This window comes from Pleurodeles waltl, chromosome 8 (genome assembly GCF_031143425.1).
Source record: "Pleurodeles waltl isolate 20211129_DDA chromosome 8, aPleWal1.hap1.20221129, whole genome shotgun sequence".
Lineage (NCBI taxonomy): Eukaryota > Metazoa > Chordata > Amphibia > Caudata > Salamandridae > Pleurodeles > Pleurodeles waltl.
This window is the reverse complement of record NC_090447.1, coordinates 1,305,588,034-1,306,741,466: the sequence shown is the minus strand read 5'-3', so window position 1 is coordinate 1,306,741,466 and position 1,153,433 is coordinate 1,305,588,034. Positions and strand designations below refer to the sequence as shown.

Sequence of the window (1,153,433 nt, the reverse complement as noted above, 5' to 3'; positions counted from 1 at the left end):
ACATCACTGGTTATCTGGTGCTGGATGGTATTGTTTGGGAAATGGTTCCTTAATGGGTCTTACAGAAATGATTCACATCCACTGTGTTTTAAAACTCTCCCTAGATGGCATTATAATTCCTGTCCCTTTTGCAAATTCATGGAACATAAACGTTGTTAAACATTTAATAAATGCTTTGAGTTCACAGTCCTCATTGGACATGAGAATCTCCATTTAAATGCAGAAAATCATTAGGATCTGTTTTGTTTTTTCATAATTATAGACATCATTGCATTCATTGATCAAACAACCCTAGAAAATACATAATTAAGGACAGTGGGAGCATTGTTGGACCCCATCCATAAATAGTTCTAAAAACTTCTGGAGGTTTCCCCACTTTAATGGTGAAAATAGGTCTGATTCATCCGCTTTTTATTACTCCCAAGAACCGGAACAATTGGAAAAAACCTGAGCACAAATCACAGTTTAATTTATTTTGCACACTTAATGTGTTCATTTGCAGAACAATATTGGAAAAAAACATATCAATGAAAAATGTGTATGGAGGAATAAGTTTTGACAAGTTAAGGGCACTGATACCATCTTTAGTACATGTATGATTCCCAAAGAAGTGATATTTCTAAACAAGACAGTGCAGCAGATAGCATGAATAAGTTTTGCGTCTTTTAGATATCTAAAGACACTATCAATTGCAAAAACTAATTTGGCACATTTTGTAGGCTGGAAATGGAAATAAACCATTACTGATTTGACTTAAAATTGGTGCAAATCGAACATTTAATTTAACAATGTTTAGTTCAGATGCAATAGTCTTATGGTCTCAAGCTGCTGCTCCATCAGCAAACAGACCAGACCCTAATATGACATATATTACCCTATGCCTGTGATAGCAACTTATGTCAAAAGTGGTTGCCTCATTGCAGTTTAAATGCTGTGTAAGAGCACCTGTTAAAGCTTTGAAAAACGGATTTAAGTGATTTTCTCCTGGTGGCACATCCTGTAAAAAAACAAAAGGTTTGCATACAACCTGATATATGCTGCTATAAATGAAGAGCAAGCTTACTCTGAAAAAGAAGCTACAGAAACAATTGGAGATTCTGACAAAGAAATAATACAAAACAAATTTACAATTATTGACAATGGTTTTCCAACATTCTCAAAATGCATAAACACAATGGCAACAATTATTTCACAATCCTGCATTCATTAGCACACCTACATGAAATAACTCCCTCGGACATCCAATCATCTATGAGTTCTATAACTCTGTGATATGCTTGAACCTCTTTGAATTCTGGCTTTTCCCCTAAATGACTTGAACCTGTTTCATGTATTTCTTCTTATTATATGTTCCTAGAAAATGGTTTGTATTTAATTAAAACAAATTCAACTTTTGGGAAGTTGACCCAGAGTCTTGTTTATGTATTAACCGTTAAAAAACTGTGGAATGTTGTGGTATTACTTTCTGTCCTCCTCCCAAAGAATATTTCAAAGTGTTCCTTCACCAAACGTAGATATGCTAATTGTGTGCTTTGATAAACTAAATAAGCTTGTTGTGAGCCTAACACAGAGTGAGCTGTCTTTATCCTTTGCAGCAGAAACATTTGTCCTGCAAACATATTTTGCATCTGAAAATCAAGAGCTTCTGCAGATTCAGTTCCTAATGCATTTTGCCAATTTATTGTACACCAATAACCTATACTTCAAACGTTACAGCCATTATCCATGCTTTTAAAACTATTGGATCTGGTAGAATGACTGGCTTTAAGCCTATTTTTGGATTTATATCTTCTTACTTCACTTTGTTGTTTTTGAATCTGTTTGGTGGACTCTCAAGTGCGCTTTTGATGGTTGGTTGTGCAATTCTCATTTTTTTCCTAGTAAGAAATAACACCAGCATCAGTGCCTCTGTGGATAAAAGTGAATTCTAGCTGACTGAACAGGAATGCTGAGGAGCAATGGCATTCTATGTTGAAGTAGACTGTCAAACAGGAAAAGTTAGAGCTGAACTTTATCATTTTGCAAGTTTCAAGCTCCTCAAGTGAGAACTGCTTTCTGGTGGATGATCTGTTTTCAAACAGTTTATAAGGCAATCAGTTAGAACAACCACAAATAATATTCCTGAACTTTCTAGAAATAATTTTACAAATGAGGGTACATCAAGTCTGTTAGATTGTAATACAATTGCCTATCTTTAGAGAAGCTATTTATGACAATGCCGTCACCAAGGTCATTGCCACGCATACCGCCCAAGGTAAGCATCAGGCCACCAAGAGTATCTACATTCTTTGATTCAATTAGTGTTGTCATGCAAAATGCATCAACTTCCTCTTCAATATCAACAGTGTCTGTATTTCAGGAATCAATTGGAAATGTCCTGCAAAATGCTTCAGCATTGTCTTTACCATTGCCAATGACACAATGTTCACCTCATTCTCGGTTTTTGAGAGACCAATGGCAGCTTCACCATCATCAATTCCAAGGGAAAATTCACACATTTGCATCAAAATTTGAAAAGATTTGGTCTAGTCCATTTTATTACAGAGAAATCATTGTTCTTATAAGGAAATACAACAATCAAAAGCTGCTATATTTGAGTTCATATAAAACATTTTAATCAGTTTTCTAAATTGCTTGTCAATTCAATGTTTGGATTCTTTGTACCCAGCCACAATATAAAAAAATAATAGCATAGTTATTTTTATTTATCATTGTGCATACATACATAAATATACATTCATAGCATACATTTCATTATCATTCAGGGGATGTTATTTCCTCTTCTAGGCATCCCCATTTTGAATTACATATGTTAATTTACTCAAGTGCATGTGTTACTTATTTATGCACATTTATTAATTGCTACATGATAATTCATGATTCTTCAATATATATTCATATTTTTTCTTCACAGGTTTGACTTGCCTTTCTTTTTAAATAATGACGAAAGTTTTGTAGAAACTGATATCTCAACTTCCACTTATTGCTTTTAAACAGAAAGCAAAGTTTCACAGAAATAAAGGTTAGAAGGGCTTTATTACTATTTGTTTATTTTGATTACTCAGCAATCTTCAGACACAATATATATGCTTGAACAGAGCATTATGAGATAGAGAGGAACTTCGTACCAGGAATCTGAGAGTGAGGGTCATACAGTCCCTCAATCACATTTCCTTGCTGTGGGGAAGGCACATCCAGCCTTCACTCGGCTTATCTGATGATATGCAGACATAAACAGGACAGCATCTGCTATTTCTATTGTAAACATTGATTCTGTTGTTCAGAAAAGTTATGCAGAAGTGAACCATCTATAAAACTCAAAGTGGGGGGCATGGCTTGGGGTGTCAAGATGGCGGCCGCACTCTAGGATTGCTCCAGACCCCTAAGTCACCCGCCGCCATCTGCTGCCCATCATGACACTTTCTGGCTCCTCCAACCAAGGGTGAAGTGCCCTCGATCCTTTTGTGCACATCTGCGCCTTAGGGGATCGCTCAAGACCCATGGCAGGATGGTGACTGCAGGGAGCCCTCGGCTCTTCTTTAGATGGCCGCCCTGGCGCATGCGGAGCATCACTGCACAAATCAGAGGCCTATGTGACCTGCTGCAGGGGCGACTGAGCCGAGCACTGCCTGTTGCTTGTTGTGCCTGGAACTCCGAACTCCGCGGGAGAGTGAGACAGCTTGCTGGCGAACTGTAAGTGCACCCGGGGTGAGTGTTGTGTCTGCGTGTCTACCTGAGGAATACCGGGAGCAGACCAGCCATCCCTGAGCTGAGGCAGACCACTCGCGTGTTGTCCCATGGTGAAGACACCTTGCTGCTCCTATTGCCTGGCTGTGACCTCCCTTGAGCCCACTGGGCCGGCCCTGTGGCTGTCACCACCTCTGGGACCTTAATGGTGTTGGGGAGGCCACTGTTGAAGTGAAACTTGGTGCCCGCCACATGACCAAACCAGAGAGGCTCCCTTGAAGTTGTCTCAAACCTGTCTTTCATCCAGCTAGCTGTGACTGGTGTAAGACAATGTGGGCACCTGGTGGTGGAGGGGCAGATCACCGGGGCTACACAGCATAAGAAGGGGCCCCATGGACAACCAATGTAAAAGCATTTCTGTGGCCCCCGGGGTGAGAAGGGACCCTCTTGCCCCCCGGGGAGGGATTGATTACCCTGCGGGCTGTACCAGCATTACCCTGCTCTCCTCCGCCCCAATAGATGGCCGAAGATTATGGAACAACTGCAACTAAAGTTTTCACCTCTGGTTACCAATGCACTTGTGACATTAACGATTCCTAGCTGTTTACCTGTCTCTGGAGGGTCTTTTCCCCGCCTTGAGGCTGTCCAGCACCACCCACGAGAGGGCGAGTCAGGAGAGCTGACCTTGCCTGCTCTGGTGCTCCTGACTCCCACCTACTATGACCTGGATTTCAGCTGTGATGAGACACTTCCCTTAAGAGCCTGGCTGCTCGTGCCATTGCGCCTGTAGCGACAAGTGGGTTGGGCCCTACTCTGTGTGCACGCTCCGTCCTCCAACGTCACTATCGAGAAAGATAAAACTACTTACCAGACCTCATCCCAAGCCTGCATTGATCAATACACCACAGGTTCTGGGCCACAGTGGACAAAACGAGACTCAGGGAGGCTGACTTAGCTACAATCCTGCCGGCCAGAGATGCATTCCAGGCTACTGTTGAAACTAAAATTGGTGTTATCTGGCCCTCCTGCGTCAAGATCTGTGCAATGCCACAGGAAGGATTACAGAGGCCGAGGGCAGACTCCCCACTGTGAGGGACGAGCTATCTGGTTTGAAAACAGAGGTCTCTCGCCTCCTTTCACACATAGCGGAGGTTCATTGTCATGCAGAATACGCTGAAACCAATCACAATCACAGATTTATGGGGTTTCCGGAGAGCGTAGAGCCAACGCGAGTGGCCAAATCCTCAGAACATTGGATAAAATCCTGGATGCAGTCAGGGTAGCTGTCCCCTTGGTTGGTTATCAAAAGCTCACACAGGTCCCTGACACCGAAACTGCTTCCCAGAGTGCACCACAGGCCCATGATTGCATGAATCCTTAACTTTAAAGACAGGGATACCATGCTGAGAGAAGCCCAATCCCTCCTGGACTTACAGCATCAAGAAACAAAGGGCCAGATGTATGAAGAAACCACTTTGCGAATGTCTAATAGAGATTTTTAAGAAATGGCTATTTCTGATTCGCAAAATGGTATGTATCATATTTGCGATTCGGTAATAGCGATTTCTTAAAAATTGCAAATGCTATTACCGAATCGCAAATAGCGATTCTGAGCCCATTCGCACCCATAACTGCGAAATGTTTGCATTTCCCAAATTGCGAATTCCTAACTGGAATTTGCAATTTAGGAAATGCAAAACCCCAGGGTTCTGGGGGCCTAAGGCCCCCTCTACTGCACCCCAAAAAATATTTGAGGACATGTAAGGCTCACACATGCCAAAGGGGCATGTGTGTGTTACATGTCAATTTTAAAAATGCATTTCTAATGCATTTTAAAAATTTGCACATGGTTACCACCAAGTTTTACTTGGTGGTAATTGCGATTCCTTAAAGCCCAATTCGCATTAAGGAAAAGCTTGATACATGTGCTTAAGAAAATGCAAATAAGGATTCCTTATTTGCGATTTCTTATTTAGAGAATCGCAATTTGCGATTCTCTAAATGGCCTCGCAATTTTAAGAAATCGCTATTTTAGCGATTCCTTAAAATTTCATAGCAAATGCCTTTCATACATAATGAAAGGCATTTTTGCATTCGCAATCGGCCGTTCGCACCGTTTGCGAATGCAAATTCGCTTGATATATCTGGCCCAAAGATACTTATTTTTCCAGATTACACTAAGGAGGTGCAACCGCAGCGATGCTCTTATGCTGCAGTAAAGCAGAAGCTTAAAGCATTCAATCTCTTTTATATGCGTTTCCAGCCTCTCCCAAAGTCATCCACGCCAACCGGACATATTTCTTAGACACCCCAGAGAATGCCTGGGACTGGCTTACTGAAAAGAAACAGCTCTGCCAACAGGGTCAGTATCCCCCCCTGCGGTGGAGGTTTCTACAGCTGCAAACACTAGTGCTGCCCGAAGCAGAAAATAGTTTGGGCCCACTTCTGCGGAGGCCTTGGAACCATGACGGCGAACTCACCCTCCCTGAGTCCTGTTGCACCGGCGCCACCAATACACAACCTGGGTCTGTATCCTCCCACAGAGGGAACTGACAACTTACCAAACTTACCAAACAAGATTGGGGAACACCATGAGTGTCTCCTTCTCTGCCCTTGCCAGTGGCGGAATCTGGCTTATCATTGAGCCCCCTCTTGTGAACCGCTGTTGAATCCGCAGTCCCAGTACCAGTTGGTCATCCTAGATCCTGACTAAAGGAGGGGGTCTACTACTCCATACCTGTTTGCAAGTTGGTTTCTGCTTTAGTTGAACGTACGTTTGGGGGTGACAGATGCTTCTGGGATTGAAGTAGGGGGTAGGGTGATTGTTGGGAGAATAGGTTGTGATGGGTTGTTTCACTGTAATGTTTCTGGATTTTTGTTTTGTTTACTGTTCATCATCATGGTCGGACACTTGGATGTGTCACAGAGCTCCAACTGCAACATTAGGCACACCAACACAGGGGTTCCACCTTTCTATTGTTCCCGGCGACCCTTGCTGATCCGCTCCCATGCAACTCCCTCATACAAGCACAAGGGCCTTTCATGTTATGTCCTGGACTGCTAGACCACGTAAATCCACATGAAGCCCTTTGCAGTCCTGCATTATGCCCATTGGTTCCTTCCCTGTGTCCTGATGCTGCAGGAGACACACCTAATGGGTAGCTACTGTCCATTCCTGCTGTGCCAATGCTATGTAAGTTTTCTATTCTGGTTATGCTAGTGGAGCCCGTGGAGTGTCGATGTTACTGCGTCACTCATTCCCTATGGCCGTCGCTCACACAATGTGGGACCCTCAGGGCCGCTACCTTGCCCTGACCGGGAGTCTTGAGGGGATAACTGTAAACTTTGTGTGTGACTGCCCCCCATTCAACCCTAGACACCTCTTTAACTGAGTTATCAGGGGTGTTACTAGCGCTCCCTAATGGTAGGAGGTGACTGCAGTGCAGTCCCTGTCCCGGAACTGGAATCTACCAGCCCTCCCTCTGCACAGTGTTGTTCAGGTGCTTGGCATCTGCTCTGGGTCTCTGTGACACCTGGAGATTATGGAACCCTAGGCAGCAACAATATACCCACACCTCAGCGGCACACCACACTAATTTGTGCATTGACCTTATTTTTATGCCAGCTACTGATTGTCTCACGATATCCCAGGTACAAGTCCTACTGTGTGGGATCTCTAACCACGTCCCAGTTCTCCTCCATTTTGAGACGATCAGTGGTGCTCCACGTCCCATGTGGAGGCTTAACGCCTGGTACCTTCAAGACAAAACATACACAGGCACTGGAAGATGAATTGAAAGCTTATTTTCAAACTAGTGACGCACCGTACGCTCTGCCGGAACCCTATGTGCAACCAGCAAAGCCACCATCAGAGGTCTTGCTAGAGGCAAGATCAGGAAGAAAGAGTAGATCCAAAATCAGCACTTGTCCCAATCAGAGGCTTGTGCCCTTTACTTGAAGGGGCACCTCCCCAATGATCCCCCAGACACTCTCTGGCAGCTCGAGTTGACCAGTGTGGAGATTTGTCTTCTGTTACTAGAGGGGGTGAAGCAAATTTGATGAACCTTGACCACCAGGGTCTATGGCTGGGAGGACAAAAATGGCAAATTATTGTACTGGCTCGTCACCCGACCCCATGCGAGCTGAGTGATACCTGAAATAGCTGGTGATGACAGCTGTCTCCAATGTACTATTCATGGCATAGCTCAAACGTTCACCGCGTATTATAGCCGCCACTATGTAGTGGTCCGCAACCGACAAATGATGCTGATCCTCACTTCTTGGAGGAAGGGCCCTTTCTTCGTTTTCTTGACCTGCGATTAAGATGCTTGACTAATCCCTGACAGCAGAGGAAGTGGGTGCAGCTATTTCAGTCATGGCATCTGGGAAGACTCCCAGAGTTTTACTCCGCATTTAGAGAGAGCCTTACCCCTCAACTGCTCGCTCTCAACAAATAGGCTTCTGAGACTGGTTTCTTCCCACCTGCAATTGACACAGCAACTATTATTGTCACAAGACACAGCCACTGTCTACTCCCTGTGTGGACTATCGCCCAATCTCTCTAAACAATGGGGAGATTAAGATTTTAACAGCGATCTTGGTCACACACCTCAAATGAGTCCTTCACACACTTAGCCATCCAGACCAATGTGGCTTTATGCCCAAAAGAAGTACGAGACACTGCCTCCAGTGTCTCCATGTCATCCTCCCCCACCGTCTCTTACTTATACCTCAACGGGCTCTGCTTATCATAGATTTTGAGAAGGCTTTCAACACAGTGGATTAAGGATATCTTTATCGTGTCCTGCAGAGAGCTGGAACTGGGGCCTGAATCCTTTCCTTCATCCAAACGCTTTACTACAACCAAAAGGCACGTGTACAGATCAATGGTGTGATCTCTGATGTTTTCCCCATATGACATGGGACCCGACAATGCTGCCTATGTCCCCCCTCCTTTTTGGGCTCACAATTGAACCCGTAGCGCAGCTCCTCTGTTGTGACACACAGGTACAGAGATGGATATGGGGCACAGGACATGAAGACCAAAGGCATTATATGCAGATGATGTCCTTCTGTTCCTTGCAGCTCCTCAAACGATCAACCCCGCTATCTCCAAATCCTCCAGATTTTTAGAGAGGCATCTGGCTTGCAACTTAACCCGGCCAAATCATTATTAGTGCCTCTCTTACAAACACATAACTGTGTGGACTGGCAGACAGAAATAACCATATGACAGTTGAGCTTGCTCTACCTTGGTATACAAGTAGCATTTCACCCGAGCTCACCTGGCCCTTGAATATCACTCTACTGACCCGCAGAATCAAAAAGGACCTCAAGAAATGACAATCATTGCCACTGAACGTGATGGGCAGGATTGCCCTGTACAAAATGATAGTGCTGCAGAGATTCTTATACATCTTTTAAAATTTTCCACAAAATACTGCTACACCGCTTGGTTCTGAGAGATGGATTCAATGGTGGCTTCACTTCTTTGCCACAACTCCAAGCCATAACTGATGCTTACTCACTGCCAATGGGCACCATACAATGGTGGCCTTGGCATGGCCAACCTCTGTCTCTATTGACTCGCTTCTCAACTTCTTCGTAATCAATGACTGTTTCAATGTGGGTTGGTCGGACCCCACCTAAATGGCCTACTTGGGGTTCCCTAGAATTATGGCCATGTTATATGGCGCTACCGTTCTTACTGCTATCCCAGGGGTCTTCCTCAGCTGAAGGGCGGTGGTCCGCCACACTAAGTGAGATTCCAAGCTCACCCTGCAGACTCCACTGAGGCAGGGTACATGGCTGAGGGAGGGATTTGTGAGATACACACATGTGCTTGTTTTGGGAGCTCCAAGAGACATATGCAGTTTCCTCCTTCCAATTCTATAAATACCTGCAATTGAGGCACACACTACATACTCACTGTGGGAAGCTGCCTCTCTATATAGTGCACTAAAATGAAGTACACTGTTCAGAGAGTCCAGTGGATCCCCAATTTGTACTGCAGATGCAAAAGTAGATAGGACAAAATCTCTAGTCGTGGTGGTATGGGCGAGCAGTTAGGCTAATCAAAGTGTAGTACTAAGCATTTTTTGTACTCACAGATACAATAAATGAGACACAACCTCAAAGAATAAATCTGAGACCAATTTAGAAAAATAATTATTTGGTTTGGGAGCTAGACCTTTCTCTGTTGATTTTTCTTCTGGGGTCTTTGAGGGTGCAAGGGAATCTAGACTGGAATGGGAGTTTCCTTGGACGGCTAGCATGGTGGCCCAATGTGACATTGCAGCCTGTTGGAAGAACCCCGTGCCCCCACGCTGTCACAATAGCGATGCAGAGTAGACTTGTGTGCGCAACAGAAGAGGCCAGTGTTTGAAGCCAGAGACTGCAATTCGAAGCATGAACAGATTTGTCATAAATGATGGGCACACTATGTTCTGGATCAACCGTTGTAATGCTACCTGTAAGTTGCCATGTTGATACTGCTGCCTTTTCTACTATGCTATGTGGTCCCCAGTCTGTCTCACTTACTGCCTGTACTTATCTCCAGCCAGGCGGTCGTCTTCGCCCTGGCGGGCGGAACGTGGAAGCTGCAGATGAACATGGCGGTAACCGCCATGGTCATAATACTAAAAAAAAGACCGCCAGCCTGTTGGCGGTCTTACCGCCGCTTTAACACCGTCCGCCAGGGTTGTAATGACCCCCTAAGTCCACTCCTGACAGGCAAGAACCTGAAATATGCTCTTGTCTGCTTTGAGCGGACAATCATCTGTTTCTCTGCTTGCCCTGAAGTGAGCAGAGAAACAGATGAAGAGATTGCTCCCGGCTGCAGAGAGCAGCATTTTTAGCTACTCCTTTTGGGCGGGAACAATGCCGGCTCCCGCTAGAAGCAGTAAGCCAGCTGGGAACGTGGGGCCTTGGGTCTCTCTCCATTGCCCCCAACCATCGTGTGGTGGGTGCCCAGGGTGGGCACCCAGTTACCCACCCTTTGTTGGCTGGGCCCGAGGTAATGGGGTCCCCAGGGACATATTGGCCTGGGAAGGGGGTCTACATACACTCTGCACCATAAATATAATGGTGGTCCCTAGAGACTGGATCCCCGGAGCAAAGACAGCTTGGGAGGGAGGCCACGTACAAACCTCACCTAAAATATTGTGTTGGGTCCTGGAGGATGGGGTCCCTGGCGCCAAAATCAGCCCAGATAGGGGGTCACTTGCCCCCTCCCCCATAAAATGTGCTGGACCCCAGGGGATTGGGTCCCTGTGGCTGAAATCAGCCTGGGGAGGGGAGCTGTGTGCTCCTTCCCCATTAAATATGGTGGCAAGCCCTGGAGGTTGGGCTGCCCGGGGTTGAAATGAGCTTGGGTAAGGGAGCCGTGTGACTCCCTCACCGTGACATATGTTGTTGTATGGTCCTAGTGAATGGGGCCCCTGGAACCAAAAGCAGCACAGGGAGGGGGACCCTCTGCCCCCTCTCCCTAAACAATGCAGATTTGAAGTGAGTCACACTCCGAGAGAGCTCCTGGGGACTGCCTCTACCCATTGCCATCCTGTACAATACAAGGAACCAAGGGGGTTACAGAAGATACACCTAAGCCCCGAGACACCGCCCGTGAGACCCGCTGCCCTGGAAAGGACCGGGAAGCTACTGTAGCAGGATCAGGACCGAGCTGCACTGATCTGATGCAGCATCCTGCACATGGCAGCCGGGGGCGAGCAGCGGCATTGTATCGATGTGCAGCCCTTCGCGGCATAATACAAGCTGGGGCTCACCAATTATGAATCCACTGCTGCTGCCCCCGCCAGAGGTGCCACGTTCATCGACCACCAGTGGCATCAGGCACAGATCGCTGGCTGCCGGCACAGCCGCATGAGGCCTCCATAAGTAAAACTGAAAGCGCAGCTGGGCTAAGGAGAACATTTTGGCCCCATTATTGTAACTGGCTGTGGCTTGCGGACATCGTGCACCCTTGGGGATCGCAGTGGATGATGAAACCCCCTCTGATGTTCTGACGATGGAGCTCCTCCCTTGGTAGAGGCACTTACAGGGACAGGAGGCTGGAGATGACGGAGACCACTGTGCAGATGTCAGTGAAGAGGGCTCTTCTTAGAAGACCGGGGGCGAATGCGAGCAGGCTGCGTGGGACAGAGCAAACTAGCAAGGAGGCACTGACATGGATCTGAGAAGGCAACTACTGCAGAGGTGGCATTGCTCCCCTACCCACCCTGAATGCTGCTGGTGCTACATCTATATCCTTGCAGGGCATGCAGTTACATAAGAACTTAGAGACACTGCACCTGTGTGCCTCGGCTGCACCTAAACAAGACTTCTCTGCTCCGGGATCCCCAGATTGCTACAGGGCCATTTTCACTGATCACTGCGTGCCCCGAAGAGTGTTCAAGTGCAGAGCCAATACTGAGCTTTATAATTAAGCATTAGATGGAGGAACGCCACAATACCCGGGAAAACACTCAACTTGGAGGTTCAACATGGAAAAGAGCACTGGAGGTGACCGCAATCCTCCCACATTCCACAGGAACCAGCATCAATGATTCCCACTCCACTATGAGCAGCAGCACAAGAGGAGTAACCCTAGATGAGAGATATAGGGGCTCAGGGCAAGGGTGGCAATGTGGTGAAAGTGTGGGATCTTATGGGCTAGATCCCACCTAAAGCATGCCTTGCCAGGACTGGAAACCTCAGATGCTGAGAACATGGAAATGGTGCTCGGAGCCTCCACATTATGCTCATATCAAGACTACTTCCCTGAAAACCCCAGGGGTTACCCTTTGGCCTTGGGCATCTGCCCTGGATTGGGAACTGATGTGTGTGGCAGATATTAGTGCCCATTGTATAACGCTACTAAGACTAGGCCTGCAATACTGCCTTCCCGACTGCCGACCACAGTGGGTACAGTCGGCAATGATGGCGTGCACTGTGGACCACCCTAAGCATAGACTGGGACACCTAATCCCTGAGGAGATTCGATCTTGGAGGGCGAGACAACCCTGGAGCTTCTACACTGAAGGTTGCACCACTGTTGCCCAGGTACAGTCGTATCTGCACCCTTAGATTTCTCTAGACTGTGCCATCTTTAGACTGCCACAGCTCCACCGAACTTACACAACAGGTTGGTGGCACTTTCTTTTTCCCAGGTAACTGCCACCATGGGCAAAGCAGCTAGAAAGAAAGAGCTAGGTGCATGAGGAGCAAGAGTGTACAGCCTAATTGCCCATATGCAGGACGATGACCTTGCTCCCGCACTGGAGAGACCAGCCGCAAGTTCCACACTGCAAAATATCTTACAAGCCATCACTGCTTCCATAGCAGCTCTTGAGATAAAAATATACATATTGGGAGCAGACCTGTGCATTCTCAAAGATGACCACCATCGGCTAATGTAGAGGGTCAACACAACAGAAAGTACGCTAGCGGATATTCCCCCGGATTTGCTGGCACTCTGTGAATAACTTACACTTATGGAAGGAAGAGTTCACACACTGAAGCAATGGGCGGAGGATGCAGAAAATCAATCAATGTGAAACAATATCTGAGTAATAGGTATTCCAGAGAAATCAAAGTGAAACAACATGCTGGAATACCTGGAGAGGTGGCTGCGAGAAGAAATAGCCCCTGAAGGACTGTTGTCCTTCTATGGACTGAAAAGAGCACATAGAATGCCAATGCAGCCTCCACTGTCAGGTGCAACCCGAGACAGATAGTGGCCTGACTCCTCTACTACAGGGACAGGGACTATATACTGAAACCAGTCAGAACAAAGGCCAACATCAAGGTGGGCAATAGTAAAGCCATGATTTTTCCTGACTTCACGAAGGAGGTACAGAAACCTTGCCTGACATTCCTTGAAACAAAACTGCAACCACATCAGATGAACATTGCATATACACCTGATGGAATATAATTCTTCTGCTCCCCACAAAAAGTATGGGAATAGATTGATAACCACCAGAGAGCATGATCCAGCCAGGGCTCTCCAGAGCATTTACACAGGAAGCAGAGAATGAGATGCAAAGAAAAGGGCACCCAGAGACTGGCTCTGTTAGGGGAAGAGATCCAGCGAGAACAGCAGCGGGTGGTGGAGGTGGCAGTGGTGCTGAGGGGGAACAAGACCTGCTGTGTTGATGGACAGTGAAGAGATCTGTGATTCCGAGCTGAAACAGGACTCCAGGTCCTCTGTGATTCAGATATGGAGATACCAGTGGTGATGCCGAGCTTTGCAGATGAACTAATCTGAATCAGATACCACAATGTCAGACTGGAGCTTTTTATTTGGTGGGCAGACCAGATGTAACTGAAGAGAGTAATATGTGAACTGTGGACACACTGCACTGCCCCCATTGGCACAGCCTCTAACACAATTTATTGATTACCTGATGGGTGGGAGGACATCTGTGACTGGGGCTCTATGATGTTTCACCACGCCTTCTCTTGTTGTGAGTGTTTTCATGGGTGCACCCACAAGTTTTGACAGACTAATTGCGAGTTTAGATGGGAGGAGTTTACCTGCTTGTCCTGGGCAATGGAAGTTGGGTTGTGTGTTGTTCGAATATTACTGGGAATAGTACAAGCTGAGCCCCTGAAACAAGTCAACGGTCGCCTCCGAGCTTGACAGACACCCATGGGGGTGTCAGAGACAGCGAGTGGAATCACTCATTTAGCTTTCACTGCACCGGATGGAGACTCAACCATGACCCACAGGGTTTTAAAGGGGGTGCACACCATGACCAAAAGGTACAAAATATTCTACCTTAGTGGGTAGGGGGTCTTGATAGCCCTCCTCCATGAAACTCATCTGAAAGCCAAGGAAGGGGTAGCACAACAGCATAGATGGAGGGGACAGGCATACTATACAACCTATTTGGCATACTCTACAAGAACATTAGGGTGGATTGCCCCAGGGGTTGCCTTCTAATGCACAGGAACACTTACTGATCCCTTAGGCAGATTTGTAGTGGTGACTGGCCAACTGGAGGGAAGGGACATAACACTAGTTAACGTATATGCACCAAACACAGACCAATGGCTATTTTTCTCAGCCATTCAACAATACTTTGAAGAAAATACTGGCACAGCTTTGTCCCCACAGGTGAAGTGGCATGCCTTTAAGGTAGTGATTTAAGGGAAGGGCATTGCAGCATCAATGGGGGTACGCTGTACATTGTTAGCAGAAGAAATGTCAGCAAAGGCTGCGCACAAAGAAGCTGAACAGCACAAACTGGGCCACCCTGAGGTCCAACTGAAACTTCCAGAGGCCAAGGAAGCAGTCGTTGTGCAGGTAGAAAACTTTTTAAGCTACGATTATAATGCCTACATGACTAGGGCGCATTCAGAGTAAGACCGTATGGGATCAAGGTTGGCTTGGCTTGTGAACCCCACTAAGCGGGGCTCACTGGTGGTGGAGATTGAAACTGACCGAGGTCCTAGGTTTTATCGACAAGCAGATATTAACTGTGAGTTCTGTGCCTACTGTTCCGGACTCTTTAAGCACTACACACAGGCCCACCGATGGATCAGATGCTTTTGTGGCACCGCTAATGTCACGGTTCCGGGGGGGAGGGTTCCGTCAGGACTCTGGGCAGAGCACCCTTTGAGGTCACAGAATATCTCCATATGGAGGTAGTGTACTGAAGCAGAAGAGCAGCCAAAGGCATACACTGGGAAGGGACAGCTATGGTAAGGCACAGAAACAGGATAGTGAAGACAGAGCAACCTTAGTGTAAAGAAACAGGGAACAAATCAGTAATGGACAACCACACTGGAGTTACCACAAAGGTTGTAACCAGGTAAGAATCAGAACTTCCCACAGCAACAGGGAATATCAATGCCTCTGTGCAGATTACTCTTACAGGTAGTCACCCCGCAAGCCCCATAGAAAGAAGGCAGCAGAAGTGATTCTGTCTCTGGACCCTTAGAGCACAAACAAGGATTGTACTTACATACACGAGACAAGCCCTTGTGAGTCCAGCTGGAAACAGAGTGGAAGTTCTTGGAAAACAGCAATAGCACACTGTCACTGTTAGGCACTTAAGACTACATACAACACTAGACAAATGGTGGGGTAATATTGCCTCCTGGAAACCAGGAGCCAACCCCAGTACAAAGGAAAACACTTATACACAGGTGAAGACTGATAGTACACTTACCAGACACAATAACCCAAAAGGAAACAGAAACAGAAGGAACAAACTAGGAGGCAAAACAGAAACAGGGAACAGGCTCAGGCTGAAGCAAAGCAGGAGCAAGGCTGAGAAACCAGGAGCGGGCTCTAGCTGAAGCAAGCAGGAACAGGGCTAGGAAACAGAGAGCAGGCTGACTGAAGCAAGCAAGAACAGGACTGGAACACAGGGAGCTGTAACAAGCAGTAACAGATCTGGGAAACAGAGAGCAGGTTAAGGCTGAAGCAAAGCAGGAACAGGACTGGAACTCAGGGGCCTGGAACAAGCAGGAACAGGACTGGGAAACAGAGAGCAGGTTTAGGCTGAAACAAAGCAGGAACAGGACTGGAACACAAGCCAACAAGAGGTCTGGTACACAAAAGAAATGAACTCAAATGCACGATGAGGAACTTACGGAAATGGCAGCTTATAAGCAGTTCCAGGCAGAAGCAGGCCAAGGGCGGAGTGACATGGATGTTGCAGTCTTTCACAAGTCCTGGAGGAGAGAATCAGGTCAAAGGAACAGCAGGACTATTCTCATAGGAAACAATGGACAGCAGATTACAGGTTTTATGGACTACCAGGCAGTGCATTATGGGAACTAAAGTCCATGTAAGTAAATGTGGGTTTTCAATACCATACCATATCGAAAAGGGAAGCAAATAGGAGTTAGAAAGGGACTCTGGGTGAATGTTAATGGTGATTCCCAGGCTACAGATAGCCCGTTTACAGCGCCCCCTAGAGATGGGATGACAGGGTCGTAACAGCTAACTCTCTCCTCCTTATCCCTGAGGTGGCAGGAGAGCTCAGGAGAGAGATCACACTACAAGAGGTTAGGGTGGCCATAAAGGGTATGGCTCGGGGCAAAACACGGGGAACCGTCAGCTTCCCAGTGGAGTTTTATGCCACATTCGGCGACAAACTAGCCCGTAAATTAGTCAACCTGTACAACGCAGCTAGGGGTACAGGACTGTTACCATCATCCATCCGCAAAGCCCTGATAGAGCCACTGTTCAAACCTGGTAAACCTGTCCATTATAAAAAGAAACATTTCAATGTTTGTTGATGTTAAATATAGATGATAAAATCTTTAGTCATTTTCTGCCCACTTGGCTAATCCCACACATGCCCCTACTCATACACTCATACCAAGCGGGATTCATACGCGGTCGTAACAGCAATTAATATAAGGAGGCTCCTCACAGTCCTAGAGGTGGACACTTATGACCTAGAAGAGGCAGCAGTTTTTGCGGTAGAAATAGTAAAGGCATTTGAGTTCCTGTAAGCGGTTCTGAACCACTTCGGATTGGGACAGGGATTTATGAAGTGGAATAAACTATTATATACATACCCAACAGCCAGAGTCCAGACTGGGGCCACTATATCAGACAGCTCTCAGGTGGGCCAGGGAACTCGACAAGGGTGCCCTTTGTCACACCCTGCTGTTCACTCTAGCAATGGAGCAACTGGTGTGCCACACAAGAACTGGGAATATTTACGAGGGACTAGAGAATGTAGGCCACATCCATTATATGATGCTATAAGCAGATGATCTCTTGATCTTTGAGGAACACGTCTGTAGTGCTTGAGAGGACTTGTAGATTGTTGGAGAATTTTGCATGGTATTAGGGTTGCAAGTAAACTGGCAGAAGTCTTGTTTAGTCCCCACACTGGCACACCGTGACCCTCCCCGGGACTTGCCTCTATTACAGTGGGAGCCCCGTTGCTTACAGCACCGAAGGGTGGAGGTATTTAGTGACCCGCTTGATCTACTTGAGGGTAATGTGGTGAAGGCAATCCATTCTCTCAAGACAACTATGGAATTCAGGTCCACACTCCCCTTTTGGTGGCAGGCTGGGTGGCATTGTTGCAAATGGTTGCACGCCCCTCACTTTTATATTTCTTCACCGTATTGCCAATCTGGATTCTTTGAGTGCTCTTTGCAGAGTTTGATTCCCTTCTTATCGCATTTATTTGAGGAGCAGGTCGTAGATTAGCCCTGACCACACTGCAGCAACCGGTAGAAGATGGAGACCTTGCAGACACTGGCTTCGAAGCATATCAGCTATCGGCACAGCTTCAGTGGCTGACCCAGTGGGTGGCAGGAAGGCTAACACCAGGAAAAGTGATAAGCCCCTTTGTACCCAAACTTGAGCCGTTACAGCTGAGATGCCCCAATGAGGATGACACTATGGAATTTAGAGTATTGCTCCACTGCATGAACAGTTGCTTTTGAAAATGCATGTGAAGGTGCCATACTCATCTGATTTCCCTATAACATCACTGGAGGCCCTACCTCATGGAGGGAATTGGTGAGGATTAGGAGAGTGGAAAGATGCAGAACCTCCTAAATTAGGTGACCTGTTTAAGACTGAAGCACTCCTCCCGTTTGAGGAATTTCAGTCAAGCTATGACTTGCACCAAGGCCAATTTCTGCTACATGGTGCTGTTACAGCGGCAGTGTGCAAACATTGGAGGGCAAGTGTAGGAAAGCACCCTTTTTGGCATGGTTAGCCCCCACCTTTTGCCTCGTATCTGATGTAATTGTAACTGAAAGTGCACTGGGTTCCTGCTAACCAGATTCCCAGTGCCAGATCAGTTCCACTGAAACTGCACTGTGTATCCCCAAATAGCAAAATCTATAGCACCCTCTTTAAATCCCTAGTAAATGGTATCCCCGTACCTAGAGCCTAGGGTACTAAAGAGGCTCCCTAAGGGCTGCAGCATGAATTGTGTTACCCTAACACATCACAGGCTGACATTGCAGGCTGTGTTATTTTTGGTACAGAGAAAAGACAAAACACGGCATGGTATACAGCCTGTGTGCCATGTCCCCTAATACTGCATATAATATATGTAACTCAACCCTCTAGCATTATATTACATGTGAGGGAATATCTGCACACGCAGGTTTCAGAGACCAAAGCCTGCACTGTGTAGGGGTGTTGACACCTCTGGGCGGGAAGCTTTAGAGGCCTAGCCACTTTTGTAATACAACCCAGGTCTCTCCAAATGGCAGAGATGACCAGCCCCCCTGCCCTGACCCCACTTTTGGTGGCAAGACAGGCAGGACAACCAAGGCAGATTGGGAGGTGTCCCCACTTCATGGCAGTTCCACCCCTAAGATAGATGAGCTGAAGTGGACACCACTTTGTAAATGCCTCCATCTTGGTTTGGAAGGAATTAGACCGCTAGGGTCAGGGTTATGCCCACTTCCCAACGAAAGTGGTCATAGAAAGGGTGTAGTCACCCTAAAGCTAGACAACCCATTTGCTGCCACCTGGCACTCCCTGTAATGCTCCTAAATTGAGTATTTAGGTGGCACCCTGAACCTCAGAACTCATATACTGATGACTTAAGAAGAAAAGGACAAAGAAAAGACACACCCACAGAAGAGGAATAGAAGAAGCAGATGACCTGGTACCAATCCCGCTGGCCAGTCTGCATTCTTCAATGGACTCTTCACCAGAAGACACATCGACCTGCACCTCAAACTCCAGAAACCTGGGAGGACTGCCTGTGTTAAAAAAATACTCAAGTATTCCATGAGCAGCAGACTTGCTCCCCAACCAACTCTACAGAAAGGACTCTGCAGCATCTGGAACCACAAAGACCTGCCACCTTAAGACACCATTGACCACCGTCACTGACCAGAGCGGGAGCGGACCTCCAGTGCCATCAAAGTCCCACAGCTGTCCAGAGTTTGAGTCCATTGTGTTTTCACCCCTACTGGACTGCATACAGGCCTCCTCTCCGGCAGCCTCTGTGGTGAGAGAAACCTGACACATAAAGTAACCACTGCTCTCATCACCAAGTTGAAGTGGATCCTTGGTGTCAACGACGTCCCCCAGTTCTCCTGAGCGCAAGTCCACTGTGGTTTCACCCCTCCTGGACTCCACAATGATGCCTGCAGCCTCAGATAGTAAGAACCTCCAACCGCAAGTGGTCCTTGACAAATAAACCTGACACCAAAGGACACCATTTCATCCGTTACCCCTAGGCCCTGGTGAAGAGGACCAAAGGTGCACCTACGTTCTTGAGCACCCCACATTTGAAACTTACCTGATGGTTGTCCCCAACTGGTCCACCAGCCAGAGCCTGCAGCCTAAATCGACAGGGAGCAATCCCCATTGAAATACATTGGGCATCCGGCGCTGTACTGCACCTCTGCACCCAGCTGCCCCGGTGCTGCCTGGAGTGATCTGTTGGGGTGGTCCTGACCCTTGCCTAGTACTCACCTTAAGTCTACAAGATTGAACCTGTGAGTCGTCGTAAAGTGCTTATTTGCTGAATGTGTTTTCCTTCCATAGGTTAACATTGAAGAACTCTGAAACTGTACCGTCAATTTTTGCAAGTGAAAAGAATTTATGCTTAAACACATACTTACCCTATAATGAAGTTCTTGGGTTTAAAGTATATATAAAAAGAAGTGTTATTTTTCTAAATTGGTTTCAGATTTATTATTTGAGTGTGTGTCTCATTTATTGCCTCTGTGAGAGCAACAAATGCTAGCACTACTCTCTGATAAGCCTAACTGCTCACCCACACTACCACAGAATAGAGCATTAGTCCTATGTACGTTTGCCACTGCAAAGCAATTGGGAACCCACTGGACTCTCTGCATGGTGTACTTCTTTTTAATGCACCATATAGAGGGTCAGTTTTGTATAGCAGGCCTATCGGAGCCTCCCATACATAAATGCTGTAACTATATCCTAACATCACCAGGTACTTTGAATGCAGTTACTTGTCTATATCTGGCGATCAGAGAGGGAACAATATGCCCACTCACCACCCTCCGAACTCGCTCAGAGGAAGATCTTGGGAATCCGATTCCAGAGAAAGAATGGGAGACTATATTGGAGTCAATCCCTAAAATATTGAGAAATGCCCACTTTAAACTGATACACTTTTATGTAATGCATAGGGCATATCTCTCCCAAGGACATCTGAAGCAATATTTTTGCACAGCCACTGCGAAATGCCCAAGATGTGGAGAGGAGGAGGTTGAATTCATACACATGTTTTGGTCTTGCCTGACACTCGCCGGGAAGTGGGAGGAGATCACTAGCGTACTCTATGAGATGGTGGAAAGGAAGCTCCCCTGCAATCTGGGATATAGTTTATTACCTTGGTTCCTTCTCACTGCCAAAACTAAAGCCACAAGCACTTTCAGGACCTAGCCTTCATATTAGCAAAGCAGGAAAACACACAAAACTGGAAGACACAGTGAAGCCCCAAGGTGACAGTCTGGCACATAGATTTGGAATGATGGGTGGGACATGAGGGTTCAGTGCTGCGCCGGGAAGCACAGCAAGGTTGAGGGTTGCTTGACTTGTCAGAGCTTGGGAGTTGCTGACAGATAGTAAGAACATACACATAAAAAGGGCAACCCAGTGTACCCTTGTGCGCTTGGGTAATACAATATGAACAGGTATGAATGCCAACAAGGGAAATATTTCTAAGGATGTTCAATGAATTGAAGTTATTTAAAGATGCAAACTACTAGCATCTGAATTCAATTCAAAGTCCTAATTTATTTATCAGAAAGAACCAATTACAACTGCAGGATATATCTATTAAAACATCTATATTTAGAACAAAATTCAAATGTCCACAATGAGTATAAGAAATACTAAACAATAAACAGACGCATAAAAGGTGGGGATTATCTAGCAGAAATGTTTCAAGTATATTAACACGTTCATATAGTTTTAATCCATTTGCTTTGATATATGCCAACATAATAAGTACCCACTTTGTGATGTATTACATGTTGTATGTTAATAGCACATTATAGAACAAACATAGATATTCCAAGATGCCCTACAGAAAGTTGAGTGACACGTCGATGTTTCGGTCTCCAAGCGTTTCCACCCACAAGACCATCCTCAGGACAAAGATGTTTGAAACTAAAACAAAACAGCCCTTCATAAGCCTTAAAATGCAACATAAGATTTGAATCAACATTAGTTAAACCTGCAGTCACTGATAAAAACATGAGGGGCCCAGAGAGTGGGCTAGTTTGGACAGAGGTCATACACTGCTTATGGCCTCATATAATACATCACTCATGATATGGTCAGCCCCAGGGAGGTGGCGGTCCCTGGGGCTGTGGGGGGGCAGAGCACCCCCGCATTACATTTAATTTGAGCTCTGGGGAGGTGGCGGTCCCCGGGGCTGCGTGGGGGCTATGTAGCCCCCCAACACAAATCTTTACTCTGGAGAGGTGGCGGTCCCCGGGACTGCAGAGGAGCACACCCTCCGCATATCACTTTACATTAGCCTCAGGGAGGTGGCCGTCTGTTGGGATGCATGGGGGCCGCATGGCCCCCCGCATATTACTGAAAGTTGGCCCCGGATAGGTGGTGGTCCCCGAGTCCCCAGGACCCCCGCTTACATTAACTAAAGCATTTTGCCCCAGGGAGGTTGTGGTCCCCCACATGCAATCTAATAATCATCTCAGGGAGGTGGCGGTCCCTGGGGCTTCAGCAAGCAGAGGAGAGGGGCCCCATGTGCACCCCTCTCTATTTATGGCATGACCCTGGGGCCTGGCCCACCTGAGAGCTTCAGTAAAAGAAAAGGGCAGGAAACTGCCCTCTTTTTTAAATGTCAGAAAAATCTGCAGATGCAGATCTGCACATTTTCCACGGTTTAAAAAAAAATGCTTTTTACCCCTGGCCGGGTCCCTCTGGAACCCGAGCACCAGAGTGTAGTGTGGTTAGTTTTACGTATCCTTTGCGCATTAGCTTCAGGCTTTAGGCCTTTGTGCACTTTGCCCTGGATGTATTTTTATTCATTTGCGTGCAGCTTAGAGCCTCTGTGCACTTTGCTCTACATGCTTTTTATTAGGCTTCGTACTGTTATTTTTCAAATAGCCAGTTCTACGGTCTTGTTTTATATTCATATCACACTGTTTAGCCTACTTCAGCACTGGAGTTCTCCATAACACATTCTTGTTCACTCTGTGCTTCAGTCAAGGATACAGTCTGGTACATTGCCGATAGACGTGGTAGGAGTTTAGTCTTTGGCATTCCTGCGTAGGGACATTTTGTGGTCACGCTGACATGTTAGTTATAAAAACACTTCCTTGTCCCAATACACGGAAGAGGGAGATTCTGACCAGGGAACCACAACTAGATGCTGACTGCCTCGTTGCAGATGCTGAACCAAGATCACAGGCCTTTGCTCAGGTATGAGGGCTGATGTCTCCCCAGGGATTCAGAAAGGCAAGTTAGAAGCTTAACATGCTGTGCTCGAAATAGACCAAGCAGAGGGAGAGTAGAAACTATTAGACACCATGATAGCTTTGTTCTTATGTTTTACTCTCCTGGTGACTATTTCAATCCTACTGTGTTGTATGGTTCTGGTTATTGCGGCTCACGCCTTATTATCTAAAATGCAGTTGTTTTATTAAAACATTATATAAAACTTATACTGCCTTTGTCATTTGTATATGAGATCATACTGTAAATGAGAGAGTTGGTTTGGATCTGAGTGACCACGACTTCCCTGAGAAGTTCCAAAGATGTCATGCGCTCGGCTGCCCAATCATCTCTTCCCCTTGGGAGAAATGAGGTACTGCTAGTTAGCCAGAGCAAAAAACGGATTTAGGGTGACAGAGTTCCTTACATGTGAGTCCGACTCAGTCCCCCACACCGTGATCGATCCTGCTGCCTAGAAATCCAGTAGTCTCATTTAGGATAATGAGAGCCCACGCAACATGGCGCCGCCAACGATTGGTCTGGCTCTAATTTTTAGGTCCGGCTGACTCTCTCGGTCTCATATATATATTGACTCCTCGGTTCCGTAAGCGGAGACGTCCGTGGGGCTGAGGATTTCCGCCACCACGGGATAGGTACATCCTATTACTTAGTGGTTGGTTGTTCAAGCTTGAACTTTGAAAGGAAAACCCGATATTGGTGTGCCTTCTCTGACCTAGTGCTGTTTTTTACAAATGGCGAATCCTAATGTGGTGAATATAGCAATCAATATGCGACAACCGCTCACAGGACATCTGGTGGCACATGGCCTGACAGTCCAGGGGGGTCCGGTCACTTTTGTGGTGGACGCCCATGCAGCCTATAGAACAGAACTTTTTTATTCTTGGGTCGTATTTCCAGCAGTTGATGGGGGTACAAACACTTTTCACAAATACACTGTTGCGAATGTCCCTGGACAGTACAGGGCATATGCATACTTAGAGATACCTTTATCTTATCAAGAACACCATAATTGGCTTGATGGCGCCCTCCCACACACAGTAGCACAGGTAAGGTTAGGTCCACTGAGTAATGATGGTCCGACCTGGCCTTAATTGGCTACTTACACGCCATATCCTGCGGTTGCTAACTTGGCAGTGGCTGACGTTCGTCGTTTATACTGTATATAGACTTGGCAACCTCATACAGAAGACTGGTTCAGTTTGCAATGCAGGCATTAAATACTAATGCAGCGCGTGCTGCTCCGGCGCACCCACAGGCGGTGGTTCCGGGTATCAATCCGGCCACTGTACACTCAGTTAAGGGTAAGGTACCGGCTAAACGTGAGGAAACTCCATTTTGGCTGGCGCAAAAAATTAATACGCTGGAAGCAGTATTTCCCCATACGGGACCTCAGGATAAACATAGAATATTGACGATGTGTTTGCCGTATGGGATGGTTCCTCCAGTGGACCTTTGTAATACCTGGGGCACGGTGATTGCCGTGCTCTACACTACGGCACACGGTACACCGACGTTAGCTAATTTACCGGAAGTGCTTAAACAAATTCAAGATGAATATGGGGCTGCCCCTGCCTTAGATTTGGGCATGCAGTTGATGGGCAATTTTGCTGCAGTTTCTTCTATTATTTTGAGTAATCTCAAGGGAGAGGCAGTAGCGCTTGCAGTGCGAATGCGTCTTCGGGACGTTCCGCAGATTAATCAAGAGCGGGAACTCCCGAGAATAATTGCAGAAACATATTCTAGTATTGGTTGTGATAGCCTAGGGGCTAGACCACAAAAACCCCAATTACAGGGTAAAAATATTAAAGACAATGCTAAACAACAGCAACCTGAGGGTACTAAAAAACGCTGGGATAAAAAACAACAGCAAACACCTAAGAAAGATGGGGGACAGTCTCCGCAACCGGAGACCCCGCAGAATAGGTATAATCTCAGGAATAGGGATAATTTGAAGACGCCTGATAGATATCAATATACTGATACACACGCCAATCTCGTTCCTTTCAGGACTCCTCGGACAAGAGAAGTGAGAGAGGTGGGCGGTCAGAGCGGAGATCTGAGTACGTGAAACCGAGACAGGATTCACAACGCTCAACAGAGGTTTCTATTAAACAGGAAGAGAAACCGCTGCAACAAAAACAGCAATTTAAAAAGAAGAAAGTGGCAGCAGTCTCAGTTAGACATGCCGCTCAAGAAGAGAGTTCTCTTGACGAACAAGACATGGGCGTTGGCACTGTTAGACAGCGCGGCAGAGGTCACAATAGTTTGCAGGAGTCTTCTAGAGCATCTGGGGGTGAAAGCAACTGATGACTTCATACAAGTCGAAACGGCGGATATGCGAGTCTCTGATCCTGATAGAGTATATAAGGTGACTCTGCAATTAGAAGGAGACATTGACCGCATTGTACACGCCATCTTTTGGGACCATGTGGTAAAATCATATGATATTCTGCTGGCCGAACAAGATTGGCCGCCTGACTTTGTTCGCGACTGTCCAGTGGGGGAAGAGGTTATTACACCTTCCTTCTCACCACTTGTTCCGAGAGAACTAGCGGAGTCCTATAGTAAATTATGGGCTCTTGCACAGGCCCCCGCTCTATATAGAAATAATGTGGGGTGGGATAAACAATCACCTTATCATGTAATTCCAATAAAGGGGGAACCTCAGCCGCAGCCGCAGTATCCTATCAAATTTGAAGCAAGGGCATCGGTTAGGAATATTCTTACACAATTGGAGTACCAGGGTGTAATTGAGCCCTGTGTCTCGCCGATGAATAATCCCTTATTTCCGGTTGCTAAACCGGACCATTCATATAGGATAGTGGTGGATTACAGACATTTAAATGGACATACACGCACATATGCAATACAGAATTCACATGGCGCAGAGCTTATGAATAATATAGTGCGTAAAAAATACAAAACGACGTTGGATATCTCGAATGGATTTTTCTGCCAAAATATAGCACCCGAAAGGCGGAACTATACCAGTTTCAGTGCGTTTGGCTCTCAAAAAAAGTTTTGTAGTTTGCCTCAGGGGTATAAGAATAGCCCAGGACTATTTTCGGCTCGTGTAACTGAAATTCTGCATGAGTTGGACCCTGAGGCGTTATCATATGTTGATGACATATATTTGACAGACGATGAGATTCTGCAACATCTAAGGCGTGTAGCACGCATTGTTGTGGGGTTTGCTGAAATTGGCTATAAGTTTAATTTTAAGAAATCGAAGATTGCCTTCCTCATCGTCATTTTCCTGGGATATGAGTTGTCAAGTGAGGGCAAGAGCTTAGCGCCACATTTTTTTGAGGAATGTGCTTTATTGCAGCCTCCTAGTACGGTTCGGAAGCTCCAGTCATTGTTGGGGTTTCTGAATTTTGGCAGAACTTACATTCCTGATTATGCTACACGTATAAAACCCTTATACGAGTTGATTTGCCCAAATTTTTCGAGTAGATTTTGGACGATTGAGCATACACATATACTACGAGATTTGCAAACTGATCTCTTAGCAGTTAAACATTTACACACACGGGACAATAAAACGCATTTAGTCATCAGGGTGATACCTGGGGCTGTTGGGTTTACATATGTCACCTTTAATGAGGGTGAGACAGTCCCGATTGCATACAAGTCCCACTTGTATTCTGCTGCAGAACAACGATTTGCGCAAACTGAGAAAATACTCACTGCCGTACAGATGGCTGTGATTAAAGAAAGACCTCTTGCCCAGGGCCAACGCATTATTGTGGTTTCCCCGATTCCGGCCTTAGAGGCTGTTACAAAAGCGAGTGTCCCTAATTCGAAAGCTTTACACCTGCGATGGATACAATGGGCTACGTCTTTGACAGCCACTGATGTAGATTACATATTTGACCCTAAACTGCAGACTCAAGAATTCCTTCAATATGAAATGGAGTATCCAGCTCCCGCTGGCACATTGCCTATTGACCAATATCAAGTGGTCATGTATACCGATGGCTCTGCGCAACCAACGGTTGGGACTAAACAGCAGTATTCTGCTGCATGTGCGGTGGTGCGCAGCACTATGGAGGGGGAAGTGTTCTGCCCCCGACATACTTATACACAGACCTTGGGAGATTGTACGGCACAGCTGGCTGAGCTCAAAGGTCTATTGTTAGCATTGGAACACGCGGATCCGGTGACTCTATCCTTGCTGGTCTGTGACTCCTACTACTGTGTTCAGTCTTTCAATGAATATTTACACTACTGGAGGTTGAATGGGTTCAGAGATTCTAAAGGCAACACCATTAAACACAAATTGCTGTGGGGTAAGGTTGCGGGTGTGAAAGAAACGCTTCCTAAAGTCCATGTTGTACATACACTTGGACACCAGCGCGTTGGTATACATGTTGCTGGGAACACTTTGGCTGATGAAGCCGCAAAGTCGGCAGTGGCTGTCGCCACTGTGGCCACAGTGACTCGTTCGAGTTCCAAACCAGACACAGAGATTTCGGCTGCCATAAAGGCTATGGCTGATGGCACGTCCTTTCCTAAAGGATTCCCTTCTAAATATAGTTACTGCTTGGGTGGTGCGCTAAATGCTGTTGTTAACATTCCAGGCATTGGTGTACGTGATATGCCCAATAAAATTGAGAGACCTCGATTAATTTCTGCAGCACATGAGGGGGCGGCATCTGCACATGCTGGTGTGGCTGCCATGATTTCACTTTTACAGGCTCGTTACTGGTGGCCTGGTCTCTATAAAGAGACAAAGCAGTATGTCCTTTGTTGTGACGTCTGTCAACAAATTAAAGCTTCGACAGCTAGACGCCCGCAGCAGACGCCCCTTCTGATTTCAAATAAACCTTTACAGTGTGTGTACTTGGATCATTGTGGTCCGCTGACACCAGATAGTGCATACAAATATATTTTGGTTGCTGTAGATTCGTGCTCCAGATTTGTGTGGGTCTGGCCACAACGCTCAGCTGACGCTCAGACTGTTATTAAAGATTTGCGCATCTTTGTCGATACATTTGCAGTTGCGGCTTTTCATTCGGACCAGGGCCCTGCTTTTGCCTCTAAGGCATTCAGGGACACCATGGCTTCGTTGGGGGTCCAACTCCAATTCTCGTCTCCATTTCATCCCGAGGGAAATTCTGTCGTGGAACGTTTAAATCGTGATTTAAAGCAATCCTTAACGGCCAGAGTTATAGGTACAGGTTGTAGTTGGCTAGCCCACCTGTATGGAGTAGAGAGAGCACTTAATAACTTGCCTAGAATGTCACTGGGGGGTCGTACTTCATATGAGTGCCTGTTTGGAACACGAATGTATGTTCCTGATCTAGATGGTCCTGGTGTGGAGGCGGCAGATACGCCCTTTGACATAAATGATCGTGTCACTGTTTTGCAGGATTTACAACAATTCCGTGAAGATCACTCTTCTGCAAGTTCTGCCTCCTCAGGAATTAAGGATGAGCCAGTAACTCCTACTGCTTGGATACCCAGGATTGGGGATCTAGTGCGTGAAAAGGTTGCAGTAAAGAAAGAATTTGGTCCTTCTTATCGAGCACCTGTCCCGGTGTTAGGGGTTAGCGGCACGAGAACTGTGATTTTACCGCCGCTGCAAGGGGCCAAAGGAAATCGCTTAGTTTCCATTGATAATGTCAAGTTACAACATGTGGCCGATTCTGCACAGCAGACCAAGAGGGACACCCAGTAGTTCCGGAATCCCTCTCACTACTGGGGAAGAAGTCCCGCTGCAGGTGATTTGCACCGATGCTGTTTCCTCTCCGAGCTTGGGGAGGGTGGAAGCTGATCTTGCGATTGTTCCACAGTCGACGATTAATTTGGGATCTTTTGATCAAGTCGCTGTATGTTCTACTGATGCTTCTGAACATGTGGTTTACAGTGTGCCAAGGCGAGAGCCTCCATCTGCTTCTTTGTTCACAGTTACACCTTTTGCAAGAACTGCCTCTGGCTGCTTCAACAACACTGATGATGCTGTGTCAAACTCCTCGTCCTCACTATCTTCAATCCGAGGTCCACGTAAGCTGCTGTGTTGGCTTAAACGCACATATTTTGTTTTTCCTTGGAACTATTTGTGGCTTTTTATGGCTGTAATGACTCTTTTTTTGTGGTTGGGTTTTGTGGTTATACATGGTCATTTTCTTCCTGAACGATCTGACATTGAGCACGTGGAGACAGTGTTAAAACCACATTTTTCGACTCATATGGTTCGAAGAGACTTGTCCAATGTAAACGTTTCTGCGATACCGATTCCGGATGGGATTGTGTGGGATAAAGTAATGTTTGATATATATGGTCCCACTGAATTGATTCAAATAGCGTATGTTCTCAAGTTATCAATGAATGATATTGTTATACCAGGCATTGTTTCTGATGATTGGGATGTGAAGACAGTAGATTCTATGCTGACAGAATTGCAATATTATACTGTCTATGACGATGAAGATGCTTACCTATTTAGAGATAATCATGGTGACATGTTTTGCTACAACTATTATGGACACCACTTTATTCATAAAGCAAGTAGACCTAAGTCCATATTTGATTATGTGCAATGGGAACATTGCCCAACTCCTCCACAAGGGAGTTCAAAAACGTATTATGAGAAATGTGCATACTTTTCTGGGCATAATCAACAAAATGCTAAGTCTTACTATTTTAAAGTTACTCCATAGGCTAATAAGCAAATGTTATTGACCGATACTAAATTACTATATTCAAATTTGTTTGAGTCTAAACTTTCGGTTGAGGGGTATGAATATTGGTTTACGACTGTTGATTTGAAAAGTGTCTGGGGAACGAAACATTGGCAAATGCAGGGCAGGGACACATTATTTAGAGCATGTCTTATCCCTGTGCAGATGATTTTCCTCAATGACACGGTACAACAGCCTAGCTGTTTGGGCTTGGCAACGATTAGAGAGTTAAATTTGCCTAGTATACCTGTCCCTTCCAAATTGAACAATTGGCAGAGATATGTTAATGCTACGTTTAGTGAGTTTACACACTGGGTCCAGAATGGTACGCTTAACACTTCATTGGTACATCCGGGCGGGTGGTTATTCTGGCCTGTAGACACTAATAAGTGTCATCAACGTTTTGTCACCTCTTCAGGGGGGTTCAGGACTAGTAGGGCAGACCCGCGTTACATTTCACCAGTACATGCTGATATCATAACTACATACAGCGTGAGAAAGCTTTGTCAGCAATGGTTGAAGTCGTCCATGCTGGATGCAGTTAAATCACATCTCACGTTACTGTCTAATGATACTGACTTACAAGATTTTTTGTCAGGACCTAAGGTACCACGGAAGAAATGGTTTTTATACGAAGTATATAATGAGATTTGGAAGCTTTCACAGCAGGAGGCAGCGGCCCGGTTGAGGCAAATTGATCAGGAAAACCTGATGCAGGCTTTGTCTGTTGTAGATAATGGCATGCATACCCTTTCTGACCGTGTTTACACAATTGACAGCATCGTTTCCTCTGCTATAGACATTATTAAATCAGACATGTCTTCTTTACATCATGGGCAGAGTCAGACGCGGTCCATCATGCAGCTGGGTTGGACTCTTCAGACCTTGAAGGCAGGTTGCGTTCCGTGGCAGCACATTCGTGCCAGAGAGATCTTTGTCTCCTTTAATTTAACTCGTCAACAACAGCTGATGGCTAAAAAGGTAGCGACGTATGTCATGTTGAATATTGAAAAATTAGAAAAACTGCCTTTCACGGTTGCTGAGATTCCGTCAGCTGAGTGGTTGATTCATGGGGTAATTAATCTGCCTATCTCCACTCTGCAATTTACTTCTTGTTTGAAGCACATTCCGGTGGGTAGATATGAACGTTTGGGAGACAGTTACATACACAAGGTGTGGGAGCTTCCCTTTCTATACAGATGTATTAATGGTTTGAGGGAGGTTTTTCTTAGCGGTAGTGAATGCGAAACTTCTGTCAGCCATTCCATGGTTTGTAAACAGCTGTCCTTGCACGGGGCGTGTAACGCTTCGATTGCTAACTTAGCTTGTTCTCTGAAGGGAGTTCCAGTCCCGGTTATTAAAAACACTTTCCAGGTGCTTTCTAACGGCAGTTACATTGTTCTTAACAGCGAACGCTGCTGTGGCATGCGTGCCGGAATAGTTTACGTGGTCGTTGTCACCAAGGCCGTTACGTGCTGCGGGAATGTGTTGTTTCCCCCCACTCAAATTAGGGAGGTAGCAGACATCTGGCCTCATATTGCTACTTCCAAGGTGAATTTCGACAAGTTGAGTCGACTAAAGGCTCTATTGTTTCAAAAGCATGTAGCCCTTACATCTGCTAGTGAGACCTACGCACTTCAGGTGGCAAGGTCGTCGGCGGAAATACAGTCCCTTTTAAATACGAATTTTCAGAGTCACTTTGGTGAACTTGTGGGACGTATATTTAATGCATCCAGCAATGCTGGAATTGCACATTTTTTCAAAGCCGTTGGTGTTGGTTTTGCTCACACCTTCTCTTCCATATTCGGTTTAATACCTTCGGCTATACACTCTATTTTCGGAAGCATTTTTTTGGGTTTCCCGATTACTTTGGCTTTATTGGCTGGAGTCTTGCTATTGCTGCTGTTCTTCCGCAATGGCTGTCCTGCCACGACGAGATCCTATATTGCTGCTCCCGTCAGCGCAGCTGTGTCGTGAACGCATGATGCAGTATTTTGGAGCAACACTCCTGGGACATTTGGAGTGTGACTGGTCACTGTCATTCCGACCAGTTTTGGATTGTGTGCAACCCGTGTTTCGGTGCCTTTGGTGCTCGGTTGAACATGCACTGGCTCTCTGTCTCTCACTGCAGCGCCCTCCAGTGGTCGATACTGATCTGTTGATGTTCCCGATTGGGCTCATTCCCAGACTTGTGCACTACGGTTGCGTTTGCTTCGTGAGGCAGTTTATGAGATTCCCTTCCTGGAGGAAGATGGTATTGTCTCATTCATAGGCCCTGCACGGCGTGCTGCCCTGAATGGTTTTGGGGCTTTGGAACACACCTGCTCCATGGTACTTTTTGGCGTGGATCTTCCGATATTGACATATATCGAAGTGGAGGAGCTCCTGCTTTCTATTGCTTCTGTCTGACAATTGGATTTTTTTTTCCCCTTGAAAATTGACATTATATTGTATTTGGCTTTATCGTCACATGCTTCCCAAATTTATGACTTTGTTGTCCTCTGACCTTGTCGAAATATATATATATATTTAGGTATTTTTTATATCTGGGGCATACTTTTATATTATTGGAACCACTTGCTACCGACAAGGAGAGGGTGTAGTGTGGTTAGTTTTACGTATCCTTTGCGCATTAGCTTCAGGCTTTAGGCCTTTGTGCACTTTGCCCTGGATGTATTTTTATTCATTTGCTTGCAGCTTAGAGCCTCTGTGCACTTTGCTCTACATGCTTTTTATTAGGCTTCGTACTGTTATTTTTCAAATAGCCAGTTCTACGGTCTTGTTTTATATTCATATCACACTGTTTAGCCTACTTCAGCACTGGAGTTCTCCATAACACATTCTTGTTCACTCTGTGCTTCAGTCAAGGATACAGTCTGGTACATTGCCGATAGACGTGGTAGGAGTTTAATCTTTGGCATTCCTGCGTAGGGACATTTTGTGGTCACGCTGACATGTTAGTTATAAAAACACTTCCTTGCCCCAATACACGGAAGAGGGAGATTCTGACCAGGGAACCACAACTAGACGCTGACTGCCTCGTTGCAGATGCTGAACCAAGATCACAGGCCTTTGCTCAGGTATGAGGGCTGATGTCTCCCCAGGGATTCAGAAAGGCAAGTTAGAAGTTTAACATGCTGTGCTCGAAATAGACCAAGCAGAGGGAGAGTAGAAACTATTAGACACCATGATAGCTTTGTTCTTATGTTTTACTCTCCTGGTGACTATTTGAATCCTACTGTGTTGTATGGTTCTGGTTATTGCGGCTCACGCCTTATTATCTAAAATGCAGTTGTTTTATTAAAACATTATATAAAACTTATACTGCCTTTATCATTTGTATATGAGATCATACTGTAAATGAGAGAGTTGGTTTGGATCTGAGTGACCACGACTTCCCTGAGAAGTTCCAAAGATGTCATGCGCTCGGCTGCCCAATCATCTCTTCCCCTTGGGAGAAATGAGGCACTGCTAGTTAGCCGGAGCAAAAACCGGATTTAGGGTGACAGAGTTCCTTACACGTGGGTCTGACTCAGTCCCCCACACCGTGATCGATCCTGCTGCCTAGAAATCCAGTAGTCTCATTTAAGATAATGAGAGCCCACGCAACAAGAGCTAAAAGGTGAGGGTGTCCGTACCCTGACCCCTTTTTCTTTTTTTAAACTATTTTTTCTGGGTCCCAAGATGCCTGCCAACACGTTCTGCTTGAAGTGTTGCCAGCCAATCAGGTATTAGCACGGGGACAGTTGGGTCCACTGAGGATCCATGTCTCTACATATCTATATTTTTAAAACTCAAATTTCTCCAAAACTACTGAATGGATTCACATCAAATCACAAAGATCTGGACCAAGATCTAACTTTCTGCCAAATTTGGTGTAATTCTGTTCAGCGGTTCGTGCTGTAGTTATGTTCAAAATTGGGAGCGGTCCCACTGACTTAAAATAGGGGGAAAAGTGTTTTTGACCCCCCCCCCCTTTTCCAAACCCAGCTTGAAGGATCACCGCAAAACTTTCAACACAGCAACTGCACCGACCAAAGTATACATTTGAAAATTTTATGAAGATTTGTCAAGCGGTGCCAAAGTTATTGACAAAACAGAAAATACTCAGTTTATGAAAAAAATTGTCTTATCTATAACTACTTAGTGGCGACTGCCAATTACCCCTTTTTTACAGTTACTGATGAGTGTATGAATTTTTCTTTTCATTAATGCATAATTGTTTATTGGTTGATTATGATGCATGTAGACGATCTACGTCCTGGATCTGCCAAGGACATTTGCATATACACATTCACAAAGGCATGCACAAGGGCATTGTTTACCAGGGTCCCTGTCTACTTGGGCTTTGAAACACTAATAATACTTTGATTATATTATGGCAAAGAATTTCCAAAGCCAAAATGCAAAAATTCGTTGTTCCTAGCACTGCAGTACACTGGGTGTTAAACCACATTGAAGTGCCATCTGAATTCCTTTTTAAGACACACACACATATTATTAATTAATTATTTGTTTGTGTGTATATATATATATATATATATATATATATATATATATATATATATATATCTATATATATAGATATATATACTTATACTTTTAAAAAAACAAACACGGAACACTCCTGGGATGGCATTCATATTCTCCTTTTATTTCCAGTAAACAGGTTTCAGCTTTCGCCTCCATCAGTACTGGCCAGGCAACTTAATCTCGCTTATATGTACTTAAATTCCATAGATGGCTATAATGATCTTTGATTGGTAATCCCACTCAAAAGACTACTGCTGCAGTACTTTCTGATGTCCAAAGTCCATGGCAGCCATTACCGTAGTTGTTTATCACTGTAATATCTAATGATTGCATTCGCGCTATGCCTTTCATTTCCAATACCAGTCAGAATTGACACAATAGCCCATCCTACCTTGTATAAATATACATCTCCGCAAATGCTTTATTGATGAAAATCATTCTTTTTAAAGTTCACGTAGTCCTCTTACCATCATCAAAATTATGTCGCCAAACACCTTCCATAAAAATGAATGCTGTACTGTTATTTGCATCCCTCACCTCAGCCATAATATTCACTTTTCAGGTGCTGCACACATGGAGTCGGACCAATGGCCATTCACAGTGTAGTGCAGGCCAGTTACTGGTGAAATATGTAAAAGTATACATATATATATATATATATATATATATATATATATATATATATATATATATACGTGTATATATATATATATATGCACTGTAAAAAAAACAAAGGTTACAGGGACGCATTAAGGTAACTATAACTTGCGCCCCTTGCGATGCACAGTTTTTTAAATCAATAATGTTATTGCAAACATTGCACTAATATCAAAGACGCCATACAAGATCTCATCAATTACATAATATGTAGAGTAATTAGCTGTGCATGGCGAAGAAGCAAGTTATAGTTACCTTAGGGCTCAATTTAAAGTTACTTGAAAGAACTCTAACTATAACTGCAGAATTTCTATGGTTTTGTATGAGTAAATTCAGATTTTGATGTAAAGTCATTTTAAATACTACACGTTATTCCAACTCCTGCCGCACGTGGCCGGGTTGGTTCCAAGTCCTGGCCTTGCAGCTAAGCTCTCGTAACCACCCAATCCCACACCACACATGGCCTTTGGCCATGCGCAGCGCAGGTTGGCCACAGGGACTGTCTGAGTAACTGCACGAGTGTCTGAGATGAGTGTCTGTATCGGTGTGTGAGTGGCTGTATTGATGTGTGGCTGGGTGTATTAATAGCTGCACCGGTGTGTGAGTGATTATGCCAGTGGCTGTATCTGTGTGCAAGTGGGTGTGCCAGTGGTTGTCATGGTGTGTGGCTGGGTGTCAAAGTAGCTGTGTTGGTGTGTGCCTGGGTGTGTGATTGGCTGTATTGGTGTGTGGATGTGTGTGTGAGTGGCTGTATTGCTTTGAGACTGGGTGTGTGAGTTGCTGTATAAGTGCGTGAGTAGATCTGTGAGTGTGTTTATCAGTGTGTGATTGGGTGTGTGACTATCTGTATCAGTGCCTGAGTGGGTGTGTGAGTGGCTGAATAAGAGTGTAAGTTGGCATCTGATCTTGTAAGGGGGTGTCTCTGTTTTTTTTTATTGTAGTCTGAAACACTCTGACAATATAATGTTATGGAACAACACTGAAAATAACTAATTGGTAAACTGCATTACTCCAATATATGGTGCCATTGATCTGACTAAAAAGAAACCCCCCTGGGATTGTAAGTCAAGTACTTACCTGTTAACTGTGCTAATACTTTTCCTTCTCTAGGACTGCATTGGTCCCTACGAACAAAGTGTCAGCTTTTGAAATTGAAAATTGTTACTTACTTGTAAACTGTTTTATCTGCAAAATCTAAACAAAGTACATTTGATACATATTCTTGATACCTACTTGCAACTGTACTTACCTGCAACAAAGACCTTTTGGCTCTAGTAATAAAGTAACAAAATATATTTTTGCTATATTAAATAATTGATCTGGAGTTAGTCATTGAGTGTGTGCCTCATTTCTTGACTGTGTGTACAACAAATGCTTTGCACTACCCTCCGATAAGCCTAACTGCTCAACCACAATACCACAAAAGAAAGCAGTAGTATTATCTACCATAGCCTCTATTAAGCCTCCGGGAATCCACTGGACTATGTGCACACTATACCTCATTTTGGAATAGCATATACAGAGCAAACTTTCTAAATTGGTGGATGAGCGGTGGGGGTCTACCACTTTGCATTTGCTGGACTACTCAGCCAACATCTGATCGCACAACTAAATTCCAAAATTGCCTTTAGATGCAATTTATTTTTGAATTGACATTTTTTCTAAATTTTTAAAAGTCTTGGTAGGGCATTGGTTAAGTCTCATTCAGCATTTCTTTTTAAGTTTTAAACGTTATTATAGCTAGGGGTAAGTAGCAAGAAGTAGTTTTAGTTCCTTAAGAAGTCCCCAACCTTAGTAAAATAATGAGCTTACCTCCATCTCAAGATGAGAGAGTTAAGGTCTCTCTGTGCTCTCAAAGAGATTAAAAGTAGTCCCAACCCTACCAAGATTCAGCTCCAGGAGCTCTTGGCAGAGTATGCAAAGGAACACCCTACTGAGGAGGATGATACCTTCTCAGATGGGGAAGACGTTAGGGATCAGGAGACTGACCTCTGTAGGACTTGTATGTAAATGCAGGGGTAGGGTTTCCTCTCATGAACTGGGGAGGAAGGTAGACCATTGGGTCAAAACAGGGTGACCAAGACTACCACTGGTGGGAGAGACCAAAAGAAAGAGGCCATAAAGCACCCCCCCAAGGGAAAGATGGGAGCCAAAACAAAAGTAATAAAGAGTCTTCTCAAAGCCCCCAAAAACCTACACAGAAGGGTGGGCCCAGAGACTCCTTACAGTCTAGGGGTGGGTACAAAGGGAGACACTTTGACCCTAGCAAGGCTTGGTGGCATGACTTCAAAACAAAAGGGTACCAAACTGGAGACTCTGGGTGTAAGAACAAAAGGAATGCCTATAGTCAAACTGCAGTAAATGCAGTTGTCAATCTCCAGATGGGTCAGAGGTGTGGCTTGGCCATGTCAGTGATCCTGCAAAGGCAACATTAGTCACTGAGGGTGGGATAGAATTATCCTATGCTGCCTGGCCAAGAAATATACACAAATACAGGGGGCACCCTTTGATTAATGGTGAGAAAGTAGAAGCATTTAGGGACATAGGAGCTAGTGTTACCATTGTAATTTAGCACTTGGTCCACTCAAATCAGTTCTTCGTAGGGACGTCTTATTCTGTCACCAATGCTGACAATGAGACACAGTTCCATCCCATGGCTATGGTAACCTTTGACTGGGGGGGAGTAGTAGGGCAAAAAGAAGCAGTTGAGACCTCATTCATCCCTGTAGATTGCCTGCTTGGCAATGACCTGGACCATTCCCTTAGGCTGAAGTAGTACTGAAGACCCATTCAGCAACGCTAGGGATCTCTGAGTGGGCATGTGTCAAGACAAGGACACAAACCAAACTTCAGAAAGAAAATGGAGAGCTGGATGCTGAAATAGTGGACCAGCCTCCCAAGAGAAAAGCCAAGAAGACTGGGGGAACAGCTTCAAAACAGATCCCAAATCAGGACCCCTCTTCTCAGGAAGAGGAGTCACCCACCTTGGAGGGAACTGAGCCTGAGGAGCTTGGGCGTTACCACCCAGAGCTCTTGCGCTCATGGGGATCCTCCGGGGAAGATCAGTGCCAGGGGCAGAGGACCTGCCCCACTCTTGAGGGCCTGAGGCAGCAAGCTGCACAGGAAGAGTTAGAGAATGCCTGTGGTACCCACAGGGTTAATTGAGAGGAGGGGCTCCTGTATACTGAGGCCGGAGAGCTAAAGCCTGGTGAAACCAGGAGAGTGGTAGTGCTGCAGAAGTTCAGAGAATACCGCCTTACTTTAGCCCATGATATCACCCTAGCAGGGCATCTGGGCCAAAACAAGACTTGGAGTAGATTAGTTAACCCCTTTAATTGGCCAGGAATGTCCCAAAAAGTGAGGTACTTTTTTCAGTCCTGCCCCACCTGCCAGGCCAGTGGCAAAGCAGGTGGGCACTAACAGGCCTGCTTAAAGCTACTTCCAGTGGTTAGGATACCATTTGGCTCCCTTGACCATCAAACAGCATCAGGACACAGATATATACTCGTGATAGTGGATCATGCCACTAGGTATCCTGAGGCTATACCCCAAAGTACCATTACTGCCCCTGCAGTTGCCATAGCCCTCCTGTGTACCTTCACCAGGGTAGGGTTCCCTAAGGAGTTAGTATCAGACAGAGGTTCAAGCTTCATGTCTGCATACTTGAAACACATGTGGGTGGAATGTGGGGTGACCTATAAGTTTACCACCCCCGTCCACAAACCAGTGGGCTGATTGAAAGATTTAACCAGAACCTAAAAGGCATGATTGGAGGACTCCCTGAAAAACTCAGAAGGAGTTGGGATGTCCTGCTTCCCTGCCTGCTATTTGCCTACAGGAAAGTGCCACAAAACGGAGTAGGTTTTTCTCCAGTCGAACTTTTGTTTGAGCACCCTGTTAGGGAACCACTAAGTCTTGTTAGGGAAGGCTGGGAGAAAATTCTCAAATAGCCTAAGCAAGATATTGTGGACAATATGCTTGGCCTACGTCCAAGAACGGCAGAGTACATGGAGAAAGCCAGAAAAAATCTTCAGGCCACCCAGGACCTTCAAAAACTCTGGCATGGCCAGAAAGCTGCTATGGTGGAGTTACACCCAGGGCAGAAAGTTTGGGTTTTGGAGCCTATTGCTCCAAGAGCCCTCCAGGACAAATGGTCTGAGCCCTATTCCATACTTGAGAAAAAAGGGGAGGTCACTTATTTAGTTAACCTGGGCAGTTGGAAGAATCCAAAAAGAATGATCCATGTCAACCGCATAAAACCCTTCTATGAAAGAGCTGATGTGACAATGCTTATGGTTACAGATGAGGGACAGGAAGATAAGAGTGAACCTCTCCTGGATCTCTCCAGCAACCCACAAGATGGTTCTGTGGATGAAGTGGTCGTATCAGACAACCTCACAGAACAACAGCAAGTTGAAACAACTGGTGTACCCATGATGTGGACACTGGTGACGTCAAGAACACGATTTGTAGACAGTCACACCATGTCAGAGAGAGTATACAGGCAGAAGCTAAAAAGATGCTGGATTTGGGTGTCATTGAACCCGCCGAGTGTCCCTGTGCTAGCCCAGTAGTTGTAGTCCCCAAACCTCACTCCAAAGGAGAGAAAAAGGAAATGAGGTTCTGTGTGGACTATAGGGCATCGACTTTGTGACAAAAATTGATGCACTCCCAATTCCAAGAGCTGATGAGCTCAGACATAGATTAGGGGCACACAAATATCTGAGTAATTTTGATTTAGCATCAGGGTACTGGCAGATTGGCCTGACCCCAGAAGCAAAAGAGAGGTCAGCATTTTCTACTCCTAGTGGGCATTATCAGTTCACTGATATGCACTTTGGATTAAAGAATGCACCTGTCACCTTCCAGAGATTGGTGAAACAAGTCCTTGCTGGACTGGAAACTTTCAGTGCAGCTTATCTGGATGACATAGCTGTCTATAGTTCCACCTGGCACGATCAACTGATCCACCTAGGAAAGGTCCTTGAGGCTCTATACAAGGCAGGCCTCACTGTCAAGGCCAGTAAGTGCCAGATAGGGAGGGTAAACGTCGTTTACTTGGGTCACCCAGTTGGTGGAGGCTAAGTACAATCCCTCAAACCCAAGATTCAGACTATTCTGGCTTTGGAAGCTCCCACAACCCAGACACAAGTCAGGGTATTCCTTGGCTTGACTGGGTACTATAGGAGATTTGTGAAGGATTATGGCACTATAAGTGTCCCCCTCAGAGAACTCACCTCCACGAAAAGGTCTGAAAAGGAAAACTGGGCACTGAGCTGTCAAAAGGCCTTTGACACTCTGAAGGAAGCTATGTGCTCTGCTCCAGTCCTACAGGCACCATATTACTCCAGACAATCCATAGTCCAAACAGATGCTTTTGAAATGGGGATAGGTGTTGTCCTTTCCCAGAAAAATGATGATGGACATGACCAGCCAGTTGCTTTTATAAGCAAGAAACTACTCCTTAGGGAACAAAACTGGAGTGCCATAGAGAGGGATGCCTTTGCTGTGGTTTGGGCCCTGAAGAAGCTGAGGTCATACCTGTTTGACTCTCACTTCATATTTCAGACTGACCACAGGCCTCTCCGATGGCTACAACAGATGAAGGGTGAAAACCCCAAACTGTTTAAGTGGTCTATTTCCCTACAGGGAATGGACATGGGGAAGTGGACTTTCAAGTGGAACACAGATCTGGGAATGCCCATGCCAATGCAGATGGCCTTTCCAGGTTCTTCCACTTAGATGATGAAGACTTACAAGGGAAAGGGTAGTCTAATCCTCTTTCGTTGGGGAAAGGGGGGAAGTGTGAGAATAGGCCTCTTTTTGACATGGTTAGCCCCCACTTTTTCCCTGGTGTTTGATATACCCTAGAAGTTGTAGTGCCCAGGTCCCCTACTAGCCAGGTTCCCTGGGCCAAAGCTCTTTCCCTAAAATTGTTGTGATGCATTGGCACAATTGGATACACCATTAGCCACCACTATAAGTCCCTAGTAAAAGGGTATCTAGGTACCCAGGGCATGGGGTACTATGGGTAAGCCCCTTGAGGGCAGCAGCACTGATTGTGCCACCCTCTAGGGCCAGGTCCCTGAGGACAGCAGCACTGATTGTGCCACCCTCTAGGGCCAGGTCCCTCAGGCCAGCAGCACTGATTGTGCCACCCTTTAGGGCCAGGCATCCAGATGCACCAAGCACTACCAATGCAGTCTGTGTCCAGGTGCAAACCTAAACATGGTACACTGCCTGTGTGCCCTGTCCACCATTAAATGCATTTACAATGGGTAAGACATCCCTCTGGCAGGCCTTTCAGCCGTAAGGCAGGGTGCACCATATTTCATGTGAGGGAATAGCTGCATGAGCAATGTCCCCCCACTGTGTCCTTGCCAAACCTGGGACATAGTGAGTGAACAGAGCAGCCATTTTAATACACATACTGGACACTGGTCAGCACGAGTTTCCCAGCTACATGAGGACCACTCTGAACCCTAGGTTGTTTGGTATTAAACAACTCAGAATGTTAAATCCAAACTGGCACCAGTATTGGATTTATCCCTAAATGTACCCAGGGGTCACATTAAAGGTGCTCCCTGCTAAAGCTAACTACCCTAGCATGGTGGCTGATTGGTTCTATACAGTCTGCCACATCTAGACACCCAATATACACCTTGAGGGTGAGCCCTGTCTCTCTGGTTTGTAAAACAATGCCCTTCCTGGGAGGAGGAGCTAACACCCACTTCTTCGGGAATGTGCACTGCCCTGGCGGTGAGCTTCAAAGGGGTTACCACCTTTGAAACTTGACCCCCAGGCCTGCTGCTAGCAGCAGATGGTCAAGCCCTTTGCAAATCAGCACTTTTGGTGGGAGCAAAGGTGGGAAACCACACAAAGGATAGGAGGGGTGGCCCCGCCTGGCAAGCACCACCCCTAAGGTGATGCCTGCAAGGTGGACCCTCCATTTCATCTTCCTCCATCTTGAATAGAAGGAAAATAGCCAATCCAGTTTAGCCAAATGACCCTTACCACAGAAAGAGGTCACTATATTGGGTGTAGCAATCCAAAGATAAGTGTCCAGGTGGACATTACCATGTACCCCCTAAAACGCCCACTAAATTCAGTATTAAGCGGGCATCCCTAGACCAAGAAATCAGATTTAAAGGGCAAAAGAAGAGCAGCACAAAGAAGTTCCAAGGCATGAGCACTGTAGACCTGCTGCACAAAAAAAAGGTGCCAAATCCTGCCTGATGCACCCAGGACCCAACTCTCGCCACTGAGCAGCTGCTGGACAACTGGACTGACCTCAAGAAACCCAGAGGACCTCCAGGCTTCACCAAGTACCCAAGAACTCCCTTCACAGTGGAGGTGCCACTGTGCAGCAACCCATTGAGGGTCACTTCACTGACCAGCCACTAACTCCCGAACTGGAAGTCGCAGCCAGACCCTGGTCAGCTGACGACGGACACCAGGAAAACCAGCCCACCCAGGGCTGAAAAATGACCAGGAGGAAGCCCCATTTGAGGGACTTCAGGAACACTCAGACCTCCTGCCAGAGTGGCCCCGTTGTCCTGCAAGCAACCCTAAGAGAGACGTTCCTCCAGAAGCAAAGGGCATCATTGCGCACAGCTCCTGGATCACAGATTCACTCTGCACCCAGCTGCCCTGTGCCCTGCACCGAAGAGCCTGCTCTAACGGTAACCCCCGTGCAACCTCGACACTCAAAGGGGACCCCCAAGATTCAACTTTAAAGTTACCTGTGCAGTGCTTTTCCAATGGTCCCCTGCAGTGGCCCTCCGCCAAGCTGCAGAGACATTTTCCCACTGCTCGCGGTGGAACCGGGAGCCGCCCAAACTTATCCAGCTGGGACGGTGTGCCCACCGAATACCTCGACCAACCTGCAGAAGAACTTGGTAAACCCACTGTGTGATTTTATATGCATTTTTAATTGTTACCCTCCATTGATTCCTGTTGTGCATAATTACGCACAAAAAGACTATTTTTATTAAAATTCAAAAATCCATATCTTGAAAAGTCCTTAACCAATTCTGATGATCTTGGTCTTAAAATGTATACACAAATCTGAAGTATTTTTATGAATTGGTCTTGAAATATTCCGTTGAGTGTGTGAGTTGCAAGATTGATGCTGTCAGTACAACAAATGTCTTGCAATTCTCCTAGCTAACAGCCTAACTGCTCGACCAAGGTACTATAAGAAGTAGAGCATTACGTGGCCTAGTTTTTACCTGTGTAAACCACTGTGTGGTTGTCTGGACTCCCTGCACAGTGTGCCTAGCTTTGTACACTACAAAGAGAGCCAGCCTCCTACATTTGGTGTGTCAGTGGTGGGATAAAGACTTTGCATTTGCTGGTACCACTTTGTCAGTTTTGTGAACACACGGCTAACTCTCCAAATTGCCCTTATCTTAATTGTTTTCGTTTTTCAATTGGCTAAACATTTTTTGCAAATTTTTTAAATAATTGTTAGGGCCCTGGTGAGTTCCCTACAACTTTAACAAAAAGTTTTAAAAAGTCCTAACTGTAGATGGCAATCCAAAAAAGGGGATTGCAAATTCTTAAAAAGGTCCCAACTTTAGTAAAGTAAACATGTCAGATACAGAGACACGAAACTAGGAGCTCTACCTCGAACCTTACGAGGCATACAGCTATGACCAATTAAGGAGACTCTGCATACTGTATCAAATTAGTACTGGGAAAAGCCCCACTGCAGAGAAACGTAGTTTTCTAGTGGCCCAGCACAAAAGAGATAATCCCCCACATGAAGTAGCTGATGATGATGCATCTGTGGTGGATGAAGAAGCTGTGGACAATGGAAGTGAAGGTAGCCCCTCTCACTCCAGCACTAGTGCACCCACTGAAACAGACCTGGACATTGCCAGGCTGATCAAGAGACTGGCCTCAGAGAACCAACTTTTGGAAATAGAGAAAAGAGTCGGCTTAGGACCCATCTCTGGTGGCAGCATACAAGTCCTTCTACATCAAACTCCCAAAAGGAGTTATCCCTCCTTTCACTGAAGGGGATGATATATGCAAATGGTTTATTGCCTTTGAAAGAGCCTGTATTGGGAGGAACATTGAGAAAAGGCATTGGGGCACACTGTTGTGGGAGTTATTCTCAGGAAAGCGCAGGGATATGCTCCTGACACTGAATGAGGCAGATTCTAAATCCCCATGACCTCATGAAAGGTACCCTGATTGGGGGCTTTGGATATACAACTGAAGAGTACCCAAAAAAGTTCGGGGAGGCTTGACACACCTAGAGACAAACTTGGGTAGGCTTTGTGGACTATTCAGTAAAAATGCTGGGTGGTTGGTTAGCTGAGAACAAGGTCCAAGATTATGATGGGTTGTTCAACCTATTCATGAAGAGCATCTGCTAAGTAATTGTTTCAGTGATAGGCTACATCAACACCTGGTAGACCTTGGTCCGCATTCCCCTCAAGAACTGAGGAGAAAGGCAGACCACTGGGTCTAAACGAGGGTTACCAAAACTAACTGGTCGGTGAGACCAAAAGAAAGAGCCCAAAAGGCCCCCCCAGGGAATGATGGGAGCCAAAACAAAAATAACAAAGTCATCTCAAGGACACCACGAATCTGCACAGGAGGGTGGGCCTAGAGACTCCTCACATTCTAGGAGTGGGTACAAAGGTAAGACCTTTGATTCCAACAAGGCTTGGCGACATGACTGCAAAACGAAAGGGCACCAAACTGGAGACTCTAGCTGTAAAAACAAAAAGAGTGCCTCTAGTCAACCTGCAGTGAATGCAGTTGCTCCAGTTGTGATGAGAGGTGTGGCCTGCCCATGTCAGTGATCCCACAGAGACAACATTAGTCACTGAGGGTGGGGTAGAATTATCCTGTACTGACTGCCCAAGTAATATGCAAAAATACAGGCAGCACCCTTTGATTAATGCGGAGAAAGTGGAAGCACTAAGGGGCCTGGGCTAGTGTTACCATGGAAACTCGGCACTCAAATCAGTACTTGGTAGAGAAGTCTTATCCTGTCACCAAAGCTGACAATGAGACAATGTTCCATCCCATGGCTATGGTAACCTTTAACTGAGGGTAGTAGTAGGGCAAACATAAGTGTTTGTGTCCTCATCCATCCCAGTAGATTGCCTGCTTGGAAATGACCTGGAGCACTCCCCCTGGGCTGAAGTAGAGCTGAGGACCAGTGCAGCAATGCTTGGGATCCCAGAATGGGCATGTGTCAGGACTAGGGCACAGAGCAAACTTCAGAAGGAAAAAGGAGAGCTGGATTGTGAAATAGTGGACTCCTCTTCTCAGAGAGAGGATTCACCCTTCTTTGAGGGCACTGAGCCTACAGAGCTTTGGCCTTACCACACAGAGCTCTTGGATCCAGAGGTACACTCCAGGGAAGATCTGTGTCAGTGGCAGAGGACCTGTCCCACTCTTGAAGGTCTGAGGCAGCATGGTGCATAGGAAGAGCTAGGAAATGTCAGTGGTACCCACAGGCTTTATTGGGAAGGGGGGCTCCTGTACAATGAGGCCAGAGACCTCAAGCCTGGTGCAACCAGGAGGGTGGTAGTGCTCCAGCAGTTCAGAGAATGTCTCCTCACTCTAGCCCATAACATTCACCTAGCTGGGTATCTGGGCCAAAATAAAACTTGGAGTAGGTTAGTTAACCACTTGTATTGGCCAGGAATGTCACAAAAAGTAAAGGACTTTTGGCAGTCCTTCACTACCTGCCAAGCCAGTGGCAATGCAGGTGGACACTTAAAGGCTCCTTTAATGCCACTACTTGTGGCTGGGGTACCCTTTGAAAGGGAAGGGGTCGACATTGTTGGCCCCGTTGACCCTCAAACAGCTTCAGGACACAGATACATACTAGTGGTAGTGGATCATGCCACTAGCTATCATGAGGTTAACCCCTTTAGAACCATTACTGCTCCTGCAGTTGCAAAAGCCCTCCTGGATATTTTCACCAGGGTAGGGTTTCCTAAGGAGGTAGTATCAGACAGGGGTTAAAACTATCTGCATACTTAAAACACATGGTAAAGGAATGTGGGGTGACCTATAAGTTCACCACCCCATACCATCCTCAAAAAAATGTGCTAGTTGAAAAATGTAACCAGACCCCAAACAGCAAGATTGAAGGACTCCCTCAAAAGCTCAGAAGGAGATGGGATGTCCTCCTTCCTTGCCTGCTGTTTGCCTCTAGGGAAGTTCCACAAAAGGGAGTAGGTGTCTCTCCATTTTAACTCTTTTTTTGCACCCCGTTAGGGGACCACTAAGTCCTGTTAGGGAAGCTGGGAGAAGCCTCTCAAAGAGTCCGAGCAAGGTATTGAGGACTGGAAGGAGAAGGATCTCTCACACCAAGGTTGTAGATTGGTGTCTGGCAGTGGCAGGCTAGATAGAACCAGTCAGCAACCATGCCAAGGTAGTTAGCTTTTGCAGGAGGCACCTCTAAGGTGGCCTCTGGGTACATTTGGTAATAAATCCAATACTGGTACCAGTTAGGATTTATCATCCTGAGTTGTTTGATACCAAACAACCCAGGGTTCAAAGGGGCCATTATGTAGCTAGGAAACACGTATTGACCAGTGTCTAGTACATGTATTAAAATAGTGTCTCTTTTCACTCAGTATGTCCCAGGTTTGGCAAGGACACAGTAGGGGCATATTGCTCATGTAGCTATGCCCTCATGTACAGTATGGTGCACCCTGCCTTAAGGCTGGAAGGCCTGCCAGAGGTGTGTTTTACCCATAGTGTATGAAGTGTATGTTGGAAAGGCACACAGGCAGTGTGCCATGTCGAGACTGTATTTTGGGTTTGCATCAGGGCACTCTGCCTGCAATGGCACTGCTGGTTGAAACTGAATGCAGGGCCCTATCGGGTGACACAATCAGTGCTGCTGCCCTAAGGGTCCTACCCTTAGTACCTCCTGTCCTGGGTACCTAAGTACCATTTACTGGGGACTTATGGGGGCAGCTAAAGGTGTCTCCAATTGTGCCAATGCACCACAACAGTTTTAGGAAAGAACTCTGGCCCAGGGAACCTGGTTAGCAGGGGCCCTAGGCACTAACAATTTTTAGGCTACATCATATAGCAGGCAAAACGTGGGGGCTAACCATGTCAAAAAGAGGCCTTTCCTAACAACCTCGCCCCTCTTAACCCAGCTAGGGAGGACAGGAACTCCGTGTCCCTGACTCCAAGGATAGTACTCACAGGATCTCAGTCTCCCACAGGTGAGTCTGGTTCCTGTGGGAACACTGAGGGCAGACTCGGTGAAGAGATGGCCAAGATATAAGCTTTGGAAAGACAGCTCCTGGCTCTGGAAAGGGAGCGATCCGAAATGTGCCTATCACCCATTAACAGTGGCAGCAACTTTATATATAGGTACGGAGAGCTCTCTGATACCCCTAAAATCCCCCAGAGGATTATCCCCAAGTACGAGGATGATAATGACATCTCCAAGTGGTTCACAGCCTTTGAGAGGGCCCGTGGAACCAGAAGAATGAAAAAGTCTCACTGGGGTTCTCCTTTGGGAACTGTTCACTGGTAGGTGTAAGGACAGCTCCTAACACTCAGTGGTGCAGATGCTGAATCTTATAATAGTATGAAGGTTACCCTGATTGAGGGCTTTGGATTCACCCACCAATGAGGAGTATAGAATTAGGTTCAGAGAGGGTAACAAAACCTCGAGCCAGTCCTGGGTAGATTTTGTAGACTATTCAGTGAAATCACTAGATGGTTAATTAACTGGAAGTGTAGTGCATGCTATGACTTGTTTATGAAGGAACACATTTTAAGTAACTGCTTCAATGAAAAGTTGTATCAATATCAGGTAGACCTAGGTTCCAATTTTTCCCCAAGAATCGGGAAAGAAGCCAGAACATAGGTTCAAGACTAAGGTGACCAAGACTTCCACAGGGGGTGACAAAAAGAAAGGAGTTACCAAGCCTCCCCAAGGGAAGGGTGGTGAGAGACCTAAGGATAAATGTAAAAAGTCTTCTAACGCCCCCAAAAACCTGAGCAGGAGGGTGGATCCCGAACCTCTTCACAATCTTCCCATGGGCACAAAGGTAAAAACTGTAGGCAGAGTGGACACAAAAGTGGAGGCTTGGCCTGTCCCTTATAGAATGTTCCTAATAATGCACCAGCTAGCTCTGGAATAGCCAGTTTCCAGCTGGGATCAACAGTGTGTGCCAATGACCCAACCACCAAGGCAGGACGCAACAATCTGAGATGTATCCTCCTCAACACCCGCTCCATCCACAAGCACGCAGTAGAGCTATGGAATCTAATCGACTCAGCCTCCCCAGACGTCATTTTCCTGACCAAGATCTGGATGAACCCCTCCTCAGCGCCTGACATTGATTTAGCCATCCCGGACAGCTACAAGATCACCCGCAGGGACTGCTCTAACAAACCAGGAGGAGGCATTGCCATGATCCACAAGAACACCCTCAGGATCACGACCAGCATTGAAGACACCCTCAGCACCGCCAAACTCCTGCACTTACAGATCCACACTGACCCTAAAACCACCCTCCGAGGGACCCTCATCTACAGGCCCCACGGGGGCCCACGACAGCAGCTCAGCAACTCCATCACCAACGTCATCAGCACGCACGCTCTGGCATCCACTGATTACATACTCTTCGGGGACTTGAATTTCCACCTCGAGAACAACAACGACAACAACACCGCCACCCTGCTCAACAACCCCTCCAACCCCAGCCTCAAACAGCTCGTCACGACTCCGACCCACTCCGCAGGACACACACTCAACCCTATTTTCGCCGCCAGCAATCACGTCTCCTTCAGCCTCACCACCAAACTCCAATGGACAGATCAACGCTGCATCCACTTCTCCTTCAAGAAACCCACAACACACCACCACCCACAACGGATCCCCACCATAGTTGGAACAATGTCACCGAAGACCAACTTATCGCGACCCTCTCCCGGAACCCACCCATCGACACCACCGACACTGACGCAGCTGCCCGCAACCTCAGGCAATGGATCGACACCTGTGCCAATATGCTCGCCCCGATCACGAATCCCTCCAGCAGACGCACCAACAGAAGTGCCTTCTGGTTTACCGCCGACCTCCACGAATCTAAGCAAACCTGCTGTAGACTTCGAAAGAAAGTGGCGCCAAGATCAGACTCCGGACAACCACTCAGCCTTCAAAAACGCCATCCGCAGACACCACCAACTCATCCGAACTGCCAAGAGAACCACCTTCAAAGACCGAATAAACAACAACGCACACAGCCACAAGGAGGTCTTCAACATCATGAAGGAACTCTCCAACCCCAGTTCCAAAGCCAACGACATCCTGCTATCCCAAGACTTCCGCGACTCCCTAGCCTCCTACTTCCACCGCAAGATTGCAGACATCCATGACAGCTTCAGCACCCTGACCCCACCGGGAACCATCAACACCACAGATTCACCTCCAACCAACCTCCTGCTCTCCTGGACCCCCATCAATGACAACAACACCATCGAAATCATGAACACCATCCACTCTGGCTCTCCATCTGACCCCTGCCCTCACCACAGCCTCAACAAAGCAAGCTCCGTCATCGCACCCCAAATACGGAAGATCATCAACAGCTCCTTTGAGTCTGCCACCTTCCCGGAGAGCTGGAAACACGATGAAATCAATGCCGTCCTAAAAAAAAACAAGGCCGACCCAAAGGACCTCAAGAACTTCCGGCCTATCTCCCTGCTCCCCTTCCAGGCAAAAGTCATTGAGAAGGCTGTCAACAGACAACTAACCCGCTTCCTCGAGGAGAACTGCACCCTGGACCCTTCCCAATCCGGATTCCGCAGGAACCACAGTACCGAAACTGCCCTCATCGCCACCACCACCGACATCAGAACAATACTGGACATCGGCGAAACCGCAGCCCTCATCCTCCTGGACCTCTCAGCCGCATTCTACACCGTCTGCCACCACACCAACGCACGCGCATCAGCAATGCAGGAATCCGCTACAGAGCCCTGGACTGGGTCACCTCTTTTCTCACCAGCAGAACTTAGAGAGTCCGCTTCCCCCCATTCTGCCCCAAAGCCACCAAAATCATCTGCAGCGTACCCCAGGGTTCGTCCCTCAGCCTGACCCTCTTTAATGTCTACATGGCCCCGCTCGCTAACATCGCCCGATCTTACAACCTCAACATCATCTCATATGCGAAGACACTCTACTGATCCTCTCCATCACCAAAGACTCTGCCAAGACCATCCTCCACAAAGGAATGAAGGCCATCGCCGAATGGATGAAGAAGAGCTGCCTCAAACTGAATTCCGCGAAGACGGAAGTCCTCATCTTTGGCTCCACCCCCTCCGTATGGGATGACTTCTGGTGGCCTGCCACTCTCTGAGCCGCTCTGACTCCCACCGACCACGCACGCAACCTAGGATTCATCTTGGATTCCTCATTATCCATGACGCAGCAAGTCAACGCCATCTTCTCCTCCTGCTTCAACACCCTCTGCATACTCTGAAATATCTACAAATGGATCCCCACCAAAACAGTCACTCAAGCCCCCATAAGCAGCAAACTGGACTACGGCAATGCTCTCTACACAGGAACCACGGCCAAACTCCAGAAGAGACTGCAACGCATCCAGAACACCTCTGCATGCCTCATCCTGGACATCCCCCGCCACTGCCACATTACAGGCCATCTGAGAGACCTGCACTGGCTCACAGTCAACAAGAGAATCACCTTCAAGCTCCTCACCCACGGTCACAAAGCACTGCACAACACCGGACCAGAATACTTCAACAGACGGCTCTCCTTCTAGACCCCGACCCGGCATCTCCGCTCCACCGATCTTGCCCTCGCAACCGTCCCACCTGCCCACAGAACCACAACTGGCGGCAGATCATTCTCGCACCTCGCCGCCAAGACGTGGAACACTCTTCCTACCCATCTGCAGCAGACCAAAAACCTCACACCTTACAGTAGCAGCACCTCTGCCTCCCACCTCCTCCCGCCCCCACCTCAGCACCTTAAGACCCTCATGGGTGAGTAGTGCACTTTACAAATTCCTGATTGTGAGCCCATAGCAAACCAGGGTTCGAACAGAAGCTGCTTTAGTTTCTGAGGGTGGGGTAGCTGTTGCCACTCTTGCTGTCTGGCCCTCTAATATGAACACATACAAACAGCATCCCTTGATTAATGAGACTAAGGTAGAAGCCTTGAGGGCTACAGGTGCCAGTATCACTATGATGACAGAAAATAGGATTCCCCAGGACAGTATCTCGCTGGACAGACTTATACAGTCACCAATGCTGACAATGTAGCTAAGGTCCATCCCATGGCTATGGCGACCTTAGAATGGGTAGAACTGCTATCCCAGTGGAATGTCTGCTAGGGAATGACCTGGAGTCCTCAGCTTGGGCTGAGGTGGAACTAAAAACCCATGCAGCCATGCTGGGAATCCCTGAGATGGTATGTGTGAAGACAAGAGCACAAAGACGAGCACAGGGAGAAAAAGTGTTGGAGCCTGGAATGATTGCCCAACCTTCCAAGAAAAAGGGCAAGAAGACTGGGGATCCAGCTTCTGTATAGCAAAAAGCGCAAGACTCCTCTTCTCAGGAAGAAGTCTTAACATCCTCGGCGGGAACTGAACCCATGGAATTTGATCTTTACCAGGTAGACCTCTTGGGCCAGGGGAACCCTCTAGGGACCAGCTGTGCCAGGGACAGAGAGCCTGTCCTACTCTTGAAGTCCTGAGGCAGCAAGCTGCTGCACAGGAAAAGGGAGATGTCAGTGACTCCTACAGGGTCTATTGGAAGGGGGGACTCTTGTACACTGTGGCCAGAGACCCTACTTCTGGTGCCAACAGGAGAGTGGTAGTGCCTCAGCAGTTCAGAGAATTCATCCTCACTCTAGCACATGACATCCCCCTAGCTGGGCACCTGAGCCAAACTAAAGCATAGAATAGGGTAGTCAGCCATTTCTATTGGCCGAACATGTCACAAAAGATGAAGGACTTTTGCAGCTCCTGTGTCACCTGCCAAACCAGTGGTAAGGCATGTGGCCACCCAAAGCCCTCCCTAATTCCTCAAAAGTAGTTGGGGTTCCCTTTGAAAAGGTTGATGTGACATAGTGGGTCCACTTGAACCACCCACAGCCTCAGGAAACCAATATATACTGGTAGTAGTGGATCATGCTACCACTGTACTACAGCTGCTGCAATAGCCAAAGCCCTCATTGGTATCTTTACCAGAGTAGTCTTTCCTAAGGAAGTGGTTTTTGAGAGAGGTGCCAACTTCATGCCAGCTTACCTAAGACACATGTGGAATGAGTGTGGAGTGACTTACAAGTTCACCACACCATACCATCCACAAATCAATGGACTTGTTGAAACAAGACATTGAAGGGCATGATCATGGGACTCCTTGAAAAACTCAAATGGAGATAGGATGTCCTTTTGCCATGCTTGCTTTTCGCCTACAGACAAGTGTATCAGAAGGGAGTAGGGTTTGAACTTCTGTTTGACCACCGTGTTAGGGGACCACTTCTACTTGTGACGGAGGGTTTAGAGAGACCTTTCCACGAGCCTAAGCAAGATGTGGTGAACTATGTACTGGGCCTCCGCTCTAGGATGGTAGTGTACATGGAAAAAGCATCCAAAACCTTGAGGCCAGACAACAGTTCCAGAAGCAGTGGTATGATCAAAAGGCTGCACTGGTAGAGTTTAAACCAGGGCGGAAGGTGTGGGTTTTGGAGCCTGTGGCTCCCAGGGCACTTCAGGACAAGTGGAGTGGCCCTTACCCCATCCTGGAAAAGAAAGGTGAGGTCACCTACTTGATAGACCTAGGCACTAGCAGGAAGGTTGATCCATGTGAACCCCCTCAAGCTTTTCTGTGACAGGGCTGATATTACCATGCTGATGGTTACTGATGAAGTTCAGGAAGTAGAGAGTGAACCTCTACCTGACCTGCTCTCTCACAACCCTAAAAATGGGTCAGTTGATTGAGTTATGTTCTCAGACACTCTTGCTGCCCAACAGCAGGCTGACTGTAGGCAAATCCTATAGCAGTATCCAGAAGTCTTCTCCTTAAACCCTGGACAGACACACTGGTGTACCCATGATGTGGTCACTGGAGACAGCTTGCCTGTCAAATGCATGCTCTATCAGCAGTCTGATCAGGTTAAGGAGAGCACCAAAGTTGAAGTCAACAAGATGCTGGATTTAGGTGTTATTGAACCCTCTGACAACACCTGGGCAAGTCCAGTGGTCTTAGCCCCCAAGCCTCATCCCCAGGGTGGGAAGAAAGAAATAAGGTTCTATGTGGACTACAGAGGTCTCAACTCTGTCACCAAGACAGATGCTCACCCTATTCCAAGGGCTGATGAGCTGATAGACAAATTAGGTGCAGCAAAGTTTCTCAGTAGCTTTGACTTGACTGCAGGGTACTTGCAAATTCGCAAGACACAAGGAGCAGGTGAAAAGACTGCATTTTCTACACCTGATGGACATTATCAGTTCACTGTTATGCCCTTTGGTTTGAAGAATGCCCTCTAAAGGTTGGTGAATCAAGTCCTTGCTTGCTTGGAGTCCTTCAGTGCAGTATATCTAGATGATATTGCCATCTTTAGCTCCTCCTGGCAGGATCACCTGATCCACCTGGGGAAGGTTTTGCAGGCTTTGTGTGGGAAGCTGGCACTGGGTTGCAGTACCCCCCTCCCACACACACTCGTTGCATGGCTTCTGGATGCAACTTGGACTGGAGTGCACTGAGATCCTGCTGACCAGATTCCCAGTGCCAGTGTTCTTTCACTAAAAATTTCAAAGGCAATTGGAGAAACCTTTAGCTACCACTATAGGTCGCAAGTAAAAGGTACTTAGGGTCCGAGGGCATGGGGTACTAAGGGTAGGCCCCTGAGGGCAGTAGCACTGATAGTGCCACCCTCTAAGGCCATGCATTCAGATGCACCCAGCACAGCCATTGCAGGCTGGGTGTCCTGGTGCAAACCTAAAACATAAATTCGACATGGCACGCTGCCTGTGAGCCCTGTCCACCATACACTGCATATACTATGGATAAGACACCCCTCTGGCAGGCCTTCCAGCCCTAAGGTAGGGTGCACCCAATTATATGTGAGGGCATAGCTGCATGAGCAATATGCCCCCACTGTGTCCTTGCAAAACCTAGGACATAGTGAGTGAATAAAGCAGTCATTTTAATACATGTGCTGAACACTGGTCAACACCAGTTTCCCAGAGGCACAGACTGGAGAAGAGTGCTGTAGAGCGGAGTTGCATAGAGTGGTCATACAGCGGCATAGAGTGTAGAAGAATGGTGTGGTGTAGCATGGAGTGGAGTAGAGTGTCATAATGAAGAGGTGGTAGAGTGTGGTAGAGTGGAGTAGAGTGTCATACAGTGAAGTACAGAGGGATGACATACAGTGTTGTTGTGTAGAGTGGAGTGTCATGGCATAGAGAGTCATGGAGTAGAGCACAGTAGCATAGAGTGGAGTGGCATAGAGTGGAGTGGTGTAGAGTGGAGTGTTGTGTAGTAGACTGAGAGGCATAGAGTGGAATGGGCTGTCATTGAGTAGAGCGGCATTTAATAGAGTGTAGTGGAGTAGAATGTCATAGAGGGCAGTGGAGTGCTGTAGAGTGGAGTGGCATGTTGTAGAGTGACGTGGCATGTCATAGAGTGGAGTGGTGTGTTGTACAGTGGAGTAGAGTGGCATTCCATAGAGTGGTGTAGAATGGAGGGGCACACAGGGAGTAGAGTGAAGTGGCATAGAGTTGAGTGGCACGTCTTAGAGGGGAGTGGAGTGTTGTAGAGTGGAGTGTCATACATGGAGTATCATTGAGTGGAGTGTCGTCAAGTGGAGTGTCGTCAAGTAGAGGGGCATAGAGTTGAGTAGAGTGTTTTAGAGTGGAGTGCCATTGAGTGGAGCAGGGTGTCACAGAATATAGTGTCATTGAGTAGAATGTCATAGAGTCATTTTCTAGAGGGCAGGGTCATAGACTGGAGTGTCATAGAGTGGAGTAGTGTGCCTTAGAGTGGAGTAGCCTGGAGTGAAGTACAGTGTTGTAGAGTGGAGTGGCACAGACTGTCATAGAGTGCCGTAGAATGGAGTAGAGTACAGTACTGTGTCATAGAGTACAGTGCAGTACAGTGGCGTGGAGAGGCAAAGAGTGAGTTGCCTAAAGTGTCGTAGACTGGAGTACAGTGTTGTTGAGTGGCATAGAGTGAAGCAAAGTGTTGTACAATGGCACAGAGTGGAGTAGAGGGTTGCAGAGTGTTGGGGTATAGAGTGGTGTGGAGTAGAGTGATGTGTCAGAGTGTCAAGAACCCTCAAATGTGCAATGATTTGACTCCTGTGAAGAAGGGGAGAAGAGCAAAATATTTGTAATTCAGAAGATATCCACAATGGCATAGACAGCGTCCTTATTGGAGAATATTGCGTCGAGTGATATCACAAGTATTGCATCAAGAGAGGAATCCAAGATGGCCGTCAGGTTGTGCCGGCATAGGTTACTGTTCTAGTGTTGCTTTGCCACAATCAAGTTGTGAATAGGCGCGCACTGCTTGAGCGCCACGCACTTCAACTGAGCTCTGACTGAAGTCCGGAGGCAAAATATCGGAGCGCATATCTTGAGGTAAAAGTTCAGCAAAGGAGCTAAAGTACTTCAGAATGCTGAGGTGAACATCACTGATGAGGGCACCCGAGTTCACAGGAATCCAGAGGTAAAAGGTATTGACGAAGACATCATCGTTTATAGAATAAACAAACAATTCAAGTGAGTCTCAGACAAATTTGACAACGTAAAGTCAGCGACGGGTTTTAAGGCGACTTGCAACATTCTAAAAGTTTTGTTTGGAATTTATGTAACTACTTGATGTGAGCAATTCTAAAGATACGATAGAGAGCCAATGCAAAATAGTATTTGACGTTCCAGACCGCAAAGTAGTTGGCAGGATTTTAGTGAGAGAGTTATTGGCTAGATTCACGGAGTAACAGTATAAAAAATACATTGAAGACAAGGTAGAAGATGTTGTCAACTGTTTAATGTCAAAATGGTCCAGAGACATTCATTGGTTCTGGTGATAACGTAGTGAAAGAGAAATCTCAAACAAAAGCATTGTACCTGCAAGGAATGTAAAAAGACAGTCAATAAGAATTCCACTTTCACAAGTTATATGACAACATTAATTATATATATATATATATATATATATATATATATATATATATATATATATATATATATATATATATATATAAATATATCTTTAGCAACACAATTTACAAAAGGAAATAAGGAAATAACGAACTATAAATCTATGAATATTTGCCTACAGAGACATTGATATTCAATAAGGAAACATCAAATTGACTATATCGCAAAAGAATATCAGATAGTTCTTCATGTAATCTATTTATTATAAATACTAATATATATATATATATATATATATATATATATATATATATATATATGTACAAATTGAGAGAAAGAGAGAGGCAAATTCCTCAGAAAGTGCAGGCAAAGAGTGTGAATATTTATAGAAGAAAAAAGTTTCATTAATTGTTGGAATGTTTACAGGTGTTAAAGAAAAAAACAATGTGTCCCTAGTAATTGTAATTTTTCAGGTGTCGCTTCAAGATAAATATAGAAGAGTCTAGCAGACTGACAAAAGAAGAAGCTGACCTCTGAGGCAGTCTCTCTTATCCCATTCCCCTTTCCCCTTCCAGGGTGCTCAAAATGATAAATCAATTTGTTGCGAGTAGCTTGGGTTGGAAATTGAGGATTAGTCTTCTGCTTCTGAGGAAATCGAATCAAGATAATCTGGCATGTAGAGTATTGTAAAAGGTACAAGTGATGGACAGAATGCTGAACAATGTCAAACATTCACCCCTAGTACAGAGATCGGGCCTAAATTCATAGTTTTTTTGCCACCTATACCTTTCCAGTTTGGACCCAGCCATATGCAAATCAGTCTTGACCCTGTTCCCCGTGGGAACAGTCCAGCCTGAACTGCTAAGCCAGGTCCTCCCTGGACTGGAAACAAGCATCCTAGGACCTGTTTTAGGGTATCACCCTTCATCAGCCAGGCTAGCTTGACTCCACGTCTGGGCATACCCTTCCCACTTGGGGCAGCAAATGCAAAAAGAACAAGTGATGGACGGAATACTGAACAATGTCAAACATTCACCCCAGTACAGAGATCTGGACCTAAATCCATCGTTTTTTTGTCACCCATGCCTTTCCAGTTTGGACCCAGCCATATGCAAATCAGCCTTGACCCTGTTCCCCATGGGAACAGTCCAGCCCGAACTACCCAGCCAGGTCCTCCCTGGACTGGAAACAAGCATCCTAGGACCGGTTTCAGGGTATCACCCTTCATCAGCCAGGCTAGCTTGACTCCAGTGGTATGGGGAGCAAGGGACCCACGTCTGGGCATACCCTTCCCACTTGGGGCAGCAAATGCAAAAAGAACAAGTGATGGATGGAATGCTGAACAATGTCAAACATTCACCACCCTTTCAGAGATCTGGGCCTAAATCCATCGTTTTTTTGCCACCCATGCCTTTCCAGTTTGACCCCAGCCATATGCAAATCATTCTTGACCCTGTTCACCATGGGAACAGTCCAGCCCGAACTGCCAAGCCAGTGACTCCATGGACTGGAAAAAAGCATCCTAGTTTCAGGGTATCACCCTTCATCAGCCAGGCTAACGTGACTCCAGTGGCATGGGGAGCAAGGGACCCACGTCTGGGCATACCTTTCCCACTTGGGGCAGCAAATGCAAAAAGAACAAGTGATGGACGGAATGCTGAACAATGTCAAACATTCAAAACAATGCAAAATTATTACTAATAAAAAATCTGGGGCATTCCTATCTCTCGGAGTCCTCACTATAACTACATAGTGGCTACTGCTGGGTTAGTTTACAAACTGCCTTAAGCTGGGGGGTTTTCTGAACTCTAAGTATAGCTTTTAACTTATCTGTCCTTCCATTGGTTATTAATGGCTGAAGCACTCAGGCTCTAATTACGAGGCTGGCGCTCATGAGACTGCCAGCCTCGTCGTGGCAGTCTTACCACCACGGACCCCGCGGTAAGGACCGCTACACCACGAGTTGTGGGGCTTGGCAGACGCCAAGCCTCCACAACCCCACCTGGCCCTTCAGTGCAATCACACTATCGCGGCCAGCAGTGTGCACCTCGAACCCAGCGGCAGGCCTGAGCCTGCTGGCCGGGTTACAAGGCTGCAGACCCCCAGGCTTTCCGTGGCGGTCACCCTGCCACAAAAACCCTGGCGGTCATGCACCCATCGACAGGAATCCCCAATCCTGTCGCTGGCACACACATGCACACTTCTCCACACATGCCCCCCCCACCCGTCCACACACTCACAAACACACCCCAACCCCTTCATGCATGCATGCATTCACATTCACACGCATAAACACATGCATTCACCCCTCCCCTCCCCCTCTGCATACATGCACTCACACTAAATCCCCCCACACCCGTCTGCATACACGCACACATGCACCCACACACACAGACACCCTCCACCCCCACTTTTCGGACACCCACTTACCTTCTTTGTTGACCAGGTCGTCCAGGAGAGGATGGGTCCTGGCGGTCTTGCACCGCCAGCCCCACCATGCCAGCAGGACTCCACCAAGCTGTATTACTTCTTGTAATACGGCGGGACAAGTCTTGCAGCTCTGGCGGTGCTGACGATGCAACCACCTCTTCGGAGTCAGACTTCCACCCAGAAATGGGTGGAAGTCCTGCAAAGACTCCTAATATGGTGGGCAACAGACTGCCAGCACTGGCTGTCTGTTGCCTGCAGCGGCTTCAGCGGTCTTCCAAAAAGACCGCCAAAGTCGTAATGTGGCCCTTAGTGCTGTCCTATGACACTAAGGGGGTCATTACAACATTGGCGGTAAAAGGCGCTTACCGCCGAGCAGAAGACCGCCAACACCCCGCCGCGGCCGCGGGAGCCCGCCACAGCTATTATGACACACATCACGGAATCCGCCGAAATTCAGACACCCACACAACACCGCCACACCAAAGGTCAGCGATAAACATGCGGAAACAAATCCTCCACCTCCACGCCAACAGAAACACGCCCATGCCATTACGACCCACGAATCCACGTGGCGGTCTTTCAACTGCGGTATTCCATTGGCGCTCAAAATACACACACAGCTCCAAAACACCGCCACATTGGACAATTCAAAATACACACACCTGATACACATACAAACAACACCCCCACACATCCAACACAATATAAAACACACACCCACATCACCCACAAACCCCTACGACCCAAAATTAGAGAGAACGCCATAGAGAGACAGCACAGAATAGAGAACCCCATCACACAGAGGCACACTACACCATCACCCACACAACATCTGTAGGAGGCTGGACTGGCTTGTAGTGAGTTCCAAGGGGTACTTGCACCTTGCACCAGGCCCAGTTATCCCTTATTAGTGTATAGGGTGTCTAGCAGCTTAGGCTGATAGATAATGGTAGCTTAGCAGAGCAGCTTAGGCTGAACTAGGAGACGTGTGAAGCTACTACAGTACCACTTAGTGTCATATGCACAATATCACAAGAAAACAGAATACACAGTTATACTAAAAATAAAGGTACTTTATTTTTATGACAATATGCCAAAGTATCTTAGAGTGTACCCTCAGTGAGAGGATAGGAAATATACACAAGATATATATACACAATAACAAAAATATGCAGTATAGCCTTAGAAAACAGTGCAAACAATGTATAGTTACAATAGGATGCAATGGGGAAACATAGGGATAGGGGCAACACAAACCATATACTCCAAAAGTGGAATGCGAACCATGAATGGACCCCAAACCTATGTGACCTTGTAGAGGGTCGCTGGGACTATTAGAAAATAGTGAGAGTTAGAAAAATAACCCTCCCCAAGACCCTGAAAAGTGAGTGCAAAGTGCACTAAAGTTCCCCTAAGGACAAAGAAGTCGTGTTAGAGGAATAATGCAGGAAAGACACAAACCAACAATGCAACAACTGTGGATTTCCAATCTAGGGTACCTGTGGAACAAGGGGACCAAGTCCAAAAGTCACAAGCAAGTCGGAGATGGGCAGATGCCCAGGAAATGCCAGCTGCGGGTGCAAAGAAGCTTCTACTGGACAGAAGAAGCTGAGGTTTCTGCAGGAACGAAAAGGGCTAGAGACTTCCCCTTTGGTGGACGGATCCCTCTCGCCGTGGAGAGTTGTGCAGAAGTGTTTTCCCGCCGAAAGAATGCCAACAAGCCTTGCTAGCTGCAAATCGTGCGGTTACCGTTTTTGGACGCTGCTGTGGCCCTGGAGGGACCAGGAGGTCGCAAATTGGACCAGGAGAGAGAGGGGACGTCAAGGAAGACAAGGAGTCCTCTCAGCAGCAGGTAGCACCCGGAGAAGTGCCAGAAACAGGCACTAGGAGGATGCGTGAAACGGTGCTCACCCGAAGTCGCACAAAGGAGTCCCACGTCGCCGGAGACCAACTTAGAATGTCGTGCAATGCAGGTTAGAGTGCCGTGGACCCAGGCTTGGCTGTGCACAAAGGATTTCCACCGGAAGTGCACAGGGGCCGGAGTAGCTGCAAAAGTCGCGGTTCCCAGCAATGCAGCCCAGCGAGGTGAGGCAAGGACTTACCTCCACCAAACTTGGACTGAAGAGTCACTGGACTGTGGGGGTCACTTGGACAGAGTCGCTGGATTCGAGGGACCTCGTTCATCGTGCTGAGAGGAGACCCAAGGGACCGGTAGTGCAGCTTTTTGGTGCCTGCGGTTGCAGGGGGAAGATTCCGTCGACCCACGGGAGATTTCTTCGGAGCTTCTGGTGCAGAGAGGAGGCAGACTACCCCCACAGCATGCACAAGCAGGAAAACAGTCGAGAAGGCGGCAGGATCAGCGTTACAGAGTTGCAGTAGTCGTCTTTGCTACTATGTTGCAGTTTTGCAGGCTTCCAGCGCGGTCAGCAGTCGATTCCTTGGCAGAAGGTGAAGAGAGAGATGCAGAGGAACTCGGCTGAGCTCTTGCATTCGTTATCTAAGGAATCCCAAGAGACAGAGACCCTAAATAGCCAGAAAAGAGGGTTTGGCTACCTAGGAGAGAGGATAGGCTAGCAACACCTGACGGAGCCTATCACAAGGAGTCTCTGACGTCACCTGGTGGCACTGGCCACTCAGAGCAGTCCAGTGTGCCAGCAGCACCTCTGTTTCCAAGATGGCAGAGGTCTGGAGCACACTGGAGGAGCTCTGGGCACCTCCCAGGGGAGGTACAGGTCAGGGGAGTGGTCACTCCCCTTTCCTTTGTCCAGTTTCGCGCCAGAGCAGGGCTAAGGGGTCCCTGAACCGGTGTAGACTGGCTTATGCAGAATTGGGCACATCTGTGCCCAAGAAAGCATTTCCAGAGGCTGGGGGAGGCTACTCCCCCCCTGCCTTCACACCATTTTCCAAAGGGAGAGGGTGTCACACCCTCTCTCAGAGGAAGTCCTTTGTTCTGCCATCCTGGGCCAGGCCTGGCTGGACCCCAGGAGGGCAGCTGCCTGTCTGAGGGGCTGGCAGCAGCAGCAGCTGCAGTGAAACCCCAGGAAGGGCAGTTTGGCAGTACCAGGGTCTGTGCTACAGACCACTGGGATCATGGGATTGTGCCAACTATGCCAGGATGGTATAGAGGGGGCAATTCCATGATCATAGACATGTTACATGGCCATATTCGGAGTTACCATTGTGAAGCTACATATAGGTAGTGACCTATATGTAGTGCACACGTGTAATGGTGTCCCCGCACTCACAAAGTTCAGGGAATTGGCTCTGAACAATGTGGGGGCACCTTGGCTAGTGCCAGGGTGCCCTCACACTAAGTAACTTTGCACCTAACCTTTACCAGGTAAAGGTTAGACATATAGGTGACTTATAAGTTACTTAAGTGCAGTGTAAAATGGCTGTGAAATAACGTGTACGTTATTTCACTCAGGCTGCAGTGGCAGGCCTGTGTAAGAATTGTCAGAGCTCCCTATGGGTGGCAAAAGAAATGCTGCAGCCCATAGGGATCTCCTGGAACCCCAATACCCTGGGTACCTCAGTACCATATACTAGGGAATTATAAGGGTGTTCCAGTAAGCCAATGTAAATTGGTAAAATTGGTCACTAGCCTGTTAGTGACAATTTGGAAAGAAATGAGAGAGCATAACCACTGAGGTTCTGATTAGCAGAGCCTCAGTGAGACAGTTAGGCACTACACAGGGAACACACACATATAGGCCACAAACTTATGAGCACTGGGGTCCTGACTAGCAGGGTCCCAGTGACACATAACAAACATACTGAAAACATAGGGTTTTCACTATGAGCACTGGGCCCTGGCTAGCAGTATCCCAGTGAGACAGTGAAAACACCCTGGCATACACTCACAAACAGGCCAAAAGTGGGGGTAACAAGGCTAGAAAGAGGCTACTTTCTCACAACATCCACGCACAAAACACCACATACCACTACACTCACCACACTCATCAACACATACACCACCCCACACCTCACCCACACCACCCCATGTCACGCCAAAGACACCCCCGCTTCTCTGAGGAGGAGCTCAGGGTCATGGTGGAGGAAATTATCCGGGTAGAGCCACAGCTATTTGGCTCACAGGTACAGCACACATCCATAGCCAGGAAGATGGAGCTATAGCAAAGAATAGTGGACAGGGTCAACGCAGTGGGACAGCACCCAAGAAATAGGGAGGACATCAGGAAGAGGTGGAATGACCTACGGGGGAAGGTGCGTTCCACGGTATCCAGGCACTACATCGCAGTACAGCGGACTGGCGGCGGACCCCCACCTCCTCCTCCACAACTAACAACATGGGAGGAGCAAGTCTTGACCATCTTGCATCCTGAGGGCCTCGCAGGAGTCGTTGGAGGAATGGACACTGGTAAGTCAAATCTTAACTTTCATATCCCCCACCTTACCTGCATGCAATCACACACCCCCACCCTCACACCCTCCCCTATCACCCTAACTCCTCACTAATGTACCCATAACACCAACCACCCATCCCAACCCCAAGACCTGCATGACACAACTAAGCATGGATACCCATCACTAAAGCATGCCCACTGCACATACCCAGAACACCCCCCAACCATCAGCACACAAGCCCCCACACAGGAATGTCTGCACTGGGGTACACGCACACCCAACCATTGCACACCATGAAACACACACATGCAATAATCATGTACTTATACCCCCGCAGGAACCGAAGGAACATCACCACACCAGAGGGTCCAGACAACACCACTCCACCCCCAGAAGAGGCCCACAGTGACGACAGCAGCTCTGCCCTACTGGATCTTGATGACCAGCCCGGACCATCGTGGGCCTCAGGACAGTCGGTTCCCCTTGCCCAGCCACAGCCCAACACCGAACTACCACCCTCTGGTAACACCAGCACAGCACCCACCCAGCGGGCCCATACCTCCCTACCCAGGACAGGTCAATCAGCGGTGTGTCCACCACTACAGGGCACCCAGGCTAACCCACCACCCCAACAACAACAGGGACCTGGGGGCAGTGGTAGTGGGCACAAGTTTCAAGGGACGGAGGCACTGGAACACAGGGGAACTGGGAGGGCTGCTATGCGACAGAGGGAGGACAGGCCAAGGGAACCTACTCTCAACGAGGCCCTCTCCTCCATCATGGGAGCATACCACCACTCCCAGGAGACGATGACTACGGTCCTGGACAAGTTGCAGGAGACCCTGCGTCTGCAGGAGGAGCAGTATTTGGGGTTCAGGGAGGAGCTCAGGACCATCGCCTCTGCCCTGGGCACCATTGTAGGGGTGCTGACGGACATTCAAAAGACGTTGAGGGACACCGTGGCACTCCAAGGGGCCCCTGACACTAGCCACGATGATGAAATGCCCACCACCACCGCCGGCGCTAGTGGACAGGACGCCCAGCCACAGGACCACCACACCAGCACCCCACCCCCTGCAGACGGACAACCACCACGAAAGCGGTCCCTGAGATCCAGGAACAGGACAGAGCAAGATGGCAAGACCCCCGCCAGGAAATAAGACTACCCTGATTGTCCCCCCCACTGTCCCACTTTGTCATCCTGTCCAGATTGGAACTGCCCCAGCTCCACTTCCAATGGCCAGATGGGCAATGTACCTGTGAGACTAATAGGCTGGACTCTGCCATGGAAATTCTTCCACCATAACCCATCCCGATTTCACAACCCCCCTTCATTTTTATGCACTTAAATAAACACCCTTGAAACACTAATAAAAGTGGAGTCAGTCTATGATTTTGAACTTTGTATTGTCAATTACAGTGTCAAAAAGGGTTACCCATTGGAAGGCCAACATACCAATGTCACACATCACAAGCCTTTCAAGGGTGCAAGCTGTTGAGACGTAGGTTACCACATTTGTGAAACTGAAATGGAAGGGGACAACTCAATTAACAAATAGTGAGTGAAATGTAGGTACAGGATAGAGGTAGACGTGTGAAAGTTAATGTAATGTTAAACCTGAAAATGTACTCACCTGTGTCTCACTGGAAATATTGCTGTATGACTGACTCCCTGTTGTCGTTTTTGTCTTCCTCAGCTTCTTCCTCATCACTGTCCACAGGCTCCACAGGCTCCACAGCTGCTACAACACCGTCATCTGGATCATCCTCCTGCAGAAAAGGCACCTGGCGTCGCAATGCCAAATTATGGAGCATGGAGCAGGCGATGATGATGTCACACACCTTCTTCGGTGAGTAGAATAGGGACCCACCTGTCATATGGAGGCACCTGAACCTGGCCTTCAGGAGGCCGAAGGTGCGTTCGATCACCCTCCTAGTCCGCCCATGGGCCTCATTGTACCGTTCCTCTGCCCTGGTCCTGGGATTCCTCACTGGGGTCAATAGCCACGAAAGGTTGGGGTAACCAGAGTCCCCAATAGCCATACACGGTGCCTCTGGAGTTGACCCATCATATCAGGGATGCTGCTATTCCGCAGGATGTAGGCGTCATGCACAGAGCCAGGGAACATAGCATTTACCTGCGAGATGTACTGGTCTGCCAAACAGACCATCTGGACATTCATCGAATGATAACTCTTCCTGTTCCTGTACACCTGTTCACTCCTCTGGGGGGGGACCAGAGCTACATGGGTCCCATCAATAGCACCTATGACGTTGGGGATATGTCCAAGGGCATAGAAGTCACCTTTCACTGTAGGCAAATCCTCCACCTCAGGGAAAATGATGTATCTCCTTACGTGTTTCAGCAGGGCAGACAACACTCTGGACAAAACATTGGAAAACATAGGCTAGGACATCCCTGATGCCATGGCCACAGTAGTCTGAAATGACCCACTTGCAAGGAAATGGAGCACTGACAGCACCTGCACGTCAGGGGGGATTCCAGTCGGATGGCGGATTGGTGACATCAGGTCTGGCTCCAACTGGGTACATAGTTCCTGGATTGTGGCACGGTCAAACCGGTAGGTCATGATCAAATGTCGTTCTTCCATTGTCAACAGGTCCACCAGCGGTCGGTACACCGGAGGATTCCGCCATCTTCTCATATGTCCCAGCTGACGGTGCCTAAGAAGGACAACAGCGAAGAACCAGTCACTATTCCTCCAGGTATGTACCCACAGTTACACACAAGACTACACCACTCACAAAACCCCTTCCTGTATGTGTGTTGATTATAGGCCTAGCTATGTGTGACGCAGTAGTAAATGAAGCCATGTGGGCCCCTGAAATGGCAGCTGCCTGACCTCTAAAATGGGACAATGGAATTGTGGTGTAACTGCGCTGGCGTTGGACACTGTCGCGGTAGGCGGTCGTAGAGCGCGGCGCAATGCTGCATTGGTTAACATTGGACCCTATAGGTCCCAGGAGCCAATGAACAGGTGCGCCGGCGGGGATCATGCGCCCCGCTGCGGATGTCACTGCCATTTTCTATCTCTTCAATCACTAGATACCTGACCTTCGACAGGAGAGGACCTACACTGCTAGTGCTGCTGTGACCTCGGTCTGGAAGCGACAATGGCTTCTGCGTCTGGGGAAAGGGCCCCTGCCTTCACTGCACAGGAGTTGGAGAAACTTGTGGATGGGGTCCTCCCCCAGTACATGCTACTCTACGGTCCTCCAGACCAACAGGTCAGTACACAGGGAGCACGTTGGATGGGCTATGCCTGGGTGGAGAGGGCTGGTTGGGTGCAGAGTTCATAGAACATAAATGCATGGGAATGAATGGGCCACATAGCCAGAGTAGGGAGGGGGCCACTCACATTGACGGTGCAGTAGGTAATGACTGTTCCTCTTTCCTTGTGCATGTCATGTAGGTCAGCGCCCACCAGAAGAGGGACATTTGGCTTGCCATCGCCAAGGAAGTCCGGACCCTGGGGGCCCACCAGAGACGGGGCACCCACTGCCGTAAGAGATGGGAGGACATTCGCCGCTGCAGCAAGAAGACGGCAGAGGCTCAGCTGGGGATGGCCTTCCAACGTGGGAGGGGTGCCCGTCGCACCATGACCCCCCTGATGTTCCAGATCCTGGCGGTGGCCTACCCGGAGTTGGATGGGCGCTTAAGGACACCACAGCAGACACAAGGGGGTGAGTACAACCTCATTCTGTGGATTTTGCGTGCAGTGGAGGTGTCTGGGTGGGGGAGGTGGGCAGTGGGTGTCCCTAGGCCAGGGCGAGTTAGGTAGGCAAGGCCCCTCCGTAATGTAGGCCATGTGGCACTCTACCCCAGCTCAGAACAGTGGCAAGTTGATGTATAGTTGCCCCTTTGCCATCCATGTGTGCAGATTTCTACCATTGCCATGTAGGCCATATCCCAGAAATTGCATGTGCAGAGGGCAGGAGCACGGCGTAATGCATGGGGCTGCTGCGTCTGTCTTGTCCGCCAACGGTAGCGGTATGCCATGCACTAAAACTCTCTTTCTTCTGTCTCCCCCCCTTTTCCTGCTCTCCCTGTCCTTTTGTACATCAGCATCATCAGGCGGAGGTACAGTGGCACCGGAGCACGAGGGAGCTGCATCCCACATGGCCATGGAGGGCCACACCACAGACTCTGAATGCACCAGTGGGACGGAGGGCGAGGGGAGCTTCACGTCGGCCACAGGATCACCAACCAGCGACACTGACTCGTCTGCCGATGTGAGCTCCCCTGTGGTGGCGGCACCATCTGTGCGCCACACTTCTACAGGTACAGCCGCCACCTCCCCTACCAGCACCGCCCTCCCAGCAGCCCCTCAGCATTCGCCCCGTGCCCGCTCACCCAGGAGGGTGGGCATCACCTTTGCCCCAGGCACCTCAGGCCCTGCCCCTGTCACCCCCGCTGCCCTCAGTGAGGAGGCCATTGACTTCCTCAGGTCACTCACTGTTGGGCAGTCTACCATTGTGAATGCCATCCAGGGTGTAGAACGAGAGTTGCAACACGGTAATGCATTCCTGGAGGGCATTCATTCTGGTCAGGCTGTCCTTCAGCGAACCCTGCAATCTCTGGCCTCAGCACTTATGGCAGCCATTGTCCCTGTGTCCAGCCTCCCCCCTCCACCTTCCTCCACCCAGACCCAATCCCCTGTACCCCAGCCCATCCCAAGCACACCTACAGACCAGCATGCACACAAGTCAACACCCAAAAGTAGCTCAAGCAATCATAGGCACCACACACACCACAAGCACTCACACAAGCATCACACCCATACAGACACAGCAACATCCACTCTCTCCACTGTGTCCTCCTCCTCCTCTTCTCCCTCCTCCCTCCCAGTCTCGTCTACACACACACCTGCATGCACCACATCTACAGGCACTAGTACTCGCACCAGGACACCCAGCACCACAAGCCGCTCACCTGCACTCACCACCCCCACTGCCATTTACACGTCCCCTGTGTCCTCTCCCAGTGTGTCTGTGACGCCCCCTCCCAAACTACACAAACACCGGCAATCACTCACCCAACATCCATCCACCTCACGACAGCCTCCAGTACCTGCACCCAAAACACCTAAAGTGTCACCTCCTACAACCACCTCCTCTTCCTCCACTCCCAGACCCCCTCCAACTACCCATCCCAGTGTCCGTCAGATACTGTTCCTATGTCAAATTGAAATTTTTGCCCCCACCCCCCCTCCAATTCATCAGTCCCATCGTAGCGCCTCAGCCATAAAGCCTCCAGTACCAGTGGTGCGTGTTCCAGGTTTTTGGAGTGCACCGTCCACCAGGGCAGGCAGTAGGACCCGGAGCCAAGGCACTGGCAGCCCACCCCCTGTAAAGGCTCTGAAATTGGAGAGTGGACGACGGGACTGTGTCAAGACTCCTGGTGGGACTACACCTGAAATGGGATCGAAGGCGATTGGTGAGCCAGCTGTAACTCCAAAAAAGGTGGGGAAGGTCCCGAGGAAGTCTCCCCAGCCTGTTGTGAGTGTCACGGCAGAGAAGTGCGCCATCATTTCCGGCGGTCCAGACACAACCACCAGCACCGTCGTTACTGGTCAGGAGACCACCGCCAGAGTCACAGCCCTGGAGGGCCCAAGTATCGTTACTGGTCAGGAGACCACCGCCAGAGTCACAGCCCAGGAGGGCCCAAGTATCGTTACTGGTCAGGAGACCACCGCCAGAGTCACAGCCCAGGAGGGCCCAAGTATCGTTACTGGTCAGGAGACCACCGCCAGAGTCACAGCCCAGGAGGGCCCAAGTATTGTTACTGGTCCAGAGACCACTGCCGGAGTCACAGTCCAGGAGGGGCCAGGATGCCACAGCCCCGCTGGGCAATGATGGAACGTCATGCCACACACCAATGTCCAGTGTGGAGATCATCATGCCACACACCAATGTCCAGTGTGGAGATCGTTATGCCACACACCAATGTCCAGTGTGGAGATCGTCATGCCACACACCAATGTCAGTATCAGAACCGCCATGTCAAAGCACTGATGAACAGTCCTGAACCGCCATGGCAAAGCACCGCTGAACAGGGCACAGACCGCCATGTCAAAGCACCGCTGAACAGGGCACAGACCGCCATGTCAAAGCACCGCTGAGCAGGGCACAGACCGCCATGTCAAAGCACCGCTGCACAGGGCACAGACCGCCATGTCAAAGCACCGCTGAGCAGGGCACAGACCGCCATGTCAAAGCACTGCTGAACCGGGCACAGACTGCCATGTCAAAGCACAGCTGAACAGGGCACAGACCACCATGTCAAAGCACCGCTGAACAGGGCACAGACCGCCATGTCAAAGCACCGCTGAACAGGGCACAGACCGCCATGTCAAAGCACCGCTGAACATAGCAAAGACCGTGTAGGTATGAATAGGCCGCCACATCAGGCATCCTTATCCCATGTGCAGCTGAGACAGTGACAGGACAGGAACTTTCATGGGGAGACTCATCCAGTCTGGGCACCAGTCCCACCCAGTACCAGTAGAGAACTGCATCTACTTGAGAGACTGTGGCTTTGCACTCCCCAGGATGGCACAGTGGGCAAGCCACCCACTGTAGAGACTTGAGAGACTGTGGCTTTGCACTCCCCAGGATGGCACAGTGGGCAACCCACCCACTGTAGAGACTTGAGAGACTGTGGCTTTGCACTCCCCAGGATTGGACAGTGGGCAACCCACCCACTGTAGAGACTTGAGAGACTGTGGCTTTGCACTCCCCAGGATGGCACAGTGGGCAACCCACCCACTGTAGAGACTTGAGAGACTGTGGCTTTGCACTCCCCAGGATACATCAATGGGCATGGAGCCCCGTCGTGGATCTGCGTTCGCATTCATGTGGCTGAGGTGCCCCCCCTTCCCTTCCCCCTGAGGTGCCTGTAGTGTTTCTATCTGATGCCCCGGCAGTGTTCTCTCGGATTTTGGTCAGGTATCTATTGTGGGCCTCGCCCATGCATTTTTGGACTGTTGGTGCACGGACATTGTTGTGTACATATCTGCACTACTTCTTGTATTGTATATATAATTATGACAGATTTCGAGATATATGTCAGTATATTTTTGTATGACATGTGTATTGGCACATTACAATGTTTGACCGCAATTCGCTTTGTCTTTGCATTCTTCCGGGGGGATTGTGGGTTGTTCATGTGATATTTTTGACTGCATTGGTGTGTATGTTGTGATATGCGAGGGTGGGGGTGTTTGGTGGGTGTCCCCATAACTTTTGCCTCCCCCCGTGTCGTAGGTGCAGTACTCACTGGTATCTTCGGCGCCTACGTCGCTGTTGGTCGTAGAGGAGCAGAAAGACATGGGCAGGTAGTATATGGAGTTCCGGCTCCATGGAGTCGTCGTTCCTCGTGGAGTGTGTTCAGGTGAGCATTTTCCCATAGCAAAAGCTGTTTCCGACGTGTTTTTATCTGCGGTGAATCCGCCCCGGAAAAGGTGGCGGATTGGTGTGTTCTGATACTATGGGCGGTACATTGTCTCCCGCCTGTCTGTTGGCGGTGACCGCCGCGCTGCTTGTCTGTACCGCCGTGGCGGACGGTGTGTTAAAGTGGCTGTCTTTGTTGGTGGTTTCCGCCAGTGTCATAATTCCCTTTTTTTGTCCGCCGGCCTGTTTGCGGTCTTACCGCCGCTTTAACACCGTCCGCCAGGGTTGTAATGACCTCCTAAATGTAACAGTTCTAATTTAGCTCAAGTAGCAAGGTATCCCATTTAATTTCAACAACAAAAATGTTATAAACCTACTCTCAGCCCATTACCCTGAATGACAGCAGCCTTAATTTATTAAGCACGGCAGAAAAAGAAGACCCGGTACCAAGGTGAAACATTCTATCAGCATTTTTCTTTTTTTATTAAAAAACAGTCCATTCTTTTGTCTGCCCGCCCCCCTAACTCCCAACGCTTTGTCTGCTTTCAAGATACTTTCCTCCATAAAAAAACAGCCAGACAGCTTCAGGCCCCAGGATAGAAAAATATTTTTTTGTGAGCCTTAAATAGATGGTAACCCCTGGAGCAATTAGGGGGAAAGTATCCAAGTGGTCATATGTTCTATGTTCAATTGTCCACTTAAAATCAGATTTGACCAATGAAAATTAGGTGATCTTCATTTTCCAATGTTTAGGGAATGTTATTTTTTAAGCACTTGCATAAAACCTCTGTTTGACTCTAAAGCCCATTATGCGTTTTCTCTAGGAGTAGGACATTGTCACCATGCTGCAACATAGAAATGCATTCTCCAAATTTAGAAGGGAGCCTGCCATTTATTGTTAAATGTATCAGGTATTTCTGACACAAAAAAGAGAAAAAGGACTAATCTCTTAAGCATCCCTGCTTTAAGGCACTTAAAACCTTGGTAAGTAATCTGAGCATGTTACCTTTGCTCTTTATACATAGATCCCACAATCATTAATCATATCGTCCTGTGACTCCCCTTTTTAGGTTCCACCTACCTGACCATCCAAGTTGTCGGGTTGCAAAAGACCTATTGTGAATTTACAGTGGGCTTGCATCCTCCACACTGCTTGCTGTTGGTTGGCTTTACTGTCACTCTCATTTGCTCACTTCTCATCCGATGGCTTGACTTACCCTTCTTGTGTTTGCATCTCGAATGGAGCATAGCCTCCTTATTATCCATCCACTGCTCACATTTAGTTAACTATTTTTTTCATTTTCATTCAACATTCCATGACAGGTAAAGTGTTTCTTATTTCTCCCCCTCCAAAGGTGCTTCCCTGCCTCATATGACCCCAGTGCACTCCCAATCACTGCAACAGGGATATTTTTGTTAGGGTATGGCTGAACGGCATTATGACGGGCTGGATCCTGATCTCCCGCACATGGCCCTGTCTTGTGCTGACTCTGCCTCTGGCGCCCTCGACCTGGCAAGCCTCCCGTCCCGTGATTGGTGGGACGGTCGAAGGTGGCGGGCCGCCGGGAGGTCAAAACTGCCACTGGCAGAACATGCAGTGTTCGGAGGTTCGGAAGAGGAAGACGAACGACCACAGGAGGAGGAAGATGAACGACCACAGGAGGAGGAAGACAAATGACCACAGGAGGAGGGAGACGGTGAAAACCAGACAGGACGAGGGAGAAGGAGAGCGGTGTCAGCCCAGGAAAAGGGGACAGCAAATCCAGTTTTCCACTCGAGAAGACATCCGGAGGTGCCTGACGAGAACAGCGGAGACAGGCAACCGGGAGGACGGAACGTTCCAGCCCGCCACGCTTCTGAAGAAGCATGGCAGTTCCAGGTGCGTGGGACCACGTCCCTGTGAGGAACGAATGAGAGAGTGAGAGAGAACTGGAAGACAGAAAGGTGGAGGGGGTTGAAAAGAAAGGCACGGGCACTGAGGGGGGAAGGGAAAGAAAACACCATCAATCACAATAAAGCACAGTATTTAGCGTACTTCACACCAAAGGCACCGCGCACAAGATCGATACAGGCACAAAATAAAGAAAAGAGGCACGAAGCAATAGAACAAGGCAAAACGGAATAAAAGAGGACAGCGCCTGGAAAAAAATAAAAACTGAGAAGGGACAGATAACGAAACTCTGAGAGAGAAAAGGAGAAAGACAGGAAGAGAGTCAAAATAAGACTAAAACAAAGGAGACTCTGACCACTTACCGTATTTATTCTGTTCTCTCCACATGTGCTTCCTGGGGAAACCTGTGAGACAAGGAGACAGAGGGAGAGAAGAGTGAAGAACGAACCACGAGAGAGACAGCCATCCCGCCCACCACACACGAAGAAAAGCTTACAAACATACCTGCACTTTAACTCACCAATTGCCAAATTGAAACAATAAAACTCTTGTACATAGGACAAGTGAGTTCTGAGTGATCCCTCTGTGCAAACCCGGTTACAGGCATACTTTAAGGGTGTTTTATCACCTGCAGTTCACATAGTGCATGAAAGAACAAGGTTTGGCACACAATGAAGTGGGAAATGGACATATGTTTCACTCATTCAGTTAGTCTCTGAGGAGGAAGGTGTACTTAGCATGACAATTCTCCTGGAGGCCCCTAAATCTGCTCCCTGTACTACTACAGAGACCAAATGACTGTATCCTGTGAAAAAAAAGTGTAGGTTTTGCCAAGAATTTCCCTTTGCGTTCTGACAGTTCCTTATTCTTTTTAAATACTTACTGTTCACGGTTTTTGTGGTGAAATGTATTCGAAAAAAAAGTCATGCCATTTATAAAGATTGAAAACATTGAATTCAAAGTACAGATTAGAGATACCATAAAATATGTGTTTGCTTTCCCTCCAGTATTTTGAAATGTTTTTGTTTTACATCTTTTTAAATAATACTTTGCAGACTTAGGTAAGCATGGCCAACATTCGCATAATAAAGGTGAGACCTATTGGCTTTTCTAATTGTTTTTCTTTGCAATTGGATCTAATTAGAGATCAGTCTGGCTGAGGGTGAAGCTATACTTATTGAAATTTTATTGTGGGCTAGTCTATATACTAAACTTACTGACTGTGGTTTTTTGAGAGTTACAAAGTTGTGTATATGAGTGAGGCCGGTTTCCTTATTTATTAATTATTTTTTTTAAATAAAGATATTTAACAATAACATCCACAGAAACATATCGCTGTTTTGTAGCGTGACACATGTTATTAGCCAACCAATTAGGACTCCATAATCTACAGTTGACTTTTTTGACAAAATCCTATCAGAATCGCAGAATGACCTTAGTTGGTGTTTAACCCTTTGTATTAAAGTCCCCAAACAGTTTCTAGCAGAGACATGAATCAGGATCAGATGCAGACAATTCTCCCCACAGGTTTAAATGTCCAACCAGACACTTTGATCTTACCACTGTTGGGATTACGGCAAAATCAGCTAGCAATTGCAGTTATCTGTCCCGAATGTCGGCTCCTACTAGGAAGACTCGTTCATTGTCTCATTTGAAGTGAGAGAGGTGGAGCGCAGCCAATCTGGAGGAACACGTGAATGCAGCTTGGCAGGCTGTGGCATAGTGATTCTAGTGCCTTTGGCAATGCAGCCCTTGTCCAGGTTGATACAGGCAGATTCTACGCCAGGGCAATTGCAGCAGTCTTCTGGGCCAGTGGTCAGGTAGTTCCTCTGGGTTGATGCACCCACAGGCATGTTCCTCTGGCAGCTGCCACCTTCTTGGTTCCACTGGCTCTCCCTCAGCAGAACTGCAGTGACCCATGCTAGCAGTGTCAGTGACAGCTCGAAATCACAGGGCTGTTGGGGACACACAGAGTTTTTTTTTAAATATTGTTATTGATTGTTTTCACCTGTGCATGTGACATATAGCAAAAAGCCAACATCACAGTGTTCACTCACGTAGTTGTCCAATGTTGTGTGGCAGATGTGGGTTTTCTCCCCCAGTTCAGAGTCTTACATATAACTCAGCCATTTCCATTGCCCATGGACTTACCAAGAACCTCCCGGTCGCTCATCAATCTCTTTCTCTCAGTTATCCTTCTAGATTCGTGGACCTACAGTAGTTGCTCTGCCTTTTCCCATCCAAGTGTCAGTGTTTTGTGTACTATTGTGAGTATTCGGTGCCTGGACACTTAGGTATTGAGTGCATTCATGCTGCAACCTGGAATGCACCAAACATTTTAGCCCAGGTGTTTAGATCGTCTAGTACCCTTTCGTCCCTTCTAGTCAGTCGGATGTGTATCTCTTCTACTAACACCCACTCAACTGTGTCCCTGCACCATTGGGTTATCGAGAGGCATCAGTCCCCTAGCCTCCTGTTGGGTTCTTAGGTCGAGTCCTCCGTGCGAGTCTTCCATGCGTTCTGGAATTCCTGCACGAGACTCGACATAAGAAAACGGGAGGAGAAGCGGTTGGGACGGTGTCGGTGGTGGTCGTTCCTGTAAGCTGTCCTGCAAATTATTGGAATAAACTTACTTTGTACACACAGACACTTCACCTCCCCATGGCTATGCATCTTTTAGTGGTGACCAATGCAAGTTGTAGAAACTTTCACTGCATTTACTTCTCCCAGGGTATCATGGTTACACCCAGGAGGCGTTGTCGCAGGGCATCCTCGAGCACTTTTCCAGTCAACATCCCCAATCTCGTCACTACCGTCATCTAAAAAGAGGCACATTGATAGTAGATTTTTGGTAGTCCTTTGTGTGCATTTCTCGATATGAACTGTGGTGGTAGTCCCAGGGACCCACAAGCAGCATGGGTCGATCTTGTGGTACTTTATCAGAAAGCTCACATTTTCGGGGTGTTTCCTACACTAGAGACATGCTGGGCTTCTCCTCCAGGGTGTTCTCTACTCCTGCAGGGCCAGGCAGACAGATCAGATCTCGGTTGATCCCCCCTCACCTCTGAAGGACTGTCTGGCAGACAAACTCGAGCCTGGGTTGCACAGCAATCCTTCAAATACTTTGTGCGGCTCTCCTTTTCTTGGTCATGAAATGGGGCGATTCGGATCTCACTTTTATACCCATTTTCTAGACAGGGAATCTGGATCCATTGTCTAAAACTCCAGAACTGGTTTGGGATATTTCTTTTTCATGTGTCTATTTCAGGTTTCTCTGCAGACAATGCCCGTGTGTAAAGTGATGCTTCTCACAGCAGGTAGCAATGGGGATGCATTCAAGCTAGACCACCCACAACACGAACACAATGAAGTGTGTGAGGTTTCTGCACCTATAGTTTTCAGCCTTCCTGAAGTTGTAATCGGGAGCATACGAAAGAGGACCTTGTATTCAATAAAAGCACTCTTTCTTCACAAGTTGATTTAAGTTCTCTTTATATAGCAGCTATTGTCTCTGGTAAGGATGCTATGGGGTTGACTAGAGAATTCTCCTTATGTAATGCCCATGGCAAACAGGCACAGCCAAGTTAAGGAACAGACTCACACAGCCACTTAATAGACATCTACCCAGTTTGTTATTTATTCAGACAAAAACATTGGGATTACCGACCTTGTGGAAACAAGAGTTGGGTATAGAAGAGACATCCAGCCAGTACTAGTAAACAGCTAGAAGGCTTTTGCTAGAAAGGAGCAATGAAAATGTGTGAAATGAGCAAATAAGAAAGCTGTATCAGTAGTCTAAACATTATACTGCAACACTCATCAGCCTTCAGGCTCAGGGCCTCTGACCTAAGGATATCTTGCTAAGGTACAGGAAGCTGAGTGCTTGAAAAGTCAAATGGAACAGAAAAGGTAAATATAACAATAACACAACAACAAGGAAGCAATTCTGTCTCAAGAACAAATGGTGTAAACACCTGCAGAGAGATGCTAAGAAATCAAAAAAGGTAGGGGAGTCAAATGTAACCACAGTGAGAAGTGAGAAAAACCCATGCATAGTTGACTGGGCTGGACGCAGTACTTAGTAATTGCTTAAGTACTACATCTTCCTGGTGTAACAAGGAAGTAGAAGAACCAAGATGCATTCTAATGGTTGCCTTCTTGGTAATGGACACAAAGGACTATGGTTTCCATCGTGTATTGGGCTCAACGTGAGAACCACCCCAATGTATGGTAAGCGTCTTGATCCCTACTCTCCATGGTTGTATTGGCTACAAGAGTTTTCACTTTCCCAAAGCCTGTTGGCAGAGGTGTTCTGAACATCTAGAATGCTGATCGACAGTACTGCCTTGGTCCAATCTGAGACCCCTATATGAGCTCAGAAAGACTTGGTTAGACCTCTTTTCCCCAGGCTGAATTAATTTTCTTTTAAATCATTTTCTCCCTCAGAGCCTGTTAAAAATACTTATATCATATAAGAAAGCAAGAGTAAACACAGTGGATAAACCGATAAGCCAATAGGCACAGGCCAATGTTCAAAGAAAGCAGGAAAAAAACACAAAACAGCTAAACCATGTTTGTCTAAGCCTAAGGTGATGTAATTCCAGTCATGCTGCTCCTTTTTTAGGTCAAGCGCACCAGCGCTCTCACGTGTTGTAATCTATCTCTGGGCTTTTAACAACGCCCACCGCACCCCCTTCCCTGTCACTTGTTCATGGGCTTGCCTTTCGAAAATACTTTGTTATCATCAGTGAATGCTTTACATTTGTCCATCCTTGGAGCAGTTTTGTTACCGCCTTGACCATCGACCCTGTTACATGGATAATTGCACGTTTGCTGATACGTTTGACTGCGAGTGAACTTCTTTTTCTTTCTGTGTATCTCCGCACTCATGCTGCTTTGAATTGGCTCGCCTATGTCAACTGTTTTACTTTTAATTTTCAATTTATGTGTTCGGAAAATTCCAGTTAGGAATTTACAACGCTAATTGTTCTAACTCGAGCAAATGTGAGACCCATTGCATTGCAAATGCTTGTGTTATTTCTTTGGTGCTCCCATTTCCAAGTGGGTGTTTTAGGCTTGTAGCTGCCTGCGTTTTATTGCAGCATTCTGTTCCTCCCATCTCCTCCTACGTTGCTGCCATTTGTTTTCACTGTCCTCGTTTATCTCTGGCTCCTAAAAAAAGCTTGTTTTATAAAAGAAACACCCAGTCATTTAACTCACTGTTTCCGAAAGCCACAATATGCCCTTTCTGGTGGAACGTAGCTAAACCTAGAAGCAATGATGTGAAAATTGCTTAGCCTCACATCGCATCTCAAGTCTCTCTCTCCAGGGCCCCTCCCTGCCAGCATTTACAACATCGCACACAGGGCATTGCTTATTTCCTTTATTGGGGCCATAAATCTTCTCAGGCTGCTCTGCTTGTTGAAATGCAGTGCTTAATTTGTGCTTGTTTTTTCCAGTGCTGAGCACCGGCACTTATTTGTGAGGGCCGGGGCTTACTCTTCTGCCTCAAACATTTGCTGCGAGCAAAAGACACATATGAAAAAGACAGAAGAAGGAAAAATTTCAAAGCGGCATGAAGGGAGAAAGTAGACAGTTGCAGGATGAGCTGAAGGGGCAGGGGGTAACCTTAAATGGATTGAAGTGGCCCGAGGTGGCTTCAGGTTTACGCTGCCTCAGTATTCAGTGCTGGCAGATTTAGTTACAGCAGCCTCGTGTTTAAGAGAAGGGCTTTGAGCACCGGCACCTCTTTATTTACAAATTAAGCACTGTTGAAATGTGAGGCAAGAATGCTTGCAAGACTTTAAATTCTGTTAAAATAAAGAGAAAATACTTTCCCCCCGTTATTTTCCAATTTCTGTTCAGACGTTTACACAACACGAGGCAGTGCAGTAATCTCGTCTCTACTCGAGAGAGGTCTAGTGATTTCTGATTCTCTATCGGCCTTTTACAGCACTGTTTGTTGCAAATTTTGCAAAACACTACATACATTTAATATGGTTGATTCTGCATCAGTATGTTCCAAATTATATTTATGATGCCTTTTCGCTAGCTGGCACTCTGTGCATATGTCGTTCTCTATTTTTTATTCCTAAACCCAGATTGATTTTAGTATTAAGTACACACTTGCACCTATGGCATTGTTCTTACATGGGCTTTATATGATTAATGTGCTACAACACTTATGTGCCTTACTGACCATTCATTAATAGCAGATTCTTATATATAACTGGCAGAAGTACTATCCCCGCTTACATTTCACTCATTTTGACTTGCTTTACTGGCCCTTGTCAAACGAAACACCACACAATTCAATGCCACACAATTCCACAACACTCAACATAATTCCAGTCCACACAATTCCACTCCACACCAAACCACATAATTCCACTACACAATACACACTTCCACTATGTACCACATACAGCCAATACACACCACAAAATTCCACATCATGCTATATAATTCAATGCCACGCCACATAAATCCCCTTCACGCCACTCCACAATAAATAACACTCCACATATTTACACTCCATGACACACAATCCCACTCAACATAATTCCACTAGACACAATACCACATCATTCTTATGCACATAATTCCAATACACATATCTCCACTCAAAGCCACACTATTGAAGCACACACAATTCAAAGGCAAATAATTCCACGCCACACAATTCCACTCAAACCCACATATTTACACACCACATAATTGCAATCCACACAATATAATTCAACATCATTACACATAGTTCCAATCCAAATCACTCCACATAAATCCATACCATACAACATAATTACACTCCGGCGCAATTAAATGTCAACGTTACGAATAGCAAGGTTGCATACTCTTGAATCCACCATGGTCCCTTTAATCCACTGCCACACACTCTGTGCCCCTTTAGCTCTCTTTTGTGGGTTCCTGCTTTCTTCCTTTGTGAGTTTTCCATCTTTCACGTCCTTTGTCTTTCCCCTTTGTGTGTTTTTCCCTCTCTTGCTTGCAGAAAATGTCCAGTGGATCAAATTAAACACTGGGTGCTGCCCCTCATTCACCTGGTCTGTGCATCTCCAGTGTCTTAAGGTCTCACTCTGATGAGTTATTTAGTGTGTGTGTTTGTGAGTGTGTGTAAATATATATATATATATATATATATATATATATATATATATATATATTGTTTCTGGTTATTCATATCCCACCATTCCATGTCTTTTTAAGCTCTCTCATGGCTGGAACTTTTATTGTAATATTATTCTAGTAGGCCTGCTAGGCCTGAAAATGTGTAATGCACTACACCCTCTGGGGGATAAATATATGGTTACACTGCATTACATTCTGCCATTCTGTTTTCGTGTGGTTATGCCCATTAGGAGCTGACTATGCAGTTACATGACCATGTTTCTTACACAAGTTAATTTAAAGTGGTGCCCTCTATTGGCTGTTCTGAGCCAATACACTACAATATTCGCTGCACTTGGAAACTCGCGCCATACTGCTTTGTGGGTCATTCCTTTTACAAAACATTTTTGCCCATAACTCACCACACGATGTGCTCTTTCTGCCTAGGTCATCTCTTAGTTTCGCACTATATTGGGGGGACCCCAAAATAATACTATAGAGAATATAATAAATAATGGCAATATTTTAATTCTTTGCTGAAAATAGAGGAAGAAGGTAAATAGAAGTGCTTTAGTTCTATACAGGGTCAATGGTATTACGTAGTAGAGAGGACCAAATTATGCGTCAGCAGCTGCAAACATTTTACCCAAAAACGATAATAAACTAGGTTTATTATCGTTTTTTCGTAAAAGGGTTGGGCCACAGGCTGTGACATGCACTGAGTGAGAGTGCACAGGCCGGCCAAACATACATGCGCAGTAGGGTCTTTCCAGCCCAGCAACTGAGAGAGCCTGCACAAGCTCCCAGTCTGCCTCGGCAATTGGCCACAGGGTAGGCTGGGAGCCTGTGCCTGCAAGCTGTCAGAAGTGAAGAGGAGAGGAGCAGCGCAGTTGTGAAAGCGGTGGCACAGATACATTTTTTTTTTTAATTAATCACCCCCCCACCCGCGCACCTCCCCGCCCCTTTTCAGTACTGTGAGCCGCTCCTGTAGTTGTTGTGTATTAAAGCCTGTGCAGCACTTTATCTCCATGAGTATTTATCCAAATAACTTTTTTACATGCAGGCTCCAGTGCTATGATTGTGTGATGTATATTAAATATGGGGCCATGTTTGCCAGACAGTTGCACAGCCAATGTGTCAGTCGAGAGAGAAGCGAGCTGTGGAGCAGGAGCAAAGAAGACAGCAGGTAGTTGTATTAAATCCCACTTTGCAGGCGCAGGTTCAGCCTTTCTTCGCTTGCAGTGTAAAAGATTGGTGGCAACAAGCAATCTCTTTTTATATTTTTTTCATATGTTAAATTTCTGTGTTTGGATTACAACCTTCTTAACACCTTGTTTTAGGTGCTGTCTGTCTCCAACTGTACTTGTACAGGAAATGTTTTTTCTGGAGCAGTGAAAGCATGAGGAAAAATCCTATCAATGAAAGAATGCCTTTAACATAAGTAGACCCTGCAGGTATAAACCCCCTCCTTTGGGACAATTGTGCTAGCATGTGCCATCTCACAACTTTGAAACATCATCAACTGACACTTCTTGCTTGCATCCTCCATTTTTCCACTTTTTATTTTCCTCATACTAAATTTAATTTTGTACATCTTTTAGCACTTCTAAGTCACATAAGTAAAAACATGTTCAACTTTGTTGTCTGATTGTTCACCTATTTCTATGGACATTGTGGTGTAAGTTATTGCATAATACTTTGCAGCTTTGTTAGCAAAATTATTGCCCAAAGTTACCATGTCACCACCATGCTAATGTGCCACAAATAAAAAAAAAGTCGAGTTTTATTCCAAATTGGTGTCCCAGCCCAGGTCACAAACTCACGCTGTCACCACAATTATCCGAAGTCGTGAACCACATCAAAACAATACTGACAGTCAGTGTAGCTTGTAACTCAATTCACTGGCTATGCAGCAAGCTCTTTCAATAGCAATCTAGTCTGTCACATCTACACAATCATGTTAATCTACATCTTGTACATCATCCTCATTTTTTAAATAACTTGGAAGTGATAAATAAGTTCAGGATTCAATATGTTAGATCTTTATTGACACATTCACACCTGCCAGTATCACCAAGTCATATTTAATCAATCTTGAATTGGTCATATTTTGAGATTTTGTGTGGGTTAAAAGTGTCTCTACTGAGTGAGGCACTAACATGTTTAAAGTGTGACCCCTGACTATTGAATTGCTCTGGGTAATGGCAGTTGAAGTGGCAGCAACTGGATCATACACACAGAACAGAGTTGCAGAAAACATTTGTAGTAGGTCTTTTATTTATACCATGCTGTTGCCAAAACTGAAATTTAGCAACCTTTTTTTTCATCACAAAATAAATAAAATCCATTTTTGTACTCAGACAATCCTAAGGCAGGTGCTGAACACAAAGGGGGTCATTCTGACCCCGGCGGTCTCTGACCGCCGACAGACCGGCGGTGCCCCGCAGGGCATTCTGACCGCGGCGGTTCGGCCGCGGTCAGATGCGGGAAACCGGCGGTCTCCCGCCGGTTTCCCGCTGCCCTGCAGAATCCTCCATGGCAGCGGAGCGCGCTCCGCCGCCATGGGGATTCTGACACCCCCTACCGCCATCCTGTTCCTGGCAGAAAGATACCAATTCTGGAGAACTACAGTTACAGGTAAGTAACTAATTTTAAGAAAAAACACAGAGGCTCACCTTATCCAAAAAGATGACGTAGCACTGCCTGCCCCACTGCTGCATCCGTTTGATGAGCCTCGTCTAGGCAATAATGTTTTGTGAACGTATGCCTGTTAGACCATGTTGCTGCCCTGCAGATATGGTGAATTGGTACACCTGTAAACAGAGCTGCCGATGTGGCTAGAGCTCTAGTAGAAAGTGCTTTCACTCCACTCTGCAGGGGTTTTCCAGCTTGTGTGTGGCAGATCCTCATAGTAGCAACCATCCATCTGGCAATGGTTTGTTTGGTAACTGCGAATCCTTTCCTAAAGCCTCCATATGAGAGAAATAATTGATCTGATTTCCTTATGTGATGCGTTCTTTGTAGGTAGAATTTTAAACATCGTTTAACATCTGAGGAGTGTGAAGACCTTTCCGCTGGCGTCTGAGGATTTGGTAAAAGGGTTTTTAAAACCACAGGCTAATTTAAGTGAAAATCCAACTGAACTTTTGGAATACATTTTGGGTTTGTTCTCAAACTTACGCCGTCTGTAGTGAATTGTAGAAACGGCTTCTTAATGGTAAAAGCTTGTATGTCGCTTACTCTCTTCACAGTTGTGAGAGCTAGTAGTATAGCAGTTTTCCATATGAGATACTTGGTCTAAGTCCTGTGAATTGGTTAAAATGGCGGCTTCATTAGCTGGGCCAGGATGATGTTTATGTACAACAGAGGTGGAGGTTCCCTGACTGGTGGGAAGGTTCTTAAGAGGCCTTTGAGGAATTGTTTAATTATACGAGGGAACCATAAGGATGGCTCATAACTGGTTAGGCGAAATCTAGAAATCGCCGCTAGGTGCACTCTAATTGAGGAATGAGATAAATCTGAATTTGCAAGATGTAGCAAGTAAGGGAGAATTTGATGTGGCTGAGCTGTGAGCGGGTGTGGGAAATGTCCTCTACGCCGACTCTTTAATCACGAAGTCCTGGTTAACGAAAGCGGAACAACGCTTTCTTTAACCACAACTTCGTTATTTTGTGCCTTAACCACGCATGTCCTGAAAAACGAACATGCGTGGTTAAGGCACAAACAAGGGGGTCGGCTGAGGAAGACGACACGGATGACGAGGCGACGACTCAGGTAAGTGGAGGGTTTTAGGTTTTGAGGTGGGTGGGGGGTTTTAGGGCAGGGGTGGGGGGGTTTTAGGTTTTGGGGCGGGGGTGGAGGGTTGGGGGGTTTTAGGTTTTGGGGTGGGGGTGGGGGGGTGGGGCGTTTTAGGTTTTGGGGCGGGGTGGAGGGTCGGGGTTTTAGGTTTTGGGGCAGGGTTGGGGGCGGGGCGTTTTAGGTTTTGGGGCGAGGGTGGGGGGTTGGAGGGTTTTAGGATTTGGGGTGGGGTTGGGGGGTGGGGCGTTTTAGGTTTTGGGGCAGGGGTGGGGGTCGGGGGGTTTTAGGTTTTGGGGCGGGGTTGGGGGCAAGGGTTTTAGGTTTTGGGGCAGGGTGGAGGGTCGGGGGTTTTAGGTTTTGGGGTGGGGTTGGGTGGGCGGGGCGTTTTAGGTTTTGGGGCGGGGGTGGGGGGTCGGGGTATTTTAGGTTTTGGGGCGGGGTTGGGAGGTGGGGGTTTTAGGTTTTGGGGCGGGTTGGGGGGCGGGGTGTTTGGGTTTTGGGGCGGGGTGGCGGGTCGGGGGTTTTTAGGTTTTGGGGTGGGGTTGGGGGGGTGGGGCGTTTTAGGTTTTGAAGTGGGGTGGAGGGTCGGGGGTTTTAGGTTTTGGGTGGGTTTGGGGTTGGGGGGCGGGGCGTTTTAGGTTTTGGGGCGGAGTGGCGGGTGTTTTTTTTTTAGGTTTTTGGGGTGGGGTGGGGTTGGGGGGGTGAGGCGTTTTAGGTTTTAGGGCAGGGGTGGGGGGTCGGGTTTTATGCAGGATCAATGGGTGCTTATTACTAATGCCTTTACCAGGAATGCCTTTACAACGAAATATCGTTGTTAAGGCATTCCTGGTAAAGGCATTAGTGGTAACAACAAGGTCAGTGTTCCGACCACGTTGTTCAGGCACTCGTTGTTTCGGCAGGCGGCGTTCCGACATACAACCAGTGGGTGTATGTTAGATGACACACACCAAAGACAGACCGTCTCCATTTGAAATTGTAAGTTCTGTTTGTTGAGTCTGCTCCCACCCTCAATAGAATGCTTCTACATTCAGTTGTGATATTTACTGAGGAGAACTCATTGTATTCAGGATCCATGCTGACAAGTGTAGTAATCTCGGGTCTGGATGTTGTATTTGGCCCTGGCTCATTGTCAATAAATTTGGTGTTACCTTGAGTTGGAGATGAGGTTGCTCTGACAGGAGTAGTAGTTTGGTGAACCGGAACTGTCTAGGCCATCTTGGGGCTATCAGGATATTCTGCAAGGTTCCTCCCTCATTTTTCTGATTACCTTTGGGATCAATGGGATTGGTGGAAAAGCATAGGCATATATCCCTGACCAGAGTATCGAAAATGCATTCCCCCACGATCCTTTCTGGGGAAGCCAGCTTGTGAAGAACCGGCATTTCTTGTTCTCCTTTGTCGCAAACAGATCCAAGTGAGGTTTGCCCCAGCAACAAAATAGAAAGTTCAGGATCTGTTGGTCTATTTCCCACTCGTGATAACGAATGATGGCCCTGATTAAGGAGTCTGCCAGGATATTGGACCTTCCTGGTAAATGTTCCGCCATGATGGTTATGTGATGCTGAAGTGCCCAGTTCCATATGTCTTGAGCTTGAGCGGACAGTGCCCGGGAACAGGCTCCTCCCTGCTTGTTCAAGTAGAACATACTGGTGGTGTTGTCTGTTCTTATAAGGACTGTAGAGCTGGATTTTTAGTTGTCTGTCTTTGGAAGGATAGGCCTTGTTCTTTAGAGTGTCTAGGATTGCTTCCAAGAACCTTATCTTTGTATATAGGGTTAGTTGGGATTTTTGGTAGATTGTTGTGAGCCCTAATGTTTTGAATAGTGAAAGGCAGGTGTTCGTGGCCACTGCTTTCTGCTGCGATGTAGGAGCTTTTATGAGCCAATCGTCTAAGTATAGGAACACCTGGATTTCCTGCTGTCTGAGATGTGCTGCTACCGGAGCAAACATTTTTGAAAAGATTCTGGGAGCCGATTTGTGGCCAAACGGCAGCACCTTGAATTGAAAATGGATCCCAGCTACCTGGAACCGTAGGAATTTGCGATGATTTGGACATATTGGGATATGAAAATATGCGTCCTGTGAATTGATGGATGTCATGTGGTCCCCCTGCTCAGGAGCTGCAGTATCTCTTGAAGAGTTACCATTCAAAAGGTCTGCTTTTTTAGGAATTTGTTGAGCTTTCGCAAATCGAGTATCGGACGCCAATCTCCTGAGGGTTTTTTGATGAGAAAAAACCGAGAGTAGAAACCCATTTTCTTTTGAGTCTTTGGAATGATCTCTATTGCTCCTTTTCTTAATATCTTGGAAATTTCCGTCATTAGTTGCCTTAGTCGAGGTTGAGGTGGGCCTGATGGTGGAGTGTAAGGAGGTTTTTGGAGAAATGATAAAGAATGCCCTTTTGAAATGATATCTAGGACCCACTTGTCCAAGGTTTTTGTGGACCATTGTTGAAAATGATGTGATATTCTGCCTCCAACTCACGATGTTTGTGAGGCTGATGGCGCTGTTCTGTTGTCATTGTTTTCTAGAATCTCTGCCTCTTGCTGGCAACTTGCCTCTGGAGCCCTGTCTATATGCAGCTGCCAGAGGTAGCCTGTATTGTGGTTGTTGTGGATAGTGAGGCCTGTACTGTGCTTGTCCCAGTTGATATTGTCTATACAGCTGGTAGCCTGCACAAAAGGAATAATTTCCTCTTCCCCTAGCACCTCGAAAAGGTTGTTTCCGGTACTGGAGTGTTCCCAGGGATCTTGCTGTTTCTGTGTCAGTTTTTATGGTTTGTAATGCATCCTCTACATGCTTGCCAAACAAATTTTCACCATCAAACGGCATGTCTAGAATTTTTGATTTTATTTCTAGGTGGAAGGAAGTGGATTTTAGCCATCCCTGTCTGCGAAGCACTGCTGCCCCCGCTAGCTGTCTGAATCCGGTGGTAAGAACATCAAGTGCACCATTGATCATTTCTGCCAAAATGCGTTCTCATTCCTGTAAAATCTTGCGCGCCTCTAATGTCTCATTCTCTGGAAAAAGCTCTATGTATGGAGCTATGTCGGACCACATTTGACGATCATAATGAGCTAATATAGCCATTGAATTTGCCACTCTTACAGTAGTGGCTGCCATTGTTGAAAATCTTTTTCCTATGCTGTCCAACTTGTGACCTTCTTTATCAGAGGGAGATGAGATTGATTCAGAAGGGTTATTTGAGCGCCTTTGCGCTGCCTGCGGTACCACTGAATCGGGTTTTGTTTGTCCGATCAGACGCACTGGAGAAGTGTCTGGAGCTTTATACTTTTTTCAAGGCGTGGGATCACTGGCGATACAGTAGCCGGATTTTTCATGGCTTTCAGACTTTCTTGCCATATAAAGTCTATTATTGGAATAGCTCTTTGTGACAGGTAAGTAATAAGTCAGGATACTAGTTAAGGGTCTTTGGTATTTGTCTTTATTTCTTTCTCTATATTGTTTATCGTTCTTTCCTTATACCCATAGGTCAGAACATTCTCCAGTCTTTATATATGTCCTTAGGGTATTCCTTTTTCTCCTAGTACGTCCCTCACGTATCTTCCTTTGGTTCTTCTTCCCGGTAATGTTGTTCCAAGGCTCCGGAACGTCATCCAGACCAAGAGAGGGAGAGAGGAAAGAAAATATGAGGCCTTTAGTAAGTAAGTAGAGGGGGCTATTTGCTACTATCTTTATACTTGTCCTTTCCCCAAAGGATTTCTTTTATCCTTTTTGTGCCTTTGGGTGAGTTGTGCGCTGGTTAATTCCTGTATTTTCTTGTTATTTTCTATGTTAGTAATATATGGTGAATTGTTTATTATTCTTTATTTTCTTTGTTTTCTTTTCACAAATGTGTATCACCTTTCTTCCGTCACCCTGTGCCTCTGTGCCCTTATTATTTTCTTTCATTTTTTTTCTTTAGTGCGTTAGTGCCCAGTGCGTCCCCCACCCCCTCCCAGGTCTCCTTCTTCCTCCTCTCTGATAATTACACCTTCTTCCCCTGCCGTCCTCATACCTGGATAAGCCACGCTCCTCCAGGAACATGGCTGGCTTCCTCATCCGTAACTCTCTCTCTTGACGAACGCTCTTTGATCTGTGCGGCGTCGCTTCCTCCTTCTGCTCGTCTTCCTTCCTCTCCGGCCTGACTGTACCACGCTGTGTCTTGTCTCGTTCCTCCAGGATGCACGTCTTTCTCCTCGCTTCCCCTTCGCCGGCTTTGCTCCTTCCGGGTCTGGACGTGGCTCCTCCCAGCACATCGCTCCCGTACGGCCATGCTGGATGTAAACAAGCTCCGGTGTTAAGCGGAGTGCCCCAGGGGTACTTTACGTCCGCCCCCTTTACCTGTGCCCTGTCACATTCACTCTCCCTTGCGAGTGGCTTTTGGAGCCACGAATCGGTAGGGTATCGGGATAAGAAATCCGTGTTGGAAAGTAAGGATCCAGGAGAATGCTTCACCTGAAACATAAAAGGTTGCAACGATAGGAACCACCGTAGCATCCGGGCGTTGGTGTCCGTATGTCTTGATAACCAGGTCAGCGGGGAGCGATCGGTGATGAGCGTAAAGGCTCTCCTTCAGAGGTAATATTGAAGGGATTTGACTGTCCACTTTATAGCTAGACATTCCTTCTCCACCGTAGGATAGTGTCTCGCTCTGGGTAGTAGTTTCCTACTGATGTGTAAAATCGGAATGAACTGTGCATCTTCCCCTCCCTGGGATAGCACAGCCCCCAGTGCCTGATCTGAAGCATCTGTCTGCAGCTGAAAGGGCTTCTAAAAGTCCGGACAGTGCAAGATCGGTTCTGTGGTAAGTAAAGATTTAAGAGACATAAGGTGTTGATATTCCAGCTCCGAAAGTTTGGCTATGTGGTTCGGCTGTCCTTTTTCTAGTAAAGACGTGAGAGGAGGGGCTATGGCAGAAAAATGGGGGAATAAACCGTCTATAGTAATCAGCCATTCCTATGAAGGCTCTTACTTCTTTCTTATTCTTTGGGGTGGGAATCTGTTTGATGGCCTCCACTTTCTCTATTTGTGGTTTGATTATTCCTTTCTCTATCACATAAACAAGGTAATTAATTGAGGTCTTCGCTATATTTAATTTTTCTGGGTTAGCGGTTAGTCCGGCTTTTTGGAAGGCCCGAAGGACTTCTGAAAAGTGTTCTAGATGTTTCTCCCAGGTGGGACTGTATATCACAATATTATATCACAATATTATCCAGGTATGCCGCTGTATATTCCTGATGAGGGCGTAACACGATATCTGTTAACCTCTGAAAGGTAGCAGGGGCCCCATGTAACCCGAAGGGTAAGACCGTGAATTGATATAGCCCTGAGGGGGTTGAAAATGCAGTTTTTCCCTGTCTAAGTCCCGTGGCGGAATCTGCCAATATCCCTTTGTCAAATCCAACGTGGTGAGGTATCGGGCTTGCCCTAGTCGTTCAATTAGGTCATCAATGCGAGGCATAGGATAGGTGTCAAAATGTGATAAGGAATTGAGTTGTCGAAAGTCTATAAAAAAATAATAGATCCATTGGGTTTGGGAACCACCATTACCAGAGCACACCAGGGACTGGAAGACGGTTCAATAATGCCTGCTTTTATCATTTCTGTGACTTCTTTCTCTACTAGTTGTTTTCTAGCTTCAGGAATATGGTATGGTCGTTGTCGGGCTATCTTTCCATCTATGGTACGTATGTGGTGTGTTATGAGGTGTGTTCTACCAGGATGTCTAGAAAGTACTTCCTGATGAGTCTGTACTACCCCTTCTATTTGATTTCATTGGGATGTTGTTAGTTCACTGCCATAATGAGGTTCCACAACTTGGTCTGGTTTGATACGAGTAGGGAATACCAGAATATCTATGTTTTGGGGTGTAGTAATACATAGATTCAAGCCATTGTCCCTATTAATGTCATCATTTTCACGCCATGTTTTCAACAAATTAATATGGTAAATCTGACTCTTATTGGATCCTGTGGGAATTTCGATCCGGTATGTCACTGGGGTCACCTTCTCTATGACTGTATAGGGTCCCTGCCATCTGGCTAGTAATTTGTTCTTGGTCGTGGGTAGTAGTATTAATACCTTTTTATCTATGGGTAGTTCACATATCTTGGTTCCCACGTCATAATGGGCCTTCTGTCTCTTTTGGTTCTCTTCCAGTTGAGAGTGTACGTCCTCCCACACTGAACGTAATGTCTCTTTCAATTCTCTAGTATAGGTAAGAATGTCTTTTGTCTCTTCCTCCATTTCTTCCCACTGCTCGGCCGTCTGTCTAAAATGGTTCTAGGTTGTCTTCCAAACAGTAGCTCAAAAAAGGACAGGGTCCTGTTTTCGTGTAGCATACAACACCAAGGGCAACTTTTTATACCAGTCCCTCCCGGTGTCATTTATGGCTTTCCGTAATGAGTTCTTAATCGTTTTGTTGTAGCGTTCTACGAGCCCATCTGTTTGTGGATGATAAACTGACGTCCGAATTTGCTGGACGCCCAAGCTCTGACATATTTCAGTCATTAAACATGACATAAAAGGAGTTCCCTGATCTGTCAGGATTTCTTTCGGAAATCCGACACAGGAGAAAAATCCTATCATCGCTTGAGCCACACTTTTAGTTGTCATGCTAGACAGAGGTATAGCTTCAGGATATCGGGTAGCGTAATCAACCAGGACTAAGATATATTTGTGACCTTTAGAGGATGCTATTAGAGGGCCCACCAAATCCATTCCTACTCGCAAGAACGGTGTCTCTATAATGGGTAAAGGGAGAAGAAGAACCTTGGGTTCTGTTGAAGAGTTTAAAAATTGCCATTTGGCACATTGTTGGCAATTTCTTCGAATGTCCCCATATATCCCTGGCCAATAAAACCGTCTCAATATGTATTCTTCAGTCTTTTCCCTTCCTAGGTGCCCTTCCCCGGTCTCCCCATGTGCTAAGTGTAAAACCTGGGCTCAAAAGACCTTGGGGACTAACAACTGTGTTTTCTCACTTCACTGTTGGGTGATAACTCGGTATAACAAATTGTTTTTGATCAGGAAATACGGACCTACTGTATGACTGGTATCCATGAGGGCAGTATGCTATGCATGTTTAATGGTGGGGTCATCCCGCTGGCACTGTCTGAATTCTCCTGCAACGGATAATACTTTCTTCATTAGGTTAGTGAGCCTTCCCTCTTTATCACTATGCTCCATTCGATGTTTTCTTCTGTGCTCACTTCTGGGCCTTGGCCAATCGTTTCCTAGATGTATTCCGTTCTATTTCTTCTTTAGAGAAGGGAGCTTCAGCCCACCAGGATTCTACATTGTTATTAAGTGTTAGACTGTCTAGAAGATCCTGAAATGCCACATACTCAGTCCCTATGATGAGCTCCTCTACTAGATTTGGTAATACCCCCACAACAACTTGCTCTTCTTTTCCCCTCCACCTCACCCGTATGACAGCCACTGGATAGGTTTTGCTATCACTGTGTACACACATGATGACTATATACTCTCCCTTCAACCACTGCTCTGGGTGTACGTATTTTTGGTTTATTACACTTTGACTACAGCCTGAGTCTAACAAGGTCCGCCTTACTTGTTGGTTTACAAGTAGGTAAGTGGTATACCGTGTAATGGTATTACCCAACCACAAAACCCTTCCTTTGGCAATCCCTATTTCCATTGGTTCTACCTGGTTCCATTTCTGTGGGCAATACCGTGCAATATGTCCCCACTCTGCGCAGAGATAACGTTAGGGTGTGGTCATGTGCTCCGTCAGTGGCGGTCGGAAAAGAGAGCTTTTTTCCGTGTTTGGTCCTGTCATGTGTTTTGTAGCGGATGGTTGAGGAGGTGGTTTAGGGATTACTGGGACTGTTCTTGTCATAGTAGCCCTAAATTCTGGAGCCCTGTGATATGCACAGGCTAATTCAATAACCGATGTGTTGTCCAAGCCAGGGTGTTGTCTAATCCAATTACGAGTAGCTGTTGGTAGGACTTCTAAATACTGTTCAAGCACTATGGCTTGGAACATCTCATCTTTGGTGGTTTCTGTAGGAGTCAGCCATTTACATGCTTCATGTTGAACCCGATAATAGAGTCTGGGGGTTCTCAGTGCTTATCCACTTAGTGTGTCAAAACGTACCCTATCTCTTACCCGATCTAGTCCTACCCATTGTAAGATAGCCTTTTTGATGTCATTATATGGGGTTATCCCACCCGGGTTTACCTCTTGATAGGCTGTCTGTAAGGGACCAGTAAGTCGAGGGGCAACATACTGGCCCCAACGCTCCTGTGGTCAGTTAGCCGAACTCGCTACCCTCTCAAAATTTGTGAAAAATGCACCTGGGTCCTCTCCCTCCTGATACTTTTGTAATACAGTGCTAGGGACAGTAGGGTGGATTCTAGTGGTAGTGATTTCTCCATGAGTTTTCCTAGTGCAGTTTTGTGTACAAGCTGATTGCTATATTCGTAGCCTGCCTTTTTAATGCTGTCTGTAGAGCAACATGATTTTCTCTTGCCTCTTTTATCTGTTCTTCCCATACTAGTTGAAGGTGCCTCTGGCCCTCCGCCAATTGAGCTATCATGTCCGCTAAACTTGGTTTGTCCTCCATATTACTTTCCTGCCTTAGATGATTATTTTATCCCACTTCTGACACGACTGTGACAGGTAAGTAATAAGTCAGGATGCTACTTAAGGGACTTTGGTATTCGTCTTTATTTCTTTCTCTAAGTCGTTTATCATTCTTTCCTTATCTCTATAGGTCAGAACATTCTTGAGTCTTTATATATGTCCTTAGGGTATTCCTTTTTCTCCTAGTAAGTCCCTCATGTATCTTCCTTTGGTTCTTCTTCCTGGTAATGTTGTTCCAAGGCTCCGCAACATCACCCAGACCAAGAGAGGAAGAGAGGAAAGAAAATAGGAGGCCTTTAGTAGGTAAGTACAGGGGGCTATTTGCTACTTTCTTCTGCCTCCTCCCCGGATTACACTTCGTGTTCTTCCATCGGTTGTGATCCATTCTGTGTAGGGATAATTGGTGTTGTAAGTGTTTGAACGGGCTGTGGTTACAGCGTTGGTGTTTGAACTAGACCTTCCAACTGCGCTCTCTGACTTACGGGTGTGGCAGGTGTTGACAGTGGGAATCTACGGTAATAGTCCTGTAACATGTATTGTAGATTTGAAACCAGGGAAGCAGGCATTGGAATTGACTGTTCTTGACTTTCTTCTTGGACTGGTTCAGCGCCCATATTACCGTATTGATATTCTTTATAAGCATCATCATCATAATCCTGACATTTTACCTGGAATTGGGATGGGCTACTAGCCACACCAAAAGGGCCTTCATCGTCTGATTCTTCGTCCTCATCTAAGAGGTGTACATGTGGGTAAGGCAGTATCTTACTTGGAGAAGTATGCTCAGGTAACATTTTCGACTTTAAGGGTATTGAAGATATCGGAGGAAATGTTTTTTCAGGCAATCGTTTTGTCATCGACGATACCTTTTTTCTCCACGTCAGTGGTGTCTCTGTTGATGGTGTCTCCGTCGCCTTTACCCTCGTCGACGGTGTGCTCGTCGACGGTATGCTCGTCGAGGGTGTGCTCGGCAACAGTGTGTTCGCTGACAGTGCCCTTGCAGATGGTGCCTTTGCTTACGGTGCCTTTGTCGATGGTGCCTTCGCCGACAGTGCCTTCGACGATGGTGCCTTAGTCGACAGCTTTTCTGTTGATGACCTTGCAGTCTCTAATAAGGGGAAATTTAAGAAAGCTGTCATCAATGGACTCTCCGTCGATGAACCCTTTAGAAGTTTTGTAGTCACCCTCATGATTGATGAAAGCAGTGACCATGTGACAATTAACGGAGACCTGGCTGTAGTGAATGTCGCCGTTACCGTCGTTGATGTAGCCGTCGGCAGTGTCATTGTCGACAGTTTTGTCGTTGACATCCTCGTTGACGGTATTTTTTCTGCGGCCATTTTTGTCGTCAATGGTACAAGATGTTTCTGGGAAGGAGTCGGAGGCTCCGACTTTGTATTGGAAATAGGCCTTTTAAGTTTAGAGGTGGAAGGATGAGCCTTATGACCAGTTTCACAGTCAGCATCAGTATTTCTTGATTTTTTTTCTGACTTTTGATGGTGGCTCTGAGGAACGCTTTGTTTCCTTTCTTTTGCTTTTACTAAAAGTTGAAGTGTAGGAAGAGCTCTCACTGTCATTATCTGACACTGTATATTCTTTAGATTTCAACTTCTGGAGCCACAACAAGAGCCTACTTTCCCTATCCTTCAAAGTTTTCTGAGAAAAAGTATGACAAATTTTACAATCCTTTACCTTGTGGTCTGGATAAAGGCAGTAAATGTACTTCTTGTGAGGATCTTCTGAGTGGAACCTTTTCTTCCCACATTTTTCACAATCTCTAAAAAGTCCTTTTTTAGATGTGTGAGACATCTTCACCAATCTGGAGTAAGCAGAAAATGAAATAATAATACCTTCTGTGAAGGACATTCTTCTGAGTTAACTCTGAGGAAAAGAGGGTTGAGCAGAGCTCAAGGAGACTCCTTCCACACACCAGGCAGTAATAAATCTGAGGGCTTCAACCTCTGTGGGGAAGCTTCTAGAGGGTGCTCTCATCTGATTGGTTAAAGTGAACTTTGGTCCTTTTAAAAAAAAGGAAAGCATATGGATAGGCTATTAAGATTACAGATTGTTCCCATTGTAACCTACATTGCTAATATATAGCATATATAGTATATATATATATATATATATATATATATATATATATATATATATATATATATATATATATATATATATATATATATAATTTTGTATATGTTTATAAATATACAGATATAGAAGGGTAAATGAACTGCTTCATTAATGTACCGTGAGACTCCTACTTCGACGACGGGGAATATTTAAGCATGTCAATCTATGAAAGATCCAATACGGGAGAATGTCTATCTATACGGTTTTGCAGAGCCAGGAGCCAGCTGACCTGGCTGTTTATTGCTACAGCTTCACCTCAGTGCCGGCCTTTCCCCTACCACCTTGCTGCCTGCAATCCCAATTGCCCAATGACTGCAGACTGCTCTATCCGTTGGGACATGTTGGGCTCGCCAGCTGTCCTCTCTGACCTGTCCTCAGCATGATTGCGGCCACGGCCTGGTGTGTCGGCCAACTGTGGCCATCTGCAATCCATGAGGGTGGCAGTGACTGCAGCAAGCCGACAAGACTTGAGGGGCCAAAAAGGACATGCTGACCTGATTAGGTGCTTCATTGGGCAACAGTGGAGTAGTGACCCCATTCACCCATTTTGGTGTCTGAGTTGTTACAGAGGTAGACTGCCTGGGTGAGGCCTGAGAGAGCTGGCACCATTCACTGCTGCACATGAGGGCCCCTGGGTGCCACCATGTTTCCAGATTTGAGTGCTCCCTGAAGGGACCCGGACTAAGGTGCCTCCCCTACTCAGCCCTAACCCAGTGAAGGGTGACTGCTTGGTTGAAGGGTGGGGTTGGAAGCTCTTCCGACTGGCAGAGAGAACAATATGATGCACTGAGATGCACTAGGGGCCCTGGACGCCATCATGCTCTCAGGGGGGGTCCCTATTCAGTGACTCACACTGACATCTCACTCTCCCTTGGACCAGAATTTTCATTGTCAGTTTAACTTTGCTGCTTAAGATAAGGGTGGATGCCCTCTGCCTGGCAAAATAACTGGAGGCTGCCCTCACACCCAAGAGCCTCTTTCGACCAAACGTACGTTGCCCCACCTGTTCCTGTGCACTTGGGGCTGAAAGTTGCTCTGGGCAAAACATCAGGGACATAAGCTGTTGTGGCCCTTGAGCCTAACTTGCAGAGACGGGGTTTACGGAGTTTCCAGGAATTGCCCAGACAAACCAATGGTCATGGCTTGTTTTATGAGTAGATGAATTTGACGGTGAAGTGAAAAGATGAGAGACGTTGGACCCAATTCTCCCTGTGTGCAGTGCTTTGATTTGCCACTGGTTCTTCAAAGCACCAGAGGGTCGATCTCCCCATAACATCCTGTTGACCTGGCATCCTCTGTATGCATTATGCATCTATATCAAACCCCTAAACATTCAGTGCCTCCTTCTTTGTATGGCTGGGGCACATCTGCATTGGGTGGCACACCTTGTCAAATCAATCACATCCTGAACAGTCATCTGAGGGAGCCTTCCTGACAGGCAGCGAATGCGCTGCCACCTAAGGGTCGTATGTCACACTGAAAACCTACGACTCACCAGCTATTGTTCTCAGAGGCAGTCAGTTCCATGGCCACTCCTGAAGAACACAGTGCAGCAGCCGGGCTACATCATGGATATGTTACTGGAAAAATGATTGTGCATTGGAGCCATGCTTGCCAATTTGGACACCAAAATAACTGACCTCATGTCTGAGGTCAAATCAATGTGGCAGGAAGTAACCAGCATTTACAAATGCCCAGATAAGATAGACCAACCATTGGGTGCTGTGGAAACCTAATATGATTGTCTCCTGGATTCGGGTAGGGACATTGAGGATGTTTGTCATGATGTGACTGATTTGGAGGCCAGGACTCGAAAAGATCATTTCATAATTTACAGGGCCCCAGAAGGGGCAAAAAAGGACAGCATGCTTGGATACCTGGCATCAATGCACCAGAAAATCCTTAACATATACCTGATGCAACCCTTAGAATTCCAAAGGACCCATAAGGTTCGGTATTTCCGAGCCTCCCAGTCAAATACACCCAGCCCAATCATAGTATGTGAACTGCGCCATCAACACAATCAAACTATACTGCTTGTAGCATGGCAAGCGACATTGACATTACTCCTCAAACGGCATCATATATCTTTCTCAGCAGACTATACCACAGCCACCAACACAAAATGGAGAAGATTCCCTGACCCTTCACTTCCTGAAACAAAAATACCTCAAGCATGGTTTCCTGGCCCCCACCTTCTAGGCACTGACCACAGATGGTAGGACAAAGGAGTGTTTCAGTCCTGGAGACTTAGAACAATTTATTGATGCTTTTGATAATTCGATCATGAACACTACATACCCTAGTGCAGTGGCCCTCACTCCAATGACTGACTCTCTCCCACAAGAGAAATCACCTGGATATCAGCCCAGGCACCAAATACTTGAGGTTACTACCAGACAAGAGTCTGATAGGATGGGCCTCCACCAGGGTGTGAAAGCCTTAGACAAGGAGCGGGACAGGAATAAGTCAAAGTCTCTATTAAAGAGGGGGACAGAGGGTAGAGGGAATGGGCCAACACCAAATTAGCCTTGTACTTTGTTTATTCTTCATCCTTTGACCTGGACTCCTATGCCTGTCCCCCTACTCAGCTTCACAATAAGGTTGCTTCCCGTCTAGATCCTACTGGCACATGCATCTCCCCAGATTCATCATGTCTCATAGTCTATTCTTCCAAACCTGCACATAACTCTGAAACTCCCTAACTGGAATTACTGGCCGTTGCTTCTCTATCACGGCTACTCCTGTTTGCTGGAAAGTCAGCTTGTAAACATATACACAGCCCATGGGATTCAGGGCCTGCATTTTTCAGTAGAAGGAGGAATCTCTATGATAACTGATTCTTTTGTTTGTTTGTTTGCATGATTTACCCGTTGCCCTGCTCTAACTGTCACGTGGATGTCTTCTACAAGCCCTGTCCCTCAGGATTGCTTCCATTTTCTTACGATAATGGCATTACTCCTAGTCCTACTCCCTCGCCTTCCTTTTAACCAATGAGGCCTCCCGCCTCCCCTCTAGACCCTCCCTTCCCCTTTCAAAACCCCCCCCCACCCTTATCCCCTCCTGTATAAAAACCAAGCCCAAGCTGCAACTCGGACAGTCCGTACCGGGAGGGTGGGAGGGAACGGAAAAGGAAGGCGAGGGAGTAGGACTAGGAGTAATGCCATTATCGTAAGAAAATGGAAGCATTACCTCCCGTCCCTCCCTCGCCTTCCTTTTAACCAATGAGACATAGCAAGAAAACACACAGGAGACGGACATCGAGTTGCAAGACCTTTATTTAATATCCTGCACCAAGAACATCCCAAACATTATCTCATAGAGGATAAGACCCGGTGACCTAACACCGACTCCAAACTACCCAAGTCCGACAGCCTATAATGACGCACAAACGTCGAAGAAGAAGCCCAAGTGGCGGCCCTGCAAATTTCCACCACGGAAGTCCCCTGAAGCTCCGCCACCGTAGCCGCCATGCCTCTGGTAGATCTCCCCTGAATCCCTTGAGGAGGAACCACCTCTTTCAAGGAATAGGCCAACAGAATTAAAGATCGAACCCACCGACTCAAGGAAGCCGTGGAAGGTTTCTCACCTTTGCGAGCCGGACCAAAATTAACAAACAGTGAATCCCCTTTACGAAAAGGAGCCACCACCCGCAGATACTCCAACAAAACCCTGCGCACATCCAACGAATGCAAACGGACCTCCTCCCTTGAGGAGGGATTCGGACAAAATGAAGGAAGGATGACCTCCTGCCGGGAATGGAACGAAGAATTGACTTTAGGAATAAAGGAAGGTACCGGAACCAGAACCACCCGATCGTGAAAAATCTTACAAAAAGGAAAGGAACAAGCCAATGCCCCCAATTCCCCCAACCGACGAGCCGAAGTAATGGCTACCAAAAAGAATGTCTTCAAAGATAGATGGCGCAAATCACAGTCCCCCAAAGGTTCAAAAGGGGGCTCCGTCAACACATCCAAAACCAAGGACAGATCCCATGAAGGAAAAGAACGTACCGGGCGAGGAAATAAATTAACAAGCCCTTGAAAAAATCTCGGCATCAAGCGCCCTTCATCCTGAAGATTACGCCATGGTCCTCTGAATGCCTGAATAGCCGCCCACTGCACCCGAAGAGATGCCACTGACAACCCTAAATGAGCACCGTCCTACAGGAACTGCATCACCTCAAAGATAGAAGCGCAGGTAGGATCTAACTCACGACTTAAGCACCATGACGAAAACACCTTCCACTGTCTACCATAAGAAAGCAAAGTGGAACGTCTCCTCGAAGCCAGCAATGTAGAACTCAAAGCTACCGGCACCCCCAGACCTGTCAATCCCCGTCGTTCAACTTCCAGGCCGTCAAGTGTAACCTTCTCAATGACCCCAATGGGAGGCAGGGAAACTCCATGGGAGACGGACAAAGAGGCAGAGGCCACATCCTCCCGTCCGCCATCAGCCTCAACAAGGGGAACCAATTCGCCCTCGGCCAAAGTGTCGCAATTAGGACAACCCTGGACCCCAGATCCCTCACACGTAACAGAAACGCCCTGAGTAGTTGAAAAGGAGGGAACGCATACAAAAGGCCCTGCGGCCAAGGACATGACATCCCGTCCACCTCCCATGCTTGGGGACATCGAAACCGGGAGCAGAAGCGATCCACTTTCGCATTCCCTACTGACGCAAACACATCCAGTACTGGAAGACCCCAAAGCCGAACCAGATGCTGAAACAGAGACTTCCGGAGAGAGAAAAGTTGAGAGGAAGGAATCACTCTGCTCAGCCGATCCGCCCGAACATTCACCACCCCCCGAATGTACGTAGCCCTGAGAGAAGGAACCCACTCCTGAGCCCACACAAAAATCTCCCTGACTAGATTGAACAGAGCCCTTGACCTGGTCCCTCCTTGCCGATTGACATAAGCCTTGGCCACTAAGTTGTCTGTGCGAACCAGAACCGCCGAACCCCTCAGGGAATCCTGAAAATGGACCAGAGCCAGCAATACTGCCTGCAATTCGCGCCAATTCGACGACCGACTCGCCTCCCGAGGGGACCAAAACCCCTGAATCTGAGCCGACCCCATCCATGCCCCCCAACCGGAGAGGCTGGCATCCGTCGTCACCACCACGGGTCTCAGAGGCGATAAAGAAACCCCTATCCTCAGGTGGTCTGCATCCAACCACCATTGCAACTCTCTGTGAATCAATCCGGACCCTGGAACCCTGTCCTTCAGAGAACCGGACCCTGGTGTCCACCTTCTCAAGAACCATGTCATCAAGCACAGGAGATGGAAACGTGCCCAAGGAACCAGAAATATCACCGACGCCAAATGACCCTGCAGACGCAACCATAGAAGAGCTCGGGGAGCAGACCGCAACAATACCTTCTTTACCAAAGCCTGTAGGACACCCAACCGTTTTTCTGACACAGTCACCAACCCAAGAAGAGTCTGAAACCGAGCTCCCAGAAAAACCAGATCCTGGGACGGCACTAAGTCTGACTTCTCCCAATTGATTAAAAACCCGTGGTTTTGCAGGACCCCCAGAACATGGACCACCTGCTTCTGCAAAAGGTCTCGTGATTGGGCATGAATCAAAATGTCGTCTAGATAAGGATGCAGAAATACCCCTTCTGAATGAAGCAAAGCCACTAGAGGAGCCAGCACCTTTGTGAAAATTCGAGGAGAAGATTTTAGACCGAAAGGCAGAACGCAAAACTGATAATGGTCCTGACCCACAGCAAACCTCAGGAACTTTTGAGAGGATCTTGCCACCGGTACGTGTAGGTAAGCATCCTGCAGATCCAGTGACACCAGAAAGTCCCCGTGTCTGACCAATGGAAAAATAGTCTGAATGGACAGCATGCGGAAATGCACTGTCCTGATCCAGGTATTCACCTCCTTTAGATTGAGCACCGGCCGAAATCCCCCTGAAACTTTCTGCACAAGAAACAAGACCGAATAAGTGCCCTGACCCCGCTCGTCTAGCGGAACGTGGGAAATGGCCCCCTTGACCAGTAAGTCCCGCACTCTGTCCAATAATGCTCTTCTCCGTGACCCCTCTGAAGGCAGAGGTGTGGGACGTACCCCTGAATCTGGAGGAACCACCACAAAATCTATGACATAACCATTGGCCACAATGTCTAGTACCCAATGATCGTTTACACTGTCCTTCCAAGCCGAAAGAAAGTGACTCAGTCTTCCCCCAACCGGCCCTCTGCCAGGCCCACAGTGATTGTCAGGACCCCTTCTTGAAACCACCCCGGGTCGCAGGAGCAGACTTCTTAGGTGAAAAACGTGGCTGAAAACGCCGTTTCCTAAATTAAACGGATTTAACATCCCTAGTAGGAGAAGATCTGGAATGTTTCTTCCACCCTTTACTCGAAGAAGAACCCCCTTTATAAGGTAAGGCATGCTTCCGTTCCTTAAAAGCCTTGGAAAGCATGGATGGCAATTGTTCTCCAAACAAGGTACGACCTTCAAACGGCAGTCTCAACAAGGCCGCCTTTTCCCCCGGATCAGCCTTCCAGGAACGCAACCAGAGGGACCTACGAGCCCCAATCAAAGACCCAGATGCCAGAGCCGAAGTACGGACCACATCCGAAGACACATCAGCCAACAATCTGGCCTGCTGCTCCATACCAGCCAGGAGCTCCGAACATTCCGCCCCTTCCTGTACAGCCACCGCCAGTTTATCAAAGTCCTGAACCAATGACTGTGACGCATAAGCAGAATAAATCCCTGCCCTCAGCGCCAGATTTTCCGCAGCAAAAGCCCTCTTAAGACCCGAATCCACTTTACGGTCAGTGGCATCCGTAGGCACACAATCCTCCGGATTGACTGCCGTTTTGCCAATCAGAGTAGCCAAAATAGAGTCCAGGCGTACTGAAGGAGGCAAAACCTCCTCACCCTCAAGTAAGTAAAGTTTCTGAAGGAATCGTGGAACCTGAGCCTTATCCACATCCTTCCACTCACGAAACACCATATCCCTCACCGGTCCCTGAAAAGGCATGGCAAACTTTGAAGGTGTCTTATATTGAGGAAATAAATGAGAATCCGAGTCTGCAGGTTGAAACACTGGGAAACCCAAATTGTCCCGAACATGTGCCATCACTTCCCACATATCTTCTCTGGAAACATATTTCCCCCCAGATGACGTCGATGGGGCCTCATCCTCACTCTCCGATGAGGATTTCCTAGTTGCTACCGATGAATGCTCACATTTAGACTGACCAGTCCTGGCCACGCCTGCTTGTAGTGCCCTGGTCACCGCCACCTCAATCATATCCTGAACCTCCTCTCTGGACATGAGGGGAGTACCCCTGCCAGGTACCTGTGAGTTCTCCGGAGTAGTAATGCTAGCCTCACCCCCCTCCTCCTCCGAGGAAGAAGAGACAATCCTACGTCTCTTTGCTGGAACTTTAGGCATGGTAAACAAATAATCACTGACTTGAACCCCAAAAAACTACCCTCTATATAGGCACCTGGTCCTCCCCCCAATCAGGGCTCCACCAATCCCTAAAGAGGTCACCTATTTCATCAAAATACATAAAAACCACGGGCCGAACGCCCGTCCTACCTGAGAGCATCTCAGAGTTGAAGTCCCTCGGTTCCCCGCGGCTCCGCGGCGCTGAAACCCGGAAATCAACGTCCCAGCCACAGAGGGCCGGCTGACCCCGTCAGCCGGCCTCCAGGACACGCCTCTCGAGCAACCATGCTGCTCGTTCAAGACGCGACCCAGCCGTAGCACTCCTCGCGGAGCTCCGCGTCCCGAGGAGTGCCTCCATCGACGACCTCCAGGCCCCGCCGTGCAGGTAAAAAAGGGAAAGAAAACCGTCTAGCGTGGGCTAGACAAAAGAACAGCAGGAGGGGATAAGGGTGGGGGGGGTTTTTGAAAGGGGAAGGGAGGGTCTAGAGGGGAGGCGGGAGGCCTCATTGGTTAAAAGGAAGGCGAGGGAGGGACGGGAGGTAATGCCCTATTCTTCCCCTCTTCTATGCACTTCTCACTCCACTTCTCTATATGCCCTGTAGGATCGTGCAGGAACTAGCTTTAGTTCCAAAGTTTAGAGTTTTTCCTCTCTTAAATTCACATTAATTTGATCATTAACAATAATTCTGAATCGCTGAAAACCAGGTGATAGAAAACACAACACTCTTTGCAAGAGTCCATAACATTTACTGCTTTGTATTAAGGTGCTTGGTGCTCTTAGGTGCTCACACAGTGATACACAAAACAAACAGATGTAGTGTGTTTAACAGCAACAGAACAAAAGAGCAGCAACTCTTTGTCGTAAGTGATGCCGACAATGCTGTGCTCAAAATGTCACTAGGTAATTAAATCCAAGGTTAGCTCCATCTGTAATGTAATTTGACAATGTTTTCATCACGGGCAATTACTGGGTCATCATCAGGACTGCAGGAGTTTCACTGAAGCAAGGTGCCATGTATGATGCCAACTAGTCAGTATGGAAAGGAATGTAAGAGCACAAGATTAATCAGGTTTCGTAGGTGGGGTGGTAATGAGTGCATGATAAGTGACAACACACTCAATGGTGACTTATGGACCTTTGCACATCGATGTAAAGACCGGTATTGAAAAAGAACCTTGTGTTATATGCATATCAAATCCCAATCAGGCCTTCATGTCCATTGTGGTCTGGAAAATCAATTAATCGGAAACCCGAGACGGGTACAATCCTGTCATGGGAAGCAGCACAAAAGCACCAGGGAGCAACGACGCAACAAGCACATACCCACAAGTTCCACTCGGGTCAGCATCCCAAGATGGAGTAGATAAAATGAGATATTTAATAGCATCTGGGGAACTTTGTATCACCTGACACTCAATCTGCTTGATTCACCCTTCCCCTGCCACAGCATACCGTCTGATTCACTCAGTGGAACATTCTTACACCTAGAATGCCTGGACCTGGCTACCCTTTTTTATGTAAGCCCAGATGGATCCAGTAGATCACCAATTGGCTTGTACCTCGCACACAATTTATTCCTTCCCACTACATATCCACACCCCAATACCACTCTCTTTTTCCACTCCACCCCCAACCCTGCTCCCACCCTCCAACTTCCCTCTTCCTCTTCCCCTGACCCTTGCTTAAAGGATATTGTTAAGCGATACTGATTAACTTGCTTTGATTGATATACTACTTGTTGTGCATATCTGAGGTTGCTGTCCCCTTTTCTCTTTTGTACCCTTCTTACAATTGAGAAATCTTATTAAAACAGATTACAGAAATAATACATCACTCTATATGACACCTTTGCCTGCAAGGTTTTTCTCCAACACAAATTTGACTTGAGTGCTAAACGTACTGATTCTTTAACTACTCTGTTATACTGTTGCACCAAATCTACTGCTTCAGAATCATACAAGGTAGCCTTGTAATGCTGAATTCCACTTTAGTGTAATTGTCTGAAATAAATTGTCTGCCATTATCCAAGAGTAGCTCCTTCTTATAACTAAACCACTGACATGGGAGCGGGTAATGCCCAAGCAGACTTATACTACAGCCACATACTTTACCCTCCCTTACCCACTTTTCAATTTTAGCATCCTTCCCAGGCCATCCAAAGTATTCTTTCAGTTTCTTTTTAGTGCCAGACACACAGCAAAGTCCTTCAAGCACTAAAGCCATAATCTTCTCCTGCAAGCTATAAGGTAGCACAAATTTGTCAGCCCTAGTTAAAATATTATCCTTCAGTACCAATCACTCCTTTACTTTACTACATGCTAGACATTTTCCTTGAAGTTATTCCTCCAATAGCCATTCTGCCATTACAAATTACCTTACTATGGATATGTCGTTATCCTCCTTCATAGCTTCTTCCCACTCCTGTTCACGTATCACCACACTCTGTGCATTCAAACTGTCCTCAACATTCTAGAAATGTATAGCCACTTCACAGTCCTCAACATCTATGCACAATTCCTCACCACACAACTGTATCAGTAACATGGACAACAAATCTGCTGAACCATGTGATTTTCCCAGTACCTACTGTACCTCACAGTGATAAACTTTCAACTTATATGGTAATCTGCCCAAACTATAGGGTCAATGTTTTACCACCACCACCAGGTGCCAACAGATTTACTAATGGTTTATGTTCAGTTCTTAACAAAACGTATGCTTTCTATATATAAATAGGAAAATATTTCTCCCTGTAGGAGGCTGGCCTGGTTTGTAGTGGGTACCAAGGGGTACTTACACCTTGCACCAGGTCCAGGTATCCCTTATTAGTGTAGAGGGGTGTCTAGCAGCTTAGGCTGATAGAAAAGGTAGCTTAGCAGAGCAGCTTAGGCTGAACTAGGAGGCGTGTAAAGCTCCTACTATACCACTGGTGTCATATGCACAATATCATAAGAAAACACAATACACAGATATACTAAAAATAAAGGTAATTTATTTTTATGACAATATGCCAAAAGTATCTAAGTGAGTACCCTCAGTATGAGAATAGCAAATATACACAAGATATATGTAGACAATACCAAAAATATGTAGTAATAGCAATAGAAAGCAATGCAAGCAATGTACAGTCACAATAGATTGCAATGAGGGCACATAGGGATAGGGGCAACACAAACCATATACTCTAGAAGTGGAATGTGAACCACAAATGGACCCCAAACCTATGTGACCTTGTAGAGGGTCGCTGGGACTGTAAGAAAACAGTGAGGGTTAGAAAAATAGCCCACCCCAAGACCAAGTGGGTGCAAAGTGCACCTAAGTTCCCCAAAGAGCACAGAAGTCGTGTTAGGGGAATTCTGCAAGGAAGACCAACACCAGCAATGCAACAACGGTGGATTTCCTGACAAGAGTACCTGTGGAACAAGGGGACCAAGTCCAAAAGTCACGATCAAGTCGGGAGTGGGCAGATGCCCAGGAAATGCCAGCTGTGGGTGTAAAGAAGCTGCCACCGGATGGTAGAAGCTGTGGATTCTGCAAGAACAAAGAGGACTAGGAACTTCCCCTTTGGAGGATGGATGTCCCACGTCATGAAGAAGCTTGCAGAGGTGTTTCCGTGCAGAAAGACCGCAAACAAGCCTTGCTAGCTGCAATGGTTGCAGTTAGGGTTTTTGGATGCTGCTGTGGCCCAGGAGGGACCAAGATGTCGCCAATTGCGCGAGGAGACAGAGGGGGCGTCCAGCAAGACAAAGAGCCCACTCAGAAGCAAGCAGCACCCGCAGAAGTGCCGGAACAGGCACTACGAAGAAGAGTGAACCAGAGCTCACCCGAAGTCACAAAAGAAGGTCCCACGATGCCGGAGGACAACTCAGGAGGTCGTGCACTGCAGATTAGAGTGTCGGGGATGCAGGCTTGGCTGTGCACAAAGGAAATCCTGGAAGAGTGCACAGGAGCCGGAGCAGATGCAAATCACGCGGTACCCAGCAATGCAGTCTAGCGTGGGGAGGCAAGGGCTTACCTCCACCAAACCTGGACTGAAGAGTCACTGGACTCTGGGAGTCACTTGGACAGAGTTGCTGAGTTCAAGGGACCTCGCTCGTCGTGCTGAGAGGAGACCCAGAGGACCGGTGATGCAGTCTTTTGGTGCCTGCGGTTGCAGGGTGAAGATTCTGTCGACCCACAGGAGATTTCTTCGGAGCTTCTAGTGCAGAGAGGAGGCAGACTACCCCCACAGCATGCACCACCAGGAAAACAGTCGAGAAGGCGGCCGGATCAGCGTTACAAGGTCGCAGTAGTCGTCTTTGCTACTTTGTTGCAGTTTTGCAGGCTTCCAGAGCAGTCAGCGGTCGATTACTTGGCAGAAGTTGAAGAGAGAGATGCAGAGGAACTCTGATGAGCTCTTGCATTCGTTATCTAAAGAATTCCCCAAAGTAGAGACCCTAAATAGCCAGAAAAGGAGGTTTGGCTACCTAGGAAGGAGGATAGGCTAGCAACACAGGTAAGAGCCTATCAGAAGGAGTCTCTGACGTCACCTGCTGACCCTGGCCACTCAGAGCAGTCCAGTGTGCCAGCAGCACCTCTGTTTCCAAGATGGCAGAGGTCTGGAGCACACTGGAGGAGCTCTGGGCACCTCCCAGGGAAGGTGCAGGTCAGGGGAGTAGTCACTCCCCTTTCCTTTGTCCAGTTTCACGCCAGAGCAGGGCTGGGGGATCCCTGAACTGGTGTAGACTGGCTTATGCAGAGATGGGCACCATCTGTGCCCATCAAAGCATTTCCAGAGGCTGGGGGAGGCTACTCCTCCCCAGCCCTGACAACTTTTTCCAAAGGGAGAGGGTGTAACACCCTCTCTCTGAGGAAGTCCTTTGTTCTGCCTTCCTGGGCCAAGCCTGGCTGGACCCCAGGAGGGCAGAAACCTGTCTGAGGGGTTGGCAGCAGCAGCAGCTGCAGTGAAACCCCGGGAAAGGTAGTTTGGCAGTACCCGGGTCTGTGCTAGAGACTCGGGGGATCATGGAATTGTCTCCCCAATGCCATTCTGGCATTGGGGTGACAATTCCATGATCTTAGACATGTTACATGGCCATGTTCGGAGTTACCATTGTGACGCTATACATCTGTAGTGACATATGTATAGTGCACGCGTGTAATGGTGTCCCCGCACTCACAAAGTCCGGGGAATTTGCCCTGAACAATGTGGGTGCACCTTGGCTAGTGCCAGGGTGCCCACACACTAAGTAACTTAGCACCCAACCTTTACCAGGTAAAGGTTTAGACATATAGGTGACTTATAAGTTACTTAAGTGCAGTGGTAAATGGCTGTGAAATAACGTGGACGTTATTTCACTCAGGCTGCAATGGCAGGCCTGTGTAAGAATTGTCAGAGCTCCCTATGGGTGGCAAAAGAAATGCTGCAGCCCATAGGGATCTCCTGGAACCCCAATACCCTGGGTACCTCAGTACCATATACTAGGGAATTATAAGGGTGTTCCAGTATGCCAATGTAAATTGGTGAAATTGGTCACTAGCCTGTTAGTGACAATTTGTAAAGAGAGAGCATAACCACTGAGGTTCTGGTTAGCAGAGCCTCAGTGAGACAGTTAGGCATCACACAGGGAACACATACATATAGGTCACAAACTTATGAGCACTGGGGTCCTGACTAGCAGGGTCCTAGTGACACATAACAAACATACCGAAAACATAGGGTTTTCACTATGAGCACTGGGCCCTGGCTAGCAGGATCCCAGTGAGACAGTGAAAACACCTGACATAAACTCACAAACAGGCGAAAAGTGGGGGTAACAAGGCTAGAAAGAGGCTACTTTCTCACACAACCCCTCCCCCCCCCAAACGAAGGACAATAAGGCTAACCTTGGCCAGTTGAGACTTTATTGTCTAAGTGGTGATAAGTAGAGAGTAGCTCTGCAATAGACTGGTTACTCCCTTCATCATCCACTATATGGTTACTTCCCTGTGGGGATGTAAACCACCCTGTTTGAAGTTTTTTAGCTAAGCAACAATGTGAAGATATATTTTCAGAGTTTCTATCAGTAAATTTTAGTTTAGAGCAGTGGGAATTGTCCACTGAACCTATTTCTAGTGATGAGAATGCCAGACAGGGATGCTGTCTCAGTAAAGCCATTGCTGGGCAAAATCTTTGTCCATATGTCTGGAAGAGAGAACAGGGATGCTGTTTCTCTTTAGTTGGAGCAGGGCAGGGATGCTGTCCTATTAGCTCCACACTAGGGCAGGGATGCTGTCCTAAGTGTTGTGAGGCAGTGCAGGGTTTCTGCACTAAAGTTTCTCTGGGAGGGTTGGAGGGATGCTCCATGTTAACTAAAATGGTGCTCTTTTTCTCACCAATGTTAGTTATCCCACAGAGAGGTATTTCCACCTCAGGGAGTACAGCTATGCCAGCTGATGATTCCCTTGGAACAGGTGCCACCCCAGGAGAGGTTTCTCCCACCACAGGAATGGTATCCTGAATGGTAGGGGGGTTAGGGGATACTGTGATACCCTTTTTACCTGTTGTTGGAGAGGGATCCTGAGTTTTCAGGCCTTCTCTCCTTTGCTTTTTCATTTCAGTAGAAATGAGAGGGAACAATTCCTCAGGGATACCCAGCATGGCTGCATGGGTATAAAACTCGACATCAGCCCAATCTGAGGCCTTCAGGTCATTACCTAAGAGACAATCTACAGGTAAGCTAGGTGATACTACCACCTGCTTAGGGCCAGTAACTCCACCCCAACTAAGCTGAACTATAGCTAAGGGAAGAAACTTAGTGGAGTTATGGACATCAATAATCTTATACTGTTGTCCAATGATGTGTTGTTCAAGAGCCACTAGGTTTTCAGTCACCAAAGTGATACTGGCACCTGTGTCCCTGTAGGCCTGAGCCATAACACCATTTATTAAAACTGTCTGCCTGTACTTATCCATTGTAAGGGGACAAGCAGCTAGTGTGGCAAGGCCAATGCCACTAGATGTGACAGAAACTGTCTTGGGACTGACTACCCCAGTTTCTATGATGGACCCATAAGTGAACCCAACTACACCCTTTGCTTGACTGTTGCCAGCAGTCCCACCACTAGTACCACTACTGCTAGGGGCACTAGAGCTTGATGTATTAGTGGTGGTAGGCTCAGGGGGTTTACCTGGACAGGACTTATCCCCTGGCCTATGGCTTTGTTTTTACACACAAAGCACCAAGGCTTTTTAATGTGTGTGGGTTGAGAAGAAGAGGAAGAATTTGTTTTATCCCCACCCCCTGAAGAGTGTTTAGGATTTGAAGAAGGATCTTTGGTTTTACCCTTGTCCCCATGCTTATCCTGAGATTTCTCACCATCTTTCTTCTTGCCATCCTTATCACCACCTGTATGAACTTTTCTGTTCACTCTTGTTCTGACCCATTTGTCTGCCTTCTTTCCCAATTCTTGGGGAGAGGTCAGATCTGAGTCACTAGATATTGGTGCAACAAATCAGACACACAGTTATTAAGAATATGCTCTCTCAGGATTAAGTTATACAGGCTTTCATAGTCAGAAACTTTACTGCCATGTAACCACCCCTCCAAGGCCTTCACTGAATGGTCAACAAGGTCTACCCAGTCTTGTGAGGACTCCTTTTTGGTTTCTCTGAACTTGATCCTGTACTGTTCAGTGGTTAAGCCATAACCATCTAGGAGTCCATTCTTAAGAACTGTAAAATTATTGGCATCACTTTCCTTAACAGTAAGGAGCCTATCCCTACCCTTTCTACTGAAAGATAGCCATAGGATAGCAGCCCACTGCCTTTGAGAGACCCCCTGTACATTACAGGCCCTCTCAAGTGCAGCAAACCACTTGTTAATGTCATCCCCCTCCTTGTAAGGGGGAACTATCTTATGCAGATTCCTAGAATCATGCTCTTTTACAGGATTACTATCTGTAATACTGCTGCTGCCACCATGGGGTCCAAACCCCAACCTCTGTCTTTCTTTTTCTAAGTCAAATGCTTGCCTATCTAAATCCAGCTGTTGCTTCTTGAGCTTCAGCCTGGATTCTTCGACTCTCAATCTATTGAGTTCCCTTTCTAACACTCTGTCTTCAGGGTGGGTGGGTTGGGCATGCCTTGACACAGAAGAATGGTGAGAATGAACAGAGGGAGACCTGTCCCTAACAGATGGTACTCTAACAACCTGGCCTAAAGGAGCAACCTCTATACTATGATGAGAACTCACATCAGTACCAGCCCTGCTAGGTGGCCTGCTAAGGGGCAGGTTGGGAAGGTCCCCTTCTAACCCTTTTACTGGGGGTGCCCCAGAGTCAGAGTGCGAACCATCAGCCAATCTCTCACCAGAGGTGCCAACTAAGGTCTTATCCTGTTCAATGAGCATATTAACTAACAGTTCTCTTGAGGGATTCTTCCCTACCCCTAAACCTCTTTCAATGCAGAGACTCCGTGCTCCCTTCCAGCTAAGGTGGACATAAGCAACTTTGGTCAGATCAACAGTTTGACCTGTAGCAGACATGATAGAAAAGGTTTCAAGGAACAGAAAAAGAAAAAAAAAAGTTTTTAGAACTTTTTAAGGAACAGAAAAAAAAACTTTTTTAACTTTTTAAGAACTTTTTGAAAGTTTTAGAGGTATTTTTCAGCACTTAGCAAAAGAGTAAGAGAAAAAAAGCAAAACTTTTTGGTTAGGTGTACATACACTGAACTTGTTTTGTATATTTTTCTCTCATGAAAAGTACAAAATGACAAAGTGTTAAGTAGTTGCAAGTACTTATCCCACCGCTGCACAACCAATGTAGGAGGATGGCCTGGTGTGTAGTGGGTACCAAGGGGTACTTACACCTTGCACCAGGTCCAGGTATCCCTTATTAGTGTAGAGGGGTGTCTAGCAGCTTAGGCTGATAGAAAAGGTAGCTTAGCAGAGCAGCTTAGGCTGAACTAGGAAGCGTGTAAAGCTCCTACTATACCACTGGTGTCAAATGCACAATATCATAAGAAAACACAATACACAGATATACTAAAAATAAAGGGACTTTATTTTTATGACAATATGCCAAAAGTATCTCAGTGAGTACCCTCAGTATGAGGATAGCAAATATACACAAGATATATGTTCACAATACCAAAAATATGCAGTAATAGCAATAGAAAGCAATGCAAGCAATATACAGTCACAATAGATTGCAATGAGGGCACATAGGGAGGGGGCAACACAAACCATATACTCTAGAAGTGGAATGCGAACCACGAATGGACCCCAAACCTATGTGAGCTTGTAGAGGGTTGCTGGGACTGTAAGAAAACAGTGAGGGTTAGAAAAATAGCCCACCCCAAGACCCTGAAAAGTGGGTGCAAAGTGCACCTAAGTTACCCAAAGAGCACAGAAGTCGTGATAGGGGAATTCTGCAAGGAAGGCCAACACCAGCAATGCAACAACCCTGGATTTCCTGACGAGAGTACCTGTGGAACAAGGGGACCAAGTCCAAAAGTCACGATCAAGTCGGGAGTGGGCAGATGCCCAGGAAATGCCAGCTGTGGGTGCAAAGAAGCTGCCACTGGATGGTAGAAGCTGTGGATTCTGAAAGAACGAAGAGGACTAGGAACTTCCCCTTTGAAGGATGGATGTCCCACGTCGTGAAGAAGCTTGCAGAGGTGTTTCCGTGTAGAAACAAGCCTTGCTAGAGGCAAGGGTAACGGTCAGGGTTTTTGGATGCTGCTGTGGCCCAGGAGGGACCAGGATGTCGCCAATTGCGTGAGGAGACAGAGGGGGTGTCCAGCAAGACAAAGAGCCCACTCAGAAGCAAGCAGCACCCGCAGAAGTGCCGGAACAGGCACTACAAAGAAGAGTGAACCGGAGCTCACCCAAAGTCACAAAAGAAGTTCCCACGACGCCGGAGGACAACTCAGGAGGTCGTGCACTGCAGGTTAGAGTATCGGGGACCCAGGCTTGGCTGTGCACAAAGGAAATCCTGGAAGAGTGCACAGGAGCCGGAGCAGCTGCAAATGATGCGGTACCCAGCAATGCAGTCTAGCGTGGGGAGGCAAGGACTTACCTCCACCAAACTTGGACTGAAGAGTCACTAGACTGTGGGAGTCACTTGGACAGAGTTGCTGAGTTCAAGGGACCTCGCTCGTCGTGCTGAGAGGAGACCCAGAGGACCGGTGATGCAGTCTTTTGGTGCCTGCGGTTGCAAGGGGAAGATTTTGTCGACCCACAGGAGATTTCTTCGGAGCTTCTAGTGCAGAGAGGAGGCAGACTACCCCCACAGCATACACCACCAGGAAAACAGTCGAGAAGGCGGCCGGATCAGCGTTACAAGGTCGCAGTAGTCGTCTTTGCTACTTTGTTGCAGTTTTGCAGGCTTCCAGAGCAGTCAGCGGTCGATTCCTTGGCAGAAGGTGAAGAGAGAGATGCTCAGGAACTCTTGCATTCGTTATCTAAAGAATTCCCCAAAGCAGAGACCCTAAATAGCCAGAAGAGGAGGTTTGGCTACCTAGGAAGGAGGATAGGCTAGCAACACAGGTAAGAGCCTATCAGAAGGAGTCTCTGACATCACCTGCTGACACTGGCCACTCAGAGCAGTCCAGTGTGCCAGTAGCACCTCTGTTTCCAAGATGGCAGAGGTCTGGAGCACACTGGAGGAGCTCTGGGCACCTCCCAGGGGAGGTGCAGGTCAGGGGAGTGGTCACTCCCCTTTCCTTTGTCCAGTTTCGCGCCAGAGCAGGGCTGGGGGATCCCTGAACCGGTGTAGACTGGCTTATGCAGAGATGGGCACCATCTGTGCCCATCAAAGCATTTCCAGAGGCTGGGGGAGGCTACTCCTTCCCAGCCCTGACACCTTTTTCCAAAGGGAGAGGGTGTAACACCCTCTCTCTGAGGAAGTCCTTTGTTCTGCCTTCCTGGGCCAAGCCTGGCTGGACCCCAGGAGGGCAGAAACCTGTCTGAGGGGTTGGCAGCAGCAGCAGCTGCAGTGAAACCCCGGGAAAGGTAGTTTGGCAGTACCCGGGTCTGTGCTAGAGACTCGGGGGATCATGGAATTGTCTCCCCAATGCCAGAATGGCATTGGGGTGACAATTCCATGATCTTAGACATGTTACATGGCCATGTTCGGAGTTACCATTGTGACGTTATACATATGTAGTGACATATGTATAGTGCACGCGTGTAATGGTGTCCCCGCACTCACAAAGTCCGGGGAATTCGCCCTGAACAATGTGGGGGCACCTTGGCTAGTGCCAGGGTGCCCACTCACTAAGTAACTTAGCACCCAACCTTTACCAGGTAAAGGTTTAGACATATAGGTGACTTATAAGTTACTTAAGTGCAGTGGTAAATGGCTGTGAAATAACGTGGACGTTATTTCACTCAGGCTGCAATGGCAGGCCTGTGTAAGAATTGTCAGAGCTCCCTATGGGTGGCAAAAGAAATGCTGCAGCCCATAGGGATCTCCTGGAACCCCAATACCCTGGGTACCTCAGTACCATATACTAGGGAATTATAAGGGTGTTCCAGTATGCCAATGTAAATTGGTGAAATTGGTCACAAGCCTGTTAGTGACTATTTGTAAAGAGAGAGCATAACCACTGAGGTTCTGGTTAGCAGAGCCTCAGTGAGACAGTTAGGCATCACACAGGGAACACAGACATATAGGTCACAAACTTATGAGCACTGGGGTCCTGACTAGCAGGGTCCCAGTGACACATAACAAACATACTGAAAACATAGGGTTTTCACTATGAGCACTGGGCCCTGGCTAGCAGGATCCCAGTGAGACAGTGGAAACACCTGACACATACTCACAAACAGGCCAAAAGTGGGGGTAACAAGGCTAGAAAGAGGCTACTTTCTCACACTACCTTTTATTGGTTAGAACTGATTCTTGTAAGGTACTTAAAACCTCCCTTAAATTGTCATCATGTCCCATGATATCCTTGCCAAAAAGGCAGCCTGAAATACCCTTGCTCCATCGACGTTCTTTAATAATTAGTTCATCACCCTCTGGAAAACTGCTGATGTACTTCCCAACTCAAACTTCCCAACTCAAATAGCATCTGCTCATACTGATATGCACAATGAAAACAGTATAGTGCTTTGAGTCTTCTTCCAATTAAATTTGGTATTATGCACTTGTCACATCAGTTTTAAAAAATACTGATGCCCCTATAACTGAAGAAAATAATTAATGGAGATTTGGCAAATGGAAACTGTGAAACTATATGGTCTCATTAAGGCAACACAAGTCCACACACAACCTTAATTCCCTCACACTCCTCAGTGAAACTACTAATGGCTAAATCCAAACAGTTGATTCAATGGGTTTAATTATATCCTTTGAGCAACTGTCATGCAACATCTCACAAACTTTACTCCTGTGTGACAATGTCTCTAACCTTCATTTGTCTCACAACTCTTACATTCGCATGTCACATTATCCTGTGTTTGTACTCTTTCGATTTCCTAAGTTCCCCCTTGAAAATATAAGAAAATTATTTCTCAGTTTTATCAACATTGCCCCAGACTGCACTCGCACATGACAACAACATACACTAGGAGATCTGTTACAGGATCTAAATTAATTCCCAGTTCTTCCTGATGTGGCTAATGTTGCGCCTGCCACAATCTATATACTGGATGTGGCAGGGATGGGATGAGACAAGGATAAAGCCGCTCTCACCCAGCAGGAAACTGCTTTGCATTCCAGTGCTCGTGCCTGCAGTTCCCTGCCGTCGGGTCACGTCCTTTCCGCTTCCTGGTTACTCAAGCTCCATTCTTTGTTTTCATCAGTCCCTCGTCTGCCTCCTCCCTGCTTCATGGATTCCTTGAAGTTCTATGTGGCCGCTCCTGCGTAAATCCCAAATTTAGACCAGCAAAGACAAAAGAAAGGACAAACCAACACTTTTAAAGAATTTAAACCTACAAGCAAGTTGGCGGTAACGCGTGCTGTGCTTCTGACCTTGTTTATTGTTATACTAATCTGATATCAGTACCTTGCCTTGGGTGTCCACTATTTTTAATAAAAGGGGAGATAATTCTATTAAAAAAAGGAAAGACAGAAGTACTTGTTCTGGAACTTTTAAGAAATAAGTACTAAGGACTCGCATTCAAGACTATGGCCCTCATTACGACCCTGGCGGTCGGTGATAAAGTGGCGGTAAAACCACCAACAGGCTGGCAGTAACTACTGCCAAATTATGACCATGGCAGTGATATCTCCGAAAGACAGCCAATGTACCACACCGACCGCCAGGGCCGAAACAACAGTCACCACGACGGTAGCCGCCTACAGCCAGACGGAAGACAAACTTAAGCCCACCATATTATGACATGCCAAACCACCACCTTTTCCGGGGTGGTACCAATGCCATCAAAAGCCTGGCGGAAACAGAGCTCAGAAGAGAAAGGACTCACCATTGGAGACACAGGGAAGAACCACGCCGCCATGGAACCAGAACTGCAAGTCTTTCCGATGATCTTCTACGTTATGCTCCACCACGAACACCAACGTCGGCGAAGACGGCGACGGTGAGAACAGCCGCCTAGCACACGGGGGGAACAAGAGTGATAGACACACGCACAACACAAACCCCATACACATGCACCATACACACATCCAGCTGCACAAGAAAACAATTTAGCCCTACAATTCGTCTGAATAATGCAAGGACAACAGGAATTGACTAAAGTGATTGTAATAAGATCAACATTAAAAATAATAAGTCGATGTGGCAATGCAACAGATATATACAAACGTACAAAAAAGGGACACTGCCCAGTCCACAGTTCACATGGGCCACATGGCCACAGGGCCACGTCCAAGACCCCACTCGATCCCTGCACCAATACGGAGATAACACTGCAGGGGCATCAGTTGGCAAATAGGCAGGCACCTCAGGGGGAGGGAGGGGCACTTCAGCCGGATGCGGAACAAGACCACTGGTTCTGGAGGGGGCAACATGCTCTGTGCTTTGTCCTGGATAGTGCAAGGCCACAGGCTCTCAAGTGGGTCTCTTCCCCACTGGTTCTGGAGGGGGCAACATGCCCTGTCCTTGGTCCTGGGGAGTGCAAGGCCACATTCTCTCAAGTGGGTGTCTTCTCCACTGGTTCTGGAGGGGGCAACATGCCCTGTGTTCTGTTCTGGGGAGTGATGGGCCACAGTTTCTGGAGTGGGTGACTTGCCCACTGCTTCTGGAGGGGGCAACATGCCCTGTGCTTGGTCCTGGGGAGTGCAAGGGCACAGTCTCTCAGGTGGGTGAATACCCCACTGGTTCTGGTGGGGCAGGCTGCACAGCAGCCCGTGGAGGCTGGTGACTGCTGCACTGTGGTTGTGGTAGTGGGAGGCTCCTGCTCAGCCCCTGCATCCTCCGATAACTCAGCCCCTGCACTCACTGATGGCTGCACAACCACGGCTGGCGGCGCGGCCTCTGTGACACCTGCTGATGCAGGCTCCTTCCCCTTCTTACTGGCTGGTGCAGGCTCCTTCCCTTTCTTGCTGGCTGGTGCAGGATCCTTCCCCTTTTTGCTGGCTGGTGCAGGCTCCTTCCCCCTTTTGCTGGCTGTTGCAGGCTCCTTCCCCTTCAGTAATTGTGGCCTGGAATCCTGGAGTCTAGAACCATATCCCTAACCTCCCAATTCTGCCATAAATTTTGTTATCTTTCAGAAGATTACTGCACTACTAAAGATGTGGCTCAGACAACACCCGTAGGCTCAGGAAACATCAAACTCCTTCCAATGGTACCAGTTGAATATCAATCCGTCTCTGATGTTTATGAAAAACCTACTGAATTATCCTTGCCTCCCCCAAAGGAAGTTCGATTGCGCAATTCCCATTGAGACCAGAGCTATTTTTCCCTTCTGTGGAATTTATTTCCTTTCAGACACTGAGAAAGAAACCCTGAAACAATACCAGGAAGAGAACTTCCAGAACAGATTGGTTACCCACTCTTTATCTCCGGCAGGTGCATCTATGTTTTTTGTTCCAAAGAAGTCAAACAATTTGAGATCCTGCATAGATTTCAGAGGCCTAAACAAAATCACCATCAAGGGTAGATATCCATTGCCCTTGATCAAGGATGTTTTAGCGTTGGTCACGTGTGCTGAAATCTTTACTAAGCTAGACCTCCGTGGGGCTTGTCAACTCTAACAGATCAAGGATGGAGATGAGTGGAAGATAGCCTTTAGAACCCTTCCCCCAGGGAATTATGAGTATTGGGTTATGCCATTTAGGTTATGCAATGCCCCAGCAATTTTCCAATGTTTTATGAATCTTGTATTTTGTGACATGCTTAACCAATTTGTTGTGGTTTACGACATGGGCATGTTTCTCAAATTTTAACTAGACTGAGACTAAATCAATTGTTCTGTAAACTGGAGAAATGCAAATTTGAATGCTCTGAAGTGGAATATTTAGGCTTTCACTTAAGCATGACAGGAATATCAATGGATCAAAATTAAATCTCGACAATCTTGACTTAGCCATCTACAGTGAACGTCAAGGAAAACCAATGTTTTTTTAGGTTTTTCCAATTTCTAATTTCTAAACACAATTCACTGAAGATTTGGCCCACTTGTCTTGTGACATATCTTGGGTCTTAAAAAAGTACCAATGCCAGACCAGCTTCAGTTGGGGTGAACAAACCAAAGAGGCCTTTGTCAAACTCAAACAACCCTTCACTCAAGCTCCCATTCTTTGCCATCCAGATCCAAAAAAGAAATGAATCGTAGAGACAGATGCATCTGACCACGCCATTGGAGCTGCACTCTTACAGCTACAGGAAGATGATGGAGTTGAACATCTGATTTTTTTATTTATCCTATGTACTATTTGATTCTGAATTAAATTACTCAGTCTTGGAGAGAGAACTATTGCCCATGAAGAAGGCCTGTTCAGGACAGAGATAGTTTCTGATAGGAGCTTGTGAACCTTTTGAAATTCTAACAGATCATCAAAATCTCCAATGTCTTCAAAGCTTACATTATCAAGGATGTTGGGCCTACATTTTCAATTAATACGTTTTTTACATCACTCATATTCCAGGCACAAAGAATAGACCTGCAGATGCACTGTCTCAAAGGTATCGACAGTCTCCCACTACATTAGGTCAGAATTGTTTTGCTCCACAATGAATAATTGTAACTACCCAGTCTTTTCTTCAGAAAGTAGAAGTGGCCTACTCCACACTTGAAAAGCAAGACTGGAATGCACTTCAAGGTCTAGTCCATAAAATTGTTCCCTAAACAAGGGAAAGTCATTGTAACAACCAAAACCTTGAGAGTTGAGATGTTTAAAATGTGTCATGATTCACCAGTCACAGGACACAGGAGTGTTAAAGTTACTTTAGAACTAATACAATGCTCCTTTTGGTGGCCTTCAGTTCGGAAAGACACTGAACTTTACCTTACCTCTTGTCCCACTTGTGCTCAACACAAAGCATCTCATACTCACCCTGCTGGGCTCCTTCATCCATTACCTATTTCACCTGGGCCTTGGCATACCATCTTAACTGACTTTATTTTAGTTCTACCCCATCTGGCAGAAATCACGTCATTATGGTGACTGTGATTCCTACTCCAAAATGACACATATTACTGCCTTAAAGAAGTTGCCTGGTGCTAGGGACAAGGAACACTTATTCTTGCAGGAAATTGTTTGGTTGGATAGGCTTCCCCAGGTTATTATTTCCGATTGAGGTCCACAATTAATTTCCCATTTCTGGAAGTTGTTGTACAAATCCCTCCAAATTATCCTCTGGCTGAATTCTCATATAACAACCTAGTCCATAGTGAGACTGAGACTTCCCCATTTGTATGTATGCATTTGTAGATCTACATGGATAGCATCCTAGGGTTTTTCCATCTACCTCGAAGGACCCAGTCCTGGTCCCTGCTGCTAGCAGCTTTCTTAGGTGGTTACAGACTATCAGCTGTCAGATTTCCCTCAATCTTCATAGCACTAAATCTAAGATGAAGGCCTTTTCCAGCGCACACCGCACTCCTGCACCTGATTATCAGGTGGTGAATAAAGTTTGTCTTTCTTCTAAATTCTTGCCTGCCCATCTTTCTCACAATAAATCAAACCTCTATTCTATGTCTCCTTGAAGATTCTTAAAGTCTTTAATCCAGTGATTTTTAAGATCAAACTGTTGCAGCATTGGAAGGCCCGTCTTATGTTCCATTCTTCCCAACTTAAATGATTTAAGGTAGATTCCTTCCACTGAGTCTTTTCTAGGTCTCTTCCAGTTCTGTAAATGATGTTCCTGAGTTCGAGGTCCAAGAGATCTGTGACTTTAGGTTCTTTAGATATAAACTTCAATTCCTGATTCATTGGAAAGGCTTTTTTCCAAGCGAAAGATCACAGGAAGATGCTTCCTCAGTTTATGCCCCACTGCTAGTTTAGTGCTTTTCTCTCCTTTCTAGATAAGCCGAAGTGAAGGAGTTGGGAGTTCAGACAGGCCTCTGCTCTCATCCAGCCTGCTTAACTCACGAGCAGCTGGCCCGACAGTGTTGTCCTTGTTACTTCCATACTGATTCTGTGGGGCTTGCTTCAAGGAGGTTTTTTGCGTACCAACATGTTCCTGGTGTTTTTTTCTCCCAGAATTCCTTGACAAGGAAGTTTACTCACCCAATCCAATATGGCAGCCATCCTTAGTTCCCCTACGGTCTTTTTCCAATCAATCATGGTTTCATTTTTCTCCTGATGTAATTTCCTGGGTATTGTGCATAAAAGGAGATCAGAACTTTCTTGCCCTTCTTTTGAGGATTTTTTTGTTTTCTGCTGTTTTCCTGGGTACTGATTCCTGTCATGCTATTCCGCTACTTCCATTCTATTCCTTTTTCTGCATTTAGCTGTATTCCAGCTGTTTTCATCTGCAGTACCAGCCTGTGGAAGTTTTTTGCCAAGTTATTTTTTTCCTCCAAACAGAGGCTTTTTCTGGAAGGCACTATCTGCTAAGGCACTTGCTAGCGTTGGCAGCGTTAGGGCTACCAGAAGGGGTTGCCCATACTTCTGGTAGACCTAAACCATGAAATCCTTGACAGTCTGTTCTCTTCAAACTCAAGGGTTTATAACCAGACATGGTTCTGCTGAGCCTGACACCAGGGGCACTTAGGGCCTGTAGTTTAGAGTGTTCACCAGGGACTGCAGCACTTGTTGTGTCACCCACCACAGCAGATTAGAAGGGAAGTTTTAAACTGCTAACTCAACTTTGCCATTTAAGATAATGGCAAAACCTAAACCTCCTTTTCGCATGTATGTAAGTCTCCCCTATGGCAGGGCTATTGAGCCCTAAGGCAGGGTGCTGTAGGTTAAAAAGTGGAACCTGTAATTTTACATGTTCCAGCAGTAAAAAAACCCTATGCTGCCATTTTCTTTGTGGAAAGGCTAGTAGCCCCATTGGCAAGTATAGAATTACAGGCTGGCACCCCACCCTGTTAACGTCTGAATAGGACTACTAAGGTTGGTACTGTTTGGTATCAAAAGAATCAGTACATTGAATCCAGTTTAATGGTTAAGTCGAATTTAGTGTCACTGGTAGGCAAAGTGAAACTTTAGAAGTTGCCTTTTTAGTTGTCCAAAGTTTCCAGTGCCCATTTACTTACCTACATGGGGCTTGCCCTGCTGACAGTTTTCTTCCCTTCTGAGGAGATGTGGCTAAAGACTCCCGGGAATGAACACAATAGAGGCCTGCATGGGAGTAAGTTGTTACCTCCCTCCTGCAGGAAGGCACTCGGTTATAGCCCAAAAGGTGAGCTTCAAAGGAAAAGCCGCCTCTGAAGGGCAAATGGGTTACACTTAGGATTGAGTAACTCTATTGTTTAGGCAGACAAGCTGGCACTGGGTACAGGAGAGGAGAAGCCAATTGGCAAAACATTTTTTCTAGGGCGCATGTATCCCCTTGGTAGCCACACCTATAAAGGTGGGCTGGGGGGCTCTGAGTGTCGAGAGATGGGTCTTGCAATGTTGGGAATGGGCAGGATGGAGCATCCTGGGATAGCCAGATGCCACACTTCCCAGGAAGTGGTCATCAGGAGGGAGGGAACCTGGGCTACCAACTGCATCCTAACCTAAGGGCATTTTCTGAAGATAGATAGGGCACCTAGAACTCAGATCTCGATCGGCTTGGAAGTAGGAGTGAAGAAGGACTGCCCTGCTGCACCGAGGGACCAGCAAAGAGAGTCCACATTGTCAAAGACCGCACCGTCGAAGACTGCACCTGCTGTACTTGGTGGCTAGCAAAGACTCGGACTGTGCCTTTTAAGAAGAAGTTGTCTCCAGAGTCCAGTTCAGTCAAGCCAAGAGAACTCCAAGGGCAGCTAACTGTTCTCCTGTTCTCAACAAAGGGACACAACAGCTGAAGAAGCCTGCTGGGGCAAGCTGATAGCCCAAAGCCTTCACTACACTATCAATGCAGCTGTGTAGCACAGAGGACCAAGCATTGAAGCACAGAGTTGCACCGGAGTTTGCTGAGTCTGGGAGAGGTGTCAGAGAGTTCCTGTGACCCTTAGAAGGGAAGTTATCGACCAAGTATGGATTGGCCTATGACCATGACAATGGGCGACTGGTAGTCAACTGGTGACCAGACTTCAGCTAGACTGTAGAGGACTTCATGGGATGTTGACCCTGCAACCAGGACCCCTTCATCATCTCTGTGGACGAAAGAATCCCTGTGGGAAGACCCCTGTTGACTGAGTCACATACACAGTATTCTTAGGACATCTTCAGCATCCTTCATCCCTTGCATCAGGACCACTCCACAGGAATCCATTGCAAAGCAGATAAAGTGCCTGGAATTGCTGAAGGACTGCTTCTTCTAGAAGGTAACTGTTCTTGAGGACATTGCTGGTCCCTCTGGCATATCCCAGCTGGAGTTGGTTGCATCAAGTACTTCTGACTGCATTTACACCATAGTTTTCTTTAAAAACCTTTCTAAGTGTCCATTTTGTTTACTTTGCCAAGTCTTGTTCGCGGTTGAGTGAAATTGCATTGATTTATTATTGTTAGTAAAATCTATATCTCCATAATCTTCTGGTGGAATTTTTTCATTTTAGTGTCTAAATTCTTATGAAAATACAATATATTTTTATAAATTGGTGTTGGCTTTCTTGAGTGTAGTGTTGATTTATTCTTAAGTCTTTTTGGTGCTGTTTAAATGCTTAACACTTATCCTCTGTGTAAGCCTTGGTGCTCAGTGCCATAGCTACACAGGATTGAGCTGAGTGTTTTACACATGAAACGTACTGTACCTAAAGGCGTTGGTAAATGTATTACACGGTGAGGTTGTACAACCACACCATATAATACTCCCCATTTCCTCACAGATCTCCATAGTAGAATCCTTTCAGTTTGATGACAGCACTGTGAGCAAACACGCAGCCATCTGGTTGGCCTTTAGGGCCTTCATTAGGGGAAAAATCATCACAAAAAATCCTGGGGTCCTTAAAGATACCCAACGGCAGTTGGCACGCCTTGAGTCCGACCTTGCCATTTTGGAGCATGAAATCGCCGGCCAGCCCTTTCGTGCTTGTTTACACAGGCAGAACCACCTCCTACGAAAATACTTGGACTTGGCAGACAGAGAGATAGCACACTTTGGGAAATACACGCTGTAACCTGGCAGACGAGGATCTCCTGCACAGGCTATGGGCCTACCCGTCTTTGCACTAGTAGGCGCACGTAGTTGCCACACATCTGTCCACTTGCTTAGGGTGCCTACTGCCACAAACATTGGAGGCATGCCTTTTGGGCTTACAGAATAGGGACAAATACAAAGGGCTACCTCCAGCTTCAAAGACCTGGGCTGTTACTGGTTAAACGCCTCATCACTAAGAAATGGAAATCACCAATGCCCCTGATGCTCACTGCCTGGGTACAATCCACTTCTGTATGGGCACAAGCAGAAAGTGTAGCACTACACAAAGAAGACACCAAGAGCCTACGCAAATTTCCCATTGACACTCCAGATTACTCACCGAGTCCACCACGCTAGGGACAGATACACAGGAGATACTGTCCACCTCTGCACACCTATGCAGTGCGAGACCTGCATTAACTGACCCGCCGAACGTATCACTGACCCTCCTTACTTAACTGGTTGTCATACAACACCACATATTCCTGGGTGAGGGGTAAACGAGTAAGATGTAACAATCACGCGAAGCAGGAAGATTTGAGGATGTTTATTCAAGACTTCTCACAACGAATCTGACCAACGAAGCATTGACAACATTCTATGGCAAGCTCCCGGCTGGTCCAATGACCAACATTCTAAGGTAAGTAGGAGTGTACCATAGTATATATAGTTACATTAAATGAGTACTACTGTAAATTTAACATATATCACAATATACATAAATACATATATATAATACATTATTTACAAAAACAGTAGAAGTTAGTATGTTCCTATATTGCTGAATCAATTGTTCTTGTGGTATTTTTCTTCCGATACTCATATGCTTATAACATAAGGGCCTTACGAGTTAAAGTTAACACTGTTAAAGGCTTTACCATTTCTTTTTGTATTTGAATACTGTTGACTCCTCCTCTCACCATGTACACTGACCTCTGATCTCTGTACTACTGCTTTGTTTAAGACATAAAACGCAGCCACGGATGTAAATCCTGTATTGTGCCATATATGTTGCTTTGTACTGATTGTTTGATATTAATGTACGCATTATGAGGTTAATCCTGTCAGAATCAGCAGTCGGCATATGTCATGAGCAATGATATCCTTTATACGTTGCACTAAACTGCAAAAGTTGATTCTGTAACAAACCAAAAATGCATACTCAATTGAGAATAGACAGGTTCAAACCAAAAAATAGAAGATAATGGAAAATACTGCACAGACAGCACAACTGTTGTTAGTAAAACAATCATTTGGATTAGAGGACTATCTTGATAGTATTCAACATGAGGCATGTTGCACTTTGTATCTTAAATTTAGATTAGGTACGCTTCCAATGCAGTCTATTTGTCAAAGTTTAATAGAGGCCCCTCAGTCAGTGAGTTTTTCAATTGTGCATGGGAAGCTGGGGGTGACACGATAATGGGCTTTATACTTTGTTGCTCAAAGACTTAATGTATGCGCTGTAATTGGCTAGTTCCCTTATTTAAGCCTTTTTCACAACAACCTATATTAATGCTCTGCCATTTTGTTACAGAACGGATAATTCCTTAATATTAAAGGCTGTAGCAAGGTATATGTAGGCAATATGACTGCTTTTCAGAAAGTAGTATGAGTCTAACGTTTGGTAGTTAATGTGTACTGATTACCGATGATAATGGAAGAGTAAAGCTGTTTTAAAGTTTAAAGTATTTTTGGTGTAGTATTTTTAAAAGTGCTACTAAGGAATGTACTTTAGAAAGTATGTGTTCTTCGATTTTCGTATTGTTATTTTGTTATGGCTTATACTGCTGAAAACAATAGAGATTTATACATGCATAGAGATCTAAGAATACATTCAACAAATGTACAAAATATTAAATATTTTACTTTCTTCACACAAAAAAATAAGTTTATTATTTTAATGGGAAGGGTGGAGCTTTTGAAAATGGAGACCCTGATTTAAATTTTATATTAAAATGCACTTATAATAAGGAGGACAGTGTTGCAAACACACGTCACAGAGTACACATTCCGCTAACTGCAAATCAGGCCCTTCATTTTATTTCTGAAAGACAAAGCAATGTGTTATATTACAGTTTATCATTTCCACTTTTTGTTTCTAAAGATCCTGTCTTTTTTGCTATGCACAACAGTGCTTCAAATGAGGACACAAGTCATCTATATTAGATTTAACTTACAGAATTTGCTCTACTTTCATGAATAAAAATAAGGACAATGTGGGAAATCCACCTTTTCTGCGTAGTTACCCTGGATTTTTCTCCTCTTGTTGGACCCTATATTTTGCTGCCTTTAAACCTCTGTGCCCTTTACCCCTGCTAACCAGTAGTTAAGTGCCTGTGCTCACCCCTTAAAACTGGTCGAATTGGCATATACCTAATTGGTATATTTAACTTACATATAAGACTAGTATATGGCACAAAATGTATCCAGGGCCTGTACTTTACATGTCACTCACGGACTGCAGCATCTATTGTGCCATCCACAGTTATAGTGTAAAACATAGCTACATTCCCATTGTAGCCCAACTCTGGCATTTTAAACAATACAATTTGATGTGTTGAAATAAACCTTTTTGATGGGTCCAAACCTTCTTTTTAAATATCAACAAGTCATCCCTATGTGGACCTTATTGTCCACAAGGCAGGGTGCATGGTATTTCAGAGCAGGACATATGTAATGTTAACTTGTCATTACAGTAACAAGTACTCAAAAGCTATTTTTCACTGTTGCGGGCCTAACTGCCCTTTGTAGAAAAATAGAGTACAGATTAAAAATCCTAAAAGTGTATCTTGGGAATAGGAGTAGCTAGGAAAATAATTAAACAAAAATAGCTATTAAAAATCCAATTCAATGGTGAACTCAATTTTTTTATAAATATTAAGGCAATTGCCCAGAAAGTTAATGTTATCATCAATTTACAATCAACTACCTTCATCAGAGCCGTTATGTCTGGGCAGGTCAGATTCTATGGCAGGACCGGAGGCAATGATTAAGCTGTCTCTCTTCACTTTATTTTTAAACCTGCAGCCTTAATAAACATGGAAAAAGATCAACATTATGAGAAAAGCACAAGTCTCATGAATCTTTGGGCAGGAGGCCCTCCAATCCACAAACGCCATCTCCTTCAAGAGCCTCTCCTGACGTTCCTTCCTCCTCTTTCTTCGCTGCTCCAGCAGCCGTGAAGATAAGTACCTTGCCTATCAGGTTTTGTTTGTATGCCTGTACGCGTTAGGAGGAATACCTAAATATGAATGCTCTGTGCTTGTACTAATGTTTCACGGTGTTAAATCAATTTTCTTTTCACAGTGCTCCTGCGTGGATGCATCATCTATATTCAGTGAGGGCTCTGGGGCACGACGTGGTCATCCGCAGGCTAGAGGGGCGCGCACCAATTTGACTCACGTTCCGCATGCTCTACCCCTGTGCAGCCAGCATCAGTTTCACTTGTCAGTTTCAGAGTAAAATGCGCCAGCCACTCTCTGCATAACGTCGGAGGCTGTATTATTTAAACTCCTTCATACGAGCCCCACCTGGCCTCTGAACACCCATTTAGCAATGGGTAGGGATTGCCACTGAGTGTTTTTTTCTGGGACACAACCCAGGCGCCCATATTAACCACTCCATTACACAGGGCGCAAGTGTGTCCTGGAGCCAACAGGCCTACTAACTCCTCCATTACACGGGGTACACATGTGTCCAGGGCCTACAGGCCTATCGCATATCTATCATATTACTGGTATCTAGTCACAGACCAACCTATATTGCCCTCTATTGCTGGCTGGCTGCTATATGTCAGAATTCAACATGCAGGATCCTGCTGATTTCTGGGTGAGGACTCCAATAAGTACTTGGAGGAGGAAGAAATTAACCTACCTCCCCACTGACAGTGAGTTCTGTCATATTATGGATATAACCATCTTTAAAGGTTCTGACACCCTTGGAGAAAAAAATAGTCCACCTACAACCCAGTGCCTGCAGCCCCTCTCTGGGAGCGAAGATCCATCTAGGCCCTCGACCCCCTCACCTCAAGGGCAGCCCCAGGCAACTTCAGAAACTGTGCACAAACGTGCACGTGAACCAGGGGTGGCCCTGGATGCCTTTGCAAGGCTAAAGAAAGCTTTCATGGAGTACTACCCTTCTCCCAGGTTCCACCCCCCACCCATTTCCAGTACCTCAAAAGCTTTCTTACCAACGGGGGACAGCTCAAACTTAACTTCAGCCACCGATGGGGAGGGTGGTGGGGAGAACTTGATCAGTGTAGGGAAAGGTGCGGAAGACATTGTGACGCGAAGGGTTAATTAGCTTGAGCAGTGTAGAGGAGTGTAATGCCTGTTGAAACCCCCTCCCAAACATCGTGGAAAAGTTCATGATATTATTTTCAAGCTTGTTTGTGTAGAAGACTCCATCTTAACCTTGAGATCGAGAGTACAGGGAGAAGATGGAATGAAAACAAAGGCTGGAGAAGGGCAGAGCAGCCAAGTACTGATAACATAGCTAGAAAATGGCAGAATGAGATAGAATCCAAGCTTCGAGTTATTTAAGCACTGAAGTGTGGGTGAGGGATTTGGAAGCTCGCAGATGGAATTGTGGAAGCTGCCATGGCCCAGCGCTGCCTCCCTGTTTGCTGACCGTGGTGCTTGAGGGGGAGAGAGGTCCAAGCAGGTGGTAGAGGGCTTCCCAGCATGTCGTGGACTAAGTTAAGTTTCCACACAGGGATGAAAGGCCTTTGTTTCTCTGCGCTATTATTATGACTGATTATTTCTGCTTGCACTGTGTTTATAACCTGAAGTATTCAGCTCGTTTATATTTTGCTTTCTAAACCTCATAGTATGAACCTGTTACAGTAACTGAAACATGCATTTTGGTGTGCAGTAAATCAAAGCTTATCTGAAGTATTCAGTTTGTTTATGTTTTGCCTCCTGAACATCGTAGTGAGAGCCTGCTGCAGTAATTGAAACATGCATTTTGGTGTGCAGTAAATAAAAGCTTATCTGAAGTATTCAACTCATTTATATTCTGCTTCCTGAACATCGTAGGGTGATGCATTTTACGTAGTGTGATGCATTTTAGTATACAGTTAATCAAAACCTATATCTGTCAATGAACTCTTTGCTTATATATATATATATATATAAATAGATGCTCCTTGTAGTGTACTTATATATATAAATAAATAGATGCTTTTCATTGCTATTCTTATTCTACTATTGTTAATGTGCTGAATGCCTACATTTTACCAGCAATTCTAGTAAATCTAAATTGTATTTATAATTGGTGTGTCGTCCTTCATTGAGCGTCCTTATTGACTTATACCGAACAGGTGTCAACCAGTCACCTGGATAAGACAGAACTCTAGGCCTTGGTGGTCATCAGCTGCTTCTTCCTCCCTTTGTTAGGACCGTAAGTCAGATCAAGACCAACTTCTCTCACACTCTATGTTAGATCCCAATGAGCTATTACGTTATTATATCCAATACCTATACTAGTATAGGACGGGATAGTTTGGGAGCCAAGCCAAAAAAGCCTGAAATTCAGAGTACCACCTCTAAGCAAGGTACCAAACAAGTACAGGAGGGTTTTAAAAAGAGCTGGGATAAACAAAAACAAAATATAGGCAGGCAAAGTCAGAGAGCAGACTCTCCACACTCCGAGAACTCCAAAAGGAGATATAATCTCAGAAATAGTGAAAATATAAAAGTTCCTGACAGATATACTGAATCACATCCCTCTCGTTCCTTTCAGGATGCACCGGATAGAAGTAGGGAGAGTGTGGGCCAGTCAGATCAACGTACTGACTACATGAAACAGAAGAAAGACTTACCACAGTCTTCAGACAAGAAAGAAGACAAGTCCCCACAACAAAAGCCACAATTCAAAATGAAAAAGGTGGCAGCACTTTCAATTAAAAATGCCAGCAAACTTGAGACCATTGCTGAAGAACAAGACATGGGACGTGACACTGCTGGACAGTGCGGCAGAAGTCACTATATGTCACCAGAGTCTGAAAGATCATCTTGATGCGACAGCAACTAGCAACTTTATTGCAGTTGAGATGACATTCTCCCACCCGACAGGTTTATGATTTAAATATCCAAATTGACAGAGACACAGAGTGCAACATTAGTATAATATTCTGGGATGAACTTAGTTACGATATCCTATTGGCCGAAAGAGACTGGCCTCCTGAACACGTCCGTAAGCTCCTGTTTTGCTTTCACTAATGACCGAGCTGACAAAAATCTCTGGAATGCACTTAGTTTAAAGAAGACAGTTATTATTACTTCACCACGAGGTTCCTGAGAGAGGAGATTAGTAGGTTGGAGGCACACGTTTAAAAATAGTCACAGCAATGAAAGTAAAATATATCAAAGTGATTCTCAACTGCAATGTACACAGCAAATATATGTGATTATATTATAGCATAACTGCAAAGCAAAGAATAAAGTCAAAATTCATCACCGTAGGGTCCATCACTGCTCCTCATCTTTCTCATGCCAGCAAGTTGATGACCCCTGTTCAACTGCGAGAAAGAGTTTTTCCACCCTCACGGGAGGTCAGGCAGTTGACGTCCACTCCTGACTGAAGTCTCAGAAAATTCCCCTCGCTGCTGCCCAGGGACACCGTTTATAGATTAAATAATCATGGGAAAAAGCCTTCTGAAAGGCCCTTCCCTCTCAGATGTGAATATTCAAAACATGCTGGCTACTGTAGGTCAGAGTTGGAAGAAACAAAGTCAAAATTTGGCCAATTTTCAAGGCTCTCACTCCCAAGGCCGAGTTCTTCCCTGCACTAAAGAAAAACACAAAATATGCGCTTCCTTATCATGCTATCGTGTTTGGTAAGAGAAAATACGAAAAACACAAGCTTAGTTTACCATGTGGAAAAACACAGCTCATCTACGATGTCTCAACTGCGATGTCTAATGCCACGATAAAGCCAATAGGCAGCTACACTGAATACAAAATGTAATGTCTAACGCCACGATAAAGCCAATAGGCAGCTAAATTGAATACAGAATGTAATGTGCTACTGGTGAACATTGAACAACTAATATGCACAGTGGTGAAACACAAAGTCAGTGGTCAAACATACTTATTTTCCCTACATCTCCACCCTCTGACCAATGACTTTTGTTTACTTTACTCTTATTTCAAAGAAAAAACTAAAATATTATAAGCAAATCAGGTTTGCATTGTATACAGCAACATAATGTAATGATAAAAGCAATCACTGTAAAGCAATGGAAGTGGATTAACATATTGATCTCATAACCTTTCAAATCAGATACACCTACAATGAAAAGACTAAAGCTTATATATTCTAATGGGGATAATAACTGATTGAATAGTGTCTCTAATATAGCAAGCTGATGTAGAATTAGATGGAAACATCATGAGTTCTACTCATGTAAAGGTACACGGTCCACCTGAAAGGTTTGCTGGAATCTAAGTGAAAGTCAGGTTTCTACATGAAAAACAGACAGCTAACTGGCAATTTTGCTTAATGAGAATGGCAGCAGTCATCAGATGCTAATAAACCATGAATTAGTTCCAGTGGAAGAATATAATCAAACAAGTTGACAGAACATCCATGGTACTCCATATTGATCCTATGTAGAACATGAACCGGAGGCGGAAGTTGTGCAAAACGGATCCATAGGTTTTGTATTTTAAAAGCAGTAAGAGCGTTGCACAAAGGTTATCAATCAGGTTCCAGTTGGGAATGCAGTCTCTCCCCCGACCCCACATGCAAACGCCCGAAGGGAGGCCACACAGCACACTCATGGTCAGTGGCAAGTCGTAGTAGGATCTGCAAAAGAAACAAATATGACTTTTTTTGCAAATAACATTTGTCATCTGAAATATGCTCTACTTTTTCCTTTCCTTGATTTATAATCAGCAGGATGTTATTGGTGCCCTTTGCTATAATTTCTGCACGTTCTGGAGGGACATTTGGGGGTTCAACCCACAACTTAGCACTGAGGTTTTTATCTGCTGCACCATAGCTTCCCTTTACTTGCACTGTCAGAAGGGCTGGGGCAGACGCCCTCCTTACCAAACCTCCATTCATTGCACTTATGACAAGTTTGGCAATGCTGTCTCCAATCTGTATGAATAAATCAGATTCTCCAATATTTATCAGAATACCTTTGATTTCTCCTTGGTAATCTGCATCAATCACACCCCTTAAAACCTGAATACCTTTAAGGGCCAACACAGATCTGGAAGCAATCAATCCAAAATGCTCTGGGGGAATCTGTAATCCAACACTTGTTTCACACAGCGCTATGTCTAGGGGTTTCAGTCTGTACCCTTGTAAAGCATGTAAGTCAAGACCTGCAGATTCAGGTTTTATTTCCCAGTATGTGATGATATTGGTGGCCACATGTGTAGGAAAGTACCATGTTACCCCATTTTTTACTTGTGTGTCAGTTTGTTTTTGCCTGTCTCACTGGGACCCTGCTAGCCAGGACCCCAGTGCTCATAGTTGTGGCCTGAATGTGTTCCCTGTGTGGTGCCTAACTGTGTCACTGAGGCGCTGCTAACCAGCCAAGGTGCCCCCACATAGTTCAGGGCAATTTCCCCGGACTTTGTGAGTGCAGAGACACCATTACAAGCGTGCACTACATATAAGCCAATACCTACATATAGCTTCACAATGGTAACTCCGAATATGGCCATGTAACATGTCTAAGATCATGGAATTGTCCCCCCATGACAAATCTGGTATTGGGGTGCCAATTCCATGCATCCCCGGGGCTCCAGCATGGACCCCAGATACTGCCAAACCAGCTCTCTGGGGTTTTCACTGCAGCTACAGCTGCTGCCAACCCACAGATAGGCTTCTGCCCTCCTGGGGTCTGGGCAGCCCAGTCCCAGGAAGGCAGAACAAAGGATTTCCTCTGAGAGAGGGTGTTACACCCTCTCCCTTTGGAAATAGGTGTTAAGGTCTGGGGAGGAGTAGCCTCCCCCAGCCTCTGGAAATGCTTTGAAGGGCACAGATGGTGCCCTCCTTGCATAAGCCAGTCTACACTGGTGCAGGAATCCCCCAGCCCCTGCTCTGGCGCAAAACTGGACAAAGGAAAGGAGAGTGACCACTCCCCTGTCCATCACCACCCCAGGGGTGGTGCCCAGAGCTCCTCCAGTGTGTCCCAGACCTCTGCCATCTTGAATGCAGAGGTGTGAGGGTACAATAGAGGCCTCTGAGTGGCCTGTGCCAGCAGGTGACGGCAGAGACCCCTCCTGATAGGTGCTTACCTGACTAGGTGGCCAATCCTCCTCTGAGGGCTATTTAGGGTCTCTCCTGTGGGCTTCTCTTCAGACAACGAATGCAAGAGCTCACCAGAGTTCCCCTGCATCTCCCTCTTCGACTTCTGCCAAGGATCGACCGCTGACTGCTCCAGGATGCCTGCAAAACTGCAACAAAGTAGCAAGAAGACTACCAGCAACATTGTAGCGCCTAATCCTGCCAGCTTTCTCGACTGTTTCCTGGTGGTGCATGCTCTGGGGGCTGTCTGCCTTCACCTGCATTGGAAGCCAAGAAGAAATCTCCTGTGGGTCAACGGAATCTTCCCCCTGCTAACGCAGGCACCAAACTTCTGCTTCACTGGTCCTCTGGGTCCCCTCTCATCGTGACGAACGTGGTCCCTGGAACACAGGAGCTGGATCCAAGTGACCCCGACAGTCCAGTGGTCCATCTGTCCAAATTTGGTGGAGGTAAGTCCTTGCCTCTCCACATCAAACAGTAATCGTGTGTACTGTGTGAACTGCAGCTGCTAGGGCTTCTGTGCACTTTTGCAAGAATTCCTTCGTGCACAGCACAGCCCAGGTCCCAGGCACTCCATCCTGCATTGCTCAACTCGCTGAGTTGACCACCGGTTTCGTGGGACACTCCTTTGTAGTGTTGAGACGATCACCATGCTCAGTTTTCTTGAACCCATGTTCAAGTACTTCTGCAGGTGCTGCCTGCTTCTGCATGGGCTCTCTGTGTTGCTGAGCGCCCCCTCTGTCTCCTCTCCAAGTGGCGACATCCTTGTCCTTCCTGGTCCCAGGCAGCACCGATTTTCTTTACCCGTGATGTTTGCAGCTAGCAAGGCTTGTTTGCACTCTGTCTGCATGGAAAGAACTCTGCATCCTCAAGCACACCGTGGGACATCTTCTGTGCAAAGGAGAAGTTCCTGGTATCTTTCGTTGTTGCAGAATCTTCAGCTTCTTTCACCCGGAGGCAGCCATTTTGCACCTTCATCCGGGGTTTAGTGGGCTCCTGCCCACCCCCTGGACACTTTTGTGACTCTTGGACTTGGTCCTCTTCCTTTGCAGGTCCTCAGGTCCAGGAATCCGTCTTCAGTGCTTTGCAGTCAGTTGTGGTCTTTGCAGAATCTCCTATCACGACTTTAGTGTGTTTCTGGGGAAGTAGGGTAACTTTACTCCTACTTTTCAGGGTCTTGGGTTGGGGTATCTTGGACACCCTTAGTGTTTTTTTACACTCCCAGCGACCCTCTACACACTACACTAGGCCAGGAGCCCCTAAGTGGTTTGCATTCCACTTTCTTAGTATATGGTTTGTGTTGCCCCTAGGTCTATTGTATTCTACAGTGTTTGCACTACTTTTCTAACTGTTTACTTACCTGATTTTGGTTTGTGTGTATATTTTGTGTCTTTTACTTACCTCCTAATGGAGTATATCCTCTGAGATATTTCTAATACATTGTCACTAAAATAAAGTACCTTTATTTTTAGTAACTCTGAGTATTGTGATTCTTATGATATAGTGCTATATGATATAAGTGGTATAGTAGGAGCTTTGCATGTCTTCTAGTTCAGCCTATGCTGCTCTGCTATAGCTACCTCTATCAGCCTAAGCTGCTAGAACACTACTAATCTACAAATAAGGGATAACTGGACCTGGCACAGGGTATAAGTACCACCAGGCACCCACTATAAGCCAGGCCATCCTCCTACGTTGGTGGTGCAGCAATGGGATAAGTGCTTGTAACTGCTTTACCACTTTGTCATTGGTGCTTTTCATAAGAAAAACAAATCCCAAATACTTAAAAATATACACAGTTAACCTAAACAGTTTAACTTTCTTTCTACAAACGTTCTAAAACGTTTCTGAAAAGTTTTCAAAAGTTTTGAAAAGTTTAAGAAGTTTTTCCCTTTTCTCCAAAAGTTTCAAAAACATTTTTTTCTCTCTGTCCTAAACCCTTTCTAGCAACCATGTCTGCAGTAGAACTTACTTCCACAGTTGTCTAGGCAACCTATGGTAGTCTAAACTTTAAAGGTTTGAGGGGTCTCTGCATAGAAAGAAGTTTAAGCATTGGTAAAAACCCTACCAAAGATCTTCTCCTTAGCCTTCTCCTAGAAAGTGACCAGAACCAGTCTGGCCCATCCCAGGATCAGGAGGTAGAGGAGGGGGTACCCAGCAAGAATCATGGGGGGGTCTTGAGGACTCTGGGGAGCGTTCATCCAAAGACCTGCCAGCTAACAGGCCACCTAGTGACACTGGTAGTAGGAGGGGGTTACACACTAGTAGGGCACCTTTCACTCCAAAAGACCAGGTAACTAGAGTCCAGCCAGTTAGAGACAGGTCCACTTCTGCCAATTCCCACATTTCCACTGTGTCTCAGAATTCCCAAGCCTCCCACCCTGAGGATAACACCCTAGAGAGGAAACTCAGAAAGCTGAGGTTGGAAGAGGCCAGACTGAAGCTAAGACAGCAGCAGTTGGCCTTAGACAGGGAATCTCTAGATGTAGAGAAGGACATGCAGAGGTTGGGGTTAGTTCCCCATGTTGGCAGCAGCAGTGTCCTTGATAGTAATCCTGTAAGAGAACAAGATTCTAGGAACCTGCATAAGATAGTCCCCCCTTACAAGAAGGGGGATGACATTAATAAGTGGGTTGCTGCACTTGAGAGGGCCTGTATGGAACAGTTGATCCCTCAAAGGCAGTGGACTGCTATCTTGTGGCTATCTTTCACTGGTAAGGGTAGGAATAGGCTCCTTACTGTCAGAGAAAGTGATGCTAATAATTACAAAGTTTTGAAGGATGCACTCTTAGATGCATTTGGCTGAACCACTGAACAATACAGGATAAAGTGCAGAGATACCAGAAAAGAGTCCTCTCAAGACTGGACGGACTTTGTAGACTGTTCAGTGAAGGCCTTGGAGGGATGGTTTCATGGCAGTAAGGTGACTGACAATAAAAGCCTATATAATCTAATCCTGAGAGAGGATATTTTGAATAATTGTGTGTCTGACTTGTTGCATCAGTACTTGGTAGACTCAGATCTGACCTCTCCCCAAGAATTGGGAAAGAAGGCGGACAAATAGGTCAGAACAAGAGTGAACAGAAAAGTTCATACAGGTGGTGACAAGGATGGAAAGAAGAAGAATGGTAAGTCTTCTAAAAAAGGTGGGGACAAAGATAAAAAAACATTCTGAGTCTTCATCAGGCCCACAAAAAACCTCTGGGGGTGGTGGGTCCGAATCCTCTTTCAACAATCAAAAGAAGCCATGGTGTTATTTATGTAAAAGTAAAGGCCATTGGGCAAGTGATTCCACCTGCCCAAAGACAAACACCAAGGCTCCCATTACCACAACCCCAACTGCGTCCTCTAGTGCCTCTAGGAAGAGCAGTGGTGGTGGGAAGTCTACTACAAATAGCCAATCAAAGGGTGTAGCTGGGCTCACCATTGGTAGTGTAGTTGGAGTTGGTCTTGTTAGGGAGCCCACAGAGTCTGTTTTAGTCTCTGATGGTGGTATTGACTTTACCACCTTGGTTACTTGTCCCCTTAATATGGGTAAGTACAAGCAACTTCCCCTAATCAATGGTGTTGAGGTTGAGGCCTACAGGGATGCAGGAGCCAGTGTCACAATGGTGACTGAGAAACTGGTTCACCTTGATCAACACCTACTTGGTCAGCAGTACCAAGTGACTGATGCTCATAACAACACTCTTAGCCACCCCATGGCTGTTATGAATCTCAACTGGGGGGGAGTGGGTGGGAGGGGGGGAAGGTTACAGGTCCAAAGAAAGTTGCGGTAGCCACTGATTTATCTGTAGACTGCTTACTATGCAATGATTTGGAGACATCTTCTTGCGCTGAAGTGGAGTTGGAGGCTCATGCAGCAATGCTGGGCATTCCTGGGCATATCTTTGCTTTGACAAGGGCTCAGGCCAAGAAGCAAAGAGGACAGGGAAGCTTGGATCCTGGAACAATGGACCAAGTGCTCCCAAAAGCTAGGGGTAGAAAGGGTAAATCCTTGCCCACTATCCCTCCCTCTCCAGAGGATTCCCCTTTTGAGGAAGAGGAATCCTCTCCCTGTGCAGAACCTACACCAGAGGAGCTGGCGGCAGACACTGCTGAGCCTTTAGGTGCAGGGGACCTGCTAGAGAAGAGCTGAGTGTGGCACAGCAGACCTGTCCCACACTAGAGCGTTTAAGACAGCAAGCTGTCAAACAGCAGAATGACGGTGTTACTGATAGCCATAAGGTCTATTGGGAAGACAACCTCCTTTATACTGAGTCAAGGGACCCTAAACCTGGAGCTGCCAGGAGATTGGTTATCTCTTTGAAGTATCAGGAGTTTCTTCTGACCTTGGCACGTTACATTCCTTTGGCAGGGCATTTGGGCCACAGTAAAACTTGGGACAGACTTGTTCCATTGTTTCACTGGCCTCACATGTCAGAGGACACTAAAGGGTTTTGTCGCTCTTGTGTGACCTGCTAGGCCAGTGGCAAGACTGGTGGAACACCTAAGGCCCCCTTAATTCCACTTCTTGTGGTTGGGGTGCCCTTTGAAAGGGTATGGGTTGACAGAATTTGCCCCCTTGACCCTCCAACAGCTTCAGGCAATAGGTTTATCCTTGTGGTAGTGGACCATGCCACTAGGTATCCTGAAGCAATTCCCGTAAGGACCACTATAGCTCCTGCAGCGGCAAAGGCCCTCCTGGGAATCTTTTCCAGAGTGGGTTTACCTAAGGAAGTGGTGTTAGTCAGAGGTAGTAACTTCATGTCTGCATACCTCAAAGCTATGTGGAAGGAGTGTGGTGTAACTTATAAGTTCACTACTCCTTATCATTCACAGAAAATTGGCCTGGTTGAGAGGTTTAATAAAACCCTCAAAGGTATGATTATGGGACTCCCTGAAAAACTCAGAAGGAGATGTGATGTCCTGTTGCCATGCCTCCTTTTTGCTTACAGGGAGGTACCCCAAAAAGGAGTGGGCGTTAGCCCCTTTGAACTCCTCTTTGGGCACCCTGTAAGAGGTCCCCTTGCACTTGTGAAAGATGTTTGGGAACAACCTTTAAAAGCTCCACAGCAAGACATTGTGGACTATGTACTTGGCCTAGGATCCAGAATGGATGAGCACATGAAAAAGGCCAGTAAAAATCTTCAGGCCAGCCAAGAGCTCCAAAAGCAATGGCATGTCGAGAAGGCTATCCTGACCCAGTACCACCCAGGACAGAAGGTGTGAGTATTGGAGCCTGTGGTTCCAAGAGCACTCCAGGACAAATGGAGTGGACCCCATCTGATTGTTGAAAAAAAGGGTGATGTTACCTATTTGGTATACCTGGGCACTGCCAGGAGTCCCCTTAGGGTGCTCCATGTCAATTGCCTAAAACCCTACTATGACAGGGCTGACTTAACCCTGCTCATGGCAACTGATGAGGGGCAGGAAGAAGAGATTGACCCTCTTCCTGATCTCTTCTCCACCACTGAATCTGATGGCTTAGTGGAGGGAGTGGTGCTTGCAGATTGCCTTACTGCTGAGCAGAAGGACAACTGTATACATCTCCTAGGCCAATTCTATGACCTCTTCTCACTGATACCAGGTACCACTACCTGGTGTAAGCACACAGTCAATACTGGAGACAGTTTACCTGTCAAAAGTAAGATGTATAGGCAGCCTGACCATGTCAGAGATTGCATAAAACAAAAGGTACAGAAAATGCTGGACTTAGGAGTGATTGAGCCTTCAGAAAGCCCATGGGCTAGCCCAGTGGTGCTTGTCCCAAAACCTCATAGTAAAGATGGTAAAAGAGAAATGAGGTTTTGTGTTGACTACAGAGGTCTCAATCAAGTAACCAAAACTGATGCTCACCCTATACCCAGGGCAGATGAGCTAATAGATACTCTGGCTTCTGCCAAGTATCTAAGCACTTTTGATTTAACTGTAGGGTATTGCCAGATTAAATTATCAGAAGAAGCTAAAACTAAAACTGCATTTTCCACCATTAGAGGTCGCTACCAGTTCACTGTTATGCCCTTTTGTTTGAAGAATGCACCTGCCACTTTTCAGAGGTTGGTGAACACAGTCCTGCAAGGTTTGGAAGCTTTTAGTGCAGTATATCTAGATGACATAGCTGTCTTTAGCGCCACCTGGGATGAGCACCTGGTCCACCTATGGAATGTTTTGGAGGCACTGCAAAAGGCAGGCCTCACTATCAAGGCTTCAAAGTGCCAGATAGGGCAGGGGAAAGTGGTTTATCTGGTCCACCTGGTAGGTGGGGAACAGATTGCACCACTGCAGGGGAAGATGCAGACCATTATGGAATGGGCTCCCCCTACAACTCAAACCCAGGTGAGAGCCTTCTTAGGCCTCACAGGGTACTATAGGAGGTTCATTAAGAACTATGGCTCCATTGCAGCTCCTCTTAATGACCTCACTAGTAAGAAGATGCCTAAAAAGGTATTGTGGACAGCTAGCTGTCAAAAGGCTTTTGATGAGCTCAAACAGGTCCTAAAAAGCCCTTGTTACGCCAATAAGTTCATAGTCCAGACTGATGCTTCTGAATTAGGGGTGGGGGCAGTGCTATCACAGCTTAACGCTGAGGGCCAGGATCAGCCTGTTGCTTTTATCAGCAGAGGGTTGACCCCTAGAGAAAAGCATTGGTCTGCCATAGAGAGGGAGGCCTTTGCTGTGGTCTGGGCACTGAAAAAGTTGAGGCCATGCCTGTTTGGTACTCACTTTATTGTTCAGACAGACCACAAACCTCTGTAATGGCTTAAACAAATGAAAGGTGAAAACCCTAAATTGTTGAGGTGGTCCATCTCCCTACAGGGAATGGACTATACAGTGGAACAGAGACCTGGGAGTACCCACTCCAATGCAGACGGACTCTCCAGATATTTCCACTTAGACAATGAAGACTCATCTGGGCAAGGTTAGCCTTATTGTCCCTCGTTTTGGGGGGGAGGGGTTGTGTAGGAAAGTACCATCTTGCCTGGCAAGTTACCCCCATTTTTTACTTGTGTGTCAGTTTGTTTTTGCCTGTCTCACTGGGATCCTGCTAGCCAGAACTCCAGTGCTCATAATTGTGGCCTGAATGCGTTCCCTGTGTGGTGCCTAACTGTCACTGAGGCTCTGCTAACCAGAAATACAGTGCTTATGCTCTCTCTGCTTTTAAAATTGTCATTGCAGGCTAGTGACCATTTTTACCAATTCTAATTGGCACACTGGAACACCCTTATAATTCCCTAGTATATGGTACCTAGGTACCCCGGGTATTGGAGTTCCAGGAGATCTTATGGGCTGCAGCATTTCTTTTGCCACCCATAGGGAGCTCAGACAAATCTTATACAGAACTGCCACTGCAGCCTGAGTTATTTCACAGCCATTTTACACTGCACTTAAGTAACTTATAAGTCAGCTATATGTCTAACCCTCACTTAGTGAAGGTTAGGTGCAAAGTTACTAAGTGTGAGGGCACCCTGGCACTAGCCAAGGTCCCCCCACATAGTTCAGGGCAATTTCCCCAGACTTTGTGAGTGTGGGGACTCCATTACACGTGTGCACTACATATAGGTCAATACCTATATGTAGCTTCACAATGGTAACTCCGAATATGGCTATGTAACATGTCTAAGATCATGGAATTGTCCCCCCATACCCAATCTGGTATTGGTGTGCCAATCCCATTCATCCCCGGGGCTCCAGCATGGACCCGGGTACTGCCAAACCAGCTCTCTGGGGTTTTCACTGCAGCTACTGCTGCTGCCAACCCACAGATAGGCTCCTGCCCTCCTGGGGTCTGGGCAGCCCAGTCCCAGGAAGGCAGAACAAAGGATTTCCTCTGGGAGAGGGTGCTACACCCTCTCCCTTTGGAAATAGGTAATAAGGGCTGGGGAGGAGTAGCCTCCCCAATCCTCTGGAAATGCTTTGAAGGGCACAGATGGTACCCTCCTTGCATAAGCCAGTTGTAGGAAAGTCCTCCTTTTTGCCCTGGTCACCCCCAAACCTTTTGGACAGGTACTGGTGGTTACTGACTCTTGGCTGTGCACTGGGTACTGCTTACCAGTCCCAGGGCCAGTGCTTTGTGTATAGTGGATACACAAATTAGGCTAATTATAATTGGCAACATTAACCTACCTATAAGTCCCTAGTATATGGTAGGGCATGGAGGTTTAGGGACCCAAGCCTAGGTAGTGCCCCCGTAGGTGCACTGCTGAGTTGCCCAGTGTCATTTTAAAGGCAGGCCTGCCTTGCTGGCTGCTTTTAAATTAAAGTTACATGAAAATTCGACTTTGGAATTAAAAGTAGTTCCAAAGTCTTAAACTACCTTATGTTTACATATAAGTCACGCCTAAGGTGTGCCCTATGTGCCCCTAGGGCTGGGTGCCATGTAACTATAAGCAGGGACCTTATAGAAAATAGTTTTATAAGCCCTGGTGAGATAAAACAGGCAAATTTGTTTTTCTCTCATTGTAGTGAATGGCCTCCATAGTCTAGAATGGGAAGACTTTATTTTAATTTTAAAAGTCCCCTTAAGTAACAGATACCAGAAGTTTGGTATCAACTTGCCAGCGGCGGCCAGCCGCTGGCAGCCTGGCCAGGCTGACTTGATGAGGTGTGAAGTGTCTTGGCTCCACACAAAGAGATGTGCCTGGTGGAGGAGATCTTCCCTCAGCAGATGGTGAAGCAGGAAGGGGGAGGGCTGCCAAACTGGTCTTCAAAGGTGTAATAGGACATTTGGAGGAACCCAGCAACACCCTCACATCCTGCAAACCCAGACAATTAGGTGCCCCCTTGATTAGATTAGGAGAGGGCAGGAGAGGGGTGTGTTTAGGATTTTTAGCCACACCAATGGGTGGGCTCAGCCAGGTGTAACCTCCAAAAATCACTTTCAGCCATGATGGATTTTGGAGGAATGTTGCTCCCTGGGATTGATTTTTGCCACACTTCCCCAGAAGTGGTCATCACAGGGGGAAGGACCCTGCACCTGATTGGGGAACCAGGACCCCCCTGTTTTTCACACAGGAGCAGGGATAAAACTGGCAGACCTGCACCCACACCTCAGATCCCCATCAGATTCCAACAAGGAAGAACTACAGGAAAGAAGGACTGCCCTGCTGGACCCCTGGCCTGCACCTGGACCCTGCACCCTGAAGGACTGCACCAGCTGCACACTTGGGCTTCACCACAAGAAGGACTTTGCCTGGCTTCAACTGGTTCAAGGAGGGACTCCCTGTTTGCTAGAGGTGAAAATTGTTAACCAGAGTCCCCTGCACCAACTTCTGAAGAAACCAACCAGCTGACCACTGTCCAGTGGCCAAAAAGGAGTTTGTGCCAGGTGCATTCTGGGAATTATAGTTCACACCCCCAGGGTGCATCTCAGAGCTTCTGGAACCTTGGGGTGAGCTGTGGAACCCAAAAGAACATTAAAAGAACACCTGGAAGAAGATCCAGAAGTTTGGAGAACTTTTGGAAAAAAGCTCCATAGAGGGACGACCTGCTGCAGCAACTCTAGCCGGCTTGCCTCAACCGCGACCCGGCCTGACTTGCAGGTTCGTTCCGGTGAAGAAAACCTCCAAAAAAGAGACTAAGTCCGAATGTAGGAAGTTGACCAGGACCTCCCAGCCAGTGTATCTGAGGAGGGCTCCAAGGGCGTTGGATCAAGATCCAGGTTTTCCCCGGTCAAAGGATTTTCACCTTGTAAAAACAACTAAATCCGTAGGTAAAAATCTCCACCGAGTGCTCCTGCAACGCGTATCCGAGGAAGAGTTCCAGGAGGTCAGATTGGACTGGCATGTTCATTCCACTGAAGAAAATCTTCAGAAAAACGACTAAGTCCTAAGGTAAACGTTTGACCGAGGCCTCCTGCGGGCTGTAGCCGAGCCGGGTTCCATCGCGGTCGGCCTTAAACTTTGACTTTGCCCCGGTCGAGGTGCGACCAGATGACCAGATTGGCGCTTTTTGTTTCTATGTGCTAGAAAGCAATAATTCTTTAAAAATTCATATCTCCGGTTCCCCTTATCCGATTGTATTAGTTTTTCTGTCATTTTAAAGCTAAAAATATTTTGGATTTTTAAACTGTTTCCTGTGTTTTATTTGATTACTGTTTTGTGATGTTTTAATGCTTTACACTCTGTCTCCTCAGTTAAGCCTTGTCGCTCGTTGCCAAGCTACCAAGTGTTGAGCTGGGTTTAATTTACTAAGACCTAACTGGACCTAAGTGGAGGTTAGTGGCCTATTACTAAGTGTAGGTACTTACCAATAACCCATTTTGCAACACCAGTCTACTCCGGTTCAGGGATCCCCCAGCCCCTGCTCTGGCACGAAACTGGACAAAGGAAAGGAGAGTGACCACTCCCCTGTCCATCACCACCCCAGGGGTGGTGCCCAGAGCTCATCCAGTGTGTCCCAGATCTCTGCCACCTTGAATGCAGAGGTGTGAGGGCACAATGGAGGCCTCTGAGTGGCCAGTGCCAGCAGGTGACGTCAGAGACCCCTCCTAATAGGTGCTTACCTGACTAGGTGGCCAATCCTCCTCTGAAGGCTATTTAGGGTCTCTCCTGTGAGCTTATCTTCAGATAACGAATGCAAGAGCTCACAAGAGCTCCTCTGCATCTCCCTCTTTGACTTCTGCCAAGGATCGACCGCTGACTGATCCAGGACGCCTGCAAAACTGTAACAAAGTAGCAAGAAGACAACCAGCGACATTGTAGCTCCTAATCCTGCCAACTTTCTCAACTGTTTCCTGGTGGAGCATGCTCTGGGAGCCAAGACGAAATCTCCAGTGAGTTGATGGAATCTTCCCCCTGCTAACGCAGGCACCAAACTTCTGCTTCACCGGTCCTCTGGGTCCCCTCTCATCGTGACAAGCGTGGTCCCTGGAACACAGGAGATGGATCCAAGTGACCCCGACAGTCCAGTGGTCCATCTGTCCAAATTTGGTGGAGGTAAGTCCTTGCCTCCCCACGCCAGACAGTAATTCTGTGTACTGCGTGAACTGCGGCTGCTAGGGCTTCTGTGCACTTTTGCAAGGAATCCTTTGTGCACAGCACAGCCCAAGTCCCCAGCACTCTGTCTTGCATTGCTCAACTCGCTGAGTTGACCACCGGCTTCATGGGACCCTCCTTTGTAGTGTTGAGAAGACGGCTGTGCTCAGTTTTCTTGAACCTGTGTTCAAGTACTTTGTGGGCGCTGCCTGCTTCTGCGTGGTCTCTCTGTGTTGCTGAGCACCCCTTCTGTCTCCTCTTCTAAGTGGTGACCTTCTGGTCCTTTTCTGGGCCCGGGCAGCACCCATTTTTTTTTACCCGTGACCTTTGTAGCTAGCAAGGCTTATTTGCAGTCTTTCTGCGTGGAAATAACTCTGCATCCTCAAGCACACCATGGGGCATCTTCTGTGCAAAGGAGAAGTTCCTGGCATCTTCCGTTGTTGCAGAATCTTCAGCTTCTTCCACCCGGAGGCAGCCATTTTGCACCTTCATCTGGGGTTTAGTGGGCTCCTGCCCCCCCGGACACTTTTGTGACTCTTGGACTTGGTTCTCTTCCTTTACAGGTCCTCAGGTCCAGGAATCCGTCTTCAGTGCTTTGCAGTCAGTTGTGGTCTTTGCAAAATCACCTATCACGACTTTAGTGTATTTCTGGGGAAGTATGATAACTTTACTCCTACTTTTCAGGGTCTTGGGGTGGGGTATCTTGGACACCCTTAGTGTTTTCTTACACTCCCAGTGACCGTCTACACACTACACTAGGCCAGGTGCCCCTAGGTGGTTCACATTCTACTTTCTTAATATATGGTTTGTATTGCTCCTAGGCCTATTGCATCCTATTGTATTCTACAGTGTTTGCACTACTTTTCTAACTGTTTACTTACCTGATTTTGGTTTGTGCGTATATTTTGTGTATTTTACTCACCTCCTAAGGGAGTATACCCTCTGAGAATTTTCTGACACATTGTCACTAAAATAAAGTATCTTTATTTTTAGTAACTCTGAGTATTGTGATTCTTATGATATAGTGCTATATGATATAAGTGGTATAGTAGGAGCTTTGCATGTCAACATAGCATAGCTACCTCTATCAGACTACTAATCTACTAATAAGGGATAACTGGACCTGACACAGGGTGTAAGTACCATCAGGTACCCACTATAAGCCAGGCCAGCCTCTTACAACATGTGGTTGTATTTGCAAAGCTGGGGTTAACATTTGCATCAAAAGTGTTTCAGAATTTGTTACTGGTCTATTGTTCAGAATCTGGAGGGCTTCATTCAAATGCTCTCTCCAGTTTTTCAAAGTTTCATCAGATATGTTTTGCAATTGAGCTTTCAGTAAACCATTCATTCTGCCAATCAGTCATGATAACTTTCCTCTCCCCAATTGACCTTTGACTGTTTGTGAGACAGGTCTCTGTTGTGTGTGACTTTGCAAAATCATAGTTTTTATCAAATCTAGGGGAATGTACATTCCTCTAACCTCTGCCCACCTGTAAGTGGCTTTATCTCCCAGGTGTCCACATTTCTGGTGTGCCCACTTAGCCATCCCCACCAAGTCAGAATTCTGGGTTGACACCTCTGCACTTTTGTCTTTAACATCTGCAAGGGAATTGAACCAGCATTCTAATGAGTCAATGGGACAATGAGCATCTATGACTTTACTCTGTTCTAATATTTCCCAAATTTCCTGCCACAACTCTTTGCTCCTCACCTCCTTTGAATAAATGAACCAGTTATGTGCAAGCCATTTGGAAAGCCAAATGGCTAATCCATTTGCAGTGTACCAAGAATCAGTGTGAAAATCACACGTCTCAAGCAGCTCTTGCTTTAAAGTCTGACACACATTGTACAACTCTGCATATTGGCTACTTTTTCAGTAACTGGATTGTATAACACTGCTTTCCAATGTCTTTTAGTCCCCAAGTATTTCAATGAATCATTAGTAAAACAAACACGCTTTTTATCCTCAGGAGACAAGAATTTAAATGGTGCACTCAATTTCACTGGTGACTCTTATACCTGTGGTACTCCTTGCACCCTTTCCTCATCCTGTACAGGGGCTTGTGACACCTGTTCATGTAGGGCTGCAGTGCCTGTCGGACCTAATAGAGCCCTGTCTTGTATGTACCAGATCCAAAGTATGATACTAGTCTCTTGTGCATGTCCTATACGGTGAGATTTAGGTGAACTCATCACCCACTGCATGATTGGTAGTTCAGGTTTCAGGATTACATTATAATTTAGGATGATTTGCTCAGCATTCACTAGAGCCCAATAAGAAGTCAAAAGCTGTTTTTCAAAAGGAGTACAGCGCTCCACAAAGTCAGATAGTTTTCTAATCAAAAGCCCCAGGGGCGCCCTTGTCCTCCCCTGTTTCTGCCACATACTCAAGTTTGCAAATTGTCCCTGAACATTTACATGTAACTCAGTGTTTCCCTCTTGCACTGCGCACAAATCTGAAGTCTGTCGAATTATTTCATTTGCCAAATCAAAAGCACACAGCTGCTCTTCCCTCCATTCAAACTCATGTTTTTTCACAGTTACTTTGTACCAAAGCGTTAAGATTTTACTCAGATGAGGGCTATATTGTTTCCAAAAATCAAACAATTTCATGAAACTCTGTTTCTCTTGCTTAGAGCCAATAGTAGCAAACTCCAAGATCTTTTGTTTTACCTGTAACAACATCTCTCTATGTTCTGGACTCCACTGAATTCCCAGAAACTGCACATTTTGCGACAGTACCTCTGTCTTGTCTGAATTAATTATACACATCGTACTCTGCAAAAGTGGTCTGAATATACCGGTAACATCGTCAACTTCTTGCTCAGTGTAATGTTTAAAGAATACACTTCAACTCCTTCCAAAAACTGTGGGCTGTTCTGTGCACAGAGAACTATGCTCTGCTCATGAGGCTCACACTGGCCCCCACCTTTTTTTAACCTCCTCATTACTGGAATGTGAAAAGTCAGATTCTCCTGTAACAGCTTTATAGATTTCAGCTTTATCTTGCAATAATATGTTCTGGCTAATTTGCTCACATAAATTCTTATTTTCATGTTCTGTTTACATCTCTCATGTATTTTTCTGTAAGCAGACAAAAGTATTCAAACCCTTCTGTCAAGAACAAAAGGGACATCATTCCTTTCAAAAAGCACCTTTTCTAAACATGAAAACACGTTAGTTTTATCCAAGCACTCATCCCAAAACTTAGAAAGTCCTGATAAACAAGAAAACATGTTTGTCACAGCACCAAAAGGCAGGTCAACTTCACATGAATTTTCAAACATGGTGTGCGGTGCTTCCTTTAATTCTCTAAACAACAAAGAAATTACACCTTTAAATCGTGCACTTCCAATCTCCAATTCCACTCTCCGACTGACGACTCTACGCCAAAATGTTTTGCATCACACTTCAGAACTATGCACTTCAGGATAGTTTAGGGCACAACATGAAACAATCATTCTAGAATAATCAAGTTTATTCCTTTAACTTGTTAAACATTTTTTCCCCTTCGAATCTTGCTGACTACGCCAAAATGTTTTGCTTTCACTAATGACCGAGCTGACAAAAATCTCTGGAATGCGCTTCTTAGTTTAAAGAAGACATTTATTATTACTTCACCACGAGGTTCCTGAGAGAGGGGATTAGTAGGTTGGAGGCACACGTTTAAAAATAGTCACAGCAATGAAAGTAAAATATATCAAAGTGATTCTCAACTGCAATGTACATGTGATTATATAATAGCATAACTGCAAAGCAAAGAATAAAGTCAAAATTCATCACCGTAGGGCCTATCACTGCTCTTCATCTTTCTCATGTCAGCAAGTTGATGACCCCTGTTCAACTGCGAGAAAGAGTTTTTCCACCCTCACGGGAGGTCAGGCAGTTGACGTCCACTCCTGACTGAAGTCTCCGAAGTTTCCCCTCGCTGCTGCCCAGGGACACCGATTATAGATTGAATAATCATGGGAAAAAGCCTTCTGAAAGGCCCTTCAGATGTGAATATTCAAAACATGATGGCTACTGTAGGCCAGAGTTGGAAGAAACAACATCGAAAGTTGCCCAAGTTTTCAAGGCTCTCTCTCCCAAGGCCGAGTCCTTCTCTGTACTAAAAAAACCCACAAAATATGCGCTTCCTTACCATGCTATCGTGTTCGGTAAGAGAAAATATGAAAAACAAAAGCTTAGTTAACTATGTGAAAAAACACAGCTCATCTGCAATGTCTCAAATGCAATGGCTAAGGCCACGTTAAAGCCAATAGGTACTTAAACTGAATACAAAATGTAATGTCTAATGCCACGCTAAAGCCAACAGGCAGCTAAACTGAATACAAAATGTAATGTGCTACTTATGAACATTGAACAATCAATATGCACAGTGGTGAAACACAAAGTCAGTGGTCAAACATACTTATTTTCACTACAGCTCCCCCATCGGGAAGATGTAATTTTACCTTCTTTGTCAGATCTTGTTCTGGAAACTGTAAAAGAATCCTATGCTGTCGACTGGGATTTGGCGCAAACACCTGTGCTATACCGCAACCATGCAGGGTGGGATTGTGATTCCCTCTACCATGTAATACCTATTAGGTCTACACCTCAGTTTCAATATCCTGTTAAACACAAGGCCAAAGCTCCAGAGAGGGAGATCCTCACTCAGCTCGAGTACCAGGGAGTAATAGAGCCCTGTGTCTCACTGATGCGTTCTTCCCTGCTGTAAAACCAGACCATTCACGTAGAATAGTCAGATTACAGACACTTTAACAGTCCCACACACACACACATATGCAATTAAAAACTCACACAGCACTGCGCAAATTAACAAAAGAGTGCAGAAAAAATACAAAACAACCTTAGATATTTCCAACGGTTTTCTCTGCCAGAACTTAGCACATGAATGCATTCTCATTCTGCTCACAAAAATGCTTCTGTCGCTTGCCCCAAGACTATAAGAGCAGCCCACGGCTGTTCTCAGCCTGTGTAAAATCAATATTGCATGATATTGATCCCGAGGCGTTGTCCTATGTGGATGATATATATCTCACAGATGACGACCTCAATATTCATCTTGCCAGGGTCGATCGGATCGTTCTAGGATTCGCAGCCCTTGGCTAACAAATCAATTTTAGGAAAACTAAAATAGCCATTCTCAGTGTATTGTTCCTGGGATATTGTGAGAAAGTAGCCTCTTTCTAGCATGGTTGCCCCCACTTTTGGCCTGTTTGTGAGTGTGTTTTTACTGTGTCACTGGGATCCTGCTAGCCAGGACCCCAGTGCTCATAGTGAAAACCCTATATGTCAATGTGTTTTGCCTGTCTCACTGAGATCCTACTAGCCAGGACCCCAGTGCTCATAGTTTGTAGCCTAATGTGTGTGTTGTCAGTAGTGCTTAACTGTGCCACTGAGGCTCTACTAAACAGAACCTCAGTGCTTATGCTCTCTCTGCTTCTAATTTTGTCTCTATAGGCTAGTGATTTCATTTACCAAATCCAATTGGCACAGTGGACCCCCCCTTATAGGTCCCAAGTATATTGTACCTAGGTACCCAGGGCATTGGGGTTCCAGGAGATCCTTCTGGGCTGCAGCATTTATTTTGCCACTCATAAGGAGCTCAGACAACCCCTTTAACAGGACTGCCACTACAGCCTGCATGAAATAGTGCGCACATTATTTCACAGTCATTTCCGCTGCACTTAAGTAACTTATAAGTCACCTATATGTCTAACTGTCATTTACTGAAGACTAGGTACAAAGTTACTAAGTGTGAGGGCACCCTTGCACTAGCAAAGCTGCCTCCACGCAGTCGAGGGCCAATTCCCTGGACTTTGTGAGTGTGGGGACTCCATTACATGCATGCACTACATATAGGTCAATACCTATATGTAGCTTCACAATGGTACCTCCGAATATGGCCATGTAAGGTGTCTAAGATCATGGGATTGTCCCCCCATTCCAAATCTAGTATCGGGGAGCTAACTCCAGGCATCCTGGGGTCTCCACCATGGACCCTCAGTACTGCCAAACCAGCTCTCTGAGGCTTGCACTGCAGCTACAACTGCTGCCTCCTCACAGACGGAGTTCTGCCCTCCTGTGGTCTGAGCAGCTCAGTCCCAGGAAGGCAGAACAAAGCATTTCCTTTGGGAGGAGGGTGTTGCACCCTCTCCTTTTGGAGATAGGTGTCACAGGCTTGGGAGGAGTAGCCTCCAAGAGCCTCTGGAAATGCTTTGAAGGGCACAGACGGTGCCCTCCTTGCATAAGCCAGTCTACACCAGTTCAGGGACCCCCAGTCCCTGCTCTGGCATGAAACGTGACAAAGGAAAGGGGAGTGACCACTCCCCTGTCCATCACTACCCCAGGGGTGGTGCCCAGAGCTCCTCCAGTGGGCCCCAGAATTCAGCCATCTTGTTTTCCAAGGTGTGGGGACACTCTGGAGGCCTCTGAGTAGCCAGTGCCAGCAGGTGACATCAGAGACCCCTCCTGATAGGTCCATAACTGGTTAGGTAGCCAATCCCCCTCTTAGAGCTATTTAGGGTCTCTCCTGTGGGGTTCTCTTCAGATTCTGCTTGCAAGTTTCCATCAGGCATCCTCTGCAACTACTACTTCATCCTCTGACCTCGGATCAACCGCAGACTGCTCCAGGAACCACTGTAATGGCAACAAAGTATCCAGAAGGGCTACTTCAACTCTGCAACTTCAGCTCCAGCCAGCAACTGCAAGTTTCCATGGTGTGCACGCTCTGGGGACTCCCTGTCTTCACCCTGCACCAAAAGGAGCGAAGAACTCTCCCATGGAGTGACGGAGTCACTTCCCTGCTCCAGCACGCACTTTCTAAGACGATGAACGGTTCTCTTGGACTCCTCTCTTGGTGACGAGCGTGCTCCTTGGAACACAGGTGGTAGAACCCTTCGTCACAGACTGTCATAAGGTCTGGTTGTACAAATTTGGAGGAGGTAAGAGCTTGCCTTCCCTGTTTGCGACAGTACCCCTGTGCACCACATCATCTTCACCTCCTGAGGCCTCTCTGCACTATTTGCAAGAATCCTTCATGCACCGCCTGGCCCAGGTCCCCAGCACTCTATCCTGCAATGCTCAACTCACTGAATTGTTCTCCAGCGGCGTGGGACCTTCTTTTGTAGTGCTGTAACAACCGCAACTTGCACCTTCTTTGTCCCGATGCCCTGGGACCTCCGTGGCTGCTGCCTGGTCATCTGTAGGTTCCCTCCAGTGTTGGGAGTCCCTTCTGCCTCCTCAGTCCGAGTTGAGGCCCCCAGGTCCCTACAGGGTCCAGACAGTGCCATTTTGATGCAATCCGCGACATTGCTTGAACGAAGGCTTGTTGGTCGATTCCAGCACTGCAACTCACCTGCATCCAACATCTCCAAGTGGGACATCCTTTCCATCACTCAGGAACCCGCAACCATCTTCTTTGGTGCTCTTCTGAAGACTTCTTCCAACCGGAGAATCCTCTTTTGCACCATCTTCTAGGTTGGCAGGGGCTCCTGTCCTTCCTGGAATCTTCTGCAACTTCTGGACGTGGTCCCCTCTCTTTACAGGTCTTCAGGTCCAGGAATCCATCATTTGTTGCTTGCAGTCTTGCTTGGTTCTTGCAATAACTCATATCATGACTTGTAGTGTGTCCTAAGAACACTTGCAGTACTTTGCTCCTGCTTTCCTGAGCTCTGGGGTGGGGTATTTTACTCACCTTTGTAGTTTTCTTACTCTCCCAGCAATTCTCTACACACTACAGTTGTCTAGGGGGGAATTCGTGATTCGCATTCCACTTTCTTAGTATATGGTTTGTGTTGCCCCTAGACCTATTTTCTCCTCTTGCATTCTATAGTATTTCCTATTGGTTGCAGTATCCTATGACTACTTACCTTATTTTGGTGTCTAGTGTATATATTGTGTATAATACTTACCTCCAGAAGGAGTATTGCTTCTAAGATATTTTTGGCCTTGTGTCACTAAAATAAACTACCTTTATTTTTGGTAACACTGAGTATTGTCTTTTATTGTGTATAAGTACTGTGTAACTGTAATGGCATTGCAGGAGCTTTGCATGTCTTCTAGTTCAGCCTAAGCTGCTCTGCTACAGCTACCTCTATCAGCCTAAGCTGCTAGAACACTACTACATTTCACTAATAAGGGATAACTGGACCTGGTATAGGGTGTAAGTACCCAAGGCACCCACTACAAACCAGGCCAGCCTCCTACAGATATGAGCTGTCAAACGAGGGCAAGCGCATTATACCGCACTTTTTAGAAAACTTTTCTCAACTCAAACCACCAACACTATCAAGAAAATGCAGTCCTTACTTGGTTTCTCTAACTTTGGCAGAACTTACATTCCTGACTATGCACAATGCATCAAGCCACTCTATGATTTAATTTGCCCAGATTTCTCAAGCAGACACTGGACAATTGAACACACACACATCCTTAGAGGATTGTAGAAAGACATCCTAGAAGCAAAGCACTTACACATTTGTGATAACAAAACAAATTTGGTCATCAGAATAATCTCTGGTGCCATTGGGTTTACTTATGTCACCTTTAACGAAGGCAAAACGGGTGCCCATATCATATAAATCACACTTATACTCTAATGCAGAAGAACGCTCTGCACCCACAGAAAGAATTCTGACTGCTGTATAGATGGGTGTCATCAAGGAGAGGCCATTTACCCAAGGGAAATGCATTATGGTTGTTACCCCGGTGCCAGCCTTAGAGGCTGTCACCAAAGCTAGTATTCCTAACATTAAAGTATTACATCCAGGCTGGATTCAATGGGCAACCCCCCTGACTGCCACTGATGTTGATTACATCTTTGACCCAAAACTTCAAACACAAGCATTTCTCCAATACGAACAGGGGTACCACGCACCTCTTAGCATCTTGCCACTAGATAGATACAACACTGTCATTTACACTGATGGTTCAGCACAACCAGCTGTAGGTACAAAACATCAATACTTAGCCGCTTGCACAGCCATGAACGGAGTGATGAAGGATGGTGTCTTCTACCCTCACAATACCTACACGCAGACCCTAGGGGACTGCACATCGCAATTCGCTGAACTCAAAGTCCTCATCCTGATATTGGAATATACAGATCCAAGACATCTTACATTGACAGTGTGTGATTTGTACTACTGTACTGTTCAGTTTGCAATGATTATCTCAATCATTGGCAGTTGAACAGGTTCGGAAACTCAAAGGGCAACACCCTAAAAAAGAGAACTCTGTGGGGGAGGATGACTGATCTTAAGGATAAGCAACCTGATGCTCATGTAGTTCATACATTGGGTCACCAATGTGCAGGAGTACACGGTATTGGAAACACTTTGGCTGATGAAGCGGCCAAATCCACAATAGATACGGCTTCTATTGCTGCAGTGACTCGTTCTCAGACGAGATTGGATAATGAAATTCTGGCTGCCATGAAAGCCTCAGCTAAAGACAAGTCTCTCTGAAAATCATACCCTACTAAATTTTCTTACCACATAAGTGCACAGAATGTTGCTTTCGCAGCAATTCCTCGGGTTGGAGACCGAGTGATCCCCAACCAAGACCAGAGATTAGATCTAATCAAAACAGCATATGAGGGTGTCACCTCTGCATATGCTGGGGTTGCAGCCACAATATCACTCTTACAGAAACCCTTCTGGTGGCCAAGTCTATACAAACAGACCAAGCAATATGTCCTTTGCTGTGAAATTTGCCAGCAGTTAAAGGGCTCAAACATCAAACAACATCCACACACATCCCTCTTAGGGCCTCATTATGACCCTGGCGGCCGGCAGGACACCAGCGGTAACACCGCCAACAGGCTGGTGGTGTACCGCCAGTGGATTATGACCGTGGCGCAATAGCCACGGCCATACCGCCGCCCCCTCCAACATACCACTAGGCTTCTGTCTGTCAGTCATAATCCCCAACCGCCAGCCTGTCCATGGCGGTAAACACCGCCATGGAAAGGCTGGCGGTAAGAGGGACTCGGGGTGCCCCTGGGGGCCCCTGCACTGCCCATGCTCTTGGCATGGGCAGTGCAGGGGCCCCCAGGCACAGCCCCATCGCACATTTCACTGCCCGAATTTCAGGCAGTGAAATGCGTGACGGGTGCTGCTGCACCCGCTGCACATCAACATTGCCGCTGGCTCTATTATGAGCCGGCTGCAATGTTGAGGTGACTTTTCCGCTGGGCCAGCGGACGGAAACACTGTTTCCATCCGCTGGCCCAGCGGAAAAGTCATAATAGGGAGCCACATATACCGCCAGCACTGGCGGTATAGTGGCACCCGCGGGTTCGGCGGTCTTCTAGTAAGACTGCCGAAGTCGTAATGAGGGCCTTAGTGTCCAACAGGTGACTACAATGTGTGTACCTGGACAATTGTGGTCCCTTTTCAACTTGACGGTGCATACAAATACATCTTATTCACTGTAGATTCTTGTTCTAGATTATTGTGGGTATGGCCACAGCGGTTGGCTGACGCTAAATCTGTGATAAAAGACTTGCTGATCTTCATCTGTACATATGCGGTTACAGCATTCCATTCAGATCAGGGCCCTGCTTTTGCCTCTAAGGCATTCAGAGGGACCATGAGGATGATGGGTGTTGAACTTCATTACTCCTCACCCTACCATCCAGAGGGTAATGCGGATCTAAAGGACGCCTATCTCACGATTCCCATTTTTCCTCCCCACAGGCGTTTCAGTATAAATGGAAGGGCCAGACTTTCAAATTCACTTCTTTCCCTTTTGGTCTATCCTCCACTCTGTGGTGCTTCACCAAGGTTTTGAAACCGGTGGTGGAACACCTCCGGGCTCAAAGGATCAGGATGCTCGTTTTTCTGGACAACATCCAAATACTGGATCAATGCCCAAAAAGACTATTGGCATATCTCCAACAGACCATTTCCCTTTGATTTTTGGTGACAGACACAAAGGCCCTCATTACAACCCTGGCTGTCGGTGTTAAAGCAGCGGTAATACCGCCAACAGGCTGGCAGAAAAAAAATGGAATCACGACCATGGCGGAAACCGCCAACAAACACAGCCACTTTAACACACTGACCGCCACGGCGGTAAAAACAAACACTGCAGCGGTAACCACAGACAGACAGACGGAAGACAATGTACCGCCCACTGTATTACTAGGCACCAATTTGCCAGCTTTTCCGGGGCGGTACCAACGCCAACAAAAGGACGGCGGAAACAGTACTTGGAACGGAAACCACTCACCTCTCAACTCCCAACGAGGAACCAGGACGCCATGGAGCCCGAACTACAGGTGTTACCAATGTTGGTTTACCTCCTCTTCTACCAGGAACATCAAAGACGGCGGCGACGACCACGGTGAGTACTGCACCTAGCACACAGGGGATGGGGGAGGAAAAAGAGAGTGACATAAACATGCAACACGCAACACCCCCACCCCCACCCTCACCCCCAACACCATACATACAAATACATGCATCAACACTACATATGTTATGTTATGTTATTCTTATTTGTACCACGCACAGCTGCCCCAGCAAAGGGGCGTCACGGCGCTTTGAGAAGGTAAACACAACACAGCACTAAAAGCGGGCAAAAGAAGACAAAACACAACAGATAAGCTTAAACAAATAAAAAGGTCTTAATAGCCCGCCTAAACTGAAGGAGCTCATCAATGGCCCGGATTTGTGGAGGAAGAGAATTCCACCAACTCGCTGCCAGGACTCGAAAGGAGCGGCCCCCAATTCTGCTCAGCTTAAAGCGCGGAACCACTGCTAAGTTCTGGCCTAACGATCTAAGAGTGCGAGAGGGAACATAAGGAATCAGCAATTTCTCCATGATTTGCGGGGAAGTACCCTTTAAGATTTTAAATGCAAAACAGAGAACCTTAAATCTAATCCTCTGCTGCACAGGGAGCCAGTGGAGAGAGCGCAGAGTATTGGACACCGAACATCGCCTGGGGAGACCAGTCACCAGTCGGGCCGCAGCGTTTTGAACCCGCTGGAGCCGCCGAAATTCTGACTGGTTTATCCCCGCCAGTAGGGAGTTGGCATAGTCCAACCTAGACAGCACTGATGCTTGAACCACCAGCTGTCTTGTAGGTGCATCAAAGAATTTGAGGATAGGTCGAAGTCCTCTGATGATGCCATAGCAAGAAGCCGCCACCTTCTTGGTATGACAGATGAAACTCAGAGAAGAATCAAACCATACCCCCAAGTTTTTTATCTCTGCCGCTGGGAGGGGAGTCACACCCAACTCCGAAGGCCACCATTTATCATCCCACAAAACCACCTGTTTACCAACCACCATAATCTCCGTCTTTTTGGTGTTTAACTGGAGACAGTTGGATTTCATCCACTTAGCCACTTCCCGCAGACCATCACAAAACCTGGGAGCCTCCAGGTCTGAGTCCCCACTCAGTGTGACCGCCAGCTGCGTATCATCTGCGTAGGATACCATGGTTAGGCCCCACCGCTTGACGACCGCAGCCAACGGTCTCACATACAGATTGAAAAGGGTGGGACTCAGTGAAGACCCCTGTGGGACTCCCTGGTCTAACGGGTAGAGTGACGACTTACCGGGCGGGATCGCCACCTGGAATGACCTATCCATAAGGAAGGAACGAAACCAGTGCAAGGCGGAGCCAGAAACGCCCACCTCCTCAAGACGCCGAATCAGAATTCCGTGCGAGACCGTGTCGAAGGCGGCACTAAGATCTAATAACAACAGTGCCGCCGTCCGACCGGAATCCATCACGGAGCGCAGATGCTCGACCATCGAGAGGAGGACCGTCTCCGTACTATGACCCGCGCGGAACCCGTTCTGGGTAGGATCAAGAATGTTAAACCTACCAAGGTGGTCTGTAAGAGTGGCATTCACATGGGCCTCTGCTATTTTCGTGGCCCAAGGAAGAAGGGAGATAGGGCGGTAGCTTTCAGGTTTAAGGGGGTCAAGGGTCGCCTTCTTCAGAATTGGCGTAACTACTGCCTGCTTCCATCTAACGGGAACCACTCCAGAAGAAAGAGACAGGTTGATCAAGGACAGTACCGGGGAGCGGCAAACCGGTGCCAGAGTCTTAAGTTGGGCCGGTTTCAACGGGTCAGCCGGAGAGCCAGACTTAATTTTGGCGCTGAGATAGTCAAACATCTCCAGAGATAAGGGGGGTAAGATGGAAAGACATTCCCCCTCACCTAAGGTGCGACCAACCTGCTCTAGCATCAGGGAACCCGTTGGGAAAGTGCGATAGATGGCTTGCACTTTTTCATGAAAGAAAGAGGCCAAACCCTCACAATGTGAATCCGAGCATATTTCCCCTGCAATTACTCTCTTCGCCATCAGGTCCTTTAATACTTTAAAAATAAGTTTCGATGGATTGGTAGAATTCTGAAACTGTTGAGCATAAAAGGAGGCACGAGTTTGACACACTGCCCTGTGATAAATCTTGATTTTAGCAAGATAACATATTTTCAGATCAGAGTCATATGACTTCCTCCATAATCTTTCGGCCTGTCTACAGACCCTCTTAAGAGATGCCAAGGAAGTGTCATACCAAGGGCTCGGCTCCTTCCGGTGACACTTAGACCAACACATAGGAATCAGAGAATCAAGGGCACCAGAAATCCACTCACAGAAGGAGTCGTATCCACAATCGACCTCGGTGAGCGGACCTAAAGGAGCCTTCTCGAGCTGATGATAAAAATCCTCCAGACTTAATTTGTTCCAGTGTCGTTTAAGAACAAATCTATCCTGAGATACAAAAGGAGAGTCAGACAGAGAGCATGCCATTTTCACCAGCATGTGGTCTGTCCAGACCAACTGAGAGGAACCAAGAACTCTGAGACCTTCTAAATTTGTGAAGAACGGGTCAAGAATATGACCACCTTTATGTGTGGGGAAGGTAATCATCTGCGAGAGCTGTAAAGCCTCAAGATCCGCCAAAAAACTCCTAATAGTAGGTAAGGAAGGACAGTCCAAATGGAGATTAAGATCTCCCACAACATTAAAATTTGCGCATCCTAGTGCCTCTATGCTAATATACTCAGGAAGAGTAGCCCTAAAAACAGAATCACAGCCCGGAGGCCGGTAAATTAATAACCCAGAGAAGGTAAACTGATGACTAAACGCTATTTTAAATAGGGCACCCTCACACCCCAAAAGTTCAGCGGCTTTCCACTGACAGGGATAACACCGTTTGGTGACCATCGCAATACCTCCACCTCTAGTCGTACGATTTAAAGTAAAAATAGCATATTCTGGGGGAAAAGCTAAGTTAGTTATCGAGGAGTCAGAGTCCTGGAGCCACGTTTCCGTCAGAAAAAGCACATCCGGCGAACCATCAGCAAGAAGGTCGTAAATCTCCTGATAGTGCTTTACCACAGATCTGACGTTTAAGCTCCAGATACTCAAGTCCCGTTGTCCTATCCTCTTTACAGCAGGCCCTAAGGAGCGTATAAGGGAGGGGGGTTCCAATGACCATACACCGCACCTACAGTGATATGGGCCACACAACGGGCCTACAGGCGAACACTCGCAACGTGTACATTGACCCCGAAGGGCCAGTAAATCGGACCTACTATAGGTTCTCAAACGAACAGTCATGATTACCAGGTCCAGAGTTCTGCCACGAGCCGCGCTTCCTTAGCGCAGACGGGCGCAGACGGGCAGGACTCTGGCACGACTCCGGCACAGCGAAGGCACGCCCGCTGCGCGTATCCGCTGCGCGTTGGGGGGAGCTTTAAATAGGCGTCCCTCCACTCAGCCGGAGCGCTAGACCGCTCGTCAGCAACCCCACCCAGAGTGATCACCACTCCAAGATGGCGCCCAAAGTGACCACCACTCCAAGATGGCGCCCAAAGTGACCACCACTCCAAGATGGCACCCAAAATCAATACCCCAGAGACCGGACCCGCCAAACAGCGGTGGGAGAACCGATTAGAGTGCAGGTAAGGGGGTTACAATAAGTCCTATAAAATCAGGGCAATAAACAACTAAAAAAGAACACAAATAGTTATAAAGGTAGCTTTTAAAATAATATCGCAGTATAAAGGCGCATAACGCGATGCAAAGCGCGAGTACCTTCTCAGGGCAGCCCCCAGGGCAGGTCGCCTTAAATAGGCGTCCCTCCACTCAGCCGGAGCGCTAGACCGCTCGTCAGCAACCCCACCCAGAGTGATCACCACTCCAAAATGGCGCCCAAAGTGACCACCACTCCAAGATGGCGCCCAAAGTGACCACCACTCCAAGATGGCGCCCAAAGTGACCACCACTCCAAGATGGCACCCAAAATCAATACACCAGAGACCGGACCCGCCAAACAGCGGTGGGAGAACCGATTAGAGTGCAGGTAAGGGGGTTACAATAAATCCTATACACCCCGTAACCCTCTGGAAGAAAGCAAGGACCAAATGAAATGATTGTAACAAGTGTGATCATCGAAATCCAGGTAGGGCAACAGGTCTGTAAAAGATCAATATATGCAAATATGTACAGCAACTTCACAAGTCTGGATAGTTTCCATTCATTGTCTGTGGACCAGTGGTCCCAAAATGCATGAGCGAAGCCCACACATGATACCTGCCTCAAAACGGAGAGAACACTGCTGGGGCATCAGGTTGAAAAAAAACTAGCACCTCAGGGGGAAGGGGAGGGGGGCACCTCAGCCGTATGATGGGCGAAGCCACTGCTCCACGAGGGGGCTCCATGCCCACTGCTTGCTCCTGGGGAGTGCAAAGCCACAGTTTCACAAGTCTCTCATGTGGGTGGTTTGCCCACTGATTGGTCCTGGGGAGTGCAATGCCACAGTCTCTCAAGTCTCTCAAGTGGGTGGTTTGCCCACTGATTGCTTCTGGGGAGTGCAATGCCACAGTCTCTCAAGTCTCTCAAGTGGGTGGTTTGCCCACTGCTTGGTCCTGGGGAGTGCAAGGCCACAGTCTCTCTAGTGGATGCATTTCTCCACTGGTTCTGGAGGGGGCTTTGTGCCTAGAGTGCTTCATCCTGCCAAGGACTGGGGTAGTGGATGCTCTTCTCCATTGGTTCTGGAGGGGGCTTGGGGCCCAGAGTGCTTCATCCTGCCAAGGACTGGGGTAGTGGATGCTCTTCTCCACTGGTTCTGGAGGGGGCTTGGTCCCCGGGGTGCTTCATCCTGCCAAGGACTGGGGTAGTGGATGCTTTTCTCCACTGGTTTTGGAGGGGGCTTGGTGCCCAGAGTGCTTCATTCTGCCAAGGACTGGGGTAGTGGATGCTTTTCTCCACTGGTTCTGGAGGGGGCTTGGTGCCCAGAGTGCTTCATCCTGCCAAGGACTGGGGTAATGGATGCTCTTCTCCAATGGTTCTGGAGGGCGCTTAGAGCCCAGAGTGCTTCATCCTGCCAAGCGCTGGGGTAGTGGATGCTTTTCTCCACTGGTTCTGGAGGGAGCTTTGTGCCCAGAGTGTTTGATCCTGCCAAGGAGTGGGGTAGTGGATGCTCTTCTCCACTGGTTCTGGAGGGGGCTTGGTGCGCAGAGTGCTGCACATGGTGTGTGGCAGTTCCCATTCCTTCACCTCGGTGTCAGAGCCACGAGATTTTCTGGGAACAGGTAGCATGATACTCCATGGAGGAAGAGACACACGCCACCCTGCGGCGACTTTGCCTGCCAACTGCTGGTACTGTCAGTGCTGGTTGTGGTGCCTCATGTAGTGTGTGCAGGGTCCAGGACGTCTCCTGCAGCCTCGGATGACCGCCCACTGGGGATGATGTTCATGTCGGCTGTGGTGGCACTGTCTGAGCACGTCACGGGGCAGGTGGCAGTGGTTGCGGCAGTGTCTGCGGCAGGGATGCTGCTGGTGATGCATGTGTCAGCACCTGTGGAGGGAGACAGCAGGACGTCTCCTGCAAAGTCAGACGGCTGCCCATTGGGGATGATCCTGGGGACTGCAGCAGAGGCAGCAGACGTGCAGGTGGTGATGCAGGTGGCGGTGGTTGCGGCGGTAGCCACCACCGTACAGGTTGCTGTTCTGTTTTGAAGAAGGGGTGACACCAGTCCCTCGCCCGGAGGTTCCGTGCCCTGAGCTGACTTCCCTTTAGCCTTTGGGTCCCTTCCCCACCTTGGAAGTCGCTGCTGGGACCTTGGCACTGTCCTCTTTTGTCTTGGAGGAGGCCTTGCTGGGTGGTTGGTACGATTTTTCCCTACAGCATGTGGGCCCCTTCGTCACCTTGGTAGGTGGCGGAATGGGGTGATGCTTGGCCTCACTAGGTGGCACACTGGCAGCCCTGATGGGTGCCGCCTGCGGTGTTACTGGACTTGCAGGGACCACAGTGCTCGAGGATTTCGTGGCTGAGGTGCTGGGCTGGGATCTGGACATCCTGGCCCTAAGGGAAGGATGGGGGGGTGTAGGGAAGAGGTCAATGTTAGCAAGGAAACGTTTTTTAGACACACTGGGACGGGAAGATGGAGGGGGTTTGGGAGTGAATGAAGAGGTAGTGGTTGTAGGAGGTGTACGTCAGCTGAGTTTGGGTGAGGGTGCATGGGCTGGAGGCTGTTGTGAGATGGATGGCTGTTGAGTGAGTGTGTGTCTGCGTTTGTGTAGTTTGGGAGGAAGGCTCACAGACACACTGGGAGAGGACACAGGGGACGTGTGAATGGTAGTGGGGGTGGAGATTGCACGTGAGCGGTGTGTAGTGATGGGCGTGCTGGTGATGGAGGTAGTGGCTGAGGATGTAATGCATGCAGGTGTGAGTGGAGATGAGACTGGGAGGGAGGAGGAGGACGTGAAGGAAGGGGACACAGTGGAGGCAGTGGATGTTGGTGTGTCTGCATGGGGATGGTGCTTGTGTGAGTGCCTATGGGATGTGTGGTGCTTATGTTTGCCATGTCCACTCTTGTGTGTTGATGAGTGTGCATGCTGGACGGATGGTGTGCTTGGGATAGGCTGAGGCAGAGGGGATTGGGTCTGGGTAGTGGAAGTTGGAGGGGGGGGCTGGACACAGGGACAATGGCTGCCATCAGTGCTGAGGCCAGAGCCTGAAATGTCCTCTGTTGGGCTGCCACGCCAGAATGAATGCCCTCCAGGCAGTGCTTAATTTGTGCTTGTTGTTTCCGGTGCTGAGCACCAGCACTTATTTTTGAGGGCCAGGGCTTATTCTTCTGTCTCAAGCATTTGCTGTGAGCAAAAGACACATATGGGAAAGACGGAGGAAGGGAAAAATGAAAAAGCGTTGCAAAAGAGAAAGTAGAAAGCTGCCAGAGTGAGCTGAAGAGGCGGGGAGTGGCTTTATATGGATTGAAGAGGCCCGAGGTGGCTTCAGGATTACGCCGCCTCAGTATTCCATGTTCGCATATTTAAATACAGCAGCCGCGTGTTTAAGAGAACTGTGAGCACCGGCTCCTTGTTATTTACAAATTAAGTACTGCCTCCAGGTGTGCAAATGCCTCTCGACATGCTGGATGGCATTCAGAATGGTTGATTGCCCAACAGTGAGGGATCTCAGGAGGTCAATAGCCTCCTCATTGAGGGCAGCAGGGCTGACTGGGGCAGGGCCTGAGGTGCCTGGGACGAAGGAGATGCCCACCCTCCTGGGTGAGCAGGCACGGGAAACACGCTGAGGGGCTGCTGGGAGGGTGGTGCTGGTAGGGGGGGTGGCGGCTGTATCTGTTGATGCGGTGGGCACAGAGGTGCCCGCCACTGCAAGGGAGCTCCCATCAGAGGAGGAGTCGCTGTCAATGGTGCCTCCTCCTGTCCCCGTCGTGGAGCTCCCCTCCCCCTCCGTACCACTAGTGCCTTCTGACTCCGTACATTCACCCTCCTGGGCCATGTGGGTTGCAGCTCCCTCCTGCTCCGGTGCCAATGCTCTTCCGCCAGATGATGCTAATGCACACAAGGACAGGGTGACAAAACAAAAAGGGGAGGGAAGACAGAAGAGACACATGGTCAATGCCTGCAACAACACCACCATTGGCTGACGCAACACACAGGGAGCAGCCCTATGCACTAGGCCATGCACTAACAGTTGAGGGGAAAATCACATGCCCATGGGGGACTGTGCCTAGACCCATTTGATGCACACCTGGAACCCACAGGAGCCTGACTAGGTGTAGATGGCCACTACCACTTTTGGGGTTGGAGTGCCACTGAGCCTGCCTAACAATGGATCTACCCTGGCACGTTTGCCCTGGCCTGGGGGAACCCAATCAATCAATCAATCAGTCCATTTATAGAGCGCGCTACTCACCCGTGAGGGTCTCAAGGCGCTGGAGAGGGGGGGTGTTACTGCTGCTCGAAGAGCCATGTCTTGAGGTGTTTCCTGAACACCTGACGGGTGGGTGTGTAGAACGAGAGGCGGCTGTTGAGGTATTCGGGGCCCATGTCGTGGAGTGCTTTGTGTGTGTGGGTGAGGAGCCTGAAGGTGATCCTCTTGTCGATGGGGAGTCAGTGCAGGTGTTTCAGGTGGGCGGATATGTGGCTGTGGCAAGGAATGTCGAGGATGAGGCGTGCGGAGGCGTTCTGTATGCGTTGTGGTCGTTTCTGAAGCTTGGCGGTGGTTCCTGCATATAGGGTGTTTCCGTAGTCCAGTCGGCTTGTGACGAGGGCATGTGTAACCGTCTTTCTGGTTTCGGCAGGGATCCATCGGAAGATCTTCCGGAGCATGCGTAGGGTGTTGAAGCATGATGACGAGAGGGCATTGACTTGCTTGGTCATCATGAGGAGGGAGTACAAATCAAATCAAATCATTAACATTTATAAAGCGCGCTACTCACCCGTGCGGATCTCAAGGCGCTAGGGGAAAAAGGGGGGGTTATCGCTGCTCGAACAGCCAGGTCTTTAGGAGTCTCCGGAAAGCGGAGTGGTCCTGGGTGGTCCTGAGGCTGGTGGGGAGGGAGTTCCAGGTCTTGGCCGCCAGGAAGGAGAAAGATCTCCCACCCGCCGTGGAGCGGCGGATGCGAGGGACAGCAGCGAGTGCGAGACCAGAGGAGCGGAGGAGGCGGGTGGGGACGTAGAAGCTGAGGCGTCTGTTGAGGTATTCCGGTCCCTTGTCGTGGAGGGCTTTGTGTGCGTGGGTGAGAAGTCGGAAGGTGATCCTTTTGCTGACAGGGAGCCAATGCAGGTGTCTCAGGTGTGCGGAGATGTGGCTGCTGCGGGGTATGTCGAGGATGAGGCGGGCCGAGGCGTTTTGAATGCGTTGCAGGCGATTTTGGAGCTTGGCTGTGGTCCCGGCGTAGAGGGTGTTGCCGTAGTCCACGTGACGAGGGCGTGGGTCACGTTTTTTCTGGTGTCGGCGGGGATCCAGCGGAAGATCTTGCGGAGCATGCGGAGGGTGAGGAAGCAGGCGGAGGACACAACGTTGACTTGCTTGGTCATGGTGAGAAGAGGGTCCAAGATGAAGCCGAGGTTGCGGGCGTGGTCTGTGGGGGTCGGTGCGGTGCAGAGGGCCGTGGGCCACCAGGAGTCGTCCCAGGCTGACGGGGTGTTGCCGAGGATGAGGACTTCCGTTTTTTCAGAGTTCAGCTTTAGGCGGCTGAGCCTCATCCAATCTGCGACGTCCTTCATACCCTCTTGTAGGTTGGTCTTGGCGCTGGCGGGGTCCTTGGTGAGGGAGAGTATAAGTTGGGTGTCGTCAGCATAGGAGGTGATGATGATGTCGTGCTTGCGTACGATGTTGGCGAGGGGGCTCATGTAGACATTGAAGAGTGTCCGGCTGAGTGATGAGCCTTGGGGTACGCCGCAGATGATCTCGGTGGGTTCTGAGCGAAACGGAGGGAGGTAAACTCTTTGGGAACGGTTTGAGAGGAAGGAGGCGATCCAGTCCAGGGCCTGGCCTTGGATTCCGGTGGAGCGGAGGCGGGTGATTAGGGTGCGGTGACAGACGGTGTCAAAGGCAGCCGAGAGGTCGAGCAGAATGAGGGCGACTGTTTCACCGTTGTCCGTCAGTGACTGAGATGAGGGCGGTTTCAGTGCTGTGGTTGGTTCGGAATCCGGTTTGTGAGGGGTCGAGCAGGTTGTTGTCTTCCAGGAAGGTGGTCAGCTGTTTGTTGACGGTCTTCTCTATTACTTTGGCTGGGAAAGGCAGAAGAGAGATGGGGCGGAAGTTTTTTAGGTCGCTCGGGTCAGCCGTAGGTTTCTTTAGTAGGGCGTTGACTTCGGCGTGTTTCCAGCATTCGGGGAAGGTAGCAGAAGAAAAAGAAGAGTTGATGACGGTCTGGAGGTTCGGGGCGATGATGTCGTCGGCTTTGTTAAAGATGAAGTGCGGGCAGGGGTCCGAAGGGGCGCCGGAGTGGATAGAGTTCATGATGGATTTGGTTTCTTCCGTGTTGATGTGGGACCAGTTGTTGAGGGTGATGGCCGTGGATGCCGGTTCGGTGGTGTATGGTTGGGTCTGGTGTCCGAAGCTGTCGTGGAGGTCGCTAATCTTGCGATGGAAGAAAGTGGCGAGGGATTCGCACAGATCCTGTGAGGGCGTGACGGCGTTGGCGTTGGCGCTGGGGTTGGAGAACTCCTTGACGATGCTGAAGAGTTCTCTGCTGTTGTGTCTGTTTTTGTCCAGTCTGTCGGTGAAAAAGTTCCTTTTGGCAGCGCGGATCAGGTGGTGGTGTTCGCGGGTAGTGTTCTTGAGGGCGGTCATGTTGTCAGCGGTGCGGTCCTTACGCCAGGCTTTCTCAAGGGCGTGACAAGTTTTCTTTGATTCTTTGAGGGTGTCAGAGAACCAGAGAGGTTTTTTGGTGTTGGTCTGTCGATGCGTGCGTTTGAGGGGAGCAAGGATGTCTGCGCAGTTGGAGATCCAGTTTGTGAGGTTGAGGGCTGCGTTGTTGGGGTCGGTGGTGAGGGTGGGTTGGTTGGCGGCGAGTGCGGAGAAGAGTTGCTCTTCGGGGATCTTGTTCCACTGTCGACGAGGGATGGGTTGGGTGCGGAGGTGGCGGGTCTCGCGTCGGAATGTGAAGTGGACGCAGCTGTGGTCGGTCCAGTGTAGGGCGGAGGCGTGGCTGAAGAAGACGTGTTTGCTGGCGGAGAAGATGGGGTGGCGGTGTTCACCAGTTGTTTGAGGCCGAGCAGGGTGGTGGTGTTGGGGTCGATGTTTTGTTCCAGATGGAAGTTGAGGTCACCTAGTAGGATGTAGTCCGGCGAGACGAGGGCGTGCGGGGAGATGAAGTCGGCGATGGCATCGCTGAAAGGGGCGCGTGGCCCGGGAGGACGGTAAACGAGGGATCCTCTGAGGGTGGTCCTCGGATCGGTGCGAATCTGAAAATGCAGGTGTTCAGCGGCGAGAGGGGTGTCTTCGGTGGAGGTGGTGACGCTGATGGAGTCTTTGAAGACGATGGCGATACCTCCTCCTACCTGGTTGGTGCGGTCTTTTCTGGAGATCTTGTAGCCTTCAGGGATGGCAGTGGCGATGTCAGGGGCCGAGGAGGCGTTCATCCAGGTCTCCGTGATGAAGGCGACGTCCGGTGCTATGGAGTCCAGGAGGTCCCAGAGTTCAATGGCGTGTTTGTGGACGGAGCGAGCGTTGACTAGGATGCACTTGAGGTGGTTGATGGCGCGTGGGCTTGTGGTCGTGGTTGTTGCGGGGTGGAAGGTGCGTTTGCAGGAGTTGCAGGCGAAGGGTCTATGGGTGTGTTTGGGGTGAGCTTGGAAGCAAGTGTTGGAGCGTCCTGGGTTGAGGGCGTGGAGGGTGGTGGGGTCGTAGCGGGTCAGCGGGGCTTGGGAGAGCTGGGGACCAGGGGTCGTGGCGCTGGGCGCGGGCCAGGCACGGACGGGCGCAGACGGGCTTGCCTCTGGCGCGCCCGCTGCGCAGTCGCGCAGCGGGCGCCATATGAGGTAGGAGGGGGGGAGGGGTCAGGTGGGGGCGAATGGGAGCTGGGGGGCGTGCAGAAGGTCGCGGCGGGAAAGCGCGAGGGAGGGGGGGACAGGTAGAGTGAGAAGAGCTGGGGGAGGGGGTAGAGTGAGAAGAGCTGGGGGAGGGGGTTTAAGAGTGGAGGGGGGTGAGTGTTAGGAGGTTTAGGAGATAAGGGAGAAAGATAGGAGTAGGGTTGAGAAGATAGGGGAGGGGGGGTTGTAGAGGTGGGTGAGGGTGAGAGGTAGAGTGAGAGGATAGGAAGATAGGTAATAGAGGGGGTGAGGGGGGGAGAGATAGAGAAATAGATAGAGAAAATAGATGGGGAAATCGATAGATAGGGAAATAGATAGAGAGATAGGAAGATAGGAGGAGGTGGAGAGTGAGGGAGTTAGATAGTGGGATAGAGAGATAGAGAGATAGGTAGATAGGAGGAGTGAGGGAGGTAGATAGTGAACGGGTTAGATAGGGGAGATAGAGAGGGGGATGCGAGTGGGGGAGGGGGATGAGGCAGGAGGGCAGGCGCGGGGAGAAGAGGACGGAGGAGGCAGAAGAGCCGAAGGCAGAAGACAAGAAGAACAGAAGACAAGAAGAACAGAAGAACAGAAGACCGGAAGGAGAGAAGAAAGGAAGATCAGAAGACCGGAAGGAGAGAAGAAAGGAAGACCGGAAGAACACAGAAGAACACAGAAGAACACAGAAGAAGATACAGAAAACGAAGAACAGAGGGCAGAAGACCACAGAAGAAGATGAGGAAGAAGAGAAGAAGAGTGAAGACGGGGGAAAGAAGAGTACAGAAGAAGATTACAGACGAGGAGCGAGGAGGAAGAACAGAAGAACAGAGAAGAAGAAAAGAAGAAAAGAAGCAGGAGCAGGAGAGAGGGTGAGTAGCGCGGGGCAGAGCGAGGGGCTGGGAGGGGGGGTACTTACTGTGAGGTGGGTCTCAGGAACTCAGGAACCTGGAGGAGCTGCAGCGGCAGGGGGAGCGACCTACCCTTGGGAGTACAGGATGAACCTGAGGTTGCGTGCGTGATCCGAGGGGGTTGGTGCGGTGCCCAGCGCATGGGCCACCAGGAGTCGTCCTAGGCGGATGGGGATTGTCCGAGGATGAGGACCTCCGTCTTGTCTGAGTTCAGTTTTAGGCGGCTGAGCTTCATCCATTCCGCGACGTCTTTCATTCCTTCCTGTAGGTTGGTTTTGGCGGTGGCTGGGTCTTTGGTGAGGGAGAGTATCAGCTGGGTGTCGTCGGCATAGGAGATGATGTTGATGTTGTGTTTGCGTGCAATGGCAGCGAGGGGGCTCATGTAGATATTGAAGAGGGTTGGGCTGAGCGAGGCTCCTTGGGGTACGCCGCAGATGATCTCGTGGGTTCTGAGCGGAGGGGACTCCCACTTCCCCCACCCAGAAACCCCATAAAGCATGCAGAGTCGCCTGAATGAGACTGTACTCACCCCCTTGTGGCTGCTGTGATGCCCTCAAGCACCCATCCAACTCCGGATATGCCACTGTCAGGATCCGGTACATCGGGGGGTCATGGTGCGGAGGGCACCTCTTCCACGTTGGGAGGCCATCCCCAGCTGGGCCTCCACCAACTTCTTGCTCCAGCGGCGCAGGTCCTCCCATCTCTTGCGGCAGTGGGTGGTCCGTCTATGATATACCCCCAAAGTCTACACTTCCTTGGTGGTGGCAAGCCAAATACCCTTCTTCTGGTGGGCACTGACCTAGAGGAAAAGTGAAGTAAGAATGGATTTTACTCCCCCGTCCAATTCTTCTTACTCATTGGCCACAACTTCCCACCCTGGCCCAGAAACACATACACTCACCATCCTCACATGCTGGCCTCTGCCCACCCCCCCTGTATCTTCCATCCACGCCACTCTCTACATTCATGTCCCATCCATCATGCTCACATTATACTCACCTGTTTGTCTGAAGGACCGTAGAGTAGCGCGTACTGGGGGAGGACCCCAGCCACCAGGTTGTCTAACTCCTCCACGGTGAAGGCAGGGGCCCTTTCCCCAGATACTATAGCCATTGTCGCTTCCAGACTCAGGTCACAGCAGCACTTGCAGTGTAGGTCCTCTCCTGTTGAAAGTCAGGTATCAAGTGAGTGAACAGATATAAAAATGGAGGTCACGTCTGCGGCGGTGCATACAATCACCTCGGGCGTACATCGTCATTGGCTCCTGGAACCCATAGGGGCCAATGATAACCAATGCTGAATTGCACCGCGGTCTTCGTCCTCCTACCGCGACGCTGCACAACGCCAGCGCAGTTACCTCACTTCCCCTGGTCCCTCCTTACAGGTCAGGAAGCCGCCATTTCAGGGGGCCACATGGCAGAGCAATTAACTGCGTCACATCACTTTTGTGCAGGAATACGGACAGACAGCGCAACACACCGATTACATCACAATTGTTCAAAATACCCTTGTGAAACCCATGTGGTGTATGACCCTCTGCTCACCCTTCTCCTCCATAGGGCACGTCCGCTGGGGCAGATGATGAGATGGCGTCATGCTCCAGTATACAGACCCCTGGTGGTCCTGTCGACAATGGAATATAGATACATCATTATCACCTACAGACTTGATCGTGCTACAATCCATGAACTGTGTGCTCAGTTGGAGCCAGACCTGATATCAGCCATCCCACAGGAATCCCCCCTCTAGTGCAGGTCCTGTCAGTACTTCATTTCCTGGCCAGTGGGTCCTTTTAAACAACAGTGGCCTTGGCATCAGGGATGTCACAGCCAATGTTCTCCAACGTGTTGTCCAGAGTGTGGTCTACCCTGCTGAAGCACATGCGCAGCTACATCGTTTTCCCTCAGGTGGAGGATTTGCCCACAGTGAAAGATGACTTCTATGCCCTGGGACATGTCCCCAACACCATTGGTGCAACTGATGGTACACATGTGGAATTTGTCCCCCCACGCAGGAATGAACAGGTGTACAGAAACCGCAAACTACCATTCCATGAATGTGCAGATGGTGCGTTTAGCCGACCAGTACATCTCCCATGTGAATGGCAATATCCTGGCTCTGTGCATGACGCTTACATTTTGAGGAATAGCAACATCCCTTATGTGATGGGGCAACTCCAGAGGCACCGTGTGTGGCTAATAGGAGAGCCCAAGTTCTCCACACAGTTTAAATAGGGGTCTGGGTATGGGAGAGTCCCTAAGGGTCAGTGTGTGTCTAACAGTTGTCCCTCGATATTTGCAGGTGACTCTGGTTACCCCAACCTGTCATGGCTACTGACCCCGGTGAGGAATCCCAGGACAAGGGCAGAGGAACACTACAATGAGGCACATGGGCGAACTAGGAGGATAATAGAGCGGTCTTTCGGCCTCCTGAAGGCCAGGTTCTGGTGCCTCCATCTGACAGGTGGCTCCCTATACAACTCACCGAAGAAGTTGTGCCAGATCATCGTGCTATGCTGTATGTTGCACAACCTGGCTTTGCGACACCAGGTACCTTTTCTGCAGGAGGATGGGCCTGATGTTGGTATAGTGGCAGCTGTGGAGCCTCTGGACAGTAAAGAAGAGGAGGTAGAAGAAGAAGATATAGACAACCGAAACAACATCATCATGCAATACTTCCAGTGAGACACAGGCAAGAGACTGGCACTGCTCCTCTCACATCAGACTACAGTAGGACATTGCATGATTCTGCCTTTTTACCTCTGTGTATGGACCCTGACAGTTCACTTTGGCTTTCCATTTCACAGATCTGGGTCCCACTTTCTGCCTTCTGCTATGTTTACTGCTGCCCAACAACTGTCGAACATTGGTATGTGAAAATGAACATTGGCATTGCTATTTTTCTGAGAGGTTGCAATAACACATTTGTGAAAGTACAGACTGACTCCAGAATGATTTGTGATTCAAGGGTGTTTATTTCTGTGCTAATATGTGTAGGGGGCTGTGCAATGGGCTGGGGTGATGGTGGAGGAATGTCCATGGTGGAGTCCAGTCTATTGGTATCACAGGTGCATTGTCCAAAGGGGCATAGGAAGTGGAGTTATGGCAGTTCAAGGTTGTCAGGGTGACATAATGGGGCAGAAGGGTGACAATCAGGAGAGTCTTATTTCCTGGCTGTGGTCTTGGCAATGTTCTCGGTCTTGTTGGGGTGCTGGTGGCCTGTTGGTCCCTGTCCACTAGCGCCGGTGGAGGTGGAGGGCTGTACATCGTTCAGGCTAGTGCCATGGGCCTGTTGGTGTGCCACTGTGTCCCTCATGGTGTTGGCCATGTCTGCCAGCACCCCTGCAATGGTGACCAGGGTGGTGTTATTGGACTTCAAGTCCTCCCTGATCCCCAGGTACTGTTCCTCCTACAGCCGCTGGGTCTCCTGAAACTTGGCCAGTACCGTGCCCATGGTCTCCTGGGAATGGTGGTATGCTCCCATGATGTTGGAGAGTGCCTCGTGGAGAGTGGGTTCCCTGGGCCTGTCCTCCCCCTGTCACACAGCAGTCCTCCCAGCATCCCTGTTATCCTGTGCCTCTGTCCCCTGAACCGTGTGCCCACTGCCACTGACCCCAGTCCCTGACTGTCTTGGGTTAATGGGTTTGCCTGGGGTCCCTGTAGTGGTGGACACGCTGCTGATTGACATGTCCTGGGGACAGAGGGATGGGCCCGCTGGGTGGGTTCTGTAGTGGTGTTTCCTGAGGGGGGAGGTTCAGTGGTGGTTTGTGACAGTGGCAGGGGAACAGACTGTCCAGAGGTCCCTGATGGGCCGGGCTTGTCATCTTGATCCAGGCGTGCAGAGCTGCTATCGTCACTGTGGGCCTTTTCTGTGGGGGTACTGAATATGTCTGGCACCTCCTGTCTGGTGACGTTGGATAGGGGTCCTGTTGGGGTGTAAATGCATAGTTATTGTATCTGTGTGTGCCATCTTGTGAAATGTGTGAGTTACCCTCTACTCCTGTGCTTGGCTTATTGTCTTTTCCCTTGTGTGATTGATGATTTTGGGGCCTGGGTGAGTATTTGTACTGGACATGCTTTGGTGATGGGTGCCCATGCATTGGTGTAACATGCATTGGGATGTGTGGATTGTGATAGTGGGGTATTTGTGGGGTATTGGGGTGATGGGTGTGAGGGTTGGGCTAGGAGTTTGTGATAGCATGCAGGTAGGGTGGGGGGGATATAGTAGTAAAGATATTACTTACCAGAGTCCAGTCCTCCTGCTACTCCTGCGAGGCCCTCAGGATGCATGATCACCAAGACTTGCTCCTCCCATGTTGCTAGTTTTGGGGGAGGAGGTGGGGGTCCACAGCCAGTCCTCTGTACTGCTACGTGGTGTCTGGATACCATGGAATGCACCTTCCCCCATAGGTCATTCCACTTCTTCCTGATGTCATCCCGTGTTTTTGGATGTTGTCCCACTGCGTTGACCCTGACGACAATTCTTCGCCATAGCTCCATCTTCCTTGCGATGGGTGTCTGCTGCACCTGTGATCCAAATAGCTGTGGCTCTACCTGGATGATTTCCTCCACCATGACCCTGAGCTCCTCCTCAGAAAACCTGGGGTGTCTTTGAGGTGCCATAATGTGGTGTGGGTGATGTGTGAGGTGATGTTTGTTGTACTGTGTGATGTGTTGTCTTGGTGTGTGTTCTTTGAGGTGCATGGATGTAGTATAAGTGATGGTGTTTTGTGCCTCTGGATGCTGGTGTTGTGTTTGCTATTCTCTCTCTCTCTGCTTCTTCCAAAACATTTGTTGTAAGGGGTTGTGGGTAATGTGGGTGTGTGTTTTATAGTGGTGTGAGTGTGTGGGTGTGGTGTGTGTATGTGTATCAGGTGCGTGTATTTTGAATTGTCCAATGTGGTTGTGTTTTGTAAATGTGTGTGTATTTTGAGTGCAGCAGTGTGTATCGCCAATGGATTACTGTGGTTGAATGACCGCTGCGTTGATTCGTGGGTCGTGATAGTGTGGGTGTATTCCTGTTGGCGTGATGGTGTAGGTTTTGCTATTGCCAGTTTATCATTGACCTTTGGTGTGGCGGACTTGTGTGGGTGTCTGTATTGTGGCGGATTACAAGATGTGGGTCGTAATACCTGTAGCGGATTTCTGCCACGGCCATGGTATCTTGACGGCCGTCAGCGCGGCGGTAAGTGGGGTTTACCACCAAGGTTGTAATGAGAGCCAAAATCTTTCCTCCTTCCATCCCAGTCAATCCACTTCCCTGGCTTTGTGGTGGACTCGGTCAAAGCCACGCTGATTCTTTCTTCTCCGAAAGTAGCAAAAATCAAGAACAAATTGAGAAGAAACTTGGCCAAACCCAGCACATCTCTGCAACGAACTGCAGGTCTCCCATCCTCCTCCATACTGGCCCGGGCCCACTGCATTATCGAGCCCTCCAAAGACTAAAGATCTCCCATCTGCAAAAGGGTCTCATATACTCTCAATCGGTTCCCCTTTGGGAGGAGGCCAAGTAGAAGCTGAGATGGTAGATTTCACATTTGGAGGCCTGGAACGGCCGGGCCATTTTCGGCTCCCAGCCAGATCTGATCATCAAGTCAGATGGCAGCGGCTCAGGTTGGGTAACCCGTTGCATTGACTTGACCACAGGAAGAAACTGATTGTCCACTGAAAAATCCTTCCACATCAATTGCCTGGAAATCATAGCGGGGTCCTTTGCAGTGAAATGCTGGACTGATCAGTATAGGGAAAGGTGCGGAAGACATTGTGACGCGAAGGGTTAATTAGTTTGAACAGTGTAGATGAGCGTGATGCCTGCTGAAACCTGAAACGACGTGGAAAAGTCCACGATGTCATTTTCAAATTTGTTTTCCAACATTCCATAGATAAAATTATCCACAGATGCATGTGTAAGAAGCAGGATGTGTAGGAGAGAGACACGAAGGTCGTTCTAACCCTGAGAAAGGGAGTACAGGAAAAGGACTGAAAAAACAATGGCTAAGGAATGGCAGAGCAGCCAAGGGATATAGCTAGAAGATTCGAGAAAGGGATAGAATCCAAGCTTCAGGTTATTTAAGCACTGAAGCGCAGGTGAAGGAATTGAAGCTCAGAGATGGGGTTGTGTAAGCTTCCTTCGCCAAGCCCACAGCGCTGCCTCCCTGGTTTTGCTGTTCAAAGACCGTGACGCTCGAGGAGGAGAGGGGTCCAAGCAGGCGGTAGAGGGCTTCCCAGCATTTGTGGATAAAGTTAAGTTCTACCCAGGGATGAAAGGCCTTTGTTTGCTCTATTATGATTGATTATTATGCTTGATTATTATGCTTGCACTATGTTTATAATCTGAAGTATTCTGCTCATTTATATTTTGTTTCCTGAACGTCTTAATGTGAGCATGCTGCAGTAATTGAGATATGCATTTCGTATACAGTTAACCAAAGCTTATATCTGGCAATTAACTCTTTGCTCATATATAAATAGATGCTCTTTATTGCTGGTTTTCATTCTACTTCATTGATGTGCCAAATGAATACATTTTCCTGAAATTCTAGTAAAGCTAAATTGTGTTCATAATTGGCGTGCGGTCTTTCATTGAGCGTCCTTATTGACTTATATCGAACAGATCAGGTGTCAATCAGTCACCTGGATAAGACATGGACCAAAGACAAGGCCCAATGTTGCATCCTCCTGAAGATGGACAATGTAGCAGTAGTCTGCTACATAAACCACTGAGGGGGAATAAAATCAGAAAACCCTATCGGATCTGGCGCGTGACTTCTGGACGTATTGCCTGGACAACCAGATTTCAGTGATGGTGGAGCACCTCCCAGGACAGTCGGATCAAGTGGGGGATTGGAATTCCTGCCACTGGAGGGATGTCAGCCTATAACAGTTACATCTGCAGGTGTTTCAGGGGATACAAACCCGCTGGGGCCCTTTCACAATGGATCTGCTCGCCTCGTGTCTTGACCATCAGCTGAACCGCTACTGCAGCTTGAAACCGGATCTCTTGGTGACGGATACATTCCTAAAAGATTGGAGCTGGAAGAAAGGGTATGACTTTCTCCCGTTCACCATGATCATGAGACTGTCCACTGAAACTCGAAGGCTGATGGCGGACTTGGTGGTAGTAACCCCTATTTGGAGACCTCAAGTTTGGTTTCCAGTTCTGATTAAACTTTCTTGGGATTTTCCAATCCGTCTTCCCCTTTTTCTGGATTTCCTCCGTGATCCATAGGAGAATCGCTACCACCTGGTGGCAGAAGGTTCTCTCCTTGCCATGGCCTGGGGGATTATAGGGAATGCTGGAAAGTCCCACCCATTTTGCGGGACGCTGCAGCCCTACTTGCAAAATCATGGGCAGACAGCACCAATAAGATGTGGAGATTGGCCTGAGCTAGATGACTGGGTTGGTGTCGTCTTTGGCATCTCAATCCCGTGGGGACACAGATTGCCCATGTCATTACTTTCTTGACATCCTTGGGATCCGACGATCTAGCCGCTAGGTCCATTAACACTTTTCATTCAGCTATCCCGGCAGGCCACGTTCCTATGGACGGGCGTGCTGTTGGAGAGCATCCCCTCGTTTGCAAACTACTCAGGGGTAGTAGGTTGTCCCTTCCTCCAGACCTTAGATATTCTACCCTTTGGGATGTCAGCAAAGTCCTTCGGTTATTCAAATCATGGCCAGCCAATAAATATTTGTCAAGAAAACAGATGTCAGCAAAGCTGGCTATTTTGTTGTGCCTAGTGTCTTGCCACTGGGTCTCCGATGTACGGGCACTGGATATTACCAGCATGGTTTTTACCCCTGACGATGTGACATTTCATATATCCAGGCAGACGAAATGTAACTCCAGACTTGTTTCTTACCCTAGCTTACGGACGAACCTGAAATTGTGTGCTGTTCGGGCTCTGAAGGTTCATGAATTCATGACGGAGGAGATCTACCCTCTGGGAGAGTGACAGTTATTGACTGCTCTCACCACACCACACAAAGCAGTATCCTCCCCCACAATCACTCGATGGATTAGGTGGGTATTGCAGCAGGCCGGGATTGATACCATGATTTATGGAGCCCATTCCGTGAGGGGAGGTTTGGCCTCAAAAGCTTTCTCCTTAGGGGCCCGTCTGGAAGATATTCTCAACACAGCGGATTGGTCATCCAAGTCTACCTTTAAAACATTCTAAAGTAAGCCAGTGCAAAATCTGGCAATGTTGGTAATAGATAAGCTTTAAACCAACCTACTCCTCACCTCCAGTCCTCCCGTAGATTGAAAAATGTCCTGGCTGTCGTAACGGAAAGTGTCAATTCTATTAAGGACATGAAGGCGAGGATTAGTCCCACTTCGAATTTGATTACAACCCACTCAAGTGAGGATTTGAATTCTCATTCCTTTATGGATTTGAGTTATGTGTAAGTACTTTATTCTGGGAATATATATTTCTCATGTACCTCAGTGTAAAAAATAAATGTCAAACTGCATTAGGATACAGGTTTTATTATTACGGTAATACAAAACATACGACCTTGTGTAACTTTGATGAAGATTAGGGTGAGCTGGTTCTTTCGGACTGCATTCAGCAAACATGATTGATCTAATGGTCTTCGGCTGAGGTTGCAAGAAGAAAGAAGAGGAAGGAAAGTCAGGATTGGCTCTTGAAGGGGATGGTGTCTGTGCACTGGAGGACCAAGGATTCATGGGACTTGTGGTTTTCTCATAATGTTGATCTTTTTTCCATGTTTATTAAATGCTGCTGGTTTAAAAATAAAGTAAACAGAGACTAATCCTCGCTTTCGTGTCCTTAATAGAATTTAAACTTTCCATTACGATAGCTAGGAATTTTTTCATTTTTTAATAATCTTTGAAAAACAAAATTCAGAATTTGGGCTGAGCTCCTTTTGGCTTTCACATGTGCTGGAGATCGAACTCTTTCATCCACCCAGACCCCCAAGATATTTGCAGGATCTGGATTATTGTCAGGGAGACCAGATCCTCGGGTCTGCGCACGTTTCCAACATGTCCACCACTAGACAGCTCCAAAACTCTGATAGAAAAAATCACAGAGCCTGAGAGAGTCCAAGCAGGGGAAAAGGAGATTAGGATGGGAACAGCTGGGAAGGAGACCTGTAGGAAGCAAAAGGCTAAATCACACAATATCAAGATTATGGCCCTCATTACAACATTGGCGGTAAATCCCACTTACCGCCGTGCTGAATACCGCCAACACACCGCTGCAGCGGCGGAATTCCGATACAGCTATTACGACCCACAGCCCGGAATACGCCAAAATCCAGACATCCACACAAGTCCGCCACACCAAAGGTCAGTGATAAACTGGTGATAACAAAACCAACACCGTCAGTCCAACAGGAATACGCCCAGACAAACACTACCCACGAATCCACGTGGCGGTCTTTCAACTGCGGTATTCCATTGGCGGTACACACCGCCGCGCTCAAAATACACACACATTTACAAAACACAACCACATTGGACAAATCGAAATACACACACCTGATACACATACACACACCACTCCCACACACTCTATACAATATAAAACACACACCCACATCACCCACAAACCCCTACAACAAAAATTGAGAAAGAAGCCAAGAGAGAGACACCACCATCAACAACACTAGCATTCACAGACACACAACACCATCACTCACACAACATCCACACACCTCAGACAACACACACAAACACATCCCCTCACACATCACAACCGACACCACCTCACACAGCACCCACACCACACCATGGCACCGCAAAGACACCCCAGGTTCTCTGAGGAGGAGCTCAGGGTCATGGTGGAGGAAATCGTCCGGTTAGAGCCACAGCTATTCGGATCACAGGTGCAGCACACCTCCATTGCTAGGAAGATGGAGCTATAGCACAGAATCATAGACAGGGTCAACGCAGTGGGACAGCATCCAAGAACACGGGATGACATCAGGAAGAGGTGGAACGACTTACAGGGGAAGGTGCGTTCCGTGGTCTCAAGACATCGGATTGCAGTTCAGACGACTGGCGGCGGACCCCTACCTCCTCCCCCACAACTAACAACATGGGAGGAGCAGGTCTTGGCCTATACTACATCCTGAGGGCCTAGCAGGAGTAGCAGGAGGAATGGACTCTTGTAAGTCAAATATTAACTATTACATCCCCCACCCTACCTGCATGCTATCACATACCCCACCCTCACCCTCACCCCATCACTCCAACACCTCACAAATGTCCCACTATCACAACCCACACATCCCAACACCAAGCCCTGCATGCAACACCAAAGCATGGACACCCATCACCAAAGCATGTCCACTACAGATACCCACGTAGATCCCCAAACCAATTATCACACAAGGTCCTACACAAGAATGCAAGCACTGGAGTACAGGGTCACCCACCCATTGCACACAATGGCACACATGGATGCAATAATCATGCCTTTGCACCCTTGCAGGACCTCTACCCAAGGTCACCGGACAGGAGGTTCTAGACATGTCCACTCCCCCACAGAAGAGGCCCACAGTGATGACAGAAGCTCTGTCCAACTGGATCAAGATGACCAGCCCGGTCCATCTGGGACCTCGGGACAGTCAGTTCCCCTGACACTGGCACAAGCCACCACAGAGCCTCCCCCTCAGGAAACACCAGCACCGCACCCACCCAGCGGGCCCATCCCTCTGTCCCCAGGACACATCAAGCAGCAGTGTGTCCACCACTACAGGGAACCCGGGCAAACCCAACACCCCAAGAAAATCAGGGACCCGGGGGCAGTGGCAGTGGACACACGGTTCAGGGGACAGAGGCACAGGATAACAGGGGAACTGGGAGGACTGCTGTGCGACAGGGGGGAGGACAGGCCCAGGGAACCCACTCTCCACAAGGCCCTCTCCAACATCATGGGAGCGTACCATCATTCCCAGGAGACGATAGCAACGGTACTGGCCAAGTTTCAGGAGACCCAGCGGCTGCAGGAGGAACAGTATCTGGGGATCACAGAGGAACTTAAGTCCAACAGCACCACCCTGGTCACCATTGTAGGCGTGCTGAAGGACCTTGTGAACACCAGGAGGGACACTGTGGAACACCAAGGGGCCCCTGACACTAGCCTGGATGATGAACAGCCCACCACCTCCGCCAGCGCTAGTGGACAGGAGGCACCCCCACAGGACCACGACACCAGCACCCCACCCCCTGCAGATGGAGAACCACCCCGCAAACGGTCCCTGAGATCCAGGACAAAGACAGAGAACAATGCCAAGACCCCCGCCAGGAAATAAGACCCCCCAAAATGTAATCCTTCTGTCCCACTTCGTCACCCTGTCCATCCATCAACTGCCCTAGCTCCACTTCCTATGCCCCTTTGGACAATGCACCTGTGAAACAAATAGACTGGATTCTGCCATGGACAATCCTCCACCATCACCCCTGCCCATTTTACAACCCCTCCACTATTTTGCACTGAAATAAACACCCTTGAATCACAAAACAAGCTGGAGTCAGTCTGTGCTTTCACAAATGTGTATTTGCAATAACTTTGGAATATAGCAATGTTGATTGTATTGTCAACATACCAATGTAAACAGCTCTAGTCCATGAGGTAATATAGCAGAGGTCACACAGTGGGACCCACATCTGGGAAATGGAAAGGCAACGTGACCAGTCAAGGTCCATACTCTGGGTGAAAGTGACAGACATATGATGGGTCTAACAATTGTGTGAGAGGTGTGAGGCAGTGACATCTTCTTACCTGTGTCTCACTGGAAATATTGCTGGATAACGTTGTTTCTGTTGTCGATATCCTCTTCTTCTGCCTCTTCTTCTTCACTGTCCACAGGCTCCACAGCTGCCACAGGACCCCCATCTGGACCATCCTCCTGCAGAAAAGGCACCTGTCGTCGCAAAGCCAGGTTGTGCAGCATACAGCAGGCCACGATGATCTGGCACACCTTCTTTGGTGAGTAGTAGAGAGAACCACCTGTCATATGGAGGCATAGGAACCTGGCCTTCAGGAGGCCGAAGGTCCTTTTGATCACTCTCCTGGTTCGCCCATGTGCCTCATTGTAGCGTTCCTCTACCCGTGTCCTGGGATTTCTCACTGGGGTCAGTAGCCATGACAGGTTGGGGTACCCAGAGTCACCTGCAAATGTCGAGGGACAACTGTTAGACACACACTAACCCTTGGGGACAACCCCAGACCAAGACAACTATTCACAGGGTATAGGGTCCTTGTCCTCACCTATTAGCCAAACACGGTGCCTCTGGAGTTGCCCCATCACATACGGGATGCTGCTATTCCTCAGAATGTAAGTGTCATGCACTGATCCATGAAACTTGGCATTCACATGGGAGATGTACTGGTCGGCCAAACGCACCATCTGCACATTCATTGAATGGTAGGTCTTCTGGTATCTGTACACCTGTTCACTCCTGCGGGGGGGGTACCGAGGCCACATGTGTCCCATCAATGGCACCTATGATGTTGGGGACATGTCCCATGGCATAGAAGTCACCTTTCACTGTAGGCAAATCCTCCACCTGAGGGAAAACGCTGTAGCTGCGCATGTGTTTTAGTAGGGCAGACAACACTCTGGACAACATGTTTGAGAACATAGGCTGGGACATTCCTGATGCAATGGCGACTGTTGTTTGAAAAGACCCACTTGCCAGGAAATGGAGTACTGACAGGACCTGCACTAGAGGGGGGATTCCTGTGGGATGGCGGATTGCTGACATCAGGTCTGGCTCCAACTGGGCACACAGTTCATGGATTGTTGCACGATGAAGTCTGTAGGTGACTATTACGTGTCTCTCTTCCATTGTCGACAGGTCCACCAGCAGTCTGTACACCGGAGGATGCTGCTATCTCACCACCTGCCCCAGCAGACTTGCCCTATGGAGGAAAACACCGAACAGAGAGTCAGCCAACACTGAGGTATTACTACATGTCATTAGTAAACATTTGTAAATCCGCAATGTGTCTGTTACTGTGTGTATGCAAGGCCTAGATAGGTGTGACGGAGTTAATATTAATGCCATGTGGCCCCCTGAATTGGCGGCTGCCTGACCTGTAAGGTGGGACAAGGGGATATGAGGTAACTGCGCTGGCATTCTACACCGTCGCGGTCGAAGACCGCACCGCAATCCTGCATTGGTTAACATTGGACCCTATGGGTCCCAGGAGTCAATGACGATGTACGCCGGCGGTGACGGTACACACCGCACGGATGTGACCGCCATTTTCTGTCTGTTCACTCACTTGATACCTGTACTTCGACAGGAGAGGACCTACACTGCAAGTGCTGCTGTGACCTCAGTCTGGAAGCGACAATGGCTCATGTGTCTGGGGAAAGGCCCACTGCCTTCACTTCGGAGGAGTTGGAGAAGTTAGTGGATGGGGTCCTCCCCCAGTACACGCTACTCTACGGTCTTCCAGACAAACAGGTGAGTACACTGTGAGCATGCTGCATGGGCAATGCCTGTTTGGAGTGGTGTGGATGGAAGATACATGGGGGGACGGAGACCTGCATGTGTGGACGGTGAGTGTATGTGCGTCGGGGCAAGGGTGGGAACGTGGGCCAGTGACTGTGACGGTCCGGACGGTTGAAATTTTTCCTTTTCCCCTGTACTATTCCTCTAGGTCAGTGCCCACCAGAAGAAGGATATTTGGCGTGCCATCGCCAAGGACGTCCGGACCCTGGGGGTCCACCATAGACGGAGCACCCACTGCTGTAAAAGATGGGAGGACATTCGCCGCTGGACCAAGAAGACGGCGGAGGCCCAGCTGGGGATGGCCTCCCAATGTGGGAGGGGTGCCTGTCGCACCATGACCCCCCTGATGTTCCGGATCCTGACAGTGGCGTATCTGAAGTTAGATGTGCGCTTGAGGGCATCACAGCAGCCACAAGGGGGTGAGTACCATCACATCCATCTAACTCTGCGCCCATTACAAGGTGTCTGGGTGGGGGAGGTGGGCAGTGGGTTACCCTAGGCCAGGGCGAGCTTTGTAGGCAAGGACCCTTTGTGAGGCAGGCTATGTGGCACCCCAACCCCACCAGTGGTAAGAACCATCTACACCTAGTCAGGCTCCTGTGACTTCGACGTGTGCAGCAATCGGGCATAGGCCTTGTACCCCATGGGCATGTGATTAATCTAGGAACTCTAAGTGCATGACGTAATGCAGAGGGCTGCTGTGTCTGTAGTGTCCGCCAACGGTAGTGGTATTGCATGCACTGAACATGTCTTTCTTCTGTCTTTCCCCCACCCTTTTTGTGGTCTCCCTGTTCTTGTGTGCAATAGCATCATCAGGCAGAGGAGCAGTGGCACCGGAGCAGGAGAGAGCTGCATCCCACTTGGCCCAGGGCGGGTGAGACAACAGAGTCTGAAGCCACCAGCAGGACTGAGGGCGAGGGGAGCTCCACGGCGGGGACAGGAGGTGACATCAGCAACAGCAACTCCTCCTCTGATGGGAGCTCCTTTGCGGTGGCGGGCCCCTCTGTGCCCCCCGCATCAACAGGTACAGCCGCCACCCCACCTACCAGCATCGCCCTCCCAGCAGCCCCTCAGCGTGTGTCCCGTGGCCGTTCACCCAGCAGGGTGGGCATCTCCTTCTCCCCAGGCACCTCAGGCCCTGCCCCAGTCAGCCCTGCTGCCCTCAGTGAGGAGGCTATTGACCTCCTGAGATCCCTCACTGTTGGGCAATCTACCACTGTGAATGCCATCCAGGGTTTCAAGAGGCATTTGCAACAAACAAATGCATACCTGGAGGGCATTCATTCTGGCCAGGCAGCCCAACAGAGAGCATTTCAGGCTCTGGCCTCAGCACTGATGGCAGCCATTGTCCCTGTGTTCGGCCTCCCCCCTCCAACTTCCTCCACCCAGACCCAATCCCCTGTACCTCAGCCTATCCCAAGCACACCATCAGACCAGCATGCACACACCTCATCACACAACGGTGGCTCTGGCAAACATAAGCACCGCACATCACACAGCATCATTCCCATGCAGACATACCAACATCCACTGCCTCCACTGTGTCCCCCTCCTCCACGTCGTCCTCCTCCCTCCTTGTCTCGTCTCCACTCACACCTGCATGCACAACATCTTCAGCCACTACCTCCATCACCAGCACGCCCATCACCACACACCGCTCACGTGCAATCACCACCCCCACTACCATTCACACATCCCCTGTGTCCTCTACCAGTGTGTCTGTGAGCACTCCTCCCAAAGTATACAAACGCAGGCCCACACCCACCCAACAGACATCCACCTCACAACAGCCTCCAGCCCATGCACCTTCACCCAAATTCAGCAATCGTACACCTCCTACAACCACTACCTCTTCCTCCGTTCCCGAACCCACTCCATCTACCCATCCCAGTGTGTGTAAAAAATAATTTCCTGGCTAACATTGACCTCTTCCCTACACCTCACCATCACCGGGCACAGTGGACCCAGCAACAGCGGGCTTTTGTAGTGCGCCAAGCATCAGGGCAGCCAATGTGCCACGAAGCGAGGGCAAGGACATTCCCCCACCTGCGAAAGTAAAAAAGTTGCCCACATCCCGGAGGGAGAAGGCGAAAACACCTGCCACCAAGGGCTCAGGAAAAACAAAAGGGGATAGTGGTAAGACAGCTGCGCCACCATCCAAGGTGGGGAAGGGCCAAAAAATCAAAGGCAGGTCAGGAGAGGGCATGGTGGCACCGACTATGGGACCAGTGTCACGCCCTCTGTCCACATCGACGCGAACCTGTACGGCGGAGAAAACCGCCACCTGCACCGCCACCTGCACCACCACACCACCACCAGCACCGCAGTCCCTGAGCCTGCCACCAGCACCGCAGTCACTGAGCCCGCCACCAGCATCGCCACCAATGAGCCTGCCACCAGCACCGCCTCCACAGAGCCCGCCACCAGCACCGCCGCCACAGAGTCCGCCACCAGCACCGCCACCACAGAACCCGCCGCCAGCACCGATGCCACAGTGGCTGCCGCAAGCACCGCTGCCACAGAGTCCGCCACCAGCACCGATGCCACAAAGGCCGCCGCAAGCACCGCTGCCACAGAGTATGCCGCCAGCACCGATGCCACCGAGGCCGCCGCAAGCACCGCCGCTACTGACACTGTCGCAAGCACCGCGAGCGGCCCCGCGACGTCCTGAGCCAGACATGGCTGCCATCCCCAGTGGTCAGTCAACCAAGCCTGGTGGTCAGTTCCAGGAGCCTGGGCAACTTCCATGATGCAACACCTTCAGTGGAGAAAGGCATCCACTACCTCTGTCCTTGGCAGAATGAAGCACTCTGGGCACAAAGCCCCCTCCAGAACCAGTGGAGTATCACATCCACTACCTCTGTCCTTGGCAGGATGAAGCACTCTGGGAACAAAGTCCCCTCCAGAACCAGTGTAGGATGAAGCACTCTGGGCACAAAGCCCCCTCCAGAACCAGTGGAGTATCACATCCACTACCTCTGTCCTTGGCAGGATGAAGCACTCTGGGCACAAAGCCCCCTCCAGAACCAGTGGAGACTGTTATCCACTTGAGAGACTGTGGCTTTGCACTCCCCAGGATAATGCAGTGGGCAACCCACCCACTGGAGAGACTTGAGAGACTGTGGCTTTGCACTCCCCAGGATAAACCAGTAGGCAAACCACCCACTGGAGAGACTTGAGAGACTGTGGCTTTGCACTCCCCAGGATAATGCAGTGGGCAACCCACCCACTGGAGAGGCTTGAGAGACTGTGGCTTTGCACTCCCCAGGATAAAGCAGTGGGCAAACCACCCACTGGAAAGACTTGAGAGACTGTGGCTTTGCACTCCCCAGGATACAGCAGTGGGCATGGAGCCCCCTCGTGGAGCAGTGGCGTCGTGTACTCATCCGGCTGAGGTGCCCCCCTTCCCTTCCCCCTGAGGTGCCTGTTTCATTTTGATCTGATGCCCCTGCGGTGTTCTCTCCATTTGATGTCTGGTATCGAGTGTGGGCCTCGCCCATGCATTTTGGGCCCAATGGTCCACAGACAATTATTGGTGCACTATCCGGACTTGTGTAGTTGGTGTACATAATTGTATATACTGTATTTCGAGTTCTGGCTACTGTTTTTTTCATGATTACAATCGTTCAACTCATTTCCTTTTGTCCTTGCGTTCTTGAAAGGGGGGCAGGGGGTGTAAATGTAATGTTGCAGCATGTATTTGTGTGTATGGTGTTGTGGGTGAGGGTGGGGGTGGGGGTGTTGCATGTTGCATGTGTGTGTGTCACTCTCTTTTCCCTCCCCCATCCCCTGTGTTGTAGGTGCAGTACTCACCGTGGTCGTCACCGCTGTCTTTGTTGCTCCTGATAGATGAGCAGGAATACCATCGCAGGGAGTATTTGGAGTTCTGGCTCCATGGCGTCTTGGATCCTCGTGGGGTGTGGAGAGGTGAGTGTTTTGCCTTCCAAGTCCTGTTTCCGCTGTATTTTTCTTCGCTTTTGTTCCGCCCCGGAAAAGGTGGCGGATTGGCCTCTCATAATAGTGTGGGTGGCACATTGTCTTCCGCCTGTCTGTTGGTGGTGACCGCCACGCTGTTTGTTTGTACTGCTGTGGCGGTCAGAGTATTAAAGTGGCTGTCTATGTTGGCAGTTTCCGCCACGGTCGTGATTCAATTTTTTTTTCCGCCGGCCTGTTGGCCGTATTACAGCCACTTTAACACTGACTGCCAGGGTTGTAATGAAGGCCTATATCACATTGATTTTCACTAGACTATGATTCTAGGCATTGTCATACTGTAACCATGGATAACTTAAAAAAGGACTATAATTAGGCCTTAAGACGTCTGGGTACCTGGGAAGGAATCAAGAATGATTAATGCAACTTTTCATATGAAACTTTTCATGAAATGTCACATATTGTCGAGGAATATAAGAACCTTCTAGAATTATGTTTTCAGAACAAACATTGTCTTTTTACATGAGGACAAAAAGTTATTTGAACATTCCCTGGAAAACAATAGGAATTGTACTAAGGACTTAATATGCACATTTAATGTAACATCTTGAATTTCAACACCTTTGTAGAAAATTCAAAAGCCCTGGATAGTTGTGTGCACTTCAGGAAACACTACACATCAAAAGTTTTTAATTGCCATGAAATGATCACGCACACTGTAAGCGATCTGAACACCTAGGTTTAAATGCGGGAAATGAATCGCGCACACTGCCGATTCCAACAAGTATATGCAAATGCCATGAAATGATTGCGCACTCTGTAAGCAGTCTGAACGTCAAGATTTAAATGCGCGAATGAATCGCACGTATTGCTGATTCCAATAAGAATATGCAAATGCCATGAAATGATCGCGCACTCCATAAGCGATCTGAACAACAAGGTTTAAATACGGGAATGAATCGCGCACACTGCCGATTCCAACAGGTATATATTCAAATACCATGAAATGTTTGCGCACTCTGCAAACGATCTGAAATATCAGATTTAAATGTGGGAATGAATCTCGCATCTTGCCGATTATAATACCACCATGCAAATGCCAAGAAATGGTCGCGCACAATGATTATCAAGGTTTAAATGCAATAAATGAATTGCGCGTCTTGCCGATTTGAATGCCACCATGCAAATGCCAAGAATGGTCACGCACAATGAGTATCAAGAGTTAAATGCAAGGAATGAATTGCACGTCTTGCCAATTCGAATATCAACATGTAAATGCCAGAAACCACGAGCACATTCACACGCACAAGGAAAAATCTTTCAACATGAAAACTAGGCCCAAAAACTCGAATGCCTTCGATAACGGGATTGGGGACAGCCCGACCTCTGTCTTACCGCCCTGATCAAGGATCACCAATACAATGAAGGGCAAAGGCCTGGAAGGTCAAGGTAGGCCTCCGGAACAGGAGCTCAGGAAGTTGCTGCTGCTCTGCACCGGGACCTCTGAATAGTGAGCACGTGGAGCTGGGCTGGCTCACTTATATAGAGTCTGGCCCAGCCCACAAACCACACCCAGTCATGCTGCAGAGAAAGCTTCTAGAAGGCCCTGGAAAGGGACCACACCCTGACACGCTTTGAAAGCATGCAGCAATACATTGCAAATGAACAGGATTTACAAGCACCTTGAATATAAGTCTTCAGGATTAAACTCTGCAATGCAAAATGTTAAACAACAGCATATCAACATAATGCATGAATTACGTTTTATCATAAGAGCTGGGTTTTTGCATTCCAGTCGCCCGTAGAGCGTGCACTGCCCTGATGTTGACAATTATCTTCAAAGAAGACTTGCTTGTCACAGGCAAATGTTAGCAGGACCCTTCCTTTGTCCCACCAAACTTCTGTCTGTACATTTTTACATAATACACCGAGGGAGTATTTGAAAGGAAAGAAAATAGGATGACAAAACAATTCTTGCATATGCACTGTCTGGCTGCTGGAAATCCCTGTTTTTCCTACCAGACTCTGGGTTTATTGGGGGCAAAGTGACTGCTCCAAAGTGGATTTTAGAGTTAAAGGTGGGAAGACAACGATTACCTTAGTACACTCCCACACTTACTCATAGACCTCAGGTTTAGCATGGCTGTAGACTTTGGCTATCTTGGAAATGCCAAAATGGTTACAGTTGGCCCTGGGAACATTTACCCCATTAGTTAGGGAATGCCCACAAGTCATTCTTGTTGCAGGGTAACTTAAAAGATTAAAAGAAAGACAAACTCCTCTTGGCAATGTAAAAACAGCTCTTTACTGGCGCTATGGGGAAAGTGGCAAGTCAACACCAGTAAAGACAGGTCTTAATTTGCTGAATCACAGGCAGTTTCTTTTATACAGTCAGACAATACTTCATTACAAAATATCAAACAGTGAATCACTACATAGTTATACATTATTTGTGGAAAAACATCATGGCACTTGTGACCCTAAACTTTAGCCTAAATTACTGCACATCCTTTATTGCAGGTCTAACAATGCTTAACAAACTAAGCATTCTCTAGTCCTGAATATATGTGTAGTTGTATATGCGCGTTATCATGCTGCTCCCAAATCCCTTTATCAGATGTTGTGTACCCTTTAGCTGATTCAAACTCCTGCTCCTTTTCTTCATTCACCTTCAATCGTATTCTTGTTTCACTAGGATAACAGAAGACATGCCTGTGTGCTAGGACCATAAATTCCTTCAAGCTTTCTAAACACGAGTTGGCCTTTACCTGCGACCCTTTCAAGTTATTTATTCTTTTATGTCCTCAAGTTAACTCTCCACTTTACTCTCTTTAACGTGAGTTTATGGCCTACACTGTTCTTACACCACGTATAGCTGTGTGACACACTCTACTGTTGTCTACTGTTGCGCCATATTTCTTTTAGTTTACATTTTCCTTAATATTCTCACTCACTAGCTCGAGCCAGGCATAACTGTGGCATCTCCAGGCACACACTTCAAAACACTCTTGGACATGAGGAGGATCAGAAGAGGACTGAAACTTTCTGTCTGCAACCTGAGAATAGCCCAGGACCGCTCTTTTTTGTACCCAGGACAAAGAAGTGGACTCCTAGGTTTATAAGGCTGACATCCTGTTAAAGCTACAGGGACACAACAAGCTACAGGAGCTACTACAGGGACACAACAAGCTACAGGAGCTATTTTCCTGCAACAGTCCAGGTGTCCAGTGGCAACTGGACCTGGGTTGGCTCCTGCTGTTTGACCTGTGCCTGACACCCTACTTAAGGTACTAAAGTCAGAAGGTAAAATCTTTGACCAGGCCAACCCTGGTTAGTGTATCTGAGGTGCACTCCATCTCGGTCAGTGTCATATTGCACACAGGTCCTGGTCTACTGTAACCAATGACTGTCATTGGCACTTTATGCTTCCAGGTTGTTGGAAACAGGGTCCCTAGCTGGCAGAGGTTTGCACTCTGTTAACGTAGGGACCATAATCCTAGCCAAGGCAAGTAAAATACACACTAAAGGTTTACCTGTGCTCCCCCTCTGGTAGTTTGGCACAGAGCAGCCAGGCTAAACTGAACAGGCAATGTATAAAGTATATGTACAATCACACAGTGACACAATGAAAACACCACAAAAGGACTACACACCAGTTTAGAACAATAGCCAATATTTATCGAACAAGAGCAAAACGACAAAAACCCAACATAAACAAGGCAAGTTATGAATTTTAAAGATTAAATAAAAATGCAGTGCTTAGAAGACAATAGCTCCAACCAGAGCTATCCAGTCACGCTGGACCGAGGCACATCATTAAAGTTCAGCCCGACGGCGATGGAGCGTGGACCGGCTACAGGAGTCATGCAGGCCCGCTGACAGTACCTTGTTTGTGTCGAAGCACGGCGACAATGCATTGATTCAAGGAGGAGACTCGTCATGCCTGCAGGCAATGCTTCATTTCCTTATTGGGCAACGTCCACGATGGGTCGATGTCCAGAAGCAATGAGTACTGGTTCTGATGTGTCGGTGCTGCGTTAGTCAAGCTGGGGATGCGTTGTAAGTCAGGGTCTCTGCGCCATGCACCCAGTGAGCAGTGTCCGCAGCTTCGGTGCAAGCAGGGGCAGAAGTGGCATTTCTGCAGCGGGGTGCATCCGGTCCAAATAACGTGTCTGTGTTGTTGCTTCCGTTCTTGATTTGGCACCTCTTGGCAGAGGCGGACTCACGGCAGAAGACCAGGTGCTGGTAGCAAGATGCAGGTGAAGTCGTTGATATCCCTGAGACTTCAGAAACAGGAGGCCAGCTCAGTCAGGCCCTTGGAGAAACTTTGGATTACAGGATGTAGAGAGTTAGATCCAGTTCCCTCATTCCCAGGCAAGAAGTATCAGGCAGCAGGCCCACAGCAAACAGCAAAGTGGCAGGCCCTCCTGACAGCCCTGCTATCCTTCTTCCTGGTAGAATGTCCTCAGTTTAGAAATGTCACAAGTACATGGTGTCAGAGGCCCCAGTACCTATACCCAAATGTGCCTTAGAAATGGGGATGCTTCAAAGTGTGGTTTTGAGGTGCCCCAGTTCCCTTTCAGCCCAGTCCTGTCTGCTGGGACGTCTGTGGGGGTTATCAGTCCTTTGTGTGGGGTCACGCGACTAACCTTGGAAGTGTGAGAACCCCTCCACCCTTTCTGCCCAGGAAGACCCATCAATATGCAGCTGTAATGCAGGGGCAGTTGAGTGTCCTGTATTTATGGCGACTGTCTAGATGGAATGCACAAATTTATCTGTCACCTAGCGTTACACAGACCAGACGTGGGTTGGAGGCAGGCTAAGGCACAGGATGGTTAAAGTAAGAAAATGCCAACTTTATAAAAGTAGCATTTTTAGACCTGCAATTTTAAAAAATCCTTTACAAAAAGACGTGTTTTTAAATTGGGAGTCCAGAGATACCAACCTCAATTTTTCTATATTTTCCCAACGGGAAATTACATTGAAAATATGTTTTACGGCAATCCCCATACTAGCCTATGGGAGAGATAATCCATGCAATAGTGAAAAACAAATTTAAGAGTTTTTCACTACCTGGACATGTTACACTTAAAAGTACATGTCCAACTTTTTAAATACTCTTCACCCTCCCATTGGGGCTAACCAGGGCCTAGCTCAAGGTATCGTACATGTAACAAAAAGGAAGGTTTGGGCCTGGCAAGTATACCCACTTGCCAGGTCGAAATGGCAGTTTAAATGGCGCACACTGGCTCTGCAATGGGAGGCCAGAAGCATGTATGAAAGGCTACCGTAGTGGGTGGCACAACCAATGCTACAGGCTCACTTGTAGCATTTGACTTACAGGCCCTAAGCACACATACTGCATTTTACTAAGGGCTTACTAGTAAATCAAATATCCCAATCATGGAGAAGCTATTTTAGACACAGAGCACATGCACTTTAGCACTGGTTAGCAGTGGGTAGCAGTGGTAAACTGTAACAGGTCCCATAAAACCAGCAAAAACAAAGCTCAGCACACAGTCAAAACAGGAGGTAAGAAAGCCAAACGTCAGGGGAAACCATGTCAAAAGATGCCAGATCTAAATTGTGTCCCCCCAGCCTCCCGAAAGTGGGGAGAGGTACCCAACCCCTTGGAAGTTCTCTTCACTAAGGGAGAAAAACCTGGAAAGACCATTAGCGTTGGCGTGTTCTGTTCCAGGATGGTGCTCCATCATAATGTCCTTTCCCTATAGGGAGATGGACCACCTTAACAGTTTAGGATTCTCACAACTCATCTGCAGCAGCCATCTGAGCAGCCTGTGGTCTGTCTGAACCCAGAAGTGAGTCCCAAACAAGTAGGGTCTTAGCTTCTTCAGCACCCAGACCACAGCAAACGCCTCACTTTCTATTGCTCTCCACCTCTGTTCCCGGAGAGGTAACCTCCTACTAATGAAGGCTACAGGCTGATCTAGGCCCCCTTCATTAAACAAAAGCACTGCCCTCACATTGATTCGGGGGTGATAAGGTGTGGAGAACTTGTAAGTTACCCCACAGGCCTCCATGTACAAGGACATGAAGGTGGTGCTGCGGTCGGAAACCACCTCCTTGGGGAAATCCACTTGGGTAAAGATCCCTTTCAGGGCCCTGGCCATGGATGGGTGCAGTCACTGTTCTGAGAAGAATAGCATCCAGGTATGAGGTGGCGTGGTCCACCAAGACCAGGACGAACCTGTTGCCCATGGCAGTCTTCAGATCCAGAGGCCCCACAATGTCAATGCCCACCCGCTCAAAATAGGTGCTTATGACAGGAAAGAGTTGTAGGGGGCTTCACATTTTTCCCCTGTCTTGCCACTCACCTGACAGGTGATACAAGACCTGGATAATGCATCTGAGGTCTTCCTTATTTGAGGCCAATATGAGTGAGTGACAAGCCTTGTTCTGCCTCAAATGACCTGCCAGGGGCACATCATGAACCAGATCCAGAAGGAAGGCTATGAAGCCCTGGAGTACCACCAGCTCACAGGCTGCCCCAGGTTCAAGAGCCTTAGGCTCACTGTACGGGAGACCATTCCCTCAATATAGCAGGTGCCTGCCAGAGGCGTCACCAGCTGTCTGGGCCTTGGCCTGCCAAGAAGGCCCACAAGAACAGTGTACTCCTTCTGCGCTGTGCAGAGCTGTTCCCTGGAGGGACCTCCTTCCTGCTGCCAATTGGTCAGCTCAGGCAGGGTCCCGAGTTCGGCCACATCTTCCCCTGTAGGTGTCTTCTGTGTTGATCATTTGCCTTTGCAGGGACCAATGCTTGTTTATAGAGATGAATGCTTGTTTGTAGAGACCAGTGCTTGTTGGAACTAATGCTTGTTAGAGACCAATGCTTGTTTGGGAACACATGCTGCACAAGCCTCCAGCATCTCTATGACTCAGACTGGGTGTGGCTCCCTATGACTCAGACTGGGTGTGGCTAGATGCAACAGGTATTTAAACCACACCCAGCCTGAGGGAATTGCTTGCTGTAAAGGTCATTGGCTACAGGGAAGGAACATCTGCTCCTCCGCTTTTGATCTTCACATTCTGTTCTGTCCAGCATCTTGGAGGCCGCTTCAGGAAAAAAGAAGAGACTGCAGGAATTAACCTTTAAAAAGGGGGTAATGTGCTGCGCGCAATTTAAGAACATTCATTGCTAAAACTTGATACATGGTGACTTGAAACTTGATAAGCGAATGTTCCAGAATGTGGTACCCCTAAAAAGGCACATCCTTGGGTTTTAAGGCCATTTGGATGTTCGCCGCTTCTCATGCTACAACGCTTATTGTACTTGCTTGCATTACACCACAGAAGGAGTTTTTATTGAACAATTATTATGAAAATAATATGCTATGAATATGTTTATTGTCATTGAGTTTAATGTGGCATTACAATATACTGTGAATACGGTTATCGCTGAGTTCAAAGTGGCATTTGCATTATTTCAAATTGTTGCTGCTAATGCGGAACTTTCTGTGTTTGGTTCTTAAACGAAGTTGAAGCTTATCTTTTCATTGTTCAAAATTATGCTGTGATGTAACAGTGATAAGGCGGTTGTTCATGAAGTTAAACGCTACTGATTAACCCTATGTTTTCATAGTAATACAACGTGAACCGTAATCCTTGATATTAACTCTATGTTTCAGTGTGATTTAAACACTAAGGGGGTCATTCTGACCCTGGCGGTCGGTGATAAAGCGGCGGCCAACCCGCCAACAGACCGGCGGTCAAAAAAATGCAATTCTGACCCTGGCGGGAACCGCCAACACAGCCCGCCGCATTAACACTCCGACCGCCACGGCGGAACAAACAAACAGCGCGGCGGTCACCGCCAACAGCCAGTCGGCAGACAATGTACCGCCCACCCTATCACGACCCACCAATCCGCCACCTTTTCCGGGGCGGGAGCCCCGCCGATAAAAACACGGCAGAAACAGACATTTTCATTGGAAAACGTTCACCTCGACACACTCCACGCGGAATCCGGACAGCATGGAACCCGAACTGAACATCATACCTGCTCTCGTCTACCTGCTCATCTACCACGAGTACGAACTCCGGCGCAGACGTCAACGGTGAGTACTGCACCTACGACACACGGGAGGGGGGAGGAAGAAAGGTTATGGGCATACACATATGCGACCCCCCCACCACCCCAATATGTACACACCAATGCAGAGCAGGAAGTCACAGTGACACCACACAAAGACCCTTTAAAAATACAATGACACAACCAAATTTGGAATAAATTTTCATGTACAAAAAAAGCACCTGGAAATAATTGAGCAACCGTGAAAAATATTTACAAAAACCAAAAAGATATACACATCAGTGTATCACTGAAGTAACAAGTCCTGCACATCCTACGAATCTAACATGTCCGTGGGCCAAGGTTCTGCGAAACAAGGGCAAAGCCCACACACGAGACCTGAGTCCTTTGGAGAGAACACTGCAGGGGCATCCGATGTCAAAACTACAGGCACCTCAGGGGGAAGGGAAGGGGGGGCCACCACAGCCACATGAGTCCACGACGCCAGATCCACGAGGAGCCACCATGCCCACTGTACCATCCTGGGGAGTGCAAAGCCACAGTCTCTCAAGTCTCTGCAGTGGGTGGGTTGCCCACTGTGCCATCCTGGGGAGTGCAAAGCCACAGTCTCTCAAGTCTCTGCAGTGGGTGGGTTGCCCACTGGACCATCCTGGGGAGTGCAAAGCCACAGTCTCTCAAGTCTCTACAGTGGGTGGATTGCCCACTGGACCATCCTGGGGAGTGCAAAGCCACAGTCTCTCAGGTGGATTACAGAGTCCACTGGTCAAGGAGGAGGCATGGTGGGCACAGTGAACCATAAACAGTGCCTGAGACGGCGGGACCCAGCGCAGCAGTGCATGACATGGCGATGTCCAGCGGAGCGGTGCTTGAGACGGCGGGGCCCAGCGGAGCGGTGCTTGAGACGGCGGGGCCCAGCGGAGCGGTGCTTGAGACGGCGGGGCCCAGCGGAGCGGTGCTTGACAGGAAGGGCCCAGCGGAGCGGTGCTTGACAGGAAGGGCCCAGCGGAGCGGTGCTTGAGACGGCGGGGCCCAGCGGAGTGGTGCTTGAGACAGCGGGGCCCAGCGGAGCGGTGCTTGACAGGAAGGGCCCAGCGGAGCGGTGCTTGACAGGAAGGGCCCAGCGGAGCGGTGCTTGACAGGAAGGGCCCAGCGGAGCGGTGCTTGACAGGAAGGGCCCAGCGGAGCGGTGCTTGAGACGGCGGGGCCCTGTTCAGCGGTACCTGTCTTCACGGCGGGGCCCTGTTCAGCGGTACCAGTCTTCACGGCGGGGCCCTGTTCAGCGGTGCTCTTCTGCACGGCGGGGCCCTGTTCAGCGGTACCTGTCTTCACGGCGGGGCCCTGTTCAGCGGTACCTGTCTTCACGGCGGGGCCCTGTTCAGCGGTACCTGTCTTCACGGCGGGGCCCTGTTCAGCGGTGCTCCTCTGCACGGCGGGGCCCTGTTCAGTGGTGCTCCTCTGCACGGCGGGGCCCTGTTCAGCGGTGCTCTTCTGCACGGCGGGGCCCTGTTCAGCGGTACCTGTCTTCACGGCGGGGCCCTGTTCAGCGGGACCTGTCTTCACGGCGGGGCCCTGTTCAGCGGTGCTCCTCTGCACGGCGGGGCCCTGTTCAGCGGTGCTCTTCTGCACGGCGGGGCCCTGTTCAGCGGTACCTGTCTTCACGGCGGGGCCCTGTTCAGCGGTGCTCCTCTGTACGGCGGGGCCCTGTTCAGCGGTGCTCTTCTGCACGGCGGGGCCCTGTTCAGCGGTACCTGTCTTCACGGCGGGGCCCTGTTCAGCGGTACCTGTCTTCATGGCGGGGCCCTGTTCAGCGGTGCTCTTGCAGTATGTCAAGGGAGTCATACCTGGCCTGGACACCCTGCTCAGTCGCCCTCCGACCGTGCTGTGTCAGGCCCCTTCGGGGAGTGAGTCCTGGGCCCTTTGGTGTCGTCCCTTGCAGCCGGGATGGGGCTTGTGGGGCCCTCCTGCTCCGCGCTCCTGGTGGTTGTCCTCTCCGCCCTGCTGTCCTTCCGCTCCTTAGATGGGGCTCTCGGGCCCTTGCCTCCCCTGGCTGCTGTGGCCGGTGAAGTGGCCGGAGTCACCTCCTTGGGGGCAGCCGTCTCTGTCCGCTCACGGCGGCCCTTCAATTTCCGGGTCCTCTTGCCTGGGGGGGGGCTGGCTGTCCCCTTGCTGCTCACCGAAGTGTTACTGCCGCCAAAGGGTGGACTCCACATGCCATGCACCACTTGCACTGTAGTAGTTTGGCTGGTGGTGGCTGAGGTGCCCTTGGGACTTTTCCCAGTTGGAGGGGGTGGGTCGGGGGAGGGAAAGAGGTCAAAACTGGAGAGGTAATTTTTCTTGGGACCAAGGTAAGGGGTAGGAGTAGTGGTGAGAGAAGTGGAGGAAGAGGATGTGGTTGTATGAGAGCCAGGTGTGCTGTCCTTGGGTGCAGGTGACTGGGACGTAGGCTGTGGTGAGGTGGTTGGCTGTTGTTTGGGTGTCTGCCTGCGTTTATGTGTCTTGGAAGAGGGGGTGACAGACACAGTGGGAGAGGACACAGGGGACGTGTAAATGCCAGTGGGGGTGGTGACTGCAGGTGTGCGGACTGTAGTGGAGGGTTTGCTGGTGGTGGAAGAACTAGCTGATGTTGGGGTGCATGCAGGTGTGAGTGTAGACGTCACAGGGAGGGAGGAGGGAGACGAGGAGGACGGGGACACAGAGGTGGTAGTGACTGTTGATATGTCTGCATCTGTGTGTTGCTTGGGTGAATGCTTGTGTTTTCTGTGGTGCTTATGTTTGGATGAGCTGGCCTTGGGTGTTGAGGTGTGTGCAGGCTGGTCTGATGGTGTGGATGGGATAGGTTGAGGAACAGGAGACAGAGAAAGGGTGGAGGCAGATAGAAGAGGGAGACTGGAGACAGGGACAATGGCTGCCGTCAGTGCTGAGGCCAGAGCAGTGAACGCTCGTTGATGGGCAGCCTGACCCGAATGAATGCCCTCCAGGTAGGCATTGCTCCGATGCACCTCCCTTTCCACCCCCTGGATGGCATTCAGAAGGGTAGTCTGCCCAACAATGAGCGTCCTCACCAGGTCAATGAGCTCCGCACTGAGGGCAGCAGGGGTAACAGAGGCAGGGGCTGAGGTGCCTGGGGCGAAGGAGACGCGCGCCTTCCTGGCCGAGCGGCCACGGAGCGAAGTCTGAGGGGCTGCTGGGAGGGCGGTGCTGGTGCGCTGGGTGGCGGCTGTACCTGTTGTTGCGGGGGGCACAGATGGTGCCGCCCCCACTAGGGAGCTCCCAAACGAGGACGTGTCCGTGTCGCTGGTGTCTCCACCGGCCCCCGTTGTGGTGCTCCCCTCGCCCTCCGGATCACTGGTGCCCTCGGTGTCTGTGTCAGTGCCCACCGGGGCCTGGTGACCTGCAGCTCCCTCCTGCTCCGACGCCAAATCTCCTCCGCCTGATGATGCTAAAACACAAGAAGACAAAGATTTAGGGTGGGGGGAGAAATTCAACAAAGTTGAGTGCATGCCTTAGCAATACCCTTTGCGGAGAGGACAGACACAGGTGCCCCGTGCACTAAGTCGCGAACTTGGGGTACACTACTCAGTACTTCTGACTAGGCAAACAGGTCTAGGGACAACACACGCGCACATGTGTGATGCTGGAGCATGGGTAGCTGCACTTGGCACCCTACAGAGGTGGGGGGCGGGGGCACAGGGCCATGCCTAAGGGAGCGGACTACACTACAGAGAGCGCCCGGGCCTAATGTCACCCACAGCCCTCCTCCCCCACCCAGACGCCTCCAATGCGCATACAGATAGGAGAATGTGCGGATACTCACCCCCTTGTGTCTGCTGTGCTGTCCTCAAGCGCCCATCCAAATTAGGGTAGGCCACCGCCAGGATCCGGGACATCAGGGGGGTCATGGTGCGACTGGCACCCCTCCTAGGTCGGGAGGCCATCCCCAGCAGTGTTTCTGCGGTCTTCCTCGTTCCGCGGCAGATGTCCTCCCACCTCTTGCGGCAGTGGGTGCCCCGTCTGTTGTGGACCCCCAAGTTCCGGACTTCCTCGGCGATGGCACGCCAAATATCGATTTTCTGGTTGGCGCTCACCTGTTTGACATGTACAGGGTGGGAAAGAGAAACCGTCACATATCTGCATGTTTGGAGTACATCTCCCCCCCTCCCCAACCTTGTCATGGTTCCCATTCTCTCATCTGTCGTGCGTTGCACTCCCCATTCCCTCCACACCCCACCAACTTACATCCCCCCCCCTCCACACAGGCATAACCCATTCAATGTGCACTGAGTGTACTCACCTGTTGGTCTGGAGGACCGTAGAGTTGCGCATACTGGGGGAGGACCCCGTCCATGAGCTTCTCCAACTCTTCTGAACTGAAGGCGGGGGCCCTTTCACCAGTAGCAGCAGCCATTGTCACTTCCAGACCGGGTTCACAGCAGCACTTGCAGTATAGGTCCTCTCCTGTGGATGATCAGGTCTCGAATGATTAAGCAGATAGAAAATGGCGTTCACGCCCGCGGCGGTGCGTACCGCTGCGGTGCGTCCCGCGACCGCCGGCGCACATCGTCATTGGCTCCTGAAACCCATAGGCTTCAATGTTAACCAATGCGTCTTCGCACAGCGGTCTTCGACCGCCTACCGCCACGGTGCGCCCCGCCAGCGCAGTGACCTCACATCCCATTGTCCCACTTCACAGGTCAGGCATCGGCCATTTCAAGGGCCCACATGGCTTAATTTCTAATGCGTCACACAGGCCTAGGCCTTGCAATGGCACACATACAAACATATCAAACCATACATTTACCTGTACTGTGCAAGCTGTGTTGTACGTACCTGTGAGTGGATTGACTCTGTACTCCATATTCTCCTTCCTAGGCACCGTCCGCTGGGACTAGCGATGAGAAGGAGGAATCCTCGCGTGTACCGGCCGCTGGTGGACCTGTCCACAATGGAAGAACGCAACATAATACTACGATACCGACTTGACCGAGCCTCCATCCATGAACTGTGTGCCCAGCTGGAGCCAGCCCTGATGTCCCCCATCCGCCAACCCACAGGAATTCCCCCTCTAGTGCAGGTTCTGTCTGTCCTCCATTTCTTTGCAACTGGCTCATTCCAGACAACAGTGGCCATGTCATCTGGGATGTCTCAGCCTATGTTTTCCAAGATCTTATCCAGAGTGTTGTCTGCCCTGATGAAACTCATGCGGAGCTACATCATTTTCCCAGAGGAGGGTGATTTGCCTACAGTGAAAGCTGATTTCTATGCCCTTGGACACATCCCCAACATCATTGGTGCAATTGATGGGACCCATGTGGCTTTAGTCCCCCCAAATGACGATGAACAGGTGTACAGGAACAGGAAGAATTACCATTCAATGAATATCCAGGTGGTCTGTTTGGCTGACCAGTACATCTCCCATGTAAATGCCAAGTTCCCAGGGTCAGTGCATGACGCGTATGTTATGCGAAATAGCAGCATTCCCTATGTGATGGACCAGCTACAGAGACAGCGTGTGTGGCTAATAGGTGACTCTGGTTACCCCAACCTGTCGTGGCTATTGACCCCAGTGAGGAATCCCAGGACCAGGGCAGAGGAACGGTACAATGAGGCCCATGGGCGTACTAGGAGGGTGATTGAGCGAACCTTTGGGCTCCTGAAGGCCAGGTTCAGGTGCCTGCATATGACAGGTGGATCCCTAATGTACTCACCAAAGAAGGTGTGCCATATCATCGTGGCGTGCTGTATGCTCCACAACCTGGCTTTGCGACGCCAGGTGCCTTTCCTGCAGGAGGATGGTCCAGATGGTGGTGTTGTGGAAGCCGTGGAGCCTGTGGAGAGTGAAGAGGAGGAAGACTCTGAGGACGACACAGACAATAGGGACAGAGTGATACAACAGTATTTCCAGTAACACACAGGTAAGAATCACCCACGCCATTTCACAATTGCTTATAGCCTCCTGCATCTGTACTTTCTGTAGTTCCCCACAGATGTTTTTCATTAATTTTTGCCTTTCCCTTCCCTTCTCAGTGCTGTCTGACTCAGTACCTGACTTCTGCTTGGTTCGCCCATGAAATACAGCGTATTGACATTGGTATGTTGTCATGACTAATTGACAGAACAGAAATCGAACAGTAATATGTAATACATTTGTCAATAATACAGCATGTCCACTAGCGCCGGCGGAGGTGGTAGGCTGTTCCTGGTCCGGGCTAGTGACAGGGGCCCTGTGTGGTGCACCATGGTCCCGCAACGCGTCCTCTATCCTGTGGAGGGCCAGGACGATGGTCCCCATTGCGGTCCCGATGATTCTCAGCTCCTCCCTGAACCCCATGTAGTGTTCCTCCTGCTGTGCCTGGATCTCAGTGAACCTGGCCAGTACCGTCGCCATCGTTTCTTGGGAGTGGTGGTATGCCCCCATGATGGTGGTGAGGGCCTCTTGGAGAGTGGGTTCCCTGGGCCTCTCCTCCCCCCCCTGTCGCACAGCAGCCCTCCGAGCTGCCCGGTTTCCCCCGGCCTCTGTCCCCTGGACGGTGTGCCCGCTACCACTGCCCCCAGGTCCCTGTTGTTGTTGGGGTGTTGGGTTAGCCTGGGTGCCCTGTAGTGGCAGACACACCGCTGATTGAGCTGTCCTAGAGACAGAGGCATGGGCCCGCTGGGTGGGAGCTGTGCTGGTGTTGGCAGAGGGGGTCGGGTCTGGTGTGGCCTGTGGCTGCCTGAGGGGAACCGACTGCCCAGAGGTCCCCGATGGTCCGGGCTGGTCATCAGGTTCACTGTCGACAGAGCTGCTATCCTCAGTGTGGGCCTGTTCCGGTGGTGGGATGGACACTTCTGGACCCTCCTGGCTGGTGTGTTGTCGTTCGGGTCCTGCATGGGGTAAGAGAGTTTGGTTATTGTTTCTGTGTGTACAATAGCGTGCGTGTTATGGGTGCCCTTGTCCCCCAGTGCAGGCATTCCCTTGAGGGAGGTGTTGTGAGGGTAGTTAGTGGGGGGGGGGGGTTAGTGCAGTGGTCATGCTTAGGTGATGGGTGCCCATGATTTGTGTTGGCATGCAGGAGTTGGTGTTGGGATGGGTGGGTTGTGCTGGTGAGACATTGTCAGGGAGGATGTGTGCTGGGGGGTTGGGGGTGAGGGTGGGGGTGTGGGTTGGCATGCTGGTGGGGTGGGGGGGATATAGTAGTTGAGATTGGACTTACCAGAGTCCATTCCTCCGGCTACTCCTGCGAGGCCCTGAGGATGCAGGATGTTCAAGACGTCTTGCTCCCACGATGTGAATTCGGGAGGGGTGGGTGGGGGTCCGCCGCCAGTCTTCTGGACCGCGATGTTGTGCCTGGAGACCATCGATCGGACCTTCCCCAGTAGGTCGTTCCATCTTTTGCGTATGTCCTCCCTATTCCTGGGATGCTGTCCCACCGCGTTGACCCTGTCCACGATCCGCTGCCATAGCTCCGCCTTCCTAGCTATACTGGTGTGCTGCACCTGCGAGCCGAAGAGCTGGGGTTCAACTCTTAGGATTTCCTCCACCATGACCCGGAGTTCTTGGTCCGAAAAGCGTGGGTGCCTTTGGGGTGCCATGGGTTGGTGTGGGTGAGGTGTGGGGTGGTGTATGTGATGATGAGTATGTTGGTGAGTGGTGCTTTGTGCTACTATGTGGTGTGTGTGATGGTGTAGTGTGCCTCAGTGTGTCTTGCTTTGGATTGTCTGCTGTGTCTCTCTCTCCTTCTCTCAGTAATTATGGTCGCAGGGGTTTGTGGGTGATGTGGGTGTGTGTTTTATAGTTGGTTGATTGTGTGGGAGTGGTGTGTGTATGTGTATCAGGTGTGTGTATTTCAAATTGTCCAATGTGGCTGTGTTTTGGTGATGTGTGTGTATTCTGACCGCCGCGGTGTGTACCGCCAATGGAATACCGCGTTTGAATGACCGCCGTGTGGATTCGTGGGTCGTAATGGCATGGGCGTATTTCTGTTGGCGTGACGGTGGAGGTTTGGTCATCTCCAGTTTATCGCTGCCCGCTGATGTGGCGGGCTGCAGTGGAGGACGGAATTTTGGAGGTTTGGCCGTTGTGGGTCAGAATGACCGTGGCGGTTAACCGCGGCCGCGGCGGTGTTATGGCGGTCTTCTGACCGGCGGTAAGGGCCTTTTACCGCCGAGGTCAGAATGACCCCCTAAATCACGTTCCTCGCAATACTAGCACAGTACAATGATTAACCCATGAATATCTGGAGAATGTAATTCCCTGAGAGATTGTTCTTATTATTGTTGCTTATGTAAATGTCAATGAGTTGAGTGAGTCAGCATCTTGGGAAATCCCATCAAGGTGGAACATGGAGGATATCCACCGAACGTCAAGGAACATCTAGGTAGGCTCAATTGAGGTGTTGAGGGACTAATCTGGGATCACAGTGGGAGTAGTTATAGACAGTATATGAAGTTCAAGGCTCTTGTTTAATTACAGCTAATCCACATCATTTCCGAAAATTCCTAGAGAGAGGAAGAGCCATCAAAAGCAGGAAAGGGGACCCCAAGAGGTACATCTAGCTTGCACATCACAGTTTAATAGTAGAATATACATGAGTTAAGAGATATGGGGCCAGATGTATCAAGATTTTGCTTTGCGAGTCTCAAATAGCGAATTTTAAGAAATCGCTATTTCCGGCAAGCAAAATGTGATGTAACAAAATTGCGAGTCGGAAATAGCGATTTCTTAAAATTCGCTAATGCAATTTGCAAGGGCCAAATACCGAATCGCAAACAAAATAGCGATTCGGTATTTGAAAATCACAAATTGTGAAAACGGTTACCTGGCACAGCCTGATGACATCACAAGCAGGAAGTGAGTCAGCCCATGCTGTTTCCAGGTACCACACCCACAGGAGCAGTCAGAGAGTCACAGACCGGCACCAGGGAGCAAGTGTGGGAGCAAGCCCTAACACCAACATGGCCAATGTTGGCAATGGGAAGGAGAAGGGAGAGTGGAAGAGGAAGCTGAAATTCAGTGAGCAAGAATTGAAGGTGCTCACTGCGGAGGTGGTCAGGAGCCATGACCCACTCTTTAGGAAGAGCTCACTCCAGGTACCAGAGAGTGAGAAGCGGAAACTTTGGGCTGACATCCAGAGCAAAATCTGTGCAGTGGGGGTTGCGCAGCGCTCGGTGGAAGAGATACGCAAGAGGTGGTACGACCTGTGTTCCCGTGTCAAGGAGAGGGTGGCCAGCAGGCTAAAGGAGGCAAGGAGCACTGGAGGTGGACCATCCACCCAGACATCCTCCGCCCCCATGGAAGACCTGGTGGAGTCCACACTGCTTCTAGAAGCTGTCAGTGGGGTCACTGACATTGACATTTCTGGCACACCCAGCACCATCAAAGGTAAGTCCAATAATGATGTGTATCTCCATATGTGCAAGTACAAATGCCCCTTAGGAAATAGCAATTAGTGCAAAGCATTGTGATAAGTAGTCCATTCCACATCTTACATGCGGCACAACAATGCGTTATGGGAGTGGTAGTCCACAAGCCTGAGCTGAAAAATAGCACATAGATAGCAATTAAGTATACAGACACACAGAAGAACAACACACACATTTCACGGTGATACGATGTAAGTGTACATTTATTACCATTGTGCAACATTTGGTGATACATTAATAAATGACATGCTGCACATTGTCGTTGAAGATGGCTCAGGCCCAGCAGCAGCAGAATGTGCCAATGTGGGGGATGCAGAAACGCAGCCACTGTCTGACTCAAACACCAGTGAGTCATTGTGTATAGCACCAATCAGACGCAGGGCAAGGTGTTACCTCTCCACGAGTTGAATCTGGACTCCGATGAAATGTTGGATGAAGGGCATACACCACCCCCAGAAGCTAGATCCACAGGAAGGCAGCAGTCCCTGCTCCAGCGTCACTCAACTCCCCGCAGGAGGCCTCACGATGCAGGCACACAGCACACAGATCAAGGCGAGGGCCCATCAATCTTTGGTGGCCTTGAAGAGTCCATGCTCAAAGTGCAGCGCCTGCAATGCAAACACATGAGGGCAATACACAGGCAGTTGCAGTCACACAATGCCAATAAGGGAGGACTGCACAAGCAGTTGGAGTCTCTGAATGCAAACATCTGCAAGCTGCATGAGGGACAGCAAACAGCTGCAGATAACACCAAGGAACTGACAAATGTCATTAAGGAACTCTGCACTGAGATCAGGCATGAGCGTGTGAGCCACCGCAGGCGTGAACGGCAATTCATGGGAATGTTCAATGGCTTTTGCAGATCCGTTAATCGTCTTGCTACATCAACTGCCCTGATATCACGGTGTGCTGTGGCCGCACAGGTGGAGGCAGCACATACCAGTAGGGACAATGCACAGGGATTGGTGCAAATAACCAACGTTCTGTATGCTGACAGCACGCAGTGCTACACCCAGCGAACTGGATGTTGGGGATACTGAGGAGTCCTCTAGCCTCAGCAGTCTTGCAGTCCCCGTGATGGATCCTAGGCGTGGCAGTGCCAGGCACAGTACTGCCTGTGAGCCTGATACAAGAGGTGCTGGCGAGGCCACTGCACACTCAAGTGGAATGCGTGGTTGTAAGAAGTGACATGGAGGGCTGCAGGGGACTACCTTCACATGTAGCAATATAGTAAAACTATGATGATAATAGTGTGACACTGTTAATGGCTCATGTCTGCCTATTGTGCATTGCTTTGTCCTAGTGGCACATATGTTACCTGAAGTCAAGGTAATAAAGGTGCTAACTATCGGAATACATGTCAGAGAGATGGTGTTGTCATTACTTACATCTGAAATGGTTGTGCGTGATATCAGCACGCCTTTGCCTGCCCTCTGCTGCACTGGTCCTGTCTGCTAGCTGTAGGGGTGGTATGGGATCATCATCCTCATCTGAGTCTGGTTCTGATATTTCCACAGGTCTACCCCTGGTGGTAGCTATATTGTGCAAGATCGCACATGTGGCCACTATTCTGCAGGTCGTGTCCGGGCTGTGCTATAGTGCCCCTCCACTTTTGTGGATGCACCCGAAGCGACTCTTCAGCAGGCCAAAGGTGCACTTCACCACATTGCGGGTTGCCCTGTGTGCTGAATTGTATCTCCGCTCTGCTGGTGTTGCAGGATTTAGGTAGGCCGTCATCATGTAGGTGCGCACTGCGTAGGCAGTGTCTCCTGGAAGGAACAGAGGGTATAATGAGTAGCTGTTCCATCTGACATCACACTGCCATCAATGCAACATTGTAAAATTGCAAATTACATAGTAGATATTCTTCACCAAATTCCCCAGCTAGCAGTCTTGTGTGAATCCCGCTGTGGCGAAAGATGTACGAATCATGTGTGCTCCCTGGGTACCTGTCCACAAGATCAGTTATGATGTAGGAGGCATTGCATATCACCTGTATGTTCATTGAATGTTGGTTTTTACGGTTGCGGTACACATACTCTGTGGTCGATGGTGGACAGATTGCAACATGTGTCCCATCTATGGCACCTAGGACATGGGGGAACTGTGCTATCTGGTAGAAATCAATTTTTGTCTGCTGGATTTCCTGTGGGGTGTGGGGGAATCTGATGTACTGGTGTATCCTGCTCAGTATGGCATTTAGAAATGCATTGAAAAATCTAGAGAGGGCACTCTGTGATACCCCTCCAGCTGCTGCTATGATCTCTTGATAGCTCCCTGAGGCAAGTAGGTGCAGGGAGCACAATAACTGCACATAGGTTGGTAGGCTATTGGTCCTGTGTGTTGTGCGCTGCAGTATGGGTTGTAGCTCAGCTATCAGGTCAAGTATCATGGCTGAGATCAACCTGTACTTATCAAATATTTCCTCCTCAGTCTGGTCAAAAAGGGTAATGCGCACTCTGAAAATGCGCTCCTGTCTCCTCCTCCCTCTCCTCAAACCTGCCAAGATCCTCTTTCTCCTCGCCATGACGTAGAGTGCAGCCATTGTGGAAAGGAGGCTGAGGCATTCTGGGTCTCTTTATATAGGTTGCACCTAGTTTCAATCCGTGGTAAATTGCATGGGCAAAAGGCCATTCTGCGAATATTCGCAATTTGCGATTTTTTGATGCATTGCATAGTGACATGGTTTTGCGTGTCGCAATCTGCGTATCGCAATTTGCGACAAGAAATACCGAATCTGTATTTGCGAGTTGCTATTCGAGCTCGCAATTTGCGATATGCAAATAGCGATTCAGTTTTTCATGTCGCAAATTGCGATACGCAGATTGCGACACGCAAAACCATGTCGCTTCGCTAAAAATCGCACTTTTTGCGATTACTTGTTTTTGGTATGCAAATGCCTTTCATACACCGCAAAAAACGTTTTTGCATTCGCAAATGGCCGATTTCTGCGATTCGCACCGTTTGGGAATGCAAAAACATTTGATACATCTGGCCCATGGTTACTTGATTGCTGTGTAATTTATCATAGGAAAAATTGGCTCTTTGTCAGGATTTACAGGCGGCGTGGTCCCTTACAGGCCCTCCACGACGACGTTCCTGCTGTTGTGCGTGCCTGCTACCTCCTTTCATGCAGCAGGTCGTGCCCTCCACGCCACCCCTGTGGCAAATCCCATCTGCCTGGGGGTGTGCTAAATGGTGGCTACAATGTCCCCATTCCCAGTATGGGCCTACACTTTCAAATGGAACTTCAATTCCCAGCAGCCTTCGCTGGCGGCCATGTTGGGGTGTGGCTGATCTATAAATACGAGCCACACCCAGGTTCCAGCGCTTACTGTTCTGGAACCTCCCTGTGGGTAAGATCTTTCTTGTTTCCTTCTTCTGTTCTTGGGATCTGGGCAAGAGATTCCCTTTGAGAGTGTGGACGGACTCGTGTTCGGTGAGTTGGTTCCTCCTTATGGTACTTAGTGGCATGGAAGGGGTATGGAGCCGAGGATAACTCTTGGGAACCCGCATCACACATTCACGCTCCCCGCTTGGTGAGGCGTTTCCACCTCCTTCACCCAACTAAGCCCGGTCCGCGACTGCGCTCGGGAAGGGGGTGTACTGTCAGGATTTACAGACAGCGCGGTCCCTTACAGGCCCTCCACGACGACCTTCCTGCTGTTGTGAGTGCCTGCTACATTCTTTCATGCAGCAGGCCGCGCCCTCCACGCCACCCCTGTGGCAAATCCCATATGCCTGGGGGGAGTGCTAAATGGTGGCTACAATGTCCCCATTCCCAGTATGGGCCTACACTTTCAAATAGAACTTCAATTCCCAGCAGCCTTTGCTGGCGGCCATGTTAAGGTGTGGCTGATCTATAAATACCAGCCACTCCCAGGTTCCAGCGCTTACTATTCTGGAACCTCCCCGTGGGTAAGACCTTTCTTGTTTCCTTCTGCTGTTCCTGGGATCTGGGCAAGAGATTCCCTTTGAGCGAGTGGACGAACTCGCGCTCGGTGTGTTCGTTCCGACGGGGCCTCCCCCGCCGGCCTTTGATATTCATTCTGAAAATCAATACATTGTTCCCGCTCCTCCCTTGATTCTCGGAGGCTGAGCGGCTTTGGCTGTTGCTACAGTTACTGGAGTTGTTTGGATTTCTCCAGCGTACATCCTTTTCTAAAACTTGACACAGTATTGAGATTTATGATTTATGATGCTAGGAGAAATGAACTCATGCATTGTTGAAATGTTATTCATGTGTTACTAGGGAATATGATACCATTATTATTTCCGAGTGAAACTTTTTATTTTACGCGTGTTGTGTAGATCGTGAATTGTTCTAAGTCAGAACGTTGTTTGATGAAGGCTTTTGGTTTCTTTATGCTCCGCAAAGGATTGTACTGTTCCTTCTTGAGCCCCTGGCACACGCTCACATGAAGGTTTTCAATGGCGGTAAATCACAGCGGTTGTTTGTCCTGGAGTTCTATAAGCTGAGGTTAAGCTGCTTTGAGAGACTTTTGTTTCTACTGCCAGTTCATTAATCACACATTGCGAGCAAGAGTTTTTTCATTGCATGACGTGTTTGACATGTGATTATTTATTGCTGCTGTTTCTTATAACTAACATTTTCCTTTCCAGATCTCCCTCCTGGCTGTTCCTTTCCTGCTTTCCCTTCCCCTTACCTGGCCTCTCCAATCTTCAGCGCCATAAAGGCATCTGAGTTGGCGCTGATTAGCTTGATTAGCGACGCGCAGGTCCAGAGGAATTGGGTCCTGACAGAATAGTAAGCCCACGATTGTTTACATTCCTCTTGGTCTGCGCCGGAGCTGGTCAAAATAGCCACCTTGGATACTGTCATGCAAGTTCTTACACAACTACAAAAAGAGTTACAGGAATCCAAAAACGCTACGGCGGCTTTAGTCATGAAGGTGACGCAACTACAAGCTAAAGTGGATGGCACAGAAGCCACACCCCAAGGAGTCACACCCCAACCACGTCTACTGTCTCTTCCCAACAACATTTCCGTGAATGTCCCTACGCAAATTCCCCTTGCAGCTCCAGAGAGGTTTTCAGGAGACCCCACTAAGGTACAGATTTTCCTTACTCAGGTGGAGTTGCACTTCACATGCCGTCCAGACGCTTTTCCAGATCCACAATCCAGGATCGCCTTTCTTATCTCGTATCTGACTGGCAATGCTGCTACTTGGGCAGTCCCTTTAGTACGTCAGGACAGCTGGTTGCTGTACAATTGGCGCCTGTTTGTAGAAGAGTTCGAAAAGGTCTTTGATCGACATGCAGTCCCCATGTCAGCTGATAAAGAACTTTTAGAGTTACGACAAGGCAACAAAGACCTCATCTTTTATTTGTCTCACTTTAATCGATTAGTGGTAGAAACATCCTGGCCCGAGGAGAAAAGATCTGCACTCTTCTATCAGGAGCTCAAAGAAGAATTGATGGACATTCTGGCACAAATTGATCCCCAACCCAAAACCTGTACAGACTTAATAAATTTAACATTGCGACTGGATCACAGACTTACTAAAAGAAAAGGAGATAAAAAATTCCCTGAGCGGTGAAAATGGCGCCCAGATAGATATCGGATCCCCTTACCTTCTGCTCCCTCAGAAACCGCTGGTGAACCCATGGAGATAGGAACCCTTCGACAACCTCTAACCAAAGAAGAAAAGGATCTGCGACATCATAAGGGTCAATGCTTATACTGCGGAAAAAAGGGACATTTTGTGAGGGACTGTCTAGTAAAGCCTAAAAACAAAATGGACTGTACTACCACTCCAAAGAAACAAATAGCCATGCTTGAGAACCCTGAGGAAAACTAGAAAGCCGAAGAAACGAGTAAGGGGACCTCTTGGATAAACTAATAATACCTTCACTACATTCTAGCACAGTTCAACACTTTAGACACCTTTGAATTTCCATGCGACTTATGATCTTAGGGAAATGGCAAACTGTCCAAGCGTTAATAGATTCAGGTGCAACTGGGAACTTTGTAGACTCACAAACTGTCAGAAAACTACAGCTCACGTGTGTCAAAATAAAGTTACCAGACATTGTGCAAGCAGTGGATGGTAGTGAGTTATCCGGAGGTCCAGTCACCATGCGCACCTCACAAACTCACATGACATGTCAGGATGTCGACGGTCATGAACATCAAGAGAGACCCCTCTTTGATATCATCCAGGCACCCCAATACGGCTTTATATTGGGCATGTCTTGGTTGATGTTGCATAACCCACACATAGACTGGCAAAAACAAACCTTGAAATTTTCCTCACCATATTGTGAAAAGAACTGTTTACACTCTGAAAAGGAGACGCCCCGACAACATGTAGCTACTGCAGCAGAAAAAGCAACCACTTTGCCCGAGATATATGCTGAATATACCGACTTCTTCAGTGAACAAGCAGCAAGTACTTTGCCCCCTCATAGACCATACGACTGTCAAATAGATCTCCTACCTAGTGCTAATATACCTAACTGCAGAATGTATGCCCTATCTGAAAAAGAGAACTTGTATCTGCGTGAGTACCTTGATCAATGTTTGACAAACGACTTAATTCGTCCATCAAGCTCCCCAGCTGCTTCTCCGTTGTTCTTTGTACCTAAGGCGAACAGTGAGTTAAGACCTTGTATAGACTACAGAGCAATGAATAAAATCACTGTCAAAAACAAATACCCATTACCATTAATCCCAGTCCTGCTAGACCAAGTCAAAAACGCAGTTATAAACACCAACTTGACCTTCGCGGAGCCTATCACTTAGTCCGCATATGTGAAGGAGACGAATGGAAAACAGCATTTAAAACCCCTTATGGGTTATTTGAGTACCAGGTAATGCCCTTCAGACTGTGCAACGCCCCGCTGCCTTTCAGTACTTTCTTAATGACGTGCTAAGGGAATATCTCGATATCTTCGTGATTGTCTACTTTGATGACATCCTGATTAATTCCAATTCGGAAGAGCTCCACAGAGAACATATAAAAAGAGTTTTACACACCTTGCAAACTCATCGTTAATACTGCAAACTAAGCAAATGCGAGTTCCACATTAGAACAGTGGAATTCCTAGGAGTTACTCTAACCCCCAATGGAATGCAGATGACCGAACAAAAGATCCAAGCAGTGATCGACTGGCCCACACTTAAGTCGGTCTGAGATGTCCAATGCTTCCTGGGCTTCGCAAATTTTTATCAGCGTTTTATTGATCACTTCTCTCAAAAGGTAGCACCAATCACTAGGTTATTGTGTAAAAACACTCCCTTCTGCTGGTCTACGGAAACTGAGGAAGCATTTATCACGCTAAAAAAGGCCTTCACTACCGCACCTATTTTGGCTCACCCAAGAGTCACAGAACCTTTCATAGTGGAAACAGATGCTTCGGATGTGGCAAAAGGAGCAATACTGTCTCAACGTCACCCTCGCACCGGACAACTATATCCAGTCGCCTATATGTCAAAACAATTAAACACTGCTGAGCAAAATTACACCATCGCTGAGAAAGAATTATTAGCAATTCGAGATGCCTTTAAGGAGTGGAGACACTACCTATCAGGAACAACACACACAATCACAGTGTACTCCAATCACCGAAACTTACAATTCATGAGTTCAGCTAGACTGTTAACCCCCAAACAACTATGGTGGATGTTGTTCTTCGCCGAATTTGATTTCGTAGTAACTTTCAGGCCTGGGATAGAGAATAGGAAAGCGGATGCTTTAACAAGGCAGGACTCTTCCCTATCACATGAAGAAGCAAAACCGCTGTCGATCATAGAACCTTCGAAGGTGTTATGTCTCATAACTCCTGACAAATTTCTTGATCTTATTCGCTCTGCCTTTCACATCACCGAGTGGCAGAATTGGTTACAACAAAGTACCAAACATTCTCTCCAGCAGGGTCTACCCTTATACAATTCCCGAGTCTTCTTACCAACCACCGACTTAAGACTAACAGCTTTTCATTGGCTACACATTCACCCTGTGGCAGGACATCCAGGCCCCCAAAAAAACATAGAACTCATCAAGAGATGTTTCTGGTGGCCCACCTTCTCCAAGGATATTAATCAACTGCTTCGGTCGTGCGAAACATGTGCTCGGTGTAAAAGCTCACATAGCAAGCCAAAGGGTTTATTAATTCCTCTACCAGCCCCAAGTCACCCATGGGAACACATCTCTATGGACTTAATTTCTGGACTCCCTGAGATATGTCATTGGAACACAATTCAGGTGGTCGTAGATAGCCTCACAAATTATGCACACTTTATTGCTTGTAAAGGACTCCCAACAGCTAGTGCTTTAGCCAATATTATTCTTCAAAACATTGTCCGCCTTCATGGACTCCCAACAACCATCCTTTCCGACAGAGGGACACAATTCTCTGCCCGTTTTTGGCAAAGGTGGTGCCGGGCCTTGCATATTGACTCCACACTATCCACCAGTTACCATCCGCAAACAGACAGTCAAACCGAGAGGTTAAACGAAACATTAAAACAGTATCTACGGTGTTATGCCTCTGACACTCCTACAACATGGACCGATCTTCTCTGGCTCGCTGAACTGGCATACAATAATTCTTGCCACTCATCAACAAAAAGTACTCCTTTTTACGGTTTGTGTGGTCGACACCCACACATTCTACCCTTCAAATTACCAGTCGCAACACAAACAATGCCTGCAGTCCAAGACATATTGTCCCATATGCAGAAAATACATTCACGGTTGCAACGGAATTTACAACAGGCTAAAACACAGTACAAAATACAATATGATAAAAGACATCAAACCGGCCCTATATACAAAGAAAAGGATATGGTTTGGCTCTCTACAAAACATTTCACATTCAAAGACAAGAACCTGTTTCACCCTAGGTTTGTAGGGCTGTACGAAGTCCTCCGCCAAATCAATCCAGTAACCTATAAATTGAAGTTGCCCTCCTCATTGCGGATACACCCAATTTTTCACACGTCTTTACTTAAACCTGCTGCCTCCTCCAGTGTACCTCGGCCAGTTCCGCTTTTGGTACAAGGACAATGGGAATATGAGGTACGAGCCATCTTGGACTCCCGTCTCCATGGTTCCTCCTTATGGTACTTAGTGGCATGGAAGGGGTATGGAGCCGAGGATAACTTTTGGGAACCGGCATCACACATTCACGCTCCCCGCTTGGTGAGGCGTTTCCACCTCCTTCATCCGACTAAGCCCGGTCCTCGACCGCGCTCGGGAAGGGGGTGTACTGTCAGGATTTACAGACAGCGCGGTCCCTTACAGGCCCTCCACGATGACCTTCCTGCTGTTGTGCGTGCCTGCTACCTTCTTTCATGCAGCAGGCTGCGCCCTCCACGCCACCCCTGTGGCAAATCCCATCTGCCTGGGGGGAGTGCTAAATGGTGGCTACAATGTCCCCATTCCCCGTATGGGCCTACACTTTCAAATAGAACTTCAATTCCCAGCAGCCTTTGCTGGCGGCCATGTTGGGTGTGGCTGATCTATAAATACCAGCCACTCCCAGGTTCCAGTGCTTACTATTCTGGAACCTCCCCGTGGGTAAGACCTGTCTTGTTTCCTTCTGCTGTTCATGGGATCTGGGCAATAGATTCCCTTTGAGCGAGTGGACGAACTTGCGCTCGGTGTGTTCGTTCCGACGGGGCCTCCCCTGCCGGCCTTTGCTATTCATTCTGAAAATCAATACATTGTTTCCGCTCCTCCCTTGATTCTCGGAGGGTGAGCGGCTTTGGCTGTTGCTACAGTTACTGGAGTTGTTTGGATTTATGCAGCGTACATCCTTTTCTGAAACTTTACACAGTATTGAGATTTATGATGCTAGGAGAAACGAACTCATGCATTGTTGAAATGTTATTCATGTGTTACTAGGGAATATGATACCGTTATTATTTCCGAGTGAAACCTTTTTATTTCACGCATGTTGTGTGAATCGTGAATTGTTCTAAGTCAGAACGTTGTTTGATGAAGGCTTTTGGTTTCTTTATGCTCCGCAAAGGATTGTACTGTTCCTTCTTGAGCCCCTGGCATACGCTCACGTGAAGGTTTTTAATGGTGGTAAATCACAGCAGTTGTTTGGCCAGGAGTTCTATAAGCTGAGGTTAAGCTGCTTTGTGAGTCTTTTGTTTCTATTGCCAGTTCATGAATCACATATTACGAGCAAGAGTTTTTTCATTGCATGACATGTTTGACATGTGAATATTTCTTGCTGCTCTTTCTTATAACTAACATTTTCCTTTCCAGATCTCCCTCCTGGCTGTTCCTTTCCTGCTTTCCCTTCCTCCCGCCTGGCCGCTCCAATCTTCAGCACCATAAAGGCATCTGAGTTGGTGCTGCCTGGAGGTGGGCCTCTTGATTAGCGACGAGCAGATCCCGAGGAATTGGGCCTGGACAGATTAAGAACCATCACTAGACTTCCGCATCTAGCCCTGCGACTCCAGTGTCTCTCTCCTTCTCTCATCCATTCCCCTTCCTCTGGGATGTTGTGGTGCTGAACATGTGTACTTAAGTGGGAGGCATGCAACGTTTAGGTGGAATTGGGAATAAGCAGCTTGGCCAACCCTGTGTTTCCGTGGGACGAACAGGTTAGTGCTTGTCAGTACAGCAAGCCCACGTTTAAATTCCCACCCAGACAGAATGGAGGTGCAAGTGGTTTTCCTAGCTGTTTGGCACACATGCTAGTTTGCAACACAAAACCTAGCTATTGTCATGGCGGTTAGATGCTCTTCAGTCCACACTTGCAGCCGAACCACCTCCTTTAAGTAAACCGACGTTCTTTGGAACAAGGCCTCAACCATTTCAAATGGGGGCTGCTTGAGTACAATCACCCAACAATGCCTCAGTAATTCAGGTCACTACACCATTTCCGGTGTCATTAGCTCCCAGAGCGCTACACAGGGTATCCTGTTAAGTTCACTCTATTTCTAAATGAATGTCACCTTCATTTTCTATGTCGATCAACCACTTTTCCCGACGAGCAGTCTAAGGTGGCATTTGTTCTCTCCTAGTTGACCGGCACTATTGGTCTATTCCGTTAGTGGAAAGGGATGATCCGTTATTGTATGACTATTAGGCCTCCAAAACATAAATGAAAAAATTGTTCGATAAGAATACATTTATCCAAGCAGTAGACTCGGAACTAATCAATCTAAAGCAAGGTAATAGGGATTTGCTGACATACATAACTGCCTTTATTAGACTGGTGGCTGAGGCTGATTGGCAGACAGAGAAGTGGGGTACTTGTTTGATAGAGGGTTAAAAGATGAACTCAAGGATCTTTTAACTCAAGTAGTTAATCCACCTGACTGTGGCGAAGAGCTAACTGATTTAGTGGTCAAATTGGATCACCAGTTGTAGGAGAGATGGTGTCACGATTCACCCTGGGCTTACCGTCGAGGTTGGAGAGAGGTGGTGAGCGGCCCCGGTTCCTGCAGGTCCTGCTTTGGCCGAGGTAGGGGCAACCCCTTCCGGTAGCCACAGTGCTGTTTGACAATAGTAAGCCACTACAGTCCGTGCCCTCCAGAAAGAGTCCCAGAGGAAAATCCCCACAAGGGTAAAAACCTCCAACAGGAACTCCCTGAAACAGAAGGAGGACACAAGGACGTTAGGACTGAAGATTCTGGAATTCAGGAATTCTGGAGACGGAAGACAGATCAAGAACAACTGGCTCCAAAAGAGGAAACCAGCCGGAGCGTGACTACCACCACAGGAGTGTTGCAACGCAATGAGAAAGAAGCTAGATTCCCCTTATATACCCCTAGACAAGAAGTGGAAAACAGGAAGTAGTAATACCACCATCTTGGATTGGGGAAGAGGTCATAACTTAAGAATAGAGAACATGCGCCTGAAAAAGAGAAACAATGCATGCAGGGAAGAGAGGAAATGAACAGCATGCTGGGAAGGGGAAAAGCATGCATAAAAGATAATCATGTGCAGGCTTCCAGCTTTTGCTTGTGTGACCGGTAAGTGGTGTAAAGGAGGGGGGTACCGGGAATCCCAATGTGCTATTTATATACTTAACGCGCCAAGCGCGGCAAGGACCGTGACCCGATTCGGGTTCTCCGGTCCTGTCGCGCCTGCCCAGGAATCCGCAGCCGGAGAAAAGGGCCGCGGCGACTGCTGCGACCCTTGAATCGAGCCGCGGCTTCCCCCGCGGCCCGCCTGTGGGCCGCCACGGTCTCAGAGTGTTGCGCCGCCGCGGCCCGTGCCTGCGCCTGCGGTGCGACAGTAGGTTCCCCCTCCCGAGGCCCCAGGTTTGTGAGGGAAAAGCCGGAAAAAGTGACGGACCAAAAGAGGGGCATGAACTAAATGGGCATCTTCCCAGGAACACTCACTCATATGGTAGCCTTTCCAATGAATAAGATATTGGAGGCGTCCATGGAAAAACTGAGAGTCACAGATTTCCTGGACCTCGTATTCGGGCACATTATCAATCAACAGAGGGGAAGGACAGGAGAATTGTCTGTGAAAAGGATCAGGAAGGTAAGGTTTGAGTTGAGAGACATGGAACACAGGATGTATCTTCCAAGTCTGGGGCAGACGAAGACGCACAGACACTGGATTAATCTTCTGGAGAATCAGGAATGGACCATAATAACGAGGTTTACATTTTTTCTGGGTAAGTCGGAGAGGTAAAAATCTAGAGGAAAGCCAAACCTTATCGTGGACCTGATACTGTGGAGCCTCACAACGTCTTTTATCAGCCATCCTTTTCATGCGTGACTTAGTGGCCACAAGGTTAGAATGGATAACACGTTGGACACCCTGTAGTTGCCGAACATAGGAGGAGATGGCAGGAAGATTGGAAGTATCTTTCAGGGGAGTTGGGAAGGCCTTAGGATGGAAACCATAAGATCCATAGAAAGGGGAGACTTTCGAGGCACTGTGCATTGAGTTGTTGTAGGAGAATTCTGCAAGTGGTAAATAGGTAGACCAATTACTCTGCGTAGCATTGCAGAAGCTGCGTAAATATTGTTTGAGGCCTTGATTTAGTTGTTCCGTCTGTCCATTAGTTTGAGGATGGAACCCTGATGATAAGGCCACTTCTATTCCCAGGGTCTTACAGAATTGTTTCCAGAATCGGGAGATATATTGGGGACCCCGATCCGAGATAATGACCTGAGGTAATCCATGAAGCCGAAAGATCTCTTGCGTAAAGATTTGGCTTAATTCCTTTGCGATTGGTAGTTTTCTTAACGCCGTGAAATGAGCCATCTTAGTGAAGGAGTCAACGGTCACCATAATTACTTGATTTCCCACTGAAGAGGGTAAAGAGCACATAAAATCAGTGGAGATAGTGTGCCATGGACCTGGGGGAACAGGTAATGGGCGAAATAATCCTACTGGTTTAGTACGGGGTGTCTTGGCTTGTGCACATATGGAACAGGATGACACATAGGCCCTCATTCTGACCTTGGCGGGCGGCGGAGGCCGACCGCCAAAGTCCCGCCGTCAGGTTACCGTTCCGCGGTCGAAAGACCGCGGCGGTAATTCTGACTTTCCCGCTGGGCTGGCGGGCGGTCGCCTTCAGACCGCCAGCCAGCCCAGCGGGAAAGAGGCTTCCACGATGAAGCCGGCTCGGAATCGAGCCGGCGGAGTGGAAGCTGTGCGACGGGTGCAGTTGCACCCGTCGCGTATTTCACTGTCTGCCCAGGGGCCCCGCGACACCCCCTACCGCCATCCGGATCTCGGCGGTCCGACCGCCGGGATCTGGATGGCGATAGGGGGGGTCGGAATCCCCGCGGCGGTGCAGCAAGCTGCGCCGCCGCGGAGGATTCAATGGGGCCGCGGTACACTGGCGGGACCCCGCCAGTGGTGCCGGTCCGACCGCGGCTTTACCGCCGCGGTCGGAATCCCCATTGGAGCACCGCCGGCCTGTCGGCGGTGCTCCCGCGGTCCTCCGCCCTGGCGGTCAAAGACCGCCAGGGTCAGAATGACCCCCATAGTCTTCAGTATCTGCCTTGAGAGTGGGCCACCAGAAGGAGCGAAGCAGAAGCTCTTGGGTAGCTTTCATTCCGCGATGACCTGCGATGGGGGAATCGTGGCACATACGTAAGGCTTCTGTCTGGACTAACTTAGTGGGTAAGAACAGGGCTTTGTTATGGTAATAGTATCCTTGATCTATATGAAGTTGTGGGCACAACTTGTTCATCTCTGTAGTTTCCAGACGGGAATATTCGGACTTGACCTGGTCTAGAAATGTCTGTACTAAACCAATGATCTTGTTACTTTCAAATAGGTTCTGTACAGGAGAATCGCTACACTCAGGGTAACGCCGAGACAAAGCATCGGCCAGGATATTCTGAGAACCAGGGATGTATGTGATGTAAAAATCATATGGACTAAAAAAAAAAGCCCATTGAGCCTGCCGGCTATTCTGACACTGAAAGTTTCTCAAGCATTGTAATTTTCGGTGATCTGTCCGGGCTTCAAAGGGTTCTTTCGAGCCCATCAGGAAGTGTCTCCATTCCGTGCACACGGTCTTCAAGGCGAGTAACTCTCGTTCTAGCACTGAATAGTTCTGCTCTGAATCGGATAAGATGTGTGAAAAGTAGGATACAGGGTGCTCTAACTCATCATCGTCTTGTTTCTGTAGTAAGGCAGCCCCTATGGCTCTTTTGGAGGCATCTGCGACAACGATGAACTGTTTGTTGGTGTCTGGGTGCCGTAAAATGGGAGCTTGAATGAAGGCTTTCTTTAATTCTTGAAAAGCTAACTCTGCATCTTGTGTCCAACAAAAACCCTTCCTTAGATTGTCTTTTTTAAGGGTTTGAGTAATGTAACTGGTTCTCTGGGCAAAGTCCGCTATAAATTGTCAATAGAAATTGGCCAATCCCAAAAAACACTGAGTTTCTTTGATGGAAGAGGGGGACGGCCAATCTAGTATAGCTTGAACTTTATCTGAATCCATGGCAACCCCAGTTTGGTTAATGCAATATCCCAAGTAGTTTACCTCTGTTCGATCAAACTCGCATTTTTCTGGTTAACAGAATAAATGGTGTTGTCTGAGTCTCTCTAGGACTTGGAGAACATGTTTAGTGTGTTGTTCTGGGTGAACAGAGAATATTAAAATGTCATCTAGATAAACAACCACTGTTTGCTGTAGAAGATCGTAAAAAATAGAGTCCATGAATCTTTGAAAAATGGAGGGGGCATTTGTGAGCCCAAATGGCATTACTCGGTATTCATAGTGACCGAAAGGTGTTCTGAAGGCGGTCTTCCACTCGTCCCCTTCCTTTATCCTTAAAAGATGGTATGCTCCTCTAAGATCCAACTTGGTGCATCTCTTTGCCCCTCTGATAGCTTCTAAGATGTCCTTAATAAGAGGTAGCGGATACCGATCCTTCGTAGTGATTTTGTTTAATCCTCTAAAATCAATACAGAGACGCAAGTCTTTCGTCTTCTTAGGCACAAAGAAGAGAGGGGCCCCTGCAGGTGAAGAGGAGGGAGCAATCAATCTACTCTGTATGTTCTCCTCTAGGTATTCCTTAAGGATCTGCTTCTCAGGTTCTGTTAGAGAGTACATTCGCCCAAAAGGAACCACAGCATCTGGCTCCAAAGGAATGGCGCAATCGTATTCTCTATGGGGTGGCAGTTCAGGTATTTCTGGTTTCTGGAATACATTGGCATATTCTTGATAATGTCTGGGTACTCACTGTAGGACGTTAATAGAACATCCCATCTTAGGGGGTGCTGTTAAGAGACTCTTTGGGGACCAACAGTCTCCTGCTAAGTAGCAGTGGTGTTGGCAGAAGTGAGAGGATAAAGAAATGGTTCTTGTTTCCCAGTTAATGTAAGGGTTATGCCGAGTGAGCCATGGAATTCCCAGGATCATAACGTGATGTGGTGAAGAAATTAAATCAAAAGAAAGGTTTTCTTGATGTTTCCCGAATTGGAGACATAAGGTAGGGGTGGTATACTGTACTGGTCCTGAGGCCAAGAGTGATCCATCGACCGTGTGGACCTGTTCTGGTATTTCCTTAGGTATTTGCAAAATCTGCCTTTCCCTGGCCCATGCTTCATCTAGGTAGATACCACTGGCTCCACAGTCCAACAAAGCCAGAGCTCTTTCTTCCCGGCCATCAATTAAGTGGAGGATAACGGGTAAAAGGAAAAGAGCAGTTCCTTCCTCCCTTGAGGAGCAAATGGAAGGTATTTCGCAATATCCCGTCCTCACCCTTCTCACTGAGGACAGGAATTGGCGTTTCCCAAAGGCTTGGCTGGACGGACAGGACATGCGCGAATTAGATGACCAGCCGCACCACAATACAGACAAAGTCCCTTCCTTCGTCTGTTTTCTCGTTCACTAGATGATAATGGCCCTCGAGTCGTATCGATTTGCATAGGCTCTTCATCAGTAGCACCCTTAGTTTCAAGACGAACCTCTTCGGCACGATGAGGAAGGGTGCGGGACGTCACCGAATGTGATGGTAAGCGATTCTTCCTTCTCTCCATTCTTCGCTCATTTAACCGATATTCTATCGTCAAGGTCTGATCCATTAACCCCTTAAGATTCTCTATTCTGGCAGAGTGCACTAGTTCGTCCTTAATGTCCTCTCTGAGACCCCTGCGAAACAGGGTCACCAAGGTACGTTCCACCCAGGAAGTCTCTGCTGCCAATTGTCTGAAACGAGTGATGTATTGTAATACGTCCTGATTTCCTTGTTGAATATCGCAGAGAGCTTCTTCTGCTGAAGACTCAAGTCCAGGGCGCTCAAACATCTGCTTAAAGGTAGTGACCAAGCTGGAATAATTAGACAAGCTAGGGTCGTTGCTTGTCACTAAAGGAGTTGCCCATGCTAAGGCTGGGCCATATAGGGCGCTAATCAAATACCCCACCTTGGTCTTGTCTTGCATAAACTGTGAGGGGCGGAATGCGAAATAGACCGTCAAGGCATCCAGGAATTCTCTTAATTTGTTAGGATCCCCGGAGAAACGAGGTGTAGTGGCGGAGACCGTAGGAACATCAGTGGTTCTAGAGGCGAAGGCTTGTCGGTAGACAGTGTTTTCGGTACATAGCTGTTGGAGTTCTTGAGCCTGTTGTTGTATAGTCAGGAGCAGGGTTTGGCTTGTTGGTTCTGTACTCATCCCTGGATTCTCCATGGTTCCGGACTGCAACTGGAGTTTTGGGTGTTGCAATCTGTCACGTTTCACCCTGGGCTTACCGTCGAGGTTGGAGAGAGGTGGTGAGCAGCCCCGGTTCCTGCAAGTCCTGCTTTGGCCGAGGTAGGGGCGACCCCTTCCGGTAGCCACGGTGCTGTTTGACAATAGTAAGCCACTACAGTCCGTGCCCTCCAGAAGGAGTCCCAGAGGAAAAACCCCAAAAGGGTAAAAACCTCCAACAGGAACTCCCTGAAACAGAAGGAGGACACAAGGACATTAGGACTGAAGATTCTGGAATTCAGGAATTCTGGAGACGGAAGACAGATCAAGAACAACTGGCTCCACAAGAGGAAACCAGCCAGAGCGTGACTTCCACCAGAGGAGTGTTGCAACGCAATGAGAAAGAAGCTAGATTCCCCTTATATACCCCTAGACAAGAAGTGGAAAACAGGAAGTAGTAATACCACCATCTTGGATTGGGGAAGAGATCATAACTTAAGAATAGAGAACATGCACCTGAAAAAGAGAAACAATGCATGCAGGGAAGAGAGGAAATGAACAGCATGCCGGGAGGGGGAAAAGCATGCATAAAAGATAATCATGTGCAGGCATCCGGCTTTTGCTTGTGTGACCGGTAAGTGGTGTAAAGGAGGGGTGTACCGGGAATCCCAATGCGCTATTTATATACTTAACGCGCCTAGCGTGGCAAGGACTGTGACCCGATTCGGGTTCTCTGGTCCTGCCGCGCCTGCCCAGGAATCCGTGGCCGGAGAAAAGGGCCGCTGCGAGTGCCGCAACCCTTGAATCGAGCCGCGGCTTCCCCCGCGGCCCGCCCGCGGGCCGCCGCGGTCTCAGAGTGTTGCGCCGCGGCGGCCCGTGCTTGCGGCCGCGACGCGACAGATGGAGTGACAAGGGTCGCACGACCACAGGTTGTTGGGGATTGGAGATAAGAAACAAGACACCAACAAAGGCGCTAATGAAGGTGAACCAATGCAAATCAATACCGTTAGGGGCCCACTTACTAAAGAAGAATGACAGTGAAGACGCGACCAAAAGTTGTGTCTGTATGGCGGAAAAAAGGGTCACTTTTTGAAGGATTGTATTGTTAAGCCTAAGAAACAGTCCCCTGGGGCCAAAAGCTCTGAAAGTGAAAAGTTTGAGGGAAACTAGAACACCAGACTAGTGTGGAGACTAGTTGTTTGGGCGTGAAAAGACCAGAAGACTCCAATTTGTTGGCTCAAATTAGCTCTCAGTAAGAATTCTATCGATTATATATATCTGCACAGATTGAATGGCTATCTTCAGACCGCCCAGTTCCACTCAGCCTCCTGGTGGATTCAGGGGCCACTGGGAATTTCATGTATATTGCCTTTGCAAAACAACTTGGGATGCCCCTTCTGCTTAAAACCAGTCCTGAGGTAGTTAAAGCTATTGATGATAGCCCTTTGCTCTCAAGCCCCGTTACCAAAACTACTTGTGAGTTAACAGTGTGCTTATACTCCAATCATCGGGAAATCATACAATTCGATTTGATGTGTGCCCTTCAATTCAAAGTAATATTAGGAATTCCATGGCTACAAAAACATAATCCCACCATAAACTGGGTTACATAAAGTGTTACCTTACAGTCTCAGTTCTGTAAGGACCATTGTTGGGCGTAGGCCCGACCAGATAAAGGTACAGCTTTAAGCGTCGGAAATTTTGAAAAAGGAGAACATGAGTTACCTATGGTATACCAAGATATTGCAGATGCTTTTGATAACGGGAAGGCCACTAAAGTGCCACCGCCTTGTCCCTTTGACTGTTGGATAGATTTACAGCCAGGTTCACAACTTCCTTGTAGTACAATTTACGCTCTAACAGAAAAGGCAAATTTGCATTTGTGCCAATACTTAGATGATATACTGCCCATAGGATTTATAAGACCCTCTAGGTCCCCAGCTTCATCGCCACTACTTTTTGTTCTTAGGAAGGGAGGAGAACTTAGAGCTTGTATTGATTATAGAGCCCTAAAGGAGATTATGATCAAATCTGTTACCTTTGACTTCAACCCTTTTATATCAGGTCAAAAATGCACGCATATACACAAAACTGGATTTGCGAGCGGCATACCATCTTGTGAGAGTGTGGGAGGGTGACAAGTGGAAAACAGCTTTCTGGACCAAATTTGGTTTATATAAATACCTTGTCAAACCTTTCGGACTCTGCAATGTCCCTGCTGCCTTCCAATAGTTCATCAAAGAGGCTCTATCTGATTTTATTGATCAGTGTGCTGCTGTCTATATTGACAACATTTTTATCGATTCCAACTGCTATGAAGAACATGTGGCTCATGTCAAGGCCATTTTACAAGTCTTGCGACAAAATCATCTCTTCACAAAACTAGAAAAGTGTAGTTTTCATGTTCAAGAAGTAGAATTCCTCAGGTATATCTTAATTACAACGAGGTACAAATGGACCCTAGTAAGGCTGAAGCCATCACTCAGTGGAAGGCTCCACAAAGTGTCAAAGAAGTACAAAGCTTCCTAGGGTTTGCCAACTTCTATAGATATTTTATTAATCACTTTTCCACCTGTAATCAAGTCATGATCCACAATCAGATGGACAAACCGAAAGGGTTAACCAGTGTATGGAACACTAATTATGTTGTTATCTCCTAAGCTCAGAAGTGGATTGGGCTGAGTGCTTGTGGGCAGCCGAATTTGCCTATAACAATGTAATCCATGTATCCACTGAATAGTCACCTTTTTACTGCACTTGTGGATCTCACCCTCGAATGTTGGAATTCAGCACAGTACCTCAGTTAACCACTCCCGCTGTACAAGACTTTTCACAACAATTGAGCAATGTTCAAAAAAATGTGCAAGACAATCTAAAATTAGCAAAGCAAACATACAAAATATATGCAGCCCAAAAAAATACGCCAGGGACCAAAGTATGAAGAAGGACAAAAGGTTTGGTTATCAACTAAATACTTAAATTTGAATGGTGCACAAAAGTTTGATCCAAGGTTTGTGGGTCCTTTTGCAATCATCAAAAGGATTAGCGAGGTGGCATTGAAACTAGAACTTCCTACTTCTCTACCAATTCATCCAGTGTTACATGCCTCCATTTTAAAACCAGTAGCAGATTCTATGCATTGCCCATAAAGACCTCTTCCACTCCTAGTGGATACTCAACCAGAGTATGAGGTCATGGCATTACTAGACTCTAAACACATACGTAACAAACTTTATTATTTATTGGACTGGAAAGGTTATGGGCCGGAAAATCGTTCATGGGAACCGCAGGACACATACATGCTCCCTGATTGGTTTGTCAGTTTCACCATCGATACCCCGAAAAATCGAAACCAATTGGGAGAGCTTTGGAAGGGGTGTACTTTCAGGCCTGCAAACCCAGATATGCCCCAGTAACAAATGTCTGAGTTGAACATTTGCCTTTGCAGGGACCAATGGTTGTTTAAAGAGACCAATGCTTGTTTGCAGAGGCCAATGCTTGTTGGAACTAATGCTTGTTAGAGACCATTGCTTGTTTGGGAACACATGTTGCACAAGCCTCCTGCATCCCTATGACTAAGACTGGGTGTGGCTCCCCAGGTCTCAGACTGGGTATGGCTAGATGCAGCAGGTTTTAAACCACACCCAGGCTGAGGGAATTGCTTGCTGTAAAGGTCGCCGGCTGCAGAGAAGGAATCTCTGCTCCTCTGCTTTTGGCTTTCACGTTCTGTTCTGTCCCCCATCTTGGAGGGCGCTTCTGGAAGAAGAAGAGACCGAGGGAATTAACCCTTAAAAAAGGCGGCAGCGTGCAGCGCGATATTTAAGAACATTTATTGCTAAAACTTGATACTTGTTGACTTGAAACTTAATAAGCGACTGTTCCAGGATGCGATGTGGATAAAAGGGCACATCTTTGGGTTTTACGGTCATTGGGAAGTTTGCTGCTTGTCATGCTACAACGCTTATACCACATTAATATATATATATGTATATATATATATATATATTATTATGTATACATATTATTATATATATATTATATTGTGTATGTATACACATTATGGGGGTTATTCTGCGTCTGGCGGGCGGCGGAGGCCGCCCGCCAGACTTCCCCCCTCCAAAATACCGCTCCGCTGTCGAAAGACCGCTGAGGGTATTTTGGCTTTTGCACTGGGCTGGCGGGCGACCGCCAAAAGGCCGCCCGCCAGCCCAGTGCAAAAGACCCTTCCCACGAGGACGCCGGCTCAGAATTGAGCCGGCGGAGTGGGAAGGTGCGACGGGTGCAGTGGCACCCGTCGCGTATTTCAGTGTCTGCAATGCAGACATTGAAATACAAAGTGGGGCCCTCTTACGGGGGCCCCTGCAGTGCCCATGCCTTTGGCATGGGCACTGCAGGGGCCCCACGACAACCCATACCGCCATCCTGTTCCTGGCGGGAGAACCGCCAGGAACAGGATGGCGGTATGGGCTGTCAGAATCCCCATGGCGGCGCAGCGAGCTGCGCCGCCATGGAGGATTCTTAAGGGCAGCGGAAAACCGGCGGGAGACCGCCGGTTTTCCGCATCTGACCGCGGCCAAACCGCTGCGGTCAAAATGCCCTGCGGGGCACCGCCAGCCTGTTGGCGGTGCTCCCGCCGACCCTGGCCCCGGCGGTCCGTGACCGCCGGGGTCGGAATCACCCCCTATATAATTTCTATATATAATAATAAATCTACATACATATAAATACACATATATAATGCATTATACCAGAAAGGAGTTTTTATTGAACAATTATTATGAAAACGATATACTGTCAATACGTTTATTGTCGGTGAGTTTAATTTGCTATTACTATTATTGTTAGCAGTACGATGTACTGTGAATACGGTTATTATTGCTGATTTCAAAGTGGCATTTGCATTATTTCAAATTGTTGTTGGTTATGCAGAACATTCTGTATTTGGCGCTTAAACGAAGTTGAAGCTTATCATCACCATGCTGAAAATTATGCTGTGATGTAACAGTGATAAGGCGGTTGTTTATGAAGTTGAACGCTACTGATTAACCCTATGTTTTCATAGTAATACAGTGTGAACTACAATCCTTGAAATTAACCCTATGTTTTCAGTGTGATTTAAACACTGAATTGCGTTCCTCGCAATACTAGCACAGTACAATGATTTACCCATGAATATCTGGAGAAGATAATTGCCTGAGAGTGTGTTCTTATTATTGTTGCCAATGTAAATGTCCATGAGTCGAGTGAGTCAGCATCTTGGGAAATCTCATCAAAGTGAAAAACGCAAGATATCCACTAAACGTCAAGGAACATCTAGGTAGGCTTAACTGAGGTGAAAAAGGAATAATCTGGGATCACAGTGGAAGTAATTGTAGACTGTATAGGAGGTTCAAGGCTCTTATTTGTAGGAAAGTACCATCTTGCCTGGCAGGTTACCCCCATTTTTCACTGTATATATGTTGTTTTAGTTGTATGTGTCACTGGGACCCTGCCAGCCAGGGCCCCAGTGCTCATAAGTGTGCCTGAATGTGTTACCTGTGTTATGACTAACTGTCTCACTGAGGCTCTGCTATCCAGAACCTCAGTGGTTATGCTCTCTCATTTCTTTCCAAATTGTCACTAACAGGCTAGTGACCAATTTCACCAATTCACATTGGCATACTGGAACACCCTTATAATTCCCTAGTATATGGTACTGAGGTACCCAGGGTATTGGGGTTCCAGGAGATCCCTATGGGCTGCAGCATTTCTTTTGCCACCCATAGGGAGCTCTGACACATCCTAAACAGGCCTGCCACTGCAGCCTGAGTGAAATAATGCACACATTATTTCACAGCCATTTTCACTGCACTTAAGTAACTTATAAGTCACCTATATGTCTAACCTTTACCTGGTAAAGGTTAGGTGCAAAGTTACTTAGTGTGTGGGCACCCTGGCACTAGCCGAGGTGCTCCCACATAGTTCAGGGCAAATTCCCCGGACTTTGTGAGTGCGGGGACACCATTACACGCGTGCACTACACATAGGTCAATACCTATGTGTAGCTTCACAATGGTAACTCCGAATATGGCCATGTAACATGTCTAAGATCATGGAATTGCCCCCTCTATGCCATCCTAGCATTGTTGGCACAATCCCATGATCCCACGGGTCTGTAGCACAGACCCGGGTACAGCCAAACTGCCTTTTCAGGGGTTTCACTGCAGCTGCTGCCAACCCCTCAGACAGGTTTCTGCCCTCCTGGGGTCCAGCCAGGCTTGTCCCAGGATGGCAGAACAAAGGACTTCCTCAGAGAGAGAGTGTTACACCCTCTCCCTTTGGAAAAAGGTGTTAAGGCAGGGGAGGAGTTGCCTCCCCCAGCCTCTGGAAATGCTTTCATGGGCACAGATGGTGTCCATTTCTGCATAAGCCAGTCTACACCGGTTCAGGGACCCCTCAGCCCTGCTCTGGCGTGAAACTGGACAAAGGAAAGGGGAGTGACCACTCCCCTGACCTGCACCTCCCCTGGAAGGTGCCCAGAGCTCCTCCAGTGTGCTCCAGACCTCTGCCATCTTGGAAACAGAGGTGCTGCTGGCACACTGGACTGCTCTGAGTGGCCAGGGCCAGCAGGTGACGTCAGAGACTCCTTCTGATAGGCTTCTTCAGGTGTTGCTAGCCTATCCTCTCTCCTAAGTAGCCAAACCCTCTTTTCTGGCTATTTAGGGTCTCTGCTTTGGGGAATTCCTTAGATAACGAATGCAAGAGCTCATCAGAGTTCCTCTCCATCTCTCTCTTCACCTTCTGCCAAGGAATCGACTGCTGACCGCGCTGGAAGCCTGCAAAACTGCAACAAAGTAGCAAAGACGACTACTGCAACTCTGTAACGCTGATCCTGCCGCCTTCTCGACTGTTTTCCTGGTGGTGCATGCTGTAGGGGTAGTCTGCCTCCTCTCTGCACTAGAAGCTCCGAAGAAATCTCCCGTGGGTCGACGGAATCTTCCCCCTGCAACCGCAGGCACCAAAGAACTGCATCACCGGTCCCCTGGGTCTCCTCTCAGCACTACGAGCGAGGTCCCTTGAATCCAGCAACTGTGTCCAAGTGACTCCCACAGTCCAGTGAGTCTTCAGTCCAAGTTTGGTGGAGGTAAGTCCTTGCCTCCCCACGCCAGACTGCATTGCTGGGAACCGCGTCTTTTGCAGCTACTCTGGCCTCTGTGCACTTCTGGCGGAAATCCTTTGTGCACAGCCAAGCCTGGGTCCACGGCACTCTAACCTGCATTGCACGACTTTCTAAGTTGTCCTCCGGCGGCGTGGGACTCCTTTGTGCAACTTCGGGTGAGCACCATTTCACTCTTCTTTGTAGTGCCTATTCCGGCACTTCTGCGGGTGCTGCCTGCTTCTGAGAGGGATCCTTGTCTTGCTCGATGCCCCCTCTGTCCTCAGACGCAATTGGCGACATCCTGGTCCCTCCTGGGCCACAGCAGCATCCAAAAACCCTAACCGCACGATTCGCAGCTAGCAAGGCTTGTTGGTGGTCTTTTGGTGGGAAAACACTTCTGCACGACTCTACACGGCGTGGGGGATCCATCCTCCAAAGGGGAAGTCTCTAGCCCCTGTCGTTCCTGCAGAATCCTCAGCTTCTACTGTCCAGTAGCAGCTTCTTTGCACCCACAGCTGGCATTTCGTGGGCATCTGCCCATCTCCGACTTGATTGTGAATTTTGGACTTGGTCCCCTTGTTCCACAGGTACCCTCGACTGGAAATCCATTGTTGTTGCATTGTTGGTTTGTGTCTTTCCTGCAGAATTCCCCTATCACGACTTCTATGTCCTTTGGGGAAATTTAGTGCACTTTGCACTCACTTTTCAGGGTCTTGGGGTGGGCTATTTTTCTAACCCTCACTGTTTTCTTACAGTCCCAGCGACCCTCTACAAGGTCACATAGGTTTGGGGTCCATTCGTGGTTCGCATTCCACTTTTGGAGTATATGGTTTGTGTTGCCCCTATCCCTATGTGTCCCCATTGCATCCTATTGTAACTGTACATTGTTTGCACTGTTTTCTAAGACTATACTGCATATTTTTGGTATTGTGTACATATATCTTGTGTATATTTGCTATCCTCATACTGAGGGTACACTCTGAGATACTTTGGCATATTGTCATAAAAATAAAGTACCTTTATTTTTAGTATATCTGTGTATTGTGTTTTCTTATGATATTGTGCAAGTGACACTAGTGGTACTGTAGGATCTTCACTCGTCTCCTAGTTCAGCCTAAGCTGCTCTGCTAAGCTACCATTATCTATCAGCCTAAGCTGCTAGACACCCTATACACTAATAAGGCATACCTGGGCCTGGTGCAAGGTGTAAGTACCCCTTGGTACTCACTACAAGCCAGTCCAGCCTCCTACATTGGTTGTGCAGCGGTGGGATAAGTACTTTGCAACTACTTACCACTTTTGTCACTGTACTTTTCATAAGAGAAAAATATACAAAACAAGTTCAGTGTATGTACACCTAACCAAAAGGTTTTGCATTTCCTCTTTTCACTCTTTTTCTAAGTACTGAAAAGTTCTTTAAAAGTTTTTAAAGTTTTTTTCTGTCTTTCCAAAAGTTCTGAAAAACTTTTTCTTCACTTTTTCTATCACTTAAACTCTTTCTAAAATGTCTGCAACAGGCCAAACTGTTGATCTGTCCAAACTTGCTTATGATCACCTTAGCTGGAAAGGAGCAAGGAGTCTCTGCATAGAAAGAGGTTTGAGTGTAGGGAAGAATCCCTGTAGAGAACTGTTGGTAAACATGCTTATAGAACAAGATAAGGCCAGAGGTGCCCCATCTGTTGAAAAAGTAGCTAATGGTTCCCAATCTGATCCAGGGACACCCCTAGAAAAAGAGTCAGGAAAGAAACTTCCTAGCCTGCCCATTACTAGACAGCCTAGCATAGTTGGTACTGATGTAGAGTCACACCATACTGATAGTGTTGTCTCACATCATAGCAAGAGTATTCCTTCTCACCATAGTAGAAGTTATGTTTCTGTTAACCAAGCTGTTAGGATGCCTTCTGTAAGGGATGGGTCTCCTTCTGTTCATTCTCACCATACCTCTGTTTTAAGGCATGTCCCTCGCACCCACCCTGATGACAGATTGTTAGAAAGGGAGCTCAATAGATTGAGAGTGGAACAAACCAGACTGAAGCTCGAGAAGCAACAGCTGGATTTGGATAGACAGTGCTTAGAAGTGGAGAGAGAAAGACAGAAATTGGGTTTAGAAACCCATGGTGGCAGCAGCAGTATTCCCCATAGTCATCCTGCAAAAGAGCATGATTCCAGGAATCTGCACAAGATAGTTCCCCCTTATAAGGAGGGGGATGACATTAACAAGTGGTTTGCTGCACTTGAGAGGGCCTGTGTTGTACAGGATGTCCCTCAAAGGCAGTGGGCTGCTATCCTATGGCTATCATTTAGTGGAAAGGGTAGGGATAGGCTCCTTACTGTGAAAGAAAGTGATGCCAATAATTTCACTATTCTTAAGAATGCACTCCTGGATGGTTATGGCTTAACCACTGAACAGTACAGGATGAAGTTCAGAGAGACCAAAAAGGAGTCTTCACAAGACTGGGTAGACTTTGTTGACCATTCAGTGAAGGCCTTGGAGCGGTGGTTACATGGTAACGTTACTGATTATGAAAGCCTGTATAACTTGATCCTGAGAGAGCATATTCTTAATAATTGTGTGTCTGATTTGTTGCACCAGTACTTGGTGGATTCTGATCTGACCTCTCCCCAAGAATTTGGAAAGAAGGCAGACAAATTTGTCAGAACAAGAGTGAATAGAAAAGTTCATACAGGGGGTGACAAAGATGGCAATAAGAAGAAGGATGGTAAGTCTTCTGACAAGGGTGGGGACAAATCTAAAAATGAGTCTTCATCAGGCCCACAAAAACACTCTGGTGGGGGTGGTGGGCCCAAATCCTCTTCTAATCAAAACAAAGAAAAGAAACCATGGTGCTATTTATGTAAAATAAAAGGCCATTGGACAACAGATCCCAGTTGTCCAAAGAAAAGCACCAAGCCTCCTACCACTACAACCCCTACTGCTACACCTAGTGTCCCTACTAATAGCAGTGGTGGTGGGAGCAAACCTAATAGCCAATCCAAGGGAGTAGCTGGGCTCACTATTGGTAACTTAGTTGGGGTTGGTCTGATTAGGGAGACCACAGAGGCTGTGTTAGTCTCTGAGGGGGCTATTGATTTAGCCACCTTGGTTGCTTGTCCCCTTAACATGGATAAGTACAAGCAACTACCCCTAATAAATGGTGTTGAGGTTTAGGCCTACAGGGACACAGGTGCCAGTGTCACAATGGTGATAGAGAAACTGGTCCACCCTGAACAACACCTACTTGGTCACCAGTACCAAGTAACCGATGCTCACAACAACACACTTAGCCACCCCATGGCTGTTGTAAATCTCAACTGGGGGGGGTTACTGGTCCAAAGAAAGTTGTGGTAGCCTCAGATTTACCTGTAGACTGTCTACTAGGAAATGATTTGGAGACATCAGCTTGGTCAGATGTGGAGTTGTAGGCCCATGCAGCAATGCTGGGCATTCCAGGGCATATTTTTGCTTTAACCAGGGCTCAGGCCAAAAAGCAAAAAGGACAGGGTGACATGGATCCTGGGACAATGGACCAAGTGCTCCCTAAAGCTAGGGCTAGTAGAAGTAAAGCACTACCTACTACCCCTCCCTCTACAGTGGATTCTACTTCTGAGGAAGAAGAATTTCCACCCTGTGCAGAACCTACACCAGAGGAGCTGGAAGCAGACACTGCTGAGCTTTTGGGTGAAGGTGGGCCTGCCAGGGAGGAGCTGAGTGTGGCACAGCAGACTTGTCCCACACTAGAGGGTCTAAGACAGAAAGCTGTCAAACAAGCAAATGGGGATGTCAGTGACTCTCACAGAGTTTACTGGGAGGACAACCTCTTGTACACTGAAGCAAGGGATCCAAAACCTGGAGCTGCCAGGAGATTGGTGATTCCTCAGGAGTACAGAAAGTTCCTCCTAACTCTTGCTCACGACATTCCCTTAGCTGGAAATTTGGGGCAAATGAAAACTTGGGACAGGCTTGTTCCATTGTTTCATTGGCCTAGAATGTCTGAGGACACAAAAGATTTTTGTAAGTCCTGTGAAACCTGTCAAGCCAGTGGCAAGACAGGTGGCACTCCAAAGGCACCCCTTATTCCACTGCCTGTGGTTGGGGTTACCTTTGAAAGGGTAGGGGTTGACATAGTTGGCCCCCTTGACCCTCCTACTGCTTCAGGCAATAGGTTTATCTTTGTGGTAGTGGACCATGCCACAAGATATCCTGAAGCAATTCCTCTAAGGACCACTACAGCTCCTGCAGTGGCAAAGGCCCTCCTGGGAATCTTTTCCAGAGTGGGCTTCCCAAAAGAGGTGGTATCAGACAGGGGAAGCAATTTCATGTCTGCTTACTTAAAGGCCATGTGGAAGGAGTGTGGTGTTCCATACAAGTTCACCACACCCTATCATCCACAAACAAATGGACTGGTGGAGAGATTTAACAAAACTCTCAAAGGCATGATTATGGGACTCCCAGAAAAACTCCGCAGGAGATGGGATATCCTTTTACCATGCCTCCTTTTTGCTTACAGGGAGGTACCCCAAAAAGGATTGGGCTTCAGCCCCTTTGAACTTCTTTTTGGACACCCTGTGAGAGGTCCCCTAACACTTGTTAAGGAGGGTTGGGAACAACCTTTAAAAGCTCCAAAGCAAGACATACTGGACTATGTACTTGGCCTCAGATCAAGGATGGCTGAGTACATGAAAAAGGCCAGTAAAAACCTTCAGGCCAGCCAAGAGCTCCAAAAGCAATGGCATGACCAGAAGGCTGTTTTGGTTCAGTACCAACCAGGGCAGAAAGTGTGGGTCTTGGAGCCTGTGGCCCCAAGAGCACTCCAAGATAAATGGAGTGGACCCCACACAATTGTTGAAAAGAAGGGTGAAGACACCTATTTAATTGACTTAGGCACTGCCAGGAGTCCCCTTAGGGTGCTCCATGTCAATCGCCTGAAACCCTACTATGACAGGGCTGATCTCACCCTGCTCATGGCAACTGATGAGGGACAGGAAGAAGACAGTGATCCTCTCCCTGATCTCTTCTCTTCCACAGAACAAGATGCTCTAGTAGAAGGTGTTGTACTGGCAGATTGTCTTACTGCTGAGCAGAAAGACCACTGCATAAATCTCCTGGGTCAGTTTTCTGAACTCTTCTCTACTGTGCCAGGTACCACTTCTTGGTGTGAGCACACTATAGATACTGGAGACAGCTTGCCTGTCAAAAGTAAGATCTATAGGCAGCCTGACCATGTCAGAGACTGCATAAAGCAAGAGGTGCAGAAAATGTTAGAACTGGGAGTGGTTGAGCACTCTAAAAGTCCATGGGCCTCTCCTGTGGTACTTGTACCAAAACCTCATTCCAAGGATGGAAAGAAGAAAATGCGGTTTTGTGTAGACTACAGAGGTCTCAACCAGGTAACCAAAACTGACGCTCACCCTATACCCAGGGCAGATGAGCTCATAGATACACTGGCATCTGCCAAGTATCTAAGCACTTTTGATTTGACTGCAGGGTATTGGCAGATCAAATTATCAGAAGATGCTAAAGCTAAAACTGCATTTTCAACCATTGGAGGACATTACCATTTCACAGTAATGCCTTTTGGATTGAAACATGCACCTGCCACTTTTCAGAGGTTGGTGAACACAGTCCTGCAAGGGCTGGAAGCTTTTAGTGCAGCATATTTGGACGATATAGCTGTCTTTAGCTCCAGCTGGGATGATCACCTGGTCCACCTATGGAAAGTTTTGGAGGCCCTGCAAAAGGCAGGCCTCACTATCAAGGCTTCAAAGTGCCAGATAGGGCAGGGGAAGGTGGTTTATCTGGGACACCTGGTTGGTGGAGAACAGATTGCACCACTTCAGGGGAAAATCCAAACAATTATAGATTGGGTTCCCCCTACTACTCAGACTCAGGTGAGAGCCTTTCTAGGCCTCACTGGGTACTATAGGAGGTTCATAAAGAACTATGGCTCCATTGCAGCCCCTCTTAATGACCTCACTTCTAAGAAAATGCCTAAAAAGGTATTATGGACAGCAAACTGTCAGAAAGCTTTTGAGGAGCTGAAGCAGGCCATGTGCTCTGCACCTGTCCTGAAAAGCCCTTGTTACTCTAAAAAATTCTATGTCCAGACTGATGCATCTGAATTAGGAGTAGGGGCAGTCCTATCACAACTTAATTCTGAGGGCCAGGATCAACCTGTTGCTTTTATTAGTAGGAGGTTGACCCCTAGAGAAAAGTGTTGGTCTGCCATTGAGAGGGAGGCCTTTGCTGTGGTCTGGGCACTGAAGAAGTTGAGGCCATACCTGTTTGGCACTCACCTCATTGTTCAGACAGACCACAAACCTCTACTTTGGCTAAAACAAATGAAAGGTGAAAATCCTAAATTGTTGAGGTGGTCCATATCCCTACAGGGAATGGACTATACAGTGGAAAATAGACCTGGGAGTACCCACTACAATGCAGATGGACTCTCCAGATATTTCCACTTAGACAATGAAGACCCATCAGGTAATGACTAGTCTTATTGTCCTTCGTTTGGTGGGGGGGGGTTGTGTAGGAAAGTACCATCTTGCCTGGCATGTTACCACCATTTTTCACTGTATATATGTTGTTTTAGTTGTATGTGTCACTGGGACCCTGCCAGCCAGGGCCCCAGTGCTCATAAGTGTGCCTGAATGTGTTACCTGTGTTATGACTAACTGTCTCACTGAGGCTCTGCTATCCAGAACCTCAGTGGTTATGATCTCTCATTTCTTTCCAAATTGTCACTAACATGCTAGTGACCAATTTCACCAATTCACATTGGCATAATGGAACACCCTTATAATTCCCTAGTATATGGTACTGAGGTACCCAGGGTATTGGTATTCCAGGAGATCCCTATGGGCTGCAGCATTTCTTTTGCCACCCATAGGGAGCTCTGACAAATCCTACACAGGCTTGCCACTGCAGCCTGAGTGAAATAATGCACACATTATTTCACAGCCATTTTCACTGCACTTAAGTAACTTATAAGTCACCTATATGTCTAACCTTTACCTGGTAAAGGTTAGGTGCAAAGTTACTTAGTGTGTGGGCACCCTGGCACTAGCCAAGGTGCTCCCACATAGTTCAGGGCAAATTCCCCGGACTTTGTGAGTGCGGGGACACCATTACACGTGTGCACTACACATAGGTCAATAACTATGTGTAGCTTCACAATGGTAACTCCGAATATGGCCATGTAACATGTCTAAGATCATGGAATTGCCCCCTCTATGCCATCCTAGCATTGTTGGCACAATCCCATGATCCCACGGGTCTGTAGCTCAGACCCGGGTACTGCCAAACTGCCTTTTCAGGGGTTTCACTGCAGCTGCTGCTGCTGCCAACCCCTCAGACAGGTTTCTGCCCTCCTGGGGTCCAGCCAGGCTTGTCCCAGGATGGCAGAACAAAGGACTTCCTCAGAGAGAGGGTGTTACACCCTCTCCCTTTGGAAAAAGGTGTTAAGGCAGGGGAGGAGTAGCCTCCCCCAGCCTCTGGAAATGCTTTCATGGGCACAGATGGTGCCCATTTCTGCATAAGCCAGTCTACACCGGTTCAGGGACCCCTCAGCCCTGCTCTGGCACGAAACTGGACAAAGGAAAGGGGAGTGACCACTCCCCTGACCTGCACCTCCCCTGGGAGGTGCCCAGAGCTCCTCCAGTGTGCTCCAGACCTCTGCCATCTTGGAAACAGAGGTGCTGCTGGCACACTGGACTGCTCTGAGAGGCCAGGGCCAGCAGGTGACGTCAGAGACTCCTTCTGATAGGCTTCTTCAGGTGTTGCTAGCCTATCCTCTCTCCTAAGTAGCCAAACCCTCTTTTCTGGCTATTTAGGGTCTCTGCTTTGGGGAATTCCTTAGATAACGAATGCAAGAGCTCATCAGAGTTCCTCTGCATCTCTCTCTTCACCTTCTGCCAAGGAATCGACTGCTGACCGCGCTGGAAGCCTGCAAAACTGCAACAAAGTAGCAAAGACGACTACTGCAACTCTGTAACGCTGATCCTGCCGCCTTCTCGACTGTTTTCCTGGTGGTGCATGCTGTGGGGGTAGTCTGCCTCCTCTCTGCACTAGAAGCTCCGAAGAAATCTCCCGTGGGTCGACGGAATCTTCCCCTTGCTACCGCAGGCACCAAAAAACTGCATCACCGGTCCCCTGGGTCTCCTCTCAGCACGACGAGCGAGGTCCCTTGAATCCAGCAACTGTGTCCAAGTGACTCCCACAGTCCAGTGACTCTTCAGTCCAAGTTTGGTGGAGGTAAGTCCTTGCCTCCCCACGCCAGACTGCATTGCTGGGAACCGCGTCTTTTGCAGGTACTCTGACCTCTGTGCACTTCCGGCGGAAATCCTTTGTGCACAGCCAAGCCTGGGTCCACGGCACTCTAACCTGCATTGCACGACTTTCTAAGTTGTCCTCCGGCGGCGTGGGACTCCTTTGTGCAACTTCGATGAGCACCGTTTCACTCTTCTTCGTAGTGCCTGTTCCGGCACTTCTGCGGGTGCTGCCTGCTTCTGAGAGGGCTCCTTGTCTTGCTCGACACCCCCTCTGTCCCCAGACGCAATTGGCGACATCCTGGTCCCTCCTGGGCCACAGCAGCATCCAAAAACCCTAACCGCACAATTTGCAGCTAGCAAGGCTTGTTGGTGGTCTTTCGGCGGGAAAATACTTCTGCACGACTCTCCACAGCGTGGGGGATCCATCCTCCAAAGGGGAAGTCTCTAACCCCTGTCGTTCCTGCAGAATCCTCAGCTTCTACTGTCCAGTAGCAGCTTCTTTGCACCCACAGCTGGCATTTCCTGGGCATCTGCCCATCTCTGACTTGCTTGTGACTTTTGGACTTGGTCCCCTTGTTCCACAGGTACCCTCAACTTCTAATCCATTGTTGTTGCATTGCTGGTTTGTGTTTTTCCTGCAGAATTCCCCTATCACAACTTCTATGTCCTTTGGGGAACTTTAGTGCACTTTGCACTCACTTTTCAGGGTCTTGGGGTGGGCTATTTTTCTAACCCTCACTGTTTTCTTATAGTCCCAGCGACCCTCTACAAGGTCACATAGGTTTGGGGTCCATTTGTGGTTCGCATTCCACTTTTGGAGTATATGGTTTGTGTTGCCCCTATCCCTATGTGTCCCCATTGCATCCTATTGTAACTGTACATTGTTTGCACTGTTTTCTAAGACTATACTGCATATTTTTGGTATTGTGTACATATATCTTGTGTATATTTGCTATCCTCATACTGAGGGTACACTCTGAGATACTTTGGCATATTGTCATAAAAATAAAGTACCTTTATTTTTAGTATATCTGTGTATTGTGTTTTCTTATGATATTGTGCAAGTGACACTAGTACTGTAGGAGCTTCACTCGTCTCCTAGTTCAGCCTAAGCTGCTCTGCTAAGCTACCATTATCTATCAGCCTAAGCTGCTAGACACCCTATACACTAATAAGGGATACCTGGGCCTGGTGCAAGGTGTAAGTACCCCTTGGTACTCACTACAAGCCAGTCCAGCCTCCTACATTATTTAATTACAGGTAATCCACACTGTTTCCCGAAAATTCCTAGAGAGAGGGAGAGCAAACAAAAGCGAGAAAGTGGACCCCAACAGGTACATCTAGCGTGCACATCATAGTTTAACAGTAGAGTATACATGGGGTATGAGATATTAGTTATTTGACTGATGTGTAATTTATCATAGGAAAGACCGGCTCTTCAAGAACCATCACTAGGCGTCTGGAACCAGCCCTGTGACTCCAGTGCTTCTCTCCTTCTGTCATCCATCCCCCTTCCCCAGGACATTTCGGTGCTGATCACGTGTATTTAAGTTTAGGTGGATTTGGGAACAAGCAGCTTGGTCAACATAGTGTCTCTGTGGGATGAACAGGTTAGTGATTGTCAGTAGGTTGAGGGGCATTCCCCTCAAAGTCAGCCTCCTCCCAGACCGTGAGAATTTTAGGAGAGGGATTCCTGCACCCTTGCCCTTCCTCTTCCTGGCTGACACCTGGGCCACTCTCTCAGACTCCAGGTCCGTCTGACTACCCTTGCATGCTGCCATAGTTCGTGTAGTTAGGCATACCCATTCAGGCAACCCCAAAATCTCTAAGTGTGACTTGAGCTCCACCTCCTTCCAGGCGGTATGCTCAAAGGCATTGCCAAACAGACAATCCACAGGTATGGACAGACTCACAGCTGCCCTCAAGGAACCTGAGACCACCCCGCTATTCAAACGGAACCTAAGCTACCTTACCTTACCTCTTGCAGTTGTCTACAGCAACAACTTGGTGGACCACATTAGGGACTATCTGCTTTGAAGGCATCAGCTCACACCGGACCTTCGTCATGCTGACTCCTGTGTCTCTCAGAGCCACCACCCTATGTCCATTAATGGTAAACCACTGCCTATACTTAGTATTGTCAGGCATGAGAGTTCTCTGTACTATCTGACTGTCACAAATGGACACTAGGGTAATCTCACCTGTCTCCCCACTACTAGTCAGAGACATCTATTCCCCAAGGACTACACTCACCATCTCCAGTGACCGCTCACCGATGGGGGGCTGTGTCCACTTGGAACATGCTGGAGCCCTTCTGAAGTGCCCTTTCTGCCCACAGTCAAAGCACCTCCACGGTCCCTTCCCTGCAGTTTTACCTGATAGGAACCACTTCTTCTTAGTGGGGTGTTGGTAATCCTGATCCTGGGAACTAGTTTGGGGCCTTTTTGAGAACTCCTTACTCTTGTTTTTGTCCACCCCTCTTTCTTTTGCTGGGAATCCTGCCCACCCTTTGCTGGATCTCCCCTAGAATCTTTCTTGTGGACCCTGGTACTGACCCAGTGGTCTGGCTCCTTAGCAAGCTCCCTCGGATCAGAGAGCTTACTATCAATCAAGTGCTGGTGCAGTTCCGTAAAACAAAGACTAAACATGTGCAATCAAATTGTACAGCTGTCACACTACTGCCCTTCACCCAACTATCCAGTGCCTTGCAGAAATAGTCTACACAATCTACCCAAGTTTGAGGACGAAGCTACACACTCTTCCTAAACTTCTGACTATACATCTCCGGGATCAACCCATATTTTCTGATAAGGACATCCTTTAGGGCGGAATACTTCATCTTATTCCCCCCATAGGGTTAATAAGGTGTCCCTCTGCTCTGTTGCAAACTGCTTACATAAACTGCCCCCCCAATCCTCCTGAGGGATCCTTTGGATTTGTAAAGCAATATTGTAGGACTCAAACCAGCGATTCATGTCCTCCCTCACCTTGTAGTCAGCTATCAGACTCTTTGGTATATTAACACTTCTGTCAGAGGACACTGAAGATATGCTGTCACCATCTGCACTGGACTCAGCCGTCTGGGCTTTCATCTCCAGCTCCTTCATGCTCAGCTCATGAGCCAAAAGAATCTTCCTTTCATCAATGGCCAATCTCTTTTCCTCCATAGTGTTCCCCTGATTGTTCTCCATTTTGAGCTTTGCCAGCCTCAACTTGAGCCTCCTGGTTTCCCGTTGGTGTTGCAGCTCCCTGGGGATAGACCCCTGGAGGAAAAGCTACTGTCTGCTTTGAAGGGGATCCTCTCTCCATTTACACTGGCCCCTCACCCCACAGGCAGTTCTGGGCTGTCCAACAGCTTCAGATACAAATCCTCCTTGCCATCTACAACACTGCCCTCCTCTGATCGCATAGCTGCTTCCCTGGCTGCCAGCAAGGCCCTCAGCAGCTTTTGTAGCTCCTCCTTTTCAGTAAGGCCTTTAAATGAGCACATGAAATCTTTGCAGAAACCCTTGAGCTGGGATACCGTGTAGGTTTCCAATGTCTCCTGCTCAAACTCACTTCTGCAGTTGCAGCTATTGGCTCTCCAGATTAAGAAATGGTTGTTGCAAAAACTTTAAAAAGTTGCCAAAGAAAAATATGACATATATTACGACGTAATGGTCTGCGATATGTAAGTAGTGTGCACCAATCACTGTATGAAATCACAAACACAAGTCCTATCCTCACAGCTGATCACCAATGTTGGAAATTGGGTCTCTAGTTGGCAGAGGTTTGCACTCTGTCCAAAGAGGGATCACAATCCTAGTCAGGGCAAGTAAGATACACACTAAAGGTTTACCTGTGCTCACCCGCTGTTAGCTTGGCATAGAACAGTCAGGCTAAACTAAAGAGGCAATGTGTGAAATGAAAACACAGTGAAAACACCATAAAAGAGCTTCACCAGTTTAGAAAATTTGAGTCAAACAAGACCAAAATGGCAAACATCCAACATATACAAGCCAAGTTATGAATTTTGAAAGATTAAATCAAAATGCAGTGCTTAGAAGACAATAGCTCCAACCAAAGCTATCTGGCTGCGCTGGACTGGGGCAAATCCAAAAGTTCAGTCTGACCGCGATGGAGCGCAGACTGGGTACAGGAGTCATGCACACCCGCTGACAGTACCTTGGTTGTGTCAAGGCTTGGTGACGATGCATTGATCCAAGGAAGAGATGCATTGCGCTTGCAGGCAATCCTTTGTTCCCTGTTCGGGCAACCTCTGTGATGTGTCGCTGTCCAGAAGCAATCATTACTGGTTCTGATGTGTCGGTGCTGTGTCGGCCAAGCCAGGGCAGCGCTGTAAATTGGAGTCGTTGTGTTGTGCAGTTGGCAAGCAGTGTACACGACGTTGGTGCAGGCAGCAGCGAAAGTGGTGTCTCTGCAGCGGGATGCATCGGTTCCAAGTGATGCAACGGTGTCCCTGCATCAGGAGCAGCACATTCACCTGCCAAAGCACAGGACTGGAATTGGCACCCCTTGACAGAGCAGGACTCACAGCAGGAACCCAGGGGCTGCTAGCAAGATGCAGGTGACGTCTTTGGTATCCCTGAGGCTTCAGAAACAGGAAGCAAGCTCAGTCAGGCCCATGGAGAAACTATAGATTGCAGGATGTAGAGAGTTAGATCCTGTTGTCTCACTCCCAGGAAAGAAGTAGCAGGCAGCAGGCCAAGACAGCAGAGGAAATAGCAAAGTGGCAGGCCCTCCTGACAGCTGTGCGGTCCTTCTTCCTGGTAGAACATCCTCAGCCCAGATGTGTTCCAAGTATGTGGTGTCAGAGGTTCGGTACTTATACCCAAATGTGCCTTTGAAGTGGGGAAGACTTCAAAGGGTGGTTTTGAAGTGCCCCAGTTCCCTTTCAGCCCAGTCCTCTCCATCAGCAGGTCTGTGGGTGATTGTCAGTCTTTTGTGTGGGGTCAGGCTACCACCCTTTGAAGTGCGAGAGCCCCTCCACCCTTCCTGTCCAGGAAGACCCATTGGTGAGCAGCTGGAATGCAGGGGAAGTTCAGTGTCCTGCATTTATGGCTGTCTGGGTGGAATGCAGAAAGGTAGTTGTTACCTAACCTTACACAGACCAGAGGTGGATTGGAGGATGGCTAAGGCACAGGATGGTTAAAGTAAGAAAATGCCAACTCTATAAAAGTGGCATTTTCAGTCCTGCAACTTAAAAACCAGCTTTACCAAAATGTGTGTTTTTTTCATTGTGAGTCCAGACACCAAATGGCATTTTCTATCTTTTCCCAATGGGAAATTACATTAAAAAGATGTTTTAAGACAATCTCTATGGGACAAATAGTCCTTGCAATAATGAAAAACATATTTAAGAGTTTTTCACTACCTGGACATGTTAAACTTAAAAGTACATCTCCAATTTTTTTAAAGCACTGCACTCTGCCGTTGTGGCTTACCAGGGCCTACATTAAGGGCATTTTACATGTAAAAAAAAGAAAGGCTTAGGCCTGTCAAGTAGGTACACTTGCCAGGTCGAAATGGTAGTTTAAACTGCGCACACAGGCTCGGCACCGGAAGGCCTGAGGCATGTTTGAGAGGCTACCGTAGTCGGTGGCACAACCTGTGCTGCAGGCCCACTAGTAGCATTCGACTTACAAGCCCTGGGCACACATAGTGCGTTTTACTAGGACTTTAGCACTGGATAGCAGTGGTAAAGTGTGCAGAGTCATAAAGCCAGCAAAAAAACAAGTTTAGCACACAGCCAAAACAGGAGGTGAGAAAGCAAAAAGTCAGAGGAAACCACGCCAAAAGGTGCCAGGTCTAATACTGTCGCTATTCCTACTCAACACTAGAAAAATTCATATTTCCGACTCTCTTTATTGGGTTTTTGTTGTTTGGTTTATTAAATTATACTCTTTTTTTATAATCTGATTTAGGGATTTTTATTATTTTGCATTTCAAATTCATTACTGTTTTGGTAGTAAATAAATACTTTACACATTGCCCTAAGTTAAGCCTGTATGCTCCGTGCCATAGCTAACACGGGGTTGACCTGAGGTTAATTTAGTGGCTTTGAGGGTTAACCATGACATGGGTCATGATTATTTCTTTTGGTGGTTCACTCACTCCAAATAATAATCCAGTTTCTTAGAGGTACCAACTTAACATTTATGTTGGGACTACATGGACTCTGACCACGAGCGTATGGCCCCTTTGAATGGTGGAGCACGCAGCCTTTAAGACTGCCCCTGCACTACAGGAAGCTGCTTGTCGTTAGGAATTACTATTTGAATGTTTACCTGATTACTCATCACAAAGGACCAAGAACTCCTGTGGACAGCGGCCCTGTGCAAGAAGAAACTCCATCCAAAGACTCCAGAACCGCCCGAATATGCGAATCCTGCCCACTCTGCACTAGACGCCCGTGACTAGATGACCCAATCGACTAGAGCTGGTCCCCAGGCGATTCTGAGCAAGTACCCACCCTGGGTTGACTCCTCCTGTCCAACATGACAACGCCTGCAGCCTGAATCCGGAGGACCCTCCCTGACCGTGACAAAACCAGAAGATTATTTCTGGCGCGAAAGGGTACCCCTGCAGCCCCCTGGACTTGGGGAATTCGACCTCCAGTGCAGAGATGTCCAGCAGGTGGCCCTCCTCCTTGTCCAGCCTTTGGTTTCCCAGAACTGACCCTCTGGACTTCACCTGCAGCATTTTTGTGACCCCTGGGCTCCCCCTATAGGAAAGCATTGGGAGCCCGACGCTGTGTTTGCACCCTACACCACTGAGGGTGTGTTTTTGATGCTGACCTGTGGCCCCCCTCAGTGCTCCTCTAAACCCCTGGGTCTGCTCTCTGAAGACGCGGGTACTTAACTGCATGCAGGCCTGATTCCTAGTGTCCCCAGTCTCCATAGGAGCCAATGTTAAATCAACTGCAACTTTGACCTCATCACTGCTGGGTGTTTAGGGTTAACATGAACCCCCAATCTGTGGACATCTTTACACCCAGAGACTGGAACTGTAAGTCTTGTACTTAGCTTGAAACTGTACTAACTTTTCCTGAAAATTGCAGTCTCAACTTTTAAAACAGATGCATGCTGTTTTGTTGAAAGCTATTTAAATTGCCTAATTGAAACAAAGTGGTATTGATACTTGGATACTTACTTGCAAATGTACTTACCTGTAACTTGAATCTTGTGGTTCTAGAAATATAGTAACAAAATATATGTTTTGCATATAAAGACCACTTGCCTGAAGTTAGTGATTGAGTGTGTGCTTCACTTTATTGCCTGTGTGTGTACAACAAATTCTTTGCACTACCCTCTGATAAGCCTAACTAATCTATCACAGTACCACAAAAGATAGCATTAGTATTATCTACTTTAGCCTCTGCTATGCCTCTGGGGAACCCCTGGACTCTGTGCATACTATATCTCATTTTGATATAGTATATACAGTCAAATTCCTGCGGTGGGATCTACGACTTTGCATGTGTTGAAGTACTCAGCCAATACCTGGTCACATGACTAAATTCCAAAATTGCCTGATTTTTTTATTTGGTCATTTTTTCTAAATTTTTAAAAGACCTGCTAGGGTCTTGGTTAAGTCTCCTTTAACATTTTTTTTTAGATTTAAAAGTTATTTTAAGTTAGGGGTATGTAACTAGAAGTAGTTTTTAGTTCCCAAGAATAATCCCCAACTTTAGTAACATAATGAGCATCTCAGAGGAAATGGCTGTGGAGCTCAACCTCACCCCCTTACCTCCATCTAGGGATTGGAGAGTTGAGATCCCTCTCCAGACTGAAAAAGATTAAAACAGGTTCAAGCTCCAGGAGCTCTTGGCAGAGTCCCTGCTGAGGAGGAAGACCTTCCCTCAGATAGGGAAAATGTTAGGGATGAGGAGGATGAACTCCCCCCTCCTCACCTAACTAGGGCGGTCAGGGCCCCAAGGCTCCTGGTCCTGTAGTGTTTAGCTTTAAAAAGGAGGATTCTAGCAGAGCTGACTTGTCTGTAGAACAAATGCTCTCTGGGACATGCAGCCTGTGTAAACTGGGTTTACACTCCCATATGAGGACTGCTTGACTACACAAACAGAGGTATGGGGGTTCTCGGCTCCCAGAGATCACAAATACAGGGAGTGCAGAATTATTAGGCAAGTTGTATTTTTGAGGATTAATTTTATTATTGAACAACAACCATGTTCTCAATGAACCCAAAAAGCTCATTAATATCAAAGCTGAATATTTTTGGAAGTAGTTTTTAGTTTGTTTTTAGTTTTAGCTATGTTAGGGGGATTTCTGTGTGTGCAGGTGACTATTACTGTGCATAATTATTAGGCAACTTAACAAAAAAAAATATATACCCATTTCAATTATTTATTATTACCAGTGAAACCAATATAACATCTCAACATTCACAAATATACATTTCTGACATTCAAAAACAAAACAAAAACAAAAACAAATCAGTTACCAATATAGCCACCTTTCTTTGCAAGGACACTCAAAAGCCTGCCATCCATGGATTCTGTCAGTGTTTTGATCTGTTCACCATCAACATTGCGTACAGCAGCAACCACAGCCTCCCAGACACTGTTCAGAGAGGTGTACTGTTTTCCCTCCTTGTAAATCTCACATTTGATGATGGACCACAGGTTCTCAATGGGGTTCAGATCAGGTGAACAAGGAGGCCATGTCATTAGATTTCCTTCTTTTATACCCTTTCTTGCCAGCCACGCTGTGGAGTACTTGGACGCGTGTGATGGAGCATTGTCCTGCATGAAAATCATGTTTTTCTTGAAGGATGCAGACTTCTTCCTGTACCGCTGCTTGAAGAAGGTGTCTTCCAGGAACTAGCAGTAGGACTGGGAGTTGAGCTTGACTCCATCCTCAACCCGAAAAGGCCCCACAAGCTCATCTTTGATGATACCAGCCCAAACCAGTACTCCACCTCCACCTTGCTGGCGTCTGAGTCGGACTGGAGCTCTCTGCCCTTTACCAATCCAGCCACGGGCCCATCCATCTGGCCCATCAAGACTCACTCTCATTTCATCAGCCCATAAAACCTTAGAAAAATCAGTCTTGAGATATTTCTTGGCCCAGTCTTGACGTTTCAGCTTGTGTGTCTTGTTCAGTGGTGGTCGTCTTTCAGCCTTTCTTACCTTGGCCATGTCTCTGAGTATTGCACACCTTGTGCTTTTGGGCACTCCAGTGATGTTGCAGCTCTGAAATATGGCCAAACTGGTGGCAAGTGGCATCGTGGCAGCTGCACGCTTGACTTTTCTCAGTTCATGGGCAGTTATTTTGCGCCTTGGTTTTTCCACACGCTTCTTGCGACCCTGTTGACTATTTTGAATGAAACGCTTGATTGTTCGATGATCACGCTTCAGAAGCTTTGCAATTTTAAGAGTGCTGCATCCCTCTGCAAGATATCTCACTATTTTTGACTTTTCTGAGCCTGTCAAGTCCTTCTTTTGACCCATTTTGCCAAAGGAAAGGAAGTTGCCTAATAATTATGCACACCTGATATAGGGTGTTGATGTCATTAGACCACACCCCTTCTCATTACAGAGATGCACATCACCTAATATGCTTAATTGGTAGTAGGCTTTCGAGTCTATACAGCTTGGAGTAAGACAACATGCATAAAGAGGATGATGTGGTCAAAATACTCATTTGCCTAATAATTCTGCACTCCCTGTAATAACAATAGTCTTCCTGCGCATACACTTACAGGGTAGGCTAAGGCCACTAGATTTGCATTATGGTGGCACTATTTGTGTTATACAGTTTTCTAATTGCTATTATGATTTTTATAATCATTGCCAGTATTGTAATCACATCTAATTTGATTTGCAGGAGACTATGTCAGGTGCAATAAATATATTGTGTACTTTAATTGTGTCTTTTTTACTGTTGCTATGGATATGTATGACTGAGCTAATGTGCTGAAGAGACTGACCTGTTTTTCCACTGTTCCCTGAGAAGGGGGCTAGAGTGTCATGCTTGTTGGGTTGCCACACTTGCTTGCCACTCTATGAGGTTAGGAGTGCAAGTAAGGCACTGTGAGTTACCTCGGTATTTGGTACGACAGTACTGATTTGGCAGAAGTGGCGTAACTTGGATGTTGCTGAACTTCAACAGTTATATACTATCCTAATTTGACTATCTTGATGCGTAGCTCAGTTTGTTACATGCACTTTGATGGCTGCTCCTGCGCAAATGACAGTGGTGGGTGTATCACAGTTGATTATCAATGCAAATATCGTTAAAGTACCCATGGTTCGTGAGGAAATTCCCTTTTGGATTTCCAAAAAAATAGACCAAATTGAAGCTGTGTTTTCCCTCATGGGACCACAGGACAAGCATAGAATATTAGCTATGTGCATCACATGATACCCTTAAGGTCCAGCCCGCAAGTGCAACCACAATATCCTATTAAACGGGATGCGAAAGCACCTGTTAGGGATGTCCTATCTTATGGTACCAGGGAGTGACTGAACCCTGTATCTCCCAAATTAACAATGCCCTTTTTCCTGTTCTGAAACCAGATCATTCCTATAGAATAGTCTTAGACTATAGATATTTAAATAGTTATACATGCACTTTTGCAATACAAAACACACACAATTTGGAACTTATTAATAATATTGTCTGTAAAGAATGCAAAACAACTTAGGATATTTCCAACATTTTTTTCAGTCAAAATATAGCACCTGAAAGTAGGGACTTAACTGCCTTCTCCATGTTGGCTTCCTGAGTCACTTTGCACGAGTGGCCATGGGGTACAATAACAGTTCAGGTCAGTTTGCTGCCCGTATAGTGTAAATTCTTCGTGATATTGACCCAGATCTTGTGTAGATGATATCTACCTAACAGACTATGGGGGTGATTCTAACCCTGGCGGTCGGTGTTAAAGCGGCGGCCAACCCGCCAACAGGCTGGCGGTAAAAAATATGGGATTCTGACCCTGGCGGGAACCGCCAACTAAGACAGCCACCTTAACACTCCGACCGCCACGGCGGTACAAACAAACAGCGCGGCGGTCACCGCCAACAGACAGGCGGCAGACAATGTACCGCCCACACTATTCCAACTCACCAATCCGCCACCTTTTCCGGGGCGGGAGCACCGCCGATAAAAACACGGCGGAAACAGACTACGGATGGGAAAACACTCACCACTACGCACTCCAGGAGGAAGGAGGACAGCATGGAACCCGAATTAAACATCCTACCTGCTCTCGTCTACCTTCTCATCTACCACGAGTACGAAGTCCGGCGCAGACGACAACGGTGAGTACTGCACCTACGACACACGGGAGGGGGAGGACGAAAGGTTACGGGCACACACATATGCGACCCCCCCCCCCCAACTATGTACTCACCAATGCAGCGCACCAAGTCACAGTGACACCACCCAAACACCCCTGAAAAATGCTAGGACATAATCATATTTTGAATAAATATTTATGTACCAAAAAGCTCCAGAAAATTAGCGTACAACCATGAAAGATATCCACAACAAAACTAATGACACACACATCAGTGTATAACTGAAGTACCAAGTCCTGCACAACCTACGATTTCAGCATGTCCGTGGGCCAAAGTCTTGAGAAACAAGGGCAAAGCCCACACAGGAGACCTGAGTCCTTTGGAGAGAACACTGCAGGGGCATCAGATGTAAAAACTACAGGCACCTCAGGGGGAAGGGAAGGGGGGGGCACCACAGCCACATGAGTCCACGACGCCAGATCCACGAGGAGCCACCATGCCCACTGGACCATCCTGGGGAGTGCAAAGCCACAGTCTCTCAAGTCTCTGCAGTGGGTGGATTGCCCACTGGACCATCCTGGGGAGTGCAAAGCCACAGTCTCTCAATGTCTCTACAGTGGGTGGGCTGCCCACTGGGCCATCCTGGGGAGTGCAAAGCCACAGTCTCTCAATGTCTCTACAGTGGGTGGGCTGCCCACTGGGCCATCCTGGGGAGTGCAAAGCCACAGTCTCTCAATGTCTCTACAGTGGGTGGGCTGCCCACTGGGCCATCCTGGGGAGTGCAAAGCCACAGTCTCTCAATGTCTCTACAGTGGGTGGGCTGCCCACTGGGCCATCCTGGGGAGTGCAAAGCCACAGTCTCTCAATGTCTCTACAGTGGGTGGGCTGCCCACTGGGCCATCCTGGGGAGTGCAAAGCCACAGTCTCTCAATGTCTCTACAGTGGGTGGGCTGCCCACTGGGCCATCCTGGGGAGTGCAAAGCCACAGTCTCTCAATGTCTCTACAGTGGGTGGGCTGCCCACTGGACCATCCTGGGGAGTGCAAAGCCACAGTCCATCAGGTGGATGACAGTCTCCACTGGTCAAGGAGGAGGCATGGTGGGCACAGTGAACCATAAACGGTGCTTGCGACGGCGGTGCCCAGCGGAGCGGTGCTTGAGAGGAAGGGCCCAGCGGAGCGGTGCTTGAGAAGAAGGGCCCAGCGGAGCGGTGCTTGAGAAGAAGGGCCCAGCGGAGCGGTGCTTGAGAAGAAGGGCCCAGCGGAGCGGTGCTTGAGAAGAAGGGCCCAGCGGAGCGGTGCTTGAGAAGAAGGGCCCAGCGGAGCGGTGCTTGAGAAGAAGGGCCCAGCGGAGCGGTGCTTGAGACGGCGGGGCCCAGCGGAGCGGTGCTTGAGACGGCGGTGCCCAGCGGAGCGGTGCTTGAGAGGAAGGGCCCAGCGGTGCTTGAGAAGAAGGGCCCAGCGGAGCGGTGCTTGAGAAGAAGGGCCCAGCGGAGCGGTGCTTGAGAAGAAGGGCCCAGCGGAGCGGTGCTTGAGACGGCGGGGCCCAGCGGAGCGGTGCTTGAGACGGCGGTGCCCAGCGGAGCGGTGCTTGAGAAGAAGGGCCCAGCGGAGCGGTGCTTGAGAAGAAGGGCACAGCGGAGAGGGTGCTTGAGACGGCGGGGCCCAGCGGAGCGGTGCTTGAGACGGCGGTGCCCAGCGGAGCGGTGCTTGAGAAGAAGGGCCCAGCGGAGCGGTGCTTGAGAAGAAGGGCCCAGCGGAGCGGTGCTTGAGAAGAAGGGCCCAGCGGAGCGGTGCTTGAATCGGCGGGGCCCAGCGGAGCGGTGCTTGAGACGGCGGTGCCCAGCGGAGCGGTGCTTGAGAGGAAGGGCCCAGCGGAGCAGTGCTTGAGAAGAAGGGCCCAGCGGAGCGGTGCTTGAGAAGAAGGGCCCAGCGGAGCGGTGCTTGAGAAGAAGGGCCCAGCGGAGCGGTGCTTGAGAAGAAGGGCCCAGCGGAGCGTTGCTTGAGAAGAAGGGCCCAGCGGAGCGGTGCTTGAGACGGCGGGGCCCAGCGGAGCGGTGCTTGAGACGGCGGTGCCCAGCGGAGCGGTGCTTGAGACGGCGGTGCCCAGCGGAGCGGTGCTTGAGAGGAAGGGCCCAGCGGAGCGGTGCTTGAGAAGAAGGGCCCAGCGGAGCGGTGCTTGAGAAGAAGGGCCCAGCGGAGCGGTGCTTGAGAAGAAGGGCCCAGCGGAGCGGTGCTTGAGACGGCGGGGCCCAGCGGAGCGGTGCTTGAGACGGCGGTGCCCAGCGGAGCGGTGCTTGAGAGGAAGGGCCCAGCGGAGCGGTGCTTGAGAAGAAGGGCCCAGCAGAGCGGTGCTTGAGAAGAAGGGCCCAGCGGAGCGGTGCTTGAGAAGAAGGGCCCAGCGGAGCGGTGCTTGAGAAGAAGGGCCCAGCGGAGCGGTGCTTGAGAAGAAGGGCCCAGCGGAGCGGTGCTTGAGAAGAAGGGCCCAGCGGAGCGGTGCTTGAGACGGCGGTGCCCAGCGGAGCGGTGCTTGAGACGGCGGTGCCCAGCGGAGCGGTGCTTGAGAGGAAGGGCCCAGCGGAGCGGTGCTTGAGAAGAAGGGCCCAGCGGAGCGGTGCTTGAGAAGAAGGGCCCAGCGGAGCGGTGCTTGAGAAGAAGGGCCCAGCGGAGCGGTGCTTGAGACGGCGGTGCCCAGCGGAGCGGTGCTTGAGAGGAAGGGCCCAGCGGAGCGGTGCTTGAGAAGAAGGGCCCAGCGGAGCGGTGCTTGAGAAGAAGGGCCCAGCGGAGCGGTGCTTGAGAAGAAGGGCCCAGCGGAGCGGTGCTTGAGACGGCGGGCCCAGCGGAGCGGTGCTTGAGACGGCGGGGCCCAGCGGAGCGGTGCTTGAGACGGCGGGGCCCTGTTCAGCGGTGCTCTTCTGCACCGCGGGCCCTGTTCAGCGGTGCTCTTCTGCACCGCGGGCCCTGTTCAGCGGTGCTCTTCTCCACGGCGGGGCCCTGTTCAGCGGTGCTCTTCTGCACCGCGGGCCCTGTTCAGCGGTGCTCTTCTCCACCGCGGGCCCTGTTCAGCGGTGCCTATCTCCACGGCGGGGCCCTGTTCAGCGGTGCTCTTCTGCACCGCGGGCCCTGTTCAGCGGTGCTCTTCTCCACCGCGGGCCCTGTTCAGCAGTGCCTATCTCCACGGCGGGGCCCTGTTCAGCGGTGCTCTTCTGCACCGCGGGCCCTGTTCAGCGGTGCTCTTCTCCACCGCGGGCCCTGTTCAGCGGTGCCTATCTCCACGGCGGGGCCCTGTTCAGCGGTGCTCTTCTGCACCGCGGGCCCTGTTCAGCGGTGCTCTTCTCCACCGCGGGCCCTGTTCAGCGGTGCCTATCTCCACGGCGGGGCCCTGTTCAGCGGTGCTCTTCTGCACCGCGGGCCCTGTTCAGCGGTGCTCTTCTCCACGGCGGGGCCCTGTTCAGCGGTGCTCTTCTGCACCGCGGGCCCTGTTCAGCGGTGCTCATCCAGCAGGTCAAGGGAGCCAGACCTGGCCTCGACTCCCTGCTCAGTCGCCCTCGGACCGTGACGTTTCTGGACCCTTCGGGGACGGACTCCTGGCCTCCTTAGTGTCCTCCTTCCCAGCTGGGATGTGGCATGTGGGGTCCACCTTCTCCGCGCTCCTGCTGCCCTTCCGCTCCTTTGATGGGGCTCTCGGGCCCTTGCCTCCCCCAGATGGTGTGGGTGGTGAAGTGGCCGCACATTGCTCCTTGGGGGCAGCCCTGTCGGTCCTCGCACGGCGGTCCTTGGTTTTGCGGGTCCTCTTGCCGGGGGGGGGCTGGACGTGTCCTTGCTGCAGCTCGATGTGTCACTGCTGGCAAAGGGTGGGCTCCAGAACCCAGGCACAACAGTGACACCCGAAGCTGGGCTGGTGGTGGCTGCGGTGCTCTTGGGACTCTTTGAAGATGGATGGGGGAGGTCATCGGGGGGAAAGAGGTTAAGGTTAGCCAGGAAAAGTTTTTTAGGGCCAAGGTAAAGGGTAGGAGAAGTGGAGATGGAAGTGGAGGTAGAGGAGGTGGTTGTAGGAGAGTCAGGTGTGCTGTCATTGGGTGAAGGTGCTGGTGCTGTAGGCTGTCGTGAGGTGGATGGCTGTTGGGTGGGTGGCTGCCTGCGTTTGTGTGTCTTGGAAGAGGGGGTGACAGACACAGTGGGAGAGGACACAGGGGACGTGTACATGGCAGTGGGGGTGGTGACTGCACGAGTGTGGACTGTACTGGAGGGTGAGGTGGTGATGGAAGCACTGGCTGATGTTGGGGTGCATGCAGGTGTGAGTGTAGACGTCACAGGGAGGGAGGAGGGAGACGAGGAGGAGGGGGACACAGGGGTGGCAGTGGCTGTTGGCATGTCTGCATCTGGGTGTTGCTCGGGTGAGTGTTTGCGGGATCTGTGGTGCTTGTGTTTGGATGAGCTGCTCTTGGGTGTTGAGGTGTGTGCAGGCTGGTCTGATGGTGTGGATGGGATAGGCTGAGGAACAGGAGACAGAGACAGGCTGGAGGCAGTCAGAAGAGGGAGGCTGGAAACAGGGACAATGGCTGCCGTCAGTGCTGAGGCCAGAGCAGTGAACGCTCGTTGATGGGCAGCCTGACCCGAATGAATGCCCTCCAGGTACGCATTGCTCTGTTGCACCTCCCTTTGCACACCCTGGATGGCATTCAAAAGGGTCGTCTGCCCAACAATGAGTGTCCTTACCAGGTCAATGAGCTCCGCACTGAGGGCAGCAGGGGCAACAGGGGCAGGGGCTGAGGTGCCTGGGGCGAAGGAGACGCGCGCCTTCCTGGGCGAACCGGCACAGAGCGAAGACTGAGGGGCTGCTGGGAGGGCGGGGCTGGTGCGCTGGGTGGCGGCTGTACCTGTAGAGGCGGGGGGCACGGATGTTGCCGCCACCCCTAGGGAGCTCCCATCCGAGGACGTGTCGCTTTCGCTGCTCTCACCAGCGGTCCCCGTCGTGGTGCTCCCCTCGCCCTCCGGATCACTGGTGCCCTCGGTGTCTGTTCCTGGGCCCACCGGGGCCTTGTGTCCTGCAGCTCCCTCGTGCTCCGATGCCATATCTCCTCCGCCTGATGATGCTAATGCACACATGCACAAGAAGATGAAGAGAAAGGGTGGGGGGAGAAAAAAGAAGACCAGGTTGAGTGCATGCAATGTCAACACCGTTGGCGGAGAGGACAGACACAGGTGCCTAATGCACTAAGCCGCGCATTCGTGGTACACTACTCAGTACTACTGACTAAGACAACAGGCCAAGAGACGTCAAACGCGCACATGGGAGATGCTGGACCTTCAATGGCTGTACTTGTCACCCTACCGAGGTGGGGGCCGGGGGCACAGGGCCATGCCTAAGGGAGAGGACTACACTACAGAAAGCGCCCTGGCCTAATGTCACCCACAGCCCTCCTCCCCCACCCAGACGCCTCCACTGCGCAGAAAGATAGGAGAATGTGCTGATACTCACCCCCTTGTGTCTGCTGTGATGTCTTAAAGCGCCCATCCAATTCAGGGTAGGCCACCGCCAGGATCCGGGACATCAGGGGGGTCATGGTGCGACTGGCACCCCTCCTAGGTTGGGAGGCCATCCCCAGCAGTGTTTCTGCGGTCTTCCTTGTTCCGCGGCGGATGTCCTCCCACCTCTTGCGGCAGTGGGTGCCCCGTCTGTTGTGGACCCCCAAGGTCCGGACTTCCTTGGCGATGGCACGCCAAATGTCGATCTTCTGATGGGCGCTGACCTATTAGACATGTACAGGGTGGAAAGGAGGAACTCATCAATGACCTGCATGTTAGATGTAATTGGCCCCCCCCCACCCACTTTGCCATATGGCACATGCTCTCATCTGTCGGGCGTTGCACTCCTCATTCGCCCCCCACCCCACCAACTTACATCCACCCCAATCCACACAGGCATAGCCCATTCCATTAGCACCCGGTGTACTCACTTGTTGGTCAGGAGGACCGTAGAGTAGCGCATACTGGGGGAGGACCCCATCCACGAGCTTGTCCAACTCTTCAGACGTGAAGGCAGGGGCCCTTTCCCCAGTCGCAGCAGCCATTGTATCTTCCAGACCGAGGTCACAGCAGCACTTGCAGTATAGGTCCTCTCCTGTGGATGATCAGGTCTCGAGTGATTAAGCAGATAGAAAATGGCGGTCACGTCCGCGGCGGTGCGTACCGCGACCGCCGGCGCACTTCGTTATTGGCTCCTGAAACCCATAGGCTTCAATGTTAACCAATGCGGCTTTGCGCCGCGGTCTGCGACCGCCTACCGCCACGGTGTGCCCCACCAGCGCATTGACCTCACATCCCATTGTCCCACTTCACAGGTCAGGCAGCCGCCATTTCAAGGGCCCACATGGCTTAATTTTGACTGCGACACACAGGCCTAGGCCTTGCATTGCCACACATACACGCCTTTCAACCCATTGCCATTCTTTAACTGTGCAGGCTGTCTGTACGTACCTGTGTTTTGGCTGACTCTGTGCTCCATGTTGTCCTTCCTAGGCACCGTCCGCTGGGACTTGCGATGAGAAGGAGGAATCCTCGCGTGTACCGACCACTGGTGGACCTGTCGACAATGGAAGAACGCCATATAATACTTCGATACAGACTTGACCGTGCCACTATCCATGAACTGTGTGCCCAGCTGGAGCCAGCCCTGATGTCCCCCATCCGCCAACCCACAGGGATTCCCCCTCTGGTGCAGGTTTTGTCAGTCCTCCATTTTTTGGCCAGTGGGTCATTCCAGACCACAGTGGCCATGTCATCTGGAGTGTCTCAGCCTATGTTTTCTAAGATTTTGAGCAGAGTGTTGTCTGCCCTGATGAAACTCATGCGGAGCTACATCATTTTCCCCGAGGAGGGTGACTTGCCTACAGTGAAGGGTGATTTCTATGCCCTTGGACATATCCCCAACATCATTGGTGCCATTGATGGGACCCATGTGGCTTTGGTACCCCCAAAAGACGATGAGCAGGTGTACCGAAACAGAAAAAATTATCATTCGATGAATGTCCAGGTGGTCTGTTTGGCTGACCAGTACATCTCCCATGTAAATGCCAAGTTCCCATGGTCAGTGCATGACGCGTATGTGATGCGAAATAGCAGCATCCCCTATGTGATGGAGCAGCTACAGAGACAACGTGTGTGGCTAATAGGTGACTCTGGTTACCCCAACCTGCCGTGGCTACTGACCCCAGTAAGGAATCCCCGGACAAGGGCAGAGGAACGCTACAATGAGGCCCATGGGCGTACTAGGAGGGTGATTGAGCGAACCTTTGGACTCCTGAAGGCCAGGTTTAGGTGCCTGCATATGACTGGTGGATCCCTAATGTACTCACCAAAGAAGGTGTGCCATATCATCGTGGCCTGCTGTATGCTTCACAACCTGGCTTTGCGACGCCAGGTGCCTTTCCTGCAGGAGGATGGTCCAGATGGTGGTGTTGTAGAAGCCGTGGAGCCTGTGGAGAGTGAAGAGGAGGAAGACTCAGAGGACGACACAGACAATAGGGATAGAGTGATACAACAGTATTTCCAGTGACACCCAGGTAAGAATCACCCACGCCATTTCCCAATTGCTTCTAGCCCCCTGCATCTGTACTTTCTGTAGTTCCCCACAGATGTTTTTCAGTAATTTTTGCCTTTCCCTTCCCTTCTCAGTGCTGTCTGACTCAGTACCTGACTTCTGCTTGGTTCGCCCATGAAATACAGCGTATTGACATTGGTATGTTGTCATGACTAATTGACAGAACAGAAATTGAACAGTAATATGTAATACATTTGTTAATAAGACAGCATGACTCAAAACAGATTTGTGTGCAAAATGTGATTTATTTACAGTGCTAGATATCGGTACATGTGATTCTAAGGGTGATGGGTGGGGGTGGAGGAATATCCATGGCAGAGTCCAGTTCTCAGTCTCACAGGTGCATTGTTCTTTTGCCTGGGGAAGGATGGAGCATAGGCAGTTCATGGTTGGACAGGGTAGCAATGTGGGACAGTGGGAAGAGTTCAGGGGGTATGTCCTGCTGGCGGGGGTCTTGACATCCTACTCTGTCTTTTTCTTTGGTCTCAGGCTCCTCTTACGGGGTGGTTGTTCTTCAGCAGGAGGTGGGGTTCTGGGGGGCTGTCGAGGTGTTGGGACCTCCTGTCCACTAGCGCCGGCGGAGGTGGTAGGCTGTTCCTGGTCCGGCCTAGTGACAGGGGCCCTGTGTGGTGCACCATGGTCCCGCAACGCGTCCTCTATCCTGTGGAGGGCCAGGACGATGGTCCCCATTGCGGTCCCGATGATTCTCAGCTCCTCCCTGAACCCCATGTAGCGTTCTTCCTGCTGTGCCTGGATCTCAGTGAACCTGGCCAGTACCGTCGCCATCGTTTCTTGGGAGTGGTGGTAGGCTGCCATGATGGTGGTGAGGGCCTCTTGGATAGTGGGTTCCCTGGGCCTCTCCTCCCCCCCCTGTCGCACAGCAGCCCTCCGAGCTGCCCGGTTTCCCCCGGCCTCTGTCCCCTGGCCGGTGTGCCCGCTCCCACTGCCCCCAGGTCCCTGTTGTTGTTGGGGTGTTGGGTTAGCCTGGGTGCCCTGTAGTGGCGGACACACCGCTGATTGAGCTGTCCTAGAGACAGAGGCATGGGCCCGCTGGGTGGGAGCTGTGCTGGTGTCGGCAGAGGGGGTCGGGTCTGGTGTGGCCTGTAGCTGCCTGAGGGGAACCGACTGCCCAGAGGTCCCCGATGGTCCGGGCTGGTCATCAGGTTCACTGTCGACAGAGCTGCTATCCTCAGTGTGGGCCTGTTCCGGTGGTGGGATGGACACTTCTGGACCCTCCTGGCTGGTGTGTTGTCGTTCGGGTCCTGCATGGGGTAAGAGAGTTTGGTTATTGTTTCTGTGTGTTCAATAGCGTGCGTGTTATGGGTGCCCTTGTTCCCCAGTGCAGGCATTCCCTTGAGGGAGGTGTTGTGAGGGTATTTAGTGGGGGGGAGGGGTTAGTGCAGTGGTCATGCATAGGTGATGGGTGCCCATGATTTGTGTTGGCATGCAGGAGTTGGTGTTGGGATGGGTGGGTTGTGCTGGTGAGACATTGTCAGGGAGGATATGTGCTGGGGGGTTGGGGGTGAGGGTGGGGGTGTGGGTTGGCATGCTGGTGGGGTGGGGGGGATATAGTAGTTGAGATGGGACTTACCAGAGTCCATTCCTCCGGCTACTCCTGCGAGGCCCTGAGGATGCAGGATGGTCAAGACCTCTTGCTCCCACGATGTAAATTCGGGAGGGGTGGGTGGGGGTCCGCCGCCAGTCTTCTGGACCGCGATGTTGTGCCTGGAGACCATCGATCGGACCTTCCCCCGTAGGTCGTTCCATCTTTTGCGGATGTCCTCCCTATTCCTGGGATGCTGTCCCACCGCGTTGACCCTGTCCACGATCCGCTGCCATAGCTCCGCCTTCCTGGCTATACTGGTGTGCTGCACCTGCGAGCCGAAGAGCTGGGGTTCCACTCTTAGGATTTCCTCCACCATGACCCGGAGTTCTTGGTCCGAAAAGCGTGGGTGCCTTTGGGGTGCCATGGGGTGGTGTGGGTGAGGTGTGGGGTGGTGTATGTGATGATGAGTATGTTGGTGTGAGGTCCTTTGTGCTACTATGTGGTGTGTGTGATGGTGTAGTGTGCCTCAGTGTGTCTTGCTATGGATTGTCTGCTGTGTCTCTCTCTCCTTCTCTCAGTAATTATGGTCGCAGGGGTTTGTGGGTGATGTGGGTGTGTGTTTTATAGTTGGTTGATTGTGTGGGAGTGGTGTGTGTATGTGTATCAGGTATGTGTATTTCAAATTGTCCAATGTGGCTGTGTTTTGGTGATGTGTGTGTATTCTGACCGCGGCGGTGTGTACCGCCAATGGAATACCGCGTTTGAATGACCGCCGTGTGGATTCGTGGGTCGTAATGGCATGGGCGTATTTCTGTTGGCGTGACGGTGGAGGTTTGGTCATCTCCAGTTTATCGCTGCCCGCCGATGTGGCGGGCTGCAGTGGAGGACGGATTTTTGGAGGTTTGGCCGTTGTGGGTCAGAATGACCGTGGCGGTTGACCGCGGCCGCGGCGGTGTTATGGCGGTCTTATGACCGGCGGTAAGGGCATTTTACCGCCGAGGTCAGAATCACCCCCTATGTGGTAAACGCACGCTTAGCCAGAGTAGATCACATAAGTGTGGGGTTTGCTGCCACTGGCTACAAATTTTATTTTAAGAAATCTCACATCGCATTCCATGACAGATATTCCTGACTATGCTCAACATATAAAACCATTGTATAAATTAATACATCCTGATTTTTCCAGTTCACTTTGGACATCTGACCACACTGACATACTCAAATCACTACAATCTGACTTACTTGCTATACAACGTTTACATACATGTGTAAATACCACAAACCTTGTCATTCATATAATTGTGAGTGCCATTGGGTTTACTTACATTTCCTTCAATGAGAGTGAAACAGTGCTGATTACATATAAATCGCATTTCTATTCCAATGTGGAAATGCGTTTTGATTCCACTGAGAAAGTTATGACTGCTGTGCAGATGGCCATCCTAAAGGAACGGCCTCTTCCACAGGGAAAATGCATAATTGCTGCTACACCAATTCCAGCCTTAGAGGCTGTCACAAAAGCAAGCATCCCACATGCTAAAGCCCTGCATTATAGATGGATTCAGTGGGCAACATCCTTAACAGCCACGGATGTAGACTTTGTCTTTGACCCATCTTTTCAGACACAAGAATTAATGTAATATGAGCATGTTTAGCCCTGGTCCACTGATAGTTTGCCTCTTGAACAGTATAATTTACTTTGATGGTTCAGCTCAACCTGGTATAGGGATTAAGCACCACTATTTGGCAGCGTGCGCCTCCATTCATGGTGTTAGGCTGGACGGTAAATTCCAACCTCAGAAAATGTACACACATTTCCTAGGGGACTGTACTACGCAGTTAGCAGAACTGAAAGCTCTGATTCTGGCACTAGAAAGTAAGGATCCTGAATTCCCCACACTCATAATGTGTGATTAGTTTTATTGTGTTCAGTCCTTAAATTACAATTTACATTATTGGTGGCAAAATGGTTTCAAAGACTCTAAAGGTAACACTATCAAGCACAGGAAGCTTTAGGTGAAGGTGGTGGAACTCAAAGACAGGTTGCCACAGACTCATGTTGTACATACATTGGGTCATCAACGTGTGGAAACACGCTGTCGGGAATTCCTTGGCAGATGAAGCCACCAAATCTGCTACTTAAGCTGCGATTACACGGTCACAAACATGCAGTGACATAGATATACTGGCAGCCGTAAATACTACAAGGGACAGCACTCCCTTAACTGAGGGATTTTCAGCTTAATATACATACCATTTAAGTGAATATAGTATACCCTATGTTACACTCCGTGGAGTTGGCTGATTCCCAACTTAGAACGCAGGCTAGCTTTAGTAAACCTGCGCATGAGGGTGTTGCTTCTGCTCATGCTGGTGTGGCGGCTACAATTTTACTGCTACACCAGTGTTATTGGTGGCCTTGTTACGTACTGCACTGGACTTCTCACCTCTGGATACCGGGTTGTCGAATACACCAAGTCTTCTACAGGTTCTGGATACCCCCAGATAAGGGCGACCCCTTCTAGTAGCCACGGTGCCGCTTGACAGGCTACGCCAAAGCAGACCGTACCCTCCAGAAGGAGTCCCAGAGGGAAAAAAAACTCAAACAGGAACTCCTGAAGGAAAACAAGAAAAAACAGGACTAAACAACAGGAAACAAAAATAGGCAAAAATCTCCCAAGGCAAAAAGCAGGAACAAAGAACAGGCAAAAATCTCCCAAGGCAAAAAGCAGGAACAAAGAACAGGAGCGAACAGCACAACCAGAAGGAAGTGTTTGCAACGCAAGGTGGAACAAGACTGACTGACTTATATACTGAGAAAAGGGAAGTGACATCACAGGAAAAGGAAAGAACACCATCTTGAATTGGGAAGAGCCCATAGACCAGTATAGGAAAAAGAAAGTAGTATAAAAGAAAAACAGAGCATGCTGGGACAAAAACACGGAGAACACAAGATGGACACAACATGGACAGAGACAGGTAAAAAGACCAGACAAACCCACCAACGACAAAAAGAAGAAAAAAAAAAAGGCTACAGGTAAGTGTAGTGCGACCGGGAGCAAAATATATGCTTCCCAGAATGTGTAGTCAAAAAACGCGGAGAAACGGTGCTCCGAGTATCGGTAGCGCGTTCCATCTGCGAGGACAGAAAGAGACGCCGCGTCTGAGCGCGGCGTTACAGTAGGTCCCCTCCCCAAGGCACCAGGTTTGTCAGGATGACTGTCAAAAAACAGGCGGACCAAACAGGGAGCATGGACGGAGGAAGCATCCTCCCAAGAACAGTCACTGAGAGGGTATCCTTTCCAATGGACCAAAAACTGTAGTTTGCGTCAAAAAATTCTGGAGTCACAGATTTCCTGGACTTCATACTCAGGCTGTCCGTTAATAGAAAGAAGAGGCGGACGCTGGAACTGGCGATGGTATGGATCAGGAACAAAGAGTTTAACTGGGACACATGGAAAACAGGATGGACCCTCCAGGTATGAGGTAAGCGGAGACGCACAACTACAGGATTCAGGACTTGCGAAATCCGAAAGGTCCATAAAAACGTGGCTTGAACTTATTGGTGGAAAACCGGGAAGGTAGGAATCTGGAAGAAAGCTACACCTTGTGGCCCACTTGATACAAAGGTGCGGCTTTATCGATAACGATCTGCCTTTCGTTTCATTGCTTGTTTCGAAGCTAGGAGAGTTGTGTGAAGTAGGCCCTGGATTCGACGGATCTGTCGTGAAAAAGAAGTGACAGCAGGCACAGAAGAGGATGTTCGGGAAACAGTAGTGAAAGTCCTCGGATAAAATCCATAGGTACAATAAAAGGGTGTGGTCTTGGTCGCACTATGTATTGTGTTGTTATAGGAGAACTCGGCAAGAGCAAGATACTCCGACCAATTGCTTTGTGTGGCATTTCAGTAACATCTCAGATACTGCTGAAGTTCTTGATTCATTCTTTCAGTTTGCCCATTAGTTTGTGGATGGAAACCAGAGGATAAAGAAATCTCAATGTTAAATAAGGTACAAAAGGCCCTCCAGAAACGTGATACATATTGAGGCCCTCTGTCTGAAATGACTTCTTGTGGAAGACCATGGAGGCGAAAAATATCCCGCAGAAAAATGCGACTCATTTCTGGGGCCGTCTGTAGTTTCTTCAAGGCTGAGAAATGGGCCATCTTGGTGAATGAATCTACGGTCACCATGATTACTTGGTTACCAGAGGAGGTAGGTAGAGAGCATATGAAATCTGTGGATAGAGTACACCAAGGAGCGGAAGGAACCAGTAAAGGTCTTAATAAACCTGCCACCTTAGTTCGGGGTGTTTTAGTCTGAGCACAAACTGGGCATGCTGACACATAGGTTTCAGTGTCTGTCTTAAGCGAAGGCCACCAAAAAGATCGCTGAAGCAGCTCCTGGGTCTTCCTAATACCTCGATGACCGGCTATAGGAGAATCATGGCACATTTGTACAGCTTCTGTCTGCACTTTCTTGGTAGGTAGAAAAAGAGCATGTTGATGATAGAAGTAGTTGTCCTTCTTCTGCAAAAAAGTCACTCTATCCCATTCTGAAGCAGACAGAAACTGGTACTCGGATTGAACGCATTCTTGAAAAGATTGAGTAGCTCCGATGATTCTGCTAGACTCAATAAGAGGTGGAGAGGAGTTGTGGGCTATGTCAGGATATCTGCGGGATAAGGCATCTGCCACTGAATTCTGGGAACAGGTATGTACGTGATCACAAAATCGTACTGGCTAAAGAAGAAAGCCCATCGAGGCTGACGACTATTGCGACACTGAAAACTCAGAAGAAATTGGAGATTACGATGATCAGTCCTGGCTTCAAAAGGCTCTCTGGAACCCATCAAGAAATGCCTTCATTCTTTACAAGCTACTTTGAGCGCGTGTAGTTCTCGTTCCAGTACAGAATAATTGCGTTCAGCCTCTGATAGGATATGAGACAGATAAAAGATAGGATGTTCCAGTCCATCGTTGTCTTGTTTTTGTAGCAGAACTGTCCCAATAGCTCTGTCTGAGGCATCAGTCACAACAATAAATGTCTTGGTATTGTCAGGATGACGCAACGCAGGTGCTTGGGTAAAGGCTGTCTTCAATTCTTGAAACGCGCGTTCAGCATCCTTGGTCCAAACAAAACCCTTCTTCAGGTTCTCTTTCTTAATTGTTTGTGTTATGAAACTTTGTAGGTGGGCAAAGTTCTGAATAAATTGACAATAAAAGTTTGATGAACCAAGGAAACATTGCGTTTCCTTAATGGACGTTGGAGAAGGCCAATATAATATGGCACAGACCTTGTCAGGATCCATGGATATTCCGTGTTGATTAATACAGAACCCCAAATACTTTACTTCAGATTTATGGAACTCACACTTCTCGTGTTTACAAAACAATTAGTTTTTCTTGAGTCTTTCCAGGACTTGCAGGACATGATTTATATGTTGCTCCGGATCACGGGAATATATCAAGATACCATCCAAATAAATGACTACATATTGGTTGAGTACATCAGAGAACACCGAATCCATAAATCGTTGAAAAACAGAAGGGGCATTGGTCAGTCCAAAAGGCATAACACGGTACTCATAGTGCCCAAAAGGGGTACGGAAAGCTGTCTTCCATTCATCTCCTTCCTTGATCCGAAGGAGATGATAGGCACCCCGTAAGTCTAATTTGGTAAACATCTTGGCTCCTTGAATGGCATCCAATATATCTCTGATTAAAGGCAGCGGATATCGATCCTTAATCGTTATTCTGTTGAGTTCACGAAAGTCAACACAAGGACGCAGATCCTTGGTCTTCTTTGGGACGAAGAAGAGAGGAGCCCCAGCCGGGGACGTGGAAGGAGCAATAAAACCGTTGTGCAAGTTATCGTCTAAATATTCCTTTAGCACATTCTTTTCTTGGTCTGTCAGAGAATACATTCGACCAAAGGGGACGACTTCATCAGGAATTAAAGGAATAGCACAGTCATAACTGCGATGAGGCGGCAAAATAGGATTACTAGGTTTCTGAAAAATCCTGATATATTCCTGATAACAATCTGGAACTCCCTGGATCATATTGATAGAGTTAGTGTTATCCTTAGTTGACTGACAGGACCTTTTGGAAGTCCAATAAGAAGTAGTGGAATAACAATTCTGTTGACAAAACGAAGACGTTAGGGATATATAGGTAGGTTTTATTTTGCGAGTTGCAAATTGCGAGTACTAGCGACTCGCAATTTGCAACTCGCAAAATGAAATGCAGAAAGGTGTCTCAGACACCTTCTGCGACTCGCTATGGGGTCGCAAAGACCCACCTCATGAATATTAATTGGGTGAGTCGCAGTTTGCAACCCCATAGTGAGTCTAGGCACTCACAGGGATGGTGGCCTGCTGGAGACAGCAGACCACCATGTCTGTGACTGCTTTTAAATAAAGCAGTTTTTTTTTTTCTTTTTGCAGCCCGTTTTCCTTAAAGGAAAACGAGCTGCAAAAAGTAGGCACCACTGCCTGCTCTGAAAAATACTTTTTTGTGGCATTCACAAAGGGGAAGGGGTCCCATGGGGACCCCTTCCCTTTTGCGAATGAGTTACCATCCACTTCAAGTGGATGGTAACTGCGAGTTGGTTTGCGACCGCTTTCACGGTCACAAAGCAACTCAACATCGCGATGCGGTCGCAAATAGGAAGGGAACACCCCTTCCTATTTGCGAGTCGGAATCACATTTTGCGAGTCGGTACCGACTCGCAAAATGTGACTCTGCATCGCGTAAGGCCTTTTGCGCCTTGCAAACTGCGTTTTTCGCCGTTTGCGAGGCGCAAAAGGCTTCCTACATCTGGCCCATAGTTCTTGTTTCCCAATTGATATAGGGGTTGTGTTGGGCTAACCACGGGTATTCCCCAAATCATGATGTGATTTGGTGAGGCTATGAGATCAAAGGCAACATGTTCTTGATGCCCCCCAAATGTCAAACAAAGAGTAGGAGTTGAGGCCACCATAGGTCCTGAGGTTAACGGAGAGCCATCCACCGTGTGAACCTGCTCAGGAGACTCTTTAAGAATGCGGGGAATTCCTCAAGTAGCCCAGGTCTCATCCAGATAGAGTTCACTGGCTCCAGAATCAAGGAGAGCTAGAAGGTGTTCTTCTTGATCTTGTGAACTTTGTAACTTGACCAAGAGGACAAACAGGGTGGACATGCTTTCTTTGGAGGAACATATTGATGGTACTTCAGCTTCTCCCATCTCCTTCCTCCTTACAGGGGACGGGACGGGAGCTGGCGTTTCCCGCAGGTCTTGAGGGACGTACCGGACAACTACGGATCAGGTGTCCAGCCTTACCACAGTAGAGACAAAGGCAGTCATTACAACATTGGCGGTAAAAGCCGCATACCGCCGTGCAGAAGACCACCAACACACCGCCGCGGAATTCCGCCACAGCTATTATGACCCACATTTCGGAATCCGCCAAAATTCAGACCCCCACACAAGTCCGCCACACCAAAGGTCAGTGATAAACTGGCGAAAACAAAACCTCCACAGTCACGCCATCAGAAATACGCCAACACTATCACGACACACGAATCCACGCGGCGGTCTTTCAACCGAGGTATTCCATTGGTGGTACACACCGCTGCGCTCAAAATACACACACATTTACAAAACACTACCACATTGGACAATTTGAAATACACACACCTGATACACACACCAATCCCACACACCCAATACAATATAAAACACATACCCACATCACCCACAAACCCTTACGACCACATTTACCGAGAGAAGGCCAGAGAGAGAGCACCAGCAAGAACAACAGCATCCACAGGCACACAACACCATCACCCACAGAACTTCCACTCACCTCACACAACACACCACTATATATCAGCACACATATCACCACACACTCCACCCCACACATCACCTACACCACCCCATGGCACGGCAAAGACACCCCAGGTTCTCAGAGGAGGAGCTCAGACTCATGGTGGAATAAATCGTCCGGGTAGAGCCACAGCTATTCGGAGCACAGGTGCAGCACACCTCCATTGCAAGGAAGATGGAGCTATGGCGAAGAATAGTGAACAGGGTCAACGCAGTGGGACAGCACCCAAGAAATCGAGAGGACATCAGGAAGAGGTGGAACGACCTACGGGGGAAGGTGCGTTCCGTGGTCTCAAGACACCACCTGGCGGTTCAGCGGTCTGGCAGCGGACCCCCACCTCCTCCCCCACAACTAACAACATGGGAGGAGCAGGTCTTATAGATTCTGCATCCTGAGGGCCTCGCAGGAGTAGGTGGAGGAATGGACTCTGGTAAGTCAAATCTTAACTATTACAACCCCCACCGTACCTGCATGCTATCACATACCCCCACCCTCACCCCAAGCACCCCAACTCCTCATGTATGTCCCAATATCACAAACCACCCATCCCAACACCAAGCCCTGTATGCAACAACAAAGCATGGACACCCATCACTAAAGCACGCCCACTGCACATACCCATACAACCCCCTAAACCATCCTCACACAAGGTCTCACACAGGAATGCAAGCACTGGGGTACACGGTCACCCACCCATTGCACATCATGACACACACAAATGTAATAACCATCCTTTTATACCCCTGCAGGACCCCTACCCAATGTCACCGGACAGGAGGGTCCACACATGTCCACACCACCAACAGAAGAGGCCCACAGTGATGACAGCACCTCTGTCCAACTGGATCTAGATGACCAGCCCGGCCCATCGGGGACCTCAGGACAGTCGGTTCCCATCACCCAGTCACAGGCCACTATAGACCTTCCACCCTCTGGAAACACCAGCACAGCACCCACCCAGCCGGCCCATACCTCCGTCCCCAGGACACGTCAATCAGCTGTGTGTCCACCACTACAGGGAACCCAGGATAACCCACCACCCCAACAACAACAGGGACCTGGGGGCAGTGGTAGTGGGCACACGGTCCAGGGGACGGAGGCCCAGGAACACAGGGGAACTGGGAGGGCTGCTGTGCGACAGGGGGCGGACAGGCCAAGGGAACCCACTCTCCACGAGGCCCTCTCCTCCATCATGGGAGCCTACCACCATTCCCAGGAGACGATGGCAACGGTTCTGGTCAAGTTTCAGGAGACCCAGCGCCTGCAGGAGGAACAGTATATGGGCTTCAGGGAGGAACTCAGAACCATCAGCTCCACCGTGGGCACCATCGTAGGGGTGCTGAAGGGACTTGTGAACACCAGGAGGGACACTGTGGCACTACAAGGGGCCCCTGACACTAGCATGGACGATGAACTGCCCACCACCTCCGCCGGCGCTAGTGGACAGGAGGCAATGCCACAGGACCACCACACCAGCACCCCACCCCCTGCAGAGGGAGAACCACCCCGCAAACGGTCCCTGAGATCCAGGACAAAGACAGAGCACGATGCCAAGACCCCCGCCAAGAAATGAGAACACTCTGATTATCATCCTACTGTCCCACTTTGTCACCCTGTCCATTCTGAAACTGCCCCAGCTCCACTTCCTATGCCCATATGGGCAATGCACCTGTGAGACTAATAGACTGGACTCTGCCATGGACATTCTTCCGCCATCACCCCTCACCATTTCACTACCCCCTCCAATATTGAGCACTTAAATAAACACACTTAAAGCACAAAACAATCTGGAGTCTGTCTGTGATTTCAAAATAGTGTATTAGCAATTACAGTGACAAAATGCTCTTTCAAGTTGAATGTCAACATACCTATGTCACACAACTCTAGTCCATGAGGAATCTAAGCAAATGTCACACAGTGGGACCCACATTTGTGAAATCGTAAGGGAAAGTGACAACTCAGTGACCATACACTGGGTGAAAACGACACACAGTAGAGAGGTAGTAGTGTTAAAGTACATGTAGTAGGCAGCTCTGTATTCTTACCTGTGTCTCATTGGAAATATTGCTGGATCACTGAGTCCCAGTTGTGCATGTCTTCTTCCCCTGCTTCCTCGTCTTCACTGTCCACAGGCTCCACAGCTGCAACAACACCGCCATCTGGACAATCCTCCTGCAGAAAAGGCACCTGTCGCCACAAAGCCAAGTTATGAAGCATACAGCAGGCCACGATGATCTGGCACACCTTTTTTGGTGAGTAGAACAGGGATCCACCTGTCATATGGAGGCACCTGAACCTGGCCTTCAGGAGGCCGAAGGTCCGCTTGATCACCCTCCTAGCTCGCCCATGGGCCTCATTGTAGCGTTCCTCTGCCCTTGTCCTGGGATTCCTCACTGGTGTCAGTAGCCATGACAGGTTGGGGTAACCAGAGTCACCTGCAAATGTTGAGGGACAACTGTTAGACACGCACTAACCTGGAGGGATATCCCCAGACCCAGACAACCATTCCCACTAACTTGCTTACAGGTACTCACCTAATAGCCACACACGGTGCCTCTGGAGTTGACCCATCACATAAGGGATGCTGCTATTCCGCAGGATGTAGGCGTCATGCACTGAGCCAGGGAACTTGGCATTCACATGGGAGATGTACTGGTCTGCCAAACATACCATCTGTACATTCATAGAATGATAACTCTTCCTTTTTCTGTACACCTGTTCACTCCTGGGGGGGCAAAGCCACATGTGTCCCATCAATGGCACCTATGATGTTGGGGATGTGTCCCAGGGCATAAAAATCACCTTTCACTGTAGGCAAATCCTCCACCTGAGGGAAAACAATGTAGCTCCGCATGTGTTTCATAAGGGCAGACAACACTCTGTACAATACGTTGGAAAACATAGGTTGGGACATTCCTGATGCCATGGCCACTGTTGTCTGAAAGGAACCCCTTGCAAGGAAATGGAGCACTGACAGCACCTGCACTTGTGCGGGGATTCCTGTGGGATGGCGGATTGCTGACATCAGGTCTGGCTCCAACTGGGTACACAGTTCCTGGATTGTGGCACGGTCAAGCCTGTAGGTGATAATCAAATGTCGCTCCTCCATTGTCGACAGGTCCACCAATGGTCGGTATACCGGAGGATGCCGCCATCTCCTCACATGTCCCAGGGGATGGTGCCTATGAAGGACAACAGCGAGCACAGAGTCAAACAACTCAGAGGTACGTACCCACAGTTTACACAGAACACCTATCATACACAAAAGGTGTCCTGTATGTGTGTTGAGTCTAGGCCTAGGTATGAGTGACGCAGTTGAAAATGAAGCCATGTGGGCCCCTGAAATGGCGGCTGTCTGACCTCTAAAGGGGGACAATGGGATGTGAGGTAACTGCGCTGGCATTGTACACCGTCGCAGTAGGCGGTCGAAGACCACGGCGCAGTGCTGCATTGGTTAATATTGGACCCTATGGGTCCCAGGAGCCAATGGCGGTGTACGCCGGCGGTGACGGTACGCACCGTCATGGACGTGACCGCCATTTTCTATCACTTCAATCACTCGATACCTGATCTTCCACAGGAGAGGACCTACACTGCAAGTGCTGTTGTGACCTCGGTCTGGAAGAGACAATGGCTCAAGTGTCTGGGGAAGGGCCCCTGCCTTCACATCGGAGGAGTTGGAGAAACTCGTGGATGGGGTCCTCCCCCAGTACATGCTACTCTACGATCCTGCAGACAAACAGATAAGTACACTGGGAGCATGCTGTATGGGCTATGCCTGTGTGGAGAGGGCTGGATGTAAGAAGGAAGGGGGGAGAGTGCTGCGTGCATGAAAGACAGTGAATGCATGTGCCACATGGCAAGGGTAGGGATGGGGGGCAATCACTTCGATGGTGCAGTTGGTAATAACTTCTCTTTTTCCCCTGTACATTTCATGTAGGTCAGAGCCCACAAGAAGAAATATATTTGGCGTGCCATCGCCAAGGACGTCCGGACCCTGGGGGTCTACCACAGACGGAGCACCCACTGCCGGAAAAGATGGGAGGATATTCGCTGCTGGAGCAAGAAGATGGCGGAGGCTCAGCTGGGGATGGCCTCCCAACGTGGGAGGGGTGCCCGTCGCACCATGACCCCCCCTGATGTTCAGGATCCTGGTGGTGGCCTACCTGGAGTTGGATGGGCGCTTGAGGGCATCACAGCAGACATAAGGGGGTGAGTACACTCTCAATCTGCTGACTTTGCGTGCAGTGGAGGTGTCTGGGTGGGGGAGGAGGGCTGTGGGTTTCCCTAGGCCAGGGTGAGTTCCGTAGGCAAGGCCCCTCCGTACGTCAGGCCATGTGGCACCCCAGCCCATCTCTGTAGAGTGCCAAGTACAGGTAGTCATGCCCCTGTGTCATCTATGTGTGCAGAGGTCGTCCATAGCATTGTAGGCCATTTCCCAGAAATTTAACAGTGAAGCCCAAGTGCGCGGCGTAGTGCAGGGGGCTTCTGTGTCTGTCGTGTCCGCCAACGGTAGCGGTAATGCATGCACTCAACATGTCTTTCTTCTGTCTCCACCCCCCTTTTTGTGGTCTCCCTGTTCTTGTGTGCATTAGCATCATCAGGCGGAGGAGCAGTGGCAACGGAGCACGAGGGAGCTGCATCCCACATGGCCATGGAGGGCCACACTACGGAGTCTGAATTCACCAGTGGGATGGAGTGCGAGGGGAGCTCCACGGCGGGGACAGGAGCTGAGACCAGCGACACGGACTCGTCCTCTGATGGGAGCTCCCTTGTGGTGGAGGCAACATCTGTGCCCCCCCCATCTACAGGTACAGCCGCCACCCCCCCTACCATCATGCCCTCCCAGCAGCCCCTCAGCCTTTGCCCCGTGCCCGCTCACCCGGGAGGGTGGGCGTCACCTTCGCCCCAGGCACTTCAGGCCCTGCCCCAGTCACCCCTGCTGCCCTCAGTGAGGAGGCCATTGACCTCCTCAGGTCCCTCACTGTTGGGCAGTCTACCATTTTGAATACCATCCAGGGCGTAGAAAGGCAGTTGCAACAAACAAATGCATTCCTGGAGGGCATTCATTCTGGTCAGGCGGCCCTTCAGCAAGCTTTTCAGACTCTGTCCTCAGCACTGATGGCAGCCATTGTCCCTGTCTTTAGCCTCCCTCCTCCAACTTCCTCCACCCAGACCCAATCCCCTGTACCCCAGCCTATCACAAGCACACCTACAGACCAGCATGCACACACGTCAACACACAAGGGATGCTCTGGCAAACATAAGCACCACACTTCCCACAGGCACTCACGCAAGCATCAGACACTTGCAGACACACCAACATCCACTGCCTCCACTGTGTCCCCCTCCTCCTCGTCTCCCTCCTCCCTCCCAGTCTTGTCTACACTCACACCTGCATGCACTACATCTACAGCCACTACTGCCATCACCAGCACACCCACCACCACACCCCGCTCACGTGCAGTCACCACCCCCACTACCATTCACACGTCCCCTGTGTCCTCTCCCAGTGTGTCTGTGACGCCACCCTCCAAGATACACAAACACAGGCACACACCCATCCAACAGCCATCCACCTCACGACACCCTCCAGCCCATGCACCTTCACCCAAAGTCAGCAAACGAACACCTCCTACAACCACAACATCTTCCTCCACTCCCAAACTGCTCCAGCTACCCGTCCCAGTGTGTCCAAAACACTTTTCCTGTCCAACCTTGACCACTTTCCCACACCTCCCCCACCCCGTCCGTCTCCTAGGTCCCGAACTAGCACCTCAGCCACAACATCTCCAGGACCAGTGGTGCCTGTAGTCACCGGAATCTGGAGTGCACTGGCCACCAGTGCAGCCAGTGTGGCATGGAGCCACAGCACGGACAGTCCCCCACCTGTAAAGCATCAAACGTTGGCCAGTGCCCGGCGGGAGAGGGGGAAGACTCCAGCCACTAAAGCCGCTCCCAGGGGTCCCGGTGGGAGTGTGGAGTCAGCTGCGACACCTTTCAAGGTGGGGAAGGGCCACAAGAAACCAGGAAAGTCTGGGAAGAGCAGTATGGCGGAGGAGACCGCCATCATCCCCACTGCCCAGGAGGCCACAGCCATCATCCCAGCTGGGCTAGAGAGGACTGCCAGCACAAGCCCCGCTGGGCTAGAGAGGACCGCCAGCACAAGCCCCGCTGGGCCAGAGAGGACCACCAGCACAAGCCCCCATGGGACAGAGAGGACCGCCAGCACAAGCCCTGCTGGGACAGAGAGGACCGCCAGCACAAGCCCCGCTGGGACAGAGAGGACCGCCAGAAGCTGAGTCACTGCAAAGGAGCCCGCCGTCTCAAGCACCGCTGAACAGGGCACCACCGCCTCAAGCACCGCTGAACAGGGCACCGCCGCTCCAAGTACCGCTGAACAGGGTACCACTGTCTCAAGCACCGCTGAACAGGGCACCACCGCCTCAAGCACCGCTGAACAGGGCACCGCCACTTCAGGGCCGCTGAACAGGGCACCGCCGCTCCAAGCACCGCTGAACAGGGCACCGCCGCCTCAAGCACCACTGAACAGGGCACCGCCACTCCAAGCACCGCTGAACAGGGCACCACCGCTCCAAGCACCGCTGAACAGGGCACCGCTGCCTCAAGCACCACTGGCCCATGAGCTCCAAGGGCACTGACGCTACTGAGTCCGTCACAAGCAGGATGAGGCACTCTGGGCACCATGCCCCCTCCAGAACCAGTGGAGAGATACATCCAGTACCTCTGTCCTTAGCAGGATGAAGCACTCTGGGCACCATGCCCACTCCTGAACCAGTGGAGAGATACATCCACTACCTCTGTCCTTAGCAGGATGAAGCACTCTGGGCACCATGCCCCCTCCAGAACCAGTGGAGAGATACATCCACTACCTCTGTCCTTAGCAGGATGGAGCACTCTGGGCACAGAGCTGCCACCAGAACCAGTGGAGACTGTCATCCACTTGAGAGACTGTGGCTTTGCACTGCCCAGGATGGAACAGTGGGCAACCCATCCACTGTAGAGACTTGAGAGACTGTGGCTTTGCACTCCCCAGGATGGAACAGTGGGCAACCCACCCACTGTAGAGACTTGAGAGACTGTAGCTTTGCACTCCCCAGGATGGAACAATGGGCAACCCACCCACTGTATAGACTTGAGAGACTGTGACTTTGCACTCCCCAGGATGGAACAGTGGCAACCCACCCACTGTAGAGACTTGAGAGACTGTGGCTTTGCACTCCCAAGGATGGAACAGTGGGCAACCCACCCACTGTATAGACTTGAGAAACTGTGGCTTTGCACTCCCCAGGATGGAACAGTGGGCAACCCACCCACTGTAGAGACTTGAGAGACTGTGGCTTTGCACTCCCCATGATGGAACAGTGGCAACCCACCCACTGTAGAGACTTGAGAGACTGTGGCTTTGCACTCCCAAGGATGGAACAGTGGGCAACCCACCCACTGTATAGACTTGAGACTGTGGCTTTGCACTCCCCAGGATGGAACAGTGGGCAACCCACCCACTGTAGAGACTTGAGAGACTGTGGCTTTGCACTCCCCAGGATTGAACAGTGGGCATGTGTCCCTCTCGTGGATTTGGCATTGTGCACTCAACTGGCTGAGGTGCCCCCCCCTTTCCCTCCCCCTGAGGTGCCTGTTGTCTTGCTCTCTGATGCTCCTGCAGTGTTCTCTCCGTCATGGTCGGGGATCTTGTGTGGGCCTTGCCCATACTGTGTGGGCCCAGTGTTCCACGGACTTCATTGGAGCACTACCTGGACTACTAAGCTTGGTGTATATTGTGTTTATGGTGTATATACATATTTTTGCCTACTTGATTTTAATATATTACAATGGTTACACAAATTTTCTTTTGTCTTTGCATTCTTCAGGAGGGGTTTGGGGGGTGTAACTATCATGTATAAATATGTGTTAGTGTGTGTGTTGTAGTGGGTGAGGGTGGGGGTGTTGCGTGTGTGTCCCTGTTTTTTCCCTCCACCCTCCCCTGTGTCGTAGGTGGAGTACTCACTGTGGTCTTCGCCGCCGGCGTTCGTGCTCCTGGTAGAGGAGCAGGAAGACTATCGCAGGGAGAATTTGGAGTTCCGGCTCCATGGTGTCCTGGTTCCTCGTGGGGTGTGTAGAGGTGAGCGTTTTCCCTTCGAAATCCAGTTTCCGTCGTGTTTTTATCTGCGGTGAATCCGCCCCGGAAAAGGTGGCGGATTGGTAGGTTGTGATACTGTGGGCGTTACTTTGTCTTCCGCCTGTCTGTTGGCGGTGACCGCCAAGCTGTTTGTTTGTACCGCCGTGGCGGTCGGAGTGTTAAAGTGGCTGTCTTTGTTGGCGGTTTCCGCCACGGTCGTAATTGCATATTTTTTACAGCCGGCCTGCTGGTGGTCTTACCGCCGCTTTAAAACTGACCGCCAGGGTTGTAATGACCACCAAAGTGCTCCACAGTAGCACGCCCACCCCAGATACACCTGTTCATTCAGAACAAAACTTTCGGCTGCATTTATTTGGACCATGCAGGTCCTCTTAATTTGGATGGTGCATTTAAATGTATCCTTCTTGTAGTCGATTCTTGCTCTCGATTCTTCTGGGTGTGGCTACAGCGTTCAGCTGATGCTCAAACTGTCCTTAAAGATCTGCAAGTCTTGTTGGGACATATGCATGCACTATTTTCCACTTGGACCAGGGCCCTGCTTTTGCTTCCAAGGCGTACAGGGACTCTATGGTGTTGTTAGGGGTACAGGTGTATTATACTTCACCATAATGGCCTGAGGGCAATTCTGTTGTGCAAAGAATGAACCGTGAGTTAAAGCAGTCCTTGACAGCTAGAATTTTAGGCTTAGGAAATAGTTGGATCCACCACCTCTATGGAGTCCAACGCATGCTTGATAAACTCCTAAAAGAATCTCTGGAGGGGCGGACTCCATACTAGGTCCTTGTTGGCATAAATATGTATGTTTCAAACCTCGATTGTCCAGACAATGTGGCGCCTGCGACACCCTTTGACATAAATGATCATCGTGCAATCTTACAGGATATGCATCACGTCTGTGATTTGCACACAAGCGACCAGTTGAAGATGTCTGCCTCTGCTGGAATCAAAGAGAAACCTGAGCCTTCCAGCTGGATCCCACACATCAGGGACCTCGTCAGAGAGGAGGGAGCAATGAAGAAGGACTTTGGCCCAGCATACCATTCTCCTGTGCCAGTCCTTGGCATACAAGCTACAAGAACTGTAATTTTGCCAGTGCTTGCTGGTTCCAATGACAATTGTTTTGTCTCCATTGAACACATCAAATTACATCATTTGACTGATATTGAATAGTAGGTTACAAGGAGTTCTTGGTAGTTCCCCAGCTCCTCTCGCTACCATACAGGAAATTCCTCTACAGCATGTGAGCACCACCAAAGCTGTTTCTCCCCAGCTGGAGGTGGGGTTGGGGCAGAATCACATTTTTTACTTCCAATTTACTCAGCAAATACCAGCCACAATACAGTCATGAGTATTGTACTTCCTAAAACATCTCATGTAGATAATTTGGTGTCTACAGATTCACCCCTCGGCGACTCTACCAGTTCTCTAATACCATAAGTGGCTCCTAATTTTCGACAGATTAGTTCTGGTTATTTTGTGGATACGGATGGCTTTTCATCACAATTTTTGACTCTTCCACCGTCTCAGAGACTCCATCTATGAAAGTTTGTGTTTTCTTTTCAAGGCTAAAACGTACTTATTTGGTTCCACCTTGGATATATGTTTGGATTATCCTAGCCTTTATTATTATTATTTTTTGGATTAGATTTTGACTGTCTTTTTCTTGTTAATCATCACCCACTATCTACCAGAACGTTCAGACACAAAACTGGTTGAAGAGGTGCTGACGCCTCATTCTTCTTTCTTTAGACTGATAAGAGACTTGTCCCATATGAACATTTCAGCTGTGCTGGTAATGGGTGATATTGTCTGGGATAAAATCATGTTTGATGTCTCCAGCCCCACTGAGATTCTGCAGATTCCATATGTATTCAAAATAGCCATGGGTGACGTCATTGTACCTGGGTTACATTCTGATGATTGGGATATTGGTACTGTTTATGCAATGTTTTTTGAGTTAGAATACTATACTGTCTTCAAAGATGAGAATCTTTATTTAAATTCAGCCGTATACACAGTGGAACATTGTCCAACTCACTCACAGGGCAGCTCTCAAAAATACAAAGCTAAATGTACATATTTCTCCAGTCACAATATAACTGACCTGACATCCTTCTATTTTAAATCAGTCCTCACAACAGCAAAGAAATACATGCTGGCACAAACCAAACCCATATACACAGACTCCTTTGTTAACACATTAGCTGTACAAGGCTATGAGTACAGTAAAGAAACCATAGATATGAAATCTATTTGGGGAACCACACCCTGACATATTCAGGGAACAGACATTTTGTTTACAGCCTGTTTAATCTCTACACATTTTTTTAGTGATACAGTTCAATACACTGCATGACTGAGATTTGCAAATATTAAGTACAAGAACTGCCCCAATACTTCCTCTATTGCCCATTTCGACAATTAGCAGAATATATTAAATGACACAGAAGGACAGCTAAGTGAAATAGTCCAAAACAGTATATTTAACTCTACACTTGGAAGTCCAAACCAATGGTTATTGTGGCCACAGTACACAGATGGTTGTCATGCTGGGTTTTTTAATTCTTCACAGGGGTTCGAGGCGAGCAGGCCAGGCCCTTGTTATTCCCCATCTCAACACTCAGACGTAGTCACCACATATTCAGTGGGGAAGTTATGTCAACAATGGTTAGAACATTCCAACCTATCTGCAGTAAACAACATCTTTTCTCCTATCAGAAGACATGACTCAAGGTTAAGAACTGGTGGTTTAGACAGTTCTAAAATACGTTTGAAGTAGCCTCTTCTTATATTTGTGATTTTAAATTTATATTACGGGGGGCAATACAAGATTTTGCATTTTTTTAATGAGCTGCTCATAAAAATACCAGTCACATGGATGAAATACTGATTAAGCAGCAACCCTTCTTGCGAGTTGACTATCTCACTGTTACAGTTGAAAGGAAGATCAATACAGAAGTGCTTAGAGAGTTCTGTTATTAGAGCCTTTCTATATCAGCAAGTTTGTTTTTTGGAATCCTTTGGTGCACATAGCACTGACGGACCACATAGAAATACACATGCTCTCTGTAGCGCATTTTCTACTTCTGTTTTGCATCGATGGCTTGACAAGATTTTTATTGTGCCGGCCATTCTCCTGATAAGCTGGAGCACTTGGGGGTCGTTTTGAACACCAAGGGACATTCCCAATGCCTCTGTCTCTCTGTGGTTACCTGCAGCAGGCACGTGGAGGGTTCAAGAGACCAAGAAAGAAAGAGGGGAAAAGGAGGTAGACAGAAAGCAATCAGAGTGGGACAGTAGAGAGAGGAGAGAAGGTGAGAGAGGGAATGTATGGATAACAAGAGAGAGACTGTGCGAGGAAACAATGGGAGCGGGCTGATTTGAGCATTTTTGCAAGGCTGTTTTTGTTTGCCCAAACCAGCCCTGGATGCACAAAATGTAGTCACCTGTTATGTTCTAGGCTGCAGAATGGCACAAGAAAAGACAGGGGGATACATAGGACTGTTCACTATTGCTGTGACCCGTTCATGAATGCCTCTTGCTCCTGCAAGCACATTTTCTTTATACTTTATGTTGTCAGTAGCAGACAATATGCATGCTACAACTGAGGGTGTTTTGTTATGGCATTTAATGTATATACAATTCAGGCAAACAATTTATTTAGCTTGCGGACTTTTATGTCCATAAGATGTGCTGATTACCAAAGAGGTGTGAAGAAAGTAGTTACTGCTAATAGCAATAGAATAATCTGAATTGTAATGCTCTAGACTATTTCATAATATCTGCCCAAACCATAATATTCTGTTAACCACTGACCAATAACGGTGGAAAACCAAATTTCAGGTTGTAACATAAAGCCACCTCTTCGTGGTCGTCGAAAGAACTGTCGGTTTAGATTTTGCCGGGAAAACATTGTTCACACGTCGGCCATTTTGTTTCCTAGGGTGCAGCTTCCGCCTTCTCCCCTAAGCGTTTAATACCTCTTGTTTCGCCTATGATGCGATTTGCCAGTTTTGCAGAGCAGAGGCTCTAAGGCATGGAGAACCCCATCTACGGTACGAGATATGCCGGTATCCATAACGTGACGCACTACTGTGCAACAGCTTTTATCACTACATCAAACAAAATGGAGGACGTCTCCTCTGAAGGGTGATCCCCTAAGGGAGACTGCTTTGGAAGAAGCAGTATAATACGCACTTTTCTCAGGCATCAAACAGTCTCTGTTAAATAGGACAAGTAAATGTCAGTAAGTCTGTCGTTTAGATCCATAGGTAGATAAATGTGGAATCCCTTAATTAAGCCACCTTACACTAAGGGAGTTTTTTCCCAGGGTGTGAATATACAAAAATGCCACTAGCAGCGCTAAACTACCGTAGGGCGCCAATTCGATGAAACAGTTCCCCTTGCGGTAAGCGTGGCAATGACGAAAGAGCTGTTGAGACCCTGGGGCGGCGCTGCTACTCTTCCCAGAGCCACCTACATAGCTGCCTGAAGCTGGACGGAGGCCAACTAAAGTGCAAAGCTAACCCTAGCCTGCTGAGTAGAAGGGGAACGCATGGGCGGGTTCGGGTGGACTGATTGACAAGTTGCTTCTCCAATCCGCTAACAGGAATATGTTGACGGGAGGGGTAATTTACGACCCATCACCCTCGCAGTACTGCGTGTGCGAGAACGCCCAGGGTATGCAACAGCCAATCCCTGCCAAGGCTCGGGTGGAACTTATATTTTTTTTTTTTTCAAGGCTCTGCTGGCCACGCCCCCTCCAGCCCTTAGTCCGGGACTGGAACGATAGCTGCCTCGGAGGAACGGCGGCTACTGCTGGTTGTGTTTTCGGGTAAGGCCGTAGTGATTGGCACCTTGGGGTTCTTTGACACAATATGACCTTGTTGACGACTCATTGGAAAGGCCCGGGGGGGTCGCCCTAGGTCTCAGATCTTTTTGCTAGCTCCTCTCAAGCCCCCTGTGGTTTAGCCTCGCTTGCTGCGAACTCGGGCGCACAACTCTGCGCTGAAAGGCGGGGGTTGGGCCTCTGTGTTAATGAACCACTCGAGGCAGATAAATATGAGAAAAGGTGGTTGCCAGAGGTGGTTGATGCGAAGCTTATCTGTCACCCCTTAGTGTTTTTGTTGTGCCGTCCCCTCCGGCTCCACGAGTCCTTGCTTCTACCGCGCACGTATTGTTCCGCTCGTCTCTAATGGCGGCCGGGAGGTACCACTGAGGGAGGGGCGAGGGGCAAGAGGCTGGAGTATGGTCTGCCTTGCGGAGTGGGGCAGTTATTGGCAGGGGACCTGGTGCAAGGAAAGACCCCAGACATTGGAGCTCTCCTTCCACCACACGATTGTAGCGCAGTATGAGCCTCCCTGACGTAGCGGGGCAAGTGAAGGCTGTATCCCATAGGAGGTAACCTAAGGCTGAATCCTGCACATATTCTGAGCACTATAACGCTTCTGATTTTGTAGAGCGGTATCCCAGTCAATTAGGTATTAGTTCCCCTGCCACTCACAACGGCACCCTAGATCCTTCCAACGAGCATATCAGTTAGGTGCACAGTAACCTATCAAAGATGTCAAAGGAACAGTGCATTCTGGTGTTAAGTGAACAGTGACTGCTAGAACGTAGTGTCCCTAGGAAACCTGCTCTTGCCCTGTTCTTCTTGCCGTGCTATTCAGCCCCCTCTGCAGGCTGTGGGCGCGCTTGCACCTTGGTGTATTTTGGTCACAAGGCACTGCAGTAGTCACCGCCCACTATTGGGATGGCTGGGCTGTTGAAAGTGCTGCTTACTGGTTTATTTTGCCAGGGTTTGCCCATCTGTCGGGGCGCGCTTGGCTCTTCCATAGCTGGCTATAACTGTTGTAGCTTTCTGCAGCTGACTGGATAGCACAGACTTTCCTGCAGAGGGAGTCGCGGCTTTTGACAGCAGGCCCATGTGGCCAGCGCGACAGCTATCCCTGGCACATCGGATTCCACCTGGACGAAACGCTTTATTCTGATGGGTTGAAGCTTTGTTTTCACCAGATGCGTAGTAGATTTCGAGTTCTTGAAAAGTTATGTATACAAAATATAATACTTCGCGAATATGCTTTAACTCAGCATGCATTCCTGCGAATATTTTATTTGTAGTTTCATTGCGATATTTCTGAAGAGATTTTGCCGTAATTTGTTCAACATGGGTGCTGAAGGTGTCTTGTTGCTGTGCACATCATTATTCAAGCCTAAACATACAAATGCTTTCCAAGTTTTATTTACTGTATTTCTTTTGTGTGATATTTGAGTAGAGTGCCCGGTTCAATGGTATTTTTTTGACATTTCCTTCTACATTTATCCATATTTATTTTATGTTTGTTGTTTAAAAAAAAAAAAAAAAGGTGCAGTGGGTATATTTCCTCATTATTGAATCGACAAGTGTTTACTCATGTCTGAATGTCCAGTTGGGTTTAGCTATTTACAATACTGTACAATTTGAAAGCATTAGCGTTGTAGAACAGCTCAAATAGCTCTACTGCTGCAGTTATATAGGCTTCATGAGGACATCTTTTTAATTTTTAACTCTTTTATCTCAGAACGTGCAGCGAGCTATTGGACCTAGCATTCAATATTGATAATAGTGAGAATCATCCAAAAGAGAACCTATTTTGCGTATTTATCCATATTTAAAAATAACTGCAGGTAGGAAAATAGATGGTGTTTTGCCTGTATTTATCTGTAAAAATTAGTAAAATAGTAAAGATAGAATGCTTATTTAGTATAATGCTACCACAGCACAAAGTGTGCTTCCGGTTTTGTGAAATTGATTTTTTTATCGTAGTGCTACCGGTGATATAATATGTATTTCTTTAATGTTCCCTTTGTTTATATTGAAGTTTGTTTTTTACTCATCCTGTTAGCATTTATTCATATTTTTTTTTATTTTGTGATATATAACTTTGCAACTGATTTATAGCTCGTCATGTAGTTAATCAATTAACATGGACTCACATTTGGACTTTGGGTCATGTAGTAGGAGACACTTCATGTATACTACAAACACATGTTGACATCTACAAATATTTAAGATTTTTTTCCTTTAATTATGAGGCCTCGAAAAATCATAAAAACTGTTACTAGACCTGCAGGTCCAGTAGCTTGAATAATCTACTCGACCTAACTGCAATGTACTTGACCCAGAAACGGATCTCCGATTGTGTGATCCTAGGCAACTATTGTATTTTACAGTCTCCTTTGTCTTCATTCTCACAATTGAGTGCACCTTCAAAAATGTGAGTTCAGCATTTCTGCTGTAAATTAATCTCTTGTTTGATTAAATATACTAAACATTTGCTTCATGGATAATACAACTAGCCCACATATAGGGTACACATCAGGGGTGTGGAATTTATTAAAATATCTACTTGTCCAGTGGACAGGTTGTTTCTCAAATCTACTTGTCCTGTAAAAAGATCTACTTGTCCCTTTGGTGCCATGTAGTGTGGCGACAAATTATGGCAGCAATCTCATTATGTAAGTGCTCTGATAATAACCTCTCTGATTATGCCAGGGCTACTACCATAGTAGGGCTTGAATACTTGCAGTTTCAATCCCTACTGTAGCAATTTCCTTATTTTGCCACCTTTCTGCAGATCTGCATACTGGGGCTGGAGGAAGCAGTAAGCAATAGTTCTAAGGCTGGAATGCCTTTGAGTCTGCAAACCTACTAACCTGCATGTTTTAAAGATTTTTACCAGCTTCTCTCTAATATTTTCCCATAATAAGAAAGATTAGACATTTACTCCTGACAATGGCAGAATTAGAACTTCTTCCAGGGTTGGGAAGAAAGTGGCTGGAGGGAAAATGAACTTGCAAATGCTCAGTAGATTTTTACATGAGCAAATCTACACATTGTATTTACCCATGCTAAAATACAGTTCACAAATATTTTATAGGGTAAGACATATACCATGGGTGCACTTTTGTGACTTTCTTTAAGAATTTGGGGCCACATGTAGGTAGGTTCAGATTTGTAGGATGGTGTCCCTGACACCATCTGTGATTCGCAAGGGCTTCGCAAATGCCTACCTCATGAATAATCATGAGGTGGGTCGCAATTTGCGACCCCCTCGCGAATGGTGACCCTCACAGGGATGGTGGCCTGCTGGAGACTTCAGACCACCATGTCTGTGACTGCTTTTCAATAAAGCAGTTTTTTTTTTGTAATGCAGCCCGTTTCCTTAAAGGAAAGCGAGATGCATAACAAAAATGAAAAATGAAACATTTTCGTTTCATTTTTTCAGAGCAGGCAGTGGTCCACAGGACCACTGCCTGCTCTGAAAAAATGTTTACAGTGACATTCACAATGGGTAAGGGGTCCCATGGGGATCCCTTCCCTTTTGCGAAAGTGTTAGCACCCATTTGAAATGGGTGCAAACTGCGATTGGTTTGCGCCCGCGTTCGCGGTCACAAAACAATCCTACATTGCACTGCAAGTCGCAATTAGGAAGGGAACACCCCTTACTAATTGCGAGTCGCAAACCTGTTTTGCGATTCGGTAACCAGGTTACCGAATCACAAAACTGGGTTTGTGCATCGCAGTGTGCTTTTTGCATGTCGCAAACAGCGAAAGTCGCTGTTTGCGACATGCAAAAAGCTACCTACATGTGGGTCTTGGTCCCTAATTAGGTCTGGTGTTAACAAAGACATTTTGTTTTTATTAAACTTCTATTTCTCTCTCTTTCGGCCGGCTTTACTGTGAGTGATCGCCTTCTGCTCTTCCACAAGGAGCATATTGCCACACAAAGTAGTTTTGTTCAGTGTCAGGAACTGCAGTGGCAATCAGTGATGTAACTAAACTGGAGGGTGCCCCTTTGTAAAGAACATGGAGGAGCCCCCTCTCCAGACTCACTCAGGGCAGGTGCTGTGCTGAAAGGGCCCCCTGGAGGGCGGCTGCGGGCCTTTGTTATGCCGCTGGTGTGCTTTTAGAGAGTTCAAAAAACTTTTTTGGGGTGGTTTGCCCGTGTTTGTTACAATGTTGAGGGCCTGGTAGCTCCCACAACAATAAAGTGTTACAAAAGCCATGTCAAAACAAGACACGCATTGATGAAACTAAAAGACTTATAAAAATATGTCAGATCAGTTGGCTTTGTCAGTGTTTGTTTATTTTCATGCTTCCCATAATCGTGTTGAAAATGGTTACACTGATTTTCCATTAGAAATATTTTTGGGAAATACTAGCATGCATCAACACATTTTACTAAATGACACTTCATTTGCATATAATCAGAGAGCACTCTGGGAGCATTATACTTAGCCTTATAGCCTAAACTTTTCAAACATGTGTATACACGTTTTTTTTTTTTTTTGGTACTGGAACCAACGTCAGTAGTGAAGTGTGACTTTAAAACATTTATTTACAGCACTCACCCTAATAATGAAGGCTTTCAAATAATGAACCATAAATACAAGTTCGAACAGCATTGTCTTTAGGAAACACATTACCTCAACTGCAGAGAGTTCCACTCTGTAATCAGGCAGCCAAAGGGTTTGTGCTGCAGGGGGTTGGGCCTACTTGTCCCAAGGACAAAGTAAACATAAAAACTTGTTGCCCTTGACCCCAAACAAGATGTCCCGGGCGTCGGGCGATAGGAATTCCACATCCCTGCACATGATCCATGCATGACTTGCCTCTTAGTTTAATAATAGCCTTGCCATCAGGGCAGGAGTGTTGCTCAGTTTGTTTAAAAACTCACTTTTAATAAATATTACTAAAGTATGATGTGGTAGCACACTGTCATTTACAGACAGTAACGTTCCAAAAACCTCCCCACTAACTTGCTGCTTTACTGATAAAAAAAAATGTATTAACAGTAATCTGTGAAAAGTGGGTTTCAGAAAACATTTGCACATTATCAGGTAAAGTGTTATGACTTTTTTTCATCCTATTAAAATATTTTTTCATTACACAGAAGTACAACAAATGGTCTTTCACAGCTACTGAAATATATTTTGAAATGTTTATAAAAATCTACTTGATCACTCTCATTGGCGAGTTTTATTTTATGAGGTTGAGCCATTTTTAGATTCTTCTGGTGAGTGGACAAAGAGAAGGTGTTCTGTTCAGCCAGAAACTGAATTAGCAATTAAGATGCCTTTTAAATCTTATTCTTGTTACATTTGCTCTGTGTTCAGACACAGAGGTCAAATGTCAGTTTGTCTTCTTGTAATGGAAATACTTTTCCTTGTGACTGCAGAGCTCCAGGATTTTGTAAGATGAACTGTCTTCACTATGTGAAGTGAAAGGCTTTTGGTTTCAGCTTTTTCCTAACACACAACATTTATATAACTAAGTCAACTATACAAACATTTCAAAATATATTTCAGTAGCTGTGAAAGACCATTTTTTTTGTACTTCTGTGTGATCGAAAAAATATTTTAATAGGATGAACAAAAAGTCACTTTACTTGGTGATGTGCATATGTTTTCTGAAACTCAATTTTCACAGATTATTCTTGCTACATTTTGTAGTTTTATCAGTAAAGCTGCAAGTTAGTGTGAATGTTCTTGGACATTCCCTGGAAATGTACGGTCTGTAAATGACAGTGCGCTACCACATCATGCTTTTAGTAATATATTTATTACAAGTGAGTGTTTAAACATAAACTGAGAAACTCTCCTGTCCTAATGGCAAATCTATTAGAAAACTAAGAGGCAAGTTGTGCATGGATGATGTGTGCTAGATCTGCTAAACATGGAGCAAGCATTCAGTGTATTTAATCAAACAAAAGATATATATATATGTATTTTTTAACAACAAAAATGCTGAACTCACATATTTGATTGTACACTCATATGTAAAAATGAAGAAAAAGGCAATTGTAAAACACAATATTGGCCTAGGATTGCACTATCTGTGACCTGTTTCCGGGTCTAGTACATTACAGTTAGGTCGAGTAGGTTTTTCAAGCTACTCGACCTGCAGGTCTAGTTCATTTTTATGATTTTTCAACGCCTGAAGTACATCTTTTCCCTTCCAAAATATCCCCAAGGGATACATAGCATATAACAGGTACTACAATCTTGGAATCTTAGCAACAAAGATCTCTCCTAAATATTGCACACATATGACAAGTACAGCTCTTAACCAGTGTTAGTTTTTGGGGTTACATAATTCCAAACTAAAGGCTTTTTTAATTCTTAACTTTCCCTTAATGCAGTGCGTCTATCCATAAATAAGTTTCACAGATTGCTTATCATTTTTGCGTATACTTGTGGGGTTGTCAAATAAAGATTTTCCTGTTTTTCTCAAATGAGAATTTATGTTAAAAAAACAAAACAAAAACAAGAGCTAAGAAGTGTCTGGCAAAACAGGGCCAGTTTGTTTTATTAAACATTACGGCCCGGATGGTAGTTACAGAACCGGGGTCTGTGGACTGTCTTTCAACATACATTGGATTGAAGCAGGTTTTTATACAGTACTTTGAGTGCAATAAAACCATAAAAAAATCCTTTCTTTGTAAACATGCGAACAATCGTGATGGAGTCATAAATAAAGTTTCCAGGTATTAAATGCAGGTGGGCCTCGACTGGTGTGTACAAAATGTGGGCCTGTATGTGTCCTGATGTCCAGCCTGGGGTGGTGGGTGCATGTTTGTGCTGTGTCCTGATTGGTTATGTGTTCCTAAATACACATGACATCTGACTTTATGGTGTGTTTGGGCATGCACTCGTCCCTCTGGCCATGTGTTTTTTTTTTTTGGTGCCAATCTCTGGAGACCATTGTGGTGTTGCTATGCCTATCCGTGGGATCTGATCTAAGTTTCCTGGTTTGTGCGTTTGCCTGCTGGCTAAGTGTTACCCCACCTGTGACCTGTCAGTTTTTAAACTTAGGCTTAGGTCTCAGAGCCTGACTGACTATGTACCTACATGCTGGGGTTGACAAAGAATTCATAATGGGGGGGAATCCAATAATTGTGATGCACATTCCTTTGTATATATAAATGTATCTCTTTGTACATTGATTCAGTACTAACACCCAACTCAGCAAAACGTTAACATACTCAAGGCAGGGAATGTTTGAACCCCGTTTTCATTGGGCACAATCACTAATTACGTTTTGACTAAAAGAAGCCCGGGGATTGTTCCATACTGAAAACCATAATAAAAGACGCCCTATATAGAGTCCCCAAGATAAGACAAAGCCAGTTCTTGTGGCAAAAATAGTGGGAGGCTGATTGAGCTAGTGAGAGGAGACACCTAAAAGAGACAGTTATTCCCCACTTTCAGTACCCGACAACCTGCATAGCCCAATTCACCACTGCCATAACTAGCCGTAGGTGCACATTGTTTGATGTATATTTGTAAAAGGGAAGAAATTGCCCCCCCCCCCCCAAGCCTTACAAACATTAAACAAGCATTTGCAATGCAATGGGTCTCGCATTTCTCTGAGTTAGAGCTATTAGCAGTTGTAAACTCCCAACCGGACATTTCTTGCCACATTAAATGGAAAAAAAGAGCGCGATTGCGCTGCCACAGTTCACTCGTAGTGAAACCTATCAGGTATGCCCCTTAGGTGATAAAGGCTGTTTGTGGCTGCTGCCAGGATTGGTAATCCTCTTGCTCTTCAGCTACACTCTTAAAACTGTAACAATAGATTAGGAAGGCTTTTAAAGCCCTGGCTATTATCTCTTTGATTTCTTTTAGATCAGGAATCTTACTCTCAATAGTTCTATTCACCTGCTATAGAACCGCAAAGATGATGTACTCAATAATTAAATACAGCCTAAAATCCAATCCAGCACGAACTCAACGCCTTTGGTGGGATAAATGCTTAATTTCCCTATAACTAATTATCTCTGTCTAAACATCACAACATCTGCATTAAGGTATTAAAACGAAGACAGTCTTAGTTGGAAATAAAGTTGAAAATTAGGCTATGGCAATATTCTGTTGTAGGGCCTGTGAAATGAACAGATTATCGGACCTTGAAAAAAATAAAACTTTTTTTGCAAGTTTTGTCTCTCAAATGAGGGTACATCAGACATCACTGGCTATCATAAGGATACTGCACGTTTCCACAGAGAAACACCTAACCCTGCAGTCAATATCACCACAGCAATGCTTTAGACAGAATATCTGCTGCCCCGTGTGCTCCGACTTCACAACCATGTGCAAATCTCCCTCTTTTCCAAATCAAAGGCAGAGACTACTGAACAAGACTCCGTCCTAAAATCGGTAACTCCGGAATGACCCCCATAAACCCTCAAACAATCCACAGGCAATCTACCCAACTAACCTTCAGAATACTGCGCAAGTCGCACTTCTTCGCCCAAATAAAAAAACGCCTACATCTGTAGCACTCATTCCCCACTGAAATGTTAGTGCTACATAAAAGCAGGCAATATCACATGCTCCAGGAGGGTGCCTCTTTCTTAGATCTCTCCCTTGACATCAGAGATCGGAACATACCCAGCTTATGGAATGCGCGGAGTGTCCAGTGTTTCAGACTGCAAAGGAGTGAGTTTGCCTTTTGTCTTGCACACAGTATAAGCCTCCGTTCTGGTGCTGTACTTTCTTTTGCTTTATACTGTGTTAGCGTGTTCTACAATCGCTTCTGGGTGTGACGCACTCCGGTAAGCGCCACCTGCCTTGAAGCGAGTATGGCATACTGAACTAAAGATGAATGTCACTTCCCATCTATTCAAACATAAGACCAGCATAAGTTCCAGTGGCTTATGTGCATGGATTTTCTGCAGCACTTAAAACATTTGCATACTGTAGACTAATGCAGAATGCCCAAGTAAATTGTTTCCTTTCCACAAACCGTTTTCAAGGTTTACTAGTGGTCCAGGGAAGTAAAACAACTATTGTTACTGTTCCTTCTCGAGATCAGCTCTCTAAGCAAATGTCCACAAAGTCAGTAGTTGTTCTAATGAAAGGAAATACAAACAAGATTGCGCTGCGAAAATAGAGAAAAAGTAGTCCACAAACCTGACGGTAAACAGCGAGCCTCTTATGTTTTCTGTACTTGGTCGCTGCGCTCGAGGAGGGCTAACCACTGGAAAAGGCATGACGTATGCGTGCCTTCCAATAATGAAAGCAAGAAGATTTTTACAGGCAAGCCCACGAACCAATGAAAGACATTGACGTGACATGGACGGGGCTCCGAGACCTTTTCTTATTCCTAAAGCATCTCGCAAGTGATACGCATGCACAAGCGCATGCGACGCAGGCTCGACTCTAAAAATGAACAAACTACTTGCTTAGATTTAGCATTCCTGTACCTTACATTTTCTGCCCCATATCCATTAGAGTCAAATACAAGACCTTAATATATGGAATTCTGGGCACACTCTTTAGGCTATTCACATTGACCGCCAAAGTGTGTAATAAGTAGTACTTAAGGCTACATGCCATAGCGTGGGATTTGGTAAAATTAGTTGCTAGGTTAAAGTCTGACATATTTTCGGAAAAAGCATGTACAAACAATGGATGGCATTAAGATTATCTTCAAGAAGCACAGCATCGTTTTCATATGAAAGTACAGGTATAGGAACTAAATTGATGTAGGGGCCATCTTGAGTAACCATGCTCAAAAAAGCTTACATTTATTAATATATAAAGTAAATAATAAGAGGGCTAGCACACATACTTGCCTCACAGCATGATGCAAAGAAAGAGAATCAGAAAGTTCACCGTTTGGTCTAAATCTCACTCCAGCGGACAAAGTCTGATGCAGATATGCCAAAAAGTGAACAGTGGTGGGATCAATCCCCATCTCTAATAAAATATCCCATAGCTTGGCACAATCTACCTTGTCAAAAGTGGAAGGCAAATCCAGGTACAGTGGGCTCTCTTTAGCTGTAATATATTTTCCCACTAGCAGAAGGAGGTCTAAACATTGTTCCATTGTACCTAGCCTTTCTCTGAACCCGTATTGACAATGAGATAATATATTATTGTGTATCCAATCTCCTTAATCTGTTGAAAATAATCTTCCCCGTTATTGTAACAGTGGACTCAATGGGGGGTAAGGTCTGTAACATTTGGAATCAGTGGGATCTTTAATTTTTTTTTTTTTTTTTTTAAGCCAGAACAATAATAAAGCTTGACCAAGAGGAAGGGAGATTTGTTGCATCTAAGTTGATAAATACCTTGATAAGCAAAGGTGTCCAAAAATCGACCCTACATTTAAGAATTTCAGTGGGCACCCCATTCAACCCATGAGCTTTGGAGAGTGAAATGTGATTAAGGCAGGGGTGTGGAATTTATTAAAATATCTACTTGTCCAGGGGACAGGTTGCTTCTCAAATCTCTTGTCCTGTAAAAAGATCTACTTGTCCCTTTTGGTGCCATGAAAGGTGGCGATAAATTATGGCAGCAATCTCATTATGTAAGAGCTCTGATAATAGCCTCTCTGATTATGCCAGGGCTACTACCATAGGAGGGCTTGAATACTTGCAGTTTCAATCCCTACTGTAGCAATTTCCTTATTTTGCCACCTTTCTGCAGATCTGCATACTGGGGCTGGAGGAAGCAGTAAGCAATAGTTCCATGGCTGGAATGCATTTGTGTCTGCAAACCTACTAACCTGCATGTTTTAAAGATTTTCACCAGCTTCTCTCTAATATTTTCCCATAATAAGAAAGGTTGGACATTTACTCCTGACAATGGCAGAATTAGAACTTCTTCCAGGGGTGGGAAGAAAGTGGCTGGAGGGAAAAGGAACTTGCAAATGCTCAATAGATTTTCACATGAGTAAATACTACACATCGTATTTACCCATGCTAAAATACAGTTCACAAATATTTTATAGGGGTACAACATATACCATGGGTGCACTTTTGTGACTTTCTTTAAGAATTTGGGGCCACATGTAGGTGTAGGTTCAGATTTGCGACCTGCAAATTGCGAGTCAGATCGACTCGCAATTTGCGAGTCGCAAATCCGAATGTAGGATGGTGTCCCTGACACCATCTGTGATTTGCAAGGGCTTTGCAAATGCCCACCTCATGAATAATCATGAGGTGGGGCGCAATTTGCGACCCCCTTGCGAATGGCGGCCCACACAGGGATGGTGGCCTGCTGGAGACAGCAGACCACCATGTCTGTGACTGCTTTTCAATGAAGCAGTTTTTTTTTTTTTTTTTGTAATGCAGCCCGTTTTCCTTAAAGGAAAACGAGATGCATTACAAAAATGAAACGTTTTCGGTTCATTTTTTCAGAGCAGGCAGTGGTCCACAGGACCACTGCCTGCTCTGAAAAAATGTTTACAGTGACATTCACAATGGGGAAGGGGTCCCATGGGGATCCCTTCCCTTTTGCGAAAGTGTTAGCACCCATTTGAAATGGGTGCAAACTGCAATTGCTTTGCGCCCGCGGTCACACAACAATCCTACATTGCACTGCGAGTCGCAATTAGGAAGGGAACATCCCTTCTGAATTGCGAATCGCAAAACTGGGTTTGTGCATTGCAATGTGCTTTTTGCACGTCGCAAACAGCGAAAGTCGCTGTTTGCGACGTGCAAAAAGCTACCTACATGTGGGTCTTGGTCCCTAATTAGGTCTGGTGTTAACAAAGACATTTTGTTTTTATTAAACTTCTATTTCTCTCTCTTTCGGCTGGCTTTACTGTGAGTGATCGCATTCTGCTCTTCCACAAGGAGCGTATTGCACACAAAGTAGTTTTGTTCAGTGTTCGGAACTACAGTGGCAATCAGTGACGTAACGAAACTGGAGGGTGCCCCTTTGCAACGAACATGGAGGAGCCCCCTCTACAGACTTACTCAGGGCAGGTGCTGTGCTGAAGGGGCCCCCTGGAGGGCGGCTGGCGGGGCCTTTGTTTTGCCACTGGTGGCAACGTGTGCTTTTAGAGTTCAAAAACGTTTTGGGGGGTTTTTGCCATTGTTTGTTACAATGTTGAGGACCTGGTAGCTCCCACAACAATAAAGTGTTACAAAAGCCATGTCAAAACAAGACACACATTGATGAAACTAAAAGACTTATATAAATATGTCAGATCAGTTGGCTTTGTCAGTGTTTGTTTATTTTCATGGTTCCCATAATCGTGTTGAAAATGGTTACACTGATTTTCCACTAGAAATATTTTTGGGAAATACTAGCATGCATCAACACATTTTACTAAATGACACTTCATTTGCATCTAATCAGAGAGCATTCTGGGAGCATTATACTTAGCCTCATAGCCTAAACTTTTCAAACATGTGTATACACGTTTTTTTTTTTGTACTGGAACCAACATCCGTAGTGAAGTGCGACATTAAAACATTTATTTACAGCACTCACCCTAATAATGAAGGCTTTCAAATAATGAACCATAAATACAAGTTCGAACAGCATTATCTTTTGGAAACACACATTACCTCAACTTCAGAGAGTTCCACTCTCTGTGAACAGGCAGCCAAAGGGTTTGTGCTGCAGATGGTTGGGCCTACTTGTCCCAAGGACAAAGTAAACATAAAAACTTGTTGCCCTTGACCCAAACAAGCTGTCTCGGGCGATAGGAATTCCACATCCCTCTTAAGGGCAACAATCATTTCTTCAGCGGAGCAATGGAACTTATCAGTGATATAACCATTATAAAATAGCTCGTCAGGCGCTGGAACCAGAAAGTTTACAGTTTATTTCTCTGTAATGTGCCACTCAAAGGTTTCCAGTTGTATGGTTGCTCATTAATGAGGGCAATGCCTTTTGTGCTCTTAGATCATTAACTGTTCTTCAAAACACTCTTCGGTACCTAGGAGAGACTGCAACAGCAAGTCGATTCCCAGCTGTTCCTTTGAATATCAACTTGTCTTTTAGACAGGGTCACTTTATAAAGTGTCCGAGCGTGTGCAGCTACAATGGGATTATTAGGGATAGTAGCCAAGGCTCTCAGCAAATTTTTATTAGCTTGGGAGCAGGATCCATCAAACCAGTGCGTAACTGTGGCAGTTGGTCTACAGATAGGTTTAAGTAAAGACTTGTATATTAGACCACATAAAACTTTATACTGATCACATAAACTCGTCCCCAAAGTATTATCAGATGGGCATGCCATGAAAAGATTCAAATTCAATTTAGACTGCCAAAAGTTTGTAGGTTTAGCCAGGTGCCAAGCCAGCCTAAGCCCATTGTGTTGGGGCGTTGGTTGTACTAAAGCTTGTTCCAGGCCTCTCATGACGACCACGGGTAGGGGAAATGTGGGTACCAAGGGATTATGTGCTACACTTATCCAAGTACTGTAACTGTCCCTCGTTCTAAACGGGAAACATCCTGAACAACTAGGTCTAAACCAATACTTGCCTGAACCACTACTGCTAAACAACTAAAAAGTCTCTACAACTAAGTACTGAATAACTAATGTCTAAACAACAATTGTGCCTGAATAACAATTTTCTGAACAACTAATTTTAAGGTAAGGTTTTCTTTTTGTTTTTTATGGTTTATTAGTTGTTTAGAATAAATATATATAATATATTGTTCAGGCACAATTGTTGTTTAGACAGTAGTTGTTCTCTACTTAGCTGTAGAGACTTTTTAGTTGTTTAGCAGTAGTGGTTTAGGCTATAGTTGTTTAGGACCTAGTTGTTCTGTCACATATTCGTTCTAAACCTATAATTAATTAGACACGCACCCCCTGCCATGGAACGTTGGAATCCTAGGCTCAGTATCCAAAACAGACTTGTGGCTATTTATGAAAGCCAAAGGGGGCAAATTCAATATAACCTGTTCCTGTGAACGTTGCTTCTCCTTGGGACCCTGCTGAGAGAGAGAGCAACCCGACCATTACTAGCAATACCCCTAGGATTGGTGGAAACTGGCGGGCTTGGTAAAGTAGGGGAGGGAGTTAAAGAAATAGGCAGCAACTGGGAAGATTAATCTGAAGAAATATGATTACCACTATTCATCTTCTGGTTTTTGGACACGTACCAGACACACTACCTCTAACCTTGTGAAAGGCAGCTATACGTTTGGCTTGAGAACTTACTAGAATTATAAGAAATGAGCTTAGCCAAACTGGATTCATTTAAATCTCACTGTTCAGAAAGGAGCTAAATATGTGCTTTTAAAATTGATCCAAATCTGGCACACAGTTCTTCCAAGTAATTTGAGTTATTTGCACAGTCCAGTGTCTCACTCAGAGCTAGCAGCTTTACTTCCTCCCCAACCTCCTTCCTTTTCAGAGGTCCTCCTTTTTTCTTTTTAACTGGAGGTTCATTAGGCAAAAGGGTATCATTGTTCTCTGCTCAAGCAGGGATTTTCAAGCTGAAAAGGTGAACAGAAATAACCATTGTCTGCAGGAGCACATAGCCTAGCCATTTCATCCTGTTGGGCAGGCATGTAGACCAGCCCCTTCTGTGGTCAGCCTTCTTTCAGTCAAAGTAACCTCTTTTGTAATCACCCCTATTGCCTGTTACAAGATGGAACCAGTGGTTGTAACACACTGTACAGGAGCTGTACTACTCACAGTTTACCTCTTTATTATATTAACTGAGAGATTAAACCATAGAAGTAACACAAGACGAAAGGGGAAAGTGGCCCAGCCTCTTCTGAGCGATGAGTGGCCTAGACTGGCTCTGCTCTTGGCCCGGTCTTCGCCTGGGCACATCCTGTGCCACGGCGGACAGCAGCAGCTTTTTAGGCACCCACCCAGTGCTGGTTTCTGTTGGTCTCCGTCTCCGGTGCAGTGATTTCTTGTCCTACTAATCTTCGGCTATTACACACCACCTTAAAATGTCTGGTGGCCATAGGGAACAACAGTGGCTTTTCAAGCACCTACGTTGTGCTGGTTGCTGGTCGTCGTAGTCCTGGGCACCCGCACACCATCTGAAGGCGCCCGGTGCCGATGAGAACAGCAGCAGCAGCTTTTCAAGCGCCCTTCTGGCGCTGGTAGCTGGTAGACTCTGTCTCCTGCAGGGATATCTAGGCCTCGTAGTCCTGGGCCCTCAGACACAACCAGTGATACGGATGCAGGCAATGAAAGGGCTGGCATGCAGTGTTCAAACCCGATGTTCGAGTTTGTCTCGAAGACCTAAATTTGTTTAACTTTGTTGTTATGTACTTGATTTTCAAACACATGTTTTTCTTGTTAGGCCTTAGCAGAGTATATTGAATATTTTTTTTTTTTGTATGTTTGAAACTTTAAATCATAATTTGAATAAGGAAAAATCGCTGCTTTAAAATACAAAATTAAAATTGGTATACAATATGAAGCAGACTTCTGCAGCTGCTGTGAAATATGCCAAACTTTCTAAAATTCAGGAAATATCTCTACATTTTCCTATTTCCTGATTTATTCTCAGGGGTGTAGTATTTAGTAAAATATCAACTTGTCCATGGGACAGGTTGCGTCTTAAATCTACTTGTCCTCTAAAATTGACTTGTCCCATTTGTACCATGTAGTGCGGTGACAAATTATGGCAGCAATCTCATTATGTAAGGACTCTGATAATAGCCTCTTTGATTATGCCAGGGCTACTACTATAGTAGGGCTTTGAATACTTGCAATTTCAAACCCTACTATAGCAATTTCCTTATTTTGCCACCTTTCCGCAGATGCACATACTGAGGCTGGAGGAAGCAGTAAATAATATTTCCAGGCCTGGAATGCCTGGAGTCTGCAAACCTACTAACTTGCATGTTTTAAGGATTTTCACTAGTTCTTCTCTAATATTTTCCCATAATGAGAAAGGTTGGAAATTTACTCCTGACAATGGCAGAATTAGAAGTTCTTCCAGGATTGGGGGAAAAAAAAGCGTTTGGAAGGAAAGTGAACTTGTAAACACTCAATAGATTTTCACATGGGAAAATCTACACATGCATATTTTCTCATGCTAAAATACAGTTCACAAATATTTTCTAGGAGCACAATTTCCTGGTCTACTTCTGAATTCATGAAAGCCACTAATTCAAATACATATACCATGGGTGCACTTTTGTGACTTTCTTTAGGAATAGGGTCCCTAATTAGTTCTGGTGTTAACAAAGACATTTTGTTTTTATTAAACTTGTATTTCTCTCTCTATCGGCTGGCTTTACTGTGAGTGATCGTATTCTGCTCTTCTACAAGGAGAATATTGGCACACAAAGTAGTTTTGTTCAATGCCAGGAACTACTGTGACAATCAGTGGCATAATGAAAGTGGAGGGGGCTCCCCTGCAAAGAACTTGGAGCCCCTCCTACAGACTCACTCAGGGCAGGAGCTGTCCTTAGGGCCCCCCCCTGTAGGGGTCTTCTGGGCCTTTGTTACACCACTGGTGGCAATGTGCGTTTTTTTTGTTTTGTTTTTGATCTAAAAAAGAAAAAAAACTGTTTTTCTTTTTGTAAGTGTTTGTTACAATGATGAAGGCCTGGCAGCTCCCACAACAATAAAGTGTTACAAAAGCCGTGTCAAAACGAGACACATTGACGAAACCGAAAGACTCACAAAAAAATTATCGGTTGGCTTTGCCAGTGCTTGTTTATTTTTATACTTCCCATAATCTTGTTGAGAATGGCTACACTGATTTTACATTATAAATATATTTTGGAAATACTAGCATGCATCAACACATTTTACTAAATGACGCTTCAAAGAAATAGCACCTAAAAAGTCATAGTAGCGAAATGCATTATTTCCTTGCATTTTTCTCAGAACGTTTTATTTTGAAAGCACAGAATCGTCACTCTTGCTTACAAGCTTCAGCAGACATTTGCATCTAATCAGAGAGCATTCTGGGACCATTATTGTTAAACTTTTCAAACGTATGTACACTTTTTCTTTTTTTTTTTTTTTTTTTTTCTTTTTTCCTTTTCTTTCTGAAACCAGTCAGCAGTGCAATGTGACCTTAAAAATGTTTATATACAACGCTCACCCCAATAATGAAGACTTTTCATTTATGAACCATAAATACAAGTTTGAATAGCATTAACGTATGGACACATATTACCTTAAATGAACACAGTCAGTGTAAATTGGCAGCCAAAGGGTTTGTGCTGCAGGGGGTTAAGCCTACTTGTCCCAAGGACAAATAAACTTGAAAACTTGTTGCCCTTGACCCCAAACAATGCCCTGGGTGTCGGCCGATAGGAATTCCACATCCCTGTATTCTAGATGCATATTTGGTAAAGGGCAAACAGTCTTTGTGAGGAGACAAAATACCAGCTGAATAGTACATACATTGTCATTGGGGTTAAATGAACTACCCTTTCTTGTGCCACAGAGTGTTGCGGTATTAGCATGAAATCATTCGTCCCTCTGATGGTAATAACTCATTGATCATGTAACTTAGTGAGGCTACATAAGAAGAGGAGAGAGTACATTTTTGATAAAAGGGGATTTTCAGATTTCACTGAAGAAATACTATAGTGGACTTCTAAACTGCCCTTATATTTTGACTGTCAATTCAGTTTTGGAACCCTTGAATCAATTTACCATAACCGTTTCCTTAAGACAATTTGAAGTGCCTGTTCATGCTGCATATTATGATTATTAAAACCATTGCGAATATTCCATTCACCAAGTAACTATTATGTGTATGCAAATAATACAACATTCTACAGAAGGCATTATCAGTTGTTGTTGTTGTTGTTAGAGAAGTTTTAACTAGGAGAACTTGTGCTCGAACTGTTGAGGCTGAGTTTTTTTTAGTGTACAGAATTGGTCTCTCACAATTATTTCTTAGCTAGAGATAAGTCTGTTAACATCACATAAATGTTTCAGTATAGCAATCGCAAGAGATAATATAGTTCTGCAAACTGTAGAGGTAAATGTTATCTATGAAAACCTTTCAGTCTGACTTTACATGGGTCCATTCCATGATGGAAGTGCATACAGAAATAATTATTGTTCTACTATTAGGAAAGAGAAGAGCCATTTGGAATGACTTGAAGAATATTATCTTGGAATAATCAAGGCTATAAAGAGTGCAGAGTAATCGAGCAAAGGAGTGCTTAAGGTAACATCTCCTCGTTAAGGACCAAAAATGGATGGTTGATACTGATGCATACCAAACTGACTTGATTGGGCTACATCAATTAGTGGTTATACAATGTCTATTCAATGATTATATAATTGAAGAAAGTAGATGAACAATTCAGATAGAAGCATTGTAACTTGTTGTAGCACTTACAATTAGCAGTTCTCCAGCATTTATTTTTAACTTATGAACTCCTATTCAGTAAGTACGGTACAAGACCGGAAATTTGTTTAAAGGAAATTACACAAACTCTACCACAACACTACTACAACAGACCTTTGTCATCAGGAGAATATAAATCAACACACATTTGAAGCAAAATATTTTTTGTTTGTTTTTGTTTTGTTTATTGGTTCGGCCTTCAGTTGTATGGATGATTACACTAATATTTAGTGAGTCTGATGTCCACCACTCACATTATGAGGTCTTTGTTAGTGTCTAAATTGGGCTAATAGATGAATGGGATACAGGAGTAAGTGTGAACAAGAGTGGATGTGTAGAAGTCATAATGTGTAAACATAAGAGGCATGGCTGAGTAAGACACACTTCGAATAGCCATACAGATGACTGGACAGACACGCTTGTTTGTAGCCTGTGATTTTAGACTTTGGAACTGTGCACATTCAAATGGGGGAAAAAAAACTTGTCAGCAAAGGAGGCGCAGATGCTCAGCAATAAGTTGCTATATATAGACAGTTCTGTTACTTGAGCAAGCTCCACGTTCCAGTAAGTATTGACTACCATATTCAATTGGAGAGAAACATGTTCCTTTTTCTATATCAGTAGGGAAATTAACCCCTCTCTTGCGCCATTGGAGAAATAAGATGATTATAGAGGAACAAGATAAAATTAGTTTTTTTTTTTTTTTTAAATCCTTATAATAAATGCAACTCCAAGCAAAAGAAATGGTGCAACCATATTAAAGAAACTTTAATTGTGAAACACAAGCTGGGAATTCTGATTTTAACTTTTACTAATTGCCCCAGTGTGTCTGGGCAAATCTCTGCTTAGATGAGGAGCACTTATAAAAATGAGGTGCGTGTCGGGAGCTCATTTTACTTATTTCATGGTGGCATTGATGATATTTTATCAAAATGTAGTGGTAATACTGTCCTTGGACTGATAAACGGCCTTTGTCTGTTTTCAGCTCTGTGTCGTTAGCACCAGCTAAGTATACGCCTACAGACTGCTGCAAAAATGTCAAAATCCTTTGTCACTTTTCTAGTGTGGCATTGATCGCATTGTACTAATCCGGGTCAAAGTTGTTAAAGTTGGGCCTTATAAAAAGAAGAATCTCTCCAACTAAAGGCTAGCTAAGGTCCTAGCTGGTGTTTTATATATTTTCTACAGCATTCTTAGCCTACAAACATTTGGTTTAAACTGTAACGTGATTGATTTATATGATATGTAAAGAAAAATGTTGCATGTTTGAAAACATATACATTTTAATGATAAAGGGACCAATGTTTTAATAATTAGTTTTCTAGGAGAAAGGCAACTGATGGGTAAACAATTTGATAAAAAAAAAAAAGCTCAACAAGTAGTAATAGGTATATATTAAGTAAAAATGTAAGAACTTCGCAACCACCGAGAAATATAGATGAAGGAGCAGCAATAATGATTTCTCTATTTACACTAATACAAAAACCAGACGAAAACCTGGAACATGATGAGCAGTAACATATTACATTTTCAGTAAAAAGAGAAGCATTATTACCAGTTGGAACATTTCTTTCTGGATGGAATGTGAAACTGACCAAAAACACACTGAAATGGATAAAAAGTGACGATTCTTTCATGTATTCATATTGGGGTCCAAGAAGGTTGTGTAAAATAATTTCACGTTTTATATTGTGGTATGATATGGCAGTGTCCGTGGGAAGACTTACTTCTGTGTATGATGGCTGAAACTCTTATTGGTGTGATTAAGAACTAATTCTAAATAGGTATTCTGCCAACATAAATGCAAACAACTTCATGAATGCTGCTTATTAAAGGACATTTAAATATTTTATTATTTTAGGATTTAATTGGAAGGTGTCCATGTTTAGTAATACGTGCAAATTCGCCAGTGCTTTGCGGTCATTCTTTGTTAAATAAAAGTGGTGTAGTTCAGTAGACATTTGATAGTCAGTACCTATAAATGTCACATCAGACAGACCTGATTGCTGTAGTACAACCCTGCTTGCTTGTGCGAGGTGGACTTTTAGTGAATACTCTAGTACATATGCATAATGTTTTAAGAATTAGCTTTGTAGATGTTAATTATCTTGCACCCTTCAGTATTGAATGTTTTAAAAGTGATCTAGAAATCTTGATTACCGTTTATCATCCACACTGGATATGATATGAAATTGAACAGACTAATTTCGTTCCATTTGCTGTTTTCAAACGTTTTCCATATGGTGTACAGCCACAAGTGTACAGGATTGCTGTGTTTACTTAGAGCTCCTAATTTGCCTGGCCAAATCTCCTGGTGGTATCAGTCAACTGGTCTCAGTGGCCATGGTACAGTGGTGAATGGCAGAGAACTGCAGAGAAACTTAGAGTGAGATGGAGTATTCCACATATGGAAATCCTGCGAGTGAGCGTTTGTGGTGATTGAGGGAGGCTCTGTGTACATGGCAGTGGTGTGAAATAGGGCTTGCAGTCTGGGGTGACTGACAATGTGAGTGGTGGACTCCTGCCTCCGAAGGAAGAGATTGTGAGGGAAGACCGGGAAGGAGGTTGATCTAGAGGCTCCATATGCCGCCTTTAGTACCTGGAGACCAGGTTCAAATTCTGGCCTCTGTGTTAGGCCCAACATCGTGTGATTCTGGGAAAATCACTTGTTCTACCTGTTTGTAAAAATGTTGTTTTATAATCCTCATCTGATGTGTACAATGTATCATGGACTCCCTGTGCCTCATTTATTCTACTTGGGAGGTCAAAAGGAGGCAGAGACCTTGGAGGTTATTCCAAATAATCTTAGGCAGTGGTAAATACAGCTACTGCTGCAGAAAAGTGTCTGGCAGAGGTGGAGCTCAGAATATTCGGGCTGGAGTTCACTGTGCCTATTATTGAGGAAAGAGGTCTGAAGTGCGAGTGGAATAACAGGAGTTGCCAGCATGTAAACAAAATTGTGGCTGCTGTGATATCGGCAGCCATAAAGTGGAGAGTTTTGATAATGTGAAGAGAGATTTGAATATATGGGTGCTTGGGTTTACACTCTTCAGTGCATTAATGCAGTAGATTCCGCCGACATTCTGCCTGAACCATCTAGCCCCTCCTGTGGTGAGAAAAGCATACCATTTAGCCCATAGAGGATCTAGGAAGGTAGACTCTGCTGTGGTTTTCCTCCGAATTTGAAGTACTTGTTGTCACAGTGCATCTCAGTGCTTCTTGCAAACTGCATACTTAGCCAGTTGAAATCTTTAATGTTTGGGGAAAAGCCCCAAGAGTTCAAGTAGTTGATGAAGGCTGGGCTGTACAAATGCCAAGTAGCATAAAAATATACGGCCTCGTGTTCAAAGAATGCATTCGGTGAAAGTGGTTGTAGTTTTTATACCATCTTCTGTCTGTAGGTCCATGCTATTGCAGAGGGCACTCTTCTTTGTGGTGTCCACCCAGCCTGTTTTACCTATGTATCTCCAGCATATCTGTCATATCCTTCTCATGTACCTCATAATCACTTGCTCTGTCCCTGTCCCCCTCCCATCGTCTGTTTCTTTCCTTTCATATCATACGGCCACATCTGCCATTTGCCAACCAATATGCTTCAGCTGCATGCCACCTTCTAACCATATCAGCTGATGCACTTCCCTCACCAACCCACAGTTGAAAAAATGTTTTTTCCAAGCTCATGGTGTCATGCTGAAAATCCATATCCCTCACTGGCACTTAGATCCATGAAGCGCCTGACCTTGGCCTTCAAGTCCGCTGGTAGCATGCTCGATCTTTCTTGCTTCTTTTGAAGAGGCAATTTTAAGGAAAAATCTGGAATTACCTTGTGAAGCCAGTCCTGAAGAAACCTATCCTGGACCTCAGGAACCAAGATGGTTGTAGACTGATGCATATTGGACCTGTCTTGTGTAAGTTAATTGAAAGTGAAACTTTTATGTAAATCCAGGATTCACTGATACTCCCAGTGTTCTGTTCAGGTTGGTTTCTGTCTGCACCATGTGACCTCTGGATCCTAGTCAATTGAATTGGGCTGGTGTTGTCTACATGTTTATCACCCCACACTCCTCCTGCAGTACTGTGACATTTGATTTCAAGACAAGGCATCAGACTGGATCTCTTACATTCTCATAAATCACTTCCAGATCATCCTTACACCATCTCTCCATTCTCGCTCAGATTGCGTATGCTGCAGAGCTGCTTCACCATTGTAATTCTAATCTGCATCTTCCTTGAACCCCTGCCCTGTCTGATTTTATTCTCCAGTCCTATTTCTTCAAGCTGTGCTGACGATAACCAAATTCATTTTATTCTAAAATCACAATAGACTTGTCAATATACAGCACTTACGTCCCCCCCCACCCTTATTCTTTCCAAGACTGGTTGCTAAAACTTTAAGGCAAATATCAGCATTTGTGACCTGTGGATCTGTTGTACAGCTATTTTAGCCATGTTTTTATACTCGTTATTTTAGCAACTAGGCTTGATATTTTTATTAGCTTCCTTCTTGTATTCTAGCTCAAGACACATTTGCAGAGCTGTTTTTATTTCTTTTATCTAGTTCTTTCACCTAGGAAAGCATTGCGTTTCTAGCAGGACATTCTTTTCACTTTGTACATTCCTCAAGGCTGCAGCCAGATAGAGTTGCTGGCAAAGTGGTACTCTGTGTTTCCAACATACACATCCATATGTGGGGACATTTTCTCAGAACATCAGTTGTTTTATTCTAAAAACACTTCTTTCCCATACATGTTCCAGCCAAATAACCACGACTGCAACCTGATTGTCTTTGCTACAGCTGCTTGCTTAGACTGCCAGATCCCTGACCTACTTGGGGATGGTGTCTTTCTAGACAGTAGGCTTTCATGCTCCGGTATGGGGCATGATGTCTTCCCGGGGGGAAAACCTGAAAGCGGATTAGGGCTTATCACGCTGTGCTGTAACATAGCTTAGGTAGGAACCACATATATTACACATACTAACCGTATGGTGGGACTTGTTCTGTGTTTCACTCTTCTTGGCACCATTTAGCTTCTCTTGTGTTTTATCATCCTAGTTATTGCAATTCATGCCATTTTATCTAAGATGCAGTTAATTCAGTAAACCTTATTGAACCATTCTCTGCCTGTTTCTCTTTGCATATGTGAGACTTATGTAACTGAGAGAAAAGGATGAGATCTGATCAACCACAATTTCACTGAGTAGTCATTTCTGTCATGTGCCCGGTTGCCACAATCGGCCCTGCTCATGGGCAGAGATGAGGCGCTGCTAGTTAGCTGGAAAACCCGGAGTAGGCCGACAGGTGTCACATGGTGAGGGATTGTACTCCGTTCCCCACAATTCAGGTAATTCTGCTGCCCGAATCCAGTAGTCTCATTAGGATAATAAGAGCCTATGGAACATTACGCCCAGCGTTTGGTCAGGCACTAATTTTCGGATCCTCCTGAGTATCTGTCTCACTACGTGCTAAAGGCACACTACTATATATGGAGACGTCTGTGGTATTGAGGATTTCCTCCTCAGGTAGGTAGTACCTATCCAGTGCTGTAGATTGTTCAAGCTTGAACCTTAAAAGTATCAATCCCCATTTGGTGATCAAATCTCTGAACAAATACCTTTACAATTACCATGGTGAACCCACAAGTAGTGCAGTAAACATATGACAACCCCTCACTGCTCATTTATTAGCAAATGGCCTCACGGACGGGGGGGGGGGTCCAGTAACATTTGTGCTTGAGGCTCATCCAGCCTACAGAACAGAAATACTTTTTTCTTTGCTCACTTTTCCAGCAGTTGATGGAAACACAGATACATTTCATCACTACATACCTGCACAATTCAGAGCTTATGCATGTTTATAGCACCTCTATCTGATCAAGACCATAATAACTGGCTTGATGGCATCATACCACACACATATTACATGTTAGGTTAGTTCCTTTGAGTAATGGTGGTCCTGCCTGGCCTTTATTGGCCACATATATGCCATATTCTGATGCAGCAGCTTTAGCAGTAGCTGAGGTTCGCTGCTTATGTACTGAACTTACGACAGTATACTGACTGTTAGTACAGTTTGTATTGCAGACATTAAATACGAACCCAGCACGTGCTGGCCCAGCGCAACCACGTGCAGTCACACCAGGCATTAACCTTGCTACTGTACATTCGATCATGGGTAAGCTACCCGCCAAACGGGTAGAGATTCCGTTCTGATTAGTTAAAAAAAAAAATGCGCTGAAGGCAGTCTTTCCACATACGGGACCTCAGAATGAACATAGAGTTCTTACTATGTGCTTGCCATTTGGGATGGATCCCACAGTAGATAAGTGCAGTACTCAGGGCACGATATTTGCCACGCTCTATACAACTGCTTATGGTACACCAATACTTGCCAATCTTCCTGAAGTGTTAAAACAAATTCAAGATGAATAAGGGGCTGCCCCAGTCCTCGATTTGGGGATGCAATTAATGGACAATTTTGGCACTGTAAATTAAGTAATCTTAAAGGGGAAGCAGTTGCACTAGAAGTGCATATGCAACTCCAAGACGTTCCTGTACTGGATCAAGAATGCGAGCTGCCAAAGATTATCGCTGAGACCCACCCTAGCATTGGTCGAGATAGTCTAGGGACCAGACCCATTAAACCACAATTACAGGGTAAATCTCTACCAAGCAAGCACCCGAGGGTTCTAAAAAACGCAGGGATAAACAAACACCTAAAAAAGAAAGGGGGAGAATCTCCGCATTCGGAGACCCCTCAAAATCGCTATAATCTTAGAAATAAAGAACATATTCAAATGTCTGACCGATATCAATATACTGATACACACCAATCTCGTTCCTTTTAGGACTCACCTGATAAACGCTGTGAGCAAGGTGGGCGGTCAGAGCAGCGACCGGAGTCAGGGATGTGGAATTCCTATAGCCCGACACCCAGGACATATTGTCTGCGGTAAAGGGCAACATGTTTTTATATTTATTTTGTCCTTTGGACAAGTAGGGCCTCCACAAACCCTTTTTCTGCCGGTTTAGAGTACCACTTTATGGATCAGTAACGGGCATTGTCTACAGTAAAGGCAACATTTGTATCTGTATGTTAATGCTGTTCGAACTTGTATTTATGTTTCATTAATGCAAAGTCTTTAGTATTAGGGTGAGTGGCCTAAGGAAATGCTGTAAGGTCGGACTGCACTAGTAATAGTAGTTCCAGTATAAAATGTGTACAAACATTTGCAAAGTTCAACAATAGGAGGCTAGATATAATGCTCCCAGAATGCTCTTTAATTAGATGTAAATAGCTGCAGAAGCTTGAAAGCAATATTGAGGATTCTATGCTTTCAAAATCAAAATGTTCATTAAAAAATACAACTATGAAAGGAAAGTTTTGCGGAACTACGGTGAAATTTTATGTACCATTTCTTTGAAGTATAATTTAGTAAAATATGCTGTTGCATGCTAGTATTTATAAAAAAGATATCCATAATAGAAAAATCAGTGAAACCAGTTTCAACAATATAATGGGAAACATCAAAATAAACAAGCATTGATTGGCAAAGCCAGTAGGTTCAGCCTTGGTCGTCAGCTTTTTGGTTTTGTCAATGCATGTCTTATTTTGACATAGTTTTTGTAAGACTTTATTTTTGTTAGCGCTGCTGGGCCATCACTATTATAACAAACGGTAGCAAAAATATTGTCTCAAACAGCATACATTGCCAAAGTAGTTCCTCGCATTGAAAAAAACTACTTTGTATGCCAATATGTTCCGTGTGAAACGGCACAATATTGTCGCTCATAGTGAAGCCGGCCAATAGACAGACAAATTTTAATAAAAACATTTCTTGGTTAATGGCAGGCCTAATTAGGGGCATATTCTTAAAGGAAGTCACAAAAGTGCACCCAGGGTATATATTCTTGCATTAGTGCAGATTTATGAAGTAGGTCATGAAATAGAAATTTCTAGAAAATATTTTAACTGCATTTTAACTCGAGCAGTTATGTATATATAGATTTGCTCATGCGAAAATGTGTTGAACATGTACAAGTTCACTTTCCCTCCAATTACGTTTTTCCCAACTGTCAGGAATACATTTCCAAGCTTTCTCAGTATAGGAAAAGGTTAGAGAACAGCTGATGAAAACCCCTATAACATGCAAAGCTCGTAGGTTTGCACAGTCTCAAAAGCGTATTTAAACCCTGAAACTATTGCTTACTGCTGCCTACAGCCCCAGTATGTACATGTGGGAAGGCGGCAAAATAAGGGATTTGCTAGTATTCAAACCCTACTATAGTATGAACCGTGGCATAATCGGCAAAGCTATTATCAGAGCCCTTATATGAGACTGCTACCATAACCTGTAGCTGCACTACATGTCACCAAAGAAAAAAGTGGATTTTGTTACAGGACAAGTAGATTTATAAAGCAGCCTGTCCCAGGGAGAAGTAGATAGTTTAATAAATTCCACACCCCTCCTGAGTATGTGAAACCTAGAAAGAACTCGCCACGCTTGTCAGAAGTTTCTGTTAAGAAAGAAGAGAAACTTCCCCAACAAAAACTCCAATCCGAAAAGAAAAATGACAGCGATTTGCTTTGCGACATGCCACTCAGGAACAGAGCTTTACTGAAGAACGGAAAGTGGGCACTGGCACTGCTAGACAGCACGGCAGAGGTCACAATAGTTTGCTGGAATCTTCAAGAGTATCTGGAGGTGAAAGCAACTGACTGCAGACATGCATGTCTCTACACCAGCTAGGGTGCATAAAGTAACATTACAATTAGAAGGAGACATATAGCGCCCAATAGACGCCATCTTTTGGGATCACTTTGTTACCATTGATGATATTTTGCTGGCCGAAAAGGATTGGACACCAGAATTTGGCCGTAATCTCCCTAATGGGAAAAAGGTAATTGAAGCCTCTTTCTCGCCCCTTGTTCCCAGACAGCTTAGGGAGGCTTACGCCGTTGATTGGGCATTGACGCAGGCACCCGCGTTAATTCGCAATCACATACAGTGGAATAAAGATTCACCCTATCACGTAATACAAATCAGATCCCAACCCCAGTATCCAATAAAGCATGAAGCTAAAGCGCCTGTGAGGGAAATTCTCACACAGTTTGAGTACCAGTGCGAAAGCAAACCCTGTGTCTCACCAATGAACAATCCATTGTTCCCCGTAGCTAAACCGGACCATTCATATAGAATAGTCCTAGACTACAGACATTTAAACGGTCACACACACATTTGCGATACAAAATGCACACTGCATTTATAAACTATATAGTGCACCAAAAATACAAAACAGCCTTGGATGTTTCCAATGGGCTTTTCTGCCAAAATATAGTGCCTGAAAGTAAGGACTTAACAAGTTTCAGCGCTTTTGCAGTCTCCCACAAGGGTACAAGAACAGTCCAGGACAGTTTTCACCTTGTGTTACTTCTATTTTACACGACATTGACCCTGAGGCATTGTCCTACGTAGATGATATTTACCTTACGGATGATGACCTCATGTAACATGTAAAATGGGTTGCCCCATTGTTGTGGGATTTGCTGAATTAGGCTACAAATTCAATTTGAATAAAAAATAAATTAAAAAAAAAAGTCTTCCTTAATGTCCTGTTTTTGGGATACAAATTATCGGCTGAAGGCAAGGGCCTAGCGCCCCAATTTTTTGAAAATTTTGCACAACTACAACCTCCAAATACTATCAAAAGGCGTCAGTCGTTGTTGGGCTTTTGAAACTTTGGCAGAACATATGTTCCAGATTATGCAAAAAACATTAAACGATTAAATGACTTAATATGTCCTGACTTTTCAAGCAAATATTGGACAGTCGAGAACACACACATTCTTAGAGCATTGCAACAAGACATGCTTGCAGCTAAACACTTGCATACAGTGGACAACAAAAAAACACTTGGTGATCAGAATAATTGCTGGTGCCATTGGTTTAATCAATGTAACATTCAAAGAGGGTGGGATCGTCCCGATTGCATACAAGTAGCATTTATATTCTAGAGCAGAACAACGCTTTGCTCCCACTGAGAATATTCTTACTGCTATTCAAATGACTGTCATTAAAGAGAAACCACTGGCCCAGGGGAAACACATTATTGTCGCATCTCTGATCCCAGCCCTTGAGGCTGTCACCAAAACTAGCGTTCCTGACACTAAAGCACTACATCCACGTTGGATTCAATGGGCAGCGTCTCTTACGGCCACTGATGTTGCCTAGATTTTTGACCCAAAATTACAAAATCAATAATTTTTGTGGCATGAACTTGAAGACCTTGTTCCAGCAAACACACTGCCTATTGAACATTATCAAATAATAATGTAGACTGATGGCTCATCCCTACCCGCAGTAGGCACAAAATATCAATATTCCGCCGCGTGCGTGGTTGTGAGTGGCTACATGAAGGATGGTAAATTCCATCAACAACACACACGCAGACCTTAGGGGATTGCACTGCACAGTTAGCAGAGTGCAAGGCTGACTGTGGGGAAGGCACTGAACACATGGATCCAGGACAATTAACATGATTTTTCTGCGATTCGTACTACTGTGCCCAGTCCTTTAATGAATATCTGCACTACTGGTGCCAGAATGGGTTCAGATATTCAAAAGGCAACACCATCAAACACAGACTCATTTTGGGTAAAGTAGCGGATCTGAAGGAAACACTACCTAATGTCCATGTTGTACATACACTGGGACATCAGCCTGTTGGAATACATGTTACTGGCAATACCTTGGCTAATGAAGCATCCAAGTCAGCAGTAGCTACGGCTTCTGGTGCTGCAGTAACTCGTTCTAGGATGAAGTTGGATGATGAAACACTGGCTGCTGTGAAAGCTTTGGCTGACTGCAAGCCCATGCCCAAGACATTTCTTGCCAAATATTCCTACCGCATATCAAGCCTCAGTACTGCCCTAGTAATAATAACAGGGGTTGGTGATCGTGTGATTCTCAGCCAAGATCAAAAACCAGAGTTGATCAAAGCAGCGCATGAGGGGGTTGCTTCTTCCCATGCTGGTATGGTGGCTGCTACTTCATTGTTACAAACATGCTACTGATGGCCAGGTCTGTGCAAACAGACCAAGCAGTATGTCCATTGCTGTGACATCTGTCAGCAAATGAAACGGTCTACCGTCAAATGCCCACTGCAGACGCCCCTCCTAGCATCCAACAAACCTTTACATTGGGTGTACTTGGACCATTGTGGTCCCTGGACACCTAATAATGCATACAAATACATCTTAGTCGCTGTTGACTCATGCTCTGGGATTTCTGTGGGTTTGGCCACAACGTTCGGCTGACGCTCGACCTGTTATTAAAGATTTGCAAGTCTTTAACGGCACACATGCAGTTGTGGATTTCCACTCTGACCTGGGCCCGGCTTTCTCCTCAAGGGCTTTCAGGGACTCCATGGCTTCGATGGGGGCCCAGCTGTATTATTCTTCTCCATTTAATTCTGAGGGAAATAGTGTTGTGGAGCGAAGGATCTGGGATTTAAAGCAATCCTAAACATCCACAGTATTGGGCACTGGTCGTAGTTGGCTTAATCACCTGTATGTAGTCCAGACAGCACTTAATATTCTGCCCAGAAGGTCCGGGGGGGGGGTGGGGGTGGGGGGACAGTTGAAGGGGGGCATACCATATATGAAGGCCTGTTCGAAACACAAATGTATGTTGCAGATCTTGATGGTCCTGGTGCGTAGGTGGCAGATACACCATTTGATATAAATGAACACGTCACTGTCTTGCAGGACAGTTTTGTGCCGACAACGCACCTGCCAGTGCCACCTCCTTGGGAATAAAGGATGCACCAATAACACCTACCGGCTGGATTCCTAAAGTTGGAGATCTAGTGCGTGTAAAGATTGCTGTGAAAAAGGAGTTTGAACCTTCCTATCTTGCACCGATTCCAGTCCTGGAAATACATGGTACCAGAACTGTCATTCTACCACCGCTGCCTTGTTCCAAAGAAAATTGCTTTGTCTCCATCGACAATGTCAAGCTGCCATATGGCCGATCCTGCACAGGAGACCTAGAGGACTCCTGGGTAGTATCCGAATCCCTCTCACTACAGACCAGGCTGTTCCTCTACAAGTTTTATGCAGCATTGCGGACACCTCTCCTGGCTTGTGGAGGGTGGAAAATGATCTTTCGTTAGTTTCATTAACTTCTTCCGCGACCAGTAATGTCAACAACGCTGAGTGATTTTACTCAAATTCAACACAAATGGATGGTATAGTTTACTATGAACCACCTAGGAAGACTTCTGCCAGCTCTCCTTTCCAAATACGGCTCTAGTTTTTGCACAAACTGCTTCTGGACATTTGCAGACATCAATGACACTTGCTTACCTGCCTCTTCTACAACAGAACTGTCAAGAGCACATAAACTGATAATTTGGCTCAAAATTAACAATTTTATTCTTCTACTGAACTATTTGTGGCTCTTATTAGCTGTACTTGCCTGCTTCCTTTGGATTGGGGTTGTCATTGTCTTCTTTTTATTAATACGTAGTCACTGCCTTCCTGAATGCTTTTCAGTTGAACTGGTGGATGTGGTCCTAAAACCAAATTTTTCCTCCTGTAAGGTCATCAGGGACTTGTCCCGAGTGAACATTTCAGCCAAACCAATCCCTGATAGGATTGTTTGGGATAAAGTATCATTTGATATATATGGCCCGACAGAGGTCATCCAAATACCTTATGTATTTAAACTTTCCATGAACTATGTCATAAGACCCTGAGTTCTTTCTGATAATTTGGATTTAAAAACAGTAGAGCGTGAGGATGTTTTTCAAACAAGAGATAAACATGGAGATATTTTGTGTTATAATGAGTATGGACATCATTTAATTCGCAGTGCAAGTACTGCAAAGACTATTTTTAATTCTACACAACGAGAACACTGTCCAGCTCTGCCAGTGGGGAGTTCGAAAACATGTTCTGAAAAGTTTGCATATTTTTCTAGGCACAATATGAAGAATGCTGAGTTGTATTATTTTAAATTGCCAGTGATGGAAAGTCAACATATTTTATTAACAGATTAAAAATTTATTTATTTTGATTCCCTTGTTTCCCGGTTGGCTATAGAAGGCTATGAATATTGGCTGAAGTCAATTGACTTAAAAAGTGTGTGGGGAACTAAGAATTGGCAAATAGGGTGAAAGGAAGCTTTACTTAGAGCATGCCTGGTAAATGTTTAAATGATATTTTTAAATGAAACTGTATAACAGACAAGTTGTTTAGGCTTGGCAAAAATGAAGGACTTGAATGCGCCTGTATCCCTGCCCCTGCTAAATTTTACTAATTGCAAAAATACATTAATGCAACTGAAGATCAGCTTGATGAGTGGGTCCAAAATAGAACATTTAGCACATCACTTTCACGTCCTGGTGGATGCTTATTTTGTCCGGTAGACACAAATGGTTGTCATGCATGTTTTATAAACTCCACAGGGGGTTTTAGAATGAATAGGCCAGACCCTTGCTATGTGTCACTGAAACATTCGGGTATAGTAACAACATACAATGTAGGGAAATTGTGCCAGCAATGGTTAAAAAGTTCTCCACTAGATGCTGTTAAAGAACATCTCAGTCTCCTGTCTAACTATATAGATTTGCAGGTTTTCCTGTTAGGTGCCAGATGACAACATAAAAAGTGCTTCTTATATGCAGTATATAATGAAATTTGTAAAGTGTCTCAAGAAGCTGCTGCTGCCCGGTTAAGACAAATAGATCAGGAAAAGTTACAGAAAGTATTAGCCGTTGTAGATAATGGAATTAACAACTTGTCCGACTGCATAAACACTTTAAACAACATTGTTTCTTCTGCAATAGAGTGCAAAGCGATGTCATCTTTACAACATGGACAGAGCCAGCTAAGGTCCATTATGCAGTTAGGTTGGACGCTACACACATTGAAAGCAGGTAGTGTTCCCATGCGACATTTAAGCGCAAGGGACATAGTCTCAACACTTCATTTAACGCAACAACAACAAATAATGGCTAAGAAAGAAGCAACTTATATCATGTTTAACATCGAGAAATTTGAAAAGTTGCCTTTTACTTTGGCTGAATTACCATCTGCTGAATGGTTAATACATAGGATTATTAATCTGCCTATTTCAGCACTTAAGTTCGCATCCTGCTTGAAACTCATTCCAGTAGGCAAATATGAAAGGCTGGGAGATAATGTGGGAGCTTCCCTTTTTGTTCAGATGTTTCAATGGCATGAAAGAGGTCTTTCTTAGCGGTAGTGAATGCGGGACTTCTGTGAGACATCCAATGGTTTATAAGTAGTTGTCCTTGCACGGGGCATATAATGCTTTGGCAGCGAACTTAGCTTTCTATTTAAAGGGAGTTGCAGTCCCCTTGATTAGACCTGCATTCCAGGTGCTCTTGAATGGAAGCAATGTGCTCCTTAACAGAGAGAGCTGTTACGGAAAGCAAGGCAGAATAGCTTATGTCATTTTGGTCCCCCAAATTGTCACCTGTTGAGGGAATGTCCTTTTCCCCCTACACAACAGAGGAAAGTAGCACATATTTGGCCTCATATTGCGACTTCAAATGTGAAGGTTGACAAGTTGAGCGGTCAAGGCTTTTATTGTTTCAAAAACATGTGGTGCTTACATCTGCGCGTGAGACCTATGTGCTTCAAGTTGCAAGGTCACCTGCCGAAATGCAGCCCTCTTAAGTACAAACTTTCCCAGACACTTTGGTGTACTCATGGGACGAATATTTAACGTATCCAGTACTACAAGGATTGCACATTTCTTCAAGGCTGTTGGTTCTGGTTTCATTCACACCCTTTTCTCTATATTTTGCTTAATACCTTCAGCCATACACTCAATATTTTCGGGGGATTTACGATTACTTTGGCTATAAAAGGTGGCATCCTACTGTTGATATTTTTCTTTACACTGGCTGTCTCTTCACAACAAGGAGGCCTGAAAGTGCTTCCACCAGCGCATCTGTGTTGTGAACGCATGATGCAGTATTTTGGAGCGTCACTACTGGAAGAACTAGAGTATAACTGGTCTCTGTCATTCGGACTGGTTTTAGATTGTGTGCAGTACGTGTTTTGATGCCTTTGGTGCCTTTTTGAATGTGCACTACAAGTTTGTGGTTCTATGCAGCATTTACTTGTGTTGGACGCTGATCTGTTGATGTTCTCTCTGAGGGCTCATTACCAGACGTGTGTTGAGGGTGCGTTTGATACGGAAAGCTGTTTGAGTTGCCCTTCGTGGATCATGCAGCTCTTAACTTAACATTTGGCACAACACTGAATGCTGCTGCCTCAGCTGGCGCTCAGGCTTTGGAACATGAGTGCTCCCTGGCAATGATTTGGCTACCTTAACCTGCCAAAGGGGAAGATTTCCTGGCTTCAATTGTCCCAGATATAACTGGCAATTTTAAAAGTGACACTGACTTTTAGGAATTCAGTTCTATTGGTGCCACTGCTGACGTTTTAAATTTCCCCTTTTTAATATTTTAAACGCTCACGTGTCTTTTACCTTCTCATTATTATTATTAATAATATATATATATATATATATGTGTGAGGGTGTTTTAAGGCTAGCTTTTTAGTTGCTTTTATGTTTTAATTTTAGGCTTTTTACCACCATTGAACCGGCAAGGAGAGGGTGTTATATAGCTGTTTTTCCCATGTTTTTATACATGTTATTTTAGCAACCTTTTACTATTCTAGCTCAAGCCACATTTGCGGTGCTGTTTTTATTTTCTTTAGCTAGTTATTCTTTTGCCTAGGAAAGCATTGTGTTTCTAGCAGGACATTTTTTTCACTTTGTGCTATTCTCCAGGCTGCAGCCAGACAGAATTGCTGGCAAAGTGGCATGCTGCGTCTGCAACATTCACAGAATCGTACACATCCTTACGTGGGGACATTTTCTCAGAACATCAGCTGTTTCATTATTTAAAAAAAATTCTATCTCATACACTTTAGAGGGAGATTCCAGCCAGATAACCACGGCTGCATGCGGATTGCCTTTGATGCAGCTGCTTGCTTAGACTGCCAGATCCCTGGTCTTTCTACACAACAGGCTTCCTTGCTCAGGTATTGGGTATGATGTCTACCCTTGGGGGGTGAAACCTGAAGGGCAGATTAGGGCTTATCACCCTGTGCTCTAACATAGCTTAGGTAGTAACCACATATAGGCCCTCATTACAACCCTGGCAGTCGGTGTTAAATCGGCGGTATTACCGCCAACAGGCCGGCGGTAAAAATGGGATCACAACCTCGTTGGAAACCACCAACACAGACAGCCACTGTAACCCTGCGACCGCCATGGCGGTAGCAACAAACACCGCGGCGCTCACCGCTAACAGACAGGCGGAAGACAATGTACCGCCTACCCTATTAGAGCCCATCAATCCACCAGCTTTTCTGGGGCGGTACCAACGCCATCAAAAACACAGCGTAAACAGTCTTTGGAAAGAAAACCACTCACAGTTCCGACAATCAACAAAGAACCAGGACACCATGGAGCCCGAGCTGCAGGTCCTGCCGATGCTGGTCTACCTCCTCATACACGAGGAATATCAAAGGAGGTGGCGGCGACGACCACAGTGAGTACTGCACCTAGCACACCGGGGAGGAGGGGGGAGAAAAAGAGTGACGCACACATGCAACACCCCCACCCACAACAACATACACACAAACACATGCCTCAACATTACATTAACACCCCGTTACCCCCCTGGAAGAACGCAAGGACAAAAGGAATTGAGTTAAATCAGTCATATATTAGAAATAGGCAGACGGTGAGTAGGGGTCCTGTTAGGATGCAAATGCATTGTTAATGTATCTGCATGAGTCATATTGTGCATGGGTGTGTTTACATCTATGATTGTGATTTCCCTGTTGACTTGCCCTTGTGTGAGTGGGGATTTTGTGTGTTGTGTGAGTCTCTCCACTGCGCATGCTGGGGTGATGGGTGTCCATGCAAGTCTGTGATGGGGATCCATGAATTGGTGTGGCATGCAGGGCTTTGTAATGGTATGCGTAGGTTGTGATGGTAGGGTATATGTGAGGTGTTGGAGGCATGGGGTGAGGGTAGGGGTAGGAGTTTGTGATGGCATGCAGGTAGGGTGGGGGAGATGAAGTAGATCAGATTTGGCTTACCAGAGTACAGTCGTCCTGCTAGTTCTGCGAGGCCCTCAGGATGCATGATCGCCAAGACTTGCTCCTCCTATGTTGTTAGTTGTGGGGGAGGAGGTGGGGGTCCGCCGCCAGTCCTCTGTACAGCAATCTGGTGTCTTGCTACCATGGAACGCACCTTCCCCTGTAGGTTACTCCACCTCTTCCTGATGTCATCCCTGGTTCTTGGGTGCTGTCCCACGGCGTTAATCCTGTCCACAATTCTCCGCCATAGCTCCATCTTCCTTGCAGTGGACGTCTGCTGCATCTGTGGTCCAAATAGCTGTGGCTCTACCCATATTATTTCCTCCACCATGACCCTTAGCTCCGCCTCTGAAAACCTGGGGTGACTTTGGGGTGCCATGAATGTGGTGCGAGTGATGTGTGGGGTGGTGCGTGGCGTGATGTGGTGTATGTTACGATGTGCGTGAAAGGTGTATGGGTGATGGTGTTCTGTGCCTCTTGCTTGTCTCTCTCTGCTTGCTATCTTTTTTTTCGCTGTAAGAGGTTGTGGGTGTGTGTTTTATATTGGATTGGGTGTGGTGTGTGTATGTGTGTCAGGTGTGTGTAGTTTGAATTGTCCACTGTGGTGGATTTTTGTAAGTGTGTGTTATTTGAGCGCAGTGGTATGTACTGCCAATCGTTTACCGTGATTGAAAGACCACCGCAGTGATTCGTGGGTCATGATGCTGTTGGTGTATTTCTGTTGGTGTAACGGTGTGGGTTTTGCTATCACCAGTTTATCACTGACCTTTGATCTGGCGGACTTGTGTCGGTGTCTGTATAGTGGCAGATATCTATGTGTGGGTCATAACACCCGGGGCGGATTACCGCCGCAGTCACGGTATGTTGGCGGCCGTCAGCACGGCGGTAGGCAGCATTTACCGCCAGGGTTGTAATGAGGGCCATATTACGCATACTGACAGTATGGTGGGACTTTTTCTGTATTTCACTCTTCTTGTCACCATTTTGCTTCTATCTTGTTTTATCATCCTAGTTTTTGCAATTCATGCCATTTTATCTAAGATGCAGTTAATTCAAAAAACCTAATTGAAGCATTCTCTGCCTCTGTTTGTCTTTGCATATGTGTGACCAATGTAACTGAGAGAAAAGGATGAGATCTGATTGACCACAACTTCCCTGAGTAGTCATTTCTCTCATGTGCCTGGTTGCCACAATCATCCCTGCTCTTGAGCATAGATGAGGCACTGCAAGTTATCCGGAAAACCCAGATTAGGCTGACAGTTATCACATAGTGTGGGATTGGACTCAGTTTCCCACAGTTCAGGTGATTCTGACGCTTGAATCCAGTAGTCTCATTAGGATAATAAGAGCGTTTGTGACAGATCATGAATGTTTGCATTCTTCTTATGGGTGTCAAATTGAGCTCCTTGAGATTGTGTGGTTGTGCCCCATACCATTGGATGCAAGATCAGCCAATGTTGGGGGATCTGTTTTTATTGCCTAAGACTTCGAGGAGAGTGAGTATAACTTCTTAGTGTTGCTCCCAGGGCTCAGACCATTGTTGCTGTGGTGCTTTAATATCTGTATTACACAAGTGCTCTCAATGTGTATATATAAATAGCTTTTGTGCTGATTTGTTAACACAGTGGCATGATATCCTAGGCTTCCTTAACCATAGGCCCATGGGATTCTATCACTACATAGTCTGTATTGACTTTGTGCCTCTTTCAAGGCTATCTGTGTTTTATTCCATAACTTGCATGGAGCTGCAGATAAGTCTGAATTGAGAAGCCTTAGATCAGAGGGCCAGATAAGTCATATATACATGTTAGATAGCAAGGATGGGTCGGTGTTTGTCTGGTTTTAAAATGTGGCTTATTTCCTTATTTTCATTTAACTTGTCATAGGGAAATTATTAGTATAATGATTTACTTTGTCCATATGCCCACATAGCAAACCTAAAAAGAAGGGATTTGCATGTTTTAGGTCTTGTTTACAGATGTCCTTGCTGTCTCTCAAAAGACTTATCAGTTGAAATAATTATAGAGTGGACCTTTGAGCCAGCCCATGAACTTGTGATTGATTGACTTTACTCACTTGCTAGATTCTTATTTGAGGAGTTGACATCCTCTTCTTATGTTTGACCCTATCTAACAGCATGTCTGTTTTACAGTGTTTCTGATTGAATGAGTTGTACCCTTCCACCTCCTACATTTAAAGAACTATTTTTTTTCTTGCAGGACTCCATGGAAAAGCACTCCTTTGTGCTGCTTTACCCATAAATGTCCTCCCCAATACTCTCCATGTTGCTTTCCTGTGCTTGTGTGTTGATTCCTTTCACCCATCCTGTACCCCCCACCCCACCCCAAGCAGCTATAGTTTGCTACTTAGCAGCTTTTTTTTTTTGCACACTTGTCTTTTATTTTACTTATACACAATGACTGTAAGTTAAAAGGTGAAAAATGGCCGCTGCAGAGCAATGTTCCCTGTAAGGCGCGCGCGAGAACCTTTCCTTCCCCCATTGCGCAGGCCCCTTTGGCAAGCGCGCACGTTGTGCTGTTATCAAATGTTCCACCATTCCTATACTTTGTGGTAGTTTATATGCGTTATCACTTTCTAAGCCTAAATAAGCCTTTTAGAGCGATATACGTGCTCCCCTAACAGGTCATCTCCTTGGGGTGTGCAACCAGGTCACAAAACTGCCTTGATGCCCTATTGCATGGAGCAATGATATCCCTTTTTTGCTTTAGTGGTATGGAGAGGCTAATGCCAAAGATCTTGGCTAGTTATGCGCTGCGCGCGCGTGAATGGTCAATTTCTTGGCGCACGTATCCTTGGCTGCAGCGCACAGAGACCGCACACAGTGGAAAAAAATTAGAGGGAACATTGCTGCAGAGTCATGACTCCCATGAGTGCATGCTTGGTCACAGTATTGTTGCCCATTTTGGCTTATTTTTTTTGTTTTTACAAATGCTGCTCAAGATCATCATCAAGCTTTGACCAATGGCTAGTTCCTTTGACTTTGCCAGGGCTTATTTGAGTCTGAAATGAATGTCAAATGATGGTTTCAGTATGCCAGTTTATTAAGACTTGGAACATTAACCATTTTGTTTCCACTGATGCTTTATAGGTTCTAGTTAAAATAATGCAGAGGGGTCAGTACAGTGTGTATTACGTCAATTAAATGTTTTTTGTTCCTTCTAGTCTCGCCAGTTTTCTTACCTAGTTGTTAATGCCACTGTATGTACGTGCCTGGGTTACAGCTTGCTCAGCAAAGTCTCTAAATGGTAATAGACTTTTCATTTTGATTGTTTACTTGAAATTAGTCTTGTGCATTAATGTTGATGCCTTAATGTTAATGTGAAACAATAATTATCAGTACATGTTTCAGGTTTTGTTAAGTGTGGCTGTTTCTGGAATGTCATGCTCATGCAGTAAGCTTAATAAGCACTGAGAATTTATTTGGAAGTTGTGTTTTGTATTTCTGCCAATGAAAGACCTTCCGTTTGAAGTGAAATAACCATTACTGAAAATATTTTAAAATAGGTGAACCGATAACCATGTTTTTATAGTTAATCTTTGTAAATCAAATATTTTCCTACTTCGAAATGGAAGTTTTTCATCCTGTACCAGTGTTAATGCTGTTAACTGGACAGTGGCCACCCAGGACAAAAAAAATGGCAAATTGTATTTGTCCTGCTATAATCAATCCTTGCTACCATTTTCACAATTTGATGATGTTGAAATCTTTACTGTGGTGCCAAGTTGTTACCAAAATAGTAATAAAATGTGAACTTAATAAATAAGGACATTAGTATAGTTCGGTTTTCAGTTTTTATTTGGTGTTAATTTTGGTATGGGAATTTTCAGTTTTTCTAATGTTTTCAAAATCTACAAATCTTTGGTTATACTTATTTGCTCAGAAAATAATTGTATGGATGGTGCTTTTCCAGTGCATGCTTTAATTGCTATCTTTAACTTATTTGTTAAATTTGTCAGTAAGTCCTCCTTTCTCCCCTAGTCCATCCCCCTTCTTTCTACCCTACATTGAATTTGTTCTTTCACGTAACCTTCAGTAATTTCTTTCAACTTCATGACCATCTACTTTCACTGCACCTTAATCCACCTTTCCTGCATTCCAGTTCCACCCGATGTCAAGGATGTGCATGAATGCATATGTTTACACCCTATTAAGATTTGATTGTAGCAGGTATTGGTGCCTACTAACACACCTTCCCGTCCCTCTGTTCCTCAGACATGTGGCAAAGATTTGCTGAATGAAGATTTTCTACTTAGGACGGACATTATTATTATTATTATTATTATTTTATGTATATATATATCTACACCAAATGACACAGGGTCAAACACTGCACACACAGGAACCTTGTGTCTGAAGAATTTATTCTTCCAATAGAGATGAAAAACTCATCTCTATTGGAAAAATAAATTCTTCAAACACAAGGTTCCTGTGTGTGCCGTGTTTGACCCTATGTCATTTGGTGGAGAAAATATTTACAGGGCTGGCCCGTCCCTGACACGAGCACCGACTTAATGGAGCGCGCTTTGATAGGGGCCATTTGGAGGGAAAAAAAATAAATAAAAAATAAATAACACACACACACAGGTTTAATCACAACTCGTTTCAGCTGTCTACGCAGCCTTGATCGCGTGAATATCACCACCAGTCAACAACAGTTAAATAAATTATGTTCAGTTGCATAAAAACAGGACTAAAGGAGGAAAATAGAAATGGAAAACGAGACGTACATACAATCATTCATGATAGTCTCTTACTAATCTTATACCAAAAAGTAATTCTTCAATAATTCATAAATATAGGATCGTAAAGATTATTTCTCAGAAAACATCTCTAAAATATTATGTCCAATTAATTTTCAAAAATATATATATAAATTATTTTCAAATTTTCCTCAATACATATCCCTCAGCTCTGGAAGTGGGGAATAAAAATAACCTTAGTATACAAGGCTTACATATGAATCTCAGTAAATTATCATTATCTAAAAGCCAATAAATATTTTAAAATACAAAATATATTACCCCCATCCAGATTCTCATATCTATACATGAATTATCTGAAATAAATTCATACCTCCTCTAAAATAATTATATATATATATATATAGAGGCCTGTTTTAAAATACAGCAGCACATTTAAGTTATACAATTATTTAACTGACAGTATCCTTATCTGCATATCAAACACCCAGTGCAACAAGTGTAGTTACAAATAGACAAAAGGAAGTGAAGATAACAGAATTCCATCTATCCCCCATCCGACCCCCATCTTCCTGTAAAGATATAAAATAAACTAATTACATTCCTAAACGAATAAATATCTAAAACCTCAACACAAAATAATACAACCTCACAGACAATTATTAGCTTTATATTTTGAAAGGATAAAAGATTTATGTGTATGTATCCAAAAATGGGAGTGGAAATTGATCCTAGTGGCCCAGTAACCTTGTGGATGGCCACAAAGGCTTGTTTAGTGGCTTTGCATTGCCTGTGTGGGTCATAGAGAGGGCCACTGGAGGTATACGATTGCTTTTCTCTAACAAATATATATTTGCTGCATAATCCATTATCTGCTGCATAGTTCTCAGATTTTAACAAAAAAGTGTTTCTAGCTCAAGCGATTTAAAAGTTACTAGCAGTGACACGTTTATTTGCGATGGAAGGCCCTTTGCGAACACCTTTCAGTTGTTCATTGCTATATTTGGGTGTTAAACTGGTGCTAATGAGGTGCAGGCAATACCCAGACAGTGTTAACAAGAGTATACATGTCAAATAAATGAAGTAATACTATAAAAGAAAATTCTGTGTACTGTGGCATAATATGCCTTTTTCTGCCACATAATTTACCCAACCATGCTGCATAATGTTTCCCTCCCATGGTGCATAAATCCATTGGCCATGGTCAGAGGAAGCATCCACCACCGATAAGTGACTAGAGGTAGGGACTCACTCTTGATGATTGACACCAAGTAAAACAAAGCAGTGCAATTGCAGCAAAATCCAGTGCTTCTTGGGTACTACAGGAAGAACAGGTTTTCTCTACTGTGGTGTTTTTATCCGTTATTATTAGTTTTAACTGAGAACCGGAAACCCTAAGCATAGCCAACAACTACAAGTAGTATTTAGGAGGGAAAGTCAGTGAAACTTGTGAGAAGGTGTCTTAATATTGTTCTGCAATATGCATGTACAGAAAGTTTATTGTCCTTGCTAGGATATGAATAATGTGTATGCATAGTTAGATTTTCCATTTAGGATTTGTACATTTCAAGAGGGGCTACTCTTGCTAGACACCCCCAGATGAGACAAATTAATTTGTGCTTCAGTAATGCATAATAATTTGTCCATGGTCTAATATCAGCTTCTGGGTTAATGAGTGTGCTGCTGGGCTTTGTATGAAGTCAGCAGATCATTAGTTCCTATGCAAGAAATGAGAACCTGCTAAAGGCCAAATAAAATTTACGCCATTAAATTAGGTGTTGAGTGGGGGCAGGTTGGTAGCACAGAACTCTGTTTTTGTATGTCACCTAATACTTTAAGGATTTAACCAAAGCTAATGCACACAGTTTGTTACTCCTAGATAGTACAAATCTGGTTTATTGCTTGAGCCCAGGTGCCATGTATCATACCCAATGTATTCATAATATGTAGGCTATTACGTTCCTGCAAACCGCTTTGACTTTGACTACAGTTAAAGTAGGATTTTCTTACTATTGCCAAGTTCTTTATAAGTTCTATGTTAATTTCTGACTGTTGTTCTTTGTAAGCCATCCTTTTCTGGTAGTGCTGCATTTTCTCCCAGCAATTGCGAGTTATGGAAGACAGCTTAGCCGCAGATAGCCAGAGTCGTACACTCCGTGTTGGTCAGCTGTAAGCCATCTAAGTTGTGTGTGTGTGTGATGGCTTTCCTCCCTCCCACTATTAAAATTTGGTGAGGGCTTTATGCTGTAAAAATAGGAGCAGCCTCCCTCTCTCTAACGTGATTTATCAACACCATGTGCCATTAATAGGAAATCTTTTTTTATTTTATTGAGTTTAATACTTGTAAGTTTTTGGTTCATAGTGACTGTGGGGAAGGAAGGGGTTGGCGGTTGACACACTAATGGAAAGGTCTGTTGCATATTATAAATGCTGCAAGAAGGTTCTAGTGGCTCCATTTGGACTGGGCTCTCCTGCCCAGTTAGCTGCCCCGGGAAAACACTTTATTCTGTTCAATAAAAAATGAATTCTATGACATGGTGATTTCAAATCTTTGCTTTCAAATCTTTGTTCTCTTTACTTAAATGAAGAACCATAGTAGTATAATCCAGACACCCTGTTTAGCTCATGGACATACACCCTTGAAATATTCAAGGCTGCAGAGTATGAGATAACCATTCAGTATTACAAACTAAAATGAAACAACTGCAATAAAACTTTGAAAAAGCTGGTATGTAATCCATGATTAACCAGTGCTACCCATTCAGGCTTTACCACAGAGGTTTAGTGGATGCAAGTATTGAAAGAGAGAGAATTGTTAATAATATAGTACATATAAAAAAAAAAAATGCATTTGAGATGAGTCCTGCAAAAAATAAATTCCAGGGCTTTGTGCCAGTTAGCTTTCCCGGTGTTTGTCTGTAAATTAGACGTTAAAAATAATATAGGAAAAACAATTCCAAAACAGCAAATACAACAAAAAACTGTCTCAACATTGTACATAGGATTCAATGTTTTCACTCTTCATACATGTTAAGGTTTATATTTCAATTACATTTCACACAGGAAACTGAAAAATAGTAAGAAATTGACTGAATGTTAAGGGAAATGCTAGCCAAGGCCCATCTACTTTTCACAGGATTTAGCTGTTCAGTCTTCTGCAGTAGCCACATGGAGCAGATTTATGGGCTTCTAGGAGAAGTGTGATGCTAAGAACACGTTCCTCTTCATCTGTCTGCTGAGTGATTGCAGCTGATGGCCCTTTTCACACCTAGTGTCATAAATGCCTTTGTGGGCCAGAGGTGGTGTTTTCATGCAGTCTGTCCAAACTAGGAGATTAAAATAAAACCTCCCATAAAGTCTGCTGCTCTTCAGCCATTCCGCAGCAAAATTCCCCGTTGCTGTGCTTTTACAGAAGAGCTGGAGGGGAGCAATACAGAGAATGAGTTTTGGGGTAGTTTGGATATTTGCAAGGTTGAAGCAGCACATGAGGGAGAAATCTAGAATACGCATGCATGCACTCTTGTGGAGTGCTGATAAAAAAGAAAAAGTAGTTCCATAAATGTGAGCAGTGAAAGATACAAGTCAACTAGTAAAAGGATTCTAAAAATGCTATGCTCCAGGCACAACAAGGAGAAGGCAAGCCATTCAATAAGGAGCACTTATATAATCTACTCTGAAGTCAACCAATTGTAAACAATGCTCAGACTGCAAGAACACTAAGTTAACAATGGGTCTTTTGTAACCAAACAGCTTTTGATGCTGTCTGGTAAGTGAGACCTAAGCATTTGACAAACTAAGGATATGAAACTTGCAAACATTCGTTAGTAAAATATGTCTGAAGAATCTTATTGTAGTTAAATTAGTCTTTGGAGAAACTGCCACACAACTGCAATTGGGTACATCCACCTACAGAATACAGATACAGTATAACAAGAGCTGTGAAGTAAAGTGGCACAACCACGAAAGTCCTCTCAGTGGTTCCTGCTAGTATGTGGTCAGTGTCTTAGTAAGCAAGTACGCATGCATTTAATACATATATGTGAAGGGTGCCATCTTTAGTGTCATGTGTAACACATGGTAGATGAGTGACAGGCCTTATTGGTTTCACATGATTAGGATAGGGCCCCCAAACAATGTTTTTGTCATGCAAATTACCACAGGAATTTTAGGAAGTAATACAGAATAAGTGGCTGAACGGAATTACAACACACTTGGCAGAAAGCTAAATCTTAAATCAAAAAAGCATAATTTTTTGATTTGGTGTAAATCACTCCGCAGGTTTTGAGAAATTAAGGTTAAAAAAAAAAGAGATTTGTATTGTTGGTCCTGCGGGAGCCCTGTGGTACTGTAAATTTATACTAATAAAGCAGACTTCTTTCCTGTCTTTCCAATGGTCCAGCGGGACCAATTAATCTGATTGGCTGTCCACTACATGAGGAAAAACGTGGCTGCTAATACAGAACAAGGGGACTCCGTCCCACTGTCTCGAAGTTAAAATAATAAGCACGCAAGGTGGCCTGTTTGGGGTACCCTGACCCTACTTCTTGGGTTAAGAGGGGGTACACAGGAGCCCCCCCCGTGTAAGTCCCCCCTCCTTCAGCCTGGGCCAAAAAAAATTAAAAAAAAGTTCTCAATGCTGCTGGAATTGTGGGATTTCTGTGTGACTCAGTGCATGAAACTGATGTACCGCAGGACTACTGGAGGTTGGCTGGCACTGGAAGACCAAAGTAAGCTTCACAAAATAAAGCATTAATGGTCTCTCAGTACTGGGGGTTTGATTGACACGTGGTGGAAGCACTAAAACAAAAATAATTTAGATGTGGGGTGAGTTGGGGGTTGGCTGCCCTCAAGGGATTGGGTGTATGGTATTTTTGGGCTGGTGCTGGGGACTATAAGGGTATTTGAGGACGTTCTGTGATTCCATATCGGACCAAAACCCCTTCACAGTGTGCCGTACCCTACACCAACAGCAAACTTCATTTGTGCAACCAATTGCACAGAGGTTGGAAAACCACTGTTGTGCATGGTCTTTGAACAATGCCTTAATGGACATCCACTCCCTCCAGAAATTCAGGCTCCTCTTAAGTAGCCAAACCCTCTATGCACAGTGCCTTCGCCCTATGCTAAACCCGTCCCATACAGCCAACCTCTTAGAAACAAGCCCCTGCTGCACATGGTCGTACTTCTGTGCACATCACCTTGTGGATAACACTCCGTTTGGACACCCAAGCACTCCTTGGTGGCCAAACCAGGTTGGCAAGGTGAAATGTTGTTATTTCTCCTCATTGTTCAAGTTTGCTTGTGTTTTGCATTGTACATCATACATTCAAAGTGCGAAAAGCCTTCAAGGATAGCTTTTGTACAGGAAGGGACCACTTCCAGTACAAAAACAACTCTTTACGCAACAGATACCTTTTCAGTATGAAACAAGGGCATGACGCCTAAAGTATGACAGCGCAGGGAGAGAGCAGAACAGTAGCACATCTTAGTAGATCTGTTGGTGTTTTCTTTCTTCTGTTATTGCAGTGCAGCACAGGAAATGTATTTGCTGCCCTGCGTTTGTGACTTAGGTAAATTTGAGTCTTATAGTCTGCTGTTGAATACTGTTGTAGCCTTTAGAGTCTGTCTACTACAGGCTTTGTGTATTGGTTGGACAAATATCAGGGTTGTAGAATCTTACAAAATATCTACTTGTTCATTGGACAGGTTGCTTCATAAATGTATTTGTCCTGATAAAAAATGTACTTTTCCCTTTGGTGCCATGTAGTGCGGCAGCAATTTATTGCAGCAGTCTCATTATATGAGAACCCTAATAACCGCCCCTCTGATGAAGCCAGTGCCCATAGTACAATAGGGCTTGAATACTAATAGCTACCTTATTTTGCTACCTTTACATACTTGGGCTGGAGGTAGCAGTAAGCAGTTGAGGGTTGGAATGCTCTTTTGAGTCTGTGCAAACCTACCAACATCCGTGTTTGAAAAGTTTTCCACAGCTCTTATCTAATCATTTCCCATATAGAGAGAGGTTTGAACTTTTACTCCTGACAAGGGTCAATAGTAAACCTTCTTCTAGGGTAGGCTCAACAGATTTTCACATCAGCAAATCTATACCTTTTTAGATTTGCTCGTGCTAAAGTACAGTTCAAAAATATTTTGTAGGAGTAGAATTTACTGGGCTACTACTGTAAATTCTTATCACCTCATGAAATACACAAATCTGCACCAATGCAGAGACACATTCAATGGGTGCACTTTTGTGACTTTCTTTAAGAATTAGCCCCCTAATTAGGTCTGGCTTTAACAAAGATGTTTCATTCAAATTCTATCTCTATATCTATCTATCGGCTGGCTTCAATGTGACTGATCATATATGCAGAACCCGCTCCTACACTGTGCCTGGACTCCCTCACGCGTGACAGGTCTGCGCTCTACAAATCCATGTTAGATTACATTACAATGATTGGAATCTGTTCTTTCACAAGTAGCATATTGGCACACAAAGTAGTTTTGTTCAATGCCAAGAACTACTGTGAGAATGTTTGCTTTTTAGAACCCAAAAATATTTTTGCTTTTTGCTAATATTTGTTACAATGGTGAGGGTCCAGCTGCTCCTGCAGCAATAAAGTTTTACAAAAGCCATGTCAAAACAAGTTATGCCTTGACACAACCAAGACTGACCACAAATGTTGGACCTGTTGGCTTTGCCAATGTTTGCTTATCTTCATGTTTACTATAATCTCGTTGACACTGGTTACACTGACTTTTCATTATGAATATATTTTGGGAAATACTATTATGCATCTAAATGTTCTATTAAATAATGCTTCAAAGAAATGGTACCTAAAAGTTTACAGTGGTTTAGCAAAATTGTGGGAGCATCATACGTTACCACATCTTTTCAAACTTTGAAACGTGTGTAGACTTTAAAAAAAATAATAATTCTGGAACTACTATCAGTAGTACACCCAGAGTTTACAGCATATATTTTTTAAAAAGCTCACCCTAATAATAAAAGCTTTGTATTAATGAACCATGAATACAAGTTTGATCAGCATTAACAGACACGCGTATTCCCTCAACTGCAGACAATTCCTTTGTAATGTGGTACTGTAAATTAGCAGCCTAAGGGCTTGTGCTGTAGGTGGTTGGATCACAAGGACAAAATAAACCTGAAATCATGTTGTCCTTGACCTCAAACAATATGTCCTGGGCGCTAGGCTATAGGAATTCCACACCCCTGTATAATATTAGACTGGCTAATTATTATTCTCTTTAGTCTGCGGTGGCAGACTAGTAAGGCTCTAACAACATTAAAAGACATGACAACATATTTTTTTCTATTATTAAACCAAAAAGGTGGTTCCACCATTTTTTTTTTTTTTTTTAAACATTTTTACACCCTTCAATCCAAATATTCTTTATTTTTTATTTTTTTTAAAGTAGAAAGGAAGATAAAAAAGGGACATCAAAACTTGGGCTAAAATACATTTTAACATTTTAAACCCCTTTGCGAACCTTTCCTTGGGAAGTTTACAATCTGTTCTTGTCCTATGTACTATGCTCTCCTGAATACACAAATTTGCTGCATCCATACAGTGTAGCACTGTACTAGTATGGGGGTTGCGGTCATGAGTTAAGGAGGCAGCAGCGTCGGGAGAAGCACTCTGCCCAAGTCTGGACTGTGGGTACAGGAGGTGTGGCTCTTGTAGCCCCCTGCTCTTCATCCCAATTCAACTTTGCTACTATTAACTGCCTGCTGTTTCCACATGCCAGAGGTTCCAAACGAGTATGTCTTTGAAGTATCTCTAGAGAAACCACAATCTTCTGCCCTTCAGGAACAGTGTAAAATCGTATCGTCTATGTGTTATTCGCCTGCTCCTCCCCTTCATGGGTCTGTTCCTGTCTGTCCTCTCCGGGTGATGCCATTTCTAATAGTCAATCCGAAAAAATTAATATGGGGGAAACCGAAAAAAGCCAGGAGACGCTGCAGAGGTGTGAATCTTCTCCAGTGCTATTCCCTAATTAAAGGAGAAAGGAAGAAAACATCTTGGGCACATGTCAAACTAATGACATTAGCTAATGAGATGGTGTTTCATTTTGAGTCACAGATACACTGTAACCTTTTCATTGCAATGATTTAAGACGGAAATTGAGAAATTCCACAAAAACCTTGAAAAGAGACCTTTCTTAGTTGGGCCTGTGAGGAAACCTCTGGACTCAAACTTTAAACTCAACTACCCCTTAATAGTGAACACAACTTTTTTTTTTTACCCGTTGATTGGTTGTATGGGTCATACGGTAGCACCATGGTACTTATGGGAGGGTAACAAAATAAAAAATGAAAGCAGCTGTTTGTTGGCTATTAAGGAGGCTACTGAAAAAGAAAAAGGTGCTCCACATAGTGAAAAGACTGACCAGTAGTCTATAAGAACCATTTAGGCTGTTGATCCGAAACACAATAGCATGTGTAGGGGTATAAAGGAAATGAGCAGTAGAAAGACCATCAACTGGTCTGAAGGAAGTGCTGCAACTAGGAGCGGAAAAAAAATAACGTGCAACATTTCGAGAGATGCTGCAGGCACTGTCATAAAGTTGTGGCCTCTGATAAAGTAAATAGAAACATAATTTCAAGGGCCCTGGAACAGCACCTGTAGACAGAGCATAAATTGTTTGTGCCAATCTTCATCCAAGTAGACACAATGCTTCTGGTTGGTTAAATATGTGTATATTTATTGCAAGTGGAGCTGCCATAAAGCACAGCCTCTCGACACAAGATAGTCACCTCAAGTGTCACAACGTTAAATACAAACATTCCAAAACTGACATCATACAGTTCAGTGGAATGCTTTTTCTCTCTCTCATCTCTCTCTCCTCTCTCTCCTTTCTCTCCTCTCTCTTCTCTCTCTCCTCTCACTCTTCTTCATGCAAGTAAGTGCAATACTTCTGGTAGGTTAAACATGTGTTTTATTGTGAGCCGAGCTTGGCATAAAGCACAGCCTCTTAAAAAAAAAAAAAAAAAAAAAAAAAAAAAAAACAAGCAAAAAGTTTTGAGAAACAAAAAAATGAAAACAAAATACACACACAAACTCTAATAAAAGAATTCGGTTGGGGGGGCACTGCAGCCTGGTGATTTGCCTGTCCTCCCACTGTGCACAGCTGGAGGCTAGAGCTCTGGGGGGGGATTTCTTGCTATATGTTTTTGGGGGGGGGAGGAGAGGGTGAATGGTCTGTTGCAGCTACCTATAATGACTCATGACATGTTAACAGACATCATTGATGACTTCACTGATCATGTCACTGGTGACCTCTTCCAACAGATATCCTTTCGCAGCAATCATACCATGAAGATTATCGGTGCAATCTCCCACCATATAAATATACATTTTTATTTATTTATGTATAGATGTGTTTTTTGTAAAGTGTACGCACAAAGAACACACCCGCACTCCAGAATGGTGCTGCTGTCCGTTTTGACCGCAGCGGCTTTTGTCAAAGCCATGTAGTATAACTCTGTGCCAAATCCCCTTCAGAAAGCGCAACACATGCTAAATCAACCTAGAAAAAAATATTACCCTGTTCCCACTTTTTTTTTTTTTTTTTGAGCATTAACAAAAAAATACTAACAATTTATAACAATATATTAATTCAAATGATCCCATAATATCATCAACAAAAATTGGAGAAAATGCTTTGAAGTGTATCATGCCAAGTGGCCAATCTTGCAATACATGTACCTTCATATATGCATTGTTGATCAAAATACACAAAGAATATTATACTTTTGTCAGACCCAGTGGCTATTATATTCACTAAGAAATGTCTGTGAATCATCCAGAATATGTTATGAAAATGAACCATCATGAGCCCCCGATAAGGACCTTGAAAATCATACAAATCCCAACAAGTGAAAAAATTAAAACACAGAAAACAATAAATACACAGTAAAGTTTTGGCCTGCATACTAGAATGTAGTCCTATCCCTCATAGTGGCCTATCATATAGAAAAATACCCATAAGGATAGCAGCAACTAGCCTACTAAATGTCTTAATTCAATAATCGGAGAGAGAGAGGGAGGGTAGTAGAGAAGAGATATACATAGCAAAATATATGTATGTAGATCATTGTGAGTCCAAATCATCCCCAACAAGGAAACACATATAAGCATTGAGCTTAGCCCAGAATTAGAAAATGTTCCTCCTCATTGTTGAGTCCTCCTGGATATTTGCTATTCAGCATAATGATGTAATCAGATTCCAGTCTCCTTAAGGCGTGTTCCCTGTCTCCTCCTCCTCGAAGTCTGCACAACCCTGTCAATTCCAAAGAAAGACATACCATGAACACCCCCATTGCGCAATTGGTTACAAAGCCATGCCACAGATAGCTTAAGTCATTATTCTTGATCGCACGTCAATGTTAAAGAATTCTCTTCTTCACAGTTAAGATTGAACTTGACACATGGACAAGTTAACACATAGACCACATAATCAGAATTGCAGTTGATAAACTTCTTAGTCTTAACCTTCCTCTTGGTGGGTAAGAAATATTTTCCTGTTAATACAATGGTCACACTCTTTACGTTTGTCACACCTGTAAAAGCCTTGTTGCTCCTTCAACCACTGGCCCATATTCTTGGTGGGATAGCTATATGCTGAGATTTCTATTAGAGACCTGTTTCTTCTGTGTGTTACCTGTGGACCAGGGCCTACAAGGTTGCAAATAACTCTGTCAGCCTTAATCAGATGCCAGTATCGCTTCAAAATCATTTTAACTCGATTGGAATCACTATTAAACATAGTGATAAATCTCACTGCCTTATCCTCCTTATTCTTACTTTTAGATATGAGGAGACTATCCCTGTTGACATCAGAAACCTTTTTGCATGCTTTCTCAATCACTCTCCCTCGATTTTTTTTTTGAATGCATGATTCAATCTACTATTTGTTTGCCCTGAGCAATTCCCCATACGGGATGTTTCGGTGGGTAATGGCTGTCAGCATGCAGGATCGAATTACTCGCAGTATCCTTCCTTTTGAGGCTGGTATGTATGGTCCTCTGTTCCACAGTAACAAGGATATCTAAAAATTCCATGGACGATCCAGCTGTCTTAAGTAAATTTTAAGTTTAAATAATTACTGGATCGCCACAGGCCTCAAAGTCATAAAAATTTCACAAGACCTGCAGGTCGAGTAGCTTGAATTATCTACTCGACCTAACTGTAATGTACTTGACCCGGTAACAGGTCTCAAAATGTGTGATTTTAGGCAAATATTGTATTTTACAGTCACCTTTTTCTTCATTCTCACGTATGAGTGCACCTTCAAATATGTGAGTTCAGCATTTCTGCTTTAAAAAAAAAATATATATATTTTTTTGTTTGATTAAATACACTAAACGTTTGTTGAATGTATAATAAATCTAGCCCACATATAGGATACACATAATCCATGCATGACTTACCTCTTAGTTTACTTATAGCTGTGCCATCAGGGCGGAAGTGTTTCTCAGTTTGTTTAAACACTGTCTTTTAATCAATATATTACTAAAGCATGATGTGGTAGTGCTGTTTATAGATAGTCCATTTCCAAGAAATGTCCAAAAACCTTCCCACTAACTTGCAGCTTTAATGTTAAAACTATATAGTATAATAACAATAGTCTGTGAAAGTTGGGTTTCAGAAAACATTTATCATTTGCACATCACCAAGTAAAGTGGTCTTTTTTTTTTTTTTCATCCTATTAAAATATTTTTTTCATCACACAGAAATACAGAAAATGGCCTTTTACAGCTACTGAAATATATTTTGAAATGTTTGTTAAGTTGACTTAGTTATATGAATGTTGTGTGTTAGAAAAAACAGATACCAACAGTCTTCCATTTCACATAGGTCAGAGAGTTCACTTTAACAAATCCTGGAACTCTGCAGTCACAAGGAAAAGTATTTGCATTGCAAGAAGACAAACTGACTTTTGACCTCTGTCACAGAGTAAATGTGACAAGAATAAGATTTAATGGCATCTTAATTGCTAATTCAGTTTCTGACCAATCAGAACACCTGTTCTAGCTCAACCTCATAAAATAAAACTCGTCAGGGTGAGTGGTAGAGTAGATTTTACGAGGAAATCCTTCAAAGACTATTGTGGGCCATCCCAAATGACTAATACATCATCTGTGTTCCTGGTACAGAAGATCAAGTGCTGGGTCCACCTCTCATTGCTGTCAGACCAGAAGTACTGCGATCCCCACCACCCCATGTAAATATAGGCATAACTTAGGAGCAAAGCAGCTTCCCATCGCGGTTCCTGTAGTTTGATTATACCATTGATTTTCAAAAAAGATAAATTATTCTCCAAGCAGAACCGTAACATTTGGAGTAGCATCATGGATAGACTGGTTTATCCCTGAAAAAAATCCTGCATGTCTTAATACCCAGATCATTATCTATACATGTGTACTATGACACAACATCGGTAGTTACCAGAATGTACCTGGGCTTCCAGGGAATGTCCTGAACCTTATTTACAAAATCCATACTGTCCCTACAGTACAATGAAAGACTTGGAACATAAGAACACAAAACGTGATCCACATAAATGGAAATATTTTCCAGTAGATTATTGTTGGCTGAAATAATCAGCCTACTTGATTGATTAGTACTGTGTTTATGTATTTAAGACAGCATGTAAAAACATGGTGCAGTAGGTTTCATAATCAATAGAAACTGAAATTCCTCATCTGTTAACAGGCTCTGAGAACACCATTCAGATAACAGAGAATGATATGCCTTTGTACCATTAATGTAGAACAGTGACAGCTATTTTTTGCCCTCCTGACGATATTTGTTCACATCCCATAGGACAACATTACCACCTGTGTCTGCAGGCTTAATCACAAATGTATTGGCCTTTCTGACTGTTTCTAGAGCCAATTGCTGACCTTTGGTTAGATTTTAGCAAAGTCATTCCTGCTCTTCAGCCATAATTTCAACAATTCAAATGAGACAGCCTCCTGGAATGAATCAATGTTATCATGAGGGGTAACCGGATTGTACCTTGATTTGGGCCTAAAGTTGTTCTTGCTTGTCCTATCAATCTCCAGGTCTAAATTGCAAACCAAATCTCTTTCCGTGTCCTAATTCTTATCCCCAGATTCCAACTCCCTTAACAGTGCCAACCCTGTAGACATTAATGACATCAGCAACTTATATATACTGTTCAGGTGCAGAGTTTGATTATTAGTTGTCTTAATAAGATTCCTGATAAATCTCATCTGATGTAGACTAAAGTCAGTGGCTGCACTTGTATACAATAACCAATTGTATGGCATGCGCTACTAGGCTGTATGGACAAACCTCCGTAGCAGGGGTGTGGAATTTCTGTAGCCTGACTCCCAGGACATATTGTTTGGGTTTAAGGACTACAGGTTTTCATGTTTATGTTCTTAGTACAAGTAGGCATAACAAAGCCTTTGGCTGGCAGTTCACAGTACCACATTATGAATCAAGTAAGGGCATTGTCTGCAGTTAAGGTAATATTTGTTTCCATATGTTAATACTGTTCAAGCTTGTATTTATGGGTCATTCATGCAAACTCTTCATTATTACGTTGAGCGCTCTCGAAGGAAATGTAAGTTCGGACTGCACTACTGGGAATGGTTCCATTATAAAAATGTGAACAGATGTTTGCAAAGTTAAGGAATTTGAAGCTACATATAATGCTCCCCAAATGCTCTCTTGTTATGAGATTCCAATATTTAAAAGCTTGAAAACAATTTTGATCTGTTGCATTAAAAAAAAAAAATCACCAAAAATACAACTAGGAAAAAAGTCTTGATAATCTGTGAAATTTTAGGTACCACGTCTTTGAAGCATTCTGGCATGCTAAAAAATCATAATGGAAAATCAGTGTAATGTTTTAACATGATTATGGAAAATAAACAAGCATTGGCAGCGCTAATAGGTCAGACAGTGCTTGTCAGCCTTTTGGTTTTGTCAATGAGTGTCCTGTTTTGACATAGTCTTTGTAAAGCTTTATTGTTCTAGGAGCTGCCAGGCCCACACCATTATAACAAACATTGGCAAATAGAAAAAAATATTTTTTGGTCTCAAAACGCACACTTTGCTTAGAAAGTCACTAAAGTGCACCCATTGTATGTGTCCAGGCATTAATGCAAATTATGGCTTTTATGAATTCACAAGAATTTACAGAAGGAAGCCAGAAAATTATACTCCTAGTGAATAGTTGTGAACTGCATTTTAGCAGGAGCAAAAATGCATGCGTAGATTTGCTCTTGCGAATATCTGTTGAGCGTTTACAAGTTCACTTCCCTCCAACCACTTTTTCCCCAACCCTGGGTGAAGTTTTACTTTTCCCTTGTCAGGAGTACATTTCCAACCTTTTTCATTTTGGGAAGTGATCAGAGAAGAGCTGGTGTAAATCACTAAAGGATGCAAGTTATCAAGTTTGTGCAGATTCAAATGGGCATTCCATCCCTAGGACTATCACTCACTGCTACTTCCAGCCTCAGTATGTTATCTGTGGAAAGGTGTCAAAAGGAAACTGCTAGTTTTCACACCGTTCTATTGTATGAGCCCTGGCATAATCAGAGAGGCTATTATAAGAGCTTGTATATAATGAAATTGCTGGCATAATTTGTCGCCACACTAATTGGCACCAAAGGGATAAGTGGATTTTTTCTTACAGGGCAGGTAGATTTATGAGGCAGGCAGTCCCATGGACAAGTAGATATTTTGTTAAATTCCACATCCCTGATCTGTAGTATGTAAACATACAATTAAATGAGCAGAATGGTTTATACCATTTTAGGAACGCTTACAATCATGCTGTGATTTAAATTCTCTAAATCAGCTGTACATTATACTTTCTTTAACAACGTATGAATTTTGGAAATCAATATCTCCACCTTACAAATCTCCAGTCTGTACAGACATTGTCTATAGCACAACTCAACACTTTCATGGTTTCACCGGAGAATATTTATTTTTAACTTTTTTTTTTAACCACATTTCAAGGCATTCCCAAGGCTTTTCACGGACCTTTGAATTAAGGCACAATCTATTTGTAATGTACTACTGCATCTCACACAACTTAATTTTAGTCTTTATCTTTCCTAAATGGAGTACTGCTTGCACTTAAAACCTCACTGGTAGCTAAAGTGTGCACCGCATAACTTTTGGCATACTGATTGAGATTTGTCTTCAGTTCTACACTATTTGTTTGTGGGACATTATCTTGGATGTAATCAGTAATGCCATCAGCGATGTCATTTAACAGGTCATTTTTAATGTAGTATGTGAGGCCACAAGCAGGGACATGGTGGTGTGCAAATTATAGTTGACTCTGTGAACTATAACTGATGAATTTCAGTGTTTTTTTATTTTATTTTATTTTTTTATGTTTAACATTTTTATATTATTGCATTACCTTACTATAGCATAATTCTAATCTTTTTTTAGTGAGTATATGTATATTATTACATCATGGCACTATGTAGCTGTAGAGTTTGGACTATTAATACTTTTGACGCTGTTTGATGAATCTTTACAAAACATTACACAAAATTGTTTATTCGCCTCTCCTCCTTTCTGGAAAGTTAAAGAGTGGTCCTTTAAGCTGGGGCTGAGAAAAAATTCAGTAAGGATCTTTTAACAGAGCTGCAGCCCAAACTGCTTAACAGAATTACACCAAACTAAGCAGAAAGCTAGATCTTTACCCAGAAAGCATGATTTTTAAGTCTGACACTAGCCAAGACAATTTGATTTTACTAAAATATGTACAATGTACTAACTTCAAGGGGCTTTTACCCACCTCTCTTAATCCATTGGCAAGGTGGTTATGTTCAGTGCCAGTGTTTCTACTTTATAATTATCTTAGTGTTGGCTTTGTGTTAAGAGTCTGAGGTGAAAGCAGGACCTTTCCATCAGATGTGAGACAGGCCACAATACGCACTTTATTAGTTCGTGTCCCCTGCCAGTGCTGTTGTAAATTCCTTTTGGAGTAGTTTGTTTATCCTACTGCTAGTAATTCATGCAAGCAGCACACAAAAGAAAACTTCAGTACTATACATGTGAACTCATTTCTAAGCTGGCATTTCTTCAGGACACGTTAAATCTGAACTCAATATAACCAATCATACTTTGCCTGCCTCTGTGTTTAATTTACAGCACTTGTAACACTTACATTTCATTATTTTGTATCTTGCATTCTTCTGTCCTTCTTTTCCATGCCTTTCCTTTTTTCATGCCTTGTTTTACCTTTTTTCTTTTGTACGTCTGTTAGCCAAGACCATTAAATGTATGAAATAGTTACATATAGGGGTTTACAGCCCCTCTTCATCCATTTGTTTGTGGTTGTCATTAACATTTTTCTCTGGCTCACTCCAGCATTCTTCATGGGCATTTTTTTTCCAGCGCACTCGAGCATGCATCAAGGGGCAGTGAGTTGGCCCATTTCAGGCATTGACTGACTTCACTGTGAGTCATAGCATGCATGCCCTCTCATAATGAGCACATTCATACACAAAGTAGTTCCATTCAGCAGCAGAAAGTACCATGGCAATGTGTGCTTTTCTAGGAACAACTTTTTTTTTTTTTTGCATTTAGTCAGCATTTTTTTGTTTTTTTTTGATTGACGAATATCAGACAGCTCCCCTATTGGCGATCACCAGACAGCTTCCCGAAATGACGAACAAAAGTTGTCATAATGCTCTCAGACAACGTCTGACGTCATGGCTTTGCTAATGCTTGTTGCAATTTGGAGTAAAACTATTCAGTAGTTTGGGGGAAATTAAGGTTCTAAATTTATGTATTTGTGAATAATTGGGTTTGCGGGAGTCTTGCAGCATGCAACTGTAAGAGCAAACTGATTGGCAAAGAGACCTTCTTTTCCAGCTGGCTGTCATGCCCCCACTTGAGTGAGAAGCTCCTGTAAGTTCAGCGGGTGCTTGTGCTCTGATTGGCTGGGCACAGCGTGAGGAGGAATGTTGCGGCTGCCATTTATGGTGTAAGTGAGCAGGTTAGGAGTACCCTGTCCCCTGGATCTTGTGGCCTGGGATTCCATTTAACACAGTAATAATTGCTTTTACTGTAACAGGTGAATTTCTGTTTTTTGTTTAAACGTTATATTTACACTGACACTTTCACATGACCTTATAATGTCACTTTTTCTCTTTGTGTGTGTGTTTATTTTTTCCTGCCATTTTATGTACTCAAATGTAAACAATAGTTGCCATCACATTCCTTGTGTCAGCACCCCACCATATTCAGCCGTTGAATAACCCAGTTATACTTTATTGGAATGCAACAGTCAGTAATACACTCAACTCTTTTGCCTCCCAACACACATCTTCAAAAACCTGTTTGTCTTATGTGATGCAGGAAGGCTGCTCCTGAATCTCTGATCCGTGAATGCTTTGCTTTATTGAAATTCACTGAATCCCCTCTACTAGTGTACATCAAACATTTGGCTTCCACACCTGAACATGTAAATCAGTACACTACTCTATTTGCCTTCCAGGGCTCTTAGGAGGAATTGATGTACAACTCCAGTAACATACAAAATCCCTGCCCCATGACCTAAGACAAATTTACAAATGTCTTTTTGTCTTGAGAGAGTTCCAATGTATCTCCAGATTAGCTGTTTTCGCAGGTAGGTTGTGGGTGTGAGGCTATTGCGACATGGCTTTTTATACAGTGCACACTTACAAAAGGGTTGTTCATTTGGGCATTGTCTAAGTATGTGACAGAAAGTATCCATATAAAGACATTATTCCTTTGCATTCCATGGTCCCTTTCCCTTTCCCTTTCCCCTTTTCATTTACCATCCAGATGGCAGAGTTATTCGTTAATGCCCATCAAATGGCCTTTTCTGGTACTTCACCCTTTAGCATTTGGGTCTCCTATGGGTACACTCAGGAAAAGTCCTAATATAGTCTTATGTATTTCTCCACTGCCTGTTGAACAGGCCAATCTGGTACTTCTTGCTTCGGGATTATCTATCTCAAGCCTTTTGTTCTCCAGATGTGCTACCTCCTCCAGCCTTCCGGCCAGCTGTAGGCATCCTCATTTTAAAAAATGCCATGAATTCCCATTAGCACTGTGAAACAAATATGGAACATCAAGCAGTGTATGTCCCGTATTTCATCTGCATGCCACAGACTCCAATCTGAACACACCGATGCAGGTACTTATTATCTAGGCCCCACCTTCCAGGCTAAGGGCATGTTGTAAACTATGGTAATGCATGTCATATATGCAAAGAATATAACTGGTTGTATTAGGGATGTTTTTTCATGGTAACTTTTTGACTTTCTTGAGTAACTCCTGAGGGGTTACAAAGCTGATTCCCACCAAGTCCTACATTGTGCTTTATTTATTTAAAAAAAAAAAAAATGGAAACAGTAATTAAAAAAAAAAAAACCTGCCCTGTGAAACCACACTTTGCCTTTTTTTATTTTTTTTATTCATGCATGGTCGCATGGGAAGCAAGAGGGAAGTCTATGTACAAGACCATATTCTGTATGTTTTGGGCACCTGGGGCTCTGCACCATGCTTTTACTGCCTGATGCCTTCATCGTAGAGTTGCACTTTACGTTGCAGGTGATAAAGCGGCGCACATACTATGTATTTTTTTTACCCGCGTCTTTCTCATCTGGGTGTACCACCCCTCCTCTCCCCCACCTAATAATGTATCTCGACCGCGAAGTAGAGTGACCACAGGCACAATTCAGTCTTAACCATTGTTATAAGACTTTTTAATAAAAGTAGAAATGTATGGACTCACTCAGCATGAACAGAATGATGCCAGTCAGTGGGAGCACACATGAAAAAACATGTATGGCTGGATGTGACATAGAAATTAATACTGTGGGCCTCATTACGACTTTGACTGCCCTTTTCTAGGACCATCGAAACAGCTACAGGCAAAAGACTGCCTGTCCTGGAGGTCTTTTGCCCGCCATATTAGGAGTCTTCCGCTGAGACAGCGGGCCTACTGGCCCAGCAGAACACTCGCCACAACAATTTTGTGTTGCATCGGGTGTGACTGCACCCGTTGCGCATTCCAATGCGTGATGGGGCTGTGCAGGGGCCATGGAAAGACTGGCAGATGGGGGCTTGTAATGTCCAGGGCAGCACTGCTTGCAGCTCTGCCCTGGCAGATTACAACCTCCAGGATCACCAGGCTGCAGGCTGGCTGCAGCCTGGTGGTGTCTGCAGTTTGACCGTGGCAGTTCTGCCACAATCATAATGGAGCGGTCCGACTGCCCTGTCTGCGGTGGTCCGACTGCCCTGTCTGCGGTGGTCTGTCCGCCAACGCGAGCGCGGCAGTCTTGAGACCGTCACACTTATGAGGGCCTGTATGTCTTGTCAGGCACACACAGAACATTTAATGTTAGAATTTTTTTTTCACAGTGCTTGTCATAAGAACTTCAGATGCACCTTGGACTGTGATGCTGATTGGCGACTAGGGAGTTGCACAACTATTGTTTCTTGAATGGAAGATACAATGGGCTTCAAACAATTTAGAGATGCCATAGAGACCGATTGAATGACCCAGTGGATAATGCAGGTTTCCTGGTGAGCGGTGCATTTCTCATTGAAAAATACTTTGTCACCATCGGTCAGATTTTTATTATCCATACGTTAAGTAATGCAGAAATGTGTTTTTCATAGCAGAGGCTCATTAAGTAACTTTTAGGTCTCGCCTACTGATAATATAACCTTTAACTGTTTGTTTCAATTGAAATATTGTGTATAAAAGCAAAGACGTTGAGTTGGGTTTCAGTCAGCCAGTTACTCATGATTGGTTGACTTATCTCATTTGAATATTTTAACCAATTGCTTTCCTTCATTCTCTTGATTTTGTCTAGCTTGTTTACAATGTTTCTAGGGATATGAGTTGCATTCTTTTGTTGCTTATATTGAGGAAACTGTTTACTTTTGTTTCAGCACTCCATAGGTGTGGAGTTTTTATTTTTTAATTTTTTAAATCTCTTCTATGGGTGCACCTTAGTGACTCCCATCACCATCCCACTCTCCATGTTGCTCCATCTTCTCATTTTTTCCCATTCCCGAAACCTCTTCAGCTTGTTTCTTTCTATACTTCTTTGCCTTCTATTTTTACCTTGATTCTAACCTCCTTTGGGGGGCAGCTGCAAGATTGTTCATCTGTTGTCTTGGAATGGTAAATAAAAAACCAGTAGCCGCCACAGCATTATGACACATTTGTGTTCAAGTCTTGTGATGCATGGATGCGTATATTTAACACTGGTACACGCCATTTTTTGCTTGTTTATGTTGATGCTTTTTGCAGATGCTGTTCATCTTAGGCAACATGCATTGGCAAAGCAACACATTCAACTTACTCTTTGACAGACGAGACCTAAAGATTTTGCCATTTAGTGGTTTGTTGGTTATGTTAACTTTGATCTTTAATACAGGCATATACAGTGCAACAATACCTTCTTGTGAAGCAGCGCTTTAAAAATACCAAATACACCCTGGATAACCCCCAGGGTGATAAACGCGCTATATGAATCAATTTGGATTTGGAATATGGTACTCAAGCACATCATGGTAAACCTGGTTTAGTCCAAATTCTTCAAAGCTTGTCCTTATTCGAAATTTACCTAATATTGTAGCTATGTCTAAAGAAACGACTTTACAATTGACCCCCTGAAGTAAAAAAGCAAACCAAAAAAAAAATCACATGGTGAACCGTATTGCTTACTTTTGACCTTTGTGCACCAAGCATGTAAAACTGCCAAATGTCTTTTCAGTGAAATAAATAGTATATATATATTTTTTTAAATACATCTGCTTTTTTATTGGATGTTTAATCTGAGTGTTTCTCTTCTTACCCACAGGTACTCTGGAATGGACAAAAATGCTTTAAGAGGATTTTCAGAACATTCTGTTTTTGTGGGAACACCAGCAATGACAACTGGGCTGGCAAACGTTGGAAACTCTTTTGGTGGACAGTCTCATCCTACTATAGTTTCTGGACCTATTAAGTATCAGACCTCTGCTGTGGATGAGGACGATGATGATGTTGTTTTTATTGAACCCGTACAAATACCACAAAATCCCCCTCCAGTTACGACAGATCCGCGAAGCAATACATTTCCATCCTCAAGGAATGGTGAGATTCAGGTCCATGACCTTAGATCACGCCCTCCTCCGAAAGAAATCGACTCTCAGAGGGAAAGCATAAGTGAGACCATAATCATTGATGATGATGATCCTGAGCCTACCCTGGTGCAAGATAATATTGCATCAGGCTATCACGAAAGGCGAATAGCAGATTCTAACAGAACCAATGATATGGATTTCTCCTCTTCCAGTTTTTCAAGAAGTAAGGTAAATGCTGGCTTGGGTGTCAGTGGGATAACCACAGAACCAGACTCTGAAATCCGAATTGCAAATGTCACCACTCTAGAGACTGGTATGTCCACAGTGAGTGATGGTCGCCTGGGAAGTACGGAAGGGCGTGATATGAACCTAATGATAACACATGTAACATCTTTACAGAATACCAACTTGGGAGATGTATCTAACGGACTGCAGTCAAGTAATTTTGGTATCAATATCCAAACGTATCCTCCGTCTTTAACTTCACAGACCAAGACTGGTGTAGGACCTTTTAATCCAGGTAGAATGAACGTGACAGGAGATGTTTTTCAGAACGGAGAATCTACTACACCCCATAATCCTGGTAAGGATTTACTTAACTTTACTATTAAACATATTTTTATGTTAATCTCTGATTATATGCTTTGGTGTGTTTAGGTGCTCTGGCAAGTATGGTAGTGCTGTTTGTATATTATATTATTAGAAATGACCACCACCTCGTTTTTTCAGTCTACTATAGTTTTTCTTTCAAATTGCCTTTGATCTGGTTTCTTGTACATAGTACTTGTAGTAGCTTTATTTTATTATCTAGTTTCTCAACAATTTACAAAGAATACAGACATATGTAGTATACAAATATTAAGTGACTACCTCTGTCAAATTTAATGCATACATCACTTCAACAGCAGCTCAAGTTGCACATACAAATTTTACAAAATATAGTCACTTTAGCGATGTACCTCTAGGACAACACATTTTAGCCCATGTACATCCTGTAACCAGAAGTTTAACACTGCCTTTGGTAAGTTTCAATGGGACATGAAGCAATATGGTATGTTGTTGCCTCAGTTATAACACAAATGCCAGATAACAGAACATAACTGGTCTATTTATTACCCTATTTGCTAGCCAGTCACGAGTGAATTCCAGAAACTGCAATATTCCCAGATGGAATATTACAGACACCTGGATCACTAGTCACCTGAATTTAGCCCAGCGTTGCATATGGCTGAATAATATTCTACCCATATCAGTAAGTGGATAAGCTTTAAATGTGTTAATTGTTAGTCAATTCTTATCTAGAATTCCTCTTAAAGCTTGCACATTTTGTAGATGTGTTTTAATACATCTGCCTAATTTCACAAGTGAAGTGACCTGCAGTGGGAACACATTCTGAGGTCCAGTTCTGGTCAACATCCCCATAACACTACAGGTGTGGCATGAACGTTTTGCTAACCAATTGGTCCATGATAGCCCCACCATTTCTTCCACACCTCATGGAATTTTTGGGGGGCAGTCTCTTGCTTCGTATATAGTTTCTTCAAGCTTGCCGCACCAGTCCAGGCCTCTCCTCCATGCCCCTATTGAGGGGCCTGTGGGTGATGTCCATTGTTATGCTATGTCCCTTTTAGCTAGTAGTGTGCCCAGGCCAACCACAATTCTGTCTCCCCTAGGCCCACCCATGTCCTCCATAATGCCCAAAAGTGCAAATAGGGGATGTAGTTCAATGGGGGACCCAATGACTGCGGAGTGAACTTTTATAAGGGCAGCCCAATGGGAGTGTATTACCGGGCACTTCCATAATATGTGAAAAAAGTCCCTTGTGGGATCCTGGCTCCTGTAACATACTGGAGAATCACAAATACCAGCTCGTCGCAAGCGCAGGGGTGCCATATATGCCTGGTGTAGATATTTAAACTGCACCACGTGGAGCCTAGCAGACATTGCCAGTATCAGATGATCATTAAGGGTGTCCCTCCAATCTGCTTCATCTATGGCTCCAACCTGAGACACTTAACCCCTGTCCTGATGGCCTATAGGCTGTTTACACTGTAGGGGACTATATTCAGGAATGTTGTCTAGTTTGTTGTGGAAAGTGTATGGTGTAGTCACAAATACCAGAAGCACTGGGAGAAGGGCATACAAAATTCTGCCATAAGATCTTAGAAAGACTTCAGATTTGCAACCACCACCCCCCCCCCCCCCCACCCTTTCCAGACAGTGCCAGTTTTTGAGAGTCCTATATGTTCCCAACCTTTCAATCCTTCTAGAGTAGCTACTTTGGCCAGCCGTCTATCCTCCCATAACTGAGCCTCCAGGGTAAGTTTTCATTTCCACCCTGTCCATTGTAGTGCAGCCCTCCATGTTATAAACGCCATTTGGTAATCTCTGGAAGCTAGGAGGAGATAGGGGGGCCGTATAGAATATCCATCACTTTATCCAAACCCGGTAAGGCCAGTATGCCCCTGTAAGCAGGATCATCCACCCCCCTCCCATGCAGCCAGTTATTAATATGAAGAAGCTGTGTCTCCCAATAGTATAACTTGAAGTCCACTTTAGCCAAAGACCACTGTCATAGTTAATGCAAGTGCTCTTCCCTGTTGCCACCGTATGAGTTCCGCAAGCCCATATTGAACGTGCCTCTCATATCTTGCATGGTGTTAAACCACACCTGTGCGATATAGGGGGTACTTTTGCAGTACATACAGAAGTTTTGGGAGGACCGTCATTTTAAAAAGCTCAACTCTGCCTATGACGTTAAGGGAAAGGTTGGTCCAGCGCATCATAACTTTGTGAATCTTGCGTGTCACGGGGCATAGATTCAGACTGGCTCCCAAGAGATGTGCATCTCAAGATACTGGAAGCTAACCCGATGGATTGGGATTTGAGATTGATAGTCCTCATCTCGGTGATTTCCCCTCTCATCAGAATCAACAGGGACGTGTTCCAGTTAACGCATAGCCCTGATACCCCCCTGAGGAGCTCTAACGTGTGGAGACCTCTGGGCCCAGTCTCAACAGGTTGAGACATGAACAGTAGAACATCACCTGTATAAAGAGCAATGTGGTACTCCGTCGCAAGGCCCCAGTTGAAGCCCTACACTTGAGCATCACATCTCGCCTAATTTTTCAGAGGTTCTATAATCAAATACAAATGGTGAGAGAGGGCATCGCTGTTGGGTGCCCTGTCCAATAGGAAGCTCACAGAACGTCAAGCCATTAATGCATACTTGGCCTCGAGGGCCAGCATACAGGACTCTAACGTATGCGCAGGACTTGGGCCCGAAGCTTATTTCGATCAGGGTTTCCTCTTAAAAGGACCAGTTGTCTGTATCAAATGCTTTTTTGCAATCCCACTGTGCTGTCCTGTTCTAGAGCCATTCTCTGTGGAGCTTAGAGATTGGGCAAGGGAAGTTTTGTCACCAGAGGGTGCTCTGACTCCCTGGCCTGTCACGCCTTTAAAACACGCAGGGTCTCATAGTATTGGGCAAATACTGCTGCAATCTCTTGACTCTTCACTCCACTTCCCAGAATTATCTTGTACGTGGGGGATGACTTGAGACACCGATTGGCATGTGGCAAGTGAGTGGAGTAGTTTCTTCCATTCTTAGGTTGTGTAATGACTATCTGTTAAGTTCTAATTGCCGCTTTTCTTACTCATTTAGCGTTCCAGGGTCTTTGTGCTCGAATGGAAGTCTCTTGGTCAGTGATTTGTCTAAGTCTGTCACAATCTGCACCTCTAAGATAACAGGCCACACCCTTCATGAAGGCCTTGGCAGTCTCCCACACAATGTCCACCGAATCCACCAAGTCCTAATTCAATCCAAAAAAAAAGGTTTTGAATTCATTGCCTAGGAACTCTACAAATTTCTCATCCTGGAGAAACCATCCGTACCGGGCAGTCACCTCTGTGAAGCGTGTTAAAGCAAACAGGGGCATGATATGATATCCTGCAAGGCAAACTTTGTGCATCTGTACTGCGAAGAAAATAGTCAGAAGGTAAAGAATAAATAACAAGGACAGAGACCTGGGAGCGGCAGAGGCATGGCTTTATCCCAAGGCCATTGGGTGCCATATGCGCCAAGCATCACAGAGACAGTCAAAGCCGTCAGTCTTCTAGGCCCCGACTGTGTCTCTGGGTGCCCTCCTGCAATCCAAGCCAGTCCCTCCACTCTGTCATTAAAGTCCTCTCCCAATATAGTTACCCTAACTTGCTAATGTTCTTCAGTGTGTACTGACGCGATATAGACATTTACAATATTATATGTGATATCTTCCACCTTGCCCTCTCGTATTATGTATCTCCCTTGGGTGCCGCTATTTATCCTTGTGACGGCTAGTGGCAGGAATTTATGTAAAATAAGGATCCCCTAATGTATTTGGCATATAATACCCCATCATATCCCTTGCTGGCATGAAATAGGCAATTTTGACCTTGTAAGTGGGTTTCTTGCAAGAAGAGTGTTCCCGGTTTGTGGCGCTGTATGAACTGGAATACTGCCCCCATTTGATATGCTCAATTAGGCTGTTAACATTCTATGTCATAAGTGTTAAGGATTGAGGCATGGCAGAGTCTATGAAATCATTATGGGGTCTACACCTTGTAAATCGTGCAACCCCCACAAACAAAACCGGCAAGTAGACAGCATTGAGAGTTCAATATCTGAAGTTCTAGCTGAGAGGCAGAGGATCCTTAGGAACAGCCGTATGGCCTTTAAAATGAAGAAGAGCATTTTAAACTGAAAACAAACATTCAAAACAACATCCCATCCCCTCACCTACCTCCTCCTTATGCTCCCTGCCCCAAAGAAGCATGTTGCCCATTCCAAACCAAAGCTTAGAACCAACTATAAAATAATAATAGAGATGTACCGAGGTAGGCTGAACTCCACTCCCAAAACAGCAATCAACAATACTAATTGTGCAGGATACAACAGTTCTGGTGTGGTAATAATATCTCAGTTGTGGTGTGGTCAGTCATCTGGAATGCACATCTGAAGAGGGACCCAGGCCTGTCTGTACCTCAGTGATATCTCCCATTTGATGCCCCCTCTCTCCGTCAGAATCCGTGGTGGCGTCTGCTTCCAGTGCCCCGTTGGGTGCTGGCACAGCTAATTTTGCTATCTCGTACCCCTTGGCCTCTCTGGGTCTCTCCCAAGGCAAGCCCACGAAGCCCATAGAGGTGATGGATTAGAAGCAAGCAGCCAGTGTTGGTTCACCCATGCCCAGGCCTCCTTTGGTGATTTGAAAAATAAGGTTTTGGATTGATGGATTATTCGCAATTTTGCTGGGTGGATGAGCATATATGAGATGTACATGGTCCTCAGTTTAGCGTTGACCTGCCTGTATCATGTGAGAGTGGTCTGTAAAAATCTGTAAGTGTTCCGGATTCAAACTTTAGTTCTTTGGCAAGATGGATGCTTTGGCGAGCTGTGTCCCGGTTCTGTAGTTTAGGATGCGGGGGCTATTAGTGCCCTGGGTGTGTACCCTACAGGGGGCTTTTGGGCGAAAGAGTGGTATGCCCGCTTAAGTAACAAGATGGGGGAGGTGGTGGGGGGAGGGTTTGCTTGCTCCAGCCAGGACCAGATCCATTGTTCTAGGAAGTCTTCAGGAGATTGACCCTCAGATCCTTCAGGAAAGCCAATGAAAGAGTTTTGTTTGCGGCTAATCTATTTTCAGCTGCTTCTCTATGGTCTTTGAAGGAGCGTTGTGCTGAGGGATAGTCAAGTTACCTCAGAGGAGTGTCTATTGTCCTCGAGTAGAAATCCTCACCGCCGCCTCTGAGACCCTGTCAACTGTTTAGTGAAGATCCTGATGCAGCAGGAACACATCTGCTCTTACCTCCTCTATTTTTGTCTCCAGCAGTATCTTAGACTGGTGGATGACTTGAAGGATCATGGACGTGCTATTTTCAGTTGCTGACGCCTTTAGGACCCTAATCACCCCCCGCCCCCCCCCCCAATCACCTTTTGCTCCCCGAGAGGAGCTGTGTATTTAACCGTCTTTGCTTGGACCACCTGAGGTGGGCTCCAAGCCCTTTACTGAACACAACAGAGCAGAGTCTCACAAGTGAGATGCATGCGCTAACGCATGCACTCCCAGGCTCGACCCTATATATTAGCCACCATGTATGGCAGCCACATGGTCATCAGTCCACACCTTCAGGAAGTACTATTACGTGGACATCTATGTCAACAAACCATCACAAGTGGGACAGAGAGTACTGAAACATCTTTTAGCAAGCTCAACCTCATTTCAGTCCCACCTCCATGACTGAACAAAGATACTGCTACAAAATCCATGCACAGCTTGTGAATCCAGGAAAGATTCATGCTGCAAAACATAATGGTTACTTACCAGTAGGGCTAGTTTTGCAGCTTAAATACATTTTTGGGTTCCCTTGCGACCCTCCACCTCACCCAGGGAATGAAATGCAACAAAAGGGAATAGACTGATACTGCTCAAACCCGAAGTGTTGATGATTGAGTGGGCAGTAAATTGTGCACTCGTAAAAGACTTGGAGCCCAACTGCCACGCTGAGATCAAAAACAACAACCTAGGTCAGAAGTATGTGGTTTACACACACACATATACCTATATATATTTTTTAATGCAATGTACAAAAGATAATGCATTCGCAATGCCAATTCGTCAGTCTTCAAATGAATGTTCTATGGTAATGTGAGTATCACAAGTAGCATGGAATGGATATGTATTTGTCTAGAAGCAAGGAACTGTCGAGTAATATTGTGTAGAATAAAAGGTGAGGTGATGGTTGCATTGTCAAGGCAGACCTAAAACTCCATGTAGGTTTATGACTGCAGTCCTCCCATCTGTGCTGCTGCGAGGGAGGGGGTGGGGTGAGACACAGTTATCTAAGGTACTTTAGTAGCATGTCTCTGCCCTTGAAAGTTCAACCTCAGGCAGCTGGATAAATGAATAAAATGATCACAGCTGGGTGGAGAGCAAGCCCTTTATTGTGGAAGCATAGAACGTCTGCCCAATCAAAACATATACTCTGGCTTCCAACATGTGGGTGGAACCAAAGCCCCTCTACTAGTGTTCTCACATTATTGTTTTGATGCTGTCGAGCCAGACCACAAAATAAGCCATTTAATTATACTGCTCTGCTTGGTAGAAATGACTTCATCTGGGATAAATTACTTAGCTTTAATCCTAGTTCTCTTCCAGGGGCATCCTCATCAAAATCATAAGCACTGAATTATTCCTGCCAGCGTGCGGGGACACCGGAAAACATAACACTCATACATATTCACACATACATACATACATATGTGTGTATGCAGCCTATATTAAAAAGGAAAAAAAAACATATCTAATTTTCGTGGAGTTTTCCTTTTAATATTTTTTTTTTAAACTCCAGAATTTCTGAAACTTAGAAGTAAAGGAGGCATAGATTACAGTACTTGGTTTTTTTAAAGAGAAAACTGTAATGAAAACCACAGACATTATTTAACCAACAGGCTGCATTCAGAGTAACATGGTAAAGCAGATAAAAGGCACAGTGCCTTTAAGGCCTCAATGACCTCCAGTATCCCACCTCGGAGGTCAGAGAAAAGTGACAGTTAGGTGGCAGTTAAATCAGTTCTTTTTGCCGGCTCCTTCATAAAGGATTCCTGAGCATTTGCTCCTCAGTTTTTTTCTGAATAAAACTGATTTTTCTCAGACAAATTCAAAAGAATTTGATTTCACTTGACTTTTCTTTTTTTAAAATTTTTTATAACCAACTTTCATTGATTTATATATAGAACAACATGTTGCTTGCAGGAAGACTTATTCCATTATCCCAGTATCACGTTTAAGTACAAGTTCATAGGGTAACCAGTCCTTTTGATACAGGGGTCAAATACAATGTTCATGTTTAGATACAGATAGGGCCAAACCATGCATCCCAGATCTTATATTTGCCATCACATGCCTGTGCCTGGTAGACTGGTCACTCCATTTGGGTGCACCAATCCATCCCCCCTCCTCCATTGATGTAACAAGAGGGGGGTCTTGGACCCCCAGTGCCCAGCAGTTTCACTTTTTGCAATAAGAATGGCCGTACCCACAAGAGTTCGGGTCGCCCGGGAGCTCCCGATGTCATCCATTACCCTCAGAAGGGCCACTTTGAGGGAGAGCTCCAGGGTGAGATTCAGCAGTGTGGAGAGCTCCTTTAGGATTTGTGTCCAATATCGTTAAATCTTGGGGCAGGACCGTATTGCATGGAAGAAGTCTGCTGGTGAGTAGGAGCATCTGTTGGTTTGAGAATTCGATCTGAGCCTGGAGTGGAAGAGTCAGGCCGGGGTCAGGTAGGCACAGTATAGATGGTACATTTGCACCATACATAGTCTGGCTGGGATTGCGAGTACACGCCGCACCATCAGTGCGTCCCGCCAGTCTTCCTCGTCTAATGGGACAATCCAAGTTTACCAGTGGGCCTGTAGAGGCTGGAGAGGTGGTGAAGCGTTCAGTGCAAGGGAGCGATAATTCTGTGAGATTCCCCCTGCACCCAGAGCCCCCATCATTACCTTTGCCTCCATAGGGCTGAATTTGGGTATATGAGCATCACTTTTGACCTGGGCACGCAATGCATGTCTTAGTTGTAAAAACTTGTGGAATTGTGTCTGGGTCAGTGCATATGTCTCTTGGAGTTGTTGAAAAGACATCATGTCTGCCTTCCCAGACGTCTCCCACTACTGTTATGCCCATGGTGTCCCATGGTGTAAAGCCTTCTAAATTGGCAACCTCTCGTAACCATGTTCCCCGCTATAGAGGGGTGAGCTGGGTAATCCGGCCCCACCACTCTGTTTGTCATTGGGCTACCCGCCAACCATACAGGACCTGGCTGGTGACTTCTGGTGTGGCCTTGGGAATGTGAATTCTGTAGAGCAGGTATATAAGATGTGAGAACCCCATTGTGGACAGTTGTAAGCGGTAAGTTGGATCATCCATCCCCCTGTGAGCCATTCATTGTTAGTGAGTAACTGCGCTGCCAAATAATAGAAGTATAAATTAGACATAGCTAGACTCCCGTCATATACACCACGCTGGCAAGTGTCCCAGGGTAGATGCTGTCGGCCATTGCGCCATATAAAGGAGCGAGCCGTAGCGTCCATCTCCTGAAACCAATGGCGGGGGAGCTTTTGGAGGACAAATAGGAAGCTGGGCAGGACCAGCATTTTATAGAGTGCTATGGGATCCATGACGTTTAGCAGCAGGGTCTGCCATTTTCCCAGTTCTGCTCCCACCTTGTGAGTAAGAGGGGTAAGGTTGAGGGCCCAGGCCATAGACGGGTCAAGTGCCACCTTCATCCAAAGGTACGTAAAGCTTAAACGTTGGATAGGAATGGTCAAAAGAGAGCGCAAGACTCCGAGAGTGGGACCAATAGAGATTTCTTGGAATTCATCTTAAGGCCTGAGGTCTCTCCATAAATGTGCAGCAATTGGAGACACCTAGGGCCGCCTATCGAGATAGGTAGCAGGACATCATTGGCATAGAGCGCAATGCGATCCTGCTCCCCTCCTGCCCATTGCCAGCCTTCCAACAAGGCATCTCGACGAATCATTTGTGTGAATCGTTCTATGGCTAGGGAGAAGAGAGGACGGGACAGCCCTGTCTAGTGCCTTTCCTGATGGGGAAGACCTCTAACAGCATCCCGTTTACCAGGACATGCACCGTCAGTGTTTGGTATAGTAGCTGAACCATGCGGCGGAATGGGTGCCTTCCGAAGGACCAATTCCAGGCAGCCCCAGTCCACCGTATCGAACGCTTCTTTGAAGTCGATTAGAAGGAGGGCCAGTGGGGAAGGGAGCGCTTGTCTGTGTGCCAGAGCAACATGGAGCCTTCGCAGGCAATGTCAGGTGCTGCGGGCTTGCAGAAAGCCTCATTGGTTAGGATAGTTAAAATGGCGTAGAACTGGCCTTAGACGAGCAGCCAGTATATGGGCGTAGATTTTAAGTTCACTGTTAATAATGGTATCGGACGGTGGTCTGCGCGGGACACAGAGGGGGGCCTGGAAATCGGCAGAACCACTATCGTGGCCTGGTCCAAGTTGTGAGGGAAGGTGCCCCTCTCCAGGGCCTCAGTGTAGAGACTGTGGAGCTGGGGCAATAGTATGTCCTGGAATTTAGAATAATATTCTGCCGGGTACCCACCTGGGCCGGGGGTTTTTCTGGGTCTCAGTTTCGTAATGGTTTCCCCAATTTCCTCTATGATTATGGGGTTGTCAAGACTTCAGCTAACGGGGGCTGAGAGGGTCGGCATGTCTATTTCATTTAACAGTGGCAGCTGTTGTTTGATGGTGGGGCTGGGTGGCGCAGTGTATAGGGTGGCATAGTATTTTTTTTTTTTTAATATTTTTTTATTAACATTTTATCATTCAATAAACAGTATTATGTTTACAGCACCATCTTGTTTGCTTCGTGTTAGTGCATAACAGTGTTAATATCACTACGGTCTACATTGTTTGAATGTTCTACTTCATTAATTATTCGATAACCTTTATACTTTAAACGTATGCAAGAATGGAACAACAGTGGCGCTTCTTCTCGTATGGGTTGCCCAGTTGGCCTAGTGTAGCAGAGTCATGTTTTGCTAGCTATTATACAACACCTATAACTCGTTTCAAACATTAATTAACTTAAACATGATGGCAAAGTAGGGGGTGGAGGCTGCTAATGCAGGGGGATGCCATTTCTTGGCTTTTCCAGTATGTATGGTGTCATTACTCATAGACTTGTTTGGTTTCAGGTGGGTGGGGCGTCTACCGGGTTCAGCCTGTCTGTTAACCAATGTCATGGGCTCGGTCCCCTGTTGTCCACCTTTTTAGGGTGGCATAGTACAGAGCAAATGCCTCAGCTATATCTCAGGGGTTGTGTGAGTCATCCCAGATTCATCTATTATCTCTCGGTTCACTCATCCCATAATTGGTCTGGTAGCCAGCCAGTAGAGGAGTTAAGTGTTCTTGTCTGCCCAGGCATAGATTCAGGCCTGTGATGTCCGCCAGATTTGCTTTGCCTTCTCTAGGGAGTGGGTTCTAATTTCCTGTCTGTTGGAAAATGGGTTATTGGTAGGGCAGGTAGGTACCTACACCTAGCAACAAGCCACAAACCTCCACAAAAGTACAGTTAGGTCTCAGTAAATTAATCCCAGCTCTACCCTTGGTAGCTTGGCATCGAGCGTCAAGGCTTAACTTAGGAGACAAAGTGTAAAGCATTCAAATATCACACAACAGTAACTAAATAAAACACAGGAAACAGTTTAAAAATCCAAAACCAATTTATAAAAATAGCTTATATTTTTATCTTTAAAATGACACAAAAACGATTAAAATCGGTTCAGGGGAACCGGAGATATGAATTTTTAAAGTATTATTATTTTCTAGCGCATAGAAACAAAAAGCGCCAATCGGGTCATCTGGTTGCACCAGGACCGGGACAAAGTCAAACTTTCAGGCCGACCGCGATGGAGCCCTGCTCGGCTACAGGTCGCGGGAAGCCTCGGTTAAAAAGTTACCTTCTGACTTAGTCTTTATTTTGAAGTTTTTCTTCACCGGGACGAACCTGCCAGTTGGATCCGACCTCCTGGAGCCCTTGTCCGGATACGCGAAGTCGGTTTCCTTGGTGGTGATTTCTACCTTCGGACTTAGTCGTTTTTTCGAGATGAAAATCCTTCGACCGGGGTAAACCTGGATCTTGATCCGACGTCCGTGGAGCCCTTCTCGGATACGATGGCTGGAAGGTCCCGGTCAACTTTTTACGTTCGGACTTAGTCTATTTTTTGGATGTTTTTCTTTACCGGGACGAACCACGAAGTCAGGCCGGGTCGCGGTTGAGGCAAGCCGGCTAGAATTTCCGCGTCGGGTCGGTCACTTTATGGAGCTTTTTTCCAAAATTTCTCCAATCTTTTCCAAACTTCTGGGGCTTCACCCAGATGTTCTTTTAAGGTTCTTTTGGGGTCCACAGCTCACCCAAGGGTCCAGAAGTTCTGTGATGGTCCTTGGGAAGTGCGGACTTCAACTCCCAGAATGCACCTGGCGCAAACTCCTTTTTGGCCACTGGACAGTGGTCAGCTGGTCACTTTTTCAGGAGTTGGTGCAGGGGACTCTGGTTAGCAATTTTTCACCTGTAGCAAACAGGGAGTCCCTCCTTGAACCAGTGGAAGCCAGGCAAAGTCCTTCTTGTGGTGAAGCCCAAGTGTGCAGCTGGTGCAGTCTTTCTGAGTGCAGGGTCCAGGTGCAGGCCAGGGGTCCAGCAGGGCAGTCCTTCTTCTCCTTGTAGTTCTTTCTTCTTGAAATTTGGTGGGGATCTGAGGCGTGGGTGCAGGTCTGCCAGTTTTATCCTTGCCCCTGGGTGAAAAGCAGGGGGGCCCTGGTCCTCCAATCAGGGACAGGGTTGTCCCCCTGTGATGACCACTTCCTGGGAAGTGTGGCAAAAATCCATCCCAGAAGGCAACAGTCTCTAAAAATTCAAAATGGATGAATCTGATTTTTAGAGGCGAGATCTGGCTGAGCCCACCCACTGGTGTGGCTAAAAATCATAAACACACCCCTCTCCTGCCCTCTCCTAATCTAATCAAGGGGGCACCTAGCTGTCTGGGTTTGCAGGATGTGGGGGTGTTGCTGGGTGCTGCAAATGTCCTTCTCTGCCTTTGAAGACCAGTTTGGCAGCCCTCCCCCTTCCTGCCTCACCATCTGCTGAGGGGAGATTCTCTCCCCCAAGCACATTCCTTTGTGTGAAGTCAGGCCACTTCACACCTCATTAAAGTAGCCTGGCAGAAGCTGCTGCAGGCTGGCCAATCAGAGCACAGCAGCAAAAACAATGCAGAGCTGAAATTGGCAACTTTTTAGGTAAAGTCTAAACTTTTTACCTGCACTAGTTATATTAAATCCAACAACTGGAAGTTGTGGGATTTATTATAACAATCAATTTGATACCAAATTCTTGGTATGTAACATTTAAGGAGACTTTAAAATTTTAAATAAAGTCTGCCCATTCTAGCCTATGAAGGCCATTTACTTCAATGAGGGAAAAACGAATTTGGCTGTTTTGACCTCACCAGGGCTTATAAATCTATTTTTATAAAGTCCCTGCTTATAGTTACATGGCACCCAGCCCTAGGGGCACATAGGGCACACCTTAGGGGTGACTTATATGTAAAAATAAGGTAGTTTAAGACTTTGGAAGTACCTTTAATTCCAAAGTCGAATTTGCATATAACTTTAATTTAAAAGCAGCCAGCAAGGCAGGCTTGCTTTTAAAATGACACTGGGCACCTCAGCAATGCACCTAGGTGTGCACCACCTATGCTGTGGTCCCTAAACCTACATGCCCTACCATATACTAGGGACTTATAGGTAGGTTAACTTAGCCAATTATAATTAGCCTAATTTGCATATCCATTTTACACAGAGCACAGGCCCTGGGACTGGTTAGCAGTACCCAGGGCACCATCAGAGTCAGGAAAACACCAGTATAAAGTGGAAAATGGGGGCAAAAAGTTAGGGGGCCTCTGCAATCAGCCCCAGTTTCTCACACTGTCTCACTGTCTTCAGGGCTCACCTATGCCTCTCCTCTTCTGTTCTAAGCACCTTGCGCTCCAATTGGAGTGCCCAGGCCCCAAGAAACATACCGTTGGTCTGTTTCTCCCTCTCCCACCGCATGAATCGTGGCCTTGCCTGCTGCCCAGTGTGATATGGAACTGGACCGATTCCGTATTGTCACTGAAGTAGTGTTTGATCTCCTGGTGGAGGTCCATAGAGTAGGCCTGATCCTGCATGAACCATGCATTGATATGCCACATAGGCCTCCGACTCTGATCAGGGTGGCCAATGGTCGGGGAGATAGGGGTATGGTCTGAGAAGCCACGGGGGAATATCTGGGTTTGGGTGCCCAGGGAGAGGTCAGTGGCTGGTGTAAGAATCATGTCTATACAGGCTTGGGTGTGATTTGCAGCTGAGGTATGGGTGTATTGCCTGCGGCAGGGGTGCCATATCTGCCATGTGTCACAGAGGCCCGTGCTCGTACCCCATTTGGTGAGACATAGGGAGAATGTTCATGTCGCCGCACATGATTGTAAACACCATGGGCATCTGGGCCAGTAGGGCGGTGAGAGTGTGAAGAAACCCATCGAGCCCCGTGGGAAGGGCATATATGCTGAGAAGGTTGATGATATGCCTGTCTACCCATCTGTCGGGCCACAAACCTCCCCTGTGGGTCCTCCCATGTCTGCTATATTGCCAAGGGGTAGTCCCGGTGCAGAAATATCGCTACCCCCTGGCTTCCTGTGTGTACCCTGAGTGGTAAACCCAGTCAAAGCCATAGCAGGCCAGGAACGGGCATGGGGATTTCCATAGGTGTGTCTCCTGGAGGAGTAGGCTAGAGGGGCAGATGCTCTGTGTGTAGCGCAGCACCACCGTCCTTTTCATTTTGTCGCAGGGTCCGTTAATGTTCCACAAGACTACAGTGGTGGGCGCCATACAGATGTTTTGAAAAAGAGTGTTCCCTAATGCCGCTTGTGCGGCTGGGGCTACATGACATTAGTCTGGGTGGGCCGTAGTAAGCGAGGGACCCTGTACATGCCTAGTGTTGAACAACGTGCATGTATCTTTCTATGTGTGACATCCAAATGTTAAAGGTAGAGAACAAGCAACAATATACTAACTCAGTCATGTATTGATGAACACCTCCCAACTACCCCCTCCCTATACTTACCCTCCCAACTTGAAGATCAATCTGTTGCCCTAAAAAGGTCCCCACAAACCAAAGGAAAGATTAGGTAAACCCCTAGTGGTGTGGAGTGATGGACCCCTTGAGTTGGTTGGATCTCTTATGCATTCCACTGACGGACCCGTGCTGGGCCCGTCGTTGCCTTGATGGACAGTCAAATGGGTGGAGTTTGACTCAGTCCTTCTCCTTCTTCTGTAGTCGTCTGCCCCGGAGGTGCCGGACCATGGGAGGGCCTCCCTCCGCAGCAGGGACAACGGTGAGAAGGGGCCTGCCCCATGAGTTTGTTAGGTTCGTCGGGATCGGCGTATTCTGCGGTGGGAGCCAGCACGGATACGCCCAGGGCGACCTGAATCCCTTAAGTCCTACTATGTGCTACTTAGGAATACATCTTCAACAGAACATGGTTTACAGTGGCGTCATATCCAAAAGTGGTCGGGGTACCCCTCGTGATCAATCCATATTGTATCATGGTGACATAGGTACCAAATAACTGAAGCAGAAAAGAAAAGAAAAAACATAACACAGTATATCCAAACTAAATCAGCATAGCCAATGTGCCAGAGGAGGCATAGTCAATGGAGTCGAACTGCATCCCCTCAGGAGTTCCGGGTGCCACCAGGCCCTTCCTTCCTGAGGAAGCACCTCTCTATACATGGAAGAGATGCAGTGTCCTGTGACGTGGGCTACAGGTTGTAAGTGGTATGCCCTTGGATAGGAACTGCATCAGGGGGTCCTATATATACTCAAAGCTCCTTCTCGAGCCTGCCAATTTGTCTGTTAGGCGTTCCATGGTGAGGCTGTGCCAGTCTAGTGTGCCACAGTGCTATAGGGGGAGGCTCTTGTTTCTTCCAATATGACGCCAAAGCCGTCTTTACAGCCCCTAGTGCCAGCCACATAATGGAGCGGTCTCCCACTCTTTAGTATTTCATGGCTGGGGCCTGTATTTCAAGGAAAACGTGTCAGCGAGGTTGGAATGGGGTAACCCAGAATTTCATTTAACTGATGACAGGATTTCCTCTCAATAGGGACAAATAGTTGGGCAGTCCCACTAGATGTGTTTGAAGTCTCCCAACATGCCACATCCTCTCCGGAATCTATCGGACGTGTGAGGGTGTATTTTGTTTTTGTTTTTTTACAGTTTTTCTGGGTAGAGGTACCAGTTGTAAAGCAGTTTATTGTGTGCTTTTCTTGCCCCCAGAGAGCGATTGTATTAGGTGAAGAGTAAGTTTCATTGGTTCCTCTATTGTTGAGCCCAGGACCTTCTCCCAGACTGTAATATAATGAGAGGTGTAAGTGCGATGGACAGATGTCAGTAGCTTATACACCTTCAGAAATGCTTCACCTTGCCACCCCACCTTGTTGTACAAATTGTTGAATCTGGAGAGGTTCCCTGGTGGCTGCCAGACGCATGTGGGGCTGTGTAACCCAGTGTTTCAGTTGAGTGTAATGGAAGTGTTCTTATGGGGGTATTTGAAAATCCCTGCAACAGTTCTCAAAAGTGAGCATGATACAAGCCTGTTATCTGCGTGCATTATCCATCCTTCCACCTATCAAAGGCCCCTGGTGCCAATCCTGGGGGGAAAGCCACAATGTGGTGGATGGGGGTGTACCGTGAGTGAAAGGTTGTCACCTTGTAGGCTCTTGTTATTGTGTCCCAGACTTTAAGTGTGGTGGCTAAGGGGTACTTAGGTAAGCGTTCCTTGGCTGCTCCGGTCTAGGTTTCCGCAATATGTCCCATATAGACACCCCCACCACGGCTCCCCCACAGCTTAATGGGGGGGTCCTGGCACTGGTCTGATGGGTCTCCATGTGGCGTGGATTGCGGCGGATGACGGAGAGGTCCGGAGCACTTTGAGTGCGACCGACATCTTGATGACCCTCTCGACGTTTTTAAGTACATGTTGTAGACTTGAGCAATTTTGTGACTGAAAACTAAAGTTTTTATCAGTCAAAATGCCATCTCTTTTTCAATAAAGCCCTTCCTGTGGGAGAAAGATGGCAATCTCTGACTCTCATTCATTCTGCATTGCTCGTTTGCCAACGTCTCATAATCCTGAGACATGAAGGCGAGACCAGCAAGTGGCTTGGGGTGGGGGGGTTCAGATACCTCTTTTACAGAGCTCTCTCTGGAACAATGAGGAAGATCAAAAGAAAACCAATGTTCCTCGCATCAGGTAGGAGAAAAGAAGTGCCTGTCTGTTCCCCGTTGGCATTGGGGATAGACTTCAAGAGGGCCAGTCTGACAACCATTGACGTCGACAAGACCGGCGTCTGAGAAGTCACTGGCGAGGAATGGGCGATTGACGTCAAGAGCTCCAATCTAGTTCGCGCCGACACGGCTGACGTCGCATAGGTCTCCATCGAAGCATGGTCACTTGACAGTGAGACAATGAACGGCGGCAGGCTTGCTGTCGAGTCATCTGTCGCCCCAAGATATGTCGACAGCACCGAATTTAACGCCAAGGCAACCAACATCAACTCCACTTGCTGAGGTTCCAATATCGACGTCTGGTGAAGGACGATGTCAGTTATTATCTGCATCAAATCCGAGTCGGCAGAGAGCCAGACCAAGGTCGAACTCTCAACCAAAATTCTCGACGTCAAGAAGCAGATCTCTTTCCTTCAAGATGAGATCTGTTCATGAAGAGACGGCGGCAGGGGCAGTTAAGTCCCCTCTACAATCTCCATGTGTCCCTCAACGACATCGGGACTCCAGGTTCGGATTATTCAAGAACCTGTTCTCAATCCAAAGCACCTGCCCCTCCACATACACCATCAAGGACGCCACGCAGGTCTAGGAGTCCACTCGGAGGAAAAACACCAAGTAAACACCCACGATCTCCTAGATCTCCATCTAGAACTACACATATCCGGTCTCGGTCCAGGTCTTGTCACCACAACCTCTCCAGGTCTTGAAGACAACATAGATCTCCCTCTTGGTCTTTGACCTATCGTTCCTCCATAAGGGACTACTCCCCACCGCTGTCGGACACAGTCCCCCCCCCCACCACAAAAAAAATATAAGGCACCTGATCGAGACCCTTTGTTCCTCCTATCAGATCCTCCCCCGGATTTGGTGATTGTGGCAGCTGCTAAAAAGACTCATGCCACTGCTTCATCCTCAAGGGCACCACCAGATAAAGATAGTAAACAATTTGACTCAATGAGAAAGAAAATGTGTAATACATCTGCATCATACATGAAGGTATCTAGTGCAACAGCGTTGCTTGGCAGTTACGACAGGTCTTTGCGGGACTCCCTTTCTACGTTTCCACAGAAACTGCCTAAAGAAAACAGACCAGATTTTCAGGAAATCTTAGAAGAAGGATGGTCTAGTGGCAACCCAGATCATTAGCGCGGTGGGATCTATCGGCTCATGGTTATTCTCATGGCATCACTACAAAACTTGCATGATTGAAACCTGATGCTTAGCAGAGAATGTTGAATCTTCCCTTCAACGGATCGTCTCTTTTCGGTACACACACTGACGAAGAAATGGCCAGAATAAAAGCAGAAGCAGACACTCTCGAAGCTGTGGGCCTGGAAAAACAGAAAGAGTTCAAAAGATGATACAGACCCTATGACTGAAGTCATGTGCAGCAGAGGGTTCAAACCCCTCAGTGGGTGCCACAACAACAACAATATGGTTGGTCACATCATTATCCTCGACGACCAGGAAGAGGAAAAAATGCTCCCCGTCTTTCGGCTTCCTCCTCTAAAGGACAATGAGTCCCAGCTTCCCTCTTCTCGTTCTCAAGCTTCGGTGGGGGAAAGCATTGCCAGGCATTTAAGAGTGGCTCCAATTAACAAACAACATTATTCAGAATGGTTACACACAAGTTCAAAGCACCTTCACCAGAAGTGCCACTGAAAGCAACATTCCACCATCAACACGGTTTGTTGCAAAAGGAATTGGACATGTTACTACAAAAAGAAGCAATAGAGGGGGTTGCACTTGCAGTAGAGCACAGGTGCGTACTCACGTTATTTCCTTGTCCAGAAAAATGGCCAGTCTCAAGAATATCGGACGATCTTAGACCTACGACACCTGAACAAATTAATTCAAAAAGAGAGACTGGATGTGCTCCATACACCTTCAGGATGCCGACTTCCATATTCCAGTCACAAGGAAATATTGTAGGTATCTGCCCTTCAGCGTAGCATCCAAGCACTACCAGTACAAAGTCGTACCCTTCGGCCTAAGATCAGCCCCTCGAACATTCTCAAAATGCATAGCAGTAGTTGCTTCACATCCGAGAAAGACATTTCCGTCTATCCATACCTAGATGACTGGCTGATCAAAAGTGCCTCTCCAGAACTAGCACAACTGCATTATCAGATTTGCCTCTAAACTCTGCAAACCCTGGGCTTACAGGTCAGCATCAAAAAAATGTATACAGATACCAGCTCAAAGCATTCATTATCTAGGAGTGACACTGGATACAAACTAAGCAAAAATGTATCCTTTGTAGGAAAGGTTATACTCAATTGACATGAAATGTCGAATTCTCCTCTGCAATCCCTGTCCATCAGCCAGACAAGTGGCATCGCTACTCAGATCAATGCCCTCCTGCATCTTCATTGTGCCCAATGCCAGGCTGCACATGAGACCTCTACAGCAAGTCCTGGAGGATCAGTGGTCTCAATATTTTAACCAAAGGGACAAGATACTTCTCACAAGGGAAGTCAAACAATCCCTCCGATGGTGGAAGGAGAAACAGCATTTACTGATTGGAGTTCCTTTTCACCAGGAACTTCCTTCACAAACTTTGAACACAGATGCTTCGTCTCATGGTTGTGGTGCTCTCATGGGTTCCTTACAAATTCAGGGCCTGTGGCCTGACAAGGAACAACTTTATCATATAACCATGTTGGTACTCGGAGCAGTCCATCTAGCACTGAAATCCCTCTTTCCTTACATTCATGCGAATTCTCTGCTTGTTCAAACGGATAACACCACCACAATGTATTGTCTGAACAAGCAAGGAGTGACTCATTCAAGGACCCTATCATTGGAAGCGCAAGCAATATAGAAGTGGCTACTTGCCAGAAACTTGACGATATCGGCGATTGCCCTACCAGGATCTTTGAATACCCAAGCAGATTTTCTGAGCCGCAACTACGCAGATCACGACTGGGTTGTACTATTTTTCATACTATTTTTCAGGAATGGGGACCACTACAAATAGACCTATTCGCAGACTAAGCAAACAAAAAATGCCCGAGCTTCGCATCCAGGTTTTACCGTCCAGGGGCAAAGGGCAATGCCCTTTTGATCAACTGGTCAGAAAATCTTCTGTATGAGTTTACTCCCATTCCTCTAATTCCAAAGGTCATGAACAAGCTTTACAGAGCCAGGACTAGGGTGATCTTAATAGCTCCTTCGTGGACTCACCAGTGGTGGTACATGGACCTACTTAATCTCTCAGAGAAACCACACATGAGATTGCTGTGCAGACCAGAACTCCTTCACAAACTCGGGGGTGGTGGGGTGGGTGGTGTTAGTGGGTAGGGGGTGAGGGGAATACTCCATCCCAATGTTCCTTCATTGCGCTTGACAGCATGGTTCCTGAATTCCTCCAATATGGCAATTTAGGTCTTTTGCAGGAATGCATGGACTTTCTCAAGGATTCCAAAAGACCATTGACGAGACGCACACATGCTTTCAAATGGAAAATATTTTATGTGGTGCATCCAGAATCATTTCCATCTGATTCAGGGGCAGGAGGATGTCATTTTACCTTGCCTCCTTCATCTGGCAAAGTCAGGTTTGTGGTTTTCATCAATAAAGGTAGATCTTGCAGCTATACCTGCTTATAGAAAATCGCCTACATCCTTTTTATGTATGCCTGTCCTGCTCCTGCCCCCCCATCCCCTCCGTTCGTTCACCCTCTGCTCCCTGGGAGCTAAATGTGGTACTTTCAAAACTGATGAGTCCACCATTTGAGCAATACATAATTCTTCCCTACAGAATATCACATGGAATTTTCTTGTAGCTATTACCTTAGCATGCAGAGGAAACAAAATTCAGGATCTCTGTGCAAAAGAACCTTAGACGTTTTTCCACGACAATAGTGTAGTTATGAGGACCAACCCTAGTTTACTGCCAAAGGTGGTTTCTGGTTTCCATATTAACCAGACTATTTCGCTCCCTATGTTTTTCCCCAAGCCTTCCATGCCAGCAGAAAGAGCGCTACACTCTTTAAGATCTTTACAGAGTTCTAAAATTCTATTTGGATAAAACAAAAGACATTAGACAATCTGATGACTTATTTTTGAACTATGGACCAATGAGAACAGACATGGCTGCTTCCAACAATTTCTAGATGGATAGTTTCTTGCATCGTATTTACCTATGAGCTAGCCAGTAAGCAATTGAATGCCAGGCCCAAAGCCCATTCAACCAGGGGCAAGGCAGCGATGATAGCTCTTCTAAGAAATGTACCCATCTCTGAAATCTGCAAAGCAGCAATGTGGAGATCGGTACATACTTTCACAGGACATTACTGTCGTGATTCAGATATTCGAGCAGACACCCAAGTGGTACAGGCCTCGTTACGAAACCTGTTTAAATGAACTAATCAACTGCTGTAGTATAATCCAGCTTTGTCCGCAGGTGTATGGGATAGGCTTGCTACTCTATTCAGTGTTTGACTATTGATGAGGATCCCCTAGAAGAGAAGGATAAGTTACTTACCTGTTATCCTAGTTCTCTTTCAGGGGAATCCTCATCAAAGCCATAAGCAACCCTCCTACCTCCCCGGACGGACCTTTGCATACAGCAGTTCATGTTTTAGCAGAGTTTTCTCATTCTTTACTTCACCGTAAACAGAACTCATTTAACTGCCACCTTTCTCTGACCTCTGAGGCATGGTGGGATACTGGAGGTATCTGAGGCCTTAAAGGCACTGTGCCTTTTATCTGCTTTACCATGTTAATCTGAATGCAGCCTGTTGGCTAAAAAATGTCTGTACTTTTCATTACAGTTTTCTCTTCAATAAAACATAGTACTGTTATCTATTCCTCCTTTCTTTCTGAGTTTCAGGAGTTCTTTTTGATATTATTAAAGGAAACCTCAACGAAAATTATGATTTATGATATAGGAGATTATATATGTTCGATGGCTTGTGTAGCTGCAGATACACATGCTGTGCATATCCCGCCATCTAGTGTTGGGCTCGGAGTGTTGCGAGTTGTTTTTCTTCGAAGAAGTCTTTTCGAGTCATGAGATCGAGGGACTCCTCCCATTTCGGCTCCATTGCGCATGGGCGTCGACTCCATCCTAGATTGTTTTCTTTCCGCCATCGGGTTCGGACGTGTTCCCCTTCACTCCGTGTTTCGGATCGGAAAGTTAGTTAAATCTCGGAGATCTCGCCCGACCGCGTGCGTCTTCAAGGCTCATGGAACAGACCCCATTCCGTTTCTGCCCCGAATGCCATAACTAGTATCCATACACAGATCAACACCTGGTCTGTAATTTTTGTTTGTCCCCTGAACACAAAGAGGATACTTGCGAGGCCTGTCTGGCATTTCGGTCGAAGAAAACGCTATGGGACCGGAGAGCACGAAGGCTTCAAATGGCGTTGGTGCCGTCAGGACACCACGACATCGAGGAAGAACAGACTTTCTCCATTGCTGACTCGGACGAGCCCAAAACAGAGCAGACGCTGAAAACCGTGAGTAAAACAGCCCCGGCCAAAACTCACGCTAAAATCATGAAGGCCCAGGGTACGCCACCGCCGCCAGGCCTTGGCTTAACCCGTAAAATCGGTGACCGTCCATCGGCACCGAAAAAGGGCACACACGTGTCGAAGTCATCCGACTCCGGTCGAGATACCGGCACAGAACATACTCGACACCGAGACCCTGGTTCTGACCAAACTCGACATCGAGATACCGGCACCGAGATAAGTCGGCAACAAGAGATCGGAACACCGAAACCTAAAAAAGTGGCTTCGGAGCCGAAAAAGACTGTAGAAAAGGTTTTGTTCCCGAAAAATCCAGCTTCGGAACCGAAAACAAGCTCCTACTCCGAGGAACAAGGCCTTTCAGCACAACTGCAAGGCCATAAATTTGGACAAGAGCTAGAAGCAGGGGAGCCAGATTATACACAAAGAAGGCTCCGCATTCAAAAGGATACAGGGAAAATAAGAACTCTCCCTCCTATAAGGATGAAAAGGAAACTTGCTTTCCAAGACAAAGAAAAACAACCACAAGCAAAAGTGGCAAAAGCAGTAACTCCACCTCACTCTTTGCCACAACCATCGCAACACCACTCACTGCAACTGTCACCAAATGCAACACCCCCTATGATGCAATCTCCAACATACACAGGGATGAGCCAGGATGACCCAGATGCATGGGATCTCTATGATGCACCTGTATCAGACAATAGTCCTGACTGCTACCCAGCAAGGCCATCACCACCTGAAGACAGTATGGCCTACACGCAGGTGGTGTCCAGAGCAGCGGCTTTTCACAATGTGGCACTGCACGCTGAACCCATTGAGGATGACTTTTTATTTAATACTTTGTCGTCGACACACAGTCAGTACCAAAGTCTCCTGATGTTAACAGGGATGCCGAAACACGCAAACCAAGTATTTCAAGAACCTGTCAAAGGCAGAGCCATCACACCTAGGGTGGAGAAAAAGTACAAGCCTCCCCCTACAGACCCCGTGTACATCACACAACAACTGACGCCTGACTCAGTAGTAGTGGGCGCAGCACGGAAAAGGGCTAATTCACACACCTCTCGAGATGCACCACCACCCGACAAAGAAAGTTGAAAGTTTGAGGCAGCTGGAAAGAGAGTTGCAGCACAAGCGGCCAATCAATGGCGCATTGCCAATTCACAAGCTTTATTGTCAAGATATGACAGAGCTCATTGAGATGAAATGCAGCACTTCATAGAACATTTGCCCAAGGAGTTCCAAAAGCGTGCACAACAAGTGGTGGAAGAGGGCCAAAGTATCTCAAACAACCAGATACGATCGGCAATGGATGCAGCGGACACAGCCGCAAGAACTGTGAATACAGTGGTCACTATTCGGAGACACGCATGGCTACGCACCTCTGGGTTTAAACCAGAGATCCAACAGGCTGTGCTTAATATGCCTTTTAATGGACAGCAGTTGTTTGGGCCGGAGATTGACACAGCTATAGAAAAGCTGAAGAAGGACACTGATACGGCCAAGGCCATGGGCGCGCTCTACTCCCCACAGAGCAGAGGCACATTTAGGAAGACACCATTTAGAGGGGGGTTTCGGGCCCAAAGCACAGAACCCACAACCTCACAAACCAGACGCACATACCAGGGCCAGTATCTAAGAGGAGGCTTTCGGGGACAATACAGAGGCGGACAGTTCCCTAAAACTAGGGGAAAGTTCCAAAGACCCCTCAAACTAAACAGTGACTTCACTGCCACAAATCCCCAACACATAACACCAGTGGGGGGGAGACTCACAGATTATTACCAGAATTGGGAGGAAATAATAACAGACTCGTGGGTCCTAGCCATTATCCAACATGGTTATTGCATAGAATTCCTCCAGTTAACACCAAATGTGCCTCCAAGAACACACAACATGTCCAAACAGCACTTAGATCTATTACAAATAGAAGTTCAAGCGTTGTTACAAAAAGACGCAATAGAACTTGTACCCAACCATCTAAAAGGAACAGGTGTTTATTCCCTGTATTTTCTGATACCCAAAAATGACAAAACTCTGAGACCCATCTTAGATCTCAGAACACTAAATCTTTACATCAAAGCAGATCACTTTCACATGGTGACACTTCAAGAAGTAATCCCCTTGCTCAAACAACAAGACTACATGTCAACTTTAGATCTCAAGGATGCGTACTTCCATATACCCATACATCCTTCACACAGGAAATACTTAAGGTTTGTAATCCATGAGTACATTACCAGTTCAAAGTGTTTCCGTTCGGGATAACAACAGCACCAAGAGTATTCACAAAATGCCTCGCGGTAGTAGCTGCCCATATCAGGAGGCAGCACATGCACGTATTCCCTTACTTAGACAATTGGTTAATTAAAACCAGCACTCAACAGCAGTGTCTTCAACACACAAAATACATCATAGAAAGCCTTCACAAGCTAGGATTCTCTATAAACTACCAGAAATCACATCTACAACCATGTCAAATACAACAATACTTAGGAGCAACAATCAACACACAAAAAGGGATTGCCGCTCCAAGTCCACAAAGGGTGCAAGCATTCCAAAATGTAATACTAAACATGCACCCAAACCAAAAATATCAAGTGAGGTTTGTGATGAAACTTCTAGGCATGATGCCTTCATGCATAGCCATTGTCCCAAATGCAAGACTACACATGCGGCCCTTACAACAGTGCCTAGCAACACAATGGACACAAGCACAGGGTCAACTTCAAGATCTAGTGTTGATAGACCGCCAAACACACTCCTCGCTTCAATTGTGGAATCCTATAAATTTAAACCAAGGGCGGCCATTCCAAGACCCTGTGCCTCAATACGTGATCACAACAGATGCTTCCATGGTAGGGTGGGGAGCACACCTCAACCAGCACAGCATTCAAGGACAATGGGACGCACAACAGAGCCAACTTCATATAAATCATCTGGAACTGCTAGCAGTATTTCTAGCATTGAAGGCATTTCAACTGATAATAGTCCACAAACACATTCTTGTCAAAACAGACAACATGACAACAATGTATTACCTAAACAAACAGGGAGGGACACACTCATCACAGCTGTGTCTCTTAGCACAAAGAATTTGGCATTGGGCGATTCACAATCACATTCGCCTAATAGCACAATACATCCCAGGAATTCAAAACCAGTTAGCCGACAATCTCAGTCGAGATCACCAACAAACCCACGATTGGGAAATTCATCCCCAAATACTACAGACTTACTTTCAAAGCTGGGGAACACCACGAATAGACCTATTAGCCACAAAAGAAAACGCAAAATGCCAAAACTTCGCGTCCAGGTATCCGCACCCTCACTCAAAGGGCAATGCGTTATGGATGAGTTGGTCAGGGATATTTGCTTACGCTTTTCCCCCTCTCCCACTCCTTCCTTATGTAGTAAACAAATTATGTCAAAAAAACTCAAACTAATACTAATACCACCAACTTGGGCACGACAGCCATGGTACACAACACTACTAGATCTGTCAGTAGTACCTCATATCAAACTACCAAACAGACCAGATCTGTTAACTCAACACAAACAACAGATCAGACACCCGAATCCAGCATCGCTCAATCAAGCAATCTGGCTCCTGAAATCTTAGAATTTGGACATCTAGACCTTACACAAGAATGTATGGAGGTCATTAAACAAGCAAGAAAACCTACTACAAGACATTGTTACGCTAATAAATGGAAAAGATTTGTTTATTACTGCAATAATAATCAAATTTAACCACTACATGCGTCCGCAAAAGACATTGTAAGCTACCTATTGCACTTACAAAAATCAAATCTTGCTTTTTCATCCATTAAAATACATCTCACAGCAATATCTGCTTATCTGCAGAATAAACATTCAACATCACTCTTTAGAATCCCAGTCATCAAAGCATTCATGGAGGGTCTAAAGAAAATCATACCCCCAAGAACATCACCAGTTCCCTCATGGAACCTCAATATTGTATTAACACGACTCATGGGTCCACCATTTGAACCCATGCACTCTTGTGAAATGCAGTACTTAACCTGGAAAGTTGCCTTCCTAATAGCAATCACATCTCTTAGAAGAGTAAGTGAAATACAAGCATTTACCGTACAAGAATCCTTTATACAAATACACAAACAAAGTGGTTCTACGCACAAATCCAAAATTTTTACCAAAAGTTATATCACCGTTCCACCTAAACTAAACAGTGGAACTCCCAGTCTTTTTTCCACAGCCAGACTCAGTAGCTGAAAGAGCCTTACATACATTAGACATTAAAAGAGCACTAATGTATTACATTGATAGAACAAAACAATTTCGCAAAACAAAACAATTGTTTGTAGCCTTCCAAAAACCTCATGCAGGAAATCCAATATCCAAACAAGGCATTGCCAGATGGATAGTGAAATGTATCCAAGCCTGCTATATTAAACCAAAAAGAGAACTGCCTATTACCCCAAAGGCACACTCCACTAGGAAAAAAGGAGCCACAATGGCCTTTCTAGGAAATATACCTATGACAGAAATATGTAAGGCAGCCACATGGTCTACGCCTCATACATTCACAAAACACTACTGTGTAGATGTGTTAACAACACAACAAGCCACAGTAGGACCGGCAGTATTACGAACATTATTTCAAACAACTTCAACTCCTACAGGGCTAAGCCACCGCTTTTGGGGAGTAACTGCTTACTAGTCTATGCACAGCATGTGTATCTGCAGCTACACATGCCATTGAATGGAAAATGTCACTTACCCAGTGTACATCTGTTCGTGGCATGAGACGCTGCAGATTCACATGCACACTCCCGCCTCCCCGGGAGCCTGTAGCCTTTTTAAGTTGATGAAAACTATATATTATATGTTGATAAAACTTGTAAATTTGAAAATATATATCGCTTATAATCACGTTATGTACATACATACTTATTCCATTGCATGGGCACCTTTACTATATACACAACTCCTACCTCACCCTCTGCGGGAAAAACAATCTAAGTTGGAGTCGACGCCCATGCGCAATGGAGCCGAAAGGGAGGAGTCCCTCGGTCTCGTGACTCGAAAAGACTTCTTCGAAGAAAAACAACTTGTAACACTCCGAGCCCAACACTTGATGGCAGGATAATGCACAGCATTTGAATCTGCAGCGTCTCATGCCACGAACAGATGTACCCTGGGTAAGTGACATTTTCCATATATAGATATCTATATCTATAGATATATACAGATACATGTTATGTGCTCCGGGGTCCCCGCATGCGGGTGGGAATAATGCATTGCTTATGACTTTGATGAGGATTCCCCTTGAAGAGAACTAGGATTACAGGAAAGTAACTTACCCATTAAAAGTATCCAAGTATTTGCTTCTCCACAAACATACCTAAATCAATAATGGAATTAGACCAATGCTTTTCTCAATGAGTGCTAGCCTTAATTCAGAGTAGAACAGAATATTAGGTGTAGTATGGGGTAATATCACCAAAGCTTTTATACATCTTATTTTCATTAATAGATAGTAGATATTAGCCTGCCTCCAGATCTCATACCCAGAGCTAGATTATGCAACATTCAGGGCCGTCTAGGCAGACATAGAATGTGTCACAGTTCTCTTTACCCACCTTCTCTCCAGATTTCTGGCGAAACATGCAGAATAATCAGTCTTTAACATTTTTAAGGGAACTATTATTCAAAATAAAATTATTTCAAAAATACTTTTGCAGGATAAACATCTTCACAAAGGAAGAACCATTTCTGCTTTATTCAGTCTGTTGAAAGCTGTAAGTCAGCAAATTTACAATGTAGGTTATGTCTTCTTCATTAGTTTTTATTACTTGATGGGTTGAAGCCATGCCACAGCTACAATACATATGTTATGTAGCTTCAGTGTTTTCCACCTTTATGCTGTCTGCATGCAAAGCATACTGCCAGTGGCAGCTGCCTAACCTTAATAATGTGCCAAATAATGGCTGAGTGGCTCTACATCAACAGTGATAGTTTGTGGATATCAGTTTTGATGCCTTTCTTATGATCAGGGATGGAGATGAATGTATACCTTTTGCTCTGGTAATCGTGATGGATTAGAAGTGTAATAGTAAGTAGATTCTGCAAATGTCGTGCTTGCTAATTTAGACTCTCCAGCCTTGCCGTTTTGAGGAGTTTAATCATCTGTCTCCAAATGTATGCTCCATTCCTGTAATAGCTATCCTTGCAAACCTTAAGTGGTTACTCTAAATTTTTCTAGGTATCTTAAAGTAATTTTTCAGTTATTTTAGGGCACAGAGGTAACGATTATGCTCTTTGCGCTTTGCTTTTACTTCACAGAAGCAGTAATTAAAAATATTGTAAGACACAAGAACAAACTACATTTCCCACGATTGCTTGGGGAAAAAGTAGTACAAATCAATCCTTTTTTGGTTCACTTGGTCCATGAAATATTCTTGTAACTTTCTTTTTTTGAGTCATCGCATCCCCCTTCCATGACCAACTTGGCCTTCATTCCTGTTTCTGCTCAATTCCTACAGGGCAGCAGCACAGAAATCATGTTAGCTACCTAAACAGACTTGGCCAGTTAAGATTCCATATCAAGTTAGCTTCAGCGTTGACATTCACAGCATATATTAACCAGGGAAAGGCCTCATGAGGAAAGCGTACACTATTGGGGAGAAATTGATGTGCTTTACTGTTTTAAAATAGTCACACTCCATTTTACACCAAGGAAGGGAACTGCCTTAGAGTGTGGTTTCCCTTCCCCTGGGCGTAGAGAGACCATTGATGCCTTGAACTAAAGTCAGATTTGCTCCCTCCAAAATGCTTACTGCTCATCTTGTGGGCCATTCAGAGTTTTCATAACTCCCTGGCTCAGCTCGACTCAGAATCAGAGCCCTGGCCTGTTGTCACCCTGCTGTGTCCAGTAATAACATTCTTGCCAGCAGCAGGAACAAGCGCCGCCCCCACACAAAATGATCAATGAACACTATTTCTCCTGAGGAGGAAAGGGGTGGAAGACCAGCTTTTGGAGGACTGCACTGCTTTGGAGGCGAGGATGATGATTGCAACTGCCACTGGTGGATAGAGCTCACCACCAGGAGTAAAATGAACCCAGGACCGTCCAAACCTGCCCACATTCCCTGGACCCCCAGCCCTGCAGAATGAAGGGAAGCCCTGCTGCGCTTCAGTCAGCAACCAGAGGTGCCCAGGACACCCCAGGAGCTGGAAGACACAAAGAAGGATTGTCAGTCTTGCATCCTCACACAGGGGTGCAGTCATGCAGAGAGCCGGTGGAGGCAGCCGGGGGCGGGACTCCTGTGCTGCCCTCCAATGTCTTCCAACTCTGGGATGCCCGGGTGGGACTGGGCACCCCTCCCACCAAGAGACAATATAGAATACGCAGCTCAAGGCTACTTAAGGTCAAAACCTAAAGGAAAACCTCAGTGTTTCCCGGCACAGCAGGATAGCTGCTACTATAATATTCACTTCACTTGGGAAACTCTCCCCATAATGCATTGCGGGGCCTTTAATGTGGTTTACATTTTTGCCCACAGCTCAGCCTGTTGTGGTCTTAGGACGACAGGACCACAACTACTGTGTTCAGCACGGTGTGCTCTCTCTCCCTGCATCTTTAGGGTCCCCACCCTAAGTTAGGGGAGGGCCCAAAATCATCACCAGCCCTGGTTTTACCTGCATTTTCAAGTTCTCCAGCAGCTAGGAATTTTGCTCTAGTGCTGAGTGATTCATTTTCTAGAGTTTTTGTGGGTGATAACATTGTAGAAGGCTGGATGATCTGAGAATGTGTATGCATTATGTTCTATATGGTTACACTGTAATGTTTTCAATGTAATTACATTGTAATAATATTCCAAGTGGTTATGCCCTCTATGGGCTGTATGTATAGTTGCACTGGATTGGCTGACTAGATGGTTACATTCCAATGCTTTTTCAATATGCTATTTTGATTGTGGTGCCATCTAGGGGCTGTTTTGATCGTTACAGTCTAATGCTAAGTGTATGAAAGAATGCATCAACGCAAAGTTTATTTCCGACATGTATTATTGGGTTTACATGATGATTGCATATGTTTCATTGATCCATCATTATTGCAATTATGACAATTCATGCCAATGTGATATTTTTACTGTGCTGTGACTGTTTGAATACTCTGGGTGACCCTTCTATGGGGTCACCAGTGGTTGCACAATGTCAGCTGTGGTATTTTAATCTGCCAATGTGTATTTGTAAATTATTGTGTAGTATTTAGTATTATGTGCATAATAAATGTACTTCTTTATAAAGAAAAAATACTGATTGGGCAATCATTTTTTTGCGTGTTGTTATTGCGTGCCAGTGATTGGTGATTCCTAGCCCATACCACCTCCCTTGAGTAGACCTTTGACCTCTTTGCCTCGCTACCCTGTGAGAGTTGAGCGCTATAATGGGGTGTTTGGTGCTCAGTGAGGACAAGTGAGGAACTATTACTTGTGCTGGCCACACAACTAATAGCCCAATTTCTCACTCCTCCTTAGTCACGTTTCTTGTGTTATCTCTTGAATCCTCTGTGGTGAATTAAAAGTTGTATTTGATAGTTTGCTGTGCGCAACCTATAAAATGCTAACACGTAATTCATGGGCAACTGTACCTCTGCAGAGTGCGCTGTTAAACTTTCTGCTCTAGCCCACAATCCTTTCTGAGGCTTCTTACACAAGCACATTTCTCTATTCTCACAGAATGGGGAGACAGTGGTTGCTTAGATTCAATGCAGCATCCAGGTTTGTTTTTATTATTTCTATAATGAAAAGTAAGAAGTGACTAGGAAATGTTATAACATTTTGTTTTGCCTTTCTGAGTGTCCTATATTTTCACATTTCCGTTACCACACAATTCAACATCACACATAATACCACTCAATGCAACATGATTCAACTTCATTTATTTACACCCCATTCAATACCACATAAATACACCCCACAGAAAACCACTCTGCCACATAGCAACAATCCACATAAACTCCACACCATGCCACATAATCCCAGTCAACAAAGTTTTACTGCCACAGTTCCACACCACACAATTCAGCTCCACACATTTCCATTACACACCACATAATTCGACTACAAACCACATAATTCAATTCAGCAGTATAATTACACAACACACCATACATCTAATCCACATCATGCCACACAATTCAACAGCATACCACATAATTAAACTCCACTACATACCGCTCCACAACACAATATAATTCCACATAATTACACTCCATAACACACAATCTCACGCCACATAATTCCAGTACACTCAATACCACATAATTACTATCCACATAATTCCACTGCACATCATGCCACATAATTCCACCTCATAAATCCTCCACACTATTCCATGCCACACAGTTACACAATTAACAATACCAATCTAACCCACATAATTCCACTCCACAAACATCCACTCTACAACATATGGGCTACAATACATTGTCATTTACAACGCCAGTAGCTCTAACTCTCGCAAAAGTAAGAACTATTGGCTTTGCCAATGCTTGTTCGGTCTTTTGATTGTACTACCTACACTCTCCTAATTAATTCCTCAACTTGTCTAGAGAGGCTTGGAAATCTTGGCGGGCCAATCCGTCATCTGGTTCTTCTGTCCATGGAGATATTCTGCCATCACCTGATGTTCTAGGCATACATACACTTCTTTGCATGCAATACTTTTATTTGGCTGTTGGATTATCTCTTGTAATTGACAAATCCTCAATGGTTCCAATAGCACTACAAAGCTCACGTTTGGTTTAATTCTGCTAAGTAGCTCAGTAATCTATGTGCCTGCTGAGGATTTTGTTTGACCAGTTTGCAGGTTTGGTTCCTGGCAAAGTCAATTTAACCTTTGAGCTCTTTAAGGTTTGAGGAACGAGTTTCTATTATGATTTAACAATAATTGCGAATTATTTACAGAGGGAGTTTCAAATGACCTATTTAGACTCCTGTTTTTTTTTTTTACCTGTTCAAAGAAATACGAACGCTGCGTGTTGTAATTAATTCATTTATCCTATGAGAGACCTCAAAAATGTAATGCAGAATAGGAAAGAACTTGAGCAGAATAGTTTCTAATACTGGATGTTTCTCATTGAGGACGTTCACTGCAAAAATAGCATATTTCCTTGAGTGGAAAGCAAATGGGCTCAGAGAAATTGCTTCATATCCATGCCTTAAAGAGGTGGTGTCCAGAGCTGTCAAGTGACCTGCTATATGGGGTTTATTTCATACAGATTTGGCTCTTTAACCAACAACACTTTGTTGTCTGCGGACTGTAGTGTCACATGTTCAAACAAAGTATGCATCCCCAACTAGCATCTTGCAGAGTTCTATTGCATAAAACAAAGACTGGCAGACAGTGGTGACAGTTGCAAGGTAAATGTGACTTGAGAGCTGTAATTCCATCTAAACAACCTGTAAGCCTATGGTGAGCTCTTCCTATACGGGCCTTATGCCCGGTGTGCAGTTGTTGGCCGAACACAACAATTTATTGACTCGGAGGTTCACAGATTTACTAATATGACACAACCCGACCTATCTTCCTCCCTTGCTATGCAAAGTCTAATAAAATACAGTGACGTGGCCTTCACATTGAATATAGTGAGTGAAAGCAGTATAAAGGAATCGTTACACAATCAAGTATTTCCATTTTTAGCTAAAGACCATTAACACACAGTTCACTGATCTACCCATTATGAGTATGCAGTCTCATTTATTGTAGTTGGACCATTTTCAGAGCTCTGAAATTTCCCAGGTCCTGTGTGAGTAGCTCATCCAGTTCACTTTTTTGCCTTGCATTCTGGAATTTGCAATCATTATTTTGTGAAATACCAGAACATATAAATCCCAGAGTGGAAAAGAAAACACCTGCACTAGAAATACTACTCACACATGGACCTGGAAAATATGGAAGTTGCACATTTAGATCCTAGTCTGTTTCCCACAATGTTTAAGCAGTACGATTTCCCCATCCATAATTCAGGAACATGACTATGTGAGAAATGAGAAGATAAGCGGTCAGGCAATCAGTAGCCATATTATACTATTACTCCAATAAGGAGCAGCGTGGAGTCACTGGTTGGGCGGGGAAACTTAGCCGCTTTCACAGCAGCGCTCAGACCTGGATCAGAGTTCGTAAAGCGACAGCATGGCCTACCAACAGCAGTATCGCCCCCAGCCCGCCGACCAGACGTTGTTATGGAACGTCTTCCTTTCCCGCCGTGTGATGCAGTAGCTGTCAGGGAGACAGTGTCTTGCGGTCTAGCCAGCTTGTGTGGTCCTCACCTTGACGTGTTGTTCTTTCTCACAGCGGAGCGGACCTCCGACCTGTCCCCTGCTTCCGGCATTGCCGCGAACCGATCCATGCGGGTACCCTGCGCTGCGGGCCGGTGAACCCACGTTGCTGCCTGCAGACTGTCGGACCTTCCGCTTGACTTTGTGCCTGCTACAGAAGGTTGCATGTAGGAGATTACGGTTGACAGAAAGGCTGCAGACCTTTGATACCCGGCGGAAAGCATTAACCCACTGAGCTACAGGAACTTTGCAGGGACTACATATCCCAGACTGCTTTGTGGCCCCAGGAGGTGGCCATCTTGTGAGTACCTGCATCCACTTGATCACACCAACGAGCGCTATATAGCGCGTGGGGGCACATTGCGGCACATGATGTGCCGGGCCAAGGGCAGGCCCATCCACACCAGTCGTAGCACGGAGGAGGCTGGGCTGGGCCACCCCCTAACATTTTTCATTTAATAGGTGCCATTGACTCCTGCTACCACTGCATCTTTTTGCAGGTTTAACATTGAACAGCTATCAATTGGTGTCAAAAACTAAGCAGAAAAGACCGAAGCATGTCGTCAACAACTGTGTTATGGACAGAATTGACAGCTTTCATGATGAATGTGAAGGTACCTTAACTCCTCCCCAAGTCCTCCCCCTTTCCCCCTCCTCCGCCCCGCAGACAGCAGTCCCACCGGAAATGGGGGAGTGCTCGCCTATCAGTATATTTGTAAAGCTCGGCCAACAGGCTATATCCTATTCAGGCCAGGGGGAGGGTAGGGATGTCATCACCCACGCTCCCACAATATCGGTGGATAAGCTTTCAGCTAATCTCCGCGACCCTATTCAGTGCATAAACCGCTTTACCCCTTTAATAAACATCCTAGATTCTCAGGACGACCCAGATTTATGTACCATGGTGGGTGGGTGGGTCGGTAGATGTAGACATAAATGAGCACTCAGTCCAGTCAAATGCACAGCACATGCTATGCATACAAGACTTAAAAAGGGAGGTGTCAGAATTAAAGTCTATGTTTAATTCCTTAATTGCAGTAGTGAAGCAGTTCCTCCAGACACAACGAGTTCCATAAATCATTATTGCATTCCAATACCATACAACTTGGGTATCAAGACTAAATTGCCCACAACACAAGCAAATGGTTGTGCTGACCAATCCTTAGCTGATGCCAAGATCAAGGAATCCGATCAGCCCGCCCCCACATTAGTTTAAGCGCAGGGAAGGCACCTGATGCCTGCTATCAAATTACCAAACCTACAAGCAATACTGTCCCTAAATACCCATTTAAACCCCTCATTGACTGACTCCAACCCACAAGGACTGTCCTAATGGTAAATGTTCCTAAGCTACACCTGCTGGCACCAAGAGAAGGGGGAGATAGCATTAGAAATAAGGCAGTTCATTGGATTCGCCACGTAAGAGGCTGTTATTCTGTAATATGTGAGGATATAATTGATGCAGTAAGAAGGCCCGACCCTGGCTCACACCTTGACATTTTACACTTGACATTCAGGGATAGGAGTATGGTAGACAACCTGGTAGCCCTAGATGCAAGGACATGTGCTCCAGAGAAATCCCATATCTAGTTCAAATATCCTAGTTCACCTGCACATTGTAGGGGCCGCCCCACCCATTGTCGAACAGGTAAACCATCTGCTCTTAGTGAGAATGATTGACTTGAAGTATCATCTGAAATACAAGTTGAACCTCCAGCTGACTTACATGAAACAACTGTCCACGGTCTGGCCGTAGCCCCCAATATTGCCCCTGCAAGCACTCATGGTCTTTCTCTGTACAGATCCCACCAGACTGCCTGCGATCTATGCATGGCCACGACAGCATTGTACATTCTTTCCTCCGTGATTCACATCCATTACGGATAGCAAAGCATGAGAATTCATGGTCAGGTCCCGCAGATGCTTATTATTATTACTCGATTCTGGATTTACTGGACAGTAGTGATGATGACCTTTCCCCTTCTAAGCAATCTCACCTGCTGAAACCACCTTTGGAAACCAAATCCCCAAACGTGTCAGTGGACAGGGCTGTCCATTCAACTACCGGGGTACGAATTCTCATGGAATGTGGCAGGCCTGAGATCTATCCTTCACCTCCAGTCATTCACCTCCTTTATTGATGAACACGACATATGGCTTTTTCAAAAGACATGGTGAACCGATCCACTCTTTCCAACTGGCTACTCTAACTTTTATATTCCTGTTTTGGCCAGCACCAGGGGCAGGTCCTCTGGGGGTCTAGCCATTTGGACTAGAATATCACTAAACTGCCGCATAGTATAGCTATCTATTGATTCCCCGACCTGCTAGGTCTTCACCTATCAATCGGGGCTGAAGCATTTGTGATTATGTTTAATAACTATGCCATAGGGGTTGGGGGGGGTGCAGGTTTCCAAAACCCTCTCCATTCTGGAGGCTTTTTTGCATAATTGTACACGGCATTACAAAATTATTGTGGCTGGTGACTTTAACATCACATTTGAACCTCTTGACTGGAATGATCATCGGTCCACTCAAGAGGAGGACCAGGTATGGTCTATCCCTGCCCTGGATATCCCACCCATCAAAAGGTGGTCCCAAGTTGCTGTTCAAGTAAAATCATTGACTATAGAATTTGGACTTGGGGCACTAAATTGCAGGAACAAATCTGATGCAAAGGGCTGTCACACGTACAACAAAGTTAACCATACCAGTAGAATTGACTATTGTCTAGTCGACGTAAGATTATGGCCTTCAGTGATTGATATGATGGTTGTTGAGCGATAAGAAAGTGACCATAATCCTCTTTCAGCCCACTTGTCAGCTTTGACCAGCCACCCACCCATAATCAACACCCCAGCTAAAGCACCAAAGGGGTTCAGTTTGGTCAATGACAAATGCCACCTGAAGTGGAACCGGGTTTTGGCTCGACCAACACTCGTTGACGCTGCCAACGACATCTTAAGGACCACATGGATGGGCCTAAAGGGGGGCTTCACATACACTAATGAGGAAATAAGCTTAACTCACACTACTTGTTTCAAGGGTATCCCAGCCCTCTTCTTGGCTGACACAGCTCCTGATAGTAAGAAGCTCAAGGGTAGGCATTGCTGTTTTAATAAAGAGTGCCGATCCTCAAGCAAGCATTTAATCCAAGATATCAAATCCAAGGGTGTAAAAGCAATTAGCTTAGCTAGAAAGTCTTACAAATCTGCCATTGACAAAGCCAAACGTGAACAAGACGAGAAATGGTGGATTGCACTTAGTGACGCTGCACAAGAGAGGAACTGCAGCACATTTTGGTCCCTGGCAGCACGCGGGCCTGCAAACAGCGATCTGAACAATACAACTAATATCGCACCAAAGAACTGGGTAGAACACTTTAGTGGGTTATATTCTTATAATCATGATAGTTTTACCACTCGACAGAAAGACACTTGTTCATCTATTACTCTCACACCTACCCCTCCAGTGTTGCAACCATTTTCCCAAGCAGACATAGCTGATCTTTAGGCTCCCTAAGGCGTGGTAGGGCTCCTGGTGCAGATGGGGTCTCATCAGACCTATTCTTAATCGATATAGCAATCTGGTCAAGTTACATCACCATCATAGCGAATACAATAGCAGCTGGGGCGCCAATCCCTGAGTCTTGGAAGGGGGCAAATGTTATACCAATTTTTAAAAAGGGCGACAGAAGCCTCCCCAGCAATTAAAGGCCTATTAGCCTAATAGACTGTGTGGAGAAAGTGTTTAGTCATTGCCTTCTGGGCAAGATTCAAGACTGGATGATAGAACTCAACATCCTTAGTCCCCTCCAGGCAGGTTTTCGCAAAAAAATATCTACCATTGAGCAAGTCCTTAGGTTCTTCCTCTTATACTGGAAAACCGTTTTTATTGGTAAAGGGAACCTGTATGTTGCTTTTGTTGATTTGAAATCTGCACTCGATTTAGTACCCCATAATAAGCTGTGGGAAGTTCTTTCTCTAATGGGAATCCCCGGGCACATTTTTTGTTTACTAACTCAGCTCAACTATGCACGTGTCAGGTGGGACGATAGGGGGCAGTTAACTGACAGAATTCAGGTGTCAAGGGTGTGTCCTCACCCCCACCCTGTTCTCCCTGTACATAAATGATGTTGGCCCGCTTTACTCAGACTGGAGGCTGATGCACCATCATTAGGCACACAGAAAATTCCAGTTCTGCTCTTTGCAGATGATACATTGCTGATATCCAAGACCCCAAGTGGATTACGTAAACTCCTTGTGTGTTTTGAGAAATTTTGCTCCACACGGGGACTTGAAATCAATGCTTCCAAAACGAAACTGATGACACTTAATCCACACAGATCATTTAGAGGAAAGTTTACTCTCGAGGGAACTCCACTTGAAAAGGTTGACACTTTTAGTTACCTGGGCATAATGTTAACTGAAAAAATGCTTTGGAATTCACACATTGCAAAGCAAGCACTCAATTTAAAGCAAACAGCAGGGGTCTTAATAAAGGAGTTTAAACTTTCATATACCAAACCAGTACGCCCCGCAATCCGGATACACGAAACCAGGGCAGTAAGCTCAGCCCTCTATGGGGCTGAGCTTTGGGGCTGTGCCAAAGCCCAAGAAATAAAGGCGTCTGAAAATATTTTTTTACGGAATCTAGTGTCCCTTCCATCGAATACTCTACTGTTTCCTCTTTTTAACGATCTAGGCGTGAAATGCATTGACCACAAAGCCCGTCTACGCCCCCTCTTGTATTGGCGACGCCTTTGGACCACCCCAGAGCTTGTTTCCTTTACTACAGCCCTGCAGGTCATCTTAAAAGCAGACCATTCCCATAGTATCCCCTGGCTTAGACATATCAAGGGGCTACTTTACTCCCTTGGGCTCAGCGAACTGTGGGATTCCCCAACCACTACTACTTTTCCTTCAAAAAGTGATCTTAAAAAACTGTATTGGCACACGGTAGACTCTGAAGACATGAGGGTTGCTCTCCATTCCACATTATCACATGACTTAACCAACCTGAAGGAGATGTGCAGATATGAGGCTTTCTGGGACATAATCACGGTGCCAAGAGAGAGGAAGCTGTACTTCCAGTTCCGTATTGGCACCCTGCCATTAAGACTATTTTCTAGCTGCTGGTCATGTAGTGAATCCTAGTTCGTTTTAATGGGATAACAGGAGTTAGCTTAGCCTCTGGCTTGTAGACTCGTGCCCCCGTCACCTAGTGACTTTTAACCTACTTAGCTTGCTCTGTCTTAGCCCATTTAATTATTTATCTCTTCTGAGATGGCTGCCTTGTGTATAGTTAGGCCACTTGTTATGGGTAACATTATCAGTGTCACCGCGCCAAGGCGTCCAGATCAAGCACCAAAGACAAACAAACAGTAGGTGTTCACACTTAGGGATTTTCCCTCTCTATACTTTCGAGGGATTGTTGATATTAATTGCCGTCCCAAGCATGTCTGTTATCTATTGTTTAGGAACACACCTACGTCAGGGGACGTTGTAGACCTGTATAAATACATCACACTTTAGACAGATAACCAGAGGGATTCCGACCAGAGGGCATCGCCACCATCGATGATACCGATGCTGCAGTCGTCTTGACGCTGACCCAGTCTTCATGTCCCTGCGGAGTCTGAGATAGAGACCTCGTTCCAAGGTAACGAGGGTTGGGGGCTCCTCTCATGGACATGGCATTGGCAGATTAGGTTTAACAAACCCAGCTCTCCTTTAGGTAGGAGGTTAGGCCTTTTCACATTAGGGTATTAGGGCATATTACATCTCATATATCTTTTCTATGTATTGCAAGATGGTGGGGGTCTTTGCAATAATGACTCCTCTTCACAATACTGTTTCTTGCTTTATTCATTATCCTAATCATTGCAGCCCATGCAACTTATCGCAAATTGCAGTTATGTTAAATAAAAACTATTGTAACTTTACTGCATCTGTGTCATTGCCTGTGTTTGTATGAGACATAATATATCTGTGAGAAATGGGTAATCTCCGTTTAACCACGACACTCCCTGAGATATCTTATTTTCGAGTCCATGCATAAACAGCTGCCATAAATCACCTTTTACTATTGTGTTTCTGGTGAGGTGCTGCTGGTGAGCCGGTAAGGTTGGGACAACAGTTGCGACTTGTTGTAGGAAAGACGCAATCGCCTACAAACAAAAGTACTGTCATCCTTAAACCAGCAGTCTTGCTCAGAGCAAGAGTCCAAACTACGACATGGCGCCCAACGTGGTGTTTAGGCACTAATTTACAGATACCCTGACTTTCACTGTCTCACAGACAACAGGTACCCTATACGGAGACGTCCGTGCTCTTTGGGAGAATCCTCCTCCGCTGAAAAGGTAACACCTAATTAAGCTGTATGTTTTTAGAGCTCGAACTCATAAAAGGAATATACTTCCCATTTCTGGTGTTCCATTTCTCTAAACAAATATGGCTGATGCCATAGACATTCCTGAAAATGCTAGACATGCATTAACACAACATTTATTAACGCATGGCCTTACAGATGAGGGCGGGATGTTACTCTGATAATGGAAGCTACTGAAGCATACCAAACAAACATTTTACTGTTGGGTCACTTTTCCTGAGGTTAACGAAAGAACGCACACATTTCACACACATAAAGTTGCGAACGTACCTTTACGGTACCAAGCATACCATTATCATGAAATATCGCTCACATACCAAGAGCATCAGAACTGGTTTGAAGGCGCCCTACCACATGTACTACAAAGAGTGAGGTTAGGTCCCTTAAGTAATGATGGACCTACGTGGCCTATGTTTGCCACATACACACCTCACCCAGGCTTACATAATTTGCCGATAGCAGATTTACGAGTTTTATTTAATGAATTAGTGGCATTTTATAGACGATTAGTCCAGTTCGTAATGCGAACATTGAACACAACACCGGCGCGTCCAGCACCGCCAGTAGCTGGTGGTTATCAATTGGCTACTGGGATTAATCCACAAACAGTGCATACTATTATGGGTAAAGTGCCCACGGAACGGGAAAAAATACCGTTCTGGATTGCCCAGAAAACGAATCAGCTGGAAGCTGTGTTTCCCCATACGGGACCACAGGAAAAACATAGATTGCTCACTATGTGCTTGCCTTTTGGGATGGTTCCCTCGGTGGATGACTGTGCCACATGGGGTACAGTCTTCGCTGCCATATATACTACCACACATGGTACCCCCAACACTTGCCAATTTACTGGAAGTGTTAAAACAAATAAAAAATGAGCATGGGGCTGCACCAGCCCTGGATTTGGGGATGAAATTAATGCTTAACTTTTACGCCGTATGATCAATTATACTAAGTAATAATAAAGGGGAAGCGGTAGCACTGGCAATTCACCAGCGTCTCCGGGAAACTCCAAACCAGGAACAAGAGAGACAGCTACCAAAAATAATTTCAGAGACCTATACTAGTATAGGACGGGATAGTTTGGGTGCCAAACCTAAAAAATTGGAGTTACAAGGTACAGCCCATAAGGAGGGTACGAAGCAGGCACAAGAGGGCTTTAAGAAGTGCTGGGACAAACAAAAAGATTTCAAAGAAAGAAGAAATAAGAGAGCTGATTCTCCACACCCGGAGAACTCCGAAAGGAGATATAATCTCAGAAATAGGGAGAACATTAAAACTCCAGACAGATATACTGATTCACGTCCCTCTCGTTCCTTTCAGGACGCACCGGATAGATGTAGCGAGAGAGGGTGCCGTCAAGATCGACGTCCGGAATACTTGAAATAAAAGAAACTCACAACAGTCTACCATTAAAAAAGAAGAAAAGACTCCTCGGCAAAAGCCACAGTTTAAAAAGAAGAAGGGGGCAGCACTGACAGTTAAAAATGCTAGTAATATTGAGAATGCTGTTGAGGAACAAGAGGTAGGCAGTGACTCTGTTAGACAGTGCGGCAGAGGTCACGATATGTCGCCAGAGTCTGAAGGATCATCTGGATGCGACCGCAACTAGCGATTACATCACGGTTGAAACAGCGGATGACCATGTTCTTCCCCCCGATAGGGTTTATGACTTAAAAATTCAGATAGGGGGAGACGTTGAGCGCACTATTAGTGTGATATTTTAGGATGAACTTACTAGTGATATCCTATTGGCCGAAAGAGACTGGCCACCTGAACACGTCCGCAAGCTCCCGCATGGGGAAGATGTCATTTTGCCGCATTTCTCCGATCTTGTTCCGGATGCTATACAAAATTCACACAGCACAGCACTGATAAACAATATAGTGCGTAAAAAATATAAAACGACATTAGACATATCTAATGGGTTCTTCTGCCAGAATTTATCTCATGAAAGTTGGGACCTAAGTGCATTTTCAGCCTCAAGGCCGTTTACCTCAAGGCTATAAAAATAGCCCAGGCCTGTTTTCAGCCCGTGTAACCTCAATATTACATTATTTTGATTCCGAGACATTGTCCTATGTGGATGACCTATATCTCACAAACGACGTCCTCGACATTCATCTTGCGAGGGTTGATCGGATCATTTTGGGATTTGCAGACCTCGGCTACAAATTCAATTTTAAGAAAAGCAAGATAGCCTTTCTTATTGTGTTATTCCTGGGATATGAGCTATCAAGCGAAGGGAAGAGCCTGGCCCCGCACTTTCAAGAGAAATGTGCTCAACTACAGCCTCCGAACACACTTAAATTGCAGTCATTACTGGGTTTCTTCAATTTTGGCAGAACATGCATTCCAGATTATGCAGAACGCATCAAGCCACTGTATGACCTAGTTCAGCCCAAATTTTCTAGCAGACATTGGACAATTGAACAAACGCACATCCTTAGGGACATGCAACAGGACATGCTATAAGCTAAACACTTACACACACGTGACAATCAAATGAATTTGGTCATCAGAATAATTGCTGGTGCCATAGGATTTACTTATGTCACCTTTAAGGAGGATGACGCGATAGCATATAAATCACATTTGTACTCTAATGCTGAACAACGTTTTGCACCTACAGAAAAGATTCTGACGGCAGTTCAGATGGCCTTCATAAAATAGAGGCCACTTGTCCAGGGGAAACGTATTATTGTTGTCTCCCTGGTGCCGGCCTTAGAGGCTGTCACTAAAGCGAGCTTTCCTAGCGCTAAGGCATTACATCCACATTGGATTCAATGGGCAACGTCTCTGACCGCCACTGATGTCGATTATATATTCGATCCAAGACTTCAAACACAAGAATTTCTCCAGTATGAACAAGAGTACCCCGCTCCTCTAAATATCTTGCCACTAGAAAGCTACCATACTATCATATACACTGACGGTTCAGCACAACCGGCTGTAGGTACTAAACATCAATACTCAGCAGCTTGTGCAGCCGTGAGCGGATTGATGGAAGATGGAGTTTTCCATCCTCACAATACCTACACGCAGACCTTAGGGGACTGCATGGCACAGTTGGCTGAGCTTAAAGCTCTTACTCTAGCGCTTGAACATACTGAGACAGGAAGCCAGACTTTGATAGTCTGTGACTCATATTACTGCGTCCAGTCATACAATGAATATCTCAATCATTGGAAACTGAACATGTTTAGAGATTCTAAAGGGAACACCATGAAACACAAATCATTGTGGGGAAGGGTAGCTGATCTTAAGGATAAGCTACCGTGTGTCCATGTAGTCCATACATTAGGACACCAACGTGTAGGAGTACACGTTGCTGGCAATACGTTGGCTGATGAAGCGGCCAAAGCATCAGTAGCTACGGCTTCTGTGGCTGCAGTGACTCGTTCTCGGACGAGATTGGATAGTGAAATATTGATTGCCGAAAGGATATCCTACAAACTATACTTGCCATATCAGTGCACAGAATGTTGCTTACACAACGATTCCTGGAGTTGGAGATGGAGTGATCCCCCAATGAAGACCAAAGATTAGATCTGATTACGGCAGCGCATGAGGTTGTCGCTTCTGCACATGCTAGTATACAGGCCACTATAACAATTCTACAGCAACGCTACTGGTGGCCTGGTCTATGCAGACAAACAAAGCAGTATGTCCTCTGCTGTGACATTTGCCAGCAGATTATGGGCTCTAATATCAAACGCCCACCGCAGACATCCCTCTTAGTGTCCGACAAGCCACTTCAGTGTGTGTACCTAGACCATTGTGGTCCCTTACAGCCTGATGTTGCATACAAATACATTTTAGTGGCTGTGGATTCCTGTTCTAGATTCCTGTGGGTATGGCCACAGCGGTCGGCTGACGCCCGGACTGTTATAAAAGATTTGCTGATCTTTATCGGTACATATGCGGTGGCAGCATTCCATTCGGACCAGGGCCCTGCATTTGCCTCTAAGGCATTCAGGGACACCATGGTTACGAAGGTTGGGACAACATTTGCGACTTGTTGTAGGAAAGATGGAGTCGCCTACAAACAAAAGTACTGTCATCCTTAAACCAGCAGTCTTGCTCAGAGCAAGAGTCCAAACTACGACAGTCACATGACAAAACAACAATCTGCCCAGCTTGCAAAGCACCCATTGAAAACCTCCCTCACGTCCTATGTGTCTGCCCTGCATACACTTATTCACGCAAGAAATGGTTGACACTGGCTTGTAGACTGCTGGTAGTTCAGAGGTCCGAATTAGCTCTTCAAATTCTTAGGTCAGATACTCGACCGATGCTAGTGATTGTTGTTGCCAAATTCCTTGGAGCTAGTTGGATTGTCAGAGGGAAATTTTTACCTGTATAATGGTGTTAGCAAGAATGTATAGACTCACTCTGGGAGCGCACTAAATCTTTATCTCACTTTTTATTTTATTATTTTATCCAAACACATGTATTATACATACTTTATACATATATTTTATTTAATCCTGTGTTATATCGTTGCTGTGCTTTTGTGGCTCTTGCAGCAGAAATAAAGTTCTTTGACTGACTGACTGAGAAGATCAGTGATCAAGCCCCATGAGCTGTATATGGTCATTGGAAGTACATGGCAGCTATGGTTGACCTAGTGTGAGCTCTCGTAGTAACCAACCAGAAGTGGGCACAGTATCTTGGGCACAATATATTGCACACACCTGTTCTAGCAGACCATGTGGAAATAAGACTGAGTGCAGGGACACTTGGTTCCTCAGGGACAGTAGAAGATCTGGAAATGGGTTAAGAGTTTGGTATGCTTGCCTTGAAAATCCACTGCCTGCAGCAGCATTTTATTTGGAGGTAGCTGGAGGTGAGCGAAAAAGAAACAACTCTCAGAGGAACTTAGACTAGTCTTTGAAGAGCCGTGAAAACCTAGAAGTGAGGGACTATAAAATGCATCACGAGTGGACATGTCTGGTGTGTTTGCCACTTTTAGGTTGAGCTATTTCATTTATTAGTTTCAATGTCATTTAAAATTCCTTGCTTGCTAGTGGTCAGTCATGCCTCTTTGTCCCTCCTTCTGTGTGGTACCAGGGACCAGCTACTGCATAGTTACATTTTGTACTGTTTATCTGGTCTTTAGGGGACTTTTTTGTTTTTGTTACTTTGTTTCCTGATCCTGTCCAGGGAAGATTCCCTTTTCATTTGCAGAACATTCTTGCTCTGAGCTTAGCTGTAAACAAGGCTATACATCAGACTTTTATCTTGGTGACATTTGACTTTGTGTCCAGTGCACGGAACCACACACACACTTCACAACCCAACACCGTCTTTATGAAGCTGGCGACAAAGCCAGATAAAGCCTAGCATGGCTAGGTAAACGTGAACACAACAGCTGATGGGTCTCCACCATCCAGACTGAGGCGAACAAGCTTGTATAGGGTAAATAGACATTTGACAACTCTGTGGAATTACTAGCTGATCGCCAACTTCGAAGTCTGCCAAAGCACCTCAGTTCTTGCAGTCAGTACACTTTGCTACTCCACTCTTGGGACCTCGGGCACACCTCCATTCACACACTCCAAGCCCTCAACCATGCCAGTTCCAGGAACCCCAGGCACGCTGTCCGCCAGAGTACCTCTGTTCTTCCAGTCAGTACACTTTGCTGCTTCAGTACTGGGACTTCGGACACAGCTCCATCAGTGCACCTTAATTCGACCCCCGCAAGGTCACTTCCTTTCCTATACTGGGACTCCATTCGCATACAGTTCCATTACAGCAGCTCAATTCTAATATTCAGCTCCACTGCCAAGCCAATACTGGACCCAGAAGAGCAAAACGCAGCTCAGCCAGTGCACCTCAAGTCTAATATCCAACGCCACTGTTGATGGAAACCACCACAGCTCTGCCAGAATCCATCAATTTTAACATTCAGTGCACATTTTTTCTCAGTACTAGGGCTCACGCACACAGACCTTAACCCTAACCAGCAGCGCCCCATTATTCCAATACCAGGAATTACACAGCTCTAAGTTTCTCATTCCTCACCCGCTGCGTTTATTCCAGCACTGGGCCGGGACACAGCTCTGTCTGTATCCCCAGTCCTGATCCGAAGCACCCCAATATTGCTGTATTGTGGTTCAGACGCAACTGTGCTAATGCACCTCCTGCTGTTCTACAGTGCCCCCTGCTGTTCCACACTCTGTCTGAGGACATTGGGGAGCCAATTAAATCTGTTCTTAGCTGCCATCTTTATTTGGGAGGGGCTGTTTCACCTGTCTCACTCGGTTCTTTCCTTTACTCTGTGTTTTCTTTCTCCCACACTTTTCTCTTTCCACCTCTTAAAATCCACATGTTAACAGTTTAGCTCTTTCTTTCAACTGTTTATTTCTTCTCCTCTCTTTTTTTTATCTGTCAATTCACGTTTTACTATAAATCCCTCTTTTTTTCTGTCTGTATGTGGAATCCACAAGTTACTTGTCGGGATCCGAAGTCAGGGTGGTTTTCCCATTCTGTCTCTGTGGGAAATGTCAGTACATACATGCCCTATTTCTTTTGCTGCTTGTTTCTCTCACCATCTCTTTTTTCTCTAATGTTCATTTTTCTCTTTCTTTTCACACTTTTTTAATTTCTTAAATTTTTTCCTCTGTCTTTCGTTTGCTAACTTCCTTCCCATTTTTCTTTTGTCTCACATGTTTGCTCTATTTCTTCTTAGTTGTGTTTTCATTTTCTCGTTCTTTTTTCCCCTTCTTTCTTTTATTTATTTGCGACCCCCCTTCTCCTTCTTCCTGTTGTCCGTTGTATTCCTTTCGCTTCTCTTTTTCTTCCCAATCCGCTTTCTCTCCTGAGACCTAGTTATCAATGGAGCAAGAGTTGCAGTGGCACCAGAGCCCAGAGACCAACAGACCTCACTCAACTCAATTACTGCTATATTTTCCTAGTGGAATTAGTCAAACGTTTTCATTTCTTACACCAGGGCCCTTGACACTGTTACTACGCCACTTGTCCTCTCCATCTTTACTCCTGACTCCCTCTTTCATTTAACCGTCCAATCTGTCCCAAATGATGATATTGATATATGGCAGGAAAATATGAAATTATGAGGCAGAGTTGACCAATTTATATGCATTTACAATGACGATTGCATTTTTTTATTTTTTTTATGAGAGCTAGACCTATTGCATTGCAAATGCTTGTTTCTTTAGCAGCCACTTTTGCTTTGCCTACAGGCCAATTTTAGTCTTTCATCCAAAACATTTACCAGGTCACAACGTATACATTTTAAACTTGCTCTTTATAAGAGAACATGGGGAGTCTGAAAGTCTAAATACATGTAAAAACTGTTTTGTTGGAGTTGGAGTTGGAGCTAAGGAGTGGATAGCAGGTTGGAAAGGTTTAGTATATGGATGCTGATGCTCTGGTGTAGGCTTCCTTCAGTTACCAGAGAAGGTTTCTTGGACCAGTATTTTGTGAGCAACTTGTAGCCCTCCAGTTACCAATAGTACCTTTTCTGTGTGCAGCTCGGCTTACTAAATTAGAAGCGTTTGTTCGGTTTGAAGTGTGTGTACCACAATTTAAAAGTGTGCTTTCAAGATGAAAATGCATGAGTTCTCAGAACTTATAAAGAGATGTTTGGGGGGGGGGGAGAAACTTGAATTTCCAAAATATATTTAATGCTGAAATTTGAGTGATAAATCATGCAGCATTGGGGATATTTATTAGTAATATGTCTTTGGTGGCAAGAGCATTTCATGGCTGTTACCTATTGATGATGTATAGGTATCCCACATTGACATAAGCAGCTTTATTGCATGGCATGGCAACACAGCTGTTGCCAGACAATTACATGAGCATCCATAGAGAGGGGCTTTGGCTCTGTCCACATGCTGGGAGCCAGGAGTACATGTTTAGATTAAGCAGAGGTTCTGTGCTTCCACATAAGTGGTTGCTCTCTTCACTGCTGTGATAATTTTGTATATTCAGTTAGTTGCCTACGCTTGAACTTTCAAGGACATATACATGACATTGGAATGCCATTAAATTGTTTTAAATAAATCGATATCTTATATTGTTGTCCAATAGCAGCTCTGACGGGCAGAAAGCAGTCACTAACACATTTAGATTCTTAGGTCTGACTTAACAGTGTTACTGTCGCCTGACCTTTTACCTTACACCAATATTATTCTACAGTTCTTTTCTTCCACACAAATACACATCTATTCACAAGCTGTTTATTTATGATGCTTCACGTTACCATACAACATTCCTTTAAAGCCAGACCTATTGGCATTATCAATGGTTGTTCACATTACTGAGGATCTGAGATGATCAGTCCTCTTATCTTGCTTATGGTGGTCACTAATGTACTCGTGTTTGATGTTGTCACTATTACAACACTAATAATAGTAGCTCAAGATGATTTTCATAAATGGCACTTAGCACAGAATAGGTTGGAAATCCCTTTACTAGAAGCCTTCCCTCTCACGTCAGATTCCTTCCATGTCATTCATTCATGCAAACCAGAAACCCCTAGATCACAAGTGCTTCAGATAAACAATGTATGTTCAAAACACCTTGATTATAATCCTATCGCACACTTTTGCCATCCCACCAGCAGTGCCACGCTCAATAAAAACTTGTTTTTAAAATCCCAATCTGGCTGGGAATGCAGTTTAATTCTCGAACGTCTGTGTAGGCATTTGAATACTGTATGCAAGTGAAGTCCTAAGCCCTAGGTATACTAATCCACCACTAATTCCTCTTGGGTTCCGGAGTTGTGTGCTACTTGCCAAAAAACGCTTTGACGTCTCGTCAGGGATAGTAAGCGCTATATGCATACTAATACAATACAGTATGGCTTCCATCCACTCTTAGATTCATTTTTTTTTTGTGTGCATTATTTACTTTGATGGTGCTTTGTTAAAGAACATTTTGGCAAACAGCCTTCCTTGCATTGAGAACTATGGCATGCTAGTTTGCTGATACAGTTGTTCGAATCAACCAATCATTACCATAATTGCTGTTTGTAAGATCCCAGGTAAGGCGTAATGTCAAATACTTTGGTGCTATTACTGTATTCCAAGACAAGCTTGAGGTTGTTTGGAATTCTTCTTTGTGTGTACAAACCTAATATGTAAGTTTTACACTTCAGACCGGAGTCTAATGAGCATTTTACTATTCAATACCATCATTGATTCAAATTGGCCGTTGGTGTACGTTTTGCCACAAAGAGGGCCCTACTTTGATACATCTGAACAGGCAGTGGTGAGTGCCATCTGTTCCTTCCTTTCTTCCTTGATGGAATTTAAAACAAACAGACACCAGTAAGGAAACTGCTTTGGGCAGGTTTTTCCTTTACTTTTCTGCATTTTTTTCTTTAAAAAAAATAAAAAATCTTTTATATTGTTTCATGTTTAAGTAAACAACGCGGTAACCGAAGTTAAACACACATCGTAAACAATTACGTAATTTATATAACAAACATGATAATGACATTCTCCCTCAAGCAAGCAACGTTTACTATTCCAGTGCCCCTCCATCACAGTTATCTAGCGAATAGATTATCAAGCGGGAGAATGGCGGTTGTTCCTGGGGTGGGAGGGCATACATGGGTTACCCTATTACTCTTTCCATTTTGTCCATATGTTAGTCCATTTGCTGGTGCAGCCTCTCTCCTCTCACACAACCTTTTCAGCGAGCCTGCCCCAATCTAGGTCTTTCTTCCAGGGTGGTTCCTCTGTCAGGGGTGTGGAATTTATTAAAATATCTACTTATCCAGTGGACAGGTTGTTTCTCAAATCTACTTGTCCTGTAAAAAGATCTACTTGTCCCTTTGGTGCCATGTAGTGTGGCGACAAATTATGGCAGCAATCTCATTATGTAAGTGCTCTGATAATAACCTCTCTGATTATGCCAGGGCTACTACCATAGTAGGGCTTGAATACTTGCAGTTTCAATCCCTACTGTAGCAATTTCCTTATTTTGCCACCTTTCTGCAGATCTGCATACTGGGGCTGGAGGAAGCAGTAAGCAATATTTCTAAGGCTGGAATGCCTTTGAGTCTGCAAACCTACTAACCTGCATGTTTTAAAGATTTTTACCAGCTTCTCTCTAATATTTTCCCATAATAAGAAAGATTGGACATTTACTCCTGACAATGGCAGAATTAGAACTTCTTCCAGGGTTGGGAAGAAAGTGGCTGGAGGGAAAATGAACTTGCAAATGCTCAATAGATTTTTACATGAGCAAATCTACACATTGTATTTACCCATGCTAAAATACAGTTCACAAATATTTTATAGGGTAAGACATATACCATGGGTGCACTTTTGTGACTTTCTTTAAGAATTTGGGGCCACATGTAGGTAGGTTCAGATTTGTAGGATGGTGTCCCTGACACCATCTGTGATTCACAAGGGCTTCGCAAATGCCCACCTCATGAATAATCATGAGGTGGGTCGCAATTTGCGACCCCCTCGCGAATGGCGGCCCTCACAGGGATGGTGGCCTGCTGGAGACTTCAGACCACCATGTCTGTGACTGCTTTTCAATAAAGCAGTTTTTTTTTGTAATGCAGCCCGTTTCCTTAAAGGAAAACGAGATGCATAACAAAAATGAAAAATGAAACATTTTCGTTTCATTTTTTCAGAGCAGGCAGTGGTCCACAGGACCACTGCCTGCTCTGAAAAAATGTTTACAGTGACATTCACAATGGGTAAGGGGTCCCATGGGGATCCCTTCCCTTTTGCGAAAGTGTTAGCACCCATTTGAAATGGGTGCAAACTGCGATTGGTTTGCGCCCGCGTTCGCGGTCACAAAACAATCCTACATTGCACTGCGAGTCGCAATTAGGAAGGGAACACCTCTTACTAATTGCGAGTCGCAAACCTGTTTTGCGATTCGGTAACCAGGTTACCGAATCACAAAACTGGGTTTGTGCATCGCAGTGTGCTTTTTGCATGTCGCAAACAGCGAAAGTCGCTATTTGCGACATGCAAAAAGCTACCTACATGTGGGTCTTGGTCCCTAATTAGGTCTGGTGTTAACAAAGACATTTTGTTTTTATTAAACTTCTATTTCTCTCTCTTTCGGCCGGCTTTACTGTGAGTGATCGCATTCTGCTCTTCCACAAGGAGCATATTGCCACACAAAGTAGTTTTGTTCAGTGTCAGGAACTACAGTGGCAATCAGTGATGTAACTAAACTGGAGGGTGCCCCTTTGTAAAGAATATGGAGGAGCACCCTCTCCAGACTCACTCAGGGCAGGTGCTGTGCTGAAGGGGCCCCCTGGAGGGCGGCTGCGGGCCTTTGTTATGCCGCTGGTGTGCTTTTAGAGAGTTCAAAAAACTTTTTTGGGGTGGTTTGCCCGTGTTTGTTACAATGTTGAGGGCCTGGTAGCTCCCACAACAATAAAGTGTTACAAAAGCCATGTCAAAACAAGACACGCATTGATGAAACTAAAAGACTTATAAAAATATGTCAGATCAGTTGGCTTTGTCAGTGTTTGTTTATTTTCATGCTTCCCATAATCGTGTTGAAAATGGTTACACTGATTTTCCATTAGAAATATTTTTGGGAAATACTAGCATGCATCAACACATTTTACTAAATGACACTTCATTTTCATATAATCAGAGAGCATTCTGGGAGCATTATACTTGGCCTTATAGCCTAAACTTTTCAAACGTGTATACACGTTTTTTTTTTTTTTGGTACTGGAACCAACGTCAGTAGTGAAGTGTGACCTTAAAACATTTATTTACAGCACTCACCCTAATAATGAAGGCTTTCAAATAATGAACCATAAATACAAGTTCGAACAGCATTATCTTTAGGAAACACATTACCTCAACTGCAGAGAGTTCCACTCTCTGTAATCAGGCAGCCAAAGGGTTTGTGCTGCAGGGGGTTGGGCCTACTTGTCCCAAGGACAAAGTAAACATAAAAACTTGTTGCCCTTGACCCCAAACAAGATGTCCTGGGCGATAGGAATTCCACATCCCTGCTCTGTACCCCAATATCGTGCAATGTTAGGTTTTGCTACCATCAGGCTTGGTGTGACCCAAGTTTGTTCCATTCTGGACATATCTGTAGAATCGCAAAAGTTAAGGCAACACCATTTCAAGTCGGGTTCCAGCGAATGGCTGCTCAATACAGACATACAATCTAATACTTTTCGTCTGTATTGTTGCACCACAATACAATCCCACATGGTGTGAAAAACAGTCTCTACTAGGCTACAGTGTCTTTTGCAAGTATTATCTTGACGTTCCCATTTTCATCAGCAAAGTACGGGAATAATATGCTGTGTTATAGAAATTTCAATTGTATTAAATGAAAACGCATTCTGATAGCCACTTCTTTGGGGGATGCCAGGGCCTCTTGCCATGCGTTATCCTCCAAGGTGCCCAGGTCTTTGTCCCATTGCACTCGTAAGTGCATCAGAGTCCCTGGCATGTTCGGATTAGTTTCTCATATGTGAGTGATGTGGCTTTACAGGGTATAAATGTATCAAACAGTATACGTTCTAAAGGTGGTGGCTCCTGGAGTATGGTTCCTGCGGTTTAATGCATGGTGTATCTGGAGGTAGCGATAAATTTCTGTGGGTGCTAGTTAGTACTCTGTTTGCAAGGCGAGAAAATAAATTATGTCACCATGTATCCATAAGTCCCCCACTCGAGACAGGCCTATGAGGTCTGCTTTGTAAATTCCTCTAGTTTGTCAAGGTTGCCCAGACCATTTGTGTCCCAAAGGGGGGTGGCCAGTTATTTTATTATGCCACCCCATGGCTCAGAGTGCTATGTGGCAGGTTGCTAAGGTTAATGCTTTGTGGCCCTTAGGCTGTAAGACGTTTACCACCATATAAGGCATGCAGGTAGCCCCCAGGGTGCATTTTCCATTTGTCCATACGGAGGGCAGGTTCTGTCTCTGGGAGGTGCATCCAGTAATTCACCACTGTCAGTTGGGTAACCCAGTAGTATTTCTGAATGTCTGGGAGGGCGATTCCCCCCTCATACCAAGAGTTTGTTGTTTACGAGTGGCGATGCACAGGTGTGCTCCATCCCAGAGCAGCACCCTCATCTCCCATTCAGTGTCTTTGAAATAGGATTCTTTGAACGGGTATGGGGTGTTCTGTAACAGATAGAGGAAGCGCGGCAAGGACATCATTTTAAATAAGGCCGCCTGGCCCAGTATGGTGAGGGGCAATGTCATCCAGTGTTGAGGGGTGGCTCCAAGTTATTGGTGTGAAAACTGTTAGGGTCGGGAGGGACACATATCCCCAAATAGCTGAATCCATCTTGTGATATATTTGCCCCCACGCTCTCCCGGTAGTCTCGGCTTGTCCCCATGGAGCAGGTAGATTATACTTTTTTGTCAGTTGATGGTATAGCCTGAGTAGGTTCCGAATTGAACGATTATGTGCATTATCCTGTCGACTGATGATAATGGATCAGAGACATAGAGAAGGATGGTGTCTGCGTAGAGTGAGATTTTGTCCTCCCAGTCTTCCACCATGCCCCGGATCAAGGGGTCCTCCCTAATCCAAGCCGCTAAGGGCTCCAAAACGAGAACAAATAAAAATGGCGAGAGAGGGCAACCTTGCCGGGTGCCTCGTTGGAGCCGAAATGTATGGGATACAGCATCGTTGACCACAACTCGTGCCAGGGGTTCTATACAGAGAAGCTTGATCAATTGGCCAAAGCCTGTAGCACCGCAAACATGTAGGGCCATTCTGTAGTATTGAAAGCCATTTTTTATCTAAGGAGAGGAACAGGGCATCCTCACATATGGAGGTGGTCTCCCAAGCACCCCCTGGAGCATGGCAGGTTGAAGGCCGTCTTTCTGCACGGCATAAAGCCAATTTGGTTGGGGTGGACAAGGGTTGTTTTTACTTGCACCAGTCGGAAGGCCAATACTTATGCCAGCATCTTTGCTGCAGTGTTTTAAAATGACATGAGTCTGTAGGATGGGCATTCATCTGGTGTCTTACGATCTTCATGGATGACTACTAAATGAGATATCCGTATATCTCTTGGGAGAGAACCCAATTCACTATTTTCCTGAAACATTTTGAGTAGGTGTGGGGTAATCTTCACCGCTGTGCGTGTATACAGTTCTATGGGGATCCATTTGGGACCCACCGCCTTGCCCGAGAGTAATGCTATGATGGCTTTGACTATTTCTGCTTCTGTTAAGTCCCTTTCTAACATTTCTCTGTCCTCCATTGAAAGACTTCGAAGTTGGCGATCAGCTAGTAATTCCACAGAGTTGTCAAATGTCTATTTACCCTATACAAGCTTGTTCGCCTCAGTCTGGATGGTGGAGACCCATCAGCTGTTGTGTTCACGTTTACCTAGCCATGCTAGGCTTTATCTGGCTTTGTCGCCAGCTTCATAAAGACGGTGTTGGGTTGTGAAGTGTTAATTTTGGGCTGCATTGGTCTCTAGGTCTTTATACTCCCTTTGCTTCAGACTAAGTGTATGTTGGATAGCTTGATCTTATGTGGACTCTTATTGGGTCTCCAATTTTTCCATGTCTTGCTCTAGCATATTCATCTGTGCCTTTCTTTTAGGTGTCTGGTAATCAGTGATAGTCCTTGTTCCTTTATCACTGTCTTGAACGCTTCCCAGAGTGTTTGGGTTGAGGCTATGGAGTGGGTGTTTTCTATAAAGTATTGATTGGTGATTTTACTGATGTCCTCTCGTACTTGTCGGATTTTAAAAAGCCAGGGCTGAAGAGTTCTGCAACTCATGTGGCCTTTCTCTAAGGTGCCGTAGACTTTCCAGATCAGTGAATGTTCAGAGATGCCTCCAGTCAGGTGTTGTCTCGCAGAAGTAAGGTGTATAGTTGGCTAGTGTTAGGATATAGTCGACGCGGGACAGGCAACTATGGGCCCCTGATTGAAAAGTAGATTATTGCGCTAAGGGGTTATGGAAGCGCCAGACGGCCATAAGTCCCATGGGTTACAAACATTCTGACATGGGCTGACTCGGGCACCCTATCTGCCTAGGTGGGTGCCTTCACTTCAGACTAAGTATATGTTGGGTAGTTTGATCTGCAACTGTCCCATGTCTACCATAAGGGAGCCCAGAATCTTATGCAAGATGGTGTGCTATGTGATCTTCTATAGGAGATGAAGTGGTATGTAAATAATTCAGCAGGGCTACCCAGAAAAGCACTTTAGTTCTCACAATGTAAATGGAAAGTGCTATATAAAAATAAAAATATAAATACAATACAGTTTTAAATTCCAATGCCATTCTGAACTTCCAACATTTTTCACTTTGTGTAGGCTTGTCAGTCTGCATTGTAGTTCAGAAGTTTGAATTTTTGTATCTTGTGTGACTTTTACAGATCCTTGCGACTGTCTGACACACAGATCAGCACTGGCTGTACTCTGAAGGAAGTGTTAAAAAAAAAAAAAACGGACAACTGATTAATTTGTCACGGTAAAAGGAAGGCAGTTTTCTGTTAAGACAAATGTCTTCCTAGTGTAAAGCATTCTTAAATGCTGTATTTGACTGAATGCTAACTGAGCATCACTTTAGAAAGGTCTGTCTGACCTGCCTCCTGCCAGGGGCGTTTAAGGGGAGCAAGCATCACTATAGGGGTACTAGGCACTACAAATAACACCCTCTAATTTGTTTTTTTTAAAACAATCTTGAAAGTGCACTGTGATAGAGAGGTCTTGGAAAATGTTTTAGTTTAAGATTAGAGATTCCCTGTAAGGCATTCTGTGCGACTGAGAGAGCAGTTGGTTTTAATGAAAGTCCCATGCTCTTGTCTGATGTGTGCCATCTTCTTTGGTAGGAGCCTGAGAATTGCCTGCAAAGAATCTATTGAGAAGGCCAAATAAATCCAGTTTGGGCTGGGAAATAGTACTGACGAGCCATTGATAACGAAACCCAGCAGCATCAAAATTGCCATCTGCATGGGATTTGAGTTGTATTAATGTTGTTTCATCTAAATAGACAGAACGGTATACACCTGAACCTGACATAGTCCAGATTAACTCAATCAACAGTTTGAGCACTTGCAAAAGCACTAGGAAGCTAATGACAGACCAAGATAAAAGGTGAGGGGAAAATGAGCACCCTCAAATAGACCTCTTTAAGAAATAAATGCACCATTCAGTCTTTTTGTCACAGTCTCTCTTTGCAAATAGATGCACTCTGAGGTAGTAGAAGACCAATCTCTCATTGAGGTCCAAGTTTATCAAGAGCCTTATTCTTTTTGCTCCAAGAGGGGGAAGTTGCTCAACAAACTGTCTTGTTGGACCATACAACAGGCTATTGCTCCTTTCTGCTGTGGACCCACCACCTCCTGAGCTGTTAGAGGCCTATTTGCATGTCAGCTGGTAAAATTGGTTTGGCGATCCATAGAACTCTGTGAAATTCTGGCTGTCTTTTGGACCCAAGGAGTGTTAGTCAGTTGTTGCCAACTATGGACAAAGTCTGCCAGCCTCCTTAAGAATTACCTGAATATCCACATAAGGATTTATTTGACCCGGTAAAAAGACCCTTTTGCTCCACAAGCTCTTTTCATTCATCATGAGGGGAGAAAAATGCTCCGAAGCATCTCTGTTCCTGGCAGTGTCCTCTCTGTGATGCATTGCTTCTTTACCAGGCCTATCACTCTCTCTTTTCCTGTCCAACCCCTTCTATATGGCCTGCTTTCCAAGGGTAGTCTTGATGGAGGCCTGTGCCTTGTCTAGAGGTGCAAACTTTGTGACTAATTTCCTTCTCGTTGATAAATGCCACCTATCCTGCTGCTGAAGTAGAAAGATCTCCAACACTGGTTTAACTTTTCTTTCAGCAGAAAGAGGGAGCTTGCTCCTCAATACAGATTACATTACCCAAACAATTCCCCTCTGGGCCCAGCACAACACAATATCTTAGGTGAGTCTGTTGTCTTGGATTTTTGTCCAGTAGCTTGGTTGTGACCAGTTGCTTGATTGATGGACCTGAGACATCAGAATCTTCTCCTGGAAGGGACCAGTCAGTTGTTTTTTGGGTCCTTGACATATATCGCTAGAAAAGTTGCTACCCTGCCATTAATTGTGAGTGTCCTAATGCCCTTCGCCAGCCCTGTAAGGACCCCTTCCCGAGGATTCCTTAGCGTCCTCCTACCAATTTAGCAACCTCTGCTGGACCCAGTTCTGATGAGCGAGGGTGATTAATGTCTTCTGAATCCAATATGTTGGTTGGAGTCTTAAGTGCTCCACTGATTAGTTTGATCTGGGTCTCTTCTGTTCATGTTCCGGTCCTTATTAGCCACATGGGGTTCTTCTTGGTCTGCCCCATCTTGGGTACTGTACAGACCTGTATGGAACAGATGATTTTTTTGTTTGCGGGGGGGGGGGAATTAGGGTATTGGCTTGCTAAAGCAACCCGGTGTCTGGTACTGATAGCTATTTTCATTTTGTTAAGTAAGGTTTATTTTTTTGCCATGTCAGGGTGGCCCTCCAAACTTGTCAAAGGCCTTCTAATCTCTAGACCGCTTTTTTTCTTCTGAACTTGTCAGCCTTCTACCTGCAGCCTTGTGTTGTGCAAACTGGCAGGAGGGCCCTATATTTACCCTCCAGCATGTTTGGTTGGCAGGCTGCTAAAAGAAACTGCTGCTTACCTAGTGATGTTTAGATGTCGTTCAGTGCCTTGTGCATTGAGGTATCCACTGCTTCTTATAAGCCTGTCTCTGCTTGGTTTACATATTGATATTAATGGTCATTTAGAAGGGACACTATCACCCTATTCTAAATGGGTTCATTCTGTTTGAGCAGTGCTCCCAATACAGACCCCGAAGGGAGGTCACACTTCAGGCAGTGTGGCAATCATTTCTGCTTGAACCTAGCAGTGTGCATTACCACGTCATAGCAAGGCTCTTAGGGGCCAGATGTCTGTTCTTGGATGCAAACTGGACAGAAGGGGATGAGACCCTTGGAGCCTGTGCGATGCTCTTGTTTTCCCACTGCCCACCGGAACACTGCAGTTCGATCTCACCTCAGCCCTATGAGTTAATCTGGCACAAATTAGGGTCCTGGACCGCCCTGTAGAAGAAAAGATTGTGTTAGGCACTAGTGTTAAGTTTCTTCTCTTCAATTCAGCTCAGTGTAGTAAAACTCAGTACTTTCAGTTAATACAGTTCATTAAACAACCTAGTTAGAAGGAGTACTTATCTGCCGCTGTAGCATCGAAGAAAGAGTAGATTTAATTCACTAAGTGAATATAGATGGGTTGTTTGTACTATTCTTTTCCTAAGTTATATATAGGATATGTTGTTCGTGGCTCACATTTTTATGTTGACTACTGTAGTTGGAAAGCATAATCGTTGCTGATTTTTCTTGACACAGAAGGCAAGGATGACTACTTTTTAAAAATATATATATTTTACTCAATTAAATATTGGTTGTAGCAGTTACTAGCAGGTTGGCGAACATTGGCTATACATTATTCTACCACCAGTTTTCAATACTATTTTGGAGGCCTGTTAGTCTGTTGCTAGTCAATTAGCTGTGAACAATTCTATTACTTTACTGCTTCCTTTTTGTCAGTTTTAATGTATATAAAATTCTACCCCCTCCCTTGTATCTATTGCATTTGATGTGGAAATATGTTTTCCTTCCTTATATTGGCATGCAAGATCTTTACAGTTTGCCTTTCCTTTCGAACTTATTGTCACTGTCTGCTCCCAACTAGGTATCTTATTGGTTTTCTGACAGAGTATGCTGCTATTTTTAGGTCTGGCTTTACAGTGCTGGCAGCTCTAGGCATAACGTGATCAACCTAAAACAAGCATTTGCAATGCATTGGGTTTTGTGTGTGTTCGAGTTAAAGCTATTAGCGTTGTAAATTCCTAACTGGACTTTTCATGCCACATAAATTGAAAATGAAAATTCAATTAGTTGTCATAAGCAAGTCAATCAAAAGCGCCACGGCCACCATGAGCGTGAGCGCAAGAGTTATTGGCTCCCTGTGTGAATGTCTAGAAAGGATTGTGGCTGCGATGAAAGGCAAACCGAAACCTGAGCAGGGGCTATCACATGCTGTAACAGGAGGAAATGTGACATAGTATGATGGTCAACAAAACTGTTCACTTAGTGAAATTGCCTGGGAGGGAAATCAGCACACAAAGGAGGGACGTTTCACAAAATGCACCGTTAAAAATTAAGCATTGAAGACCAGCACAACAAAGAATGAATAGCAAGAGTGGGCGAGGTTAAAAGCTCAGCGAGATTACAACAGGTCAGAGCGCTTGCGCACTCGACCCTAAAAAGAGTTATCAGGAGCTCTGCACTGAGGCTTTGGCTCTGCCTGCATATTGGTAGCTGAGGTACTTGTTTTGAATTGGCTGAAGTTGTTGTGTTTTTCCATCAATAGTTCTTCCCTTCTACGCAGACATGATATTTTATTTATTTATCAAGCTGGCTGAGTCAATAGTAGTCTAGCTGCCTGAGTTCTAACTTTCAAGCGTGCAGGATTTGTTTGGGCTGTATTTGTGTGCTTCCTCTGAAGACTGCTTAAATTGCACTTTTTGGTATCAAACCCATCCACCAAGCCCCTTTGCATTTTTAATCCTAAAACAATTTATCTGCTGTTGGGTCTGGAAGCAGATCCAAAATGCCGAAGATTGTTGAGTAAAAATCAAGGGTTCATCAAGGAATGTTTGGCCAGTCACTTGAATCCTGAAGATCTACCAAGGGTAGAACATTTGTCGGCGGGGAAGATGTTTTCCACAGAATTTTTTATTTTTTATTTTTTTAGGAAATAACTCTCCATCTGAAGGATATTGTGCATGAGGTTAGGGTAAGGTGCATCATTGATTAAGCATGCCCCCTTTAGATTCTGCCTAAAGTGCCACATAAAGGTTAAAAAGGAGGACAGCCGAAAGGCTTGTAACCTTGGTCTATGGAAGTACTACAGTGTGGTGGACTGAGGCATGTGCAGTTTCAGCGAAAAATCCCTAAGAGAAGTGTAAAGTATAAGTGGGCTCATTATGCCATGGTACAGTCACTAAAAACGTTGCTGAAAAGCCTATGGCTGTTGAGCGATGAGGAGAACCCATAGGAAACAGGTTGCACACAGAGCAGGCTCTGACGTCTGAAGACTGAGAGGGAAAAGTCGTTGAAGCTGTAGTCCTAGGATAGTGAAGCAAAGAGGCTCCAGGTAACAACACTGATGACGTGGGGCTTCCCTAGAGCATTTAGACTAGAAAACCTCCTAGTATTCTCCCAAACCAAAGACAACAGTTTTTATGCTAAGCGCCCACACAAGGAACTCATGGGTGGGAATAGAGACACAGTAGGTGATAAACCCCCAGAACTGGCCTTAATTTCTAAAAGTGATTGAAAGAGAGACAAAGACCTCTTAGAGAATGAGGTTTCTACTGAGGAAGAGTTTGGCATCAAACAGAGAGCTCTCGACTTTGAAGGCAAAAAGAATAAAGGCTTGAATCTGAAATAGAGGCCCTCATGAAGGTGGAGTTTGAAGATTCCCTCAAGGGATACCACATTCCACTGAAATCCAGACAGAAAAGGAGGAGCAGGAGTTGGAGCAGGTGGGCTTGGAGCCTTCGAGGAAGAAGAAAGGGAACTATCCCTTGAAGGGAGAGCCCCTAAAGGTCAGTTTTAATAGGGTTTTCTGTTAGCCCAGAGGAATTACAGCCCCCACCCAAGAAGGCTAGTCATCCCACAAAAAATCAGCAGATCCATACAGGGTGCAGCTATTAGAGGAACATACAGAATCTTGTTTTGTGGCACAACCCAGCTCTCAAAGCACACCATCTAAGTGGCAATAACCCAGCACAGCAAGACAGCCTTTTTTGAAGAGGAAGAGGTGACCTTTTGCGAGCAGCGGGCATTAAATTATCAGGGCTTCTACCCCCAACACACATTAAACAGCCGTGGTGGCAGCATCATAGGCTTTCCGAACGAATGGAAAACAATCACATCTGACAGTTTGAATCTGTATGCCATCCAGAATGGCTGTTTAGTAGAACTGTTAAGATCCCCCACCAAATATGAAGCCAAACGCAATGTGTTGAAACTAGGATAGGCTGCAGCTGCAGCAAGAGATCCAGAGCCTTCTAAACAAGCATGCACTAGAAAGAGTCCTGAAAGAACAGGAAAGATAAGGTGTCTACTCCGTTTATTTCCTAGTACAAAAGCAAGACTAGCCCATCTTACCTAATTTTGGATTTCTGTTCCTTGAACAGATTTACAAAGATATAAAAACTAAAGTTGGCCACACTGCAAGCTGTCATCACACGGCTGCGTAAAGGAAACTAAATGGCAACCTTAAATCTCAATGGCACCTAGCAGCATTTGCCAATAAACGGACACAGTATGTTCCTGAGGTTTGTCGTGGACCAGGTACATTACCAGTTTAGGCTGCTACTGTTTGGGATAAAATCTGCAACGGGGTATTCACAAAGGCCCTCATTCTGACCTTGGCGGTCGGCGGAGAGGCGGCGGTCGGACCGCGAACAGACCGGCGGTATTAAAAATGGCATTCTGACCGCCACTTCCCCACTCCGACAGCCACGGCGGTCATGACCGACGGGCTGGAGTCTGCGCACTCCGGTCCGGCGGTCGACCCAAGACCGCCAACGGTATCATGACCCTGCTCACCGCCGCGGTTTCTGGTGTTCGGGAACCGCCATGCGAACCATGGCGGTAGGCACTATCGGGGCCAGGGAATTCCTTCCCTGGCACTGATAGGGGTCTCCCCCACCCCCCACTGCCCCCCGAGTCCTCCCCCCACACCCTCCACCCCCCTGCCACCCCCCAGAGGTGGTACGAACCCCCTCCCCACCCCCACCCCGACATGCACATACACGCCCCCCGACATGCACACACCCCCAACATGCACATATACACACCCCCTACACACACACATACACAACGGGGACACATACCCGCACACATACATGCCGACATGCGCACCCGCCGAACTACACACATTGCCCATAGGCACAGCAGCACTCCCCGCCCGCATGCACGCACTCACACACCCCCTCTACACACTCACACGCACACCCCCATGCACGCACACATCACACAACACCCCCCCACCCCCTCCCCTCACGGACGATCAACTTACCTTGTGCGTTGGTCCTCCGGGAGGTGACAGGAGCCATGGGGAGGTGACCGCCAACAGAAGACCGCCACACAGAAATGTGGGTCGTAATTCTGTGGGCGGTGTTCTGCTGGCGTGGCGGTGGAGGTTGACCAGTCTCCACTTTCCCGCCGACCGCCAGTGTGGCTGCTGGCGGTTTTCCGGTGGAACGCTCCCAGCGGTCAGAATGCGCACAGCGGCATACCGCCGCGGTCGGCGGTCTTCACCGCGGCGGTAACTCGGCGGTCTTGCGAAAAGACCGCCAAGGTCAGAATGACCCCCAAAGTGTCTTACCTAGACTGGCTAGTAAATGTGAGATCGTACACTCAGTGTCATAAGTATAAACACTGTCATACAGGTAGTCCATAGTGGGATTCCCCCTAAACATGGATAAATTATCACCAGTATCAGAGTGAGAACTGATGCTCTTGGATGCACGATTAAATATCTACGGAGGCTAAGGCCTTCCCAATCACCAAACGAATCCTGCCACTGGTTGTACAAACTTGCCATTTCCTGAAGAGGTGGTCACTGACGGTGGGGGTCCTAAAGGGCAAGTTGGCATTGTACATACCCCTTGTACCACATGCAGAGTTAAACGTTAGACCACTACAGGAATGACTACAATGTCAGTTGTCACAAACAACAGAGTGTCGGGAGGTTGTATTAGTTGTCACAGATAAAGTACAGAGGGAGAAACAGTGGTAGAGCATAGGGTATAACACAGATGTAGACCTTTCAAACATCCAGTCCCTTCAGAGACAATCACAACAGAGGCATCTCACACAAGGTTTGGGAGGCTTCAACTGTGGGATACATCCGGGGGCTTTTAGAACCCAGAAGAGGCAGTAAAACATATAAACATATTGGAACTGAAGACGGTCTTCTTAGCCTTAAAGTCTTTGAGAGATATGTGAAGAGAAGAGTAGCCCTGGTACAAACAAACAACAAAACTACTGTGGCGTTCTATCTTCGCAAACTGGGAGGAACAAGGCCACACTCACTGACCCAGTTAGTATAGGACACATTGAGATGGCTCTTCTATTGAAGGATATTATTAGCTGTCCACCTACCCTGAGCTAAAAACTCGGAGGCAATCAGGCTTAGCAGGTAAACAAACTCCTTCTCCAAGTGGGAGCTAAAACAGCAAGTAGTAGAAGCTAACTTGCGCAAATGGAAAAACCATAGCTCTTTTTTTTTTTTTTTTTTTTAGACCTATGAGAACACAAAATGACAAAACATCGCACCCTGTTCAGTTACCCAGCACCAACTGTCGTGGTGGAATGTTCTGGCAATAAACTGGTCAGGGATTTTTCCATATGCTTTCTCAAATTCCAATTATACCAGTGATTTTGAACAGCTGTTGACAAGTGTCCATGGCTTTTATGCTCTTTGCTCCTCAGTGGGCCAGACATATATGGTTCTCAAATCTGGTAGAAATGGCACAGGGTTAGGTGATCATACTTCATCAGAACTCCTCAACAATGGAGAGGTGCAAGGTATACCACCAGAGCCAACACCCCTCAGCCTGCCAGCATGATTTCTGAGGACTAATTGTGTCGACATGGGGTTCTCACAGTGAACCACGGATATCCTTAAAGAAGCTAGAAAGTGTAACAGAAAGAGATGCAGCACAGCAAAGTGGATCAGTTTCAAACTCTGATGTGACAGAATAAATGCAAAGAGGTTTGACCCAAACACCACAGTGCTAAAGTACCTCACCCACCTGTTTGATGGCTTAGTATACACTTCTCTTAAGGTTTATGTCTCTGTTCTCGTAGCCTACATGTGAGAGTTCATGGGAAGAATATTCTTCAATACTCTGTTGGTCAACAGTTTCTTGAAGGTCCAAGATTGTGGCTCCAAAAAGGTCCTTGTCCACACCACTAAGAGATTTGGATCTAGTGCTAACATAACTAGTGACATTTCCATTTGAGCTGATGCATAAGTATGTCTCAAATGCCTAACACCCAAATCGGTCTTCTTGATTGCGTTCACATCTCTGTGGAGAGTCTGTGATTTGCAAGCACTCACCATGCAAGAATCCGGTTTGCAGATACACAAGGACATAGAGGTGTAGGGGACAAACCCATGATTTCTGCAAAAGATGAACTCCCACGTTCATGTCAATCAAGCAACACAGCTACTGTTTTTTTGCCCAAGATCTAAAAGCTACAGCAGAAAGAACCCTACACATGCTGAATGTGGGAAAGACAGACTTATACTTTACAAGAAACAAGACCAATCAGGAAAGCAGACCAATTCTTCATTTCTTTCGCATCAACAGACAACCGCTCACCAGTTAGCAAAGGGACCATTCAAGATTGATAGTCCAAATGATTCACACAATACAAAATGGCTAGAAGTGCATACTAGTTAAGAAAAACGGAGCGCACACTAGCATTCACAGCAAAAGTCTCCATAAATGACATCTGTACAGCAGCCACATGGTCTTCCATGCATATCTTTTTTTTCTCAAACCAATTGTGTTTGGATATCCAAGTTAACAGAGGAGTGCTGTTGGGGCAGAGTGCTAGCCACAAACTCATTTCAACCTAGTCCCCTAAGGGGATATTACTGCTACACAATCAGTGCACACTAAAGCATACAAAAAAGTGATGGATGAAATGCTTGAATTAATCTCAAACACTGGTGATTATTCAGGGACGCATCCTAATCCATTGTTATTTTGCACACCATGCCACCTCAATTTGGACCCAGCCATATGGAATTCAGTCTTGAACCTTCTGCAGTGGAAACAGTTGAGCCAGAACTACCAGACCATGTTCTCCCTGAACTGGAACTGAAGCAACCTAGTTGGGGATCATTGCCAAATATAGCTTGGTTCCAGTGACACAGTGGGCCTGAGACTCTGTGTCTGGGTATACCTGTCAGTAGCAGTGGCCAATATTAACTCAAGCATTCCATCCATGACTTTTTGCCTACTTTAGTGTGTCGCCTAAGTGGGATGGGTATGCCCAGACATGGATTCTGTGCATACTGTCACCGGAGCTAAGCTATACCTGGCTGATGAGCCTTAATTGGGGAAAACCGGTCCTAGGTTGATTTTGTTCTGGTTTAAGGAGGACAAGATCTGGCAGTTGAGTCTGGACTGTTCTAGGAGGAGCACCCTTAGAAATCAGTCGGCTGGCCCTTTTACTGGGCGACTTAGGAGTGGGAACCACAGACTCCACTTCAAACACTGTCCAGTTTGGCTTTGTGTGGCCCAGGTTAGTCACAAAAGTAGCATCAACTGGCGCTGTGTCTCTGGACATTGTAGGCAGTGCCCTAAGAGTTTGGGAGCAGCTGTTATTTTGAGGACTCCTGTGAAGTGCCAGAGGATTGGGGGATGTGTGTTGGAACCCCTGGGTTACCAGAAGTGCTGCATTGCAGAATTAATAAATTCAGAGGCCTGTGCACGGAGGTGCACCTTGTATCTTTTGCTGCTCCCAAGCCCAGTGTCTTTCCTGACTAGCTTCATATGTAAAGTGTTAGGCAGCGGTGAAGACAGTGTGGTCCCTGGAATAGTGGATGTGGTGCCTTCCAAAGGTATGTAAGACATTACAAGGTTTTAAATAAGGATGTTGCAGCATTCTCAGAAAGGAGCAGGGATGGCAGGTTACAACCCTCTTCTCCTTGATAATAAACATTCCCTCGCTCCATACATGCAATACAAAGCACTCTACCACACCACAAACTGAAAATATAGGCTTGTACCTCAGGATTGTAACCATTAACACCACACTTCAAAGCCACATGAACGGTTTACCTTGATCTGTCTAGCCCCACTAAGTGTTCCACCCCCATGAACACATGTGGTTGCTTCCAACCACATCTACCTTACCTGGCTGTGTGACCACTTAAGAGACTCCTTTTTGACAGAGGCAGGTCTCTTTCCTTGAGCCAAGTCAACCACGTACAGCATTACACCATGTCTTCCTTGTCTTCTCCACTTTCCATCATGTCATTTCTATTTTACTTACTTGTCCTGAACCTTTTCACACCTCTCTTCCAACTCGGCTCTTTCTCTTCTGTGAGATATCCACGCTGCACACAGTTCTACACTTTCTACCGCTCATCAGCATAAACTGTTTGTCTATTCACTCTGCGGAACTGATCTATACACTCCTAACCATTTTTAGGTCGAGTCTGTTAGACAGTGCACACACTTATGCACTGCCTGTTGCAAGACACGTTGTGGGCTTACGGAGTACATTCAGTGGCTTGGAGCCCAACCATTAATTACCATTGGTTGGCTTTCCTTCTGGTCCTGCACCTGTTTCCTATTTGTAAACAAATACAAATGATGGACAGAATGCGGAACCAATCAAACATTCACCCACAGTCACAGATCTGGGTTTGATTCATCAATTCTTTTGCTCACCACACCACCCCAGTTTAGACCCAGCCATACGCAAATCAGTCTTGACTCTGTTCCCTATGTTATACGCCTGTATAACATTTGTAGTAGATACATTTATCACAAATTCAGTTTCAACCCACCCAAATAAATAATTTATATATGTACGAACACATTTTCCCATAGACACAGAATGGGTAAAACCCTTTGCTACATCTGGCCCATAGTAACACCAGGACAACCTTGATGCTTCTTCCTTGATATTCACTGGACTCACTATATCCAGAGCCCCTGGTTCCCACACCTGGAGCATGCACTAAATAAAAACTCTCCATTTTTCAACCCTTTGTCGCTCATTGCAAGTGCCACATGCCATTCCAGCACATACTCCACAATTATATCCATTCCTAGCCACCAGAACCTCTTCCTTACATGTTTTCATTATAATCTGTCTCACATTGTGTGGTGTGCCACTTGAACCCATAATGGGCAACAATTGTAGTAGCAGTCTGAACTCCTTGGAAAAAATGAATAAAAAATAAGAACACGATCGGACAGTGATGAGCATAAAAAGTCCTTCCACTCTTCAATGTAATATTTTATCATTTTTTAGTTCAACGTCAATCAAATTTTAGTTCCTACCATCCTGGGATCACATCTCTCCCAAAACCTTTGAGTGTCAAATATTTTTACCCTTGTCAAAGATTTGAAAATAAAGGTGAGGGCTTTATAATTAATTTTGGCAGCTGATAATGTTTTTTAACTTACTGATTATTATAAGTTGAGTAAAATTTAATACATTGTATCTTCCTTTAAGATTCCTGGATCTCGCAGTCCGCTTCTTTCCCCAGAAATCAAAAGCAGCCAGGAGTGGACTCGATGTCACCAGTGGCCTCACTTCCAAAACAGGTCTTTCAGCCTTCGCCACAGCAGCAACCTCCGAAGCCTGTGAAAGTTACTTGTGCAAATTGCAAAAAGCCTTTGCAGAAGGGGCAAACTGCTTATCAACGAAAAGGATCTGCTCACCTTTTTTGTTCCACTACTTGTCTGTCTACATTTTCTCATAAGCCTGCTCCAAAGAAGCTATGCACCATGTGCAAAAAGTAAGCATTTTATTTTAAGGTTTATTCTTTCCAAACATCAACATGTTACTTGTTATATAACATTGCCTCAGTTTTGTGTCTTGCATATGTAGACCTCCCTTCATTACACAAAAACATTTCTTTAACATAAAAAGGTAAGCATGGTAAGTATAAATATTAGCTCTGAAAATAATATCAGATAATTGGTTTATCAAAAATGTTCTATTCTCTCCATTATGTGTATCTTGATTAACCAGTATAGCAGAACATGCAGGTTCGTATGTGTGCAGTATTGATTTATATGTGAAGCGTTAACATGTCATGCCTGCCAATCAATTGTAAAAGCGCATGAGACAATGATATTTATATGAATACTCAATAACATTTTTCATTTTCGTTTTGTATTATCACAGCCACTATGTTTTGCAGTGTTTTCTGGATTCACAAGCTGTACATTGTTCCATTATCTTGGGTCCAGAATTGTTTTCAGTTTCTTTTTCTGTGTACTTCTTCAACCATTTGGTGCTGTCTCCGCTCATGACGCTAAGCCCTGAAGCCTTTTTGTGATCAAGGTTTTGAGATTTTTTTTTTCCCAACTGATGCTGCTAAAAGCATAATAAAGAGCTCAGGAGTTGAGAAACAAATATCTGGAAGTTGAAACAGAGGGCACCCCTCACGTTTCTGAAAGGGTATCGAGCATGTGGTAGGGAAAAGAGTGAAAAGGTGTCTTTAGTTGCAGCAGCTCCAATACCAAAAAGGAAGTCCTCTCTGCTGAACAGAAGGCTCTTGACATTGAAAAGAATCAGCACCACCTCGAGGCGGAGATGGAAGTGCTGATGAGGAAAACAAGAGTATAATGGTGCTGTCAGGGGGTTGTGAATCCCTTTAAGACTAAGAAAGCCTACAAAGAAGAGAAAGTAAAGCTAGTCCTCCCTTTGACCCCTGAGCACCAAGAAGAGGAGGTATAAGACATCCTCTATCTTGAAGGGGCTCAGATGAATGGTCATTTCAAGTCTGGTTTGTTTTAGGTCACAGAAGCATCAGAAGAGGGGTGGCAGAATCTGGACACAGATTATCTCAACAAAGTGGTCACCACATAACATCTCCAGGCCCTCACGCCTGACAACTTTGAGGTATACATCCAAGCCCCCTACACCACAAATCAGTAGAAAATGGGGTAGTGACCTATGACAAAAGGGCCATCAACATAATTCCACACAGCTATTGCACATAACTGATACAAAGGCTTCTGACATGGTAAGAACAAGAAACTGCAGAAAGGAAGAATCACTGCACCTGCAACAAGACGTCAGGGTCGCTTCTAAGCAGGCAGTAGATAAGGCACTACATGTGAAAACCGGTAATGGAATCTATTCAGTTCATGTTCTGGTACAAAAACCAGACAAGACACTGGGACCTACGTCTCTTGAACAGGTTCATCATAACACAAAATTCCAGATGTGCCAGTGAACAACAGACACAAAAAGTTCCTGCAATTCTTTGTTGACAGGATACGTTACCAGTTTAGACTGTTCCCCTTTTGGATAAAGTGTGAGCAGAGGGTGTATTTGATGATGCACACCGGCCTGGGTAATTGTTTGGTAAAGCTGGGGACATTCAAACAATGCCAAGAGAGCATAAATACAGTGATGAAAACGCTCCACAGATTGAGTCGTTCTTTGAACCTAGAGTCACAGACAAATGGCTTTCAGTGCACCTACATTCGATTTGTCCAAAACATTTTCAGTTCCAAAGAGGGTTCTGAAACTGACAGAACAAACTCACCTATTCCAGAAAGGGAAAATTCTTGTACACTGTTGGGAAGTTAATGCAACATGATGGATTCCAGCATACCTCTAACTCACAATTCCAAACTTCACAAGACTAGTTCAGGAATGGCTACACTGTCTGTAGTCACAAGAGTTAGGAGGACATAGTGGTTGTTTCAGACAAGGTGCAGAAAAATATTCAGTAGTGGAATACAAATAAATAGCAGTGGGTGGGCTGTTCAGACAACCAACCCCCTCTGTAACCAGCACAACAGATGCATCTTGCACATGATGGGGTGCTGACATTGAGAAATTAAGCATCAGAGGGCTATGGCGCTTGGATGATTATACAACTTTTTTTTTTTTCCATGAAGTGGATTTTGTCACACCAAGGCTGGACATATTGTTCATTCCCTTATTAAATATAGACCCATTTGATCTGATGTCCTGACTAGTTAATTCAGGTAAATATCTTTTTATGATATGCTTGGACTTGGATGCAAGCTACGAGGAGGTTATTAAAGGGTTTGAAACCGTAAGTATCTTCATGTTGATTTGCTTATGGTCTCTCCGTCCCTATAATTGCCTCCCTCCAAGAAGCCAAATTTTGGTTGCAGCAAAGAAATATTGAATTACTTCGAGAATGGCTAAGCATTGTAAGGGAGAATTGCCTGGACTGAATTTCTGGAGGTTTGCCATGACCAAAATGTTTGAGCATTCTGGAGAAATGTTCTGGCCATGTAAATTATACCTGTTTACATTATGCTTTCCCGGTTGTAATTCTGCTGCAGCCAACTAATTAACTTAACTTATTCTGGTCCTAGAGAATCACAGAGAGTAGTCAAGACTAATGGAAGCAGTTCAAATATTTGCTTTACTGCTTCATATTTTGATTGAGTGTCTGTGTACCACACTTCTAACTAGGTTTCTAAATGTTGTATGCAGTCGATAGTCTTCCTGCAAACCATTAAGTCTTAAACGCCTACGCTCATTTTCAAGAAGGGTAATAGGAGGACACCCTATAGCTGCCATCCTTTCCTTTTTAGGGTCAATGTAGCTTTTGGGGAAGGGTTTTGCTGATGTATGTTGCAGGCCTTTGTTGTAGATCCCAACATTAAGACTGATATAAAGCCCTGTTTCAAACATAGTGTATCACACAGGAGACCTGTGCGTGCCATTTTTGTAAAGTGGCTCCCCTTCCCCTAGCCTTTATGTACTGCTCTGGTTTAACATGGTACGAAGGTCCATGTTGTGAGTCACTTTGGCCTTTCTGGAGGTACGTGATTATTTAGTTGTGCTGTTAGCAGTTCTCAAATCCTTACTGCTAATGAATTTTGGCCTCTTTTAGCTCAGAGATGGGTAAAAGACCAGGGTGATTTATTGTACCCTTTCTCTTCCCTCCTTAAATGAACTGTGGGAGTCCAAAAATAGCTAGTGGCTGAGCTAACCATGACCAGATGGTAGTGCAGATAGCTGTTTCTACTATTTTAGGCTGATGATGCAGTCCTCTTATCCAAAATCCATAATGTCTCATTACCTTCCTTCTAGATATGTGGTGTTTATGGAATTTATGGGCATTGTCATGTGATGGCACCCCTTAAGGACATCCTACACATCACAGTACTTCCCATCCAGGGCCTGAAGAAATATGATCACATCTCGCTCATCCTGATGGAAGACCTTATTCTCTCTTTGTCGCCCGCACAAACTTAGAAACCAGCTGCATCGCTTCCAAAGCCATCACAGGCAACACCTGTACTTACCTTTTTCCCCAAAAAATATTATTTAAAGTTTTTCGAACCAGATAACGAATAAGCAGCCGATAAATATTACATCATGCCTTATAGCAGTAAGTACCAATAAAAACATTAATTTAGGATGTTTTATAGATTAAATAAAATGTTTACGTTATAGTCCCTCTTCGTATATGGATTGGTGCAAAACTTTTTTATTTTATTAATTAATTAATTTATTTTTGGATACCTATGAGGCTTTATACCATTAAATGGCATCCGCTTGTCCTGGATAGCCTTCAGGTCCTTGGGTGGTATCATTAAAGGTAAGGTCTGGCTGACATAGTAAACAAAGAAGTAAATAAATGTTTCTAGCCACCTGCTTGTCTTGTAAACATGCTCACCATCTCTTGTTGTTGTTCTTGGCACATCCAAAGCTAGGACACAATCTGCCTAGCAGACATTTTAAGTCTATGCACCCATGATCTGGAACAATATTGCCATATCCCTAAGTATTGACCCAATGCTCTTCCAATTTAGGAAAGAGTTGAAAACTCACCTCTTTATAGATCGTTACATCACAATGCATTAAGTGTCCACAACCCAGCCACCTCTCTTATTGCTCATTGACATTTGCTTGTCTTTGACCCTTCACAATGCGTTACTGCTTTTTGGCTAGGTTTTCACTATGAAAATGGCATATTCATTCATTTATACATACAATTAGTCGCATTGATTACATAAGTGAGTCAATTTGTGTAAATTATGCCCCAGAGAGCGGCTTTCTACCTCTATCTGGGTGTTAATTTTTATGGTAAGCTATATTGGCCCCCTTATCAGTATTTTTAACTGTTAGCTAGTGATTTCATGTATTCTTTTGTGAAAAGGCATGGTAGCATGCATATACTTTATTTGATCTAGAATACAAGAGCAAGACGATGTCGGCAGTAACATGGGCAGGTATTTGAGGATTCTATCACATTCCATCTTTACTTATAGATGAGAGTAAATTTCTGATGATGATTTTAGACTTAAATGCATGAGAAGTATGTAACCTTGTGTTTGGGCTGCAGTTTATTTTAGATGTAATCAATTGAATCTCTGTACAAATCTCCATGCTTCCTTGTCAAAAGAAATTATCAAGATGGTCAGAAGCACTCCAAAGCTCGCTTTGTGCTACAGCTAGTACACCTTGGGAATATCACTGTGGTGTTGGATTTTTGTTATCAACAATCCCAGTGAACATTCTGTGAATGACCAAATGCTTATTGCCATCAGGTATTGGCCCATGCGCTTCATAGTGATCCTAGTGCTTTTCAAAAGTTCCTACTGTATTGTAACAGCATAGAGCAGGTCTACGGTCATGAATTCTTACCACAGGGTCCAATAAAACCACTTTAATATGGGATTAGTGGCTGGTATTCTTTATATTCCAAACAGTAGAACTGTACATATGGATGCCCCGAATTGCTCCTGTCAATAAACATATAGCAAAGCGTGCCTAGATTGATTCTTTTACAGTTAATTTTCTTTTTCCCTGTGGAAGGTTTCTGAAATTAAATGAAAACAGTTTCTAAAGTGCTTGTTCTCCCAGAAATATCTTGGTGCTAAAAAGCCTGAACAGCAAAAAAGCCAGGTGGATCTCATGTCTTACTGTAGTTTTGATAAGCTTTAGATAGACTATACAAATTGATGTTTAGTTTATAGAACAATCAGATTCTTTTTATTATAGAACCTTTTAAATTTTTTATTACAAGTAAGGGAAACCTTTTTGAGTTAATCTGTAGATGGGTATAGTAGGGCCATGTGCTAACCTTGGTTTTCTCTAAGCTGTCGAAGTCCCCCTAACCCCCCCCCCACCTTATTCAACTTTATACTACTATTGCTTGATTGTTGTTTCTCGGACAATTTGTGTTTTTGATGATTTGGATAGCTGTTGCTTTCCAAGGAGATGTGACGGCCACTATAGTCTCCCTACTGTTATGACAGTGTTGTTTGACTGATTACGCTGGTTTATTTAGATATGTAATCATTTTTTATGGTTACCACATCAGTGTTTTTTTTTAACAACTGTCAGTATATATAGTAGGTATATACTAGAGGTATTTATATTATTTGTAGTTAATTTTCCGAGGGAAAGTCTGCTTCTAAGCCAATAGTTCACTATTTAGGCCTTGGGCCAACCGTGTTATCGGTCACACTTAAGGGATGGGTTCTAATATGATTTATTGGCAAGGTATGGCCTCCCTAAAGATGGGTAATGTGATAGCAAGACATAACTCTTTGCCTTTTGTGAGTTACCACTCCATTCCCAAGATACTGTGATGTAAATAAAAATTCATAATTGTTGTTCTTGTGAATTTTATTATTCCACATTTTAATTACACTGAATGTGATTGTATACATATATAACTATTATAATAGTAATTATGATTGTATTAAGTACACCAAGTAGAATATATAAAATTTTAAATTAATGTATTTTTCCAGAGCTGGTGGTGAATGACCATGCAGCATCATGAAGAAAACTGAAACAAGCACATCCTGTGCCTCTGATCCCAAGTATGTAATTCATTTATGGTGAAATGTCCAACATGGAGTTAAGCTGACAAGCCAGTAGGACTACTCATCATGGAAAACTTTGTTAGAGGCAGCTCAAGTAAGAAATCACATTCCACTGTTAAACATTGCGAGAAATGAGGAAAGGAACACAGTTGTCGAAGTATTTTACCACAGGAAGTGCAGGAGCATGTGTACTATGAAGGGGAATGTACAGACTATTAAGCAAAAAAAGTTGCAGTGATGATGCACGAGTAAACACTTAAACAGAAGAACATCATTAAAGTCAAACGTGTATGCTTAAGAACGTATATTTTGTGGAAAGATAAAATTCTATAAGGGAACATCGACTCTCGAGAAATTAATCAAGGCCATGGAGCTTGGAATTGACAAAAGGCTCCAAGAGTGTGCAAAAATGAATTGTGGTTCAGAGATCTTTGCAGTTTATAGTAGGGAAATAGTGGTTGCAGAAGCCTATTATCTTGCATTTTGTTACAGGAACTATACAAGGGTTAAAGCAAAGGAGGAAGATCATGCCTCTAACTCTCAAACCAATGATCACTACAAAAGTAAAAGAGATGAAGCATATGATGAACTATTTCAATACATTAGAACTGAGATTATTCCTGACAAAGAGTCAATACGTGTGACGACTCACTGAAAGGCTTGAAATCCTCAAGACACGCAGAGGAATACAGGGAAGAAACAAATCAACCAAGAATAATGTGAGAAGAAAATTGGACTCTGAGTTAGGTGACAGCCTCCACATATTCCCAAACAACCAAGGAAAATTATTGTCCCAACATGATGGTGTCAATTTACAGGATGTTGTAAGAGAAAACCATAGTTTGAAATGAGAATCATCAGTTTTAAATGCTAAGGCATTAAATGCATTAAATGCTAAGGCAGTGCAAAGTGCAACAGACACGAACAAGATCATTGATCAGACATCGCACATAAGAACATTGATTTAAACAAACTTAACATTAACACCATGTCCATATCCTCTATCAGACTTTGATAAAGATTCATTTACAGTGCCTGATTACCTTAAACGGTTCCAATTAGGACTTCTAACTGGAGATCCAGAAAACACAGTCTTCCAAAAGGGTTGCCTTACTTATGCAATCATTCAGTCAGAACATTATATATGCAGTCACATGTGGCCGGCAGGAGCCCCCCAGCCCCCCTTCAATTATTGCTCCCATACTATGCCGTAAAAACGCTGACAGGCAATGTTGAAATCACTCGCATTCTGGACAGACTTGATCATGGGATTTCAGACTCACAACTGGAGGGAAATGATATTACCTTGTGTCTTCAGAAACTTGCTGCTACCTTTTAAATGAGCAAATTGTTCTTCCAGCTGTCCTACAGCCTCATGTCTTCACTAAATTACCATGAGATAACATTGATGGGTTGGAAGAGACTCATACTTATAAGGCGACATCTTGTTGAGTCAACGGTATAGCTGTGCGGCCCAAGTTGTTTGGACCACAACCTTTTAAAGCACCTCTCAAGCTTTGAGAAACAAAAGCAAGGATCATTGACAACCACTATTACTGAAGAATTGTTCATGTATGTTTCCAGCGAACAAGTTGGGCCTCAGCCATTGATGACAAGTACGGAAGTCATGCCAGAATGTTTTGCCCAATTGAAGCTTGCACAAAATAATAACATAATCTGGGTTGTTAGGAGACACAAAGTGAGCCTCACACAGATAATCCCAAATTGGATAGGATTTAACAGCAGTACTAGAGACCTAGTTAGTGTATCACAGGATTCCATTGGCTGCTTGCCCACCATTAATGCCCCTGCAACTGAGTTGACAACTGTATCTGAAATTCTGAAACAGTCAAAGCTCATAAGAAAATCATTGCTTTTGGCAAAAATTGTAGTGGTCATGGAGCAAGCTCTCTACTCAAAAGCAACTGAGTTCGTGTATAAGAATAAAGCAGCGTACAACAGAATTGTTCTTCGAATGTGCACCTTTCACACCATTGCAATGTCATGTCTATTCTTGGAAAACACTTTCAAGACGGTGGCCTTTGCGATGTTTGCATTGAAGCAGACATGAAAGCAGAAGGGTCAATATCATCAGTACTAGAAGGTCATATGTACAGTAATGCAGTTCGAGTACACAAGTGCGTGTATGAAGCTATGTTGAGACTGGCTTGGTTGGAATTTATCACCTGGGTGGAATAGAATTATGAAGAGAACATTCAGGTAGTCCACTCCTTAATTGAGGATGTTAATGACTTTGCAAAAGACCTATGCCAACCGAGATTAAACAACCTCTTGCAGAAGGTTGCCTTTGCTGAAGTAAAGCAGCTTTGGGATGTATTCCTGGAACATCTTTGTCAGGACAATGGAGATCTCTATACATTTTGGATGTCGTATGTGGATATTTTTAAAAATGTCTTGCTGGCTCTGCTGTGTGGTGCTCGAGAAGGAAATGATCATTTACATCTTACTGTCATAGGCTCAATGATCCCATGGTGGTTTGCGTACAACAGGATGAGCTACGCTAGCTTTCTTCCTTTATACTATGTCGAAAGGGCATTACTTGCAGTGAAACTTCCAGAGATACACCACAACTTTATCAATTGATTCTTTTCAGTTCAACTGTCAGAAGTTATTACATTTGGACGAATTCCGGTCAGTGAAGCAATAGCGGTAACAGGCAACAAAGACATACAGACACAAGATGTTAAGGTTCAACCTCCGAGCGAGTGCTGTGAAAAGATATGACTGCTGAACACAGAAGTGCCTTTTTGGGTCAGAAAAGGGAAATGGTACATAACAACAGATCAGATCGTACTCTCGCAGACCCACATAACTCACTAACAGGAAAAGACAAAAATACTTTTACGAGTGCTGTTAGTCTGGTTCAAAGCTGAATAATTCCATTTGTTGGGCCACATGATCTCATTAGTCTGCCAAAGCAAAAAAGGCATCTCAAGACATTGTATTGGACATGATGAAGGTGCATAAAATAGGTGAACAGTGATATGCAGACTTCAAACTTGAGTGAGTTGAGAATAATCCATCTATTAAGATGTTTCATTAACTAATGAAAATGAGCAAACTAAAAACCTTCATTAACCAGTCCAAGAAGAAGGCAGTGAACAGCAATGGCAGGACAGCCATCATGAAAGCAGACAAAGCACTATTTGGTTGAATCATTGTGACAACTCAGAATCTGAACCTTCGAATGGCAGATGTATTCTCTCATTCCTTAGGGCCACTACCATGGGATTTAGAAACTCCAAAAGGTCAGTTACGAAAGACCACAAAGCTGTTTTTGCAACATACTTACAGAACAACATTACCCTTGCTGAGGAAATGCCTGGAAATTCAGTGACGCTGATTGGTATGGTTCTTGTTCAGAGAGTAAAAGGAGAGGAAATAAACTATGGTGAGGTGGCTATGCCTGTCTTGTCCGAGGCCTTGCGGGAAGGAAGTAGGAGTCAAAGAATTGATGTTGTTTGATATGTACAATAAGACGTCTAATAAGAACAGCGAAAGGACAATCTGAGGTGAAGAACTTGGGGAACAGTTACAGAGCATCTCACCTTTCCAGATTGTCGTACAGTGGAGGAAATTCCTAAGGCACGTGAGGAGTATACTCATCAGATTTCTAGTTAACAAATGGAGGAAACCAGAGTATTTTGTAACACTTGACAATAAAAGACTGTTCGTGAACTGTGATAGATGCTACAAAATCACATCTGAAGGGAGCCACGAAGTTCCTGATCTCAACAGTACACGTAAAGCAGATGCAGACGCTGCTAATAAGGGTTATGACTCAGTAATGATAAGCTCAGATGACACTGATGTGCTTATGTGCTTGGGATTCCATGACAGAATCGTGGCTGAATTCTTTCTGAAATGTGGTACTAAAATATGTATGAGAGTCCTTGGAGAAATAGCTTAAACTCTTGGTGAAAAATGTTTGTTGGGTTGTGATAGGTCTCCATACGTTTACCGGATGTGACACAGTAAGAGCATTAGCGGGAAAAGGAAAAGTACATGCATTTAAAATCCTGTCTGCCAGCTGACATGCACAGGAAACATTTTTGCAGCTCAGAGACAAATGGGATCTTTCTGAAGAACTCATGGATAAATTGGAGCAATTCTTGTACTCACTGTATGCACCAAAAGCTTCAGTTCATCACATGAATGACTTGAGATATCACCTATTCTGTGCAAAGAAGGGTGAGATAGAAAGTCATCAACTTCCACCTTGTAGGGACTGTCTGATGAAACATGCAGAACATGTGAATTATCACGCCTCTATAAGCAAGAGATGTCTTCTGAATGATCCACAGACACATAGTCCAGTTGGGAGAGGGTGGAAGTTGGAAAAACACAAGGGAGTAGAGCTGCTGGTAGTGGACTGGATGGAGGGACAGCCAGCACCTCCGGCTGAGTTAGATCTGCTAGCTTGCAACTGCGTTAGGATTTGCAAACTGCCAACATGTATCTTCTGTCTAAATGACCTCAAATGTACTGATGTGCAGACTTCCGCCTGTGGAAATCAAATGGGCACAGAGAATGGCAACACCTATTCAGAAGAAGATGATGACGACGAATGTGAGTTATAAAATTGTGTTTATGTTCACTCATGACATACATTAAGATGTGAAAACTATCATTTGAAATTGTAAGTGAAAATTATACATAGAATCTGTCGAAATGAGGAATACAATGAAGGTTTATTATTATTATTTTAAGGACTATATTATTGCAATTGATAATCATAATTATTTACATTCGTGGTTGAATTCAACCAATCTGGTGGATTTTGAGTTTTTTCCACATATTATGATGAATTTGTATGCTATTTATCAAAATTTTAAACATTTTTATTTTTAGCTAATGCTGCTAATCCAATAATATCAGCCAAAAGTCAAAGAGTGATGACTTGCTGTCACATATTTTCCATCTCAAGGCATCCGTACCTTGCAAATCATGTTAGAACCCATCCCCGAGTGGCACCAGTGGCCTAAATTTGGGGTCCGGGCTCATGGCCTAGTTTTTGTCTTCAACTTCTTTTTAACCCCTTAGCTGCTGGGCCTCCTTCGTCCCAGCCTCCCCAGCCCTCCGACCCCCGCTGAACACTTTTTTGTTGTTGTTTTTTTTTGGGGGGCTCTTTGGGGTAGTTTGCACTTAGGCCTTCATAACTTTTTGTCGACATAAGCTATCGACGCCAAATTTCCATCCTTTTTTATTTTTCCAACATCCTAGGGATTCTAAAGATACCCAGAGTTTGTGTGTTCCCCTGGAGGAGGCCAAGAAATTAGCCAAAATACAGCTAAAATGTTGTTTTTGTTTTTTTCAGAAAAAGGGGAAAAAAGGACTGCAGAAAAAGCGTGTTTTTTCCCCTGAAAATGGCATCAACAAAGGGTTTGCAGTGCTAAAATGACCATCTTCCCAGCTTTCGGGAACAGGCAGATGTGAAGTTTTATGGAAAGTGTCTAGCTGTGGATTTTGGTCTCTAGCTCAGCTGGTGCCTAGGAAAACCTAACCAACGTGTGCATTTTTGAAAACTAGACACCTAGGGTAACCCAGGATGATGTAACTTGTGGGCGCTCACACCAAGTTATCTTACCCAGAATCCTTTGCAAACCTCAATATTTGGCAAAAAAATCACTTTTCCTCACATTTCAGTGATAGAAAGTTCTGGAATGTTCACAATGTCCTTCCACCTAGCATTCCCCACCAACTCTTCTGATTAAAAATGGTACCTCACTCGTGTGGGTCGGCCTAGTGCCTGCGACAGGAATAGATCACATAACGGTCAATGTTGATCCTTACATTAGGGCAACTGTTGACCTTGGAGTGATCCATTCCTGACGCAGGCACAAGGTACAGGCACTGAAGTGGGGTAGCGTTTTTATCAGGACAGGTGGTGAAACACTGCGTGGTAGGAATTTTGTGGATCCCAGCATATTCCTGTAGTTTGTGTGACAGAAATGCAAGAAAAATGTAGTTTGTATTCAACATTTTACCTTTGCAGGGTATTCTGGGTAAGAAAACGTTAGGGAATCCACACAAGTCACACCTCTGTGGACTCTACCGGATGTCTAGTTTCCAGAAATGTGTGGGTTTGGGATGTTTCCCTATATGGCCGCCGAGCCCAGGACAAAAACCGCAGGTACCCACCTTACAAAACCAGGTTGTTTTGTGATAGTTAATTTTGATGTCTCCACAATACGATTTGGGTGGTGGAATTTGGGGCTGCACTAAATTGGGGAGCTCCCAAGAGAGCACTCTCTCTGTGCTTGTCCCCGCATGCATCTGCTCTCTGGGTTGGCTAACCCTTTATTGTCTGTCTGCACAGACTGCTTGCGAAGGGACGGCAGGACTGTCCTCATCACCTCCCTCATAATCAATGGAAGAGAAGTTATTGAATGGTACTCCTCCAGATGCTGTCTCAGTCTCTGATCCTACGTCAGAGCTGTCCTCTATAACCCGAGTGAGGGCTTAAGCAGCAGTCATCCAACGAGATGCCATCTCTGCTACTCGCTAAACTGTCGCTTTAAACCACTAGCCTTCGTAGACAGCCATAAAATTGCTGGTGTGTGCGTGTGTGTGTTATGTGCAACAGTAGAGGTCACCTTACCTTTGCTTGTTCCCTCAATCAGCACATTCTTTCAAGACACTCAAAAAAAGACGCACTATTACTTTACCTTGAACATACCAATCGTCAGTCTTTAGCACCTCTAGCGCCCAGCCCAACAATCATTATTGGTGCTCCCACTCCCATGAACTCCTCCTTGGAATTCCTCACTACTGCCCAGCAAAAGTACCCTTCATCTCTCCGTAGCCCCCCTGACATACATTTCATTTGTAATATAGCGCAGGTAATGGCTGACTTTACTAATTGCTCAGCTATTTACATAAAATACAGATTTAATCTTTGCAGTAGGCATATAAACCTTCTGCACTACTTTATGGCATCAAAACTGCCACCAAACAAAAGTCCGATCCTTTTGTTGCAGAAACATAATCACAAGACTTACTTGACTTTTTTATTGCTGCCTAAAAGCTATACTTGAAACATGTCAGTTGAAGTATGTGTATTGCTTTGAAGACGCAGGCTGCAACTTCAAGAGAACAGGTGGCAAATATAGATATAGATATATAGATATATAGATGGATAGATAGAGATATATATATATATATATATATATATATATATATATATATATATATATATATATATATATATATATATATATCTCTAATATGTGCTGGGGAAAGAATTCTGGTTCCAGTCTCGCACTGGGGAGGATTCTAAAGTAAGGCATCTGCAGCTACGTCCTGTCTCTATCAGATAATGGGTTACCGAAGATAAGTAACTTGTTCATCACTGTGTTGCTGGGTTTGCTTGAATGTTCAAGTATTATCACTATCATGTCAAAAAAAAAAAAAGAATGATAAGTAAGGAAGATATTGTCGGAATGTAAAATTTGAAGAAATGTGTTTAATTGAATACTGCAAGTAGGCTGCTGTACACTTAAGGGCACATTGATCCTTACTTCCTGCATGTCTCTTTTGCCACTCATCCAAATAATTGTGTATCAACTTGTTCAATATTGGTTTAAACAGGTACCCCTTGAATATTGTTTCCCTGCCATATGATATTTTCTTTTTTTTGTGTGACAATTGTGATAATAGGTATATTTTCTGTAAAGATTTTAACATCCAGTAGTATTGGTTGAAAACCGTTAGCAGTGGTTCCCAGGATAACCATTTTATTTGTTTACTGGTGAAGACTGACCTGCCCAGCGTCCAGCTTTGTCAAGTTCCTTATCCCATTTACACTAATTGGCTAGCAGTATAAAGATAACGAGTATGGGGACCATTTTAGATTTCTGTTTGTAATAAACTTACTTCAATATTACATCAATGTGTAAAGCATTGCACATCAACGAAAAATGTCAGTTGTGCATAGATGGAACTTCTTTAATAGTTATATTCTTTGAATAATTTCCCACTGCTTGCACGATCCCCAGGACACCAGTATGTGTGTGTGTGTGTGTGTGTGTGTGTGTGTCTATATATATATATATATAATATAAAAAACCGTTCAGGAAAAGGGCATTGAAGAATGTTCATCACTGAAAGACATTTTCCATATAGTCTTAGTGTAGACTGTCAGTGGTGTATTTTCCTGCTGAATGCTGTAGTAGAATTGTTTATTTAGAATGGTCTATGAATGATCAACACTTAGTCATGGAATAACGGCTGTCTGTAAATAGAACCAGGAGAAGAAGATAAAATTAGCCTGATAGGCTATCACTGGAGAGACTTAGAAAGAGGCCTGCACCTTGAAGAACCTCAGAAGCACCCTATCTCACAAAGCACTGTAGTGGCAGTTTGGCTGCAAGTGTCAGTTTTTTTTCCGGCTCCTTCAGGAGAATCTCTAAACACCCCAGGTGTTTTTTTAATCTACATATATCTTCCTTAACATAGTTAGCCAAACTTTGACATCTACTCTGTTGAGTACATTATTTTTTCTGGTATTCTGACAGGAGTTTTAGTCAGAATGACTGTTCTTTTTACCAAATGCCCATCATGTGGTATAAAGAAGTCGAGATGTGATGCTCATAAGGTCTGTGTAGTGTGCCTTTCACCTACACACCTTATTGGAGGGTGTGACATTTGCAGTAAAATGTCAAAACGGGCGCTTGGAGACAGAGAAGGCATAATACTCTGTGGCTGGAAGCAGGATATGAAAGCAAGAAAGGAAGAAAAGAAAACGAATGGTAAGGTCACACCACTCCTTCCCATCACGCTGCAGAAAAGCAACCGAAACCAGATGGAGACTCCCAAAGAGGGAGATCTAGGAGAAAAAAGTCTCCCATAGGACTCCTGCATCGACACCACTCGCATTGAAGTCATTCAACAATTTAAAAAATGACGACATTTATGGTATTAGCGCGGTCTAGTTCTCCACCAAAAGAGGGGTTGATCTCAAGGTGGCTTCATTGTCATTGCTCGACTTCCAAGACGGTGACCAGAATACCAACAACACCATCACAGTTGAAGTTTACGACAGCGCTGACATGTCATTCAAGATCAGTGTCAAACATCCACAGTACGATGCAAAGATCACATTGGTTGATGTTAAAATTCCCACCACTTGAAGTTGAGACCTCAGTCGACGTTTGAGAGATGCATCACCAGCAACACCGGTTCCTACGGAGAGAATCTGCTTGACGTCTATGTAACTTCTCCGGACGTCGAGGGTACTTGGAAAGTAATATATCCCCTTCTTTTCAATGGTCAGTATCTACCTTTTCTCAGTTATCGTGTTCTTATCAGACAGAGGCTCTGTTAAAACACACAGCTACTGAGCTTCCACCTATACTTCCTATTACACCAGGGGATGATCCTGCACAGGTACCATTACATCTGTCTCCTGAACAACAGTTTTCTAGGGCCACATCTATGTAACCCATTCAAAACTGAAAGGCTCCCTCTCCAGTTAGATCTCCGCCACCAAGGACTCCTTCTCATGCAAAATCCATGACCACATCTTGCTCAGGATCACAAGATTACAGCCATTCATCATGTACTCAGACTTCTCCTCAGTCCCCCGACTAGAGTATCTCCAGTGGATATTATGACTTTTCAAGATGTTCTTGCAGGAGGTGCATCAAAGCTAGAAATGGTTGATACACCCCAGCTGATCGCTTTGGTAATTTTGGAAACCCTCCAACCAAGATCTATGCCAAGACCTATGTTTTCTTTACTGCCTGGCCTCATGGACATTGTTGAGAATAAGTTTCTAACCCCAACCACAGTTAAAGCAGCCACACCAAGACTCCTAAAGAAATACAGACCACTACTGCAAGACCCAGATTTCGTAAAATATGATTTGAAACCAAATTAAATCATTGCGACATAAGTGAGGCGAAGGCATGCTTCATCTCCAGAGTCCACAGTTCCTCTGTATTGGGAGACCTAACGGATGGATGCCATTGACAAGAAAGTGTGTAGTACAGCATCCACTCATTTGAGAAACACTAATCTGGCTTCTTTGTTCGATTGATACCACCGAGAAATATGGGAGGAGATGAAAGCCTTCATGTCTGACTTACCATCCCACAGACAGCAAGATTACCTAGAAATGGTAAATGAGGCGGAACCTTTAAAGGCTGTTGGCTTTGAGGGACAAAAGATGGCATTCAAACAGTTCTTCAAGCATAGCGACAGACGGTTCTCTTACCATAAGGTTCAAAACCCATGTGGCCGTACCACTACTCATAGAAACTGCAGCACCCGCAAAGACAGTATGAAGGCTATTATCAGAAAAGGAGATGCCCAGCATCGAAGCAGTCTCAATCCAAGGGCAGGAGCTCCTCCCTTGGCAAACAATGAGACTTGAACACCCTCCTCACAGCTTCAAACTCCTGTAGGGGGAGAGGTGAGATTTTATCTGGAAGGGTTGAAAATAATAACTTCGGACAGATGGGTATTGGATATCATTCAGAATGGGTATGCACTTCATTAAAAAAACAAAAACAAACAAAAAAACAGACCACTGCCATTCCCTCCACTCCAGGTCACGACAGCTCTTTTAAGCACCTTAATTCAAGAGATATCTTCTTCTACAGAACGCTTGTATCAAATCAGCAAGGGTGTCTATTCAACTATTGTCTGGTCCAAAAGAAAAGTCAGCCCAATTTCAACCTGGCCTGGACCTCCGACTCCTGAAGAAACTTAACAAAAAAAGAGAAATTCAGTATGATATCTCTCCTTCCAATATTCCCACACATAACTAGGAGCGATTTGTCTTTGTGCAGTAGAACTACAAGACGCATATTTCCATATCTCAATAACTCTTAGTCACTGGCGTTTTCTAAAATGTAGTGGTTGCAGACAATTTTCAGTACACTGTACTTCTTTCAGCCTGAAATCAGCCCATCAAACCTTCTCTTTCACCAGTTCTCCTTTCTAAAGAAGTCTGTCTGGCCTGTACCCATAACCATTTCGGCCTTCTGGGGTAAGCAGGTCAGAGGGTTTACCCATTATGTACCTCAGTCAGAAGATCTGAAATGACACCAGGATATGTTAATGTATTAACAAACCAAAAACTGGAAATAGGAGAGTTAACTTGCACTAGTTAGCTTTTTCTGACTACTACTCACCATATATGTTCCAAGCTTCCTTGGGAGACTAGTTTAGATAACTATGCATCAAAGGAACTTAACAAATGTAGAATGTCTCTGCCTGTCTGATAGAACCCTGAAACACTTTTGCAAAATAAAACCATTATAATTGGCTTGAATTGGAAGTGTTTTTCAGTCTAAATCATATGTAGACACCACCTAGGACCCCATGAGAGGAACATTTCTGAAACAAAGGAATCTGACAATCTGATAGACTTCCAGCCACATATTCTTTACCTTAGAATATGCCCAGGTATCAGACTGGATCTGGAAAATTTTAAGCCATCCCCCTTGCGCACTGGTAGGTGGTGTCGATTGGCCCTGCTTAGCATCATCCGCACCAGAAGTAAGGTATGCAGTGTGTATATAAGCGCCACCCCAGCACACTGACCTCGGTTCATTGGGTCATGCTCTTTTCAGCCATTTTTTTTTACTGACTTAGAACTTTTTGTTGATGATGAGTGTGCCTTCTTTTCAAGATGTCTCTGAAAAAAAACCACTGGGTTCAAACGTTGTGGTGCCGGTCATTGACAATTGTCCGTGGCAGACCCCCACTTGGTATGTTCGTGGTGCCTTGAGAAGGACCTTGATGATGAACCCGAAGGCCATCCGGGAGCGAGCCATAAAGCTTTTGGTCGATAGTCAGGTAACTGCGTGCTGCTTCCATTCCTTTTCGCGTGGTAGGTGTGCTCTGTGCTTCCTTGAATTTTCTGGAGCCAGTGTGACAAGACCACCCTGTCCCAGCTTCAAGAGCTTTTTGATCCCACGTTTATTTTTGGGTGGTCGAACCCCTCTCGAGCACCTTGGGGTTCTCACAGGTTCAGGAGGGTCTTCGATTTGCGATCTGCCAGCGGGCTTGCACTCTGTACCAGTCGAAACCCTTAGGATCCGTTGGTTGATCCGAATCAGCACCAGACGCGACTTCATGACCACCTCCAGGGACCATTCCAATGGCACCATTGCTGATGCCCATCAGAGGTGCTGAATCCATTGTGATTCCTGACATGGACATCTCTTCCAGCGCTGACCAGGCCACATTGCCTGAATTGGAGACAGAGCCTGTAGGAGGCTGGCTTAGTTCATGGTGTATACCTATGGTGTGGCACCCTACATTGGTTCCAGGCAACCCCTTGTGATAGTGAATTGGTGTCCAATACCAGAAGCTCTCTAGGGGTAGCTGAGGCGAGCATCTAAAGCTTATCCTGGAGGAATGTAAAGTACTTGCAATACCACAGCAGTCTGTCCTTAGATGGTCGCTGGATTGCAGGAGGGTCAGTGACCAGCCAGGTCACCAACAAGCACTGGCAAGTGCAAATAGAAGAGGAGTTTCCAAAGTTGTGGGGAACAGCAAGGTCCGGGAGACTACTTAGGAAGGGGGAGGGGGACCGAGCTGGCTCTCTGCACACAGGAAGGCCAACAGAAGTTGATGGAGCCCCCACGAGTGACCCACAGGTACCAGACACAAAGAGTCACAAGGAGGCCTTACCAGCCCAGCAAACCAGAGGTTTGCAGGAGTTGCAGGACAGGAGCTGATATTCGGTTTGAAGAGTGCTGGGGGCTGGGGCATTTTGTAGCCTGAAGATTTCCTGGAGGAAGAGTCAACAAGGCTTGGCAAGTGCAACAGTCGCACTGCACAGGAGCGGCAGTCCAGTCACAGGAGCAAGGGCTTACAGTCTCCTAACTTGGATGGAAGACAAGCAGGACCCAGAGGAGGCCACAGACTCACCACCTGTGAAGCAGGATCTTCGGCTGTCCAGGAGCAGCAGACCCCACCAACTGGTCGATGATGTCTTGGGGTTCCTGCATTTGCAGGGGAGTGACTCCTTCACTCCAAGGAAGATTCCTTTGTGCTTCTCGGTACAAACCGAGTCCTTGTGACCCTTGAGGATGCACAGCCTTTGATGTTGCAGAATTCTTTCAGGATCTGGAGAAAAAATGTTGCAGTGGGAGGTGTTCTTTCATCAGAGCTGTTGTGGTTTCCGTGCAGTTGAAACAGTGAGTCCAGGATATTTGGGCTAGGGTTCCAATGTTTCAGCCTCTTCCCTGGATTTTAGTAAGACGGACTCTGAGGCTCCTGGTTCTCAATGCTTCCTGCATCATTTTGGTAGAAAATATCAATTGGAATATGCAGGCTTTGCAATGAGAGTTGAAAACTCAGTGGGCACAGCATCTGGGGAATCTCTTTGACCTGGTCTGGATATCTGAGGGTACTGCAAAAGACCAGCAGGTGTGGCTCACGGACCGCAATCGTGCCAGTAGTAGGCCTCAGTCTTCTAACCCAGAGCTCACAGTAGTGACAAATGCACCACTTCTGAGGTGGGGGAGCCACCTGGGAGAGGTGAAAATCAAAGGCCTGTGGTCTACGGAGTCTCAGCTTCACATAAATCAGTTGGAACTGAAAGTGATCCATTTGGCATTAAAAAGCCTTTCTTCCTTCCATCGAGAGAAGGCTTGTTCAGATGTTCAACGAACAACCCCACTGCGGTTGGGTATAGCAGCAAGCCATGTTGGGTCATGGTCCCGATGTCAAGAGGCTCTATGTCTCTACATGGCTGGAAGTTATGGACAAATCTGGTGGTTCAGCATCTGGCTAGCTCGCTGAAAGCCAGAGCAGACAAACTTTTCTGCCTAAGCCTAGTGCAGGGTTCTGCAAAGTCTGTCCTGGAGAGCCGGGTCCATGCCAGATTTTTAGCATATCCATATTTAGAAAAATGTCGATTTCTGAAACCTCTTTTTTCTAAATGTGGATATGCTAAAAATCTGGCATGGACCAGTCTCTCCAGGACCGACTTTGCAGAACCCCTAGTGGATCACTAATGATGTCTTCATGTGGAGGTGGTGCAAAGCCTCCTTCAAGATTCAGGAGAATCTTGGTTATATCTGTTTGCCACCACCAAGAATGCGCAATGCCAGCACTTCTACATGCGGAGAGTTTCCAAGGCGGCTCATGCTCAAATGCACATTTCGTCTTCAGTGGAGCCCAGGACTCCTATACTCCTTTCTGCCAATACTACTCCTGTCCAGAGGTCTCAAGATCGACAGGGCCCAAGTCATCCTAGTAGCTCCGGACTTGGCAAGGAGGGCATGGTAACCTGAATTCCTGAGTAATAACATCTGTCTTTCAGTCAGGCTGCTCATTCGGGAGGATCTTCTGTCGTAGAAAGTGTGCAGGGTACTGCACCCAAACCTGTCCAACCTCCAGCGTCATGGCTGAAGATTGAGCAGTGACTGTTGAAGGTGTCTGATCTGTCTTCTGAAGTATGTGATGTCATTCTGGCTGCCTGGTGTTCTTCCACTGAAACAATTTTTGTCTGCCTATGAGACAGGTTTGTGGCTTGCTAATCGTTTGAATCAGTTGATCCTTGGTCTGTACCCTTGCCTGAAGGTCTTCTATTTGTTCCCTCCCTGGCCTGGCAAGGCTTTGCTTTGGACACAGAGGCTATCTGCGAGAGGGATTGCACATACATTTCCAGATCCTGTCTGACTTCTGGGAATATTCTAAAGTAAGGAATCTGTGTCTAGATAGTCTCAGCCAGATAAGGTAACTAACTTTAAAACCCCTATGTGAGATGGGAACATGAAGGAAAAGTTTTCTGTTATGTCAAAAGTGAGCAAGGCTGAAAGACATGCACTGGTTCTTTAAGGAGTCCGCAGGTCCTAGTTTCCTCCATGCACTCTACTGGCAGTTACCTCATACTTAATTATTTTTTTTTTTTTACTTTTTGCTCTCGCTGAGTATCTCAGAGCATTTTGAGTAATTCATGCTCTTTTTGGTTTTCTTCTCAGAATTCTTCAGACATTCTTCATTCAACATCGTAGACGTGTTTTGAAGCTTTTCTCTTTCTATCCTCCTATCTGTGAAGGGATTTATCCATTATGCCTTTAACTTTTTTTAAAGTGTCCTTGTGAGAAGAAGGTAGTCTCTGACACCCAATCTCTGTGTGATCTGCTTACTCTGCCCTCATTCAGGCAATCGGTTCTGTCAGAAAATAATTTTTGACATCAATGACAGAGCTCTAAAGGATGGTGAGGGGATTTGCCCAAGAGGACAGCAAGAGGATCTCAAGGTGGAGGAAGAGAAATGGAAACACCTCAGGTTGGCCAGTGAACAAGCCTCTACTGCTGTGCAGGTGTGCTATCAAGCAAAAACTCCCTTTGAAAGAGGTACAGGGAGAAGCCCACTATTGATCACCCATGTACCTGTCAAAATGGCTTTAGGCTTAACCAATTTACTAGCTACAGTAGAAGTCTACCTTACAATGCTATTGCGGACTGCGTCAGGGGTCTTCTATCCCTCATGGTAAACACTGATTCCATCACATGGGAATTTCTTTTCATCATTTTGGAAAGGATTTGTGTGCCCAGAGTAAAAGGGAATTCTATAGTGTTTGTGCAAAAGTGATGCCAAGCATCTCCAAGGCCCAAAGACCTAGACTGCTAGCGTATTGCTTCCTTAGTGAAGGTGGGTGGTGGGATAGAATCTGTTGAGAGTCTAGTCCATCAACCTATATAAGTTTCCACTAAGTATATTCGATCTCGAGGACGCATGGTCTAAGGCAGAGTCACTCTTCTCTAGGAATGTAATGGCTAGTAAAGGAGGGCATACATTGAATAGCTGTATGGGTTACACTTAGAAATGACCAGCAATTGCAAGGTAGCAAACCAAAGGACCTTCTTGTCTTATGGAGTTGTAAAGGAGCGTCATGAGCCCTCTAACCTGTTGCAAAGGCTTCCCGAATAACAGTGGAAAATGTGGCAGTTCGAAAAGCGCACTTGATTCCCTTCTACAACAGGTTGTTTAGCCTCTTATAGGACTGCTACTTGGTTATCCAACAGCCTATTCAGAGTCCATGCAAGGATTCAAATGGTTGATGTCTGTGTGTAAACAACCACTTTGCCCTTGTCTGAGCATCCACCCATTGTTTGGCAAGAACTTGTGCATGCTAATGGTAAGGTGTCTAGAGCTAGTAAACATTAGGAAAGAGCAATTCATTGGCATGTGTGGCTGTAGATACAGTTACTCTGCATTTACATATCATCTAGTGTTGGGTCCGGAGTTTTGCAAATTGTTTTTCTTCCATGAAACTGATTTTTGAGTCGCTTGAATGACTCCTCATGGGCACTGAGTCCTTCGTTAAGATTATTTTCTCTCTGCCATTGGGTTCGGATGTGTAATCTTTCGCTCCATCTTCGACTTGCTCCTGTCTGAGACTTTCTCCCCGTCTTTTTTTATATTTGACGGTATTATTCTTTCGATTGTGGTTTCTGCTTGCACATCGATCTTTCCATCTCGTCGGGTTGAGCCCAGCCATCTTCCGTGCCTATATACTTGTGCCAAAAGTAATGTAATCCTGAATATGTACACCGTTTAGATTCTGTACTCGCGCCACTCAAATTACCCTTACATAGATTACCGTTGGGTGTGCCACCTGTGCCTATCACCGGATCATCAGGAAGCTACCGGTCAGGCTGTCAATTCGATCCAAGAAAATTTTGAGACCAATGAGCTCGCAGGTTAGAGATGGTGCGCAGATCTGCAGAAGGCACCCTGGATATTTTCTGGTAAGAACATGTACAGAAAGAGCCACAACAAGAAGAAGCAGTCTCCATCCAAGATTCAGATTCTGTGATCCTGTCTGACATCGATAGTCAAGAACTGACATCAGCCTCACCTCCAGCCACAAAAACTCTGAGAAAAGTTTCTACTGAGGTCACCGGACCAAAATCAAACCCCACCACTGGCTCAGCACCGAAAACTTTGAAGACTGCTGTTGCGTGGTCTTTGGCATCGACCTCATCCACTTCGGTCCGCCCTACTATTGGCAAATATTTGACACGGACTGTATCTACTTCGAGCCGAAACTCTTCAGAACCGAGTTCGGTACCGAAAAAGGTCCATTGACCGAAAACTTTGGTTCCGAAAATTAAACACCCTGCTACTTCAGAGCCTTTGGACTCTGGCCACTCTTCATCCACACCCTCACCTATTCAGCCTATACTTGAGACTATGGACACTAGACAGCGCGGGCTATACATTCAAGAAGACACAGGGAGAATTTTAGCTTCTCCTACTGTGACCTTTAACAAGAATTAACTTTTCAGGAGGCATTGGACACCTCCGCCTCCTAAAAACATTTCTAAGAAGGATGCTTCCTCAAATAAGCCTGCTCCTCCTACTCTTCCCCCTACTTCTCCACCTATCTCTTCTCCTCCACCTATCTCTTCTCCTCACTCTCCCGCCTCCCCAACTGTGGGTAATCTCACTTCAAAGGGTTCACCATTATTTGAAGAATACTACTCGGGGGATACACAACAAGATCCAGACCTCTGGGATTCTTATGATCCAGACTCTGTCTTCAACACTAACGCAGGTTTGTATACTGCTAGGTCTTCCTCTCCAGAAGATAACACCAGCTACCAACAAGTTATTGCTAGGGCAGTTGCTTACCATAATGTACAAATATATAAGGAACCCATTGAAGACGATTTCTTGTGTGATACCCTTACCAGTACCAATAGAGACATCTAATATCTCCTTATGCTTTCAGGAATGATGGGCAATGCAGCAGGTATCTTTCAAGGGCCTGCCTGCTGAAGAATCAGAACACCTAGGGTAGATCAAAAAAATATAAACCTGCTCCTTCAGACCCACTGTCACAAATGCCACCAGACTCAATAGAGGCTTCTACTGCCAGAAAGAGGGCTAATAGCCAGGCTACTGGAGAGACTCCTGCACCAAACATGGAGAGTTAAAAGCTTGATGCCGCAGGCAGGAGAGTGGCTGTGCAAGCAGCAAATCTTTAGCGTATTGCTAATTCGCAAGCCTTATCCTGTAGGTATAATAAAGCTCACTGGGACGAGATGGAGAATCTCCTTCAAGATCTCTCAGAGGAGCATTGCAAGCGTGGCCAGAAAATTGTTGTAGAGGGTCAAACAATTGCAAATAATTCAGTTACCTGTGCACGAGATGCTGAGTGTTGATAAGGCATGCATGGCTTAGTTGCTCTGGCTTTAACGCAGAGATTCAACAAGCTGTATTAACTATGCCTTTCAACAACACCTTTTTGGTCCGTAAGTTGACTCTACATTAGAGAAGTTAAAAAAAGACAAGGACACTGCAAAGGCCATTAGGCTGTTTAGTCCCAAGCACAAGGGGTATTTTATTTATTTTTTTTGCCCAATGTATAGAGGGAGTTACAAATCCTCTACGATATTTGACTTCTCCATCTCCCAAAATAAGCAAGCCTCAAGCTGTTACAGCAGAGGCTCCTTTAGGGGTACATGCAGGGGCAAAGACAACTCCCAGGGCTCAGCTTCCACAACAACGCATTGACTACCTGAGAATGACAAAACCCCATGTAACACCAGTTGGGAGACATCTTCAGTACTACTACACACAATGGACAGATATAGCATCGGTCCTTTCCGTTATCCAAAAAGGTTATTGCCTGGAGCTTACTTCCACATTTCCCAAAACCTCTCCTCCCCACACACAGGTTATCTCAAGGAACAGCTTGCACTCCTCACAGAAGAGGTACAGTCTCTTCTTCTAGAGGGGGTGATAGAACAGGTTCCATCCCAATATCGCGGGACAGGAGTACACTCACTATATTTCCTCATTCCAAAGAAGGATAGGTCACAGAGGCCAATTTTAAATCTCAGGACTATTTTGTATCTCAGGCCTCTAAACCAATACATTCTTTCAGAACATTTTCACATGGTCACTCTTCAGGATGCCATACCACTCCTTCAACAGGGCAATTTCATGACAGCACTAGATGCATATTTCCACATTCCCATCCACCCTGCACACTGCAAATATCTAAGATTTGTGGTTGCGGGCAATTATCAGTTCAAAGTCCTCCCTTTTGGAGTCACACCATCTCCCAGGGTATTCACCAAATGCCTATCAGTTGTCGCAGCACACCTCAGAAGATTCAGGTCTTCCCACATCAGTGACAGCATGCTACAGCAGTGCCAATCCCACATTCAAATCACAGTAAATCGCTTTCACAAGTTAGGGTTCCACATACAACCCCTTCAGATTCAACCATACTTCTCTCGTAGGGGATTTCCATGTATAGTCATAAGCACTGAATAGTTCTGCGCGCCTGCGGGGACCCCGGAGCACTGTTGTGTAATATATTCTTAAGTGCAATCATCAGCTCCTTGACAAAAAAGGTCTGTGAAAAACACTTAAGAATAACAATGTGCAGCCTATGTGAACAGCTACAGAGGCCAAATTGTTAGAAGAAAAAACAGTTGTAGTGTAAATTCACGTTTAAACCTCAATTTATTCTATAAATACATAAATAAATACATTCTCATATTTTATTTACACCTCTCATGAGAATAAAAAAATGTAGGGCAGTGTAGCCCATAGGCTGCCATTATACAGAATGAAAATAGAGCTGTGCCTTTAAGAAAGTAAAGTCTTCCTGTTTCCCATCATGCACAGCAAAAGGCAGTTGCCTCAGTTCTTTTTTCCAGCTCCTTTCTGACAGGACCCTGAAGCATTGAGCTCTACCTCACAAAATCCTTTTGTGACAGAAATGCATTTAAAATCTTTTGAATTTCAATTTCACTCGACGTTTTTAACATTGAGTGATCATTTTCTATTTTTTTCTGTTAGATTCTGACAGAATTTTGAAGTTTTTCTACTTCAGAAATGCCTTCACTGTTTGACAAATGCCCTTCTTGTGGCAGAAAAAAGGCCAAAACAGATCCACATCGGGTCTGCATAATTTGCCTTCCATCCAGCCACAAACCGGAGTCGTGTGACATCTGCAAAACCTTCTCCAGAAGGACCCTTCGTGACAGGGAGAAGATCCGACTCCAGGCGAAAGAGGACAGGAGGAAAAGTGGTCATTCTACCACAGAGCGAGGAGAAGGTCAGTCTTCTACCAGGGCTCACACTGTTTCCTCTATAACTCCGACCAGACCGGCTCAAAAACGGCACAGGTCTCCGACGACGTCGAGGGCGTCGACGTCGAGGCAAGGAACGGCGCCAACATGCTCGCCGTCGAGGAGTGGTTCGCCGGCGAGAAAGAGACATCGCTTGCCGTCGACGCCGATTTCGCCGTTGAGACAGCGTGGACTTTCGCCGTCGAGATCTGGGTCGCCGTCGACACGGCGAGGACGTTCCACGCCGAGGAGATCTGAATCCGGCTCGCCGTCGACACGACGAGAGCGATCAACGTCGAGGGGTGCTCGACGTCATAGGCGTTCACCGTCATCACGGCGACGTCGAGGGTCGTCGTCGAGAGATTCTCAACGGCGAGAAGAATCGACGGCGAAGGGCACTCGCCGTCACCGTACTTCGACGTCGAGGAGTGTGTCGACGTCGAGACAATCAAAAAGACCTAGAAGGGTTTATACAACCTCAGAATCCTCGGCTTCACTCATCCTCCTTCCAGCGTCTCCACAACTCTCTCCTCGACAATCACCATTGCCACAGACGGCGGTAACACCTACGGCGCCTCTTCCGGCTCCTCCTTCAGAGTCTGTTTTGAGGACTCCAACGCGGTCTGTAAGACGTTCGGGACATTCCTCTAGACACTCTTCTTCCTCTCGGCACCGTCATGAATCACAGAGATCTCAGCATTCACATCACAGGCGTTCTTCTTCTTCTACACGGGACTACTCTCCAACCCTATCGGACTCACCGTCCCCGAGAGTGTCCCCCATAGATGATGTGAATACGTTCCAGGAGGTCTTAGTACGAGGGGCGACCAAGCTGAACATCCCGCTGGCGGTACCTGCCCCATCGACGTCCGTGATCTTCGAGACCTTGCATCACAGGACATCTTCCAGACCTTTGCTTCCACTGGTTCCAGGTCTCCTTGAACCAGCAATGGATATTTTCCTTGCACCGGCCGCAACAAAGTCTGCTCCTTCCAGACTTATTAAAAAATATCGTCCACCAGAACAAGATCCTCTATTCTTGAGGTCAGACCCAGTACCTGATTCGGTGGTCATAGTAGCGGCAAAGAAACTGCATTCAACCTCACCGTCTTCTTCTTCGCCTCCAGATAAAGAAAGCAGAAAGATAGATGCTGCAGGACGAAAAGTATGTTCTACTGCAGCCGTCACGATGAAGGCAGCCAGCGCTACTGCGTTATTAGGGCGATACGACCGTGCCCTCTGGGACTCTTTAATGCAGTTTGCGGAACATCTTCCTAAGGATAAAAGGGAAGATTTCCTGGAGGTCGTGGGTGAGGGAGCCATGGTTTCTAACCAAATTATAAGTGCTGCAGCTGACTCTTCGGTGCTATCCGCACACAATAATGCACACGGGATAGCGCTCAGAAGGCATGCATGGTTGAGACTTACATCACTCAAACCTGAAGCGCAGCAGAGAATACAAAACTTGCCTTTCTCGGGCTCCACCTTGTTCGGTTCTCATGCCGATGACGAGATGGCTAGAATGAAGGCTGAACTAGATACCCTGAAAGCGGTAGGCATGGAAAGACCGAAAGAACAAAGAAAGGTTTTCCGGCCATATCAACGACGACTTTTCACCCACCGGTATCAGTCGCCACACTGGATGTCTTCGCGCCCCCAGCAGCAGCAACAACAGCAGCATCAAAGGGGTTTCTCCACTCAGCGAAGGTCGACAAGGGGTCGTTCAACACCTCAAACTCAGGCAACTCGACAGGCTCCCACGTCTGAGCCCTGAATCTTTGCTTCCCCCTTCTCCGTTATCCACTCCGGTAGGGGGAAGTATCTCAAATCATCTGGACGAGTGGCTACGCATCACAACAGACGCCTGGGTATTGAATATTGTGAGACATGGTTACGCTCTCAGATTCACCAGTTCTCCACCATCTGTTCCACCCAAAACAGCCAACCACCATCTCGAAGCTCTACAGTTAGAGGTCAATATCCTATTGCAAAAAAGAGCCATAGAACCCGTTCCCATCAGCCAACAAGGGAAGGGGATTTATTCGAGATATTTCCTTGTACCAAAAAAAGACAAACAAGAGTTTCGTCCCATCTTGGATCTGAGGACAGCAAACAAATGGATTCGCAAAGAAAAATTCAGGATGTTAGCCTTACACCAAATTTACCCACATCTACGTCAGGGCGACTGGCTCTGTGCGATAGATCTTTGCGACGCTTACTTTCATATCCCAGTAACCAAGAAACATCGAAAATTCCTAAGGTTCACCGTCGGAAAACGCCATTACCAATTTGCAGTTCTACCTTTCGGCCTAAAATCAGCGCCGAGACCTTTTTCCAAATGCATGGCGGTAGTAGCCGCCCACTTGAGGGAACAGCGAATATTCGTCTACCCCTATCTAGACGATTGGCTCATAAAGGCCTCCAGTTGTCTCGAGGCACAACAACATTTCGAATGGACTCTACAACTGCTGCAAAAACTTGGTCTTCAAGTCAATCTCCTGAAATCTACAGCAACACCTGTTCAGAGGTTGCATTACTTAGGGGCCATTGTAGATACCAGGCTAGGAAAGGTGTTTCCTTCGGAGGAACGACGGTTATCGATTCTCCAAAAGTGCAAACAACTGCAGGAAAGACCTCAAGCCACTGCAAGAATAATAGCTTCTCTACTGGGCTCGATGGCGTCTTGTATCCATCTGGTTCCCAATGCTCGCCTCCATATGAAACCATTGCAGGAAAATCTGGAGGATCAGTGGTGTCAACTGAGGGACGATTGGGAGAACAAAGTCCTTCTTTCTCCTCACACCCTACAATCCCTCAAGTGGTGGTGTTTACCCAGCAATCTCTTGGTGGGGATTCCTTTCCAACAACGGCCTTAATCTCAAACCATCGTAACAGATGTGTCACTGCTCGGATGGGGGGGCGCACATGGAACATCTTCGAGTCCAAGGCGAGTGGTCACAGAGAGAGAGTCTCTATCACATCAACCTGCTGGAACTTCGCGCAGTCCACCTTGCGCTCAAAGCCTTCCTTCCCTCTCTGAGAACGGAAACTCTCCTTCTCCAGACAGACAACGTGGCCACTATGTACTACGTGAACAAACAAGGAGGCACCAGGTCCAGAATTTTATCCAGAGAGTCTCAGACAATCTGGCATTGGCTTCTAGCCAGGAACCTGTCGCTAGTGGCAACTCACCTGCCCGGCATCCAGAATGTTCAAGCGGATGCCCTCAGTCGGGTAATGGACGAGAACCACGAATGGGTACTATACGACGACGTCGTCGTTCATTCCATTTTCGCACTCTGGGGTACCCCCTCTACAGACCTATTCGCAACCCCAGAAAACAAAAAATGCCAAAACTTCGCCTCCAGATATTACCATCCAGGGACATTGGGGAATGCCCTATGGATAAGCTGGTCAGGAGCATTTCTTTACGCTTTTCCACCGCTTCCCCTGATTCCGGCGGTCCTCCAGAAGCTGTCCAATGCTCAGACCAAAATGATCCTAATTGCTCCGGAGTGGCCACGCCAGTGGTGGTTCCCAGACCTTCTTCACCGGTCACTCAAACCACACATCAGGCTACCATATCGTCCGGACCTTCTCACGAAGTTCAGAGGGCAGATATCTCATCCCAACCCCTCATCGTTGAGTTTGGCAGCATGGCTCCTGAGCTAGTGAAATATGGACACTTGAACCTACCTCAGGACTGTATGGAAATTCTGAAGGAAGCAAAGCGCCCTTCCACACGATCAGCCTATGCAAGCAAGTGGAAGAGATTCTGCATTTGGTGTTTACACAATAACATTGACCCGGTTTCCTGTGGAGAACAATCTATCCTGCCATACTTGTTAAGTTTGGCAAAATCGGGCTTACAACTGTCGTCAATAAAAGTTCACTTGGCGGCGGTAACGGCATACAGAAAGAGTCCTTCACAAACTTCCTTTTTTCGGATTCCGATTATTAAGGATTTCCTAGAAGGTTTAAAGAAGGTTTTTCCTCCCATTAGAAAGCCTTCTCCTCCATGGGAACTGAACGTTGTCTTATCACGTCTGATGCTGCCGCCATTCGAGCCGATACATAAGGCATCGCTGCAGCATCTCACATGGAAAGCTGCTTTTCTGGTGGCAATCACTTCAGCGCGTAGGGTCAGCGAAATCCAGGCCCTTTGTGCTCAGGAACCCTACACGGTTTTTCATTCTGCAAAAGTGGTAATGAGAACTCATCCAAAATTTTTACCTAAGGTAGTCTCCGACTTCCATGTGAACCAAACAATTTCATTACCGACTTTCTTTCAGAATCCAGCTACTCCTGCTGAGAGAACTCTGCACTCTCTGGATGTAAAGAGAGTCTTGAAATTTTACTTGGACAGGACAAAAAGCTTATGAAAATCACAACAGCTTTTTATTAACTATGGCCCAATCAGAACAGGTTTGGGCACATCTAAACAATCTTTATCCAGGTGGATTGTTTCATGTATAATGTTATGTTATCAGTTAGCAAACAAATCCCTTGGTGGTAGGCCAAAAGCCCATTCTACCAGAGGGAAAGCAGCTACTGTAGCCTTGATGAGAAATGTCCCTTTAGCAGAAATATGCAAGGCTGCCACTTGGAGGTCGGTCCATACCTTTACTAAGCATTACTGCCTTGATACAGACGCTAGGGCAGATGCGCAGGTTGGACAGGCCTTGCTCAAGAATTTGTTTGCATGATTCATGTTTTCTCAGTATTCTTATGTCTACTCCACCGCGGTTATGGGGATGGGCTTGCTACTCTATTCAGTGCTTATGACTATACATGGAAATCCCCTACGAGAGAAGGAATGGTTTCTTACCTGTAACTCCAGTTCTCTCGTAGGGGTATTTCCATGATAGTCATAAGCAACCCTCCCTCCTCCCCGGTGGAGTTGACATAGAACATGAATATTATTGAGGTTGGTACTCCAACAAATGTTTTGTTTCTTCATGTCAGGTTACTAGCCTCCAAAAAAGAACTGAGGCAACTGCCTTTTGCTGTGCATGATGGGAAACAGGAAGACTTTACTTTCTTAAAGGCACAGCTCTATTTTCATTCTGTATAATGGCAGCCTATGGGCTACACTGCCCTACATTGTTTTATTCTCATGAGAGGTGTAAATAAAATATGAGAATGTATTTATTTATGTATTTATAGAATAAATTGAGGTTTAAACGTGAATTTACACTACAACTGTTTTTTCTTCTAACAATTTGGCCTGTGTAGCTGTTCACATAGGCTGCACATTGTTATTCTTAAGTGTTTTTCACAGACCTTTTTTGTCAAGGAGCTGATGATTGCACTTAAGAATATATTACACAACAGTGCTCCGGGGTCCCCGCAGGCGCGCGGAACTATTCAGTGCTTATGACTATCATGGAAATACCCCTACGAGAGAACTGGAGTTACAGGTAAGAAACCATTCCTTAGGGGCCATCCTCAATATGCAACTGGGGCTGGCATACCTCAATCCAGCTCCCATACAAAGTTTTCACATCTTCCTCAGTTTCAGCAGAATCTCACTCCCACAGTCAAAACTGTCATGAGTCTTTTAGGGATGATGGCATCCTACATTGCCATCGTCCCTTATGCCAGAATTCACATGAGTTCACTACTGCAATGTCTGTCTCGTCATTGGTCTGTCACAGGGTCACCTTCAGGATCTAGTGTTGCTAGACTGCCAAACTTACCACTCTCTGTAGTGGTGGAACTCCACCAACTTTTTAAAAGGGTGGCCGTTTCGAGACCCTGTGCCTCAATTTGTCCTGACCACGGAAGAATCCTTGACCAGCTGGGGAGCACACCTACACAACCTGGCAGTCCATGGCCTTTGTGATCACATACATTGATCCATGCACATCAACTACCTAGAACTTCAAGCGGTACTTCTAGCCCTGAACGTTTTCCTTCTTGACCTCACACAAAGTTGTCCTAGTCCAGACGGACAATATAACAGCAATGTATTATCTACAAAAATGGGGGATTGGGAATCAGGGGGGAAACATGGTTGTTCTAGTTATCACAACTGCCGCAAATAATATGAATATGGGCTCATCAACACCACATTCACCTATTGGCAGAATATCTCCCAGGAACAGGCGACTTTGCAGACATGCTCAGCAGGATGCATCATCAAGTCCACAAATGGGAACCCCACTCACAAGTCCTTCAGAAATATTTTGGAAAGTGAGGAACTCCTCAAATAGACATATTTGCCGCAGCAGAAAACGTGAAATGCCCAAACTTCGTGTCAGGGTACCCTCGCTCCCTGTCCAAGGGCAGTGCTCTTTGGATGAACTGGTCAGGGATATTTGTCTGCAATTTTCCACCTCTCCAACTCATTCCGTTCCTGATTCTCAAACTCACACAAACCATCTCTAGCAATGATACTGGTAGCACCCACATGGGCACAGCAACCTTGGTTCACAACACTTCTGCATCTCTCAAGTTCCTCACAAGAAGCTCTCTAACATGCTGGACCTTCTCATGCAGCAGCATGGACAGATCAGACATCAAGCCCCCCAAATCGCTCAACCTTACGATATGACTATTGAAATCAAAGAATTTAGTTACCTCAGTTTACCTACTGAGTGTATGCAAATTTTGAAGGAGGCTTGCAGACCACCAACTAGAGCCTGTTATGTGGCAAAATGGAAACATTTTGTTCGCTACTGTCAGTCCAAACACATTGATCCAATTAAAGCATCTGTCCAAGATATTTGTTCCACTTGCAAAAAGCCACGTTGGCTTACACTTCCTTCCGGCTACACCTTGCAGCCATAGCTGCATACTTACAAAATAGAGAACATACCATATTGTTCAGAATCTTGGTCATTAAAACCTTAATGGAAGGACTTAAGAGTAATCCCACCTAGACTTCCTTCAATTCCATCATGGTATCATAACATTGTACTCACTAGGCTCATGGGCCCTCTTTTTGAACTACTTCACTCCAGTTCCTTTCATGGAAGGTAGCTTTTCTAGTCACAATTACATCCCTTAGGCATGTCAGTGAACTACAGGCACTAACTCTAGAAGAACCTTTCGTTCAAATTCAAATACACAAAGACAGGGTAATCCTTCACACAAACCCAAGATTTCTACCAAACGTGGTTTCTCAATTTGATATCAATCAAACCATTGGATTGCCTGTTTTTTCCCCACATCCTGATTCAATAGCAGAGAGAGCGCTACACACTTTAGATGTAAAAAGAGTACTCATGTACTATATTGACAGGACAAAAGAGTTTAGGAAAACCAAACAACTTTTTGTAGATTTTGCTTTGCCATTTAAGAGGAATCCAATGCCAAAAAATGGCATAGCTGCTGCTGAGGCAAAAAAGGCAATTCCTGTGGCACATTTCACTAGGAAAGAAGGTGCTACTAAGGCATTTTTGGGAAATATTTATTTGGCTGACATCTGTAGAGCAGCTACCTGGTCAACAACGCACATATTCACAAAGCATTCTTGTGTAGATGTATAGGCACAGCAGCAAGCAAAAAATGTAGGGCAGGGTGGCTTAAGGACACTTTTCCAGGCAACTACAACTCTCACAGGCTAACCACCATTTTTTGGAGGGAGTGCTTTACAGTCTATGCAGGGCATGTGTATCTACAACCACACATGCCATCAAATAGAAAATGTTACTTACCCAGTAGACATCTGTTCACAGCACGTAGTGCTGTAGATTCACATGCTTTGTATTAGGCCCTATCGTACAGAATGAACCCACTGCTTTTTTGTTTTAAGCTAAGCAGTATCTCTTACTTCATCTTGCTCTCTTCTGCAGACTCCTGCCCAGTGAGCGCACCTCACAAGCCCTGAAATATGCTTTTTTTATGCATGTACTTGTTTATTTCATTTGGCTTTCCTAGTGCAGACAGAGAGATCATGAGTTGGTGTCGTGTATGGTCTTGACAGAGTAGGTCATCTCACTGGTCTAAACTGTCCATCACAGTCTGTCCGCTGTGAGGTATTAATGGTGATATCTGCCTGTGACCCCTCTCTTTGTTTTGGACTCTGACTAGGTTCGAGGTGGATCACATACTGCCTCCAAGGTATTAAAGAGCTTTGTTGTCAGCAGAATGAGTTAAACTCAAAATAGAAGCATGTAATCCAGTTTAATGGCATGTCCTTTTTGTTTTAACTTTTAATAATTGCTCTTTTTTTTGCACTTTTGGTATTATCCGAAAGGTTGAAATGTGCATGGAGTTGTACTTTTAAAATGTAGTATCCAAATCATAGGGTATGGCTCTGAACGAGGGTGCAATGACCTGTCTTGTCGTATGAAAGGCAGAAAGGCCAGGCTCTGTGACCCAGGAGCGAATCAAAGTGTCCAGAAAACATTTAGCCCTTCAGCACATTCTGGAAATCCCACTAGACTAATGCTCCACTATTATCTCTGAAGCCCCCCCCCCCCCCCCCAATCCCCCGCCGGAAGGTGTGTAGTTTAATATTTTACTGTAGTTTTGTGACGAAGAGGCAGTCATTTGTATTGTCCATTTATGCCCCCCATTGGTAATCCTCACCTATAGGAACATAATTCACCTTCCTTTCCTCATCATCGAGTGACCGCTTAATCCTTGTGCCATCCTCTTGAGCCCATTCTGCTCCTTCTCAGATTGTCTGGATAAGAGCCACGGTCAAAGGGTCTTAACTGCCAGCCACAGGTGGGCCCAGCAGCAATACAGTCAGCTGTTGGTACTGTGGAACCACTGACTAGCTTAATTCTGATGGGCTTTCATCTTGTGGCTTCTCAACTTTTTGGAGACTTAATCCTCCTCCAGTCATTGACAGGGCACTTGTTGTCAAACTTCATGGCAGAAGTCTCCCATGTGCCAGTTCATGATTTGGCACTTACCCTCAAGGTGTGCTGCACAGTGCTACCAGGTTCACAGTTAAAAGGAGATGAGGCAGTTGCTCGCTGGCTTTAAGGTTTAATGAGGCACTTGGTGGCATGATGACCAGCGAGAAGCGCAGAAGCATCAGCTTCAGTAACCTGCACTGGTTACTTATGATTACTGGTCCGCAGCTCTGTTTATTCCTTCTCCAGAGCTTCTATCTTCAGGCTTTGTGCAGGTGGTTTTAGAACTGCTGTACTATGCAGTAGACTCCTTGGATGTAGGATGCGTTCTGCATCTCTGGTGCCTCAGAAATCACTAATCTGCTGTGCCTACCAGGTGGCATTGGTCATACAATGGACTGGATGACACTAGCTGAGGTAATTTGTTTGTTCCTCTGTCAGGGTTAGCCATCTTGGTGTGTCCCACAGGAGCCCTGAGGCTTGGCTGTAGATCCAGAGATACAGGCATTTTTAAGACTCCATTGGGATTTCATAGCGAGTACTAGCTTGCTGCTGCATACCTCCCATTTAGACACAGTACAGCGGTTTGGTCCTAATCTGTGTTTTTAACCACAGACTAGTTATTGTACCCAGGGGTAAAGCTGAAGTTCAATAGAAGATCCTCTAGAGTGTTGTTAACCTCATTAAGGTTCTAATTCCACTTTTGTTGTGTTTTTTAAGCAAGTTTCAGGTTATTAACAGTTTGTATTTTTAGCTTGTTCGCTGGAAACATCGCTGTTTTTAATCACTTTCACTATTTGCTTAAGCTTTGACTGCTTATTTTCGCCACATTGAGAGTCACAACCTCGGAGACTTTTGGCTCTTGGAACCCTGGAGTGCAATAGTATTGTGCCCCTGTGGCACTAATTACAAAAGTGACCACATAGAATGCACTCCAGTAATGTGTACTTGGCCAGAACCACGAAAAAAGGCCACGACCACAACCATGTCAAATCAGTTTTGAAAGGGCATAGACATGACATGGTATGGTTGTGACTTTGGCCCAGTATTCTCCCATACATTATGTTCAACCATACGTACACAAGGTGCAGTTTTTATAGCATGAGGTGTTGGATCCCAGAACAGTTGGCCTTTGTTTCATTGTCCACATGTCCTATTGTAGTAAATTAAAAACATTATATATTTCAAAATAATTCCTTAGTATTTTGGGTATGCCACTGTCTGAGATTTAATAAGTTCACATATATTGGAATGTTTATTTGTATAGTATTCAAACAATACATAGCTTTCCAGTTGTATTGATTTTAGTTTTCAGTGCTGTGCGAATCATGGCAGGAACACCGGAATAAGTAATTGTCCACTGTCCATTGCTTGTTTTTTTCAGGTCTGCTTTGAAAGCTATGTTTTACTTTGAGGTGATGGGTCTAGGGAAGTGAAGCTGTAAATTATATTTCTTAATGATCTTACATTAAAGTTAAGGATTCAAGCCTCGTCTCTAATTTTTCCTTTGCAATTATTTTCATTATTATGTAAATTCAGTCAGATGTTTTTCTGGTGAAATTGGGCACCCTTAATTCAGGAGGACTATAGAATGTTTTCTGATTTTTAGACTAACATTTTGTTTTGGGTTCACCCGGGGTTTTCTCATCGATTTGTTTATTTTCTTTGCTGTTAATTGCAACTATAAATAAAAAATCTTATCTGAGTGATATGAGAAAAATGCTACATTTTGGCTAATTTATCGAATACCATTTCAAAGTAACTCTACAATCCCCAACCTGGAAGGGCTTTGAAGGAGGGGTTAAAAAATTGGGTGGAATAGGACCTGGAAGGGTAGAATGAGTCCTTAAGTGCAAGATGTCAGACCTGTTTTTCACTCTAGGGGGAAATGCCTTAATATACAAGTGCTCATAGTATGTGGTATTTAAAGTATTTTGGGAACTAGCCATAAATTGTGAAGAATTTTCATAAAATGCACATCTGGACAAATATTGCTGTTGGAGAACTAGTATTGCAAGTGAGAGCTACTTGGTGATTTAGCATTCAGTTTTAGTCCCCTCTGGCAAGACTGAAGTTGTGCTACCCAGAGGAGTTTGCAGTTGATCTGTTTACGCCCAGCACCCCAACAACTGTTTTGTGCTTATTTAATTTGTGTAGAAGTGAAGAGAGCTTTGTGAGATACTTGGCGCAAGCTGATTATGCCGTAGGAGCTGCTGCAACTTATCGAAACCAAGAAGCTCAAATACATGAGGAAAATCTTAGGTTTTCATTCAGAGGAGGTGTGGTCCTGTCAGTTCAGCTTGGACCAGCCCTTTTCGGGAGCTTACTGGACCCCTGTTTTTATAGCTCCTTTAACTGTTCTTTCCAGGTTTAACAATAATTGAATTGAGTGATATTCAAGTTTCCAAAGTATTTTATGAAATCAAGAAACTCCATTGCTTTTTTGATTTGTTTGTTAGTTACAAATAAAAAATCGTAAACATAGTTAAATGCATTTGCCTTCATTCCACTTCTTCATATTTTTTGCTTATATTACTAAAACAATGTTCATTTTTTGTCACAATGGCTGGGCGTTTGTGTAGCATTTATTAGACTTGTAGAAAGCAGTTTTTAGCATTGCCTGTGCATTTAGAACTTGAAGAAAGAACCATATGTGTGCATTCCTTTTAGTTTCCCAATTGTTTAAACGTTTTGAACATGTTTTTAAGCTTATGATTTTCTATGAATATTTTGCATTGTATTTTTGGAGAGACCTAACATAACATCTTCTCTTTTAGGGACATAACAACCATGAAAGGTACCATAGTTGCTCAAGTTGATTCCAGTGAGTCCTTTCAGGAGTTCTGCAGCACATCCTGCTTGTCACTCTATGAAGATAAACAAAATTCTGCAAAGAATTTGAACAAGTCAAGATGTACAATTTGTGGTAAATTAACAGAGGTATGCTAACTGAAGAGTAGTTTGCTGAATAAGTATTACTTGTGTGCACACAAATGAGCCCACTTACATAGACTGGTTTCACCCCTCTCTGAAAAGGTGCACTCGTTACTTAGATAATTTCACGTAACCATTGTGATTGTATTGTTCCTGCGATTCACTCTCAGGTTGAATAGTAGCTCAAAGTCTGTTCATGGGTTCCTGGGGCAGCATTTTGTCAGCATCCATAATCTTGTAGCCGAATGGTAGGTGAGTGATGGGTGGTTAGTGGGTGTGGTTTTCTGGGGCTAGTAGATATTCATGGAGGAGTGCTTGAATCTAGCCTATCTTGAGAGCTTTGGGTGAAGATGTCCTGGGTGAGGGAGGCATGGACTGTGTGAGGAGAGAGAGCATCCCCAGACAGCTTTGAAGGTATAACATGACTTTCATGAGAAGTGGCTTGCAAGGAGTTGAGCATGTCCGTGGGATCTGTGAAGGCCAGGGTTTAAAAGGCTGAATGTTGTGGAATTCTACAGAAGGGGTGCACCTACGGGATAAAGCACGCTTTGTGTATTTGGATCGTCTATATTTTTTTCATTGAAGATGTGGTTGATGCCATTGCACTTATCTGTGTAGGGAGTGAGCAGTAGGAGGGTATGGCAGAGGTTATTACACTGCTTGTTACAGTGATCGATATTCTTGCAAAGTGTTTTGCTTCTCTTGGTGGCTTCATTTATTGTGTTAGTATAATACTTTTAATTGTCTGATGTGATAAATTGTAGGTAAGTCATGCGGAGGGGCTCGGGAGCTAATTAAAGCTACTGTTTATCTTCTATTTTCTTCCCTGCCCTCAGATCAATCATTTGTTAGCAAGGTCTTTAGAATACCAGGGTGCTGAAGGCTTTGCCTTGCAGATGTGTGTTTTAGTTAGGGTGTGGATATATATGTAGTTTTCCAAGTGTTGAAGAGGTTTCAAAAAAATTTTTGACTTCAGACCGGGAGTTGATAGGGTGAGAGATGAGTTCAAGTGTTAGGTTGTCTACAGAGAAGTCTATGAAGAATCTGAACGGTTGGCCTTCTGTTTTATGTTCATCTTGGTTTGTTGGTAGTTCCCTCAGCAAGATTAAGAATGGCAAAGTGTTCCATCCAGTCCATGGATATAGGAGGGTTGCACTGGATTTTGGTGATATTGAGAAAATAAGGTTGATGATTTAGTCTTAAGTATGTAGATTGTGAAATGCTCTACCAGATTTAGTGTAATGATGAGGTTGAAGTAGTTGGTTGTGTTTTTTTGTTTTTTGGTCTGGGAGGCTGAAGTCAGCCAAGAGGGTGGTGTAGGCATGTCAGATAAATGAGTATGTGGTGAGTTAAGAGAAATCCTTACTGAACTTTTTCTGCCAAGTAGGTCTGTAGATGATATAAAAAGTGGTGATCTGAATTGCACTGGGCGGGAAAAGACATGCTGTCAGTTTAATGGAGGTGAGTGTTATTTGCTTGCCTAGGGTGCAGGACTAGGAGGACTTATGAATGACAACGAGGCCTTCTTGTGTGCACACTCCCACGATGGATGCTTTAGCTAGTGGGAAGGACACTTTGATGAAAAAGGAGTAATGCTTGTGAACGATAATGAGGTCTGTAATAGCTGGCGGGTTGTGTACTTGACAGTTAGTGCTGGAATGCGTATTCAGTGGTTTGAGGGTGTTTGGTAGCTAGTGGGATGTGTACAAGGGTGGGTTTTTGTGTTTGGAGTGGTGGGTGAGGCACTTTCTTATATTTTACCTTGTAGGTTTCAGTGGAACAGAGGTTGTGGTCCTAGGCCCTTCCTCGTCCTAACAGGCCCAGCAAGATAATGCCCTTGGCTGTGTTCAAAGTTTACTGGGGGGGGCACCTGGGAGATGAAATACCCTAAATATTTGATTGAAGTAGGGAGAAGACAGGAAGTGATGTCACTTCCTCTGCAGATGGATGATGGGAAACGTTTTTGCAGTGTGTGCATCAAAGGACTTTTCCATCTCTCAGTGTTTTGTCTCCTGTATGAGGTACACAATGGTTCTTACATCGAGTGTACATAGGGCCTTTCAGCTTGTATCTTAAGCTGCTGGCAAAAAATGGCTTGCTAACTGAATTTATTGATTCATAATGAAGTGTGATGCCATCTTTGGACTGAAATATTGTTTGGTTTTCATATTTGCCCTTGTGTAGTTGTTCTTAGGAGTCTTGGATTGAGCCCTGTAGCTTGTGCACCGTTTGAAATAAGTTATTGCAAACACAAAGGCAGTCTTCTGCCTCACTTGTTTCTGATATGTTTATCCATCGTCTCAAAAGGCTGTCTCATCAGTTGTGCTAGATGTTGACCACATGTCGAAGTCCATTCTTCTAGCAACCCTGAAGGAACCCATACAAATCTGTTTTTTGACAGCACGGCAGTCACAACCTAATGCTAACCATATACATCGACTTGACTTTTGGTTTTCCCCTTCAAAGCATTGGTTTTAGTCAATTCACAAGCGTAATGCCCTTACTAACATTCTCCACCCAACACCCCCCCCCCCCCCCCCCCCCTCTTGGATCCTTTCAAGTGATGGCTTGTTGGAACGTGTTTGGTTGTTTGGGTCAAGCCAGCTTCTACGCCTTATGTAAATCATTAGGCTGCATGCTGTCGCCTTGGTCCTGGAGCTCAAACATATTTAACTACTTAACACTGTTCCAGAAAACCTTTTATGCTGGGCCTCTATTTGCACCAGAGAGTATTTTGTTTATACCCCTACACTTCCCCAGAGAGTTTTGTCTAGCCGATGATGAGACCTGCTACTTAAGTTATTTTGTTCTCAAGAAAGAGCTTGGCCTGTGTCTCCCATTCTGATCCTCCGTCTTCTGCACTCTTTCATCCGCAACAAGTTGAAAATGTTATCTCAGACCTCATGTGTGCCGACTTTAGGTAGTGTCCCTTGATTAGAAGGACCCATATTTTCACAGATCATCCACACGGGGACTGTATCCTATGTTAATGCGTGGTTCTGCCATTCGGACTACCATCAGCATATCAAGTGTTCACAATGGTAGTTGTGGCACACCCTCTCCGGTTGAAGGTCTCTACATTGCTGTATTCTGACTGGCTTCTGAAGGCGGGCCTACCACTGCTCTTGTCTGTCCCACTGACGTCCACTGTCTCCATACTGTTCGTCCTGGAATTTTATATCAATCTCTTGTCACACTGCTATCTTCCCTAGCATCTCCTCTTCATTGATGTGGAACTGGACACTCTCCCTTGCAGCCTTCATGCTGTTCCAATGAGATCCTGACATATATGCTATGAACCTGGGAGCGAGTTATTCTGGTCTGGACAGTTCTGTCATTGCAGGCTGCTTGCATCCTGCATCTTGCTAGTGCTACTCTTTCACCAAGCATTACCAGGTACACACTTTCACCAGACATTAATGCTGGTCAGTTGCATGCCCTTTTTGCCATATCTGTGCTGCATGACTTATTGATTTAACTGTATCTTCAAACATTCCACCTGGGGTTACTGCTTTGTATTGATTCAAGAGGCAAAGAATCTTAAAATAGAAGTATTTATCAAAAGAAAGTTATTTGCCTTTGGTAACAATCTTTCTGATAGATACTGTTTTTAATTGCAGATTCTGTACCAATCCTGGTCCCCTTCCCATTCTGAAAAGTGGCCCTGTGACTGTCATAAAGTCCCAAGTTGTTTCTGATGCAGATGCAGTGCATCTTTGTCAACCGACCTGCCTGCCTCGCCTGTGCTTCAGAGCGTTTAAAAAAAGAGGATTTGGATGTGACAGAGGTGTGCCGATTTGGCACCTTTTGCAACTGTTATGTTGTCTCTTGAGTGGTTTCAGAAACTGAGGTGGAGTTGTGATACTGCCTGCCAGTGCAGGAGAGCTGTTGCAAGGTTCATGCCCACTGTCTGGCACCTGGAAGGAGGCTCATCCGGCACTAAACAAGTACCGCAGGGGGGGGGGGGGAGTAAGTCTTTACTGCGTTTGTGAATTCTTATGTCAATTTGCAATATTACATTGAAAGCATTAAAACCCTGCTTCTCAAAGATCACCACACCACCTCCTTACCTGTTTCTTCAGTAGTAGATTATTGCGACCTAATTTTATATGCTTGTCAGTTCCTGAACATTAGTTGCAATGTAGTTGCACTTTCCTTAACAGGAAAGATATTAGTGTCTCTAAGCTGAGGCACAGTGATGACATGAGGTGCGTTGTTGTGCTGATCCTATGCGTCTGACTCCATGGTTGCAGCTTGATGCTGACCATCAGGTGTGTTAAATGGGCATGTCTACATAGCATCTTGCTGGAATCTCATTTAGGCTTTAAGTCTTTGTTTACAATCTGTATATCAGTCTTTGTACATAAATTAAAGTCATTTGTGAGATCTTCGTTGATTCTGTAGCCTACTTTTTCTAGTACTGACCAATTCAAATTCTCCTCACTGATCTTTTTCAAGTAATATGTAGTGGTTTATGTTGCAGCTCATTTGCAGCTGATAATATTCCTATACTTATTGATTTTAGTTTTGACCTCTTCGTGATCATGCTCACTCCTAATGGGTCCCTGGTATAAGTCTGCGGGAGGTTCTGTGACTTTACATACATTAGTTAAGAAAGGAATGTCTAGTTGTAGAGATCAGTGACTTAGATGCAATATTTCTGTGGAAATTATCACAGTGATATACATATTATAAAATAAACTATTGGTTGTGGAATTTGACAAACCATCTACTTGTCCATTGGACAGGCTGCTTCATAAATCTTCTTGTCCTGTAAAAAAAAAAAAAAAAAAAAATCAACTTGTCCCTTTGGTACCATGTAGTGCAGCAACAAATTATTGCAGCACTCATTATGTAAGAGCTCTGATAATAGCCTCTCTGATTATGCTTACTATATCATGACTTGAATACCAGGAATTTCAAGCCCTACTGTAGCAATATTCTTATTTTGCTATCTTTCCACAGATCTACATACGGGGGTGGAGGAAGCAGTAAGCAATAGTTCCATGGATGGAATGCCTTTGGGTCTGCAAACCTACTTAAAGATTTTCACCAGCTCTTCTCATATCTGTTCTCATACTAACAAAGGTTTAAAATTTACTCCTGACAAGCTCAAAGGTAGAAGTTCTTCCAAAGTTGGGGAAAAAAGTGGTTGGAGGGAAAGAGAAGTTGTAAACGCTTAATAGATTTTCACATCAGCAAATCTACCTATGCACAGTTGCTCATGCTAAAATGCAGTTCACAGATATTTTCTAGGAGTACTATTTCCTGGCCTACTACTGTAAATTCTTGTGAATTCATGAAAGCCACTAATGCAAAGACATACACCATGGGTGCCTTTTTGTGACTTTCTTTAAGAATTGGGAACCTAAATAGGTCTGGCGTTAACAGACATTTTTGGGTGATTTAGTAACATTTTTCACTGGCTTTGTCATAAAAGTGGGACAAACCAGGGCAAAACTTGTGTTGCACTGGAAATTAACTAAAAGTAACACAAAACAGCACAAAGCACTGCTTTATATTACCCAGCGTCAAGGGGGCATTACTTAGGTGTTCCCATGCAACTACCCACACTTTTTGGCGCAGTACCCTATCAAAAATGTGAGACAAGGTTTTGTGTAAAAAAAAAAAAAAACAACAAAAAAAACACCTTTTTAAAACTAGGCATTATAAGGAGAAATGTTGTTTTGCCTTTCTTTTCGTGCTTTGCGTGTGTGCAGTACCATGCAGCGCACACAGAAAATTGGATACGTTTTAAATGTTGTTTGGGCATTGTATTTTGTATTGGAAGGGAACCCTTTCAGTACAAAACCTATGTTAGACTCTCGCACATGCCCTTAAACTATGACACAGAGGTGTGAGTCGAGCACGGCAGCAAAAATCTACGCTGGCGTTAGGGACAGGGGAGAAGAGCCATATCTTTGTTGATATGATGCTTTCCTGCTCCCTCACTGTCAGGCAAAACAGTACAGCATATTTGGCTGCTGAGCTGTGTTGCCTGACAGTTTAGTGAATCTGCCCCATTCTTTTGATTAAAATTCGATTTATCTCTCTATCCATCTATCGGCTAGCTTTAGTGTGAGTGATAGCATTCTTGTCTTCCACAAGGAGCATACTGGCACGCAAAGTACTTTTGTTCAGTGCCAGGAACTACTGTGGCAATATGTACTTTTTGAGATCAAAATGTGTTTTTCTGTTTACAATATTTGTTGCAATGACCAGGGCCTGGCAGCTCCCACAATAATAACGTGTTACAAAAGCCATGCCAAAACAAGACATTCATTGACAAAAGCAAAAGGCTGTCCACCAATGTCGGATAGGTTGGCTTTGCCAGTGCTTGTTTATTTTTTGATTCCCATAATCTTATTGGCAGTAGTTACACTAATCTTCCGTTATGAATGTTTTTGGAGAATACTAGCATGCATCAACATATTTGACTAAATTATGCTTCAGAGAAATAGTACCTATGAAATTTCATAGTAATTTAGCGATTTTTTTTTTTTTTTTTCTTTTTTTTTTCTACTTGCATTTTTTTCTGAACACTTTATTTGAAAGTAAAGAATCATCAATCTTGCTTTCAAGCTTCTGAAAATATTTGTGTCTAATTAGAGAGCATTCTTGGAGCATTTTACATAGTCTCAAATTGTTTAACTTCCAAACGGGTGGACCCTTTTTTTTTTTTTTTTGCTGGAACCACTGTCTGTTCAGTGTGACCCTACAACGTTTTTTAGAGTGTTCACCCTAATAATAAAGGCTTTGTATTATTGAACAGTAAATACAAGTTCGAACAGCGTTAATATAGGGACACAAATATTACCTCAATTGCAGACAGTTTCCTTCCATGGAAACTGGCAGCCAAAGGGTTTGTGCTGCAGGATGTTGGGCCTACTTGTCCCAAGGACAAAATAAACCAGAGAACTTGTTGTCTTTGACCCAAAACAATGTGTCTTGGGCTATATGAATTCCATACCCCCTGAACTATGGTTTTGCCTCTCTTGAAGGCAGAGCTTTTCATAACATTGTGTGCCAATGTTCAGTATTCACCAGCATTTGTTGATCTTTTGAATTGAATAGATTATGGCATGTAATTTTTATCAGCTTTGTGCATCTTTTATGAAAGTGCCTCTCAGTTTGCTTTAGCTTTGTAGCACATCTGCAAATTCAGTATGAATAGTATCTGGCCTATTTGTGCTTGTTTTTCAAATCTGCTCAACTCAACACAGTTGTTTTCAGCTCACAAGTATCGGCCATTTTAAAAATTGCCTTCAATGGCGTTTGGGTTTTGCCGGTGAAGTGTTAACTAAATATCATGGTCCTCGTCCTTTGCATATAACTGTCATCAACTTCCCATTTATTTTAATAATAAGGATATCTGTATTCTCTTCTCATGTTGTTATTGAACGTCCACTATGTTGTCTCTCCAATTATTTTCCATTTCTGTCTCCTTTGCAATGATTTCTGCTAACATAGAATCAGAGTTGTGGTTACTTTTTTAATGATAATATTAACCAAAAACTTGTATACTACAAAAGAAATGTATGACCAGTATTTCTTGAATACTGAAAAATAAAATCAATTTTGATGGATACTACTGAATGCACATTCCTCACCTTTGGAATATCCCAGGCATCACGCTGCATCCAAAAAACATTTCTCTGTGCAGATAGGGATTGCTAGCCCCATCTCTGCACCGTCACAGTAACATCATTGATGCCATAAAACACCCCTGGAGAATCATTCTCTTTTTTACATGCCAGCTATGTTTTGAAGCTTGCTCGCCTCAGATTTTTGTACCTTTCTTCACTCTTCAATATTTTTTTTGTCTTAAACATTTTTCACTACTGTGAAGCAATGTCACTCCTTAAATGTTAAGACTTTATGCCCTGCAGGCACTGTAATGGGCAAATGTCCATCACCTACGTGCACAATATTGGTCTTTGATGCCTTGATTTGGACCACAGTGCAGAGTTGAGAGTCTTGCAGGTTCATGCACTCCATAGGCCGTCAAAGTAAAGGGAGGCCAAGCTCTTAATGGCCCAGAAGAAAATGTTGTCCAAAATGAAGTCACTCCAGTTATGATACTCCAAGTCCTCCTGCTGAAAACACAAGCATCAGCGGCTCCACTACTCACAGCGGGACCACTACTCAAAAAGTAATTCACTAAGGCACTGTCCTAAACCTCAGGACTCCTTGTCAGAGCCAGAACTGGTCCTCGTTCCCCCTAGAGGTCCCAGTGCCTCTGGTTATTTCTGAACCAAATGCTGGGCCTTAGACCGGACAGCTCCTTTACCCAGGCTGCAGTCTTGCCTGCCCTAGCTACTCCTGGAACAGATCCTGGTCTATTGGGTATATAGTGCTTATATTTCTCAATGCTTCTTAGTGCTATTCCTTTGCTTTGTTGGACATAGCACAGTTGTCGTTCTGAACCTTTCAGGAAATTTCCATATGACTTCACAGAGCTGATAAGGGACGGAAAAGATGCAGCCCTTCTAGACAAAGCTAACTCTGCAGCCTGGTCTATGGGAAAGTCTGTTGCTTTTCAGGCTACATCTGGTTGAGATACCTTAGCTTTTCCATGTCCAGATAACCTTGATTGATCTTTCGTTTTCATGGCTCCTGCCCTTTTGGTGCAAAAGTGAATTGGCTGTGGAGAAGTTTAAATAATACAAAAGGGCACCACTAGGTCACAGGTTTTTCCACAAACAGCTGTGAAACTACCATCAGTTGCGAAGATTTGTGTTTCAGTTAGGGCTATATTCATTTGCAATATGACATACAGGGAGAATAGGACACTGTTTAGCAGGATGTAGACACCAGTAGAGGAGATAACACTTTACCCAAGCAGATCTTCTTCTCCAGATGACATTCCATTGCATCATAACTTCATTAAATGAGAAGCTGGCATGTATAAGATGTAAATAACTGCTAATTTGAATTTGTTTCTGTAATTTGCTCTAGATACAGTTTATTTTACATTTTAGGTCTTGACTAAAGATTGCTTAAGTTTGCTACCCTAATGTAATACAAAATATCATAAGTACAGTATACAAACATACACAGAGGGACTTTGGGTCAGCCTTGTTCCCCCATAGTTTTGTTCAACTGCCATAAACATTGTGCTTCTGCTCATCGCAGTATGTCAGCCCACTTCAGCGTTGGCTCTCTGGCACTGAGACACATGGCAAATATTATGACCACGTGCACATCTTTTAATGGAGCGTACTTCACTACTGAGTCTAGTGTGCCAGTACTTTACTTTTCCGATGGGTTTTCTTTCTGTTATTTATCTCTTGGTGTATTTTAACTGTTTTTGAGTTGCCAGTGGTACCTTTGTGCCAATGAGAATAAAAAATAATAATCCTGAGACATGCATTAAAAGTAAACTTTTCCTATACCTATTTTATATACACCTTCCTCCTAGTATACATTCACACTCTTGTAAAAAGAAAAAAAAAAAACTGCACTCCTTCAAAGTCAAAGAGAAGAACCTCCTAGAAGCCCGTAAACGACAATTGATTTCCTTCCAGGGAGCTACGTGCCAATTATTTCAGGATGGGACACCCACCGCTCTGAGGAGACTGTGATTTAAGCCAGTCATGGATTACCTGAGACATGAATGGGTAAGGTACAGATGGACATATCCATTCAGCACTTCCTTTGACTTCCTCAATAAACTTCACCACTTTACGGGCCTGAAAGACACAATAACTTGTCTAGAGATCAATGCTCCAAAAGCCAGCTATGATACTGAAACAAGAAACGACCGACCTACCGATCAACCACGAGCAACGACAAGTGGACAGTGGCAGCAGCAATGTAAAGGACGATGAACAGGCAAGCGAACAATATGCGTCAGCAATCACAAGATGCTGAGAGTTGGAGGCTACTCCGGAGAGGACCATCAATCTCAACCGAACAGAAAAAAGAACATTAAGTGATGGAACTAGCCCTTAAGCTCCACTATCAGAACGATGGGTGGAGGTTCCCCAGAGAGAATACTGGCCCCATGTGGCTGTCTTCATTTGATCGATATTATAGACTGCCGCTGGACTTGGGAGGTCCCTACTAACTGTAACCTGTGTCTTGGCAAGCATCTACTTGACCTTCAGTAGTAAAATGCGAAACTGGACCGAAGTCCCCAGGAAATATACTGCAAAGGTTAAATTCATCTGTTAGCGAGGAGCTTTGGCTCCTAAGTATGTTATAGTTCTTAAGTTTTAAATGGTTTATTAGGGCATGTCGGGTAGTGGACTGGAAAGATGGAGTATGGTGGTTGGGATGGGGGAGCAGAGCTAGAGGCAGTGGGGGGGAGTGATCCACTGTTAAACATCATCAACTGCAAGACCATTACACTTTAGAAGGAAGAATTTTCTCCTATCTATGGCAGTTGCAGTAGGTACCTGGAATCTAAAAGACCTCATTTGCCCCCATAAGCAAACTAAATTCTGGAAATAGCTACTGGATTGTAGGTTTGACATTCTGGCCTTACAGGAAACCCATATGAAAAGGTCAGAAGATCATAGGTTAAAACACAAGCCTCTCCCCTTGATTTATAGATCATCAGCCACAACCAAGCATGATGGAGTAGCCCTCTTGTTTCATTCTTCACTCACTGTTCACTCAACACAGTTCAAGACAGACAAAGAGGGAAGGATATTGACGGTGAAAGGAACCATGCAGGGTCGTTGCTGTACCATAGCTGTGATATATGCTCCAAATGTACACCAGACATAATTCATAACTGCTTTTCTCAATCAGTTGGTGGGGTTTGCCAAAGGAGAGATGATAATACTTATGTAGTTTGGAACCCTGCATCCACAGAGGTCACAAACAGGAATATTCGCTCGATCCCTGCAGCAAGAACTCACGCAGTTAGGGCTCCTAGACGCTTGGCGAATAGCCCACCCCACCACTAAAGACTACACATATTTCTCCCATTCCCATAGGACATATTCCCGAATAGAATATGTATTTGTGAGCCAAACACTACAAAAGGACATCTGCTCAGCCACTATTTACGCTGTCACGATCTCAGACCATTCAGTGGTAGAAGTCACACTAGACTGGCCGGGACCGATATCTGCTTTCCGCAGGTGGTTCTTTCCGACCCCACTGACAAGAGACTGTGCCCTCTGTAACGAACTTAGACTAGCTATCAGGAAATATTTCGAAAAGAACAACCCGCAAGAAACCACTTTGTCCAATAACTGGGATGCTTTTAAAGCAGTGACTACCCTTACCAAAACCAAGGAGCAATTAACACCGGAAGCAGAACTCATAAAAGTGGAAAAGGCCCATAAAGAATCTCCTACCCTTGCCCTCCAGTGGAAAGTCATAGCACTAAGGGGTAAAGGCTCAGCTGTTTATGCCAATAGAGTTGAGCTTACACTATTATGCCTCAGACAGACCACATACGAAAAGGGAAACCAAGCAGGTGCACACTTACCCGTCAACTACGTAAAAAGCAAGAAAAAGACTACATTGGGCCAATCCAAGCCATAGCAGGGACAATGATTCATACAGAAGGTAAGGCAAAGACCTTTATAGCTTTTTACAAGACACTATATTCTAAAGACCCACGATCCCGACAATTAAAAAAAAAAAAAAAAAAAAGACTACCTGGCCAACACTATACTACATAAACGTTCCCCAGCACAACAGGAAGAGCTTGATGAACCCATTAGACCGGACGAGGTTCAAAAGGCTTTTGACTCTCTCAAACTTAATAAATCCCCTGGCCCAGACGGCCTGTCAGCCTATTTTTATAAAACTTTTGGAACCGATGTGGTCTCCCATCTGACGACTCGCAGACACAAGAACAGTCACCTCTTCGATGGGGGAAGCTTTAATAACAGTGATACCGAAAGCCGGTAAGGACCTGAAGACCTGCTCCTCTTACAGACCGATAGCCTTTCTTAACTTAGACGCTAAAATATATACAAAACTACTGGCCAATAAACTTGAGGACCTTATCTTGGACTTGATTCACCCAGACCAGTCAGGGGTTCATTAAAGGCTTCCAGACCCATGATAATCTTAGGCTGGTGATACACCTAATAGGAAAAGTAAATAAGAAAAGGATTCCAGCAATCCTCTTGGTCCTGGATGCTGAAAAAGCTTTTGATTGTTTGGATTGGTCTTTCCTGTTCCAGACACTGAGACAGTTAGGGTTTGGGGAAAGAATTGGGACACAAATACAAGCCATATACGCTAACCCTCGCTCGCAAGTCCAGATTAATAGTCAATCCTCTGAGTTCTTTACGTTGGAGCGGGGTACGAGAGAAGGTTGCCTATTATCCCCGCTTTTGTTCGCCCTAAGTATCGAACCCCTTGCGGCTAGAATCAGAGTCTCCAGATATACAGGGCATACCTTTTGGGTCATTAACCCATAAAATCTCACTCTTTGCAGATGATGTGCTACTTACTTTGAGTTCCCCCCATACATCACTTCCAGCACTCCAGGCTGAGCTAAAAATTTGAACAGGTGGGAGGATTTAAAGTAAATCTCAGTAAGTCCTTCCCACTCAACCTGACGATCACATCAAGAGAAATGGGAAACCTGATCAATAATACACCCTTTCGCATAGTTAAAAAAGAGATTACTTACCTAGGGGTCAACCTTACACGGAGTAGAAGATCTCTATAAAGCCAGCTACTCCCCACTCCTACGCCGACTAAAACAAGACTTGAAAGCCTGCTCCCCCTATACATATCATAGCTAGGACGTATAAACGCCATCAGAATGATGGTCCACCCATGTCTCTTGTACCTCTTTCAAGGGCTCCCAGTGGAAATCCATAGGCAGTTTTTCACAACGCTCTGAACAACGATTATAGAATTTCTCTGTCAGAAAAAGAGGGCCAGGCTGTCAAACAAACTATTGACTCTACCCACTTCAGAAGGAGTATTATCACTTCCAAACTTCCCACTCTACTATAAAGCAGCTCAACTCAGTGATCAGAGTGCTCACTACAAGAATCAGACAAACACTGGCCCCATATGGACAGAGCAGTAGTAGGGAAAACAATTGGGACTTACTTTGGAAACATAGGGCAACTCACCCCCCAACGCATACCTGAGTACCCGGACTACAACCACATTGAAAGCATGGGACGAAGTGGCCATTAAACATGATTTGACATCCTTCCCCTCCCTACATACCCCAATACACTTAAATAAAGAGTTTACCCCACTCCCCACCCTGGGACCATTCGATGCCTGGAGAGAAGGGGGCTGTCTCACAATTTCTGACTTATTCCATGGCAATGACACTCTTACATTTGATAACTGTTGCCGGAACTTCAACCTACAGGCAGCCGTGCTATATCACTTCGACCAACTTATGCACTGGGTAACTGAACCCCTAGATCAAACAAGCGGGCACAATTATCCCGGCTCAAAGTGTGTACAGAAGCAGCTATGAACCAAGGGGACCATTTCCTTCCTATATTCACTCCTGATCTGCTCGGGCCCACCCCCTGCACTAAGACACTGGAAGCTCTGGGATCAAATCCTTGGGAGGCAGATATCTACAGAACAATGGCGGACCCTAGTAAGAGATTTTAAGAAATTTAATAGATCATTGGCCATTCGGGAAGCTCACTACAAGGTCCTTTATGACTGGTACCTCCACCCAGTAAGTCACCATGGGGCGTTTGACAGACAAAATTACAAACACACGCAAAGATTTTGAATTCATATGGGGCCTGTTGATAAGATATCTGTCTGTTGGCCTCCCTCTCTTCTCCTGCCCCACACGCACAAGAGCTCTCCATATGTTCCAGATATAAGACCCCTATACCCACTGCAGCGCCACAACCCAGACTGACTACTATAGGGTATCAATCCAAACATCACCACCACCCAATAGAAGCGACTAATATATGCTCATCCTCGACATGCCTAGTTTGTTAGTTATTTAAGTTTTACCCTTTTTCCCTCTTCCCCCTTTTGTAATTTGTTCCCCTTTTAATTTTGGGATCTTGACTGATGATGCTACCATTGGATGGTCCCATGTGCAACTCTTCCTCCCTACTTTCTCAAAGAGTTTTTTCCTGACTAATTAACGGGGAAAGAGGGGATGCAGATTACAGTACGGATCCTGTTATTATGTGAATGTTGAATCACTGCAAACGATCAAGGGAATGCATAGGGTCACTTTCCTATACAATTACTATGTTATACTGAGTTGTACAATAGAAGATGTTGACCGACAGAGTCCTGGACTGGCACTTTGCAAAGTGCCTCTTTGTACTTATTTTTTCTTTTTTTATTGATTTGAACAAGTTCGGACCAAATAAAAAAGAAAAATTATAAATGCCACTTGCATCACCTTGACCGGCCTAGTTACCAGTGGCTACTGCTGTACTGACACTTATGCCTTTTTTCTGTTCCCCCTACCACCTCAAGGAGGGTTTTCAGATATTTAAGCCACTGCCTGTCAGGCCACCAGAAGGGACATATTAGAAGCAACACCTCATTGTTCTACCAAAGTCCTCCACAGAGTTCCCCTGAATTTAAAACTCTTCTAAACTAGCTTGTGCCCCTTCAACTATATAAAACCTACTGGCGGTCACTAGTAGGTAGTTATAGTTGAACCTAGTTTCCATAGGAAATGCATTTTTTGTTTTACCAGTATCTTTGGCACTGTTTGACGAATTGTAACAAAATTTTCAAAACTAATAAGACAGTTGGTTCAGCTGCTTTCTTGAAAGTCTTGGGGGGATGTGTCAAGCGCGGTCCGAGAAAAAAGGTGTGTGTGGGGTGGGGGGGGGGGGGGGGTATTGGGGAGCGGGGTGGACGGAGTCCCATAACACGTTTTCCTTATGCATTTTCCTATAGTATTTTTAGATGCCTATAGCCTGAACTTCTGGGCGAAATTATATCTAATTCGGCAGAACGCTGGATCTTGGTGTGCTGATTGTACTTTTTGTTATTTGAGGTAAATCTGGTCAGTAGTGCCAAAAAAAAAAAAAGGGGGGCAGGGTACAAATACCCTAACCCCTTAGTCTTGGTCCTGGGGTGCTTCGGGAACCCTGACAGGGCAAAAATACATGTATTTTTTTTAAAGATTTGCAGCCAAATCAGTGGATGGATCTGCAGATTTTGCAGTTTTTTTTGGTTTTAAAAAACATTTTTTTTTTTTTTTTTAAATAGTGCCATCTCCCTCGCACTTGTTGTTTTATTAGTTCCCGAGTGGGCCAGGTCCCGGGGGCACTGTAGGTATTAAAAGTAATGGAGCGGGGTGCATGGGCCCCCCCTCCAAGGTCTTATTAACTCCGACTAGACCACCACCTCCCTGGGCTTATACTATTAAAAAAATAATAGGGGGCCCCAGGGCAAATACATCACTGGTGTGGAGGGCCGCATGGACCCTTCCTCCCCCCACCCCCTCCCACAAAACCCTTGGTGCCACCATTACCAGACTGAGGCTTTTCAAATTTTTGAAGAAGGGAGGGGGGGGGATGGGGTTCTGCGGTCCCTCACCTGGGCCATATACCACCCTAGGGACCACCACCTCCTCAGTCGGCTCATGCAGAACAAAGTAGGGGAGCTGTGTGGCCCCCCCTTTTGGAGCCATATATGGCCCATTGGACTGCCACTCTCCAAGGCTGGCTCCTGCTATCTCCTGAGGTGCCCATCCTAGGCAGATAGCTGTTCGCTCTGTAAATTATCTGCTTACTGCAAGCGGGAGCTGTAAAAAATACTCCTGCATGCTGGAAGCAGAAATTTCATCTCTTTCTCTGCCTTCAGACATGCGGGCAGGTATGGAGATGAAAGTATCGCTCCTGCCTGCGGGGAGCTGCATTTTCAGCAGCTCCCTGTGTGAGGGAGCAATGCTGGCTCCCGCAGGATGTGGGGGGCTGGTCCAGAACCACAGGGGCCTTGAAGTTCCCCCAGTGGTCTTCAAAGTTTATTTAAAAAAAATAAAAAAAAAGCCATCTTATCCGGCTGATTTTTTGGGATCCATATACAGGCCAGGATTCATTGTGGCAGGATGCTCACTTCACAGAAACTAAAGTTAAACAGAAAGCACTTACAGCTATAAACAAAGCAGGTGCCCAAGCTGAACATCCTATGTTGTTGTGTAAGGTCAAGACAAACAGTGTGTTTTCTTTGCGTTTCCACTGTGAAAAGTTAACTGTAATCCTTGATGGTGGTGTTAGCATCCTTGATTTTTTCGAACACAATATCTCATGTAACTGTAATGAGTGATGTAGGAAGTTGGCTCTGTATATACTATCTCAAAGTAAGAGATAGTGTGCAAGGCTTCCCCTTAGAGGTAAGATAGTGGCAAAATTAGATAATTCTAATGCTCTATTTTGTGGTAGTGTGGTCGAGCAGTAGGCTTATCAGAGGGTAGTGTTAAGCATTTGTTGTACACAAACAGGCAATACATGAGGAAAACACACTCAAAGACTTAAGTCCAGGCCAATAGTTTTTAGATAGAAAAATATATTTTCTTAATTTATTTTTTGTAAGAAGTTGGCTCTGTATATACGGTTTCAAAGTACGAAATAGTGTGCACAGAGTCCAAGGGTTCCCCTTAGAGGTAAGATAGTGGCAAAAGGAGATAATACTAATGCTCTGTTTTGTGGTAGTGTGGTCGAGCAGTAGGCTTATCAGAGGGTAGTGTTAAGCATTTGTTGTACACACACAGGCAATAAATGAGGAACACACACTCAAAGACAAATTCCAGGCCAGTGGGTTTTTATATAGAAAAATATATTTTCTTTTTGTAAATCTTGAATCTGTGGTTCTTAAAATAAACTAACAATACTTTAAATGAAAGGTATTTCACTCAGGTATCTTAGGAACTTTGAATTATCACAATAGCATGTACAGTTTTGACAAAAATGGGAATAAGCTATTTTAAAAGTGGACACAATGCAAAAATCAACAGTTCCTGGGGGAGGTAAGTAAATGTTAAGTTCACAGGTAAGTAAAACACTTAAAGGGTTCAAAGTTGGGTCCAAGGTAGCCCACCGTTTTGGGGTTCAAGGCAACCCCAAAGTTACCACACCAGCAGCTCAGGGCCGGTCAGGTGCAGGGGTCAAAGTGGTGCCCAAAACACACAGGCTTCAAAGGAGATAGGGGTGCCCTGGTTCCGGTCTGCCAGCAGGTAAGTACCCGTGACTTCGGAGGGCAGACCAGGGGGGTTTTGTAGGGCACTGGGGGGGGGACACAAGCAGGCACAGAAATTACACCCTCAGCGGCACAGGGGCGGCTGGGTGCAGAGTGCAAACCGGCATCGGGTTTTCAATAGGAATCAATGGGGAGACCCGGGGGTCTCTTCAGCGATGCAGGCAGGCACGGGGGGGGCTCCTCGGGGTAGCCACCACCTGGGCGAGGCAGAGGGTCGCCTGGTGGTCGCTCCTGCACTGTAGTTCGGTTCCTTCAGGTCCTGGGGGCTGCGGGTGCAGTGTGGTTTCCAGGCGTCGGGTTCCTTGAAGCAGGCAGTCGCGGTCAGGGGGAACCTCTGGATTCCCTCTGCAGGCGTTGCTGCGGGGGCTCAGGGGGGTCAACTCTGGCTACTCACGGGCTCGCAGTCGCCCGGGGAGTCCTCCTGTAGTGTTAGTTTTCCGCAGGTCGAGCCGGGGGCGTCAGGTGCAGAGTGGAAATTCTCACGCTTCCGGCGGGAAATGTGTGGTCTTTAAAAGTTGCTTCTTTGTTTCCAAAAGTTGCAGTTTCTTGAACAGGGCTGCTGTTCTCGGGAGTTTCTTGGTCCTTTAGATGCAGGGTAGTCCTCTGAGGCTTCAGAGGTCGCTGAACCCTGTTGGATGTGTCGCTGTTGCAGTTTTCTTCGAAGTAGGGAGACAGGCCGGTGGGGCTAGGGCCAAATCAGTTGTCGTCTCTGTCTTCACTGCAGGGCTTCAGGTCAGCAGTCCTTCTTTAGGTTGCAGGAATCTATCTTCCTCGGTTCTGGGAGCCCCTAAATATTCAATTTAGGGGTGTGTTTAGGTCTGGGAGGGCAGTAGCCAATGGCTACTGGCCCTGAGGGTGGCTACACCCTCTTTGTGCCTCCTCCCTGAGGGGAGGGGTGCACATGCCTAATCCTATTGGGGGAATCTTCCCATCTCAAGATGGAGGATTTCTAAAGGCAGGGGTCACCTCAGATCAGGACACCTTAAGGGCTGTCCTGACTGGTGGGTGACTCCTCCTTGTTTTTCTCATTATCTCCTCCAGCCTTGCCGCCAAAAGTGGGGTCAGTGGCTGGAGGGGCGGGCATCTCCACTGGCTGGGATGCCCTGTGGCACTGTAACAAAAGGGGTGAGCCGTTGAGGCCAGGTGTTACAGTTCCTGCAGGAGCAGGTGAGAAGCTCCTCCACCCAGTACAGGCATTGTTCCTGGCCACAGAGTGACAAAGGCACTCTCCCCATGTGGCCAGCAACTCGTCTGGCTGTGCCAGGCTGGCAGAAACTGGTCAGCCTAACACTAGAAGTCGGATTGGTATTCAGGGGGCATCTCTAAGATGCCCTCTGTGTGCATTTTACAATAAATTCCACAGTGGCATCAGTGTGCATTTATTGTGCTGAGAAGTTTGATACCAAACTTCACAGATTTCAGTGGAGCCATTATGGAACTGTGGAGTTTGTGTTTGACAAACTCCCAGACCATATACTCTTATGGCTACCCTGCACTTACCATGTATAAGGTTTTGCTTAGACACTGTAGGGGCACAGTGCTCTTGCACATATACCCTCACCTGTGGTATAGTGCATCCTGCCTTAGGACTGTAAGGCCTGCTAGAGGGGTGACTTACCTATGCCACAGGCAGTGTGAGGTGGGCCTGGCACTCTGAGGGGAGTGCCATGTCGACTTAGTCATTTTCTCCCCACCAGCACACACAAACTGTGAGGCAGTGTGCATGTGCTGAGTGAGGGGTCCCTAGGGTGGCATAAGACATACTGCAGCCTTGGTAGCAGGGGTACCATTTACAAGGGACTTATCTGAGGGCCAGGGCTGTGCCAATTGTGGAAGCAAAGGTACAGTTTAGGGAAAGAGCACTGGTGCTGGGGCCTTTTTAGCAGAGTCCCAGCACACTTTCAATCATAACTTGGCATCAGCAAAAGCCAAAAAGTCAGGGGGTAACCATGCCAAGGAGGCATTTCCTTACAAGTGGGTTCTTTCTTTTCATCTGCTGCTGAGACCAGAGATTGTGTTATACCTTTTAAAAACTACAAGTATGTAAAATGTCATTGAAGCTCCGTCCTTTTGGCCCTGACCCATATACATTAGTAATATGTAACGTTCCACCCCCCAATTTTCCCAGCTTACTAAAAGTACCCCCAAGCGCATTACCCGCCAATTTTGGATATGCTTTCTTCATGCATAGTAATTTGATCATATCTCCACCAAACAAAGATGCACTTCATGAGTGCTGTGGGGAAGGCTGCAGACCAGGCCCTGCAGCCACACCATGCCACACACGGCCTTGGGTGATTTTAGGGGGTTGGCCACAGGTGTGCACAGCGATGGTTGGATTAACGTAAACTAATTAAAATCACGTTATGAAACAAAAATAGAAATTCACAGAAAAAAACAAAGGTTACAGGGATGCTATAGTTAGGAAATAGAATTAAAAGACAAACGTAGAAATTCCCTAATAAACAAAGACTACACGGATATTCTAGTTGGGTTCTGAATTTACTCGCACAAAGCCATGGAAATTGAGCAGTTTGAGTTGTAGTTAGCTCAAGTAACTATAACGCATGTCATAAGGTAACTATAAATCGCATTCCCGCCGTGCACATTTTTTTCTTCAATAATTTGACTTAAAATGTTTCATTGATATTTTTATAGACGTTAAAAAAGTTGTCACAAGTGCTGTAATATCTGGGGTAATTAGCAGTGCATGGCGAGGGCCTCAACTTTAAACTTTGCACCCGGGAGTTACTGTATAGTATTGCTACTATTTCTAATTCAGTAGCATCAGTGGGTAGCAGAGGCTTCCACATTAAAGCAGAGCCTGACTACTTCGATTCATGCCTATTTGTTCCATAATTCTGTATGTGTGAATGAACTCAATCTTCACTGATTTAACCCAAAGCATCTCCCAATCCTTGACTATGGAGTCAAGTGGTGAACTCTGGAACTGTAAGGGCTGGAACAGTATTTCAAATGTTTCCTGAATCTGATCTTGGCAATGGGTTGTGGGTGTAAGTACAGGCGGTCTCCCCTGGTGCAGCTGAAATAGGTGACTTCAGCACCCCATAAGTGCAATATGGGTGAGGTATTGCGCTGACTCAAGCGTATCAGTGCCATGAAGCAGCTTCTTAGTCCAAAGAGTAGTGGCTGGAATGATTTCATCAATTTCTCTGCCTAGTGGCTGTTGTCAGGCTGGTCTAGTTGTTAATTGTTGTCACCTGTCTTTAGCCTTATCCTATGTTCGTTGCCAGGAGACATGGCTGGTACAAGATATTATGTCCAAGTTGCCACCTAGCAGGGAATCCCACACTAGGGCAATGGGAAGGAGTTCAAGATCTCAATCCCACTCTTTTGTCTGTAATACTAAGAAAAAACACAAAGTCAAAACAAACACATAAACAGAGAAACATTTCCTTTTTTGCTTTCTCTCCCCTTCCCTCCCACCTTGTGGATCCCCAAATTGTACTACACAAGAAGACGTCCAACGTGCCCAGCATACACCCTTCACTTGTCTCTGACATGATGTAGGTAAAGATTTAGTTAAGGAGGCTTAATTGATCTCTCATTTAGGAGTGTGTGTAGGCAGAGGGTACAGATGAAAAATCTTACACCCTACCCTAATTGTAATTTTGCTGATACCATGTAACCTGGACTTAGATCCCATTCAACCTTAGTCAAAGAGAGCTTGCTTTAGGTGCCCTTCTGACATCAGTGCACACCACAGATATTTGTAAAAACTTGAACACAGAACAGTGCCTTTGGGTTTGCCTTATTGCTGAGCTTACTGAAGGAAAAACACAGGTCCGCCCAGAATAAGCATATAAACTCAAGGTGTCAGCTTTCCAAGTCCATGAAAAGGATTTTTGCTTACATAGTTTGTGGCAGACTTCTTTAAGAGCTCAAATATGACATTGATACTCCTAGGACAACAAGAGCCAGTGAATAATGCGTTTCATATTTGATTATTTCCAGTGTTTCATCTTCAGAAATCACTAACCGTATCATATGTATTAATGTTGTAGCAGGGACAGGTCGGGCACACTGACCCTAAGTCTGAAGTTGTAAGCCTCAGATCTTTGGTTTTAGACTTTAAACTGCCAGAGATGTGTATACTTGCTTAATAAAGCCTGCAAGCCACCAACTTGGACATCGTATTTGACAAGACTGAAGCAAATTATTACATTGCATTAGAAAAGGTCTAAGTATTCAGCAGGCTTCCAGGGTGTGTTTTTTTTTTTTTATAAAGTTTTTCATTGCCTGTTTAATGAAGGTGTATATATTCTCATGATACCCTCTTGCTTCCCTGATGAAGAGTAGTGCTAAATAGCTGACTCAACATATTGTACATCTTATCCTCAGGGATGTGGAATTCCTATCGCCCGATGCCCGGGACATCTTGTTTCGGGTCAAGGGCAACAAGTTTTTATGTTTACTTTGTCCTTGGGACAAGTAGGCCCAACCCTCTGCAGCACAAACCCTTTGGCTGCCTGTTTACAGAGAGTGGAACTCTCTGCAGTTGAGGTAATGTGTTTCCAAAAGATAATGCTGTTCGAACTTGTATTTATGGTTCATTATTTGAAATCCTTCATTATTAGGGTGAGTGCTGTAAATAAATGTTTTAAGGTCACACTTCACTACTGATGTTGGTTCCAGTACAAAAAAAAAAACGTGTATACACGTTTGAAAAGTTTAGGCTATGAGGCTAAGTATAATGCTCCCAGAATGCTCTCTGATTAGATGCAAATGAAGTGTCATTTAGTAAAATGTGTTGGTGCATGCTAGTATTTCCCAAAAATATTTCTAATGGAAAATCAGTGTAACCATTTTCAACACGATTATGGCAAGCATGAAAATAAACAAACACTGACAAAGCCAACTGATCTGACATATTTTTATAAGTCTTTTAGTTTCATCAATGCGTGTCTTGTTTTGACATGGCTTTTGTAACACTTTATTGTTGTGGGAGCTATCAGGCCCTCAACACTGTAACAAACACTGGGAAAAAAAAAAAAAAACGTTTTTGAACTCTAAAAGCACACGTTGCCACCAGTGGCACAACAAAGGCCCCGCAGCTGCCCTCCTGGGGGCCCCTTCAGCACAGCACCTGGCCTGGAGAGGGGGCTCCTCCATGTTCTTTGCAAAGGGGCACCCTCCAGTTTCGTTACGTCAATGATTGCCACTGTAGTTCCTGACACTGAACAAAACTACTTTGTGTGCCAATATGCTCCTTGTGGAAGAGCAGAATGCGATCGCTCACAGTAAAGCCAGCCGAAAGAGAGAGAAATAGAAGTTTAATAAAAACAAAATGTTTTGTTAACACCAGACCTAATTAGGGACCAAGACCCACATGTAGGTAGCTTTTTGCATGTCGCAAACAGCGACTTTCGCTGTTTGCGGCGTGCAAAAAGCACATTGCGATGCACAAACCCAGTTTTGCCATTCGGTAACCTGGTTACCGAATCGCAAAACGGGTTTGCAACTCGCAATTAGGAAGGCGTGTGCCCATCCTAATTGCGACTCGCAGTGCAATGTAGGATTGTTTTGTGACCGCGAACGCGGGCGCAAACCAATCGCAGTTTTCACCCATTGTGAATGTCACTGTAAACATTTTTTCAGAGCAGGCAGTGGTCCTGCGGAACACTGCCTGCTCTGAAAAAATGAAACAAAAACTTTTCATTTTTCGTTTTTGTAATGCATCTCGTTTTCCTTTAAGGAAAACGGACTGCATTACAAAAAAAAAAAAAAACAGCTTTATTAAAAAGCAGTCACAGACATGGTGGTCTGCTGTCTCCAGCAGGCCACCATCCCTGTGAGGGCCGCCATTCGCAAGGGGGTCGCAAATTGCGACCCACCTCATGATTATTCATGAGGTGGGCATTTGCGAAGCCCTTGCGAATCACAGATGGTGCCATCCTACATTCAGATTTGCGACTCGTAAATTGCGAGTCTCTCTGACTCGTAATTTGCGGGTCGCAAATCTGAACCTACTGACATGTGGCCCCAAATTCCTAAAGAAAGTCACAAAAGTGCACCCATGGTATATGTCGTACCCCTATAAAATATTTGTGAACTGTATTTTAGCATGGGTAAATACGATGTGTAGATTTGCTCATGTGAAAATCTATTGAGCATTTGCAAGTTTATTTTCCCTCCAGCCACTTTCTTCCCAACCCTGGAAGAAGTTCTAATTCTGCCATTGTCCGGAGTAAATGTCCAACCTTTCTTATTATGGGAAAATATTAGAGAGAAGCTGGTGAAAATCTTTAAAACATGCAGGTTAGTAGGTTTGCAGACTCAAAGGCATTTCAGCCCAGGAACTATTGCTTTCTGCTTCCTCCAGCCCCAGTATGCAGATCTGCAGAAAGGTGGAAAAATAAGGAAATTGCTACAGTAGGGATTGAAACTGCAAGTATTCAAGCCCTACTAAGGTAGTAGCCCTGGCATAATCAGAGAGGCTATTATCAGAGCTCTTACATAATGAGATTGCTGCCATATTTGTCGCCACACTACATGGCACCAAAGGGACAAGTAGATCTTTTTACAGGACAAGTAGATTTGAGAAGCAACCTGTCCCCGGGACAAGTAGATATTTTAATAAATTCCACACCCCTGTATCCTAACATAGAGTGAAGTGAAACAATCTCAAGATGGCATTATGTTATGGAAAATCGGAAGCTTATGGTCTAACGTATAAGTTGAACAGACGTGTTGTTGACTGCCAAAAGATATTTATTTTCGTGGCACATCTCTTCCGGACCCTACCATTAGTGGTCAAAATACTTTTATGTCTTTATGAGCAAAACTATTGTTATAAATAAGTAACTTAATTATATCCATGTAGTGAGTCAATCTACATTTCTCTCAGTAGAAGCCGGAGTTAAAACTAGGATTAGGTTTTTGATGAGGGATGGGGAGGGCCAAGGTTTGTGGTTAGTTGTGTGATGCACAGTTTAGCAGGAACATTGTAGAACATGTATATTGTTTGTGTTAGGACTATTAGTAGGGAATTACCTTGCTGACTAATTTCAATCTTTCAGTTTTTTATACTAGCAAAAACAATTCAAAGTAGTAGCTACATACAAGTTTTAAGTTAGTAGCTTGGCTGTGGCAATTAATTTAATCTGTTGTGGGAGGTCAAGGGATATCACTGGCCGATAGTTAAGGGTCTCAGTTGTCAACAGCTTTCATAGTGTGCCTGTACCCGTTGTTTAATGTAAGCTGCAGCTTTTAAACAATGTACATAATGTACTAAGCATTACTGAGCTAATTTGGACATATGGGTGCATTTTGCACTTGGAATATAGCTCTAAAAGCTAAATTACGCTTGTCATCTAATTCCACATAATCTTGTTGGATCTTGCATAATTGTGCTGTAATTTGACTTAACTACGCTACAGCAAAATACACAAGCTTTGCCCACCCCAAATTTTTACGTAGCTCAAGATAGTCTTTTTTTTTTTACTCTTCCTTAACTATAAAAATTGTTTTTTGTGTGGTGTGATAACACCTCAAAGCTTGCAAGTCTCTGCTACTTGTATTTTGTGCTCCTTATGGTTTCACTTGACTATATTTCCTGCGTTGTTTTTTTTTTTTTTTTTTCCTTTTTAGGTCTAGCGCTCAAACGTCTGGCCTGTTGTAATCTATCCATGGGCTTTTAACCATGCCCGCCCATCCCTATCCCTCATTCTTGGGCTTTCCTTTCAAAACTCCTTTGTCATCATTGGTAAATGCTTTGTTTGACCCTCTTGGGGCAGTTTGATTACCACCTTGGGCATCGACCCTGTTACATGGATAATTGCATGTTTGCAGATACGTTAAAACTGCGAGCAAACTTCTTCTTCCCTTTGTGTCTCTCCTTCACACTAATGCTCATGGCGGCTGTGGCGCTTTGAATCAGCTCGCCTATGTCAACTCTTTTACTTTATATTTGTAATTTAAGTGACAAGAAAAGTCCAGTTAGGAATTTACATCATTGCATTGCAAATGCTGGTTTCTTATTTTAGTTGGACTGTTCTCTGTATATCTTCTTTTTAGAGAAAAGGGTGGGGGATTCTCTCTTAAACAGTCGCTGAATTGGCCAGCCTAGCCATTTTTTCAGACTATACCTAGTCTGTGTAACCTTCTGTGGTTTGCATGAAGCTCCGTCGCTCCAGGGGCGAGGTAGGAACGGTGGTACAATAGTGCTATTTTTTTAATGTAATGGATGGGCAAATAGCTGGTAAAAACAAACTTATTCTAAAACAGCACCTCCACTACAAGGCATCGCAGCAACTGCTTATCATAAAACTCACATTCCAAAGTGGAATGTAGAGAGCTGACATTAGCAGCATGGTGCGTGAGATTATGAACACAACACATTTCCCTCTTTTATAAAGGAAAAAAAAATAATAGAATAAACATTACAAAGAGATATATATATATATATATATATATGTGTGTGTGTGTATGTATATATGTGTTCAGTAGCATGTGTAGCTGCAAATACACATGCTGTGCATTATACTTCTGCCATCTTGTGTTGGGCTCGGAGTGTTACAAGTTGTTTTTCTTTGAATAAGTGTTTTTGAGTCACAAGATCGAGTAACTCCTCTTTTTCGGTTGCATTGCGCATGGGCATCGACTACATGTTAGATTGTTTTCTTGCCGCCATCGAGTTCGGACATGTTTCCTCTCGCTCCGAGATTTCGATTCGGAAAACTTTGAAAACGCTTTCTTTTCATCGGTATTGTATCGATCGGGTTTACATCTTCCATCGACACATCGGTACCGTTGGAAAAGACAGCTCTACTCGCCCTTCGGGCCACCTGCACCCAACTCAGGCCTAGTCGGGCCGACCGCGTGGAAGCCTCATGGATCGGACTCCATTCTGGTTCTGTCCTCGGTGCCACCCAAAATATATCTTTTATACAGACCACCATCTCATCTGTAATCTTTTCCTTTCCCCAGATCATCGGGAAGAAAATTGTGAGGCCTGTCCATCCTTCTGTTCCAAAAAGACTCTTCGAGACAGGAGGGTTCGAAGACTCGAGATGGCGTCCAGAAGCACCGAACATCTTGACGTGGAGGAGGAAGAAATCATGCAGACAGCAGTCTCCGTTCGAGGAAATCCCTTTCGGAGGCAGGATCATCCACTGCATCATCTTTTTTGATCCCGAAAAGGTCTGCTTCGGAGCCGAAAAGGCCAGCATATACAGAGGAGCATGGATTTTCAAAGAGACTAAAAGAAAGCCACAAAACATCTGAAGAGGAGTATCAAGTACAGCCAATACTTGAAGTTATGGACGAAAAGCAAGCCAGGATTCAAATCCATAAAGAAACAGGCAGGATCCTAACAGCACCTCCTCTAAAACCAAAGAGAAAGCTAGCCTTTCAGGAGGACTTGGACACTATGCAGCCTCCAGCTAAAGTGCCAAAGCCGAAGGAGAAACCACCAACTCCTCAATTTTCTCCTTCTAACTCTCCACACCTGCCTACCTCTCCTCCTACTAGTCCTACACCAATGCAGTCACCCACACACTCTTTTGACTCACAAGGACAACGTAGATACATGGGATCTTTATGAGCCAGATCCCATTCCTAGCAGTGACCCAGACAGCTATCCCTGTAAGCCTTCACCATTTGAGGATAGCATTGTGTACAATCAGGTTTTAGCTAGGGCTGCAGCATACCATGGGGTCACCATGCATACTGATCCACTGGAAGAGGATTTTTTGTTTAATACCCTATCCTCAACACATTCAAAATACCAGTGCCTCCCCATGCTCCCAGGCATGTTAAAACACGCCGATCAAGTATTCAGTGAGCCGGTTAAGGCATGTATAATAACGCCCAGGATAGAGAAGAAGTACCAACCTCCTCCCTCTGATCCTAATCACATAACACACCAAGTACCTCCAGATTCGGTAGTGGTCAGCGCTGCCAGAAAAAGGGCAAACTCCCAGTCATCAGGAGATGCTCCCCACAAACAAAGCAGAAAGTTTGATGCAGCAGAGAAGAGAGTTGCATCCCAGGCAGCGAGATCAGTGGAGGATAGCTAACTCACAAGCACTGTTAGCTCGATACAACAGGGCCCATTGGGATGAGATGCAAGACTTAAGTCAGCATCTCCCCAAAGAACACCAGAAGGGGGCACAACAAGTAGTGGAAGAAGGGCAAGACATTCCAAATAATCAAATTCGATCTGCCCTGGATGCAGCAGACACCGCTGCTAGAAGTGTCAATACTGCAGTGACAGTACGTAGGCATGCATGGCTCAGGTCTTCAGGTTTTAAACCCAAAATACAGCAAGCTGTGTTAAATATGCCTTTCAATAAGAAACAACTTTTTGGCCCAGAGGTTGAGACAGCCATTGAAATATTACGCAAAGATTCAGACACCGCAAAAGCAATGGGTGCACTGTACTCAACACCATCCAGGGGATCCTTTCGGAAACAGCAGTTTCGAGGTGGATTTAGACCACAGACAACAGAAGCATCCACATCGCAGGCAAAACCAACCTACCAACCACAATACCAACAAGGGGGTTTTAGGGGCACATATAGGGGCAGTATCTCAGAAATAGAGGGAAATGTCAGACCTCTAAACGCCCTCCGCAGCACCCTAAGCAGTAACTTGTCTCATCCCCTTCCACTCCTCTCCTGTGGGGGTAAGACTACAACAGTTCCACTCAAATTGGCAAAACATTACCACAGACAATTGGGTACTATCAATTATCCGCAATGGCTATTGCCTAGAATTAATACAAACTCCCCCAATCATTCCACTAAGGTTCCAGAAACTATCCTCAGAACACATCAATCTGTTACAGGAAGAAGTCCAATCTCTACTACACAAACAAGCAATAGAATCTGTACCACAAGCTCAAATAGGAACAGGAGTTTATTCGCTATATTTCCTAATTCCCCAAAATGATGGCACCCTCAGACCAATATTCAATCTCAGGACCCTCAATCTTTACATCCTGTCAGAACATTTTCACATGGTAACTCTACAAGATGTTATCCCATTACTCCAAAAACACGATTTCATGGCAACATTAGACCTCAAGGATGCGTAATTTCATATACTCATCCACCCGGCGCACAGGAAATATCTCAGGTTTGTCATTCAAGGAAACCACTATCGGTTCAAAGTGTCACCCTTTAGAATAACAACAGCTCCAAGGGTATTCACAAAGTGCCTAGAGGTAGTCGCAGGCTACCTAAGAAGACAACATATACATGTCTTTCCATAGCTAGACGATTGGGTAATATAATCAAACAGTCATACGCAGTGTCAAAACCTTGCACACTCTCTAGGGTTCTCAATAAATTACCAAAAGTCGCATCTACAATCAGCACAAATACAACAGTATTTGGGTGCAGTACTAAATACTCAAAAGGTGCTAGCATGTCCAAATACGCAAAGAATACAAGCATGCCAGAATATACTCACACAGATACAAACAAATCAACGGTACACTGTGATTTTTCATGAAGATTTTAGGGATGATAGCATCATGTATTGCAATTGTTCCACACGCAAGACTAAACATGCGGCCCCTACAACTGTGACTTGCACAACAATGGGCACAGGCACATGGTCAACTTCAAGATCTAGTGTTGATAGACCGCCAAACGAGCATGCCCCTTCCGTGGTGGAAGTCCACAAATCTAAACAAAGGGCAGACATTTCAAGACCCTGTGCCTCAGACCATAATTACAACAGATGCATCAGTGATTGGTTGGGAAGCTCCCCTCAACAATCACAACATTCAAGGACAATGGGATGCCAAACACAAACAGCTACACATAAATCACTTAGAGTTGTTAGCTGTCTTCCTAGCTTTTCAGGCTCTTCTCACACAGAAGAATGTCCTTATCAAAACAGACAACATGACAACCATGTCTTACCTAAACAAACAAGGAGGGACGCATTCGTCCCAACTTCCCTTCTAGCCCCAAAAATTTGGAAATGGGCAATCCACAACCAAATTCACCTGTTAGCACAATACATTCCAGGGATACACAACCAATTGGCAGATATTCTCAGCAGAAATCACCAACAAACTCACTAATGGGAGATTTACCCTCAAATACTTCAAAAATACTTTCAACAATGGGGAACACCAAACATAGATCTGTTCGCCACAAGCGAAAACGCAAAATGACAAAACTTTGCATCCAGACACCCACATCCTCTATCCAAGGGCAATGCTCTATGGATCAATTGGTCAGGGATATTTGCTTACGCTTTTCCCCCTCGCCCACTCATTCCGTTTCTAGTCAACAAGTTGCGTCAAAACTCACTCAATATGATACTCATACCACCAACGTTGGCCCGCCAACCTTGGTACACAACATTGTAAGACCTGTCAGTAGTACCACACTCCAAACTCCCAGATCTGTTGACACAAAACAAAGGACAAATCAGGCACCCAAATCCCAAAACACTCAATCTAGCGATTTGGCTCCTGAGGTCATATAATTTGGATATTTACAACTCCCATCAGAATGTATGGAGGTTATTAAGCAAGCAAGAAAATCCACTTCTAGACAACTAACAAATGGAAAAGATTTGTATATTACTGTCAATCTAAACAGATTGCCCCACTTACAGCATCAATACAAGATATTGTATGCTATTTACTTAATTTACAAAAATCAAATTTAGCATTCTCTTCCAAAAAAATACATCTTACTGCAGTATCAGCATATTTGCAAAATATACAGCACAGCTCCTTATTTAGAGTTCCTGTTATTGAAGCTTTCATGGAAGGATTAAAACGCACCATTCCACCCAGGACCCCTCAAGTTCCCTCTTGGAATTTAAACATAGTGCTTACACGGCTTATGGGCCCACCATTTGAACCTATACACTCATGTCAAATGCAATTCTTAACATGGAATGTTGCCTTCCTAGTCGTAGTTAAGTTTATTTGAAGAGTAAGCAAAATACAAGCCTTTACTATTGAAGAACCGTTCTTCCAGGTACACAAGCATAAAGTTGTACTAAGAACAAACCTCACATTTTTGCCATAGGTCCTCTCACCTTTTCATATAAATCAAACAGTGGAACTGCCAGTCTTCTTCCCACAGCCAGATTCTGTGGCAGAAAGAGCTCTACATACATTAGACATTAAAAGAGCTCTAATGTACTATATAGACAGAACAAAACCATTCAGAAAGACTAAACAACTGTTTGTAGCTTTCCAAAAACCTCATACAGGTAACCCCATATCAAAACAAGGGTTGGCAAGATGGATTGTAAGATGCATGCTATGGTAAAGCCAAAAGACAACTCTTAGTTAATCCTAAAGCAATTCTACCACGAAAAAAGGTGTTACAATGGCTTTTTTTTTTTTTTAGGAAATATACCAATAGCTGAAATATGCAAAGCAGCTACTTTGTCAACACCACATACATTCACTAAACGCTACTGTGTAGATGTTTTAAAAAGACAACAATCCACAGTAGGTCAAGCTGTACTCCGAACATTATTTCAAACAACTTCAACTCCTACAGGCTAACCACCGCTTTTATGGGAGGACAAACTGCTTTGTAGTCTATGCACAGCATGTGCATCTGCAGCTACACAGGCCACCGAACAGAAAATGTCACTTACCCAGTGTACATCTGTTCGTGGCATGTTCCGCTGCAGATTAACATGCACCCTCCCACCTCCCCGGGAGCCTGTAGTCATTTAAGTTAAAAATATTTGTACGTGTGTGTATATGTGTATATATATATATATATATATATATATATATATATATATATATATATATATATATATATATATATATATTTGCATTGACATCTCTTTTCTTTTCACCTATATACTCTATCACTCTTACCTTACCCTCTGCGGGAAAACAATCTAACATGGAGTCGCTAGCCATGCGCAGTGGAACCGAAGAGGAGGAGTCACTCGATCTCGTGACTCGAAAACACTTCTTCGAAGAAAAACAACTTGTAACACTCTGAGCCCAACACTAAATGGCAGAAGTATAATGCACAGCATGTGAATCTGCAGCGGAACATGCCACGAACAGATGTACACTGGGTAAGTGACATTTTCCATATATAGAGAGAGAGAAAATAAACTAACGTGTAAGAGAAATATAATAATGAAAAAATAAAGAAATGAATTACGCCAAGCCCGCCCTGAGGCCTAAAACCTTCCCCTAAACAAAATAACCCTGCCACTCCTCCCTCAGCCTAAGCTATACAACATTCCCCCACCCGGAAAAACGTAACCCTCTCAAAAACCTAGCCCAGACCCTCCCCGCCCTAAGACTTATCTGCTAAACACTAAATTACTCTGACCCCCCCCCCTTCCTCCGCCGCCTGGCCTGAGGCCTTAAACTCCCTCACAAAACTGCCCATCGGCCCTCCATCCCCATCCTGCCGTAAAAACTACCCCATCCACCCCCCACCCCAAGCCCAAACACAGACAGCTTAAAAAAAAAAAAAAGCCCCCCCCCCCCAAAACTGCACTTTCCCCCTCAGCCCTCCAACTCCACCTTGTCCAAAACATTACCCACACCTACAACCCCCCCCACCCGTGCTAGCCCCACTTACCCAGCCATTGCATTCCAGGTACTTAAGATATTTCATAAATGGAGTTCTGAAGCCTGAAAGGCATCCTCTCAATATGTGCATAAGCTTTTATCATGCTATTCATGGTGAGTAATTTAACAGAAGGTTTGTGGTCACTTGTTAATTAACACATCTTGCCCATACAAAAGCCCCAAAATGCTCTTATGCCCACACCCGCAGGTACGCTACAACTTACCTTTCAGTGACTTAATATTTTTGTTAAGCTGCAGTGAAAGCTCTAGAAGCATGTGCAATGATAGATAATTTCAGGGTTAGAACCGCACCCAACTCTTTGGAGCTAGTATCAGTTGTAATAATACCGGTGAGATTAGGATCGAACCTAGACAACACAGTAACCTTGGCAGTGGCATTTGTAACATCTTTGTATTCTCTTTCACAGTCTTTGCACCAGTTACATTTCTTCATTAGTAATTGCCTTGTATGAAATATCCTACAAGAAACGTTTGATGTATTTGGCATAAAATCCTGTTAGGCCTAGGAAAACCACGCATCGTCCTTACTAGTGGGTGCAGGTGCCAGTGATATTGCCTTGTGTTGTGTTCATAATTTCTCGAGCTGCGCTGCTTGTGTCAGCTCTCTACATTCCAGTTTGGAATGTGAGTGTTGGGATAAGGCAGTTGTGATGAGCTGAGAGATAGGACACCTTGTGTTGAAGATGCTGTTTTAGGATATACTTGTTGTTTCTACCAGCTATTCACCCGTTCATTACTTTACAAAGCGGCGACGAATGACGGCACCACCACGACAAACTTATATGCATGAAATTTGGTAATTTGTTTAAGATTCTGAGTCTAGTACCAGCCAAAGTGTGTGTCAGTATGTTGAATAACAGGGTCCAATCTAAAAAAACTTTACAGAAAATGGGAAACAATTACCATGAAAGGTTGAAAGAGAAGATTAAAGATGAATCTAAAGAGGTCTTTCTGATGCAACAGCAAGTTGCATTTAGCCAATAGCAGGTCATGATTGGTCATTTCTCTAAAGGATGTAGAAAAAAAACAAACACAAAATTGTGTGTGGATGAAGGTGTTGCAAGTAATGTCGAAATATGCACGTTTAATACACAGGAGGACAACAGATTTGTTCTAAATATTGAGGGTGGTGAAGACAAAATTTTGAATGTGAATACTAAGAATAAGAGAAAACCCTAATGCGAAGTGACCGTTGGAGGGATGGATAAACAAATGTATGCTGACTCAGGATCTTCGTCATCTATTATAAATTAAAATGTGTGGAAATCTAGTTTTGTGGAAAAACTAGGCAACGTATTAGAAGAACCAGGTATCTCCTCTGAAGTGTGTTCATGTGAAAGGTTTGATTAATTTCGGAATTGGTATTCAGGTTCAGGAACAGGGAAGGTGTCTGCAAACTATGTGTAGCTAAAAAAAGGACCTTCCATTCTAGGGTGGTATAAACAAGGATAACTTGTTAAGATACCCAACCTTTATAGCCCTTAACCGGGAATGGTACTTAGTGACAGTGAATGTAGAGGAAACATTTTCCTTAAGTTTTCAGTGCCAAGATTGGAAAGTTGACCAATTTTGAACATAAAATAATGCTAAAAAAAGATGCTTTAACTTAAGTGTTTTAAGACAAGGAACATTCCCATAACTGTCCGGAAATACAATGAAAAAAATTGGACAAACTAGTAGCTAAAGAAGTAATTGAAAAAATAGTCATCTGAGTGGATTTCCCCAGTTGTTTTTGCCAGACTCTGTATGCCTTCTTTTTAAAGAAAAGGGTGGAGGAATCTCTCTTAAATAGTCACTGAATTGGTCTGCCTATCAATCAGTCAGTGTTTATAAAGTGCAGCTACTCACCCACAAGGGTCTCAAGGTGAGTGTGTGTGGGGGGACTTGGGGGATTGTATAACGTCCACCAGTGTGGTGGTTCTAAAAAAAAAGAAAAAAAAAAGCCATGTCTTCAGCTTCTTCGTGAAGTTGGTGGAGGGGGGTGGTTTGTCTGATGTGGAGTGGAAAGGCATTCCAGACGGTGGCTGTGAGGTAGGAAAAGGAGCATCCCCCCTGTTCTGGTTTTCCTGACGCGGGGTACTTTGGCGAGAGAGAGCTGGGCTGAGCTAAGGGCGTAGGGTGCATGGAAGTTGAGTTGCCTGTTCAGGTAGGCTGGTCAGGTGTTGTGAAGGGCTTTGTGTTTGTGGGTGAGGATCTTGAAGGTGATTCTTTTCTCAGTGGGAAGCCAGTGTAGTGTGTGCAGGTGTTGCGAGATATGGCAGTGTCGAGGCAGGTTGAGGACCAGTCAGGCGGCGGCATTCTGGATGTTCTGTAGTTTGCGGGTGATTTTCTTGTTGATTCCAGCGTAGAGTGCATTGCCGTAGTCCAGGCTTCTGGTGATGAGGGCGTGTGTGACGGTCTTTCTGTGTTCGAGGTGGATCCATTTGAAAGTCTTGCATAGGAGGCGTAGGGTGTGGAAGCTGGTGGAAGTGACTGAGTTGATTTGGTGTTCCATGTTGAGTTTGGAGTCCAGGATGATTCCAAGGTTGCTGGCTTGGTTTGTGGGGGTGGGTGGGTTTCCGAGGGTGGGTGGCCACCAGGAGTCGTTCCACGCTTCGGGTTGGGGGCCCATGATGAGTACTTCTCTCTTGTTCGCGTTGAGTTGAAGGCATCTGTTTCTCATCCAGTTGGCGACTGCTTCCATGCCTTCGCAGAAGTTGTCTGGCTGTGTTGGGTTTGTTGGATAGGGAGAAGATGAGTTGGGAGTCGTCAACGTAGGAGACAATGTTGATTCCATAGCTTTTGACGATGCTGGCCAGCGGGGCCATGTAGACGTTAAACAGCGTGGGGCTGAGGGAGGATCACTGGAGAACTCCGCAGGTGGTAGGTGTGGGGTCTGCGAGGAAAGGGGCGCATCTCAATCGTTGAGTTATGCCGGAGAGGAAGGAGTGGATCCAGCCGAGGGCCTTGTCTCTGATGCCAGCTTCGTGAAGTCTGAGTATCAGGGTGTGGTGGGAGACTGTGTCGAAGGCCGCCGAGAGGGCTAGTAGGATGAGTACCGCTGTCTCTTCCTTGTCCAGCAGGAAGCGGATGTAGTCTATTGCGGCCAGGAGGGCCGTTTCGGTGCTATGGTTTTTCCTGAATCCGGATCCGGATTGGGAGATGTCGAGGATGTTGTGGTCTTCGATAAAAGTGGCGAGTTGGCTGTTGACAGCTTTTTCAATAACTTTTGCAGGAAATGGGAGTAGGGAGATGGGCCTGAAGTTTTTGAGGTCGGATGGGGTCTGCCTATAGGGTTTCTTGAGAAGGGGTTTGATCTCTGCGTGCTTCCAGTCTGGGAAGGAGGTGGCAGCCAGGGAGCGGTTGATGGCGAGGCTGAGCTTGGGGGCGATGGCGTCAGCGGCTCTGTTGAAGATGTGGTGGGGGCATGGGTCCGTGGGGGCCCCAGAGTGTATGGACTTCATTGTTTTCAGTGTTTTCGGTGGTGAGGGGGCCCAGTTGTTGATTGTTGGTTTGTTGGGGTCAGGTTTTGGTGGAGGGGGTTCGGCGCATAGGTTGTCCTCGCTGAAGCTGTCATAGATGGTCTTGATTTTTTGGTGGAAGTAGGTGTTGAGTCTGTCGCAGAGGTCTTGTGAGGGTGGGATGTCTATTGTTTCGGTGTTGGATTGGGCGAACTCCTTGATGATGCTGAAGAGTTTCTTGCTGTTGTGTGCGTGTGAGGAGATTCTCTCTTGTATAGTTTTCTTTCTGGTGCTCCTAATGAGTTGGTTGTGGCAGCTTTGAAGGTGCTTTGGGCTTCTGTGGATTTGGTGTTTCTCCAAATTTTCATGAGGCGGCAAGTGCGTCTGGATTCTCTGAGTTCTGGGGTCAACTAGCTGGCTTTCTTGGCATGGGTGCTGCTGTTCTTTTTGAGGGGGGGCTATGGTGTTGGCACAGTTGGCGATCCATTTGTGAAAGGTGCCTTGTGCGGTGTTCGGGTCGTTGTGTGCTATGGTGGGGGCGGAGTTGGCTAGGGCGACGGGGAGCTGGTTGTAGGAGATTTTTGTCCAGCTTCTACGTGATGGTTGGTGCTGGGGGTCTGATGACAGTGGGTGTGGTGAAGGTGAAATGGATGCATCTATGGTCTGTCCATGGGAGTTTGGAGGTGTGACTGAGAGTAATGGAGGTTCCTGTTGTGAAGATGGGGTCGAGGGTGTGTCCTGCTGAGTGAGTTGGTTCCGTCACGATCTGTCGAAGCCCTGTGTTGTGGAGGTTGTCTAGGAGGGATGCGCTGTTGTGGTCTTGAAGGTTGTTGAGGTGGAAGTTGAGGTTTCCCAGCAGGGTGTAGTTGGGGGCTGCAATGGCTTGTGTGGCAATGCAGTCAGTGATGGAGTCGGCGAAGGGTGCGTGGGGTCCAGGTGGGCGGTAGATGAGGGTTTCCCTGAGGGTGGATGGTCGGGCTGGTCTGTAGTTTGAAGTGAAGGTGTTCCATCAGGCTTGTGTAGTCTTCGGAGTTTTTGGAGTGTGTGCTCAGACAGAGGTTGGACCTGTGGACAATGGGGCGGTCTTTCTGGGTGATCTTGTATCCTTGGGGAATAGCGATATCCGGGCCTGAGGTGGTGTTGGTCCATGTCTCGGTGAGGAAAGCGATGTCCTGCGTGGTGCTGTCAAGGAGGTCCTAAATTTCGGTAGCGTGTTTATGGAGGGAGTTGATGTGGAGGAGAATGCACTTCAGAGTTTTCAGAGTCTAAGTGTTGTTGCGGATGGGTTGTGCTGGGACCAAGGTCTTGGGGGGAGAGGAGGCAGCTGAAGGGTCCATGGGTGTCAGCTGGTGATGTTTACAGTTGTCGTTACGTCCTGGGTTGAGTGCGATGAGTGGTGTTGGCATGTAGAGGTGGCAGGTCCCGGGGCCATGCGCTGGCCGCGGACAGCCGCAGACGGGCTAGCCTTAGGCGTACCTTCGACGCAGCCACACAGCAGTCGCCTTTAAGTAGGGTGGGGGGAAAGGAGAGGACATGCGGGAGCAGGAAAATGGTGCAAAAAAAGGGGGTGGGGCTGCTGGGGCAGCAGCGGCGGGGTGATTGAGAGAGAGAAGCGAGAATGAGAGGAATGATAGAGAAAACTAGAAAAAGAGGAAAAAGAAGAGAGAGCTGAAAGAGAAAAGGCACAAGCACAGCATACTAAAAGAAAAACACAAAGGGAGAGGATGGAGAAAAGAAGCTGAGGGCAGTCTAGCAGAAGAGCAGAGCTCTCCCTCTAGACACCAGGGATGAGGCGCAGGTAGGAGCCTGCCAGTGGAGGAGGGCCTCGAACTTCTGACCGGGGTCAAAGTTCAAGACAGACGAGCTGCACTTACTGGTGGAGCTATGCTGGTGGCAGAGCAGTTCACTGACCAACCTAGACATTCTTTCCAGAAAGTACCTATTCTGTGTAACGTTCTGTGGTTTGATAAAGCTCTGGCGCTCTAACGGCGAGGTTAGAAGGGTGGTTTGATAGTGCTATTTTTTCAGTAATACATTTTCACTGAAATACTGAGTCCTCAAATGAAGACTTAGTTCAAGTGTCTGACTAACCGATCTACCTTGCCTGATAATAATTTCCTGCTATTTTTCCAGATTCGTCATGAAGTTAGTTTTAAAAGCATGACCCACAAGCTTTGTAGTGACCACTGCTTTAATCGATACAGAATGGCGAACGGCTTAATCATGAATTGTTGTGAGCAGTGTGGAGAGTACTTGCCGAGCAAAGGAGCTGGAAACAATTTTCTCATAATTGACGGTGCACAGAAGAGGTTCTGCAGTGCGGCCTGTGTCAGTGAGTTTAAACAGGTAAAAAGCTATTTATTTTGACTTAATATTTTCTTTTGGATGTTTCCTTGATAAATGTTGCATTTGGAATGTGTGTGGTGTAAACCTTGTTTGAAACCATTTCTACTTTTTCACCCATTTTAAGTTTAAGGCACCTCACAGCATTGGTATTCTCCCAGATGGTCATGTTTTACCCTGTATCCATATATTAATTGTTGATATTTTGTTAAAGCTAATCTTTATTTATCCCCACTCGCCCCTTTCTATTGTCTCGTCATCTGTCTACAGCACTTTGTGACCCAACATGTTTGAATAAGTAGATCTTTGCCCTTAGCAGTCTTTGAGTTTTCAATCATAACCGGATGCTGCAGCATTTTCATGTTTATTGCTTTCCCATATGTACGCTTTTTAGTTGTGACTTATTCATTTTACCATTAAGCTGGGTTATATTTATATATTTGTTTTCATTCTAGTATGTGATGCCAGTTGGACCTTTCAGACTTTCACGTAACTGATAACTGTTCAGCTAACATATTCTGCCTCCGTGTGATCTGCTCGTCGTCAGCAGCTGGCAGCAGGACTTCCATAGAGTATGGAGCCTTTGTCTTAATGTCGAGAGTGCTCCTTCTTGCAATTTTAATTGTCTGAAAATACCAAACAAACGTTATATTGGCTCTGAAATGCTCAATGCCTACTTGTTAGACCACACCCCGACCAGGCAAACACATCCAGAGGGGATTCACCTGTGAGGGACTATGATGGAAGCATATCATTTGAGTCCTGTTTACCCTGAATGCTGGGACGCATCTCATTTGGGCTTTGAGAGGATTCCTCGGTAAAACCGTGCACATGGGCAGAATCTAGCCCTGTCTTCAAGCATCCATTATGTGGGATTAAAAACACTCAGACGTCTGTGCAGGAACAGATACGATTGTACTTTACAGTGTTCTACTTGACATTGTATTGTACAAGTACCCATTTGAAGCATGTCTAGTTTTCACAACAAACAGTGGCGTTCTCCTCCTATTATGCCCACATTGAAACATTTTCCAGCGCATCATTGTTTTATGCTAAACAGCAATTCCGATCTTTCTACAACACCTGCAATTTTGAAGTTTCCATTGCCATATACTTTTAAAATTATTTTCTGCCGAGGACCAGTTACAGCATATGTTAGCTTGAATAGTGGCCTTTTAAATGAAAGTTTTGCCTGGAAAACTTTGATGTTTGCTTCCAAAGACTCACGACAATACTATTTGTTAACATATCATCGACCACACCTTCTCTTTCTTTAATATATGTCTATTTAACAATTTATACTGATATTTGCCGTAGAAATGTTGCCTGTACTATAGCTAAAGCAACTGCAGTGACATGATTCCTTGCAGTCAAACCACACATTGCAGTTACTTGATTGTCAGAGGCTTGAAAATACTGCATCATATTTCAGTTATGCTTTGTTTGTCAGTTTAATCATAGGTGAGATGCTTACAAACATAAGGACATGAATGATAAACACTTATACCGCCAGAGGTTTAAGGTTTTAAAGAATATTTTAGTACTTATTCCATTGTGTTACCCATATTGGATAAATGTCACTTAGCTTGATCAGCACATTTGTTAAATGACAGTTGTAACACTTAGCTTCAGCTAACCTTTCCATTATGCTTTGCTCTTCATTTTTGTTTTGCATATAAATTGATATGAATTTATACACGTTGTAGTCTCTAATGTGTATATTTAAATGATAAGAACATTTTCTAATGTTAGTCTTACGTTTTGGTTGTGCGTTTGTGAAAGTCACCCAGATTTGGATAATCATTAATGTATTGTACAGCTTGCAGTATGTTGTTTAGTTAAAATAACTTTGGAGTTTTTCTTTTAGCACCTTTTACGTTTTCAAATAAACCTTTGTTGCATATTTGATTCTCTTCATATCCTGGCTTGCCGCTAGTATTATTTTTGTCATATTTTACTGTCTTAAACCTGTTTAGCTGTACACAGTTACTCCACATAATTTAATTGTAACAAAAGCAAAGGATCTAGCGCTAAATGCATTTATTCCCATTTAGGCAAAGGTTAGACAAGAATTTAAGTTCACATTTTGAATTGAATTCTCCACTCGTTAGAACGATGCCACCGCCATTACCCTAGTTATTATATTTATGCGCTTTCCCTGAAAAACATCTAACACCTGACAACATCATATTATTGAGTGTATTTTTTCGGTCGACGGAGGGGTGGGGATTGGGGGTTTGTGAGGTTAAATAATGATGTATAGAAAGGTAATGCAAATTTGAATCCTGAAACAGTGGTTACCTGAGCAGTTAAAGAGGGGCGAGGTAATACATACCTGATCAAGTATAAAAGAGCAAGAAATGCAGTGATGTTGACCGTAGCTGTTTAACAACAACAGTTTCAGGGGGAAAAAAAGGCTTTTGTCGAGTAGGTTTTGATGCTTAGGTCCCATTATTCACCACTCCAGCATCAGCATATCATTTTGTCCAGTCTAACCTTTCCTCATGCAATGGGTCCATGGAGCAATTCAAAATTTTGATTTGGCTCAAAATAGCAATCCAGAGTAGCAGTGAGGAGTAAACATTTGAGAAATAGTAAGACTTCTTAAGCGTTCTATTTAAATATAATTTTGCAACGTGAATCTTTTCTGGATGAACATGGTGTGTATTATTCTGTCACCTAGTGGTTAGGACTGGAATGTTCCAAAGTAGTAATAGTCCTTTTACTTTTCTACTTTTTTTTAATTTATTTTTTAACGTGTGGATGACCTCCAGCATTTGGTGCGTAGGTCTTCCTCCTGTGACGTCATATCCTCTCCTAGGAGCCTTTGCTCATTTGTATACGCTTTGCCTCCGATATTTGCATGCGCTTTTCCTCTAATACCTCTGATATATATAGTAATCAACAAATGCAAGCAGGACAGAATGACTAATTCTCATTGCACCACAGTGGGCAAGACAGACCTGGTTTTCAGAACTGACGGAAATAGCCAAAGGACATTTTCTTCAACTACCAAACAGCACACTTTGCTAACAAGAAAAAAGGGCCCGGTTCTACATCCAGAACCAGGGAAGTTAAAACCTCCCTGCCCACCTGCATTTGCCAGAAAAGACGATGGCAGTGCTCAAAGAAGGCAGAAGGCCAACAACAAGGAAATGTTATATTACAAAATAGGAGTGATGCAATCAGTGGTACATAAAAAGGGATCTGCTTAATCAGAACACAAAAGAAACTACAATACTAAGGTACTCACTCACTTTCTACATTGCAGGTTATTATATGCTTCATTGAGAGTACATCTGGCAGCTATTGTGGCATAGGCAAGAGGACACTTAAATGAGTCTCTTTCTCTCACCAGTAATTAAAAGATTTCTAGAAGGAGCAAAAAGAATAGCACTATCAAGAAGGGTACCTGCTCCAGCTTGAAACTTAAATATGGGTTTTAACTTGACTGATTAGGAACCCATTTGAGCCACTACATAAAACATCTAAAAAATCATGCATAAAACTGCTTTTCTGGTAACAGTGAAATCTCTACGGAGAGTGAGTGAATAACAAGCTCTCAGAATTCAAGAACTTTACTTGCAAAGTCATAAAGACAGAGTGTTCATGGGAACAGGCCCTCGGTTTCGGCCTAAACTTGTATTAAACTTTCATATTAATCAATCATTTCAAATTCCATTTTTTTTTCCCAAGAACCAACGAACAATGTGAAGAGAGCATTACACACGTTGGATGTTGTTAGGTCAACCATGTATTACATAGAAAAAACTAAGTTAGTCGGGAAAACAGAACAATTGTTTGTTTAATTTGCAGAAAATAATAAAGGAAATCCAGTCACAAAAGGAACTATTGCAAAATGAATTTCGCAGACAATAAAATGATGCCATGCAAACACAGGAGTACCCTTAACTTGTGACCCCAGGGCTCATTCAACACGTAAAAAAGGAGCAACAATAGCATTCCTAGCAAACATTACACTACGGGATATTTGTACGGCAGCAACTTGGTGATTTGTTCATACTTTTGCTAAACATTGCTGCATAGACATTCAAAAATAAATAAAGTAGCTGAAGTTGGACCATCGATTTTAAAACATACATTCACCAATTTAAGATCTTCATCCCAACTTCCCCAACAGTAGATTACCGCTACAAAATCAATGCATAGCATGTGAATCCAGAAAAGATTCACGTTGCAAAACGAAATGGTTTCTTACTTGTAGGTGTAGCTTTCCAGCTTGAAGAAGTTTCTGATTCACAAGCTACCCACCCCCCTCCCCAGAAGATGAAGCACCTATTTAAAAAAATAAAAAAATAAAATAAAATAATCTGAAGATTTCGACCAACAGGAAGGCTCAAGTGAGGGCATATGGCGTCACAGGAGGAGAATCTGGCACCAAATGGTAACGAATGTTGACACATTTAAATAAAAATAAAAAATAAAAAGGACTAATATTACTTTGGAAAATTCCGGTCCCAACCACTAGATTGTGGAATAATGCTCAGCATGTGAATCCAGAAAATTCTTTAAGGTGCAAAACTGCACCTACAGGTAAGAAACTATTTTGTTTCTGTTTTTGACATGTAATGACTAAGTCTGAAAAATAATGCCATCTAGTTGATTCTCCTGAGGGTTCCCGCTTGCGTCTGAAGGATAGCGAATTACCAAATGAACTGTAACATGAGTAAATATAATTGGCTATGCTTATATGCAGCTGCTCAGTGTTTCTCGGTGCCTGTAGTGACAATGTAAGCTCTTCAATTGGAACTTATAATTGAAAGGGGACATATTGGCTTTATTGAATTCATGTTTGCTCTTAACTCAGTTAAGTGTCAACAGATCTTTGTTTTTATTGTTTGAAGTACCCCGTAGTTTATCTGATCGTTTCAGTCAATTTATAAGCTAATCCACAATTTACATGCTGGAATGCCAATGTCTGTTTTTAGTTGTGCCAATGATTTAATCACTCCTTTTGCAAATTAATCTCCGGTCTTCATATTTCTCGAAGTTGGCCATGGTTTTTTCCAGAATGCCTGTCAATGCGTGGAGTAAATAGTTGTTTGCCTCGAAGTGATGTAAATGGTCGGGGAGGAGGTGGAGCAAATAAGACACATCCTGGCCTCTACTTGAAAGCATGCATGGTGGATGCTGAAAATTGGATGGTGGGGTAACTGACTCAAATTAAACTCTGTAAAAAATTGACTGATTGTTAGGGTTTTTAAAGATCACAAATATCACACCTTCTGGCTGTCGGAAATTGGGATCTGCACACTCTCCATGAAGACATTTAGTCAGTGTCAACTAAGAGTTTTTCTATTGTCAACCAGATTCCAGTAGTCCCATCCTCCTATTTTCATTTAGTTAAAATTGCTACAGAAAATTCTTCCATGCGTTACACCCGTTGGGTGTATTTTAGCAATCAGCGCCCTCATTGGCTGCAGGTGTAGGACTACTATACCCCGCTCATCGTGCATGCCTGTATCACCTTACACTATTGCAACGGTTTTGGAATGTGGCCACTCATTTGAGCCTCACATCTGTGGTCTCTTCACTGGCTTATTCTTTTTTGTGGCCATTTGTCTTGTTCATTGGTCCCTTTTCGGAACCGTTCTCAGTACCCTAGGTTAAAAGTTCTAGTGCTGTATGCCAACAGGGGATCATTTTGGCTTGGTTGAATGCCTCGCCACTTCTCACTTTAGGGAAGTTATTTATTCATGTTACTGGCATCCTAGGCACATTAGGTACCCAAATCTTTCCAAGACATTATTTTCAGCTAACCTCTATTCTTAGTCTTTGGTGTCATTTTGCATGACCTCTATGGTTATCTCCAAGGACAAAACCCTGTATGTTAGTTTGATCTTTGAAGGGTCAAATGATAAACCTAATCTCTTAAACATCATTTTAGGAAGAAGTTTCCTCTCTCCTCTTCTAAAGCACATTTTCCATCATTCCCACTCAATCTTCACTTTTACATTTGCCACAATCCGACAACACTTACCTACAGGGCAGACATAACAAAGGATTAGGAGGTATTAAGAGGAGTACCAAAGCTATTAGTGTGTTTACTTTTCACCATTATTCGTAGGTGTACATTCTGTTTGAGGCTTCCTTTGTTCCCAGTGGTTACACCTCCAAATTATTGAGCATTACAGGGAGTGCAGAATTATTAGGCAAGTTGTATTTTTGAGGATTAATTTTATTATTGAACAACAACCATGTTCTCAATGAACCCAAAAAACTCATTAATACCAAAGCTGAATATTTTTGGAAGTAGTTTTTAGTTTGTTATTAGTTTTAGCTATGTTAGGGGGATATCTGTGTGTGCAGGTGACTATTACTGTGCATAATTATTAGGCAACTTAACAAAAAACAAATATATACCCATTTCAATTATTTATTATTACCAGTGAAACCAATATAACATCTCAACATTCACAAATATACATTTCTGACATTCAAAAACAAAACAAAAACAAATCAGTGACCAATATAGCCACCTTTCTTTGCAAGGACACTCAAAAGCCTGCCATCCATGGATTCTGTCAGTGTTTTGATCTGTTCACCATCAACATTGCGTGCAGCAGCAACCACAGCCTCCCAGACACTGTTCAGAGAGGTGTACTGTTTTCCCTCCTTGTAAATCTCACATTTGATGATGGACCACAGGTTCTCAATGGGGTTCAGATCAGGTGAACAAGGAGGCCATGTCATTAGATTTCCTTCTTTTATACCCTTTCTTGCCAGCCACGCTGTGGAGTACTTGGACGCGTGTGATGGAGCATTGTCCTGCATGAAAATCATGTTTTTCTTGAAGGATGCAGACTTCTTCCTGTACCACTGATTGAAGAAGGGGTCTTCCAGGAACTGGCAGTAGGACTGGGAGTTGAGCTTGACTCCATCCTCAACCCGAAAAGGCCCCACAAGTTCATCTTTGATGATACCAGCCCAAACCAGTACTCCACCTCCACCTTGCTGGCGTCTGAGTCGGACTGGAGCTCTCTGCCCTTTACCAATCCAGCCACGGGCCCATCCATCTGGCCCATCAAGACTCACTCATTTCATCAGTCCATAAAACCTTAGAAGAATCAGTCTTGAGATATTTCTTGGCCCTGTCTTGACGTTTCAGCTTGTGTGTCTTGTTCAGTGGTGGTCGTCTTTCAGCCTTTCTTACCTTGGCCATGTCTCTGAGTATTGCACACCTTGTGCTTTTGGGCACTCCAGTGATGTTGCAGCTCTGAAATATGGCCAAACTGGTGGCAAGAGGCATCGTGGCCGCTGCACGCTTGACTTTTCTCAGTTCATGGGCAGTTATTTTGCGCCTTGGTTTTTCCACACGCTTCTTGCGACCCTGTTGACTATTTTGAATGAAACGCTTGATTGTTCGATGATCACGCTTCAGAAGCTTTGCAATTTTAAGAGTGCTGCATCCCTCTGCAAGATATCTCACTATTTTTGACTTTTCTGAGCCTGTCAAGTCCTTCTTTTGAGCCATTTTGCCAAAGGAAAGGAAGTTGCCTAATAATTATGCACACCTGATATAGGGTGTTGATGTCATTAGACCACACCCCTTCTCATTACAGAGATGCACATCACCTAATATGCTTAATTGGTAGTAGGCTTTCGAGCCTATATAGCTTGGAGTAAGACAACATGCATAAAGAGGATGATGTGGTCAAAATACTAATTTGCCTAATAATTCTGCACTCCCTGTATGAGCCCACTGGCATCCCATCACTGAGTGTCTGAGGACATGAAAACGTTCCCATGTTAGGTCAAATTGTATTTCGTCTTAAAATATATATTCTTGATACTTGGGTGGCCTGTATTAATGGGCATGACCACCACCTATGGATGTCATCACAATGCATGCTCTCCAGCATTGGATCTTTAATATGTTCGCATGTTCATTCTCTATTGTCAGATTGGGTCAGCCCTGTAATCTTAAATAGCAGTAAGGAGTGTTTAAATAATCATAAGCCTCAACAGTGTTTGTTTAGTAGTATATCCACCTCATTTCAAGCAGCACTAACTACAGCCAGTGAGGTGGAAGTTGTCAACAACTACTGCCTATCAACAAAAAAAAATGGTCATTGAGGGCAACACTAAGAATGTCCCTATTACCACACTTTTCTCCCCTTCATCACACTATCACCTATTAAATTGATGGTGAATAGTCCAACAGAAATTCTGGACTCTGAATTTGCAGGTGAACACGCAGTGATCAATATGCCTTTGAGACTGCTTACAGCCACACGCAGTTAAATGTCCATTACATGCCAGTATTTGAAGGTGATGCCTTAGATAAGGACTATCCCAACCACAAGTATAATTCTTTCACAGGATTTTGAAGCAAGTCATTCTCATCAACTTTATAACGGACCTTGTGCTTATTCTTAGACTGAAACCTCGCAGGTGTGCTGCATTTTTAACTACAATGCAAGAGATGGACACATTTCAAAGGCTCTACCACTCAAGCCTCAGACCATGCTCACTCCAACCCTGCCACCACCATCAACACTACCACCAGCACCTCCACCTCCAAGATGTCAGTTTCCGAGAAAGGGACATCTAGCTGGGAGAAGGAGATTCTTACGAGTCACTTTATTCTGAAGTGGAAGAAGGTAGCGTATTGCCTCATGAGAGTACAGAAAATTTGAATGATTACGTGGCACCTAAAGAGGGTGACAAGGCCTCCATTCAGCATGATGGTTCCCCGGGCGACACAGGCCGATACCATGTATTAATACAGAGAGCTGTTTTAAAATTTACTCAGCAGCTCAATGAGGGTCAGAAAATGTAACCGCGCTATCCTCCACACATCCAGATCGAGATAGTAAAAGTATTGCTAATTTGGGCTGTAGAGTTAGTTCAGTGACGGCAATGACTATCAAGGCCCCAAACCCCTTAAGGATTCTGGGCTATGGAGAGTGACAGATGTGGCATGATATTTCACTGCTATAGTCATTCTGGAAAATAAGCAGGGTAGTGCCAGGAACATCATTAAAGAGGGTGCTTTGACGTCATCGGCTTTTGTTGACTTGTCTATGGATGTTTTGAGTGCAGGTTTTCAATAGTTAACAGGTGCAACAGTTCTATGACCGAAGGTTGGCAGTGATCTACCTCCTTCTGTCCTGTAGTCCAAGTGAAAATGCTAGAGATGCTACTTGATGGAGACACTTTATTTGGCAATCATGTTGATGTGGCATGCAAAATATTACAATAGATACTTCTAACTTAGAATTGGGGTGGTTGTCCTTCATAACCTGTGTCAGTAAAGGTCAGCCTGCTTTCAGCTTTATTATCTTGTATAGTTTACTAATCTGATTCCAGCATTTAAACATATATGATACATCCAGTACTAGAGAAGAAATTAGCTACTTAACCATAACCCCAGTTTTCCAATGTTGGTATCTTTCATATACTGATGGCTTAACCTCCCACCTTCTATGGCTATTATAACACAACTTATTGCTATTTACTAATACTTGGGATTTACAGCCTGATGATGTGAATGCTTCAAGCATGTGAATATATAAAAGATGTATTTTCTTGAGAACTGGAGTGCAGGTAAGTTACTAAATTCTTGTATGCTTAATAATTCTGAAAACCTCCCTGTGACCACCATTGAGATCCAAGCATGAACCCCACTGATCCTATTGGAAGAGAGCCAAGCCAAACTGGAACTTTTTACCTGTAGCTTTTTCACCTAATGCTTTATAATTTATATAGGAAAGTTGGCTTAGAAGAACTCCTGTGATGTATCTGTTGCTCCAGTGCAGACAGATGGGCATAGCCCTGCACCTCATCGGCTCATTGGTGGCATGATTGGAGATGTCAGCTCTTTGAAGTGGCTTGATTGGCACACACATGACATTTGGAGGACCCAGGCTTGCGGCATCAAAAATTGTGTGGCAGTAGATTGGGTGTCCGTGGTGAGGGGGGGGGGTTGGGGGGTGCGAGCTGGTCCACGCAATAGGAGGTGCTGATGTAAGGTGAGAGGGGCAAATAATTGGATTGCACTGAGCCCACACATTATTGAGCTCTGCAGCATGGTTTTGCTAGGTGCTAGGTCACTCCTCTGGTACTGATGGACTGGATCTAACATCATGCTTTTGCCACAGTTTGGCACTGGATCCATGGTGCACTGTTTTATAACCGCTTGTGGTGTACTCCTTGGGCTTTAGCAATACGGCTCCAAGCTGTCAATCTATAAGTTTAGGCTGAAGTGACAAATACTAAGCAGTTGGATCTGCTTCCCAATCATGAAAAATTAAAAATATCCTCTTTTCCAGCCAATCACTCATCTCAAAATAAGTTATCATTCTGCCTTATTACAGGCAATGAACAACACCCGGTCTGAGTTTGAGATGATAATTGAATTAAAACAGTGCATGTGCCAGTGCTTTGCAAGGACCTCTTCAAAGTGCTGGATACTGTGGCAAAGTCAAAAAGTGTGAGACAAATGTAATGCAATAAAGACACTGTGGCACAGTTGATGAGCAATTCCAAAACCCTCTGACTCATGGAGATCATAGAGGGGAAATGGATTGTGCAGTAACATTTGCATCATAGGAATCCTGAAGGGGCAGAGGGTACATGACATGCGTTCTTCTCTTGGTAGATAATAAACCTATGTGCTTTGTAGTGTAGTGATAAGCACACACAGCATTGGTCCAGAAGCATTCTCTGTGTGTTCTCCCACAGGCTAATCCAAGCTTCTATACTACGTGGCCTGTATGGCTCACCATCTAGGCCAAGTGATGTACAACTCATTTTGAATCATGCGGTTTCCTGATTACAACAAGCGTGCCCACGGTGATTGTGAATCCATTGAGGTAATGTGGCACAGGCAGTGAAAGCAAGACTACATGTTTTTTTTCCTCCCCCAAATAAAGGTGATTTTGAATACAAAGGCATATGTTTTGATACTTCAGGAGGGAAATGTGGCTGTGTGACCAAATACAGATATGCCCATTGCAGAGATCTGCAACCACAATGTCAGCACCAGTCGTTAGAGTTGCTTGGAGCAAAGCCGAAGGTAATGTAGCAGTAGGGGGAGACAGTTAGAGTTGTCTGAAGGAGAGGTTTTGCCTGCAGGCTGACTTAGACTCTGTTGCCATCAGGAAGTGTTTGTGTCTGAGAACACTTGGTGTTGCACAGAAGCTGAGGTTGCCTATATTGAACTTGCCACAAACATTACGTTATACAGATGTATCTTGTACGTTCTAACCCATAATGTAGAGGTGCTTGTTGGGAACACCACACCTGTGTTTTACTTATTGTAGTTGACATGCTAGTATTGGTTGGATACTTTTTGGGAGTTTCTTCAGAGTTGTTCCTGCAATTGTTTGTGAGGGTAGTTTAGGGGAAAGTGATTCTGTTTTATAGGGAGAATAACCTCGTGGGGATTGTTGTGGATTTTTTTATTTATTTTATTGTAGAGGTTTTTTGTGCTCAGTTTTTTATTGGAATAATCTCTGGCCACTTCATTTTCCTCCAGACTTCCTATTGAAGGTTATTTGTGACACAAGGACTGGCCCTCTTCTTATCCATCACTACTACTTGAACCCTTCAGGCATAAATGACAAGGTGAAAATACAGGGAGTGCAGAATTATTAGGCCAATGAGTATTTTGACCACATCATCCTCTTTATGCATGTTGTCTTACTCCAAGCTGTATAGGCTCGAAAGCCTACTACCAATTAAGCATATTAGGTGATGTGCATCTCTGTAATGAGAAGGGGTGTGGTCTAATGACATCAACACCCTATATCAGGTGTGCATAATTATTAGGCAACTTCCTTTCCTTTGGCAAAATGGGTCAAAAGAAGGACTTGACAGGCTCAGAAAAGTCAAAAATAGTGAGATATCTTGCAGAGGGATGCAGCACTCTTAAAATTGCAAAGCTTCTGAAGCGTGATCATCGAACAATCAAGCGTTTCATTCAAAATAGTCAACAGGGTCGCAAGAAGCGTGTGGAAAAACCAAGGCGCAAAATAACTGCCCATGAACTGAGAAAAGTCAAGCGTGCAGCTGCCACGATGCCACTTGCCACCAGTTTGGCCATATTTCAGAGCTGCAACATCACTGGAGTGCCCAAAAGCACAAGGTGTGCAATACTCAGAGACATGGCCAAGGTAAGAAAGGCTGAAAGACGACCACCACTGAACAAGACACACAAGCTGAAACGTCAAGACTGGGCCAAGAAATATCTCAAGACTGATTTTTCTAAGGTTTTATGGACTGATGAAATGAGAGTGAGTCTTGATGGGCCAGATGGATGGGCCCGTGGCTGGATTGGTAAAGGGCAGAGAGCTCCAGTCCGACTCAGACGCCAGCAAGGTGGAGGTGGAGTACTGGTTTGGGCTGGTATCATCAAAGATGAGCTTGTGGGGCCTTTTCGGGTTGAGGATGGAGTCAAGCTCAACTCCCAGTCCTACTGCCAGTTCCTGGAAGACACCTTCTTCAAGCAGTGGTACAGGAAGAAGTCTGCATCCTTCAAGAAAAACATGATTTTCATGCAGGACAATGCTCCATCACACGCGTCCAAGTACTCCACAGCGTGGCTGGCAAGAAAGGGTATAAAAGAAGGAAATCTAATGACATGGCCTCCTTGTTCACCTGATCTGAACCCCATTAAGAACCTGTGGTCCATCATCAAATGTGAGATTTACAAGGAGGGAAAACAGTACACCTCTCTGAACAGTGTCTGGGAGGCTGTGGTTGCTGCTGCACGCAATGTTGATGGTGAACAGATCAAAACACTGGCAGAATCCATGGATGGCAGGCTTTTGAGTGTCCTTGCAAAGAAAGGTGGCTATATTGGTCACTGATTTGTTTTTGTTTTGTTTTTGAATGTCAGAAATGTATATTTGTGAATGTTGAGATGTTATATTGGTTTCACTGGTAATAATAAATAATTGAAATGGGTATATATTTTTTTTTGTTAAGTTGCCTAATAATTATGCACAGTGATAGTCACCTGCACACACAGATATCCCCCTAACATAGCTAAAACTAAAAACAAACTAAAAACTACTTCCAAAAATATTCAGCTTTGATATTAATGAGTTTTTTGGGTTCATTGAGAACATGGTTGTTGTTCAATAATAAAATTAATCCTCAAAAATACAACTTGCCTAATAATTCTGCACTCCCTGTAGGAGTGGTGCTTTAGTCTGAGACATTCTCCTGATGTACTGATGCTCCATGAAATAACATTGTTGGACTTGAACTGTGTTTCATTTTTAAGCAGACATGGGTTTTCATCAGTAAGCCATGTTGCTTTCATTAAAGGAGCTAAAAGGTTGGCAGTACTGTTCACAAAAACATATATTTTAAATGCAGTGAAGGTTTTGGACAAACAAGGAGTAAATATCATGGTTACTTATTCCATTTGCATTAGACCTCAGAACTTGGTATTGTAAAATGTTTCTCCCACCCATCGTCTGTAGCATTTTTGAACTTTTTTAGTACATTGCTTATTCAGGTTCCATCAGAGCTCAGTAAAGGGTGTGGTGGCAGGGTAGGGTGTAGTGGCAGAGCACACAGTCTACAACCACACCCTACGCACATGCCTCAACGACGCAGGAATCCGCGACAGAGCCCTAGACTGGATCACCTCCTTCCTCTCTGGCAGAACTCAGAGAGTCCGCCTCCCTCCATTCTGCGGCGTACCCCAGGGTCCATCTCTCAGCCCGACCCTCTTCAAAGTCTACATGGCTCCGCTCTCTAACATCGCCCGATCTCACAACCTCAACATCATCTCATACGCTGATGACACCCAGCTGATCCTCTCCCTCCCCAAGGTCCCTGCCAAGACCAACCTCCATGAAGGAATGAAGGCCATCGCTTAGTGGATGAAGAACAGCTGCCTGAAACTGAATTCCGACAAACCTGAGGTCCTTCTCTTCGGCTCCACCTCCTCCTCATGGGACGAATCCTGGTGGCCTGCTGCACTGGGAACTGCACGACACCCACCGACCACACAAGCAACCTGGGATTCATCCTGGACTATCTGTGACCCAGCAAGTCAGCACCATCTCCTCCTCCTGCTTCAATACCCTCCGCATGCTTTGGAAGATCTACAAATGGATCCCCACTGAAACCAGAAGAACAGTCACCCAAGCCCTCGTAAGCAGCAAACTGGACTACGGCAATGTCCTCTATGCAGGAACCACCGCCAAACTCCAGAAAAGACTGCAACGCATCTAATACGCCTCCGTACGTCTCATCCTGGACATCCACTGCCACATCAGAGCCCCCCTGAGAGACCCACACTGGCTCCCCGTCAACAAGAGAATCCCTTTCAAACCCCTCACCCACACTCACAAGGCACTGCACAACACTGGACCACAATACCTCAACAGACGGCTCTCCTTATACACCCTGACCCAACAGCTTTGCTCCGTCGACCTTGCCCTCACCACTTTCCCACAATTCTGCAGAACAACCGCTGGTGGCAGATCGTTCTCCTACCTTGCCGCCAAGACGTGGAACACTCTTCTCACCCACCTGCGACTAAGTACCTACTTACCTTCAGGAGACTTCTCAAGACATGGCTGTGCGTGCAGTAGTACCACACCGTAGCAATTTGAGACCCTCACGGTGAATATTGCGCTTTACAAATTCTATGATTGATTTACAAATCCTATGATTGATATAGTGGGGTGGGTTTGGAGTAGGAAGGGGTCCGGTATAAACCACACCGCCTACAGTCCAAAGGGCCCATCTAATAGAGAACTTTGCCTCATCCTTGGATTTTAGAGTTGCCTGGCGTATTTGGTGCTTAAAATGAGCAATAGTTGACTGTTAACTCATGGGTTTATGGATGTTTTATCCCATCTTTTCTGGGTTTTTTTTATGCCAAAAGCGTAGCCAAACTAGTGTTGGAAATGCTTATATTGGTACATAGCCTTTCTGACCATTCTGCGGTTTAGCTTGGAGTAGGTCTGGCTGGTTAACTCTTAGCAAACTGTCATTTTTGGCTGGACCTTTGCGTTAAAAAAAAAAAATAATAATAATAAAAAAAAAACACTTAAAAACAGTGTTTTGTGTGTTGCTGGAAGGCTCATATCCCACAGCTTATATCAATATTCCTGTGAAATGTTTAACCCGGAATGACACTCAGTGGAGGAGCAAATTTTGCAACAGAAATTGGGGGGCACTTAGTCATCTTCAGTCTGATAACACACTGTCCCCATTGGCTTTCCAGTCAAATTCCATAAGAGGCCGTCTCATGAGACAATTCTACATCTGTGTGGCCTGATTGTGACTTGCTGGCAAGGGGTGCACTACTCCTCTTTAAGTAAATATGGAATATCATTGTACCCCAAATATAGTCCCCTATCGAGCACTAGGCCTCCTGCAGGTCTGTTACTGCCATCAGTGTTGAAGCCAATGTATTTGAGAAAGCTGTGCCAAACTGCCTCCTAGGTGGTATTAACTTCCTGACTCACTCCGACCAGGTTGGCTTTTTCACCGCAAGTCCACCCAACAAAATATTAAGTGTCTTCAGAGAGCGCTTTTCCTGGCTGACCAACTAGAGAGGCCATTCACTGTTGTTAAAGATATTGTGAAAGTATTCAATATATGTATTAGGTGTTTCCTATTTGTTGTTCCCCTGAAAATGTTGGACCAATGTCTTTAACATATATTTAACTCCTATGAAAAGCCAGTGCCTAGATTATGGATCAGATGTGTATTGGATGAGGCACAAGACAGTCATTCCCCCATGACCCTTTTGCAGTGGTGATGGAGCATATTACAGTTAAGGATGTTGATTTAGGTATCCCATTGGGAGAATGGAACGGAAATGCTGGTGCTGTTAAATGTAGATGATCTGTTCACTAACCTTAGCTACTTGTACTAGTTCAGTCCCTGAATGGTGCATGTTTTAGATATCTTTGAGGAGTTTTCAGACAGTGATGTGAATTAATGCTAACTAATCCTTTATCCTTTGCACAGTGTGTAAAAGACTACAGCTTGAGCCTTGAGAGTTTGAGTGTTTTAAGTACATGCGGTTGTTTATTGCCAAGGAGGAATCACTGTGCTGGGTATGTAATATATCCCCTCTGTAAGATGTGATCCTAATAATTAGGACAGACTACCTATGTTGCTCATCGTCAGCCACACTTTGTAATATGATATTCTCTCTCAAGCTCATAAATGTTCCAAAATTTAGTTCTTCAAGATTATCTGGGAATTCACCTTTTATTAGGGAAATAAATAGTGCACCATACCCTTGCACACATACCAACATACACTGCCTCCACTGTGTCCCCCTCCTCTTCGTCCTCCACCTCCCTCCCTGTCTCGTCTCCACTCACACCTGCATGCACTACATCATCAGCCGCTGCCTCCATCACCAGCACACCCATCACTACACACCACTCATGTGCAATCAACACCGCCACTAACATTCACATATCCCCTGTGTCCTCTCCCAGTGTGTCAGTGAGCCCTCCTCCCAAAGTACACAAGCACAGCCACACACCCACTCACTCAACAGCCATCCACCTCACAACAGCCTCTAGCCCATGCACCTTCACCCAAGCTCAGCAGACGTACACCTCCTACAACCACTACCTCTTCCTCCACTCCCACACCCCCTTCATCTTCCCGTCCTAGTGTGTCTAAGAAACTGTTCCTAGCTAACTTGAACCTCTATCCTACACCTCCCTCCCCCCGTCCGCCCCCTAGGGCCGGGATGTCTAGATCCCAGCCTAACACCTCAGCCACCACACCTGCATCTGCTGTGATCCGTGCAAGTCGGGGAGGATCAAAGGGGGCACCCGTCAGAGCTGCCAGTGTGCCACCTACAGATGGGAAGGACCACCCTATTCCGCCACCTGCCAAGGTCTAAAAGGGTCCGGCTTACAGCAGGGAAAAGTCGCACCAACCACCCAGCAAGGCCTCCCCCAAACACAGAGAGGACAGTGCCAAGGTCCCAGCAGCGACTGCCAAGTTTGGGAAGGGCCACAAGGCAAAGGGCAAGTCACCTCAGGGCACAATGCCTCCTGGTGAGGGGCTGGCGACCACAATTTCCTCGGGGATGCCAGCGATCTGTTCCAAAGTAACCACCGCCGCAACGACCGCCATCTGCACTGATGCTGCCACAACGTCCGTCTGCAGCATCCTTTCCAAGGATTAACCATCCAAGGCTGCCGGAGACTGTATGGTGTCTCCCTCCACCACAACAGACACTTGCACCACGGCCAGCACCGGTAGCATCTCCGCCGCAGCCACCGCCACCTGCACCACCATCTGCACCGCCATGTGCCCAGCCGGTACCACTCTGTCTGACGTCAGCAGCATCACCAGTGGGCAGCCGTCCGAAGCTGCAGGCGACGTCCTGGACCCTGGACATGCCACTTGAGGCACCACCTCCAGCACTGGCACTGCCAGCAGTTGGCAGCCTAAGTCCCTGCAGGATGGAGTGTGGCTCTGCCTCCATGGAGTATCATGCTACCTGTTCCAGGTATATCGCGTGGCTCAGATACCCAGGTGAGAGGATGTTAACTGCCACACCCCAGGTGCAGCATCACTGGGCACAAAGCCCCCTGCAGAACCAGTGGAGAGATACATCCACTGACCCAATCCTCGGCAGGATGAAGCACTCTGGGCACAAAGCCCCCTCCAGAACCTGTGGAACATGTCACCCACTTGAGAGACTGTGGCTTTGCACTCCCCAGGAGCAAGGATTGGGCCACCCTGCCAGACAGAGTAGTACCACAGAAAAATCCATTGGCTATGTGGTCTCTGGGAAATAAGCTGCTTTCGACTGTATGTCGCTTTGTCCGGCTTACTGACCTGTATACATCTAATCTATCGAGCTCCAGTCACATGGCTGTTTTGAAGGCTGCCCAATATTTCTGCTACCTCCTGAAATCCTTTAAGTTTCAGTTGCTCTTATAAAATAGGTTCTGTCCATGCTTACTGCTGTAGAACAGTGGCGATTTTATCACAGTATTATCAAACACTGCAGTCTTCAGAAAGCCTTATTGTGGATCCATCTATTTAGAAATGCAGTGTTCGAGGCATGTGTGGCTGTAGCTACACATGCTTTGCATAATCTTCCATCTAGTGTTGGACTCAGATGTGTGCTATTTGTTTTTCTTTAAAGAAAGTCTTTTGAGTCACAAGGGTTGGTGACTCGTCCTCTTGTTGGTTAGGCTCATGGTAATCTGCTCCATTGTTAGATTGCTTTCTTCTGCCGCCTGGCTCAGACGTGTGTTCCTGTGCTCAGTCTCGGCATTGTTGTTTCCTAGTTGTGAGGAAATGCCTCCTTGGCATGGTTACCCCCTAACTTTTTGCCTTTGCTGATGCTAAGTTTTGAATGAAAGTAGCTGGGACCCAGCTAACCAGGCCATGGCACCAGTGTTCTTTCCCTAAGCTGTACCTTTGCTTCCACAATTGGCACAGCCCAGGGGCACTCAGATCAGGGCCCCTGGTACCAAGGGCCCTGATGCCAGGCAAGGTCTCCAAGGGCTGCAGCTTGTCTTATGCCATCCTGAGGACCCCTGACTTAGCACATGCACACTGCCTCACAGCTTGTGTCTGCTGGTGGGGAGAAAGACTAAGTCGACTTGGCACTCCCCTCAGAGTGCCATGCCAACCCCACACTGCCTGTGGCATAGGTAAGTCACCCCTCTAGCAGGCCTTACAGCCCTAAGGCAGGGTGCACTACACCACAGGTAAGGGCATATGTGCAAGAGCACTATGCCCCTACAGTGTCTAAGCAAAACCTTAGACATTGTAGGTGCAGGGTAGCCATAAGTATATGGTCTGGGAGTTTGTCAAACACGAACTCCACAGTTCCATAATGGCTACACTGAAAACTGGGAAGTTTAGTATCAAACTTCTCACCCCAATAAATGCACACTGATGCCAGTGTGGGATTTATTGTAACATACACCCAGAGGGCATCTTAGAGATGCCCCCTTAATACCAATCCGACTTCTAGTGTAGGCTGACCAGTTTCTGCCAGCCTGCCCCACACCAGACATGTTGCTGGCCACATGGGGAGAGTGCCTTTGTCACTCTGTGTTGACCAGACATGTTGCTGGCCTGTACTGGGTGGAGGTGCTTTTCACCTTCCCCTGCAGGAACTGTAACACCTGGCAGTGAGCCTCAAAGGCTCACACCCCTTTTGTTACAGCCCCTAGGGCATCCCAGCTAGTGGAGATGCCTGCCCCTCCGGCCACTGCCCCCACTTTTGGCTGCAAGGCTGGAGGAGATAATGAGAAAAACAAGGAGGAGTCACCCACCAGTCAGGACAGCCCCGAAGGTGTCCTGAGCTGAGGTGACCCCTGCCTTTAGAAATCCTCCATCTTAGTTTTGGAGGATTTCCCCAATAGGATTAGGGATGTGCCCCCTCCCCACAGGGAGGAGGCACAAAGAGGGTGTAGTCACCCTCAAGGACAGTAGCCATTGGCTACTGCCCTGCCAGACCTAAACACACCCATAAATTCAGTATTTAGGGCCTCCCCAGAACCCAGGAAATCAGATTCCTGCAACCGGAAGAAACAAGGACTGCTGACCTACAAGCCTGCAGAGAAGGAGGAAGACGACAACTGCCGGCCTGTCTCCTAATTAGAAAACCAGGCACGCATCCGACAGGGACCAGCGACCTCTGAATCCTCAGAGGACTGCCCTGGACTAAAGGACCAAGAAACTCCTGTGAGCAGCGGCCCTGCTCAAAACCAGCTACTTCTTTGCAACAAAGAAGCAACTTTCAAAGACTGCACCAGAAGCGTGAGACTTCACACTCTGCACCCAATGCCTCTGGCTTGAGATCCAGAGAACAAACACCATAGGGAGGACTCCCCGACGCCTGCGAGCCCGTGAGTAGCCGGAGACGACTCCCCCCCCTCCCCCCCAGCCCCTACAGTGACGCCTGCATAGAAAATCCAGAGGCTCCCCCTGACTGCGACTGCCTGTAACAAGGGACCAGACGCCTGGAACCAGCACTGCAGCCCCCAGGACCTGAAGGAACCGAACTTCAATGCAGGAGTGACCCTCTGCCTAGCCCAGGTGGTGGCTGTCCCAAGAACCCCCCCCTGTACCTGCCTGCACCGCTAGAGTGACCCCCGGGTCCCTCCGTTGAAATCCAATACTAAACCTGATACCTGCTTTGCACACTGCACCCGGCCGCCCCTGTGCCGCTGAGGGTGTGTTTTGTGTGCCTACTTTTGTCCCCCCCCCCCCCCCCAATGCTCTGCAAAACCCCCCTGATCTGCCCCCGAGGAAGCAGGTACTTACCTGCTGGCAGACTGGAACCGGAGCACTCCTGTTCCCGATAGGCGCCTATGTGTTTTGGGCACCTTTTGGACCTCGGCACCTGACCGGCCCTGAGCTGCTGGTGTGGTAACTTTGGGGTTGCCTTGAACCCCCAACGGTGGGCTGCCTATTCCCCAGGACTGAGACTTGTAAGTGTTTTACTTACCTCACAAACTAACCTTTACTTACCTCCCACCTGAACTGTTGATTTTTGCACGGTGTCCACTTTGAAAATAGCTTATTGCCATTTTTTCAAAGACTGTATATGATATTGCTTTTATTCAAAGTTCCTAAAGTATCTAAGTGAAGTACCTTGCATTTAAAGTGTTTACTGCAAATCTTCAAACTGTGATTCTTAAAATAAACTAAGAAAATGTATTTTTCTATTTAAAAACCTATTGGCCTGGAGTAAGTCATTGAGTGTGTGTTCCTCATTTATTGCTTGTGTGTGTACAACAAATGCTTAACACTACCCTCTGATAAGCCTACTGCTCAACCACACTACCACAAAATCGAGCATTAGAATTATCTAATTGTGCCACTATCTTACCTCTAAGGAGAACCCTTGGACTCTGTGCACATTATTTCTTACTTTGAAATAGTATATATAGAGCCAACTTCCTACACTAGTCCTTAATGTTGGTATTGTTTTCGAACGCAAACTGCTACATCGTTTTTCAACGTCTATCTCATCAGGCCACTTGGTTCGATTGCGGGCCCTGTGGGCCTTTACCTTTTGGGTGGGGAGATTCTACATTTTCAAAATCTCCTCTGCCCCATGTCCACCTGGTGAGGGAACGGGCACCCTTCCATTTCTGCCCTAGCTGCCACGTTAAGTTTCCACCCACCAACCTCCATCAGGTGTGTAACATGTGCCTCTCTCGGACACCAGGCCTGCAAGTCATTTTGATCTAAGAAGACACTAAGCAACCGAGCTTGATGCCTCGAGATGTTCTGTCTCAGTGCTGATGACACACCGGACCTTTTCAGTTTGGAAAATGTTCAACAGGAGACTTTTGCGTAGGTGTCAGTAGCAGATGGGGCCACCTTTTGGCATGAAGACAGTTCAAGCTCTGACTTGGAGATGCAGGACCGCCCATAAGGCTTAGCAGTGTGTACTGTGCTCCCTCCATCCTGGCCGCAACCCCTGCAAACCTTTTCAAAGGGTTGGCCATCCATTTCCGACTGACCAAAGTCTTCACTCAGGCCACCACTGCCCTTGGGCCACGGTCGAGGCTGAATAGCTGCATGGGACATGCCCAGTCTTGGCGGTGAAAGATCAGCAAAAGGCAGCTCCTCTGCCGACTCCCACATCATTGGAGTCGAGTCAACGCTCAGAGTAGAGTCAACTCTGAGTCAAAAGCGTACGTGCCGAAACCGGCATCTTCAGATCTACATCAAAACCATTGGTAATGAAGTCCATGTCGGAGTGGAAATCCTACTCTTTATCCCAACAGACATTTGGATCTGAATCTTTGAAACCTGTGCTCTAGTGCTTGTACGAGGAAATAGACTCCAGGATGGAACATTTGGTCATGCACCCGGACACTGGGTGTATTTTAGCAAGACCACATCAGACTGGAACGCATCCAACTGAGGCAATGAGGCAGTTGACTTATGAAGAAACTTTGACGTTGCCTATCCTTCCAAAGCACAAGAACACGGACAGGGCTACAAGTCCAGCCCAACACCACCTCCGGTTCCACCGGTGGCACACTCCCCACCTCTTTCATCTCCTTTACAGCAACAGTATTCTCCAGAAGGTTCCATACACTCTTTTGGGAGAGTGGGGGAGGGGAGATGACTACGACCATGAGGACCCTGGAACACCTATGATATTGACTCCCCTGCAGGCACAGACCCAGATCTGTATCTGGCCAAACCTTCACCTCCAGATGATACCACCAACTATCACAACATGATTGGGCTGCCGTTTATCACAAGGTTAAGCTCCACACCGAACCACTGGAGTATGATTTCTTGTTTGAAACACGTTCTTCTAGCCAATACTCTGCACAATGCCTGCCAGTACTCAAAGGCATGGTTAGGCAGACACCTGATATTTGCAAAGACCTGTCAAAGCCTGTCTCATCACACCACAGGTTGCTAAGAAACATAAACTGTCCTTTACAGATCCAATATACATAAGAGGTCAATAACCTCTTCAGTAGTTGCCACAGCAAGAAAAAGGGCAAATTCACAAACTTCTTGGACGTGTCCCCACCAGAAAAAGAAAGCAAGAAAATTGATGCCGGGGCTAAGGGGGTGCCTGTCCAGTCTCCCAACCAGTGTAGGATTACCATCTCCTTTTGCCTTCTCTCGGGCTATTACAGAACCCAGTGAGTGGAATAAAATGGAGGGGCTCAGCTCCCAGAAGAATACCTAAAAAGGGCCTACGAGATTGCCTCCGAGGGCAAGCTAATTGTCCATTTGCTGCACCCTTGATGCGGCTGACTCTGTGGTCAGCATTCCGCTTCGACGACATGCCTGGTTTAGAGTCTCAGGTTTCAAGCCTGAAGTGCAATAAAACCTCCTTGTACGTCCCTTCGATGAGGAACATCTCTTTGGTCCGCAAGTAGATACACTACTTGAAAAGCTCAAAAAAGGAAGCGAGGGGGCTAAAGCCATGAGAGCATTGCAGACACCCTCTCAATGTGGTTCCTTTTGCAGCTTCCCTTATCATGGAGGAACAGAACCCACCTCAACGGACACCGCCCCCTCTTATCAGCATTCATAGGCAAAAGCCACCCTGCCTAAGGGATACTACAAAGGCTTTTATAGGGCAACAGTTCCAGAGGCAGAGTTAATGGTGGTTTTACAAAACCATCCGCCACAGCCACAAAAACGTGACTCTGGAACTACCCCCTCTGGCAATATATCACCTGTTGGGGGATGAAGATATATACAATGCTTTCCTCCGAAGTTGGGGAACATCACTACAGACTAGTGGCTGTTGGATACTCTCTAAATGGTTATTGTCTGGAGTTTACTTTCATGCCTCCAAACATCCACCTCGCAAGCACAAACTCACCACTAGATCTGCGAGGAAGATGTTCAAGTACGTCTCACCAAAAAGAGCCATAGAAACAGATTTGTCACATGAGCATGCCATGGGTGTCTCTTCACTCTACTTCTAGTTCCAAAAAGGAAAGATGTCATCCCGTTATTGCAACAAGGCGACCTCTTGGCGGCGCTCGAACTCAAGGACGCCTATTTCCCCAATCCTATTCATCAAGGCATATTGCTGATACATTGGATTTCTAATCCATGGACAGCTTTTCCAATTAAAGTACTTCCCTTTGGGGGTCACAACCATCCCCAGTCCTTCCACCGAATATCTTGCAGTAGTAGCTGCTCACCTGCGCAGACAAAACATACATGTTTTCCCATGTCTAGATGACTAGCTTATCAAAAGTGCAATTCGTCCTAAATGCTTAAAACACACTCAGGCCAACGTAAACCTACTCCATTGTCTAGGTTTTACCATCAGTGCAGTCTAATCACACATCCAGCCCTGTCAGATACAACCTTACCTAGGAGCCACAACGGGGACTAACTTACCCCAATGCTGCCCTGGTTCAATCATTCCAGGTGCTCATTCCCCAGTTCTAGCTGCATGAACAAGTAACAGTGAGGTCAGTTGTGCATCACCTAGGTATGATGGCTTTATGCATAGCAATGGTACCTCTTGCTAGACCGAACATGTGTCTGTTGCAAGAGTGCTTAGCGCGCCAATGGACATAGACGGAAGGTCAATGGGAGGATCTAGTGTTGGTCATCAGTCAAGCTTACCACTCTCTGCAGTACTAGAACACCAACAATCTCCTCAATGGACTGCATTTCCTAGGCCCAGAACCCCAGATCCATTATACAGGACGCCTCCCCCACGAGTCGGGGAACACATTCTCAAGATTTGACTGTCCAGGGAGTATCTCCATATCAAACACTTGGAGTTGCTAGTTGTTCACCTAGCTCTCAAAGCCTTTCATCCTCACCTAGTTGGCAAAGTAGTCTTGATCAAAACAGGCAGTATGACTGCCATGTACTATCTCCAAAAGCGTGGAGTGGTAAGGGTGGGAAGGTTTGGCCACAGGGTCATCTCAGCTTTGCCAACTAGACCAAATGATTTGAAGGGCGGCCTTCCGTTACAACATTTACCAGTTAGGCGAGTACTTCCTGGGAGTGGAGAACGATTTTGCAGATCTCCGCAGCAGAAGGCTCTAACAAGTCCATAAGTAGGAACTCCACCCGCAAGAACTCTCCCCATACTTCCAGCGTTTGGGTCAACTAGACATACTTTTTTCACCACAGTAGAAAATGCCAAATGCCCAAACTTCACCTACAGATTCTCATACCCACAGTCCAGGGGCAATGCACTATGGATGAGTTTGTCAGAAATATATGCTTACGCTTTTCCACCTCTCACTGCTTCTCTTTGTGGTTTCCAAACTTCGGCAGACATCACTCATCCTCATAGCTTCTACATGGACATGTCAACCATGGTTTGCTACTCTCCTTGAAGTCTCAGTGGTTGCTCACAAAGTACAGCCGAATAGGCAGGACTTTCTCATGCAGAACCAAGGAGAAATTATGCACCTAGACCTCATGTTCTCAACCTTTAGATTTTAGCTCCTGAAGTCTTGGCATTTAAATCTTCCACAACCCTATATGAACATTCTTAAAGAAGCACACAGACCCACTACTCGTGCCTGTCAGACTGCTAATTGGAAAAGTTTGTCCACTATTGTCACTCTTAACACATGATCCTTTAGGTGTCAACGTTCAAGATATTGTCTTTACTGATTTCATTTACACGTCTCTGGTCTAGCTTTTACATCTATACAGCTGTATCTAGCGACCCTTGCAGCTTATCTACAGAACAGAAAAAACACTTCCCTTTTGAGGATTCCAGTCATCAAGGCCTTCCTTGAAGGTCTTAAGAGTCTTTCCTCCTAGTGTACCACCAACTCCTACTTGGATTCATGGCAGTGTATAAACAAGATTAATGGGCCCTCTGTTTGAGCCCCTCCAGTTTGTATCCTGGAAGTTATGATTCCTGGTTTCTATCACTTGACTCAGATGCATCAGCGGTCTCCAAGCATTAACTTTAGAAGAACTCTTCTTGCAGCTCCATAGAGCGAAGGTGGTACTGTGTACCAATCCTAAATTTCTTCCAAAGGTAGTGCCTCAGTTTCACCTTAATCAGTCTATTGAATTACTAGTCCAACCTGACTCAGTTGTGGAAAGGGCTGTACATAGCTTAGATGTAAAACAATTCCTCATGTATTAAATTGATAGAACCAAATCATTGAGAAAAAACTGTTTGTTGCTTTTTCAAAACCTCACAAAGGGAAAGCCATTTCTAAATCCGGCTTTGCACCTTGGATTGTTAAAGTTAATTTTACTCATCCCACTTTTTGCTGCATGGACATTTAACTACACTACATTCTGCTCCACATACCTTCCTCACCTGTCTTGCGGGAAAGCAATTTAACAATGGAGTGGACAACCATGCTCATTATCAGCAAGAGGAGGAGTCAGCACACCTTGTGACTTGAAACACTTTCTTTGAAGAAAAACAGCTTGCACACATCTGAGTCCAACACTAGATGCTTGGATTATTCGAAGCATGCATCAAAATCTACAGCACTACATGCCACAAACAGATGCTTACTGGGTAAGTAACAATTTCCCTACTGCTATATTTTGGGGGATAACTAGTCTTGGATCAATGTTCTTAATTTTATCTTGGATGCCAGTCAGACATAATTAGGTTCTAGACCAGAGGGCAAATTGTCCACTATGGAACCTATAGGAACAAATTAAGCACCAGATTATCTATCACCGGAAGTGCGGGCATTAACAAAAAATTAATCTTGATGATTGAATGCTCCCACTGGGATCATAGCTCTGTAGTTTGGCTGTTAAGAAATGGCATATTTGCAAATAATACATTGTAAAAAAAATTAAATCTAGCAATGAGTCTTTGCTTGAAAATATTCCAGTGTCTGCTTTTTTGTCATGCCTAAAAGCAGAGGAAACCTGACATTTTCAACCAGTCACTGCTTGCCTCTGAAGCTGAAATTGTCTATCCTATGGAAAGGGTAGTTCTTGGGCAAAGAGGATAAGCCATATAATTCCTGTCAAAGTCTAATAGAGGTGGTTTCAGGCCATTCTTATAATATTTTCCTACTCCTTGTTCCCTAGACTCTTGCGGGTCCTCCTGTTCGCTCTTCTTGATGAGAATACGTCATCCCTGCTATTCATTTGTTTGGATGCCCATGAACCCACAACAACAGGTGAACTGAGTAAATGGCATCACATTTAGACGTGACTGTCCTGATTTAAAAAGAAATGTAAATTAAACTTGATGCATCCAGAAGACACTGGACGACACCCAGGACACCTTCGGAGAGGAACATGCTGAGGAGGAACCTGAACAGGAGGAGGAAGCCCTTTCAATAAAGGACTGCTCCAAAACTGATGTCAAATTCGACATTGAAAGCCTCAAGGTGACCCCTGCCCTGTGTATGAGCAATGTGGCTCCTGCTGTCCCACACGAGTCCTCAAAAAATACTTTGCAACCCCTCCTTGAGGTCACTGGTCCACCACCGCAATCTGGCCATGGTCTGCCCTGTAAATCTTCATTGGCTGCCCCATTTTTAGGCTCAGTGCCAAGGCCAAAACCATGTTGTCTGCTTTGATCTCCACAACTTCAGACCAAGAGATCTTTTTGGTATCAATCTGCACCTCAGGACCCTGGAGGCCTTGATTCTGTGGTTTTGGACTCAGGTTTACGACATCCGGCTGGCCATCAGTCACTTGACTGGATCAGTGAGCGCCCAGGATGATATCAGTCAGCGCCATCTTGCCATCCAACACAATTTCTATGGTTGTCCAGTTCATTTTTGTCCTCTTGGGCAATCCTCGTGGCATTTTGTGCCACACTCAAGAACAGGCACTGCCTCTGTTTAGTGCTTTTAAGTTTCTGCTGCAAGGATCCTTGGAGTAGGTTTACTGTCTGAAGTGGAACTTACAATTACACTGTTTTTCCTTCTATTTCTGTCATTCCTCTGGTTCTGAAGGAGATGCCACAGGGCTGTGCAGTGATCTTGAATGTGCCGGACTGCCATGGAGCATCTGTTTTGCTTTTCCCTGTGGCCTTCTCTTCCTCTTAGGGTGAACCTCCTTTTGCAGGGTCAGGTCCTTGACCCAAACCTACTGAGCCTCTGCCTTCATGTCTGGAAACTGAGTGGGCAATCTGAGTTTGTTCAGTTTCCCTACTGAGGTGGTGGGATTTTCTGCTTGTCTTTGGGTTCTGGTCCCAGTTTCTGTTGTTGCCAAGGTGGAATTAGAATCACTGAAAACGTGTTTCTAATGTGTTGCGTTTTTTACTTCCCTTGGTCTGGCAAAGTTTTACTGTCAGCCTCATTAACAGTTATTTGGTGGCCCTTTCATTTTGGCCCAGATCAGCTGTCATTCCTTAAGCCTCCTATAATTAATAGTTCTCTGAAGAATTTTACTCGTGTGCTTTCTCCTTCTAGCTTTTGTTGTGACTCAGTGGGACATTAACTTGGTGCTCACATTTTTTATGGATTTGCTGTCTAACCCCATGCATGTTCCTTGCAGTTGCTTGTGTTGAAGACTGTGCTCATGATTGACATATTATCTTGCTCAATGTGTTATGGAGTCACAAATTGGTTCTTTGGACTAAGGCTTCTTTTGTGGCAAAGATTGACACCCCTATTTTACTTGGGCTAACACATCGCTCTGTAGATGTTGTACCTGCGGTCTTCTATCAAATAACGAGGAGAGACTGCACCACCTATATCCTCACAGGCTTTTTAGTTTGACAGGACCTATGAGTACCAGATTGATAATCTGCTCTTCTTTAGCTATGTTGATTTCAAGAAAGGGAAGGTGATTCACAGATAGAACTATCTGTCATTGTGCTGTGCATTAAGATGTTACCCTTTTGCCAGAGTGGAGCGTTCTGAGGGTAGGCATCTGGGCCCCTTCCAGTAGACTGAAGGGTACGTCTTTGGTATTGCCCAATTGCCCATTGATGTTCCTGTTCTGTCATTTATCTGGACTGTGACATCTGCATCGATCTGTACCTTCACTAGGCACTATTACCTTGACTGAAAAGCATACAGGGGTGTCTTTTTGCCAGTTTTCTGCTGCAGGACGTCTTAGTTTGACCTTTCCTAAGACCCTCCACTTCGAGGTACTACTTGGGTATAGCTTAAAGAGGTGAGGAATCTGTACATAGAATTATCTGTCAGCAGCAGTCTGTCTAGTGAATACTCCACCTACCTGCATATTCCTCAACGGGTCTGTCTGCCTCTCCTTTCTGGCAAGTGCACATGCCTGCCATTATTATTATTTTTTTTTTGTCAAATCTTTTTATTGATTTTATCCATTTAACAGTGCTCCAGTTACTATTATATAGTTTTGTAGTAGCAATGCCACCAGTCAGACACACATCACAGTCTTACAATTTGCATATTCAAATTCCATGTGGATGGACCAGTAACCTGCTTACAGCGAAATAGATTGATCTCCGGCAAGTCTGGAGTCAGCTCAACTGAGTCTGAGGTCTTACATGTAAGCAGACATTAATACGTATACAGGAGCAACAATGGTGAGAGAAAAAAGATTGCATAATACCAGTAGAACAGATAACGAAACATTGGAGCCCATCCACAACCTCCCATGCCTCCAGAGACCAAGGGACCCAACACAAGATAGTATTCCCACAGCCACGCTTGCGGGTAGAGCAATACATGAACATCAGTTATATAAGGAGCATGCGGGGGCAGCAGAAGCTTAGAGGAGAAAACATACAAATAGATGACCTGGTAATAGTGGCGTGTTAGAGTATAGCTAAGCGGGCGCCAGCACGTTGTCGAGTGCCATTGGATCACCATCGATTAAGACTTGATTCTCCCCCCGCAACTGAATCAACATCTCATCCCAACTGGCTGAAAGGAGATACGTGCACAAGCCCATCGCATCCTCACGCCTCAGTGCAGCCCCCTCCGCCTCCGCCCATACCATAAAGGAGCGCCTCCAAGCTAGTACTGATGGGGGCACAGTGTCTTTACATCTTTTAGTAATTAGACACTTAGCTATCAAAATACCCAAGTCCAGGAATCTTGTAGATGCTTTATGCTTTTTGGCTCACGGGAAAAGACCTAAGAGGCAGTAGCCGCTATCTAACAACAGCGGGCGTGATGTAAACTTGGATAAGGATGTTGTAACTCCGTGCCTATAAGCGTTTAAGGAGGGACAAGCCCAGAACATGTGGAGGAAGTCCGCCCCAATTTCGTTGCAGCGAGGGCAAGCGGAGTCAGATTGATTAAAATACCTGTTAATGCGGGCTGGTGTGTGAGGTAAGCTCTGTGGAGTATGTAAAATTGAATAAGACGGAATCTGGCGTTACGAGGGGCACTAGTATGGCTGGACAGTGCTCCGGACCATGTGGCCTTAGTGAAGGGTCCCTCTAAATCACCCTCCCAAGTAGTTTTTTAATGCAGTGAGTGCCCCAGCTGTAAATGCTCTAAGCGCATTGATGAACCATCGAATCAAATGTCTACCTTGTCCCATAACTTGTAAGTATGGCACCAGTAGGTGCATAGGGGGCTCAAAGGACATATCTCCCCATCTGCGCGATAGTGCACGCAGCAACAAATTATACAAAGGAAATTGTCCCGACGGCAGTCCCGTCTCCAGCGAGAGCTCCGTAAACCCAATCACTCCACCCTCCCTGTATAAATCACCCAAAGTGTGTATGTCACCTGCATGCCAAGGACCCAATTCCGCAGTGGTCGTGAGTCGCACGCTGCGTTGTGTACCTAGCAGTGCCAGTGCTGGAGCATAGGGAACAGTGTCACTTGTGAGGTGCAGGGATCTGCGGTAGCAGCGATGGGCTACATTCAGCAGGAGCTCTGCAGGGGGCCGCAATTTAGTGAGGAAGTGCACATGCCTTTCAAAGGAAGTAACATAGAAAGTTCATTTACACACACACCTGAGGCTTGCTAGTTTAATGTAAAAAAAGTTGTTTTTAATTGATGAATTAAAAAAAAAAATTTAAAAACAAAAATGGCAATTATATTGTGATTGAGATAGCAAGCTTGTGATGCATCTATGCACAAGTACAGTGCTTAGCAATATAAAAATTATGCAGTTAGCAGGGCCCCGTCGGGAGCCAGTTGCCAGCTTAATTTAGGTGTTAAACAGTTACTCATGCAATCCAAGGCATATGGGACTTAATGAAACTTCTGTAGGACACCTGGAATGCTTTTGGGCTCTCCAAGACATGATTCTGTTGATTACAAATATTTGTGACTCTGCAGAGCATGGAATCATGTAAATAAATCCTCTCTGCAGAAAAGAGTTTCATTAAAATGTGTCAAATAATGTTTTCCACCTGGCTCACCAACTGCAAATGAGTAGCAATTAGCAAAATATATGTAGCCATTCACCTCTAAATATTCTTAGAAAATGAAAAGCTGTGATCCTCAAAATTCTGAAAAATATGCATCACATATTGGACGAGAGTTAGGATCATTCCATTATCTTTCTTGACCTCTTTACTGCTTTTAATACAGTTGATCATTATAGGTTCATCTATACACACAAAACCTATGTGACTGTTAAGGGTATAGTCTTATACTCATCCCTTAATCACAAACAGCTGGTTAGAATGAGATAAATATCTGCAGTGACACCATTACATGGGCAGTCCCACAGGGCTCAGTAGTGGCCCCACCATAATTGTTTGTTCATAGGGCCACTGTGATCTGTTATGAAGGGTCCCGCTTCCCTATAAGATACAGTTATGCATGTGAATTCCTTCGGTCAATGACATCCTAGTATGTGAAGTTTTTGCCCTCAAATCGCGAAAAGTGTATGCCCTCAGACTTCTTAATAGTCAACCCAACAACACTTAGGGCTTTAGTACAACTTTGGCAGAGGGGGTTAATCCGTCCCAAATGTGACGGACATCCCACCAGCCGTATTACGAGTCCATTATATCCTATGGAATTCGTAATACGGTGGGCGGGATATCCGTCCCATTTGGGACGGATTAACCCCCTCCGCCAAAGTTGTAATCAGGCCCTTAGTTTCTTCTCATTGCTCAGTATTGTCGCCAAGACCCATGGCGTGGGCATCATCATCATCATCTTCAAACCATCAAATGCACCATCACCGATGATGATCCAGTGCCCCTCATGCAGCACCTCAACTTCAGACTCGTGATGCTAGGCCCTTTGCATACATACCCCCAGGCCCAGCCTTCTGTGATGCCATTGCCAACCTCATTGCCCTTTCGCCATCGTCTCTTTCTGCTGTGTCCTACTCCGCGATCTAATTTTACACCTTAACTACCCCAGCAACACCTACTCCACTTCCCTCATAAGACAACCTCAGCAACATCAGCATCACCCAACTGGCCACCAAATCCATGCACAAAGCCGGACACACATTGGACACCATCTTCACTTCTAGCGACAGAATCAGTTTCACCCGTGTGACTGAACTCACCTGGACGTCCACGTCATTGTCCGCTTTACCATCTCCAGTTCCCAGCACACCACCTCCAAGCTCCTTCGCACCTCCCAACGAAGCTGGGGCAAGGTAACTGAGACCCTATGGGCACAGGCCCTAAATACCGTACAACCCAAGCCCACAGCAGACCTCAACCAGTCCGTCCAAAACTTCACCAACTGGCTCACCATGTCTGCAAACATAGTTGCCACGCTGAAACACTATCTCCAAGCCAGCGAGATGATACACTCAGTAGCTCAGAAACTTCAAACGCGACTACCACTGACTCAAGGACAATGGCACGTGACCAAGGATCCCTCCGACAGAGCCGCCTTCAGGGCAACGCTCAACAACTACCACCACCACCACATCAAGGCAGCAGAAAGAGCAGCAGTCACTACCCACATCAACACCGCAGCCAAACACATAAAAGAACTCTTTAGAATCACCAAGGAATTCTCTAACCCAATAGCCAGAGACCACCATTCACCTATCCCAGGAACTCTGACACCCTCTGAGACTCCTTCCACAGTAAGATCACCACAATATACAACAATTTTGACCCACCTCTCAACCCTCCTGCTCCAGCCTAGAAAACATCTCTCGAACAGTGAACACCAGCCATACGATAACCTCCTGGTCCCCGATTACCACAGAGAATACCGCAGTCAACATGTCATCCTTCCACTCTAGGGCACCCTCCAACCCTTGGCCCGGCCTTTCAACCTCGGAGTCAACACTGTTAGCACAGAACTAACTTGCATCCTCAACACCTTCATCTCTACGGCAACCTTCCTACACGAATGGAAGCATGCAGAGGTCAGACCCCTCATAAAGAATCCTCTGCCGACCACAGTGACCTCAAACACTACAGACTGATCTCCCCACTCCCCTTCCCGGCCAAAGTGCTTCAGAAAGCCATCATACAGCTCACCATCTTCCTCGAATAAAACCACCTTAACAAATATCAATCAGGATTCCGGGCCAACCACAGCACGGTAACTGCACTGATAGCTGCCACGGGCGACGCCAGGACCCTCTTCGACCACGGAGAGTCGACGGCTCTCATCATTCTGGACCTCTCCGCAGTATCCGATACAGTCTCCCATAACACTCTCCTCACCCGACTTCACAACATAGACATTCAACAAAACACCCTTAAGTGGGTCACCTTTTCATCTCAAGCCGCACACAGAGCATTTGCCTTCCTCCCTTCACTTCTACAGCCAAGAACATCACCTGCGGCGTATCTCAAGGATTGTCCCTCAGCCCAAACCTGTTCCACATGTGCATGACCCCCCTCACAGTCATGTTCACATCCTACGGACTCAATATAGTCTCCTACGCTGACGACTCTCAACTAATCCTTTCACTGACTGAAGACCCTCACAATGCCAAAGCCAACTTTTGCAACACCATGACCAACTTAGCAACATGGATGAAAAACAGCTGCCTCAATACAGACAGGACGGAAGTCCTTATCTTCAGGAAGAGTACCTCCATATGGGACCACATTGGTGGCAAGCAGAACTCGGACCAGCGCCCTCTCCATCAGACCACGCACAAACCTTGTCATCATCCTAGACTGTCAACTATCCATGAATCAAGAATTAAACTCAGCCACCTCCTATTGCTTCTACATCCTCCGTATGCTCTGCCGAATCTTCAGAAGGATCCCTACCAACACCAGAAATAGTCATGCACGCCCTGGTCACCAAGCACCTTGACTATGACAATGCTCTGTATGCCGGAGTGTCCTCCCAGCTGCTTAAAAGACTCCATACTATACAGAACACCTCAGCCAGACTCATGCTGAACCTCCCAAAGCCCTCAAGCATCTACCCTTACCTCCAGAACCTCCACTGACACCCTGTCCAGAAGAGATGCCAATTCAAAATCCTCACACTTGCATACAAGACTCTCCACAACTTGGAGCTGGCCTACATCAACCATTGACTGAGCTTCTGTGTCCCACAATGCAACTTTACTCTGTCTCGCTAAACCTAGTGCACACACCTCGCATTCATCGCAGGCAAGTCCTGGGACAGCCTGCCCCTCCACATCCGAACAGCTCCTTCCCTGGCGGACTTCAGAATGAGACTCAAGACTTGGCTTTTCAATGGAGACACTGCACCCTCAGCGCCCAGATGCCCTTAAGGGTAATAGTGCTGCGCTTTGCAAATGCTCTGATTGATTGTCTGAGGAGCTGCTCGCTTTCCATGGAAGTCTCTCTGAGGATCTGAGATGCCAAGAAAACTTCCAGTTTTATAAAAAGAATCAAAGACTTTGATATTTAGCCACCTGTGTGTTCTTATAAATACCTGTTCTTTGTCCTAACCATATCTCCTCTTCACTCATCACCTTTTGTTTGTAAAAGCGTGTTAAGTGTTTAGTCTGCATTTCTTATATTGTCTCCTACCCATGAATGTAGTGAGCTTTTTTTTCTTTTTTTTTTAAATGTTGTTGTCTATTTGGAGATGTTGTTCTGTTTGATTTTATTTGTAGAGTGCAGTGACACCCGGCTAAGACGTGTTATATAAAAATGTAAAACAAATTAGTGAACTGTTTATTACAGGCAATCACCAATATATATCTAGATACTGAACGTGAAACGCTTATCCTGTCTTAAGTGACAGAGCAAAGCACTATGACTGCAAAATTCATATTGCCCCTCGGTGCCCCAAGGGCTCTCGAATCAGATTACTCTATTGTACCAGTAAGCCAATATACTTCAACTTCTAGCAGCATGAAGAGCATACCTCCACATCAGTCCTGCTTATGCATAAAACACAACCCACATCAGCCCTACTTCCACCCAGCTACCTCCCTGGTGGGTGATATTTTAATGTTAATTTCTTGGGACGTTATGCTTTTTGCTTTCAGTTTAAAAATTTACCTTTGGTGTCTTGTAAGTCATTCTCTCGATCCCTGTCCCTGCATCACTTCCCAATTTCCTGCTGGTAATTGTTTTTTCGCTTTCTTTTTTTAATTAACAGATTGGTAAGTATTGCCCCTTTTTCTTTGTAAAATCATTGCATGCAACAGACACCTGCACCGAACCTCATTCTATTGTAAACATTGGATTAGTGTTCTCACTGTTTTTGCTTTGTCAGCTTTACTATTGGCAGATCTTGACCGATGTTATCTCCCTCTAACCTCTTTAAGTATTCTAGCTTTGTCCTTGCAGTAAATTCTTAAATTGTAGCACATAATTATATTTCTTAACTCCAGCTGCACTATGTGTTCTGTTCGTTTCCAGGTGCTGAATCATTTTACCATTCCATTAGATTCAGGATGATACAAAGCAGATTTCCTTTGTTTAATACCATATAGCATTAGAAATTCCTGATTCTTTGGACCAAAAATGTACTCTGTTGTCAGTAAGTATGCTATTGGGTACATCTTCCCTCTTGAACAGTCCATCCAAAAAAACAAATTACTGCTCCAGACATTATACACACATCACTTCAGGCCATCAAAACCACAGCCAATATGTTAGAAGTGCATTTTACACCCCTCAATGGGTCAATCAATTCCAGAGCAATCTCCAGCAAAGGTCCCCTAGGAAGATCTCTGCAAACCATGGGAATGTATCTTGTCTTATCACTTCCTTAAATTCAAGACATTCACAAATCATCTTCTCTACCTCGATATCTAAACCCGGCCACCAAAGATCTGCTCTAATCCTTTCATTTCTTTTGATTACTCCCAAATGTCCCTCATCAGCCATATCGATTTATTCTGTTCCTCATAATAACTTGAACAACAAGGCGATCTCCTCTAAAGATCATCCCTTCATGAACAGCAGGTTCATTTCTGACCATCCAAAATGAATGTGATTTCTAATAGAGTTTAGTTCTTGGAGGCAGTGCTTTTACATTAAAAGTAATCACAAATAAGAAAGTTCACTACCTCCATTTTCCACTCTTCTTCACTGATAGCACCTTCTGTGACCTGACCCTTTAGTCTTCCGAAATAGTGTCATCAAAATTGTCACAATCATCGTTTTGTCCTAAAACTAGACGAGCTAAACAATCTGCAGTACAGTTTTGTACTCCAACCAAATAATCAACAGAAAAGATAAATTCTTATAGTTCTAAACCCATTTATGTATTCTAGATGAAACACTATCCGAACCCTTTTTCAGGAAGATCTCCTTTAAGGGTTTATGATCTGTCACCACTGTAAGTATACGGCCCCATGGCCCAGGAAACTGCCAGTGCCTCTTTTTGAATTACAGAGTAATTTTGTTCAGCCCCTTTAAGTGCTTGTGAGGCACATGCAATAGATTGCTCCTCCTTGTTTTCTACTTCCAGTGTAACTGCTCCCAGACCTTTGTTATTGAAGCCAGTAATGAAGTGTGCTTCCGTACATTCTTAAAAGCATTAAGATTAGATGACTCACGTAATACATATTTAATGTCATCAGATTCTTCCTGACATCCACTGTCATCCACTGTTCCATACAGATTTCCACACCCCTTCTGCACAAACTTCACATCTCTTGTTTTACTGGAAATGTTAGTTATACATTTGCAGTAAAATTCACCATGCCAAAGAATATGACCTCATCCTGGTTTTCAGTGGGACTGAGTTTACAAATGTTATCCACCAATTCAGACTTTGGTTTAAATCCTTTTAGTGTGATGATGTGCCACAGATAAGAAATTTCATTCTTTCCAAATAAGCATTTGTCAGCGTTCAAGGTCAAACCCACTTCTTTACATTTTTCCAACACTGTACAAACCCTTATGATCTTCTCAAATGTTTCCAGAAATCAAAACATTATCTTGAAAACATTTTACACCTTCCAGTTTCCCAAGAATTGAAACCATTAATCTCTGAAAACAGAGGCCGAAGAAGCCAGGCCAAGAGGCATTTTAAAAAATGTAAATCCCCCCTTAGCAGTTATAGACGATGTAAGGTTTTACGAATTGAGATGTTACTTGATCTGTAGATATGCAGATACTAGATCGCGAGTGGTAAAAAAGTTTGCATAACAAATTGTTGATGATATCTCAGATATGTTTGGTATAGGGAATTTATCCACTGTCACCTCTTTATTCATCCATCTCAGATCCACAGATAGTTAAATAGCTCCTGATGTTTTTTTTTTTTTTTTTTTTTTACAATTACTATAGGTACCAACCATTCTGTTGCCTCAACTGGGATTATGTTCCCTTCTGCTTCCAGCCTTTCTAACTCCTTGTGTACCTCTTGCTGCATATTCAAAGGAACCATCCTTAATTTGAGTGTATATGGTATAGCTCTGGTTTAAGTTTAATGTAGTGAAAAAAACCTTTAACATACCCTAATTTGCATATACATACTTCAGAAATGTACTTGCAAAGTCATCACAACCCTTTTAAAATAGTCTAGCATCTACTTGAGGCTGCACGTTTGGTGCAGCCACCCTAGAATATTGTCTCCTTTGTAAGCCACAAACTTTTGCAGGTACAAAGTGCCCCTTGTACTCTACAGTGCTTTTAAAGTAACCTTGCATCCTAATCTCTTGACCTCCTTAACCTCCCAGCTTAATCTCTAAATAGGATATATTTGCGTCAGAAAAAAATCCTGATTAAATCATCAATTATTGTGAGTCTTGAACAAGAATCAAACACCATGTTAATTTTTACACCACCCACCAACACAAGCAGGGTTATGAGATGCTTTAGTATTTAACCGTTCCTCCTTAACCTGTAACACTGCTTCCTCTGCAATATCCTTTACTCCAGTACTCTTGCTTATTTTGCTTTCCACCTTTCCAGACTGGCCGTACTTCATAAAATGACCACATTGATTGCACACCGCTTTTATAGCTGGGCAGCTACTACTATTTGCCATATGTCCCACTTGTGCACATCTAAAACATTTACCCTTTAAACCTCCAAAAGCTGCCTACCTTCAGCTTTAGTTTCTACTTAGCCTGTTTCTACAGGTTTTATAAGACTTCCTACAGAGTCCCGTTTTGTTAATTCATCAACACATTTTAGAATGCGTTCCACTCTCTTGGCTGTAGCTAACACATCTCCCAGTGGTGGGTCAGCTTTTAACCACAACTCCTCACTTATCTTGTCACTCTTACAATGTAGAAGACATTTTATCCCTGATCTGTTTTCCTGCTAGTGCTCCAAACTTGTATGTACATGCCAGTTTTTTCAGATCTGTTATAAGTTCCTCCACAGTTTCATCATCTTTCTGCATGAGCCTGCCGGAATGATACCTTTCCAAAGTAGTGCTGGTGTGTGGTAAATAGTGGGTATCCAATTTTTTTATTCACAATCTCAAATTTATTGAAACCATGTGCTACTTGACTGAGCTTATGAAGATTTTCTAAATCATCTTTGCCGCCTGCTCCCAAAGTGGGTAATAGTAGAGCTAATTTACCTTCCAACCTTTAACTGGTGCCACAAACTCAGGAATAGCTGTAAAATACGTAATTTTGTTTAACCCATTTCGTAGGAGGTTCATCAGGACAATTAAAAAAGACTGAGAGCAATGCTATATTCTACATGGTATGAACTTAGGGGAAGAAAACTTAGATGAGTGTAATAAGCAAGTTGGTCAAGGTCTAGAGATTTCTCCTCTGTATACTTCCCACTAAAATTATTTATCTTTTCTTCAGTAACGTATTATGGCTTCCTTTTCAGATACAATTACTATCTAGATAGTAATTGTATCAAAATATCACTCAACTAGTGTCAAGATGTGTTTAAATATCGTAAATTCAGCAATGCCCACACAGTTTTCCAGAGCTTAAGATGGCCACCATGATCATAGCAAATCCCACGAAGCTAGTCTGCACTTTCGTGTCCACCATGAGCGTAGTCCGAACTTAACCGATTTATAGTCCCAGGTAATATCTGTAGTTCATGTGCAGGAGACTCCGCAAACTCTAAGATGAAGGCCAGACAAGTGATTTAAAGTTAGAACAGATTAGCAGAAGAATTTTCACCATTTTATACTGGTCTTTCCTTCTGATGTTTTCAATGGCTGCTGCACATGTGCTCAATAAACCCTTAAACTCTCCACTCCAGGTGCTGTGCACACTGCCAACAATGCGATCTGTAGCTGACCTTTCACTGAAGCAGGTAGAATTCCTTCGCACTGGCCTGGCAGTCCTTTTTCAATCAGCTGACAACTACCAGAGTTAGATTTTTGCTCTTAACACAACTGCTTACACTGTGAATGAAGCCAAGGGTCACTGCGCTCTGGATTATTTGCAGTAAGCTGTGCTGAGGTAACAGTTGCCTGCTCGTCACCTGTGTGAAAACGTGCAATGATCACAATGTAGAGGAAAGCCAGAACCCCAGTTAGTTTATTGTTGTCTCAGCCACAGCTCTTCGCAAACTGCCTTCAGCCCCTTCAAGTCTCCACCAACATTCTAAAATCGGAATACACTGACGATAATAACACTGGAAGGAGCAGGACCTCCAAGGCAGATAACCACAGTAAGGTCATCAGACCATTGCTTCCTCATTGATGGCCTATGTTGGCTTAGAAATTCAATCCTCACCATGTGGGAAAGCCATTTCTCTCTCTTCAGCTATATTGTTGAGTCTCAACTGCTTTTAATTTGGTATATAGCTGATCAAGTACACACAAAGGAATCCCTTTTAGAGTGTCAGGGGATTAGCTGAGGCATTGATGCTTTGTGTCTCTAAGATGGACCTCTCACCACATTTCTGATGAGCTTAAACCAGCATGGGCGGCTATGCTCCTTCAACCATTTGGACAGTCTGCACATCACCCCGTAATTTTCCTTATGCGTATTTCATTACTGTGTACAGGTAGCACTTTGGCATTCTTGCCAGCTTTGCTTGTTGCTTACTTTGTGAGAATGTCAGATCAGGGCGTGGAACTAGACCAAAATTTTAGTGTTTACTTAGTGGCTTGCTTCTGGATGTTTCTGCTGAAACCTGGTTTTCTTCATCCATGATGCATTTCCACCTGACATTTTGGTCTCAAGTGGAAGCCCACCTGATCCAGGGAGCAGTTGTTGATTGAAATGTCACAAGCAGCATTCCTGTAACACATCCCTCTTTCACTTTTTCCAATCACAGTGGAGTTGCTTTAGCACTTCATATGACAGCAGTTGTTATGGTGAGTGGGTTCAGTAGCTTGTCTGGGTCTTTCTGGTTATCGAATGTCTTCTGGCTCCTCTGACTTCCCAGGGAGGTGTGGGCTCAAGTGAACTCATACAAACCTGTCTTCTGATTCCGTCTCAGGTTTTAATCTGACATATCTAAGGGTCTGGGTGCATAAAGGAAGCAATACGTTTGTTTTTGTGTTTTAAAAAAATTTTTTTTATTGATTTTATTTATGCGTTTTAACATGGTTAAACAGAAGAAATCACACAAATAAAATCACAAGTGCATCATGTGGTATACAGATGTTTCTACCAGCACCACAAACGTAAGCTTACTTTTCATATCCCTAGAGAATATCACTATATCATATCTGCAGAAACAATCACCTTGAGAATCTGTGGAGTAGCAGTGGGATGCTGGTGAATACCAATGTATCATATGGGAGGTGTATTTGCCACCAATACGTATCAAAGTATTATAATGTTCGATGGCATCTGTCGCTGTAGATATGCATGTTTTGCAATAGCTCGCCATCTGGTGTTGGGCCGGAGTGTTACAAGTTGTTTTTCTTCGAAGAAGTCTTTCGAGTCACGGGACCGAGTGACTCCTCCTTTTGTCTCCATTGCGCATGGGCGTCGACTCCATCTTCGATTGTTTTTTTTCCGCCATCGGGTTCGGACGTGTTCCTGTCGCTCCGAGTTTCGGAACGGAAAAATAGCTAATTTCAGAAGATTTTCGTCGGTATTGTTGCGTTCGGGGTCGGCGTAGTTAGATTCAACACCGCGTCTAAGATCGAAGAGCTCCGGTGCCCTTCGGGGTAATTTTTTCGATCCCCCGTCGGGGCCTGGTCGGCCCGACCGCGTGCAGAAGAACGCCGATGGAACGGACCCCGTTCCGTTTCTGTCCCAAATGCCACAATAAATACCCCTATACAGACCAACACTTGGTCTGCAACCTGTGCCTGTCACCTGAGCACAGCGAAGACACCTGCGAGGCCTGTCGTGCGTTCCGGTCCCGAAAAACTCTCCGAGACCGTCGAGCCAGAAGACTTCAGATGGCGTCCGCGCCGACAGCCCACCGGGAGTTCGAGGAACAAGAAGAGGAGGGATCCTTTTCGATCCAAGAATCGGACTCCGAAGGATTCGACGATACACAAACCGTGAGTAGGACGTCGAAAACCACGCAAAAGAAGATTTACAAGGCCCAGGGGACGCCACTGCCATCAGGCCATGGCTCGACCCATAAATTCGGTGACCGACCGTCGGCACCGAAAAAGGCCCAAACAGTGCCGAGATCGTCCGACTCCGGTCGAGACACCGGCACGCAGCCTTCTCGGGACCGAGAAAGTGCTGGAGACAAGCATCGACACCGAGATACCAGTGTAGACACGGCTCGACGCCGAGACAGCGGCACCGAAGAAGATCAACGCCGAGAGGTTTCGGCCCCGAAAAAGAAAAAAGTCACCTCGGAGCCGAAAAAAGATGCAGACAGGGTTTCGGTGCCGAAACAAACTGCAACCGACCCAGTTTCAGGCTCTTATACAGAAGAGCACTCGCTAACCTCCCAAATGCAAAAGCATAGGTTTGAGGAAGAACTACACTCAACGGATGTAGACCATACGCAAAAGCGTATTTTCATACAGCAGGGGACAGGAAAAATAAGCACCCTTCCCCCTATTAGAAGAAAGAGAAGATTGGAGTTCCAAACTGAACAAACACCACAAACAAAAGTGGTGAAAAAAGTTACCCCACCACCCTCTCCTCCACCTGTGATTAACGTCTCACCAGCACAAACTCCATCACATTCCCCAGCTCACACCACCATGAGCCAGGGTGACCAAGATCAAGACGCATGGGACTTATACGACGCCCCAGTGTCAGATAACAGTCCGGAGGCATACCCTACGAAGCCATCTCCACCAGAAGACAGCACTGCGTATTCTCAAGTGGTGGCTAGAGCAGCACAATTTCACAATGTAAGCCTCCACTCAGAACAGGTCGAGGATGACTTTTTATTCAATACACTCTCCTCCACCCACAGCTCCTACCAAAGCCTGCCTATGCTCCCTGGTATGCTCCGGCACGCAAAAGAAATCTTTAAGGAGCCGGTCAAAAGTAGGGCAATCACACCAAGAGTGGAAAAAAAGTATAAGGCGCCTCCTACAGACCCGGCTTTCATCACTACACAGCTGCCACCAGACTCTGTCGTTGTAGGAGCAGCTAGGAAAAGGGCCAACTCCCACACATCTGGAGATGCACCACCCCCAGATAAAGAAAGCCGCAAGTTCGATGCAGCTGGTAAAAGAGTCGCAGCACAAGCTGCAAACCAGTGGCGCATCGCTAACTCCCAGGCACTACTTGCGCGCTATGACAGAGCCCATTGGGATGAGATGCAACATCTCATTGACCATCTGCCCAAGGACCTACAAAATAGGGCAAAACAAGTGGTTGAGGAGGGACAGACCATTTCCAACAACCAAATCCGCTCCTCCATGGACGCTGCAGATACAGCTGCACGGACAATTAATACATCTGTAACTATCAGAAGGCATGCATGGCTCCGAACGTCTGGATTTAAACCAGAGATTCAGCAAGCAGTTCTCAATATGCCTTTTAACGAAAAAGAACTGTTCGGTCCAGAAGTGGACACAGCGATTGAGAAACTCAAAAAAGACACGGACACTGCTAAAGCCATGGGCGCACTCTACTCCCCGCAGAGCAGAGGGAATTACAGCACATTCCGTAAAACACCCTTTAGAGGGGGGTTTCGGGGTCAAAGCACACAAGCCAACACCTCACAGGCAACACCGTCCAGTTACCAGGGACAGTACAGAGGAGGTTTTCGGGGACAATATAGAGGAGGGCAATTCCCTAGGAATAGAGGAAAATTTCAAAGCCCCAAAACCCCTACTACTAAGCAGTGACTCACATGTCACTCACCCCCTCCACACAACACCAGTGGGGGGAAGAATAAGTCATTATTACAAAGCATGGGAGGAAATCACTACAGACACTTGGGTTCTAGCAATTATCCAACATGGTTATTGCATAGAATTTCTACAATTCCCTCCAAACATACCACCAAAAGCACAAAATTTGACAAAACATCATTCCAATCTCCTGGAGATAGAAGTGCAGGCACTATTGCAAAAGAATGCAATCGAATTAGTGCCAAACACACAAATAAACACAGGAGTTTACTCACTGTACTTTCTGATACCAAAGAAGGACAAAACGCTGAGACCAATCCTAGACCTCCGAATAGTGAACACATTCATCAAATCAGACCACTTTCACATGGTCACACTACAAGAAGTATTACCATTGCTAAAACTACACGACTACATGTCAACTTTAGACCTCAAGGACGCGTATTTCCATATACCAATACACCCATTGCACAGGAAATACCTAAGGTTTGTATTCAAAGGAATACATTACCAATTCAAGGTACTGCCTTTCGGATTAACAACCGCACCAAGGGTCTTTACAAAATGTCTAGCGGTAGTCGCTGCACACATCAGAAGGCAGCAAATACATGTGTTCCCATATCTAGACGACTGGCTAATCAAGGCCCATTCGTTAATAGAGTGCTCAAATCACACAAATCAGATCATACAAACCCTCTTCAAACTAGGGTTCACCGTCAACTTCACGAAATCCAACATTCTGCCGTGCAAGGTACAACAATACCTAGGAGCCATAATAGACACAACAAAAGGAGTAGCCACTCCAAGTCCCCAAAGAATTCAAAATTTCAACACCATCATACAACGCATGTATCCAACACAAAAGATACAAGCAAAGATGATATTACAACTCCTAGGCATGATGTCTTCATGCATAGCCATTGTCCCAAACGCAAGACTGCACATGAGGCCCTTACAACAGTGCCTAGCATCACAGTGGTCTCAAGCACAGGGTCATCTTCTAGATCTGGTGTTAATAGACCGCCAAACTTAACTCTCGCTTCTGTGGTGGAACAACATAAATTTAAACAAAGGGCGGCCTTTCCAAGACCCAGTGCCACAATACGTAATAACAACAGATGCTTCCATGACAGGGTGGGGAGCACACCTCGATCAACACAGCATACAAGGACAATGGAACGTACATCAAACAAAACTGCATATAAATCACCTAGAACTACTAGCAGTTTTTCAAGCACTAAAAGCTTTCCAACCAATAATAGTTCACAAATACATTCTCGTCAAGACAGACAACATGACAACAATGTATTATCTAAACAAGCAAGGGGGGACACACTCCACGCAGTTAAGCCTGCTAGCACAAAAAATTTGGCGTTGGGCAATTCACAACCAAATTCGCCTAATAGCACAATTTATACCAGGGATCCAAAATCAACTCGCAGACAACCTCTCTCGAGATCACCAACAGGTCCACGAATGGGAAATTCACCCCCAAATTCTGAACACCTATTTCAAACTCTGGGGAACACCTCAAATAGACTTGTTTGCGACGAAGGAGAACGCAAAATGCCAAAACTTCGCATCCAGATACCCACACAAACAGTCCCAAGGCAATGCCCTATGGATGAACTGGTCAGGGATATTTGCTTACGCTTTTCCTCCTCTCCCTCTCCTTCCTTACCTGGTAAACAAACTCAGTCAAAACAAACTCAAACTCATATTGATAGCACCAACTTGGGCAAGGCAACCCTGGTACACAACGCTGCTAGACCTATCAGTAGTACCCTACATCAAATTGCCCAACAGGCCAGATCTGTTGACACAACACAACCAAAAGATCAGACACCCAGATCCAGCATCGCTGAATCTAGCAGTCTGGCTCCTGAGATCCTAGAATTCGGGCACTTACAACTTACCCAAGAATGTATGGAAGTCATAAAGCAAGCCAGAAGGCCATCCACCAGGCACTGCTATGCAAGTAAATGGAAGAGGTGTGTTTGCTACTGCCATATTAATCAAATACAACCTTTACACACAACTCCAGAACATGTAGTGGGCTACTTGCTTCACTTACAAAAATCTAACCTGGCTTTCTCTTCCATTAAAATACACCTTGCAGCAATATCTGCATACCTGCAGACTACCTATTCAACTTCCCTATATAAGATACCAGTCATTAAAGCATTCATGGAGGGCCTTAGGAGAATTATACCACCAAGAACACCACCTGTTCCTTCATGGAACCTAAATGTTGTCCTAACTAGACTTATGGGTCCACCTTTTGAACCCATGCACTCCTGCGAAATACAGTTCCTAACCTGGAAGGTTGCATTTCTCATCGCCATTACTTCCCTAAGAAGAGTAAGCGAGATTCAGGCGTTTACAATACAAGAACCTTTTATACAACTACACAAGAATAAGGTCGTCCTAAGGACTAATCCTAAATTTTTGCCAAAGGTTATTTCACCGTTCCATCTAAATCAAACAGTGGAACTTCTGGTGTTCTTTCCACAGCCAGATACCGTAGCTGAAAGGGCACTACATACATTAGATGTCAAAAGAGCATTAATGTATTACATTGACAGAACAAAGAACATCAGAAAGACTAAACAACTATTTATTGCATTTCAAAAACCTCATGCAGGAAACCCAATATCAAAACAAGGTATAGCCAGATGGATAGTTAAATGCATCCAAATCTGCTACCTTAAAGCTAAACGACAGCTGCCCATTACACCAAGGGCACACTCAACCAGAAAGAAGGGTGCTACCATGGCCTTTCTAGGAAACATCCCAATGCAAGAAATATGTAAGGCAGCCACATGGTCTACGCCTCACACATTCACCAAGCACTACTGTGTAGATGTGTTATCTGCACAACAAGCCACAGTAGGTCAAGCCGTATTAAGAACATTATTTCAAACTACTTCCACTCCTACAGGCTGACCCACCGCTTTTGGGGGGATAACTGCTTACTAGTCTATGCAAAACATGCGTATCTACAGCGACAGATGCCATCGAACTGAAAATGTCACTTACCCAGTGTACATCTGTTCGTGGCATCAGTCGCTGTAGATTCGCATGTGCCCACCCGCCTCCCCGGGAGCCTGTAGCAGTTTGGAAGTTACCTTCAACTATTTGTATATGTATCATCTCAACCTTAAATAGGTACATACTTAGTCACTCCATTGCATGGGCACTATTACTACAATTCAACTCCTACCTCACCCTCTGCGGGGAAAAACAATCGAAGATGGAGTCGACGCCCATGCGCAATGGAGACAAAAGGAGGAGTCACTCGGTCCCGTGACTCGAAAGACTTCTTCGAAGAAAAACAACTTGTAACACTCCGGCCCAACACCAGATGGCGAGCTATTGCAAAACATGCGAATCTACAGCGACTGATGCCACGAACAGATGTACACTGGGTAAGTGACATTTTCATATTGAGTTATATATGACATAATCATCTGCCCTGATGTAGTTGATAAGTTATCATCCTAAGTTTTAAATTAGCTTGCAAGTTAGTCAGCTCCGGTGTCAATTGCTATGTGATGCATGCTACCTAGTGGAGATAAGTGGATGCGTTAGCAGATAATACCACAGGGGTCCCCAGATATCTTTTGGTCTAGATCGTAATGGCAGGGTCTCAGCATACAGATCTAGCTGTTTGTTGCAATAAATTAAATCAGTTAGCCACTCCTTGAATTTAAGAGCTGTCCCTCATCCCCACCGCAAACGATGCATCTCTTAGCAAGCAGTAGTGCTAGAGCTACAAATTTCCTATAAGACGGGCCAAGCTTGGCGGTGTATCCAAAGAGGGCCATGAGCAGGCTGAGTGTGAGTTTGGTGTCCGTCATTTCCCCTCTGGGCACCTTCCACCTCCATCCAGTACTGTCGGATGGCCTTGCATGCCCAATCTAAGTTAAAGTCTGCTCCTGGCTCATTCCATCTCAGGGACACCTATTGTTTGTACTTAGGCCATATCGATACATCTTCGATGGGGTGTAATAGTCTTTGGAGGAATTTATAATGTATTATTCGCAGTCGACTGCTTGAAGCAATCTTTCCAGTTTGTGTGCAACAGGAGTTCCATATATCATCTGATTTCTGTATTCACACCTTCCTGCCAGCCAGTTTGTGCGTGGTCCGTAACAGTCATCATTTCTAGCTGCGAGGTAGAATACAGTGTGGAAACCAGATGTTGTGGCTTCTCCATTTGTAACAGGAAATGCAAGGTGTTTAATTTAGGAGGCTTTTCGGGAAAGTTTGGGAAAGCAGCTTTTGAGTTGTGCCTATTCCTAACATATAGAAAAATATCTAGAGGTGTAGGTGCTTTCTTCTCGAAAAATTGTTCTCTGGTCTTAAATTTGCCATCCCAATAGACGTCTCCCCATTTCAAAAACCCCTGTCGTCGGAGAAGCCGACGGCAGACAGGTTCATGTGTAACAGGAAACAAGGGGTGATACCGCAACAGGATCAGTAGGGAGTATAGTATTTCTTTTCTGGCTTTTACCACTAGTTTGAGCCTGGCGATTGAAGTACATGCAACAGTGCAGTCTTTGGAGTTTGGGAACTGCAGTGTTGTGCCCAAATAGGATTGAGGGTATCTGCGCCATGTACCCTTCTTCAATGGCCAGATGTGGCTTGTACGGGGGAGGCTTATACCAGTGGATGGAGTACTGAGCTTGTGCGCAGAGGTAATAGAGATCCATATTGGGCACCTCAAAATCCCACTTGGCAGACAGGAGTGTAAGTTGCTCCCATTGCAGCTTGGTTTGCTTTACTGTCCGTGCTCATCCTATCATTTGAGAACGCAGCGCCTGGAAAAAAGTCCGCCCTAGAGTGTATGGTATATTTAAAAATAGGTATAAGAATTTTGGTAGCATGATCGTCTGAATGAGGCCAATGTGCCCTGCAAGGTACAATGGCAGGGAGATCCATTGGGTTATGCAGTCTGTGATTTGTCAGTGCTACACCATAATTTGCTCTTCGTGCGGTCTTCTTTATCCCTAACTGCGACCACTCCAAGATATTTAATCTCTGTGGCACTTCATTACAATGGGTAATCAAGTACAAACAGCTGCGCAGCAGAAGTCAAAGGAAAAATGTGGGGTTTCCCCCAGATTACCTGTATTCCCGAGAGCTCTCCACAAAGGACAAACTCCCTCAGTACTCAATTCAGGCTGTCCTGTGAGTCTTTAAGATAGAGGCATATAACGATACCAGAATGTCTAAATGGATAGGCTATAGCATATCTCCTATGCCATTGCCTTAGCTTGGCCGCTAGGGGCTTCACTGCCAGCACAAACAGTAGCGGCGACAGGGGTCATCCCTGCCTTGTGCCTCTGGAAATATAGGTTGGGACTGAAGCACAGCCATTAATCCTCACTCGTACCATAGGCTGGGAGTACAGTAGGGCAATCCACATTAAAAATGAATGCGGGAAGCCCATACGTTTAAGGATAGCCATTAAAAAATCCCATTCAAGAGAATCAGAGGCCTTCGTGGCATCAGGGAAGACTGCCACTATGGCTATATCTGGATCAATATCTTGCGTAAAAGCAAATAAGGTTCTCAGATTGTGTGATGTCGACCTCCCCGTAATTAACCTGATTGGTCTGGTGTGACCAAGAGGTGCATGAGTGGTGTAAGGCGGTTGGCAAGTATTTTGACTAGGATTTTAACATCGCTATTAATTAATGGAAGAGGCCTATAAGAGTCACATTCTGCCAGTGGCTTACCGAGCTTAAGCAGCTCTAATAGCGTAGTTTTGCGATGTGTAGGAGGCAGCTTACCCATTTCTTTAGCCTCCTGGTATACTGCCTTTATGGTGAATGGCAAGATGTTTGCATTCATCTTATAAAAGTCAGCCGGAAGGGCATCAGGCCTTGGGGTCTTTCCCAATTGCAACTGCATAATTGTGTCCCTTATTTCATCATGTTATATCTGCAGCGAGGAATTGTCTTAGAGCATCACTTAGCCAGCCTTGTGCTATATTGTCCAGATAGCCCGTGAAATGCATCTGTTTTTTTCTGCATGAGATGCATGGACCTTGATAAAATCACACAGATGTGTTAAGTATGTCTGATGTGTCTTGACATAGTTCCGGTCGGAGTCATGCACCACCAGTATCACATTGACGGGGAGAGGAGACTGCGTGTCATGCCTGCCAATGCATGACCTGGTCTTTCCCCTTCCCCATAAGCTTGAACCTTTGCATATTTGTCTTGGTACAGTGGTTCTAATAGGAATGCATTCTGCCCCATGTTATTGTGTACCTGCCCTGATCATCATTGAGGGCACCTTGCGGGATATATTGTACTCCCTGCTGAACTAATGTGACTTTGCCTCTTGTGTATGACGACTATAGAGCACTGCTTGTATGAAGCCCATTGGGTGGCAAACATAGTATTATTGGCCACTGTAAAGTGAGTCTTTTGGAGCAGTGTAAGGTGAACATTGTGGCAATCTAAATATACCAATATGTGTTGTCTCTTGTGCTGATCCATCAGCCCTCTGATATTCCACTTAATGCATCTGCAATTTACATATGTGAGGAGCCTAGTGGCACTACTCCCTGGGTGCCGCTCAGAGTGGGTCATGGGACTTGTGTTCTGCACTATCCATAGTGGGATTTTATCTGGTTATGTAGCATGTGTGCCCTTATAAACATTTCAAATATGTGAGTGCATCTTGTGACTAATAACCCCACCTTCCCCCTCCCACAATGGTGGCCCAACTTCACCAGTGAAGCATTACTCTGGAAACTTCAGAACAGAGGTTGCAAATATAATACAGAGCATGAGGCATCGGCTTCCCACCACCCATCATGCCAGTACAGACAGCCGGACTGGTGCACCACAGGTCAGGATTGAAGCGCACTGCCTTGCACTGGCAAAGAGGGTGAATATAAGCCTTGTGGCCATGCCAGTCCCAAACCAATTTAAATCCCAATAACATAAGTAGAGATATTTTACTGGGGTAGTTCCAGGAGCCAAGTAGTGACCACCTCGATTTGACGAGGGTGTCTAGAGTTACCATTCAGGATTATTCTCCTGTGAAGGTTGCATGGCCACCCAATAGCCAAGTTGTAACATCTGAAATACAAACATTTGGTGGAGAACCCTTTGAAGTGCATAATGTAATATATGGTTTGTTATTTGTGCATCAATAGCAAACCAAGGTTAGCAAGGGCAAACTCATCCAACGTGTGACATGGGCTAGACAGCCAAAACGTCTACCGAAGTTCAGCCGACCGATCCCGAGCAGGGGATACAGAGACAGCCAAGACACCGCTGAAACCCCTTGACGTTACCACCAACACGAGAGGGCTTGAATAAGGGCACAAAACTCTTGAAGTTGACAGAACCGTTGACGCCAAAGAAAAGACCTTTGCTGGCACTCAACGTGGAAAAGAGGGCAACGGGTGGTTGAAATGAAAAAGAGAAGACAGGAGGCTAAATAGCAGTGCTCCCACAAAGAAAAAGAGAATTTGATAACTCCTTGAGGGAATTTTGAATCCTGACTAAACCCTCCACGACCTTTGTTGTCATCAATCTGCGTTAGAATCTCCTGCAACTCCAGAGCCACAGGAGGAAGAGCCCGAGAAGGAGTTCTGTGACACAAAGGAGACTGAAGGAACAGGATGCTTTGATGAACAGTCATGGAACAAAATGGAAACCGATTCCCCCTATGAAGGGGTGGACATCTATCCATTGAGTCCTTCAACCCCAGGTGACCTTTCTATGTACAATAGCCTTATCAAAAGGGCTGCTGACACATATGGTGTACAGCTGGAAGAGTAAACGGGGGGGGGGGGCTCTTGCTTCCTTCCAGAATCTTTAATGCCTGTTCAAAAGGGGAACCTTTACCTACCAATGCTGCCCAGCATTCTGGACCAGGGAAAGGAGGCATTTAGAGAACCTGCTACTGCAAAGGCAGTTATGGCAAGAGTTGAGAAGAATTACAAGCCCATGACACACAACCCAAAATATATACAGGGGAATGCATCAGCAGACTCTTCAGTTTTCTCCACTGCAAGAAAGCACAACAGTGCTCCCACATCAATTGGGCCTCCACTCAAAAAGAAGAGCAAATGACTCAACACGGTGGGAAGGAAAATAAATAAATAAAGAGGGAGGTTGTAACTCAGTGGTGAATTGCGAACTCAAATGCACTGCTAAATTAGTCATCAGCAGTGAGATGAAATAGAGCCCCCCATGCAGCACCTTTCTGAAGGAAACAAGAAGAGTGCCAAAGCAACCATGCAGGAGGGACAGAAATGTGGCTAATATTTGCCTCAAGTCAGCCCTGTATGTAGCGGATACTGCCAGTAGGTAGGTGTGTACTTGCACCACACTAAGAAGGCACAGGTCAGGAAATAAACTGGAGGTGCAAGAACCCAAATTTAGCATGTTATTCACAGGAAATTCCCTGTTCGGCCAAGCCATTGAACATTCCTTAAAAATAAATAAAGGACAATGAAACAGCCAAGGCCATAGGTACCCCTACAGTTCAGGGCCGCGTTCAAAAGGGGAAGCAGCACGACTTGGAAGCCAACAGGCAGAACAAAGTTTCCACATGGCCAACAGCAACAGCAGGCTCAAGGGAACTCCCATCAGGCCACGCAACACACAGCATATCAACAATGGCAAGAGCCTGCAGGGCAGCCTTTTCGGGTGAGAGGAAAAGGAGAAGGCCAACCCCCACTGGGGGAAGACATCAAGTAAGTGACTCGCCTCACAAATCAGACCCCCACATAACAGTGGGAGGCAGCATAAGACATTCCGAGAGTGGAAAGAAATAATATCAGACAAGTGGAGCTTAAATGTGGTACTTCACATAGAATACTTTGCATAGAATTAACCAAGGAACCACCTCAAAAACCACCAAAACCAAATACATTTCGAGGAGGGGAACTCAGACAAGAGAGGAAGTGAAAGAACTCTGACAAAAGAACGCTATTGAGAGACTGCCTCCAATGTACAGAAACAAGGGAAATAATTCTCTTTACTTTATGGTTCCAAGAGAATACCTAAATCCAAGACCAGTCCTAGACCTCTGGTTCTTATACAAATCCATTGGGACTCAACATTTCAAAGGGACAGCACTCCAAAGAGTCATTCCACTTCTTTTAAACAAAAAAAAAAAAAAGAGAGAGAGAGATTACATGCCACCTTAGATCTCAAGCACGCCTACCTACACATCCCTCTGAATTGAAGAAACAGGAAGTACGTCAGGTTTGTATTAAACAAAGTACACTACCAGTTCACAGTGCTATAATTCGGCATAAAGTCAGTACCACGTGTCTTTACAATCTGCCTTACTGAAGTAGCAGCCTATCTATGAAAGGAACGAATACCCAAACCTAGACTGCCTAGTAAAAGCAAGGACAAAACAGAAATGTCAGAGATGTTCAAATAGTGATCACAACTCTAGAACAGCTGGCATTTTCCAAAAACCACAAGAAATCCTCACCTAAACCGGAAAAGGTGTTTCTCAGAGCAACCCTTAACACAAGGACAGCAAGAACATACCATGTTCCAAACAGGATAGAGTCAATGGCAGAACAAGTCCTCCTTTACCAGAAGGGGCGGTCTTTGACAGTGAGGACAGTCATGAAGCTAATGGGCATGATGGCATTATGCATACCACTCATAACACATGCAAGACTGCACATGTGACATTTCCAGGAAAGGATCAGCAACTATGGTCACAAGCCACCAGGAGTTAGGAGGATTTAAAGATAGGCACAGCAAGGATACAGAAGGAAGCACATTGGTAGTAATAAAAACAGGTGACCCTAGGTAGACCATTCAAGACACCAACTCCAACAGTGACCATAACAACACATGCATCACACAAGGGGTGGGTTGCACATTCCGGCAACCTGAAAATACGGGGACAACGGAACAGCACAGATGCCTTGAAGCACATCATATTCCTAGAGATGAAAACAAAGAGTTTGATGGCATGTGTGGCTGTGTATACAAATGCTGTGCATAAGGCTCGCCTGCTAATGTTGGGTCTGGAGTGGTACAACTTGTTTTTCTTTGAAGAATGTTTTTCGAGTCACAAGATCGAGTGACTCCTCCTTTCGGTAATAGAACGCATGGGCATCCAGTCCTTTGTTAGATTGATTTCTCTCTTCAGTCTGGTTCAGACACTTGTTCCTCTTGCTCAGGGTACTCTTTCTGTCTTCCTTTCAATGATGGTATTGTTTCAATCATGTTTTCTATCTCATAGTTTATCCTCGTTCGAATTATAATCCTAAAGCCTACTCCCTGCCCTTTGGGACACCCGCTCCCTTCTTTTGGCCAACATCCTCAATGTGGCATCCGACTATATAAACCTGATAAGACGGACTCCAATTTCACTTTTGCCCTCGGTTCCATTCCAGATTCTCCCACACCGATCAACACCACGTGTGTAATTTGTGTCTCTCCCCTGACCACAATGACCAAACCTGTGACGCGTGCCGATCCTTTTGGTTGAAGAAGACGCTTATAGACCGAACAGCTCATTGTCTCAAAATGGCGTTTCGGACTCTAGGCGACACACCAGACTTCTTCGGGGAGGAGCATGCATAAGAGGAGCCTGAGGAAGAAGAGCCCTTTTCGATCCAAGACTCCGACTTGGATGTGCAGTCTGATATTGAGAGTCAGCTGTTGCAATCGGCACAGACCGTAAGTACAGAGACAGTAAAGACAACATCCAAATAGGTCATCGGTCTGCCACTTCTTTCCGGCCATGGTGAGAGGCGAGAACCATTTTGGATACCCCACCTTCCTTCTTGCCACCGAAAAAAGCCAAAGTGAATACTTTGGCAGTGACCTCGGGCTTGGGTAGTTCCACCTAGTCTCTGACTCGCCCAAGTACAGATGGTGCTTCAGGACCGACCGCTTTGGTACCAAAAAAAACTGCCCGTCTCTGTTTCGGTGTAGACACCACCGTACCGTTTAAAAACTTCAGAGCTGAAAACTGCAAAAAAGACTCCTTCCACTCCTGTGGCTTCGGGACAGTCTTCCACCACCCTTTCACCCATGGAACCAATTCTCAAAGTAATAGATGCCCAACAGCGCTGACTTCATATTCAGGATGGAACAGGTAGTATTATGATAGCACCCCGTTCCTTTAAAATGAAAATTTACTGTTCAAGAGGCGTTTGATTCCTCTCAGCCTCCAAAGAAACCCACCAAAGATGAGACCATCTTTTCAACAGTCTTCTCTTCAACCCTCTCCACCTCTTTCTCCAGCTCCTTCGGTATTTACGCCAGCAAACTCACCTCCACATGGGGCTCGTGATTTAGGAAACACATTTGATGACCCAGATCTGTGGCACGCATATGATTCCGATCCTATCACACTCAATGATCTGGATCTCTATCCAGCTAGACAATCACCACCTGAGGAATCCACTTCATATCAGCAAGTTATAGCTAGGACAGCAGCATTTCATAATGTACAGACGCACACTGATCCTATTGAGGAATAATTTCTATTTGACACACTTGGCACAAGACAAAGAAAGTCAATTCCTTCCCATGCTCTCACGCATGCTCCAGTACGCTAATGAGATCCTTAAGGAGCCAGTAAGAGCACACATTATCATTCCACAAGCTGATAAAAAATAGAAGGCTGCACACACACACACACACACACCCTCTGTTCATAAAGGCTCAGGTTCCCCGGACTCTATTGTTATGTCGGCTGCCTGCAAAAGGGCCTATATTCAATCCACTGGTGACACTCCCCCTCCTAAGAAGGAAAGCAAAAAATTAGATGCATCAGGCAAAAGGGTTGTAGCTCAGGCAGCTGATCACTGGTGTATTGCTAACGCACAAGCCTTGCTAGCACGATTTGTCAAGGTGCATTGGGATGCCATGGAAGAGGTCCTTCAGTATCTTCCTGAGGAGGATCGCAAAAGGGATTGCGAAATAGTGGCAGAAGGACAAATATTACAAATAATTCCATTGCTTGTGTGCTGGATCCTGGTGATGCGAATGCATGCAGCATTAACACCAGCATCATTGTAAGAAGACATGCTTGGCACAGACGTTCAAACCAGAGATACAACAAGCTGTGTTAAACATGCCTTTCGATAAGCAGCAACTGCTTGGCCCCCAAATCGCCGCTACACTAAAATAGTTGAAAAAAGATAATGAAATCAGCAAAACTATGGAGCACTCCAAGCCACTGTGCACCGTGAAACTTTTCGTCGCCCAGGTTTCACAAGAGATTTTAGGTCATTCTATACAGTCCAGTCTTCGACACAAACCAAGGCGTCCTATCAATCTTATACCAGAGAATTTTATAGAGGTTCCTATAAAGGAAACCACAACAAAGGCAGAAGAAAGCTATCGCTATCAACTTCTAGAGGCTCCACCTCCACTGCCAAACAGTGACTGCCTCCACCGCCTCACACCACTCCTGTAGGGGGAAGACTTCAACAAGTTGACCCACAGTGGTAAGATACCACCACCGACCAGTGGGTTCTTTCAATTATGCAAAATGGTTACTATCTGGAGCTTATTTCCACTCCACCAAGCATACCCCGATGCACTCAGACTTTCACAAGAACATCTGACTTCTCAAGGAGGAAGTACAATCTTTTCTCCTCAAAGGAGCCATAGAGCCAGTTCCACTAAAACATCAATTTTCAGGAGTATACTCCCTGTACTTTCTTATACCCAAAAAAGACGGTTCACTCAAACCAATTCTAGATCTCAGACCGTTAAATCAATACATTCTATCGGAGCATTTCCATATGGTCACTCTTCAGGATGTCATTCCTATTCTCCAACACGGAAATTTTATGACAATGCTTACTTTCACATTCCCATCCATCCAGCACACCACAAATATCTCAGATTCATGGTGGCAGGAAAACATTACCAGTTAAAGGTTTTACTTTTTGGGGTCACAGCCGCTCCCAGATTATTTACCAAGTGTCTTGCAGTAGTTGCTGCACACCTCAGAAGACAACACTGTAGGAAAGGGCTCCTTTTGGCATGGTTACCCCCCCCCCCCCCCCTTTTTTTTTTAACCTGTTATTGATGCTGACTTGACTGAGAGTGTGCTGGGATCCTGCTAACCAGGCCCCAGCACCAGTATTCTTTCCGTAAACTGTACCATTGTTACCACAATAGGCACGCCCATGACACACAGCTAAGTCCCTTGTAAAAGGTACCAGTACTACCAAGGGCTCTATGACCAGGGAGGGTTCCTAAGGGCTGCTGCGTGTATTGTGCCACCCTAAGGGACCCCTCACTAAGCACATGCACACTGCCATTGCAGATTGTGTGTACTGGTGGGGATAAAAAGGCAAAGTCGACATGGCTTCACTCTCTTGAGTGCCATGTCCACCAACCACTGCCTGTGGCATAGGTAAGTCACCCCTCTAGCAGTCTTTACAGCCCAAGGCAGGGTGCACTATACAACAGGTGAGGGCATAACTGAATTAGCAATATGCCCCTACAGTGTCTAAGCCCATTCTTAGACATTGTAAGTGTAGTGTGGGCATATTAAGTACATTGGCTGGGAGTTTGTCTTGTCGACCTCCAGATTTCCATGATTACTTCACTGAAGACTGGGAAGATTGGTATCAAACTTCTCAGCACAATAAACCCACACTAATGCCAGTGTTGGAAGTATGGGAAAAGGCACCCAGAGGGCATCTTGGAGATGTCCCCTTACCAACCCTTTATGTTAGACTGACCAGTCTGTGCCAGCCTGCCACTAACAGACTGGTTTCTGACCCCATGGGGTGAGGGCCTTTGTTCTCTCTGGGATCAGAAACAAGGCCTGCTCTGGGTGTAGGTACTTAACACCTCCCCCCTGCAGGAACTGCAGCACATAGTGGTGAGCCTCAAAGGCTCAGGGCTCCTGCTTAAGTTCCCCAGGGCACTCCAGCTAGTGGAGATGGCAACAGACTTGGCCCCAGCCCTACCGGCCTGTCTGCAGATTCAAGGACTCTGCTACAAAAAAAGGCAATGCATCATGCAGGACAAGCGACCTTTACAAACCCCCAGAGGACTGCCTGCCCACCAGAGGACCAAGAACTCCTGAGGACAGTGGCCTTGTCCACAAAATACTCCAAGAAGGACTCCAGAACCCGCCCGGATCCGCAAGTGCTGCCCACTCTACACCCAATGCCCGCGGCCGCCCATGTCCAGGTGGCCCACAGGTCACCAGCAGGTCCCCAGGCTATTCTTACCTTGTGTTCACCCTGGGATGACCCCTCCTGGCCAATACAACAACACCCGCAGCCTAAATCCGGAAGACCCCGTGACCGCGACAGAACCGGATGAAAATACCCAACACCCAAAGGTAACCCTGCACCCGCAGCCCCCTGGCCTTAGGGAATTTCAACAGATGGGGTTTACTGCCATGTACTATCTTCAAAAAGGGGGGTGGGGGAGACGTTCATCTCAGCTATCCCATCTTGCACAAATAATATGGAAATGGGCAATTCATCACCACATTCAGATAGTGGCACAATATCTCCTAGAAACGGACAATCAGTTTGCAGACCTACTCAGCAGGGTGCAGCAACAAGTCCACGAATGGGAACTCCACCCGCAAGTCCTCCAACAGTACTTTCTAAAGTGGGGAACACCTCAAATAGATCTATTCGCAATGCTCTATAAATGAGTTGCTCAAGGAAATTTGCTTACGCTTTTCTGCCTCTCTTACTCATTCCCTTTCTAGTTTGGAAACTCAAACAATCGTCCCTCACCATGATACTTGTAGCTCCTACATGGGCATGCCAACCATGGTTCAAAAACACTTTTGGATCTCTCACTAGCTCCCCAACAGGCTAGAACTTGTAGCACAGATTCAAAGATAAATAAGACATCTAGACCCCAAGTCACTCAACCTAGCAGTATGGCTCCTGAGGTCATAGAATTTGGATATTTACAACTACGTCAGGAATGTATGGACATTCTTAAACAAGCACTTAGATCCATAATTAGTCAGTGTTAGGCCAAAAAATGGAAACGCTTTGTCTGCTACTGCCAACCGAAAAACATTGACCCTCTCAAGCCAACTGTTCCAGAGATTGTTTGTTACTTACTGCATTTACAAAAAGCTAATTTAGCTTGCACATCCATTCAACTTAATTTAGCAGCTATAGCTGCATGCCTTCAAACCAGGTAGCATACTTCTTTACGTAGGATTCCAGTCATTAAGGCATTCATTGGAGGACTTAAGAGTCATTCCACCAAATGTCCCTGTGGCACCATCCTGGAACCTTAACATTGTTCTCAGAAGACTCATGGGTCCACCTTTTGAGCCACTACGTTCATCCCCCTTACAGTTCCAATCATGGAAGGTAGCTTTTCTTGTGACTGTCACTTCCCTTAAACGTGTCAGGAATCTCTAGGCTTCAACCATGGAAGAAACATTCTTTCAGGTTCACAAAGATGAAGTAGCTCTTTGAACTAATCCTAAATTCCTACCAAAGGCATTTTCCCAATTTCATATCAATCAATCAATCGAACTACCAGTTTTCTTTACCCAACCAGACTCTGTGGCGAAAAGGGCTCATCTGACAGACTTTGAGTTGCAGATTCCTTACCTTAGAATTTCCCCCAGACTGGATCCGGAGCTTTTTCTTCTAGCAATACCCTTGCGTGTCCGCAGGTGGCGTTGGTCGACTCCGTGGGTGTCGTTGGCGTCGTGGTCACTGTGATGACGTCGGGAGTAGTATTTAGACTACGCCCTCGCGCAGTGACATCAGTTTTTTTCTTTCTGCACTGTCCGCAGATCTGGAGAAGAGCCACCCTGGCTATTTTTTGGCTGACTTCAACCGTTTTGTCGAGTTTTTTCTGTGAAACTTTGGTGCGTCAAGGATGTCCCCGGAGACCGGGTTCAAGCCATGGAGGACTGTGATCCGACGATGTTGGTGACGGATCCTCATCGGGTTTGTCTGTGGTGTCTCGAGCACAACCACAACCCAAAGTCTTGCTCTGAGTGCCGGGCCATGCACCCGAGGGCTTTGAGGGAGTGGTCCCTAAAGCTAGTGCCGGCCCGGCCCTCGACTCCGCGTAGGTCCCGGTCTCGCTCGAGAGGAAGGTCTCGAGATCGGTTGCAGAGTCATCTCTTGCCAATCTCGTCTTCTTCTAAGTCCTCGGGTCAAGGTAAGAAAAAGAAGGTCGTCGAAGAAGTCCCATCGCTCTCCGACTTCACCCCGTCGCTCGGCTGACGCAACGTGGGAAGTGTCCACCCACAAGGCCTCCGTCCTCGGACCCGGTGTCTGGATCGGCTCCGCGATTTCCCGGAGCGCCCCGCACCCAGCTTAGAGTTTTATGAGGCCATGCACCTCATATTTGGGCGGTCAGACCCGGGTATGGCACCTTCGGGCCCAAGGGGTTTGGCTGAGGGGCCTTCGGGTTCCGCGCCAGCAGCTTTGGCCACAAAGGTCACCTCCGGATCCGTGCGTGGATCCGCACCAGCGCCGGTCGCACTCTTGAGACCTTCCCCAGCGCTGGGTTGAATATCGACGCTCTCAACGTCGGTGGTGCCCACTATCGACGCCAACCCAATTCTTATCCCTGACGACTCGGAGTCGAAGTGCCATCGGCCAACTCCACCTTCGACTTCGATGGGGCCTATTCACCCCTAGTCTGATTCGGACCCTTTTTCTTATGGGTGCGAATATGGGGAGGAATTGGAGGGGTCCCTGGACCCTTATGAATAGCAGGATGATCCTGCTATGGACTGGGGTCAGGAATTGGGCGAAGCCAGTAGTCTGGATACTTCTCCTGACGCTGGCATGCTGTCTCCTCCTACCATGGCTACGGCAGAGGGATAACTTATGGTATGGTGGTTAGTAGGGCAGCTGAGGTCCTTGGTCTAGAGCTTCCCACTGTTGAGGTCCGGTCTAATCTCCTGACGTAGGTGCTTCAGCCAGAGGCATCTACTTCAGAACCCCTTTTTCCGTTTAATGAAGCCCTCACGATGTCCTTTTGGGTGTATGGTCCAAACCCAACACAGGGGCTCCTGTGAATAGGACTATCGCACGCCACCATCGGCCCGCTCTGAATGACCCTAAATTCCTGTCCCAACATCAGACGTCTGAGAGTCTTGTTATCCAGGCTTCCTCTTCTTCAGGTGCATTCCCTTCCCCACCCCCAGATAGGGAATCCAAAAGGCTGGAACAGTTTGGCAAGAAGTTGTTTCTTCCTCCAGTCTCGCGCTACGGTCTGTGAACATCGCGTGCCTTTTGGGCCACTATACCCACTCTTTGTGGGATACGGTTGTGCAAGTCCTGCCGCAGATACGGGAGGAGGCCCGTGCTATTGTCTCCCAAGGTGTGAACGATGGGAGAAATGCAGCAAAGATCACAATCCGTTGTGGGCTGGACATGACTGACTCTCTGGGCCGATTGGTTGCTATGACAGTGGCCTTACAACGCCACGTCTGGCTACGCACTTCTGGATTTTCAAGGGATGCCCAACAGTCAGTCATGGACATGTCCTTTGATGGCTCCCGTCTCTTCGGAGACAAAGCGGACTCAGCCTTGGAGAGATTCAAGGATTTCTGGGCTACGGCTCGGTCCCTCGGTCTTTCCTCTGCCCCTCACCCACCACATTCCACTTCTTGCCCCTTTCGTGGCAGCTCATCTGCGCATGTTAGGGGTCTCAGTCTTACCCTACCTAGACAACTGGCTGTTAAAGGCAGACTTGCCCCAGAAAGTTGTCTCCCAACTTCAGACTACAGCGAACCTCCTGCACACGCTGGGGTTCACTATAAACGTCCCGAAGTCACACCTGACCCCCTCTCAGTGGCTCCCTTTCATTGGAGCGGTTCTGGACACAGTGCAGTTTCGGGATTATCCTCCCAAAAAGTGAGTCCAAGATATTGACGCTATGATTCCGATCTTTCGGTCTTGGGTTTTGGTCAGACTGACTCTGAGGCTGCTAGACCTCATGGCCTACTGCATCCTGCTAATGACACATGCCAGATGGCATATGAAGGCTCTGCAGTGGGACTTTAAGTTCCAGTGGGCACAGCATCAGGGGAATCTCTCCCACCTGGTCCAGATCTTGGTGGGGCCTGCGAAAGAACTGCAGTGGTGGCTTTCGAATCAGCATTGGGTCCACAGAAGATCCCCCTCCCTTCCCCAACCAGATCTGTCTCTAGTGACAGATGCGTCACTTCTGGGTTGGGGCGGCCACATGGGAGAAGCGGAGATCAGAGGACTCTGGTCTCTGGCAGAGTCTGGGCTCCATATCAATCTGCTGGAGCTCCGGGCGATCAGGCTTGCTTTGAAAGCATTCCTTCCCTCTCTCAAAGGGAAAGTGGTGCAGGTGTTCACGGACAATGCTACTGCCATGTGGTACTCCAACAAACAGGGCGGAGAAGGGTCCTGGACCCTTTGTCAGGAGGCACTATGCCTCTGGACATGGCTGGAACATCAGGGCATTACCCTGATGGTTCAACATCTGGCGGGCTCCCTCAACGCCAGAGCAGACAAACTCGGCCGTCGATGCACAGCCGATCACGAATGGCGTCTTCATCCAAAGGTGGTGCAAGGTCTCTTTCAGCAGTGGGGAGAGCCTTGGTTAGATCTGTTCGCCTCCGCAGAGAACGCGCAATGTCCGTTGTTTTGCGCGTTGGAGTTTCCAAGGCGGCACTCGCTCGGAGACGCTTTTCGTCTCAAGTGGAACTCTGGCCCCCTTTCCGCCCATACCTCTTCTGCCCAGAGTTCTCAAGAAAATCAGGAACGACTGGGCCTAAGACATCTTGGTGGCTCCGGACTGGGCACAGAGAGTATGGTATCCAGAGCTATTGAGCATGTCCATCGATCCTCCACTCACGCTGCCTCTTCGGGTGGATCCTCTGTCGCAGCAACTAGGGACGGTTCTTCACCCGAACATGTATAAAAACTATTAGCCTGGAATTAAGTCTTTGAGTGTGTGTTCCTCATTTATTGCCTGTGTGTGTACATCATATGCTTAACAGTACTCTCTGATAAGCCTACTGCTTGACCACACTACTGCAAATAGAGCATTAGAATGATCTAATTTTGCCACTATCAACCTCTAAGGGGAACCCTTGGACTCTGTGCACACTATCTCTCACTTTGAGATAGCATATACAGAGCCAACTTCCTAAAGTGTATGTACATGTATATGTTTATATATATATATATATATATATATATATATATATATGTTCGATGGCATGTGTAGCTGCAGATACACATGCTGTGCACTGTTCCTGCCATCTAGTGTTGGGCTCGGAGTGTTACAAGTTGTTTTTCTTCTAAGATGTCTTTTCGAGTCACGGGACCGAGTGACTCCTCCCTTTCGGCTCCATTGCGCATAGGCGTCGACTCCATCTTAGATTGTTTTCTTTCCGCCATCGGGTTCGGACGTGTTCCTCTTCGCTCTGTATTTCGAATTGGGAAAGTTAGCTAAAGTATCGAAAATTCGACAGTATTGCTATCGCTCGGTACCGGTTTAGTGTTAGTGTATCGGCACCGACATCAAGACTGCTTCGGCGGCCCTTCGGGGCTTCCACTCTTCACCGAGGCCTGGTTGGCCCGACCACACCCGTCGTCCCAGACTAATGGACCGGACCCCCTTCCGTTTCTGTCCTAAGTGCTGCGCAAAGTCTCCTTATACTGTAATCTGTGTTTGTCACCTGAACACAGAGAGGATACTTGTGAAGCTTGCCGAGCGTTTCGATCAAAGAAAACCTTGAGAGTCCGACGCGCAGGAAGACTGCAAATGTCGTCGAAACTGAAAGAACAGCTCGACGTCGAGCAGGAGGAAAGAATCTCCATCCAAGAGACGGACTCAGATGAATCCGACAGTGAACGACCCTCGACGGTGCAACAAACCGTGAGTAAACCTGCCGCGTCCCAAACTCAGGGTCACAGCAAAAAACTTAAGGCCATGGGGACGCCACCGCCAGCAGGCCATGGCTCAACCCACCGAAAGGAAGGTGACCAGACATCGGCACCGAAAAAGGCCAAAGAGTTGCCTAAGAGATCCGACTCCGGTCGAGATTCCGGCACCGAAAGATTTCGACACCGAGTGATCGAATCGAGCAAACCCCGTAAAATCTCTTCGGAACTGAAAAAGACTATGACCTCAGAAACTTCGGTACCGAAAAAAGCGGCCTCGGAGCCGAAAAGAACCTCATACACTGAGGAGCAAGGACTTTCCATGCAACTCAAGGAAAGACATAGATTTGAGCAAGAGTTGGATATAGAGGAACCTTACCAAAGACAACAGAGGTTACATATCCAAAAGGATACTGGCAAGATTCAGACTTTACCTCCACTCAAATCTAAAAGAAAACTTGCATTTCAAGAAACAGAAATGCAACCAAAGGCCAAAGTGGTTAGAGACAAGTCACCAACACCACAGGTCTCACCACAACCATCCCCACTGCACTCACCACAATTGTCACTAGTGGGAACACCAATAATGCAGTCACCCACACATACCGGGATGACCCAGGATGATGCTGATGCATGGGATTTATATGATCCACCAATATCGGATAACAGCCCAGAGTGTTATCCAACCAAGCCGTCACCACCAGAAGACAGTACAGCATATACGCAGGTAGTAGCCAGGGCAGCTACATTCCACAACGTAGCGATGCACACTGAACCAGTGGAGGATGACTTTCTTTTTAACACTCTGGCATCCACCCACGCATCCTATCAAAGCCTGCCAATGCTACCGGGCATGCTCAAGCACGCACAACAGGTCTTCCAAGAGCCTGTAAAGGGAAGAGCTATCACGCCTAGGGTCGAAAAGAAATACAAACCACCTCCAACAGACCCAGTGTTTAAAATGCAGCAGCTCACACCGGACTCAGTGGTTGTAGGGGCAGCAAGGAAAAGAGCGAACTCTCATTCGTCAGGGAATGCTCCACCACCTGACAAAGAAAGTCGAAAATTCGATGCAGCAGGCAAGCGAGTGGCATAACAACAACCAATCAATGGCGAATTGCAAATTCGCAAGCCCTACTTGCACGCTACGACAGGGCACACTGGGACAAGATGCAAGACATCATACGGCACTTGCCCAAGGAACACCAAAAACGTGCCCAGCAAGTAGTTGAAGAGGGACAGGCCATATCGTACAGTCAGATAAGGTCCGCATTAGACTCTGCAGATACAGCAGCACGGCTGTAACCATTCGCAGGCATGCATGGCTGCGGAGTTCTGGATTCAAACCAGAAATTCAACAAGCGGTATTAAATATGCCGTTTAACCAACAACAGTTGTTTGGGCCGGAAGTCGATACTGCCATCGATAAAATGAAAAAAGATACGGACACGGCCAAAGCCATGGGCGCTCTATTCCCCACAATTCAGAGGCATTTTTAGGAAACCACAATTTAGAGGGGGGTTTCGGCAACAAACATCTGAACCTTCCACCTCCCAAACAAAACCCACCTATCAATCACAATACCAGAAGGGGGGGGGGGGGGGGTTTGTGGTTCCTATAGAGGGCAATTCCCAAGAGGAAGGGGAAAGTTCCAGCCCGCCAAACCAAGCCCTAACAACCAGTGACTTCAATGTCACAACACCCGTCACCAGTGGGGGGAGGCTAACCCAAAACTACCACAATTGGACACATATTACCACAGACACATGGGTCCTATCAATTATCCAACATGGTTATTGCATAGAATTCACAACATTCCCTCCAGATGTACCACCAAAAACACACAGACTGTCTCAACAACACTTAGACCTATTACATATAGAGGTCCAAGCACTGTTACAAAAAAAAGCAATAGAGCACGTACCCAATCACCAAAAAGGAACAGGTGTTTACTCACTATATTTCCTCATTCCAAAAAAGGACAAAACGTTAAGGCCTATCTTAGATCTCAGAACACTGAATCTCTCCATCAAATCAGATCATTTCCACATGGTAACGCTTCAAGATGTAGTTCCCTTACTAAAAAAGGGGGAATACATGACAACACTGGATCTCAAGGATGCGTATTTCCACATACCCATCCATCCTTCTCATAGGAAATACCTAAGGTTTGTAAATCAAGGCAAACATTATCAATCCAAAGTGCTACCGTTCGGGATCACAGCAGCCCCCAGAGTATTTACAAAATGCCTAGCAGTAGTAGCAGCTCACATAAGGAGACAGCACATGCACGTATTCTCATATTTGGACGACTGGCTAATAAAAGACAACACTCAACAACAATGTCAGTTTCACACGCAATACGTCATAGAAACTCTACACAAACTAGGGTTTTCTATAAATTACCGAAAATCACATCTGCAACCATCCCAAATACAACAATACTTGAGAGCAATACTCAACACACAAAGAGCAATTGCCACTCCAAGTCCATAAAGAGTCCAATCGTTCCAAAATGTAAGATCAAGCATACAACCAAACCAACACTAGACGGTAAGGTTTGTAATGAAAATACTAGGCATGATGTCCTCATGCATAGCCATTGTCCCAAACGCAAGACTACACATGCAGCCCTTACAACAGTGCCTAGCAAAACAATGGACGCAAGCACAGGGTCAACTACAAGATCTAGTGTTGATAGACCGCCAAACGCACTCTTCGCTTCAGTGGTGGAACCCTATAAATTTAAACAAAGGGCGGCCATTTCAAGACCCAGTGCCTCACGCTATTATCACAACAGATGCTTCCATGGTTGGGTGGGGAGTACACCTCAACAATCGCAACATACAAGGTCAATGGGACAATCAACAAAAACTACTTCACATAAATCACTTGGAACTGCTAGCGGTATTTCTAGCATTATAAGCGTTTCAACCACTAATAGCCCACAAACACATTCTTGTCAAGACAGACAATATGACAACAATGTATTATCTCAACAAACAGGGGGGGGGACAATAGTCACAACTGTGTCTCTTAGCACATAGGATTTGGCATTGGGCAATTCACAACAACATTCGCCTAATAGCACAATACATACCAGGCATTCAGAATCAGTTAGCCGACAATCTCAGTCGAGATCAACAGCAAACTCACAAATGGGAAATACATCCCCAGATCCTACAGGATCACTTCCGCCGCTGGGGAACACCAAACATAGACCTATTTGCAACAAAAGAAAATGCAAAATGCCAAAACTTCGCATCCAGTTATCCACACCCTCAGTCCAACGGCAATGCTCTATGGATCAGATGGTCAGGGATATTTGCTTACGCTTTTCCCCCTCTCCCGCTCATTCCTTATCTGGTCAACAAACTGAGTCAAAACAAACTCAAACTAATACTCATAGCACCAACCTGGGCTCGCCAACCGTGGTACACAACACTGTTGGACTTATCAGTAGCACCCCACATCAAACTACCAAACAGACCAGATCTGTGAACACAACACAAACAACAGATCAGACACCCAAATCCAGCATCGCTCAATCTAGCAATCTGGCTCCTGAAGTCTTAGAATTCGGACATTTAAACCTTGCACAAGAGTGTATGGAGGTCATTAAACAAGCGAGAAAACCTACAACAAGACATTGTTATGCAAACAAATGGAAAATATTTGTTTGCTACTGTCACACTAATCAAATTATGCCACTAAATGCCTCCACACAAGACATTGTAAGTTATTTATTACACTTACAAAAGTCTAATCTAGCTAGGACACCACCATTACCTTCGTGGAACCTTAATATTGTATTAACACGACTCATGGGCCCACCATTCGAACCCATGCATTTGTGTCAAATCCAATTTCTGACTTGGAAAGTAGCCTTTCTAATAGCCATCACATCACTTAGAAGAGTGAGTGAAATACAAGCATTTACTATTCAAGAACCCTTTATTCAAATACATAAAGTGTTTCTCCGTACAAATCCAAAATTCTTACCAAAGGTCATATCACCATTCCATCTAAACCAAACTGTGGAACTCCCAGTCTTATTTCCACAACCAGACTCAGTAGCTGAAAGGGCCTTGCATAGATTAGACATAAAAAGAGCACTAATGTATTACATTGACAGAACAAAACAATTTTGTAAAACAAAACAATTGTTCGTAGCTTTCCAAAAACCTCACGCCGGTAACCCTATATCCAAACAAGGCATTGCCAGATGGATAGTTAAATGCATTCAAACCTGTTACCTTAAAGCAAAAAGAGAATTACCCATTACACCAAGGGCACATTCCACTAGAAAGAAAGGCGCCACAAAGGCTTTTCTTGGAAATATACCAATGACAGAAATTTGTAAGGCAGCCACCTGGTCTACGCCTCATACATTTACTAAGCATTACTGTGTAGTCGTGTTAGCAACACAGCAAGCCACAGTAGGACAGGCTGTATTAAGAACATTATTTCAAACAACTTCAACTCCTACAGGCTAACCACCGCTTTTGGGGAGATTACTGCTTTGTAGTCTATGCACAGCATGTGTATCTGCAGCTACACATTCCATCGAACAGAAAATGTCACTTACCCAGTGTACATCTGTTTGTGGCATGAGACGCTGCAGATTCACATGCACCCTCCCACCTTCCCGGGAGCCTGTAGCCATTTGTAGTTGCATGAAAATTTTAAATATGTAAATAAATATTATTTTAATGCACGCTATGTACATACATTACTACTCCATTGCATAGGCACCTCTAGTATACTCACAACTCCTACCTCACCCTTTGCGGGGAAAACAATCTAAGATGGAGTCGACGTCCATGCGCAATGGAGCCGAAAAGGGATGAGTCACTCGCTCCCGTGATTCGAAAAGACTTCTTCGAAGAAAAACAACTTGTAACACTCCGAGCCCAACATAAGATGGCAGGAACAGTGCACAGCATGTGAATCTGCAGCGTCTCATGCCACAAACAGATGTACACTGGGTAAGTGACATTTTCCATATATATTATATATATATATATATATATATATATATATATATATATATATATATATATTTGTGTGTGTGTTCGATGGTATGTGTAGCTGCAGATACACATGCGATGCACAGGTCCTGCCATCTAGTGTTGGGCTCGGAGTGTTACAAGTTGTTTTTCTTCAAAGAAGTCTTTTCGAGTCACAGGACCGAGTGACTCCTCCTTTTCGGCTCCATTGCGTTTGGGCATCGACCCCGCCATCGGGTTCGGACGTGTTTCTTTTCACTCCGGTTGTTCGAGTCGGAAAAATATTCAAAAACTCTCTAAATTAGTTGGTATTGTTTTCGATCGAGTACCATCTATCATCGACACCTCGGTACCGGTGGACACAGATCTCTACTTGCCCTTTGGGGCACCCTCGTCGAACTGGGGCCTGGTCGGCCCGACCAAAAGTCTTGTCGAAGCCTCATGGACCGCACCCCGTTCAGATTCTGCCCTCTGTGCCACGCCAAGTATCCTTACACGGACCAACATCTAGTTTGTAACCTGTGTCTATCTCCAGATCAGAGAGGATACTTGTGAGGCCTGCAGATCCTTCAGCTCGAAAAACTCTGAGAGACCAGAGAGCGCAAAGGTTAGAGATGGCATCCAGAAGCACCGAACGCCTCGACACAGAAGAGGAGGAGATGATCCACACTGCCCTCTCCGTTTCGGGGTCCGACTCCGAGCACGAGTCCGACAACGACCGACTGATAACAGCGGGCCAGCACGTGAGTTCACTTGCCCCGACCCAATCCAAGCCCAAATACAAGGCCTCGGGGACGCCACTGCCAGAAGGCCATGGCTCCACCGTAAGAAAACTACCGGTGACCAAGCAACATCTTCGGCACCGAGAAAGGCCACAACAACAACAAAGCCTTCGGACTCGAGCCGTGGCACAGGCTCTGAAATTCTAAAGCACCCATCCATCGAGTCGAAGCCAACAAGTACTTCAGGCCTTTCGATGCCGAAGAAGCCGGCTTCAAAGCCGAAAAAGCACACACACACCGAAGAGCATGGACTTTCAAAGCAATTAAAAGAAAGCCATAAATTTGCAGAAGAACTTATGCAAATGGAGGATTTTGATGAGAAACGGGCCAGAATACAAATTCATAAAGACACTGGCAAAATCCTCACTGCACCTCCTCTAAGAACAAAGAGGAAACTGGCATTTCATGGACATTTGGACACTGATCAGCCACTGGCCACAGTGCCAAAACCAAGACAAAAATCTCAGCCTCCACAGTTTTCACCTCACCAGTCTCCTTCTCATTCTCCTCACCGAACTGTCTGCCCGCCTGCCAGTCTCCATCACACTCTGTACAGTCACACCAAGATGACACTGATCTATGGGACTTTTATGATGATCCTGTTTCAGACAATAGTCCAGAGTGCTATACATCAAAGCCATCACCCCCAGAGGATAGCACCTCATATACAAGGTTCTAGCCAGGGCAGCGGCATTTCACAACGAAGCCATGCACACAGAACCTCTGGAGGATGACTTCCTATTTAACACATTGTCCTCAACTCACGCCACCTACCAGAGTCTACCCATGCTTTCTGGCATGTTAAAACATGCACATCAAATCTTCCAGGAACCAGTTAAAGCAAGAGCTATTACTCCAAGGGGAGAAAAGAAATATAAGCCACCGCCTTCAGACCCAATTTTTATTACCCAACAGCTACCCCCAGACTCCGTAGTGGTCAGCGCAGCAAGGAAGAGGGCTAACTCCCAGTCCTCTGGGGACGCACCCCCTCCAGAAAAAGAAAGTAAAAAATGTGGTGCTGTGGGTAAAAGGGTGGCATCACAGGCAACTAATCAATGGCGTATAGCCAATTCCCAGATACGACAGGGCCCACTGGGATAAGATGAAAGACATTATCCAGCATCTCCCCAAGGACCAACAGAAAAGTGCCCAGCACGTAGTAGAGGAGGGACAGGCAATCGCCAACAACCAGATCAGGTCACCGTTAGACTCCACAGACACAGCCGCAAGAACTATTAATATGGCTGTCACCATTAGGCGACACGCATGGCTTAAGTCGTCAGGCTTTAAACCTGAAATTCAGCAGGCTGTTCTCAACATGCCTTTTAACGAACAACAGCTATTCGGCACACAGGTTGATACAGCCAATGACAAAATGAAAAAAGACGCCGACACTGCCAAAGCTATGGGAGCGCTTTATTCAACTCAATACAGAGGCTAATTTCGAAAGCCTCAATATAGGGAGGCTTTAGACCCCAACCATCTGAGCCATCTATCTCCCAAGCCAAACCCTCTTACCAGACGCAATACCAGAGAGGGGCGGTTTCGGGGATCCTACAGAGGACAATTTCCCAGATCTAGAGGAAAATACCAGCCCTCTCATACCAAACAGTGACTTCATCCACATCTTCGCTCACCACACTTCCCCTGTGGGAGGAAGACTACAAATGTTCCACACCCACTGTTTACCCATCACAACAGACAATTGGGTGTTATCCATTATCCAACATGGTTACTGCATAGAGTTCACACAAACTCCTCCAGATATTCCCCCCCAAAACCACACAAACTCTCATCTCAACACATTTCAGTGTTGCAAAAAGAGGTACAGGCACTATTACTCAAACAAGCCAATGGAACTTGTGCCACATCGTCAGAAAGGAACAGGGGTTTACTCCCTGTATTTCCTCATTCCCAAAAAGGACAAAACATTGAGACCAATACTAGATTTCAGAACTCTCAATCTCTACATCCGATCAGAACACTTTCACATGGTAACACTACAGGATGTAGCCCCACTGTTACAACAGCAAGATTTTATGGCAACACTGGATCTAAAAGATGCGTATTTTCACATACCCATCCATCCAGCCCACAGAAAATATCTCAGATTTGTAATACAAGGAAAACATTACCAGTTCAAAGTGTTACCTTTCGGGATAACAACAGCTCCCACAGTACTTACAAAAATGCCTTGCCGTAGTCGCAGCATACATAAGGAGACAACATATCCATGTCTTTCCATTTCTCAACGACTGGCTAATAAAAGCCAACAGTCAAACACAGTGCCAATATCATACACGTTATGTAATAAACACCCTACAAACACTAGGGTTCTCAATAAACTACCAAAAATCACACCTACAACCAGCGCAAATTCAGCAGTATTTAGGAGCCACATTAAACACCCAAAGATCACTTGCAAGCCCAAGTCCACAGTACACAGTCAAATTTGTCATGAAACTGTTGGGCATGATGGCATCGCCATTGTCCCAAACGCAAGATTAAACATGCGGCCCTTACAACAGTGCCTTGCAAAACAATGGTCGCAGGCACATGGTCATCTTCAAGATCTAGTGTTGATAGACCGCCGAACACACATATCGCTTCAGTGATGGAATTCCACAAATTTAAATAAAGGGCGGCCATTTCAAACCCTGTGCCTTGCGCCATTCTTACAACAGATGCATCAATGATTGGATGGGGAGCACAGCTCAACAATCACTACATTCAGGGACAATTGGTCACCAAACAAAAACAACTTCACATAAATCACTTAGAACTGCTAGCAGTATTCCTAGCACTAAAGGCTTTTCAACCTTTTCTTGTTCACAAACACATTCTCATCAAAACAGACAATATGACAACAATGTACTACTTAAACAAACAAGGAGGAACCCACTCATCACAACTTTGCCTTCTAGCACAAAAAAATTGGCATTGGGCAATTCACAACAACGTTCATCCTGTAGCTCAGTATATTGCAGGGATTCACAGTCAATTAGAAGACCGCCTCAGCCGAGATCATCAGCAAACACACAAGTGGGAAATTCACCCCCAAGTGCTTCACAAGTACTTTTGCCAGTGGGGAACACCAGACATAGATCTGTTTGCCACCAACCACAAAGCAAAATGGCAAAACTTTGCATCCAGGTACCCACACCAACGTTTCCAAGGGCAATACTCTGTTGATCAACTGGTCAGGGATATTTGCTTACGCTTTTCCCCCTCTCCCGCTCATTCCATTTCTGGCCAACAAACTGCGTTAAAACAAACTCAAACTCATACTTATAGCACCAATGTGGGCACGTCAACCATGGTACACAACATTGTTAGACCTGTCACTAGTACCACACATCAAAGTACCAAACAGGCCGGACCTGTTGACACAAAAAAAACAACAAATCAGCTTCCACCAGAATGTATGGAAGTGATCAAACAAGCAAGAAAACCCACTGCCAGGCAGTGTTATGCAAACAAATAGAAAAGGTTTGTTTTTTACTGCCAATCCAAACACATAACACCTCTTGCCGCAACCATACTGGACTTTGTGGGTTATTTACTCCATCTACAAAAAGCTAATTTAGCTTTTTCATCCATTAAAATACATGTCACAGCTATTTCAGCTTATTTATTTACAAAATATACAAAACAAATCTCTATTTAGAGTGCCTGTCATCAAAGCCTTCATGGAGGGTCTAAAACGTATCATACCTCCCAGAACACCACCAGTACCTTCATGGAATCTTAATATTGTACTCACATGACTCATGGGTCCACCGTTTGAACCCATGCATTTGTGTCAAATTCAATTTCTAACATGGAAAGTAGCATTCGTAGTGGCAATCACTTCATTACGAAGAGTTAATGAAATACAAGCATTCACTATTAAACAACCCTTTATACAAGTACACAAACATAAGGTTGTACTTTGCACAAACCCAAAATTCCTACCTAAAATCATCTCACCGTTTCATTTAAATCAAACAGTGGAACTTCCAGTCTTCTTCCCACAGCCAGAGAGAGCGCTCCATACATTAGATATTAAAAGCGCTTTAATGTATTACATTGACAGAAGAAAATCATTCAGAAAGACTAAACAGCTGTTTGTCGCATTCCAAAAACCCCATACTGGTAATCCCATATCAAAACAAAGCATAGCCAGATGGATAGTAAAGTGCATCCAAACCTGTTACCTAAAGGCTAAAAGACAGCTATTAGTAACACCAAAAGCACATTCCACTAGGAAAAAAGGAGCAACAGTGGCATTCCTTGGAAATATACCAATAACAGAAATCTGTAAAGCAGCCACTTGGTCAACACCTCATACATTTACCAAGCATTACTGTGTACATGTGTTAGCAACACAACAAGCAACAGTAGGACAGGCTGTACTAAGAACACTATTTCAAACAACTTCAACTCCTACAGGCTAACCACCGCTTATTGGAGGAGAACTGCTTTATAGTCTATACATAGCATGTGTATCTGCAGCTACACATGTCATCGAACGGAAAATGTCACTTTCCCAGTGTACATCGGTTCATGGCATGTTCCACTGCAGATTCACATGCGCCCTCCCTCCTCCCCGGGAGCCTGTAGCTGTTTAAGTTTCATTCAAATTTGTACACACATATATATATATATATATATATATATATATATATATATATATCTATTCCATTGCATGGACATCTCTTTCTTTACACTCTATCACTCCTACCTTACCCTCTGTGGGAAAACAATCTAAGATTGAGTCGATGCCCATGCACAATGGAGCCGAAAAAGAGGAGTCACTCGGTCCTGTGACTCGAAAAGACTTCTTCGAAGAAAAACAACTTGTAACACCCCGAGCCGAACACTAGATGGCAGGACCTGTGCATAGCATGTGTATCTGCAGCGGAACATGCCACAAACAGATGTACACTGGGTAAGTGACATTTTCCATATATGTATATAGATACATTGCATGAACATCTTTCTCTTTCCACACTACTTCATTCTCCTGCCTGCGGAGAAAATAATCTTACAAAGGATTCGATGCCCATGCGCACTATCACCAAGAGGAGTCACTCGATCCCATGACTCGAAAAACATATAAAGAAAAACTAGCTGTACCATTCCGAACCCAACACTCGATGGCAAACTTATGCGCACCGTGTGTGAATCTACAGCACTACATGCCACAAACAGATGTGTGCTGGTAAGTAACATTTTCCTTCTAGACCTGAAGGCCTTTCAAACACACATCGCGAGGAAAACCGTGCTAATAAAAACAGACAATACAACAACCGTTTTCTACCTCAACAAACAGGAAGGCAAAAATTCATACACATCGAGCGAACTAGCACAAGAGAATTGGCAATTGGCAATTTTAAAGGGGATCAGTCTCTTCACCATCCACTTGCCAGGGAAGTAAAACACTGAGGCGGTCAGACTAAACAGACAGGAAAATAGCTCACATGTATGGGAGTTGAAGCAAGAAACACTGTAGAGGATAGTCAAGGTCAGGGGAAGACCAAGAATAGATCTGTTCAACAGCAGGAAACGCAAAATACCAAAACCTCGCCTCTAGGTATCCACACCACCAGTCAGAAGGGAATGCCCTCCCACTAAACTGGCCAGAGTGATTTGCTTACGCTTTTCCACCAATCCCATTAATACACAAAGTACTGGAAGAAAGCCAGACAACCAGGGACAAATTTGATCCTGGTAGCCCCTAAATCGGACTGATAGACTTGGGACTCAGAACTACTCAAGTTGTCTTCGGGTCAAATGATCAAAACAGAGAAGGGCCTGCTAACAATGCAGAAGGGGAAAGTGTATCACCTGGAACCATCAACGCTCTAGTGGCATGGTGCCTAAATACATAGAGTTCTAGAATCTTCACCTAATGCCCAGATCAATGGAAATCTTTGGGGAAGCAAGAAGATCTACCACAAGAACATGATACTCAGCAAAGTGGAAAAAGATATCCACTGGTGCACAGACAACAAGAGAATGGAAACAAATATAAAACTGGAGACAGTACTAACATATCTTACTCATCTATTGGACTGTGGCTTAACCTATTCATAATTAAAGGTGCACCTGGCAGCGATTGTAGCATACACCAGGGGAACCTCGTGTGATAGTTTCTTCACATCACCAGTAGTGAAAAGGCTTTTAGAGGGATCAAAGAGAATTGTTCCACAAAGATCAGTTCCAGCACCAATGTGGAACTTAAACACTGTATTAATGCAATTAATGACAAAACCGTTTGAACCTATGCACCGGACAGATCTCAGAACAATCAGTCAAAACTGCATTCCGAAGCGTTCTCATTTTACTGCAGAATGAGTGCACTAACAATACAGAAACTGTACCTACAAATGTACAAGTACAAAGTAATTCTCAGGGCCAAACCCCATTTCCTACTTTAGGTAGTCAGCAGTTCCCATGTAAATCAAAGCATACAGCTACCAGTGTTCGTTAAGAAATGACAAACCCAAAGGGAACAAGCTCTACACACATTGAATACAAGAAGAGTCTTAATATACGATCTGCAAGAAACTAGAGAGTTTCGCAAAGGACACTAGTTATTTGTATCGTTCGCAAAAGCGACCATGAGGTCACCAGTTAAAAAGTGAACAAACTCAAGATGGATTGCAGAAATTATACAAATGTGCTACTCAGGGGTGAGGCTAACGCTACCCACCTGCCAAAGGGCACACTCAAGAAGGAAGAAGGGTGCAACATTAGCGTTCCTAGCAGTCGTACCCACCGAGACAATCTGCGTAGCGTCAACATGGGCAAACCCTTACACATTCACAAAACATTACCGTGTGGATGTTGAAATGAACAACGAGGCACAAGTGGGATGAAAAGTACTACAGCACCTGTTTGCAAACTCTACCTCATTTCATCCCAACCAACCCACAGGAGGGGCTACAGCTACATAATGTAATGAAAAGCATGTGAATCCAGAATAGGATTCTTGCTTCAAAATGAGATGGTTACTTACCAGTAGGAGTAGTTTTGAAGTCTAAAGCTTTTGGTAGATTCACATGCGAACCACACACCTCTGCAAAATTTAGAGATAATGCAGCCAGATCAGAAAAGAAGAGACCGTCAAAAAGAAAGGGAAAGGAAAATTTCAAGATTAAGAAAAAAAAATCCAATGATGACCACTACGCACAAGAACATCCAGGCCGCCATCTGAAGTCATAAATGGGATGGTGTAGGAAGTTGGCTCTGTATGCACTATTTCAAAGTAAGGAATAGTATGCACAGAGTCCAAGGGTTACCCTTAGAGGTAAGATAGTGGCAAAAAGAGATAATACTAATGCTCTATTTTGTGGTAGTGTGGTCGAGCAGTAGGCTTATCAAAGGAGTAGTGTTAAGCATTTGTTGTACACACACAGGCAATAAATGAGGAACACACACTCAAAGACAATTCCAGGCCAATAGGTTTTTGTATAGAAAAATATATTTTCTTAGTTTATTTTAAGAACCACCGGTTCAAATTTTACATGTAATACTTTAAATGAAAGGTATTGCAGGTAGGTACTTTAGGAACTTTGAATAATCAAAATAGCATATACGGTCTTCACATAAATCACATATAGCTATTTTAAAACTAGACACAGTGCAATTTTCACAGTTCCTAGGGGGAGTAAGAGTTTGTTAGTTCTTTGCAGGTAAGTAAACCACCTACGGGGTTCAAGTTTGGGTCCAAGGTAGCCCACCGTTGGGGGTTCAGAGCAACCCCAAAGTTACCACACCAGCAGCTCAGGGCCGGTCAGGTGCAGAGGTCAAAGTGGTGCCCAAAACACATAGGCTTCAATGGAGAAGGGGGTGCCCCGGTTCCAGTCTGCCAGCAGGTAAGTACCCGTGTCTTCGGAGGGCAGACCAGGGGGGTTTTGTAGGGCACCGGGGGGGACACAAGTTAGCACAGAAAGTACACCCTCAGCAGCACGGGGGCGGCCGGGTGCAGTGCGCAAACACGCGTCAGGTTTGTCGTTGAATCAATGGGAGACCAAGGGGTCTCTTCAGCGATGCAGGCAAGGGGGGGTGGGGGGGGGCTCCTCGGGGTAGCCACCACCTGGGCAAGGGAGAGGGCCTCCTGGGGGTCACTCCTGCACTGGAGTTCCGATCTTTCAGGTCCTGGGGGCTGCGGGTGCAGAGTCTTTACCAGGCGTCGGGATCTGGGAAGCAGGCAGTCGCGGTCAGGGGGAGCCTCGGGATTCCCTCTACAGGCGTCGCTGTGGGGGCTCAGGGGGGGGGCAACTCTGGCTACTCACAGTCTCGTGGTCGCCAGGGAGTCCTCCCTGAAGTGTTGTTTCTCCGCAAGTCGAGCCGGGGGCGTCGGGTGCAGAGTAGCAAGTCTCACGCTTCCGGCGGGAAACGCAGTTGTCTTGAAGTTGCTTCTTTGGAAACAAAGTTGCATTCTTGGGTGAACAGGGCCGCTGTCCTTGGGAGTTTCTTGGTCCTTCTAGAGCAGGGCAGTCCTCTGAGGATTCAGAGGTCGCTGGTCCTGGGGAAAGCGTCGCTGGAGCAGTGTCTTTTCGAAGTGGGGAGACAGGCTGGTAGAGCTGGGGCCAAAGCAGTTGGTGTCTCCGTCTTCTCTGCAGGGTTTTTCAGCTTAGCAGTCCTCTTCTTCTTAGGTTGCAGGAATCCGAGTTCCTAGGTTCAGGGGAGCCCCTAAATACAGAATTTAGGGGTGTGTTTAGGTCAGGGAGGGCAGTAGCCAATGGCTACTAGCCCTGAGGGTGGCTACACCCTCTTTGTGCCTCCTCCCAAGGGGAGGGGGTCACATTCCTATCCCTATTGGGGGGGATCCACCATCTGCAAGATGGAGGATTCCTAAAAGTCAGAGTCACTTCAGCTCAGGTTGCCTTAGGGGCTGTCCTGACTGGCCAGTGACTCCTCCTTGTTTTTCTCATTATCTCCTCCGGCCTTGCCGCCAAAAGTGGGGCTGTGGCCAGAGGGGGCGGGCAACTCCACTAGCTGGAATGCCCTGTGGTGCTGTAACAAAGGGGGTGAGCCTTTGAGGCTCACCGTCAGGTGTTACAGCTCCTGCAAGGAGGAGGTGATAAGCATCTCCACCCAGTGCAGGCTTTGTTACTAGCCACAGAGTGACAAAGGCACTCTCCCCATGTGGCCAGCAACATGTCTCGAGTGTGGCAGGCTGCTAAAACCAGTCAGCCTACACGGGTAGTGGGTTAAGGTTTCAGGGGGCACCTCTAAGGTGCCCTCTGGGATGTATGTTACAATAAAATGTACACTAGCATCAGTGTGCATTTATTGTGCTGAGAAGTTTGATACCAAACTTCCCAGTTTTCAGTGTAGCCATTATGGTGCTGTGGAGTTCGTGTTTGACAGACTCCCGGACCATATACTCTTATGGCTACCCTGCACTTACAATGTCTAAGGTTTTGCTTAGACACTGTAGGGGCACAGTGCTCATGCACTGGTGCCCTCACCTATGGTATAGTGCACCCTGCCTTAGGGCTGTAAGGCCTGAAGGGTGACTTATCTATACTGCATAGGCAGTGTGAGGTTGGCATGGCACCCTGAGGGGAGTGTCATGTCGACTTACTCGTTTTGTCCTCACCAGCACACACAAGCTGGCAAGCAGTGTGTCTGTGCTGAGTGAGGGGTCCCCAGGGTGGCATAAGAAATGCTGCAGCCCTTAGAGACCTTCCCTGGCATCAGGGCCCTTGGTACCAGGGGTACCAGTTACAAGGGACTTACCTGGATGCCAGGGTGTGCCAATTGTGTAAACAAAAGTACAGGTTAGGGAAAGAACACTGGTGCTGGGGCCTGGTTAAAGGGCCTCAGCACACTTTCAAGTCAAAACATAGCATCAGCAAAGGCAAAAAGTCAGGGGGTAACCATGCCAAGGAGGCATTTCCTTACAGATGGGCATACCACCAAATGGAGGTTGATGATGCCCACAAAAAAATAAAAGGATGGAAGACAATTCCGCAGCCAACCACTAAACGGCAGACTAACTCAAAGTATGTGAATCCAGAAAACCTTTCCGGCTGCAAAACTACTCCTACAGGTAGGAAACCATTTTGTTCCATGGTTGCTCTGGAGTAAGATACATTTTATTTAGGTATCAAAATTATATCATATGGTAGCCCATGACTGCGAGCATCCATTCTTCATCTCTTTCGCAGTAGCTTCTTCAAGACCTGGAAAGTGTCTGGGCAATTATTTATTAGATATTTTTATATATGGTTGCTCTTTTCCTCTTGTGAGGGAGTGGGTATATTCATTTTAACTTCCAGTGTACTGAATTCTGATATATATTCTCTATGTACCTTAGGTTGGGTGTAAGTGCATATCTGAGCTGAAGATAGCAGTAACGTTGTGTGAAGAAGGCCAAACTCCTCCCTGAAGTCAGAAAAGAGTCTTATTGAGTGAGATACCCGAGGGAACATCACCCAGTGCGGAATTCCCCAGGCAGTCTTAATCTTTCAAAGCCGTCCAGTGCAGACACTTCCGGCATTGCTGCCCCCATCCATTAGGGATTCTGGGCCATTAACTTTTGCACCCAATCCATCAGGACTACCCTTGTGCAATTGAGGAAGGGAATGTGGAAATGGTGAGGGGATGGTGGTTACAGGAAGTTGGTAGGGGGGATAAGGAGGTGGTAGGGTGGTGGTGAGGTGTAGGTTGTGTATAGGAGCTGACACACCAGGTGGAATCTAGTGAAACGGAGTGGGGAACCCTCTAACAACTCTGTTGCATATGCTCGGTCTGTCCCTATTCCCATCTGAGAGTATATCAACTCATTTATCATATGTAAGTATGTTGCCTAATAGTATAGTGTGTGGTTGATCATGGCAACCCTTGTGGGCTTGGAGTATTTTGTGATCAAAACCCAAGGATGATGATCTTTTCAAAGAAAGGTATGCAGTAGGGTGGTCAAATTGAGGAAGGGTCTTTCTTGAGTGTGTGAAAGGATAGTTTTGCAGTGTGCATGTCAACTAGGGAAGGGCTGTAACCCCTAACAACACAATTCTACATAGCATTGATAGTGTGAGGACAACCGAATTTGTGTGTCTTGCATATGATGTCGAGTAATGGAAGTATGTTGTCAGTTTGGGCTGCTGCTTCTGTGAGATGCATGCCTAGGGATTTATGGTACGTGTGGCTATTTGCATTGTTTTTATATCATTAGAGAAGTAATTTAGTTTAGGTAGATATTGCTAATCCAGGACGATTTGCTTTTTCTTTTTTATTCTGTGCGACATTTTTAAAAATGGCGGATATGTTGCAATGATGTATTAGTTCAGGAATCATGAGACCTATATACTTCATTTTGGTGTCAAAACATAGGTTTTGGGGGCCAACTAACCTTATAGATGCAGAAAATAACTCCTCAGACCAACCCTTCTGCCATTTTCCAAATGGTGGCTCTATAATGATGTGTTTAATTCATCATATTGGTGATTTATTTTAATATTGTTTTTGTTATAGGTTTTCCGTTGATTCAAATTTGTAATCATTTTTACCGCCTGACAGAGTGTTGCTAACTACAAAGTCTGAGGACTCCCAACAAAAAAAAATTGTTGTATGCCAAACTAATCTGAAAGAAAATCTAATAAACTGTGGCTGGACAGAAGATCGATTGAAATGCTGCAGAGGTACGGCAAGACGAAGTTCACAAAAGATTGAAACTGCTGGGTGAAGAGGATTAAATATTTTATCATTGTAAAAACAAGTACTACAAGTCATATAGAATGGAACAAAAAACTAGAAACTTGTGTAAAAAAAATAGCAGAAACCAGCGAATCACATCAAGAATCCGAGTCTTCTGAGAAAGCGACAACAACCAAACCCAATGCCCATCCACTTAGAAGATCAATGGCTACTCCTCAACCACTTCCAACAACTGATCAGAAAGCAGAGAATCTTCAGTGTGTTATCGATGTTTTAGTCAGAACAAGGGCCAAAGTGATTGACGAAAGAACAAAGTATAGAGTATGTGAGTCTCAAAGGGCAAACAGGTTTTTATCTGCAGATAGTTTCTTCCAATATGAAGTTTTCAGCTGAGCAGCTGATCTAAATAGCGAGGTGAGTGTATTTGCAAGCGGATATGAATGTCCACCCAAACTGCATGCGTGCATACATTAAAAAATTTCTTTTGTGGCCTGCTTGCCCACTCCTCCTCTCCTACCCACAGCCATCTTGCCACCATCTTGCAGCCAGACCCTCCAGCCTCTAGCCCATGGGCCAGCCCCTGAACCACAAGATCCCAGGACTCTGGGGGCTTCTAGGATGCCGAATGATACGGTGAATTAAGCAGAGTAGAAGCTTTGCAATGACATCTGAGCTGATGCAATAGCAGCTCCAATAAGCGGCAGTCCTAACAAGGAGCAACAAAGAGCAACAAGGGAGACAAGGGCTGACGGGCCAATATTGCTCAGCATAGAGCAAGCAGAAGGACAATAGGTCTATAGGGGAGCCGGATAATACTTGACAGCATTTGATAACAGCAGGGCAGCTCAAACATTATTCCAGTTTATAAGATATCTGGCAGTACTAGGAGCTAGAAGTGGACCCAGCATACGAACATTGTAATTGTGCGCCCAGCTGATTCAACTCAGCTGACTTTATATAATTGTGTCCGAAAATGAGATCAGGACGTGTAAGACAACAGGCCCCACGGAAGCGAGTTAAACGCATTAACCAAAAAAGGAACATAAGAAATTTCAAGGCAGTAAATGTGTAAAAACCCAATGAAAAACTCCTTAGTATCACCAATACACAACTATTTTGCCAAGGGGGCCATTAATCAAAAGTTCACTTTTCTCAAGGACCCAGTGGCGGCCATTTATTCAACTGCCGAAAAGGTTATTGTCCTTCCATCACCCCTTACACCACAAACAATGGGCCCTTGCCCGACTTCAATGCAAGGACTCCTCAAGGATGCAGGTATGGGTCCAATTGCAATAATGTCACTAGTCAATAATAATCTTAATGTGCCAGTATTAAAAAAAAAAAAAATTGAAATACAAGCTCAGGTACACACCCCAAACAGCCCACATTATACCTCAATAGGTGGGTCATTACATTGTCTACTAGAACCAAGTTTAGGCTCGATGGCGAGCAGTCGCCCCAATTATCAAGGGGATGCAGTCAATTCATTGCTACACTCCATTTCATTTTCAAACAGTGCCGACTTGATTAGGGCGATGAAAGTCAAAATGATTCATCTGGATTCTATTTCCAATAATCAACACCAACCAGCAATCACTTTGCTAAGCACTGCTCTACAAGTAGTCTAGGAAGAGCCCCCTATATTGCCCTCCATATGGCCCTATAAGCCCCGTAAGGATCAAGAGCCACAATTAAATCAACATAATCCTTCCACCCTGTGCTTAATTAAGTACAAGCGATCCACTCTGTTGGCACAAGAAAAACATATGGGTCTGCCAGAGAAAATTTTAGGAGCCTATCAAAATTTTATAGCCCATTACTAGGCATTATGCAAACATCAATCCAGGTGATCAACATGCAGTCACATAAGCTGGATATACAAATTGATAGTATGAATGTAATGGCCTCGCATATCGTTGACATACGTGCTAAACTGGAAAAATGTACAGATTTGTAAAACAAGTTCAAGATAGGAACCACCCTCTTCAATTCTCTTGTATGTGTGGCCACATCATTGACAAATTAAGTACTCTTCCCTGCAATTCTGTCAGGTATCATTGACCAAAGGAAGACACCCACATCAAACGAAGATGCCAGCGGTAATGACACTCAGGAGTGGCTATTCAAATCCTAATGCCAACAGCCAATCGACAATTTGCATCAGAAATCAGTTCACCCCACACGGCAATCCAACAAAAATCAAAAGACATAGGGAAGTCAAGCCTCCAATAAACTCTGTTGACCACAACTCTGAAAGGCAAAGCGTCAGAGAAAGCGGGCCAGGAAGTACAGGGCAAATCCCAGCAACTGACCAAGGAAGTGCTATCAAGGGTATACCCGATTTCTGAGGTGAAGCAGGAAAGAAAATCAATCTGTATCGCTCTTAACCAAGTGGAGCAAAAACAATGATGATCCGTAATGGAGCTGCACAGTAGATTAAGATCCGCTTGGATGATGTGTTTTTAGAGGAAGTCAATAGTTAACAATATTTGGGAGTGTATCTCGAAAATAAGGAAACTTTTATGGAGCACACAACCAAGAAATCTAAGACACTAATTCCTGCATTTTGCATCCTGCGTAAAAATATGGATGGCCCCTCTTTTAAGCCCTTTCTGTCAATAATGGCCGCCAAATTTCTTCCAGCAATACCATACGGAAGTGCCGCCTTGCACAGGAAGGATGCATTGCTCCTTGACAATTTGCAAGCTACTTACGTAAAAAACAGTATTGGGTCTCCCAAAAAGAATGCCTCTCCAGCACAAGTTCTCTTGGAATTTGGTCTTACACTCCAGTTTCTGGGGAGAAAATATGCTGCTATAAAATCTTGGTATAAAGTTAGAGCGACCCAGGGAAATTCATTAAACAGCGCACCATGGTGTGCCTTGGATAATGATCCTTCTTCCAGCCACCCTAAATATCTGTACACGCTGCTCAAACAAAAGAATACAGTGGAACTCTGGGATAAGAATTGGCCTTTCTCAGCTTTTAAGCCAGTGATAAATAGAGCAGCAAAATGTCACTCTGTCATGGATGATAAAAATACCTTCAGTAACCGATTGCACGCTTAGATGGTTATTAACAATTATGACAGAATGAAACCAGCTACATATTTGACCCAGACATTTACGATTCACCTCAAGCGAAGGCTGGTGGTGATAAGTTTTGGCCAGTTCCCAGCATTAGCAGAACTACCATCCTGGAAATATAAGGGACCAACAACATGCAGACTATGCGGATCATGAAAAGAAAACTTTATACACTTAGGCCCTCATTCGGACCTTGGCGGGCGGCTGAGGCCGCCCGCCAAAGTCCCGCCGTCAAAATACCGTACCGCGGTCGCAAGACCGCGGCGGGTATTTTGACTTTTCCCCTGGGCTGACGGGCGGCCGCCGAAAGGCCGCCCGCCAGCCCAGGGGAAAACGACCTTCCCACCATGAAGCCGGCTCGTAATCGAGCCGGCGGAGTGGGAAGGTGCGACGGGTGCTACGGCACCCGTCGCGTATTTCACTGTCTGCTATGCAGACAGTGAAATACTAGCGGGGCCCTCTTACGGGGGCCCCTGCAGTGCCCATGCCATTGGCATGGGCACTGCAGGGGCCCCCAGGGGCCCCGCGACCCCCCCTACTGCCATCCGGTTCCCGGTGGGAGAACCGCCGGGAACTGGATGGCGGTAGGGGGGGGTCGGAATCCCCTCGGCGGCGCAGCTAGCTGCGCCGCCTTGGAGGATTCCAATGGGCGGCGGTACACTGGCGGGAGACCGCCAGTGTTGCCGGTCCGACCGCGGCTTTACCGCCGCGGTCGGAATGCCCATTGGAGCACTGCCGGCTTGTCGGCGGTGCTCCCGCGTGCCGCGGCCCTGGCGGTTCTATACCGCCAGGGTCGTAATGAGGGCCTTAATCTGTATCTCTCCCATGCTAATGCAAGCCTCTGTTACTTGAAAAAAGCTTCTCAGACAGAGATATAATTGCAGGCAGGTCAGCAATAATCAGAAGCCTCAATCCGGATGACACTCAAACTGCAGACTGATCAAATATTTTCTGATACAGGAAAAGGCAGTGAAAACCAAGCAGGAATAATTTAATTAGAAGAGAACAGTTTGAACAGCTTTTATGGTGGACTTGTGCAAATCGATCGAACTTTAGCTGATACACGAATTGGCTGTGAAAAGCAAGTTGGAACAATACAAACTGGAAAAGAACTTCTCATATAGTTTCACTGCGGATTCGGGCAGCTTTGATGTCGACTAATTGTCTCTTTTTCTATAGTGGAAAATAAGTGAAACGTTAAGTTAGATAATTACAAATTATCTGTTATGACCTCTGGACTGTTTGAATCGTTTTAATGGTTGATTTTAGATGTCTTTATGATAGATGAACTAGAAGCAGTGGTTTTATAGAATATTACTGACCTTGTAACATTGTTCCGCTTTTAATTAACTAATCAGTAAAGATTTTCCTTCCTTCAGAACGTACAATGAAATCCCAGCAGCAACGTAACTGCCAGGCTTCAGTTAAGTTTGCACTGTGAAGTTTTAAAGCCACTTTTGAGTGCTAGCTACAGGTTCACTCTGAGATCAGAGAAATAATGGTCAACATTGATGAAACTGTATTGATCCATAATAATGAAATTAAGATTTTTCTTGGGAGAATGTACAGTGGGAGAATTTATTTTTGTCGGCCTAACAAAGAGTGAGCTATTTATGGTGTTCTTAGCTGATTTGACTCCTGAAGTTCTTGCTGCCTGCTGCCAAAATAAGATCACAGGCTGCAATAAAATAAGCAGGAACCATTTTAAGAAACATCCTGAAAGATTTAGATTTTGGATTTAATTACATAGTTTGTGTTGCCCTAGAGTGCTGCAAGTCGTAGGAGTTAACAAGAATGCTTGATTGATTGTTGTCTTAACATTTTTTTATATCGTTCTTTAATATCAGCAAAGTAAATCTGTTACAAACTAAAGTTCTTGAGTTAGGAACTGAAGCAGACAACATTGATGATGGCTTTAAAGATACAAGGGAAGAAGTTTGCGTCAATCTCATGAATCAACAAGCTTATGTTGTGCAAATGCACGGTCTTTTCCAAATCATGTTTTATGAATGACATCACGGCAAAAGGACAACTCTGCTACACATGACTGCCCACACAATCTATTGCAATTGCAAAAGTAGGGCGCTAATCACTTCAATTAATAGGATTGTTGTATCAACAAGTTATAATGTCATAGTGCAGAGCTTATGCTGTAAAATCTTGTGAGTCTGACAGCTTCCAAGTCACTTTACCAGGAAAGGATTTACAATTGCTGCTCTTGATAATTTTGCGTTTGATGACAGCTCTTCTTTGTCTGTAACATCTAGCATACATGATACTGCGATTGTGCTTTTTCAAGACTGTACCAATGAAGTAGCTGCTGGAAAACAAGCTGTGTCAGCTGTAGGTGGAAAGAAAAAAAGCTGCAAACTTATAACCCAACTGCCTTGCCAATGTGTTCAAAATCACTAGAAGCCATCAACACGTCCCAGTCTAACAGAAACTTTCAAAGTGCCTATATTACTTGTATGCAACATTACAATAACATTTCAGAGTACATTTGTTAATCTGCATATTTTCAATGTAACCCTCAATTGGCAAAAGACCAGCCTATCCTGCCAATTTTCTGCAATGAAGGTGTTTCCGTATTGTTGCTGATATTTTTATGAGCAATCCAGTAGAATTTTATGATCTTTATTCATTGATCTGAGTTTTCCACTTGACAGGTTGCTTTATGGTGTGCAGTAAGTTATCTCAGTGGATGTGGTATAGATAAAGCACTTATTTATGCTATAATCATGGGAAGCAAAACTGTCCAGTCAGTATTGAGTGGAACCCATATGTTAATTTGTTACAAAGTATGCTTATCATATCTGAGGCTATTGAAACATTGCATTGGAATGCTTTCTGTAACAAGAATGACAAATTAGGTTTTGCATATCTTATCTCAGAAGGTGAACAAGCACAGGGTGCACTTTATTCAAAAGACATAATGCAAGGCCAGACAATGTTCAATACACTCAGTTCAAAATCAGAAAACAAAGTTTGTAGAGTTTGTCGAAGAATGTGAAGTAAAATCAGAACTTTGGTAGTAGTGGGGAAATGTTTACCCATTATAGCTGTAGTGACAGCTTGGTACATGCTGATTGGGAAGGTGATTGGGAGCTGCATGTGAAGACTGTGGAATCACTGATTACTGTTTACTGTTGGTTAGACACATAAAAGTGAACATGTTGCTCAAGGGCAGGTAATTTACCATGAAGTCCTTTCTATTTGGAATGTTTTTAGAGAGACGACAATTTAAAAATTAATGGACCATCGCAGAACTGTTCTTCACCAAAAACTTGTGGAAAAGAGAGGGAAACTTTTTAATAAACATGTTGACAGCCTTCCCCATTTCATGCAGCAGTAAGAACACCCCTTCAAAATGACTGAGTCTGTGCGACTACACAACTTTGTGACCAAACAGTATGGAGATAATGATATAAAGACAAGTCTACTAGATATCCTGGAACATTGATCGAAACTATATGCAGAACTGAAGCAGGAGAGATTTGTATTGAAAGAGAAAAACCTGTTTGACAAAATCACTAAAGCTAAACTTCTATCATTTAACTGCCATAGTAAGAGTTTCTTCCAACCAGCCACTAAAAACAAGTTACAAAAAAACAACATTCGGAAGCACATAGAGAGATGGATGTAGCAAAAGTAAGGAATGATTTATCAAGGACATTCTGTTGCATGATCTTTCAACAAACGCATTATTTGATGGAGCTGCTGTAACCAAACCAGTGAAGCACATAGTCATACAAGAGCTTGAAAAGAAACTTTCACCTGAAGAATTTCAGTTCGAAAAGGTGTCCTCATTGAAAACTGCTGTTGTGGACTGGGTCACGGTTGCAAATGGTCAAGATTTTATCCATGCAGAACTTCAGAGAGGTCATTCAAGAACTGCACATTGTTTTTGACAGTTATCTTAAACTATCTGTCAAAGAACGTGAGAGAATCAGACGAATGCCTACAGTTGGAACAGTTGACCTGCCCTGCATCAAAAATGTGACACCTATACCTGTGCAACTTGATAAATTCTGGTCTTCAACATCAAACAAGCTGAACTTGGAGATGTTAACTGGCCAAAACATTGCTGATGCTTCAGTGAGCACCAAATTTTCAATTATTGAAAGGGTAATGATTGTCAATGAGGAGATGGTGCCTACAAACAGAGATTCAAAAGGTATGGGCCATATTGTTCAAGAACTTAGCAAATTAGAGAAAGCTGACCTTCGTGTTGTGCCATGTGTTGAGTAGGCTATTCGAAATGGCTCCAATTGAGTCATTGTATTGTCAAATGGCACAGATGTCATTATTGTGCTGCTTAGATTTGTTGCAATGTTCTTAAGTCAAGGGTTGTCCGAGTTATGGATAAGTTATGGAACAGATGACAAAAGTCACGTAATCCTGCTACATATTCTGTACAAGAAACGTGTCCCAGAGTTGCGCAGTGTTATCAACACAAAAGGATGATGGGACGGAGTGCTGAACAATGCAAACACTCAACTCCATTCACAGATCTGGGTTTAATCCATTGTTCTTTTGCTCACTATGCCACCCCAGTTTGGACCCAGCCATATGCAAATCAGTCTGGGCCCTGTCCTTCATGGGAACAGTGCCAAGCCAGGTCCTCCCTGGATCAGAAACAAACATCCTAGGACTGGTTTCAGGGTATTGCCCTTCATCAGCCAGGCTAGCTTGAATCGAGTGGAACAGTGAGCCCGGGACCCACGTCTGGACATACCCTTCCCATTTAGGGCAACTTTAGCAACACAAAAGGATGATGGACGGAGTGAGGAACAATGCAAACACGCCCCCCGTCCCACATCTGGGTTTAATCCATCGTTTTTTTTGCTTGCCTTGCCGTTCCAGTTTGGACCCAGCCATATGCAAATAAGTCTTGACCCTGTTCCCCATTGGAACAGTCCAGCCCAAACTGCCAGGCTAGGTCCTCCCTGGACCAGAAACAAGATGAGGGTGAATGTTTGATTTGCTCTGCATTCCGTCCATCGTCTGTTGTTTTTGCAAGTGTTCTTATCAAGGCACATATTCTTAAGGGTGTGATGACACTATGAGCAAAATTGGAACAAAGCTTTACCTGCTGAACCTTTTGAAGTTTCTGAAAGAATTTGCTGAGACATAAGAAGAATGTGACTTTAAAGATGTAGAAAAGTTACTTTTGTGTGTGGAAAACGAGTTCTGACTCACACATTTGACGATCTTCGGTACAGTGAGTTCAAAAGATCTGTCAGCTAAGTGACCTTCCACCGACGTCCTATTGTGTGTGTGGACACTTTAAAAGAACTTTCTACTTGATCAGAAGATGTGTAAATGTTTTGGATCATGCATATGTAGAGAAAGATCTGTGTGAATTTGGTTGGGACGATATTGATCGGGTGCTAAAACCTGTGAAATTTCTAACGCTCCAACCCACAGAATGTATACATACATGTACGTGTAAAACCTGTGCTACCAAAAGATGTCGCTGCCGATACTCTTCTCAGATGTTCAACATTCTGCAAATGTACCACAAGGGATTGCCGAAACAAATAAAGTGAACTATGAAAATGTCTCTAAAACAGGAGTGATAAACATAATTTTTTTATATTTAGGTCATAAACATTGTTTGGTATGTGCATAAAAGGATAAAAAAACATTATTTGTTTCATTTCTATATATGTCTCTTGTTTCTCTATTATAGCTGCCATTTTTGAAAATGGTGTAGGGTTGCTCTAAGGAGTTTCCTGTCTCTATAAGATTATTTGACCTCCAAAACCTATGTTTTGACACCAAAATGAAGTATATAGGTCTCATGGTTCCTGAAATATTACACCGTCACTGCAACACATCTGCCATTTTTTTAAAAATGTTGTCCAGAATAATTCGTACTGGATCAGCAATGTCTACCCAAGCTAAATTACTTCTCTAATGATCCAAAAACACAAATCAAAAATGAAAATCTCTGGACAACATTTTTTTTTACGAGGTATACCAGGGGGGCCGGGATTATTGAAGGGAAGAGGCAAGTCTTGGACAAACTGCCCCTGAGCCCCAAAAGCTGACCAAAGCTTTTGATTGTCCTTATTCCTGCTGATTCTGATTGCAATGGATTGCTGTGGTATAAACAGCGTTCATCAATGTGTACTGATGTATTATTGTGATATAAATTGTCTGGCCACCTAAATCCAAAGATCTGCAAATTATGTTGGATATTCTATCACAGTGGGAAAGAATAATGGTGAGAGAAGGCAACACTGCATCATCCCCTTTCCAGGAGGAAGGAACAGAACAGTGTCCCCATGATCCTTACCCTAGCTCTCATCCTGTTGTATATTAAATTTGTTTCAAAGCCCATATGTTTAGAAAGCTTGAAGATAGTCCCTGGGCATACTATTTAAATGCTTTCTGGAAGTCTGTCAATAGTTGGGCTAAAGAGTCATGAATCTGTATTACATAGGAAGTGGTTTAAAAGCTCTATTGTAGTGATTAGCTTAGAGGGGCATAAAGCCATCTATTGGACCTGGTCTTTTTTGCAGGGTCACCCCAAGCTTTTTGCCTTCTTCCTATGTTTCTGATGTCTTTTTGTTGGCTCTAGGACCCTGGGCACTTTATCACTGCTTATCAGTCTCCCTTCTAAACTTTGAATAATTGGCTTATACCTGGTAGGCTCATTTAATTTACCTGTAAGTCTCTTGTACAGTGGTATCCCTTATACCCAGGGCCTCTAAATTAAATGCTAATAGTGGGCATGCAGTGCAGATTGCGCCACCCACAGGAGTAACTTTTCAAGCTTTTCTCAGGCCTGCCACTGCAGAGCCTGCGTGCGCAGTTTTCTGCCACATTGATTTGGCAAGTCAAACTGCTTGCCAAAGCCTAAACCCCCTTTTTGCTACACTTATGTCACACATAAGGGAGACACTAGATAGCCCTATGGACAGTATGCTGTGTATGTAAAAGGTAAGACATATGTCTTTATGTACTGCATGTCCTAGTAGTGAGAAAAAGCCTATTTATTTTCTCACTACTGAGAGTGCTGCTCCTCTCATTGGATTGCATTGGAAATGTCCTGACATATGGATAAGTGGTATTGTCTGATCTATGAGGGGTGCCATAGGCATGTTTGGTGTGGTTGGAATGGTAGTGAGAAATGCTGCTTACTAGTGTGTGTGGATTTTTTTTTATTGCCATTGTAGAAATGCCACTTTTATAAAGTGGGCATTTCTCTGTGCTTATAACTCCGGTGTTTTTGCAGCTTGACTCCAATCCATCTTTGGGGTAGAGTGACAGCTGGGCTTTGTGCATTCTTTTCAGACATCCAGTACACAGGGAGGGTGGAGGTGTAAGTGGAGTACATCTGCATATTGAGTGGTCTTCCTGGGCTGGGAGAGGTAGCGGTGGGGCATACATGCATCTGAAAGGGCTGTGCCATGGCCTCACACAAAGGGCTATTTCTTTTTTTTTTTTTTTTCTTCTTCTTTTTTTTACTTCTTTTCAGGGTCTACCTAGTGTGCAGTGAGAGTGTGTGTGTCTGATAAAGGCAGAATAGAAAGGTTTTCCTAATGTGAGCATTTATCTGGGTGATACGTACGACCTGCCATTTGGGATGTTCTATTCTATGTGCATCTACTTTTGGTGATGATGATGATGAAATGACAACTGCTTATTTTTGTAGAATGCAAGTAACTATGACATGATCTGACTACTGCTCGTTTGCAGAGTACTAGTAACCTATGTGATAACGTGACAACTTCTTGTGTAGCAGGGTATTACTGATACATGTTGTTTTTGGTCTAATGTTGTGTTGTGCAATACAGTTTATTTTTGTTTAACCTGTTGTGGAGTTTTCTTTGTGGTGTAATGTTTGCGTCACTAGTGGTTGTGTGTGTGTGTGTGTGTGTGTGTGTGTGTGGGGTGCAAACGCTATACACATTGGCTCTGGGATAAGCCTGACTGCTCCTGCCGGAGGGGGGGTGGGAGCAAGGGTTATTTTGGGTGTATTGCGCCCTTGCCCTGACTAGAGTGGTGGTCCCTTCCTGGCTGAGGTGCCTACCCTCGCCAACCAGGAACTCCATTTTCAACTTCAGTTTTGTGAGTGCAGCTTTTTTTTTTTAGGTCTCATCTGAGACTGCATGCTCTGTCGCTTGCAAGTCATTTTGTTAACTAAAAGGGGCTTGAAGCCCGTCTATTGCTTGCCATTCAAAGGCTTCATTGTCACTCCTATTTCCTGGCTCCTGACTGACCAGCGCATGCCGGTTTCACTTTCTTTGTTTGTTTCTCCCTTTCGTGGAGCATGAACCAAGTACTGATTGCTTTTTTTTGATAAGTGACCTTCCACTGCTCGTGTTGGGATCAAGTTAATGTCCTTCTTATTTTCTTAGTCCTTGTTATTGCTTGTTCCTCGTCCCTCCTCTGTTAGTATCTGTAACACACCCACCGCCATCTAACCTTAACACCCCAACCCTCTAATACCACCCTCACAACACCACCCCATTCCCTACCACCGTCGCCACCTCCCTAACAACTCTCACCACCCTAACCACTGCGATACTACCCTAACCACTGCGATACTACACTAACCACTGCGATACTACACTAACACCACTCTAATCACCAGCACATTACCCTAACGTCCCCACCACCAGCCTAACCACCATTCTACCATCACCTCACCCTAGCCACCACCACCTTACGCCTTCTCATCCACATTCACCCTAACTGCTGCAATTACCCTAACTGCCACTGCTCTACCACCTTCAACTTAACCACCCTCACCGCCACTACCCTAGCCACTACCACCCGACCGTAACCGCCACCACCACCACCACACTAACCATCCCCTACCACCACCCCTCTACCACCCTAACAACCACCACCTTATCCATTGCACCCTACCTTGTCCACCACCACCCTATACTCCTCCACCAACCTATCCACATCCACTATAACTGCTTAACCACCACCTTAACAACTTCCACATTCACCTCCACCATAGCCATCTTCACCACCCTCACCTTAGCTGTCACCACCACCCATCCCCTCCAAACCACCTCCACCACCACCCTAACAGCCACAACCACCGCCACATTATCCAGTCTACCACTACCATAACCGGCCACCCTCATCCTAACCTCCGCCAAACAACCAGCCCTTACCACCACCATCTTATTCATCACCACCACCCTAACAACTTCACCAAGACCCTAACAGCCATCATAACCACCACCTGCACCCTCACCACCACTCTATCACCCTACCACTACCTTAACCACCAGCCTCACTAGCCTTACCATCACCCTTACCACCCCCACACTTCTACTCAAATAAAACATCATTCCTATAGAAGCTATTCGATTATTTTTAATAACAATTTTCGACGCATTACTCAATTGCTTTTTTTCATGGAAGGTTTTGGCCTACAGTTGCATTTGTTTACTCTCAAGCATCTTGTTCTAGCCTGATTATTCATCTAGATATCTAGTACAATTAAGTCATATTAACGATTAAGAAACATTTACACATCATCTGCATCTATCTATAGACCTGTGAGCCTTATTGATAGAATGCAGCATGTGAACTTTGAGAAGGAACTCTTTGGTAGGATTTTGCTGTAAACTCTAGGTTGAATGCTTGCTGGGCAGATTCACATTTGCATAAACTTCATAGTGTGAATGCTGTGTACCTTTTAATTGCTGTGCAGATGGAATAAGAAAATGAAGTGTTCCTCTCACTATGTGCCAGGCGTTTAATCAAGCAACTCACAAACGATCATTCCTACTTATGTGAGCTTTCATTCCTCTTGTGTTTGTTCTCACCTGACTCATGGCCTTGTTACTTGTGTCCTTCCACTGCTTACATTTCACATACTCTTTATTGTTCTTGGTTAAGCACTCCATGGGTGTGTGTGTTTTCAAGATGTCTCACTCATGCACTTTGTGTCCCTCCACAATGCTCAATGCTGCTCTTGCCAATGCCCTCCATGTTGTGCTTGGAGTTGTGTGCTTTTCCCCACACTTTACTTCATCACCTGTGTGCTTCTTCACCGTTCTACAGTGTGCTGTCATTCAGCCATGTGCTACCGTTGTTGGCATGATATTACAGGTGATGGAGTGGTTTCAAGGAAGAAGGTAATTTCGTGATAGGTAGCAACATTCATAGAGCCAAACTTAATTTTATGGTCTGAATCAAAAATCATTTTGATGAGTGCCATGAGATTAGTAATGGGTTCACAAGCTTATTAAAGATTTTCACACCAAAAGGCTGCGTAAGGAGTTTGAACATAGTAGATTGTGATTACGATATCAGGGAGCGGACTTGGGAAGTACACCCCATTTTACAAGTCTAATAATCAGTTTGAGGTCGTTTTGTACTACTTAGTTTACTTACATCTGCTAACACTATACATTTTAGTTAGCCAAAAAGCCTCCACCCATTTTACAGAAATTGGTAATATTACCTCACAGGTCTGCTTTGTTTAGTAAACTAGTAACTCTTATCTCTGTGCTTTTATGCTCCTATTTTGTTCCAGCGTCCTTACCACTGTGTATATTCTACCATTTCCACTCACCCTCCCATGCAGTGTTCAATTTCTTGAATGTTGTTGACCTTCCCGTTTTCCTGGAAGAGTGTGCGGTGTCTCTCTTCCTGCGACTAGCCAGTGTAGCTATCCCAAGTGTCTCAGCTGGGGAGCATCATTCAGGGCTGACGAGAATTTAAATTATTCCTCTCTTGCCCTACTAGGTGTCCATGAAGAGGTTTCTTCCCTGGGCTTGTCTGCCTGGGCTAGAAGGGCTTACCCCCAAATTCCATATTACATTGTAATCTGTATTTTGAAGCAATTGTTCTTCTCTATTATTTGCTTAATAGTTGCTCGCCATATTTAGCTCTGGTTTTAGCTGTGATCCTTTGATTTTGACTGACATTATTTGCATCCTTAAACTGGTTGTCAGCTGGCACGCAACTGTTGATCTGTTATATTGTTAACATTTTTGTTCTTCCAAAAACATCATCCAGCATGGGGCAGTGAGTAACCCCACTTCAGCCTTTAGCTCACTTTATGGCTAACTGGTGAAGAAGATTAAAGGAGATACTTGAAAACGATTTCAAAAGAAGGAAGGAAACTTAAGGGAGGATTAATAAGGACTGATGAAAATCAGAATTTATGTTCTACTTGTCTTGGATGAAACTGCTGCTTGTGTGGCATCATGGTACTTTCTGACCTGAGCAGTTACAGGAGCCCTCTGAGTTGAATTACTGAAATGTGTGATTGTAAAATGACGAATGATATAAATTAATTGAGTGAGGTATTTTAGCGGCAAACATGGACCTGCTTGTTAGCTTGCTCATAGTTAAACGACATGGGGGCTTAGCTTTATTTATTTATGTGAAATTGTTGAAGTCTTCTCTTGGAAATATATCATCCGGGTTTGCATCGTGGTATTTTTTATTTTTTAAATCTTAATCAGCCATCTGAAACTGAGAAATAAAATGAAATGAGTTTAGCCTTAAAGTAGGTTGAGATTTTAAAGAGCTGGGAATGCAGAGGTAAGTGTAGGAAAATGCCACTGTTGGCATGGTTACCCCCTCACTGTTTGCCTTTTGTTGATGCCAGCTTTGATTGAAAGTGTGCTAGGACCCTGCTAACCATGCCCCAGCACCAGTGTTCTTTCCCTAAAACTGTAACTTTGTCTCCACAAATGGCACAGTCCTGGCACACAGATAAGTCCTTTGTAAATGGAACCCCTGGTACCATGGGCCCTGTGGCCAGGGAAGGTCTCCAAGGGCTGCAGCATGCATTATGCCACCCTGGGGACCCCTCACTCAGCACATGCATACTGTCTCACAGCTTGTGCTGGTGGGGAAAAAATGACTAAGTGGACATGGCACTCCCCTCAGGGTGCCATGCCCACAACCCACTGCCTGTGGCATAGGTAAGTCACCCCTCTAACAGGCCTTTCAGCCCTAAGGCAGGGTGCACTATACCACAGGTGAGGGCATAGCTGCATGAGCATTATTCCCCTACAGTGTCTAAGCCAATTCTTAGACACTGTAAGTGCAGGGTAGCCATAAAGAGTATATGGTCTGGAAGTTTGTTAAACACGAACTCCACAGTTCCATAATGGCTAAACTGAATACTGGGAAGTTTGGTATCAAACTTCTCAGCACAATAAATCCACACTGATGCCAGTGTGGGATTTTTTGAGAAATGCACATAGAGGGCATCTTAGAGATGCCCCCTGCATGCCAGCCCAACTGCTAGTGCTGGGCTGTCCGGTCTCTGCCAGCCTGCCACTTCCAGACTAGTTTCTGGCCACATGGGGTGAGTGCTTTTGTGCACTCTGTGACCAGGAACAAAGCCCGTCCTGGGTGGAGGTGCCTCACACCTCCCCCTGCAGGAACTGTAACATCTGGCGGTGAGCCTCAAAGGCTCAAGCCTGGTGTTACATCTCCCCAGTGCACTCCAGCTAGTGGAGATGCCCACCCCCGGACACAGCCCCCACTTTTGGCTGCAAGTCCGGGGAGATAATGAGGAAAAACAAGGTGTCACCACCCTCCACCCAGGACAGCCCCTAAGGTGTCCCGAACTGTGGTGACCCCTTCCTTAGAAATCCCAATAGGATTAGGGATATGTCTCCTTCTCCAGAGGGAGGAGGCACAAGGAGGGTGTAGCCACCCTCGGGGACAGTAGCCATTGGCTACTGCCCTCCAGCCCTAAATACACCCCTAAATCTAGTATTTAGGGGTGACCGTAAACCTAGGAAATCAGATTCCTGACGACCTAACAAGAAGGACTGCTGACCTGAAAACCCCGCAGAGAAGGAGACAACAACTGCTTTGGCATCAGCCCTACCGGCCTGTCTCCAGATTCAAAGAACCTGCAACAGCTACACATCCAGCAGGCCCAGCGACCTCTGCTGACTTAGAGGACTGACCTTCAACCCAAAGGACCAAGAAACTCCTGTGGACAGTGGGGCTGTCCAAAACAACAAAGAAGAAACCATCTTTAAAGGGACTCCCACCTCACTCCTGAGGCGTGAGTCTCCCAACATTCTGCTTCCGACGCCTCTGGACTGTGTCCAGAGAAACCAACACTGCAGCGAGGACCCCAAGGCGACTCCCACGAGGTGTCCACACTGAGACGACCTCCCTGCACCCCCACGGTGACACCTGCAGACAGAATCCAGAGGATCCCCCTGACCGCAACTGCCAGGTAACAATGAACCTGACGCCTGAAAGAAGCACTTCACCCACAGCCCCCAGACCTGAGAGGAACCAAGTACAGGTGCAGGAGTGACCAGCAGACTACCTCATCTTTGCCCAGTCGGTGGCTGGCCCAAAAAGCCCCTCTGAGTCCTGTCTGCATCACCAGAGTGATCCCCGGGTCCCACCATTGATTCCTATACAAAACCCAACGCCTTGTTTGCACACTGCACCCAGCCGCCCCTGTGCCGCTGAGGGTGTATTTTGTGTACCTCTTTGGGACCCCCTCCTCCACCCCCCCAAGTGCTCTACAAACACCCCCTGGTCTGCTCCCCGAGGACGCAGGTACTTACTTGCTAGCAGACTGGAATCGGAGCACCCCTAGTCTCCATAGGCGCCTATGATATTTGGTCCCCTCTTTGACCTCTGCACCTGACCTGGACCTGTGTTGCTGGGTGTTTGGGATTGCCTTGAACCCCCAACGGTGGGCTGTCTATGCCCCAGAGACTGAACTTGTAAGTGCTTTACTTACCTGAAAAACTGACCTTTACTTACCTCCCCCAGGAACAGTTGAATTTTGCAGTGTCCACTTTTAGAATAGCTTATTGCCATTTTATGCTAAACTGTGTACTTTACTGTTTTTTTTTGTTCAAAGTTCTATATTCACCTATGCCAAGTACTTTACAATTGATGTACTTACTTGATATCTGAATCTTGTGGTTCTAAAATAAATTAAGAAAGTAATATTTTTCTATACAAAAACCTATTGGCCTGGAGTTAAGACTTTGAGTGTGTGTTCCCATGTATTGCCTGTGTGTGTACAAATGCTTAACACTACCCTTTGATAAGCCTACTGCTCGACCACACTACCACAAAAAGAGCATTAGAATTATCGATTATTGCCACTATCAACCTCTAAGGGGAACCTCTGGACTCTGTGCACGCTATATCTCACTTTGAGATAGTATATACAGAGCCAGCTTCCTACACTAAGAAACTAGTTCTCACAGAGTGATAGATTGCCACGAGTGGTGCTGACTGGAAAAAGGATGTGGGTGATGAGGAAAAAGTAGCAAGTAGCTAAAAAGCTGTAGACTGAGCCAAAAGAAAGGCCCAGATTGGATTATTTATTGCTCAGAGAACATATATTCAAGGTGACCATTGACTATGTGCAGTCACCATGAGAAGTATATCTTTAATTACTGTTGGAGTGAAATTGGCCAGAACAGGACAGACTTAGAAAAGCAGAGTAGGAGGGATGAACGAAGGTATAGTTTCAATATATAGACCAAGAGAATCTGAGTGTAATATTTAATCATGTAAATTGGGTCCAGGTGAAAATAAAAGGCATGGAAATGTGGTGTGGTACTTACTGTTTACCCTTTAGTGTGCATCCTTTCCAATGGTGTCTTGGCGAGACGCATCCTGGTGAGATTGACCTAGCCTGATGATAATGCTGTCTTTGGAAGCTTCAGATGGTAGGCTTTGGAAAGTTTGTATACCTCATCCAGGGCCTACAAATTTAGTGCCAAAGGGAGGAGGTTGCTGAGATTCAGACCATTGATGGCAGGCAGGCCCTCGTGAATTATTCAGTAAAAGCAAGGCAGTAAGATGGAATTTACAGCACACCTCAAAAAACATACATTGAAAGACATTGTTGCACAGTAACAGTAGTGGCAGATGAGTAGGACAGGAATGCCACAACGATAAAGTGTTACAATTATTCCCCTTCTTGACCTCCAGACCCCATGTTAAGAGCAAGGCACAGAGTCTGTGGAACATCCTTATATCAGGCTGTAAAATCTCATTTTATTTCTGCCCAGTTGTGTGTCTGCAGTGTGAATGCTGTGAAGCTGGAGCCTATGTATGACGTGAGGGAGTTCACCTTAAAACCTAAACGCATACTTTGCAGAAAAACAACTTGCAAAGCCCACACACATCACAAGATGGCAGGAGTGTACAAAGAATGTAAATCTACACCACTACACTCTTCAAACAGGTAGTTAGTTGGCTTTAAGTAATGTTTTCTTTTATATGATATTTTATCGAAAGTGTTAACATTTTCAAACTCTGCAAATCTTTTCTTTCATTAGAGAAAGGAAAGTTACCTTGGCTCTCCAAATGAATTGCAAAGCCGTAGCACACAGTTATCATTTAAATCTGAGTCGGTGCTCCCTGTGCACAGCTACCATGTACACTTAAATGGACAGTCTCTTAGCCTGTACACATGCGTGGGAACCGGTGATGTGCGCAGCCTGCTTGGAGCCCTGTGCCCACCAGCAGAGAGTAGCTGACCTCATTTTAAAAGGTAGACGACTGCCTACTTTAACTCAACTTATTTTTCAAATAAGACTCTAAGTAGAGTCGCTCAAAACAGAGGTCCAAAAAATAGGGGTCCAAAAGCAGAAACAAAATACTGAAGGTGTTTATGGTTCAGTGAAATCATGGTAATGTCCATAACATTTGGTTTTCGAAGGAGTGAGATAGAATGGAAGTTAGTACGTTTTAATTCCTTTAGTTAAAAAAAAAATCGACTGGTTCATAAGATGATTGTCATATGCCAGCGGAAGTGGAGAAGTGAAAGAAAAAACTAAAGGAATGCATAAACTGATTTATATCCTCGATGGTGTGCAGTGATGCTGTATTATTTGTGCGTGCTATCAAGAAATAAAATAGTTTCTTTAGTGGCTACAAAAGAATCAAACCCACGTCCCTAAGGAAAGGAAACACATTTTTTAGCAGATACAGAGACACAAAGACGGAAAAGAAGAAATGACACGCTTGAATCACTTTCAGACATGAAATAATTAGTTAAAGTAGCACTCAAACGGGATCTTTGTGATTAACAGGGAGTGTAATTAGCATGCAAGCGATTTAGGTATAGCGCACGAATTCTGTGACTGAGTACAAATAAATGACAACGTTTCCTTAGCGCCCTTTTTATTTAGAAGATGGACTACGCATAACAAACTTTCGAGAATGATCTTTGGCTGGTTCTATACCCACCTGAAATGAGAATCACACAGACAAGGCTTCCCAGCCCACTGGCAGTATCAAGGTTACTGAGGATCCGTAGCATCTTTTTCTTTTCTAAGGTATTCATGCCCTCCTTGGTTAGCAGTCTTTTTATAAGCTAAGCATACTAACTAGATCAACCAAGATTTTTAAAAGTTGTAACTTTAATCGTAAAATATTATATTATGTTTTTCTTTTGCTAGGTTGAGCGCTTTGGGAGACATTTACTATGATTTACCATGCTTTGTCCTTTCTGTTTTTATTGTTGATTAACGAAATAAATAAATAAAACAAATTGCTTCAATAATGAGCAAACTACCTTTATAGTTTCTATCAAATGTTTGTATCCTCTGATGTACCTTTTTAATAGGTAAAGTCGGTTCAATACTCAGTTATCTCATTCAATGTGTTACTACATCGGGTTGGCAATTAACATTTATACAAAATGCCATTCAGATTTTAGCCAAGGGTCATTCTAAATGTAGCTGTAGATGATCCCTTGCTGGAGAAGAAAGGAAAGTTAATTACCAGTACTCTTATCTTTTGTAGCCACTTGCAGATCATCTACCATGTATTTGTTCTCTGGTTGTGGCAGATGATATACACGTGAATACAGAAGATAAAGCTGGGCGAATGTTAGTGTAAGTAACAATATTTTTCATTCTTCTAATGGTATTTTCATTGACACAATTATTGTTTCATTTGTGTTTCAGAAACATGGCAAACTGACAGGTTGTACAGGATGCAGGGCACAGTGCAAATTTTTTGATATGACCCAATGCATTGGCGCCAATGGGCATATGGAGCCTTATTGTTCGACGACCTGCATGAACAACCACAAGACAAAAACTGCAAAACCTAGTACGTTTAAATGGTGAAGTATATTAAGTAAATTTACAGTATTATTTTGTTGGCCATTTACTGAAGCTTCTCATGTAACTGTTATGTAAAAAAAGCGAGAATTATAGCATACAAAAACATCTCAACTGCAGTTTAAAAAATAAATAAATAAATAAGCTTGTGGCTGCAGGAAGGTAGCCGCTTTTTCGCATGTTAACCCCCACTTTTTGCCTGGTTTCAGTGTAGTTTGACTGTGTTCACTGGGATCCTGCTAACCAGGACCCCAGTGACTGTGCTCTTTCCCTCTCAATTTGGTTGTCCCAAACTTCTTACACCCCACTTTTGGCATACTGGTGCCCCCATATAATTCCCTAGTATATGGTATCTAGGTACCCAGGGCATTGGCGCACCGTGGTTCCCCATGGGCTGCCTTATGTTTTATGCCATTCATGGGAGCCCATGCAAAGTGTGTCTACAGGCCTGCCATTGCAGCCTGTGTGAAAGGGTGCATGCACCCTTTTCACTAAAGGTAAGTCACCCCTATGGCAGGCCCTCCTAGCCCACAGGGCATGGTACAAGTGCCTCAGTGTGAGGGCACCCCTGCATGAGCAGAGGTGCCCCCACGAACTCCAAGTCCATTTTCCTGGACCTTGTGAGTCCGGGGAAGCCACTTTAGCCGTGTACTGGACATAGGTCACTACCTATGTCCAGCTACATAATGGTACCTCTGAACCTAGGCATGTTTGGTTTGAAACATGTTGAAATCATACCCCAATACTGTTGCAGTATTGGTTGCATGATTCCATGCACTCTGGGGTCACTTAGAGGACCCCCGGCTTTGAAGGGTTTTCCAGGGCAGCCCGCGCTGCTGCCGTCCTCCAGACAGGTTTCTGCTTGAGCAGCAGAACAAAGGATTTCCTTTGGGACACGGAGGCAATATGCTTTCCCTTTGGAAATAGATGTTACATGGCTTGGGAGGGGTAGTTTCCCTAAGCCACTGGTATGCTTTGAAAAGCACATTTGGTGCCCTCCTTGCATAAACCAGTCTGCATTGGTTCAGGGACCTCCAGTCCCTACTCTAGTGTGAAATTGGACAATGGAAAGGAGAGTAACCACCCCCCTGTCCACCACCACCCCAGGGGTGGTGCCCAGAGCGCCAGGTGACCACTTGATTCTGCCATCTTGAATCCAAGGTGGGCAGAGGCCTCTGAGAGCATCTGAGTGGCCAGGTCAGGCAGGTGACGTCGCAGCCCCCTCCTGATAGCTGGTCACCCTGTCAGAAGACCAATCCCCCTTATCTGATAGATAATTCTAGTCGCAGATTCCTTACCTTTGAATTCCCCAGGCATCAGTCTGGATCCGGAGATTTTTCATCGAACAGTACAGCTGCAAGCAGTCATGTGGCGTTGGTCGACTCTGCGGGCGTTGTGGTCGCCATGATGATATTGCGGTCGTATATAGGTGCCACCCCGGCACGCTGACGTCTGTTCTTTTCTTTCCCCGCCAGCCTTCGCTCAGATCCAGAAAAAGAGCCCTCAGTCACTTTTTGACTACCAATGATTTTTTTGTGGAACTTTTTTGTGACAAGACTGTGGATGCGTTGAGGGATGTCACTTAAGACTGGCTTTAAACCCTGCGACTCCTGTCACCCAACTATGTCAGTGACGGACCCGCATCTCATGTGTCTCTATTACTTGGAGCGTGATCATGACTCTAATTCGTGCTCTGAGTGTCTGGTCATGAATCCGAAAGCTTTGAGGGAGCGGTCCCTAAAGCTGCTAGCGGCTCGACACTTGACTCCGCGTCGCTCCCGGTCTTGCTCGAGAGGAAGGTCTCGAGACCGCCCACTGAGTCACCACCACTCTTTGTCCTCGAAGTCTTTGGGGGCATTCGGGTCACAAGAAAAAGAAGTCGAAGAAGGATAATCGTTCTTCAGCTTCACCCCGTCGATTGGATGATGCAACACAAGAAGAGTGTCAACACTCGAAACCTGTCATCGCAACCTGCATCTGGGTCCGCTTCGCGTTTCCCTAACTTCCCGGGAGCTGACACTACCCCTGCCCAACTGAAAGAATTCTGTGAGGCCATGCGCCTCATTTTTGGGCAGACTGACCCACCCTGGGTGCCCTTGGGCCCAGGTGAGTCAGTAGGGGCCCCCCTGGGGTCCAAGTCATCTGCTTTGGCCCTGCTCTGGATCCGCTTCTGGATCTGTCCCAACGCTGGTTGTACCAGTGTGACCTTCCCCGGCGTTGGGTCAGACGTCGACGCTCCTGACACAGTTTGTGCCCAGAATCGACATCGAACCTATACTTATAAGCCACGACCCGGAGCCGGAACGGCATAGATTGACGCCGATTACGTTCTCCATGGGCTCTCCTGGGCCTGGGGTGATCTAGACCCTGATACGTTTGGGTATGGATACAAGGAGTGTGTAGAGGGGCCGCTGGACCCTTTGGAATACCAGCTGGACCCTCACATGGACTGGGTAAAGGAATTGGGTGACGTCAGTGGTCTGGACACCTCCCCTGACGCTGGCATGCTCTCTCCCCCTTCCGTGGCTACGGAGGAGGTAGCTTCTTACTCTGTGGTGGTAAGAAGGGTGGCTGATGTCTTGGACCTCAAGCTTCCTTCTGTGGAGGTTAGGACTAATCGCCTAACCAAGGCGATTCAACCGGGTTCTTCTTCTGAACCTCTTCTCCCATTTAGTGAAGCACTGACGGACGTCCTCTTGGGTACCTGGTCCAGACCCTGCACGGGGGCTCCTGTGAATAGGATGATTGCACGCCACTATAGACCTGCACCATCAGACCCCAAATTCCTCACTCAACATCCTATGCCTGAGAATCTTCTCTTCCAGGCTTCATCTTCATCTGGCGCATTCACTACCGCACTCCCCGGATAGATAATCAAAAAGACTGGATAACTTGGGGAAGAAGATGTTTTCTTTCACCGGTCTAGCACTGTGATCTGTAAACACTGTATGCCTTTTGGGCTGCTATTCCCATACTCTCTGGGATACAGTCACGCAGGTGCTGCCTAGAGTTCTGGAGGTGGCCTGGCCTATGCTTTCCCAAGCTTCGACAGATGGGAGGGACGCAGCAAAGTTAATGATTCATTGTGGGCTGGATACAACTGACTCTGGGCAGATCGGTTGCATCGACTGTGGCATTGAAACGCCATGACTGGCTGAGAACATCTGGCTTCTAGAGGGATGTCCAGCAATCTTTGATGGACATGCCCTTTGATGACACATGTCTCTTTGGATACAAGGCAGACTCAGCGCTCAAGCGCTTTTAAGGATTCCCGAGCCCCAGCCTGGTACCTTGGCCTCGAGCCTGTTCCAAGACCCCAGCAGTCCGCCTATCGTGGCTATGGAAGAGGCACCCAACTGCGTTCTTTCCCCCCAAGCCATCGCCCTGTGCATGCTGTACAGCCCATGCGCGACTGCGGATGCGGGATCCCACCTTCCCGGAGATCAGGGAGCCAGCGGGTCGCCCAGTCCACTTCCACCCTCTCCTCAGCCTCCAAACCTTCGTAGTCCGCGGGTACACCAGGAACCAGTTGGTTGCAGGATCCACCATCACCTTCACCAATGGCAATCCATTACTTCAGACAGGTGGGTCCTCCAGATTGTCCGAAGCGGCTAATCCCTCCCCTTCGAAACATCTCCTCCAGCCATGCCACCTTCATACAATCGCATATCGAAGGATCAAATGGCATTTCTCCACGAGGAATTCGAAGCGCTTTTGGTCAAAGGAGCTATAGAGAGGGTCCCTCTGTCAGAAGTAGGTCGTGGCTGTTTTTCCCGCTACTTTCTGGTGCCGAAAATGGACAAGGGTTTTTTTTCCCCTATATTAGATCTTCGTTCCCTCAGTCTCTTCCTCAAGAAGGAGAAGTTAAAAATGTTGATATTGGCTCAGGTCCTATCTGCCCTGGACCCAGGAGATTGGATAGTAGCTTTGGACTTGCAAGACGCATACTTCCACATCCCCGTCTTGCCGGCCCACAGATGTTACCTACGATTTGTGGTAGGTCCCGAGCACTTTCAATTTACCATGCTCCCTTTTGGCCTTACCATGCCCCTCGGGTGTTCACGAAAGTGATGGTAGTGGTGGCAGCGCACCATCACAGGTTAGGGGTTCCAGTCTTCCCCTACCTAGACTATTGGCTACATGACCTCGCCCCAGACAGTCGTCTCCCACCTTAAGACTGCGGTAAACATTTTGCATTCCCTGGGGTTCACTATCAACTTGCCGAAGTCACACCTCACTCCTTATCAGAAGCTCCCTTTCATCGGAGCTGTTCTGGATACAGTGCAGTTTTGTTCGTATCCTCCCGAAAAGTGAGTCTAGGATATTCGGGCTATGATACCAATGTTTAAGCCTCTATCTTGGATTTCGGTGAGAATGACTCTGAGGCTGCTGGTCCTCATGGCCTCCTGCATCCTGCTAGTTGAAAGCCCAGATGACATATGCGGGCTCTGCAGAGGGACCAGTTCCAGTGGGCACAGCATCAGGGGAATCTCTCCAACAAGGACCGGGTCTCAGAAGGAACTGCAAGAGACCTACAGTGGGGGGTTAGGATTGGGACAAAGGCAGATACCTCTCCTTTCTCCAACCATATCTTACAGTGGTGACAGATGTGTCACTCCTGGGATGGGGTTGCCACATGGGAGAGGTGGAGCTCAGAGGTCTCTGGTGGAAACTGGGCTCCATATCAACCTTCTGGAGCTCTGAGCAATTCAACTAGCATTAAAAGCATTTTTTCCCTCTCTCAAAGGGAAAGCAGTGCAGGTGTTCACAGACAACACCACTGCCATGTGGTACTGCAACAAACAAGGCAGAGTGGGGTCGTGGACCCTTTGTCAAGAGACTCTTAGCCTCTGGACTTGGCTGAAACATCAGGGCGTTTCCCTGGTGGCTCAACACCTGGCGGTCTCCCTGAATTCCAGGGCAGACGAACTCAGCTGACGATGCGTGGTCGATCACGAATGGCGTTTCCAAGATCTCTTCCTTCAGTGGGGAGAACCTTGGTTAGACTTGTTCGCCTCCGAAGAGAACACTCAACCTCAGCTGTTTTGCACATTGGAGTTTCCAAGACGGCACTTGCCTGTCAACCCTTTCCATCACGAGTGGGACTCGGGCCTCCTGAACGCCTTTCCGCCCATACCACTTCTGCCCAGAGATCTGAAGAAGATCAGGCAAGACTGGGTCCAAGTAGTCCTGGTGGCTCTGGACTGGGCACGAAGAGTCTGGTATCCTGAGCTCTTGACCATGGCCATAGCTCCTCCGATCAGACTGCCGCTTCGGGAGGATCTTCTGTCGCAGCAATGGGGAGGATGGGGGTCATCCACCCAAACCTGTCCACCCTTCTCCTCCTTGCGTGGAGATTCAGTGGCGACAGTTGACGTCTTTTGACCTGCCACCTGAAGTCTGTAACATCATCTTGGCTGCCAGGCATCCCTCAACCAAAACTGTATACGCCTGTTGTTGGAAGAAATTTGTGGCATGTTGCATCGACAAATCTGTGGATCCTCTATCTGCTCCTCTCTCTCAAGTTTGTCTCTTTATTCTTTCCCTTGCCCAACAAGGCTCTGCCCTGGGAACCCTCAAGGGCTATCTTTCTGCTATCTCTTCTTTCTTGAGGTTACCAGATAAACCTTCTTTATTCAAATCTCCGATTGTTGGGAGGTTTCTTAAAGGCCTCACACATCTTTTTCCTCCTATCCCATTCATAATGCCCCAATGGGATCTGAACCTAGTTTTAGCATAACTTATGTGTGCCCCATTCGAGCTGCTTCACAACTGCCCTTTACAACTCTTAACCATCAAAACTGTCTTCTTAGTTGCCATTACCTCTGCCTGCAGAGTAAGTGAGCTCCAAGGTCTTTCATCTAAACCACCTTTCCTGGCAATACACCCTGACAAAGTAGTGCTTTGCACAAGGGTTTCTTTTCTACCTAAAGTAGCGACACCCTTCCATGTCGGGCAGTCCATCACTTTGCCTACCTCTTATGCACCCCCACATCCCGCACATGAAGAGGAGAGACTTCACCGCCTGGATCCAAAAAGAGCATTGGTGTTCTACCTTGATCGTACCAAAGACTTCCGGGTGGACGATCAACTCTTTGTGGGATATGTGGGTGCAAAGAAGGACAAGGCGTTGCAGAAGAGGATCATTTCAAGATGGGTGCCCTTATGCCTCAAAATGTGCTAAGAAGCAACCTCCTGAAGATTTGCATGCTCCCTCTACCAGAGCTACTGCTGCTACCACAGCGCTAGCACAGGGTGTTCCAGTCCTGGACATTTGTCAGGCAGCAATGCGGGCATCTCTGCACACTTTTAACCAGACACTACTGCCTGGACAGTCAGGTCCGCAGGCATGGCTACTTTGGCCGTTCGGTCCTGCAGGACTTCTTGGTGTGATCTTGTTTTGCAGCCCACCACTGGGGATGGTATTGCTCGGGTATCTACTCAAAGGTAAGGAATCTGCAACTAGAGATGTACAAGTTACTTATCTTTGGTAACAATATATCTGGTAGAGACATTCTAGTTGCAGATTCCTTACCGACCCGCCCATCCTCCCCGCACTGCAAACTGATTTCTAGGGACAGGAACTTCCCTTTAAGGGCCCTAGTTTCGGTGCACCACTCTGTGTTCTTCATGGCTCTGCGCTACTGGCGTGGAAAGCTGCGAAAAGAAACTGACGTCAGCGTGCCAGGGTGGCGCCTATATACGACTGCGACGGCATCAAGCAACCACGACGCCCTCAGAGTCGACAAATGCCACCTGACGGCAAACAGAGGTACTGCTTGGAGGAAAATCTCTGGATCCAGACTGACGCCTGGGGAATTCAAAGGTAAGGAATCTGCAACTAGAATATGTCTCTACCAGATATATCACTACCGAAGGCAAGTAACGTTCTTTAGGGCTATATAGGGTCTCCCTCTTGGGTGGGTCCTTAGATTCGACGTGCAAGATTACATCAGGTCTCTACAGGACTTCAGAGGAATCTATAATCTACAGCTCCAGCAACTACTTTGCTCTTCAATATTGTTTCTCTGGCTCCTTCCAGCAACTGCAACGTTTCCCCGGCTGTACATCCTCAGAGGGCGGCAAGTCCTCAGGCTGCAGCAAGAAGGAATCTTCTTTGGAGTGAAGAAGTCACTCCCCTGCATCCGCAGGCAACAACTGCAATGACGCCCGGCCGCGTAGGTCCTTTCTTCTGCAACTCTGGGTGGATCCTGCAACACAAGTGGTGGCCTGAGTGGTCCCCCTGGTCCCCTCTACCAGCTATCCAACTTTAGAGGTGGTGAGCCTCTACCTTTCCTTGCAGGACTGTACCTCTATGCACCATGACTCTTGCAGCTTCCAAGGCTTGTTGGCTCTTCTTCCAAGGGATCTTCAGACTCCGTCTAGCCCCGGCCTCCAGCACTCTTCCCTGCAACTCGTGGTCTCCTGCCTGCTGCTCCAGCGACATGGGGCTCCTTTCCAGGTGTGTTGAGCGGACCTCACTGCGACTCCTGTGCCTGCTGCCTGTGATTTGCCTGTGGGGGCTGCATCTATGACTTCTTTCTCTTCTGAATGCTGGGGGGTCGCCTGGGACTCCCCTCCTTAGGTTGAGCCCCCCCAGACCTTCCTGGTCTCCTGCAACTATTCTTCTGACGTGAGACATCGACTGCATCACTTCTGGAACTCTTCCTCTACTCCTGTGCTGCATAGCCAACTCATGGTCTTCCCGGTCGACCTGGTCCTGCAACTCAAGAAGGGTGGGTAGAGGCTCCTGCCCCAACCGGACACTCCAACTGGAGCTAGACTTAGTCCCCTTCATTTGCAGGCCCTCTTCTGTCTGGATCCATCTTCTGTTTCTCGTAGTCTTGCTTGGGTCTTGCACGGTCCTTTCACAAAATGTCTCTGTGGGTTTGGGAAAAAACAGGTACTTACAGCTTCTCTCCTGGTCGCTGGGGGCTCTCTGGTAATTAGCTTTTGGAGGTCCTAGTTCCTTCAGCTACCCTGTAGGAAGTTGGCTCTGTATGCACTATTTCAAAGTAAGATTAGTATGCATAGAGTCCAAGGGTTCCCCTTAGAGGTAAGATAGTGGCAAAAAGAGATAATACTAATGCTCTATTTTGTGGTAGTGTGGTCGAGCAGTAGGCTTATCAAAGGAGTAGTGTTAAGCATTTGTTGTACATACACACAGGCAATAAATGAGGAACACACACTCAGAGACAATTCCAGGCCAATAGGTTTTTGTATAGAAAAATATATTTTCTTAGTTTATTTTAAGAACCACAGGTTCAAATTCTACATGTAATACTTTGCATGAAAGGTATTTGCAGGTAAGTACTTAAGGAACTTTGAATAATCACAATAGCATATATACTTTTCAAATAAAACACCTATAGCTATTTTAAAACTAGACACAGTGCAATTTTCACAGTTCCTAGGGGAGGTACGTTATTGTTAGTTCTTGCAGGTAAGTAAACCACCTACGGGGTTCAAGTTTGGGTCCAAGGTAGCCCACCGTGGGGGGTTCAGAGCAACCCCAAAGTTACCACACCAGCAGCTCAGGGCCGGTCAGGTGCAGAGTTCAAAGTGGTGCCCAAAACGCATAGGCTTCAATGGAGAAGGGGGTGCCCCGGTTCCAGTCTGCCAGCAGGTAAGTACCCGCGTCTTCGGAGGGCAGACCAGGGGGGTTTTGTAGGGCACCGGGGGGGGGGACACAAGTCCACACAGAAAGTACACCCTCAGCAGCGGGGGGCGGTCGGGTGCAGTGTGCAAACAAGCGTCGGGTTTGTAATAGGAATCAATGGGAGACCAAGGGGTCTCTTCAGCGATGCAGGCAGGCAAGGGGGGGACTCCTCGGGGTAGCCACCACCTGGGCAAGGGAGAGGGCCTCCTGGGGGTCACTCCTGCACTGGAGTTCCGATCCTTCAGGTCCTGGGGGCTGCGGGTGCAGGGTCTTTTCCAGGTGTCGGGATCTGGGAGTCAGGCAGTTGCGGTCAGGGGGAGCCTCGGGATTCCCTCTGCAGGCGTCGCTGTGGGGGCTCAGGGGGGACAACTTTGGTTACTCAGAGTCACCGGGGAGTCCTCCCTGAAGTGTTGTTTCTCCACAAGTCGAGCCGGGGGCGTCGGGTGCAGAGTTGCAAATCTCACGCTTCTGGCGGGAAATGCTGTTGTCTTTAAGTTGCTTCTTTGGAAACAAAGTTGCAGTCTTGGGTGAACAGGGCCGCTGTTCTCGGGAGTTTCTTGGTCCTTTTAGAGCAGGGCAATCCTCTGAGGATTCAGAGGTCGCTGGTCCTGGGGAAAGCGTCGCTGGAGCAGTGTCTTTAGAAGTGGGGAGACAGGCCGGTAGAGCTGGGGCCAAAGCAGTTGGTGTCTCCGTCTTCTCTACAGGGTTTTTTAGCTTAGCAGTCCTCTTCTTAGGTTGCAGGAATCTGCTTTCCTAGGTTCAGGGGAGCCGCTAAATACAGAATTTAGGGGGGTGTTTAGGTCAGGGAGGGCAGTAGCCAATGGCTACTAGCCCTGAGGTTGGCTACACCCTCTTTGTGCCTCCTCCCAAGGGGAGGGGGTCACATTCCTATCCCTATTGGGGGGATGCCCTCTGTGTGCATTTCTCAATAAATCTCACACTGGCATCAGTGCGGATTTATTGTGCTGAGAAGTTTTATACCAAACTTCCCAGTATTCAGTGTAGCCATTATGGAACTGTGAAGTTCGTGTTTGACAAACTCCCAGATCATATACTCTTATGGCTACCCTGCACTTACAATGTCTAAGGTTTTGCTTAGACACTGTAGGGGCATAGTGCTCATGCACATATGCCCTCACCGGTGGTATAGTGCACCCTGCCTTAGGGCTGTAAGGCCTGCTAGAGGGGTGACTTACCTGCGCTACAGGCAGTGTGAGGTTGCCATGGCACTCTGAGGGGAGTGCCATGTCGACTTAGTCATTTTCTCCCCACCAGCACACACAAGCTGTGAGGCAGTGTGCATGTGCTGAGTGAGGAGTCCCCAGGGTGGCATAAGACATGCTGCAGCCCTTAGAGACCTTCCCTGGCATCGGGGCCCTTGATACCAGGGGTTCCAGTTACAAGGGACTTACCTGGGTGCTAGGGCTGTGCCAGTTGTGGAAGCAAAGGTACAGTTTAGGGAAAGAACACTGGTGCTGGGGCCTGGTTAGCAGGGTCGCAGCACACTTTCAATCAAAACTTAGCATCAGCAAAGGCAAAAAGTTAGGGGGTAACCATGCCAAGGAGGCATTTCCTTACAACCTGCTAGTAGAGTATTGCCTATATAGTATTTTAGTATTTGTGTCGCTAAAATAAAGTACCTTTATTTTTGTAACACTGTGTGGTTCCTTCATGTCTAAGTGCTGCGTGGCTATAAGTGGTATTGCATAAGCTTTGTTTGTCTCCTAGATAAGCCTTGGCTGCTCATTTACAGCTACCTCTATGGAGCCTGGCTTCCTATACACTGACTACACCTCACTTATAGGGGATAATGGACCTGGTTTACGGTGAAAACACCTATACCAGGCCAGCTTCCTAAAATTGGCATTTACTGGCACAGCTTAGATTGCTTGCACACCGTCTCAGTTTTTACCCATTGGTGTAGATAGTGAAAGGTGTGGGTGTGGGAAAAGGGTTTGTTATTAGGCGCACAGCCTGTAGCATGTGCATGCACCTGCGGCTCCCATGACTTTTTTGATCTTTACTTTGCAAAAGATGTTACTGTTTCATTGTAGCGAGTATGCCCATGAGTCTGGAAAAAATGAAGATTTAGGACTACCAATGCAAAGGTTGCTATGGTGAGCACTTTGTCTTTTCTTTTATAAAGCTTTCCCTGTACCATAGTATCCAGTTAATGTTGAGGTATGTAGTTGGGTAGTATGTAATAATGTTTACACACTGGTTAATTTGATATTTTTCTTTGTTCTTTTTTTTAGGTTTGGGAATTAATTGTCACTTTTGTAAACGAAACTCTTTACCTCAATTTCAAGCCACAATGCCTGATGGAAAAGTCTACAATTTTTGTAGCTCCAGTTGTGTAACTAAATTTCAGGTTTGTTTTTTTGTCATAATTTTCCTTGGTACTTATTTTATGACTTTTCATAATTTACTTAGGATTATGGACAATTTTTATTGTAGTTTGTCTAGGATTGTGTTTTTTTTTTTTTGCGGCGTTTTATGAATTTTGTAATCAAAATTAATAAATAGTGTATATTTGTATGTTTCATGATGATTAGAGCAATCAGTGATTTCCATCCCGCCTAATTCGGTCTCCCGCAGACGGCGTATCATGATTCCATTCATTGTGGAGAGAGCATCAGCTGTTTTCACCTGCTGGTATCCACCAAAAGCAACACTGCTCTCTTCTTATTTTAACGGAGCACATTGTATATCAGTTCCGTCGAGTCATATCCTTGACTCTGGTATGGGGCAATAAATTATGCAGACACTAACCTAAGTTTCTGTCTTGCTTTTGAAAAAAACAAATGGTGTAGATCCTCTGAGAGCACACCTGCTTGTTTGACTGGCCTCCCTAAAACGGACTACATAGATATAGAGGCGGCAGAGCACCACTGTAGTAATAAAGCTTTACAGCACCGTCTCATATGGGCAGCGTTGAATGGATAATTTCGGAGAAAGAATATCTACACTGGAAATGACATCCATCAAAACTATTAACTCTCTAGCCATAGTTGAGTGCTATAACTGTCAGAAGCAACAGACTTGGTGTCATACTTGGAACTACTAACAGATGACTGACTAGAAGGAGGAGGACCTGATTATTCTTCAGTAAAGAAAAATAATATCAGCACTCAAAATCGTTGTCTCCATGGATATGCCACCAGATTCAAGCTAGCTTGGCTGAGGAGGGGTGATACCCCAAAACCACTCCTAGGATGCTTGTTTCTGGTCCAGTGAGGACCTAACTGGCAGTTTATGCTGAACTGTTCCCATGGGAAACAGGATCAAGATTGATTTGCATACGGCCGGGTCCAAACTGGAATAGCATGGCAAGCAAAAAACAACTGATGGTTTAAACCCAGATCTGTGACAGGGGGTGATCGTTTGTTTTGTTCCACATTCTGTCCTTCATCTGTTCTTTTTGTATTTGTAGCCCCAAGTGGGAAGGGTATGCCCAGACATGAGTCCTGTGGTTGCTATACCACCAGTTTCAAGCTAGCTTGGCTGAGGAGCAGTGATACCCCAAAACCACTCCCAGGATGCTTGTGTCTGGTCAAGGGCGGACCTGGCCCGGCAGTTCGGGCTGGACTGTTCACATAGGGAATAGGGTCAAGACTGATTTGCATATGGCTGGGTCCAAACTGGAATGGCATGGCTAGCAAAAAAAACTGATGGATTTAAACCTAGATCTGTGACAAGGGGTGATTATTTGATTTGTTCCACATTCTGTCCTTCAACTGTTCTTTTAGTATTTGTAGCCCTAAGTGGGAATGGTATTCCCAGACGTGAGTCCTGTGGTTGCTATGCCACCAGATTCAAGCCAGCTTGGCTGAGGAGCAGTGATACCCCAAAACCGCTCCCTGGATGCTTGTGTCTGGTCAAGGGAGGACCTGGCCCGGCAGTTCGGGCTGGACTGTTCACATAGGGAATAGGGTCAAGACTGATTTGCATACGGCTGGGTCCAAACTGGAATGGCATGTTGAGCACAAAAAAACTGATGGATTAAACCTAGATCTGTGACTGGGGTGAATGTTTGATTTGTTCCACATTCTGTCCATCATTTGTTCTTTTTCCGTGGATCTGGTCAGCTCTAGTTTTCAGCAGATGGCTGATACAATTGAATTGAGAATACGAAGATGCCATTGTGGCCTGGCTTAAAACATCACATTTTGGGTATGTTTTTCAATAGTGAAATTCTTTTTGAAACATGTGGATGAAGCTTTATAGTGCATTACAATGGACTTGTAAGACCGCTTTTTTCTTGTGCTGCAATATGGATGGCAGGTGGCATTTTGTGGTGCAGGGGCAGGAGAGTATCCTCTTATGGACATGGTTTCCATCCATTCAGCATTCCTCATCAAGAAGTCCAATTGCCTTTATTTAAACAGCCATGGTACGTGCCCACTATGGTCCGACAACCCCAGCCTTCATGTTCACAGCAGCAGCCTAAGTGAAAGAACATTTTAAAAACAAGCAATTGCACTCTTCTGATGGGTACGTCTACCTATAAATTCCTGGTTTGTTGAATCTCTTCAGTCAACAGACTGTATACAGTAACTGCAACGTCTCCTGCTCCTTGAGGTGGTGACACGGGTCCAGGCTGTGCCCTGCCAATAAGTCATGGAATAGAGCTCTTCTAAGGTGCCAACCCAATGCGCAAATGGCCTTTTCTTTTTTTTTTTTTTTTTTTAATGCCCGCTCACATGAATCTAGTATTGCTCTCCACAGTACTTTAACATTTAAAGATATCACTCTTAGCCACACAATGTTTGCTTTTTTGGTTGCTCAGGCTGCAACATGTTTCCAAATCCTGTGAGTAGTGTAGATGTATGCATCCTGTGGCCATAAAGGAAAGGCAACCTAAACTTTTTGACGTGGGACCAACGTCTGGGTCCAGGAGCAGTAAAAGGTCCTGCCCTGAGTCAACTTCAATTGCTAAAGCCTCCAAGTGGACTTCCTGGAGGAAGAGGTTCTCCAGGACACCATGTAGATGGGGCAGGAGGGCTCCTTCAAGGTCTCCACTTTATTGTAGGTTCAGAGGTAGATTGTCCAGCTGGCATTTCTTCTCTCTGACTCTGGCTTCAGCATCTACTCTTGAGCCAATGTTGGTAGGTATTGCACCGATGCTGCCAAATGGCCCAGAAGATGATGATGTTGTGTTTTTTGGCAGATGCAACTAACCCCACACATATTGCGGCCTGGGCAATACTAGCTTTCTTCTGCAAGAATTCTTCCCACAGTGCTTTGTAGTGGAAACTCCAGGCCCAGAAGGCTTCGGGACCTCTGACCGGCTTTACGCTGTTTGATGTGGCCCTAGCCTATGCTGTTTTGCTACCTTTCAACTCTTCGTCTGGGATGTCCACTCCTTAGTCTTCACCAAACGCCTTTTCAACTTTTCCATCTTTGGCTCTATGGTCGCGAGTTTCAGATCGTTGCATGATTTGACACACCTACTGAAAATTAAGTCTGTTTTTATGTGAGCTAGATGAAAGTCACACCAATTGTCGGAAGAGGCATCATACAGGCCCCTGTCATGTGATGAGTACTACAATAGGTTATGAGAAAGTTTCACCTCTGGTTCAGATCCGATTCAGATACCCATAGCCTCTGTCATCTATCAACAACTGTAGCGAAAATGGTGGCCTTCTTCCCACTGTGAGCACTCCAGTGTATTTCGCTGTTCAAAATGCTAGAGGCTTTGGCATATTGCCTGATTTTGTTTGTCTGCTCTTTGGGTCCTGCTACTTGGGAGGAGGCTTCTTTTATTTTATTCCTGCTGAGGACCTTGAGCTATGCTTGCCTGGAGAAGAAACCTAGCGAAACCTCCTCATGAAATTTCAACAGCCTATAGCTTCTCCTTCTGACCCTTTGCTGATGTTTGATTCCTTGATGGATTGTATTGTATCCTTGATGGATCGTATCCATCAGTAGCATGGAACAAGCATGATTTCCCACCAACAGTAATTACCCTGCTCTGTGGTGGAGGCACCTTCATCTTCAAAGCTCAATCCTGATTCTTTTTCAATCTCTCCACTAGCAAAAGAATTGAAGAAAATCTAAGGCATGAGGAAAATGTCTTCTATTTGGCAAGACTCACTCTTTGTTGAACTAATGCTACTGGTCTTTTGGCCTGATATTCCGATGCTTTAAGGCAAATGGCTCAGCTAGTTTTTCCTAACCTTCATAACCACCTGTGTGATCGTGCTGTAGAGGTGCTGCATGACTGGCAAGATGTGGCAAAGCAATTACTGTAGTCAGGTCTAGACTCAGTGGCCTGACCTATGGATTCCTATGTCATCGGTTGCTGCATATGAATGCCCTCCACAGGGTTTCTACAGATGTCCAAACATCATTGATGGGTATGTCCTTTGATGACTGCTGCCTCTTGGGCGGGATGTCAGATTATGCTCTATGGTGTTTTAAACAATGATGTGTTACATTTCAGTCTTTGGTACCACCATTTCCTCCCTGCTCCCTCCAGAGCTTGCTCTTTCAACGGTGTCAGCTCTCCCAGCATGTTCAGTCACCCCAGTGAATTATTTTGACAGTACTGAGGAAAGTATCGTCAGCAGGAGCAATCTTCCTGTTTCTTAGCACTCCCAAGCCTCTGCAAGGAGTTAAAAATGTAACTTAAATCGTATATTTCTGGCTCTGTAACATGGTGAATGAGTTGTGTCCCTGGACGTGAAGGAAGCTTACTTTCTTGTACTGATGCTGCAGTTGCACAGAAAGTACTTAATGTTTGTGGTGAGTTCTACCACTTATGAATTCAAAGTTGGTGTTGGTGGCTCATCATTGCAGGTTTGGATGGGGGGCGGGTATGTATATTTCCTTACAGTGAAAACTGGTCATGCTGCTGTCTGACCTGGATTTTTCAGTTAATCTGTTCAATTTGTACCCCCAGCTCTCAACAACTGCTCTTTATAAAGGTGGAGTTGGACACCCCATCTCTCTGGTGAATTCAGACTATGACATTGATGTTTTGTGAGGGAGTTGGTCCTCTAGCCCTGACTGTCTTTTGGGACTGTGCACCTTCTGCATCCTGCTTTTGCCTCATATTCAGTGGCATATGGGCCATTGCACTGGTGCCTCCGTTACTAGTGGGCACAGTACAAGAGAATCTTCAGATACTGCTTGAATTTCTCATGCAGTAGCCGAGATGTTTAGGCCTTCCTTCCATGGAAAATTGGTCTAGGTATTACAGATCAGCAGTGATGTGATATGCCATGAAGCAGGCCAGCATGGGCTTCCTGTGCCTGCCTCAGGTTACTGGTAATGGGCTCAAAATCACTTTTTTGGGTACCAGCCAACAAACATTTGGGTTCCCTGTGCGTACTCAAACTACATCTCTTGATGCCATCTTGCTTACCGTTAGTGACAGCCCCTCCCAGGTGTTGCTCAGATTTTGAGATTTCCCACAGGTCGATCCTTTTGCTATAGGAGAGAACAGCAGTGTCTGAGAGGGGGTCATTTGAGAATTGTACAGTCTGAGTTGGGGCTTCCACCTTCAAAACTATTTTTCCTATTCTTTTTTTACCCTCGTGTTCTGAGGACGCTGCATTAGGAACGAGTACAGCAGATTACCCTTGGAATATGTGTTTTTGGATCTTCATCTATTCCTGGGCCTCCCCTTCATTTTCTGCTTATAGCCAACCTTTTCCTGCAGCAAGAAGGCCAGGTCCTAAACCTGAACCTCCAGAGCCTCTTCCTTCATGCTTGGGGATAGACAGGACAAGTTGATGTCCTTCAATCTGCTCTCAGATATGGTTAACGTCATCCTGTCAGCTCATTTCCCATCCACTAAATATCTGTGCTAGGTGATTTCGCTTTCTAGTGTGACGAGGTGAATATTGATTTCCCCCAAGGTGCGCTTGTTGATAGATTGTGTTTTTTTTATATTTGGTATACCTATGCTCAGCCACAGCCTATGATGTTATAACAGAAATAACAGACAAGAGAACAAGATGGACATCTCTGCCTCTATCGCTGGCTGGCCGTATGGTCCTAATGAAGATGATCATACTCCCTAAAATGCTATATATATTCCTTAATACACCATATCAATCCAAATGTGCTTTTTTCAGCGCAATACCCAAGCAGATGATTGAACTGACGTGGATGGGAAAGCAGCCCCCTTATAAGCTGGTAAACTACCACGTTACCCTTTTCACCGGGAGGCTTTGAAGCTCCAGACTTTAAGTTATACTGCCACTGTGCACAAGTTCACTACGCAATATATTGGTTTAAGCCTGACCCTTATCTGCCACACTTAGTGCTAGAGGAGGGCTATATGGACCCACTCCCTACAACATCACATCTGGGAGCGTTGTTCCAATTCCTAGGTTCCAGGGATTCTTCAGTGGCATGCACCACAGCTGCATGGAAAGCCCTGGCACGGTATACAGACAAGCCCATGCTGTATTCTCCCCTTTGCTCGCTCTCACTTACTCCTCTACTTCCAGTCATGCGAGAAATTGCGTGTAGCTGATTATTAGATCAAACTACGAAACATGGGGTGATCTTTATGTAAATGGCACATTCAAAACTAGGGAGCAATTTTTTGCAGATTCCCCTTCCTCCATCGTAGATGTACTCCTCTATATCCGACTTCAGCTCAGCGTGAAGGCAGCCATCCCACAGTTCCCTGATGAGCCATGTAAGCTGAATGCTTTACATACACTGATGCACATGCCAAGGCACCTACTCTCCACGCTATACTACACTATACAAATGGAAACACCTGTGGGAACCCTTGAGGTTCGTCAGCGATGGCAGGCCAAGCAGGAGATGGACCTGACGGATGACATGTGGAGGGAGTGTTGTGCTCATACTGGACAGGTTTTGTCGAGCAGTCACCTTCGCATAATCCACTATACATTTTTTACGCAGTCTTATTATATGCCGCATAGAATGTACAGATATGGGTTGAGGGAGGACGATAAATGTCAGAGGTGCAACATGGCTGGAACGGACTTTCTGTATTTGGCTTGGGGGTGTGGCTGCATAGGTGAATACTCGTATGATGTAAAGCAGGTGTTAAAGGAAATGCTAGAACCATCGTTTCAGCTAGCACCATGAGCGGCCCTCCTAGGGTACACACAGCAAATTAAGCCACAGTATAGGAGATTTACAGCCCTGGCGCTGTTGCTGGCTAAGCATAGAATTGCTTGTCATCGTGGGAGCTGGCATGCCCCAAAATTGAAGGAGTTGCTGGTGGATCTCATTTGTTGTGATGAACAGTTCAATTCAAGGCAAAGCTGCTAATGGTAATTCATATGTAACATCAATTGCTTGTATGATTGTACGTTTGTTGATTTCTTTTGTTGTTTTTGTAATCCAACAAAACACAATTAAAAGAAAAACACAGCCCAGCTCTTCATTATGAAAGGTATAAAAGCTATATTTAGTGACAGTATTGTCTTAAATGAGCCCAGTGCAAGAAACTGCAGTTTGTTTGATACTAGCTAGCGAGGTCATAGTGGGTGTTCATGCCTTATTGGCCCTATTTACTGAGCTTGGAGACCATTTGAGTCCTTAATTTGTTGACTGTGCCATTATTGGACAATGACTGCCAGATGAAGAGAAGAATTAGAAATTAACTGCACGTGATTCCGATTGTTACAAGCATTTCTATCACTTTCATGCTGCTGGAAACATATTTTTATACCTCTTATAAAATGCATCACTTACACTGTGCTGACAGGTAAAATACTGTGCACTCCTAGTTTGTCTGAGGTTGCATATTGTGTAATATTACCAATCTCTGAAAATGTACAGGGTTTACTATGAAAATGTGAAACAATTGCTCTTAATTTCAGGGAAGTATCACATAAGCTCTGCAATGCTTTTGGTCTTTATGCATGCAAGTCTGGCACACTGTGAGTAGTTCACCTCTGGTAAAAACTGCATGCGCCCTCAGGCATGACACATGCCATTCTCAAACATTAGAAATTAATGCAGTACTTCGCTGTCTTAAACATAACAAAAAGAGAATAACTTGGTAGATCATTAGTGACTGAGTTGTGACTTCATAATACCCTTGTTCATTATCAAAGGTCATCAACCTCTTGCTCACGGAGAAGGTAAACCAAGAAAACCTCTTTCTCCTTCACTGGATCTTCATGGATAATCGCCTGCACTGAATTATTCTGCTCAACGGTGGAATCGCAGAACACTTTAAAAAGTTAACATATACACCATTATCTAGAAAAGCCCATTTTTATTTTTTAAAAGAAAGCAAATATGACAACTCCTGAAACCACTTCTGGCACCCTCTCTTTCGACTGACTAGAGATGCATGTGAGACAGTGCCTGGAGGAAAGTCACAGAGCCCTTTCTATCCACTCTATATATCACAGACACCATCCATCAAGAATTGTGTGCTAAAAATCTTCTACTTCCCCTTAAATTTAAGGGAGGTATTCTGCAGCAACAACTGACTTACCTCAATCTGGGATAATATCTATTAACATCAAGTATTGATGACAGAATATACCAGTGCCTACAGTTCAATATACACATTTTAGACTCATCTGACCGGGCCTTTGGAATATGTCATGGCACTCTTCTTCACACTAGCTTCAACCAGAAGAGCTTTTACAAGACTTCTGACGAAACACAAGGCTGTGGATCAGAATCTTCTTTCCTCAAGGGCAGAATCACAACTAGACTACATGGTTCGTTTTGCAGCAAGATATCTTTCTGCTTCTCCAAGATACAGTTCTTCCTATAAAAAGAAAGTAAGCACCTAGACTCCGTTAGGAGGAAGATGGGTGGCACATCTGTTACCTACATGAATGTTGCCAGAGTAGCAGCTTTACTTGGCACATATAGATCTCTGTCTGATTCGTTACATTGTTTTTGTGTCAAATCTCACAAAGATTTTAAGAAGGTGTTGATTGATGGAATGGTTATTTCAAACAATATAAGTGTACCTGCAGACTCCTCTGTCCTTTGTGTTCAGATTCACAGGATTAAGTACACCAAAATATTGTAAAGATGCTGTTTTCTGATACCACACTTTTTGGTCTCTCATGCTGATTGAGAAGTGCATGAAATAAAGACCAAGATAGTAGATTTAGAAGTCATTGGCCTGACTTTAAACACTACAGGACTTAACACATTATTAGTTTCCACAGAGGTTTTAAACCCCTCTGTGGCCTCCCCATCACCAGTTGCAAAAACTGAAGTTGTCTCAACATTAAAACAAAATAAAAAAAATAAACAAAGCAAGTGGTAGAGAAGAACTACAGTCACCAGTGTCTGTAATCCGGTAATTCCTACCCAGATAGAGCCCATGAAAGGCCATAGTAATGTTATGCATGGCTTACTGCAATATAGTCCACATCAGTGTTCCAAATGAGAAAAGAGTTGGAAGCTTTAGCACATAGAGAACCAAGTGGCATGACTATCCGTGAACTTAAGAATGTATGATCAAATTCCCTGAAAGCACTGCACTGACTCCCATTAGAGCAAATCTTATTAAAGGTGGTGTGTACTTGAATAAAAAAACTTTTGAGAAGATGTTCTTGTTTGCCTGTGTACATTCAGCCATCACTGCACACCATGATGCAACCTCTGGTCTAGCGGCACCAGTCTGATCAGCATTCCCAGATACAAAGAAAAGAAGGTTAGAGTTCAGAAAACAGAATTTCAAGTAACTCTTCTTGGGAGTTCTTGGACGTTCACCTGCAAGCTCTTTACAATATAACCACCTTCGTAAAAGCTCCTAAGGAAATGGTGTTAAAAAAAACCTAAGACCCTTATAGATAATATATTGGGACCAGACCCCTTGCAGGCCCACTCCCCATTTGCAACCGAAACTCATGCCTTGCAACCTCAAGCTCCCACTGATGATTTTGCAGGCTTCTGACTTGTGGCTTTATGACTTGTGTTCACTGCGTTCTTACATGCTCTGTGAAGCGGCCTTGGTGGCGTCTTTCTGAAGTTAATGTTGCAAAGTGGGATAATCCAGTCTAGCAGCTTCCTCTAGCAGTAATGATTATATTTTAAAAGCATTGACTCTTGATAAGATGGCATGTTTTTAAGGTGTCGGCATTGAAGCTAAATCTGGCTAATATTAAGTATTTCTTTGGTCAGCTTGTGTATGGGCCCAACACACTGAGACATGGCTGCTTCTTGGATACAGAGAAACGTAGTTGTAACAATAATGTAGACCAGTGGTTCCCAACCTGTGGTCCAGGGAACCCTGGGGTCCACGAAGCCTCCTCAGAGGGTCCGCTACTGCTTAGAAAATTAAATAGTATTAACAGATTAGGCTCCAGCTTTCAGCAATGACTTAGTGGGGAGTACTCGGATTCCAATAATGATTCCGGGTTCCAGTAAGGATAAAGTGTGGGTCCACAGAAGTCAAAAGGTTGGGAACCACTAATGTACATTCTAATTTAAACTTCCGGTTACTTGGCCATGACTTGTTAACTTTGAGAAGTATTTCTTTTGTAATGAATTTTAAAATTACATCTTGTGGTCAGTAAATGTTGTTTTCCAGGCGCCTGTTGACTTTCTGTAGTATGCCTTGCATTTCATATTGGTTTCATTCAGCCTCGTAATTTTATTTCATAGCTGGTCGTGAAGGTCTAGAGATTGCTCATCTTGTAAGATGGCAGTTGGAGCAATTTTCTTGCATATTTTTTCTATTCAGTAGCCCTGCTTAATAACTGGCTTCTTCTTCCTCATTTCCTTCATTTTACCTACTGTCTTGGGAAATCCCCACATAATTATATGACCCATAATAAGCTTTTTTTTTTTTTTTTTAAGTATACTTGTTGGATTATGTTTGTATGTTTATACCATCAGGACAAGGACAACTATCTTGCTTTTATGAAAACGTGGGCAATATACAGTTGAGATGACAACTTTCCATGGTGAGAAAACATTAATTAATGTAAACTGCTCTTTGTCACAAATAGTTTTTCTGATTTTCTTTTAGACTCTTAGCGTGCAGTCGTCTGCTAATGGTCAGCTTCTGCCCCCGAGTGATATTCAACTCAAATGCAATTATTGCAAGAGCACTTTTACTTCAAAACCGGAAATATTGGAGTGGGAGGTAAGATCATTTTGAGAACTTGTTTATAACCATAACTTTAGTGTTTAGTGTTGTCGCTCCTTTGCTGCCTTAAAATAATTATACCTAAAACCTCATAACTAAAATGGATTTGTATTTGATTGTGTATTTTAAGACTTTCAAAGATCTTCTAAAACCAGCCACAGGATCAGTATGCCCAAACCCATTACTAATACCATCTAGTGATCGGGGTGTACAACTTTCTTGCATGACTAGACATTTATACTGCAAAGTATGGTATGATGAGAAATGCACATGTACATCTTTTAGACCCTTTTGTTTACATGTAACCTTAATGGTAGATCACATATGCAGTAGTTCTATTACAATTCTAAATGAGATAATAGTTTCAAATATTAAGTAACCATTTTGCTTTGCAGGCTGAATTCGGAAAAACCGTGATTATGATGTTAGGAGACTAACAGTTCTATTGGCCTTGTTAGATGTTTCCATTTTTTGCTTATCATTCATGTAGACTCCGAAAGCAGTGTGTGGAGACCTTTTTACCCATAAAGTATTTGGCACAGCATTTTCTTGTAAATATTTTTATTGCAGTTTTCAAGTCAACCAAACATAGGCAAGTGTGCGCGACCGGGGAGACAGTAACTGACATATGAGCCAAACATATGCAACAAAGGGTATACACCTCAAATTCATAACATTGGTTTGAGGTTGGTACAGCAGCCCACAGTGTTAATCTGTTGAAGTGGTGTAGAGCTGAAGGCACAATCTCAAACAGTAACTCAGCGTTCCCTGCTATGTCCACCTCACACGCATCTAGCAAATGGGCATATAGCCCTCTCAGATCTAGGCCAGAGCCAGTTCAGACCACTGAAGCAAGGTCAGGTTTCTTTGGGGGTGTGCCAGCATCTGGCGAGGAAGCCGCAGAAACCACCTTTTTGGCTAAAATCTGTCCCTGGCAACTATTTTGGGGCAAGCCACTAAAATCCTGTCCCAAGCAGGCAAATTCAGGTCCCTCCACATTCCCGTAGTCTCCTCTCTCCGGAGCTCCTCTCACAATCCACCCACTGGGACAGCTCCTCCTCCCATCTATACAAGTCGGGGCACTTACAGATTTCCAGCTCATTTTCAGTTGCCTGCGTCAAGAATGAAGCTCTGTAATCCTGTCTGTCACTTTTTGGGTCACACTTCCCTTATGAAGGACCAAGAAGCACAGCTTCTGCTAACATTCAAAGTCTCTGTGGTTCGACAGATGAATTGTAAGACTGTGTCTCAATATGGAACTAGCACCGGGGAAGCATTTGGCACAACATGAAAGAATTTGTTGATATCTTTGATTCATCAGTGGATTTTGAAGGTTCAGAATGATAGTGTGTAGGTGCTCACATTCTTAGCACTAAAAATATATCAACATGAAAGCCAGTTGTGTCTTTAAAAAAAAGAATACACATTTTTATCTTGGCTAATAATGCAACATAATGGAGTCGTCTGTAGTTCCAACAAAATTATAAATCCTCCAGGTCTCAGGCCAGATCACTAGAAAACATTTTAGATGCTTTAATGGTAGCAGGTGGTACCATTTGTGTCGAGTCTTCCCTCTGCTGGTATTTTTATTATTCCAATAGCTACATTTTGGAAGAAACCAGCTTGGGTACTTGTTTCGTGAACCAATCTTTCTTATGCTAGTACACTTCCTGTAGTGGTTCCCAGGACATTAAGGTGGAGGCCGTTACATACCTTTGATATTTCCTTACCATCTGGTTGGATTGCTTTTAATTTGGCCTCAATTGGGTTATATTCTGGCACGCCTCAGATCACTCTGGTCTCCTTTACTCTTTCAATTGAGGACATTTTGGTTTCGGTCATCAAAGAATTCTGCAGGTTTTCCTGTGTCCGAAGACTACTTCTCTGGAGGTGACTTAACCAGCAGAAGATATTTTGGGTGGCCAACCACCTAGTTGTGTCCCTGAAACACAGAACATATGAGTTGATCAGACGTCAGGTGACTGACCGCAGGTGGTACTCGATCCCGAGGTGGTAGAGGGCATCTTTGATCTGTGAGGCATGTCCTGGATAAGTCTATTCACCACTGTCGAGCACAAGTAGTGTCAAACCACAAGAAGTGTCAAAGCCTTAGTGACTGTAGTTTCTTCCAGAACTGTATTGTGAGATGCTTTTTGTCTGAGATGGGATGCAAGTGTGTCGTGTCATTTCCTGTCACTACCTCTATTGCCTCATGTTCTGATGAGTCATGGCAGATATGGCCCCATATTCATTTAATAGTGCCAGTTTGGGGCAGGATAGTGTCATACCCAGAACTTTGAGCCTGAGCAATTAATCCTGGTCTGACTACCCCATTGGGATGACCTCCTATCTCAGTAACACAGGAAGCTCCTGAACGCAAGTCTTCACAGCTTGCACTTTAAAATGGAAATTGGCAGTGACAACTGAATACTTTTGACTTGCTACCTGACGTGGTAGATTCATTCTGGCAGCCAGATGGCCATTAACGAAATTCATCTTTGTCTGGCATTATCGGTCTTTGTAGCATGCTGCAGGATCCCTCATCTCTACGTCTGCAGGCCAAACGCTGAAATGTATTGTTTGTTTTGTTGATTAGCTTAGCCTTGCAGTGTAGTGAGTACAGTTAAAGGTGACTTGTCATCCTTTTTGCCTTTTTATGTTTTACATGGTCAGCCCTCTGTCTTAAAATCACAGCTCTGATAAGTTTTCTGAAAGTCCTGACCGCATATGTTCCCCCAAAAGCCATTAGTCATGCTGTAGTGTGACACAAATCTAGTCCTGGCATCCCTTATATGCATGCCTGGAGTCTATGCATGGCTGCTTGCTATGGCTTCTGGCACTCGAGGCACTCTCTTATTGGCATCACTTCTGCATGGTATGTGAGTGAACTACATGCACTCTGGGAAGCCTCACTACAGCAGTTTCTTCCTGGACAAATTGGTGCTGTGAATTGGGCTGTCTTCATGCCAAAGTTTGTATCACCCATCCATATCAGAGAGTTGATTACCCTGCTGACAATTTTGGCTCTGCCACACTCCTCAGAAGAGGAGGAGGGGTTCCATTGCCTTTGCCCATGAGGGCTTAGAGTGTCTACATTTATCATACGAGAGACCATCATGGGATCATCAGCTCTTTGTGTTCTACTCTAGGACCAAGAAAGGCAAGGTTGTGCAAAAGGAGGATGTTGAAGTGGAAGGTCCTTTGCATTAAAATCTCCTACACTTTGTCTAACAGCGACCCCTCCGAAGCCCTGCTGGCTCATTTCTCTGGGGCAAAAGCCACTATGACACCATTGGCAAAGGGAGGTGCCTGTTCTGAACATTTGCTGGGCTGTGACATGGGCATTGGTGCACACGTTCATAAAACTGTTGCCTTGACTGGTCTAATCTAACAGTTAATTTTCCCTCTTAGCCCTTTAAGACTGCCTAATCTTAGTATGCCTCTCATACCCCATTCCTTTCGAAGCTACTGCGAGGTGAGACATCAACATTTAGAGGTATTCCTCAAGGGAACCTGTTACTTACCTCTGATAATGCTTTTTCTGTTGGATACTCTTATAGAACCACAGATTCCTTACTGCCCTCCCTCCTCCCTGTTCTGTGGAATGGACTCCTGAATATTCAAATACAGTTCTAAGTTAAATTTTGGTACACTGTCATTTGCAATTTATTATACGTGTTTTGTGTCTGAGGATCGAAAAGGAGAAAATTAAGAATATGACATGAGCGCACTGGGGTGGCACTTTTATGCATCTCCACTGTATCACATATGGGGAGTTCTGAAATCACAGCTGTGCCATACAGTGCCACATAGCATTGAACAAGGGAGTACCAGTAAAAAAAAAATCTCTGTATCCAGTGTGGTGACTGGGATTATTCTAAAGGGAAGGATACTGTGGTAAGCTAGAGTTTCCACCATAGATCGTATTGGGGAAGGTATGTAAATTGTTTTTCTTGGCCCCCCTTGCCAATCAAATTGGTTTTGAAGAGTGCAGTAGTGAGTCTGGAGAGGCCCGCAAGTAGTCCATTGCCACTATGAAGATGTGCATGTACCAAAGCTTACGCTTCCATTCTGAAGTCTGAGGTTGGGATAGGGAAGGGAGTGTGGAGTGGTTTGGATGGATGTTTTTTCTTTAGTTGATAGCGTTTAGGCGATGCAGTGTTTTGATGTTTTAGAATGTGCTGTACCACTGGGAGATTGTGCTAGATATAAAAGCTCAGTGATCATGCCAAGGGGGCTAGATTTGAAACGTATGCCTTCTGAGCATACTAAATAAAGCCATATTTTTAATGAGGATTGGGATATGTTAGAGCAGAGGAGTGGAAATCTGTTATAGTTAGATTCGGTTTTTAGAAAGAATGATCTCATCCCATATATTAACTTTTCAAGGACGTTTACAATTATTATGCTTCTAAGATATATCTGAGCATTAACATTGTATTGATGAATGGATATTTTCATATCTTGTAACATCATGTCTGAAGTAATCATGTGTATGTTGCATAAGTGAAGTGATACCATATACGTCTCATGAATCATTGTCCAAATTTCTTGGAGGGGGGAGGGTCTTCTACAATATGTGGAGTATTGGAGTTTTTGTGATGAATTAAGCACAGAATTCTGATACAAAGGTGTTAAATAATTTTGTCATTGGATACATGAGGAGCTGTGTTGAGGCAACGCTCTCCACCTTCCATAGGAGTGGAATCTTTTACACTGGTCTGAGATTTGAACATTTTCAAGATGAAGGTTAGATTTTGTGGCAGTCCAGATTTCAGCAAAGAGGGGAATTTATTCTAGTTTGATCATTTGTTCACATGTTTAGCCCAGGCGTGATAGTGCAGCTGCCCCCAGGCCTTATGTTATCAAAAAGAGCTTTTAGGATTTCTACAGAGAGGGTATGTAGCTTCACCCAGATGTTGGGTCACCTCAGTACAGCTTTTGACTTGGCAAAAGCTATGTGCGTTCACAGAAAGAATGCATCTCCTACTAGCAGCTGTGGTAGCTGTGATTATTTATCAAGCTGCTTGAGCCACCAGCAGTATGTCCATCTCTTCTCTTTATCAAGTTAAGCTTTTGTGTTAAAGGTTTGGAGGTTGTCCTGTTGGTCTCATTCACATGCTACTACGAATGTCATTAAACAACTCCTTATAGGTAATTAATGTCTTCATTCTTGTCTGGCAGTAGTATAGATGGGAGACTCAAATTAAGGAATCTGTTGCTGTTTTGAAGTGCCAGACCCCTCATCTTAAGGATTGGAGTGCAGTTGTGTTTTTGTTTGGTATGGATGCCAGAGCTATGCTGACCTATTTGCATATTTACATAAATTAATGTGGCACTCTTTGTTTTTGCAGAGTTAACTGTTTTGTTACAGATAGTTTATGAGTGCTGCAAGAGATTTGCACTTGCATCAGTCCACCATGTAGGTTACATTTTTTGGATGGCACATGCCTGTCACGGAGAGACAGGCACCGTGAACTTTGCCTTCTGATGAATATTTCTAACCACAGATTCTTCACCTGCTGGATGTGGAAACTCAAAAAGTAGTGCTTCTGTGCACCAGCAGGTGGCATCGTGTGGGTCTGTGCCATTTTCCGTTTCTCTCCAGAAGTGACGAGGAGAACTGCATGTAAACACCACCCATGCATGCTGACATCAGTTTCTTTCTACTCCTTCAAATGAGGATCTGTAGGAAGTTGGCTCTGTATGTGCTATTTCAAAGTAAGGAATAGCATGCACAGAGTCCAAGGGTTCCCCTTAGAGGTAAAATAGTGGTAATACTAATGCTCTATTTTGTGGTAGTGTGGTCGAGCAGTAGGCTTATCCAAGGAGTAGTGTTAAGCATTTGTTGTACATACACATAGACAATAAATGAGGTACACACACTCAGAGACAAATCCAGCCAATAGGTTTTGTTATAGAAAAATATATTTTCTTAGTTTATTTTAAGAACCACAGGTTCAAATTTAACATGTAATATCTTGTTTGAAAGGTATTGCAGGTAAGGACATTAGGAACTTTGAATCATTTCAATTGCATGTATACTTTTCAAGTTATTCACAAATAGCTACTTTAAAAGTGGACACAGTGCAATTTTCACAGTTCCTACGGGAGGTAAGAATTTGTTAGGTTAACCAGGTAAGTAAGACACTTACAGGGCTTAGTTCTTGGTCCAAGGTAGCCCACCGTTGGGGGTTCAGAGCAACCCCAAAGTCACCACACCAGCAGCTCAGGGCCGGTCAGGTGCAGAGTTCAAAGTGGTGCCCAAAACACATAGGCTAGAATGGAGAGAAGGGGGGTGCCCCGGTTCCGGTCTGCTTGCAGGTAAGTACCCGCGTCTTCGGAGGGCAGACCAGGGGGGTTTTGTAGGGCACCGGGGGGGACACAAGCCCACACAGAAATTTCACCCTCAGCAGCGCGGGGGCGGCCGGGTGCAGTGTAGAAACAAGCGTCGGGTTTGTAATGGAAGTCAATGGGAGATCTAGGGATCTCTTCAGCGCTGCAGGCAGGCAAGGGGGGGGTTCCTCGGGGAAACCTCCACTTGGGCAAGGGAGAGGGACTCCTGGGGGTCACTTCTCCAGTGAAAGTCCGGTCCTTCAGGTCCTGGGGGCTGCGGGTGCAGGGTCTCTCCCAGGCGTCGGGACTTAGGATTCAAAGAGTCGCGGTCAGGGGAAGCCTCGGGATTCCCTCTGCAGGCGGCGCTGTGGGGGCTCAGGGGGGACAGGTCTTGGTACTCACAGTCTTAGAGTAGTCCTGTGGTCCCTCCTGAGGTGTTGGATCGCCACCAGCCGAGTCGGGGTCGCCGTGTGCAGTGTTGCAAGTCTCACGCTTCTTGCGGGGAGCTTGCGGGGTTCTTTAAAGCTGCTGGAAACAAAGTTGCAGCTTTTCTTGGAGCAGGTCCGCTGTCCTCGGGAGTTTCTTGTCTTTTCGAAGCAGGGGCAGTCCTCAGAGGATGTCGAGGTCGCTGGTCCCTTTGGAAGGCGTCGCTGGAGCAGGATCTTTGGAAGGCAGGAGACAGGCCGGTGAGTTTCTGGAGCCAAGGCAGTTGTCGTCTTCTGGTCTTCCTCTGCAGGGGTTTTCAGCTAGGCAGTCCTTCTTCTTGTAGTTGCAGGAATCTAATTTTCTAGGGTTCAGGGTAGCCCTTAAATACTAAATTTAAGGGCGTGTTTAGGTCTGGGGGGTTAGTAGCCAATGGCTACTAGCCCTGAGGGTGGGTACACCCTCTTTGTGCCTCCTCCCAAGGGGAGGGGGACACAGTCCTAACCCTATTGGGGGAATCCTCCATCTGCAAGATGGAGGATTTCTAAAAGTTAGAGTCACCTCAGCTCAGGACACCTTAGGGGCTGTCCTGACTGGCCAGTGACTCCTCCTTGTTGCTTTCTTTGTTCCCTCCAGCCTTGCCGCCAAAAGTGGGGGCCGTGGCCGGAGGGGGCGGGCAACTCCACTAAGCTGGAGTGCCCTGCTGGGCTGTGACAAAGGGGTGAGCCTTTGAGGCTCACCGCCAGGTGTTACAGCTCCTGCCTGGGGGAGGTGTTAGCATCTCCACCCAGTGCAGGCTTTGTTACTGGCCTCAGAGTGACAAAGGCACTCTCCCCATGGGGCCAGCAACATGTCTCTAGTGTGGCAGGCTGCTGGAACTAGTCAGCCTACACAGATAGTCGGTTAAGTTTCAGGGGGCACCTCTAAGGTGCCCTCTGTGGTGTATTTTACAATAAAATGTACACTGGCATCAGTGTGCATTTATTGTGCTGAGAAGTTTGATACCAAACTTCCCAGTTTTCAGTGTAGCCATTATGGTGCTGTGGAGTTCGTGTTTGACAGACTCCCAGACCATATACTCTTATGGCTACCCTGCACTTACAATGTCTAATGTTTTGTTTAGACACTGTAGGGGTACCATGCTCATGCACTGGTACCCTCACCTATGGTATAGTGCACCCTGCCTTAGGGCTGTAAGGCCTGCTAGAGGGGTGTCTTACCTATACTGCATAGGCAGTGAGAGGCTGGCATGGCACCCTGAGGGGAGTGCCATGTCGACTTACTCGTTTTGTCCTCACCAGCACACACAAGCTGGCAAGCAGTGTGTCTGTGCTGAGTGAGAGGTCTCCAGGGTGGCATAAGACATGCTGCAGCCCTTAGAGACCTTCCTTGGCATCAGGGCCCTTGGTACTAGGAGTACCAGTTACAAGGGACTTATCTGGATGCCAGGGTCTGCCAATTGTGGATACAAAAGTACAGGTTAGGGAAAGAACACTGGTGCTGGGGCCTGGTTAGCAGGCCTCAGCACACTTTCAATTGTAAACATAGCATCAGCAAAGGCAAAAAGTCAGGGGGCAACCATGCCAAGGAGGCATTTCCTTACACACAGTTTTACTGTTTGAAGTATTGCACAAATACTTTACACATTGCTTCTTAAGTTAAGACTTACTGCTCTGTGCCAAGCTACCAGAGGGTGAGCAGAGGTTAATATACGGTGTGTTTGTGGCTTAACCTGGTTAGGAATGTGGTTCCTGCGTGCTCAGGGTGGAAACCTCTGGAAACCAGAAACCCAGTTTCTCTCAACCATTCTACTGAATGTCCTCCGGGGTTATTCTGCACAGCTTTCTCTTGCCTTACTAGAAACTGTAAACTAAGAATCCCTATGCTCATGGTTACCTTTGCTAAGCCTTCCCACTCGCACAGGATGGCTGTGCTCAGAGCTACTCTGTTGGTTTCCTGCTGCAGGCTTCTCGAAATTGGGAGTCGTTATTGATGGCGAGCTATTTGACTAACTGAAAAAAGAGTTGCGAGAAGTAGTGGAACTATTTAAGAGAAAATGTAGAAGCTGTTGAACTCAGTTTCCGTGACTTCCCACTCACTTAGATCACTGTCTACATAAAATAGATGTTGTAATATGGTCTTGCATGCCCTGGAAGCATCAAGTGCATTCCTGATAGTCTTACATATTATTTCTCCATAGTTACAAACTATGTATACATTATCGAAATGTACTTCCTTTATTAAGACGCCCACTGAAACGGACTCAAAGCTGAAGTGGGGCGTGGCTTGGACAGCCATCATGGCTCTAGCTTCTCCATAGAGCTCTGCATCCTCAGCCACTTTAATACTACTTGATTATCCCCCGGTGCCTGCCATCACCCAAACCCATTCCTGCCCCCCTGCCCTCCACGACCAGCATCATCAGGTGCCACCTCAGAAGATACTTGCATCCTGGCACCCAGACCAATCCTCTAGAAGCGCCGTGGACATTCAGGCTGCCAACAGTAAACAACTCCACACTGACCTGCGTCTCATCTCGAGGCCTCCTGAACCACCCCAGAGGGCTTGGTCACGGCAGCACCCCTGTCCCCCTAGACTTACCTGAGAGGACGTCTTCATCACTTCCCTTCGGCAGCCACAGTATGACGACACCCATGCTATCACACCCTGCCATCGGGTTCTAGGCAACAGTTCCAGAAACCCCTCTCCCAAACAATTCATTGGAGAACTCATACCCCCCAATGACAAATTGGACAAGGACCTCGTAGCCATTGAAATCGAATCACTGGTCCCGACAAGGCTGCGGATCCCAGGGGTGCCCCCCCCTGCTTGCCAAACTTCTACACTACTGGTACCGGGATGGCATCCCCCTGGTGGTGTGCATTGCTGTCCCCTTGAAATTGGACAATTAGACTGCCTTGTTATTCCTGGATAACACTCCAGCCTTTCAATACCAAAGGTCCTTGTTCCAGAACGGCAAGTTCTGTGAGCTTGGTTTACAATATTACTTACCGTTTCTAGCCCAGCTCAAACTATTCTAGAAGGGCAAGTTTCTATCTTTATGGGCCCCAGAGGTGTCTGAGACTGGCAAGACTGACATCAGACATGGGATGGTGGAGGCAGTGTTGCCGCGAGAAACGGGTAGCATCCCCACTCCCCAAACCCACAAAACTCAGTTCATCGAAGACCAGTGGCGGGCAATACTGGCGGTGGGCTCCCTGGGAGAATGTGCGGGCCCCTCAGAAGAAGAGGGTCCCCCATATCTTCACAACTGACGAATCAGCCTTGGCTCCAAGATCCCCCTCCCACTTTCTGGTCATGCCACAGCAGGCAGACATACTTTGAATTGGCCAGTGCCTCCTAGCCTCCCACTGCAGTGTCTTCGATACTCTCCCCCGCCTCCCACTCCCCTCCATACCCCCTCGTCCTGATTTCCTTTAAGTTAGCAGGAGCCAACCACCATTTTCTCTGCACAGTTAAGTGGCAGCCCACTTCACAACTCCACCTTCTGTTATGGTGCTAGACTTTGTTTTGTTTGAATATGCTGCTGTTGCAGCACGTCCCGATTGTTGCTCTGTTGCAATTCACTCCTTTTCTCACCCTTCCCTGTTGAGGACAGACCAGGGTTGCACCGCTGCCTCTCCCCGCCACTTACTAGATGCTGATAGGGCTTGCACACATGATGACTGGCACCGAACAGAGACCACCACACCCCTGGGTAACCCACACATCCACTGCGAAATGCCTCTGCAGGCAGAAACCCGGTTTCTGACCTTGAACATCAGGGGGATGCAGTCAGTGAAGAAGCAGTATGCCATCTACTCCTTTGCAAAACGCTGTAATTCCCTGATTATCTTTCCCCAAGAAACGCACATCGCACTACCAGAACTGGAACACTTGCAAAAGTGCTGGAGTGGACACATAGCTATCACAGTCACTATCTACTCCACATATGCGTGTGGTGCCCTCATCTTGATTCGTCTTGGAGTCCCTTTCCAGGTCATCGGCACAATAGTGGACAGGGAGGGCTGCCTTCCTGTAGTGGAGGACCATCCTAATTGCTTGGGAATCCTTCTGGGTAGCATATAAACTTTGGATAATTCTTTAAAGTGCACTGTCCAGGAGGCCTTCAGGGCAGCACTATCACAGACCCTTGCACACAAAATAGGAATCCCATGGATCCTGACAGGCGACTACAATTGTGCGCTTGATGTTTCATTAGACCGCTCGCATCCCCCGTGCTTCCCTGTGTGCCCCCTAATATGGAAGAGGCACTCCTCTGGCAATGGACTCACCACTGGGCATTGGTCGACGCGTGGCGGTTTAGCCACCCTAGCGACCGGGTCTACTCATTCTACATCTCGGTGCACGAGTAATACATGTGATTTTGATCGTATGCTCCTGTTAATCAGTCTCTTAGGCACTGTATGCCACGTGGACTATTTTGACAGCACAATATCCTGTCACGATGCGCATACTTTAGATCTCTCCTGGAATACCCCTTCACCCCCAGGGTCCACATGGTGATTACCCAAGGAAACGCTGGAAGACTCATCCTTTCAAGTTTATCATGCCCAGCACATCACTCAATACTTCTCTGACAGCTGTGGCACGGCCTCCTCACGTGAGGTCAAATGTCACGCTTTCGAAATGGTCATGTGTGGGCATTGTATATGGGAAATCTCGGGTCTGTAGGACACTCGAGTGAGAGATAACCAAATCCGAGCGCCTGATCGCTAACCTCGACAAGGTGGCAGTCCCTAGATCCCTCTTGAAGCCAGCGCTTAAAGTTGTAAGGACTCGATATGTAGCGGTCCTGGACCAAATGCGCTGCTTCACTTGTAAACGTATGCACCCAGTGCGCACTGGGAAGGACAGAGTGTGTGTCTGCTGCTTGCCTAGCTGGTCCGACAAGACTCCGTTCCGAGTCTGTAGGAGGCTGGACTGGCTTGTAGTGAGTACCAAGGGGTACTTGCACCTTGCACCAGGCCCAGTTATCCCTTATTAGTGTATAGGGTGTCTAGCAGCATAGGCTGATAGATAATGGTAGCTTAGCAGAGCAGCTTAGGCTGAACTAGGAGACAAGTGAAGCTCCTACAGTACCACTAGTGTCACTTGCACAATATCATAAGAAAACACAATACACAGATATACTAAAAATAAAGGTACTTTATTTTTATGACAATATGCCAAAGTATCTCAGAGTGTACCCTCAGTATGAGGATAGCAAATATACACAAGATATATGTACACAATACCAAAATATGCAGTAATAGTATTAGAAAACAGTGCAAACAATGTATAGTTACAATAGGATGCAATGGGGACACATAGGGATAGGGGCAACACAAACCATATACTCCAAAAGTGGAATGCGAACCACGAATGGACCCCAAACCTATGTGACCTTGTAGAGGGTCTCTGGGACTATTAGAAAATAGTAAGGGTTAGAAAAATAGCCCACCCCAAGACCCTGAAAAGTCAGTGCAAAGTGCACTAAAGTTCCCCAAAGGACATAGAAGTCGTGATAGGGGAATTCTGCAGGAAAGACACAAACCAGCAATGCAACAACGATGGATTTCCAGTCGAGGGTACCTGTGGAACAAGGGGACCAAGTCCAAAAGTCACAAGCAAGTCGGAGATGGGCAGATACCCAGGAAATGCCAGCTGTGGATGCAAAGAAGCTGCTACTGGACAGTAGAAGCTGAAGGTTCTGCAGGAACGACAAGGGCTAGAGACTTCCCTTTTGGAGGATGGATCCGCCACGCCGTGGAGAGTCGTGCAGAAGTGTTTTCCCGCCGAAAGACCGCCAACAAGCCTTGCTAGCTGCAAATCGTGCGGTTAGGGTTTTTGGATGCTGTTGTGGCCCAGGAGGGACCAGGATGTCGCCAATTGCGTCTGGGGACAGAGGGGGAGTCGAGCAAGACAAGGAGCCCTCTCAGAAGCAGGCAGCACCTGCAGAAGTGCCGGAACAGGCACTACGAAGAGGAGTGAAACGGTGCTCACCCGAAGTCGCACAAAGGAGTCCCACGTCGCTGGAGGACAACTTAGGAAGTCGTGCAATGCAGGTTAGAGTGCCGTGGACCCAGGCTTGGCTGTGCACAAAGGATTTCCGCCGGAAGTGCACAGAGGCCGGAGTAGCTGCAAAAGTCGCGGTTCCCAGCAATGCAGTCTGGCGTGGGGAGGCAAGGACTTACCTCCACCAAACTTGGACTGAAGAGTCACTGGACTGTGGGAGTCACTTGGACAGAGTTGCTGGATTCAAGGGACCTCGCTTGTCGTGCTGAGAGGAGACCCAGGGTACCGGTAATGCAGTTCTTTGGTGCCTGCGGTTGCAGGGGGACGATTCCGTCGGCCCACAGGAGATTTCTTCGGAGCTTCTAGTGCAGAGAGGAGGCAGACTACCCCCACAGCATGCACCACCAGGAAAACAGTCGAGAAGGCGGCAGGATCAGCGTTAGAGTTGCAGTAGTCGTCTTCGCTACTTTGTTGCAGTTTTGCAGGCTTCCAGCGCGGTCAGCAGTCATTTCCTTGGCAGAAGGTGAAGAGAGAGATGCAGAGGAACTCTGATGAGCTCTTGCATTCGTTATCTAAGGAATTCCCCAAAGCAGAGACCCTAAATAGCCAGAAAAGAGGGTTTGGCTACTTAGGAGAGAGATTAGGCTAGCAACACCTGAAGGAGCCTATCAGAAGGAGTCTCTGACGTCACCTGCTGGCCCTGGCCACTCAGAGCAGACCAGTGTGCCAGCAGCACCTCTGTTTCCAAGATGGCAGAGGTCTGGAGCACACTGGAGGAGCTCTGGGCACCTCCCAGGGGAGGTGCAGGTCAGGGGAGTGGTCACTCCCCTTTCCTTTGTCCAGTTTCGCGCCAGAGCGGGGCTGAGGGGTCCCTGAACCGGTGTAGACTAGCTTATGCAGAAATGGGCACCATCTGTGCCCATGAAAGCATTTCCAGAGGCTGGGGGAGGCTACTCCTCCCCTGCCTTAACACCTTTTTCCAAAGGAAGAGGGTGTAACACCCTCTCTCTGAGGAAGTCCTTTGTTCTGCCATCCTGGGCCAAGCCTGACTGGACCCCAGGAGGGCAGAAACCTGTCTGAGGGGTTGGCAGCAGCTGCAGTGAAACCCCTGAAAAGGCAGTTTGGCAGTACCAGGGTCTGTGCTACAGACCAGTGGGATCATGGGATTGTGCCAACTATGCCAGGATGACAGAGGGGGCAATTCCATGATCATAGACATGTTACATGGCCATATTCTGAGTTACCATTGTGAAGCTACACATAGGTAGTGACCTATGTGTAGTGCACGCGTGTAATTGTGTCCCCGCACTCACAAAGTCCGGGAAATTTGCCCTGAACAATGTGGGGGCACCTTGGCTAGTGCCAGGGTGCCCACACACTAAGTAACTTTGCACCTAACCTTTACCAGGTAAAGGTTAGACATATAGGTGACTTATAAGTTACTTAAGTGCAGTGGTAAATGGCTGTGAAATAACGTGGACGTTATTTCACTCAGGCTGCAGTGGCAGGCCTGTGTAAGAATTGTCCGAGCTCCCTATGGGTGGCAAAAGAAATGCTGCAGCCCATAGGGATCTCCTGGAACCCCAATACCCTGGGTACCTCAGTACCATATACTAGGGAATTATAAGGGTGTTCCAGTATGCCAATGTAAATTGGTGAAATTGGTCACTAGCCTGTTAGTGACAATTTGTACAGAGAGAGCATAACCACTGAGGTTCTGGTTAGCAGAGCCTCAGTGAGACAGTTAGGCACCACACAGGGAACACATACATATAGGCCACAAACTTATGAGCACTGGGGTCTTGACTAGCAGGGTCCCAGTGACACATAACAAACATACTGAAAACATATGGTTTTCACTATGAGCACTGGGCCCTGGCTAGCAGGATCCCAGTGAGATAGTGAAAACACCCTGACATACACTCACAAACAGGCCAAAAGTGTGGGTAATAAGGCTAGAAAGAGGCTACTTTCTCACAGAGTCCGTCCTCAAGATTATTCTGCACTCTGGTGTCCACCTATACACCCAAAAAGGTATCCTAGAGCATTTCTTCACATACTGTTCCTCGGTCTACACCATGATATCATGCACCCAGTGGCAGAGATTAGCCCTTTCCTCTCTGGATGCCCCTTTCAAGTCTTGCGCACATCAGCAGAGAGGAATTGGATGAGCCCCGTGTAGGAATCTGGCTCTGTATATACTAAATCAAAATGAGATATAATGTGCACAGAGTCCAGGGGTTCCACCAAGGCTTAACAGAAGCTAAAGTAGATAATACTAATGGATATATATATATGTTCGATGGCATGTGTAGCTGCAGATACACATGCTGTGCATTATCCTGCCATCTAGTGTTGGACTCGGAGTGTTACAAGTTGTTTTTCTTCGAAGAAGTCTTTTTGAGTCACGAGATCGAGGGACTCCTCCCTTTCGGCTCCATTGTGCATGGGCGTTGACTCCATCTTAGATTGTTTTCTTTCCGCCATCGGGTTCGGACGTGTTCCTCTTCGCTCCGTATTTCAGTTTGGAAAAGATAGTTATCCATCGGAAAATTTGACGGTATTGTTTGCGCTCGGTACCGGGTTAGTGCTAGCACATCGACACCGAAGAAAGAAGAGCTCCGGCGGCCCTTCGGGGCTTCCACTCCTCAGCGGGGCCTGGTCGGCCTGACCGCGTCCATCTTCAAACCTCATGGACCGGACCCCCTTCCGCTTCTGCCCCAACTGCCACGCAAAGTATCCTTATACAGACTAACACTTGGTCTGTAATCTGTGTTTGTCCCCTGAGCACAAAGAGGATACTTGAGAGGCCTGTCGGGCATTTCGATCCAAGAAAACACTGCGAGATCGAAGAGCTCGAAGACTCCAGATGGCGCCGACACCGGCCGGGAACATCAACGTCGAAGAAGAGGAGAGATTCTCCATTTGAGATTCGGACTCAGACGAGTCCGAGAGTGAGCAGCCGATGATGCAGCAAACCGTGAGTAAACCTGCCCCGGCAAAAACTCACTCCAAAATAATGAAGGCCAAGGGGACGCCACCCCCAACAGGCCATGGCTTAACCCGAAAACACGGTGACCAAACATCAGCACCGAAAAAGGCCTCCCAGCAGCCGAAGACATCCGACTCCGGTCGAGATACCGGCTCCGACCAAACTCGACGCCGAGTTCGGCACCCCGAAAGTCAAAAAGGTTTCCTCTGAGCCGAAAAAGACTGTTGAAAAGACTTCAGTGCCGAAACATGCAGCCTCGGAGCCGAAACCAGGCTCCTATACAGAAGAACAAGGCCTTTCAACTCAATTACAAGGTCACAGATTCGAACAAGAACTGGGCATGGGAGAGCCAGACCATACCCAAAGGAGGTTGCATATACAAAAGGACACGGGGAAAATACAAACTCTTCCTCCAATAAAAATGAAGTGCAAGCTCGCATTCCAAGAAACGGAAATGCAGCCAAAACCTAAAGTGGCTAAAGAAAAGACACCACCACAATTCTCGCCACAGCAATCGCCAGCACATTCGCCACATCTATGCCTGGTAGCAACACCCCCAATGATGCAGTCACCGACACACACGGGGATGTCCCAAGATGACCTGGATGCATGGGATTTGTATGATGCACCGCTCTCAGACAATAGTCCTGATTGCTACCCGGCAAGGCCGTCAACACCTGAGGACAGCACTGCATACATGCAGGTGGTTGCAAGGGCAGCTACATTCCATAATGTAGCATTGCATGCAGAGCCCATAGAGGACGACTTTTTGTTCAACACCCTGTCATCTACACACAGCCAATACCAAAGCTTGCCAATGCTGCCAGGCATGTTAAAACACGCCAGACAAGTGTTTCAGGACCCAGTAAAAGGCAGAGCCATCACGCCTAGGGTGGAGAAGAAATATAAACTTCCCCCTACTGACCCTGTTTATATCACACAACAATTAACTCCTGATTCGGTGGTAGTGGGAGGAGCCCGGAAAAGGGCAAATTCGCAAACCTCAGGGGACGCACCACCGCCCGACAAGGAAAGTCGGAAATTCGATGCAGCAGGCAAGAGGGTGCCAGCACAGGCAGCCAATCAATGGCGGATTGCCAATTCCCAAGCTCTACTGGCTCTATACGACAGGGCACATTGGGATGAAATGCAACATCTCATTCAGCACCTTCCCAAAGAGTTCCACAAACGTGCCTAACAGGTTGTTGAGGAGGGCCAAGCTATCTCGAACAACCAAATAAGGTTGGCTATGGACTCAGCAGACACGGCGGCAAGGACAGTGAACACAGCAGTAACCATTCGTAGACACGCATGGTTACGAACCTCCGGATTTAAGCCAGAAATCCAGCAGGGTGTGCTAAATATGCCTTTCAACGAACAACAATTGTTTGGGCCGGAGGTGGATACGGCGATAGAAAAACTGAAAAAAGACACAGACACGGCCAAAGCCATGGGCGCGCTGTACTCCACACAGAGCAGAGGCACTTTTAGGAAGCCACACTTTAGAGGGGGGTTTTGGGCCCAAACCACAGAGCCTTCCACCTCACAAGTCAGACCCACATATCAGAGCCAGTATCAGAGAGGAGGTTTTCGAGGACAATATAGGGGTGGACAGTTCCCTAAAACAAGAGGGAAATTCCAGAGCCCAAAAACCCCACAAACCAAACAGTGACTTCAATGTCACAAACCCCCACCACACAACACCAGTGGAGGGGAGACCTACAGATTATTACCACAACTGGGAACACATAACTACGGACGCGTAGGTCCGAGCCATTATCCAACATGGTTATTGCATAGAATTCCTACATTTACCACCAGATGTGCCTCCAAGAGCACACAATATGTCCTAACAACACTTAGACCTGTTACAACTAGAAGTCCAAGCATTGTTACAAAAGGAAGCAATATAAATAGTACCCAACCATAAAAAAGGAACAGGTGTTTACTCCCTGTATTTCCTAATTCCAAAAAAGGACAAAACACTGAGACCCATATTAGACCTCAGAACACTGAATCTTTATATCAAATCAGATCACTTTCACATGGTGACACTTCAAGACGTGATTCCCTTGCTCAAACAGGACTACATGTCAACATTAGATCTCAAGGATGCTTATTTCCACATACCCAAACATCCTTCCCACAGGAAATACTTGAGGTTTGTAATCCAAGGCGTGCATTACCAATTCAAAGTGTTACCATTCGGCATAACAACAGCCCCAAGGGTATTCACAAAATGCCTTGTTGTAGTAGCCGCTCACATCAGGAGACAGCACATGCACGTATTCCCTTACTTAGTCGATTGGTTAATAAAAACCAGCACTCAGCAACAGTGTCTTCTACACACAAAATACGTCATAGAAACCCTTCACAAACTAGGGTTCTCTATAAACTACCAAAAATCACATCTACAACCGTGTCAAATACAACAATATCTAGGAGCAACAATCAACACACAAAAGGGGATTGCCACTCCAAGTCCACAAAGGGTACAAGCCTTCCAAAATGTAATACTAAACATGTACCCAAACCAACACTATCAAGTGAGGTTTGTAATGAAACTCCTAGGCATGATGTCTTAATGCATAGCCATTGTCCCAAACGCAAGACTACACATGCGGCCCTTACAACAGTGTCTAGCAACACAATGGACACAAGCACTGGGTCAACTTCAAGATCTAGTTTTGTTAGACCACCAAACACTTCTCGCTTCAATGGTGGAATCCTATAAATTTAAACCAAGGGCGGCCATTCCAAGACCCAGTGCTTCAATAAGTGATCACAACAGATGCTTCCATGATGGGGTGGGGAGCACACCTCAACCAGCACAGTATACAGGGACAATGGGACGTTCAACAAAGGCAACTGCATATAAATCATATAGAGCTGTTAGCAGTGTTTCTAGCATTGAACGCATTTCAACCGCTAATATTCCACAAACACATTCTTGTCAAAACAGACAACATGACAACAATGTATTACTTAAACAAGGAGGGACACACTCATCACAACTGTGTCTCTTAGCACAAAAGATTTGGCATTGGGCGATTCACATTCGCCTAATAGCACAATACATCCCAGGGATTCAAAACTAGTTGGCCGACAATCTCAGTCGAGCTCACCAACAGACACACGAATGGGAAATTCATCCCCAGATACTACAAACTTACTTTCTACGCTGGGGAACACCAGAAATAGACCTATTTGCAACAAAAGAAAAAGCTAAATGCCAAAACTTGGCATCCAGGTATCCATACCCTCAGTCCAAAGGTAAGGCGTTATGGATGAGTTGGTCAGGGATATTTGCCTACGCTTTTCCCCCACTCCCACTCCTTCCTTATCTGGTAAACAAATTGAGTCAAAACAAACTCAAACTAATACTAATAGCACCAACCTAGGCTCGCCAACCATGGTATACAACACTACTGGACCTGTCAGTAGTACCTCATATCAAACTACCAAACACACCAGATCTGTTAACTCAACACAAACAGCAGATAAGGCACCCTTATCCAGCATCGCTCAATCTAGCAATCTGGCTCCTGAAGTCTTCGAGTTTGGACATTTAGACCTTACACAAGAATGTATGGAGGTCATTAAGCAAGCTTGGAAACCTACTACAAGACATTGTTACGCAAACAGATGGAAAAGATTTGTTTATTACTGCCATAATAATCAAATTCAACCACTACATGCTTCTGCAAAAAAACATTGTAAGCTATTTATTACACTTACAAAAATCAAAACTAGCATTTTCTTCTATCAAAATACATCTCACAGCAATATCTGCCTATCTGCAGATTACACATTCAACATCACTCTTTAGAATCCCAGTCATCAAAGCATTTATGGAGGGTTTAAAAAGAATCATACGCCCGAGAACACCACCAGTTCCCTCGTGGAACCTCAATATTGTATTAACATGACTAATGGGTCCACCATTTGAACCCATGCACTCTTGTGAGATGCAATACTTAACCTTCAAAGTAGCCTTCCTAATAGCTATCACATCTCTTAGAAGAGTAAGTGAAATACAAGCATTTACTATACAAGAACCCTTTATACAAATACATAAACGTAAAGTGGTTCTCCGTACAAATCCAAAATTCTTACCAAAAGTTATATCACCGTTCCACCTAAACCAAACAGTGGAACTCCCAGTCGTTTTTCCACAACCAGACTTAGTAGCCGAAAGAGCCTTACATACGTTAGACATCAAAAGAGCACTAATGTATTACATTGATAGAACAAAACAATTTTGCAAGACAAAACAATTGTTTGTAGCCTTCCAAAAAACCTCATGCAGGAAATCCAATATCCAAACAAGGCATTGCCAGATGGATAGTGAAATGTATTCACACCTGCTATATTAAAGCAAAAAGAGATCTGCCTATTACGCCAAAGGCACACTCCACTAGGAAGAAAGGCGCCACAATGGCCTTTCTAGGAAATATACCTATGACAGAAATCTGTAAGGCAGCCACATGGTCTACGCCTCATACATTCACAAAACATTACTGTGTAGATGTGTTAACACAACAAGCCACAGTAAGACAGGCAGTATTACGAACATTATTTCAGACAACTTCAACTCCTACAGGCTAAGCCACCGCTTTTGGGGAGATAACTGCTTACTAGTCTATGCACAGCATGTGTGTCTGCAGCTACACATGCCATTGAACGGAAAATGTCACTTACCCAGTGTACATCTGTTCGTGGCATGGGACGCTGCAGATTCACATGCGCCCTCCCGCCTCCCCAGGAGCCTGTAGCCGTTATAAGTTGATGAAACTTGTAAATTTGTAAATATATACTATTTTTATACACATTATGTACATACATACTTACTCCATTGCATGGGCACTTTTATTATATACACAACTCCTACCTCACCCTCTGCGGGTAAAACAATCTAAGATGGAGTCGACGCCCATGCGCAATGGAGCCGAAAGGGAGGAGTCCCTTGGTCTCGTGACTCGAAAAGACTTCTTCGAAGAAAAAACTACTTGTAACACTCCGAGCCCAACACTAGATGGCAGGATAATGCACAGCATGTGAATCTGCAGCGTCCCATGCCATGAACGGATGTACACTGGGTAAGTGACATTTCCCATATATATATATATATATATATATATATATATATATATATATATATATATATATATATATATATATATATATATATATATATATATATATATATATATATATACACACACACACACACATATATGTTCAATGGCATGTGTAGCTGCAGGTACACATGCAGTGCATACGTCTGCCATTTAGTGTTGGGCTCGGAGTGTTACAAGTTGTTTTTCTTCGAAGAAATGTTTTCGATTCACGGGATCGAGTGACTCCTCCTCTTCGGCTCCATTGCGCATGGGCATCGACTCCATGTTAGATTGTTTTCTTTCCGCCATCAGGTTTGGACGTGTTTCCTTTCGCTCCGATAGTTCGATTCGGGAAAGCTTAAAACTCTTCATTTCTCGTCGGTCTTGTTCTCGATCGCGTTACACCTTCGATCGACACTTCCGTACTGTCAAAACAAACATCTGGGCCTCGTCGGGCCGACCGTGTGGAAGCCCCACGGATCGGACTCCATTCTGATTCTGTCCTCTGTGCCACGCTAAATTCCCTTATATGGACCAACACTCGTCTGTAATCTCTGCCTTTCCCCCGACCATCGGTAAGAAAATTGCAAGGCCTGCAGATCCTTCCGGTTGAAAAAGACGCTCCGAGACAGAAGAGCCCGGAGACTCGAGATGGCATCGAAGAGCACCGAACATCTCGACATCAAAGAGGAAGAAATCATGCAGACTGCAGTCTCCGTTCGAGGATCCGACTCCGACCAGGATTCCGAGGAGGACAGACCGGTCACTGCAGGACAGCACGTGAGTACACCTTCCCCTGTGTCATCTAAGCCCAAACATAAGGCCTTGGGAACACCTCTGCCGGGAAGGCCTTGGCTCGACCCGAAAGAAAACGCTCAGTGACCAACCCACCAGCTCAGCACCGAAAAGGGCCACCCCTCCAAAGCCATAGGACTCGAGCCGAAGCTCTGTCTCCGAACTGAGCAAATACCGCTCTTTCAAGTCGAAATCTTGAAAATCATTTTCGGAGCAGAGACCATCTTCAACCCCATCTTTTTCGATACCAAAAAAGCCATCTTCGGAGCCAAAAAAGCCTATTTATACTGAGGAACATGGACTTTCACAAGCACTTAAAGAAAGCCATAAAACTACTGAGGATGACTCACAAATAGAAGCAGTGGATGAAAGGCAAGCCAGGATTCATATCCATAAAGAAACTGGCAGAATTTTAACTGTACCTACCCCCAAAACCGAAGAGGAAATGAGCCTTTCAGGAGGAATTGGACACCACATAGCCTCCAGCTAAAGTGCAAAAACCAAAGGAGAGACCTCCACCTCCTCAGTTTTCTCAGCCTCACTCTCCACATCTACATATCTCTCCTCCTACCAGTCCTACACCTATGCAGTCACCATCTCACTCATTTGATTCGCAGCAGGACAATGAGGATCCATGAGATCTTTATGATCCAGACCCCATTCCAGACAACCCAGATTACTATCCCTCTAAGCCTTCACCACCAGAGGATAGTACAGGCTACCCTCAAATGATAGCTTGGGCGGCATCATATCACAATGTCACCATGCATACTGAGCCAATAGAGGATGATTTCTTATTTAATACACTCTCCTCCACGCCTGCAACATATCAGTTGCTTCATATGCTCCCCTGCATGCTAAAACAAAAGCATATTTAGAGAGCCAGTAAAGGCAAGGATAATTGCTCCTAGAGTGGAGAACAAATATAAGCCACCTCCTTCCAATCCAGTCTATATTACCCAACAACTACCTCCAGGCTCAGTAGTGGTAATTGCTTCCAGGAAGAGAGCAAGTTCAGTTTTCAGGTGATGCACCCCCACCAGACAAAGAGAGTAGGAAGTTTGATGCTGCAGGGAAAAGGGTGGCATCTCAGGCATCCAACCAGTGGAGAGTAGCCACTCTCAGGCATTGTTGGCTAGATATGACAGGGCCCACTGGGACGAGATGAAAGATATAATCCAGCATCTCCCCAAAGAACCGCAAAAAAGGGCACAACAGATAGTAGAGGAAGAGGATTCAGACACCGCAAAAGCCATGGGTGCACTGTATACCACACAATACAGGGGATCCGTTCGTAAACCCCAATTTAGAGGTGGATTCAGAGCCCAAACTGCTGAGGCAATCACGTCACAGCCAACCTCAGTACCAACGAGGTGGTTTCAAAAGCACTTATAGAGGCCAGTACCCCAGAGGCAGGGGAAAATATCACAACAAGCCTCACAACAAAGTAAACAGTGACTTGTGCCATTCCTTTCCAATTCACACCTCCCCTGTGAGGGGAAAGACTGCAAAAGTTCCACAACAATTGGCTAAAAATTACCACAGACAACTGGGTATTATCAATTATCCGCAATGGCTATTGCCTAGAATTGATACAAACTCCACCAAAACCACACAGGCTATCCACAGACCATGTCACTCTGTTGCAAGAAGAAGTCAAATCTCTGTTAAACAAGCAATAGAAGCTGTGCCACAAAATTAAATAGGGACAGGAGTTTACTCACTGTATTTCCTCATTCCCAAAAAGGATGGAACCTTAAGGCCAATATTAGATCTCAGAGCCCTCAGTCTTTACATCCTGTCAGAACACTTTTTCATATGGTGACACTACAGGATGTTATCCCACTACTTAAGCAACATGATTTCATGGCAACATTAGACCTCAAAAATGCATATTTTCACATACCTATCCATCCTGCGCACAGAAAATATCTCAGGTTTGTCATTCAGGGAAAGCATTATCAGTTCAAAGTGTTACCCTTTGGAATAACAACAGCTCCAAGGATATTCACAAAGTGCCTGGCGGTAGTCACAGCCTACCTAAGAAGACAACACATTTATGTCTTTCCATATCTAGACGATTGGTTAATAAAATCAAACAGTCATACGCAGTGTCAAAACCATGCGCATTATGTAATACAAACCCTGCACACGCTAGGGTTCTCCATAAACTACCAAAAGTCATAACTACAACCTGTGCAAATTCAACAGTATCTAGGGGCAATACTAAATACTCAAGCTCTTGCAAGTCCAAATATGCAAAGAATAAAAGCTTTTCATGATATATTGGCACAAATACAGACCGGTCAACCGTACACTGTCAAATTGGTCATGAAAGTATTAGGCATGATGGCATCATGTATTGCAATTGTTCCACATGCAAGACTAAACATGCAGTCCTTGCAACAGTGCCTTGCACAACAATGGTCACAAGCACAGGGTCAACTTCAAGATCTAGTGTTGATAGACCGCCATACATACATGTCCCTTCAGTGGTGGAATTCCACAAATCTAAACAAAGGGCGGCCATTTCAAGACCCTGTGCCTCAGACCATACTTACAACATCAATGATTGGCTGGGGAGCTCACCTCAACAATCACAACATTCAAGGACAATGGGATGCCCAACGCAAACAGCTACACATAAATCACTTAGAGCTGTTAGCTGTCTTCCTAGCACTCAAAGCTTTTCAGCCTCTCCTTATTCACAAAAATGTCTTTATCAAAACAGACAACATGACCACCATGTATTACCTAAGCAAACAAGGAGGGACACATTCATCCCAACTCTCCCTCCTAACTCAAAAAATTTGGAAATGGGCAATACACAACCAAATTGACCTTGTAGCACAATACATTCCAGGGATACACAACCAATTAGTAGATGTTCTCAGCAGAAATCATCAACAGACACACGAGTGGGAGATTCACTCTCAAGTACTTCAAAAATACTTTCATCAATGGGGAACACCAGACAGATCTGTTCGCCACCAGCGAAAACGCAAAATGCCAAAACTTTTTATATCCAGATACCCGCATCCCCTATCCAAGGGCAATGCTCTGTGGATCAATTGGTCAGGGATATTTGCTTACACTTTTCCCCCTCTCCCACTCATTCCATTTCTAGTCAACAAATTGCTTTAAAACACGCCCAATCTGATACTCATAGCCCCAACGCGGGCACGTCAACCGTGGTACACAACACTACTAGACCTGCTGGTAGCACCACACTCCAAACTCCCAAACAGACCAGATCTGTTGACACAAAACAAACGGCAGATCAGGCACCCAAATCCCAACACACTCGATCTAGCGATTTGGCTCCTGAGGTCATAGAATTTGGGTATTTACAACTACCAACTGAAAGTACGGAAGTAATTGAGCAAGCAGAAAAACCCAATTCCAGACAGTGCTATGCCAACAAATGGAAAAGATTTGTATATTACTGTCAATCTAAACAAATTGCTCTTCTTTCAGCATCAATACAAGATATTGTATGCTGTTTACTTCATTTACAAAAATCTAATTTAGCATTTTCTTCTATAAAAATACATCTCACTGCAATTTCCGCATATTTGCAAAATATACAACACAGCTCTTTATTTAGAGTTCCTGTTATCGAAGCCTTCATGGAAGGTTTAAAATGCATCATTCCACCCAGAACACCATCAGTTTCTTCGTGGAATTTAAACATAGTGCTTATGCGAGTTATGGGCCCACCATTTGAACCTATGCACTCATGTCAAATGCAATTCTTAACATGGTAGGTTGCCTTCCTAGTCGCAATTACATCATTGCGAAAAGTTAGTGAAATTCAAGCTTTCACTATTGAAGAACCATTCATACAAGTACATAAACATAAAGTCATACCACGAACTAACCCTAAATTTCTTCCTAAAGTAGTATCACCTTTTCATATCAATCAAACAGTGGAACTACCAGTCTTCTTATCACAGCCAGATTCTGTGGCAGAAAGAGCTCTACATATATTAGAAATTAAAAGCGCTCTAATGTACTACATAGATAAAACAAAACCATTCAAGAAAACTAAACAGCTATTTGTAGCTTTTCAAAAACCTCGTAGTGGTAACCCCATTTCAAAACAAGGTTTAGCAAGACAGGATCGAGTGGTGACTCCTCCCGGTAATAGTGCACATAGGCATTGAGTCCTTTGTTAGATTGTTTACATTTCGCCGTCAGGTTCAGACTTACTTCCTTTCGCTCAGGTATATCTCAGTTTGGTATTCTCTGAACTTTTCTCCAACTTTCTATAAATGTGGGTATCGTTTTGATTGCGTTTTCTACTCTAATAGTTGATCGGATTTTAGTTGTCAGGGTCTATTACACGCCCTTAGGGGCAACCCCACACTTTATGGGCTTTGACACATTGTAGTTGAGCAATTTTAGGCTGATGGAACGGACTCAGTTTTGTTTCTGTCCTCAGTGCCACGCCAGATATCCATACACCAATCAGCATTTGGTGTGTAAACCCTCGGTTTGGCACTGAAACAAAAGGCCAAAGTGCATTTAGCATATACCAAACACCCAGCCACATCTGTTTCGGGACCGAGCCAAAGATCTGATTTTTCCACACCGAAGCCCAAATTTGTTTTTCTGAGCTGACTTTTTCGGTCAGAGTCAAGCTTTCTGCATCCAAGCCTTCGGAATCGAAAACTGCTGGTAGTAAATATTCTCCATCAGCCTCAGCCTTCACCGGCACACTCTCCTATCCTTCCTGCTACCCCACCACCACCACCACCTCCTTCACCTGATATAGATCACATTCTCCCTAATGATCTAGATTTATATCCACCAAGACCATGTCCCCCTGAAGATACCACTGCTTATAATCAAATTATAGCTAGAGCAGCTGTGTATCATAAAGTACAGTTACATGCAGATCCTATTGAGGATGACTTTCTATTTAACACTCTAACATCTACTCATAAAGAGTATCAGTGCCTCCCTATGGTTCTAGACATGCTGAAGACATTTTTAAAGAACCTGTGAAAGCAAGAATTATTACACCCAGGGGGGATAAAAAATATAAACCTGCACCCTCTGATCCAGTTTTTATTAGGACACAATTACCACCTGATTCTATGATGGTAGGTGCAGCAAGAAAAAGAGCTAATAGCCAGTATATTGGAGATGCTCCTCCTCCAGACAAGGGAAGTAGGAAATTTGATGCAGTAAGTAAGAGTTGCTACTCAAGCTGCTAACACTGGAGGATTGTAAACTCCCAAGCACTCTTAGCAAGGTATGGCAGGTCTCATTGGGATCAGATTGAAAACTTGTCACAATATCTTCCACCGGAACATCAAAAAAGGGGACAACAAATAGTAGCAGAAGGGCAGGCTATTTCTTACTAATGCAATTAGATGTGCTACAGATGCAGCTGATAGAGCAGCAAGGGAAGTCAACACCAGCATAATCATTAGGAGACATGCATGGCTAAGAACTTCAGGAATTAAGCCAGAGATACAGCAAGCAGTATTAAACATGTCCTTTGATAAGGAAAATCTATTTGGAACAGAAGTTGATACCACAATAGATAAACTTAAAAAAGAATCAGAGACAGCTAAAGCTATGGGTGCATTACACACCACACCCTTTTAGGGGCACTTTTCGTAGGCCACAATTTAGGGGTGGTTTCAAACCATCAACCACAGAACCCTCTACCTCACAGCAAAAACAAGGGGCCACACGTCTATAACAGAGGTTAATTCAGAGGCATTCACAAAGGATCTAATAGGTGAAGAGGTATATCAGCTATGCTCAGAGGTTCCTCCACCTCAACAAAACAGTGAATTCTTACAAATCCCCACAGACCATACACCTCCTGTGAGAGCAAGGCTGGCAAATTTTTACCCACAATGGCACAACACCACCACAGATCAGTGGGTTTTATCAATTATCCAGCATGGTTATTGTCTAGAGCTCATCTCTACTCCACCAGACAGCCCCCCTCATTCACACAGACTCACCCAGGGACATCTCACTTTATTAAAACAGAAAGTACAATCTCTACTTCTCAAAGAAGCCATACAGATAGTACCTATATCCCACCAGGATTCTGGAGTACATTCACTATACTTCCTTATAACAAAGAAAGAGGGTACTCTCAGACCAATTTTAGATCTCAGGCCCCTTAATCTATACATCCTTTCGAACACTTTCACATGGTCACTCTATAAGACGATGTTCCCCTACTACAAAAACAGGATTACGTGAGCACATTAAACCTCAAGGATGCTTATATCGACTTTCCCATACATCCAGCACATCAAGGGTATCTAAGATTTGTTATAGCAGGAAAGCAAAACAAATCAAAGGTGCTACCATCCGGGGTAACAACAAGGGTGTTCACCAAATGATTAGCGGTGTTTGCAGCATTCCTCTGAAGACAACACGTACATGTCTTCCCATATCTAGACTGGCTCATAAAAGCCAATACAATTCAAATTTTTCAACAACACACTCTGTATACCTTAGACATCCTACACGATCTAGGATTCACAATCAATTACCACAAATCTCACTTGCAGCCATCACAAATAGAACCGTATCTGGGAGCAATCCTGAACACACAGTCAGGAACCCATTGAGTATTCAAGCATTTCACCATCTAATATCTCAACTACAATACAATCACACTTCTGCAATAAAGTTAGTGATGTAACTATTGGGAATGATGTCTTAATGTATAGCAATAGTACCTGTGCAAGACTGCACATGAGACCACTACAGCAGTGTATGTCTCGTCAGTGGTCTCAGTCACAGGGTCATCATCAGGATCTAGTGTTGTTGGACCACCAGACCAACTGCTCTCTGCAATGGTGGAATCCCACCAACCTTTTAAAAGGGTGGCCCTTTCAAGACCCTGTGCCTCAGATTACTCTCACTACAGATGCATCACTGATAGGTTGGGGTGCTCACCTTAACAGCCTCACAATACAGGGGAATGGGACTCAGTTTAACAGACCTATCATATAAACCACTTGGAATTAATAGCAGTATTCCTAGTGCTTTCAGACACAAATCATACACAAGATAGTGTTAATAAGGACAGACAATATGACCACAATGTATTATCTGCAAAAAAAGGGGGGGGCACACTCATCTCAACTGTCCTTTTTATCACTGACAATTTGGAAATGGGCAATTCACAATCAGATTCAATTACCGGCAGAGTATATCACAGGGATACACAATCAGCTAGCGGACCTCTTAAGCAGGACGCAGCAACAAGTACACAAATGGGAGAGTCACCCACAGGTGATTCAACAATACTTCCAAATGAAGGGAACCCCCGACATAGACATAGACCTTTTTGCCACATGAGAAAATGCAAAAAGCCAAAACTTCGTATCCAGGTACCCACCCCCTCAATCCAAGGATAATGCTCTATGGATCAATTTGTCAGGGATATTTGCTTATGCTTTTCCACATCTCCCACTAATTCCATTTCTGATCAAAAAGATTAAACAAACGTCACTCACCATAATACTCATAGCTCCCATGTGGGCACATCAACATTGGTACGCAACACTGTTGGATCTGTCTGTAGTACCACATCACAAACCATTAAACAGACCAGATCAGTTGACTCAAAAGAGAGGTCAAATCATACATCCAAATCCCAGCATACTGAACCTGCCGAAGTCATAGAGATTGGCTACTTACAACTCCCATCTGAATGTATGGATATTCTAAAGGAAGAACGCAAACTAGACAGTTTCATGCGACTAAATTGAAGCGTTTTGTCTGCTGTTGTCAGCCTAAAAACATTGACCCACTTAACCCCTTCGCAGCCTGGCCTTTTCCCCCTCAGGTGCCAAGCCTTTTTTTGGCTGTATGGGGCAGTTCGCACTTAGGCCCTCATAACGTTTTGTCTACATAAGCTACCCACGCCACATTTGCGTCCTTTATGTCCAACATCCTAAGGATTCTCGAGGTACCCAGACATTGTGGGTTCCCCTGAAGGAGACCAAGCAATTAGCCAAAATACAGCAAAAATAATGTTTTTTTCAAACAAATGGGGATAAAAAGGCTGCAGAGGAAGGGTTGTTTTTTTCCCCCCTGAAAATGGCATCAACAAAAGGTTTGCAGTGCTAAAATCACCAGCTTTCAGGAACAGGCAGACTTGAATCAGAAAACCCAATTTTCAACCCAATTTTGGCCTTATACTGGGGCATACCTCATTTGTACAATATTTTATGCTTTCAGCCTCCTTCCAGTTAGTGACAGAAATGGGTGTGAAACCAATGCTGGATCCCAGAAAGCTAAACATTTCTGAAAAATAGACAAAATTCTTAATTCAGCAAGGGTTAGTTTGTGTAGAGCCTTCAAGGGTTTCCTACAGAAAACAACAGCTGAAATAAAAAAATATTGAAATTGAGGTGAAAAAAACCCAGCCATTTTTCTCCACATGTTTACTCTGTAACTTTTTCCGGCGATGTCAGATTTTTGCACGCAATATACCGTTACGTCTGCTGGACTCTTCTGGCTGCGGTGATATATAGTGCTTGTAGGTTCATCAAGGACCATAGGTACCCAGAGCCAATAAATGAGCTACACCTTGCAATGGGTTTTCATTCTATTCTGGGTATACAGTCAATCAATCAATCAATCAATGCACTTATAGAGCGCGCTATGTACCCGTTAGGGTTTCAAGGCGCTGGGGGGGGGGGTAGCTGCTATCGGTTAAAGAGCCATGTCTTGAGGAGTCTCCTGAAGGTGAGGAGGTCCTGGGTCTGGCGCAGGGAGGTGGGGAGTGAGTTCCAGGTCTTGGCGGCGAGGTAGGAGAAGGATCTGCCGCCGGAGGTCTTGCGCTGGATTCGGGGAACGGTGGCGAGTGAGAGGTTGGTGGAGCGGAGTTGGCGGGGGGGGGGGACATAGAAGTTGAGTCTGTTGTTCAGGTAGGCGGGTCCGGCGTTGTGTAGTGCTTTGTGCGCGTGGGTGAGAAGTCTGAAGGTGATGCTCTTGTCCACGGGGAGCCAGTGGAGGTCCTTCAGGTGGTGGGAGATGTGGCAGCGGCGGGGTATGTCGAGGATCAATCGGGCGGATGCGTTCTGGATGCGTTGGAGTCGTTGGATGTCTTTTTTTGGGATGCCTGTGTAGAGTGCGTTGCCATAGTCAAGTCTGCTGCTGACGAGGGCTTGGGTCACCGTTTTTCTGGTTTCCGTAGGGATCCACTTGTAGATCATGCGGAAGGTATTGAAGCAGGAGGAGGAGACTGCGTTGACCTGTTTGGACATGGTGAGAGCGGAGTCGAGGATGAATCCGAGGTTGCGTGCATGGTTGGTTGGTGTTGGAGAGAGCCCCAGCGTGGAGGGCCACCAGGAGTCGTCCCAGGCCGAAGGGGAGCGACCGAGGATGAGGACTTCCGTCTTGTCGGAGTTTAGTTTCAGGCGGCTGTTTCTCATCCATTCGGCGATAGATTTCAGTCCCTCGTGGAGGTTGGTTTTGGCGATGTGTGGATCTTTAGTAAGGGAGAGGACGAGCTGGGTGTCGTCGGCGTAGGAGAGGATGCTGAGGCTGTGCTGCCGGGCCAGTTGTGCGAGAGGTGCCATGTATACGTTGAACAGCGTTGGGCTTAGCGATGAGCATTGGGGGACGCCGCAGATGAGGTTGGTGGCTTCGGATCGGTAGGGTGAGAGTCGGATTCTCTGGGTTCTACTGGAGAGAAAAGAGGAGATCCAGTTGAGGGCTTTGTCTTGAATTCCGGCTTTGTGGAGTCGAGATAGTAGGGTGCGGTGGCAGACCGTATCGAAAGCGGCGGATAGGTCTAAGAGGATGGGGGCTGAAGTTTCGCCGTTGTCCATTTGTTGTCTGATGTCGTCTGTGGCGGCGAGGAGTGCAGTCTCAGTGCTGTGGTTGCGTCTGAATCCGGATTGGGAGGGGTCCAGGAAGGAGGTGTCTTCGAGGTAGTGGGTGAGCTGTGCGTTGCCGATCTTTTCGATGACCTTCGCTGGGAAGGGGAGGAGGGAGATCGGTCGGACGTTTTTGAGGTCGTTGAGGTCAGCCTTGGGTTTCTTGAGGAGGGGTTGGATATCGGCGTGCTTCCAGCTGTCTGGGAAGATTGCGGTGCCGAAGGATAGGTTGATGATCTTGCGGAGTTGGGGGGCGATGGTGGAGTCGGCTTTGTTGAAGACGTGTTGTGGGTAGGGGTCAGAGGGAGATCCAGAGTGGATGGAGTTCATGGTCTTTAGGGTTTCGGCATCGTCTGCGTGGGTCCAGGTGGTGAGGCGGTCGGCGTGGGGGGGGTTGTTGGGGTTGGGGTCTGGCGGAGATGTGGTGTTGAAGCTGTCGTGGATGGCGGCGATTTTCTGGTAGAAAAAGGTGGAGAGTTCGTCGCAGAGTTGCTGGGATGGTGGGATGTCGTTGGCGTTGGCATTGGGGTTGGAGAGCTCCTTCACGATGCAGAAGAGTTCCTTGCTGTCGTGTGCGTTGTTGTTTAGGCGTTCTGTGAAGTGGGAGCGTTTGGCGAGTCAGATAAGTTGGTGGTGTTTGCGGTTGGCTTCTTTGTGGGTTGCTAGGCTGTCGGGTGTGCGCTCGAGAATCCATTTTTTCTTGAGTTTCTGGCAGGTGCGTTTGGAGGTGATCAGTTCTTCTGTGAACCAGGCTGCTTTTTTCTTTTCTTGGTTGACGGTGGGCCTCTTGAGTGGTGCGTGGGAGTTGGCGCCGTTGAGGATCCACTGTTGGAGGTTGATGGCGGCGGAGTCCGGGTCGGTGGGGTCGGGCGGTGGGTTCTCGGTGTGGCGGTAGCGGGGTGCGGTGGTGTTCGGTGATTTTCTTGAATGTACAGCAATTCATTTGCTGAAATATAAAGAGTGAAAAATAGGCATCAAGAAAACCTTTGTATTTCCAAAATAGGCACAAGATAAGGTGTTGAGAAGCAGTGGTTATTTGCACATCTCTGAACTCCGGGGTGCCCATACTAGCATGTGAATTACAGGGCGTTTCTCAAATAGATGTCATTTTTACACACTGTCTTACATTTGGAAGGAAAAAATTTGGAGAAAAACAAGGAACAATAACCCTTGTTTTGCTATTCTGTGTTCCCCTAAGTCTCCTGATAAAGATAGAACCTTCACTTGTGTGGGTAGGCCTAATGCTCGCAACAGGAAACGCAACATGGACACATCACATTTTTACATTGAAATCTGATGTGCTTTTTGCCAAGTCCCTAACTGTAGATTTTGGCCTCTAGCACAGCCGGCACCTAGAGAAACCTACCAAACCTGTGCATTCTTTAAAACTTGACACCTCGGGGAATCCAGGATGAGGTGACTTGTGGGGCTCTCACCAGGTTCTGTTACCCAGAATCCTTTGAAAACCTAAAAATGTGGCCAAAAAACCACTTTTTCCTCACATTTCATTGAAAGAAAGTTCTGGAATCTGAGAGGAGCCACATATTTCCTTCGACCCAGCGTTCCCCCCAAGTCTCCTGATTAAAAATGGTACCTCACTTGTGTGGATAGGCCTAGCGTCTGCAAAAGGAAATGCCCCAAAACACTATCTGGACACATCCTAATTATATAATACAAAACTACCTGTTTTTGCAGGGGGTGCACCTGCGTTATTGGTCATGGGCTCAGCAGCCATACAGGGAAACCTACCAAACCCAGACATTTCTGAAAACAAGACACCCGAGGGAGTTCAGGGAGGTGTGACTTGCGTGGATCCTGAATTGTTTTCTTACCCAAAATCCTCAGCAAAGCTCAAATTTAGCTAAACAGATCTCATTTTTCCCACATTTCTTTGTGGGATCACCGCACTGTGACAAATTTCCTACCACCAAACGTTCCCCTCAGTCTCCCGGTGAAAATCATACCTCACTTCTGAAGGTGGGTCAAGTGCCTGTGACAGGGAAGAGCCAAAAACATGTTGAAACTGAGGGGGAAGCAAAGTGGGTCCAAAAGGACAGTTGGGGAAAAAAAAAAAACACATTTTAAGGCTGTCAAGTGGGGCAGAATTTTTATCAGTATAGATGAGACAATGCTGGGTGGGAGGAATTTTGTGGATTCCTACAGATTTCGGAAGGTTCCATCACAGAAATGGGGGAAAAATGTGTGATTTCCAGCAAAGTTGGAGGTTTGCGGGGCATTGTGGGTAAGAAAATGGTTCATGTGAAACACACCACCCTGGACTCACCCAGATGTTTAGTTTTCAGATGTGTCTAGGCGCAGATCTGGAGAGAGCTACCTCAGTCGCTTTTTGACTATGACAACACTTTTGTCGAATTCTTTTTGACAAGGTCATGGATGCGTCGAAGGATGTTGATGTCCCGCAAGACTGGTTTTAACCCCAGCAACTCCAGTCACCGATTGATGTTGGTGACGGATCCGCACCTCGTGGAGCGCGATCACATCCCAAAGTCGTGCTCAGAGTGTCGTGTCATGAACCCGAAAGCTTTGAGGGAGCGGTCCATAAAGCTCATGGTGGCCCGACACTCAACTCTGTGGCGTGCACGGTCTCGTTTGAGAGGAAGGTCTCAAGACCGGACGTGTAGTCACCACCACTCTTCGTCCTCTAAGTCATCCGGACATTTGGGTCATAAGAAAAAGAAGTCGAAGAAGGACAAGCGTTGTTTGACTTCACCGTGTCGCTCGGATGATGCGGCGTGGGTAGAGCGTCAACGCTCTAGGCCTCTCTCCTCGGAGCCTTCATCTGGGTCGGCACTACGCTTCCCCGACTTCCTGGGAGCCGGAGCCAACCCTGCCCAGCTCAAAGTGTTTTATGAGGCAATGCGCCTCATTTTTGGGCAGACAGACCCACCTTCAACGTCCTCGGGCACAGGTGAGTTGGTAGGGGGCCCACTCGGGTTCAAAGTTGTTGGCGTCAGCAACGGCTCCGGAGGGCTCCTCCGGATCCAATCGCGGATCCGTCCCGACTCCGGCCGTGACACAGGGACCTACCCCGGTGTGGGGGTCAGACATCAACGCTTCTGACGTTGGTTGGGCCCACAATCAACATCGATCCCATTTTCATTCCTGATGACACGGAGCCGGAACGACGTCAATCGATGCCGATTCAGGTCTCTATGGGCTCTCCTGGGCCCAGGGTTGATCCAGAACCTTATGGTCATGCTTATGGGTATGGATATGGGGAGAGTTTGGAGGGGACGCTGGACCCTTTAGAATACAAGCTTGGCCCCCAAATGGACTGGGTGCAGGATTTGGGTGATGCCAGTGGTCTAGACACCTCCCCTGACAGTGGTATGCTCTCTCCTCCTAACGCGGCTACGGAGTAGAGTGCCTCATACTCCGTGGTGGCAAGAAGGACGGCTGAGGTCTTGAACCTCGAGCTACCTTCTGTGGAGGTTAGGCCTAATATCCTAACTGACATGCTTCAGCCGGGGTCTTCCACGTCTGAGCCCCTTCTCCCCTTTAATGAGGCACTGACGGACGTCCTTTTGGGTACTTGGTTCAGACCCAGCCCAGGGGCTCCTGGGAATAGGACGATTGCCCGCCGCCATTGGCCTGTGCCGACAGACCCAAAATTCCTACCCAACACCCCACGCCTGAAAGCCTTGTCATCCAGGATCCCTCTTCATCTGGCGCATTCCCTCCTGCACCCCTAGATAGGGAATCAGAAAGACTGGACAACTTGGGGAAGAAGTCCAGTGGTGCGGTCTGTGAACTCTGCGTGCTTTTTGGGCCGCTATTCCCATACTCTCTGGGATACGGTTGCGCAAGTGCTGCCTAGAGTTCCAGAGGAGGCCCGGACTATCCTTTCCAAAGCTGTAACAGATGGGAGGGACGCAGCGAAGTTCATGATTCGTTGTGGACTGGATACGACCGACTCTCTCGGCAGATCGGTCATTGAGATGCCACGCCTGGCTGAGAACATCAGGCTTTTCAGGGGATGTTCAGCAATCCTTGATGGACATGCCATTTGATGGCACACGTCTCTTTGGAGACAAGGCGAACTCAGTGCTCGAGTGCTTAAAGGATTCCCGAGCCGCAGCCCGTTCCCATGGCCTCGCGCCTGCTCTTAGACCCCAGTAGTCCACCTTTCGTGGCTACGGAATGGGCATCCAACTGCTTCTTTTCCCCCCTCGCCATCGACCTCAGCAGACAATGCGTGGTCTATCACGAATAGCGTCTTGATCTGGAGGTGGCACAATGTCTTTTCCTTTAGTGAGGAGAACCTCGGTTAGACTTGTTTGCCTCCGTAGAGAACGTGCAATGTCAGCTGGGTTGTGTGTAGGAGTTTCTAAGGTGGCACACGCTCAGCGATGCTTTTCGTCGTGAGTGAAATTCAGGCCTTTCCGCCCATACCACTTCTGCCCAGAGTTCTGAAGAAGATCAGGCAAGACCGAGCCCAAGTTATACTTGTGGCTCCGGACTGGGCATGAAGTCTGGTATCCCGAGCTGTTGAGCATTGCCATATCAGACTGCTTCTTCAGGAGGATCTTCCGTCGAAGCAGCAGGCGAGGGTTCTCCATCCGAACCTGTCCCCCCTCCGCCTCCTTGCGTGGAGATTGAGCAGTTACAGTTGACGTCGTTTGACCTGTCACCTGAAGTCTGTAACGTTATCTTGGCAGCCAGGTGTCCCTCAACCAAAACACTATGTGCCTGTCGTTGGAAGAAATTTGTGGCTTGGTGCATAGACAAATTTGTCAATCCTCTTTCTGCTCCTCTTTCTCAAGTCCTCCTCTTTATTCTTTCCCTTGCCCAGCAGGGCTCCTCCCTGGGCACTCTTAAGGGATATTTTTCTGCTATCCCTGCTTTATTGAGGTTACCAGATCAACCTTCTTTATTTAAATCTCCTATTGTTAGGAGGTTTCTTAAAGGCCTCACACATCTCTTTCCTCTTATCCCATTGATCATGCCCCAATGGGATCTAAACCTGGTATTAACATACCTTATGTGTGCCCCGTTTGAGCCGCTTCACAACTTCCCTTTATGGCTCTTAACCATCAAGACTGTTTTTAGTTGCCATTACCTCTGCCCGCAGAGTAAGTGAGTTCCAGGCTCTTTCGCCTAAGCCACCTTTCCTGGCAATACATCCTGACAAAGTGTTACTGCGCAGACAGTCCATCACCTTGCCTACTTTTTATGCACCCAAACATCCCTCTCATGAAGAGGAGAGACTCAACTGTCTGGACCCAAAAAGAGCGTTGGAGTTCTACCTTGATAGTACCAAAGACTGAGTGGACATTCAACTCTTTGTGGGATATGTGGGTGCGAAGAAGGGGAAGGCGGTGCAGAAGAGGACCATTTCTGGATGGGTGTTCTTATGCATCAAAATGTGCTACGATCTGGGTAAGAAGCAACCGCCTGAATGTTTGCGAGCTCACTCCACTAGAGCTACTGCTGCTACCACAGCGTTACCATGGGGCGTTCCAGTCCTTGACATCTGTCAGGCAGCGACGTGGGCATCTCTGCACACTTTTACCAAACACTACTGCCTGGACAGGCCCGCAGGGATGGCTACTTCCGTTGTTCAGTCCTACAGGACTTCTTGGTGTGATCTTGGTTCGCAGCCCTCCACCGTGGATGGTATTGCTTGGGTATCTATTCAAAGGGACAGGAACTTCCCCTTAAGGGCCCTAGTTTTGGTGCTCCACTATCCGTGTTCTTCATTGCTCTGCGCTACTGGCGTGGAAAGAAACTAACGTCAGCGCGCCGGTGTGGCGCCTATATACGACCGCGACGTCATCACGGCTAACACAACTCCAACGACGCCCCCGGAGTCAACCGATGCCACATGACAGCGCACAGAGGTATTGCTTGAAGAAAAATCTCTGGATCCAGACTGAGGCCTGGGGAAATTCAAAGGTAAGGAATCTGCAACCAGAATATGTCTCTACCAGATATGTTGTTACCGAAGATAAGTAACTTGTACATCTACAGCCACACAGGCCATCAAAAGGAAAATGTTAGCACATGCCACAAACAGATGTCTACTGGGTAAGTAACATTTTCCTTTATGATTAATTAGACCGTGTCAAGCACCATTATGTAATATATGTGAGATAATGTACCCTCCTGTGGTACATTATGAGAATATTGCAAGCCACTGAGTACTTCCATGTCCTTATAGTGGAACAAGGCAAATTGCTGAATTCCTTTATAAAGTTATAGAACAGCAAGGTGATTTACAATATTGTAGGAAGTTGGCTCTGTATATACTATTTCAAAGTAAGAAATAGTGTGCACAGAGTCCAAGGGTTCCCCTTTAGAGGTAAGATAGTGGCACAGGTAGATAATTCTAATTCTCTATTTTGTGGTAGTGTGGTCGAGCAGAGGGTAGTGTTAAGCATTTGTTGTACACACACAGGCAATAAATGAGGAACACACACTCAAAGACTTACTCCAGGCCAATAGGTTTTTATATTGAAAAATATATTTTCTTAGTTTATTTTAAGAACCACAGGTTCAAGATTTACAAGTATTACTTTAAATGTAAGGTACTTCACTTAGATACTTTAGGAACTTTGAATAAAAGCAATATCACATACCGTCTTTGTAAAAATGGCAATAAGCTAGTTTCAAAGTGGACACAGTGCAAAAATCAACAGTTCCTGGGGGAGGTACGTAAAGGTTAGTTTTGGAGATAAGTAAAACACTTACAAGTCTCATGTTTGGGGCATAGGCAGCCCACCGTTTGGGGTTCAAGGCAACCTCAAAGTTACCACACCAGCAGCTCAGGGCCAGTCAGGTGCAGAGGTCAAAGAGGTGTCAAAAACACATAGGTGCCTATGGGGAACAGGGGTGCTCCGGTTCCAGTCTGCCAGCAGGTAAGTACCTGCGTCCTTGGGGGGCAGACCAGGGGGTTTTTGTAGAGCACTTGGGGGGACACAAGTAGGCACACAAAACACACCCTCAGCGGCACAGGGGCGGCCGGGTGCAGTGTGCAAAGCAGGCGTCAGGTTTTGTATAGGTTTCAATGGAGGGACCAGGTGTTCACTCTAGCGGTGCAGGCAGGCACAAGGGGGGCTTCTTGGGACAGCCTCCACCTGGGCAAGGCAGAGGTTGCCTGGGGGTCACTCCTGCGCTGAAGTTTGGTTCCTTCAGGTCCTTGGGGCTGCGGGTGCAGTGTTGGTTCCAGACGTCAGGTCCCTTGTTACAGGCAGTCACGGTCAGGGGAGCCTCTGGATTCTCTCTGCAGGCGGTGCTGTGGGGCCTAGGGGGGTCGTCTCTGGTTACTCACGGGCTCGCAGTCGCCGGGGAGTCCTCCCTGAGGTGTTTATTTTCTGCAGGTCGAGCCGGGGGTGTCAGATGCAGAGTGTAGAGTCTCACGCTTCTGGCGGGAAACGTGAAGTTCTTGGAAGTTGCTTTGTTGTTGCAAAGAAGTAGCTGGTTTTGCACAGGGCCGCTGTTCACAGGAGTTTCTTGGTCCTTTAGTCCAGGGCAGTCCTCTGAGACTTCAGAGGTCGCTGGTCCCTGTCGAATGTGTCGCTGGAGCAGGTTTTCAAAGTTGGAGACAGGCCGGTAGGGCTGGGGCCAAATCAGTTGTCGTCTTCCTCCTTCTCTGCAGGCTTGTAGGTCAGCAGTCCTTCTTCTTTCTTCAGGTTGCAGGAATCTGATTTCCTGGGATCTGCAGTGCCCCTAAATACTAAATGTAGGGGTGTGTTTAGGTCTGGGAGGGCAGTAGCCAATGGCTACTGTCCTGGAGGGTGGCTACACCCTCTTTGTGCCTCCTCTCTGTGGGAAGGGGGCACATCCCTAATCCTATTGGGGGAATCCTCCAAACTCAAGATGGAGGATTTCTAAAGGCAGGGGTCACCTCAGCTCAGGACACCTTAGGGGCTGTCCTGACTGGTGGGTGACTCCTCCTTGTTTTTCTAATTATCTCCTCCAGCCTTGCCGCCAAAAGTGGGAGCAGTGGCCGGAGGGCCAGGCATCTCTACTAGCTGGGATGCCCTGGGGCGCTGTAACAAAAGGGGTGAGCCTTTGAGGCTCACCACCAGGTGTTACAATTCCTGCAGGGGGAGGTGAGAAGCACCTCCACCCAGTACAGGCTTTGTTCCTGGCCACAGAGTGACAAAGGCACTCTCCCTATGTGGCCAGCAACATGTCTGGTGTGTGGCAGGCTGGCAGAAACTGGTCAGCCTACACTAGAAGTCGGGTATGTATTCAGGGGGCATCTCTAAGATGCCCTCTGGGTGTATTTTACAATAAATTGCACACTGGCATCAGTGTGCATTTATTGTGCTGAGAAGTTTGATACCAAACTTCCCAGTTTTCAGTGTAGCCATTATGGAACTGTGGAGTTCGTGTTTGACAAACTCCCAGACTATATACTCTTATGGCTACCCTGCACTTATAATGTCTAAGGTTTTGCTTAGACACTCTAGGGGCATAGTGCTCATGCACATATGCCCTCACCTGTGGTATAGTGCACCCTGCCTTAGGGCTGTAAGGCCTGCTAGAGGGGTGACTTACCTAAGCCACAGGTAGTGTGAGGTTGGCATGGCACTCTGAGGGGAGTGCCATGTCGTCTTAGTTATTTTCTCCCCACCAGCACACACAAGCTGTGAGGCAGTGTGCATGTGCCCTTGAGGGGTCCCCAGGGTTGCATAAGACATGTTGCAGCCCTTAGAGACCTTCCCTGGCATCAGGGCCCTTGGTACTAGGGGTACCAGTTACAAGGGACTTACCTGAGTGCCAGGGTTGTGCCAATTGTGGAGACAAAGGTACAGTTTAGGGAAAGAACACTGGTGCTGGGGCCTGGTAGCAGGGTCCAAGCACCCTTTCAAATCATAACTTAGCATCAGCAAAGGCAAAAAGTTAGGGGGTAACCATGCCAAGGAGGGATTTCCTCACAAATATCCTTATGTATGGTGGTGGTAATTTATTTCTTACAGTACATTGTCACACCATCACCTTTCCCAAACCATTTAAATCCTTGGTGTGTAGCTCTTTCATATGAAAGAGAAAGCATGTTTTCAAATATGAAGAATAAAAATAGAATCTAATGCAAAATTAAAAACATCTAATAAGCTGTTAGATAATTGGTGAAACAAGATATTAGAAACTGTTTAATACAAGTCAGTTGTTTTAAAAAAAGCACAGTAGCTTGGAATGTGTAGACAGATTCAGAAACATTCTAATTTTTCTAAGTTACCCAAGGAGTGCAAATATAAACATGTCATAAATATTCCCTTTCTGATTGTTACTATACAGCTGGAGAAACAAAGCAGATGAAAGAAAAGCAATGTTTTATTTTGTTCCTTGAACAGCAGCTTTAATAATACTCCCTGACTGACCTGTCTTTCCTGTTGGCCGTGGGCATTCTGACATCAGAACTGAACTGTAATTAGCTACAGTTGAGTTCAGGCATCTTTTCTTCATAATAGGTGACTGGGTGCATCACAAGTTGCCTGGTATAAAGAAATTGGAGACAGGAGTGCAGAATATATACAGCCATCTTATTGAATATTTGTCAGTGATTTTGAAACTCATATTTCAGAGAAAAGAGGCCTCACTGTGAAGTATTTCCCATTACAGAATATTTAGCTTAGCTTCCCTAAAGAAATAAAAAAGTTATACACAGCATTTAGTCTTTATTTCAGTAGTGGTAAAAAAAAAAATGCTTTCACAATAACAGTGGTCCTCTTCGAATGGAAATCAAAACACCTGACCGTGACCATGGAAGCTCATACTATATGGAAGCATCTACCAATGAATCCTCCTTAGTTTGTGGAATTGAACTTTATAAACTTGGAACCCTGTCAGCAATAAATTATACTGTCCCATTTCACTGTATTTATTTCGGTATGTCTTGTTAAACTTACTCTATAGTGTCAAGAAAAGCGTGTTTTAGAATACACATTACCTTACTTACAGAAATGCACTCATACAAATACACCTTGTTGCATAAAACTCACAGGAAATATTAGGGCATTATCTTCAACAAAAACAGATGTTAGATGGCATATGTGGCCGTAACATGCTCTGCATACATCTGCCATTATGTGCTGGGTCTAGAATGTTGCAAGTTGTTTTTCTTTGAAAAGTATTTTAGTCAAGAGGTATAGTGACTCCTCCTCTTGCTTGTAATGTGCATGGACATCAACTCCATTGTTAGATTGTTTTCTTACGCCCTTGGGTGTGGTCGTGTTTCCACAGGCTCCGGATCGAAACCGCCTTTCGAACTCTCTTATGTTCGGGATACCTGCCATTTTTTCGAACACATATTTCCCACCTTTTGCATTCCAGGATTGAAGAAACTACTCGTTGGATCGACACGCTTCAATAGAGGCCCTTCGGGCTGCCATTTTCTTGGTCCCAACTCCACAAGAATGAGCTTCTGATGGAACGGACACACTTCCGTTACTGTTCTAAGTGCCAGGCAAATTTCCCACTGACCAACCACCACCAGGTATGCAAACTCTGTTTGTCTCCGGACCATCGAGAGGAGGACTGCAAAGCCTGCCAGTCTTTTCGATCTAAAATGACTGAGAGATTGAAAAAAACTTTGTTGAGCAATGCAGCCGCAAGGGATCAAGGACACACCAGATATTTGTGAACTCCAAGACACCATGCTCTAACTGTAGCAGGAGTTTCAAGAGGTCTCAGCTGCTGAAGAGGAGGCCTTTTCTGTCTAAAGATTCAGAATCAGAGGTGTACAGGGTTCTTGAAATGCAAGGCTTTCCTCTGGCTCAACCAAATGTGAGTACCAGCTCCCCTGCTCAGCCAAAAAGCTCCTCTACCAGCGAAGCGAAGGCTACCGGGCTGCCACTGCTTTCGGGGTGTGGCTGGCACTGAAAAAGTCTGTCAGAAGTACCGCCACCAGCTCGGCTCCAAAAAGTAAGTCTACGCCTACCACATCGGTACCGAGTTGAACACCACCAGCCCTAGCACCAAAAGCTTTGACAGTTTAGGAATCATCATTGAAGAGCGCCTCAGCGCCGAAAAGATTTTGTCACCACACCTTCGGAGCAGACGACTTCTACTGAGCCTATCCTCCAGAAAATAAAGCAGCAGCTTGATGCCAAACAATCACAGCTTCATATTCAGCCTCACATGGGACGTATTTTGGTGAAGGTTGTTATTTCCATACATTCTAAGAGGCAGCTTACTTTTAGGGAGGCCATTGGCATCCCTACACCTCCTACTAAGCAAAAAAAGTGGACTGTCATTCAATGTCTACCTTCTTCTCCACCACCAACCACACCTCACCTCCTCATTCCAAGGGTGATCCTCTAGATATTACACCACAATGCTTCCCTCACACTTTCCACGACATTCATGATACAGGGGAGGATGATACTGTGCCCCCAGACACAAACCCATGGTCTCAGTATGATGTTGACCCTTATACTGACCCTAATGTTTACTCAGCTGTACCATCGGGACCAGATGACACTACTTCGTCTCGGGAACTGTTTGGGAGAGCATCCACTTACCATCAGGTGCCCTTAGACAAAGAGCCGATTGAGGATAGTTTCCTCTTTGAAACACTAACCACGCAATACCACTCCATGCTCAAGGTTGTGAGAAGGCATGCACAGGATATTTTTAAAGATCCTGCAAGGGCACGCATAATCACTCTGCGTGCAGAGAAGTACAAAGCTTACCCCCTTGGACCCAGTTTCTATTAAAGTTCAGATCCCTGCAGATTCCCTGGTGGTTTCTAATGCAAGGAAAAGAGTCACCTTGCAAGCAGCTGCTGATGCTCCTCCTCCTGACAAGGAGAGCAAGCAGACTGACACCTCTGGTAAGAGTGTTGCTGCTCAAGGAGCCAATCATAGGTGCATAGCCAACACGCAGAGTCTGCCTGCTAGATATCACCGTGCCCTCAGGGACAAAATGGAGGAACTCCTCCAATATCACCTGGGGAAACACCGGAGAAGAGGGCATGAAATTGTTATTGAAGGACAGCTCCTATTCAACAGCTCAATTCGCTGCTCCTTGGACTCTGTTGACGAGGCATCAGTAACAGCCTCTACTTAGGTTGGCATGCGTGGTTGCGCATTTCTGGTTTTAAACCAGAGGTATAACAAGCCATCCTTAATGTACATTTTGTAGGAAAGTCACTCTTTTTGGCATGGTTCCTCTGACTTTTTGCCTGTTTATCAGTGTTTTTAGACAGCTTTCACTGGTATCCTGCTAACCGGGACACCAGTGATTGTGCTCTCTCCTCTAAATTTGGTTTACACCCACAATTGGCATACTGGTGTACCCCTGTAAGTCTCTAGCATATGGTACTAAGCTACCCAGGGCATTGGTACACCAGGAGTCCCCCATGTGCTGCAGCATTTATTTTGCATGCACCCTTTCACTGCTGGTCACTGCACCAGGTCAGTGTGTTACTCCTATTGGAGGCCCTCCTCCTAGCCCAGAGGGCAGGATGTAGGTTCTTGTGTATGAGGGCACCCGTACATGAGCAGAGGTGCCCATACAAACACCAGTTCCAATGCACTGGACTTCGTAAGTGTGGGGAAGCCATTTTACCATTGTACTGGCCACATGTCACTCACTACCTGTGGTCCAGCTGCATAATGGTAACTCCGAACCTAGGCTTGTTTGGTATCAAACATGTCGGAATCATACCCCAGTACTAATGCCAGTATTGGTGGCATGATTCCAGGCACTCTGGGGGCTCCTTGCAGGACCCCCCAGTATTGCTCCCACCAGTATTTCAGGATTTGCGAGCCGCCGATGCTGCTGCAGCCCCTCCGACAGGTTTCTGTCCACCTGCTGCTTGAGCAGTTCAAGCAGGGGAAGATGGAACAAAGGATTTTCTGTGGGAGAGGGGATCCTTAACCTCTCCTTTGGAAATAGGAGTTCCAAGGCTGGGGAGGGGTAGACTCCCTACGCCACCGGCTTGCTTTGAACTGCACATTTGGTGCCCTACTTGCATAATCTGTTTTGCACCAGTCCAGGGACCCCCGACCCCTGCCCTGTCCATCTCCACCCCAGGGGTGGTGCCCATTGCTCCTCCAGGTGGCCACTTGATTCTGTTATCTTGGAAACAAGATGTGCAGAGGCCCCTGGGAGGATCTAGTTGACCAGGACAGGTTACTGATGTCAGTGACTGCCTCTAATAGGAGGTCACCCTGCACATCCTTTTAGGGCTATGTAGGGACTCCCTTGTGGGTGGGTCCACAAATTTGGCATGCAAAGCTCCACCAGGACACCTGTGCATCGACCTCTTCTGCTCCTGGCCACTGGAACTGCTGCTGGACTTCACAGATAAATAAGCCAGTAATTCACAGACAACCTCGCCTTGCAAAATTGTTTAACCAGCTCCTTCCAGCAATTGCATCAATTCCACAGCTGTGCATCCTCTGGGGTCAGCACGACTTCAGCTGCACCAAAGAAGCAAGAAGGAATCTCCCTTGTATTGAAGAAGTCACTCTCCTGCATCCGCAGGCACTTAAAACAACAAAGTCTGGCTACTGGGATCTTCTACCATCCGGCTCCCGGAAGAATCTCCAACACAAGTTGTGGTGTGGAGTGCTCCTCTGGGTCCTATCTACCTCCTATCCAACTTGGTAGAACGTGAGCCCTTGCCTGTTCCTTCAGGACATTATCCCTGTGTACCGGGACTCTTGAGGCAACAAAGGCTTGTTGACACCTGCTCTGAAGGATCTTCAGGCTCCAAGTAGCCCCGGCCTCCAGCACTTCATCCTTGCGAGGACAGTCCCTCCTTTGCTGCTCCAGTGATGTGGGACTCCTCTCCAGGTGTGCTGATTGGGCCTCACTGCAACTTATTGTACTTGCTGCCAGTGGGTCACCTGTCAGGGCTACGACTGCTTCTGCTGGCTCTCCAGACTGCTGAGGGCCAGCCTTGACTCCCCTCCAATGGTTTAATCCCCTGACCTTGTTGGTCCTCTTCTTTGCAAATCCTCTTCTGCCCAGATTTGCATTTACCAAAGCTTGTTGGTGCTCTTCCAGGCCGCTGACTATCTGCGAAATGGTGACCGGCATGGGACATCTTCTGCACGACTGCATGGCATCTGCAGCTCCTGGGTCCCACAGCTTATCCTCATCTTCCATCTTCCATCGTCGATCCTGATCTTCATCTACAGAAGGGTGGGTAGTGGCTCCTGCCCTACCTGAACACTCCTGTGTGAACTGGACTCTGCCTCCTTCTTTTGCAGGTCCTCTTTGTCCGGAATCCACTGTTGAGTTCCACTGGACTGGTCCTGGTCTTGCAGTCTTCCTTTTCAAAGCCCCCTTGTTAGCCTTTGGGAAGACAAGGTAACTTACCTCTGCTTTCCTAGTCGCTAGGGCTCATCTAGGTACTCACCTTTGGGGGTCCCGAATTTTCCCAGCTCTCTTTTAACTATTCCACATCCTTGGGTGGGAGACTTCACTTTGCATTCCACTATTTTAGTATAGGTTTTGGCTCTCCTACAGGGTCCTAGCTATTTTCTGCTATTTCTTGCCAGTGGTTGTTGTTTCTTTATGCCAATTTCTAATACTTACCTTGTATATTTAGTGTGTACTTAGCTTCATTTGGGGGACTGCCTATAAGTAATCTAGTCCAGTATTAGTGTTAAAAGTATTTTATTACAGTGTGTGGTTCCTTTCATGTGTGTTAAGTTACTGTGTGACTGCTGTGGTATTGCAAGTGCTTTACACTCCTCCTAGATAGGTCTTAGCTGCTCACCACAGCTACCACTACAGAGGACTGGCGTCATAGACACTGTCTCGCTAACTAAGTAATAGGGATTGCATGGACTTGTTATAAGGTGCAAACACCGTAGGTGTCCGCCAGAGACCAGGCCAGCTTCCTACACCTTTTGATAAGGAGCATCTGCTCAGCCCGCAAGTTTATATGGTGCTAGAAAAAATGAAAAAAAGATAATGAAGTGGATAAGTCCATGGGAGCCCTCCAAACACCTGCTTCGTGAGGGGCTTTTCATAGGCCATTATATGTAGAGTGCTGAGTACTGGTTGCAGTATTTCCCAAACACACACACACATATACACTTTTTGCCTGGTTTTTAGAAGCAACTTAGACTGAAGTGCCCTAGGTTTCTTGTAACCAGGTCCCCAGTGTTTTTCCCTAAGGCAAGGACACCTGGTCACTTGATTCTCAAGTGACCAGGCCCTTCAGCCCCCTTAAAGCCCCTAGTAAATGGTACCCCTGGTACCCAAGGCATGGGTACTGAAGAGGGCCACTCAGAGCTGCAGCAAATCTTATGCTACTCTGATGGATCCAGCACCAACCTTACGCAGACTGCCATTGCGGGGTGCGTGACAAGGTGCTCCCAAAATTGAAAAACATAAGGCACACAGCCTCTTTGCCATGTCCCCTAAAAGTGCATGCAATATATTTGTCACCCCTGTAGGAAGCTGGCTCTGTATATGCTATATAAAAATGAGGTATAATGTGCACAGAGTTCAGGGGTTCCCCAGAGGCTTAACAGAGGCTAAAGTAGATAATACTAAAGATTTCTTTAGTGGTAGTGTGGTCGAGAAGTTAGGGTTATCTGAGGGTAGTGCAAAGCATTTGTTGTACACACAGAGTCAAGAAATGAGGCACACACTCCATGTCACAGGTTGACACCAAACACACACCCTCAGCGGCACAGGGGCAGCTGGTTGCAGGGTGCAAACACAGAGCTGGGTGCCCAGTGCTTTCCAATACGGCGACCCTGGGGGCCACAAGAGATGCTGCAGGCTGGGTCCAGGGGGTCGGTTCCGGGAAACCAAAGGCTGGACATGTAGGGGAGGCACCGGCTGGAATTTGCTGGACCGTCGGTCAGATTTCCCAAGGCCAGGGGGCTGCTGGTATAGGGATTTCCTTGGGCGTCTGGTATCTTCGTTGGATCCGGTCGTGGTCAGGGGGTTCCTCTGTATTCAGGATGCAGGTGTTATTGTGTTGGCCAGAACGGGTGAACCCAGGGTGGGCTCGCGGTCTGAATTGCCTGGGGACCTTAACTGGTCCGGTGGGCCACCTGTATTCGGGCCGTGGGTGTCTGGTGCAGGAAGGGCAGGGCTCACGAATCTGGGGTGGCTCTGGAATTCTTTTGGAGGGTTTCTTCTGGACAGGGTCGCTGTCCGCAGGAGTTCTTGGTCCTCTGCTGGGCAGACAGTCCTCTGGGGGTTTGTATACATCGCTTGTCCTGCAGGATCGATCGCCTTCTTGGAACAGGGGTCTTTGAAGCTGCAGGCAGGATGGTAGGACTGGGACCAAGTCAGTTGTGGTCTGGAGTCTTCTCTGCTGGGGTCGGCTTAGTAGTCCTTCTTTTTTCTTTCTCCTTGAGGTCGCCAGGAATCTTGTGAGTCAGGTTCAGGGGAGCCCCTAAATACTAGATTTAGGGGCGCTACATGGGTCAGAGGGCAGTAGCCAATGGCTACTGTCCCTAAGGGTGGCAACACCCTTCCTGTGCCTACACCCTTTGGGGAGGGGGGCACATTCCTAACCCTATTGGCCACTAGCCTCCAAAACAAGATGGAGGATTCTGCAAGGGCGGGAGGTCAGTTCAGCTCTGGACACCTTAGGGGTGGCCCTAGCCGCAGTGGTCACTGCTCTTTGTTTTACCATATTTTCTCACCAGACATGCCGCCAAAAGTGGGGCTTGGTCCAGGGTGTGGGCATCTCCACTAGCTGGAATGCCCTGGGGCACGGTAATAGGAGGCCTGACCTTTTGAGGCTCACTGTCAAGTGTTACAATTCATGCTGGGGGGAGGTGTGAAGCACCTCCATCCAGAACAGGCTTTGTTCCTGACCCCAGAGAGCACAAAGGCTCTCACACCATGTGGTCAGAAACTTGTCTGTTAGTGGCAGGCTGCCACAGACTGGTCAGCCTTACATTAAAGGGTTGGGTAAAATACAGGGGCACCTCTAAGTTGTCTTCTGTGTGCATTGTACAATAAATCCAACACTGGCATCAGTGTGGGTTTATTGTGCTGAGAAGTTTGATACCAAACTTCGCAGCCTTGAGTGAAGCCATCATGGAGCTGTGGAGTTAATAATGACAAACTCCCAGCCCATATACTTAACACACAGCACTTACAATTTCTAAGAATGACACTATAGGGGCATATTGCTCATGCAGCTATGCCCTCACCTGTGGTATAGTGTACCCTGGCTTAGGGCTTTAAGGCCTGCTAGAGGGGTGACTTAACTATGCCACATAGAAGACTTTGCCTTCACCACTAGCACATGGCAGCGTGCATGTGCTTGATGAGGGGTCCCTTAGGGTGGCACCAAACATGCTGCAGCCCTTGGGGATCTTCCCTGGTCACAGAGCCCTCGGTACCACTGGTACCATTTACAAGGGAGCTGTGTGCCAGTTGTGGAAGCAATGGTACAATTTAGGGAAAAACATCGGTGCTGGGGCCTGGTTAGCAGGATCCCAGCACACACTCAGTCAAGGTAGCATCAATACCAGGCAAAACGTGTGTGGGGGGGAGGTAACCATGCCATGCCAAGTGTGTCACTATTGTACAATCCGTCTAGCAGGCCTTACAGCCCCAAGGCAGGGTGCACTATATTACATGTGAGGGTATATACTGATTACTCCATCACGCAGTTAGCCAGCTGCGTGATGGCTTCTCTGAATCCTGGAATGTTTTTTATCAAACATCTCAGAATAAGCCCTCACAGATTTCAGTGGTGGATTTATTAAGAAATGCACTCAGAGGGCACCTTAGAAGTGCCCCATGAAACCCTACCAGCTACTAGTGTGTGGAGGGAGTGGTCCTGACCAGTTCAGCCACCACATACCAGTTTCTGGACCCCCACAGTGAGAGCCAGTGCTCTCGAGACCCAGAGACACTGGGCAGAGGTGTTAGCTCCTCTCTCAGACGGGATGGACATTCCAGAGTGGGGAACTTCAAATGCCTTACCGCCTTTGTAATGCGACTGATGTCACTCCAGATGGTGGCGACAACTACCCATCCCCTCCCCCCCCGCTCCCCAGCCCCTCCCCCTCACTTCCCACTCCCCACCCCCTCATTCTCCACCCCTCCCCCCTCATTCCCCCCACCCCCTCCCCCCATTCCCCACCCCCTCCCCCCTCATCCTGGCTACACTTTTGGCGGCAGCACAGGCCAGGAACAATCGTTAAATTAGGAGAAGTGCCCATTTCATCACAGTCCCACCCTTAAGATGGACCTTCAGAAGTGGGCACTAGTTTTTAAATTCCTTCACATTTTTTGGAAGGAATTAGGCTACTAGGGTTATGCCCACTTCTCAACAGAATTGGTTATAAAAAGGGTGTAGTCAACCTATAGGTGAGTAGCCTATTGGCTACCAGATGGCACTCCCTGTAACACCCCTAAATTTATTATTTTGGTGGGATCCCAGAACCCTGGAACTCAGATTCCTGACGACCTAAGAAGAGCTAGACTCTACAGTGTTGCACCAGCAGAGAAGACTGCAGACACCAAATGACTTTGCTATAGCCCTACTGGCCTGTCTGCAGCCCTCAACGATCCTGCATCAAGACTACCTGTCCTGCAGCCCAGTGACCTCCAAAGCCCTGGGAGGACTGCCTGCCTTTGACAAAGACCAAGATCACCTGTGGACAGCGGAGCTGTACAGAAGAAACCAACTTTATAGAAAAAGAACTCTGCCCTAAGGAACATTAAAAACACACCCAGATCCACCTCTGCACCCAACACCCACAGCCCAAGTGGCCCACTGGTCCTCTGAGGGTTCCCCAGCGATTCTGAGCCCGAGTCTACGGTGGGGTTGACCCCTGCTGGACTCTGCCTCAAAGCCTGCGGCCTCAATCCGAAGACTTCCCCTGACTGCGACAGCCCAGTAAGCTGTTTTCTGAAGTCAAAGGACACCCCTGCATCCGGAGCCTCTCGATCATGGGTAGCTGGATCGTCGGTTTCCCTCAGTCCCTCAACACCAGAACTTACCTGGGCAGCTATTTTTTTTTCTTCACATCAGCCTTCTGGCCCAAGCCTGCAGCCTTTTTCCAAAACCACCCTCCTCCTTTGACTTGCATTGGGTGCCCGACACTGTGTTGGCACTCTGCACCCGGCAGGCCTTGTGCTGCTGAGGGTGTACGTTTGGTGCAGTGTTGTGCCCCCCCGAACTTACTACATCCCCAGTACATCAATCCTTAACACCGCTTTACTCACCTATGAGCAGCACATTTTCGTTCACCCCCTGGCTCCATTGGTTAACATTGGGCACCAGACTCTAATTTTGACCTTTGCATCCAGCCAAGCCTGTGCTGCTGCGTAGAAATTTGGAGCTGATTTGAACCTTGCCTGGTGTTGACCTAAAACTTCGAAGACTGGATTTGTAAGTTGAGTACTTAGGTGCAAAACTGCATTCTTGTTTGCCTCTCATTGGTTAACTTTGAAGACTTTGAAAAATGCACTGCCGATTTTTTTCAAACTGAAAAGTAGTTTCAATATAAAAACTACATACCTTATAATGAAGTTCCTTGGTTCAAAGCATATATAAAAGCAAATGTTATTTTTCTAATTTGGCCTTCTATTTATTCTTTGTGTGTGTCTCTAATTTATTGCCTCTGTGTACTACAAATGCTTACCACGACCCCTTGATAAGCCTAACTGCTTGTCCACACTACCACAAATAGAGCATTGGTCCTATCTATTTCTTTATCTGCAAACCTTTGGGGATCCACTTGTCTCTCTGCACGGTGTTCTTCATTTTAGTGCACCATATAGAGAGCCAGCTTCCTGCAGTTGACGCATATAATTATAACCCCTTCAGAAAAGCCATTCTCTGCCCGGATTGTCTGACTTTTAAGACTCTGAATGTGGATGAGCGCAACTCATCATTGACAAGAATGAGGGATGTCTGTCTTTTTCCCAAAGGTGGTGCAACATGCTTTATCCCCTTGGGCCTAAGGACACCTGAATGGTTGTGCTCTCTACAAGCTGTTCAAGTTGGGAGGTTCACAACACTACTGTGGGGCCTTTATTAAAAAAAAAAAAAAAAAGGGATGTACAATTTTTACAGCGAATTCAGTCACATGTTGGGTAATATAAACAACTAAATCCCACAATATGTGATGCTGGAAATATGTCATAGGTTTGTCACTATTGTCTAATTAATCTTTAGCCCCCACTTAAGCCTTCATTACAGCACTTGCACAATGGTATCCTTGAAGCTTATGCACCTGGCAGTATTGGTTAATGAATCACTACTTTCGGGTTTATAGTTGAACAAGACAAGAGGTAAGCTAAAGCCTGGACCCCTACCTATCCCTGCAACACCACGGGGAGCACACCCCTCTTGCACAAGGACCTGTTCATATCTGACTGCATTTGTGCCTGGAATCAGGAATAATTATGTGAAAATACCTAGCATTCTCTAAGCTGCCTTGGTTATTACCCATTCTCTGGACAAAAACTCCTGACAGTCAGATTTACTTCGACGACACCTGCTGAAATCATCATTTCTGGCTCTGGTATTTCCTTAATCTATACCCATAATGTGGCCATTGGTATCTGCTGATTAACCTTTATTGTATTCCGGAAAGAATGATAGGTTAGCAATTTAGTAATTACGTTTACCAATGTTATTCTCACTAAGTAGACAACATTTACAGTGCTTGAAGTTCTAAGTAATCTGAAAAATATATAATACCGCCTGTTCATAACCACTCTTATTTATAATGCACTGGGAAACAAACCTGTGATGTTTTCCTTTTGTGTTTTAGAACAAAATATATCAGTTTTGTAATATTTCCTGTTGCGAAGACTACAAAAAACTGCACTGCATAGTTACGCTGTGCGAATACTGCCAGGAGGAGAAAACTTTACATGAAACGGTGAAATTCTCTGGTGTGAAAAAACCATTTTGTAGTGAAGGTATGGATTTATCTTGATAATCAATTGTTAGCTAAATTAAATGTTTTTCCTATAATTGTCTGTTCATTACTCATAATGTCTCTGTTTCTTACCATTTCGTCTGTAATACTGGATCTGGCACATTTTGGTAATGTTCACATATAATGTGAATTGAATGCATGTTTTGTTCATTAAAACGTACTGAGTCTTTAAACCCCTTAGTAGTATTCATTTAAGGCAATTTTACCATAAGAGCGTAAACATGAAGAAATTATTATTGTCATAGCTGTCGTTACGCAGTGATGTTTTGTTGTCCTGCAAAAGAGGATACTTTGTGTCCCTCATACATTACAACTTAGTCTGGAACATGGTGCCCATCTTAGTTTATCTGTAAAACCCTAGAACATTGGCACTTAACATGGAAATGAAAATCATCCTTCTGGATCCTAGTGCAACCTGTCAACGCTGTAGAGTACAAAAGCTCATAGTAATTGTAGCAAATGTGCTCATTACAGTTCAGAACCTGCCCAAGCATTGAAAGATGTTGAACTTGGACAGCCATGTTTGAATGAGACAATCAGCTGACAATTTGTATTTATGGCTGACAATGTTGTGCTCTTTCTCAAATGTAATAGTTGTTTATTTGCTGCTTAGACTTGAAAAAAGTTAGAGAATCTCTGTTTTTTGTTTGCATGACAGTATTTAATTAAGATAAATTATAGTAAAAACAAAAAGGTGTATGAGATTTGTGTGTACTGAGGGTACACTAGGTGTCATTGTGTTACAGACTCTCTGTAAGTGTGTTAAATAATTGAAAGCTGTTGAATTTGGATAGCCTCTGGTATTAATACAATTTCATGCCCTGGGTGCCTGACTGTGAGTATCTGCTTACCTGATTTTTGATTTTGTCCGGAACCTCATACTAATTGAGTGTGTGAATAGGCCTGGGCCTGCCCGTTGACATGATTGAAGTCCTCGACCTGACCTGTGATTTGGAAGGGTGCACAAAGTGTACCCTTGTTTTGCTGACAGTGAACTGTGATCCCAGATTCTAGTGCTGAGATTCCAGGTTTCTGTTGTAGATGTGTGTGCATGTGACATGTGTGGTGCATGCATTGTATTTTTAAAGTTGATTTATTTAAATTTTTGCACTTTACTAACGAACAGTAAAGTCAGCACAGTGAGATCAAAACACATATACCAGATATTTTGAAACCTTACATGAAGATATATGTACTGCAAGCAGTAGTCAGTCAAAGTGAGGATAAACTAAAAAGGTTGCAAAAGTACTATGCGACTAAGGGAGGAGAGGGGGATGCACCCCCTTGCAGCAGGGAGGCTGGAGAGTGTTTAGTGTTACGTAACAAAAAGGATTAAAATGGTGCCTAAATGTCTGACGAACAAGAAGAAAAGGGAGCCAGTTCAGCATTCTGATCGATTATGTCCTGGGAGTAAGCTACTTTTTGTAACCACCATGTTACCAATGAAGCCTTTGTCTGCATCCATACCATAGCTACGTTTTGCTTAACAAGCCCCAGCAGTATAGAAAAGATGCTGGCAGGACGCCAGCAGCACCGGTGTCGCCAAGCAGGGCGACCCGTGGGAAAGGGGGTGTTGCGAGTGGCAGGAGGGTGCGCCTTCAAGTCTTAGCTAGCATTTCAGATGCCGCTAGTAATGTGTCTTGCCAAAAGGGACTAGGCCATGACACTGCCAATGACATATGAGGAACGTCCGAATTAATAAGGCCAAGTCTATGGCATGTGTTAACATCGTGTCCAACAAATACTTAAATTCTAGCAGGACTGTGGTAGTATTGATGAAGGTATCTAAGTGCTATTAACTTATGTTTATAATTATAGGAGGTGTTTTTAACTTGTGAACATCAATATGTCTATACCTTACCTATGAACTGATAACAGAGATTTTCCATTTACACCTGGACTCAAGAAAGAGCATCTAACCTGGAGGTGAGATACTGAAAGTATAGATAAGAGACAGTGTCCCACATTTTCCATCTCTGTGTAAGTCGTAAGGAACATATTTTTGGGCAGAGCGGAGGGAAATTTGAATACCGCTATCCGAACCGCAGAATGCAGTTGGAAGTAGCAGAAGTGTACCAGGGCTGTTGCACCTATGCTGTGCACGCAAATATCTCCCAGTGTGAGTAGGTCAATCTGTTGGAGAAGATAGTTCATGCCCCTGTCACCGGTCGGGGGTAGCATAGGGCTGTCTGCAAGTGGAAGCAAAGAGTGTATGGATTTGAGTGATTCAATCCTTCCTCTGGGCATATCTGGTAATAGCCAGAACATCTACATTGTACTTCGCAATCTTGGGCAATGTGCAGACTTGTCCCAAGAATGAATGCGTGTGAGCATTGTCCCACCCTGCCCCAACATGGACTGGCACGATTGGTGATTGATTATCCAACATTTTAATTAGTGATCCTCCGCAGCAAGTGAGTAGATGCAGAGATCGGGTAGTGCAAGGCCACCAGACTGCAATGGGCAGTTAAAATCTCCCACCTTATCTGAGGTTGGTCTCCTCTCAAAAGCAAGGTAGTGTCCGCTTCAACAGAAAACAAAAGGTAGCAGGAGGTGTCCAGGGCAATTAAAGAAGAGGTAGAAAAATTTAGGAAGAATCACTGTAGGAAAGTGCCACTGTTGGCATGTTTAATCCCAATCCCCCCACCCACCCAACAACACTTTCTGCCTGATGTTGATACCAACTTTGAGAGTGTGCTGGGATCCTGCTAATCAGTACCTTTATTTCTACAATTGGCACACGCACAGCACACAGTTAAGTACCTTGTAAAAAGGTACCCTTGGTACCAAGGGCCCTGTGGCCAGGGAAGAGGCCCCAAGGGGTGCAGCATGTATTATGCCACCCTTGGGGGGCCCTCACCAAGCACATGCACACTGCCTTTGCAGCTTGTGTGTGCTGTTGGGAACAAAAAGGCAAAGTTGACATGGCACCCCTGTCAGGGTGCCATGCCCACAAACCACTGCCTGTGGCATAGGTAAGTCACCCCTCTAGCAGGCCTTACAGCCCTAAGGCAGGGTGCACTGCCCCAGAGGTGAGGACATAGCTGCATGATCAATATGCCCCTACAGTTTCTAAGCCCATTCTTACACATTGTAAGTGCAGGTTAGCCACAATGAATATATGGGCTGGGATTTTGTCATTACAAACTCCACAGCTCCATAATGGCTTCACTGAATACTGGGAAGATTGGTATCAAACTTCTCAACACAATAAACCCACACTGATGTCAGTGTGGGATTTATTGAAAAATGCACCCAGAGGGCATCTTAGAGATGCCCCCCGTTTGTTAGCCAAACTGCTAGTGCAGGACTGACCGGTCTGTGCCAGCCTGCCACTTTCAGACAAGTTTCTGACCACATGGGTTGAGAACCTTTGTGCAATCAGTGGTCAGAAACAAAGCCTGTCCTACGTGAAAGTGCTTCACACCACCTCCCTGCAGAAACTGTAACACTTATTGGTGAGCCTCAAAGGCTCAGGCCTCTTCTTATAGTGCCCTAGGGCACTTCTGCTAGTGGAATCGTCTGCCTCCTGGACAAAGCCCCACTTCTGGCAGCAAGTCCAGTGGTAAAATTAGGGGAAACAAGGAGGAGTGACCACCCCAGCTAAGACCACCCCTAAGGTGTCCAGAGTGTAGGTGACCCTCTCCCTGCAGAATCCTTCATCTTGGTCTGGAGGATAGGGACCAGTAGGGTTAGGTTTGTGTCCCCCTCCCCAAAGGAAGAGGACACAAGAATGGTGTAGCCACCCTCAGGGACAGTACCCATTGGCTACTGCCATCTGACCCCTGGAACACCCCTAAATCCAGGATTTAAGAGCCTCCCTGAACCCAGTTTACAAGATTCCTGGCAATCTGACAAGAAAGAAGGACTGCTTAGCTGAATCCCCAGCAGAGAAGAAGGAAGAAGACAACTGAGTTGGCCCCAGCCCTACTGGCCTGTCACCTGCTACAAAAGAACCTGCACAAGAACAGCGACACATCCAGCGGGACCAGCGACCTCTGCCAACCTCCAGAGGACTGCCCTGCACCCAAACAGACCAAGAACTCCAGTGGACAGCGGCTCTGTCCAAGAAGAAACAACACCCAGGACTCCAGCACCGCTCCAAATGCGTGAGTCCTGACCACTCTGCACCTGACGCCCACAGCCGGTGTCCAGGTGGCCGAACCCACTAGAGAGGATTCCCAATGCGAGCAAGTGCCCACCCTTGGTTGACCTCTCCACCTTTCCACAACAACGCCTGCAGAGGGAATCCCGAGGATCCCCTTGACTGTGAAAGCTCCGAATGAAGATATACAACGCCTAAAAGACCACTGCACCTGCAGCCCCCAGGCCTCCTAGTGCCGCTGAGTGTGTATGTTTGGTGGCTTAGTGTGGGCCCCCCAGTGCTCCTCTAAACCCCCCATGTCTGCCTCCTGAAGTCCTGGGTACTTACCTGCAGGCATGCCTGATTCAGAGTGCCACCAGTTTCCATAGGAGCCCATGTTAATTTTGCCTCAACTCTGACCTTTCCACCCAGCCAGCCCTGTGTGGCTGGTGGTGAATGATTAGGGTTAATTGCGTGTCGTTATTCAAGATGTACTAAGCAACAGGATGAGTCTGAAAATAAATGCCTTCAGTTAAAGTATATTTTTCTTAGTTCAGCCCCTGTGTGTTGTATTTTAGAGTACAAAATTGGTTCTTTAAATTACCACGTGCCCCTGGATGCTGATTTAGGGACTGTTAATAACCCAAAAACATTAACACCACTTCAACCATGTATTAGGTGGGGTTCTGCTAGGCTACTAACTTGTATTTCATATTCAATCATTGGTGCCTTGAACTAAGTTCTCTTGTGTCACCTTTAAGGGTGAAAGCAAACCTTGAAGAGCTAAAACAGATTTTTAGTTTAGTCACCAACTCAACCAAGGCCCCACCTCTATCTCTGAGGGCACAGCTTATAACCAATCCTTCAGTCTCAGATATCTTGCCCTTAACATGTGGCAGAGCTCATATGTTACGTCAGCTCAGTTGGACAACTGGCATGGCGAGCTGCAGAATTCAAGTAGTCTGGACCTTCTTCAGACAATGCTCTTGCCTCTTCAAGTGGTCCTTCCACTGAGCAGGGTGCCTCTTTTTCTGTGTGTAGGAAGCTGGCTCTCCATATGGTGCACTAAAAAGAAATACATTGTGCACAGACCAGTGGATCCCCAATTGGGTTGTAGAGGCAAAAGTAGATGGAACTAATGTTCTATTTTGTGGTAGTGTGGGCAAGTAGTTAGGCTTATCAAAGGGTAGTGCTGAGCATTCATTGTACTCACAGAGGTAATAATTGAGAGACACACTCAAAGAATAAATCTGAGACAATTAAAAAATAGCACTTTTTTAAATTAATGTTTCTAACCCAAGAACTTCGTAATCAGGTAAGTAAGTGTTCATGCATAAATGCTTTGCAGATTCGAAAACCAACACATAGTACAATTCTTAGAGTTCCTCACTGTTCACCTGTGGAAGAAAACAATGCTTAGCAAACACATGGTTAACAGCGACTTACAAGGCCAATCCCAGAGAGCAAAACCTAGTATGGGGCACTGATCTGAACCACACCAGTAGGTCACACCCAACGGCCAAGTGCAATTTTCAACAATTCCTGGGGGAGGTAAGTGTTTGTTAGGTTTACAGGTAAGTAAACCACCTACAGGGTTCAAAGTTGGGTCCAAGGTAGCCCACTGTTGGGGGTTCAGAGCAACCCCAAAGTTAACACACCAGCAGCTCAGGGCCGGTCAGGTGCAGAGGTCAAAGTGGTGCCCAAAATGCATAGGCTTCAATGGAGAAGGGGGTGCCCCGGTTCCAGTCTGCCAGCAGGTAAGTACCCGCGTCTTCGGAGGGCAGACCAGGGGGGTTTTGTAGGGCACCGGGGTGGACACAAGTCAGCACAAAAAGTACACCCTCAGCGGCACGGGGGCGGCCGGGTGCAGTGTGCAAACAGGCTTCGGGTTTGCAATGTAATCCAGTGGGAGACCTAGGGGTTTCTTCAGTGATTCAGGCAGGCAAGGGGGGGGCTCCTCGGGATAGCCACCACCTGGGCAAGAGAGAGGGCCACCTGGGGGTCGCTCCTGCACTGGAGGTCGGATCCTTCAGGTCCTGGGGGCTGCGGGTGCATTGTCCTTACCAGGCGTTGGGTTCTTAGAAGCAGGCAGTCGCGGTCAGGGGGAGCCTCTGGATTCCCTCTGCAGGTGTCGCTGTGGGGGCTCAGGGGGTCAACTCTGGCTACTCACGGGCTCACAGTCGCCGGGGAGTCCTCCCTGTAGTGTTGGTTCTCCAAAAGTCGAGCCGGGGGCGTCGGGTGCAGAGTGCAAAGTCTGACGCTTCCGGCGGGAAGCGTTTGTTCTTTCAAAGTTGCTTCTTTGTTGCAAAGATGCTTCTTTCTTGGAGCAGAGCTGCTGTCCTCGGGAGTTCTTGGTCCTTTTAGATGCAGGGTAGTCCTCTGAGGCTTCAGAGGTCGCTGGACCCTGTGGAACGCGTCGCTGGAGCAGATCTTTTGAAGTGGGGAAACAGGCCGGTAGAGCTGGGGCCAAAGCAGTTGGTGTCTCCGTCTTCTCTGCAGGTTTTTCAGCTCAGCAGTCCTTCTACGTCTTAGGTTGCAGGAATCTATCTTGCTGGGTTCCTGGAGCCCCTAAATACTCGATTTAGGGGTGTGTTTAGGTCTGGGGGGTTAGTAGCCAATGGCTACTAGCCCTGAGGGTGGCTACACCATCTTTGTGCCTTCTCCCTGAGGAGAGGGGGGCACATCCCTAATCCTATTGGGGGAATCCTCCATCTGCAAGATGGAGGATTTCTAAAAGTCAGTTACCTCAGCTCAGGACACCTTAGGGGCTGTCCTGACTGGCCAGTGACTCCTCCTTGTTTTTCCGATTATCTCCTCCGGCCTTGCCGCCAAATGTGGGGCCTTGGCCAGAGGGGGCGGGCAACTCCACTAGCTGGAGTACCCTGGGGTGCTGTAACAAAGTGGGTGAGTCTTTGAGGCTCACCGCCAGGTGTTACAGTGCCTGCAGGGGGAGGTGAGAAGCACCTCCACCCAGTACAGGCTTTGTTACTAGCCACAGAGTGACAAAGGCACTCTCCCCATGTGGCCAGCAACATGTCTGGTGTGTGGCAGGCTGCTAAAACTAGTCAGCCCACACTGGAAGTCGGTTACGTTTTCAGGGGGCATCTCTAAGATGCCCTCTGGGGTGTATTGTACAATAAAATGTACACTGGCATCAGTGTGCATTTATTGTGCTGAGAAGTTTGATACCAAACTTCACAGTTTTCAGTGTAGCCATTATGGTGCTGTGGAGTTCGTGCATGACAGACTCCCAGACCATAATACTCTTATGGCTACCCTGCACTTACAATGTCTAAGGTTTTGCTTAGTCACTGTAGGGGCATAGTACTCATGCACTTATGCCCTCACCCATGGTATAGTGCACCCTGCCTTAGGGCTGTAAGGCCTGCTAGAGGGGTGACTTATCTATACCTATAGGCAGTGTGAGGTTGGCATGGCACCCTGAGGGGAGTGCCATGTCGACTTAGTCATTTTATCCCCACTAGCACACACAAGCTGGCAAGCAGTGTGTCTGTGCTGAGTGAGGGGTCCCCAGGGTGGCATAAGATATGCTGCAGCCCTTAGAGACCTTCCCTGGCATCAGGGCCCTTGGTACCAGGAGTACCAGTTACAAGGGACTTACCGGGATGCCAGGGTGTGCCAATTGTGGAAACAAAAGTACAGGTTAGGGAAAGAACACTGGTGCTGGGGCCTGGTTAGCAGGCCTCAGCACACTTTCAAATCATAACGTGGCATCAGCAAAGGCAAAAAGTCAGGGGGTAACCATGCCAAGGTAAGGCAACTGCTTAAAGCTACAGCTATCCAAAGCTGTGCCAAAGGTTTAACAAACAGAACTTTACTTTAAATGGGTTGGTAGTTTATTACACATTGAGGTCACATAACCCCACTATATAATGTACCCCATGTCCTCAAAATAGTGCCTAACGGTGGGCTCTAGAACTTGTGTTTAGCATCAGCATACAGTTGTTGGCGCCCGAGACCTCTGGGAATCCTCCAAGAATGACATCTCAAAAAATGTTCTTGTGCCTTCCCAGCAGTAGCTGAGTTTTGTTGTTTCCAAAAGGGCTGTTTCCAAGATTTTGCTATCTTTTCCAAGACCTGTGAAGTTGTGACAAGGTTTCCACAATATTTTAAAAGTTGGCTAAACTTTCCAAAAGTTTGAGGAGTCAATTCTGCAGCATCATACAGCTCGACAAGGCACAAATGTCCAACCTTAGAATGCACAAGAGATGGATTGGGGACACTTTGCAGGGGCAGAATGATCAACATGGGAGCTAGGTCCTGGAAGAATAACCTGATCAAAGCCCTCAAGGCTTGAGAACAGGCCCATAGAGCTCCTCCAGGGACTGCAGAAGAACACCAAGGAAGTGGTGAAGAAGATGAAGAGGGCAGGAATGCCATTCAGGAAATAGGAGGGGCTTGAGAGAAACTAGCCATAGCACCAGCCCAAGGGGGCCTCCAGCGCCAGATGATTAAGGCTCCTTTACTCGCTACAAGCGCCTCCAGTAGGACATGGCCGAGCTGGAGTAGAGAGCTGTAGCCTTAGAAGAAATAACGTTGGCACATGAAGAACGGAGGGCCAAGTTGGCCATGAGGTCCAGAGAAGATGAAAGCAGCAGATGTGTGACTGAGTAAGTGGCAGCAGGGGAACCTTTGGCTAGTTCCCTACCTTATCACTGGCTTGGCAGGTGACAAAGGAGTGACAAAACTCCTTCATCTTCTCAGCCATCGTGGGGGCAGTAGAAATGGTTCACCAGCCAGTCCCAGGTCTAGAACTGCCCCAAATGTTCACCTACGAGGATATTGTGGACCAGATTAAGGAGGAACTATCTGTATGCTGGGAGATCACCAATCTTCTGGTTGGGGACAATCAAAAGACTCACTGGTCAAGAGGCCTTCCTCCGAGTATACCTTATGGGTATCACTGGCAACCCCTTGTTCCTGTCTGACAGCTGTCACCAGGCCTCAAGTGTGTGTCATGTCCTTTGTCCTCTCCTCAGGTCCTCTCTGGAGGGACTCCCTGCTCCCAGGAGTTTTGTAGACACTGGCACCTGTATCCCACTGTCAAAGACCAGCAACAAAGGAACTACTACTAGTTACTGATGCAGTTTGCTGGACTGTTTTTAATGGCCCCCAATCTGACATCATGGTGTACCCATGATGTGGACACTGGTGACCGCTTGCCTGTGGAGAGTAAGATATAGAGGTTGTCGGACTAGGTCAAGGCTAGCTTTAAGGCTGAGGTTGCCCAGATGCTAGAGTTGGGGTTGTTAGAGGCATTTAATATTCCATTGGCCAGCCCAGTGGTACTGGTGCCCAAACCTGAGTTTCTGCATGGACTACAGAGGCCTAAATGCATTCACAAAGAAGGATGCCCACACCATACCAAGAGGTGCCGGGCTCATTGATAGGGTGGGGGACAGCAAAATATCTGTGCACCATTGAACTGAATTCAGGTTATTGGCAGACAGCTCTCATGCCAAGAGTGAAGGAGAGGTCTGCTTTTAACACATCTGAAGGCAACTTTCAATTCAAAGTGATGCAGTTTGTTTTGGAAAGTATACCTACCGTCCATAGGTTGGGGAGCTGAGCACTGCCAGATGGAAAGTGTCCGTGCAGCCTATCTTGATAATATAGCTGTATTGTTACCCTGGGAGGATCACCTGGTCCACCTCAGGAAAGTGCCTCAGGCCCTGTGTAGGAAGCTGGGTCTCTAAAATGATGCACTAAAAAGAAATACACCGTGCAGTGTGTCCACTGGATCCCCAGTTGGCTTGCAGAGGCAAAAATAGATAGGACTAATGCTCTATTTTTGTGGTAGTTTGGGCGAGCAGTTAGGCTTATCAGAGGGTAGTGTTAAGCTTTTGTTATACTCACAGAGGCAATAAATGAAACACACTCAAAGAATAAATCGGAGACCAATTTAGAAAAATAACAATTCTTTTTATGTATGCTTCAAACCCAAGAACTTTATCAGGTACGTAGACTTTCCAGCATAAATACTTTGCAGTTTTGGAAATCAACACTTAGTGCAATTTTAAGAGTTCTCTTAGTGTTATCCTATGGAGGAGAACAATTTTCAGCAAACACAGGGTTAACAAAGACTTATGAGGTTGAGCTCAGGGAGCAAAGGTACGTTCTAGGCACTGATCAGAACCACACCAAGAGATCACACTGGGGTGCAGTACGGGGTCGGGTGCCCAATGGTTCTCTATAATAGCTGGACCTCCTGACAAATAGCCTGCAGGCTGTGGTTAGGAAGCCAGTCAGGGACAACAAGCTGGTAGGTACTAGACTTGGGGTGCTCTGGGATGTAGGTGCATGTTTGGTCCTCTTCTCCAATGCCCAGGGGCAACAGATGTGTGGGTGTCTTTAGGCATCAGGTTTTCTTGTCTGGGAGTACTTGTGGTCTGGGGGCCTTGCAGGCGTCGTCAGGGAGTCCGGCAGGGGTAGACCCAGGGTGGACTCCAGATCAGGGGAGCTGGGGACGTTGTTGGCACAAGTGACCCACCTCAGATGGAGTAGGGGGTTGAGGGGTGCAGTGGTTGCTGAAGATATCTGGTTTCCTCTTACCACAAGGCTGCAGGAGAGGGTGGCCTGCGTGCAGAGGCTGCAAGCAACTTAAGGGAGGCCAGGAGGAGTGAAACCTGAGTGGACTCGGACTTTAGACAGCTGGGTGCAGAAGTCACTTCGAGTGGCTGGTTCTTGCTGTTCCAGAAGCTGCAGAGTCCTTTCTTGAAATTTTGTTGTAGAGCGGTTCTGCTGCTCACAGGAGTATGATTCTTTGTAGAAGGCAGGCAGTTCTCCTGAGTTTTTCTGGAGGCTCAGCTGCAGGACGAGTTGTTTTTTTGGGCAGAGTCTGTCGAGGTCAGCAGGCAGGCTGGAGGGCCTGGTTCCAAATCGTCTGCTTCATAAGTAGTTATGATCTGCGTTCTAGAGTTCAGGGGTGCCATCTAAACACTCAATTTAGGGATGTTACAACGAGTGCCAGACGGGAGCCAATAGTCTGACCACCTTTGGGGTGATTGCACCCTTTTTATGACCACGTCCCTTGGATGTGGGCATAACCGTAGGGGCCTAATTCCTTCCAGATAAGATGGAGGAATTTTAAAAGTTATGTCCACTTCAGCTCGTCCACCTTTGGGGGGGGGGACTAACATGAAGTGGGGACACCTCCTACTCTGCCTAATTTTCTTATCTGTGCTGCCACCAAACGTGGGATCAGGACAGGGTGGTCAGGCATTCCACGGTCTGGAGAGACCTGGATCACATTGTAAAGGCGGCCGGCCTTTTGAGGCTACCTACTCTTGAATGTCCATCCTGCCTGGGTAAGGTGATAACACCTCTGCCCAGTGCATGCTTTTGTCTTTGGCCCCCTGAGAGCACTGGCTATCACCTTGGGTGGGGGTGGGGGGGGGGGGGGTCAGGAAACTCATCTAGAGTGGCTGAACCGGTCAGGACCAGTCAGTCAATCCACTAACAGCTGGTAGGTTTTCATGGGGCACCTCCCAGTTGCCCTCTGGGTGCGGTTATAAATAAATCCCTCACTGGCATCAGTGAGGACTTAGTAATCGGAGATGTTTGATACCAAACATCCCCATATTCAGAGAAGCCATCATGTAGCTGGGAAACATTTAGTGACCAGTGTCCAGCACATGCATTTAAAATGGCTTCCCTGGTCACTTATTATGTCTGAGAATTGACAAAGGCATAGCAGGGGCATATCTGCTTGTGCAGCTATGCCCTCACATGTAATATAATGGACCCTGCCTTAGGGCTGGAAGGCCTGCTTGTGGGGTGACTTACATATATTGCATGTACTGTTTAGGGGACATGGCACAGAGGCTGTGTTGCTATGTTGTGTTTTCAGTTTTGAGACCACCTTGTCACTCAGCCTGCAATGGAAGTCTGCATAAGGTTGGTGCAGAGTCCCTCAGAGTGGCACAAGTTGTGCTTCTGCTCTGAGGGGGCCCTCTTCAGTACCTATGCTCTAGGTTCCAGGGGACTAGGGACCTACAGGGTCCGAAGGACCTGGTGGCTTGGATGAAGTGACCAGGTGGGTGTGTCTCTCCCTCTGTCTCTCGCCTTCTCTCTCTTTCTCTATCTCTCTCACCCCACACCCCTCCCCGTTCTTGCGAGGCAGTGTTCCTTCCCCAAAACAAGACACCTGGTCACTTCAGGCCCTTTAGCACCTTCTGTACGTCCCTAGTAAGTGGTACCCCTGGTACCTAAGGCATGGGCACTGAAGATGCCCCATAAGAGCTGTAGCACAACTTTGCCACTCTAATGGACCCATCACCAACCTCTTGCAGACTGCTATTGCAGGCTGCGTGACAAGGTGATCCCTAAAAGTGAAAACATGACATGATGCACAGCCTGTGTGCCATGTCACCTAAACACTGCATGCAATATTTGTAAGTCAACCCAAAGCAGGTTTTACAGCCCTTAGACAAGGTGCATTACATTACATGTGTGGACACAACTACAATGGCCGATATGCCCCTACTATGTTTTTGTCGATTCTTAGACATAGTGAGAAAACAGGGAAGACATTTTAAGTACACTGGTCAATACGTGTTCCCCAGCCATATGATGGCTTCACTGAAACTAGGGTATCAGACTTCTCTTATTAACCCCTTCGCTACCAGGCCTTTTCCCCTCCTGTGCCAAGCCTTTTTTTTGGCTATTTGGGGCAGTTCGTGCTTAGGCCCTCATAACTTTTTGTTCACGTAAGCTACCCACGCCAAATTTGCGTCCTTTTTTCCAGCATCCTAGGGATTCAATAGGTACCCAGACCTTGTGGGTTCCCCTGAAGGAGACCAAGAAATTAGCCAAAATACAGCAACATTTTCGTTTCTTTTCTAAAAAAAAAATTGGAAAAAAGGGCTGCATACGAAGGCTTGTGGTTTTCCCCCTGAAAATGGCATCAACAAGGGGTTTGCAGTGGTAAAATCACCATCTTCCCAGCTTTCAGGAACTGGCAGACTTGAATTAGAAAACCCCATTTTTCAACACAATTATTTTTTACAGTTTTTTGTGCTTTCAGCCTCCTTCCAGTTAGTGACCGAAATGGGAAAACCAATGCTGGATCCCAGAAAGCTAAACATTTCTGAAAAGTAGACATATTTCTGAATTCAGCAATGGGTAATTTGTGTAGATCCTACAAGTGTTTCCTACAGAAAATAACAGCTGGAATAAAATAATATTGAAATTGAGGTAAAAAAACAGCCATTTTTCTCTATGTTTTACTCTGTAACTTTTTCCTGCGATGTCAGCTGGACTCTTCTGGTTGCGGGGATATATAGGGCTTGTAGGTTCATCAAGAAGCCTAGGTACCCAGAGCCAATAAATGAGCTGCACCTTGCAATGGGTTTTGATTCTATACCGGGTATACAGCAATTCATTTGCTGAAATATAAAAAGTGAAAAATAGGTATCAAGAAAACCTTTGTATTTCCATAATGGGCACAATATAAGGTGTTGAGAAGCAGTGGTTATTTGCACATCTATGAATTCCGGGGTGCCCATACTAGCATGTGAATTACTGGGCATTTCTCAATTAGATGTCTTTTTTACACACTATTACCTTTGGAAGGAACAAATGTAGAGAAAGACAAGGGGCAATAACACTTGTTTTGCTATTTTGTATTCCCCAAGTCTCCCAATAAAAATGGTGCCTAGCCCCTGCGACAGGAACTGCCCCCAAAACACAACGTGGACACATCACATTTTCACAAAGAAAACAGAGGTGTTTTTTGTAAAGTGGCTAGCTGTGGATTTTGGCCTCTAGCTCAGCTGGCACCTAGGGAAACCTAGTAAACCTGCGTAGTTTTGAAAACTAGACACCTAGGGGAATCCAGGATGGGGTGACCTGTGGGGCTCTGACCAGGTTGTGATACCCAGAATCCTCTGCACACCTCAAAATTTGGCCAAAAAAATACTTTTTCCTCTCATTTCGGTGACAGAAAGTTCTGGAATCAGAGAGGAGCCACAAATGTCCTTCCACCCAGCGTTCCCCCAAGTCTCCCGATAAAAATGGTACCTCACTTGTGGGGCTAGGCCTAGCACCTGCGAAAGGAAATGCCCCAGAACACTATCTGGACACATCAAAGGGGCACATGTGTTTTTGGTCCTGGGCTCAGCAGCCTTCTAGGGAAAGCTACCAAACCCAAATATTTCTGAAAACTAGACACACCCGAAGGAGTCCAGTGAGGTGTGACTTGAGTGGATCCCCCAATGTTTTCTTACCCAGAATCCTCAGCAAACCTCAAATTTAGCTAAAAAATCTAATTTTTCCCACATTTCTGTGTGGGATCACCGCACTGGGACAAACTTCATACCACCCAATGTTCCCCTCAGTCTCCCGGTAAAAATGATACCTCATTTGTGTAGGTGGGCCAAGTGCTTGTGAAAGGGAAGAGCCAAAAATATGTCGATATTGAGGGGGAACCAAAGGGAGTCCAAAAGGGCAGTTTGCAAAAAAACATTTTTAGGCTGACAAGTGCAGCAGAAGTTTTATCGGTATAGATGAGACAATGCTGGGTGGTAGGAATTTTGTGGATTCCTGCAGATTCCAGAAGGTTCCATCACAAAAACATTGGAAAAATGTGTGATTTCCAGCAAAGTTGGAGGTTTGCAGAGCATTGTGGGTACAAAAAGGGTGCGGGTGCATGTGAAACACACCACCCTGGAATCACCCAGATGTTTAGTTTTCAGATGTGTGTAGGTCTTGTGGATTTTTCTACATGGCAGCGTCTTAAAGTCCATAAAGTGCAGCCCTCACCATTCCAAGTGGGACGATTTTGAGAGTTGGCCAAGCTCTCATGGCCCAAATGTAAAACCAAAATAATGAAATGTCTTCTTACTTGCTGTGGGATAAGATGTTTTAGAGTGCGGGGGAGAGCTGAAAGACTGTTACTCCCTTCAGTTGGGGTGGGGGTAATTGCCCCATTTGCCCACTGGTGGGCAGAACAACTTTGGCCCCATTTATTTGGGGTGGGGGTATGGCCATACCCCCACCCTCTTATTTTGGAAAAAGGGGCCTTCCAAAAATAGGCCCATCTGCCCCTAAGGGGGGCAGATATGGCCAACAGTAAGGTGCCCTCATGGGGAGCGACCCTTACCCAAGGGGCTGCCCCCCTAAAGAATACACACGCATACACACACACACACACCAACCCCTGGTGCCTAAGTGGGTTCTGCAGATTGGCCTAACAAAAATCAGCCAATCTGCTCCCAAGGGGGGCTGAAATGGTCTAATCACAATTTGCCCCAAAGGGGAGCAACCCTTGCCTAAGGGGTCGCTACCCACCTCTAAAAAACTAAAGAAGGAAAAAAAAAAATGTATCCATGGCGCCTAGATCGGCCTAATAACAATAGGCCGATCTGCCCCCGGGGGGCAGAAATGGGCTAAAATAAATTTGCCTCCCCGGGGAGCGACCCTTGCCTAAGGGGTCGCTCCCCTTGCGTGAAATAGACGCAAAAACAAAATCCCCGGTGGCTGAAATGGTCTAATCACAATTTGCCCCACAGGGGAGCAACCCTTGCCTAAGGTTTCGCTACCCACCTCTAAAAAAAAACAAAAGAAAAAAAAAACTAAAAAAATGTATCCCTGGCACCTAGATTGGCCTAATAACAATCGGCCCTTCTGCCCCCGGGGGGCAGTAATAGCCTAAAATAAATCCAACCCCCGAACCCCACCCTCCCGGTGCAACCCTTTCCTAAGGGGTCACTCCGCTTCGTGAACTTGCTGGGGGGAAAAAAAAAAAACTCCCTGGTGTCTAGTGGTTTCTGCCCCCCATGAAAATAGGCTGATCTGCCCCCAAAGGGTAATGGCCTAAATATAATTTGCCCCCCCCCCCCCCCCCCCCCCTCTAAGGAGTGACCCTTGCCTAAAGGCTCGCTCCCCAACTCTAACAAAACAACAAAAAAAAAAACACAAGAAAAAAAATGATCCCTGGTGCCTAGTGGATTCTGCCCCCCCTGGGGGCAGAAAAGACCTTGCAAAATATTCCCCCCCTGGGGAGCGACCCTTGCCCAAGGGGCCGCTCCCCTTGGGCCAGTTTCATTTTTAGAAAATATCCCTGGTGTCTAGTGGGCATTTCAAAAGCCGGATCGCTTTACGATCCGGCTTTTGAAATGCTCTGAGAGACTTCAAAGGGAAGGAAATTCCTTTTCTTCCCTTTGAAGCCTCTCAGGCCCCCCATGCAAAGCATTTCTCTTCTGATAGTGGCCTCTGATGAGGTCAGCTCGCAAATGTGCGCTGACGTCATCAGACGTCACTGGGTGGTTCACGGGGAATCGGGGGTGGAAGGGGAGGAGTTTGCCCTTCCATCCCTGCCTTGGGGGAGTGGGAGGGAAGCCCACAGAGGGAGCGCTAGCACTCCCTCTCAGCTCAGTGCCGAGGACGTAATGGTTACATCCTTGGCACATGAGCACTGTGCAGATGGACGTAACCATTACGTCCCGGCACAGAAGGGGTTAATAAACCCTTCCTGATTCCAGTGATGGATTTATTAATACATGCACCCAGAGGGCACCTTTAAAGTGCCCCGTCTTAAACTTCCAACTGCTGAGTGCTGACTGACCTGTTCTGGTCAGTCTGTTACCAACAGTCAAGAATCGGACCCCCAGGGTGAAAGCCTTTGCTCTCTGGACACCAGAAAAGAAGGCTGCTCGGGCATGGGTGTTACACACCCCTCCCCACATGATGACCTGCATTCCAAGGCAGGAGCTTTAAAGTAGCCCTCCATTTTGGGTATGCAGAACTTGCGTTCCTCAGACTGAGATGTCGACTCCCCTACCTGAGGACCCATCTGGCACCTGAACAGGCAGGAAAATTAACTATGTAGGAGGTGTGATTCTGCTGACTTTCCCAGCAACTGCGAGTGACCTGAAGACAAAGACCTGATGCCTCAGGACATCTCTGCACCCATCCGTTCCAGACTGAGGAGAAGAGGACCAAGGGTGTGCCCAAGTCTCCCAGCTTCGTGAGACCTGAGCCCACTTGTTGGACTGGACCCCCAGTCCACGCCTGCAGACTGTTTCTGTGGATATTCCCCCCCTCTCCTCTCCAGCAACCACGAGGAACTCCAGCCACCGGACCCGATGGCAGAAGACACCACTCCACCCGCTCCTCACAGCTAAAGGAGAAGTGAACCAACAGTGTCACCAGATACCGGAGGACCTCAGGGGTCGAGCCCCACTGTGGGTTCCCCTGGATGGATTTTCCAGTTCAGTGCTGCAGCAACTTTGTAACTGGACTGATCCCCATAGATTTACATGAGGTGCCTGATGCTGAACAGCACCCCTGCCCTCAGCTGTTCCAGAGTCTTGCTGCTGCTTGTTTGGGATTGAGAGAAAAGACATCCCACTTTCAATTTGCATATGCAAAGAGCTTTTGAGCGATTGTAGAGCTATGCTACGCCCACTTTTCAATCCGAGAGGCACCTGCAGGCAGATGGTTATGGCATGTTTTGTCACAGACGATCTACAGTTAAACTGCTGCCTTGTGAGATACCCGAGCAAAGTTGACAGGAACTTTCAGACAGAACACAACCTGAGGAGAAGCATGATGCCCAGGAAGGGCAAGGGCTGAGAGTGCCATGTTTAATTCAACTTACTCACTGTCATAGCATAGCTGTGCACATGGACTGAAGGTGCTCACACTCTGGGCATAATATAGCCCGCTAAATGATCTTACTGCGCACTGGGGGGCTACACAAGGGTTTTGAGATTCACTTGACGAATACACTCTCTTTTTCACCTCCTTTTATTTTGCAGGTGTAGTGCAAATTGATTCTCTTTATTCAGCGTTTTCGTCATCAAGTTGGGGCTGGAAAAGGCCCTGAAGCCCTGTTGATGTTTGTATCACTTCCCACCCTGTTGACTTTGTGTATATTTCTTCTTAGTGATCCTAAAGCACTGCTGAACCGAAAGCATGCACTTTAGGGATGGTTTGGCTACTTTGCACATATGGCAGATGGTCTCATACTGGAATGCTAATGTTAATAATTATGGCATAAAAATGGTCCTGGAATCATGCACTTGCACATAAGGCAGTTGATCCGCACAGCAATGCCTATCCTGATTTTGTTCACTGAAGACATGTTTCAGCTGCCCAACAAGATTGATGTACTGTACAAATGCTTTCTTCTAAAGTACAGCACGAATGTGGCTTGGTTTTCATGTGCACAGAACAAATTAAATGTTATCATTCATTGCAGGCATTTGGGGCTGTAACCAAGCATTTCTGCTATTGCTTTTATTTGTAAACAACACAGCAGGATACCTCTTGATTTTTTTGCTGTGCGGAAATGATTTTAGATTAATTGTTTTATAATATGGTTTAATACGGTTTTAATTAACCGAGCAAAATCAATACACTTTTGAACTTTCACCAATCTCAGCTAACTTTCACCAGTTGCACGAAATTGGCTGCAGCACTGCAACCTTTACTACACGTGGAAAGTATGCATCTGCTACTATTACCAGTATTCTACTACCTCTAAGCATTATTCGAATTTCAAAGCATCTTTTCAGTTTACAAAAAAAACGAAATAATTGACATTGCCTAACTTGTTGGGTTAGTTAAGCATTTGTATGGGAAATGAAGGGTGTTGCAATAAGACTTTTTTTCAAGTGTCTAATAGAGAGAGGGCTTTTCAAACACCACCTGTTTGGGGAGAGACATGTTGATGGAAAGGTGTATGTGGCTAGCAATGGTCCACCAATTTTGGGATGGCATCATCAGTATGATCTTCACATTAAGATCGATCCACAAGCGCATGAAAATGTTATGTTGGTGGGCAGTGGTAATATTGAGGAAATTGTGGATGAATACAAGGAAGTTTTCAATGATACTTTGAGAGAAGTTAAAGGTTATGTACATAAGATTGTGGTGAAAGGGAATGCAATTCTTGTCCAACATAAATTGAGACGGGTACCAATTTTGGCTCATCAAGAAGATCTCAATAATGGCACAAGAGGGTATTATTGAGCCAATAGAAACATCAAGTTGAATTTCTCCGGTGGCAGTAACGGGAAAATCAACGGGGAGTCTGAGATTTTGTGTTGACCTCCGCACTCTCAATCAAAATATTGTGGTAGCTAACTATCCTTTACCAGATATCAATGAATTGATTTTATTGTTACGAGGGGGAAAGTATTTTTCTAAGCTTGATCTTAGAAGTGCATATCATCAAATCAAACTTCATACTGAGTCCAAAGGGCTTACAGTCTATTACTATGGAGAGAATCTTCCAATTCACGAGAATGCCATTTGGACTTGCTTCTGCTGCAGGAGTATCCAAAGGTTGATGACTGAGTTATTCAGGGGAGTGGAAAATGTCATTTATTTTCAAGATAATATCTTGGTGTTTGATGACTCAGTGGAGAAGCATAACAATGTGTTGAGATGTGTTTTGGATAGGATTAAAATGATCTGGATTAACGTTAAAGAAAAATGCTAATTTTTGGTGAATGATTTTGAGTATTTTGGGTACACATTATCCGAGCAGGTAGTTAAACCAAAGAAGAGTTTGTTGGATGCGATTTAAAATGCTCCCCCTTCTCGGGATAAGGATCAACTCAGGTCATTTCTTGGGTTGATAGAGTATTATTCGAAATGTATACAAAATTTTGCAATCAAGACAAAGAATTTGAGGAAGTTGTTGCGCAAAGGACATAAATTTCAGTGGGGTGTTGATCAAAATAATGCATTTCAAAGTATTAAGGAGGAGATGTATAAGGCACATGTTTTGGTGCCGTTTAATGTGAATGCTAAAACTATCATTACTGTTGACACAAGTGCCATTGGTTTGGGGGTATTATCACAAATGCATGGTGACAAAGAAAAAACTGTGGCATTAGCTTCCGGATCTTTGACTGTAACGGAATGGAATTACTCGGTCATTGAAAGAGAAACTTTGGCTGCCACTTGGGCGATTGAGTATTTTAGGACTTGTGTGGGGGCGTAAAATCACTCTTCGCACAGACCATACATTTGTTGTGAATAACAACATAAAGCGAATCACGTACAACTTCAATCCGGCTTTATTTATAGGGTATGGCTCCTCTCCTTTCTCCTATCACTGCCTCCCATTGAATCCCCAAGGCGTTCTTCAAATGGAATTGTCTGCACGAGGAACATGCTGACGATTCCATTAATACATGAATACAACATATGTCTACGTGTATTTTGAGAAAGAAAGGTTATTAGATTTACTAAATTTGGCATTCAGGTTGCTGTAGATCTAAGTCTAATAAGTGTGTAATATTAGGAACTCATGGATTAATATTAAGGATTCTTGTTCAGCCTGATGGACTCTGAACATTTAAAGTGACATAAATTCCACTCTTGAATGAAAATGACTTTATTTGTCTAAATGTTTTAGTTTATTACTATTTTTGTAGGAAATACTAAAGGTGGTTGTGAAAATCTGGAATAAAATCATTAATTCAGCAGCTGAATGTTACTATTGAGAATTATTTATGTTACTTAGTATTTTAATTTTGATTTTTTTTATTTGCAGGATGCAAATTGCTTTATAAGCAAGATTTTGTAAGACGTCTGGGGCTTAAATGTGTTACTTGCAACTATTGCCTTCAGATGTGTAAGAAAGCAGCAACTACAGAATCTGATGGTGTAGTCCGAGATTTTTGTAGTGAAGATTGCAGTAAAAAGTTTCAAGACTGGTATTATAAAGTAAGTAATAAATTACTTAATTCTTGTTTTCCATGGTTGATTTATAACATATAGTTTGATGGCATGTGTAAATATGCATGCTCCTGCCATCTAATGTTGGGCCTAGAGTGGTGCAAGTTGTTTGTCTTCGAAGAAGTGTTCTGAGTCACAGGATCCTCCTCTTGGTAGATTGTTTTCTCTCCTCTGTCTGGTTCGGACTTGTGTTTTTGTGCAGTCTTTCGACTCGCTCTGGTTCGAAATCGTTACTCTATTTTACCCTCTTTCTACTGTATTATTTTCAGTTGTGTTTCTTCCACCTTAATGCTCACTTCAGATCATCAGTCCGGCACCAACCGCGCACCCTTTGCGGTGTCTTTACCCAACTAGGGCCTACCTTCCACGCAGCACTGACGGACATGCCAACCTGATGGAACAGAATCCATTCCTTTTAGGACATTACTCTCTGTCCCATCCTGGATACCAGGCTGCGCAATCAGTAAATCCTGTCTGAGCACTTCCACATAACCTTGCAGGAAATGATCCTGCTGCTAGGACAGGAGGACTTTGACTGTTTTAGACCTCAAGGACTCCTACTTTCACATACCCATCCAGCTTGCTCAGCCCCAGTACCTCAGCTTTTTCGTAAGTGAACAGCACTAAAAGTACTAATCAAAGTCACCAAGGGTCCAAGAGTCTTTACCAAGTGTCTGGCAATGGTGGCCAATCATCTGTGCAGAACAAGCATTTGTCTCTTCCTTTTTCTGATGGATACAACTACCTGTGGATTCCTCACCTAATGAATACTCCCATGGCGCCAGCATTCAACGGAAATCTTCTTCCTAGCTTCTGCACGTCGACGAGGACGTCACATTTGCCCACGCGACGCCGTCTGACGTCATACAGGAATAAGAGGTCCTCGCCGACGTCAGTTCCCTTTTTTCCGTGCCATTCGAAATGGTTATCTTCGAGGGAGCTACTGTTGCTTTTCGAGTTACAGTGTGTTTTTCTGCTGCGTGTTTTTTCTCTGAGGTTACTATGCCTCAGAGGAAGTTTGGTTTCAAGCCCTGTCGAGAGTGTGGGGGCAAGATGTCGGTTACAGACCCACATTAGGACTGCTTGTGGTGCTTAAGTTCCGACCACGACGTGGCCACGTGTGATTCATGTCAACACATGAATCCGAAAGCCCTGAAGGAGAGAGAAGCCAAACTCTTTTTGGCGAAGTCGATGAGAAAGGAGAAGAGACATCATAGAAAATCCTCCTCGCCGAAGTCTCATCGATGTCATCGAGACTCCAGGCGCCGTCGGGACTCACGGCGCCATTCGAGCAAGCAGAGGTCTCGTTCGAGGTCGCCATCGGCGTCGGAAGACTTGGGAGGTCAGTCCCACAGTCACTCCTCATCCATCGACGCCGTTGCCTTCTCCGGCTTCGCTGACTTCACCTGGGCAGACGTCTTCAGTGATTGAGATGCCACAGCCTCAGGTGTTCTCTCCGACGTCACAGACGTCGAGGCCGGCGTCGGGGTCGCCTTCGATCCAGGCACCCCAGTATCCGGCTTTCCCGGCTCCTGGATGCCGATAATACCGCATTTTTAAATGCGATGTTTACCATCTTCCAGCAGATGGCTCCAGGCAGTGCTCCGACTGGTCCTTCGGGCCCGTTGGCTTTCAGTTTGGGTGCTCCGGCGCCGCTACGGCCAGCACCCTTCATGCCCTTTCTCCCCTTGGGGAATGTGGGCTCGGTGTCGGCTCCGGTGGCTCCAGAGGTTTCGGCTCCATCGGCTTCGGGGTTTCGGCCAGTGACCCCGGCAGGACCATCTGAGACTCCGAGACGTACTTCTCTTCATCCGGCTCCGGGCTCGGCGTCGAAGCTTCCTGTGGCGCCTGACATGGCGTCGGACGGATCCGGTGATAGGCGTCGTTCCTCGACTTCTGCAGACGCCATGTCGACGCCGCAAATTGAGGAGAGGTTATATTCGAGGAGACGTGCTCTCCGTCTCTTGGAGGAACAGGAATATCAACGGGTCCTGGAGGAAGGAGAAATTGAGGATTCTGGCGAGGGTCTTCATGGACTGGATACTGCTAGTGGCCTTGATACTTCCCCTGAGTGGGACTTGTCATCTCCAGGGGAGTATACTGAGGAGGCAGCCACTTTTCATGCTGTAATAAGGAAGGCGGCTAACTTCCTCGAACTGCCTTTGCCGGTGGCTGAGGCGAAACAAAATTTACTAACTGAGGTCTTACATCCGGCCTCTACATCGGCAGAGCCTCTTTTGCCATTTAACGAGGCTCTGCTTGAACCGGTATTAGAGGTCTGGAAGAAGCCGGTATCTTCCTCGGCTGTTAATAGGTCTGTGGCCAGGAGGTATCGGGCTGCACCATCTGACCCTGGCTTTCTTTCCAGACATCCTACGCCGGAGAGCTTGGTGGTCCAGGCTTCCTGTTCTGCTACATCTGCGCCTGGATCTTTTCCAACAGTGCCGGGGGACAGAGACTCCAAAAAGTTGGACTCACAGTCGAAGAAAGTATTTTCGTCTTTTAGCATGGCGTTTAAAGTCCACCAACGCTACGTGTATCTTGGGGCGGTACATCTATGCTCTTATGGACGAGATAACATCATCGCATACAGAGCTTCCTCAAGGAGTCTTGAATCTCGTGTCCGATGCTCAGGCTGCTGCAACCCAGGTTATCCAATCTGGGTTGGATACAACTGACTCGGTGGCTAGAGCGATGGGCACGGCGGTGGTTGCGAGGAGACAGGCTTGGCTTCGCAACTCAGGGTTCTCTTCAGATGTGCAGTCGACCCTGTTGGACCTCCCGTTTGATGGGGACAAACTTTTTGGTGCCAAAGCAGATTCGGCCTTGGAGAGGTTTAAAGAGAGCAGGGCCACGGCCAAGTCGTTAGGACTGCAAGCCGCTTCTTCTGCCTCCTCCAGGTTTTTTAGGAGGTTTCGAGGATTTGGTCGTGGCTCATCCTCCTCTTCCTTTCGGGGGAGATTCCAACAACCTACCTCCTCTCTCACCTTTAGATCAATTAGAGGGAGGGGTAGGGTCCGTACCAGGGGAGCCTCTCAGCAGCACTCTGCCTATTCCTCGTCCTCTGGAGGGGTGCAGCAGGGGAAGCAGCCTTAGGCTTCCACCAATTCCCACTCACTCCTCTCCTGTAGGGGGAAGGTTACTGCATTTTCTTCACAAGTGGGAGGTCATCACATCAGACACCTGGGTTACCAGCATTGTGGGAAAAGGCTACACCCTTCCCTTTCGGGAGTTTCCGCCCCCTATCCCGCCCCGCCCATCTTATTGTTCAGAAGAACACCTCCTGTTGTTAGAACAGGAGGTTCGAGTCCTCCTTTCAAAGGGCGCGGTGGAGTTGGTTCCAGAGCAGGAAAAGGGTCAAGGTTGTTACTCAAGGTACTTCCTGATTCCCAAGAAGGATGGTCGGTTGAGACCAATCCTGGACCTGAGGATTTTGAATTGGTTCCTCAAACAGGAAAAGTTCAAGATGCTGACCCTAGCTCAGGTGCTTTTGGCGTTGAACAAGGGAGATTGGATGGTGTCTGTCGACTTGCAGGATGCTTACTTTCATATCCCGATACTCAAGTCGCACAGGAAGTATCTCCGGTTTGTGGTAGGGTCGCAGCACTATCAGTTTGCGGTCCTCCCGTTTGGTCTTACTTCAGCACCTCGAGTCTTCACGAAGGTGATGTTGGTGGTTGCGGCAGAGCTCAGAAGGAAGGGGATAGCAGTATTCCCTTACCTGGACGACTGGTTGATCAAAGCCAAGTCACCGGAGCTTGTGTTGCATCATCTACAGTCGACAACCCAGTTGTTGTTCGACCTGGGCTTTTCGGTGAACGTGCCCAAATCTCACCTAGAGCCCTCTCAACGCCTCCTGTTCATAGGGGCAGTACTGGATACAACATTGGATCGAGCCTTTCCTCCGCCTCAGCGGATTCAAGATATTCAGGAGTTGGTTCCAATGTTTTGAAGTGGAGCGGTCGTTCCAGTCCTTAAGGTCCTTCGTCTGCTCGGTCTGTTTGCCTCCTGCATACTGTTGGTCATGCATGCTCGCTGGCACATGAGGGCTCTTCAGTGGTGCCTCCGAAGGCAGTGGTCTCAACACAGAGGAGATCTCGAAGGTTCTGTCAGGATCTCCAGAGATGCTGCCACGGATTTGAAGTGGTGGATTGCGGACGACAATCTTTCCCAAGGAAGGCCGTTCACGCAGCCTCCACCAGTGACCACGGTCATAACGGATGCTTCCACTCTAGGGTGGGGAGCTCATCTGGGGGACCTGGAAATCAAAGGGCTTTGGTCTCCAGAGGAACATATTTTTCATATCAATCTGTTAGAGTTACGGGCTGTACGTCTGGCTCTCAAGGCCTTCCTCCCATCCCTTCGCGGTCAGTCGGTTCAGGTCCTGACGAACAATACTACCGCGATGTGGTATATAAACAAACAGGGAGGAGTGGGGTCGTACCTTCTCTGCAGAGAAGCTCTTCGGCTATGGTCCTGGGCGAAGGACCATCGGATTTGCTTGGTAGCAAATCATCTGGCCGGAGTCTTGAATGTACGTGCGAACAGTCTCAGTCGCCATTTCTCGGCCGACCACGAGTGGCGTCTCCATCCAGATCAAGTCCGTCTAATCTTCCAGTTGTGGGGGTTTCCTCGGATAGATCTGTTTGCCACCCGGGAGAACTCGCACTGTCCGTTATTCTGCAGCCTCCAGTATCCGGTGCAGGGAGCTTTGGGGGACGCGTTTCAGAGAACCTGGTGCGACCAGTTGCTTTACGCGTTTCCCCCCATACCCTTGATTCCTCGAGCATTGAGGAAAATTCGCCAAAACCGGGCCCAAGTAATCTTAATAGCTCCGGATTGGCCAAGGAGGGTGTGGTATTCCGACCTTCTCCAACTCTCACTGTGCCCTCCGCTCCGTCTCCCTCTCAGGGCAGACCTCCTCTCGCAGTCGCAGGGGCAGGTTTTACACCCCAACCTCCAGAGTCTGCACCTACATGCCTGGAGATTGAACGGGGCAACCTGAGTTCCTTCTCTCTCCCCCGCCTGATGTAGTGGATGTTATCTTAGCGGCCAGGCGACACTCCACTAAATCTATCTACGCTAATAGGTGGTCTAAGTTTGTGGTATGGTGTGGAGAGAGACAGATTGATCCCTTACGTGCTCATTTGTCAGATGTTTTATCTTTTGCTTTGTCTTTAGCACAGAGGGGTTGTGCAGTGGCTACTATTAAAGGTTACTTGTCTGCCTTGTCAGCCTTCATTTGTCTTCCAGACCAACCTTCGTTATTTAAATCTCCTATAGTACTTGGATTCTTGAAGGGCCTTATGAATAAATATCCTCCAAATCCTTTCGTTATGCCTCAATGGGATTTGTCCTTGGTCCTGACTTTCCTTATGGGGTCCCCTTTTGAGCCTATGCATTCTTGCCCCTTAAGGTTCTTAGTTCTTAAAACAGTCTTCCTGGTGGCTATAACATCTGCAAGGAGAGTGAGTGAGTTGCAGGCTTTATCGGTAAAACCCCCTTATACAACTTTTTATGGGGATAAGGTGGTGTTGAGGACCAAGGCTGCTTTCCTTCCGAAGGTTGTTTCACCCTTCCATTTGGCCCAGACAATTACTCTGTCCATGTTCTATCCTCCGCCTCATCCTTCAAAGGAAGAAGAGAGACTACATCGCTTGGACCCAAAGAGGGCGTTAAGCTTTTACATAGACAGAACGAAGGATTTCAGGCTGGAGGATCAGCTTTTCATTGGATACGTGGGCAAGAGGAGAGGAAAGGCAGTCCACAAGAGAACACTCTCCAGGTGGGTTGTTCTTTGCATTAAAATATGTTACTCTTTAGCAAAGAAGGATCCTCCTGATGGTATTAGAGCTCATTACACCAGGGCTAGGTCGGCCACTTCGACCTTGACTAGAGGTGTTCCTGTGGTCGATATCTTCAAGGCTGCAACTTGGTCATCCCTTCACACTTTTGCGAAGCATTACTGCTTGGACTCTGAGGTCAGAAGGGACGGCCATTTTGCACGGTCAGTGCTGCAGGATTTCTTGGTTTGACCATACAGGCACCCACCACCGGGCGCGGTACTGCTTTGGGACTCTATTCATTAGGTGAGGAATCCACAGGTAGTTGTATCCATCAGAAGAACGAGTTACTTACCTTCGGTAACGACTTTTCTGGTGGATACATTAGCTACCTGTGGATTCCTCACGGTCCCACCCGCCTCCCCGTTGCCTTTTTGGTCTCACCAAGTGATCCTTGAGTGTGCTCCTCTTGGTCTTGAGGACTGCAATAGATTATGTATATATGGACATATGTATATGTTTATATGTGTGTATATATATATATTTGTATATATATATTTAGTGTATATATTTATTTATTGAAAAAAATATATATATATATTAAATCTATAGCCATCTTCTTGCAATGATGTGTAGTTTACAATGTTATGAGATGTTGCTTTTATTTTTCATTGCATTAGATTATTGTTCTCAGGCACGTAAAAAATGTTGGTACTGACGTCGGCACGTCGGCGAGGACCTCTTATTGCCTGTATGACGTCAGACGGCGTCGCGTGGGCAAATGTGACGTCCTCGTCGACGTGCAGAAGCTAGGAAGAAGATTTCCGTCGAATGCTGGCGCCATGGGAGTATTCATTAGGTGAGGAATCCACAGGTAGCTAATGTATCCACCAGAAAAGTCGTTACCGAAGGTAAGTAACTCGTTCATCTCTGCAACTCACTGATCAGGAGAAGCAGCAGGTACAGCATTTAGCACACACTCAGACAGCTCTGACCTTTCTCCACAGTTTACGGTTTACCGTAAATGCAAAGAAATCTAACCTTAACAGATCCAACACTTCATAAGCTCAATCTTAAACGCTGTTGTAAGGACAACATTCCCCAACAAGCAGAGTATAATGGCGTTTCAACACCTCCTGCCTCTCTTCCAGTCGGCTCAGCTGAAGACACTGGGTATTATGGCATCTTGCATAGCAGTTGTAAAACATGTCAGATTACATATGCACCCATTCCAACGTGTCCTTTGCAAGTCAGTCACAAGCGGAGGCAGGTCAGTGGGAAGATCTAGTGTTGATAATGTCCAGCACTCTATGCACTCTGAAATGGTAAAACAGTGACAATCTGTTGTTAGGCAGACCTTGTTTGAATACTTTATCCGTAGGTGATCACTAACATTGATGTATCTTTTATTGAATGGAGACATACCTTGCCGACATGACTGTCCAAGGCACCTGGATGCCCCCTTCACTAGAGGATGCATTTCAAGTACCTGGAGCTCACAGCTATTCAGCTAGCCCTTAAAGTTTTCTACTTTCTTGTTTGAAGCAAGGTAGCCCTTGTGAGGGCAGACACCATAACAGTAATGTATTACATACAAAAACAGGGGTGCACTCATTCCCCTCCTCTGTCTGTCCTGGCACAACAAAACCTGCACTACGTCACAACATTAATCTTGGCATAACACTCTGCAAGGGTCGACATCGACATTGTGGACCTGCTAAGAAGAACACATCAACAAGTTCATGAGTGGGTACTCCACCAGCAAGTCCTGCAAAGGTATTTCCAGCAGAATCAACATTTTCACCACCTGAGTACTGAGGAGGCAGCAGGTGTTCATGACCCTCATCCAAGTGACAGCCAGATGCTACAAGAAGTGTCCATCAGCCCACACAACAGCTCTGTAGAGCTTTTGGGTTACTGTAAGTATATTTCAAGTTATTTTGCAGCGTGAAACCTGTTCTGAATTTATGCACTGTTACTTATTCCACCTTCAGGCAGTTGGACTGGGAAAACCATCAAAGTCAGCAGTTCTTTAAACTTTTGACCCCCACTGAATCACTACTGGAAACTGGATACCAGGTTCTAAGAAATTTCTGATTTAAATGCAACAAACAAATACAAAAATTAGGAGTTTTTTTTAGTGACAAACAAAAACATGCACAAGTGTAAATTTGATTTTAATGACACGGTTAGAGCTTTTTAGAAAGTAGTTTCATTTCTTAAACAAAGCTATATGCTAGACTGTAGCACATCCCTTTACCTTATTACTCCTAATGCATGCTATCTTTGTACTTGTGTGTATCGGTGCTATAGCTGAGGCTGTCCGTGCTAGATTTTTTTGTGCTGCACTTGTTCTGTCTGATAACACCAGCCTTCGAACAAAGTATTGCAACTTCACTTATCCCTGTTTAGCAGGCCTCTCAGAGGTATAGAAATGCATTCTACCCAGAAAAGAGCCAATAAGGACCGAACCTTATAAAGAGCCAGTTGATTATATACCATCGAACATTCAAGAACGCAGAGATAAAAGCCTGGTGTATTATAAAGAGGAGAATATCTAACTCTAAGAAGTGGAACCAAACATCACATTTGAAAGAGAGATAAAAAGACAAGCTACAGAAGCTACAGAAGAGATCTAATAACTATCATGTTGAGGAAACCCAAATTTGGTGATACAAGAGTTGCTTTGAAAAAACAAAAAGCATGGCTGGGCAGATAGATCTTAAGATCTTGGACAGTCAGCTGAGTACAACTTAAGAAGTTGGCTAGGATCTGTAATGTAATTTTCCTCTAAAATAAAAAACCTGAGACGTAGTCAAGATGGCCATATAGGACGTGTGGTGGACTCCTCCGCCTGCCCGATCCCGAAATGGCCACACAGAGGAGCTGTGAGGGTCCCTGGCCTGGACCAACGTAGAGTAAGCTGCAGCATCTAGGAAGGAGGCTAGAAATTGATGCTGGGACTGGCACAGCAGCTGGGGGGGATCCCAGAGGCAAAGCAGGCGTGGCAGGTCCTGGACTGCACACACATTAATGTAGCAACCATGGCATGCCGGTGGTTAGAGAGGCGAGCGGCCCACCGTCCTACTTTTGGGGTTCCAAGACACTATCCTGCTAAGCAGATGATCTTAGGCAGCCTTGGAGAGTGGTCATTGCTGTGGCTGAACGGCGGCCCGTGGGACTGGTCGCACCAGCATGCGTTCACCAGAGTGTTCAGCAGCACAGTGAACAACTGGAGCCGCTGCAGCAGAGACTTGTGTGCTGGTTGGGAGTGCGTCGAAGAGGTCACTGCCAGACCCTGGCAGTGTTGCACAAGAACAGAGGGAAGTCTTAGACAAGCTATTGGACGAGATGGGCTGTTAAGCACCAGAGCAAAATGGATGATGGCCAGCGAGGTAGTTGCCAAAGCGTCAGTGATAAGAATGTTCAGGGGGAAGGGTGGGTGCATGTTGGATAAATGACCACGTCCACTCTACTGATGAGCAGTGACCGCGTTCTGGTCCAGGCACTAGCCTTCATATTCGATCTGCTATTCTCTATTGTGTGGACCTCTTGGGGGGAAGGGGGGAGGGGAGGAAATATGTTGTTACAGTTATGATTGGGGTTTTGGTTTGGGTTTGCACTTCCATAATCTCACCTAGACATGCGACCCAATTCACTCGGAGGCCAATCCACACACTACCAGTGCGTTGACAAACTTTGCTTCCCTCCCACCTCTCCAGGGTCTCGTGGGTCCTCTAGGGTTGATGCAGAAATTCCTAAACCACCATCCTTGATGTTAAAATCATTTGCATCAAGGTTAGAGGCAAGAGGGCTGTTGTCTGTGTAGTAGAGTGGGAGAGGTGTTTGCTTACTCCAAGAGACACACATCGAGACAAAATATGAGCATAGATTGAAATCCCGCTGGTTCCCTCACCAGTTTTGTTCCTCTGGGTCTGCGAAAAGGGAAGGAGTGGTCATACTGTTTCCTGAAATTTCAGAGGGGAAGTGAGCAGCAAGATAGTTGAAATAACAAGGCAATTTCTGGCATCTCTCATTAAGATGGGCATTCAGTACCTTATGATAGCAACCGTTATTTCCCCCAACGAGATTGTAACTTTTGCACTTGCAGAGGTCTTACAGACTCAGGAGGCAGCTATACTTACGGGGAGCAATCTGAATCTGGCAATAACTTTGATGGGTCTGGCCAACACTTTAGCCAGACGGGGCCTTCTTTTGCAGGGGCGTGACTTGGCTCCGGTGGTGCGGCTTAGGGGACCTTTGGAGACTTAGCACCCCAGCCTCACAGACTACACCTTCTACTCTGCAACACACACCATTTTGTGCACATATAGACTACTTTCTGGCCACTCCTATGCTACTCTGACAAGTCCAGTATGTACATATAGATCCCATGTCATTATCGGACCATGCCCTGATATCTGTTGTCCTGGAGGGACAGTGGAGGGGAGTGTCCCCTCCACGAGCTGAGGAAGAGCAAGTGGCTCAATACGTGGAGGTTGCAGATCAGTATTATCAAACAAGCAGGCAGTATCCAGGCCATCAATGCAGCATTCTGTGGCTACCTGCGGAATAGCACTGAAATTATTTGGTGCTTAGGTTCTCACGCCCATCACGTGTATCTCAGCCACCACATTAAATATGCTCACATTCTTTCCAATGAGTCTTTTAAATTACCTCAGAGAAGCTGATCCTCCAAATATCGTAGCCCCACCCCTTGTCACAAAGCTGAGTCATGCACCTTGCAGAGCCCTGATGCCCGCCCTCTTTAGAGATTCGTTTTCCAGCTCTCTGATGCTCTGATTGAGGCCGATGTTTAAGCTCTGTGCCGGGTGCCTCCAATAGCCAACATATCCTGGCCTGTTTCAGGACTTTGGTGCTGTGCTGCTGCTTGGTACCACACAGGCCTATTTTCAAGCCACAGCCGCTCGAGCTTGCAGGTAGCAGGCACAGCCCTAAAGTCTCTCCCTGAGTGTGATTTCAGACAGCGCAAGGTAGGAGGTGCAGTAAGGCGTGATGACCCACTGTCCTTCAGGCGCTAATTCTCACACAAATGGCATTACAGATAAAATATACGTTATAAATATGCAAAATGTAAACTATTGTGCTAGTTTGTTGAAGGCATTCCATGGCCTTGTTGGTGAAGCCACACGGTCGCAAGCTACTCCAATGGGGTTGGCAGGCCACCAGTAGCTCGCAATCAGCCGGGTGGAGACACCTGATGTAGACAGATCCTTCAATACACACATCCCGTGCTTCCCAGCGTATGTTCCCCTGGACTCACCTAATCAGTAAACATATCTGCTGAAATCCCTAAGAGGTTGACAAATGGCTTTAGTATTAGGACAGGCGCATCAAGATTATACTGCTTGGCTCCACAAACTGTGGTACTTATTAGGCATGGAAAAACTGATGCTGTCTGCGTAGCATTAACGAGATAATTACCAGGAGGTAAGGGCCCCTTTTATCAATAATCTTTCCTATAAATTTAATGAGCTGACCTGCCTCAAGTATCTCAAATTACTACACTTCCTTCCCCCTCCACGGGTCGACCCAAAGGATGCAGGTTAACAGAACTGGGTGTAGTGGGTAGACTTCAGCATGAAGAATTCCGACCTCTGTTTTCTTGGATAAAAATGGCGATGACATTTCAACTAACATCATAGCATTAGTGTGTGAGGTGCGGCTTTTTATGTGGGAGGGTTCCAGGGTTGATTTGAATATTGTACTATGCACTTGCTGCCGGCCTCGGGGTTGTAGCAACAGAGCTGTCTTTTTTTCATTCCCATTCCTATCCAAACTAACAAAACATCTATAACAATCAGAAATGTATCATGCTTCAGGAACATCAGTAAGGACCTTGTACCGACATGTATGGTAGATTTCAAGTAGAAAGTTCTTAAACCAGAACCTTAGAGGCCAGCATGACCCTAGGGAAAATAGCCAACCCCAAGACACTTTACTCAGACTTGAACCATACACTACCCATGTGTCCCTATATTATCTTACCCACCCTGCTCCGTTTTATTACCTATCATTAATCTGGGTATGTATTTGTATTGTCCTCTGTAAACGTTTAAATTACTGGGTTGCTTTGCAAGACAGTTGTCGAAAGATATTGAAATAAACACCTATTATTTGGCTGCAGTGTAATGCCACCATGTAAGTGCCTTGTACAAAGTATCCTTGTTAGTGGCTCTAGGGCTGCTACAAAAATATTATTCCATCAGTGTAAAGTTGTCTGACTGAATCCCACACGTTGATGCTTGGCTGTTCTAACTATTGTAAGATAGCTGCAACACAAATTAGGATAAAGAATGATAATTAAGTGAGCATTCTGTGCCATACGTTCTGAACCTGTCCATTTGCATTTAGGCTGCAAGATGTGATTGCTGTAGAACACAAGGAACGCTCAAAGAAAAAGTACAGTGGCGAGGAGAAATGAAGCATTTCTGTGATCAGCATTGCTTACTCCGTTTCTACTGCCAGCAAAATGAACCAAATATGTTGACACAGAAGGGACCTGAAAATATGCACTATGGTATGTGATTCATATTATATAGAAGTTGCTTTCTATGTAATATGTATTTTATTTCTCTCTGTAATAAAGTATATTTTTGATTGAGTGCTGCATCATAAGATAAAGATATTAAATGGTTTGGGCTAAGGTAGAATTGAGAAAAATAAAAATTATTTGAGACAAAATTTAGAGTATTGCCTGGTCCTAATCTTGGGGTCCGTAGGTTCAAAAATTCATGGTGGTCAGGATGTGGCCAGATACTCGATGGCCTTGATACTACTGATTTCCTGGAAAGGGTGGTTGGAACATTTTTTTTTTCAAACCATCTTTATTAAAGTTTTACAATATCAACCGCAGCAGCTTCCATGTCATAGTATGCAACTGTAAGAGTACAGATTGAGCGTTGGTTTGCAAATGTGTCAGTGACAATATGGAGAACAGGAGCTTGATGGCATATTATTCCAACAAACTGTATACGAAAACATGAGGCAGTAACCTTATCTCTCCAAATACAGTATAAAGATGCCCGCAGTTCTCCACTGCAGGGCTCGGCTGTTCGGTCCTCCTCCAGGAGCCATGGCCTGTGGCACGAACGGGTCAACGGAGTCATGCTCCCATTCTGATTTGTCTGCCCTAGGGGTTGGAGAAAGCCATATCAAGTTGGGAGAGTTGCTACAATCGCGAGGGACGTTGTAGTGTCAGAGCCCTCCTCTCTGTTAGGGGTGCCCTGGAGAGTGGACAGTAGCTTTACCCATGCAGGTGCAATGAGTCTCCTCCTCAGACCTCTTCTCGTCCAAGTGCTTCTCGTCCACTATGTCCCATAGTTACGTCGCCACTCACCAGTGCTCCATGGCTGTGAGTACAGATGCTTTCCACTACATCGCTGTCAGTCGTCAAACCGTCACCCACACCAAGTAAATAAAGTGGTTTGTGGCATGGCCAACCCTTTGGTGCTTTTAGAGAACAAGCAGACAGTTATCCTCTCCATCCATATCTGGGCAGTCCGTTACACCGGTTATGGCTCGACCGTCACAGCACTCTATCTTCAGACAGCGTGCTAGGCCTCTGCGTCTCAATCAGGGGCACTGCTCTTTGCGTGAGGCCACTCTCTGGCTTAAAGGAGAATCTTCAGGCTAATGGGCTCAGTCTATTCATCAAGCAACGATGGAGGCAATGATGCTGGATCTGTGGCAGATGTTAGGGGTTCCCAAGCGGAGCTCTATCTAGTGAAAGATGTCTGTCATGTTTCCCGCCTTACCATGCGCACGCAATTTGATTGTTAAGGGTATGGTGTAACGGTTAAAATGATTTGTCACTCTGGGCCGAATCGAGAAGCAAGTGAATTGAAAAAGCCTACTGCGAGTGACTGTTAAGATCCAAGCTTGTGGAGGTATGTAACCTTACTTTGCATCTTGTGAAAAATGGATCTTCAACTAAATTCTGGCTAGAGACTACCGGGGGCAATTTTTGTTTTCCTCTTGGTCAGTACTACTCAGCATCCATTTTAACCTGTCCCTGTGAGGAGGTTTCCACCCAGACACTGACACAATCTGACTTTTTTGGTGAATATTATGTACCTTTTAAATTCACATTTTTACTTCTAATTCTTTAATAGCACTATTTTTATCACCACAAACCTGCACATTATTTTTTGCACATGCTATGCTGTCTAGTCCCTAAGCTTGTTTTGCCGTTGAGTGCTTCCTAAAAAATGCTGTATAGTTTTGTTGTTGTTGTATTATTAAAATAAATGGTGCATGCTTTTTCTTTTTTTTAATGTGTGTGCAATGTATTGTCCCTTTCTGTGCTTTTGTTATTGTCTTGAAATAATCGAATAAAACCTATTGAAAGAAAGATTAAAAAAAAAAATGGTATCCCACTTGTGGTGCTAGGACCAGTGGCCGCAACACAAAACACTCTAAAGCGCAGTGTGGAGACATAACATTTCTGCAAGGAAATCAGTGCTTCTGTTTTCTTTTCTTTTTCTTCTTTTTTTTTTAAAACAATGAGTAGCAGTTAAAATTGACCTAAATTCAACCACCATCCATTAAACCTACCAAACACACCCATTTTCCTCACATTTTTGTGAGTGAAAGTTCTAGAAGCTGTGGTGATCCACAAATTTCTCACTAACCAGTGTTCCCATACTTCTCCCGATAAAACTGGTACTGTGCTTGTGTGGATGTGCCTAGCACCTGTGATACAAACCACCCCAAAACAGGACTTGGAGCAATCAAAAAATCTCTGATGAAAATGACCTGGTTTGGCATTGTGGGTAACTGGGGATTTTGGGCCCTGTCTCTCCTGCCACTCAGGGTTTTTTTTTTTAAACCCAAAATCCCTTGCAAACTTGGCTAAAAAAAACTCCTCACATTTCTCCGCAGGAAAGTTTGGGATGTGCAGGGATTCGCAAATTTCCCTTCCGCTCAGCGTTCCCACGAACCCTTTTAGTTTATTGTTTAATGTGGGTAGCTGTGGACTTTGGGCTTTAGCTCAGTTGCCATCTAGGAAAATCTTCTAAATATAGACGTTTATTATGGGGAGTCCGGGTGGTGTGACATGCATGGATCTTTTTTTTTTTTTTAAACCCTGAAGCCTTTGCAAACCTCAAACTTCGGTTAAACACATGTAGCGCCTGTGATAGGACTGATCAAAGCAGGGATCATGCAAACCAGGAACCATCATAGTATGGCCCCTAGTTTGATCAATTTGTCATGGGTGCTAGGCACACCCACAAGTTGGGAGAAGTGTAGGAATGCTGGGGATTAGGAATCTTGCAGATCCCCTCAGATTCTGGATATTACCCACACAGTAATGTGAGGAAAATACATGTTTTAGGCAAAGGTGAAAAAGGGTTACTGGAAAGGTCAAATTGTAAATGCTATCATCAGATTTGACATAATCACACAAATCATTGTTAATAAGATAAGTTAATAGGAATCTCAAAATCTTGAACCTTTTATTCACAGCTCATGAGGTGTCAAGCCACTCACACACCTTTTAAGTGCCACATACAAAAACCGTTTACACTGGCAACTACAGGCCCAACTCAGTACAACACTCAAATTAACAAACCGCACAAATAAATGGTCCTTCAGTTTAATAAGCCAGAAGGGCTCTTACTCACCCAGACGTCAAAAAACGTACTAACTTACACTACACACTGCCAGCCAGCTGCCATTAGAGAAATATTGCCAGCCAACTGCCCCCCCACACACATCAGCCAATTGCTATTGCACGAGTACTGCAAATCAACCATTGTACGCACACTCTCTGCTAGTCAACTACCACAAGAGACCACCAACTCACTTCCACTACACATACCCTACCAGCCAACTGCCACTACACACAGACACTGTCAAGCAACTACCACTACACACACAGACATTAGCAGCACTTGTGCCCCCTTCCCCACAGCCTGCCTACCACCACCACTACATACACACACCCAAACAACCACCACACAAATATCACAATCAAGCTCCATGCCACTTTGAATTCTAAAACGCTCCCAAAATGGGTATCTTACATACACAAAACACCTGCAGAAATAAATTAACCATCCAACTAAAGACCGTGTGTTATTTTCATTTTTTTTAAATTCAAAATTACCAACATATCAATAGAAAATGATAACCAACTGTGTTTGCATGCACAAGAGGTAGTACTAAAATACCTCAAACAATTAGGTAACTGGTGTCAAAAAATGCAATATTTGACAATACAGACCATAGTTTTCTGTTGCCCTTTATTCTTATAGTTGCTCCCAATACTTCACTTCACTTCATTAGTTAACATGTGAGCACACAAAGGCCATGGTGGTCAGAAGGACACTCAGGACAGTGCAGTTGACTCTCCCAGTGTATTCCTTTTGTACACTGACTCTAAATTTCTATCATAGAAAGTTTTGGGTGTTGGAGGAATGTATTCACAAACATGGTGATCCTTCAATCTAGCCACATCCTCAGTCACTCTGACTCTTGGAACAGTTGCTTCCTTTACTGCAACAAGGCTGTCTATAACAGACTTCTGAAACTGTGCAAAGGTCATCTTGGTATCTGGAGAACATTATTGGAAAACAACATAATCATTGAATGATACTAAATAAAACAAATACATGGCCAACTTCTTGACCCAGACATTTGAGCAGCATTATAAGGCTGCAACCTTTGATGTGCTCTATCTACACCTCCCATGTGCTTGTTGTAGACTAAAATGTACAGTGGCTTGTGTGCTTCTGCTACCTGACCCCAAACAGTCAAGGGTGATGTGTTTCCACCGTGAATTGAAGAATTCCTAACTTTGTACAACCTGAAGCAATACGCATATCCTGTGGCACTTTCACAGACAGACTTTGAAATGTGACCCGAGACTCCTCCACAGCTGTATTGTGACCTGGAACATACATTTTTGAGAAACATTCTTTTCAGTGGTCAAGGACGGGCTGAATCATGAGGAGCAGGTCACAGTCATGGGGATAATCTTGCAGTGCTTTAGCATTGTGCACAAAATGCAGCATCCGCTACAGAAGCAAATACTGATCTCTGCTCATGGTAACTAGAAGAATACTTAGCAGCGAGAGATCAGTACACCAATATAAAGAAAACATTGGCTTTCTATGTAATCCATTAACAAATTCTAGAACTGCTTTATCTCATGGAAATTTGTGAGAGTCCACCAGTTAGCTCTAACATGAGTCCTAAGTGTGGTACTGTTGTCCCTCAAAAACTGCAAGCAAGTTGGCCTACTCTCAATATCATTGCTCTGTCCTTCATTTCAGCTCTCCATTGCGGGTTGAGGCTGCACAGCGGTGCACTGGATGGCACCATGAAGGGCCCCTCTTGCTGGTGAAGGGCCTAGAGTCAAAGGGGGCTAGACTCTAGGTGTGATTTGTGGTGCCAGTGGCTGCCAAGCAAGCTTCTGGGGAAATATGATGGCTGTCAAACTGGGATCAAGTGGCTTTGGTCAGAGGTGAGAGTTCAGAAGTCTCTGGTTATTGAGAGGATCTCGGGAAGGGCATGGGGAAGATGGGAGCAGTCCATGGGGCGGGAGTGCCTGGCTGACAGACCTACTACATGGAGACGCCCATCGAGAATATTGGAGACTGAGTGCTCAGCCCCAACATGCCCCATTCGGGCTAATGTTGAGAAATGTGAGCATTCGGCCCTTTAGTAAAGCGAGCAGAGGAGGCCTTATTGTCAGCACTCTAGAAGGCCCTCAACCAAGCAGCCACCCTAAAAGCAGAACAAGCAACAGAATAGGGAGAGATCAGGGGACAGATCTATAGGGCCTCCCATAGGATCGGATGGTGTAACCCCCGAGGAGGGGATTTGTGAGGTGTGCTGGTGGTGGGACATCATCCCCTCAGATGCCACTGAAGAGAGACGCGAGGCATCCCCAACTCCCTCATAGTCAAGTGCTAGGCGTACCTGGCATGTAAGAATTTCATGTGCAACAAAAGCTTAAATTCACGACGTTGATCCAGTTACGTCCTTGCCAAAAAAAAAAAAATGTCCGACGCAGTATGTTAAACTATCTGCGCTTGAGCTCTTGATTAGTGATCTTGCAGGATGGCCACAAAATACATAAGTATACCGACTAACAAAGAGTTGAAGGCCTGCCAGGAGTTAAAACTAATCATTAATTAATCATTTACAGACGACATGACTGCCCTGAACAATGACCTCAGTAAAGAAATAATGGACATTAAGGACATTTTCAGAGCATTTGATCAAAGACTTAAAAATACAGAAGCTCAACTGAAAACGTTATCCGAAGCAAACCAGCTGACTACTATCTCAATCTGCACAAGAAGAAATTAATGAAATGGCTCACCGCCAAACGCGAAGCTCTGAAAAACAGATCAAGACACAGTCCTCATCAATAACCGAGCTGAAGGTACTGAAGGAACAAATAATCTGGAGTGCCTCTCTGATTTGTTTCGAGCTCTGCTGTGTTAGGACATAAGTAACCTCATAGTTGTTGATCCAGCTTAGTGAGTGGGCAAAAGAGGGTCTGAAACGAACACGTTCACAAAAGACAGAGTTGTAAAACTCGTGTGTTATGGCCAGAGTGAGGAGGCGTTAGTGTCAGTTTCGAGGCAGCAAGGTGTCCCTGTTTCAGGCAGCTGTGTTGCAGCATCATAAATATTTTGTGGAAGAAACATAAGAGCTGACCAGCAAGCAGATGAAAGTTTGATCGTTCTTTCCATGCAACCTGCTGTTCAAATGGAACGGCAGAGAGACAACGAACCAGTCGCCAAGAGCGGGCAGGGAGAAGGAGATGAGGAGGCTTTAGATGCAGAGGGACCATGATTGTTCCAGAAGGATCCCCAAGTGAGAAAACGGCAAACGCTGATTCCCAGACCGCAGAGGCAAACTGACATGGAAATGAAGGCAAACGAGCCTAGAACCAAAGCAAAGTGTATTACTCGCAGTTAACTTTAGCGAGCTGTACCTCAGGAGAGGTGGTCATGCAGTAATGGATAACTTCCGGACAATGAGAGGCTGCTCTCTGAAGGAGCAGGGGTGGCTGGCAAGGAAGCCTTAGTGACGCTGGAGTGTACGAGAAGGGCAAAGCCTAGCTCTGATGGTTGTGGGCAAAGGAGGGCCTAGGAGGGTACCCTGGAGCTCAAGATTAGTTCACACTGGGATAAGCCCTGACACGTTAGCACCACTACAGAGACCATTTACTTAGAAACTCTTGGGTTCAACATCTTTCATACAAATTTACTTGTTTGATTTGTTTCGTTATGGAGTAATACTTTTTCTTTTCGCAGGTTTGGGGTACTACAGTTACACATACTCCTCACTGCAAGTGAAATGAAAGGCACTCATATGGGGGTATAACGTTGCAGGCCCTTAAACGTTCAAACTATTATCACTGCATTTCTAGGGCCTTACCTCCTCTAATAAGAAGAAAAGCTATTTAGTTATCCCATACAGGCGGATCTGGATATAATCTTTATCCAAGCAACCCATAGAAGTGCTGACGCAAATTGTTTGATACCTCGATTCTGTCCCCATTAATTTTGAGTGTCTGCAAAATCGAAATCAACAGAGGTGACAATCTTCTGTAGGGGAAGTAATATGGTGTAGGACCCCACACTTCTCAGACACTTAAAGGGCTGCTTTACCACCCTCATTCTTCAGCAACAAGGGGAGCAGAATACATTTTTGAATATTTTTGGATCCATACACATAAGGATGATTTTCTCACCTGCATGTTTGGGGGTCTAATTGGCAAGCGACTAGTATGCTAATTATGGATGGAGATCTCAGCTTGGTCAGCCCAAGGTCCCGCTTAAGAAAGCTGTGTTCAAGAGATTTTCAAAGACTAGGGTCTAACTTACACTTGTAGATATGCACAACCTGGGGAGAGGGATTATTCCTTATACTCATCAGTTCATAGGGCCAAAAGTCATATTGACTATCTGTTCCTTTCTAGTATCTGTATTGAACCACTCTAAGCTGGAGATCGAATGTCAAGGGATAAGGCTAGAGAGCAGATCTCCATACACATTGGTGCGCTTTTAAGTCGACTATTAGAGGAGTAGCCAGGGTGATCATTCAGGCAGTGCATCAAAATGATATTGGGACTGAACTTAAATGGCTCTGCCAACTACTTAAACTGGAAAAACAACACGATCTCTCCCTACACTTGAAGTTGCCAGAAACATTACCAAACCCATCTTAAAACTACAAGTGTCATGAAGTAGAAAAGCAGAACTAGCCCGCCTTAGATTTTAAACTATTCTATTAGAAGTGTTATAAGGGGGTCAGTCTCCCTGACATGAGACTCCGAGCACAAAGGACACAATTTTACATAGCAATGATCAGAACAGTTGGTGTTAGCCTAACGCTTGAGGAAAACAAAAAGGTACATGTTTGCCAAATTCTAAAAGTCTTTATATTTGGTTGAATAGATTGAATGCAAAAATGTCAAAACAATGGACAGCGGAAATTGATACACCAATAGAGGCACAGAAGAATCCTGCCTGCCCAGGAGGCCATGAAACCTAATCAAGGCATTGGGATCTGCTGGCATTCTGGGTTCCTTTTAAAGGGATCATGCAAATGCACTGCTTGTCCTGCTGACAGCCTTGTTTATTTAATCTACCACTACTTTTGGGGTTACGACTTGGTGGGTGAAGTAGAGATGAAGTAATCTCTAAAGCAGGAAAAGACCCTGCCGATTGTAAGTCATATCGCTCAGTAGCCCTGTTAGATGCAGACGTAGTGGTTTTGAAGTCTTTGCATCAATAAGCAATCTATGACAGTAATTTCAATGTGCCTTTTCCTGGTGAGGTGGGGGTGAGGGGCCAAAAACCGAAAAACAAGAAAAACACCCTTACGAGAAGAGCAACCCTGGTGTCAGTGTTTTCCTTTGCACTTGGGAGGTTGTGTGTGTAATCCATACCATGAAATTTACTGTGTCCTAGTTACAGGCTGACCAGTGAAAATGTCGTTTTGGGCCTAGTCACTGGGGCAACTTGCCATTTCTATAGTCACACATGTTCCACTCGTACATTTTACGAACCTTACTTTGTGGGTAGCAAGGTGCACCTAGGGATGACATATTTAAAATTAGGTTTACCTGCCTGTTGAAAGGATGATTTTGACAGATCTGCCATGTTTTCAATGTCACTGTAGTGGATGGCACAATAGGGGCTGTAGTCCACAGGTGGCATTTAACTTTCGATGTCATGGGTGTACTCCTGCAGCATCTGCTATGGTCTTATAGGAAAATTAAGTGTGCAAACCAGGGTTTAAGCTAATTTGACATGCTTTAGGGATCGGAGCACGTATACTGTGCACTGGAAGGCAGTGTTCCAGCATTCAAGATGACCGGCAAGTGAGTCCCAAAAAAATGTAAAAAACTGGGAGTGACCACTTAAAAAGTGGTCTTTTGCTACAGTGAGTGCTGAACACATGGTGACAGGTGTTTCTTACTACTCTCTCTTGTTGGTCAGCTATCCACACATTCCAGACAGGCAATACTACCCGTTGACTGGATTCATGAGAACTCAACAATGGGGAGATAGTAACGGCCCTCACAGAAGACACTGATAATTGCTCTGGGTCTGTATTGTGTCACATCTCACTTTGGGAAGCCCTCTTGGCAGTGCTGAGGGTTAAAGCCAAAGATAGATTCTGCAAGGCTGGTGAAAATGCACGTTAGTTGGAGTGGCTCATGAGTACTCCTTCCACCATCCTGATGGAGGAAGAAATTAGACTGCAGATTAATCTATATAGCTCAAAAGGAACAGTCTTGTGAATAAGGGAAATATACTGCATAAAGACACAAAAAAGCAATGCAAAGTTGGAAACAAGACAGTTCGGCTTTTGACTTGGCTCACCACAAGTGAGAAGAAGGCCAACTGGGTCAAGGAAGTTATCAGTAGAGAAAAGATGAGTGTCCATGGACAGAAGCATAACCTAAGCCTTTGCTGATAACTATAGGGAACTATATACAGCAAGTGAAAGGAGAGAGCTCCATCATTTTATCATACCTGGTATGCCTGAAATTATTTTAGGGTGATCAAGAAGCCCAAAATAACGATATAACAGTTACTGAAGTAACAGACGCTATTCCGCAGCTACAGCGTTGAAAGGTTCTGAGACCTACTTGCCTACCAGCTGAACTCTTATGAGTTTAGACCCCATCTACTGGACATGTTGCAGGAGGCTTGAACAATGGAAGAGGGGCCCAGCGACCTCAGGCATACCGATATAGCAACCATACGAAAAAAGGGTAAAACTAAACCGTAAGCTCCCAATTACCTCCCTAAAGATGAAAATACTCATTAGAATTTTGACATATAGACAGACTCCTGACTGCAGCCTTGATTCATTTGGATCAACAACAACTTTATGTCCAGGAGGGCACAAGACTTAACCTCCGTAGACTTTACAGCTGGTTGGGCAGTATATGATACCTGCTAACAATTCTCTCACTGGGCACATAAAAGACATTTGATTCAGTTGACTAGCAATTTTGTATCCCTAGTCCTGGAGCACTTTACAGTCGTTCAGCATTTAGGGCCTGGATTCATATCCTGTATATTGTATCAACATTGATTGCAAATGGGATGACATCAGATACCTTCAATTTGGGGAGAGGCACTGGGCTGGGCAGCCCATTCTCCACACTCTTAACACTCTGATTGCATTGGAGATTGAACTCATAGCCTGTTTCATTACGTTCACTCCCTAAACTACTGGGTTCAAAAGGGAAAACAGTCCAAAGGATGCATTTTCACTCTACGTAGACTACATTCTTCTGTGCATGATAGAGAGACTCCGGAGGATGCTGAAGCTACTAGCAATTTTCTGGACTTCTGCTGAGTACTTTGGATAGCAGATCAATGGGACAGTGCCATAGTGCAGAGATTTCTAGGGACAGAAGTAATCCAAAATAAAGACATGTTTCTAGCCCTCAACTGTATGTTTTCAGGATGGATTTTAAAATGTAATGGAAACGTCAAATATCACTCCTTGGTTGGCCTGCCATCCTCAGGATGATAGCATTTCCTAGGTTATACCTAGTTGTGAATACAGCATACCTCATTTAAGACACGTTTAATGAGGGTTGAGCCAGAGATCCGCTCCCTGTTATGTGGTGGCCGTTCACTGCAAATTGCTTTGATTAAACTATACAGGACTGCAACTGTATTACTGGGTCACCCTGCTCATTGTCCTCAAAGGCAGAATGCATGCTCCAAGTGATCCTTCTATAGCTCATTGGGGGCGAGGGTGGGGGAAGGGGCTTTAAGATCAATAGAGGGATGACCATGCACATGGTGAAAATATGCGCTCATGAATACTTCCTTCACCCTCTTGACAGAGGAAGAAATTAGATATCATAAAATGACCCAAATAGCTTATAGGGACGAACTTGGAAATAAGAAAGGAATGCACTATATAGAAACACATATATGGGAAAGGGCATATCCATGCTTCCTCAAGCAATAAATTACAGTGCTAAGGGTATGGAACAATACTAGGACGTTCAGCTGCTGGTATGGCTTTCTTCACCTGAAATAGAAGCCTCCCAAACAAGTTAACCCCTATTGATGGGCACCGCGAAGAGCTAGTACAGTGGTCGTGGTAGGTATAACAAGGCCACACATCCTAATAGGGTGTTATGGTGTAATCATGATTTGCTAAGGGAATGCTAACAAACAGTGCCCTTGTCACACAATGGTTAGTATGAACTTATCATAGGAAATTTCCTAATAATTCATACATAAGTTTGCTAATTAAATAAGAACACAATACGTATTAATTGAAAAATACAATGGTATTCCTGGTGAATTATTGGTTTAATCTTCTAATGTGTATTGATCGGACTGTGTTGATTGAAAGAGTGACACCAAATTATGCATGTTGCAGCACAAGAGTTGTATTAATTGACATTGTGAAGCACATTTAAGTACATGCATACAATACTTAACTCATGTTTAGTTTTATATGTCTGTGTTTTCCAAGGCTATACGTTATAGAAAGATAACTGTAAGATAATTTATAATAATCCTGATAGTACAGGAAAAGGATACACTATACCAAACTTATTGCACTAGAGGAAGAAATGAGCAGGGAAAACAGCAGTGATGATTGTCAACAAAAAACTGTCTAATGAGGAAGAGAGAGATGGAAAATAATCAGTGATGATAACCAATAGGATAAAGACTGTTTAATAAGAGAGAGAGGCTCCAGCATGCAGAGTACCAACCGAATACCAGATAGGCAGAAGAATCACCGATATACTTTACAAGGCCCTTCCGTTAAGAAGAAAAAAAATTGTTAAGTAGAAAGGTAATATTTACCAAGAGAAATTAGTTTAGTAGATTATGGGCATTCCGACTTGGTGCGTTACTGTGTAGAGGACCAAGAGTGTCCTAGTTAATCCTTTAGAAAATGGGTAAACTGGGAGATGTGCCAAAGTTAAGCGGGTTCCACAAATGAGAAGGCATAAGTATCTCCAGGGTGGGTGATGTGTGTGGGGGAGGTGTGTTGTAAAGGCCTTCCATCAGATGCATGATGCATATGAACTGTCTCTCTCAGGGATTGAAATATGCACAGGTCAAACGCACTGGCTGGCGATCTGCTTCACGGATTGGCACATTTTACTAGCGGTGTCTCACCTGTAATGCATGGTATTGTCCAAGGAAATGTATAGGGCAGTAATTTCTACCTTTTGTAACTCCCTAATAAGTGCGCCGACCGATTCCAGCACTCCAGAAACACCTAGAGAATTTGGCCCAATAGGGCATGTAAACTTCATGCACCCAAGAAGGTTTGCGATCAGAGCGGCCCTGTGCCAGGTGCAGCTGAGAATGTTTCAAATGGACTACTGGAGTAGGAATAATTTACATTAGGTAGGCCTATTTCTGTTTGACAGTTGCCTGAAATGTAAGAAAAGGGAAGCCATTTTGTAGCACACAAATGGGGGCCTGCAGGGTAATAAAACATATCGGAGTGAAACTTTGGTTCTACTGGAATTAGTGTCCCACTTTACGACAGTTCTGTATTGAGGGTATCGCTTACAACGTGCACAGACACAAACATTGGGCTCTCAGTGACTGATGATTACAAAACGAGACATTGCAAGAGAATTGTGGAATCAGTTGTGTCCTACAGCACAAGATGGAAGAAGGACAAGGATCACTGTGTAATAACAGAAAAGGCAATATGAAAATAAAGGCTGCCCTCAGAAATTTATAAATATGGGTGCCCTGGATGAGAACCAGCTCAAGATTCTTAAAACGTACACACCCTTCCCTCTAAAAAAAAAAAAATGGCTCAAATTCTTGAGCAGTAAGTAACATTTGGAGGTGCACCCATGTCTTCAGTAACAGTAGGGATCGGTCGTATGCTCAACTGTTGACATATTCTTGCGGGTCAATATTCTTGTGTGTATTCTTCTGATCTGAATGACTTAAAGTAATGTAATGCTGCATTTATTTTGTGTTGTAAATATTTGTTCATGAAAAGGAGGAAAAGGCCTGAGAGTGTCAGCCCCTGTGTTGATGGGTAGGGAGGGAAAGGCAGATGCTGGCTTGTGAATCTAGAGCCCTGATCCTTTTCGGATGTGCTCCTTGGAAAGAAGACAGTCTCTGTTTTGCAGCAGTTCTTTTTCTGATTCTCCTGAGTGGCAGAGTTATGGTAGCCAACACGGTTGCAGCATCAACTGTGTTTTCCGAGTAGCCTGCATCATCATTCATGAATCATGGTAAGGGTGTTCCGACATCATCAGTCTTGAGAGGCAGTCGTTGGAAGAAGTGAATCAGCTAATAACCAGATCCTGCTAAGATCTTGGGAAATCTCCTGAAACCAGAAGGCGTAGAAAAACCAGAGGTAGGTTTCCCTTAGCCTCGGTGCTATGACTATGTTGTGATTATGCACCTCAGCACTGTGGCTGAAGTGAAGAGTACTTGATCTCGAAGACGTTAGCAGTAAAGGGGTGAAAATATTCTGCTGCAAAGAAAACGAGGCTAATTAATTCTGCATGTCTGTTTGTAGTGTTCACGTTATTCCTGATAATTCAGATAAATTAAATATACTTAATCTCATATTTGATTGTTTTCAGATCAAGCCATCCAAAGTACACGTTCCAAAATGGTAACTATTTCGCCTTAATTTGAACATTTTTTTGCACAATATAAATTGCATGTAAATGTAATGCATATTTTGACACTGTAGTAAATAAAATATCCTACTGTATCTCGTTTAGTTTTGAGTAAATACATTTTCCAATGAATTTTTAAATGTATATTGATATTTTGTACCATTGCCAACATTTTTAAAACGTTTTTGGGCCAGATGTATTATACTATTTTCAATTCGCAAATGGTGAGAATTGCAAAATTCCAATGTTTGCGCATGCAGAATATCCTTTCACGATGTATGAAAGGCAGTGCAGTCCCATTTTAGGGAATTGCAATTTTTAGGGGTTCCCTAAAATTGCGACTCAAGTTAGGAATCACAATTTGCGATTCCTTAAATAGGAAACCGCAAATAGGGAATTCCTGTTTGCGATTCCCTGTGTGCATGTATCAAGCATTTCCTAAATGCGAACTGTTGTTTTATTTTCGTCTATCTAACTGTTTTTGCGTAGGCCAGCACACTGTTCTCAAACAAAACATTCTTGATCACTATGTGCTTCTTCCAAGGCTACAGCACAGTACATTGCCGGTGAACGTGGTAGAAGTTTAGTCTCCAACATTCGTAGAAAATACACATCCTTACATAGGGACACTTTCTCAGAATATCAGCTCTGTTATTATAAAAACACTTCCTTGTCCCTTACACGTTAGAGGGAGATTCCAGCCTGGGAACCCCGACTGTACGCTGATTGCTGAATCTTTTGCTACAGATGCTAACGCAGACCGCAGGCATGGGGGTTGATGTCTTCCCAGTAGGACCTGAAGGGCAGAATTAGAGCTTAACATGCTGTGCTCAATTTTAGCTTAGGTAGGTACTAGTCCATCGATTATAGTGACAATATGATAGCATTGTTTTTATGCTCTACTCTTCTCTTCACAATTTTAGTACTGTCATGTTGTGTCATCCTGGTTATTGCAGCTCACGCTTTGCTATCTAAGATGCAGTCATTTTATTATTAAACCTATTATTGAAACATATACTGCCTCTGTATGTCATTTATATATGAGACTGAACCGTTAATGAGAGAACCGGATGAGACCTGAGTGACCTCGACTTCCCTGAGAAGCCAAGGATATCATGTGCTCGGCTGCCCAGTCATCCCCACCTAATGGTGTTTTAAAAAGCAAGAATTCTGCTTGCAGTGGTTGAAGTCACAGTTCGACTTTAATGCTTTTTTTGCAGTCTTGCTACAGACTGTTTCAGCTCTGTCAGGAGACAGCATTGTACACCACACTCAAACAGCCAGTCTTTGCACAAGATTGGATGGCTTTCATGTCAATCTCAATACAATGTCACTATTAGTTGCTTTTCTCCCTTTCTGTGTTTGACCCTTCCACAAATGCTTTTTGGTTTCAGATGGATACTTCTAAATGCAGATTCCTCACTTTGTGAATATCCTCAGGCACCAAACTGAATCTCAAGAATTTTATTCAGCGTTTCCATTGTACTTCAGGGGGTTGTGCAGCTCTGCATGGGAGCTGCCCTGCTGGTGTGGGGGTTGGAGCCCCTATGCAGTTGCCACCTTTGCGCGTTAACATCAGTTTTTCTTTTTGCAACTTCTGGTGCAGTTCTGGAGGTCGCTTCCTCGACTGCTGTCGGGGTTGACACTATTTTCAATATTCAAGGGCCAGATCCCCTCCAAAAGCAACTTGGTTAAAACCTTGCAAGGATTGGCACAAACGTCGGTGAATAATCTGCATGAAGTCTCTCTCTGGCTTTTCACACGACTTGGCATTATGTAACAAGTGGGCTTGGATAAATTCAAAGGCTGTCCAAAACTGCAAACCCAAACTGTTGCAGAACATTACCAAAAAGCCCGGTCCTCCTTGAAGTCAAGAATGTATAGGTATTCTTTTTGCTGAGTTTGTTTTCGTGAGAACTACTCCTCCAGGTCAATAGTTACAGGCAAGTCTAAAAATAACAAATATAAGAAGTTGAAACTCGGCTCTTCTTCATCTTTCACTCCCACCATGATGAAAGATGTAACTCATGGTGTATCTAAGCCGTGCATTCTGTCTCTGACCTTATCCCGGCTCTGGTACCGATGCAGCCTGACTTCCCAGGTCTATCGGCAATGCCAAGGTAAACTCAAAACTTTAGAGATGCCATACTGCAGTTGTTTGGTAACCTGCCGGATGCCCCTGGAGTGCCTTCGGGCCCTAAGCAATCAAGGAGGCCTCCATTCAGTCTACTATCACTGGATTTGTCCCCGATGCAGACTGTGCCCCTCGACTCCTTTCCGGTATCAGCCCAACTCTAAGGCCAGCTGCAAACTTTATACACTTTCCAGTGCCACAACCAAAGGCAGGTCCCTGGGCGTCTACGCCAGCACTGACGCTGCTGATCCCGGAAAGAGAGCAGATAGTCATTTTGGACGTGGAAGTGAATTTGCAACGACCTCCACCGAAGTAACAAACTGCTTCTCACCCCCTGGCTTATTCAGATTCAGAGACCCTTTCTTAACAGTACAGACTGCCTGAACCCAATGATGACGAAAATTGACAAATTTATGATGAGAACCTGTTTATGGGCCTTCAAGATGCCAGTGGCCTCGATACCTTCCTTGGCACTGGCCTTATTTCACCTACTCCTGGCCCATCAACGGTAGAGCCTGTCTCCTTGCTAAGGTAATTAGGAGAGCAGTACAATTACCCACTGCTGAGGTCAAAACAAACGTACTAACAGAGGTTCTCCAGCCCTGACAGACCTACCTTTTAAGAAGGCCTTAACTCACACTGCTGGGCATCTGGGAGTGGCCAGGATCTTGCTCACCAGAACTGCCCCTGGATACCCAGCCTTTTATACTGCAACATCCCACACCAGAGAGTCTGGTGATCCAGGCCTACGTGCAGGCTTAACCCCAATGCGTTTCAGACCACCCCTCCAGAAGCAGTTGAAAGACATGGAGATATTTGCTAAACACACGTTCCCCTCCGCTAGCCTCAACTTACGCTGCATGTATTGCAACTGCTTCCTTGGATGCTATTTGCATGTGGAGTACCGTGTCTGCATACTGTACGAACTTCAAAACTTCCCATACGCTATATGCAAAGACGTCTTTACTCGCCTGAACACAGCTCTGTATTGCTTCCTCTGGAAGGGTCGACCACCATGAATTGTACTCGCCAAATGCTACAAAACCACTTTAAATCATGTTCTAGCCATGCCCAACATCCTTTCATACTACAAAGCTGCTCACCTGGTAGTTCTTAATGAATGGTGGTGCGGAACTCTGAGAACCCAGCATAATCTGCTGATAAATGGGCTATGCAGAGCACCTGACTCAATGACGCCCTGCGACAAAGGTGGTGTTCCAGGTCTGGCAGGATGCCGTCCAGACAGTGGGGTGGCACAAATGCCTAACAAGGAACCCCCAATGTGGATTGGGCGTTGGTTCCCACAGGGGACCGGATGACTTAAGCAGTTGGGATCGCATAGGGATCTCAACCCTGGTGAACATTATGACAGGGACTAACATCAAATCATTTACTGACCTACAGGAAGAATACAAGCTCCACAGAGCCCAATTCTACGACTTCCTGCAGCTCAGACATGCACCCCAACCCTCTGGGGAATCTCCCGAGGTGAGCCATTTTAAGGCTCACATGCTTCTCAACCCACCTGTTGGATACAAGGTATCGTTGATATACAAGCCACTAGTTGTAAACACAGCATACTCCTTTTAGACCCTTAGGGCAACGTGGATATGGACCTTGAACAGATCGATGAGGACAACTGGTGAAAAGCACTAGGCTTTCTGGGAGAGGCAACTGTTGCTGCCCAATAACTCCTCACCTAATTCAAATATTTCTACAGAACGTACCAAACATGTTTCAAATTATAGCGCATGGGCTTGTTCGCCTCCCCGGCCTGCCTGGGCAGCTCCATTCATCAGGGAGATTTCCTTCAAATGGTGTGGGGGTGCCTGGTCCTTGTCCCTTTCTGGTGTTGGGTCCTGAACTGTCTGGAGGAGGTCTTGGGGTGGCCCATATCCAGCAACAGCAAATTGGTTCTAATGTATGTCTCTGCCAGAGGCAAGGGCAACAGATGTAAAAAATAAATAAAAATAAATAAAATTGCTGTGAATGGGACTGGTTGTGGTAAAGCAAACTATAACCAGACTTTGGAAAATGAGTGGTGCCCCCCCCTTTGCGGAGTGGAAAAAAAAAGGATTGGGCAGATCCCTAGACCTGGGAAGGTCGATCTGTGCCACCACGGGTTCCCCACAGCAGCATGGAAAGATATGGACCTTGAGGTGCATACCTGCAAAACTGGAAGAAGGGTCTGCAGCGCAGCCCATCTATTGGGAATGGGACCTGGGCATCAGTTGAACCGTGAGGGTGGGTGGTGGGAGTGATGAAGTGCAGCACTCTCCTTTTTCTTTGTGAATAACTGAGCGGTCTGGAACATCATTGCATAGATTTGTCTGCTTCTCTGGGCAGTTTGTCATTAACGTTACTATTGTTGGAATGCCAATAAAATATATTATAAAAAATAAAACATGGAAGGTACATATTGGGTTTTCCACATTCATAAGAGCCCAACCCTAAGTATGTGCTCAACAACAAAAGATAGTCCCCCCCCAGTGCACTTGAATGATTGTCGAGTTTGCAGAAGATAAAACGAAAGCTAACTTTAAAAAAGCAAATTAGCAGAAGGATCAAATCTTCCCAGTCTTGCAAAAGACTTTGATCCTAACAGTCAGTTATTCAACTTGAAAGAGCTGGAGGGAAGGGAAGTAAGCTGTAATTGCTGAAAAATTCCAAATCTTCCTCTTGTTTTCAGCCTTTTCAATTATACAGGGAGTGCAGAATTATTAGGCAAATGAGTATTTTGTCCACATCATCCTCTTTATGCATGTTGTCTTACTCCAAGCTGTAAAGGCTCGAAAGCCTACTACCAATTAAGCATATTAGGTGATGTGCATCTCTGTAATGAGAAGGGGTGTGGTCTAATGACATCAACACCCTATATCAGGTGTGCATAATTATTAGGCAACTTCCTTTCCTTTGGCAAAATGGGTCAAAAGAAGGACTTGACAGGCTCAGAAAAGTCAAAAATAGTGAGATATCTTGCAGAGGGATGCAGCACTCTTAAAATTGCAAAGCTTCTGAAGCGTGATCATTGAACAATCAAGCGTTTCATTCAAAATAGTCAACAGGGTCGCAAGAAGCGTGTGGAAAAACCAAGGCGCAAAATAACTGCCCATGAACTGAGAAAAGTCAAGCGTGCAGCTGCCACGATGCCACTTGCCACCAGTTTGGCCATATTTCAGAGCTGCAACATCACTGGAGTGCCCAAAAGCACAAGGTGTGCAATACTCAGAGACATGGCCAAGGTAAGAAAGGCTGAAAGATGACCACCACTGAACAAGACACACAATCTGAAACGTCAAGACTGGGCCAAGAAATATCTCAAGACTGATTTTTCTAAGGTTTTATGGACTGATGAAATGAGAGTGAGTCTTGATGGGCCAGATGGATGGGCCCGTGGCTGGATTGGTAAAGGGCAGAGAGCTCCAGTCCGACTCAGACGCCAGCAAGGTGGAGGTGGAGTACTGGTTTGGGCTGGTATCATCAAAGATGAGCTTGTGGGGCCTTTTCGGGTTGAGGATGGAGTCAAGCTTAACTCCCAGTCCTACTGCCAGTTCCTGGAAGACACCTTCTTCAAGCAGCGGTACAGGAAGAAGTCTGCATCCTTCAAGAAAAACATGATTTTCATGCAGGACAATGCTCCATCACACGCGTCCAAGTACTCCACAGCGTGGCTGGCAAGAAAGGGTATAAAAGAAGGAAATCTAATGACATGGCCTCCTTGTTCACCTGATCTGAACCCCATTGAGAACCTGTGGTCCATCATCAAATGTGAGATTTACAAGGAGGGAAAACAGTACACCTCTCTGAACAGTGTCTGGGAGGCTGTGGTTGCTGCTGCACGCAATGTTGATGGTGAACAGATCAAAACACTGACAGAATCCATGGATGGCAGGCTTTTGAGTGTCCTTGCAAAGAAAGGTGGCTATATTGGTCACTGATTTGTTTTTGTTTTGTTTTTGAATGTCAGAAATGTATATTTGTGAATGTTGAGATGTTATATTGGTTTCACTGGTAATAATAAATAATTGAAATGGGTATATATATTTTTTTGTTAAGTTGCCTAATAATTATGCACAGTAATAGTCACCTGCACACACAGATATCCCCCTAACATAGCTAAAACTAAAAACAAACTAAAAACTACTTCCAAAAATATTCAGCTTTGATATTAATGAGTTTTTTGGGTTCATTGAGAACATGGTTGTTGTTCAATAATAAAATTAATCCTCAAAAATACAACTTGCCTAATAATTCTGCACTCCCTGTATAATCAGGAACGGTTTTCCATGATGACTTCTGCTTAACAATACTAATGTGCTTTAATTTGCAGTTAACTACTTTAAGATGTTAGCATAAATTGAGAACCAACAGTAGTTTTATAGAATCTTTCTTCTTAATCAGCACAGTTGCTATATGTATCTAGCTTGAAATCTAAAGTGTGTGTTTTTTTTTTTTTTATTTGTATAGCATTCCGTTTTGTCAAGCAAGGTTGGAATGTTTTTTCTCAGCATAACCTGCTGGCTTTCATTGTTGATAGAAAACACGATTACCCTTATAGAGACGTCTTCCTTCAGATTCCTTAGATTAGAATGTTCACCAGATGTCAAGCTAGATCTTGAAAATCTTAAGCAGGACCTCTGCATGGCAGTAGTTTGCGTCGATCGACTCACTAGTGCAATGAGGGTCGGATATGTGCAGTAGCTAAATAGTGCCCACCCCAGTGCGTTGACATCAGTTCTTTTCTTTACATGCCATCAGCGCAGATCCAGAGCGAGAGCTACCTCATTCCATTTTTTTGGACTATGTTTTTTTTACAATTGTCAAAATTCTTAGGAGCTTTTGCTTCCAGTGTGCGAATAGGGATGTCCCTTAAATGGCGTGTGGGATTTAAACCCTGGGGTTTCAGTCACAGGCAGTTGTCTGTGGCAGACAACTTCCTGGTCTGTCTCTGGTGCCTGGAGCTGGACCATGACTCCTAGACCTGCCCCGACTGTTAAGCGATAAACCCTAAGGCCGCTTGGGAGTACTCTCTTAAGCTCTTGGTTGCCTGATGCCAGTTGTCTCCGCGGTGCTCCTGGGCCAATTGCTAGAAATTTCAGGATCTGCTTATCAAGCCGTTCCTTGCACTCATTGTTGGACTCTAAGTCGTTGTCTGGTAAGCCTCATACAAAAAATCCAAAAATGTCCAAGAAGATAAAGTGGCCTTTGGCTTTACCATGCCGGACCAAGTCTTCGGACGAGGCATGGAAGAGCACCACAAATCTAGGCCTCACTCCCACGCGCCAGCCATGGAACCTGAGTCAGTTCACTCCTCCCAGAATTTCCCTAAGCCGGAGTGATCCCCGCCCAGCTGAATGTGTTTTATGAGGCTCTTGGGCACTACAGGTTTGGCATACGCTCTCCCTGAATTCCTGTAAGCAGGGGTTCGCCTTTGTTCCAGGTCGGGCCCTATTGATCTGTTCCTTGATGTGGAGCGGCTCCGATCGCAAAGGCCGCAGTCTTCCCCAGAGTCGGTTCTGATGGTGCTGTTCCCAGTGCCACTGACGCCAGCCCTATTGTTCTACCTGTAGGAAAATGCCCTTTTTGACATGGATGCCAACTTTGATTGAGTGTGTGCTGGGATCCTGATAAGCAGGCCCCAGCACCAGTGTCCTTTCCCTAAACTTGTCCCTTTTTTACCCAGTTGGCACACCCCTGGCACCCAGATAAGTCCCTTGTAAAAGGTACCTATGGTACCAAGGGCCTTGTGGCCAGGGAAGGTCCCCAAGTGCTGCAGCATGTATTATGCCTCCCTTGGGGACCCCTCACCAAGCACATACACACTGCCTTTGCAGCTTGTGTGCTGGTGGCATAGTTAAGTCACCTCTCTAGGTGGCCTTACAGCCCTAAGGCAGGGTACACTATACCACAGGTGAGGGCATAGCTGCATGAGCAATATGCCCCTACAGTGTCTAAGTCCTTTCTTACACATTGTAAGTGCAGTGTAGCCATATTGAGTATATGGCCTGGGAGTTTGACATTACAAGCACCACAGCTCCATAACGGCTTCACTGAATACTGGGAAACCCACACTGATGCCAGTGTGGGATTTATTGAACCAGGCACCCAGAGGGCATCTTGGACATGCCCTCTGTATTTTACCCAATCCTTTAGTGCAGGACTGACTGGTCTATGCCAGCCTGCCACTAAGAGGCAAGCTTCTGGCCACATGGGGTGAGAACCTTTGTGCTCTCTGTGGCCAGAAACAAAGCCTGCACTGGGTGAAGGTGCTTCACACCTTCCCCCTACAGGAATTGTAACACCTGGCGGTGAGCCTCAAAGACTCAGACCTCTTGTTACAGTGCGCAGGGCACCCCAGCTAGTGGAGTTGCCCGCCCGGACAGCTCCGCACTTTTTTTGGCAAGCTCGGCTGGAAAATTAGAGAAAGCAGGAAGGAGTGACTACCCGAGCTAGGACTAAGGTGTCCAGAGCTGAGTTGACCCCCTCCATGCAGGATCCTCCATCTTGGTTTGGAGGACAGGGACCAGTAGGGTTAGGTTTGTGTTCCTCTCCCCAAAGGGAGTGGAGACAAGAAGGGTGTATCCACCCTCATGGGTAGTAGCCATTGGCTACTGCCCTCTGTCCCCTGAAACACCCCTAAATCCAGTATTTAAGGGCTCCGCTGAACCCAAGTCATCAGATTCCTGGTGACCTGACAAGGAAGGAGGAGGACTGCTAAGCTGAAACCCCAGCATAGAAGAAGGAAGACACAAACTGACTTGGCCCCAGCCTTACCGGCCTGTCTCCTGCTTCGAAGAACCTGCAAAAGAAGGTGACGCAACCTGCAGGACCAGTGACCTCTGCCTAGCCTCCAGAGGACTGCCTGCATCCCAAAGGACCAAGAACTCCCATGGACATTGGCCCTGTTCAAGAAGAAACTACAACTAAGGACTGCTGAGCCTCCCCGGATCCGCGAGTCCTGACCTCTCTGTGCCCGACGCCCTCAACCCATGTCCAGGTGGCCCAACTAGCTATAGAGGATCCCCACGTAATTCTGAGTAAGTGCTCACCCTGGGTTCCCCTCTCCTGCCCCCCACCACGATGCCTGCAGTGTGAATCCAGAGGACTCCCTGACCGCGAAAGCTCTGGACGAAGATATCATACGCCTAAAGGTACACTGCACCCGCAGCCCCCAGTCCTTGGAGAACCTGACCTCTGGTACAGCAGCGTTCAGCAGGCGGCCATCCTTCTTGCTCAGCCTGTGGATTTTCTGAACCGACCCCCAGGACCCAGCCTGCAGCATCTAAGTGACTCCGGGGGTCCTCTCATAGGAAAGCATTGGGAGCCCAATGCTCTGTTTGCACCCTACAACCGGCTGTCCCTGTGCTGCTGAGGATGTGAGTTTGGTGCCTATATGTGCTCTTTACCTCCCCAGCCCCCCCCTCCCCCCCAGGCTCCTCTAAACCCGCAGGGCTGGCCTCTGAACAAGATATTTTACTATATAAAAACCATTGGTCTGGAGTTAAAGCATTTAGTGTGTGTTTCTTCTATTGTCTACTACCCTTTGATAAGCCTAACTGCTCTACCACACTACCACAAAGTGAACATTAGTATTATCTACTTTAGCCTCTGTTAAGCCTCTGGGGAACCCCTGGAATCTGTGCACACTATATCTCATTTTGAGTTAGTATATACAGAACCAGCTTCCTACAGTACCCAGCTCTGATACGGAGCTGGATTGGCGTCACCTAGAACATGATCCGCCACATCAGAGCCTTGCCATGGTAGTGAAGGCAGCTAAGGTCTTGGACACCTTTCACAGCCTTCAGTGGCTGTCAAGACGAATGCCTTGAAAGAAGTGCTTCATCTGGGAGTTGCTTTCACAGACTCTGTTCTCCCCTTTGATAAAGCCATCACTGATGTCCTTTTGGGGCATGGGCCAAGACCCACACAGGATGCTTAGCTGCCATCCCCCCTCTCTTGGGGACCCAGATTTCCTCACCAAGCACCCTACCCCGGAGAGTCTGGTTGTCCAGGCCTCTACATGCAGAGTCAACCCTGGCATGCTCTCTACCACACCCCTGGATAGGGCATCCAAAAGGCTGGACCCCTTTGGTAAGAGAATTCTCTTTTCCACCTGCCTTGCAATATGGTCAGTGAATATCACATGTTTCTTGTGCTGCTATTACCACACAGTTTGGGACTCTGTTGCACTAGTGCTGCCTATGGTCTTGGAGAGGACCTGTGCCATCCTGTTCCAGGTTATTGCTGATGGCATGGATGCAGCAAAGATCACTTATTCGCTGTGGATTGGATAGAACTGATTCACTAGCCAAAGCGTTTGCTTAGTTAGTGGCACTTCATCTCCATGCTTAGCTGTGGTCAAGGCATCCCTTATGGACATGCCCTTCTATAGCACTTGCCTTTTAGAAGATTAGGCAGTTTTGGAATTCAAACGTTTGAAACACAGCAGGGCCACCGTCCGGAAACTAGGACTTTACACAGCCCCATGCCAGTCCGCACTGCCTTTCTCCACTTCTGTGGCTATGGTATGGGCTACCCACTACTCCATCCCGGCCCAGCCAGGAGGCTAACAAGTCTTTTTGTGGCCACGGACTTGATTCATTCAATCTTCGTTAGACCCAAGCTCTCCCACTTCCCAGCAGCCGCAGCCTCCAAACCCCTTTAATATTCACCATCATGAGGCAACCTATCAGTGGCAGGATCCAGCACCACCTGCCTCAGCAGTCCAGCACCTTAGACAAATGGGAAAAGGATCCCCCATAGGGTTCCGGAGATATGGATTTTACAAAAATTTGTAAATCAAGACAATTCGCTTACCTGTGAGCAAGCACTGGCAAATTCAACAAATTTGACACTTGGAAATTTTTTATTTAGAAAGTTGGGCTAGATGTAGTGCTGTTACTTGGATTTGCTTTAGGCAACCAACTCCAGTCTAAAGGGACCATCCAGTTTCTTAAAAACAGTTACCTTAACGGGTGACACAATCCTCAGTCAGTTCCTGGCAATTTTATCTGATGCAGACTTTTCCAATGGACTGGTCCTGATGCAAGGGATGAAGGATGCTGAAGAAGCTCCAACGATGCTGTGAATGTGACACAGTCGACGATTCTTCCTGCTGAGATTCTTCAGTCCCAAAGTTGCTGAGGGGGGGTCCTGGTTGCAGGGTCAACATCCCACAAAGTCCTCCCTGGTCGGTCCAAAGTTCAGTTGCCACTGAACTACCAGTTTGCCAGGTGTCACAGTTTGATTCGTCTTCCATCATTAACTCACCCTCCGAGGTTCCCAGCAGCTCTCCGACAGCACTTCCAGGCTCAGCTAACTTGGGTGCAATTCTGTGCATTGGGTCTCAGTCCCTGGTTTTGAATGGCAGTGGTAGTAACTTGAAGATGTTGGGCTGCCAACTTGACCCAGCAGGCTTCTTCAGCTGTTGCGTTCTTATGTTGCGAACAGGAGGCCAGTCAGCTGGCCCTTGAATTCTCTTGGGTTTGCTGGACTCTGGAGACTACTTCTCTTTGAGCAGGGCATGGCGGGCACAGTCCCTTCCTTTACTAGCCAGCAGGTGCAACCTTCTTTGGGGCAGCTTTTTTTCGCTAGTCCCTTGGTGCTGCAGGGCAGTCTTCCTTCAGTCTTTCCTCCATTCGGTAGAAATCTGAGGTCTGGGTGCGAGGGGTGTGCCTCCTTTATGCTTGGAAAATACCCCCAGAGCTGGATAAGGTTGTTAGCCAATGGGCTATGAGGTTCCCTTCTACCTGGTGAACACTTCCTTTGAAGTGTGGCATCTGGCTATTCCAGGATGCACCATTCTGCCTACTCCTATGATGCTGAGACCGCTCTCTTGCTGTTCAGACCTCACTAGCCCACCTCTGGGGTGTGGCTTCCTCAGGCCTGCACAACCCTGGGAAGACCGGTTTGGCAACTGGTTTCCCCTCTCTCCTCCCCATGCCAGCCTTTCTGCCTAAACAATGGGTCAGCTGTACTCCCTTGTGTTACACATTCACTCTTCACATGCGCCTCTCCTTTGAAGCCTGCCTTTTGAGGCGAACACCTAATTGACGTCCAGCAGAACGAGGTAACACCTCCCTGGCCTACAATTCCTCATTGTTCTCCTTCGTGAGAGTCATTGGCATGTCTATCCAGAAGGGCAGAAAGTTGTCTAGTGGAACAGGCTCCATGTGTTCCTGGAAGGAGTTTTAAAGGTAACAAAGTGGCAACTTTGTAAACACTGCACTCTGCAACAAGTTACATTAATTTAAACTTGAGATACAAGTCGGGCTTAATGTAACCAGTTGTTTGACACCTCAGAGTTCCCACTGGGGTTGCACCGTTTAAAAGTTATCACGACTAAGGGGTCAGTGTGTAATCCTGCACTCAACAATTGGACGACCAAGACTTTCCACAGTAAAAACAGTGTGTTCGATGGCATCTGTCGCTGTAGATACGCATGTTCTGCAATAGCTCGCCATCTGGTGTTGGGCCGGAGTGTTACAAGTTGTTTTTCTTCGAAGAAGTCTTTCGAGTCACGGGACCGAGTGACTCCTCCTTTTGTCTCCATTGCGCATGGGAGTCGACTCCATCTTCGATTGTTTTTTTTCCGCCATCGGGTTCGGACGTGTTCCTGTCGCTCCGAGTTTCGGAACGGAAAATTAGCTAATTTCGGAAGATTTTCGTCGGTATTGTTGCGTTCGGGATCGGCGTACTTACATTCAACACCGCATCGAAGATCGAAGAGCTCCGGTGCCCTTCGGGGTAGTTTTTCGATCCTCCGTCAGGGCCTGGTCGGCCCGACCGCGTGCTGAAGAACGCCGATGGAACGGACCCCGTTTCGTTTCTGCCCCAAATGCCACAATAAATACCCCTACACAGACCAACACTTGGTCTGCAACCTGTGCCTGTCACCTGAGCACAGCGAAGACACCTGCGAGGCCTGTCGTGCGTTCCGGTCCCGAAAAACACTCCGAGACCGTCGAGCCAGAAGACTTCAGATGGCGTCCGCACCGACAGCCCAACGGGAGTTCTAGGAACAGGAAGAGGAAGGTACCTTCTCGATCCAAGACTCAGACTCCGAAGGATTCGACGATACACAAACCGTGAGTAAGACGTCGAAAACAACACAGAGAAACATTTACAAGGCCCAGGGGACGCCACTGCCACCAGGCCATGGCTCGACCCATAAATTCGGTGACCGACCGTCGGCACCGAAAAAGGCCCAAACAGTGCCGAGATCGTCCGACTCCGGTCGAGACACCGGCACGCAGCCTTCTCGGGACCGAGAAAGTGCTGGAGACAAGCCTCGACACCGTGATGCCGGGGTGGACACGGCTCGACGCCGAGACAGCGGCACCGAAACAGATCGACGCCGAGAGGTTTCGGCCCCGAAAAGGAAAAAAGTCACCTCGGAGCCGAAAAAACACGCAGACAAAGTTTCGATGCCGAAACAAACTGCAAGCGACCCAGCTTCAGGCTCTTATACAGAAGAGCACTCGCTAACCTCCCAAATGCAGAAGCATAGATTTGAGGAAGAGCTACAAGCAACTGATGTGGACCATACGCAAAAGCGTATCTTCATTCAGCAGGGGACAGGAAAAATAAGCACCCTTCCCCCCATTAGGAGAAAGAGGAGGTTGGAGTTCCAGACGGATCAAACACCACAACCAAAAGTGGTGAAAAGAGTTACACCACCACCCTCTCCTCCGCCCGTGATTGACGTTTCACCAGCACAAACTCCATCACACTCCCCAGCTCACACCACCATGAGCCAGGGTGACCAAGATCAGGACGCATGGGACCTATACGACGCCCCAGTGTCAAATAACAGCCCGGAGGCATACCCTACAAAGCCATCTCCACCAGAAGACAGCACCGCGTACTCTCAGGTGGTGGCTAGAGCAGCACAATATCACAATGTAAGCCTCCACTCAGAACAGGTCGAGGATGATTTCTTGTTCAACACACTCTCCTCCACCCACAGCTCATACCAAAGCCTGCCTATGCTCCCTGGTATGCTCCGGCACGCAAAAGACATATTTAAGGAGCCGGTCAAAAGTAGGGCAATCACACCAAGGGTGGAAAAAAAGTATAAGCCGCCTCCTACGGACCCGGTTTTCATCACTACACAGCTGCCACCAGACTCTGTTGTTGTAGGAGCAGCTAGGAAAAGGGCCAACTCCCACACATCTGGAGATGCACCACCCCCAGATAAAGAAAGCCGCAAGTTCGATGCAGCTGGTAAGAGAGTCGCAGCACAAGCTGCAAACCAGTGGCGCATCGCGAACTCCCAGGCACTACTTGCGCGCTATGACAGAGCCCACTGGGACGAGATGCAACATCTCATTGAACATCTGCCCAAGGACTTACAAAATAGGGCAAAGCAAGTGGTCGAGGAAGGACAGACCATTTCCAACAACCAGATCCGCTCCTCCATGGACGCTGCAGATACAGCTGCACGGACAATTAATACATCTGTAACTATCAGAAGGCATGCATGGCTCCGAACGTCTGGATTTAAACCAGAGATTCAACAAGCAGTTCTCAATATGCCTTTTAATGAAAAAGAACTGTTCGGTCCAGAAGTGGACACAGCGATTGAGAAACTCAAAAAAGATACGGACACTGCCAAAGCCATGGGCGCACTCTACTCCCCGCAGAGCAGAGGGAATTACAGCACATTCCGTAAAACGCCCTTTCGAGGGGGGTTTCGAGGTCAAAGCACACAAGCCAGCACCTCACAAGCCACACCGTCCAGTTACCAGGGACAGTATAGAGGAGGTTTTCGGGGACAATATAGAGGAGGGCAATTCCCTAGAAATAGAGGAAGATTTCAAAGCCCCAAAGCCCCTACTACTAAACAGTGACTCACAGGTCACTCACCCCCTCCACACAACACCAGTGGGGGGAAGAATAGGTCATTATTACAAAGCATGGGAGGAAATCACTACAGACACTTGGGTTCTAGCAATTATCCAACATGGTTATTGCATAGAATTTCTACAATTCCCTCCAAACATACCACCAAAAGCACAAAATTTAACAACACACCATTCCAATCTCCTGGAGATAGAAGTGCAGGCATTATTGCAAAAGAATGCAATCGAATTAGTGCCAAACACACAAATAAACACAGGAGTTTACTCACTGTACTTTCTGATACCAAAGAAGGACAAAACACTGAGACCAATCCTAGACCTCAGAGTAGTGAACACTTTCATCAAATCAGACCACTTCCACATGGTCACACTACAAGAAGTATTGCCATTGCTAAAGCTGCACGACTACATGGCAACTTTAGACCTCAAGGATGCTTATTTCCATATACCAATACACCCATCGCACAGGAAATACCTAAGGTTTGTATTCAAAGGAATACATTACCAATTCAAGGTACTGCCTTTCGGATTAACAACCGCACCAAGAGTCTTTACCAAATGTCTAGCGGTAGTCGCAGCACACATAAGAAGGCAGCAAATACATGTGTTCCCATATCTAGACGACTGGCTAATCAAGGCCCATTCGTTAATAGAGTGCTCAAATCACACAAATCATATCATACAAACCCTCTTCAAACTAGGGTTCACCGTCAATTTCACAAAATCCAAAATTCTGCCACGCAAGGTACAACAATACCTGGGAGCCATAATAGACACATCAAAAGGAGTAGCCACTCCAAGTCCACAAAGAATTCAAAATTTCAACACCATCATACAACGCATGTATCCAACACAAAACATACAAGCAAAGATGGTATTACAACTCCTAGGCATGATGTCATCATGCATAGCCATTGTCCCAAACGCAAGACTGCACATGAGGCCCTTACAACAATGCCTAGCATCACAGTGGTCTCAAGCACAGGGTCACCTTCTAGATCTGGTGTTAATAGACCGCCAAACTTACCTCTCGCTTCTGTGGTGGAACAACATAAATTTAAACAAGGGGCGGCCTTTCCAAGACCCAGTGCCACAATACGTAATAACAACAGATGCTTCCATGACAGGGTGGGGAGCACACCTCGATCAACACAGCATACAAGGACAATGGAACGTACATCAAACAAAACTGCATATCAATCACCTAGAACTTCTAGCAGTTTTTCAAGCACTAAAAGCTTTCCAACCAATAATAGTTCACAGATACATTCTCGTCAAAACAGACAACATGACAACAATGTATTATCTAAACAAGCAGGGGGGGACGCACTCCACGCAGTTAAGCCTGCTAGCACAAAAAATTTGGCATTGGGCAATTCACAACCAAATTCGCCTAATTGCACAGTTTATACCAGGGATACAAAACCAACTCGCAGACAATCTCTCTCGAGATCACCAACAGGTCCACGAATGGGAAATTCACCCCCAAATTCTGAACACTTATTTCAAACTCTGGGGAACACCTCAGATAGACTTGTTTGCGACAAGGGAGAACGCAAAATGCCAAAACTTCGCATCCAGATACCCACACAAACAATCCCAAGGCAATGCCCTATGGATGAACTGGTCAGGGATATTTGCTTACGCTTTTCCTCCTCTCCCTCTCCTTCCTTACCTGGTAAACAAACTCAGTCAAAGCAAACTCAAACTCATATTGATAGCACCAACTTGGGCAAGGCAACCCTGGTACACAACGCTGCTAGACCTATCAGTGGTACCCTGCATCAAATTGCCCAACAGGCCAGATCTGTTGACACAGCACAACCAAAAGATCAGACACCCAGATCCAGCATCGCTGAATCTAGCAATCTGGCTCCTGAAATCCTAGAATTCGGGCACTTACAACTTACCCAAGAATGTATGGAAGTCATAAAACAAGCAAGAAGGCCATCCACCAGGCACTGCTATGCAAGTAAATGGAAGAGGTTTGTTTGCTACTGCCATATTAATCAAATACAACCATTACACACAACTCCAGAACAAGTAGTGGGTTACTTGCTTCACTTACAAAAATCTAACCTAGCTTTCTCTTCCATTAAGATTCACCTTGCAGCAATATCTGCATACCTGCAAACTACCTATTCAACTTCCCTATATAAAATACCAGTCATTAAAGCATTCATGGAGGGCCTTAGGAGAATTATACCACCAAGAACACTACCTGTTCCTTCATGGAACCTAAATGTTGTCCTAACTAGACTTATGGGTCCACCTTTTGAACCCATGCACTCCTGCGACATACAGTTCCTAACCTGGAAGGTGGCATTTCTCATCGCCATTACTTCCCTAAGAAGAGTAAGCGAGATTCAGGCGTTTACTATACAGGAACCTTTTATACAACTACACAAAAATAAAGTCGTCCTAAGGACCAATCCTAAATTTTTGCCAAAGGTTATTTCACCGTTCCATCTAAATCAAACAGTGGAACTTCCAGTGTTCTTTCCACAGCCAGATACCGTAGCTGAAAGGGCACTACATACATTAGATGTCAAAAGAGCATTAATGTATTACATTGACAGAACAAAAAACATCAGAAAGACTAAACAACTCTTTATTGCATTTCAAAAACCTCACGCAGGAAACCCAATTTCAAAACAAGGTATAGCCAGATGGATAGTTAAATGCATCCAAATCTGCTACCTTAAAGCTAAACGACAGCTGCCCATTACACCAAGGGCACACTCAACCAGAAAGAAAGGTGCTACCATGGCCTTTCTAGGAAACATCCCAATGCAAGAAATATGTAAGGCAGCCACATGGTCTACGCCTCACACATTCACCAAGCACTACTGTGTAGACGTGTTATCCGCACAACAAGCCACAGTAGGTCAAGCCGTATTAAGGACATTATTTCAGACTACTTCCACTCCTACAGGCTGATCCACCGCTTTGGGGAAATAACTGCTTACTAGTCTATGCAGAACATGCGTATCTACAGCGACAGATGCCATCGAACTGAAAATGTCACTTACCCAGTGTACATCTGTTCGTGGCATCAGTCGCAGTAGATTCGCATGTGCCCACCCGCCTCCCCGGGAGCCTGTAGCAGTTTGGAAGTTACCTTCAATTATTTATATATGTATCATCTCAACCTTAAATAGGTGCATACTTAGTCACTCCATTGCATGGGCACTATTACTACAATTCAACTCCTACCTCACCCTCTGCGGGGGAAAAACAATCGAAGATGGAGTCGACGCCCATGCGCAATGGAGACAAAAGGAGGAGTCACTCGGTCCCGTGACTCGAAAGACTTCTTCGAAGAAAAACAACTTGTAACACTCCGGCCCAACACCAGATGGCGAGCTATTGCAGAACATGCGAATCTACTGCGACTGATGCCACGAACAGATGTACACTGGGTAAGTGACATTTTCATTTCGCATGTTTACTGTCAGGGCATGTCAATCTTGTCCTGCCCTTGTCATATGTTGCACCCTACTTTAGGACTCATGAGGCCTGTCAGAGGGGTGACGTATACAGCTGTACAGGGGAAGTGGTGGCTTTGTCATTGCTTTCAATGGCAAAGTCGGTTCATGCTGCAATCTCTGGGGTTCCCCTGTAACTTACAAGCCCTGGCTACCAGGGTTCCATATACTAGGAACTTAAAGGTAAATTAGCCATTTCCATTTGGGTGCTGCCAATTCGGCATTCATTTTAGTGTTAGGGCACTGGCATTGGGGTCTGATTAGCAGACATCAGTGCAATCTGAGTAAAACACAGAACTAGCAGCATCTAGGAGTGAAAGGGTGGGGAGGGGCTCAGAGGGAATGACCATACAAAAGTGATATTTCCTTACAGATTTCAGCACGGTTCCTCCAAAACCCTACTTTATGCCCTAAATAGGACTTAATCAGATTTTTACTTTTTTGATGTGTTCATGGTTAAAGCCTATGCTGAGTTGTCGTCTACGTCTCTTGACCAACATAACAGCCCTTTTATTGGCCTACATTGGCGCTACATTGGCTAAGAGGGTTAGTGAGTTTCACAAGCTCCCTGTGCACCCTCCATACTCTAACTTCTTCCCACACAAACTTGCTTTCAGCACCAGGACCTCTTTCCTGCCAGAAGTCGTAACTCCTTTCCACCTCAACCAAAATATCACACTGCCAAAATGTTTCTGTCCGCCCCAACTTTCCAAAAAGGAGGATAAACTTAATTGCCTGGGCCCAAAAAGAGCGATGTTGTATTAGAATAATCTCACCAAGGAACGCTGGGTTGCGGATCATCTCTCTTTTTTTTTTTTTTTTTTTTTAAGTTCGCCGGCACAAAAAAAGGGAAGACCGTGCAGACACGGAACATCTCCAGGTGGACTGTGCTCTTCATTAAAGTCTGCTACACATTAGTCCTGAAGTAACCCTCAGAGGGCTTGCACGAACATTCCACCAGACCAGAGACTGAGACCACTGTACTGGCTTGCAGAGTCCCTGTCCTTAATATCTGTCAGGCTGCTATGTAGGCTTCTCTGTACACGTTTACTAGACACTACCTCATTGACAGTCAGGTCCAGAAGGATCTGTTCTAAACCTTTTTGCAGACCATCCTTTGAGGTGGTATTGCTTAGGCATCTAACCTTAAGGTAAGGAATCTGCGGTTAAAAGTCTCTATCAGATTAACAATTTACTTACCTTTGGTAACGCCTTATCTGGTAGCCTATACAGCCGCATATTTCTTAATCATCCTCCCCTCTTCGGTGAAAAGTTTTTTTTTTTTTAATCTAAATTTTATCAGGATCTTAGGGACTGCTCACTGGTACATCAGCTTTTTAATGTGGCTCAATGTTTCTGGTACGGAAATGTCACAAAAAGAAACTGATGTCAGCGCGCTAGGGTGGTGTCTATATAGGCACTGTGCACGCATATCTGCCACAGGCAATGCGAGCCGATCAGTGGCATCTGCCGGTGTGCAGTTGTATTATTAAAAAAATGTCTGGATCCAGCCTCCCGCCTGGGAAATATTGCACCGTAAGGAATCTGCGGCTAGATAGCCTCTAGCAAGTAATGCATTACCAAAGATAAGTGACATATTGCTATAAGTTTGACTTTAGTTGTGGTTTATTCACATTTAGATGGTCGTCTGGCTTTCTTGTGTAAAAAATGCTTTCTTGATGCATATTAATCATTACTTTTATTTAAGGTATTGACTGAAGCACCTTACCTTTTCACTGTTTATTTGCTTTACCTTATCTGCTAGGTTTCAAACTCTACACCTGCCCCATACCCAACTTCATGTAAAGATATGAAGAATAAGGCTGTGCTTTGCAAACCTTTAACAATGACGAAAGCTACATATTGCAAACCTCACATGCAAGCAAAATCCTGTCAAACCGGTAATTTATGTAATTCCTTTAAACACATTGTTTAATATGTGGTCTTTGGTAATTTTGAAAATGTTTACATTTCAATGTTGTTATTTTAGAGGAAGATTTGACGACGAATTACTTCCCTCTGCCTATTCCAGTGCCTGTGTATTTACCAGCACCTATGCATTTGTACAGTCGAAACATCCCTGTTCCTACACCTATTCCTGTCCCCGTAAGTTGCATTTTGTCTTTCATTTGTGACATGTTTCCAGTTGGTATTGATTTTGACACAGTTACAAGGTAGTTATGCATTTAATAATTCAGGACCAAATTGAAGTCATATTTTTAATAACAAGAAATGCACGTCTTCTGTATTGTATATTTCTTGCCTACTTATTTATAAACCAGCTTACAATTTTACCACTTCACTTGGTAACTGAATGTGCTCAGTTAGACCTTTGTTATGATAAACTGGATTTTTGTTCTGCTATATTTGCAGTTACCTTGCATAAACGTAAAGCACCACTCATAATAACACAAGTTTATCCATGACATACGTGGAATTTGATCCACTGATGATAATATAATATGTGTTTTAGGCTTCTGAATCTACGAATTAATGAAAATTATTTTACTTAAACAGCAATAAACAAGTGATTGCTGGGGGTGTGACCAAGCAAGATGGCCGAAGACGTGTTGTTGAACAGCTCTCAGCTGTCCCCATTATATCCTTCATCATCCTGCCATGTGTGAAATACCTGCCCCAGAGACTTGGTTTCCTGTGGTGTGGTGACCCGGTAGTCTGGTTTTGTTGGGTCTGTAGGGCCCCCTTTAAGGAAATAGCCTCCACGAGAGTGTGACCACGCGGCCTGGTGTTGGGCCTAGGCCTGGGGCTCACCTGGAGCTGGGGTGTCGCGTAGTTGTGAGCCTGATCCCTGTGGCCAACAAGGTGGGAGCTCTGCCACCTAGGTGGTTCAGCAGCTCCTGGGGGATCAGCGAGAATGGGGGACCGGAAGACTCAGCAGTTGCTTCCGTCGGATCCTACAGAAGCAGGCAGATTATACTGGAGTTGCCAGCTGCTGATGGTCTGTACTGCCTGCACCAGGGGAGGCCCTGCAGCAGTGACCCGATGTAACCAGTGGAGGGGTAGCAGCCCTGAGACGCGGTAGAGAGAGACACACTTGGCCCCAAACGCAGCCTGGAGACTGGGTGGGAGGGTCGGGATACTATTGAGCGGGGGAGCTTGGTGACTGTGCCCCATCCACACACTCTGAATTGGAGGTTCTGTGCCGTTGCATGCGCCCCCGCTATTGGAGGAATTGGTGACTACACTGAGGGTGCACCTTATAGCCTGGAGGTATCCCCCACCAAGGCCTCACATTGTTGGCAGCGTTGAAGCTGTACTGAGATCTAGTATTGTCAAACAGAGGGCTGCATGATTGGGCACACTGCTCCTGGCTGTCTGCTGTGCGGGTAAATAAGCTGGTGCTCCTCTCCCTCTCTTTTTTCACCATACTGGACACAGTGGGGGCTGGGCGCCATGCATCGAATACTGGGGTCCCCTACTTGGCTGAGAGTGTATGCCCTGTAGGATTTGGCGGTGAATCCGCTCCTGTGCAGCGCTGGTGGACAGGGGGATTCCAGGCAACCAGTCTGTGCAGATAGCAGCAGGCACCAGACACTGTTGGGGTGCACTCCCCCTTGATGTCATTTCCAGATAGCTGTTGTGGCCCTCTGAACTGCTACTGGGCATGCGTCTGACCTTGGTGGAGATGAGCTGATGATCTGGCAATGGAGCATTCTTAGCCATGACGTTGGACTTTGAATTGGGCAGCCTCGGTCAGAGCGGAGTGGTGAGCCCTGGCTGCAAGATGAACAATGGGCAAACACACCATTCTGTTGTGGGGTGGTTTATCCAGGGTGGAAAGTGTTATTTTGTTGTTGCATGTTTTATTCCCTAACATTCGCTGGGAGAGTATCTGTTACATTGTATGTGTGGGTGCGAGAGGTAGCGTCCCGTTGGAAGAGCATCTGTTACAATGTATGTGCGGGTGCGAGAGGTAGCGTCTAAACTGGGGGGACCAGTGCACCGGCATCCCCTCCCAGGGGGAGGGGCAGGTTGGATTCGGATGAGGGTCACAGGTGTTCATGGTTGATAGCACTCACCTTATCACCTGGAATGTCAGGGGGTTGAAAGATTACACTAAAAGATATAGGGGGTTATTACAACTTTGGAGGAGGTGTTAATCCGTCCCAAATGTGACGGATATACCACCAGCTGTATTACGAGTTCCATAGGCTATAATGGACTCGTAATACGGCTGGTGGTATATCCGTCACTTTACCGTCACTTTTGGGACAGATTAACACCTTCTCCAAAGTTGTAATAACCCCCATAGAGTTCATTTGTACCTCAGGCGGCACCAAATCCAGATGTCCTGTTTACCGGAGACACATCTAATGGGCACTGGAGCCCAAAAACTAGTGCAAAAATGGAGAGGGGAGTGACTCCTGGATAGCACCTGGGGTGCTGTTCCAACATCTTTATAGTGAAGTGGACGTGGAGGGATGCTATATGGCAAGGACATCACTATCCTAAATGTCTATGACCCCAATGTGGATGAAGGGCAGTTTTATAGAAAGATCCAAGAGTTGCTAGAGGGCAGTGTGGGATACCTTGTACTGTGAGTGGACGACTTTAATTGTATCTCGGATGGGAATAGGGACTGACACCCACAATGACAAGGTACAAAACCACAGATGACAAAGTCCCAGGCCCGAGTCATGCAAAACCTGGGGTTCCTTGTACTCTTCACCCACAGTCGCACAAGTATATCTGTTCCCTTACACACTGCACATGCAGCCATCTGCGCCAAATCCTTGTCGCAGGGTTAGACCCCGGTGCATTGCAGATGGTTGTCCACCTTTCTTTCAGACCATGTGCCAGTGCTGCTTCGCCTGGGGTGGGGAGATGGTGTTCGTGCCGCTCGGTGCTTGCAAATGTCTCCTAACCTCTTAATAGACATAGCCTGCCAGGAGAATCTGAGCTCCTCCAGCCTGAGGTTTTCCTCCAGATCTCATACCCTATCAGGGGAGATACGAGGCAGGGCTATCCTCGCAAGGAGCAACTCCGCTATGTCTGGGCAGATCTTATCACCAACTTGATAAACATCTCAGATGTGCTCTGCCAGGGCAGCTAGTATATCATGTTTGTTCGTTAACCACCTTTCCCCCCGGGTATACATTCTCAGTATAGGTGGGACCTCTTGTTTGCTCCTCAGTATCCAAGCCAAGAGTCAGTCAAATGTATTGCCTTCTCTGTGTAAACGTGGCCAATAAAATTTGAAAGTATGCTTGTCTACGGTTTTCTATAACTCCAGTAAGGCATCCTAGACCAAGGAGACTAACTGGTGTAGCGTTGGACATGCATGATATGTATTTTCACACCCTCATTCTGCCTGCACACAGGCATTACCTGCGTTTCAAGGAAGGCTACAAGCACTTTCAGTTCACTGTGCTCCTGCTTTGGCCTTATCAGCGCTACTCGGGTGTTCACCAAGGTTATGGTGGAGCTTGCAGCTTATCTGCGTAGATTAGGGTTTTTAGTCTTCTCCTACCTCGATGACTGGCTGTTGAAATATGGCTTGCCCCAGGCTGTCATCTTCCACTTCCAGACTATGGCAGATCTCCTGCATTTGCTGGGGTTCACTATAAACGTTCCAAAGTCACATCTGACTCCCTCTCAGATGCTCCCTTTCATCAGAGCTGTTCTACACACAGGTCAGGTTGCAGTTTATCCTCCAGTGCAAGCCCAGGATATTCAGGTTATGATACCAATGTTTCAGCCTCTATCCTGGATTTCGATGAGAAGGACTCTGAGGCTGCTGGGTCTCATGGCCTCCTGCATCCTGCTGATGAATCATGCCAGGTGGCATATGTGGGCTCTGCAGTGAAGCCTGACATTCCAGGGTGCGTAGCATCAGAAGAATCTCTTCGACATGGTCCAGATCTCAGAAGGAACTGCAAAAGGCCTACAGTGGTGGCTTATGAACCGCAATTGGATCAAGGGCAGATTCCACAACCTTCCCCAAACAGATCTGACAGATGCGTCACTCCTGGGATGGGCCGGCCATCTAGGAGAGGTGGAGATCAGAGGACTCTGGTCACCAGCGGAATCCGGACTCCACATCAAGCTGCTGGAGCTCGAGCGATCTGGCTAGCATTGAAAGCATTTCTTCCCTCTGTCAAGTGGAAGTTAGTGCAAGTGTTCACGGACAACACTACGGCCTTGTGGTACTGCAACAAGCAGGGCGTGGTGGGGTTGTGGACCATTTGTCAAGAGGCCATGCATCTCTGGACATGGCTGGAACAGCAGGGCGTAACCCTGGTGGTTCCACACCTGGCAGGTTCTCTGAAAGCCATGGCAAATGAACTCAGCTGCCGGTGCCCAGCAGATCACGAGAGGTGTCTCCATTCTAGGTGGCACAAGGATTCTTTCAGCAGTAGGGAGAGCTTTGATTAGATCTGTTTGCTTCTGCAATGAACGTGCAATGTTAGAAGTATTGCGCATTGGAGTTTCCAAGGCGGCTATTGCACTTATATGCTTTTCGCCTTTAGGGGAGTTCAGGCCTCATGTATGTCTTTCCCACCATACCGCTTCTGCCCAGAGTTCTCAAGAAGATCAAGAACGACTGGGCCCAAGTCATACTTGTAGCTCTGGACTGCGCATGGAGATTCTAGTATCCCAAGCATCTGAGAGTGAGCATCGATCCTCCGATCATGCTGCCTCTTTTGGAGGATCTTCTTTTGCAGCAGCAAGAAAGGGTAATCCACCCAAAGCTGTCAACTCGCCGCCTTCTTGTGATTGAGCGGCGACAGTTGATAGCTTTTGACCTTCCTCTTGAAGTTTGTAAAGTTATCTTGGCTGCTAGGTGGCCCTCCACCAAAACTGTATATGCCTGCTGTGTAGCAAAGAATTTGTAAAATATTGTTCAGAAAAGTCTGTTGACACTCTTTTTGCCTCTTTTGGATATTCTTCTTTTCATTCTTACCCTTGCCCAGCAGGGCTCTGGGCATTCTTAAGGGTTATCTATCTGCTCTACCTGCCTTCCTGTGCCTCCCTATCTTACTGTGTTCCCGGACACGATGGTGCTCCCGAAAGTGGTGACCCCATTCTATTTGGGACAGTCTTGTCACTCTGCCGACCTTTTACGCTCCTCCTCATTTCCTCCACATCTCTCTAAAGAAAAGGAGAGACTTCATCGTCTGGACCCAAAAAGACCATTGTTCTGCCTTGACTGCACAAAAGAGTTAAACTCTTCGTGGGCTGTGTAGGAGCTAAAAAAAAAAAAAGGTTGCCAGGTAGAGAAACCAACCATTTTGCGCTGGGTCATTCTCTGTATTAAAATCTGCTACGCCCTGGCTAAAAAGCAGCCTCCTGATTGTTGAATTGCTTAAGAGCCCATTCCTCCAGAGAAAAAGCTGCAACCACGGTGTTAACTTGGAAATACGGAAGGGAAGATAGTCATACGAATCAGTGCTCACAGTGAATCACCAAAATCACAAAATAACAAATTAACGTATGCACGGTGCTCCCGGCAGTAGGATCCTCCTCACTCCTCCTATGTTTCTGTAATAGAAACAAAACAGCGGCAAACAGATGTCAAGGCACTCGTGAATATAAGTTTAATCATCCATGTGTTTCATGTCTTGGTGTCATGGCCATCAAGCTTAAGTCGGACTAGGATAATAGGCAAAGGTTCAATTTATTCTTGGAATGAAGTGTCCATTAAAGAAACAACAGCCAACACGTGTTTCGTCCTATGAGACAATTACTCTCAAAGACTTCATCAGGGCTGTAAGAAATATAAATTGTGACCATGATTATAGTAATAAAACTCATCCCAATGGACATTCAATACCAACACCCACGTGACTTTTGTGAAATACCCTAACTTTATATGTGACAATACGTGCGCAATGAAAAACATTTAAATTAGACATGAGGCCACCATTAGATAAGCTAGTTAAAATGAACACAGTAACACCCTGCCTAATGTTATGTGGCAGATCATTAACAAAGAGGGTAATACTCTATTACCGAAGGAACGAACATTATGAAAGTCAATGACACCCGTGTGCATGCCCTCACTTTCAGGATTAAATGAGGAGTAAACATAGTATAAAGCCCAGCAGTGCATCCAGGTGATCTAAAGAAATAAAAAAATAGGCACTACCAACTCCTAAGAGTGCAAAAGAAATATCACTATATGATAAAAAATCACACCTGAGATATCAAGAGGCATACCTTACATAATAACTGAAAGGACCACAGTTCCATAGAAGCTACATTGGCTCTCCTGGAGTCCCCACCAAAATCAACATCTATAAGTTTGGAAATAAACGGTAACCCGAATTAGCCCTGATTTACCACCAAATTAGTCATGAAAGTGACTAAAGTAAAAAACAAAGTCAGCAAAACATCTACCTACCCCGAAATATGCAGTCTAAATTCAGGCGTATATGCTCATATCGGTGTGTATACACACCTGTAAGCCACTGAAAGCAAGCATGTGAAAATATTTAGACTTCTCAATCCAAACCCTTACGTCCTGCTCAATGCTATCCATTAAGTCTTTAAAGCCAGGCCCCCTCACTCACCTTTGTGAATTATAAAGAAAGAAGACTGCGTTCCTATCATCCCGCGGCACTCCCGTATGGTGTAAAAGAAGCGCCGGCACTCGGGAAGACCATCATTTATAGGGCATTAACAAACGCTCTGAAAAAGAGAGAGTGAAAGAGGACTAACTACCATCCCCTACGCGGGCGCCATCTTAGAGAAAGAAGCTTATGAATTAAGTTAAAAATAACCATCTCAACAATCAATACCGGGCTCTGACATCACCGCACGGGCGCCATATTGGGTGTGTCAGTTCTATCCGTCAATAGAAGTAAATCCACAAGCGATCGAAAAGAGAGAAAGTGAGAAGGGACTGACAATAGTACCCCCCACGGGCACCATCTTAGAGATAGAAACATCAGACATGAGTTTTAAGATAACAGTCTTAAAAACCAATAACGGACTACGAAAACTTCGCACGGGCTCCATATTGAGTGTCTGTATCGACATATACTGTGGTCTCAGAAATGTATGGTCAGACCAGAACAGAAAAAGCAATACCCATCATCAACCTCATCAGAAAAAGGGGAAAAAAGGAGGGTAATCATAGTAAACATGGAAGTAGCTAAGAGAAGATATTTCACTCGTGTGTCATGACTATCATGCACCCCATAAGGCAACATAATTCCAATTTGTACATCATACCTACAATTTACATTTACAATTAACAGACAAACAGTCCATGTTCATCTGAAAGTATAGAGAGAATACATTTTACATCCAATTGCAGTTAATGTCTATAAACAAATGTCTCCTGTACATATGTAATGGTAAAACAATTAGTCTGCCTTGCTCACCTGCTCTTAGACAATGTCAAAGCGATAAAACAAATGACCATTTGGTAATCATTCATTATCCCTCCGTGAAACTCAACATACATCATGGTAACTGGATAACATAAGTGCCAGGTTATTCCCCCAAGTAGTACTCCATTTCAAAATTCGTGTTGACCCTCCTCCACCGCCCTTAGTTTAAGAATCCAGTAACACTCCCGTTTCCTAAGGGCCAGTTCTCTCTGTTCCCTCCTCTGGGATCCTTAGCTACGTGGTCAAAACCAAAACATTCAAAACCTTTCATCTGACCTTGTTTGGTGCACTGCCTCATGTGAGTAACTATAGGGTATCGATCATCATCTTGTCTTAGGGCACTATAGTGTTCGCTTGCTCTAATCCTGAGTGATCTGTTAGTGCTACCGATTTGGACTGCATATTACGGGGTAAGTAGACGTTTTGCTGACTTTGTTTTTTACTTTAGTCACTTTCATGACTAATTTGGTGGTAAATCAGGGCTAATTCGGGTTACTGTTTATTTCCAAACTTATAGATGTTGATTTTGGTGGGGACTCCAGGAGAGCCAATGTAGCTTCTATGGAACTGTGGTCCTTTCAGTTCTTATGTAAGGTATGCCTCTTGATATCTTAGGTGTGATTTTGGATCGTATAGTGATATTTCTTTTGCACTCTTAGGAGTTGGTAGTGCCTATTTTTTTATTTCTTTAGATCACATGGATTCACTGCTGGGCTTTATACTATGTTTACTCCTCATTTAATCCTGAAAGTGAGGGCATGCACGTGGGTGTCATGACTTTCATAATGTTCGTTCCTTCGGTAATAGAGTATTACCCTCTTTGTTAAAGATCTGCCACATAACATTAGGCTGGATGTTACTGTGTTCATTTTAACTAGCTTATCTAATGGAGGCTTCATGTCTAATTTAAATGTTTTTCATTGCTCACGTATTGTCACATATAAAGTTAGGGTATTTCACAAAAGTCACATGGGTGTTGGTATTGGATGTCCATTGGGATGAGTTTTTTTTACTCTAATCATGGTCACAATTTATATTTCTTACAGCCCTGATGAAGTCTTTAAGAGTAATTGTCTCATAGGACGAAACACGTGTTGGCTGTTGTTGCTTTAATGGACACTTAATTCCAAGAATAAATTTAACCTTTGCCTATTATCCTGGTCCGACTTATGCTTGATGGCCATGAACAAGACATGAAACACATGGATGATTGAACTTATATTCGCGAGTGCCTTGACATCTGTTTGCCACGCCGTTAACTTGTACTGGACATCTGCCAGGCTGCAACATGGGCGTCCCTGCACACATTTGTCAAACACTGCTGCCTGGACAATCAGGTCCGCAGAGATAGGCATTTCGCCCGTTCGGTCCGGCAGGGCTTTTTACTCGAGTTACATTTATCCGCAGCCCATCACCAGGATGGTATGGCGTGGCTATCTATTCAAAGGTAAGGAATATGCAGCTAGAAGTTTCTGTCAGATTAGCAGTTTACTCACCTTCGATAACGCATTCTCTGGTAAAGACAGTATTTATCTGCAGATTCTTTAGAGGCACTACAATGCCTCCCTGCTGTACAGACAGATTTCTAGAGCTAGACTTGTTTCCCTTTTCAAGGCCCTAGGTAGGATACACACTTGTCAGTTCACTTGATGGCTCTGCACTTGTGGTGTGGAAAGTCGTGAAAAGTAACTGACGTCCGTGCTCCTGGGTGACACCTATATAGGTGACCCCGATGGCAATTCCGGCACCAATGAAGCACAGAACCAAACTAAGCCACCCAACAGCACAAAGGGGTACTGGTCATGCAAAAGTTTCCAGAACTATTCTGACACCTCGGAAATTCAAAGGTAAGAAATCTGCTGCTAGATATTGTCTCTACCAGATAATGCATTACTGAAGGTAAGTAACTTGTTTAACGAGCGTAGCAACTTGGACACTGAATCAGACCCGCTAGACCCAGAGACAAGATGGTATGCAGAGCAATATTCTATGGAAGAGATATAATTATCAAGTGAGGTATTGGGTTATGCATATCCGTGTTCGTTCACTGACTTTGTAAATGTGATATTTTCCACTCTGAAGGGCCTCCATGTAAATCAATTAAGATGCACATTATGGTACTTGCACTTGTTAACATCCACTTTGTGTTGTGTGTGTTCTTGTTTTTGTATACATTAAAAGCAAAAATAAAGGTTTTTAAAAAAGTGATTGCCTTGAAACAAGATACTACAGTTAGATATCATTAATGTGCATAATTTTTATCAAATTGATTTTTACATTTAACCCAGATAACATGGATGCAAGCTGTTGCATGGTTGTACTGGGGTCCATATAAAAAATAGTAGCATTTCTTGCAAATGTGGGGGATACCAACAGAATGTAGTCCATAATAGTATCCTTATTAATAAAAGTACACTGGCGCGCTCATCCATTTAGCGAACCACTGGAAAGTGGTAGAAAACCACATTTCTCTTGTTTGTGGCTGGTTCAATCACAAAAAACCTGTGCAGTAATATTGACTTCGTTTTAGCTGAGCCTGAAACACATTGTTCGATGGCATCTGTCGCTGTAGATACACATGTTCTGCATAGCCTTTCGAGTCACGGGACCGAGTGACTCCTCCTTCTTTCTCCATTGCGCATGGGCGTCGACTCCATCTTCGATTGTTTTCTTTCCGCCATCGGGTTCGGACGTGTTCCTGTCGCTCCGAGTTTCGGAACGGAAAGTTAGTAAATATCGGAAGATTTTCGTCGGTATTGTTGCGTTCGGGATCGGCGTAGTTAGATTCAACACCGCATCGAAGATCGACGCGCTCCGGTGCCCTTCGGGGTAGTTTTCGATCCCCCGTCGGGGCCTGGTCGGCCCGAGCGCGTGTCGAACAACGCCGATGGAACGGACCCCGTTCCGTTTTTGTCCCAAATGCCACAACAAATACCCTTATACAGACCAACATTTGGTCTGTAACCTGTGCCTGTCACCTGAGCACAGTGAGGAGACTTGCGAAGCCTGTCGCGCATTCCGGTCCCGAAAGACACTCCGTGACCGTCGAGCCAGGAGACTTCAGATGGCGTCCACGCCGACAGCGCACCGAGAGTTCGAGGAACAAGAGGAAGAAGAAACCTTTTCGATCCACGAATCGGACTCCGAGGAATTCGACGATCAAAGAACCGTGAGTAAGACGTCGAAAACAACACATAAGAAAAGTGACAAGGCCCAGGGGACGCCACTGCCACCAGGCCATGGCTCCACCCATAAATTCGGTGACCGACCATCGGCACCGAAAAAGGCCCAAACAGTGCCGAGATCGTCCGACTCCGGTCGAGACACCGGCACGCAGCCTTCTCGGGATCGAGAAAGTGCTGGAGAAAAGCAACGACACCGAGAGAGCGGTGTAGAAACGGCTCGATGCCGAGACAGCGGCACCGACGAAGATCGACGCCGAGAGGTTTCGACTCCAAAAAAGAAAAAAGCCACCTCGGAGCCGAAAAAAGATACAGGCTGGGTTTCGGTGCCGAAACAACCCGTAACCGACCCAGGTCCAGGCTCTTATACAGAGGAGCAATCACTGTCCTCTCAGATGCGAAAGCATAGGTTTGAGGAAGAGCTGCAATCCACCGAAGTGGACCATACGCAAAAACGTATTTTCATACAGCAGGGAACAGGAAAAATAAGCACCCTTCCCCCTATTAGGAGAAAAAGGAGACTGGAGTTTCAAACAGACCAGGCGCCACAAACAAAAATGGTGAAAAAGGTGACTCCGCCACCCTCTCCTCCGCCTGTAATTAACGTCTCACCAGCACAGACTCCGTCACATTCCCCGGCTCACACCACCATGAGCCAAGGTGACCAGGATCAAGACGCTTGGAACTTATATGACGCCCCAGTGTCGGACAACAGTCACCACCAGAAGACAGCACAGCATACTCTCAAGTGGTGGCTAAAGCAGCACAATTCCACAACGTAAACCTCCACTCAGAACAAGTCGAGGATGACTTTTTATTCAACACCCTCTCCTCCACCCACAGCTCCTACCAAAGCCTGCCTATGCTGCCAGGTATGCTTCGGCACGCAAAGGAAATCTTCAAGGAGCCGGTCAAAAGTAGGGCAATAACGCCAAGGGTGGAAAAGAAGTATAAGGCACCTCCTACAGACCCTGTTTTCATCACCACACAGCTGCCACCAGATTCCGTCGTAGTAGGAGCAGCTCGGAAAAGAGCCAACTCCCACATGTGAGAAAACAGGGCTGATTGCAGAGGCCCCATAACTTTTTGCCCCCATTTTCCACTTTTTGCTGGTGTTTTCCTGACTTTAAAGGTGCCCTGGGTACTGCTAACCAGTCCCATGGCCTGTGCTCTGTGTAAAATGGATATGCAAATTAGGCTAATTATAAGTGGCTAAGTTAACCTACCTATAAGTCCCTAGTATATGGTAGGGCATGTAGGTTTAGGGACCACAGCATAGGTGGTGCACACCTAGGTGCATTGCTGAGGTGCCCAGTGTCATTTTAAAAGCAAGCCTGCCTTGCTGGCTGCTTTTAAATTAAAGTTATATGCAAATTCGACTTTGGAATTAAAGGTACTTCCAAAGTCTTAAACTACCTTATTTTTACATATAAGTCACCCCTAAGGTGTGCCCTATGTGCCCCTAGGGCTGGGTGCCATGTAACTATAAGCAGGGTCTTTATAAAAATAGATTTATAAGCCCTGGTGAGGTAAAAACAGCCAAATTCGTTTTTCCCTCATTGAAGTAAATGGCCTTCATAGGCTAGAATGGGCAGACTTTATTTTAAATTTTAAAGTCTCCTTAAATGTTACATACCAAGAATTTGGTATCAAATTGATTGTTATAATAAATCCCACAACTTCCAGTTGTTGGATTTAATATAACTAGTGCAGGTAAAAAGTTTAGACTTTACCTAAAAAGTTGCCAATTTCAGCTCTGCATTGTTTTTGCTGCTGTGCTCTGATTGGCCAGCCTGCAGCAGCTTCTGCCAGGCTACTTTAATGAGGTGTGAAGTGGCCTGGCTTCACACAAAGGAATGTGCTTGGGGGAGAGAATCTCCCCTCAGCAGATGGTGAGGCAGGAAGGGGGAGGGCTGCCAAACTGGTCTTCAAAGGCAGAGAAGGACATTTGCAGCACCCAGCAACACCCCCACATCCTGCAACCCCAGACAACTAGGTGCCCCCTTGATTAGATTAGGAGAGGGCAGGAGAGGGGTGTGTTTATGATTTTTAGCCACACCAGTGGGTGGGCTCAGCCAGATGTAACCTCCAAAAATCAGATTCATCCATGTTGGATTTTTAGAGACTGTTGCCTTCTGGGATGGATTTTTGCCACACTTCCCAGGAAGTGGTCATCACAGGGGGACGACCCTGTCCCTGATTGGAGAACCAGGGCCCCCCTGCTTTTCACCCAGGAGCAAGGATAAAACTGGCAGACCTGCACCCACGCCTCAGATCCCCACCAAATTTCAAGAAGAAAGAACTACAAGGAGAAGAAGGACTGCCCTGCTGGACCCCTGGCCTGCACCTGGACCCTGCACTCAGAAAGACTGCACCAGCTGCACACTTGGGCTTCACCACAAGAAGGACTTTGCCTGGCTTCCACTGGTTCAAGGAGGGACTCCCTGTTTGCTACAGGTGAACAATTGCTAACCAGAGTCCCCTGCACCAACTCCTGAAAGAAGCGACCAGCTGACCACTGCCCAGTGGCCAAAAAGGAGTTTGCGCCAGGTGCATTCTGGGAGTTGAAGTCCGCACCCTCAAGGACCATCACAGAACTTCTGGACCCTTGGGGTGAGCTGTGGACCCCAAAAGAACCTTGAAAGAACATCTGGGTGAAGCCCCAGAAGTTTGGAAAAGATTGGAGAATTTTTGAAAAAAAGCTCCATAAAGTGACCGACCCGACGCGGAAATTCTAGCCGGCTTGCCTCAACCGCGACCCGGCCTGACTTCGTGGTTCATCCCGGTAAAGAAAAACATCCAAAAAAGAGACTAAGTCCGAACGTAAAAAGTTGACCGGGACCTCCCAGCCATCGTATCCGAGAAGGGCTCCATGGACGTCGGATCAAGATCCAGGTTTACCCCGGTCGAAGGATTTTCATCTCGAAAAAACGACTAAGTCCGAAGGTAAAAATCACCACCGAGGAAACCGACTTCGCGTATCCGGACAAGGGCTCCAGGAGGTCGGATTCAACTGGCAGGTTCGTCCCGGTGAAGAAAAACTTCAAAATAAAGACTAAGTCAGAAGGTAACTTTATAACCGAGGCCTCCCGCGACTTGTAGCCGAGCAGGGCTCCATCGCGGTCGGCCTGAAAGTTTGACTTTGCCCCGGTCCTGGTGCAACCAGATGACCCGATTGGCGCTTTTTGTTTCTAAGCGCTAGAAAATAATAATACTTTAAAAATTCATATCTCCGGTTCCCCTGAACCGATTTTAATCGTTTTTGTGTCATTTTAAAGATAAAAATATAAACTATTTTTATAAATTGGTTTTGGATTTTTAAACTGTTTCCTGTGTTTTATTTAATTACTGTTTTGTGATATTTGAATGCTTTACACTTTGTCTCCTAAGTTAAGCCTTGACGCTCGATGCCAAGCTACCAAGGGTAGAGCTGGGATTAATTTACTGAGACCTAACTGTACCTATGTGGAGGTTTGTGGCTTGTTGCTAGGTGTAGGTACCTACCTGCCCTACCAATAACCCATTTTCCAACACCACACATCTGGGGATGCACCACCCCCAGATAAAGAGAGCCGCAAGTTCGATGCAGCTGGGAAAAGAGTCGCAGTACAAGCTGCAAACCAGTGGCGCATCGCTAACTCTCAAGCACTACTTGCGCGCTATGACAGAGCCCATTGGGATGAGATGCAACACCTCATCGAGCATCTACCCAAGGAACTACAAAAGAGGGCAAAGCAGGTGGTTGAGGAAGGACAGAACATATCAAATAACCAGATACGATCCTCTATGGACGCAGCAGACACAGCTGCAAGAACAATTAATACATCTGTGACCATTAGAAGGCACGCATGGCTAAGAACGTCTGGGTTCAAACCAGAGATACAGCAGGCAGTGCTCAATATGCCATTCAACGAAAAACAACTGTTCGGACCAGAAGTGGACACGGCAATCGAAAAACTTAAAAAAGACACTGACACTGCTAAAGCCATGGGCGCACTCTACTCCCCGCAGAGCAGAGGAACCTACAGCACCTTCCGCAAGACACCCTTTAGAGGGGGGTTTCGGGGTCAGGCCACACAAGCCAGCACCTCGCAGGCAACACCGTCCAGCTACCAGGGACAGTACAGGGGAGGCTTTCGGGGCCAATACAGAGGAGGGCAATTCCCTAGGAATAGAGGAAAATTTCAAAGCCCCAAAACCCCTACAACCAAGCAGTGACTCAGATGTCACTCACCCCCTCCACACAACACCAGTAGGGGGAAGAATAGGTCATTATTACAAAGCATGGGAGGAAATAACTACAGACACTTGGGTCTTAGCAATTATCCAACATGGTTATTGCATAGAATTCTGACAATTCCCTCCAAACATACCACCAAAAGCACAGAATTTATCAAAACAACATTCCGAACTTCTGGAAATAGAAGTTCAAGCACTATTGCAAAAGAATGCAATCGAATTAGTACCAAACACACAAACAAACACAGGAGTCTATTCACTGTACTTCTTAATACCAAAAAAGGACAAAACACTGAGACCAATCCTAGACCTCAGAATACTAAACACCTACATCAAATCAGGCCACTTTCACATGGTCACGCTACAAGAAGTGTTACCATTGCTAAAACTACAGGACTACATGACAACCTTAGACCTCAAAGACGCGTATTTCCATATACCAATACATCAATCGCACAGAAAATACCTACGGTTCGTATTCAAAGGAATACATTACCAATTCAAAGTATTGCCTTTTGGTTTAACAACCGCACCAAGAGTCTTTACAAAATGTCTAGCAGTAGTGGCTGCACACATCAGAAGGCAGCAAATACATGTATTCCCGTATCTAGACGACTGGCTAATCAAAACCAATTCACTAACAAAGTGCTTACAACACACAAATCAAATCATACAAACCCTCTACAAACTAGGTTTCACCGTCAACTTTGCAAAATCCAACATTTTGCCGTGCAAAGTACAACAATACCTGGGAGCCATAATAGACACAACAAAAGGAGTAGCCACTCCAAGTCCACAAAGAATTCAAAATTTCAACAAGATCATACAACGCATGTATCCAACACAAACAATACAAGCAAAGATGATATTACAATGATGTCTTCATGCATAGCCATTGTCCCGAACGCAAGACTACACATGAGGCCCTTACAACAGTGCCTAGCATCACAATGGTCACAAGCACAGGGTCACCTTCTAGATCTGGTGTTGATAGACCGCCAAACTTACCTCTCGCTTCTATGGTGGAACAGTATAAATTTAAACAAAGGGCGGCCATTCCAAGACCCAGTGCCACAATACGTAATAACAACAGATGCTTCCATGACAGGGTGGGGAGCACACCTCGATCAACACAGCATACAAGGACAATGGAACGTACATCAAACAAAACTGCATATAAATCACCTAGAAATGCTAGCAGTTTTTCAAGCATTAAGGGCTTTCCAACCAATTATAACTCACAAATACATTCTTGTCAAAACAGACAACAATGTATTATCTAAACAAACAGGGGGACACACACTCAACGCAGTTGAGCCTTCTAGCACAGAAGATATGGCGATGGGCAATTCACAACCACATTCGCCTAATAGCGCAGTTTATTCCAGGGATCCAGAATCAACTTGCAGACAATCTCTCTCGAGATCACCAACAGGTCCACGAATGGGAAATTCACCCCCAAATTCTAAACACTTACTTCAGACTCTGGGGAACACCTCAAATAGACTTGTTTGCAACAAGAGAGAACGCAAAATGCCAAAACTTCGCATCCAGATACCCACACAGGCAGTCCCAAGGCAATGCCCTATGGATGAACTGGTCAGGGATATTTGCCTACGCTTTTCCTCCTCTCCCTCTCCTTCCTTATCTGGTAAACAAATTGAGTCAAAACAAACTCAAACTCATTTTAATAGCACCAACTTGGGCAAGGCAACCCTGGTACACAACACTGCTAGACCTATCAGTAGTACCCCACATCAAATTGCCCAACAGGCCGGATCTGTTAACACAACACAACCAACAGATCAGACATCCAGATCCAGCATCGCTGAATCTAGCAATCTGGCTCCTGAAATCCTAGAATTCGGACACTTACAACTTACCCAAGAATGTATGGACGTCATAAAGCAAGCCAGAAGGCCGTCCACTAGGCACTGCTATGCAAGTAAATGGAAGAGGTTTGTCTGCTACTGCCATCATAATCAGATCCAACCTTTACACGCAACTCCAAAGGATGTAGTGGGTTACTTGCTTCACTTACAAAAATCTAACCTAGCCTTCTCTTCCATTAAAATACACCTTGCGGCAATATCTGCATACCTGCAGACTACCTATTCAACTTCCCTATATAGGATACCAGTCATTAAAGCATTCATGGAAGGCCTTAAAAGAATTATACCACCAAGAACACCACCTGTTCCTTCATGGAACTTAAATGTTGTCTTAACAAGACTCATGGGTCCACCTTTTGAACCCATGCACTCTTGCGAAATACAGTTCCTAACCTGGAAGGTTGGATTTCTCATCGCCATTACATCTCTAAGAAGAGTAAGCAAAATTCAGGCGTTTACAATACAAGAGCCTTTTATACAACTACACAAAAATAAAGTCGTCCTAAGGACTAATCCTAAATTTTTACCAAAGGTTATTTCACTGTTCCACCTAAATCAAACAGTGGAACTACCAGTGTTCTTCCCACAGCCAGATTCCGTAGCTGAGAGGGCACTACATATATTAGATGTCAAAAGAGCATTAATGTACTACATTGACAGAACGAAAAACATCAGAAAGACTAAACAACTATTTATTGCATTCCAAAAACCTCATGCAGGAAACCCAATATCAAAACAAGGTATAGCCAGATGGATAGTTAAATGCATCCAAATCTGCTACCTTAAAGCAAAACGACAACTGCCCATTACACCAAGGGCACACTCAACCAGAAAAAAAGGTGCTACCATGGCCTTTCTAGGAAACATCCCAATGCAAGAAATATGTAAGGCAGCCACATGGTCTACGCCACACACGTTCACCAAGCACTACTGTGTAGACGTGTTATCCGCACAGCAAGCCACAGTAGGTCAAGCCGTGTTAAGAACATTATTTCAAACCACTTCCATTCCTACAGGCTGAGCCACCGCTTTTGGGGAGATAACTGCTTACTAGTCTATGCAGAACATGTGTATCTACAGCGACAGATGCCATCGAACTGAAAATGTCACTTACCCAGTGTACATCTGTTCGTGGCATCAGTCGCTGGAGATTCACATGTGCCCACCCACTTCCCCGGGAGCCTGTAGCAGTTCGGAAGTTAGCTTCAACTTTGTACATTTGTATATATATTATTTTAACCTTAAATAGGTACATACTTAGTCACTCCATTGCATGGGCACTATTACTACAACACAACTCCTACCTCACCCTCTGCGGGGAAAACAATCGAAGATGGAGTTGACGCCCATGCGCAATGGAGACAGAAGGAGGAGTCACTCGGTCCCGTGACTCGAAAGGCTATGCAGAACATGTGAATCTCCAGCGACTGATGCCACGAACAGATGTACACTGGGTAAGTGACATTTTCATTATCTGGCAGGCTGTTATACTGCAGAGCTGTCCTGGATTTGTTATGCAGAGTTAAATATATATTGCTTAATAAAAAAAAGTAATCATTCCATAATAAAATGTGGTAATAATGACAGTTGTGTCCAGTTGTACAAGTTTCTTGAGGAAGCCAATATTAAAACAATGAACCGTGAAAGAGCAATATTGGTCCATTTATTCATTTGGGACTGCATATTCATTCTTACACAAACAAACTCACAGTATATTTTTATTCAGGCATGCTGTAAAGATCTTCAGCCAAGGTTTTACGGGCACTGCTACTCAATATAATAATAATAATAATAATAATATTCTAGGTGTTGTGCACCTCTGATTACCAAAAGGATGCAACAACAAAGGGCTGCATTGTCATAATGCACAGTTTCAAGTATATGTCAGAACCTTTAACAAAAAAACAAAAAAAAGGTTACTCTACATTTCATTCAAGTTACTTGTTGGGTATCACCGAAGATGACGTATATGATCTCCTTTGCAAGAGCTTTTGATATTTTTCATGGGGTTCACAATTGGAATATTGCTTGCCACTGGTGGGCTTCATTGTCACTCATTTGCTTGCTTACTATTAGTTAGATTTCGTAGGCTTCCTTCCACTTAGTGTATTTGCCCCCTCTTGACCATGAAAGTGTTAATTCCTCCGCTCATTTTTCAGGCTCTACTTTTTTCTTTTTTGTTTCAGCACTCTACAGAGTGTGCATGATTTTCAAATGTGTCCCTTTTGCACATCTACCACCTTCATGTTCCTCCAAAATACCAACCACCCGCCCTCCCTCTTTGTCCATGTGCTTGCATCAGACCCCTCCAAAGCCTCTGTTGTCAATGTGCTTGCCCTGCCCCTCTTTCCCAAACACAGTTGTCCATTTGCTTGCTCACAGCCCCTACCCCCCACCCTCTAATGTCAATGTTCCTCCCCCATTTCCTCTTGCTTGTTCCTCCTCCCCCCAAACTTCCCCACTGGCATCCTCTCCAGCCCTCCCTCCCTGATTGTTGCCCCTGGGAGCTCTGGGCTACAAAAAAATGCATTAGCGCTGGCTGTGTCATACTGCTTTTTTTAAATTGCATCATACTGCTTTTTAAAATTAGTTTTGGCCATGCTACTTTGCAACATGGCTGCAAACATTGCCAAAACTGATAGCTCTTGTAAAGAAGACCTGTTGGCTTTGCCAGTGCTAGTTTTAGCTGTAATTAATAGTATTCTTCTCTGCATGAAGGGTGTGGTTCTACTCTTAAGGCAGGATGTTGTCAGTATCTTTTCCCTAGCCCTTGGCCAGTATGGACATTAGGCCTATTGCCTCCATTTGACCTCTTATCAATAGCCAACATGTTCACTACCTATACCCCCTTAAGTGACCCTTACATCTAGGTTGTGATGTCAGGACCTTGGAGGGCATCATTCATGGCTTCTAACTGTTTAGTAAATAGAAAGGCAAAATCTATAAATCTGTTGGGTGATTTTTTTGTTTTTTAGGGGTAGACCTCATACCTAGTAAGCCATTTCTGATGAATTGAAAAATGATTTTGGAGATCCCTTTTCAGTAACCTCAGTAAAGGCTGCTCCATAGCGTGGTAAAAGTATGCATCTGCTATGCCTTACTGGTTCAGCCTGATAGAGAAGTATCATCAGTTTCTTCATGTGCCCAGTTAGCAGCAAGTGTGGCATTACAGGCTTAGGTGGCTCTGCTGCGATGCACCCTCAGGTTAATCATATAGCTCATGAGATTTTGCCATACAAGCCAGTGAGGAGCCGCACAATGTCAGCAAAGCGACATGCAGGAGCACTGCCTCAAAATTATCCAGGTCGGCGATTGGGGATATTCTGAGGTGAGACTTTGCGATCAGAGTATCTTCTAGAAAGAGCATTACTGACGGTAATGTGCATCTTCATTTGTAGTTGCTGTCAGGCTAACTCAGAACTTCAGGGCTCATCTGGCTTATGTAGGAAGTTGGCTCTGTATATGCTATCTCCAAGTGAGAGAGAGTGTGCACAGAGTCCAAGGATTCCCCTTAGAGGCTGATAGTGGCAAAATTAGATAATACTAATGCTCTATTTTGTGGTAGTGTGGTCGAGCAGTAGGCTTATCGGAGGGTAGTGTTAAGCATTTGTTGTACACACACAGGCAATAAATAGGAACTCACTCAAAGACTGAACTCCAGGCCAATAGGTTTTTATATAGAAAAATATAATTCCTTTATTTCAGAACCAAAAGATTCAGATTTTAGGTAAGTACATAAATTGTAAGGTACTTCACACAGGTAATTATGAAACTATGAATTAAAACAGTAATGTACACAGTTTTGGCAAAAATGTCAAACTATTTTAAAAGTGGACACTGCAAAAATCAACAGTTACTGGGGGCGAGGTAAGTATTGGTTAGTTTCTCAGGTAAGTAAAGCACTTAGAAGTTCATTCTCCTGGGCATAGGCAGCCCACCGTTCGGGGTTCAAGTCAACCCCAAACACCCAGCAACACAGGGCCGGTCAGGTGCAGAGGTCAAAGTAGGGCCCAAATAACATAGGTGCCTGTGGAGAACAGGGGTGCTCCGGTTCCAGTCTGTTAGCAGTACCTGCGTCCTTGGGGAGCAGACCAGGGGGGTTTTGTAGAGCACTGGCGGGGGTCCCAAACAGGCACACAGAATACACCTTCAGCAGCACAGGGGCAGCCGGGTGCAGTGTGTGAACAAGGCGTCGGGTTTTGTGTTGAAGTCAATGGAGGGACCTGGGGGTCACTCTGGCGATGCAGGCAGGGCACAGGGGGGCTTCTAGGGCCAGCCATTGACTGGGCTAGGATTACGGCCACCTGCTGGTCACTCCTGCACCGATGGTTGGTTCCTCGGTCCTGGGGGCTGCGGGTACAGTGCTTTGTCCAGGCGTTGGGTTCCTTTGTTACTGGGCAGTCACGGTGAGGGGGTGCCTCTGGATCCTCTCTGCAGGCATCGCTGTGGGTGTGCAGGGAGATCGTCTCAGGGTGTCCACATCGTTGGAGTCGCCTGGGGGTCCTGTCTGCGGTGTTGGTTTCTCTGGACACGAGCTGGGAGCCTCAGGTGCAGTGTGTGAAGACTCAAGCTCACGCATCTTTAAAGATGGTTTCTTGGTTGTAGTTTTGGACAGAGCCGCTGTCCTCTGGAGTTTCTTGGTCCTTCAGGTGCAGGTCAGTCCTCTGAGTCCTCAGAGGTCACTGGTCCCGCTGGATGCATTGCTGTGTTCTTTTAGTATGGAGACAGGCCGGTAGGGCTGGGGCCAAGTCAGTTGTTGTCTCTATCATCTCTGCGGGGTTTTCAGGTCAGCAGTCCTCCTTCTTTCTTCAGGTTGCAGGAATCTGATTTCCTGGGTTCAGGGTCGCCCCTAAATACTAAATTTAGGGGTGTGTTTAGGTCTGGGGGGCAGTAGCCAATGCCTACTGTCCTGGAGGGTGACTACACCCTCTTTGTGCCTCCTCCCTGTGGGGAGGGGGGGCACATCCCTAATCCTATTGGGGGAATCTTCCAAAATAAGATGGAGGATTTCTTTTTTTAGTTTTGGACAGAGCCGCTTAAGGACACCTTAGGGGCTGTCCTGACTGGTGGGTGACTCCTCCTTGTTTTTCTCATTATCTCCTCTGGACTTGCCGCCAAAAGTGGGGGCTGTGTCCGGAGGGGCGGGCATCTCCACTAGCTGGAGTGCCCTGGGGTGCTGTAACACCAGGCTTGAGCCTTTGAGGGTTACCGCCAGGTGTTACAGTTCCTGCAGGGGGAGGTGAGAAGCACCTCCACCGGGTACAGGCTTTGTTCCTGGCCACAGAGTGACAAAGGCACTCTACCCATGTGGCCAGAAACTCGTCTGGATGTGGCAGGCTGGCAGGAACTGGTCAGCCTAACACTAGCATTTGGACTGGTATACAGGGGGCATGCATTTTTCAATAAATCCCTCACTGGCATCACTGTGGATTTAGTGTGCTGAGAAGTTTGATACCAAACTTCCCAGTATTCAGTGTAGCCATTATGGAACTGTGGAGTTCATGTTTGACAAACTCCCAGACCATATACTCTTATGGCTACCCTGCACTTACAATGTCTAAAATTTGGCTTAGACACTGTAGGGGCATAGTGCTCATGCAACTGTGCCCTCACCTGTGGTATAGTGCGCACCCTGCCTTAGGGCTGTAAGGCCTGCTAGAGGGGTGACATACCTATGCCACAGGCAGTGGGTTGTGGACATGGCTCTCCGAGTCATTTTCTCCCCACCAGCACACACAAGGTGTGAGGCAGTGTGCATGTGCTGAGTGAGGGGTCCCGAGGGTGGCATAATACATGCTGCAGCCCTTAGAGACCTTCCCTGGCCACAGGGCCCTTGGTACCGGGGTACCACTTACAAGGGACTTATCTGAGTGCCAGGGCTGTGCCAATTGTAGAGACAAAGGTACAGTTTAGGGAAAGAACACTGGTGCTGGGGCCTGGTTAGCAGGGTCCCAGCACACTTTCAATCATAACTAGCATCAACAAAAGGCAAAAATGTAGTGGGTAACCATGCCATGAGAGGCATTTTCCTACATAACATAATAAATTAAATAGTTCTTTGAAGCTCCGATTAATGGGACGGTGATGTCTAACAAAAGGAATACAATGTAACAGACAAGGTCCTCTGTTTTATCTGTACTTACTTGGTTGGGAGACTAGTTAGCTCAGTATGTGACACTAAAGCTGGTTAATTGCCAGCCATTAAAATATTATAAATATCCTAAATCTAAAATCCCCTTTGGCTGTCCAACCAAAAACAACAGACTCAACTACAAGTCTTAGTACAAAGCGAAGTAGACACACTGCTTCAAAAGGAAGCAGTAGGGGAAGTTCCTTTTTCACAGTGGGGAACAGGAATATACTCATGCTACTTTCTAGTCCAGAAAAAAGGCCCGACTCAAGAGTACAGACCAATTCTAGGCCTTAGACTTCTGAACAAGTTCATTTGCAAGGAGAAATTCTGAATGCTTGCCCTTGACCAGATCTTCCCATAACTCCATCAAGAGGACTGGATGTGCTCCATTGATCTTCAGGATGCCTACTTCCACAGTCCACTCACAAGAAAACATTGGAAGTTTCTGTGCTTCAGAGTGGCATCCAGGTACTACCAGTACAAGGTGTTACCTTCAGGCTCAAATCAGCACCTCAAACATTCTTGAAATGCACGTCAGTAGTTGCTGCATACCATTGGAGGAAGAAAATATTCCTCTAGCCATACTTATACAATCAAAGGTTGACCAAGAGCGCCTTCCCAGCACTTAACGAAAAAGCACTATCAGACCTACCTCAAAACTCTACAAGATCTGGGTTTGCAAGTCAACTTCAAAAGGTGTACACAAGTACTGACTCAAAACCTACACTACCTGGGAGCGACTCTGGATAGAAACCATGCAAATGTATCCTTCGGAGGAGAGGTTATCCTCATCCTCTGCACCCGTCGTCCATCTGCCAGACAAGTAGCGTAGCTGTTATGGTCGATGGCCTCTTGTTTCTTTATCATCCCCAAGTCCAGACTGCACGAGACCGCTACAACAAACAAACCCTGGAAGATCAGTGGTCATTATTGAGACCTATGGGACCACAGAGTTGTCATCACACAATATGCCAGATAGTCACTCATGTGGTGGATGCAGAGTCAGCACCTACGGATAGGGGTGCCTTTTCAACAGGAACTTCCCACACAGACTTTTCATGGATGCTTCCCTCCAGAGTTGAGGAGCTCACCTGGGTTCTCTGCAAGTTTCAGGCTTGTGGCAGGACAAGAAGCACCTGTATCACACAAACATGCTGGACCTCAGGGCAGTCCATCTCACACTGTAGTCTTTCTTCATCCATAAAGACAAACACTCCTCTCATTCAAACAGGCATGACTACAGTGCATCATTTGAACGAATAGGGAGGAACTCATTCACGTCTCCTAGCGCTGGAAGCACAAGACTTCTCTAAGTGGCTACTGGCTAGAGGCCAACAACTTCTGCCATTCCCCTACCAGGGTCACTAAACACCCAAGCAGACTCTCTTAGTCGCACCTTCACAGAGGCTTATGACCGGATTCTAAATGACAACATTGCTCAAGACATTTTTCAGGAATGAGGGCAACCTCAAATAGAACTGTTTGCAGCCAAAACAAACAAAAAAATGCCCAGACTTCACATCCAGGTTTTACTGACTGGGGGAAAAAAGAGGAATGCCCTTTAGATAAGCTGGTCAGGGACTTTTCTGTACATGTTTCCTCCCATTCCTCTGATACTGACAGTCATCAACAAGCTATACAGAGTCAGGATTGAAATGATATTGATAGCCCCAGAATGACCCCGCCAGTGGTAGTACACGGATCTTCGCCATCTGCTGGAAGTACCACACAGGAGACTGCTATGCAGACCAGCTCTCCTCCACAAGCTTGGAGGGAAGATATTACATCTCAACCTTCCCTCACTTATCTTGACAGCATTGCACCTGAATTCCTGCAGTTTGGACACTTAAGTCTCTCTCAGGAATGCCTGAACTTTCACAAGGAGTCGAAAATACCATCAACTAGACATTCTTTCTTTCTTTCTTTCTTTCTTTCTTTCTTTCTTTCTTTAATTTACTTTATTCGGTGCAAAAAGACCATAAAAGACATAAAATAAATAAATAACATACATAATTTCCAGTCATAACAATTTCTAAAAACACTGTTAATACATTTTCCGAGCACCAAAAGCAGCATGTATAAAATTTAGCACAGCTTGGATTATGTCCATTGTTCCCAAATCATGTAAGTGGGAGTAAGCAAGTTGGCTAGTTCTAATACTGTTAGACTGAAATAGCGGACGTAAAAACCTTTTTCTTGGAATAGTGTATAAAGTGCAAAAAAGCATAAAATGTAATGTACTTTGAGTTGTCTTTCCATCGCAGCAACAGGGAGGGAGGGAGGATCTTAAACCAGGTTCCAGCAACTGGGAATGCTACCAGATAATGTAGGGTATTTAGGCATAGTCTTGTGAGTAAAAACCTTTGTCGCTCATGATTAATGATGGTCAAGTACAGCTTCGGTTGAAGTTGTTGTGTCTCTAATCTTGTCCGTTGGCTCATTAAGCAAGAGACCGGGTCCATATCCTGATTTGTCTGCCAGAATATGTCTTTGACCTTCTTAATGTCCTGTCTTGTTAAGGTATGTGGTTTAAGGAAAAAATCTCCTAGTCCTAATGATAGGAGAGAAAGGTAAACATATCTAAGCCAGGGTATATCTAGAAATCGTGACAGATGAAGGGAGTCCTGTATCACCTTTCTACATAGAAGCGTTTCAGGCTTAGTCCAGATTTTTATCCACAATATGAGAGGTTGAAGTTTTATATAGCTGGATATGTATCTTAGACCTACTTCTTTGTGACAGAACTTTATTGGTGTAGATTGGGGGACTGATAGTAGCCTTCTTAAAAATTTGTTTTCTATAATCTGGAGCCCTGTACAGTCTGCATGCCCCCAGACCCCAGCTCCGAATGTTGCGACGGAGAGGCATTTAGAAGTGTAGACAGTCATCATTTCCTTAACAGGTTTATGTCGTCGTCTTCTTGCAAATCTAAAAACGGCTTCAATGGTTTTTTGGAATTGTATTGAGCGTGTATTAACTAAAAACTTCCAGTTAAAATCTACATCAATAGGGACCCCCAGATACGTGAAATGTGGGACCTTAAGTATCTCATGCCCATTTAAAGTACATTTTTTCGTTTTTGCTAACTTAGGACCACACTTCATGACAAATGACTTGGTTCTATTAACTTTGAGCCCAAGGTTCCTCATAAAGGTATTAAAAGCATTCAATAAAATCTGGAGGCCATTTGCTGTCCTTGAAATTAAAACTGCATCATCTGCATATAAAAGTACAGGGATTGGGGAGTTATTAATAACTGCGGAGTCTTTTCCCAGATCGCAGAGAAATTTCTCCAGCCCATTTATATATAAGAGAAAGAGGAAAGGGGCAAGAACACAACCCTGTCTGACCCCTTTTTGTGAGGGGAATTTCTCTGTCAGACCTCCCTCCCGAGAGTAACGTACCCGAGCCTCTGTGCAGGCGTGAAGTTTACTGAGTAATATAACTATGTGTTCATCCACGCCCATATCCAGCATTTCCTTCCACAATTTCTCCCTGCTGACTGTATCAAAGGCGCAGGAGAGGTCCATGAATGCTAAGTGTATACAGCCCCTTTTGGCTTTAGTATATTTCTGGACTATGATTGTCAAATTAAGGGTTTGTTCGACTGTGCCCACCCCTGGGCGAAAGCCAGATTGTACCTCTGAGAGGGAGTGAGTATCGGTCGCCCATTCTTCTAGCTTATTTAGAATTACCCGGCCCAAAATTTTGACTGAGCTATCCAGCAAGGAGATTGGGCGATAGCACAGAGGGTCTGTCCTATCTCCCTTCTTAAAGATCGGGACGATGATTGCTTCTTTCCAAGAGTCTACTAAAGGACCTACCACAGCCGACCTTAAGACGTTGGTTAGCAATGGGCCCCAGAAGTCTGGAAGTGCTTTATATAGGTCAGCGGGAATTCTGTCTGGACCCGGGGCTTTCTCAGATGGACTATCTTGGATTGCCTGTTTAACATCGTCTACACTTATAGCGTTACTAAAAGCCAAACTTAGCTGATTGTTTCCTGCAGGTTTTAAACAGTTTAGCATTTCTGATTGGGTGTTTGTCTCTGTGGCGAAGGTTTTTTTAAAATAGTTCACCCAGGTCTTGGCTGGAATGACTGTGTCCATGGGCGTCTCATAGTTATCGCTGAATAATGAGGAGTTAACCACACGCCAGAATGCAGTTGTATCTTTGAGTTTGCTTGCAGTCATCAGTTCCTCCCACGCAGATTCACTTAGATCAACTTTCCTTTTGGCAAGAACTTCTTTGTAGTGTTTCCGGGCAATCTTAATTGCTTGTAGATCTTTGGGAGATGCATTGATTATTTTTTTTAGGTTGCTTAAAGATGAGGTACATGCGTGGTTAAACCATCTTGGGCCACGGGCTTTATTGGCTCGTTGAGGCTGTAGTTTCTCTGCCATGTAATTTGTCAGGGAGGAGAATGCCCGAATAATTTCGTGTGGGGCCTTATTGTCGTCCAGGGATGTCATAACATCTGGCCATTTGTTCAAGAAAACATCACAAATTTATTTTTTGTTGTTTATCTTTCCCCATTTGATTGTGAGCCCTTTTTGGGATGAGAGCTTCATGGGAGGGTGTCGCTTCCCTCTGCTTGGATCATTTGTCAGGTCTAAGTTAATCATAATGGATAAGGGGTTATGATCACTAAAACAGGTTGGGGTAACCCTGAATTGACCTGTAATAGCAGACAATTCTCTAGAATAGATAATATAATCAATAGTGGTGTGAGTGTCCCCCCTTACAAATGTTGGTGTTCCTCAGGTAGCAGGTGTGGGAAAGGAAAGGGAGTTTACTGTTATCAGAGAGTTGAGGGTGTTCCCGTACGGGGAGTGTTTGAAGTGTTGAATGGGAATGTCGTTCTCGTCCAGGAGTCCACAACAGTCAAGGAGTTCTGGCTCGCAGAGATGGGCATTAAAATCACCAACCCAGACTATTCTTATGTCCTTTTTACAAGATACTATTACCTTATGTATTATAGTCTCCAAGCTACTGACCACGTTAGTGTCTGAGTTGTCAAAAGTGTTGTTATAAAAGTTGATCAGTAATATATCGTATGATTCTTCTAGTTTCAGAGATAGGGCCAGAAACAAAGGCGATTTACCTGCAACACGTGCTTCCGTCCCTCCAGCCTCCACAGATAAAAAGGTAGCCAGACGGCCCTTAGCTCTGCCTGCCTGGGCCTTGGTTGCAGGGACGTAGTATGTGGTATAGCCATTAATATGTGGTGATTCTGTGAGCCAGGTCTCCTGGCAGCAAATAATAAGATTTCCCATCACTAAATTTATCCAGTCAGGGTTTCCAATTTTTGATTTTAGACCTGCGACATTCCATGAAATAATCCCTAGGGGTGTCGTACCCTGTATATCACGTATGTTTGGGACTCCTTTAAATTCTAGGGGGGACTGTGAGAGTACGTTTGTCTCTGGTGGATCTTGCAGGGATGGGTCAGTTAGTGATTGTCAATCTAACTGCTCTAGTGAGGTCAGGGTCTCATATCTATTAGATAGTGTCAGGGCAGTATCAGAGGGGTTAGAGAGACCAAGGTTACTGGGATTCTGAAATCCGGAATAGGTTGAATCAGAATGACATGGGTTTGGTAACGGATGGATAAACTTAGTCAGGAGTTGGGCTCTTATAGGCCCTACGGGTGATCTCATAGATGAGAGGTGGTGATACAGAACATTAACAGTCCGGGGGGTCCTAAAATGTATTATAATACAGTCCCCAGGTGATGTTTTAGTGGATGAGCCAACCCAAGGTACCCTTCTTACAGTTAAAATGTCCCTATGGAAGTCAACCCGCCCTCCCATGTGTTTTCCTACCCAATGCGTCACTTTATTTAATAGAGACATATGGGATTCGGGGTGGGTGCTTTCCAGTATGGGGGCATTTTCCAGGATTAAAACATAGGGGGTACATGCCAAAGGTATCCTTGGGCGGGCTGCCTGAGTACTTATAGTTTCCTGGCCCCGGCGGCCTTCCCGTTTATTTATGTCCCGCTGATATTGTGGGTTTGTAGAATGATGTGGGGCCTCTGTATTCAAGGGTTTTTGGATTGGGTTCTGGGTAGGGGATATTCTAAAGTTCTGAGGTTGGTGAGTAGGTGGAGCTGGTAAATATTCAGGAATGGAATGAATGTTCTGAGATTCTGCCTTCGGTGGTTCGGGTTTTATATTTGATATAGATTCAACCTTCTGTTCGAGGACAGCCACTTTCTCCAGAATTAATGAGCATAGCCTTTTAATGTCTCTGAGTTGGTCTTCAATTTGCAAAAAATAAGTTTTAGTTGAATCCAGATTTTTACTGTCTTTTGGTTGTTTCCCTATAGTTTGTTTTATTTTTTGGGTTTTAGAGGGACATTTGCTCTTGATCTTCTTAGTTCCTGAAGAGGACTCTCCAAAGCCTTCCCTATCTACGGGAAGTCCCCCTTGGTGTATGGGGGTTAGTGCCGTTTGGGGGGGGATTATTTGCCTGCTTTCTTTTGAGGGTGGACTCTCTGGGGTTGTAGGAGTAATTAGATCAATTAAATCAATTTCAGTTATTACACAGGGGTTTCTTTCCTTAATCTTACTCGGCCGCAGTGTTGCTGACGGGATTCGTCCCCCCTCCCCAGTCTTTCCTGCTTTCTCAAGAGACATTCTTATTCCTTCAAATGAAAGAGGTCTTACATGTGGTGTATTCAGAATCATTACCATCCAATTCTGAGTCAGGAGAATGTCATATTGCCCTACCTCCGTCATCTAGGAAAATCGGGGTTGCAGTTTTCTTCTGTGAAGTTGCATCTAGCAGCAATTACTGCTTATAGAAAATCACCTTCTCAGATGTCATTCTTCCAAATGCCTGTTAAACATTTACTAGAGGGTTTAAAGGATGTCTTCCCTCCTGTATGTTAGCCCCTCCTCCTTGTGAGTTGAATGTGGTTCTTTCAAAACTCATGGGTCCAACTTTTGAACCAATACATAAGGCTTCCTTACAACACCTTACCTGGAAGACTGCTTTTGTCGTGGCAATTACTTCGGCATACAGTCAGTGCAATTCAATCTCTCTGTGCCATGAAGCCTTGCTCAGTTTTTCATGCCAACGGGGTAGTGATGAGAACTCATTCTAGTTTTCTTCCCAAGGTAGTAGTGCCTGATTTCCACATTAATCAGACAGTTTCATGCCCTTTGTTCTTTCCCTATCCGCCCACACCAGCAGAAAGAGTGTTAGTCTCTAGATCTCAAAATAGTACTGAAACTTTACCTGGACAAAACCAAAGACATCAGACACTCTGATCACCTTTTTGTGAACTATGGCCCTTTGAGGACTTGCATCGCCTCCTGTAAGCAAGCCAACTCCAGATGGATATTTTCTTGCAGTATGTTCACTTACCAGTTCACCAACAAGCACCCACTCTACAAGAGGCAAGGTGACAACAGCAGCCCTACTAAAGAATGTCTACATCTCCGAAATCTGCATAGCTGCTACTTAGAGAATAATGCATACTTTCACAAGGCATTACTGTCTAGATTCAAATACTAAGACAGGCACCCAAGTAGGGCAGGCCTCCTTAAGAAATCTTTTTAGTTGATAAAAGTATGTCCGATGGCATGTGTAGCTGTAGATACACATGCTGTGCATAAGCTCGCCATCAAGTGTTGGGTTCGGAGTAGTACAACTTGTTTTTCTTCTAAGAAACTTTTTGAGTCACGGGATCGAGTGATCCCTTCTCTCGGTAATACTGCGGATGGGCATGGAGTCCTTTGTTAGATTGTTTCTCTCCGTCGTCGCATTCGGGGGCGTGTTCCTCTCGCTCCAAGTTCTCGGCTCCATAAAGTCTAAAACAGTATTCTTTCTGTCTTTCTATCATTATCTGCATTGTATTCAATCGCATATTCTTCAATAATTTATCTTTCGTAATTGAATTTTTCAGACCTTCGGGGTGAAAAGAGGCCCCTGTCTGGCCCTATTCGGGCCTACCTCTTCCACATGACATCGAACTATGCCGACCTAATGGAACGTACTCCATTTCGGTTTTGCCCTCAATGCCACTCAATTTCCACACACCGACCACCACCAGGTGTGTAATTTGTGTCTTTCTCCCGCCCACATAAAGCAGACCTGCGAAGCATGCGGTTATTTTCAGTCAATGAAGACACTTAGAGATCGAAGAGCTTGTCGAATTGAAATGCCGTCTCGACATCCGGATGACACACCGGACATCTTTGGCGACGGGCATGCGCAAGAAGAGTTGGAACAGGAGGGGGTCTTCTCCGTTCAAGATTCGGACTCTAATGTGCAGTCGGACATTGAGAGTCAACCATTACAGGCAGTGCAAACTGTGAGTAAAGAAGGCCCCTTTTCCATCGACCAAAACATCATCAAAAGAGGTCATCGTTCTGCCACTGCCTTCCAGCCATGGTTGGAGCCGAGAAACTTATTTGGATGCCCCGTATTCCAGCTCAGCATGGAATAAAGCCAAAGAGAAATCTCCGACATCTACTTCAGCGCCTCCATTTTGGCTCCGACAAGACAGAAAATACACGGTGCTCCGGTGCAGAAAATTTTGGTACCGACCACTTTGGCACCGAAAAAGAAAAAACATCCAGCTACAATTTCGGCACCAAACATTTTCCATCCACAAAAAACTTCAGAACTAAAAATATTAGAAAAGACTTTCAGTGACTTTGGACAGTCTATAACCACCACTCCTTCACAGGTGGAACCAATTTTAGAAGATATGGACGCTCAGCAGCGCCGACTTCAAATTCAAGAAGGAACATGGCGGATTATAACATCACCTGCAGTACCTTTACAGAGGAAATTAACTTTGTAAGAGAGTTTTGATTCCTCTACGCCTCCAAAAGAGACTACCAAAGAAAAGACTCCTTTTCTTACTCACACCTTCTCCACAACATATTCCTCCACCAACATCTCCCCCCTACATTAGATAAGCAGGAACCATTGGGTGAGTATGATCCAGATCCTATCATGCCATATGATCCAGATCTTTACCCCACTTAACCTTCACCACTGGAGGATTCCACCTCATATCAACAGGTTATAGCTAGGGCAGCAGTATTTCAAAATGTACATATGTACACTGATCCAATAGAGGAGGATGCCTTGTTTGACACCCTTGGCGCAACACATAAGGAAAGTCAATTCCTTCCACTGCATCCACGTATGCTCAGACGTGGGTGAAATATTTAGGAGCCTGTTAGATCAAGAGATATCACTTGCAGAGTGAATAAAAAAGATAAAGATGCGCCCACTGATCCTTTATAAAACACAGATCCCTCCAGATTCTATTGTTCCTTCTACTGCACACAAAAGGTCTAATAGCCAGTCAACAGGAGATGCACCTCCTCCTTATAAAGAAAGTAAAAAATGAGATGCAGCAGGGAAAAGAGTGGCAGCTCAAGCAGCCAATCACTGGCAAATTTCAAATGCACAAGCATTGTTATCTCAGTATGATAGAGCTCACTCGGATGCCATGGAGGAGCTTCTACAATACCTACCAGAGGAACTTGTAAAATGGGGGTAGAAATTGTAAATGAGGGACAAACAATTTCCAACAACTCTATTAAATGTGTGCTTGATGCTGCTGATAAACCAGCACGCAGTGTTAACACAAGTGTCATCATTAGGCGCCATGCCTGGCTCTTGTGTTCAGGGTTTAAACCGAAGGTACAACAGGCAGATATAAAGAGCATTTATTTGGGCCACAAATGGATCCCACAGTTCACAAATTAAACAAAGACAATCAAACTGCCAAAGCTATGGGAGCTCTGCAAGCCAGCACAGAGGGGTAATTTTTGCTGAGCTGGATTTGCAAGGGGCTTTCAGTCGTCATTTCAGGAACATTCTTCCAATCAAACGAAGCCCACTTCTCAATATACCAGACGATACTTTAGAGGATCACACAGAGGCAACAATAGCAAAGGAAGGAGAAAGCCATCTATGTTAGAAAAGTACCCTCTTTTTGCATGGTTACCCCACTTTTTGCCTCTGTCAGTGTGTTTTGATTGTGTTCACTGGGACCCTGCTAACCAGGGCCCCAGTGACTGTGCTGTCTCCCCCTAAATTTGATTGGTTCGATGGCATCTGTCGCTGTAGATTCACATGTTCTGCATAGCTCGCCATCTGGTGTTGGGTCGGAGTGTTACAAGTTGTTTTTCTTCGAAGAAGTCTTTCGAGTCACGGGACCGAGTGACTCCTCCTTCTGTCTCCATTGCGCATGGGCGTCGACTCCATCTTCGATTGTTTTCTTTCCTCCATCGGGTTCGGACGTGTTCCTGTCGCTCCGAGTTTCGGAACCGAAAGTTAGTAAATATCGGAAGATTTTCGTCGGTATTGTTGCGTTCGGGATCGGCGTAGTTAGATTCAACACCGCATCGAAGATCGACACGCTCCGGTGCCCTTCGGGGTAGTTTTCGATCCCCCGTCGGGGCCTGGTCAGCCCGAGCGCGTGTCGAACAACGCCGATGGAACGGACCCCGTTCCGTTTTTGTCCCAAATGCCACAACAAATACCCTTATACAGACCAACATTTGGTCTGTAACCTGTGCCTGTCACCTGAGCACAGTGAGGAGACTTGCGAAGCCTGTCGCGCGTTCCGGTCCCGAAAGACACTCCGTGACCGTCGAGCCAGGAGACTTCAGATGGCGTCCACGCCGACAGCGCACCGAGAGTTCGAGGAACAAGAGGAAGAAGAAACCTTTTCGATCCACGAATCGGACTCCAAGGAATTCGACGATCAAAGAACCGTGAGTAAGACGTCGAAAACAACACATAAGAAAAGTGACAAGGCCCAGGGGACGCCACTGCCACCAGGCCATGGCTCCACCCATAAATTCGGTGACCGACCATCGGCACCGAAAAAGGCCCAAACAGTGCCGAGATCGTCCGACTCCGGTCGAGACACCGGCACGCAGCCTTCTCGGGATCGAGAAAGTGCTGGAGAAAAGCAACGACACCGAGAGAGCGGTGTAGAAACGGCTCGACGCCGAGACAGCGGCACCGACGAAGATCGACGCCGAGAGGTTTCGACTCCAAAAAAGAAAAAAGCCACCTCGGAGCCGAAAAAAGATACAGGCAGGGTTTCGGTGCCGAAACAACCCGTAACCGACCCAGGTCCAGGCTCTTATACAGAGGAGCAATCACTGTCCTCTCAGATGCGAAAGCATAGGTTTGAGGAAGAGCTGCAATCCACCGAAGTGGACCATACGCAAAAACGTATTTTCATACAGCAGGGAACAGGAAAAATAAGCACCCTTCCCCCTATTAGGAGAAAAAGGAGACTGGAGTTTCAAACAGACCAGGCGCCACAAACAAAAATGGTGAAAAAGGTGACTCCGCCACCCTCTCCTCTGCCTGTAATTAACGTCTCTCCAGCACAAACTCCGTCACATTCCCCGGCTCACACCACCATGAGCCAAGGTGACCAGGATCAAGATGCTTGGGACTTATATGACGCCCCAGTGTCGGACAACAGTCCGGAGGCATATCCAACAAAGCCCTCACCACCAGAAGACAGCACAGCATACTCTCAAGTGGTGGCTAGAGCAGCACAATTCCACAACGTAAACCTCCACTCAGAACAAGTCGAGGATGACTTTTTATTCAACACCCTCTCCTCCACCCACAGCTCCTACCAAAGCCTGCCTATGCTGCCAGGTATGCTTCGGCACGCAAAGGAAATCTTCAAGGAGCCGGTCAAAAGTAGGGCAATAACGCCAAGGGTGGAAAAGAAGTATAAGGCACCTCCTACAGACCCTGTTTTCATCACCACACAGCTGCCACCAGATTCCGTCGTAGTAGGAGCAGCTCGGAAAAGAGCCAACTCCCACACATCTGGGGATGCACCACCCCCAGATAAAGAGAGCCGCAAGTTCGATGCAGCTGGGAAAAGAGTCGCAGTACAAGCTGCAAACCAGTGGCGCATCGCTAACTCTCAAGCACTACTTGCGCGCTATGACAGAGCCCATTGGGATGAGATGCAACACCTCATCGAGCATCTTCCCAAGGAACTACAAAAGAGGGCAAAGCAGGTGGTTGAGGAAGGACAGAACATATCAAATAACCAGATACGATCTTCTATGGACGCAGCAGACACAGCTGCAAGAACAATTAATACATCTGTGACCATTAGAAGGCACGCATGGCTAAGAACGTCTGGGTTCAAACCAGAGATACAGCAGGCAGTGCTCAATATGCCATTCAACGAAAAACAACTGTTCGGACCAGAAGTGGACACGGCAATCGAAAAACTTAAAAAAGACACTGACACTGCTAAAGCCATGGGCGCACTCTACTCCCCGCAGAGCAGAGGAACCTACAGCACCTTCCGCAAGACACCCTTTAGAGGGGGGTTTCGGGGTCAGGCCACACAAGCCAGCACCTCGCAGGCAACACCGTCCAGCTACCAGGGACAGTACAGGGGAGGCTTTCGGGGCCAATACAGAGGAGGGCAATTCCCTAGGAATAGAGGAAAATTTCAAAGCCCCAAAACCCCTACAACCAAGCAGTGACTCAGATGTCACTCACCCCCTCCACACAACACCAGTGGGGGGGAAGAATAGGTCATTATTACAAAGCATGGGAGGAAATAACTACAGACACTTGGGTCTTAGCAATTATCCAACATGGTTATTGCATAGAATTCCTACAATTCCCTCCAAACATACCACCAAAAGCACAGAATTTATCAAAACAACATTCCGAACTTCTGGAAATAGAAGTTCAAGCACTATTGCAAAAGAATGCAATCGAATTAGTACCAAACACACAAACAAACACAGGAGTCTATTCACTGTACTTCTTAATACCAAAAAAGGACAAAACACTGAGACCAATCCTAGACCTCAGAATACTAAACACCTACATCAAATCAGACCACTTTCACATGGTCACGCTACAAGAAGTGTTACCATTGCTAAAACTACAGGACTACATGACAACCTTAGACCTCAAAGACGCGTATTTCCATATATCAATACATCCGTCGCACAGGAAATACCTACGGTTCGTATTCAAAGGAATACATTACCAATTCAAAGTATTGCCTTTTGGTTTAACAACCGCACCAAGAGTCTTTACAAAATGTCTAGCAGTAGTGGCTGCACACATCAGAAGGCAGCAAATACATGTATTCCCGTATCTAGACGACTGGCTAATCAAAACCAATTCACTAACAAAGTGCTTACAACACACAAATCAAATCATACAAACCCTCTACAAACTAGGTTTCACCGTCAACTTTGCAAAATCCAACATTTTGCCGTGCAAAGTACAACAATACCTGGGAGCCATAATAGACACAACAAAAGGAGTAGCCACTCCAAGTCCACAAAGAATTCAAAATTTCAACAAGATCATACAACGCATGTATCCAACACAAACAATACAAGCAAAGATGATATTACAACTCCTAGGCATGATGTCTTCATGCATAGCCATTGTCCCGAACGCAAGACTACACATGAGGCCCTTACAACAGTGCCTAGCATCACAATGGTCACAAGCACAGGGTCACCTTCTAGATCTGGTGTTGATAGACCGCCAAACTTACCTCTCGCTTCTATGGTGGAACAGTATAAATTTAAACAAAGGGCGGCCATTCCAAGACCCAGTGCCACAATACGTAATAACAACAGATGCTTCCATGACAGGGTGGGGAGCACACCTCGATCAACACAGCATACAAGGACAATGGAACGTACATCAAACAAAACTGCATATAAATCACCTAGAAATGCTAGCAGTTTTTCAAGCATTAAGGGCTTTCCAACCAATTATAACTCACAAATACATTCTTGTCAAAACAGACAACATGACAACAATGTATTATCTAAACAAACAGGGGGACACACACTCAACGCAGTTGAGCCTTCTAGCACAGAAGATATGGCGATGGGCAATTCACAACCACATTCGCCTAATAGCGCAGTTTATTCCAGGGATCCAGAATCAACTTGCAGACAATCTCTCTCGAGATCACCAACAGGTCCACGAATGGGAAATTCACCCCCAAATTCTAAACACTTACTTCAGACTCTGGGGAACACCTCAAATAGACTTGTTTGCAACAAGAGAGAACGCAAAATGCCAAAACTTCGCATCCAGATACCCACACAGGCAGTCCCAAGGCAATGCCCTATGGATGAACTGGTCAGGGATATTTGCCTACGCTTTTCCTCCTCTCCCTCTCCTTCCTTATCTGGTAAACAAATTGAGTCAAAACAAACTCAAACTCATTTTAATAGCACCAACTTGGGCAAGGCAACCCTGGTACACAACACTGCTAGACCTATCAGTAGTACCCCACATCAAATTGCCCAACAGGCCGGATCTGTTAACACAACACAACCAACAGATCAGACATCCAGATCCAGCATCGCTGAATCTAGCAATCTGGCTCCTGAAATCCTAGAATTCGGACACTTACAACTTACCCAAGAATGTATGGAAGTCATAAAGCAAGCCAGAAGGCCGTCCACTAGGCACTGCTATGCAAGTAAATGGAAGAGGTTTGTCTGCTACTGCCATCATAATCAGATCCAACCTTTACACGCAACTCCAAAGGATGTAGTGGGTTACTTGCTTCACTTACAAAAATCTAACCTAGCCTTCTCTTCCATTAAAATACACCTTGCGGCAATATCTGCATACCTGCAGACTACCTATTCAACTTCCCTATATAGGATACCAGTCATTAAAGCATTCATGGAAGGCCTTAAAAGAATTATACCACCAAGAACACCACCTGTTCCTTCATGGAACTTAAATGTTGTCTTAACAAGACTCATGGGTCCACCTTTTGAACCCATGCACTCTTGCGAAATACAGTTCCTAACCTGGAAGGTTGCATTTCTCATCGCCATTACATCTCTAAGAAGAGTAAGCGAAATTCAGGCGTTTACAATACAAGAACCTTTTATACAACTACACAAAAATAAAGTCGTCCTAAGGACTAATCCTAAATTTTTACCAAAGGTTATTTCACTGTTCCACCTAAATCAAACAGTGGAACTACCAGTGTTCTTCCCACAGCCAGATTCCGTAGCTGAGAGGGCACTACATACATTAGATGTCAAAAGAGCATTAATGTACTACATTGACAGAACGAAAAACATCAGAAAGACTAAACAACTATTTATTGCATTCCAAAAACCTCATGCAGGAAACCCAATATCAAAACAAGGTATAGCCAGATGGATAGTTAAATGCATCCAAATCTGCTACCTTAAAGCAAAACGACAACTGCCCATTAAACCAAGGGCACACTCAACCAGAAAAAAAGGTGCTACTATGGCCTTTCTAGGAAACATCCCAATGCAAGAAATATGTAAGGCAGCCACATGGTCTACGCCACACACGTTCACCAAGCACTACTGTGTAGACGTGTTATCCGCACAGCAAGCCACAGTAGGTCAAGCCGTGTTAAGAACATTATTTCAAACCACTTCCATTCCTACAGGCTGAGCCACCGCTTTTGGGGAGATAACTGCTTACTAGTCTATGCAGAACATGTGTATCTACAGCGACAGATGCCATCGAACTGAAAATGTCACTTACCCAGTGTACATCTGTTCGTGGCATCAGTCGCTGGAGATTCACATGTGCCCACCCACCTCCCCGGGAGCCTGTAGCAGTTCGGAAGTTAGCTTCAACTTTGTACATTTGTATATATATATATATATATTATTTTAACCTTAAATAGGTACATACTTAGTCACTCCATTGCATGGGCACTATTACTACAACACAACTCCTACCTCACCCTCTGCGGGGAAAACAATCGAAGATGGAGTCGACGCCCATGCGCAATGGAGACAGAAGGAGGAGTCACTCGGTCCCGTGACTCGAAAGACTTCTTCGAAGAAAAACAACTTGTAACACTCCGACCCAACACCAGATGGCGAGCTATGCAGAACATGTGAATCTCCAGCGACTGATGCCACGAACAGATGTACACTGGGTAAGTGACATTTTCATTCCTGACTCTGTACACCCCCAGTTGGCATACTGGTGCCCCCATACAAGTCCCTAGTATATGGTACCTAGGTCTCCAGGGCATTGGGGCACCAGGGGTTTACCATGTCCTGCAGCATGTAGCCATGGGTGCCCATGCAAAATGTATCTGCAGACCTGCCATTGCAGCCTGTGAGAAGCTGCATGCATCCTTTCGCTACAGGTCACTACAAGCCACTAGTCACCCCTATGGTAGGCCCTTCTAGCCCAGAGGGCAGTGTGCAGGTACCTATGTGTGAGGGCACCCCTGCATGAGCAGAGGTGACCCTACGAACTCCAGCTTAATTTTTCTGGACCTGTGTCCAGCTACATAATGGTAACTCCGAACCTGGACATGTTATGGTATCAAACATGTCAGAATCATATCCCAATACTTCTGCCAGTATTAGTTTTATGATCCTGTGCACTCTGAGGGCTCCTTAGAAGACCCCCAGCTTTGCTCCTACCTGTTTGTAGGGTTTCCCGGGAAGCCCCCTCTGCTGCCATCCTACAGACAGGTTTCTGCCCTCCTGCTGCTTGACCAGCTCAAGGCAGAACAAAGGATTTACTTTGGGAGGGGAAGGCAACACCCTCTCCCTTTGCAAATAGATGTTACTTGGCTTTGGAGAGGTAAGTCTCCCCAAGCCACTGGTATGCTTTGAAGGGCACACAGAATTTAGACACATGAAAGAAACATTTGGTGCCCTTCTTGCATAAATTGTTTTCCACCAGTCCAGGAAACCCCGGTCCCCGCTCTGGCGCAAAATTGGACAATGGAAAGGGGAGTGACCACTCCCCTGTCCATCACCACCCCAGATGTTTTGCCCAGAGCTCCTCCAGGTGGCCAGTTGATTCTGCCATCTTGAATCCAAGGTGGGCAGATGCCCCTGGGAGTATCTGAGTGGCCAGGTCAGGCAGGTGACGTCTCAACACCCTCCTGATAGGTGGTCACCCTGCTAGGTGACCAATCCTCCTTCCTGGGCTATTTAGGGTCTCCCTCTTGGGTAGGTCCTCAGATTCGACGTGCAAGATTCCAGCATGATTCCTCTGCAACGTTTACTTCACTTTTTGGCTACAGGAACTGCAACTGGACCCTCCAGGAGCCGACAGTCTGCATCTACAGCAACAACTCTGCACTGCAACATTGTTTCTCCGGCTCCTTCCAGAAACTGCAACACTTCTTGTGAAATCTTCCTTGGAGTGAAGGTGTCACTGCGCTGCATCCACAGACACCAACCTTTTGCTTGGATCGCCTCTCCTCCAGAGCTGAGTGGATCCTGCATCATGGGTGGTGGCCTGGAGTAGTCCCCTTGGTCCTCTCTACCAGTTGTCCAACTTGGGAGACGGTAAGCCCTTGCCTCTCCACGCAGGACGTTACCCTTGTGCACTGCATCTTTTGCAGCTACCAAGACTTGTTGGCATCTCCTCCAAGCCCCCAGCACTCCTCCCTGTGATGCACAGCCCTATGCGTTTCTAGGTGTGCTGTGTGGGCCTTACCGCAACTCCTGTGGGTCGCCTGAGGGAGCTGCCTCCTCTTCCTGCAACTCACCCTACTGCTGAGGGTCACCCGGGACTCCCCTCCATGGGTTGAGTCCTCCTGGACCTTGCTGGTCCCCGGCAGCTCCTCATTTCTTCTTCAACGACTTTTGCCTTTGCCAAGGCTTGTTGGTGGTTTTTCCAGACCACTGACATACTGCAATCTTCTGGTGTGGGACGTCGACTGCATCACATCAGGAACTCTTCAGCTGCTCCAGTACTGCACTGCTGACTCTCGTTCACCCTTCACACATAGAGAGAGTTAGGGGAGGTTCTAGTCACCATATTACCTCCCTAAATCAAGAGCCATAAACACAGAGTATGGGGAATCTAGTAAACCAACCAGTCAGATCTGTTCAACTGGTCATCAGATCATTATTTTTGTGATCTAGTTGTAGGTGGGGTATGGTTGTGATAACCGTGTTTTTGGAAATCTATTGGGGGATTCCTTCTCCTTCTTACGGAATAGGTGGTCTCACACACATTATAGTGTCATGCTTTATAATTTGACCACCTATCCCCACCCAGGTAGGATAGTACCACCTGGGAGCACTCAACATCGTCGTTAAAAGAACTGAGGGAATGCTGAAACAGTATCTTTCTGGATAAAGCGGGGATCCAGTTGAGTGAGAAGTAAAATAAAATTACCTAACAGATCACCAGTGTATCTTACACCTTTAACAGTGGTGACTGTTGATAAGGTTAAAAACACAGTTCAGACACTATTGGGTATAATGACTCATAGTGTGACCTTAATCTTACTGGCCACATGTTTCTGCCCGCTCATCTAGCCAAACTGGTCTGGGGCATTCATAAGGAGGAATCCCTCACTAGATTTCCAAAAACACAGTTATCACAACCATACCCCATCTTTAATTAGAACACCAAAATTGGGATCTGATGATCAGTTGAACAGGCCTGACTAGTTTGTTTACTACATTCTCTTCTTTCACCATCGTCCTGGTCCTCCATCCAGACAGCTCCTGTCACGACCGGACACTCGAACGTGAACTGGACTTGGTCCCATTCCTTTACAGGTCTTCCTCTATCAGGATCCACCTTTGGTTTCTTGCAGTCTTGTCTCGGTCTTGCCAAATCCTCTTCTGAAGTCCTTTTGGTGGGTTTACATAGAACCAGGTCCTTACCTCTTTTCTCCTGGTCGCTTGGGGGCACTCTGTTACTTACCTTTTGGGGTTCCTAGTTCCCTCTCTACGGATTCCACTTCCTTGGGTGGGGGTCCAACTTTTGCATTCCACTTTCTTAATATATGGTTTTGCCCCCCCCCCCCCCCGCCCCAGGGCCTTCAGTAGTTAATATTATTCTCACTGTTTTCTATTGCCTTTTATGCTAATTCCTGACTTCTAATGGGTATATAATAGTGTGTTCACTCACCTGCTAGTGGAGTATTGCCTATACAGTATTTTTGGTATTTGTGTTACCATAATAAAGTACCTTTTATTTTTGTAACACTGTGTGGTTCTTTCATGTGTGTAAGTGCTGTGTGACTATAGTAGTATTGCATAAGATTTGGATGGCTCTAGTTAAGTCTTGGCTGCTCATCCACAGCTACCTCTATAGAGCCCTGACTTCCTAGACACTGACTACACCTCACTAATAGGGGATACCTGGACCTGATATAAGATAACACCATAGGTGCTCACCACACCAGGCCAGCTTCCTACAATCTACATCTAGAGGTTCCTCATCCACCACTAAACAATGACTTAAAACAAAACATACCAACCCAAACCACTCTTGTAGGGGGAATGTGGGAAAGTGCACTCTTTCTTGGCATGGTTACCCCCATTTTCTGCCTGTTGTCAGTGTGTTTGACTGTGTCTACTGGGATCCTGCTAACCAGAACCCCAGTTGTTTTGCTTTTGCCTATAAATAGTACTTTATTCTTCCCACAATTGGCATTCTGCCCCCCCCCCCCTATGTAAGTCCCTTATATGCTACCTGGGTACCCAGGGCCTTAGGGTTCCAGGGGATCCCTATGGGCTGTGGCAGTTATTCTGCCATCCATAGGTAGCCTATGCAAAGGGTTCTGCAGGCCTACCTGAAACAGGTGCATGCACCCATTTTCACTACAGATCACTGCACCAGGTCACTGTAAGTCACCACTTTGGTAGGCCCTCTCAGCCCAGAGGGCAGGGTGCAGGTATCTGTGTCAGAGGGCACCTCTGCACTAGCAGAGGTGTCCACACAAACTCCAGATCCATTTTCCTGGAGTTTTTAAGTGTGGGATGCCATTTTACATATGTACTGGACATAGGTCACTACCTATCCGGTTTGCTATTGTCAAACAAAAAACATTGACCCTCTAAAACCGACAGTACAAGACATTGTATAATATTTATTACACTTACAAAAAGCAAATCTAGATTACACATCTATTTGTTTACATTTAGCAGCCATGGCTTCATATCTTCAAAAGAGACAGCATATTTGTTTGTTTAGAATTACAATTATCAAAGCATTTATGAGAGAGCCAAAAAGAATAATTCCACCAAGAATTCCTCCAGCTCCATTTTGGAATCTTACTATTGTACTCACAGGGCTTATGGCTCCACCGTTTGAGCCACTTCACTCCTGTTCCCTACAATTCCTTTAATGGAAATTATCTTTTTAATTGCTATCACCTCCCTTAGATGTGTCAGTGAGCTCCAGGCTTTAACTTTGGAAGAGCCTTTCTTTCAAGTTCATAAAGAAATAATTGTGTTAAGAAAAAATCCACAATTCATCCCAAAGGTAATTAATTTGACATTTCCATTTTAATCAAACAATAGAATTACCATTTGTATTTCCAAACCAGATTCAGTAGCAGAAAGAGCTCTACATACTCTGGATATTAAAAGGGCTTGAATGTATTATTTAGCTAGAAAAAAAAAAATAGGAAAACATAACACCTTTTTGTGGCGTTCTCCTTACCACACAAAGGAGAGCCTATATCTAAAACAACTATAGCTAGTTGGATAGTCAAATGCGTTCAGACTTGCTATAGTAAAGCTAAACAACAATTCTCTTCCAGGGGATACTCATCAATAGTCATAAACATTGAATATTCCCGCCCTTGTGCGGGGACCCCGGAGCATATATAAAATACACACATATTATACATGTGTAAAACAGCAATGCAGGCTATAATGTTAAACAGGCTAAAATGCTTTATTTCTATGATTTTTTTTTTTTTTTTTTTATATAATAAAATTACAATAGAGAATAAATATCTACCCAAGCCCCCAAAACTGGGCTTAGGGAAGTAAGCAGCAGTAAACTCTAGAGAAAAGGAGAAAAAACTACATTGAAAAACAATGGAGCATTCTTAGCCAATAGGCTGCATGCAGGTTAACACAGGAGAACCATAAAACTTTGGCACCGTGCCTTTAAGACCCTGAGCACCTCCAGTATCCCACCATGCCTCAGGGGTGAAGGAAAGGTGACAGTTGGTTTACAGTTAGGTCAGTTCTTTTTTCCGGCTTCTTCTGAGAGGATCCTGGAGCATTGAGCTCTCAGTTTTTCTGAGTTTTTTCTCAGAAAAATCCTTTAAAAAGCGTTTTTGTTTTCCTGTTTCATTCGACAGATAACATCTTTGTCTGTGTTTGGCAGTTTTTTCCTGACCGAAAAATGCCTTCACTTTTTGTCAAATGCCCTTCTAGTGGGAAGAAGGCCCAGTCAGACCCACACTCTCTTTGTATTGTGTGCCTGCCTCAGAGTCACTGCCCTGACACTTGCAAGCACTGCAAGAATATGTCAAAGAGGACTCTGAAGGACAGAGAGAAGATCAGGCTACATGGGCTTCATGAGAGGCAGAAAACATCGTCCTCCTCTCTTCCCAGGCAACCAGCAGGCCATTCTCAGGAGAGAATGGCTAGGTCGACGTCAGCAGGTAGGAAAGTACCTGCTTGTTCCCCGTCGACGTCGTCGCTGCCACAGTCTCACCGGCATAGATCGCCGTCGACGGCGAAAGACCCGACGTCGAAGGATACGGCGTCGAGGGAACACCATCGCAGGGGCAGATCTCTGTCGACGGCAGCCCGCAGATCGACGTCGAGCCATCGCCGGCGTGCCCGGTCGCCGCCAAAGGCCGTACGCCCCCGACGTCAAGAGACGCGACGTCGAAATCGCCACGACGGCATGAGAGACATCCGCCGTCGACCTCCCACCGCTCCACGTCGAGGCACACGATGGCAAGTAGGTCGAGGTCCAAAGATCGCCGTTCGACGTCGAGACACTCAACGTCGAGGCACTCAGCGTCAAGGCAAGAGCAACCGATGGGGCGCCCTTCGACATCGACACAGCCATCGACGTCAACACAGGTTTTACCTGTCCCGCAGGGAGTGGAACATCGCCCTTCGCCAGCAGACAAGGCCGCACCATCTCCCGTGGTCTCCATACCGAGCGACTCATCTCGTTCAAGAGCGGCATCATCTGGGCATGTTTCGCCCATCAACCTATCGCCAAGATGGCTAGAGAGCCTTAACAGACCAGCGGCCTCCCCGGATTCGCAGTATTCGCGAATGTACTCGCCTACTGCCTCCCTTCCAAGAACGCCATCACCGACAGCAAGGGCAGGACGGGCTCGTTCTGTTCCTCGTCAACCCACCGCGAGGCCTGGGTGCTCTGCTACAGCGTCTCGCAGCAGGTCTCATTCTCAACGGCGATCCAGGTCTCGTTCACGAAGAAGATCACCCTCTTGGTCGTCGTCAGGATCATCTGTCGGGCGTTACTCCCCCACCCTAACAGATTCTCCACCTGCTAGGATCTCACCGGTGGATGACATTACCACGTTTAATGAGGTGCTGTTAAGGGGAGCGCAGAAATTAAACATAGAGGTTCCAGAGCCATCTACCTCCTCGTCAGTCATCTTTGAGACTCTGCAGCATAGATCAGCGTCAAAAAAGCTACTGCCTCTAGTGCCTGGTTTGTTGCAGCCAACCATGGACACTTTTCTGGCCCCAGCTACGCTCAAATCTGCCCCGGCTAGGATTCTGAAAAAATATAAGGCTCCCGAACAGGACCCTTTGTTCCTAAGAAAGGATCTGCCACCGGACTCTGTAATATTGGCCGCAGCCCGAAAAACCCACTCGGTGGCATCATCCTCCACGGTCCCCCCGGATAAAGAGAGCAGGCATCTAGACTCTCTGGGGAGAAAGATGTGCGGTACGGCGGCTTCGGCAATGAAAGTCTCCAGTGCTTCTGCACTCCTGGGCAGGTATGACCGTTCTCTGTGGGACTCCCTCAATAGATTCACAGAGAAATTGCCCAGAGAAGACAGACAAGATTTTCAAGAGATCTTGCAGGAGGGATGCCTGGTATCCAACCAGGTTATCAGCGCGGCGGCAGATGGGGCGGATCTAGCTGCACATGGGTATGCACATGGAATCTGTGCAAGAAGGTCTTCCTGGCTGAGACTGACTGGGTTAAAACAAGAAGCACAACCGCGCATCCTGAATCTCCCATTCGCCGGGAACTCGCTGTTCGGTACCCATGCGGACGAGGAAATGGCCCGCATGAAGACCGAGGTGGACACCATGAGGGCTGTAGGCCTGGAAAGGAAGAAAGATTTCAGGAGAAGGTATAGGCCTTATGACAGGCGCCCTTTCCAGCAGAGGGTTCAATCCCCTCACTGGTCCCAGAGGCCACAACAACGGCAGGGACGCCCTCTCTTTCAGCGAAGGAACACAAGGGAGCGAGGGTCAAGTAGTCCTCAGCAGTCCACACCGAAAGCGCCGGCCAAACAGTGAGATCTTGCTTCCTTCGACACTGTACACCACTCCGGTGGGGGGAAGTATTGCAGGTTATCTTCACGAGTGGCACTCTATCACAAGAGACAAATGGGTGCTCAATATTGTCGAAAATGGCTACTCTCTTCTTTTCAAACAGCCTCCACCACACTTGCCACCAGCCAAATGCAATCCATCTCATCTCATCTCGGCTTGCTGCGCAAAGAGGCTCTCGCCCTCTTACAAAAGAATGCCATAGAAAGGTTTCCACCTGCGCACAGAGGAAAGGGGGTTTACTCCTTTTATTTTCTGGTGGCGAAAAAGGGCGTCTTCAGACCAATTCTGGACTTACGGCTGCTGAACAAATACATAAGAAAACAGAAGTTCAGGATGCTAGCGCTTCACCAGATTTTCCCTCAACTACATCAGGGAGACTGGATGTGCTCCATCGACCTGCAGGATGCATATTTTCACATCCCAATAGCTCCCAAGCATCGGAAATTCTTGCGCTTCCAAATAGCGTCACAGCATTATCAGTTCAGAGTTCTACCATTTGGCCTGAAATCTGCCCCACGCGTCTTCTCGAAATGTATGGCGGTGGTAGCGGCACATCTTCGAAAACAAAAGATATTCATCTACCCATACCTAGACGACTGGTTACTGAAGGCTTCTTCTCTGGAGCAGGCGAGAAGCCATTGAGACGTGCTCAGGGTTTGCGAGTCTCTAGGTCTTCAGGTCAATTGCCAAAAGTCAACCTTGATTCCAACACAGAACCTCCACTACCTGGGAGCTATAATAAACACAGAACTCCAAAGAGTGTATCCTTCGGAGGAACGACTATCCTCAATAGACAGGAAGTGTCAGGACCTGTTGAAAGCCAACACACCTACGGCACGTCAGGTGACATCGCTGCTGGGCTCCATGGCATCATGTATTTTCACTGTCCCAAATGCCAGACTGCACATGAGGCCCCTCCAAGAGGCATTGGAGAGCAACTGGAGCCAAAGGACAGGTCGCTGGGAGGACAGAGTGCGACTACCGGCAGCGGCACTTCAGTCATTGAAATGGTGGATGCACAGACCTCACCTGTCAGTAGGTGCCCCGTTTCACCAGGTAGTTCCATCCGACACTCTCGTAACGGATGCGTCTCTTCAGGGATGGGGGGCTCATCTGGGTCCCCTTCAAGCTCAGGGCCTGTGGTCAGACAAGGAAAAGCAGTACCACATCAATCTGCTGGAACTCAGAGCGGTCCATCTGGCTCTCAAGTCTTTCACACCATTAATTCAGGGGGAAACTCTCCTAATACAAACGGACAATACAACCACGATGTATTATTTGAACAAACAGGGTGGAACGAGATCCCTACCCCTATCTCGAGAGTCCCAAACGATATGGCATTGGCTCCTGGCCAGAGGAATGTCACTTACAGCGGTTCACCTGCCAGGACAACAAAACGTGGAAGCAGATTTCCTGAGCAGACACCTACAGGACGCACACGATTGGGTCCTACACGGCGAAGTCGTCGAATACATCTTCGCTCAATGGGGTCGACCTCAATTGGATCTCTTTGCAGACGAAGTAAACAAGAAATGCCCAGACTTCGCATCCAGGTTCTACCATCCGGGATCTCGAGGGAATGCCCTGTTGATAGACTGGTCAGGGATATTTCTCTACGCCTTTCCACCGATTCCCCTCATACCGGCAGTGATCAACAAACCTTACAGATCCAGAACCAGAATGATTCTCATAGCGCCACAATGGCCCCGTCAATTCTGGTACACAGATCTCCTCAACCTATCCGAAAAACCTCACAGGAGGCTGCCGTGCAGACCAGATCTTCTGAGCAGAATGGAGGGCAGAATTCTACATCCCAACCTACCCTCTCTGAGCTTAACAGCATGGCTCCTGAATTCCTGCAGTATGGGCACCTAGGGCTCTCACAGGAGTGTATGAACATCTTGAAAGAGTCCAAACGACCTTCCGCGCGGCGTTCTTACACTTTTAAGTGGAAAAGATTCTACATATGGTGCTGTCAACAAGGCCAGAATCCCATACGGGCTCAGTAGGATGTCATACTGTCCTATTTACTTCATCTGGCAAAGTCCGGTCTGCAGGTATCATCCATTAAGGTACATTTGTCTGCATTACAGCCTATCGTAAGTCACCTTCTCAGGAATCCTTCTTTACGAAACCTGTAGTCAAGGATTTCTTAGAAGGTTTGAAAAAAGTTTTTCCGCCCATTCGGAGACCATCTCCTCCATGGGAACTGAACATAGTATTGTCAAAACTTATGGGCCCTCCTTTTGAGCCTATACACAAGGCCTCTTTACAACACCTTACGTGGAAGACAGCTTTTTTGGTGGCCATTACTTCGGCGAGGAGGGTCAGCGAAATTCAGGCTTTGTCTTCCAAAGAACCGTACACCGTTTTTCACGACAATAGAGTGGTTCTGCGAACTCACCCATCTTTCCTTCCGAAAGTGGTGTCAGAATTCCATATCAATCAGACTATGGGCCTGATTCTAACTTTGGAGGACGGTGTTAAACCGTCCCAAAAGTGGCGGATATACCACCTACCGTATTACGAGTCCATTATATCCTATGGAACTCGTAATACGGTAGGTGGTATATCCGCCACTTTTGGGACGGTTTAACACCGTCCTCCAAAGTTAGAATCAGGCCCTATATCTTTACCAACTTTCTTTCTCAATCCGGAGACTCCGGCAGAGAAAGCATTGCACTCCTTAGACTTGAAAAAAGTGCTAACATTTTATTTGGATAAAACAAAATCGATTAGACATTCCAACCGATTGTTTGTAAATTATGGTCATTTGAGGACAGGAGAGGCAGCATCTAAACGAACGATATCAAGATGGATAGTTTCTTGTATTGTTAATACTTACCAGCTGGCTAATAAACAATTACTAGCTAGGCCTAAAGCGCATTCCACAAGGGGAGAAGCGGCTACTGCTGCCCTCCTTAACAATGTTCCAATATCTGAGATTTGTAAGGCTGCTACATGGAAGTCTGTACATACGTTTACTAGACATTACTGTTTGGACTCAGATGCAAGAGCGGATGCACAAGTGGGGCAGGCCTCTCTGAGAAATTTATTTGCATAATATGTATCTATTCCTGCACTTCTATTAGACAGTCCGCAGAGTTTAGGGATGGGCTTGCTAATCTATTCAATGTTTATGACTATTGATGAGGATCCCCTGGAAGAGAAGGATAAGTTACTTACCTGTAAATCTTAGTTCTCTTCCAGGGGTATCCTCATCAAAGTCATAAACAACACACCCTCCTCCCCGGACTCACGTCTCCTAGAAGTGCAGGACAGAGTGTCTTTCGAATCAGTTACACAGATTGTCACCGTAAAAAAGTACTGACCTAACTGTAAACCAACTGTCACCTTTCCTTCACCCCTGAGGCATGGTGGGATACTGGAGGTGCTCAGGGTCTTAAAGGCCTGGTGCCAAAGTTTTATGGTTCTCCTGTGTTAACCTGCATGCAGCCTATTGGCTAAGAATGCTCCATTGTTTTTCAATGTAGTTTTTTCTCTTTTTCTCTAGAGTTTACTGATGCTTACTTCCCTAAGCCCAGTTTTGGGGGCTTGGGTAGATATTTATTCTCTATTGTAATTTTATTATATATAAAAATAAAAAAAACTTCATAGAAATAAAGCATTTTAGCCTGTTTAACATTATAGCCTGCATTGCTGTTTTACACATGTATAATATGTGTGTATTTTATATATGCTCCGGGGTCCCCGCACAAGGGCGGGAATATTCAATGTTTATGACTTTGATGAGGATACCCCTGGAAGAGAACTAAGATTTACAGGTAAGTAACTTATCCTTACCTGTACCACCGAGAGCACACTCCACTAGAAAAAACATGCATCTATGGCATTTTTAGGTAACAGACCTAGAGCAGATATTTGTAAAGCAGCAACATGGTCTACACCGCCCATATTTACAAAACATTATGTAGACATCGTTGCACGACAACAGGCAAATGTTGGATAAGCTGTACTTAAAACACTTTTTCAAACAGTTGCAACTCGTGCACGCTAGCCATTGCTTTATGGAGGAGGGACTGCTTTTGCAGTTTATGCACAGCATGTGTATCTACTGGTACACATGCCATTGAATGCAAAATGTTATTTACCAGTCGACATCTGTTCATGGTATGTAATCCTGTAGATTCACTTGCGCCCTCCCTGACGCGTGTAGACATTGCAGTTTAATGATATGTAAATAATGTACACATAATGTAAATGCATAGCATGAGCATCTTTTTTATTCTACTCTCTATTTTTCACTACTTCACTCTCCCGCCTACGGAGAAACAATCTAACAAAGGACTCTATGCACATCCTCAGTATTACCGAGAGGAGAAGTCACTCGTTCCTGTGACTCAGTTCTTCAAAGTAAAACAAATTGTACTATTCCAAACCCAGCACTTGATGACGAGCTTATGCACAACATGTGAATCTACAGCACTACTTGCCACAAACAGATGTCTACTGGTAAGTAACATTTTCCTTCTCTTCCAGGTGATCCACATCAATAGTCTCTAGCACTGAATATTCTTGCCATGTGCGGGGACCCCGAAGCGCATATCCTATATATATATATAGATATATAGATATATATATAGATATATAGATATATATATATATAGAGAGATAGATAGATAGATAGATAGATATATAGATATATATATATATATATATATAGATAGATAGATAGATAGATAGATAGATAGATAGATATCCTAAAAAAATTGTTCTAGAATTTGACGCATATATTTACATACATAAATGCAGCCTATATGAAAGGCTACAAATGCCTGATTTACATTGTTTTTCTTTAATAGATATTGCACCAGGCTCAAACATTTCTGTAAATCAGAAAAGGAAAGAGCAGAGTGTAAAACACAGCTTTTATTGAAGAGAAAAACTTTAAGGAAATGCATAGGCATTGTTAACCAATAGGCTGCATTATAGTACAATCAAAGAATACTGGCCACGTGCCTTTAAGACCTCCTGGAACACCAGTATCCCATCTTGCCCAGAGGAGAGAGTGGGGCGACAGTTGGATGACGGTTAGGTCTTTTCTTTTTTCCAGCTTCTTCAGTGATGATCCCTGAGCATTAGCTCTTCATTTTTCCTGACTTTTAGTCTGTAAAATGCATTCAGTATGAAAGATATCACTTTCATTCCACAGTTTTAAGAGTCCTGGATACTTAAAAAAAAATGTCTGACTGAAAACATTTTTTCCAGTCATACAATGCCAGCTTTATTCAATAAATGCCCTTCCTGTGGCAGGAAAACGGCACTCTGACCCACACTCTGTATGTGTGGTGTGTTTGCCTTCCTTATGCTGTCCTGACACCTACTACCACTGCAAGAACCTTTCGAAGAGAACTATAAAGGCCAGGGAAAATCGCAGGCTGCGTGCCATGCAGGAGACAGGAAAGGAAATACCTTCATTGACCTTGGTGGGGGGCTAAAACTTTCTTGAAAGAGCTCTCCTCATCACCACAGAGCGAGAACAGAGAAATCTTGTTGGAAACATCATTCTCCACTGCTGTCAACGAGTATAAGGTTGGTGTCAATAGACATTTCGGTATGTTCCCCTTCAGCATCGTTGTTGAGGGTACCGGTTCCATGTTCGTCTGTGTCAAAGAATGCAATCGCGCAAGACACTCCTCAGGGCACATTTGACTAAAGTGTTGACGTCAAGACATCGCTCAGAGTCAAGACACTTGCCGTCAAAACACACGGTGTTGCACGAAACTTTGAGAACTTGACCGATGTTAAAACGATTACCGATGTGGAAAACAATCACCATTAACAGTGCAACAACGTTGAAAAGAGTCTCACATGTTCATGAATAGTGACGTCGAGCAGTCGATCCTTGACTCCAGAGCTCACAATAGTGCCTCCAGTCACTGCTTATTCCCCAGTATTGCCCTCAGCATACTCAACAGAAACGGAGGGAAATCCAACAAAGTCCAGGCTCTGAATACTTCCAGACGTACTCACCAAGCAGAGGCCGGGCATTGAGGCTCTTTGCATACACCTTAACATACTCTACCTGGTACATTTTCTCCTGCTTCACCCATATTGAGGCATCAGAGGCAAAGATTGATTCCACGAAGATCTGCAACTCCACTGGCTAGGCGTCACAAAATCAGATCACCTTGACACAGTACTAGATCGCCACATAGGTCGACTACCAGATCTAGACACTCTCATTGGTCCAGATCTTGCAAAAGACATAGGACCCCTTCCTGGTCCACAACATCTCGTTCTTCAATAAGAGATTATTCACCCACACTGTCTGACTCACCGCCAGCGATGGTTTCTCCAGTGGACGTCCTCATTACTTTTAATGATGTTCTTGTTAGAGGAGCAGTGAAATTGAACATTGACATTGCTACTCCTCCTACTTCGTCTTTAGTCATATTTCAAACACTCCACCATCGAACAGTCTCTAGACCTGTACTACCTCTGGGCCCGGGTCTTTTGGAATCGGCTATGCAAACTTTTCTTGCACCTGCCTCGATGTGAGCTGTGCAGTCATGTATTCTCAAACAATACGAGGCCCCAAACAGGATCTGCTTTTTCTACGAGTTGATCTGCTTCCGAAATTCTATGGTCATTGTAGCAGCAAGAAAAACTCAAGCCACAACCTCTTCTTCTTTGTACCTGTAGACAAAGACAGTAAGCAGACTGATTCCCTAGGCAAGAAAATGTGTAACACCTCTGCATCTTGCATGAAAGTTGCCATCTCCTCAGCTTTATTAGAGCGGTACGACAAAGCTATGTGGGACTCTTTGTCAAGGTTTACGGAAAAACTTCCTAAGGAGGACAGAAGATGAGATTCTAGAAGAGGGCAGTCTGGTAGCAAACCAAATCATCAGTGCTGCTGATTGCTCATAGGCGTCACAGCTCACAGATAATGGGCATGGAATTTGCACAACATGCTTATCTTGACTCTGACTCATGAGCCTCAAGTCTGAGGCACAGCAGAAGAGGATATTAAATCTTGCTTTTACTGGCATATCTCTATTTGAAACACATGCAGATGATTAGATGGTGAAAATGAAGTCAGAACTAGATAAGCTTAGAGCAGTAGGCTTCGAGGAAAGTAAGGTGTTAAGACGCAAATACAAACCATATGACTGCAGATCTTACCATTCCTGGTGCTAACATTCACAGCTCACTACCATCCTTGAAGACACGGAAGAGGAATGCCTCACACATCAGCCTCGTTGCTTCCCCTTTGTCCTGCTCTGGTATGGGGCAGCATTACGAAACACCTAAACGAGTGGAGAAGAATGCCAAGCGACAAATGAGTATTGAACATTGTTCAACATGGCTACTCCACCATGTTCAAATCACCTCCTCCGGCTGTCCCTCCAAAAATAACATTGTCTCATCTACACAGCCTGTTGCGAAACAAAATAAATACACTGCTCCAAAAAGAAGCCATAGAAAAGGTCACACTTCCACAACAAGGGGTGGGATATCTTCACGCCACTTTCTGGGTCAGAAAAAAGGTCCAACTCAAGAGTACAGACCAATCCTAGACTTATGGCTTCTAAACAAGTACATCCGCGGAAACATTCAGGATGCTGGCTCTTCACCAAATCTACCCACAGTTACATCAGGGGGATGTGCTCCATAGATCTTCAGGATGCATACTTTTACATTCTGATCAACAGAAAACATCAGAAGTTTCTCCACTTCAGAGTCGCTGTGAGGCATCTGAGTCCAGGTGGGATCTCTTTGGCGTAGCCCATGAGGCCAATTAGAGGGGTTTGTGGGAGCGGATGGCTCGTTATCTGGATAAGAGTAGAATACACCTCAGATCAATATTCTGCCAACCTCAGACATTCCCAGGCGAGGTGCAGGAATGAGGCCTGTGGCACAGAGTATCGCAAATAGCATTCCACATCCACCAGGCCCATACTTAGTAGTTGCAGTGGGGTGCAGTATAACGTGTAAGAATTTAAAATGGATGAGGCTCAACCTATAATTAGGTGATGGTGCCGCAGTATGTCCTTTGTGCATCTGTGAGGGTAGGCTCAATGTCAAGATCTCAGGCTGCGCGAGCTGCAGGAGTTCACCTTGCATTGTCGTGTATAGGTGGGTCACTAGTTTATGGGATGTGGCATTTGTTAACAGATGTTCAAGCGCATGGGCGGAGATGCAGGAACTTGGGGCACACAGCAGGTATTACGCAGCTGATGGAATAACAAAATATCCAGCAACATGGGCCTGGGGGGGGTCAGGGGAATCTGCCATCACAACGAGTGTTATAAATTCACCATCTGAGTATAGCTCAGCAAACTTGTGAAGGCAGTGTTTGTGTGCACACGCAAGCGCCATCGTTTTGGAGTGCCTGTTGCTTGGGCTTCCACGTGAGAGGAAAGGAGTAGGCGTAGAAGCATGGGAGGTGGGCACGGGTCGCAGTACATTCCAAGCCAACCGGACGCACCTTACAATATTTTTCTGTTCATCTGGGCCTGAAAGGCTGATAAAGCACACTGAACAGCGGACATGGGTTTGGCAAGTTCACCTCTGCTTGAGAGGCTGGAAGCACCTGAGGTAAAGTCAGCAATGGAGATATTGAGATTGAACGCATAGTGTGTAGAGTGATATGTCGGGCATTGAGTTCTCTCTGCTGTAAGGATAGTGTGAGTGTCTCCCATGCTACACTTCGTTGTTTACCAGCCCAGAACAGGAACCCCTAATGTAGGAAGCTGGCCTGGTGTATGGTGAACACCTGTTGTGTTTGCACCTTATACCAGGACCAGGCAACCCCTCTTAGTTAGTGAGACAGTGCCGAGGAATCAAGGGCTAGCTAGTGGTAGCAGTGGTGAGCAGCCAAGAAATATGTAGGAGCAGTGCAAAACACTTGCAGTACCACACCAGTCACACAGTAACTTAACACACATGAAAGGAACCACAGTGTTACAAAAAAAAGGTAGTTTATTACAGTAGCACTGAACTAAGTTACTTATAGGCAGTCCCCCAACTGGAGGTAAGCACACTATGATAATATTTAGTAACACACACAAGTATTAGGAATTAGCATGGGAAAACAATAAGCATTAGCAAGAAATAGTAGAAAATAGCTATGGCCCTATGCGGGGGCCATACCATATACTAAAATAGTGGAATGCAAAGTGAAGTCCCCCACCCAAGGATGTGGAATAGTTAGAAGGGAGCTGGGAGAACTCGAGACCCCCAAAGGTGAGTACCTAGATGACCCCCCGCGACCAAGAAAGCAAAGGTATGTTACCTGGTCTTCCCAGAGACTAACAAGGGGACTTGGAAAAGGAAGATTGGAAGACCCCGACCAGTCCATTGGAACCCAACAGTGGATACCGGATGAAGGGAACCTGCAAAAGAAGGGAACAGAGTCCAGTCCACACAGGCGTGTCCAGGTGGAGCAGTAGCCGCTACCCACCCTTTTGTGGATGAAGATCCGGGTCGGTGATAGAATATGAAGATAAGCTGTGGAGCTCAGGAGCTTCAGAGAGGTCCTTGAAGTCGTGCAGAAGATGTCCCATGTCGGTCCTAGATGGTCAGTGGTCAGGAGGACTACCAACAAGCCTTGGCAAATGAAAATCTGGGCAGTAGAGGATTTGCAGCAAAGAAAGAGGACCAGCAAGGTCCAGGCGACTCGACCCTTGGAGGGAAACCAGGGCTGACCGTCAGGAGAGCTAGCAGAAGCAGTAGCAGCCCCCACAGGCAACCCACTGGCAGCAAGCACAGTAGGTTACAGTGAGGCCTAATCAGCACACCTGGAAGAGAGTCCCACACTGCTGGAGCAGCAGAGGAGAGACTGTCCTTGCAAGGATGAAGTGCCTTTGTTGCTGCAAGAGTTGTGGTACAAGGGGTAATGTCCTGCAAGGAGAGACAAGGACTCACCGTCTCCCAAGTTGGACCTGGGTAGAGATGACCAAGAGGACCACTCAAGACCATCACCTGTGTTGGAGGATCCACACACTTCCTGTGGAGAGCAGATCCCAGCGGCTGGACGTCGGTGCCTTAGGCGTCTGCGGATGCAAGTGGGTCACTCCTTCACTCCAAGGGAGATTGCTTCTTGCGTCTTTGATGCAGCTGAAGTCTCACTGACCCCAGAGGATGCACAGATGTGGAAATGGTGCAATTCCTTGAAGGAGTTGAAGAAACAGTGTTGCAAGGCCAGATCGTCTCAGGAGTTGCAGGCTTGTTTAGTTCCTGTGAAGTCCACCAGTGGTTCCGGTGGCCAGGAGCAGAGGCGGTCATTGCAGAGGAGTCCTAGTGGACGGTTACGCGCCGAATCAGGGTACCCGCCAGCAAGGGAGTCAATTAATAGCCCTAACGGGGCTTGGTCACACGGCAAGGTGACCACCTATCAGAGGGGGTCACAGACGTCAGTCACCTGTCCTGACCAACCATATGCTTCTAGGGGCATCTGTACATCTTGTATTCAAGATGAAAGAATCAAGTGGCCACTTGAAGGAGCTCTGGGCAATGCCCCTAGGGTTTTGATGGACAGGGGAGTGGTCACTCGCCTGTCCTTTGTGTTCTTTCACACCAGAGCAGGGACCGGAGCAAGATGGATTATGCAAGGAGGGCTCCAAATGTGCCTTCAGAACAAGCCAGTGGCATGGGGGGGGCTTCCCTCCCCAGCCTTGTAACACCTATTTCCAAGGGAAGAGGGTGTTGCATTTCCTCTCCCACGGGAAATCCTTTGTTCTGCCTTCCCCTGCTTGAGCTAGTCAAGCAGCAGGAGAGCAGAAGCCTGTCTGAGGGGCTGCCCGTAAACCCTGAAAGATTGGTAGGAGCAATAATTGGGGGATCCTCTAAGGAGCTCCCAGAGTGCATGGAATCATGACACCCAATGCTGGCATTAGTATTGGGTTATGATTCTGACATGTTTGATACCAAACATGCTTAGGTTCAGAGTTATCATTATGTAGCTGGACCACAGGTGGCCAGTACACGGGTAAAATGGGTTCCCTGAAGTTACGAAGTCCAGTGTATTGGAACTGAAGATCGTAGGGGCACCTGTGCTCATGCAGGGGTGCCCTCACACAGAGGGGACCTGCGCCCTGCCCTCTGGGCTAGAAGGACCTACCAAAGGGGTGGCTTACAGTGACCTGGTGTAGTGACCAGCAGTGAAAGGATGCATGCACTCTTTCATGCAGGCTTCAATGGCAGGCCTGCAGGCACAGTTTGCATGGGCTACTATGGGTGGCATAATACATGCTGCAGCCCTTGAGGGACCCCTGGTTTACCAGTGCCCTGGGTACTTAAGTACCATATACTTGGGAATTAGTGGTACACCAGTATGCCAATTGTGAGGTGTAAAGTGTACCAAAGCAACCAAATTCAGAGAAGAGAGCACAATCACTGGGGTACTGGTTAGCAGGATCCCAGTGAAGACAGTCTAAACACGCTGATAAACACGCAAAAAGTGGGGGTAACCATGCCAAAATGAGTGACCTTCCTATGCCAAATTTGAACGCAGGCATTGGAGGAATTGTGAAGTGAGCGGGATTGGGATATTGAGAAACAGTTAAGGGACATGGAGAAGATTCTCTTTTAGGTATGGGTTTTGCAGGGAGGGGCTGAGGGTTCGCTCCTAGGGGGTCGTGAGTGGCTTTGTCCAGTTTACCACCAATCACACTTCGGCTTCACAGACTTTCTAGCCAAACAGGTTCAGCCTTGCATAAGTTCTACGTTTCAGTCAGTGTAGACGCTAATGTCAGCTGTGGAATTGCAGTGTTTTCAGCAGCCAAACAGTTGCAAATTACAGCTCATGCAGCTTCCCCCATACCCGCCCACACCCCCCTTCTCTGAGGCACCCTAGGCAGGTAAGCTTTGTATCTGGCCTAGTGATCACAGATAAATGCCGAATTATAACAGAGACTGGCAGAGCCTTGCTAGGCAGAGGCCATCTTGCTGCCAGGCTCTCAAGCACCGATCGTTGTGGCACACTTCAGATAGAACTATTCACCACCCCAGAAAATTCAAAATGTCCAAACTTAGCTGCTAGCTATCTGCATTCAAAGAGCTGAGCTTCCCTAAGAATGGCCCTGTAATCTTGAATTCTAGGACCCCAAGTGCCAGACTGCAAGGTTGAGCTGCTTGGGGTCAGAATGCCTGACTTTGTTGCTGGAGTAGCAAGGTTGCCTGGCTTACGCTGGTGCCACTAGAATGAGGATTTCCTCCTCCTTTAATTGATGAAGAAACTCAGATAAACATCACTAATTCTTATCCTAGTGGTGCTAGCTTGGGCCAGGTAACACTGATGTTCCACTGCAGCATTTATTTCCTAGCAGAGCACCTCCTGGACGTGGACAGGATCCCTGACCAGTCGGCCCATAAGGCACATTCATGGACTCTGGATGTGGGTACCTGGCGGTGAAGTTTGGAATGTAGCCTCTGTTCAACTCACAATCTCCTTGAATGCAAACAGCCCCAATACTCACTTTGCTGTTCTTTTTCACTCCTTTAGGTAAGGCGCAAAGTAAAGCCACTAAATAACGTTTTTTGCACACTTGAGGAAAAACACATATGTGCGTGCTAAACACATTTTCAAATATGTAAAAAGCAGAAAACAGATTAAGCAGTCTCTGCACACCCTGGATAGAGTTTGGGGCTTGTTTGCCTTTTTTATTGTATTTTTAGGGGTTTGGATCTTGGCCTTTAGTAACCTGAATACAGTTTAGAGGAAACAAGAAAACACATTTCAGAAGTCTTACATACCCAAAAACATATGTAGAGTGAAGTTGCACAACAGGAAGTGCATGCTATTGCCACCTTTCCTTTCGCCTTGCTCTCTGGGCTGCTTAGGACTCTCAGAGGTTGTCCATGTTTACTTGTTTCACATCCAACCCTGGCGCCTCCCTTAGAAAAGGTCTGAGTCTTTGAAAATGGGGTAAAGAAGAATTAACATACATGGTGAAGTCCTAAATGCAAGTCTGGTCACCAAGGCAGGAAATAAGAATCTGAAGATTGTCACGCTCAAGAAGAAAAAAAAAAGGAAGAAAAAAAGAAAAAAAAAGCTTTTCAAACCCAAAAATATGATGGCAGAATAATGCATAGCATGGGAATCCAGAAAAGTCTTAAAGCTGCACAACTACTCTTAGAATTAAGTAACCAACATTATCCTCTCACTACCCCTAACTACAGGAGCTGGCTTGAAAAGTTTCACCTGCTGTTCCTGTAAACTATCGTCAAAGAAATTGTGATGTTCAAGTTAAGAATTGTAAGTAGAAGGTAAAATTACCTGGTGTACTGTTGCCTATTTCATGGAGAAAAAGAACACCAGATCACATTTTCTTTGAGCCATACATCACTTGACTTCATTTCAGAGATTGACAATTCAAACTAAACATAATTGATAACTGATTTATACTGCAACATTTCAACTTGCTTACTGTTTTACTGCTTTTCAGTAGTTCCTTTGTGTTGTCTGTGAACCATTACATTTTCAGCTATACCGGCATGTTAGAGCCTGAGCTTTTGTGATGATGGCAGCCATTTTAGTGTGTCACCGTGTTTACATGCTTCAGGAAGGGAAGCGTGCTAGTAGTTAATGTTTCCTCGTGTCTGATGTGTCTGCCACTGTCATTTAAACATGCCGATGCGTGGACCCAGGCGAGATGAGACAGCTGGGAAGTGATGGCCCTTGCAAGCTTACATGCTTGCATTTTTTAATTGTGTCAATTGTGTTTTTATATATTTTATCTTCTGGATTAGATTTTGGGCTGTTATTTTTAAAATACTTTGGGGCTGGAATAAGGACCTGTTAGAGCCCAAGCTTTTGTGTCGACAGCGGCCATTTTAGTGGGCCACCACGTTTACATGCTTCAGAAATGGAAACGTGCTAGTAGTTGATGCTTCCTTGCGTCAGATGTCTTCCACTGGCATTTAAACGTGCTGATGCACTGACATGCTGCTGGCATGCCAAATGAAAGCCCATCTGCGCCAGTCCATGCCCAAACAGGGTCAGGGATGCTGCCAGTTCCAATGGAGGAAAGCACAGCCTGATCTACTCTGGTCAAGCCCTCATGTATTTAGAGCCCAAGGTGAGATGTGGAAGCGTTAGACCTGAGGTGGTGGGGACGGTGGTATTGTGCTTGCTGCAGCTGGACATTTGGAAGCCCTAAGGAAGTCGGCGGGGAAGGGAGGGGATGAGGGGGTCGATGCAGTCTTCAAATATGGTTCTTCCCAGGAGTTCCACGGAAGAGCATGTTGAGGAGGGTCCAAGGAAACTTGGTTGTGCTTCGGTGAATGCCCGTTCTCTAATTAAATGCTGCCACAAAATCAGTAAGCTGGTCGAAATAGCCCTACTGGACTGTCTGTCACAGAGACCAGGGCTGCGGAGTATTCGGGCCCCGATTTTGCTGTCTCCACACCATCAGGTTATGGGGTGGTGAGATTGAATAGGACTGTCTGGAAGGGGGGAGGCCTTGCCATTATTTTGGGAGAATGGCGGAGTTGCATGCTAGAGCCCATTAACACTTGCATTGAAAGCTGTGAGGAAGGAAACTACAAAATCAAAATTAACAACTTAGTCAGGTTTGCAGGGTTATTGATTTATTGTCCGCCTAGTCCCAGAAAGCAATTCATTTCTAATTGGCACCAAGTGCTTGAGCCCTTCATTTCTTGCAATATCCTCACTGTCTTGGGGGATTTTAACCTTCACTAAGATGAAAAGCTGAACCAGGACACTAGAGCTTTTCTGGATTTCATGCTTAGCTTCGGCTTGATCAAACAAGTTAAATTTGGGACTCATATAGCCAGTCATATACTAGATGAGATTTTTTTTTCTTCAGTCAAGAGGTTTTGATTACTACTGATAACTACCAAGTGCTCACAGTTAGAATTGACTGATCACAGTTGGTTTTATTCAAGGTCCAGGAGGTACGCATGGTAGAACACATGCAGACCACCACTAAGGACATTAGACAATATAGTAAAATTGAAGCTGGGGAGTTTGCTCATGCCCTGGAAAAATTTAAGGCGAAGGGCCAGAGTTCACCTGCTGAGAACTTTAATAATTGGGTCAGGTCGGCGTTAGAAGAGGCAGCCGCGAAGGCGGGGCCAGCCAACATGGCCGACTGGGCAGCCATTTCACGAGCTCCGAACATGGACGGAAGGCCTGGAAGCCACGTAGAGGGGCTGGGGGAGCCCCCGAGTTTGGTAAGGGCGCCCTACCCCAAGGTTTTTATTGAGTCAGGAGGCAGCAGCTGCTTGGCGGAGGTGGGGGGGGCGAGGTCCTCTTGTTATCTACTGGTGGCCGCGCAAGTGGAGAAGCACGACTGCACTTCTTCTGCTGTGTACTCAAGGTGGCCCCGGTGCGGAGCATCGTCCGGTGGCTGCGAAGAGGGTCTTTCTAGGCTCGCGGAGAACCCCCCTCACACCCCCTTCTCAATATGAACCCTGGGGGAGGGAGGGGGCCGGACCGTGTAGGCACCTGAGGCTCGCTCTTTTTTTTTTTTTAGTTTTCTACTTCTTTGGGGCCTGCCTGACCTTGATGCCTGGCCCTAAGATGGCGCCCGGTGCCAGTTTGTATGGGACTTTCCTGAAGCAGACCAGCAGCGAGCACGTGTAGGAGGATCGATTCACCTGTCCCTGCTTAGGGATTTGGTCTCTGCTTTGAGTGTCCACCGGCATTTTCACGGTGGGAGACATGTCCTAGTGAGTAGTAGCTGGGGGCTAATAGCAGGAGCGACGCTTATTTTGGACACGAAGAGCACCACGGCGAGTGAGATCTGCGGAGGCGCTTATGCCTCGGAGGAAGCTACAGTCTAATAGGGTCTCTGATTATTTCACACCTGCTGGATCTGAGATCCCTGAGACACAGAGACCCGGCCGCATGGCGCTCACTAAGGACGATCTTTTGGCCTTCCTCTGCACCTTTAATGCGGAACTACGAGAGGAACTCACAGCAGATTTGGAATCCGCGCTGGAGGCGCTTCAATTAGACGTTACTAGTCATCTGACCTCTCTAAAAGCAGACGTTGATTCAGTGGGGACCTTCACTTTAGACCTTGAAACCCAGGTCCAAGAGATAGAACAACAAGTAAGTCCTTTGGAGGAGGAGGTATCGCAGCTTAAATGGCAACTCCAACTATCGATACTTAAATGTGAGGACTTGGACAACCGTTCTCGACAAGACAATATTAGAGTGCGGGGGCTGGAGGAGGGCAGTGAGGGTCTAGATTTGGAGCCGTTTGTGGTAAGTCTCTTCTCGCAACTTTTGGGCGCTGATCATCCCGAAGTACAGATTGAAAGGGTGCATAGGGTGGGGAGCAGCTCCACCATTGAGAATAAGAGACCCCGCAATATTTTGGTGAAAAGTGCTCCTTTAAGGTTAGAGAGCGCATACTTCAGAAGGCGAGGCGACAAGACGCAGTGTCTTTTCAAGGTGCTCAATGTAGGTTGTTTCAAGACATTGCCCCAGCTACACTGCTCCAACGGCAGCGATTCTGCCTGATTACGGATGAGTTGAAAGCACAGAACATTCGGTACAGATGGACATTTCCATTTGGCATTGCTTTTGAACCTAATAACAAGCCGTCCCACTTTGTGGAATGTGGAGAGGCGGCGGCCGCGCTGGGTCTCCCAGAGACAAGTGGGGAAAATGGTATTGCGAGGCAGGAGTCGCGACGTCGGTAGGAACCCGTTTTGTCTCCTGGAGGAGACAGTTAGAGATTGCCACGGAGGGGGAGGAAAACTTACAAGGAGTAGTTTGTGAACTTCTCAACCACTTGCAGGAGGCTCTGGGGGGGGGGGGGGAGATGAATGCTGTTTGAGATGCGCTATTTTGGATTCTGGGGGAGAGCGTGGTGGCACTGGATGGACTGGCGATCTGCTGGTGGCCTGAATGCTTCGGAGATAGTTCTTATCACTCCTTCAAGGGCGATGAAGGGAATCTTTGCACCAGACATTATATGAGCTTCTGTCAGGGGTCTGTAGGGGGGTGGAGACGGATGGATACCCCCTTCAGATCATGAAGAATACACAGAGTTTTCTTTTGCCATGTGGGAGACTTATAGTCGTTATGATGTAATGTTTTGGGTTCTTTAGGTTGTTGTTTTATTATTGTTTTTTGTCGCTATTTCTTTTGGAAGAACAGTTGGGGGAAGGGAGGGGGAGAAGAGGGAAGGGGAGGGAGAGGGGGCACTGGGGGCTCAGGAAGACGTGCTTGGTCAGACGTGCTCATGGCGAACACCTCCTAGCTACTTTGGTATTATGGTACACTTTTTAACTTGGAATGTTAAGGGGTTGAACTCGCCCAATAAGCGATCACAATTATGGAAATTCTTTGATGATCACCAATAGGATATAGTGGCTTTGCAGGAAACACATCTCAAGAAAGATGACGGCCATAGACTGCAGCATAAATACTACCTGCAGATTTTCACTGCGTCCGCGACAACAAAACACTGTGGGGTAGCCTTGCTGTTCCATAGATTCATGCCTTTTCAGCTTTCGGGGTCGCATTTAGATAAGGAGGGCAGATTTTTGTTGGTCAAGGGATCCTTGGGTGGGTGGGTTTGTACGATAGCCACACTCTATGAGCCTAATAGAGGCCAATCACAGTTTCTTTTCCACTTTCTGGACCTGTTGGGGGCATTTGCAGAGGGTGAGATAGTGCTCTTGGGAGACTTCAGTCTGATTTGGGATGCCGCTCAGGACATGACACACCCTCAGAGACCGCGTACTAGTGGCTATACCAAATCCTTTAAAATGGCATTTCATAGACTGGGGCTTCTTGACTTTTGCCATGCGTATCACCCCACCGTAAAAGACTATACTTTTTTCTCCCACTCTCATAGGTCCTATTCTCGGATCGATTATATTTTCATAAGTAAGCCCCTGCGGCAGCTTCTGCGAGCTGCCACTATCCACCCGATAATCATCTCCGACCACACGCCAGTGGAGGTGAGTTTAGAGTGGATTTTCCCGAGCTCTCGGAGGGGGCACTGGTATTTTCCGTATGTGCTAACTAGAGACTCTACGACTCGAGATGCGCTGAGGAGAGCTATCAGTTTTTTGCAGAATAATCACCCAGGGGATACCCCTCTCCCTTCTATTTGGGACGCGTTCAAAGCGGTCATCCGGGGCACATGTATCTCTTTAGCGACCTCATTGTATCGGTTAAAGGCTGAAGAGCAACTAGGTTTGGAGAAGGCATTGCAGGAGGCTGAACAGGTACACAAGCTCTCCCCTAATTGGCAGAATCAGAGGAAGGTGTAACCTCCATAAAGGGCAAACTGCAGTCTATCTATATGAATAGGGCAGATGTGGCACTACTACGACTCCAGAGGTCTCATTATGATGGGGGGAACAAAATTGGCTCTCGCTTGGCTAGGCAATTGCGGGTTAAGCAATCAAAGGGTTACATTGCGCAAGTGCGGGATGAGTCTGGGGAGTACCATTCGGAAGAGTAGAAAGCGCAGGCTTTCAGGAAATTCTATACCCGCTTGTATACCTCGGATAACCCGAATGTTGCTGCCCAGGAGAGCTATTTACAACACATTCAGCTTCCGCAGGTCTCCAGGGACAGTAATGAGTTTTTAGAGGCCCCATTCACTTTAGATGAAGTACGGAAGGCCATCGACTCCCTTCCTCTGCATAAAGCCCCTGGTCCCGATGGTTTCAATGCGCATTCCTACAGGAACTTTGGGGCTGAGCTTGTCCCACACTTAACAGCATTGTTTAACTTCATACGATCTGAGCACACACTATCCCCTACTATGGGGGAAGCCCTGATCTCACTTATTCCCAAGGAGGGGAAGGATCCTCAGCTCAGTGCATCCTATCGGCCCATTGCCCTGCTTAATCTCAACGCTAAGCTGTACTCCACAATACTGGCACGGAGACTGGAAGGGGTGTTGCCGGATTTGGTTCATCTGGATCAGCCTGGTTTTATCAATGGTTGGCAAACCCATGACAATCTTAGAAGGGTTATCCATCTGATAGAAAAGTGGGGAAGAAGCAGGTCCCAGTTATCTTATTAGCACTAGATGCAGAGAAAGCTTTCGACTGGGTGGAATGGTCCTTTTTAGTGGCAACCCTTCGGCGCTTTGGGGACCAGATCATAGCTATGGTGATGAGCAACTATTGGGGCTCCCGGTTACGGGTATGTGTTAATAGGGTGACATCAGATTTTTTTTTTTACTTGTCCAGGGGAACCAGGCATGGATGCAATCTTTCTCCGTTGCTTTTTGCGCTAAGCGTGGAGCCATTAGTGGCCCGGATAAGGGCTTATCCGAATATCCAGGGCATTCAGTTCGGCTCCGATCAGCACAAGATTTAATTGTTTGCTGATGATATTCTGCTTTTCATCACTAATCCACGCCAAACCCTTCAGTCTGTTTTGGAGGAGTTGAGTCTCTTTGAGCAGGCAACAGGTTTCAAAGTGAATAAAGGGAAATATTATATCCTCAGTATAACTGTCCCTTCTGCAAAAATGAGTGTGGTGGCCTCCGATTCTGAATTCGCCCTGGCTAAAAAAAGAATCTTATACCTTGGAGTTCGGCTCACCCCTAGGGTGACCGACCTATTTAAGGCAAATTTTCCACCCCTCCTTAAGACATTGCGAACTGATTTTAAGCGATGGTCCATACTTTGGCACTCTTGGTTAGGCCGCATTAATACCATTAAGATGATGGTTCTCCTGCGGTTGTTATATTTGTTCCAAAGCCTGCCCATTGACATTCCCAGCGATTATTTCACTGAGCTGCGTAGGTTGTGTACTCAGTTTATTTGGCAGAACACAAGAGCCCAGCTATCCAACAAATTGCTTACGCGCCCCAGAGATAAGGGCGCGCTCGCTCTCCCGGACTTTCTTCTATAGTCTAGAGCGGCACAGCTCCGGGTGATTGCGGAGTGGTCTCTTCGAGAATCAGATAAGCTGTGGCTGCACATGGATAGGGCAGTGACTGGGCGGACATTGTGGGATGTGTTGTGGAAACCTAGGGGTGACCGCCCAAAAAATGCTTATCTTAGCACTCCCACGGCTACTACTCTTAAGGTGTGCGACACGGTGACAAGCACCCTCCAACTCATGATCTTCCCCTCACCACATACCCCAATTCATTATAACGCGGCCTTCTTACAGGGAGCCACACCAGGACCTTTTGATAAGTGGAGAGAGGGGGGGTGTCTAACGATTGCTGATCTTTTCCATGGAGACCATGTGCGCACCTTTGAAAATTGCTGTAGTAATTTTTATCTACCCAGCTCAGAGCGCTTTCATTATAATCAATTACTCCATTGGGTTACTCAACCTCATATGAGAGTGGCGTCCGTTAGGGAGCTTCTTCCTATTGAGAGATTTGTTCAGCAGGGGGGTCTGGCTCGGGCAGCATTTCCACACTATACAGATTAGTGCTATCAGCACAACGTACTTATACTCCCTGTCATTTGGAGTTTTGGGAACGGACGTTGGACTCTATGGTGGAAGAGGGACTTTGGTCCCGCCTATTCCAGGATATACTCAAATATAACCACTCCATGGGGACTAGGACAGCTCATTATAAACTTCTTTATAACTGTTATCTTTACCTGGAGAAGCTTAAAAAACTCTTTCCTCAGGCATCGGATAGGTGCTGGCGGGGATGTTGGGAGATTTTAGGCATATCTGGTGGGATTGTCCCGTTATTCGGCCCAACTGGAATGAAATTCTGTCACATCTAAAAGAGATTCTTGGCTATCCTATTCCGGCATCACTAGCACATGTTCTGTTGGATTTGTGCGCTCCTGAACTGCAACATCAAACACAGGGTGATCGCTCTGTCCTTTGGCTGGCATTGGGGGCAGCAAAGACTGTCCTAGCGTCATACTTGAAGAAAAAAGGTCCGCCCCCAATGGCGCTGTGTATGCCAGACTCTGGTGTGGGCTTGCTATGGAACGTTTAGCTGACAAACTGAATAACTCTAGAAGGAGCTTTGATTATATCTGGGACCCCCAGTGAGATTTCTTTCTAGGGGTGTACCGCTTACTGCCTGTAGTCCACGTCTTAGGGCTCTACACCTTTTTCATGTATAAGCCTCAGTCCGTGTGGGTAACACCAGGCAAGGAGAGGGGGGCGGATGTGTCCTGGGGGCAGCTCCACCCCTTGCCTTTTGGTACTCCAACTTCTGACTGTATAGCATACACTGTAGGATTGTGGGACATATGAGTTTTGTTGTTAGTTTTATGTTATTGCTGGTTTTTTTTCTTTTAGCTCTGGTTTAATTTGTATCCTCTTTTTCTGAAGTGTACTTTCAGAATGTTAGTGAAGTGGTGTATACTCAGGAGATTTTTGAGAGCTCTGTTTGCATGGTAACTTAGTTCCTCATGAATATAGAGAGGCTTTCCCCTTTAGCTGGGGGGGGGGGGTAACACATTTGGCATCTTGCCAGAGAATTTGTGTTGTCTGATTTGTCACTTTCAGTGTTTCTTAAATGATGAATGTCAATAAAAACAGTTTCACAAAAGGAAGAGGTAGCCCCCGATGAGAGCCACCTCAAAGGGCAGGAAGAAGCTATCTGCCCCGGGGTTTTCAGAGGAGCTCAAGGAGCAGTGCAGGAGCGGAAATGAAAATGGGCCCCTGAGACAGTAGAGAAAATCTAATTTAAGGAGATTATTCTGAAATACAAAAGGGCAATTAAAGAAGCAAAAGTAGCATACTTCTCCCAGAGGATAAGGTCAGCCATTAATGTCTGGAAAGAACTCCTCAATTCAGTGCGCACCCTTATGTCACTTCTGATGCAGTAGGAAGTTGAGAACTCTCAGATCTTTTGCAATAAAGTATCTGAGTTGTTTAAAGAGAAAATTATGACGATCCACGTGGATTTTCCGGCTCTCACTGACTGTCCCGGTGATTCTGGGACTCAGGCTATGGTGAGGACAGGGCAGCCTTCGAACAACTCACCCCAGTTGTTTAGCCAGATTCTTCCCGCTGCCTGTGCTTAAACCCTGTTAGCTGGTATCACCTCGGGTTTGCGGATGAACCATGTCCACCTAGGGTCCTGCAGCTGTTTCTGGACCTCATGACTGAGGCTATGGAGAAGATCTGTTCTGAGGTCCTGGAGACCGGGGTGTACCCACAGAGCTGGAAGGAGGCAGTTGTCATCCCTCTGAAAGAGAAACCTGATGGGGGTTCAGTGATTTAAAAAATTTACATCCGATTTCTTTGTTGCCTGCTCCTTCAAAGATCTTGGAGAATCATAGAAACCAGGAACTAGCTAATTAACTCCTTGACAAAGAACTCTTGGACACTTTGCAGAATGGATTCAGGAAGAATCATAGCACCGCATCGGCGCTCATTGCCACTGTGGACTCTATTTGCAGGAAAGTGGATCAGGGAAGGAGTGGCTATCCTGGTTTACTAGAATTCTCAGCAGCCTTTGACACCATATCTCCAACACTGTTCAAAGGCTGCGGCAGGCTGGGCTGAAGCATGTAGCCCTTAAGCTATTGGAGTCCTTCCTGTGTGATAGATCGATCACAATGATTTGTGGCATTTTCAGAGCAGCCCCCTTTCAGCTCCCCTGTGGAGTTCCCCAAGTGTCGTCCCTTAGCCCGGCAAAACTGGCATGCTCTATCGGTTTCCAGGTATCGTTCTATGCAGACAACACCCAGATCATCGTCTCTATCTCTGATGACTGGGAAGAGGCAATGGACAGGTTTCGGCCTTGAATGCAGGAGGTAGATGAAGGAGAACTTGCTTAAAATGATGGGGTGAAAACCAAGATCATGGTGTTTGGCATGGACAGTTCAATATGGACTGAATGCTGGTGGCCAGATAATTGTGGTACTTTACCTATACCGACAGTGACAGCCAAAAACCTGGGTATGAGGTTTGTTCTTCAACCAGGTAAATAGATCAGTTAGTTCTTGCTTTTAGATGATCAAGAAAAATATTGCTTTTCCTTACGAAAGAGCTCAGGGTACTAGTGGTCTTAGCTCTTATTACATCTCTTCAGTACTATTGTGATGCCCTGTATTTTAGTATCAACCAACTTTGGTTAAAGAAGCTCCAAACCATTCAGAATGCGGCTGCACGCCTGGTCCTGGTAGTACCCAAACACTCCTCAATAAGGAAAGGTTTGAGATACAAAGTGCTCTGCCTGATGCATAAAGCTCTCCACTTTCAGGGATCGAGGTATCTTAAGACAACTCCGAATTTGTACGTTCCTTGGAGACCTTTAAGATCAGCAGGATGTCACAAGGTAGCAGTGTCACGTTTTAATAAAGCCAGGTGGGAAGAACGACCTTTCACAGTGGCGTCTGCAAGGCTGTGGAACGCTCTCCCTGAACATATTGTGAGTCTGAGCTTGCAATAAGTGTTTCATAAGCAACCTAAAATGTGTTTTTTCTGTTGGGGTTGCATTGCAGTGGGTTTGTTTGTTTTGGGCTGCATCTGTTTGCTCTGTTTCTTCTGTTTTTTAGTGATTTGATACCTTCTGGTCTAATGCGCCCTAGAAATACCATGAATAAATACAAATACCCGCTGTTTCAAAAAGTACTTAATCAAGAAATGTTCACATATGAAAACTGTGGGGGCTTCACAGACTTCATTGTCAACATGGCTCTTCTTTTTCCCAGTCTAGATCATGCAACTGCTAGTCCTGCTTCAGAAGCATCGGCTTAACATCAGGCAGTTGCTGTAACTCATATCCACACTAGTGCTGTTATTTATTATTACAGCTCCAGTTTGAGGCCAAAAGACGTGGGCATCTTTCAGTATTTTCCTTTATAAGTTTTTTTTATGTATTGTTGTTACCTGTGGAAGCCAATATATATTTAACAATTTAAAACTGTAGTGTGAAAATGTGGCACAACTCCTGTCTTTTAGATGTTTTGCTCAATTCAGAGGGACTCTCTAGATTTAGTGGGTTTTTTTCTGTTTCCTTGCTGTAAAAACTTTACACCTCGGTTTTAGGCTAAGATGCATCCTTGAGCCGACTATATGGCAGCATTACCAAATATCCTTCCTGAATGTGGAACTCAGTTGGGAAAAGTGCTTTAAAATTTTTACACTGTCATGTAAGATTTGCTTACTCTGCACCTCATATTAATCCTTTTTCCCATGTACATTGGTGCCAAGCATGAGGAAATGCTTAAACTTTTCAAATTCACTACTGAGCCTACATATTTATCATGTTAACATGCAGTAATTGAGTAATTGAAGTCAACGTAAGCATCTAATGCTGATACTTGAACAAGAAAGTTACGATTATATCGGGCAGAAGTATAATGTGCTCTTTTGTTGTCATGTATAAGTATTAGAAGCTATTGTGACATTTATTTTTGTCTAGGTGCCAGTTCCTCTCATTCTCCCTGCCTCATCGGACTGTGGTGAGAAAAATTCAGAAGCAGTCGAGCTCAGGGATGAATTATCTTCAAATTCTCAAGAAGTTGAGCTTCTAAGTACTACAGAAATGACAGAAGATGAGTCAAAGATTGAATGTACAGATGTTAACAGTATGTTATTCTATTACATTCAAAGTGTTTAGTGTAATTATTGAATAGAGCTTTTCTACCACATTGCAGATACAAATGCATTTAGAAAATGCATGGTTTTCACATAATCATATCATCAGCTTTAATGTATATGATTAAGCAAGATATGTAATTGTGTGGTGAGTTTTGATATCTTAAAGACAGTTCATGAATTTAATGATACATAGATTTTTCAGTGTGAATCCTCCCCTATAGTTGCATGCTTTGCACAATTCTGGCATTGAGTGGTTGGGTCGGAAAGTGTATTGTTTAGTAAAATAATAAAAAAGTGAGTGGGAGTCCGCTTCAGCACTAGAGGAGGTTCAGATTGTGCAGCAGAGTTGATTAAATTATGCAGTAAGAAAAGGCAAATTATGCAGCATAATGCAGCACATTTTGTAATAGTATTACTTCATTTTTTTGTCATTTTGCACTTGTTACCTCTGTCTTGGTATTGGTTGCACTGCCACAGAAAGGTGACCACTCAACCTTTGCAAAGGGCCTTCCACTGGACGCGAACACGTGTCAGTGTGTTTTTAGTTACTTTTGAATCGTTTGAGCGAAAAAATTTCATGTTCAATCTGCAGATTATGAAGCAGATGATAGATTATTTGGCAAATGCAGCAAATCTATGAGAAAAATGCCATGGCCGCACAATAACATAATTCCATTGTCTCGGGGAGCCATAGCGCTTGCAAACCCACAATTCCCTTGTGCGTCTCCACATGTTAGATTCTTTTTTACCACTGCTAAGTATGGAGGTAAATCCATCGAGGTTCCTGTAGGAAAGGGCCATCTTTCTAGCATAGTTACCCCCTCTTTTTGCTTGATTTCAGTGTGTTTAGACTGCAGGGCTTGAAAAATCTATTCGACCATTCGCTATGGCAAGTTTTATTTTATGAGGTCGAGCTAATTTTAAATTCCACTGGTCCCTTCTGACGAGTGGACAAAGAACAGGTGTTCTGTTCCTTCAGATACTGAATTAGCAATTAAAATACCTTTAAATCTTATTCTTGTCACATTTGCTCTGTGTTCAGAGACCGAGGTCAGAAGTCAGTTTGTCTTTTTCTTGTGACTGCAGAGTTCCAGGATTTTGCAAGGTGAACTATCTGACCTATGAGAAATGAAAGGCTTTTGGCATCCGGTTTTTCCTAACACACAACATTTATATAACTAAGTCAACTTTACAAACATTTCAAAATATATTTCAGTAGCTGTGAAAGACCATTTTTTTGTACTTCCGTGCTTTGAGAAAAATATTTTAATAGGATGGAGAAAAAGTCAGAACACTTTACTTGGTGATGGGCAAATAATAAATATTTTCTGAAACCCAATTTTCACAAATTATTGTTAATACACTATATAGTTTTGTCCGTAAAGCTACAAGTTAGTGAGAAGGTTTTTGGACGTTTCTTAGAATTTTACTGTCTGTAAATGACAGTGCGCTATCACATCATGCTTTAGTGATATATTTATTAAAAGTGGGTGTTTAAACATAAACTGAGAAACACTCCTGCCCTGATGGCAAAGCTATTAAAAAACTAAGAGGCAAGTCATGCATGGATCATGTGTACCCTATATGTGGGATAGATTTATTATACATGGAGCAAACGTTTAGTGTATTAAATCAAACAAAAGAGGATCTTTTTGTACGGCAGAAATGCCGAACCCACATATTTGAAAGTGCACTCATGTGAGAATGAAGAAAAAGACGACTGTAAAATGCACTATTTGCCTAGGATTACACAATTTGAGACCAGTTTCTGGTTCAAGTACATTACAGTTTGGTCGGGTAGATTATTCAAGCTACTAGACCTGCAGGTCTAGTAACATTTTTATGATTTTTCGAGTCCTGGACTGTAGTTCACTGGGATCCTGCTAATCAGGACCCCAGTATCTGTGCTCTCTCCTCTAAATTCGGTTTCTGGTAAACTGTTTACACCCACAATAGGTATTCTGGTGCACCTATGTAAGTCCATAGTATATGGTATGTAGGTACCCGCGCAGTGGTACACCAGGGGTTCCCCATGGGCTGCAGCATGTATTGTGCCACCCATGAGAGTCCATGCAAACTGTCTGCAGGCCTGCCTTTGCAGCCTGTGTGAAATGCTGCAAGCACCCTCTGTTAGGCCCTTCATCCCAAGGGCAGGGTGCATGTCCCTAAGTGTGAGGGTACCCCTGCATGAGCCCGGTGCCCCTTCAGACCCCAGGCTCCATTTCCTGGACTCTGTAAGCGCGGCAAAGCCATCTTAAGGTATGTAATGCACACTGGTCAACAAGAATTGTCCAGCTACTTAATAGCTTTTCTGAACCTAGGCCTGTTTGGTATCAAACATATTGGAATCATGCAACTACACCAATTTCAGCGTTAGTTGCATGATACCATGTACTCTGGGGGTTCCTTACAGCAGTGATTCCCAACCTTTTGACTACTGTGGACCCCCACTTTATCATCACTGGATCCTGAGGCCCCCCTCTGAATCATTATTGGAATCGGAGACCCCCCACTGAGTCATTACTGGAAGCCAGAAACCCCATCTTAAACATTGTTGATGATTTAAAACGCAAAACAATACACAAAAATACAGAAACAAGCATTTCTCAAAAATATGCACAGATGATAGCACATTTTATTCAATTTGCAAACAAATATAAATTAAAACATAAAAGTTTAATTTTAATAGGAAGATCGGAGCTTCTCTAAATTCAATTGAAACCACACATTGTCCATACTATATTCTATTTGATGCATCTGCATTGCTCCCACAAATCAATCTGAAGATACTAATTTAATTTTTAGCCTCCAGTTTCAAATTCCTTGACATTTAATTGTTTTAAATTGTACATTTAGGTACTTTATATACAATTTATTAATCTGTTAATAATATGCAATTTTCAAAGCAGACGCAGACCCCTAAGGGTCCCCGGACCACAGATTGGGAACCACCACCTTAGAGCAGTGGTTCCCAACCTTTTGTTTTCTGTGGACCCCCACTTTAACATTAATGGAACTCAGGGACCCCCACTGAATCATCATGGGAATCCAGGGACCACCACCTGAGTCATTACTGGAAGCTGGGGACCTAATTTGACAATATTTGTTAATATATTTTAATTTTCTAGGCTCTCGCCTGTAGTATTTTAAAGCACTCCTAGCTGGAGCTCTATGATCCTATGCTGGAGTGCAGAGACATCTTGTGAGTTTTATGGCTCTATTGTGTAGCTTCGAAAATGTTAAGAAACTCAAAGCCATGTTGATGCTTTTTTTAATAAATCTTTTTTTGCATTTTTTTAAAGACAATTACTTTTCATAAATCCAATAGGCCCACCTTTTGTCTTTTGATGTTCTGACCCCTTTACTAAGTCTGCCTTACCTTAAAAGACAATCCAGGTCCTGTGCCCAACCCATGCTTGCGCATGGCTCGTTTGCAGAGGGAGTATGGCCTGGCCTGCAGCCAATACCCAAGGCAGGCACCTTGCATGGCATGGAGTCGCCTGCATTCAAGGTTTTGGACACAGCACACGGCTGCAAGCCAGGCCTTGCAGCCAATCACAGACACTGCATGGTCTAAGGCCTTGCGCTGAATTTTGTTGACTGCCTGTGGCTGTTGAATGATGCATGCCTGGCTGCAAGCCAGGACCTGTTGCAAACCACACGCTGCAAACGGCCACAGGTCATGTGAAGTGTGGGGTTGGCGTTATGTATGGCAATATCATATTACTTTGTTAAAAAAAAAAAACTAGAAATTCACTGAAAAAACAGAGGTTAAAGTGATTTTATCGTTAGGTATGGTAATAATATCAGTAAAATATGTAGTTACTATTGGTTATTTTGTGTACATATTGTGTGTAGATATCTCCAAAGGGGGATATACCAATGCTGGTCTAAAGTAGTGCTGTAATAAAGAATCCTTTATTATTGCAACACTTGGGTGGTTCTTTCTTGTGAGGGAGTTACTGTGTGGCTACTGTGGTATTGCAAGTGCTTTACATTCCTCCTGGATAAGCTTTAGTTGCTCACCTCAGCTACCCCTAGAGAGCTTTTGCTATCTGGACACCTATTCTCTATCACTAAGTGTTGCCTGGACTCAGTATAGGGTGCCACATCATAGGTGTACACCATAAACTGAGCTACCCTCGTACATTCCCAAGGTTTGCCAAAGATAGTCAACAATACCATTGGGCACACCAGACATGGCAGGGCTGTTGGAGTTAGAAAGGCCGAAGAGACAAGTGCTCCTTTGATGGGGGAGATGAGTTCCTCTAACGCCATCTAGCTAAAGTCAGTTTAGGGTGAACATAAAGACTCACACCTCAAAGAGACAGTGGAAGTCAAAAAGAGAGACCCTAAACATACAGTTCCTCATGCCTGTAAATCCTCAGAGGGGCCAAACATAAGACACCCATGGAATCACCTATAACTGTGAAGCACTGGCCCTCATTCAAAGCTATGCCAAAGGAAATCAAGCCCTCGATGCAGAAACAATCCTCTTAGAAGGGGAAGGGGGACATTGCAGCGCCTGTCTTAAGTCTGCTTTGATACAGCTAACAGACACCTCACAACAGGCCCAGTAGTTAGCGGACAACCATTGCTTGCATATGTCTGGTTTTAAAACAGAGTTCAGTCCAAAATCATTAACATGCCACTTACAGAAGGTCAAATCTTCGGCCTAGGGATGGATAACTCCCTAGAGGCTATGAAGAAAGCAAATGAAACAGTGGAGGCCATGGGGGAATTACAAGCCTCTCGGCCATCCATTAAGAGGGGATTCCCCGCAGACAGAAGAGATCAAGGTAGGCAGTTTTCCGGTGCGGGACTCCAAAGACGGACTGGAGGTAACAAGTTCTCTTTGTCTATGTAGTGGTAAGAGCAACAGTTGCACCAAAACGCTTCTTTCAAGGCAGAGGAAAACCTCTGGGTGGAAACTCTAGGGTATCTGCCTCTAGCTCCTCAAAATGACTCACATCCGTGCCCCTCCCCCCACTCCACAAAACACAAGACAGTAGTAGGGAAGAGATAAAAGACTTCCTGGACACAGGGAAGTCTATCACCACTGACGTGGGTTGTAAATATTGTAAAACATGGCTACTGCATAGTCTTTTGTCTAAATAAGCGACCAGAGAAAACTCCAAGGGTTTAAAAAGGACCAGTTTGAAATCCTACAAACAGAAGTACAACAACTGCTACTGAAGGGGGCCATAAAGAAAGTCCCACAATTGAAGGGAAACACAGGTGTGTGTTCTGTTTACTTTCTGATACCCAAACAAGACTTAACCATGCGTTTCATTCTACACCTAAGATTTATAAATAGGAACATAAAAAATCCTAAGATTCTAAATTACAACATTGCAAGATTTTATTTCTTTGGTTCACAAAGGAGATTAACTGGCAACTATAGGTCTCAAAGATGCTTACTGTCACATTCCATACAACATTCACACAGACAATACCTGAAGTTGTGACACAAACAAAACATTACCAGTTCAAGGTGCTCCATTCAGCATCACATCTGCACTCAGAGTGTACACAGAAACACTTGTGGTCATTGCTGCACATCTAAGAAGGCACATCAGCCATGGGCATCCTTACCTGGACACCTAGGTAGTAAGGACAAGCAGCTATCACCAGTGCTATCAGAAGCTCGCAAGAGATAACACTATTAAACATCCTAGGGTTTACTATACATTTTGGGAAATAGTCTCTGTAGGAAGTTGGCTCTGTATATACTATCTCAAAGTGAGAGATAGTGTGCACAGAGTCCAAGGGTTCCCCTTAGAGGTTGGTAGTGGCAAAATTAGATAATACTAATGCTCTATTTAGTGGTTGTGTGGTCGAGCAGTAGGCTTATCAGGGGGTAGTGTTAAGCATTTGTTGTACACACCGGCAATAAATGAGAACACACACTCAGACTTAACTCCAGGCCAATAGGTTTTTATATTGAAAAATATATTTTCTTAGTTTAAGAACCACAGATTCAAGATTTACATTAAACCCTTTAAATGTAAGGTACTTCACTTAGATACTTTACCAAGGGCCCTGTTCAGTCTCCGGGGCATAGGCACCCCACCGTTGGGGGTTCAAGTCAGCTCCAAACACCCAGCACCAGCAACACAGGGCCAGGTGCAGAGGTCAGAGTAGGGCCTAAATAAGCTAGGTGCCTATGGAGACTAGGCCTGCTCTGGTCCCAGTCTGCTAGCCGGTAAGTACCTGAATCCTCGGAGAGGAGACCAGGAGGGTTTTGTAGAGCAGTGGGGTGAGGGGGTCACAAATAGGCACAAAAAATACACCCTCAGCAGCACAGGGGCAGCCGGGTGCAGTGTTCAAAGTAGGTGTCGGGGTTTGAGATAGGAATCAGTGGAGGGACCCAGGGGTCACTCTGACGATGGAGGCAGGGCACAGGGGGGCTTCTCAGGCCAGCCACCGACTGGGCAACGATGAGGGCCGCCTGCTGGTCACTCCTGCACTGGTAGTCAATTTCTCTCGGGCATGGGGGCTGTGGGTGCAGTGCTTTTTCCAGGCGTCGGGTTCTTTGTAATCAGGCAGTTGCAGTTAGGGGGAGCCTCTGGATTCTCTCTGCAGGCATCGCTGTGGTGGTGCAGGGAGGTCGTCTCAGGTTGTCCACTTCATTGGAGTCGCCTGGGGATCCTCTCTGTAGTGTTGGTTTCTCTGGACACGAGCCAGGGCGTCCGGTGCAGAGTGTTGGGGACTCAGGCTTCCGGAGTGAGGCTGGAGTCCCCTTACACATTTCTTCTTGGAAGTCCAGACAGAGCCGCTGTCCTGGGGAGATTCTTGGTCCTTTGGGTTGCAGGGCAGTTCTGAGTTGTCAGAGGTCGCTGGTCTCGCTGGATGCATCGCTGTTGCAGGTTCTTTGAGTCTGGAGACAGGCCAGTAGGGCTGGGGCCAAGTCGGTTGTTGTCTCCGTCGTCTCTGCGGGGCTTTCAGAACAGCAGTCCTTCTTGTTTCAGTTCATCAAGAATCTGTTTTCCTGGGTTCAGGGTCACCCCTAAATACTCAATTTAGGGGTGTGTTTAGGGCTGGAGGTCAGTAGCCAGTGGCTACTGTCCCTGAAGGTGGCTCCACCCTCCTTGTGTCTCCTCTCTGTGGGGAGGGGGGCACGTCCCTAATCCTAATAGGGGATATCTTCCAAAGCAAGATGGAGGATTTTCTAAGGTAGGGGTCACCTCAGCTCATGACACCTTAGGGGCTGTCCTAGCTGGAGGGTGACTTCTCCTTGTTTTTCTCATTATCTCCTCTGGGCTTGCCGCCAAAAGTATGGGCTGTGTCCAGGGGGCCGGGCATCTCCACAAGCCGGGGTGCCCTGGGGCACTGTAACACCAGGCTTGAGCTTTTGAGGCTCCCCGCCAGGTGTTACAGTTCCTGCAGGGGGAGGTGTGAAGCACCTCCACCCAGAACAGGCTTTGTTCCTGGTCACAGAGTGCACAAAGGCACTCACCCCATGAGGGCAGAAACTAGTCTGGATGTGGCAGGCTGGCAGAAACTGGTCTGCCTAGCACTAGTAGTTGGTCTGGTATACAGGGGGCATCTCTAAGATGCCCTCTGTGTGCATTTCTCAATAAATCCCTCACTGGCATCACTGTGGATTTGGTGTGCTGAGAAGTTTGATACCAAACTTCCCAGTATTCAGTGTAGCCATTATGGAACTGTGGAGTTCATGTTTGACAAACTCCCAGACCATATACTCTTATGGCTACCCTGCACTTACAATATCTAAGGTTTTGCTTAGACTCTGTAGGGGCATAGTGCCCATGGAACTATGCCCTCACCTGTGGTATAGTGCACCCTGCCTTAGGGCTGTAAGGCCTGCTAGAGGGGTGACTTAACTATGCCACAGGCAGTTGGTTGTAGGCATGGCACCCTGAGGGGAGTGCTGTGTCGACTTAGTCTTTCTCCCCACCAGCACACAAAAGCTGTGAGGCAGTGTGCATGTGCTTAGTGAGGGGTCCCAAGGGTGGTATAAAACATGCTGTAGCCTTTAGAGACCTTCCCTGGCCACAGGGCCCTTGGTACCAGGGGTACTATTTACAAGGGACTTATCTGTGTGCCAGTGCTGGGACAATTGTGGAGACAAAGGTACAGTTTAAGGTAAAGAACACTGGTGCTGGAACCTGGTTAGCAGGGTCCCAGCACACTTTCAATCATAAGTAGAATCAACAAAAGGCAAACAGTTAGGGGGTAACCATGCCAACAGCAGCATTTTCCTACACTGCCCCTCACGCCCCCCCAAAAAATAAAAACCTGAAAGAGGATAAGACAAATTTTTCCCAAGCGAGTCTTTATTTTCTAAGTGGAATAACCTGGAAAGGCCATCTGCATTGGCATGGGCTGTCCCAGGTCTGTGTTCCACTACAAAGTCCATTCCCTGTAGGGATATGGACCACCTCAACAGTTTAGGGTTCTCTTCTTTCATTTGCATAAGCCATCTGAGAGGTCTGTGTTCACTTTGAACTGTGAAGTGAGTACCAAACAGGTATGGTCTCAACTTCTTCAGGGGCTAAACCACAGCAAAGGCCTCCCTCTCAATGGCACTCCCAATCTGCTCCCTGGGGAGTAACCTCCTACTAATAAAAGCAAGAGGCTGGTCAAGGCCATCATCATTGGTTTGGGATAGCAGTGTTCCTGTCCCATGTTCAGATGCATCAGTCTGCACAATGAACAGCTTAGAATAATCTGGAGCTTTTGAAACTGGTGCTGATCAAATAGCTTCTTTCAGGGTGTCAAAGGTCTTTTGACAGTCCAAGGTCTAGTTAACCTTTCTGGGCATTTTCTTGGAGGTAAGTTCTGTGAGGGGTGTCACTATGGATCCATATCCCTTCACAAACCTCCTATAGTAGCCAGTCAAGCAAAGGAATGCCCTCACTTGAGTCTGGGTTTTTGGAGCTTCCCAATCCAGAATAGTCTGGATCTTGGGTTGTAATGGCTGCACCTGGCCTCCACCTACAAGGTGTCCCAAGTCAACCACTGTACCCTTCCCTATATGACATTTGGATGCCTTGATAGAGAGGCCCGCTGCTTCCAGGGCCTGCCAAACCTTCTTTAGGTGGACCAGGTGATCCTGCCAGTTGGAGCTAAAAACAGCAATATCCTCAAGATATGCTGCACTAAAGGACTCCAAGCCAGCAGGGACTTGATTCACCAACCTTTGGAATGTGGCCAGGGCATTCTTTAAGCCAAAGGGCATAACAGTAAACTGATAATGCCCATCAGGTGTAGAGAATGATGTCTTTTCCTTTGCTCCAGGTGCCATTTTGATTTGCCAGTATCCTGCTGTCAAGTCAAAGGTACTTGTAAATTTGGCTCACCTAATTTTCAATCAGTTCATCTGCCCTTGGTATGGGGTGAACATCTGTCTTGGTGACAGAGTTGAGCCCTCTGGAGTCCACACAAAACCTCATCTCTCTTTCTATCCTTAGTGTGAGGTTTGGGGACTAAGACCACTGGGCTAGCCCAGGGACTGTCAGAGTGCTCTATCACTCCCAATTCCAGCATCTTGTGGACCTCCACACTGATGCTTTCCTTGACTTGGTCAGACTGTCTAAATATTTTGTTCTTGACAGGCAAAATGTCTCCTGTGTCCACGTTATGGGTACACAGGTGTATCTGACCAGGGCTCATAGAAAAGAGCTCAGCAAACTGCTGGAGGACTTGCCTGCAGTCTGCTTGCCCTTGGGCAGAGAGGGTGTCTGAGTAGACAACTCCATCTACTGAGCCATCTTTAGGGTCAGTTGAGAGGAGGTCAGGGAGAGGTTTACTCTCTGCTTCCTGATCCTCATCAGTAAACATCAACATGGTTAGGTCTGCCCTGTCCTTCTAGAGCTTAAGACAGTTAACATGGGTCACCCTCTTTGGTGTCCTGCTACTGCCTAGGTCCACTAACTAAGTGACCTCTACCACTGAGTAAGGACCACTCCATCTGTCCTGGAGTGCCCTGGGAGCCACAGGTTCCAGAACCCAGACTTTTTGCCCTGGCTGAAACTCAACCATAGCAGCCTTTTGGTCATACCACAACTTCTGGAGTTGTTGGCTGGCCTCAAGTTTTTTGCTTGCCTTTTCCATGTATGCTGCCATCCTGGAGCGAAAGCCTAGTACATAGTCCACTACATCTTGTTTAGGCTCATGGAGAGGTCTCTCCCAGCCTTCTTTCACAAGTGCCAGTGGTCCCCTTACAGGATGGCCAAACAGAAGCTCAAAGGGGGGAAACCCTACTCCCTTCTGTGGCACCTTTCTGTTGGCAAAAATTAGACATGGCAAGAGGACATCCCATCTCCTTTTGAGTTTTGAATGCCCCATGATCATGCCCTTCAGTGGCTTGTTAAGTCACTCTACAAGACCATTGGTTTGTGGATGGTATGGTGTGGTAAACTTGTAAGTCACCCCACACTCATTCCACATATGTTTTAGGTAAGCTGACATGAAGTTGGTACCTCAGTCAGAAACCACCTCCTTAGAAAATCCCACGCTGGTAAAAATACCTATGAGTGTTTTGACTACTGCAGGGGGCAGTAGTGGACCTAAGGGGAATTGCTTCAAGATGCCTGGTAGCATGATCCACTACTACCAGTATATATTGGTTCCTTGATGCTGTGGGAGGTTCAAGTGGACCCACTATGTCCACTACCACTCTCTCAAAGGGGACCCCTACCACTGGAAGTGGAATGAGGGGAGCCTTTCGGTGGCCACCTGTCTTGCCACTGGCTTAACAGGTGAGCTGCAAAACTCCTTTATCTTCTGGGACATATTGGGCCAATAGGAATGGTTGACTAATCTCTCCCAAGTCTTGGTTTCTCCCAAATGCCCAGCAAGGGGAATGTCATGGGCTAAGGTAAGGATGAACTCCCTAAACTCCTGAGGCACTACCACTCTCCTAGTGGCACCGGGTTTGGAATCTCTTGCCTCAGTGTAAAGGAGTCCATCTCCCCAGTAGACCCAGTGGGATCCACTGACATTTACATTTTTTTGCTCAGCTGCTTTCTATCTTAGGCCTTCAAGAGTGGGAAAAGTATTTTGTCCCTGGCACAGCTGTTCCCTTGAGGGTCCCCTGGGCCCAAGAGCTCTACCTGATAAGGCTCCAACTCCATGGACACGGTTCCCTCAGAGGATAGGGCATCTTCCTGAGAAGAGAAGTCCTTTTTCTTGTGCTGTGAAGAAGCTGGTCTCCCAGTCTTCTTTCCTTTTCTCTTGGAAGGTTGGACCCTTATTCCAGACTCCAACATTTCTTTTTCACCCTGTGCTCTGCTCGGTGCTCTTGTCTGAACACACACCAGTTCAGGGATACCCAGCATGACTGCATGGGTCTTGAGCTTTATCTCAGCCCAAGCTGAGGACTCCAGACCATTCCCTAGCAAACACTCTACTAGGATTGCAGAGGAGACTACCACCTGTTTCAGGCCAGTGACTCCTCCCCATTCTAAAGTCACCATTGCCATGGGATGGACTTTAGTTTCATTGTCAGCATTGGTGAATGGATATGTCTGTCCAGCCAGATACTTTCCTGGGGAAACCAGTTTGTCTGTCACCATGGTGACACTGGCACCTGTATCCCTCAGGGCTTCTACCTTATTCCCATTTATCAACAACTGCTGCCTGTATTTTTGCATGTAAGGCAGCCAGGCAGCAAGTGTGGCTAGATCCGCCGCTCCCACTGAGACTAAAGTAGCTTCAGTGTGAACCCTGATTTGCTCTGGGCACACTGTTGATCCCACCTGGAGACTGGCTATTCCAGTACTAACTGGAATAGTAGTTGTGGGACTTTTCTTGAGACAGTCTTGTCTCCAGTTTGGTGTCCGTGCTGTCTGTAGTTGTGACACCAGGCTTTCTTGAGATCAAAGTTTTTACCCTTATAACCATTTGTTGACTGTGAAGAGGCTCGGCTCCACCCTCCTGAGCAGGTTTTGGGGCCCTTGTGAAGACTTTGTTTTTGTTCTTGGATGTCTCACCATCCTTCCGCTGGGGAGGCTTTGTGACCCCTTTCTTTTGGTCACCCCCTGTGGAAGTCTGTCACCCTTGTCTTGACCCAGTGGTCTGCCTTCTTTCCCAATTCTTGGGGAGAAATTTTACCTAGGCCTACCAGATGTTGATGCAGTTTGTCATTGAAGCAATTACTTAACAGATGTTCTTTCATAAATACATTATACAGCCCATCATAATCACTTACACCACTGCCAGTTATCCAACCATCTGGTGTTTTGACTGAGAAGTCGTCAGAATCATCCCAGGTCTGGCTCAAGGTTTTGTGAGCCCCCCCTGAACCTAATGCTGTACTCCTCAGTTGAGAATCCATAGCCCTCAATCAGGGTAGCCTTCATGAGGTCATGGGATTCTGCATCATTACCTGAGAGTGTGAGGAGTCCATCCCTACACTTTACAGTAGCTCCCCAGTGAGATCTGCTTATTTTTCTGGTTGCACAAGCGCTCTCAAAAGCTGTGAACCTTATGGTGATGTCATCACCTTCTTCTTATTTCGCTACAATCCCTTTGAGGATTTTTAGGATGTCAGTATTCTCTCTGACCCTATTTAAGTTGCTGCTACCATTTATGGGTGTTAAACCCATTTATTTTCTTTCCCTTTCTATAGCTAGGAGCTGCTTCTCCAAAGCTAATCTCTTGGCCATCCTTAATAAAAGTGTGTCCTCTTCTTTGAGGCTGCCCTCAATGCTCACAGAGGTACTGGACTCCCCTGTAGAAGAACCAGGCTCTCTGACTGATTTGTGTGGACAGGTGTTCTATGAGCCCTGTCCTCCCTAATTGAGACAGGAAGGGTGAGTTCATCCTCCTGTTAACTAATTTCCCCATCTGTGGAAGGATCCTCCATCTCAGAGGGGTGGTCCCTTGTAAACTCTGCCAAGAGCTCCTGGAGCTTTGCCTTAGTAGGGTTGGACCCAGTTTTTATCTTTTTTGTCTTACACAGAGACCTTAACTCTGACATCCATAGATGCAGGTTAGGGGTGAGGTTGAGTTCCATCACCATCTCATCTGTGTGACTGATAATGACTCTAAAAGTTGGGATTACTTTTAAGAAATTAAAAACTACTTCTAGTACTTAAAGCCTAACTTTTTCAACTTTAAAACATAAAAAGAAATGCTAACAGGGACTTACAGAAGGCTCTAGCAGGACTTTTAAAATATTCAAAAAATAGTCAAATTGCAAAAATCAATTTCTAATGACATTTGTTGGAATTTTGTCTGGTGATCAGGTATTGGCTGAGTAGTCCAGTGTAAGGAAATGCCTCCTTGGCATGGTTACCCCCTGACTTTTTGCCTTTGCTGATGCTATGTTTTGAATTGAAAGTGTGCTGAGGCCTGCTAACCAGGCCCCAGCACCAGTGTTCTTTCCCTAACCTGTACTTTTGATTCCACAATTGGCACACCCTGGCATCCAGATAAGTCCCTTGTAAGTGGTACCCCTGGTACCAAGGGCCCTGATGCCAAGGAAGGTCTCTAAGGGCTGCAGCATGTCTTATGCCACCCTGGAGACCCCTCACTCAGCACAGACACACTGCTTGCCAGCTTGTGTGTGCTGGTGAGAACAAAACGAGTAAGTCGACATGGCACTCCCCTCAGGGTTCCATGCCAGCCTCTCACTGCCTATGCAGGTATAGATAAGTCACCCCTCTAGTAGGCCTTACAGCCCTAAGGCAGGGTGCACTATACCATAGGTGAGGGCACCAGTGCATGAGCACTGTGCCCCTACAGTGTCTAAGCAATACCTTAGACATTGTAAGTGCAGGGTAGCCATAAGAGTATATGGTCTGGGAGTCTGTTTTACACGAACTCCACAGCACCATAATGGCTACACTGAAAACTGGGAAGTTTGGTATCAAACTTCTCAGCACAATAAATGCACACTGATGCCAGTGTACATTTTATTGCAAAATACACCACAGAGGGCACCTTAGAGGTGCCCCCTGAAACTTAACCGACTATCTGTGTAGGCTGACTGGTTCCAGCAGCCTGCCACACTAGAGACATGTTGCTGGCCCCATGGGGAGAGTGCCTTTGTCACTCTGAGGCCAGTAACAAAGCCTGCACTGGGTGGAGATGCTAACACCTCCCCCAGGCAGGAGCTGTAACACCTGGCGGTGAGCCTCAAAGGCTCACCCCTTTGTCACAGCACCGCAGGACACTCCAGGTTAGTGGAGTTGCCCGCCCCCTCCGGCCACGGCCCCCACTTTTGGCGGCAAGGCTGGAGGAAACAAAGAAAACAGCCAGGAGGAGTCACTGGCCAGTCAGGACAGCCCCTAAGGTGTCCTGAGCTGAAGTGACTCTCTAACTTTTAGAAATCCTCCATCTTGCAGATGGAGGATTCCCCCAATAGGATTAGGGATGTGACCCCCTCCCCTTGGGAGGAGGCACAAAGAGGGTGTACTCACCCTCAGGGCTAGTAGCCATTGGCTACTAACCCCCCAAACCAAAACACGCCCTTAAATTTAGTATTTAAGGGCTTCCCTGAACCTAAGAATTTAGATTCCTGCAACTTACCTGAAGAAGAAGGACTGCTGAGCTGAAAAACCCCTGCAGAGGAAGAACAGAAGACACCAACTGCTTTGGCTCCAGACTTACCGGCCTGTCTCCTGCCTTCCAAAGAAACCTGCTCCAGCGACGCTTTCCAAGGGACCAGCGGCCTCTGAATCCTCTGAGGACTGCCCAGCTTCAAGAAAGACTAGAAACTCCCGAGGACAGCGGCACTGCTCCAAGAGAACTGCAACTTTGTTACAAGGAGCAGATTTAAAGACCCCTGCAACTCCCCGCAAGAAGCGTGAGACTTGCAACACTGCACCCGGCGACCCCGACTCGACTGGTGAAGAACAACCAACTCAGGGAGGACCCTCCGGCGACTCTACGACTGTGAGTAACCAAAGTTGTCCCCCCTGAACCCCCACAGCGACGCCTGCAGAGGGAATCCCCAGGCTCCCCCTGACCGCGACTGTCTGAACTCCATTTCCCGACGGCTGGAAAAGACCCTGCACCCGCAGCCCCCAGCCCCTAAAGAAACGGAACTTCTGTGCAGGAGTGACCCCCAGGAGGCCCTCTCCCTTGCCCAGGTGGTGGCTACCCCGAGGAGCCCCCCCCCCCTTGCCTGCCTGCATCGCTGAAGAGACCCCTTGGTCTCCCATTGAAAACTAAAGGAAACCCGACGCTTGTTTGCACACTGCACCCGGCCGCCCCCGCGCTGCTGAGGGTGTACTTTCTGTGTGGACTTGTGTCCCCCCCGGTGCCCTACAAAACCCCCCTGGTCTGCCCTCCGAAGACGCGGGTACTTACCTGCTGGCAGACTGGAACCGGGGCACCCCCTTCTCTCCATTATAGCCTATGTGTTTTGGGCACCTCTTTGACCTTTGCACCTGACCGGCCCTGAGCTGCTGGTGTGATAACTTTGGGGTTGCTCTGAACCCCCAACGGTGGGCTACCTTGGACCAAAAACTGAAACCTGTAAGAGACTTACTTACCTGTTAAAACTAACATTACTTTACCTCCCCCAGGAACTGTGAAAATTGCACTAAGTGTCCACTTTTAAAACAGCTTATTGTGTTTTATGTGAAAAGTATACATGCTAATGAAATGATTCAAAGTTCCTAAAGTACTTACCTGCAATACCTTTCAAATGAAATATTACATGTAGAATTTGAACCTGTGGTTCTTAAAATAAACTAAGAAAAGATATTTTTCTATAACAAAACCTATTGGCTGGATTTGTCTCTGAGTGTGTGTTCCTCATTTATTGCCTGTGTGTATGTACAACAAATGCTTAACACTACTCCTTTGATAAGCCTACTGCTCGACCACACTACCACAAAATAGAGCATTAGTATTATCTCTTTTTGGCACTATCTTACCTCTAAGGGGAACCCTTGGACTCTGTGCATACTATTCCTTACTTTGAAATAGTGCATACAGAGCCAACTTCCTACATCCAGCAAATGCAAAGTCTTAGACCCCACCACTGATCCACCAGTGTAGGAGGCTGGCTCTGTATATACTATCTCAAAGTGAGAGATAGTGTGCACATAGTCCCCGTAGGGCTCCCCGTAGAGGTTGATAGTGGCAACATTAGATAATACTAATGGTCTATTTTGTGGTAGTGTGGTCGAGCAGTAGGCTTATCAGAGGGTAGTGTTAAGCATTTGTTGTACACTCACAGGCAATACATGAGGAACACACACTCAAAGACTTAACTCCAGTCCAATATGTTTTTTATATAGAAAAATATTATTTTCTTAATTTATTTTAGAACCACAAGATTAAAAATTCAAGTAAATACATAAATTGTAAGGTACTTGGCATAGGTAAGTATGGAACTTTGAATTAAAACAGTAATGTACACAGTTTTGTCAAAAATGTCAATAAGCTATTGTAAATGTGGACACTACAAAAATAAACAGTTCCCGGGGGGGGGGGGGGGGGGGGGGGGTTGTTAAGTTAGTCAGGTAAGTAAAGCACTTACAAGTTCAGTCTCCGGGGCATAGGCAGCCCACTGTTTGGGTTCATGTCAACCCCAATCACCCAACACCAGCAGCACAGGGCTGGTCAGGTGCAGAGGTCAAAGTAGGGCCCAAATAACATAGGTGCCTATGGAGACTAGGGGTGCTCCAGTTCCAGTCTTCTAGCAGGTAAGTACCTGCATCTTCAGGGAGCAGACCAGAGGGGTTTTGTAGAGCACTGGGGGCGGGAGGGGGAAGGGCACAAACAAGCACAAAAAATACACCCTCAGCGGCACAGGGGCGGCCGGGTGCAGTGTGCAAAGTAGGTGTCGGGGTTTGAGATAGGAATCAGTGGAGGGACCCGGGTGTCACTCTGGGGATGGAGGCAGGCCACAGGGGGGCATCTCGGGCCAGCCACCGACTGGGCAACGATGAGGGCCGCCTGCTGGTCACTCCTGCACTGGTAGTCGATTTCTCTAGGGCATTGAGCCTTTGAGGATCACCGCAAGATGTTACAGTTCATGCCGGAGGAGGTGTGAAGCCTCCGCCCAGTACAGGCTTTGTTCTTGGTCACACATTGCACAAAGGCACTCACCCGACGTGGCCAGAAACTCATCAGGATGTGGCAGGCTGGCAGGAACTGGTCAGCCTAACACTAGTAGTTGGGCTGGTATACAGGGGGCATCTCGAAGATGCCCTCCGTGTGCATTTCTCAATAAATCCCACACTGGCATCAGTGTGGATTTATTGTGCTGAGAAGTTTGATACCACACTTCCCAGATTTCAGTGGAGCCATTATGGAACTGTGGAGTTTGTAATTGACAGACTCCCAGACCATATACTCTTTATGGCTACACTGCACCTACAATGTCTAAGGTTTGGCTTAGACACTGTAGGGGCATTATGCCCATGCAACTATGCCCTCATATGTGGTATAGTTCACCCTGCCTTAGGACTGTAAGGCCTGCTGGAGGGGTGACTTACATAAGCCACAGGCAGTGAGAGGTGGGCATGGCACCCTGAGGGGGAGTGCCATGTCGACTTAGTCATTTTCTCCCCACCAGCACACACAAGCTGTGAGGCAGTGTGCACGTGCTGAGTGAGGGGTCTCCGGGGTGGCATAATACATGCTACAGCCCTTAGAGACCTTGCCTGGCCACAGGGCCCTTGGTAAAGTATCTAAGTGAAGTACCTTACATTTAAAGAGTTTAATGTAAATCTTGAATCTGTGGTTCTTAAACTAAGAAAATATTTTTTTCAATATAAAAACCTATTGGCCTGGACTAAGTCTTTGAGTGTGTGTTCCTCATTTATTGCATGTATGTGTACAACAAATGCTTAACACTACTCTCTGATAAGCCTACTGCTCGACCACACTACCACAAAATAGAGCATTAGAGTTATCTACTTTTGCCACTGTCTTACCTCTAAGGGGAACCCTTGGACTCTGTGCACACTATTTCTTACTTTGAAATAGTATATACAGAGCCAACTTCCTACAACTGGTATCAACAAAAAAGGCAAAAAGTTAGAGGGTAACTATGCCAAGGAAGGCATTTCCTTACAACAGGTTTTTTAGTGGCTGTTATTTCACTAAGGAGGATAAATAAAGTTACAGGCACTCACAGTATAACAACCCTTCATATCAATACACAGACACAGGGTAGTCATGAGAATTCACCCACTTTCCCTACCTAAGGGTATATCACCTTTTCACATGAATCAGTCTATCACACTGCTGTTACTTTTCCAGAAAACGTACAACACATCTGAGAGAGCCTTTCAAAAATTAGATGTCAGAAGGGCAGTTAAGTACTTCATGCAAAATACCAGAATGAACAGTCAGTCAGTTGTTTATAGAACATTCTACTAACACCCTAGGGACACCTGTATCTAAGAATACTTTTGCTAGATGGATTGTTTAAACTATTAAAATGTGTTATTCACTAGCTAATAAAAGCTTAAGTGAGAAACTGAAGGTGCATTCAACAAGGAAAAAAGGAGCTACTTTGGAATTTATGCCCATTTAAGAGATTTGTAGGGCAGCCATATGGTCCTCGGATGATAAGTTCACAAGGAAGGAGACAGTAGATTAAGCAGTACAAAAAAAAAAAAAAAAAACATTTGCTACCACTCCCATCTCTAACCTCCCCCAGGGAGGTTATACTGCTAAATAGTATGTACAAATCATATGAATATGGAAGATGTTCCATTCTGCAAAAGAAACAAAAAGTACTTACCTGCAATTATGGTTTGTAGCTTGAAACTCTTCTAGATTCACGTCATTCAAAGGAAACCCAAAATAATGAAAGAAAAAAATAAGAATCTAACATGGTGGGCATTGTCCAGGAGTATTGTGGGATTTCAGTCAACATCATAGAAGGGCTTTACCTATGACGACCCCCACTCAGTAAACCTCGGAAAAGGGTTTAAAAAAAAGAATAAATAAATAAACAAGACACTTCCAGAATCATACACTAGCTGCAGAACTGTTGAGAACATTTGAACCTAGAAGAGGTTCAAACAGTAATTGCAGGTATTTAACTGGTTGCTTAAAGCATAAATCGTACTTTAAGCTGATTTTCTGATGATTCTGCATGGTGCGGAGCGCTAAAGATCGAACTCATGATTTTTTAATCTTCATGTTGAATGTGTAGCTCTTCTAGTTCAGTCTTTAGCATGTGCAGTGCATTTATAGCTGTCAGGTCTGTTTGAGCAAGTTTTTAATGAGTATTGCTAAGCAGGTAAAAAGCGAAGAATTGGGAAACAATGCATTGGTTTTAGAGATTACAAGAAGATTTTGGTTCAAGATCAAATGTTTTGGTCTTTATCCATTAGGGTTCAGGCATAGAAGTGCAAGCTAGCAAGCATGATAATACTAATAAGGGCTTTGGCTCTCACGAATGGCAGGAGAGGGCAGATTGGCAGTTTTGGTGCAAATATTAATGACTCCAACCACAATATGGAATTAAGACATACTCCAAAGTTCGCAGCGGTGAGGGATAGATTTTTGTTTCCAGTTGAAAGAAAAATTGTTCATTCATAAAAGTGGAGTGCAGGAATCTTGTAAATAGTTTTCAACCATCCATTGACTGATGATGGTGAGGCATTCAAATATATAATTGTAGGTGAGATGTGAAGGTTGGGGAATTAGAAAGATATGTTTGTAATGTGTGTGGCTTGTAAATACTCATTCCCCCCCATAACTCATTGTGTATCCTTCTGATAGCTACTTAGGCATCAATGCCCCAGACACGGAGGGCCTCTATGTGTCCTATGGTGACCACACACTTCTCTTCTGCCCTTAACTGAAGCAAATTCAGACTGAAAGGAGGTGATGAAAAGTACCAACGTTGCCCCAGTACAATTCCAAATATCTATGAGTTCTGCCTCTTATTTCAGTCAAAGAAAACGGTGAAGTATGGAAGGGAAAGGTGCAGGGCTTATTGCAAGATTCACTAGCATGCATCCTCTGAGACTCCAGATAACTTTGACACTGAGCAGGATGTAGAGTCCTACCTATGAGGGAAACCAATAGCGCAGGAGACTCCCTGCCCCACATTCTGGCAATTCCAGCCCGTCAGACCTCTAGGAGAGAGAGTATGTTAAACCAGCACCAAAGACAACTCCCAAGGCTTTAAGTACACCACCTAGCCTGAAACCAATGCCTCCAAGAGCAATAGGCTCCATGCACAGTTAAAGCATGTTGCCTATCGGAGCCTGGCATTGAGCCCTGGGCAAGTATATAAAAGACTCCCAGCTCCAGTGCCCCTGCTGCTTTTGGGCTCCTGCTGGCACCAGGACAAGTCTACGGAACCGACCAGTGCTCCATTCAAGATGAACTTAACCCTAAGCAGAAGCATCTCATTTATCGCCCTGTCACAGGAAAGGTTTTGTTGAAGTCACATCAACCAAAGCCATCAGAGACATTACTCCGCAAGAGACGAGTTGCTTTCGAGTATGAACCTTTTTCAAAGCCTCCCTTTCTTGAACTAGAACAAAGAGAGACGGAGATAGGGAACAAGTCCTCTTCCCTTGCCTCCACCACCAGCTTCACCTCTACCGCCACATTCACCACCCACTCTGCCAGGACCTTTCCAGATATCTCCCGGATAAGTGAAAATAGAAGGTGACTGAAATAGTGAAGGAAGGTAAAGTTATTTACAGTACCTGCCTTCACTGAGTGCTCAATGCCGTGGAAACAGCTGATACACATTATTGCTGTTGTGTTCCTCCTAGGTTATCTCTGTACTCAAACTAGATATCAAGTAGCATCTCCTAAACCTCCTGTTAGGTAGAGAGCATCCCTTTGGTCCCCAGGTTGACAGGATGCTCTAAAAGATTAAAACTTAAACAGATTGTGAAATCTATTGGTGGCCTACAAACCTCCTCGATTAAAAGGTTCCTTTTGGAAGCAGCAGACCCTGGAGGACTAAATACGACCAGGCAAAGTCTTACCAAAGACAGTGGCAGGTCTTAGGCCAGTAAGCAGGTACAGGCTACACCAGGGGTGCTTATAGGGCCAATCTCAGAGATAAGGGCCGAGGTAGCTTCAGTAAATGAACCTCTACCTCAAAGCAGTGATGTGCCCTGTGTCTCCCCAAACACACATCATATGTCGGTGGAGACTGCACGATTTCCTCTCGCTGGAAGAAAGTCACTTCGGACCAGTGGGTGTTAGCTGTTTGCGGCAGCTACTGCCTACAAATTCTCACAACCCCTCTCTGCATCCCACCCCTCCTCCAGAAAGGTGCAATAGAAAGAGCCAATTGATTCCAACAAGGCAAGGGAGTTTATTCCCTCTATTTTCTCATTCAGAGAAAGCACAAGTCCCTCCAGCCCATTTTAGATCTTAGGCCTCTTAAGAAATACATTATATTGCAACATTACCATATGACAACCACACAGGATGACATCCCTTTTGGCAAGGTGATTACATGACAGTGCTCTACCTCAAGGATGCTGACTTTCACATACCCATTCACACCGCACACCACTGGTATCTTCATTTTGTGGTAAGTGGACATTACTTCCAATTCAAAATGCTTCTTTTCAGGGTACCTACGGCTTCAGGGGTACTCATGAATTGCCTCTTCAACAACATCGGAAAGCAACAATGCTCCACAGCTTGGGTTTCACTATAAATGCCACCAAATCCAAACACCAATCTCAACAGATCCAATCCTTCCTAGGCTCCCTGTTCATTGCAGTCACTGCTAAAGCCTAGCCCACCCAAGACGGAGTGCTACCATTCTAGCTGCTCCAGCCTGCTTTTTAGTCTCTGCAGAGCATGTGTATCTACAGGCTCAGATACTATGAATAGAAATTGTTACCCTTTAAGTATCTGTTTGCATCATGCATGCTGTGCTGTAGATTCCCATGGCCCCACCTGTAGTAGGCTTGCTCAGTGTATAGTGTACACCTATGGTGTGGCATCCTTTACTGCGACCAGGCAACACTTAATGATAATGTTTTGGTGCCTAGATAACGAGAGCACTCAAGAGTAGCTGTGGAGAGAAGCTCAGGCTTCTCAAGATGGGGTGTAAAGCACTTGCAGTACCACAGTAGTCAGTCTGTGATTGTCACACAAGAAAGAACCACACCAGGTGTTGCAAAAATAAAGTGTTCTTTATTACATCATTACTGCTATACAAACATTGGTATATCTCCACTTGGAGATATCTACACACAAAATATACACTTAGCAGCAAGCAGGAAAAGCATAGAAATACATGGGACCCTATTTGGGGGTGTGGGGGGGACAAACCATACACTAAGAAAGTGGTATAAGAATGGAGGTGCCCAACCAACGTAAGTGTGCTAGAATCCTGAGGGCCGGGGGAGTAAGGATTTACCAGAGATAAGTATCAGAAATCCCACAGGCGCTTGGGTGCAGAGTTATCATCTAGCCGGGTGTCCTGTAGGCTAACACACGACCGTCGCAGTTGGAAGTTTTAGGATTCAGGACGCTTGCCAGAGGAAACCAGTTTGCACAAAGCAGGTTGGATAGTACCCCCACCTGTAGATACCCATAAGCTTGGAGTACGTAAACCAAGGAGACCAGGTGCACAGGGGTGAAGTGACGTCAGAAACCTTGTTGAAGTCAGTGGGAGCCTCTGTTGTCCAGCTGCTGTTGCGACCCATGATCCAGGTCGGTGGAACCCAAAGGTGCATTCCAGATGTGAAGAACCTGAAAAAGAAGGGGACAGTGTCCAGACCACTGGGAGATATCCAGGCAGTGCAGGTAGGCAATACCCAACCCCCTAGTGGTGACGTTCCTGCAGGTTGGTGAAGGATGAAGTCCAGCTGCAGAGTCACAGGGGTGCAGGAAGATCCTTGAAGTAACCCACAAGCTGTCTCACGTCGATCGCCGAATTGCCGGAGGGTCAGAGGTCAGCTGGGCCACCAATAAGCACTGGCAAATGCAAACGCAGAGAAGATTGAAGGTTTTCGGGGACCAGCAAGGTCCACACGAGTCAACCCTTGGATGGGTGTCAGGGCTGGCCGTCAGCAAGAAGGAAAGGCAACAGGAATCGTTGGAGCCCCCATGAGTGACCCACTGGCAGCAGGCACAGGGAGTCGCAGAGAGGTATCAGCAGTACAAGAAAACTGAAGTCCCACGTCGGAGGAGCTGCAGAGTGGAAGCTGAACTCGGAGTTGCAGAGTGCTAGAGGCTGGGGCTTGAAGCTTGAATATCTACTGGAGAAAGAGCCACTATGATCACTATCTGCAGTGACCCACCTATCAGAGGAGGTCAGGGACGTCCTCTATCTGGCCTAACCAGTAAGATACTCCCAGGGGCCTCTGCACATCTTATTTCCAAGATGACAGACTCAGGTGACCACCTGACAGAGCTCTGTCCACCTCCCTTAGGGAGGAGCTGGACAGGGGGATGGTCACTCATCTATCAGTGGTTTCACGCCAGAGTGAGAACCAGGGGTTTGTGCACTGTTGCAAACCGGTTTATGCAAAGAGGGCACCAAATGTGCCCTTCAAAACATTCTGGGTCGCTGGGAGACCACCCCAGCTCAGTGACACCTAGTTCTAAAGGAAAGGAGGTCACACCTCCCTCCTACAGGAATCCCTTTGTTCTGCCTTCCCTGGCTCGAATTGGCTCATTAGCAGGAGGGCAGAACAGTGTCTGGGGTCTTCAGCAGCACGGGCTGGCAGGCAGACCCCGCAAGGCTGTAGAAGCAGAACTGGGGGTCCTCTAAGGAACTCCCAGAGTACATGGGATCATGCAACTAGCACTGGAATCGGTGTAGCTGCATGATTCCAACATGTTTGATACCAAACATGCCTACGTTCGGAGAAGCTATAATGTAGTTGGAGGAACTCATGTTAACCAGTGTCCACTATATACCTTAAGATGGTTTCCCTGCACTTACAAAGCTGAGGGAATGGAGTCTGGGTTTTGTAGGGGCAGCTCTGATCATGCAGGGGTGCCCTCACACTTAAGAACATGCGCCTTGCCCTTGGGTTGAAGGGCCTACCAGAGGGCTGGTCTTATATCTAAAGTGAAAGGTGCATGCACCATTTAACGCAGGGTGCAATGGCATGCCTGCAGACAGTTTTCATGAGCTCCCATGGGTGGCATAATGCATACTGCAGCCTATGGGAGACCCCTGGTGTACCAGTGCCCTGGGTACCTAAGTATCAAATACTAGGGACTTACACTGGTGCACCAGTATGCCAATTGTGGGTTGTAAAACTTACCAAACAACCACATTTAGAGGATAGAGCACAGACAATGGGGTTCTGGTTAGCAGGACCCCAGTTCACTACAGTCTGAACACAGTGACTTCAGGCAGAAAGTGGGGGTAACTATGTCAGAAATATTCCACTTTACTACATTGATAGTGAGGCCTGCTTTTTTCAAGGCCCCAGTACACTCCTGAGTTGGACCAGGTGATCCTGCCAGGTGGAGTTAAAGACAGCAGTATCAAGATATGCTGCACTAAAGTCTTCTAGGCCTGCCCAGAACTTCAGTCACCATCCTCTGGAATGTGGCAGGTGCATTTTTTTTTAAATCAAACGGCATCACTGTGAAGTGATAATGCCCACCAAGAGTGGAAAATGCAGTTTTAAGCTTAGCAGCATCATTCAATCTGATCTGCCAATAGCTTACAGTTAAATGAAAAGTGAGGCTGCAGCCAAAGTATCAATCCACTTATCTCCCCTGAGGATAGGATGGGCATGAGTCTTAATGACTGCATTGAGGCCTCTGTAGTCTACACTAAATCAAATCTCTCGCTGTCCGCCCTGGGAATGAGGTTTTTGCACAAGAACTACTGGACTATCCCAAGGGCTGTATGAAAGCTCTATAACCTCCAACTCCAGCATCTTTTGGACTTCTGCCTTCATGCAATCTCTGACACGGTCAGGCAGTCTGTAGATTTTCCTTTTTACTTGCAGCCTATCACCTGTGTCCACATCATATGCACACCAGGTTGGCTGACTGGGTGTCAGGGAAAACAGTTCAGAAAACTGACTGAGAACTTGTCTGCAGTCAGCTTGTTGTTCAGAGAGGCAATCTGCAAATACTACCCCATCCACTGAACCATCAACCGGCTTGTGGGAGAGAAGGTCAGGGAGAGGGTCACTGTCTGCTTCCTGCCCTTCATCAGTGGGCATGAGCAAGCTCATGTCAGCCCTGGCGAAATAAGGTTTTATGCGGTTCACATGAAGCACCCTGTGGGAGTTCCTTGTAGTGCCTAGATCAACCAAATAGGTGACCTCACTTTTCTTCCCCAGTATTGTGTGGGGGGCACTCCACTTGTCTTGCAGTGCTTTTTGGGCCACATGCTTCAGGACCCACACTTTGTCATGTTTTGTAGCTTTTGTCTAGCCTCAAGGATTTTGGTGGCCTTCTTTATGTATTATGCCGTGCAAGAACACAGGCCTAATACATAGTCAACAATGTCTTTTTAGGGGGTGTTTAAGAGGTTGCTCCCATCCTTTCACAAGACACAAAGGGACTTCTAACTGGATGCCCAAACAGAAGTTCAAATGGGCTGTAGCCCACTCCCTTCTGCGGAACTTCTCTGTAGTCAAAAAGAAGGCAAGGTAAAAGGGCATCCTATCTGTTTTTCTGAGAGTCCCATGAGCATACCTTTAAGAGTTTTGTTGATTTTATCAACCCACCCATTTCCTTGTAGATGATAATGAGTATTGAATTTGTAGGCAGGCACCAAATGTGCCCTTTTAAGCTGTCTGGTGGTGCTGAGAGGTCTCCCCAGCCCAGAGACACATTGTTCTAGGTGAGAGGAAGTCAGAACTTCCTCCTTCAGGAAACCCTTTGTTCTGCCTTCCCCTGTTCGAATTAGGCTCCGCAGCGGGGGGCAGAACAGTGCCTTGGGTCTGCAGTAGTACGGACTGGCAGGCAGACCCTGCAAGGCTGTAGAGGCAGAACTGAGGCATCCTCCAAGGAACCCACCTGAATATACAGGATCAAGCACTGGAATCGGCGTAGTTGCAGGATTCCAACATGTTTGATACCAAACATGCCTAGATTCAGAGAAGCCATTATGTAGTTGGAGATCTCGGGTTGACCAGTGCCCACTACATACCTTAAGATGGTTTCCACGCACTTGCAAAGCCCAGGAAATGGAGTGAGGGGTGCCCTCACACTTAGGACCATGCAGTATTCCCTTGGACTGAATGGCCTACCAGAAGGGTGACTTACAGTTTCCAAGTGCAGTGACCACGATATAAGGCAAGCTTTATGTCTGAAGTGAAAAGGTGCATGCACCATTTCACGCCTTCTCAGGGGTGTGGAATTTATTAAAATATCTACTTGTCCAGTGGACAGGTTGTTTCTCAAATCTACTTGTCCTGTAAAAAGATCTACTTGTCCCTTTGGTGCCATGTAGTGTGGCGACAAATTATGGCAGCAATCTCATTATGTAAGTGCTCTGAGAATAACCTCTCTGATTATGCCAGGGCTACTACCATAGTAGGGCTTGAATACTTGCAGTTTCAATCCCTACTGTAGCAATTTCCTTATTTTGCCACCTTTCTGCAGATCTGCATACTGGGGCTGGAGGAAGCAGTAAGCAATAGTTCTAAGGCTGGAATGCCTTTGAGTCTGCAAACCTACTAACCTGCATGTTTTAAAGATTTTTACCAGCTTCTCTCTAATATTTTCCCATAATAAGAAAGATTGGACATTTACTCCTGACAATGGCAGAATTAGAACTTCTTCCAGGGTTGGGAAGAAAGTGGCTGGAGGGAAAATGAACTTGCAAATGCTCAATAGATTTTTACATGAGCAAATCTACACATTGTATTTACCCATGCTAAAATACAGTTCACAAATATTTTATAGGGTAAGACATATACCATGGGTGCACTTTTGTGACTTTCTTTAAGAATTTGGGGCCACATGTAGGTAGGTTCAGATTTGTAGGATGGTGTCCCTGACACCATCTGTGATTCGCAAGGGCTTCGCAAATGCCCACCTCATGAATAATCATGAGGTGGGTCGCAATTTGCGACCCCCTCGCGAATGGCGGCCCTCACAGGGATGGTGGCCTGCTGGAGACTTCAGACCACCATGTCTGTGACTGCTTTTCAATAAAGCAGTTTTTTTTTTGTAATGCAGCCCGTTTCCTTAAAGGAAAACGAGATGCATAACAAAAATGAAACATTTTCGTTTCATTTTTTCAGAGCAGGCAGTGGTCCACAGGACCACTGCCTGCTCTGAAAAAATGTTTACAGTGACATTCACAATGGGTAAGGGGTCCCATGGGGATCCCTTCCCTTTTGTGAAAGTGTTAGCACCCATTTGAAATGGGTGCAAACTGCGATTGGTTTGCGCCCGCGTTCGCGGTCACAAAACAATCCTACATTGCACTGCGAGTCGCAATTAGGAAGGGAACACCCCTTACTAATTGCGAGTCGCAAACCTGTTTTGCGATTCGGTAACCAGGTTACCGAATCACAAAACTGGGTTTGTGCATCGCAGTGTGCTTTTTGCATGTCGCAAACAGCGAAAGTCGCTGTTTGCGACATGCAAAAAGCTACCTACATGTGGGTCTTGGTCCCTAATTAGGTCTGGTGTTAACAAAGACATTTTGTTTTTATTAAACTTCTATTTCTCTCTCTTTCGGCCGGCTTTACTGTGAGTGATCGCATTCTGCTCTTCCACAAGGAGCATATTGCCACACAAAGTAGTTTTGTTCAGTGTCAGGAACTACAGTGGCAATCAGTGATGTAACTAAACTGGAGGGTGCCCCTTTGTAAAGAACATGGAGGAGCCCCTCTCCAGACTCACTCAGGGCAGGTGCTGTGCTGAAGGGGCCCCCAGGAGGGCGGCTGCGGGCCTTTGTTATGCCGCTGGTGTGCTTTTAGAGAGTTCAAAAAACTTTTTTGGGGTGGTTTGCCCGTGTTTGTTACAATGTTGAGGGCCTGGTAGCTCCCACAACAATAAAGTGTTACAAAAGCCATGTCAAAACAAGACACGCATTGATGAAACTAAAAGACTTATAAAAATATGTCAGATCAGTTGGCTTTGTCAGTGTTTGTTTATTTTCATGCTTCCCATAATCGTGTTGAAAATGGTTACACTGATTTTCCATTAGAAATATTTTTGGGAAATACTAGCATGCATCAACACATTTTACTAAATGACACTTCATTTGCATATAATCAGAGAGCATTCTGGGAGCATTATACTTATAGCCTAAACTTTTCAAACATGTGTATACATGTTTTTTTTTTTTTGGTACTGGAACCAACGTCAGTAGTGAAGTGTGACCTTAAAACATTTATTTACAGCACTCACCCTAATAATGAAGGCTTTCAAATAATGAACCGTAAATACAAGTTCGAACAGCATTATCTTTAGGAAACACATTACCTCAACTGCAGAGAGTTCCACTCTCTGTAATCAGGCAGCCAAAGGGTTTGTGCTGCAGGGGGTTGGGCCTACTTGTCCCAAGGACAAAGTAAACATAAAAACTTGTTGCCCTTGACCCCAAACAAGATGTCCCGGGCGTCGGGCGATAGGAATTCCACATCCCTGCCTTCTGCAGACAGAGTTTGCATGGGTTCCCATGGGTGGCATAATACATGCTGCCGCTCATGGGAGACCTCTGGTGCACCAATGCCCTGGGTACCAAAGTACTGTTGTGTAGCCATTTTAGTTATAGTTTCATACACATTATTTTAGCAAACTAAGCCTGCCGCTGTGCACTTTAACCTAGATATATTTTATTCAGCTTTGTTTTAATATTTTAACAATAGCCACATTTGCGGTCTTGTTTTATTTTCTCTATCTAGCGGTTCTTTGCCTAGGCCAGCACTGCGTTCTTAAACAAGACATTTCTTTCACTCTATGCTTTTCTCAAGGCTTCAGTAAGATAGGTTGCCAGCAAAAGTGGTACACTTTGTCTCTAATGTTCATAGAAACACACACACTTTGACGTGGGGATCCTTTCTTGGAACATCAGCTGTTTTACTATAAAAGCACTACTTTGACCCATGTACATTAGAGTGAGATTCCAGCCAGATGACTCAGACTGTATGCTGATTGCTGAGTGATTTGCTGCAGCTGCCTATTTATACTACACGCCTCTTACTCAGGTATGAGGGATGATGTCTTCCCAGGGGAACCTTAAGTGCAGAATTAGAGCTTTACATGCTGTGCTCTAATATAGCCTAGGTAGGAGCTATTTTTAATGATCTTAGTGACAATATAGTAGCGTTATTTTTATGGTTCACTCTCCTTGTCTCAATTTTAATCTTATCATGCTTCATCGTCATAGTTATTGCAATTCATGCTTTATTATCTAAGATGCAGTTACTTCAATAAAAGCTTATTGAACTATACTCTGCCTCTGATTGTCCTTGCATATGTGAGACTAATGTAACTGAGAGAAACAGATGAGATCTGAGTGACCACAAATTCCCAGAGGAGTCATTTGTGCCATGTGCCAGTTGCCCAATCATCCCTGCTCTTGGGTAGAGATGAGGCACTGCTAGCTAACTGGAACAAAACCCAGATTAGGCAAACAGGTTTCACCTGTTGTGGGTTCATACTCAGTCCCTTCAAAGTGCAAGTGATTCTGCTGCCCGAATCCAGTAGTCTCATTCGGATAATGAGAGCCTACGTGACATGGTGTTGCCAACGTTTGGTCAGGCACTAATCTTCGGGTCCTCCTGAATATCTGTGTCTCACTACATGCAAAGACTCCTCAGTACTATTTACGGAGACGTCCGTGGTATTGAGGATTTTCCTCCCCAGCTAAGTAGGAGAGTACCTAACTAACGCTGTAGGTTGTTCAAGCTTGAACTCTAAAAGGATAATCCCCATTTGGTGTGCTTATCTCTGAACAAAATTAACCATTCTTCATGGCCAGCCAGCAATAGGTAGCAATTGCTGTCAATATGCGACCACCCCTTTCTTGCACATCTATTGGCACATGGCCTAACGACCCTGGGGGGGGTCCTGTTACATTTGTTGTTGAGGCTCATCCAGCCTACAGAACAGAAATTTTCTATTCTTGGTTCACATTTCCAGCAGCTGATGGGAACACAAATACATTTCACCACTACACACCTGCAAACATCACTGCACAATATAGAGCATATGCAAATCTAGAAATACCTCTGTCTTATCAAGAACATAATAGTTGGCTTGATGGCGCCCTACCACATACAATCGTACATGTTAGGTCCTCTAAGTAATGATAGTCCTACCTGGCCTTTATTGGCCACATATACACCGCACCCTCCTGCAGCAACCTTGACGGTAGCTGAAGTCTGGCGCTTTAATGCTGAACGTACAGCAGTATACAGACGATTAGTACAGTTTGTAATGCAAACATTAAATACAAACCAAGCATGTGCTGCCCAGGCACAACCACATGCAGTAACTCCAGGCATTAATCCTGCGACTGTACATTAGATCATGCGTAAAGTACCCGCCAAACGAAAAGAGATTCTGTTTTGCTTAGCTCAAAAAATAAATGCACTGGAAACAGTATTTCCCCATACAGGACCTCAGGGTAAGCATAGAATATTAACTTTGTGCTTGCCATTTAGAATGGTTCCCACAGTAGATAACTGCAAGACTTGGGGCACGGTATTTGCCACGCTCTATACTACCGCACATGGCACACCCAATTTATCGGAGATGTTAAAACAAATTCAAGATGAATACGGGGCTGCCCAGTCCTGGACTTGAGGATGCAACTTATGAGCAATTTTGCCAGTGTATCTTCCATTATACTGAGTAACCTTAAAGGTGATGCAGTTGCACTAGCAGTGCTCATGCGTCTCTGGGATGTTCCTCCACAGGATCAAGAACATGAGCTGCCAAAAATTAACACGGAGACCTACTCTACAGTAGTATTGGTCGAGATAGTCTTGGGACCAGACCCACAAAACCACAGTTTCAGGTTAAAGCTAATAAAGATTCTACCAAGCAAGCTCCTGAGGGTTCTAAGAAATGCTGGGATAAGAAACAACAAACACCTAAAAAAGAAAGGGGAGAATCTCCGCATATGGAGACCCCACAGAATAGATATGATCTCAGAAATAGAGATAATATTAAAAACGCCTGACAGATATCAATATACTGATACACGGCAATCTTGTTCCTTTCAGGGCTTACCGGAAAAATGCAGTGAGAGAGGTGGGAGGTCAGAGTGAAGAATAGAGTACGTGAAACCGAGACGGGAATCCCAACGCTCTACAGAAGTTTCTGTTAAAAAATAAGAGAAACTTACCCAACAAAAACCCCAATTCAAAAAGAAAAAAGTGGAGGCAGGTGCTATTTGTCATGCCACTCGAAAAGAGGGCTCTATTGAAGAACAAGACGTGGGCATTAGCGCTGCTATGCAGCGAGGCAGAGGTCACAATATTTTGCCGGAATCTTCAAGAGCATCTGGAGGTGAAAGCAACTGATGACTTCTTACAAGTTGAAACTGCGACATGCGTGTCTCCACGCCTGATAGGGTGTACAAAGTAACGTTACAGTTAGAAGGAGACATTGAAGGCACAATAGATGCAATTTTTCACGACCGTGTCGTAAACATATATGATATTCTACTAGCCGAAAGGGATTGGCCACCTGAATTTCTCCGTACTTGCCCATCTGGGGAAGATGTTATCAAACCTTCTTTTTTGCCTCTTCTTCCCGATGAGCTGGCAGAATCCTACACCATCGATTGGGCATTGGTGCAGGCACCCGCGTTATCTCGCAACCACGCAGGGTGGGATAAAGATTCCCCCTATCATGTAATTCCTATTAAGAACCTACACCAACCTCAACCACAGTATCCAATAGAACATGATGCTAGCGCACCCGTGAGGGAAATCCTCACACAACTGGAGTACCAGGGCGTGATCAAACCCTGTGTCTCACCAGTGAATAATCCTTTATTCCCTGTAGCTAAACTGGACCATTCGTACAGACTAGTCTTAGATTAGAGACTCTTAAACAGTAATACACGCACATATGCTATACAAATCTCTCACAGCACAGCACTTATGAACAACAAAGTGGGCAAAATATACAAAACAACACTGGATATATCCAGTGGTTTAGTCTGCCAAAATATAGTGCCTGAGAGTAGAGACCTAACAAGTTTCAGTGCACTAGGCTCCCAGAAAAATTCTGTAGTTTACCACAGGGGTACAAGAACAGTCCAGGACTGCTTGCGGCTCGTGTGACTTCAATATTACACGACATTGATCCTGAAGCATTGTCCTATGTAGATGATATTTATCTCATGGATGATGAATTACTGCAACATCTATGACGGTTAGCCCGCATTGTTGTGGGATTTGCCAAATTCGGCTATAAATTCAACTTCAAGAAAACAAAAATAGCCTTCCTTAACGTCCTGTTTTTGGGATACGAGCTATCAAGTGAAGGAAAGAGCCTAGCGCCACAATTCTTGGAAAAAATGCGCACAGTTACAGCCTCCAAATACCATTAAAAAAAACTCCAGTCCCAATTGGGTTTTCTAAATGTTGGCAGAACTTACATTCCAGGTTACGCATCACGCATAAAACCCTGATATGACTTAATAAGTCCTGACTTTTCCAATCAATTTTGGACAGTCAAACCCACATACTTTCTCAGAGCTTTGCAAACAGACATGCTTGCAGCACAACATCTACACACAAGGGACACTCCAAAACATCTGGTCATCAGAGTAATCGCTGGTGCCATTGTTTTCACCTATGTAACTTTAAATGAGGGTGAGATGTTCCCGATTGCATTCAAATCACATTTGTATTCAGCAGCATAGCAAGGCTTTGCTCCCACTGGGAAAATTCTCACTGCATTTCAGATGGCTGTCTTTAAAGAAAGACCACTGGCCCAGGGGAAATGCATTATTGTCCTATCTCCAATTCCAATCCTTGAGGCTGTTACCAAAGCCAGCGTTCCAAATGCTAAAGCATTACATCCGCGTTGGATTCAATGCGCAAAGTCTTTGACAGCCACTGATGTCGACTGCATTTTTGACCCAAAGTTACAAACTCAAGAATTTTTGCAATATGAACTAGAATACGCAGTTCCGACAAATACATTGCCTTTTGATCAATATCAAAGAGTCTTTTACACCGATGGCTCAGCAAAACCTGCAATAAGCACGAAGCATCAATACTCCGCTGCTTGTGCAGTCGTAAGCATCTATATGGAGGGTAATAATTTCTGTCCATAACATACGTTCACGCTAACCCTAGGGGCTTGCACTGCACAACTGGTGGAGCCAAAGGCTCTAGTAATGGCACTGGAACATACGGATCCTGCACAGCTAACAATGATTGTCTGAGATTTGTACTATTGTGCCCAGTCCTTCAACGAATATCTGCATTGCTGGCGCCAGAATGGGTTCAGAGATTGCAAAGGTAACACCATCAAACACAGACTTCTGTGGGGGAAAGTAGCGGATCTGAAGGAAACGCTACCAAATGTCCATGTGGTACATACGGACGCCAGTGCGTTGGAAAACACGTTGCTGGAAATAGATTGGCTGATAAAGCAGCCAAATCAGCAGTAGCTACGGCTTCTGTTGCTGCAGTAACTCGTTCTAGAACGAAACTGGACAATGACATGGGCTACCGTGAAATCCACGGCTGAAGGCGTGCCCTTCCAAAGGCATTTCCTGCTAAATATTCCTACCACATGGGAGGCTTTCTTGACGCAGAAGTAAAAATACCAGACATGAGAGTTCGAGTAATTCCCAATAAAGACCTAAGACCAGAGTTGATTAAAGAAGCGCATGAGGGGGTAGCCCTCGCCCACGCTGGTGTGGCAGCTACAGTATCATTTTTTTGCAAGGACGTTATTGGTGGCCAGGTCTATACAAACAGACCAAGCAGTGTATGTACTTTGTTGTGACTTCTGCCAACAAATTAAGGTGCCCACTACGGACGTCCCTCCTAATTTCAAACAGACCATTGCAATGTGTGTACTTGGACCATTGCAGTCCCCTAACACCGGACAGTGCATACAAAAACATCTTGGTCACTGTTGACTCCTGCTTCACATTTCTAAGAGTGTGGCCACAATGCTCAGCTGATGCTCGGACTGTTATTAAAGATTTGCAAGTCTTTATCGGCACATATGCAGTTGCGGCTTTCCACTCGGTCCAGGGCCCTGCTTTCGCCTCAAGTGCATTCAGGGACGCCATGGCTTCGTTAGTGGTCCCACTCCATTACTCGTCTCCATTTCATCACCAGGGAAATAGCGTCAAGGAGCGACGAAACTGAGATTTTTAAAGCAATCCTTAACAGTCAGGGTATTAGGTACGGGTCGTAGTTGGCTTAATCACCTGTATGGAGTCCAGAGAGTACTTAATAATCTGCCTAGAAGGTCCCTTGGGGGTCGTTCTTCATACAAGTGCCTGTTTGGAACTCAAATGTATATTCCAGATCTTGATGGTCCTGACGTGGAGGCGACAGAAACACCTTTTGACATAAATGTGTCACTGTCTTGCTGGAATTACAACAGTTCCGTGACGACAACGCTTCTACCAGTGCTGCCTCTGTAGGAATTAAGGATGTACCAATAATACCAACAGACTGGATTCCAATGGTTGGGGATCTAGTGTGTGAAAAAGTTGCTGTGAAACAGGCGTTTGGTCCTTCTTATCATGCACCAGTCCCAGTCCTTGGAATACACTGTACCAGAACTGTCATTCTACCACAGTTGCATGGTGCTAAAGAAAGCTGCTGTGTCTCAATCGACAATGTAAAGTTACACTATGTGGCCGATCCTGCACAGCATACCAAGAGGAGCAATCAGTAGTTCCCGAGTCCCTCTCACTACTGATCAAGATGTCCCTCTACAAGTTTTGAGCAGCAACGCTGACACCTCTCTGACCTTGCAGAGGGTGAAAAATGATCTTGCCTTAGCTCCTCTAACATCTATTACAACAAACAGCACAGAAATTGCTGATATTTGATTCAACTTCTACACAGACGGATGGCATCATTTACAGTGAACCACCGCGGGAGACCCCTACCAGTTCTCCTCTTTCAAATACGGCTCCAGTTTTTGAATGTACTGCTTCTGGATACTTTGCTGACATTAATGACACCTTTTCAGACTCATTTACCTCTTCTACATCTGAACTGCCAAAAACACGTAAGCTGATAAATTGGCTTAAAACAAATTACTTTATTTTCCCGTGGAACTATCTGCGGCTTTCCTTGACTATACTGGTTTTCCTCCTTTGGATTGGCTTTGTTATTACATTCTTCATTAATACATGGTCATTACCTTCCTGAACGACCAAAAGTTGAACTGGTGGATGAGATCCTAAAACCTCATTTCTCTTCTCTTAAGGTCCGTAGAGACTTGTCTTACGTGAACATTTCTGCAATACCAATTCCTGATGGGATTGTTTGGGATAAAGTCACATTATATATACACGGCCCGACAGAGGTCATTCAAATACCATATGTGTTTAAAATTTCCATGAAAGATGTAATATTACCTGGAGTTGTTTCTGATGACTGGGATGTGAAAACAGAGGTGATTCTTTGATGACTGAATTGCAGTATTATATTGAAAGTGGGGATGTTTATCAATCCAAAGAGAATTATGGTGACATGTTTTGCTGCAATTATTATGGACACCATTTCATTCACAGAGCAAGTACCCCAATAACTATTTTTAACTACACACAATGGGAACATTGTCCAACTCCACCACAAGGGAGCTCTAAAACATATTCTGAAAAATGTGCATATTTTTCTGGTGACAATGTTAAAAATGCTGAGTCGTATTATTTCAAATTGGTTGCCAAAGAGGGTCCCTAATGTCTGCATTGTGTATTGTGCCACCTCAAGGGATCCCTCACCTATCTCATGCAGACTGTGTGTCTTGGTGCAAACAAAAGTGAAAACCCGACAGGACACACATCCCTGTGTGACATGCCTGCAGACACTCCAGGCAGTATAGGTAAGTCACCCATATAACAGGCCTTACAACCCTAAGGCAGGGTGCACTATACTACATGTGCGTGAGCAAATATGCCCCTGTGCTGGCCAGTTCAATTACTGTTCGTACAAGTGACCAGGTAAGCCATTTTAAGTACATGTGCTGGACACTGGTAAAAACGAGTTCCCCATCTACATGATGGCTTCACTGAAACAAAAGATGTCTGTTATCAAACATCTTGTATTAATAAACCCACTCGGATTCCATTGATGGATTTAATAAATACATGCACCTAGAGGACACCCTACATCTGCTCCCTCAAAACCTACCTACTACCTGTGTGGTGGCTGGCTGGCTGGTTCTGACCAGCCTGCAACCACAGGTGTGTTTCTGACCCCCAGGGGTGAGAGCCCATGATCTAGGGCTGTTAGGAACAAAGGGGTGTTATACACCCCTTCCAACAGGATGACCTGTAAACTAGTATTCCAAGTCAGGGGGCTTCAAAGAGGCCACCGCCTTTGGTATGGAAATCTGGCTTCCCTCCGCGGTGAGTGGATGTCCATCCCATGGACCAGGGTCCATTTGGTACATGGACAGGTGGGACAATTAGTAGTCAGAAAAGCGTGTCCTCCCTCGGGCTAGTTCCACCACCTAAGGTAGGCTGCCTGATGTGGATGCAAAATTTAAAAGTCTGCCATCCTGGTGATGGCAGAATTAGGAACTGTGGACCAGGGTTATGCTCACTTCCTGCAGGAAGTGGTCATAAAGGGGGCGTAGAGACCATGGTGGTATGTAGCCCATTGGCTATTACCCTACACTCCCCTAAACTCTTTTAATCTAGTGTTATGGGGAGCCCCTGGCACCAGGAAATCAGATCCTGTTGACATGAAAGAAGAAGACGGACACTGAAGAGTCACATAAGCAAGAATAGAAGACCAGCAACTGACTTGGCGCCAACTTTGTTTGGGGAGGGGTTGCCAAAGACCTGCAGCTACCTGTGCCTCCAAAAGCGTGGGAGAACTGCCAGCTTTCACTCGAAACCCAGGGACTCCTGTGGTGTGGCGGAGCTGCTCCCCTGCAGGTACCCCAAAAGAGCTGTGTGGACTCCAGACCGCCAAAAACCTGATACCAGAAACCACCACTGCACCTGTGCACCCTAGCCCAAATTGGGCAGTGGTGCCAGCATGGTTTCCAGATCCATTTGCCAACTGTGGACTTCCTGATGCTGCCTGTAGCCTCTTTGTGCAGCCTCCCTCTGCCACAAGTGCCTCCGGTGACAAAAACGTGATGCCTCGGGACACCTCTTCACTCGGCTGCCCAGGCTGGAGGAGAAGAGGAGCAAAGGTGTCCCCATGTCCCTGAGCATCGTGAGACGTGAGCCCCTTGTTGGTTCAGCCAGACTTGTCCCCCAGTCCCAGCCTGCAGCCTCTTTTTGACTGGACCGATTCCCTTTGGCTTCAACGGGGCGCCCAACGCTGACTTGCACCCGGCTGCCCTAGTGCTGCCTGAGGTGAACTGTTAGATGCGGTCTTGGACCCTGCCCCCTACTCAACTTAAGTCCGGATTATTGGCCCTGTAGGTCACTGAAAAGTACCTGTATGCAGCATACTCCTTTCCTCCATGGGATGACATTACCGCTTTAGATTTTTCAAACCTGTAAAAATTCTTAACTCAAAACTTACTCACCTCATCACGATGATCTTGGTCCCTAACATTATATAAAGATAAGTGTTATTTTTATAAATTGGTGTGGATCTCCTTATTGAGTGGTGTGTATCATTTAACTGTGTGCACTAAGCAGATGTCTATCACTCCTTTCTGATGAGCCTAAGGCTGCTTGACCACATTACCCCCTAGGAGAGTACCTTAGAAATGCTAGAGCAAGCTCCTGTGCCCACTTATAGGGATACCTGGACTCTTTGCACTGTATACCTTTTTTTGGTATTCTATATAAAGTGCCAGCTTCCTAGAGGCATTACTGTCAATCAGAAAAAATAGTACAGTGCCACCACTGATTAATGTATAAGACCAGTATATGAACAGTAGTACCATGTTGACTAGCGGTTCATCCTTAGTGCACATCTGAAGGCCACAGACCTGGCTTCTGAATTTCAGAACTATGGTGAAAACCATAGGCATGGCACACATGCATGATTGTTGTATGTGCTGCCAAGAAATATCTGAATGCCAGGTGATTTACAACTCTGATCTCTCATAACAGAAATACAAGCCGGTAACACCATGCTGGGGATGTTCCATTCCAACAGTGGCGCAGTACAGCCTTAATCACATACCAGTCTATCTGGGTATTGACTTACATATTATGATTCACTCTTTTTCAGATAATATACTTTCTAAAGTTTCTTTGGTAATATATTATCAGACTAAAAGCATTTATATTTTTTAACTAATTTTCTTATTACAAATTATAATTAATGTATTGATTAACAGTTACAGCAATAGAGTACATAAAGGTATATGAAAATCATTCCTCAGATGTTTAGTTATGTTGTTGTAATTTAGCAAATATAACACTATAGGAAAACACTTAAAACACTTGTAGCACAGCCATTAATGACAAACCGATTAGGCATCAATATTACATTAAAAGTAGAAGAAAAAGATTACTGCAAAATTTTACTATTACAGTTGAGCAAGGACACTTGTTTGGAAAGCACTTTCAGCAAAGCAGTTAGTGACTTTTGAATTTTGGTAGTTCAAGAGAAAAATCACAGAGGTGGTGAATATACCTACTTTTGATCACAGTATGCTGTGAAATGTTCCCAATATTTTGTTGCATTTATTGTTGGGTCTCTGTTTGCAATCCTGTCATGCATCACTTTCTAGACCATTTTACTAATGATGAAAATAAATTGATAAGACGTCCTACACAAGTCATTTGTCTCTGATTACCTCACCAGCCTGATACATGGGGCTGCAGTGTATTATTGAAGGGGAGTAACTGCAAGAGATTGGAGGTTTATTGTAAATTATGATTCTGTTGACCCATTGTTATAAGCATCATTTTTATTTTCACCTCTTATTTTAGCATCAGCAAAGATTAGTTGTGTAAAGTCTATTTTGCTGCCACAACTGAGAAGTGTGGCAATAATGATTACGGAACTGATTTTTGTTAATGTTTACCTTTCAGATGAGGATGAAGTGGATGCCTTTCAGACCATTAGTACAGATATGCCTACACCTCTTCTTGATGTTCCCTATGAGCCAGACCTGGACATTGAAGTAGATTTTCCTAGAGGTACATAATGCATCATATCAAACAATGTTCCTGTGTGCAGTTCCTATAAGCAGCTGCAAATGCCGGTTATGTGCAGTCTGTTCCACACTATAAAACAACGTTTTTTCTATCATCTTAAGTTTTTAGAATTTCCTATTCCTAAAATACAATCCAAGTTTGTTTTTACGTCTAAATGTTTTTTCTGCATTGACCTGCATTGTTCAATATGACTGTTGAAAATCCCTAAGGTGCTCTGGTACCTAATCGAAACGTTCATTATAGATCTTAACCTGTGTGAGGCCTTTCCTTGCATGCCTGTCTGCAGTCAGAGGTTACTGGGCATTAATTATAACATTAAATGCATCTTGCCACCACAATAGTGTTGTACTGTAGGTGGTTCAACCAAATGTTTGCTTCCAACACTTAACTTTCACAGAGTATCTTGATTGAGCTGTCAAAAGTTAAACAAGGAGTTGGTGATAGGTTAGACATCGAGAAACAAGTTACACATCAAATGACATATTAAGTTCAGTGTCTGGACAAGCTTTTACTTCAAAGTCTTTTTTTTTTTTTTTTTAGATACTTCAAATGTCAAAACTATCAATCCTCTAGTTTCGATATGCAGTGATTAGGTTTCAGGGATAATGATGAATATGCTCAGACAGTGCCTTGTGTACCTGATCAAAAACCAGCAGATGTCCAAAAAGACAGTCGCAGAGGAACGTAGGAGAACAGTTGCTACTGGAACTCTGACCAATACAATGGATTACTGACCACAGCGTTAATATTGATCAACCCTTTCAGTTTCATCTTGGAATGCATGTCAGTTCTTCCCCCACATTTCTTGATAATCCTGTTCCTGCATTCAGATACCTTAACCATCTATGGGCACTCTTTGAAGTTACTTTTGAATGTTTTAAGGATTTGCATGTTGGCTCCCATCTCTTTTTCTATGGGATAAAGCCATCCTTGAAAAATAAAAGGAACCTCTCCGATTATACACAGGCATTCCCCTTGATAAACAAGGAAGACCCTTGGAATCATCCTAGATTCTGATATTTCTGTGGAACCATAAATACAAGTTGTAGTGAAAACCTCTGTTTGCTCAGGATTCTAATACAGATATGCTCCTTCCTAGGTTTCCTCCATAGAGTTTAAACCACATTTGTGCTTGCTTGCGATTATTACCCGAAAGGTGTAAACCTTGATTTCCAGAAATATTTCCTAAACAAATTATGGTGAGTGCAAAATTCAATGGTCTGGTTTCTCCTTGACTTGACACCCTGGGATGACATTACCCTAGTAGAGTAAGCAAAAGTCAGTAGGGAGTTTAGGTATGTATTTAAGGTTGGTCCACAGGAGACTTTGCCCCTTGTGAAATGTAGAAAAGGTGATTTGACAGTAAATGCTTGCATCTCTCCTATCGTCCTTGGTGATATAAATGCCAGTATATAAGCACCGTATTCCATAAGATGAACTTTAGGTTTGCCTTGTAGATTGACTCGAATGGAGCCAACATCAGTTTACTCAAAACAGTGATGAACTCACATGATGTTGGAGGGTGCTGCACACAGATGGAATTGCTTGTACAGTTCCTTTCATTAATTGTTTTATGATGCTCTGGGAGAACATAGTTGATGAGGTGACGTGTTCTTCTAAATCGTGATATTGCTGCTAGATGGACTCACACTGGTGAATATTTTAGACTGTTTTTGGGTAGATGCAACAAATATGGGAGTATTTGGTGTCATCGTATATGAAGTGGATGAAACACTTGGCTTTTATACCAGATACAGATTTGCTTATTTTATTTTTGCAGTGTAAGTCTTTAAGGATGTTCCTACATTCTGTTGGTAAATCTGAGTGGTTGAAATGTAGGTGGTCAGGTACCATGCTGTATAGGTTCAACAACTTGATGTTGTGGTGTAGTATCTCTTTGCGGTGTCCTGAGACGAGTCTAGAGTGTGGTTTCAGTGCTATCACTGGACATGCCAATAGATGCAGGACTTCGCTGTAGCTGTACTGGCGTGGCCACGATGGAGCAATGAGGATCAGAGTGCTGTGATCTATCTTTGCCTTTCTCAGAATCCCGGAGATCAAATGAAACGGAGAAAAGGCCTGTGGAAAGAAGCTGGAACATTATCTCGAACTGGCATTGCCCATTGTAACTGTTTTTCAATATGTGCTGGCAAAGCACCAGCATTTTATGTTGTAATGGATGGCGAATAAATCTACCATGTGTTGATCCAATTGTTGGATGATATGGGTGACTTCTTCCTTGTGGTGATCCCTCTCATGGCAGGTTGACAGTTGTCAACTAAGCACATCTGCTTGATTGTTGTGGCACCCGAGCAGGTGTTTCACAGCAATGTTGACTTTTTGAGAAATCGCCTAATCCAATAGCAGTTGAACCCCTTCGGTGAGAGGTCAATAATGTGTTCCCCTTTATTTTGCTGTGTAAAACACAGATGTTGTACTGCCTGACCTGCTAGTCTTGTGAGGAATGCTTGTAGGTGTAGTTTAATGGCTCGGAGAATCAGTACGCTGATATATAGCATCTTTTTTGTGTTTGACTAGCGGCATCTGATCAACAGCTCTTGCAAATGAGATCCTCAGCCATCTTTAAATGCATCCATTGATAGCAGTACTCTGTCTTAAAAATGCTGAAACGGAAGACCTGCCTTGAGGTTAGCAGGAAACCCCCACCACAATGGTGCTTGTGTCAGTAGTCTTGTGATTTGGACTGTCATTCCATTGTATGTTTAGTTCTTGTTGGAAGGGTTTCAACTTGAGCCTTAAAAGGTTGCCGTAGACGATTTTGCCTCTTCATTTGAAGGGGCTGGATGAGCCTGTTGCGTAGTTCTCTCATTATTCTAATGACTCAAGGATTTTGAGCTGCAGGATTGCATGCGGTGTGGGAGACTGAGTCTTACCCACTACAGGTGACGCCTGCCGCTCCATTCCGGGTTTTGCTCCGGCTAACTAGCAGTACCTCATCTCTACCCAAAGGTAGGGATGATTGGGCAGCCGAGCGCATGATATAATTGATTTCTCAGGGAAACCGTGGTCACTCAGGTCTCATCGGTTTCTCTCATTTACATTAGTCTCACATACACAATGACAAACAGAGGCAGTACATGTCTCAATAATGCTTAAATAAAGCGACTGCATCTTAAATAGCAAAGCATGGATTGTAATAACTAGGACGAGATTAAAATTGTGACAAAGCGAGTTAAGCATAGAAATAACACTACCATATTGTCACTAGAGTCAATGGACTAATTCCTACCGAGGCTACAACAGAGCACAGCTTGTTACGTTCTAATTCTGCCCTTCAGGTTCCCCTGGGAATACATCATCCCCCATACCTGAGAAAAGGCCTGAAGTCTGCATAAGCAGCTGTAGCGAAGCATTCAGCAATCGGAATACAGTTGTGGTTCTCTGGCTGGAATATCCCTCTAACGTGTAAGGGACAAGGAAGTGTTTTTTATAATAAAACAGCTGATGTTCTGATAAAATGTCCATACATAAGGATGTGTGTATTCTATGAATGTCAGAGACAAAACTCAACACCACGTTCACCAGCAACCTATCTTACTGCAGCCTTGGAAAAGCAGAGTGAGCAAGAATGTCTTGTTTGAGAACAAAGTGCTGGCCTAGGCAAAAACAGTTAGAGAGAAAATAAAACAAGACCGTAAAAGTGCCTATTGTAATAATAAAGGGAAACCGAATAAAATATATCTAGGTTAAAGTGCACAGCTGCAGGCCTAGTATGTTAAGATAACGTGCATGAAGCTATAACTAAAATGGCTACACAACAAGCCAGTCATACAGGTTTGGTACACTTGGTGACCCTTAATCATTGTAACTTTTTTCTCCCTCCTAGGAACTGCCCTTGTTAAATGAGCTGGTCATAGATTGCGCCATTGAAATCAATATATGATTCATTTTGCAACATCATTCCTAAAAATAAAACATGAATTTATACATGTCCTTTAACCATCTATGTAGAAGAGGAAGGACAGTATTTCTTCAGTGATTGAAAATGATCTTCAGGCAAGTATTAGATTCATATAAAAAAAGAGGTGTATTGTGTAGCACATATACCTTCAAAGATTTGAAGGAAAATTTATTTAGGAGTCTGTCAGATTGGCCAGCCCAGGATACGTGCCATTACACAGAACAAACTACTGTAAAGGACTGTATTATCGGCCACTCCCAGAAGCTGTGAAGGCAGATGACTGTTGTGTTTTGACATCCTAGACATGTAAAAGAGGATGCAATAACCTCTTAACACTGCCTTGAAGGCATTAAGGCCAGGGGGTGACTGCGAACTGGGAAAGTACAGTTGGCTGTGTTGCACTGTTAACAAGTCTGGGCTCCCTTTGTCCATCCTACAGCTATTTGTAATCAAATTGCCTTTCAAATGCAAACTGAACAAGCATGTTAGCTGATTAAGCAATTCCATTCAGCACTAGGCTACTTTGTTGAGGTCCTGCATTGTAAATTCATCTTGTTAAATATTTCCTTGCTCCTTGGACACCAGGCTTTAAATTCAAGTGAGAATGTGTTTTCCTACCACCACAAAGTATTGCATCAAACTCCAGTTCCAGCTGACTGGAATTCCCAGTGGTTGCAGGTCTCTGTTTCTTGGATTATCTCCTCTTTCCAGACTAATGAGAAGCAGTCCACAGAAGTAAGGCACTCCAAGTCCGATTCTAGGGACTGCAGTCTCCAAACGTTTGTGTTGTGAGAGCTACTTCTAATCACTGAAACTCATTGAAACTCATTCTGGCTTACTAAATGCAGAGCACCCACACATTGTCTTGCTGCTACATTTATAGGCGCTATATGTGCAGAGGGATTCTGGGTGCTTTAAAAGTCAATGCTGATGCTCCAGCATAAACAACTACCATTTGAAAGTTTTGTAGACTGTGTTTAGTAATGTGATTTAGGCAGGCGGAAGCTCTTGGTGAAATAAACTATGCCACCCCCCCTTCAAACTTTTCTGAAATTCACCTGCTACGCTGTCCCTTAGCACCAGGTGCATAGCTTCCTTTGGTGCAGCAAGAGTAGTGGCACTGGGACTCAAAGGCCTGAAGGGGGTCACTAAACCCTGATTATTGCTGCATTTTAGAATTCAGTCAGCAGTGGGGAGGTGCAGTTCATTCTTTGCATTGGGGCCCATGCCACACAGCTTAGCACACAGCCAATTTCCAAGGCTAGCAGTTGTGCATTCCAAAAGCACACGCTTGGTAGCATCTCAGAAGTCCTGTCACTTAGCATTTTAGAAACCACCACAGGCTTGCCAGTTCTCCGCAGCATTTGAAGAATGACCTGAGATAAAATTAGACGATCTGATAGAAGAAAATTTTGTTTCGGGAATGAGGAGTGCTGGCTAAGGTTCTTTATTCCTTGCTGAAAAGCAACGGATGGAACCTAGGTCCAGGAGATGGAAAAGTAAAGTTTTATTACAGTAGTGGCGGAGGCAGTACAGAGTACCAACTTTACAGACACCAGGAGCTGAAAGATACATGGGTAACCTCCAGTAGTCATCAAATTTTTACCACTTTGGGAGGGGTGATCAGGACTCGGATCTACAATTTGTAACTTAAATACATGTGACCTGGGGGTGTGGCTAAGATGGCAGCCGCGGCAGTCACCTCAAACGTAGGCTCCGATCCGGGCCTAGCAAATTATCCTGCTCGCCGCTCCCGGGGTGGCAGAAACCCATAGCGCTGATCGGCAGAATCCCTCAGGAGCCAGCTGGAACACACAGAAGCGACGCGGGGCGGCTGCCGCGTCCCTGCGGACCTCTGACGCGAGTGAGGCCTTGCTGGCCGACAGAGCCTGGGGCTCACGTACGGAGGAGACGTGGCAGGGCGGTGCCCTGAAGCGAACTGCAGTCGCAGTGGCCGGACACAGGAGGGTGCGGTGAGTGGCTGGGGGGGAGGGGTCACCAGCAAGAGGGGCCGTTGTCAGCCAGGGGGCCCTTCCCCTTCTTCCCGGTGTCACGAGATGCTGCATAAACTGGTGACACAACACGTGGGAGCAAGGTGCTGCTGAAACTGATGGGCACAATTCAAATCCATACAATGGGGATCTCCTCCCCTCCTCGCTACTCCGCTGTTGAAAGGAGTGCATCTGAGAGACCAAAGGCCCGTTTGTGGTGAGCCACACCATCATAAATAATCAAATAGTGTCAAGACAATGGCCCACAAAGGAAGCAGGGGGGTGAACAGGACTACCTGATTTGGGCACTGGGATGCCCCAAACGTCACAACAATATCAAGAAGGACTAGGCCACTTTGGCAGTTTTACCGGCCTCGCAACTGATTACCATTTCTACAAGGAGCTGCGGCTCCTGGATTCTATGCTGTCCTACTTGCAGTGACTGTTGCTGGTTCGGGGTGGCCCCGGCTCGCACTCTGTGGTCTCTCACTAGGTCGTGGGTGTTGATCTCCAGGCGAAGCTTGGCGCAGATCACGCACTGGAGGAACAATTTAGAACACAGAGGAGGGATCCTAGCCGGCTGACATGGCGGGGAAATCCAAGCCGGCTAAAGCCCAAGAGCGTCCTGTCCCCGCAGTGTTCCTGGGTGGGCAACAGACGTGCCTGGTCTGCAGTCCCTGGAAACCACGCTACAATCCCACTCGGCCCAATTTGAGAAAATCCTACAAGCGATCATGGACACTAAATCTTCCCTTGAAAATAGAATTGACACAGTATCTCAAGACCTCAATTTGCTAAGGGTGGATCATCATAATCTGGCGGAGAGAGTCGGGACAGTAGAGGTCACGCTGGGCGGGATGGACCCAATAGTCTCAGAGAACCAGAAACAAATTCAACGCTTGGACTCTGAGGTGAAAGCCCTTTGGAGACGTGCTGAGGGCAGGTCGCGCAGTAACAATGTCCGCTTTCTGTTCTGTTGGCAGTGATCGAGGAGGCGTGGTCCCACAGTCTGCTCCCACCATCGTAAAGAGAGGCGCTGATAGTGGTCCTTCCTAAACAGGGCCGGGATCTCACAGACGTTAGGTCGTACAGACCGCTCTCTCTACTCAACCTAGATTGCAAAATCTTGGGTAAAGTATTGGAAAATAGACTTGCCCCTATAATACACACTTTAATTCATGAAGACCAGAATGGCTTTATTCCAAAACGCAATACATTCCTAAATATTCACAGATTGCTTAGTGTCATTGGGGACACTCCGCCTGAGGCATACGATAACGTGGGGATGTCATTAGACATCGATAAGGTATTTGACACGCTAGGCTGGGACTTTCTGTTTGCAACCATGCATGATATGGGGTTTGGCCCCCTGCTTCATACGCTGGGTACAGACATTATATGCTGAACCCAGGGCTAGGGTGAAGGGTGAAAACGGGAGGCATCATATCTGATAGCTTCCCCATCAGCAGAGGAACCAGGCAGGGATGCCCACTGTCTCCCTTGCTGTTCGCCATTGCGATGGAGCCATTGGCGACTAGGTTACGTGCAGTGGAGAGGCAGTGGGGGGTGTGCAGATCTGGAATGCATCACATTATTTTGTTATATGCGGATGACGCATTGATATATTTGGAAAGGGGGAGTGAGATGATGTCTTCAGTGATATCCCTGTTAGATGATTATGGGGGTATATCGGGATTAGAGGTCAACTGGGACAAATTTTGCTTGTTTCCCTTGACTGTTTGGCCCCTGGGCGTGAGGGAGAATGCTCCTGCAGGGCGTCTGAGGTGGTTTTTTGACACATTTAAATACCTGGGAGTCCATATTTATCATAAACCTGTGGACTTGGGAACGCTGAACTCCATGAAAGGATCTTTGCGCTTTTGGTGCTCGCTCCCATTGTCACCGTTGGGCAGAGTAGCGGTGGCGAATATGTTACTACTTCCCCGTCTTCTTTACTGTTTCGCGGGACTACCGGTCGCAGTACCCAAAAGCTTTTTTCGCGAACTGAATAAACTACTACTGGAACTCATATGGGGAAAGGGCAGGACTCGAGTTGCACTTGCCACCCTACACCGGCCATTAAGCGAGGGCGGATTAGGCGCCCCCAACTCCGAACTTTATTTTGCCTCCGCGCAACTGCAATGGGTACTGAACTGGATGCACAGGCCTGAATCAGCAGAGTCTGCGTGGGTTAACACGCAGCTACATGGTGTGCCGTTGCTCACATTGCTGTTTAATAACTTGGTGAAGGGTGCCACTGGTAACCCCTTAATGATAGCTGCACACGAATGCTGGAAACGGTATATACAAAAAAAACGCACGAGGTCCCCATACTCTCTCCTCATCCCCTTGGGACAGCTTCTGGGAAGGGTCAACACGACCAGAGCGTACTCTGCTGCCGCTTGGGCAGTGGCAGGAATATTAACAGTAGGAGACTGCTTTGAGGACGGTGTTTTGATGTCATTTGAGGCTGTAAAAGATCTTACGTCGGTGGGGCCAGGTCAATTCATAGCATACTACTCTATATGCCATCTAATCAGGAGGGCATGGACGTCGGGCAACCAGGAACCAGCCATTTCCCCAGCACTACACCACATGTTGTATGACAGTTAAACTAAAGTCATAACAAATCTCTATAAAGTCTTAAACAGATCTCCCAAAATGGTTTGGAAAACGCTGTTCTCCCGAATCCGTTATTCCCTGACGATTGGTCGGAGGCCCTCGGTCACACCCGACAGGTGTTGAGGAACCCCGGGTTTCGCTACACCCAATTCAATCATATACATCAGACGTACCTATCACCGTCCCGTTTGAGGCGTATGTTCCCTGCGTCCAATCCTCTGTGCCCCTGCTGTGGCTCCCCGTCGGCCCACTTCTATCATATGGTATGGGAGTGCGGTCCCCTAGAAGAATTGTGGCGGGAAGTAGTAGCTGATATCTCAGAAATAACTGATTATTTGCTCCCGCTAGAACGTAGATCTTGTTTACTGGGTGTTAGAATTAGGAACAAACAACACATATACATTCATAGGTTTGCAGACCTAGCACTCATAATGTACATAAGATTGATCGCAATGAACTGGATGGCCCTTAAGGCACCTTAAGTCGTGGCGTGCGTTGGGCACGTACAGAGAATCAAGTATTACGCAGGCTGCGAGACAGAGGCCAGACCCACTCGGGAAGTGACGCTTGGGAAACATTTGTCACTAGACTAGAGGCTAAGAACGATGAGCGCCCGCCGTGAATCTGATAGCATGGAGCACACATATTGGGGAGGGGGTATCTTGATTGCGCTGCATCCACTCATCTCCTGCATCATTTGCTCTCCCCCTTATAGCACAATAATTGCATAGGAGGCCAGGAGTGGGGGGTCACCGTTCCATGTACACAATGAGGTAACCACACAAAATACACCCAGCGAGAGCGCACCGGGGAACCAATGCTGGATCAGTTCAAAGTAAGGGCTAAATGGCAAAGTTGAGATAGAAATGCTGGCACACCCAAAAATGTCACAGGGTCATGTAATCATAGTAACGGACATGATAGATGACAAGTCAAAACTTGCACGTTCCACAAAAAACAATCTTCCGGAATACACGTTATATATCACATGGCACTACAACATAATCCACCAGCACACGGTGGTTGGAGAGGAGGGTAGTGGACTCCATTAAAAAAAAAAAAAAATCTGGTTTATTTTCTCTATGCTACAGGCCAATCATCCTTATCCAAAATTCCTCACTTTTGGCATTCTAAAATTGTGATTAAGCACTGAGTTCGAGATTTCTCTATTCATGTTGTGTTTTGCATAGTGTACTTGGGTTCTCGTACATGTATTTTCTGGCAGTTACTTTTCCTGAAAATTGTACATGTATGTTTTTTTCTGAATTATAATTTTGTTTCTCTCTACATAGTTGTGCCAATAGAGAACATGAAAATCTAAAAAAAAACAGTCAGCAGTGTGAGGTGGACATGGCACTCTGGGGAGTGCCATGCCGACTTAGTCATTTTCTCCCCACCAGCACACACAAGCTGTGAGGCAGTGTGCATGTGCTGAGTGAGGGTTCCCCAGGGTGGCATAAAACATGCTGCAGCCCTTAGAGACCTTCCCTGGCATCAGGGCCCTTGGTACCAGGGGTACGATTTACAAGGGACTGTGCCAATTGTGGAAACAAAGGTACAGTTTAGGGAAAGAACACTTGTGCTGGGGCCTGGTTAGCAGGGTCCCACCACACTTTCAATCATAACTGGCATCAACAAAAGGCAAAATGTCAGGGGGTAACCATGCCAAGGAGGCATTTCCTTACAGTGTTGATTTCTGAAATTGCAAAGTAGTTATGCTTAAAAGTCTACTTACCCGATTACAACGTTTTTGGGTTTGAAACGTATATAAAAAGAACTATTGTTCTAAATTGGTCTCAGAGTTATTCTTTGAGTGTCTCATTTATTGCCTCTGTGAGTACAACAAATGCTTAGCGCTACCCTCTGATAAACCTAACTTCTCGCCCACACTACCACAAAATAGAACATTAGGCCTGTCTACTTTCACCTCTGCAAGCCAATTGGGGATCCACTGAACTCTGCATGGTGTACTTCTTTTTAGTGTATCTTATAGAGAGCCAGCTTCCTACACCATCTTACATGCAGCAGCCAGAGTACTCTCTTAGACCAAGAGTTTCAACCACATCTCCCCAATGCTTGGAGATCTGCACTGGCTCTTTGAGGCCAGAATCAATGTGAAGCTGGGATGCTTAACTTTCAAAGCAGTCTATGCAAAAGCTATGTCTTACTTGACTAACCTTTTCAAGACATTTGGTGGTTTCAGGAACTTGAGAAGCAGAGAAAAATGTTTGCTGGAAACATCTTTATTCTCAGCCTCCTATGCTTTATAGCATTAAATCTCGAGAGCCACCTCCACCTCGTACTGCACCTAGCACTGCACAAACCGTGCTCTTGTTTTGACAACCAGACTCACCTGTTGAAATTATACCTGACCGTGTAACACACATTTTTTGCAGCACTATTCTGAGCCTCAACTCCCTGTTGGAAGTGTTGGATAGAAATCCTTAAAGCTGTTACCCTTCCTCCACCCTCACTTTCGTCATCACCTACATATCTTTGCCTCTTCCCCTTAGTCCTGCAAACCCCTCCTCCCAACCTACCTCCACCCCCTCTCTTCAGCTTCTACCACCTCCTCAATTCTTCCCTGTCCTAACTAACTCTTTTACCCAGAACCTTCTATGCCAATACATGTCACTTCAACATTTATCAGTTCCATGGAAGACCTTGTGTTGCTTTCACTTTTAACCTGATAAAAGTGTATCTGTACCTTGGGTGACCATGCACTATAGGAATTTGCTAAATAAAGGATTATAGATAGGGCTCCCGTTTTTATAGTATTTATATATTTTTTAACATTTCTGGCTGCATTTATCCATATTTATATTTTGCCCATCTTAGCAGCAATTATCCATATTTATTTTGTGTCTTGAGAATAAATGACAATGGCTGTTTTTCACATTTATTTAACTGATGACATAACACTCATACTTTGACGGTTGAGTCTTAGCAAGTTAAGCAAACAAATATACCAAAACATTATACCCACAGATACACATTATCATAATTCATATATACATTAACCTTTGATTATATTTAAGGAATTTTCATCCTGTTTTGAACTTCCCATACAGTCTAACTACACAGCTGTTGGCCTGGAATTCATGAGACAGCATGGTGAGTCACTCCCACAAAGCACAATTATCAGCATTTTTCCTCTTTTAAAAATAAATACAGACAGGAAACACATTGTTTTCTATCTGTATATATCTTTAAAAATCTGTAAAAACAGAAAACTGGGAGCCCTAATTGTAAACATGCTTGCCATCTTCCTTTGAGATGCTGCACCATTCTGTATCCTCTCCTGCTGACAGAGTTCTCCGGCTTCTGTTATCCGTCGTGTATAATGTTGGACAAGTGTAATCTTCTCAAATTACTCCAAGGCGTGATGCACCCAACATTTCTGCTCATCTCGTGGTGGCTAGTCATGCAGTCTTAAGGTTGCTCTGGAAACTTGAGTTCACATTGTCTCACAGTTCCCAAACCCGCTGTTAACCTGCATGCTGTAGTTGCTATCCAAGGTTGTGTGGTATGGGCAAATGCAGCAGCCCAGCTGCTGCATTAGCTCTTGAGCTGCCAGGCCCCTGGTTGTAGGCTCACTTGGAACTTGACGACTGCTCGTACTTGGCCATGCTAGTCTTTTGCTGTTGCAGCCTCCCTAGGCTGTGTGCAGGTGAGACTTGTACAGCTGGTTCAGCCAGTCAGGGTACTTCACCCCTGCGTTGATGGAGCTTACAGACTCAGACGTCAGCAGCAGTACCAGTCTCTTTGTCATAATACTTGGTTCGATGGCATCTGTTGCTGTAGATACGCATGTTTTGCATAGCTCGCCATCTGGTGTTGGGTCGGAGTGTTACAAGTTGTTTTTCTTCGAAGAAGTCTTTCGAGTCACGGGACCGAGTGACTCCTCCTTTTGTCTCCATTGCGCATGGGTGTCGACTCCATCTTCGATTGTTTTTTTTCCGCCATCGGGTTCGGACGTGTTCCTGTCGCTCCGAGTTTCGGAACGGAAAAACAGCTAAATTTCGGAAGATTTTCGTCGGTATTGTTGCGTTCGGGATCAGCGTAGTCAGAATCAACACCGCATCGAAGATCGAAGAGCTCCGGAGCCCTTCGGGGTAGTTTTCGATCCCCGTCGGGGCCTGCTCGGCCCGACCGCATGTAGAAGAACGCCGATGGAACGGACCCAGTTCCGTTTCTGTCCCAAATGCCACAAAAAATACCCCTATTCAGACCAACACTTGGTCTGTAACCTGTGCCTATCACCTGAGCACAGTGAAGACACTTGCGAGGCCTGTCGTGCGTTCCGGTCCCGAAAAACACTCCGAGACCGTCGAGCAAGAAGACTTCAAATGGCGTCCACGCCGACAGCGCACCGAGAGTTCGAGGTACAGGAAGAGGAAGAAACCTTTTCGATACACGAATCGGACTCCGATGAATTCGACGATCCACGAACCGTGAGTAAGACGTCGAAAAGCACTCATAAGAAGATTGTCAAGGCCCAGGGGACGCCACTGCCACCAGGCCATGGCTCCACCCATAAATTCGGTGACCGACCGTCGGCACCGAAAAAGGCCCAATCAGTGCCGAGACCGTCCGACTCCGGTCGAGACACCGGCACGCAGCCTTCTCGGGACCGAGAAAGTGCTGGAGACATACATCGACACCGAGATAGCGGTGTAGACACGGCTCGACGCCGAGACAGCGGCACCGATGAAGATCAACGCCGAAATGTTTCGACTCCGAAAAAGAAAAAAGCCACCTCGGAGCCGAAAAAAGATGCAGACAGGGTTTTGGTGCCGAAACAACCTGCAACCGACCCAGTTTCAGTCTCTTATACCGAAGAGCAATCAATGACCTCCCAAATGCGAAAGCATAGGTATGAGGAAGACCCGCAATCCACTGATGTAGACCATACGCAGAAACGTATTTTTATACAGCAGGGGACAGGAAAGATAAGCACCCTTCCCCCTATTAGGAGAAAGAGAAGACTGGAATTTCAAATTGACCAAACACCACAAACAAAAATGGTGAAAAGGGTTACTCCGCCACCCTCTCCTCCACCTATAATTCACGTCTCGCCAGCGCTCACACCACCATGAGCCAAGATGACCAGGATCAGGACGCATGGGACTTATACGACGCCCCTGTGTCAGATAACAGTCCGGAGGCATACCCTACAAAGCCATCACCACCAGAAGACAGTACTGCATATTCTCAGGTGGTGGCTAGAGCAGCACAATTCCACAATGTAAGCCTCCACTCAGAACAAGTCGAGGATGACTTTCTATTCAACACCCTCTCTGCCACCCACAGCTCCTACCAAAGCCTGCCTATGCTCCCTGGTATGCTTCGGCACGCAAAAGACATCTTTAAGGAGCCGGTCAAAAGTAGGGCAATCACACCAAGGGTGGAAAAAAAGTATAAAGCGCCTCCTACAGACCCTATTTTCATAACTTCGCAGCTGCCACCAGATTCTGTCGTTGTAGGAGCAGCTAGGAAAAGGGCCAACTCCCACACATCTGGGGACGCACCACCCCCAGATAAGGAAAGCCGCAAGTTTGATGCAGCTGGAAAGAGAGTCGCAGCACAAGCTGCAAACCAGTGGCGCATCGCTAACTCACAGGCACTTCTTGCGCGCTATGACAGAGCCCATTGGGATGAGATGCAACATCTCATTGAACATCTACCCAAAGACCTACAAAAGAGGGCAAAGCAAGTGGTTGAAGAAGGACAGAACATTTCAAACAACCAGATACGCTCCTCCATGGACGCAGCAGACACAGCTGCAAGAACAATAAATACATCTGTGACCATCAGAAGGCATGCATGGCTACGAACGTCTGGGTTTAAACCAGAGATTCAGCAGGCAGTTCTCAATATGCCATTCAACGAAAAAGAACTGTTCGGTCCAGAAGTGGACACGGCGATTGAAAAACTTAAAAAGGACACGGACACTGCTAAAGCCATGGGCGCACTCTACTCTCCGCAGAGCAGAGGAAATTACAGCACCTTCCGCAAAACACCCTTTAGAGGGGGGTTTCGGGGTCAGGCCACACAAGCCAGCACCTCACAGGCAACACCATCCAGTTACCAGGGACAGTACAGGGGAGGCTTTCGGGGCCAATATAGAGGAGGGCAATTCCCTAGGAATAGGGGAAAATTTCAAAGCCCCAAAACCCCTGCAACTAAGCAGTGACTCACATGTCACTCACCCCCTCCACACAACACCAGTGGGGGGAAGAATAGGTCATTATTACAAAGCATGGGAGGAAATCACTACAGACCCTTGGGTTCTAGCAATTATCCAAAATGGTTATTGCATAGAATTTCTACAATTCCCTCCAAACATACCACCAAGAGCACAAAATTTATCAAAACATCATTCCGAGCTCCTGGAGATAGAAGTTCAAGCACTATTGCAAAAGAACGCAATCGAGTTAGTACCAAACACACAAATAAACACAGGAGTTTATTCACTGTACTTCTTAATACCAAAGAAGGACAAAACGCTAAGACCAATCCTAGACCTAAGAATACTAAACACATACATCAAATCAGACCACTTTCACATGGTCACACTACAAGAAGTGTTACCATTGCTGAAACTACACGACTACATGACAACATTAGACCTCAAAGACGCGTATTTCCATATACCAATACATCCATCGCACAGGAAATACCTAAGGTTTGTATTCAACGGAATACACTACCAATTCAAGGTACTGCCTTTCGGTTTAACAACCGCACCAAGAGTCTTTACCAAATGTCTAGCAGTAGTCGCTGCACACATCAGAAGGCAGCAAATACATGTATTCCCGTATCTAGACGACTGGCTAATCAAGACCCATTCGTTAATAACGTGCTCACACCACACAAATCAAATCATACAAACCCTCTACAAACTAGGGTTCACAGTCAACTTCGCAAAATCCAACATTCTGCCGCGCAAGGTACAACAATACCTAGGAGCCATAATAAACACAACAATAGGAGTAGCCACTCCAAGTCCACAAAGAATTCAAAATTTCAACAACATCATACAACGCATGTATCCAACACAAAAGATACGAGCAAAGATGATATTACAACTCCTAGGCATGATGTCTTCATGCATAGCCATTGTCCCAAACACAAGACTGCACATGAGGCCCTTACAACAGTGCCTAGCATCACAGTGGTCACAAGCACAGGGTCACCTTACAGATCTGGTGTTAGTAGACCGCCAAACTTACCTCTCGCTTCTATGGTGGAACGATATAAATTTAAACAAAGGGCGGCCTTTCCAAGACCCAGTGCCACAATACGTAATAACAACAGATGCTTCCATGACAGGGTGGGGAGCACACCTCGATCAACACAGCATACAAGGACAATGGAACGTACATCAAACAAAACTGCATATAAATCACCTAGAACTACTAGCAGTTTTTCAAGCACTAAAGGCTTTTCAACCAATAATAGTTCACAAATACATTCTCGTCAAAACAGACAACATGACAACAATGTATTATCTAAACAAACAAGGGGGGACGCACTCAACGCAATTGAGCCTGCTGGCACAAAAGATATGGCGTTGGGCAATTCACAACCAAATTCGCCTAATAGCACAATTTATCCCAGGAATTCAGAATCAACTCGCAGACAATCTCTCTCGAGATCACCAACAGGTCCACGAATGGGAAATTCACCCCCAAATTCTGAACACTTACTTCACGCTCTGGGGAACACCTCAAATAGACTTGTTTGCGACAAAAGAGAACGCAAAATGCCAAAACTTCGCATCCAGATACCCACACAGGCAGTCCCACGGCAATGCCCTATGGATCAACTGGTCAGGGATATTTGCCTACGCTTTTCCTCCTCTCCCTCTCCTTCCTTATCTGGTAAACAAACTCAGTCAAAACAAACTCAAACTCATATTAATAGCACCAACTTGGGCAAGGCAACCATGGTACACAACGCTGCTAGACCTATCAGTAGTACCCCACATCAAACTGCCCAACAGGCCGGATCTGTTAACACAACACAACCAAACGATCAGACACCCAGATCCAGCATCGCTGAATCTAGCAATCTGGCTCCTGAAATCCTAGAATTCGGACACTTACAACTTACCCAAGAATGTATGGAAGTCATAAAGCAAGCCAGAAGGCCATCCACCAGGCACTGCTATGCCAGTAAATGGAAGAGGTTTGTTTGCTACTGCCATATTAATCAAATCCAACCAATACACGCAACCCCAAAACATGTAGTGGGTTACTTGCTTCACTTACAAAAATCTAACCTAGCTTTCTCTTCCATTAAAATACACCTTGCAGCAATATCTGCATACCTGCAGCCTACCTATTCAACTTCCCTATATAGGATACCAGTCATTAAAGCATTCATGGAGGGCCTTAAAAGAATTATTCCACCAAGAACACCACCTGTTCCTTCATGGAACCTAAATGTTGTCTTAACTAGACTTATGGGTCCACCTTTTGAACCCATGCACTCCTGCGAAATACAGTTCCTAACACGGAAGGTTGCATTTCTCATCGCCATTACCTCTCTAAGAAGAGTAAGCGAGATTCAGGCGTTTACAATACAAGAACCTTTTATACAACTACACAAAAATAAGGTCGTCCTAAGGACTAATCCTAAATTTCTACCAAAAGTAATTTCACCGTTCCATCTAAATCAAACAGTGGAACTTCCAGTGTTCTTCCCACAGCCAGATTCCATAGCTGAGAGGGCACTACATACTTTAGATGTCAAAAGAGCATTAATGTATTACATTGACAGAACAAAGAGCATCAGGAAAACTAAACAGCTATTTATTGCATTCCAAAAACCTCATGCAGGAAACCCAATATCAAAACAAGGTATAGCCAGATGGATAGTTAAATGCATCCAAATCTGCTACCTTAAAGCTAAACGACAACTGCCCATTACACCAAGGGCACACTCAACCAGAAAGAAAGGTGCTACCATGGCCTTTCTAGGAAACATCCCAATGCAAGAAATATGTAAGGCAGCCACATGGTCTACGCCTCACACATTCACCAAGCACTACTGTGTAGACGTGTTATCCGCACAACAAGCCACAGTAGGTCAAGCCGTATTAAGAACATTGTTTCAGACTACTCCCACTCCTACAGGCTGAGCCACCGCTTTGGGGAGATAACTGCTTACTAGTCTATGCAAAACATGCGTATCTACAGCGACAGATGCCATCGAACTGAAAATGTCACTTACCCAGTGTACATCTGTTCGTGGCATCAGTCGCTGTAGATTCGCATGTGCCCACCCGCCTCCCCGGGAGCCTGTAGCAGTTCGGAAGGTACCTTCAACTATTTGTATATATATTATTTTAACCTTAAATAGGTACATACTTAGTCACTCCATTGCATGGGCACTATTACTACAATACAACTCCTACCTCACCCTCTGCGGGGAAAAACAATCGAAGATGGAGTCGACGCCCATGCGCAATGGAGACAAAAGGAGGAGTCACTCGGTCCCGTGACTCGAAAGACTTCTTCGAAGAAAAACAACTTGTAACACTCCGACCCAACACCAGATGGCGAGCTATGCAAAACATGCGAATCTACAGCGACTGATGCCACGAACAGATGTACACTGGGTAAGTGACATTTTCATTTTCTGTTGAAGTCTTGATGCGGTTCTCATCCAGAAACTATTAAGGCAACCGGGGACCCCTTCCACTCACTGGCCAAACCAGGCTTTCCTGCTTTACAGTCTCTTGCTCTCTGGCTCTTCCTCATTCACGGATATCCTTGGCTTCACTTCTTAGATAGTAACTACTCCCTGGGGGCCTGGCATGTTCTTCTCTCTAAATAGACCCTCAGCTCCTCCTCCATGAAGAGCCAACTTCAGGTTATGTCCTGTTACGTCTGGGAGTCTGGCTGTAATGCAGAAACAAGACCTGGCTACAAAGCAGTTCTTCAAGTACACTGTGCAGGGGCAGTTCATCCGTGAGAGCGCTGGGGAATTGCCCCGCTATATTTTTGGGCCCAGGGTCTCTATTTGTGCCACCCCTTCCCCAGTATTAAATTTGAAAATGCAATTCATTTATTTTACTATCTGCTATGGTTTGGACACTACTGACTCACTGGGTAGAGCAGCTTCCACAACGGTGGTGCTCCGATGCCACGTCTGGCTGAGAACATCTGACTTTTCAGGGAATGTCCAGGCTTCCCTCACGGACATGCACTTAGATGGCAGATGTCTCTTCGGAGACAAGAAAGACTCAGCGCTGGAGTTCTTTAAGGACTCAGAGGCTACGGCTAGGCCCTTGGATGTCTCATTGCTCTACGTCATCCCCAGTCTGCCTTTTGCTCTTTTCATGGCTACAGAAGAGGCTTCCAACCACGCCAACCCTATCCAAGCCACCGGCCCGTGCAAGCTTCCCAACATCTACTTGGACACAGTTTTTCTTGATCCCAGGGGTTGAGTAGCCAGTGGTCTGCTCCAACCACCACTCTCCCTGCAGCTGCATCCTAATCTTGTCCTTTTAGATCATGAGCGTCCAGTTGGTGGTAGGATCGGCCATCACCTCCACCACTGGCAGTCCATAACAGACAAGGGGGTTCTATATATTGTTCGGGCAGGCTACTCCCTCCCCTTTGAATCTCATCTGTTTTGCTTTCACTAATGACCGAGCTGACAAAAATCTCTGGAATGCACTTATTAGTTTAAAGAAGACATTTGTTATTACTTCACCACGAGGTTCCTGAAAAAGGAGATTGGTAGGTCGGAGGCACACGTTTAAAAATAGTCACAGCAACGAAAGGAAAATATATTGTAGTGATTCTCAACTGCAATGTACACAGCAAATATATGTGATAATATTATAGCATAATTGCCAAAGCAAAAAATAGTCAAAATTCACCACAGTAGGGCCTGCCAATGCTCTTCATCTTTGTCATGCCAGCAAGTTGATGACCCCTGTTCAACCGCAAGAAAGAGATTTCTACCCTCAATGGAAAATGTCAGGAATCTGGCATCCAATCCAGACCGAGGTCTTGGAAATTACCCTCGCTGTTGCCCAGGGCCACCTTTTATAGCTGAAATAAACATGGAAAAAAAGCCTTCTGAAAGGCCCTTCCCTCTCAGATGTAAATATTCAAAACATGCTGGCTACTGTAGGTCAGAGTTGGAAGAAACAATGTTGAAAATTGGCCAAGATTTCAAGGCTCCCTCTTCCAAGGCCAACTTCTTCCATGCACTAAAGAAAAACACAAAATATGTGCTTCTTTATCATGCCATCGTGTTCAGTAAGAGAAAATACGAAGAACACAAGCTTAGTTTACTATATGGAAAAACACAGCTCATCTGCAATGTCTAACGCCACTATAAAGCCAAACTGAATACAAAATGTAATGTCTAATGCCACGATAAAGCCAATAGGCAGCTAAATGGAATACAAAATGTAATCTGCAACTGGTGAACATTTGTAGGAAGTTGGCTCTGTATGCACTATTTCAAAGTAAGAAATAGTATGCACAGAGTCCAAGGGTTCCCCTTAGAGGTAAGATAGTGGCAAAAAGAGATAATACTAATGCTCTATTTTGTGGTAGTGTGGTCGAGCACTAGGCTTATCAAAGGAGTAGTGTTAAGCATTTGTTGTACACACACAGGCAATAAATGAGAAACACACACTCAGAGACAATTCCTGGCCAATAGGTTTTTGTATAGACAAATATCTTTTCTTAGTTTATTTTAAGAACCACAGGTTCAAATTTTACATGTAATACTTTAAATTAAAGGTATTGCAGGTAGGTACGTTAGGAACTTTGAATAATCACAATAGCATATATAATTTTTAAATAATTCACATATAGCTATTTTAAAACTAGACAGTGCAATTTTCACAGTTCCTAGGGGGGAGTAAGAGTTTGTTAGTTCTTGCAGGTAAGTAGACCACCTATGGGGTTCAAGTTTGGGTCCAAGGTAGCCCACCGTTGGGGGTTCAGAGCAACCCCAAAGTTACCACACCAGCAGCTCAGGGCCGGTCAGGTGCAGAGTTCAAAGTGGTGCCCAAAACGCATAGGCTTCAATGGAGAAGGGGGTGCCCCGGTTCCAGTCTGCCAGCAGGTAAGTACCCGTGTCTTCGGAGGGCAGACCAGGGGGGTTTTGTAGGGCATCGGGGGGGACACAAGTTAGCACAGGAAGTACACCGTCAGCAGCACGGGGGCGGCCGGGTGCAGTGTGCAAACACACGTCGGGTTTCCAATGTAAATCAATGGGAGACCAAGGGGTCTCTTCAGCGATGCAGGCAGGCAAGGGGGGGGGGGGGGGGGCTCCTCGGGGTAGCCACCACCTGGGCAAGGGAGAGGGCCTCCTGGGGGTCACTCCTGCACTGGAGTTCTGATCTTTCAGGTCCTGGGGGCTGCGGGTGCAGAGTCTTTTCCAGGCATCGGGATCTGGGAGTCAGGCAGTCGCAGTCAGGGGGAGCCTCGGGATTCCCTCTGCAGGCGTCGCTATGGGGGCTCAGGGGGGGCAACTCTGGTTACTCACAGTCTCGTAGTCGCCGGGGAGTCCTCCCTGAAGTGTTGTTTCTCCACAAGTCGAGCCGGGGGCGTTGGGTGCAGAGTAGCAAGTCTCACGCTTCCGGCGGGAAACGCAGTTGTCTTGAAGCTTTGAAACAAAGTTGCAGTCTTGGGTGAACAGAGCCGCTGTCCTCGGGAGTTTCTTGGTCCTTCTAGAGCAGGGCAGTCCTCTGAGGATTCAGAGGTCGCTGGTCCCTGGGGAAAGCATCGCTGGAGCAGTGTCTTTTCGAAGTGGGGAGACAGGCCGGTGGAGCTGGGGCCAAAGCAGTTGGTGTCTCCGTCTTCTCTGCAGGGTTTTTCAGCTCAGCAGTCCTCTTCTTCTTAGGTTGCAGGAATCTGAGTTCCTAGGTTCAGGGGAGCCCCTAAATACAGAATTTAGGGGGGTGTTTAGGTCAGGGAGGGCAGTAGCCAATGGCTACTAGCCCTGAGGGTGGCTACACCCTCTTTGTGCCTCCTCCCAAGGGGAGGGGGTCACATTCCTATCCCTATTGGGGGGATCCTCCATCTGCAAGATGGAGGATTCCTAAAAGTCAGTCACTTCATCTCAGGTTGCCTTAGGGGCTGTCCTGACTGGTCAGTGACTCCTCCTTGTTTTTCTCATCTCCTCAGGCCTTGCTGCCAAAAGTGGGGCCGTGGCCAGAGGGGGCGGGCAACTCCACTAGCTGGAATGCCCTGTGGTGCTGTAACAAAGGGGGTGAGCCTTTGAGGCTCACCGCCAGGTGTTACAGCTCCTGCAAGGGGGAGGTGATAAGCATCTCCACCCAGTGCAGGCTTTGTTACTAGCCACAGAGTGACAAAGGCACTCTCCCCATGTGGCCAGCAACATGTCTCGAGTGTGGCAGCCTACACGGGTAGTTGGTTAAGGTTTCAGGGGGCACCTCTAAGGTGCCCTCTGGGGTGTATTCTACAATAAAATGTACACTGGCATCAGTGTGCATTTATTGTGCTGAGAAGTTTGATACCAAACTTCCCAGTTTTCAGTGTAGCCATTATAGTGCTGTGGAGTTCGTGTTTGACAGACTCCCAGACCATATACTCTTATGGCTACCCTGCACTTACAATGTCTAAGGTTTGGCTTAGACACTGTAGGGGCACAGTGCTCATGCACTGGTGCCCTCACCTATGGTATAGTGCACCCTGCCTTAGTGCTGTAAGGCCTGCTAGAGGGGTGACGTATCTATACTGCATAGGCAGTGTGAGGCTGGCATGGCACCCTGAGGGGAGTGCCATGTCGACTTACTCGTTTTGTCCTCACTAGCACACACAAGCTGGCAAGCAGTGTGTCTGTGCTGAGTGAGGGGTCCCCAGGGTGCCATAAGTTATGCTGCATCCCTTAGAGACCTTCCCTGGCATCAGGGCCCTTGATACCAGGGGTACCAGTTACAAGGGACTTACCTGGATGCCAGAGTGTGCCAATTGTGTAAACAAAAGTACAGGTTAGGGAAAGAACACTGGTGCTGGGGCCTGGTTAGCAGGCCTCAGTACACTTTCAAATCAAAACATAGCATCAGCAAAGGCAAAAAGTCAGGGGGTGACCATGCCAAGGAGGCATTTCCTTACAACATTAAACAACTAATATGCACAGTGGTGAAACACAAAGTCAGTGGTCAAACATACTTATTTTCACTACACCCTCTTCCCTCCATTCCTGCAGCTTACGACCGACTGACAGAGGATCATTTGCCCTAGCCTGCTAGAAAGTTAAAACTCTTGGCCATGTGAGCCATAGAGAGGGTTTCAGTACCAGAAGTAGGCTGTGCTTACTACTCCGGCTACTTCCTGGTCCCTAAAAGGATAAGTGTTTTTGCCTTATTCTGGATCTTCAAACCCTCAAGTTGGCTCAGGTCTTGTCTGCCCTGGACCCCGAAGACTGGATGGTAGCATTGGACTTGCAGGATGCCTATTTTCACATCCCTGTCCTGCCTGCAGACGTTACTTGCGGTTTATGGTAGTCCACAAGCACTTTCAGTTTACTGAGTTCCTCTTCGTCCTTACCAGCGTCCTTCGGGTGCTAATCAAGATGATGATGGTGGTGGTCTCAGCTCATCTGTGCAAATCAGGGGTTTAGTCTTCCCCTATCTCGACAACTTGCTTTTGAAAGCGAGCTCACCCCAGGCTTTTGTCACCCATCTCCAGACTATGGCGGTCCTGCATTTACTGAGGTTCACTATAAACATACAGAAGTCACACCTGACTCTCTCTCAGACGCTTCCTTTCATTGAAGCTGTCCGGGACACAGTGCAGTTTTGAGTTTATCCTCCCGAGTGGGAACTCCAGGATATGCATGCTATGATACCGATGTTTCAGCCTCTATCCTGGGTTTTGATGAGAATGCCTGAGGCTGCTTGGCTTCATGCCCTCCTGCTTGTGACACGTCAGATGGTATATGTGGGCTCTACATTGGGACCTGAATTTCCATTAGGGCAGCATCAGGGGAATCTCTGTCATGGTCCAGATCTCAGAGGGAACTGCAAAGGGCCTGCAGTGGTGGCTAACAAACCGTGACTGGGTCAGAGGCAGATCCCTCTCCCTTCCCCAACCAGATCTCAAAGTAGTGACAGATGTGCCACTCCTCAGATGGGGCGGCCACCTTGGTGAGGTGGATATCAGAAGACTCTGGTCTCCAGCGGAATCCAGACTCTACATAGACATGCTGGAGCTCTGTGCGATCTGACTGGCATTGAAAGTCTTTGTACCCTCTATTAAGGAAAGGCTTGTGGTTCACTGACAACATGACTGCCATGTGGTACTGCAGCAAACAGGGTGGGGTGGGATCGTGGACTCTCTGTCAAGTTGCCCTGATCCTCTGGACATGTCTGGAATAGCGGGGCATATCCCTGGTGGTTTCACAACTAGCAGGTTCACTGTAGGCTAGAGCAGATGAACTGAGCCATTGACGCCTAGCGGATCAGTAGTGTGCCCGGAGGTGGCGCAAGTTCTCTTTCAGCAGTGGGGGAGAGCCTTGGTTAGATCTGTTCAACTCAGCCGAGAACACGCAATGTTAGTTTTGCGCGCTGGAGTTTCCAAGGTGGGTCTAGCTCGGAGACTGTTTTTGTCTCGGGTGGAGCTCAGGCTTCCTGTACTCCATTCCTTCCATAACACTCCTGCCCAGAGTTCTCAATAAGTTTAAGAACGACCGGACCTAAGTTATCTGTGTGACTCCGGACTGAGCAAAGAAAGTCTGGTATCCTGAGCTACTGAACATGAATGTTGATCCTCTGATCCGGCTGCCCCTTCTGGAGTATCTTCTGTCCCAGCAGTAAGGGAGGGTTCTCCAGCCAATATCTCACATTCTCTGCCTTCTTGCTTGGAGATTGAGTGGCAGCAGTTGACAGCTTTCGACCTTCCGCCAGATGTCTGCCGTGTTATGCTGGCAGCCAGGCCTCACTCCACCAAAACGGTATATGCCTGCTGGTGAAAGCAATTTGTATCATATTGTACAGAAAAGTCTATTTATCACCTTTCTGATATATTTTTTTTCTCCCCCTTACCCTTGCCAAGAAGGCCCTGCTTTGCACACTCTGCAGGGTTATCATTCTGCTCTGTCTGCCTTCTTGGCTGCTACCTGACTGTTGGAAGCTGGCTCTTTAAATAGTGAACCAAAATAAGGTACGCTGTGCAGAGTCCAAGCAATTCCCAGAGGTATCACAGAGGCATAAATGACATCCCAAATGCTGTCTTTTTTGGGTAGTGTGGTTGAGCAGTTAGGCATATCAGGGGGTAGTGGTAAGCATCTAAGGCTGTGGTTCCCAACTTTTTGACTTCTGTGGACCCCCACTTTATCATCGCTGGAGCCTGGGTACCCTCTACTGAGTCATTACTGAAAGCTGGGGACCTAATCTGTTAATATTACGTAATTTTCTAAGCAGTCACAGACCCCCTGAGGAGGCTTTTCGCAGACCCCCATGGCTCCATGGACCACCCACAGGTTGGGAACCACTGATCTAAGGTGCACACTCAATAAAGAAATCAGACACAAATTTATAAAAATAACACATACTTTTATATAAACTTTGATACCAAGACCACCGGAATCAGGTGAGTTATTTTTGAGTTGTGATTTTTTTTTTTTTATAGTTTTCAAAAGTTGAGACAGTGCAAATTTTGGAGCGGTATTGTTATCCTATGTAGGAAAAACATATACTGCATACTGGTACTTAGCAACAACTTACAAGACCCAGTCTTAGGGAATTAAGGTAAGAACAGGGCAGGGTCCAAAGCAGCACAAACAGGTCACTTCACACTGGGGCATCTGGGTGCAGAGGTGCAGAGGTGCTTCAGCGCTGGGTGCACAATGTTATACTGTGGGGGAAAAACATGTACTGCTTGCAGGCACTTAGCGACGACCTATAGGACTGTTGTTCTGGGTTTAAGATAAGTATGGGACAAGGTCGAAAGCAGCACTAACAGCTTACTTTGTGAGGCACTGAGGCGTCTGGGTGTAGAGGTGCTTTTCAGCCTCAGGTGCCCAATGTTATCCTAAGGGGGAAAATCAGACAATGCGTACAGGCACTCAGCAACGGTTTACAGGACTGTTGTTCTGTACATGAAATGAGTACGGGCAAAGTCCTAGGCCACACCTCAGGGAGTTCTACTGCGTCCGGGTGCAGAGGTGTGTTACGCCATCAGGTGTCCCATTCAAGTCTATGGGGGTCAGTCCGGTTACAAAGTCACTGAAGGGGTGGACTGAAAGGACAGCCCAAGGTAGCCCACAGAGGGGCTCGACACCAAAGGTCCTCGGTGTAGGAAGCTGGCTCTGTATATACTATACCAAAATGAAGTATAGGGTGCACAGAGTCCAGGGGTTCCCCAGAGGCTAAAGTAGATAATACTAGTGCTCTCTTTTGTGGTAGTGTGACGAGCAGTTAGGTTTAAAAGAGGGTAGTGCAAAGCATTTATTGTACACACACAGTCAAGAAAAGATTTTGGGATCACCTTGTCACACAGCCTGCAATGGCAGTCTGCATAAGGTTGGTACTGGGTCTCTCAGAATGGCACAAGTTGTGCTGAAGCTCTGAGGGGCCCTCTTCAGTTCCCATGCTCCAGGTACCAGGGCTACCGTTTACTAGGGACTTAAGTGGGGCTGAAGGGCCTGGTCACTTGAGGAGCAAGTGACTAAGTGTCTTGTTTTAGGGAAGGAACCCTGGCACTGGGGACCTGGTTAGCAGAAACCCAGTGCACTTAAGTCCCATATTGTAGATAGATTTCTAAAGGACCTTGTACATATGTTTTCCCCTTTTCCTTTTATTATTCCTCAGTGGGACCTAAATTTGGTCCTCACATTTTTTTATGTCCGCTCCTTTCGAGCCCCTCCACAATTGTCTCCTCTAGCTGCTCATGATTTAAACAATTTCAGGCTTTATCTTCCATGACTCCATTCTTCACAGTTTCTCCGGACAAACTGGTGCTTCATACGAGGGCCTCTTTTTTGCTGAAAGTGGTAACCCCATTTCATGTGGGCCAACCTGTCACCTTGCCCTCGTTTTACGCTCCTCCACATCCCTCTAAGGAGTGTCTTCACCATCCGGATCCCAAGGAGAACATTGTTGTTCTAACGTGATCGAACAAAAGAGGTCTGTGTTGATGAGCAACTCTTCGTGGGGGTATTTTGGAGCGAACAAAGGTCGGGTGGAGCAGAATTGGAACATCTCTCAATGGGTCATTCTCTGCACCAAAATATTCTACTTACTGGTGAAAAAGCAGCCTCATGAAGGCTTACAGGCTCATTCCACCAAAGTTAAAGCTGTGACCACTGCATTAACACATGAAGTCCCAGTCCTGGACATCTGCAAGGCAGCAATGTGACCTTCCCTGCACTAGGCTTGGGCAGAGTTCGTGGAGTTCTGATATGCGGAACTCCGCAAGGTGCCTAAAAAATTTCCACAGCAATACGTGGAGTTCCACGGGCTGCAGAGTTTGGGTAAGGTGTGCTGTTTGCAATGATTTTCAGCGCAGAAGTGTCTCCTGCACTGTAAAATATGTGCAGACGTCATCACATTGAGCACCAGAGGGTTCTAACTTCTTTTTGCCGCTCTAGCAGATTTTCTATTCAAGCGTCAGCTTCCTCAACGCAAGGTGCCGCTTTCTCATTGCGTGCGGTCGCTGCCTACCCTGACTGCTTCTGTTCAGAAATCTCACTCGCCAACTTAGCGACTTCTCTCGCTGGCACTCACCAACTTAAGATTGGCGAGCGAGAGGAAAAACTCTGCTTCGCGTCACTTCTTGGAGTTTTTTGGAACTCCGTGCGGAGTGGGGCAAGCTCTGCCAGCTGAGCGGAACTCTTCGCCCACCCCTACCCTGCACACGTTTACCAAGCACTAGTCTGGACAGTCAGGTCTAAAATAACAGCATTTCTCCTGGTCGGTCCTGCGGGACTTCTTACTTTTTGTCCACATGCCCACCACCCGGGATGGTATTGCTTGGGTATCTATTCAACGGTAAGGAATCTGCGGCTAAAAGTCTCTTTCAGATGAACAAGTTACTTGTAGTATGCTGGGATCTGGTTGTAGTACCCCCACTTGTTTTTTGCATGGGGTCAGTATGTTTTGAACTGTAGTTCCCTGAAATCCTGCTAACCAGAACCCCTGTGATGTGCTCTTTCCCTAAATTTAGTTGCTGGTAATATTTTACACCCACATTTGGCATACTGGTACACCTATCTAAGTCCCTACGGTAGGAAGCTGGCCTGGTGTGTGGTGGGTACCTATAGTACTTACACCTTATACCAGGTCCAGGTATGCCCTCTTAGTGAGGTGTAGGCAGTGTCTAGAAGCAAGGCTCTCTAGAGGTAGCTGTGGATGACCAGCCAAGGCTTATCTAGGAGACATGCAAAGCTCATGCAATACCACTTTAGACACATAACACTTACACATGTGAAAGAAAACACTCAGTTGTACAAAAGTAAAGATACTTTATTTTTGGAACAAATCACCACAAAATAATAGACAGGTAACCCACACTTAGGAGGTAAATACACTAAATATATACACTAGCAATCAGAAATAGGCATAGAAAAGGTTAGAAAACAGTGCAAATAACAATAACCAATAGTGACTCTAGGGGAACACAAACCATATACAAAAAAAATGAATGCGAACAAGGTACCCCCCACCTAGGTAAACAAAATGTGTAGAGGGGAGCTGGGAGTACTAGAAAACCACAGTGGTAAGTAACCCATTACCCCTCAGCGACTAGGAATGCAGGAGTATAACTGGATTTTCCCCATACCACCCAAGAGGAGGAAAAGAAGAAAAAGACACCCAGAGAAGACTGCAAGAAAACCAGCAGTGGATTTCTGAAGAGAGAAGACCTGTGGAGAGAGGGGACCAAGTCCAAGAGTCACAGTGGAGTCCAGGAGGAGTGGGAGGTACCACCCACCAAGCTGTGGATGCAGGAGTTGGTCGACTGTAATGAAGAACAGGTCAGCACTGCAGCCCTGGAGCCGGAGAAGAGTTCCTGATGGATGCAGAAGAGATCCCAAGCTGGAAGCAAGATTGCAGACGGGTGTCGGTGCAGGATTTACATCAACAAGCCTTGGCAAAGGCAAACTTGCGGTTATTGGAAAAGAGCTGCTGCAGGCGATCAGCAAGGCCCAGAAGGACTCAACCCAGGAAGGGGAGTCACAGCGGACCCTCTGTGTTGCAGAGAGTCCACAGGAGCAGAGCCTGTACCCACCGGAGTTGCAGAATAGCCCTACACAGCACTACAGAAGAGGATCCCGCGCCGCAGGAGAACCACGCAGGAGGCTGTGCTTAGCAGGATATAGTGCTGGGTGGTAGAGCTACAATTTGCCTGACGATTCCTTGGAGGAGATGCAAACAAGCCTTCGCAGCTGCAAGAGACAGTGCACGGGGGTACTGTCCTACGTGGGAAGGCAAAGGCTTACCTCCACCAAAGTTGGACAGCTGGCAGAGGGGACCAAGAGGACTACTCTGGACCACCACCTGTGATGCATGATCTGCCCAGCTCAGCAAGAGAGGGGATCCACGCAGCCGGTCGTCGCTTGCTGTAGGTGCCTGCAGTTGCTGGGGCGTGAATCCTTCACTCAAAGGAGATACATTTTTCTTCTTATGTAGGCTGAAGAGTTGCAGTCTTCTGAGAATAAACAGCTGGGGAAATGTTACAAAGCTGGCAGGAGACGTGGGAACAAAGTTGCAGAAGAGGCTTCTTCGTTGTAGCAGCGTTTGATGGTTCCTGGAGGGTCCAGTCATGGTTCAAGTCGCCAGAAGTCGAAGCAGAGGTTGCAGAGGAGTCCTGCTGGAATTTTCCAAGCCGAATCCAAGAGAGAGACCCTAAATACCCCTGAAAGGGATTGGTCACCTAACCAGGTAAGGTAAGATGCTCTGAGTTCTCTGCGAACCTTGGAAAAAAGATAGCAGAACCCAGGGAACATCTGGGAGGAGCTCTGGGCACCACCCCTGGGGTGGTGGTGGTGGACAGGGAAGTGGTCACTCCTCTTTCTATTGTCCAGTTTTGCACCAGAGCAGGGACTGGGGGTCCCTGAACCGGTGTGGACTGGTTTATGCATGGAGGGCAACAATGTGCCCTTCAGAGCAAACCAGTGGCTTGGGGAGGCTACTCCTCCCAAGCCAGTCACACCTATTTCCAAAGGGAGAGGGTGTTACCTCCCTCTCCCAAAGGAAATCCTTTGTCCTGGTTTCCTGGGCTTGATCAGATCAAGCAGCAGGATGGCAGAAACCTGTCTGAGGGGTGTCAGCAGCTGGGCTACCCAGAAAACCCTGTAAGACAGGTGGTAGCAATGCTGGCCGTCCTCTAAGGAGCCCCCAGAGTGCATGGAATCATACTTCCAATACTTGCAACAGTATTGCGGTATGATTCCAACATGTTTGATACCAAACATGCCCAGTTCCGAGTTACCATTATGTAGCTGGACATAGGTAGTGACCTATGTCCAGTATAGGCGTAAAATGGCGTCCCTGCACTCAAAATGTCCAGGGAAATGGATCTGGAGTTTGTGAGGACACCTCTGCTAGTGCAGGGGTGCCACCGGACATAGCACCACTTTCGGCAGCAAGTCCAGTGGGAAAACTAGAGAAAACAGGGAGGAGTGACTACTCCAGCCAGGGCAACCCCTATGAGGAGTACTTGCGGTAAAATCTTCTGGAGAACTCTAAGGTTAAGGAGTCTGTGGCTAGCTATTGTGTCTACCAGATAATGAGTTACCGGAGGTAAGTAAAATTGTTCTTCCTTATCGAAACGCTCATACTATCTCTAAACCGGTGTGTATACCTAGCGATCCTCCAAAGCATTCTTGAGCAAAGGAGGGAGGCTTTTTGAGAGCTAGCTACTTCGAAGGCAATGATCACATGAGTTGAAGAAAAAAATACATATACCCCTCACACGTTTCCAGCTTCATGAAGGGGAAGGCAGCTGCAGACTCAGTCACTGCAGCCATCAATGGGGCCTGCACCTGGTGGCCACCCAGTGGAAAATTGCCAACTCCAATGCAGTCCTCAGCTACTATGGTCGACAGCAATGACAGGAAATGGAGCATATCATGCAGCACCTTCCTGTGAAGAACAAGTAGGAGGCAAACAAAATTGTTTAGCAGGGGAAAACCATCGGCAACATCAGCCTCAAGTCAGGCCATGATGCAACTGACATGGCCAGCAGGTAATATGCACCGGAAACAACCCTGAAGAGCCACATCTGAATTCAAGCCTCTAGGTTTATCCACAAAGTAAATGCCTCATGCATCACCATGCGCTTCACGTGTGATACGCTCTTCGGGCTGGCGGTGGGCGAGGCCCTAGAGTAAATAAAAACAGCAAAGGCAATGAGGAATTTCACTTAAGATGATCTTTCAAAAGATGGGCCATAACAACCATGAGGCCCCAGGCAAGGAAACGTTTCAGCTCTGAATCCACAACCATCGTTTAGCCAGCAATCAACCCCACGAGGTGCACCTTCACAATAGCAGTACCCTCCATTACAGTCCTTTCCTGAGAGTTGCATGGGAAAAGGACAAGCCCCAAGGATTTCGGTTCCAGTGGCAAATAACTGTTGTCATATGCACCTCCAGCACATAACACCAGCATCAGGCAAGTTAGAGGGATTCTTCAATGAAAAAAGGTCAGTCACCTGTGTTAAATGAATATTGAATATAATATACAGGGATATTGCATCGAGTTGCTCAAACACCCACAATACCTTAAAGAGCAAAGAGGCACTCCAGAGATAAGTCATTCCACCTACAGCAGTAATTAGTAGCGCTCATACAACAGCAAGTAATAGAGTCCCCAAGAGCGAACTCAAGAAAGGCTCTACTCGGGTTACTTCTTCGTACCAAAGCCAGTCCAGTCCTTAAGGCTAATATTAGACCTCAGACAGCTAAACAAGTGCATGAGCCCTTAACGTTTCTAGATGAATATAACAGGAGATCATACCTTCTAAAAAGAGGTGACTACATTGCACTGTAGATCTAAAGAATGCATACCTGCACATAGCAATACATTACAGCCACAAGAACTATTTTGTGTTCATCATAGACGAGACACATTATGAATTCAGTGTTACATTTTGGCACAAAGTCTGCACATATGGTTTTCACAAAATGCTTGGCTGCTGTAGTTACACACCTAAGGACAAAGGAGATACATGTTTACCTATACTTGGATGATTGGCTGCTAAATGCTAGCTCACAACACCCAGGTGCTAAAACACTTGTTCACAGGTACAAGTTATTTTTGTCGCAGCCCCCACAAGGAGACCGATACCCCTACAAGATCACTGCAAAATTTGCGCTTCAAAACTAAAAGAATACTTATGTGTAAGAGTTGTTTTGCAGCTTGAAGAATTTCCTGGGTTCACATGTGACCCTCCCTATTCTCCCTGGAAAATAAAGGGGAAAAGCAAGCAACAGCAGAAGAGGCAACACTCACAGAAAAAAGTTCAAAACTGTGCAGGTCATAAAGGGGAAAAAAATAGAAAATGTCTACCATGCACATTAACTTCCGGGGCACACGTCTAATGTCACAGGGGAAAAGACATACCTCCAAATAGTGGTGAACAGCTGCTCCAACAAGCAAAAACATAGAGAGAACAGACACAACGCTGAACCCATTTACTAGATGGCAGAATAGTGCAAAGCATGTGAATCCTGAAAATTCTTCAAGCTGCAGAACTACTCTTACAGGTAAATAACAATCACCCTTTTATAAAGTGCCTTATTACATTTCACTATTTTTAAGAGGCAGCACATACAGACACCTATGTTCTGATACAGGAAGGGATACCGGATAGCTAAAGGGGGAGGTTTTATTTTGATACATTGTGGGGGTTTTCAAGCATTAGTGCGCCAACTTTGCACATGCATGGTTAAGAATCGAAAATCTTTTAAACAAATTGCAGTATTTCAAAGCCAGCACCTAAGTTGGTGGTGAGCGTGCAGTATGGAGTCTACAATACGGCAAACCTAAAATTGAATGTTACAGGTACGTGCTATTTTCTTTGGCCTAGATCACACCGATGCATGCATCGATATTTCTGTTTTGCATAAGAGTGGATAAGTGTATGTGGCAGCAGTAAAGATGCAGAGACTTGGTGTTTCAGATCATCCGTCCAGGCTAATGCCTGTTCTGATATGTTGTTGTGAATCTCTTAAGATGATTATAGTGTCCATCATTACAGTAATTAAGGTAGTTGTTACTCTGATGTTTAATGTGGCTATTCCTGTGCAGTAAATAGGTGGTCAAGTTTACTTGCCTTAAAATCGAAAGCACCCATAGGGATTTATTCTACCAAATGCATGTTTGTCTGTGATATGAGACTACTATTTACATTTTTGGGAAGTTACAAATGAACTATGAATAATAAATATTTCCTATTTACATTTAGATGATATTTTTTTAGCTGCTGAAGAACTTGATACTGAAAACGATTTTTTGTTGCCCCCTGTTTTTGGTGAAGAATACGAGGAGCAGCCAAGGCCCCGATCGAAAAGAAAGGTATGATTATTTGTGCAGAGATTGTGCAATTATGGCCTTTTAAATTTAAACTGACCTTTTAATAAGATGCTGCTACTTTGTCTTGCAAACTGTCTCAAACTATTTGTGTGTCCTATCTTCCATGCACCTTAGATCTCCACTAAAATTGACCAGTCCCTTCAGCAATTACATTGAGCATTACTTGGAGCAGTGGTGCAAATTGCTTAAAACAAATAAGCATTGATAAAGCCACAGATTAGTGAAAAGATGTGATGGAGGCATGTGTGGCTGTAGTCACACATACTTTGCATACGCCTGCCATCTAGTGTTGGGTCCGGATGTGTGCAAGCTGCTTTTCTTCGATTGTCTTTTGATTCACAAGGTAGTGACTCCTCCTTCTCAGCGATACTGCACATTGTCATAGACTCCATTGTTAGATTGTTTTCTTTCCACTGTTGGGTTTGGACGGGTGTGCTAACCATTACGGTACCCTTTTGACTCATGCTTTACCCTCATCGGTATTGTTTTCGATCGCGTTTTCTCACTTTGCACCCTCGACCGTAGCTCTTTAGGTCCTCGCCCTTATCAGTCTTCCCTAGTTTCTCCAGAGAATGCCCTGCTGGTGATGGAAAGGACACCCTTTAGGTTCTGCCCTCTCTGTCGTGCGAAATATACCCAAACAGACTTGCATTACATAGGTAACCTGTGTTTGTCCTCGGAACACAGAGAGGCATATTACTAGGCTTGTAGATCTTTCCGTTCAAAGAAGACTTTACGTGACCGACGGACAGGTCGTCTCAAAATGCAGAGGAGAAGAGTTGAAGACACTCCCGACATCTTCGGCTATGAAGACACTGGTGAAGAGGAAGAACACCCAGAGGCATCTACTGCAGAGGAAGAGGGGTTCTCTCCCGACAGCATTTCTAACTCTAATCTCAAAGTCGACCTGGAGATGCCAGAAGTTATGCCGGCTCAACAGTCCATGAATATGGTTACCACTCTGCCTCCATCCCATGTCAAACACTAAAAAAAAGAAGAGACGCGTTCCCCTCTGATCAAGAAGCCATTGGTCCACCACTGTCATCTGGCCATGGCACTGAGTAACCTTTTTGGAGGAACCGCCCTCAAGCTCGGCCCAGAAACATCAGCTTAAGCCATTGCCATTGGGCACCTTGGCGTCAAGCTGACCGTTGGTGTAGAGTTGACCGTCATCACCCCCCATTACCTCCGACTGGAACTTCAGTATGAAACTTAAACATGGCTCGAATCAGAAAGCTTCAAAGGCGGCTCTAAAACATGATTCTAGCAAGACAGTCGAGCCTATCCATCACAAACTGCAGGGGAAGTTGGATCAGAACCTGATACATATCAGGCCGTGTCCTCGCAAAGCCTTCAGACACCATTCCTCCACCACCCAAAAGACCGTTTTCTTTCCAGGAGGCTCTCGACTGTCCCACACCATGGAAACAAATGAAGTCCTTTGGCTTTTCCACCACCCTCAACACCATCACCTCCACAACTCATACCACCATCACATTCATTGTCTTCTCCACACTCCCTTGGAGATCCCCTAGGTATTTCTCCTCTGGGATCTCCCCAATCTTATGCAGGTGGCTACGGTGCAGGGCATGGCACTTTTGGGACACCACCACACACTGACCATTAGGATGTGTATGATGTAGACGTTCCAGGTAACCCAGACTCAGACTACTGACCAGCTTCTCCCTCCCCTCCTGATGATTCCTCAGCTTGCGGTAGGACTGCCACATTTCATGATGTGCCACTCTGCAAAAAACCTCAGGAGGATTATTTCCTCGCTGGGGATTACAGCTGCTCATAAGCAAGCCAATTTGCAAGCTAGTAGAGAAGCCTGCCGCCCAATTAATTTTTTTTATAAAATGAAGCACTGAATAGGGTTGCAGCACAATCCACCAATCATTGGCGCATTGCCAACTCAGTGGGTCTGCTTGCTCGATACGACCGCATACACTGGCCTCAGATGGAGGACCTCCTCCAATATCTCCCAGACAAGCATAGAAAGCTCAGATGGCAAGCTAATATCAAACACCTCCAAGTGCTGTGTGTTGGATACTGCTGATATGGGAGCTAGAGGTATCAACACTAGCATCCTGCTTAGATATGCTACACATAGGTACTTATTTCTGGTTTCAAACCAGAGATTCAACAAAGTCTGCTTAACGTCCCGTTTGACAGGGAGCATCTCTTTGATCCCCAAGTTGACCAGATCTCTAGAGAAAATTAAAAAGACACTGAGACGGCGAAATCAATCTGGGCCCTTCAAACATCTATTCCCTGTGCCTCTTTTGCTGCTCTAGTTTTCGTGGAGGCTCCAAAACCACCTCTTCTGGTGCCTCCACTTCATGCCAACGCAGCCAGAGTTAACCCTCTTCTCCAAGAGGTTACTTTAGAGGCTCATAGAGGGACAGTAATGCCAAGGGTAGAGGGAAGTGTGCTTCCCCACTAAACAGTGACTTCCCTCTCCTCCCCCCCCCCCGACCATACAACACCTGTCGGGGGTCAATTACTAGATTTTCTACCCACATGGCAAATAATAACATCAGTCCAGTAGGTGTTGGACATTATCCAGCATAATTATTTTCTGAAGCTCACTGCCACACCTCCCAGCATTCCACCTCACACTCACCGGCTATCATTGAAACATCGAGAATTGCTCAAACAGGAAGTCCAAGCTGTTCTTCTCAAAAGAGCTATAGAACCTGTCCCGTTTCAACACCAAGGTCAAGGGGTATACTCTCTATACATCATAATTGCCAAAAAGGATGGTTCCTTGCGGCCAATCCTAGATTTAAGACCACTAAACAAATACATTCTGTCAAAGCACTTCCACATGGTTACCTTACAAGATGTGATTTCACTCCTTCAATAAAGCAACTTTGTTTATACTAGACCTAAAAGACGCATATTTTCACAGACCAATACACCCAGCCCATCGCAAATACCTCTAGTTTGTGGTGAGCAGGTAACATTATCATTTCAAAGTCCTTCCCTTCGGGGTGACTACTGCACCTCGATATTTACCAAGTGTCTGGAAGTAGGGAGGCCCATCTAGGCAGACAAAATATATACTTGTTTCCTTACTTGGAAGATTGGCTTATTAAAGCTAACAGTCTCCAGCAGTGTCAACAGTACACTCCGATTACAATAGATCTGCTTCACAATTTGGGATTCACCATCAGCGTTACCAAGACTCACTTAAAACCGTAGTATTTACAGCCCATCTAGGAGCTGCAAGAGTTCAGAATTTCCAAAAGCTATTAGCTCAATTTCAAACAAATCAGCAGGTAACAGTGACAACAGTCATGCGCCTCTTTGGGATGATGGCCTCCCGTATCGCCATAGCATCCTATGCCTGACTACACAGGCGTTTATTACAGAAATGTCTAGCTCGCCAACAGTCTCAATCACAGGGTCAGTTAGAGGATCTAGCGTTGATAGACTGCCAAACTCATCACTCTCTACAATGGGGGAATAGCAGCAACATGTTGAAGAGGTGGCCTTTTCTCGACCCTGTTTCCCGCATAACTCTCATAACTAGCGCATCACTCACTGGATGGGGGTGCACATCTGAAAGTCCTCACACTAGACAGCACTTGAGACATCAAACACCGGAGTCTCCATATCAACTTCCTTGAGCTTTAAGCTGTTCACGTAGCCTTGCAAGCTTTCCTTCCTCACCTCATTCACAAGGTTGTCCTAGTCCCATCAGAAAAATTGACAGCCATGTGCTATCTACAAAAACAGAGGGAGACAGTCTCTGCAACTATCAGAACTATCACAGACCATTTGGGGATGGCCATTACATCACAACATCTATCTTCTAGCAGAATATCACCCTGGCATGGACAACGATTTTGCTGACCTGCTCAGCGGGAGGCAGCAACTCGTCCACAAGTGGGAACTCAACCCACAAGTCCTCCTCTCATACTTCTAAAAAGGCGGGTTCCATCAAATAGACCTTTTCGCAACCTCAGAAAACGTAAAATGTCCAAACTTCATCCTCAGGTTGCCAGACCTACTATCCAAGGGCAACACATTATGAATGGGTTGGTCAGGGATATTTGCCTCCGCTTTTCCTCCACTCCCTATCCTTGCATTTCTGGTTCGGAAGTTCAGCCAAAGATCTCTCACAATGATCCTATTAGGACCCACCTGGGTTTTTCAACCCTGTTTTCACAACACCACTAGACCTCTCTGTAGATACCCTCAAGAAACTCCCCAACAGGCCTGATCTTCACACTCAGAACCATGGAGAAATCGGACATCAAGATCCCAAGGCTCTCAGCGATTTGGCTCCTGAGGTCATAGAGTTTGGTTATTTTTTATCTGCCACCTGATTGTATGAACATTCGTCTAGAAGCTGATAGACCTACCACTAGAGCTTGCTTTGTTGCATATTGGAAAAGGTTTGACCCTTTCAAAGCCAATGTACAAGACATTGCCTGCTACTTGCGTCACTTACAAAAAGCTGGGTTGGCGCTCACATCCATAAGATTACATCTTGCTGCAATGGCGGCCTTTCTACAGGATAGGCAACATGTCTCTTTATTCAAAATACCAGTCATCAAAGCCTTCATGGAAGAGCTCGAAAGAGTTATTCCACCACGCGTTCCAGCTGCTCCCTCTGGGAACCTTAACATTGTTCTTACACAACTTATAGGCCCTTCATTTGAACCCACTACACGCATCCCCCCTTCAGTTTTCTTGGAAAGTTGCATTTTTAGTCTCTATCACCTCACTTAGACGTGTTAGTGAGCTCCAGGATTTAACCTTGGAAGAACCTTTCTTCCAGCTAGGTTGGTTCTCCGCACCCAACCCTACATTTACCCTTAAAGTGGTTTTCTGTTTTCATCTCAGTCAATCAATAACAGTTTTTTTGCACAACCAGATTCAGTTAGAAAAAGAGCTCTCAACACATTTGATGTAAAAAAAATTAAAAATAAATAAAAAAAAAAAGCCCTTATGTTCTTCATTGATAGAAAAACTAAGCTACTATTTCTTGCTTTCCCACCTGCACAACAAGGGCACCTTACATCCAAATGAGGCATAACCAGAAGGCTAGTTAAGTGCATTTGAACATGTTATACTGAAGTCAAAAGAACTTTATTTACACCTCCTAGAGCACACTCTACTAGGAAAAAAGAGCATCCGTGGTTTACCTAGGAAACATTCCAATAGCTGACATATTTAAGGCAGATGCATGGTCCACACCACACACTTTCACAAACCATTATGTGGATGTTTTAGCATGCCAACAATCTATTGTAAGCCAGGCAGTGCTATGTACACCTTTTCAAAATGCAACCCTCACGGATTAGCCACTTCATCTGAAGGGAACTGCTTTACAGTCTTTGCAAAGCATGTGTATCTGCAGCCACACATGCCTCGAACAGAATATGTTACTTACCCTGTAAGCATCTGTTCGTGGCATTTAGTGCTGTAGATTCACATGCGCCTGGCCTCTTCCTTAGACACCTGTGGCCCTTGCAGTGTTTCACTCTTTTTCACATGGACATCTCATTACTTACACTTATTCTACACTCCATTCTCACCCACCTGCAGGAAAATAGTGGAGTCAATGCCCATGCGCAGGATCACCTAAAAGGAATAGTCAGTCTACCTTGTGAGTCAAAAGAGTTCTTTGAAGAAAAACAACCTACACACATCGGGACCCAACACTAGATGGGAGGAGTAGTCAAAACATGTGAATCTACAGCACAACCTACCACGAACAGATGCGCAAAAAGGAAGTAACATATTCCTTACTAAGCTTCACTAACCCAAGCAACCAGTCAGATGCAGGTAGTATTAGCACATGTTCCACTTATGCACATACAGACTGCAACAGTGCACGAGTCTTTTACTCACAAAGAAGAAGGGACAGCACCAACAACTGCAGTGGAAGCTTTACCATGCAGACTCGCATCCCTCTTTGTCTGCATGAGCAGCAGCAGTGTAGGATTCCTTTCTCCTATCACATCTCCTCGGAATGGGATAACAGTTCGACAATGCCATGGGCACAATAAGATAAACGTTGCAGAGGGCGAGATCTAAGCAGTAGAAATGTGAGGTTAATTAACATTGCACTGTTCACACAGCTCTGGTAAGGCTATTTTTTGTCCTCCAGTTCTGAAGGCATTATCTTGTCTTTTCCATTTGCTTGGGTATAATGTCTAGTTCTGAAGACATCAGGTGCATTTTTAAGTTCCTGGTTTCATCTGAGACACTTGCACTTCTGGGGGCCTTTTTTAGAATGTTCTGTCATATACGGAGGATTTATCGGAAATATTGTATTCATTTTTGAAGCCCTTATCTGGTGCAATGTCAAGAGCTCAAAGCCTTAGCACAAGTATTTTATCCAGTTTTAAGCATTTCACCTTCCCATTAGTGGCTAGTTCTGAAGCCACTAATGTGTCCATTTCCAGGGACATTATCTAGAGTATTGTTGGTTTTTTAAATCTGGAGCTTTCTGTCCAGGTCCTGAGGCCTCACACGCTGTATTATTTAGTACTTCTGGCTATCTTCCTCAAGTTTTGTCCATTTGTGGAGGTCACAGCTCAAGTATTGCTTCAAAGTGTGTTTTAGTTTAGATGAATGAGTTTGTGCAATGAATGATGAATTGGCAGTGGATGGGAGTTTGGTTGGCGGGCGGGTTGCTTGCATCGATAAATGGATGAGTGGGTTAGGGTTGTGTGGATGGATGTATATTACATAAGTGGATAAATGAGTGAGAGGATAAAGTGTTATAGATGGTTGAATGTTTCTGTGACTGTGTTTTGGACAGTTACAGGCAAAACAGTGCAGCATATAATTGGTAATAACCTCAATGCCTGACAGCTCTTACTTTTACAGCTCAAAGGACTTAGTCTACACATAAGTAAACCTTTTAACGCTAGAAATAAATGTTTTTCAAACTAAAGGAGTCAACAATAGGGTTGCTTCTGGACCTCTCTGTACGTTATGGTCCAATACTAAAGTCTGCTAATTTAAAGTCTTTGCTGAAGTTACTTCAGTGCCAAAATCAGCAGTCCTGTTTTCATGATTTTGAGGATACCGAGGCATGCGCTCAGGAATATGATCTTTGCATCTCACTCAAAAGAGAAATAGTTCCCAGGAGTCACCCCAGTAAACTTGTCATCAAAGGAACAGAAGAGTGCATCATTTCTGGTAGGTTACTCTCCATTTTAGAGGTGTCTCATGTGTGTCTCTAGTAGGTGACTTGTCTGCTCATCAGTGTCCATAGGTCAGTGATCTCACTTGATAATGTCCAAGTTCAACAGCCACTGGTATCCTTGTTTGGGACAGTGGCGGAATAGGGTTGTAGTTCATGCTGCATATCCCTTATTTTGACATAGTTTCTGGTAGGAAATTTCTTGTGCCGGTGCATTCAAAGTCTATGCTAGGGACTCCAATAGACACTGGATTACTTTCCATTTCGGATTAGTAATATCTATGAACTGTACGTCCAAGGAAAGAAACTCCAATGCCTCTGAAATCCGGTAGACAACTCCCAGATTCAGGACAGAAGCCCATCTAGGAGTCAGAGTCAGACCGATTAGCTAAAGTGGTCAGTGTATGCTTCACAGGTGTATCCAAAGGGCCAAGGGTGAAGCAGGATCATCTGTCTCTATAGATGAAGGCTATGAAGCCTCTTCTGGAACCAGATGTCTTCATGCTGAGTGTTGCTAATTCAGGCAGCAGGTTATGCGCGACCTTCAACACTGTGGTAAGCTTGGTTCATTATGGCTGTGCCAAGTAGGTCCTTCATACAGCTGTGCTTTGGGGGGCTGTGAAGAAGGAAAGGGCACACCACGTCTTCAACAAGCCAGTAGGTGTAAAAAAAATAAAAAATAGTCTGTCTTAGGCCCAGTGAGGCAGCATCCCCTCTACATCATCTTAGTTTTTTTTCAGTTGCATTAATTTGTATGTCCTCATCAGTTATCAATCCAAGTGCTGCCCAGTGAGGTGTCCCGTAGCCCTTTAAATCTTTGAGTCAAGCAGGGAACTTAACAGTATAACTCTGGATTGAGAACCTCCTATTCAGGTGATGTAGCTCTGCTGCCCCTCCTGAGACTTGTTTGGGCTAGCAAAGGTAGATTTGATTATAACTCTAGGTAGGAGGCCATTTAATTATTTTCCCAGGAAATCTATCCAGGAATAGGTGGAAGGGTTATTTTCACTACAGGAGCAGAATTGTGCTACATCAAAAGGGGACTGCCTAGCTTTCTCCTTCACCCACTGAGGTGTCTGATTTCAGGGAGTGGAGAAGGAGAAGTGTACATTCAGTCCAGCTGAAAAGGGAATCTTCATCTTAAAAAAACAGATCCCATTTGACTCAATTGCTCACCCTTCCTACCACACCTGGGAAAACCACACAATTTAATGGTCTTCCATGTAGGCCCCTAATATCATGAAGGCAAATGATTCCCAGTCATAGGCGTCCAAGAGACTTGGCCAGAGTCAAGTTAGTAATCGCCATCTTCACCCCCCCCCAAAGGGTGCATATAAAAATGCTGGTACCCCATACTAGAATTATGCCACCACTTTTGTACGTCCATCGGTATCCTTGGTGGATGGGAACACTAAGTGCCATAATAAGAAGGCCTGCACTTTGGTGCCCCCACAACATTAGAGCTTGGTTCCGCTTATTTATAGCTGTAAAATGGGAATACATTATATACGTGGTTTTTGGGTTCACTGGGCAAAAACACAGGGCTATTCTGAAAAACTTACATAGGCATGATTCGCAGCTTCATGAAAACATGCTGAGGACAGGACTTTCATCCCACCATGTTGTGTGAAAGGCAGTGGATAGCTATCTGGACTGGATTAATTTTTCTCAAGACAGATGTACAATGTTTTTATGTGAAAGAAAATTAAGGGATGAATGGCTCCTTAATTGTGTAAAAGTGAATGGTAAGCTGGGTAGCTGAAAACTTGGATGGCTATATGAATAGTGAGAATTATCATGCATAGATGGAAGCGTGCAGACACCTGCCAAATGGAGCAGAGGTGATAAACAACAGAGCATGAAGAGCAGGGGCAATATTTCTGTTGTTACATAGTGAAGAGTGCGGGTATCTTCGTTAATTAAGGAGGCTGTGGCTGTTGGGCAAGGGTGCATCAGTGCTAGACTTGCTGCAGGGAGTACGAAACCCTAGGAGCCGAGGGAAGGTGCACCATCCAACACAGAGACTTTTTTTAACAAGCAGATTGTGCTTTATTTTCTAGGTCTGACCTATGATAATCCTCAGCCCGCCTGCTTATACTCTTTAATTGCACAGTTCACACCTGTGTCGCATACAATAGGCCTCAAAGACTGTGCCCTAAAATCATGCATACTCTATATTCCTGCGTCTTAAAGCACTGTGTATCTTTAGGTAGCAGTCATCATATCCCTCAGCTTAAACTCTCTGCTTTTATTTCACACAGGGCTATTGTTTGCCTTCAGCTCCAGAGTTATGGTACCATTCCAAGCACCTGCTTTTCATGCATTTTGTATGTGTGCTGCATGCTCCAGGATCCAGAACTCAAGCAACTATTTCTGCTACTTTTTTCCTTATGGTTGTGGTCAGACCAGTGACCTTGAAGACCTTTGGTTTACATCATCTTAGGTTATGCATACTCCAAATATTATTTTCCAACCCCCATCAGAGCAGTGTATAGCCACTACTCTGGAGCTGTTCATCTTTAAGTTTACAAGAGTCATTATAAAAGCAATACAATTTTCACTTGTTTCCTTAACACAAGGAAATAAAACGCAAGTTCAGGCTAGATATTTTCCCTCTGCCAAACGCTGGTCTACTTTCAGGCTCGTAATAAGACTGTTTCCAACATCAGATGAATTGCTCCTGTTATTGCAGATCTTAGCATTCATACCTTCCATTTCCCTTCAGTGAATGATTTCCAGATGAATTACTTGATCCAAAATAACTAAAATTCAAATGATGTAGTATGTGCTCCCCCTTTCACCCAACGCCCCGGCTAGATCAGCCACCTCAGCCATTTGCTGTGACTTCAGATGACAGCAGCGATTGCATGGTACCACATGGAACCTGAAGCTCTTAAGACCGCACCTGCTGTATTAGTGTAAACATCTACATTAATTACTACTAACATGACTGTTGAAGGCATATGTAGCTACAGATACACATGCTTTGCATAAGTCTGCCATCTAGTGTTGGGCTCAGAGCGTTACAAGTTGTTTTTCTTCTAAGAAGTTTTTTGAGTCACAAGATCGAGTGACTCCTCCTCCTGGTCATAGCACACATGGGCATAGACTCCTTTGTTAGATTGTTTTCTTTACGCCATTGCGTTCAGACGTGTTTCCTTTCACTCTGGTAGATCTCGGTTCGGTACTATCTGAACTTTTCTCTACTTTTCTAAAAATGTTAGTATATTTCTCGATCGTGTTTTCTAACTTAAATTCGATCCGATTGTTATTGTCAGGGCTGATTAAACGCCCTTTTCGGGTGACTGTGCCTTTCTTGGGCCTACTTCGAATGGTGGTTGTCGAACAATGTCAGGCTGATGGAACGGACTCTGTTTTGCTTTTGTGCAATATCTGTCTGTCTCCGGATACTAGAGAAGAAATCTGTGCAGCATGTCAGTCCTTCCGTTCCAAGAAACTCTTAGGGATCGAAGAGCATGTCGGTTGGAGATGGCGTCCAAGTCGTCGGAACAAACACTTCACATCTTCGGAGAAGAACACGCTCAAGAAGAGATGGCTCATCAGACTGCAGTTTACATCGCAGACTCTGATTCAGATTGAGATTCTGATGGTGACACATTCCATCCCAGTGGCGCAGTACGTGAATACATCTACCTCTTCCCATCCACAAAAAGTAAAAAGGACTTCAGCACAGGTCTTTGGTCCCCCACTGCTTGCTGGCCATGCTTGGACCTGAAAAACACAGTTGGATGACCAGCCCTCGGGTTCCGCACCGAAACTGAAGACCAAAGTGCATTCGGCACCGACCAAACAGCACGCCATACCTGTTTTGGGATCGAGCTGAAAATCAGAGACTTCCACCTCAGAGCCGAAATAACCAACATCGATTTCAGAGCCAACATTATCGATCCGACTAAACCATTCAGTTTCCAAACTTTCAGAGCTGAAACCTGTGGGTGGAAGATTTGCTCCAACTACTGAGGAGTCTTCTGAAAAAGGCCTATATTGGAAGTAATGGATGCTAAGATGCTAAACAACGTAAAATCCAAATACAGAAGGACACAGCAAGAATTATTGCCTCTATTCCTCCTACAACAAAGAGAACATTGACTTTCCAAAAGACTATAGAAGCTTGGCCTCCACCTACCAACACAAGGAGCAACCAAAGGCAGTACATCAGCCTTCACCGCCACATTTTCCTTTACCTCCTGCTTCACCACCACCTTCACCTAGACAGTTTTCCCCACAGTCCCCTATAACAACACATGGGGATGATTTAGATGATACTCATCAGGATATAGATCCATGGGACTTATTTGATTCAGATCCCATATCCTCTAATAATCCTGATTTATAACCTGCTAGGCCATCTCCACCTGAAGACACCACTGCCTACAATCAGGTGGTAGCTAGGGCAGCTGCATATCACAACGTGCAGTTGCATACAGATCCCATTGAGCATGGCTTCTTATTTAATACGTTAACATCCACACACAAAGAGTACCAATGCCTACCAATGCTCCCAGGCATGCTTAAACATGCAGAGGCATTGAGGGCATTTTCAAAGTGCCAGTGAAGTCTATAGTTATCACACCAAGGTTAGACAAAAAGTATAAACCTGCACCTTCAGCTTCACGTTTTATTAGAGCTCATTTGCCACCGGACTCTATAGTCAGTGCAGCAAGAAAAAGGACAAATAGTCCATCGGGGATGCTCCTCGCCCAGATAAAGAAAGACATAAATTTGATGCAGCAGGGAAGAGAATGGCAACTCATGCTGCAAATCACTGGAGAATTGACAACTTCCAGGCTCTTTTAGCCAGGCACTATAGAGCCCATTGGGTTGAAATGGAGGAGTTCCTTCAACATCTTCCACCGGAACACCAAAAAAGGGCACAGATGGTAGTTGCAGAGGGACAGGCTACAGAGCATACATCTCCTGTGGAAGGAAGACCGGAAACATTTTACCAACAGTGGCACAACATTACAATGGATACTATCAATTATCCAACATGGTTATTGCCTAGAACTCATCTCTACTCCACCAAACATTCTCCCTCGCTCGCACAGACTTTCTCTGGAGCAGCTAAATTTATTAAAACAAGAGGTGCAATCACTTCTAATCAAAGGTGCCATAGAAATGGTACCCATATCCCCACAAGGGTCAGGAGTATATTCCCTATACTTCCTCATACCAAAGAAGGATGGTATTCTCAGACCCCTCAATCAGTACATTATGTCAGAGCATTTCCACATGGTCACTCTACAGGACATCATTCCCCTGCTATGGAAACAAGACTACATAACAACATTAGAGTTAAAAGATGCTTACTTCCACATTCCCATACCTCCAGCACATCGCATATTTCTAAGATTTGTGATAGCAGGCAAGCACCACCAGTTTAAAGTACTACCATTTGGAGTAACACCAGCACCAAGGGTATTCACAAAATGCCTAGCAGTGGTTGCAGCATACCTCAGAATGCACCATATACATGCCTTCCCCTATCTGGACGACTGGCTCATAAAAGCCAGCACCATTCAAACCTGTCAACGGTACACACAGTGGACATCCTACACAACCCAGGATTCACAATCAATTACCAAAAATCTCATCTGCAACCAGCACAAATACAACCGTATCTGGGAGCAATTCCGAACACTCAATCACCATTAGCATACCCAAACCCACTGAGAATTCAAGCTTTCCAAAATCTCATATCTCAACTACAATACAGTCACATTTACACAGCAAGGTGTAAATCATTAAACTGTTGGGAATGATGGCATCATGCAATGCACGTATAGACATGAGACTGCTACAACAGTGTCTCTCGCACCAATGGTCACAGGCACAGGGTCAACTTTACAATCTAGTGTTGTTGGACCGCCAAACTTACAACTCTCTGCAATGGTGGAATCACACCAACTTTTCAAAAGGGGGGCCATTTCCAGACCCTGTGCCACAGACCATAATCACAACCGATGCATCAATGATAGGTTGGGGAGCCCATCTCAACAACCTTACCATACAAGGGGAATGGGACTTAATTCAACAAACTTATCACATAAACAACTTGCAATTGCTAGCAGTGTTCCTAGCACTCAAAACATTCCAGCCACAGATCACACACAAAACAGTGTTAATAAGGACAGACAACATGACAACAATGTATTATCTGAAAAAAACAGAGGGGGGGACACACTCATCTCAACTGTCCCTTCTAGCACAGACAATTTGGAAATGGGCAATTCACAATCGCATTCAACTACTAGCAGAGTTTATCCCAAGGATAAATAACCAGCTAGTGGACCTCTTAAGCAGGACGCTTCAACATATACACGAATGGGAAATTCACCCACAAGTGATTCAACAGTACTTTCACATGTGGGGAACACCACACATAAATCTCTTCTCAACAAGCAAAAACACAAAATGCCCAAACTTCACGTCCAGGTACCCACACCCGTGATCCAAGGGCAATGCTCTATGGACCAATTAGTCAGGGATATTTGCTTATGCTTCCCCCCCCCCCCCCCCCCACTAATTCCATTCCTGGTCAGCAAGATCCATCACACCTCCATCACTATGATACTCATAGCTCCCACGTGGGCATGTCAACACTGGTACACAACACTGTTGGATCTATCTGTAGTACCACATCACAAGCTCCCAAACAGACCAGACCTATTGACTCAAAACAAAGGTCAGATCAGGCGTCCAAATCCTAGTATGCTCAACCTAGCGATTTGGCTCATGAAGTCATAGAGTTTGGATATCTACAGCTTCCATCAGAATGTATAGACATTCTAAAAGAAGCACATAAACCTACAACTAGACAGTGCTATGCAGCAAAATGGAAATGTTTTGTATATTACTGTCAACCCAAAAATATGTATCCACTTAAAGCATCAGTAAAGGATATTGTTTGTTTGCTTTACTTACAAAAAGCTAATCTTGCATTTTCATCTATTAAAATATATTTAACAGCAATATCAGCCTACCTCCAAAACAGACGGCATACTTCTCTGTTTAGAATTCCTGTCATAAAAGCTTTAATGGAATGCCTTAAAAGAGTTATTCCACCTAGAGCTCCACCAGCTCCTGTCTGGAATCCTAACATTGTGCTCACAAGGCTTATGGGCCCACCCTTTGAACCCATGCATTCTTGCACTCTTCAATTTCTCCTATGGAAAGTTGCTTTCCTAGTAGCAATTACTTCCTTAAGGAGAGTTAGTGAAATTCAATCATTCCCTTTAGAAGATTTTTTCCAAATTCACAAACACAAAATAGTACTTAGAACAAATCCAAAATTCCTACCCAAAGTGGTTTCACCATTTCACATCAATCAGTCAGTGGAATTGCCAGTCTTCTTTCCACAGCCGGATTCAGTTTCTGAAAGAGTTCTTCACACTCTTGATGTCAAAAGAGCTCTCGTGTATTATATAGACAGAACAAAAGATTTCAGAAAATCTAAAGAACTTTTTTGTGGCTTTTCAGCAGCCTCATAAGGGTAATCCTATTTCAAAACAGGGATTAGCTAGATGGATAGTAAAGTGTATTCAAACGTGCTATCTTAAAGCTAAAAGGCAACTATTAGTAACTCCTAAAGCACATTCTACTAGAACGAAAGGTGCTTCAATGGCATTCTTAGGAAATATACCAAAGGCAGACATATGCAAAGCAGCTACATGGTCCACACCACACACATTTACTAAACACTACTGTGTGGATGTGCTATCTCGCCAACAAGCAAATGTTGGTCAAGCAGTGCTTAAACACTATTTCAAACTACTCCAACTCCTACAGGCTAGCCACCGCTTATTTTAGGAGGGGGCTGCTTTTCAGTCTATGCAAAGCATGTGTATCTGCAGCTACACATGCCATTGAATGGAAAATGTCACTTACCTAGTATACATCTGTTTGTGGCATGTAGTGCTGAAGATTCACCTGCACCTTCCCTTCTTCATGAAAGCCTGTAGCCATTGTAGTACTTTCTTTTTTAAAATATGTATATGCATTGCATGGACTTCTTCTTTTCTTACTATATATGTACATATACATTTCTTCACGCCTCACTTCACCATCCTGCAGTAAAACAGTATAACAAAGGACTCGATGCCCATGCGCACTAGCACCAAGAGGAGGAGTTACTTGATCGCGTAGCTAGAAAAAGCTTCATTGAAGAAAAACAACTTGTAACACTCCGAGCCCAACCCTAGATGGTGGACTCAAGCAAAGCATGTGAATCTGCAGCACTACATAGCACAAAGAGATGTCTACTGGGTAAGTAACCTTTTCCATAGCTTGGAGCATTTTATTCTAAGAAAATCAAATGAAAATGCGTTGTCTACATTTGCTACCTTGTATGAAACAAAGAATCCTCCCAATTCTACCTACCTTTGTAAAGAGAGAATTATCTGGTTTCTAACTTTTTCCTCCACTGTACGCATTTGTTCGACATCACCCAGATTTCCGAAATGCCAGTTTCCGATGAGGAGCAAAGATCTTGACACTGAAGTTCCTTCAACAGAAAGAAATAAAGAATACAAGTTGGCAGAATTATTGAACCTTCCAGTGACTTCTGTGGACCCCCCACTTAATCATAACTGCATTCTGGGGACCTCCACTGAATCATTATTGAAATCCAGGGACTACTACTGAGTCATTACTGGGAGCAGAGGACCCTTACATAAGCAAGATTTGAACTGCAAAGCAGTAGACAAAAATAGAGACAAGCATTCATCAAACAAATACATAAATTATGAAAAATCTTATTTAATTTATAACTAAATGTTAGAAAATCAAAATTGTAAATGGAAGTTTGACGTTTTTATAAATTCATTTTAGGCCACCCGTCATTCATGCTATATTCTGTTTGATGCTTTTGTCCTGCTTCCTCAAATTAGTCTGAGGATAACAACTTAGTTATAGCCTCCAATTTAAAATTCTTCCACATTCACAGAATGTTTTAAACATGTGAATTTAACATGTTACTTAGTAATTTATATAGACTTAATTAAACTGTCAGTATTATTTAATGTTCTAAGCGGTTGTGAACCCTCTGAGTAGATGTCACACACCCCCTGGGGTGCCTGGACTACCTTTGAGACCCGGTGCTCAAGAGGCTCCATATACCTTTACTATATGAACCCGGCTCTTAGGACCTACTGCTTCTTTTGAGCCAAGTAAGAAGTGAAGCCCTTTAGGACATTTCATCTGTGTGTGAAAACAAATCAGTTTGACTTTGTAGAAATTGATGTTTTTGAACCACTAGATTTGCCTTTAAACCATTGAATGGTACTTTCACATTGTATAAGAACTGGCTCAAGAAGAGTATACACTTTTGCTGACTACTAAGCTGTAGTGTATCCTAGTTTGTTTTAACGGGATAACAGGAGTTAGCTTAGCCGTAGGCTTGTAAACTCGTGCCCCCGTCACCCAGTGACTTTTAACCTACTTAGCTTGCTCTGTCTTAGTCTATTTATTTCCTTTAAAATGGCGGGCTTGTTTATAGTTAGGCCACTTGTTATGGGTTCTATTATCTATTATCAGTGTCACTGCGCCAAGGCGTCAAGATCAAGCACGAAAGACAAACATACAGTAGGCATTCACACTTAGGGATTTTCCCTCTCTATACTTTCGAGGGATTGTTGATATTAATTGCCGTCCCAAGCATGCCTGTTATCTATTATTATGAATAACACTTATGTCAGGGGACCTTGTAAATCTGTATAAATACAACACACTTTTAGACAGATAATCCGAGGGATTCCGACCAGAGGGGATCGCCACCATCGCTGATACAGATACTGCAGTCATCTTGACCCTGACCCAGTCTTCGTGTCCCTGCGGAGTCTGAGATAGAGACCTCATTCCAAGGTAACGAGGGTTGGGGGCTCCTCTCATGGACACGACTTTGGCAGATTAGGTTTAACGAACCCAGCTCTCCTTTTATAGGTAGGAGGTTAGACTTACTCTCTTTAGGGTATTAGGGCTTATTCAATTTTTTACATATACATATATTTCTTTCATATATTGCATAATGGTGGGGGTCTTTATAACAATGACTCTCCTCTTCACAATACTGTTGCTTGGTTTATTCATTATCCTAATCATTGCAGTTCATGCAACTTATCGCAAAATGCAGTTATGTTGAATAAAAACTATTATAACTTCACTGCATCTGTGTTATTACCTTTGTTTGTATGAGACATAATAAATCTGTGAGAAAAGGGTAATTTCCGTTTAACCACCACAACCCTGAGAAATCTTACTTTGAGTCCATGCGTAAGCGACTGCTACAAATCACCTTTTACTATTATGTTTCGGGTGAGGTACTGCTAGTAAGCCGGTAAGGTTTGGACAACAGTTACAACTAGTTGTAGGAAGGAACTTAGTCACCTACAAACGAAAGTACTGTCATCCTGAGACCAGCAGTCTTGCTCAGAGCAAGAGTCCAAACTACAACAAAGCCTCTCACCTACAGTGAGGTGGTGTCTTATAAAATAGAAGAGGCTAAACATTTGCTGTGATCTTACATCCATCCTATTCACCCGAGTCTTGGTCTAGTGTGTCTTCCTCGTGATTTTTGTCTTGAAAGGAAAAACTCAAAATGTAATATTTGTTTGCTAGAAATGTGTATATACAGTATAAAGGAGGAACAAAGGCCATCTTCAAAGCATTGTTCTGCTCAAAAATGGGTAAGATATAACAAATGGTTCTTACAAAATCATCCCAAAAGGAGTTTGAGTGATGTCCCAGTGATAAGATATCTTATGTATTTGTTAGACTATGGCCTTAGTCAGCTATTGTAGCATAAACTAAAGGGCTGAATTAAACAGATATTTGAATAGCAGCCTTTAAACTATTGTACACCCTCAATTATTTAAGAGTAAATATAAGTTTCTTAATCTATATTATTCCTTTATTAACAGTAAGTTACCAACATTTTCGATCCAAGAAACTTGTTTATTATACATAAATATAAGGTGGTAATGCAGTACATTTGTTTTACCTTTCACTTCAATCAGGCAATGCCACAATCAGATGTTTCCAACAAGCAAATAATGTGTTGGAAAGAACTTTCCATACACTAGATGTAAGAACGACTATTATGCATTACATTCAAGAAGTACAGGAAATTATAAAAGCAAGCAGCGTAGTTGCAAATGTGCTTGGCTGTTGCTTCTCCTGTTTGTCTAGAAACCACAGCTAGGTGGATTGGTCAAACAATTCAGATGTGTTGAACTTTAGCAGAGAAAAACATGAGTTAAAGCTCATATCACAGTCTTCAAGAAAAAATTAACAACTTTGTTTGTGGTCAGTGTCTCTGTAAAAAAATATTTGTGCAGCCACTACATGGTTCCCACAGCACACCTTTTCCGAATACTACTGTGTAGGCATTGAGACACAAACTATGGCTGTACTAGATCAGACCGTGTCAAAAGATTTGCATTGCACTATTCTTCTTTTTGTCCCTTTGGAACGTGGCGGTATTCCTGGTACCTAATCAATACAGAGCATGAGTCTTGAATGTGTGTGCTACAAAAGATATGTTACTTACCTGTAACAATAGTTTCACAGCTTGATACGCCTACAGTTTAAATGTTTCACTCCCAAGTGAAGATGAGGGACTCAGTGCTTATTTATTTAGAAAATTTAAAACAAAATTCGTCTGAAATGCTGTCTTGTTTTGGGGTACTGTGGGCTTACAGTAGACATCAAAGTGAGTCAAATAGAACCTCTGGCCAACTCAGAGTAAAAAATATTTAAATATGCACACCCATTCATGCACTTTAAGGCAGAATAATATACAACATGTGAATCTGGAGGTTTCAAGCACTAAAACTATTGTTGGTGGTAAATACTTAGGTTCTTACATGCTGTGCATGGTTCCACGAACATGTGATAAGACTAGAAAAGCATCTTAGTAGTTTTGTTGTCTACAGTGAGCTCAGTCAATATGACTGATAATGACCGCCCAGATTTGACCAAATACGGTGTCCTCTGGAAGTCCTAAAGCAAATTTTAGGAGTGTTATAACATATATCTTTATTGGTACACCTTTTTCTTCTTTTTCAGCAATGCTGGTTGTCAGGCTTTCCTCTACGATTATCTGTGTCCTCTGCACAGTTCATAATGTGGTCACTCCGTCTAGAATGGCTTGGTCCCACAATTAGATTTGCTCCTGTGCATCACTAACTCTTATCTGACAGAGGCTTCTAGTTGCAGATACATACGTTTGAATTCCCCAAGGCGTCAGACTGGATCTGGAGAATATTCCGAGCAGTAACTGTGACCACTGTTGGGTGGCGTTGATCGGTCCAGTGTCTGCATCGCCCACGCCGGATATGATCCAACTGTTCCTCTATAGGTGCCAACCCGGCGCACTGACATCAGTTTTTTTATTTCCGCGTCAGCTAGCACTGATCCAAAGAGTGCTACTTCTTAAACATTTTTGACAGGGTTTTTTCTACTTTTTGTCACGGATTGTTTTTGGAGTTTAACTCCTGGTGAGTCAAGGATGTTATTGAGGAAGATCGGGTTCAAGCTCTGCGGTTCCTGTCATCAGGCCATGTCACTGACAAAACTGTACCTTTGTGTGTCTGGAGTGCAACCACAACCCAAAATCATGCTCTGACTGTTGGGCCATACATCCTAAGGCTTTGGGTGAGTGGATCCCTGCAGCTGATGCCAGCTACTCTGCGCAAGCCAAGAGGAAGGTTCTGGGATTGTTTGCAGAGTTCTCCATCGTTGTCGTCCCACTCCAAGTCCTTGGGTCAATCGGGTAAGTCGAGGCACTTCAAAAAGTCTATAAAGTCAAGGCATTCTTTGACTTCACTTGTCTGTTGGCAGAAGAGGAAGTGTTAATGTTCTAGGCCTCGCTCTATTTAGCCTCGGCCAGCTCTGCGCCTCCCCGAGATTCCAGGAGCCAGAGCGACAGCTGCCCAAATAAGAGATTTATGAGGCCATGCTCCCCGTTTTTGGGCAGTCAGACACAGCTGGTGCAACTTCTGGCCCGAGGAGTTGGAATTCTGCAGCGGGGCACCCATGGATCTAGTCCTAGATTCCGGCCGACATCAGCCGTACCACTCTGACCTTCCTCGTTGTCGATCCCAACACTGACGCTCCCAGTGCTTCCAGACGGCGCCATTCACATTGTTTTTTTTTTTGTTTTTGTTTTTTATAACCAATTTTTATTGATTTTTTTTAAATTGACCAAAAGGACAAACAGGCCATATCTTGTACATGAACACCAGTTAGTTACAATAATCAAATCAGTATAAGGGGTATTTAATTGTGAACATGTGATTGGTTGAACACAGTTTAATTGACTTCCCGTTTTGCACTGTCACAGGATTTGAGCCTTCTAGTGAGCCACAACATCTTGTTTGGCTATCAATAGAGCTGTTCCTAAAAAAAGTTTTTCGGCTCTTGTACCATCCACTTCCTCTTGGACTCCCAAAATGATCACCAGAGGGGATAAGGGAACCTCCCACCCCACGGTCTAAGTGAGTTCTGCAGTAATGCTGGACCAGTTATACTGGATCTCGGGGTACATCCAGGCCATGTGGTAAAGATTAGCTGGGGTGGCGTTGCATAGGGTGCAGCCAGGCTCGGAAAGATGCCCCGCCCTTTGTAGCCTCTGTGGTGTCAGATAAGCCCAGGGTAAATAATAGAGTTGAGTCAGCCTCAACCAAGAGGAGTTAAGTAAGTGTTATTGGTGCCATTAAGGCATCTCTTCAGTCCTCTTCTTCAAGGGGGCCTATCCAGTTTTTCCAACGGATTATAAGATGATATAAATTGCCTGGGGTATTTGCAATGAGTGTGTGATAAATTTGGGAGATTTTCCCTCTGCACATTGACTCCATAAGGACTTTGGCTTCTAAAAGATTAAAATCTGGAAGGGGGTCGGTCTGTGGAAGCTGTGTGCAGAGAGCATGACATAATTGTAAATATTTATAGAATTGTGTGGATGTGAGTGCATATTCCTGGGGAAGATCTTGGAACGATTTTGTGTGTGTTCCCGACCATATGTCCCCCAAAAATGAGAGTCCTATAAGGTCCCATTTATTAAAGCCCTGGAGTTTCAACGATTCCCTTACCCGGGTGCCATGCCAGAGAGGGGTGTGTATTGTGAGTGTGTTCACCCATTTGATGTGCCTTAGTGCTGCTCTCCAAGAGGACAGCGCCAGGTTGGTAATAGCTATGGTACCTTTGGGGATCAGAGAGCCATACAGCATGAATAAGAGTTGGGGGGAAACCCATGAGTGACAATTGTAGATAGAAGGCGGGATCTGACCATTCACCATTAAACTAGTCACGCACCACCTCAAGGTGGTATCCTAAGTAATAGAGGTAGAAGTTTGTAATTCCCAGGCCTTCTTCGTATGGGTTACTTTGGTGGGTTAGTAGGGCTAATCGGGACCAGGTGCCCCACCACAGAAAGGAGGTTATTGTGCGATCTTGGAGTTGAAACCTCGTTTGGGGTATGATGAGCATGGTATTTTGGAATACATACAGAAACCTTGGTGAAACCATCATTTTATAAAGAGCGATGCAGCCCAACATGTTTAATGGAAGAGATTGCCACTTGGCAAGGTCTTGTTTAGTCTTTTTCACCAGTGGTTCCAAGTTGAGATTACAGATGAGTTCTGGGTGTAAAGTAACCCCGATGCCTAAGTATTATATACTAAGTCTAAGTAGGGATATATTGGTTTGCCAGTCAAACGTCTGGTGGGCGCTAGGGGCACCAACACCGATTTAGAAAGGTTCAGTCGGAGGCCCGGCGCTGCTTTGAAACGTTGAAGGATAGTAAGACATCGAGGGCCTGTAACAGACGGGTTGGCCATGTAGAGGAGGACATTATCCTCATAGAGTGTAATACAGTACTCTTTTCCCCCTCTCCAATTCCAATCCTGGATTTGACTATCCAAACGTGCCAGGTATGCTAGGGGCTTGATTGCAAGTGCAAACAGAAGAGGTGGCAGGGGGCACCCCTGTCTGGCATCGCTACTAATGGGAAATGCCATTGAAAGGATCCAGTTGATTGGTACCCTTGCCGTGGGGTTAAAATAAAGGGCTTGCACCACCCTGCTGAAACGTAGTCCCAATCCGGTGCACGTTAGAACTGCCCTCAGGTAGCCCCAGACCACCTAGTCCCAAAATCGAGGAGGAGTGCCAGGTCCATATTTTGTCTTTGTCGGTTGGACAGGGCCACGTGAAGGCACCAGAGAAAGTGGTGTGTGCTGTATGTCGGCATGAAGCCGCACTGGTCAGAGTGTATCAGGATGGGAAGAACGTGACAGAGCCTTGTGGCCAGAATGGTAGCTAGTTTTTTTATTTCACAGTTAAGAAGAGAGGTAGGGCAGTGCGCTGAACAGGCGGTGGGAGGAGGGGTGTTATTTTGCTATCACCACTGTAGTGGCTGAACCCAGCTCAGGTGGAAAGATTCCTGCTCTTTTACCTTCTCGTAGAGGGCCTCTAGTTTCAGCATCAGTAGCTCTTTGAAGGTAATATAATATTCCATTGGGAAAACATCAGGCCTGGCGTCATCCCGGTGGTCATCATGGATAGGGCTTCTGATATGTCTGCAATTGTGAGGGGTTCATCTGGTATCTTTGCTTCATGTCGGGCAGTTTGGGGAGAGATAATTCTGCAAGGAACTGTGTGAGATATTCAGTACCTTTCATAATTGGGGCTGCATAAAGGGTGCGATAATAGTGGACAAAAGCTTGCACTATGGTTAGCAGGGTTTGTAATTTATTGTTGTTCTCATCTATTGTAGGAAAGTACCCTCTTTTTGGCATGGTTACCCACAGTTTGTGCCGATCATCAGTTTGCTTAGTCTTTCTCACTGGGATCCTGCTAACCAGTGACTGTGCTTTCTCTCCCTAAATTTGGTTGCCTAGGACCTTTGTTCACTCCACAATTGGCATACAGGTGTCCCCTTATAAGTCCCTAGTATATGGTACTTCGGTATCCAGGGCATTGGGACACCAGAGGTCCCCCATGGACTGCAGCATGCATTGTGCCCCCATGGGAGCCCATGCAAAATGTCTGCAGGCCTGCCATTGCAGCCTGCGTGAAAAGGTGTATGCACCCTTTCACCATAGGTTACTGAACCAGATCACTGTAAGTCACCCCTATGTAGGCTCTCCTACCCCAGACAACATGGTGCAGGTCCCTGTGTGTGAGGGCACCCCTGCATGAGCAGAGGTGCCCCTACAAACTCCAGTTCCATTGCCTTGGACTTCGTAAGTGCGGGGAAGTTATTTTACTCGTGTACTCGACACAGGCCACTCGCTACCTGAGTCCAGCTACATAATGGTAACTCGGAACCTGGGCATGTTTGGTATCAAACATGTTGGAATCATGCCCCAATACTGTTGCGAGTATTGGTTGCATGATTCCATGATCTCTGGGGGGTCTTCTATTGCTCCTACTAGTCTTCTATTGCTCCTACCAGTCTTCTAGGATTTCTGGGCAGCCTGTGCTGCTGCCACCCCTCAGACAGGTTTCTGCCTCTCCTGCTGCTTGACTAGCTCTGGCAGGGGAAGGCAGAACAAAGGATTTCCTGTGGGAAAGGAAGGCAACACCCTATCGCTTGTAAATAGGGGTTACAAGGCTTGAGGAGGGGTAGCCTCCCCAAGCCACTGGTTTGCTTTTAAAGGCACATTTAGTGGCCACCTTGCACAAACCGGTTTGCACCAGCTCAGGGACCCCCGGTCCCTGCTCTGGCATGAAACTGGACGAAGAAAAGGGAAGTGACCACTCCCCTGTCCATCACCACCCCTGAAGTGGTGCCCAGAGCTCCCCAGGTGGCCACATGATTCTGCCATCTTGAAACCAAGATGTAAAGAGGCCCCTGAGAGCATCTTAGTGGCCAGGTCATGCAGGTGACGTCAGAGACCCCTCCTGATAGGTGGTCACCATGCCGGGTCACCAAACCCCCTTTTAATGGCTATTTAGCGACTCCCTTGCAGGTGGGTCCCCAGATTCGACATGCAAGAGTTCATCATTACTCCTCTGCATCGTTTACTTCTGTTCCTGGCTCCTCCCGAGACGACCTTGCCTTGCAATATTGTTTCTCTGGCTCCTTCCAGCAACTGCAACATTTCCCCAGCTGTGCATCCTCTGGGGTCGGCAAGACTTCAGCTGCACTAGGAAACCAGAAGGGATCTCCCTTGGAGTGAAGGAGTCACTCCTTTCGTCTGCAGGTACCTACAGCAACGTGGATCTACTCTGCTCTAGAACCGCGTGGATCATGCCTCACAGGTGGTGGCCTATAATGGTCCCCTTGGTCCTCTCTTCCTGCTGTCCAACTTGGAAGACGGTGAGCCCTTGCCTCCACTTGCAGGACATCACCCCTGTGCACTGCGACTCTTGCAGCAACCAAGGCTTGTTAACTCCTGCTCCAAGGGATCTTCAGGCTCTACGTAGCCCCCAACCTCCAGCACTTCATCCTATTAAGGACAATCTACTTGCCGCTTCTCCAGCGACGTGGAAGACCTTTTACAGGTGTGCTGATTGGGCCTCACTGCAACTTACTGTGCCTGCTGCCAGTGGGTTGCCTGTGGGGGCTGCGACTACTTCAGCTGGCTCTCCTGACTGCTGAGGGTCAGCCCGGACTCCCCTCAAAGGGTTGCATTCCCTGGACCTTCCTAATCCTCTTCAGCCTTGCAACTCTTATTTTGCTTCTTCTTGCATTTGCCAGGGCTTGTTGGTGGTTCTCCTAAACCACTAACCATCTGCGACCTGACGACCGATGTGGGAGACCATCCGCACTGCTCCAAGGGCTCTTCTTCAGCTCCAGTGCTCCACAGCTGGTCGTCTTCTTCCCCTGTCGACCCGGGTCTTCATCCACCGAAGGGTAGGTAGTGGCTCCTGCCCCGACTGCATCATGGACGAGACTCTGTCCTCATCTTTTGCAGGTCCTCTTCTTTTAGAATCCACCTTTGGTTTCCTCTGGTCTGTTCCGGTCCTGTTCTTGCACAAGTCCTCTTGTTAGTCCTTGGGAAGACCAGATACTTATCTCTGGTCTCCTGGTCGCTGGGTGTCACTCAGGTACTCACCTGTTGGGGTCCCTAGTTCTTCCAGCTCCCCTCTAACTACTCCATATCCTTGGTTAGGGGACTTCACTTCACATTCCACTATTTTAGTATATGGCTTGGTCATCCCCTGGGTCCCTACCCATTTTTCACTAATTCTTACCAATGTATGTTGTTTCTTGTGCCAATTCCTAATTATTACTGTGTGTGTGTGTGTGTACTTACCTCCAGTTGGAAGACTGCGTTTAAGTAATCTAGTTTTGTGTAATAAAGTACCTGTTTTAATTCACTAATAGGGGTTGCCTGACTTGGTATAAGGTGCCAACAGCATAGGTGTCCATCACACACGAGGCCAGCTTCCTGTTTCTATTATTTCAGGCAAGACCCTGAGGGTCTGTTAGTAGGACACTAACCAGTACAGGAGTTTTCTGTTTTTGTCTTCTCGTCCATATATTTTGGCAGTTGGAGCCACCAAAGTATGTTTGGCTGTTCCTAAAGAATGGTAGCATATTTTGCCTCTAAGGAGGTTAGGTTCTTGCAATTTGACTACATCGGGGTCTCCGGATGTTGCTGTCTCTAGACGTAGGATGCGGGCTTCTATGGTGGTAATCTGGAGCGAGCGCTTCGTAAGGTGACTCTTGGTGAAGGCCCACATCGTCGCCTTACTGGCAGCCCAAAGGGTGCTGGCGAAGGACACTGATCCCTCATCATAGCTAAACTAATTCTTAAGTTCTGTCCCGAGCGCATTTTTTATCTTAGCGATCCCATTGTGTGTGTGTGTGTGTGTGTGTGTGTGTGTGTGCGCTGCACCTGTCTTGGGTGCCAGATCTTCCAGTCTGAGAGATGTCGGGCGTTGTGCATCGTGTTGCAAAGGGGTGTCCAGTCCAGAGGCCTCTAATTCAGGTGTAAGGACTGTGTTAGTCTCCCCCTATTAGAGTCAGGCCCTGGGGTATTTCTAGTAGATGTGTGCAGATTGTGTGAAGAAAGGATTGAAGGGCCATAAAAGGGGCATATATACTTATCAAGTTAATGGTAGATCCCTCAAGTGTACCAGTGAGAATTATGAATCTTGCAAGTGCATCTCGCACAACTTGCCATCGGGAAGGACTTCCTCAACAGTGTGGCGACATCCCCATTCCTATCCCAAACTCCAACAGAGTCGGATGGGCGTCATATGGCACCGACTCAGCCAGGAGCCTTGACTCCTATGTCTGATCTTGAGCCCCTTTCTTATGGGCTATGACGTTATGGTGAAGAATGGGAGGGGTCGCTGGACCCTTTAGTATACCAGCTCAAGAACCTCTGGACTAGCATGCAGATGTGCATGAAGCCAGCAGACTTGATACTTCTCCAGATACTGGAATACTTTCTTTCCCTACCATGGCTATGGAGGAGGGAGCTTCCTATTCTATGGTGGTGAGAAGAGCTGCTGAGGTGCTAGACCTTGAGTTGCCTTCAGAGGCAGTCCGGTCAAACCGCCTGACAACGGTGCTTCAACCTGGAGCTTCCTCCTTAGGACCCATGCTCCTGTTTAATGAGGCCCTCACGGATGTCCTACTGGGTACCTGGTCCAAACCCAGCACAGGGAATCCTGTGAACAGGACAGAAGTCCGCCGCCATTTCCCCGCTCCAGGGGGCCAAGCTTTGATGCAACATCCCATCCCTGAGAGATTGGTTATCCAAGCCTCCACTTCCCCGGGAACGTTCCCTTCCCTTATTGTACAAAAGAGTTCCGGGTGGATGATCAACTCTTTGTTAAGTGGGTGCGAAGAAAAGTCAGGCAGTGCAAAAGCTGACCATCTCCAGATGAGGGTCAGACTCTGCATTAAGATCTGCTATGCACTGGCCAAAAAGCAACCACTTGAAGGTTTGCGTACTCTTTCTACCCAAGCTACAGCCACGAGCACTGCTTTAGCACTTGGAGTTTCATTCTTTAACATGTCAGGCGGCACCGTAGGCTTCTCTGCATATGTACCAAACACTACTCTCTGAACAGTCAGGTCCATAGGGACGGGTACTTTGCCTGATCAGTCCTGCAGGACTTTCTAGTATGATCTTGGTTCGCAGACCTACCTCCGGGGATCGTATTGCTTGGGTATCTAGTCAAAGGTTAGAAATCTGCAACTAGAATTCTCTATCAGATGAAAAGTTATTTACCTTCGGTAATGCCTCATCTGGTAGAGACAATATCTAGTTGCCGATTCCTTACCGACCCTCGCATCCTCCCAGCTCTGCAAACTGATTTCTAGGGTCAGGGACCCCCACCCACCTTTCTGGGCCGTAGTTGTGACGCACCAGTAGTTAGTGTTCTTCATGGCTCTGCGCTTGTTCCATGGAAAGTCATAAAAAGAAACTGACAGCGCACTAGGGTGGCGCCTATATAGGAGCCTCAATGTCATATCTGGTGCAGACGAGGCCCACGATGGATGCAGAGCTGATTGACGCCACCTAACAGCACACAGGGGTACTGCTAAGAAAATTCTCGGGATCCAGTCTGACTCTTGGTGGAAATTCAAAGGTAAGGAATATGCAGCTAGATATAGTCTCTACCGGATTTATCATTGCCGAAGGTTTAAGCAACTTGTTCATTTAATCCTGCCTCTGTTTCTCTGTCTCACTTCCATTTCTGTAAAATGTGATCTCATGATGTAATCTGTTTGCTGCAATCTCTTTGTACAATGATAGTTGTGCTGCTGGAATTCTGTCTGGATTGCACTGCATGATGTTTTGTCTATATGGTAAATATTTTCCCAGATTCCTTCTGGGACCATGTTGAGCTTTTGTTGGCCTTTTAGAAGTGTGTCCTTTGCTTTGTGCTGGCTTGCCCTGATAGCATCCAGCATAGCCTTCTATGAGACTGCTTACTTGTAGAAAGCAGGGTCAGGAATGCTTGGTGTTTGTAAAATGTCAGTTCCTACTACCGTATGTGGGGAACATTTCCTGGGTGTAGATGTCCATCCTCTAATTTCTTAGGAGGAATACATTTGTCAGACAGTTGATAGATATGACGCCATGACCCCTCTTCTCAACTCTGTATTCCCTAACTGAGCATGTCCCAGTTGCAGCACTGCTTCATTTGTACCTGGGTGGTGCAGTGCTAGAGGCTTGTCCCTTTGTGTTTTGCCCTCTGCCACAGGAATTGTGCAGGAACCATGCCCACCTCCTAAAGTGCATGTGAGAAATTAGGTTGTTGGTTGACAGGGGTGTGAGCCCTGGTCAGGCACCAGCCACCATACCTCGCAGGGTGAACCACAAAGGCACTAAATTATCCTGTGCTTAGCAATAGGTAGCTTGGCACAAAAAGCAGTCAGGCTTAACTTAGAGGCAATGTGTAAAGTATATATGCAGCACACAAACAGCTATAAAGATAAAACACAGCACAGGAAAAATCCCACACCAATTTAGAAAAATAGAGTACATTTTAATAAATGATGTTGCACCAAAACAACAAACATTCAATCAGGAGATCCAAAGTTATGAATTTTTAATGTTTTTACTAAAATCGAATTCCTAAAAGACCAAACCGCTAACCGTGGCAATCTAGTTGTGCAAGATCGTGTCAACGTTGAAAAATATGGCCAACCGCAATGAAGCACGGTTCGGGTATAAGAACTGGATTGGGCCAGTGAGCGCTTACCTTCAGACTTAGAAGAAATTTAGAGAAAAATGTTCTGAATACGTAAGGTTCAGCGGGGCAAGGCTGCAAGAGGAGGGAACATTGTCATTAGGGTCGAAGTCATTGTGAAGATTTTTATGTTTAGACTTAGCCTCATTTTTGGAAGTTGAAAATCTCAAGCGGAACGAGGCAGTGGGTGATAGCCGTAGACCATTTCACAAACCCAGGTTGCCCTTTGGCAAAGGCCTGCTGAACAAGATTTGCTTCTGTGGAGAAGCATGTAGTGGGAGAAGCTGCAGAGTCAATTATACCGGCGAGGTACCTCGGGTGGATAGGCGAGCAGGTTGGTCTTGCTCTCCTCCTGGTTCTCCAGCAGTTTTTAACCAAAAATGTTAGAAGTCCTCAATTTTGTGTTTTAGCCATCTGGATACCTTTAGCACCACAGCCAAGAGTCTAGGACTGGTGGAACACGACTCACTCAGGCTGGCGCCATGTGCAGGATTGAGATGGAGGGAGCATTTTGTGTCCCTTTGGCTCTGAACAGGAGGCCAGCAAACTAGCCCTTGGAGTCACTCTGTTAGTCTTGGGTTCAAGTGAAGATGCAGGACTCACAGCAGTGCTGCCCTCTGAGGTTTCAAGGCACGCTCCAGGCAGCAAAGCATTCCTCCAGGTACAGCAGTATTGCAGATTGCATAGCAGTCAAAGCAGCAGGTCCAGGAGTGAACTGAAGAGGTGATATCTGCAGTCCTTTTTTATTCCCTGGTGCCCTCTTTCTGGAAGGGTGGGAGAAACTGCTAGTCAGTGACTTTGAAGAGCATGGAATTTTCCTAATTCCCCTGCCCTCGCTCCAAGCTAGTGGCAGTGACAATGTGGAGGTGATAGGTTCTTTGTGTAAAGACATGGCATTCCCTTTTCAGTTGCAAGTGGGCCTGTGCTCAATTCCGCCCCTCCCCGAATCCTGCCAGCAGATGGCCCATTCAGGCAAATCAAATCCCTCTATTGTATAACTGCCTGGGAGATATTCAGAAAGTCTAACCGTCATTTACAACCAATCATGTGACCCAAGGCAAGCTTTAAACACAAAGACTAAGGGCAGAAAAATGCCAACTTTCTAAAAGTGTTAGCAACACAAAAGTATGATGGACGGAGTGCTGTAACTTTTCAAACGCTCGCCCCTAGTCACAGATCTGGGTTTAATCCATTGTTCTTTTGCTCACCATGACATCCCAGTTTGGACCCAGCCATATGCAAATCAGTCTTGACCCGCTACCCATGGGAACATTCCAGCTCGAACTGCCAGGCCAGCTCCTCTCTGGACCAGAAACAAGCAACCTGGGACTGGTTTCAGGGTATCTTCCTTCATCAGCCTGGCTTGCTTGAATCCAGTGGCACAGTGAGCACCGCACCCACGTCTGGGCATACCCTTCCCACTTAGGGTAATTTTAGAAACACAAAAGGATGGTGGACGAAGTGCTGACACTTTTCAAACACTCACTCCCAGTCACAGATCTGGGTTTAATCCATTGTTCTTTTACTCACCATGCCACCCCAGAATGATTGATTTAACCCTGATCTGTGATGGGGGTGAGTGTTCGAAAAGTTTCAGCACTCTGTCCATCTTCTTGTTGTGCTGCTAAAATTGTCCTAAGTGGGAAGGGTATGCCCAGATGTCGGTCCCGTGCTCACTGTGCCACTGGATTCAAGCTAGCCTGGTTGTGTTGCCAACTTTCTAAAAGTGGCATTTTTAAATTTTTAATCAAACACCCAACATTACCATTAAATAAAGTTTGTCATTACAATTCCAAAGACACCAAAGATGATATAGCTATCTGCTGCCAATTGGAAATGGCAGCTTATTAAATGTAATAAGAAATCTCCAGTGGTATCCTTTGGAAGGGGCAGGCCTCACAGTAGTAAACTTTTTTTTTTTTTTTTTTACTACCGGAGTATGTAAAATTAAAAAGCACATTCCCAACCTTTTAATTACAAGGCACCCTGCTATATAGGCTACCCAGGGACTTATATGTAATGTAAAGGGCTTGCGATGGGGTTTTATTGTCAAGTCAATATGACAGTTTAAAACCGCAATCAAGCTGCAGTGGTAGGCCAGGGGAATGTTTTAAGATGCTACTCAAGTGGGTGGTACAGTAAGTGCTACAGGCCCACTGGTAGTATTTAATTTACAGGCCCTGGGTATATGGTATACCAGTCTACAAGGGCCTTATACGTATATTAAATATGCCAATTGAGTATAGGACAATTCTACTGTGTTTAGGGGAGAGAGTACAAGCACTTTGCACTAGTAAGCAGTGGTAAATGCACAGAGTCCTAAGGCCACCGAAAAAGTGGAGGGTAGAAGGCAAAACGTTTGGGTGTGACCCAGCAGAGAGGGCTAGGTCACAAAGTGTACAAATGCATGTCTCACTCCTTTTCCACTGTGCCACACCTGAACTACATTTTGTAGAATAGTGAAGCAACTGGTCCCTGCTGAGTGTTAGTACATACAGTGCTTTTGGCCTGAGCTGTAAGGGAGCTGCACCAGCTTTTCATGTTTTTTTTTTTTTTTGTGTTGTAATCCTTCCACCAAAAAGACCTGCCCTGAACTTCCTTAAAACAGCACCCATGACTAAGGAAGCAGGTGCCAAAAGGGACACACTCCGAAGCAAAGTTAGCCACCCCTCTCAATTAGCTGTCAGCGTGCCTTTCAGAGGGCCACGGGCATGCAGTGTTTACTGGGCTCAACTGTGGGGGTTTGAGGTCTTTAATTCCTGATGTCCCAGGGCCCAACGTGCTATGGATCCTGTGCAACAGGGCCAAGTACCCATTTTGCGCTTGACTCTCAGTGGTAGACGTGAACGTGCAGTCTGTCTCCCTCAGAGGGCGGGGGTGGGGGATACAGATTAGTAAACATGACTCATAACTCAAAAAGCATGCAGAAGCAGCAATAAATTAGTGTCCAGTTAAATATTACTTTTGTAACCAAAAGAAGTATTTTATTTCTAACTCTAGTCATTTAAAGTAAGGTTATGACATTCACAAATAACACATTTCCTCCTTTAGTCGAGGCGGTAGTGTTTTATTGGCAAGTCCCTGTCTCACCTGTTCCTCACAAAGGATTGGGGTTATTCCCCTTTTACCACAATGCTTTCAGCAGGAATTCCTGCAGTCGCTGGTATGCCCAGAACAAGTCTTGCCTGCTCTGTCAGGGAAGAAATGCTCCAGGTTTTGGAGGATGCTCAGTCTGCTGGAACTGTCAACAGCTCTGGTCATTCTCAGGTGAGTCGTCTGCATGCAGACTTTTGTGGCAGCATACAGCAAGCGCAAACTCTCTCCTTAGCTCCTTGTGCTCTTGCATCATTCATAGGTGTTTCTACACTCCTTTTGCGCTGTAAAATTCCACACTCCCAAGTGGCTAAGTGTGATTCTGATGCATCCTTATCTCGATCCCTCTAAGGTGGAGATTCTCCCACAGCATGCTCACTTTGTCCACGGGCTCATGTCAGTTAAGTTCTCGTTGCTCCTCATGACCTATCGTCGCTGCTGCTCACAGTTCACAGGCTCCTGCTCTGCCCAATTAGTAAATCTCATAAGCCCAGCCTGGTATACAGGGTGCCACACCTCTGCCACACAAGACTTTGGCCCTTAACACACGGCAGCCCTTACCGCGGCGACCAGTCCTGGCATACAGGGCTGCTGCAGTGGTTCCACATAGGCTTCTGTCCTTACTGCACAAAATCTTTTTACATGGATATCTCTACGGCAGGCCTCTCCTGGCATACGAGGGTAACTGACTGGGTACAGTCGATCCTGCACACAGGCAACAACCAATGGTTGCAGCAGTCTCACAGGGAATCCACTAAACAGTGCTCCCCACTAGACCTCGCTACCTCCAGCACTTTTCCCTTCCTTGCAGAGCACACAGGTTCTCAGCAAGCAGGCAGGCGCTGGTTTTTCGGGCTCCATAGGAGGTGGTCTTGGTTTCCCTGGGTGATGTCCTCTTACCCAGCAGGGAGACTAGCAGGACTAGGTCTCAGCTCTTGTCACATGCAGAAGGCTGGCAAAGATTCTTGTCCTTACGCAGCCCATCTGGCTGCTTGGCAAATGACAATTTTTGGGGTCTCAGCCCTCCCCTTCTTATTGTCCATATCCAGACACCAAATGCGATTTAGGGTCATGGTCTATGAAGTCTTCTGTTGGGGGTTCTGCTTCCGCAGCCAATAGTCCCACAACACAGGCTACATGAGTGACTAGAGTTCACACCTGAATGCCAGCCACAGTAATATGTGCATCAAAAGGTTAGTCTCAGGCTCCCCGTTCCACTCTTTATCATTCCCTGATCAGCCCATCTCCTTCCTGAGATGGGTTCAGGCCCCTTCTTTGTGATCTATCACTGAATCAAAGAGCACCCTTTGAAGTGTATCAGGTAAACTCGCTCTCCCTCCTCCAGTGTGTCCCACCCAACTCATAGGATTGCATCAAAACACAAATCTGTCTGAGGGGGGGATTCCTTTAGCCCATCCCATCATGTCTTCACCAGGCAGGTGTGGACCCCCCAAAATGGAACACAAGGTCCTCAATGGAAGGTACCATTACAGGCACATGTGCATGTACAAAGCAGACACACTGTTCAGAACGGCTACCTGCATGTATTGTGCCACCACAGGCACACATACACTTGGCGCACATATTCACTCTGCATGCACAGCTCAGTACAGTAGCCTTTTTGTATTATGCCCCTTACAAGCACACCTACAGCCAGCGTACACATTAACCATGCATGCTCCACACAACACTACACCCTTTCCTACTGTACTCCTGGCTAGGTATACCCAGAACATGGACTCACCATGCTTACACTGTATAGGTCTGCTGTATCCCTGTATTGTACCCTTCCCAGGCAAACATACAACCAGTGCAGAGTAACCACTCGTGCACTGCACTTCATATATAGCTAACGTTGGCCAAGAGTGAGTTTACCACACATCAGCAGGACTTTAAAAAGTGAGTGAGCGTGTAGGCCTCGCTCTGTTGGCCAGGTTAAAAAGGTCCTGTTCTCTCCTACTGACCACTACCCGGTATGCTACCACCACCTAGCTCATGCTGTTTAGCTCCCGTTAATGACCGTAACCTTCCACCATTATGATGGATGTGCTTTGAGTGCCTCTCCCAGTCCAAAAAGACCGAGATCTATGAGGCAGGCCTGTGTCGTGATGCACACTCATGATCTGTGTTTACCTATGATGACAAATAATCAGCATTAGGGATCCAGACAACAGTACATTATTGCACTCAGAGTAGGGGTACACATCCATTACCAAGTAGAGCAGGCCTCAACAAAATCATAAAAATGTTAATAGACCTGCAGGTCGAGTAACTTGACTAATCTACTCGACTTAACTGTAATGTACTTTACCTGTAAACAGGTCTCAAATTGTATGATCCTAAGCACATATTTTATTTTACAGTCACCTTTTTCTTCATTCTCACATATGAGTTCACCTTCAAATATGTGAGTTCAGCATTTCTTCAGTACAAAAAAACTCTAGTTTGATTAGACTAAACCTTTGCTCCATGTATAAGAATCTAGCCCACATCTATGACTTGCCTCTTAATTTACTTGTAGCATTGCCATCAGAGCAGGAGTGTTTCTCTGTGTGTTTAAGTACTCACTTTTAGTAAATATATTATTAAAGGATGGTGTGATAGCACGCTGTCATTTAAAGACAGTAAATTTCCAAGAAATTTCCAAAACCCTTTCCACTAACTTGCAGCCTTACTGGTCAAACTATATAGTGTATTAACAATAATCTGTGAAAATTAGGTTCCAGAAAACATAGTTATCATTTGCACATCACCAAGAAAAGTGTTATGATTTGTTTTCATCCTATTAAAATATTTTTTTCATCACTCAGAAGTACAAAAAAAGAGCTTTCACAACTGCTGAAATATATTTTGAAATGCGCATACAGTTGATTTAGTTACTTAATTGTTCTGTTACAGGAAAAAATCCTGACCCCCAACAGCCTTACATTTCACACTTTTTACAACAGGTCAGACAGTTCACCTTACAAAATCCTGGAACTCTGTAATCAGAAGGAAAAGTAACTTAAAAAGACAAACTGACTATTGACCTCTATCTCTGAACACAAAGCAAATGTTACAAGATAAAAAGATTTTAAGGAGTCTTTATTGCTCATTCACTTTCTGAGTGAACAGAACACCTGTTCTTGTCGACTTGCCAGAAGGGGCAAATAGGACCTATAAATAGCTCGACCTGAAAATATGACTCCCCATAACGAGTAGGTGAGTTGATTTATGGAGGCCTGTAGATGACATTTACTTTCCAACATTAACCATTTTGTGATTTCAACCGGTATTGGCGCACACTGCTCATTAGTGATAGCTTCAGTCACCAGAATTTTGCACACTCCAGCTTCCTCTGACAGAGGAGAAAAAACTCTGGAGTGGGCTTCTCATGTTGAGAACTACCAGTGGTGAAAGCGGCCCCTCTTCCAGGTTTATCTGGCCTTCATAAGGTTTGCAGGCAGTGTCACATACCTATCTCTTTTCTGACAGCCACACACTGTCTGCTACTGCAGGTCTCCATTTTCTCATAGTCCTTGACTAAAATATATCTGGCCTCTTACGCACCTCTTCTCTTTTACTTCCCGGTGTATTTCCTGTCACCACAACACTGAGACAGGCTGTGGCTCTGGTGCCTATCTATACTTTGTGTTAGCTGTTGTTACGGAGAGACGAAAATTGAGGATAGGGAATTGGCAACAATGAGCTACAGGCATTTTGATACAGTCGACTTACTATTTGGAAAGAGATGAATTGAGGGAGACATAACATGGACAGACTATAATGTAAGTTCAGAGGAGGAGGAGTACCAACCGCACTGTTTGCTCCCTCCAACAGCAGATGAGATGCAGGACACTACTGTGCAATCTTACTCTGAGCAGCTCTATGTTATGTAATTAAACTGAAGGGAAGATGTAGGAAAATGCTACTGTTGGCATGGTTACCCCCTAACTGTTCGCCTTTTGTTGATGCAGTCTTTGATTGAAAGTGTGTTTGGGACCCTGCTAACCAGGCCCCAGCACCAGTGTTCTTTCCCTAAAACTGTACCTGTCTCCACAATTGGCACAGCCCTGGCACACAGATAAGTCCCTTGTAAAAGGTACCTCTGGTACCAAGGGCCCTGTGGCCAGGGAAGGTCTCTAAGGGCTGCAGCATTTATTATGCCACCCTGGGGACCCCTAACTCAGAACATGCACACTGCCTCATAGCTTGTGTGTGCTGGTGGGGTAAAAAAGACTAAAGTCGACATGGCACTCCCCTCAGAGTGCCATGACCACAAACCACTGCCTGTGTGTAGGAGGCTGGCCTGGCTTATAGTGGGTACCTTGTGGTACTTACACCTTGTGCCATGTAGAGGTGTTCTAGCAGCTTAGGCTGATAGAGGTAGCTATAGCAGAGCAGTTTAGGCTGAACTAGGCGACATGCAAAGCTCCTACTATACCACTTATGTCACTTAGCACTATATCATAAGAAAACACAATACTCAGAGTTACTAAAAATAAAGGTACTTTATTTTAGTGACATTTGCCAAAGTATCTCAGAGGATATACTCCCTTAGGAGGTAAGTAATATACACAAAATATATACACACAAACCAAAATCAGGTAAGTAACAGTTAGAAAAGTAGTACAAACAATGTAGAACACAATAGAATGCAATAGGGAGAAATAGGCCTAGGGGCAACACAAACCATATACTTCAGAAGTGGAATGCGAACCACAAATGGACCCCAGGCCTAGTGTAGTGTGTAGAGGGTAGCTGGGAGTGTAAGAAAACACTATGGGTGTCCAAGATACCCCACCCCAAGACCCTGACCACATCACCACAGACACCTCCTTGGAAGGCTGGGGAGGCCATTTGCAAGGCATGCGCATTCAGGGCAGATGGTCCGATCTCCTGAAAGAAATGCACATAAACCTGCTAGAACTAAAGGCGATCCATCTCACGCTCAAAGCTTTTCTTCCACGCATCGCAGGGTCCTCAGTGTTAGTCAGAACGGACAACACAACAAGTATGTTTTACATCCACAAGCAGGGAGGAACAAGATCCCTCTCCCTCTCAAGGGAAGCTCAGTCTCTTTGGGACTGGCTCACACTGAACAACGTCCGCCTCAGGGTGGAGCACCTGCCTGGCGTCAACAACTCCCTAGCGGACTCTCTCAGCAGGACGGACGACAACTGCCACGAGTGGGAACTCAACCAGAACATACTCGACGGCATCTTCCAACGATGGGGTCGGCCGATCTTAGACTTGTTTGCCACCAACCTGAACGCCAAATGCCATTTCTACGCCAGTCGATACCCACTCCCGGGGTCGTGGGGAAATGCTCTGTTGATGAGATGGTCCAGGATCTTTGCCTACGCTTTTCCCCCCATCCCTCTGATTCCCAGGCTCCTCAGGAAAATGAAGTCCGAATGCTGCAGGATCATTCTTGTAGCCCCCAGATGGCCCAGACAGTACTGGTACACGGAGCTCCTACTCCGGTCAGGGGCCAATCCAGTCCGCCTTCCTTGCAATCACAATCTTCTAACGAAGAATCAGGGTCTCATCCTTCATCCGGACAAAGCTTCACTACAATTGCATGCTTGGCTCCTGAGTACAGAGAGTTTCACGATATGAACATCGATCAGGAATGTAGACTAATATTATCTAGGGCACGAGCAGAGAGCACAAATAAGACCTACAAACTCAAGTGGAAGAGATTTTGCGTTTGGTGCTCTCAGAACAACTTTCACCTGTTTCAAATTAACCCGGAGCAAATTCTTTCTTACCTGCTCTCACTCTCCAAGGCTGGTCTTTGCCATGCATCAGTCAAGATTCACCTAGCAGCTATAGTGTCATATAGGCGATCGGCTGAGATGCCCTCTATCGGCTCATCCACAATCATTAAGCAGTTTATGAAAGGGCTTTTCCGCACTTTCTCCCCGGTGCGGTTACCTCCGCCAGAGTGGCACCTCAATATAGTCCTGTCTAAGCTCATGAAAGCTCCTTTCAAGCCCATTCACAGGGCGGAACTCAAGTACATCAAATGGAAAGTGGCAACCCTGCTCGCTCTCACTTCTACCAGGAGAGTCAGTGACATACAGGCGTTCACTACTAAAGAACCCTTTTTAGTTTTTTTCTGAGGACTTCGTTATGCTCAGAACCAACCCCAAATACATTCACAAGGTGCCATCTTCATTCCATCTCAATGAGCCCGTGATACTACGAACCTTTTTTCCAAAACCCACTACAATCGCAGAGAAAACTCTACACTCTTTGGACATCAAACGATGCCTCAAATTTTATCTTCAAAGTACCAAACAAATCAGAAAATCAGATCAACTCCTGGTATCTTATTCTCTTGGACGACAGGGAGCAGGAGTCACCAAGGCCACTATAGCCCGGTGGATTTCCTCGACAATCCAATTCTGTCACACCAAGTCAGGAAGACTGCTGACGAGGCGCCCGAGAGCCCACTCCGCGAGAGCAGTCTCCCCATCGGCTGCTTTGTTTCAGGGTATTCCCCTTGATAAGATATGTGAAGCTGCGACATGGAAAACTACACACTCCTTTACGCAGCACTATTGTTTGGAGTCATCACAGAGAACCGACTCTCTAGTAGGACAAGCTGTTCTACACCATCTCTTTCATTAAGGTGAGACCTTTCCTTAGTTATATAGAAATGGTTTGATATGCAAATAACTGTGATTTCCATTATATGTATTTTATCATGCTTCTATATAAGTATATGTATGTATGTATATCGTTATATATATATATATATATATATATATATATCTGCATTTATAACACGAATGTTCAGTATGTGTCCATTCACGGTGGGTATAATGTTTATCAACAGTACTGCTGACTATTCAGATTCAAGCATGTGAATTTATGAAAGATCCAATACTGGATAAGAAAACAAGTTACTTACCTGTAACTACAGTTATCCAGTATTGGTATCTTTCATAAATTCACATGCGACCCAGCCTCCTCCCCATTGACGCTCGCATTTCCTCTCAGGTTATAATCTTTCACTCTCCTGCTGGAAAATCTGAGGGAAGGAGCTTCTCTGGAGAGTGTTAGGGCCTGATTGGTCAGCAGGCAGGTTTGGGTCCTTTTCACAAAAGGACATGGATAGGCTATATGAGCAGTTATTGTTTCCATTATAGCCTATGGCAAAAAACTTTTATTTGTTAATTATTGCTATTTTATGTACCGTGGGACTCCCACTTCGACGACGGGGATGATTCAAGCATGTGAATTTATGAAAGATACCAATACTGGATAACTGTAGTTATAGGTAAGTAACTTGTTTTCTTATGCCTCACACTAGGTAGTGAGTGTGATAACCCTACCCACTTTTTCACTAGTTTGTTTTCCTTAGTAAAAACAGGTGCTAAATGCCATGTGTCAAGACATTTTCAAGATGGCGAACATTTTCAGCCACACTAAATATGGCCTTTAAGGGTGTGAGTGCTCTTTGGGAATCAATAGTGTCCACCCACATTTAACACTAAAATCCAGTTTGAAGCAGGCACTGTACCCATATCAGACCAAGAGATAGATGTATGGTAGGACAAAGGCATGGTCCTACAGCAGCCAGACAAGTGGATACACAAGAATTGTCCTGGCATCCTGTTCTTTACCTTTCAACTGTGCCAAAGTGTTACATGTGGCTCAACAGGCTCGTCAGGCAGGTTTGGGCAGAGTGGTGTCGAAGGAATGCCCACAGCCCCCACCCTGCATTCACTATTGAAATCAGAAGAGTCACTTCTGTTCATTCTGGCCAACCTTTTGTGTGCCCCTATGAGGAATTTCACATCTTTCACACAACCCCCTGGGCTGAGCACTGGCTGGGAGTTGCTTCATAATTCATACAAATTAGCCTCAAGGAAGTTAGGCAAGGAAATTATAACTTTTAAAAGTTACATTTTAATATTTATTAAAAATCTAATTGCACAATTGAATTGGATTTTTAATGACTATTAAAAATAGTTGTTAAGTTGTTAGAAACAGGATTAGTATTTTAATCTGCATGCTGCTTTTCTACAAAGAACAGCTTGAACTGCCACAAAGAAAATAGCTTTTAGGGCCATGCTGCTGTGGGTACATGGTTGAGTGATTTATTATTTAAAAGGGGGATGTCTATATCTGCCAAAAATGGTTATTTTGACAGGACACACTGCAGGTTTTACACTGCAGTGGTCAGGCTACCCAGGGTAGCCCAGTAGCCATGTTTTGTGATAGTGGTTACCAGCTGCAAATTCCTCACCTTTTGAATATTTCCCTGCTGTCAGACTGGACCTGGAAACTTGTCAGCTGTACCTCTGTGTGCCAGTAGGTGACACTGTGCGGCTCTGCACTGATACCTTTCTGCCCTGAAAATGATTTGCGGAGCCTTTATAGGTGCCACTCCCTCCAGGTGACATCAGTTCCTTTCTTTCCGCTTTTGCTGTAATGAGTACTTGGGGGATAAATCAAATGCTTGGTTGATGCATAGGAGTGTAAGTGCTCCTGCATTGTACTGGTCAATATTTTTCTGCCTTACAGCCCATGGGGTGAACGGCATTCATCAGGACCCGGATCCCTGATGATTTAGTATGAATACTCAATTCATTCGTCCCAAAGCTACTCTGTCACGGAAAGCTTTCACACTCATAAAATGTTAATATATAATCAAGATTTGTGGTACTTCTTTTGAGGCTTGTTGAGAAATGCATAAATCATAAATTGACAGACAAACTGAAATACTTAAATAAAATAAAACAAAAAAGGACGTGCAAGGTAAAGTAGTAAGTCCCTGCCAGTCCCAAGTAATAGTGGCACTGCAAAATTCTCTGACGAACACACTTAACTGCACAGAGTGTAAGCACAAGTGAATGGGAAATCATTGCCAAAGTCCATTCAGTTAATAAGCACACAGCCCTACCCTTCTCACCCCAAGTTTATAGATCCCAGTGGCGGATCATCGGTGAGGACCCCTTGTAGTCACACATTAGGTGGAAGTGAAAAGTTATAATCTGATTGAGAATGTTAGCCATAGATTCCTTACCTTAGAATATCTCCCAGTCATCGGACTGGTAAGGAAAACAATTTTGAGCAATCCCCTTGCGTGCCGATACTGGTGTCATTCGCCTTAGCTCTGCGCTGGGGCTCAGTCAATGTGCCGAGATCACACCTGACTCTGTCCGACACTCTTTCATTGGAAATATTATGGACACAGTGCAGTTTCGGACATATGCTCTGGAACAGCAAGTCCAGGATATTCAGCTTAGCCTTATGTTTCAGTTTCCATCATATATTTAGGTGAGACTGACTCTGTGGCCCAAGTCATCATATTAGCTCCAGATTGGGCAAGGGGAGTCTGGTTTCATAAAGTCCTGAGCATGAGCATCTTTTCTGGAGGTGGTTGACGTCATCTTGGTAGCCAGGCATCCTTCAACAAAAACTGTATGTTCGATGGCATCTGTCGCTGTAGATACGCATGTTTTGCAATAGCTCGCCATCTGGTGTTGGGCCGGAGTGTTACAAGTTGTTTTTCTTCGAAGAAGTCTTTCGAGTCACGGGACCGAGTGACTCCTCCTTTTGTCTCCATTGCGCATGGGCGTCGACTCCATCTTCGATTGTTTTTTTTCCGCCATCGGGTTCGGACGTGTTCCTGTCGCTCCGAGTTTCGGAACGGAAAGATAGCTAATTTCGGAAGATTTTCGTCGGTATTGTTGCGTTCGGGATCGGCGTAGTTAGATTCAACACCGCATCGAAGATCGAAGAGCTCCGGTGCCCTTCGGGGTAGTTTTTCGATCCCCCGTCAGGGCCTGGTCGGCCCGACCACGTGCTGAAGAACGCCGATGGAACGGACCCCGTTCCGTTTCTGCCCCAAATGCCACAATAAATACCCCTATACAGACCAACACTTGGTCTGTAACCTGTGCCTGTCACCTGAGCACAGCGAAGACACCTGCGAGGCCTGTTGTGCGTTCCGGTCCCGAAAAACTCTCCGAGACCGTCGAGCCAGAAGACTTCAGATGGCGTCCGCGCCGACAGCCCACCGGGAGTTCGAGGAACAAGAAGAGGAGGGATCCTTTTCGATCCAAGAATCGGACTCCGAAGGATTCGACGATACACAAACCGTGAGTAAGACGTCGAAAACCACACAGAGGAAGATTTACAAGGCCCAGGGGACGCCACTGCCATCAGGCCATGGCTCCACCCATAAATTCGGTGACCGACCGTCGGCACCGAAAAAGGCCCAAACAGTGCCGAGATCGTCCGACTCCGGTCGAGACACCGGCACGCAGCCTTCTCGGGACCGAGAAAGTGCTGGAGACAAGCCTCGACACCGAGATGCCGGTGTGGACACGGCTCGACGCCGAGACAGCGGCACCGAAGAAGATCGACGCCGAGAGGTTTCGGCCCCGAAAAAGAAAAAAGTCACCTTGGAGCCGAAAAAACACGCAGACAGGGTTTCGGTCCCGAAACAAACTGCAAGCGACCCAGCTTCAGGCTCTTATACAGAAGAGCACTCGCTAACCTCCCAAATGCAAAAGCATAGGTTTGAGGAAGAGCTACAATCAACTGATGTGGACCATACGCAAAAGCGTATTTTCATACAGCAGGGGACAGGAAAAATAAGCACCCTTCCCCCCATTAGAAGAAAGAGAAGGTTGGAGTTCCAAACTGAACAGACACCACAACCAAAAGTGGTGAAAAGAGTTACCCCACCACCCTCTCCTCCGCCCGTGATTAACGTCTCACCAGCACAAACTCCATCACTCTCCCCAGCTCACACCACCATAAGTCAGGGTGACCAAGATCAAGACGCATGGGACCTATACGACGCCCCAGTGTCAGATAACAGTCCGGAGGCATACCCTACGAAGCCATCTCCACCAGAGGACAGCACCGCGTATTCTCAAGTGGTGGCTAGAGCAGCACAATTTCACAACGTAAGCCTCCACTCAGAACAGGTCGAGGATGATTTTTTATTCAACACACTCTCCTCCACCCACAGCTCATACCAAAGCCTGCCTATGCTCCCTGGTATGCTCCGGCACGCAAAAGAAATCTTTAAGGAGCCGGTCAAAAGTAGGGCAATCACACCAAGGGTGGAAAAAAAGTATAAGGCGCCTCCTACAGACCCGGTTTTCATCACTACACAGCTGCCACCAGACTCTGTCGTTGTAGGAGCAGCTAGGAAAAGGGCCAACTCCCACACATCTGGAGATGCACCACCCCCAGATAAAGAAAGCCACAAGTTCGATGCAGCTGGTAAGAGAGTCGCAGCACAAGCTGCAAACCAGTGGCGCATCGCGAACTCCCAGGCACTACTTGCGCGCTATGACAGAGCCCACTGGGACGAGATGCAACATCTCATTGAACATCTGCCCAAGGACTTACAAAATAGGGCAAAACAAGTGGTTGAGGAGGGACAGACCATTTCCAACAACCAGATCCGCTCCTCCATGGACGCTGCAGATACAGCTGCACGGACAATTAATACATCTGTAACTATCAGAAGGCATGCATGGCTCCGAACGTCTGGATTTAAACCAGAGATTCAACAAGCAGTTATCAATATGCCTTTTAACGAAAAAGAACTGTTCGGTCCAGAAGTGGACACAGCGATTGAGAAACTCAAAAAAGATACGGACACTGCCAAAGCCATGGGCGCACTCTACTCCCCGCAGAGCAGAGGGAATTACAGCACATTCCGTAAAACACCCTTTCGAGGGGGGTTTCGGGGTCAGAGCACACAAGCCAGCACCTCACAAGCAACACCGTCCAGTTACCAGGGACAGTATAGAGGAGGTTTTCGGGGACAATAAAGAGGAGGGCAATTCCCTAGGAATAGAGGAAGATTTCAGAGCCCCAAAACCCCTACTACTAAACAGTGACTCACATGTCACTCACCCCCTCCACACAACACCAGTGGGGGGAAGAATAAGTCATTATTACAAAGCATGGGAGGAAATCACTACAGACACTTGGGTTCTAGCAATTATCCAACATGGTTATTGCATAGAATTTCTACAATTCCCTCCAAACATATCACCAAAAGCACAAAATTTGACAACACACCATTCCAATCTCCTGGAGATAGAAGTGCAGGCACTATTGCAAAAGAATGCAATCGAATTAGTGCCAAACACACAAATAAACACAGGAGTTTACTCACTGTACTTTCTGATACCAAAGAAGGACAAAACGCTGAGACCAATCCTAGACCTCAGAGTAGTGAACACTTTCATCAAATCAGACCACTTTCACATGGTCACACTACAAGAAGTATTGCCATTGCTAAAACTACACGACTACATGGCAACTTTAGACCTCAAGGATGCTTATTTCCATATACCAATACACCCATCGCACAGGAAATACCTAAGGTTTGTATTCAAGGGAATACATTACCAATTCAAGGTACTGCCTTTCGGATTAACAACCGCACCAAGAGTCTTTACCAAATGTCTAGCGGTAGTCGCTGCACACATAAGAAGGCAGCAAATACATGTGTTCCCATATCTAGACGACTGGCTAATCAAGGCCCATTCGTTAATAGAGTGCTCAAATCACGCAAATCATATCATACAAACCCTCTTCAAACTAGGGTTCACCGTCAATTTCACAAAATCCAAAATTCTGCCGCGCAAGGTACAACAATACCTGGGAGCCATAATAGACACATCAAAAGGAGTAGCCACTCCAAGTCCACAAAGAATTCAAAATTTCAACACCATCATACAACGCACGTATCCAACACAAAGGATACAAGCAAAGATGGTACTACAACTCCTAGGCATGATGTCTTCATGCATAGCCATTGTCCCAAACGCAAGACTGCACATGAGGCCCTTACAACAGTGCCTAGCATCACAATGGTCACAAGCACAGGGTCACCTTCTAGATCTGGTGTTAATAGACCGACAAACTTACCTCTCGCTTCTGTGGTGGAACAACATAAATTTAAACAAAGGGCGGCCTTTCCAAGACCCAGTGCCACAATACGTAATAACAACAGATGCTTCCATGACAGGGTGGGGAGCACACCTCGATCAACACAGCATACAAGGACAATGGAACGTACATCAAACAAAACTGCATATAAATCACCTAGAACTTCTAGCAGTTTTTCAAGCACTAAAAGCTTTCCAACCAATAATAGTTCACAAATACATTCTCGTCAAAACAGACAACATGACAACAATGTATTATCTAAACAAGCAAGGGGGGACGCACTCCACGCAGTTAAGCCTGCTAGCACAAAAGATTTGGCGTTGGGCAATTCACAACCAAATTCGCCTAATAGCACAATTTATACCAGGGATCCAAAATCAACTCGCAGACAATCTCTCTCGAGATCACCAACAGGTCCACGAATGGGAAATTCACCCCCAAATTCTGAACACTTATTTCAAACTCTGGGGAACACCTCAGATAGACTTGTTTGCGACAAAGGAGAACGCAAAATGCCAAAACTTCGCATCCAGATACCCACACAAACAGTCCCAAGGCAATGCCCTATGGATGAACTGGTCAGGGATATTTGCTTACGCTTTTCCTCCTCTCCCTCTCCTTCCTTACCTGGTAAACAAACTCAGTCAAAACAAACTCAAACTCATATTAATAGCACCAACTTGGGCAAGGCAACCCTGGTACACAACGCTGCTAGACCTATCGGTAGTACCCTGCATCAAATTGCCCAACAGGCCAGATCTGTTGACACAACACAACCAAAAGATCAGACACCCAGATCCAGCATCGCTGAATCTAGCAATCTGGCTCCTGAAATCCTAGAATTCGGGCACTTACAACTTACCCAAGAATGTATGGAAGTCATAAAACAAGCCATAAGGCCATCCACCAGGCACTTCTATGCAAGTAAATGGAAGAGGTTTGTTTGCTACTGCCATATTAATCAAATACAACCATTACACACAACTCCAGAACATGTAGTGGGTTACTTGCTTCACTTACAAAAATCTAACCTGGCTTTCTCTTCCTTTAAAATACACCTTGCAGCAATATCTGCATACCTGCAGACTACCTATTCAACTTCCCTATATAAGATACCAGTCATTAAAGCATTCATGGAGGGCCTTAGAAGAATTATACCACCAAGAACACCACCTGTTGCTTCATGGAACCTAAATGTTGTCCTAACTAGACTTATGGGTCCACCTTTTGAACCCATGCACTCCTGCGAAATACAGTTCCTAACCTGGAAGGTGGCATTTCTCATCTTCCTTAAGAAGAGTACGCGAGATTCAGGCGTTTACAATACAGGAACCTTTTATACAACTACACAAGAATAAGGTCGTCCTAAGGACCAATCCTAAATTTTTGCCAAAGGTTATTTCACCGTTCCATCTAAATCAAACAGTGGAACTTCCAGTGTTCTTTCCACAGCCAGATACCGTAGCTGAAAGGGCACTACATACATTAGATGTCAAAAGAGCATTGATGTATTACATTGACAGAACAAAAAACATCAGAAAGACTAAACAACTATTTATTGCATTTCAAAAACCTCATGCAGGAAACCCAATATCAAAACAAGGTATAGCCAGATGGATAGTTAAATGCATCCAAATCTGCTACCTTAAAGCTAAACGACAGCTGCCCATTACACCAAGGGCACACTCAACCAGAAAGAAAGGTGCTACCATGGCCTTTCTAGGAAACATCCCAATGCAAGAAATATGTAAGGCAGCCACATGGTCTACGCCTCACACATTCACCAAGCACTACTGTGTAGACGTGTTATCCGCACAACAAGCCACAGTAGGTCAAGCCGTACTAAGAACATTATTTCAGACTACTTCCACTCCTACAGGCTGATCCACCGCTTTTGGGGAGATAACTGCTTACTAGTCTATGCAAAACATGCGTATCTACAGCGACAGATGCCATCGAACTGAAAATGTCACTTACCCAGTGTACATCTGTTCGTGGCATCAGTCGCAGTAGATTCGCATGTGCCCACCCGCCTCCCCGGGAGCCTGTAGCAGTTTGGAAGTTACCTTCAACTATTTATATATGTATCATCTCAACCTTAAATAGGTGCATACTTAGTCACTCCATTGCATGGGCACTATTACTACAATTCAACTCCTACCTCACCCTCTGCGGGGAAAAACAATCGAAGATGGAGTCGACGCCCATGCGCAATGGAGACAAAAGGAGGAGTCACTCGGTCCCGTGACTCGAAAGACTTCTTCGAAGAAAAACAACTTGTAACACTCCGGCCCAACACCAGATGGCGAGCTATTGCAAAACATGCGAATCTACTGCGACTGATGCCACGAACAGATGTACACTGGGTAAGTGACATTTTCATTGCCTATTGTTGGGACAAATTTGTGGCTTGATGCAGTACTTGGCATACAGACCTCCTCCAGCCAAAATTGTCTGACATTTCGTTTTTTTTTGTCCCTATTCTGACAAAGTTTCGCTCTGGCACAGCTAAAGGGGTACCTTTCAGCTCTTTCGGCTTTTATTGCTGTTGCGGGATCAGCTCTCATTGTATAAGTCTCCAGTTATGTGCTTTTTAAAAAGTTTACAACATTTGTTTCCTCCGTCTCCTTTTGTCATGTCACAGTAGACCTTAAGTTTGTCGTCACATTTCTGATGTGTACTCCCTTAGAGCCGTTTAACAGCTGTCATTTGAGACTTATCACTCTCCGGACAGTGTTCCTCCTTGCCATAACAGTGGTGCTGCATGTGTATGAGCTCCAAGCTCTCTGTCGCCACCTGCTGTACTCCACCTTCTTCCCAGACAAGCTGGTCTTGCGGACACAGGCTATTTTCTTGCCTAAAGTTGTGACACCATTCCACATCGGTTAAGCATCACCATGTTGACTGTCTATTCTCCACTTCAACCTTTTAAGGAAAAGAGACTCCACCGTTTGGACCCCAGGAAAGCCACCAGCTTTCAAATTGATAGTATCAAAGAACACAAAGTTCGACAATCAGCTTGTATGGTTTTCTGGAGTGAAAAAAGGCAAGGCTATACAGAAGAGCACCATATTTTGCTGGATCATGCTTTTCATTATGATCTGCTACAAACTGGCCAAAAAGCAGGCTCCAGGAGTGCATGATCATTTTACCTAGACCAGAGATGCTGCCACTGTATTGGCATGCAGAATCCCTGTCCTGGATGTTTGCCATACACTTGGTTGTCTCTACATACGTTCACAAACCACTATTGTCTGGACAGTCTGATTTGCCGAGAGAGTCTTTTTGCCCCTTCAGTCCTGCAGGACTTTCTTGTTTGAATCCATTAACAGACTCGCCTCAAAAGAGGTACTGCTTTGGTATCTATTCAGAAGTTGAGGAGTCTGCGGCTAGAAGTATTTATCAGAAAAACAAGTTATTTACCTTTAGTAAACTCTAGCAGTAAAATCCTCAACAATCCTCCCCACTCTGTGATTGAACTGTATCCAATACTAAGACTCCAAGTCTAGCAGTTTGCACACTAGTGAACCAGTTTGCCATTGAGGCTCATGGTCTGGGGGCAGAGACTGCGCATCATTCCCAGAGCAGTATGGCGCCCGTGCGGATCTGCACAGACCCACCTACTTGTGTGCAGAAGTACTTATGAAAAGATTCCGGTCTGACATCTGGGGAGTATTCAGATAGTGAGCAATCTACGGTTAGATAAGAGTCTCTACCAGAAAGAATGTTACCGAAGGGTTAGTAACTTGTTCTGCACTACCCATTTAGTGGATGGCACAGTAGGTTCTGCGTCCCCAGTTGGCATTTTACTTGCAGTTCCTCAGTACCCTTTCTACATCATGTATGAGGGACTTGTGGGCAAGTTAAATGTGTCAGTCATGGGTAGTCAATTTAGCTATGTTTAGAGGGATGCAATCCTATACGTGGTATTCCACGATCTCTTTCAGATTCTTGTGATAGTGTAAGTTTGCTAATATATAGAGGCTGGAGTTTTTATTGTTAAAGGTAAAAAAAAAAAAAGTTATTTTAAATTGTCACGCTTCAGCATGCACATTTTTCTTCTTTAAATTGTTCAGTAATGTTAGGTATCAAATAGATTAACCGTTATTGTTGAGGGAAAGTTGGAAGTAAGATTTTTTCACCGCTATTTGTGAGTGGCAATGAGGATTTTAGAGTTATAAGTAATTTACTTTTGAGCAGAACCTAGTGAATGCAATGACTTACATTGACTAATTATGTTTTGTTTTCATGACAGGGACCAAAAAGAAAAGCTGTTTCTGATTTTCGGTCTCCAGATGACAGCCCGGACAATTCTGAATGCAGTTTTCCACTAAAGTACTCATATGGGGTGAATGCATGGAGATATTGGGTCAAAACCAGAATGTCGGATGACAAATCAGGATTTAATGAGCTTACATTTAGTATGTATACTTCTCATCTGAATCTGATCTGCAGTATACTATCTCAGTTATTAAAAAATATTTTTTCAATTTAGATGATTTAATAGATTTCTGTATCTCTGTTTGTCAAACAAACTGCTGTCTGCTGCTTTTTCCTTTACATGCATACTTTTGTATCCTGTCATGCACCCTTTAGGTCTGATAATTCTGTCAAATTATGTACAATCTGAAGACTGGGGATTAGGAGCCTCATAAGGTCATCTTGTGCAGGAAAATTATTGACATTGTATTGTGTCTTTTGTAGCATATAGTTATAAATGTCTGAATGAGTGAACATGCCACAACGATATAGTTTCCTCATTAGTTTTGAAGTATACAGGAACGCATGTAGTAATCCTTAACAATGCAGCACTACTGCTGTAAATAACAGCTGGTACTATTCTCCAGTTCATTCGTACTTAGTGTATTGATCTTTTAAAATGGAAAGGGGAATCGGCTCTGTCGGGTTTCAGGTCTTAAGCATCTGATTGCAGCTAGATTTCACTGGTGCATGCTGAGCGTATTTGAATATACACCAAGGCACAAATTGTGAAAAAAGATGGAAAATTTGGTCTGTGTTGAAAAGAATATTTTAGCAAAGATAATTCTCAGATCTGTATATTTGAAGGCAGTTATTAATATAACTGGACTAGGATGTGATTTAGAACACAAATACTCCCTCTGTAAATCACTTTCCTGTTTGTACAATGCAGAGTTGCAAGGAGAACATTTGAGCACTGAAGTGAGGTGCTATTAATCCATCAGTCAGTGAGAGTACATACCGCCTTCACCGAACACTAACCGGCTAGTTGCTGTCCATAGTTAATTGGAAATTGATCAAATTTTGCTTTATGTCCTGGTATTGTTAAGCTGGATAAGTATACCACTGCGCCCTTCTGTCTGGCTCCCTTTCCATGTTATTTTTGGTTATTTCAGGGCTGACTTAGAATGGATTTGTTTCTTGGCTGCCTCAGTAGTAAACTAAATTATGGAAGGAATTGAAACAATGACAAAATATCATTGTGTGTGTGTGTGTGTGTGTGTTTTTTTTTTAACAGAAAAGAATGGCGCGAAATAAGGGAAACACAGAAGGTTGCCCGATTTTTAGGAAAGCAGAAGTTTGGGCCCATTGTTTTATCAGCAGGAGACATAAGAGGTTCTTGCAGCTCTGCCTCCTCTCTTGTGACTGTGACCGAGATAGAGAGAGTACGTACAGGCGGAGATGCGTTTCTTGTATAGTTACGGTTGACCTTCACAGGATGTGAATCAATAAGTGCTCTTGACCCCTTTTGCAGGCGCGCTTATGCACTATGGACAGTGGGAGGGCAGATTACTCACTAAGACATGAGCATTTTCAGAATAAAGAATTGGTCTAGATTAGTGGAGGGGCAAGAATAGCCCTTTTTGTAAAGCAATGAACATCCATGTTCCTAAGGATGATTTGTGCATGGTTGGGAGAGCAAGCATACGTTACACATGCTCTTAAGGATGACTTGTGCACGGTTGGTGAGACAGTGGAGTGACTCAACATAAAGGCTTGTGGCAAGATGAGGAACCTTGTAGCGCTGCAGGATATACATTTTCCTGAAGCTGTTATTACTTGAATATATTTTTAACAGGGGAAACCCTGTATTGTGTTTAACTGAGTTGGTATCTCTTCCGGATGAGGACGTATTCAATATATATTTCCAAAACCTTGCTAAACCAGGATCAAAGGAAGAGGCACATTTAAGGGAAAGTAATACAGGGAAAACTTCATGTCGAGTGAGGACAACCTCGAAAATGAAAGTCCTGAAAATGTTAAATTGTTTTTCAGACTCGACGTCTGTAACCTCATTGACAATGGAATTGATGCCATGTCTGATTCACATATTATCATGTAAGACATTTTAAGCTTACTGACAATATGTTTGGCAGTGTTAAAGCATTTTCAAGGTTAAACACATTAATTATCGTAGAATAATTGATCCCATCCTAACTGTGTACGTTTTTTTATTTTTTATTTCAGTACTTTCTTTTAGATAGCCGCACAATAAGCATAGCCTCTGTTTTGGGCCACCCACACCACCTACTGCTCGATTAAATGAAAGAGAGGCAAACTCTGAAATGACCACACCAGTTTAAAATAACGACAGGCTGTAGCAACAATGCAATCAAATAAGAGAGGGAAGTTTGACATTTTACAAACCTAAATTGACATTGTTTTGCATGATTGAAAGCCCTAGCCACCGTAAACCTGAATTTGCCATAACGGCAACCTCTTTGCTGTCAATATCGGGAGTTATTTTGAAGAAATGATAGCTAAGGAAACAAGCTTTCAGAAATCATAAGAAAATTATAATCTTTGCAATTAATTCTTATATTTCAACTGTAACTAAGTGAGCATCTGTTGCACAGCATTGGCCTGATCTTGTGAGAGGTGTCAGTATCACTGAGTCGATGCTTAAGTGACACTCATATTGATATACTAGCCAGTGGATTTGGTAGTGCAAGGGTAAGAAGACCTTCTGCAGTCATAATTTCCAAAATAGAGAGGCAGGTGTGGCAGTGAAAGTAAATTATGCAATAGTAATTACATTATTTGGCAAGCAGTGCTACAAGGTAGTCAGACAGGGTTCTGCGTCATAGTGTCCTTCAAGACGGGCTTGCTTCAAAGTATGAAAACCAGCAGTGAGGGAAAAATGGGAGGAAAAAGGCAAACCTTGCAAAATAAGTTACTTGACACAGTCAGCTAAAACAAAGTTAATATCAGAGAGTGCTCGGTAATTATGAGGGGTTGAGCCTCATAAAACGGAATAAAGTAAAATGTAAAGTAACATTTAAGGTGGTCTTGCTGCAAAAAAAAAAAAAAAAAAAAATGGTGGAACCTTAAATGCTTGTATGTTGTACAGCAGACATACATCACAGGCTTACATTCCCAGCCTCATTGTGAGGGTGCAAAATAAAAGCATTTGGTTACTTTCAGATGGTCTCAGCACTCATTTTGATTGTGGCTGCTGGAATACTTGTTTTCTGCTGTTCGTAATGTGCATACGGTCACTACGAAGCTTGATGCTAAATTACCTCTGAAGATATATCTGGGGTACTGTATTGCACTAAAAAAAAATCTTCTGTCTGACGTGAAAACAGACTTGTAAGCTCTTCCTCTTTAAAATCCATAATGTACATACAGTAAATTTCCCCTACTGCCTTCTTGTGGCATATTTTTGTAATACGGAAATGTGCTAAAATGGCATAAAGATGATTTACATTAGTTTCAGTGTGTTTTTCATGAAGCAATCCTTTGTCTGTCATGTACAGTTTGAGGTTTGCATTTTCTCTGTTTTGTTTTATCAAAAAGTAAAATGGGTGCTAATTAGTGCTATGGGCAGGAGATGTCAGCTGTGCATCCACTGCATTTTGTCATCAAAAGTAGGTGGACCAAGTAGGAGGGCAACCACGCTGTTGGAGAAAGTGCATGCAGGAAGAACCCATCAAGAGAAATGGAGAACATGTCCTTTAGGGTCTACTCCGGTTGACAAAATAGGTTTTTCTCAAAAGACGACCGTCTAGACCAGAGGTCACAGTGCCAAGGGCTGCAAAGCATGCACCAAATGCGGACACAAAAGAAAGGAGGGAAGTCAAAACACAAAAAACCCTGCAGGTTTGGTTACAGAATATTAAAGGAAGACATCCACTCGGGAAAAGCTGGACATCAAAAGACGAGTGGGAAAGGGAAAAGGAACCGATAGACATGGAGACCCCGGCTCTGAATAAAAGACAGCTGACCACTATCGACGATGATGAGAATGTGCTCAAAATTGAGAGTAAGAAAAGAAGGCTTGAGGGTGAAAAGGCGGTGTTTGGGGAAAAAAAATAGGGATTTCAGGGCATCCCTTTGAGAATTCTGAATCCCTTTGAAGGCTTGGGGGGAGAGGAGGCAGAGTTGAGAGGAGACTGAGCAGGTCATACTCGAAACAGGGACCCAATCAGAGCCACAAGAGAAATAACACCAAATGTTCTTAGAAGATGAGTAGCTAGAGGATCATGGAGTCTTTCAGGGCGCCAACAGCATGACTGATTGCTGGCAAGACCTTGACGCAAACTCACCAGAGGAGGAAGTTGACTTCTACCCTTGGAGGCCAGCTCCTCCAGACGACATTGCGTTGTACAACTCAGGTTTTAAAAGGACAGTGAACAGGTAGAGTCCAGCTCGAAGAGTAGAAATTGCAGCCATGCTTTCTTCTTGAGACCCTCGGACCCTCACAAAGCTAAATCCAGTAACTCCCTATGCTTCCCCACTTTCTGGAGCGGGGAAGAGAAGCTTTGAAAGAACCAGCTTCATGCAAGGCTGTAACCCTAAGGTTGAAAAGAAGTACAAACACACCTCCAAGGACCCACTATATACATCAGGGGAAACGCAGTGGCAGATTGAATCATTGTGGCCACTGTAAGGAAGAGAGCCAACATCCCCACATTCATGGGCCCACCTCCGGAAAAAGGGAGTAGAAATGGATGCAGCGAAAAATGGAGAGCGCTGTAGTGACATAGTGGTGGACCACTAACTCCAATGCCTTCCTAATTCGATATGCCTACAACATTGGAAGGAAGTGGAGAACCAATGAAACGCCTCCAAGAGCAGTTCCAAAGGCGATCTTGTAGAAAGAGGGGAGGGAGACCATCATCAACATGTGTCTGATGTCTGCTCTCTGAGCAGCAGAGTGATGGTCACAGGCACAACCTTCAACATGTGCCCGATGTCTGCTCACTACGAGGCAGAGTGATGGTCACAGGCACAACCTTCAACATGTGCCCGATGTCTGCTCACTACGAGGCAGAGTGATGGTCACAGGCACAACCTTGAAGAGGCATGCCTGGCTAACAGGTGTCAAGGTTCAAGAGTAAGGCGTAGGCAAGCATCATTATTACCTCCTTCACAAGGGAACAACTGTTCAGCTCAGCAGTGAAATATACGCTGCACCAATGATGTAGTGAAAGCCACTGTGTTGTTGCGGTTTTGAGGTCACCCACGGAGAAGGACAACCCCTATGAGGAGACTAACTGGAAGGTTAAGGTTCCAGATCATAGTTCCGCAAATACCCTACCAACATGCAGGGCATCAGCAGTTGTCAGCGCAACAGCAGACAAACAAGTGCCAGCTCTTTCAGGGCAGAACAAAAAAGGAGAGGCCGCCCCTCCAAAAGAGCAAGCTCCTCAACTAAGTGACTCCACTTACCGACGGCCCACCGCACAACATCATTTGGGGGGTAGAACAGAGACCTTCTGTGGAGAGCTTGCTTCTGGTTGCAGTACCCTGCTGCTCCCACAAAACATACTCAACTTTTGCCAGTTTTTTTAAATGCAACTTCAATTGAAATGCTCGGGGTTCTTGCTAACCAGAGTGCACGTGTGCCTTCCCCAAAACAAACTCTTGGTCACTTGATCCCTGTAGGAAAGTACCATCTTGCCTGGCATGTTACCCCCATATTTCACTGTATATACAGTATGTTGTTTTAGTGTATGTGTCACTGGGACCCTGCCAGCCAGGGCCCCAGTGCTCATAAGTGTGCCCTGTATGTGTTCCCTGTGTGATGACTAACTGTCTCACTGAGGCTCTGCTAACCAGAACCTCAGTGGTTATGCTCTCTCTGCTTTCCAAATTGTCACTAACAGGCTAGTGACCAATTTCACCAATTCACATTGGCATACTGGAACACCCTTATAATTCCCTAGTATATGGTACTGAGGTACCCAGGGTATTGGGGTTCCAGGAGATCCCTATGGGCTGCAGCATTTCTTTTGCCACCCACAGGGAGCTCTGACAATTCTTACACAGGCCTGCCACTGCAGCCTGAGTGAAATAACGTCCACGTTATTTCACAGCCATTTACCACTGCACTTAAGTAACTTATAAGTCACCTATATGTCTAACCTTCACCTGGAGAAGGTTGGGTGCTAAGTTACATAATGTGTGGGCACCCTGGCACTAGCTAAGGTGCCCCCACATCGTTCAGGGCAAATTCCCCGGACTTTGTGAGTGCGGGGACACCATTACACGCGTGCACTATACATAGTATAGCCTACCTATGTATAGCGTCACAATGGTAACTCCGAACATGGCCATGTAACATGTCTAAGATCATGGAATTGTCACCCCAGTGCCATTCTGGCATTGAGGAGACAATTCCATGATCCCCTGAGTCTCTAGCCCAGACCCGGGTACTGCCAAACTGCCTTTCCCGGGGTTTCACTGCAGCTGCTGCTGCCGCCAATCCCTCAGACAGGTTTCTGCCCTCCTGGGGTCCAGCCAGGCCTGGCCCAGGAAGGCAGAACAAAGGACTTCCTCAGAGAGAGGGTGTTACACCCTCTCCCTTTGGAAAAAGGTGTCAGGGCTGGGGAGGAGTAGCTTCCCCCAGCCTCTGGAAATGCTTTGATGGGCACAGATGGTGCCCATCTCTGCATAAGCCAGTCTACACCGGTTCAGGGATCCCCCAGCCCTGCTCTGGCGTGAAACTGGACAAAGGAAAGGGGAGTGACCACTCCCCTGACCTGCACCTCCCAGGGGAGGTGCCCAGAGCTCCTCCAGTGTGCTCCAGACCTCTGCCATCTTGGAAACAGAGGTGTTGCTGGCACACTGGGCTGCTCTGACTGGCCAGTGTCATCAGGTGAAGTCAGAGACTCCTTCTGATAGGCTCTTACCTGTGTTACTAGCCTATCCTCCTTCCTAGGTAGCCAAACCTCCTTTTCTGGCTATTTAGGGTCTCTGCTTTGGGGAATTCTTCAGATACCGAATGCAAGAGCTCACCAGAGTTCCTCTGCATCTCTCTCTTCACCTTCTGCCAAAGGATCGACCGCTGACTGCTCAGGACGCCTGCAAAACCGCAACAAAGTAGCAAAGATGACTACTGCAACCTTGTATCGCTTATCCTGCCGCCTTCTCAACTGTTTCCTGGTGGTACATGCTCTGGGGGTAGCCTGCCTCCTTTCTGCACCAGGAGCTCTGAAGAAATCTCCCGTGGGTCGACGGAATCTTCCCCCTGCAACCGCAGGCAACCAAAGACTGCATCACCGGTCCTCTGGGTCCCCTCTCAGCACGATGAGCGTGGTCCCTGGAACTCAGCAACTCTGTCCAAGTGACTTCCACAGTCCAGCGAGACTTCAGTCCAAGTTTGGTGGAGGTAAGTCCTTGCCTTCCCACGCTAGACTGCATTGCTGGGTACCGCATGATTTGCAGCTGCTCCGGCTCCTGTGCATTCTTCCAGGATTTCCTTTGTGCATAGCCAAGCCTGGGTCCCCGGCACTCTAACCTGCAGTGCACAACCTTCTGAGTTGTCCTCTGGCGTCGTGGGACTCCCTTTTGTGTCTTCGGGTGGACTCCGGTTCACTCCTCTTCCAAGTGCCTGTTCCGGTACTTCTGCGGGTGCTGCCTGCTTCTGTGAGGGCTCCCTGACTTGCTGGGCACCCCCTCTGTCTCCTCATCCAAGTGGCGACATCCTGGTCCCTCCTGGGCCACAGCAGCATCCGAAAACCCTAACCGGCGACCCTTGCAGCTAGCAAGGCTTGTTTGCGGTCTTTCTGCGTGGGAACACATCTGCAAGCTTCTTCATGTCGTGGGACATCCATCCTCCAAAGGGGAAGTTTCTAGCCCTCTTCGTTCTTGCAGAATCCACAGCTTCTACCATCTGGTGGCAGCATCTTTGCACCCCCAGCTGGCATTTCCTGGGCATCTGCCCCCTCTCGACATTGTCGCAACTCTTGGACTTTGTCCCCTTGTTTTACAGGTACTCAGGTCCGGAAATCCACTTTGGTTGCTTTGCTGGTATTGGTCTTCCTTGCAGAAACCCCCTATCACGACTTCTGTGCTCTCTGGGGGTTATAGGTGCACTTTACACCTACTTTTCAGGGTCTTGGGGTGGGCTATTTTTCTAACCCTCACTGTTTTCTTACAGTCCCAGCGACCCTCTACAAGCTCACATAGGTTTGGGGTCCATTCGTGGTTCACATTCCACTTTTGGAGTATATGGTTTGTGTTGCCCCTATACCTATGTGCGCCTATTGCAATCTACTGTAACTTTACATTGCTTGCATTACTTCCTTTTGCTATTACTGCATATTTTTGGTATTGTGTACATATATCTTGTGTATATTTGGCATCCTCATACAGAGGGTACTCACTGAGATACTTTTGGCATATTGTCATAAAAATAAAGTACCTTTATTTTTAGTATATCTGTGTATTGTGTTTTCTTATGATATTGTGCATATGGCACCAGTGGTATAGTAGGAGCTTTGCATGTCTCCTAGTTCAGCCTAAGCTGCTCTGCTATAGCTACCTTCTATCAGCCTAAGCTGCTATAAACACCTCTTCTACACTAATAAGGGATAACTGGACCTGGTACGGAGTGTAAGTACCCCTTGGTACCCACTACAAGCCAGGCCAGCCTCCTACATTCCCCAAGTGACCAGGCCCTTCAGCCCCCTATAAGCCCCTGGTACCTAGGGCATGGGTATTGAAGAGGGCCCCTCATAGCTGCAGCACACCTTGTGCCACTTTGAGGGACGCAGAACCAACATTATGCAGACTGCCGTTGCAGGCTGCTTGACAAGGTGCCCCCTAAATTGAAAACACGACACAGCACACAGTATGTGTGCCATGTCCCCTAACGCTGCATACAATATATGTAAGTCCACCCTTCTAGCATGCCTTACAGCCCTAAGGTAAGGGGCATTATATTACATGTGAGGGCATATATGCAAAAAATATGAGCTCCTGCTATGCCTCTTTGTTGATTCTGAGACACAGTAAGTGCACAGGGAAGCCATTTTAAATGCATGTGCTGGGCACTGGTCCCTACGAGTTCCCCAGCTACATGATGGCATCTCTGAACTCTGGGATGTTTGGTATCAAACATCTCAGAATAGTGCTCCCTACCATTGTCACTTCTGGGAAGGGCAGCTTTGTTTAAAATGATGGCCCTACCCCGGTTCCTCTATATACTTCAAAACACCCTATACCAGGTCCCGGCCTCGTACTTCCGAGCCATTGATCAGGAGTTACGTACACTCCTGTGGGATGGGGTACTGGCTCGAATAGCGGTAGCCAAGCGCACAAGAAGTTGGTTTGATAAGGGAATCGTCCTCCCGGATGTGTGCAACTACTGTGGAGCGGCACCACTCGTGGTTATTAATCTGTGGGTCTTCCAGTCTGAATCGGAACCGGCATTCCGTATGGATAGGGAAGCATTGCAGCCTGGAGTAACCCTCCGGGCTTCATATGGTGGACGAGGAGCGCAGACATTCCCAGTTCTGACAGCGCTTACGTTAACCCTCTGGCACGAAACACTGAATATACTGTGTTGGAGCAACATCATTACACAAAATACCCCCTTGTGGGACACCGCAGTGCTGGGCACAATGGCAACACAACAGGGATTTAAGAACTGGTATCTTATTGGTCGCACAAAAGTTGGAGACCTGTGGGTGGAATGAGGCGTCCTTCCCTTTATGAATCTTCAGGTGGAATATCAGTTGGCCCTGACGGAAACGTATCGCTACCTTCAAATCAGACATGCACTCAAAGAACTACCCAGAGAAGAGGACCCTCCTGAGTCATCCCTTCTAGAAGATAGATTACTGTTTGAACATTTACCCAAAAAGGAAACCGCTCTCGTATATCGTAAAATACTCAATAACTTACCAGATAAATGCTAAGACCGGAAAACACGGTGGGTACCAGACGTGGGTGAATTGGATGAATGGCAAGAGGCCTTAGCATCTTCCAGGGAGGTAGGGATGCGAGCGAGGTTCCGATTAGTACAGCTGAGAATTCTTCACAGGAGTTATTATGCATGTGCAACAATAGCCAAGATGGGAAAGGGAGTGTAGGAAGTTGGCTCTGTATGTACTATTTCAAAGTAAGAAATAGCATGCGCAGAGTCCAAGGGTTCCCCTAAGAGGTAAGATAGTGGCAAAAAGAGATAATTCTAATGGTCTATTTTGTGGTAGTGTGGTCGAGCAGTAGGCTTATCAGAGGGTAGTGTTAGGCATTTGTTGTACACACACAGGCAATAAATGAGGAACACACACTCAAAGACTTACTCCAGGCCAATAGGTTTTTGTATAGAAAAATATATTTTCTTAGTTTATTTTAAGAACCACAGGTTCAAGATTTACAAACAATACTTTAAATGAAAGGTACTTCACTTAGGAACTTTAGGAACTTTGAATTAGCAAAATAGCATATACAGTTTTCACACAAATGGCTTATAGCTATTTTAAAACTAGACAGTGCAATTTTCAACAGTTCCTGGGGGAGGTAAGTGTTTGTTAGGTTTTGCAGGTAGGTAAACCACCTATGGGGTTCAAAGTTGGGTGCAAGGTAGCCCACCGTTGGGGGTTCAGAGCAACCCCAAAGTTACCACACCAGCAGCTCAGGGCAGGTCAGGTGCAGAGGTCAAAGTGGTGCCCAAAACGCATAGGCTTCAATGGAGAAGGGGGTGCCCCGGTTCCAGTCTGCCAGCAGGTAAGTACCCACGTCTTCGGAGGGCAGACCAGGGGGGTTTTGCAGGGCACCGGGGGGGGGGGACACAAGTCAGCACAAAAAGTACACCCTCAGCGGCACGGGGGCGGCCGGTTGCAGTATGCAAACAGGTGTCGGGTTCGCAATAGGTTTCAATGGGAGACCAAGGGGTCTCTTCAGCGATGCAGGCAAGGGGGGGGGCTCCTCGGGGTAGCCACCACCTGGACAAGGGAGAGGGCCACCTGGGGATCGCTCCTGCACTGGAGGTCGGATCCTTCAGGTCCTGGGGGCTGCAGATGCAGTGTCCTTACCAGGCGTCGGGTCTTTGAAGCAAGCAGTCTCGGTCAGGGGGAGCCTCGAGATTCCCTCTGCAGGCGTCGCTGTGGGGGCTCAGGGTGGTCAACTCTGGCTACTCACGGTCTCGTAGCCGCTGGGGAGTCCTCCCTGTGGTGTTTGTTCTCCACAAGTCGAGCCGGGGGCGTCGGGTGCAGAGTGCAAAGTCTCACGCTTCCGGCGGGAAACGTGTGTTGTTTCAAAGTTGCTTTTTTGTTGCAAAGTTGCAGTCTTTGTGGAACAGGACCGCTGTCTTCTGGAGTTCTTGGTCCTTCTAGATGCAGGGTAGTCCTCTGAGGCTTCAGAGGTCGCTGGACCCTATGGAACGCGTCGCTGGAGCAGTGTCTTTAGAAGTGGGGAGACAGGCCGGTAGAGCTGGGGCCAAAGCAGTTGGTGTCTGTCTTCTCTGCAGGTTTTTCAGCTCAGCAGTCCTTCTTCGTCTTAGGTTGCAGGAATCTACTTTCCTAGGTTCTGGGGAGCCCCTAAATACTGAATTTAGAGGTGTGTTTAGGTCTGGGAGGGCAGTAGCCAATGGCTACTGTCCTTGAGGGTGGCTACACCCTCTTTGTGCCTCCTCCCTGAGGGGAGGGGGCACATCCCTATTCCTATTGGGGGAATCCTCCATCTGCAAGATGGGGGATTTCTAAAAGTCAGTCACCTCAGCTCAGGACACCTTAGGGGCTGCCCTGACTGGCCAGTGACTCCTCCTTGTTTTTCTCATTATCTCTCCTGGACTTGCTGCCAAAAGTGGGGGCTGTGTCCAGGGGGTGGGCATCTCCACTAGCTGGAGTGTCCTTGGGCACTGTAACACGAAGCTTGAGCCTTTGAGGCTCACTGCTAGGTGTTACAGTTCCTGCAGGGGGGAGGTGTTAAGCACCTCCACTCAGTGCAGGCTTTGTTTCTGGCCTCAGAGACCACAAAGGCCCTCACCACATGGGGTCAGAAACTCGTCTCAGCAGCAGGCTGGCACAGACCAGTCAGTCCTGCACTGAACATTTGGGTAAAATACAGGGGGTATCTCTAAGATGCCCTCTGTGTGCATTTTTTAATAAATCCAACACTGGCATCAGTGTGGGTTTATTATTCTGAGAAGTTTGATACCAAACTTCCCAGTATTCAGTGTAGCCATTATGGAGCTGTGGAGTTCGTTTTTGACAGACTCCCAGACCATATACTCTTATGGCTACCCTGCACTTACAATGTCTAAGGTTTTGCTTAGGCACTGTAGGGGCATACTGCTGATGCACCTATGCCCTCACCTGTGGTATAGTGCACCCTGCCTTAGGGCTGTAAGGCCTGCTAGAGGGGTGACTTACCTATGCCATAGGCAGTGTGAGGTTGGCATGGCACCCTGAGGGGAGTGCCATGTCGACTTAGTCATTTTCTCCTCACTAGCACACACAAGCTGGCAAGCAGTGTGTCTGTGCTGAGTGAGGGGTCCCTAGGGTGGCATAAGACATGCTGCAGCCCTTAGAGACCTTCCCTGGCATCAGGGCCCTTGGTACCAGGGGTACCAGTTACAAGGGAATTACCTGGGTACCAGGGTTGTGCCAATTGTGGAGACAATGGTACATTTTAGGTGAAAGAACACTGGTGCTGGGGCCTGGTTAGCAGGGTCCCAGCACACTTCTCAGTCAAGTCAGCATCAGTATGAGGCAAAAAGTGGGGGGTAACTGCAACAGAGAGCCATTTCCTTACAGGGAGCCTCACCTTTGTGTTCCAGAATTTGTAGCCCACAAGGGACTTTTTACCACATGCTATGAGACTGTCCAAAGATACAGAGTTTTTGGTTGGCAGTCGTGTCCTGCCTAAATGTAGAATGTGGAAGCAACTTGGAGCCTCAGCCCAGATGTTGTGTTCTAAATATAAAGGGTGACCTGGAATAGCCAAAATGGATCACATTTGGATGAGGATAGGCTTAATAGCAGCAAAGCGTAACATCGCATGGACATGGAGGTCCCCTGACCCACCCGAGGTGGAGGACTGGAACCGTGACTTAGACTGGTGTATGTTGGCAGAGAAAGTGATTTATGAGGGGAGGGGGTGCCCAAAACATTGGCACAAGATCTGGGGGTAATAGAACTCCCACAGGGGAGGGCTATGTATAGTAGCAACAGAGGATTACAACACACTGTAAAAGCCATGCTGGGAGAAGACTGGGAGGAGGGTAAGGGAAAGGGCTCGAGGGAGGGATGTAGGAGGTCGGGAGGATGGACACTGACAAAACACAACTGTATTAGACCAACATGGAGGCTAAGACTACATCACACACTTGTCTTGTTTGTATTTCTAATAAAAAGAGTAAAAAAAAAAAAAATCTCAGAATAGTAAACCCTCACTGATTCCAGTGATGGATCTATTAAGAAATGCGCCCGGGGGAGGGGTGGGGGGGGCGGGATACATAAGAGGTGTCCCCTGAACACCTACCAGCTACTAGTGTGTTGACTGACTGGTCCTGACCAGCTTAGCCCCCACAGACGCGTTCCTGGACCCCACGGTGAGAGCCAGTGATCTCAAGGCCCAGAGACAAAAGCTTGCACTTGGCAGAGTTGTTATCTCCTCCCAGGCTGGATTGACATTACAGGGCGGAGAGCTTCAAAGGTCTTGATCCCTTTGTAATGTGACCCAGGTCTGTCCAGATGGTGGAGATGACCAACTCCCCATGTCCTCCTCCCACTTTTTGCAGCAGCACAGGTGTGTATATTAGTTAAATTAGTAGGAGGGCCCAGTTCATGCCTGTACCACCCCTAAGGTGTATGAGTTGAAATGGACACTACTTTTTAAATTCCTCCATCTTCTTTGGAAGGAATTAGGCCCTAAGGTTAGGGTTAAGCCCATTTCCCAGCAGAAGTGGTAATAAGAAGAGTGTAGTCAACCTGAATGTGGACAGGCCATTGGCTGCCACCTGGCACTTCCTGTAACACCTGTAAATTGAGAATTTAAGTGTCGCCCTTAAACCCTAGAACTCAAATTCCTGACAGCCTAAGAAGAGCCGGACACTACAGAGTTGCATCAGCAGAGAAGACTGCAGACACCAACTGACATGACCCCAGCCCTACCAGCCTCTCTGCAACCCTCGACAATCCTGCGCCAAAAGACGACCCGTCCTGCAGCCCAGCAGCCTCCAAAAGCTTTGGGAGAACTGCCTGCCTGCCTTTGATAATGATCAAGATCTCCTGAGAACAGCGGACCTGTTAAAGAAGAAACCAACTGTAAAAGAAAAGAACTCTTCCCTGAGGAAGTGCGAAACTGTCTCTGGTTCCACCTCTTCACTCGATACACACGGCCTGAGTCCAAGTGGCCCACCGGTCCTATGAAGGTTCCCCAGCGATTCTGAGTCCTGCTGGACTCTGCCTCAAAGCCTGCAGCCTCAAATCGAAGACTCCCGCTTATAGTGACATGCCTGATAAGCTGTTCCTGACACCAAAGAACACCCCTGCACCTGGAGACTCTGGACCTAGTGGAGCTGGACTGTCGCTCTCCCTACATCCCCTAGCATTAGAACTTGCCTGAGGAGCTGTGTTTTTTTTTTTTTTTTGTTCAGCCTCCTAGCCAGAGCCTCAGGCCTTTTTCCAAATCTGATCTCCTCCTTTGATTTGCATTGGCACCCAACGCTGTGTTGGCACTCTGCACACGGTCGCCCGTTTAGTGCTGCCTTGTGCCACCCTTCTCTGCTTACCTTAACCTCAGGAGATCGACCCCTGACACCATTTTACTCACCTGTGAGCAGCGCATCTTCTGTTAGCCCAGTCTCCATTGGTTAACTTTGGGAGCCCGATGTTGTGTTGACACTGTGCACCTAACCGCCTCTGTGCCCCTGGGGGTGTAAATTTGGTGCTGCCTTGTGGCCCCTCTTGTGCTTCCTGCAACCCCATGAGTTCGACCCCTGACACCACTTTACTCACCCATGACCCCAGTGTATCTTTTTCACCCACAGTCTTCATTGGTTAACACTGGCCACATGACTCTGAATTTGACCTCTGCACCCGACGGCCCCTGTTCCACTGTTCATGCACTCTTGGTACTGATTTGAACCTTGCCTGAGGCTGACCTAAAATCCCAAAGACTGGATTTGTAAATCATGTAGTTACCTGCAAAACTGCATTATTGTTTTCCTCCCGTAGGTTAACATTGCTGATATGAAAAATTGCGCTAAGTGTTGATTTTTGAAACTGCAAAGTATTTATGCTTGTAAATCTACTTTCCTGATTACGAAGTTCTTGGGGTTGAAGCATATATCAAAATAAATCTTATTTTTCTAAATTGGTCTCAGACTTATTCTTTGAGTGTGTGTCTCATTTACTGCCTCAGTGAGTACAACAAATGCTTAGCACTACCCTCTGATACGCTTAACTGCTCGCCCACACTGACACAAAATAGATTATTACTTCTATCTACTTTTGCCTCTGCAATACCATTTGGGGATCCACTTGACTCTGCACAGTGCACTTCATTTTAGCACACTAGTGAGCCAGCTTCCTACACCTTCCTTCAAGAGTGGAGGATGGGGGTGTGGTCTGGCCGCCGACGCGAATGGCCGCCTGAGCAAGAAACTATACGCGCCGGGTCGGATCAGGGCCCACAGCGGGGGTGCCGGCTAAAATCAGGGCCTTCCTGCTGCCCTGGAACACACGCATGGCAGCGGGTCTCCGAAATTCAAGACCTCCGGACGGGTGGCAGCTCTTTTGACTGCCGGGACGCCGCGGCCTAGCGCAGGGCGCTGGCCTGCGGCCTTTATTTTCCTCGAGGGAGGAGGGCCCTAAGGCAGAGTCAGGCGGCCAGGAGAGTTTCTCCCCGGTTGCTCGGTACAGATTGGGATTTGATCCCAGACTTGGAACCTGGACATTTTGGGCACGGGAGGCGAGAGGGGATCGCCTCCCCCCGCTCCCTGTTTCTGATAGGCAGGAGGGCCGACGCCCCAGACCACCCCGGCGCACTGCGGCATTGTCAGAGGTCTCGCAGACATCCCGAGGTAGACGGACGGCGGAGAGGGACCGCAACAGGTAGCGGGCGCTGTCCTGGGACGTACCCAAGCTTGAAAGACCTTGGCCACCAGGGAGCGGAGCTCCCCACTGCTCTTTGGGAGTTCAGAGAGTTCGGGAAGTGAGTCGGTAGGAACAGCACCTGACTGCTCAGTGTACCCCAAGCCGGAGCAGACGCTGGACCCACTGGACCTGGCAGGAGAGAGCCTACCACTGAGAAACATCGGATGCCCCGGCAAGGTATCTTGGAGGGTTGGGGTCCAACTGCCTGGCTGCTTCGGTGCTGTGATCGGGATTCTGAGGGGCCATATCACCCTGGGGCTCAAGTTGTCCGCTCCTTTTATTGTCACAGATGCCACCCTCTCAATCCTTACCCTCTTACCCCAGACCAGGCATGGAACCTTGACCTGGGCCCAGAGATAGCACAAGTTGACTGCAGGAGATCTCTGAGAGGGGTCTGCCTCCACTCTGGTTCATGGATGCCAATGGGGTGAGTCTAGTCTCTTGTTTTGGACTACCCTAACAGCCAAAAGCCCCCTTCAACGCACGTAACATCTCTCTTGGGGTCTAGTTTGCCTTGCTGGACTCTCAAGGAGGCTATAGTTCTAGGGACCCTGACGGGTGCTACGCAGTCCTCATTGCCCTCACGACAGGAACGAGGTCCCGCGTCCACAAATACATTCGGAAATCCTTCCAGGACCCCCCACCCCCTCTGGGGCAATGCCAAACGGGAAATACAGGAAGAAATACAGCAAGCGATAGCTAATCTCCCGTACCATAAAGCACCCGGTGAGGATGTGCGAAATACTAGTGTCTCATGTGACAGTTCTATGTACAATATTGTTGATTTTGACTAATATTAATAAAAAATTGCAACACAAAAAAAAAAAAAAAAGGAGTGGAGGATAGTCATGTCCAGCAAATAGATCCTCAGCATCTTCCAGTCTGGCTATTGCATAGAACTTATAAATAAGTCACCTGGGGTCAAACCAAAGAAAAGATCACACAAAAAAAAGAGATGTGGCCTGCAAATTGAAGTGCAGGAACTCTTGCAAAAGCGGGCAATAGAGGGAGTGCCCACAGAAGAAATTAATCATGGAAACAACTCCGCATGCTTCCTTTTCCCAAAACCAGACAATTGTTTAAGACAAATTCTGGATCTCTGCTTCTTAAATTCATCAGAACGCATAAATTAAAAATGAACATACCGCAGGAGGTCATTGTGCGGCTTCCGGAAAAAGTCTACAAGGCAACCGTAGATCTAAATGATCCCATAAACCCCAGCACGAAAAGTACCTATGGTTTGTCATCAACCAAAACCACTACCAATACTCAGGGTTTTCACAAAATGTTTAGCCACAGTGGCGGCTACCTGAAAAGGAAGGTCATGCACGTTTAACCATACCTAAACGACTGTCCAGTCCAAACAAGCTCAATCTCACAATACAAGCGGAACAGCAGGATAGTCATGGATGCCCTCCACAGACTTGGATTGACAACCTAGAAAAGTTGTCATTAAAACCAGAGAGACGTTTTCCTGGCAACAGGAATCATCATAGTGGCTGCTAAATCCTTGCCTACCTTTGAGAGGATTCAGGCAATCACAGAACAGGCACACCACTAGCGCAAGAGTAAGTCTCTGATAGTGAGGCCTATGTGGAAAATGATGGGCATGATGACTTCTTGCATCCCAATTAGCCCTCACAGAAGTCTACAAATGACTTCAGGAGTGCATCCAAAACCAGTGGTCACAGGCACTTGGGAGTTGGGAAGATCTAGTGGTTGTTACACAGAAAGTACAGGAAGAGATGACTGGTTGGAACTTGGACAAATAACAGTCGGACGACCTTTCGTACATGCAGCTCCTACAGTTCTGATCACCAAGGATGTGTCCTACACTGGCTGGAGAAGCTCACATGAGGGAAGTAAAAATCCACACACATGGAGAAGCCTCTTCATAATACCAGTTATTAAGAGGGTTCTAAAAAGAGCAAAAAATCGCACCTCACAGATCAGCATCAACTTCAAATGTGTAACCTCAGCCTGGCATCAACACAACTAATGAAGGGATCATTTGAACCACTGCACAGGGCAGAATTAAGGTACCTGACCTTTACAGAATCCTTCCTAATTGCGATAACATCACTGCGCAGGGTGAGCGAGCTGCAAGAGCTAAGCACCCAGGAGGCCCTTCCTTGCGAATACACAAGGACAGAGCAGTCATGCAGACCAATCCACACTTCTTCCCAAAGTTCATAACTCAGTTCCACATGAACCAAACAACCCAGCTCCCTGGCTTCTTCTTGCAATCAGAAACACTAGTCGAAAGAACTCTGCTTATGCTGGAGTACAAAGGGCAGTGATGTGCTACCTAGAAACGACAAGAGATCTCAGAATAGGAAGCCAGTTCTTCATATCTTTGCAAATTCAGACAAAGGCTCGCAAGTGACAAAGGGAGCCATCCCAAGATAGATAGTACTAACAATTGAGTTATTCTACCAAAAAGCAGGTGTACACCTAAAAGCAAGACCCGGTACGCATTACACCAGGAACAATGGAACATTGGCCTTCCTAGCAAACGTGTCAGTAAGGAACATATGTATGGCATATGTAGTCATCACCCCTTACTTTCACAAAGTGATATGGCGTGTACATCCAAGTGAACAAGAAGTCACAAGTGGGACAGACAGTACTGAAATACCTGTTAAGAAGCTCAAACTCAGTTCGACCCCACCTGCAAGAATTTCCGAGGATACTGCTACAAAATCAGTACACAGCATGTGAATCCAGAAAATAATCACTTTGTAAAGCAAAAATGGTTAGTTAGCAGTAGGAGTAGTTTTGCAGCTTGAATTTTCTGGATTCACATGTGACCCTCAACCTTCTTAGGAAATAATAATAATAATCAGCAGCATTTGTAAAGCGCCGCTTTCACCTTGCAGGTATCATGGTGCCAACAAACAGCCTGAAACACAAAACGGCTTCCTAATTCTGCAACAGTTAACCTTTAAATCAAGACCATTAATGTCTAATTTGGAAAGAGCCATGTTTTTAGATTCTTCCTAAAGCTATACAGATTTCCAGTGGCTCTGAGGGTGGCTGGCAGTGTGTTCTACAACTGAGCTGCCTTGACCTGAAAGGACCTTCAACTCAACCTTACTTTCCTGAAGCTTGGCACACAGATCATAATGGCTGATGAGGAACTCTGAGGCCTGTAGTGACTGAATTATCTATGTAACAGTACCAATCCTGTTCTGTTTACAGTTTTATAGACCACACAGAATGCCTAAAGACAATTCTTTCTGACTGGTAGCCAGTGAAGCTCTCTCAAGGTGCTCTAAGCAGAGTCATATCTTGATTTGTTCAGTGCAAGTTTTGCTACTACTGTTGTATAACCGCTTAATTACATAATCTGGTGCTCCTAGTAAGAGTGCATTGCAATAGTCGATTTTGCTTAAAACAGTGCATTGTACTACTAATTTTCTAGCTTGCTGGGGTAGTAGTGGAACAATTTTTCTAAGATTCCTCAGCGGTCCATAACATGTGACCGTTTTATTAATATGGGTTTCCATGGATAATTTCTCATCCACATATACTCCCAAATTTCATACTGCCTGTGCTAGCTTAACGTTCTCAGCGCTAGTCCAAGGTCAGAAGTTATTTGTGAGTGAGTAAGGTACTTTGGAGGGAGAGAAACGCAAAAACTCAGTTTTACTTCCATTAAATGAGGTGCAACAAAGATGCGGGAAAACTGTGATGCCTTGCAAATAATAAAAGGAAGCCAATTGGCAAAGGAAAATAAATAATCTGAAGATGGTGTCCATGCACAGTGGCACAAATATTTTGCACTGATGGATTCTGATTGACATCAGATAGACAGGGATGGTGAAATTTGGTTTGTCTGTCACTCAAATTCTCAAGGTGGAAAACATCCCTGAAAGTGTAGTCTTTTATAGTTTTACATTGTACATGGCACCAAAAATCATCTGCTCCTCTGTCGACCTCGTACCCAGGAGCAGAGGAGAAGTGGGGAAAACATATATAACATGGAAAAAGTGCAGAAACATCCTGGTCTCATGCCCCTCACCCTCTGCGCAATCTCACCCCCTCCCATCCCACAGCCATGTTCTCAAGGCGTAGAGCCAGAAGAAAGCAGGTGAGATTACCATCCCGTTGCCTTCCCTGGAGACCCAGGTGAGGCAGTGGAGCAAGGAAGAAGCAAGGGCTTCCCATTTGATCTGTTTTAACCCACGCCCTGACATTTCATGAGATCCATGAGTACACACTGAGTCTAGTTTGCCAATGAAGCAACCCTGCTACCTCACCTATGACCATTAAGAAAAAAGGCATAAGCTGGTAGTTGCTATCTTGCATTTGTACAGTCATTCGCCCTTCATTAAAAAAATAAAACTTGTGGCAGCAAAACAGAGCTTCATTTAAGAAAAAGTCCTAATTATGTTACCTCTCAGGAGCACTGGCCTACTAACTACAAGGATACAGAGGGAACCGCAGGTCAGAAGATAAGGCAAAAGGCATCCTGTGTCACAGTTTACTCTGCAGGCTAGTCTTTTCACAGATTTTTTTTTCCTAATTCATTGTTTAGGAAAATATTCCAAAAGAGGTAGAGACAAGTGTGAGAAAATAATTGTTTTTCATTGTCTGTATGTTGTAATCACTCCCTTAAACACACTAACTCACTGAAAAAACTAAGGTATCTGAAAAAGACTTCTAGCTGAAGGTTCCTCACCTTTGAATTTCTCCAGGTGTCAGACAGGATCCGGAAACATTTGCTTGAGAAATAGCTCTGCGCTCGCCGTCTGGTCCCTCCATTCGGCTCCATGTGGCGGCAGTGCCGGAAGTGACATTGTTGGAACTGACACCAGGCGCGCGGGTGTCAGTTCTTTTCTTTCTTCGCCAGTTAGAGCAGAACTGGAAAGAACTAACCCTATGTCACTTTTTGAAAGGCCTTTTTTTCGATGTTTTGTTGTGATTTTTCCTTCAGAGTGTCCAGATGTCATTTACGAAGGCACAGTTCAAACCGTGTGGTGCCTGTCACCGCACCATGTTGGTTACGGATCACCATCCCATTTGCCTCTGGTGCCTCGAGCCCGACCACGACTCCAAGTCATGCTTGGACTGCTGTGCCATGGTACCGAAGGCTTTGAGAAAGCGGTCTCTAAAGCTGCTTGCGGCATGGCAGGTGGCGACACAGGCACATGTGACTCCTCTTTAGGTCTTGGTTGAGACAGAGGGTGCGGGACCGCTCCAGGAGCCCCAAGTCCTTTTCATCACACTTGTGGTCCTCGGAACACTGGGGGAAGAGCCACTAAAAGAAGTCCATGAGGACTTAAACTTCACCTCGGCCGATGAGACGAGCAGGGAACATCAATATTCCTAGCACTGTTCTGAGTAGCCGTTGCCCAGTTTGACTATGTGCCTTCCCCCCTGTTTCCGGGAGCCGAATCAACACCGCTCAGATTAAGGAATTTAATGAGACCACACAGTGAGTATTCGAGAGGGCCGACCCTTCAGACGCGCCTTTGGGGGCCCCCTTAGTGCTGGAGGAGGCCCCATCATGTTCCACGCCGGAGGCTTCAGCCCTAATGAGGTCTCATCAATCTGACTCCAGACTGGCACCTGCTATACCCAAGGAAAGTTTTTCCGGGGCCAGTCTCTACACCAATGCTGCTGGATACCAACCGGTGACACTAGCTGCCTTCTAAATCCCGACGATCTGGAGCCGGAATGGAGTTGCACGATGCCAATTCCGATGCTGCCCACAAGTGCCAGATCATTGCCTAAGCTTTATTTGTAACAGCCAGGCATGGGAGAAGATTGGGAGGGGTCACTGGACCCTTTAGACCACCAGTTGGAGAGATCTTTGGACTGTATGAGGAGCTAGGAGAGGCTAGTGGACTGGATACCTCTCCAGATACTGGCTTGCTTTCAACCACCACCTCCCCCTGCCCCACCCCACCCCCTAACCACCCCTCTGGCTACAGAGGAGGGAGCTTCCTATGCAATGGTGGTGCAGAGGTCTTCGGCATCGAACTGCGCTCAGTAGCTGTCAGGACTAACATCTTGAATGAAGTGCTTGAGCCTGGGGCTTCTACTTCCGAACCCTTTCTGCCCTTTAACAAAGCACTTACTGGCGTCTTGCTGGGAACTTGAGCCAAACCCAGCACAGCAGCTCCTATAAATAGGACTATTGCCCGCCGCCATTGCCCTGCACCAGGCGCCCCCTAGTTTCTTCAACCACACCCCATCCCTGAGAGCTTGGTAGTCCAAGCCTCAACCTCCCATGGTGCATTCCATTCCTCTCCCCCAGATGGAATCCAAGAGACTGGGCTATCTTGGGAAGATGTTTTCCTCCACCAGCCTGGCACTGAGGTCGGTGAACACCTCGTGCTTATTAGGCTGTTTCTCACATGCCGTTTCGGATATGGTTGCGCAAGTGTTGCCTCAGGTCCCTGAGGTGGGCCCGGTCCATATTCTCCCAAGCATTAAAAGACAGGAGGGACGCAGCGAAGTTCACCATTCGGTGTGGCTTGGATACAATTGACTTGCTAGGCAAAGCAGTTGCCTCAACAGTGGCATTAGGGCACCACACCTAGATGAGAACATCTAGTCTTTGAGGGGATGTCCAGGCAAACCTGACATACCTTTTGATGTGGCTCGCCTGTTTGGCAAGAAGGCAAGCTCTGCGCTGGAGTGCTTTACAGACTCTCAGGCTACGTCCAAGTCCTTGGGCCTCTCAGCAACCCCTCGGCCACTGTCTGCCTTTCCCCCCCCCCCCTTTTGTGGCAACGGAAGGGGCAGGGCACATCACCAGCCCTTTGCCAGCCACTGTCCTACCCAACCACCCCAGGCTATGCGAGGATGTGAGTGTGGTGCCTTCAGACCTAGAAGGTGTGGAAGCCAAAAGTCATCCCCCATCCAGCCCCCAGCATCTGCAGCCTCAAAGCCCTCCTAGTTTGGTTCTGCAAAACCATGCTTGCCTATTTAGAGGGATGATTCACCATCATCTCCTCCAATGAAAGTCCATCACACCGGATGCATGGGTACTGCAGATCATTCAGAAGGCTCTGCCCAGCCTTCTGAATCCTTTCCTCCTTCCGTACGCCAACATTCGAACAGCTGGTGGAGGATTATTTGTCGCTGCTCCGAGAGCAAAGGGCAAAGGGAGCCTAGAACGGGTCCCGATATCAGAAGTAGGCAGTGGTTATTTCCACTACTTTCTGATTCCCAAAAAGAAAGAGTCTTAGCACTATTACAGGCCTACGGACCATCAATCTCGTCCTCAAGAAGTTCAAGATGTTCACATTGGCACAGGTCTTGTCTGCTGTACACCTAGAAGACTGGTTTATAGCACAGGACTTGCAGGATGCATATTTTCATATTCCCATACTGCCAGGTCACAGGCGTTACCTGCGGTTCAAGGTAGGCCACAAACACTTTCAGTTCAACATGCTGCCATTTGGCCTTAGCAGTGCCCCTCGGTTGTTCACCAAGGTGATAACGTTGGTCACAGCTCATCTGCGCAGGTCAGGGGTTTGTCTTCCCCCTACCTCAATGACTGGCTGTTGAAGGCGGGTTCGCCCCAGGCAGTTGTCTCCCACGTGCAGACTATGGCAGATCTTCTGCATTTGCAGGGGTTCACTATAAACATGCTGAAGCCACACCTGTCTCCCTCTCAGATGCTCTCTTTCATAGGAGCTGTTCTAGACACTGTGCAGTTTCGGGCATATCCTCCTGAGCAGTGAGTCCTGGAAATTCAAGCTATGATACCAATGTTTTGCCTGGTGCCTCTGGCCCTGGCTGGAACAGCAGTACATAACTCCGGTGATTCAACACCTGGCAGGTTCTCTGAACAGCCGGGCAGATGAATTCCGCCATCAATGCTTAGCGGATCACGAGTGGCGCGTCCATCCGGAGGTGGTACAAGGTTTCTTTCACCTCCAAAGAGAATGTCAGCAGTATTGCGCATTAGAGTTTCCAAGGCAGCAAAAGCTCTGCAACGCTTTTCATTACAAGTGGAGCTCAGGCTTTCTGTACACATTTCTGCCCATACCACTCCTGTTGAATTCTCAAGAAGATCGAGAGTGACCGGGCCCAAGTAATCCTTGTGAATCCGGACTGGGCATGGAGAGTTTCGTATCACGAGCTGCTGAGCATGTCCATCGATCCTCCAATCAGGCTGCCCTTGTGACAGGATCTTTTGTTGCAGCAGCAGGGGAGGATTCTGCAGCCAAACCTATCCACACTCAGCCTTCTTGCGTGGAGATTGAGCAATGTAATATGTGAGGTCATATGCACTGCATTTCGGGAGGCATAAGTTATAGTTGTCTTAGGTGACTATAACTGCTGAATTTCTATGGTTTTGTGTTTGTAAAATCTGAACCTAACTATAACGTCCCAGAAACCTGTGTTTTTTTTTAAGTGAATTTCTATGGTTTTGAATTTCTATGGTTTCTAATTCTATTTCCTAACTATGTCACTGTAAACATTTGGTTCTTTGCGGGGGAATATAAATATATGTATAATCTCAGCGTTAAAGCTAAATACATATACTTACTTCAAATGTACTTACCTTGTATGGTAAAGAAATGCGTGATAAAGGCTGTTTCCCTTTTATTATTGCTTTAAGGTCGCATTCTTTCTTGCAGACTTGACAATATTATGTAGCTATAGTCAAAAGACTACGAGTTCAAAATAATATATATATATTTTTTTTACAGAGATCTTTATCAAACAATTGTTTTATTGTGTGTGTTGCTTCTTTCCCCCACTGTGTTGCTTAATTCTCTGCCTTCATCCCCTGCCCAATCCAGCAACCAGCTCATCTAATTTTTATTATTATTTTTTAATAAAAAGCACTGCAGGCTCTACTTTAAAATAGTGCTTTTGTGCTACTTTTTAAAAAATGTGTCAGTCCATCTCAGATTGTTAAATAAAAAGACAAAACAATTTCCTTTGTAATTAAGTGCATGTGTGTGCCTACAAAATGATGTCTTTAGATCTTTCTTGTTCACCCTGATGCACAGCAGCCACAATGCTGTTCAATAGGGTTAACATTAATAGAGCCTCAGAGAGGTCTCATTGGTGAGACCTGTTGGCTTTGTCAATGCTTGTTCTTCTTTTTTTCCCCACTATAACGCATATGGTGTCTTGGCAGTGAGTGCGCCATAACACATCAGAAGTGGTAATCTTATCAACTGATCCTGTGGATGCCAATTGTGATGACCTTTGTAGATTATGCTCGAGATTTGGAAACTGTTGTGGGCACCAGTGGTTATACATGAAGTTGTGGGTGATGTGATCCTTTTTCTTCAGACCACTGATTATGCATGCTACATTTTGCTTAAGAGGGTAGGGGTCAGTGTTGAGAAGCTAGAGTACAGGTGATTGTACAGCAATTTTGAATTTGCTTTCAGAAATGGTTTCACTTTCTTCAGTAGGGAGAACAGGCCATCTTAGTTTTGGCAATGTGTTTGTTAAGGCTGAAGTCACTGTACAAAGTGAGTACAGATCACCAGTTGGTGGTAGCTGGGATGAACACTGAGAAGGCAGAATCCCCTCAGGAACCTTGAGTTAAGAACAGATCTGTAGCAAAATGTAGTGATATTAATATTAAGGCAAATGAGAGCAGTGAGAAAGATGGTGTGGAGTGCCTGGCTGGCTCCTTCATTACTGCTTACTTGAGAAGTGCTTTAAAACATCTCAGTGTTTGCAATGGTATGGACGAAACGAGCTAGAGTGGTGGGAACATACGTTGTGACATAAAACCATATACTAAAAATGTACATTTGGTTCTTTTAGATCTAAAGCTAGTCTCATCCTACCCCCAAATTTCTTGTTCCCTGGGAGATTTCAATGTTTGGCAGCAGAGTAGCTGTTATTAGCTAGATACCCTGTTGAACTTTCTATGAAAACAAGGTTATCAATTATTTTGTTGGTAGTTATTATTGGGGCCTAGCTTATCTTGCCGGAGTTCAAAGATGGCATGTGGTGTTATTGGGGATCATATCTTTAGATGGTGTTCTGCCCTTCTGGTCAAGTACAAGTGTGGAGGATACGAAATTAAGGGGTAAAAAGGCTTGCAGTAAGGTGGGTTAAAATGTGTCTATATTGGATGTGGATGGAAGATCAAGGGATACGGGTGCGAGGTAAGGAGAGAAGGGCGAACATATAATCCCACTAGGGTGAGACAAGTCATACAACAAAACTATTAACCCCTGAGGGGAATAAATGTATACACCAAACATAAACTGGTTCACTCTTATCTTAAGAATCACAAAGTACAAATCATTTTTCTGGCAGGACATGAAACAGGCAGTTCTGTCATGCTGCACACACAACATACTCCCCAGAGGGAATGGTAGACGAGGATCTAGAGTGTACTGGGATCCCTTCAAGGGTTGTCTTTATACTTTTCTTTGTGTACATTGTGTTTAACGCATATGGAAAAATGTATGATTACAGTTTTCTTTTTGATGGTAAGATTGATTACCATTTGCTAAATCCACTGTACAGATACACAGTGACTAACACACCGAAGAAGGAAATGGCTGATCTGGGCCTCATACAAGTGAGAATACTCCTTTGACTCCCCCAGCACATGATATTTATTTTAGGTCAGTGTGGGCTAATTCCCTGTGCCTGATAGATGCAGGGACACCCTGCCACCCATCTACTGAGAAGTACACTGATTTCTCAGCGGCACATTGCACCTGCTCTTTCTGGATTTCTTTTGGTCCCAGTGGTAGATATTAACAAGGTTAAGTGGTCCCTAATCCTCCTTCATGGAACATCTGATCATGCACTAGTTGACTTAGTAATCAGTAGAGACAGGATTTGGAGATGGGAAATGTTGAGACTGATCATACGGTGGCACAGAGACAACACTTTCATGCAGTCTGTAATGGATGAGACCGAATTGTGCTTCCAACTCAACATAAATTTAGTGTCCTTGAAAAGTACACTATGGGACTGGTATAAGGCGGTCATGAAGGTGAAAGCAACGACATGCCAGACTACGCTAAAATAATGAAGAGGAACTTTAGAATTGAAACTCCTGCAACTTGAGAAGCATACACTGCTACTAAGGTGTATGCCTTACTCCGCCATATAGACAATATTAAACAAACAGTAACAGATGCAGCCAGGATGTCCTGGCTAGTGTCTCAAAGCCATCTATGATAGGGCGACAAAGCGGGAAAACTACTCCACTGGCTTTTGACAAATCAAGGGAAACACTATGCAGTGCCATAAATCTGTAATAACTTAGGTGATCAGATTATAGACTTGTAGGCCAGCGCAAATATTTGCAGACTATTATCAGAAGCTATACAGAATGATTCCACTGGCAGACCCGAAGCTGAGAGAGAAGATGATAGCCGATTTGCTGATTCCCTGCCTACCATAGGAAAGAGCGAAGGTATTGGATATACCTCTAATGCTAGAGGAGTTGTCAGAAGCCCTGAAGGGTTTAAGAAGTGAGCAGACTTAACTCCAGGCCAATAGCTTTTATATAGAAAAATATGGTTTCTTAATTTATTTTAGAACCACAAGATTCAAGATTTGAAGTAAATAAATAACATGCAAGGTACTTCATACAGGTAAGTATAGAACTTTGATTTAAAATAGTAGTACACACATTTTTGGTTAAAATGGTAATAAGCTATTTTAAAAGTGGACACAGTGCAAAAATCAACAGTTCCTGGGGGAGGTAAGTTTGGTTAGGTTTCCCAGGTAAGTAAAGCACTTACACAGTCAGTCTCCTGGGCATAGGCAGCCCACCGTTGGGGGTTCAAGGCAACCCCAAAGTCACTGCACCAACAACACAGGGCCGGTCAGGTGCAGAGGTTAAAGGAGGGCCCAAAACACATAGGTGCCTATGGAGAACAGGGGTACTCTGGTTCCAGTCTGCTAGCAGGTAAGCACCTGCGTCCTTGGGGAGCGGACCGGGATTTTTGTAGAGCACTGGGGAGGAACACACACAAAATACCCTCAGCTGCACAGGGGCGGCCGCGTGCAGTGTGCAAAGTAGGTGTCAGGTTTTTGTATTGAAAACAATGGATGGACCCGGGGGTCACTTAGGCGATGCAGGCAGGGCACAGGGGGGGCTTCTCAGGCCAGCCACTGACTGGGCTAGGATGGGGGCTGCCTGCTGGTCACTCCTGTGCTGGTAGGTGGTTCCTCTCAGTCCTGGGGGCTGTGGGTGCAGTGCTTGGTCCACGCGTCAGGTTCCTTTGTTACCAGGCAGTCGTGGTCAGGGGGAGCTTCTGGATCCTCTCTGCAGGCGTTGCTGTGGGGGTGCAGGGAGGTCGACCCAGGGTGTCCACGTCACTGGAGTCGCCTGGGAGTCCTCTCTGCAGTGTTGGTTTCTCCAAACTCGAGCCGGAGGCGTCTGGTGCAGAGTGTGAAGACTCATGCTTCTGGCGGGAAGTTGGAGTCTCTTTAAAGTTGCTTTCTTGTTGCTGTTTTGTGCTTGTTTCCGGACAGAGCCACTGTCCTTGGGAGATTCCTGGTCCTTTATGTGCAGGTCAGTCCTCTGAGTCCTCAGAGGTCGCTGGTCCTGCTGGATGTGTCGCTGTGCAGGTTCTTTGAGTCTGGAGACAGGCCGGTAGGGTTGGGGCCAAGTCAGTTGTGGTCTCCGTCGTCTCTTCTGGCTTTCAGTTCAGCAGTCCTTCTTTCTTCAGGTTGAAGAAATCTGATTTCCTGGGTTAACGGTCGCCCCTAAATACTCAATTTAGGGGTGTGTTTAGGTCTAGGGGGCAGTGGGTACTCTCCTGGAGGATGGCTACACCCTCTTTGTGCCTCCTCCCTGAGGGGAGGGGGACATCCCTATTCCTATTGGGGGAATCCTCCAAAACCAAGTTGGAGGATTTCTTAAGGCAGTTGTCACCTCAACTCAGGACACCTTAGCCGCTGTCCTGACTAGTGGACGACGACTCCTTGTTTTTTTTCATTATCTCCTCCGGACTTGCCGCCAAAAATGGGGGCTGTATCCGAAGGGGCGGGCATCTCTACTAACTGGGATGCCCTGGGGCGCTGTAACCACAGGCATGAGCCTTTGAGGCCCACCACCAGGTGTTGCAGTTCCTGCAGTGGGAGGTGAGAAGCACATCCACCTAGTGCAGGCTTTGTTCCTGGCCACAGAGTGACAAAGGCACTCACCCCATGTGGCCAGAAACCCATCTGGTTGTGGCAGGCTGGCAGGAACTGGTCAGCCTAACACTAGGAATAGGACTGGTATACCGGGGGCATCTCTAAGATTCCCTCTGTGTGCATTTTTCAATAAATCCCGCACTGGCATCAGTGTGGATTTATTGTGCTGAGAAGTTTGATACCAAACTTCCCAGATTTCAGTGTAGCCGTTATGGGACTGTGGAGTTCGTAATTGACAGACTCCCAGACCATATACTCTTGATGACTACCCTGCACTTACAATGTCTAAGGTTTGGCTTAGACATTGTAGGGGCATAGTGCTCATGCTGAAAGAAAGATCATTGCTAAGACCCTGACCAACTGACTAAGAAACCTAGTCCCATTATTGGTTCACATGGACCAAAATGGCTTCATACCTGGGAGGGGGACGACTCATAACCTAAAGAGAGTACACCTAGCCATGGAATGAGCGTGCACGCTTTCAGTGTCCGTGGCCATTAATGTCAAATCTAAGAAAGCCTTTTATACCGTAAGCTGGTCCCATTTTTTCCAGGTATTAAAGCAATAGACTAGGAGGTCATTTTGAAAAATATATATATCAAGCTTCTATATACAAAGCGGAAGGCACAGGTTCACAGGAAGAATATATTGGTGCCTGTTTACAACCTCCCTTCACCAAGCTCCACATTGCAAGGAGGCACACTCAAAAGACTTCCTCTCTTCTTTTTATTTGCCTTAATATTGAACCACTAGCAAGCTGGGTTCAGAAGGTCAGATTGGTGCAGGGTTTGGACTAGGGAGGCAACAGACAATTGTTATGCTGTTTGTCCAATACCGCAAATAGTTGGGCCTACAATTGATGAAAATAAGACACAGGTTTGGCGTAATGTGAGGTCTGATGGTGAACTGAGACAAGTCGGTGGGACTAGTACCACTGAGAGGATGTAGCACTGTGTAGAACTAGCAGTCCTATCTGCTAATTTTGCAGGGCAGTTTTAAATATCTGGTATACAGATGACTGTGCACTTGCAACTAGTATGGGAGTTGAACTTAGCCTCATACTTCGTAAAATGCGCTCTGTACAGTGGCTAAGTAACTTGTTGCCAGTCTCCTTTGTTCGCAAAGTGGCAGTGTTTAAAATGGTTTTACTTCCTACACTAATATATGTCCTTCTGAATTATTAGTATGATATCTCTTGGAGCTTCTTTGGGAATCTGAGATATAAGCGTGCATGTTCCTATGGGCGCATAAGGTACCGTGGGTAGCCTTTGATATGTGTTTGCTCATTGTATGTAGAAGGCCTCAGGATGGCAGATGTTCATTTACGTTATTAGGCGGGGCAACTGACAGTTCTCATTAACTGGCTATACGGGAATATGGCAATATAGGGTGAGCAGTCATTGGTTACTGAACCATTGGTGTTGAACACACTATATGGTGGTTGAATATAAGTCAAGTTTGTGCTAGTTAGCTGGTGTTAAGGAGATTCGATAGTAAGGATGACAGGCAGATGAGAAACAAAACACTCCTCTGACAAGGCACTCTGCTTACAAAGGTTGCAGGGGTTCTCATGATAGGGATCATATTGACATATCGAAGAATGGATGACATCTGGAAAATAAGCTTTATAAACTCCTCCCAAGAACTTTCAAAGAAGTTCATGTACCACAAATACTAATTTTATGAATATCTATGGTGCAACATGCACTCTGGGATCATAAAGAGGCCCTGAAAGAGGTCCTCAGATATAGCCCCTAATTTTAATGCACTACAAAAGGCCTACTACTTGCCCTTCTGGGTGAGAGGACATCACCCAGGGTGAAACCAAGACCACCTGCTCTTGATCCTGGAGCACCAGCGCTTGCCAAGACCAGTGTGCCATGTGAGGTAGAGGAGAGTGTTGGAGGAAACAAAGTCAGTGGGCAGGTCTGACAAGGGGACTCCTGATGTAAGAGGGCAGCTGCTGCACTGATCAGGTTTTTGCCTGCTTACATATTCATGTCGGTGACCCCTACATGCCAGAAGAGGGTCACAAGAGAAAGTGTGTGGTGCGGTGCGGTGTGGCGAGTGCAAAGTCAGTGTGACTGTTGCCATGACCCCATATGCCAGAAGGGGCAGCCGTGGTACAGACTGCCATGCGGTGAGGGCTGGCACCTGCATGGCAGTGGGCAGCAACCCGATAAGCCAGGATGGGCTGCTGGCACTAATCATGCTGTGAAGATCAGGTCAAAGCCTGGGAAACGTGAAGCCGTCCAGACCCGTCAGTCATAAGAACCATTGAGGACTGTACTGGACCCCTTGGACTGAGGGAGGGGGCCATGGCACCTTAACACGTCATTGCAACCCAGATCAAGAGCATTGAACTCAATTGCCCCACTCCATCCCCATTGTTGGGGAGCTCAGAACTTACTGTGCAAGATGAATGCGGGAACACCTCCAATCGCTGCCAGAGACTACCGCGTAAACTTAGAGGAGAGCCTGCGGTTGCCAAGTGCTGAAATGCCTCCCACATGCTGCTGACTCACCAAGCAAGACCGGAGCCTGGCTAGTACCTGTTGACAGGACAACCATTGAGATGCCCCACCTGCCTCACTGCTGGAGCATGGAAGATTCGTAACAGTGCTCAAGGGAGACATTGCTAAGAGCACTGGTGCCAAGACACTTTTTACTATTTTCTAAGGGTCGGAGTGGTCTATTGAGTTAAGTCCTACTAGGTAACATTCTCTGAATGCGGCCACCAGTTAATATGTAATAACCACATTGGAAGGATACGTGACCTAGTTGCTTAGGATTCATAGTAGGTCAGGCCCCAGGATATCAGGAGTTAAAGGCCTCGACCACTACAGTTGGGCTTTGTAGCCCCTGTGGCCCTGTGAAAGGGGTCCTAACACTTCTATTCACTTTTTTTTCTTGCTTGGTTATATGATTAAACTTGATGATGTTTCAGCCAGTCAACAATTATGAAATTAGTTCTTGGACCCCCGAGATTCCTCATTAAATGAAAGAGTTCTTACCTGCATGATTATTTTCATCCTGGAGGGATCCTGTAAGTAAGCCACACCCCAATTCTTGTAATGACAGTTTATTATCAAAGCCTTCATTTTCACTCAACCGGGCATTTTATTTATCTGTGGAAAATATTCAAATTGACTATGTCCATCATTGTTGTGCTAGGATTAGTAGTGAATACAGTATTTTTCTGGAATATGAACCAGTGCGGTAGCTGTATTTGTGCATCAAAATTCAAGTCTCTGAGGTCAGGAAAAGCCTTATTTAATAGTTCATCAGTAAATTACAATGTGTCTTGCCCTCAAATACCCTTTTTGATGCCAACAGCATTTACATTATTCAGATGCTGTTTATTTTTCAAAGTCCTCCACTTTATGCTTTAGCATGCTATCTTGTTTTGAAACCTATGCTTGAATTGTAGCATTTTTATGTGGAGACTGAGTGACAAGATTCTCCATCTGGACCAAAAATGTTCACCACAGTTTCCCAGTGGATCTTAACCACTTTTTCTCCTCTGAAATTCATCCTCTTCACTCAATATTAAATCAGCCAGAGATTGTTCTGGACTTCCCATAGTGGTCTCATTCGTAATCATCGGCATCCAAAATTCAAGAAACAGTCCACCGTGACCCATTTTGTAATAGAGTGGCTTCTACTTTGCTGCTGGTCTACTGAAAAGTGAATCTGTTCTCTCAGTGGATTGTATATTTTGAATTGCTTGTTATAACCTAGTCCATTTATTAATCAGGATAGACAACTTTAAGAAATAATAAGATACTGAACAATATCTCATGTAAATAATTTCATGACCAGCCATGTATTGTTAGATACATTAACATCTTTCAGCGCTTCCAAAAATTTTTATGGACCACATTGTTATTGGTCATGGTCAAGATGCTAAGTTATGCAGTCACTTGCTAGTTAATAGATGAGCTATACTCTCTTATGTTCTAGCACTATCAACTGTCTGAATGAGCAGTGGTCATGATTATTACTTCTATATGAGTAGTATTCTAACTAGCAGGATATGATACACAGGTTATCTGAACACAGTGGTCACTTGTAGTGCTCTTTCTAGTGGCAACCCAAATTCTAAACAGTTGAAGCATAGTCAAAAGGTAGAAGAAGGTTTGCAGATTGGGTAATCAGAGGTGCTAATAGACTTATGACGTAGAAGTTACCACAGGCATGTGTCTCCTTTTCCCCTTAATAAATTGACTCAACATGAGAATGTAAAATTGGTTTATTCAGTTAAGATTAGGATTACCTATGTGTTTTATACATACATATTTGATTTTGTTTTGTTTTTATTCCAACTCTCTGTTTTCATTATGTTTTTCAGCAAAGTCTGTCAAATTGAAAGAGGATCTGCTTTTGCATTCTCCAGATGATCTGAATTTTGGATTGGCAGATTTTGTCAATCAAGTTAGAAGACCCAATGGCGAGGTTTATGCACCAGACAGCCTTTATTATCTGTGTCTTGGAATTCAAGAGGTTAGTATTAAAACATAAGTGTTTGAAGTATGAAGTCCAGTGTGCCTGTCTTTTATCCGGTTATTATATATAATTTTTTTGTTTGCAGTTACCACCTTGGCCCTACCATATGTCAGTTTGTGATGCAACAGAAATACTCATCCCATATAAGTTTACATACCCATGTTTCACAAAATATAATTACTGATTACGTTCTTAAAACAAAATGTTCACTTCCTGTATTCAAGTCAACTTCAAATGTATTCACAAGCAATTAAAACGATACCTGTGTATATATTTTAGTGCCTATACTTCCACTTTATTTTGTAAAATGCCTTAATAAATTGAGCTTCAATGAGCATTTCCTGTGTCTGTAAATTGAACTCTAGCCTAATTGGGATCTGACTGTGGGTTGAGAAGTCAGTCTAAGATATGCAGTACCACACCAAGCATTTTAAATATTTTACCTTGAGAAACATTAGACCCTTGACCAAGAGCAGGCTTTAATTTAACTGTGATTACAGCTAGCATTTACGAGTGAATGATAATGATTTTTTAAAGAACTTTTTGTTTTAATAACTGTTTAATGCATTTCCTTGTATATGAGCAAAAGCAACACAATTTAGCGATGAATCAAAGAATACAGCTCACACAATCAAACGTATGAATTTATTAGCATTAACTAGACACGTTCATTTTCTTGGCTGCTTTAGTTGGTAGTAATCCCTCTATGACCCCCCTAATCTTGGCAAGCTTCCGGGGACACCCCTTTGCTTTACAAAATGTTGGTTCTACAATGGCACACAGATCCGTACCTCAAAGCCATACAGGGGACTTTGGTTGATTGCCAGTATCAGATTAACATATCCCTTTTCGCCCAAATAAAGCCAATAAATACTAACGTTTGTGTCCCATTTGGGCCATCCCAGTCTGACATGATTCCTGTATTGCTGTTTGGGATCTTTTGGCATTGATATTCCGATCCCCTTTCCTAACAATGTGTATATTTGAGTCCAGTAAATTTGGATGACCGGACTTTCCCACACTGTGTGAAAAAATTGCTGTCTCTATTTTACATTTAAGATAATTAGCATTTGCATTTCTTCCCTTAATGCATATGCTTTTAGGTGTGTAGGATACTGCATGAAAATATATACATCATATGAGGAGTAGTCAGGCTTAAATTACCATTTGTCACCTCCTCAGCGGGGCCTGGGACCTGTTCCCCTTTCTCTTTAAATATTTTAGCATACCTATCCATGGATGCCACTCAATGTGTCACAAGCAAAACTCAATCAAAGCTCCAGTGGCTCTGTAGCAGGTCAACCTTCATAACTTTGCCTGACTTCTTACAACCACAAAAAAGAAAACCCTGGGACAAAGCTTTGTCTCTCACTTGCAAACAAGCAGAAAGCAACTAAAGAATAAACCTGCAAGCAGAACCTGTACAAACAATTGAAAAGAGCGCGATCTAGCAAAAACTGCCTACTATTGCTTGATCACTGAGCCTGAGGAGGTAATTCTGTGTTCGGTGGCATGTGTAGCTGCAGATACAGATGCTGTGCATAGTCCGCTGTCTGGTGTTGGGCTCGGAGTGTTACAAGTTGTTTTTCTTCGAAGAAGTGTTTTCGAGTCACAAGACCGAGGGACTCCTCCCACCTCGGTTCAATTGCGCATGGGCGTCGACTCCATCTTAGATTGTTTTCTTTCCGCCGTCGGGTTCGGACGTGTTCCTTTTCGCTCCGTGTTTCGGGTCGGAAAGTTAGTCAGAATCTCGGAAACTACATCGGTATTGTTTTGTTCGGTATCGGGGTAGTAAGAATCAATCGACACCGAATCTTGAAGAGCTTCGGGAGCCCTTCGGGGTAATTTCGAGCATCCGTCGGGGCCTGGTCGGCCCGACCGCGTGCAACATTGAGACTGATGGAACGGACCCCGTTCCGATTCTGTCCTAAATGCCATAATAAGTATCCTTATACGGATCAACATTTGGTCTGTAACTTGTGCCTGAGCACAAGGAGGATACGTGCGAAGCCTGTCGCGCGTTTCGGTCGAGGAAAACGCTCAGAGACCGAAGAGCCAGGAGGTTGCAGATGGCGTCCACGCCGACAGGACAACAACGGTTCGAGGAGGAGGAAGAAGAATCTTTCTCCATCCACGAGTCGGATTCCGAAGAATTCGACGTCGAAGAACAACCAACCGTGAGTAAGACGTCGAAACACACATCACACGAAAAGACTGACAAAGCCCAGGGGACGCCACCGCCAACAGGCCATGGCTTAACCCGGAAAGTAGGTGACCGTCCAACGGCACCGAAAAAGGGCGAGCTGCTGTCGAAGTCATCCGACTCCGGTCGAGATACAGGCACGCAGCACTCTCGGGACCGAGAGAGTGACGCAGACAAAATTCGGCACCGACACAGCGGCTCCGAAGTTGGTCGGCACCGAGAGGGCACGACGCCGAAAAGACAAAAGATTTTGTCGGAGCCGAAAAAATCAAGAGACACGGTTTCGGTTCCGAAACGCCCGGCAACCGAACCGAAAACTGGTTCCTACTCAGAGGAACAGGGACTGTCCTCTCAACTAAAAAAACACAGATTTGAGGAGGAATTACAACCAACTCAGCCAGATCACACGCAAAAGCGGATCTTTATTCAAAAGGATACAGGGAAGATTGGCACTCTTCCCCCAATCAAAAGGAAAAGGAAACTTGACTTCGAGCAAGGAGACAAGCAACCACAAGCGAAGGTGGTAAAAAAGGTAACTCCACCACCCTCTCCACCACCATAAACTCATGCATCACCGGCACAAACTCCACCATTAACACACTCACCAGCTCATACCACAATGAGCCAGGATGATCAGGATGCATGGGACCTCTACGACGCTACAGTATCGGACAATAGCCCAGAGTCGTACCCAACTAAACCGTCACCACCTGAGGACAGTACATCATATGCACAGGTGGTAGCTAGGGCAGCCGAATTCCACAATGTCTCGCTACATTCGGAGCCTATTGAGGATGACTTCCTCTTTAACACCCTGTCCTCCACCCATAGCCATTATCAAAGCCTTCCCATGCTTCCAGGAATGCTAAGGCACTCAAAACAAATATTTCAAGAGCCAGTTAAAAGCAGAGCCATAACTCCAAGGGTGGAGAAAAAATACAAGGCTCCGCCCACAGACCCTGTCTTTCTTACATCACAACTGACACCAGATTCAGTAGTTGTGGGGGCAGCTCGTAAAAGAGCCATCTCGCATACATCAGGCGACGCACCACCTCCGGACAAGGAGAGCCGCAAATTTGATGCAGCGGGAAAAAGGGTTGCAGCACAAGTGGCAAATCAGTGGCGCATCGCCAACTCGCTAGCACTCCTGGCGAGATACGACGGGGCTCATTGGGACGAGATGCAACATCTCATCGAACACCTCCCCAAAGAGTTCCAGAAACGAGCGCAACAGGTGGTGGAAGAGGGACAAAGTATCTCGAACAATCAGATACGGTCTTCCATGGATGCAGCGGATACAGCTGCAAGGACAATAAATACTTCAGTCACCATAAGGAGGCACGCATGGCTGCGCACATCTGGGTTTAAACCCGAAATACAACAGGCTGTGCTCAATATGCCGTTTAATGAACAGCAATTGTTTGGGCCGGAGGTCGACACTGCAATTGAAAAATTAAAAAAGGACACCGATACAGCCAAAGCCATGGGCGCACTCTACTCCCCGCAGGGCAGAGGCACATTTGGCACATTTCGTAAAACAACTTTTAGGGGAGGGTTTCGAGGTCAACCCACAGAAACCGGCACCTCACAAACAAGACCACCAACCTACCAGGGACAATATCAAAGGGGAGGTTTTCGGGGACAATACTGAGGGGGCCAATTCCCAAGAAACCGGGGAAAATTTCAAGGTCCCAAAACCCCTCAAAATAAACAGTGACTCACAAGTCACACAACCCCTTCACACAACACCAGTGGGGGGAAGACTAAGCCAGTTCTACACATCTTGGGAGGAAATAAAAACAGACACTTGGGTCTTAGCAATTATCCAACATGGTTAATGCATAGAATTTCTCCAACTCCCTCCAAACGTCCCACCGAAAACACACAATATGTCAAAACAGCATATTGACCTTCTAGGACTAGAAGTTCAGGCATTGCTGCAAAAGGATGCAATAGAACTGGTACCACGTCATCAAAAGAACACAGGAGTTTACTCACTGTACTTTCTAATACCAAAAAAAGACAAAACTCTAAGACCAATACTAGATCTCAGAACACTAAACACCTACATCAAATCAGACCACTTTCACATGGTCACATTACAAGACGTAATCCCACTGCTCAAACAGCAAGACTACATGACAACATTAGATCTAAAAGATGCGTATTTCCATATACCGATACATCCTTCGCACAGAAAATACCTAAGGTTCGTATTCAAAGGAATACATTACCAGTTCAAAGTGTTGCCATTCGGAATAACAACTGCGCCAAGAGTCTTTACAAAATGCCTGGCAGTAGTGGCTGCACATATCAGAAGGCAGCAAATACACGTGTTCCCATACCTAGACGATTGGTTAATCAAAACCAATACGCTAAAACGGTGTTCACAACACACAAAATATGTCATAGAAACCCTACACAACCTAGGTTTCTCAATCAACTACGCAAAGTCACACCTGCAGCCGTGTCAAACACAGCAATACTTAGGAGCAACAATCAACACAGTAAAAGGGATTGCTACTCCAAGTCCACAAAGAGTACAAACATTTCACAATGTAATACAAACCTTGTATCCAAAACAAAGAGTACAAGTCAAAATAATACTGAAACTACTAGGCATGATGTCTTCATGCATAGCCATTGTCCCAAACGCAAGATTGCACATGCGGCCCTTACAACAGTGCCTAGCATCACAGTGGTCACAGGCACAGGGTCAACTTCTAGATCTGGTGTTGGTAGACCGCCAAACATACATCTCGCTTCTATGGTGAAACAGTACAAATTTAAACAAAGGGCGGCCTTTCCAAGACCCAGTGCCAACATACGTTATAACAACGGATGCTTCCATGACAGGGTAGGGAGCACACCTCAATCAACACAGCATCCAAGGACAATGGGACATACATCAAAGAAATTTTCACATAAATCACTTAGAACTGTTAGCAGTATTTCTAGCGTTGAAAGCATTCCAACCCATGATAACCCGCAAATACATTCTTGTCAAAACAGACAACATGACGACAATGTATTATTTAAACAAACAGGGGGGGACACACTCGACACAGTTGTGTCTCCTAACACAAAAAATATGGCATTGGGCAATTCACAACCATATTCGCCTAATAGCACAATTTATTCCAGGGATCCAGAACCAACTAGCAGACAATCTCTCTCGGGATCACCAACAAATCCACGAATGGGAAATTCACCCCCAAATACTGAACACTTACTTTCAAATTTGGGGAACACCTCAAATAGATCTCTTTGCAACAAAAGAAAACGCAAAATGCCAAAACTTCGCATCCAGGTACCCACACAGGTACTCCCAAGGCAATGCTCTATGGATGAATTGGTCAGGGATATTTGCGTACGCTTTTCCCCCCTCTCCCTCTCCTTCCATATCTAGTAAACAGATTGAGTCAAAACAAACTCAAACTCATACTAATAGCACCAACATGGGCAAGACAACCTTGGTATACAACACTACTAGACCTGTCAGTAGTACCTCATGTCAAACTACCCAACAGACCAGATCTGTTAACACAACACAAACAACAGATCAGGCATCCAAACCCAGCATCGCTGAATCTAGCAATTTGGCTCCTGAAATCCTAGAATTTGGACACTTAGACCTCACACAAGAATGTATGGAGGTCATAAAACAAGCTAGAAAACCTTCCACTAGACACTGCTATGCAAGTAAATGGAAAAGATTTGTTTATTACTGCCATAATGAGCAAATTCATCCGTTACATGCGTCTCCAAAAGATGTAGTAGGATATTTACTACATTTGCAAAAATCCAATCTAGCTTTCTCTTCCATAAAGATACATCTCGCCGCAATTTCTGCTTACCTGCAGATTACTCATTCAACTTCCCTGTTTAGAATACCTGTCATTAAAGCGTTTATGGAAGGCCTAAAGAGAATTATACCACCAAGAACACCACCTGTTCCTTCATGGAACCTCAACATTGTCTTAACAAGGCTCATGGGTCCACCTTTCGAACCCATGCATTCTTGTGAAATGCAATACTTAACGTGGAAAGTTTCATTTCTCATTGCCATCACATCTCTAAGAAGAGTAAGTGAAATACAGGCGTTTACCATACAAGAACCATTTATTCAAATACACAAGAATAAAGTAGTTCTAAGAACAAATCCAAAATTCTTACCAAAGGTTATCTCACCATTCCACTTAAATCAAACAGTAGAATTACCAATGTTCTTCCCACAGCCAGATTCCATAGCTGAAAGAGCACTACATACATTAGACATCAAAAGAGCACTAATGTACTACATTGACAGAACAAAAGTAATTAGAAAGACAAAACAACTATTTATTGCCTTTCAAAAACCTCATACAGGAAATCCAATTTCAAAACAAGGTATTGCCAGATGGATAGTTAGGTGCATCCAAACCTGCTATCTTAAAGCAAAGAGAGAGCTGCCTATTACACCAAAGGCACACTCAACCAGAAAAAAAGGTGCTACTATGGCCTTTCTAGGAAATATTCCAATGAACGAAATATGTAAGGCAGCAACATGGTCTACGCCTCATACATTTACTAAACACTACTGTGTAGATGTGTTATCTGCACAACAAGCCACAGTAGGACAAGCCGTACTAAGAACTTTATTTCAAACTACTTCCACTCCTACAGGCTGAACCACCGCTTTTGGGGAGATAACTGCTTACTAGTCTATGCACAGCATGTGTATCTGCAGCTACACATGCCACCGAACGGAAAATGTCACTTACCCAGTGTACATCTGTTCGTGGCATTAGTCGCTGCAGATTCACATGCGCCCACCCGCCTCCCCGGGAGCCTGTAGCCGTTTGGAAGTATATCTTCAACATTTGTTCATTTGTAAATATATGTTCGATGGCATCTGTGGCTGTAGATACACATGTTGTGCATAGCCCGCCATCTGGTGTTGGGTCGGAGTGTTACAGGTTGTTTTTCTTCGAAGAAGTCTTTCGAGTCACGGGACCGAGGGACTCCTCCTCTTTGTCTCCATTGCGCATGGGCGTCGACTCCATCTTCGATTGTTTTCTTTCCGCCATCGGGTTCGGACGTGTTCCTTTCGCTCCGGGTTTCGGAACGGAAAGTTAGCTCAAAATCGGAAAATGACGTCGGTATTGTTGCGTTCGGGATCGGGTTAAATAGCATCGACATCGAATCGAAACGATAACATCTCCATTGCCCTTCGGGGTAGTTTTCGATCCCCCGTCGGGGCCTGGTCGGCCCGACCGCGTGTGACATCGACGCTGATGGAACGGACCCCGTTCCGATTCTGTCCTAAATGCCACAACAAATACCCATATACAGACCAACATTCGGTCTGTAACCTGTGCCTGTCGCCCGAGCACAGGGAAGAAACTTGTGAGTCCTGTCGTGCGTTCCGGTCCCGAAAAACGCTCCGTGACCGACGAGCCAGAAGACTGCAAATGGCGTCCACGCCGACAGGACACCGAGAATTCGAGGAACAAGAAGAAGTAGAAGCCTTCTCGATCCATGAATCGGACTCAGACGAATTCGACGACCATGAAACAGTGAGTAAGACGTCGAAGATAGCACATAAGAAAACTGACAAGGCCCAGGGGACGCCACTGCCATCAGGCCATGGCTCAACCCATAAAATCGGTGACCGACCATCGGCACCGAAGAAGGCCGAATTAGTGCCGAGATCGTCCGACTCGGGTCGAGACACAGGCACCCAGCCATCTCGGGACCGAGATAGTGCTGCCGACAAAGATCGACGCCGAGATAGCGGAGCCGAAGCTGCTCGACGCAGAGACAGCGGCACCGAGGAGGATCGACGCCGAGAGGGTTCGACTCCAAAAAAGAGAAAAGTCGCCTCGGAGCCAAAAAAGAGCGTGGACATAGTTTCGGTGCCAAAACGACCCGCAACCGAGCCAACTACCGGTTCCTATTCAGAGGAACAATCACTGTCCTCTCAAATGCGAAAGCATAGATTCGAGGAGGAATTACAATCCACCGAGGTGGACCACACTCAAAAACGGATTTTTATACAGAGTGGAACAGGGAAAATAAGCACCCTTCCCCCCCTATTAGGAGGAAGAGGAGACTTGAATTCCAACAAGAACAAGCACCACAAACAAAACTGGTGAAGAAGGTAACTCCGCCACCCTCTCCTCCACCAGTAGCTCACATTTCACCGGCACAGACTCCGTCACATTCACCGGCTCACACCACCTTAAGCCAAGGTGACCAGGACCAAGATGCTTGGGACTTATACGACGCCCCAGTGTCAGACAACAGTCCAGAGGCGTATCCTACAAAGCCCTCACCACCAGAAGACAGCACAGCATATTCACAAGTGGTGGCTAGAGCAGCAGAGTTCCATAACGTGTCTCTACACTCGGAGCCTGTCGAGGATGACTTCCTCTTCAACACCCTCTCTTCCACACATAGCACCTACCAAAGCCTGCCTATGCTCCCAGGAATGCTAAGGCACGCAAAGGACATATTCAAAGAGCCTGTCAAGTGTAGGGCAATAACACCGAGGGTGGAAAAGAAATATAAAGCACCTCCCACAGACCCAGCTTTCATCACCTCACAACTGCCACCAGATTCGGTTGTGGTAGGGGCAGCTCGCAAGAGAGCAAACTCTCACACATCGGGCGATGCACCACCCCCGGATAAGGAGAGCCGCAAGTTCGATGCAGCCGGTAAAAGGGTCGCAGTACAGGCTGCAAACCAGTGGCGCATTGCTAACTCTCAAGCGCTCCTAGCGCGATATGACAGAGCCCACTGGGACGAGATGCAACACCTCATTGAGCATCTACCCACAGAACTACAAAAGAGGGCGAAACAAGTGGTTGAGGAGGGCCAAAACATCTCCAATAACCAGATACGCTCCTCTATGGACGCAGCGGACACAGCGGCAAGAACAATTAACACGGCAGTAACCATACGAAGGCACGCGTGGCTACGAACATCTGGTTTTAAACCAGAGATACAGCAGGCGGTGCTCAATATGCCATTCAATGAGCAACAATTGTTCGGACCTGAAGTGGACACGGCAATTGAGAAGCTAAAAAAGGACACTGACACTGCAAAAGCCATGGGCGCGCTCTACTCCCCGCAGAGCAGAGGCACTTTCAACACCTTCTGCAAGACAACCTTTAGAGGGGGGTTTCGGGGTCAAGCCACACAAGCCAGTACCTCACATTCAACACCGTCCACCTACCAGGGACAGTACCAAAGGGGAGGCTTTCGGGGCCAATACAGAGGAGGACAATTCCCTAGAAGCAGGGGAAAATTTCAAAGCCCCAAAACACCTACAACCAAACAGTGACTCACACGTCACTCATCCCCTCCACACAACACCAGTGGGGGGAAGAATAAGTCAATATTACCAAGCGTGGGAGAAAATAACAACAGACACTTGGGTTCTAGCAATTATCCAAAATGGTTATTGCATAGAATTTCTACAAATCCCTCCAAACATACCACCAAAAACACAGAATATATCAAAACAACATTCGGACCTCCTAGAAATAGAAGTTCAAGCATTACTGCAAAAGAACACAATAGAACTGGTACCAGATACACAAACAAATACAGGGGTTTACTCACTGTACTTTCTAATACCAAAGAAGGACAAAACACTGAGACCAATCCTAGACCTCAGAACACTAAACACATACATCAAATCAGAACACTTTCACATGGTCATGCTACAGGAAGTGTTACCATTGCTAAAGCAACAAGATTACATGACAACCTTAGATCTCAAAGACGTGTATTTCCACATACCAATACATCCGTCGCACAGAAAATACCTAAGGTTCGTATTCAAAGGAATAAATTACCAATTCAAAGTATTGCCGTTCGGTTTAACAACTGCACCAAGAGTATTCACAAAATGCCTAGCAGTAGTGGCTGCACACATCAGAAGGCAGCAAATACACGTATTCCCCTATCTAGACGACTGGCTAATCAAGACCGACTCACTGACAAGGTGCTCACACCACACAGATCAGGTCATACAAACCCTCTACAAACTCGGTTTCACCATCAACTATGCGAAATCACACATTCTGCCGTGCAAAGTACAACAATACCTAGGAGCGACAATAGACACAACAAGGGGAATAGCCACTCCAAGTCCACAAAGGGTTCAAAATTTCCAAAAGATTATACAACGCATGTATCCAACACAAAGAATACAGGCGAAGATGATATTACAACTCCTAGGCATGATGTCCTCATGCATAGCCATTGTCCCGAACGCAAGACTACACATGAGGCCCTTACAACAGTGCCTAGCATCACAATGGTCACAAGCACAGGGTCGCCTTCTAGATCTGGTGTTAATAGACCGCCTAACATACCTCTCGCTTCTATGGTGGAACAATATAAATTTAAACAAAGGGCGGCCTTTCCAAGACCCAGTGCCACAATACGTGATAACAACAGATGCTTCCATGACAGGGTGGGGAGCACACCTCAATCAACACAGCATACAAGGACAATGGGATGTACATCAAAGAAAGCTGCATATAAATCACCTCGAACTACTAGCAGTTTTCCAAGCATTAAAAGCATTTCAAACAATCATAACTCACAAATACATTCTTGTCAAAACGGACAACATGACAACAATGTATTATCTAAACAAACGGGGGGGGACACTCGACACAGCTGTGCCTTCTGGCACAAAAAATATGGCAATGGGCAATTCACAACCACATTCGCCTAATAGCACAGTTTATTCCAGGGATCCAGAATCAACTTGCAGACAATCTCTCTCGAGATCACCAACAGGTCCACGAATGGGAAATTCACCCCCAAATTCTAAACACTTACTTCAAACGTTGGGGAACACCTCAAATAGACTTATTTGCAACAAACGAGAACGCAAAATGCCAAAACTTCGCATCCAGATACCCACACAGGCAGTTTCAAGGCAATGCCCTATGGATGAACTGGTCAGGGATATTTGCGTACGCTTTTCCCCCTCTCCCTCTCCTTCCATATCTAGTAAACAAATTGAGTCAAAACAAACTCAAACTCATACTGATAGCACCAACATGGGCAAGGCAACCATGGTACACAACACTGCTAGACCTATCAGTAGTACCCCACGTCAAGTTGCCCAACAGGCCAGATCTGTTAACACAACACAAACAACAGATCAGGCATCCAAACCCAGCATCGCTGAATCTAGCAATCTGGCTCCTGAAATCCTAGAATTCGGACACTTAAACCTTACACAAGAATGTATGGAAGTCATAAAGCAAGCTAGAAGACCATCCGCTAGACACTGCTATGCAAGCAAATGGAAAAGGTTTGTTTGCTACTGCCATCATAATCAAATTCAACCATTACACGCATCTCCAAAGGATTTAGTGGGTTACTTACTACACTTACAAAAATCGAACCTGGCCTTCTCTTCCATTAAAATACACCTCGCAGCAATATCTGCATACCTGCAGATTACCCATTCAACTTCACTATTTAGGATACCTGTCATTAAAGCGTTTATGGAAGGCCTCAAAAGAATTATACCACCAAGGACACCCTGTTCCTTCATGGAACCTCAACATCGTCTTAACAAGACTCATGGGTCCACCCTTTGAACCTATGCATTCTTGCGAAATACAATTCCTAACCTGGAAAGTTGCATTTCTCATCGCCATCACATCTCTAAGAAGAGTAAGTGAAATTCAGGCGTTTACAATACAAGAACCTTTTATCCAACTACACAAAAATAAAGTAGTCCTAAGAACCAATCCTAAATTTTTGCCAAAGGTTATTTCACCGTTCCACCTCAATCAAACGGTAGAGCTACCAGTGTTCTTCCCACAGCCAGATTCCATAGCTGAAAGGGCATTACATACATTAGACGTCAAAAGAGCACTAATGTACTACATCGACAGAACTAAAAACATCAGAAAAACTAAACAACTGTTTATTGCATTTCAAAAACCTCACGCAGGAAACCCAATATCGAAACAGGGTATAGCCAGATGGATAGTTAAGTGCATCCAAATCTGCTACCTTAAAGCAAAAAGACAACTGCCCATTACACCAAGGGCACACTCAACCAGAAAGAAAGGCGCTACCATGGCCTTCCTAGGGAATATTCCAATGCACGAAATATGTAAGGCAGCCACATGGTCTACGCCTCACACATTTACCAAGCACTACTGTGTAGACGTGCTATCCGCACAACAAGCCACAGTAGGTCAAGCCGTACTAAGAACCTTATTTCAGACTACTTCCACTCCTACAGGCTGAGCCACCGCTTTTGGGGAGATAACTGCTTACTAGTCTATGCACAACATGTGTATCTACAGTGACAGATGCCATCGAACTGAAAATGTCACTTACCCAGTGTACATCTGTTCGTGGCATCAGTCGCTGAAGATTCACATGTGCCCACCCACCTCCCCGGGAGCCTGTAGCCGTTTGGAAGTTAGCTTCAACTTTGTACATTTGTAAATATATTAAATCTTAAATAGGTACATACTTATTCACTCCATTGCATGGGCACTATTACTAACAAACAACTCCTACCTCACCCTCTGCGGGGAAAACAATCGAAGATGGAGTCGACGCCCATGCGCAATGGAGACAAAGAGGAGGAGTCCCTCGTTCCCGTGACTCGAAAGACTTCTTCGAAGAAAAACAACTTGTAACACTCCGACCCAACACCAGATGGCGGGCTATGCACAACATGTGAATCTTCAGCGACTGATGCCACGAACAGATGTACACTGGGTAAGTGACATTTTCATACTTTAACCTTCATTTGGTACATACGTATTCATTCCATTGCATGGGCACTATTACTAGCATACACAACTCCTACCTCACCCTCTGCGGGGAAAACAATCTAAGATGGAGTCGACGCCCATGCGCAATGGAACCGAGGTGGGAGGAGTCCCTCGGTCTTGTGACTCGAAAACACTTCTTCGAAGAAAAACAACTTGTAACACACCGAGCCCAACACCAGACGGCGGACTATGCACAGCATGTGAATCTGCATCGACTAATGCCACGAACAGATGTACACTGGGTAAGTGACATTTTCCTTTTCCTCCAACCTATCAATCCAGGGGCAAACGTCATATCCTCAATAGAGACATGTGCCCAAGATAATCAAATAGCTTCCTGGCTGTTAGAAATTGGGTTCCTGGTTTTAGTTAGTGTAGGCACCTAAGCCAGATAGTAACCACCACTCTAGTCAGGGCAAGGGAGCTACACACCTAAGATAACCCCTGCTCACCCCCTTGGTATCTTGGTACAAGCAGTCAGGCTCATCCCAGAAGCAATGTGTAAAGCGTTTGCACGACACACACAACCCAGTGATGCAAGAAATATGCTACAAACCACAGGTTATATAAAATACACTGGATTGCATAAAAACCATAGACCATAACAACATAAATCATGAATACTTAGCAAAAAACTGGCAATTGTCGGGCCATTATCATTACGAGTGCAAATAACAAGAAACATTCCTACATTTCGCTCATGCCATAAACACATCCTCCCACTACTTACAAGGCAGAGCCTGAAGATGTGCACGTCCGTCACCCAACAAGGCAAGTACAACATATAATACAATATCAGGCCATGAAAAGTAGTGAGGGTTGGAAAAACACATAGATTACCAATCATCCCTATAGTACACCAGTCTCTACTTTAGGAATTCCCATAATTAGTAATATCAGGATTACCAATTCCTCCTAGACACATAGGCTCAGTGTGCTAGAACCTCTATTCAGGATACACAGTAGTGCACCAGTAGCAGAATTACAGAATTGAGGCCTCTGATGAGGCCCCTCCCCACCCCGCCCTGCCAATATTCTCTAAGAAACAATGCCCCTTACAACAGGTAGGCCCTCCCTAAGCAAGGATATGGCCCCAAGAGCGAACAGGGGCACACACACCTTATATGTTGGTGGGGAGACCTTTCCTGCTCTCCCTCAGGATAAATGAATACACAATATACTCAAGGGCGCTGGGACCTCTGCAGGCTTCCATGGTACGCAGGAGATCGCCATTGGTCACCCTTCGCCTAGGGCACACACAAGTAAGCGTCCTGCGTCCTCGTAGTGCAGCTGGCGACGCCAGGGACCCTCTTCTGAGGAACTGCTGTACATGGGGAGCATGTCCAAAGCCCTCCTGGGCCTTTTGGACTGCTGCCTTCACTGCCCTGAGACTGCCTCACCAGAGGAGCCTCACAATACCACCCACCGGTTACCTGCGGGAGGGGCTGGTACTCTCCCAGTTGCCGTTGTGGCACCTCCCTCCTAGGGGCTGTGAGCGGCACAGCCTCCACTCTGCAAGGCCTGCCATGTCTTGGGTGATGCCAGGCCCTCACTCAGCCGGGGCAAAGCACAGGAAGACAAAGCGCCGGCTTCAGCAGTGAGTGCCCGCTTTCCCCCCAGGGGCACTGAGGGGCATGCTTCATCTGTGCTGCCAACAAAGCTCCACATGCCCCGGACACCAGGAAAAAGCAAGGCACACACCTTACCAAGTGAACTGGAGAGTGCCTCTTGCACCAACTTCTCCTGGTCACTGCAGTTCCCCAGCCCTGGCAAGGCACTAAACTGGTTGCAGAAAACAGGTTGGGGGGGGAGAGGGCACCACCCAGTTCCTGGAGAACAACTGGGTGGGGTGGGAGGGATATGGGGAGGGGGCAGCGCAGGGAACGGCAGCAGACCAGCTCATTGGGGTCCTGGCAGTAAAATAGAATTCCTTCTGGTGACATAACAGGCCACAGGTCCGAACAACAGCAGGTCAGTCCTAATGGCAGTTGCTCATGGTATAACAGTCCTTTTCAGCAGCATCTGATGCAAAGTCTGCAAAGTGTCTGAAAACATGGGGTACAGCCCTTGTACTTATACTCAAAAAGTCTTTGATCTAAGGGTGCACTTCAAAAGGATCTTCAAAAGTGCACAACACCCCCTTTCAATGCCAGCCGTGGCTCCAGACATCAATATAGGGTAAATGAACCCCTTGTGTGAGGGCAAGGCACAGCCTACACATATGTAAGTGTACCTCGCCTCCCAGTCTCCCAACCCAGGAAGACCACTCACTATGCAGATGTAATCCTATTACACCTCCACCCTCCCTGTGTGATGGCTGTCTGGAATCCATCTCTACCCCAGACATGGATTGGAGTTGGGCTGCAAAGCACAGTGAAATGCCCACTTTCTAAAAGTGCAATTTCTACAATAGTAATAAAAAATCCACCTACACCAATAAGCAGGATTTCTCTTTACCATTCTAGACATACTAAACATGCCCTCGCTACTCCTCATCGAGCAGAAATTACCACTTTAGACATATAATGGAATTCCTAATACAAACCTATGAGATGGGCAGCCCTCACAGCAGTGAGAAACCAAATAGGCTGTTTATCACTAGCAGAACATGTCACACAATGAGGGCACATATCCTACCTTTTACCTACACAGCACCCTATCCATAGGGCTACCCAGGGCATACCTTAGGGGTGACCTGTGTATGTAGTAAAATGGTAGTTCTAGGCCTGGCAAGAAAGTTTAGATGCCAAGCCAATATGGCAGTAAACTGTGCATGCAGGCTCTGCAGTGGCAGGCCTGAGACAAGTTTGAGAGGCTACTTATTTGGGCGTTGCAAGCTGCGCTGCAGGACCACTAGTATCATGGGATTTACAGGTAAATTAAATGTTAAAATCAGGTGTCAGCAGTGATAAAGTGCCCAGAGTCCTAAAGCCAACAAAAGAGGGTCCGAAAAATAGGAGAAGAGGGGCGCAAAACGTTTGCGCTGACCCTGAAAAAAGGATCCGGTTCAAACTGGCCTTCAGCACATACCCTCGAATGAAATGTGCTGTCAGCTACATGAAACGGAAAATAGTCCACACAGACTTCCTGGCTTAGCAAACAACTTCCATATGAAATTCGGGGCAGGCAGATTATCTTGCATCATGAGGCATTGTTGTGATGGAGGCAGGAGTGGAGCCTTATCCTTCTATCTTATTGGAGCACACATTTGCAGAAACGTGTTATTCATTACCACATATCCAATCGGCCCTTAAAGGCACTTGCATCCCCTCAACGATGCTTTCTTATAAAAAAAACAACTTTTCAAAATCATATTCCATCTGCACCATTCAAATTGCCCAGAGGTAAGGCAGTCATCTCGTCCCTATCATATGCCACTAAACAGTTAATTCAAGCTGGATTATGGGTATGGGGTTCATTTGAGCACAATACCGCACTCTGGGCCTCCTAGTACACCTCCTGGTAGACACCCCTAGACTTTAGCAACATTTCCAAGGTCTGTAAACCCAAAAGAACTAAGGGCCTGATTCTAACTTTGGAGGACGGTGTTAAACCGTCCCAAAAGTGGCGGATATACCACCTACCGTATTACGAGTCCATTATATCCTATGGAACTCGTAATACGGTAGGTGGTATATCCGCCACTTTTGGGACGGTTTAACACCGTCCTCCAAAGTTAGAATCAGGCCCTAAATCTTAGAATCCTAAGCTGGAAAATAGCAGACGGTGGAGGACAAAGACTTTTTTTTAAATCAAGTTATTTACTGTTTCCAGAAAACACGGGCAACAACGAGTACCAATCTTGATGATGCCTTAATATCCGACATACCTTTAGCCTTAAAAAAGACAAAAGGAAGGCTGAAAGGAAGCCTCAGCATGTGGGCATTCACCGGGCTTTCAACCTACGCAGAAATAGCCCTATGTGCATTAAGTAGTAGCATCAAACACCTACAGGTAAAAACATTTTTTTTTTTTTTTTTTAAAGTGCTCTGGATATTTTGATGTCTCTCTTGCCAGGCACTGCTAATGATTCTTTGTCCATCTTTAGTACCCTTGAGTTTCTTATTGGTAACATACATCACAAACATGACATGACTCATCGAGCAGCCCAACATTTCAGGGGGCTGATCGGAACTACTCAGATTAATAACATAATCGTAATATGAAGTGATTTAAACACCCAATTGCACTGGTGCTATGTGACTGGACTGTAGTGGAAGAAGACCTTCCATGGGGCATTCCACCACCCAACTATTCTCGCTGTATTGCAAACAAGAAAGTAGAACTACTGAGTACCCTATTAATATCTGCAGCCCCACGCCCTTTAAATGGTCGCAGTCCATTAGACTTACAGGCACAAAGTACTTTCAGATCAGGTAATCATGAGAGCTTAATTGATTATATTGTATTGAACATAGAGAACTGCCATTTGGTCACTGACATGTTGGTGGCATACAGACTGAAAAGTGACCACAATCCACTCCTACCTCTGTTATCCTTTCTGCCTTAGAGTCATACCTGCCAATCAGGCTGTGGCAGCCCTCCACTCAGTAAAGTCAGCCTCAGTCTCTAGAGGAAGTGAAGTGCAAAAAATCCCTAAACTTATCAGCACTCAAACAGAGGGAGCATCATTTCTAAGGCTCATGTGTTCTGTAGGAGGTACAATGGCCTTGAGCTTTGTCTAGCTGCAATAGCCAGTGTATAGCAGGTTACAGTCAATGGATGTAACAATACGTTCAAATTCTCTCACCTCAAATGGCTAGATGAAGAATGCTGCAAGCTGAAGAGAGTCCTTGTGTAGGGAAGATGGCTCTCCATATGTTGCACTATAAAGAAGTATATTTGCAGAGAGTCCAATCGATCCCCAGTTGGTTTGCAGAGGCAAAAGTAGATCGGACTAATGTTCTATTTTGTGGGAGCGTGAGGGAGCAGTTAGGCTTTTCATAGGGCAGTGTACTCATAGAGACAATAAATCAGAGACTAATTAAGAACAATAACACTTATTTTTATATATATATTGAACCCAAGAACTTTGTTATCAGATAAGTACATTTGTAAGCATAAATCCTTGTCAGTTGCAGAAATTGACACAGTGCAGTTTCAGAGTTCTTCAATGTAAACCTATGGGAGGAAAACACATTCAGAAAACAAGCACTTTACAATGACTCACGGGACCAATCTTGTAGACTAAAGGTGAGTACTGGGCAAGAGTCAGGAGGACACCAACAGGTCACTCCGAGCAGCACCAGGTGTAGAGGTCTAGTACAGCATCAAGTACCAAATGTTTTCAATGGGGATTGGTCCCCGTGGAATTAGGCTCTGACTGGGGGGCCAGTTGGGGACAACCAATAGATAGGTTGCAAACGGACATAGGTGCACCTTTTGGTCCTCTTCACCAGGGTTCAGAGACGACAGATGCAGGGGTGTCCTTTGGCGTCTGGTTTCCATGTCCATGAGCGCTCACGTTTGGGGGATCCTGGGGTCTGAGGCTGTAGGTGTCATCGTAGAGTTCAGGCGGAGTGAAACCAGTGGTCTTGAGCTCAGGAGAGCTGGGGGACGTTGTTGACACCAGGAGTCCTCTTCATCTCGAGCCAGAGGCGACGGGGTGCGGTAGTTGCTTGAGGTGTCTGGTTTCTCTCACTCACCACAGATGTCACAGGAGATGGGGTCTGCGTGCAGAGGCTGCAGGTGTCTGCAGAGAGTCCAGCAGGGGTGAAACCACGATGGACTCAGACCCTGGACAGCTGGAGAACCTTGTTGGCACCAGTGGTCCACTTCATCTCGGGTCGTGAACAGGAGGTGCAGTGGTGACTTCAGGTGTCAGGTCTTTACGGTTCTGGGGGCTGCAAAGTCCTTTCTTTGGAGTTGGTTGGGGAGAAGGTCCGCTGCTAATAGGAGTCTGTCAAAGGCAGGCGGTCCTTCTGGGTTTTGGGAGGCTCAACTGCAGGACGAGCCGTCTTCTGGTGCAGAGTCTGTCGAGGAGTGCAGACAGTCCGGAGGAGTTGGTGCAAGGTCTGCTTCTTCTTCTCCTCTTCTGTGGGTGCACCTCTTCTCTGTCCTTTATCTTCTTAGGTCATCAAGGGCCAAGTTCCAGGGTTCAAGGGTGCCACCTAAAAATACTCAATTTAGGGGCGTAACAGGCATGAATTGGGCACACCTCCTAATCTGCCTAACTTTTCCATCTGTCTTGCCGCCAAGAATTGGGGTCATGACGGGGGGGTCAGCCACCGCCGCCATTTGGAGAGACCTGGGTTGCATTACAGGGACGTCTAGGGCTTTGAAGCGCGACGCCCTGGAATATCCATCCTGCCTGGTGGAGGTGCTATCACCCTGCCCAGTGCAGGCTTTTGTCTCTGACTTCCGAGGGTGCTGGCTTTCACCTTGGGGAGTCAGAAATGTGGCTAGGGTGGCTAAAATGGTCAGGGCCAGACAGTTAACACACTAGTTGATGATAGGTTTCCAGAGAGGCACCTCTAAGGTGTCCTCTGGGTGCATGTCTTGGTGAATTCAATATTGGCATCAGTGTGGGCTCACCAATATGAGATGTTTGATACCAAACATCCCTATCTTCAGTGAAGCCATCATGTATCTGGGAAACTCATGTTGGCCAGCGTACAGCACATGTTTAAAATGGCTTCCTTGGTCACTTAACATGTCTGAGAATTGACAAAGACATAGCAGGGGCCTATCTGCTTGTGCAGATATGCCCTCACATGTAATATAATGCACCCTTCCTTAGGGCTGCAAGGCCTGCTAGAATACCTGGGAATATGTCTGAACTCTGACATCCACTGGGCTGGCAAAGTAGACAAAAATTATTCTACATTAGATCAATATGTTCTATTACGCTTCTTGATCAAAAGTGGCGATAGAATAATGGGTCTAGCCATCACTGCTTGGAAAATAAAAACCCAAATTGCAAGCTCATATGAGACCATAAAAGTGTGAGAATTTTAGAAATCTGCAACTTCCTGCAAAGTTTGCTTAACCTTGGTTCGGAGTCTCCTATGATTGTACTAAGACCAGACTCGGGAAGACTGCATTGCCCTACAACTGGCATTATACTGGGCATGTCTCTGGTCCAACACTGAACTCTGCTTGAAAGCACTGCAAGAATCCAAACTATAAATCATTACCTTGATTCAGACATGTTGCCAAAACACTTAAGGAAATTGGTTGCCAGGATTTATGGGTTTTCCCAGAGCTTATACCAAAAGTCAATAGGCTGACCATAAGGAACCAATATCAGGCTGTTGTGCAGAGGCAGTTCTCATCCTGTAGAGGCATCCTTCTGTCACAATTTGGTCAATAAGACCTGATCTTTCATACAAGCCGTGTCTACACCAGATCACGTTGCCCAGGATCTCATATCGGCAGAAGAAAAGACGTGATTCCTCAGGTGTTGCTAGTTTCACCCCTATATCATCCTGCAGTCCAGAATGAAAGCCAAACCAACTGAGTTGCACCTAGCCAAAGTGTATGGCGCATGACGGTTACTTGGGACATAGCAGATAGATCGCCAATTTGGTCCAACTGACCCACAGCCCGAAAGCTGTGGCGGGTTGAGGTTTGATGTTGTGTCTCGTATAAAAAATAGGAACAAGGTGTTAGTGTGTAATGAAGCAACATGCATTACATTTTCTAGGGGTATGCCCCATGTTTGGTCTTGCCCGAGAATCTGAGTAGCCATTGACTCCATTGCTAATGCGAAAAGCATGGGGGAGAATAGGCAACCCTGCTGCATACCCCGACCAACTGAGAAAGAGGCAGAGATGAGTGGGCCCAGATGGATCTCAGATGTAATGATTCTATAAAGTAATTGAGTGTTCGATGGCATGTGTAGCTGCAGATACACATGCTGTGCACAGCCGCCATCTGGTGTTGGGCTCGGAGTGTTACAAGTTGTTTTTCTTAGAAGAAGTCTTTTCGAGTCACGAGACCGAGGGACTCCTCCCATTTCGACTCCATTGCGCATGGGCGTCGACTCCATCTTAGATTGTTTTTTTTTCCGCCATCTGGTTCGGACGTGTTCCTTTTCGCTCCGTGTTTCGGGTCGGAAAGTTAGTTAGAATCTCGGAAAAAATCGTTGGTATTGTTTACGTTCGGTATCGGGTTAGTTAGAACAAATCGACACTGAATTTTGAAGAGCTCCCGTGGCCCTTCGGGGTTTTTTCGATCCCCCGTCGGGGCCTGGTCGGCCCGGCCACGTGCGACTTCAAGGCTGATGGAACGGACCCCATTCCGCTTCTGCCCAAAATGCCATAACAAGTATCCGTATACGGATCAGCATCTGGTCTGTAAATTGTGCTTGTCCCCCGAGCACAAGGAGGATACTTGTGAAGCCTGTTGAGCATTTCGGTCGAGGAAGACGCTGAGAGACCGAAGAGCCAGGAGACTACAAATGGCGTCCACGCCGACAGGTCAAGAACGTTTCGAGGAGGAAGAAGAAGCTTTCTCCATCCGCGAGTCGGATTCTGAAGAACTCGATGCCGAAGAAACACCCCAAACCGTGAGTAAGACGTCGAAAATCAAGACTCACGAGAAGTACACAAAAGCCCAGGGGACGCCACCGCCAACAGGCCATGGCTTATCCCGAAAACTACGTGACCGATCCAAGGCACCGAAAAAGGGCATGCTGGTGTCGAAGTCATCCGACTCCGGTCGAGATACCGCCACTCGGCTCCGAGAAACTTCGGCACAGAGACACCACGCCGAAAACAAAGAAGGTTTCTTCGGAGCCTAAAAAGACTTCCGAAAAGGTTTTGGTTCCGAAACATCCATCCTCGGAGCCGAAAACTAGTTCCTATACAGAGGAACAAGGATTAACCTCCCAATTACATAGATTTGGAGAGGAGCTTCAAGCTGTAGAGCCTGACTACACGCAAAGAAGGCTTCATATTCATGAGGACACAGGGAAGATAACCACTCTTCCCCCAAATAAAATAAAAAGGAAACTTGCCTTTCAACAAAAGGACAAGCAACCACAGGCAAAAGTGGCAAGGAAAACAACCCCACCACCGTCTCCACCACCATCAATACATGCATCACCAGCAACAACTCCACCACTGATGCACTCACCAGCTCATACTACAATGAGTCAGGATGATCCCGATGCATGGGACCTTTATGATGCTCCAGTGTCTGACAACAGCCCAGACTCCTATCCCACAAAACCGTCACCACCTGAGGACAGTACATCCTACACACAGGTGGTCGAAAGGGCAGCTGAATTTCACAACGTCACCTTACATTCTGAACCAATTGAGGATGACTTTCTGTTTAACACCCTATCCTCCACCCATAGCCAGTACCAAAGCCTTCCCATGCTCCCAGGAATCCTAAAACATTCAAAGCAAATATTTCAGGATCCAGTTAAAGGCAGAGCCATAACTCCAAGGGTGGAGAAAAAGTACAAGCCACCGCCAACAGATCCAATCTATATTACAACACAACTAACACCAGACTCAGTAGTTGTCGGGGCAGCTCGTAAGAGAGCCAACCCTCATACCTCAGGAGACGCACCACCTCCAGACAAAGAGAGCCGCAAATTTGACGCTGTGGGAAAAAGGGTTGCAGCACAAGCAGCAAATCAGTGGCGTATTGCCAATTCACAAGCACTTTTGGCAAGATACGACAGAGCTCATTGGGATGAAATGCAACATTTCATCGAACACTTACCCAAGGAGTTCCAAAAAAGAGCGCAACAGGTGGTAGAAGAGGGACAAAGTATCTCAAATAATCAGATACGGTCTTCCATGGATGCAGCAGATACAGCTGCAAGGACAATAAACACTGCAATCACGATACGAAGGCACTCATGGCTGCGCACTTCAGGGTTCAAGCCGGAAATCCAACAAGCTGTGCTCAATATGCCATTTAATGAACAGCAATTGTTTGGGCCGGAGGTTGACACTGCCATTGAGAAACTCAAAAAAGACACCGATACAGCCAAAGCCATGGGCGCACTCTACTCCCCGCAGAGCAGAGGTGCATTTCGGAAAACACCTTTTAGGGGAGGGTTTCGAGGTCAACCCACAGAAACCACAACCTCACAAACAAGGCCTACTTACCAGGGTCAATATCAAAGGGGAGGTTTTCGGGGGCAATATAGAGGGGCCAATTCCCAAGAAATCGAGGAAAATTCCAAGGCCCCAAAACTCCTCAAAATAAACAGTGACTCACAAGTCACACAACCCCATCACATAACACCTGTGGGGGGAAGACTAAGCCAATTTTACAAACTTTGGGAGGAAATAACAACAGACACTTGGGTCTTAGCAATTATCCAGCATGGTTATTGCATAGAATTTCACCAATTCCCTCCAAACGTCCCACCGAAAACACACAATATGTCAAAACAACATATAGATCTTCTAGGTCTAGAAGTTCAAGCATTGCTACAAAAGGACGCAATAGAATTAGTACCAAATCTACAAAAAAACACAGGAGTTTACTCACTGTACTTTCTAATACCCAAAAAGGACAAAACTCTGAGACCAATACTAGATCTCAGAACACTAAATACCTACATCAAATCAGACCACTTTCACATGGTCACGTTACAAGACGTAATCCCACTGCTCAAACAGCAAGATTACATGACAACATTAGACCTAAAAGATGCGTATTTCCATATACCAATACATCCTTCACACAGGAAATACCTAAGGTTCTTATTCCAAGGAATACATTACCAATTCAAAGTGTTGCCATTCGGAATAACAACTGCGCCAAGAGTTTTTACAAAATGCATGGCAGTAGTAGCTGCACATATCAGAAGGCAGCAAATACATGTGTTCCCGTACTTAGACGACTGGTTAATCAAAACCAACACGCTAAGACAGTGTTCACAGCACACAAAATATGTCATACAGACCCTTCACAGTCTAGGTTTCTCCATCAACTATGCAAAGTCACACCTTTTGCCGTGTCAAACACAGCAATACTTAGGAGCGACAATCAACACAGCAAAAGGGATTGCCACTCCAAGTCCACAAAGGGTTCAAACATTTCACAAGGTAATACAGGCCATGTATCCAACACATAAGATACAAGTCAAAATGGTAATGAAACTCCTAGGCATGATCTCTTCATGCATAGCCATTGTCCCAAACGCAAGATTGCATATGCGGCCCTTACAACAGTGCCTAGCATCACAATGGTCACAAGCACAGGGTCAACTTCTAGATCTGGTGTTGATAGACCGCCAAACATACATCTCGTATAAGGAAAGAGCAACCAGGGCACTCCAAAGTCGGGTGACTTAGTGTGTAGGTTTTTAATCCTCAATGTTAGTTGGTTGAATCATACATCAAAGATGTTAAAGTCCACATCTAAAACGTAAATGACAGGTTGCAATAACAGTCTGCCTTCTCATAATAAACAGGCAAACTTGAGAAACAAAACAGCCAACACGTGTTTCGTCCTCTCGGACTTTTTCAAGGCTGCGAACAGAAAAAGATGGGAACTATTTACAAATGCTGGCACTACCCTTTGGTAGCTACATTTTTAGACTTATTAGAAACATGCACACGTGAAGAGAAAAAAAAAATATATATATAATTTTGTCCCAATGTGAGAAGATAACAAAGAAGAGACAACCCCGTGCACCGGTGCTATGCATGCATTAAAAGAAAAAAGAGATAAAGAAGAAGGAAGATTAGATGACAACCAAAAGTGTAAATATGAGAAAGGATAGAACCCGTTACTTAGGGTACATTACAAAAGTGACTGACGAATAATTTATTTGATCAAAAGAAGGGGGTGGGAAACAAGAACCAAACTATCCTAGACAAAGAGGAACGGGTTGTGCATATAATTTAGGACAATGTTATATCAATGCCCATAACAGCCATGAATTACCTCTAGGAAAACTTTCAGAGCAGAATATCTGACGGTGTTCAAATTTATATCCACATGATGAAAAGATCTCAAGTGAGGAGAGGTAGACCTGGAAAATAAGGTGTTTGTTCTAGGATTAAGTTCAAATTGCACTAATATAAAATGAAAAAAGATAAAATATTTTTTATTGTATTTAAGAAGAAGGTAGAGAAAATGAAGGGTGAATGACCTACCAAGGAATTTATGTTATTAAACAGAATCCAAGGTAATGGATCCGCGTTCTTTCCAAATCAAGGCCAGGTATTCTTTATGCGTACTGGTTTCAAAAACTCAAGAAACATGAACCCAAGTCTGGGACATGTAGACAAGAAAAGAAGTCTAAGTGGAAACTGCCTGTGGAAATAAATAAAAAAAAAAAGGGCAGAGAGTAAACATTACACTGTATCTTGTGTATAATGCTCATACACCACAAACACGGTGTGTATGAGTGAGAAAGATCTAGACATATGGAACAAAAAACGGGGACCCCCATTCAGAGTTAACCCCTATATCTAGGCATCAGTTAACCATATGCCGAAGGCATATCTTTTCATTGGAAAAGACTAGGGAGTCTATCGAAGGCCAAACCAGAAAACATGAAAACCGCCAAGTTACGTAAACAGGTCTCGGAATATACCCAGTACATCTCAAACACTAAGGAACTCTCATTAGTGAAAACTACGTTTAAAATATCTATGAATAACAACGGGAGAAACCTAAAATCTTACGCCCCTACCCAAAAATACCCCTTATATACATTAAAACAGTCCCTGAAGAGACCGTAAGCTGTCGAGCAACTTAAAACCCGACTACCTATACAAATATTTCGTTAAGACTGCCGACATTGAAAAAAGTTTTGGAGAAAAGTAAATGTACTTTCTCCCCTACCTGTACCTCCCCAAAGAGTCCGAACAATAAGAAAGAAGACGGCGTATGTCCTTGCCACGCAGCGTCTAATAGCGCTGCTGTGTTTTCATAAGAAATGAAGCCACTGTGAAGTCCGCGTTAAAAAGCGTGCACGCTAAAGATGAAACTAAAAACAAAAAAAGGACTGAGGGAAGCCACGATCGACAGGTGGTTCTTAATCCTTGTTTACAGTGGGCGCCATATTGAAGAAAGTCTGTGTTGTATAAAAGGCACCAGATAGATACAGTCCACAAAAAAAAGGGTGTGACACTGTGGGCCAGTGTGAGACGATTCAAAAAAACTTCAGAAATACACAGACTCACAAAATCACGGTAACACGAACGGCAGGGCAATATTTTTGGGAGAGGAAAGAAATACCAGCTTAATGGGGAAAATGAAAGACGACATTGTTATAGAGTTGTGAGTAGATACAAAATTCTTATAAGAAACAGAAAAAAGAACGTGCAGACCAAATATACCCAAAACCTCTGGTGTTCTAATATAGGTAGCCATAGAATACAAGGCAGACAAAGTTGTTCTGGTCCCAACAAGGACTGCGGTGTATATACAGTACATTAATCCGAAATGATGTTAACATCAACATATATAGACCCTATAGATAAATATAGTTGTCATCCAAGGGTACTGATAACATGTTGAACACCAAATAACATCAAGGCCATATAAAACCATGTATATATATATACAAATGTGTAGAGATAGCCACAAAAACACCTTATGAGCAAATGGTAATGTCTTGACGGATCCATTTCCATTTAACATGATAATACTGTATCTCAGAAACATATTGTCTAGAAATAATATTGTTATACAGGAAAGAAAAGGTTCCATAATCATTTCCATATGTTACAGTACTGTCCCTACTCACATGGTAAGTATGCATAGTGAAGACATAAACCGAATTGCATAAAAAAATTGTACTTAAAGAAATACATGGAGGTCCCTGTGGATGTTTAGTCCCTGTTCAACCGCTCGTAGCTTAACTATCCACTTGCTTTCCAAGCGTCTCAGGGCCAAAGTACGGTCACCTCCTCGAGGCGACTTACTAAGAGAATCAATCCCATGTATATGGATGTCTAAAACTTCCCTCTGTCCATGTATCTCATTAAAATGGACCGCAAAGGGATAGTTCGCGTTATAGGAACGTATGGCTCTAAGATGTTCCTGAATACGTTCCTTCAGTGGTCTGATGGTGCTTCCGATGTAGATTACCCCACAAATACATACAATACAATAAACAACATGACTTGTGTTGCAATTAATGAAAAATTTCAATTCATGTGTAATCCGGGTGTTGTACTGAAATCTCACTGTCTTGTCTTTGATGTATTGACAAATGTTACAGTGTCCACACCTGTAAGTGCCTGGTGGTGGTTTTGGAAGCCAGGTATCTCTGTTCTCAGGGGGTAAAAAGCTATGACATAGTTGGTCACGAAGACGAATACCCCTCTTATAGACAATACTAGGTTTGTCAGTCAGGCCATTTTTTAGTATCCCATCTGTCAACAATACGGGCCAATGCTTTCGTACAGTTTTATGGATATGAGAGCTCAACGCACTATGTTGGAAAATAAGGGAGATGTGTTCTCGTGGGTTCTTTTTCTTGGTATTAGTGAGTAGGGTATGGCGTTTCATTTTCATAGTCCTGTTGCAGGCTTTGTTAAGGGCCTGTGGAGGATAACCCCTGTGTCTAAACCTCAGTTCCATGTTACGCAGTTCTTCATGGAAAACCTCTTCCTCACTACAGTTACGGCGAATCCTTGTACTTTCCCCATAAGGAATGGCATTAATTTGGGGCTTTGGATGTGAGCTAGTTGCGTGCAAAATGGAATTACATGCCGTAGGCTTCCTGAACAGTTTAGTGCAGATTTTTCCATGTTCAATGTAAATAGTGAGATCAAGATAATGTATGGTGGATTGACTGACCTCATGTGTAAAGCTGATATTAAAGGTGTTATTGTTGAGGTGCTCTATGAAGGCTAAAAGAGATGATGCATCTCCTGATCAGAAAACTAAGATGTCATCGATAAATCTGCCCCAATAGAGAATATGCTGTGTTAGGAGCGGAGGGCATGAACGCCACACATGTGTTTTTTCCATGTATCCCATATATAAGTTAGCATATGATGGGGAGAATTTAGCTCCCATGGCTACTCCTCTTATTTGGCGAAACCAATCTCCGTTGTGTAGGAAGATGTTATTGTCCAGGACCAGACTTATCAAGTCCATAAGCATGTTTGTGTGGTCCAGGAGAGAGGCATCTCTAGTATCCAGATAGTGCTGGATGGCAGCGAGACCGTCTATTCTAGGGATGCTTGTGTAGAGTGAGGTCACATCCAAAGTAACCAAGTAATGGCCATCTGTCCATTCAAAGTCCGCCATTTTGCACAGTAGGTCCTTAGTGTCTCTAATATAAGAGGGTAGGTTGTGGACAAATGGCTGGAGAAAGATGTCTATATATTCCGACAGTTTCTCCGTCGGGGAGCCAATGCCGGAGATGATGGGTCGGCCTGGTGGAAAAGTGCCACTCTTATGTATTTTTGGCAGCATATAGATGCAAGGTGAGGTAGGTGTATTGTTATACAGATACTTAAATTCCATATCAGATATTAATTCAAGGTTGAGATATCCTTGTAGTTTTTGCATAATGGCTCTACTAACCCCCGGCATGGGGTTAGAAGTAAGTTTGAGGTATGCAGAGCAATCGGACAATTGTCGATCCAGTTCCGAGACATAATCAGTTCTGTCCATGATCACGATGTTCCCACCCTTGTCCGCCTCTTCGATGACTATGTCTTTGCAAGACCCCAGTGATACTAGCGCTTGCTTCTCGGCTAACGTTATATTGTGTACAGGGATGGACTTGTGACCTAGCACATACTGCTCCTCCATCTGATAGAGGTCATTAGTAACCTTACGGAAAAAGGAGTCAATGGCGTAGTCCCTAGGTATAATAGGCGTGAATTTTGAGGTCGTTTTTAATCCACTGGTGGCCCTAATGTTGGAATCTATGTTCAGATCACTGATGATCTCTGTAAGTGATGGCATGGGGCCTTGTTGATGCTCTATTGATAGCAAGGTTTGTATGTCCTTGATATCTTTGATGGTCATAGTGCTGGGCGTATGCAACAGGGCATTAATGGATCGAGCAGAGGTATTCACATCATAGAAATACATCTCGCTTCTATGGTGGAACAGTACAAATTTAAACCGAGGGCGGCCTTTCCAAGACCCAGTGCCACAATACGTCATAACGACGGATGCTTCCATGACAGGGTGGGGAGCACACCTCAATCAACACAGCATCCAAGGACAATGGGACATACATCAGAGGCAGTTCCACATAAATCACTTAGAACTGTTAGCAGTATTTCTAGCGCTGAAAGCATTTCAACCCATAATAACCCACAAATACATTCTTGTCAAAACAGACAACATAACAACAATGTATTATCTAAACAAACAAGGAGGGACACACTCGACACAGTTGTGCCTCCTAACACAAAAAATATGGCATTGGGCGATTCACAACCACATTCGCCTAATAGCACAATTTATTCCAGGGATTCAGAACCAGTTGGCAGACAATCTCTCTCGAGATCACCAACAAACCCACGAATGGGAAATTCACCCCCAAATACTAAACAATTACTTTCAAATTTGGGGAACACCTCAAATAGATCTATTTGCAACAAAGGAAAACTCAAAATGCCAAAACTTCGCATCCAGGTACCCACAAGATCAATCCCAAGGCAATGCTCTATGGATGAACTGGTCAGGGATATTTGCGTACGCTTTTCCCCCTCTCCCTCTCCTTCCATATCTAGTAAACAGGTTGAGTCAAAACAAACTCAAATTCATACTAATAGCACCAACATGGGCAAGGCAACCTTGATAGACAACACTACTAGACCTTTCAGTAGTACCTCATGTCAAACTACCCAACAGACCAGATCTGTTAACACAACACAAACAACAGATCAGACATCCAAATCCGGCATCGTTGAATCTAGCAATTTGGCTCCTGAAATCCTAGAATTCGGGCACTTAGACCTCACACAGGAATGCATGGAGGTCATAAAACAAGCTAGAAAACCTACCACTAGACACTGCTATGCAAATAAGTGGAAAAGATTTGTTTATTACTGCCATAATAATCAAATTCAACCTTTACACGCATCTGCAAAAGAAATAGTAGGATACTTACTGCATTTGCAAAAATCGAACCTAGCTTTCTCTTCCATTAAAATACATCTTACGGCAATTTCGGCTTACCTACAAATTACGCACTCAATTTCATTGTTTAGGATACCAGTCATAAAGGCGTTTATGGAAGGCCTAAAGAGAATTATACCACCAAGAACACCACCAGTTCCTTCATGGAACCTCAACATTGTCCTAACACGACTCATGGGTCCACCTTTTGAGCCCATGCACTCTTGTGAAATGCAATACTTAACGTGGAAAGTTGCATTTTTAATTGCCATCACACCTCTAAGAAGAGTGAGTGAAATTCAAGCATTTACCATTCAAGAACCATTTATTCAAATACACAAAAATAAAGTTGTTCTACGGACCAATCCTACATTTTTACCAAAAGTAATCTCAGCGTTCCACTTAAATCAGACGGTAGAATTACCAGTGTTCTTCCCACAGCCAGATTCGGTAGCCGAAAGAGCACTACATACATTAGACATCAAAAGAGCACTAATGTACTACATTGACAGAACAAAACTAATTCGAAAGACAAAACAACTATTTATCGCCTTTCAAAAACCTCATACAGGAAATCCAATTTCAAAACAAGGCATTGCTAGATGGATAGTTAAGTGCATTCAAACCTGCTATCTTAAAGCTAAAAGAGAACTGCCTATTACACCAAAGGCACTCTCAACCAGAAAGAAAGGTGCTACCATGGCCTTTCTAGGAAATATTCCAATGAACGAAATATGTAAGGCAGCAACATGGTCTACACCTCATACATTTACCAAGCACTACTATGTAGATGTGCTAACTGCACAACAAGCAACAGTAGGTCAAGCTGTATTAAGAACATTATTTCAAACTACTTCAACTCCTACAGGCTGAACCACCGCTTTTGGGGAGATAACTGCTTACTAGTCTATGCACAGCATGTGTATCTGCAGCTACACATGCCATCGAATGGAAAATGTCACTTACCCAGTGTACATCTGTTCGTGGCATGAGTCGCTGCAGATTCACATGCGCCCACCCGCCTCCCCGGGAGCCTGTAGCCGTTTAGAAGTAGATCTTAAACATTTGTACATTTGTAAATAGATTACTTAAAACTTTATTATGTACATACGCATTCACTCCATTGCATGGGCACTATTACTAGCATACACAACTCCTACCTCACCCTCTGCGGGCAAAACAGTCTAAGATGGAGTCGACGCCCATGCGCAATGGAGTCGAAATGGGAGGAGTCCCACGGTCTCGTGACTCAAAAAGACTTCTTCGAAGAAAAACAACTTGTAACACTCCGAGCCCAACACCAGATGGCGGACTGTGCACAGCATGTGACTCTGCAGCGACTCATGCCACGAACAGATGTACACTGGGTAAGTGACATTTTCCATATACAAGCAGGTGCTTTCCAACACCCATACAGGCGAATACTAAAAAAAGATAGTCTCAGGATAGTTTAGCAAACGCCTTATCAAGATCCAGTATGAGACCAGCAGCATTTGGAAAGCGGTCTTGGACCTGGTCTTGTATGTGGAAAAGGCGTTGTATGTTCTGGGATGTTCTTCGCCCCTGGACAAACTAGTTCTGGTCTCCATAGATGAGCTCCAGGACTCCTGGAGTACCTGCTAGCAAGAATATTTCCCAGAATGTTATAATTGCCCAATAGGATGGCTATGGGGCTGTAGGATTCTAAAATTGTGAGGACTTGGTTTGGGAATGGAGACCAAGAGAGATTACTGGAGTGACTGGGGAAGCTCATCAGAGTGGAGGGCAGCTTTGAACATCTCTGCAAAATGGGGTGTGAGTGAGGAGAAAATGGCATAATATTCCAGGGCGAGCCTGTCGAGACCAGGGGCTTTTTTATGCTTTAAGTCCTTGATCATCTGTGCCACATCCAGTGTTGAAATTGGGGCATCTATGGTCACCCTGGTGATGGTAGGGATGAGTGGGAGAGTTATTTATGCTAGAAAGACTCAGGTTGAGGTCAACACGGTGTCTTGGGGAGCCTGGTTGACAGAAGAATAGCAAGCCTGGAATGGAATTCCCACAGTATCCTGTCTTGGGTGTGCACCGCTGCGCCGAAGTGAGCCGGAGAAACAATGTTGCAGAGCAGAGTCGTTGCTGGAGTTGCAGATTGTCGGTTCCTGGAGGGTCCAGTTGCAGTCCCAATGGCCAGACGTTTAAGTAAACAATGCAAAAGGAGTCCTGCTGAAATCTTGCCAATCGATTCTGAGGACCCACCCAAGAGGGAGACCTTAAATAGCCCAGGAAGGGGGTTTGGTCACCCGACGCCTGGACCAAGCACTGCACCCGCAGCCCCCAGGACCAGAAGGAACCGGACTCTAGTGCAGGAGTGACCCTCAGGCGACCCTCTGCCTAGCCCAGTCGGTGGCTGGCCCGAGAAGCCCCCCTGTGCCCTGCCTGCACCGCTAGAGTGACCCCCGGGTCCTTCCATTGATTCCTATTCAAAACCGGACGCCTGCTTTGCACACTGCACCCAGCTGCCCCTGTAGCTCTGAGGGTGTGTTTTGTGTGCCTACTTGTGTCCCCCCCAGTGCTCTACAAAACCCCACTGGTCTGCCCTCTGAATACGCAGGTACTTACCTGTTGGCACACCGGAGCACCCCTGTTCTCCATAGGTGCCTATGGGTTTTGGGCTCTCCTTTGACCTCTGCACCTGACCGGCCCTGTGTTGCTGGTGTGGTGACTTAGGGATTGCCTTGAACCCCCAGTGGTGGGCTGCCTATGCCCCAGAACTTGAACTTGTAAGTTTCTTACTTACCTGAAAAACTAACCAATACTTACGCCCCCCAGGAACTGTTGATTTTTGCACTGTGTCCACTTTTAAAATATCCTATTGCCATTTTAACTAAAACTGTGCATGTTACTGCCCTAATTCAAAGTTCCTTACTTACCTATGTGGAGTACCTTGCATTTTATGTATTTACTTCAAATCGTGAATCTTGTGGTTCTAAAATAAAGAAAACATTTTTCTGTATAAAAACTATTGGCCTGGAGTTAAGTCTTTGAGTGTGTGTTCCTCATTTATTGACTGTGTGTGTACAACCAATGCTTAACACTACTCTCCTATAAGCCTACTGCTCAACCACACTACCACAAAATAGAGTATTAGAATTGTCTAATTTTGCCACTATCTTACCTCTAAGGGGAACCCTTGAACGCTGTGCACACCATCTCTTACATTGAGATAGTATATACAGAGCTAACTTCCTACAGACGCTCCCAGAGGCCTCTTCCCACTTTGGATTCAAGATGGCGGAATCAAGTGGCCACATGGAGGAGCTCTGGGCACCAACCCTGGGGTGGTGAGGGACAGGGGATTGGTCACTCTCCTTTCCATTGTCTAGTTTTGTGCCAGAGCAGGGACTGAGGGTCCCTGGACTGGTGCAAACCTGTTTATTCAAGGAGGGTGCGAAATGTGCCCTTCAAAGCATACAGGGGGCTTGGAGGAGGCTACCTCTCCCAAGCCATGTAACACCTGTTTCCAAAGGGAGAGGGTGTTGCCTCCCACTCCCAAAGGAAATCCTTTGTTCTGCCTTCCTGGGCTTGGGCTGGCCAAGCAGCAGGAGGGCAGAAATCTGTCCGTAGGATGGCAGCAGCGCGGGCAGCCCAGGAAAACCCTGCAAACTGGCTGGGGGTCGTTTAAGGAGCCCCCAGAATGCATGAAATAATTCAACCAATACTGACAGCAGTACTGGGGTATGATTCCTAAATGTTTGATACCAAACATGCCCAGATTCGGAGTAACCATTATGAAGCTGTTGACCTGTGTCCAGAACACCAGTAAAAGGGCTTCCAAGCACTTACGAAGTCCAGGAAAATAGGGCTGGATTTCTTAGGGACACCTCTGCTCAGGCAGAGGTGGCCTCACACACATTCTTGCACTCTGCCATAGGGGTGAGTTACAGTGACCTGGTGCAGTGACCTCTAGTGAAAGGGTGCATTCATCTTTTCATGCAGGCTGGAATGGGAGGCATGCAGACACATTTTGCTTCTGCTCCCTTGGGTGGCATAATATATGCTGCATCCCATGGTGAACCCCAGGGTACCTAGGTACCATATACTAGAGACTTACTTGGGGGCACCAGTATGCCAATTGTAGAGTGTGCTAAGTCCTAAGCAACCACATTTTGAGGGAGAGAGCACAATCACTAGGGTCCTGGTTAGCAGGATCCTAGTGAAAACAGCTGAAGCGTACTGATAGCAGGCAAGAAGTGGGGGTAATCATGCCAAAAAAGAGGGTACTTTTCTACAAGCTAGCAGATAAAGTATCAGATGGATGATCTGAGGATCAGATGGAGGAAAAACCCTTGGTAACTAATAATCAGGCGGCATCGCTTCCGCTGAGAAAGACCTCTGTTTCGCCACTCAGATACTTGTATTCAAAGGATAACTTCCACTCTTCTTTAATATAGCTATCGCCTAGCGTAGGAAGCTGGCCTGGTGTGTGGACCGAAGACATGTTTTTGTTAGAGTGGTGTAGGGTGTGCCTAACCTCCCTACCTTCTAATCTTTTTTACAGAAGTTTGGAGCAAGGACTATTCCTAGAAACCTCTCTTACCCAAATCCTAGAGACTATGCCCTGACACTAGGTTTATGTGTATGTCCCTAGCTAGTAAGTGGTCTTTCCTGTGGAAAGCACCAAGTGGCAGAGTGGTAAGGCAATTGCAAGAGCTTATCCCACCGCTGCACCACCAATGTAGGAAGTTGGCCTGGTGTGTGGTGGGTACCCAAGGTACATACACTTTCTACCAGGTCCTGGTATCCCCTTTTAATGATGTGTAGGCAGTGCCTAGAAGCCAGGCTCTCTAGAGGTAGCTGTGGATGACCAGCCAAGACTTATCAAGGAGACATGCAAAGCTCATGCACTACCACTGTAGTCACACAGCACTTATACTCAGTTGTACAAAATGAATGTTACTTTTTTTTTTTTTGGAACAAATCAGCACAAAATACTAGAAATGTAACCCACCCTTAAGAGGTAAGTAATCCACTAAATATATACACTAATCAGAAACCGGCATAGAAAAGGTTAGAAAACAGTGTAAATAGCAATACCCAATAGTGACCCTAGGGGAAGCACAAACCATATACTGAAAAAATGGAATGTAAATAAGGTACCCCTACCTAGGTGAGTAAAATGTTTAGAGGGGAGCTGGGAGTACTAGAAAACCACATAGGTAAGTAACACACTTCCCCCCCCAGTGACCAGGAATGCAGGAGTAAAATGCTAAATTTTCCCCAAACCATCCAAAAGGAGGAAAAGAAGAATAAGAAGACACCGATAAGCCTGCAAGAAAACCAGAAGTGGATTCCTGAAGAAAGAAGACCTGTGAAGAGAGGGGACCAAGTCCAAGAGTCACAGTGGAGTCCAGGGGGAGTAGGAGCTACTACCCACCCAGCTGTGGATGCCGGAGTTGGTGGACGGTTATGAAGAACAGGTCAGCACTGCAGCCCTGGAGCCGGAGAAGGATTCCTGATAGATGCAGATGAAGTCCCACGCTGGAAGGAAGATTGCAGACGGGTGTCAGTGTAGGAATTCAGCCAACAAGCCTTGGCAAAGGCAAACTCGTGGTTACTGGAAAAGAGGTGCTGCCGAGGACCATCAAGGCCCAGGAGCACTCAACCCAGGATGGAGAGTCACAGGAGACCCTGAGCGTCGCAGACAGTCCACAGGAGCAGAGGCAGCACCCTCAGGAGTCACACAGGAGTCGCAGAAGAAGCCCACGCTGCACTACAAAAGAGGATGCCACGCCACAGGAGAACCACACAGAAAGCTGTGCTTTGCAAGGTGGAGTGCTGGGGGCTGGACCTACACACCTCCTGAAGATCCCTTTGGGGAGATGCAAACAAGCCTCGGCAGCTGCAAGAGACGTGGTGCATGGGGGTACTGTACTGTGTGGGAAGGCAAAGGCTTACCCCCACTTAAGTTGGACAGCTGGCATAGAGGACCAAGAGGACTACTCCAGACCACCACCTGTGATGCAGGATCCACGCAACTCAGCAGGAGAGGGGATCCATGCGGTCGGTCGTTGCTTGTTGTAGGTGCCTGCGGTTGCAGGGAAGTTACTCCTTCACTCCAAGGGAGATTCCTTTTCTTCTTGTACAGGCTGAAGAGTTACAGTCTTCTGTGGATGCACGGCCGGGGAAAAGTTGCAAAGCTGGCAGGAGACCTGGAAACTGGAGCTGAAGAGTCCTTGTTTCTTGGAAGCAGCTTGTTGGGTCCTGGAGGTTCCAGCCACAGTTCTGGAGGCTAGAAGTCAAAGCAGAGGTTGCAGAGGAGTCCTGCTGGAATCTTGCAAGCTGAATCTGAGGACCACCCAAGAGAGAAATCCTAGATAGCCCTGAAAGTGGGATTGGTCACCTAACAGGGAAGCACCTATCAGGAGGGGAGCTCTAACGTCACCTGCCTGGCCTGGCCACTCAGATGCTCCCAGAGTTCCCTGCCAATCTTGGAAACAAGATGGCAGAACCCAGCAACCCTCTGGAGGAGCTCTTGGCACCACCCCAGGGGTGGTGATGTGCAGGGGAGTGGTCACTCCCTTTTCCATTCTCCAGTTTTGCGCCAGAGCAGGGACTAGGGGTTCCTGAACTGGTGTGGACTGGTTTATGCACGGACAGCACCAAATGTGCCCTTCAAAGCAAACCAGTGGCTTGGGGAGGCTACCCCTTCCAAGCCAGGCACACATATATCCAAAGGGAGAGGGTATTACCTCCCTCTCCCAAAGGAAATCCTTTGTTCTGCCTTCCTAGGCTTGATCAAAACAAGCAACAGCAGGGCAGAAACCTGTCTGAGGGGTGACAGCAGCTGGGCTGCCCAGAAAACCCTGTAAGACTGGTGGTAGCAATGCTGGGGGGCCTCTAAGGAGCCCCCAGAGTAAATGGAATCACACTTCCAATACTTGCAACAGTATTTGGGTATGATTCTGACATGTCTGATACCAAACATGCCCAGGTTCTGAGTTACCATTATGTAGGTGGACATAGGTAGTGACCTATGTCCAGTACATGCGTAAAATGGCATTCCTGCACTCACAAAGTCCAGGAAAATGGATCTGCAGTTTGTGGGGGCACTTCTGCTAGTGCAGGGGTGCCCTCACACTCAGATACCTGCACCCTGCCCTCTGGGCTGAGAAGGCCTACCATAGGGGTGACTTATAGTGAGCTGGTGTAGTGACCGATAGTGAAAACGGGTGCATGCACTCGTTTCATGCAGGTTTCAATGGCAGGCCTGTAGAACCCTTAGCATGGGCTCCATGTGGGTGGCAGGGTAACTGCTGCAGCCCATGGGGATCCCCTGGGACCCCAATGCCCCTGGGTACCTAGGTGCCATATACTAGGGACTTACATGGGGGGACCAGTATGCCAATTGTGGGAAGAAAAAGGTACAGTTTAGAGGAGAGAGCAAAACTACTGGGTTCCTGATTAGCAGGAACCCAGTAGACACAGTCAAACATATTGACAACAGGCAGAAAATGGGGGTAACCATGCCAAGAAAGAGGGTACTTTCCTACATTAATGTGTATGTAATAGTGTGTTTACTTACCTCCAGTTGTGGTATTGCCTTTTCAATATTCTAGTGTTTGGTTACTATAATATAGTACCTTTTATTTTTGTAGCACTGTGTGGTTCTTTCGTGTGTAAATGCTGTGTGACTAAAATGATATTGCATAAGCCTTGCATGTCTCCTAAATAAGTCTTGGCTGCTCATCCATAGCTACCTCTAGAGAGCCCTGGCTTCCTAGACACTGCCTACACTTCACTAATAGGGGATACCTGGACCTGGAAAAAGTAATAACACCATAGGTGCTCACTGCACACCAGGCCAGCTTCCTTCAGTGAGGACAGTCATGAAACTAATGGGCATGATGTTATTATGCATCCTCCTCATAACCCAAGCATGACTCCACATGCACCCATTTCAAGAATGCCCATGCATCAATTGTTCACAAAGCCCCCCGGAGTTGGGAGGATCTAGGGGTTGTAACAGCAAGGGTACAGAAAGTGGTACAATGGTGGGCATCCAAAGACATAACCAGGGAGAGACCCTTCAAGACAATAATTCCATCGGTGTCCATCACGGCAGATGTGTTTCACAAGGGTGGGGAGTGCACACAGGCAACTTGAGAAATGTGATAGAGACTTCTAGTTGCAGATTCCTTAGCTTAGAGTTTCCCCCAGGCGTCAGACTGGATCTTGAGATTTTTCTTCGAGCAATACCGTTGCGCGTTGGTCGACAATTCTACTATCCCTGAAAGCCTTTCAAACACAAGTAACTGGGAAAACCGTACTGATCCAGACAGACAGTACAGCAACGTTTACCTGAACAAACAAGGGGCACAAAGTAATTCACCCTAAGCAAACTAGCCCGAGAGATATGGAAATGGGAAGTACCACAAGGGATCAACTTGCAGACTGTTCACCTGCCAGGGAAGGACAATATAGAGGCAGACAGGAAAACAGTTCACACGAATGGGAAATAAAGCAAGAAAGCCTAGGAAAGATCTTCAGGCTATGGGGCACACCAACAATCGACCTGTTTGTGTCAACAGTGAATAGGAAATGCTACTCTTCCCCTCCAGGTTTCAACTGCACCAGGTATAAGGTAATGCCGTATCACTAAATAGGTCAGGGAGATTTGACTATGCTTTTCCACTGATTCCCCTAATACCAAAGGTACTGGAGAAGGTCAGACAACCAGGGATGGATCGTATTCTAATAGTCCCACAGTGGGCCAGGCAGACCTGGTACTCAGAACTACTCGAACTGTCGAAAGGACAAATGATCAAAATCGAGGAGCAAGACCTGCTCACAATGCATAAGGGGTAAGTGTTCCCCGGGAACCAGCAACACTCAGTCTGGCAGCCTGGTGCCTGAATACATTAGAATTCAGACATCTAAACCTACCACCTAGTGCCCTGAAAATACTGAAGGAGGCTAGAAAGCCAACAAAAAGTCAATGCTACGTGCTACGTAACAGTACCTTCTGTGGTGCGCAAAAGAACAATGCCTTTGAGGCTATATCCAAACAGGAGCCAGTACTAACCTATCTCACGCATCTCTGGAATGCCAAATTAACTATTCATCTCTCAAGGTCCACTTGACAGCAATTGTGGCCTACACCAGGGGAGCATCATGTAAACTTATTTTCACATCACCTGTGATAAAAAGGTTCCTAAAGGGTTCCAAAAGGATTGCTCTCCAAAGAAAGGGATGGGCCCCAATGTGAAATGTTAATACAGAACTAACACAGTTAATGACAAAACCATTTGATCCTGTGCATAAAGCCGAGCACTGTTATAGCACACTAAAAGTTTCCTTCTCAATAGCAATCACAACGCTACGGAGGGTAAACTAAATTTCACGTCAACCAAAGCATCCAGCAGCCAGTGTTCTTTAGGAACCCACAGCCAAAACTGGAAAGAACATTACATACTCTTGATGTAAGAAGAACACTAATATACTAACTACAAAAGACCAAACAGTTTTGCAAGGGGAACCAGCTGTTAGTTTCATATGCCAAATCCGGCAAGGGGTCATCCGTCACAAAAGGAACAATAGCACAGTGGATTGTGGAAACAATACAAACATACTACACCTCAATGGGAAAATCTCTGTCTTATCACCTTAAAGCACAATCCACAAGAAAGAAGGGCACAACCATATCATTCATGGCAAATGTGCTCATGTCACTATTTGTACAGCACCATCATGGGCATCCCCTCACACATTCACCAAGCATCATTGTGTGGACATACAAAAGCATAAGGAAGCTCAGGTGGGACAGAAGGTATTACAGCTCCTATTTGCAAGCCTGTTTCACCCCATCAAACCAGAGGAAGAGGAACACTCTTCATAATCTAATGCACAGCATATGAATCCAGAAAAGGACTCATGCTGCAAAATGTAATGGTTACTTACCAGTAGGAGTAGTTTTGCAGCCTGAAGAGTTTTCTTGATTCACATGCGACCCACCCAATTCCCCTGAAATGAAAGCAAAGCAAACAGGTAGGAAATAGGTCCTATATAAGGATACACTGTTCTTTAAAAAAGAGGAGAAGAAAACATAATCAAAGAAAAAAGAATCTGAAGATGGCTACCACGCACATGAACTTCCAGGGTGCCGTCTGACGTCACCAAATGGTAGTTGACGACACCCAGGGAAAAAAAAAAAAAAAAAGAAACTGATAATTCCGGACCCAACCACAAGATGGCAGAATAATCCACAGCATGTGAATCCAGAAAACTCTTCAGGCTGCAAAACTACTCCTACTGGTAAGAAAACATTTCCTTTCTCAAAGCTACAAATCTATGTTTGATCTCACGAAGCACACATTCACATACTAGCCCCTCCAGTTTTATGCGCAGGAGTGCTCCTTGTGAAAACAGTGTTATCACCATGGTCACTGGAATTATGCAGCAGGAGAGCACCTAATTATGCAACAGGGTTGGCTACATTATACGGCAAGAGAAAGCAATTTATGCAGCTCAGTGCAACACTTGTTTGATAGTTTTACTTCATTGTTTTGTGATTACAAATCATAATACTTTATGCAAAGATTTCACCTCATTTCATTACAAGAATAACAATCAAGTAACCAACTGAAAGGTGACCAGTCAACTTTGTGCAGTGCCTTCCACTACATGCCACTTGTGGTGAGGCATATATATGTTCGATGGAATGTGTAACTGCAAGTACACATGCTATGCATAGCTCTTCCGACATCTAGTGTTGGGCTCGGAGTGTTACAAGTTGTTTTTCGTCGAAGAAGTCTTTTCAGTGTCACAAGATCGAGTGACTACTCCTCTAGGTTACAGTGCGCCTGGGCATCGAATCCATTGTTAGATTGTTTTCTTTCCGCTGTCGAATTTGGACGTGTTTCCTCGCTCTGAGATTTCAAATCGGAAAAACCTTAGGAAACCTATCTAATTGTCGGTATTGTTTCAAATGCGTTTCCATCTAGCATCGAACCGGTAGTACCTTCGGAATCTAATTTTTGCCCAGGCCTATCCCATAGAAAGCCTGATGGATCGGACTCCATTTCGATTCTACCCTGTGTGCCACACGAAGTTCCCATATACAGACTAACATCTGGTTTGTAATTTGTGCCTTTCTCCGGACCATCGGGAAGAAGATTTCGAAGCCTGTTGAGCAAAGAAGATCTTGAGAGATTACAGGGCCCAAAGACTAGTAACGGCGTTGAAAAGCACTGAACATCTCAACGTCCTGGAGGAAGAGCAGGCGCAGACCGCAGTCTCCATCCGAGACACCGACTCCGAGCAAGAATCGGACGATGATACATTCATTTCTGCTGGTCAGCACGTGAATACGTTGGCCCTTTCGCCCATATATAAAAACAGTCGAAGGCCTTTGGTACACCACTGCCAGAAGGCCATGGTTCGGCCCGCAAAAAAACTGTTGGCTACCGACCTTTGGGCTCGGCGTCGAAAAAGGCCACTTCGGAGTCAAGCAAGTCGGTGAGAACTTCAACCTCAGACTCTAGCAAGCGTCCTAATTCTTCAGAGTCAAAGATTCAACATCCTGCTTCGAAGCTGAAACAGCCAACTTCATTTTGGGGACCGAAAAAGATTCAAACTTCGGAACCGAAAAAATCATTATACACAGAGGAACAAGGACTTTTGAGTAAACTTAGACAAATCTCGAAGCCGATGCAAGAATCTCACAAAGCTTCGGAAGAAGAGACAGAGATTGAAGCCAATATTGGAGGTTATAGATGGAAGACAATCAAGACCGATATACATAAAGAGACTGGTAGAATTCTCACTGCACCTCCTTTAAAGACTAAAAGAATGCTGGCCTTTCAAGGGGAATTAGACTCTGCTCAACTACCAGCAAAGGTTCAGAAACAGCAGGAGAAAACAGCACCTCTCTCTACTTCTCCTCCTCACTCTCCACAGCTCTCTTTTTCACCTCCTCACAATAGTCCACCACCATTGCCTTCTCCAACACACTCACTATTCTTGCATGGAGATACAGTGGATCCTTGGGATCTGTATGATCCTGATCCCATTCCAGACAATGATCCTGACCTATACCCCTCTAAGCCTTCTCCACCATAGGACACTAGTGCCTACACTCTTGTAGTTTCTAGGGCAGCTGCTTACCATGGGGTGCTTATGCACTCTGAACCCCAGGAGGAAGATTTTTTTATTTAACACTGTCTTCCACTCACTCCAGATACCAGTGTCTCTCTATGTTGCCTGGAATGGTCAAACATGCTGACCAAATTTTTAGTGAACCTGTCAAAGCTAGAGAGATTACCCCTAGAATTGACAAAAAATATAAACCTGCCTCTAGGGACCCAAACTACATCACACATCAGGTTCCTCCGGACTCAGTGTGGCCAGAAAAAGAGCTAACAGCCAGTCATCAGGAGACGCTCCTCCTCCTGATAAAGAAAGTAGAAAGTTTGATGTTGCTGGCAAGAGAGTAGCCAAGCAAGCGGCTAACCAATTGCAAATTCGCAAGCACTTCTTGTCAGATATAATAGGATATGATGCAAGAATTCATACAGTACCTCCCAAAAGAGCATCAAAAAAGGGCACAACAGGTTGTAGAAGAGGGACAGGCTATACGTTATAATCAGATACTGTCTTCCCTCAATGCTGCCTATACAGCCGCAAGGAGTGTCAATACTGCCATTACAATTAGAAGGCATACATGGCTATGATCCTCTGGTTTAAACCAGAAATTCAACAGGCAGTACTTAACATGCCTTTCGATTAAAAAAACATTTATTTGGGCCTGAAGTGGATACCACTATAGAAAAAGTGAGAAAAGACTCAGATACTGCAGAGGCGATGGGGACATTATATACCACACCATATAGAGGCTCCTTTCGCAGACCACGGTTTAGAGGAGGATTGAAGCCTTAATCCTCTGAAGCTCATACCTCCCAGGCAAAGCAGGGATAGCAAACACAATATCAAAGAGGGGGATTTAGAGAGTACTACAGAGGACAGTATTTCAGAAACAGAGGCAAGTTCCAAGCCTCAAAGCAAGCCACTACACCATCCAAGCAGTTACTTCCTTCCCACCCCTGCACACCACACATCTCCTGTGGGGGAAGACAACAGCAATTCCACTCTCATTGGCAAAATATCACCACAGACAATTGGGTATTACCAGTTATCTGCAATGGCTATTGCCTAGAATTAATCTCCACCCCTCCAAGCATTCCGCCACAGTACCACAAATTGTCCCCAGAACACAACATTCTGTTGCAACAAGAAGTACAATCTCTGCTATTAAAACAAGCAATAGAATTGGTCCCACATTCTCAACAGGAGTATGCTCACTATACTTCCTCATTCCCAAAAAAGATGGCACTCTAAGGCCTATCCTAAACCTCAAGCCTCTCAATCTATACATCCTGTCAGAACATTTTCACATGGTAACACTGCAGGATCTCATTCCACTACTACAAAAACAAGATTATATGACTGCTCTAGACCTCAAAGATGCGTATTTCCATATACCCATCCATCCAGCTCACAGAAAATACTTCAGGTTCGTCATAGCAGGAAAACATTACCAGTTCAAAGTTTTGCCGTTCGGCATAACAACACCTCTAAGAGTGTTCACAAAATGTCTAACAGTAGTAGCAGCCTACTTAAGAAGACAACACATTCACGTCTTTCCATATCTAGACAATTGGCTAATAAAATCAAGCAATTTTACACAATGCCGACAACACACTCAGTATGTAATAGAAACCCTGCATACACTAGGGTTCACTCTAAATTATCAGAAATTATACCTTCAACCAGCACAGGTACAACCTTTCCTAGGTGCTATTCTAAACACTCAGAAAGCCCTAGCATATCCAAATACACAAAGGATACAGGCTTTCCAGAATCTCATCCCACATATACAACCAAATCAACAATACACTGGAAAATGTATCATGAAAATTCTAGGGATGATGGCATCTTGCATAGCCATAGATCCACATGCAAGACTAAACATGATGCCTTTCACAACAATGGTCTCAGGCACACGGTCAACTTTAAGATCTAGTGCTGATGGACCGCCAAACGCACACGTCCCTTCAGTGGTGGAATATCAGCAATCTAATGAAGGGGCGGTCATTTCAAAACCCTGTGCCTCAGACCATAATAACAACAGACGCATCATTGGTAGGTTGGGGAGCTCATCTCAACAATCAGACCATTCAAGGGAAATGGATCCCCAACAGAAACAATTTCACATACACCACCTGGAATTATTGGCCGTGTTTCTTGCCCTTAAGGCGTTTCAACCCCTTCTAAAACAGAAGACTGTTCTGATAAAAACAGACAACATGATGACCATGTATTACCTCAAAAAACAGGGTGGGACACATTCATCTCAGCTCTCTCTGCTAGCCCAGACAATATGGAAATGGGCAATTCACAATCACATAAGTCTATTAGCAGAATATATTCCAGGAATCAACAATCAGTTAATGGATCTCCTAAGCAGGAATCACCAACAAACTCAGAAATGGGAGATTCACTCCCAAGTACTTCAAAAGTACTTTCAAAAGTGGGGGACACCAGAAATAGACCTATTTGCAACAAGCAAAAATGCAAAATACCAAAACTTCACATCCAGACACCCACATCCTCTATCCAAGGGCAATACTGTATGGATCAATTGATCAGGGATATTTGCTTAAGTTTTTCCTCCTCTCCCGCTCCTTCCCTTTCTGGTAAGCAAACTATGTCAGACATCTCTTACCATGATACTCATAGCCCAGCCCCAACATGGGCACGTCAACATTGGTACACAACACTTCTAGACCTGTCTGTAGTACCTCATTCCAAACTACCACACAGACCAGATTTGTTAACACAGAACAAAGGTCAAATCAGGCACCCAAACCCCAATGCTCTCAACTTAGCGATTTGGCTCCTGAAGTCATAGAATTTGGTTACCTAAAACGTCCATCAGAATGTATGGAAATGCTTAAACAAGCAAGTAAACCTACTACCTCACAATGTTATGCTAACAAATGGAAAATATTTCTTTACTACTGTCAATCTAAAAATATTGATCCACTCACAGCATCTATAAAGATATTGTATGCTACCCACTTCATTTACAAAAATCAAATTTAGCTTTCTTATCCATCAAAATCCACCTCACTGCAATATCTGCATATTTACAAAATATTCAACATATTTCTCTATTCAGAGTCCCTGTTATTAAAGCTTTCATTGAAGGATTAAAATGCATTATTCCACCTAGGACACCACCTGTTGCTTCTTGGAATCTAAATATCTTACTTACCACCTTTTGAACCCATGCACTCTTGTCAAATTCAATTATTAACTTGGAAGGTTGCCTTCATTGTAGCTATTACTTCATTAAGAAGAGTTAGTGAAATACAAGCCTTCACTATTGAGGATCCTTTTTTCCAAGTACACAAACACAAAGTCGTACTTAGGAAAAAAACTAAATTTCTACCAAAAGTAGTATCTTCTATTCATATCAACCAAACAGTGGAATTGCCAGTCTTCTATCGAAAGCCAAACTCTGTGGCAGAAAGAGCTGTTCATACACTAGATCTCAAAAGAGCTCTTATGTACTATATAGATAGAACTAAACACTTTAGGAAAACAAAACAACTTTTTGTTGCTTTTCAACAACCACATAAAGACAATCCTATATCTAAACAAGGCTTAGCAAAATGGATTGTTAGATTCATACAAACATGCTTCATCAAGGCAAAAAGACAACTTTAAATCACTCCTAGAGCACATTCTACAAGAAAGAAAGGTGCGTCAGTGGTATTTTTAGGAAACATACCAGTGGCTGATATATGCAAAGCTGCCACATGGTCTACTCCTCATACCTTTACTAAACACTGTTGTGTTGATGTTTTCTCACAGCAACAGGCCACTATAGGCCAAGCTCTCAAGTTTCAAACAACTTCAACTCCCTACAGGATAGCCGCCGCTATTTTTTGGGAGGACTAACTGCTTTGTAGTCTATGCATAGCATGTGTTTCTGCAGCACTACCTGCCATGAACAGATGTACACTGGGTAAGTGACATTTTCCATATATAAATATATGTTCGATGGCATGTGTAGCTGCAGATACACATGCTGTGCACTATCCTGCCATCTAGTGTTGGGCTCGGAGTGTTACAAGTTGTTTTTCTTTGAAGAAGTCTTTTCGAGTCACGAGACAGAGGGACTCCTCCCTTTCGGCTCCATTGCGCATGGGCGTCGACTCCATCTTAGATTGTTTTTTTTCCGCCATTGGGTTTGGACGTGTTCCTCTTCGCTCCGTGTTTCGGTTCGGAAAAGATAGATATTAATCGGAAAATTTGATGGTATTGTTTGCGCTCGGTACCGGGTTAGTGCTAGCACATAGACACCGAAGAAAAGAAGAGCTCCGGCAGCCCTTTGGGGCTTCCACTCCTCGGCGGGGCCTGGTCGGCCCGACCGAGTGCATCCTCAAAGCTCATGGAACGGACCCCATTCCACTTCTGCCCCAAATGCCACACTAAGTATCCTTCCAAAAACCTCATGCAGGAAATCCAATATCCAAACAAGGCATTGCTAGATGGATAGTGAAATGTATTCAGACCTGCTATATTAAAGCAAAAAGACATCTACCTATTACACCAAAGGCACACTCCACTAGGAAGAAAGGTGCCACAATGGCCTTTCTAGGAAATATACCTATGACAGAAATCTGTTAGGCAGCCACATGGTCTACGCCTCATACATTCACAAAACATTACTGTGTAGATGTGTTAACAACACAACAAGCCACAGTAGGACAGGCTGTATTATGACCATTATTTCAAACAACTTCAACTCCTACAGGCTAAACCACCGCTTTTGGGGAGATAACTGCTTCCACCGAAAGGAATGTGACCCAACATCGGCACCGAAAAAGGCCAAAGAATTGCCAAAGACTTCTGACTCTGGTCGAGAATCCGGCACCGAACGATCTTAACACCGAGAGTTTGAATCGACCAAACCACGGAAAATCTCCACGGAACCGAAAAGGACTGTAACAACAGAAACCTCGGTACCGAAAAAAGCGGCCTCGGAGCCGAAAAGAAGCTCTTTTACAGAAGAGCAACGACTTTCCAACCAACTCAAGGAAAGACATCGATTTGAGCAAGAGTTAGGTATGGAAGAACCTGACCATACACAACGGAGGCTACACATTCAAAAAGAGACTGGCAAGATACAAACTTTACCTCCACTCAAATCAAAAAGGAAACCTGCATTTCAGGAGACAGAAATGCAACCTAAGGCAAAGGTGGTTAGAGACAAATCTCCACAACCGATGTTCTCACCACAACCGTCCCCACCTCACTCACCACAATTGTCACCAGTGGGAACGCCTATAATGCAGTCACCCACTCATACTGGGATGACACAGGATGACGCAGATGCATGGGACTTATATGATGCGCCAGTATCGGATAACAGTCCAGAATATTATCCAACAAAGCCTTCACCACCAGAAGACAGTACTGCATATATGCAGGTACTATCCAGGGCAGCAACGTTCCACAACGTAACAATGCACACATAGCCAGTGGAGGATGACTTCCTTTTTAACACTCTGGCATCCACCCACGCTTCCTATCAGAGTCTGCCGATGCTCTCGGGCATGCTCATGCACGCGCAACAGGTCTTCCAGGAGCCTGTAAAGGGAAGAGCTATCACTCCTAGAGTTGAGAAAAAGTACAAACCTCCCACAACAGATCCTGTGTTCATAACACAGCAACTCACACTGGACTCAGTGGTTGTAGGGGCAGCAAGGAAAAGAGCAATCTCTCAATCGTCAGGAGACGCTCCTCCACCTGACAAAGAAAGTAGAAAATTTGACGCTGCGGGCAAGCGAGTGGCAGCACAAGCAGCCAATCAATGGCGAATAGCAAATTCACAAACCCTACTTGCATGCTACGACAGGGCACACTGGGACGAGATGCAAGACATCATACAGCACTTAACCAAAGAACACCAAAAACGTGCCCAGCAAGTAGTGAAAGAGGGACAGGCCATATCTAATACCCAGATAAGGTCCGCAATAGACTCGGCAGACATGGCAGCACGGACTGTCAACACAGCTGTGACCATTCGCAGACATGCATGGCTGAGATGTTCTGGATTCAAGCCAGAGAGTCAACAAGCGGTGTTAAATATGCCTTTTAATCAACAACAGTTGTTTGGGCCGGAAGTCGATACAGCCAATGGAAAAAATGAAAAAAGACACGGACACGGCCAAAGCCATGGGCGCTATATTCCCCACAAGTCAGAGGCACCTTTAGAAAACCACAGTTCAGAGGAGGTTTTCGGCAACAAACATCTGAGCCTTCCACCTCTCAAACCAGACCCACCTATCGGGCACAATACCAAAGGGGAGGGTTATGAGGTTCCTATAGAGGACAATTCCCAAGAGGAAGGGGAAAATTCCAAACAACCAAACCAAGCCAGACCAAGCAGTGACTTCAATGTCACAACACCCCAACACTTGTCACCAGTTGGGGGGAGGCTAACCACATACTACCAAAACTGGACACATATTACCACAGACGCATGGGTACTATCAATTATCCAACATGGTTATTGCATAGAATTCACGAGATTCCCGCCAGATGTGCCACCCAAAACGCGCAGGCTGTCCCAACAACACTTACCTCTATTACAAATAGAGGTCCAAGCACTACTACTAAAACAAGCAATAGAGCTCGTACCCAATCCTCAAAAAGGAACAGGCGTCTACTCACTATATTTCCTGATTCCAAAAAAGGACAAAACGTTAAGACCTATATTAGATCTCAGAACACTGAATCTCTTCATCAAATCAGACCACTTCCACATGGTAACGCTTCAAGACGTAGTTCCCTTATTAAAAAAAGAGGAATGCATGACAACATTGGATCTCAAGGATGCATATTTCCACATACCCATCCATCCTTCTCACAGAAAATACTTAAGGTTTGTAATGCACAGCATACACTATCAATTCAAAGTGCTACAGTTCGGAATAACAACAGCCCCAAGGGTACTTACAAAATGCCTAGCAGTAGTTGCCGCTCACATAAGGAGACAGCACATGCACATATTCCCATATTTAGACGAATGGCTAATAAAAACCAACACGCAACAGCAGTGTCTTCTTCACACGCAATACATCATAGAAACTCTACACAAACTGGGGTTCTCTATAAATTACCAGAAATCACATCTGCAACCATCCCAAATACAACAATACTTGGGAGCAACACTCAACACACAAAGGGCAATTGCCACTCCAAGTCCACAAAGAGTACAATCGTTCCAAAATGTAAGATCAAGCATACAACTGAACCAACACTACACGGTAAGGTTTGTAATGAAACTACTAGGCATGATGTCCTCATGCATAGCCATTGTCCCAAATGCAAGATTACACATGCGGCCCTTACAACAGAGCCTAGCAAAACAATGGACACAAGCACAGGGTCAACTTCAAGATCTAGTGTTGATAGACCGCCAAGCACACTCCTCGCTTCAGTGGTGGAACCCTATAAATTTAAACAAAGGGCGGCCATTCCAAGACCCAGTGCCTCAAGCTGTTATCACAACAGATGCTTCCATAGTGGGGTGGGGAGCACACCTCAACAATCACAGCATACAGGGTCAATGGGACAATCAACAAAAACAACTTCACATAAATCCCTTGGAACTGCTAGCGGTTTTTCTAGCATTAAAAGCGTTTCAACCACTAGTATCCCACAAACACATTCTTGTCAAGACAGACAACATGACAACAATGTACTATCTCAACAAACAAGGGGGTACACACTCGTCACAACTGTGTCTCTTAGCACAAAAGATTTGGCATTGGGCAATTCACAACAACATTCGCCTAATAGCACAATACATACCAGGCATTCAGAATCAGTTAGCCGACAATCTCAGTCGAGATCACCAGCAAACTCATGAATGGGAAATACATCCCCAGATCCTACAGGGTCACTTCCACCGCTGGGGAAAAACAAACATAGACCTATTCGTAACAAAAGAAAATGCAAAATTTCAAAACTTTGCGTCCAGGTACCCTCTCCCTCAGTCCAAGGGCAATGCACTATGGATCAGTTGGTCAGAGATATTTGCTTACGCTTTCCCCCCTCTCCCACTCATTCCTTATCTGGTCAACAAACTAGGTCAAAACAAACTCAAACTAATACTCATAGCACCAACCTGGGCTCGCGAACCGTGGTACACAACACTGTTGGACTTATCAGTAGCACCCCATATCAAACTACCAAACAGACCAGATCTGTTAACACAACACAAACAACAGATCAGACACCCGAATCCAGCATCGCTCAATCTAGCAATCTGGCTCCTGAAGTCTTAGAATTCAGACATTTAAATCTTACACAAGAGTGTATGGAGGTCATTAAACAATCCAGAAAACCTACAACAAGACATTGTTACGCAAACAAATGGAAGAGATTAATTTGCTACTGCCACACTAATCAAATTCAACCACTACATGCCTCCACAAAAGACATTGTAAGCTATTTATTACACTTACAAAAGTCTAATCTAGCATTCTCTTCCATTAAGATCCATCTCACTGCAATATCTGCCTATCTGCAGATTACACATACAACATCACTTTTTAGAATACCAGTCATTAAAGCATTTATGGAGGGACTAAAAAGAATCATACCCCCAAGGACACCACCAGTACCTTTGTGGAACCTTAATATTGTATTAACTCGACTCATGGGCCCACCATTTGAACCCATGCATTCTTGTCAAATTCAATATCCGACTTGGAAAGCAGCCTTTCTAATAGCTATCACATCACTTAGAAGAGTGAGTGAAATACAAGCATTTACTATTCAAGAACCCTTTATACAAATACATAAACATAAAGTGGTTCTCCGTACAACTCAAAAATTCTTACCAAAGGTCATATCACCATTCCATCTAAACCAAACTGTGGAACTCCCAGTCTTCTTTCCACATCCAGACTCAATAGCTGAAAGGGCCTTGCATACATTAGACATAAAAAGAGCACTAATGTATTACATTGACAGAACGAAACAATTTCATAAAACAAAACAATTGTTTGTAGCTTTCCAAAAACCTCATGCAGGTAACCCTATATCCAAACAAGTCATTGCCAGATGGATTGTTAAATGTATTCAAACTTGCTACATTAAAGCAAAAAGAGAATTACCTATTACACCAAGAGCACATTCCACTAGAAAGAAAGGCTCCACAATTTTCTTGGGAATATACCAATGACAGAAATTTGTAAGCAGCCACCTGGTCTACGCCACATACATTTACTAAGCATTTCTGTGTAGACGTTAGAAACACAACAGGCCACAGTAGGACAGGCTGTATTAAGAACATTATTTCAGACAACTTCAACTCCTACAGGCTAAACCACTGCTTTTTGGGGAGATAACTGCTTAGTAGTCTAAGCACAGCATGTGTATCTGCAGCTACACATGCCACCGAATGGAAAATGTCACTTACACAGTGTACATTTGTTCGTGGCATGAGACGCTGCAGATTCACATGCGCCCTCCCACCTCCCCTGTAGCCGTTTTTAGTTGCATTACAATTCTAAATATGTAAATAAATATTATTTTAATAGACATTAGATACATACATTACTACTCCATTGCATGGGCACCTCTAGTATACTCACAACTCCTACCTCACCCTCTGCGGGGAAAACAATCTAAGATGGAGTCAACGCCCATGCACAATGGAGCCGAAGGGTAAGAGTCACTCGGTCCCATGACTCGAAAAGACTTCTTAAAAGAAAAACAACTTGTAACACTCCGAGCCCAACACTAGATGACAGTATGATGCACAGCATGTGAATCTGCAGCGTCTCATGCCACGATCAGATGTACACTGGGTAAGTGACATTTTATATATATATATATATATATATATTTAATTTAAAAGCGACTGCGCCCGGCATCAACAGTAGGAGTTAGCCTGAGAACAGTTTGGAGAGGGTGAGGAGATATTGATCTCCAGCATGTGCGTTTTGCACTTGAAGATTATGGAATTGAAATGAACTACTGACAATGCCTAGTGGAACTCCAAATACTTTTTGGACAGTCTCAGCAATGAATAACTGTGAGCATCTGTCTTACTAAATGTGGATGCCGATGCGGCCCTGTTGCTGGAGGATGTTTCAGTGACTTGGGGCCTTCGAGCTGCGTGTTACATATATGGAGTGCAGACAGATGAAAGTGTATGCAGGGAATGGTCTGAGAATGGTGGAAATGGAGGTGCACAAACTGATCAGTATTATGCATTATGAAAAATCAAATAGCAGTAAAATAATGGACTGCTCTCACTAATAATGAAGGAGACGTGCGTACGTTCTACAATTAATCATGTTACAACCATTCTCATGTAAATAATCACGTGTGACTACCTATCCCAGAATTCACTATAAAAATACATGGTGGCAGGAATGTAAGAAAACAACGGACTAAACCACTTGAGAAAGACGATATGTTGAAATGCGTTGTGGGGCATAATGTGGTCTGTCTTCAGAAATAAATAAACTTTATGAGGCTCCCAGGAGTGCAGTGCTTTTTCCTTGGATTTATAATTTAAAGGGTTTTGGTCTTAATCCTTTGCCTGCACCTGCAGCAAGAGAGCGTTGCTACTAAGACCAGCTGGTTTGTGTGTGTGTGTATATATATATATATATATCTATATATAATATATATCATGTGTAGCTGTAGATACACATGCTTTGCATAAGTCTGCCATCTAGTTTTGGGCTCGGAGTGTTAAAAGTAGTTTTTCTTCAAAGTATGTTTTTATGTCACGCGATCAAGTGACTCCTCCTCCCAGTAATAGTGCCCATGGGCATCAAGTCTTTTATTAGATTGTTTTCTTTCCGCCTTTGGGTTCGGACATGTTTCCTCTCACTCCGGTGGATATCGGTTCAGTACTTCTGAACTTATTCTACCTTTTCTGTAGTAGCGTTAGGATTGTTTTGATCGCGTTTCCATCTTTACTGATCTGATTTAGACCGTCTGGGTCGAAATCCTGCCCTTAAAAGGGCGTTTCCCTCTTGGGGCCTACTTCAATGTCTGGCTGATGGAACTAACTCCGTTTCAATTTTGTCCTTGGTGTTACGCTAAATTCCCATACACCAATCAACATTCTGTGTGCAATCTCTGCTTATCTCCAGATCATCGAGAAGAAACCAGTGACGCCTGCAGATCATTTCAATCTAAAAAGGCTCTCTGGGACAGTAGATCTTGTCGTCTTAAAATGGCGTCAAAACCCACAGAAGAGACACCTGATATCTTCGGTGAAGAGCACGCACAGGAAGAAGTTCAACAAGAGGCAACATTTTCCATCCAAGACTCCGACTCCGATCAGCACTCGGATGATGATAGCCACTGCGTACCTCCCGCGCAGTACTTGAGTATAACTGCCCCTCCTCCACTTACTAGCCATGGTTGGATCCAAAAAGCAAGTACGGATGACCAACCTTTGGGTTCGGTACCAAGATTAAAGACTAAAATGCATTCATCATCAACCAAACAGATTCCAACAACAGTCTCAGAATCGAGCCAAAAATCAGCAGGCACACCTTCAGAGCCAAAAAAATCTACACCACCTTCGGAGCTGATGCTTTCAGTTCGAACAAAACACAAACCTTCAGAGTCAAAAGACACAGATAGCAAGCAAACCACTTCTACCCATGAAACCTTGGACATGCAACCTATTTTAGAGGTGATGGACACTAAACAGCAAAATATATGCATTCAAGAGAACACAGGAAGCATAATTGCCTCCCCTCCAATGTCGTTTAAAAGGAAATTGACTTTTAAAGACACTTTAAAGCATGTGCCTCTATTAAAAAAGGTCTCCAAGGGTAAACAGGGGAAGAGGTTACAAAACACAAACAGCCTTCACCACCACATTCTCTTGTTTTTCCATTCACATCACCACTACCGTCACCCACATATGAAGCACAGTTGTCACCACACACATCTTCATTATCACCACACTGGGGTGATTTTAGTGATGACCAGCAGGATAAAGATCCATGGGATACATTTGACCATTTGACCATGATCCCAGTCTGCAAAATGATCCAGACTTATATCCTACTAGACATTCCTCCTCGTTCACACAAACTTACTCAAGAGCATCTCATTCTATTGAAACAGGAAGTACAGTCGCTATTGCTCAAAGGAGCCATAGAAACAGTACCTATACCCCAACTAGGATCCGGAGTACACTCACTATACTTCCTCATACCAAAGAAAGATGGTACTCTCAGACCAATCTTGGATCTCAGGCCCCCAAATCTATACATACTGTCGGAACACTTCCATATGGTAACTCTACAGGACATCGTTCCCCTACTACAAAAACAAGATTACATGACAGCATAAGACCTCAAGGATGATTATTTCCACATCCCCATACATCCAGCACATCGAAAGTATCTAAGATTTGTTGTAGCAGGAAAGCACTACCAGTTCAAAGTGTTGCCATTTTGGGTAACAACAGCACCAAAGGTGTACACCAAATGTTTAGTGGTAGCTGCAGCATTCCTCAGGAAACAAAACATACATATCTTCCCATATCTCAACGACTGGCTTATAAAAGCCAGCACGCTTCAAATTTGTCGCTAACATACTCAGAATAGCATAGTCATCCTCCACAATCTAGGATTCACAATCAATTACCAAAAATCTCACCTGCAACCATCACAGATACAACTGTATTTAGGGGCAATTCTAAACACTCAATCAGCATTGGCATCCCCAAACCCAGTCCAAATTCAAGCATTTCACACTCATATATTGCAACTACAATACAACCTCAATTATACATTGAAGTTTGTGAAGAAGCTGTTAGGTATGATGGCTTCATGACTAGCAATAGTACCCAATGCCAGGCTCCACATGAGACCACTACAACAATGTCTCTCTCAACAATGGTCTCAGGCACACTGTCAGTTTCAGGATCTAGTGTTGTTGGACTGCCAAACTCACTGCTCCCTGCAATGGTGGAATTCCACCAACCTATAAAAGGGCGGCCCTTTCAGGACCCTGTGCCTTAGACCATAATCACAACAGATGCATTAATGATAGGTTGTGGAGCTCATCTCAACAACCTCACTATACAGAGGAAATGGGACTTATCACATAAACCACTTGGAATTGCTAGAAGTGTTCCTAGCACTCAAAGCTTTCCAAACACAAATTACACACAAAATAGGTATTAAAAAGGACAGAAAATATGACCACAATGTATTATCTGCAAAAACAGGGAGGGACACATTCATCACAGTTGTCCCTTCTAGCACAGACAATTGGGAATGGGCAATCCACAGTCACATTCAGTTAATAGCAGAGTACATCCAAGGAATACACAGTCAACTAGCGGATCTCTTAAGCAGGACGCAACAACAAATACACAAATGGTAGATTCACCCACAGGTGATTCAACAATACTTCCAATTGTGGAGAACACCAGAAATAGACCGTTTCGCTACAAAAGAAAACGCAAAATGCCAGAGCTTCACATGCAGGTACCCACACCCTCAATCCAAGGTCAATGCTCTATTGATTGATTGGTCAGGGATATTTGGTTATGCTTTTTCACCTCTCCTACTAATTCCATTTCTAATCAAAAAGATGAAACAATCCTCACTCACCATGATACTCATAGCTCCCACATGGGCACGTCAACATTGGTACACAACACTATTAGATCTGTCTGTAGTACCGCATAAAAAACTACCAAGCAAACCAAACCTGTTGACTCAAAGGAGAGGTCAAATCACACATCCAATTCCCAGTATACTCAACCTGGTGATTTGGCTCCTGAAGTCATAGAGTTTTGCTACTTACAACTTCCATCAGAATGAATGGATATTATAAAAGAAGCACGCAAACCCACAACCAGACAATGTTATGCAGCAAAATGGAAATGTTTTGTTTACTAAAGTCAGCCTAAAAACATTGAGCCACTTCAAGCATTAGTACAAGATATTGTATACTATTTGTTACCTTTACAAAAAAACAAATCTTGCATATTCCGCTATTAGAATCCATTTAGCAGCAATAGCTGCTTACCTCCAAAACAGACAACATACTTCCCTCTTTAGGATTCCTCTTGTAATGGCTTTTAGGGAGGGTCTTAAAAGAAATATTCCACCTAGAGCTCCACCAGCCCCTGTGTAGAATTTTAATATTGTACTCACCAGACTTATGGGGCCACCTTTCGAACCCATGTATTCTTGCCCTCTTCAGTTTTTATCATGGAAGGTTGCTTTTTTGATAGCAATCACTTCTTTAAGGAAAGTTAGTGAAATTCAAGCGTTCACTCTAGAGGAACCTTTCTTTCAAATTCACAAACATAAAATAGTTCTTAGGATAAACCCAAAATTCCTAGCAAAAGTTGTTTCACCTTTTCATATCAATCAATCAATCAGTGGAATTGCCAGTCTTCTTTCCACAGCCAGACTCAATTGCTGAAAGAGCTCTTCACACCCTTGATGTTAAAAGAGCTCTCATGTACTATATAGACAGAACTAAAGATTTCAGAAAACCAAACAACTCTTTGTAGCTTTTCAACAACCTCACAAAGGTAATTCCATTTCAAACAAGCATTTGAAAGGAAATGGGTCTTGCCTTTGCTCAAGTTACAGCTATTCGCGTTTTAAACTCCTAACCAGACTTTTCCTGCCACATAAACTGAAAAGTAAAACAGTTTCACATAAGTGAGCCAATGGCCCTATGAAGCATGAAGGAGACACACAAAAGGAAAGAAGTTTGCTTGCAGTGAAATGTATCGGCAAAAGTGCAATTAGCCATGTAACAGGGTCGATGTCATGCAAAGCGCTCGACTACTGCACTGCAAGATCTTGGTGCCTGCGAAATAAGAGAAAAAGTAGTCCGGAAAACATGAAGCCTCGTATGTTTTCAATAGTTGGCCGGTGCGCTCGAGGAGGGCTAAACACCGGAAAAGGCATGATGTATGCATGCCTTTCACTAATGAAATGAAGCAAATTTTAAAAGGCAAGCCCACGAACCAACCAAACTGATGGGCGTGGTTAAAAACCCATAGAGAGATTACACCAGAAACCTAGTGCTTTGCGCTCAACCCTAAAAATGGATTAGCACAATGGATAGTCAAATTTATACAAACTTACTATCTTAAAGCTAAAAGACAGTTACCGGTAACTCCTAAAGCTCACTCCACTTGGAAGAAAGGGACTTCAATGGCATTGTTAGGCAGTATACCAATGGTAGACATATGTAAAGCAGCCACATGGTCTACACCACACACATTTACTAAACATTACTCTGTGGATGTATTATCTCGACCAAAAGCAAGTGTTGGACAGGCAGTGCTTAAAACACTTTTTCAAACTACTACAACTTCTACAGTCTAACCACTGCTTCTTTTTAGGAGGGGGCTGCTTTTCAATCTATGCAAAGCATGTGTATCTTCAGCTACACATGCCATCGAACGGAAAATGTTACTTACCCAGTAGACATCTGTTCGTGGCATGTAGTGATGTAGATTCTCATGCACCCTTCCTCCTCCCTGGAAACCTGTGGCCGTTGTAATACTGTATATTGTAAATATGTATATACATTGCATGGACATCTCATTTAGTTACTATATATCTACTTGTACACTCTTTACTTCACCCTCCTGCGGGAAAACAATCTAACAAAGGACTCGATTTCCATGCGCACTATCGCTGAGAGGAGTCACTCGATCTCGTGACTCAAAAACATTCTTAGAAGAAAAACAACTTGTAACACTCTGAGCCCAACACTAGATGGCAGACTTTTGCAGAGCATGTGAATCTATAGCACTACGTGCCACGAGCAGATGTCTACTGGGTATGTAGCGTTATATATATATATATATATATATATATATATATATATATATATATATATATATATACACACTATAATTCCCAGAATGCCTCTGAAAGGATAAAAGACATGTTAATTAGAACAATGTGTGCCTACAAACTGAAAACACTTGAGAAACACGGAATGTTGAAACGCGTTGTGGCGTTTGATATGCTGCTCTGTGAATAAATGGAACTTGCTACTTAAAGCTCCAGGGAGTGCCGCATTTTCTGTTTGGTAATAATATATATATATAACTGTTGCTTTTTTAGGTGAATATATATATATATATATATATATATATATATATGAATAAAATGTGAGGCTAACTATAACGTCCCTGTAACCTTTGGTTATTTAAATAAATGTCTATTTTTTTAAATTCAGTTTCTTAACTATAACGTCCCTGTAACCTTTGGTTTTTTTTCAGCGATTTTTAGTTTTTTTAACGTATAGTAATTTTTATTACTGTAATTTAATCCAACCACCGCTGTGCACGGCAGGTTGGCAACAAGGCTGGCCTGTGGCCAGGCTCTGAGGCCAACCCCTTATAAGCACCCAGCCTTGCACCATGCATGGCCTTTACCTGAGCGCAGCAGAGTTTGCCCACAAGACCTGGCCTGCAGCAAGAGCCTGCGGGCAACCCCCCTAACCACCCAACCCAAGCAGTGCATGGTCCTTTGGCTGTGCTCGGCAAGAGTTGGCGGTGGCCTCTCATGGTGTGAGAATAGGTGTGAGAGAGTGTATTTGGGGGGTGAGTAGCTGTGAGAGTGTTTGTCTGGGTTTGAGAGTGCGTATATCAGTGTTTTCGTGGGTCTGTCCCTGCGCAGGTCTGTGAGTGGGTGTGTGAGGCTCTCAGTTGGTCTGTGAGTGGGTGCGTGAGGCTCTCAGTTGGTCTGTGAGTGGGTGTCTAAGAGTCTGAGTGGGTCTGTGAGGGTCTGACTGGTGCTGTGAGTTGGGTGCACGAGGGTCTGAGTGGGTCCGTGAATAGGTGCGTTAGTGTCTGAGTGGGAAAAAGAGATTGATAGAGAGTGAGGGAGTGTGAGAGAGCTTTTCAGGCTTTGAAGTATGATATTCCTGGAATGAGATATTTCAGCACAATTTGAAAAGAAAAATGTTTGTTATTTAAAAAGAGTAAGATCACCTTTCCATATGGGCCTTAAACATTTGAATTTAAAAAATAATAATAATAAAGGAAGGAAATGACCAGGGATAACCTGGACTCGAACTTCCAACGCTCAGTGTGAAGGTCTCTGACCTTCACACTTGAGGTATTGATTTTTATTAATTTTTGTATTTATTTTTAGCCCTCCCTCGCTGTCCCTGACGGTTTTTAAAATGTATTTTATTCTATGCCCTTTACGGGCAATCTGGGACCGCACTTACAGGGTTAGAATTGACCGCTGAGCATATCGTGATGGTGACTGGTTCTTCAAAAGTTTCTTGCCAAGGTGTGCACATCTTCTGCTTCACACACTGCCTCTTGATATTGAGGCAGCACCTTAACAAATGACAATTTGTATACGCTGAAAGACATAGAAATCTATGTTTAACATTTAGTACCTTATTATTCATTTGTAATTTATTGTTCAGATTGTAGTAACATATGCAACAAATATTTGGTAGATAACAGCAAACTAACTTTTGTTCATCCACAGTCCTAAGATTGAATCCTCAAATTAAACTGAACAGGTTAACCTAACTTAAAGCTATGTTTTCCTTCTAGTTTTTACATGCCAGTGGAAGAAAGGATAATATATTTATTGATCTTCAGTACCATACGTTTGGTCAAGAATTAAATAAAATCACAAGAAGTTGGCAACCAAGCATACTTCCAGATGGTAGGTTTGTTTTCTTTTAAGCGCACTGAAGCTGCCAGGCAGCTATACATCATCAAAACCTGTAAAAAAATAAATAAAAACTTAACCTTAGGCTATCCAAGCCCTGCTGGATCCCATCTTATCTAACTGGAGTTATGATTTTATTTTGCTAGTGTTTATATATTGTTTGTTGCACGTTTAGCTGGTGTGAAACTTGTGCAGAGACTCTCCATAAGGCTGTAATGCTGTACATTGTTTTTGTAAAAGCTCTTTCTGCATGACATGTGCAGACACATTTATTAGGCTCTGTTTCCACTATTTGGTTCTTTGCCATGAGATGGGTGGGGTTTTCAGAACTGACTGTGATCCCATTTAGTTAACTGCGGTGAGGGAGCCATTTTGCCTCTTTCCATCAACACAGGTGCAGCTGACAATGTGGCCCTTTAAAATGCAATTGGCCTCAATACCTTCCTTGAAGTGGAGCAAGAATGCCATAGACCGTCCTCTGCAGAGGTACTGTCTATAGCAGGTTTTTTTAAAGTGGAGGTGTGCTGCAATCATCTCTACCAATAGAGGACAAGAAACGCAAATCTCCTGACAGAGATCCTTCAGCCTGCCTCTGTGCCCTCAAAGCACATGCTTCCATTTAACAAGGCACTGTTTGAGCCAATCAAAGCAGTCTGGGAAAAACCTACATTATATCCAGCACTGAGCTGCTATTGTTCTGCACCTATGGACCCGTTGTCAGAAAGCCTTGCATCATTCTGTACGTAACAGAACCCAGGTCTTTCCCCACCACATCTTCTAACCGGAAGTTTAAGAAACTGGAGACAGTGGGGAGGGAGGGGGATTTCCTAAGAGAGTCTGGGGCTCAGATCCATGAACGATACCTGTGTATGGCCTAGGAACACCTATGTACTGTGGGAGATGGCGCTGATGGCAATGCGGAGCCTCATGGTGCTCCATGAGACAACTTAACAGAGGTGTAGTCCAAGGTGGGTATGAAGCTGCAAAACAGATCCTCTGAATGGGTCTGAGCACTGTTGGTTTGTTTGCCAAGGCCTTGGGACCCTCTGTAGTAATCAGAAAAAAAGGCCTGGCTTTGTTTGATTAACTTTTCTGCAGACATCCAGGCAAGTTTGGACATGTCTCTTGATGGGTCTCGCCTTTTTGGTCATGGAGCGCAGACCCTGCCCCGACAGGTTCAAAGTGGGTTGGGCTAAAGGTCATTCCTTGGAGTTGGCATCTCCTTCCTATGAATTTCACAGGCAGTACTTCAGTTTTGAGTTTACTCGAAAGGCATGTCCTTTTGCCAGCCCTCTGAACCAGTCCAGCAGTTAAACCAAAGGCTGTGCCATATCCAATGGTAGGCAGCACTACATGGGAAGTTGTTTTAGTTTCCTGTGAAGAATCTTGCGTGGCCTGCAAGTGAAAGGTTATCTCACTATCCTGTAGACCGGCTAGGGTATAACAATGAACTACCTGGCCCTACAAATTAATAAAGGGGCTGTGCCCTTCCATTTAAACAATTCTCTCCCACCATTCACCCAATTCTTTCCTCCCAGTCAAGCAAGCATATCTGCATTCTCCAGTAGGAGGTGGTGGCCCTACTGCAGAAAGAGATGGTGGAACTGGTCGCAGAGAAGGCGATTCAGCTGATATGATGCAACCAGCACTTTTTGAGCCTTAGAAGGATGGAGGTCTGCATGTGATCCAGGACCTCACGGTCTTCACCTCCTTTCTGTGCAAGGAGAGGTTGAAGGTATTGTCCCTTGCTCTGTGTTGTTGTTATTGTGGAACTAGAAGTCCAAATGGTGTTCTTTGATTTGCATAGCATGTACTGCAAGTGCCAAAGCTGCAGTTTCACAGGATATACCTACATTTTATCCTAAGTTCCATGCACAACCAATTAGCAGTTTTCCCCGTTTAAATTAACATCAGCACCAAGATTTTTCACCAGGGTAATGCCGGTGGGTGTGGAACATCTGTGCAGCTCAGGAATCTCACTATTCTCCTACCTGGACAATTGGCTCCTCAAGGGAAGCTCGTCGCAGCTAGTGTCAGATCACCTGAACCCAGCAACTTCCTTGCTGCTGTTCTTGCGTTTTGCAGTCAACCTACCCAAGTCACCTCTTGAGGGCTCTCAATGCTTTCTGTTCACATGTGTGGTATTGGACACAGAATCTCTCTGAGCCTCTTCAAAGGATTCAGGACATTCTGGGTTTTATTCCAATAGTTCAGGAGGGGGCTTAGACTCCAGCTCTGAAGGTTCTCCGCCTGCTGGGTTTGCTGCAGTCCTCCACACTGTTGGTCACTCACACGCCATGGCACGTGAGGGCTCTCCAGTGCTGCCTCAGTCTGTAATGGTTGCTAAAACGTGGCACTCTGAGGGACCTCATCGAGATACACCCTGGACACTGATACATTTCCAGTGTGGTCTGTAGAGGAGAACCTGATCTGTGGGAAGTACTTTTGCCCACCACCAACAGTGACCACAGTGGTGGCAGGTGCCTCCATTTTAGGATAGATTGCACATGGAAAGAGTTGGAGATCAAGGCATCTGGTCTCCATGAGGAGGCATCTGGATTACATTTCAGCTTGGCTCAAACTGAAGGCGATTCTCCTGCAGGCCTTCCTGCCCTCCCTTCATAGTTGGTCCAGGTCTAGGCTGGTCCTGACTGACAATACCGTTGGCATGCAGAATGCGAACAAGCAGTAGGGGTTAATGCTGTAGAATTCTGTGCTGATAACTACTGAGGCTGGAGGCCTTGGCTCAGTTGCACAAATCCAGCTGGTTACCATCAATCGGGCAGGCTGTTTGAACTTGGAAGCCAACAGCCTGAGTCAGTGTCATCTTCTTGACTGCGAGTGGAGTCTCCACCCAAAGGAGATAGAACACCTTTGCCATCTAGGGTACTCCCTTACTGCCATTATGACTCCCACAGTAGATCTTGCATTTGTGGAAATGTGCATTGTCTGCAGTTCTTTGCCTTCCGGTTTCTGTTGCAGGGGAAACCTTGGTGGAAGTATTTGATCTTACATGGAATTTTCTACTGCACAGTCATTCCCTCTATACCCTTGATTCCGCAGATGTTGAGAAGCGGTGTCAGGACCAGGCACACGTGTTTACAAAAGCTGTGCCTGCAGACCTGCAGCTCTATCTCTAACATTGTTTTTCTAACAATATGGTTGGATTATATATTGGCATTTAGATACACTTTCATTAGCACTGCACAGCACTTACATGGGTTTGCAAAAAAAAATCGAAATAATTGAAATAAGTTTGCATGCTGTGAAGGAGACAAAATGTAGATTTGTAGTTTTGCAGCTGTATCTGATGTAGATTTGTCTTTTTGCAGCTGTTTCTAGTTTGAAGATTTTTGTTGTCTATTACTATCACTCTGACCTCCCTTTTGGCATTGCAGTCGGTGCTGCACTGGTGAGGAAAAGCATCCATTAGACCCAAGTTACATATCTTTAGTGACGTACTTTCTAATTTATACTACTTTTGCAGGATGACTGTAATAGACTAACAAACTCTAATGTGTAACATCCTGTCATGTAATTTTCGGATTTGCTTTTATCCTTACATTTTGATACAGTGGGAGGCTTATAAATGTAAAGTACCCATTGATTTTCATTTCATTATGTAGTGCAGTGGTTCCCAACCTTTTGATTTCTGTGGACCCTCACTTTAACATTAATGGAACCCAGGGACCCCCACTGAATCATCATTGGAATCCGGGGACCCCCGCCTGAGTCATTACTGGAAGCTGAGGACCTAATTTGTCAATATTTGTTATTATTTTTTAATTTTCTAAGCTCTCGCAGACCCCCTGAGAAGGCTTCGCGGACCCCCAGGGGACCCCGGACCACAGGTTGGGAACCACTGATATAGTGCACAAAGAATGCCACTGAGGCTTGTTACAGGTTGGCTGTAATCCGTGGTGTTCGCTGGTATTCACTGCCCTAGTTTGAAAGCACCCTTGGTTCACCTGAATGCCTTACCTGACGAAGCAGGCTCACATAAAGGCTATGCAAGGAGTGAAATGTGCCAGTTCATCACAGCAGCAGAGTTTGTTTCTGGAGGTGCCTCTGCCCTGTGCTGGCATCCACCATCTTAACTAAACTGTGTGAAGATACAACAATGGTGAGCCCTCTTCTTGGGGCTTCCAAATGTCGACAGGGGAGCCAGTGCGCAGGAGTAGAAAAGTGGACCAGGGTCAAGCAGCCCACTATGAGAAGTGGCAGACCAGAGGGTGAGCCCAAGGGAAGAAGAGCGGACTGGCATGAATAATGTTGGCCAGCACCACAGACCAGAAGAGAGGTCATGTGCGCCCCAAGATAAGTTGGGAGAGACAACATTTGTGCATATATCCACCACTGCAGAGAAACTCCAGTGAGGGCAGCGAGGCAGTTTATGGACTCACTGGCAGCAGCACCAGCAGGAAGCATGATTTGAAGATCGTCCACAAGAAGAGGCACACAGCAGCCTGCAGCCCCATGAAAACCTGCCGCAAAACATTACGATGTTACTTTCCCCTTCGCTGTTCCCCACTCAGATGCGGGGGCTTCGGAAGTATTTGCTAATCACAGAGAAAAGTGGAAATCCATCATAAACGACAGATGGATCTTGAATATGTGTAGAACAGCTATTCGATACTCTTTAAGTACCGTCCTCTGACTGTCCCCCTGGCAAAAACATCCCGGTGCCAGCTCGACCTCTTGCAGTCGGAAGTCAATACCTTGCTGCAAAAAGAGGCCATAAAAGATATACCCCTTGTCATTAAAGGGGATCAAGAAAGGACCAACGCAAGAATTCAGACCCATCCTAGACCTCCGAGTACTCAACAAGTACATTCGCAGAGAAGAATTCAGATCTATCCACAGTTGCAGCAAGGGGATTGGATATGTGCAATCGACCTTCGGGATGCATACTTCCATATTCGTATCGCCACGAAGGAGTGCAAATTCCTACAGTTCTAGATGTGGATCTCAGCACAACCAGTACAAAGTACTCCCTTTCGGCTTCAAATCAGTCCCACGAGCATTCTCAGAGTGCATGGCTGCAGTTTCAGCATTCTTAAGGAAACCAAAGATCTTTGTTTTATACTTACCTCGAAGACTGGCTATTTAAAAAGCTCCTCTCAATCCCCCCAAAAATGAGCATTTTTGCTTTTGTGTAAAGACTCTCTCAAGCCTGGGTCTCCAGATCAGTTTTCAAAAATCAACAGTCGATCCAGTTGACTTAGGGGCCCTGCTGGATACACAGTCCACAAGAGTATATCCTTCGCAGGAGAGACTTTCATCCTTGACTCTGAAATGTTGCACACTTCAGAGTTCTCATCCACCTTCTGCAAGACAGGTAGTGCCCCTCCTCGGCCCCATGCCCTCTTGCACCATCATAGTGCCAAATGTGAGACTGCACATGAGATCCATACAGCAGTGTTTGGAGTACCCATGGAATCAACCTTCCAACCGCTGGGAGGACCAACTCAGGTTATCACAAGCTGTACGCCAGTTTCTCCCATCGTGGTCTCAGAGGAACAGTCTCAAAGTGGGAGTATTATTTCATGACAAACCAACCTCACAGACATGATTTACAGACCCCCTCCCTCCCTCCAAAGATGTGGAGCTCACATGAGTTCCCTTCGGATTCGGGGCGTGTGGCTAGACAGAGAACAAAAGTACCACATAAACATGCGGAAACTCAGAGCAGACCACCTAGCTTTGAAATCTTTCAGTTCGATGGCATGTGTAGCTGCAGATACACATGCTGTGCACATCCCGCCATCTGGTGTTGGGCTCGGAGTTTTACAAGTTGTTCTTCTTCTCTTTTCGAGTCACGAGACCGAGGGACTCCTCCCATTTCGACTCCATTGCGCATGGGCGTCGACTCCATCTTAGATTGTTTTTTTTCCGCCATCGGGTTCGGACGTGTTCCTTTTCGCCCGTTGTTTTCGGGTCGGAAAGTTAGTTAGAATCTCAGAAAAAACGTTGGTATTGTTTGCGTTCGGTATCGGGTTAGTTACAACAGATCGACACCGAATTTAGAAGAGTTCCGGTGGCCCTTCGGGGTTTTTTCGATCCCCCGTCGGGGCCTGTCAGCCCGGCCACGTGTGAATTCAAGGCTGAAGGAACGGACCCCATTCCGCTTCTGTCCAAAATGCCATAACAAGTATCCGTATACGGATCAGCATCTGGTCTGTAACTTGTGCTTGTCCCCAGAGCACAAGGAAGATACTTGTGAGGCCTGTCGAGCGTTTCGGTCCAGAAAGACGTTAAGAGACCGAAGAGCCAGAAGACTGCAGATGGCGTCGACGCCGACAGAACAAGAGCGTTTCGAGGAAGAAGAGGAAGCTTTCTCTATCCAAGAGTCGGACTCGGAAGAGCTCGAGGCCGAAGAAACGCCGAAAACCGTGAGTAAGACGTCGAAACATAAGACTCACGAGAAGCCAACAAAAGCCCAGGGAACGCCACCGCCAACAGGCCATGGCTTAACCCAAACAAGCGGTGACCGAGCCAAGGCACCGAAAAAGGGCACGCTGGTGTCGAAGTCATCCGACTCCGGTCGAGATACCACCACACAGCAATCTCGGACCCGAGACATCGGCTCTGAGAAATTTCGGCACCGTCACAGCGGCACCGAACAAATTCGGCATCGAGACACCACCAATGCCGAAAATTACAAAGGTTTCTTCGGAGCCTAAAAAGACCTCCGAAAAAGTTTCGGTTCCGAAACATCCAGCCTCGGAGCCGAAAACAGGTTCCTATACAGAGGAACAAGGATTGGCCTCCCAAATGAAAAAACATAGATTTGGAGAGGAACTTCAAGCTGTAGAGCCAGACTATACTCAAAGGAGGCTCCACATTCATCAAGACACAGGGAAGATAACCACTCTTCCTCCAATTAAAATAAAAAGAAAACTTGCCTTTCACGAAAAGGACAAGGAGCCACAGGCAAAGGTGGCAAAGAAAACAACTCCACCACCTTCTCCACCACCATCAGTGCACACATCACCAGTAGCAACTCCTCCACTGATGCACTCCCCGATTCATACTGCCATGAGTCAAGATGATCCCGATGCATGGGAACTTTACGATGCTCCAGTATCGGACAACAGCCCAGACTCGTACCCTACCAGGCCGTCCCCTCCTGAGGACAGTACATCTTACACACAGGTGATCGCAAGGGCAGCTGCTTTCCATAACGTCACCTTGCATTCAGAACCAATTGAGGATGACTTCTTGTTTAACACGCTAACCTCCACTCATAGCCAGTACCAAAGACTACCTATGCTCCCAGGAATGCTAAAACATTCAAAACAAATCTTTCAGGATCCTGTTAAAGGCCGAGCCATAACTCCAAGAGTGGAGAAAAAGTACAAGCCACCGCCAACAGATCCTGTTTATATTACAACGCAGTTAACTCCAGACTCAGTAGGTGTCGGGGCAGCTCGTAAGAGAGCAAACTCTCATACCTCGGGAGATGCACCACCTCCAGACAAAGAGAGTCGCAAATTTGATGCTGCGGGCAAAATGGTTGCAGCACAAGCAGCAAACCAATGGCGCATTGCCAATTCACAAGCGCTTTTGGCAAGATATGACAGAGCTCACTGGGATGAGATGCAACATTTGATAGAACACTTACCCAAGGAGTTCCAAAAAAGAGCACAACAAGTGGTGGAAGAAGGACAAAGTATCTCTAATAATCAGATACGGTCTTCAATGGATGCATCAGATACGGCTGCAAGGACAGTAAATACTGCAATAACAATAAGAAGGCACGCATGGCTCCGCACGTCAGGTTTCAAGCCGGAAATTCAACAAGCCGTGCTAAATATGCCATTTAATGAACAGCAGTTGTTTGGGCCGGAAGTCGACACTGCTATTGAGAAACTCAAGAAGGACACTGATACGGCAAAAGCCATGGGCGCACTCTACTCCCCGCAGAGCAGAGGCACCTTTCGCAAAACACCTTTTAGGGGAGGGTTTCGAGGACAACCTACAGAAACCACAACATCACAAACAAGGCCCATTTACCAAAGCCAATATCAGCGGGATGTTTTCGGGGGCAATATAGAGGGGGACAATTACAAAGAGGTAGAGGAAAATTCCAAAGCCCCAAAAGTCCTCAAAATAAGCAGTGACTCACAAGTCACCCATCCCCATCACATAACACCTGTGGGGGGAAGATTAAGCCAATTTTACAAACATTGGGAGGAGATAACAACAGATACTTGGGGACTAGCAATTATCCAGTATGGTTATTGCATAGAATTTCGAGAATTCCCTCCAACAGTCCCACCGAAAACACACAGTATGTCGAAACAACATATAAATCTTCTAGGATTAGAAGTTCAAGCATTGCTCCAAAAAGAGGCAATAGAATTAGTACCAAAACAAGAACTAAACACAGGAGTTTACTCACTGTACTTTCTAATACCCAAAAAAGACAAAACTCTAAGACCTGTACTAGATCTCAGAATATTAAATACATACATCAAATCAGACCACTTTCACATGGTTACATTACAAGAAGTAATCCCACTGCTCAAACAGCAAGACTACATGACAACACTGGATCTAAAGGATGCATATTTCCATATACCAATACATCCTTCACACAGAAAGTACCTAAGGTTTGTATTCCAAGGGATACATTACCAATTCAAAGTGTTGCCATTCGGAATAACAACTGCGCCAAGAGTTTTTACAAAATGTCTAGCAGTAGTAGCTGCACATATCAGAAGGCAGCAAATACATGTGTTCCCGTACCTAGACGATTGGTTAATCAAAACCAACACGCAAAAACAGTGTTCACAACACACAAATTACGTCATAGAAACCCTACACAAACTAGGTTTCTCAATCAATTACTCAAAGTCACACCTTCTGCCGTGTCAAACACAGCAGTACCTAGGAGCAACAATCAACACAGTAAAAGGAATTGCCACTCCAAGTCCACAAAGAGTCCCAACATTCCAAAATGTAATACAAGCCATGTATCCAAACCAAAAGATACAGGTCAAATTAGTAATGAAACTCCTAGGCATGATGTCCTCATGCATAGCCATTGTCCCAAACGCAAGGTTGCACATGCGGCCCTTACAACAGTGCCTAGCATCACAGTGGTCACAAGCACAGGGTCAACTTCTAGATCTGGTGTTGATAGACCGCCAAACATACATCTCGCTTCAATGGTGGAACAGTATAAATTTAAACCAAGGGCGGCCTTTTCAAGACCCAGTGCCACAATGCGTAATAACGACAGATGCATCCATGACAGGGTGGGGAGCACACCTCAATCAGCACAGCATCCAAGGACAATGGGACATTCAGCAAAAACAGTTTCATATAAACCACTTAGAACTGTTAGCGGTGTTTCTAGCTCTGAAAGCATTTCAACCCATAATAACCCACAAATACACTCTTGTCAAAACAGACAACATGACAACAATGTATTACCTAAACAAACAGGGAGGAACACACTCGACACAGTTGTGTCTCCTAACACAAAAAATATGGCATTGGGCGATTCACAACCACATTCGCCTAATAGCACAATTTATTCCAGGGATTCAGAATCAGTTAGCAGACAATCTCTCTCGGGATCACCAACAGATCCACGAATGGGAAATTCACCCCCAAATACTGAACACTTACTTCAGAATGTGGGGAACGCCACAAATAGATCTATTTGCAACAAAAGAAAACTCAAAATGCCAAAACTTCGCATCCAGGTACCCACAACATCAGTCTCAGGGCAATGCACTATGGATGAACTGGTCAGAGATATTTGCGTATGCTTTTCCCCGTCTCCCACTTCTTCCATATCTAGTAAACAAGTTGAGTCAAAACAAACTCAAACTCATACTAATAGCACCAACATGGGCAAGGCAACCCTGGTACACAACACTACTAGACCTTTCAGTAGTACCTCATATCAAACTGCCAAACAGACCAGATCTGTTAACACAACACAAACAACAGATCAGAAATCCAAATCCAGCATCGCTGGATCTAGCAATTTGGCTCCTGAAATCCTAGAATTTGGGCACTTAGACCTCACACAGGAATGTATGGAGGTCATAAACCAGGCTAGAAAACCTACCACTAGACACTGTTATGCAAATAAGTGGAAAAGATTTGTTTATTACTGCCATAATAATCAAATTCAACCTTTACACGCATCTGCAAAAGAGATAGTAGGATACTTACTACATTTGCAGAAATCTAAACTAGCTTTCTCTTCCATTAAAATACATCTTACGGCAATTTCAGCTTACCTGCAAATTACGCACTCAACTTCATTCTTTAGGATACCAGTCATAAAAGCATTTATGGAAGGCCAAAAGAGAATTATACCACCAAGAACACCACCAGTTCCTTCAGGGAACCTCAACATTGTCTTAACACGACTCATGGGTCCACCTTTTGAGCCCATGCACTCTTGTGAAAGGCAATACTTAACGTGGAAAGTTGCATGTTTAATTGGCATCACATCTCTAAGAAGAGTGAGTGAGATTCAAGCATTTACCATTCAAGAACCATTTATTGAAATACACAAAAATAAAGTTGTTCTACGGACCAATCCTAAATTTTTACCAAAAGTAATCTCACCGTTCCACTTGAATCAAACGGTAGAATTACCAGTGTTCTTCCCACAGCCAGATTCTGTAGCGGAAAGAGCACTACATACATTAGACATCAAAAGAGCACTAATGTACTACATTGACAGAACAAAACTAATTCGAAAGACAAAACAACTATTTATCGCCTTTCAAAAACCTCATACAGGAAATCCTATTTCAAAACAAGGCATTGCTAGATGGATAGTTAAGTGCATTCAAACCTGCTATCTTAAAGCTAAAAAGAGAACTGCCTATTACACCAAAGGCACACTCCACCAGAAAGAAAGGTGCTACCATGGCCTTTCTAGGAAATATTCCAATGAACGAAATATGTAAGGCAGCAACATGGTCTACGCCTCATACATTTACCAAGCACTACTGTGTAGATGTGTTAACTGCACAACAGGCAACAGTAGGTCAAGCTGTACTAAGAACATTATTTCAAACTACTTCAACTCCTACAGGCTGAACCACCGCTTTTTGGGGAGATAACTGCTTATTAGTCTATGCACAGCATGTGTATCTGCAGCTACACATGCCATCGAACGGAAAATGTCACTTACCCAGTGTACATCTGTTCGTGGCATTAGTCGCTGCAGATTCACATGCGCCCACCCGCCTCCCCGGGAGCCTGTAGCTGTTTAGAAGTAGATCTGAAACATTTGTTCATTTGTAAATATATTACTTGAAACTTCATTATGTACATACGCATTCACTCCATTGCATGAGCACTATTACTAGCATACACAACTCCTACCTCACCCTCTGCGGGGAAAACAATCTAAGATGGAGTCGACGCCCATGCGCAATGGAGTCGAAATGGGAGGAGTCCCTCGGTCTCGTGACTCGAAAAGACTTCTTCGAAGAAAAACAACTTGTAACACTCCGAGCCCAACACCAGATGGCGGGATGTGCACAGCATGTGAATCTGCAGCGACTAATGCCACGAACAGATGTACACTGTGTAAGTGACATTTTCCTTAGTTACCAAGACAAGCTGCATCCTTGTCTAGACCGACAACACTACAGCCATACATTACTTGAACAAGCAGGAAGGAAATCACTCTCGCCCTCTCTCCCAAGAAGCCTGGACCATCTGGAATTTCGCAAATACGGCCATCCTTCTGTCAATAATTCAAATTGTACAGGCCGACAAGATCATCCGCATTTTCCAAGACAATCACGACTGGGTTCTCAAAAACAAAGTCTTGCAAGACATCTTTCTGGAGTGGGGATATCCTCATATAGACTTGTTCACAGACGTCAATGTCAGCAAATGCCACACTTAAGCATGCAGGTTCCCTCAACCAGAGATGCAGGGGAATGGCCTTTTGATAAGTTGGTCAGAGAAATTTTTTCTACGCATTTCAACCAACTCTTCATTTCAAAAGTGACTGAGGCTATACCAGCCTCGCACCAGGATTATTATCATAGCCTCAGAGTGGCCTCACCAGTGGTGGTTCACAGACCTACTACATCTCTCAGAGACGCACCACAAGAGACTTCCTTGTTGGAAGGATCTCCTGTCCCCTTATACTTCATCCCAACCACTCATCCCTGAACTTGACAGCATGGATCCTGAATTCCTCCAATTTGGGCATTTAGGACTCTCTTAAGGAGTGTATGGACATTCCTAAGGGGGCTAGAAGACCCTCCACTAGACGTTCACATGCTTTCAAATGGAAGAGGTTCTATTTATGGTGTACAAAAAATGGTTTCAACCCAAATGCATGTCAAGAGAATGTATGTATCCCATAACTCCTTAATTTGGCTAAATCAGAGCTACAATGCTCTTCCATTAGAGTACATCTAGCAGCTATTACAGCTTAGAAATCTCCCTCTCAAACATCCTTTTAAAGAGTCCCAGTGATAAGACTTTCTTGAAGGGCTCAAATAGGTATTTCCCCTAGTCAGGAATCCTTCTCCTCCATGGGAGCGCAACATTGTCCTTTCCAAATTGATGGGCCCTCCATTTGAGCCAATCCAAAAGGCCTCTTCACAACATTTCAACTGGAAAGCAGCTTTTTTTGTGGATATCACTTCTGTCCATAGAGTGAGCATAATTCAGGCTCTGTGTTCAGAAACTCCATACACTGTCTTCCATTCTTACAGGGTGGTCATCAGGACCATCCAAGGTTTTTTATGAAAAGGTGGTAGGGAGCTTCCGTCATGCTCCCCGACTGAAAACGCCAACAGTGTCTCAAGGACGTCTAAGATGGCGCGCTGCTGTATGAGTGGCACACTGCTGGCTCCCCTGACACAGGAATAATTTGACTGTGAAAACAGCTGAGAACCGGCTAATGTCAGCATGGCTAATGTCAGCACGGGAAGACAGCATTCGAGCTGCGAGAGCCTGCAACACCAGCTCTCTCTACACCGAGTCTACCATGATGTCACCATCCCTGTCTCAACCTCGCCTCATCTGCAGCACAGCTCTGGTTAGGCTCGGGCCACAAGACAAGGCAGCCGGACCATTTGTTCGGTGAGTCAGTAACACCTGCAGGTGCTTTTAAATGCTCAACGAGTAAACTGCTGCGGCTGCTTCGTCCCATAAGCATACAAGCTGCAAGTTTTGAAGCCTGTTCCAACTACTTTTATACAATATATGGTGACTGATAACGATACAGAACGCACCAAGGAGCAAAGATAGGTGAAAGAAAAGAAGAGGAGGGGAAGCAGGGTGAAGTTATCATTTCCACATCACAAAGACAGAAGGTCTTGTTGCAGACAAATAGGAGCACACCTCAGGGTAGCAATAGGCTTCTCACTGGGTAAAGGCTACGCTTTGGGTAGAAGTGGCCTCTGTAGACACAGGTGCGGCTTGTGAACTTCCAAAGTTGACCGGACTTGTTGAAAGCCTAGTTAAAAAAAAAAAAAGGATCAAATCAGGCACAATTCAGTGCCTACTACACAAAATTGCATGGCTGACTCATTGTACAAATTGAGTATCCTAGACTCTCCTACAGTCGCACAGATTGCATTGTCCTTATAGCCGGTAGTAGGTCAGCAAAGAATTCAAAATGCGGTGATATCCCCATCCCCTGAATCAGGCCATCTCTTGTCCTCCGCACAAGTGGATGAGACAGATGAAATGCGCACCTCCGCAACAGAAGCTCTACTCCATCAGATTTTGGGTGAACTTAAAATAATGAAAGTCTCACAGTGCAAGGCGAATCAGAAGACAGAACTACAGTTAAGGCTCATTAACAATAATATACAGCAGTATATTGTTGTATATCGGTTGAACAGCAGATTTGGAGGACGGCGGTACCCTCCTGGATACTTCAGTTCCTAAGCTTCAAGCCAGACTCACTGACCTACAAATCCGAATTGATGATGCTGAAAACAGATCAAACCTAAGGTTCACAGGGGTATCAGAGGGGTGTAAAAATGGGCAAATAACTGCTAACCTAATCACAGATCTTATACTCAACCAAGTCTATCCAGAAGCAGCAGCTGGAAAATTGTATCTCACTATCACACAGGCTCTTGGCGTCCCTGCGGCTTAATGCCAACAGACGATATTGGTTAGCTTCTGAGATTATCGGATTAAGGAGAATATCCTCTCTATGGCTATTAAAAATAAACTCTATCAGATTCCTGGAGATTTCTCCTTTAAAATCTTTTCTGCTATGTCTGCTTTCTCTCAGGTCGGCGTGAATTTAAACGACTGATCAATGACTTTCAAAACGCTGGCGTCCCAGTTGACATTGTGAACAATCAAGGTTAAAAGTTCTCTTTAGAAGTTATGTATCTTTCACACTGTGGCACAAGCGAGATAGGTTTCACATTTTATTCAGCAGTCATGTGGGGGAAGGGAGGAGGGCAGGAAGACGGTCGGATGTAATCATAAGCCACTCAGCACACAGCTCTCAGCATATTTTATCATAAAGATGCCCTTGGTTTGTTACCTACCCTAGGCGGTATTTAGTGCCTTGACAAGGCACTGCTCTCAGGGTTGTGGGGCTAGGTCTATAATGGGGGTAGGTAGGGAGGAGGCACGTAGTAGGAGAAAGGTGAGGTGTGTGGTGGGCGGAAAAAATACAAAAGGCTACATAAACCAGAATATTCTTGCTACAATGTAGTAAGTTGAAATGTGTTTTGTGTAATGTGAATGGTTTGAATAATATATTAAAATGCCAGGGCATACAAGCATGGCTCAGATCCTTAGCGGCCGATGTGATTGATTTTCTATATGTTCGGTGGCATGTGTAGCTGCAGATACACATGCTGTGCACTGTTCCTGCCATCTAGTGTTGGTCTCGGAGTGTTACAAGTTGTTTTTCTTCGAAGAAGTCTTTTCGAGTCACGGGACCGAGTGACTCCTCCCTTTCGGCTCCATTGCGCATGGGCATCGACTCCATCTTAGATTGTTTTCTTTCTGCCATTGGGTTCGGACGTGTTCCTCTTCGCTCCGGTTATTCGATTTGGAAAAATAAAAAAAACACAGAAAATCATCGGTATTGTCTTCCATCGCAAACCATCTTGACATCGACACCTCAGCACCGGCGAAACACACCGTCGGTTGCCCTTCAGGGCACCAGCGCCCAGCCTGGGCCTGGTCAGCCCGACCGCATGAAGCATCGAAGCCTCATGGACCGGACCCCATTCCGATTCTGCCCTCAGTGCCATGCAAAGTATCCACACACGGATCAACATCGGGTCTGTAATCTGTGTTTGTCACCAGATCACTGAGAGGATACTTGTGAGTCCTGCAGGTCCTTCCGTTCCAAGAAGACCTTGAGGGATCAAAGGGTGAGACTACTACAAATGGTGTCAAAGTACCGAACACCTCGACGTCGAAGAAGAGGAGATGGCCATCTCCATTCAAGGATCCGATTCGGACGAATCAGACGCAGACCGACCACTGTCAGCAGGCCAACACGTGAGTACGCCTGCCCCGACCCAAACCCAGAGTCAGTCCAAGACCAAACAAAAGGCCTCGGGACGCACTGCCGGAAGGCCATGGCTCTACCCGGAAGAAATCAAGCGGTGACCAAGCAACACCTTCACCACCGAAAAAGGCCGCACCCGCATCGAAGTCTTCGGACTCGAGTCGCGACACAGTCTCCGAAAAAGTTTGACATCAACTCGTCGAATCGAAACCCCGAAAGACTCATTTGGAACAGAGGCCTACTATCACCATGGGAATTTCTGTACCGAAAAAAACGGCTTCGGAGCCGAAAAAAGCCTCATATACTGAGGAACATAGACTTTCTAAATAGATGAAAGAAAGACACAGATTTGAGGAGGAACTTCTACAGGTAGAAGATTTTGATGAGAGACAAGCCAGGATACAGATCCACAAGGATACTGGAAAGATCCTCACAGCACCTCCTCTCAAATTTAAAAGAAAACTGGCTTTCCAAGGACGTTCGGGCACTGACCAGCCAAGGGCTAAAGTGCCAAGAGAGCAATCTCCGCGACGCCAGTTTTCCCCTGCACATTCTCCTCTTGCTACACCCACTGCACAGTCACCCACACACACTGTGCAGTCACATCAAGACACAGAGCCGTGGGATCTTTATGATGACCCTGTGTCAGACAATAGCCCAGAGTGCTATCCGTCTAAACCCTCTCCACCTGAAGATAGCACCTCCTACACACAGGTTTTGGCTAGGGCTGCTGCTTTCCATAATGTAAGCATGCATACCGAACCACTAGAGGACGACTTTCTTTTTAATACCTTGTCCTTCACACATACATCTTACCAAAGTCTAACCATGCTCCCAGGCATGCTCAAACATGCCCAACAGATTTTTCAGGAGCCGGTTAAGGGAAGGGCCATAACACCAAGGGTAGAAAAGAAATATAAACCACCTCCTTCTGACCCAGTATTTATCACCCAGCATCTGCCCCCAGATTCAGTAGTGGTCAGTGCGGTGAGGAAGAGGGCCAACTCGCAGTCATCTGGAGATGCACCCCCTCCGGATAAAGAGAGTAACAAGTTTGATGCAGCAGGAGAGAGGGTAGCGTCACAAGCAGCCAATCAGTGGCGCATAGCGAACTCTCAGGCGTTCCTTGCAAGATATGACAGAGCTCATTGGGATGAGATGAGCGACATCATTCTACATCTCCGCAAAGAGTACCAAAAAAGAGCTCAGCAGATGGTAGAGGAGGGACAGGCAATAACTAATAATCATAATCAAATAAGGTCTGCATTAGATTCTGCTGATACTGCCGCAAGAACAGTAAACACTGCAGTGACAATTAGACGCCATGCATGGCTTAGATCATCAGGTTTTAAACCGGAGATTCAACAGGCGGTCCTTAACATGCCATTCAACCAGCAACAGCTATTTGGCACACAAGTGGACACAGCCATAGAAAAGATGAAAAAGGATACGGATACAGCCAAAGCAATGGGAGCGCTTTACTCATCCCAATACAGAGGGACATTTAGAAAACCGCAGTATAGGGGGGGTTTCAGGCCACAGCCATCAGAACCATCCACCTCACAGACAAAGCCCTCATACCAATCATAGTATCAAAGAGGGGTGTTTTGAGGGTTCTTCAGAGAGCAATTTCCCAATACCAGGGGAAAATTCCAACCTACAAAGCAAGCCACTAACAACAAGCAGTGACTTTGCCATCACCTTCCCCCAACACACATCCCCTGTGGGAGGAAGACTGGAAATGTTCCACAATCAATGGTCAAACATAACAACGGACACATGGGTACTATCAATTTTCCAACAAGGTTAATGCATGGAATTCACACATTTTCCTCCAGATATTCCCCCAAAAGTGCACAAACTATCGTCGCAACATCTAACAATGTTACAAACAGAGGTGCAGGCACTATTAACAAAACAAGCCATAGAACTAGTACCTCATCAACAAAAAGGAACATGGGTCTATTCCCTGTACTTCCTTATTCCCAAAAAGGACAAAACACTAAGACCAATATTAGATCTCAGGACTCTCAACCTATACATCAAATTAGAACATTTTCATATGGTGACACTACAAGATGTAGTCCCATTACTAAAACAGGGGGAATACATGTCAACACTGGATTTAAATGATGCGTATTTTCACATACCCATCCATCCATCTCACAGAAAATACCTCAGGTTTGTTATACAAGGAAATCATTACCATTTCAAGGTATTACCCTTCGGGATAACAACAGCCCCCAGAGTATTTACAAAATGCCTTGCCGTAGTAGCAGCATACATAAGGAGACAACGCATGCATGTACCGGTATTCCCATATCTCGACGATTGGCTAATAAAGGCCAACACCCAAGAGCAGTGTCAAGATCACACATGTTACGTAATAGATACCCTACATACACTAGGGTTTTCGATAAATTATCAAAAATCACACTTGCAACCATCCCAAATTCAGCAATACTTGGGAGCTACACTCAACACTCAAAAAGCGATTGCAAGTCCAAGCCCACAAAGGGTACAATCATTTCACACCATGGTACCAAAAATACAACCAAACCAGCATTACACAGTCAGATTTGTGATGAAACCCCTAGGCATTATGGCATCATTCATCGCAATTGTCCCAAACGCACGGTTACACATGCAGCCCTCACAGCAGTGCCTTGCAAAACAATGGTCGCAGGCACAGGGTCATCTCCAAGATCTAGGGGGTGATTCCGAGACTGGCAGGCGGCGGAGGCCGCCCGCCAGTCTACCCCCGACAAAATACCGCTCCGCGGTCGCAAGACCGCGGAGGGTATTCTGAGATTTGCCCTGGGCTGGCGGGCGGCCGCCAAAAGGCCGCCCGCCAGCCCAGGGCAAATCTACCTTCCCACGTGGACGCCGGCTCCGAATGGAGCCGGCGTAGTGGGAAGGTGCGACGGGTGCTGTTGCACCCGTCGCGTATTTCAGTGTCTGCTTTGCAGACACTGAAATACTTTGTGGGGCCCTCTTAAGGGGGCCCCTGCAGTGCCCATGCCATTGGCATGGGCACTGCAGGGGCCCCGCGGCACCCCCTACCGCCATCCTGTTCCTGGCGGGAGACCCGCCAGGAACAGGATGGCGGGAGGGGGTGTCAGAATCCCCATGGCTGCGGAGCGCGCTCCGCAGCCATGGAGGATTCACCCGAGCAGCGGAAAGTCGGCGGGAGACCGCCGACTTTCCGTTTCTGACCGCGGCTGAACCGCCGCGGTCAGAATTCTCGAGGGAGCACCGCCAGCCTGTTGGCGGTGCTCCCGTGGTCGGTGACCCTGGCGGTCACCGGCCGCCAGGGTCAGAATGACCCCCCTAGTGTTGATAGACTGCCAAACACACTATTCGCTTCAGTGGTGGAACCCCATAAATTTAAACAAAGGGCGGCCTTTTCAAGACCCTTTGCCTCATGCCATTCTCACAACAGATGCATCAATGATTGGGTGGGGAGCACACCTCAACAATCACAGTATACAAGGACAGTGGGACAACAAGAAAAAACAGCTACACATAAATCACTTAGAGCTGCTAGCAGTCTTCCTAGCACTAAAAGCTTTTCAACCTCTTCTGGCTCACAAACACATTCTTGTCAAAACAGACAATATGACAAGAATGTACTACTTAAACAGGGGGGAACACACTCATCACAACTTTGCCTCCTAGCACAAAGAATTTGGCATTGGTCAGTTCACAACAACATTCGCCTAATAGCTCAGTACATCCCAGGGATTCACAATCAATTAGCAGACAATCTCAGTCGGGATCACCAGCAAACTCACCAGTGGGAAATACATCTCCAGGTACTACAGGAACACTTTCGCCCGTGGGGGACACCAGACATAGATTTGTTTGTCACAAAACAAAACGCAAAATGCCAAAACTTCACGTCCAGGTACCCACACCTTCAGTCCAAGGGCAATTCTCTATGGATCAACTGGTCAGGGATATTTGCTTACGCTTTTCCCCCCTCCCACTCATTCCATTTCTAGTCAGCAAACTGCATCAAAACAAACTCAAATTAATACTTATAGCACCAACGTGGGCACGCCAACCGTGGTACACCACACTGTTGGACCTCTCCATAGTACCTCACGTCAAGCTTCCAAACAGACCAGATCTGTTAACGCAACATAGACAGCAGATCAGACAACCCAATGCAGCAAGGCTCAATCTAGCAATCTGGCTCCTGAAGTCTTAGAGTTTGGCTATCTAAATCTTCCAAACGATTGTATGGAAGTCATTAAACAGGCAAGAAAACCTACCACCGGGCATTGTTATGCTAACAAATGGAAAAGATTTGTCTTCAACTGCCAAGCAAAACACATCACACCGTTGGATGCGTCCATACAAGACATCGTAGGGTATTTACAACACCTACAAAAAGCAAATCTAGCCTTTTCATCCATCAAAATACACCTCACTGCAACTTCGGCTTATTTGCAAAATCCCTATTTAGAATACCAGTCATTAAAGCCTTCATGGAAGGACTAAAACGAATCATACCTCCAAGAACTCGACCAGTACCCTTGTGGAATCTTAATATTGTACTTACACCACTCATGGGTCCACCATTTGAACCCATGCACTCTTGTCAGATCCAATTCTTAACTTGGAAAGTAGCATTTCTAGTAGCAATCACTTCATTACGAAGAGTTAGTGAAATACAGGCTTTCACTATTGAAGAACCCTTTATACAAGTACACAACCATAAAGTTGTACTCCGCACAAATCCAAAACGTCTACCAAAAGTCATTTCACGTTTCATTTAAACCAAACTGTGGAACTCCCAGTCTTCTTCCCACAGCCACACTCAGTGGCAGAAAGAGCACTACATACTTTAGATATAAAAAGAGCTCTAATGTATTACATCGACAGAACAAAAGCATTTAGTAAATCTAAACAGTTGTTCATCGCATTCCAAAAGCCCCATACTGGTAACCCTATATCCAAACAAGGCATAGCCAGATGGATAGTGAAATGTATACAAACGTGTTACCTAAAAGCTAAGAGAGAACTACTCATTACACCAAAGGCACACTCCACTAGAAAGAAAGGAGCAACAATGGCCTTTCTAGGTAACGTACCAATGACAGAGATTTGTAAGGCAGCCACTTTGTCCACACCTCATACTTTCACCAAACACTACTGTGTAGATGTGTTAGCAACACAACAAGCCACAGTAGGACAGGCTGTACTAAGAACATTATTTCAAACAACTTCAACTCCTACAGGCTGACCACCGCTTTGGGGAGGATTACTGCTTTGTAGTCTATGACCGGCATGTGTATCTGCAGCTACACATGCCACCGAACGGAAAATGTCACTTACCCAGTGTACATCTGTTCGTGGCATGTTCCGCTGCAGATTCACATGCGCCCTCCCACCTCCCCGGGAGCCTGTAGCCGTTTAAGTTGCAATTCGAAATTGTACATATGTAAATAAACATTCCTTTACCTCAACTTTGTACATACATCTCTATCCCATTGCATGGACATCTTTATTATTCTCACTCTATCACTCCTACCTTACCCTCTGCGGGTAAACAACTTAAGATGGAGTCGATGCCCATGCGCAATGGAGCCGAAAGGGAGGAGTCACTCAGTCCTGTGACTCAAAAAGACTTCTTCGAAGAAAAACAACTTGTAACACTTCGAGCCCAACACTAGATGACAGGAACAGTGCACAGCATGTGAATCTGCAGCGGAACATGCTACGAACAGATGTACACTGGGTAAGTCACATTTTCGCCCTCAACACATTACGTCATCAGAATAAACCTAAGTTGATCTGCGCCATGCATTCATTGATTTGTGATTATGCCGTGATAGATCCCTGGCAGGCGAGTTATATTATCAGCTCGTCAATACATACCATTCCAAGCGTTATGATACCGCCCCACACATTTACTTTTATTAAATATACCAAGCACTGTCATTGGCTAATGCTACTGTGTCAACTAATACCTTTTCCGACCCCTCCTTAATCACTTTTGAAGTAGCTTTGGCAACACCGCTATCCCAAAGGTGAAGATGGAATTTCAGTTAAGTGTTAATCACAGATGAGTGCTGACTCAAACAGATGAGGGGCAGCTTAGAGGAATTTGTAAGCCTTAATCTCGGTATTGCCTTCATTTTATTCACTATGGGAAGCCCTAAAAGCGTTTTTTTTTTTTTAGAGGCCAGGCTATTTGCCTTCAGGCTGCACAAAGACATGAAAGAAAAACCCAGTGATCTAAACTACAGGACAGAAGAGATGTGGCAATACACGCTCTAACTCTGAACAAAAGTACACAAGCAATGTTAATTCAAGTACCTTTTAAGCCTTTTTTACATCTAAAGAAATGTGATTCATAGGTCTTATCTTCCGAAAAGATATGAGGAGAGCGATTTCCTAGGTAAATATTTAGCCTGGTTAACCAAACGTAGAGCCAACACCAATATTAAGTCAATTTTGGGCCTCCACACTGATGTGATTTGCTCGCAGCCTTCTGAAGTAGCCCAGCTGTTTTGAGACCATTATGCCAGAGTGAATCATGTAACTCTTCCCCCATAGGTTAATGAAGGGTGGTTAAGCAGCATAAAGCTTCTAACGTGGATGCTGACACTGAGGGTATCCATAACTACGCCAGTAACCGTAGCAGGAGTATTGCGGCCAATAGAGACATCACCTAATGTTAAAGCCACCGTCAAGGATGGCACACCAGCAGAAGAATATAAGACCTTTTCTTCACAGTTAGCGACATTTCTTGTTTGTCTCTTCAGTGAGATTACAAAAGGGGTGCCTTTTGGAACTGCTGGAAGAAGAACGCTTGTGCCTTCTACCCTTTTTCTTTCGGCTTCTGCTGTCATCGTCCGAGTCTGACGAGTACCGGCCCATTATTGCTGCAGCGCAACGGGTGCGCTCACGGTGGTCTCCTCATCGGTTCGGTGAGGCATTAACCCCGGAAGTAAACGTGCGCTCAACCATTGGTGGCAATTCTATACCCTGAGTGACATCAGACGTGCATCCTGGAGAGTGCTGTGAATTTGAGTCGTGTGGTGATATCGAGTCGAGTTCCTGGTAGTCCTTGCTGTCGCCACCCATGATTGTGTATGACTGAACTTTCTCACACGCATTCTGCTGTCTTGCGCGCACTGCACAGCCCTGGGAAGGTGGACCGAACTCACTCATTGCACGGTAGACTTCCCATGTACCGCGCTCTGTATATGTCAGCAATGTGCGCGGTTTTTAACTCCGGATTGAGCCGTTCCACAGTCTGACCAGCTCTGCACGGCACAGAGTGTCCATATTGTCTTGTATGGCGCATACAATAACCGCACACCTTGAGAGTGATTAAAATAGAACTGTGATCCCCGGAACATCGCGCTAAGCTCTCCCGAGCGTTACAGGCAGTGCAGCGTGGAAGCACTGCGGGAAGCTCTCTCTCAGAGCGTCCCCAGCAGCGCAATCCCCGGGTGGGAATAGTGCGAACAAACGAAACAAACGACAGCGGAGCCCATAGCCTACCTGGGTGCGAAGTGCCTGGATTCCAGCGGCGACTGTGTACTGTGGAAAAGCAACGAGAGGAACTCGCTCCCCGTCAAGAGAAGCGGAAACATCGCAACCTGACATACTTCAAAATAAAAGCCCCAACTGTGTAGAACTGGTGATACGCCTTCAAAATAAGGGCATTAGGAGGTTTTTCTTTACTTCCTAGTGACTGAAATAACAGTATCAAGAGAGTGTGTCCGGAGATAAGAAGTGGGGTCCTGCACCCTTTATGTATCGTGTCCCACAGCCAAGGTTGTAAATAACTGTATAACACCAAAATGAACGATGAAGATTTAGGCATATTGATGGTAAAATAGTACATGCACGGATACCGTCGGACTTGCTGTCTGTTGCTGGTTTGCCTTTGGACTCTCCTCACCTCTACTCTCCTCTGCGTGAGAGCCGCTTGTGCAAAACCTACGGACAGTTTCAGTGAGGACTGGGCGAGTGCAGGGCTGCGAGCGTTGGGACAGGACTACATCTCCCAGCAGTCCTGTTAACCCGCGCCTCCTGTCACCTGGCTGCTCTCCCTGCAAGCCCCGCCTCACTCATAGCTTAACTTTTCTCTTATAAATTCAAACAGCTACTTCCGCGTCGCGGGAGCACGCGGGAGCGCCCGGGGACAAGCCCGGGACAAGGGCGGGACCGTCTGTGACCATCAGGGCACGCAGGAGGCTGGGCTGGGCCCACTCTCTTTTACCTGCATTTCCTTGATCCTACTTGGTGTGCGAAAAAGGTTCTGGGTATGCCATTAGCAGCCCTAGGTGGAACAGCAGCGAAGGAGGGGGGAGCCAACACTGGGACTCTGGACAATTACTTTAAATCGGTAAAGGGTGATGGAGGAATCGAAACCTCTCTGGAGATGCGTAGGACAGAGCGTCGTCGCTCGATTGAACACTTGAAAAATAGGCCCCTCAGTGACATAATTTCCTATCCTATCTCCCAAGAGGAAGGTTCCCTCAATGGCAGCCCGGATCTTTCATCCCAAGAAGACGTTCCCCTATTACTCCGGGATAGTTCTCCCATTTCTGGCCCACCTCCTAAACAAACTACGGACGCCACTCCACTATTAGTTGCCAGTAGTTCGGCAGTTGACTTATTCACCCAAACACACACCAGAGCCAAAACCAAGATTAATAAGCTAAAGCAAACTGTGGTGGCAGAGGTGTATGACCTACCACCAAATAAACGCAGAAGGAAGATGAGGGGTGGTCAGGGGAAGAAAAAGATCCCCCATTCTGATTTTGGAAAGTCACTCAAGTCCGTACCTACGTTGGACAGGCCTTTAGTTAATGTGCAGAAGGCTACTCCCCCCAAGGGTACTAATATTATTACCACTGCTTCCATTAGCGACAAAGGGAAGAGCCCACTTAACATATTATTTCCCGGTAGCTCTTTGGGGAGCATTGAATCTTTAATTAGATCACTCTTGTTGCCCATTAGCGAGAGCTTGCAGAAAATAGAATTCAGGCTGACCATTCTGGAGGCAACTTTAACCACCCTGAAAATTTTGGACAACAAACAGAGTAGAACCACTGAGTCCAATCTACCAATAGGAACCTTCCCCAATATACAAAACCCACCGATCCACACGGGGCCTCCCTTGGGCACCACTGCCGCCCCTCTTTTACAGCCACCTATGGCTATCCCAGTTCCAATTTTACCTACTAACTCTAACATCCTACCATCAGAAACAGATGGCCCAGCACTCCAACATATACTCCCCGGTAAGCCTGCCCCTAGACCACGAGGACCCGACTTACCACCAGAGGCTAACAGCCTCATGGTGGTGTTGGCTGGTGTTCCCTCTCTAGAATTGGGTGAAAATGAGAACTATCACTCCCTCAAGAGGAAAACCATTAAATGGTTGAATTGGAATAGACCTCTTCCAGCTCACCTTAACAATGAGATCATTATGGTAAGAAGGGTACCATGGTTGGGGAAGTCGGGGAAATCAATAGCAGGGGACTGTATCATTGTGTCTTTCCGAGACCCTGGAACAGTACTATACATTTGTGCTGGGTCAAATAGATCACTAGATTCTACCATACAGACTTTGCCAGTTTCTTTCTTTTTCCCTCCCATTCGCTTGCACCATGACTTGTCACAAGGTAACTGGACAAGGGTGGAACGAAGATCTAGACACAGGGGATATGCTCCACGTCCAGTTTATCGACCTTTGGAGACTCCCTTTTTGGACCACAATCGTTTTAATTGTCTGAAGGGTCTGGATGGTGTGGACTGACTGCCCCCAAACCCGAACTCAAATCCTGTGACCTTGGATAATGGTCCTAGTAAACTGCCTGATCCGGCTGAACCCACTTCTGAAAATGCCCTTGTTAGAACAATTGGTGTAGTTTCTGGCTTTGGTACTGGCTCTTCCCCCCATTCCATCCCTGCAATCTGTTCCGTGGCTTCTCCAGCGCACATGAGACTAATTTGGTGGAATGTGGCTGGTTTAGCCAGTAAACTGGGCACCCAAGATTGGATAACTTACATTGAGTCCGGGGATGTTTGCATGTTCCAAGAGACTTGGGCTAGGGAAGATTACAACCATCAAGGTTATGAGTCATTTTCCATCTCGGCTAGGTGGGAGGGTAAGGGCCGCCCCTCTGGTGGACTCACAACTTGGGTGGCTTCCCACTTAGGATGTCAGGCTTCGCGCCTACCGGTGCCATCAGATGATATCCTAGTGGTTTTATTAGCCTGGCCGAACCTAGCGAAACTAGCCCTGATAAATATTTACTCTAGGCCAGTGGGAGCTTCGCGGGAATCCCCCACTATAGAGGAGCTTTCAGTATATTTAGCGGAAATGCCAAGAGATATCCCTTACATAGTGGGAGGGGATTTAAATTCCCATTTCGAGCCGTTGGTCGGTCTCGTAGAGGGATTTCCCATGGAAGAAGAGTTCAGGTGGTCAGTACCCTCTGTTGTAGCACCTTCCCCAAAGGCATGGACGCCTGTGGCTTTGCAGATTACTGCTCTCACCCTAAAGCATGGAATTAGAGCCTGCAATGGACGTATTAAGTCTGATGTACCAAGCAAAACCACGTACAATAGAGTGGGAAGAGAGTCCCGCTTGGACTATGCTCTTGTACAGATAGTGAACTGGTCTTCTATCCTGGACTTTAGGGTGGTGGAGAGACTGGATAGTGACCATAACGCCCTTGAACTCGATCTTAGCCATCCTGGGCCAAAGGCCTCCACAACAACCATGGGGGAGTCCAAACCTGAACTACTATTAGACAATAACAGGAGAAGAATCAGGTGGGATAAACTAGCTACGAGCCAAGTGAAACTTTCGAAACTCTACGCAGGTTTTATCCCCATTTTGAAAAAAGTGGGAGAGCTAGCTAACGATGTGGGCAATATAGTCCACTATGAGAAATTATACCAGGCTCATGAGGACCTTATAAAGGGAGCGGCCTCTGAGCTTTTCACCAGGGTCCAGAACCAGAAGAGGATCCAACAACATAACTCCTTATGGTATAATGCAGTCTGTAGGAAGGCAAAGGGAGAACTCCTCAGATGCATCAAGGAGGGAACAGATAGAGAGAAGCTGCGAGAAAGTAGACGGGCTTATAAAAAACTGGTCATCCATGCTAAAACCGAATGGGAGGAGAACCAGTGGGAGGAGCTTACCACTTCCCTCGCAACAAGAGACCACCGAATGTTTTGGAGAGTAGTAAACGGGGGGTCGGGGAACCTCCATTCGGCAATAGAACCAAATATTGCAGCAGGGGTGTGGCAGGCACACTTCCAGTCTCTCTACAGTTCCGAGCAGGGAGAAACTAAGATTGATTCCGGTACTGGACTGGTAGAGTATGGCGGGGATTTGATAACAGTGGGGGAGGTGAAGGTAGCACTAATGGGACTTAAAGCTGGAAAGGCGCCAGGATTGGACGGCCTGCCCGGGGACCTGTTCAAGCAGGAGCCCGGTGTTTGGGCCCCCTATCTGGCTGCAGTGTTTAATGGAGTTTTGTGTGGCATGGAAATTCCGAGCACTTGGCTGGGGGCAGAGGTGGTTCCCATATTTAAAAGGGGCTCGCCCCTGCTCCCAGCCAACTACAGACCAATCAGTCTAATTGACGTGTCACAGAAGCTGTTTGGCAGGATACTGCTGAATCGGCTTCAGGACTGGGTGGAAGAAACGGGTGCCCTTAGTCCGTATCAGGCGGGATTTAGAAAGGGAGTTTCTACAGTGGACCAGGTTTTTCGTCTGAACGTTATCTATTGGAGGGCAGCAATATTGGAAGGGGGTAGTTTATACACTATATTTGTGGACCTGAGGGCTGCGTTCGACCTCGTGCCCAGAGGGAAACTCTGGAGTGTTCTGGCTGAGATGGGGGTCCCCCCAGACATCCTGATAATTTTAAAGAGATTACACCATAATAACTATGCCCGGGTCAGGTGCGGGAAACATGGGGAATTAACAGACAGATTCCCCGTTGACAGGGGGGTTAGACAGGGCTGTGTATTGGCACCGACCCTGTTCTGCCTCTTCGTCAACGGGGTAATCGCCCATCTCAATGGAACTGAATACACTGATGCCCCAAAATTGAATGGCGGCAGGGTGCCTGCAATTATGTTTGCAGATGACGCCCTGCTGCTGTCCAAAACCCCCATGGGGATACAGAGGATCCTTGATTCTTTTGTGGCTTTTTGCACAGATAGGGGGTTAGAAATCAATGCTAACAAAACCAAGTTTATGGTTATGAACCCAACCCCAAGATCACGCCCGAACCCCTTACTGGGAGCTTCACGTTTAGAGAGAGTCTCCACCTTTGAATATCTAGGTGTAACGTTGAATGAAACCATGTCCTGGGGAACTCACCAGACTAGGGTTAACCTTAAATTAGTGCAGACCACTGGCGGCATTGCTCGGTTGATGAGAAGCTCCACATATCGACCGCTGGGGCCGCTTATCCAGATATACAAGGCACAGGCTAGAGGAGCTCTGATGTACGGGGCGGAACTGTGGGGTCACACAGCTTCCTGCAGTTTGTCTATAACTGAGAACAACTTCATTAGACAGATAGTAGCACTTCCGTCCAGTACTCCGCTCCTCCCCCTGAGGATGGATCTGGGTCTGAGACCAATAGCAGATGAATTAGGTCTCAGACCCATAGTCTTCTGGCGAAGGCTATGGAGCACCGAAGAACTCTCTTCTTATAGGGCGGAACTGAGGGAGTTTTTAACCCACCCCAAAGCCCTACAGATCCCGTGGATAAAATATATAAAAAAGTCCTGTATGGGATTGGGCCTCCCTGACCTGTGGTCGGATCCAGCTAACGCCTCACTAAGGATCCCACGAAGAGCTTTGGTCAGTGCTTACCACGAGCAGAAATTAGCTATGGCCCTAGACTGCAAGAATGAAGGGTCATTAACATCTGTATTCGCGCAAAGCAAGGACTCATACCGTCTGGAGAGGGTTCTGGATGCTATGTCTCCTGTGCTGGCCAGGAAGCTTTTTCTCCAATGGAGATATGGCACATTGCCTCTGCGATCTTACACCTGCTCCTGGTCAACACTGCCATCTACCAAGCTATGTCCGACATGTGTGGGAGCAGAGGAAAGCGATCTGCATGTGGTCTTGTTTTGTCCAACTTACAAGGCCGCCAGGAAATATTGGCTCCTACCACTTATTAGAAACCTTGGTTTTAGGGAGTACCTCCCGGTGTACAGAATTTTAAAAACTGATGTTTCAGGTCCAATTGTGTTTGCACTAGCCAAATTCCTTACCAATGTCTGGCATATTCGTACCCGTATTTTAAAGTTGCAGGCTCCTATCTAATTTTAAGTTCTCATTTCAATTGTATGGTCTTTTATCTGATGTGTTTCCTGTTTACTTTCCCTTGATGGTTTTACATGTTCATATGTGTGTTTTTGTGTACATCTTTTATGGCCTAATTGGCCGAAATAAAGAAAAGATAGATAAAAGGGGTGCCTTGTACCTAGGCTTTTACTGAATCCATAGTTGTCAGCTTTTAAAAAAAAAAGATAAATCAAGAGTGGGTTGGTAGTGTGTTTCACAACAGTTTCTCACAACCACACCATATAATACACCCCATTTCCTCACAGAGGCAAAACAACTGCAACATTTGCTACAGTGATCAGAAGGGCTGCTGAGGTCCTTGACTTTCACCTTTCCACTATCAAGGTAGAAACTAACAAATTGGCAGAGGTGCTACAGCCTGGACAGGTACTGACCAAACCTCTTTTGTCCTTTAGTGGAGCCCTCATTACTCTGCTGGCCAATTGATCTATATCATGTTCTTCTGGTCTATCAGTCAACCGGCAGGTTGATGGCTGCCATATATCAGCTTCAAGAGATTCAGACTTTCTAACACAGTATCCTTCACCTGGAAATCTGGTAATACTGGCGCCCACCAGTAGAACCAACCCGAACGTCTTTCCAAACACGCTCCCTGACAGGGAGACAAAACAAATAGACACATTTGGAAAGCATATGTTCTCCTCCGCTAGTTTCACCTTGAGGCCTGTCAAGGCAAGCTGTTTGCTAGGTTGCTACATTCATGCGCTATGGGACATGATGAGATCTTACCTGTCGTTCTAAAATACTTCTGGGGTGCTTTAGCCCAAACCATTCAAGGTGGTCAGCTTGTGGGCCAATTTTGTCATAGGCACTCAGGCCTGAACCTCACAGACTGTCTAGGGATGTCTAGATGAGGACGACGTCCACCGGCTTCTCTGATTTGTTTAGAAGTCCTTGATGGACATGCCTTTTGGACATCTCCTACCTGTTTGGTGAGAAGGTGTTTTTGCTTTTAAGCATTTTAGGGAGAGCTGTGCTGCTCCACACTCCATGGGCCATTCAACTCCCATCAGGCCAACCTCCTAACAATTTAGTCCTTTTTGGTGATATGCCAGGGACTTGCCGTTTAAGCAACGTCATGCCCCTCTGCCGTCTCCCATCAGGCCCCCATGCCTTTTGCTGTTGTGGCTGTGGGCCCAACAGACAGTGATCTAACCTTAAGGGGCAGCCACTCACCCCGTTCTTCTACAACTCAGGCCACAACCTCCAAGTCCACCCCTTTAGGTTGCCCTTTGCTGGTTTACAGCCATTTGGTAGAGGACAGGTTCAACCAATTTCTGCAGTGGTGTCAACATATTGCTTCCAACAAATTGGTCCTGCATATTGTCCAAAAGGGCTATGCCCTGACATTCCTTTTTGACCCACAGCACCTGCCACGTAACTTAGACTTCTTCTCAGAAGACCATTTTATGCCAGCAAATGCAGGCTCTTTTGACTAAAGTGAGCCATAGAGAGGGTGCCTTCCTTGGAAGTATGGACTGGGTGCTATTCCTGCTACTTCCTTACGCCAAAGAAGACTGCATCATCAGTCCTATCCTAGATCTGCACCCTCTCAACTGCTTCTGCACAAGTACAAATTCATTATGCTTGCCTTGGCTCAGGTTCTCTCTGCCATGGATCCCAAAGACTTGAAGGTGGTGTAAGACCTGCAGAAAACTTCTTTTCACATCCTGTCATACTGTTCACAGGACCTACCTGCAGTTTGTGGTGGGTCACGGGCAAGTGCTCCTCAGGTGTTCATGAAGATAATTGCGGTGGTCATTGCCCATCATCGAAGGTCGGGTGTACCAGTCTTCTCCTACTTCTATGACTGGCTGTGGAAGGCTGGCTTGCCACCGTTAGTCACAGACAATCTCCAGACGACTGCAACCCTCTTAAAACCATTGTGGCTTTCAGTCAACAAGACTGTCGCACTGATTGCTTGCAGAGGCTCCCCTTCATTGGAGCCACCCTCAATATTGTGTGCTTTCAAGCTTTTCCTGCGGACCAGCAAGCCAAAGCCATTCAGGCTATCATCTGGGTCACATTGATTGTCTTTGAGGCTTTTTAGTCTATAAGGCTCCTGCATCCTGTATAGGAACATGCCAGATGACACTTGCAAGCTTTGCCATGGGACCTGACATTTCAGTTAGCCCAGCACCAAGGTACCCTAATAAATTCCATTGAGGTGTCAAAGGAGACTTCAAAAGACCTGTAGTGGTGGCTGCCCAACTACAGTTTAACCAGCAGCAGACCCCTCTCCCTGCCTCACCCAGAATTGACTATGGTGACTGATGTTTCGCTGCTAGGTTGGGGAGAGGAGGAGATCAGATAACACTGGTCTTCAGCGGAGACCCACCCCCACATCAGTTTCCTGGAATTGAGGATTTGCTTGATATTGAAGGAACTCCTGCCCTCCATCAAGAGACATCTGGTGCAGGTTCTCACGAACAACAACACCACCGCGTGGTATGGCAAAAGCAGGGCAGGGTGGCATCCTCGGCCTTCTGCCAAGAGGCTCTAAGTCTCTGGAGCTGGCTGAATCCCCATGGGATTCCCCTGGTAGTACACTATCTAATGGGATCTTAAGACTTCAGGCTGGAGAAACTGAAATGGTAGAGATACCAAAACACAAATGGTAGGTACATCTGGAGGAAGCACAGGACATCTTCAGATGATGGGGAGAGCCCTGGCTTGATCTCTTTTCTGCTGCTGAGAATGGTGCATTGTCAGCACCTCTGCACATTAGAATTCCAAAGGAGACGGTCTTTAGGAGGAACATTCCGTCTAGAGAGAGGCACAGGCTCTTTTTTTATTTCCAGCCGCAGCATCTCCTGGTCTGAGCTCTGAAAAAGATCAGGCATGACTGCGCCAAGTCATTCTAGGGGCTCCAAATTGGGCCATGAGAGTGTGGTACCCAAAACCTCTGGGCTTGATTTTTTTTTTATCAGACTGCCTCTTCGGAGAATCTCCTGTCACAGCAGCAGAACAGGATCATGCACTTGAGTCTGTGCAACCTGTATCTCCCCCAGCATGGAGATTGAACGGCAGCAGTTGATTACATTTGATGTTCCTCCTCAGGTCACTGCTGTAATTTTTTCAGCCAGGCATCCTTCAATGAAGTCGGTCAATCAGAGAATCTTTATTTGCCCATTTGAGGCCATAAAAGACGCAATTCAATGCAATACAGCCATGAATTAGGAATATAAAATAACACAAGTTAAAAACAGCCAAGTTCATCTGCGACATAAATATTTCAAAAATTATCGCGATAGCCCCTTAAAAAAAATCATACCACCCAAGTGTATTAGAAGACTAATATGATTACAGTCAGCAGTGCTCATATAAAGTGGTTAGTGCAAAAAATTTAATATAAAAAGATCATCATTAAAATGAAAATTAAGATACAGAAACACCATAAACGAAGAAGCACATTAAATTAATATTACATGACTATACCGAGATGAATACCCCTCTGTGGTTTTTCAAACTGGAACTCCGGCTTCAAGAAATGAGCACACCCTAAAACTGATGAATGGTGTATTTAATAACTGCAGATAAAACAGGACCTCTCTACATCTACGGAGACCCAGTGATTTTAAAAGGGGTTTGAGAAATGGTTTAGGGGGATAGCTACAATGAGTGCAGAAAAAGGATATAGTGCAAAAGCGACTGTGCAAAAGCCTCATCGCAAGAACAGGGCAGAGCTTGTCCCCCAAAGACTCCAAGTTGACTCCTAGAGCTCAAGCACTCTAGAGCACAAAAACTGTTCAGACTCCAAAACGAAAAAGAAGAGATCTCTTCTATCGAGTGAGTTCTAAAGAGAGATAAAAAGCAGGTTCCACAGTAGCGAAACACCTATAATAAACCAGCACAGTGCTTTTCTCCAAATCGGTTTGCATCCTTCTTTCCTCACAAAATTCACAAAGAAGGCTCTTCACCCTGAGTTTGTCTTCTTTATTTAAACTCAGAGGTGACGTATACAAAAAATACTGCCCCAACGCCTTAAAGGTTTTAGAGATGTAGCTCAGCCAAGAAATGGTACGCCCTTTGTCCAGGCTAAGACAGCCCAAGATCATGTCTCTACATAATTGGCTCTTGATTAACCCATCCAATAGTCCGCAGTCATAATGGGGCCAATTGGACTCTATCCTCAATGTAACGCTGATTTAACTCAGCATGAATGATGTAGCTGGAGGTAGTCAGTGATAGCTGCCAGAGCCTCCGGCAAATGCAATTTTCCTCAAGCTGGAGAGTGGAGCTGTTTTGATAACCCCAGATCCCTGCCCCATACATGGCAGCAGGGACATAGTGTGCATTATAAAGTTTTACCAAGGGTGCAATTGTCCCTTTCCCCTTTGCTCTGGGAAGACTAAAATTGCTCTGGCTGTCCTACCGAGTTTAAGGCGTGAGCTAGTCAGCTGGGACTTTCAAGAGCCAGAACAACTAAAAACTACGCACAGATAACTAAAGTCTTTTATGCTACACAGCAACTTGCCCTGAATGGTAAGCCTTCTGATGTCAGTGCTTCCTGGTACACATGCCATAACCTGAGATTTGCCATAATTGGTAACCAGGTCTTATGTGCAGGAGTACTACTTTTGAGTTTTCCAAATCCAGTCTTGTGCCTAGGGAACTTTACAAGGTGAGGAATCAGAAGTTGGAATTTCCACCAGAAAGAGTGTTACTAAAGGTACATAACTTTTTTGGGGGGATGGATTGTGGTCCACCGTAAGTAATAAAGCCACTAACCTGTTGGGTCCCGGCAAACGTTTCAGTAATTTAAACTAGAGCGTAACCCCTTTTTTCTATAGCACAGACCATGTAGGCTTTACTTAGGGAAAACGTGTAAAACATGTAGAAGTTTCAAAAGAGTTAAATAGTCAATAACACAGCATGATAAAAATCACAATCGAGTTGGCGGAACTGAACCTGGGTCTGCGCTGCTTTTCTCAGCTTCCCAGACGCAGCAACCTCCACCCAGCTGGATCCACGCAGGCAGGTTCATCCCCTGCAGCAGTCAGGCCCCATGAATACCTTCCTGGGTCTGGAGCAGAGCCACCAGCAAGACTTTCCTTGCTCCTGCTCCAGTGCTGACGCCCGTGCTGCCAATGTTCCTAGGCAGCGCTGCACCCCACCCCACCCCTCGTTATTCTTGACACATAGATGGGTGTCATCATGTGCCGAATCTGGCGCAGAGTCAAGCAAGTACCTTATTTGTTTGAAAGGCCTTGAGAGGGAGGCAAGTGGGAGGGGTCTATGGACCCTTATGGTTACCAGCTGCCAGATGAGGAACAGGATAATTGGTACGAGGAATTGGCAGAGGCCAATGGGTTAGACACCTCACCTGGCACTGGTCTGGTCTCTTCTCCTACCGTGGCTGCAGAGGAGGAAACCTTTTTTGCAATGGTGGTGCGTAGGGTGGTTGTCTTAGATCTTCAGTTGCCCACAGTGGCTGTCGAGACAAATGTCTTGATGGAGATGCGTGAGTCGGGAGTCTCACTTTCTGTAGGAAAATGCCACTGTTGGCATGGTCACCCCCCACTTTTTGCCCAGTGTTGATGTCAGCTTTGATTGGAAGTGTACTGGGACCCTGCTAACTAGGCCCCAGCACCAGTGTTCTTTCCCTAGAACTGTACCTTTGTTTCCACAATTGGCACAGCCCTGGCGCACAGTTAAGTCCCCTGTAAATGGTACCCCTGGTACCAAGGGCACTGTGGCCAGGGACGGTCCCTAAGGCTGCAGCATGTATTATGCCACCCTACGGGACCTCTCACTCAGTGCATGCTAGTACTGAGTGAGAGGTCCCTTAGGGTGTGTGCTATTGGGGAGAAAAGACAAAGTCGACATGGCACTACCCTCAGAGTGCCATGCCCACGAGCCACTGCCTGTGGCATAGGTAAGTCACCCCTCTAGCAGGCCTTAGAGCCCTAAGGCAGGGTGCACTATACCACAGGTGAGGGCATAGCTGCATGAGCACTGTGCTCCTACAGTGTATAAGTCAATTCTTAGACCCCCTCCTTGAGAAATCCTCATCTTGCTTTGGAGGATTAGGACCAATAGGGATAGGGATGTGGCCCCCTCAGCAGAGGGAATGGGCACAAGCAGGGTGAAGCCACCCTTAGGGACAGCAGCCATTGGCTACTACCCCCTTACCCTAACACCCCCCTAAATTTAGTGTTTAGAAGCGACCCTGAACCTAGCTCTGCAGATTCCTGACGACCTCAAGAAAGAAGGACTGTTGAACTGAAACCCCCGCAGAGAAGAGAAGGAGACAACAACTGACTCAGCCCCAGCCCAACCGGCCCATCTCCTGCTTTAAAAAGCTGCAAAAGAAGAAGCAACACATTTTGCAGGATCAGTGACCCCTGAAAAGCCTCCAGGGGACTGCCTGCCTCACCGAGAACCAAGAAACTCCAGCGGACCTGTCCAACAAGAAGACCAAGAACCATCTTTAAAGGGACTCCCACCTCACTCCAGAAGCGTGAGTTCAAACGACTCTGCACCCGATGCCCCTGGCCTGTGTCCAGAGGAACCAACCACCCAGAGAGAACCCCCAGGCGACTCCGACCAAGTGTCCACCCTGGGCTGACCTCTCCACTCCTCCAGGATGATGCCTGCAGAGAGAATCCCGAGGATCCCCCTGACCGGGACTGCCCAGGACAAAGATATCTGATGCCTGGAGAACCACTGCACCCGCAGCCCCCAGACTCGAGAGAAACCGACCACCGATGCAGAAGTAACCAGCAGGTGGCCGTCCTCCCTGCCCAGTCAGTGACTTGCCTGAGAATCCCCCCGTGCCTTGCCTGCAGCGGATAAGTGACCCCCAGGTTCCACCATTGAGTTCCATTAGGAACCCGAAGCCCTGTTTGCAACCTGCACCTGGCCTCCCCCGGGCTGCTGAGGTTGCGTGTTTGGTGCCGACTTGGGGCCCCTCCAGTGCTCCTCTAAACCCCTCTGGTCTGCCCTCTGACAACGCGGGTATTTGACTGCAAGCAGACCGGAACCGGAGTACCCCCTATCTCCATAGGCGCTAATGTTATTTTGGCTCCTGTTTGACATTTGCACCTAACCGGCCCAGTGTTGCTGGTTCTGGGTGTTCGGGGTTATCTTGATCCCCCGACGCTGGGCTACCTATGCACAGGAGACTGAACCCGTAAGTTTGTTACTTACCTCAAAAACTGTACTTTACCTACCTTCCCCCTGGAACTGTTGTGTCCACTTTTAAAATAGTTTTTTGCCATTTTAGAGAAAACTGTGTACGTTGTTGATTCCATTCAAAGTTCTATGTGTTACTATGCAAAGTCCCTTTCATTTAATGTACTTACCTGCTACATAAATCTTGTGGTTCTAGAATAATTAACAAAAGAATATTTTTCTATATAAAAACCTATTGGTCTGGAGTTAAGTCATTGAGTGTGTGTTTTCACTTATTGCTTGTGTGTGTATAACAAATGCTTAACACTACCCTCTGATAAGCGTAACTGCTCGACCACACTACCACAAATAGAGCAATGTGTACTTATGGTTCTTTACAACTGGGTTATGCTCTTTCTTTGCTCCTGTTTGGATGATTTCAGATGGATTTTGGCAGATTTAAAATAATGTATTATATTTAGTTATTTGTCATTGTGAGTGAACTTTGTTTTTTCATATTTTTTCACCAAAAGGATGTATCATGCCTTAATTGTTTCTTTTGAGAAAGTGGATCATTTTGCAAGACCTCACCCAGTAATAATGCCACTCATCTGAATCAGGTCCAGTTAGGTTACTTTTATTTAAACCTAATCTCAATTCCGGTAGCTGTGGCACAGATCAGTAAGGGTTAGCTCAAAGGCAATGTGTGTAATGCATTTATCAGTACCAAACAGTTAATAAGTTGAAACCACAACACAATAAAAAAAAAAAATCTTAAGAATAGTATACATTTTATTAAGCAAATAGGTTCCAAAATGACAAAAGTAGGAATCGGGAATCGGAGATATGATTTTTAGAAGTTTTAGAGTTTTCGAGTTCCAAGAAGCGCAAAGCAGTAGCTGCGAGTGTTTGGTCACACTAGATCAGGTCACAGTTAAAAATTAAGGCTAACCGCGATGGAGCGCCAGTCGGATGCAGGGACCAGGTTTGTACCAGTGACTTAGTCTTTTATCTGGAGGAATGTTCTCATCAATGAGGTGGGCTGCCGGCTGCATCTGACAGAGGGCGTTGCTGCTTAGCTGTCCTCCATGTTGAAACTTTTCTGGAAGTAGTGCTGCTTTCGGCAGGGCAAACCAGCACGTAGAATCTGACCGGCAATGCAACGACCGTGGCTGCGGTTTAATGGTGTTCACATGCAGACTCAATGTTTTATGAAACCTCACAGTAGGTTTCTCAGTGTCCGCTTTTGCAACCTTGCGGCAGAGAGAGTACATTCTAGCACCAACCAAAGATCTGGAATCTTATGGGCACTTCCTGGTGAGTTAGGACTCAATCTCCCATTATCCTCCAGCAGTGTCCAGGACAAATAGAGTTCCAACTGGTCAGCTGGACTCTTCTTTGTTGCAGGCTTCTTGCAGATTTTGTGTTCCTGAAGCTCAACAGAATGCTAGCCAACTAGCCCTTTGGGTCAAACCGTCTGCCCTGTTCAGTCCTTCTGTTTTCACAGGTCCACAAGTGTTCTCAAGAACGTAATCAGGGGGTGCTGCTTTAGACAATGGCAGGGACAGGCCTATATATGAGTGAAATCTGCCTGTGACTGGGGCTGCCACTTTGACATGTGTACAGTAGGTGGCCACACCCCCAACCAAGGCCCTTTTGTTCCCAAACCTGAGAGCAATTCACACCTCCCAGCATGCTGCAGGCAACCGCTAAGGACTATATCTGAAAGGGTGTCTAGAGGTTTTACCCAGAAAAATACTAACTTTTCAAAAGTGGCATTTTCAAAATAGTAATTACAAATCCAACTTTACAATCAGTTTGTATTTTACATTACTATTAATTTGAGTCTTTGAACCATGTTTTTAGCTATTCCCTAGCTGAAGCTTTAAAATGTAACCCATAGCTTTTCTATAGGAGAGGCAGCCTTGCCACAGTAAAAAAAAAAAAAAAAGACTCTTGGGAAATGTAAACCTTATGAATACAAGTAATAAATACCAAACACCCTGTCCTGTGGGCACGTAGGCGCCTACATTAGGGATAAATTATATAGGTATGAAAAAGGAAGGTTTAAGCCTGTTAGCAGATTTGTTCGGCCAAGTCAAATTTGCAGTGTTAAAACTGCCATTCTAGGCTGCACTTTTCCCTTTTACAGCAGGATTGACACAATCACTGGTTCTGTCCACTAGTGTCATTTAACCTACAGGCCCTGGATTCACAGATCACTATATAGACGGGACTTATAGGTAAATTAAATATGCCAATCAGGTATTAGCCAATTGCACATATACTTTAGGGGGTCAGAGCATATACACTGGATGTCAGCACCCCAGTGTTCAGAGTGAGTAAACCAGCACTAAATCTTGCAAAAAGTGTAAATTATCCAGCAAAAGTGCTTTCCTCGCAGCTGTGAAATTAGCCTTATGTATAAAAAGAATAGAAAGGCAGTGCAAGTTTGCTTACTTTATTCAGCACCTTATTTGTCCTAAAAGGCAATTAAAAGAATAGAGTTTGCTGCATTTGGTCCCATAGGAAATAACTCTGAAGAGATAATTACTGTTCCGCCACAGCAAACATCCATGGAAATGTGCATGATATATCTCCTTCAAAGCAAAACGTTAAAAAATAGGTCTGTAACTATTCCCTTAACTGTTGTAGGAACAAGCATATCCAAGACCAGTTGGTTACTAGTCCAAACAAAACCCCAGACCTTGAGTAAAGATACAACTCTATAATTAAGGGTGTCACATTCACCTGTTTGCCCTACAAGATCACCCTTTAGAATACCACAAATGCCTCATTTATTAAAGCTTCAGGAAGTTCTGTTGAGGAGGGGCTGTTTGATATCTCCCAAACTAACTCTTAAGATCCAAAAACTGCAGCACTGGACTCTTACAAGGCACTTGATTGGCCTGGTTCAAGGTCTCATTGAGCCTCTTGTGAAATTCTTCTTGATATTGGTTGGCTCAGTGATTGGCAGCAAATCCCTTTGCTTATCAAGAGATCTAAGCCCTCAGAGCAGGACCCGGCCATACACAGGCTGAATCTAGTGCCTTGTTGCCGAAGTGAGAACATGTTACCCAGACTCACCATATTCGGTGTGTCGTCTGAGAACTATGAAATAGATACACTCTGCAGCACGTCTGCCATCGCCATCACTGTTTTCTTGGTATATATGATTTATCACTGTGGAAGACCATGCAGATGTTTCAGAGGAACTCCTAAGGGTTGAGTGGTAGGACTTCTATGATGCAGTGAACAGGAGCATTCTCCTTTGTGGACAAGCCATCAGTAAATCAGCAGATTTTGCGAACTTGCAGCATGTGGATATAATCATATTACCTCCAGTCACAACTTATTGTGGCTCTGGCTCACATATGCATAGCATAACATAATAACCTGCTGTTTACATAAAGTATTTATGGGTTCACTTTCTAAAGAAGAGATTTGCAAGATAAAAGCAGAGGTGCATAACCTGAAAGACTTATGGCTAGAAAGGCTCAGTGGGCTCTTATATTGCCTTCCTTATTGCTGTCGAGACTGAAAGCCATAAAGCTGCAGTTCTGTTTTGCTGGACCTACAAAATTTCATGACTCAGCGGATGAAATAACATGTGTGTTGACAAACTACAGAGGCTTATCCACATTTTAAACGACAAAGCTCTGTCCAAAATGGACACCTCAACCCAAAAGAACTCATACTAAAGCCCTAAATGTGATGTAGACGTTTTGGTGTAAGTATCATCTATTGCAGAGTTGAATACCACCTAGCAAAAACTATATTGTAAAGCCATTTTATTTAATGTATACCTAATCTACTAACGATCTAACCACTAACTATATATGTTTGAAAGTCTAACAATGCTTACACACTTGTTTTTTGACATGCAGACTGCCTATATCAATGAATGTCAACTTATTTTTTTAATACTTTGTCCTTAACACCTGATATAATGGAGGGCTGTCTCCTTATCTCATGTTTGAACTCATAATGTCTTCATCACTGGAAAGTTAATCCAAAATTAACCCAATATGAATCTTCAGGTTGCCTAAGATGTTCACTAGTGTTATCTAACCACGCTCATTAATATTAAGGGGGTTATTGTCTATCTTTTTATCTGAGTATTATAAGAGCTTCCCCCTAACTGTTTATTAGACAATTGCTTTTTCATGAGTGATAGCACATAATTCCCTAAAATAAACCATAGCCGGGGGCGTGGCCAACTGCCTGGAGATGGCGCACGCTTAATCCCCTCGCTCCAGAGGGGCCGACTCATTTCCGACTACAAAGCGTGCCGTCTCCGGGCGATCTGGTGCCTGAACGCGAGCGGGGAACTGGGAGCCGGTCCTGGAGGCGACTGGGCCCCTGCTCTGGCCCGAGGTGTGCGGAGGCGCGGATCCAGCTCTTTGTTTGCGGAGAGGGTCCGCTGCCTGTCCCTTCGCGAAGAGCCGGGACCTCGAGTGAGGCCGGGAGCCGCTGCCGGGCGTGCGCGTTCGGCCGGAGCCGGAAGATAGGTCCTGAGCAGATCTCCCCCGGTGAGCGGAGCCGGGTCCTGAAAACTGCCTCCGGGGGGGGGCAAGAGTGAAGCCGGGCAGCGCCCGGTCCCCTGGAGGGCGGTGTGGCCCAGCGGTGACCGGAGGGGCTGTGCCCCATCGCGGAGACTCGGAGCGGACCTTTTTGGCCGATGGAACACCGGGGCTCCGAGGACTGGCCCCGAAGAGCACGATAAGAGGTGCCGTGCAGCAGAAGAACCCAGAGAGGCCCCTAGTGAGGTAACACCCCGGGGGGGAAAAGAATAAAGACGTAATAAAAAATTAATTAAAAAAAAAACAGAGAGGAAACAAGAAGAAATACAAAGGGGGAAAAACAGACGTACGATGACCCCGGACGTGCTGCCGCCCCGACGGGAGAGGGCGGGCGGCCGGCCGGCCCTGAGGCCCATCACCAGAGTGGCTGAAACAGGGGGACGAAGCAGAACCCCCACTAGGTAGAAGCAGCCGGAAGCTGACCCTAGTGGGTGATCTCGACGCCAGGACAGGACTGACCTCCTGGCCCAAACCGGAGTGGAAGTAGAGCAACTGACGGTGCTGGCGACCGGGAGGGGGCTCCCTCTGGCAGCGGTCGCGATTGCCGGACCGCCTGACATGGGTAATCTATTGCTCGAGCCTGGGAGCGCCGCTGACCCTGAAAGTGAGTAGCACTGAGAGTAGTGCAACTGACCGGACTGGAAACAAGGCGGCAGTGGATGCTCCTAAACAAACAGCTAACTCCGTTGAGTGCACCCTGAGGAGGCGAAGGTGACCCCGTGAGAGTGAACGACCAGCCTGGGGCTTACGGGGTGTTGGCGACCTGGGGCCGCTGGGAAAACGACCCGATGTCGCTATGGCGGAAGTAGTCGAGACCTGATCTTGGGAGCGAAGCGCACTGTGGAACGAACGAAAAGCCCAGAACAATAGAGAACATGGATCAGCTACGGGCTGAAGGCACGGAATCCCCCGACACTGTAACGGAAAGCCGAGGATAGCTGGTGGGGTCGGAGCGGGCCTGTCCGGCGCCCATTTGAGGACCGTGACCGGGCTTGTGTCTGCCGAGGTATGAGACCGCGAAAGGAGGAGAGCTTCTGAATAGACTCGGGCCGGCGCCCTAGGGGTGCGGACCCCCCCCCCCCGCCCTTGCTGGCCGATGCCCTCCAAGGCCCGACATAAGAGGAAAATCATGGACCCAGCGATGACGCCAGGGTGCAAAGAAATGGAAGAACAGGCCCACTCACAATCCAACGTACAGGAAACCCTGGACAAAATATTAGGGGCGATTGAAGACACAAAGACAACAGCACAACACAATATCAACCAAGTAGCGGTCGAAGTAGGCCTACTGAGAGCAGACCACCATAAACTGGCGGACAGGGTCAAAGAAACGGAATCCACATTGGCAGTCATTGGGCTGAAACAGAAAGATCTAGCAGCTGAGGTGACCTCCCTGGCTACCAGAGTGGCGCAACTTGAACAAAGAGCTGAGGATGCGGAGGGGAGAAACAGGAGGAACAATGTGCGCGTGGTGGGCCTCCCCGAGGGGGCCGAAGGAGCCAACATGATGGACTTCCTGGAGAAATGGTTTAGTACAACAGTAGCGCCCGGATGCCTGACACCCTTCTACACGCTGGAGCGAGCGCACCGGATGCCGCCGAGGCCTCTCGCCCCTGGCAGGCCACCCCATGTAGTGATTGCCAAATTGCTGCATTACAAGGACAGAGACACTCTTATACAGAAGGCTAGAGAGATGGGCCCGTTTAAAGTGGCAAACGGAGAGGTGACGCTATTCCCGGACTACACTTTGGATGTTCAGAACAAGCGAACCTCATTCCTAGCAGTCAAAAGGGCCCTCAGAGAAGAAGGGATTCAATACTCGTTGTATCCGGCCAGACTGAGAGTGATATTGGAGGGGAAAACCACTTTCCTCCAAACCCCGGAAGAGGCATGGGAATGGCTCGAGAAACGGGGCCCCAGGCGGGGCGGTCGGTTGGTGAGGGCGGGGCTGAGGGCCGGGCTTGCCGGGCCCCTGGGGCGCAGAGGCCCGGGAATCGACCGAGGCTGGCGCCAACACAAAAAAGAAAAAGGCAAGAGAGCGGCTCTGGAAGCGGCGGCCCGAGTGAGTGGTGGAGTGTCCCCCCCCCCCCCAGAGGGCTCAGGGGAGGACTCAGATGATACAGTGGTGTCCTCGGCTGGGGACTCGGGCTGCTCGACACGTGCTCCCAGGGTGACACCGCAAACTGCTGACGAACTCGGATAAACTTGGCGCGAGAGGACTTGGCGATGCGGTACAACAGGAGAACGTGAGGCCCCTCCGGACTTGGCCACCCACCGAACCAGTACCTCGCTGGTCCAGTTAGACTGGCGAGAACTGTAGCAATATGTTTGAAAAAGTTGCACTGTTGTGTGATTTTCTGGGCTACCTGCAGGTTAGTAGGCACCCTGGGGTGGGGGAGTTGGGGTTTACAGTTACCAGTTAACTTGGCTAAGTGGGTGGCGATGTACGATTGTAGTAAAGGTCTGAACATGGGTAGGGGTAAGCCGGAAGTCTGGGGTTACCAGGGGCGCTATTATCAAACTACTATATTAAAATGGCAGACTACAATCTCTTAACATGGAATGTCAGGGGGATGGGCACGCCAGCCAAAAGACACAGAATCCTCTCCTACTTAAAGAGAAGAGGTGTGCAGGTGGCAATGCTGCAGGAGACCCATTTAGTAACTGGGGAGGTGGAGAAACTGAGACGCAGATGGAGAGGACAGGTGTTTGCCACGGAGTACTCAGCTTATGCGAGGGGGGTGATGATATGGGTCAGGGCCAGGGTCCCGCTAATAATAGATTCATCTAACATAGATCAGGAAGGCAGATTTGTGATATTGGAGGGGAGACTACATGGTATTTCAATTGTCATGAGCTGCATTTATGCCCCCAATCAGAACCAGATCCCCTTCCCAACTAAGTTATTGACCCACCTTACCCGCCAATGCACAGGAGAACTGCTAGTGGGGGGGGGGGCTTTAATGCAATATTAGACACTAACATGGACAGATCAACCCCGCCACTGCAGGGTGCAGTGTCCACTAGAACAGCCAAAAAGCTTCGTGAATGGCTGGACACCTGGGGGCTGGTGGATATTTGGCGGGAACAACTCCCAAAAGACAGAGACTACTCGTATTTTTCAGGCCTCCACCGGCTGCACACTAGAATTGATAGAATGACATGCACGGCGAGCCTTGCGTGTTATGTGACCCACTCCGAGTATCTTGGCCGCACACTGTCAGATCATAATCCCTTGCTGCTGACACTGTGTTTTGGAGGACAGACCCCCTATACCATCATGGAGACTGTCCCCCGCTGTGTTAGAAGATCAGACGTATAGAGACACCCTTCGTTGCCACCTGACAGAACATATCAAGATTAATAGTGGATCCAACACATCTAGGGCCACAGAATGGGAAACACTTAAGGTGGTGACGAGGGGCTTCTGCCTGGGTCAATCGGTGGGGGTGAAACGCACACTTGAAATGGAATTGTCCTCCTTAGAGAAGAAAATACACAAAGGGAAATTGAGACAGGATCCTGGAGCTCAGGAGAACGAGGAATATAACCAAGCCCGTAGAGAGCATTCCCGGATCGAGGAGCAGCTTAGATGTCATAACATACAAAAATACTTGGCATCAGTACAATCAGAGGAGAGTAGGTCAGGGAAACTGTTGGCTTGGCTGGTGCGCCCAGGCGGGGGGGGGGGGTGGGGGGGAGGAGAGCCCATCATGAGTATACAAGACAAAGAGGGACTTTGCAGGCGTAGTCCAGGCCCAATTAATGAAGCATTTAAGGAATATTACATGCACCTGTACAGGAAACCTAGCGACCTGGGGGTGGAGGCCTTTGAGAACTTCCTGCAGCGAGTCACTCTCCCAGCTCTGAACCCGGAAGAGAGGGAAAGCCTGGGGGGGTCCTGTGACAGCGGAGGAGATAAGCGAGACCATATCGCGGTTGGCTCCCGGGAAGACTCCCGGTACAGATGGCCTCCCAATGGACTTTTATAAAAAATATAAGACATTGTTGGTGCCCAAGCTGGCGGAGGTGTACGCGGAGGCCCTGCGCCGAGGGGAGCTACCGGGCACGCTGCGAGAGGCTTTGGTGGTGCTGCTCCCTAAAACAAAAAACAGGGAAGCACCAGTGACTGACTTTCGTCCTTTATCAATGCTGAACAGCGACTTTAAGATTCTCAGTAAGATCATGGCTAGCAGGTTACTCCCCCTTATGACCACATTAGTGCATGCAGACCAGAATGGTTTCGTCCCTGGCCGCAGCACCTCGCTGAATTTAAGGCGAATCTCTGCTATCTTATATATGCCAGAAGTAGAGAAGCCTCCTACGGGGGTCTTGCTAGCGGTGGACTTCGAAAAGGCCTTCGACTCGATTAGGTGGGACTACCTCAGAGCTGTGATGTTAAAGATGGGATTGGGGAGAGCTGGGTGAAATGGGTGGACCTGCTGTATTCCTCTCCGCTAGGTAGGTTGAAGACGGGCAGAACGATATCCAATACATACCCGGTATATCGGGGAACAAGGCAGGGATGCCCCCTATCCCCACTGCTATTTGCCCTGGCAATCGAACCTCTGGCGGCCCAGCTATGACAAGAGGGAGTTGGTAAAGGAATTAAATGGGGTCTAAATGAGCATGTTATTTCCCTATACGCGGACGATATTCTGGTGTATCTGAGAGATGGAACTAGTGGTCTTCCGTGGGTTCTGAAGATTCTGGAGGACTTCGGGGAACTGTCAGGACTTCGCCTTAACCGAGGCAAAACATTTGTATTCCCCATGCTGCCAAACTGCATGCACCCTGAAACATGTCCTGGGGATGTGAACTGGGCCCCACGGACCTTTAAATATTTGGGTATTCAAATATTCCATGAACTGGGCGATCTCCGAGACGGCAACTTGGGTGGGACGCTCCGTTCCCTGCGCTCCTCGGTCGGGTTCTGGCGATCACTGAAACTAACAACAATGGCCAGAGTAGCATTGTCTAAAATGGTTATGCTTCCCCGCCTCCTCTACTATTTTGCTTACCTACCGTTATGGATCCCCCCGGCGTGGTTCCGTGAATTGAACGCCCTGCTCCGGGAGCTAATATGGGACGAGGGTCGCAGGCGTACAGCACTGACTACTATATGCAGACCGACGCGTGTGGGCGGACTGGGGGCTCCTGACTTTGAGGCATATTACTTGGCATCTCAACTGCAATGGGTGGCCGGCTGGATGGTGGGCAAAGGACAACTGGACTTGTTTACTTCCCATGGTCCGTTGGACACAGCCCGAATGATAGCACGTATGATAGGGAGGAGGGTTGCCCCCCTTGGAGACAACCTAATGACTAATGTTGCGACGACGTGCTGGAAGAGATGTACGAGGAGGGTTGGAGTTGGCCCACCCTACTCTGCAGCGCTACCACTATCGGTCTTAGTTGTAGACCCGAAGGGGACCGGTTCCGGGGGCCTGGGGCTGGGACCATGGACGGGAACAGGAAGAGGGACGGAGGGAGAGCTTTTCAAGGAAGGGGTGTTGAAGAACTTCGTTGACCTGGTAGGGAGGGGGGTCCCCCAGGGCCAATTTTTGCTGTTCAGGAAGTTAGTGCATGCTCTGAAAGACCACTGGAACACGATTAATGCAGAGCCCAAGGTCCACAGAGTGTTACACCTCCTGTTGACATCGGGTGAAGAACCCCACTTGATTGCGAAAATATATCGGGCCCAGATATAAGCTGCACTGGATCCCCTGCACTCGCTGAGGGAGAGGTGGGAGAAAACGGTCAGACACGATTTGTCCGAGACAGAGTGGAGCAGGGCTCTGGCTTATCCCCGGGGGATCTCGCGTAACACCCGTTTGCAATACATCCAATATAACTACCTACATAGGACGTACCTTACTCCTCACCGACTGTTCCGTATATATGGGGGGGACCCCTAGGACATGCCCCAGATGTGGTGATGGTGAGGCAGACTTTGACCACATGATGTGGAAATGCTCAGTGTTACAGATTGGCTGTAGGGCAATGATAGCGATCATGTCAAGGCTGTGTGTCAGAGAACTGCCGTTTACCCCCGATATATGTCTACGGGGCCTAAAAACGTGTACTATACGAGGGAAGGTTGGGAATCGCTTCCTAGACCTCGCACTGGCCCTCTACAAAAGGCTGATCACGAGGGGTTGGAAAGCTCCTAGCCACCCCTCGCTTGCTGAATGGAAAAGCGACGTCACGAAATGGACCAGGACCGAATTACAAGTCCTGAAAGCTGAAGAAGCAAAAGGCATCCGGCAGACTCCCATAGCCCCAGAATGGGAAGACCTAATGATGGACTGGGACGATATAGTGAAAGGACCAATAGCTCCCAATGCGATACTAAAAGAAATAGAGCCCTGAGTGGGTATAGAAATGAGATAATCGATACACCCAATAGAACCACCTTTTGGAGAGGGAAAAACACCAGTGAAGCAGTCGGACGAGAATACCAGCAGTCCACAATATGATACAGGGGGCAGTGCGGAGTTAGTCACATACTGTCACAAAAAGCAGAAGGAAAATGTATGAGATTGGATAGTTGTCCCCCTAAGAATAAAGACCTCAGTGAGGAACCCCCCTACCCAACACAAGGACCACCCACAAAAAGCCACCAAGTTTGTACATAGTTTAATCTTAAGTTAAAGCTGTAATGCGGACATATAAAATGAAAGGGCAACACAGAACAACAGTGAGTAAGACCCCCAAAGATAGGAACGCTAGAACTCTAGTGCTAACAGTTAATGAAGATTAAATGAAGGTCAAGATAAACATTAAATCATGACACAATATATATGTGACGTCTCATATAAAGATGTATCTTTTGAACATGGTGCATGACAAGAACAAGATGTTCCCATTAATGTACTTGTGAAATGTAAAACAGTGAATTGTTAATAAAAATATATCCCCCCCAAAAAATAAGATAAACCATAGCCCAGCATTCCCAGTCAAGGATGACCTCCTACCCTCTCTGTTGCCACTCTTGTCCATTGCAACATTTGTTTTTGGGGGGTGGTATGGGATATCAAGGGTTGTTGGGTTTTCTGTTTTTCTTAGTTCTGTTTTATACCGCAGAAGTAACACAATGCTATTTACCCTGTAATGTTTTATTTTATTTTCTCTCATATGTTCGGTTCGGAGTTTAGTTATTTCCTTCATGTTTGTCATTCCATTATGCTTATGTCAGAGATACAACACTGAGGTGACTTTGCACGTCTGTATTGTCTCTTAACAATCACTACATCATAATATTCCATTTAGTATGGTCATGTCAAGAAAATATTTAAACATAGTTTCACTTAGCACGAAGGTTGTGAACTAACCAATTAAAAGGCAAAAGGTAATTGATTATTTTACCTCAAGAATGTAAGGATAATATGAAAGAGTCACTCTCCTTCAAAAATAGATGGATTGAAGAAACCAAATGTTCTCCCGCTTTAGGCAAAAGAAACAGAGTGGAACACAAGCAGACTCAAAAAACTGCAATGTATCTTGTTTTACTCCACACAACTTGTATTCACAAATTGGCTATATTCTAAAAACGGTAATTTTGTTCAGAATATCAACCAAACCTCAGTTAAACTAAGACTAATATCTGCCCTCCAGTGCATCACGCTTTCACTAGTGCGTATTATTACAAATACTGATAGCAAACATGGCAGATTCAATTATGAACTTCTGTCCTCTCCAGAAAACATTGCAAACATTTAATCTGCTATCAAACATTGCCTAATTGACAACCCTAACTCATATTCTTCCCCTTGATGGGAAGTACTTAAAACCACAAATTGGAGATGTACTAATCAAGATCAGAGCTAGAACTCAAGATCAGAGCTAAAACTCCCTCAAATCTGCAGAATTTGGAAAAGGAGATTAAGGATTTAGAAATCCAGCATATAATGTATCAAGACAACGTGTTAATAAATTCACTTCACAAAAAATATGAATATAACAGAATTCTAAGTAAAATGGCAGGTATTTAGATTAACCAGTAAAATGTTTGCCTCCTATTTGAAATTCAAGTAACAGAGCTACAATAGGTTTGAGTCACGAGGTATGTATAGTGACTCCTCTTCTTGCTAGTAATGCTCATGGGCATCAACTCCATTAACAGATTTGTTTCATCCGCTGTCGGGACCGGTCATGTTTTCGCTGTGGTCTAGCTCAAGACCATCTTAGGCCTCTTCCGCTGGGAAATCTTTCCAATTCATCGGGTATTGTTCATCACACGCATAATTTCATTCCTTTGCATTCCGTGATCGAAGAACTGTTAGTTCGGGCCGCCATTTTCTCAATCCATACTGTCGAGTATATGAAATCCTAATGGAATGGACTCCTTTCTGTTTCTGTCCTAAGTGCGACTAGGAATTTCTGTAGAACGATCAGCACCAGGTCTGCAACCTCTGTCTGTCGCTGGAACATAAAGAAGACTGCGAGGCCTGCCAGTCTTTCCAGTTGAAAGAATCCCTGCAAGATCAGGGAGCCCACTGTCGAGAAATGCAGAGGCAAGAAATTGAGGACACTCAAGACATATTTGGACTCCAAGACACCATGTCTGACACTGAACAAGAGCAGGAACTTCAGGAGGCTTCGGCTGCTGAAGAGGAGGCTTTTTCATTCCAGGATTCGGACTCAGTAGCTGACATAACTGCCCTCGGGCCATGACAGGCATTGAAAAACTCACTCAGATACCCCACCTTTGAGTTCTGCACCCATCCTTAAACAAAAGACTTCCACTTTGATACCGAGCCAAACGTCATCGGCCTCAGCACCGAAAGCTTCCACATCCCACTTGGCACCGACTGTATCAACACCCAAAAAATGTCCTGCCTCAGCTCTGAAAATTTTGGCACCGAGAGTCAAGAGCGCCTCAGCGCTGAAAAGACTGAGCATACCTACAGCCTCCGAGTTTAACACATCCCCTGAGCCTATCCTTCATAAGATGAAGCAACAGCTCCACACCAAGCAATCACAGCTTCATATCCAACCTCAAACGGGGCAAGTTTTGGATAAAGTTGTTGTTAGTGCTCCTCCCAAACAACAACTTTCTTTTGAAGAGAAAAAAAGCCTCCAGCCAAAGAAAAAAGAATGGAGAAAGACTTGGTTGAGATTCACCCACCTCTACCTACATCTCCACCACCACTCACTCCTTGATCACCACCTACTCCTTGTCCTCCTCTATGTCAAGGTAATCCCATTGGTAGCACCCCACAGGGCTCACCCCAGTCATTTCATGAGACACAGGAGTTGACAATGTGCCTTTTCCTATAGACAAGTCTTGGTCTCAATATGATGCTGAACCATAAGTAGACACTGACACGGTTGTCTACCGAGTTAGACCATCCCACCGAACGATACAACTTCTTTTCAAGAACTTATTGGGAGGGCAGCCACATACCATCAGGTACCCCTTCACAGAGAGCTGATTGAAGACGACTCTCTTTTCGAAACACTTAGTATATCTCACTAGGCCACACAATATCTACTCATGCTTAAAGGCATGTTGAGGCATGCAGAAGGTATTTTTCATGACCCTGCTAGATCACACTTTATCACTCTGCGGGTAGAGAAACAATATAAGGCTTCCACATCTGATTCAATTTTTATCAAAGGTCAGAAACCCGCAGACTCTTTAGCAGTCTCTAATGCCAGGAAAAGTGTAAATTCACAAGCTGCTCATGATGCTCCACCTCCTGACAAGGAGAACAAGCTCATTGATGCTTCTGGCAAGTGTGTTGCTGCTCAGGCAGCCAGTCACTGGCGTATAGCCGATACACAAGGACTACTTGTCAGATATGATCATGCCCAAGGGGACAAAAAAAGGAGCTTCTCTAGTACATCCCTGAGGAGCACAGGAAAAGAGGTCAGGAAATTGTTAGTGAAGGTCAATTAATATCCAACAGTTTTATTTGTTGTGCTTTAGCAGCAAGTACTAGTGTCCTTTTACACCGGCATGTGTGGCTACGCATTTCCGGTTTTAAGCAGGAGGTACAGCAGACAATCTTGAATGTACTGCTTGACAAAGAAGACCTTGGGAGCACTCCAACTCCCTGCCTTGCTTGGGGCTTTTCATAGGCCTCAATGGCTATTGGCCCTGAGGGTGGGTACACCCTTCATGTGCCTACTTCCTTTGGTGAGGTGGCACATTCCTTGGCCACCACCCTTCAAAGCAAGATGTAGGATTCTGCCAGGAGGAGTTCACCTCCTCTCTGGGCACCCTAGGGGTGGTCCTAGTTAGGGTGGGCACAGCTCCTGTTATTTACTAATTTTCCAGACGAACGTGCCCTAGGGCAGTGTAACAAGAGACAGTAGCCTTTGAGGCTCACTGCCAAGTGTTGGAGTTCCTGCAGGTGGGGAGGTGTGAAGCACCTCCACTCAAACCAAGCTTTGTTCCTAACCCCAGCGCGCACAAAGGCTATCACCCCATGGGGTCATAAAGTTGTCTGCTAATGGCAGGCTGGCACAGACGGGTTAGCCTTATACTAGTGGGTTGGGTGAAACACAGGGGGCATCTCTAAGATGCCCTTTGTGTACATTTTTCAATCAATCCAACACTGGCATTGGTGTGGGTTTATTGAGCTGAAAGGTTTGATACCAAACTTCCCAGTCTTCAGTGAAGCCATCATAGAGCTGTGGAGTTCGTAATGACAAACTTGAGGCCCACTACTCAATATGGCTACACTGTACTTACAATGCATAAGAATGGACTTCGACTGTAGGGGCATATTGTTCATGCAGCTATGCCCTCACCTGTGGTATAGTGCACCCTGCCTTAGGGCTGTAGACCTGCTAGAGGGGTGACTTACCTATGCCACAGGCAGTGGTTTGTGAGCATGGCACCCTGAGAGGGGTGCCATGTCGACTTTACCTTTTAATCCTCACCAGCACACACAAGCTGTAATGGCAGTGTGCATGTGTTTGGTGAGGGGTCCCTTAGGGTGGCATAATACATACTGCATCCCTTAGAGACCCACAGTGGCCACAGGGCCCTTGGTAGCACTGGTACCTTTTATAAGGGTCATACTGGTGTGCCATGGGTGTGCCAATTGTGGAGGCAATGGTACAGTTTAGGGAAAGAACACTGGTGCTGGGGCCTGGTTAGCAGGGTCCAAGCACATAACAAAAGTGGGCAAAAAGTGGGGGTGAGGGTAACCATGCCAAAATGGGTACTTTGCTACACTTAAGACCTATTCTTGATCTCAGGCCTTTAAATCATTACATCATATTAAAATATTTTCACATGGTCCTGCTTCAATATGAAATCCCTTTGCTGCAACAGGATACATTTTTATCAGCACTGTATTTAAGACGCCTACATTCACATTGCTATACACTCAGCACATCACAAATATCTCGGGTATGTGATAGCAGGACAACACTACCAATTCAAAGTGCTCCCATTTGGGGTCCCAACAGCACCATGGGTGGTCACAAAATACCTAGCAGTTGTAGTAATTTACCTGCACAGGCAAAACATTAATATCTTCCCATACCTAGATGACTGTCTCATCAAAGCCAGCACTCTCAATCAATGTTTGAATCCTACTCAGATGACAATAGACTTGCTTCGCCAATTAGGTTTTTAAACAATTTCCAAAATTCACACCTGAATCCTCTCGAGATATAGCTGTATCTGGGGGCCATTCTCAACACACAGTTAGGGATAGCCTACCCAGATGCAGCAAGGAGACAGAATTTTTAAACGTAGCTCTCTCACTTAAACACCATTTACCCAATCACTGTAAAATCAGTCATGAAACTTCTAGGAATGATGGCTTCTTGCATTGCAATCGTACACATTCCAGTCTTCACATGTGTCAGTTGCAGGAATGTCTATCACGTCAATGGTCTCAGGTGCAGGGTCATTTAGAGGATCTAGTGTTGGTAGACAGCTGCACCTATCACTCTCTTCTGCAGTGGTAGAACAAAACCAACCTTCTGAAGGGGCGGCTTTTCCTGGATCCTATTCCACAGATCATTCTGGCAAAGGATGCCTTGGCCAAGGGAGCTATAGATAAGGTGCCGGCATTCGAAGTAGGTCTTGGTTGCTATTCCCGCAACTTTCTAGTGCTGAAGAAAGACAGAGGACTTTCTCTTATCCTGGACCTGGTCCTCAATCTCTTCCTGCAAAACGAGATTTTCAAAATGCTCATACTCGAAAAAGTCCTGTCTGCCCTGGACCCAGGAGACTGGATGATGTAGCTGAACTTGCGGGGTGCTTATTTTCACATCCTTGGCCTACCTGACCACAGGCACTAGCTGTGGTTCACATAAACCAACCTTACTTTCAGTTTGCAGTGCTCCGCTTCGGCCTTACTAGCACCTCTCTGGTGTTCACTACAGTGTTGATGGTGGTTGAAGCTCACCTGCCAGAGGTCAGGAATTCCAGTCTTTCCCTACCTCAACAATTGGCTGAAGGCAGGCTCACCCCAGGCAGTCGTCTCCTGCCTCCAGACTATGGCAAACCTTCTGCACTTGCAGGGATTCACTATCATTTTTCAAAAGTCACACCTGACTCCCTCTCCGATGCTCCCTTTCATCTGAGCTGTTCTAGACAGTACAGTTTCGTACCTGTTCTCACGAGTGGTGGGCCCAGGATATCCATTCTCTGATAGCAGTGTTCTGTCCTCTATCCTGGGTTTCGGTGAGACTGACTCTTAAGCTGTAGAGCCTCATGGCATCCTGCGTCCTCCTTGTGACACATGTCCTCTGGCATATGAGGGCTCTTCAGTGAGACCTGAAGTTCCAGTGGGCACATCTTCAGGGGAAAATCTCTGACATGGTCCAGATCTCTGAGGAAACCCCAAAAGACCTGCAGTGGTGCCTAACGGAGTGCGATTGAATCAGTGGCAGACCACTCTCCCTTCCCCACCCAGAGCTGACTGTTGTGACAGTTGGCGCTCCAAGCAATCCAGCTTGCATTGAAGGCTTTTCTTCCTTCAGTCAGGAGAAGGCTGGTTCAGGTGTTCATGGATAACACCACTGCCATGTGGTGTTGCAACAATTAGGGGTGGGGTGGAGGCATGGACCATTTGTCAAGAGGCTGTGTGCCTCTGGACATGGCTGGAACACCAGGGCATATTCCTGATGGCTCAACCCCCTCTGGCTCTCTGAACACCAGGGCGGATGATCTCAGCTGTCAATGCCTAGTGGAGCACGAATATCATCTCCATCTGAAGGTGGTGCAGGGCTCTTCTAATAATGGAGAGAGCTTTGGTTGGATCTTTTGGCCTCTGTTGAGAACGCACAATGTCAACAGTTTTTCGGACTAGAGTTTTTAAGGCGGCTCTCACTCAGAGGTGCTTTTCATCTGAAGTGGAGCTCAGGCCTCCTGTATGCCTTTCCACCAATTCCATTCCTGCCCAGAATTCTCAAGATCATCATGAATGACTAGGCCCAAGTCATTGTGGTGGCTCCTGATTGGGCACAGAGAGTCTGGTATCTCGAGCTGCTAAGCATGAGCAGGAGTCCTCCAAACAGGCTGACTCTATAGGAAGATCTTCAGTCGCAGTAAAGGAGCAGGGTTCTGCACCCGAACCCGAACGTAATGCTCCACTTTTATGCATGGAGGTTGAGCAGTGATATTTGACAACTTTCAGCCTTCTGCCCAAAGGCTGCAATGTAATTTTGGCAGCCAGGCATCCCTCCACCAAGACAGTATACCCCTGCCCTTGGAGCAAGTTTGTGGCATGGTGTACAGATAAACAAGTTGACTCCCTATAGGCACCCTTTTCCCAGATTCTTTTGTTTATTCTTTCTCTAGCATAGCAGGGCTCTGCTTTGGGACCTTAAATGGCTATCTTTCTGCGGTCTTGGCATTTCTGCGGTTGCCAGCTCAGTCATTCTATTCAAGTCCCCTGTTGTACATAGGTTTTTGAAATGTCTCCAACACATGTTCCCACCTTAATCATGCCTCAGTGGGGCCTCAATAGTCCAGACTTTTCTGATGTGTGCTCCCTCCAAGCCATTACACAACTGCCTATCAGGCCCCTTTACTATAAAGACGGCCTTTCTAGTGGCAGTAACATCTGCCCAGAGAGTCAGTGAGTTACAGGCATTGTCATTTAAGCCTCTGTACCTTAATATCTTCCCAGACAAAAGTTGGTCCTTTGGACTAAAGAATTCCCCCACACTCCGCCTCATCCCTTGGAAAAAGAGGGGAGACTCCATCTTCTGGACCCAAAAAGTGCGTTGTCATTCTACCTTGACGGCACAAAGAAATTTCGGGTAGACGATCAACTCTTTGTGGGGTGCATCTGAGCCAAAAAAGGAGAGGCGGTGCAGAAATGGACCATCTCTCGATGGATAGTGCTCTGCATCAAAATCTGCTGCTTATTCGCGGAAAAAAGCAACCCTCCTGAAGGTTTGTGAGCTCATTCTGCCAGAGTTAAGGCTGCAACCACTGTGTTAGCTCGTGGAGTACCCATCCTGGATATCTGTCAGGCACCATCACAAACTTCCCTGCACACATTTATGAAGCACTACTGCCTTGACTTTGGGACATGAACACATGATTTTCACCCGTTCGGTCCTGCAGGACTTTCTAGTATAATATGTGTTGCAACCCCACTTCTGGGGTGGTATTGCTTGGGTATCTAATTTTAAGGTAAGGAAGTCTCTATCAGTTGAACAAGTTACTTACCTTTGGTATCGCCATATTTGGTAGAGACTATATAGCTGCATATTCCTTAATGTCCCACCCACGCTCTGTGAACGGATTTAGACTGAAGGTTGTTCCCCTTTCAAGTCCCCTAGTTTCACTTACCAGTAGTCCGTGTTCTTTGAGGCACCGCACTTCTGAAGTGGAAAGTTCAAAAGGAATCAGACGTCAGCACCCTAGGGTGATGCCTATATAGGCACCGTGAACGTCACTTCTGGTGTGGACAGTGCCAAAGACACCCCACGGAGCCAGACAACGCCACCTACTAGCTCACTGAAAGTTTCCAGATCCCGTCAGAAATTTGAGGATTATTCTAAGGTAAGGAATCTGCAGCTAGATTGTCTCTACCAGATAAGACATTTTCAAAGGTAAGTAACTTGTTCTCCAGATCCAGTCTGGGTTTTGGAGAAGAATCATGAGGTGAGCAATCTGTAGGTAAATGGAGACCATTTCCAAGTTAAGTACCATTCTCTTTCATTAAGCTTCATCTACTGAAAGCTGGACAATTTGATTTATTTGATGGTTCATGTAGAACAAAAAGACTCTCAGTTGCTCAAGAAAGCATTAGAAATTTCAAAGCAGCACTTAAATCCACCTTCGTACTGTCCTGCTGAGAGCTTTCTCCAAGTGTGTGCTGTATGGCATACAACCTGAGATAGAAAGGGTCTTGATATGGTTGCTAAAACAAACTATCAAGCAAGTCTTCATTCAAGTTTTTGAGATAGCAGTTGCAACCATCTAAGGTCTTGTAGATGAATTCTTAGTAGCAGTAAGACAGACCAAGCAGACGTTTTTTTCCTTTTGTTTCATTTATAGAAGCAGAATTCAGAAAAATACCATTTTGTGATTGTAAAGTCCACCTCCAACGGCTCATTCACTACAATTGGTTTGATGGCCTGTTGCATGATCACAGGTCCACCATACAAGTTCTCTAATGGAGTTCATACACATAAGTGGAGTTATTCATTGTCAGTGATGATTCTATTATCCCCCTTGGATTAAAAGTAGTATTTCCTTATGTGTTTTGTTTCTTTTGGATTTGTAGTTAATGGCAGAAAATAGTTTGCACATTATAGACAGTAAAAGATCACTGAAGTATTTTGTTGCAGTGTCTCAGGTTAACTAGAATCTCAAACAGATATTTGTAGTGTTGGGTCGGCTGCAAAACTGTAAAGCAGAGATGTGCCTAATGGATTCGATAATGTTACGCTACCATCTAGCAGGGAAGCAGTCAAGAGGGTAAACCAGGGGATCAATACATAGCGAATATATTTCTTTTTACATAATTCACTGCAAGACATTTGTAGAGCAGTCTCTTGGAGCAGTGTCTAAGATATTAGTGTGGAGAATCAGATTCCCGAATTGGGTAGAGAGTGCATAATAATTCATTTAAGAAGAAGAACACCATAGAAAATGCATCTGAGGTAGAAAGTAGAATTAAAAGAAGACTAGTTCATATGGTGAGCTTCCACACCTGTGCCGATCTCCATTTATGAGGTTGTACGTGGAGCTTTCCCAGTTGCTTGCCAACTGCGCAGTACGGTTGGCCAGTTATTCTCAATAATGTTAAAGATCCTCCAGGTGAGGATGCTGTTAGTTTGTTTGATTGCCGATCAGCATTTTGACAAGACCAATTCATCATTCACAGGTAAAACTAATGGTGTATGTTGCCTTAAATAGTGAAACAACTAACATTGGGGAGCTCTTTCATGTAAAGTAATTTAGGCATGAGGAAGTATATATTGTCATTGAATGTGTGTGTGTGTGTGTGTGTGTGTGTGTGTGTGTGTGTGTGTGTGTGTGTGTGTGTGTGTGTGTGTGTGTGTGTGTGTGTGTGTGTGTGTGTGCGTGCTTAACTTTTCTTTTTTCATCCACTGATAGTTTTATGTTATTTTCTTTCTTCCTCTAGGCTCTATATTTTCTCGCGTAGAAGAGGATTATCTTTGGAGGATAAAGCAGTTGGGATCCCATTCACCTGTAGCCCTTTTGTATACATTGTTCTATTTTAACACTAAGTACTTTGGCTTAAAGACTGTTGAGCAGCACTTGAGACTTGCCTTTGCAACCGTTTCTAGAAAGTGGAAAAAGAACCCCATAACAAAGGAAAACAAAGCTTGCTTGTGTTATCAAGTGTCATCTTTATGTGGAAGTGATAACGAAGGTATGTCACTGTTTTGGTGCAATGTTCAGAATTTGTTAAACGTATATGGAAGATTTTTATGAGATAGTGTTGTGAATGTTTTTCTATTTGGCCTTGCTCAATTTGGTCTTTCAGCCTAGTGTACTGCCAAACATTTTGTAAGGGTTTTTGTTTTGGCAACAAAAGAGATTTTTATATTTTATATATTTTTCCTTGCATTCTGTGTCTGTTATCCACATGTGAGCTAATTCCACAGAAAACTCACAGAAATAAAAGTACATCTTCTTGTATAACTTAAGACTCCAACGCCTACGGTGGTAGTAGTGCATTCTTTCACACCAACCCAATTGAAGCTCACTGGTTTAAGTAGTTGTCCAGCGTGCCACTAGCAGCCTCAAATAAACAGGTGTGCTGGCCCACTGTTTACTTTCTGCAGTCTCTGAGGCTACTGTGAGCTTTGATAACAAGAGTGCTACCACAGTGCACAGCAGGAGTAGCGTTTGCTGCAATATGGGTATTGCCTAATGATATCCCTAGTATTTACATGTCTGTCTTAGACAAAACTAACTTGTTCTGTATGAGGCAGACCATTCAGAAATCGTAACCAAACGTGCACAATCTAGTGATGTATTATTTGAAAGGGACAGGGTGTTCCTGAAGAGCTACCTTTCTCTTTTGGACAAGCTTAAATTAATACACCTCTAGCATACAGATCAATTAAAGTAACTCTTCATGAATGAAGCGAAAGAATCATCTTCCCAAGCCAGAATATCTTGTTCTGTGACACCAAAGAAAGTAGTTGGTGCCAATACCTGCTGGTAGACACTGTTAAGGCACCTTCTAATGTATCTGATATAACATTCAACAAAAGGGAACTTGTCCAATGCATACATCCTGTAAGAAATTGCAAAGTTATTGTGGAGGAGATAGATATACAAATAAATAAGCTACACTGTTCCAAAGGGATGCCCACAGGTCGAAATGGCACTATTGAAAGTGGAAGTCAGAGCCCTCACACACCTAATGGATGTCATGCTTCATCATAGGGCCTGCTCCTCGTCGGGCAGGCCCTGCAATGTCCAACATGCTCCTCGAGGGGGCTCTTTGCCAGAGATCTTTTTAAATGTGTGCCATGGTTAAATGTAGGAGTAGATTCAGACCTACGAGGAGAAGTGAAGGGCTGGAGAGAATGTGTTAAAATTGGCTCTAGCCCCTACCATCATTATGTTTATTCTATGTGTGGGGTCTAGTTCAAGGTCAAAAACAGGGGGAGTGATAGAGGAAATAATGTTCCTCCACTCTACTGAAAAAAAAATGGGGAAAAGAAAAATTGATCCTTCAACCCTAATTGCTGGTCGACATGTTTCACGCCTATATTGTCTCTGTGGATCAGTGGGCGTTTCTTCAGGGACCAAAAAACTCCTAAGATTCACTAAAGAGTGGTATAAGGTATGTGAAAAGGATACAATTTACATGAAGAGCTGCACAAAGACCTAAATAGGTATGGACCTGGAGAAAATTAAAGAAATATATAGTTACTTATGTCACAAATTCAACATACAAATAGTGTGGTGGCACTCAGTGATTGCATGCACCCATGCTGTGAGTCAAAATGTTGTCCTGACTCATCGTAAACCCACCAACTCCATGTGTAAATCACCATGAAAAGCTGAATGTAATAAGCTTGATATTTTACCCTCCTACATTACGGAATGGGCCCCTTGAGATAATGCGAGCCGAGAGCCTACCGTAGCACTGAAATATACAAATACTCAAAAGTGAAAAAATGAGTGTTATGCAGCAGAATTGCTATAAATGACAGGACATGTGGGAGATGTATAGTTTCCTCCCTATATATGCAGTATGTCAAAAAAGGTAAAGCTGCCGTACTGAAAAGAAGACCACACTGAGCATAATATAATTCTGGTCGGGGCATCTGACGGCATCCTAAAACATTCAGCAAGATGTACAGAAGCAAAAATACCAACATGTTCGTTTTGATGTGTTATGTTGTAGTTTTACAGCAAGTGACTGAACATATAGGAGATAAATAATCTCTTGTGTCCGATAGCGGTATGTCAAAAAATTGAAGTTGCTATTCTGGAAAAAAATAGACCCCACTAGGTGGGCGGGTGGGGCATAAAGGTTTATGGTCAATACTGTGACACAAGTAGAGTTTCAAATTCATAAAAGCCGCCATCTACAAAACAGACCCGTTGAGTAGACAGGTGGTGTAGTAATTATGACCCGCCATAAGTCAGGGGAGTCCAGAGAATAAAGCTCACTAATGGGGCATATTGGCCTAAGAGAGCGGGTTCCCGTGAGAAAACATGTTAAAAATACAGTTGGTGCTATAGAGATGGACCCACCATGAGTAAAAGGAGATTGGGAAATGAAGCTCACTACATAAGCATGTTCCCATGAACATCAAAACAGACGGAAATAGCATAGAAGAGCACATGAGATAACCATAGTTGATCATCAAAACACCACACTGAGATTTACTTGCCGACTGCAAACCCGGAACTAAAGTGATTGCTGACGTCGCCAAGTACGTTTATTGGTTACGGGTGGAGTGGCAAAGTTGATAGATATACACATGAGCTCACACAAAGTCATGTCATTGTGAGTTTGGCACAAGAAGCAAGGCCTTCTTTTGAGAAAATTATGTGCAATACGTTAACAGCAGTAAAAATTCAACATTACAATTAAGAAATAAATGAGATAATATTTTAAACAAATTTAATTAAAAGGGAAGCAATTTAACGAGTACAACAAATTGCAAGTTTGAGGAAAGTATTTTCCCCACGATGCAGCTAAATGTCCAACTGGTGCTGTGCATTTATTTTCACTGAAGTTACAGCTAGCTCTTTCTGTTGCATTGATGCTCCAGTTTCTTCTTTCCAGAAAAATACGTAGACGGCTGGGAGGCGTTTTCAAGAAAAAAGTATTTCACCGCCCTTTTTTTCTTTGTAGCTTTCATTTCAGTTGAGCCTGAAGCCATCATGCCAGCTCTTTCTGATGGGTGTCTGGCTAGTGAAGGAAAGATATCAAAGACTGATGACCACGATGTCCAGTTAGCCCACGTTTCATCAAGGAATGTGAACTTTTCAAGATGATGTCATGCAGGAGGTTAGGTGACAGGAAACCTTTTAAATTAGTCTAAAAAGAGTGAAATAGGTAGGATATCACCACCATTGGCCTCAACACTGGCAAGAGAGATCCATATCCATGTATTCTTCTTTCCATGGTTCTGTTTCTGCCACTTCAGATGGTGACTCAGCAGCATCTCAAAGCTCCCAGTCTTCCATCTCACAGGCGTTCCCATCCTTAGTACTCTGGTCGGTAAACATTTTAACTGTGGGGCTCCCCGTCATCCACAGTGTCTCCTTGGTCATCTTAACCACTTGGTAACGAATTAGATAGCACGTCATTACCTTTAGCTATCCCATTGATCGAAGATGAACAGTCCTTGTGGATCTAAGCTCCCAGCAAAAGACTAAGCCTTTTTCCAGGCACTTAATGCCAGTAGATCAGCCTTACATGCCTCCTCATCAGAAAGATGCTTCAGCTGATGAATGTGCAATTGTGAGCAGAGACATTTTGTCTTTAGGTTACTCTTAGGAAAGATCCTTGTGTCCCTGATTTGGACAGAGCGTTGCTTCACAAAAAGCCCAAAAGGTCTGAATTACGTATATCTAGGAGGAGCAGGCACTCTCTGCTTCATTTAGACTTTGATTTATCTGTAGTTTGGCATGAACTTTCCACGGTGTCACCTCACTCCATCCCTTCAAGGGTGGCAGATGATCTGATTCCCTTTCACAAGCTGTCAGTCAGCTGTGAAACATTTTACTATCCAGACAGTAACTGTGGAAGCGACTACCCTTTTTATTTTTTTAACCTTACAGACAAAGCTGCAAGCATGACTAGTGTTTTTCTTGGTTCAGAGCCTGTTGGAAGCAGTGATAGACACAGTTGCTAATCCTTTTTTGGCACATCTAGTGAAGAAGCATTCTGGGTTCCAGTCTGTAGTTCTTGAGAGAGGTGGTGCCTGCTGGTTTTCAACTGGTAGCTGCAGCGTTAAAGAAGCTAGCAGGTTCTACATCTTAAAACCCATTTGAAGGAACGTAGCAGAAGATTGGACTTGCTGTTTAAAATGATTTTCTGATAGAGACTTCTAACCGCAGATTCTTCACCTTAGAATATTCCCCAGATGTAAGACTAGGCTTGAAAAATATTGAGTAGTACCCCTGTGTGCAGTTAAATGGCATTGGCGGCTCCACATTGACGTTGTCCACTCTGGATCTTGACTTGCATAGTGCCTATATAGGCGCCACCCAACATGCGACATCAGTTCCTTTATTTCCTCTGCAACACCATGGGTCAGGAGCAGCTTTTTCAACTCTCTTGTCTATCTTTTTTGAGCAGTTGCTCCCACTGCGCTAGGGGCATCTCTCCCAGCAAACTTATAGGTTTTAGACAGTACACAGAGTGTCACAGTCAGATGTTCGTTTCTGATCCCCACTAAATCTGTCTTTGGTGTCTGCGGTCAGACCATGACTCCATGGCCAGCTTGTTGGTTGATGCATCCGACGGCAATCCGCGAGCGATCCGTAAAGCTTCTAGCTGCACAGCATAAGAAGGCCCTGCACTGCTCACAATTCCGATCTCTGGCCCAGTCTTGGAGCCAGTCCCATAGGCAGTCATCTTCGAAGTCTAAGTCATCGAAGTCCGGTAAATCTTGGAAGTACAAAGAGAAGTCATCAAATCGTTCTCTAGCTTCCACTAGTCGGCACATGCTTCTAAGTTCCACTCCCGTACACCACTTGCAGAGCCAGTGGGTGTGTCTTTTCTGTGCCTCCTCAGATTCCTCGGATTAACCCCTGCCCAGCTTAAGGGGTTTTATGAAGCTATGCACTCCATCTTTGGGCGACCAACCCCTTCGGTCTCCATTGGGCCGTTAGGTGCCTTAGCTGGGATGTCGTCGGAGGATCCACAGCCACCCACCAGAAACACCCCTCCCGACTCCACCTGAGCCCTCTGGATCTATCTCCAGATCCGGAATAACTCCAGGCTCGAACCCCATGCCGGTCCCAGTCCCCCTGACTCCGATATCACTGGTGCCAACTGTCCTACTCAAAGACGGCGCCACTCAATGTCGGAACTATTGGACCATGCCTGCCGTCTGGTTCGGACATGCTGCCTCTATCTTTTGATTGGCAGAGTAGACATTCTGACTTTGGAGGTGGTGATGATGACGATGACGACTTTGGATTTACAGACCCAGCTAATGAACTGGCCCAGTCCACAACTAGTACAAAGCCGTGGGAGATGCCAGTTGACTGAACACGTCTCCATATTTCACCATGGTTGTGAGAAGGGCTGTGTAGGTTTTTGACCTACAGCTTTCCTCCTTTGTGGTCAAGACTAACATCTTGAATAAGGTGTTTCGACTGAAGTTGAGTTCCTGCGGAGCCCCTCCTCCCTCACTGACATTCTCCTGGGGCCCTGAGCCAAACATTACAAAGGAGGGCCCATCCACAGGATGATTGTCACTACCCCACATGGGGTGGGGGGAGACTTCACTCTTTCAGTTCCTCTATCCTAAACTTTTACCCCCCTCACCGTCTTCTTATGAAAAGAAAATTAAAAGATTCTCACCAAGGCCCAGGTCCTGTCTGCTTTGATTCCCAGATACTGGATGGTAGGATGGTTCCTAGATGCATATTTCCATATTGCTTTCCTGCAGGCCCACAGACATTACCTGCAGTTCACGATGGGCCAAGAGCATTTTCAGTTTTCTGTGCTCCCTTTTGGCCTCAACGTTTCTCCTAAGGTGTTCATGAAAGTGGTGGCAGTGGTTCCACTAAATCTTTGGGGTTAGGAGTCCCATTCTTCCCCTATCTCAAGGACTTCTAAAGGCGGCTTGCTCGCCACAACCAGTTGTCACCCATCTCCAGAATAAATTGAAAGTCCTGCATTTACTGGGGTTCACTATCAACATGCTGAAGTCAGACCTGACTCCTCCTCAGATGCTGACCTTCATCAGAGCCATCCCTGACATGGTGCAGTACTGTGCTTACCCTCCGGAGTGGAGAATTTAGGACTTCTCCTGTATTGAATCTTTCATAGATTCACAAGCTTGAATCATTCCCCGTCATCAAGATGGGTGTCCCCGGCACCATAATAAGTGGAGTACAATATTATAACAGGCTTAAAAGGGATGTACAATTCAATTTTACAGCCTATCCATATTCTTTAAGAAAAGAACCAAAGTTATGCATTGACCAATCAGGCGATATCACCATCTAGAACCCTCACCACAGAGGCTCCAGTTCCTCAGATTTTCTACCGCACGTCAGGTGATAGGAGTCTCCCTGAGCTCTGCTCAGTTTTTCTCTTCAGAATACAACTTCTTCTGGATACTTGTCAGGTCAGCTTTAAGATTTAGTCTTATTACAACTTGGAACACTCTGGCCATGTCAGGATCTCCAAAAAAAGTATTTGAAAGCCATGTAACACCTGTGGCAAAAAGAGACTTTATTCAGAAGACCCTCACAGAGAGTGTATTTATTGTCCACATCCTTATCATAAAGTTGTGGACTGCAAAATCTGTAGAACTTTCTCACAAAAACACTTAAACAGAGAAGGAAGACTCCTCTTGTGGCTACAAAAAATGTAAATCTAAGGATACATTCTCTGATGAAGAGAGTGATGACTCTTTAAAAACTGAAAAATCCCACAAGAGAGGAAGATAGTTGGAAGTCAAGCCTTCGGAGCCCCACAAAAAATCCATTAAAAAATCATGGAAAAGAGATGGGGCCACATAGGAAATCCTCCTCAAAAGTATTTTCTAAGCCTTTAACACTGGCTACCAGAGAAAGTTCTGTCAAGAAAAATTCAAAATCACTTCCTTCTATATCAAAAATGGAGAAAAAAAATCAAACATTTAAAAAAATCTCCTCACCGTTGACGACGATCTCGTCGACAACATCTACCAACATGACTCCAACTTTCACAACGGCGACGTCGCCTGTGATAATGACCTTGTCTCCTTTATCGTCGAAAACTATTGTTTCCTGCAGGATCACAACAAAGCCTTTGTCGTCCAAGAAACTAAGAAGGTACCGTCGACGAGCTCACCAGCAAGAGCTATAGATATGGGGATATCCTTACCGTTGACGATTCCACCGTCGATAAAGTGTCTAAAAAAGACATCTTTGTCAGTGACACTACCATCGACGACATCATCGTTGACAAAACCACCATCGACTACACCATCGTCGATGAGACCACCATCAACGAGACCACCGTCGACATCATTGTTGGTCAAACCATGGTCGACAACACTATTGCCTACACCATCTCAACAACCCTTGATACCTGTTACTGGCCTGTCTCCTACAGACCAGCAGCTGCTTCCAGAGCACACCTCACCACGTAAATTCGCACCATTTCCACCTCATCATGTCTTAGACAACGAATCGGAGGAGGAGGAACTCTTTGGAGTAGCACATAGCCCCTCCGAGTTGCACGTTAAGGGCCAGGATGACGATCAAGATGACTACCAATATTACGATTCCAACGTTTACATACCAGACAACGTGCAGCACAGCTACCAGCCCAGTCCATCACATAATATTCAGGATCAGACAAGCCAAAGGCCGCAAGATTCGATTTTTAACTTGCAAGCAATGCTGGAGAACTACTATAAACGCTTTCCCAAGCTTGCTTAATCAGCACCTCCATCACAACCCCAAACACCGGCGAGGTCACCTCACCAAATTCCTCCTACTAATCCTATTTTGCTATCCTTTTCAGGGGTTTCGCTGTCTACATTAGCATTAGCGGTACCACCGTCAGATGACCAACAAACATCGCAAGATGAACAGGAGGAAGAAGGAGGATTAAGAGACCAGGCATCCACATCTTCAGAGTGGGACAATTATGTCATACAATCACCATTACAGCCACCTCCGGTGGGCTCCCCACCAGACAACTTTGGTGGTTTTTCATTGTATAATGGATCGTGCAGCAAAAAGGTTTCAATTACCTCTTACCTCTAAGCAGACAGACTGTTTCCTATATGATTTTAAGGAACCCAGAGAGAAATCCGTGAAAGCAATACCCATAATATATTTAATCTGGCAGGAGGGTATTCGTACTATGAAGAATCCACCTACCATTTCAGAAGTCATGCAAGACTAGTTAAAAAGTATAAATTACCAGACAATGCACCAGCTTGTTTGATCAGACGTCCGAGGCCAGACTCTGTTATAATCCAAGCTGTGCAGAGGCATTCCAAGAACCCATCAGCACCCATCACAACACCTCCTGATAGAGATGGGTGACGTCTTGATTCTATTGGGAAAAGATTCTCGAGTATGGCAGGGCTTTCAGTTCATGCAGCAAATTCCCTTGCGATTCTAGGGTGTTTTGACAGACCAATATGGTCGGATTTGTCACAATTTATAGATCGTCTTCCAGACGATTTGAGATACGAAGCAAAAAAAGATTCTCCTAGAAGGTCAGAAAGCTTCCGCAGAAATAATAGATTGTGCAGTTGACATCTCCACAACTGGGGTTTGACAGCTAGCAGGAGCAGCTGCGCTCAGAAGACAGGCCTGGCTAAAGGCCACGTCCTTTAGGCCTGAGGTGCACAGTAAGATTTTGGACATGCGTTATGATGGCAAATCGTTATTTGGGAAGCATATAGATGACACCTTACAGGTTATCAAGACTGATACCTACACAGCCAGATCTCTGGGTATGTTACAGAGGAAACAACCACCTTTTCGAGGAGCCAGAGGTAGAAGTATCTTCTCCTTTTGGGAGGGTTTCAGACTCATAGGCAACAATATTAACCCTACCAAGGACAGTTCCGTCCTCAATACTCTCAGCAGTATAGACAACCACCTGCTGAAGCCTACAAGCAACCAGCTAGGGGGAAACACCCCACCAGAAGTCAAGACTCTTTGAGGAAGCAATGACCTAACACCAGTGCAGGCTCCCCCACAGACCTAATTACCACATACATTAGGAGGTTGAATCTACCAATTTTTAGACCAATGGGCTACTATACCAACCGACAGATGGGTCCTAGATGTCATATCTCGAGGGCACACCCTCGAATTTATCAACAAGTCGCCAAATCGCCCGCCCAAGGGTCCACCCCCTCCACTTCTAAAACAGCTACTAAAACAAATCTCCCTCATGTTATGAAAAGGAGCAATAGAAAAAGTACTGTATACTCAGAAGGTACTGGGGTTTTACTCCTGTTTCCTTATAATAGAGAAGAAATCAGGAGATTGGTGTCCGATATTGGACCTGCGCAAACTAAAACAAATGTCTGAAAAAACAATCTTTTTGGATGCTTACTTTACAAGACATTTTGCACCTCCTAGACCAGGCAGACTGACCTCTGTCGACCTCAAAGATGCATATTTCCATATACCCATTCTTCCAAATCATCGACAATATTTAAATTTCCAGGTATCTGGCGCTCACTTTCAATTCAAAATGCTCCCCTTTGGTTTAAAATCAGCCCCTTGCATATTTACAAAGATGCTAGCCCCAGTGGCGGCACATTTCAGGTATTCCCATACATAGACAACTGGCTGATCAAAGCACCATCACCACAGTCAAACACAGAGCACACGAACATATGCCTCAAATTGTCCAACAAGTTGCGTCTCACTACAAACCTTCAGAAATCTTCCTTCATTCCAAAAGGGAGATAACTTTTCTGGGAGCAGTTATCAACACCAGCACAGACAAGGCAACACTCTTGTTAGACAGACAGATGAAGATGCAGCAATTCGCCCACAAACTAATCAAAAGACAGTCTGTTTCAGTTCGGACATACAAATAATTCCTGGGAATGCTCTCTTCTTCCATCCCCCTGATTCCGAACTGCAGACTGCAAGAGGAGTCAGATAAGTAGTGGAAACAATCTCAGAGCTCCTTCGACGACATCATACAAATAACAGATATGAAGTCCTCCATACATTGGTGGGCACAAAAGAAGAACTTGGCAGTAGGTCTAACCTATCTGTCCCCAATAACGGACTACGTAATAACAGATGCATCCCTACAGGGTTGGGGTGTGCACTACCTTTCCATCAGCGGAAAATGGGACAATCTCGACAAGAAAAATCACATCAATTACCTTGAGTTCAAATCTATAGCTCTAGCGCTACCTTCGTTCCTTCCCAGAATTGCAAACTCTTCCATGCTCATCAGAACAGACAGCACTACGTGCATGCACTACTTAAACAAGGGGGAACGAGATCACCAGCATTGTCGCATGAAGCGCAAGAGATTTGGCAGTGGGCAATTCTCAACAAGATATCTCTCAGAGCGGAACATCTACCAGAAGCATCAAATGTGATAGCAGACACCCTAAGCAGATTTTCCTCAACCTGCCCCAAATAAGAACTCAACCATCACTGCAGAACATAGTCAGTCAATGGGGCACAACAGAATTAGACCTCTTTGCCACCAGGAACAACCGCAAATGCCAGTACTAGCAAGTTGTCGTCACCAAAAAGATTTGTGGGAGATGCATTTTCGATCAGATGGTCGAAGACAATTGCCTGTGCTTTTTCCTCCAATTCCTCTACGGGAACCATGCAGGATCATTCTCATAGCCCCCATCTGGCCCAGACACTTCTGGTACACAGAGCTCCTCCTATCGGAACATCCACACATACAGCTGAGGCCCAGTCATACATTATTACCAATGCACCCTAATCCGATCCTGCATCCTAATCTAGAGCACCTACATTTGACATCTTGGCTCCTGAATACTATGAGTTTCGAAACCTAGACATCCCATCTGATTGTCGAGAAATTTTGGCTAAAGCAAGGGCAGATTCCACGAATAAATCATATAAATAAAATTTTTGCTATTGGTGCAAACAAAATAGCTTGAATCCGCTTTCTTCAAATCCAGAACAGATTTTACCGTAACTTTTACAGCTAGCAAGGTCTGGACTCTCGCACTCATCCCTAAGAGTTCATGTAGCAGCAATATCCCGATTTAGAATAGAGGAGAGAACACCATCTCTCTGGTCCTCAAGAATTATTAAACAATTTATAAAAGGGCTTTTTAGAGTTTTTCTTCCAGTAAAGACACCACCACCTAAGAGGCATCTTAACATGGTCTTGACCTCGATCATGAAAGCACCTTTTGAGCCTATAAGTAAAGCGGAACTAAAATACATTACAGGGAAAACTGCACTATTACTAGCTCTTACATCGGCCAGAAGACTGAGTGAGATATGAGCTATTACTATAAAGGAACCCTTCATGTAGTTCAAAAAGGACAGTATTCTCCTTAGAACAAATCCTAAATTCATACCTAAAATCCCATTGGATTTTCATTTAAACAAACCCATTATTATTCTAAGAACATTTTTTCCAAACCTTCAGTCGCCTGCCGAGCAGGCACTTCATATCTTAGATGTTAGAAGGTGTTTACAATTCTACTTGCGTAGAACGCAGGAATTTCGTAACTCAACCCAGTTATTTGTCACTTACGGGAACTTTAGAAAAGGCATTCCAGCAACCAAAGCCACTATAGGAAGATGGATCCCAGAGACCATTCAATGATGTCATGCTAAAGGTGGAAAACCATTAACAGATGGGGTAAAACCTCACTCTATGAGAGCTGTATCCACATCAACAGCTCTATTTGCGGGTGTGTCGATACAACAGATCGTCAGAGCAGCAACATGGTCTAACAGACACACCTTCACACAGCATTACTGCCTGTAAGAAGCTGACAAATCAAATGCATCGGTGGGGCAAGCAGTTTTACGTCACCTATTCCAATATGGTGAGCCATCCTATAAATTATTTACCCGCCTTCCACTTCAAATATTTGAGCCTGAATTTGGTATTGTAACTGCTAACTACTCTGATTCAAGGATGTGAATCTATGAAAGATTCAATATCGGAGAAGAAAATAAGTTTCTTACCTATAACTGTAGTTCTCCAGTATTGTAATCTTTCATAGATTCACATGCGATCCACACTCCTCCCCATAGAGACTCCCACTTATTGTATTTACAGTATACCGCGCCTTGTGCATGAAAATCTGAGGAACTGGAGCCTATGTGGTGAAGGTTCTAGAGGGTGCTGTCACCTGATTGGTCAATTCATAATTTTGGTTCTTTTCTTAACAACGAATATGGATAGGCTGCAAAATTTAATTGTACATTCCTTTTAAGCCTGTTGTTATATTGTACACTACGTACTATGGTACCAGGGACTCCCATCTCGACGACGGGGAATGATTCAACCATGTGAATCTATGAAAGATTACAATGCTGGAGAACCACAGTTACAGGTAAGTAACTTATTTTCATTCTGATTATATTCCCAGTATTTCAACCTCAGTCCCGGATCTCAGTGATACTGATTCTGAGCCAGCTGGGTCTGATGGCTTCCTGTATCCTGCAGGTAAAGCACACCTGGTGGCACATGCAGGCTCTGCAGTGGGTCTGAAGTCCCAGTGGGCTGAGTATCAGGGGAATCTCTTATTTCTGGTCCAGATTTCAAAGGAGCTTGCAAAAGATCTGCAGTGGTGCCTGCTGAACTAAGAATGGGTTAACAGCAGAACCTTCTCCGCCCAGAACTGATAGTGGTGACCGATGCATCACTTGTGGGTTGGGGTGGCCAGAGGATTCTTGTCTCTGGCGAAGAGACAGCTCCACATCAACCTTCTGAAGTTGAGGGCCATCCACTTGCCATTGAAAGCCTTCCTTCTATCCATCAGCAGAAGGCTGGTCCAGGAGGTGTTCACAGACAACCATACTGTCATATGCTGTTGCAACAAACAGGTCAGATTAGAGTCGTGGACCATGTGCCAGGAGGCCATGTGTCTCTGGACATGGCTGGCGCATCAGAACAACTTCCTGGTTGTACAACACCTGGAGGATTCTCTGAATGCCAGGGCAAACTAACTCAGCCATCAATGCCTTGCGAATCACGTCTGCATCTGGACGTGGTGCAAGGTCTTTTCCAAGAATGAAGAGGAAATTTGTTCACCTCTGAGAACATGCTATGTCAGCACATCCGCACATTAGGGTTTCCAATGCTGCTCTTGTTCTATCTGATAGAGACTTCTAGCCGTAGATTGCTTACTTATGAATTCTCCCCAGGAGTCAGACTGGATCCATAAGATTTTTTATGAGTACCTGGTAGGTGGTGTCCGCTGGCATGGCGCTGCATTGGCCACGCTGGAAGTGATATCTCCTTCACCTATGTAGGCGCTACCTCGACACGCAGACATCAGTTCTTTTCCTTCCGTATAAGCCAGGGCAGACCGGAGAGAAGAGCTACCCCTCTGCCAGTTTTTTACCTCCCTTTTTGCAACTTTTTCGTCAGTTTTTGTGGTTATCCTTCTATTATGTGAGGCATGTCATTGATGAATACTGGTTTTAAATGTTGTGGCTCCTGGAAACCAGGAGAAGGAACAATTGGACAGCAAGATACCCAGTACAAGCAAAATCTAGCAGACAGATCAATCACAGTGATCAACCTAAGAACCACAAGAAGAGCTGAAAAGAGAGCTCGCTCAAGTCGTAGGGATGTGCTACTGCAGCCCTCGGTAAGAACCGACAACAAAGACAATATAATTTGTGTAACAATCTTTAATCCTGTATCCAATACAGTGAGAAAGATAATCAAAGAGGATTGGAAAATCCTAACCACAGGAGGCCTCCCCTTCGAACCCCACCTCAATGCTTTTAAAAAGGCCAAAAGTATTTGTGACATGATTATTCATACTCGACCACGAGATAGGCCACCTGTCAACAAACAAGGGACCTAATGGCACTTACCACCACCAAAAGGACACTTTCCCTGTGGCAATTGCAGTTTCTGTCAATTTACAAAAAATACCATTGAATTAGAATTGGGGCTACAGACACCTTGGGAATTGAGGAACCTTACCAACTGTAACAGCAAAAATGTCATTTATATGATTAGGTGCCCGTGCCGACTCATATATATTGGCATGACCACCAGGAGAGTGGGCACACGCATCTGCGAACATCAAAGCACAATCAGATGCAAACGGGACGCCACTTGCCTAACAGAACATTACATCACCAATAACCACAATCCTGCCGACATGGAATGGTTTGTCATTGATAAACTCAACCATCCGACCATGAACTTGAAGCAAAAATTGCTTTTCTACGAACAGAGATGGGTGTGTTGGCTACATACAGACACCAAGTGTCTGAATGACAACATTCAATGGTCTGCTTTGTAAAACAATAGTACCTCCATCATCACCTAGTTTCTCTTTGTTCCTTTTGTCCCTTCCCCTTCTCTCCTCTCTCCCCCCTTTTTGCCCCTTTTTATTCCCCTTTCCCCTACTCCCCCTCTCTCCCCCTCTTTTTCTCCCCTTCTCTCTTCCCCCCTCTTTTTCCCTCCCCCTTGTTTTTGTTTCCTCCTTCCTTCTTTTTTCTTTTTCTTTGTTTTCTTATTCTTTTTTTCCCTTTTTTCTCTTCCCTCTTTTTTTTTTCTTTCTCCCCCCTGCCTTTCTTTCCGTTCTCCCTCTGTTTTCTGTTACTCCCCTTCTTGCCCGTTTTCCCCCCTTTCCGTTCCCCTTCCCTTTCTCTCACGCCCCCGACCCCTCCCCTGTTTTGGATCTTTCCGTATTTCGGAGTACGAGCATTCAGTCCGACCACACTACTCCGCCGCCACAGTAGCGGAGCGTGTGATCGGCTCGGGTGCTATGGCAACCGCCAAGCATGCGAGCCTCGGAAGGCAGAGACTACATTTCCCGGCACTCCGAGGCTTGTGTAGACGCACAGCGTCTTCCAGCCTTTTCCGGTGCCTCGATCAGTGACGACAATAGAACATCCGTCATTGGGGGCACCAGTTGTGATTAACACTATTCATTGGCACCCAGTAGGTCTTTAAATAACCAGCACGCCCACACTGCAGTACTCTAGCGGCTGGAATACGGACCTAGGTGCTTCTACCTATTGCATCCTTTGGAGTTGTAAGTTCTCAACAAAAAAAAAAAAAACCTGGGGCCCCCTTTGACCTCCCCACCCTCATATGGGATTTCTTGACCTAAGATAAGCACACTGACAAGCTATTTTCGCGAGTCTGTTTTCCCTAGATATTTGTAGGGTTTATATATTTATATTTGTATTGTTTTTGCATCATACAAAGTGACCCATCTATTGGCATTGGACACGTACCTGACTAACTGATTCACATATTTGTTATGGCTTTTCCTGAGCCCAGTTCTCTTTTACGTTTTTTGGTAAAAAGCTTCGTCTTTCTCACAGAGTGTGACTATAAGGGGCAACCCCCCTCTGTTAATATTCCAGACCAGAGGCTAACTGCCTTTATCCGCAGGGTAAGTCTAACCTATAGGCCCCCCGCCTCTAGGTCCCTAGTTTCTCCTGCATGTGTTTGTGTGTACCTTTCACGGCATGTTTCAGACACCCCTGCATGCTGTGTTTTCTGACTTGGCACTTTTACTTCACTATTATTTACCTTATCCTTTTCTTCTTAGGCCTTCCCCCCAATAAAAGATATTCAGGTAGGCCCCTTATACATTTATTCTTTTCGAGCACTCTCTACATTATCAAGCTTATAAACAAGCTCCCCGTCTGATAGGGATCCCCGACCCTGACGAATGCCCAGACCTTCCAGCTATTAGTGCGGGCAGAAATATGTTGGTCCCTGACTTTCAGACCCCTTGAGTCATCATTCTAAATGGAGTCTCTACCCTTGCTTTTAGTCTTACCTACAAACACCTTCATTAAAAAATTCTCAAACTAATTAGGTGATTTGTAAGGTAATTTGATTATATTTCACAATTCTTTATCTGGATCCCTTGTATTGTCCAGTTAGATCTAATTTCGGCACTCCCTCTATGGTTCTTTTAAAACGAGGTTGAGTCCGCCCAGGTAGTACCATCTTACCTAGTGGGGCTAGGTGGTCATATGATGAAGCATGAAACTATAATGTGTGTGAGACCACCTAGTCCGTAAAGTGAACTCCCTTAAAGGTACAGCCACTCTTCACACCCTCACCTTGCTTGGAGAACATACGCCCAATCAGCGCCTTCTGAACAGGGCCAAAAAGTCCTGTTCTCTATACTAGCACCCCACACGTCTTATGTGTTTATAGCTCCTGTCACTGTACCATGTCAGTGATGGACCCACACCTCGTGTGTCTTTGTTGTCTGGAGTGAAACCATGGCTGCCAGGCCATGGTACCGAAGGCTTTGAGGGAGCTGTCCCTAAAGATGCTAGCTGTCAGGCAGACGACTCCACGGAAGTCTCAGTCAAGAGGAAGGTCCCAGAATAGTTTCAGGAGTCCCAGGTTGTCCTCGTCCCACTTAAAATTGCCAGGACATTTAGGTAAGAGGCACAAAAAACACAAGAATTTGAAGCACACTTCAACTTCTCCTTATCCATCGCCCGACGAGATGAAGCAACATCAGTGTTCAAAGCGTGGTTCTTCAGGGCTTAGGCCAGGGTAACTACCTGCCTTCCCGGAGCAGCTGCCGCCCCCGCTCAATTTAAAGAATTTTATAAGGCCATGTGCCCCATTTTTGAACAGGCCGACCCCTCTGGAGCGCCTTCTGTCACAGTGGGTTCAGAGGGGGCCTCATCTGGTCCCACTCCAGCAGCTTCAACCCCAGCTCCGATGGGCCCCATGGATCCAATCATAGATCCGGACCCGCGCTTGCCGTGCCACTGCAACCTTCCCTGGCGCCAGTCCAGACGCTGATGCTCCCGGTGGCACTAGCCCCATTGTGATACCCAAATCCTATTCAGAGCCGCATCAACCATCACTAGTTTCAGGGCGAACAGGACCCTTATGCCCTAGATTGGTGCCTCAGCTTTATACTGAAGGACTGTGCCTCAGGGAAGAATGGGAGCGGATCACTGGACCCTTTAGAGTACCAGTCAAAAACAGGATTTGAACTGGTGTGCGTAACTGGGTGATGTCAGCGGAATGGACAAGTCTCCATTTACTGGCGTGCTTTCTCCCCTTATCATGGCTGTGGAGGAGGGAGTTACCTACGCTATGGTGGTGAAGAGAGTGGTTGAGGTCCTGCACCTTGAGTTACCCTCAGTGGCAGCCAAGACCAACATCTTAACTAGAGGGGCTGCAACCAGGGGTTTGCTCTTCGGAACCCCTGCTCCCTTTCAACAAAGCCCTCACGGACGTCTTTCTGGGAACCTGGCCAGCCTAGCACAGGGGCTTCTATTAATAGGATTATTGCCTGCCGCCACCACCACCCTGCCCCAGGGGACCCAGGCTTCCTCACCCAACACCCTACCCCAGAGATTTTGCTGGTCCAGGCTTCTACTTCCCATGGCATGTTTCCTGCCACACCTCCAGACAGGGAATCCAAGTGACTGGATAGCTTGAGTAAGAAATGTTTCTTCTGCCAGCTTTGCACTGTGGTCAGTGAACAGATGCATGCTTTTTCGGCCACTATTCTCACACAATATGGCTTGCACAAGTGCTGCCATAGGTCCCGGAGGTGCCCCAGGCCATTCTCTCCCAAGCAGTCAAAGTCTGGAGAGATTCTGCAATATTCACTATACACTGTGGTTTGGACACAAAGGACTCAAGGCGCAGAGCAGTTTCAACGACAGTGGCACTCAGACTCTATACCTGGCTGAGAGTGTTCAGGGCATGTCCAGGCTTCCTTCATGGACATGCCCTTTGATACCACCCGTCTCCTCGGCGGCACAGCAGACTCAGTGCTGGAGCGCTTTGAGGACACCTGGGCTATGCCCACGTCCTTGGGCCTCTCAGCTGTCACACATCATCCTCAGTCTGCCTTTTGTGGCTACGTAATTGCTTTTCAACCGCACCAGCCCTATTCCAGCCACTGGCCCGCAAAAGCTTTCCAGCTTCTGTGTGGACGAGCACATGGTTCCTCTCGATCCTGTGAGTTGAGTAGCCAGCAGTCTGCTCCAACCACCCCCCAAGGCAGCTGCAGCCTCCTAGCATTCCTATTCTTGATCTTTTAGATCATGGGCGTCCAGATGGTGGCTGAATCTGCCATCATCTCCACCACTGGCAGTATATAGCATCGGACAGGTGGGTTCCACAGAACGTGCAGAGGGGATACTCCCTCCCTTTCGAAACCAACACTCCCTCCATCTCATGACCAGCTGACGGAGGATCATTTGTCTTTACTTCATGAAAAAGTCATGGCTCTCTTGGCCAAGGGAGCCATAGAGAGAGTTCCAATGCCAGAAGGAGGCTATGGTTGCTATCCCCATTACTTTCTGGTCCCCAGAAACCCAGGAAGGACAAAGGTCTTTGTCCTCTCCTGGATCCTCGCACCCTTAACTGCTTCCTAAAAAAGAAGTTAAAGATGCTCATTGGCTCAGGTCTTGTCTGCCCTGAACACAGGAGACTGGATGGTAGTGTTGGACTTGCAGGATTTCTATTTTCACTTACCTGTCCTACCTGCCCATCTATGTTAACTTGCGATTTACGGTAGGCCACATGCACTTTGAATGCACCATGCTCCCTTTTAGCCTTACCAGCAACCCTGGGGTGTTCACCAAGGTGATGGTGGTCCAGCTTATCTGCGGAGATCAGAGGTGCCAGTCTTCTCAACAACTGGCAAGTGAAGCCGGACTCACCCCAGGCTGTCATCCCCCTCCTCCAGACTACGGCGGACCTCCTGCATTTGCTGGGATTCACCACAAATGTGGTGAAGTCACACCTGACTTCCTCTCAGCTGCTCATTTTCATCAGAGCTGTTCTGGACACAGTGCAGTTTTGGGCTTATCCTCCTGAACGGCGAGTCCAGGATATTCCGGCTATGATACCAATATTTCCGCATCTATCCTGGATTTTGGTTAGACAAACTCTGTGGCTGCTGGGTCTCATGGCCTTCTACATCCTGCTTGTGACGCACGACAAATGGCATATGCAGGCTGTGCAGTGGGGCCTGAAGTTTCAGTGGGTGCAGCATCAGGGGAGTCTCTCAAACATGTTCCAGATCTTGGAGGGAACTACTAAGGAGCTGAAGTGGTGGCTAAAGAATTGTGTCAGAGGCAGACCCTTCTCCCTTCCCGAACAAGATGTCACAGTAGTGACATATGCTTCACTTCTGGGATGGGGTGGCCTTCTGGGAGAGGTGGAGATCAGAGGACTCTGCTGTCCAGTGAAATACAGACTCCACATCAGTTTTCTTGAGCTCTGTGCTATCTGATTGGCATTGAAAGTGTTTTTATCCTCCTTTAGGGGAAGGCTAGTGTGGGTGTTCGCGGACAACACCACCACCATGTGGTACTGCCACAAACAGGGAGGAGTGGGGTCATGGACTCCCTGTCCTGCCCCTGTGTCTGTGGACATGGCAAGTTATCAACTCAAAGTATTCGCCTCGAACTGTGACAACAGGCGACTGGTAGTCCAATGGCGACTGGACTTCAGCCAGTTTGGAGAGGACTTTGTGGGATTTTGACTCTGCAACCAGAACCTCCTCACCATCTTCATGGACTGAGGAATCCCTGCAGGAAGACCCATGTGGTACTGCAACAAGCAGGGCGGAGTAGGTCCTTGGACCCTTTGTCAGGAGGCACTACGCCTCTGTACATGACTAGAACATAAGGGCATTATCCTGGTTGTTCAACATCTGGTGGGCTCTCTGAACACCAGAGCAGATGAACTCAGTTTTCGATGCACAGCCGATCACAAATGGCATCTCCCTCCGGAGGTGGCGCAAGGCCTCTTTCAGCAGTGGGGAGAGCCTTGGTTAGATCTGTTAGCCTCCGCAGAGAACGCGCAATGTCAGCTGTTTTGCACGTTGGAGTTTCCAAGGCGGCACTCGCTCAGCGACGCTTTTCATCTCAAGTGGAACTCAATCCTCCTCTCTGCCTGTACCACTTCTGCCCTTCACGAAGACTGCCTCTTCTGGCGGATCTTCTGTTGCAGCAACAAGGGACAGTTCTCTACCCGAATCTGTCTAATCTCCTCCTTCATGCATGGAGATTGAGCGGCGGCATTTGACGACTTTTGACCTTCCACCCGAAGTCTGCGATGTTATCTTGGCAGCCAAGTGTCCCCCCACCAAAACGGTATTCGCCTGTCGTTGGCATAAATTTGGTGTACCAACAAATCTGTTGATTCCCCCCTGCTCCTCTTTCTGAGGTTCTTTTGTTCATTCTTTCTTTAGCCCAGCAGGGCTCTGCTTTGGGCACCCTTAAAGGGTATTTTCCGGTTATTTCGGCCTTTCTTAGGTTACCTGATCAGCCCTCACTCTTTAAGTCTCCTATTTTCAATCGATTCCTTGAAGGTCTCACCCATTTATTTCCTCTCACTCCATTTATCATGCCTCATTTGGACCTCAGTCTTGTCCTTATTTACTTAATGTGTACTCCCTTTGAGCCAATGCACAATTGCCCTTTATGGCTCCTCACTTTCAAAACTGTCTTTCTTGTTGCCATCACTTCTGCTTGCAGAGTAAGTGAGCTTCAAGCTCTTTCTTCAAAGCCCCCATTCTTGCCTGCGCACCCCGACAAAGAGGTGTTGTGCACTAAGGCTTCCTTCCTACCCAAGGTTGTTATGCCTTTTCATGTGGGCCAGTCCATCACCTTGCCTACTTTTACGCGCCCCCACATCCTTCTCATAAGGAGGAGAGACTCCACTGTCTGGACCTAAAAAAGAGCATTTGCCTTCTATCTAAATCGTACTAAAGATTTCCGGGTGGACAATCAACTCTTTGTTGGATATGTGAGTGTGAAGAAACGGAAGACGGTGCAAAAACGTACCATCTCTCGATGGGTACTTCATTGCATCAAGATGTGCTACGCTTTGGCCAAAAAGCAACCCCATGAGGGCTTGCACGCTTATTCCACCAGAGCAACTGCTGGTTCCACTGCGTTAGCACGCGGAGTTCCTGTCCTGAATATCTGCCAGCTAGCTACGTGGGCATCCCTGCACATGTTTGCTAAACATTACTGCCTGGACAGTCAGGTCCGTCTAGATGGCTACTTTGGTCGTTCGGTCCTGCAGAACTTTCTAGTATGATCTTGGTTCGCAGCCCACCTCCGAGGATGTCATTGCTTGGGTATCTATTCTCAGGTGAGGAATATGCAACTAGAACTCTCTATCACATGTACCCTACCTTCGGTAACAAAATATCTGGTAGAGACATTTTCTAATTGCAGATTCCTTACTGACCCACCCATCCTCCCCACTTGCTAACTGATTTCTAGGGACAGGTATTCCCCCTTCAGGTCCTTAGCTCTGGCGCACCAATCTCAGTGCTATTAGCAGCTCTGCGCTTTGACGTGCAAAGTCCTTAAAAGAAACATGTCACTGCGCTGAGGCGGTGTCTATATACTACTCCCGACGTCATCACAGCGACTCAGACGCCACCTACCGACGCACAAGGGTATTGCTTGAAGAAAAAATCTCTGGATCCAGTCTGACACCTAAGGGAAAATTCTAATGTAAGGAATCTGCAACTAGAATATCTCTACCAGATATTTTGTTACCGAAGGTAAGTAACTTGTACATTATGCCACCCATGGGAACCCATACAAAATGTGTCTGCAGGCCTGTCATTGTAGTCTACGTGGAAAGGTGCATGCACCCTTTCACTACAGTTCACTGTATGTCACCCCTGTGGTAGGCCCTCCTAGCCCAGAGGGCAAGGTGCTGGTACCTGTGTGTGAGTGCACCCCTGCACGAGCAGAGGAGCCCCTATTAACTCCAGCTCCATTGTACTGGATTTCGTAAGTGCAGGGAAGGAAGCCATTTTACCCGTGTACTAGACACAGGTCACTACCTGAGTCCAGCTACATAATGGTAACTCCGAACCTGTGCATGTTTGGTATCAAACATGTCAGAATCATAACCCACTACTGTTGCCAGTATTGGTTGTATGATTCCATGCACTCTGGGGGCACCTTAGAGGACTCCCAGCATTGCTCCTACCAATCTTCTGGGATTATTGGGGAGCTCACGCTGCTGCCACCCCTCAGACAGGTTTCTGCCCTCCTGCTGCTTGACCAGGTCAGGCAAAGGAAGGCAGAACAAAGGATTTCCTGTGGGAGAGGGAGGTAACACCTTCTCTGTTGGAAATAGGGATTATGTAGCTTGGGAAGTGTAGCCCAGCCTCTGTTATGCTTTGAAGGGTACATTTGGTGCCTTCCTTGTATAAACTGGTTTGCACCAGTCCAGGAACCCCTTGGTCCCTGCTTTGGCTTGAAACAGAACAAAGGAAAGGGAGTGACTAATCCCCTGTACATCACCTCCGTGAGCTCCTCCAGGTGGCACCTTGATTCTGCCATCTTGAATCCAAGATGGGCAGAGGCCCTGGGGAGCATCTGAGTGGCCAGGTCAAGTAGGTGACGTCACATCCCCATCCCAATAACTGATCACCCTGATAGGTGACCAATCTCCCTTCCTCAGCTATTTAGGGTCTCCCTCTTGAGTGGGTCCTCAGATTCGACATGCAGTATTCCAGCCGGCCTCCTCTGCATCGTTTACTTCATATTCTGGCCACTGGGACTGCAACTGGACCCTCCAAGAACTGACAATCTGCAACTACAGCAACGACTCTGCTCTGCAACATTTTCACCAGCTCCTTCCAACAACTGCAACATTCCCTGGCTGTGTATCTTCAGAGGGTCGGCAACTCTTCAGCCTGCACAAGAAGTAAGAAGGAATCTCCCTTGGAGTGAAGGAGTCACTCTTTTGTATCTGTGCCAGCTGCAAATGACGACCTGCTGCGTGGATCTGCTCTGGATCTGCTCTACTCCGTAACTGCGTGGATCCTGCATCACAGATGGTGGTCTGGTGTGGTCCCCTTGGTGGTCCTCTCTGCCAGCTGTCAAACGTGGGAGACGGTAAGCCCTTCCCTCTTCTTGTAGGGCAGAACCCCTGTGCACTGTGACTCTTGCAGCTACCAAGGCTTGTTTGCTCCTCCTTCAAGGGATCTTCAGGCTCCGTGTAGCCCTGGCCCCCAGCACTCCTTCCTGCAAAACACAGTAGCGTGCCTGCTGCTCCAGCGACGTGGGACTCCTCTTCAGGTGTGCTGAGTGGGCCTCACTGGTGCCTGCTGCTAGTGGGTTGCCTGTAGGGGCTGCCTCCTCTTTTTGTGACTCTCCCAGCTGTTGAGGGTTACCTCGGACTCCCCTCCTTGGGTCGAGTCCCCTGGACCTTGTTGGTCCTCTTCAGCCTTGCAAACATTCTTCTCAGTCTGTTGCATTTGCCAAGTCTTGTTGGTGGTTTTCCAGCACCACTAACCGACTGCATCATGACCGCCGACTTGGGACATCACTTGCAACACTGCTGGGACTCCTCTTTAGCTCCTGTGCTGCACTGCTGACCTTCTTCGTCCACTATTGTTCTGGTCTTGCATCCACAGAGGGGCAGTTAGTGGCTCCTGCTACAAACGGAGACTCCATCACAAACTGAACTTGGTCCCCTTCCTTTGCCTGCCCTCTTCTGTCAGGATCCACCTTTGGAGTCTTGCAGTCTTCATTTGGGCTTGCACAATCCTTTTCCAAAGTTCAGTTGGTTTTGGGGAAAACCAGGTACTTCCTCTGCCCTCCTGGTCACTGGGGGTCACTCTGGTACTCACCTCTTGGGGTTCCTAGTTCCTCCAGCTCTCATCTACCGATTCTACTTCCTTGGGTGGGGGACTGCCTTTCACATTCCACTTTTTTTTAGTATATGGCTTGGCCCTCCCCATGGGTCCTCACTATTTGCTATTGCTTTTACCAATGCCTATTGCTTTCTATGCTATTCACTGATTGCTAATACGTATGTAATAGTGTTTACATACCTCCAGTTGGGGTATTGCATATTCAGTATTCTATTATGTGTGTTACTATAATAAAGCACCTTTATGTTCGATGGCATCTGTCGCTGTAGATACGCATGTTCTGCAATAGCTCGCCATCTGGTGTTGGGCCGGAGTGTTACAAGTTGTTTTTCTTCGAAGAAGTCTTTCGAGTCACGGGACCGAGTGACTCCTCCTTTTGTCTCCATTGCGCATGGGCGTCGACTCCATCTTCGATTGTTTTTTTTCCGCCATCGGGTTCGGACGTGTTCCTGTCGCTCCGAGTTTCGGAACGGAAAATTAGCTAATTTCGGAAGATTTTCGTCGGTATTGTTGCGTTCGGGATCGGCGTACTTACATTCAACACCGCATCGAAGATCGAAGAGCTCCGGTGCCCTTCGGGGTAGTTTTTCGATCCTCCGTCAGGGCCTGGTCGGCCCGACCGCGTGCTGAAGAACGCCGATGGAACGGACCCCGTTTCGTTTCTGCCCCAAATGCCACAATAAATACCCCTACACAGACCAACACTTGGTCTGCAACCTGTGCCTGTCACCTGAGCACAGCGAAGACACCTGCGAGGCCTGTCGTGCGTTCCGGTCCCGAAAAACACTCCGAGACCGTCGAGCCAGAAGACTTCAGATGGCGTCCGCACCGACAGCCCAACGGGAGTTCGAGGAACAGGAAGAGGAAGGTACCTTCTCGATCCAAGACTCAGACTCCGAAGGATTCGACGATACACAAACCGTGAGTAAGACGTCGAAAACAACACAGAGAAACATTTACAAGGCCCAGGGGACGCCACTGCCACCAGGCCATGGCTCGACCCATAAATTCGGTGACCGACCGTCGGCACCGAAAAAGGCCCAAACAGTGCCGAGATCGTCCGACTCCGGTCGAGACACCGGCACGCAGCCTTCTCGGGACCGAGAAAGTGCTGGAGACAAGCCTCGACACCGTGATGCCGGGGTGGACACGGCTCGACGCCGAGACAGCGGCACCGAAACAGATCGACGCCGAGAGGTTTCGGCCCCGAAAAGGAAAAAAGTCACCTCGGAGCCGAAAAAACACGCAGACAAAGTTTCGATGCCGAAACAAACTGCAAGCGACCCAGCTTCAGGCTCTTATACAGAAGAGCACTCGCTAACCTCCCAAATGCAGAAGCATAGATTTGAGGAAGAGCTACAAGCAACTGATGTGGACCATACGCAAAAGCGTATCTTCATTCAGCAGGGGACAGGAAAAATAAGCACCCTTCCCCCCATTAGGAGAAAGAGGAGGTTGGAGTTCCAGACGGATCAAACACCACAACCAAAAGTGGTGAAAAGAGTTACACCACCACCCTCTCCTCCGCCCGTGATTGACGTTTCACCAGCACAAACTCCATCACACTCCCCAGCTCACACCACCATGAGCCAGGGTGACCAAGATCAGGACGCATGGGACCTATACGACGCCCCAGTGTCAGATAACAGCCCGGAGGCATACCCTACAAAGCCATCTCCACCAGAAGACAGCACCGCGTACTCTCAGGTGGTGGCTAGAGCAGCACAATATCACAATGTAAGCCTCCACTCAGAACAGGTCGAGGATGATTTCTTGTTCAACACACTCTCCTCCACCCACAGCTCATACCAAAGCCTGCCTATGCTCCCTGGTATGCTCCGGCACGCAAAAGACATATTTAAGGAGCCGGTCAAAAGTAGGGCAATCACACCAAGGGTGGAAAAAAAGTATAAGCCGCCTCCTACGGACCCGGTTTTCATCACTACACAGCTGCCACCAGACTCTGTTGTTGTAGGAGCAGCTAGGAAAAGGGCCAACTCCCACACATCTGGAGATGCACCACCCCCAGATAAAGAAAGCCGCAAGTTCGATGCAGCTGGTAAGAGAGTCGCAGCACAAGCTGCAAACCAGTGGCGCATCGCGAACTCCCAGGCACTACTTGCGCGCTATGACAGAGCCCACTGGGACGAGATGCAACATCTCATTGAACATCTGCCCAAGGACTTACAAAATAGGGCAAAGCAAGTGGTCGAGGAAGGACAGACCATTTCCAACAACCAGATCCGCTCCTCCATGGACGCTGCAGATACAGCTGCACGGACAATTAATACATCTGTAACTATCAGAAGGCATGCATGGCTCCGAACGTCTGGATTTAAACCAGAGATTCAACAAGCAGTTCTCAATATGCCTTTTAATGAAAAAGAACTGTTCGGTCCAGAAGTGGACACAGCGATTGAGAAACTCAAAAAAGATACGGACACTGCCAAAGCCATGGGCGCACTCTACTCCCCGCAAAGCAGAGGGAATTACAGCACATTCCGTAAAACGCCCTTTCGAGGGGGGTTTCGAGGTCAAAGCACACAAGCCAGCACCTCACAAGCCACACCGTCCAGTTACCAGGGACAGTATAGAGGAGGTTTTCGGGGACAATATAGAGGAGGGCAATTCCCTAGAAATAGAGGAAGATTTCAAAGCCCCAAAGCCCCTACTACTAAACAGTGACTCACAGGTCACTCACCCCCTCCACACAACACCAGTGGGGGGAAGAATAGGTCATTATTACAAAGCATGGGAGGAAATCACTACAGACACTTGGGTTCTAGCAATTATCCAACATGGTTATTGCATAGAATTTCTACAATTCCCTCCAAACATACCACCAAAAGCACAAAATTTAACAACACACCATTCCAATCTCCTGGAGATAGAAGTGCAGGCATTATTGCAAAAGAATGCAATCGAATTAGTGCCAAACACACAAATAAACACAGGAGTTTACTCACTGTACTTTCTGATACCAAAGAAGGACAAAACACTGAGACCAATCCTAGACCTCAGAGTAGTGAACACTTTCATCAAATCAGACCACTTCCACATGGTCACACTACAAGAAGTATTGCCATTGCTAAAGCTGCACGACTACATGGCAACTTTAGACCTCAAGGATGCTTATTTCCATATACCAATACACCCATCGCACAGGAAATACCTAAGGTTTGTATTCAAAGGAATACATTACCAATTCAAGGTACTGCCTTTCGGATTAACAACCGCACCAAGAGTCTTTACCAAATGTCTAGCGGTAGTCGCAGCACACATAAGAAGGCAGCAAATACATGTGTTCCCATATCTAGACGACTGGCTAATCAAGGCCCATTCGTTAATAGAGTGCTCAAATCACACAAATCATATCATACAAACCCTCTTCAAACTAGGGTTCACCGTCAATTTCACAAAATCCAAAATTCTGCCACGCAAGGTACAACAATACCTGGGAGCCATAATAAACACATCAAAAGGAGTAGCCACTCCAAGTCCACAAAGAATTCAAAATTTCAACACCATCATACAACGCATGTATCCAACACAAAACATACAAGCAAAGATGGTATTACAACTCCTAGGCATGATGTCATCATGCATAGCCATTGTCCCAAACGCAAGACTGCACATGAGGCCCTTACAACAATGCCTAGCATCACAGTGGTCTCAAGCACAGGGTCACCTTCTAGATCTGGTGTTAATAGACCGCCAAACTTACCTCTCGCTTCTGTGGTGGAACAACATAAATTTAAACAAGGGGCGGCCTTTCCAAGACCCAGTGCCACAATACGTAATAACAACAGATGCTTCCATGACAGGGTGGGGAGCACACCTCGATCAACACAGCATACAAGGACAATGGAACGTACATCAAACAAAACTGCATATCAATCACCTAGAACTTCTAGCAGTTTTTCAAGCACTAAAAGCTTTCCAACCAATAATAGTTCACAGATACATTCTCGTCAAAACAGACAACATGACAACAATGTATTATCTAAACAAGCAGGGGGGGACGCACTCCACGCAGTTAAGCCTGCTAGCACAAAAAATTTGGCATTGGGCAATTCACAACCAAATTCGCCTAATTGCACAGTTTATACCAGGGATACAAAACCAACTCGCAGACAATCTCTCTCGAGATCACCAACAGGTCCACCAATGGGAAATTCACCCCCAAATTCTGAACACTTATTTCAAACTCTGGGGAACACCTCAGATAGACTTGTTTGCGACAAGGGAGAACTCAAAATGCCAAAACTTCGCATCCAGATACCCACACAAACAATCCCAAGGCAATGCCCTATGGATGAACTGGTCAGGGATATTTGCTTACGCTTTTCCTCCTCTCCCTCTCCTTCCTTACCTGGTAAACAAACTCAGTCAAAGCAAACTCAAACTCATATTGATAGCACCAACTTGGGCAAGGCAACCCTGGTACACAACGCTGCTAGACCTATCAGTGGTACCCTGCATCAAATTGCCCAACAGGCCAGATCTGTTGACACAGCACAACCAAAAGATCAGACACCCAGATCCAGCATCGCTGAATCTAGCAATCTGGCTCCTGAAATCCTAGAATTCGGGCACTTACAACTTACCCAAGAATGTATGGAAGTCATAAAACAAGCAAGAAGGCCATCCACCAGGCACTGCTATGCAAGTAAATGGAAGAGGTTTGTTTGCTACTGCCATATTAATCAAATACAACCATTACACACAACTCCAGAACAAGTAGTGGGTTACTTGCTTCACTTACAAAAATCTAACCTAGCTTTCTCTTCCATTAAGATTCACCTTGCAGCAATATCTGCATACCTGCAAACTACCTATTCAACTTCCCTATATAAAATACCAGTCATTAAAGCATTCATGGAGGGCCTTAGGAGAATTATACCACCAAGAACACTACCTGTTCCTTCATGGAACCTAAATGTTGTCCTAACTAGACTTATGGGTCCACCTTTTGAACCCATGCACTCCTGCGACATACAGTTCCTAACCTGGAAGGTGGCATTTCTCATCGCCATTACTTCCCTAAGAAGAGTAAGCGAGATTCAGGCGTTTACTATACAGGAACCTTTTATACAACTACACAAAAATAAAGTCGTCCTAAGGACCAATCCTAAATTTTTGCCAAAGGTTATTTCACCGTTCCATCTAAATCAAACAGTGGAACTTCCAGTGTTCTTTCCACAGCCAGATACCGTAGCTGAAAGGGCACTACATACATTAGATGTCAAAAGAGCATTAATGTATTACATTGACAGAACAAAAAACATCAGAAAGACTAAACAACTCTTTATTGCATTTCAAAAACCTCACGCAGGAAACCCAATTTCAAAACAAGGTATAGCCAGATGGATAGTTAAATGCATCCAAATCTGCTACCTTAAAGCTAAACAACAGCTGCCCATTACACCAAGGGCACACTCAACCAGAAAGAAAGGTGCTACCATGGCCTTTCTAGGAAACATCCCAATGCAAGAAATATGTAAGGCAGCCACATGGTCTACGCCTCACACATTCACCAAGCACTACTGTGTAGACGTGTTATCCGCACAACAAGCCACAGTAGGTCAAGCCGTATTAAGGACATTATTTCAGACTACTTCCACTCCTACAGGCTGATCCACCGCTTTGGGGAAATAACTGCTTACTAGTCTATGCAGAACATGCGTATCTACAGCGACAGATGCCATCGAACTGAAAATGTCACTTACCCAGTGTACATCTGTTCGTGGCATCAGTCGCAGTAGATTCGCATGTGCCCACCCGCCTCCCCGGGAGCCTGTAGCAGTTTGGAAGTTACCTTCAATTATTTATATATGTATCATCTCAACCTTAAATAGGTGCATACTTAGTCACTCCATTGCATGGGCACTATTACTACAATTCAACTCCTACCTCACCCTCTGCGGGGGAAAAACAATCGAAGATGGAGTCGACGCCCATGCGCAATGGAGACAAAAGGAGGAGTCACTCGGTCCCGTGACTCGAAAGACTTCTTCGAAGAAAAACAACTTGTAAAACTCCGGCCCAACACCAGATGGCGAGCTATTGCAGAACATGCGAATCTACTGCGACTGATGCCACGAACAGATGTACACTGGGTAAGTGACATTTTCATTTTGGAACACTGTGTGGTTCTTCTATGTGTGTAAGTGCTGTGTGACTATAGAGGTGTATTGCATAAGCTTTGCGTGTCTCCTAGATAAGTCTTTGCTGCTCATCCACAGCTACCTCTAGAAAGCCCTTGCTTCCTAGACACTGCCTACACTTCACTAATAAGGGAGATCTGGACCATGTATATGTTGATAACACCATAGGTGTCCAACCCACCCCAGGCCAGCTTTATACAGATACAGGATCATCATTTTCAGTTAGTGTTCCCAGATCCCACTAGAGATGAACCCTGTTTTGGGACAGAAAAGCCCCCTTCTGGTAACAGGCATGCACCCTAGCCCCAGAATGCCCCAGCTGCATGTAGATCTGAAACCCTGATTACAAAATTTGTCAGGCGACTGCATGGATCATGCATGTATGCTGTAACTTAGGTCTACTTTTATGGACTGCAGTCTTCCTTAGACCGTCAAAGGTTTCAAAGGTGCTTCCCTGAGATTGGGTTGGGCTACAGCCCTCACCCAGAGTTGCGAAATGCGAGGCCCAGTAACGTCTGCCTGCCCTGTGGCCCTCTGAGATATGTTCTAACACCCTGTTTTTCTGGGCAGCTGATTTTGGAATCTTAATTAGTACTGGAGAAGTATGCGATTGAACCTGTTCTCAAACAACAGAATAGGGTGCTTATTCTTTCTACATCCTGATCAAAACAATCAGTCCAAATAGGAGCTTTCACCTACTTTAGACCTCAAAAAGGCAAATAAATTAATGAAGATGCTGGTCTGGGTGCTATCTCTTAGATGATCTGTACAATAGTCATAGTACCCATTTCTGAGTTATGGGTGGTATTTCCCTCAAGAATATATGAAGTGATGTGCCTCTAGTGAAAAAATCAAAACAGCATTTGAAATGCACTCAATAATAATGAGTGACTCAAAAAGGAGATCCAGATCAGAGTTTCGGAAAACTATGACGCTATATTAAAAGTATAAAGTACAATACAGAAGGCAAATATATTGCAGTGTCAATAAATCAGTGAAAAGGCATAGGAACCAATTGCCATGAAAGCACTTGAAGGCACTTTAGCATTTAAGATGAATGCAGCAATGAGCTAAATCTGAAAAAAGTTCAAAATGAGCAGCAAATCGATGGAGAAACGGTCAGCATGCCTAACCCAAAAAGATATGGCTCACTGTCAATTTGAGGGTGTTTTGTTAGCAATTTTTACCATGGAAAGCAATAGAAATCAAATTGCCAGCATGGTGACGTGCAAATGTAGCTAAACAGCAGCAAATCACAATACAACATTATAAAGTGGCAATATTGCAGCCATCCTAGCACTATCCCCTAAATAAAGAATAATTATGCCCTTCTGACCTAATGTCATCAAAAGTGTCGGAACAGATATGGTTACATAGACAATGGAGAGTCTCACAAGTGAGAAAACTACAGTTTGTGAGCAGGAAGAGTTTCGCAAAGTATCTAAAGGCTTCCTCCAGAGTGCTTTGAAAACAACATGTCCTTACAAAACAGTGCACATTTTGCTGCGTGTGAAGTCATCGAGAAATATAAACACACAATGAATATTATTATGAAACAGCAGCCAAGTTAATTTACTAAGGAGTCAAGACTTAGTTGCGATCTAGGTTAGCATGGGTCAGGAAACACCGTTCTTTACATCTCAGCATTTTCATTTTAATTGCAAATTACTCATATTAATAAGCACATATGATTCCAATCCAAAAATAACTCCCTCATACTCTCGCCATCAAATGCATATTTTCATGTACCCATTTGTACAAAGCACAGAAGTTTCCTATGCTTCATAATCTGAATTATTATTTCCAATATAAGGTACTACCTTTGGCCTGAAGGCCACTCTGAGTATTTTCGAATATTGTAGTAGTGATTCCAGCCTTCCTGAGCAAAAAGGGGTTGTTTATATACTCCTTCTTAGTCAAATGGCTAATGAGGTCATCTTCCTGTCAAAGTCTTGTCCAAGAACTTCAGTTAGCAATATATTTGCTCTTCAGATTGGTCCTTCATGTCAATTTCAATAAGTAAACTCTGATTCCAACTGAAAGTATTCTATACTTGGGTAGGGTAAACCATGGTACAAGTAAGTCTTTCTCAAGAGAGATTCATTATCTATCTGCCAGAAATGTATTCCTATTGAGATAACCGTCTCTTCCAGTTCAACAGGTGTTCTCTTGAGAACCATGGTTTTGCTTCTCTTGAATTTGGCATGCAAGACTAGTCTTGAGACCTCTTCGGGAATGTTTATAGGAACAGTGGTGTCAGACGTCAGGAATATTCAATAACAAGATTCTTCTGACTTTGAATGCTCTTGATTCCCATACTGAGTGGTGCAGTAGGAAAATGTTATGACACTACTTCAATTTAGTCCTTTGGTCCATACACCTACATTGACGACTGAGGCCTCTTTGGAGGTCTGGGGCTCTCACATGAATTGTAACATGAAACAATACATTGAAAGGATGCTATCACGTCAGCATGTTGAAATTGTGAGCTGTGTACCTAGGTCTAAGTCCTTCCTACTGCTGATCAAGGCCAGCCCTTTTCTGCTGCAGATGAAAACATATTCACTGTATACTACTTGAAAAAGCTTGGAAGAATGAAATTGAAGGTGATCTGCCAGGAGGCTGAGACATTTTGGCATTTGATGCTGGTGAGGAGGATTAGGCTCACTGCAGTTCTTCTGCGGTTGCTAAAATCAAAAGCAGAAAAACTGTCACTTTCTTGTCTTTTTCTGGGCATCCAAAAATAGACTTGTTTGAAACATTAGAAAACTGAAAATACTCAGCTTATGAGGGCAGATTTCCATAACAGGAATAGCTAGGGAATGTTCTTTTGATGAGTTGGTTAAGATAATTACTCTATTCTTTTCCTCTGATAACACTTCCCCCTAAGGTAATCCCCAAGTTAAAGCTCAGCAGCTCTAAGGTGGTACTCATTACACAAACTGATAGTGGTGGTATTTGGAAACTTCTCCAGATGTCCATTTGGGCACAATAGACTGCCGGTTTAGCCGGTCCTGCTTCCCTACGTCAGCAGAATCCTCCATACAATCCTGCGCTCAGCTTGACTTCCTGACTCCTGAGATCATGTACTATGGACACTTGAAGTTGCTGAGTTGCCATCCTAAGAGAAGGAATGTGTCCTGCCATAAGCTCCTTCAAGTGCATTAAAATTGAAGAATTTCATCATATTATGTATGAACAGACAAGCATGCACAAATAAATGCCAGGAAGAGACTGCCTTGTTTTCTTTTAGTCTAAGTTTACAGTTTTCTCTCTATTAGAATGCAATTGGCTGTTACCACTCCTCTTCCGTAATTCGCCTTTTCAGGCAGGGAACTCTTTATCAAGATTCAAGGGATTAAGGATTGTCTTTGACAGTCTGGAGGTGTATCCTCCAGTTAGAATGCTGCCGCCTCCCAGGTAATTTAATTTGATACTCTCTAAAATGATGGGTCCTCCCTTGGATCAGTTACATGGAGCGCGTTTCATGGAAGATTGACATTTTAGTGGTGAATACATTTGACAAGAGAGTAAGTTTCATCCTCTGTCACTGATAAACCGTATATGTTTTTTCAATCATAATAAAGTGTCTTTAACCTGTTGTGCCTGGGACGAGCTGGTCTCGTCCTCGGCCATGGTTGCCGTGTGCAGAGGACGAGACCAGCTCGTTCTGCATCCAGCCCCCCTTCCCCTGAGCATGGATGGAAGGGGAATCGTTTCCCCTTCCACCCGACTGCCACCCACTCCTACCCTTCAAATACTTGCTGATGACGTCCGTGTGCTGTCGTGCGCTGACCTCATCAGAGCTCAGCTTCCAGCACCATCGGAAGATAAATGCTTGCATTTCAAGGGGTGGTGCGGGCAGAGAGACATGAAAGGAAACGAAAGGCCTTTCCTTTCCTGTCTTTCTGAGCAGCATTTCTGCAGCCCCATCGTAAAGCAATCGGGCTGCAGAAATGCCCACTAGACACCAGGGATTTTGTTTGTTTTGGTATTTGTCATGAGGGGAGCGGCCCCTTGGGGCACAGGTCCCACCCCAAGGGGGGCATTTTTTATAAGGCCATTTTCCTTTAAGCCCATTTCTGCTCCCCAAAGGGGGGGAGAAACCTCTAGACGCCAGGGATTGTTTACTTTTATATTTTTTTACAGGTGTGGAGCGACCCCTTAGGCAAGGGTCGCTCCCCTGGGAGGCAATTTTATTTTAGGCCATTTCTGCCCCCTTGGGGGCAAATCGGCCTATTTTATTTCAGGCCAATCTGCCCCCAAAAGGGGCAGAAACCACTAGACACCAAGAATTTTTTTTTTTGCGCCAATTTCATGCATGGGGAGCGACCCCTTAGTCAAGGGGTCGCTACCCTGGGGGACAAATTTATTTCAGACCATTTCTAACCCTCTTGGAAGCACATCGGCCTATTTTAATTAGGCCGATCTGCCCCCAACAGGGACAGAAACCACTAAGCACCACAGATTTTTTTTTTTTTAATAAATGGGGACAAAGTTGTTCTGCCCACCGGTGGGCAGATTGGGCAATTACCCCCGATCCACTCCCGCGGGCCTACTAGATGGCAGGGATTTTTTTTTAAATAGTTCGTTTGTGGCTGGCAACCAGTATGGGCATGGTTATGTCCCCACCCCATCTGAAGGGGGTAACAGTCTTTCAGCTCTCCCCTGCACACTAAAAGATCTTATCCCAATGTCAAGCAAGAGGACATTTGATTATTTTGGGTTTTGGTTTTACATTTGGGCCATGAGAGCTTGCCTAATTCTCAAAATCGTCCCACTTGGAATAGTGAGGGCTGCACTTTTTGGACTTTGGGGCTCTGCCATGTAGAAAAATCTAAGAGACCTGGACACATGTGAAAGTGAAACATCTGGGTGAGTCCAGGGTGGTGTGCTTCACATGCACCCGCACCATTTTCTTACCCACAATGCCCTGCAAACCTCCAACTTTGCTTGAAATCACACATTTTTCCCACATTTTTGTGATGGAACCGCATCCGGAATCTGCAGGAATCCACAAAATTCCTACCACCCAGCATTGTTGTATCTAAACCAATAAAAATTCTGCCCCACTTGTCAGCCTAAAAACATTTTATTTCAAACTGCCCTCTTGGACCCGCTTTGGTTCCCCCTAAATTTCAACATGTTTTTGGCTCTTCCCTGTCAGAGGCACCTGGCCCACCTACACAAGTGAGGTATCATTTTTATCAGGAAACTGAGGGGAACATTAGGTGGTAGGAAATTTGTGCCGGTGAGGTGATCCTACACAGAAGTGTGGGGAAAATGTGATTTTTAGCTAAATTTGAGGTTTGCTGAGGATTCTGGGTAAGAAAACACTGGGGGATCCACGCAAGTCACACCTCCCTGGACTCCCTCAGGTGTCTAGTTTTCAGAAATGTCTACGTTTGGTAAGTTTCCCTAGATGGCTGCTGAGTCCAGGACCAAAAACAAATGTGCCCCAACCCCCCACCCAAAAAAACAGGTAGTTTTCTATTTGGTCATTTTGATGTGTCCATGTATTTCTTTTGGGGCATTTCCTGTCGCCGGAGACTAGGCTGCCCACACAAGTGAGGTACCATTTTTATCGGGAGACCGGGAGGAACGCTGGGTAGGAGGACGTTTGTGGCTCCCCGCAGATTCCAGAACTTTGCAGCACCGAAACGTGAGGAAAAATCTTTTTTTTTGTTTTCTTTTTTTGCCACATTTTGAGGTTTGCAGAGGATTCCGGGTAACAGAACTTGGTGAGAGAGCCACAAGTTACCCTATCCTCGGATCCCCTAGGTGTCTAGTTTTCAAAAATGCACAGGTTTAGTAGGTTTTCCTAGGTGCCAGCTGAGCTAGAGACCAAAATCCACAGCTAGGCACTTTCCAAAAAACACGTCAGTTGTCAATGTAAAAATTTGATGTGTCCATGTTGCGATTTTGGGTGTTTCCTGTCGCGGGCACTAATCGTACTGACACAAGTGAGGTACCATTTTTATCAGGAGACTTGGGGGGAATGCTGGGTGGAAGGAAATTTGTGGCTCCTCTCAGATTCCAGAACTTTCTATCACCGAAATGTGAGGAAAATGTGTTTTTTTGTGGTGAGAGCCCCACAAGTCACCCCATTCTGAATTCCCCTAGGTGTCTAGTTTTAAAAAACATATAGGTTTGCTAGGTTTCCCTAGGTGCCGGCTGAACTAGAGGCCAAAACCCACAGCTAAATCAACAGTAAAATGTGATGCGTCCTTGTTGCGTTTCCTTTTGCGGGCATTAGGCCTACCCACACAAGTGAGGTACCATTTTTATAGAGAGACTTGGGGGAACACAGAATAACGGAACAAGTGTTATTGCCCCTGGTCTTTCTCTATATTTTCTCCATCCAAATTTAAGACAGTGTGTAAAAAAGAAGTCTATTTGAGAAATTCCCTGTAATTCACTTGCTAGTATGGGGACCCTGGAATTCAGAGATGTGAAAATAACCACGGCTCCTCAACACCTTATCTTGTGCCCATTTTGGATATACAAAGTTTTCCTTGACACCTATTTTTCACTCTTTATATTTCACCAAGTGAATTGCTGTACACCCCATATACAGTGAAAACCCATTGCCAGGTGCTGCTCCTTTATTGGCTCTGGGTACCTAGGATTCTTGATGAACCTACAACCCCTAATAATCCCCGCAACCAGAAGAGTCCAGCAGACGTAACAGGATCTTGCTTTAAAAAATCAGCTATAGGTGGAATAAGTTGTAGAAGAAAACGTGGTCAGAAATGGCTCACTTTTTTTTCACCTCAATTTCAATATTAATGTATTTTAGCTGTTACTTTCTGTAGGAAAACCTTAAAGGATCTACACAAATGACTCCTTGCTAAATTAAGAATTTTGTCTACTTTTCAGCAATCTTTAGCTGTCCGGGATGCAGCATTGGTTTCACACCCATTTCTGTCACAAAGTGGAAGGAGACTGAAAGCCCACAAAATAGTAAAAATGGGGCATGTCCCAGTAGAATGCTAAAATTGTGATGAAAAATGTGGTTTTCGGATTCAAGTCTGGCCATTACTAAAAGCTGGGAAGATGATTATTTTAGCACCGCAAACCCTTTATTGATGCAATTTTCAGGGGAAAAAGCACATGCTTTCTTCTGCAGCCCTTTTCTCCTAATTTTTTTATTTTTATTTTATTTTTTACGAATTTTTAGCTGTATTTTGGGAAATTTCTTGGTCTCCTCCAGGGTACCCATTAACTCTAGGTACCACTAGAATCCTTAAGATGTTAAAAAAAAAAAAAAGGTATGCAAATTTGGCATGGGTAGCTCATGTGGACAAATAGTTAGGAAGGCCTAAGCGCGGACTACCCCAAATAGACCAAAAAAATGCTTGACACCTCAGGGGGGCAAGGCCTGGCAGGGAAGGGGTTAAAAAACTCACTCTTCTTTCTGCCATTGTTGAAACCCGATTTTCACATTAATCGAAATATTTTTGCCTGTATTTTCCCTGGTCTTCCCTCAGGTTTAAAGATCTTTGCATACCCTCGATGTGAACAGGGTGTTAAAGTTATTATGCAGATAAGACTAAAGACATTTGCAAACTTAAGCAGCCCTTGGTAAGTTAAGTTAGTAAGGTAAGGAGCTGTTCGGACAGGCCAGGCTTCTTCTAAAAAAAAAAAAAGCTGCAGGCAGGTGGGTTATTTTGGGTATTGTTGCCTGTTATCAAAAAGCATAGAGGCCCTTACCAGATATTCTCTGATACTGTGCATGAGGCACCCGCACCTTATTTTTAATTAACAATCTTGGTAAATGTAGTTTATTAACCTGTAGATTTAGAACATTGCGGAATGAACAGAGTAATGAGGCAAGAATTATTCAAAACGACAGGTAATCTAATGAAACTCTATTCGTCTTTTTAAAGTACAAAGCTTTATATAACTGTCAGCTTTAACACTGCCGTGCTGTGGAAGGATTAGATTTAAAGAGGTTTCCCAGTTGAGTGAAGATTGCCCAAATGATAGCTTTAAGTTTTCAGGTTATTATAGTTCATTTGAGAAAAACATCTTTCATTTTGACGAGATGCCGCCTCTTTGGTATTCTTTGTAAATCCAGTACCGTGGCTAACATACTGGCTTTTAAATACCTAGCAAGATAGCCACGTATTTGTAGGTTTATATTTGTGTAGTACGTACTACAGAAAAGCATTCTTTTGCATAATGTTGTGCTGCAAAAAATAAAAACTCTTCGTCTGTGACAGTCCTGTAGCATTCAGGGGTATCTTGCCTACATAAAGAGATTTTGCTGGGCAAAAAGAATCATAATATCCTGTTATTATAGGAAACTTTTATGACTTGTGAGCTGCAATTTTTTAGCAAACTTTTAAATGTTATCTGATAGAGACTTCTAGTTGCAGATTCCTTACATTTGAATTTCCGCAGGCGTCAGACTGGATCTGGCAAATTTTTCTTTGAGCAGTACCTCTGCACGCCGTCAGGTGGCGTCTGTCGACTCTGTGGGCGTCGTTGCCGTCGTGCTCTCCTTGATGACGTCGCAGTCATATATAGGCTTCACCCCGGCGCGCTGACGTCAGTTCTTTTCTTTCCATACCAGCCTACGTCCAGATCCGGAGAAGAGCTACCTCAGTCATTTTTTGACTATGTCGACATTTTTGTCGTGTTTTTGATGAGTTTGTGGATGCGTCGAGGGATGTCCCGCAAGACTGGATTCAAGCCCTGCGACTCCTGTCACCAAACTATGTCGGTGACAGATCCGCACCTCGTGTGCTTATGGTGTTTGGAGCGCGATCACGACCTGAAGTCGTGCTCCGAGTGTCGGGCCATGAACCCGATGGCTTTGAGGGAGCGGTCCCTAAAGCTCATGGCGGCCCGACACTCGACTCCGTGGCACTCATGGTCCCTTTTGAGAGGAAAGTCTCGAGATCGGCTGCGGAGTCACTACCACTCCTCGTCCTCCAAGTCATCTGAACATTCGGGTCACAAGAAGTCGTCGTCGAAGAAAGACAAACGTTCTTCGACTTCACCCCGTTGATCAGATGATACGACGCAGGAAGAGCATCGACGCTCTAGGCCTCTGTCGACAGAGCCTTCTTCTGGGTCGGCTCTGCGATTCCCCGACTTCCTGGGAGCCGGAGCAACCCCACCCAACTCAAGAGTTTTACGAGGCCGTGCACCTCATGTTTGGGTGGTCCGATCCGACTTCGGAGCCTTCAGGCATAGATGAGTCGGTTGGGGTCCTTTCGGTTTCAAAGCCATCGACTTCGGCCTCGGCTCCGCAGGGCCCCTCCAGATCCAATCGTGGATCCGTCCCGACGCCGGTCGTGCCAGGGTGACCTTCCCCGGCGTTGGGTCAGACGTCGACACTCCTGACATCGGTTGGGCCCCCAATCGACATCAATCCCATACTCCTAACCGATGACCCGGAGCCAGAATGACGTAGAACAACGCAGATTCCTTTCTCTATCGACTTGCCTGGGCCCATGGTTGATCCAGACTCTTATTCTTGTGAGTATGGATACGGGGAGAACATGGAGGGGTCGCTGGACCCTTTAGAATACCAGCTTGACCCACAAATGGACTGGGTGCAGGATTTGGGTGATGCCAGCGGACTAGACACCTCCCCTGACACTGGTATGCTCTCTCCTCCTAGTGTGGCTACGGAGGAGGGTGCTTCTTACTCTGGGGTGGTGAGAAGGGCGGCTGAGGTCTTGGTCCTCAAGCTTCCTTCTGTGGAGGTTAGGCCTAACATCCTAACCGACATGCTTCAACCATCAGGCGTCCTTTTAGGTACTTGGTCCGGACCCAGCACAGGGGTCCTGTGAATAAGACGATTGCCCGCTGCCATCGGCCTGTGCCATCCGACCCAAAATCCCTGACCCCATACCTGAGAGCCTTGTCATCCAGGCTTCTTCATCTGGCGCATTCCCTGCCGGACTCCCGGATAGGGAATCAAAAAGACGATAATTTGGGGAAGAAGTTGTTTTCTTCCAACAGTCTAACGATGCGGTCAGTGAACACCGCATGCCTTTTGGGCCGCTATTCCCATACTCTCTGGGATACGGTCGTGCAAGTGCTGCCTGCAGTTCCAGAGGAGGCCTGGGCTGTCCTGTCCGAAGCCGTAACAGAAGGGAGGGATGCAGCTAAGTTCATGATTCATTGTGGACTGGATACGACCGACTCTCTGGGCAGATAGGTTGCATCGACTGTGGCATTGAGACGCCATGCCTGGCTGAGAACGTCTGGCTTTTCGGGGGATGTCCAGCAATCCTTGGACATGCCCCTTGATGGCACACGTTTCTTCGAAGACAAGGCGGACTCGGCGCTCGAGCGCTTTAAGGATTCCCGAACCACGGCCCGGTCCTTTGGCCTTGCACCTGCACCTAGACCCCAGCAGTCTGCCTTTCGCCCCTTTCGTGGCTACTGCAGGGACACCCAACTGCGTCCTTTTCCACCTGGCCACAGACCCACGCATGCTGTACAGCCCCTGCGCGGCCGCAGAAGCGGGATCCCATGTTCCCGGGGATAAGGGAGTCAGCAGTATTAGATCTTCGGTGCCTCAATCTGTTCCTAAAAAAGGAGAAGTTCAAAATGTTAACATTGGCTCAGGTCCTCTCTGCCCTGGATCCCGGAGACTGGATGGTAGCATTGGACTTGCAAGATGCATACTTCCACATTCCCGACTTTCCAGCCCACTGGCGTTACCTACGATTCGTGGTAGGTCACAAGCACTTTCAGTTTACTGTGCTCCCCTTTGGCCTTACCAGTGCCCCTCGGGTGTTCACAAAAGTGATGGTAGTGATGACAGCTCATCTGCGCAGTTTAGGGGTCCCAGTCTTCCCCCTACCTCGACGATTGGCTGTTGAAGGCGAACTCACCCCAGACAGTCGTCTCCCACCTTCAGACTTTGTATTCACTGGGGTTCACTATCAACATGCCGAAGTCTCACCTGACTCCTTCTCAGACACTCCCTTTCATTGGAGCTGTTCTGGAGACAGTGCAGTTTCAGGCATATCCTCTCGAAAAGCGAGTCAAGGATATTCGGTCTGTGATACTGAGGTTTCAGCCTCTATCCTGGATTTCGGTGAGAATGACTCTGAGGCTGCTGGGCCTCATGGCCTCCTGTATCCTGTTGGTTCAAAATGCCAGACGCATATGCGGGCTCTGCAGTGGGACCTGCAGTTCCACTGGGCACAGCATCAGGGGAATCTCTCCGACAAGGTCATGATCTCGGAATGGACTGTGAAAGACCTGCAGTGGTGGTTAACGAATCAGGATTGGGTCAAGGGCAGATCCCTCTCCTTTCCCCAACCAGATCTTACCATCGTGACCGATGTGTCACTTCTGGGATGGGGTGGCCACATGGGAGAGGCAGAGATCAGAGGTATCTGGTCTCCGGTGGAAACCGGTCTCCACATCAATCTTCTGGAGCTCCAAGCGATTCGACTAGCATTGAAAGCTTCTTCCCTCCCTCAAGGCAGTGCAGGTGTTCACAGACGACACCACGCCATGTGGTATTGCAACAAACAAGGTGGAGTGGGGTTGTGGACTCTTTGTCAAGAGGCCCTTCGTCTCTGGACTTGTCTGGAACATCAGGACATTTCCCTGGTGGTTCAACACCTGGCAGGCTCCTTGAATGCCAGAGCAGTCTAAATCAGCCGACGATCCATGATCGACCACGAATGGCATCTCCATCAGGAGGTGGCGCAAGGTCTTTGCAGTGGGTAGAACCTTAGTTAGACTTGTTCGCCTCCGTAGAGAACGCGCAATGTCAGCTGTTTTGTGTGTTAGAGTTTCCAAGGCTGCACTCGCTCAGTGACGCTTTTCGTCGCAAGTGAAACTTAGGCCTCCTGTACGCCTTCGTGCCAATACCACTTCTGCCCAGAGTTCTGAAGATCATCAGGGAAGACCAGGCCTAAGTAATACTATTGGCTCCGGGCTGGGCACAGAGAGTCTGGTATCCCGTTCTCTTGAACATGGCCATAGCTCCTCTGATCAGACTGCCTCTTTGGGAGGATCTTCAGTCGCAGCAGCAGAGGAAGGTCCTCCAACCGGACCAGTCAACTCTGCGACTTCTTGCGTGGAGATTGAGCGGCGACGGTTGACGTCTTTCGACTTGCCACCCGAAGTATGAGAGGTTTTCTTGGCAGCCAGGCGTCCCTCAACCAAACCTGTATACGCCTGTCGTTGGAAGAAATTTGTGGCCTGGTGCATCGACAATTCTGTCAATCCTCTATCTGCTCTTCTCTCTCAGGTCCTTCTCTTTATTCTTTCCCTTGACCGGCAGGGTTCCACCTTGGTCACTCTTAAGGGATATCTCTCTGCTATCCCTGCTTTCTTAAGGTTACCTGATCAGCCTTTTTTATTTATGGGAGGTTTCTTAAAGGCCTCACACATCTTTTTCCTCCTATCCCATTCATTATGCCCCAATAGGATCTCAACCTGGTCTTAACTTACCTTATTTGTACCCCATTTGAACTGCTTCACAACTGGCCTCAAAGGCTCTTAACTATAAAAGCTGTCTTTCTAGTCGCCATTACTTCTGCCCACAGAGTTAGTGAACTCCAGGCTCTGTCATCTAAGCCACCTCTTCTTGCCATACATCCCGACAAAGTGGTGCTTCGCACGAAGGCTTCTTTTCTACCCAAGGTAGTGACACCTTTCCATGTTGGACCTTGCCTACCTTTTATGCACCCCCACATCCCTCTCATGAAGAGGGGAGACTCCACCGTCTGGACCCAAAAAAAGCGTTGGCGTTCTATCTTGATTGTATCAAAGACTTCCGGGTGGACGATCGACTCTGTGGGATATGTGGGTCCAAAGAAGGGGAAGACGGTGCAGAAGATGACCATTTCAAGATGGGTACTCTTATGCATCAAAATATGCTACGCTCTGGCTAAAAAGCAACCCCCTGAAGGTTTAAGAGCTCACTCCACCAGAGCTACTGCTGCTACAACAGCGCTAGCACAGGGCGTTCCAGTCCTGGATATTTGTCAGGCAGCAACGTGGGCATCTCTGCACACTTTTATATATCTGGTAGAGACATTTTCTAGTTGCAGATTCCTTACCGACCCGCCCATTCTCCCTGCACTGCAAACTGATTTCTAGGGACAGGAACTTTCCCTTAAGGGCCCTAGTTTTGGCGCACCACTCTGTGTTCTTCATGACTACGCACTACTCATGTGGAAAGTCGTGAAAAGAAACTGACATCAGCGCGCCGGGGTGGTGCCTATATACAAACACAACATCATCACAGCGAGCACAACGCCAACTACGCCCGCGGAGTTGAGAGACGCCACCTGACGGCGTGAAGAGGTACTGTTAGAGGAAAAATTCTCCGGATCCAGTCTGACAACTGGGGAAATGCAAAGGTAAGGAATCTGCAACTGGAATATCTCTACCAGATATTCCTTTACCAAAGGGAATTAACTTGTAAGTTAATGTAAAAGAAAACAAACACTAATTAAATGGGATATCCACTAGACAAAAGCGTGTGGCATCAGCTGAAGTGGTTCCTGCATGAAATATGGTAATGGAGAAGGAGGATTGGGCTTTGGATAGTCAAACTGTATTCCAGCATTTTATCTTAAATTCTAAGCATCCATCAGTGCTTCCATACTTTTACTCTGACGTGTGCTTGCATGTGTACAGTATACACATGTATTACTATAGGTAATTCAATGAACATCCAGGTGGTATATTTCTAGCCAAGCTCTGTTGTGGTCGCAGAATTTGGATGCAGCAAGCCCCTTCTGTTTTTTCACTGACCAGTGACCATTCTGTTCAATAAAATGTAACCAGACTGGTTGTTCAGATTTCAGGCAGATACTTGTGCACTCAACCCTCTAGGTTCCCCCTTCATGGAAACATCACCACCCGGTGCCAGTTTCTAGAAATTGAGCCAAAGTTAAACCAGCAGTTATAACAGCTCATCTTTTTAAGGCTGTTAAAGTAAATGGTGATGAGTGGAAAAAAGTGTTATCTTCTTTACAGTGTTCATCTCTCTCATCACAGTCCTATCACTGTAGTTGGTGAATGCTTGATACTCTGGTAGTCTAGATTATGGAGTATGACTTCTTAAAAATAAACCACCAAGTACTGGAGAATCAAGTGGAATAAAAGAACAGATGAATGGCTGGCCAGCTTGAACATAACTTTTCCTTAGTTGCAGAGCTTTTTTGTTACTGTTTGAAGAAATGGATGCACTAATTTGTCTGAAAATGCAGATTCTGGTGGTGATGTCAGCAAAACAGTGTTTATCGCGATGTATATCTACATAGATTATCACAGTCTTAAATTGGTCTACGAAGCGATTAGGCCAGTGATTCCCAACCTTTTGACTTCTGTGAACCGCCATTTTATCATTACTGGAACCCGGGGACCACCACTGAATCATTATTGGAATCTGGTGACCCCCCCACTGAGTCATTACTGGAAGCCGGAGACCCCGGTCTAAATATTGTTGATGATTTAAAACGCAAAACAATAGACAGAAAATACAGAAACAAGCATTCATCAGACATATGCACAAATGATAATACATTTTATTTAATTTGAAACCAAATATAAATAAAAAGTTTAATTTTAATAGGAAGATTGGAGCTTTTCTAAATTCAATTGAACCCACACATCGTCCATGCTATATTCTGTTTGATGCACTTGCACTGCTCCTACGAATCAATCTGAAGATACTAATTTAATTTTTATCCTCCAATTTCAAGTTCCTTGACATTTACAGTGCATTTTTAAATTTTAATTTGTTCATTTAGCCTCTTTATATACACGTTATAAATCTGTTAATACTATAAAATTTTCAGAGCAGTCGCAGACCCCCTGCGTAGGCTTTGCGGACCCCCAGGTGTCCTAGGACCACAGATTGGGAACCATTGCATTAGGTTCTTATCTACAGGTATTGGTTCTGAGTGACGTATCTGGGCAGATATCAATATTTTTTATCCCTTCACAGCTTCCTAGTACAGACTCTGTCTTAGCTTACCTTCATTATTCGTTTATTTATATTACATGCACCCAACACCTGACCTTTTATGGTTACCTTAAAACAAAAACTGAAAAAAACAAATCAGAAAATAAACACTGGGGAGAGTCATCACAGGTAGGCAGAATGGCAAGCTTTTCACTGCATGCTTGAATAGCAGTGAATGTGAAGCAAAGGCGCAGTCAGTGACTTTAGAGCCACGCTCAGTACATCTTCCAGGACTGAACGCCAGGTTGAGCAAAAGCCAGAACATCATTGTGATCCACTCTTCTGTATTTGATCAATGATCTTTGCTCTCACCAACATACTAGCCAGCACACTGGTATGTAGGCAGGTGTGGTTTAGTGCTTTCACATCCAGGAGGACTTTTAAAGCAGTGGGTTCATCAAACACCTCCAATACAGATGGCATACACCTGCTGTTAACACATTTAGTGTCTTCTGGGAGAAAGACTGTAGCATGTTCCTTTGCAGCTATTACTGAGCACCATCAAAGTGATGTTTATGTTAGCACACCCAGCTGTTTCATACCTTCATCGTTGGCAAATAGACGGAGGCAAAAGGAGAGGAGGGAGGAAGAAAGGTCTCTTGTAGTCCCCATAATATCACCAACCTGTATTTTTTAAAAAATAGGTTAAGAGTGTTCCTAGTCTCGGCAGTCTCATAATTAAAAAAACACATAAAAGGCATTAACCTTGGCCTAAGATGGGGAGTGCCTTTGGTTCTTAGGGAGGTGGACTCCAGAAAACTGCATAATACCATACATTTATCAACATTTATCATGGTATGAGTGGTGAGCCTTAAACAATCTAATATGTATGATCTCTTGGCCTGAAACACACCATTTCTGTAGTCTTTGACTGCCATCTTTCAATAATCATTGAAGGCAATTCGTGAACTATGCTCCTTCTGGATTCCTAATGGCAGCAACTTCAGTTGAAAGGCAGCTGTTGAAACCTGTTGTAGCAGTCATGAAGGAGCAGAGAGAGAAGGTGTAAGTACTGCATTACATTTGCATTTCCTAAAATCTTTAAGGGATATTCCTAGCGGCCTGATACAACTTTCTTTTGGATATCCTTTAATATGTTTACCGTCCACTCTGCTAGGATCACTGTCTCTTCACACAACTTCATAACAATGCTTTTCAGATCAGCATCGATGTGTGCCAAATCAAGTACAGTGATTGCACACAGAGTATGCAGTTTTTGCAGTTTTTCAAGCAGTTTAAAGAGTAATACATTTTTCCCTTTCTTAGCTTTTTCAGAGGTGTGTAGGTCTTGACTATTCTATGTGTACATTATATTGATCTCCATTGACTTGGCGACCTCAGAATCTTATTTATTTTGAAGTTTTATAAAACACAATGTATCGCTGTTTGGATAATTGAGAACTCTGCAGGTGAGTATGAGTTTGGTTATTGAATAGATGGGAAAAGGAGTCTGTTACACAGTGTGGTGGTAGGGACAAATCTACAGTCGCCTTCCACATATGTGAAAAGTTCAGGTACAAGTAGTACTGTTTAGGGTCTTCTCTTAAGAAGGTGTAGTTTTTTTGCTGACTTCACACCTGGATTCAGTTAGTTTTCTGCATGTTACACCCTTTTATATAATTATTGGGTGATTATCTGCTTTTGATGAACTGTTTCGGTGACTTAATTTTGTGTCTATTTTTCAAGGTATCCTGTTTTTTTTTTTGCTCCTGTGTAGAACTTGTGGTCGGTACAGAGAATTATGAACTTGATCCACGCATCCAGTGGGTATCGGCTGTCAGTGGGAGGGCGGTTGGGGTTCATTTTGCTCCCAGTGGACAGCTCTAACCAATCAAAGCATTTTGTTTGGGGCTCCTAGGGCACTTTTCATTGGGAGCCGGGTTTTCTGGCTCTCTGCTACAGATCCGTCCTCTGCCTGGGCTCCTGATGCTCTTCCCTGGTTGTGGAGGTGTCTTCCATAGCCCCTCCACAGCCACCCAGCAGAACGTCCTCCCTGCTGGACTTCATGGGTCGAACCGCCTTCTGGTTAATTTCAGGGCCGGTCGACAGAAGCCCCTGGGAAACCATCCAGGATCCACTAGCAGGTCCATTACCCCAACTGTTTCTCAGGTAGCGTAATGGGACCACTGGCCCTAGAGAAGACCCATCCTAGTACTGTGGGTTAACTGGAGTTGAAGTACCCGAGTCCATCCTTCTAGGGACATCAGGTGACTTCTTCCATATGGGCATTATTTTGCCGATGTCACACCCAGGTCCATTGTCTTATCTGTCTCCCCATTGTGCAGGGTTTTAAAAGAAAGTTCTAGAAGACAGTCTCCCCTGACCAACCTTAGAGTGCCACATCATCCGTCTACCCCTGCCTCAACCATAATGCACAGCACTGTGGGACACTCAAATATGGCGACTTCAAGTTGCCTGTGGAAAGAGCTTCCCTGAGCGCCTCAGCTCTGCCCCTAGCTGAGACAGCTGCGTGACCCCTTCCCATCAAAACTTCAAAGGCTAGACCCTCCTGTGTTTAACTTCAGAGGTCTGGCTTGCATTCTTTGTTTTTGGGGGGATGGGTTATCCGAGCCCAGGTGCAGTGTGACAAGCTAATTAGACGCAGCTTTCCTACCCACCCTGTACTTTAGTGCAGGTTTCGCCTATGTTGTACAACACAGTTTAAGCACTACCGACCTAGACTATGAATGCTAACCCAAATTATTTTGTAAGGCCTGCTGCAGATTAGTACCAATCTGACGTGTTGTTTTTGCCACACTTCACAAATTGGTACTATGTGCTCAGATACTGCGCTGAGCAAGATGGTAGTCTCAGAGTAGCAGTCCACATATATAAATATGCATATGTTCATGTGTAACCAGCCCAGACCATCTTACCCTAGCTTTGAAGCTGCTGACTTATCTTAAAAGGCAGACCTTGGTAGTTAGCACTTACAGCAATTTTACTGTGGGTGAGATTCAGGTAATATGGCTCCCTCAGAGTAAATGGCCAAAAACCGGGCAGTCGTAAGTAAAAAATCCAGAGGGGAAATTTGGCGGAACCCACTTAACAACACTACCATATTCAAGGTATATATTTAATAGCGTGTGTGCATTATCCTTCAAAAGGTAGGCCACTGGTTGGGGAGGAGATTGACATGCTTTTTGATGTTCCTCCCACCCCTTCCCTTAGTGGACGTTTCTAAGCCCTAGACTAGAGTAACCTTTGCCAGAGAGTTTCTGGCTGTATGTTGTAGATTTCCCCTCAGCGTGGCAGGCTATTCTAGTATTTGAGTTTTTTCTGCATAAACTACTCATGGTTTAAGCAGGTTTCTGAAGTTGCGCCAATTGCATGTATATTTGGGACAAAAGATGTCTGGCTTGACTAAATCAGGTGGCCCAGCCTTACTGAAAGAGCCACTGGTGTCCCATCTGATGTTGCTGAACTGAGCAAAATAATGTAGCAGTTGTGGTGTGTTTTTGAGGAATAGGAGAAATTGAAGGACTCCGAATGATATATGGCATTTTCTCATCATTCTTGATACTCTTGAGGTAATTCACATTTTGATCTACTTTTATCCTCGAAGAATATTTCACAGTATCAGGCAACGAAGAAGGCTGGAGGTCTGGAACTGTTAGCATTGCACACCATATAAAAGTCTGTTCACTGCAGTAGCTTTCCTGTGCTTCTACTGTGTATCATTTCAGTGGTATTTTAAATTGATATTTCAGGGTTAAATGCTGAAAAAAATATTTATATAAATTATCTCTAGATTTAACTCTAGTTATGACCCCTTCATCTTTGCTGTCACTCTTTTCCAGACCTTTTAAGAGCACCCTTTGCATTTAGCAATATGACGTGTTAGAGAAGTCCCACTAGCACATTAATATTATAACACTCAAGTGGCCCGTGATGCCTTATGTCTGGGGTCCCTGGGCAGCCAGAGCTTGTTACTGTTGTTCACTGCTAGTGTCCAAGGGCTTCAATAATGTTGAATTCAAACCGAATAACCAAGTACTTATTTTTGCACTCAACTCTGTACTGCTCTCAGGAGGTGTTGTAGGGTTAAAAACTTGGAAACAAGATGGTACTTTAAATCCCACTTATCTAGAATGTCATTGCAATTTTTTCCAGTAGAAAAGAAGCAGACTTTATTATGGTGAAAGTAAAATGTTCTATGCATTAAACACAGACGGACAGAGGAACTCCAAAGTGCATATCATCTTGAGTTGCTTTGAACCCCATATTTGATATATACTGATACTGTCCAACTTCTGACTAACTGGCCTCTGTTGGTCCGTGGCCCTTTAGTTTCGTTCAGCCCTGTAGCCAGTGTTATCTTATGGAGGACTGTTCGGGCACATGTGTTTCTTTTCAGATGTGTTCAGGTATTAACTGCTTCACAGTCAATATCTACAGCACTTTATATACAGGACAAGTGCTTTTCAGAGAGGGTCTTTTTTTTCCTGCCAGTTATTTCCCATAGGTTGCAAATTTGCGAATGTCTCCTCATAGCCTGCAATTGATTGTGGAAGCCAGAAAAAAGGAAGTCCTGTTGCACCTTATTCTGTGATTTAGGTTGGAAAATAAAATGCTTTGACTAGCTTCATTACCATAGAAGAAACTGAAAAGGTGAAAAATCACTTTTGCAGACTAAAAAAGGCATTGTACAACGTACACGAAGCACCCATTTACTGCCTTCTCCTTCATCATACCTCCATCATACGACTGAGGACTGTACTTGGTAGAACTTATTTTGCAAAAACTTCGAGAGATAGGCGAAGACAACTGCTGTTTCCATTATATGACGATGGTTTGCTTTCTTTAGGTAAAGAATTGTCCGATGGAACAGCTTTTACGAGCTATTGTGTTAAAATCATTTTATAAAAGGAACCATGAGTCTGGAAATTGTTCTGGGTCAAATGATTCAAAGTTAGTACCCTCCTACCGATGGATAACCATATTTGTTTTTTCATATTATGATGTTTTTGTAAATCACAATTAATTGCCCATGTAGATCTCGGAGAGCTTTGGGGTATTGGTACATATAAGGGGGAGCAGTATATTCCAGTTTCAAGGCCCATGTAGTGGAGAACTAATAAATCAATTGGCAAGGCTGGAAAATTCCAGCAGGTACCTGCCATTAGGTATGTCCCCAAATGATAAGGCCTTGAAGAGCCAACGCTCTCAGAAGCTTGACTGCAGAATGGGAAAGCTGGCATTAGGCCACTAACCAGGCAGTGCATGTGCTCAAAATAAGGCAGACCCTAAAGGAGGAGGTTAGATTCCCCCACATGTCAGGGTAAACAAACGGGTCTTTAAAAAGTTTCTCAGTTTGATAAACTCATTCTTCAGTTTGGGACATAGAGGTAGGGGATTAGACAGTGAGAAGCCCCGAGCATGGAAGAATCAATGAACGCATCTTTTGCATTTAATTGGTCGTGTGGACAATAAGCACCATTTGGTTGACATCAGGCTTCTCGTTGATAGATAAGGGGCAAACAGTTTTACAAAGTAAGTCAGGTAAACCAGCATGGGTGCCTTATCTATGATGCAATGGGTTTTAAATTTCAAGCTTCCTTTTACTATAAAACAGCGGACAGCCATTGGGGCCGCAGTTAGATGATAATGTCATGTCAAACCAAACCAGTCAGCTCCATAGTTTAGCACTCTGGAGTTTTCCAAGTGAGAAGCTGGGCTGTACTAATGTAAACTGATCAAGTAATTAAAGCTAGACTTGGCCAGGAGAGGAGATTAAAATCATTTTCTGCGAGCAGCAGCAGCCACCCTTTTAACAAATGTCAATGTAATGGAGCTTTAAAGGGCACATTTATTTTAGGGTTTGACAATAGATTACTATGAAAGTGCACTCTCAAGTTGCGTTCTTTTTCCATGAATTTGGAAGGATGACTTGTTCCTCTGAACAAGGTGTAGAGAATGTGGGCAGGATTGACTAGGCTTATGGGCTAGTTATTAATTTTGTGACAGATCAGACAGTGTCAGTTTTTCTGCATTCAGTAATGAACTTTTAAACTGCAGTGGGCCAGGTTGTAAAGTTGCTCCTGTATGGAAGGAATCTTAATATTGTACTCACAAGACTTACGGGTCCACCATTTGAACCCATGCATTCTTGTACTTTACAGTTTCCTATCATGGAAGTTTTTTTTTTTTTTTTTTTAGTAGCCATAGCGTCTTTAAGAAGAGTTAGTGAAATTCAAATGTTCACTCTAGAAGAAACTTTCTTCCAAGTACATAAAGGCAAAATAGTACTTGGAACAACTCCAAAATTCCTACCTAAGGTAGTTTCACCTTTTCATAATAATCCATCAGTGGAATTGCCAGTCTTCTTTCCACAACCAGATTCTGTTGTTCAAAGAGCTCTACGTATACTGTATGTTAAAAGTGCTCTTATGTATTACATTGATGGGACAAAAAAAATAGCAAATCAAAACAACTATTTGTAGCTTTTTCAGAACCTCACAAAGGTAATCCAATTTCAAAAAATGGATTAGCTAGATGGATAGTTAAGTGTAATCAAACTTGCTATTTTAAAGTCAAAAGACAAATACCAGTAGCTCCTGAAGCACACTCTACCAGGAAAAAGGTGCTTCTATGGCCTTTTTAGATAATATTCCAATGGCAGATAACTATAAAGCTGCTACATGGTCTACACCACACACATTAACTAAACTCTATTGTGTAGACTTTTTAGCTCGCCTACAAGCAAATGTTGGACAGGCAGTACTTAGAACATTATTTCTAATTTCTCCAACTCCTACAGGCTGGCCACCGCTTACTTAAGAGGGGACTGCTTTACAGTCAATCCAAAGCATGTGTATCTACAGCTACACATGCCATTGAACGGAAAATGTTATTTACTCAGTCGACATATGTTTGTGGCATGCAGTGCTGTAGATTCACATGCGCCCTCCCTCCTCCCCGAAAGCCTGTAGTTGTTGTAATACAGCATATTGTAAATATGTACATACATTGCATGGACATCTCTCTTACTTACTATCTACTTACATGCACTCTTTACTTTACCCGCCTGCGGGAAATCTAACAAAGGATGCCCATGCACAGTATCACATATACTAAAAATAAAATGGAATGCAAATGCAGGACCCCCAACCAGGTAAGTGAAAATCTGTAGAGGGGAGCTGGAGGAATTAGGAACCCTAAAAGGTAAGTACCACAGTGCCGCCCAGCGACCAGGAAGAAAGGAGTAATTTACTGGATTTTCCCTAAACCACCAAAAGGACTAAAGAGAAGAATAATGCAAAACCCAGAGAAGACTTCAAAAGAACAGTGGTGGAGTCCTGAAGAGGAAGACCTGAAAAAGAAGGGGACCAAGTCCAGAAGTCGCAGGAGCCTCTACCCACTCTTCTGTGGTTGCAGGAGTTGGTGGACGGTAGGACGAAGACAGTCAGCTGTGCAGCCCTGAAGTCGGTGAAGAGTTCCTGATGCAGTTGATGTCGCACGCCGGATGGAAGATTGCAGTCTGTCTGTGGCGTGTAAAAGCCACCAAAATGTCTTGGCAGAGGCAAGAGTCGTGGTAGAGGAAAAGTGGAGCTGTCGGGGACCAGCAAGGTCCAGGAGGACTCAACTCACGGATTGGTAGGGGGGGGGGGGGGGGCTCTCAGGGGACCCTCAGCAAGGCAGAGAGTTCAAAGGCAGCCCTCACAGGAGACCCACTGGAAGAGGGGACCCAGGAGTCGCAGAGGAGCCAACGCAGCACAACTGAAGAAGGGTCCCACGACGCAGGAGAAGCACTCATAGGGCTGTGCTTCACAGGGAGGAGTGCTGGGGGCTGGAGCTACACAGAGCCTTAAGATCCCTTGGAGGAGATGCCAACAAGCTTTGGGAGCTGCAAGAGACAGTGCATGGGGATACTGTCCTGTGTGGGAAGGCAAGGGCTTACCTTCACCAAAGTTGGGCAGAGAGGTCCAATGGGACCACTCCAGACCACCACCTGTGATGCAGGATCCAAGCAGCTCAAGATGAGAGGATATCCATGCAGCTCGTGCCTGCGGTGGAGAGTGACTCCTTCACTCCAAGGGAGATTCCTCCTTCCTTCTCATGCAGACTGAAGACTTGCCACCCTCAGAGGATGCACAGCAGGGTAAATTTTGCAGAAGCTGGAAGGAGCCGTGGAAACAATGTTGCAAGCAAAGTCTTCTTCATGGATGCAGATTGTCGGTTCCTGGAGGGTCCAGTCGCAGTTCCAGTGGCTAGAAGTCGAAGTAGAGGTGGCAGAGGAGTCCTGCTGGAATCTTGAGGACCCTCCCCCAAACGAAATCCTTTGATCTGCCTTCCTGGGCGTGAGCTGTTCAAGCAGCAGGAGGGAGGAAACCTGTCTGTGGGGTGGCATCGGCTTGGACTGCCCAGAAACTAACCAGAAAGCTGGTAGGAGCAATGCTGTGGGTCCTCTAAGGAGCCCCCAGAGTGCATTGAATCATACTTCCAATAGTGGCAACAGTACTGGGTTATGATTCCGACATGTTTGATACCAAACATGCCTAGGTTTGGAGTTACCATTATGTAACTGGACATAGGTGGTGACCTATGTCCAGTACACGTGCAAAATGGTGTCCCCACACTCACAAAGTCCATGAAAATGGGGCTGGAGTTCGTGGAGGCACCACTTCTCGTGTAGGGGTGACCTCCCATACAGGTACTTGCACCCTGCACTTTGGGCTAGGAGGGCCTACCATAGGGGTGACTTGCAGTGACCTGTAGTGAAAAGGGTGCATGCATCCTTTCATGCAGGCTGCAATGGCAGCCCTGCAGATACACTGCACAGGTTCACCATGGGTACCATATACCAGGGACTTATATGGGGGCACCAGTATGCCAAATGTGAGGTTTGTGTGGTCCAAGCAACCACATTTAAAGAGAGAGAGCATAGTCACTGGGGTCCTGGCTAGCAGCCAAAGCATACTGAGAACAGGCAAAAAGTGGGGGTAACCATGCTAAAATGAGGCTACTTTCCTACACTGCCCTTAGAAAAGTGTGAGCATTAACCCATTATATTTCTATTTTTAAAGACTACTTTATGCATCTGTCAGCTATATTGTTGATCAACCAGAGTTAGCATTATAAATAACATATGATACAATGGTCCTGTTATTTAAAATGTTGTATGCTATGTTAATGTTGTCAGAGAATAGAGTATCTCAGTTTACTAACTTGGGCTGGGTGTTGTGCTAGAAAATACAGTCTGTAAGGTATTCCTATGCTAAATCTTTGTCATCATTGGAATTGTTTTGAATGAAACAATGGGCAGTTATATACGTTTTTAAGGTTATTTCCTTTTTCTCCAGATAAAATTTCTACAGGAAAAAGAAAGCATGAAGATGATGAACCAGTATTTGAACAAATTGAAAACACAGCTGATCCCTCACGATGTCCTGTGAAACTGTTTGAATGCTATCTATCTAAAAGGTAATTTGTCTTGAATTCAGTAGTTTTAAAGTTACTCCCATTAACAGGTTTCAGATGCAGAAATATTGTGGTGGTGTGTTTATATAGTTATGTAACATGTACCCAAATGCACAGTGTAATATGTGGTTAATGTTGAGTGTGGGGTGCAAACTTAACACAAACCAAAGCCTCATGTGGGTTATAATGCCTCTCACCATACTCAATAAATTTATAAATAGCATATTTAATAATCTGCATGTATGGCTTACGCATGCTGATTGTTTTATGTGTGCTATTTTTAAACATGATTTCTTAACCATAACGAGCACACAGAACAAGGAGTTTAAACCCATGCATTCGGATAAATGGCAATAACTAGCCCTTGATAGTTTGGCTCAGGAAAATTACCTTATGAAAAGTGATTCTGGAATTAAATCTGTGGGGGCACTAGCAGGTCTTTTCTGAAGTTGGTTATGCTCTCCGGTGTTAAGAATGTGGAATTTCACCTTTGCAAGTTAGTTGAGCTGCTGTCTGGAAATGTTCGGGATGATTCGTCAAGCAGGGGCCGAGGAAAAGAGGGGGTCCCATAATGTTTTTTCCACATGCAATGTGTGTGAGGATTTTGCAATTTTGTCGTCACGGGTACATCCTGAAAGGAATTACTTTGAATTTGGCAGAAAGCTAGATCGTGGTCTGTAGATTGTGCTTTTTAGGTCTCACCTCTCAACAGCGCGCATGCCCTGTCTGAAACGGAAACAAGGTGCATCTACTTCATGGGCTTCAGCCTGCCCATCGGCTTCCCATTTTCTGGCTCCCTTGATGCTCCATTATGCATTCTTCCAGTTTGTTCATGAAGTGCATACACCATGGATTTAGCCGTCCCCAAGTGCGCCGCCCAACTACGCTTAAACCTACACAGGGGCCATTTTATTTTGATTCAGGATTGCTTTTTCATTTGTTGAAGAGCGTCTTTCACAAGCGCTCCTCTTTTTGCTCACACTGTCCTCAGTGGCTATACCACTTTAAGAACACTTTTTTCACGAACACTCCTGAACACGGTCTTGAGTGAATTTATCTTGTTCCTGTTTAGTTTCCGATTAGAAGCAGCTTCCTCACAGCAGGAACAGACTGCATTATTGATGTTAATATGTGGCTCATGACTGTGGTTGTGTATTTTTTTTCTTTGTTGTAATTTGCACCAAATGTATCACATTTTACACAGCTACTTTAATAAAGCAAGGAAGGATGGGAATACCAGAATTTTATCCATTTTCTTTTTAAATCAAGAGTGAGGAGGTCTGCACACAACAAGAACTGCTACGGTTTACAGTGCACTCGGGCGGTTGCATCAGAACTTACAGTAATGGTTTGGTTTCGCTTGAATCGCTTCTGGCTGACTTGGAGCTCCGACTCGAGATTACTCAGCCAATAGGAGGGCTTTTCCAAAATGCCTGAGTAACCCGACGTCTCTGAGAGTCCATTGGTCTGTGCACCCGGGTGCTCCCCCTCCTTCACAGCTGGCTGGCAGTGGAGTGGCTACAGCATTGTAAATGCAGACCGTGGGAGAGGGAGGAGAACTGCGCACACCTCAGAGGACTGCCCGCTTCACTGCTGAGTAGTGAGTACCTTTTTGGCTGTTATGATGTTTTTTCTTGTGCCTTGTAGCCTCTCGGAAATATTGGTGACTCCTTACAAAGCATGCTCATTGATGCAACGGTCTCCTGGACGAGTGCGCACTTTCACACAGATCAACTTTGTCTTTGGTGTGCATTTCCTGCTGAGGTTCCCATTACAAAAATTATTTTTTCTCTGGGACCCCTGCCAGCACATTCTCAGACCCCAATAGTGTTTCTGCTTTATGAAACTCCTCTGCCCTTCTTAGTGCCCCTTTTTGCACAGGCATGCTTCTGCTATGTCTGCAGCTAAGAACAGGACTCCTGTCTCAGGTGGCAACTTAAAAACGTTGAGTTTGTTGCAGTTTAACTAGGGCTGTGTCTTCACCCTTGTAATACTGCATTCTTTGTGCACCATATTAGGGTAATTTGTATTTCCTGCTTGTTTTATGAAAACTGTTGACAGGTTCATTGCCCTCCTGCAGGCGAGAATCTGTCGACATATGATATAACGGTGAAGGCGAGTTCAGGCATGCATCAGTTCGTTTGCTTGATACTGTTAGGTAGCTCAAAAGAGGTGGACACCTAGAAGAGGTGGAGATCAGAGGGCTCTGGTCTCCGGTTGAATCTAGACTCCACATCAACAATTTGGAGCTCTGAGCAATCCAGCTAGCACTTGAAAGCCTTTCTACTCTCCATCAAGGAGATGAATGTGCAGATGTTCATGTACAACACCACCACAATGTGGTGCTGCAATAAACGAGGGAGGGTGGGGTCGTGGGCCCTTTGTCAAGAGGCTCTGCGTCTCTGGACATCGCTGGAACATTAGGGCATATCCCTGGTGGTTCACCACATGGCAGGTTCTCAGAATGCCAGGGCAGATAAACTCAGCCGAAGATGCCTAGCGGATCGCATAAGGCATCTCCAGCTGGAGGTGGCACAAGGCTTCTTACAGAAGTGAGGAGAGCCTTGGTTACATCTGTTCACCGGTACCAAGCACGTGCAATTTCAGCAGTTCTGCATGGTGGGGTTTCCTAGGCAGCTCTCGCTCGGAGATGCTTTTCGTTTTGAGTGGAGCTCAGGCCTTCTGTATCCCTTTCCACCCATACCACTAATGCCCAGAAATCTCAAGAAGATTGAGAATGACTGTTGTTCTTGTGACCCCGAACCTCCAATCAAGCTGCCCCTTCTGGAGGATCTTCTGTCGTAGCAGCAGGGGAGAAGTCTTCACCTGAACGTGTCCAGTCTGTGCTTTCTTGCCTGGAGATTGAGCGGTGGTAGTTGGCAGTTTTTGAACTTCCTACCATTATTTGTGATGCCCCATTTTCTCAGGTTCTACTTTTGATACTTTCTCTTGCCCATTAGGGCTACCTCTCTGGTATTTTTTTTTTTTTTTTTTTGCAGTTGTCTGACCACCCATCCCTCTTAAAGTCCCTTATTGTGCAGAGGTTTCTCAAAGGTCTTGTACATCCCTTTCCTCCTTCTCCATTTATGATGCCTCATTGGGACCTTAATTTTGTATTACATACTTGATGTGTCCTTTTTTCAGGGCTCTCCATAACTGTCCCCTTCAGCTCCTTACAATTAAAAGAGCCTTCCTCGTGGCAATTACATCTGCCCAAAGAGCGAGTAAGCTTCCTTACATCTATCCTGACAAACTGGTGCTCCACACAAAAGCCTCTTTTCTTCTGAAAGTGGCCACTCCATTTCATGTAGACCAGTCCGTCACCCTGCCTACTTTTGACGCTCCACAACATCCCTCTAAAGAGGAGGAGCGACTCCACCGTCTGGACCCAAAAAGAGCATTGTTCTACCTTGATCAGGTTGCAAGTGGATGACCAACTCTTCTTTGGAGCAAAGAAAGGTTGAGCCGTGCAGAAGCGGACCATCTCCAGATAGGTTGTACTCTGCAGTAAGATCTGCTAGACACTGGCCAAAAAGCAACCTCCTGAAGGTTTGCAAGCTCATTCTACCAGACCCAAAGCTGCATGTGCTACATCAGCATGTGAAGTTCCAGTCCTGTCTGTTTGCCAGGCAGCAACACGGACCTCTTTACAACAATTCGCAAAGCACTACTGCCTGGACGGTCAGGTCTGTAGAGATGGGTACTTTGCCCTTCCGGTCCTGCAGGACCTCTTCATTTGAAATTGGTCTGCACACCCACTTCCAGGGGTGGCATTGCTTGGATGTCTATCCTAAGGTAAGGAATCTGCAGCTAGAAATCTCTATCAGATGGACAAGTTACCTTCAGTAACGCCTTATCTGATAGATACTATATCTAGCTGCAGATTCCTTACCGACCCACCCATCCTCTTCACTCTGCAAATGGATTTCTAGGGACAGGGCTATTCCCTTTCAGGACTGCAGTTTTCCACACCAGTGGTCAGTGTTCTTCATGGCTTTGCACTTTCAGCGTGGAAAGTTTTTAAAAGAAACTGACCAGCGTGCCTGGGTTGCGCCTATGTTGGGGCTGCGACAACACATGCTCAGCCGATCACCACCTACAAGCGTGCAGGGGTACTACTACTCACGAAAAATCTTTCTAATCCAGGCTGATGCCTGGGGATAATTCTAAGGTAAAGAATTTGCAGCTTTATATAGCCTCTACCAGATATGGTGTTACCGAAGGCAAGAAACTTCACCATTGTATGATAGTTTCCTGAAGAAGCATTCAGGGTAATACAAAGGACAGGTCCGGCTTAAAAACATTATCTTCTTGAAAAACAGAAACTGCAGTCCCACTCCTTGCCCCTACAATCCACCAAATGACAGTGCTCAGGAAGACTAATCTGCTTCTCCTTGTTAAACAAAATACCTCAAGGAATATCTAAATGCAGCCTGGTCTCGCCTGCCTCACTTCAGTGTTTGGGTCTCCTCCCACCAGCAACAGGAATGCAAGCAATACACTTGCACTGTCCAAGAAGCTGTCCCTCACCCTCATCTTGTGTTATGCTAAACCTTGGACATCCGAATGGACTCCACTTTGCTTTGGTAATTAATAATATGAGTCAGACTTCCAGGGTACACATCAAAAGGATACTGCTCCAGCATTTGGAGAATGTCATTTTCAGTGTTTGAATTACTTACTCCGAATATTCTCTCATGTTGCTTGTATCACAATGTTATTGTTTCATTCAAGCACAGACTAAATCTCTTGATATTTCCCTTTATTTGTGTCAAGCAATTACTTTACATTTCCAGCCCCTGAGCTGATCAGCTGTCCTTGTTGAAGCAGTGTTCTAGTGGTAGCCTGTCAGTAGCAGACTTCACTTGCTTCTAGGGTCTATCAAAAAATACCTATTACACAAATGTTATTTCTTTCTGCAGTTTTACATTTTGTGTGCATGCAGCCTCAAAAGTCTACTCCCGTGTACCTAAACCATTGCATGAAAAGGTCTGATCTTGACTTAAATCTTCTGATTGTCACCTCCATCTGCATGTCTTCTTTCTCCGAGTACACCTTACTCTAACTCATTTACATAAATGTCCATTGCATTTCTGCTGATTGCTCGCACCTTATTTTAACAAGCATTTGCAATGCAATCGTCTCACATTTGTGAAAATTAAAGCTCTTGGCGTAGAAAACAGCATTTTTTAGGGTCGAGCCTGCGTTGCATGCGCTCGCGCATGCGTATAGCAGGGAGACTCTTTTGTATTTAGAAAAGGGCTCGGAGCCCTGTCAACTTCACGTCAGTGCTTTTTATTGGTTCGTGGGCTTCCCTAATAAAATCTGCTTGCTTTCATTAGTCGAAGGCACCCATATGTCATGCCTTTTCCGGTGGCAAGCCCTCCTCGAGCGCAGCGACCAAGTACAGAAAACATGCGAGGCTCGCTGTTTTCCATCGGGCTCGTGGACTTTTTTTTCTGTAATTTAGAGCGCGATCTCGCTTGGCAGAAGTCGCGCGCTTTACATACTTGAATTCACTTTTTCGGGTTGTGTACATAAATGCACTTTTGCCCGATAGGTGAAAAGTCGGGTTAAGAGTTTACAACGCGATCAGCTCTAACATGAGCAAACGCGAGACCCGTCGCATTGTAAATGCTTGTTTTTTTTACTTTTGTTTTTTGTATGCAGTGGAGTGATGATATTTGTATAGAGCTATTGGCATTCATATGACCTTGCGGCGCTGAAGAACCAGAAAATGGGAAATGGGTTATGAGATAGGGGAGGTGAGTAATATGCTGGCTGAGAAAGAAAAAGTTACAACATCCTGGAAAAAGCAAACACTCGTAGAGCATGCAAGATTAACTGAAGCATATGAAATGTAAGGAGGATCAACGTGGTTAAGTTAACACTTTTACAATTCTAATATGCTGGCTGTAAAAAACCTGCAACATTTACTGTTCTAATGTGTGCAAAGCAGGGAAAGGTTTCAGCGCCACAGGCTGTCCCTAGGTGTCCTTTGTGACCTCTTTTGGCCACATAAGGTATTGCACCCTGCAATCTTGAATTCAGTGCGTCCCCAATGACTTTCGGGCTCATTGTAGAAAAATGTGTAGTGCCGGTAATATGAAAGAAAAGGTTAATGCTGTGCAGTCAGGTTATGAGGGAGAGGAGACGAGTAATATGCTGGCTGAAAAAAAAATAAGTAACACCATCCAGGAAAAAGCAAACACTCATAGAGAATGCTAGATTAAGTAAAGCATGTGAAATTTAAGCAGGAACAACATGGTTACGTTAACCTTTTTACACTTATAATATTCTGGCTGAAAAAAAACCTGCAACATTTACCGTTCTAATGTGCACGAAGCAGACAAAGGGTGCAGTATCACAGGCTGTCCTTTGGTGTCCCTTTGGACCTCCTTTATCCACATAAGGTACTGCACCCTGCAATCATGAATTCCACACATCCCCAATGAGTTTTGGGTGTTGTGCTGAAAAATGAAGCACGGCACCCGTTTTGGGAAAAGTTTTACACTGTGCATTCAGGTTATGATGGAGGGGAGAAGAGTAATATGCTGGTTGGACAAAAAAAAAACATCCTTGAAAAAGCAAACACTCATAGAGAATGCTAGACAAAATAAAGCATGTGAAATGTTAGCAGGAACAGTATGGCTACGTTAGCTGAGAGCAGGAATGCTCTGCAAATGAAAAGAGAAGCTTTGCCAAGCACAAGCAGGAAACCAAGAAAAAGAAAGTTCCCCAAAGAACAGATAAACACAAAGCTTAATTCTACTGTAGTTAGTCCCTGCTCCCAATGAGAAAAATGAGGGACAAAGAGGCATGACCGACCACTTGCAAGCAAGGATTTTTAAATGATACTGAAACAAAAAAATGAAATGACATAAGTATACAGAAGTATACTAAAAGTATACAAGACGCCGTACGCTTGACCTAAAAACCACAACCTCTTCTCCGACAAAAGTCTTATCCTGCAGTCTAGCAGTACCCAGTCTTTTCTAGTTCATCTACTAATCCCAGCAGCCCATCTACATTAATTCACAACCCCCCCCCACCCCCTCACAATGATCACACCTAACCCCTACAACTGCAGGTGATTCTTCAAATTACATTTATTTTCTGAGAAGGTATGCGATAAAAAGCATTGAGACATTTTGTGGCAAGCTTCTAGTGAATTGTGCAATAATAATTTATCATAAATTTTGGTGCTAAATATTAGAACAGTCGGCCACAGTTGTGGATTTTTTTTGTTGTTTTTTTTAGATTAGCTCTGCATTCCGCATGACTCTAATAACGCTCTTGTACATATGTTATTTCAAATATCAAAACTGTGCACATCCATTGACTGTACAACAAAATAATTTAATAAGGCATCGCTTGGTGAGTCTTGAATCCTTTGTTTTGCATTTTTTCAGCCCACAGAACATTCATCGGAGAAAGGACGTCTTCTATTTGCAACCAGAACACCCTTCTTCTTCTGAAAGCGCCGTGTGGTACACTTCTTCCTCTCTGGACCGCAACACCTTGGAAAACATGCTTGTCCGAGTTCTTTTAGTAAAGGATATTTATGACGAGAAAGACAGCTATGAACTCGATGAAGACACAGACTAAGCATGGCACAGACTTTCAAAGAGCAGTTAAAGGATAACAACGTTCGTCATTAGCGCTGCTGCTAGATTACTTTTTAAACAAAAAGGACAAAAAATCATTTCAAGTTTACTCTTGTTATATGAGTTTTGTAGCAGTGTACCCAGATTGGGTACTACCATGTAAATAATATGTGCGTGACAGTTGCCATTATTCTATTTAGTGGTTTTAGCATATTAAACACACACCCAACATTCAGATTCAATTTTTATTATTTATTTAATTCGATATGTTTGTATCTTTTTACATGACAAAATATGAATGAGAATGTGCCATGTGTAATTTTTCCTTGTAACTAGAAACCTCCCTATTGCACAACTCTGCTGTTGAAGCTTCCTACTATGGAGGCTATTTGATTTGGTTTTTGAAACAGATGGTTATGTATGGGTAGCACTACTAAAAATAGAACTTGCTGTGTCCGAATTTTTAAATAAAATGTAAACTAATTTTTTTTAACCTTTTAGTTAAGGACGCCTTATTGGGTTATGTATAGAGATTCTTATGTACCAAAAAGTAGACGAACGAGGACTATGGTGTATTGTGTGACACTTTGCTGCTGAAAACACGTCTTTGTACCTAACATTAAAGCCTCAACGACCTTTTCTCACTTGTGATTTCCTACGTGGCCCACAACAAATCAAATATTGCCACCCTACAGCATTTGACAATTCTGATAAATCTTCCCTAAATATGTCCAGCTGCTCCAATTTCAATTACCTTTACTTTGATAACTCAGTAGGCTGGGATTCAGTTAAACGAATAACATGCCTATCTTGTGCCCCTTTACTCCAGTCTCCTTGAATATCTCTACTGCAGGGAGTGACTAAAAAGTGTTCTCATTTTTCAAACTATGAAGACATCTTGTCCACAAATAGAAGTCAACAATGTCTGCATTGCTTACATAAACATCAAAGAGAACCCACCTTGCTTGCACAGCTGCATCTAAATATACGTTCGTGCCCCTAGGTCTTCATTTTTTATTTCAGCCCACATAACTCATGCCTGCTCTTATAAAGCCTGAGCACCATTGGCTCATTTGTACATGCTTAATTTCTGTCCAATAGTGATTGGGCTAAAGTGGGCGTAGGAGGACTTGGAGCAACAAATTGAATTGTGTCATTCTGGCTCAGGGATTACGATAGCCAGTGCTGCACTGGTTGCATCCACTGATCGTCTTTAAGACTGAAGAAAAACTGAGGGAGCCTGACATAAAAAGAGCACAATCTTACGTATTTTCCCACATAAATTAATACATCGCTAAACATGTATTTTTGCATAAGGTTGTCTCATCCAAAGTTCTGAAGTAAACTCTCAGATGTTTTTATTCTTTTAAGCGTCTAGAAACATGTAGAAAGACCTATTGTCACTGTTGAATCATGATCACTTAAATATGCCTTTCCTATTCAAATCTTCTACTTTGTAATGCCAGTGCGTACGGGTGGTATCACCCTATATATAATGCTTTGTGGTTATGCTCTTTCTTAAAAGCTCAACCCTTGATACAGGAATTTAACCTATTTCATGTTTATCAGAAGTATTTTAAGTCCTGCAGAAATTTCTGTTCTAATTGGACTCTCAGCGTAGTCACTTTACTTACTGCATCAAGGAACCTAATCAGTGTTGTTGCCCGTTTTGCAAGAGGAGCAAGGGAGGTTCTTGTCTTTGTCCTCGTTCTGCTGCCTCTATCTATGGTCTGACATCATCAACACCAGTGGATTGGTATCAGGGACACAGCACTTTCAGGGATTCAGATACAGAATCAGAAAATAGGAATGTCACTGTGCTCATCTGCACCCTCTTGTACCGTACGTGGTGTGCCACAGGACTCATCCCTGTCTTCAGCACATTTTAGTATATGTGCTCCTCACAGTGACACAAGACTTCTATATCACTGCAAATATGTTTAACAATTTGTGTGAATTGAATCATAGATGGGGAGCAACCAATGAAGAGAATTCAGTAAAAAATTAAGTAAAAGGCGTGGAGTTGACAAGGATGCATGTCAAACTCATTTTCTAATTAAATATTTCCAAACCGCAAATTCCTCACTCTAGAATACGCCTGGGTCCCAGACTGGATCCAGAATCTTTTTCCAGTGATGCTCCTGAATGCTGTTGGGTGGCACCATGATGCTCTGCGCTGGCCTGTACGTGATGGGGTGAAGCCACATATAGCCCTATCCACCATCCCATGATTGCTTTCTTTCGACACTGCCCGAAGCAGATCCGGAAATCTGCTCCGAAGTTTGTTGTCCTACCAACAACTCTTAAAAATTAAATCTAGTGCGCTAGGGAGCAATGGGCCAGATGTACGAAAATTTAATTTTGCATTTCCTAAATAGTGACTCCTTCTAAATTTCTATTTAGGAAATTCAAAATGATATGTATGAAATATCAGATTTCCTAATAACGATTACTATAGAGTAGATTCGCTGTTAGGGAATAGCAACTAGGAAATCCCATGCCATCCGGTCCAATGGGCTGGTTTAGTATTTCCAAAATAGCGATTTCCTATTGCTAAACCAAGGATGGCTATGGGTAGAAGGCCCTTCCTATGCACCCCAAAAATAGTGGTGCACATGTGTGCACTCTATCACACTTTAAAACAAGCATTTGTAATGCAGTAGGTCTAGCATTTGCTTGAGTTAGAGCTATTGACGTTGTAAATGTATAACTGGACTTTTCCTGCCACTTAAATTGGTCAACCCTGCCACTTTAATTAGTCCTCTCTGCCACATAGTTCCAGTGGCCCTGCATGTAACTAAAGCACTTCCATTTACCTTCTTCCTCTAGCTGCAGCAAAAAATGAAAATATTGCCATTATTTATTATACTTTTTTTATATTATTATTTTTGGGGGGCCCCAACATAGTGTACGGGCCCAGAGATGAGCTAGACAGAATGAGCACGTCGTGCAGTGTGTTATGGGCAAAAATGTTTTGTAAAAGGAATGTCCAGCAAAGCCTTATGGGGCAAGTTTCAGAGTGTAGCAAATATTGTAGTATATTGACTGTGATGTTCAGAACAGCCCCTAGAGGGCACTACTATAAAAAATAATATTTGTAAGAAACATGGTCATGTAACCATATAGTCAGCCCCTAGAGAGCATAACCACATAAAAACAGAATGGCAAAATATAATGCAGTGTAACTGTATATTTAGCCCCTTGGTGATGTAGTGCAATACACATTTTCTGGCCTAGTAGAATAATATTACAAACAAGGCCTTTAAAACACAAATTACTCCCTGCTGTAAAACAAACGTTCCAGCCATGAGTTCTGCTCCTGTTAATTCACATCATGTAGAAATACACCCTTTGTGTGAGTCTTGCACAGCAACATAAATGACCATTCCCTTATGCGTGGACACTGGTAATGTGGATAAAATTATCTTTAGGGTTAAGATTCCTCCATTAGTTTAAAAAAAACAAAAAAGAAAAACATCAGAATTGTACTTACATCCCAGGTGAATCTTTTGGGGGATAAAAATTAGATGTAACTGTGTTTCTTTTAAAAAAGACACTGGTCTTAGTACTAGAAATGTAGCATTAACCAGGACCTTCAAGAGTAACCCCCAGTAAAATATCCAAGAGAGTAAAAACGTCACAATGACCCATAGAGATCCGTTTATATTGGATTATACGGGTCTCTGACCTAGCCCCTGTCAGAACCCTTGTAAAATTGGAATCATACATCAGAGGGCAACAGATCAATGCCCTTTAGGACCAGGAGAGGAAACGGGTTTCTATTCAGCATTAACTGTCAGGGAGGAGAAAAAAAGGTCTCAAGAAAGCACATAAGAAGCATGTCCAACTTTTTGAATGGAATTCTGATGCATTTGCAAATTAAAACTACACTCATCGTTATCAATGGAGCTTGTGTTACCAGTTTAGAAAAAGGCTTCTGAAGCACTTGTGCACACTGACGTGCCGGACTAATCACCGTCGTTCAGCTCCTGGTGTCCTCCCCCACCCTGGAAGTTGAGGGGAGCATGCCAGATAACATATTTTGTACTTGGAGGACTCTGTATAGAGGAAAAAGTACATGAAATAACCTTTCAATGAGTACTTCAAACAATTCCGAATTACTTGGGCTACATTGTTAAAATATATGCATTCGAAATAAGCCGTACTGCTCTTTTTTCTGGGATTTTTAAACATATGTGAAATTAAACTTTCAAAGTGCGCAACTAAAACAAGGGGCGTATGTGATCCCGCCTCTGTCTGAGCACCGCCCTTCCCGCTTCCACTTCACCACTTAATGTGCTGTGCTTGGATCCTGCCCAGCCTTTTTCTTAAAGACATGGAAAGGAGTCTTCTAAATGAAAGAAGTATAGGCATATTACAAGAAACAGACAGATGCTTATCACTCATAGGTAAAATGCAAATGGTCATGTTATTATTTTAGAAATGGCACTTCTTTTGACAGTGCTTTTTGCTGCAGCCGTTCAGACTCAGCCCCCTTGCAAACACTCTTCCAGAACATCAACATAGCTCATGTAATGCCTTCTGGGGTAATCACGAAGACATGGCAAAGAGCACGGCTGTGAAGGGCCCAGCAGTTGTCATTTTAATATTGCCAGTGGGAAGCAATTAGGCTTGTTTTTGAAATACCACGGCCGCAATGAAAGTGAATATTAGCCACATTCCAGGGCATAGAGTTTATATAGAACCCGGGGCTCTGCGGATCATTGCCTTCTCCGACAGGGCATGGTCCGCAACCGAAGCCCAGCCATCAGAGCACTGCCAGGGAGGGGAAAACAGCAAGGGGCTTTGGCAGTACTGCAAAAGAGGTGGAGAAGAAACATCCTGCAGCAGCTGTGTCTGTCTTTGCAGCCAGCACAGGCATAAACCTAGAAAGAGGACAATGGGGCGCTCTTGATCCATGTTGGTGCGGGATGCGGGCTGCAGGCCGGCGGCTCTGGTGCCGAGGCTGATGTTCAGAGCTATTAGAGATACAGCTGTTGCTTAAATGTTTACATTAGCTGCGAAAGACACTAAGCAGTGTTGTGGGAGCTATTAAAGGGGGGATGGCATGGGGAGAGTAAGTGTATGCCGGGAAACGAGCAACAGCTTACTGCCACACAGCGCAAAGCGGCGAGGCAAAAGAAAAAAGCAGTGCGCCACACTAAGGTATCTGGCAGATTGTGCAATAGTCCATGTAACAGGGTCAGTCTCCAAAGCGGTAACAAAGCAGCCTCAAGGAGGGGCAAATGTAAAGAATTTAGCTACGAAATCAAGGGAATCTGGAAAGGCAGGCCAAGGAATGAATGAAGGTGATGGGCGTTTTCCAAGCCCACAGATGTAGAGTACAACATGGCAAGAGACAATGCTTGCGCACTGCCTAAGCTCAACCTAAAAAGCATCTTGGGGTGCTTTTTTTAAAATTGTACATGGTTACCATTGAAATGGAATCTATGGTAATTGCATTTCCTGAATGCCCAGTTTCCATTTAGGAAACGCTTTGCACATGTGCATAGGAATTGCAATTAGTAATCCGTATTTGCAATTTCCTGGTTAGGGGGATCACAAATTTCGATTTCTATTGAGTAGTAGTACTGAGTAGAAATTTGCGGCTGCTTATAGGGCTTTGTACTAAACCTATTTAGCATTTCTTAACAGTCCAAAATGGGAATTTGGTCAGTTAAGAAATGCTAAATGATTTTGTACATTAGGCCCTATATCACCTCCTAAAACTACAAATTTCAAGTCATGCAGTGACTGCAGAAAACAGATGCCTGTCACTGATCCAGACAAGTTGTCTCTCTGGTATTTGGGCTTAGGACTTGATTCAGATTCGTACGATAGATGCTTTGATGCACCCGAAGGCAACTCAGGATTTAGAAGTGAAGCTATATGTTGCTGAAAACAACTTATCAAGACCTTTGTATAATTCCTACTCCAAGTTTAGTCTCCTTCTTGGGGCCATTCCCGCTAGAGGTCTACCTCAATGTTGAAATCCTCCAATAAGTCTAAATCGAAATCAAAGTGAAAACATTAAAAAGCAGAATGGAACTCAACGCCTGTCTCACCCCTCCGTATTCAAGGAGAGGACGTCACAATGTCAGTTGGTCACCCTGGGGCTTCCCCACCACTAAACAAATTCCCCTACTGATCCCAGTGCAACCTCAGTTTCCCAGGACATCAGTGTAGGAAGTTGGCTCTGTATATACTATCTCAAAGTGAGAGATAGTGTGCACAGAGTCCAAGGGTTCCCCTTAGAGGTTGATAGTGGCAATAACAGATAATACTAATGCTCTATTTGTGGTAGTGTGGTTGAGCAGTAGGCTTATCAGAGGGTAGTGTTTAAGCATTTGTTGTACACACACAGACAATAAATGGGAACACACACTCAAACACTTAACTACAGGCCAATAAGTTTTTATGTAGAAAAATATTATTTTCTTAGTTTATTTTAGAACCACAAGATTCAGAATTCAAGTAAGTATATAAATTGTAAGGTACTTGGCATAGGTAAATATAGAACTTTGACTCAAAACAGTAATGTGCACAGTTTTGCAGAAAATGGCAATAAGCTATTTCAGAAGTGGACACTGCAAATTTCAACTGTACCTGGGGGGAGGTTAGTGCAAGTTAGTTTAGCAGGCAAATAAAGCACTTACAAATTTAGTCTCCGGGGCATAGGCAGCCCACTGTTGGGGGTTCAAGTCAACCCCAAACACCCAGCACCAGCAACACAGGGCCAGTCAGGCGCAGAGGTCAAAGTTAACCCAAATAACATAGGCATCTAAGGAGACTAGAGGTGCTCCGGTTCCAGTCTGCTAGCAGGTAAGTACCTTCGTCCTCGGGGAGCAGACCAGGGGGGTTTTGTAGAGCACTGGTGGGAGGCCCCAAACAGGCACACAAAATACACCCGCAGCGGCACAGGGATGGCCAGGTGCAGTGTGCAAAGTAGGTGTCGGGTTTTTTATTGGTTTCAATGGAGGGACCCGGGGATCACTGGCAATGCAGGCAGGGCACAGGGGGACTTCTCGGGCCAGCCACCGACTGGGCAACGAGGAGGGCCACCGCCTGCTGGTCACTCCTGCACCAGTAGTTGGTTCCTCTCAGGCCTGGAGGCTGCGGGTGCAGTGCTTCTTCCAGGCGTCGGGTTCTTTGTTACCGGGCAGTCATGGTCAGAGGGAGCCTCTGGATTCTCTCAGCAGGTGTCGCCGTGGGGGTGTAGGGAGCTCGGCTCAAGGTGGCCATGTCGTGGGAGTCTCCTGGGGGTCCTCGCTGCAGTGTTGGTTTCTCTGGACACGGGCAGGGTGTCGGGTGCAGAGTGTTGGGGACTCGCGCTTCAGGAGTGAGGTGAGAGTCCCTTTAAAGATGGTTTCTTCTTGTTGCATTGGACACAGCCGCTGTCCACTGGAGTTTCTTGGTCCTTTAGGTTGCAGGGCAGTCCTCTGAGTCGGCAGAGGTTGCTGGTCTCGCTGGATGCATTGCTGTTGCAGGTTCTTTGAATCTTGAGACAGGCCGGAAGGGCTGGGGCCAAAGCAGTTGTTGTCTCTGTCTTCTCTGTGGGGTTTTCAGGTTAGCAGTCCTTCTTCTTGTTCAGGTCGTCATGAATCTGAAATCCTGGGTTCAGGGTCGCCCCTAAATACTGAATTTAGGGGTGTGTTAGGGTCACAGGACAGTAGCCAATGGCTATTGTCCTTGAGGGTGGCTACACCCTCCTTGTGCTCCCTCTCTTTGGGGAGGGGAAGACATTCCTATCCCTATTGGGCTAAATCCTCCAAAACAAAATGGAGAATTCTCAAGGATGGGGTCACTTGAGCTCTGGTCACCTTAGGGGTGGACCTGGCTGAGGGGGTGACTCCTCCTTGTTTTTCTCATCATCTCCCTGGACTTGCTGCCAAAAGTGGGGGCTGTGTCCGGTGGGGTGCGGGTATCTCCACTAGCTGGAGTGCCCTGCAGCATTGTAACATGAAGCCTGAGCCTTTGAAGCTCACTGCTAGGTGTTACAGTTCCTGCAGGGGGAGCTGTGAAGCACCTCCACCCATTGCAGGCTTTGTGTCTGGGCCCCGGAGAGCACAAAGGCTCTCACCCCAGGGGGTCAGAAGCTCATTTCTCAGTGGCAGGCTGGCACAGACCAGCCAGTCCTGCACTGAAGGATTGGGTAAAAAACAGTGGGCATCTCTGAGATGCCCTCTGTGCATTTGTTAATGAATCCAGCACTGGCATCAGTGTGGGTTTATTATTCTGAGAAGTTTGATACCAAACTTCCCAGTGTTCAGTGTAGCCATTATGGAACTGGGGAGGTTGTTTTGCCAAACTCGCAGACCATATACTTAATGTGGCCACACTGTACTTACAATGTCTAAGAATGGACTTCGACACTGTAGGGGCATATTGCTCATGCAGCTATGCCCTCGCCTGTGGTATAGTGCACCCTGCCTTAGGGCTTTAAGGTCTGCTATAGGAGTGACTTACCTATGCCACAGGCAGTGTTGTGTGTGCATGGCATCCTGAGGGGGATGCCATTTTGACTTTGCCTTTTTCTCCCCACCAACACACACAATCTGCAATGGCAGTGTGCATGTGTTAGGTGAGGGGTCCCTTAGGGTGGCATAACACATGCTGTAGCCCTTAGGGACCTTCCCTGGTCACAGGGTCCTTGGTACCACTGGTACCATTTACGAGGGATTTATCTGTGTGCCAGGGGTGTGCCAATTGTGGAAACAATGGTACATGTCTAGTGAAAGAACGCTGGGGCCTGGTTAGCAAGGTCCCAGCACACACTCAGTCAAGTCAGCATCAATATGAGGCAAAAAGTGGGGGGTAAGTGCCAAAAGGAGCCATTTTCCTACAATCAGCTACTCCAAATCAGATCTAGTCCTTCAAAGGAAGGGTTTGCTGAATGTTTTCACCACACTTCTGGCTCCATCTGGTTCGTCTTTAGGCCCTAAGGAATCGCAGAGAGTTTGAGTCCGGTTTTAGCCGAGTAGTCCTTCCTTTGCACCTTTTGACCCCTGGAGACCCATTCTAGTTTGAATACCGACTCTGATGTATATGCCTACTTCACCACTATTCGTTGATGCCAGTGCCTACGCAATCTGCAACAGAAGAGGATCTGGTGGTGATTCCGATGTCCGACTCCAACCAACTCCAGCCCAATCTTGACCCATATTGCACTACGAAAGTATTAAAGTGCAACCAGTCCTCCGACAGCCTGACTCTCTACCAATGCCACTTCTAAGGCAGTTACACCAGCAGAAAGCCTGTTATACTTTTGGCTCTGCCTCTGAACAAAGTACACCACCAAAGGGAGATGGGGATGGTAGGGAATGGATTGTGATCTTCTCCCTGATCATAATAATGACAAATTGTACGTGGACTTATAAGATGCCAATCTGTTTAATACCTCCCCCAAATAGAAGAGATTACATTATTTAAAGTAGTGTCAAGCAGCTAATGTCTGTAATTTGCAGCTGCCTTCAATCAAGGCCAATATTAATGTTCTTACCAAAATTTTGTAGTCTGAGCCATCCCAGTCTGAGCACTTCCCTTCAACGAGGTCCACACTGATGCCCATGATGGGCATTTAGTAAAAGTCCTGTTCTTGCCTACCTCTGAATGGACAGGTGGACAAGCGTCAGATCAGCACCTAGAGACCCTGATTTGCTCACTAAACACCCTACCGCTGAGAACCTGGTGGTTAAGATTTCAGCCAGCAAGATAAACCCCAGCTGATTCACCACCAAGTCAACCAGAAAGGGAATTCAAGTGAATGAGGAATTTGGGAGACAAATGTTTTTAGGTAGCCTGTTGAGATTGGTCAGTGCAGTCTGTTTGTGTTGCTGTATGCACGCCCTATGGAACATGACCAGCAAAAACCCCTTTGGTGGTCCTGGAAGACTTTAGGGCCTCTCTGGTTTGAACATGGTCAAGACGCAGCCGCCTTATATTTAATTCATGATGACCCAAATAGTACTGATTGCCTTGGAAGGGTGGTTGTCTCTAGTGTCGTGACTTGCACATAGATGCCCTCCATAGAATTTTCTGGCGATTTACAATCTCATGGATGTACCCTTGGATGGCTCCGGCCTTTTTGGTTATAAAAAATAAAGCCAATTCTCCCCTCAACTGCTTCAAAGACAGTAGAGTCATGGCAAGGTCCCTGAATAGCTTGGCCCCTGCCATGCAGTTTCTACATCGATTCAGGAGGTCATAAGCTACTTGATGGGGCTGGCGTATAGATGTGATAGAGACTTGTAGCCGCAGATTCCTTACCTTAGAATTATTCCCAGGCATCAGACTGGACCCAGAAAGGTTTTTGTGAGCAGTACCCTGGCGCACCAGTAGGTGGTGTAGATCAGCTCTGTGTGGTGCCGTTGGCGGCATCTGCACCAGAAGTGATGTGTGCAGTCCCTATATAGGCGACACCCCAACGCGCTGACATCAGTTCTTTTCATGCCAGTCAAGGCAGATCTGGAGAAGACCTACCCCCTACTCGTTTTTTTACATTTCTCTTTTTTTTTTTTTTACTTTTATCAAAGTTTTTTTAGGTCTTTTTCTCCTGGTGTGTCAGGGATTTCATCACGGAAGGCCATCTTCAAGTCCTGAGGTGTCTGTCACCAATGGATGTCAGTGATGGACCCGCATCTTGTATGCCTCTGTTACCACAAGTGCAACATGACCCAAAGGCCTCCTGCGCCACAAACCTGAAGGCCTTGAGGGAGTAATCCCTCTAGCTCCTGGCGGCCTGTAATGCGAAGCCGCGATGATCAAGGTCCCAGTCGAGAGAAAGGTCCCAGGAGCGGTCATACAGTCCGAGATGTTCGTCACACTCTTAAGTTGTCGGGTCATTCAGGCAAGTCCCATCACCCCAAGAAGTCATCATCAAAGAGATCTTTGACTTCATGCCGGCTGATGAGAGATCATCGACATTTATGGCCTGGTTCCGTGATAGATTTAGCACCTGGGCAGTGTTCTCACCGCTCCAAGTTTCCGGGCGTAGGAGTGACCCCGGCCCAGTTAAGAGTCTTTGAGGCCATGCACCTCATATTTGGGTGGCCTGTTGCCTCCGGAGTGCCTTTGGGCCCCAAAGGTTTGGCAGGGACACCTATTGGTTGCATGCCGGTGGCTCCGGCACCAGTCGGGTGCCTAGGGTCCATTCTTAGATCTGGACAGATGCCGGTTGTGGCACTTTAGCCTTCCCCAGTACCGGTCCCAGTGTTGATGCTATAGGTGCCATCCTCATTCTAATCTCCAACTCCGACACAGAGCCAAAGGGAAGACTATGGCACCGACTGGAGCCAGTCCTTCCAGGTCGGATCCTGAGCCCTATTCTTATAGGCTAGCATTCGAGAAGGAATGGTAGGGGTTGCTGGACCCTGAGGAATGCCAGCCTTATTACTATGGACTGGTGTGAGGATCTGGATGAGGCCAGTGGACTGAACACTTCTCCAGATGCTGGCATGCTTTCTTCCCCTACAGTGGCTACAGAGGAGGGAGCGTCCTTCACAGTGGTGATGAGGAAGGGAACAGAGGTCAATGACCTCTGACTGCCTTTGGTGGCAATCAAGACAAATGTCTTGAAAGAAGGGCTTCAGCAGGGAGTGTCCCCATCTCAACTGCTTCTCCCTTTTAATGAAGCTTTTGCTGACATCCTATTTGGAACTTGGTCCACGCTCAGCAAAGGTGCTCCTGTGAACAGGACGATCGCCTGCCACCACCGCTCCTGGGGACCTAGACTTCTCATAGCATCCCACCCTGGAGAGCTTTGTAGTCCAAGCCTCTACCTTCCATGTAAATCCTGGCGCATTCCTTACCACTCCCCAGGATGCCAGCCTGGCAATTTGGTCTGTGAACACCGCATGCCTTTTTGGCTGCTCTTCTCACGCTTTGTGGGATACAATTACACAGATGCGACCAACCATCCTGGAGGAGGCTCAGACCATACTCTCCCATGCTGTTGCTGACAGCTAAGTTCTCGATTTGATGTGGACTGGATACCACCGACTTACTGGGCAAAGGGGTTTTATCGTCTGTGGCATTATGGTGCTAAGTCTAGTTGAGGACAACTGGCTTTTCTGGAGATGCCCAAGCAAGCTCAGCTTAGGGACTTGCCCCTTTGATGGCTCCTGTCTCTTCGGAGATGAGGAGGATCCAGCGCTGGGGCAGTGCTACGGCCAAGTCTGTAAGCCTTTCCGTGGCTGCTTGCCGCCCTCATGTCCACCTTTTGTGGCCAAGGAAGGGGCTTCCAGCTGTCTCTCTATCTCCCCAGCCACAGAGCCACGCACGATTCCCAGACTTTGTGGCTGAGGACATGGTACCCAGAGACCCTGTCAGTCAGACAGCCAGCAGTCAGGCCAGTCAACCACTCCTCCCGGCAGCTGTAGCCTCTAAACCATCCCAATATGCCCTCTTACCTTCAAGAGCACCAAGTGGATGGCAGGATTCACCATCACTTGCCCCACTGGAGGTCTAGAACATCAGATCGTCCAAAGGGGCTATTCCCTCCCCTTCGTGACCACCCCTCCATGCCACCAACTAGCGACAGGCTGACGGAGGATCACCTGTCCATTCTCCGTCAGAAAGCAACAGTTCTCTTTGGCAAGAGAGCCATAGAGAGGGTGCTGATGCCAGAAGTAGGTTGTGGATGTTATTCCCTCTTCTTTCTGGTGCCAAAAAAGGAAGGAGGCCTTCGCCCTATGCTAGAACTGCAGCCCCTCAACTATTTCCTCAAGAAGCAGAAGTTCAACATGCTCATGTTAGCTCAGGTCCTGTCTGCCCTGCATTCAGGTGACTGAATGGTAACATTGTACTTCCAGGACACTTATTTCTAAATTCCCGTCCTGCCTGCTCACAGAAGTTGCCTGCGGTTCACTGTGGGCCACAAACATTTTCAGTTTGCTGTGCTCCTCTTTGACCTCACCAGAGCCCATCAGGTGTTTACCAAGGTGATGGCGGCGGTTGCAGCTCATCTGTAGAGATCAGGGGCACCATTTTTCCCGTCTCGATAACTGGCTGTTGAAGGCGAGCTTACCCCAGGCTGTTGTCTCCCTCCTCCAGACTACGGCGGACCTCCTGCACTCGCTGGGGTTCACCTGACTGCCTCAGATGCTCCCTTTTATATGAGCTGTACTTGAGACGTTGCAGTTTCGGGCATATCCTCCCAAAAAGCGAGTCTAAGATATTCGGGCTATGATACCGATGTTTCACCTCTGTCCAGGATTTCAGTGAGAACGACTCTGAGGCTGCTCAGCCTCATGGCCTCCTGCATCCTGCTGGTTCACAATGCCGGATGGCATATGCGGGCACTGCAGTGGGACCTCAAGTTCCAGTGGGCGCAGCATATGGAGAATCTCTCCAACAAGGTCCAGATCTCGGAAAGAACTGAGAGAGACCTGCATTGGTGGTTAACAAATCAGGATGGGGTCAAGGGCAGATCCCTCTCCCTTCCCCAACCAGATCTCACAGTAGTGACAGATGCGTCACTCCTGGGATGGGGTGGCCACATGGGAGAGGCGGAGATCAGAGGCCTTTGGTCTCCGACGGAAACCGGGCTCCATATCAGTCATCTGGAGCTCAGAGCAATTTGACTACCATTGAAAGCATTTCTTCCCTCTCTCAAGGGGAATGCAGTGCAGGTGTTCACAGAAAACACCACTGCCATGTGGTATTGTAACAAACAAGGTGGAGTGGGGTCGTGGACCCTTTGTCAAGAGGCTCGTTGCCTCTGGACTTGGCTAGAACATCGGGGCATTTCCCTGGTGGTTCACCACCTGGCGGGCTCCTTGAATGCCAGAGCAGACAAACTCAGCCGATGATGTGTGGTCGATCATGAATGGCGTCTCCATCCGGAGGTACCGCAAGGTCTCTTCCTTCAGTGGGGAGAACCTTGGTTAGGCTTGCTCACCTCCGTAGAGAATGCACAATGTCAGCTGTTTTGCGCGTTGGAGTTTCCAAGGCGGCACTTGCTCTGCAACACTTTTTATTCACGAGTGGAATTCAGGCCTCCTGTATTCCTTTCCACCCATACCACTTCTGCCCAGAGTTCTGAAGAAGATCAGGCAAGACCAGTCCCAAGTAATACTGGTGGCTCCGGAAGGGGCACGAAGAGTCTGGTATCCCGAGCTGTTGACCATGGCCATAGCTCCTCCGATCAGACTGCCTCTTCAGGAGGATCTTCTGTTGCAGCAACAGGGGAGGGTCCTCCACCCGTACCTGTCAACTCTGCGGCTTCATACGTGGAGATTGAGCGGCAACAGTTGATGTCTTTTGACTTGCTGCCCGAAGTCTGTGATGTTATCCCAGCAGCCAGACGTCCCTCAACCAAAACAGTATACGCCTGTCGGAAGAAATTTGTGGCATGGTGCATCAACAAATCTGTCGATCCTCCATCTGCTCCTCTTTCTCAAGTCCTTCTCTTTATTCTTTCCCTTGCCCAGCACGGTTCCACCTTGGGCACTCTTAAGGGATATCTTTCGGCTATCTCTGCTTTCTTGAGGTTACCAGATCAGCCTTACTTATTTAAATCTCCTATAGTTGGGAGGTTTATTAAAGGCCTCACACAACTCTTTCCTCCTATCCCTTTCATCATGCCCCAATCGGATCTCAATCTTGTATTGACATACCTTATGTGTACCCCGTTTGAGCCGCTTCATAATTGCCCTTTACGTCTCTTAACTATCAAGACTGTCTTTTTAGTTGCCATTATTTCTGCCGGCAAAGTAAGTGAGCTCCAGGCTCTGTCATCGAAGCCACCTTTCCTGGCCGTCCGTCTTGACAAAGTGGTACTTTTTTACGAGGGCTTCTTTTCTACCTAAAGTAGTGACACCCTTCCATGTTGGAACCTTGCCTACCTTTTATACACCCCCACATCTCATGAACAGGAGACTTTATGGGATATGTGGGTGCAAAGAAGGGGAAGGCGGTGCAGAAGAGGACCATTTCACGATGGGTACTCTTATGCATCAAAATGTGCTACGCTTTGGCTAAAAAGCAACCTCCTGAAGGTTTGTGAGCTCACTCCACCAGAGCTACTGCTGCTACCACAGCGCTGGCACGGGGCGTTCCAATCCTGGACATCTGTCAGGCAGCGACATGGGCATCTCTGCACACTTTTACCAAACACTGCTGCCTAGACAATCAGGTCCGAAGGGGCGGCTACTTTGGCCGTTCAATCCTGCAGGACTTCTTGGTGTGATCTTGGTTTGCAGCCCACCACCGGGGATGGCATTGCTCAGGTATCTATTTAAAGGTAAGGAATCTGCAACTAGAAGTCTCTGTCAGATGTACAAGTTACTTACCTTCGGTAACGATATATCTGGTAGAGACATATTCTAGTTGCAGATTCCTTACGACCCGCCCATCCTCCCCACACTGCAAACTGATTTCTAGGGAAAGGAACGTCCCTTTAACGGCCCTAGTTCTGCTGCACCACTCTCAGGAGTTCATTCTGAGTTTGGCGGTAACCGAACCGCCACGCTGATGGCGGTCTTGTGACTGCCGGCAGGGTGGCGGTTCAGACGGCCAAACAATCAGTAAGGTGGTGAACCCAACGCAATACAGATAACTCACTGCCAGCACCGCCACCGCCGATGAGCAGCATCAGCCGGCGCAAAGCAACTTCGGGCAGGCGGCAGCCAACGTCCCACCCTCCATATTCCAAGTAACCACTGAGCCAGGATATCCGGTGGAGCCTTACCGCCATGAAAAACCTGGCGGAAACAGAAAGCACAAAAGGAAACACCCACCTCCAGGCACAGAGATGCCGCCACCATGGCAAATAAACTGCTAGTCTTCCCAGCTTTGTATCTCGCCATACACCTTCAGGACCACCGACAAAGACGGCAACCGTAAGTATACCTAGCACAGCGGGGAGGGAAACGGCAGTGATACACTCCCACACAGAACACACACACCCCACACACACAGTGAAGGCCACACACACACAACATACGTCAATGCCAAATATCCAATACACATACACAAAGCCATCCAGACACGTGCCAAACATACAGCAAAACGCACAACACCAACACACCCCATAACCACACGAGAACTACCTCACAAACACCTCAATGTTGGCATAGACGGGCACGTTGTGTGACACCACACATACACACCATGAACTCCATGTAGCAATGACACACAATAAATAGCTGTGAACACACATCCAACCATACAAGTGACACAACACGTACAACCAACAATCAAGGAAATACACACATGCAGCACTAGACACCCCATACAAACACACATGCAAGCAGACACGCACATCACAACATCCCCATGGCCCAAACCACCTTCCAAGCCCATGCAACAACACAGACACAATCCACACACAGACCTCACATACCTTTGCACACATATGTCACAGCACCATGTAGAATGAAACCAGGACAAGCAATTCATCTTGCCAACCACAGCAATGTGGGCAGTTGTATGCAAACAATAAATAAGCTATATAAAAAATGTGCCAATGGCAAGTCCAATGTCCACTTCAGCAGGACACATTGTCCATTAATATGGGCCCAATTTGAATCCTGATTGAAAATAGGCCTCCACTTCATAGGTACAGAAATGGGAAAGGCAGGCACCTCAGGGGTGTGGGAGAGGCTTGAATGTGGAAGGGGCACGTTTTGTCTTGGGCTTGGAAGGAGTGAACTTGGCACTGGGAGGGGTAGATTTTTTGCTGGGTAGAGGAGCAGGGGGAAACACCAGAGGGGGTAGCCAAGGAATGGGAGGTGGAGGGGCCTGAGAGGGGCCGGGGGGCATGCTGTTTACAGGGAAGACGGGGTGGGAGAGGAGTAGGGAAGAGGTTAAGGGTGGCAAGGAAAACTCTCTTAGGTACACGGGGGCAGTCACATGATTGAGGGCTGATAGTGGAGGTAGAGGGAGTGCTCGTCTGACGTGTCTGTGTGCTGTACGTGGATGCTGGTGTATGCGGTGTCTGTGTGTCGTGGCTGAATGTTGGGTGGGTGAGTGGGTACGTATGCATTTTTTGAGAGGGGGCAAAGATGCAGGGAGAGGGAATGGGTGATGTGTGAGTGAATGTGGTGGTGTGTGCAAGTGAGGTGGATGTGCTACAGGTGGCAGAGACGGTAGTTGAGTTTGTGGTGTGACTGAGTTTGCTGTTGTGGTTATTGAGGGGATGACAGGAATGACAGCAGGACCAGTGTGTGGTGATGCAGTTATGGCAGGTCTGAGTGGAGATGTGACTGTAAGGGAGGAGGTGGTGGGAGAAGTGTCTGTTGTTGTGTCTGCAGATGTGTGTTCTATGTGTGCATGCCTGTGTAAACGTTTGTGACGCCCATGTCTGTCTTTGCGCACCTTGTCTGTTGTAGTGGGTGTATGGGTGCCTGTAGGTGTGCCCTGGACAGGTGTGGGAAGAGGGCTTGTGGATTGGGAACAGGTAGCTGGAGGGGGATGGAAGATGAAGGGACACTGGCTGCCGTCAACGAGGAGGCCAGAGCCTGAAACGATCTCTGTAGGCCAGACAAGGCACTGTGAATGCCTTCCAGGAACACATTTGTGTGCTGCATCTGGGATGCCAGTCTCTGGATGGCCCTCACGATCATTGTCTTCCCCACAGAGATGGACCTCAGGAGGTCAATAGCCTCCTCATTGAGGGCAGCAGGGCTGACTGGGGCACGGGCAGAGGTGCCTGCGACGAAGGAGACACCCACCCTCCTGGGTTAGCAGGCACGGGCAACTGGGTGGGGTACTACAGGGAGGAGCGCTGCTGGTAAGGGAGGTAGAGGACAACAATGGTGTTGGTGTGTGTAGGAAAATGCCACTGTTTGCATGGTTACCCCCTACCTTTTTGCCTTTTGTTGATGCCAGCTTTGACTGAAAGTGTGCAGGGACCCAGCTAACCAGGCTCCAGCACCAGTGTTCTTTCCCTAAAACTGTATCTTTGTCTCCACAATTGGCACAGCCCTGGCACACAGATATATCCCCTGTAAATGGTACCCGTGGTACCAAGCGCCCTGTGGCTAGGGAAGGTCTCTAAGGGCTGCAGCATGTATTATACCACCCTGGGGACCCCTCACTCAGCACATGCACACTGCCTTACAGCTTGTGTGTGCTGGTGGGGAGAAAAAGACTAAGTCGGCATGACACTACCCTCAGAGTGCCATGCCCATAACCCACTGCCTGTGGCATAGGTAAGTCACCTTTCTAGCAGGCCTTACAGCCCTAAGGCAGGGTGCACTATACCACAGGTAAGGGCATAGCTGCATGAGCACTATTCCCCTACAGTGTTTAAGCAAATTCTTAGACATTGTAAGTGCTGGGTAGCCATGAAGAGTATATGGTTTGTGAGGTTGTCTAACACGAACTCCACAATACCATAATGGCTACACTGAACACTGGGACGTTTGGTATCAAACTTCTCAGCACAATAAATCCACATTGATGCCAGTGTGAGATTTATTGAGAAATGCACCCAGAGGGCATCTTAGTGATGCCCCCTGCATGCCAACCCAACTGCTAGTGCTAGGCTGACCGGTCTCTGCCAGCCTGCCACTTCCAGACTAGTTTCTGGCCACATGGGGTGAGTGTCTTTGTGCACTCTGTGACTAGGAACAAAGCCTGACCTGGGTGGAGGTGCTTCACACCTCCCCATGCAGGAACTGTAACACCTGGCGGTGAGCCTCAAAGGCTCAAGCCTGGTGTTACAACGCCCCAGGGCACTCCAGCTAGTGGAGGTGCCCGCCCCCGGACACAGGCCCCACTTTTGGCGGCAAGTCCGGAGGAGATAATGAGAAACACATGGAAGAGTCACCTTCCAGCCAGGACAGCCCCTAAGGTGTCCAGAGCTGAGGTGACCCCTTCCTTAAAAAATCCTCCATCTTGCTTTGGAGGATTTAGCCCAATAGGACTAGGGATGTGCCCACTTCCCCAAAGGGTGGAGGCACAAGGAGGGTGTAGGCTCCCTCAGCGACAGTAGCCATTGGCTACTGCCCTCCAGCCCTAAAACACACCCCTACATTTAGTATTTAGGGGTGACCCTGAACCCAGGAAATCAGATTCCTTACGACCTAACAAGAAGGACTGCTGAACTGAAAACCCAGCAGAGAAGGAGACGACAACTGCTTCGGCCCCAGCCCTACCGGCCTTTCTCCAGATTCAAATACCTACGACAGCGATGCATCAAGCGGGCCCAGCGACCTCTGCCCACTCAGAGGTCTGCCCTGCAAACCTAAAGGACCAAAAAACTCCTGTGGACAGCGGCTGTGTCCATAACAACCAAGAAGAAACCATCTTTAAAGAGACTCCCACCTCACTCCTGAAGCGTGAATCCCCAAAACTCTGAACACGACGCCCCCGGCCCGTGTCCAGAGAAACCAACATTGCAGCGAGGACCCACAGGCGACTCCCACGACGTGTCCACCCTGAGACGACCTCCCTGCACCCCACGGCAACACCTGCAGAGAGAATCCAGAGGATCCCCCTGACGTGACAGCCCTGTAACAAAGAACCCGACGCCTGGAAGAAGCACTGCACCTGCAGCCCCCAGGTCCGAGAGGAACCAACTACCGGTGCAGGAGTGACCAGCAGGCGGCCCTCATCTGAGTCCAGTCGGTGGCTGGCCCGAAAAGCCCCCCTGTGCCCTGCCTGCATTGCCAGAGTGACCCCCCCCCCGGGTCCTTCCATTGATTTCAACTCAAAACCCAATGCCTTGTTCACACACTGCACCCGGCCACCCCTGTGCCGCTGAGGGTGTATTTTGTGTACCTGTTTGTGACCCCCCCCCAGTGCTCTTCAAAACCCCCCCCCTGTTCTGCTCACCAAGGACGCAGGTACTTATCTGCTAGCAGACTGGAACTGGAGCACCCCTAGTCTCCATAGGCGCCCATGGTATTTGGGCCCATCTTTGACTTCTGCACCTGACCGGCCCTGTGTTGCTGGTGCTGGGTGTTTGGGGTTGACTTGAACCCCCAACAGTGGGCTGCCTATGCCCCGGAGACTGAACTTGTAAGTGCTTTACTTATCTGACAAACTAACCTTTACTTAACTCCCCCAGGAACTGTTGAATGTTGCAGTGTCCACTCTGAAAATAGCTTATTGCCATTTTATGCCAAACTGTGTACATTACTGTTTTCATTCAAAGTTCTATATTTACCTATGCCAAGTACCTTTCAATTTATATACTTACTTGAATTCTGAATCTTGTGGTTCTCAAATAAATTAAGAAAATAAAAATGTTCTATATATAAACCTATTGGCCTGGAGTTAAGTCTTTGAGTGTGTGTTCCCACTTATTGCCTGTGTGTGTACAACAAATGCTTAACACTACCCTGTGATAAGCCTAACTGCTCGACCACACTACCACAAATAGAGCATTAGTATTACCTATTATTGCCACTATCAACCTCTCAGGGGAACCCCTGGATTCTGTGCACACTATCTCTCACTGTAAGATAGTATATACCGAGCCAGCTTCCTACAGTGTGGTAACAGAAGGGTCTCCCACTACCAGGGAGCCGCCATCGGAGGAGGTCTCTGATTCAGACGTGGTAGCTCCAGTCTCCCCCGTGGTGCTCCCCTCGACCTCCGTCCCACTGGTCCCCTTGGCTTCACTGCTGGCCGCCTCCTGGGTCCCATGGGCTGCAGCATCCCCAGTCGCCTGTACCCTTCCTCCTTCGCTAGATGATGCTAATGCACACATAGATAGAGGAGAGAGAGAAAGGAAGGGTGGCAGAAACAGAAAGGGAGGAAATATTAGAACCCGCACATCCACTTCACATACAAGCAATGCAGATGACAGTCCCTGCTTGCAAAACAATAGACCAATTAGCAATTATTCCCAAATAGTCATGCAAGCTATGTCCAAACCCATCTCAACTCTGCGGACCAAACTCCTTCATGAAGACAACTACATGCCCATTAATGCCAAAATGTCTACTCCTAGAATCAAGCCCTTGACTGTACCGAACCACATGTCATCCATTACAGGAGGATTCTAATCTAAGCAGGGAGGGACTCGGGACACTAACTAACTGACAGGAATGTGAGGAGTACATGTGGTACAGAGGATCCATTGATGTATGAAGTGATGCAACTGCAACCTTCACGTAACATGCCTGTCATTACCCATATGCAGTGCCATCATGACCACTTCGTATTAGTACAGTACACGCCGAGATGGAGGATGCAGCCATTGACATAGCAGACTTGAGAGACCCATACCTACAGTTGAACATATCACAGTACCACCACTCCCTATTCTACATTACTCAACATAGTGACTGTCACACACCCCTACTTGTAGATTCCCTAAATCACATCTGACTACGTTCATTCCAAGTCCAAGGAGGGTGACAAACTACAACCATGCAGTAGTGATCTGACAGTCAACACTTACCCCCTTGTGCCTGCTGTGCTGCCTTCAAGTGCCCATCCAACTCCGGGTACGCCACCGCCGGTATGCGAGCCATTAGGGGGTTGGGGAGTCATGGTCCGACGTGCACCCCTCCCACGTTGAGAGGCTGTCCCTAGCCGGGCCTCTGCGGTCTTCTGGGCCCAGCTTCGCAGGTCCTCCCAATGCTTCCAACAGTGGGTACTCCACCGGCAATGGACCTCCAGGGTCCGCACTTCCTTGGCGATGGCTAGCTCAACCCATTCTTTTGGTGAACGCTGACCTGAATTGGAAACAGTGAGAAAAGGGGGGACATGATGTACATAATACCAATCCAGCAGTAAGCTTTGGTGACACACAACAAACACTGCTCATGCACACTGGCAATATCCCACACATATCATGTTATGGTAAACACCTGATCAGTCATGACATGTCAATGTGCACACACATACATCCTCAAACACCACCCAACATGTGGGACAAAGGACGTTGTACTGACAAGTTGTCCTGGAGCTCCGTACAACTGCCCATACAGGGGTAGGACCCCTTCCACAAGTTTCTCCAGCTCCTCTGTTAAGAAGGCTGGGGCCCTTTCCCCTGCAGTGCGTGCCATCGTTGCTCCAAGAGACAGGACACAGCAGCACACAAAGTAGAGGTCTGTCTATCCCGAATGCCAGGAGTAAAGTGAGCTGGCCCACACAAAATGGCGGTTACGACCGTCACCGCCGGCGGTGATCGTCATTGGTCCCAGTCTCCCATTGACATCAGTGTTAACCAATGAGGAGTTGCATAGTGGTTCAAACCGCCCTCCGCCATGACGACTTCCGCCGGCGGAACGAGGTCAGTACCAGCAATCCAATGCATGCCAGACAAGCGGTTGCCATTTTAGTGTGTGACATTACTGTCCTGAGTTTACACAGCGTAACTACCTGCATGTCGGCACAAATACATACTTCAGGTCTGACATGGTGAATATGGGCATATGTAGTACGTGTCTAGTGACATTTCCACACTTGTCACAACTTGTAGGTGTACATGTCCTGTATACGTCCATTCCCATAGGAATTGTGTCATCGTCTGGTTAGGTATGGAGGGTGGAGTAATGTGTATTCCCACAACATGACAGGCAACTTGCATGACTATTACCTAATGACTCGTGTCATACTGAATAGCCTACATTGTGAGAGATTCCCAGATTGTTGTTTGTGTCCCCGCACAGATTTGGCCACAATGGAGTGATGAGGAATGCACCAATTTACCGGCCACTTGTAGATCTTGAAACCATGGAAGAGCGCCACATCATCATAACCTAACGATTACACCTTTTGTGCATCAAGAAAGTGGTCGCCCAGTTGAAGCCAGACCTCCTGCCGGGTTTGAAGAATCCAAATGCCATCCCTCCAACAGTCCAGGTGTTGTCAGTCCTGTCTTTCCTGGCGAGTGGCTCTGTTCAGGTCACAGTGGGACTGGCCTGCAGGGTTTTCGCAGCTCAAGTTCTGCAAGGTGTTGCAGGATGTGTTGGATGCCCTACTCAAGCATGTGCACAGGTAAATTAGGTTCCAACTACCTCCAGATTTTCCCACTGTAAAAGCAGCCTTCTACAACATCCTAACTACATTAGGGGAGAACAGGTACAATGAGGCACATGGCCGAACGAGGCGTGTGATTGTCGGACTTTCGGTCTCTGTAGGAGGCTGCCCTGGCTTATAGTGGGTACCTGATGGTACTTACACCTTGTGCCAGGTCCAGTTATCCCTTATTAGTAGATTAGTAGTATTCTAGCAGCTTATGCTGATAGAGGTAGCTATAGCAGAGCAGCTTAGGCTGAACTCGGAGACATGCAAAGCTCCTACTATACCACTTACATCATGTAGTACTAAAATCATAAGAAATAATACTCAGAGTTACTGTATGTATGTATGTCAGATTTATAGAGCGCATTCCGGCTCACAAAGAGAATCGAAGCGCTAACATAGAAGGTAAGGAAACGCCGAGAAGCCGTCCAGAGAGACAGACAATAGGAGAAAAAAAGAGAGAGAGATACAAGAGAAGATGCCCCAAAAAAAGGAGGCTAACGAGGAAAGAGCCATGTTTTGACCAGTTTCCTGAACCTAATATTCAGAGGAAGCGAGTTCCAGCATTTTGCTGCAGCCACGGTAAAAGCTTTATCACCCCATTTGGCTTTGTTGGTACGGGGGACCTGAATTCTATAGGCCTTAGATGACCTAAGATATCTCTTGGGAACATACCAACAGAGCCTGGTGGTAAGGTATCGAGGACCAATCCAGTGAGCTGCTTTGTAAGTCAGACAGAGCGATTTAAAAATAATACGCTGAGCCACCGGGAGCCAATGTAGTTGTCTGAGGCTCCCGCTAACTGAAACCCAGCGAGAGAGGTTAAGGACAGCCCTAGCAGCCGAATTCTGGACCAGTTGTAACTTGTTAATCCAAGCTTTGTCTAGATTAAGAAAAAGGGCATTACAATAGCCTACTTTAGACATAACCAGAGCTAAAGTAGCAGAGACTCTCCATTCATATTGAAGATAAGGGAAAACTTTCCTTAGCATTTTGGTAAGCCATAGGCATGTCTTTAAAGTGTGATTTACCTGACTTTTAAAGGATAAATGATCATCAAAAATGATACCCAAATTCTTGCTAACTGTAGTAGGGATAGGGAGGGTACCGCAATCTGTAGGCCACCAACGTGGATTCCATTGCTCGTTGCCCGACCCAAAACAGAGAATTTCCGTTTTGGTGGCATTCATTTTAGGCCAGTTAGTCCTCATCCAATTGCTAACTGCTTGCATCCAATTGTTGAACCGATCCACGACCTCCTCCCAGTTCTTATTAACTGGGATGATTAACTGAGTGTCATCCGCATAGGAGGTGGGGATAAATCCAAAGGATTGAATCAAATGTCCAGTGAGGAAACATACACATTAAACAGGGTAGGGCTCAGAGAAGATCCCTGCGGAGTCCCGCAGGGTAATAAATAAGGTGTAGATCTAAAATTACCACAACTAACAGTGGTTCATCGGTTAGTTAGAAAAGATTCCAAAAGCTTAAGGGCTTGCTCTGTGATCCCTCCTTGATAGAGATGGGTCATCAAAGAGTGCGGGGAGATGCTATCAAACGCCGCAGATAGATCCAATAAGACTGTAAAGACCCCTTGTCCTTCATCTGCCAATCTCCGAATGGCGTCAGAGGATGAAATGAGGGCGGTCTCCGTACTGTGCACCTTTCTAAAACCATGTTGAAAGGAATCTAAGCCTCCCACTTCTGCTAAAAAATCTACTAGTTCCTTATTCATGACTTTCTCCAAAATCTTTGCCAAAAAAGGAAGAAGAGCTATTGGCCGTAGATTATCTAAATCCTGGCTATCACCATCTGTCTTCTTTTTCAGGGGGACAACTATAGTCTCCTTCCATAGAGAGGGATAAATCCCAGAATTGAGGACCTCCTGGAAAATCTGAACTAATGCCCGAGCCATCAGGTCTGGGGCCAGTTGGAAAATGAAAGGGGGGCAAGGGTCCAGAGGGGAGCCCGACTTAATTTCGAGAATCAACTTTCTGATGCTGTCCTGAGTCGGGATTTGAAAATCAGATAAAACTTTACAACTAGCTTTAGAATCTGGGGACACCACAAAAGATTGTTCTCTAGAAATCTCATGAGGAATAAAATTAGCATGAATTTGAAGGATTTTGTTCTCAAAGTGCCTGGCTAGCTTATCACAAAACTCCTGGGAGTTTTCCAATTTGGATGGCCTAGGGGGAGTAGATAATGCCTTTATCACTTTAAAAAGTTTTCTAGGGGCATTCAATGCCTCCTTTACTTTAGCAGTGTAAAAATTTGATTTAACCTTAAAACGCGCCGCTTTAAGGGTGGACTTTAATGCGTCCCTTTCCTCTGGGACAGGATTTAATTTCCACTGTCGCTCCTGTTGCCGGTAGTTTCTCTGAAGAGATTTGAGTTCGCTAGTGAACCAGGGTTGACTAGGCTTCTTCCGGCTACAGGGCCCCAAAGTCTTAGGGGGAGCCAATTGAGTCATAGCCGTTTCAACATCTTGATAAAAACTGTCTAGCAGAGGCAAAGACAACTTATTGGCCCTGTCCCATCCCTCTTTTAAGGCAGGTGCCAGCTCTTCCAATTTAATCTGCTTCCATGGTCTGATAACTTTGCTCTCCGTTTTGTACAGGGGAAGGGGATGAGTAGTATCAATTTTAAAATTCAAAAGATGATGATCAGTTCAACTTAACTGGATATTAGTTAGAACCAAATGTACCGAAGTACGAGCAAAAACCCCATCTAATATGTGACCCGCTATATGGGTAGCTGCAAAAGGGTCCAATCCAGGGCTCCCATGAGATCTAAAAATTCCCTAACCACTGGATTGCAGGTCTCATCAAAGTGGATATTGAAATCTCCTAATATGATTGCCTTAGGGGACATGACCATTGGTTCCATCAAATTCATCCAAGTTTGAACAAAATTTACAAGAGGTCCAGGCGGTCAGTAAATCAATAAGTCCTCCAGAAAAGTGTGATTATTCTGAGAAATCTTAATGGCCATCATCTCGCATGTTTCAGCGGGGAGACCGGTCCAAGCGCACGTGAAAACGGCCCTGCAAATGATTGCCAGGCTTCCACCCCGACTCCGGGGTCTATCTAATCTATAATAGGTATACCCTTGGGGGGTCGCTGCTATAAAGTCTGGGTCTGATTCTAATTTGCCCCAGGTTTCTGTCATAAACAGACAGTCAATATGCCAAGTATCTATTAGCTTGCTAATTTCCAATTTATGCTTAGGGAGTGAACGAACATTTACCAAGGCATACCAAAGCGGCTGGCCGTAGGCTGCCGTATACCCATAAGCTGAGATTCCTGACTTCAGGGTCCTGCTGTGCTGAGCTCTAACCTCCTTCAGAGTTAGGGGAGCTTGTACTTCCCAGTTACATTCCTTGCAAATCCAGACAGACTTATTATCGATTGGCACCTTATGCTTGCAGGGTATAACCATCGCCTTGCAACTGGACACCTGGAAGGGCACACTATTAGAAAAAAGGGCAGAATCTCTGGCCCCTGGGCCCGTTCGGGCACAGACGGGCTTACCTTAGGCACACCAGCGGCGCTCCCACTGCGCGGCCGATCAGCTGCAGTCATTTTATGACGCCGAGTCAGAAGACCTGCGTCAGCTAGACCGCTAGCTGAGCGGTGAAAGTTTCCAAAAACCGGAAGAAGGGCTCTTACAGACCCTTACTTCCAATGAAAAGTGCAAAACAGCGGCTGACTAAAAAGGGATTAATAAAGTAAGTAAAAAAAGTAAAAGCCCCTAGAGCAGTTCCCAAAAAGATTCTTGTATATTTTTTAAAAGGTTAAAAAGACTCCCCAAAGCAGCGTTCCTGAGAGTAGTACGCGCTCACCTTCTACTTTACTTTATTTTAGTGACAATATGCCAAAAGTATCTCAGAGGATATACTCCCTTAGGAGGTAAGTAAAATACAGAAAATATACACACAAACCAAAATCAGGTAAGTAAACAGTTAGAAAAGTAGTGCAAACACTGTAGAATACAATAGGAGGCAATAGGACACAATAGGCCTAGGGGGCAACACAAACCATATACTCCAAAAGTGGAATGCGAACCACGAATGGATCCCAGGCCTAGTGTAGTGTGTAGAGGGTCGCTGGGAGTGTAAGAAAACACTAAGTGTGTCCAATATACCCCACCCCAAGACCCTGAAAAGTAGGAGTAAAGTTACCCTACTACCCCAGAAAGACAGTAAAGTCGAGATAGGGGATTCTGCAAAGGCAACAACTGACTGCAAAGCACTGAAGATGGATTCCTGGACCTGAGGACCTGCAAAGGAAGGGTACCAAGTCCAAGAGTCACGCAAGTGTCCAGGGGGGGCAGGAGCCCACTAAATCCCGGCTGAAGGTGCAAAAGGGCTGCATCCGGGGTGGAAGAAGCCGAAGATTCTGCAACAATGGAAGGTGCCAGGAACTTCTCCTTTGGTCAGAAGATGTCCCACGGCGTGATGGAGGATGCAGAGTTGTTTCCACACAGAAAGTCTGCAACAAGCCTTGCTAACTGCAAGAGTCGCGGTTGAAGATAATGAGTGCTGCCCAGGCAAAGGAAGGACCAGGAGGTAGCCCCTTGGAGGAGGAGACAGAAGGGGCGCTCAGTAACAGAGAGAGCCCTCACAGAAGCAGGCAGCACCCGCAGAAGCACTTGAACAGGCGTTCAAGAAATCTGAGTACGGCAGTCATCTCAACACAACAAAAGAGGGTCCCACGAAGCCAGTGGTTAACTCAGCGAGTTGAGCAATGCAGGACGGAGTGCTGGGGACCTGGGCTGTGCTGTGCACAAAGGAATCCTTGCAAAAGTGTAGAGAAGCCCTAGCAGCTGCAGATCACGCAGTACACAGGATTACTGTCTGGTGTGGGGAGGCAATGACTTATCTCCACCAAATTTGGACAGAAGGACCACTGGACTGTTGGGGTCACTTGGACCCAGCTCCTGTGTTCCAGGGACCACGCTTGTCAAGATGACAGGGGACCCAGAGGACCGGTGATGCAGAGGTTTGGTGCCTGCGTTAGCAGGGGGAAGATTCCATCGACCCACGGAAGATTTCTTCTTGGCTTCCAGTGCAGGGTGAAGGCAGACAGCCCTCAGAGCATGCACCACCAGGAAACAGTCGAGAAATCCGTCAGGATTAGGTGCTACAATGTTGCTGTTAGACGTCTTGCTACTTTGTTGCGGTTTTGCAGGTGTCCTGGAGCAGTCAGTGGTCGATCCTTTGCAGAAGTTGATGAGAGAGATGCAGAGGAGCTTTAGTGAGCTCTTGCATTCATTATCTGAAGAGAAACCCACAGGAGAGACCCTAAATAGCCCTCAGAGGAAGATTGGCC

At 45.8% G+C, this 1,153,433-nt stretch overlaps 1 protein-coding gene across 3 annotated transcripts; it reads left to right on the top strand.

Moving 5' to 3' along the window:
- The first annotated feature begins 274,298 nt into the window (after positions 1-274,298).
- Positions 274,299-1,125,813, top strand: ZMYM2 (zinc finger MYM-type containing 2). 3 transcript variants are annotated; one of them, XM_069202286.1, is made up of 23 exons: positions 274,299-274,534; positions 335,543-336,390; positions 403,221-403,506; positions 441,227-441,389; positions 478,677-478,889; positions 579,050-579,197; positions 590,123-590,238; positions 600,817-600,933; positions 653,195-653,345; positions 673,981-674,153; positions 686,324-686,489; positions 700,059-700,090; positions 720,351-720,486; positions 720,576-720,691; positions 790,987-791,152; positions 830,164-830,271; positions 863,253-863,347; positions 912,487-912,652; positions 946,005-946,156; positions 1,005,867-1,005,981; positions 1,063,150-1,063,401; positions 1,117,450-1,117,570; positions 1,124,980-1,125,813. In XM_069202286.1, exons 1-23 carry the CDS (start codon positions 274,314-274,316, stop codon positions 1,125,173-1,125,175), a joined length of 4,257 nt encoding a protein of 1,418 aa, XP_069058387.1. In that variant the 5' UTR covers positions 274,299-274,313; the 3' UTR covers positions 1,125,176-1,125,813. The 3 variants fall into 3 exon arrangements, with proteins under 3 accessions (XP_069058387.1, XP_069058386.1, XP_069058388.1); XM_069202285.1 differs by having other exon boundaries at positions 863,238-863,347; XM_069202287.1 differs by lacking the exon at positions 274,299-274,534 and adding an exon at positions 275,722-275,744 and having other exon boundaries at positions 863,238-863,347.
- Positions 1,125,814-1,153,433: the final 27,620 nt, after the last annotated feature.

Coding starts and splice junctions, on each gene's coding strand:
- ZMYM2 (XM_069202285.1), top strand. CDS start 274,314: ATGTTGACGGGAGGGGTAATTTACGACCCATCACCCTCGCAGTACTGC. Junction 274,535..335,542: donor ACTGCTGGTTGTGTTTTCGG/GTAAGGCCGTAG, acceptor TCTTACCCACAG/GTACTCTGGAATGGACAAAA. Junction 579,198..590,122: donor GACAAAAACTGCAAAACCTA/GTACGTTTAAAT, acceptor TCTTTTTTTTAG/GTTTGGGAATTAATTGTCAC.